Below are 1,142,246 nucleotides of genomic sequence, written 5' to 3' on the forward strand. Positions count from 1 at the left end.
CTGCCTCAGACTTCCTGTTGTAGGAGACCAACACATCCCTCCCCATGACTCAGGTTTTCTTGCAATCAGGTGCACTCCTAACTGAACCAAAATCTGGTAGATGGCAGTGGAGCACGGCAGGAATGGGCTGAGGGAGGAGGAAGGGGCAGATAACGAGAACCCTACTTTCCAGGACAGAATTCTGGGGATCCTTGTCATGCCATAGCAAAACATTTGGCCAAATAGTGGGGCACAGGCTATACACTGAGTGAGGCTGTTGACTTGGGGAGATGTTAGGGAAAGTCCAGAATGGGGCTGTTGTTGGCTACTTTCAGCAATGTTCTACAATAGAGGAATGGACTGAGATCAGACAGAGCCAGATGTCAGGCAGGGACAGGAGGGAATGTGGCAATCTGAGAGAAGCTCCCTCTCTCAGTGGCCTTCAAGCTCAGTGGAGTGAAAGTTCCAGAAGGGTCTTATAGGATTTTACACACACACACAAAGTTTCTTTACACTAAACTGAAAATGTTGCCAGCAAACAACAGCCATAGCAGAATTTCATCTAACAGAGAGACCCCCAGAAAAGAGCATATGAAGGGGCATCTCCCATGAGGCTACTGTTTTGAATGCAGTAACAATCCAGTTAGGGTGAGAGCAAAACACAGATGCCAAGTAGATAAATCATTGGAATTATTGTATAAGACTTAGGCTAGGGTAGATCTTTGACTATGGTTCCTTTCGAATAGAATGACCTCCCCTCACCCTCAACAAAATACCAAAGGCCAACCAGGTTTTTGAGTAAAATTGTTACCTGAAATAATTCAGTGGATAACACCAATCCCTTCTGAAGGGATAAGAAAGCCTTCCTCAATGATTAATGCAAAGAAATAGAGGAAAACAATGGAATGGGAACGACTAGAGATTTCTTCAAGAAAATGAGAGATACTAAGGGAAAATTTCATGCAAAGATGGGCACAATAAAGGACAGAAATGGTATGGACCTAAGAGAAGCAGAAGATATTAAGAAGAGGTGGCAAGAATACACAGAAAAATTGTACAAAAAAGATCTTCACGACCCAGATAACCACGATGGTGTGATCACCCACCTACAGCCAGACATCCTGGAGTGTGAAGTCAAGTGGACCTTAGGAAGCATCACTATGAACAAAGCTAGTGGAGGTGATGGAATTCCAGTTGAGCTATTTCAAATCCTGAAAGATGATGCTGTGAAGGTTCTGCATTCAATATGACAGCAAATTTGGAGAACTCAGCAGTGGCCACAGGACTGGAAAAGGTCAGTTTTCATTCCAGTGCCAGAGAAAGGCAACGCCAAAGAATGTTCAAACTACCACACATTTGCACTCATCTCACATGCTAGCAAAGTAATGCTCAAAATTCTCCAAGCATGGCTTCAACAGTTTGTGAACCATGAACTTCCAGATGTTCAAGCTGAATTTAGAAAAGGCAGAGGAACCAGAGATCAAATTGCAACATCTGTTGGATCATCAAAAAAGCAAGAGAGTTCCGGAAAAACATCTACTTCTGCTTTATTGACTATACCAGAGGCTTTGACTGTGTGAATCACAATAAACTGTGGAATATTCTTCAAGAGATGGGAATACCAGACCGCTTTACCTGCCTTCTGAGAAATCAGTATGCAGGTCAAGAAGCAACAGTTAGAACTGGACATGGAACAACAGACTGGTTCCAAATTGGGAAAGGAGTACGTCAAGGCTGTATATTGTTATCCTTCTTATTTAACTTATGCACAGTGCATCATGAAAAATGCTGGGCTGGATGAAGCACAAGCTGGAATCAAGATTGCCGGGAGAAATATCAATAACCTCAGATATGCAGATGACACCACTCTTATGGCAGAAAGCAAAGAGGGACTAAAGAGCCTTTTGGTGAAGGTGAAAGAGAAGAATAAAAATGTTGGCTTAAAATTTAACATTCACAAAACTAAGATCATGGCATGCGGTCCCATCAGTTCATGGCAAATAGATGGGGAAACAATGGAAACAGTGACAGACTATTTTTGGGGGGCTGTAAAATCACTGCAGGTGGTGACGGCAGGCATGAAATTAAAAGATGCTTACTCCTTGGAAGAAAAGCTATGACCAACTTAGGTAGCATATTAAAAAGCAGAGACATTACTTTGCCAACAAAGTCTGTCTAGTCAAAGCTATGGTTTTTCCAGTAGTCATGTGTGGATGTGAGAGTTGGACCATAAAGAAAGCTGAGTGCCGAAGAATCAATGCTTTTGAACTGTGGTGTTGGAGAAGACTCTTGAGGGTCCCTTGGACTGCAATAAGATTCAACCAGTCCACGGTAAAGGAAATCAGTTCTGAATATTCATTGGAAGGACTGATGCTAAAGCTGAAACTCCAATATTTTGGCAACCTAATGCAAAAAACTGACTCCTTGGAAAAGACCTTGATGCTGGGAAAGATTGAAGGTGGGAGGAGAAGGGGATGACAGAGGATGAAATGGTTGGATGACATCAGCAACTCAATGGATATGAGTTTGAGTAAGCTCTGGGAGTTGGTGATGGACAGGGAGGCCTGGTGTGCTGCAGTCCATGAGGTCGCAAAGAGTTGGACACGACTGAACGACTGAACTGAACTGAACTGAACAGTAATCCCTGGCCCTGAGGACCCCAAATGCCCTCCAACCGGAAACTGTGTGACCCCAGGGATGGCATGCCTCTGACAACCTCTGTTATGTGTAACCACGAGAGTAATGGACAGGTATGACCCCTGTGAAGGGGAGAATCGAGTCCACAGCGGGCAGTGACTACAGCAGACACTCCCAGGAGCAGAGCAGGGTGCCAGGCGGCCGAAGAAGGAGCAGAGCGTCCTCACAGGGCAGGACATTTGCCGCATGTACTGGCGACTGCTGCCGATGCGGAGCAGAGAACTTGTCTTGTAGTTTGAAGGTCGTAGGACTTTTCCAGCGAGCCTAATGGAGAAGCTGGCCTGGTGTAGAGATACGAAACTTTGGCTCTCTGCCATGGGAGACAGTGACATTTCCTGTGGGGGGTTGGGGAAGGGTGGAATGAGTGCTGGACAGCAAAGAGGCAGACTGTGCGCAGTTACTGCTCGCTGCCTGCTCAGCGTCCACCCCTCCCTTTTTCTTTCCTTTTTTCTTTACTGACAGAGAACCGGTTTGGAAGTGAGTATACAAGTGCCTTTCTAAAATACTCATTTTCTCAGTTACTAATGGCAGAAACTGTGCCATCAGTTATATTCATTCTTTCTCCCAATCTATTTAAATAGAGTCAAAAAATAAAACTGAAATCTAAATCAGCATTATGTTTTTATGGTATTAATAAATATTTCCGTCTTTAGAGTCAGACATGACTGAGTGACTGAGCGTACACACACACACACACACACACACACACACACTTGCTTTGGCTAGTTGGCTGACTTTCCCATAGAACAGGGAGGTCAAGAAGATGAACAATTTCCCAGATGGGTCTTTTGGGGATTCAGAGGTGAAACTGGAAGGAGAATCTAATAACTGAAGGGGACATGTGCCCTGGGCTCACAGATTAGCTAGTCCCCAAGGGCCACTCCATAGAAGGACATAACTGAGAGCAAGACATTCGGCAGTTAAACCACAGATCCTTCCAGTTGTCAGCAGTGTGTTGAGAAAGTGTGATTTTCTCCCAGTTTCACAGCTTCTTGGAGGCCATCCGCAGGGGGTGGCCTTGGGGGGTGGAGTCTTACACTGTACACGTGTGCTTCTTAGAGCTTCGTGTGGCGGCATGCATAGACTCATCGCTGCTTTGTAACTGCTCCTCTGCCTCTGCCAGGGAACCCAAAACAGTTAGGGGATCTTTGGAGAACATATTAAAATGAAGAGAACTTGGCCCAGGAGCCCACATCTCCTAGGTGTCTACCAAGGTGCTGCACACATTCCGAGACGTGATCGCATTTAATCCTCACAGCCCTTCCACCCCCTGGTGCACTGAAGTGGGGATTATACCCCTATTTTACAGATAAAGTGATTGGATAAGACAAATTGGGTAATCAGCTAAAGTTGCCTGGCTGGAAAGCCAGGTGCTGGATCCAGCCCTTGTCAGTGCTTGGAGCCGCAGCTCTGCCCGCAGACGCCGGACGCCGTTGCTGGCGGTTTCTATGGGACGGTAGGTGTGAGAGCATTTGTTATTTATCTTGTAAGACACAAGAGCTGGTCAGGGAAGTGAGGAAACTCAACTGGCTCCAGAGCCAGGCAGCCTCAGTATGATTCCAATTCCCCTACTTACTGGCTGTATGACCTGGAGCAAGTTTCTTAACCTCTCTTGTGCTTTAGTGTCCACATCTGTAAAATGGGGATAATGACAGCAACACCTCCCATGTAGTTAGACCAGATAAAAACCCTTAGAACAGTAGCTGGCACATGAGAAGTCCTGAGTAAGTAACAGTTAGCACTATTTTTATTACTTCTACTGTTGTGGTTGATGTTGACACTGGCATAGCGAAGGATCTTGTGAAACTGCATGGCTGAAGCTGTCATCGGGGAAAGAGTCCCGAACTCCCCCAGCTCCGGAAGCCCCAGAAGTCCAGCTCAGCAGCAGCTGGGGTGGGGCATGGTGAGCTGGGCTCTGCCCCCACACAGGAAGGGGTTTGGTTGTCTGTTGTGCTGAGTGTTCAGACTCAGGCCTCCTTGGGTTCCTGCCCCCACAGAGCCTCTTACCCTGCTGTCCAAGCAAACATGCCCACGCTCATGTCCTGGGCAGATCCCTTCCAAGGCCCTGGCCTCTCTCAGGGGTAGCCTGCAGAATGGGCCTGGGATCCCAGGTCCAGTGAAAGATGCCTCTGCTGAAGCATGTGTGTGGTGGGTCTGCGGCCCAACCAGTGTGGGGACACTTGCCCCTCACCCTTGAGCCACAAGTCCCCCTGTCCCTGGGAAGGCCCAGCCGCCAGAAGGAAAGGGTTTGGCAGGAGGCTGGGGACATCCCTGCATCCACTTACTGCTCTGTGGGCTTTAACACTGCCTGGATCCTCCAGCTGGTTCCCGGGGGCCCTGCCCTGCCTGAGCAGGCCCAGGACAGCCCTGACCCTCAGAGTTCAGCCTCCCCACCTGGGCTGTTGGCCTGAGCACCCACACCCTCTTGGGGCACAATCGGGCCTGGCCACAATCACCCAGGCCTTTACTTTCTTGAGAGAACAAGAGACCACTGTGTGAGCAAGGCTGGCTGATCCTGGTTGGCAGTGCCCTCAGATGCGTCACTCCGCACCTGAAGTGCAAGCTTTGGGAGGGCGGAAGAGGGGTCTCTACAAAGAGAGCCTGTCACCCTCACCCGGTCCCCAGCCTAGAGCCCTACACAGTAGGCATTCAAACTGGCCACAAACAGTCCCCAAATACCCTTATCAGTGCTGATAGCCACACAGCCTCCTGTCTACTGCAACCTGATCTCACAGAAACAGAGCTGCTGATTAGAACCTTCCTGAAACTCTGTAAGGAAACAGTCCTCCAAGGCACTGGAGGGACATTCCGGTGAACTTTTCTCGCCCCGCTCTTATCTTTGAAAAATTGCAAGAAATGTATTTTGGGTTTTACAAATTAGCACATCACTTTTGAAAAGAGATCTACCACTATCTTTTAAAAGCAATAAAAATATCCATCCCTTTTTACCCAGAAATCCCATTTCTGAGAAGGTAGCTTAAGGAAATAGTTAAAAGGTAGAAAAAAGAAATAATGATTAAAACTAACCGCTACTGGTTTGACTAAAACATCTAGGTTGACTCTGAAAATAGCCTCATGTCTGTCCAATACCGGCAGGATGGCCATGTTCGGGCACATCTATCAACTCAATGGTGCCTTGTGTGGCTGTTAAAAATTACGTGTGTTTCACAAGGACAAACATAGAAGTGACAAAGGAACACAAAATAGTAAGTGCACCAACCGACACGGGCCTGCGTGTGACAGGGAAGGAGGGGCATGTGGGGACGATGGGACTGTGGGTGACCTGCTCTCCTTTCCTCCCTTTCATCTTTCCTTTTGCCCTCTCTTCCCTCCTTTAACTGAGGTCATGGGGTTTACTCTTCAAGACACAGGGACAAGAGCCCTCAGGAGAGAGGAGGCCGTGCCCTCACACTGCTTCCCAGCTTTCCTTGTTGAATCCACATCTTTGGACTTCCTCTCAGCCTCTATGGAACACAAATAGCAGCAAGATAGCATCATTATCACCATTGTCATTGGCATCAAAGGGACAGTAACATTAAACAGCCTCCCTAACCAATCCCCGTTTTCCCTGAAGGCCCTTCCCTGAGACCCCAGCTCCAGAAAGATCTCCCTTGGGAGGCGCCAGGGGGCCCACCTTCATGGATGCGTCCTGGAGCCCTCATGGTCTAAGGACACGTCACACACAAGCATTCCAGTAGGTCCCACTATGGGGAAGAACACTAGGGGGAGAAATGAAATTCTTGACCTGAAGGAGGAGCTGGGGACAGTGCCTGAGGGTGGTTAGTAGACTGGGCCTGGGGGTCCGAGGCAGCATCAGTGCCCAGGTGTCTTTGGACTCACTGTGGCCTTGGGAGATGATCTGTGTGGGCAAATCCCCAGGAGGAGCAAACTGGCCTGGAACCTGGGCACGAGATTACGCAACATCTGAACCACTATCAGCTCCCATGTAAAGTAAGGATTGAGACCTAGGCTAAGAAGACTTCTCAAGCAGAAAACAAAACAAAAAACACATCCACCATATGGGAAAAATTGATCCATTAGACCATGCTGCATTAAGAACAGTTATCAGAAGACATCATGAGAGTAAAGACAAGTCACACACAGTATTCATAGCAGCTGCAAGCATCAAAAAGTTAGTATTCAAAGTATGAAAGAACTCCAACCTGATATGGAAAATATAAGCAGTCCAATGGAAAAATGAACCAAAGACACAGAGAGGTGTTTGTAAACAAGGAATCTCAAATTACAAAGAAAGGAAATGTTGCTTAACCTCAAATGCACAAGAAAGCCAAGATAAGAATGAGGAGCCATGGGAATCTTCCGCGTGTGGGTGTCTGATTTGGCACAACCACTCTGGGAGAGTCCAGTGAGGGATCTGACAGCATCTGATGAAGGGATCCATACCTGCCCTACGACAGGGCAAATCTACCATTAGCTGTAGGTCGTAGAGGAAACTCGTGCATAGGAGTCTAGGAGCCGGGGAGTGGTCACACCTCATCCTACAAAACACAGAACACTGGCAACAGTGCAAATAACCCTCAAAAGTAGACTCAGTTCAGTGCAGTTTAGTCGCTCAGTTGTGTCCGACTCTTTGCGACCCCATGAATCGCAGCATGCCAGGCCTCCCTGTCCATCACCAACTCCCGGAGTTTACCCAAACCCATGTCCATCGAGTCAGTGATGCCCTCCAGCCATCTCATCCTCTGTCATCCCCTTCTCCTCCTGCCCCCAATCCTTCCCAGCATCAGAGTCTTTTCCAATGAGTCAACTCTTCACATGAGGTGGCCAAAGTATTGGAGCTTCAGCCTCAACATCAGTCCTTCCAATGGACAACCAGGACTGACCTCCTTTAGGATGGACTGGTTGGATCTCCTTGCAGTCCAAGGGACTCTCAAGAGTCTTCTCCAACACCACAGTTCAAAAGCATCAATTCTTCGGTGCTCAGCCTTGTTCATAGCCCAACTCTCACATCCAAACATGACCACTGCAAAAACCATAGCCTTGACTATACAGAACTTTGTTGGCAAAGTAATGTCTCTGCTTTTAAATATGCTATCTAGGTTGGTCAAAACCTTCCTCCCAAGGAGTAAGCGTCTTTTAATTTCATGGCTGCAATCACCATCAGCAGTGATTTTGGAGCCCCCCAAAACAGAGTCTGACACTGTTTCTACTGTTTCCCCATCTACTTCCCATGAAGTGATGGGACCAGATGCCATGATCTTAGTTTTCTGAACGTTGAGCTTTAAGCCAACTTTTTCACTCTCCTCTTTCACTTTCATCAAGAGGCTCTTTAGTTCTTCTTCACTTTCTGCCATAAGGGTGGTGTTATCTGCATATCTGAGGTTATTGATATTTCTCCTGGCAATCTTGATTCTAGCTTGTGTTTCTTCCAGCCCAGCGTTTCTCATGATGTACTCTGCATATAAGTTAAATAAGCAGGGTGACAATATACTGCCTTGACATACTCCTTTTCCTATTTGGAACCAGTCTGTTGTTCCATGTGCAGTTCTAACTGTTGCTTCCTGACCTGCATACAGGTTTCTCAAGAGACAGGTCAGATGGTCTGGTATTCCCATCTCTTTCAGAATTTTCCACAGTTTATTGTGATCCACACAGTCAAAGGCTTTGGCATAGTCAATAAAGCAGAAATAGATGTTTTTTCTGGAACTCTCTTGCTTTTTCGATGATTCAGCGGATGTTGGCAATTTGAACTCTGGTTCCTCTGCCTTTTCTAAAGCCATCTTGAATATCTGGAAGTTCATGGTTCACGTATTGCTAAAGCCTGGCTTGGAGAATTTTGAGCATTACTTTACTAGCGTGTGAGATGAGTGCAATTGTGCGGTAGTTTGAGCCTTCTTTGGACTTTTAAAATATGGGCTACTCACTTATTAATCACATAAATCTTAAAAACACCATTTTGAGCAAAAATTGGGAAACAATCACAGAATTTTGAAAGAATATGTTTGATCCTATTTCTATAAAGTACAAAAATAAAGAAAGCTATCGAATACATTAACTTGAGATGCTCTCATACTGGGATGCTTTTTGCCTGCATGCAATAAAGACAATTTACCGACGCTGGGCTGTAGTGAAGCAAAGTGCAGAGTTTATTGCAGGCACCAAGCAAGCTGTCTAGGCAGCTGGTGCTCAAAAGGCCTAAACTTTCCAGAGGCTTTCAGGGAAAGGTTTCTAAAGAGAGGGTGAGGGAGGAGGGTTGTGGGGAGTATGATCAGCTCATGGAATTTCTTCGGACTGGTGTTGAGGTAATCGGGAGTCAACATCATTAACCTTCTAGTTCCAAGCCATCTGGGGTCTACATGCTTGTGGGCAGCACACAGTTAAATTCTTCCACCTGGAAGGGGTTCAGAATCTACAAAACAGCTCCAAGGACATGGCTCAGAATATTCTCTGTAGCCCTTGAGGAGGAACTAAAGGTTTGTTCCAAACTAAAGACTTTGCTTAATGGCTAAACTTATTATTTTGTCTTGCTTGACTGTCTTCATATCTTCTGCATTTTCTCACTTCTCAGACTAAATTTATGCTTTGCATACAGTTTCTCTACAGATGAAAGTCAGGTGGGGGACATTGTGGTGGGGTGTTCTGTTCTGGGAAGGCCCCTTAGGGTCCTGTTTAGTTACCCTAAGAGCCTAAGACTTCATTTTCCTATTGCTATCTATTTAAGATGTACCTAGAATGATTGACTCATTGCACTCTTGTTTGTAATGCAAAAAATTGAAACAGCTCACATCCATCAGTAGGGACTGGTTCAACAGATTGTTTCACAAAGTGTCACTGTGTGAAAAAAACACCTAAAGCAGGGTCTCTTATGACCAGATCACTGAGATTTACTGCTGAGTGGGAGAAATAAAGCCAAGGTGTAGAACTGGCTGTGGGCATGCCTTGCTTTTATTTTAAACAAGTAAGAAAACATTGCTGTTTGCTTGTCTTTACCTACTCTTGCTCACAAAAACCAGGTGACTCTGTTCCCATCCAAATTTATACCTGCTGTTCTGGGATGATTTAATCACTCCTTTTCCTGTTGATAAGGCTCTGGTTTGAACAAGAAGTTACATGAGTCACCCTAACCCAAATTCACTTCTTTGTCCTGAGAACAAATCTAGACTGCATTTCTCAGTCACTCGTGAGCTTAGGTTTGGCCTTGAGGGTGAGTTCTAGGCAGCGGGATTTACATGAAAGTTAAGTCATGACTTTCATGCTTGGCCTGTAAAACTGATATGTGAGGTCCTTTCCTTTCCAGCTAGCTGGGGTCAATGTGAAAGGCAACCTCAGATACCCTGAGCTAAAGCTAGAGCAGCCCTTGGCAACCTGGATCCCTGAGTAACCATGTGGAGAGCAGCTGTCCACCCTCCTCTCCCTGCCTCTGCTGCCCAGCTCTGGTGAATAAGAAGCGTCTTTGTATTTTACTCATGAGGCATTTGAGGATCTATTTATTACAACAGTCGCCCTAAGGCAATTAATTTCTTATTAAAAATAAGTGTACAAATACACATTACATGCTTCTTTATTTGCAGGATATATTTTATAGGGAAAACTATTTAAAATAGAGATCCTCAACCCACAGGGTTACCATGAAGATTCAAAAAATAATGTATGTAAAGCCTTCCTCAGTGACTGAAACAGAATCGGCGGTCTAAAATATGTAGCATCTGTTATTTATCTATTTGCATGTGTGTGCTAAGTTGCTTCAGTCTTGTCTGACTGTGTGCGACCCTATGGACTGTAGCCTGCCAGGCTCCTCTGTCCATCAGACTCTCCAGGCAAGAATACTGGAGTGGATTGCCCTGCCCTTCTCCAGGGGATCTGGAAGTAAATTTATCTCTTTACTGATTGTTAAACTGAGACCATTGTTAGGGCTGAACACTGACTGTCATCACCACAGGTATTGCCCCCCGTTTTCTGGATGAAAAGGCCCCACTCTCCTGGGGGCACCTCCAACAGGAACCCAGGCTTACTTAGCTCTACAGAAAATCTTGGCAAACCTCTCAGGGGCAGGAGGAAGGGCCAGTGAGGGCCTTCCCAGTCCCTCAGAGCACAGCTGCTCCTCACCTCCGTCCACCTGGATGGCGCCCGAGCGCTGGGGGAGGACTCTGGGCAATGAACTCCCCATTGCTGTTAGTCACTCATGTCCAACATGTTCGTGTCCCCATGGACTGTAGCCAACCAGGCCCCTCTGTCCATGGGATTTCCTAGGCAAGAAGACTGGAGGGGGTTGCCATTTCCTCCTCCAGGGCATCTTCCTGACCACCAGGGAAACCCAATCAACTCCATATGCCCTCAGTTTTTATCTTCTTTTAAATTCTTCAAGTGTCCTCCCTCCCTCCAGTTCTTAAAGTGGTAAGTGTTCTTTATATGGCATTGGGAAAACATACTAAGGCTCAAGGAAGAACATTACGTCCACATTCACACTCACCAGAAATACCCTCAGGGCTTCCTGGTGAGGTGAAGCACTGAGGGGCAAGGCCCAGCTCAAGGTGTGTCTGCGTGTGTCTGTGTGTGTGTCTGCGTGTGTCTGTGTGTGTGTCTGCGTGTGTCTGTGTGTGTGTCTGCGTGTGTCTGTGTGTGGGTGTCTGCATGTTTGTGTCTGTGTGTGTGTCTGCGTGTGTCTGTGTGTGTGTCTGCGTGTGTCTGTGTGTGTGTCTGCGTGTGTCTGCATGTGTGTGTGTCTGTGTGTGTGCCTGTGTGTGTGTCTGTGTGTCTGCGTGTGTCTGTGTGTGTGTCTGCGTGTGTGTCTGTATGTGTGTGTGTCTGTGTGTGTGTCTGTGTGTGTGTCTGCGTGTGTCTGTGTGTGTGTCTGCGTGTGTGTCTGTGTGTGTGTCTGTTTGTGTGTCTGCGTGTGTCTGTGTTTGTGTATCTGTGTGTGTGTCTGTGTGTGTGTCTGCGTGTGTGTCTGTATGTGTGTGTGTCTGCGTGTGTGTCTGTGTGTGTGTCTGCATGTGTCTGTGTGTGTGTGTCTGCGTGTATGTGTCTGTGTGTGTGTCTGCGTGTGTATCTGTGTGTGTGTCTGCGTGTGTCTGTGTTTGTGTGTCTGCATGTGTCTGTGTGTGTCTCTGCATGTGTGTGTCTGCATGTGTCTTTGTGTGTGTGTGTCTGTGTGTGTGTCTGCATGTGTCTGTGTGTGTGTGTGTGTGTGTGTATGTGTGTGTGTGAAGCTCTACATACACAAAATTTACCATCTAACCCTCCCAGGTGGCCCTAGTGGTAAAGAACCCGCCTGCCAATGCAGGTTGGACATAAGAGACACCAGTACAGTCTCTACCCACTCCAGTATTCTTACCTGGAGAATTCCAGGAACAGGGAAGCCTGGTGGGCTGCCGTCTATGGGGTCCGACAGAGTCGGACACAACTGAAGCGACTTTGCAGTAGCAGCAGCAGTTCAGTCTCTGGTTTGGGGAGATCCCCTGGAGAAGGGACTGGCAATCCACTCCAGTATTCTTGCCTGGAGAATTCAATGGACAGAGGAACCTGGTGGGCTACCGTCTATGGGGTCACACAGAGTTGGACACGACTGAAGCAGCTTAGCACACACACACACAAACACAACCGTTTTCAGATACACAATTCAATGGAATGAGTACATTCATGGTCAAAGGCTTTAGCATAGTCAATGATGTTCAAGCTGGGTTTAGAAAAGGCAGAGGAACCAGAGATCAAGTTACCAACATCCACTGGATCATAGAAAAAGCAAAGGAGTTCCAGAAAAACAATCTACTTCTGCTTCATTGACAATGCTAAAGCCTTTGAGTGGGTGGATCACAATAAACTGGAAAATTCTGAAAGAGATGGGAATACCAGACCTGGTATTATACCTTACTTGTCTCTTGAGAAACCTGTATGCAGGTCAATAAGCAACAGCTAGAACCAGGCATGAAACAACAGACTGGTTCAGAATTGAGAAAGAGTACATCAAGGCTGTACATTGTCACCCTGCTTATTTAACTTATATGCAAAGTACATCATGAGAAATGCCAGGCTATATGAATCACAAGCTGGAATCAAGATTGCCAGGAGAAATATCAACAACCTCAGATATGCAGATGATACCATTTTAATGGCAGAAACCAAAGTGGAATTAAAGAACCGCTTGATGACAGTGAAAAAGAAAAGTGAAAAAACTGCCTTAAAACTCCACATTCAATAAGCTAAGATCATGGCGTCTGGTCCCATCATTTCATGGCAAATGATGGGGAAAAAGTGGAAACACTGACAGACTTCGTTTTCTTTGGCTCCAAAATCACTGTGAATAGTGACTGCAGCCAGGAAATTAAAAGATCCCTGTTCCTTGGAAGAAAGTTATGACAAACCTAGACATTCCATATATAAAGCAGAGACATCGCTTTACTCATAAAGTTCCATATAGTCAAAACTATGGTTTTTCCAGTAGTCATGTATGGATGTGAGAGTTGGACCATAAAGAAAGCTGAGTGCCAAAGAATTGATGCTTTTGAACTATGGTGTTGGAGAAGACTCTTGAGAGTCCCTTGGACAGCAAGGAGATCAAACCAGTCAATCCTTAAGGAAATCAACTGTGAATATTAATAGGAAGGACTGATGCTGAAGCTGAAGCTCCAGTACTCTGGCCACCTGATGCAAAGAGCTGACCCATGGGAAAAGACCCTGAAAGATTGAGGGCAGGAGGAGAAGGGGGCAACAGATGGATGGCATCACCAACACAGTGTACATGAGTCTGAGCAAACCCTGGGAGATGGTGAAGGACAGGGAAGCCTGGTGTGCTGCAGTCCATGGGGTCACAAAGAGTTGCACACAACTTAGTACTGAACAACTACAACTGTCTGACATGCTAAGCCCTCAGTAACTGTTGGCTGTTATTATCATTACCACCAGCTTCACGCCTTTTGTTGAGCATTTCTCACTGACTGAGCGGAAGCTGGACTCTTAAAAGTACAACTGGGGGTAATGAGCTTGGTGTGAGCATAAAACAAGCTTCCAAACAGCACTAGCAAAAACAGTGCAAGGCACATGTGATCCACGGACATAGCGGTGTGTAGCACAGAACTTGTTCCACAATAACTGGGTTCAAGAAACACGTCTTTATTTTTCAAATAAAAATCTCTAAACAAACAAAAATGCTGTCTTTGAGCAAGTCATTCCAGAACACTTTCCCACCGTGTAAGCCCAGCACCAGGTACAGCCTCCATGCCGGCGCCTTCAAGGTTCAGCTCTCCTGCAACCCCCCACCCCCGACCCCGCTTCCAGGACCGAACCGCAAAGACCAGGGGCTCCCGGGGGGGGGAGGCGCAGCCCTTGCACCACCCTTGCACCACCCGGGGGCAGCTTCCGCTTCCTGGGCCGGGGGCGGGAAACCCTCTAAGGAGCTGCAAAAAGCAAATGCCACACACTCAAAACCCACAACGAGGAGACACAAGGTCATGTTTTCAGCGATTACTCACCTTTCACACCCTTCCTCTCTCAGTCCCCGCAGACCCTGTGTTCCTCTGGGCTGAGCCTCCACCCAAGGCTGCCCCGTGGTGTGGGAGGGCGAGGCGGCCATGCTGGATGTTTCCCTCACAAGCCCACACCAGCCACCACAAGAATGACTTTTCTCGTAAAGACTCACCCTGTTACACAAGACAGAGACAGTAAATGTATAACCAGAAGGTCTCAAGGGACAGGGCAGGCAGGGGGGGGTGGCAATCAAAACACTTGGAAAGCTGTGTTCCCACTCCCTGATTGCTGGAGATCCCTAGATGGAACAGCCCTTCAGGCCACAGGCAGAAAAGGCAGAAGAGTGGGCGGGTGAATGCATGGAGGGACAGACAGAGGACAGAGGAGCTGGGAAGGAAGCGTTAGGGACTGCCAGAACTTTCTGTCACCGGGGACAGCAACTGAATGCCGACCAGCTTAGGCAAAAAGGAATCTATTGGCTTATATCCCTGAAGTATCCAGTGAGGGGACACGGACCCAGGGACTCTTATAATGTTATTTTCTCTTCACTTTCTTCGCCTTGACTCATCTTCCATTTGTGTTGACCTCTTCTTTCTGCATGCAGGTGGACCATGCTATCAAGGAAGAAGCCAGTAGCCCAGGCTTACATCATCTTAGCTGGGCAAGCCAGCCAGTAAGAGACATTTCTCTAACAGCCACGTGGATTGGTGTGGATCCCATGTCCGCCCCTGAGCCAATCCCTGGTACCGTGGTGATGGGAGCATTGCTGCTGCTGCTGCTGCTAAGTTGCTTCAGTCGTGTCCAACTCTGTGCGACCCCATAGACGGCAGCCCACCAGGCTCCCCCGTCCCTGGGATTCTCCTGGCAAGAATACTGGAGTGGGTTGCTATTTCCTTCTCCAGTACATGAAAGTGAAAAGTGAAAGTGAAGCCGCTCAGTCGTGTCCGACTCTTCGCGACCCCATGGACTGCAGCCCACCAGGCTCCTCCGTCCATGGGATTTTCCACGCAAGAGTACTGGAGTGGGGTGCCATTGCTTTCTCTGATGGGAGCATTAGGATGGGCCAAGCCCGGGTCGTGTGCTATCAATGTCAGGAGGGGGAGGAACACTACGACCCACAGTCCTACCAGAACTATTTTGATAGGAGATGGTAGAGGGTGGTTCTTGTGCAGACAAGAAAAAGTCTGCTACGGTTGTCCAAGTTTTTGGAAGGGTATAAACAAAGGCTAGAAGATGGGAACATACAGCTAGAACAAAATAGTCTTTCTGGGAAAACAGAAAATGAGATGGAAGGCGGATCATGGCCCCTCACAGAGAGTCCTTGACACCCCATGCAGAACTCTTCTTCTCAATCCACTTTGCCTTCTATCAAAACCACCTGCAGATACAGAACAAAAAACCCCACACCATTTAAAAACAAGCAAAGAACTTGAATAAACATTCGCAGAAAATATATGAATGGCCAATTAACACATGAAAAGATGGTCATTCATTAGAGAAATACAAATCAAAACCACAATGCTTTAATTCCCTCACACCCATGAGGATTGTTGTTGTGCAGTTGCTAAGCTGTGTCTGACTCTTTGCAAATGCACAGACTGCAGCATGCCAGGCTCCTCTGTTGTCCATTATCTCTCGGAATTTGTTCAAATTTATGTTCATTGAATTGGTGATGCTATCTAACTATCTCATCCTCTGCCACCCCCTTCTCTTTTTGCCTTCAATCTTTCCCAACATTAGGGTCTTTTCCAGTGAGTCAGCTTTTCACAACAGGTGATCAAAGTGTTGGAGCTTCAGCATCAGTCCTTCCAATGAATATTCAGGGTTGATTTTCTTTAGGATTGACCGGTTTGATCTCCTTGCAGTCCAAGGGACTCTCAAGAGCCTTCTCCAGCACCACAATTTGAAAGCATCAGTTCTTTGGCTCCCAGCCTTCTTTATGGTCCAACTCTCACATCTGTACATGACTCCTGGAAAAGCCACAGCTTTGACTAGATGGTCTTTTGTTGGCAAACTGATATCTCTGCTTTTTAATACACTGTGTAGATTTGTCATTGCTTTCCTTCCAAGAAGAAATCATCTTTTAATTTCATGGCTGCAGTCACCCTATGGCTACTATTTTTTAAAAAAGAAACTAACAATTGTTGGTGAGGATATGGAGGAACTGGAACTCTTGTGCTCTGTTGGTAGGAATGTATAATGGCACAGTCACTGTGGAAAACAATATGGCAGTTCCTAAAAAATTAAAAATAGAATTACCAAATGATCCAGCAATTCCCTTTCTGAGTATAAATCCAAATGAACTGCAGGCAAGGGCTAGAAGAGATATCTGTACATCCAAGTTCCTAGTAACATGATTCACAATAACCAGAATATACAAGCAATCCAAGTATCCTTTGAAAGATGAGTGGATAAACAAAATGTGGCCTAAATATATACAGTGGAATATTATTCAGCCTTAAAAAAGAAGAGGATTCTGACACATGCTACAACATGGATGAACCTTGAGGACATTGTTGACTGAAATAAGCCAGAAACACAAGGACAAATATGATTGCTCTTATATGACACACTTGTGTGTGTGCTTAGTTACTCAGTCATGTCTGACTCTTTGCGACCCCCTAGACTGCAGCCTGCCAGGCTCCTCTGTCTGTGGAATTCTCCAGGCAAGAATACTGTAGTGGTATGCCATTCCCTTCTCCAGGGGATCTTCCTGACCCAGGGATCAAACTTGAGTCTGTGTCACCTGCATTGGCAGGTAGATTCTTTACCACTTTACCTGGGAAGCTCATGTGACATACCTAGAATAGTCAAATTCATGGAGACAGAAAGCAGAATGGCATTTTGCAGGGAAAGGGGGATGGGGGTTGGTGTCTGATGGGTGCAGAGTTTGAGAAGATGAAGAGCTCCGTGGATGAATGGTGGTGATGACTGCACGGCAGTGCGAGCGTGCCTCTCTTTGTTGGCTCAGACTCCCATAACAAAATACCATGTGCCTGGTGGCTTAAACAACAGGCATTTATGTTCTCACAGTTCTGGAGGCTAGAAGCTCAAGCTCGTGGCGTCAGACTGCGAAGATTCTAATGAGCACCCTCTTCCTTGCTGTGCACTTATTCTCAGAGGATGCACATGAAGAGACAGAAGGATCTTTCTTCCTCTTGTTATAAGGGCACAGATTTCATCACTAGATCCCTGCCCTCATGAGCTCATCTAAACGTGATCACCTCCCAAAGACCCCTCCACTGTATACCATCAAAATAGAGACTGCGGCTTCAATGTATGGGCTTGCGCAGGGGGACACAAACATTTAGCCCATAATAGTACTTAGTGCCATTGAACTGTATCCTTAAGAATGGTAAACTTTATGGTATATCTATTTTACTACAATAATTAATTAAAAATTGTACAAGGAAAAAAAAAATCACCTGTGTGATGAGTTCAAGACTCTGGTCCTTGGGCACCACCGTGGGTGATCTGATTGCTGGGGCTATGATGGGACTCAGGAAGCACTGACTTTTCAAGAGCTATAGGCATATCTGAGGCTCACATCACAGTTTGAGAAGCACCACTCCAGGCACTAGGGAGCCATGAAAGTTTTTGGAGCAGGGTTGTGCAGGATGCAAGTGGAAGGTTAGGTGGTGGCATGCAGGGGGAAGTTACAAAGTCAACCTGTCCTATGGCTAAGGAGGGAACGGGGGCGGGGGGGAGCAAAGCCAGGAGGAGACAAGATGAATAATCTCCAGAACATGGTGAATTATCTCCAAACTACTGAACAGAGACCACTGACCACCGACCAGGGCTACTTCCAGCCTGTCCAGCAGCCCCTCTCAAAGGAAAGGGAACTTCCACGCCCTGCAGCTCCCTCTTCCAGAGCTCCTGACTGAGGTGGCTTGCAATGGGACCATCTGCAGACCCAAAAAGAGCATCTTCCACTGGAGGAAACCAGCCGGCATCTGGCCTCTCTGGGGCTTCTCCAGGGACAGATTCCAAGCTTGGGCGTGACCAGCAGGGACACAAGCCTCTGTGCTGTCCCGGCCAACACCCACCGGAGAGAAATGAAAAACCCTCACTGGGAGTCCCAAGGCTCAGCTCCAACTCGAAGCTCTGGCCACAGATGCACATTCATCTTTCGAGGGGACGGTCCCAGCAGGGAGGAATCCCAAGGCCAGCTTCACACTGGCCGTTTCTGCTGTCACTGGAGCAGAGAGGCCCTCTGGTTTGGAGATCCTGCAGCAGCTGGGGAGGGTGGCTGTGTTCTGCTCTGTGACAGGGTCTTGGCCAGGCAAGATCACTTCTCAGGGGGCCTCTCTCTGTCCTCCCAGCAGCCTCCAAGGCTCAAACCCAGCTCTACTCAGAATAATACAGAGGCATGCAAGCCTGGAGCCCCCAGCATTTGCTCCTTCCTTTGCCTCCAAGGGGAGAGACCAGCCAGGTAGCAGTGGGATTTCACCATTGAACAGTTAAATGGGAGGGAGACAAGGTAGGGGTCTCCTCTGCTCCACAAAAGAGCCCTTGGTGGTGCGAGGAACCAATGGGTCTTACGTTAGTTCTCAGATCCTGCTGTTAACAAAGTGATCACTTGGAAGAGTATTTTCAGAAGGTCGCCATCCCTGCACTTGGTTCTGACCTTTGGCCTCAGATGTGCTCTGAGTCACAGCCTCCACATGGCCTTTCCCAGCACGGCACACCGTCCAAGGCTGTACTATTTATCTGCAGAGAATCTCAGATCGCCTTCCACCTCATTCCCCCCTCCCCAATTGCACAGGTTTTTTGGTGTGTGGAAATGTGAACGATGCTGTATGGGTTGAATAGTGTGATAAGTCGCTCAGTCGTGTCCAACTCTTTGTGACCCCGTGGACTGTAGCCCGTCAGGTTCCTCTGTCCATAGAATTCTCCAGGCAAGAATACTGGAGTAGGCTGCCATTTCCTCCTCCAGGGTTGAATAGTATCCCCCCTCCAAGTTCATTTGATGGAGTCCTAACCCCCAGTCCTTCAGACAGTGACCAAATTTGGAAATGAGCCATTGCCGGTATAAGGATGAGCTCATACTGGAGTGGAGAGGCTGCTAATGCTGTAGGACTAATGACCTTATGAAAGGGGAAATTTGGACACAGACACACACACACAGAAGGAAGACCACATGAAGACACAAGGAGAAAGCCACCTATGCACCAAGGAGAGAGGCCTGGAACAGGTCCTTCCCGCCCAGCCCTCAGGAGGAACCAGCCCTTCCGATGCCCTGATCTTGCCTCCAGAGTTGTGAAACTATGAATTTCCATCGTTTAAACCACCCAGCTTATAGCATTTTGGTACGGCAACGCTAGCATTAAATACAGAAGGGGATAAAGGATGAGGGGAAAGCTGACTCCCTCAGATGCCTTCCTTCTGACCCCCCTCCAGGGCAGCCCCCATGGGTGGAGTGCTGAGGCCATGGCACTCCTAACTCTGTCCACCAGACTCGTGTCCATGTGGCTTCTGCACCGAGGGGCATTCTTGTCTGATTTGGAAGGTGGGACTGAGGGAGGGGCCAGCCTCTGGCTGCTCCCCGCGCTGGCATGTAAACATCTGGCAGCATCTCGAGATGTTTCATGGGTGTAGGACGTGTGTACGGCAGTGGGGGCAGCGATGACCTCTGAGGTAAGGCCATGGGGGGGCCCTCCCACAAATCCCGCCTGGCTCCCCCAGCCTCCCAATAGCGTGGCAGGCACCTAGCCCACTCTGTTAAATGCCTTTCCTGGAAATGCCTTGAGAGTCTCCCATTCCCCACAATGGATCCTGATAGGAATAATTGCACAGATCTTACTTCAGACTTTTCTGCAAAGAATTTTATAACATTATTGATTTCCTAATTAAAGCTGGAAAATAAACATCTCTTCATTAAAACTTTGGAATTACTTATAAGTATACAAGAGAAAAGAATCTGTTTTAACACTTTTGAAGTTTTTCCACTCTTTTCTCTGTGAATATGTTCCTCTCTAAGCTGGGTTCATAATGTGTATATGGTTTTGTAACTGGTTTTTCTATTCTTATTAATATGTAAATAATTCCCCATGTTTTACAGTTGTCATCAGAAAGGTGAGTTTTAATCATCTTTAGATATAGATGACATTTTTATGTTTTAACTCACTTATAGGGACATTTTTTTTGTTTTAACTCACTTCTCTTGTGAGATAACTACTAAATATAAAAGAGGTCATTAAGATTTACAGTTTAAATAATAATTATAAAATGACCACCCAGATAGGGAAACAGAACCTTTACTCTACCCTAGACACCCGTACCACTATCTTGACTTTATGATAATACTTTCCCTGCTTTCTTAGTGGTAGTTTTACTATTTTTCAAGTGGGCTTCCCAGGTGGTACCGTGGTAAAGAATCCACCTGCTAACGCAGGAGATGTAGTTCAATCCCTGGATCAGGAAGATCCTCTGGAGAAGGAAATGGCAGCCCACTCTAATGGGCCTGGAAAATTCCACAAACAGAAGAGCCTGACAGGCTACAGTCCATGGGATTGCCAAGAGTTGGACACGACTGAGCATGCAGCACAAAAAAACTAGACAACATTGTTTAGTTTGGCTGGTTTTTAAATTTTGTGTAAATGAAAACTTACAACGTCTTTTGGCTGGCTTCTCTTTTTAGTTTGTAGATTCATCTATTGTTGCATTTAACAATAATTTGTTATTTTTCTTTGCTATATAGTATTTCTTATATGATATATGCTTACCTCTATTTATATATCCATTTGTATTGTTTGCAGACCTTTGGGTTGTTGCCAATGTTTTACCATGAACAAAGCTATTCTGAACACATTTTTAGATGACTCCTAGTGCACATGTGATGCATTTCTGCTAGGTAAACACTTATGAGTGGAATTGCTTCTAAGACAAGGTATACGTCATCAACTTGATTAGATAATGCCAAATGTTTTCAGTATGTCTGTATCAGTGCACACTCCTGTCAACAGTGGATAAGTTCTCATTTCTCCACATCCTCACCAACACTGGGCTTCCCAGGTGGAGTAGCGGTAAAGAATTCACCTGCCAATGCGGGGGGCAAGAGATGCAGGTTTGATCTCTGGATTAGGAACATGTCCTGGGGTAGGGAATGGCAACCCACTCAAGTATTCTTACATGGAAACTTCCATAGACAGAGGAGCCTAGCGGGCTACAGTCCATGGGGTCACAAAGGGTCGGACACGACTGAGCACCCACGCGTCACCAAAACTAGGGACCGTTCAATTTTAACATTTATACTAGTCAAGTGATAATGTGAGAGTATTTCATTGTGGTTGTAATTTTCATGCTCCTGATGACTAATAAAATTAAGTATCCTTTCACATTGACTGGCCATTTGGATTTCCTTCATTGTGGCATTCTCATTGAGATCTTTTACCTTTTGCCAAGACAGATGAGTCTTTCCTGTGGGATGTCTGTCTTGTTCTTATTAGCTTATAGGAATGCTTTATATGTTTTAAATACAAGTGCTTTGTCTGCTGTATCTGTTGCAAATATTTTCTCCTGATCTGTGGCTTGTCTTTTGGTCTCCCTTATATATTTTGATGTGCATGTATTTATTACTCTTTGCCTTTTAAGTTAGTGTATTTTGGGTTCTTCTTTAAGAAACTCTTGTTAATCCCAAGATAAAGAAGATATTCTACCATGTTCCTTTCAAAAAGTTGTATTGCCTTGTCTTTCACATTCAAGTCTTTAAGCCATGTGTTATTTATTTATTTATTGTCTTATTTATTTATTGGTATAAGGTAGTGGTCTAATTCTCCACAATTGTCCCAGTACCATTGTTAATTTATTTTTTTAATTGGAGTATAACTACTTCACAACATTGTCTTGGTTTCTGCTGTACAATAATGTGAATCAGCTATGTGCACATATATGCCCTCCTTTTTGAGCCTCCCCAACCCAGCCCGCCAGGTTATCACAGAGCACCCACCTGAGCTCCCTGCCAGCACCATCATTGAAAAACCAATCCATCCTCTCCCACAGGTCTATAACATTCGGTATCCACATATGCACAGACCTGTTTTTGAGCTCTCTAGTCTGTCCCATGGGTCTGTTTCTCTGCCTGCCCCAGGCTTTATCCAAGTTCCTTACTACAGAACTGTGTGGCTGAATCACCTTCTGAAAACACATATTTCCTCCACCCCACAACTTCCATGTTACCCCCTCATTCACCCACCTGGCCTATTTCCTGTTTCCCTGTCTTCAGGAATGATTGCCCTAGCAGAACATAGATGATAAATAGTCAAGTTCTTGACTCTTGAATTTCAAAAAGATACAGATAAGTCAGAGCTAGTATTTCACATCCATAAGATGAGACAATGATCCCTTAGATGAAGAGGAGGAGAAGCAAGGGACAGAGGGAGCTTGAAGCAGGCTTCCTGTCTCTGGGCCCTCTCTCTTGATACCTCTCTCTCTCTCTTCAGTCGCTAAGTCGTGTCTGACTCTTGTGACCCTATGGACTGCAGCCTGCCAGGCTCCTCTGTCCATGGGATTCTCCAGGCAAGAATACTGGAGTGGGTTGCCGTTCCCTTCCTTGATGCCTCAGGTTATTGGAAATATAAGAGCAGAAGGAATAGGTGCCCCTGACCTGAGTAAGAGCTGGGGCACTTCGGCGGACACTCTCCTCTGCATACCAAGCTCCAGCACAAGGCTGAATAAAGCAGTGAGGCCTGTTTCTCGGGATGGGGTAAAGTGTTCAGTACTTCATCATTAAGCATAATGTCAGCACTCCGGTTATTTTGTAAACAGCCTTTATCAGATCGAAGAAGCTCCCTCTATTTCTAGTTTGCTGAGTTGATACCATGGATGAGTGTTGAATTTTATCAAGTACTTTTTCTGCATATGTGAGCTGATTATATGATTTTCTACTCTGTTCTATAATTCTAGTGAGTGATCTTTGAATTCTGTAATGGTCCTACAGTCCCTGCACAACCATCACATGTTGCTAGACTTGGTTCTAATAAACATTTTCTAAAGGATCTTTGTGTCTAAGTTGATAAGAGATATCAGTCTTTTCCTGTGATATCTTTGTCAAATTTTGTCTTGGGGTTTTATATTGGTCTTAAAAATGAAATTGAGAGGTGTTCCCTCATCCTCTATTTCATAACAGAATTTCTACGAAATTGGTATCATTTCTTAATTAAATATTGATACAATTAACCAGTGAAGCCATTTGGTCTTGGATATTTTTTCCTCTGGCCAAGTTTTTCTTTACAAATTTAATTTTTTATTTTATATAAGGTTATTCAGATTATATACTTCACCTTGTGTCAATTTTATTAAGCCATATTTTTAAACGTGTGCATTCATCTTTGTTGCTGAATTAATTGACATAAAGTTATCTCTTATTACTCTTTAAATAGCTTCAAGGTCTGTAGTGATAACCTCTTTTTCAATGGTATATTGGTAATTTGTGTTTAGTCTTTTTTTCCCCCTTGATCAGTCTTTGTAGAGCTTTGCTAATTTTTAAAATTTTCAAAACACCATCAAGTTTCTCTAGTGCATGCTTCGTTTCAGATATTGCATTTTCCCAAATATCCAATGAAGCCCATTTTTCTAGTTTTTATTTCTCATTAAGATTACCCATATAGTCACCTCTTGACTATTTTTTATTAATTGATTGATTGATTGATTTTGGTTCCACTGGGTCTTCATCCCTACGTGCAGACTACCTCCGGTGGCGGCGAGCAGGGGCTGCCCTCTGGCTGTGGTGCACACGCCTTTCATTGCGGTGGTTTCTCGTGTTGCAGAGCATGGGCTCTAAGTGCCTGGGCTTCAGCTGTGGCACCAGGCCCTAGAGCGAGCAGGCTTTAGCAGTTGTGCACACGGGCTTAGTTGCTCCTTGGCATGTGGAATCTTCCCAGGCCAGGGCTTGAACATGTGTCCTCTGCGTTGGCAAGTGGATTCTTATCCTCTGTACCACCAAAGAAGTCCTATTTTATTTTTTTAGTCTAAAAAATTTTTTAAAATTATTTACGTATTTCATTGTGTTGGGTCTTCGTTGCTGCGCGTGGGCTCTTTCTAGGTGTGGCGAGCGGGGGTACTCTTCCTTGTGGTGCCCGGGTTGGGCCTCTCATTGCTGCGGATTCTACTGTTGCAGAGCACAGGCCTATGGGGGCTGCAGTGGTTGTGGCCTGTGGGCTCCACAGAGAGCACGGGCTCAGGAGCTGTGGTGCCTGGGTCTAGTGACTTTGCAGCATGTGGAATCCTCCTGGCCAGGGATCAAACCTGTGTGCCCTGAATTGGCAGGCAGACACCTACCCACTGCGCCACCCAGGAAGTCCTTGGTTATTTTATAATAGCTACTTCAGAGACCTTGTCTGAAAATTATGTTTCTCTTGCTTGGATCTTCTCTTGATTATAGGTCCCATTTCCCCGTATACATGTCCCCTAATCAAAAGTTATCAAACACTATGGCAGCCACACAGCCACAGATCTTGACAAGAAGACCCTATGTAAGCAGAACTTAACAGGGCACAGTGCAAAAAGCGTCCAGAATCGGAGTGGGGAGCCCTGAGTAAATCTCTTCCCAAGGTACTAAGAAAGGCTTGACTGAAGAGGAAATTCTTGATTTCTTCCTTTGAAGAGCAACTAAGTTGTGGAGCGACAAAGCCCGTGCGCACAACTACTAAAGCCTGCACACGCGAGGGCCTGCCTGCCACAACTACTGGGCTTCCCTGGTGGCTCCGCCCTCAATGTCGGAGACCTGGGTTCGATCCCTGGGTTGGGAAGATCCCCTGGAGAAGGAAACGGGCTACCCACTTCAGTGTTCTGGCCTGGAGAATCCCATGGACAGAGGAGCCTGGAGGGCTACAGTCCATGGGGTCCCAAAGAGTTGGATACAACTGAGCGACTTTCACTTCACTTGACTTTCTTTGAAGAATCTTAATTCTTGTGAAGCTCCTGTCTGTTAAATTCCGAGCTGAACATCTCAATTTTGTGGAGATTTGTTTCTCACACTTGTTAGGGAAAGTCTGTTTGGATTTTGCCATTAGTTTTAGGATAAATCTGAGATATAGTCTTGTCTCCTAATATACAGCCCAATGGAGTTTCAGTGGACGTTTCAAGGTGTTTGGGAAGCTCCTCTAACCCAGTGGAATTCTAAACTCTGACTTTCCTGCAATGGGAAGCAGCTGAAATTTTTTACTAGCTTTTTCAGTTAATTCTTTTCACCATATTCTGTCCAGTCACTTCCATGCAACAATAAGTCCAGGGGTAACTGACTTAGTAAGGGAGCTGATGGGCAGATTTCGAAGCTCCCCTCTCCACGTCTCCCTGCTTCCTTTGCTTTCTCTTTTTCCCTTCCAGAAGAACTGCCCGTTCAAACTCCACCCTCTGATGCCTCAAGCCAATAATAATGGAGCTTTCTTAGTTCTAATCCCCCAGTGCTCTGTGGCCTGGAGAGTGTCCTCCAGGAAAAAGCTGGATAAATAATATGCATGATTATAACAATATGTAGTTCTCTTCTTTCAAGAGTCAAATCTCCTTCAGCATTTGCCTGATTTTGGTCACTCTCCAGTGCTTCAAATAATTTTTTCTACTTTCCTTTTATTTTTATTTTTTTTGCTAGTTTGTCCATAGTTTATTGTTGCCATCTATGGGAGGGTTAATCTGATACACGATACTCCACAATTATTCCTATTGTTTAGTCACTCAGTTGTGTCTGACTCTTTTGTGACCCCCTGGACTGTAGCCCACCAACCTCCTCTGTTCATGGGATTTCCCAGGCAAGAATACTGGAGCAGGTTGCCATTCCCTACTCCACTGTTACTAAAACAAAAACTCTTCTTAGTACTGTGTATTTTTAAGAAAGTTTTATTGCATCTGTATTGAATTGCATGTTTTGGAATCTTAAAAAGTATTCAGCCTTTTAAAAAGGCAGAAAAATGATAAAGTACTTAGAAAAGTACTTAGAAAAATGATAATGACACTTTAAATGATAAAGTATATATGAGTCCTGACATTCTCCTATGGTTCTGAAAACATCCCATTCAGTGGGTTCCCATTTGCTGATAATTTGTGAGCACTTTAAATTGAGTACTGAAATCTCCCTGACAAGTAGACACACTGCTTCATGTCCCCTCCACACCCCCACCCCAGCCCCAACATGAATTTTGGAAAAAGGCTGATCTAGTGTGAATTTTGGATTTGCCATTTATTAACTCTGTGACCCTGTCACGTAAGCTCTCTGAACTTCCATTCCTCCTCTGTAAACTGAAGTCTAGAATATTGATCTCATAGAGGTTAAGTAAGTGGCAGCTGCTGCTGCTAAGTTGCTTCAGTCCTGTCCAACTCTGTGCAACCCCATAGAGGGCAGCCCACAAGGCCTCCCTGACCCTGGGATTCTCCAGGCAAGAACACTGGAGTGGGCTGCCATTTCCTTCTCCAATGCATGAAAGGGAAAAGTGAAAGTGAAGTCGCTCAGTCGTGCCCGACTCTTAGTGACCTCATGGACTGCAGCCTACCAGGCTCCTCCGTCCATGGGATTTTCCAGGCAAGAGTACTGGAGTGGGCTGCCATTGCCTTCTCCTAAGTAAATGGAGTAACTTATATAAAGTGCCCGGCACTTAGTAACTCTTCTATAAATGTTAGTTTCATGATTCACAAGAGAAACATTCCATTTCTCTGAAGTAGGGCTCATTATTACACCAAAAACCATTTGATTGTTTTAACCTAAAAATTGGATATCCCAAGCTGTTTGTGCAAAAATATTTTATCTTAGTTGTTATTTCCCCTTGGCAAATAACCCCTGGATTCTGTTATCTTTTTCTGAAGAGTGTTGATTTTTGTGAAATTCCTGTTAAATTCCTGGCTGAACATCTCAGTTTGGTGGAGATTTGTGTTTTACACTTCTTAAGGGAAGTCTGTTTGGATTTTGCCACTGATTTCGGGATAAATCTGAGACACAGTCACTTGGTGGCAAATGTTATTTGGTGGCAAATAAGCCCACCAAGAGCCTAGAATAGAAGTAAAGAGGAACTAATATTGGCTGCACACTGTGACCTGCCAGGCCTGTGATGGGTGATGAAGGTGAGTGAGCCTCAGTCAGGGCCAGTCTGGTGTAGCAGCCAGGGACGCACAGGTGAAAGCAAGAAGCCCCCAATAAGGAGCTGAAATCTACCAGGATTAGTGGAAAGGGACCTGGATGGGGTGAGGAGTCTTGACAGAACTCCGTCAGAGTGCCCAGGAAGGCTGGACTGATATTGCCACAGAATCTTCATATTTCCTCAAGAGAGGAGGCCGGCATTCCAGGCCCAGGATGCTAAGTGGGCCAAAGCGTGGAGCTTTAAGAGAGGTGTCTTGTCCCTTAGTGGGGAGGTGTGGTGATGGGTGCAGGGGTTAGAACTCAGAGTCTGGAAAGGTGGGAGGAGGCAGGGTCAATCAGGGCCTTAGGGCAGTCAGGCCATCACTTCTGGGCTCGAACTGGTGTCCTGTCTAAGCAGAAGAGTCCAGATAAAGTCTGCTTCTTTAGGAGGAAGGGTGTGTAGACCCAGAGGAGGCTGGCCTGGAGGAGCAGGAAATGAGCAGGAGGTGCTCTGTACACCAGCTCTTGGGGAGGCACTGCGGTGGGAGGAGGGGCCGTCCGGTGACAGCATCAAGGAGGGGCTGGAGAGCTTTGATGACTCACCGGAAGTGCGTCTGCAAGTTGCTCTGAGTCTTGAGCAACTGAGATTTCTAGGTGGGGCGGTGATGTGGGGGTGATACATTAACTGAAGCAGTGACAGGAGGTGCCCCAGGTCCTGTGAATTCTCTCCTCAGCCTTGTAGGTAATCATAACTGTGCCCCCTTCAGAGGAGGAAGCCAGTCTCTGCTGCAGGCAACTCACCTGAGATCACACAGCAGCAGGTGGCCTGGCACAGGGCCTGGTCCGTTGTCTGTGGAGTTGATTCGAACCAGTGCAAACCAGAGCTTATTCTGGTAATTCCAATTCAAATAAAAAAGCGTGAGGAAGCATTTTCCCGAGTGGTAAATATTCCTCCCGCCTCAGCCAATTTCAGACCACCACTGTGATGTCACTGAACATGGAGTTGGGAAGGGCTGTGTGCAAGTCATCGTCACCAGTGGCTGAGTGGGTACTCGCCAGCTCATCCCTGACGCTGACTCAGGTTTGCCCGGCACCAGGGCCCCTTCTCCCTTCACAGTGACAAACCAAACACCTCACAACTCTCCAAGTTTCTTGTATTTTCAGTCACTGGCCTTTACCCCAAACTCTCCAGGGTTTATCTCTCCACAGATTAGTATAGCGAGTGGGTTATAGGGAAATACAAATTAGTGAGAAAAGTCACACTTCCCCATTCTGTGCCCAGGCCCCCTTCCGAGAGATTTCAGGGCAGTGAATTTCTTGGAGCTGTATTTCAGGGCAAATCTCACGCAGGGCCTTTCTGCTGAGTCTGCAGAGGAAGCACTCCAGCCAGCACGCATCGTGTGTCTGGAGGACTCAGAGGAACCACACTTGGCAGCACTCCTGGGTCAGAAGGACTGGATATCTGCTCATCATTCAGAACCCAACACAGCGGTTTCCTGGCCCAAGTAGGGATGGTGTTTCTGGTGCCACAATCTGAAAGCAGATTCAGTTCACACAGCAACTGTCTTCAGAGTTATCCAAGCTACATCTTACAGACAATTCACATTCAGACAGTCTGCAGTATTTTAGCACCGACCCTACGAAGATCCACGTGTCACAGGTCCTCCCCTATCTTGTTTGTATTTTCCTTCTAACTTGGAGCTGACTGCTGTAGAAGCCGAAGAAAGCAAACACGTCAAGCAAGGAATTAGGGCAAGAGGAACCCCGCGGACCGTGCACTTCTGTGGGTGATGAGGGGATGACGATTTAGGTGAAACCAAGCAACTCTGTGACGAACTCATCTCCAAGGTAACTTGGGGGCAGTGTACTGCTGCAGTAGCCACTCTGAGGGGAGGGTGGCATTAGGCCCTCAGCTGGGAGGCATGATGGTGGCTGGTACTGCAGGGACCAATCTAACAGGAAGTCACAGGGGGTGAAATAGAAGTTGTGCATTCTCCCAGCTGGGGGCACACCCAGGCCTTGGGCAGGCACAGAGGCCAGGCTGCCCCATGACTTCTCTGAACCTCAGGCCCCTGGCTGGGGCTGGAATAGGGCTTCCTGTCTTGCTGAGCTGCACAGCATAAGCATCACATCCTCCCGGGGACATGGCTCATGGCGGGCTGTGCTCACAATCTGCCTCAGAGAAACTGGACCTGGTGAGCTTTTGCTGGCAGGCACACCCTTTTGGGAGAAGGAAAGGCTTGTCCCCAAGTCTAATTTTAAAGAAGCCCTGTGAATCATAACCCAAACTGCTCATTACCCAGGGACTTCCTGGTGGCTGACTTGGACCTTCAGCTCCAGCCAAGGAGAAGTCAGGAAGGCACGTGTTAAGTGTGGTTTCCCCTGATCCCAAGAGCCTCTCCGAGACCTCCAACCCACCCAGGCCCAACAGAGGTCTTAAGATGCCTTTTTCTATCATGAGGTGCCCTTATCTTCCCTTCATCACTGCTCCTACTAACAAAGGATTGCTCACGGAAGCCCCTGGCCTGGGCCTTGAAATTCAGTCATGGGCTTTAGCTTCCAGGGAGCACAGAAACCAAGTAACAATAAATTGTATTGTTTTATTGAGAAATGAAATATTTCCTGTCATATCAGTAAACAAAGATATCACAGTCATTTGGCGATTCCAGCCCTCCTGTGTGAGCTGAAGGGCCCTAAGGACACTTAGGAAGGAGAATACCGGTATTCAAACTGCAGCCACTCCCAATGGCGAGACTCAAGGGAGCTCAGGATGTGAAAAAACACCCGATAATGGCCCAGGAGAGCAGAGATGCTTATGAAAGGAATGATTTCCGTGAACCCAGATTCTTGCATCTTACAATACATAGAAAAGCACAAAACTTCTTAACTTGGTATATCTGGTTTTCTTTAATTAACAATACTCTCTTGCTCTTCAGACTACCTACCCTTTGTTGCAGAACTTCAATATAAACTGGCTCCTCCCCTCACCTCCTCAGAGCTGTTCTCTCAGGGTCACTTGAGATACTGTCTCCCAGGCTTGAAGTCCTAATAATTCCCACAGAAAAAAACATAACTCTCAACTTTTAGGTTGTGAATATTTTTTTAAGTCAACATATATTTTATACATTGTTTAGTCGCTCAGTTGTGTCCAACTCTTCTGCAACCCCATGGACTATGGACTGGGCTTCTCTGACCATTAGATTCTCCAGGCAAGAATACTGGAGTGGGCTGTCATTTCCTTCTCCAGGGGATCTCCCAGCCAGGGATTGAACTCACATATCCTGTGTCTCCTGCATTGGCAGGCAGATTCTTTACCACTGAACCACCTAGGAAGTCCATATTTTATCTAAAATATATAATTTTATTTATATAGACCCTCAAAACCTCCCTACAACATAGGTAAGGGGTCAGTGGTAAGACTGAACTTAATTCCCATTTGTGTTCAAATGTACACTTTTCTCTCTGGAAAATACCATTGCTTCTGGTTGCATGGATCCTAGTGTCTCTGGGCATGTCTAGGCCCACGCCCCTCAAAGTCTGGGAGGAGCCCCTGACCTTGAGCTGCCACTTTTGTGCTTGCTTTGTGCTTTGATCTCATGGGACAAATATCTATGACCTGGGAGTGGAGATATGTACCTCGTTCCCAAACAACCCATCTACCTGCACCTTGCCTCTCCTCACCCCTGAGTCATCAGTAAATCTTTCTGCCTTTTTTCTCACTTTGCAATGACTCAAGTTTTGCAGCAACAAAATTAAGTTTGTTGAATTTCTGTTTTCATGGGATGATGTAACCAAGACACAGGGTGCAATATTCCCACAATATTTCTTGAAGGCCATTTAGTTGTTCAGGTTTATTTTTTAAAAGGTTTTATTAAATGACTAGTAGGCACAAAATGTCAATGTTGACCAAGTGAAATACCAAATGACTTAATGTCAGAAGTGGCCAAATACTAAGGTCCCTAGAAGTGGATGACCTACTACTGGAAACCGATCTGATGATCCAAAGTATGAAAAGGGCTTTGTGCAGAAAGCTTCAACTATAGTGTTATCCAAGATGGAACAGGACACAGCAGGGAGATTCTCAACTCTAATGAGACATGAGTGCTTTAAAGTCAGTTTCAGAGACAATGTGTTTTAAGTGGGAGAGGGAGAGCAAGATGCCAAACAGTATGTATGCATACATTAAACTATAAAGAAAAACCCTAGAGAAATTCACCAAAATGGAATGCTGCTAAGTCACTTCAGTCGTGTCCGACTCTCTGCGACCCCAAAGATGGCAACCCACCAGGCTCCACCGTCCCTGGGATTCTCCAGGCAAGAATACTGGAGTGGGTTGCCATTCCCTTCTCCAGTGCATGAAAGGGAAAAGTGAAAGTGAAGTTGCTGTCGTGTCCGACTCTTAGCGACCCCATGGACTGTAGCCTACCAGACTCCTCCGTCCACGGGATTTTCCAGGCAAGAGTACTGGAGTGGGGTGCCATTGCCTTCTCCCCAAAATGGAATAGGAAGGTGCAAAAGGAAGGTCCTATAGGCCATTCCTTTTCCTTCTCTGCTTCCCAGTAAATCTGTTTGCATTGTGAAGACACTGTCATTTATAGTGGAGGAAACAGTCTTCATCTAAAACTCCAAAATGCTTCCTTCACATGATCACTTGAATGTACAGTTTTAGTTTTATATTTCTAGTTTGCAGAAGGCATGCTGAGCACATGAATGAGATTTCCCCTTTAGTTATGTAACAGGAAGTGTTTTCCTAAAGAAAGACCTGAACATAATTTGAAATTAATAGATCTGAAGGTCATTTTGAGGTTTGGCTAGAAATGCTCTCTTTTCTGCAATGGGAATGTGTCTATAGCACTGAACTAGGCGTGTGCGGGGCTGGAGCTTGACATGGGGCGATGGGTTGGGGCAAATCAGCAAAAGGCAAGAGGAAATGGCAGCCCAGAGGTGTCACCAACTGAACTCTGATAGGCTACTTAACAGAGAGAAATTCATTACGGATGCATCAGCTTTGTCTAAGCAGATTCCAGATCTGGCCCAATTTACACCATTAAATGACTTAATCAATTTATTAAGTTTTTCATTAGAAATCAATGGATAGCTGTTACCATTTTAAAGGAAATGTAGCTAGGATATTCTTAAAGGAAAAAAACACTTTGTTTTGGCTTACAGTAGTAAGAAAAGAAGACTCTCATAACTGGAATATAATGAAAAGTAAATTTAATGTATCAAAAAAAATCTGACAACAGGCACTTAAGTGGCTTCACTGCACCGATGACAAGCCAACCTCAAATCTGGTTGGTCCTGTGGTTTTCAGTGAATGTTTTACTCCCATCTCCTCCTCCATGTGGTTGTCATTGTTCAGTTGCTCAGTTGTGTTAGATTCTTTGCGACCCCATGGACTGCAGCACACCAGGCTCCCCTGTCCTTCACCATCTCTCAGAGCTTGCTCAAACTCATTTCCACTGAGTTGGTGATGCCATCCAATCATCTCATTCTCTGTTGTCCCCTTCTCCGCCTGCCTTCAATCTTTCTCAGCATCAAGGTCTTTTCCAGTGAGCTGGCTCTTTGCATCAGGTGGTCAAAATATTGGAGCTTCAGCTTCAGCATCAGCCCTTCCAACGAATATTCAGGGTTGATTTCCTTGAGGATTGACTGGTTTGATCTCTTTGCTTTCCAAGGGACTCTCAAAAGTCTTCTCCAGCACCACAGTTCAAAAGCATCAATTCTTTGGTGCCCAGCTTTCTTTATGGTCCAACTCTCACATCCATATATGACTACTGGAAAAACCATAGCTTTGACTATAGGTACCTTTGTCAGCAAAGTGATGTCTCTGCTTTTTAATATGCTGTCTAGGTTGGTTATAGCTTTTCTTCCAAAGAGCAAGCATCTTTTAATTTCATGGCTGCAGTCACCATTCGCAGCGATTTTGGAGCCCAAGAAAATAAAGTCTGTCATTGTTTCCCCATCTATTTGCCATGAAGTGATGGGACTGGATGAAAGTGAAGGTCGCTCAGTCATGTCCAACTCTTTGTGACCCCACAGACTATATAGTCCATGGAATTCTCTAGGCTAGAATATTGGAATGGGTAGCCTTTCCTTCTCCAGGGATCTTCCCAACCCAGGGATCAAACCCAGGTCTCCCACATTGCAGGAGGATTCTTTACCAGCTGAGCCACAAGAGAAGCCCAGGACTGGATGCCATGATCTTAGTTTTTTGAACGTTGAGTTTTAAACTGGCTTTTTCACTCTCCTCTTTCACTTTTATCAAGAGGCTGTTTAGTCTCTCTTCACTTCTGCCATTAGGGTGGTGTCATATGCATTTCTAAGGATATTGATATTTATTCCAGCAATCTTGATTCCAGCTTGAGTTTCATCCAGTTTGGCATTTCATATGATGTACTCTGCATATAAGTTAAATAAGCATCTGCATGCCAATGCAGGAAACACAGGTTCAATCCTTGGGTCGGAAAGATCCTAAGGAGAAGGAAACGGCAACGCACTCCAGTATTCTTGCCTGGGAAATTCCCTGGACAGAGCAGCCTGGTGGACTAGAGTCCATTGGGTCACAAAAGAGTTGGATATGACTTACCAACTAAACGACCACATACACCTCATCCACATACACCTCTGTAAAACAAACAAAACCCTGAAACACAGCAACACTTCTACAGAAAGTCACACAAAATGAGTTGCTTTAATTTGATCCTTTTCAATGTTAACATTTCCATTTCCATTGTATTTATAACAAGACTAAGCATATTTGGTGTGAGCTGGCCTTTTCCTTCAGGTGGAACAGGGTCATTCTTTGAGGACTGGGAAAGAACAGTGGGACCCACCGAGGCAGCTGTGTGGAGCCACTTTACGAGACAGACCCCTTGCTGGCCCCCAGTCACTGTGGTAATAAGCTCCTTTGCAGCTGAGATTACAGCGGTTCACATGCAGCAATGCAGCTGAAACCCCCCAGGGAGGGCTGGCATCTGCTTCCTTCCATGACAAGGAAGCATAAGGAGAGATCTTGGAAGTCCCCGGGTGGAGCGCCTCAGCCACCAGCAAGCTGCCCAGTGGGTAGGCAGTCCACAAAGCGTCATCTTCCTGGAGGAAGGACTTGCAAGGCGAGAGAAGCTTCTGCAAACCCACCGTTCTCTTAACCTGACCACTACCCTTGGGAGGTGGTGTGGAGACTGTATCTCACTGGTACCCCACGGACACACTGCGTAACACATGAAGGCAACTGCAGACACCACCAGAGCCTCTAGGTGACCTTTCAAGTGCTGAGAACTGAGGTGAAACGTGACTTGTCACTTAACTCGGTCACACATCGTGACGAAGGTTGTGTGAGGCGGTGTAGCCAAGTCTCCCCATCTGCTGTCTGCGCCGCATGTTTTGCTCTGCTCCAGTTGCATCACGATGAGGTTGGCCTTGTGAAACAGGACGTGGTCAAGCGCTGGGCAGAAAGGAGGTGAGGGCAGACTTGCCCGCGGCTATCAGGAACTTGACCGCTGGACTGATGGTGTCTGGGGCAGTGGGACACAGACCAGCTCCTGAGGGTCATGGCTCCTTCTGTGTCTGGGCTCAGAAAAGGCCCTGGAGGGGAGTACCACCCAGCCCTTCTGCTCTCGGACTCTGAGAGTGATGGCACCTCCCTTGTGCCAAGAGGTCTGCCACATGGCCTCACTGTGCAACATGTGGCCTGTCTCCAGCAGAAGTCCTGCATGCTAAGATCTGTTGTCCACGTTCTCACGCTGGCTCAGCGGAACAGTGCTGGGAAAGCGATGCTGCCCTCCAAACGCCAAGAGCTGCACCGTCTGACCTGAGACCAGGCTCTCCAGCCTCCACCCGGGGAGACCTCCCACATAGGCAGCCACACCTGGGCAGCCCATCCAGCCTGCTTTCCTCCAAACACAAGTCCATAAGTCTGCTCATGGCAACAGAAGCTGGCACAGATCCAAGCAAGCGTGCACCCTCCCTTGTTCGTTTAAGTGAATTTTTAAAATGCTACCAATGTCAGCCTAGTACACAACTCATCCCGCCTTCTGTACCAGAACCCCACAAACCTGGTGGCTCTTGGCGGGATGGCCTGAAGCCTGCCTGGAGGAGGGAGGCTGTGCACATCTCTGTGCACTGTGATCCCCACCTCACCCACCTCCTGCCCCTTCACCACTTTCACAGATTATCCTTAATTTGTAACAGGAGTTATCTGGTTTGAGGTTTATGGGATATTTCATTTGAATACTTCTCTGTATTTAAAATAAAGTTACACAAGCTAAGAGAAAGTCTAAAGTAACAAGCGAAACAGAGTTCTAACCAGAAAGCACTTCAAGTCTAAGGGAAGAAGGACTCATCTGTAGGTCATGTGTGGGGCCAGGCCGTGCAGTGGGCAGGCAGGAGTGGGAGGCTCCAACGGCCTCTCTAGAGACAGAGTCTCGATGAAGGGAGGGCAGCATCTCCATCACCAACACTGACGTCAGGAAGAGGGGCGGACTCGGGCAACAATGAGGTTAGGGAAGGAAGTGGCTGGCGTTAAAGGATCACCGGGACACCTGATGGACACTGAGGCTCAACAAAGCACTTGTTCACACTCTGTCCTACGGTTCCCTATTATGACAAACAGGAGAGAATTTAACTGACTTTGTCATCAGGATGTATACTATGCTCCTTACTGAAGAATAAAAATGTCTGTGCTTTTTCCCAAGGAAAAGCTAACTACTCCCACAAAGTAAATGGCAATTAGGTTGAAGGACAGCAATTCCTACTGTGAGCATGGTGTCATTACCCTGGATCTTCACTGTCATTACATGGTAAATACCTGTCCCGGGAGTGTAATTCACATCCACAAAGCTTGCTGCTTTGGCGTCAAAGATCTTACTTTGTTTGATTCTTAGATTATATGGCAACTGTGGGCAATTTATTCTGTAGCTAGATCCACCCTAAAATCCTGAGCACATTTATGCACACAGTACCAGCAAGTGGGCATTTGTTAAAATGCAGATTCTAAGGGGCTTAGCAGGTTCACTAAGGGGCCCTGAAACATACACTTGTATCAAGACGCCAGAGGGAGCTTGGATCTGGTTTGAAGACCTCTGTTCTATAAAACACAGTTTCAGCAAGTTCTTTAAGAAGAACAGACATAAGATGACGCATTCATTCCAGCAAAAAAAAAAAAAAAAAAAAGAGAGAAGAAAGAGGCACTTGAAAGTTTCATTTCATTCCCAACTGCAGTGCACATAAATATTCCCCTCAAATAACTTGAAAAACCTTATGAATCAGTGTTTAAGATTTTTACTCTCCAAATGTAATAAAATTCTTCAGCTAAAACAGGAGTAATGAGACAAAATGGTTTTGAAAAGTACAATAGAAAAATATTGTCCACTGGTTTATTTTTCCAAATGAGCAATAGGCTATTTACAAATAAGCAGATCTCCAATGATGTATATTAAAATGACAAAACTATTACTGTTTGAAATCTAAATGAAAAAAAATTTATTAAGGCACATTTGTTCTGTGAGTCTAAACCAAACTTTCTGGTGTAATGACAGATTCATTTCACTTTTGTCCCCAAAACACATGAGCACCAGGATTATCAAAGAACACTCAATATTTAGTAAAACAGTAAGGAATGTAAAAATTGAGAAGGAAGAGTTTTCAAAAAGAAATCTTTGGAGATCAGTTTACTGCAAATAAAATATACTAAACACTCCTTATACACATAAATACTAATAACTAACGGGTACTTGGGAAACGGTAGAGCTCTAAACAATGGATATTAAATAAATTAAAGGTATTTCAGATACAAAGGATAGAACAAAACAGTAATTAAAAATGAGACACCTATCTCCGTCAACGTAACACAGATATGATGAAATGAACAAAATCAGATACATTTCCCCCCAATGCTTTCATTAGGGTTAGGTTTTTTTCATTTTGTTTAACCTTGCATAATTAGATTTACGGCAAAAATTCTTCTTTGCCGTTCTAAATATTAATATTTTATCTTTTAAAAAGAAGGGTCTGGAGAGGAGAAAGTGCCAGACCCTTCTTGAAATTTAATGCCAGGTCCATCAGGCCACACTAATTGTAATAAGAACAGCCATCTATCTTACTATGCTTTCCTGCTCCCCTTGTTTTGAAAAGTGAGACAAGTTTTGGGCAAACAATCACCTTTGGAAAGCTCTTGAGGATGATGACACAGCTACTATCACATTTCCTTATTTGACAATTGGAACATGAAATGGCTTAAAAAACTGTTGTAAAAAAGACAAAAGGTAGAATCTGTGCAAAGTTAACAGTTAAAACAAAACATTTATCAGAGTTACAGTGTTTTGTTACAATAATACTTTGCAGTAACGTTCATGTTTTCTGCCATAGGACTATAGCAAAGAGGTCTGAAAAAGAAATATTAAAAAAAAGTTTTGCTCCTCAGGTACATTTCAAGTCATAATTAAGCACGTCTGCTACATAATGTTTAGCAAGAAAATGTGTTCAAAAGGCAAACATGATCACATTTTTGTTCAAAAAGCTCAATCTTCAAGGAGTCCTTTGTAAGAAAACCATGTGTAAAATATATCCCCTTGTATGGACTTCAAAAACTGATCATACAAAAAAATTTTTGAAAAATAAATTAATTAAAAATGTCCTTTCCAGCAAAGCTGGACATTAGGCTGTCCTCACTGAGCCATTATTATTGCTGCTTTTACTATAATTTGGGTCATTTTTCTCTAGCCACATTTCAGCCAACTGCTGTGTGGACCCATATGTTGACGCTTTGGACCCCAAGCACATTTTGTACTGTTTGGGATCAAGGTTGGGATCACAAAAGACAGGATGGTGGACATGGACTACTCCTACTTCTTGGCTCCTAAATGTCTTCAAACCTGCCTGGACAACCTTGTTGAAAAGGTCAACATCCTCAAGCCCCCAGCCTTGGATAGAAACATCAAAGCCGCCTACTCGGACGAGATCTCCCTTATAAATACAAGTGATGCCAAACCCATAGTTTCTCCAGAAGCCAGTTTTTTGAGTAAAGGCAAAATGGTTGTCACTGGGAACCTTCCCACTATAAACAATCTTTGGATCGTACTGGCTAAAGATGATTGGAAAATATATTTGTTGGCCCAGAACTGTATTTGCTCGACATCGCTGGAGAAATTCTGCAGTAAATACAAGGTCAACATCACAAAAGAAGAGCAAAGATTCATTATTAAACTGGGACGATCCCACTTCTAGGGCCAGAGCTCTTGAAAATTCTCCAGACACAGGCAAAATCTGCATGTCGGCTTTAGGGTACTTAATGCGGTAATCTCTCATGAGTTCAACTTGCTTGGCCTTGTCAGGGTTGGAGTCAGAATTGAAGAGCAGAATGACGAGCTTGACGTTCTGATTTGGAATGAGACACGTCTTCTCAAAGTTCCCCATAAATCTCACAAACATGTCAAAACGTCCAGATAAAGGAATCAATATATTGATCTTTTTCTCTTTGGGTTCTTTGTGCTCATTCTTGGACCCAGGAAGCTGAAAGGGAACAAGCTTCTTCAGGGAATTTGAGAGAAAGGACAAGGATCCGGATTCCTGGTTGATTTTGTTGGCCAATTCCTTTGCATCCAGCTCCTCGTGCTCCACAAACTGGATCTTGCTGAAGGTCTGCTGTAAATACGCATGCCTCCGCACAGGGACCGTCATTTTCTTCCCTTTGTGCTTTTTGTAGAGAAGCAGCAAGTCCAGAATGTACTCGGCCCCGTACATGGGGTTCACTCGGCGATAACCGTACTGTATCTCCTTAAAATCAATAATGCGCCCTCTGGTCTTGGCGTTGGCGTTGATCATCTCCATGACCTGCATGACAATGTCATCCAAGGCCTCTCGCTGAGCGGAGTCCATCCCTCTTCGAGGGGGCTGGCTGTCAGCAGCTGAATACAAGTATTTCCCAGTCAGAAATTCCCATTCCAGAATCTCCTCTCGTTGGCGGGGCTGGAACCTCATGAAGGAAGGAGGGATTCCCAGCTGGAGGTCTTCTTTATGAATCTCAGTGTTGCTGTATTTGCTCATCAGGACAATCTCGCGGTGCAGCTGGATGGTGCGGTGGCGAAGCTCAGCGATCTTGCGGCTGAGCATGTAGCTGTGCAGCCTGTACTGGTAGGGTGGGTTTTTGTTAGGGTGCAATGTGATGGCGCGGTGAATTTTACTGTTATGGAGATCTCTAATGTACCCCTTCTTGTTCTGTTCATAGTTCTCATAAAAAAGCTGCTGCATCTGTGAAGAAATAAACAAGATTTCTATTAGCAATATGTGGCTGAGTGTCCCCCCTCTTGCACTTCCTTATATATCTGCATACACTGTATTATAAATCTTTCTAAATGAGTCAGAGCATACCTAAGATTCTAGGTAAAGCTTGAAATACAGCAGTCCAGTGAGAGTAGAAGAATTGTAAACTGCTTATAGAAACAAGACTTCATCAATAACAAAGTTGGTCAATACAATTCTGTAGGCAAACAGAACTAGGAAAAAAAGTTTTCCCATAAAGTAAAAGTATGATCTTGAGCTCACAGCACACCAACTCAGCACACCTGGAAGAGGACGCCACCTTTAGCCCCCACCAAACCTGTGAAGGGGACCGGAGAGCCAAGGTCCCCTCCCTGAAGACTGGCACCCGCAAGGAGCTGCCGTCTAAACAGGAATAAATGGTTATCAGTGGGGTGAAAAGGAGAACTCCAGGAGAATGAGCCGAGCACAGACAAATGCTACTTCCAGGGAGCTGAGCAGAAAGAAAACCATCCAGCCACATGCAGGAAGAGGCCTGCCCCTGGGCAGGGCATGCTGTAGGTAAAACCAAGGGTCAGCAAGGCTGCCAGGACCACACTCTGAGAGCCCCTTAGCTATCTGTGTGTTCCTAGGCAGGCAGGAGGGGGCCTGTTTGCTAGCTACCAGGTCTCAAGCACCAGTGCAGAGATGAAGGGCAGGCAAGGCAAGGGGGCTCGTTATCCCATCTGCTCTCCTTCTGTCTTAGGACACTGGTTGGGGAAAACAAAAGTTTGAGGTCCTTCAGCCAAAACAGGGTCTGCGCCTCAAGCTAGATAGGGAATATACTTAATTATCCAGTACATTCAAGCAACAGAATGATGACCTCTACAAAGCCTTCTAGAATGAAGAATTTAAAAATTTGCAAAAAACATTTTATTAAAAATAACGTTTGCAGCTGGTATCTAATAACCTAGTCTTTGTTTCACTTGTGGCTCAACTTTGTTTTTCTGAACATGCTACTAAAAACTAACTCTTGATAAGGGTACATGGATTTGGATCAAGTAGTTTAATTGCCTCTGGACAGTCGTATGTTTGACTTTATTTTCCCTTGAGCCACTAAAGTTATAATAATAGAAAAACACAGATTAATATTTTTACACCACATCTTCTTTTTCTATACAATTACCATAGGCTACCAATAAATGAAGCCAATAAGAGCAAAAAGAAGAGAAACGGTTTCAAAGAATGGCTTAAGTGGAAAAAAAAAAAAAAAGGCACACATGTAATGCTACCGGTGCTGAGCAGGGGCTGTGCGCACACCCACTGGCTCAATTCCTGGGAGGCGCGAGTCTGCTGAACGCTGACCACCTACGTCCTGTCCTTAGAAGAGCAAAGCAGCCTGGAACTCATCATTTCGGACTTGGTTCTTCCAATCATCTACCATCAACATACAAGGTACGCGTGCACACGGAATCACCCACGAAATAATTTCCAAATGTTACAGTTAAGTGGAACAGGTAGTCAAGAAAGAAAAGAAAAGGAAGCAGAGGGCGTGTCTCTAGTGTTGGAGAGCACCACCCTTCTCACCTGAGCGGCAGGCATGCGGGTGCTTACCCACACGTGCTCAAGTGCCCACTCACTGTTTCTCTTAGCACAGACAGCACTTAATTGCTTAAAACACCCGACTCAGTAAGTGACCTGATTTGCTGAGAGGGCTTTCAGTAACTGATGCTTGAACTCCTCCAGCCCCGGATAGACAGGCCACAGAATGATAAACAAGAAAAGTGACAAGGTTTGGATGATGATCCTAAGGGCCATAAGAATTTACCTTTCTTTTAATTTCACTCTTTAGCCAGGTCACAACAAAGAACTTGAATGAAATTCCTATTGAAAGTATTTTCACCATTCATTTTCTAGCTGGGCTGATTTCTGGGTAAGAAGTACCTGGCTCCAAGGTGACAAGTGAGTGTCCTCTGAGGATTCAAACCCATGAAGAAACACTAGGGAAAACCCTTTGCAGATGCTAAAGATATGAAACAAATACCTTCAGTATCGTCATTTCCTTCCTCTGACCCTAACCCCTATATGCCCCAACAACTTGAGGTCATTCTTCCAGTTTTAACCAAGTCAGACTTTACGCCAAATTAGTTAGGCGAGCCACCTGACCCCGTTTCCTCCTCCTGAGCACTCCACCGTGTGAGAAGAGTCACTCAAAGGTCAGCAACATCCTCATTACAGCGAAGAGCTCGGCAAAACCCAATGCTCTGAGGTCAGGGAAAAGTACAGTCATCACTGTAAGCTATATGATGGACGGTTTCCTAACGATTTTGGCAGAGAGCTTAAATATTTGTTGTAATTACAAATTATTTCCATTTTGTCTGCTTATAGCTTCCAAAGTTTTGAAAATGAGCATGAAGAACCATGCCTGTTTTGGAAAGGTCCCTGTTACATCTTCAAGAAAACAGACACAGCAAGCCATCAGCCTGGCCATAAATGCTGCTTTCCAACACCGAGGATGCTCTGAAGCAGGAGGGCTCCTTCCTTGCCCTGCGCTGCCAATCCCGTCACCACGGGCGTGTCAACTCTGCTCCTGCCCTGCTGGCTGATGTTTTGGTCTCCCAATGGGTCTCCCTGCAGAATTCTGTTCTTTCCTCGATTCTGCACAGTACCAAAACCAGTCTTCTTAAATACAATATAAATCAGAGGCTATGGCTAAAATATGAGTGGTAGAACCCACATGAATCTCCTTCCCAAATGCTCTTAAAAGAGAATAAAGAAATGCAAAAGGAATAAACTCATAAGGACCAAGAGAACGGGATTGCAAACACAGACACGATAGAAATGTCCCCAAATTCTGAGAAAATGGAGCATGAAGGAAGCTGAAACCAAATAGACTGCCGTGAAGAGTAAGCCAATTTATTTAATCCTGAGAACCCTGGGAAAAGACACTGGTGTTGCAAAAGGGAGGGGGTGGGGGAGCTCCAGGGCTGAACACAGGGACAGTGGAGGAGCTGGGAACGGAGCAGGGCGAGCCACACAGCTCCTCCCACAGAACATCACGGGAGCAGAGGGGGGACCTTGGTAGGAGACACCCAGCATCTTCAGAAACACGCTCCCAGTCACTCTGGCATTCAGATGCTGGGTCTTTTGCCAGAATTCATGTAGGGTTGCCTATCGATTGTTGCAACTAAACTAGCACTGGAGAGTAGCAAATACTGGCGGTTTCTTAACGCATAAATCATTTACAGTAGTTATTCCCGAATGTCCCTGTCTACAGGTGATCTTTCTTTATTCCTCTGGGGTTACTTTACTGATGGCCTGATGGTCAATCTCTCCAAAAATGAAATGTGAACACCTGGGTAGAGATGAGTTCAAAGCTGACAACAGGGGGAAGTGAAGTGAAAGTTGCTCAGTCGTGTCCGACTCTTTGGGACCCCATGGACTGTAGCCCGCCAGGCTCCTCTGTCCATGGAATTCTCCAGGCCAGAACACTGGAGTGGGTATCCGTTTCCTTCTCCAGGGGATCTTTCCAACCCAGGGATTGAACCCAGGTCTCCTGCATTGGAGGCAGACTGTTTATCGTCTAAACCACCAGGGAGACAGCAGCAAAGATGCTAGTTTAAAACAATCTTGCCTACTGAGCTTCCACTCAGTTTTTCAATCCTTCAGCCTCAAGTGACAATCAACAGCCAAGACCGGCAGGCAATTGAAAGAGGGTTCCAATGGGAAAGATGGACACAAAACAAAGAAACAACAAGCTTGGTGGAAATGGAAGCAGTGAAACGACGAGAAGAAACATTCCACAACCAGCACAAAGACTAGAGGTTCTCAAAGAGAAGCTACCGTGTCTGTGCAACAAAAATAGGATTCCGTAAAGAAGAACAACCAGAAAACAAGCAAGCTCTTGAAATTAAAATAAAATAGCAAAACAAAAGAATAGCGTTCAAAGATAAAATTGAAGAATACACCAGAAAACAGAAAACAAAAACAGAACACAGGAGAGAAACGTATTCATTCTAGAAAGAGAAAGCACTTGGGGAAGAAAATACAAAAAGACGGTCTGAAATTACAGTGCTCAGATGCCTGGATTGAATCCCAAGGTGCCCAGAACAGAGCACAGATTGGGAACGCTACAGGTAAAACTATTAGAGGAGAAAAAAAGGCTGTATATAAATAATTCAGAAACTGGAGTGGCACTAAACATATACAAAACTAAAGAATAAATACCTTCAAAAGTGGGAAGAGTGAAAATTATTTCTTCATATAGAATTGTCTTTCCAACCAAACTATCCATCAAGTAAGAGGGAAGAAACAGTTTCAGGTATTCAAGGACTCACATTTCACCTTGCATCCATTCTTTCCCAGGAAGCTATTAGAGGAGGTGCCCACCCAGAACAAGGGGTAAGTCTGGAAAGATGACACAGGATCCAGGAAACAAGGGGAGCAACACAGAAGGAAGAAAAGAGAGCCCAGAACGCCAGTGCAAGGAAGTCCTGCAAGAAGAGTGCTGTGGGCTGCAGGCTTCTGTTGCCCCAGACGCGTGTGTCAGGAGGGAGGGCCTTTGGAAGGTGCCTGAGCTCAGACAGGCCGCGAGATTGGGCCACAGTGAGAAAGGGGGTGGAGTACCAGGGGAGGACACGGCAGGGAGGCGGCTGTGTGCAAACCAACTAGCGAGTCCTACCAAACCCGCAACGCTGACACTCTGACCTTGGACCTCCAGCCTCCAGAACTGTGAGAAACTGCTGCTGTTTAAGCCACTCAGTCGACAGCATTTTTGTTCTAGCAGCTGGAACAGCCTAGACCAAGAGCTCTGCAGCAGGCTGAGGGTACCAGTGCACACAGAAAACAGCACTGCCTGTATCTCCAGAGTCCAGCTCGGTGCTTGACACACTGCAAGATACTCAACTGTGCTGATGAATTAATGATTAACAGCCATCTTGAAGCACAGCAAGTATCAAAAACTGAACGAACACAGCTGATGCGGAGAGACACAATACAATATAGCTGTGTTCCACTGACCAGGATACACTCTAAAACGTAAAAATCAGCAGCGTGTTTTGAAAGGGAATACATACCACCAAAGGATATAGCCGTCATTTGTTTTTCACTCCCCAGACACCGGTATATAACTGTGTGTTTTATTCTCGGCTATCAAAACCCTGCATGGGGAGACTGAGGTCCATCAGGAGTCCTCTAGGAAAGCAGGTCTTTCATGCATGACTGATGACTCTTACAGACTCAATACAACACCACGTTTCCAAACACTTTCAGGGAAACATTTCTCAGAATGTTTTAGAAGGGTCCATGGCCATTACTTTCATAGTGACTGAAGTATGGACCAGCTTTACCTGAAACACAGGGTTTCAGTGTGCTGAAGGAACAAATACAGAGAAGAGAAAATTATTGACTAGCAGGCTGCTGATCCCTTGGAACCGCTGCAGACTGAGAATTTTAAGCTCTAGTAAAGCTGCTGTAAGTACCTTGTGGCTAAAGTTTTGTCTGAAAGAAATGTTGTATTATATTCTTTGTTTCTTTTACTGAGAAGGAATCTGTTGCAAGACAGAAGTGTGTATGCACATTTGTGCGCGCGCGTGTGTGTGTGTGTGTGTTTAGCGGAGGAAGCACTTATTTTATTCCAAAGAAGGTCAAGCCTATACTTAGACTAGCTAGTGCTTCCCCTCCTCAATTCACTCCAAGCGACTGACTTAGTCCAATAACATTGCTACAAGATAAATGTTTTAGACAAAGAAGTCACTCACTCGGCACAGAGGATGGAGTAACGTACCTGCTAGGATCTTAAGAAAAGTCTAAATAAATGCCAGTGAACTATCTCCCTCTCTAAAAGGGCAAATGAAGGTGCAAGTACTTTACAGAGAAGCAGACAAAATGTAACAGGTAAGGACATGCATCTCCACGTAAGGGTATTAATGGCAATATTCAGACCCTGCCTGAGTCAGCTTCCCTTGGCACCCTGTGGTCCTTTAGCACATTCAGCAATCTCCCTCAACTTCCATACAAAGCCTTATACCGTGCAGAGGTAAATCATCTTCTTCTCACCCTCAACACGGCACAAAAGGAGAGGAGGAAGGAAATTCAGATTTCAGGGAAACTTTTGGAGAGAGAAATACATACAACAAATGAACTTCCAAATTAAGAACTGAAAAATAAAGCATAATTCAAAGTAAAAATGTCAGTGAGATATGAAGGCCAGGTTAGGGAAGAAGGATCCAGAAGGCTCTGTGACTTGAACCTGAAAAGGAGGCGGGGGCTGGAGGGAGGTCCTGAGAAGCAGCCCGTGCTTAGACGCGGCCCTCCCACCCCACCTGCCCAGACCTGCAGGGCGGCCCCTGGCGGTGGTCAGGGCCCCTGGCATTTACCCGTCAGCACTCCACCCCACGTTGCTCCATCCACGGCTCACCCGAGCCCACCTCAGCACTCACAGCACTCAGCACTCAGCACTCTCATTTCTGCCTTTGTAGTTCAGGCATCTGCATTTGATTTTGGAATCTCTGGCAAAGCTCTTCTCAAGTTATCTTTGTTTTTACCTTGACTAGTTTCTCTGTTGTTATTCAGGTTTTTCCTACCTTTTGCTTTTCTTTGAAGGTGTCCGCTTGCATTTAAGAAGGCATGATGTGGGTGGGATGAAATTGAACCATTTTGCTCTTAGGCACTTGAATGAGAAATTACTGGATCATTAAGCTGACCGTCTATATCACCTATCCATCATCCCTCTTTACCTCATATGATAGCTAATTCCACTGCTTACTACATTGTTCCCCATTAAGCAGGTAAAATGCAGATAAGATTTAATTTCTGAACTCCAGGGAATTTTCTGGATTCAACAGGAATGAAGTTTTCAGTCTCTAAGAAGAATAACCATATCATTAAGAAAACTTGGCAATTTTCTAATAATAGAAATAAAACTGTCATTTCTCTGAAAGTTTTGAATATAACAACTTAAAGAATAAAGGTTAAAAAATAATACTACATACTGACACTTACTGCTTTTATGCTACCAATAAGTTATAAGACCTCAGACAAGTCATTTGAATTTCTTGAGCCTCAAGTTTTCTCATTTATTTTATTTTATTTTTTTTAATCTGTAATCTTTATGTTTTTTTAAATTATTTATTTATTTATTTATTTTTTATAAATTTATTTATTTTAGTTGGGGGCTAATTACTTTACAATATTGTAAAGTTTTCTCATTTATAAAATGATTGTATAGAGAAGAATTCTAAGCTCTTATGTGGGAACTGTAGAACCAGTCTCATAGTTATGCCCTGATGTTCTTCAACCCATCCATCCTGATATGGCTGAAGGTGTAACATCAGGATGTTACAGGATTCTACCTTTACCATATCAAACTGTATTAAAGTGTAACAACACATCCCAATGAAGTGTTTCCATCTCATAAAAACAAACCTCCAATTATGCTATAAATAAAAAGAGTTAAGAATATGAGACTCATAATAGTTCATTTTAGTAACACTAGAGGTAACAAATATGTAAGTTTTTGGTAATAAAGAATATGTATTTTGCATAGTACCAAATTTAGAGCAAGGATTCATTATTAACAAGTATTTCAATGATCTATTACTTGGCACCTTCTTTGGAAAAATATAAAATGCAAAGCTGAAAAGCACTGCAGAAGAAAACACAAATCAATGCATATAGGTTATTTAATAATCACAAGGAATACCTTGTTGAAAACACTGTAAAGACTTTTCAAGATGGAGTACCACGGAAGGTTGGAAGTTAATTTCCAGTGTCCATAAAACAGCCCTTAATCTTTGATCTAAAAAGTAGCCCCATAATCTTGGATTCCAGAAAATCTATCTCTTTTCTGGGAGATGTTTCAAGACTCTGAGTCATTCTATTGTATATCTGAAAGGGGTTAATAAATAGCAAGGTCACTCTATTCCCAGGAACTTCTAGCCAGCTGGGAATAACTATCAACTATCCACGTCTAATCTTTAGTTAACAAATACCTCAATGGTCTTCATTAGCAAATGTCCTTCTTGTCCTCTGCAATGAACATCAACATTCTCATTAAGTCAAGACTCTTCCCATTAACTGTTTACATTAATGTCATCATTAAGTACGTATTTCAGCCACATCAACAGACTATCACTGCTCCAGATGGACAGCTACCTCTAGCTGTGATTTATACAGTGTTTTAATTCACTGCACAGAATTTTTCTTACCCTTTTGTCCTGAGAACTGATTTAAAGAAAATATGGATTGTGTAAATGTCAGGAGACCATAACTAGTGGTAGTTTCAAACTAACTATATTCACAAGTTTTAAATACTTAAATTAACAATGTCCTAAACCTGCAGGCAGCGTTTCCAGAAAATGTATTGCCTGAAGCAGGATCTTCTGAGATGAAAGAGGAAATCTGTTGGTAATCAGGTCAAGATCACTGGTATAAACTGGGCCTGTTCCAGCTCTCAACACATATGGTTTCTCTACATGTCCCTATTCGGTCTCTTCTAATTAGTTTCGTGTAGACTTTGCCAATTTTCATCCAATTAAGTTCAAGGATTAGGTGCTTAGTGTTTTAAAGACTCTATTCAAGAAAGTAAGTTTTCCATGGGAATTAAGCTGGGTCTTTAGTGGCAAAAAAAAAAAAAAAGAACTATATGCGTGTCTTGAATGGTTAGTGTTAAATTTTGAAATCCAAAAACAACCTTTTTAAAAAGCCTGACACATTTCAAAATAATTGAGAATTAATCTTGGCAAAGTAAATGAAAACTGTTGGTAGTAATTTAAGACTTCTACATCAGACAATAAAAGTATATGCAGAACTCTTTAAATGACCAAAGTCTTATGCAAATACAGCACCAAACAGTTGACTAAACATTCACATTAAAGGCACTGTACCATGCAGGGAAAATTCACAAGGCCACATACAGAGAAAGGATACGCGAGCACATGTACACACACACACACACAGCCACATACAAAGGATACGTGAGCATGTGCGCGGGCACACACTCGCTCTCTCTCTCATATGCAACAGGGCCCAGCACTGAACAGCCCGACACAGGACACCAGTGAGTGGCTCCCTCTGAAACTCAACTCACAGCAGGTACTTGGGTGCAGCCCCCACTGGCCTCTGCGGATCCATCACTCACAGAACCGGGCTAGCTCTCACACTAGCTCTCACACTTGACCAAAAGTCTTTGTGATAAACTGAGTTAAGCTCTGGTCTAGATCACCAAAAAATAAACCAGAACAAAAATAAAACTAAACAAGAGGGAGTCAGGAGAGCAGGACACACAGGAATATGGCCCTGTGGGGCCAGATTTTTAAAGAGAAGCTAGAAATCTGGCTGTCTTGCGTAGAATCTTCTACCTTTTAAATCTCAGCAACCAGTTTAAACTAGAAAAAGAAACACAAGCCAAAAGAAGTCTGTGGGTCAAATATGGCCTATAAGTTCATCTCCTTCTAGGTTTTTTAAGTCTATTCCTGATTTGTTACTGAATCTCTTTCTGCCTCAAGATATTTTGTACCATTTTGTTAATATTTTATTTTAAAGCTGAATTTGTTACAGTATCACTTCTGCTTTGTTTCGGCTTTTTGGACACAAGACACAGTGGAGGCTGAGCTCTCTGAACAGGGATTGAATACCTGCTGTATTGGAAGGCACAGTCTTATTAACCACTGGGCTGCCGGTAAGTCCCTGGACCATTTAACTTCCCACGTTTGTCAAGGAATATCTCACCAAAGCCCACGCCCTCAAGATTCAAGCAGCCTTTAAATTATGAAGGACTAATGAATGATGAGCGCTCCTGTCACGAGATAAGGCCACCAGGTGAAGACAGCAAGCAAACTAGGGGAGGGGGTGGTGGGGGAAAGCATAGCTCAATTTCCCTGCATTTATGAGACCCTGCACGTCTCATAATGCACAGCTACCACTTCAGAACCAACAGTATGTATTACAGATTTGTTTCACATATTAAAGTCAGTATTTTAGCCAAGTACACAGTGCTGAGGAATATGCAGTTGAATTAGTGGATCAAGAGTGGGCTTGGGATGCTCAGGTTTAATGAACTCTGTGGGGTTAAAATAACCTGTGTTAAGTCTGAGAAGGGATTCTCAATACACAACTATCACACAAAACCTTGAATTCTTAAAGTTTTCTTTCACAAAAGATTATAAGAAAAACTTTGTTGGAAGACATTTTGGCAATTTCTTATAAAACTAAATATAGTCTTACTGTAAGATCTAACAATTGCACTTCTTGTTATTTACCAAACTGAACTGAAAACTTGTATCCACAAAAAAACCTGCAAATGGATGATCACAATTGCCAAATCTTGCAATCAGCCGAGATGTCCTTTAGAGTGTGTCAGTTGCTCAGTCGTGTCTGACTCTTTGTAACCCATGGACTGTAGCCCTCCAGGTTCCTCTGTCCATAGAATTCCCTACGCAAGAATACTGGAAAGTGAAAGGGAAAGTCGCTCAGCTGTGTCTGTCTCTTTGCAACCCCATGGACTATACAGTCCATGAACTTCTCCAGGCCAGAATACCGGAGTGGGTAGCCTTTCCCTTCTCCAGGAGATCTTTCCAACCCACGGATTGAACCCAGGTCTCCCACAAGGCAGGTGGATTCTTTACCAGCTGAGCCACCAGGGAAGCCCAAGAATACTGGAGTGGGTTGCTATTCTCTTCAATGTCCTTCAGTAGGTGAATGGATAAATTGTGATGCATCCAGAAAATGGAATTCTATTCAGAACTAAAAAGAAATGGTTATAAAGCCATGAAAAAACATGGAAGAACTGTAAATGTATATTATTAAGTGAAAGAAGCCAACCTGAAAAAGCTACACACTATGTAATATCAACTGTATCATATTCTGGAAAAGGCAAAACTACAGAGCAATAAAAAGACCAGTGTAGCCAGTGGGTAGGAGAGAGGGATGGCCAGGTGAGGCACAGGGGATTTTTAGGGCGGGGAAACAACGCTGCATGATACTACAATGGGGGCCACGTGGCATTATGCACTCGTCAAACCCCAGGGAGTGTTCACCACCAAGAGGGAACTATGGGGAACTACTGACTCTGGATAATTACGATGTATCAACGCAGGTTCACAGATTGTAATAAATGTGCCACTTTGTGAGGGAGGTTGATAATGGGGGTGGTTTTGTGTGGTGGGGTGGGAGGGCTGGGGTATACGGAACTTGGTACATTTTGCTTCCAAACTAAAACTACAAAAAATGGAGCTTATTACTTAAAACAAACAAACAAACAAACAAATACAGGCCAACTAGGGAAAAAAGTCCTCAAAATATTTATGTTCATTAAAACGGATTCTAGAGGAAAACAGTAAATCTTTTTTCTCTGGATTGTTGTTTATGATCAGTTCTTTCATTCTTTCCTTTGTTCATCCATCCACTCACCCCTCTAGACAAAACAAATCATTTAGATAAATATATAAAATACTTTAAATTTCAGATCCTTTGTGGAAAGAGGTAAGTGAAAATAAAAATGCAAGTGATTAACTATCACAATGGGTACAATCTTTTGTCCTTTAAGACAGTAATCTAAACTAAAAAGCCTTACAGAAAGAGAAGAAATAGTTTGAGCATCTGACCATCTACTACGAGACACCACACTTTTCTCCCTTTGATTTTCTCCACAAATGCACACATTCTTCACAACTTTAAACCCCTCCAGGGAAAACCTAGTTTTATTCATAAGCCATTGCCCCATCAGTACTTACTGAATAAATGAACATCATTTCTCACATTTCACAAATGAGGACAGAAAGATTAATTACTTAACATTAAGTGGCTCCAGACAAAATTTAAACATAACAAGGAAAAACCAGCACCAGCTTGGCAATCATTGGAAGGACTGATGCTGAAGCTGAAGCCCCAATACTTTGGCCACCTCATGTGAAGAACTGACTCCTTGGGAAAGACCCTGATGCTGGGAAAGAATGAAGGCAGGAGGAGAAGGGGACAGGAGAGGATGAGATGGGTGGATGGCATCACTGGCTCAATGGACATGGGTTTGGGTAAACTCCGGGAGTTGGTGATGGACAGGGAAGCCTGGTGTGCTGCAGTCCATGGGGCTGCAAAGAGTCGGACACGACTGAGCAACTGAACTGAACTGATCACCTCATACCAGTTAGATAAATGCTGGAGATGATGCAGAGAAAAGGGAATCCTCCTGTAACTACTGGTGGGAATGTGAACTGGTGCAGCCACTATGGAGAATAACGTGGGGGCTCCTCAAAAACTTAAAAGCAGAATCACCGTATGATCCAGCAATCCCACTCCTTGCCACATATCCAAAGAAAACTCTAACTGAAAATGATACATGTGCGTCAAGTTCATGGCAGCACTATTTACAACAGCCAAGACAAGTGAGCAACCTAAATGCCTATCAACAGCGAAGTGGATAAAGATGTCATACGCACACACATACACACAATAGAACATGACTCAGTTGCCAAAACTAGAGATTATCATACTAAGTGAAGTCAGAGAAAGACAAACATCATGGTATCACTTATATGTGAAATCTAAAGTATGATACAAATGAGCTCATTTACAAAACAGCAACAGCCTCACAGAAAACAAGCTTATGGTTATAAAGGGGAAAGTCTGTGTGTGTAGGGGGGCATGGTATAATTAGGAGTTTGGGATTGGTAGATACAAAGTATTCTATATAAAATAAGCAACAAAAGATCTACTGTATAATGCAGGAAACTATATTCAGTATCATGTAATAACCTATAATGTAAAAGATGAAAAAGAAAATATATATACACACATACACACACACACTATGTATACACACACACACACAACTGAATCACTCCACTCTATACCAAAAACTAAGACTACATTGTGAAATCAACTATATTTTAGTAAAATAAATCCCAAGACAACCTACCTCCCTCATACAACAATTCAACAGAACTCTGTTATTAGAAGTTACACATGAGAACGCAGGGCTTTCCCTCCAAAGAGTTCTTCAGGGGCACTAGACTTTGTAACAAAGGCTTCTCACCTCCAACCCCTCAGGGCAGGCCGGCATTAGTAAGCGGCGCCTCTGGGAGGGTCTGGGCGGCACTCGGCACTGGCTTGCGTGAAGGCCGCGGGTGCTGCTGCCCCGCACATGTCACACACGGGGAGGGGGTGCAGGCCATCGGCAGCTACCCCAGACCCCTGGGGGTGGGATGGGCCCTGCTCTCGGGGGTTCACCCTCCAGGGCCAGAACAGGCAGTGTACAACGGCCAGATGACACAGGAGGCTGAGGAACAGAAGGTGGGGAGGCTGGACAGAGGGCAGCTCTGCAGACCCAGGATGGGAAGGGGCTCAGGCAGGGCTATCAGAGCACTGTGGGGCCAATGGTAAGTTAGAGTTAGATAACAGTGTGTGCGTGTGTTTCTGTGAAGAGAAGGTGGGGAGGGGAGAGAGATGGACAGAATTTTAACAGCATAATCTTATCAAAGGTTTAAAAGCAGGAAATGACTACTCCAAAATTTCTGAATAAGTGTGTGTGTTTGTGTGTGTGCACCAATGGGGCTTGCCAGGTGGCACCAGTGGTAAAGAGTCCGCCTGCAATGGGGGAGACCTGGGTCTGATCCCAGGGTCATGAAGATCCCCTGGAGGAGGGCATGGCAACCCACTCCAGTTTTCTGGCCTGGAGAATCCCAGGGACAGAGGAGCCTGGTGGGCTACAGTCCATGGGGTCACAAAGAGTCGGACTGAAGTCACTTATACACACACACACACACACACACAGTGGGACCAAAATTTGTCAGACAGTATAAGAGCAAAGAGAAGAATGAAGAAGCCCCTATTTGATGTGAGCCCAACACAAACATCCTGGCACCAAGGAAGAGGGGGTGGGGCCAGCAGCGATGTCCCGCCCTGCCGGAACGGGGACTGCTGCTGCTTCGGCCAGCGGAGCACCATGTGATGCCTCTCAGTGCCAGGGGCACTGCGTCTCAGCAGGGAGCAGCCGGGGGCACCGAGTCTCAGCAGGGAGCAGCCGCGGGCACCGAGTCTCAGCACCAGGGGCATGCCGGGGGCACCGAGTCTCAGCAGGGAGCAGCCGGGGTCACCGAGTCTCAGCACCGGGGGCATGCCGGGGGCACCGAGTCTCAGCAGGGAGCAGCCGGGGGCACCGAGTCTCAGCAGGGAGCAGCCGCGGGCACCGAGTCTCAGCAGGGAGCAGCCGCGGGCACCGAGTCTCAGCAGGGAGCAGCCGGGGGCACCGAGTCTCAGCAGGGAGCAGCCGCGGGCACCGAGTCTTAGCAGGGAGCAGCCATGGGCACCAAGTCTCAGCACCAGGGGCGTGCCGGGGGCACCGAGTCTCAGCAGGGAGCAGCGGTGGGCACCGAGTCTCAGCAGGGAGCAGCCGCGGGCACCGAGTCTTAGCAGGGAGCAGCCATGGGCACCAAGTCTCAGCACCAGGGGCGTGCCGGGGGCACCGAGTCTCAGCACCCAGGGCACCGAGTCTCAGCAGGGAGCAGCCGGGGGCACCAAGTCTCAGCAGGGAGCAGCCACGGGCACTGAATCTCAGCAGGGAGCAGCCAGGGGCACCGAGTCTCAGCAGGGAGCAGCCGCGGGCACCTAGTCTCAGCACCGGGGGCGTGCCAGGGGCACCGAGTCTCAGCAGGGAGCAGCCGGGGGCACTGAGTCTCAGCAGGGAGCAGCCGCGGGCACCGAGTCTCAGCACCAGGGGCATGCCGGAGGCACCGAGTCTCAGCACCCAGGGCACCGAGTCTCAGCAGGGAGCAGCCGGGGCACTGAGTCTCAGCAGGGAGCAGCCGCGGGCACCGAGTCTCAGCACCAGGGGCATGCCGGAGGCACCGAGTCTCTGCACCCAGGGCACCGAGTCTCAGCAGGGAGCAGCCGCGGGCACTGAGTCTCAGCACCAGGGGCATGCCAGAGGCACCGAGTCTCAGCACCGAGGGCGTGCCAGAGGCACTGAGTCTCAGCACCGGGGGCACTGCGTCTCAGCACCTGGGGCACCAAGTCTCAGCACCCAGGGCACCAAGTCTCAGCACCGGGGGCGTGCTGGGAGAGGGGGGCCTCTTCGGGGACAGTGCCACTTACAGTTGGCACAGATCCCGTACCTCCCTCTCCACCCACTTCCTTCCTCCTCAAAGCTGCTTCCAGGCAGCCACAGCCGCCAGCCCTGGCCCAGCACCAGAACCAAGTGGGATCCAAGTGCCAGCCCAGCTGTCTTTAAAGCAGAAGCGGCTCAAAAGTATCGAGCAACATTCCCCCAGTGCCCTCTGGATGGAGTGACTGAGTCTTGGACAGCAAAGCCATTAGCAGCAGTAGGAGTTAAGGAATCTTTAAGTCAGAAAACTGAAAAGAGAACTGGCTGAAAAAACAAGAAAGGGTAACTCTTATTTTATCACTAAACATTTATTTACACATGGGCCTTGGGTACTCTAAATTGAAAGGAAACAGAATGATGAGAAAGTTCATTCCTGGTCAAGTTATCCCCACTAATTAAGAGTTTACCCTCCTGTTTCTTAGCCTGTTCACATATCAACACATTTCACATGGTAGACTTCTGCTGAGATACAGTTAAGCAGGCTAGGTAACATTTCAAAATAATATACTTTAATGACTGCATTTTAAACGGTAACTTCTAAACTAATTTTGCTCTGAATTCCTTGGCCAATACAACTCTCGAGCCATCAATCTTGCCCTTATGGCCCTTGTTTCCTACCTAAAATTCTGCACCTTTAGATACTGGGTTGGCCAAGAAGTTCGGGTTTTCTGTAACATTGTATGAAAAACCCAAACAAACTTTTTGGCCAACCTAATATAACTAATAATCAAGTATTAAAGAGAGAATGGGCTTCCCGGGTCGCTCAGATGGTAAAGAATCTGCTTGCAATGCGGGAGACCAGGGTTTGACCCCTGGGCTGGGAAGATCCCCTGGAGGAGGGCATGGCAGCCCACTCCAGTGTTCTTGCCTGGAGAATCCTCATGGACAGAAGAGCCTGGTGGGCTACAGTCCACGGGGTCAGCAAGAATCAGACAGGCCTGAGTGACTAAGCACAGCACAGAAAGAAAATGGGATAACTGCTTCTCAACTCCAGATGCAGTGGTATTTAATCACACCAAGGACTTGCTACTCCTACTGGGAACAGAACCACTACACATAAACGGTCTCTGAGCTCCTGCACACCCACTTTCTACTCTTGCCACTCTTTCTAAATGAAGTCACAGCCTCCCACAGTGTGGGTGCACATGTGTGGCTGAGACAAAGCGGAGACAGTGAGAGCCATGGAGGGGCGCTGAGGGGCATAACCACCGAGGTCTTCAAAAAGCCAGAAATCTATTTCAAGAGCATATTTCTGAAAAGGAGGCCAAAAAAATATGTTACCTGTCTGCCCTAAGTTCTGAATAGATCCACAATGTGTTCCTTATTAAAGACTTATTAAATGAAATGAGGGGGGATTTCATGAATGAAGTGTAGTCTTACACGGCATTTCAAAAGCCTCCTCTGTAAGCCAGGTGATTCTCTGAATGCCATTCTGCAGAAACACTTAACTCGTTCATGATTACTGACTGTTTTCAAACCTTTTAAAATTATTATGAAGTAATACACAGCCATTATAAAATGCAGGAAAGAGAATCACTTACCCTAAAGAGGGCTGCAGAGGATGAGATGGTTAGATAGCATCACCGACTCAATGGAAATGAATCTGAGCAAACTCTGGGAGATGGTGAAGGACGGGGAAGCGTAGTGTGCTGCAGTTCACGGGGTCGCGAAGAGTCAGACATGACTTTAGTGACTGAACAAAAACTACTCCGCTGACACTTGAAGATATTCATTCTAATGCACACACATCTTTATTCACGTATAAGACAATGATTCTGAGTAGGGCCCTGTGGGGCTCCTGGGTATAAAAGCTTTCCTATGTCCCCCATTAATCTGATTACAGGAATTAGGCTTCATTCAGCCTCCAAGACCTTCCCTGAGTTCCAACTGGTAAATCCAAGCAGTTGTTAATTAGGGAAGGGAGGTGATGCAAGACAAGGTAGAAAGAGCCAAGAGAAACAATAGTACAGCTGTGGGGTAAGGTCCTGATTCCCCATCAAGAGATACACACAATATCTTTGAGCTGTTTTGCAGATACTGAAGTCCCCACCAAGTGCGAGAAGTTTACAGTTGATGATGGTAGGCTACCCGTGGGCTTCCTAGTGGCTCAGCTGGTAAAGAATCTGCCTACAATGCAGGAGACCCTGGTTCGATTCCTGGGTCACGAAGATCCACTGGAGAAGGAACAGGCCACCCACTCCAGCATTCTGGGGCCTCCCTTGTGGCTCAGCTGGTAAAGAATCTGCCTGCAATGTGAGAGACATGGGTTCAATACCTGGGTGGGCAAGATCCTCTGGAGAAGGGAAAGGCTACTCACTCTGGTATTCTGGCCTGGAGAATTCCATGGACTATGGGGTTACAAAGAGTCGAACTCGACTGAGTGACCTGCACTCTCACTTTCATCCTACCCACAAGCATGATGACCCCAGACTGGATGGGAACCAGAAGGTTGATGATGCTGATTCCCACTTTACCTCACCATCAACCAATCAGAAGAACGTCTATGAACTGATTACGCCCTCTTTAACCCATTACATCTATGAACTGATTACGCCCTCTTTAACCCACTACTATGAAACTTCTCATCACTCTCTCCAACAGGGGACACACGGTTTTGGTGGCATCAGCCCACTGTGGCCTGGCCGAGCAAAGCAATAATGCTCTTCTTTTCTACTTCACTCAAAACTCGTTCTCCAAGATTTAATTTGGCGTTGGGCACAGAGGCCAGATTCGGCTTCAGTAATGAAACCAAATTATACTTGCTAAATTAGGTAGTGTGTATATATTTATTTTATAAACATACCACACCCGAGTAATAATTCTCCTTTTGACCATCTTATTTTCTTGAAACAGTGTGAAACAACAGTGACTGCTAAATAAAATCAAGCTATCAGCACTTTACCCAAAGAAAAAGGGTCACTAAAACTATAAGCCATGAAGAAAGCAAAAATTTCATAGAAGCAAGAAAGCTGAAAGGTTAAAAGTAAAGGAATAAGTCATACATCAACCAAAGGCTAGAAGTACAAACTTCTTTCATTAAAAAAAACTTTGGTGGTGGAAGAGTATCAAGTGAAGAGAATTTCATAAAGATTTAGAATCAAATCCAAGTTACATATTATCTTGACCCAAGTTCAGTTCAGTCGCTCAGTTGCGTCCGACTCTTTGCGACCCCATGGACTGCACCACGCCAGGCCTCCCTGTCCATCACCAACTCCCAGAGCTTACTCAAACTCATGTCCATTGAGTCAGTGATGCATTCCAACCATCTCATCCTCTGTCATCCCCTTCTCCTCCTGCCTTCAATCTTTCCCAGCATCAGGGTCTTTTCAAATGAGTCAGTTCTTCACATCAGGTGGCCAAAGTATTGGAGCTTCAGCATCAGTCCCTCCAATGATTTCCAAGCTGGTGCTGTTTTTTCCTTGTTATGTTTAAATATTGTCTGGAGCCACTTAATGTTAAGTGATTAATCTTTCTGTCCTCATTTGTGAAATGTGAGAAATGATGTTCATTTATTCAGCCAGTACTGATGGGGCAATAGCTTAGGAATAAAACTAGGTTTTCTCTCAAGGGGTTTAAAGTTATGAAGTAATTCACCATGAACTACAGGCACATTCCTAGAGTACAAAGAAGCAATACATATTTGGTTTTAATTATTTTAGTCTTTGTTTTACCTTATTTTCAAGTACAATCAATGTAAGGGTGGTAAAGAGTCTGCCTGCCAGTGCAGGAGATTTAAGAGATGCAGGTTCGATGCCTGGTTCAGGAAGATCCCCTGGAGGAGGGCATGGGAATCCACTCCAGTATTCTTGCTTGGAGAATCCCATGGACAGAGGAGCCTGGCGGGCTAGTCCAAAGGGGTACCAAGAGTCAAACTGGACTAAAGCAACTTAGCATGCATGCAAGCAAGTACAATGCAAATGCTTAAGAATCACAGATTTTGCTTTATTTCTTCCCAGAGAAGGTAGTGCTGTGTGTGCTCAGTCGTGTCCGGCTCCTGCAACCCCATGGACGGCAGCCCACCAGGCTCCTCTGTCCACGGCATTCTCCGGGCAAGAATACTGGAGTGGGTTGCCATTTCCTCCTCCAAAAAAGGTGGTATTAATCTATTTTCCCTCAAATTACTGGTAAATTTGACTGCAAACCTGACAATTACAAACTGGCACCTGCCATCTGCAACAATTAGATCATGCTGCTGCAATTGCTGATCTTGAATACCTGCTGAAAGGAGTTGAGGGTGGACAGCAGACATGAGGCGCTCTGTGCTGGGGGTGGGGCTGAAGAGCAGATCTTCAGATAGTCAGATAGTTTTAGGAGCTGACTTTGTGAGCTCAAGTCTTGTATCTCCCCATAACTAGAAAAGCACTAAAATCCTTCATAGTGACGACTGTTCCTCGTGACTAGCAAAGCTCCGCAAGACTAGTAGAAACCTTCTAGAAAGATGCGTGCTTGACTGCATGTATTCCCCCTTCACCAAAATCACATATATACTGACCTTTCCCCCCGCCTCTTCAGAGCAGTTTCTCAGAGCTATCTCAGGTGCTGACTCCTGAGCTGCAGTCCTCATTTTGCCTCAAATAAAACTTAACTCACAACCCTCACATTGTGCATCTTTTTTCAGTCGACAAACCCATTAATTATATTTTCTTTAAGCTTTGATAATAGTAATAAACATTTCCATGTTCCCCAAATGGAAGTTTAACCACAAATGCATTCCCAGTCTCAGTGTTACAGGAGGGGTCAAGTTAAAAGCCACATAAAATAAAATTTAAAAGGAGATACCCCAAGGGAAACTCCCAACTGGACCGATTTGCTAGTTGCATACTATAACTTGAAAATATTCCTAAGTCCTTACATTATAGCCTACTATTACAGCCACTATGTTTTTCCATGAGAGGAAAAATTCAGGGGAAGTATCTAAGGGCACCCTAAATGATGGCACTTTATCTATAAAGTTAATTAATTAAGACAAAAAAAACCATACTACATATAAGACATAAAACTGAAACTACGAATGAAATGGAGCCCCCTGCAGAACCGAGTTTCCCTGCAAGTTTATCGTTAACCTTTCTATCTGAGACGGTACTTCCTTTCAAGTCCCTTTTCTGTCCCTCAGGCCCGAGACGTAGCAAAGTAAACAGGATGATACTGAAACGCAGCAGGACCCTGCCAAGCCCTCCCTGGTACAAAAGCCCCTATCACATCCCCTGTTTCTTGTTTGTAGAAAAGTCTTCCGTCTCCGAAGGCCTTCCCTGAGTTAACAGAAGGCAGACTCAATCAGTAACTAATGAGGAAAGGGAGAGACTGCAGAAACAAAGGAACAGCAGTCCAGCAAGCAGAGTCATGACAGCTCAACAAGCTGATGCAAACCTTCAAGCTGTTCTACAGAAACTAAGACCCCCACCCAGGTGGAGGGTGGTGACGACAAATGCAGGCCCCCGACTGGTTGGATCTTCCGAACCCAGGTCTCCCACACTGCAGGCGGATTCTTTACTACCTGAGCCACCAGGGAAGCCCTGCAAATGGCACCTTGCAAATAAATACTGCATTTTTCTTCACCACAGCCTGGCATCAGTAGACTGACTGGCTTTGCTGCTCACAGAACCAAGTTTGGTTCTGTAGTTCAGTTCAGTCCCTCAGTCATGTCTGACTCTTTGCAAACCCCGTGGGCTGCAGCATGCCAGGCTTCTCTGTCCATCACCAACTCGGAGAGCTTACTCAAACTCATGTCCATTGAGTTGATGATGCCATCCAATCATCTCATCCTCTGTCGCCCCCTTCTTCTCCCGCCCTCAATCTTTCCCAGCATCAGGGTCTCTTCCAATAAGTCAGTTCTTCACATCAGGTGGCCAAAGTACTGGAGTTTCAGCTTCAGCATCAGTCCTTCCAATGAATATTCAGAGTTGATTTCCTTTAGGATGGACTCGTTTGACCTTATAACAGAACTACAATGTATTGATGACCAGTTCCTAACAGTCAATGATTCTTGCCAATGGAAATGCTTGATAGAAACCTATTTCCCATTGGGGTCTCATATTAGCTTTCTAACCTAAAAGTCACTTAAATGGCATTGTGCAATTATAATTCTTAAACATCTGACCCTAGTACACTGCCATGATTTACAAACGCCCCCCTGCCAGCTGGCATCTTCTCCAGGCTGACTCTGTCTCCCCAGGCCCTGGTCTCGTCCTGTGGATGTACCCAGAGCCCCACAACCATGCGGAGAGACGAAACTACAGAGAGACCCATTTAGGTCCCTAAATGACTGCGAGGACAGAGTCCCTTCCATCCTGGAATACACGCCTCCCCAGAAAGAAAGTAACGTCCATCTCCACCACATTTCTCGGTGGCTGTGAGGGTGTTCAGCCCTCTTCTAAGTCACATGTAACTTTGCAGGGTGACATCTCTCAAAAATTATGTGGCAACTATTTTCTGAGCAGGATTTTACATAGTTCATGTGATCTCATGCCAGTCCTGGGGATCATTCCCATTTAACAGAAGAAGACAAAGAGCTTCAGGAAACCAGCTGAGCTGACAAGGAGGCCAGCGACTAACGGCAGAGCAGACGTCTGAACGCTCGTGTCTTAACTGGAGCAGAGACCAGCACATTCATGGAAAAGTCCTGCTTTTCATGCTCGTTGGTCTAACTCTTGTCTATGGCTGCTTTTGTTGGAACAGAGACCTTATGGCCCACAAAGCCTAGAGGATTTACTATCTGGCCCTTGAGAGGAAAAGTCCACTGACCCCTGATCCAGAGCCACACGCTGTCACAGTGCCTCTGCTCGCCAGGGCCAAGCCAGGCACGCAGAGACTGTGCCCAGTGTGGTGCCCTCCCCACATGGCTCACCTCCCTGTCTGCAGCCCTCACCTTCCTGCTCTCTGTTCCTGTCCCCAAACCCACCAGTCTTGACCAGGGCCGGGTTGCATCTCCCTCACACAAGACACTCCATTACATCCATGGAAGTCACATCTCTGGCTCCCTACCTTCTCGATGCTATCTATACAACTCTAAAAAAAAGCAATTTCAAAATTAAAAATTTTATGTAAGTTGCTTAAAATAAACACTTGATTCAAGGGAAATTAAAAATCTGAAAATAGTAACACCAGAAGCAGAAAACACAATGCATCAAATTCTGCATACTTTATACTTTGTGGTATATATTCATTTTGCTTTGGTTTTGTGCATAAAGGCAGTTTCAAGACACAAAAACATGACATAACACTCCCTGAAATAGAAACCTCAAACCACGAACAGCAGACTTCTGTTCATTTTATCCCTGTTTCTAATCAGCACTGGAGATGCATGAGCAACTGGATATGAATGAGTCACAAAAGCTCCCAGAAGCATCAGTCTGAAGAAGGTATGAGAAAAAGTGACTTCATCTACACAATTCATTTCACAACAAATGAAAACACTTGTTTTTCACAACAAATATTTTTTTAGTACCTACTATATATCAGGCATAGGTGTACAGTCACCCAGTACTTTAAAGCATGAAGTAAATATTTTTCAAGTACTCATCATCTAGGTGACAATAGATTAAGACAAAACATGATCACCATCTGCAACCATTTAATGAGCCAATTTACTTCCACATTTTGAAACTTTCATTCTTATGTCTTTCAAGGTAAAAAAAAAAAGGGGGGGGGGAGTTTTGACGCCCCTGGAAGTTCTGAGAAACTGCCAGCTGTGACGAACATTATGAAGGTCTCATCTATGTGACCGGTGCATGTGCTGTGGTGAGAAGGCTGAGATCCCAGAGCCTGTTTAGCTCCTCACAGGCTGTGTGTTCTCAAATGAGTCTCAGCCTAATTGGGAAATAATGAAAGTCCCTTCCGGGGTTATAATTCAGGGTAAATTAAGAGTATGAACATGATAAGGAGGCCCATTCAAAGACTGCTCTCCAGGACAATACAAACAGGCACCGACAAGGATGCCCGGTTATCCGCTGCCTCTTGCCTGCACCCCCCAGATCGATCAGTCGCCAAACTGGCAGTGCAGCCAGGTGTTGCTGACACGTCCCTCCTCGGCAGCTCGCTAGTAAGGGTCCTGGTTATCGTTGACTCCAGTCATTTCTCACCTGGCTGCTGCAGAAATCTCTGTCTTCCCTGCCCCCAATCCTCACCTTCCTCTAAACCTGTCGGGGTGACCTTTCAAATACGTAACTGGTCATGCTTCTTGCTTGCTGGGAGTAACCAGATCCACCCGAAAGAGCTGCTCTATGTAACCCCGAGGTCTCCTCACATTCCAGTTATCTCCACCAGGCCCAATTCCAAGGCCCCTCTGGGGCGGGCAGCCACCCCATACCATACGTACCAATCGCCCTGTCCCCCCGGGACTCAGTCTTTTCCTGAGCCAAAATCTGTGGGTCCAGGAACCTGGACACTGTCTGCCACATGATCTCCAGCTGCCTGATTCTGAGCTCCCCCTCACAGGATCTCCCAGGGTGTACTCACCGGTGTGTAGGTGACTGGGGGGGTGGGTAGGGTAGTTTGAGGACAGACAGAAGATAAATTCTTCTTACAGAGCTGTGATTCTCCACGAGGAGAACATGGCAGAATCAACTGAGATTCTGATGCACGCCCCTGGCAAAACTCACTCTATCAAGAATCTGATGAGGCTGGTGTCAGAGCAAGGGGACCTCAAGAACCTGTGCCTATTACCTGACATGTGCTCCGCCCATGAGTATCAGCATGAAGGCACTCTGGCAGGAAGGATCATCTCTCAAATCCTGTGGCACAAAGGTGAGGGACAAATGGATAAGCCAGAAAAGATTTCATAAGAAAGATGCCAAAAAACAGGCGGGAGGTTGGTTAGCAATCCCCATCTCACTCCTTTGTGTCTTCATGGGGCTAATTTGCTGCACTTAATGGGTAGAGTACTGGGCTCTTCTTCCAGCAGGACGCTGGGCAAGCAAACAGAAGGCACCAAGTTACAGGAGCTAAATCTTCACTGAGACGTGCAGCGGTGGAGAAGGGACACGCGGTAAGAAGTGCCAGTGGCAGGGAAGAAACGCAGACGGGCGTTCCCTGGCAGCTCTGGGGCCTTGGGACAGGAAGGGCTGCTCACGTCTTTCTGAGGTCTCCCTTTCTCAGGGAGACCAGGCTAGCCAGATGGAACGGAAGGGAAGGAAGAATGTCACCTTCCACCATTCCTGAACTGAGACCGAGAGAGCCCTGGAAGCTGCCTTCATGCCAAGAAGTGACTGGAGGGGTGAGAAGTGATCTCAAGTCAGCAGCATCTGAGCCAAGGCCATCGCCAGAGCTGGAGACAACCCTCAACTCTCTGACTGCACCAGAGCTTTCACTCTGAGCTAACGTGATGGGTCAGACTGCATGACCTGAGCTCTGTTTAGCAGCTTCAGAGGCTGCTGAAACAAGCTCTCATCCTAGCCAGCCTGCCAGGGAGGGAGGAGAGGGGCAGGCCTGGAGAGGACCTGGGGCTCAGGAAAGGGCAATGGGGGACCAAGGCGTGTGGGACTGCTGGCACTCACTGCTAGGACAAGGTAACCCCAACTTAGGGTGGTGGGTTTTTTCTTCCGTTTTTTAACTTTAAAAAGGCTGACATAAATAGTAGTTTGCATGTTTAGAAATTTTGGAAAGGTAGTTAAGACTGAAGGATAAAAATCATAAAATGAGAACCAATAATTAAAAGAGATCTATTTAATGGAAAACACACAAAGGAAAAACCCCCAAAATATTGGTGAGATAACTGTTTGTGTGTTTTAGAAGGCTTTTTCCCTACCAGCCTGATCCAGCCATAATTTGGGGGGAGACGTCAGTATCTTTAAGCTTATACATAGACCCAGATTTCTTTTTTCTGCCCAAATCCATTTTGACCTGCTATAAAAAGGTCACTTGTTTTTAAAAGAAAACATTAGTACCATCAGTTAACATACAATTTTTAAAAACTGTGATAATAAGATTCAGTAACAGCTATCTCCAAGTAAATGAAATAGTGTTAGTAACTCAGTCGTGTCTGACTCTTTGGGACCACAGGGACTGTAGTCCACCAGGCTCCTCTGTCCATGGGATTCTCCAGGCAAGAATACTGGAGTGGGTTGCCATTTCCTTCTCCAAAATGAAACAAGACCACCACGTATCAATTTTTATTAAGAACTGTTTAGACCTAAAACCAAGCTTTAAAGTGGAATATGCTGAGTTCCAGAAGCCACAAGCCTCTGAAAGTGGAATGAAGACTATAAAAGACAGCCCAGGCCCCCACAGAGCACTTGGTAGGTCCTGTCCCAAATTCCCACAGGCCACACACCTTCTCCCCTTGGGCCACTCACTGCACAGGTCAAGGCCAACATCCAGAGTACAAGGTGACAGAGGACAAGGGAGACACTGTTTAATTTCAACACAAACACTTAGCATATTTAGTCACTCAAACTATTTCTAAGAAAGTAAACAATTACCAAAAAGCTCCATTATAAAGTTGCCAGACATCTAAACCAGCATCTGGTAAAGAATATCATCATTTGACAAACATCAGAGTAATTAATTCAGGTAAGAATCATGAATGGATGCTAAAATTAGTAGATGGCAGTAGAGGAGGAATAGGATAGTTCACGGTCTCAAAATATCTCCCTATAAAATAAGTGTCTATTAATTACTAAGGGGAAAATAGTCATTTCACGGTGGAGACTTAGCAAGCAATCATAGTTAGTCCTGCCCATTGAGGGGTCACATTGACATCATGTGTTCCTATTATGTCCTTATTCTTAGAAAATACATGTAGGGAGAAAAAAGTGTATAATGTTTGCAACTTATTCTCAAATGGATCAGGAAAAAATATATATACATAGAGAGAAAAATGATAAGGCAAATGTGGTAAACATTAACAACTAGGAAATCTGGATGAAGGGGTATAGGAGTTCTTTGCACTATTCTCGAAATTATCCTGTCTAAAGTTATTTCAAAATGAAAAAAAACCCCAAAAAACCCAAAAATGGTTAAAATGGTTAGAAATGACCGTGGTGTTTTTCTATAATAGTCGATTCACCAACAAAGAAATCATGAATGACAGTAAGTATTTCTAAAAGGTTCTTCAGCTGTTTAAAGATGTTTTCAGAAGTATAAAGCAAGATGCTTTTGATCTGTAACTGCTTTTATTAAACTTAAAGTTTCAGTATTTCATCTTTTGGATCTATTTTCCACTTTTTTTTTTAAAGTAATCAACATGGCAATGCCTCATTATATTCTTTGAGGTTTCCTGGACAAAAACTTGTTACTATTTCTGTCTCTAATTCATCCTTTTTGCCTGCTGTGCTGCGGGCATGACATCAATTTATTATACCCAATAATTTACAGTGCCCCTAGTTACTAAATTACCACCATACACACTGATGATTCATGGGGGGGAAACTTAGTACGTACTACTAGAACCAGTATATCATCAGTTAGGAAAAAGCTTAAGTCTTTGTAGTCCCCTTAACATAAAAAAAGTAGTCATTAATCTGTATATATTCTATAAAACTTTCTGATAAAGATAATATTCAGCTCTACCAGATCTTTATAGCCACTTGCTGAAAGACACATATTTAAACCTAAATGGTATTATAAAACTCTTATGAATTTGACATTTCAATTGACGACTACCTGTACTGGCCATTCTGACACTGGGACACACAAACCCATACACACTTACACTGCTCAAAGTGGAGAACGTTAATTTACACAAACCCATACACACTTAAACTGCTCAAAGTGGAGAACGTTAATTTACACAAACCCATACACACTTAAGCTGCTCAAAGTGGAGAACGTTAACTTTGAAGAAGGTTAACAATTCGCTCCATCTCCCATGCTCTTGGTATGGAACTGGTTTCTATCAGGTTGGTGCAAAAGTAATTGCAGTTTTGGATTTTTGAAGTTTTCCATTTGATATGGAAAACATTCTTAAATAAATGTAGTTATGTTATATGTCATTTTAATGCACATTTCTTTGCTTTGCGTTTTTTGCTAGTGACTTATTGTTTATTTTCTATTTATTTTAGACTAGGGAAATGATGTCAGACAAAACCCAAATTCAATCAATTTTCTTATTCAAGTCCAAAATGGGTTGTAAAGTAGTGGAGGTTCAAGAAGTCTTGCAAAGGAGATGAGAGCCTTGAAGAGGAGGAACGTTGTGGCCAGCCATCAGAAGCTGACAATGACTGAGAGCAATCACTGACGCTGTTCCTCTTACAACCACACAAGAAGCTGCCAAAGAACTCAGTGTTAACAATTCCACAGTCATTCAGCATCAGCAGCAAATAGGAAAGGGGAAAACACTCAATAAGTGGGTGCCTTGTGAACTGACTGACTGTTTTAAAACTGGTCATTTTGAAGTGTTGTCGTCTCTTATTCTATGAAACAACAATGAACCACTTCTCAATTGGATTGTGACATGTGATGAAAAGTAGATTTTATATGACAACCGGCGATGACCAGTTCAATGTCTGGAACGAGAAGAAGCTCAGAGCACTTTTCAAAGCCAAGCTAGCACCAAGAAAACGGTCCTGGTCACTGCTTGGTGATCTGCTGCAGTGTAAGCCACGACAGCGTTCTGAATCCTGGTGAAGCCATTACATCTGAGAAGTACGCCCAGCAAATTGATGAGACACACGGAAAACTGCAATGCCTGCAGCAGGTACCGGTCAACAGAATGGGCTAAATTCTTCTCCACAACAACACCCGAATGTATGTCGCACAATCAATGCTTCAAAAGTTGAACGAATTGGGTTACAAAGTTTTACCTCATCCACCATATTCACCTGACCTCTCGCCAACTGACTACCACTTCCTTCAAGCACCTCGACAACTTTTTGCAGGGAAAATACTTCCACGACCAGCAGGAAGCAGAAACTGCTTTCCAAGAGAGAGTTTGCAGAATCGCAATGCGCTGATTTTTATGCTACAGAATAAACTTACTTCTTGTTGGCTAAAGTGTGTTGATTGCAATGGTTTCTATGTAGATTAATAAAGATGTGTTTGAGCCTAGTTATAATGACTGAAAATTCACTGTCCCAGACTGCAATTATGTTTGCACCAACCTAATATTTCATGTGCGTAGAGGTAGGGAAACGTTCCATCCTTTAACTAAGGGTCTTTGATTGTTGATGAATATTACATAGTGTATGACTAAATGAGAAGTTTAATTTCAAACCCAAACACAAGCCTACACTCCTTTCTCTCCCAGTGGGGGCAGTCTGAGCAAACAGGTAGGGTCTAGGAAAGACTGAGGCCATATGGGCAGATCAGGCTCTTGCGCCAGTTGTGAGGTTAGACAAAGCAGCAGGAGAACCAATTCCCAAGTGTTTGTTTTTAAAGAGTCATAATGATCCACTGAGAAACTCTGACAGATAGCAAAGGGCAGGGGAGCCTGCAGTCCACGGGGTCGCAAAGAGTTGGACACAACTTAGTGACTGAACAACAGTCCATTAGGGAAGCAACTAAGCCTCCGAGACAGGGTGGGGGACAGAGAGAAGCAGCTGGTTTATGGGTTCACGGGGCTCTGAAGACTGCAGAATGCTAAGTGCTATGGTCACAACTGAGATCTGTTTCCTGCGGAAGTGGTTCAGAGCAGATTTATGTACATTCATTTCATACAAGTAACACTTCAGAAAATAAATGAACAGATGACAAATTATTATTCACTGAAAGAATATGGTGTTATATAAGTAAACTAGGGAAGTCAGAAAAGAGAGGAGCATTACACAACATTAATAAACTCGTTACAGAAAAGAAGAACAGGGTAAAAGAGACGCTCTAGCCTGTGAGAAAACAAATGTATTTAAAAAAACAGTTTTATTTATTTTCGGCTGTTCTGGGTCTTAGTTGCTGTAGTGGCATAAATGTATTTATTTCTTCATTTTTTTGCACAGAAGTACCTTAATGGCAGAGAAGAATGGATGCACAGTCCTGCAGTTTGGAGGGCATAGTCTAAAGCAGTCCTCCAACAAATATTAAATTTCTTTTCTCACTTTCAATCTTAAATCCCTTCCTGACCCAGGGGCAAACCTGCATCTCCTGCACTGGCAGGCAGGCTCTTCAGCGCTGAGCCACCAGGGAAGCCCAAGCCATCCGTGGTCATCCTCTGGCTACTCACGTTTCCCTGACCTAGCAGCACACACTTGCGAACCCTTTTGGAGAAGCCTGGTTCTAAAATCAGAATTTTATTTAAGAGAAATAAGACCAGACAAAAGAGAACAAAACCAACAGCAAAGAAATAAAACTTAAAGGGGGGAAATTTTAGTGGGATGTCTGAAACACATCTTGTCTAGTCAGAAAAAAGCCCACTCATGATAAATATTTTCTATATTAACGTAGCATAGTCAGCCAAAAAAAGAAAACTCACTATCTTAAATGAGAAAGGATTTCTTCTACACCGCATTTCTTGAAACAAACAAACAAAAAACTTCGGCTAAAAGAAGAGCAAAGACTCACACCCATACAAAACTTCAGAATGGGAAGAATTAGTATCACCAAGTACTTCTCGACTTTGCCAAGTAATATTTTAGAAATGGTATTTTAGAAATTATTCATTCTGATTTTTACAACACAATTCATTTTGCTGGCTGGCTAATAGCTATATAGTCTAATACTTTATATAATATTTTATTTCAATTTTAACAGATCATTTTTTTTAAATCTCAAGGTAACTGTATCATATTACCTATAAATGCTAATTTATCAAAGACATAAAGTGCCTAATATGTTAGGCCTCTAAGAGGAATACATAAATGGTTAAGACCCAATTTACCAGGAAAAAAAACAAAGTCAAAAATTTGATTCAAAGTCACACCGAGAGAAAGCAGATCTTCAAGAGAACATACTATCAAAACAAATATTGTTTTGGTAAGTTTACCAACAGGATCATAGGAGGAGGGCAACGTTGCTATGTGACACAGACCTACACTCAAGTAACTAACACTACAAAAGCCTGTATTAAGAGGGATTAAGGTTTTTGGTTCAAGATGGAGTAGAAGGCCGTGTGTTCATCTCCTGTGAGAGCACCAAAATCACAACCAGCTGTTGAACAACCATTGACAAGAGGACACGAGAATCCACCAAGATAAGATACCCCATGTCCAAAGATGGAGAAGAAGCCCCAACGAGACGGTAGTAGGGGCACAGTCACAATAAAATCACATCCCGTACCTGCCGGGTAGGTGACCCACAAACTGGAGAACAGTGACACCAAAGAAGTTCTAACCCCACTGTTATGAAGGTTCTGAACCCCACATGAGGCTTCCCAGCTTGGGGATCTGATAAAGGCACTGAGAGTCCCCAGGGAATCTGACCTTGAAGGCCAGCGGGATTTGACTACAGGACTTCCACAGGACTGGGGAAACAGAGACTGCAGTCCTGGAGAGCACAGACAAAATATTGCACACACCCAGACCCAGAGGAAAGGAGCAGTGATCCCACCAGAGGCTGAACCAGACCTACTTGCTGGTGTTGGAGGGTCTCCTGTGGAGGTGTGGGTCAGCAGGGGCTCCCCACAGGGCTGGGGGCACTGGCGGCAGCAACCCTGGAAGGCCCCCTGCAGCGTAGACCCTCTCTGAGGTCGCCACTGGCCTACCGTCAACCCCACAGATCCCAGGGCTGGGCTGCCTCCAGCCAACCCCAGCCATCAGCAGATAACTGGATTGAAGCTTTACTGAGCAAGGCCCCGCCCACCAGGGCAAGACCCAGTGTTTCCCACTGCCAGTCCCTTCCATCAGGAAGCTTATACAAGCCCCACAGCCTCCTCCATCAGAGGACAGACAGAAGAAGCAAGGAGAACCAGAATCCCACAGCTAGAACAAAAACCACATCAGAGCAAGTTAATCAGGATGAAAAAGCAGAAAGTTATGTCCCAGATGAAGGGACAAGATAAAACACCAGAAAAACAACTAAATGAAGTAGAGACAGTCAACCTTCCAGAAAATGAACTTAGAATAATGACAGTGAAGATAATCCAGGATCTCGGGAAAACAACGGGAAAGATGCAAAAAATGTTTACCAAAGACCTCTAAGAACTAAAGAACACAGAGAGGTGAACAGTACACTAGGAGGAATTAACAGCAGAATAACTGAGGCGGGAGGACAGCTAAGTGACCTGGAGGACGGAACGCTGGAAATCACTGCCACAGAGCAGAATGCTGGAAAAAGAATGGAAAAATGAAGACAGCCCAGGGGCTTAAACACACCACACTCCCATTATAGGGGTCCAAGAAGGAGGAAAGAGAGAGAGGACCCGGGAAAACACTGGAAGAGGTAAGAGCTGAAAACTTCCCAAACATGGGAAAGGAAATAGGCAACCAAGTCCAGGAAGCACAGAGAGCCCCAGGCAGGGTAAATCCAAGGAGAAACACAGAGACACTCAGTAATCAAACTGACAAAAATTAAAGACAGAGATAAAACTATTAAAAGCAACGAGGGAAAAATGACAAATAACATGCAAAGGAATTCCCATCAGGCTATCAGCTCATTTCTTAACAGAAACTCTACAAGCCAGAAGGGAATGGCACAATATATTTAAAGTGATGAAAGAGAAGAACTTACAACCAAGAAGACTCTACCCAGCAAGACCCTCCTTCAGATTTGATGGAGAAATCAAAGCGTTCCAGATAAGCTAAAGTTAAAAGAACTCAGCACCACCAAACCAGCTTTACAACAAATGCTAAAGGAACTTCTCCAGGCAGGAAGCACAATAGAAGGAAAAGATCTACAGAAAATAAACCCCGAACAACTGAGAAACAGGTAATAGGATCATACATATCAATCATTACCTTAAATGTAAATGGCTTAAATGCACTAAACAAAAAACACAGACTAGCTGGGCAGATGAAAGCAGCATGTCTGCACTTCCACGGACCACATCACTCTGCTCGACCCTCCCAAACTGTTTATAATCATTTTATATCGTTAGATTAATCATGTTTCCATTAAGGCTTATAATTGTCATTTTATTTTTTTGTCTGGCTATTGATTGTGAAAACTGCTAAACATCTTTTCTATTGTGATTATGTAACTATTACTCAATTATCACTGTATCATAATTGGTCAAAAGAAAAATAATAGAATTCTGTATCACCAAAACTACCATTTAATAGAAAAACCTGTAGTCACATCTTAAAAATCCAGATGCATGTCAGAATTATCTTGGAATTTTTGGAAAAATACAAATGCCCAGTTATTCCTTTCGTCCTCCAAAGGTCCAGCTATGTTTCTAATGAGCAGCTGTATTTAGAAACAACTGGACTATATGAAGATCTTTTTCTTTCATCCAGTTTGTTTCACTTTTTCTATTTCATATTCAGTGCTCCCATTTCATTTTTTAGTTTATGTCTTCCAATTTCTCCATCTCTCTTTTTTTCTGTTTTTTCTCAAGCCTTTATCAAGCATAGTAGAAAAGCTTTTGTATAATAGTATGCATAATATATATCTTAGAAAACATTAATTTTTGCCTAACTAAACTCTACTTGTTTGACTTAGTATGACTAGAATGCTGTATTTCTAATTAAAAAAAATAAAATAAGCAACAAGCAACACAGATTTACTGTATGTAGCACAGGGAACTATAGTCAATATCTTGTAATAACCTATAATGGAAAAAAATCTCAAAAATAATATATGTGTATACGTATAACTGAATCACCTTGCTGTGCAGCTGAAATATTGTAAGTTGACTGTACTTCAACAAAATATATATATTATGAAAAGGAAAAACATACGGATTTCGGCTTCCTGCTCATTCTGCACCCTTTTCCTGAAGTAAAGCCATGGGTGACACCAGGCAAGGCAAGGGGGGCAGGCGGCACCAAGGGTGGAGTATCAGAGCCTGAAGAGCGCAAGAGCTCGGACAAGCTACACAAGGGCGTCCCGTTAACTACACAGACGGAGTCTACCCCGTGAGCACGTGTATCTGTCCCGTTAACTACACAGACGGAGTCTACCCCGTGAGCACGTGTATCTGTCCCGTTAACTACACAGACGGAGTCTACCCCGTGAGCACGTGTATCTGTCCTGTTAACTACACAGATGGAGTCTACCCCGTGAGCACGTGTATCTGTCCCGTTAACTACACACGACGGAGTCTACCCCGTGAGCACGTGTATCTGTCCTGTTAACTACACAGATGGAGTCTACCCCGTGAGCACGTGTATCTGTCCCGTTAACTGCACAGATGGAGTTTACCCCGTGAGCACATGTATCTGTCCCGTTAACTAAACACGACGGAGTCTACCCCGTGAGCACGTGTATCTGTCCTGTTAACTACACAGATGGAGTCTACCCCGTGAGCACGTGTATCTGTCCCGTTAACTGCACAGATGGAGTTTACCCCGTGAGCACATGTATCTGTCCCGTTAACTAAACACGACGGAGTCTACCCCGTGAGCACGTATATCTGTCCTGTTAACTGCACAGACGGAGTTTACCCCGTGAGCACGTGTATCTGTCCCGTTAACTACACACGACGGAGTTTACCCCGTGAGCACGTGTATCTGTCCCGTTAACTACACACGACGGAGTTTACCCCGTGAGCACGTATATCTGTCCCATTAACTATACACGACAGAGTCTAACCCTGTGAGCACGTGTATCTGTCCTGGTAACTACACACGACGGAGTTTACCCCGTGAGCACGTATATCTGTCCCGTTAACTACACATGACGGAGTCTACCCTGTGAGCACGTATATCTGTCCCATTAACTATACAACGACAGAATTTACCCAGTGAGTATGTATATCTGAAGGTAGGAGGAGCTAGACTCCTCAACTGGCAAAGAAAGACACTAATATGGAAAGGCAGAAAATTACAATGAATCCTTCAGTGCTGAGATGGGATCCTGGGTACCAATGTAAACTCATGGACACACACACACACTTTGTGGCTCGGTTCACTGAACAGGCCTGAGAGTGGCAACACCCCAACAGCAATGGGCACATTTAGGGCCTAGGTCTCTTTCCTGGTGACTCAGCTGGTAAAGAATCTGCCTACAATGCAGGAGACCCGGGTTCAACCTCTGGGCCGGCAAGATCCCCTGGAGAAGGGAATGGCTATCCACTCCAATATTCTTGCCTGGAGAATTCCATGGACAGAGGAGCCTGGCAGGCTACTGTCCATGCGGTCAAAGACATGACTGAGTGACTAACACTTTCACGGCTTCTAGGTATTTCCCATTAAAATGATCCAGGGTCTGAGATATGGCAGACTGCAGAGAAATAGCAGGGAAAAAAATAAGAGCCTGGAAGAAAGCAAGGAACTACTCAAAGACAGATACAAGTCAAAAACACCCAGAAGCCAACAATGAAAGACGGCCACTGGACAAATCGGGGATTATTTAAACACAGAAAAATGTGATAGTACAAGATTATCACCCACTAGAAGACTCATCCTCATATAAACACATATATGAATAAATAGACGGAAAGAACAAGCTTTATCTAGTTTCAACTAATAAAGGCAGAAACAATGACTGCAACTAGAAAAGCACCACTTGGCAGTCATCTGTAATTTATTCAGCTAAAAATTGTGATGGCTATTAAAACTAGTGGGTATGAGTCTGATGAAGAATAGGATATTTACAGAGCCTGAAAGCACCTCTCCATAATGACACTAATTACACAAAAAAGGAAGTCATGCACCCCAATTTTCATAGTGGCACTATTTACAGTAATCAAACCATGGAAGCAACCTGTGTGTCCACTGACAGATAAATTGACAGAGATGTATATATAAATAAAGATAAACACACAAATATACATGCACACACAGAATATTACCCAGCCATAATAAATTACACAATGCCACTTGTAGAAACATTGACGGAGCCAGAGATTATGATACTGACTGAAGCAAGTCAGATGTGAAAAGATAAATACCATATGATATCCCTTATATGTGAAATCTAAAAAATAATACAAACGAACTTATTTACAAAACAGAAACAGATTCACAGACGTAGAAAAAAACTTACGGTTACTAAAGGGGAAAGGGGTGAGGATAGATAAATTATGAGTTTGGAATTGATAGATACACACACTAAACAGATAAACAAGGCTTGACTGTGTAGCACAGGGACCTACAGTCAATGTCCTGTAATAGCCTCTAATGGAGAAGAGTACGAAAAAGTCTCTATATAACTGAGTCATTCTGCTGTGCACCTGAAACTAACACAATATTGTAAAGCAACTGTCTTTCAGTAACATTTTTTTAATTAAAAAAAGAGCAAGTAACTTCACAGTGGAGAACACCTTGATCACGTGATCAATGTCAATAACACCAGTAAGAGAACAAGTCAAAACCATGCACTTAAAAATATACGAACATGGCAATATTTCTGTCATATTCCTGCCCAAAGGCATAACTTTAATCTAATTGCGAGGAAACAATAAGCAAGTCGAAACCAATGAACATGTTACCGTCTATGCTCTCCCTAAGCATCAAGGTCTAAAACTCAGGGAAAGACTGAGGACCTATTTCAGATCGAAGGGACACAACACTCAGAGCATTTACAATGTTACCTATTCTAATAAAATTTCAATTTACACAGATTTATAGAAAAATGACAAAGAGAAGTACACCTGCATGCCATGAAGCTTTTTCTGTTTTCAGGGAAAGGGGCTAAGTAAAAACTTTCATCACTGATGCTTGAGAGACTGGAAATTTATGACAAATTCAAAGTTCCATATAAAAAAAAGCTGCTAAACAAAAATTACAAAGTCAGTTGCTATGCAGCGGTAATGAGATATGTTCGCATGAAGTCAACAAAGGAGGAGAAAAGGCAGTATCTTAAACTTCCAGGACAGGATACACAGTCAAGCTAGAAACTGCGCCCACAGAGGTATCTGCTTACACACGTGTCAGTTTACTGGAAAGGAACAGCTATAACCATATGTTAAAGTCTACTGGTATGGGACTGACCTACACTAAAAGGTAATTTAAACAGCAAGTTCAATGTAGAACGTGTAAAAAGTGCCTCCAACTTTGTAATTTAGCCCTTTTAAGATCACTCTGGAGTCAGTACTGTTAAAATATTGATCAAGTTTCTCAAAGTCCCTGTCTTCGACTTTCAGTCCAGTATCTATCTTACCACCTACTCACTTACCCTGGTAAAACTTACCAAATGCTTTAAGTAAAAAGTATGGAAAGGAAAAACTTAAGCTGAAAAGATCTCTTATTAACCTTGGTACAAGATTTGATAGCAATTACCCATTACATAGTTTGAGATTATACAGTACCTTAAAATTGGTCGGATTTTTCACACATTTGGCCACAGGAAGTTAAGGTTAAGAGGTAGAGTCTATGGTCTTCCTGTCTTAGAGCAGAAGTAGCTCAGTAAACATCTTCAGGACGACTACAACACAGCTACACTGAAACACTTTTTGTTCCACCTGATTTGTCCCACGTAGTTTTGTAACTGTCAGGATCACGGAGAAACTTTAGAGTCCTTCCGCTGTCACAACATGGGATGATTCTGATTCGCACAAGTTCCCTTGGAGGAATCAGGCAAAGTAAGCTGAGTATATTCAACTCCCTCTGAACAAACTGTGGAAATCTTTAATCTCTTCATTGTAATTACTTTATCAGTTACACAAAGTTCAGCTTTTCCACAAAGGTCTGTTAGTTTACTTGTTACCTCATCACAAAAAAGACTTTTGTTGAAACATCAAAGCAGTATGCAAAGAATAGGGTACTTGCTGGATACCCTTATCCCCTAAAATAATATCTAACCACTCTGGTTCATCCATCTATCCAGTCTCATTTCCTACCACCCCATTATACTAAGCCACATGTAGTTTTCACAGCAGATCAGATCAGTTCAGTTCAGCTGAGTCACTCAGTCTTGTCCGCCTCTCTGGGACCCCATGGACTGCAGCCAGGCTTCCCTATCCATCATCATCAACACCAGGAGTTTGCTCAAACTCATGTCCATCCAGTCGGATTTTTGATGATAGTGAAATTATTCTAGGTAATATTAAACTGTAATATGGACGTATAACATTATGTACGTATTTGTCAAAGCCCATGGCACTTTATAGCATTTAAACTCATTTACAGTCACTGAAGGGCCTTACTCCCACGGTGGTCCAGCGGTTAAGGCTCTGAACTCCCACTGCAGGGGCGCAGGTCTGACCCCAGGTCAGGGTTGTAGATTCCCACATGCCAGGCAGCGCAGCCCACACAAAAAATTAAAAATAAAAAATAAAGTCATTTGAGAGGAAAGGCAAAGGAACTGAGTAGTTAAGCCAAGGGACAGTGGATGGTGAGAGCCAGGTTTTCCACTGCTGTAGTGGAAAGGTTCTAGTTAAGCAAAAGGAGGAGGCTAGAGTGGTTCATGTGGACATATCAGCATTAACCCACATTTAGTTTCATACGGGATATCGGAGAAGGCAATGGCAGCCCACTCCAGTACTCTTGTGTGGAAAATCCCATGGACGGAGGAGCCTGGTGGGCTGCAGTCCATGGGGTCGCGAAGAGTCGGACACGACTGAGGGACTTCACTTTCACTTTTCACTTTCATGCATTGGAGAAGGAAATGGCAACCCACTCCAGTGCTCTTGCCTGGAGAATCCCAGGGACGGGGGAGCCTGGTGGGCTGCCGTCTATGGGGTTGCACAGAGTCGGACACGACTGAAGCGACTTAGCAGCAGCAGCAGCAGCAGTTTCATACGGGATATAGTTTGACATACACATGATTACATACAGCAGTATTTATGGACATGTTTATGTACACAGGTCAGTGCACACACACAGATGTCAGTATGAAGGGGACACCTAGGAGCGAATGATGCCCCAACAGCAGCGAGCACACCCCGCACCCAGACCGCGGCTTCTAACACTCTCCTCCCAGAGAAGGAGCCTGGCTGGCCTTCCTGAAGAAACGGCTGATTCTAAGACTGGGGCAGAAACGTGTTAAGACGAGCCTGCAGCATCTTCTAGTGCCAGGGAGTATTCAGGAAATGGGCAGGGAATCCAATTGAACGAGGCCCCCAATGGCCAAACCTGGAACAATTCTAGCAACCAAATCAAGTAGTATATGCTGCTGCTGCTGCTAAGTCGCTTCAGTCGTGTCCGACTCTGTGCGACCCCATAGACGGCAGCCCACCAGGCTCCACCGTCCCTGGGATTCTCCAGGCAAGAATACTGGAGTGGGTTGCCATTTGCTTCTCCAAAGTAGTATATAACCCCAAATATAAATATCCATGAGTCCACAGATGATATTAAAAACAAAAGCAAATAAATGGGAGAGAAGAGACAAATCCATGCAGAATTCTAAGTAATACATGCAGACTGCTGTTGTTGTTTAGTCGCTAAGTCATGTCTGACTCCTTTGTGATATATGCAGATACTCCAAGCTTAAGACCAGGGGAGCATAACCCCTCACTCCTTAAGGGTGGGGCTGTGCACGGTGACTTCCTCCCAAATAGCACAGTGTGGAAATGAGAGAGAAGAATTTTCAGAGGAGAAACCTAACATTCCCTCAGCCAGGTAATCAAGGTCAGTCTCAATGGTGATAAATCACGTGATGATATGTGATACGAATGACACTTTACTCTGTGGTCCTCCTTTAAAAACACCCCAACTCCAGCCAATCATGAGATAAACAGATAAGTCTTAGTAGAGGGACACTTTCAAAATGCCTGACTCGAAGCTGTCACGGTCACCAAAACCAAAGAAGGTTCAGGAAGCCGTTACAGAGCAGAAGAGCGTAAGGAGAGGTGACGCCAGAGAAAGACACCAGTGAAAACCGCGGCGTCTGAATAAAGTAGAGCATGTTCTTTGTGATTTTTCTGTGAATCCAAAACTGTTCTAAAGTCAAAAATTTATTTTAAAACACAATGAAACAAAGCAAAATCTCCTTCTACTCACAATCAAACCTCACACCAATGGTTGTTAAAGTGCGGTCCCTGGACCAGCATCAGAATCCCCTGGAAACTTGTTAGAAAGGTGAATTTTCAGGCCCCACCCTAGGTCTGCTGATTCCAGTCAGGGGATGGGGCTCAGCAATTGTGTTTTCAAAGAAGCCCCTGAGGTGACTATGATACGTCCTTAAGTCTGCCTGGGGGCTCTGATTTCTGACACCGGAAGTGAGCTGGACCTGAGAACCAGAGGATGCCCAGGCTGCGGGTCTGGGAGCACACTTCTGAAAATCTCTGCTTTACAAAAACCAAGCAGTAAGAGCGGCCATTACTGGGTGCCTGCAGGTACTTATCGCAACACACCTGTGAGAAAGGTTCACCACACCCGCTGCAGAGCAAGACAGTGCTTCTCCTTGGCCGAGCAATCACACGACGGGCCTGTGGAGGCTTTGTCCTGCCCTCTCCTGGGGCAGCATTCCATATTCGTCTCCTGGCCAGCTATAACAAATGACCACAGACTGGGTGGCTTAACACAACAGGAACAGCTCTGGAGGCCAGAAGTCTGAAATCCAGCAGGGGAGATCTAGCACCCCATGGAGAAGGCGCCGCCCTGCCTTCTCCCAGCTTCTCCGGCTGCGAACATTCCGGGCTCCTGGCCACAGGGTCCAATCTCTGCCTGTCTTCTCTGTGTGTCTGTGTTATCTCTGTTTCTCTTCTACAAAAACACTTAGGATGGCATTTAGGACCCAACTGGAATCTTCTTATCTCAAAATCCTTAGCTTAAATACATCTGCAAAGACCCATTTTCCAAATAAGGTAATATTTACCAATTTGAGGGATGGGGACTTAATGTCTTTGGGTGGAGATTATTCAACTTACTACACATATTCTAAGTCAAGATGCTAATCTAATGGATTTCTCCTACAAAATTATTATTAGCAGAGAATGAAGATTTCTAACCAAGAATCTGTCAGCTTTTTTCTTTCTATAGGCATGGCCACACAATACCATACAAAATCAACTACAAATGTGAAATACCGCTGTCTTTTAAGCTATCTAAAATTCAACTTACAGTTAATAAACACCTTCTTCAAGGCTGGAGAATTCAAAGAACCTGTTTAAGAAGATCCTGATCTTTAAAGAGGCTTCTGGGAAATTTTTAGGACTAGCTTAAAAAATTTCTCAAGAAACCGAACTAGGAATGTTTGCTCTGCTGCTTTTACAATGAAGATTTCCTAAGAATAAATCTAGGGATTGGAAATCAAACTCCCCTTTGTTCTTAGGTTGAGGTCCACCACTTTAAACCCATTACATCACTGCTTTAAACAAGTCATTTACACTGGCTTGGCAGGAGTCTCAAAGAAAACAGAGTACTATTAGGTCTAACTGCTATCCATTAAACATTATCTTAGTATTACATGAGCACACTAAAAATATTCTACCAAATAAAGAAATGTAAGAACCACAAAAATCTTCCCCTCTTTTCAGATTCCTGACAACTGAACTTTATTGGTTCTTTTCAAATGAATACTGGCAATATTTACAGTAAAAAGGCAGAGTGCAGTGAATTATAAAGAAAAAGAAAATGTCATTTCATCAGAGTTAGAACTGCAGGATCTGCAGTTAGACTGCCTGGATTCAAATTTGGAATCAAGCACTTAACCTTTTGTACAACCCTGGATGAGTTAAGTAACCCTGTTTCAGAGAAGAGGAAACAGACTTGAAGACCAGAGATTAAAGCATAAAATATCCTTTAAACCTCACCCCTCTCCAAAAACAAATTATGTTATAATGGCTTAACTGAATAATGCTCAATTTAAGCTCTCTCCTGAAATTAATAGTGATTTCTGCCTTCTAAGTTAAATGCCCACTGGGAAACACTACAGATCTACCATAACCATTACAAAACAATTTAGATCACTTGGTGATAAACAGGCTTTCCACTGATTAGGAGTTTTATAAGCCAAAAATTATAACAGAAAGGCTGAGCCCCTGCTACATTTCTCCATCAATTAGTAAAGGTTGTGCAATGATTCCATAATCAATGCATGCAATACTATAGAGTGGCTTATGTTTTTAAAAATAAGCAAAATCATGTCATTCAAAATCAATGCAAGTGTTAAATTTCATGATAAATAAACCCTCTATAACACAGGTGCACAACAAGCCTCAGCGATCACTACTCCAAGCAAACCATGTTCCGGCTATTGCTTGGGCGCTGACCACCGGCCATCTGTGGTCCCATAGTCTTCAGGTTGCTCCTGAGGTTTATTCATTTCAAGTAGTTCTCACAGGCTTCCCTGGGAGCTCAGCAGTGAACCATCCGCCTGTCAATGCAGGAGACGCGGGTTCAATTCTTGGGTCGGAAAGATCCCCTGGAGAAGGAAATGGCAATCCACGCCAGTATTCTTGCCTGGGCTACAGTCCACAGGGGTGCAAAAGAGGAGAACACAGCTCAGCGACTAAACAGCGCAAGTATTCCCATACACTCGTCATCCGCTGATAAAAAAAAAAAGCTCCTCAACATGATGCCAGCACACCTCCCACCCTGCCTACCCGTATCAGGAAATTCTTTTTAAGGAAGAAAATGTTCACTTTTGATAAAAAACCTCCCATATTATTAACTTTTAAGTCAACTACAACGAGTACCTCAATGGTGGGGGTTCCAACAGTGCAAGTTCAAACTAAGCAAAAATCAATCAAAGGTTAAGATTTTCCTCTTATTTCACCAGCCTCCCCTGCCCAGTCTCCCTTGCTGGATCCTTTCAATCTCCAACTTCCAACCCCTGGCAACCCCAGGGCTCAGCCGTACAGCCCTTTTTTTTATCTCCACTAACTCCCTGGGAGATGTTATTTGTCCTCTGGCTTTCAAAATGTCTAGATGCAGACGACTCACAGTATTTCTAGCCCGAATTCCTCCAGTCTCTCCCACCGCCTTAACCCTCTCTCTCTACCCGCTCAAGCAACTTTCGTCTCTCCCCACATCTCATCCCTCAACAAACCCTACTGGCGACACCTCTGAAATTCACCCACAGTCTAAGCACTTCTTGCCACTCTACTGCTCCCCTTCCCTCTTCTCAGGGCTGCCTGTCTGGCTCACCAATCTCCCTGCTCCCACATTTGCTCCCCTGCAGCTTCTTCTTCGTCCACAAACCGGAGGAATCCTTTTGATATACCAACAAGCTGCACTCCTCTCCCCACAACCCAGAGGGCCTGCCCAGATCACTCACATGGAACCCAGAGCCCTAACCGTGGGCAGGCCTTACAGGAGCTGGCCTCTCACGCATGCGCTCCGGCCACTAGACCTAACCATGCAACATTCTTTGCCCCAGCGCTTTGCACACCCCATTCCATCTGCTGGAGATGACCCATCCCATACATAACAAGGCTTGCTTCTTACCCTTCAGCTGGACCAACACTCCTCCACCGTCCATCACTCGACCCCCTTCTCATGCTTGTATTTGTTCAGAGGGCTGAGCACCACCTGACACTGTGCATTCGTTTCCTTATTCTCCGATGTTCCCAAAGAGGAGTAAATGTTTCACGAGTGCTTTGCTGTACCCACTGCTGCAACCCCAGCCTCTAGAATAGGGCCTGCCACACAACGGTCATGCAGATAGTTTTCTAATGAATTAACCACTAAGAAAAATTTAAGTATGCTTGCATCATCTGGGATCTCATACCACCTGATCCTAATAAAACAACCAGAATTCTAAATGATTACAGAAACAACTTATAAAAACCTAAAAAGCAAACAGAAGTGTTCTTTGGGTGCTAAGAAAGAATTAAGAATGGACTCATCTTTCTGCCTCAAATAAACCACATTGTTGTAAATAAAAATAAGCCTCCTGTCTTTAAATGAGTGTTCCTGTTGAAGAGAAATGCACAGATGCTAACATATACGAAAGGAAAAGTAGTTCCTACAGTATTTATCAAAAGAAAAATTGTTTTGAAAGAATTAAAAAAAAAATCTTTGAAATAATGATGCCAGACATCAAAGAAAATAATTTGGTACTGATTTAATCCCTGCAAAGGTTCACAAACAGAAACAGAAGCAGAACACTATAGGGTTAAACACGATGACGTCAGCAAGGGTGCTAGCGTTAAATTGTTGAGTGAATGCTGAAAGATTCCTTTAAGCCAGGGAAAAGTTCTGCTGTAACGGTACCATTACAAATTTCTTACAGTAATAACACAGTACATTATAAGCTTGCTCCAATGATAGCTCTCTATGAGGGTTAAAAGTCTGCAGTCCTCTCAAACAAAGGTCTTTCTGTCTTAGATTTCCTAGAAGTCAATAAGCTAAAAATCACATCCTGCCTGATACTTAAGACTCACAGAAGGTCTTCTATGACCTTACCCGGTTCCCCAAGGCACTGGGCAGTCAATGTGACACAGTGGCAGAGACGGCAACCTCACTTCTGTGTCCAAATAAATTATCAATGGGTTCTTACTGCTTTTTATTTTGAAATAATTTCAGAATTACAGCACAGTTGTAAAGGCAGTGGAGAGAGTTCCCATCTCTTCACCCTGCTTCCTCTAGTGTTAGCACCTTATGTAACTATTCAACACATATTAGAACTAAGAAAGTAACATTAATCCACCATTAACTAAACTATAGGCCTTGTTCAGATTTCGTTAGTTTTTCCCACCAATGTCCCTTTTCTCTTCCAACCAAGGAACCCACACTGCATTCAGTTGCCGTATCTCCTTTGTCCCTTCCACTCCGGGACAGTTCCTCAGTCTTTCCTCTCTTTTCGTGATCATGGCCAAATATTTTACGGTATGTTCCTCAGCTTGGTCTGTCTGATCTTTTCTCACAACTCTGACGGAGGACTAAGGCAGTGGTGAAGAGCTTTCTCATCACATCCCACGCCCTGGTATGCCAGGTGTTTCTACTATGAAGTCACTATTGTTTCTATTCCCTACTCCATTCATTTAGAAATGAGTCACCAAGTTCAGCCCACAGGCGAGGGGAGGGAAATTAAGTTCCACCTCCAGGAGGGAAGGTTATAAATAATCTGTGACTGTTAAAACCTCCATGCACATGTGCTACGTTGCCTCAGTCGTGTCCGACTCTTGGCAACCCTATAGGTTATAGCCCGTCAGACTCCTCTGTCCATGGGATTCTCCAGGCAAGAATACTGGAGAGGGTTGCCGTGCCCTCCTCCAGGGGATCTTTCCAACGCAGATATCGAACCTGAGTCTCTTGTATGGGCAGGAGGGTTCTTTACCACTAGCACCACCTGGGAAGCCCCAAACCACCACAGTGATGAATAAATATTTTGTAACTACCTTTTTAAACTGAAATTTGTTTGATAAACAAATCTCAAGTTATGGTTCATAGCAACTAACAAAGGTTGAGGCTTAAAATAGAAAAAAAAAAAGAAGACATCTTGAGCCTTGAGAAAGATTTACAATCAGAACACATAAACAGATATTTGTGAAATCAAAAATTGCAGAGACAAAAAATGGTATTTTAAAATATCATTGACTTTTAGCTTTAAAGTGTTTGTCCATTTAATCTTTGCCCAAAAGTTCTTAATTTTCATCACTGCATCTAACAGAGACGCATTTAGTCAGGATTTACTGCTGACCAGCACTCGTCACCACTGACTTTTTATCTGCCAGATTGCAATTAACATGGCTTAGCGAAGGGAAGAAAGGAAAAATATATATAAAGCACTAGCCTGCCCAACATAAATGATGAGAGGCTATTGTGTGCCAAGCTTGGCTTCCCTACCAACTGGATTGTAAGTTCCTTACTGGGAAGATACAAGCCTAAAGTCCTTTGCCGTGTTCTCCACTAGCCAGGACAAAGCTCTCCCCAGGGGCTAAGGAGATGATGCCAATGAACCACAACAACTACAGTCTCTACTCAGTTTCAAAACACACTGGATCAGGAGAAATGTTTTAAGGGCAAATAAATGGCACCGACAGTTCTTAAACATGAACACGGAGAACAATTAACAGAAGACAGTGGAAGACTAGGAGGATGCAGAGTTCCCATCTCCGCACAACCTGGGCGCCTACAAGGCATTGGTTGTGGACCACAGACACCTGACGGGATGGGGGCAGAGCCACCAGGTAGCACGTGGGTGGGGAGGAAGAGGGGCGGAAAAGCAGAGGCCAGGGAGGGGGCCTGTGCCCCGGGCGCAGCTGGGCAGGGGTTTCCATCCCAAGAGGGGCCCACGAGCACTGAGGGTGTCAGTGGGAGGGCAGAAGATAGCAGGGGGACTTGGTCAGTGTCTCCTCTTCCCACCTGGGCCCTAGGAGGCCTGCTGAGGGCCCAGGCCCAATCTTCACCCTCTGAGGCCCCCTCTGGCACTGTGGGTCCTGAGTCTAGGCCCCAAACACATCCTAAACCCTGCCTACACCAAAGTCCCGAGCTGCCTAACTTCCACCTTCTACAGTCAGTTCAGTTGCTCGGTCGTGTCCGACTCTTTGTGATCCCATGGATTGCAGCACGCCAGGCTTCCCTATCCTTCAGTATCTCCCAGAGTTTGCTCAAAGTGATGTCCACTGAGTCGGTGATGCCACCCAACCATCTCGTCCTCTGTCGTCCCCTTCTCCTCCTGCCCTCAATCTTTCCCAGCATCAGGGTCTTTTCCAATCAGTCAGCTCTTCACATCAGTTGGCCAAAGTATTGGAGCTTCAGCTTCAGCATCAGTCCTTCCAATGAACACCCAGGACTGATCTCCTTTAGGATGGACTGGTTGGATCTCCTTGCAGTCCAAGGGACTCTCAAGAGTCTTCTCCAACATCACAGTTCAAAAGCATCAGTTCTTCAGGGCTCAGCTTTCTTTATAGTCCAACTCTCACATCCATACATGACTACTGGAAAAACCATAGCTTTGACTAGACGGACTTTTGTTGGCAAAGTAATGTCTCTTCTTTTTAATATGCTGTCTAGGTTCTTCATAGTTTTCTTTCAAGGAGCAAGCATCTTTTAATTTCATGGCTGCAGTCACCATTTGCAGTGATTTTGGAGCCCAAGAAAATAAAGTCTGTCACTGTTTCCATTGTCTCCCCATCTATTTGCCATGAAGTGATGGGAACAGATAGCACAATCTTCGATTTTTGAATGCTGGGTCTTAAGCTGACTTTTTTTTTCCACTCTCCTTTCACTTTCTTCAAAAGGCTCTTTAGTTCCTCTTCGCTTTCAGCCATTAGGGTGGTGTCATCTGCGTATCTGAGGTTACTGATATTTCTCCCAGCGATCTTGATTCTAGCTGGTGCTTCATCCAGTCTGGCATTTCACATGATGTACTCTGCATACAAGTTAAATAAGCAGGGTGACAACATACAGTCTTGATGTACTCCTTTCCCAATTTTGAACAAGTCCAGTGAATTGTTTCATGTCCAGTTCTAACTGTTGCTTCTTGACTTGCATACAGGTTTTTCAGGAGGCAGGTAAAGTGGTCTGGTATACCCATCGCTTTATGAATTTTCCAGTTTGTTGTGATCCACACAGTCAAAGGATTTAGTGTAGCCAATGAAGCAGAAGTAGATTGTTTTCCTGGAACTCTCTTGCTTTTTCTGAACCAATGGATGCTGGCAATTTGATCTCTGGTTCCTCTGCCTTTTCTAAATCCAGCTTGAACATCTGGAAGCTCATGCTTCACATATTGAAGCCTAGCTTGAAGGATTTTGAGCATTACCTTGCTAGCATGTGAAATGAATACAGTTGTGTGGTAGTTTGAACATTCTTTGCAACTGCCCTTCTTTGGGACTGAAATGAAAACTGAGTTTTTCCAGTCCTGTGGCCACTGCTGAGTTTTCTAAATTTGCTGGCATATTGAGTTCAACACTTTAACAGCATCATTTTTTAAGGATTTGAAATAGCTCAGCTGGAATTCCATCACCTCCACTAGCTTTGTTCTTAGTATTGATTCCTAAGGCCGACTTGAGTTCACAATCCAGGATGTCTGGCTCTAGGTGAGTGACCACACCATCATGGCTATCCAGGTCATTAAGACCTTTTTTTTTTGTAGAGTCCTTCTGTGTATTCTTGCCACCTCTTCTTAGTATCTTCTGCTTCTGTTAGGTCTATACCATTTCTGCCCTTTATTGTACCCATCTTTGCATGAAATGTTCCCTTGGTATCTCTAATTTTCTTGAAGAGATCTCTAGTCTTTCCCATTCTATTGCTTTCCTCTATTTCTTTGCACTGTTCACTTAAGAAGGCTTTCTTATCTCTCCTTACTATTCTTTGGAACTCTGCATTCAGATGAGTATACACTTCCTTTTCTCCTTTGCCTTTCAGTTCTCTTCTTTACTCAGCTACTTGTAAGACCCCCCTACAGCAAAGGTCTTTTCTGGCCTTTCTTTTTTTGGGTTGTGGTTCTGTTTTACGTTGTTGTTTCATTTATATTTTTATTTCTAATAATTTTTTACTTTTACTTTTTACACTGTTATTGCTGTGTTACTTTTGGCTGGTTTTCCCTGCCCCCTTTTTCTTTTTTCTGCTGTTCCTGTTTTACTTTGCTGTAGTTGCTTCACTTATATTTTTACTTTTCCTAATATATTTTTAATTTTTATAACTTTATTTTGTTTTCTATTCTTTTGTTATTGTACCGTCCTTTCTTTTCTTTTGCCACATCACGCAGCTTGTAGATCTTGGTCCCCAGGCTGGGGGTCAGGCCTGAGCTCCTGTGGTGAGGGCACCAAGTCCAAACCACTGAACTCATCGAGAATTGCAAACCCCCTAGAATATCAATCAGAGTGAGGTCCCATCTAGGTACTGAGACCTGGCTGTAGCAAACTGCCTGCAAACGCCACTGTTAGAAACGTCATGGCAAACAACTGTACCCATCAAAAAAGACAGACAACCAAAAAGTATGTCACAGACGAAGGAGCAAGGTAAAAACCAACAAGACCAAATAAATGAAGAGGAAACAGGCAACCCACCTCAAATAGAGTTCAGAGTAATGACAGTAAAAATGATACAAAATCTCAGAAACAGAATGGAGGCCAGAATTGAGAAAATACAAGAAATGTTTAACAAAGACCTTGAAGAACTAAAGAACAAAGAGAGATGAACAACACAATACCTGAAATGAAAAATACACTAGAAGGAATCAACAGTAGAATAACTGATGCAGAAAAGCAAATACGTGAGCTGGAAGACAGAATGGTGGAAATAACTACCAAGGAGCAGAGTAAAGAAATAAAAAGAACGGACGACACTCTCCCAGAGATCTCTGGGACAATATTAAACATATCAATATTCGAATTATAGGGGTCCTACAAGAATAAAAAAAAAAAAAAACGGCATTAAGGAAATATTTCAAGAGATTATAGTTGAAAATTTCCCTAACATCAGAAAGGAAATAGCTACTCACTTTCAGGAAGCACAGAGAGTCCCATACAGGATAAATTCTAGGAGAAACACATCAAGACACACTTTAATCAAGCTAACAAAAAATAAATTCAAAGAAAAATATTATAAGTAACAAGAGAAAAGCAACAAATAATATACAAAGGGATCCCAATAAGGTTATCAGCTGATTTTGCAATAGAAACCCCGCAGGCCAGAAAGGAGTGTCAGGATACATTTGAAGTGATGAAAGGAAAAAAGCTACAACCAAGATTCGTTGATCCTACTAAGATCTGAAAGAGAAATCACAAGGTTTACAGACAAGCAATGGAATTACCATTTACCACTACAACAAAATGAGTAAAATACCTAGGAACAAATCTACCTAACAAGGCAAAAGACCTGTACTCAGAAAACTATAAAACACTGAGAGAAACCAAAGAGGCCACAAACAGATGGAGAGAGATGTCACGCTCCTGGATTGGAAGAATCAACACTGTGAAAATGACCATATTACCCAAGGCAATCTACAGGTTCAATGCAATTCCTATTAAATCAACAACACCAGTTTCCACAGAATTAGAACAAAAAAAATCTTAAAATTGGTATGGAAACACAAAAGACACTGAATAACCAAAGCAATCTTGAGAAAGAAAAACAAAGCTGGAGGAACCAGGCTCCCTGGCTTCAGATTACACCGCAAAGCTACAGTAATCAACAGTATGGTATTGGCACAAAAACAGAATCCAGGTGACAGTACAGGTTAGAAAGCCCAGAGACAAACCTACACACCAATGGTCACTTAATCTGTGACAAAGGAGGCAAGAATATATAATGAAGAAAAGACGACCTCTTCAATAGAGGGAGGTGGGAAAACTGGACAACTGCATTGAAAAGAATGAAACCAGAACACCATACACAAAAGTACAGCTCAGAATAGATTAAAGACCTAAAGGGAAGACTGGGAGCTATAAAACTTTCAGAGGAAAACATAGGAAAAACACTCTTTGACATAAATCACAGCAAGATCTTTCATGACCCATCTCCTAGAGTAATGAAAATAAAAAGAAAAATAAGCAATGGAACCTAAATTAAACTCAAAAGTTTTTGCACAGCAGAGGAAACCATAATCATATGAGGAAATAATAACCCAGAGAATGGGAGAAAATATTTTCAAACAAAGCAGTGGACAAAGGATTAATTTCCAAAATATACAAACAGCTCATGCAGCTTAATATCAAAAAAACAAACACCCCAATCAAAAAGTGAGCAGAAGACCTAAATATATGTTTCACTGAAGAAGACATACAGATAGCCAAGAAGCACATGAAAAAAGATGCTCAACATCCATCATTATTAGAGAAATGCAAATCAAAACTACCATGAAGTTAATACCTCGCACCAATCAGAATGGCCATCATCAAAAAAAATGCAGAAACAACAAATGCTGGAGAAGGTGTGGAGAGAAAGGAACCCTCCTGGACTGTTGGGGGGGAATGTAAATTGATACAGCCACTGTGGAAAATAGTATGAAGGTTTCTTACAAAACTAAAAATAGAACTACCATATGATCCAGCAATCCTACTACTGGGCATATACCCTGAGAAAACCATAATTCAAAAAGACACATGTAACCCAATGCTCACTGGAATATTACTCAACCAGAAAAATAAATGAAATTGGGTCATCTGTGGGGAGATTTGGATGGACCTAGAGTCTATCATACAGAATGAAGTTAAGTCAGAAAAAAATCCCCAAATATCATATATTAACACACATATGTGGGACTCTTTATGACCCCATGAACTATAGCTTGCCAGGCTCCTCTGTCCATGGGATTCTCCAGGCAAGAATACTGGAGTGGGTATCCATTCCCTTCTCCAGGGGATCTTCCTGATCCAGGATAGAACCCAGGTCTCCTGAACCGCAGGCGGGTTCTTTTCTGTCTGAGCCACCAGGGAAGCCCCCTAGAGTGGTACAGATGAACCTACCAGAGCAGCAGGAAGAGAAACACAAAGGTAGAGAAGAAACAGGAGAATGTAGCGGCAGGGGGGTGAGCTGGGAGATTGCTGGAATTGACAGCTTTAGAAACCTTTGCTGTTGCCACCCTGAGACCACACCCAGACGTGACAGGACACCTTCCCAACTGCTCCCAACAGTCCAGAAACCCAGCCATCTTTAGGGAAGGTGGTGACCCAGACAGGGCAAGCCCCCTCCACACTGTCCCCCAAGTCACCCTGCCTCATTCTAACTGTTCCACAGGCCCTCCACACTTTCCTGTGTGGTTTATACTATTTGCCCTGGATTACTGCTGGCTTATTATTATTAGGTAATGAGGTATTTTTCGCATAGATTAGTCCATTTTCACATAGTGACAGTAAGTTTTAGAGCTCATTTTACTCTTATCTAAAAATGGCTTGTAAATACAGAGATACAATTTAGAAGACAGGCTGTCAGTTTATTACAAGAATTGGGGTGATGATCTTTATGATCTCAATCTTCTCAACTATACAGGAAATGCTCTTCTGCTGTACTGTAAGATAAAGAAAAGGATATATGGAGCCCATCTCCTGATAATGTTGCTAGGAGCCCTTTCCTGTCAGCTGAACATTAAGTTAAATATGCCTTGTTATGAGTTTCCAGTAAGAAAAGTAGTTAATATATAAAGTCTAGAATACCTTTAACACACTCCTACCAAATGTGAATATCATGAAGATGTATTTATTTGCTTTAGACCCACACCTCACAACCACAAGACGCTGCTATATCAAACAGTGAAACCATTTCAGAGGTGTTTAAGTACCTATAGAAGGTTTCATCTTGCCACGAAAATGATTACAGGTTCAAAGCAACTGACTTCTTCATTTCAGGTAAACTGTGATTTGTTCCATGAGAACAGTATTCTCAAAATAGTAAAAGCAAACAGAGATTCCAAGAACACACTGTTATTATGAGGAGAAAGTATTAGTCGTTCAGTCGTGTCCGACTCCTTGTGACCCAATCAACTGTAGCCCACCGCACTCCTCTCCATGGGCTTTTCCTGGCAAGAATACTGGAGGGCATTGTCATTTTCTCCTCCCGAGGATCTTCCTGATCAGGCAGATTCTTCACCACCGAGCCACCTGGATGCAGGCATGTGAAGCTGCTTCAGTCGTGTCTGACTCTGTGACCCCATGGACCATAGCCTGCCAGGCTCCTCCGTCCATGGCATTTCCCCGGCAAGAAGACTGGAGTGGGTTGCCATTCCCTCCTCCAGGGGATCTTCCTGACTCAGGGATTGAATCTGCATCTCTCATGACTCCTGCACTGGCAGGCAGGTTCTTCACCACTCATGCCACCTGGGAAGCCCTCATGGAAGCAAAAACATATGCCCCAAAATTCTTTCAGGCATTCTTTTCAGGACTCTGAATATTAGTCAAAGGTCTGCAGTAATTCAGGAAGCATTTCTACAAGAATAACTCAAATTTTGGTAAGAACAGTGAGTTTTGTGACATTATCACTTGCCCTATTTCCCTTTTTAGATTCCCAGCAATGTGTTACATTTGAAAACCACAGTTCACCATCACGGTGAAAACCAGCGGCCTGGCAGCCACGGAAGGAGGCAGGATGGGGCTGCACGATCTTCACAGCCGCACTCCAGGGAACCGTCAGTACCCGACGTGTCCGGCGGAGCCCGAGGAGACCTCACTTGCAGGAGCGTCTTCATTTACTTGCCGGCTGGGCTGGGTCTCCAGCCCTGCGCGCGGGCTCTCTCCAGCTGCACGGAGCAGGGGCTGCTTTTCGTGGTGGTGACCGGGCCACCCCCGGCAGCGGCAGCCCTCGCCCCCTCAAGAAACACTGAAGTCTTTCAAATGGAAACAGAACGACCCGGGGCAGTAACACACATACACACGAATGAGAAGTCCATTAAGGGTAACTCCACAGGTAAACACAAAAGATACTATGAATGCATTTTTTAAAATGCTAAGTCTTTTTTCCTCTATTCTGATTTAAAAGACAACTGCATAAAGCAATAATTATAAATGTACCTCAATCGGCATACATAATTACATAGAAATATATAATTTCCATACAATAACAGCATGAAGGACCGAGGGGAGAATTAGCTATACAGAAGCAAAGACTTTGTATATTACTGTTATTAAGCTGGAATTAATTTGACCGAGGTTTTTATCAGTTAATATGTTAACCGCTAACACTCACAGTGACTACTAAGAAATAACAAAAAATAAGAAAAAGAAATGACAAGAGAGTGAAAATGTATAGAAAATGTGCATTTAACACAAAAGAAAGTGGCATGGAGGAACAAAAAAGATGTGACGTAGGAAACACACAGCAAAACGAGAGACATAAATCCTCAGTCAGTTCAGTTCAGTTGCTCAGTCGTGTCAGACTCTTTGCAACCCCGTGAACCGCAGCGCGCCAGGCTTCCCTTTCCATCACCAACTCCTGGAGTTTACTCAAACTCATGTCCATTGATTGAGTCAGTGATGCCGTCCAACCATCTTATCCTCTATCTCCTTCTCCTCCTGCCCTCAATCTTTCCCAGCATCAGGGTCTTTTCCAATGAGTCAGTTCTTCGCATCAGGTGGCCAAAGTATTGGAGTTTCAGCTTCAGCATCAGTCCTTCCAATGAACACCCAGGACTGATCTCCTTTAGGATGGACTGGTTGGATCTCCTTGCAGTCCAAGGGACTCTCAAGAGTCTTCTCCAACACCACAGTTTTAAAGCATCAATTCTTCGGTGCTCAGCTTTCTTCATAGTCCAACTCTCACAACCATACGTGACCACTGGAAAAACCACAGCTTTGACTAGGCAGACCTTTGTTGGCAAAGTAATGTCTCTGCTTTTTAATACACTGTCTAGGTTGGTCATAACTTTTCTTCCAAGGAGCAAGCGTCTTTTAATTTCATGGCTGCAATCACCATCTGCAGTGATTTTGGAGCCCAAAAAAATAAAGTCTGTCACTGTTTCCACTGTTTCCCCACCACTTCCCATGAAGTGCTGGGAACCAGATGCCATGATCTTAATTTTCTGAATGTTGAGTTTTAAGCCAACATTTTCACTCTCCTCTTTCACTTTCATCAAGAGGCTCTTTAGTTCTTCTTCACTTTCTGCCATAAGGGTGGTGTCATCTGCATATCTGAGGTTACTGATATTTCTCCTGGCAATCTTGATTCCAGCTTGTGCTTCCTCCAGCCCAGCGTTTCTCATGATGTACTTTGCATATAAGTTAAATAAGCAGAGTGACCATATACAGCCTTGATGTACTCCTTTCCCAATTTGGAACCAGTCTGTTGTTCCATGTCCAGTTCTAACTGTTGCTTTCTGACCTGCATACTGATTTCTCAGGAGGCAGGTCAGGTGGTCTGGTATTCCCATCTCTTTAAGAATTTTCCAGTTTGTTGTGATCCACGCAGTCAAAAGCTTTGGCATAGTCAATAAAGCAGAAATAGATGTTTTTCTGAACTCTCTTGCTCTTTTGATGAGCCAACAGATGTTGGCAATCTGATTTCTGGTTCCTCTGCCTTTTCTAAATCCAGTTTGAACATCTGGAAGTTCATAGTTCACGTACTGTTGAAGCCTGGCTTGGAGAATTTTGAGCATTACTTTGCTAGTGTGTGAGATGAGTGCAATTGTGCGGTAGTTCAGTTTATCAGTAATATTAAATATAAATAAGTTCAACACTCCAATCAAAAAGCGTAATGGCAAAATGGGTTAAAAAATGATCCAACTATATGGTTTCTACTAGATACTCTCTATTTTTTTAAACTTTTATTTTGCATTGGGGTAAAGCCAGTTAACACTGTTGTGATAGTTTCAGGTGTACAGCAAAGGGACTCAGCCATACATACATATGTATCCATCCTCCCAGAAAACTCCCCTCCCATCCAGGCTGCCACGTAACACTGAGCAGACTTCTGTGTGCTCTACAGTAGTCCCTGTTATCCATTTATTAAATACAGGAGTGTGTACATGTCAGTCCCAAACTCCCTAACCACCCCTTCCTGCTATCCTTCTGTTGGCCAACAATAAAGGAGGCATACTTTAGATTCAAAGACTCAAACAGGATGAAAGAGCAAGGATGGAACTAAAGGTACCATGCAAAAGAGACGGAGTGGTTATACTAATATTAGATAAGAGACTTTTAGACAAGATAGCGGAGTAGAAGGACCTGCGCTCATCTTCTCCTGCAAGAACTCCAAAATTACAACTCGCTGCTTAACAACCTTTGACAGGAGAATGTTGGATCCCACCAAAAAGAGATACCCCACATCCAAGGGCAAAGGAGAAGCCCCTGCAAGATGGTAGGAAGGGCGAAATCGCATTTAGAATCAAACCCCATAGCCACCAGAGACGCTCAGAGGACTCAAACAAAACCTCGTGCACACCAGGACCCAGAGACCCCACGGAGACTGAGCCAGACCTGCCTTTCAGTGTTTGAGTGTCTCCTGCGGAGGTACAGGTCCGCAGTGGCCTGTCGCAGAGGCAGGGGCTCTGGGTGAAGCAGACCTGGGTAACACAGCCTGGGGCAGAAGCCCTTTTGGAGGAGGTCGCCATTAATGCAACCATCGAGCCGCTGAGCAGGTGACCCACAAACTGCAGAACAATTATACCAAATAAATTCTCACTGTTAAGAAAGTTCTAGGACCCACAACAGAATTCCCAACCTGGGGATCTGGCAAACGGACTGAGAACCCCAGGAAACCTGACTTTGGAGGCCAATGGGTTTTGATTATAGAACTTCCACAGGACTGGGGAAGCAGACTCTTGGAGGGCACAGACAGAACCTTGTGCTCACCAGGACCCAGGAGAAAGGAGCAGTGACCCCACTAGACTGACCAGGACTCGCCCATGAGTGTCCAGGAGTCTCTGGCGGAGGCGTGGGTCAGCGGTGGCCTGCTGCAGGCTCAGGGGCACTGAGTGCAGCAATGCCTCCATGGGACCTTTTGAAGGAGGTCACCATTATCTTCATCACCTCCACCACAGTTTGGTCTCAGGTCAAAAACAGGGAGGGAACACAGCTCCGCCCATTAACAGAAAATTGGATAGAAGATTTACTGAGTCTGGCCCCGCCATCAGAACAAGACACAGTTTTCCCCTCAGTCAGTCTCTCCCATCAGGAAGCTTCCATAAGTCTCTTGTCCTTCTCCATCAGAGGGCAGACAGAATGCAACCACAGTCACAGAAAACTAATGAATCTGCTCACATGGATCACAGCATTGTCTAACTCAACGAAACTATGAGTCACGCCGTGTAGGGCCACCCAAGATGGATGAGTCATGGTGGAGAGTTCTGACAAAACATGGTCCACTGGAGAAGGGAATGGCAAAGTACTTGAGTATTCTAGCCTTCAGAACCCCATGAACAGTATGAAAGGCAAAAAGATATGACTCTGAAAGATGAACTCCCCAGGTTGGTAGGTGTCAAATATGCTACTGGAGAAGAGTGGAGAAACAACGCTAGGAAGAATGAAGAGGCAGAGCCAAAGCAAAAACAACGCCCAGTTGTGGATGCGACATGATGGAAGTAAAGTCTGATGCTGTAAAGAGCAATGTTGCATAGAAATCTGGAATGTTAGGTCCATGAATTAAGGCAAATTGGAAGTGGTCAAACAGCAGATGGCAAGAGTGAACGTCGACATTCTAGGAATCAGCGAACTAAGATGGACTGGAAAGGGTGAATTTAATTCAGATGACCATTATATCTACTATTGTGGGCAAGAAACCCTTAGAATAAATGGAGTAGCCCTCAAAGTCAACAAAAGAGTCCAGAATGTAGTACTTGGATGCAATCTCAAAAACGACAGAATGATCTCTGTTCGTTTCCAAGGCAAACCATTCAAAACACAGCAATCCAAGTCTATGCCCCAACCAGCAATGCTGAAGAAACAGAAGTTGAACGGTTCTATGAAGAACTAAAACTAACACCCAAAAAAGATGTCCTTTTCATCACAGGGGACTGGAATCCAAAAGTAGGAAGTCAAGAACTACCCGGAGTAACATGCAAGTTTGACCTTGGAGTAAAGAATGAAGCAGGGCAAAGGCTAACAGTTTTGCCAAGAAAACGCACTGGTCATAGCAAACACCCACTTCCAATAACACAAGAGAAGACTCTACACATGGACATCACCAGATGGTCAATGCCAAAATCAGACTGATATGTTTTTTGCAGCCAAAGATGAAGAAGCTCTATATAGCCAGCAAAAATAAGACCAGGAGCTGACTGTGGCTCAGATCATGAGCTCCTTATTGCCAAATTCAGACTTAAATTGAAGAAAGTAGGGAAAACCACTACACCATTCAGATATGATTTAGATCAAATCCCTTGCAATTATACAGTGGAAGTGAGAAACAGATTCAAGGGATTAGATCTGATAGACAGAGTGCCTGAAGAACTATGGACAGAGATTCGTGACATTGTACAGGAGGCAGTGATCAACACCATCCCTATGAAAAAGAAATGCCAAAGGCAAAACGGTTGTCTGAGGAGGCCTTACAAATAGCTGAGAAAAAAAGAGAAGCAGAAGGCAAAGGAGAAAAGGAAAGATATACCCAACTGAATGCAGAGTTCTAAAGAATAGCAAGGAGAGATAAGAAAGCCTTCCTCAGTCATCAGTGCAAAGAAATAGAGGAAAACAATAGAATGGGAAAGACTAGAAATCTCTTCAAAAAAATTAGAGATACCAAGGGAATATTTCATGCAAAGACGGGCACAATAAAGGACAGAAATGGTATGGATCTAACAGAAGCAGAAGATATTAAGAAGAGGTGGCAAGAATACACAGAAGAACTGTACAAAAAAGATCTTCACGACCCAGATAACCATGATGGTGTGATCACTCACCTAGAGGCAGACATCCTGGAACGTGAAGTCAAGTGGGCCTTAGGAAGCATCACTATGAACAAAGCTAGTGGCGGTGATAGAATTCCAGTTGAGCTATCTCAAACGATAAAAAATGATGCTGTGAAAGTGCTGCACTCAATATGCCAGCAAATTTGGAAAACTCAGCAATAGCCGTGGGACTGGAAAAGGTCAGTTTTCATTCCAATCCCAAAGAAAGGCAATGCCAAAGAATGCTCAAACTACTGCACTATTGTACTCATTTTACACACTAGCAAAATAATGCTCAAAATTCTCCAAACCAGGCTTCAACAGTACGTGAACCATGAACTTCCAAATGTTCAGGCTGGATTTAGAAAAGGCAGAGGAACCAGAGATCAAATTTCCAACATCTGCTGGGATCACTGAAAAAGCAAGAGAGTTCCAGAAAAACATCTACTTCTTCTTTATTGACTAGGTCAACGCCTTTGACTGTGTGGATTACAACAAACTGTGGAAAATTCTTTAAAAGATGGGAATACCAGACCACCTTATTTGCCTCCTGAGAAATCTGCATGCAGGTCAAGAAACAATAGTTAGAACCGGACATGGAACATGACTCGTTTCCAATTGGGAAAGGAGTACATCAAGGTTGTATATGGTCACCCTGTTTATTTAACTTATATGCAGAGTACATCATGAGAAACGCTGGGCTGGATGAAACACAAGCTGGAATCAAGATTGCCGGGAGAAATATCAATAACCTCTGACACACAGATGACACCACCCTTATGGCAGAAAGTGAAGAAGAACTAAAGAGCCTCTTGATGCAAGTGAAAGAGGAGAGTGAAAAGGTTGGCTTATAACTCAACATTCAGAAAACTAAGATCATGGCATCTGGTCCCATCATGTCATGGCAAAAAATGGGAAAAAAAAGGAAACAATGACATATTTTATTTTTGGGGGCTCCAAAATCAGTGCAGACAGTGACTGCAACCATGAAATTAAAAGATGCTTGCTCCTTGGAAGAAAAGCTATGACCCACCTAGACAGCATATTAAAAAGAAGGACATTATTTTGCTGACAGAGGTCCATCTAGTCAAACCTATGGTTTTTCCAGTAGTCATGTATAGATGTGAGAGTTGGACTATAAAGAAAGCTGAGTGCCAAAGAATTGATGCTTTTGAACTGTGGTGTTGGAGAAGACTCTTGCCAGTCCCTTGGACTGCAAGGAGATCAAACCAGTCCATCCTAAAGGAAATCAGTCCTGAATATTCATTGGAAGAACTGATGGTGAAGCTCCAATACTTTGGCCACGTGATATGAAGACCTGACTTATTGGAAAAGACCCTGATGCTGGGAAAGATTGAAGGTGGGAGGAGAAAGGGACAAGAGATGAGATGGTTGGATGACATGACTGACTCGATGGACGTGAGTCTGAGCCAGCTCCAGGAGTTGGTGATGGACAGGGAAGCCTGGCATGCTGCAGTCCATGGCATCACAAAGAGGTGGACCCAACTGAGTGACTGAACTAAGACAAAAATTATTACTAAAGATAAAAGAAGAGATTTCATAATGATAAAAAGAGTCATTCATCATGAAGATATCACAGTTATAAACATAAATGCACGTAACAAGAGAGGCCCAAAATGTATGAGGCAAAAACTGACATAATAAAAAGGAGAAGCATAGACAATCCAACAACACAACTGGAGACTTCAATATCTGACTTTCAGTTATGGATAGAACAACCAGCCAGACAAACAAGGAAATAGACTTGATCAGCATAAAAACCCACCAGATGTAACAGACAACAGCACAGAATCTCCAGTGAGTGTGGATCATTGTCCAGGGTTTACCACATCTGATATCATAAAAAAGACTAAGCAAGTTTTTAAAACTGGAAATACAAAGCATGTTTTCCAACCATATTGAATGAAACTAGGAAGAAATCAGTAACATAATATTTGGTCTCAGACTATGGTGCAGGTCAGAGCTGCATTTTCTCTTATTTTTCACTTCCTTTCATGCCCTTTCCACTCACAACTGACACAGTCCTTATACAGTAGCCTTCTTCTGGGGGTGCTAATAGATTAGAAGGTAATCTATCAGGGCTTGGAAACTGAACTGCCAAACTGCCAAAGCAAAAGAAGACGACTCAGTATAACACCACAAGGGGTTCTGCCTCGAGGAAACAGGCAGCACTCCTGCTCAGTATTTGAGCATCTAGCCATGTAGAAGCGTGCCTGGTTCTTGGGCAGGTAAGGTTAAGGGGCAGCCTAAAGGAATGAGGAAGGCATCCCAACATAACACAACCAGCTCTATGACAATTAGCAGTTAAGAAATATTATTTCTTCTGTGATGAAAGGAAAAAAACTCAGGCTTCTGATGCAAGGATGTTCAATATTCCTTTAAAAACCAGTCAGACTAACACAGAAGAACTCCTCTTTTCACATAGTTTGCTCTAAACTCCAATCTCTCTTTGTGATGCGCCTTTCTAAAAAAGAACATCATAGATCTTACTTTCTCTGTTTTATACTTTTAAAATCAGCATCACAAGGTTTTATACTTCTAAGTTTTTTTCAACTATTTCATGAACATAGATATTTTTATCTCCTAAACTCAAGTCTCTGAGAGAGAAAAAGGCCATTCATCTTGCATCCTTCTTTTGCAATTTCCTACCAATTTCCCTTAACAAACACTTAACCAGTTAACTCAGACATCACAACTAATGGTCTTGGTATACTGATGTATCCCCAAACAGTTCAGGATGTGCCAAATAACAACCCCTTTGGGTTTGTGGGGGGCGCGTAGAGCGTTAGGGGTTGGGGTAGCAGGAGCCCTCTAGAGGCAGCTGCCTCAGTATGTGTGCCATGATGTGAAAAAGACTGGGAAACATTAGAAACACTGCTAGAAAAAACTAGAAATAGCCTGAATGCCACAAAAAAAGGTAACGCTTTTTGTGTACCAAACTGAAAATCTTCCAAGACGTGTAAGTGTAGAGTAGCAAGATGTGCATAGTATGTAAAGCATGCTACCATTTGTATAAAAGGGGGAAGATACACAAACTTAACTGCTTATATACAGGTCACCAGGACTTCCCTGGTGGCTCAGAGGTTAAAGCGTCTGCCTCCAATGCGGGAGACCTGGGTTCGATCCCTGGGTCGGGAAGATCCTGTGGAGAAGGAAATGGCAAACCACTCCAGTATTCTTGCCTAGAGAATCCCATGGACGGAGGAGCCTGGTAGGCTACAGTCCACGGGGTCGCAAAGAGTCGGACACGACTGAGCGACTTCCCTTCCTTCCCTTCCCTATACAGGTCACAGGAGCCTGGCATGCTGCAGTCCATGGGGTCGCAGAGTCAGAAATGACTTAGGGACTGAATAACAAGGAACAATGCATAGGGTGTATTTGTAAAAGCGCACTACAGTGAGTGACTTTTGGGGGAACCCAGTGGTTGGAGATAAAGGTGGGAGGACTTATCTTTGTAAGCCCTTTGCATGCATGAATTTTGCACCACGTGACAGCATTAACTATTAAAAAGATCTTTAAGTTGCTAAAAATGGGCTTCCTTTGTGGCTCAGCTGGTAAAGAATCCACCTGCAATGCGGGAGACCTGGGTTCGATCCCTGGGTTGGGAAGATCTCTTGGAGAAGGGAAAGGCTACCCACTCCAGTATTCTGGCCTGGAGAATTCCATGGACTCTATAGTTCATGGGGTCGCAAAGACTCAGACACAACTGAGTGCCTTTGACTTTCACTTTAAGTTGCTATTCTATTCCTGTTACTAACTTTCATTGGTAATGATTATTTTCTACCCCAAACACATTCACTACTAGTCAAACAATGAGTTAAAATAATACAAGAAAGATCTGGATGCTGGTTACCCAGCTGTATCCAATTTGCCAAAACCCACTGAGCTCTGCACTTAGTTATGATCTGCGCGCTTTTCCAGAGGCGTAACATGTACCTCAGTAAGAAATGAAAATGAATGGGTTACCTGGCTCAACTTTCTTTTTGTCCCTCCTATTAAAAGAGTAGTGTGTGGTATAATATGTCACATATTTGCCTAAATAAATTACTGTTTCAAACTGATTCACTATTTCAAACTGTTCAATCATGTTTGTTAAGAAAAGAATGAGTTAGCAATACCGACCCTATGTGACAAAGGGAATCAGGCTTGCGAGCTCCTCCTAACTCTTCTCCACCAGCATCACCAGCCTTAAGGCCCACACCTGCTGCGAGGTCCTCTCAGTGGGAGGTTTTAACAAACCTTGAAGAGGACTACTAAAAACCATCTAACGGTTTATTATATTTAAGTCACATTTTTTTCATTATGAAAACCATGTTTTGACAATGCCAAGGTCATGAAAAACAAAGAAAGAGGCTGTGCAAACATCCCAGATTAAACAGACATGACAACCAAGTGGAATACCTGACCCCAGGATGGAGGCTGTAATGGAGAAGGAAGAGATGTTACTGGGACTTTGCTGAGTCTACAGACATTATGTTTAATTTACTTAAGCTGTACTGTGGTGGTGTAAGAGAATTTCTGTATTTGTAGTCAAAATACACTGACACTGTTTAAAGTAAAGGGCCACAAAGCAAGCTACCCTTGAATGGTGGCTGAGTGCGTCTATGTCTCTGTGCTGGAAGGAAAGGGGGGTAAATGGGAATATAGCAAATGTCGGCACAAGTGAGTAAAACATTCACAGGCTACTCGGGGTGCAGGCCTGCATCTTTTGTTTAATTCCTGTAATGTTCCTGTAAAATTAAAATGATTGCCAAATAAAGTTTTTAAAGTCATGTATTAAGAATGAGCCACTAATAATAGACAGAACAGGAACTTCTCTGGTTGTACAGTGGTTAAGGCTTCACACTTCAAATGCAGGGGGTCACGAGTTTGATCTACAGTCAAGGAACTAAGATCCCATGTACTGCGTGGCATGGCAAAAAAAAAAAAAAGTCAAAACAAGTGTAGAAATGAATCTGAATTTTGATTATGACAGTTGCTTCTGAGGAGCCACTTTAATTATGTAAGTGTAATCCCAAGGCATTATTTGGGACTTGCAAAAAGGAAAAAAAAAAAAAAAAATTTACACCTTCTGGCTAGGTTTATAACAGTACCTTCCAAGATCCAAAGCTTAATATAATTGTCTTTAATATAAGAGTACACCTCAATAATTTCTCATAATGTGAGCGAATCTAGATTTTACAGAAAGTTTAATAAAAGTTCCTCATCCACATGAGGGGATTATGGTGAACACAACAATAAATTCCAATGACTTCTCAGGTTAGAACTGCTTAAAACCCTATATAAAGGGAAAGAGAAAAGAAACCAAAGGTCTAACAAAGTGGTAAATGCCTCAACAGAATTCTTAAAAATGATAGTGATAAACTCTATGTGAAAAGTAAAATTAAATTTACAGAAGAATACTTATAAAGTTCTTGTGACCCAAGGAAGGGAAGAATTTCTTAAGACACGAAAAGCACAAACCACACAGGGAAAGAATGATGAATCAGAATACACTTACATTCATAACTTGCATATATTAAAAATACCATATTTAAAGTGAAAAGACAAGCTACACGCTGGTAAAAGATTGCTGTTCCGTTGCTCAGTCATGTCTGACTCTTTGGACCCCATGGACTGTAGCCCACCAGGATCCTCTGTCCATGGGATTTCCCAGGCAAGGATACTGGAGCGGGTTGTCATTTCCTCCTCCAGGGGATCTTCCCAACCCAGGGATCGAACCCGAGTCTGCTGCATTGGCAGGTACATTCCCTACCTCTGAGCCACCAAGGAAGGCCTGGGTAAAAGATATTCTCCCACAAAAGGAGAGTCATCTGGTGTAAGCCCTGTGGAGGCCAAGCCAGCAGTATCTAGAAAAAATTGTCATCAGCCTTTAGAGAAATGCAGAGAAGTGGGGCCAGCATCCAAGGTGACCTGGGATACCCTGGGCAGGGACAAGCAGTGACCCAGAAGGGGCTTCCTCCCCCACCAGGTCCTTTTTCTAATAAGGTCAGTGACCAGAAGCATCACGTCTAACCAGCAGTTCCAAGTATACAGATGGGAGGATTCCAGCACCCTCACTTCAGGCCTTACAAAACTCTGGTGATCACATCATAAAAAGAGAAACAGCCCCTCAAACTGACTCCCAACCCCTACAACCTCAGGATAATACTTTCTCCCTCTATCTTGGCATTAATGTTAGGTCTAAGTTCTTGGTAACTCAAGACGCTGACTGTTGGTGTCTATCTAGCAGCATATAAGATCTAACAGTGTGACAACACCAAGACAGACTTGCTTAACAGGTGGTGTTAGCAGGAAAGAACCCGCCCACCAATGCAGCAGACATAAGAGACATGGGTTCGATCCCTGGGTTGGGAAGATCCCCTGGAGGAGGGCATGGCAACCCACTCCAGTACTCGTGCCTGGAGAACCTCATGAAGAGAGAAGCCTGGTGCGGTACAGTCCGGAGGGTCGTAAAGACGGACACACGACGGAAGCGACTCAGCACGCACATGGCACATCTCAAAGGCAGGCCTACCCTCTACATTTCTAGCGAGAAGGCTAGCTTCTCAGAGGTCAGGGGCAGTAAAAACCACTCCAAAATACAGAGAGCATTACACACCTTAAGCATAACGAAACATGTTAAGGTTCAGTTCAGTTCAGTTCAGTCGCTCAGTCGTGTCCGACTCTTTGCGACCCCATGGACCGCAGCACGCCAGGCCTCCCTGTCCATCACCAACTCCCAGAGTCCACCCAAACCCATGTCCATCGAGTCGGTGATGCCATCCAGCCATCTCATCCTCCGTCGTCCCCTTCTCCTCCTGCCCTCAATCTTTCCCAGCATCAGGGTCTTTTCCAATGAGTCTACTTAATTAAGGATGAGGATAATGCAAGAATACTGTCAGCTGTATTTTGTTTAAAACTCCCAAGAAATTCCTAAATAGCTTTCCTAGCAGCAAAAATCCATGAAAACAGAATCCCCCCTAGATCCAGGGAGCAACAGCCGGTGGACGGGGAGGCAGGGGAGGAGAGAGAGATCACAGGGTTCACTCAGATGGCATTCTGATTTAAAAGGCATCTTTTATAACTGGAAACTGTAGGAAGACTACTTCCTGTATACTTCAAAATGTCCACTTCCCTAAAAGTTCAAACAAAAGAAACAGTATGATTAGGAGACATTTCAAAAGGAGCCTAGGGGAAAGACAAGTACAGGCAAGAACACCATTTCTTTCTTCACATAAGCACTTTAGAAAATTAACTCTGAAGACAGGCTAACGGTTTACATCTGAAGCTGCGTTTCTTTTTCTTTGGCAAAAGTCTAGCAATTCCCTCTGTGCCTCACAACTATCAGTAGTTTATCCATCTAAACACAACACAACCTAAATAATTTTTTCCATTCTGACTAATATCACATCCTGCAACTGCAGGCAAGAGGTGCACATCTGCCAATAAAAACAGCAAAGTCAAAAGCTAACTCATATTCTCCAGAACTATTAAAAAGAAAACATCTCCAACTAGGTTTCCTTCAAAAAATTGTACTTATGTATCAATATAACTCATAAATTGCCTATTCTGAAAGGAAAACTATATTGCAAACTTCCAGATAATAACAATTGTAAAAAAATCAAGGTTTAAAATAAATGCAAGCCCAAATACTACTGGTTGTTTTACATCATTACTCATTTTATGAATTTAAAACATGTAAGTCTCTAAACAGTGTGGGTCAACATGACCAGATGAGAGAAGTCAGGCCTTTGGAAGAAAAAGGACATGCTTGCAAATCACATCTGCAGAATCAGAAGTCAGATTAAATGAATCTTCGGGAAAATCATGGAAGTATCACTGTGACCTATATTAACCCTTTTCTTTGGGTCCCAAATGCCATCATTAACTAAAATTTTAGGACCAAAGTACAGAAGGTAAATTTAAAAACTAAGAGAAAAGGTAATAAGAGAGAACTCAAAAGAACTAAGGTAAAATATATATAAAAACTTTGTACCAATTGTTAAGCGTTAAGGAGGACATTTTCATAGTTTCCTATGACTGGTCCAGAACTAATGACAAAATCAACAGATTTTCTTCTTGTTCTTACCTCGTAAGACCAGACGCACTGCACCCCCGCAAACCTTCGGACGCATCTTCCCACCTCGACGTCCTCGTGGGTTGTATACATTTCCCGGAGGCACTTGCCGATGTGTGGGACCATTCTCCGGAGAACTTCCCGGCTCATGATCACGCCAGGCCCCCCCATACAGAAGTTCTCACCAGGTTCCAGAGCAAGCTTCCCCATTTCTTCCGTGGTGCCCAGTCCCGTCTGCCCAAGAAAGAGGGGTTCACTACTATTCAAACTCCTCAGAAAACTCTCCAGACGGTCTCCTTTGATGTAAACATCATCATCTGCTCTCATAAACCATTCGTATTTGTCCAAGTAGTGGTCATGCATGTACTTGAGCATCATAAAAGACTTCTTCTGGGGTGGGTAGGAGTCATCCACGCCCCGTAGTGGCACTACTGGAATTGAGATCGAAGTGTCTGAACCCTCACTAGAGAAGAATTCAACTTTCCCAGGAATTGTCTTGGACCACGTCCTGAAATTAAAATAAACATCAGTGAGAGAACAGTTTATACCAAGCTTCCCATTTCTATAAATTCCCATATCGACTCATGCTGAATCACTGTACATTCAAAAGGATGATAAAAACCTACTTGATATGCTTGCTTCTCCTTAACAGAAGCCCACGCTACCGGATATTGCAAAGTTCTAACTTGTTTTCAAAGGAATCCCAACAAAAAAGAATGATGAATATTAAAATATTTCCCAAATAACTATGTTATAGCTAAGGCTGAAAAATCTCCAGGGCACCAAGTCTAGATATTCAGGTTAATTTTCTGATACTACCGACTCCCTACCTATAAACCCCTCTGCTCTATAAAACAAAAGATTAAAAAATAAAATTGTTCATTCAACACATTTTCTTGGAACGCTCATCAAGTGCCAAGCATGTGCTAGGCCACAGGGATGCAGTGGTGAGCAAAACACGGATCCTCCAGCTGAAGTGCAGTCAACATGAGGACAGAGAAACATTTCTCTCTAAGAGAAAGGTGAGCAAAGAAAGGATGCGAACCAGAGCGGAGGACGGACTGCTTCCCTGAGGCGGGGGAACATCAAGTGTGGGAAGCAGACCCAGAGCGCAGGGGTAGTCTTAGGGGAGAGCACAGGAAAACTGCAGGGCCTGACAGCCCCCCAGAGATGGGGCCTTTATGCTTTAAAACAGCAGGAAGCCAATGGAGTCAAGGTGAAGGGCCCTGAGTTCTGGAACATAAGAGTTTCGCAGGAAACTGCTCATCCCACTGCCAGAGGAAACATTAGCGGTCAGTTAAGAGAAAACTGATGAATTCAGCTGCCAAACAACAGATTTAAGGCCAACAGACCACATTTTTCCTTTCTTTATGCTTTATGCTTTCTTTATGCTACGTAAAGAGTTGAAGTAGTCTAGCTACAAAAATATATTTATATACAAACGACTTCTAGAAAAAACATACCATAGAGAATAAATGAAACCATACATTTAGCCTTAATACAGTCAAAAAGCATAGTTTCCCAACGATGGCCTTTCCAATACAGTCTTATTGTATGTAACTGTTACAATTGTATTTATTATAGTGAAAAGTGACTGAAAGATCAATGAAAAACATGTATGTTCTCTGTAGGCTCAGATGATGATTAGCATTTTTAGCAATAGTTTTAAATTAGCACATGTACATTGGTTTTTAAACATAATGATATTGCACACTTAAAAGACCACAGTATAGCATAAATATAACTTTTATATGCAGTGGGAAGTCAAAAAAATTGTGTGACTTGCATTCTTGTGATACTTGTTTTTCAGCAGCAGCTACGAATTTCCAGTGTAAATATGAGATATGCCTATGTTGCCAGTTGTAATCACATAATGCCAGCAACTGCAAAATGCATCTTCACTTCAGAGATGCTAAAATGTGAAGACAATGCACATCTTAGAATGTATATAGTATAGTAGTTGTAATGAGTGCTAAGTCGCTTCAGCTGTGTCCAGCTCTTTGCGACCCTATGGACTGTAGTCCACCAGGCTCCTGTCCATGGGCTTCTCCAGGAAAGAATGCTGGAGTGGGTTGCCATGCCCTCCTCCAGGGGATCTTCCCGACCAGGGATCGAACTTGCGCCTCTTCTGTCTCCTGCACAGGCGTGTTCTTTACCACTAGTGCCACCTGATAATGTTTTTCCCTTAATGCCTATGGATTTAAAATGGACCTATAGGTCTTATGCCATTTATAGAACCCTTAACAAAGAATCTGGCATAAATGAAAGCTGACTGGACTACAGAGAATATACCAGATTACTACATGTTTATAAATGACATGCTCCTGAAAAGAAGTATGCAAACATAGCAGGAATGCGGCAATTAATTTAAACAGAAATCAACCCCTCCCATAAAGAGAAAGTCCATTTTAAAATGGCAATGAGCCCCAACCTACACAAAATATGATAACTTATATATCAGTCCCTGGCATGTAATAGTGCTCACCCGTGTGAAGTAAGTGACTGAAAGATTACCTTTGTACATGTGTGGGCATGCTAGAGAGAAGAAACCATTGGCTTCTTATCTTTGAAAAATTTCCAAGAGAGCCACATTAATATTGCTATGTGCACAAAGAAACCAATTTTATCAGAACACAACCAGAACACAATTATTACGGAGTAAACTCCACTCGAGCTGAAATATATTACCATTCATGCTACTTCTGAAATGCAATTTAAAGCTAAATAGTCTGTAGTATCTCACAACTGAGTTTAAAAGGGTAATGAATGAAATCAATTTAGCTTTAGCTTCTATCCCACTGCTTCTATGATTAACAACACAGACCAAGTTCCAAGTAGCACTAAAGTAGTCAATCCCAGAAGCCATTAAAATACTAAAGCATCATGGAATTATCTGGAATACAGGGGCTGAAAGACAACGTCCACCTTCAGAGGAAAAACCTGCTCTCAAGACACAACATAATGTGTGATGGCTAAAAGCATGAACTCAGGAATCAGGTTGTTGGGGTGAGAATCCTGCCTTCACTTTGGGCAAAATATTCAGTGCCTCACTATCTTTATCTGTGAACCAGGGATAATAAAAAATATCTGCTTTATAGGGTTGGGGTGAGGGTTAAATGGATTATTATATCTAAAAATGCCAGCCTGGCATGAGATAAGTACACAGGTGTGACTCATTAGGGAAGACAAGAGTTTGCAAATAAAATAAATAAAAAATGAGAAATAAAAAATGAGAGAGATAGGACACTGTGGGCTGAACTTAGAATAGCCGGTCTCAAGATTACACACCAAAGTGAAACCGCTGAGATAAACGCTGCTTATTTCTGGTGAAAAAACTGACACTTAAGCTATATGACAAGTTCTATTATATTGTGACCCTCAAGACAACATCAGGGTGCAAATCTAACTTTAAAAGTGCTCTCACTTAAAACGCCGGAATCCTTCATACTAAACTGAGGATGACGCTCGTTTGGTCTGGCTCTGCTTCCCGTGGCCGCCCCACAGAGAACAGAGAGGGGAGCGCTGGCGGGACAACCGTCCCTGAAGTGATCGACACTTGAACTGTAACCCGAAAGGCGCTAATTTGTCCAGGAAGAGCAAGCAATTAATTTTCAAAACAGACAATCTAACTCAAACCATCTTTGAAAGCCTCTCTGCAGTTTTAAGGTAATGCCAACCATTATTATCTTTTCCTCAGGTAACCCAGGGAAAAATCTCATGCTGCCCTTTTGCTTAGATGGCTGCTGATTTGAGGGAAATCTTTCAATATGGAGTTGTTGTAAATCCTTTAATCTCGGTAAATTACGATCGTTTAACTTAGGATACCTTCAGCTTAACTAGCTCCATAAAGTTAAAGCGTTGTGGAACACAAACTATGATTCACCACCCTAGGGGAACCAAGGTGAGGGCATTGATAATTCCAAAGAAATGAAGAAAATGCTACTGAAGAAGCAAACTGCTCTCCCCTTTCTGAGACAGAAACAGGTTAGCATCCTTAATTTTCATAAGCAAGCATCAATTTTGCCATCAACACATTTGTAACTGGCGAGGAAGAGCTCCCAGTTAACTGACACCACAGAACATTTGAATGGGTCCCCGCCGGAAAGCTCACTTTTCAATGAGCTGATAACCAACTCCTGCTAAAGCAGACAAGATAACTGAAATCTGCAAATGCCAACCCAATAACCTTCCTTGCCTCCAGGCTTCTCAACCCTGCCCCTATACCAAGTTAAGTCACAGTGAAGTCACGCAGCTGGACAACATTAGCTTCGCTGAGGAATGCCTTTGCTGAATTGGGATTTAATAACAGTCTCCATCTCTATTTATGCCACTTTAAGAAAAACTACATAAAATACGTTTCCATGCAAAACCACATCTACAGCATGAGTACTGTCCTGGGTACACATTCATGTAGGTAAATTTTAAAAGCAAGCAATAGAATACTTGTGATATGTACACACACAAAGTAAAATAATGTACAACTCTACCCCAAAGTGTTTACTATAGTTATTTTTGGATAGAGGATCAGAAGGGATTTACTTTTCTTCATGTTTTCTACAACAAATACAGTTATGGAAAAAAATTTTTAAGTCCAGGGAAAAGCTTCAAACTAAAAAGCATCCAAAGAAATAGAACTTGATAAGAGATAATTTTGTGTAATACTTTTTACTCTATTAATGGGAAAAAAACTAAGAGAAAAATGGAGTAAGATTGAGTACTTTTCTTTCACATTTTCTAAGCTTTAAAAGTTAAATTAAGTTTTATAAACAAGGGGAGATTTTCTGCGAGTTGCCCCGAATCACTATTACATATGTGGTCTGATGGTTACAGTGTAAGTTTGAAAGGACTCATATGATCAAATCACTTTGCAATTTCTAGTCAAGGAAGAAAGGGAGAATATAGTTTTCCCCTACGAATTGATAGGTTTATTTGTTTGTTCAGTCGCTCAGTCACGTCTGATTCTTTGTGACCCCATGGACTGCAGCATGCCAGGCTTCCCTGTCCTTTGCTATCTCCCTGAGTTTGCTCAAATTCATGTTCACTGAGCCAGTGATGCCATCCAACCATCTCACCCTCTGTAGTCCCCTTCTTCTCCTGCTCTCAATCTGTCCCAGCATCAAGGTCTTCTCCAATGAGCTGGCTCTTTCCATCAGGTGGCCAAAGTATTGGAACTTCAGCATCAGTCCTTCCAATGAATATTCAGGGTTGATTTCCTTTAGGATGGACTGGTTGGATCTCCTTGCAGTCCAAGGGACTCTCAAGAGTCTTCTCCAACAACACAGTTCAAGTATCAGTTCTTCAGCGCTCAGCCTTCTTTATGGTCCAACTCTCACATCCATACATGACTACTGGAAAAACCATAGCTCTGATTGCTGCTGCTGCTGCTAAGTCTCTTCAGTCGTGGCCGACTCTGTGTGACCCCATAGATGGCAGCCCACCAGGCTCCCCCGTCCCTGGGATTCTCCAGGCAAGAACACTGGAGTGGGTTGCCATTTCCTTCTCCAATGCATGAAAGTGAAAAGTGAAAGTGAAGTCGCTCAGTCATGTCCAACTCGTAGTAACCCTATGGGCTGCAGCCTACCAGGCTCCTCCGTCCATGGGATTTTCCAGGCAAGAGTACTGGAGTGGGCTGCCATTGTCTTCTCCAATAGCTCTGACTAGATGGACCTTTGTTGGCAAAATGATGCCTCTGCTTTTTAATGCTGTTTGTCTAGGCTGGTCATGGCTTGTCTTCCAAGGAGCAAGAAAGAGTTTTTTAATTTCATGGTTGCAGTCACCATCCAGTGATTTTGGAGCCCAAGTAAATACAGTTTGTCACTGTTTCCATTGTTTCCCCATCTATTTGCCATGAAGTGATGGGACCAGATGCCATGATCTTAGTTTTTTGAATGTGGAGTTTTAAGCCAGCTTTTTCACTCTCCTCTTTCACTTTCATCAAGAGGCTCTTCAGTTCCTCTTCACTTTCTACCGTAAGGGTGGTGTCATCTGCATATCTGAGGTTATTGATATCTCTCCCGGCAATCTTGATTCCAGCTGGTGATTCATCTAGCTTGGCATTTTGTATGATGCACTCTGCATATAAGTTAAATAAGCAGGGTGACAATATACAGCCTTGATGTACTCCTTTCATGATTTTGAACCAGCTTGTTATTCCATGCCTGTTTCTAACTGTTGCTTCTTGATCTGCACACAGGTTTTGCAGGAGGCAGGTAAGGTATTCTAATCGAGGAAGCAGTAGCAGATGTTTTTCTGGAATTTCCTTGCTTTTTCTATGATCCAACAAATGTTGGCAATTTGATCTCTGGTTCCTCTGCCTTTTCTAAACCCAGCTTGGACATTTGGAAGTTCTCAGTTCATATACGGCTAAAGCCTAGCTTGAAGGATTTTTGAGCATTACCTTGCTAGCATGTGAAATAAGTGCAACTGTGCAGTAGTTTGAACCTTCTCTGGCATTGCCCTTCTTTGGAACTAGAATGAAAACTGACCTTTTCCAGTCCTGTGGCCCTTGCTGAGTTTTCCAAATTTGCTGGCACACTGAGTACAGCACTTTTACAAATCTTTCAGGATTTGAAATAGCTCAGCTGAAATTTCATCACCTCCACTAGTTTTTTGTTTGTAGTAATGCTTCCTAAGGCCCACTTGACTTTACACTCCAGGATGTTTGGCTCCTGTAATTATGTTTGTGTAATTAAATGTGCACATTTATATTCTTCCCTATTACAGAAAGGATTTAACCAAAATGCATACAAGATGGAAATAATCATCAGGAAAATTAGGCAAAAAGAAAAACAAAATTAGGAAAGTTGGAGCAAGGCACGAGGGTTGTACCTGTAGCAGAGAGGACAAAATCAGGGCAGGGGCTGCCTGCCCACCCCAGTACCCAGGACCAGGATCACCCAGTGAGCTCAGGGGCGAGGCCTCATCAGTCGTCACACGTCCTCTACACCTGCTAACATGGAACCAAGTTTAGTTGCAAGCCTTCCAGCAGGCAACCAAGAGAAGTCACAAGACTGCACCCCATTGTTCAGGGTTAGGTGAAATAATAATTCTAGACACTAAGACCTCAAGGGAGTTTCTCCCCTGCGTCTACGGCAAAGACATGGAGCAAAGGTACGAACACCCTCACAGGAGGCACAGCGCGATGGAGCGCAGTCTTAGCTCAACCTCCCAAAAAAGCCCCTGAAGGACACGTCTACACCACTAGGCAGAGCGGCCACGGGCCTGGAGAACTCGGAGGGCTTCCCAGGCAGGCTACCCAGGGAGGACTCACAGCCTCTCCCGGAACTGAAGGAATGTCCCTGGCAGGATACCACAAGCCTTATTCAGCCCATCACCTCCAGAAGCACTGCAGTCGGAGTCCTTAGCTGCAGGTTCCCTCTTCCGGATATGCGGCTTCCTCTTTTTAAATGTTTAACTGCCTCGCTGCTATGACATGAGCAATCTCAAAATCTTTTTGGAAGTAGGTGGAGAAGTATATAACAGGGATCACAAATGCTGGGAAAATTTTTTAAAGGAAAAATCAAATTAGACCACTTACCATTAATCCTAAAAACTAGACTTAAGGTGAAAGCAAATATTAAAGAGCTCCCCCATCCAATAAAGCTGTTGGAGGGTGCATTACAGCTTCCCACCTCAACAATGGCCTGAGCACAGGCCCAGGAGGCAGTACCAAGGTATTAAGAGCAATCTGCCCTTTGAGTCTAGATTCACATCAAACAATAGAAACACTTATCAACAGAGACCATAAAAATGCCATGCATGAAACACAAGAATTAAAATCTGGAGTGTTAATAGAAGAAGATAAATTCTGATCCTGTGGTCCATTTCCAAGCTTCAAGTTTTAGCTACTTTTAGAAAGCTATAAGTTTACATTTTGCTGGTTACACTTAAAAAGTGTAAACACACAACTAATTCCTAACCATGCATAAGCAAAATTAAGTTTTCAAATGTAATTTTAAGAAAAAAAAATCAGTGTTGTTTAAAACCACCGTGAGCCCACAGTGAACTCCTGTGAAGCCAGTCTTCTTCCTCTGCTGGAGTGCTCCCTGGCATCTTGCCTGCTTCACAATCACCAACAACGCAAAAGCAGTTATGGCGTACGGGGCAGTGTGCGCCGAGGGCATCAGACACTCCACCTTATGACAACGCCACGAGGTGTGAGAGGTACCAAGACCCACAATTGACAGAGGAGGAGACTGAGGCTCAGAGCCAGGTCAGTAACTTGCCCGAGATCACAAAGCTAAACACGTGGACGCCAGGCCACCAGTGCGGCCTGACTCGAACACGTCCACTGGAGCGCCTATGGCTTGTCCATCTCCACGCTGCTCCCAGGTCACCACCCACACTCCTCCTGCAGCCCCTCCTCCACTGCTGTGTGTGCTTAGCCGCTCAGTCGTGTCCAACTCTGTGCGACCCCAAGGACTGCAGCCCGCCAGGCTCCTCTGTCCGTGGGGATTCTCCAGGCAAGACCACTGGAATGGGCGGCCATGCCCTCCTCCAGGGGATCTTCCCAACCCAGGGATGGAACCCAGGTCTCCCACATCGCAGGAGGATTCTTTACCGTCTGAGTCACCAGGGAAGCCTCGCATGAGAAAACGGTCATCACAGACAGGGAGAGCAGCCCTATGCCCGTCTCAGTTACTGCCCCCCATGGTATCGTCTGCCTGGCTGAGACCTGCCCATCAAAGGACACCTTCATAGTTTGGGCTGATTTCAAAGGCCAGAAGGCTTCATTCAAAACTAACTTTCTGAAACTTTCATTCTGTCTTTGCCTCCCTCTGTCACTCCAAATCCTGCCCAATTATTTTCTGGTATTAGGTTGCATCTAGGTTCAATTTACAAAGCAATCATTTTAATGGCATTAATAGCTACATCTTCAATCATCCTCAGGCTTTGCAAGCCCCGAGTTGACATCAAATCGGAGCAGACCACCTCATTTTTAATCATCCACAGAAAAATGTACTTAACTACAGAACAAATATAGTAGCCATGAACGCTTCAGTCCATGACACAATTAGGGTGAGATGAACAATTTCACTACCTTGTTCTAAAAAGATTTATTAATTTTATCTCTTGGCTGTGGAGGGTCTTTGTTGCCACACACAGGCTTTCTCCAGCTGGCGGTGCAGGCTGCTCAGCCGTGGCTTCTACTGCGGAGCGTGGGCTCGAGGCTCACAGGCTCAGCCATTGTGCCAAATGGGCTCAGTTGCTCCACGGTAGGGAGGATCTTCCCAGAACAGGGATCAAACCGGGGCCCCCTGCATTGTGAGGCGGATTCTTTACCACTGGACCACCAGGGAAGCCCCAGTTTCAGTCCTTTCACACTGTAACTAAGTTTCTCATTCCTCCAGTTTCATCCAGAACCAGAAGCCAAAAAGACACTGACAGAAGATGGAGGCATAGAATACTTACTATGAATATACAAAAGCCCTCACATTAAAAATGCTGTCACCTGACTCTCCTATCATCTGGAAGTGTACATATACAGGAACTGGTGAATTACAGTTACACTAACACCAAATATATGTGTTATCCCTACATTTGGGGGCAGGAATAATTGTCATTTACTGAAACAAGAATGGCCCTGACTTCAAACCCCAGGGAACCCAGGGCCAACATGACCCCTGTGCCCAGCAGTCTTGCAGGTACCTGCAATTAACACACACAAAACTGCATTCACAGTTCCTCCCAAGAGCTGTCACCTCTCTGTTTTTTAAAAAACTGTAGTTACGTTGCTTTATTATAAAATAAGTTCTCACTGCAGAAAAACTCAAAAATACAAAAAGTGCCAAGAATATGAAAAATCATTCAGCATCATGGTATGTATATCTTTTATACTTTCTTTTCTATATCACACAAAAAGAAACATTTATTTCATTTGATTTTAAAAATGGTCTCATATTTGGCATACAATTTTAAAACCTACTCTCATTTAGACATATTATGAACTTTTTTCATTTCAATAAACATATTTCAGCCACACCATTTTTTAAGATTAGAGAAGCAGATCACAAAATGGACAAACTAGAGAAATCAACCATGGTCCGTAGTTCCTAATGCAGGACACCAAAGGTTCTTGCAATTCTCACTTCATAGAATACATACTTGAGCACATTTTTAAATTCCTTTGGAAACATTTCTAGTGGAATTGCTAGATCTCAGCTCCCAGTCCCAATGAACTGTTCTTTCTCATCATCCCTTCACTACCTCCTGCTATTTCACATTTCCAGGAACCTGTTGTGTCTGCCCCAGAAACCCCAGTTTATCCTTCAAGACTATGCAAGGGAAGAGGGGTAAGATTGCGAGTGAGACCTTCCTCAATCCCTTTCACAAGTCAGTGCAGACCTCTCTCTTCTGCACCTACACAGTAACAAGTCCAGGCACCTTGCAAGCCCTATCATTCAACAGTATCATTTGCTTCCTTCCCTAGACAATTAATTCCACAAGAATGGAATTATTAACCTACTTTCAAAAACTGCAGCTTAACTAATGAATGGGGAAAAATGAAATTGCCAATGCAACAAAAACACAATCGTGTATATCTTCTATTGACAACCACAACTCTCCTTGGAATATTCTGTTTGAAGACATCCAGATCTGGAACCATGATATGTAACATTAAACTCATTTTCAAGACTGCAATTTTCACCAGTTTGCTCATACAGGTCATTTATAATGTGAAACGGGTTGTGCCCCCCAAAGTTCACTTACATGTTAATTATTTTGATTACAGAAGGGCTTTCGGTAATTTTTTGCCAAACTGAATCCTGAGAAAGCAAGCACTGCTTTAAACTGTTTCAAGATAAACATGGTTTACAGCATTCAAGAAAGAAGGAACTCTGAGATCTGCTCATGGAGATTGGTAAAAGGAACAGTTTGCCTTCATTTAAAACATTAGGAAGAGGCCATTAATTGATAAAACATCTTGCAATAAGGTTCTTGTATCTAAAGCTAGTGTTTCTTGAACTTTCTTCACATAATTCACTATAAACTGATGCTAATATTTAAGAGCGCCCTTTATGACTCCTGGGGCAAAGAACGGAAACCACCCACCCCTCTATTCTGAGAAAAAGAACAAATCAGTCCCCCATCTTCAGCCCAGGGGAAGCAAGAGTCAAGATAAACAGATAGTGTTGTATTAGTTTAGTGTTCGGGGCATAAAAGTGGACCGAAATCTAAATACAATTTTTTTTAATCAAAACATTCATTAAAAAAAAAAATCCAAATAGCACCAAAACTCTCTCAGCAAGAACAGGTAAGTGTAGCCAAGTAATGTTGGAAATGGAAGAGTAACCAAGGGGACTTGTCGACCGGATATTAAAATATTATTCAACCTTCAATCATTTCAGTGGGTGGCACTGGAACAAGAACAGACGGATAGATCAATGAAACAAAACAGGAAGTCCAAAAACATGCCCAAGAATCTTGAGTATGATGAAGACAGCATTTCAAATTGGTAGGGAAATGGGAGCTTATTTAACAGGTTGGTGCTGAGACAATGTTATCATTTGGGGTGAAAATGATGGTGAGATGGTTTGAACCCCTTCTAAAATGAGAAAAATGTTACTTAAAAAAAAAAAAAAATCCTGGGGCTCCACTGGTTGTTCACCAGTTAAGACAGCACGCTTCCAATGCAGGGGGAGTAGCTGCAATCCCTGGCTGGGGAACTAAGATCCCACAAGCTGAGAAGCACAGTCAAGAAAAAAATCTCTCCAGGGCAATAAACTTTCTGTGCTTAGGGGAAAAAAAAAAATCAGTCCTGAAAGGAAGAGACTGAACTACATGGACATCTAACTTCTGTATATCAAATGATGTAACTAAGAAAAATATGAAAAAAAAAAAAATTGCAGCTCGTAACAGTAAGACATAATGAACCCAGCCAGAGACTCCAATGAACTATCACTAACTGGCATACTAAATTACTTTGGAAGAATCACAGAACCATTTTAAAGTGAAATTATCTAGAATACAAATACTTTGCAGATGGGTTAAAAAAAAAGAAACAGAACACTTATATACTGACTTGTAGAACATCACCCTATCCAGAACCCTAAGGGAATTTTAGTTTAAGACAGCGTCAGAGTTCCAACACTGTAATCAATTCCTTTTAAAATTCATTACATTTATAAAACTAAGCATACATCCACCCACTCCTACACAAAACCAGATCTCTGCTGACCTACTTCCTTCCCCCTAAATTCATTCTTCCTCTGCTAAGTCGCTTCAGTCGTGTCCGACTCTGTGCGACCCCATAGATGGCAGCCCACCAGGCTCTGCCGTCCCTAGGATTCTCCAGGCAAGAATACTGGAGTGGGCTGCCATTTCCATTCCTCCTCTAGCTTTCCCCATCTCAATAAATGACACCGCCACCCATCCTTTATTTCAAGGCAAAATCCTAGAAATTATCCTGAATTCCTCTCTGCTTCACAGCCTCTGATGCATTTTGTCAACATGTCCCCAACTCTGGCTCCTGAATACATCCTGGGGCCATGCCCTTCTCTCCATCCCAACCATCTTCACCTAGACCACCTCCTACAGCTCCTTGCTCCTCCACAACCTATTCACACAATAGCAAGAATTAACTTTTCAGAATATAATGCAAGCCCCTCCCTTTCCCACCTTAACCGTCCAAGTGAAAGTCGCTCAGTCGTGTCCTACTCTTTGGAAGCCCATGGACCATACAGTCCATGGAATTCTCCAGGCCGGAATACTGGAGTGGGTAGCCTTTCCCTCCTCCAGGGGATCGTCCCAACCCAGGATTCTTTACCAGCTGAGCTGCAAGGGATGCTCAAGAACACTGGAGTGGGTAGCCGATCCCCTCTCCAGCAGATGTTTCCGACCCAGGAATCGAAGTGGGGTCTCCTGCATTGCAGGCAAATTCCCTACCAACTGAGCTACCAGGGAAGCCCAAAACCTCCAAAGGTTTTCTAATTCACTTAGAGTAAAATTCCATGACACCAGACACTCATCTTCTTTCTTTTATTGATCTTCTTCAAGTTCCAAACTGATTCCTGTCTTATAATTTACCAGCTTTTCCCTCTGCCATCAATGTCATCAATGCCATTCCCAGATCTCAACCCAAACACCACATTCTCGGAGGTGTTCCCCAAACATCTAACAGAAACAGGACATCACTCACCCTGCCTTTACCCTGCTCTATTTGTTCCACAGTACCCATCACTAGCTGAAACCCTCTTTTCAAGTATCTGTCCGTCTCACTAGAACAGAAGCTCCATGAGAACAAGCATCTTCACTTTTGTGTTCCCAAACATTCAGAGTCCAGACCCAAGGCACCATGCGCATATTTGTTGAATGAAGGCATGAATCCTAAGTGTATGGGATCATTTTGATGAACCAAAATTACTCTCGTGAACATAAGAGCTACGGTATCTGTTCAGTGCCTGTGAAGGAGCGCTACTGCTGGCCTGTCTGAAGGTTATACTTTGAGTTTTGCTTTGCCTGCTTGTTAAAATCTGTTTCTTGCCTGCTTTCAGCTGTCGCTGCACTGCTAACATCTACTAGTGATCCCTCTCCTCATTGGAAGCATATGGCAAAACTGAAAAGTCGGTAATGATGGTGCTCTCCCATCACTTAAGTGCACCAACTTTAGTGCAGACAAGTGTATCTCCTTGAATTTTCCAAAGGCTTTTATAGCTCCTTTCTGAAGCTCAGTTAGTAGTCCCTAAATCTGAATTCTGACATTGTCAACATCCTAGCATAAAAGTACATCATAGTGCCATCTTTCTAAAAATATTGCCATCTCCTTCAACCTATAAGCCAAACAAAAATTTTACTTTAATAAACAAAAATAAAAACATTGACTTTTTTTCTAAGGTAAAGAATGTATTCACCTTTCAGCGGAAATGTAAAACTCAGTGCCAAACTAGAGTTCTACCCTGTGCTAGAAGATTCAAGCCAACTTTTACACTGCGTGAAATTTCCAGTTTAAGAGCTGAGTGTGGACTTCTGGCCCAGGCTGCAAAGCACAGCAAAGCCATAATTATAAGTTACATCCTATAACCTCCATCCCAATTTTGGCTTTCCCCAAAAGTTCCTTAAGGCTAAAATCGTCTTGTGTCATCTCCTGCAGCCAGTCTAAACACAACGTTGACGGGCTGAGAAGCAGAGAACCTTAACCAGAAAAGCAGGTCCACCCCCAGGCTCCAACTAATGTGACTACTTAAGATCAGAGTGATACAAGAAGTGTGCAGGAAAGCTGACAAAACGACTGAATACTGTTTCCTGGTAAGAGTTTTATCAAAAAGGCAGAGCTTCCACAAGAAGGGCCAGAGGACAAATTATGTTCCTACTTTTCCCTAGCTGCCTTAAAGAAAATAAACAATAAGATAAAATCCTACATCCAAAAAAGATGAGGTAGGAGATTTGGAAAGGAGGCCAAGCATAGAGCCTCAAGCATGGGTTTTGGGGAAAGATCATTTCCAAGTGTTAAATAGTATCCAGTTTGCAAACCACTTCCGAGAACTGCTGGTGTTACCAGGACCCCTTCTAGTTTGTGATTTTGTATCTACGAAAAAGTATTTGCTTGGGGGGAGTTACATGTCCACTATTTGAACAAAGCACTTTGGTAACTGTCCCAAACTTGTGATTTCAAGGAACTTGTCATCAAACTGGAGCCATATAGATTTACTTTAAAAACCATGCTGTAAACAATGTATACAGCTCACCTTCAATTTCTGATTGGATATTCTTCCGTTTTTTCAAAAATCAAATGCTTTTTTGATGTACACTTGAAACACTGTAAATCAACTATACTTCAACGGGAAAAAAAAAAAAACAACCCATGAAACAGCAAAAAGCACAACTCCACCTAATTCAACAGATCTGGGAGAAAACCATGACCTGCATGTTTGTTCCCAAGTCACGATCTCAGTCAAATATATGCTACCTTTTCTAACCTTTTCAGGCATTCAGTCCCCTTCTGGCAGAACCTAGGTTATGGACTTAAACAAAATCCCAGTGGAAACACACAGGAATGGGGAATCAATGCACCGAAAAGGCAGACATGCTCTATTGCTCTCTGCCTTCCTTTCCAACCCTTTACTTCCTCTTGGAGAGGAACGGAGACCCAAATATGCTTTTCTCCTTACAACATCTAACGCCTGAAAATTCAGACCAGGACTACAGTTAAAAGCTGAAGTTATGACGGTTATAAATTAAGAACCAACAACAACTAGCTTGGCCTCGCTCAGTAATGACTGCTCTAAGAGTCCATTCCCAACAGACTTCTCAGGTTGGTTTGCCCTGTGGTTGGATGAATACCAAATCTTATCTGTGAGCAAGCATTTCTGTACCTCACACATATAAGGTTTCCATTAAATCTCTTTACTGAATCTATTAATACATCCTTCTTCCACCTCAAATTCATTCCAATATCATCTCTCTTTCACTCTTCTACAGATTACTTTGGCTGATCCCTTTGTTAATCTTGAACATGATTCCGGCCACTTTCCTGACTCATATGGCCAGCTAGGACCCAGATACCGGATAACACACACGTCACTAAATTGGGCTAGTTAACAACGAATCTACCATGAGCCAAGAACTGGCTTTTCCCAAAGGTTTTCTCTCCAATTACAGAACAGTCTGGTGGGGTTGAGTGTGCAGCGTGTACCCCTTCCATTTACCAGAATGGTTCCAACAGTGAAAACTGCAAGTGGAAGGCCTCTAACCAAACTAACTTAGGCTCTAGTTCTGTAAGGCTAAAAGTGCAGGTTTCAGAGACTCGAATCATAACCCCCGCTGCCACCACTATCACCAGTGCTGTGCTGAGTTTTCCAAACACTCTTATGAGAGTTTGGAAATGTTCAATCGTGCTCATTCAACAAAGGAAAGGACTTGGACAAGAAAAGATGAAGCGCGGAGCAGAAAGTCCGAGTGAAGACTACACCCAGAGGGGCCACGCTGGTCCGCTGGACCCCCAAGCCCCTGCTTTGGAGCGTTGCGCTCGCTATACCGCCCCTGAGCCCTCTGCCAACGCCGGGCACGCCCCGCGGGGCACAGCGGCCCCACGGAAGCCCAGCGAGCACCGGGTCCGGGAAGCAGGCGAAGGCGCGCGCCGCAGGCGGGCCGCGGGGCAGCGCGCTCGGATGCTGGACGCCGCCCGGAAGCGGGGGCTCACCTGAAGGCCGCCACCGCGCGGGTCTGCAGGTACTTCTGGGCGGTCATGACTCCCACGAAGAGAAAGTTCCTGTCGCGCGGGACGCCATCCTGGGCCTCGCCGTGGGGCCAGAGGCGCGGCCCGCGCGCATCCCCGCGCGCCCCGCCGGCCAAGGGCACCGCGGCCGCCTGCCCGGGCCGGCAAGCCTCGGGGCTGGCGCGGCGCCGCGGGCCCGCCCGCTTCAACTCGGAGGCGCGGGGCAGCACGAGCCGCGAGGCCAGCACGAATCCCAGCACCAGCCCGAGCAGCACGCTGAGCCAGGCGCGCCGGCCGCGCACGGCCATGCCCGCGCCGCGCCGCCCGCCGGGCCGCCGCCGCCGCCGCCGCTCCGCGCGCCCTCAGCCCGCCCGCCGCGGCCAGCCCGCCCTACGCGGCCCCGCCCGGGCAGCGCCGCCGCTGCGGCGGCCCGGCCGTGCCCATCGCGGAGCGCGGGCCGCCCGCAGGCCCCGCGCCGGCGCTCGGTCCCGCTCGCGCGCCCCCGCCTTCAGGGGCGCAGCATACCCGGCGCGCGCCGGCCGCGGCCCCGCGCCGCGCCCGGCGCCCCGCGCCCCCCGGCCGGCTCGGCTCCCCGCGCGGCGCCCTCCGGGCGCTCGGCTCCGCTGGCGCTGCGCGCGGCGCGCTGCTGTCCGTGGCCGGCGCCGGCGCGGCCGCTGCTCATCGTCCGGCTCCGCGCGCCATCGCCGCGGGGGCGCCGCACGTCACGCACGGCGCGCAGGGGGCGGTGCGCTGTGGCCCCGCTCGGGACCCGTCCGCGCCGCGCGATTGGCGCAGCGGTGAATGGGGGGCGGTTCACGTGGCGAAAGTTTGCCCGAAAAAGAAAGCCCACCTCGGGGCCCCGCCCACGCGGTCTGCGGCGGCCGCCGGGCGGAGGGGGCGTGGGCCGGGCTCGGCGCCGCCTGGGGCCCGGAGCGAGGCGCCCGGCCGCCCGTTACCCGCCCGGCGGCCCGCCCCGGGCATCCCTGCCGCGGAGCTGGCCCGAGGCCGTCCCGCCCGGCCTCCGGCTGCCGCGAGACCCTGCGCCAGCGTGGATCTTAGCAGGGATTTCTAAGAAGGGGCTTCTTGGTCCTGGAACACTGCCCTCGTGGAGGACGAGCCGCGCGTTCCTCCTGCACACACTATCCTCAGACACACCCGCCTCCCCACGCCCAGCCCTCCAGCCGGGCGGACCTCTCCAGCTACCTTCCCTGCGTCTTCCCGATTCACACTGTATCTTTGTTCCCACAGCTCTGTGGGTACGAGCGAGCATGTATAGCATAAACAGCTCAGGAGCCGTTTGAAACGTGCATGACTGCAGAATGAACCGTGAATTCAGCTACCTTGTTCTCTGCTACTAGTTTCTAAGCTAAAAAAAGAAAGAAAGAAAAAAGAAGCTATACTCAGTGTCCAACTAGCAGCATTTAACACTAGCAGCATTTAAAGGATGTTGAAGAAATGGTAGATGATGTTAATACGCTTTTATTTACATTCTATGTGTAAAGTCATCAGTTAGTATCTCTAATCTGAATCTTTGTTTTTTTAAAATAATCCATCCATAAAAGTGGATTTCTGAAGACAGTTTTTGAGAACCGGCTTCTCTATGATGGATTGTGAATTTTATGCACTTATTCTTAAAACAAAACAGCTAAGGTAACAAAAGCTGATGAAATGACCACACAACAAATATTTGTGTGAACAGTATTATTATTTAGTCGCCAGTGTGTTGGGGTTTTTTTAATGAAACTCCCAGACAGCACAGTAGTTCCCTTGGCCTGACAGGTTCCCTTCATTTAAACAAATGAACCCAAGAATTAGGGACAGAAAATAAGCATGCTTGGGTAAACCTTGGATCTTTCTTCATTGCTAAGATGATCAAATGGTGAAATATTACACACACAATTTAAAGTGCCATCTTACGGGAGAGATACCATCTCTGCAGTTAAATAGTGGTCACTCTTGGTATTCTTTGGATATCAGCACTTTCTTGGCGCTTGTGATTTGTGCCAGATATAGTTCATTACCCACCTTCCCACAGGCTCCCTGGGTAGGTGATCCACATCTAAAAATAAAATACTCATTATACAGTGAACACAGGATTCCAACAGTGGTCTTGAGAAAAATGCAGAACTCATAACCATGAATTACAGACTCAAAAATCAGCCAAAGGGGTTTCCAGTAAGACCATAAGCCACAAATGCCAAGTTCCCCCAAATTCAGCAACAGCCTCATAATTCACAATTATGTCCATAAAGCACAAATCTAGCTAGGTAGAGATGTTCAATTTTTTGACATAATGATTTCAATATTTTCTAACTTGCTTTAAACTTCTGTTTCCTCATCTAGACTAAAATCTGATTTAAAAAGCACATAAATGGTGTGTCGTTGTTCAGTCACTCAGTCATATTCAACTCTTTGTGACCCTGTGGACTGCAGCATGCCAGGCTTCCTTGTCCTTCACTAGCTCCTGGAGCTTGCTCAGACTCATATCCATTGAGTCAATGATACCATCCAACCATCTCATCTTCTGCCATCCCCTTCTCCTCCTACCTTCAAACTTTCTCAGCATCAGGGTCTTATCCAATGAGTCGGCTCTTCACATCCATAAAAGTGCCTTGGAATTCTTAAGACAGGTTTTAAGAACCAGCTTCTCAAGAGTCTTCTTCTCCAGCACCACAATTCAAAAGCATCAATTCTTTGGCGCTCAGCTTTCTTTATGGTCCAATTCTAACATCCATACATGACTATCGGAAAAACCATAGCTTTGACTGAACGGACCTTTGTTGGCAAAGTGATGTCTCTGCTTTTTAATACGCCATCAAAGTTCATCATAGCTTTTCTTCCAAGGAGCAATCGTCTTTTAATTTCATGGCTGCAGTCACCATCCATAGTGATTTTGGAGCCCAGGAAAATAAAATCTATCACTGTTTCCATTTTTTCCCCATCTGTTTGCCATGAAGTGATGGGACTGGATGCCACGATCTTAGTTTTTTGAATTATGTTTTGTCCTCCTCCATTTCCTGGCTCCTAGGTCTCCGTCAGTTCCTAGGTTAGCAGCCTTAGCTGCACACCTGTAGACTCAATGGGAGTGCGTTGAGAGCGCGTGTTTCTCAATGCAGAGAGAATAACCTCTTTTCCATAAAGATTGGGCCTGAAGGTTTAGAGCACCTGGGTCAAGGGAAATATTACACAGGTCAAGTCCCCCGAACAAGTGGGGATTAACGCTAGGCTAGGAGCAAGCAGGAGACTAGAGAGGGCAGGGTCATGTAGGTGCCAGGGTCTCCAAGAGCCTGCATGTTGGGGCTGGGCAGCTTCCCCAGTGCAGCCTGGGGAAGTGGAGAGGAATCTCCTGCACAGCTGGATGGTCTGGCTAAGGCAGTTCTTCTGGGGAAGGACCCATGAGTGAGGAGGCAAGGGCCTCCTCAGAGGTCTGCATCAGGAGGCAGAACTCTCCTGTGTGGGAGGATTTCACAGCTGGAGGCAAGTGCCCAGAACCAAGGACTTCAGTCACAGCCAGAGGCCCCCAGGGCCAGACAAATAAGCCCAGCACGGAGGTCCATCCAGAGGCTGGGCCCACCGCAGACAGAGCGGACTCCAGCAGGGGTCTGGGGGCAGGGCGCGCCCCTGAGACCCCTGCCCCGCACACGCACACGCGTGCACCCTCCCCAGAACTCCCTCAAGGCCAGGGCAGGTCCTCACTCCTCGTGTCTTCTTTTCCTTTGTTTATTTGCAAAGGTGAGGAAGTCAGTTCATCAGATGTCACAAGCGTTTCACCTCAGGAAACTGAGGGAAAAACTTTCCTCTGAGGAGCTATCCTAGGAGCCCGCTCTGTTAAGCTGAAGTCATTGAACGTCTTTCTCGTTTAAAAAAGGAATGGTGTTAACCATAATCAGACAGAGGCATTCAGTGAGGAAGACTCCTAAAGGCACACCCAACCCATGAGGCTGCCTGGGCTGAATCAGGGCCTCCTGTGGAGTGTGGGGTCTTAGTCTTCTTCTGCCTGGAGGGTGTCCCCCCGGACAAGCATCTGCAGACCCCTCAGGGTCTTCGTTTCCTTGTGAGCCTTTCCACTAGTTCATGTGAGAAGTTTCTCCTCAGTGATTCTAGACAGATGATGAAAATTTGTTCAAAAGTGCCACATCATCCAACTTCCTTTCTGTTTGCATGAGTGTGATTCATCTCTACCTACATTACTGAACACTTTCTCACAAATTGCAACACTGTTCCCACACATGTTAAATTTTTTTCCTGTTCCTAATACATTGAATGCCTGTTACAGGTATAATATTTCATATAATTTGCAGCAATTTCTTGGAAACCCTTGGTAAATACCTCAATTGTTTGTTGGCAGCAAGCCTTGAACAACTGACAGAGTTCCCTGTAAGGGCTTCTTTAAAGACACAGCTACTAGACTCCTACCTCAAACAGGGGGCAATGCAAAAAGTGCTCATAATTTTTAAAACCTTTAGAAATGCCTCTTTTAAGAGGCAAATGCAGAGGAGGGAGTTCTAATCTGTGCTTTCAGAAGGCTCTGTTCATTGCCTGCAAAGACGAAAATCTATGATGACCATTTTAGTAATATTACCACTTAACGTCTATTAACCCAATAAAACTATGCTTTATTATTAATGCCGCTATTAAACTGACATTTAAGGTCCTCATTAGCTAATGAATTTTGCTCCCTGTTTCCCTTGTATTTGCAGCATTTCCAGCCAGATGCAGGAAAGGGCAAGCGATATGCCTTATGTTCTGGCTTCCACACGCTGTGGTTGCAACGCTGGTTGTGCTAGAATGTACTTTATGCTCCCTTGTTCTGCTTATCAGTTCTGTCCATTCTTCTGTCGGACGTTGAGTCAGTGTGTGTGTGCTTCTCACACAAGCGCAAGGGTTTGTGTGTATGGGCGAGAGAGACAAGCACCACTCGTTGTGCTGTCCGGATGGGCTGTAATCTCACTAACTAGCAAACGCTGGCGGCCGCCAGCACCGGGAAACTGCCTGCGTGTTCTCTGGGAGATAACCTCGCTGCAGAGGCTGGCGACAGTTTGCTCCTCGTCTGAGACTTAATCCTTGTGTAGCGGAGCCGTTTGCCTTTCCCATTCATTGCCAAGTAATGCCATTAATCTTTAAAGCCGTGCTGGAGTTTCCACAGCTGGAGAGTTTGCGCAAAGACAAAGCTTCCATTTCTCAAGAGGGAAGGAGTGCCTCCCCACCCCTAGACACTGGTCCGCTGGCCCGCTGCGTTGCCACCTGAGGGCCGCGCACTGTGGTGGTCGGGCCTGGGAGTCCCGTGGAAATGTTCCAGGTGTGCAACTCAAACTCTCTTTGCTTTACTCGAGGGCTAATGAAGCATAAAATTGCCTGGGGTGGTGGAGTGGAATTCAAGCTGCAGAAGAAGCTTTAAGCTTCAAACTGAAGCAGCAGAAATTCAGATCCACAAACACATAAAGGGCAATGCAAGGATAAGAAAACTTTAATACCATGAAACTTGATAAAGGAACTCACTGCACTGATCATTTATTTTTACCCCTTGTTGTCATGGTATCATGCCCTACTCAGGCTAGGGTCATAAAGACTTCTATCACCAGTGATGGGTGATGAGATTATTATCAATCATGGTAGTAAGGCCTCTACCAGAGTTTAAAATAAACACAGTGGGATGAGACATTCTGCTGGGGAGTCTGGAGAAAGAGGCTGTAAAAGCGGCTGGGAGAGCCACGTCCTGCAACCCGTTCGGACGGCAGTTTCATCACAGCTGCAAATTACTAACGAAGTTACTCTTGACTCAGCAACCTCACTTCTGAGAATTTTTCCTCCAGTCATACCGGTACAGAATGATACTTGTACTGGATTATTCTCTGTAACCTGTGTGTGATAGTACACGATTAGACCTGTGTCCATTTAGGGGGTAGTGAGGAAGTAAACAACACTGTATCCATCAGAGAATGAGATATTCTGCAGATGTAAAACAGGGCGAGGAAACCCTCTCCCTTCTTAGACTGAGAGACTGCCATTCTGTCAGGACAAAAAGCACAGAGAATAAGAATTTTGCTCGTGTCTTTACAACAAAACACAAGAAGAAAACACACGAAATAAAAATGAAACCTGGGGTGGGTGGTGGGGCTGGCTGAAAGGAGAGACATAAGCCAGGAGTTCCCAGTGGATACTTTTCAATACGCTTCTGATTGTTTAGTGTGTAACTGTATTATCTATCCACCTCTCCAAAAAAAGTACCCATTTCCTATAAGGTGAAGCTCTAAAATGCTATTAGCAGAGCATTGACTGTTAAGACCATAGATTCTCCCTGACGACTTATTTGCTTGTTTAATAGAAGTGAAAACTGGAGCCAGTCAGCCACACGGCGAGAGCTGCCACCAAACCAGTTAGCCCGCGTTCTGGACCAGAACGCCTCAGACTGTCAGTCAGAATCCCCCAAATAAGTTTTGTATCTTGCCCCGTGGGAACTGGTTAAAATGGGGTCTAATTTCTGAGGTCTAACTACTGTTACTTTTCAGTTACCTTAGCATTTAAGTGTTCTTCCAGCTGTGGAAATACTAAGAGCCTTCTCAAACCATCCAAGTGGACATGCCTGTACTCATTTCAGAATCTCTTTCTCCATTTGTTTTGTATTGGCTCCTCCTTGGACTTAATTTTTTGATCTCTCATGATTCTAGGAGCTCTTGCCACATCTTTTCCTCTCCACTTAAAAAAAAAAATCCATCTTTCGAAACTCTTAGGCTCTTGGAGCACCACACACAGGAAAGCCTGGAGCAGCGCTAGAACTTTGTTACAAGGGCGCCCTCTTCTGGTGTGTGGTTATTTCTGTTACCAGAGGTCTGTCATCTTGGACTCAAAAAAGAGTAATGTCAGGTATTTCATGGTTGCACTTTACTAGAATTTTCCAAAGTGATATCCTGGTCTTGGATTTGCGACTAACTAGCTGATGATACTGTAAAAATGAGAGGAATTGAACTAAACAGTCAGCTAGAACCTACCCCTTCCTTATCTTTTGAAATTGAGTGAGACACTCTGGGAGAGTGTAGGTTCCCCTTCATGACTCTGATACCCAAATAGTTTTGAGAGCCATGGATATCTGCTTTCTTGTGGGAAGTTGGCTGATTTCCTCAATATATGAAAAGTATCAGCCAGTGTAAATTGATTGTATATGGGAGTAGATTCCTCCTGCAACTGCTCAGATTCACAGCTGCAAAGGGTTCACATTGGAGAGGCTGTTTGCAGGCGCCAGAGCGCCCAACGTTTTTTTTGCAATTCTCTTCAAAAAGCCACCTTTAATCCTTCTGATTAAACTGTTGGTGGTGTGGTCAACTGCACACAGCGTTTTCTTTGGTTTTGCTCCCCCAAGGAGGGCACCAGTTTCGACCCACACCTGAATTCAGAGGGCACCCTGCATATGTGCCCTCTTGCCTAGCAAACACAAGAAAAATCTCATCACTAACATGCTTTCATTATCACAAACTAAAAGTGGCCGTTGACGCAGTTGGCCCTGATGCCGAACATTTCAATGATGTTGAAGTGAACAGAAGGAAATTAACTAAACTAGTATAATTGGTTTCTGCTCTATATTTTCTGGGTTTTATGACATTTTCCCATCATTGTTTTATTTGGTTTAATGAGAAATGAGCACTTATGTCATTGCAAAACATTCTTTATTTCTAACTATTTCATAGTAATGAAGCCAAGTTACGAGTGAACATCAGAAGGATGAGAAGCAGTGTTACTTCGGCTCAGACATGAGAACTGTGCATGACACACCTGGAACATATGCCAGGCCCAAACCACCTCTACTTTACTCCTTGGTCAAGTTTTGTGATGTCAAGAAAGCAAAACTGGCAGAGACTCAGAGACCCCACAGAGAGCTCTGATCCCCCATCAGTACCACCTGTGCCATCAGGGTCTAGTCAGGGGATAGAAGCCTTGCCAGTCATTTGAACAGAAAGATTTTAAGTTTTATTGAAATCTAATTGATTTAATCTGATCACACGGACCATAGCCTTGTCTAACTCAATGAAATTAAGCCATGCCGTGTGGGGCCACCCAAGACAGACGGGTCATGGTGGAGAGGTCTGACAGAATGTGGTCCACTAGAGAAGGGAATGGCAAACCACTTCAGTATTCTTGCCTTGAGAACCCCATGAACAGTATGAAAAGGCAAAATGATAGGATACTGAAAGAGGAACTCCCCAGGTCGGTAGGTGCCCAGTATGCTACTGGAGATCAGTGGAGAAATAACTCCAGAAAGAATGAAGGGATGGAGCCAAAACAAAACAAATACCCAGATGTGGATGAGACTGGTGATAGAAGAAAGGTCTAATGCTGCAAAGAGCAATATTGCATAGGAACCTGGAATGTTAGGTCCATGAATCAAGGCAAATTGGAAGTGGTCAAACAGGAGATGGCAAGAGTGAACGTCGACATTCTAGGAATCAGCGAACTAAGATGGACTGGAATGGGTGAATCTAACTCAGATAACCATTATATCTACTACTGTGGACAGGAATCCCTTAGAAGAAATGGAGTAGCCATCATGGTCAACAAAAGAGTCCAAAATGCAGTACTTGGATGCAATCTGAAAAACGACAGAATGATCTCTGTTCGTTTCCAAGGCAAACCATTCAATATCACGGTAATCCAAGCCTATGCCCCAACCAGTAACGCTGAAGAAGCTGAAGTTGAACGATTCTATGAAGACCTACAAGACCTTTTAGAACTACACCCAAAAAAGATGTCCTTTTCATCATAGGGGACTGGAATGCAAAAGTAGAAGTCAAGAAACACCTGGAGTAACAGGCAAATTTGGCCTTGGAGTACAGAATGAAGCAGGGCAAAGGCTAGTAGAGTTTTGCCAAGAGAATGCACTGGTCATAGCAAACACCCTCCTCCAACAACACAAGACTCTACACATGGACATCACCAGATAGTCAATACCGAAATCAGACTGATTATATTCTTTGCAGCCAAAGATGGAGAAGCTCTATACAGTCAGCAAAAACAAGACCGGGAGCTGACTGTGGCTCAGATCATGAACTCCTTATTGCCAAATTCAGACTTAAATTGAAGAAAGTAGGGAAAACCACTAGACCATTCAGGTATGACCTAAATCAAATCCCTTTGATTATACAGTGGAAGTGAGAATTAGATTTAAGGGACTAGATCTGATAGACGGAGTGCCTGATGAACTATGGACGGAGGTTCGTGACACTGTACAGGAGACAGGGATCAAGACCATCCCCATGGAAAAGAAATGAAAAAAGCAATATGGCTATCTGAAGAGGCCTTACAGATAGCCGTGAAAAGAAGAGAAGCAAAAAGGAAAGATATCCCCATTTGAACGCAGAGTTCCAAAGAATAGCTAAGAGAGATAAGAGAGCCTTCCTCAGCGATCAATGCAAAGAAATAGAGAAAACAGCAGAATAGGAAAGACTAGAGATCTCCTCAAGAAAATTAGAGATACCAAGGGAACATTTCATGCAAAGATGGGCTTGATAAAGGACAGAAATGGTATGGACCTAACAGAAGCTGAACATATTAAGAAGAGGTGACAAGAATACACAGAAGAACTGTACAAAAAAGATCTTCACGACCCAGATAATCACAATGGTGTGATCACTCACCTAGAGCCAGACATCCTGGAATGTGAAGTCAAGTGGGCCTTAGAAAGCATCATTACGAACAAAGCTAGGGGAAGTGATGGAATTCCAGTTGAGCTATTTTAAATCCTGAAAGACAATGCTGTGAAAGTGCTGCACTCAATATGCCAGCAAATTTGGAAAACTCAGCAGTGGCCACAGGACTGGAAAAGGTCAGTTTTCATCCCAATCCCAAAGAAAGGCAATGACAAAGAATGCTCAAACTACTGCACAATCGCACTCATCTCACACGCTCGTAAAATAATGCTCAAAATTCTCCAAGCCAGGCTTCAGCAATACGTGAACCGTGAACTTCCAGATGTTCAAGCTGGTTTTAGAAAAGGCAGAGGAACCAGAGATCAAATTGCCAACATCTGCTGGATCATCAAAAAAGCAAGAGAGTTCCAGAAAAACATCTACTTCTGCTTTATTGACTATGCCAAAGCCTTTGACTGTGTGGATCACAATGAACTGTGGAAAATTCTGAAAGAGATGGGAATACCAGACCATCTGACCTGCCTCTTGAGAAACCTGTATGCAGGTCAGGAAGGAACAGTTAGAATGGGACATGGAACGACAGACTGGTTCCAAATAGGAAAAGGAGTCCGTCAAGGCTGTCTATTGTCACCCTGCTTATTTAACTTCTATGCAGAGTACCTCATGAGAAACGCTGGGCTGGAAGAAGCACAAGCTGGAATCAAGATTGCCAGGAGAAATATCAATAACCTCAGATATGCAGATGACACCACCCTTATGGCAGAAAGTGAAGAGGAACTAAAAAGCCTCTTGATGAAAGTGAAAGAGGAGAGTGAAAAAGTTGGCTTAAAGCTCACCATTCAGAAAACTAAGATCATGGCATCTGGTCCCATCACTTCATGGGAAATAGATGGGGAAACAGTGGAAACAGTGGCTGACTTTATCTTTTTGGTCTCCAAAATCACTGCAGATGGTGATTGCAGCCATGAAATTAGAAAATGCTTACTCCTTGGAAGGAAAGTTATGACCAACATAGATAGCATATTAAAAAGCAGAGACATTACTTTGCCAACAAAGTTCCATCTAGTCAAGGCTATGGTTTTTCCAGTAGTCATGTATGGATGTGATAGTTGGACTATAAAGAAAGCTGAGCGCCATAGAATTGATGCTTTTAAACTATGGTGCTGGAGAAGACTCTTGAGAGTTCCTTGTACTGCAAGGAGATCCAACCAGTCCATCCTAAAGGAGATCAGTCCTGGGTGTTTATTGGAAGGACTGATGTTGAAGCTGAAACTCCAATACTTTGGCCACCTGATGTGAAGAGTTGACTCACTGCAAAAGACCCTGATGCTGGGAAGGATTGGCGGCAGGAGGAGAAGGGGATGACAGAGTATGAGATGGCTGTTGGCATCATCGACTCGATGGACATGGGTTTGGGTAGACTCCGGGAGTTGGTGATGGACACGGAGGCCTGGTGTGCTGCAATTCGTGGGGTTGCAAAGGGTTGGACACAACTGAGAGACTGAAATGAACTGAACTGATTTACAATAAACTGCACCTATTTCAAATGTACAATTTGTTAATTTTTTGTACAAGTATACATCTGTGAAAACACCACCACTGCTGTAAGCTGAATGTTTGTGACCCCCTCCCAGTTCTTATGCTGAAATCCTAACCTCTGAGGTGAAGGCATCAGGAAATAGGGCCCTTGGGATGGAGACCCCTCATGAATGAGGCTAGTGTCTTTATAAAAGTGACCCGTAGAGTTCTCTAGCCCTTCCCACCATGTGAGGACCCAAGAAGTCTGAGACCTGGAAGAGGACCCTCACCCAACTGTGCTGTCACCCTCATCTCTAGCTTCCGGATTTCAGAACTGTGAGAAATACGTTCCCGTTGTTCATAAGCCACCTAGTCTGTTGTATTTTGTTATATCAGCCTGAACAGACTGAGACAATCATGATCAATAAACTGAACCCATCTGTCATTCCCAAAAGTTACTCCTTCCTTGCCCCAACCTCCATCTCGGGGACAGTGATCACTATAGACAAGTGTGCATTTTCTACAGTTTTGTATAAATGGAGTTATACAGCATCTACTTTTAAAAATCTGGCTTCTTTCATGTACATTATTTTGAAGTCCACTCATGTTGTTGCATGTGTCAAGAGTTCATTCCACTTTACTGCTGAGTAGCACTGAATTCTATGAACATACCAGCATTCACCTACTGATGGACATTTGTATTGATTTTGACTTAGGCTATTATATGCAAAGCTGCTATGAATATTCACGTGGAAGTCTTCATATGAACACATGCTTTCATTCCCCTTAGGCAAATACTTAGCAGAGAAAAGACTCGATTATAGAGTAGTGTGATATAACTTTTGAAAGTGAAAGTTGCTCAGTCATGTCCAACTCTTTGTGACCCCATGGACTGTAGCCTGACAGGCTCCTCTGTCCATGGGATTCTCCAGGCAAGAATACTGGAGTGGGTAGCCATTCCCTTGTCCATAGTATCTTCCTGTACCAGGGATCGAACCCAGGTCTCATGCATTGCAGGCAGATTCTTTACCATCTGAGCCACCAGGGAAGCCCTCAACTTAGGAACTGTCAAAAGTTTTCTCAATTTTTTTTTCTTCTAGCAGTGAACTTCAGCTCTTTCACATCTTCATCAACACTTGGAATAGTGAGTCATTTTTAATAACCTTTTTAATAAGTATGTAGTAGAACCTCATGGTGGTTTTAACTGCTTTTTCCTAATGACTAATGATGCTGAGGTCCTTCTCATGAATACCTATCCATATGTCTTTTTGGTAAACTGTCTGTTCAATGCTTTTGTTCACTTTTGAAAAATAGAAAAGAATATATATATATATATATGAGTTACTTTGTAGTACAGCAGGAACTGCCACAGAATTGTAAATCAACTACACTTCAATTTTTTCAAAAAAGGTAGGAAATCTTGTCACACAGGGATCATCCTGTTACAACACACATGAACCTTGAGGGTATTATGCGAAGTGAAGTGAGTCAGTCACAAAAGGACAAAAACTGTGTGATTCCACTTATATGAGGTTAAAGCAGTCAAATTCATAGAGACTGAACGTAGACTGCTGGGGGCCAGAAGGCGGCAGAGAGGAAGAGGGAATAGCTGTTTAATCTGTAAGGTTTCTATTTTGAAAGGTGAAACTAGAGAGCTGCTGTACAAAAATGTGAATCTTCTTAACGCTGCTTAACTGCACACTAAAAAAGTTAGTTCAGTTCAGTCACTCAGTCGTGTCCAACTCTTTGCAGCCCCATGGATGGCAGCATGCCAGGCCTCCCTGTCCATCACCAACTCCCGGAGTTTACTCAAACCCATGTCCATTGAGTCACGGATGCCATCCAACCATCTCATCCTCTGTCATCCCCTTCCCCTCCTGCCTTCGATCTTTCCCAGCATCAGGGTCTTTTCCAATGAGAAAGTTCTTCGTATCAGTTGGCCAAAGTATTGGAGCTTCAGCTTCAGCATCAGTCCTTCCAATGAATATTTAGGACTGATTTCTTTAGGATGGACTGATTGGATCTCCTTGCAGGCCAAGGGACTCTCAAGAGTCTTCTCCACCTCCACAGTTCAAAAGCAACAATTCTTCGGCGCTCAGCTTTCTTTATAGTCCAACTCTCACATCCACACATGACTATTGGAAAAACCATAGCCTTGACTAGACGGGCCTTTGTTGGCAAAGTAATGTCTCTGCTTTTTAATATGCTATCTAGGTTGGTCATAACTTTCCTTCCAAGGAGCAAGTGTCTTTTAATTGCATGACTGCAATCACCATCTGCAGTGATTTTGGAGCCCCCCAAAATAAAGTCTCTCACTGTTCCCATTATTTCCCCATCTATTCATGAAGTGATGGGACCAGATGCCATGATCTTTTCAGTTTTCTGAATGTTGAGTTTTAAGCCAACTTTTTCACTCTCCTCTTTCACTTTCATCAAGAGGCTCTTTAGTTCTTTGCTTTCTGCCATAAGGGTGGTGCCATCTGCATTCTGAGGTTATTGATATTTCTCCTGGCAATCTTGATTCCAGCTTGTGCTTCTTCCAGCCCAGCGTTTCTCATGAGGTACTCTGCATATAAGTTAAATAAGCAGGGTGACAATAGACAGCCTTGACGTACTCCTTTTTCTATTTGGAACCAGTCTGTTGTTCCATGTCCCATTCTAACTGTTGCTTCCTGTCCTGCATACAGGTTTCTCAAGAGGCAGGTCAGGTGGTCTGGTATTCCCATCTCTTTCAGAATTTTTCACAGTTTATTGTGATCCACACAGTCAAAGGCTTTGGCATAGTCAATAAAGAAGTAGATGTTTTTCTGGAACTCTCTTGCTTTTTCAATGATCCAGTGGATGTTGGCAATTTGATCTCTGGTTCCTCTGCCTTTTTTAAATCCAGCTTGAACATCTGGAAGCTCATGGTTCACGTACTATTTAAACCTGTCTTGGAGAATTTTGAGCATTACTTTGCTAATGTGTAAAATGAGTGCAATTGTGTGGTACTTTGAGCATTCTTTGGCATTGCCTTTCTTTGGGATTGGAATGAAAACTGACCTTTTCCAGTCTTGTGGCCACTGCTGAGTTTTCCAAATTTGCTGGCATATTGAGTGCAGCACTTTCACAGCAGCATCTTTTAGGATTTGAAATAGCTCAACTGGAATTCTATCACCTCTACTACCTTTGTTCATAGTGATCCTTCCTAAGACCCATTTGACTTTGCATTCTAGGATGTCTGGCTCTAGATGAGTGATCACACCATTGTTGTTATGTGGGTCATGAAGATCTTTCTTGTATAGTTTTTCTGTGTATTCTTGCCACCTCTTCTTAATATCATCTGCTTCTGTTAAGTCCATACCATTTCTGTCCTTTATCGAGCCCACCTTTGCATGAAATGTTCCCTTGGTATCTCTAATTTTCTTGATGAGATCTCTAGTGTCTATGAAAATACCTGCTGAAATTCTGATACTGCATAGAATCTTTAGATCAATTTGGGGAAAAATATTGTCTCAACAATATGAAATCTTGCAACTCATAAATAAATATATTGTTTATGTATCTATTTATTTTTTATATAATCTATTTATTTTTCTTTGATTTCCCTCAGCAAAGATTTATCATTTTCAATACACAGATCTTTTACATATTTTTCAGATTTAAGTTTTTGTTTTTCATGATAATATCATTTTAAGGTTTCAGTTTCCTGTTGTTTATATTAGATAGCTAGTATACAGAAATGCAATTGAAATCTGCATACTGACCAATCACACAACCATGCTAAATTCAAAGGTTCAGATAACATTTTGTAAATTCTATCAGATTTTCTATAGATGGTCAGATCATCTGCACATAATGACAGTTTTACTTTCCTTTCTGGTATGGATACAACTGGTTGTTTTTGGTAGATGCCCTTTATCAAGTTGAGGATGTTCCTTTCTAGTCCTAGTTCCCTGAGTTTTGTTAGGAATTGGTGTTAAGTTTTGTTAAGTGATTTTTCTATGTCTATTGAGATCATATGGTGTTCTTAGGTTTTTAATACGTTGAATTATACTGACTGGTTTTCAATGTTAAACATCCCACACTTTATCATTATGTCTTGACTTCCTTATTCTTTTTATAAATTATAGGACTTTATCAATTTTGATTTAGAATGTATGCATTTATGTTCATGGGAGATGTCCTGGGAAATGTTAATTTATATTTCCTTTTTTTTGGTAAGGTGTTTGCATGATTTTCAAATTGAGGTAATGGTATCCTTATAGAATGAGTTGGAAAATTCTCTCTTCTTTGATTTTCTGCAAGAGTTTGTGTGGAATTTGTATTATATCTTTCTTACATGTTTGGTAGAATGTACCAGGGGAGCTATCTGAGCCTGGAGTTTTCCTTGCGGTAAACTTTTAAACTATAGATTCAATTTCATTAATAGATATAGGGCTATTTGGATTATCTGTGTGTGCATACATGCTCAATCATGTCCAACTCTTTGCAACACCATGGACTGTAGCCCACCAGGCTCCTCTGTGCATGGGATTTCCCAGGCAAGAACACTGGAATGGGTTGCCATTTCCTTTCCAGGGGATCTTTCCAACCCAGGGATTGAACCCTTGTCTCTTGTGTCTCCTGCATTGGCAGGCGGATTCTTTACCACTGCACCACCTGGGTTTTCTATTTTTCTTAAATAATCTTTGGTAGTTTGTGTCTTCCAAGAAATTTATCCTTTTCTCTAAATTATTAAATTTATTGGCATAAAGTTTACAGTATTTCCCCTTTATCCTTTTAATATCTACAGAATCTATAGTGATATTATCTTCCTCAATTCTGATATTAGTAATTCGTTTCTTTTTTTTCCGCCGCCAGATTAGTTTGGTTACAGATTTTTCAATTTTATTGATTTTTTTTTCAAAGAACCAGCTTTTGGTTTTATTGATTTTCTCTATTGTTTCCTTTTTCAATGATTCCTGCTCTGATCATTATCATTTCCTTTGTTCTAGTTACTTCGGGATTAATCTGCTCTTATTTTTCTTGTTTTTTGAGATAGGAGAGGTGGCAACTGATTTGAGACCTTTTTCTTTTCTGGTATAGGTGTTTAATACTATAAATTTTCCCACAAGTACTATGTTACCAACATCCCACAAATTTTGAGTGTTGTATTTTTATATTTAGTTAAAAATGCTAATTTTCCCTTTATTTTTTGACATGGATTATTTAGATGTTTCCAAATATTTGAGAAATGCATTTTTCCAGATATCTTTCTGTTACTGATTTCTAATTTAATTCCATGACAGCTAGAAAAAAAAAAACCATGTTGTATGACTTGAATCTTTAAACACTTTTTGACATTTATTTTATGGCCAGAATATTATCTACCTTTGGAAATGTTCTATGAACACTTGAAAAAAGAATGTATATTTTGCTGAGTTGTGGTCGAGTATTCTGTAAATGTCAGGTAGATCAAGTTGATCTAAAATATCCTTACTGATTCTACTTTTTCTATCAGTTACTGAATGAAGGTTGTGAAGGTTCTAGGCTCCAAAGCCTGAGAATCCGGCAAAAGGAAATGGAATTCCCAGGGAAACTGACTTTGAAGGCTACAGGGCTTTGATGACAGAGCTCCCACAGGGCTGGGGAAACCGAGATTCTTGGAGGGCACAAACAAAAAACTTTGTGTGCACCAGGAACCCGGGGAAAGGAGCCGTGGTACCACCGAGACTGAGCCAGGCCTGCCTGTGAGTGTCTGAGGGTCTCCTGCAGGTCAGCGGTGGCCGGCCTCAGGGACAGCGCCACTGGCAGCAAAGTCCTGGGAGGTGTGTGTTGGTGTAAGTCCTCTGGAGGGTTCACTAGAGCCCTGCCATAGAGCCTGTAGACTCCAGGGCTGGGAGGCCTCAGGCCAAACAACTAAGAGGGAGGGAGCAGAGCCCCATCAATCAGCAGACAGTTGGATTAAAGATTTACTGAGCATGGCCCTACCCACCAGAGTAAGACCCAGTTTTCCCCACAGCCAGTCCTTCTCATCTGGAAGTTTGCACCGGCCTCTTATCCTCAGCCATCAGAGGGCAGACAGAAGAAGTAAGAACTACAATCCTACAGCCTCCAGAATGAAAACCACAATCACAGAAAGCTAGCCAAATGATCACATGGATCACAGCCTTGTCTAACTCAGTGAAGCTATGAGCTATGCTGTGCAGGGCCACCCAAGACGGACAGGTCATGGTGGCCAGTTCTGACAAAATGTGGTCCAGTGGAGAAGGGCGTGGCAAACTACTCCAGCATTCTTACTTCTAGAACTCTGTGAGCAATATGAAAAACCAAAAAGATATGACACCAGAAGATAAGCCCCCCAGGTTGGTAGGTATCCAATACGCTACTGGGGCAGAGTAGAGAAATAGTTCCAGAAAGAGTGAAGAGGGTGGGCCAAGGCAGAAATGATGCTCAATTGTGGATGTGTCTGGTGGTGAAAGTAAAGTCGGATGCAGCGAAGAACATTTCATAGGGATCTGGAATGTTAGGTCCATGAATCAAGGGAAGTTAAACTTGGTCAAGCAGGAGATGGCAAGCATGAACATTAACATTTTAGGAATCAGTGAACTAAAGTGGACAAAAATGGGTGAATTTAATTCAGATGACCATTATATCTACTATTGTGAGCAAGAATGGCTTAGAAGAAATGGAGTAGCCCTCATAGTCAACAAAAGAGTCTGAAATGCAGTATTTGGGCACAGCCTCAAAAACAAGAGAATGATCTCAGTTTTTTCCAAGGCAAACCATTCAACATCACAGTGATCCAAGTCTATGTGCCAACCACTGATGCTAAAGAAGCAGAAGTTGAACGGTTCTATGAAGATCTACAATACCTTCTAGAACCAACACCTTTTCATCATAGGGGACTGGAATGCAAAAGTAGCAAGTCAAGAGATACCTGGAGTAACAGGCAAGTTTGGCCTTGGAGTACAAAATGAAGCAGGAAAAAAGCTAACAGAGTTTTGCCAAGAGAACACACGATCATAGCAAACACCTTCCAACAACACAAGAGAAGACTCTACACGTGGACATCACCAGAAGATCAATGCCAAAATCAGATTGATAATATTCTTTGAGCCAAAGATGGAGAAGCTCTACACAGTCAGCAAAAACAAGACTGGGAGCTGACTGTGGCTCAGATCATCAGCTCCTTACTGCAAATCCAGTCTTAAATTGAAGAAAGTAGGGAAAACCACCAGTCCATTCAGTTATGACCTAAATCAAATCCCTTAGGATTATACAGTGGAAGTGACAAATAGATTCAAGGGATTAGGTCTGATAGACAGAGTGCCTGAAGAACTGCGGACTGAGGTTCACGACACTGCAGAAGAGGTGGTGATCAAAACTATCTCCAAGAAAAAGAAATGCAAAACGGTTGTCTGAGGAGGCCGTACAAATACATGAGAAGAGGCAAAGGAAAAAGAGAAAGGCAAAGGAAAAAGAGATAGGTATACCCATCTGAATGGAAAGTTCCAATGAATAGCAAGGAGAGATAAGAAAGTCTTCCTAAGTGACAATGCAAAGAAAAAGAGGAAAACAACAGAATGGGAAAGAGTAGAGATCTCTTCAAGAAAATCAGAGGCACCAAAGGAACATTTCATGCAAATACAGGCACAATAAAGGATAGAAACAGTATGGATCTAAGAGAAGCAGAAGATACTAAGAAGAGGTGGCAAGAATACACAGAAGAACTATACAGAAAAGATCTTAATGACCTAGATAACCACAATGGTGTGATCTTTCACCTGGACCTAGACATCTTGGAGTGTGAGGTCCAGTGGGCCTTAGGAAGCATCACTACAAACAAAGCTACTGGAGATGATGGGATTCCAGTGAGCTATTTCAAAATCCTAAAAGATGATGCTGTGAAAGGGCTGCACTCAGTATGCCAGCAAACTTGAAAGACTCAGAAGTGGCCACAGGACTAGAAAAGGTCAGTTTTCATTTCAGTCCCAAAGAAGGGCAATGCCAAAGAATGTTCAAACTACCACACAATTGCACTCATTTCACACGCTAGCAAAGTAACGCTCAAAATTCTCCAAGTGAGGCTTTACCAGTATGTGAACCAAGAACATCCAGATGTACAAACTGGATTTAGGAAAGGGAGAGGAACCAGCGATCAAATTGTCAACATCCATTGGATCATCAAAAAAGCAAGAGAATTCCAGAAAAACAATCTACTCCTGCTTCATTGACTATGCTAAATCCTTTGACTGTGTAGATCACAAGAAACTGGAAAATTCTTAAAGAGAGAGGAATACCAGACCACCTTATCTACCTCCTGAGAAACCTGTATGCAAGTCAAGAAGCAAAAGCTAGAACTGGACACAGAACAACAGACTGGTTCCAAATTGGGAAAGGAGGACATCAAGGCTGTATAATGTCACCCTGTTTATTTAACTTATATGCAGAGTACATCATGCAAAATGCCAGGCTGGATGAAGATCAAGCTGGAATCACGATTTCTGGGAGAAATATCAATAACCTCAGATACGTAGATGATACCACCCTAATAGCAGAAAGGGAAGAGGAACTAAAGAGCCTCTTGACGAAGGTGACAGAGGAGAGAGAAAAAGCTGGCTTAAAACTCAACATTCAAAAAACAAAGATCATGGTAGGTCCCATTATTTAGTGGCAAATAGATGGGGAAACAATGAAACAGTGACAGACTTTATTTACTTGGGCTCAAAAATCACTGCGGACAGTGACTGCAGCCATGAAATTAAAAGACACTTGCTCCTTTGAATAAAAGCTATGACCAACCTAGACAGCATATTAAAAACAGAAACGTTAGTTTGCTGACAAAAGCTCCATACAGTCAAAACTATGGCTTTTTCAGTAGTCATGTACAGATGTTGATAGTTGGACCATAAAGAAGGTTAAGCACTGAAGAATTGAGGCTTTCAAACTGTGGTGCTGGAGAAGACTCTATTGAGTCCCTTGGACAGCAAGGAGATCAAAGCAGTCAATCCTAAAGGAAGTCAGCCCTGAATATTCATTAGGACTGATGCTGAAGCTGAAGCTCCAATACTTTGACTACCTGATGTGAAGAGCTGACTCGTGGGAAAAAGACCCTGATGCTGGGAAGGATATATAGCAGTAGGAGATGACAGAGGATGAGATGGTCGGATGGCATCACCGCTTCAATGGACATGAGTTTGAGCAAATTCCAGGAGATAGTGAAAGGGAAACCTGGTGTGCTGCAGTCCATGGGGTCACAGAGTCAGACACGACTGAGTGACAACAAATGTTTGATAGAATTCACCGCTAAAGCTATCTAGTCTTGAACTTTTCTTTTCTTTTTTAAATATTTTTTAATTTTATTTTTTAATTGAAATACAACTGACATATTAGTTTCAGATGTACAAAGTAATGATTTGACATTGGGATATATGGCAAAAGAATTATCACATGAGTCTAGTTAACATCAGTCATCATCCACAGTTATAAAATTTTTTCTTGTAATAAGAAATTTTAAGATTTACTCTCTTGACAACTTTTGAATATGCAACACAGTACTATTAACTGTAGTCATAGGGTCTTGGTTTTGATCCACTGACAATCATTTTTTTTTTAATTATTTTCTATTTTTTAACTTTACAATATTGTATTTGTTTTGCCATACATTGACATGAATTGAACTTTTCTTTATTGGGAGTTTTAAATCACAGTTTCAATTTCACTACTTGTGACTGGTCTGTACATATTTTCTATTTCTTCCCAATTCAGTCTTGGGAGATTGTACCTAAAAATTTTCCCACACCTTCAAGGTTGTCCTTTTATTGGCCTATTTGTCTGCAGTGATCTCTTATGATCCTTCGCATTTCCGTGGTGTCAATTGTAACTTCTTTTTAAATTTCTAATTATATTGATTTGAGCCCTCTCCCTTTATTTTCTTGATGAGTCTTCCTAAATGTTTATCGATTTTATCTTTTCAAATAACCTGGTTTCACTATCATTGATCTTATTTTTTTTTGTCATTTCTATTTATTTCTGCTCTGATCTTTATGCTTTCTTTTCTTCTGCTAACTTGGGGTTTTGTTTATTCATCTTTCTAGTTGCTTGAGGTGTAAGATTAGGTTGTGATTTTTCTTGTTTCCAGAGTTAAGATTATATTGCTATAAACTTTCCTCTTAGAACTGTTTTTGCCACGTCCCATAAGCTTGGACCATTATACTTTTTATTTTCATTTGTCTCTAGGTATTTTTTATTCCCTCTTTGATTTCGATTCATTGGTTGTTTAATCGTATCGTTTAGCCTTATGTTTTTGTTTTTTTCTTGTAGTTTAATCTTGTGTTGTGGATGGAAAAGTTGCTTGGTGGGATTTCAATTTTCTTAAATTTACTGACACTAGCTTTGTGCTTAGCATGTGGTCAATTCTGGAGAATGTTCCATGTGCACATGAGAAGTATGTGCATTCTGCTGCTTTTGGATGGAATGCTTTATAAATATCAATTAAGTCTATCTAGTCTAATGTTGATAGAATTTCTTAGGCAGGTGGATAAGGAGTCAATGGGCCCAGTCATGTAGTCATACATGTCCTAGAATTTATAGCTGTTTGGAATTTATGGCCGTTCACCCACATCAGAAACAGGAGCTAGGGAGCTGGTTAACTTGTAACACTGGAGCCATAGAAAAGGTTCCTTGATGTTGTCATGTGACTGGCCTTTGTCACAAGATCTAACGGAGACAAACTGACCTAATGAATCTTATGCCAAAACTATTTCTAGTATAACAGGTCAAAAGGTATATAATGTCTTAAAAGCTGTATGTGGGTCTCTTCCCACCCCTTCTGGTGTCTGGGCTAGAAGCTGTCCTTATACTTCATGACTTTTAATAAAGCTTTACACTCCTGCAAAGACCTGAGCAACTGTGTTCCTTTGGTCCCAGAGTGAATTCTTTCCTTGGGAGACTATAGACCCATACCCAACACAGAACACGGTAGAACAATGTGCCATTTAAGGCTTGCATTTCCTTATTGATTTTCTGTCTAGATGATCTGTCCATTGACAAAAGTAGGATGTTAAAGTTCCCACTATTATTGTCTTACTGTTGATTTCTCCTTGCCTTATATTTTGGGGTGCTTTTATGTTGGGCGTATATATAGTTGATATATCATCCTCTTGGATGATTTCTTGATCACTATATGGTGTCTTTATCTCTTGTAACATCTTTATTCTAGTCTATTTTATGTGATATGAGTATTGCTACTCCAGCTTTCTTGTGATTTCCATTTGCATGGAATGCCTTTTTCCGTTCCCTCACTTTCAGTCTGCGTCTGTCCCTAGGTCTAAAGTGGGTCTCTTGTAGATAGCATATATGTGGGTCTTGTTTTTGTACCCATGCAGCCAGTCTGTGTCTTTTGGTTGGAGCCTTTAACCCACTCACATTTTAGGTAATTTTCAGTGTGTGCTCCTACTGCCATTTTCTTCAATTATGTTGGCTTTGTCTTTGTAGGCTTTTCTTTTTCCCTTCCTCTTTTGCTCTGTTGTGGTTTGATGATTTAGTGTTGTGTTTGAATTCGTTTTTCTGTATGTAACTATTACAGACTTTTGATTTGCAGTGACCATGAGGATTTGGTATAGCAGACTATATGTAAATAAGATTAAGTTGCTGGTTGCTTCATTTCAAATGCTTTCCAATATCCTGTATTTGTGCTCTCCTCACAATTGTTCAGTTTTGATATTTGTATGAGATGATTCCCTACCTTGATGTTTGCCCTCACCAGTGATCACATCATCATGGTTATCTGGTGTGATCACTGGTGAGGGCAAACATAAAGGTAGGAAATCATCTCATACAAATATCAAAACTAGCAATATGAGGGAAACCACGATGGTGTGATCACTCACCTAGACCCAGACATCCTGGAATGCGAAGTCAAGGGGGGGCCTTAGGAAGCTACGAACTACTATGAACAAAGCTAGTGGAGGTGATGGAATTCCAGCTGAGCTATTTCAAATCCTGAAAGATAATGCGGTTAAAGTGCTGCACTCAGTATGCCAGCAAATTTGGAAAACTGGAAAAGGTCAGTTTTCATTCCAATCCCAAAGAAAGGCAATGCCAAAGACTGTTCAAATTACCACACAATTGTACTCATCTCTCACGCTAGCAAAGTAATGCTCAAAGTTCTCCAAGTAAGGTTTCAACAGTACATGAACCAAGAACTTCCAGATTTAGAAAAGGCAGAGGAACCAGAGATCAAATTGCCAACATCTGTTTGATCATAGAAAAAGCAAGAAGAGTTCCAGGAAAACTTCTCTTTTATTGACTACGCTAAAGCCTTTGACTGTGTTGATCACAACAAACAGTGGAAAATTCTTAAAGAGATGGAACACCAGACCACCTTAACTGCCTCCTGAGAAACCTGTATGCAGGTCAAGAAGGAAGTTAGAACTGGACATGGAACTGGTTCAAATTGGGAAAGGAGTATGTCAAGGCTGTATATGGTCACCCTGCTTATTTAACTTATATGCAGAGTACATCATGCGAAATGCCAGGCTGGATGAAGCACAAGCTGGAATAAAGATTGAGGGGAGAAATATTAATAACCTCAGATATACAGATGACACCACACTATGGCAGAAAGCGAAAAGGGACTAAAGAGCCTCTTGATGAAAGTGAAAGAAGAGAGTGAAAAAGTTGGCTTAAAACTCAACATTCAAAAAACAAAGATCATGGCATCCAGTTTCATCACTTCATGGCAAATAGATGGGGAAACAGTAACCGATTTTATTTTCTTGGGCTCCAAAATCACTGCAGATGGTGACTGCAGCCCCAAAATTAAAAGACACTTACTCCCTGGAAGAAAAGCTATGACCAACCTAGAGAGAGTATTAAAAAGCAGACATTACTTTGCCAGCAAAGGTCTATCTAGTCAAAGCAATCGTTTTTCCAAGTCATGTATGGATGTGAGAGTTGAACCATAAGAAAGCTGAGTGCCGAAGAATTGATGCTTTTGAACTATGGTGTTGGAGAAGACTCTTGAGAGTCCCTTGGACAGCAAGATCAAAGCAGTCCATCCTAAAGGAAATCAGTCCTAAATATTCATTGGAAGGACTGATGCTGAAGCTGAATCTCCGAAACTTTAGCCATGTGAAGAGCTGACTCACTGGAAAATATCCTGATGCTGGGAAAGACTGAAGGCAGAAGGGGCCGACAGAGGATGAGATGGTTGGATGGCATCACTAACTCAGTGGACATGAGTTTGAGCAAGCTCTGGGAGTTGGTGGTGGGCAGGGAAGCCTGGCATGCTGCAGTTCGTGGGGTCACAAGGAGTCAGACATGAGTGAAATGAACTAAGCAGTGAGCCTTTCCACTTGTAATTTTCTTGTTCCTAGCTGTCCCCTGCCTCTGCTCCAGACCCTCCAAAACTAGCAGACTGGAGATCTTGGCCCAGTCTCTTATGCGGTCACTCCTTTTCCCCCTAAGTTCTGGTGCACACTAGACTCTTGTAGAGTAGAATTTCTGTTTCCCTCAGTCCTGTGGAATTCCTGAAACACAGCATGCTGACCTTCAAAGTCAGAGTCTCTGGAGGTTCCCCCTTCCATTACCAGACCGTCAAGCTGAGAATCCTGATGTGGGGCTCAGATCTTTCATTCTAGTGGGAGAACTTCTGTGGTACAACTGTTTTCCAGTTGTAGGCTACCCACCTTTTGGGTATGGGATTTATTGCAACTGCACCCTTTGTATCCTCTTGTGGCTTGTCTTTGCACGTAGGTTATCTTTTTTGGTAGGTTCCAGCATTTTTGTTGTTGTTCATGGCTGTTCAGCAGTTAGTTGCTACTTTGGTTTTTTGGTAAGGATGAACTCTTGTCCTTCTACCCCACCATCCTTTGCTGTCTTCAGTCATTTATTTTTGTATTAACAACTGTGTGATGTTCATGTCCCTCCAACAGATACAATGGCCCATGAAGGCAGGGCATATTTCTGTGCTGTTTATAGTATCTTCTTCATTGCCAGACTGGTACAACTCTTGAGACTTTAGTTTTCCAGAGCACATCATTTTCCATCTAAGTTCTTCTGATACACAGTATTTGAATTGGGGTACACTATGCTGACATTTTGTTTCAAGCTACATATACCAATTTGCCTAATCACTCCATCATACATTTGTGGTTTCTCCAATGCCCCCTCACATTGATTACCTTTTTGCCTTTTATAACTCCTTTTTTAAGTTCAACGTCAGCGTTTAGAGCTCAGGAAGTTGAGGAAAAGCAGCAGGAGATTGACAAGAAAGGTAAGAAAAAACCAGGCAAGTGCAGAGCCCCAGAATTTGAGAACAGTTTTTCAAGGAGTGTGCAATTACTGCAAATGATGAGTGCCAAGAATGATCCATGAGATACATGTTACCTTAAGAAGAGCTTTAGTGAACGAAAGATAACAGCAAATGGAGGAAGAGACTCGGAAGGAATATAGGAACTTATTCAATGAGACTAGAAGTACTGGGCAGGGTTGGCACAGGAGAGAAGTATGAGCTGTCTTGGGAGTAAAGACCCAGAGTGTGGTGTTTCAGAAGGTAAGAGAAGGGTAAACTGCAAGGGCCAATTGCTGGCAGGTCAAATAAGACGAAACCAAAAACTCCACTGGAGTGTTAAACGGAATGATCCAGGAAGAGCATCTGCAGTGTTAAGCAGAGGGTGGGCAGAAACAGATGAATGGAGACAACTCAAAGCTCGTTCCATAGGAAGGAGCACCAGCGGAAATCAGGGTTTCGTGAATGTGATGCAGCTTTGTGCTTATACTATGATAAAGACTTGACATGTCTGAGGAGCAGCTAACAGAAATGGCCCAGGGGAGAACAGGAAGATAGGTAAGAGTGGTCCTTGAGAAGTTCCTCTTTCCAGTGGTAGCAGGTGCATTTGGCCAAGGCCACAACTCTAGGCACCAGAAAGTTTCAACTGAAGGTCTGTGTGTCTTTTGCCCACTTACTAATGTTACTCCACTATCAGGATGGACTGGGTTACGCATCATTTAAATACATGACTCCTGCATCAGTTCCAAGCTGCAGCCCCCCCACTGCAGCATGAGGCAATGTTCTGCCTGGTTCAGCTCTGTTCTGACCCACCCCTTCTTCCCCATGGGCCTCGGATTCTGGCACCACTTTTTTCAACAGGAGCACAGGACCCATCTCCTCTGGCAACTTCAGTCCACCCTTCTGAAATGTTCACTGCTCTTGACTTGCAGCACACCATACTCCGTAAGTATTCACTGTTCCACATGGTAACGGTTTCATTAGATACATCCAGCTTGGTTTTCTATGGCCCTTGGCTGTACGGCCTTTGGCTATCAGGAACACAAGGACAGTAATCAGGGTCTTGCACCAGCTGACCCTCTAAGCTACAGTTTATAAAAACCAAGGTTAATTAGAAGCACCTACCTCACAGGACTGTAGTGAGGATTAACTACAAATGTATGTGCTTAGCACACAGTAAGTGCTCTTGAAATGCTATTACACAAATTAGTTTCCTTCTCTCTTCTATTATCTCCCGATCAATTACTCACATGGCACCACCCCTCCACCACCACAGTCATACTGCCAGATGCAAGGTGGGTACATAGAACTCAGCGTTTCTTCCTATGTGTTTACACCTGATAATTCCTTAATTTATGGGGGGGAAAAGGAGGTTTGAGGGAAAAGTCACAGCTAATAGTATACTGAAACATCCCTTCTATTTCTAAAATGAATAGCTGATAGCTGTAACTATGCATTTTCAACTACAGAAAACATATGAAAGGAAGAACTCTTAAAAGTTCGTTTATATCCTACAGGGAATCAATCTCTCTAGATGTAAATAACAGACCTAGATGAAATATTTTAACCCCAGTCTAAAACTTTCCATTGTTCTTTCTCATGATCTTGACATGAAGCAAACTACAGGCGGCAGGACAAATCTAGCCCATGAGCTAAATATTTTTAAATGTATTTAACAATTATTTAAAAATTAAAAAAAAAAACTGTGCCGCCTGCCAAGTCTAAAATCTTTACTATCTGGCCCTTTATAACATACTTCACAGAGCTTCTGGACAAGGACATGAGAAATGAGTGCGAGACAGAGGACTTACAGGGCTTCCCCAAACCCCAGTGACCCCTGCGGTGCTTATAGGCAAGATGTTTCTCTGCCCTATTAATGCAGAAACTCAACTCCAAGTGCCTGATTTTGTGGATAAACCCCCAGGAGCCCTCCAACTCTGAAAACCACTGCAGCTGTCCCACTTTTCATGCTCTCTGAGGTGAGCAATAATGAGAAGAGAAAGTCAGTCTTATTAGTGGGAGGTTGTGAATGATAAAAAGCTGTATAATGTTAGACAGACAAATTCAAGTTCAAAGAAATTTCCTTAAATTTAATAAAGATACTGAAAATGTTCTCTGCATTTTTTTTTTTTTAATATTTACAGTCTTTTTTTTTTTTTAACAGTTCTGTACATATAAATTTACAGAACAACCCCATCAACTGTCTGCATCAGTAATCCTTGCTGGTGGGCTCACCATTTACAAGGAAGACATCATTCAACGCAAGCTGTCACAGAGACTGTCCTACCAGCAAGGACCTCTTAACTTGAAGGATCACTACCAGGTCTCTTTTATCAAGATCACCCATCACCTGGAAGCCCTTAGCTACCAACTAATAAAGACCTGCGCAATCAATGAGCAGTCACTGGCTTCACTGCAGTGTGACTAACTGCAATTACTGCCTAGTGGCCGTGTCCACACCCTATGCTGCCTTCAATCCTTGAAGTTATCAGTGTAGTGAAGAACAGGAAGAAAGCCCCTACCCTTGGCTAATCACTATGAAAAGCGTGCGTAAGGCAATTGAGTTGAGGGTTAAGGATTCATCTTGCTAATGTCAAAAGTGACACTAACAAGATTCTTAGCCTCATCCACCAGATGAGGGTCCTCTGCGTCCAGGTCTCCAGGAGCAGGTTCCACCACCTTCACCAGACAAAGGATTGTAACCTGTGACGAGAGAAAGGAAGCAAAACAGTGCTGGAAACTTTTTGCATCAAACAGAAGACTGTAAGCCTGATATGCAAAGAACTGCAAAGATACGATCCTACTCTCATAAACATTTTCATAAAACTTTTAAGCTACCACATGACAAAAACAACTTTATAATGTGATTGCATTATATTGCATTGTATACCCTGAACTGCCTTTCTATAACGTGACTGCAGTCTGAACTGACTTGAATAAAACAAGCCATTCAGCTTCTGTTTTAACTACCACAATGTGAAAATCTCCCCCAAATACACAAAAAATGTGCCCCTAAAGCCTCTCAAGATGGCTAAATTTAAGTATATAAAGGCTTCTAACTGTAGTGCTTAACAAAACGAATACATTCAAGTAAGAACTGCTCACACTACAGAAAATAAATTATAAAAATCACAACAGAATGGAACCTGCTGTCGCTTTCACCAGTCAGAACTGGGAAACCCACATGCCCCAGCCCCACACCCATCCTTGCCCACTCGTTAACTTCCTCAAGTTAATAGACATTTGGCAACCATTCTGCTCAGGCTCTAGAGTCAGCAAGACTTTAAATGAGGTGGTTTTTTTCCTTACTTTCTGTAGAATCTTTGGTCACCAACTCCCTGTGCCTCAGTGTCTTTAAGGCCTGTAAAGACAGGCCATTCGAAGCCCCCAGCTCTGGACTGCTGGGAACGCTAGAGGCATGCACACAGCATACCATACATTCCATTTTCCACAATCGTCTCCTGAACACTACCACTCTTTGCTTTGCAAAAGGGTCTTAGGAGATTATTTCTTGCTGGAGCAAGAAAAAGACTTTAAAAAGCATTTTCTTTTCAGACACACCACTCCCCTATAGAAGCCAGCTTTGAGTTCCTAACAAAAAGGAGGGGATCAGAGCCCAGCCTTTAAGGGCAGCCCACCTTGTGTCCCGGCTTCACAGAGCTTACAGGCTTCACAGACCCCCCTCAGTCCTCCAAGAGGTTGGCCAGGCTTCCACACCTCTGCCCCTGTGGCACCTAGCCAGAGAAAACCCTTCTTCCCAGATAGAAAAAAGTATCTTCAGCCGAGAACTGGTTCCTTCACAAAGCATTCTAATGCTTTTGCCCTCTCCTCTCTGCAGATGGAGGAGGAACTCCTGGCAGATCACAAAGGATCACTTATTTTCAATTGTGTGGGAGTCCCATCTTGCCAGAAGTATGTGAAAGTCCTCAAGGATGGGATGGTACAGACTGCTATGGTACCACCTAGAGTGCTCGGGGGTACTGCACACAGAAGGTCTCTGAATGAGTATCCGTTCATGCCTCCTTGAGGGAGTTATTTGTAAGAAACAAGACAGCCCTGTCTGGAAAGACCAAAACCCGTGTCCTAGGCCCCTTGCCCCACTCATATACAAAACAGGTACACTATTCCTTGTCTCACTTAACTCACCCCTTACAGGACTGTGTGGGGTCAAGTGAAAAATACTAAAATACAAGTGCAGCCATCCCAATTATTTCCTGAGAGCCTCGAGTGACCTCTTTCATTGCTTATCAAATGCTAACTTTTGTGAGGCCAAGGAGGTCAGAGACCGCCTGGAAACAGGACATGCACCCACGTCCTTGCTGGAGGTTCAGCAGATTGGTCATTTCTAGCCGCTGAAGGCTGTTTGACATCTGTTTCTTTTATTTAATCTTCATAACCTTACACTTAGGAATTAGTCTCAGTTTATAGACAATGAATCAAGAAAAGAGAATCCTGTTTCAGGTAAATTTAGCCAGTCATTGTTCAGAATGCTTTAATGTTTGACACTTACCTCCTCCTCGCAAAGGCTTTTTGTCAGATTTTCGTTTCGGGGTGACTGATGACGTAGAAGGCCCAGAACTGTCTTCTTCCTGCTTGAACATACACAGGCTTAAGAATCTAGTTAAGACATTCTACTCCACGAATCTTCACCTACTTGAAAAAAGTCCACTAGGTTGAAGGCTACATCACCTGAGGCTTTCTTCTATTTCCTTTATAACTTTTTCCTTCTTGCATGCTATCCCACATTTCAATCTTCTGTCTCCTTTTTTCTTCTTCAAGCTGAGGAAGAATCACACATGATACAGAATGAATTCATAAGCTGCCATCTTTCTCAAAGAAAACGTGCTGTTGATAACCTGTAATTTAAATGCTCTTCAAACTTTCACCTGCACTTTCTTCAGTTAATGAAGCAGTTGTCATCTAGTGGTGTGTGAATTTAATTCAGATACAGAATCTCTTGCTTTTGTGTACTATTAGAGAAAGCAAAAAGTGTCACAGAAGAAAGAACACCGATTCTTCTTTTAAACTAGACATTTCTGGTCATGTGGAGGAACCCTGACTTGAAAAGGGTCAGTGTGGCTGGCAGGTGTGCTTTGCTGCTATTTGGTTGTGTCACCTGAGGAAAGTCACTTAACCCTTCAACTTCGAAGGCTGGGAGGAGCCAGTGAGAGCAAATTTGAAAGTTGTCTGAAAGTAAGGTACTAAGGGAGCATAAGAGAAACTAATCTCAGTAGAAAACTATGTCCAACACTGAGCACCTGGGAAAGCTTGAGCAGTGAACAGGAGGGAAAAACAGTGCCCGAGGTCTTCGCTTCTGCTTCCTACTCCTTGAACAACAACTGGGTACTGCAACTCACGTGCACACAGAGGTCACTAACTCTCTCAATTCCTGATGCAATCCAAACCCAAATTTCAGTTCACTCTGGTTCCAGTTAAACTGTGATGCCACAAAGATATGCAAGAGGATGCCTTAGAAAGCACATATCCAGAAATTTCTCAATGGTTCAGGGTCCATCACTGCTAAACCCAAATGCCTGTCCCTTCATGCCTTCACTGTCTGCAAGTACAGGAGGTAAAGGAAGAAACTGTTTCTTGAGCTGAAGGTTGTTTTATGTTTATAGGCAATGTGGAAAACACCAGAATGGTACATCAGTGACAAATTCTGAGACCACAAACAAGAGAGCTGACTAAACTGTGAGACAGGAAGACTGTTACTTTTCTTAAGTATACAGACCCACGTTGACTACACTGAAGTCTCTCACTGTGCAGATCACAAACTGTGGAAAATTCTTAAAGAGACGGGAATACCAGACCAGCTTACCTGCTTCCTGCAAAACCTGTATGCAGGTCAAGAAGAAACAGATAGAATCGGACATAAACAATGGTCTCGTCCAAAACTGGGAAAGGAGTACGTCAAGGCTACACGTCACCCCGCTTATTTAACTTCTATGCAAAGTACATCATGGGAAATGCCAGGCTGAATAAGCACAAGCTGGAATCAAGATTGCTGGGAGAAATATCAATAATCTCAGATATGCAGATGACACCACCCTAATGGCAGAAAGCATCAAGAGCCTCTTGATGAAGGTTAAAGAGGAGAGTAAAAAAGCTGGCTTAAAACTTAACATTGAAAAATGAAGATCATGGCATCCAGTCCCATCACTTCATGGCAAACAGATGGGAAAACTATGGAAACAGTTAACAGACTGTATTTTTGTGAGCTCTGAAATCACTGTGGATGGTGACTGTAGCCATGAAATTAAAAGATGCTTGATCCCTGGAAGAAAAGCTATGACCAACCTAGACAGCATATTAAAAAGCAGACATTCCTTTGCTGACAAAGGTCCATAGTCAAAGCTGTGGTTTTTCCAGCAGTCATGTATAGATGTGAGTGTTGGACAATAAAAAAGGCTGAGCAGCAAAGAATAGATGCTTTCAAACTGTGGTACTGGAGGAGACTCTTCTGAGTCCCACGGACAGCAAGGAGAACAAACCAGTCAATCCTAAAGGTAATCAGTCCTGAATATTCACTGGAAGGACTGATGCTGAAGCTGAAGCTCCAATACTTCAGCCACCTGATGAGAAGAACTGACTCATTGGAAAAGACTCTGATGCTGGGAAAGATTGAAGGTAGGAGGAAACAGGGGCGACAGAGGATGAGATGGTTGCATGGCATCACCAACTCAGTGGACATGAGTTTGAGCAAACTCCCCGAGATGGTGAAGGACAGGGAAGCCTGGCGTGCTGCAGTCCATGGGGTCGCAAAGAGCCAGACCCCCGACTGAGAGACTGAACAAACAATACAGAACCACAACTTTAAAACTGAACACAGGCTTCTATCCTTTCTCCAATTTTAGGAGGCTCACATTACAGTTTTTAAAAACAATCTTTTAAAAGCTTTTTTCTCCAGCTATATCAGCAAACTGGGTAAATGATCAGGCTGTTTTACTAATGCAAAGAACTCAGACCCTGAAGTCATTAATTTTGAAATGTAGAAGGAACTTAACTTACTCTTGGGCTCTAGAAACAAAACAATTAAATATTTCTCAAAAACTTTAAAACACTTTCTCAAGTTTTTTTTAGAAAAAAACAAAAAATAAAACTGCTTAAAAATAGCATCTATGTGTATTATGCTGCCATTTCTATGGAAAAATGATATAAGCATGCATTTATATATGGATAAAATATTTCTGGAAAAATACCTAAAAAGCTTTGCTCTGTCTTTTCACTCTGGGCTCCAGCCACGATGTGGACACCAGCCATGTACTAAGTGACCATGCAGAAAACAAAAGCCACCAGCAGTGGCAGAAAGGCATTCCTTTCTGGAAATACCAGAAACACATGTAAGACCAGCAGGAAGACCAACTTCTCTGGTTTCCTTCTAAGGGGATAAAGAGGGGCCCAGAAACATCTGTAATGAAACCAGAAAGTGGAGCCTACACTTAGTTGCTTCAGTTACACAGACTGGGGCCAACACAGTAAGTGTGACTTCACTCCTGTGAAGAGCAGCACAACCCACCTAGCTGCTCAGGCCACTTCAACAGTAGCCCCTGGTCTTCCTCCCCACCACCTCCAAAACCTCCCATCACTCCCACAACCAAACCATGTGTCTTTAACAAAAGTCTTTCAAAACTCCATTTCCTGCTCTCCATCTCGACCCTAGGCTGAGTCCATGGCCACCCTCCCCTGGCTCTTCTTTGATGCACTGAAGAGTGGCCCCACCAAGTCAGGTTCCGTGAGATGCAAAGCTTGAGACCAACCATGAAGCAAGATGCTGAATGTGTGTTCTGTGTCTGGTGGTAAGGCTCCTGCACATAGCACATGGTTTTGTTGGGCAAAATACTGCTATAAGGGAACCACTTAAAAGTAAGAACATAAATACAAGAGTACTTAAAGGGTATTTAATTCTTTAAGAGCATTTCTCCCCTAAATATTAAGAAATTACACAAGTAAAACATGTTGAGCAATACTTAGCTAAGCGGAAATGATTCAGCCTGAAACTGTTCCCTGTACCCACCATAATGTGAGTGCGTGCACACACACATACACACTTTTACCAACTAAACCTCAAATATCATGTATTCAAACTAAAACCAGTACATACCTGTCTTAATTTCTCTTTATGTTTTTCAACTTGTGCATTTAATTCTTCTTGCATTTTCAAACGAGCAGCTGCTAAAGCCTCCTGTCGTTTAACAACAATATCAGGTTCTGAAAAGGCAGGAAAAAATTGGAATAAAGCACCTTGTAAAATATAAAACGGAAACTCCTGAGGTCTATATTATCAGAAGTGTACAGAAATCAAACAATACAAAAACCTTTTATAACACGAGTAAGTCTATTCTTCTGCATATATTTAATTACTGCTTAAAGGGGCAGGAGACTATCACATAGCCTCATTTCAGAGTCCTTGTTAAATACAGCATCAGAAATCTCTGTTCAAAACACATTTCTGGGCTCCCCGAGCAATCCCAATTCAGAGGATCTGGCATGGGCCCTATGGTTAAAATGTAAGTGGTCAGGTAGCCACAGTGAAATTTGACTTCACATCCTGGATACCTCCTAACACCCAGCCTCTAGGCTGACCAGAATTCTAGAAGATAACCAAGGGAAAGAACGTTTTCTGATCATTAGCTATCACCTAATTAGTCTAGATATATACCAGAAAGGTAAAGATATTTAGGTATTTTATCCTTGTTTCTACAGAAAAGAAAAATTCCTCCAACTAGCGTTAATAGAAATGACCGCCCCAGATTATTTATTTCTATCTGGTTTATACAACAAAGCAAATTACACAAAAACACAATCAAGTTTTCTATCTGCTTTACACAGACCACTGTGTTTAAGGAGCACTAAGGGGAACTACACAGTGGTGTGACTAATTTTCGAAACAAAGAAACAAACTAGATCTATTATGTTCACACCAGTATCATCCAAAGGATAAGCAATCACCATCACCTACACACAGTAAACAGCAATGGAAAAAAGGTCACTTGATTGAATCCACGTAGAACGGGGGACAAAATGGGTATGGCTGGGTGGGTGTGCGTGTGTGGTGGCAGAGATGAACAGAACTTTTACCTTTAAAAACAAAACTATAGTTCGACTTTATAGAAATGTGAATTGTAGCAACATTTGAAATTGCTGTTTTACTCTTAGAAAAAAAGAAACTATGTGTGGATTTTTTAAACCTAATTTTTCTAACAATATTGTACAACACAAGTACACCTTTCACTGCACATTTACTTTGTGCAACGCTTCCTTAAAACAAACTTCTGTTCTGAGATGCCCATCCCATTATCTTATAAATCCACTCCTCAGCTGTCAGCAGGTCAAAGTGCCAGCAATGGCTGTACCAGGTGACTGAAGCTGTTGTCTAACCTCATCCACGTCACATTATCCTGCAACTTAAGCAAGATTTACAATTGTACTTTGTTTTTTGGGACATATAGCCAACAACCAAAAATACTGAGACATGGCAGGACCACAGGGTTTCATCGGAGAGGAGAGTGAAGGAATTTTTTAGGTCCTTCTACTAATGACTACTTTCACGTTATGATGTTTGCTTTCTTCCCCAGCTTCAAAACTGCGGTGACTCAGATCACTGACAATTAGTATTTATTTCATTATACTACTATTATCAAAATACTGAACATTTCTTTTGAATATGTTCTCAGAAATTATAACTTCTAACAAGTTAAAAGGTGACTGTTTTAGAGGGAATGAGTTTTTGAAACAGCCATGTGTAAATCTGCCATCAGGTCTGATGAGTAAGCTGTGAAAGGCAAAATGCAGTGGATGTGAGGAAATAAGGCTGAGTTTCCTGTCACAAGGGTTCTAGAGATAACTGAGAGTTAGTAGGCACACCCCTAAGTATGCAGAAGCTGTGACGCTTTCGTTTTAATCTCTCCTGTAAATGAAGAATGATGCAAGCAGAGGGTGTTCTACACATCATCAAGCGGGTTTTTCACCCCATCAAAAACTCTGAAATTTAAAAAGACACACTATTGCAATTCAGCAAAATCAACTTCAGAAGTGTAAAACAGTTTTCCTTCCACACAGATTAGACAGATACCTCTTACTCATAACAATAGACTAACTTATAAATACTACAAGCAGTAAGGGTAAAGCCTCGCCTTCAGCCCTCTTCCCTGGAAAATTCCATGGACAGAGGAGCTTGGCAGGCTGCAGTCCACGGGCCCCAAACACTCGGACACGATGGAGCGTACACGCACGTACACACACATACTAACCCAGAGCAGCAGCAGCCTGGTCTAAGTGCCTCTGCCTCAAGGCCCTCAGCCGGGTGGAAAGCTTCTGAAAGACCACGTAGAGCAGGATGCAGCTGAAGACGATGTACCAGCCGTAAGTGGCCAACAGGGAGCCCACTGAAAAGAATAAAACATTCACAGTTTTCAAGAAAACTAAAAATGACACTACCACCGGGCTTTCCCAGCTGAGGACTTCCTAAGAAGGCAGTTAAAACAGCGAGAACTACAATCCAGGGATCCCTAAGACGGTGCTTCTCAGCCGTCGGGGGAATCGGAGGGGCAAGCTCGGGGCAGGCGGGGCACGTCAGCCGGGTTTTGAAGGATGACGGGGTGTCTCCGAATCAGGAAGGGAAGGGCTTTAAGGATCCAGGCAACGTATGGAAAGGGGTAGCCGCGGGGGACTGGCACAGGGCACAGTTTGGGGGCGTGCGTGAGGGCGCGGTGGTGGGGGGAGCGCGGCTCGGCGGCAAACGCCAAGGACCCAGTAAGCCCGGTGACCGCGACCCGGAAGGGCTTGTGCCGCCTGCGTCGCGCAAGGTAAAGGACTCGCGCAAACAAGGGCTGCCTGCAAAGCCCAGGGAAGCCGGGCTCCGGCTGAGCCTCCGCGCGCGCCTTCGGCCGGCCGCCCAGGCCTGCGGGCACCGCCGCGTCCGGCCGCCTGCCGGCCCGGCCCACAGCGCTGTGGAGGACTACTCACTGAACATGGCGGCCGGCCGGCGGTGGCGGCGCGGCCCCGCGGCCCGCGGCGCGCGGCGCGCGCCCACTCACCCGTGACGTGAAGGAAACGCAGCCCCTCGGTCTCCAGGGCGGGCCGCGCGGACAGCTGATCCCCGTCCCGCTCCATGGCCGACGCAGCCCAGAGCGGCCCCGCGCCGCACACCTCCGCCGAGTCAGCGCTCGCCTTCGCCTTCCGGCGGGCCCCTAGTACACGTGGCGCCCGGGGCCGGCTTTCCGGCCTCCCGGCCAATCGGGTGGCGAGCCGGCCGTCGCCGCGAGGGCGTGGCCGAGGCGGGCTGCGCCCTCCGGGGCGGCACCGGGAACCTGAGGGGCGCCTCACCGCCTGCGCCGCGTCGGATGTTTACTCTCGTACTGATTGGACACCGAGGTCTCGAGACGTTGCCCTGGGCAAACAGGATTTGCGTCCACGCCCTTGCTCGCTGGCACCTTAAGCAACTGGGACTTCGCAGATTGGCAGCTCCCGGCTATTGCGGGTTCCAGCCTTCCCCTTAGGCTGCCTCTGTTACCTTTCAGAGCTGGGAAAGTCCCCGCTGACTCCCCGCCATTCTCTCCTCCAGAATCAAAACCTCTTGGGAAAGAATTAGCGTTAACAATGGCGCCAACATGCCTTGAATCAGTAATTACTAAGTATTGTAAGACATCACAATTATTTCTAATAATGTCCTGTCTTTTCTCTGCCTGCGATGCCCTCCTCCACAGGCTTCCACTCCTCTCTTGGAGCCCTACCTTAACCACCCTCTATGGAATTTGACCTTGAGCCTTTTTTGGAGGAGGATTTAAAGTGAAAATACTTGTTGTGTCTCAGAAGGGTTGAGGCTTAGGGAGAGAAAATAATGAACAGGTGATGACTGATTCAGAGTGCTCTGCCACCTTGGCGAGCACAGACATGAGCCTGGGGTATCCTTGGGGGATTCCAGCGCTGGTTTCCCTAGCAGTTTCTCAAGGGACTTGAACCTGGACCCACAGAATGACATTTTCAGGCGTGTGTCAGAGGGCAGTAGAAGAGGAGAAATGGGCTTCTGGAGAAAACTAGGAAATTGAGGACTCTGGATTTTGTCGATTAAGACTGTGAAGACCCATTGATTTGCCTTTAGAAGTGTTAGGGGAAGCACACTGACTGAAACTGCCAACCCTGGCCAGGCACCGTAGCCACCATTTGCATGAGTTGTTTTATGACCGGAGATCCTGGTAAGGAACATGGAACTAATAAGCCACCACCAACCAGAAGACCTCCCAGAATCCTTGTTGCTGCCATCCATCTTGGCTGAGCAATGCGAGTGCCACCAGGAAGGACTCTGAATCAGAATAATTGGCCAAAGACAACCTGGAAACGAATCCCATCTGCCTGTTCAGTTCAATTCAGTCACTCAATCATGTCCGACTCTTTGCGACCCCAGGGACTACAGCACGGCAGGCCTCCCTGTCCATCACCAACTCCCGGCATTTACTCAAATTCATGTCCATAGAGTAGGTGATGCCATCCAACCATCTCATCCTGTGTCATCCCCTTCTCTTCCCACCTTCGATATTCCCCAGCATCCAGGGTCTTTTCAAACGAGTCAGTTCTTCACATCAGGTGGCCAAAGTATTGGAGTTTCAGCTTCAGCATCAGTCCTTCCAATGAATATTCAGGACTGATTTCCTTTAAGATGGACTGGTTGGATCTCCTTGCTGTCAGAGGGACTCTGAAGAGTCTTCTTCAACACCACAGTTCAAAAGCATCAATTCTTCGGCACTCAGCTTTCTTCATAGTCCAACTCTCACATCCATACACGACTACTGGAAAAACCATAGCTTTGACTAGATGGGCCTTTGTTGGCAAAATAATGTCTCTGCTTTTTAATACGCTGTCTAGGTTGGTCATAGCTTTTCTTCCAAGGAGTAAGTGTCTTTTAATTTCATGGCTGCAGTCACTATCAGCAGTGATTTTGGAGCCCCCCAAAATAAAGTCTGTCACTGTTTCCACTGTTTCCCCATCTATTTGCTGTGAAGTGATGGGACCAGATGCCATTATCTTAGTTTTCTGAATGTTGAGTTTTAAGCGAACTTGTTCACTCTCCTCTTTCATTTTCATCAAGAGGCTCTTTAGTTCTTTATTGCTTTCTGCCATAAGGGTGGTGTCATCTGCATATCTGAGGTTATTGATATTTCTCCCAGCGATCTTGATTCCAGCTTGTGCTTTATCAAGCCTGACATTTCGCATGACGTACCCTACATATAAGTTAAACAAGCAGGGTGACCATATATAGCCTTGATATAGTCCTTTCCCGATTTGGAACCAGTCTGTTGTTCCATGTCCAGTTCTAACTATTGCTTCTTGACCTGCATACTGATTTCTCAGGAGCCATGTCAGGTGGTCTGGTATTCCCATCTCTTGAAGAATTTTCCACAGTTTGTTGTGATACACATAGTCAAAGGCTTTGGCATAGTCAATAAAGCAGAAGTAGATGTTTTTCTGGAATGCTCTTGCTTTTTCAATGATGCAAAGGATGTTGGCAATTTGATCTCTGGTTCCTCTGCCTTTTCTAAATCCAGCTTGAACATCTGGAAGTTCACAGTTCATGTACTGTTGAAGCCTGGCTTGGAGAATTTTGAGTATTACTTTGCTAGCATGTGAGATACAATTGTGCAGTAGTTTGAGCATTCTTTGGCATTGCCTTTCTTTGGGATTGAAATGAAAACTGACCTTTTCCAGTCTTGTGGCCACTGCTGAGTTTTCTAAATTTGCTGGCATACTGAGTATAGCACTTTCACAACATCATCTTTAGGATTTTAAATAGCTCCACTGGAGTTCCAGCACCTCCACTAGCTTTGTTCATAGTGATGCTTCCTTCCAAAGGTCCCCTTGATTTCACATTCCAGGATGTCTGGCTCTAGGTGAGTGATCACACCGTCGCGATTATCTGGGTCTTGAAGATCTTTTTTGTATAGTTCTTCTGTGTATTCTTGCCACGTCTTCTTAGTATCTTCTGCTTCTGTTAGATCCATACCATTTCTGTCCTTTATTGTGCCCGTCTTTGCATGAAATGTTCCCTTGGTATCTCTAATTTTCTTGAAGAGATCTCTAGTCTTTTCCATTCTATTGTTTTTCTCTATTTCTTTGCACTGATCACTGGGGAAGGCTTTGTTATCTCTCCTTGCTATTCTTTGGAACTCTGCATTCCAATGGGTATATCGTTCCTTTTCTCCTTTGTCTTTCACTTCTTTTCTCAGCTATTTGTAAGGCCTCCTCTGACCACCATTTTGCCTTTTTTCCATTTCTTTTTCTTGGGGATTGTCTTGATCACTGCCTCCTGTACAATATCACTAACCTCCGTCCATAATTCTTCAGACACTCTGTCTATCAGATCTAATCCCTTGAATCTATTTGTCATTTTCTCTGTATAATTGTAAGGGGTTTGATTTAGGTCATAGGTTCTCTTATTTGCTAGTCTTTAATGACACATTCACAGGATGGATTGACGCATTCTCTACTAGGACAGAGAGAGCTACAGAAGTTTGTAAAGCTCTGCTAAAGGAGATAGTGCCTACCTTTGGGCTGCCTCGATCACTTCAGAGCAACAATGGGCCCTCACTTACAGCCACGATATCCCAGAACCTGGCCATATGCTTAGGAATCAAATATCACCTCCACACATTGTGGCAGCCTCAAGCCTCAGGGAAGGTATGCTGTGCTTAGTCACCCAGTCATGTCCAACTCTTTGTGACCCCATGGACTGTAGTCCATCAGGCTCCTCTGCCCATGAGGATTCTCCAGGCAAGAATACTGGAGTGGATTGCCATGCCCTCCTCTCAGGGAAGGTGAAGAGAGCCAACCAGACTCTTAAAAGGGCTATGGCTACACTATGTCAAGAAACACATAACAAATGGATCCATATGCTACCCATAGCCCTCATGAAGGTAACTGCAGCCCCCAAATGGCCACAATTAAGCCCTTTTGAAATGATGTATAGACATCCATTCTTAACTTTTGATTTTTGTTTTTTTGATGAGGACACCAATGAACTCCTAAAACATACAATTGACCTGGGAAGGTTTCAACAAGAACTGCGATATGGAGAACAGGTCCTTCCTAGACCACAGGAGGACTTAAAAAACCTCCAAGTAGAGCTGGGGGACCAAGTATTAGTAAAGACCTGGCAAGAGAAGGGGAGTCCAAGCCAGATGTCTGAGAATTGGACAGGGCCATATTGGGTTGTCCTAGTAACCTCAGCTCCTGTAAAAGTGAAGGGTCTATCTGCTTGGGTCCACAAGTCTAGAATAAAACCCTATGGCCCTACAGGAGGGGGAGATGGGGACTGAGACTCCAAAAGCAGAGGACAACTATTCCTGTGAACATTGAGGACTGTTGTTCAGGTGCAACACCACCAAATCTCCATCAGGTAAGTCAATGCATCTTATGATGTTTCTCCTCTTCCTTATCATGGCTTTCTGCACAACTATGAACTTCTCCCTTAATGATGCATATACGTGGTGGGAGGGTGGTTTAAGAAGGGGAACAGATGTAAACCCATGGCTGATTCATATCAATGCATGGCAAAAATCACTACAATATTGTAAAGTAATTAGCCTCCAACTAAAATAAATAAATTAAAAAAAAAATGATGCATATACGCTTGAAAACCACACTGCTTCCTGACTCATTGTAACCACCCCTTGCTGAATCTGCATTAGCAGCAGAAATTGAGGATATGTCCAACCTATCCCAGGGTATCAATGGTCCACCCTTCCAGCCCAGCTACATGCTATCACCCAATGTACCCTGTCTGGGCATGGCATGGCCTTTTGGGTAAAAGGGGAGAAAAACTTCATGCCTTGGTATCAGCAACAGCTGTCTTTATTTACTCCCATGATAGCATCTGCAATCCCACTCAGGCCCTTATTTTCTCTAACTAACATTCCCCAAGTGACCTTCTCTATTTGTCTCAAAAGTGACTCCCCAATAGGGGTGTCTGTGGGAAATCTGGACAACTCACAATGTGGGGTAACCTTCAGTGTCAGAACTGATGGAGAAAACCGGGATCTAGGAATTGCTCTAGGGTATTATGATTTAGCCCAAAGCCCGGGAACTAGAAGTTCTGGCAGAACTGACACGCTGTACCTATCCCCGAGCATGAGGCTCTCCTCAGTTGCCATTAACCAGTCTCAAAAATCCATGTTCTGTTCTGAACGACCAAAAACCACACCTGATCATCCTAGTTTCTAAATCGGACAGGCAACTCCAACCCCTGTTATTCCCTTGTGGGAGTCCCCACCCCTGAAAACATAACCCTCTGGTGAGAACCTAAACGAAATACTCTCTACCTCGAGGACAGATCCCAGGATGCCTCACAACACTTGAATCCCTTCCTAAATGCCCTCGCTGCTGTGGTTTTGCAGCAAGTGGGGTGATGGTGTTCTCCCAGCTGCTAAAGGACTGCCCTTGTTCCAGTTGTAAGGCAGATGGAAATTCTGCCCCCTTTGGTAAGCTTGTTTTGTTGCCCAGCTTGAACCCAGTCATGGTTCATATGTGGGCATAAAGCTTGTTTATCCCTGCCACGTTTTTGGGCAGGAACTTGATCCCCAGGTTATGTCATGCTGTACATAGATCTGGCCTGGAGTAATACCTCCTTGCCTCTACCAGTATATACCCACTAGAGGTGATGTTGTTCGGTGGTACTTACCCCCCTTTTTCTGGCATTAGGGCTGACTTCCGGTTTGACAGGAGGTGCCACTGGGGGAACTTCTTTATATAAATTTCAGCAGCTTTCTACCAACACTGCTGTGTCCATAGAAAAAGCTGTGAGGACCCTCCAACGTTTACAATCCTGGTTAGAGTCCCTAGCCACAGTAGTCCTACAAAATCGCTGGGCTCTAGATTTACTGACTGCAGGGCAGAGTGGCACTCACCTCTATCTAAAGGAAGAATGCTGTTTTTATTATTACCAGTCTGGGCAGGTTCAAGAAGATATCAAGGGGCTTTTGGAACAGGCCACAGAGATCTTGGATATGAGCTCAACAGGTGTATGGAGTTCTCCTTCCTTCCCTTCTTAGCTCCTGCCATCTCTGGGTCCAGTGATAACTATCTTATTAGGCCTCCTATTTGGCCCCTGTGTAGTCCAACACCTTATAAAGTTTATCTCCAGCAGGCTCCAAAAGTTCCAAGCCAAACTGATGTTACTGCAAGGGTTTAAGCTGGTTTCAGATACAGAACACCTCAACTTAGATCAGGTAGAGAGAGACTTCTGCTCTGCTAGGCAGGACTACACCCATGCACAGCAGGAAAAAGTTACAGAAGAAAGAGACCCCTGCCCCAATTCTCAAGAAGTATCTTGAGTTTGAAGTCTCTCAGGGAGGCGTTGTTAGGGGAAGCACACTGGCTGAAACCGCCCACCCTGGTCAGGCACCATAGTAGCCATTCGCATGGATTGTTTTTTGACAGGAGGTCCTGGTAAGGAACGTGGAACTAATAAGCCACCACCAACCAGAGGAGCTGGGGAAAGGTCAAAAGGAGATACCACGTGTCCAAACACCTCACAGAATCTTTGTTGCTGGCATCCATCTTGGCTGAGCAATGTGTGTGCCACCGGGAAGGACTCCAAGTCAGTATGATTGGCCAAAGACAACCTGGAAATGAATCCCATCACCATAAAACCTGAGACTGCAAGCCACGTGGCAGAGTAGTTCTCCTGGGTTCCCTTACCCTGCTGCTCTCCACCCGGGTGCCCATTCCAATAAAGTCTCTTCCTTTGTCAGCACATGTCTCCTCAGACAATTTTTTTTTTTCTTTTTTTAGACAATTCTTTTCTGGTTAGACAAGAGTCCACTTTTGCGGCCCTGGAGGGGGTCCCCCTTCCTACAACAGAAGGAGGAATTTTATTCCCCCTGTCCTTGATGTTTCTCCTCTTATTGAAGCAGGAGATAGATGGTCTTCAGGCTTGACATTTACAACTGCCCCCCTGTTCACACTTTCACCTTACCCAGAAGAATAACCATCATGGGAGGATGGGGGGTCTGTATGCTAAGTTCTTTTATAGAACAGAGAGGGGGAGGAGCTGAGGAAGTAAAGACCTTATCTTGCAAATATCTCCTGGAATGGCCAACCCTAAGGAGGGAAAGTTTTAATCTCTTACAGGCAGAGAAAACCACAATCAATGAAAACTAACCAGGCTGATCTCATGGATCACAACCTTGTGTAACTCAATGAAACTATGAGCTGAGCCGGGTAAGACCCCCCAAGACAGACAGGTCATGGTGGAGAGTTCTGACAAAACGTGGTCCACTGGAGAAGGGAATGACAAACCACTTCAGCATTCTTGCCTTGAGAACCCCATGAACAATATGAAAAGGCAAAAAGATATAACACTGACAGATGAACTCCCCAGGTCAGTAGGTTCCCAATATGCTACTGGAGAAGAGTAGAGAAACAGCTCCAGAAGGAATGAAGGGGCTGAGCCAAAGTGGAAACAGCACCCAGATGTGAATGTGTCTGGTGGTGAAAGTAAAGTCCAATGCTATAAAGAAAAATATTGCATAAGATCCTGGAATGTTAGGTCCATGAATCAAGGTAAATTGGAAGCGGTCAAACAACAGATGGCAAGAGTGAACATTGGCATTTTAAGAATCAGTGAACTAAAATGGACCAGAATAGGTGAATTTAATTCAGGTGACCATTATATCTATTACTGTGAGCAAGAATACCTTATATGAAATGGACTAGCCCTCATTGTTAACAAAAGAGTCCAAGATGCAGTTACTTGGGTGCAATTTCAAAACAACAGAATGATCTCGGTTCTTTTCCAAGGGAAGTCAGTCAGTATCAAAGTAATCCAAGTCTATGCTTCAGTCACAAATGGAGAAGAAGCTGAAGTTGAATGGTTCTGTGAAGATCTACAAGGTGTTCTAGAACTAACACCAAAAAATATGTCCTTTACATCATGGAGTACTGGAATACAAAAGTAGGAAGTTAAGAAATAACTGGCATAACAGGCAAATTTGGCCTTGGAGTACAAACTGAAGCAGAGTGAAGGCTAACAGGGTTTTGCCAAGAAAACGCACTGGTCATAGCAAACACCCTCTTCCAACAACATAAGAGATGACTCAACACAGAGACATCACCAGATGGTCATTATCTAAATCAGATTGATTATATTCTTTGCAGCCAAAGATGGAGAAGCTCTATACAGAGAGCAAAAACAAGACCAGGAACTAACTGTGGCTCAGATCATGCAAAATTCAGACTTAAATTGAAGAAAGTAGGGAAAACCACTAGGTCATTCAGGTATGACCTAAATCAAATTCCTTATGATTATACAGTGGAAGTGATAAATAGATTCAAAGGATTAGATCTGATAGAGTGCCTGAAGAACTATGGACAGAGGTTCATAACGTTGTACAGGAGGCAGTGATCAAAACCATCCCCAAGAAAAAGAAAGGCCAACAGGCAAAATGGTTGTCTGACGAGGCCTTACAAATAGCTGAGAAAAGAAGAGAAGCAAAAGGCAAAAGGAAAAAGGAAAGATAAACCCATTTGAATGCAGATTTCCAAAGAATAGCAAGGAGAGATAACAAAACCTTCCTCAGAGATCAATGCAAAGAAATAGAGGAAAACAATAGAATGGGAAAGACTAGAGAGCTCTTCAAGAAAATTAGAGATACCAGGAAACATTTCATGCACAGATGGGCACAATAAAGGACAGAAACGGTATGGATCTAACAGAAGCAGAAGATATCAAGAAGATGTGGCAAGAATACACAGAACTATACAAAAAAGATCTTCAAGACCCAGATAATTGCGACGGTGTGATCACTCACCTAGAGCCAGACATCCTGGAATGTGAAGTCAAGTGGGCCTTTGGAAGGAAGCATCACTATGAACAAAGCTAGTAGAGGTGATGGAATTTCAGCTGAGCTACTTCAAATCCTAAAAGTTGATGCCATTAAAGTGCTGCACTTAACATGCCAACAAATTTGGAAGACTCAGAAGTGGCCACAGGACTGGAAAAGGTCAGTTTTCATTCCAGTCGCAAAGAAGGGCAATGCCAAAGAATGCTCAAACTACCACACAATTGCACTCATCTCACATGCTATCAAGGTAATAACTCAAAATACTTCAAGCTAGGCTTTAATAGTGTGTGAACTGAGAACTTCCAGATGTTCTTAGAAAAGGCAGAGGAACCAGAGATCAAATTGCCAACAACCGTTGGATCATAGAAAAAGCTAGAGAATTCCAGAAAAACTTTTGCTTCATTGAATATGACAAAACCTTTGACTCTGTAGATCATAACAAACTGTGGAAAATTCTTAAAGAAATGGGAATATCAGACCACCTTACCTGCCTCCTGAGAAACCTGTATGCAGGTCAGGAAGAAACAGAACTGGACATGGAACAATGGACTGGTTCCAGATTGGGAAAAGAGTACATCAAGGCCAAGTATTGCCACCTTGCTTATTTAATTTATATGAAGTGCACATCATGTGAAATGCCAGGCTGGATGAAGCACAAGCTGGAATCAAGATTTCTGGAAGAAATATCAATAACCTCAGATACACAGATGATACCACCCTTATGGCAGAAAGCGGAAAGGGACTAAAGAGCCTCTTGATGAAAGTGAAAGAAGAGAGTGAAAAAGCCAGCTTAAAACTCAACATTCAAAGAAACTAAGATCATGGCATCCAGTCCCATCACTTCATGGCCAACAGATATGGAAACAATGGAAACAGTGACAGACTTTATTTTCTTGGGCTCCAAAATCACTGTGAATGGTGACTGCAGCCATGAAATTAAAAGACGCTTGCTCCTTGGAAGAAAAGCTATGACAAACGTAGACAACGTATTAAAAAACAGAGACATCACTTTGCTGGAAAAGGTCCATATAGTCAAAGCTATGGTTTTTCCAGTAGTTGTGTACAGATGTGAGTCTTAAACCATAAAGAAGGCTGCTTGCTGAAGAATTGATGCTTTCTAACTGTGGGGCTGGAGAAGATTCTTGAGAGTCCCTTGGACTGCAAGGAGATCAAACCAGTCAATCCTAAAGAAAATCAACCCTGAAGATTCATTGGAAGGATTGATGCTGAAGCTCCATTTCTTTGACCACCTGATGAAAAGAGCCAACTCATTGGAAAAGACCCTGATGCTGGGAAAGATTGAAGACAGGAGGAGAAGGGGTGACACTGGATGAGATGGTTGGATGGCTTCACTGACTCAATGAACATGAGTTTGAGTAAGCTACAGGAGATTGTGAAGGACAGGAGAGCTCAGCATGCTACAGTCCATGGGGTTACAAAGAGTCATATGTGACTGAGCAACTGAACAAAAACAGGTGGAAGAGCAGGGATACCTGAGGTAGGCCATTGGGGATGGGTTGTTGATAACTTACAGTGAACGGTGCCAGTATTCGTGGTCTCTGAAACAGAAAATTTTGCTCCAGGACCCAAAAGACAAGCTCTCAGTCAATCAGAGCTTTGTGCAACACAAGTTTTATTTAAAGTGACAGGACAGAGAAAGCTTCTGACATAGATATCAGAAGGGGGTAAAAGAGTACCACCTCGCTGTTTTCTGCAGGGCATTATATTTTCAACTGGCTGCTGAGAATAGATAAGAAGAATACATCAAAGTTGTACAAGTTCCACTGGACCCTTTCCCAAGGCATATATCCTGTGATAACTTCAGTACAAGATTCAGTTCAGTTCAGTTCATTTCAGTTCAGTCGCTCAGTTGTGTCCGACTCTTTGCGACCCCATGAAATGCAGCATGCCAGGCCTCTCTGTCCGCCAACTCCCGGAGTCTACCCAAACCCATGTCCATCGAGTCGGTAATGCCATCCAACCATCTCATCCTCTGTCGTCCCCTTCTCCTCCCGCCCTCCGCCCCCAATCCTACCCAGCATCAGGGTCTTTTCCAATGAGTCAACCCCTCACATGAGGTGGCCAAAGTATTGGAGTTTCAACTTCAACATCAGACCTTCCAATGAACACCCAGGATTGATCTCTTTTAGGATGGATTGATTGGATCTCCTTGCAGTCCAAGGGACTCTCAAGAGTCTTCTCCAACACTACAGTTCAAAAGCATCAATTCTTCGGCGCTCAGCTTTCTTCACCGTCCAACTCTCACATCCATACATGACCACTGGAAAAACCATAGCCTTGACTAGACGGACTTTTGTTGGCAAAGTAATGTCTCTGCTTTTAAACATGCTATCTAGGTTGGCCATAACCTTCCTTCCAAGTAGTAAGCGTCTTTTAATTTCATGGCTGCAGTCACCATCAGCAGTGATTCTGGAGCCCAAAAAAGTAAAGTCTGACACTGTTTCCACTGTTTCCCCATCTATTTCCCATGGAGTGATGGGACCAGATGCCATGATCTTAGTTTTCTGAACGTTGAGCTTTAAGCCAACTTTTTCACTCTCCTCTTTCACCTTCATCAAGAGGCTCTTTAGTTCTTCTTCACTTTCTGCCATAAGTTTGGTGTCACCCGCATATCTGAGGTTATTGATATTTCTCCCGGCAATCTTGATTCCAGCTTGTGTTTCTTCCAGCCCAGCGTTTCTCATGATGTACTCTGCATATAAGTTAAATTAGCAGGGTGACAATATACAGTCTTGACGTACTCCTTTTCCTATTTGGAACCAGTCTGTTGTTCCATGTCCAGTTCTAACTGTTGCTTCCTGACCTGCAAAGGCCAGTTCTTGGGCAAGATACATTGTTGCACAAGGGTTAAGGAAAGCATGATCAAGAATGCTCACCTCCTCCTTAAAGAGCCTTGGACTACCTGCCTAAGTGTTAATCTCTTCAGGTAGAGGGGCAGGGTTTCCTGAGGCAGCTCATCATGTATTATTACAATAACAAAAGTGGGCTTTCCTGTGCCTCAGGTGGTAGAGAATCTGCCTGCAATGTAGGAGACTGGGGTTTGATCCCTGAGTCAGGAAGATCCCCTGGAGAAGGGAATGGCAACCCTCTCCAGTGCACTTGCCTGGAGAATTACATGGACAGAGGAGGCTAGTGGGCTACAGTCCATGGGGTTGCAAAGAGGTGGACACGACTGAGCGACCAGCACACTCATATAACAACAAAAGCAATGAAAAGCAAAGGTTATGGTTAAATAGGTTCATCATGGAGTCAAAATTGGCCCTTCCCTGCAACAACTACAGAGGCAGGGGTGCCAGACCAATATAAATCTTGCTATCCCCCACTCATAAAATCCACCTTGACTAAGGGCTGCATCCCCACCCAGGGGATGGCCCTAAGATAAATTAGCCAGTGGGGGAGGGGGTCAAAGCAAGATGACTGGCCAAGAAGAAGACAAAGACCCAGAAGACTGTCCTCTTATACGGGATTTAAACTTGCCAAATGCACAACTCTAGCAACTGCTTGCCCATGCGTCTTTCCACATATACTCTGCTTTTCTAATAATTTCGTTGCTTCTATAGCTTCTGACTCCTTGTCTGATTTTTTCTTACAAGGTAGACAAAGACTAGGGACTTAGATTCTAGCCACTTACCCCTGTGGTCTAGTAGTTTGGATTCCTGGCTTCCACCCAGGCAACCAGGGTTTGATTCTCAGTCAGGGAACTAAGTTCTCACTTTCAGTTGCTGCTTAATACAAGCTACTGCTGTGTGAATCCAAAGTTATTATCTGTAAAAGATGATGAACTCTTTGCTTGGAGGTGAATTCTCACTTGCTCTGGCATCTTGCAGGAACTCAGTGTGTTAAAATTGAATGACTTCTTGGGATTGCAGATGTAATACTTGGTCTGGGATCAGCTTAATGTTTACTCATATGTAAATACCAATGAACCACTCAGAATGACTAGGGCTAGCTGAATTTTTTGGTTATACTCTGGACATTAGGTACACTGTATTGGGGGGAGGGTCACTGTTCGTGGAAGCAGCTGGTTATGATTTCTCCTTCAGGCAATTAGTGTTCTGAAAAGGGATCTGGCACAACAGCTTCAGTCAATGTTTGGGAGTGTCCACTAAAAATGTATTCACAACCTGAAAATTGAGAATTATGTTTTATTCAGTGGGAATTTTTAGGACTTCAAGTCCGTGAGGCAACATCTCAAGTGTCCCTGAGAGAACTGCTCTGAGGAGATGAAGAGGAAGCTGGATACATAGGATATAGGAGTTTATGACAAAGGGCAGGACAACAAAAGATTCTGGTTAATTAAAGAAAACCAGAATCCCAAGTTAAGGAATTTAGTTCCTTTCCATATATGGGAAAATGCAAGAGTCTGGGCTCACTGAAATCCTTCCTTTGACAGGCACCTCAGCTATGTGGGGTCAATATTGCGTGTTTTCACATCCTGAGGAAACTCAGGGCTGACCTTAGGAAGTGGCTGCAGTCTGACGGCTGCTAGCTGGCAGTTATTCTTTGCTTCCTTCCTGAGTTCCCAGAGGATTCACCAGCTCACTAGCACACCTTTGGTGGTGGCTGCTTGGCTGCAACCACTGATGATAGTGACACTACTTACTAATATGGTGGGCAATATTACATTTATTAAGAGCAGTTTATTTTTATATATTAACTTAATGGTTAAGATTACTGGTGGCTTGGGTTAGCTAAGTAGATAGCCTTGGACTTCCCTAGTTGCTCAGTAATGAGGAATCCACCTGCCAATGTAGGAGACACGGGTTTGATCCCTCATCCGGGAGGGATCATGCTTCAGAGCAGCTAAGCCCATGCACCACAACTATTGAGCCTGTGCTCTGGAGCCTGGGAGCTGCCACTGCAGAAGCCTGTTAGCCTGATAGCCTGTGTTCTAACAAGAGAGCAGACCCGACTTGGCACAACTAGAGAAAAGCCCATGCAGCAGGAAAGATCCAGCACAGCCAACAATTAATAAATTAAATTAAAGGAAAACAGTCTTTGTCAGACAGCTCCCTGCCTTAGGAAGAGGTGTCAGATAAAAATGTGAAAGCTTCAAGAATGTTTCAGTGAATATCATTTCTGACATCATAGTGTGGTTCAGGAGTTAAGATACTTGGCGTAGATATGGAGGAAGATCTCACATTGTAAAGATTTGCTGTTGCTGGCTTTCAGAATAAGTCAATGAGTCGTCAGTGAGTTAAGACAACCTGCATATCATAAGAATGTCAAAATGCTGCATCTGGTTAAACAGAAGAAAAGAGAATACTTTATTAGCCTTGTTTACCCATCTTGCCCTGTAATGTCTGTAATCATGAAGATGGAATAAATTTGTAACATTTACTTTCTATCATATAAACAAAAATAGTGAACAATTCTGTCATGCAAGACTTTGTGATACAGAATAGAAATGAGCACGAGTCATGCAAATAATGTACAATTAAACATTTACAAGAACAAAGTGTCTTGTATACTATTGTGAACTTCAGTGTATTTGTATGTATACATGTATTTGTATGTATACATGTATAATGATAAAGACTATATTTAACAGAAATTTAAGAAACTGATTTCAGAGCATGGATGATTTGGTTTTAGTTCCTAATATGTTGCTATTCTTATAGTCTCACTGATAGAAGTTACTCATTCTTCTTGGCTAGACATATATGTAACCTTTGTCCTATTAATCAGGGTATCATCCCACCTAGCTTGTCCAGAACCATAAAGTTATTTCAGTAAATATTTTGCACAATATAACTGCTCAGGTGTTACTAACAAAAACAGAACAAAGGTAGTATCCAGGATTCCCGACCTGTCACTGACAATGGTAGACTAAATGATTGGCCCTACTGCATCACTCCTTGCAACAATACCCTTGCCATACTCTCAAGGTGGGAGGATGTATTTTCCCATCCCTTGACTCTGAACTTGGTTGTTTTGTTTAATGGCAAGTAGGCAAAAGTAATAACATGGCAGTTTTGAGTGTAGGTCTTAAGAAACTTCTACTCTTTCCTTTTTGGACCTTTGCCTGGTTGGATTGACTGTCCAAGGAGAAAAATATGTAAAGCTGAACCACAGTACTTAATCCATAGACCTGAAGTGAAAAACAGAGCCAGCTATAAGAAAAAATGGTGACTGTTGCTTAAAATAAGTTTTGGGGTGGTTTGCTATGCTGCACTTAAAAAAAAAATTATTGAAGTATAGTTGATGTATAATAATGTGTTAATTTCTGCTATACATTGAAATCATTTTATATATAGATACATAATATATATAGGTTTCCCTGGCAGCTCAGCTGGTAAAGAATCTGCCTGCAATATGGGAGATCCGAGTTTGATTCTTGGATTGGGAAGATCCCCTGCAGAAGGGATAGGCTACCCACTCCAGTATTCTTGGGCTTCCCTGATGGCTCAGATGGTAAAGAATTCACCTGCAATGTGGGAGACCTGGGTTTGATCCCCAGGTTGGGAAGATGCCCTGGAGGAGTTCATGGCAACCCACTCCAATATTCTTGCCTGGAGAATCCCCATGGACAGAGGAGAACAGAGGACTATAGTCCATGGGGTTGCAAAGATTCAGACATGACTGAACAACTAAGAACAACACAGCATGTATCATATATATATATATATATATATATATTGCATCTGGTCCCATCACTTCATGGGAAATAGATGGGGAAACAATGGAAACAGTGTCAGACTTTATTTTTGGGGGCTCTAAAATCACTGTAGATGGTGATTGCAGCCATGAAATTATAAGATGCTTGCTCCTTGGAAGAAAAGTTATGAGCAATCTAGACAGTATATTAAGAAGCAGAGACATTACTTTGCCAACAAAGGTCCGTCTAGTCAAAGCTATGGTTTTTCCAGTAGTCACGTATGGATGTGAGAGTTGTACTATAAAGAAAGCTGAGTGTCAAAGAATTGAGGCTTTTGAACTGTGGTGTTGGAGAAGACTCTTGAGAGTCCCTTGGATGCAAGGAGATCCAACCAGTCCATCCTAAAGAAATCAGTCCTGAATATTCATTGGAAGGACTGATACTGAAGCTGAAGCTCCAATACTTTGGCCACCTGATGCGAAGAACTTTCTCACTGGAAAAGACCCTGATGCTGGGAAAGATTGAGGGTGGGAGGAGAAGGGGATGACAGAGGATGAGATGGTTGGATGGCATCACCGACTCAATGGACATGGGTTTGAGTAAACTCTGGGAGTTGGTGATGGACAGCGAGGCCTGAGTGACTGAACTGAGAACTGACTGAGATTATATATATATATATATATATATATATATATATATATATATATATATATATGTAAATTTATATACATTGTTCTTTTCCATATGATTTATTACAAGATATAGAATATAGTTCCCTGTGTAGGACCTTGTTGTTTATCCATTCTCTGTGTAATAGTTTGTACCAGCGAATTCCAAACTCCCAGTACAACCCCTCTTCAACCTCTACCCCCTCGCCAACCACAGTTTTGTTCTCTATATCTGTGAGTCTGTGTTTCATAGATAAGTTCATTTGTATCATATTTTAGATTGCACACCTGAGTGATATCATATGGTATTTGTATTTCTCTTCATGACTTATTTCAATTAATATGATAGTCTCTAGATCCACCCATGTTGCTGCAAATGGCATTATTTCATTCTCCTTTATGGCTGAGTAGTATTCCATTGTATATACATACCACATATCCATTCATTTGTTGATGGACATTAGGTTGTTTCTGTGTCTGGGCTATTGTAAATAGTGTTACTATGAAGATTATTGTGGCAATAGCTAACTGATAAATTGTGAAATCTCAGGTTTTCACAAAAGTGTATGCAGCAAAACAGGACTAAAGGAATTGGTAGCTAAGGAGATTACAGAGATGGCAATCAAACAATAGTGTTTCTCAGACTTGAATAATACAAAGACCTCTCTTGGAATGACATTCTTGTAGACTCCCAAGTGTGGCTTCTAAAATATTTCAAATATACACATAGGTAAAACTAGATATGAGTGCAATTGTCTGGTGGTTAGCACATTCTTTAGTCCTACCCTTCTTGGAAAGTGGGATGAGAATTGACCTTTTCCAGTCCTGTGGCCACTGCTGGGTCTTCAAGATTTGCTGAAATATTGAAAACAACACCTTGATGGCATCATCCTTTAGAGTTTTGAATAGCTCTGCTAGGATTCCATTGCATCCACTAGCTTTATTAACAACAGTGTGACTGACTGTAGTAATCCAGTTCATTAAGTTATTTTTTGTATAGTTCTTCTGTGTATTCTTTCCACCTCTTCTTGATCTCTTCAGCATCTACTAGGTATCTACCATTTCTGTTCTTTATTGTGCCCATCTTTGGGTGAAATGGTCAATCTTAAGGGAAATCAACCCTGAATACTCATTTGAAGGACTGATGCTGAAGATGAAACTCCAGTATTTTGGCCATCTGCTGCAAACAGCGAACTCATCAGAAAAGTCCCTGATGCTGGCAAAGGTTTAGGGCAGAATGAGAAGATTGAGGTCGTCAGAGGATGAGATAGTTGGATGGCATCACCGATGCAAGGGAATGAACTTTGGAAAACTTCAAGAGATGGTAAGGAACAGGGAGGCCTGGAGTGCTGCTTTCTATGGGGTCACAAAGAGTCGGACATGACCGGGCAACTGAACAACAACAAAAATAGATATATATCTGTTAAACTCATTTCTTACACCCTCAGAACCCGGGCATTTACTGATTACATACAAATACGTACATATTCAAATCAACAGTTTAATACAGTTCCACAGAAGCAAAGTTCTTTCGGGTGTTGCATGACTGTGTCACTGGTATAAAAGTTTCTGCTATAACATGATACGAGTTATCCTGAGTGAACCTCATGTTCTGAAAAATTGCACACTGAAAATATTGGACTTCTGGGGATAAAATGGATTCAAGTAGAGCTCATTTTTCTGGTCCCAAGACACATAAGTGGAGGTTGAGCTCTGAGCATAGAAGCCCTCACTTTCCTCTCATCAAATTTTTGCAAAATTTCCACTCGGGACAAGAGTATGAATAATGTTACAAGTTTCTTTTTTTATCTTTTTTCTCACTAGCTCTTAAATTATCAAGCCTGTGTCATTAAATTGTTTGATGCCAAAGCAATCCTACTTAGCCCACATTAAATCAGGGAATGACACGTTATTGTTAAGTGCTGTACAACAGCCAAATCCAGAACCCAAAGGAGGGTACTCTTTTGAGGTAAGGAACGCAATCAGAAAAAAGTTAACTGCAAACAACTTGTTATTTATGAGGTTATTGATCAGAGCTCCGGAGTTCCACTCAGTGAGGTGGCTTACAAAGGATGGGAGCAGGAAGCCTCTTGAAAATGGTGGAGAGAGTGTCTCTGGGTCTTAAATGTAGAAAAAAAAATGCCAGAATCATTTCCAATGTCCTATCAGAAGCAGAAACAACAGATACACTTGCATTACCAGAAGGCTGTACGGAGGTAGAAAAGGCATCCTCACTAGCATGTGTCATGAAAAATGTGGGAGCTAAATTCTAATCCAGCTCAGGAAGAATTAGATCCTAAGACGTCCCCACCCCTAGTCCTTCAGTTCTGACTTATGCTCATGTAGCAAAATCCCAATCTCAAGGGAAACTTGGTGAGGGGGTAGATGGAACCTGAATTGCAGACACCAAAGAAGTTATCTTCTTCTGAAATTAACTGTAAGATTGAAGCTAATAATCCCATCTATTATATATTTGTTTTACTTCCTGGGTGCCTAAATATCCCAAGAATTCATTTTGTAAGCATCTAGGGCTAATAAGAACTAGGTGGAAGGCAAGGGTGTTCAGATTAAGAATACATGTACTGGCGGAGAGTTTCAGGATGGTGGAGTAAGACATGGAGATTAGCTTCCTCCCCCACATACATAAGAAACACACCTGCATGTGGAACAACTCCTACAGAACACCTTCTGAACACTGGCAGAAGAGCTCAGACTTCCAAAAAGGCAAGCTAATCTCCACAGGATTAAGTAGGGCAAAAGATATAAGAAAAAAAGGAGACAAAGAAATTGGGACAAGAAACTGCACCTTGGGGAGGGAGCTATGAAGGAAGAAACGTTTCCACACACTTGGAAAGCTCCTCGTAGGCAGGGATGGGGGAAGTTTTGGAACCTCAGAGGGGAATACAGCAGCAGATGGTAAGAAGACAAAACAGAATTCACCACAGAGATGTTTGCTGACCAGCACTCCCCAGCTGGAAACACTTGTTTGCATGCCTGCCACAGTGACGGAAGAAAGCTGGGTGCCAAGTCTCAGGTTTCCCAGGGAGATGACTGGGGTTAACCGCTGTGAAGATACTCTAATATGGCTAATACCATACATCTGAGGAGTTCAGGGGAAAGTCTTGGCCTGCCAGGGAAGCAAGAGATCATCGTCTTCTTGTCTGGGCAGGGATCAGATGCCAGAGGGTGGTCTACAAGCAGAGATGGGGCCAAAACCAGAGCGGAGTGCCAGGGGCTGTGTGACCAAAGAAGAGGAAGGGAATTCATTCCTGCAAAGGCAGGTGCAGTGGATTAAATCCCCACAATTAACTTGAAACTGGACTTTGGGGCAATTGCGGACTTTGGAAGCAAGGACAAGCCGGAGTAAGGTCAGATTTGAGTAGGAGTAGACCCTACAGTGCCCACAGCAGGCCCAGAGATCTTCCTAGAAATATTAGAGGGCTTTCTGGGTAGGCAGATTGACTTGAGCTCACTGTGGTGAGAACAACTGACACCACAGGATAATATTACTCTTAAAGTAAAAAGTATTAGTTGCTCAGTCGTGTCTGACTCTTTGTGACCCTGGAGCCCATCAGGTTCCTCTGTCCATGGAATTCTCCAGGCAAGAATACTGGAGTGGGTAGCCATTCCATTCTCCAGGGGATCTTCATGACCCAGGGATGGAACCTGGGTCTTTTGCATCTCTTGCATTGCAGAGGGATTCTTTATCATCTGAGCTACCAGGAAAGTCCATATTCTTCTAAATACTACTATATTATATATATACATACATACATACATATATATATATATATATATATATATAATAGAACAAAATGAAAAAACATATTCTTCTTTAATATAAAAATGTTTTCTTTCATTTTGCTCTATTGTTCCCTTTTATTAATCCTTAATTTTTAGTTTTACTTACTTTTTCCTTTCTTAATGCTTTTATTTTTAAACAAATTCATTCCCCCCGATTTCTACAACATCCTCCATTGTATTCTATTTTCCTCATGTCTTCGGTTTTGTATTCTTGCTGCTCTAGTTTTTCGTATCTGTTTTCATTTATGGGTTTGATTCCTAGCTCGACTGCTCTCTTCTTTTTTGGTTCTTCTCATTGTTCTTTCTTTTTTTTCCTTCTGTGAGTGTGAGTTTGTGAGTTTCTTTTTAGGTTCCTGTCAGATTAAAATTGCTTTTACCATTAGTCTTAAGCTTTGCAAAATGCTATGGACAGAAGAGCCTGGCGGGCTATGGTCCATGGGATCACAAGAGTCAGCATGATTTAGAGAATAAACCACCACCACCACCTGAAGATGGATTCAGAGTAATGATAGCAAAGATGAGTCAAAACTGCAGAGGAAAAAATGGAGAAACAGATGAATATAATGGAGGTACAGATTGAGAAGATACAAGAAACATTTAATAAGGGCTAGAGGAAATAAGTGTTAGTCACTCAGTCATGTTTGACTCTTCGTGACCACATGGACTGTAGCCTGCCAGGCTCCTCTGTTCATGAAAATTTCCAGGCAAAAATACTGAAGTGGGTAGACATTCCTTTCTCCAGGGGAATATTCTCAACCTAGGGATCAAACTCAGGTGTCTCACACTGCAGGCAGATTCCTTACCATGTGAGCCACCAGGGAAGCATCTGTGGCCTTCCCAGGTGGTGCTGGTGATAAAGAACACTCCTGCCAATACAGGAGACATAAGGGACGTGGGTTCAACCCCTGGGTCAGGAAGATCCTCTGGAGGAGAAAATGGCAACCCACTCCTGTATTCTTGCCTGGAGAATCCTCATGGACAGAGGAGACTGGCAAGCTACAGTCCATAGAGTCACAGAGGGTCAGACATGACTGAAATGACTTAGCACACACACACGGAGGAAATAGAGAACAGACAATTAATAATGAACAATATAATTGAAATAAAAAATACAGTGGTGGTGGTTTAGTTGCTAAGTTGTGTCCAATTCTTGCAACCCCATGGGCTGTAGTCTGCCAGGCTCCTCTGCCCATGAGATTTTCCAGGCAAGAATACTGGAGTGGGTTGCCATTTCCTTCTCCAGGCGATCTTCTTGACCCAGGGATTGAACCCCGGTCTCCTGAACTGCAGACAGATTCTTTACCGACTGAGCTACTAGAGAAAAAATACAACAGACAGAATCAATAACAGAATAACTGAGGTGGAAGAATGGATAAATGAGCTGGAAAATAGAATGGTGGAAATTACTGAAGCAGAGCAGGATAAAGAAAAAAGAATGAAAAGAAATGAGGACAGTCTCAGAGACCTCTGGGACAACAATAAGCACACCAACATTCACATTATAGGGGGTCTCAGAAAAAAAAAAAAGAAAAAGAAAGGGTATGAGAAAATACTTGAGGAGTATTCAAAAAATTCTCTAACATGAGAAAGGAAATAGCCACCTAAGTCCAGGAAGCTCAGAGAGTCCTGTGTAGGATAAATCCAAAAACAAACACACCAAGACACATATTATTCAAACTAATGAAAATTAAACACAAAGAATAAACATTAAAAGCAGCAAGAGAAAAAGAATAAGTATCATCCTCATAATGGAATCCTCATAAGGTTAACAACTGATCTTTCAGCAGAAACTCTGAAAACTAGAAGGGAGTGTCAGGATATACTTAAAGGGATGAAACAAGAAAAAAAAGGAAAACAAAAACCCACAACCAAGATTACTCTACCCAGCAAGGATCTCATTCAGACTGATGGAGAAATCAAAAACTTTACAGATAATCAACAGTTTAAGAGAATTCAGCACCACAAAAGCAGCTCTACAACAAATGCTAAAGGAACTTCTCTAGATAAGAAGCACAAGAGAAAGAAAAGGCCTACCAAAACAAACCCAAATCAATTAAGTAAATGGTAATAGGATCATGGATACCAATAATTACCTTTAAACGTAAATAGTTTAAATGCTCCAACCAGAAGAAAAAGTATGCCTGAGTAGGTACAAAAAGATCCCTGTATATGCTGTCTATAAGCATAGCTAGGAGCACATACAAACTGAAAATAATACACTTTCCCCTCAAGTATCCATGGAACATTCTGCAGGATAGATCACATTGTGGGTCACAAATCAAGTCTTGGTCAATTTAAGAAAATTGAAATTGTATCAAGCTTTTTTTTCTGACTACAACATTAGATATTAATTACAGGAAAAAGTCTGTAAAACACAGAAACACGTGTAGGCTAAACAATACACTTCTAAATAGCCAAGAGGACGCTGAAGAAATCAAAGAGGAAATTAAAAAAATACCTAGAAACAAATGACAATGAAAATATGACAACTCAAAACCTATGGGATGCAGTTAGAAGCAGTGCTAAGAGGAAAGTTGATAACAATACAAGCCTACCTCAAGTAATGAGAAAAACATCAAATTAAAAACCAACCAATATTAAACCAATCAACATTATAAACCTAACCAACATTACACTTAAAGCAACTAGAAAAACAACAAGAAAACCTCAACATTAGTAGAAGGAAAGAAATCACATAGATCAGGACAGAAATAAATGAAAAAGACATGAGGGAAACAATAGCAAAGATCAATAAAACTAAAAGTTGGTTCTTTGAGAAAATAAAATTGACATACCATTAGCCAGACTCATCAAAAGAAAGGAGAAGAGACAAATCAATAAAATTAGAAACAAACAAGAATGACAATGCAGAAATACAAATTATCATAAGAGACTCCTATGAGCAATTGTATGACAATGAAATAGACAACCTGGAAAAAAAAATGGATAAATTCTCTGTGAAGTACAACCTTCTAAGACTCAAAGAAGAAGTAGAAAATATAAACAAACTATGAGAGTTGGACTCAAAAGGAAGCTGGATGCTGAAGAATTGATGCTTTTGAACTGTGGAGTTGGAGATGACTCTTGAGAGTCTCTTGGACTGCAAGGAGATCCAACCAGTCAATCCTACAGGAGATCAGTCCTGAGTGTTCATTGGAAGGACTGATGTTGAAGCTGAAACTCCAATACTGTGGGCACCCGATGCAAAGAGCTGCTCATTTGAAAAGACCCGGATGCTGGGAAAGATTGAAGGCAGGAGGAGAAGGGGATGACAGAGGATGAGATGGTTGGATGGCATCACTGACTCAATGGAGATGAGTTTGAGTAAACTCCGGGAGTTGGTGATGGACAGGGAGGCCTGGCATGCTGTGGTCCATGGGGCTGCAAAGAGTCGGAGACGACAGAGGGACTGAACTGAACTGAATCACAAGTTGTGAAATTGACACTGTGATAAAAAATCTTCCAACAAAAAAAAGCCCAGGGCCAGATGTCTTCACAGTTGATTCTATCAAAAGTTCAGAGAAGAGTTAGCACCTATCCTGCTCAAACTGTTCTTAAAATTTAGAGAGGGAGGAAAACACTCAAACTCTTTCTATGATGCCACCATCACCCTGATACCAAAACTAGACAAAGATATCACAAAAAGAAAATTTTAGATTAATGTCACTGATGAATGTAGAGGCAAAAATCCTCAACAAAGTTCTAGCAAACAGAATCCAACAACACGTTAGAAGAATTATATACATCATCAAGTGGGGTTTATCCCACTGATTTAAGGATTCTTCAATATATGCAAATCAATATGATATATCATGTTAGCAAATTGAAAGATAAGAACATGATCATCTCAATAGATGTAGAGAAAGCTTTTGACAGAATTCAAACCTCATTTATGATAAAAATTTTCCAGAAAATAGGCATAGAAGGATCCTACCTCAACATAATAAAGGCCATATATGACAGACCGGCAGCGAACATTATTCTCAGTGGTGGAAAGCTGAAAATATTTCCTGTAAGATCAGGAACAAGACAATGGTGCTGACTCTCATAACTATTATTCAACACAGTTCTAGAAGTCCTAGCTATGGGATTCAGAGAAGAAAAGGAAATAAAAGAAATTCAGATTGGAGGATAAATAAAATATTCATTGTTTGCAGATAACATGATACTATAGTTCAGTTCAGGTCAGTTGCTCAGTCATGTCCACCTCTTTGTGACCTCATGGACTGCAGCACACCAGGCTTCCCTGTTCATCATCAACTCCCGGAGCTTGCTCAAGTTCATGTCCATCGAGTCAGTGATGCCATCCAACCATCTCATTCTCTGTCATCCCCTTCTCCTCCTGTCTTCAACCTTTCCCAGCTTCAGGGTCTTTTTCAATGAATCAGTTCTTCGCATCAGGTGGCCAAAGTATTGGAGCTTCAGCTTCAGCATCAGTCCTTCCAATGAATATTCAGGACTGATTTCCTTTAAGATTGACTGGTTTGATTTCCTTGCAGTCCAAGGGACTCTGAAGAGTCTTCTCCAACACCACAGTTCAAAAGCATCAGTTCTTCAATGCTCAGTCTTATTTATGGTCCAACTCTCACATCCATACGTGGCTACTGAAAAAACCATAGCTTTGACTAGATGGACCTTTGTCAGCAAAGTAATGTCTCTGCTTTTTAATATGCTGTCTAGATTGGTCATAGCTTTTCTTCCAAGGAGTAAGCATCTTTTAATTTCATGGCTACAGTCACCATTTGCAGTGATTTTGGAGCCCTCCCAAATAAAGTCTGTCACTGTTTCCATTGTTTCCCCATCTATTTGCCATGAAATGATGGGACCAGATGCCATGATCTTAGTTTTCTGAATGTTGAGTATTAAGCCAGCTTTTTCACTCTCCTCTTTCACTTTCATCAAGAGTCTCTTTTGTTCCTCTTCCCTTTCTGCCATAAGGGTGGTGTCATCTTCATATATGAGGTTATCGATATTTCTCCCAGAAATCTTGCTTCCAGCTTGTGCTTCATCCAGCCTGGCATTTGGCAGGATGTACTCTGCGTATAATTTGAATAGGCAGGGTGACAATATACAGCTTTGACTTACACCTTTCTCAATTTGGAGCCAGTCCATTGTTCCAAGTCCAGTTCTAATTGTTGCTTCTTTACCTGCATACGGATTCCTCAGGAGGAAGTTAGGTAAGGCAGTCTGGTATTCCCATCTCTTTAACAATTTTCCACAGTTTGCTGTGATCCGCACAGTCAAAGGCTTTGGCATAGTCAATAAAGCAGAAGTAGATGTTCCTCTGGACCTCTCTTCCTTTTTCTATGATCCATCGGATGTTGGCAATTTAATCTCTAGTTCCTCTGCCTTTTCTAAATCCAGCTTGAACATGTGGCAGTTCTTGGTTCACATACTGTTGAAACCTCACTTGGAGAATTTTGAGCATTACTTTGCTAGCGTGTGAGATGAGTGCAATTGTGCAGTAGATTGAGCATTTTTTTGGCATTGCCTTTCTTTGAGATTGGAAGGAAAACTGACCTTCTCCAGTCTTGTGGCCACTGCTGATTTTTCCAAATTTGATGGCATATTGAGTACAGCACTTTCACAGCATCATCTCTAGGATTTTAAATAGCTCCACTGGAATTCCATCACCTCCACTAGCTTTGTTCATAGTGATGCTTTCTAAGGCCCACTTGACTTCGCATTCAAGGATGTCTGGCTCTAGGTAAGTGATCACACCATCATGGTTATCTAGGTCATGAAGATCTTTTTTGTATAGATTTTTTGTGTATTCTTGCCACCTCTTCTTAATGTCTTCTGCTTCTGTTTCTGTCCTTTATTGTGCACCTCTTTGCATGAAATGTTCCCTTGGTAACTCTAATTTTCTTGAAGAGATCTCTAGTCTTTCCCAATCTGTTGTTTTCTTCTATTTCTTTGCGTTGATTACTGAGCAAGTCTTTCTTATCTCTCCTTGCTCTTCTTTGGAACTCTGCATTCCAATGGGTATACCTTTCCTCTTCTCCTTTGTCTTTAGCTTTAGAAAATCCTAAAAGACCACCAAAGGCTATAAGAGCTAATCAATGAAAGTAGTAAAGTTACAGGATATAAAATAAACACACACCAGAGACACACTGAACCATTCCATGAAGAAGCTTGTGTAGGGAGTGTTCCTTGTGTAGTGAATATACATAATTAGTACCTGGTTAAAACTAGGAGTTCTCTTAGAAAGGTATCAGGAAAGAGTTGCTAACAATATCTTTATTTCTCACTTGTCAGAGAGTGATATTGCTGCAGTGAATAGAAAACATGCAACCAGGGTTTTTCAAGCAGCTTTGAAACTTCACATACTTAGCTTTCACAGGAAGAATATACTGCTTTTGCCAGCAGGCCCTAGTTTCTAAGATGACAAACAGCACATGCTCTGCAGCTTCCAACCAGCTGAACACTTGCCTTATCCACACTGATCTGTAAGGAAGAATCTTGTAAATGCCGAGGGTTCTCCATCTGGTGAATGCGTGTGTGTTACTACCTGTTAGGCTTAGCTTTCTTTCAGAGAGCTTCTTAATACAGAGTTGCAAGAACTCAATTTCTTTCTAAACTAAAAAATCACTTGTCCAAAAACATGGTGGAAGAGAATCGAACACAAGAAACCAGAGTGTTTTTCAGACAGCTTTGAAGCCCCAACTGCATGACTTCAAAACGGGGAAAAGCAGCTTCTGAGAAGCAAGAACACACATCTGAGACATACTGATCCATTCCATGAATAAACATGTGTGTACACAGTATTCTGCATGTGGTGAATGCACACCAGGGTTAGTACCCAGTAGGCCAAGGTGTTCTCTTACAGAGCTAATTGCAAGGAATTGTAAGAACCTTGTTTATTTCTAAAAACTCATTTGTCCAACGAGAGACCATGCAGCTGAATAGAACATAAACAGCCCAAGTGTTTTTCTGCAGCTTTCCTATAGTTTCTGACTAGCAAAAACACATATGTGAGACACACTGAACACTTTCATGGAGAAACTTGTATACATAGAGTGTTTTGCATGTGGTGAATGCATACCAGAGTTAGTACCTTCTGTGCCTAGGTATTCTCTTAGAGAACTACCAGCAAGGAATTGCAAGCACCCTTCTAAAGACTCACTTGTTTAATGAGACACTGTTGTAGTGAATATAACACAAGCAACCAGAGTTGCTTTGATGCTGCAAGTACATAGATTCACAGGAGGAAATACTCCTTGTATCAGCAGGCACCATTTTAAAAGGTGAAAAACAGACTCTTTCCCTGCAGTTTCAGATCAGTGAAAACAATCACCCAAGACACACTAAACATTTCCATTAAAAATCTTGAGTGTGCAGAATGCTCTGTGTGTGATGAATACACAGGTTATTACCTTGGTAGGCCTAGTTATTCTATGTGAGGGCTCCAAGCTAGGAACTATAAACAGCATATTTCCTTCTAAAAACTCACTTGCTGAAACAGAGACATTGCTGCAATGAATGAACACAAGCAACGAACATGTTTTTCAGGCAACTTAGAGGCCGCAAATTTCTAGCTTTCACAATGGAAAAATACTGCTTTTGACAGCAGGTTTCAATTATGAAGTATTTGAAAGGATACACAGTATCCTTTCTGTGACTGCATACCTGGAAGCATTACTTGAATGCATACCTGATGCACTTAGTAAGGTCTAGGTGTTCTCTTAGAGATCTACATGCAAAGAATCACAAGCATCCATTTTTTCCCCCTAAAAACTCACTTGTTCAATGAGAGACATTACTGCAGTGAATAAGACACAAACAGCCAGAGAATATTTCAGGCAGCACAGGGGCCACAATTACCTATCTTTCACAGGGCAGCATCTTTCCCTGCCGTTTCCAACAAGTAAAAGCAAACACCTGACACACAGTGAATCCTTCCATGAAAAAACTTGTGTTCACTAAGAGTTTTGCATATGGCAAATGCATACTGAGCTACTGCCTCATAAGGCATAGGTGTTTCTCTTAGAGAGTTACTAGCAAGGCATTGCAAATACACTGTTTATTCTGAAAACTCACTTGTCCACGGACAGAAATTGCTGCAGTGAATAGGACAAAGGCAGCCAGTGTGTTTCTCTGGCAACTTAGAGGCCACAACTGTATTCCAGAGGGGAAAATACTGCTTTTGCCAACTGGCCCCAATTTCCAAGGAGACAAAGAGCATCTTTCCTTGAAAATTCCAAGAAGTAAAAACACAAACCTAAGACACACTGAACACTTCCATGAAGAAAACAGTACACACGGAATATTCTTCATGAGATTTGTACATATCTGATATAGTGCTGAGTTAGACCTAGGTGTTCTCTCAGAGGAGAACAAGGAGTTTCTATTTAAAAACTGAAAAGTTATTGATGCATCAAAAGTTGCATCAATCAAGTTATTGTCCATCAAAAGTTATTGATGCAGTGAACTGAACACAAGCAACCAAAGTGTTTTTCAGGTAGCTTAGAGAGAGCAGCTAATCTAACTTTTTTAGAGGAAAAATATTTCTCAAAGTCTAATTTCCAAAGTGACAAATAGGATCTCTCTTGCTCTTTATACCAGGAAAAAGACACACATGGGAAACACAGAACACTTCCATGAAGAAAACGTGCAGAAAATGTTCCACATGTGGTGAATACATAACTGAGATTGTAGTTAGTTAGTGTTGGGCCTAAACGTTCTCTAGAAGAGCTAGTAACAAAGAGCTGTGAGCACCGTGAAATGTTTCTAAAAACTCACTTGACCTACAATAGATATGCTGCAGTGGATAGAACAAAGCAATCAGAGTGTTTTTCAGGCATCTTAGAGGTTGCAACCAATTAGCATCCATATGGTAAAAATATTGCTTTTGCCATAAGGATCCTATTTCCAAACAAGTTCTCTTGTGAAAGGTTGCAGTGTGCTTCTAAGTGTGTGTTATACAACTGCTTGCAAACGGCAGGGAAACTTGCTAGGTGTGAACCTGGAAAGTCGGTTCTTATCACAAATTGCAGTGTTTTCTCACTTGGAATGCTGATGGAGGGCAACCCAAAAGCCGCGTGGAAAAAGTATTGAATTTCTTTTCTGCTAGTCAGTGCTGCAACATCTTTGGTCAAACCATCTCATTTTCTGAGAGAAACTGGCTGGTGGAACCTACTTGTCTAGGAGCTCAGCTTACAGCACAGTTTCACCTGTTCAGGAAAAGCCAACCATCGTGTACTCAGTACCGCCAGAGCACTCCCACCAGGTAAGTTTTCTGGTACTTAGTGCAGTGTGCTCTAGGGGTGTCCTTCAAACTCTTGGAAAGGGCAGGGGAAACTTCTAGGTGTGAACCTGGAAAGTTGGGTTTCTTTTGCTACTTGAACTGTGTCTGCACTCAGAACGTGAAGGGATGGCAGTACAAAGCTGCCGAAACACCATTAGATTTGTTTATGCTAGCTTTTTCTGCAACATATTTGGTCAAATAACTGTGTTTCCTGAGAGAAACTGGCTGGTGGTACCTGCTTGCCTAGGAGCTCAGCATGCAGTACATATTCACCTTGTCAGGGTAGCCTAATGGCGGGGTGCTCAGTGCTCCCAGAGCTCTCTCCCCAAACTCGTTTCCCATGACAAGGGGCAGCGTGCTCTGTGTGTGCTCTTCAACTTCTCGGAAAAGGCAGATAAAGCAGCTTGAAGTGAAGCTGGAAATGTGATCCTTTGGGCAAATTGCAGGGGTTTTGCCTTCTGAATGGAAAAGCACGACAGCCGGCAAGTTGCCTGGAAAAACAATTGGATTTCTTTCCTGCTAGTCATAGCCACAACCTCTTTGGTCAAACAGCTGCATTTTTTTCTGAGAAAATAATGGCTATATACAAGAAATCGACAGCTCATATTATTCTTAATGGTGAAAATCTGAAAGCATTTCCTCTGAGAACAGGAACAAGACAAGAGTACCCACTCTTGCTTCTATTATTCAACAGTTTTGGAAGTTTTAGCTACAGAAATCAGAGAAGGCAAAGATATAAAAGGGATCCAGATTGGAAAGGAAGAATAAAGCTTTCACTATTGGCAGATGACATGATACTGTATATGCAAAACCCTAATGATACTATCAGAAGGTTACTAGACCTAAGCAGCAAATTTCATAAATTTGCAGGATACAAAATAAATGCACAGAAATCACTTATATTCCTATGCACTAACAAGGAAACATCAAAAGAGAAATTAAGGAATCAATCCCACTTACCATTGAAACAAAAATAATAAAATCCCTAGGAACAAACTTATGGACAAAAAAGAGCTGTATACAGAAAACTACAGGACAGGGATGAAATAAATTAGAGACAACATGAACACATGGAGAGACATTCCACGCTCCTGGGTTTGAAGAATCAATATTGTGAAAATGGTTATACCACCAAATGCAACGTACAGATTCAATGCAATCTCTATCAAATTACCAATGGCATTTTTTCACAGAACTAGAGCAATACATTTCACAATTTGTATCAAAACACAGTTCAGTTCAGTTCAGTCGCTCAGTCGTGTCCGACTCTTTGCGACCCCATGAATCGCAGCACGCCAGGCCTCTCTGTCCATCACCAGCTCCCGGAGTCTACCCAAACCCATGTCCATCGAGTTGGTGATGCCATCCAACCATCTCATCCTCTGTCGTCCCCTTCTCCTCCCGCCCCCAATCCTACCCAGCATTACGGTCTTTTCCAATGAGTCAACTCTTCGCATGAGGTGGCCAAAGTATTGGAGTTTCAGCTTCAACATCAGTCCTTCCAATGAACACCCAGGATTGATCTCTTTTAGGATGGATTGATTGGATCTCCTTGCAGTCCAAGGGACTCTCAAGAGCCTTCTCCAACACCACAGCTCAAAAGCATCAATTCTTCGGCGCTCAGCTTTCTTCACCATTCAACTCTCACATCCATACATGACCACTGGAAAAACCATAGCTTTGACTAGATGGACTTTTGTTGGCAAAGTAATGTCTCGGCTTTTAAATATGCTATCTAGGTTGGCCATAACCTTCCTCCCAAGGAGTAAGCATCTTTTAATTTCATGGCTGCAGTCACCATCAGCAGTGATTCTGGAGCCCCAAAAAATAAAGTCTGACACTGTTTCCACTGTTTCCCCATCTATTTCCCATGAAGTGATGGGACCAGATGCCATGATCTTAGTTTTCTGAACGTTGAGCTTTAAGCCAACTTTTTCACTCTCCTCTTTCACCTTCATCAAGAGGCTCTTTAGTTCTTCTTCACTTTCTGCCATAAGGGTGGTGTCATCCGCATATCTGAGGTTATTGATATTTCTCCTGGCAATCTTGATTCCAGCTTGTGCTTCTTCCAGCCCAGTGTTTCTCATGATGTACTCTGCATATAAGTTAAATAAGCAGGGTGACAATATACAGCCTTGATGTACTCCTTTTCCTATTTGGAACCAGTCTGTTGTTCCATGTCCAGTTCTAACTGTTGCTTCCTGACACTCATACAGGTTTCTCAAGAGACAGGTCAGATGGTCTGGTATTCCCATCTCTTTCAGAATTTTCCACAGTTTCTTGTGATCCACACAGTCAAAGGCTTTGGCATAGTCAATAAAGCAGAAATAGATGTTTTTCTGGAACTCTCTTGCTCTTTCGATGATCCAGTGGATATTGGCAATTTGATCTCTGGTTCCTCTGCCTTTTCTAAAACCAGCTTGAACATCTGGAAGTTCATGGTTCACATATTGCTGAAGCCTGGCTTGGAGAATTTTGAGCATTACTTTACTAGCATGTGAGATGAGTGCAATTGTGCGGTAATTTGAGCATTCTTTGGCATTGCCTTTCTTTGGGATTGGAACGAAAACTGACCTTTTCCAGTCCTGTGGCCACTGCTGAGTTTTCCAACTTTGCTGGCATATCGAGTGCAGCACTTTCACAGCATCACCTTCGAGGATTTGAAATAGCTCAACTGGAATTCCATCACCTCCACTAGCTTTCGTAGTGATGCTTTCTAAGGCCCACTTGACTTCACATTCCAGGATGTCTGGCTCTAGGTGAGTGATCACACCATCGTGATTATCTGGGTCGTGTAGATCCTTTTTGTACAGTTCTTCTGTGTATTCTTGCCACCTCTTCTTAATATCTTTTGCTTCTGTTAGGTCCATACCATTTCTGTCCTTTATTGAGCCTATCTTTGCATGAAATGTTCCTTTGGTATCTCTAATTTTCTTGAAGAGATCTCTAGTCTTTCCCAATCTGTTGTTTTCCTCTATTTCTTTGCACCGATCGCTAAGGAAGGCTTTCTTATCTCTCCTTGCTATTCTTTGGAACTCTGCGTTCAAATGGGGATATCTTTCCTTTTTGCTTCTCTTCTTTTCATGGCTATTTGTAAGGCCTCTTCAGATAGCCATATTGCTTTTTTGCATTTCTTTTCCATGGGGATGGCCTTGATCCCTGTCTCCTGTACAGTGTCACGAACCTCCGTCCATAGTTCATCAGGCACTCTGTCTATCCGATCTAGTCCCTTAAATCTAATTCTCACTTCCACTGTATAATCAAAGGGTTTTGATTTAGGTCATACCTGAATGGTCTAGTGGTTTTCCCTACTTTCTTCAATTTAAGTCCGAATTTGGCAATAAGGAGTTCATGATCTGAGCCACAGTCAGCTCCCGGTCTTGTTTTTGCTGACTGTATAGAGCTTCTCCATCTTTGGCTGCAAAGAATATAATCAGTCTGATTTTGGTATTGACTATCTGGTGATGTCCATGTGTAGAGTCTTCTCTTGTGTTGTTGGAATAGGGTGTTTGCTATTACCAGTGCATTCTCTTGGCAAAACTCTATTAGCCTTTGCCCTGCTTCATTCTGTACTCCAAGGCCAAACTTGCCTGTTACGCCAGGTGTTTCTTGACTTCCTACTTTTGCATTCCAGTCCCCTATAATGAAAAGGACATCTTTTTTGGGTGTTAGTTCTAGAAGGTCTACACAAAAGACTCTAAAGAGTCAAAACAATCTAGAGAAAAAAGAATGGAGCTAGAGTAGGAGTCAACCTTCTTTTGTTCAGACTATACTACAGAACTGGCACAAAATCAGAAATATAAACCAATGGAACAACTTAAAAAGCCCAGAGATAAACCCACATACCTACAGGCAACTTATCTTTGACAAAAGAGGCAAGACTATACAATAGGGCAAAGATAGGATCTTCAGTAATGGTGATGGGAGAACTACAACTATGTGTAGAAGAATGAAATTAGGACACCTCCTAACACCATACACAAAGATAAACTCAAAATGGATTAAAGGCTGAAATATAAGACCAGAAACTATAAAACTCTTAGAGGAAAACATAGACAGAACACATGATGACATAAATCAAAGCAAGATCCTCTATGACCCATCTCCTTGAATAATGGAAATAAATAGAAAAATTTCAAATGGGACCTAATTAAACTTAAAGGGTTTTGCACAGCAAAAGAGACTATTACCAAGATGAAAAGAAAGCTCTCAGAATGGGAGAAAATAAATAATAGAAAATGAAACAACTGAAAAGGATTAATGTCCAAAACAAACAACTCAATCAAAAAATGGGCAATAGACCTAAACAGCTATTTCTCCAAAAAAGACATGCCTAATGAACACATGAAAAGATGCTCAACATTGCTCATTATGAGAGAAATGCAACTCAAAACTGCACTGAGATATCATCTCAGACCAGTCAGAACGGCCATCATCAAAAAATTCACAAACAACAAGTGCTGGAGAAAGTGTGGAGAAAAGGGAAATCCTTTGCACTGCTTATGGGAATGTAAATCGATGCAGCCATTACAGAAGACATAATGGAAATTCCTTTAAAAACTAGGAATAAAACCACCATCAGTTCAGTTCAGTTGCTCAATCGTGTCCGACTCTGAGACCCCATGGACTGCAGCACACCAGGCCTCCCTGTTCATCACTAACTCCTGGAGTCTACTCAAACTCATATCCATTGAGTCGATGATGCTGTCCAACCATCTCATCCTCTGTCATCCCCTTCTCCTCCCACCTTCAATCTTTCCCAGCATCAGGGTCTTTTCCAATGAGTCAGCTCTTCACATCACACGGCCAAAGTATTGGAGTTTCAGCTTCAACATCAGTCCTTCCAATGAATATCCAGGACTGATCTCCTTTAGGATGGACTGGTTGGATCTCCTTGCAGTCCAAGGGACTCTCGAGTCTTCTCCAACACAGCAGTTCAAAAGCATCAATTCTTCAGCCCTCAGCTTTCTTTATAGTGCATCTCTCACATCTCTACATGACCACTGGAAAAACTGTAGCCTTGACTAGACGGAACTTTGTTGGCAAAGCAATGTCTCTGCTTTTTAGTATGCTGTCAGGATTGGTCATAACTTTCCTTCCAAGTAGTGTGCGTCTTTTAATTTCATGGCTGCAGTCACCATCTGCAGTGATTTTGGAGCCCCTCCCAAAAAAGTCTGCCACTATTTCCACTGTTTCCCCATCTATTTGCCATGAAGTGATGGGACAAGATGCCATGATCTTAGTTTTCTGAATGTTGAGTTTAAGCCAACTTTTTCACTCTCCTCTTTCATTTTCATCAAGAGACTCTTTAGTTCTTCTTCACTTTCTGCCATAAGAGTGGTGTCATCTGCATATCTGAGGTTATTGATATTTCTCCCAGCAATCTTGATTCCAGCTTGTGCTTCTTCCAGCCCAACGTTTCTCATGATGTACTCTGCATATAAATTAAATAAGCAGTGTGACAATATACAGCCTTGATGTACTCCTTTTCCTATTTGGAACCAGTCTGTTGCTCCATGCCCAGTTCTAACTGCTGTTTCCTGACCTGCATACAGGTTTCTCAAGAGACAGGTCAGGTGGTCTGGTATTCCCATCTCTTGTAGAATTTTCCACAGTTTCTTGTGATCCACACAGTCAAAGGCTTTGGCATAGTCAATAAAGCAGAAATACCACCATGTGACCCAACAATACTACTTCTAGTCATATAACCTTAGCAAACCAAAATTGAAAAAACACATGTACCCCAATGTTCATTGCAGCACTATTTACAATAGCTAGGACATGAAAGCAACCTAGACCCATCGACAGATGAATGGATAAAGATGTTGTGGTACATATATAAATCTAATACTACTCAGCCATAAAAAGGAATGCATTTGAGTCAGTTTTAATGAGGTGGATGAACCTAGAGCCTATTATACAGAGTGAACTAACTCAGAAAGAAAAAAAATCATTATATATTAATGAACATATGAATAATTTAGAAAGATGGTACTTGTGAACCTATTTGAGGGCAGCAATGGAGATACAGACATAGAGAACAGAATTTTGGATATGGGCAGGAGGCAAGGAGAGGGTGAGACAAATGCAGAGAGTCGCATGGAAGCATATACACTACCATATGTAAAATAGTCAGCCAGTGGGTATTTGCTGTATGACTCATTAACTCAAATTGTGGCTCTGTAAAACCTAGAAGGATGAGAAAAGGTGGGAGGTGGGAGTAAGGTTCAAGAGAGAAGGGACAGATGTATACCTATGGTTAATTCATGTTGATGTATGGCAGAAATGAAATCAATATTTTAAAGCAATTATCATTCAATTAAAAATAAGTAAATTTATTTTAAAAATCCCTTTAGGCAGGATATATTAATATTATGACAGAAAGCACAGAGTTTACCCAGTTTAGGGATGAGCCAAAAGGTTTTACTGACCCTTCCTTACAGATGAAATCCAATCATTTTTCTCGGCTCCTAGAAGATGAGCAAGGTAAACAAGACTGCTTATTCCCTGACTTCCATATCCCCCTCTGATTTTAGGCCCCAATGTCATTTTGTGTCCCAAGGGAATTTTTAAAATTCTAGCCAGAATGGAATAACCCTAGAAATTCTGATTATTTTCCTTTCCTCTGGACGCGGTCACTCTGGTGAATAGCTCCTTTCCTCTGGGAAAGACTTGGAGGAAGAATCATAGTATAGACTGGTAGCCATAATTCAGGGTTCCCTTCAAAGAGATCTGATTAACAAAGGTACTCTGAATCTAGTTTGAAAGAGTCCTTTATGCCTACATGTGCTACTACTCCTTAGTACTTCCCGGATTATATATACCAAGCATAGCCTTCACAGATTTTGCATCTGTTTCATTGCTACAGACCTCGAGATCATTTGGTCATTGTCTCAGATGCTGTGGATCGAATTGCTTTGATTTACCTACCATTCAGTTTAGTTCAGTCGCTCAGTCATGTCGACTTTTTGCGACCCCATGAACTGCAGCACGCCAGGCCTCCCTGTCCATCACCAACTCCCAGAGTCCACCCAAACCCACGTCCATCGAGTCGGTGATGCCATCCAACCATCTCATCCTCTGTCGTCCCCTTCTCCTCTGGCCCTCAATCTTTCCCAGCATCAGGGTCTTTTCAAATGAGTCTGCTCTTTGCATCAGCGGGCCAAAGTATTGGAGTTTCAGCTTCAACATCAGTCCTTCCAATGAACACCCAGGACTTATCTCCTTTAGGATGGACTGGTTGGATCTCTTTGCAGTCTAAGGGGCTCTCAAGAGTCTTCTCCAACACCACAGTTCAAAAGCATCAATTCTTTGGTGCTCAGCTTTCTCTATAGTCCAGCTCTTACATCCATACATGACTACTGGAAAAACCATAGCCTTGACTAGATGGACCTTCGTTGGCAAAGTAATGTTTCTACTTTTTAATATGCTGTCTAGGTTGGTCATAACTTTTCTTCTAAACCCTAACCTACCATTACTAGGGCTTATCATGGTCATTGAATCCACTTTCTCTGTAGGTTAAGTCATGCCATCTGGTCCTGCTACTCCAAGATTTCATGGTGGCATCTTCCACCATTGTCTGCTGTGAACTTCCATGGATGCTGAAACTGTTTCCCTGGTGCCTTTCTAAGTATCTAGGTCAGGGAGTTATTCCTGAGTATTCCTCCTTATGGCTAGATTATGAGTGGATTAATTGCACATGATGAATCTACTTCAACATTTCCACCTCTTAAAAACTTGGGCTTTTTCCTTTATAGTGTATTAGGGAAGTGCTAGCATTTCAATGTCTTTGGCTGAAGGCCACTGTGAATCCAGATTTCAAGTCATTTTACTGGAATAGTTTCACTGTTAAGCTTTAAAATGAATTGTTGGTACTGTTTAATCCCCTCATTTATAAACACAGTCAGTCCAGTGTTATAACTGGTCCTTTCTGGTTCTAATATCCTTAACATAACTCACGGGCAGGCTTCACAGACTCCTGCCAACTACAAATATTCAAGATGCTGTGGTCTCTCAAGTGTGTCTGCAACCTCCCTGGATAATAGGACTTGAGGTTCCTCTTCTGGGCTGTGCTTGGATGTCACTTTGTTTTGGGCCTGAGACAATGAGAAGAGCATCCCTTGAGATTCAACTGACCCAGGAGGAGCCATTGAACAGCTTTTAGAAAACCAAAGTGGTGTGGGGTATAAGGTTGAAACATGCCACTCCAAATCTCAGGGTCCCAAATCATGACACTGTGGAAGATTTCTTTTTGATAGCTTACAGTAAATGGTGTCAGATTCGTGATCTCCAAAGAGAAAATTTTGCTTCAGAACCAAAGATGCAGCTTCAGTCACTTAGAGCTTTGTGAGGCCTAAGTTTTATTAGAGTGAAAAGGGGCAGTGAAAGCTTTGGACACAGACATCAGAAGGGGGCAGAAAGACTGCCACCTCACTAGTCTCAGATACTTTTTCTATTGGTTACTAACAATAGATCCAAAGAATGTCTCAAGGTTGTAAAGGTCTTTCCAGGCTGACTCCCTCAATGTATATCTTAAGATAACAAGGTTAGCAGGAAGGAATGGGCTCCTGTTAAGGAGAGACGTGTCCTCAAGCAAGATCCATTGTTGTTGTATAATCATTAGCACAGAGGTTAAGGAGAAACATATCCTTGAACAAGATGTATTGTTTTGTCGTGTAATCATTAGCTCTGGGCTTCAAGACAGTTAGTCTTAGGCAAAATAGACTGTTGCCATGGCAACTCAGAGCTCAAGAAAAAACGTCTTATGTGACTAAGGCAAAGGAAGGCAGAAAAAAATGTTTGTCTCTTCCTCTTCCTCCTCGAGGTCTCTGGACTCCTTATCAACCTACTTAAGAATTGACTCTCTCACTTTCCTTATAATTCCCACTCTGCAACCAGTACAGAGTCTGGTCATAAAATCTGTTCTTACTATACAAGTCAAATCATCAAGTGAGAGACCATTGTGTATATTACTTTTCAGCTGAGAACAACTGTCATTGATTTCCGTGGATCCCTACTAAACACTGCTGACCTCATTGTGCCGTTTTAGCACATTCTTTAGATGTCCTTTTGTTTTTCTTAAAATTTTATTTTAAAATTATTAGTACTTTTACATATATGCGAATCTATTATTTCTCAAATTCTTTCCCCATTTAGGTTATTACAGAACATTGTGCAGAGTTCCTTGTGCTATACATCAGGTTCTTGTTGGTTATCAGTTTTAAATATAGTAGTGTGAAAATAAATAAATAAATAAATAAATATAGTAGTGTGTACATGTCAATCCCAAACTCCCAATCTTGCCCTTCACTCCACCCTTCTCCCTGATAACCATAAATTCATTCTCTATGAGTCTTTGCTTTGTAAATAAGCTCACTTATATTTTTTAGATTCCACATTTAAGTGATAACACACGATTATTTGTCTTTGTCTGGCTAACTTCACTTAGTTGATGTTGTTCAGTCGCTAAGTCGTGTCCACCTCTTTTGTGACCCCCTTGGATTGTAGCCTGCCAGGCTCCTCTGTCCATGGGATTTCTCAGGCAAGTGTACTGGAGTAGGTTGCCATTTCCATCTCCATAGGATCTTCCCAACTCAGGAACTGAACCCACCATCTTCTTCATTGTAGGCGAATTCTTTACCACTGAGCCACCAGGGAAGCCCATGATAATCTCTAGGTCCATCCATATTGCTGGAAATGGCATTAGTTTTTTCTTTTTAATGGTTGACTAATAGTCTATTGCATATATGTACCACATCTTTATCCATTCATCTGTTGATGAACATTTAGGTTGCTGCCATCTCTTGGTTATTGCAAACAGTGCTGCAATGAACATTGGGGTGCATGTATACTTTTGATACATGTTTTTCTACAGATATATGCCCTGGAGCACGATTGTTGGATCATGTGAAACTATTTTATTTTCTCAAGGAACCTACATACGCTTCTCCATAGTGGTTGTACCAATTTACATTCCCATGCCCTTTCGAAAAAAATATTCCTTTTCAAACAAAAACATGTTTAAATTAATTAAAAAGTAAATTTTGGCCTTAGTAAAAAAAAGTTCTCAGAAATTCACTCCATAATGTCCAAGTTTTCAAGACTCTAGCTGCAAGTTGTAGCAGTTAAGCACAGAAGTTCTGAAGTACTTAAAGTCATATTTCCAGTACTTGAACTCTTTTTCCACATTTTCCTAGGTCTTTAACATTGGGAAAGCCTCAGCTTTCTTATCAGTATAAAGGTGATAACAACAGTACTTCCTTCACAGAATACTAGAAGGACTGAATGATTCATGTGTGCCAAGTTCTTAGCACATAGTCCTGCATAGAAGACAGCTGCGATTGCAATTAATTTATGAAGAGGTCTGTAGCACTGGTCACAGACCAGGGACAACTTGACAATTCTGATAAGAGGGAGGGATTAATGAATATGAAATGTTCACCATCGTTCAAACATAGATTGAAGTAATCCAGAAGTAAGTGCTGAAAATACCAAAATAGATACTTCTGACCCATCCAACTGATATCTGAAAACCTAATGTCAGGTTTAGAAGCCTGTGCTAAGTCTTGGAGGAGAAGTGGAAGCTGGCAGAGGCAGAAGAAAATGTCTCATAGCTGTCCCTGTCCCATTCCTCCAGTGGAGAACCCATCTAGGAGCAGGCTGGGCTGTCTTACTGAAGTCATAATAGGTGGGCTAGGAGACCTGATGCTTGTTTTCAGTAAAATGTGCTCAGTTCAAATTGACCAAAGTGGAGTGTAAAGTCTGTCTGTCCTCAGTGGTGGCAGTTGCCACTGGTTGGTTATCGTATTTGCTAAGCTAGGCTTTTACTTTAGTTCGGGGGTGCAGCCCTTTCTCACAGAGTGACTATTCAGACTTTAAGAGTAGTCAGTTCTCCCTTCCGCATTCATGGATAGTGGAGGGGCAGAAACCCAGAACCCTGCTCATACTATTGAATCACACCTGAACTGTAGGTGAGGCCCTGGAGACTGGCACCTGCCTCCTTGCTTGGCTAGAGTGGGATTTCAAGTTCTCCATGGGCAGGGGTGGGTGTGTTGTTTGGGCTTGCGGGGGAGTCTCTGTTTTTGGGCTTCATCAAGAGTGGATAAGGGCATATACTTTGAACATAGGTCACTTGTAACCTCCCCCCTCTTTCTTAACAGTTGCAGAATCTGTCTCTGGGTAGGGTTAGCAGAAGGGTGAGCCTCTGAGAGGGGCAGTTGATGTTACACCCCTGCTGGTGGGAAGTCCCCCCCACCCATGTGGACCTGAAAGCCCATGCCTTTTCCCAGCCTCATGTTTGGCCATTCAAAACAAGAAAGATACCTACTCTTGGCTCAAATATTTCTGACAACGTGTGCATTTATTTGTATTAGAAGTACAAACATAGGAATCCAAATACAAATACAGAGGGCAGCCTAGCCCACCCCGAGCAGGACACAGTGGGGACCAGACTGGCAAAGCGAGGTGTAGTGCCCCCCATGCCTCAGTGCTGCCCGCATTGCCAAGGCACGCTGGACACAAGTGTGCCCACTTTTCTCTAGGAAATCACGAGCTGCACAACTAGCAGGGAGTCACATCCTTGACAGAGCGGAGGAGGATGGCAGGACCTCGGATCCAGAGCCAGAGCCTTCAGGCCCTCATGGGATGACAGGAGGGCAGGGGCTTCTGGATGCCACCTGATGAAGGCAGGACCCTGGTTTGGCCCTCAACCCACTCGCCTGGAAAGGGACCAGAGCACACATCTGGCCAGGGCAGGTCACCTCTCAGGACCAGGTCTCTACACAGCCTCTACACTGAGTGCTCAATGCAGATTCCAAGAAACCCTCAGATCCTGAAATCCTTCTCCTCTCTCCCGCTTGGAGGAGATGAATTCACAGGCAGGAAGGATTCTATCCAGGTGGAGAGCAGATATGCATGTCTTCTCTCCCTTTCTGCCTGGAGCATCTCCTAGGGCAACTGACGGTTTTCCTTTACACACACGTTTCAAAAAGAGACGACTACACATTATGGTTAACTCTTACATGTGGCACAGTTCACACTAAACCTGGTACTTTCTCACAATATACATGAAATCTGTGTCCTAAACAAGTGTTACAGTGGCTATTTGCCACCTATATCTTGAAGAACTACTTTTGGCTTATCAGTTAAAGTAGACCACTATGCACAAACGATCAAGAAATAACTCAAGTGTGCTCTAGTGAAAATGTGATAGTCTGCTCTCAGTAGAAGGGAGCCTCACTTGGATTTCAAAACAATTTCTGATCAGTTATTTAAGCTTGATTTTCTTTTTAAAGAAAAAATGAGGCCCCACATTTTCAGGAAATAAAAAGATAGTTCTTCTGTCTGTTTCTTTCTTTTCTTCCCTAAAAAAGAAAAGGCTTGAGAAGCTAATATGCTTTCATTAGGAAACTGTGCTCCTTTCTACCTGTTTCAACTATGTTCAGGGTGGTAGGTAGAGTAATACTAATAAGTTTTATGCTAATAAGTTGTTCCAGTTTTACCACTGTACATAAGGATATAAAAACACACATCACTGCATGTAAACACAAGATGGCCCCTTACTCCTCACAAAACAATCCAGGTGTAATCCCTGAAAATTGTTGCTCTTTAAGAACTTTCCACAGAGAATTCATTCATAAGGAATGAATCTCTCACTTAGTTCAGGAGCTGCTTATAAGGAAAAACATGTCATGTAGTTGCACAAACATATGCTTGTAAACATTGTTCACTAGCACAAAATTAGTCATTTTGAAGGTCAAGAATGATTGAAAGTTTCCTTTTAAATGTTTTAGAATTAGTCTAAACAGCTAATATAATAATAAATACTGTAAATTTCATTAATATGTTTTACTTGTGTCTATTTCTATCCAAAAGTAAAAATCTCAAGATATATTAGAAAAACTCAAAGGGTAGACCCAAATTATATAATAAGAAGCATATTGATTGTCTGTTGGGGTTAACAAAAATCTGAAGTGTACACAGAAGCATTCATTTTAGGGAAAAATGATAAATAGTTCTTAGCTAATTTAAATGTTAACTTCTTGAAAAGAAATAAAAAACATCAAGCACCATAAAAACAACAAAAAACAAACCAAAAACAAAATAAGAAACAAAAACACAAACCCAAAAGCCACCAAAAAATAATTAGGTGGAATATTCTCCTAAGGAATAATTTCAAATTCTGATTGAGGCAGGGTAGACAGACAGGACCTCTGGGACAAAGTACAGTTCTGGAAATGTTTTAAGAAAGCAAATATTTGAACTGTGTATTTAATATTTAAACTGAAATAACACTTTTTTATTTTCTCCTTTTAAGTTCTAATTTTGTTTTAGTTTGGAAAAGACATTAAACTTTCATGTTGAATGTATAGTTAGGCACTAGGATGCATGCATGTATGCTCAGCAGTGTCCGACTCTTTGTGACCCATGGACTGTAGCCCACCAGGCTCCCCCGTCCCTGGGATTCTCCAGGCAAGAACACTGGAGTGGGTTGACATTTCCTATTCCAAGGGGATCTTCCTGACCCAGAGGTCTTTATAACTGTGAAACACAGGAAGCCCCAAAGCACTAGTAAGTGTGTGTGTGTGTGTGTTTGTGTTCAGTCATGTCTGACTCTTTGACCGGGTTCCTCTGTTCCATGCAATTTTCCAGGCAAGAATACTGGAGTGGGTTGCCATTTCCTTCTCCAGAGGATCTTCCCAACCCCGGGGTCAAACTCATATCTCTTGCATTGGCTGGCGGGTTCCTTACTACAAGCACCACCTCAGAAGCCCAGAACTAGTGTGGAACCTGGAGAAGGATACATAGATGATGATGATGATGATGATGATGATGATGATGATGATGGTGGTGGTGGTGGTGGTGGAGGTGGTGGTGATGATGATGGTTATGATAATAGTGATGATGATGATGATAATGATGATGATGATGGTGGTGGTGGTGGAGGTAGTGGTGATGATGATGATAATGAGAATGCAGCATAATTTATTTCTTCTAAAATCCTACCATATTCAGCTGCCAACTTAAAAATTTGGTCAGCAAGTTAAGTGAGCTTTCTGTCCACATTTGTCGTCTAATTACATTGAACATCACTTCAGAATGAAGGTTTTCTTTTTTCTTTAAATGTTCTGTCGCTTCCAGGGTCACCCTGCCCTAACCAGCGCGTGAACTCAGTGAACCAGGCAGGTGAGCTGACCGGGGGCTGCATTGACTGGAACTGCCACAGCTTGTTAGGGGGAGGAGGTGTTCTAATCTCAACAAAGTGACTGAAGTGCTGCTCTGTGTACTGAGTGGCTTTCACCTGTCAGTGGACAAAGCTGATACCCCAAATTCTTCCTTTTGTAAACAAATAGCCAATGAAAACAAAATCTGCTGTAATAAACAAGAACCAAATCAAAGCGCTCATCATTTGCTCCTGAAAATCAGTCAGGCATTGAGTTCTTCTGCTTTTTAATGGAAAATGGGAGCTTTAATACTTTTTGTGGAAAAGTGGTTATTGGGGAAAAAAAAAGAATCTCAAATAGCTAGAAAAGAAGAAAATATAACAGCCACCTTCTCAGTCTGGGGGATTTCATTATTGGCAATCAATCTTCACTGTACTTTCCAGCCTACACAGTTTAAACTGTCCTGCAGTTAGAGAAGACCATCCTTCCCTGCAGAAACCACTATCATCCTCACATTGTAGAACAGTCCACTGGGCTGAGAAAATGTTATGTTGTGCTTATAAATGCCTCCCCCCACCAAAAGTGGTAGAGGTAGGTGATGATCTGAATAATTCAAGCAAAACAATTTTACATTTCCCTCTCATTACCTGAATGGTGCATTCAAATATGCACTTTATGTGTGTGAGTATACACATGCATTGTGTGCATACTCCTGTGTTTTATCTACCTAATTGTTTTCTAGCTCAGGTTCCTGTATAATACGATTTTAAAAACTGGCTTAGTTAACTCAAAACATTGAAGACTTGTTAGTAAATGTACTACTTTCTTAGGACTAATATAAACTGGTCTAAACTTTGGTTTTTATGTGAGCAGAGTAATGAGATTCAAGATATTTCATTGACAACATTAAAAACCAAAGCATCATTTAACTAGAGGACATTTTGGGGAAAAAAGTAGGAAACATTCTCTTTTGATCTAAATAGAACTAGACTAGGAATTGCTAAGTTTTAATCAGAAGAATTTGTAAAAGAAGGAGTGGGAATGTCTAATGGCTACTCTTCAAAGATTACCAGATATTTTATTTTAAAAGCCAAAGTTTTATTTTTCCGTAGATATGGCTGGCTAAGTTGTTTACTTATTATCTCAACTCTTATCTCTGTCTTTTATGGTGTTCTAGCCCCATAATGATAGAAATCTGTTTTTACAGTAAAAGGTAAGTTAACAAAGAATTTGAGAAGGGGTCATTTAGCCTGAACTTTTAGTTTTGGTTCTTTGGATATGATTATACAATGTGGTGATACTGTTAAGTTGAGTGAATCTGAAGGTTTTCTACAGGCAAATTTGAGGGAAAAAATGTACAGATTACACACTACCTCAGTTTTGGGAAATTTGAAGGGGACTTCAACAGAAAATTTTGAGTTTCACATTACAATGTGTCTACCATCTGATTCTTTCTTATTTACAGACATCTTTCTGAATATTTTTAAATGTGATGGTGTTCTGAAGTCTAACAGTAAATATTTCAGTGTGCATTTACATAAGATTATGCTTACCTCAAGTCATTCACATTTTGTCTTTTTACAGAAAGTGAAGATGAAATTTCATATGTATATAAATTTCAGAACACGTCAGACTTCAAGATCATGGAGAGAATTAAAAATGTTTGTATTTTGAGAGCACTGATTTGGTATAGCAAGTATAATGGCATGGAGACTAGTTAGAGTCCTTCAAGTCTTCAAAGGAAATCACAGAAAGTTTTCAGTTATTGGCAGCCAAGATAAAAGTGATAAAAATGAGGTTTGTATTTGTTTTGAGTTGTAGCCCTTTTAATAAAGAATGCCCTGTTGTGGAAAGTATCCGCCAATGCAAAATAGGGTTGTTAATTACCACTCTTCCTTCCAGAGTGTGATATTTTGCAGAGGAACAAAAAAAATCTGTCTATACATTTTTACTATAGTAAGCTGTGATCAGGTAAAAAGACTTGGTGTGAAGCTTCTAAGTGAACACTCACATCCTATCACAAGCACTAATGTCGCTGAATTTTAGATTGGCTCTGATTTCTCATATGTTGCCTGAAAATGCTTTGTCATAAAAGAAAGGCATTTCTTCAATTAAAGAGTCCACAAAAATTGAGTTTTAACTGATTTGATAATATGATTAAGGATAAAACTGTTGGGCACGTGAAGAAATCTTGTCTTCACCATTCACAAATGATAAGTAAAATCTGGCATGAGATATATATGATCACAGAAAATGAAAAATCTGCAAGATAGATGTAATTTAAGATTTCTGTGTTACTTTAAGGCATATGCTGGGTAGATTAGGGACAGTATTGACTGGGTCCAGAGTACGTTATAGCTATATTGTCCTTGATTATGTATATGACAGTCTCTGTTCTGGCCTGTGATATTCAGACTTTGCAGAAACTGAAACTTTCTAAGATGCATTTTGCTCTAATTCCACCGGTGTGAAATTTCTTTTTTCTCCATCCAGCCTAGATGCAGCTTAATAGAGACAGTCACAGTTGTAAGTATGAGCTATGGTGGTCAGAAATTAGAAATTTTTGTCAAAATGCGGAACAGTCATCTCCTTAATTGAGTGTTTCTAAAAGTGAGGAACACAGTAGCACTTTTGGAATGCAGGTCACTCAACTCCCTACAGCTGCCATCTAGCCACCAAATATCATCCCCCATTCTGCATGCAAAGCAATCTGGGTGGAGCTGTAAGGATGTAGTATCTGTGAACAGTCTTGCACAATGCTCACCATGCATAGCCTGCTAACCAAGCATACTGGTGAAAGAGAGTCCTTCAGTTAAAGAGTGACACCTTCCCCTCTCACCATCCCAGTGCCCCTCCTCTTCCTTCTCCCATGAAGTAAACTCATACCTACTTAAAAGCACGCCCCTGAGCTCTGCACCTGTGGGAGGTACCTGCCACTTTCCTTTATCGTAGACTGGAATAGTTTATCTGGAGAGCTGGGATCAATAAGGAGAACTTAAATGGGCAAGCTGCAGAGAAGCAGGCAGGGAACGCTTTTGTTCTTTTTAGTAAGATCCCATAGTGGATAGATGTGCAGAAATCCAGTTTCGGCTCTGTGATCTGTTAAATTCTCTCGAGATGAATGTTCTCTTTCATGGAAAAGGAACCGTAAACGAATGTGGTTAGATCAGCAGAATGACTGATACTGGGAGGAAGAGATTGGTTGGATTCAGACAACACAGATGATCCTATACTTATAATTTCATAAGAGTTGCCAGTGATGCTCAATTATTGAATGGCCTTGAAACAAGAGGCCTCAGTAAAAAAATTTAAAGGTAAAGTTGGACTTAATATATGTGATAAAAATGCTTTTAGGCTATTTTCCTTCCAGGAATTTCACTGGAAAATTCAGCCCCTTCCAGAACTCTTTAAAAAAAGGAATAATGAATTGAAATTTTCCTATTGCTATAAAGTTGAGAATTGTGTTTGAAGAACTTGGGATGCTCTCCCTGGGTGTTTAGTTCCTCTGGTGGGATGTGGTCAGGCACCTCCAGAACCCCTCCCTGTTGTTGAGTGAGTGGGAGGTTGATGCATGAGAGATAGGATGAGACTGCTAGTAGGCACAAGTCTCCAATAGTGCAGAAATTTCATTTGGGCCAATAGATTCAACCTGTTTCTCTACAAATACTTACTGTTTCTTATGTTTTAAGTTGGATTTTCAAAATAAAAACCAATTGGTTTGTGGCCTATGTAGTAACTATCAAATCCAAAGGCAGGGAGGGAGTTGACAGGAAGTAACTCAATGTCTCACATTATATAGACTTTTCCTTGAAAACTGGGTGATAAAGATCAATATATTTGCATTCACTTGATGTTCATAAAAATAGACTCATCTAATTTCGACTCTTCTGGTCTCTTCCACTCCCATGTCTTCTGTATCTGGTCTACATTCATTAAATTGTATAAATTAGCACTTTTATATACTTTTCCTGCATAATGTTTTACCTTTTTTCTGAATAATAATAGCATGTACAATACATAATAAAAGTAAAATTATATGGTTTCCAATAAAACAAATTCAATTTTCTATGTGATAAAGATGAGAAGCGGAGTTAGTACCAAAATTTTAATAATGGCAAAGCATCTGTTAAACTAATGGTAAGACTTTTTTTTCCCTATCTGTGGTGGAAAGCTTCTGAAGATTCTTGTGAAGTACATACTGGCATCCAGTTATAACAAAGAACTAACATCAATAAGCAAGTTTGCTTTGTGTTATAAAAATATCAAAAGAGTAATAATTTTAAGGTTTCTTTTCCTTTAGAATCTTGCTACCTACCCTTATTCCAAAATATAAAATAATTTTTTCATCAAAATATATCACTGATGATAGCCATGACCCATTGTTTTGCATCTAAAATTGATGACTTGAAAGTTAATATTCACTAAGAAAAATTTGTACAAATTTTATCTACAATTCTTTCACACTCTGGAAAACAATTTCAAAACCAAATCTTGTGAATGCTATATACCTTTGTTGCAAGGTAAAGATAATCATTGAACCTATAATAGAGTATACTCTGGGGTTGCCTCCTGGTCTAGTAAAACACAATTCTTAGGATAAAATGTTGAATTTATGATGTTCAGAGATAGTAAACATCTTTGACTTCAGCAACATGAGAATTCTGAAAATCAGACTGTTTCCTCAACTGAAAACTTGTGGATGAAACAGACATAACCTTTCCAAACTCAGGGTGAGGTTATTAGATAAAAGAGAGCAAAGAGGCCATGGAGACAGGAAACCGGGTGGTAACTCACTGCAGTTCACACTTGAACTCAGACTGCCAGTGGCTGAGGTCAGCGTGAGCCTCAGTCAGCAGCGACTCTGCGCAAATGGGCGCCAGCGCTGCGAGAGCCCAAGTGAAAATACAGGAAATAGTGGAGTCTGAGAGAGGTTCTCAGATATTCGCTTGGACGTTTCACAGATTTCTTCACAAAGGAAAATTGGGAGCTGCTTCCAATATCCAAAACACATTTATAAATATCACCAAGCTACAGATTCAGTAAAAGATTAGCAAGAAGATCACTTTAAAACTCAGTTAACTTGTGTGTGCACACGCATGTATCTGTGGGTTTGAAATATGTAATAGAAATATTTGGCACATAGTCCTACACTGCTCAAAAGTGATGTATTTCAGATAAACTGAGCAGTGTCTTTCCTTGCTATTCCAGTTAGTCACTACTGGTCTGGGGACGGTGAAAGTTTAGAGGGGAATCTAACACTCTTCACTTATCACCTGGAAGAAGAGTTAGAGATAGAGGTATCCCACCCAATAAACCAAGTTGAAGAGCAGGAATGATGTAGGGAAAAAGACCCGTGAGTATGAGTCCAGCTCCAAGATGTCTAAGTGAATATGTCCTTTTCTCCAAGATCCTGATTTGCATTCTTCATAGCAGCAGAAGAAGCTCTGACAGTCTTTGCCATCCAAACACTCATAGACACAGGTATCTTCTAATTCTTGCCAGTACATGGAATTGTTTAGAGTAACTGTTACGGGTGGTGGTGGCCTCATGTCAAGGAGAGAATAGTTCTGCAGACAACAAGAACAACACAAAAATCATCATGAAATGCATCAAGAACAGCTCGAGATGAATCAAGCAGTAAGTATCTTATGCCTGTCCACAAATAATGATGACAATGCTATGCTCCATGCCTGCTCCCCCATCCCTGCTATGGAGAGTTCATTCTTTGCAAATCTAATGAAACAACAAAAAACTAGAGTTCAGTTTTTGAAACTTGTGTTTCTCAGATTACTGATAAGGGAGACTCAGCATTTTTTCAAATGTGTGCTAGACATTTCAAGTCCCTGTTCTGCCGACTTCTCTGCTGATTTGGAGTATATATGCCCAGACATTATATACAATACTTCAAATGTTAAAAATACTTATATCAACTTGTGGAGAAATAAATTTCTTTTCTTTCTAATTAGCAAGTAGTAAAACAGCTATGGTATATAGGAATAATAAGAGAGAATCTTCTTGTTCCATGTAATTCAGGTTAAAAAAAATGAGCTTTCAGTGTGTGAGTACTAGACATTGCTTGTCATCTCTAGACAGTCAAAAATTGTATACAATTGGAATGTTTTGTTTTCTACTTCACAAGCTCTCTTCCTGATGTGGAGAATTCAATATGGAGCAGATAAGGAGAGAGGATGACTTATAGTCACTCATAAACGAGAGGAATCATTCTTAGCCTGAGTAATGGCTTCAAATAGACTTGTCAATTCTTCAGGCATTTGAAGAACTCTCCCATACACCTAGAACTGTGTACTAAATAGAAGTTTTTAGAGAGAATCAGTTCAGTTCAGTTCAGTTCAGTTTAGTCACTCAATCACTCAGTCACATCCGACTCTTGCAACCTCATGGACTGCAGCACGCCAGGCTTCCCTGTCCATCTAGAGAGGAAAATTTTCTAAGTTTGACTGCATAATGTATGAAAACTAAAAACCATAGTTGTCTTTCTGCTCTAATTTTATTTATGCTGCAGGAACTGAGGATCTGAGGTGTCAAAGGAAACTGTGTGTCAATGGAGGCTGAAATCAAGGGAGAGGGAGGCACACAAGCCCTTTGCTTAATGCTGGGAGAGAGGCTTTTCAGAATTCATCATGAATACTATATATATATATATATATATATATATATATATAATTCATCATGAATACTATATATATATATATATATATACATATATAATCAAAACCCATAATTATAAGGAAATATGGCACCTTTTTCCTTCTACTTCCAGATATTACATTGAGTGGATATTTTTCTAGCTGTGTGGAGTCAAGTCAGAGAGAAGCAAGCAGAAGTGTAGAGCCTTCAGTGTCACTACTGATAGCCTTTGGGGCATCCTTTTCATTGGGAAATGTCTGTGTGAGGACTAACCTAAATCAAGATGCTCTGGGCCGATAGCCAGTCAGGGGGCCATGGTGCAGCTGTCTACTTTCTTCTACAGTTCTACACAATGGGAAGAAATAAAAACCTTGGCGTCCCTCAGGTTCTAGTGTAGGTACATGTTCTCCAGGTTAATGGTTCTTAAACCTGAGTGGGCGTAAATTTCACCTGGAAGTTTGCTGAGAAAAGCAAATTCCTGACTCGACTCCGGTGCATTTGAGGAATTTGTTTCTTTTTGATAATCTCCAATTAGAAAAAGCTGCACTTATTAAGTAATAATTGTACATGTGTTTTGACCGTGTTCAGCCTGATTTTCATGCTTTTATTTCTTCAACCTTTTGTACCTGTGTAGTGTCACGCAAAGATGTCCAGCCATTACAAGCAGGCAGGGCCAACACAAGGAGCTGACTCAAAATGGGCCTCAGAAGTCTCTGGAGGGATGGAGACAGCTCACTAGAGATTCAAAGGATGCCCAACGAGGTAACAGGCTAAAAAGTGTACGATTTCTGGGACAAGAGAAAACTATATACTTCACTTCTTCATTTAGAGAACTCAAATCCCATGATCATGGAAACAAATAATAAGAGATCTCTAGTTATATCTTTACAGCTCACTGTTGCAAAATGACATATTACAATATCGAAATAAGACTTATAATGTTAAGAACTGTAAATAGCCATATGTTAAATTGTTTAAGTACTTCTTTAAATGCAGTTCTCCCATTTGTCAAGATAATTTCAAACTATGCCCCAAATACAGATTTTAATTAATGAATCTCGAGGGTCGTCTTCAGCCCAGCTGATTCCTGCCTGACTCACTCCTGTTTTACTTCTTTGTATAATGCAGTTTCTTGACTTCCTCAGAACCACTGAGCTTCCTGGGCAGCAAGTACTACTGCATACTCAGAGTGGACTAGCCTTGCATTTTATGGGTTAGCTAACTGAGGCACAGAACTGTTTGGACAACTTGCCCCAAAGCAACATATGACCCTCAGGGAGCCAGCTCCTGCCCCTGGTTACTGAGAGGCTGTTCATCTCTGCTTTTCCTTTTTGGGGAGAGTGGCCCCTGAACTAACCGAATGCTGTAGATATTTCAGAATAGAACTGAAGACATTATCATCCAACAGTAGAAAAACCCCAGTTTTTTTGTCTTCTGAACTCCTGTTGAAGGCTCTCTGATTATGTCTTGCCAGCTGGCCTGGAGCCCTTTCTGTGAATTGTTTTTGTATGTACTTTCTTTAGGGTCATTACATTTTCCAGCTTAAAAATTTCTTCTAGTTTTGTGGCTATTTTTTTCTCTATGTTAAAAGATTCTTTATTACTTTTATTTCATTTCTATACCAAAGATGTCAATATTTCTTCCTCCACTCTTAGCCCCCTGGCTGTGTGTGATAATGTATTTTCTGGGCCTCAGACTATTTGTTCTGACTTGTCTCTGTTATTTAGCATCCCCTACTTCCACCCCTTCCTATTACCTTTTAGTCTCTTGCTATTTGGCAGCATTTGCTGGCAAAATCTATGTTCACTGTGGCTTCCCACAGCTAGAAAAATGGCTTCAATTCTGTCAGAACTATAACGATACATACTTGCAGAGTATAGATAATTATACGATCTCCTGATGAAATTGACTGAAATGAACTGAACGTAAGATGCTGATTAGCAGCTAGAAAACCACCTATCGTGTACGGGTGGGCATAAAACATTCAGTGCAATTTATGACTTGTTATGTACAAAGGAATAAAAATAATTAAAATAAAAGTTGTTATATGGTAAAAGTGGTAGCTCACAATAAATGATTTAAAGACATGTTTTTCAATTTTTCAATAGGGTCTTACATTAAGCTGTATACTAAAAATTCAGGTAACACTAACAATTAAATACAACAATTTTTTAAATTGTGAAGGTTCAGTCAATACTTATAGGACTTTACTTTTCCACATCTCAGTGTCCTTGTCAGCAGAGTGGGTTTTTGTGAAGATAGAATGAGTTGATAAATGAAAGTACTTAGAATATGTTGTCAAACAGAGTTAGCACTCAAAAGAAAGTCAGGGAGAGCTACGTCATTCTGAAGATAGGAAAGGACTTCCAAGCAGGACACAAGAGGCAGATACCACAAAAGGAAATGTTGATAGATTTGACAACAGGAGATTGAAGACACTGCATGTGGAAAAAAGTACAAGAAATTGCAGTGACAGCATTGCTAATGAAATCTGAAATAAAAACTACGCAAAAAAACAGATTAATATCCCTAATATATTCTATATGTGATTATATAAATTTTACATTGTATAAAATACAATAAATATAACTGGCAGATTGCTACTTTAAAAAACTAAAGGGATAAAAATGTTATCAAAAGTATACAAAAATTTTTATAAAAATTAATGGACAGAAAAAGCAATTCACAGGAATATGTGAAAATCAAAAATAAACAAGTAAGAAATATATTAAACTTTATCAATAATCAAAGCAATGCCAATAGGAATAGTTTGTAGGAGTTGTTTGTATATTCAACTATCTAACTAAATGCAGGGAGAGTGACCCACACTGGGCAGTGAGTGATTCACACTGCTAGCAAAACTGCTGGAATACGATTTGGAAAAAAACATGCAATTCTTTGGCCCAGGCATTCTGCTTCTAGGAATTAATACTAAGAAAATAGTCACAAGTATGTACAAAACTGTAGTGATAAAAATATGTTTAAAAGTGAAAAGTTGTGGATTAGCCCAGTGTCCAGCCAAGATTGTCTGTGTGTGCATAAATCATGAACATATGATGCAATCATTAAAATGATCCTACACATTAATATTTTGACCAAGAAATGTATTCAGAATATAATTTTGAGTTACAGAAATATGTATGCTATACGTTAATCCCTGAGTAGAAATGATTTTTTTCCTTTTATTTTCCAAATTTTCTAAGTTGAACATTCCTTTGTAAATTCATGTTTTAGGGAGTACATGCATTACTCTTTGGTCTTCAATAGATGCATATGTAAACAATAATATTTTTCAATTGTAGTTTACACAGATTTCTCAGAAAAATTTAGACTTGCAGTGCTATACGTACAGAGGGGGCTTGTAGGCTTATCCTTTCATGAATCCATCTTGAGGAATCTGCATGTAGTAACTACAAGGAAAGCAGAAAAAGCAATTGAAAAGTGCCATGGAATCTGTATAACAGAGCACTCTGGTAAAGAATAACCTTTAAGGTGTGATTACATCAGTCCATGCCACTGGTAGGTGAAGCTGAAGAGTGCTTCACAGTCACATTCATATCTTCTGAATACCTATCTTGTTTTTTAAAAGTCTTATTAAATTAACTATTTATATCATGTTGTGTAAAATCCTTATGAGTAAGAAGGGTTTACCTCAAAATATTCTTCTACTACCTTCTGAGAAAATCTTTGCTACTGGAACTCACCGATGTTTTTTTCTTGGTGGTAGTTGGTTTTCTACAGCTTGAATAGTAGTTGAGGGTAGCATACTCCATCAGAGCAGCAAAGACAAATAAGAAGCACACAGTCACGAACAGGTCCATGGCGGTCACGTAGGAGACACGGGGTAAGGACTTCCTGGCTATGGTGCTGAGCGTGGTCATGGTCAGCACTGTGGTGATGCCTGCACAGGGGACACACAGCAAGTTGTAAAAGAAGCCAAAGAGAATCCCTCCATTCCACACAGTGCTTTATTTTTATGTGAATCCTCCTTCTTGACATTGCGTGAATGTAATAATACTTTTAATTGTACTGTATATATAATATGATAAGCAACATTTCCATAATATATTTTATTATAGTCTTCACAATAACATTAAAAGATATGAATTAAGTTGATATCATTCCACTTATTCAGTAATTTTTGTACTGTTTGACATTTTGTCTTTTAAATATATTTTTAATGAAAGTGAGGTTTGCAGTCCCCTATACTTTGTTCCTCATCTCACACTTTTCTCTGCCCAGGTAAACTATTTCCTGTCTTATATCTCCTTCTCTATGCAATTTGTAAACTCACTTTTTTTGAAGACTCAGCTGAAATACCACTTCTTCTGAGGCAAATCACTTTATAGTACTCCAGGCAGAGCTAATAATACACACATGTTCAGTATTCCTATACATTCTATGTGCCTCATTTTTTGTATTATCACAGAGAATTGCATATGTCTCTGTGGTCTGTCTCCCTGAATAGAATGTGAGATCTCTGAAAGCAAAACTGTATCTTGCTCACCCTTTCTTGCCCATTACATAGCACCATGTCTAGCATTCTAACCATTTCAATAAATGCTTTTTATGAGTGCATTGATTCATTGGTTAATTAGTTAACTAATCACAGTATTAATCTGACTTTATTTCATATATGTTGGCCAACACTAAAGATTTAATCAAAGACTGTGGAGCAAATTTAAGAGATATATATGTGATAGAAAGATCAGGTAGACATGACAGATGAATGCACATTAGTTCCCATCTTTGCAGTAGCATCACAGCTCCTGTTTAGTGTCTCCCTGGTCTGTCAATCAGCAAGAAATTGAAGAACAAGTCAAATAGAACAGCATGAACAGCTTGGTCAGGTGCACAGGACATTGAACTAGAAGTCAAAGCCTTCAGCGCTGCTCTGGGCCTTCTCACCATTTGGTCGTATAAAGCCACTCACCCTCTTTCAATCAGTTTCTTTAATCAGTACAGTGAAAACAGAATGTCAGGCTCTCATTGCAGGTGGGAAAGTTGTGATACTTTTTGTAGAAATGCACTGTAAATTTGAAAAGCATACACTGATGGCGGGTAAATTTTTATGAAAAATACAGATTTTGTAATAAATGTTCAATTTAACGTTTTCAAAAATGTGGTGACCATGTTATGTCTAAAGAATTTGTAGGTAGGGCTTCCCTGGTGGCTCAGATGGTAAAGTGTCTGCCTGTAATGTGGGAGATCTGGGTTTGATCCCTGGGTCGGGAAGATCTCCTGGAGAAGGAAATGGCAGCCCACTCCAGTATTCTTGCCTGGAAAATCCCATGAACAGAGGACACTGGTAGTCTACCGTCCATGGGGTCGCAAAGAACGGGACACGACTGAGCGACTTCACTTTCACTTTCACTTTCAATAAATTTGTGTATTTTTACTAAATTTCTTCAAAAATTTTTAAACCTGATTCTTTTTCTCTTTTCATTTTGGAGTACCAGTTGAAGTTGTGTTATACATCTCTATATTGTCCCACAGATCACTGAGGCTCTGTTAATTCTTTAAAATCATTTTTTATTCATATCTTATTCTAATTAGATAAATTTTACATGATGGTCAATTGTACATGATCTCTCCCACCTGCCCCTCCCCCAGCATCTTCAATCTGCTCTTAAACTCACTTAGTGATTATTTTCAATTTGACTATTATACACTTTATTCTAGAACTTCATTTTTAAGAAATTCATTTGTTGGTATTATCCATCTGGTCATTCACTAACATTGTATTTTCTTTTTAATTCTTGAACACTGTTATAATAGCTGCTTTAAAGCCCATATCTGCTGATTCAACACCAGAGTTGCATTTTAATGTTGACTTTTTTCTTGATCATGGATCACAATTACCTGCTTTTTAGAAAGTCTAGTAATTTTTTTTACTGTATATACAATATTGTAGATGATACATGATGGACTATGTCATTTTTTAAAAAGAATGTTGAATTCTTTCTTATAATAAACAGTTGATTTACTGGTGGTTTTGCTTGATCTTGTCATGGCATGATTTGTTTCATTTAAAGGAAGTCTAGAGTATTCCTTTATTAAACAGAGCCCTTCAGGTGTCTCAACTAAATATATTAGTGTTGAGATTTCTCCACTCTTCTGGTCAGCAAATCTATTACCTGCAAGCATGGTATATTTCTAGTATCTCTGTCCTCTTAATGCCATGATGGCTACTCTTTGATAGGACTTGCATAGTTTCAAGTTGTGCAGACATATTACTCTGTTTTGAAGCTGGTCTTTAAAGTCATACTCACTATGACATTTGAATTTGTCACTGTGAGGTCATAACCTCAAGAATAGTTACTAAATTTATGTTATACCTTTGTCAGCTGATTTAGCATGTACTTTCTATAAGAATGCAAAACCAATATTGGGCAGAGGGTCAGTTCAGTTCAGTTCACTCTTTACAGCCCCATGGACTGTAGCATGCCAGGCCTCCCTGTCCATCACCAATTTCCAGAGCTTTCTCAAACTCATGCCCATTGAGTTGGTGATGCCATCCAATCATCTCATCCTCTGTTGTCCCCTTCTCCTCCTGCTTTCAATCTTTTCCAGCATCATGGTACTTCCCAATGAGTCAGCTCTCCACATCAGGTGGCCAAAGAAGGAGCTTCAGTTTCAGCATCAGTCCTTCCAATGAATATTCAGGACTGATTTCCTTTAGGATTGACTGGTTTGATCTCCTTGCATTCCATGGGACTCTCAAGAGTCTTCTCCAACACCACAGTTCAAAAGAATCAATTTTTCAGCACTCAACTTTCTTTATGGCCCAACTCTTACATCCATACATGATTTCTGGGAAAACCATAGCTTTGACTAGAAGGACTTTTGTTGGCAAAGTAATGTTTCTGCTTTTTAATATGCTGTCTCAGTTGGTCATAGCTTTTCTTCCAAGGAGCAAGTGCCTTTTAATTTCATGGCTGCAGTCACCATCTGCAGTGATTTTGGAGCCCAAGAAAAGAAAGGCTGTCACTGTTTCCACTGTTTTCCCATTTATTTGCAATGAAATGATGGGACCCAATGCCATGATCTTCTTTTTTTTGAATGTTGCATTTTAAGCCAGCTTTTTCACTCTCCTCTTTCACTTTCATCAAGAGGCTCTTTAGTTCCTCTTTGCTTTCTGCCATAAGGGTAGTGTCATCTGCATATCTGAGGTTATTGATGTTTCTCCCGGCAATCTTGATTCCAGCTTGTGCTTCATCCAGCCTGGCATTTCGCATGATGTACTCTGTGTAGAATTTAAATAAGCAGGGTGACAATATACAGCCTTAACACACTCTTTTCCCAATTTGCAATCAGTCCTTTGTTCCATGTCGGGTTCTAACTGTTGCTTCTTGACCTACATACAGGTTTGTCAGGAGGCAGGTAAGTTGGTCTGGTATTTCCATCTCTTGAAGAATTTTCCACAGGACAGAAGATATTAAAGGCTAATATACCTTGTTCAGAAAGTACTGCGCTGTTAAACAAACATGAATTAAAAAACCTACAGAAGTGGTACAATGTAATATACAAGATTTTGCAGTTTTTTATATTGAGGTAGCTTGATTTCCAAAAGAAATTGTGGGAGTGCTGTTGGAAAGAACTATATATCATACATTATTAACAAATCAAAATATAGAAAGTTAGGCAAAATTCCTACCATAAAGAAAAACTGATATAAAACATGCACTACAATTCTAAAACCAGTGAAATTTAATGTTTTATTAAGAGAATTTTGGGTACCAGAGAAAAATTTATGAAAAGACTTTGAGCTTTAATGTGTAAATTATAGCTGAAAAGAATAATAATCTTCTTGTTTGCTGGTAAATTTGCTCTAGACAAGCAGTACTTCTTTTACTGAAAGATTGTTTTACTGATTATTTCCATACACTGTTCTATCTCTATACACTGTTCTATTTCCATTCACTGACCTAAGGAGACTTTTGAGTGTGGCAGGTTTCAGAACATGACTACATTTTTAATGACATCATCCGTTGAGCACAGTACAGTATGATGCAATTTATTTTGAACACCTAACCTCAACTTAAGTGGTACACATAGAATTCTATTGTCAGGAAGAAAAAATCTAATTCATCTACTTAAAAATAAATAAAATAATCAAGCAGCCCTCAAATTAGATCAGTTACATTTGAACCGAGTCTTTTTCATTGAAAGTATTTTTATGAATATACTTCTACATTAAAATTACGCAAAATGGTAGGAGACTTTTTTGAAACTCACCTAATGCTGTTCTTGCTGGTGTAGCGTCTTTTTTGATCCAGAATGATACCCAGGATAAAACCACAGTCAGTATACAAGGAATATATGTTTGAATAGTGAAGTATCCCATTCTTCTACTCAATTCAAAGTATATAGTCATGACAACGTAATCACCTGTAATGAAGTATTGCCAAAATTAACACAACTTTCTTGTGTTAAAATAATTCAAGGAAATAATTTATAACTTATTTTGTTAAATGAATGACTTAATAAAAGTATTCAAGTACAGCATTTATCAAATTGGGGAAAGAGTCAAAATTCTGGTGCTCTGAAACTTAATTTTTATTATATCCATGGCTGTGTGAAGTATTTTACTGTAAAAGACACAAAAAGATACATATTACTTGATATGTGTGATAGATATGCACATTTATTCTATGCCATTATTCTACACCATTTATTCAGGCCATTACTCAATGAGCTATTATCACTTCTGTCCAGCTGTATGTTACATGTTTAAAACCAAGGATAACAAAAGACTCATCCCTCAAGTAACTCCATTCTCAGCTTGCTTTTTCAATAGTAACAGACCTATAGATAAACTTTTATATCTAAAAGTATCTGTAACAAATTCATATATTCATTTTTGTAGTATGAATTTAAGCTTATCAATCACTTACTATAATGTTTTACTTAATATTTTTATATTTATCTTACCCTTTCATGATTAGTCAGAAAACAAACAGAAGAAATCATTTTATGGATACTACTTCCTCCTTACTAAAGCAAAGCCACACATAAAAGAGTTGGGATTAATAGAGATGTTACTGGAAATTTCATAAGATTCCACGAGGGACTGGGAGACTGTGCATGCCTAATATATTGTTTATTTTATTCCAAAGTCGCCTCTACCTATGTCTTTTCTAGGTGCTCTTCTGCAGAAGTTGTGTCTCTCTCCTTCCTCCCATTTGACCTCCATCTTTCAACCTGCTGGATTCAACCTTCTGGCACCTGAAATTCACGATGACCAGAAATGAGCTATTACCTCTATCATACCAATACCTTCTCTTAATTTAGGTCCTCCTTTCATTTATTCAAGGTGGGAACCCAGACAACCATTTCTGATTCATTTTCCCTTCTTCAACTTCTATATTTGCCCCGATTCCTCTTCCTACCTAGACCATGTACTAATTACCAAAGCTCCTGGCTTGTCTCATAACAACCTTTAGTACTCTGGATCATTCCGTGTCCTGTCACCAAAAGGATCTTTCCAGAACACAGCATCTTGCTACTCCTGTACAACTGTCAAAACTTTATAATGGAGAGAATAAGATGTTGGAGGAGTCGGTGGACATGGAGTGCATCTCTCTCCGTGGATACATCAGGAATACACCTTCAGACACAGAAGTACTTACAGAACACCAGCTGACAGTGGGCAGTAGCACCTGACCAGTGGAAAAGAATATATAGAACCACAGAAAACTCAGTAGAATGAAGGAAGCAGAGAGAAAAAGAGTTAGTAGGACTGGACCTGCCCCTGGCAGGTGGGGTAACTGAAGCAGGGGTTTGCTCTTCACACTGGGGCAACTGTTTGGGACATAGGAGAAAACAGTTGAGGCTTAGAGTGAAGCAACTGATCTGTGGCAATCTAAATGCAATGAGAATCACACAGACAATCCTTGCCACAGCCAAACATACCCCAGTCAGGGACGTGGGTGCCTTAGAAGGCACAGCAGCTGGGAGCTGGAGTATAGGGATTGTGGAGGAATCCAAGGTGAGGTCTGCTGTTGATGGCAGGGAGATGGCCCGAGGGGACATGCAGGAGGAGATTGTGGTAGGAAATGCCTGTGAAGGAAAGCCAGGCAGCTTTGGAGGCAAGGTGATATTGCTGAGTCATGCGTAGGGGTGGAACCATCACTTCAGCCTCTGTCTCTCATAGGCCAGCACCAGCAGCTGAACAACAGAGAGTCTGGACCTTCAAGCACCTGACAGTGCTGAGCAACAGAGAAGGACCCAAGTCAGCGGAGCCCTCTGAATGCCTGAATGGATAGGGCAATGGAGAAGGACTAGCCGAAGATCACCAGCTACCAGAGGCTAGAAAAAAACTCTGATAGGGCCATAGCTCCTGTGGTTGCAGCAGTCTGTGTCCTTGCACACTTGGTGCCGCCGCCACCTTCCTGCTCCGTCCTCACTGGGGCAGAGCTGCCACAGACAAGAAAAAGCCCTAATAACACCATATCTCCTGTGACAATAGACATCAGTGCTCCTGCATAGCCGGCATTGCCAGGGTCCCTGTGATCCAAGCAACCGCACCACCTCCATGCATGATCCCTCCTGGGAAAGAACAGCCAGAAGCTAGAAAGGGCCCTGCATCTGTGCACACTGGGTCACTTTGGTCGTGTCCAACTCTTTAAGACCTCGTGGACTGTGTCCTGCAGGCTTTTCTGCCCAGGAGACTCTCCCGGCAGGAATACCAGAGTGGGTTGCCATACCCTTCTAGAGCACGATATTTCCTGCTGCCCTAGCTGCCAGCTCGCTTGAGAACCTGGTGCTGACAGGGCCCCTGTGACCTAAGCGGCTGTGCCACCTCCAGAGCTGGCCCTCACTGGGGCAGAACCAAGTCCTCCAGGGCAGCCTCATGAGCAAACCCTTCTGGATGACCCACATGCAGAGGTAGAGATAAAACTACAGTTGAAATCAGGGGCAGTGTGGCTAAGGAAGAAGACCCCAAACCTTCCCATCTGCTGTACAAACTAGATTAAATCCACACAATCCACTAGGCAGACTCTGTGTCTATGGAATATGTAAAAGGACAATGAGAGTTCTCACAAAAGAAAACACACTAGTTCTGACAGCTGTGGACATTGAAGGCAAGAACACACAGGAATAGGACCAGATTAGAGTCTGAGAGGACACCACAGCAGGTCCAGAGACCAGACCAGTGTTGAAGGGCATCCTAGGGAGGTGAGATGGACTGTGACTCCCAGTGAGAGAAAGGATGCTGACACCAGAGACTCAAGAAAAACATTTCTTATATTTTGACTTGTTCTGTAGTTGCTTCTGGATTTTTTTTCTTTTTTTCCCCTCCCCTCCTTTTCACTCTGTTTCTGTAGTTGATGGTTTTTATTAGTACTATTAAATCTATTTAAACTTTAGAGAATTTTTTTAAATCACACTTTTTATTTCTGTTATATAATTCTGCCTCTGCATTGGCCTTTTGCAGTTCTGTGGGGTTTTCCTTTTTTTACTTTTTCTTCTCTTGTTTTAAAAATTTTTTAAATTTATTGTTATTTTTTTCCCTGGATTTATTCCTTTGTTTACTTTTCTTACTGTTCTTTTCCCAGTGTAATTAATCTTTACTGTATACAAATCTTCTTTATCTACTTCTGCTTAACTTTGCTTTTTATTCTTTGTTTCTTTTTCTCACCATATTTGTCAGTTTCTTTCTCTTTTGTTGCTTTATTCCCCAGTTGGCACCCTCCTTTAGTTATGTTTTCCAGTTTGTACTTTAGTTAGTTTTATTCTTAATTGGTGGATATCATTTTTTGTTTCCTTTCTTTGCAAGGTCAACCTATTATACTTTATTTATTTATCTTTTTTGGACTGTTTTGGTTTTGCTTATGGGTATATATATATATGTGTGTATATTCCATTATTTTAGTTATTATTTACCTGATTTTGTAATTGCCATATATCTGGGATGCACCTTTTGTTTTTCACTTTTGTGCATTTGTTTTAATACCATTTAATGCCATAGCACATCACCTGTGGAATCTCTGTTCCCGGCCAGAGCCCAGGCCCTGAGCCCAGGCCCTGAGTGGGTGCGCTGACTCCAAGTCCCTAGATTGCCAGAAAACTCCTAACCCTAGGGACTGTCAAATAGTGAGAACACCCACAAAGGCAATCACTTGTGTGCAAGACCCAGCACCACTCAACTGCCAGTAACACTCTGTGCAGGATGCCTCATTCAAACAACAAACAAGAAAAAAATACAAACCCAATCATCAACAGACAGGATTACCACCTCTCCCAGCCATGCCCATCAGAGGGAAAAAACAACTCACCTTCTCCTAGAGAAACACAAGCACAAGTCACAGCCTGCCTGAAACTTACAAAAACCACTGGACCAACCTGATGAGGGCAGAAACCAAAAGGAAGAAAGAGTTCAACATCAAAGCCTGGGAAAAGGAAACCTCAAACACCGTAAGTTAAAAATAAATAAATAATTAAAAGGTAGAGAAATAATGTTCAAATGAAGGAACAATCTAGAAACATGTAAGTCCAAATAAATAAAGAGGAAATAGGCAGACTACCGGAAAAAGAATTCAGAATAATGATAGTAAAGATGATCCAAAACCTCAAAAAATAAAATGGAGGAAATGCAAGTATCAATTAACAAAGACCTATTAAAATAAAAGAATAAACATACAGAGACAAATGACACAATTACTGAAATTAAAAATACTCTTGAAGGAATCACTAGCAGAATACCTGAGGCAGAAGAATGGAAAAGTGAGCTGGATGATAGAATGGTGGAAATAACTGCTGAAGAGCAGAATAAAGAAAAAAGAATGAAACGAACTGAGGATAGTCTCAGAGACTTTCGGGACAATATTAAATGCACCAACATTCAAATTATAGGGGTCCCAGTAGAAGAAGAGAAAAAGAAAAGGTATGAGAAAATTTTTGAAGACATTATAGTTGAAAATTTCCCCAAATTGGGAAAGGAAATAGTCAATCAAGTCCAAGGAGCATAAGGTATTCCATACAGGATAAACCAAAGGAGAAACACACCAAGACACATACTAATCAAACTAACAAAGATTAAACACAAAGAAAGAATACTAAAGCAGCAATGGAAAAACAACAAGTAACATACACGGGAAACCCCATACATTTAACAGCTGATCGGTTGGCAGAAACTCTTCAGGCCAGAAGGAAATGTCAGGAAGGACACTACATAATGATCAAGGGATCAATCCAAGAGGAAGACATAGCAATAGATATTGTAAATATCTATGCATCCAACATAGAATCACCTCAATATATAAGACAAACACTAACAGACAAAAAAGGAGAGATTGACAGTAACACAATAATAGTAGGAGACTTTAACATCACACTTACACCAAAGGTCAGATCATCAAAAAGAAAATTAAAAAGGAAACACAATCTTAAATGATACATTAGACCAGATGGATCTCATTGATGTCTTCAGGGCATTCCATTCAAATGCAGAAGAATACACTTTCTTCTTAAGTGCACATGGAACATTCTCCAGGATAGAACACATCTTGGGTCACAAATCAAACCTCAGTAAATTTAAGAAAATTGAAATCATATCAAGCATCTTTTCTGACCACAACACTATGAGACTAGATATCAATTACAAGAAAATAACTGTAAAAAACACAGACACATAGAGATAAACAATACGTTTCTAAATAATGAGCAGGTTACTTAAGAAATCAAAAGGGAAATAAAAAAAATTCCTAGAAACAAATGACAATGAAAATGCAACAATTCAAAACCTATGGGATGTAGCAAAAGCTGTTTTAAGAGGGAAGTTTATAGCAATACAATATAACCTAAAGAAACAAGAAAATCATTGAAGAGAAAATCTAACTTTACACCAAAACAACTGGAAAAGGAAAAAGAACAACAACAAAAGACCCCAAAGTCAGTAGAAGGAAAGATATCATAAAGATTAGAACAGAAATAAATTAAAAAGAAATGAAGAAACAATAGTAAAGATTAATGAAACTAAAAGCTGGTTCTTTGGGAAGATAAACAAAATCGACAACCTTTAGCCAGACTCATCAAGAAAAAAAGAGAGGAGAATCAAATCCACAAAATTAGAAATGGAAAAGGAGAGGTTACAACAGACAGTGCAGAAATACAAAGGATTATAAAAGATTATATAAGCATCTATATGGAAATAAAATGGACAACCTGAAAGAAATGGACAGATTCCTAGAGAAGTTCAATTTTCTAAGACTGAGCCAGGAAGAAATAGAAATTATGAACAACCCAATTACAAGCTCTGAATCGAAAGTGTGATCAAAATTCTCCCCAAAAACAAAAGCCCAGGGCCAGATGGCTTCACAGGTGAATTCTATCAAACATTTAGAGAAAACCTAATGCCTATCCTTCTAAAACTCTTTCAAAAAATTGCAGAGGAAGGAACACTTCCAAATTCATTCTAAGAGGCCACGATCACCCTGATACCAAAACCAGGCAAAGACAATACAAAAAATGAAAATTACAGGCCAATATCACTGATGAACATAGATGCAAAACTCCTCAACAAAATTCTAGCAAACAGAATTCAACAAACATTGAAAAGCTCGTACACCATGATCAAATTGGGTTTATTCCACGGATGCAAAGATTCTTCAATATATGCAAATCAACCAATGTGATACACCATATTAACAAATTGGTTAATATGGTTTTCATATTGCAATCTCAATAGATGCAGAAAAAGCCTTTGACAAAATTCAGCACATAATTATGATTAAAATTTTTTCCGAAAAAAGGGGGCCTAGAAGGAACCTACCTCAAAATATTAAAGGCCATACATGATAAACCCACAGTAAACATTCTTCTCAACAGTGAAAAACTGAAATCATTCCCCAGCAGGAACAAGACAAGGGTGTCAACTCTCACCACTATTATTCAACATAGTTTTGGAAGTCCTGGCTATAGCAATCAGAGAAGAAAAAGAAATAAAAGGAATCCAGATCAGAAAAGAAGTAAAGTTCTCACTGTTTGCAGATGACATGATACTATACATAGAAAATCCTAAATATACTATCAGAAAATTACTAGAGCTAATCAGTGAATTTAGCAGTCACAGGGTACAAAATCAATACACAGAAATCATTTGCATTCCCATATACTAATGATGAAAAATCAGAAAGAGAAACTAGGGAATCAATCCCATTCACCATTGCAACCAAAAGAATAAAATACCTAGGGATAAACCTACATAAGGAGACAAAAGAATGGTACACAGAAAATTATAAGACACTGATGAAAGAAATAAAAGATGACATAAACAGATGGAAAGATATTTCATGTTCCTGTGTAGGAAGGATCAATATGTGAAAATGACTATAAAATGTCATGCAATCTACAGATTCAATGCAATCCCTATCAAATTATCAATGGTATTTTTCACAGAACTAGAACAAAAAATTTCATAATTCATATAGAAACACAAAAGACCCTGAATAATCAAAGCAGTCTTGGGAAAGAAGAATGAAGCTGGAGGAATCAAGCTTCCTAACTTCAGATTATACTACAAAGCTACAGTCATCAAGACACTATGGTACTGGCACAAAAACAGAAATATAGACCAATGGAACAAGATGAAAAGCCCAAAAATAAACTCATGCAGCTATGGGTACCTTATTTTTGACAAAGGAATCAAGAACATACAATGGGGCGAAGATAGCCTCTTCAATATGTGGTGCTGATAAAACTGGACAGCTACAAGCAAAAGAATGAAATTAGAACAGTTCCTAACACCATATATGAAGATAAACTCAGAATAGATTATAGACCTAAATATAAGACCCAAAACTGTAAAACTCTAGCGGAAAACATAGGTGGAACTTTCTCTGACATAAATCACAGCCAGGTCCTCTATGACGCTCAAAGACCCACTATTTCTCCTCTATGAGAAATGGAAATAAAAATGAAAATAAACAAATGGGACCTAATTAAACTTAAAAGCTTTTGCACAATGAAGGAAACTATAAGCAAGGTGAAAAAGCAGCCTTCAGAATGGGAGGAAATAATAGCAAATGAAACAACTGACAAAGAATTATTCTCTAAAATATAGAAGCAGCTCATGTAGCTCAATATCAGTAAAATAAACAACTCAATCAATAAGTGGGCCAAAGAACTAAACAGACACTTCTCCAAAGAAGACATACAGATGGCTAACGAACACATGAAAAGATGCTCAATGTAGTTAATTATTAGAAAAATACAAATCAAAACTACAGTGAGATATCACCCCACACCAAACAGAATGGCAAATATCAAAAAGTCTACAAGCAATAAATGTTGGAGAGGGTGTGGAAAAAGCGAACACTGTTGGAGTGTTGGTGAGAATGTAGATTGATACAGACACTATGGAAGACAGTATGGAGATTCCTTAAAAAACTAGAAATAAAACCACCATATGACCCAACAATCCTACTACTAGGCATATACCTGAGGAAATATAAATTGAAAAAGATACATGCCCCCCAATGTACACTGCAGCACAATTTACAATAGCTAGAACACGGAAGCCACCTAGATGTCCATTGGCAGATGAATGGATAAAGAAGCTGTGGTACATATACACAATGGAATATTACTTAGCCATAAAAAGGGAAGCAGCTGAGTCAGTCATTTGAGTCTACAGTCTAATGAGGTGGATGAATGGATAGCCTATTATACAAAATTAAAGGACTAGATCTGATAGACAGAATACCTGATGAACTATGGATGGAAGTTCGTGACATTGTACAGGAGACAGGAATCAAGACCATCCCCAAGAAAAGGAAATGCAAAAAAGCAAAAAGGCTGTCTGAGGAGGCCTTACAAATAGCTGGGAAAAGAATAGAAGTGAAAAGCAAAGCAGAAAAGGAAAGATATACCCATTTGAATGCAGAGTTCCAAAGAAGAGCAACGAGAGATAAGAAAGCCTTCCTCAGCAATCAATGCAAAGAAATAGAGGAAAACAATAGAATGGGAAAGACTAGAGATCTTTTCAAGCAAATTAGAGATACCAAGGGAACATTTCATGCAAAGATGGGCTCAATAAAGGACAGAAATGGTAGGCATCTAACAGAAGCAGAAGATATTAAGAAGAGGTGGCAAGAATACACAGAAGAATTGTACAAAAAGTTCTTCACGATGGTGTGATCACTCACCTAGAGCCAGACATCCTGGAATGTGAAGTCAAGTGGGCCTTAGAAAGCATCACTATGAACAAAGCTAGTAGAAGTGATGGAATTCCAGTTGAGCTATTTCAAATCCTGAAAGATGACGCTGTGAAAGTGCTTCACTCAATATACCAGCAAAGTTGGAAAACTCAGCAGTGGCCACAGGACTGGAAAAGGCCAGTTTTCATTCCAATTCCAAAGAAAGGCAATGCCAAAGAATGCTCGAACTACTGCACAATTGCACTCATCTCACACGCTAGTAAAGTAATGCTTAAATTTTTCCAAGCCAGGCTTCAGCAATACGAGAACCATGAACTTCAAGATGTTCAAGCTGATTTTAGAAAAGGCAGAGGAACCAGAGATCAAATTGCCAACATCCGCTGGATCATCGAAAAAGCAAGAGAGTTCCAGAAAAACATCTATTTCTGCTTTATTGACTATGCCAAAGCCTTTGACTGTGTGGATCACAATAAACTGTGGAAAATTCTGAAAGAGATGGGAATACCAGACCATCCGACCTGCCTCTTGAGAAACCTGTATGCAGGTCAGGAAGCAACAGTTAGAACTGGACATGGAACAACAGACTGGTTCCAAATAGGAAAAGGAGTACGTCAAGGCTGCATATTGTCACCCTGCTTATTTAACTTATATGCAGAGTACATCATGAGAAACGCTGGGCTGGAGGAAGCACAAGCTGGAGTTAAGATTGCCGGGAGAAATATCAATAACCTCAGATATGCAGATGACACCATCCTTATGGCAGAAAGTGAAGAAGAACTAAAAAGCCTCTTGATGAAAGTGAAAGAGGAGATTGAAAAAATTGGCTTAAAGCTAAGCATTCAGAAAATTAAGATCATGGCATCTGGTCCCATTACTTCATGGCAGATAGATGGGGAAACAGTGGAAACACTGGCTGACTTTATTTTTCTGGTCTCCAAAATCACTGCAGATGGTGATTGCAGCCATGAAATTAAAAGACGCTTACTCCTTGGAAGGAAAGTTATGACCAACATAGATAGCATATTAAAAAGCAGAGACATTATTTTGCCAACAAAAGTCCGTCTAGTCAAGGCTATGGTTTTTCCAGTAGTCATGTGTGGATGTGAGAGTTGGACTACAAGGAAAGCTGAGTGCCGAAGATTTGATGCTTTTGAACTGTGGTGTTGGAGAAGACTCTTGAGAGTCCCTTGGACTGCAAGAAGATCCAACCAATTCATCCTAAAGGAGATCAGTCCTGGGTGTTCATTGGAAGGACTGATGCTGAAGCTGAAACTCCAATACTTTGGCCACCTGATGCGAAGACCTGACTCATTGGAAAAGACCCCGATGCTGGGAAAGATTGAGGGCAGGGGGAGAAGGGGATGTCAGAGGATGAGATAGTTGGATGGCATCACCGACTCGATGGACATGGGTTTGGGTGGACTCCGGGAGTTGGTGATGGACAGGGAGGCCTGGCGTGCTGCGGTTCATGGGGTCGCAAAGAGTCGGACACGACTGAGCGACTGAACTGAACTGATTATACAGAGTGAAGTAAGTCAGAAAGAGAAAGATAAATATCGTGTATTAACACATATATTTGGAAATTAGAAAGATGGTACCAATGCATTTATTTGCAGGGCAGCAATGGAGAAACAGACATAGAGAACAATCTTATGGACATGGGGGCAGGGCGAGGAAGGAAAGTGTAGATGTATGGAGAGAGTAACATAGAAACTTATATATGTAAAATAGATAGCCATGGAAATTTGCTGTATGACTCAGGGAACTCTAGAGTGGTGGGATTGGAGGGAGTTGGGAGGGAGATTTAAGAAGGAGGGGACATATGTATACCTATGACTGATTCATGTTGATATTTGATAGAAAACAACAAAATTCTGTAAAGCAATTATCCTTCGATTCAAAAAAATAAAGAAAGAAAATTTTTAAAAAGGGGAAAAAAAACTTTGTTATGGTCTTTCTGGGGCCCAGGGTAAGCTACCCCAAAATATACCTCAATGGCATAGTGATTATTTTGAATTAAAGTTACTTAAGAAATGACCAATTCAAGAGATGTACTCTGACCCTCCTATTTGTCTCCAGAAGTAGGAAAGCAATCTTGTGTGAAAGGTGTTCTCCTCATGTCTAGAGGTAGGACATCCTTATTGCCAGGAAGCCTGTATAAATAAACCTTTTCTGTTCTTTAATTTACTACCCCAAACCAAAGCTCTGTTTGGATTCCTCACTAATTAAGCACTCAAAACCCAAGTTCTTTATCCTATTAATTCCTCACAGATGTATTGTCTTTTTAGTCTAAAAAGTATAAACGCTACATTTTTGGGCACTTCTTAGGTCCCATTTCTATGAGACCTCCTTGTGGATGAATCAAATTTTGTTTCTTTTTCTCTTGTTAATCTGTCTCATGTCAATTTTATCATTAATATTAGTCCAGCCATAAGAACTCAAGAGGGGTGGAGGGTGGGGGGAATTTCCCCTTCTCCGATAGTCTGCATCATTCTGCATGAAATGGCTCCTTGTCCCTGTATTCTTTGCACTCTAGGTCACCCCCAGGTCCTCCGATGTGTCAAGATCCTTCCCCAATGGTTGCTGCATACCTTCTTTTTTTGTGTAGGATGGGCTTCCTTTCACCTGCATCCAAATAGTTCACCCTCAACTTTGAAGCTCAGCTTAGAAATCATTTAGTCCACCAGGAAGCACTCCCTAACTGTTCCTAACAACTGTGATTAATTTATTTCTATAATTCTAATAAAATATTAGACTCAAAACCAATAAACTAGTTGGGTTTTAGAATATATGTCTTGTTTATCAATGTTACTTGATAAGCAATCAACTGGTACTTGTTTAATAAAAAGATTTTCATGAAAGTCCCATTTTTACTTAAAATATTCACAAGCAGACTATATGAAGCCCATGTAAAATTATGCCTTTCAACAAATTAGAATATTGTTTGCAAAATGTGGTGTTCTGTTGTAGCAATATTCAGGATGGCCAATAGAAACATCAGTTTTGAGATTATTTGCCAAGAAACATTAAAAAATTTTAGCAAATTAGTATTTCAGTACAAAGGAAGCAGAATGATTAACCTTAAGCAATAAAAAACACAAACATATTTTTCTAAGTAATATGAAGGTCAAGCTATATCATTTCTTGGGGAAATATTATTATTTATGTGTGATATTTAAAAGTCTATTAATATTTACATAAAATTTCAATAAAAACTGAGCAGAAAATAGAAAAGCAAATCATAATAAAAAACACCCTACCAGTTATGAACACAATCCCAATGGAATATTCCATAAGTTGAATAATATCTTCAAGCACCATTGTAATTTCCTCAGTAAGAAAAACAGAGGGACCACTCCAGAGCAGATTCATTTTAACAAATTCATCTGCTTTGCACCAACCTGAGGTGAACAGGTTCCACATATCCTGTGTTCAGGATACCCCTTAGGTCTGCCTGAACGTCCCACTGCCAGATGTGAAAGTGAGAAGGGGTTGTCAGGGCCACGTTCTGGGGCTTGGTTTTATAGCTCAGTTGGCTCTTGGTGAGGTTCTGGGACACAACCTAAAAAGCGGTTCCAGAGAACCCCTGGTTCTCTGTTTCCAGCTTCCTTGGGGAACGAATATCTGGAGAAGCAGTAGCAGGAGGAATTGTGGGTTCCGGATTCACTGTCTCTGACAGGAAGACCAATACAAAGCCAATGTGCCAGTCGTCCCAAATTGGAAGGAAGAGGGCATAGGGCTCTCATTTTCAGAAATACCACATTTCTGTACATCATTTATTTGTCAAGGCTTGAGTTAAAACGTATCTTCATAGAAGGCAAAACCATTTCCTTATTTCTGAAAACATGTGCCTAGAAAGTTTCTCAGGGCTTCCCAGGTAGCTCAGTGGTAAAGAATTCACCTGCCAATGCAGGAGACATAGGAGACCTGGGTTCAATCCCTGGGTTGGGAAGACCCCCTGGAGGAGGAAATGGCAACCCACTCCAGTATTCTTGCCTGAAGAATCCCATGGGCAGAGCAGCATGGCGGGCTAAGTCCATTGGGTTGCAAAGAGTCAGACATAACTGAGCGATTGAACACCACAGGTGCAGTTTCTCAGATAAGGCCAGGTCCATTCCTAGTTATATTTGCTATTAGTTCTAGGACTGGTGACTGAAAAAGAAATGTTTCTTCTATGTGCTTCCCCTCTGCAAGTGTACACATACCTGCACACATTATGAACACACAGACACATAGGGACCTGGCAAGCTCCAACTTGAGTATAAAGTCTCCTCTCCAAGTATATGCCTTTTAGAGGCCTTAATTTCTTCTCTGAGGTGTTTTAGCTGTTTACTCTGATAAGTGTGTCGCTTTCCTAATGCAATTCATGAACTAAATTGACGAGATTTTGTTTCATTGTGATTAGTTCTTTCTAAATCAGACACTTGAGTTTCTAATTAACTCTTATGACAGATAACAGGGTTCAGTCATTCTAGAATCCTTAGAGGTCATCAGAGTCCACCATGAAATGTGCCTGATGCCCATTTCCCAGGGGAAGATGGAATGGAAAAAGTTGGAGAGGGAGTGAGAAGTTTCTCTGATTTATCAAGATAGAAAAGTCATCTTGGGCCAGTGGAATTGTAAGAAGAATTTACCTTTTGCCAGTTGCTCACTTTTGTGACTTTTTTTTTCTGAGCCAAGGTAAGGAAAAGCTATACTGAAGACTTTTGGGGAGAGCAGGTGAATTATTACTTTTTAAGACAACAGCAGAGAACAGCCTGTTAGTATTACTTATAAAATAAAAATTTGTTAAGCTAGTACTGTGTTCCATGAAATATAAAGATTAATAATATATAGAATGTTCCATGAAGGTTAAAGACTAGCTATAGCTTCTATAATTTCCACTGTTCCTAGAGAATACTATTATAAATCATTATTTACTCAATGTCATGGATATTCTCATTTCTTTATCTCTCCTCAGACATCAAAGACATACCTGGCAGATATACCCTAAAATGACTCCCAATTAGTCACACATTTGTATGATTCTCTCCTCTTGAGAACCTGGGCGGAACATGTGATTTGGTTTTAGTCTGGACTTTGTAGATCTGTTAATTTCAAGTTTGATCCAAAGAAAGATTATTGTGGGTGGGCCTGACTTAATCAGAAGAAAATCCTTAAAAGAACTGAGTCTTTCATGATGAGAAATTCTTCTGGTCTTGAAGAAGTGAGCCATCATTAGCTCTACAGTTACAAACAATGAATTCTGCCCAAACCTAATGAGTTTAGAAGTAAATTTTTTTCCCAGTCAAGCTTGCAGATGAGAATTAAGCTCAGCCTCAGTCACAGCATTATGAGAGCCTGGACAAAGGACTCGGATAAGCCACACCCATACTCCTTAAAGAAACTCCTTAAATAAACTTATGTTTATTTTTTCTTAAGCCACAAAATTGCTGTAATTTGTTACAAAGAAATAGACAAATAAGGGAGAATGACATCAGCACAATGGCCAAACCAGATGTCCCTCAAACATATTGCTTCCTTAACACTACTAATTTGGCATCTATCCATGGATAAAAGTGCCTTTGTGGGAGATGTGGGATTTAGCTAGGAGACTGTGAAACAATGATGCTGTTGAAGAATAGAGACCCAGTGAGAAAAAAGATATATACCCAGACAACTGACTCATTGACTGCAGTCACAGCTACAGACCTACAAACAACTCTGATTGTATTAGAAATCAGCTGCAGTCCTGTTTGGCGTTGGTTCTGTCAGCAACACCATATTCCTAGGGACCCATGAGGAGTAACACCCACTGTGTGTTGGCCAGTAGGTATACAGAACTTTGTCCCAGCTGTGGGCCATGAAATGGCCCATGAATCAGCTCCTGTCCCTCTTAGCTGTGGTCAGGGAGCTCCTAAAAACACTGATTTAAACAATCACCCACAGATGAGAGACTTTGTGGAAATCCAGGAGTCTAGTGGAAAAGTTGCACTACTAGAGCAAATAAATCAAGATTAGACTTTACCCACATCACCTCTTCCCTCAAGGCAGTGCAGCTCTGTGCCAAATTTTCTTCACCTGTGATTTCTCCCATAGAAGATATTGAAAGCACATGAGTGAATGCCCGCCTTCCCTGGTGTGAGGGATGCTGCTAATGAAACCCACACCTCTCTTCCCTCATCCAGAGCACTGAATCCTGAGTTGCAGCCTGAGAGGTGGTGAGCACTTTCAGCTTGGAACGGACCTTAACAAAAGAACAGAGATTCTACTAACTGTTTCAGGGATTCAATCAGGAGGTATGCCCACATTGCTGAGGGTGACAAGTTGCTGAGGGTGCCTAACCTGTGGATTTCCCCAAATGGGCTATAGGCACTGCTAGCACTCTGCATGTGATATCCCCCTGCAACCTACAGCTGGCTCCCTGTGTATGCCCCCAACAGTGGCAAGAGCAAGCTTTAGTAGATGGCTAGAAAGCTGAGCGCCGAAGAATTGATGCTTTTAAACTGTGGAGTTGGAGAAGACTCTTGAGAGTCCCTTGGACTGCAAGGAGATCCAACCAGTCCATCCTAAAGGAAATCAGTCCCGAATATTCATTGGAAGGACTGATGCTGAAGCTGAAACTTTAATACTTTGGCCACCTGATGTGAAGAGCTGACTCATTTGAAAAGACCCTGATGCTGGGAAAGATTGAGGGCAGGAGGAGAAGGGGACGACAGAGGATGAGATGGTTGGATGGCATCACCGACTCAATGGACATGGGTTTGGGTAGACTCCAGGAGTTGGTGATGGACAGGGAGGCCTGGCGTGCTGCGGTTCCTGGGGTCGCAAAGAGTCGGATACGACTGAGCGACTGAACTGAACTGAACTGAGTGGGCACATGGAGAAAGCTGGCCAAGTCCAGGGCCTGAGAGAAACCACAAACATTCTTTTTTTCAAGCTCATTTTTCAAACAATTTTAATCAGTATTTTCTGGTCTTCTTCTGTTTCTTTTTTTAATTGAAGTCTGTTTTATGCACAGTATTGTATGTTACAGGTAACAATTTACTGGTTCACAATTTTTAAAGATTTTTTTAAAGGCTATAAATACTCCATTTATAGATATTTAAAGATATTGGCTATATATGCTGTGTTGTACAATATATCCCTATAGCTTATTTTATACCTAATAGTTTGTAACTCTTACCTCCTACCTTATATTGCTCCTCCCCTCTTCCCTCTCCCTATTGGTAACCACTAATTTGTTCTCTATGTTTAGGAGTCTGCTTCTTTTCTGTTATATTCACTCGTTTATGTAGTTTTTAGATTCCACATAAAAGTGATACAATATTTTCCACATATAAGTAATACAGTATTTTTATTTCTCTGTCTGATTTATTTCACTTAGCATAATGCCCTCCAAGTCCATCCATGTTGCAGCTAGTGGCAAATTTTCATCCTTTTTATTTGCTAATTAGTACACCATTCTGTGCATGTGTGTATGTGTATATATATAAGAGGTGAGTTATGTATACTTCATCATCAACACATCCTTTGATGGACACCTAGGTTACATACATATCTTGGCAACTGTAAATAATGCTGCTATGAACACTGGGATGCATGTATCTTTCAAATTAGTTTGTTCAGGGTTTTTTGGATATACACCCAGAAGTGGAACTACTGGGTCATATGGTAGTTCCCTGGTGGCTCAGATGGTAAAGTATCTGCCTACAATGCGGGAGACCCAGGTTCAATCCCTGGGTCGGGAAGATCTCCTGGAGAAGGAAATGGCAACCCAATCCAGTGTTCTTGCCTGGAAAATCCCATGGACGTGGAACCTGGTAGGCTACAGTCCAGGAGGTTGCAAAGAGTCGGACACGACTGAGCGCTTTCACTTTCACTTTCATGGTAGTTCCAGTTTTAACTTTTTTGAGAAAACTCTACACCATTTTCCACACTGGCTGTGCCAATTTACATTCCCCCAAACAGCATACACTCTTCCCTTTTCTTTACATCCTTGCCAACATTTGTTCTTTGTATTCTTTTTGATAATGGCCATTCTGGCAGGTGTGAAGTGATATCTCTCACTGTGGTTTTGATTAACATTTCCCTGATGACTAGCGATGTTGAGCATTTTTTTCATCTGCCTGTTCAGTTCAGTTCAGTCGCTCAGTCATGTCTGACTCTTTGTGACCCCATGGACTGCAACACGCCAGGCCTTCCAGTCCATTACCAACTTCCAGAGTTTACTCAAACTCATGTCCATTGAGTCAGTGATGCCATCCAACCGTCTCATCCTCTGTCATCCCCTTCTTCTCACGCCTTCAAACTTTCCCAGCGTCAGGGTTTTTCAAATGAGTCAGTTCTTTGCATCAGGTGGCCAAAGTATTAGAGTTTCAGCTTAAGCATCAGTCTTTCCAATGAATATTCAGGACTGATTTCCTTTAGGATGGACTGGTTGGATCTCCTTGCAGTCCAAGGGAGTCTCAAGAGTCTTCTCCAACACCACAGTTCAAAAGCATCAATTCTTCAGTGATCAGCTTTCTTTATAGTCCAACTCTCACATCCGCACATGACTACTGGAAAAACCATAGCTTCGACTAGACAAGCCTTTATTGGCAAAATAATGTTTCTGCTTTTTAATAAGCTGTCTAGGTTGGTCATAACTTTTCTTCCAAAGAGCAAGTGTCTTTTAATTTCATGGCTGCAGTCACCATCGGCAGTGATTTTGGAGCCCCCCAAAATAAAGTCTGACACTGTTTCCACTGTTTCCCATCTATTTGCCATGAAACGATGGGACCAGATGCCATAATCTTGGTTTTCTGAATGTTGAGCTTTAAGCCAACTTTTCACTCTCTTTCAATTTCATCATGAGGCTCTTTAGTTCTTCCTCACTTTCTGCCATAAGGGTGGTATCGTCTACATATCTGAGGTTATTGATATTTCTCCCAGCAAACTTAATTCCAGCTTGTGATTCCTCCAGTCCAGCAAGTCTCATGATGTACTCTGCATATAAGTTAAATAAGCAGGGTGACAATATACAGACTTGACATACTCCTTTCCCGATTTGGAACCAGTCTGTTGTTTCATGTCTAACTGTTGCTTCTTGAACTGCATACACATTTCTCACGAGGCAGGTCAGGTGGCCTGGCATTCCCATCTCTTGAAGAATTTTCCACAATTTGTTGTGATCCACATAGTCAAAAGATTTGGCATAGTCAATATAGCAGAAGTAGATATTTTTCTGGAACTCTCTTGCTTTTTTGATGATCCAGTGGATGTTGGCACTTTGATCTCTGGTTCCTCCACCTTTTCTAAATCCAGCTTGAGCATCCATAAGTTCACAGTTCACATACTGTTGAAGCCTGTCCTGGAGATTTTGAGCATTACTTTCCTGGTGTGTGAGATGAGTGCAATTGTGTGGTAGTTTGAGCATTCTTTGGCATTGTCCTTCTTTGGGACTGGAATGAAAACTGACCTTTTCCAGTCCTTTGGCCACTGCTGAGTTTTCCCAGTTTGCTGGCATATTGAGTGTAGTACTTTCACAGAATCATCTTTTTGGATTTGAACTAGCTCCACTGGAATTCCATCACCTCCCCCAGCTTTGCTCGTAGTGATGCTTCCTAAGGCCCACTTGACTTCACATTCTAGGATGTCTGGATCTAGGTGAGTGACCACACCATCATGATAATCTGGGTTGTGAAGATCTTTTTTGTATAGTTCTTCTATTCTTGCCACCTCTTCTTTATATCTTCTGCTTCGGTAGGTCCATACAATTTCTGTCTTTTAATTTGCCTGTCTTTACATGAAATGTTTCATTGGTATGTCTAATTTTCTTGAAGAGATCTCTAGTCTTTCCCATTCTATTGTTTTCCTCTATTTCTTTGCACTGATCACTGAGGAAGGCTTTCTTATCTCTCCTTGCTATTCTTTGGAACTCTGCTCAAATGGGTATATATTTCCTTTTCTCCTTTGCCTTTAGCTTCTCTTCTTTTCTCAGCTATTTGTAAGGCCTCCTCAGACAACCATTTTGCCCTTTTGCATTTCTTTTTCTTGGGGATAGTCTTGATCCATGCCTCCTGCAGAATGTTATGAACCTCCATCCATAGTTCTTCAGGCACTCTGTCTACCAGATCTAATCCCTTGAATCTATTTGTCACTTCCTCTGTATAATCGCAAGAGATATGATTTAGGTCATACCTGAATGGTCTAGTCATTTTCCCTACTTTCTTCATTTTAAGCCTGAATTTGGCAAAAAGGAGTTCATTATCTGAGTCACAGTCAGCTCCTGGTCTTGTTTTTGCTGACTGTATAGAGCTTCTCTATATTTGACTGCAAAGAATATAGTCAATCTGATTTCAGTATTGACCATCTGGTGATGTCCATATGTAGAGTCTTCTCTTGTGTTGTTGGAAGAGGGTACTTGCTATGACCAGTGCATTCTCTTGACAAAGCTGTATTAGACTTTGTCCTATTTCATTCTGTACCCCACGGCCAAATTTGCCTGTTACTCCAGGTTTCTCTTGATTTCCTACTTTTGCATTCCATTCCCCTATGATGAAAAGGACATCTTTTGGGGGTATTAGTTCTAGAAGATCTTGTAGGTCTTCATAGAACCATCCAACTTCAGCTTCTTCAGCATTACTGATCAGGGCATAGACCTGGATTATTGTGATATTGAATGGCTTGTCTTGGAAATGAACAGAGATCATCTTGTCATTTTTGAGATTGCATCCATGTACTGCATTTTGGACTCTTTTGTTGACTGTGATGGCTAGTCCATTTCTTCTAAGGGATTCCTGCCCACAGTAGTAGATATAATGTTCATCTGAGTTAAATTCACCCATTCCAGTCCATTTTAGTTTGCTGATTCCTAAAATGTCGACATTCACTCTTGCCATCTCCTATTTGACTACTACCAATTTGCCTTGATTCGTGGACTTAACATTCCAGGTTCCTATGCAAAATTGCTCTTTACAGCATGGGACTTTACTTCCATCACCAGTCACATACACAGATGGGTGTTGTTTTTGCTGTGGCTCTGTCTCTTCATTTTTTCTAGAGTTATTTCTCCACTGATCTTTTGGAGATCTTACCGGTCCACTGGAGTGGGTAGCCTTTCCCTTCTCTACGGGATCCTCCTGACCTAGGGATCGAACCCAGGTCTCCCACACTGCAGGCATATTCTTTACCAGCTGAGATACAAGGGAAGCCCATAACTGGTGGAGGTGCTGGGGATTGATCCTAGGACCTCACACATGCTAAGCACATAATCTACTATTGTGCTACACACCCAAAAAGGCGGTAACTGGGGTTAAAAACACTCTGGAGGGAACCAACAGTAGAATAACAGCCATAAGAGAGGATAAGTGAGATGGAAGATAGAATGGAGGAATAAATGAAGCAGAGGGGAAAAAGAAAAAGGAATATAAAGAAATTAGGACAACCTCAGAGACCTCTGGGACATTGTTAAATGCCCCAACATTCGAATCATAGGTGTCCCAGAAGAAGAAGACAAAGAGAAAGGGCATGAGAAAATACTTGAGGAGATTATAGTTGAAAACTTTCCTAAAATGGGGAAGGAAATAGCCACCCATGTCCAAGAAACCCATAGAGTCCCAAGCAGGATAAACCCAAGGCACCCCATGACACATATTAGTGAAACTAACAAAAATTAAACACAAAGATGAAATATTAAAAGCAGCAAAGGAAAAGCAACAAAAAACATACAAGGCGATCCCCATAAGGGTAACAGCTGATCTTTCAATAGAAACTCTTCAGGCCAGAAGGGAATTTTGGGACATACTTAAAGTGATCAAAGAGAAAAACCTACAACTAAGATTATTTTACCCAGCAAGGATCTCATTCAGATATGAAGGAGAAATGAAAAACTTCACAGACAAGCAAAAGTTGAGAGAATTCAGCACTGCCAAACTAGCAGTTCAACAAATGCTAAAGGTTCTTTTCTAGAAGGAAACACAGAAGAGGTTTATAAAAACGAACCTAAAACAACAAAGTAAATCATAATGGGATCTTGCTTATCAATAATTACCTTAAATATAAACGGATTAAACGCTCCAACCAAAAGTGAAGCATGGACAAATGGATACAAAAACCAGATGGTTATATATGCTGTCTATAAAAGACCTACCTCAAACCTAGGGATAAATACAGACTGAAAGCTAGGGGCTGGAAAAAGATTTCATGCAAGTGGAGACCAAAAGAAAGTCAGAGTAACAATACTCACATCAGATAAAATAGACTTTGAAACAAAAACCATGGCAAGAGACAAAAAATACACTACATAATGATCAAGGGATCAATTAAAGAAGTTATAAGAATTATAAATAATAAATATGCACCCAACATAAGAGCACTTCAATACATAAGGAAAATGCTAACAAGTATGAAAGGGGAAATTAACAGTAACACAACAATAGTGAGAGACTTAAAAACCCTACTCACACCTATGGATATATCAACCAAAGAGAAAATTAGCAAGGAAACAGAAGCTTTAAATGATATAATGGACCAGTAACATCTAATTGATACCTGCAGGGCAAGACACCCCAAAACAATGGATTTCACATTTTTCTCAAGTGCACACAGTATATTCTCCAGGATAAATCACATGCTGGGTTACAAATTTAGCCTTGGTAAATTTTAAAAAATTGAAATTATTTCAACCATCCTTTCTGATCACAATGCGGTAAGATTAGATTTCAACTACAAGAGAAAACTATAAAAAACACAAATATATGGAGGCCAAACAAGTGCTTCTGAATAACTGATCACAGAAGAAATAAAAATATGCATAGAAACAAATGAAAATGAAAACACAACAACCCAAACAACTATGGGATTCAGTAAAAGCAATGCTAAGAGGGAGATTCGTAGCAATAAAACCCTTGCTCAAGAAACAAGACAAACATTAAAGGAACAATTTAACTTTATATTCAAAGCAACTCGAAGGAGAAGAAGAACAGAAAAACCACAACGTTAATAGAAGGAAAGCAGTCATAAAAATCAGACCAGAAATAAGTGGAAAACAAATGAAGGGGACTACAGCAAAGATCAACAAAACTAAAAGCTAGTTCTTTCAGAAAATAAAATAAAACGTTTGCCAGATTCATCAAGAAAAAAAGGGAGAAGAATCAAATCAATAAAATTAGAAATGAAAATGGAGAAATCACAACAGGCAACACAGAAATACAAAAGATCATAAGAGACTGCTATGAGGAACTATATGCCAATAAAATGGACAACTTGGAAGAAACAGACAAATTCTTAGAAAAATATAACCTTTCAAAATTGAACCAGGAAAAATAGAAGCTCTGAGCAGACCAATTACAAGCACTGAAATTGAAACCGTAACCAAAAATCTTCCAACAAATAAGTGCAGGACCAGATGGCTTCACAGGTGAACTCTACCAAAAACTTAGAGAAGAGCTAACACCTGTCCTACTCAAACTCTTCCAGAAAATTGCAGAGGAAGGCAACCCCTCAAACTCATTCTATGAGACCACCATCACCCTAATACCACAACCAGACAAAGATGCCACAAAAAAAGAAAACTACAGGCCAATATCACTGATGAAAAAATGCAAATATCCTTAATAAAATTCTAGCATACAGAATGCACAATGTATTAAAAAGATCACACATCATGACCAAGTAGGCTTTATTCCAGGGATGCAAGGATTCTTCAATATTCACAAATCAATGTGATATACCATATTAACAAATTGAAATATAAAAACCATATGATTATCTCAACAGATGCTGAGAAAGGCTTTGAAAAAATTCAACACCCATTTATGGTAAAAACTCTCCAGAAAGCAGGCATAGAAGAAACATACCTCACCATAATATAAGCCATATACGACAAACCTACAGCAAACATTATCCTTATCCTTAATGGTGAAAAAGTTGAAAATATTTCCTCTAAAATAGGGAAGAAGACAAGGGTGCCCACTCTCACCACTACTATTCAACAGAGTTTTGGCAGTCCTAGCCATACCAATAAGAGAAGAAGAAAAAATAAAATGAATACAGATTGGAAAAGAAGAAGTAAAACTCTCACTGTTTGCACATGACATAATCCTCTAATAGAAAAACTAAAAGCCACCAGAAAACACTAAAGCTAATCAATGAATATAGTAAAGTCACAGGATATAAAATTAAAGACAGAAATCTCTTGCATTCTTATACACTGGCAATGAAAAAACAGAAAGAGAAGTTAAGGAAACAATCCCATTCACCACTTCAAAGAAAAGAATAAAATACTTAGGTGTAAATTTACCTAAAGAAACAAAAGACCTATATATAGAAAGCTATAAAATACTGATGAAAGAAATCAAAGATGACACAAATAGATGGAGAAATATACTGAGTTCATGGGTTTAAAGAATCGATATAGTGAAAATGAGTATACTACACAAAGCAATCTATAGATTGAAAGCAATACATGTCAAGCTACCAAAGGTATTTTTCATAGAACTAAAGCAAATAATTTCACAATTTGTATGGAAACATGCAAAACCTCGAATAGCCAAAGCAATCTTGAGAAACTAGAATGGAACTGGAGGAATCAACCTTCCTGACTTCAGACTCTACCACAAAGCTACAGTCATCAAGACAATATGTTAATGGCACAAAGACAGAATGATAGCTCAGTGGAACAAAATAGAAAGCCCAAAGATAAATTTGTGCACCTATGGACATCTTATCTTTGACAAAGAGGCAAAAATATAGACTGGAGAAGAGAAAAGACGGTCTCTTTAACAAGTGTTGCTGGGAAAACTGATCAACCACGTGTAAATGAATGAACCTAGAAAATTTCTTATACCACACACACACACACAAAACTCAAAATGGTTTAAAGATATAAATGTAAGACCAGAAACTATAAAACTCTTGGAGGAAAACATAGGCATCACACTCTCTGACATAAATCATAGCAAGATCCTCTATTACCCAGCACCCAGAATAATGTAAATAAAAACAAAAATAAACAAATGGGACCTAATTAAACTTAAGAGATTTTACACAATGGGGGAAACTATAAGCAAGGTGAAAAGGCAGCCTTCAGAATGGGAGAAAATAATAGCAAACAAGACAACTGACAAAGAATTAATCTCCAACATATGCAAGCAGCTCATGCAGCTCAATAGCAGAAAAATGAACAATCCAATCAATAAATGGGCCAAAAAGCTAAGCAGACATTTTTCCAAAGACGACATACTGATGGCTAATAAATGCATGAAAAAATGTTCAACATCACCCATTGTTAGAGAAATGCAAGTCACAACCACAATGAGGTATCATTGTACGCCAGTCAGAATGGCTACCATCGAAAAGTCTACAAACCATAAATGCTGGAGAGGGTGTGGAGAAAAGGGAACCCTCCCACACTATTGGTGGGAATGCAAACTGGTACAGCCACTATGGGGAACAGTGTGGAGATTCCTTACAAAACTAGAAATAGAACTGTCATATGACCCAGCAACCCCACTGCTGTGTACATACACCGAGGAAACTAGAATTGAAAGAGACACATGTACCACAGTGTTCAGTGCAGCACTGTTTACAATAGGTAGGAGATGCAAGCAATCTGGATGTCCATTGGCAGATGAATGGATAAGGAAGTTGTGGTACATGTACACAATGGAATATTACTCAGCTATAAAAGTGAATCCATTTGTGTCAGTTCTAACGAGGTGGATCAAACTGGAGCCTATTATATAGAGTGAAGTAAGTCAGAAAGAGATATACCAATACTTAATATAATATACTTATTAACATATATATATATGGAATTCGGAAAGATGGTGATGACGATCCTATTTGCAAGGCAGGAAAAAGAGACACGGATGTAAAGAACAGACATTTGGACTATGTGGGAGAAGGCAAGGGTGGGATGATTTGAGAGAATAGCATTAAAATATGTTTATTACTATATATAAAATAGATGACCAGTGCAAGCTTGATTCAATAAGCAGGGCGCTCAAAGCCTGTCGTCTGGGACAACCCAGAGGGATGGGGTGGGGTGGGATGTGGGAGGGAGTTTTGGCATGGAGAGATCCATGTGCACCTGTGGCTGATTCATGTTGATGTACTGCAGAAACCACTACAATATTGTAAAGTAATTATCCTCCAGTTAAAATAAATTAGTTAATAAAAAATTGTATCGGTGGAGGAGTAGGTGGATGAGGAGTACATCTCTCTTCATGGATACATCAGGAATACACAGAAGTGTATGCAGACACCTACTGAAAGCAGACAGGAGTACCTGACCAGTGGACAAGAATATATAGAACCACGCAAAACTTGGTAAGATGAAGGAACTAGGGGGGAAAAAGGGAGTGTTAGTAGAACTGGACCTGCCCTGAGTGGGGCTCAGGGCGGGGGGCGGAAATGAATCAGGGGTCCGATCCCCACAGCAAGGCAATTGTCTGAGTGAGAGGAGAAACATTTAAGGCTGAGAGTGAAACAGTGATCTCTGGCAGCCTAAATGGAATGAGAATTAGACAGTCCTTGCCACAGCCATACACACTCTGGTCAGGGACTCAGGTCCCCTGGAAAGCACAGCGGCTGGGAGCTGGAGTTTAGGGATTGTGGAGCAATCCCAGGGTGACACCTGCTGTTGACTGTGGAGATACAGATCGAGGGGATGTGAGGGAGGAGACTGTGGGGGGAAATGCCTGTGGAGGAAAGCCAGGCCGCCATGGAAGCAAGGCGATACTGCTGAGTCATGTGTAGGGGGTGAAGCCATCACCATAGCCTCTCTCCCCCAACAGGCCAGTAACTGCAGGTGAACAATAGAGAGGCTGTCCCATCAAACGCCTGACACACTGAATTACAGAGTAGGACCCCACCGAGGGTGTGCCTTTAAGTGACTGATGCACCAAACTACAGAGTAGGACCCCACGCAGCATACCCGTTTAAGTGCGTGGTGTGCTTATCTACAGAGTAGAACCCCAGTGAGGGGGGCCTCTCTATGTGCCTGACGTGCTGAACAACAGGAAGGACCCCAGGCAAGGGCGAAGCTATGGAGAAAGACTGGTCAACGAAGCCTTCTGATTGTTAGCTACAAGAGGCTGGAAAAAAGACTCTGATAGGACCATAACCGCTGTGGCAAAGGCAGTCCATGTCCCTGCACACTTGGCGCCACCAGGGTCGCCACAAATCAAGCAGCTGCTCCACCTTCACACTCAACTCTCACTGAGGCAGAGCTGCCACAGGCGAAAAAAAAAAAAAATCTTGTACCTGTGTGTGCAGGGTCACTTCGGCCGTGTCAAAATTTTTGTTACCCTGAAGACTGTGCCTGCCAGGCTTCTCTGTCAGAGAAGGAGTTCTCCAGGCAACAATACTGGAACGTATTGGCCAATACTGGTTGCCATATCCTTCTAGAGCACTGTATTTCCTGATGCCCTAGCTGCCAACTCCCCTGAGTACCTGGTGCTGCCAGAACCCCTGCGACCCAAGCAGCTACACCACCTCCACACCTGGCCCTCACAGGGGCAAACGCAAGTCCTCCAGGGCAGCCTCAAGAGCAAGCCCCAGTGGACGACCCACATGAAGAGGTGGAAATAAAGCCACAGTTGAAACCCAGGGGCGGTGTGGCTAGAGAAGAAGACCCAAAACCATCTCACCAGCTGTACAAGCTGCAGATTAAATTCACACAATCAAGTAGGCAGACTCTGTGTCTATGGAATATATAAAAGGGCACTGAAAGCTCCACAATAGAAAACGCACTAGCTCTGATAGCTGTGGACACTGGAGGCAAGAACACACAGGAGTAGGCCCAGATTAGTATCTGAGACAAACAGCAGGTCCAGAGATCAGTACAGTGTAGGAGGGGATCCTAGAGAGGCGAGGTGGACTATGACTCCCAGCATGGGAAAGGACTCTGACAGCTGTGACTCAAGAAAACATTTGTTATTCTTATGTTTTGACTTGTTCTGTAGATTCCACCCTCTGTTGTAGTGGTCAATTTTGTTGGCACTATGAAATTGAATTAAGCTTTTGAGTTTTTTTTTTCCCTCAGTCACATTTTTTATTGTTGTTATAAATCTCTGCCTCTACATTGGGCTTATGCAGTTCTATGGAGTTTTCCTTTTTTCTCTCTTATTCCTTTTTTTCTTTTCTATTTTTTATAATTTTAATTTTTTAAATCTATTATATTTTTTCTACATTTATTCCTTTATTTGCCTTTCATACTGTTCTTTTCCCCTTGCAGTTAATCTTTAATGTATATAAATCTTCTTCATCTACCTCTGTTTAACTTTCCATATCTATTCTTTCTTTCTTTTCTTTCCTCTAAAATATTTGTTAGTTTTGTTTTCATTGCTTTATTCCCCACTTGGCACCTTGCTTTAGTTTTGTTTTCTATCTTGTGCTTTAGTTAGTTTTCTTCTTAACTGGTAAATATAATTTTTGATTTCCTTTGTTCACCAGGTCAATCTACTGTATGGTATTTTTGTTGGTTTGTTTTGACTTTGCCCATGGATTTATATGTATATGTGTATATTCCATTATTTTAATTATTATTTTCCTGATTTTGTAACTGCCATTTGTCTGGGGGTCATCTTTGGTTTCTTGTTTTGGGGCGTTTGTTTTAATCTCACTTAATGCCATACCTATTACTTGTGGAGCCTTTGTTCCTGACCACAGATCAAGCCCTGAACCTTTTGAGTGGGAGCACTGACTCTAAGACCCTAGACTACCAGAGAATTAACCCTAGGGAGTATCAAATAGTGAGAACTCACACAAAGAAAACCACTGGAATACAAGACCCAACCACCAGTAGCACCCTGTGCTGGCCACCTCATCTAAACAACAAACAAAACAAAAATACAAACCCGATCATCAGCAGATAGGATTACCACCTCACTCAGCCTTGCCAATAAGAGGAAAAACAAACCAACAACAAAAAAAAACTCAGCACAAATCTCACCCTATATGAAGCTTACACAAACCACTGGCCCAACCTTAGGAGGGCAGAAACCAAAAGAAAGAAAGCCTGGGAAAAGAGCCTGGGAAAAGGAGACCGCAAACATGATAAGTTAAAACAAATAAGGAAATGGCAGAGAAACATTACACAAATGAAGGAACAAGCTAGAAACACAGAAGTTCAAATAAATGAAGAAGAAACAGGCAAACTACCTGAAAAAGAATTCAGAATAATGATAGTAAAGATGATAAAAAACCTTGAAAACCAAATGGAGAAAATGCAAGAATCAATTAAAAAGGATCTAGAAGCATTAAAGAATGCACATACAGTGGCAAACAGCACAATTACAGAAATTAAAAATACTCTAGAAGAAAACAGTAGCAAAATATCTGAAGCAGAAGAATGAAACAGTAAGTTGGCAGATAAAGTGGTGGAAATAACTTCTGAAGAGCAGAATAAAGTAAAAAGAATGAAACAAACTGAGGATAGTCTCAGAGACATCTGGGACAATATAAAATGCACCAACATTCAAATTATAGGCATCAAAGTAGAAGAAGAAAGAAAGAAAGGATATGAGAAAATTTTTGAAGAGAATATAGTTGAAATTTTTCTGAGCATGGAAAAGGAAATTGTCAAGTCCAAGAGGCACAAAGAGTCCCATACAGGATAAAACCAAAGAGAAACATGCCAAGACACATACTAATCAAACTAACAAAGACTAAACACAAAGAAAGAATATTAAAATCAGAAGGTAACATACAAAGGAAACCACATATGGTTAACAGCTGATCTTTCAGCAGAAACTCTGCAGGCCAGAAGGGAATGGCAGGATATACTTAAAGTACTGAAAGGGAAAAGTCTACAACCAAGATTACTGTACCTGGCAAGTATCTCATTCAAAATTGATGGAGAAATAAAAAAGCTTTTCAGATAAGCAAAAGTTAAGAGAGTTCAGTACCACCAAACCAGCTTACAGCAAATGTTAAAGGGACTTGTATAGTCAATAAATACAAGACAAGAAAAAAGATCTACGAAATCAACCCCAAACAATTAAGAAAATGGCAATAGCAACATATATATCAATTACTTTAAGTGTAATGGATGAAATTCTCCAATCAAAAGACACAGACTGGCTGAATGGATACAAAAACAAGACGCATCTATATGCTGTCTACATGAAACCCACTTCAGACACACATTGACTGAAAGTGAGAGGATGGAAAAATATATGCCATGCAAATTGGAAGCAAAAGAAAGCTGGAATAGCAATCCTCATATCAGACAAAATAGACCTTAAAATAAAGAAGATTGAAAGAGATAAGGAAGCACACTACTTAATGATGAAGGGATCCATCCAAGAGGAAGACATAACAACTGTAAATATCTATGCACCCAACATAGGAGCACTCAATACATAAGACAAACACTAACAGACATAAAATGAGAAATTGACAGTAACACAATAGTAATAGGAGACTTTAACACCCCACTCACACCAATGGACAGATCATCAAAACAGAAAATTAATAAGGAAACACAAGTCTTAAATGATACGTTAGATGAGATGGATCTCAGTGACATCTTCAGGACATTCCATCCAAATGCAGAAGAATACACCTTCTCAAATGCACATGGAATATTCTCCAGGATAGACCACATTTTGAGTCACAAATCAAACCTCAGTAAACTTAATAAAATTGAAATCATAAGAAGCATCTCCAACCACAACACTATGAGACTAGTTATCAATTACAAGAAGAAAACTGTAAGAAACACAAACACATGGAGATTAAACAACATGTTTTCTTAATAACCAACAGATTACTGAAGAAATCAAAAGGGAAATAAAAAAAAATTCTAGAAACAAATGACAATGAAAACACGACAACTCAAAACCTATGGGATGCAGCAAAAGCAGTTCTAAGAGGGAAATTTATAGCAATAAAACTGTACCTCAAGAAACAAGAAAAACATCGAATAGACAGCCTAACTTTATACCTAAAACAACTGAAAAAGAAGAACAAGAAAACCCCCAAAATTAGTAGAAGGAAAGAAATCATAAAGATCAGAGCAGAAAGGAATGAAAAAGAATTGAAAGAAACATTAATAAAGATTAATAAAACTAAAAGCTGGTTCTTTGAGAAGATGAACAAAATTGACAAACCTTTATCCAGACTCATCAAGAAAAAAAGAAGAATCAAATCAACAAAATTAGAAATGAGAACGGAGACAATGCAGAAATATAAAGGATTATCAGAGAGTATTATGAACGAGTAAGGCAATAAAATTGATAACTTGTAATAAGTGGACAGATTATAAAATATACAAGCACTTCATGCAGCTCAATACCAGAAAAATAAATGACCCAATCAAAAAACGGCCCAAAGAACTAAACAGACATTTCTCCAAAGAAGACAATAAGATGGCTGACAAACACGTTAAAAGATGCTTAATAGCACTCATTATCAGAGAAATGGGAATCAAAACGACTATGAGGTACCACCTCATGCCAGTCAGAATGGCTGCTATCAAAACGTCTACAAACAATAAATGCTGGAGAGGGTGTGGACAAAAGGAAACCCTCTTACACTGTCGGTGGGAATGCAAACTACTACAGCTACTATGGAGAACAGTGTGGAGACTCCTTAATAAAAACTAGAAACAGAGCTGATATATGACCCAGCAATCCCACTGCCGGGCATACACACTGAGAAAACCAGAATTGAAAGAGACACGTGTACCCCAATGTTCATCGCAGGACTGTTTACAATAGCTAAGACATGGAAGCAACCTAGATGTCCATCAGCAGATGAATGGATAATAAAACTGTGGTACATATACAAAATGGAATATTACCTGGCTATTAAAAAGAATGAATTTGAATCAGTTCTAACGAGGTGGATGAAACTGGAGACTATTATACAGAGTGAAGTAAGTCAGAAAGAAAAACACCAGTAGAGTACATTAATGCATATATGTGGAATTTAGAAAGATGGTAATGATGACCCTATATGTGAGACAGCAAAAGAGACACAGATATAAAAAACAGACTTTTGGAGTCTGTGGGAGAAGGAAAGGGTGGGATGATTTGAGAGAATAGCATTGAAACATGTATATTACCATATGTGAAATAGATGACCAGTCCAAGTTCGATGCATGAAACAGGGCATCAAAGCCAGTGCACTGGGACAACCCAGAGGGATGGAATGGGAAGGGAGGTGGGAGGGGGTTTCAGGATGGAGGACACATGTACACCCATGGCTGATTCATGTCAGTGTATGGCAAAAACCACCAAAATATTGTAAAGTAATTAGCCTCCATTTAAAATAAATAAATTAATTAATTAAAAAAAAAAGAAAAGTTCAATCTTCCAAAACTGAACCAGGAAGAAATAGAAATTGTGAACAACCCAATTACAAGCACTGAAATTGAAGCTGTGATAAAAAATCTCCCAAAAAACAAAAGCTAAGGACAAGATGGCTTCACAGGAGAATTCTATCAAACATTTAGAGAAGAGCTAATGCCTATCCTTCTAAAACTCTTTCAAAACATTACAGAGGAAGGAACACTTTCAAACTCATTCTACAAGGCCACTGTCATCCTGATACCAAAACCAGACAAAGACAACACACAAAAAGAAAACCACAGGCCAATATCACTGATGAACATAGACGCAAAAATCCTCAACAAAATTCTATCAAACAGAATTCAGCAACACATCAAAAAGCTCATACACATGATCAAGTTGGGTTTATTCCAGGGATGCAAGGATTCTTCAATATGCACAAATCAATCAATGTGATACACCATATTAACAAATTGAAAGATAAAGACCATATGATAATTGCAATAGATGCAGAAAAAGGCTTTGACAAAATTCAGCACCCATGTATGATTAAAACTCTTTAAAAAAAATAGGCGTAGAAGGAACCTACCTCAACCTAGTAAAGGCCATATATGATAAGCTTACAGCAAACATTATTCTCAATGGTGAAAAACTGAAAACATTCCCCTTAATATCAGGAACAAGACAAGGGTGTCCACTTTCACCACTATTATTCAACATAGTTCTGGAAGCCCTAGCTACAGCAATCAGAGAAGAAAAAGAAATAAAAGGAATCCAGATCAGAAAAGAAGAAATAAAGCTGTCACTATTTGCAGATGTCATGATACTGTACGTAGAAAACCCTAAAGATAGTATCAGAAAATTACTAGAGCTAATCAGTGAACTTAGCAAAGTTGAAGGATACAAAATCAATACAAAGAAATCACTTGCATTTCTACATACTAATAATGAAAAATCAGAAAGAGAAATTAAGGAATCAATCCCATTCACCATTGCAACAAAAAGAATTTAAAAACCTAAAGAGATAAAAGAATTGTACACAGAAAGTTATAAGACACTAATGAAAGAAATTAATAATGACATAAACAGATGGAGAGATATTCCATGTTCCTGGGTAGGAAGAATCAGTATTGTGAAAATGACTACACTACCAAATGTAATCTACAGATTCAATGTGATCCCTATCAAATTACCAATGGCATTTTTCACAGAACTAGAACAAAAATTTCACAATTCATATGGAAACACAAAAGACCTGAAGAGCCAAAGCAGTCTTGAGAAAGAAGAATAGAGCTGGAGGAATTAACCTTCCTGAATTCAGATTATACTACAAAGCCACAGTCATCAAGACACTATGGAACTGGCACCAAAATAGAAATATAGACCAATGGAACAATATAGAAAGCCCAGAAATAAACCCATGCACCTATGGGTACCTTATTTTTGACAAAGGAGGCAAGAATATACAATGTGGCAAAGACAGCCTCTTCAATAAATGGATAGCTACATGCAAAAGAATGAAATTTGAACACTTCCTAACACCCGATACAAAGATAAACTCAAAATGTATTCAAGACCTAAACGTAAGACCAGAAACTCTAAAACTCTAAGAGGAAAACATTGGCAGAACACTTGATGACATAAATCGCAGCAAGATCCTCTTTGACTCATCTCCTACAGTAATGGAAATAAAAACAAAAGTAAACAAGTGGGACCTGATTGAACTTAAAAGAATTTGCATAGCAAAGGAAACTATAAGCAAGGTGGAAAGATAACCCTCAGAATGGGAGAAAATAATAGGAAATGAAATAACTGACAAAGGATTAATTTCCAAAATATACAAGCAGCTCATACAACTCAATACCAGAAAAGCAAACAACCCAATCAAAAAGTGGAAAAAAGAAATTATTCGGAGTTTGAAGGCATGGGGTTGAAGATCTTTAGACAGAATGATCATGTTGCACAAACCGAATTTACTATTTGGACAAGTATGACGATGAGGAATCTAAGTACCAGCCTGTCATGTTGCCCAAGGACATAGCCAAGCTGGTCCCTAAAACTCATTTGATGTCTAAATCTCAGTGGAGGAACCTTGGTGTTCAACAGAATCAGGGATGCATCCATTATATGATCCATGAACCAGAACCTCACATTTTGCTGTTCCAGCGGCCACTGCCCAAGATGATAAGAAATGAAGCTGAGGAGCCACTTTTCAGCCTCAAGCTTTACACAGCTGTCCTCACTTGCTAACATCTTCCTGATGGCATTATTGCGTTGCCTTATTTTTCACTTTGCTGTTTAAAGGATTTTCAATACACTGTTTGAATGTGCTGGTGACTGCTTTGCTTCTTGAGCAGAACTGACAGGACCACAGCCCAGGTGGATGAGTGAGTGCTTTCTGGGTTTCAGCCTCAGCTAAGTGTGACCCCAAAACCAATGTGAGCTTTGAATCCAGTAGAACACACTTGGCAGATAGAGCAAGCATCTGAAAATAAGACCACGGCTGTTACAGGGATTGTGTAAACTTGCTGGTTTTTTTTTTCCCCCCTGCTAGGTGTTGTATGTATGTTGATTTATGTTTCAGTATATTGGAAACTTTCCGTTTTATTCTAAGAAATCTGTTCCATGTTAAAAGCCTTGATTAAAGAGGAAGTTTTTATAATATTAAAAAAAAAAGTGGGAAAAAGACCTAAACTGACATTTCTCCAGAGGAGACATACAGATGGCTAACAAACACATGAAAAGGAGCTCAACATCGCTCATTATTAGAGAAATGCAAATCAAAACTACAATGAGATATCACCTCACACCGATCAGAATGGCCATTGTCAAAAAGTTGGCAAACAATAAATGCTGGAGAGGGTGTGGAGAAAAGGGAATGCTCTTGCACTGTTGGTGGAAATGTAAATTGATACAGCCACTATGGAAGACAGAATGGAGATTCTTTAAAAAACTAGAAATAAAACCAACATATGACGCAGAAATCCCACTCCTAGGCATATACCCTGATGAAACCAAAATTGAAAAAGACACATGTATCCCATTGTTCACTGCAGCACTATTTACAATAGCTAGAACATGGAAGCAACCTAGATGTCCATCGACAGATGAATGGATAAAGACGTTGTGGTACATATACATCATGGAATATTACTCAGCCACAAAAAGGAACACATTTGAGTCAGTTCTGATGAGATGAATGAACCTAGAACCTATTATACAGAGTGAAGTGAGTCAGAAGGAGAAAAATAAATATCGTATTCTAACATACATATATGGAATCTATAAGAATGGTACTGAAGAACTTATTTACAGGGCAGGGAGGAAAGGGTGAGTATGGAAAGAGTAACATGGAAACTTACATTACTGTATGTAAAATAGTTAGCCAATGGGAATTTGCTATATGGATCAGGAAACTCAAACAGGGGCTCTATATCAACCTAGTGGGGTGGGATGGGGAGGGAGATGGGAGGGAGGTTCAACAGGAAGGCTGATTCATATTGAAGTTTGACAGAAAACAACAAAATTCTGTAAAGCAATTATCCTGCAATTAAAAAAAAAACAAGTAAATTAAAAAAAAAAAAGAAGAAGAAAGAAAAATTGTACGGAAACACAAAAGACCCTGAACAGAGAAAACAACCTTGAGAAAGAAGAACAGACCTAATGGAATAAGGTTTCCTGACTTCAGGCTATTACATGAATCTACAGTAATGAAAACTGCAGGGTACTGTCACAAAAATAGACATATAGATTAAATGTCAAATTTTAAAATGAAAATTAATAGATTTCTGTCTCTGGTTATATGGATGTATGTATGTCTAGGTATGTATGTGATAAACATCATCAATTTCTATCTCTAAATGGTATGAGCAAAATTAATTTATAAATATGCTTTGTTTAATTGGCCTAAAGAAATTAAGAACTTATATAAATTATATGAAATATAAAAAACTAACCATATAAATTTCAGGTTCATGAGATCTAGGAAAAATGCATTATTATATTATTATTTGGGAGATTGTTTCAAGATGGAGGGGTAGAAGAATGTGTGTTCATCTCCTACTGTGAGAACAGAAAAATAGCAACTAGCTGTTGAACAATCATCAACAGGAAGACGCTAGAACCCACCAAAACAGATACCCCATATCCAAAGGAGAAGCCACAATCAGATGGTAGGAGGGGTGCAATCACTATAAAATCAAATCCCATTCCCTCCAGGTGAGTGACCACAAAACTGGAGAACACTAATACCAAATAAGTTCTCCCCTTGTTGGGAAGGTTCTGAGCCCCATGTCAGGTTTCCCACCTTGGATATTCAGCATAGGGACTGGGAATCCACAGGGAATCTGACTTTGCAGGCCAGAGGGACTTGATTGCAGGACTTCAAAAGGACTGGGAGAAAGAGAGACTCCACCCTTGGATGACAAAAAAAATCTTGCTTGCACAAAGACCCAGAGAACGGAGCAGTGACCTCACAGGAGACTGAACCAGACCTAACTGCTTGTGTTGGATGGTCTCCTGGGGAGGCATGGGTCAGCAGTGGTTTGTCTCAGGGAAGGGGGCTTTGGCAGAAGCAGTCTTGAGAAGTGCTCCTTGGCATGAGATCTCTTGAAGGTCACCACTAGCCCTACCATAGAGCCTGTAGACTCCAGGGTTGGGTCACCTCAGGTCAAACAGCTAATAGAGAGGGAGCTCAGCCCCGCCCATCAGCAGGCAATTGGATCAAAATTTGACTAAGCATGAACATGCCTACCAGAGGAAGACCCAGGATTTCCCACCACCAGTTACTCCCATCAGGAAGCTTACACAAGTCTCTTAGCATCATCTTAGAGGGCAGATAGCAAAAGCAAGAAGAACTACATTTCCATAGCTTCCAGAATGGGAGCCACATCACAGAAATTTAATCAGTAGGAAAAAGCAGAGGGTTATGTCCAAGACAAAGGGACAATATAAACCTCAGAAAGATAACAAAATGAAGTGGACATAGTCAACCTTCCAGAAAAAGAATATAGAATAATGATAGTGAAGATGATCCAGGATCTCAGAAAAAAAGTGGAGAAGATGCAAGACATGTTTACCAAAGACCTAAAATAACTAAAGAACAAACAAAAAGAGATGAACAATACACTAGAAAGAATAAATAGTAGAAAAACTGAAGCAGAAGAATGAATAAGGGACCTAGAAGACAAAATGGTGGAAATCACTGCTGCAAGAGAGAATATAGAAAAGAAAAGAATGGAAAAAATGAAGTAAGAGACCTCTGGGGCAACGTTAATGCACCAACATTCTCATTATAGGAGTCTCAGAAGGAGAAGAGAGGGTGAAAGTACCTGAGAAAACATTTGAAAGAGTAATAGCTGAAAACTTCCCTAAAATGGGAAATAGTCAACTACATCCACGAAGTGCAGAGAGTCCCAGGCAGGATAAACCCAAGGAAGACCATAGTGAGACATGTAGTAATCAAACTGACAAAAATTAAAGACAGAGATAAAATATTAAAAGCAACAGGGGAAAAAAAAGCAGTAACATGCAAGGGAACTCCCATAAGATTATCGGCTGATTTCTCAAAGAAACTCAACAAGCCAGAAGGGAATGGCATGATATATTTAAAGTGATGAAAGGGAAGAACCTACAACCCAGTAAGACTCTTGTTCAGATTTATGATAAATCAAAAGCTTTACAGACAAGCAAAAGTTGAGAGAATTCAGCACCACCAAACCAGTTCTATAACATATGCTAAAGGAACTTCTCTAGACAGGAAGCACAAGAAAATGAAAAGACCTACATGAAATAACCCAGAACAATTAAGAAAACAGTAATAGGATTATACATTTAAGGTATTGATAATTACCTTAAATGTAAATGGATTAAATGCACCAACCAAAGGACATAGACTGGCTGGGCAGATGAAAACATGTGTGTGCATGTATATCCACTTACCCCAACACTCTACTTAACCCCTCAAACTGTATGTAATTATTTTATATTGTTAGGTTAATCATGTTTCCATTATGGCTTGCACTTATCTTTTACTTTTAGTCTGGCTATCGATTGTGAAAACTGATAAACATCTTTTACTACTCTGATTATGTAACTATTAATAACTTACAAATGTGAGAGTTTGACCATAAAGAAGGCTGAGCACTGAAGAGTTGATGCTTTCGAACTGTGGTGCTGGAGGAGACTCTTAAGATTCCCTCTGACAGCAAGGAGATCAAACCAGTCAGTTCTGAAGGAAATCAACCCAGAATATTCTTCAGAAGGACTGATGCTGAAGCTGAAGCTCCAATACTTGAAAGTGAAGGTGACAGTCGCTCAGTCATGTCTGACTCTTTGCAATCCCATGGATTATACAGCCCAGGGAATTCTCTAGGCCAGAATACTGGAGCCTTTCCCTTCTGCAGCTGATCTTCCCAACCCAGGGATTGAACAGGGGTCTCCTGTATTGCAAGTGGATTCTTTACCAACTGAGCTATTGAGGAAGCCCTACAATGCTTTTGGGACCTGATATGCCAACTCACTGGAAAAGGTCCCGATTCTGGGAAAGATTTGAGGCAAGAGTAGAAGGGGACAACAGAGGATGAGATGGTTGGATGGCACCACTAATTCAGTGAACATGAGTTTGAGCAAACTCTGGGATATAGTGAAGGACAAGGAAGCCTGGCATGCTGTTGTTCATGGGGTCGCAAAGAGACAGGCACGACTTAGTGACTGAAGTAAACTGATCATGATTGGTCATCAGAAAATAATGAAATTTTATATCACTAAATCTACCATTTAATAGAAAAAACTTGTAAGCACTTTTTAAAATCCAGATGCACATTAGAATTATCTTGGAAATTTTGAAATACCCAAATGCCCAGGTATTGTTTTTTCCTCAAAAGTATCTTTGACATTAATTTTTGACTTTATATTGATTTCTCATTCAAATACTTTCTTATCTGCAATCACCTTCTGTGTTTTTTCAGCCTTTTAACTTTATTGAGGATTTCAATAGCTTAGTCAGAGATCTCTCTTGTAAATTGTCACTTTGCTCTTGAAAATATGTGGGTTATTTTCCAATATCTTTTCACACTGGTATCTAACATAATTCCATGGTGATAAGAATCTGAGAATATAAAGACATACTATGCTGTAAAAAAAGAAGCCAGGAAATTTTAACTCGTGATAAAGTATTATTAATTAAAGTACAGATTTTGTTCAAATTAAAAAAAATTTTATCCTAGTGTCCATGGGTTTTCATACCTTATTCAAGATTCCACATTGATTTTAGGTGCATTGGGCATCTTCAGCTGCATGCAACAAATTCTAGTAAATTATTTTTTCATTTTTATTTTGTTATAAGTATTTTCTAATTTTCTTTGTTATGTTTTCTTAGATACACCCATCATTTAAAAGTGGATATTTAATTTCTAAATGCATAGGGGTTTTAAAGTATCTTTGATGTTAATTTATCATTTTTATATTAATTTCTCATTCAAAGTCTTCTCTGCAATACAATAATCTTCTGTGTTTTTTTTTTTTTTCAGTCTTCTAACTTTATTGAGGCTTTCAGTGGCTAAGTCAAAGATCTCTCTTGGTAAATATCACATTGCATTTGAAAACTGTTGCTGTTCAGTCACTCAGTTGTGTCCAACTCCTTGTGACCCCAACTCTTTGTGACTACAGCATGCCAGGCCTTCCTGTCCTTCACTATCTCACAGAGTTTGCTCAAACTCATGTCCATCAAGTCAATGATGTCATCCAACCATCTCATTCTCTGTTGCCCCCTTCTCATCATGTCTTCAATCATTCCCAGCATCAGGGTCTTTTCCAATGAGTCAGATCTTCAAAAGGTGGCCAAAGTATTGGAGCTTCAGCTGCAGCATCAGTCCTTCCAATGAATATTCAAGGTTGATTTCAATTAGGATAGACCGGTTTTGATCTTCTTGCTGTCCAAGGGACTCTCAAGAGTCTTCTGCACACCACACTTCAAAAGCACCTGTTCTTTGGTGATCAGTCTTGCTTATGGTCCAACTCTCACATATGTACATGACTACTGGAAAACCATAGCTTTGACTATATGGACCTTTGCCTGCAAAGTAACGTCTCTGCTTTTTAATACACTGTAGTTTTGTGATAACTTTTCTTCCAAGGAGCAAGAGTCCTTTTAATTTCAAACATCTTTTAATATTGATTTATAACATAATTTCACAGTAATGAAAACAGATTCTGTATGATTTAAGTGTCTTTGGATCATGGCATTTTTGCACCTTGTTTTATGTCCCTGGATATTTTCTAGTGTTTCCTAGTTTATAGTCTATGGGAACTTGAAAAGAATTTTTATCCTACTGTTGTGTGAAAATTGTATAAACCTTAATTATACTGAATTGGTTCATAGTGCTTTTCAGGTCTACTACTTTCTGTGTGTGCTTAGTCTGCTCAGTCATGTCTGACTCTTTGCGAGTTGTGGCTGACTCCTACTTTTCTATATATTCTATTTTTGAGAGTTTGATATTAAAACTCTAAAAACTTAATTTATGTACTTTAAAATGTAATCAAATACATAGTACAACTATATGTAACTTTGTTTTGTATTTTTCAAGTCTCTTGTAAGTGTGTTATTATACATTTGTAATTTAAAAATAAAAAAGAAAGAAGAAAATAATAAAGCATGCTAATGTTGTAGATACCATATGCACTTTTGGTGTTTTTAAGAATGAAGACAGAAGGAAAATCATAATTTGTACCTAATTTCTTGAATAAGGGTTACATGCTTAATTAGTGCTAATGCTCATGGTTTATCAGATATTCTCATAAACCTAACTTCTTCTTACATGAGAAATAAACATTTCCATTAAAACAATAGCTATATGTCAAAGCAGAATTGATTTTTGAAAACAAATATAAGACTAATCCTCAGAGCAGAGTTGAATATTTTCTTTTTATAAGTGTACCTCCTGGAGCTTCCCAGGTGGCACTAGTGGTAAAGAACAGGCCTGCCAATGCAGGAGACATAAGAGACATGGGTTCAGTCCTTGGGTTGGGAAGATCTCCTGGAGGAGGGCATGCAGCCCACTCCAGTACTCTTACCTGTAGAATCCCATGGACAGAGGAGCCTGACAGGCTAGAGTCCATAGGGTTGCAAACAGTTGGACATGACTGACGTGACTTAGCAGGCACGCACACACACATGCACGCATGCACGCACCTCTCAGTAATGACTGTCGTCTGCAGTCAGGAATTTTCTTTAGATTTAGAACTATTGTTTCAATAGTGGATGGTTTTAATGGAAAAACTATCGGCGTTCAGAGGCCAGTCTTCCCTGTGGAGTCTATCTTGTTTCTTGAAACTCCTGGGGAATTTTCCACCTGAAATCTACTAGTGCTTAGGGTGAGAGTAATCAACCACTTCATCATATTTAGGTTTTAAATATTCTAGAGTTACCGTTACATCTTTTTGTAAAACTAAATTCTGAAAATTCTAAAAGGTGTCATAAGGTGCAAACGTAAATATGAAAAAAAATATATCTGTAATGATGTAAGGTGAGTTATCTTGGGATCGTGAAAGATTGTGCTTAGTACCATTATTACCAACCAGGTTTATTTGGAAAGGAAGTCCTAGTGAGCAAATATCTTTTGCCTAAATTATAACCAAAGATTAGAAAGCCCATCCATATATCAAAAAAATGGTGTTTATAATATTAATCAGTAGGCAAGTCATGTGAACATGGAAATTGAAAATTGTAAAGCTTTCTTCTTTCAGATATGACATATGCTTCCAAGAGGAAAGTGTTATATTGGCCTTATATTTCTCTAAAATAGCAGTCAATGATGGAAGACAATAGAACTATGCCTACAAATTTCTGAAGGAAAGAAACTGACTTAGGCAAGATACAATTAAAGAATAAAGGCATTAGTAGACATTCTGAAACATAAAAAAAAAAATCAGGGAATACAACATTCATCCATCTTTCATGAAAGAAATAACTTTAAAATAAAATCCACCCAATTAAGTATTGGCTCAAATCAAGAGCTCAAGGAGTAAGGGAATATTACCTGGAAGCCTGGAAACCATTGAAACCACTTCAACATAAGACAAATGCAAAACAACTTTGGAAAATACTATACAAGTATATACACTAAAATTTACAGACTCTAACAGTGTAAAAAAATCACAATGTATGTAATAAGTAGCCATGTATGATATCAATCAGAGAATACATTCAAATAATACTGTCTCTGAGAAATCTGGGACCTGGCCTAGCACTACTGGCCAGAGTTCTTTACTGCTGGGTATTGGCCTGACACTAACAGGTAGGCATGTGGGAGCAGCCAAAGTCAGAGCCGTGCTCCACTCCCAAGCTCTGTCCTTGACCTCCCTGTACTGAGACGCTCCATGGCTCTCACCGTGTGTGTTCTCCCTCACTGCAGCAAGTCATAATCCCAACTTGTTCAGCTGTAGGTGCATCTTGGACTATCTCTAGCTGGAGGATATGGCCACCAACTCATCTATAGTGTCAAGACTTTTGATTCTATCTAAAATTAGACCATATAGCAAATAATTATTCTAACTGTGAAATCTATAAAGGTTTTCTTAACTTCAGGTGGACCTTTAGGAAGTAACATATTTGTTAATGGAAAAACATCTTTTTGAAGTTGTAATTTCTGTTTTCTCTTTAATTTCCTTTATTCTATTAGAATTTAGGAACATAAATATACTTATTAACTTTGAAAACAGCATTGATAATATAAAATTGTTATAAAACACATGTACATTTCTATGCTTTCTTTACATCCTCACCAATACCTATTATTTATTGTCTTCTTGTTAATAGTCATTCTGATGGAGGTGAGGTTTTGACTTGCATTTCCCTGATGATTAGTGATGATGAGGCATCTTTTCACATACCTGTTGGGTATCTGTAAGTCTTCTTTGGAAAATGTTTATTCAGACCCTCTGCTCTATTTTAAAAAATCTTTTTGACAAAAAATTCCAGCTTTATTGAAATATAATTGAAATAGGACATTGTAAGTTGAAGATGTACATGTGTTGATTGTTATAAAATGATTATCACTTTAGCTTGAGCCCAAAGCATCATCATGTAACATAATTGCCATTTCTTTTAAGATCTTTTTAAGATCTACTGTTTCAGGTTTATAATATAGTGTTAACTATAATCACCATGCTGTACATTAGCTCCCCAGCACTATTCATCTTATAAACATAAATCTGTACCCTTTGACACAGATAAAATTTTAAGTAATTGAAATTAGCTTTTTTTTTTAATTGAAGGATAATGGGCTTATAATGTTGTGTTAATTTTTCCTGCGCAACGTTAATCGGCTGTAAGTACACATACAGCCTCTCGCTCTTAAGCCTCCCCCTCCATCCCACCCTTCTCAGTCCTCACAGGGCGCCAAACTGAGCTCCCTGGTTTACACAGCAGCTTCACACGTAGTGTATATGTGTCAGTCCTGCTCTCTCAATTCATCCCAATCTCTTCTCCTCCCGCTGTGTTCATAAGTCTGTTCTCTGTGTCTGTGCCTCTATTCCTGCCCTGCAAATAGTTTCATCAGTACCCTTTCTCTAGATTTCATGTATATGTGTCAGTTATATGGTATTTGTTTTGCCCTTTCTGATTTACTTTACTCTATATTACAGATTCTAGGTTCATCCACCTCACTAGAACTTACTCAATTTCATTCCTTTCTATGACTAATATTCCATTCCACCACTTCTTTATCTATTCCCCTGAAGATGAGCATCTAGCTTGCTTCAAGCAGCTGATGCAGCTCATTATCGGAAAAACAAACTACCCAATCATAAAATGAGCAGAAGACCTAAACAAACATTTCTCCAAAGAAAACATGCAGATGGCTAAGAAGCACATGAAAAGATGCTAAACATCACTCATTATTAGAGAAATGCAAATCAAAACTGCAACGAAGTATCACCTGACTCTGGTCAGGATGGCAATCATTAAAAAAATCTGCAAACAATAAATGCTGGAGAAGGTGTGAAGAAAAGGGAACCCTGTTTCACCATGGGTGGGGTTCTAAACTGACACAGCCACTATGGAGAACTGTATGGAAATTCCTTAAGAAACTAGGAGTAAAACTACCCTATGATCCAGCAATTCCACTACTGGGCATACACCCTGAGAAAACCATAATTCAAAAGACACATGTGCCCAATGTTCATTGCACCTCTTCTCATTTTTAAATAGAGCTATTTATTTTTATGATATTGAGTTGTATGTGTTCTTTGTATATTTTGTATATTTGCTGCATATCAGATATATCATTTACAAATATCTTCCATTCAGTGAGCAGACTTTTCATTTGTTGATAGTTTCCTTCACTGTGTAAAAGCTTTCAAGTTTAATTAAGTCCCATTTATATTTTTTCTCTTTTTTGGATGGGGTGAGGAGACAGATCCAAGAAATATTACTAAGATTAATGTCAAAGAATTTCTGCCTATGTTTTTTTTTTCTATAAGACTTATGTTTTCCAGTTTTATATTTAACTATTTAATCTATTTTGAGTTTATTTTTGTGAATAGTGTCAGAGAGTGGTCCAGTTAGAATCTTTTGCATAAAGTTGTCCAATTTTCCCAACATCATTTTTTGAAGAGACTGTCTTTTCCCTAACATATATCCTTGTGTCCTTTGTCTTGGATTAATTGTCATATAAGTGGCAGTTCATTTCTGGGTTCTTTTATCTGCTTCATTGATCTATGTGACTGTTTCTGTGCCAGAACCATGCTGTTTTGATGACTGTTGCTTTGTAGAATACTTTGAAATTGGGAGTTCAATACGTCCAGCTTTGTTTTTCTTCCTCTTCCTCATGATTGTTTTGACTCTTTGGGGTCCTTATGTTTCCATATCAATTTTAGAAGTATTTGTTCGAGTATGGGTGCTTTGATAGGGATTTCACTGTATCTGTAGATCACCTTGGGTGATACGGTGTTTCTAACAACATTAAATCTTTCACTCCATGAACATGTTATATTTTTCCATCTGTTACATCTGTTTCCATCTTGAATTTCTTTCATCAGTATTGTTACAGAACAGGACCCTATGAAACCTTCCAACAATAAACTCTCAGCCATATCCTCCACTTGCTTTTTGGCTGTAGAAAAAAAAAAAACCTTGAATAAAGAATAAACTTTATCAGAGGAGTGAAAAAATGCAGAAAGAAAGGAAAACAGTCAAGCAAGACAAAATAATAATACTTTATCCATTAAACAAAGTCAAGGACTTTAATTCTTCCTCGAAGACTAGAGATAATATTCTGAGCCATGTCCTTTGAGATGGTTTATAGATATGGAAACTACCACCAGGTTGAATAAGTTAACTGTTTGCTGCCAAAAGTGCATAGACTTCAGACTGTTTGGAACCAAAAAGTTGATGATGCTGACTCCCCAATACGTCACCACAATCCAAACAGAACTATATCCACAAGCTAATCATGCCTACACTTTGAACCATTACCATAAAACTTCTCACTACATCCTCCAGGTTGGGACACACTTTTGACACCATTGACCTGCTGAGGCCCCCTTTGCCTGGCAAAGCAATAAAGTTATCTGTTACTACCACACCCAAAATTCTGTCTCCAAGATTTAATCCAGTACTAGTGTATGGAGGCCAGGTTTCAGCATCAGTATCTTACATTTCTGAGTACAGTTCTCTTAAACTGTCCTGAGTTCATTTTTTTTCTATTTGGCTTCAGTGATTTCCACTATGGGCTTCCCTTGTAGCTCAGCTGGTAAAGAATCTGCCTGCAATGTGGGAGACCTGGGTTCAGTCCCTGGGTTGGGAAGATCCCCTGGAGAAGGGAAAGGCTACCCACTCTAGTATCCTGGCCTGGAGAATCCCATGGACTGTATAGTCCATGGGGTAGCACGCCTGAGCCACTGCTATTCTGACTTTCAGCTCCCTGAGCCATCCCTCTGCACCATATAACCTACTGTTGATTCCTTGTTGTGTGTTTTTTAAGTTTTCAATTACAGTTTTCTTCATCTCTGTTTGATTCTTTATGGTTTACCTTTGTTAAACACTTCAAAATTCTCACTTTTTTAATCCAATATTCTCCTGATTTCTTTGAGGACCTTAACAATTATTACCTTGAATACTTTATTGGGTAGATTGCCTAGCTCTAATTTACTTAGTTCTACTTCGGCCGTTTTATCTTGGTCTGGTAGGTATGGTTGACCTCTTGTCTGCTTAGTTGCCAGGACCTGCCTTGTGCAGGGACTGCCAGTCACTGGTGAGTGGGGCTGGGTCACAAGGCCCCTAGTTGTGTGGCTCTGTGGGGTCCCAGGGTTAGTAGTGGCCCACCGATGAGTAGAGCCATATATTGTGTGTGTAGTGTGATCCCAGAAGTTCCAAATCGAGTGTCAGTCTACTGCTGGGCAGGACTAGTTCTTGAAACAGCTGGTTGTGGGTTCCAGCCTGTACTAAAACTTGTTTCTGCCTTGTGGTGAGTGGAGATGGCTCATGGGGCAGCTGACTAAGGAGTCCAAGTTGTCTAAGAGCTGTTGTTAGCCTGCTGGTGGTCCTAGACTCTATAAGTCTGGACCTTCAGAGCCTGGGGCCAGTGCTGGCCCGCTAGTGGGCAGAGCTAGATCCTGAAAACTCTGGTTGCAAAGCACTTATGGTCCTAGAGTGGTGTTGGCACACTGGCGGGTGGGGCCAGTTTCTGGCACAGCTGACTGAGGGGCCCATGGTGTCACAGTGCTGGTGCTGGCCTGCTGGTAAGTGGACTAGATTCTCATGTGGCTGGCTGTGGTGGTCCTTTGCACTTCTGTCTACTTTTGAGAGTGTTTTCAATACAACAGCAAGTCTGTTACATGAAAAAGAGTATGTCGTATGTTAAAAAACTTTAAAAACACATTTAGCAAGATATTAACATTTGATGGAGGAAGATTTATTCTTTTATATGTTTTTCCTGCTATTTTAAAGTTTTAAAAAATAGCAATATTTTAAAATATATGGAAACTCACAAATAATTTAGAATGAAAAGGAAAACTTTTCAGAGATGAAAGCAAAACCATCATTATGATTTTGTTAAATTTGATTCTACTTCACAATTACATGCCAACAAACACATCAAAGGTCATATCAGATTTTATACAATTATTTTCCCAAACATTCTATTCTAAGCATTTTCCTTGTTAAAAATAACATTCTTTTGCAGTCTTCCTATTCATTACAAATCACCCCTCTTCTTTAAACCATTGAATGGTTTGTGAATTGAAGGCACAGATTGATAACGGCACTTCAAATAGCAGATGCAATGCCAAAGGCCACCCTTTACACGGAAAAGTAAATGCACAGATGTATTTTTGCCAGTGGTTCTTTCATTAACACAAAGGATGATATAAATATGAGTCTTAAATAAATAGCTGTTCCCCTTCAGACAAATTTCTTTATAAAACAGACAATATCAGTCCGTTGAATCCAGGTGTTACTTTGAAGATTCATTCCCTAGAAAACATTCTGGCCTTCAGTATAATAAAAATGGAAAAAAGAAAAAGAAGCTCTGTCCCAGTAAGGGCGTGCGAGGGGCATCTCAGTACAGCAGTTCTGTCTACTCCAGCCTCACCTTCCCTCATCAAATAGCCCCAGACTGTCAGCGCAGAGATTCAATCTGCACCATAATATTGACCACCCAGTAATATTCCAGAAGCCAGCAGCACTGAATTCACACCATCCTCAGAGTCTTTCCAAGGGAGATTTAAACCAAAACCAAAGCATGGTTTTTACTCCTTTTATCTGTAGTTTTATTACAGAAGAAATAAAAAGCTCTTGAAATGTATACTATCATTTTACTTAAGACGGTAAGGATGGGGAGCTATGGTGAATTCTTAGCCAAGTTTGTCTATTTGATTCCCCAAACTGTGGGCTTGATAGTTTTGGGGCCCAAGGGGGGCCTCCCCCAAATGTACCTCAATTGATTACTTTGAATTAAAATAAGTAATGGTCAATGCAAAAGGACACTCTGACCCTCCTTTCTGTCTCTGAAAGCAGCAAACCAATCTCTGACATGAAAGGTGCCCACCCTGCTTTGGGGACAGAAAGACACTTTACCACTAAATATACCAAATTCTAGCTGAAAAGCCTAAATAAATTAACCTTGTTATTTCTTTCATTTATCTAAGCCCCAAACTCTGTTTAGATTCCTTACCAATTAAGCACTCAAAACCTAAGTTTCTTTGTCTGATAAATAACTCAAAAATGTATAATGTCTTTTTCTAAAAAATATAAAAACTCCCTACTTCAGCTACTTCTTGAGCTCCATTTCTATGAAACCTCCATGAGCATGAATTAAAATTTGTTTTTTTTTTGGGAGGGGGTCAATTTTATTATTAGTTCAGCCACAAGAACTCAAGGGAGGTGGAAGGTGAAATTTCACCCTCCCTGATACTAGCTTTTTTTTTTTTTTATGCCAGCAAACTGGGAAAACTCAGCAGTGTCCACAGGACTGCAAAAGGTCAGTTTTCATTCCAATCCCAAAGAAAGGCAATGGCAAGGAATGTTCAAACTACTGCCCAATTGCACTCATATCACATCCTAGCAAAGTAATGCTCAAAATTCTCCAAGCCAGGCTTCAACAGTACGTGCTCTGTGAAATTCGATGTCCAAGCTGGATTTAGAAAAGACAGAGGAACCATAGGTCAAATTGCCAACATCTGTTGGATCATCAAAAAAGCAAGAGAGTTCCAGAAAAACATCTACTTCTGTTTTATTGACTATGCCAAAGTCTTTGACTGTGTGGATCACAACAAATTGTGGAAAAGTCTTCAAGAGATGAGGACACCAGACCACCTTACCTGCCTCCTAAGAAGTCTGTATGCATGTCAAGAAGCAACAGTTAGAACTGGACATGGAAGAACAGACTGGTTCCAAATCAGGAAAGGAGTACATCAAGGCTGTATAGTGTCACTCTGCTTATTTAATCTTTATGCAGAGTACATCCTGCGAAGTGCTGGGCTAGATGAAGTGCAAGCTGGAATCAAGATTGCCAGAAGAAATACCAATAACCTCAGATATGCAGAAAACACCACCCTTATAGCAGAAAGCGAAGAAGAACTAAAGAGCCTCTTACTGAAAGTGAAAGAAGAGAGTGAAGAAGTTGGCTTAAAACTCAACATTCTGAAAAGTAAGACCGTGGCATCTGGTCCGATTACTTCATGGCAAACAAATGGGGAAACTGTGGAAATAGTGACAGACTTTATTTTTTGGGCTCCAAAATCACCGCAGATGGTGACTGCAGCCATGAAATTAAAAGACTCTTCCTTCTTGGAAGAAAATCTATGACCAACTCAGACAGCATATTAAAAAGCCAAGACATTACCTTGCCAACAAATGTCCTTCTAGTCAAAGATATAGTTTTTCCAGTAGTCAATTATGGATATGAGAGTTGGACTATAAAGAAAGCTGAGCGCTGAAGAATTGATGCTTTTGAACTGTGGTGGTGCTGGAGAAGACTCTTGAGAGTTCCTTGGACTGCAAAGAGATCAATCCAGTCAATCCTAAAGGAAATTGGTCTTGAATATTCATTGGAAGGACTGATGCTGAAGCTGAAACTCCAATCCTTTGGCCACCTGATGCAAAGAACTGACTCATTGGAAAAGACTCTGATGCTGGGAAAGACTGAAGGCAAGAGGAGAAGGGGACAACAGAGAATGAGATGGTTGGATGGCATCACTGACTCTATGAACATGAGGTTGAGCAAACTCTGGGAGTTGGTGATGAATAGGGAAGCCTGACGTGCTGCAGTCCATGGGGTCGCAAAGAGTCAGACACGACTGTGAGACTGAACTGAACTGATATATATTTTAAAAGCAAAGAAAAAAGTGAAAAAGGAATGAAGAAAACAAAAAAACCAGAACAACAGAAAACCAAATGAAAGCAGAAGTATATGAAAAATAGTACCTGTGACTAAAAGTATCCCAAAAGATTCAATAATAATAATAAGAAGAAAACAACAACCATAACAACAGAGAAAAAAGAAGTAAGAAAACCAAAAAAGAAAACAGAACCAAAAACATAATGAGTCAAAGCATAAAAATAATAATAAATGTTTTCCCAGAGTCTCAGCTCTCAGTGTCCCTGGCCCTACCGTGAGCCACAGTCTACCTATGCCTGCTCAGGAGGCCCTTCAATGCTGGGGTGGGGACTGGGCTCTGGACCTGCTGTAGGCTCTGTGAGGGCATCTGGTCCTGCTCCCTCATTTGCTTACCCTCAGTGTCCATAGGTATCAGAAGTAGAGGGTTTTCTTTTGTAGGGACACTCATTGTATTTTTTTTTTTTTTTGAACTTTGAGCAGTTTTTATTTGCTGTAGTCTATTTAGGTTACAAAGCACTGACAACAGATAAAGTCAGTACAGAATCATAGCCAGGCTGCAACTGGATAAAGTGTGCGTTTGTGTATCTAGCAATGTGTAGACATTAAAATGATAAAAAACCAGTTACTTACATTTACAGTTATTATCTGTTTCACATGAAAACAAGTTTACCTCTGCATGTGGGCTACTCGCAAGAGTCTGCTTCTGAGGCTGCCCTGGAGGACTTGGGTCTGCTCCAGTGGGGACAGGGTGCAGAGATGGCACAACTGCTTAAATCTGGGGAACGGCCGTGGGGCCAGGTGAGCAGGGAAGTCAATGGCCATGGGTGCAAGAGATATCGCCCTACTGGGAGCCTTTCTTGTCTCCAGTGGCAGGCACTCAATGTGCAGTGCTGACAAGTCCTTCTGATGGCAGCTGATGGCATGTGGGGAGAGAGAGGCTACAGGGGTGGTTCCACTCCCTGCATGTGCCTCAACAGTAGTGCCCTGCTTCCATGGCAGCCTAGTTTTCCTCCGAAGATGTTCCATCTTGCGTATTTCCTCCCTCCTCTTTCCTCAGGCTGTCTTCCCACAGCTGGCAGCAGTGCTCATTTTGGGATTGCTTTCCAATTCATAGGCTCCATCTCCCAGGCCCATGCACAACAATGAGCATGCATCCCAGTCCAGGGTATGTTGGGCATATACATGGATTGTGTGGTTCTGACCTTATCCAGACTCACAGATCAGCTGCTTCATTCTCTTTTGACAGCCTCAAATGCTTCCCTTCTTCATCCCAGGGTGCAAATTGGGTGCTGCTTTCTCTCCTCCTTCCTGTTCAGTTACATGTGGGTCTATATGGTCCTTTCTGGTGATCAGGTCTCCTGGTAGTGTTAAGCCAGTGTTCTGTGAATATTGTTGCAAGTAGAGATGTATTTCTGATGCAGCCATGGAGAGAGATGCACTCCACATCCACCTACTCCTCAACCTTCTTGGAACTCCCCTATCTTTTGTATTTGTAATTAAAATTCTTGAAGATGGTATGGTGGTGGTGGTGTAGTCACTAAGTTGTGTCCGACTCTTGTGACCCCATGGCCAGGCTTCTCTGTCCTTGGGATTCTCCAGGCAAGAATACTGGAGTAGGTTGCCATTTCCTTCTCCAGGGGATCTTCCCAATCCAGGAATTGAACCTGGGTCTCCTGCGTTGCAGACAGATTCTTTACCAACTGAGCTACAAGGGAAGACAGTATGAAGACTGAGCTATGAGGGAAGTTATGAGGAAAGATAGTATGGATATTCCTTAAAAAACTAGAAATAAAACCAACATATGACCCAGCAATCCCACTCCTAGGCCTAAACCCTGAGGACACCAAAATTGAAAAAGACACATGTATCCCATTGTTCATTGCAGCACTATTTACAATAGCTAGAACATGGAAGCAACCTAGATGTCCATCGACAGATGAATGGATAAAGAAATTATTCTACACAGTAGAATATTACTCAGCCATAAAAATGAACATATTTGAGTCAGTACTGGTGAGATGGATGAACCTAGAACCTATTATACAGAGTGAAGTGAGTCAGAAAGAGAAAGATAAATATCGTATTCTAACACATATACGGAATCTAGAAGAATGGTACCTAAGAACTTATTTACAGGGTAGCAACGGAGAAATAGACGTAGAGAATAGACTTATGGACAAGGGGAAAGGGGAGGAGAGGGTGAGCTGTATGAAAAGAGTAACATGGAAACTTGCATTACCATATGTAAAATAGATAGCTTACAGGAACTTTCTACAGGGATCAGGAAACTCAAACAGGGTCTCTGTATTAATCTAAATGGTGGGATGGGAGGGAGATAGGAAGGAGTTTCAAAAAGGAGGGGATATATGTATACTTATGGCTGATTCATGTTGAGGTTTGACAGAAAAGAGCAAAAATTCTGTAAAGCAATTATCCTTCAATAAAAAATAAATTAAAAACAAAGATAATAAATGTGAGGTGTTTTAAGTGAAAAAATTTTTTTGATGTTTAAAAAAATCTATTGGAATGTTTTTTTAAAGTTGTTTTCCGGTGACATTATCTATATTTTCATTTATTATTTTTTCTCTTCTGTTAAAAATATTAGTTATTTCCACACTAAAGTCTTTGATGGTTAACTCCAGTGTCTTAATCACCTGTGGAACTGTGTCTATACCTTATTATTTTTCATATGGGTTTTGCTTATTTGACAGTGGCACACACTTTGTAATGAAATTAGTATGTTTTTCTAAATCATATTTCAAAGATAATTCATTCTTTTTCTTTTTGATCAACAAGTTTGAGGCTAAGCACTTCAGTGTGATCGTGGATTAGAGTAACTCAAGGCTGAGTTGTAATTTGACAAGTTTTTTTTTTTTGTCTATTTCACATTTGTTCTAGAGACAACCTTTCAGGAATTCTATCTGAGACCTTGGGGTGTTCACTATTCCCTTCTTCTGGTACCTCTCAATGATAATTTTTTCCCCCAAATTGAAGGATGTTAAGGCTCTATTCTGCTCCTCAGAGACTTTTTCCTTGCTTTCTTAAACCCCTTTTCATTATCAAGATTAAAAAATTGAATGTAGTGTAAAGTTGATTTCCCTTTACTTCCTCTGACCATCAGTTCAGTTCAGTTGCTCAGTTGTGTCTGACGCTTTGTGACCCAAAGAACTGGAGCACACCAGTATTCCCTGACTATCACAAAATCCTGGAGCTTGTTCAAACTCATGTCCATAGAGTCGGTGAGGCCATCCAACCATCTCATCCTCTGTCGTCCCCTTCTCCTCCTGTTTTCAATCTACCCTAGCATCGGGGTCTTTTCTAATGAGTCAGTTCTTCACATCAAGTGGCCAAAGTATTGGAACTTCAGCTTCACAATCAGTCCTTCCAATGAATATTCAGGACTGATTTCCTTTAGGAGTGACTGGTTTGATCTCCTTGCAGTTCAAGGAACTCTCAAAGAGTCTTCTCCAGCTCCACCACAGTTCAAAAGCATCAATTCATCGGTGCTCAGTTTTCTTTTTAGTCCAACTCTCACGTTCATAACTGACAACTGGAAAAACCATAGCTTTGACTAGATAGACCTCTTTGTTGGCAAAGTAATGTCTCGACTTTTTGATATGCTGTCTAGGTTCATCATGCCTTTTCTTCCAAGGAGCAAGTGGCTTTTAATTTCATGGGTGAAGTCAACATCTGCAGTGATTTTGGAGCCCTCAAAATAAAGTCTGTCACTATTTCCACTGCTCCCCCATCTATTTGTATGAAGTGATGGGACCAGATGCCATGATCTTAGTTTTCTGAATGTTGAGTTTTAAGCCAACTTTTTCACTCTCCTCCTTCACTTTCATCAAGAGATTCTTTAGTTCTTCGCTTTCTCCCATAAGGGTGGTTTCATCTTCATATCTGAGATTAGTGATATTTCTTCCAGCTAGTGCTTCATCCAGCCTGGCATTTTGCAGCACTCTGTATATAAATTAAATAAGCAGGGTAACAATATACAGCCTTGATGTACTCCTTTCCCAATTTGCAACCCGTCTGTTTTTTCATATCCAGTTGTAACTGTTGCTTCTTGACCTGCATACAGATTTCCTAGAATGCAGGCAAAGTGGTCTGGTATTCCCATCTCTTTCAGAATTTTCCATAGTTTGTTGTGATCCACACAGTGAAAGGCTTTGGCACAGTCAATAAAGCAGAAGTAGATGTTTTCTGGAGCTCTCTTGCTTTTTCTATGATCCAACGGATGTTGGCAATTTGATCTCTGGTTCCTCTGCCTTTTCTAAATCCAGCTTAAACATCTGGAAGTTCTCAGGTCATGTACTGTTGAAGCCTGGCTTGGAGAATTTTGAGAACTACTTTCCTAGCATATGAGATGAATGCATTTGTGAGGTAGTTTGAACATTCTTTGCCATTGCCTTTCTTTCAAGTTGGAATGAAAACTGACTTTGGCAGTCCTGTGGCCAATGCTGAGTTTTCCCAGTTTGCCGGCATAGTGAGTTTAGCACTTTCACAGCATCATATTTTAGAATTTGAAATAGCTCAACTGGAATTCCATCACCTCCACTGATTTTTTTCATAGCGATGCTTCCTAAGGCCCACTTGACTTCATATTCCAGGATGTCTGGCTCTAGGCTGGTGATCACACCATCGTGATTATCTGGGTCATGAAGCTTTTTTTTTGTATAGATTTTCTGTGTATTCTTGGCACTTCTTCTTAGTATCTTCTGCTTCTGTTAGGTCCATGCCATTTCTTTCCTTTATTTTGCCCATCTTTGCATGAAATGTTCCCTTGGTATCTCTAATTGTCTTGAAGAGATCTCTAGTCTTTCCCATTCTGTTGTTTTCCTCAATTTCTTTGCATTGATCACTGAGAAAGGCTTCCTTATCTCTCCTTGCTATTCTTTGGAACTCTGCATTCAGATGGGTATATTTTTCCTTTTCTCCTTTGCCTTTCAGTTCTCTTTTCTTGGCTATTTGTAAGGCAAATATGATTTAATACAAATAAAGTACATAGCATAATGCTTTATAGTTAGTCAAAAGTTAAATATGACTTATGAACAAAAATGCTAGCTCATTATTATTTTCATAATTATAACACTGAATAAATATTTGTTGAATGGATGAATCTAAGTTCATTCAATTCAAAATGTGTGTGTGTGCTCAGTCACTCAGTCATGTCCAACTCTTTGCAACCCCATAGGCTGTAGCCCAGCAGGCTCCTCTGTCCATGGAATTTTCCAGGCAAGAATACTAGAGTGTGTTGCCGTTTCCTCCTCCAGGGGATCTTTCTGACCCAGGGATTGAATCCACATCTCCGTGTTCTCTTGCACTGGCAGGTGGAGTCTTTTACCACTGAACCACTTGAGCATTGTTAGGTTCTTCTTTAATTTTGTCCAGAAGGGCTTGCTGTGATGCCACTGCTTTGCCACATCACCGTCCAAAGTTTCTTTCATCTTAATTTTTTATGTAAAGGAATTCCTCAATCTAACTGTCTGACCATAGGGTCTATAATTACTGAATCTTATTGATACTCCAACACAAGGAGTTAGCTGTTCATATCACTTCCCCCCACCCAGGCTCTACCTGTATTGTTTGATTCATATTTTATTTCTAGATTCTCAGCAAATGTTCCAAAAGATAAAACAATAATAAAATGTGGGTTCACCTCTTTGTGTGATGTCCACTTCTCCAGGACTTTGTCCCCTCAGGTTATGGTAGTTTCAACACCTATCTTGAAACAAATTTTAATATTACCTTATCCAGAGGTCTCTGAGGTTGTCCTCATTTCTTTTAATTCTTTTTTTCCTCTCTGCTTCATTTATTTCTACCATTCTATCCTCTACCTCACTTATCCTATCTTCTGTCTCCATTATTCTACTGCTGGTTCCCTCCAGAGTGTTTTTGATCTCATTTATTCCATTATTCATTATATATTGACTCTTTTTTATATCTTTTAGGTCCTTGTTAAGCATTTCTTGCATCTTCTCAATCCTTGTCTCCAGGCAACTTATCTGTAACTCCATTTTGTTTTCCAGATTTTGGATCATTTTCACTGTCATTATTCAGAATTCTTTATCAGGTAGATTCCTTATCTTTTCCTCTTTTGTTTGGTTTGGTGGGCATTTATCCTGTTCCTTTACCTGCTGAGTATTTCTCTGCCTTTTCATCTTGTTTAGATTGCTGTGTTTGGGGTGGCCTTTCTGTTTTCTGGCAGTTTGTGGTTCCTCTTTATTGTGGAGGTTCCTTGCTGTGGGTGGGGTTAGACGGGTGGCTTGTCAAGGTTTCCTGGTTAGGGAAGCTTGTGTCGGTGTTCTGGTGGGTGGAGCTGGACTTCTTCCCTCTGAAGTGCAATGAAGTGTCCAGTAGTGAGTTTTGAGATGTCTGTGGATTTGGTGTGACTTTGGGCAGCCTGTATGTTGAAGCTCAGGGTTATGTTCCTGTGTTGCTGGAGAATTTGCATGGTATGTCTTGCTCTGGAACTTGTTGGCCCTTGGGTGGTGGTTGGTTTCAGTGTAGGTATGGAGGCTTTTGATGAGCTCCTATTGATTACTGTTCCCTGGAGTCGGGAGTTCTCTGGTGTTCTCAGGATATGGACTTAAGCCTCCTGCCTCTGGTTTTCAGTCTTATTCTTACAGTAGCCTCAAGACTTCTCCATCTATACAGCACCGATGATAAAACATCTAGGTTAATGATGAAAAGTTTCTCCACAGTGAGGGACACCCGGAGAGGTTCCATTTTTTCATTTTAACTCAGTGAGAGATTTGATGTGCTGTAAGCCATTCAATAACCACTGGAAGCAGAACTTCACTTTTATAATGCACAATTTTTAAAAAATAAACTTTCAATTTAGAACAGTTTTAGATTTATAGAAAAATTGTGAAGATGATACATAAGTTCCTATATTCCCTACATCTAGTTTCCATTATTAATGTATTACATTAATATGGCCCATTTGTTACAATTGGGGAGCCAATACTGAAATAAGGACTATATTTTATTCAGATTTCCACAGCTTTTTCATAATATCCTTTTCTGTTTCAGGATCCCAATCAGGATACTACATTGGCTTTTAGTGGTTCTAACAGTTTCTAAAGCTTCTCTTATTTGTGATGACCTTGACCGTTTCAAGAAGTATTGGTAAGGTATGTAGACTATTCTTTGATTGTGAATGCTTAATGTTTTCTTATTTATTAGTCTGAGGATATTTGATTTGGGGAGGAAGACATCAGAGGTACAATGCCATTTTCATCACATTATATCAAGAATACATATCACCAACATTATAGGGCTGTTAATGTTTATCTCCATCTCCTGGTTGAAGATGTATTTGTCAGATGTCTGTTCTGTAAAATTACCCTCTGCCTTCCTTTTTACTCTGTATTTATTGGAAAGAAGTCATTAAAAGTAGTCCACACTTAAGGAGTAGAAGATTAATGCCCCGGGCATTAATATCTGTATAAATTACTTGGAATTCTTATGCACAGAAAATTTGTCCTTTCTCCTATTTATTTATTTAATCACATTTGTATCAGTGGAGATGCATGGATATGTATTTTATGTGGGTTATAATAACATACTACTTTATTTTATTGCTCAAAATTTTCAGCTTTGATAATTGCAACGTCTTTTAGTTGGCTCATGTGTCCCTTTGACATATCACCATCATTTTGTTTGTATGTGTGTGTTAGCATTTTCTTTCTTCCTTGCACTACAAGATGCTACAGGCTCATCTATATTTCTTGCCCCACTCCTACAAACAGCTATTTCTTCAATGATTTCTGGTTCTTTGTATTGGAGAATGGTATTGAAAACCAATATTTGGATCATTGATGCTGGGGTATCCACTTCTAGGAATTCTCAGCTGACTGAGCAAGGAAATAGATGTATATATACTAACTTGTGCATATACACATATCTATAAATATTTGGTTTCTTTTAAATAAATAAAACTTATCAAAAACCCAGATCAGATGTCTTGCCACTGATATATTTTGAATAATTCCAAAATATATTTTTCTTGAATTCCCTGCAGGTTTATACTCAGTGAAGGTATTGGTATACACATTTAAAATTGTTAGAATAATAGTCTAGTAGAGGTATTTCTTGCTATACTTTGTGGATTTGATAGGTAGGTAGATAGATAGATGATAGAAAGATGGAAAGATTTGAAGTTTCTAATTTTCAATATGCAAGATGGCTTTTGGCTATTACAAAGGAAAGGCCTTCTGTAATCATCTTTGGGGGAATAGTTGAGGAAGGCAGGAAGACTATACAAAGACTGTTCAAGGGCATCAGTAACCTAAACAATGCATAACATTGTTGAGACAGTAAAAAGTCATAACCGAAGATTATTCTTCTTTCTGTGATCCCACAAGAATGTGATTCTTATTCCATACACTAGCTACATTCTGGTCTGCCTCACCCAGCACGCCAAAATTTGGTATCATCAGACTCTCCTGGAGGGGATTTGAAATCCAGAATTCTTGGTACCTCCCCAAGACATTTTGATCCAAAAGGTTTGTGATGAGGTCCAGGAGTCTCAATTTCTTACTAGCTCCCAAGTGATACCAAAGCTGCCAGTCAGCAGGCCACCCACATGCTCAGAAACACTGGCCTGTACCCTGTATTGTTCACAGTAAATGCAAGAGGTCCTCTTGGGAGAGGACTTTGATCTTGAATGCCACTAGAGAATCCAAATATCAAGAGTGTATCCAGGATAAAGAGAAAGTCTTACTTCTAAATGCAACTGAAACACTAACCCTCATGGTGTGTGATATTTTCTAGGTTACTGTTATGGGTTGAAATGCATGGGGTGAAGGGGGCACTGCTGGGTCCCAGCTGAGGCTAGTATCTTCTCAGAGCTTTTGTTTGTCCCAGGACCCAAACTTCGAGCCTGGAGTTAGCAGTGATAGCCAAATCCATGATCCTCTTGAATATATCTCTCTGTTAAGGATGTATAAGGCCAAACAGATATCAAGGTCTCAGCCTCACCAACTGGTCCCACTGATTAATGTGAAGCAGGGTCTGCAGCACATAGTCTGCCTGTGCCAGCTGTGATTTTGCCAGTATGAAAGATCACTTCCATCCACCAGGGCCTGAGGCTCCTCAGATACTCGAAATGAAACAAGTAGGGCTGCTTGATGAGGTCATGGAGCACCTGGAAGAGTGTCCCTTCTTGCTGCCCCAGCTGAACAAGCATGGGAAACTGCTAGACTACCCTTGGCATCCCAGGTAGTCGAGGTTCAGTTGCAATCATAAGGCGCTCTTAGTTTTTTAAAGTTTTATTTTTTAAGATATTGGAGTTTTAACACCCAGTACTACAGAGTGTCACCTTAGTTGAAAATGCAGTCTTTGCAGATGTAATTAGTGAAGTCAAACTAGGGTAGGGTGAGCCCCAATCCAACATGACTGGTGTCTTTATACAAAAGGTGAAATTTAGACACTGAGCTGGACACACAAAGAATGCCATCTGTAAGCCAAGGAAAGAGGTCTGGGTCAGATGTTTGCTTCAAGGTGCTCCACCTTGTGGCACTTGAATTTGAGCTTCTAGCCTTCAAAACTGAGAACACATTTCTGTTGTTTAGCCATCTGGTTTGTGGCACTGTTAGGGCAGTCCCAGGAAACTGATGCAGTCACTCATGCTCTTGAACAGTATTTATGAATTTTAAATATATAAACATATTCATTATATTATATAAAAGTCTGAGAGTGACATAAACAATACTTTTACATATTTCCCAACAGAGAAAAGTAGGACCAATTAAATAAAAGTGGTTTCCCAGGGTCGCATCCAAAGGAGGTAAGGGTTAGAGTGATGAAAGTTCTCACACAGGCTCTGTGATGATGATGTGAGGCAGAAATGAAGACAGTCCACCTCAAAGTACCTGGTGTTGGCAACATATCTAGAGACTAGACACCGGGCCTCATGCTTCTGAAGCTTTTCAATGCTTTTCTATTTCACAAATAAGTTCCATAGTAGATTTATATTTGTTAAAAACATGAAATAATAATATCTACCCTCCTTAAATAATAATATCTGCCCCCTTTTAAAAACATGGAGTAATAATATCTCACAATGATTTGTGAGAACCAGCCAGAAAGATAATACATCAATTGTTCTAATATCCTTGGAAAAAAAGGAGTACATATTATTGACACATCATTAGATTGAGTTAGGAAATTGAAAACAAGGAATAATACTTGTTTATAAAAAGAAAGTTATTTAACAACGATCCTCTTAAATGCCATCAGAACACTGTGAGTGACCTTTCACATTGTGAAATGCCATAAAGCACAGTTGTGTTTTATGAATACTTATTAAATAGTCTTAAATGCTGACACCTAATTCATGTTGGAGATGACAAAAAAAAAAAAAAACGCATATAGAACAACATATAGACATGTGTGTAGGCATGTCATGACTTTGAGCTCTTTGCAGGCTCCAATTCCACTCTACCATCTCACTCTATCTTGAGTCCACAACAAAGGACTCAATTTCTATATATTAGAGATAATCTCATTCATTCCTGATGCACCTTCCAGAAAGCCTTAATTGTCACCAGAGGCTAAGTTTTCTCTGCAAAATTGGTTTTGGCTAAATGAATAAATAAATAGCTATAATAAAAATGTTTTGTTTACTTCAAAAAAATTATGAAGAATCTCCTCAACAAGGCAAAGTTGAACATTTGCCATAATGTTACTTTAGGATTTTAAGAGGATTATAGAACCTCTTTTTCAGATACATTAGTTCTGGACATGAATCCTATTATCTTTGAGTTTCTACACAAAGAAGAATATGATAACTTGGAATTTCCTAAGTGGGGTATCAGATCAGATCTCCCAAAACTGAAATGATATTTGTGAGGCCACTCTAAAGATTTTACATAGATGGAGGCGAAGAATTATGTGAGGAAACATATTGAACAATGTGTAACCCATTTGAATTATGTTGATCTTAAAGAGTATAAAAGCCAAATATTTTTAATCAGTAGATGAACTTCTGTAAGAATAGGGACTTGTTTTGTTTTCATACTTAGAGATATTAAAACATAAAAAGTGATCACCAAATAAAGAAATCTCTAAAAGAGTTTATTTTTATGTTATTTATTTTATAGAAACACATTCTACTAATAAAACCATTCCTTGATTAACAAAATCCGGATTATGTCAATAATCAACAACCACCTGCTTGTGAGAATTGTGTTGTAGTTAATGCCCATCAATGACTGACAGTGAATGTAAAGACTATTAATTTGTGAGCATACAAATTGGACTTTTTAATCATTCAAAAGGACGTTTTCCTTACAAATACAGTAACACAAAGATTGACTATGGTTGTAAAGCTTTTAAAAATTGTTGTTGTTGTTCAGTCACTAAGTCATGTCCAACTCTTCATGACCCTACAGACTGCTGCATTTCAGGCTTCCCTGTCCTTCACTCTACCCTGGAGTTTGCTCAAATTCATGTCCATTGTGTCAGTGATGCCATCCAACAAACTCTTCCTCTGTTGCTCCCTTCTCTTCCCACCCTCAATCCTTCCCAGCATCAGGGTCTTTTCCAATGAGTCAGATCTTCATATCAGGTGGCCAAAGAATTGGAGCTACAGCTTCAGTCCTTCCAATGAATATTCAAGGTGAATTCCTTTAGGATGGACTGGTTTGATCTCCTTGCAGTCCAAGGGACTCTCAAGACTCTTTTCCAGCACCACGGTTCAAAAGCATCAATTCTTTGTTGCTCAGCCTTCTTTATGGTCCAACTCTCACATCTGTACATGACTACTGGAAAAAACATAGTTTTGATTATACGGACATTTGTTGGCAAATTGATGTCTCTGCCTTTTAGTATGCTGTTTAGGTTTGTCATGGCTTTTGTTCCAAGCAGCAAGAGTCTTTTAATTTTTAATGGGCCATAGTATTGGTAAAAATAAATCAACTTATTTGAAAAAAATATTTTCCATAATAAGATGTATTATGAGAAATAAATATGAAAAATTCTCTGTGGCAGAATGAAATTCTTTTCCTCTATCAGGATACATGTGGGATTTATGTGTAAATATTCTACTTAAATCAAATATAGACTTAATTATTGACTATTATGCTAATTTTGTGAGGCTATTTTTTTTTTTTGCATTTTATCCTCAGCTATGACTGAAATACTCAATATGTCTTCTAAATCCATAAAACAGTATTATCATTTACAAATGAAATGCTCAGAGTGATGTTTTATAAACTAATAATGCCATTGTTGATATTCCATGAAATAAGTATTTTCTGGTAAAAGGAATTTGAGAAGTGTTGTTTTAAACACAGATTTATTCAACACAATTCTTCCTTGTGTTTAAGGACATTGGACATCTTCAGGAGTGTGCAATATGCATGTTTCCTATTGATTGCTGTGATTAGGAGACAGTTCTGCTAACACCGACTTTGGTACCTCATAGGATACTGTAACCTGAGGAAGAAGTAGAGAGATGCTGAGAATCCTGATCATTTGATTTCTTCCATAGGGTGCCAGAACTGAGCCCTCCTCCTTTCTGTGCTTCTGCAGCAATTGTCGGGACACATTTATATTGACACATCTCTCAGTAAATTCCAATTCCTTGTCTTCTGTGCTCTAGTCTGGAAGCTCTCGAGGGTCAAGAAGTATCCAACACATTCTAACTTTTCCATGAAACTTATTTTGCAACTAAACAAATTAATAGATAATTGAATCTAAGAATCAGTTCAGTTCAGTCACTCATTCGTATCCTACTCTTTGCGATCCCATGGACTGCAGACACTAGGCCTCCCTGTCCATCACCAATTCCCAGAGTTTACTCAAACTTATGTCCATTGAGTCAGTGACACCATCCAACCATTTCATCCTCTGTCTTTCCCTTCTCCTCCCACCTTCAATCTTTCCCAGCATCAGGGTCTTTTCAAATGAGTCAATTCTTCGCATTCAGTTCAGTTCAGTCGCTCAGTCGTGTCCGACTCTTTGCGACCCCATGAATTGCAGCACGCCAGGCCTCTCTGTCCATCACCAACTCCTGGAGTTTACCCAAACCTATGTCCATCGAGTCAGTGATGCCATCCAACCATCTCATCCTCTGTCGTCCCCTTCTCCTCCTGCCTCCAATCCTACCCAGCATTAGGGTCTTTTCCAATGAGTCAACTCTTCGCATGAGGTGGCCAAAGTATTGGAGTTTCAGCTTCAACATCAGTCCTCCCAACGAATACCCAGGATTGATCTCCTTTAGGATGGATTGATTGGATCTCCTTGCAGTCCAAGGGACTCTCAAGAGTCTTTTCCAACACCACAGTTCAAAAGCATCAATTCTGCGGTGCTCAGCTTTCTTCACCGTCCAGCTCTCACATGCATACATGACCACTGGAAAAACCATAGCCTTGACTAGACGGACTTTTGTTGGCAAAGTAATGTCTCTGCTTTTAAATATGCTATCTAGGTCTTCACATGAGGTGGCCAAAGTATTGAAGTTTCAGCTTCAGCATCACTTCTTCCAATGAATGTTCAGGACTGATTTCCTTTAGGATGGACTGGTTGGATCTCCTTGCAGTCCAAGGGACTCTCAAGAATATTCTCCAACACCAACAATAGCAGAGTTGAAAACATTTTTTTAAGAGTATAACAAAGTTTGTGTAGACAACATTAAAGAAAAATCAGCTCATTATGAACATTTCCACCATTTATTAAAAATTTTCAGTACTCTATCATGGTATTTAACAAAGTCTTACTTTATATTAACACTCCTTAGCAACATAATCATTCCATGCACATAGATTTGGCTTTGGTCCTATGCAAAATGTAATCTGAGGAAAGTGGGCTTTGAAGCATTCCAGTTCTAGCAATACCTTGCCATGGGCACATTATTTGACCTTGATAAGCTTTGAGTTTCCAAAGAGTGATAACGAGTGAGCATTGTGAAGTTTAAAGGAGATAGTTCATGTAAAATATTTAATATAACAACTGGAATACTATAGATTAGCTGACATTATTAAGTCAAGGTCATCTGGCTCATGATGCTAAAGTTGAAATGGCTCAGTCACCAAAAAGATTTTTAGATCTTTGGGTAAAGTGTTTTACTCATAGCCCTACAGATAGCTGCTAGAATAAATCTGGCACAGTGAAAGATCCCAGGAATCTCTCTGGAAATGCAGGTGCAGTCTATTACCTGTATTTCCTTCTGGCAAAAAATATTCACAGGCTTGGAACAATGAAGAGAGTGATCCAGTTTTGGGCAGGCATTATTATAAAACCTGCTTTATCTAGGTCTGTTCTGACAGGTCTCACTCTGTGGGCATGCTTGGCTTTAAGGACCCCGTCAGCATGATTCTACCACAAGCAAATTATGTCAACTTGTTCAGCCCCATTTTGGAGATGGTTGATGAACCTACCAATTGTTCAGTTGCTCAGTCATGTCCAGCTTTTTGTGACCTCATGGATTGCAGCACGCCAGGCTTCCCTGATCTTCACCATCTCCTGGAGCTTGCTCAAACTCATGTCCATCCAGTCGGTGATGTCATTCAACCCTCTCATCTGTCGTCCCCTTTTCCTCCTGCCTTCAATCTTTCCCAGCATCAGGGTCTTTTCTAATGAGTCAGTTCTTCGCATCAGGTGGCCAAAGTATTGGAGCTTCAGCTTCAGCATCAATCTTTCCAATGATTATTCAGGACTGATTTCCTTTAGATAGACTGGTTTGATCTCTTTGCAGTCCAAGGGATTCTCAAGAGTCTTTTCCAACACCACAGTTCCAAAGCATCAATTCTTCGGTACTCAGCTTTCTTTTTGGGCCAACTCTCACATTCATACATGGCTAATGGAAAAACCACAACTTTGACTATATGGACCTTTGTTGGCAAAGTAATGTCTCTGCTTTTTAACACGCCATCTAGGATTGCCATAGCTTTTCTTCCAAGGAGCAAGCACTTTAATTTCATGACTGCAGTCACCATCTGCAGTGATTTTGGAGCCCAAGAGAATAAAGTCTGTCACTGTTTCCATTGTTTCCCCATCTATTGGCCATGAAGTGATGGGACTGGATGCCATGATCTTAGTTTTTTTAAGTTGAGTTTTAAGCTACCTTTTTCACTTTCCTCTTTCACCTTCATCAGGAGGCTCTTTAGTTCCTCTTCACTTTCTGCCATAAGAATGGTGTGGTGTCATCTGCATATCTGAGGTTGTTGATGTTTGTCCTAACAATCTTTATTCCAGCTTGTGCTTCATCCAGCCTAGCATTTCGCATGATGTATTCTGCATATAAGTTAAAAGAGCAGGACAAGAACCTACTAGACTTGTAGTCATATTAATCATTGTGCAACCTAGATGCTGTAAATATGTAGTCATATTTACCATTGTGCAACCCCTTCATGAGTCAGAACCTTGTTGTGATGAATGGGTTGCATAACTAAATGAAGCCATGAGCCATGACATGCAGGATCACCTAAGAAGGACGTGTCATAGTAAAGATTCCTGACAAAATCTTGTCCACTGGAGGAGGAAATGGCAACCCACTCCAGTATTCTTGTCTGGAGAACCCTATGGACAGTATGAAAAGGCAAAAATATATGACACTGGAAGATGAGCCTCCCAGGTTGGAAGGTGTCCAATATGTTACTGGGGAAGGGCAGAGGGCAATTACTATTAATAATAGTACCAAAAAGAATGAAGTGTCTGGGCCAAAGTGAAAATGACACTCAATTTGGGTGTGCCTGGTGGTGAAATTAATGTCCAATGATGAAAGAACAATATTGAATAGAAATCTGAAACGTTAGATCCATGAATCAAAGTAAATTGGATGTGGTCAAGCAGAACATGACAGGACTGAACATCGACATCTTAGGAATCAGTGAACTTAAATGGATGGACCTGCATGAATTTAATTCAGATGACTGTTATACCTACTACTGCAGGCAAGAAACCCTTAGAAGAAATGGAGTAGCCCTCATAATTAACAAAAGAGTCTGAAATGCAGTACTTGGGAGCAACCTCATAATGATAGTATGATCTTAATCATTTCCAAGGCAAGCCATTCAATATCACAGTAATCCAAGTCTATGCCCAAAACACCAATACACTGATGCAGAAGCTTCTTCTGCTGAGGTTGATCAGTTCTATGTAGACCTACAACACCTTATAGAAGTAACACCAAAAAAAAAGATGTCCTTTTCATCATAGAGGATTGGAATGCAAAAGTAGGAAGTCAAAAGATACATGGAATAACAGGCCAATTTGGCCTTGGAGTACAAAATGAAGCAAAGGTGAACAGTTTTGCCAAGAGAACACACTGGTCATAGCAAACACCCTTTTCCAACAACCCAGGAGATGACTCTACACATGGGTATCTCCAGATACTCAATACCAAAATCAGACTGATTATGTTCTTTGCAGCCAAAGATGGAGAAGCTCTATACAGTCAGCAACATCAAGATCTGGAGCTGATGGTGGCTTAGATCACTAGCTTCTTTTTGTAAAATTCAGGCTTAAGTTGAAGAAACTATAGAAAACCACTAGGCCATACAGGTATGACCTAAATCAAAACCCTCATAACTATACAGTGGAAATGATGAACAGACTCAAGATTAGATCTGGCAGACAGAGTGCCTAAAGAACTATAAACTGAGATTCATAACAATATATAGGAGCCAGTGGTCAAAAGGAGAAGGCAATGGCAACCCACTCCAATACTCTTGCCTGGACAATCCCATGGATGGAGGAGCCTGGTAGGCTGTAGTCTTGGGGTCGCTAGGAGTCAGACACGACTGAGCGACTTCACTTTCACTTTTCACTTTCATGTCTTGGAGAAGGAAATGGCAACCCACTCCAGTATTCTTTCCTGGAGAATCTCAGGGATGGGGGAGCCTGGTGGGCTGCTGTCAATGGGGTCGCATAGAGTTGGACATGACTGAAGCGACTTAGCAGCAGCAGCAAAGTCACATGGGCCTTAGAAAGCATTACAACAAACAAAACTAGTGGAGATGATGGAATTCCAGCTGAGCTATTTAAAATCCTAAAAGATGATGTTGTTAAGTGGGGCACTCATTGTGTCAGACAATTTGGAAAACTCAGCAGTGGCCACAGAATTGGAAAAATGTCAATTTCATTCCAATCTCAAAGAAGGGCAATGCCAAAGAATACTCAAACTACTGTATAATTGTGCTCATTTCACATGCTAGCAAGATCATGCTCAAAATCCTACAAGCTAGACTTCAGTAGTACATGAATCAAGAACTTCCAGAAGTACAAACTGGGTTTGGAAGAGACAGAAAAATCAGAGATCAAATTGCCAAAATTCATTGGATCATGAAGAAAATAAGGGAGTCCACTCAAAAAACATCTACTTTGGCTTCATTGACTATGCTAAAGAGTTAGATTATGTTGATCCCAACAAACTAGAAAATTCTTAAAGAGATGGGAGTACCAAACCACCTTACCTGTCTCCTGAGAAATCTATATTCAGGTCAAGAAGCAGAAGTTAGAAACCGACATGGAACAATGACAGATGCAAAATTGGGAAAGGAGTACGACAAGGCTGTATATTGTCACCCCGCTTATTTACCCTATTTGCAGAGTACATCATGTGAAATGCCAGGCTGGATGAATCACAAGCTAGACTCAAGATTGCCAAGGAGAAATATCAAAAGCCTCAGATAAGTGCCTCAGATATGCCACTTTAATGGCAGAAACCAAAGAGGCACTAAAGAGCCTCTTAATGAGGGTAAAAGGAGAGTGGAAAAACTGCAGCCATGAAATTAAAAGATGCTTGCTCCTTGGAAGGAAAATTATGATCAACCTAGACAGCATATTAAAAAGCAGAGAAATCACTTTGTAGACAAAGGTCCGTATAGTCAAAGCTATGTTTTTTTCCCACAGGATTCCCTGGTGGCTCCGATTGTAAAGATTCTGTCTGCAATGCAGGAGACCTGGGTTTGATTCCTGGATCAGGAAGACCCCCTGGAGAAGGGAATGACAACCCACTCCAGTATTCTTGCCTGATAACTCCATGTACAGAGGAACCTGGCAGGCAACAGTCCATAGTGTCCCAAAGAGTTGGACATGACTGAGCAACTAACAGACACATGATTTTTTCAGTAGTTATATGCGGATGTGATAGCTGGACCATAAAGAAGGCTGAGTGCCAAAGAATTGCTGCTTTAAATTGTGGTTCTAGAGAGGATTCTTGAGGTTTCCTTGGACTACAAGGTGACCAGATAAGTCAATCCTAAAGGAAATCAACACTGAATATTCATTAGAAGGGTTGTTTATGAAGGTAAAGCTCCAGTACTTTGGCCACTTGATGAGAAGAGCCGACTCATCGGAAAAAATCCTTATGCTGGGAAAGATTGAAGGGAAAAGGAAAAGGAAGTGGCAGAGGAAGAGATGGATAGATAGCATCACTGACTCAATGGACATGAATTTCAGCAAACTCTGGGAGATAGTGGTGGACAGAGGAGCCTGGTGTGCTGCTGTCCATGAGGCTGCAAAGTCAGACATGACTTAGAGACTGAACAACAACAACCTAGATAAGAATGTTCCTCCAGAATCTGGAACAAATCCTATGATTCTCCCCAACTTGTGCCCAACATTATTTTACTTATCTGCTCACATATTGTTCCAAAGGCCTTACTTCTTTCTCTTTTTCTTTTGGAATCTGTCTAACCCATATACCACACCACTTACAAGACTTGTTCATTTGATTGACAGAAAGTCTTTTAAATATATTGCTTTCTTTCTCTTCCCATCGCCTCTTTCTGACTCAAATCTCATGATTTCTTGTATAATCTCTCCTAAATGATCTCCTTGACTCAAATGCTTTCGTCTCCAGTTCATTTAGGAGTGTATCAGTAGGAGTCAAGCCCCATATATATACTTCATATAAATCAGTTAATGACATGGACAATGTCTCCTACATGGAATCATGGAATATGACCAAAACATTAATACAATAAATACATACAGTTATATGGTAGATAAGATCAGTTTGTGAATGTTGAGAGTGCTAATAAGGTAGTCAGGATAGGATGCAATGAGAAGATAATTTGTGAGACTAGATTTTTAAAAACGCATGATGCAGTTTTTCAGGCAGAAACCCTGAGGAAGAGTGTCTATTGAATAGATAGAAAATAGCTTGCCCAAAACCATACAGTGAGGCCATGATTGGTAAGGTTGAAGCAGAGTCAGAGAGAAGGTGGTGGGTGACATGTGGGGAACCATCACAGGCTAGATCATGTAGAGCTGTCTAGTGCATTGTAAAGACTCTGGCATTTTCACTAAGCAGAAGGGAGGGTCATGGAAGGTTCTGAGCAGAGAAATGTCAACTTCAGTAATGAAGAATCATCTTTTGATGGACTGTAGGTGTCAAAGCTAGAACCAAAGGGACAAATTAAGAGATTAATGTTATAATTTAAGTAAGAGATTATGGTGACTCAGATCAATAAAACTGGCAGAAAATCATCATATATAAATTATAGTCAACAGTATTTTCTGATATATTAGTTATGAAATGTAAGGAAAAGAGAAGAGTTAATGAGGACCTTGAGAGTTTTGGGTTAACCACATCAGTGATGGGGGAGCCACCATCTGACAGGGGAAGACTACATGGGAAATACTTATTGGCATTGATTTGGGACATATAAGGAACAAGCAATTGGATCCACGAGGCTGGAATTTCTGAGATATTTGATCTGGGGCTGCATATGTAATTTTGTGAGTTAACACCATGGAAGTATGTATGGGACTCGGGGAAGTGAGTATAGATAGAAAACAGAGACCTGGGACACTTCTAAAGGAGTATAATGTAGAGAAAGCAAAGGTACAACATAAACATGCAGAGAAAGAGACAGAAGTGGGAGAATATTCAAGAGAGGAGTGTCCTAGGAGACAAGATAAGAGAAAAGAGAGAGAAAGATGAATAATGGAGAGAGAGCAATGTAGGAGTCTCTGGCAGGTGCTGAGAACAGTGCTGGTTAAGAAGTGAGAATGAAAGCCCACTGAGGTGGGCTGAAATAGAAGCCCTGGAGTCAGTGAGACTAGACAATTCTTTAGAAGCATTTGCTTCAAAGGGCACAAATAGGACAGTAGCATGTGGAGGAAGCAGAAGGGGAATAACATTGTGTTGGGCATCTTCTGTTGCCGCTTCAAATCTACCTTCAACTATTTCTACCAGCTTTATGCCTAAAATGCTGGGCTGCCTGGACCACACTAGACATTTCTCAAGCTTCGGCTTCTGGTTGAGTTCGACAATTGGGAGAAGGAACAGATACTGTGAGGAGGGAGAGGTTGTGGCATTTATTCTTAGCTTACCTGCCTCAGGGCTGCAGGTTGGATGGATATTCTGCCAAAGCAACAGATGCTGAAATCCTTTCATGAAAACTATTTTTCCAAATTCCAGTAACCACTCTCTCTTCTTGTTTCTTCAGCCATGAAGTGGAAACTGCTCCTCAGCATCACTAATTTAAGGTTACAGCAATACGCCTGTATATTCCTATTGCTGTTGTAACAAATAACCACTTAGTGGTTTAAAGCAGCAAAAATTTTTGCGTTTATAGTTCTTTAGAAGTCTGGCATATAGTTTGCTTGGCTAAAATCAGTAGGGTTGTGTTCCTTCCCAGAAGCTCTAGAATTCATTTTCTTGCTCTTTACATCTTCTAAAGCCACCTACATTACTTGGCTGGTGCCCCAGTTACACCAACTTCAAAGCCAGCAGCTTTGTAACTCTCTGTGCTTTTCTTCCGGAATTGTATCTCCGTCTGACTCTCTTCTGCCAATCTCTTCACACTGGGCCCTAATCCAGGATGCATCTCCATCTGAAAGTCAGCTGGAAAGCAACCTTAATTCCATCTGCAACCTTAATGCCATTTACCATGTAACATGATGTGCTCACAGATTTGTGGGATTAAACATAGACCTCTTTGGAAGCCGTTAGTCTGCCTACCATAATGCCTTATTGAAATATATACTAAGATCTTCCAGCAGCAAGTAGTTCCTTCTTTTTATTAAATTCTTCCTAGTTACGCACTTTGTGTCTGTCCTTTGTTGCCTATTGGAGACCCAACTGGAATAAACTTAGTTTTTTTTTTTTTTTCTTTCACTTTTTGTGAAACAACAGCTTGTTTTTAAGTTTTATAGATGATGACACTGTAGAGAGTAAAAATGTGGCATAAGAGAGAGGGAGATATATTGGAGCAATCCCTTGTGTAGGGTAGAAGGAGCAGGACCTAGTGCACATATGGATAAGCAATGGGTGTTCATCTGCAATACTCTGCATGAACAGGTAAGCAAATATGTTGGATGTTCTCTGATTGCTTTAGCATTTTAGGGAGAATTAGTGGCAAGATCATCAATGGAAAATCAGGAAGAAGGCAGAGATGTCAGAGGTTGAAACCAAGAGCAAAATAGGAACTAACCATCTAGGAGTGCAGGAGAATGAGTAGACTAGAGTTTGCATTTTAATGGAAGTGATATTACCCCTAAGGGAGGAAAATTTTGCTTTTGGTGGGAGATAAAAAATCTTGGATATTACCACGTGTAGCCCTCCAAAAGGCCATGGTACATGAAAAACTATGTAAGAATATCTGCAGTATTAATATTCCAAGGGACATAATAATGAAAAAATGTTAAAAAATACACAATGAATAAAATATAATCAATAAAGTTTGAAAAACTTTGGACTAGCAAAATACAATATGATTATCTTAAGGCTCACTTGATATTCATGGCGAAGGACTTAAATTTAGATAGGTTATGGAAGTGGTGTGTTTCTATTTATTTATTTTTTGCCCCATAATGCTGCTTGGGCCCAAGTGTAGAGTGGGCAAAGGGCTGGATTTAACTAGGGTTGTGTTTCATGCAAGAGAAAGGGGAAAGAGAACTGAAGGAGTGTGCAAAAGAGTGACCATAAATGACTCATCAAGGACCTTCCAGCAGGAAATAAGACTTAGGACATTCTGAGCTATTGCAGACAGGCATAGGAGGAAGTGGTGCCTCTCTGGAGCCCACTCACTCTTGTCTTCAAACAGCTTCTGATTTATTGAAGAAAAGTGAGCTTGATTTTTTAATGTAAATTTACTTATTTAGAATATACTTTTTACTTATTTTCTAAAGGATACACAGTGAAAATATTTAACATGACATGGAGTTTCATATATAAACAGGAATGATAGATAAAAAGAAAAGATGGAGAACATTTTTCAATCATGCCAATACATTCATCATTGACTTCATGGAAGACTCTGTTTGCCATGAGCGAGTAAAAGAATTTTGGGGAGATATTAATTTTCTATTCATAAAAAAACTCCTAATTTCTTCTGTCTTCCAAGCTCTTGAGTTCAATATAATGTCTATTTGTAATGTTGATACATAAATTCTTAATTTACTCATTAACCTTTCACATCTATCATGTTTTTCTAGTGAGACTGAAAGCTCCTATCTGTCATGAATGTTTTTCATACTTTTTTTTTTACCCACAATAGCACACACAAAAAATCAGACTACTACTTCAACTCTATGACTCTCTCCATTTGCACCTTCCTTGTGTTAGTATTGTCTTACAGTCAGCTTTTTCCCCATAACTAAGTTCTGTGAGTATTTGTAAAAATTTTTATTTTGTACCGGGGTATAGCCAGTTAACAAACAGTGATGTGATAGTCTCGGGTGAATGGCACAGGTACTTAGCCATACATATACAGGTATCCATTCTCCCCCAAACTCCCCTCCCATCCAGGCTGCCACATAACATTTAGCAGAGTTCTATGTGCTATACAGTAGGTCCTTGTTTATTATTTATTTTAAATATAGCAGTGATCTTATCGTATATTTTAAAGCCAGTTGTGTTCAACCTGCCTTCACATTTCTTTTGTTTAACATCATTTTTCCTAGAACACCAGGAAAGAAATAACAGCATTAATACTTGGCATTTAAATACTAGAACAATTACCCCATTTGGTTACCTTCCATTGAACTGCCTTACACCACAAAGATCTGCTGGTTTATTATAAGCTCTCAGGGATGTAATTATATTATTAATGTAAGTGACACATATTTGGGTAAATGCTTCCACAAACATTCCCCATTATATGCTGTCTCCATGGTTTATTTAATAATTATGATCTTCCATTCTTTTAACCTTATCAACATTTAATATTTAAACACAGATGTCATTTTTCACCTTTATCACCATGACACCTGGAGAAGTTTTGCTTTTGTTTGTTGATTAGATAGTTTTTAAGACCTTTCTTCATGTGAAATGCAGTAGGCCTTCCAAAGCAACAGGTTCCACATACTTAGATTTAACCAACTGTAGACTGAAAATATTTGAAACAATTTTTTTTTTCAGAAAGTTAGGAAAAACAAACTTGAATTTGACACAAATTGAGAAGGACACTTGAATCTTGAAAAACATGGGCAGCAACACTCTACAGAGCTGAACATTTACATATAAATTGAAAATACACGTATAAATTGAATTCACATATAAACTGAAAATCTGCATATAAATCAGTACAGTTCAGTTGAGTCATTCAGTCATGTCTGACTCTCTGTGACTCCATGAACTGCAGTGCACCAGGCTTCCTTGTCCATCAGCTACTCCTGGAGCTTGTTCAAACTCATGTCCACCGAGATCGTGATGTCATCCAACCATCTCATCCTCTGTCATCCCCTTCTCCTTCTGCCTTGAATCTTGTCCAGCATCAGGGTCTTTTCCAATGAGTCAGTCCTTCGCATCAGGTAGCCAGAGTATTAGAGCTTCAGCTTCAGCACCAGTCCTTCCAATGAACATTCAGAACTGATTTCCCTCAGGATTGACTGGTTTGATCTCCTTGTAGTCCAAGGGACTCGCAAGAAAGAGTCCTCTCCAATATCACAATTCAAAAGCTTCAATTCTTTGGGGATCAGCTTGCTTTATGGTCCATCTCTCACATCCATACATGACTACTGGAAAAACCATAGCTTTGACTAGATGGACCTTTTTCAGCAAAGTAAGGTCTTTGCTTTTTAATATGCTGTCTAGGTTGGTCATAGCTTTTCTTTCAAGGAGCATGTGTCTTAATTTCGTGGCTACAGTCATGATCTGCAGTGATTTTGGAGCCGAAGAAAATAAAGTCTGTTACTGTTTCCATTGTTTCCTCATCTATATTTGTCATGAAGTGATGGGAACAGATGCCATGATCTTTGATTTTTGAATGTTGAGTTTTAAGCCAGGTTTTTCACTCTCCTTTTTCACTTTCATCAAAAGGCTCTTTAGTTCCTCTTTGCTTTCTGCATAAGGGTGTTGTCATCTGCATATTTGAGGTTATTGATATTTCTCCCAGCAATCTTGATATCAACTTGTGCTTCATCCAGCCCGGCATTTCCCATGATGTACTCTGCATATAAGTTAAATAAGCAGTGTAACAATATACAGCCTTGTTGTACTCCTTTCCCAATTTGGAATCCGTCCATTATTCCATGTCCAGTTCTAACTGTTGCATCTTGACCTGCATGCAGATTTCCCAGGAGGCAAGTAAAGTGGTCTAGGATTTCCATCTATGAAGAATTTTCCACAGTTTGTTGTGATCCACACCGTGAAAGGCTTTGGCATAGTCAATAAAGCAGAAGTAGATGTTTTTCTGGAACTCTCTCACTTTTTCTATGATCCAACAGATGTTGGCAATTTGATCTCTGGTTCCTCTGCCTTTTCTAAATCCAGCTTGAACATCTGGAAGTTCTCGGTTCACATACTGTTGAAGCCTGGCTTGGAGAATTTTGAGCATTATTTTGTTAGCATGTGAGATGAGTGCAATTGTGTGGTAGTTTGAACATTCTTTGGCATTGGAATGAAAACTGACATTTTGCAATCCTATGGCCACTGCTGAGTTTTCCCAATTTGCTGGCATATTGAGTGCAGCATTTTAACAGCCTCATCTCTTAGGATTTGAAATAAGTCAGCTGGAATTCCATCACTTCCATTAGCTTTGGTCCTAGTGATGCTTCCTAAGATCCACTTGACCTCGCATCCAAGATGTCTGGCTCTAGGTGAGTGATTACACAATCATGGTTATTTGGGGCATTAAGATCTTTTTTTTTATAATTTTTCTGTTTATTCTTGCCACCTCTTATTAATATGTGGGCTTCTGTTAGGTCCATACATTTTCTGTCTTTTATTTTGCCCCTCTTTGCATGAAATGCTCTCTTGGTGTCTCTAATTTTCTTGAAGAGATCTCTAGTCTTTCCCATTCTATTGTTTTCCTCTATTTCTTTGCATTGATCACTGAGGAAGACTCTTATCTCTCCTTACTATCCTTTGGAACTCTGCATTCAGATGGATATATCTTTCCTTTTCTCCTTTGCCTTTTGCTTCTCTTCTTTTCTCAGATATTTGTAAGACCTCCTCAGACAGTGATTCTGCATTTTTGCATTTCTTTTTCTTGGTGGTGATCTTGATTCCTGCCTTCTGTACAAAGTCATGAACCTCAGTTCATAGCTCTTCAGGCACTCTATCACATCTAACCCCTTGAATGTATTTGTCACTTCCACTGTTTAATCGTAAGGGATATGATTTAGGTCATACCTGAATGGTCTAGTGGTTTTCCCTACTTTCTTCAATTTCAGCCTGAATTTGGCAAGAAGAAGTTCACGATCTGAGCTACAGTCAGCTCCTGGTCTTGTTTTTGCTGACTGTATAGAGCTTCTCCATCTTTGGCTGCAAAGAATATAATCAATCTGATTTCAGTATTGACCATCTGATGATGTCCATGTGTAGAGTCTTCTCTTTTGTTGTCAGAAGAGGGTGTTTTCTACGACCAATGTGTTCTCTTGGCAAAACTGTTAGCATTTACACTGCTTCATTTTGTACTTCAAGGCCAAACTTGCCTATTACTCCAGTTATCTCTTTACTACCTACCTTTGCATTCCACTCTCTTATGATGAAAAGAATATCTTTTTATGGTGTTATTTCTAGAGGGTCTTGTAGGTCATCATCAAATTGTTCAACTTCGGCTTCTTCAGCATTAGTGGTAGTGGCATAGACTTGGATTACTGTGATATTGAATGGTTTGCTTGGAAATGAACAGAGATCATTCTGTCATTTTTGAAATTACACCCAAGTACTGAATACTGGCCTCTTTTATTGACTATGAGGGCTACTCCATTTCTTCTAAGGGATTCACAGGCCACAGTAGGTCTTCTGAACTAAGTTCTCCCATTCCCATCCATTTTAGTTCACTGATTCCTAAAATACCAATGTTCACTCTTCCCCTCTCCTGTTTGACCACATCTAATTTTCCTTGGTTCATGGACCAAACATTCCAGGTTCCTGTGCAATATTGTTCTTTACAGCATTGGACTTTGCTTTCATCACTAATCTCATCCACAACTGGGTGTTCTTTTTGCTTTGGCTGAGCCTGTTCCTATTTCCTGAACTTGTTCTCTGCTCTTCTCCAGTTGCATATTGGGCACCTCCCAATCTGGGGAGTTCATCTTGCAGTGTCATATCTTTTTGCCTTTTCATATTGTTCATGGGGTTCTCAAGGCAGGAATACTGAAGTATTCCTGCAAATTCCTTCAAAATTTAAGCCCTTCAAAAAGCCTTATGCCAGCACAACCCTGCTGCTATAGGATTGTTGTATTCAGTGTCCCTGACCCCATGATAGGCCATGTTAACCCCTGCCTCTGCCAGAAGCTCCTGGGCAAGTCTGGCTCAGTCTCTTGTGGTGTCATTGCTCCTTTCTCCTGGGTCCCGGTTGCACAAAGTTTTGTTTGTGCCCTCCAAGAATCTGTTTCCTTACACCTGTGGAAGTTCTGTAATCAAATCCCACTGGCCTTTGAAGTCAAGTTCCCTGGGGGTTCTCATCCCTTTTTCAGATCCCCAAGTTGGGGAATCTGTTGTGGGCCCTAGAACTTTTACAACAGTACAAGAACTTCTTTGATATAGTTGTTCTCCAGCTTGTGGCTCTATACCCAGTGGCTCTATGGTGGGGCTAATGGTGACCTCCTCCATGAGGATTTATGCAACAGTGCCTCCTAGGTATGCTGCAGCCAGAGTCCCTGTGCCCGAGGCAGCCACTACTGATCTGTGCCTCCACAGGAGACACTCAAACACTCTAAGCCAGGTCTGGTTCAATCTCTTGTGGGGTCTCTAGGTCCTGGTGCCCACAAAGTTTTAACATAAATCATCCTCAGTATGTGTAGTTCTCTGATTTGTTCATATCCAAGGTTCTGCATATGGGGACTCAACCAACTGGGATTGCATAGTACTGTAGTATTTACTACAGAAAAAAAAAATCAAAATTTGAGTGAACTTGTACAGTTTAAACTGAGTTGTTTAAGGGTCAACTCTATTTGCATAGTATTTACATTGTATTCACAACTATTTACATAGCATTTACAATATATTAGGTATTATAAGTAATTTAAAATATATAGAAGGATGTAAGTTAAATGAAGGTATTACGACATTTTATGTAATGGCTTGAGCATTTGGGATATTGATATCTTTAGGGGTGTGGGAATCAATCCCCATGGATACCAAGTATCAACTTCAGTTATCTATTTTAGAATTCTATAAAAAAAATTCAGACTGTTCTTAAAACTAACAGAGCTCGTCAATGAATTTGGTAAAGTTGCAGGTTACAAAATTAACACCCAGAAATCTGTTGCATTTCTATACACCAACAAACAAAAGATCAGAAAGAGAAGTTCAAGAAACAAATCCATTAATCATCTCATCAAAAAGAATAAAATATCTAGAAATAAACCTGTCTAGGAGACAAAAGGGGCTTCCCCAGTGGCTTAGCGGTAAAGAACCCTGCCTACAACACAGGAGACCCAAGTGTAATCTCTGGGTCAGGAAGATCCCCTGGAGAAGAGAATGGCTACCCACTCCAGTAATCTTGCCTGGAGAATTTCACAGACCAGAGGAGCCTGGCGGGCTACAGTCCATGGGGTAGAAAAGAGTTGGACACCACTGATTGGCTATCACACATATACAAGACGACAAAAGAACCGTACTCTGAAAACTATAAGGGCCTGATGAAAGAAATAGAAGACGACATAAGGAAATGGAAAGAAGTATCATGTACTTGGATCAGAAGAATCAATATTGTCAAAATGACTATACCACTCGAGGCGATCTACAGATTCAATGCAATCCCTATCTAATTTGCAATGGCATTTTTCACAGAGCTAGAACAAAAAAATCTTAAAATTTGTATGGAGACACAAAAGACCCTGGATAGCCAAAACAATCTTGAGAACCAGACACTGTGAAACTCCTAGAGAAAAACATAGGCAGAACATTCTCTGAAATAAATCTCAGCAGTATCTTTTTCAATCCATTATTCCCAGAATAATAGAAATAAAACCAAAAGTAAACAATTGGGTCCTACTTAAACTCAAAGGGCTTCCCTTGTGTCTCAGCTGGTAAAGAATTTGCCTGCAATGTGGGAGACCTGAGTTCAATCCCTGGGTTGGGAAGATCCCCTGGAGAAGGCAAAGGCTACCCACTCCAGTATTCTGGCCTGGAAAGTTCCATGAACTATATAGTCCGTGGAGTCGCAAATAGTCGGACAGGACTGAATGGCTTTTTTTTTTTTTTTTTTAACTCAAAAGCTTTTTCACAGCAAAAGAAACAAACAAAACAAAAAGACATCTCACAGAATGGCAGAAATTATTTGCAAATGAGGTGAGCAACAAGGAATTAGTCTAAAATTTACAACAGCTTATGACACTTAACAGCATCAAAACAATCAACTCAATAAAAAATTGGGCAGAAGACTCAAATAAAAATGTCACCAAAGAAAGCATACAGATGGTCAAGAGGCACATGCAAAGATGTTCAACATCGCTAATTATTAGAGAAATGGAAATCACAACTACAATGAGATATCACCTCACACCAGTCGAAAATGGCTATCATCAAAAAATCCACAAGCAATAAATACTGGAGAGGGTGTGGAGAGAAGGGACCCCTCCTACACTGTTGATAAGAATGTAAAGTGGTACAGCCACTATGGAGAACAGATGGAAGTTCCTTAAAAAAACTAAAAATAGAGCTATCCTATGACCCTGCAATTCCACTCCTGGGCAAATATACAGAGAACGACGTGTTCCAAAAGGATACAGGCATGTCAGTGTTCACTGCAACACTGTTTATAAGAGCCAAGACACGGAAGCAACCTGAAAGCCTGTCAACGGAAGAACGGACAAAGAAGCCCTGGTCCATACAGACAGTGAATATTACTCAGCCATTACAAAGAAGGAAAAGATGTCATCTGCAGCAACATGGAAGGACCTAGAGACTGTCATATGGAGTGAAGTCAGACAGAGAAGGAGAAATATCATGTGACATCCCTTGTATGTGGAATCTAGAAAGAAATGATACGAATGAACTTATACTTACAAAGCAGGAAAAGACTCAAAGATATAGAGAATGAACTTATGGTTGCTGGGGGGAGGATGGGGGAAAGGGATAGAGAGTTAGGGATGGAAATGTATACAATGTTATATTTAAAATGGACAACAAACAAGGACCTGCTGTACAGCACATGGAGCTCTTCTCAGTGTTATGTGGCAGACTGTACAGGAGAGGAGTTTGGGGAAGAATGGATACATGTATATGTATGAATGAGTCCCTTTGCTGCTCACCTGAAACTATTAGAACATTGTTAATTGGCTATACCCTGATACAAAATAAAAAGTTAAAAAAAATCCAGACTGTTCTTTAAAGATATTTACTAATAATTATTAAAATTTACATTTTAATCCAGTCATACGAAGCAAATTATTATAGGTTTTAAAAGCCAATAAATTATTTATATTAGCAAATAACTAGACCAGAAGAAAAGCTGACTTGAAACCTATCTAATCTCCAAATCATGTTGGAAAAAAATGAATTGCAAAATAGTGAACCATAGATTCTTATTTGGGAATTACCAGAAAACAAACAAAAAATATCCATAAAACAAAGAATGTATTTAAAGACATTAATAGGTGAAGCATCTCTTTCATCTAAATACATGTGTTATAATACGCATATAATGTTCACTTAAAATCAAATTGGTGGATAATTATTGGGCTCAATATATTGAAAAAGAGAGTTTGAAGGAAAGGAAGAAGCTAGAAACTGAAACTCAAAGGACATTTCAGAAGGATGAGAGGGGGAGGGAGGTGGGTGGGGGGTTCGGGAAGGGGAACACATGTAAACCCATGGCTGATTCTTGTCAATGTATGGCAAAAACTATTACAATATTGTAAAGTAATTAGCCCCCAACTAAAATAAATAAATTTATAAAAAAAAAAAAAAAAAAAAAGGACATTTCAGATCAGCTTTTTGTTTTGTGTATTATCTATAGTATCTCATGTTTATCATGTATGTGGAAAGTTGGTAGAACTCTTACCATTAGTGAAATTTATATGAATCTGGTCAGTGATGAGAGGATTTATAGATAATGCCAACATTGTCTCAATTTAAAAGTGTAAGGCAATTCTAATCACCCTTTCCCAATTGTAACCAAAACATTGAACATTTTTTACTTTTAGATGAGCTGTTTTGCCTCAAATGTCACTTAGGAATCATGGCTGCCTGAATATAATTAGCTAAACCACACACAGGAAGGAATTCTACATGAAAAGTATGTCTCAGGCATCAAGGGAAAAAGTCAGAGGTTTTTTTTTGTTTGTTTGTTTTTGAGAATTACACTTCTTTAAGTTATCTCTTACCTGCTGATGTTTGCACAATTTCTGTGGTGTTTCTGAGGCCCATGAAGTCAAACTGATAAAGCCGCCAGGATTTCTGATCAGCTGCCTCAACCGAATTTTTTCTCCATCTATAAATCATTTCTTCTTTGGGGTAGCCATCTAAAAATGCAAAACAAATATTAACACTTGAAGATATAGAATTGTAACACATTAAAGTCAAAATTATAATTCTGATCATTTAATAGGAGTTGAAATTTTAGTCCATATTTAATCATTAACTTTTCCTCATATGCATAGAAACTCCAAAAATGAATGGGCAATGGCCACTTAACCTAGAAGATTTTTGCTGCAGATCTTCATGATCAACAAAAGTTGAACAGCCATAAGCCATGTCTGTGTGAACATAGAATATTTCTCTGGATGTGGAGGGCTTGGTTGTAGTTGACATGTAAAGTATGGATCTGATCTAACTGCCTGGCTCACTCTCACCAGACCTTCTAAACTTTTCCAGGGCTTAGTCTGTCCAGATCTCAGGAAAGGCAAATTTACTTTTTTATTATAAACTTTATTATATATATAGCTTTTATTATTTACTACATATTTATATTTATTATTATTATTGAAGAGTAGTTGATGTACAATATTATGTAATTGGTTGTTGTTGTTTAGCGACCAAGTTGTGTCCGACTGTTTGCAACCCCATGGACTGCAGCATGCCAGGCTTCCCTGTCCATCACCTACTCCCAGAGCTTGCTCAAACTCATGTCCATCAAGTAGGTGATGCCATCCAGCCATCTCATCCTCTGTCAAACCTTTCTCCTCCTGCCTTCAATCTTTTCCAGCATCAGGGTCTTTTCCAAGGAGTCAGTTCTTCACATCAGGTGGACAAATTATTGGAGTTTCAGCTTCAGCATAAGTCCTTCCAATGAATATTCAGGACTGATTTCCTTTAGGATGGACTGGTTGGATCTCCTTGCAGTCCAAGGGACTCTCAAGAGTCTTCTCCAACACCACAGTTCAAAGGCATCAATTCTTCAGCGCTCAGCTTTCTGTATGGTCCAACTCTCACATCCATACATGACTACTGGAAAAACAATAGCCTTGACTAGGCGGACCTTTGTTGCAAAGTACTGTCTCTGTCTTTTATTATGCTGTCTAGATTGGTCATAGCTTTTCTTCCAAGGAGCATGCATCTTTTAATTTAGTGGCTACAGTCCCCATCTGGAGTGATTTTGGATCCCAAGAGAATAAAGTCTGTCACTGTTTCATTGGTTCCCCATCTATTTGCCATGAAGTGATGCAAATGGATGCCATGATCATAGTTTTTTTAATGTTGAGTTTTAAGTCACCTTTTTCACTCTCCTCTGTCACTTTCATCAGGAGGCTCTTAAGTTTCTGTTCAGTTTCTGCCATAAGGGTGGTGTCATCAGCATATCTGAGGCTATTGATATTTCTCTCGGCGATCTTGATTCCAGCTTGTGCTTCATCCAGCCCGGCATTTCACATAATGTACTACGCATATAAGTTAAATAAGCAGCATGATAATATACAGACCTCAGTCACTCAGCTGTGTCTGACTCTATGCAACCCCATGGACTGCAAAAAAAAAAAAAAAACTTTTTTGTATAATTCTTCTGTTTATTTTTGCCACCTCTTCTAAATATCTTCTGCTTCTGTTAGGTCCATACCGTTTCTGTCCTTTTTTGTGCCTGTCTTTGCATGAAATGTTCCCTTGGTATCTAATTTTCTTGAAGAGATCTCTAGTCTTTCCCATTCTATTGTTTTCCTCGATTTCTTTGCATTGATCACTGAGGAAGGCTTTCTTACCTCTCCTTGCTATTCTTTGGAACTCTGCATTCAAATGGGTGTTATCTTTTCTTTTCTCTTTTGCCTTTCACTTCTCTTCTTATCTCAGCTATTTGTAAGGCATCCTCAGACAACCATTTTGCCCTTTTGCATTTCTTCTTTCTTGGGGATGGTCTTAATCACTGCCTTCTGTACAATGTCACAGATCTCTGGCCATAGCTCCTCAGGCACTCTGTCTATCAGATCTAATCCCTGGAATCTATTTGTCACTTCCACTGTAAGGGATTTGACTTAGGTCATACCCGAATGGTCTAGTGGTTTTCCCTACTTTCTTCAATATAACTCTGAATTTGGCAATAAAGAATTCATGATCTGAGCTACTTTCAGCTCCTGGTCTTGTTTGTGCTGATTGTATAGAGCTTCTCCATCTTCAGCTGCAAAGAATCTAATCAGTCTGATTTCGGTATTGACCATCTGGTGATGTCCATGTGTAGAGTCTTCTCTTGTGTTGTTGGAAGAGGATGTTTGCTATGACCAGTGTGTTCTCTTGGCAAAACTCTGTTAGACTTTGCCTTGCTTCATTTTGTACTCCAAGGCCAAACTTGTCTGTTATTTCAGGTATCTCTTGACTTCCTACTTTTGCATTCCAGTCCCCTATGATGAAAAGGACATCTTTTTTGGGTGTTAGTTCTAGAAGGTCTTGTAGGTCTTCATACAACCATTCAACTTCAGCTTCTTCATCATTAGTGCTTGACGTATAGACTTGGATAACTCTGATATTGAATTCTTTGCCTTGGAAACGAACAGAGATCATTCTGTCGCTTTGACAATGCACCCAAGTACTGCATTTTGGACTCTTTTGTTGACTGTGAGGGTTATTCCGTTTTTTCTAAGTGATTCTTGTCCACAGTAGTATATAATGGTCATCTGAATTAAATCTGCCCATTCCAGTCCTTTTTAGTTCACTGATTCCTAAATTGTCAGTGTTGACTCTTGCCATCTCCTGTTTGACCACTTCCAGTTTACCTTGATTCATGGACCTAACTGAGAGAGTCAATTTCTATGCAGGTTGATAAGAAGTCCAGGGGTCCCCAAGGAAGAGAAAGGGGTCTGGGGGTCTCGAAGTGGAGATAGGGGACTGGAAGTCTCAAGGAGGAGAAAAGGACAAACTTTTTTTCCCCTCTATATTCCTTAGTCTTACTCAATTACACAACTCAGTTTAAACTCTGTACTAGGGATTATACAACAACAATGCATCCTGCTGGAGGACAGTTTCTCCTTCCTGAAAACCTTCTGACTAACCCTGATATCTTAGAATGTATATTATGGGAGTGGATCTGGTAGGATGTTTCTATTGTTAAATTCTAATCTTGTTATCCTAAAATGTAAATTGTGGGAGTGGTTCTGCTAAAATTTTCACAAACTTGAGACATTCTTTTGATTCATTGTAATAACTACTTAAAAGGTATATAACTCCATTGCTAACACTAGCAAGGGGGTACTCTTTCTACTCTCTTCTGATGTCTATGTCAGAAGTTTTCTCTATCACTTTTATACTTTAATAAAACTCTATTGCACAAAAGCTGTGAGCGATCAAGCCTCGTCTCTGGCCCTGGATTAAAGTCTTCTCCTCTGGAGGCCAAGAATCCTGGCATCTTTCATGGTTCAGCAACAACCTATCATAACATTCCTGGTTCCTATGCAATATTGTTCTTTACAGCATCGGACTTTTACTTCCATCACCAGGCACATCCACAACTGGGTGCTGTTTTGGCTTTGACTCCCTCTCTTCATTCTTTTTGGAGTTATTTCTCCACTCTTCTCCAGTAACATATTGGGCACCTACCAACCTAGTGAGTTCATCTTTCAGTGTCATACCTTTTTGCCTTTTCATACTGTTCATGGTGCTCTGAAAGCAAGCATGCTGAAGTGGTTTGCCATTCCCTTCTCCAGTGGACCACGTTTTGTCAAAACTCTCCACTTTGACCCATCCCTCTTGGGTGGCCCTACATGGCATGGCTCATAGTTTCATTGAGTTAGACAAGGCTGTGGTCCAAGTGATCAGTTTGATTAGTTTTCTGTGATTGTGGTTTTCATTCTGTCTGCCCTCTGATGGATAAGAGGCTTATGGAAGCTTCCTGATGGGAGAGACTGACTTTGGGGCAAATTGGGTCTTGTTTTGATGAGTGTGGCCATGATCAGTAAATATTTAATCCAATTTTGTGTTCCCGCCCTTTTTTTTTGGCCTGAAGCCAAACTATAGTAGGGATAATGAAGCTAATGGTGACCTCCTTCATAAGGACTTGTGCAGGCACCCTAGTATTCAGTGCCTCTGACCCTGCAGCAGGCCACTCTCTATCCACACCTCCATCGAACATTCCTGGACACTCATTGGCAAGTCTGGCTCAGTCTCTGTGGAGACACTGTTCCTTTCTCCTGGCTCCTGGTGCACACAAGGTTTTGTTTATGCCCTCCAAGGGTCTGTTTCACCAGTCCTGTGGAAGTTCTGTAATCAAATCCCACTGGCCTCCAATGTCAAAGGGTTTTTCAGTCCCCTTTGAGTATCATCTACAAAATTTAAGTTTTTCATGCTCATGTAAAATATGAAAGTCATCTGTATCTTATGTTAGAGCTGTGAAAAGAAATTTGGAAGAAATGACAGTTGTTACTATGCTAAATTGCTTCATTTTCAACAGTTCAGAGAACAACGTATGAACAAATGTACTCATTGTAAAAACTAATCACCCTAATGTGGGCCTGGAGAACAGAAAGAGACATGAATGAACTCACTGAGATGAGGAAAATATAGATTCTCTATCTTGTTTTGGATGGTGATTACATGTACGTTACAAATGTGAAAATGTTTGCATTTTATAACACCTAAATTATGATCTCAAAAGAAATTCAACTCTGTCTTTTTAGGTCATGGACAGGGAAAGATGGCCCACTAACTTTCATCTTACCAGATATTTCTAAATATAACTCTCATTTCATCTTTTATTATTTAGAATCAATGTCTTATACTAAACTGATTTTGACCAAAACACAAAAAAACTCCAATTTTAACTACATTTAATAATTAAAAGGCTATTTTTGCTAAGTTATCAATAAATGTTATGGTTTAATATGAAATGGAATTTCTGTATAAGAGTTTTTACAAATCTTTCAGAAGAATAATTTATTGATTTCTTTTGGAATTTCAAATCCATCATATATAAACAGTCAGTTTGGAAAACAAGATATAATCTAAAAGGCAATTCCAAGATACAGGATTGGTTTGTGGAAAAGTTAACTTTGTTATCTTACTCTTCACTCATTAGCATTGTGTGACGTTGACTACATATAGCTAGCATCTTCATCATGCCAGATTTCAAAATATTCAGTGAACTTATATAAACTTTAGGAAAGAATTTTGTAACATGAGCTTGTGAAGTGTCAAACTAATTATAAAAAGAGCATATCTCCCGAATCCGAATAGGTATATGTAGAACTTCACACTCTATATGCCTGCCACTATTGATACCTCTGAAATATTCATTTCTCTCTGATCTAAAAGTTTGGCTGAGTAATTTTGTGTTTGAGCCTTACTACCCCAGAAATGTTCATGGCCTTAACGCAAATATACATACATACATATATATGTATGTACGTAAAGCTTTCCTAACAGCTTTTTAAAATATTTTCCAAAATCAAGGTTGAATACTGAATCAATTCTGTAAAATACTGCTGAAAGTCCTCTTTTGAAAAGGCGTACCAAGAAGTACAACAAGGCTGGTTTTTTTGTCACCCTGTTTATTTAATTTATACACAGAGGGCATCTTGAGAAATGCTGGGCTGAATGAGTTACAAACTGGAATCAAGTTTGCCTGGAGAAATATCAACCTCAGATATGCGGATGAAGCAATGGCAGAAAGTGAAGAGGAACGAAAGCACCTCATGATGAGGGTAAAGGAGAAGAGTAAATAAGCCGGTTTAAAACTTGATATTAAAAAACTAAGATCATGGCATCCAGTCCCATCACTTCATGGCAAGTAGATAGGGAAAATGTGGAAACATTGACTGATTTCCTCTTCTTGGATTCTAAAATCATTGTGGATGGTGACTGCAGCCATGAAATTAGAAGATGATTGCTTCTTGGCAGGAAAGCTACGACAAACCTGGACAGTGTGTTAAAAAGCAAAGACATTACATTGCCAACAAAGTTCCATATTGTCAAGGTTATGGTCTTTCCAGTAGTCATATACAAATGTGAGAGCTGGACCATAAAGAAGGCAGAGTACCCAAGAACTTATGCCTTCAAACTGTGGTGCTAGAGAAGACTCTTGAGATTCCCTTGGACTGCAAGGAGATCCAATCAATCCATCCTATAGGAGATCAATCCTGGGTGTTCATTGGAAGGACTGATGTTGAAGCTGAAACTCCAATACTTTGGCCACCTCATGCGAAGAGTTGACTCATTGGAAAAGACCCTAATGCTGGGTAGGATTGGGGGCAGGAGGAGAAGGGGACAACAGAGGATGAGATGGTTGGATGGCATCACTGACTCGATGGACATAGGTTTGGGTAAACTCCAGGAGCTGGTGATGGACAGAGAGGCCTGGCATGCTGCAATTCATGGGGTCACAAAGAGTCAGACACGACTGAGCGATTGAACTGAACTGATGTCAAAGCTGAAACTCCAATAGTTTGGCTACCTGATGCAAACATCCAACTCATTGCAAAAGACCTTGATGCTGGGAAAGATTGAAGGCAGAAGGAAAAGAGGGCAAAGAGGATGAGGTGATTTGATGGCATCACAGATTCAGTGGGCATGAATTTGGGTAAACTCTGGGAGATGGTGTGGGACAGGGAAGCCTGACGTGCTGAAGTCCAGGGGTCACAAAGGGTCAAACACAAGTTGGTGACAGAACAACAAATATTTTCTATAAAACGTATTTAATTATTTATATTTAAGTTAACCATACTCTTCTGAAGATGCATGCATTAACTTGAAAGAACAAAAGTAGTTGGAGTTTCAGAGGGCATGTGAATTTGGGAGGAAAATGTCAGTAATTTTCTTAGCCATTGAGTCCTCTTCGTATGCCTCTTTTCCTATTAATTACTACCATTACCACTTTCACCATCTTTTCTTCTTTACCATAGTAATCATCACTATCACTACCACCATTAATATCGTCATTATCATCATCATCATCACTACCACCACCATCATCATATTGCTATCTGTTGTGAGGCAGCAGGCAATACTTCAAGACTTTCAATATGCTAAGTCTCACAACAATCCTAGTGGCATAGGTATTGCTGTCTCCATTTTACAGATGAGAAAGCTGAAGCACAGAGATTCTGAGTCGTGTACCTATGACGGAGCCAGAATAAAAACTTAGATTTTCTGACTTTAGGATCTCTACCTGCTCACTTATTGCATTACACTATGGTTGGTATCATGGAGACCTACAGATAGAGGTCCTTCTAAAATCCTTGGAGGGGCATCATAACTGTTTTTGAGTAATACTGAATGACTAGAGAAAGCCTCCCATTTCCAGTTGTTTCCTCTCTGTTGGCATTTTTCTTATATATTTGACATGCTGAAATTGAAATTTTTATATTATTAATACCATTACTCACTTCTGTATTTTGTATTTATGTTTAATCATTTCTTAAAGCATGCCCAGATAAATACTTTTAAATTTTAAATATAATTACTTTATACTTTTATTATATATTTCAATTAATAGTCATTTTGAAATTATTTTGGTCAAGGGTTTTCTACTTGATTGTCACATTTCTATGCAATCAGTGTGTGTGTGTGCATGAGTGTATGATGCTAATGTATCCTACATGATGTCAACATTTTTCCCTTTTTCCTTTTCTTTTTTTTTAAATTTATTTATTTTAATTGGAGGCTAATTACTTTACAATATTGTAGTGGTTTTGCCATACATTGACATGAATTTGTTGAGCTAGAGTTAATGTAAAATAACTTACCTTCTTTCCACAGCTGTTCCATCTTATCATCACCCTTAAAAATTTTAAAATATGTGTTTCACATAATTTTCAGGAGTTTTGTATTTAGTAGGAGAAATAAGGTAAAGATATCAATTATATCTTCCCAGAAACAAAAGTCTCCAATTCATAAGTGCTTTTAAAAGTGTATTATTTCATTTGAAAATATTTGAAAACTTTCTAGAGATATTTATGTTATTCAATTTTTCCTTCACTTATTTTTTATTGAGTTATAGTTGACTTACAATATTGTATTAATTTCAGGTGTACAACATTGTGACTCAAAATTTTTATAGATTATACTTAAAGTTATTGTATAATAATGGGTATGTTCCCTGTGCAGTACAATATATCCTAGAACCTTATTTATTTTATATATAATAGTCTATTTCTCTTAATCTCATGTACCTATCTTGTCCCTCCTTCCCGCCTCACCCCTCATTGGTAACTATTACTTAGTTCTCAATATCTGTGAGTCTATTTTTTTTGTTTGTTTTATAAGTTCATTTGCTTTATTTTTTAGATTCTACATGTAACTTATAACATACAGTTTTTGTCTTTGTCTGTCTGACATATTTCACTAAGTATAATACATATTGCTGCAACTTGCAAAATTTCATTCTTTTGTATGACTAAAATTCCATTGTGAGTGTGTATGTATACATATATATGTATATGTGTATATATATATAATTTTCCTTATCCATTCATTTGTTGATGAAAACTAAGGTTACTTTCATATTTTGGCTATTGTGAATAAAGCTGTCACAAACATTAGGGTTCATGTATATTTTTGAATTACAGTTCTCATTATCTTTGAATATAGGTCCAGGAGTGGAAGTGCTGGATCATAGGAAACTATTTTTTAGTTTTTGAGTAAACTCCATAATCTTCTTTCAGTGGGTATACCAATTAATATTCTCACAAACAGTGTACAAGGGATCCCTTTTCTCCCCACACTAGCCAACATTTGATACGTGTCTTCTATTTAATGATAGTCATCCTGATGTGTATGAGGTTTCTTACTGCAGTTTTGATTTGCACTTCTCTGATGATTAATTATATTGAACATCTTCTCACAAGACTGTTGGCCACCTATATAGCTTCTTTGGAAAAATGCCTATTCATGTCTATTGCCCTTTTTAATAATCACACTGTATGTTTTTTGACATTGTATGAACTATTGATATTTTTGGATATTAATCCCTTATCTCCCAAGTCATATCACTTAAAAATAAGTTCTCCCATCAGTGGACTGTCTTTTCATTTTGTTAATAGTTTCCTTTGCTGTACAAATCTTTATAGTTTTATTAGTTCCAACTTGTTTATTTTTTGCTTTTGCTTTATTTGCCTTAGGGGATATATTTAAAAAATATTGCTGCAATTTTTGTCAAAAAATATCTTGCTTGTGTTTTCTCCTAGGAGTTTAATGATTTCCCATTTTGCATTTGCATCTTTATTCCATTTTGAGTTTATTTTTGTAGGAGATATGAGAAAATATTGTAACTTCATTTTTTCCATGTAGCTTTCCTGGTCTCCCTTATTGAAGAGACTGTCTTCTGCAAAATGTATTATTGCTTCTTTTGTTATTGATTAATTGATCATAAGTGCATGCGTGTATTTCTGGGCTCTCTATTCTATTCCATTAATCTCTGTGTCAGTTTTTGTGCCAAAACCATGCTGGTTTGATTACTGCACCTTCATAATATAGTGAAGTCAGTGTTCATGATACCTCCAGCTCAATTCTAATTTCTCAAGAATGCTTTGGCTATCCAAGGTCTTTTGCATTTCCATACAATTTTCAAAATGATTTGCTCCAGTTCTGTGAAAAATGCCATTGGTATTTTGATAGGGACTGCATTTAATCTGTAGATTACCTTGTGTAGTATGGTCATATCAAAATATTAATTCTTTTATTCATGAACAGAATGTGTTTTCCATCTTTTTGTGTTATCTTCATTTTTTTTTTTTTTACTAATGTCTCATAGTTTTTGGAGTGTGTGTGTGTGCTTAGATGCTTCAGTCATGTCCAACTTTTTGTGACCCTCTGGACTGTAGCCTGCCAGGCTTCTCTGTCCATGGGATTCTCCAGGTAAGAATACTGGAGTGGGTTGCCATGCCCTACTCCAGAGGATCTTCCCTATCCAGAGATCAAACCCATGTCTCTTGCACTGCAGACAGATTCTTCACCTACTAAGCCACCTGGGAAGCCAAATTTTTGGAGTGCAGATCATTTACTTCTTTAGTTAGGTCAATTTCTAGGTATTTTAATCTTTCTGATGCAATTGTCAATGGGATTTCTTTTCAAACTTCTCTTTCTGAGAGTTCACTGTTAATGTATAGAAATACAACAGATTCCTACACATTAATTTTGTATGCTGCAACTTTACCAAATTCAGTGATAGTAGTAGTGTTTTGGTGCTGTATTTAGTGTTTCTATGTATAGTATCATGTCATCTGCAAACAGTGATAGTTTCTGCAAACAATGATTGTTTTACTTCTTTCTTTTGCATTTTTGTGCCTTTTATTTCTTTTGATTGTCTGATTGCTATGGCTAGAACTTCCAACAACATATTGTATAAAAGTAGTGAGAGTAAGGCTCCTTATCTTCTTCCTGATCTTAGAGAAAATGCTTTCAGCTTTTCACTGTTGAATATCATGTTTTAGCTGTGGGGTTATCATATATGGTTTTTATATGTTGAGGTACATTTCCTCCATACCTCTTAAATCATAAATTAATGTTGAATTTTGTCAGAAGTTTTCCTGCATTTATTAAGATGATTACTTGTTAATGTGGTGTGTTACATTAATTGATTTGCTGATAATGAACCATCATTGCATCCTTGGGATAAATCTCATTTGATCATGGTGTAGGATCCTTTAAATGTATTGCTGGATTTAGTTTGCTATTATTTTATTGAGGATTTTCACATCTATGCTCATCAGTGATAATGACCTATAATCTTCTATTTTTATTTTTATTTTTTTTTGTTTGTATCATTGTCTGCTTTTGATTTCAGGGTGATGCTGGCCTCATACATTAAGTTTGTGAGCTGCCCTTCCTCTGCAAATTTTTGTAAGTTTTGGAAGGATATGTGTTAACTCTTCTCTAAATATTTGGTAATATTGACCTGGAAATCCATGTGGTCCTGGACTTTTGTTTGTCGGTAGTTTTTAAATTACTGATTCAGTTTCATTGATTGGTCTGTTTATACTTTTTATTTCTTGCTGGTTCTTTCTTCAGAGATTGTAGATTGCTAAGAATTTGTTAATTTCTTCTAGGTTAGAGTATAGTTGTTTGGAATAGTCTCTTATGATCTTTGGTACTTCTGTGATGTTGGTTGTAACTTCTTTTTCATTTCCGATTTTATTGATCTTGGCCTTTTTTTCTCTTGATGAGTCTGGCTAAATGGTATTTTTTCCTTAATCTTTTCAAAGAGTCAACATGTAGTTTCATTAATCTTTTCTATTTTTATAGTTTCTATTTTTTAATTTTTATGATTTCGTACTTTCACTGACTTTGGGTTTTGCTTGTTCTTCTTTTTCTAGTTCCTTTACATGTTAGCTTAGGTTGTTTATTTGAGATTTTTCTCTTTTTTTCCCTCAGGTAAACTTGCATCACTATAAAATCCCCTCTTAGAATTGCTTTTGCTGCATCCCGTACATTTTTGGTAGTTTGGGGTTTTTTGTTTGCTTTGGTGTTTTTTAATGTATCCCATGATCCACTGGTTGCTTGGTGACATACTGTTCAGACTCCACATCTTTGTACATCTTTGTGTTTGTTTCAGGTTTTGTTTCCTATAGTTGATTTCTAGTCTCATAGCAGCTTGAAAATATATGTGTACATACATATATGTATATATAAACTCATTGTAACAGGTATCATAACATTCAGCGTGACAAAAGTGGTGAAAAATAAACACTTTTACACTATCAATTCATATCAAATTATGGCATAAAATGTGGCACTATTTGTTGTAGTAAGTGTTCATAAATTTTGATTTGTGAATTTTTTTGACAGAAATATAGTACAAGCAAAAAATAATAATGATACTAATAGAATAAAAACAAAATGGACACACACGTTTATTGCCATGCTATTTTTAAACAACTGGAATGGTGTAAGCTATTAAGCTCCTTTCAAATTCTTGATTACTTCAGAGTCATTGAAAAGAAGTAGCACAAAATGTACTGCATTGGAAGGATGCCTGCAGCACTTTATGAAATGCAAGATCCAGGATGATACGTCGAGTATGAATTTGTCTGAGCAAAAAAACACACAACCTGTGCAGGTGCATATGTGCTTGTGTTTTCCTGAGCAAACATAAATGTGTGGGACTAGTACAATGTGTACTCCCCACAGCTCAGCATTAAGCAAGGTTCTGGCTGGCATGAGGAGTGTTGGAATGCTTTTTCTTTACTTGAGACAGTTTAAAAATTACTGAAGCATGCAACTTATCACCAAAAAGTCACCCCAAAATACTGTTTTTGTCTGTGTCTCTCTAATATGGAAAAGTAGAAACTAAAAATAGGTCAAATGAAAAGGTGCATTTGAGGAAATTGTGGGCAAAATATTAGTAATGGTAATTTTTTTTTAATTTTTAAAGTTATGATAATATTGTAATACCCAAATTTATCCAATAGTATTAAAATACTCACACTTATTCAATACTATTATAATACCTAAATTGGCCCAAATGTTAGTTCAGTTAGTAAGTTCAAATAGTCTTGGATATAGCTGCAACTCCAAAGGTATGGTCACTGGGTAAACATAATAATAGCACATGGTCTAATTCCACAGAATGGACCTACATTCAGTGATTTTTGACTTCCTGTGATTCAGCCAGTCATAATTACATTTCTCTCACTCCCCATAAATCAGAAACAGCCAATTAGAAAAACTCTGGGGAAAAAAAAACTCAAAAATTACTATGAAATTGCAAAGGACTTTCCAGAGAGCAATATTCAAATTATCACCATGACTTTTCAAACTTTACTATGCTAACTGTAATTTGTTTTCTAGTTTCTTTTTGGAGGATGACATCTTTCATTTGACAACACTTTATGAAGGGGTTTTACCTTCCTTTTGGAAAGCTCCCATGTTGTCACCTGTGTCACATGACATAATCTGTCCTTGTCTCACAGCTCACATGTGCTCACATTGATGTTCCAGGGACTCACAGCAGATACGAGGACGTGAGATTGGGTCAAAGGAGAGCAGCCACTACTGTATGATGGCTGACTCTGAAAATATCTTTGTCTCGCTGGGAGAATGGCATTTTCTGAAAGAAAATAGTCCCCTTTCATATTTTTATATTGATACATTGCCAATGGTCATCCCATATTACACCTAAAAATTCTTGAAACACAGAGTAAGGATCAAGAGCTTTTGAGATTCATGGATGTGTGCTAGGTGGAGGGGTATGATTGACCAGAAGGAAAAATGGTCTTATAGGAGAAGACATGATGGAGAGAGTATGGGGAGGATGTTGCGGGCTTTGGGAGCAGAAGGGAGGGGCAGAAATATTGTAGAGATAGGAGAGTCAAAGAGAACTGAGTCCTGGGGAGGCAACACTTGCTGCTCTCTCCTTTTGATTCACTTTCCCATGCCTGAGTGCCGCATGAATCAAGAGGTCCTCTAAAAGAATGTGTGCAGTCTAAATGCCCATCAATGCATCCTCTGCTGTAGTTTACATGCAACAATTTGCATCAATTTAGCTCACATAGAAATAATCTCTGAAAAAAACAAATACCCTATGATCACTCTCATATGTTGAATCTGAAAAACAATACAAAACAAAGCAAGGTCATAGATACAAAGAAAAGATTGGTGGCTGCCAGAGGCAGAGGGCAAAGGGTGGGAGAATGGGAGAAATGGGTGAAGGGGGGCAAAAGGCAAAAAAAAAAATCCAATAGATAAGCTTGGATTATTTTTCTTTTGGTGATTTTTTCTTTTTTAGGGGGGTGGGTAAGAGAAATAAGAAGAGAATGAGTCCTGCTCAGTTCACACTGACTCCCATGAGAGGCACATTACATTGCCACAGAATCTCTGATGTTGATTGCTTCTCAGCAAGATAATGAGATGGAGTTTGCATTTTCTCAAATCATGAGACAACTGTGGAACATTTCTCAAGACAATAAGCCGGTGAATGGGGATACAATTTCAGGGAAAAAGGACTGCATTCCCAACGACCAACGCTGTATTAAATTAAACTATTTCCATTTCAGTCATGGAGAGAATTGGTTAGACAATTGCATGTGACTGTCAAAAATACTATTATTAAATGGTCCTGTGGTGCTTTCCTACAAATTGTAGTAAAGACAAACAGCATGAATGTCAGTGTGATTCAGAAAGATGAGGCATGATCAAATATGAGCCATTTAGTTGCATTTGAAGAACAGGAGAGACGTTTCTCCTATAAGTTGCCTTCCAGTGGACTGGTCACGATCTGCATTTGTTTGCCCTGAGAATGACACCTGGGTTGGGCAGACACTTTGGGTGCCTCATGCCAGTGTCCAACACGTATCAGCAAAGAACTGTGATAAAATACCCATGCTCTTGGAATTCATTGGTCTTCCAATGTTCCACTGGCTTGGTGGATGGTGGAAATGACTTTTTGAAAACGCAGGTGCAGTGCCAGGTAGGTGGCAATACTTTTCAGGATAAATGCAAGGCTCTCCAGGAGGCTGCATATAGTTTGAATCATCATCCAGTAGATGGTGGTATTTCTCTGATGGCAAGCGTTTACAGCTTCAGAAATCAAGAGATGGAGATGGGAATGGGACTATCATTATTATCCTTAGTGACCCACTAGTGAAATTTTTGCTTCTAGTTCTCATGACTTATATTCTGCAGGTCTAGAAATCTTATCTTCTACAGGAGAGACCTATGATTCCATTGAATTGGAGGTTTAGATGGCCATCCAGCCACTTTGGGTTTCTATACTTCTGAATCATCAGGCGAGGAAGGAAATCACTCTGCTGGCTGGAGTAATTGATTCTGACTGCTGAGGGGAAATTGGATGACATCACTCCACACTGGAGTTAAGGAAGCGTATGACTGGAATACAAGAGTATGCTGGATCCCCTAGGACATCTCAGTATTATCATGCTCTTTGGTTGAGGTCAATGAAAAACAATCCAACTCCAGCAGGGCTACTAATGGCTCAGTACTTTGTGAGAGAAGCTTTGGGTCACTCCACCAACTAAGAACCATAACTATCTTTGATATTTGCTAAAGTCAAAGGGAATATGTAATAGAAGAAGGTCATTATAAATATCAGCAATGAATACTATTACAGTAAAGAGGGCTGTAATTGTCTTGAGTATTCTTCCTTATTTTGTTATGAGTATGTTTCTGTAGCAAATATTTTTCCTTCTCTTATTCTCTAAAAGACAACATAAGACATATTGACTTTATATCATAGTATTAAAGTATTAGTAACTTTACAGTATTTCAGTTGTTGTTCAGTTGCTCAGTCATGTCCTATTCTTTGAGAGTGCATGGACTGTAGCTTCCCAGGCTTCCCTGTCCTTCACCATTTCCCAGAGTTTGCTCAAACTCATGTCCATTGAATCAATGATGCCATCCAACCATCTTATCCTCCTGTCACCCCTTGTCCTCCTGCTCACAACCTAAGTTGTGCTTGTTCAGTTGTATCCAACTCTTTGAGACCACATGGACTGCAGCACACCAGGCTTCCCTGTCATTCACTATCTCCTGGAGTTTGCTCAAACTCATGTCCATTGAGTGAATGATGCCATCCAACCATCTCATTCTCTGTTGCCCCCTTCTCCTCCTGCTGTCAATCTTTCCCAGTATCAAGGGCTTTACCAATGAGTCAGCTTTTTGCATCAGGTGGCCAAAGTACTGAAGCTTCAGCTTCAGCAGCAGTCCTTCCAATGAATATTCAGGGTTGATTTCCTTTAGGATTGATTAATTTGATCTCCTGGCAGTCCAAGGGACTCCCAGAGTCTTCTCCAGCACCGCAATCTGAAAGCATCAATTCTTCAGTGCTCAGTCTTCTTTAGGTTACAACTCCCACATCCATACATGATTACTGGAAAAATGATAGCTTTGACTATGTGGACATTTGTTGGCAAACTGATGACTCTGCTTTTTCATACATGGTCTATTTGTCATACCTTTCCTTCCTTAATTTTGTGGCTGCAGTCATGGTCTGCAGTGAATTTTTGAGCCCAAGAAAATAAAATCCCTCACTTCTTCCACTTTTTCCCCATCTATTTGCCATGAAGTGATGGGGCCTGTTGCCATGATCTTAGTTTTTTGAATGTTGAGTATTACATCAGCTTTTCACTCTCCTCTTTCATCTTCATAAAGAGGCTCTTTAGTTCCTCTTCTCTTTCTGCCATTAGAATGGTATAATCTGCATGTCTCACATTGTTGATATTTCTCCTGGCAATCTTGATTCCAGCTTGTGATTCATCCAACCTGACATTTCACTTGATGTACTCTGCATATACAATGTAAATGTATATATATATATTGATGTACTTTGACAACCTGATGTGAAGAACTGACTCATTGGAAAAGACCCTGATGCTGGGAAAGATTGAAGGCAGGAGGAGAAGGGGATGACAGAGGATGAGATGGTTGGATGTCATCACTGACTCAATGCACATGAGTTTGAGCAAGCTCCAGGAGTTAGTGATGGACAAGGAAGCCTGGTATGCTGCAGGCCACAGGATCACAAAGAGTTGGACATGACTGAGTGGCTGAAGTGTACTGAACTGAACTCCACATATAAGTTAAATAAGCAGGTTGACTATAGACAACCTTGACATATTCCTTTCCCAATTTTGAACCAGTCCGTTGTTCCATGTCTGATACTAACTGTTTCTTCTTCACCCACAGAGAGGTTTCTTAGGAGACAGGTAAAGTAGTCTGGTATTCCCATCTCTTGAAGAATTTTCCACAGTTTGTTATGATCCAACAGTCAATGGCTTTAGCATAGTCAGTGAAGGACAGGTAGATGTTTTTCTGAAATACCCTTGCTTTTCCTAAGATCCAACAAATGTTGGCAATTTGAAATCTGGTTCCTCTGCTTTTTTCTAAATCCACCTTGTACATCTGGAAGTTTGAGTTCAATACTGCTGAAGCCTAGCTTGAAAGATTTTGTGCATAAACTTGCTAGCATGTGAAATGAGTGCAACTGTGTGGTAGTTTTAACATTCTTCGGCATTGCCTTTCTTTGGGATTGGAATAAAAACTGACCTTTTCTATTTCTGCGGCCACTGTTGTGTTTTCCAAATTTGTTGACTATTGAGTGCAGCACCTTAACAGCATCATCTTTTAGGATTTGAAATAGCTTAACTGGAATTTTATCACCTCCACTAACTTCGTTTGTAGTAATGCTTCCAAAGGCCCACTTGATTTCACACTCCAGAATGTCTAAGTGAGTGACCACACCATCTTGGTTAAAGAAAGAAAGAAAGCGAAGTCACTCAGTTGTGTCTGACTCTTTGCGACCCCATGGACTGTAGCCTACTAGGCTTCTCCATCCATTGGATTTTCTAGGCAAGAACACTGGAGTGGATTGCCATTTCCTTCTCCAGGGGGATCTTCCCAACCCAGGGATTGAACCCGGGTCTCCCGCATTGTAGGCAGATGCTCTACCGTCTGAACCACCAGGGAAATCCCTTCTTGGTTATCTGAGTCATTAAGATCTGTTTTTTCCAATTATTCTGTGTATTCTTGCCATCTCTTCTTAATCTCATCTGCTTCTGCTAGTTCCTTGCTGTTTTTGTTCTTTATTGTGCCTATCTTTGCATGAAATATTGCCTTGGTATCTACAGTTTTCTTGAAGAGATCTCTAGTCTTTCCCATTCTATTGTTTTCCTCTGTTTTTTGCATTGTTCACTTATCTCTCCTTGCTTTTCTCCAGAACTCTGCATTCAGCTGAGTATATCATTCATTTTCTTCTTTGCCTTTCACTGGTTTTCTGAGGATCCTTACAAATAGCTGAGAAAAGAAGAAAAGCAAACCCACTACTGGGCATATACTCCAAAAAGACACACATACCACAGTGTTCATAGCAGTACTATTATCAATAGTTACAACATGGAAGCCACCTGTTCATAGATGCCCATCGACAGATGAATGGGTAAAGAGGTTGTGGTACATATAAACAATGGAATATTACTTAGCCATGAAAAGGAATGCTTTGAGTAAGTTCTAATGAGGTGGGTGATCCTAGAGCTTTTTATGCAGAGTGAAGTAAGTTAAGTGAGAAAGAGACAAATGAATATAGTATATTTACATATACATATACACATATGACATATATGTGTGTGTATACATATACATATATGACATATATGTGTGTGTATACATATACATACATACATATATATATATACATATACATACATACATATATATGTGTATATATATATATATATATATGGCTTCCCTGGTCGCTCAGATGGTAAAGAATCTGTCTGCAATATGGGAGACCCAGGCTTTATCCTTGGGTCAGGAAGAGTACATCAGGTGAAATGCCAGGCTGGATGAATCTCAAGCTGGAATCAAGACTGCCAGAGGAAATATTGTAACCTCAGATACGCAGATGAGACTACCCTAATGGCAGAAAGTGAAGAGGAACTAAAGATCCTCTTGATGAAGGTGAAAGAGGGGAGTGAAACAGGTGGCTTAAAACTCAACATTCAAAAAACTAAGATCATGGCATCCAGTCCCATCACTTCGTGGCAAATAGATGGGGAAACAATGGAAACAGTGACAAATTTTATTTTCTTGGGCTCATAAATCACTCTGAACATGACTGCAGCCATGAAATAAAAGAAACTTGCTCCTTGGAAGGAAAGAGAGGGATGAACCAAGACAGCAGCCAAGACATATATACACTTCCAAGTGTAAAATAGCCAGTGGGAAGTTGCTGTACAACACAGGGAGCCCAGCCTGGTACTCTGAGATGAAGTAGATGGGTGGGATGGGAGGGGGGAGGAATGCTAAGGAGGGTGGTGATATATGTATAACTATGTCTGATTTGTGTTTTGTATGGCAGAAACCAACATAACATTGTAAAGCAATTTTCCTCCAATTAAAAAATAAATTTAAAACAAAACTAAAGAAGTTGTCATGCATATATACAGTAGAATATTACTCAGCCATAAAAAGGAATGAATGTGAATCAGTTGAACTGAGGTGGGTGAACCTAGAGCCTGTTACACGGACTGAACTAAGTCAGAAATGAAAAATAAATATTGTATATTAACACACACACACACACATATATAGAATCTAGAAAAATGGTACTGATGAACCTATTTTCATGTAGCAATAGAGGCACAGGTATAGAAAATGGACTTGTGAACACAGTGTGGTAAGGAGAGGACTGGACAAATTGAGAGAGTACAGTCCATAGGGTCACAAAGAGTCAGACATGACTGAACGACTATCACATATATACACTAACATGTGTAAAACAGATAGCTAGTGAGATTTTGCTGTAAAACACAGGGAACTCAGCCCTGTGCTCTGTGATGACCTAGAGGATGAGAAGGGGAGGGCGGGCTCAAGAGGGAGGGCATATAGGTATACTTATAGATGAACCGTGTTGTTGTTATTGCAAAAACTAGTACAACACTGTAAAGAAAATATCCTCCAATTAAAAGTAAATTTAAAAAAAAAGTAAATTTAAAAAAGAAAGTGATATGGGAGAGGAAGTAAAAAAATACCTAAAGATAAATGAAAATGAAACTATGGTGATCCAAACTTAGGGATGCAGCAAAGGCAGTTGTAAAATGGAAGTTTATAGCAATACAATCTTACCTCAGTAAACAAGAAAAATCCTGAATAAACAACCTAAACTTATACCTAAAGCAACCAGAGAAAGAAGACTAAATGAAACCCAAAATTAGCATAAATAAGGAATTCATAATGATCAAAACAGAAATAAATGAAATAGAGACAAAGCAAACAATAGAAGGCCACAAAACACCTTGACTTTGCTTGGTGTGAGGTTTCAGCCATCACCATGAATGGCGTTTGGAAGAATTGTTTCCCATTCATGATTTTCATGGATTTGAGAAGGTAGAAGAGGAGTCCAAAGAGGTCATCAGCAACTTAGTGACTCAGCAAGAGGTTGGATCTGTCCATTGGATTATCCAGGCAAGAATACTGGAGTGGGTTGCCTTTTTTACCTCCAGGGGATTTTCCAGACCCAGAAATCCAACCCGAGTCTCCTGCATCTCCTGCACTGGTAGGCAGATTCTTTGCCACTGAGCCACCAGGGAAGCCTCCTACTAATACCATCACTTTTATGAATTAGGATTTCAACATATGAGTTTAGTGGGACACAAATATCCAGACCATAGCACAGCTTTAGCAAGTATAATGTGAATTTTATAATAATACAATGGGATTGCAAATCATTGATCCATATTAACTGCAATGGAAAACACTCTGGCAGTTCCTCAACAGGTTTAACAGAGAGATTATATGACCCAACAATTTCAATATTCGCTATATACCAAAGTGAAATGAAAACATGTCTATGCAAAGTTTTGTGTATAAATTCTTATAGCAGCCTTATTTATGATAGGATTAAAACTGTGCTGGGAAATGTACATCAGCTGATAAACGGATCTTAAAAATGTGTTATATCTGTACAATGGAACATCATTTAACAATGGAATGAAATGTAGAAATGAAATACACATGGACAAATCCTGAAAACACACTAAGTAAAAGAAGCCAATCACAACAATACCATATATCAAGTAAATTCATTCATGTGAAATGTCTAGAAGAGGAAAATTTATAGAGACATAAATAGTACTTGTTTTGTATTAATATTTGTTTCAAGAGTTGAGGGGCTGGGGGTATTGGAGAGTAACTGCTAATAAACTGGGTTTTGGGGATGATTAAATTTTTCTAAAACTGACTGAGGTGATGGCTACATAGTTCTGTGATGATGATAAGCATTATTGAATTACTCACATTAAAAGGGTGAGTCATATGGAACACAAATTATATCTAAATAAAACTATTATAAATAAATAAATTATAAGATACATGTGGAAAAACGTAATTGAAACTGAAAGATACAGCAGAAAATAGAAAAAGATCAATCCTAAATAACGACACTATCAGCCACAAATTAAAGCTTAGCTTATCTTTAATACATTTAAGAAGACAGATAATAAGAGTAACAGTTTTGGTAAAGTACTGGAAGTCATACACACACAAAAAAATGATAGGACTAAGAAACATAAATTCAAAATTAACAACTCAGTGGATAGGTTCGATAGATGATTGAATATGGTTGAATAATGCAATACTGAACTAGATCATAGCTCAGAAAAAGTTTCCAGAATTAATCATTGAGAACCAAAGGGTGATAGGACTAAAAAAGTAATGGGAGCAACACTGAATCTAACATGCATGTATTTGGGATTCAAGAAAGAAAACACAAGTGTGGGAAAGAAGCAATACTTGAAATAAGGTTAAGAATTTTCTAACACTACAGAAATGTTCAAAACCATAGATTAAAGAAGTTATAAAAGTAATACTGATAGATAAATATGAAAGCCACATATAGATATATCATAACACAGCTGTTGAAAACAAATGACAAAGAGAAAGTCCCAAAATCAGTTAGAGAAAATGATTCTTTCAAAGCAGCAGAAACTAGATTGGCAATTGACTTCTTAACAGAAAAATGAAATCAAAATACAGTTGTATAAAATCTTCAAAGATGAAAGAAATTATCTTTAAACTTAGAACTCTATGCTAAGCAAAGTATCCTACAAAAAATGATGTCAAAATACTTTCAGGCAAACAAAAACCAAGAAAATTTATCATCAGTGTATCTGAACCAAAATATTGCTGGCCAGACTGGAAGAAATTATCTTAGAGGGACACATTAAAATGCAGTAAGAAATGAAATCAGGAAAAAGGGTAAATATGTTGGTAACACTGACATAATAACAATGCACTATGGTAATTGAAATGTATACAGAATTAAAGTGTGCAAACACAATACCATATAAAGTGAAGAAGAGTAAATGAGGTTAACGTGTTCTAAAGTCATTTCTGTTGTCTGGAAATAATGAAAGCACACCAAGTGTTATCAATTGTTTTTTCCTCTTTGTGGTAAGAACTCTTAGGATTACACTCAACAAATTTTATATATATTTGTTAAGAGTGTAATAAGAGAGTGTAGGGGGCTTCCCTCATAGCTCAGTCAGAGACCTGGGTTCGATTCTTGGGTCGAGAAGATCCCCTGGTGAAGGAAATGGCAATCCACTCCAGTATTCTTGCCTGGAGAATCCCATGGACAGAGGAGCCTAGCAGGCTACAGTCCAATAAGTTGCAACAATCGGACATGACTTGTGACTAAACCACCACCATATATATATATATATCACAGCAAAGTTAACTATAATTATGTTGTACATTATATACCTAGTACTTATAACTGGAAGTTTGTACATTTTGACTACCCTCCTTCAATCCTCCATGCTCACTTCTGCTGCTGCTGCTGCTAAGTCGCTTCAGTCGTGTCCGACTCTGTGCGACCCCATAGACGGCAGCCCACCAGGCTCCACCATCCCTGGGATTCTCCAGGCAAGAATACTGGAGTGGGTTGCCATTTCCTTCTCCAGTGCATGAACAGGAAAAGTGAAAGTGAAGTCGCTCAGTCATGTCTGACTCTTAGCGACCCCAGGGACTACAGCCTACCAGGCTCTTCCGTCCATGGGATTTTCCAGGCAAGAGTACTGGAGTGGGGTGCCATTGCCTTCTCCCCATGCTCACTTCAGGTAACCACAAATCTGACATTTTTTGTATGAGTTGGTTTTTTGGTTGGTTTTAGATTCCACATATGAGTGAGATCACACAGTATTTTTCTGTCTTCTTTCACTTAGTATAATGCCATCAGAGTCCATCCATGTTGTCACAAATGGTAGGATTACCTCTTTTTTATGGCTGAGTAACATTCCATTGTGTATATATATTACAAATTCTTTATCCACTCATCCACTGATGGGCACTTGAGTTGTTGCCATGACTTGGCTATTGTAAATACTGCTTCTATGAACATAGGGGTGTAGATATCTTTTTGAGTTAGTGCTTTCATTTCCTTTGTAAGTATTTTCAGAAGTAGAGTTGCTGGATCATACTGTAGTTCTATTTTAAATTTTTTGAGAACGCTCCATACTCCATAGAAGCTGTGCATGTGTGCATGCATGCTAAGTTGCTTCAGTCATGTCTGACTCTTTGTGGCCCTATGGACTGTAGCCTGCCAGTTTCCTCTGTCCATGGGATTCTCCAAACAAGAATGCTGGACAGGGTTGCCATGCCCTCCTCCAGACAATCGTCCCAACCCATGATTTTACTCGCATGTCTCACATCTCCTGCATTGGCAGGTGGGTTCTTTATTACTAGCACCTCGTGGAAAGCCCCCAAGGTGGCTGTGCCAGTACACAATTCCACTGGCAGAGCACAGGGGCTCTCTTTTCCCCACATACTTTCCAACATTTGTTATCTCTTCGGTTTTTTTTTTTTTTTTTTTTTTTTGATGATGGACATTCTAACAGGCATGTGATTACATCTCTTTGGGGATTTGATTTGCATTTTCCTGATGTTAGTGATGTTGAACATCTTTTCAAGTACGTGTTGGCCATTGGTATGTATTCTCTGAGCAAAAAAGTCTACTCAGGTCTTCTGTCAACTTTAATTGAATTATTTGGTTTTTTTCTATGTTATATGAGTTTATTGGTTATATGAGCTTTTGAGTTATATGAGTTTCTAAATATATTTTGGATATTAAACCCCTATCATATATATATAGCTTGAAAATATTTTCTCATTCCATAGATTGTCTTTTCACTTTGTTGGCTACTGCTGCTGCTGCAAAGAAACTTTTTAGTTGGATGTAGTCACACTTTAAAGAAAAATTTTTTTGCTTGTCCTTTAGGTGTCATAGTCAGTTCTTATAAGCCGGTGAGATTTGTATTTCATCAGGTATCTTCTAAAATAATAAAAAATAATGTACACTACCAAGACAAAGAAGGAGGAAGTAGAATAATGAAATATAATCTATAAAAAAAGGGTAAGAAGGAAAGAATAAATAGCAAAGGCAAGCTAATTAAAAACTAAATAGTAAGCAGGAACATTTAAACCCAAGCATATATCACTAATTATTATAATAAAACAGCTAATAGCTATAATTAAAAGACAATACTCATTAGGTTGTACTTTACATAAAGCAACTATATATTATTTTCAAGAAACATATCTAGAACAAAGAGACAGAACATTGGAAGTGAAGTGATAGCAAAAACAAAATAAAATAAAATAAAATAAAAATTTTAAGAAAAGTAAAGTATATAGTCGTTATAATGTGTAGATTTTAAGATAAAATAAGGAATACTTAATCATGGTAAAAATTCCCATTTGGGGAATCTATAAGTGTTCTAAATTTGCAGAAATATAATAATGTATTCTTTGTTGTTGTTGTTGTTCAGTCACTCAGTTGTGTCCGACTCTTTGCCACCCCATGGACTGCAGCATGCCAGGCCTTCCTGTCCTTCACCATCTCCTTGAGCTTGTTCAAACTCATGTCCACTGAGTCAGTGATGCCATCCAATGATCTCATCCTCTGTTATCCCCTTCTCCTCCTGCCTTCAATCTTTCCAAGCATCAGGGCTTTAGCTAAAGGGGTTGGCTCTTCGCATCAGGTGGGCAAAGTATTGGAGTTTCAGCTTCACCATCAGACCTTCCAGTGAATATTCAAGACTGATTTCCTTTAGGACTGACTGGTTTGTTCTCCTTGTAGTCCAACAGACTCTCAAGAGTCTTCTCCAGCACCAGAGTTCAAAAACATCAATTCATCAGTGCTCAGCTTTCTTTATGGTCCAACTCTCGCATCCATACATAACTACTGGAAAAACCATAACTTTGACTAGATGGACCTTTGTCAGAAAAGTAATGTGTCTACTTTTTAATATGCTGTCTACTTTTTAATATGTCATAGTTTTTTTCCAAAAAGCAAGCGTCTTTTAATTTCGTGGCTACAGTCACCATCTGCAGTGATTTTGGAGCCCAAGGAAATAAAGTCTCTCACCGTTTCCATTGTTTTCCCATCTATTTTCCATGAAGTGATGGGACTAGATGCTATGATCTTCATTTTTTGAATGCTGAGTTTTAAGCCAGTTTCACCTTCATCAAGAGGATATTTAGTTCCTCTTCACTTTCTGCCATAAGGGCAGTTTCATCTGCGTATTTGAGGTTATTGATATTTCTCCTGGAGCTTCAACCACCCTGGCATTTTGCATGATGTACTTTGCATAGAAGTTAGATAAGCATAGTGACAATATACAGCCTTGACATCCTCCTTTCCCAACTTTGAACCAGTCCATTGTTCCATGTCTGCTTCTAACTATTGCTTCTTGATCTGCATCCAGGTTTCTCGGTCTTACAATGTTCAAAAACGCAATGGACATAACCAGATATAGAAAAAGAAAAACTCTCAATCCTTTTGGAATATTTTAAGGTACTTTTTGATGGTTTATGTTCTCCCTCTGGAAAATCATGACTAATAAGTGAATAATTAAGCAAAAAAAATTGACTGAGTAGGGAAGAACTTGATTGACAAAGTTGATCTAACCTCTTAAGAATTTAGACAAAGAATAGCAAATTCTTTCATAATGTCAATATAAAAAAATTAGTTGTTCTCAACTTATTTTATGAATCCATACTTGTTTTGAAAAGCTGACACGAAACTAAAATATTTCAAGGAAAGTATTTGACATGAGCTCTTCAACAAATATTTATTTGAATCTAGTAATATATAGAAAGCATAAAATGTCATGACCAAGTGGAATTTATCCCACAATACAAAATTATTTTAACATTTTAAAATTCATTAATGCAATTTGCAATTATCAGCATAAAAGACAAAATAGTATGATCATTTCAATAGATGAAGTAGACATTTAGCAAATTCAATGTAATTCATAATGAATGAATATATATACATATATCATAAATGAATTAATGAAAAACCTTCCAGAAATTTTGAATAGATGGAATTTCTTTAACTTGATTATGAAAAATCCACAAACATCTATAGTTAAATCATACTTATTGGTGAAAATCTAACAATTTTCCTTTTAGATCTGGAACAAGGGAAGACCATCTCTTGCCACTCCTATTCAGTGTTGTACTGGACATTCTAGCAGGGGCAATCAAACAAAATAGAAGAAATAAAAAGATGCAATTTGGAAAAGAAGAAAGAAAATATGATGTTTTTCTACATGTGTGTAAGAAATCATAATGAATCTACAAAAATTACTTAAGCTTTATGTCAATTTAGCAAACTCATGTGTACAAGGTCAATAACACAAATTATTACACTTCTGTATTAGTAATAATGCCCTGGAGAAGGAAATGGCAACCCACTCCAGTACTCTTGCCTGGAGAATCCCAGGGACGGGGGAGCCTGGTGGGCTGCCGTCTATGGGGTCGCACAGAGTCAGACACGACTGATGCGACTTAGCAGCAGCAGCATTAGTAATAAACAATTAAATGAAATTTAAAGCATAATGCCACATAACTGCATTAAAATGAAATACTTAGAAATAATTTTAACGAAACATGTGGTACAAGTATTGCTCAGAGAAATTAAAGAAAACATAACTAAATGAAGAGATATACCAACTTAATGGATTGAGGACTCATTGATTCAAACAATTCTTTTCAAACTGATCTATATGTTTAATGCCATTGTAATAAAAATTCCAGCAGGCATGTTTGTAGAAATTCACAGGCTAATTCCAAAATCATATGGAAATTTACTGGACCTAGAATAGCCAAGATAAGTTTAAAAAAAGATCAGCTCTGAAATTCAGAATTTACCATAAATCTATATTAATCAAGACAGTGTGGTATTGGAATAACGATACAAAAATTGATCAGTGGTACAGAATAGAGTCTAAAAACAGACCCATACATATTTAGTCAATTGATTTTTACGAAAAATGGAGGAGATAGTCAATAGGTAAGATTGTGGTCTCAACAAAAGTGAAATTTAATCTTTAATACAACATACAAAAGTTAACTAGAAATTATTTAATGTAATTTAATAGATGTTTGAATGTAAAAGTTAATGTCATAAATATCCAAGAAGAAAATCTAGGGAAAATTTTTCATCTCCTTTAGTCAGATCAAGATTACTTATCACAGAAGAAAAAAATTACTAATCTCATTTTTTTTGACAAGTTAATCTTCCCTATGTTACTAAGTTCTGCTCTCTGAAAGACACCAGTAAAAACTGAGAAAAGGAAGGTGGTCCCAGGATGGTGGAGGAGTAGACGGGAAGACCATGTTCTCCCTCACAAATTCATTAAAGATCATTTGAATGTTGAGCAACTTCCACAAAACAACTTCTGAACGCTGGAAGAGGATACCAGGCACGAGAAAGGCAGCCCAGTCTCTTTGAAAGGCGGTAGGACAAAACGTGAAAGACAAAAACAGAGACAAAAGATTTAGGGACAGACCTTTTCTAGGGATGGAGACATGAAGGAGGTTTCCACACAGTAGGAAACCCTCTTACAGGCGGGTCTGTGGGGAGTTTTGAAATCTCAGAGAGCAACATAACTAGGGCAAAAAACAAACAAACAAAAACCCACAGAATACATACGTAACCACAACTACAAGCAGAGATGGAGAAGTGGCACTGATGCTTGCATCCGCCACCAGCAACTGGGGGCTGGGCAGGGAGGCTCAGGCTGCATCATCAGTCCTTAGGGAAGGGACCAGGCCTGAATGCGCTGAGGACAATCTGAGGGAGCTAATGTGAGATAGCAATCCAAACCATAGGATCACCAGAGAGACAAAAAAATAAAAGACCTTTCCTGTGAAAGGCTCTAATGCCACATGCGCTCACGGAACAAAGGATTAAGTGAACAGCAAAGGAGAGCAAACCAGCTCCCATACAGGGCCATCCCTCCCTGGAGGCGGAGAGACAGGCATCCAACATCGGAGCCGGAAGGCAAGGGGCTGCTGCAATCTCGGCCCCAGAGACCGCATCTTCCACCAAACTGTGAGCAGGTTCCCAGTTGCTAATCACTGGGATCCTGGGATCCTGGATGGTTCACATTTGCCAGGAGTGTCACAGCCTGAGATCAGCTCCCCAGAGGAGAGACACGGCACATCTGGGGTTGAGCTCTTGCTGCACACCTGGGAAACTGAGTGGCTGGAAACGGGGAGGTGAATAAGATGCACAGCCCACCTGTGAAAGTGTGCTCGCCAAGCACCTGGGCACCCGAGCTGCTAAGACCAGGGAAGGCTACAAAATGCACAGCCCATCTGGGTCTGTGCCCCTGCGGAGCACCCGAGAACTTAGCAGCTTTGACCTGGGAAGTGCATGAAATGCAGGGTCCACTTGGGATAGTGCCCTTGCAGAGCACCTTGGAGCCTGAACAGTGTGGACCCAGGAAGTACATGCTGCCTTGGGCTGTGGCAAACCCAGTGTGGTCCATTCACTGTGAGAACGACGCACACATGCCAGACTTATTTGTTAACAGTGTTCCTCTATCCCAACAACACAGGTGAACAAAGGACCCTAAATAAGGGGCCACCTTCACCCCCTTATGCCAGGGTGGAAATTAGACACTGAGGAGACTTGCAAATAGAGGAAGCCAAAATAAACAAAGAAGGGGGAACCACACTGGAAGTGACAGGTGCAACAGATTAAAACCCTGCATTGAATACTGAGACTGTACATTTGAGGGGCACCTGTAGACCTTGAAAACAAGTACAAGCCAGAACAAGGGACTATCTGACCCTGAAAAAGGAACAGTTACAATACATTAAATATTTATTCAACTATATCAATAATCAATTTAACAATGAGTGATTTAAATGCATCAAAACAGAGATTGTCAGAGTAGAATGAGAAACTCAGTTTGAATTTAGAGACCCAGGTTAAAGCAAAGGGATGGAGAAATATGTACCATGTTAAGAATAACCAAAGGGGGCAGTCCCAACATGGCAGAGGAACAGGACAGAGAGACCACTTTCTCCTCCACAAATGCATCAAAAGATCAGCAGCATGTGGAGCAACTTCCAGAAAACAACTTAACACTGGCAGAGGACCCCAGTTCAGCTCAGTCACTCAGTCGTGTCCGACTCTTTGTGATCCCATGAATTGCAGCACGCCAGGCCTCCCTGTCCATCACCAACTCCCAGAGTCTACCCAAACCCATGTCCATCGAGACAGTGATGCCATCCAACCATCTCATCCTCTGTCGTCCCCTTCTCCTCCTGCCCCCAATCCTACCCAGCATTAGGGTCTTTTCCAATGAGTCAACTCTTCGCATGAGGTGGCCAAAGTATTGGAGTTTCAGCTTCAATATCAATCCTTCCAATGAACACCCAAGATTGATCTCCTTTAGGATGGATTGATTGGATCTCCTTGCAGTCCAAGGGACTCTCAAGAGTCTTCTCCAACACCACAGTTCAAAAGCATCAATTCTGCGGCGCTCAGCTTTCTTCACTGTCCAACTCTCACATCCATACATGACCACTGGAAAAACCATAGCCTTGACTAGACGGACTTTTGTTGGCAAAGTAATGTCTCTGCTTTTAAATTTGCTATCTAGGTTGGCCATAACCTTCCTTCCAAGGAGTAAGCGCCTTTTAATTTCATGGCTGCAATCACCATCTGCAGTGATTTTGGAGCCCCCCAAAATAAAGTCTGACACTGTTTCCACTGTTTCCCCATCTATTTCCCATGAAGTGATGGGACCAGATGCCACGATCTTAGTTTTCTGAACATTGAACTTTAAGCCAACTTTTTCACTCTCTTCTTTCACTTTCATCAAGAGGCTCTTTAGTTCTTCTTCACTTTCTACCATAAGGGTGGTGTCATCTGCATATCGGAGGTTATTGATATTTCTCCCAGCAATCTTGATTCCAGCTTGTGTTTCTTCCAGCCCAGCATTTCTCATGATGTACTCTGCATATAAGTTAAATAAGCAGGGTGACAACATACAGCCTTGACGTACTCCTTTTCCTATTTGGAACCAGTCTGTTGTTCCATGTCCAGTTCTAACTGTTGCTTCCTGACCTGCATACAGGTTTCTCAAGAGACAGGTCAGATCGTCTGGTATTCCCATCTCTTTCAGAATTGTCCATTGTTAATTGTGATCCACACAGCCAAAGGCTTTGGCATAGTCAATAAAGCAGAAATAGATGTTTTTCTGAAACTCTCTTGCTTTTTCGATGATCCATCAGATGTTGGCAATTTGATCTCTGGTTCCTCTGCCTTTTCTAAAACCAGCTTGAACATCAGGAAGTTCACGGTTCATGTATTGCTGAAGCCTGGCTTGGAGAATTTTGAGCATTACTTTACTAGCATGTGAGATGAGTGCAATTGTGCGGTAGTTTGAGCATTCTTTGCAATTGCCTTTCTTTGGGATTGGAATGAAAACTGACCTTTTCCAGTCCTGTGGCCACTGCTGAGTTTTCCAAATTTTCTGGCATATCGAGTGCAGCACTTTCATAGCATCATCCTTCAGGATTTGAAATAGCTCAACTGGAATTCCATCACCTCCACTAGCTTTGTTCATAGTGATGCTTTTTAAGGCCCACTTGACTTCACATTCCAGGATGTCTGGCTCTAGGTGAGTGATCACACCATCGTGATTATCTGGGTCGTAAAGATCTTTTTTGTATAGTTCTTCTGTGTATTCTTGCCACCTCTTCTTAATATCTTCTGCTCCTGTTAGGTCCATACCATTCCTGTCCTTTATCGAGCCTATCTTTGCATGAAATGTTCCTTTGGTATCTCTAATTTTCTTGAAGAGATCTCTAGTCTTTCCCAATCTGTTGTTTTCTTCTATTTCTTTGCATTGATCGCTGAGGAAGGCTTTCTTATCTCTCCTTGCTATTCTTTGGAACTCTGCATTCAGATGGGAATATATCTTTCCTTTTCTCCTTTGCTTTTCGCTTCTCTTCTCTTCCCAGCTATCTGTAAGGCCTCCTCAGACAGTCATTTTGCTTTTTTGCATTTCTTTTGGTGATAGTATCACCAACTCAATGGACACGAGTTTGAGAATATTCCAGGAGATAATGAAGAATAGGGGAGCCTGGCATGCTGCAGTCCATGGAATCACAAAGAGTTGGATACAACTTAGCAACTGAACAACAACAACAAACCCACCTTGAGACAATGGAAGTCCACAGACATACAACCAAGTTGTATGGGTAAAGTATTTGTTTATAAATAAAAGAAGCAAACTTGAAAATAGGCAAAATATAAGATGTATACCTAAATTTCAGAAGGAAGTACATTAATAGAAAATTCTGGGAAACATCAGGTTGAACTCTTTTTGACAAAAATAATTTAAATGTTATTTATGAAATCCAAAGAATACAAGAAGCCTTGGTCATCCCATCTGCAATGAAAAAATAAATAACAAAATAAAGAAACATGAAGAATACAGTTTATAGTGAAACATTAATTTGCGTTTGCAGCTTGCCTCCAGCACCTAATCATTGAAAATCATTTAACCTTAACTGTAAAGGGTACTCTTGTGTTGTGACTTGGATTATTAAGTAACTATCACCAACATCATTACCACAAATATATGGTCTGATGAGTATATCTTTTCTCACAAACTATTCTCTATTAGCAGTTTTAGAAAGTGGAACCTGGTGCACTGGCCATAACAGCTAGTTAATATGGGACAATCACGAACTACACAGATAAGTGAAGGCACGTGTGCCACTTCAAAGCTCAACAGCAGACACATCTGTGCTGGTTTGCTTCTTCTTTTTCATTAGCTTGACTTCCTGATTGAGAAAGAACTTCAGGAGAGCAGTGAGTGTCACAGCTGTGCTGTGCAGAACCCCTGGCAAATTGTCAGTGTTGATAAGATTCATGGATTTGCACCCGTTTTTGACTGCTAGAATAACAAATAATATTTTTCCAGTAGCCACTGGTAACACTTCTATGCACGAGAAACCAATGTTTGCTATATTAAATACAGCAGGAAAGTAACGTGCCAGAGTGGTTGCTTCATTTTGCCATTCTTATTTACCTTCCACAAAATTAAAATTCAGTGTGGGCTTGTGTCATTGAAGTGCAGCTGATGAGGAAAAGATCTTTCAACTGCTTTAAACAAGCAGCTAACAAAGCCGGCGATGCCTGGTCTTTCTCTGAGGTAGCCTACTGAGATTTCAAGGGTGAGAAACAGGTCCATGTTATAATGCCTGAAGTCTGTTGGACCAAGCAACATGAGTGGTCCCAGACTTGGCCCCTAAGATCTCAAGTGAAGTGGCAGAACACTTTGCCAAGCAATCTGGAGATTATCCAGACATGTAGGGTATTGGCCACTATAGATCATTTGATGTTGACTGCAAAAAGAAAGCAAGAAAAAGCTGCAAACTGCTTTCTCTAGGCTCTTGTTTGAACAGCTTAATGGCTAGCTGGCCATCTGGTTAGCAACTTTTTCCTGGAGACATATACATTGCATTGTTCTCTTTACAGTTTCTCTATATTCTGCTAAATGCCTAATGCAGTTCTTATGGCTGTCAAAGCTGAAAGATGATGCAAGGTCACCCAGGCAAATATTTTAGTTAACAGATGAGAAAACTGAGGACCTTGAATGATAAGTGACTGTTTCACTGTTTAGTTCCACTTAAGCAATACATTGGCTGTTGACTTCCATTAAAGGCTTCTTTTAAAAGAATGGCTTTGTTTTTCAAGAACTGAAGTTTTAGTTGGTTGGGATGTGCTGAAGTAGTATGCAATCAGAATATAATGGATATTACTATGTTTCCATGATGGGCCTCACACGCATATCTTAAGAGTTAGGAGGCAGAAGGAACATCCCACCGTTGGCCTCCATGTGACTCAAGAACAGGACTGGGGAGACTTGGTCAATACCCACATCTGAAAGGTTTTCTGATACACCATTACTTCATAGCAGGAGGATCTGTGTTCGAGTACTGAAGACATTCCTAGAATCTCATGCAGCTGAATAGCTGAATCATTTTGTGTTAAGGCAGCTGTACACTAGCAGTGTATACACATTTGTTCCACCATCATTCCCAATAGAGCTTAGAGGTCAGTCAATTTTCCCAGTTATGCTTCTAATGTCCATTAACTGAAAGGTCCTATAAATGACACTGCACCTGGGCTATCTCTTTTTGTATTCTTTTCATCACCAGGGAAGCCCCATTCTTTTCATAGGGACAGAGAAGAGGGTCAAAGTAGGTGGTTAAATAGGTAATCCCACTAGGGGATCATAATTAAAGGGAAAAGTATGGGAAACTCTTGTAAGTTAGTGACCACTCAAGAAAGCAGGTTTGCTTACCCATAAAACCAAGCAGGCTAGCTTAGCAAAAAACATGCAAATGGACAAAATACAGTTGTGAGCCTATGACAATGCTATTGTAATAGGGTGTGGACCCAATATATGTTAGGATCAGAAGAGCAATGGCCCCTGAATGGCTCATTCAAATATTATGCAATCTCACAGTTAGAAGTGTTTTGCAACAGAGCAGGGAAAAGAGATGAGATTCCATATGTAGAAGCATTTATGCTATTGCATCAAGAGAAAAAGGAGTCAGAGGACTACCACCTTTTGATCCAGTGTCTAACAGAAAACCCAACTGGCTACCTAGACAAAAGAGCTTAAACAAAATTCAGGAGATAAAACAAAAACTGACTGAGTATCCATCAGAGTTTATAGAAAGGATTTATCAAGCTTATAGGCACAACACAGATTCAGACTTTGAGGTCCTGAGAATGTAAGGATGATTAATATGACCTTCATCAGGCAAAGTGCCCCAGAGATTAAACAATTATAGAAATCAGATGGTGTATTTGAAATGAATCCTTCTCAATTAGTAGATTTTTTTTTGCATTTCTTTTTTTCTTTTTTTTTAAATTAGTTTATTTTCTATTTTTTAACTTTACAATATTGTATTTGTTTTGCCATACATTGACATGAATCCACCATGGGTGTACATGTTTTCCCCTTCCAGAACCCCCCCCTTCCACCTTACTCCCCATCCCATCCCTCCGGGTCATCCCGGTGCACCAGTCCCGAGCACTCTGTATCATGCATTGAACCTGGACTGGCGATTTGTTTCACATATGATAATTTACATGCTTCCATGCCATACTCCCATATCCTCCTGCCCTCGCCCTCTCCCAGCAGGGAACAGCGACAGAAGCAAGGAAATGAGAAAGGGAAAGCAGGTCTTCTGGTAGCAGCATTGAAAGCCAGTAACCTAAAAAGAGGGCTTCCCATGTGGCTCAGTGGTAAAGAATCCGCTTGCCAGTGCAGGAGATGCAAGAGATGTGGGTTCAATCCCCTAGAGAAGGAAATGGCAACCCAGTCCACTATTCCTGCCTGGAAAATCCCATGGACAGAGGAGCCTGGTGGGCTACAGTCCACGGGGTTGCAAAGAGTAGGACAGGACTGACCATGTATGCAATAGAAGTATAAGACATGCCCCCAAACAAGAAAACAATGTGGAATGAGACCCATATCCTGCCCAGTGAGTTCAACAAGTTAATGATTCCTAGGACATGCTCCTGTATGCATGTCAAAAGTCAAGTCTTAGAAAATGTAGATAATTTATTGTTTGACCCTTGCATACATATTCAAGATCATTTCAAGATGCTGGGCTCCTTCAACTTGGAATTTCATCAGTAGAGACCTTAGGTCACCAAATATTAAGTTTTTCCTTCATGCTGGCTTTGTCAGTGTCCCTCCTTCCTTCTATTCCCTTACTGCCTTTCCTCTGTTGCCTGGGAAAAATGCACAACCTAAAAGTTTAGAATAATGTTTTATTCAGTAGACAAACTGAGGATTTAAACCTGGGAGGCAGCTTCTCAGATAGCACTGAGGGACTGCTCTGAAGAGGTAAGGGAGGAGTCAAGATTATAGAGGAGTTTTGCAAAAAAAACAACAACTAAAAAACAGGTAGTCAGAACAACCAAAGATTAATGTTAATTAAAGAAAAATTGGACATTGAAGTTAATGAGTTTAGCATGGGAAGATGCAACAGTATGGACTTACTGAAATAATTCCTTTGATACGAAACTGTGGGCTTAAAAAGTATTCACAACCTGAAAGTTGAGAGTTCTGTTTCATTCGGTGGGAATTTTTAGGACTTCAAGCCTGGGAGACAGCATCTCAAGCAACCCTGAGAGAAGTACTCTGAGGAGGCGGAGGTGAGGAGAAGAGTCAGGTTAGATAGAAATTTTGCAACAAAGGGCAGGTAGTCTGACCATCAAAAGGTTATTGTTAATTAAAGAAAACCAGATAACTCAAAATTGAGGAATTTAGCGCTTTTCTAAGTATGGGAAGATGCAAGAGTCGGGGTTCACTGAATCATTCCTTCGATATGCACCTCAGCTGTCTGGGTCCAGTATCCTGTTTTCACATCCTGAGTTTCCTTTTTCCAGGGCTCACCTTAAGGAGTGGCTGGAGTTGAATGACTGCTGGATGGCAGGTATTCTTTCTTCCTGAGTTCCCTCAGGGCTCACCAGCTCACCATTATGACTGCAATTGCTGATGACTGTGACATCCTTTTTTACTGAAATGGCAGGAAATATTCCACTTCTCACCTATTTTCCATTTCTCACATTTCTCCTATCCTGTTTTTCTTCATCCTGAATCCCCTTAGGGAACATCATTGGAGCTACCACAATGCCCTCTGTTTACTGAAGTGATAGGTGCATTTTTTGCCCACATCTCCCATACCCTTCAAGTCTCCATTTACTCAGTGTCTACTTCTCAGTCTCCCAGACTCCTAAGCAGACGTGTATGTTCCTTCTCCAGTGTTTCAGTTCCTCCTTTTAAGTAACTGAGGCGGTAGGTGTCAGCTTTAGAGGGTGCCTGAGTTTAACCCCTATGACGTGGGGTGAGCAATTCTACAATCCTGTGCTTTGGTATCCTATAAAATTGGAGGTGATGATACCAGAACGGATCCGTATGTGCCATGAGTGGTGAATGAGACAACGGTTCAGCATGAGGGCAATGGCACCAGGGCAGTGTCAGTGACACTATGCACAAGATTACTATTATTGTTATCGATATGTAACAGTTTTCTGAAAGAGACAGTAGATACTATGAGGTCACTTCCATGTCTCTTTTCTTATTCTTCATATGGCAACATTTTTGACCAGCTACCGGAGCATATTGTGTGTGTGGTGTGGGTGTGTGTTTGTCCACGCACTTTGGCCCTCATGCCTCCATCAGGTTTTCTAGTAGTAAGCCTTAGGAATGAGTTTGCAACCTACACCAAAGTGTTTGTCCTGGTCTCCACCCCTTGAAAATCATGATATAGTCATTGACTTTTGATCTTATTCCACAATGAAAGAATTAAATGAAGAAAAGAAAGAGTACTTCCCTCTAAGACCTAAAGCTGAATGACCCATTCCATCTCTGGCCAGGGCCTCAGGAGGTGGTAAACAGAGACAAGAGCAACTCATGAAGGTTAACTGGTGAGGACCGCATGGCATGGGGTAGGTCCTGCAACTATTGCATGATTAGTTGACTAACATTTAAGTAATAAACAAGTCACTTACAGTTTAGAAAGGTTGTCACATATGTTGTGTATGAAATCATTTTGCTGTACTATTTACAAATACTCGCCCCATAGTTGAAGCATTTTAAAGGTTGTTTTGAAAGTATAGCTTCTTCCCAATTCTCTCTCTCTCCTTTTCTCTGTTTCTCTTTCTGCCTGTCTCTCCCTCCCTCCTTTCATTCTTTACACTCTCTCCTGACCAACTTATTTCTCTCTCTCTTTATCTCTCTCTCTGCCTCCTCTTCATGCATGAGTGGCAGCTGCAGGTGTGGATTTGCAGAGATATGCCGTGCATAGAAATAGCAAGGGTCAACTTAGTGAGGACATGGGTACAAGGTTCTTTTCTGGCAGATTACAGATTTTAGCAGCCATGCAGGTAGTAAACAGATGCAGGAGAAGTCTTGTGATAAGGTGAAGAAAAGGTTATTGTTGCAGAGATGAGCAAAGAACTCGTGCCCTAGGAGCTGTGTGAAGATCAGGATGTGCACAGACATGCCTTCACCCTGAGAACAGTGCTGGGAGAAAAACCTGGAAAGAATGAGCCTTTACCCCAAGGCAGAGAGTTAAAGCAGAATAAGATGGCTCTATAACACAGGTGGCATAAATTTACAAGACCTGTCCCCAGTACATGGAACTCACTGAGACTGATGCCATACGAAGGAGTTAAGTCGTACAAAACACCCTGGAATTTTAGGGGACACATTTTTATCTTGCTCCCATGATTTTTCTGCATATTGTACAGGAAAATGGTATGGAGTTGGAAATCAGAAATCATAGACTCCTGACTGCATGAACCTATCATATAACCCTGTATCCACAGCCATTGCCTCTTCTACAGCCTATGGCTCTTCTTCCTCTGTTATCCCCCAATTTTAAAGGACTGTGTGCCCTTTATTTTAGCTGTAAAAATAATTTATATCTCATTGTAATGTTTCTATGGTTGTCTTTGGGCTCTGATACCTAAACCTGAAAGGAGCTTTATGTCCTGCTTTCCCAGGACTGACAGAGGGAAAGGAGGTCATTACATGCTCCTGTTTCCCTTTTCTCTTCTTATTTTCTGACTCTACCAAAACTGCCTTCAAGGGGAGACTTCTTCCATCTAGGCCTACAAAACTCAAATCCGGTTATTAGCAAATCAGTACACAAATGGAACATTTTCCTTCATTTTATGCTTTCTTTCATAGCAGAGTATACTTTGGCATGTGACCTGGCTCTGCACCCCCAACAGAATATGTGACTTGGACAAGTTAGGCACTTTCTGAGCCTCTGAGTTTTTATTTTTAATGAGAGTAAGAATTCCATTCTTACAAGATGTTTTGCAGACAGCCTTCATAGAAATAACAAATTACAGAGAGAAAAATATCTGTACAGCAAACAAATCTGGTGACCTGTCTTAACAAGTAATCAAGGTGAACCTCACTAGCTAGTGACAGGGGTACCATGTGCCCCCATGTGAGGCACTGCTGACAGCGGTGCTCCTGCCCAAACGCATGACACAACTCTAACCACAAATAAACAGCACACAGATCCCAGTGGAGGGAGGTTCTGTAAATTTGCTGGTCTACCCGTTACAGCAATGTCACTGTCTTAGGAAGGCTGAAGAACCAGCCCAGATTAAAGGAGACTAAAATGACAGAAAAGGAAAGTATGGCTTGTTGTTTAGACTGGGTCTTGGACTGGGAGGAGGAAGGGTGAGTGTGTGTATGTATGTGTGTTCTTTAGCTGTAAATGTCATTGTTAGGACAATTGATGAAATTTAAATAAGGTTTGTAGATTAGATAGTAGTAATGTATCAATACAATGCCCTTATTGTTATAAATTTACTCTGATTATATAAAAGTGATTCTTGGTTTTTAGGAAATACATGTTAATTTAGTTAGGAGTAAAAAGCAATATATCTATAACTAGATCTCAAATGGATCAGCAAAACAACCAAACCAAAACAAAACTCTGTGCTTGTAGAAAGAGAATAATTAAGTAAATGTGGTAAAACTTCAAAATTTGGGGAATGTGAGTAAAGGGTATATAAAAATTATTTTTCCTATCCTTGAAACTTTCCTGTAGTCCTGAATTATTTCAAAATAAAAAGGCAAAAATATGATAATGCATATGAAATTTTACAATTTGGCAATGTAGCAATATTACATAGCATATTTCATGCTACTTTCATTACCAGGTTGTAGTTACCTTCCAGGAGATTGGTAAACAGTCTGGAAATGGGCTACATGATCACGGTGTAGTGAAGTTATTAAGTTATAAAGAAGGTCTTCTTCTCTACAATGCGTTCTAAGCAAATCATACTTCAAGGAAGCTGGCAAAAATCAGTTCTGGGAATGGCCACACTCTCCTCCCCTCCATTGCTGTCTGGGAGCTTCTAACGAGACCATTCTTAGGGTCAGTATAGAACTGTGTACTCATCTACTGACAACAGGGATGTATGTGTGCGTTTCTCTTAGCTAAGCCTCTCCAGGCCTCTCCAAGGACACTTGGACAGTATCTCCATGGACAGCCACAGCACAAGATGCCACAACTGTCAGTTCCTCCCAGCACACATTTCCCTCATGACTAGAGCACTTCGTAGGGGTGCAGAAGTTGCCACCCAAAGACATCTCTGCCATTTGGATTATTTTAAACTGAATGCAATCAAGTCCTGAAACACTAGGAAGAATCTAGGAGCTTCCCCCTCTGATCTCCAGAGATCAGAGTCCACTCTGTGTCCCATTGTCTCTGCTGACACAGCAAACATTTATTTACCAAACATTTGCTTTTCCACCTGTATCTGAATTGCCTCCTTTCCCTTCAAAGTTTCAAACCTCTACCCAACATCCTCTTTTGTCTTTAGCTCAATTAAGGTGAAGATTTTAGCCATTTTGGGAGTTCCTCAGTTTTCCTGCATCTCATCCATGGATACGCATTATTAAACTTTGTTTGATTTTCTCCTGATAATGTGTCATTTGAATTCTTAGATGAACCAGAAGAAGCTGGAAGGATAGAGGAACATTTCTTCCTCCCAGACAACCTGTTGTCCAGGCAACATCAAGATACAAACTTTGGCCTCCCCAGGACATACAGAAGTACAATCTGCCCTAGGAGATCATATCAATACCCAAAGGAGCATATCCACACGGTACCTGCATATAGTTGAGCTGTCTGACTGCCATACAAATTGAATTAACTAGAGACAACAACACACGCCTTTAATTGGAGTCGGTCTATTTCATTTTTCTCTGGGAATGTATAAAACCACAAAAGGCTTTTAATAATACAAACTTAATGTAATGACAGAAACCCAGGATTTAAATGTTTCCTGAGGTCCCCCGGAGCATGCTTTTCATGCACAGTATACGTCCATACCAAGATGCCTGTGCTTAGGTAGTGACCGTTCTGTCACTACACCTCTCTTTTTGGTACAGACGTTAGTTACTTGCTCTTCTAAAGGAAGGTTGCTTTGGTCATTCAAACCGAATACAATGTAACCCATCAGATCCCACAGCCACATGTCCAAACAGAAAGCTCTAGAGGACAGGCCTAACATTAGGCTGGCTCATGTGGTCAGTCTTCCAGTGAGATGCTCAGCCATCATGGTAGCCTTGATGACTCCCCTCTCCGTTTTCTTTCATCTGAAACCTCACAGGTTATTCAGCTCCTTCCATTTAAGTCTAGGTCAGAGCTTTAGAAGCTTACATGCCTTAAAAGAACTAATGATAGCTTACGTATTGTAACTGGTTTGGTTGTTGGCTAGGTCTATAAATGGCAGAGAGGGGAGGATGTCCCTTCAATATGGGAAATCCATGGAGAAAGGGAAAATATAATGCTTCACCGATCAATTGTGGGGTTAGGTCAAACAGCGAGGGAGGTTGTCCCTGACCATGTGCTTGTCTTCAAAAGATACAGCCCCTTCTGTATGGCCAGGCTCTAACTGATGTATCCAGCAAAAAGAGGCATTCTGCTGCTGCAGAGAGAGGCAGGAGTATGCTTTCCTCACCATGGCAGCTGCCCTCTAATGGATGATAGACATTGACTGGGACCTCTGCCAGAACCAACTCAAGTCTTTAGACTGTTTAGAATCAAAACCAAATCCTGGAGGGTGACAAAATGGTGTAAAACTGATCTTCCTTCTGATGTTCAGAGCGCTGCCCCTCTCTAGGCTTTCATGAAATGTCATTTTGGCTCCCTTACCAAAGGCTTCCCTTTGGTCTCAATCCTCACTCCATCCTGTCCTCACAGTACTGTTACAGGAGCCCTCATTGACTAAGAAAAGTGCACATTAGCACCACCCCAAGTTCCCAACCCTTCTTCCTTACTCTCAGCCCTGAACAAACTCCAAAAAGAGAATATGATTCATCATTGCTTTAGTGATGACCAACTTCAGGTGTGCAATCGCAGCCTGCTTTTTGTCCCTTTGTTTCTAGAATAAGTTCCATAACCTACTTCTCTCCTAGCTTGGGTATCTCTGCTTTTTTTCTACAGCTTCTTTAAAGTACCATTCTCATCTGTATCTTAAGGATCTGCAATCATTCTCAAAGATAGTCATTAGAGGCTTCCGAAATATGTAGAAGGAGACTGCCACTGTGGGGACATTCTGTGAATAAAATCACAATCTTGGCTGCCTTTGGCCATCTTTGTCTGACCTAGTTTCCTCCCCTGATTAGAACATCTGCTTCCTCAGAGCCAGTGTCCACAAGGAAAATGGTCATTCCCAGGCCCCATACCAGTCACTGGTTTTTGGATCAGCTGATATAGACAAATAGTCATAGGCCCTAAGAGCAAACGATGAGCAAGAATTGTGAGTGGCCAGCCCTACCTCACAGACCTGCATAAAATAAAGGAAACTATGCAGTGATACACTGAATAAGAATCTAGGTCCTTCAGTTTAGAGAACATTATCCCGATTTAACTATACTGGCAGTCTTTTTCTTAGAAAGAACTAGCTTTCTTAATCCTTAAAGTCACTCCACGACTGGGGCAAAGATCCTCCAGCTGGTGACATGAAAATTTATCCCATCTTGCCCAGCCCTGTACCTGGAGCACTCATCCCCATGTCTTCACAGAGATCCTACTTTCCTAACTCTCACGTCAGTTCACGTCAGTTCAGTTCAGTTCAGTTTAGTCACTCAGTCGTGTCCGACTCTTTATGACCTCGTGAACCGCAGCACGCCAGGCCTCCCTGTCCATCACCAACTCCCAGAATCCACACAAATCCATGTCCATTGAGTCGGTGATGTCATCCAGCCATCTCATCCTCTGTCGTCCCCTTCTCCTCCTGCCCTCAATCTTTCCCAGCATCAGGGTCTTTTCCAATGAGTCAGCTCTTTGCATCAGGTGCCCAAAGTATTGGAGTTTCAGCTTCAACATCAGTCCTACCAATGAACACCCAGGATTGATCTCCTATAGGATGGACTGGTTGGATGTCCTAGCAGTCCAAGGGACTCTCAAGAGTCTTCTTCAACACCACAGTACAAAAGCATCAATTCTTCAGCGCTCAGCTTTCTTTATAGTCCAACTCTCACATCCATACATGACTCCTGGAAAAACCATAGCCTTGACTAGATGGACCTTTGTTGACAAAGTAGTCTCTGCTTTTCAATATGCTGTCTAGGTTGGTCACAACTTTCCTTCAAAGGAGTAAGCGTCTTTTAATTTCATGGCTGCAATCACCATCTGCAGTGATTTTGGAGCCCCCCAAAATAAAGTCTGACACTGTTTCCACTATTTTCCCATCTATTTGCCATGAAGTGATGGGACCAGATGCCATGATCTTAGTTTTCTGAATGTTGAGCATTAAGCCAACTTTTTCACTCTCTTCTTTCACTTTCATCAAGAAGCTCTTTAGTTCTTTTTCACTTTCTGCCATAAGGGTGGTGTCATCTGCATATCGGAGGTTATTGATATTTCTCCTGGTAATCTTGATTCCAGCTTGTGCTTCTTCCAGCCCAGCATTTCTCATGATGTACTCTGCATATAAGTTAAATAAGCAGGGTGACAATATACAGTCTTGACGTACTCCTTTTCCTATTTGGAACCAGTCTGTTGTTCCATGTCCAGTTCTAACTGTTGCTTCCTGACCTGCATACAGGCTTTTCAAGAGGCAAGTCAGGTGGTCTGGTATTCCCATCTCTGTCAGAATTTTCCACAGTTTATTGTGATCCACACAGTCAAAGGCTTTGGCATAGTCAATAAAGCAGAAATAGATGTTTTTCTGGAACTCTCTCACTTTTTTGATGATCCATCAGATGTTGGCAATTTGATCTCTGGTTCCTCTGGCTTTTCTAAAAGCAGCTTGAACATCTGGAAGTTCATGGTTCACGTATTGCTGAAGCCTGGCTTGGAGAATTTTGAGCATTACTTTACTAGCATGTGAGATGAGTGCAATTGCATGCTAGTTTGAGCATTCTTTGGCATTGCCTTGTCAGTTCACTTGTCACCACTCAAAAAGGGCTCCCCTGACCACCAAGCCTTGCATACTCCCACAAGGCACTACCTAATTTTCTTCAGAGTATCTATCTTTTCCTGAAATTTTAATTTTCTAAATCAGTTTTTTCCTTTCTTTGTCTCATTTATGGCAGTCTGCCACCCCTTCCTGGAAGGCTGTGATGGTGAGATCCAGTTCTGTATCAGCCACATTCACCTCAGTTCACCCCTTCTTGAGAACCTTGATAGAAGCAAGGTTCAGTTCAATTCAGTCGCTCACTCGTGTCCGACTCTTTGTGACCCCATGGACTGCAGAATGCCAGGCTTTTCTGTTCATTACCAACTCTCAAAGCTTGCTCAAACACATGTCTATTGAGTCAGTGATGCCATCCAGCCATCTCATTCTCTGTCATCCAATCTCTGTCTCCTCCTGAATTCAATCTTTCCCAGCATCAGGGTCTTTTCCAAGGAGTCAGTTCTTCACATCAGGTGGCCAAAGTATTGGAGCTTCAGCTTCAGCATCAGTTCTTTCAATGAATATTCTGGACTGATTTCCTTTAGGATTGACTGGTTAGATCTCCTTGCAGTCCAAGGGACTCTCAAGAGCCTTCTCCAACACCACAGTTCAGAAGCATCAATTGTTCGGCACTCAGTCTTCTTTATGGTCCACCTCTCAAACCCATCCAGGCCTCAATTTTGCATGATGTATTCTACATATACGTTAAATATGCAGGATGTCAATATACAGCTTTGACATATTCCTTTTCCAATTTGGAACCAGTCCATTGTTACATGTCCAGTTCTAACTGTTGCTTCTTGACCTGGATACAGATTTCTAAGGAGGCAGGTAAAGTGGACAGATATTCCCATCTCTCGAAGAATTTTCTAGTTTGTTGTGCTCCACACAGTCAAAGGCTTTATTTCTGAGGGCTCCAAAACCACTGCAGATGGTGACTGCAGCCATGGAATTAAAAGACGCTTGCTCCTTGGAAGAAAAACTATGAGCAACCTAGACAGCATATTAAAAAGTAGTGACATTACTTTGCCATCAAAGCTCCATCTAGTCAAAGCTACACTACTTTTCCAGTAGTGTAGTATGGATGTGAGAGTTGGACCATAAAGAGGGCTGAGCATGGAAGAATTGATGCTTTTGAACTGTGGTGTTGGAGAAGACTCTTGAGAGCCCCTTGGACAGCAAGGAGATCAAACTGGTCAATCCTAAAGGAAATCAGTCCTGAATATTCATTGGAAGGGCTGATGCTGAAGCTGAAACTCCAATACTTTGGCCACCTGATGTGAAGAACTGATTCATTGGAAAAGACCCTGATTCTGGGAAAGATTGAAGGCAGGAGGAGAAGAGGACAACAGAGGATGAGATGGTTGGATGGCATCACTGACTCAATGGACATGAGTTTCAGCAAGCTCCAGGAGTTAGTGATGGACAGGGAGGCCTGGTGTGCTACAATCCATGGGGTTGCAAAGAGTCGGACCTTAGAGAGCAACTGAACGTGCATGAAATGTTCCCTTGGTGTCTCTAATTTTCTTGAAGAGATCTCTAGTCTTTTCCATTCTATTGTTTTCCTCTGTTTCTTTGCATTGATCACTGAGAAAGGCTTGCTGTTCTTTGGAACTCTGCACTCAAATGGGTGTATCTTTCCTTTACTCTCTTGCCTTTTGTTTCTATTCTTTTCTCAGCTATTTGTAAGGCCTCTCCAGACAACTATTTTGCCTTTTTGCATCTAACTGAGGATAGATGCATAGCTAGCATTTAACACTTGTGTGGTGAGTGAGTCTATCCAGGCCTTTCAAACTCTCTCAGCACAGTAGACACCCTGCTGCTCCATCTCAGAGCCCTTCAGAATGGATGCACAGGATGCCCAGCTGCTGAGAATGTCCCCTCATGGCTGCACCTTGCACTGAGAATCACCCACAGTTGCAAGGGGTGGCTTGCCTTAGTTATGCCCCCTCCTTGGGGACCCCATAGCAAATGACCTCCATATCAGCCAGCAGTGATATGGAGATACAAAGACTTGGCTCTGTTGCTTCAAGTTTGGACACTTCTGGGCTATCCCAGCTCCAGAGCTCCCATTAGCAAACACAGTATGAGTCAGGTTTTCTCACTACTAATCCTTTCTCAATTCTTTAAGAGCTAACTGCTGAGAGCACTCCTCATTTGCATTCTGCTTGGAACTCCCCATCTCTGCCTATTTTTAGGGAACTCTATGTAACTCAACTCTGTCTCTTTAGCTATACCCTCTTTTTGCTTTGATTTTTGATCCTGATAAGTTCCCTTTATTTGTCCTGTATCCTAGTTTTAACATTTGGGTGATATCTTGTGCTCAGCTGGACCTGGAATCCTAGATAGGACTTCCTGGTGGAAGGGACCAGCCGTCCTCCACATTTTCACCCCTAAATATATAGAAATCTTATCAAAGTAAATACCAGGAGAAATTCAATGCACTCCTGCTGATTTCATCTTGTAAGAAGAGAAGATTCCTTCATGCTAGATGGAAATGTGAAGGAAGTCTGAAATGTGGAAATGTAGAGTCTTCTTCCATTAGTGGAGACAGCCTTTGATGGTGGCCTGCTGCTGCTGCTAAGTCGCTGCAGTCGTGTCCGACTCTGTGCGACCCCATAGACGGCAGCCTACCAGGCTCCGCCATCCCTGGGATTCTCCAGGCAAGAATACTAGAGTGGGTTGCCATTTCCTTCTCCAGTGCATGAAAGGGAAAAGTGAAAGTGAAGTCTCTCAGTCGTGTCTGACTCTTAGCGACCCCATGGACGGTAGCCTACCAGGCTCCTCCATCCATGGGATTTTCCAGGCAAGAGTACTGGAGTGGGGTTTGATGGTGGCCAGGAAGGTTTAAAAAATGACAAAAACTGAGAACAAAAAATTTAATGAATCATGTACCAGTTTATAAGTCCTTAAAACTGGAGTAGTTGCCGATGTTTCTATATCTGTAGCAATATACAATTTCGTATTATTTTCATAAGCTAAGTTTGTGCTTGCTTGCTAAGTTGCTTCAGTCATGTCCAACTCTTTGTGACTCTATAGACTGTAGCCCACCAGACTCCTCTGTCCAAAGTATTCTCCAGGCAAGAATACTGGAGTGAGTTGCATGCCTTCCTCCAGGGTATCTTTCCAACCCAGAGATCAAACCAGCGTCTCTTATGTCTCCTGCATTGGCAGGTGGGCTCTTTACCACTAGCATCACCTGGGAAGCCCCCCAAAACAATTTATTGCTTTACTCTTATATACTTTCTAGTTCCTGGAATTACTGGAGAGTATTATGTTTGGCAGTTTAACAACTTCTGACACATGATTATTTTGGAGAGATGTCCATTTGAAATATCGTGCATGCCTGCTAAGTCATGTCCGACTCTTTGTGACTCTGCGGACTGTAGCCCATTAGGCTCCTCTGTCCATGGGTTTCTCCCCAGGCAAGAATACTAGAGTGGGTTGCCATGCCCACCTCTGGGGATCTTTCTGACCCAGGGGCCAAACCCACATCTCTTAAGACTCCTGCATTTTTACCTGCATTTTGTCGTTACCACTGGCACCACCTGGGAAGCTCCAAAATACCAATATCTGCTCTCAAGTCTTAGACACAATGATTAGCCCAAGCTAATTGGAAGCAGTGACAGTGGCCTGGAGCAGAACATGGATGCTGGAATCAAATAAAAGGCATCTAACTGAATGTCAGGCCATACAGAGCAATGCCCTTTAGGTAAAACTTCCATTTTCTGTCACATGGTGAAATCACACAAAAGGAAACGTGTTCACCATGTGCCTGCTTTTCATACTTTAATACCAGATATAAAATTCTACCTCAAAGAGCCCTTAATAAAATAAAATAAAAATAAAAATAAAAAAAAATAAAATAAATAAAATAAATAAAATAAAATAAATAAAAATAAAAATAAAAAAAAATAAAAAAAATAAAACCACAAAAAATGTTAATGATTAAAATAGACATTGGCCAGTTTTTACTCCTTTCTTTGCTAGAAACCAGTCCTTTGAAAACCTCTACTTTTACAGAGCTTCCCTGGTACCTTTTACAGAATTATAAGGTCACATTTTAAAATATTCATTCTTGACTTCTTCCAGAGAATACCTCCACAAACTGATTCAAACTTAAACATCATCTTTGAAAGTGAAAGTTGCTCAGTTGTGCCCAACTCTTTGTGACCCCATGGACTATACAGTTCATGAAATTCTCCAGGTTAATGTTTAATTTAATGTTTAAATTAGTGACTGAACATCATGGTTGACTCCTATTGGGACACTGACTGTGTGCAAAAATTCTCTCTTGATGGAACTCACTATCTGGAATTTACGTTTTAACCTAATTTTGTCATTGAAGTGAAACTAACTCTTGGGTGTTCTTGATAAAGAACAAGACAGAAGGTGATGGTAAAAGATGTTTTGCCACTTTTGCTCCTGTGCTTTTTAATAGTCCATACATACATTTAATTGAGCCAATCTGAACTCTTGAAAGACAGTCAATAGTGTGGAGGAGCATCCAATCTAACACTAAATACACGTGAGCAAAAAAGTAAATCATTTTGCGTGATTAACAATTGTGGTAGCCATCATTAAATAGAATCCAAAGCTAAGAAAATTATCTAAGTGTGTGTGTGTGTGTGTTTGTGTGTGTGTGTGTAAAATACACATGTGTATGTTAATTTTTTAACCTGACATTTTCTCAAAAGTAAATAAAATAGGGGTTGGAATATCCTCAAAGGGGCTACTGAACATGAGCTAAATAAATCCTAATGTTTAAGATGCAGGATAACAGTCATCTTGGAAATGTCGAAATAACAGATTGAATGTAAAATTTTATACTTTCACTTAATTGACACATCATCTTCTGTTAGCCTGTCTCCAGCTGATAGCTAGTTTCAGAAATATGACAGAAAGCAAGTTACATTTATGTAAGAACAGATTAGCCCAGAGAGCTGCCCTCACTTGCATCCATGCAGTCTGTTGGCCCTTCATGCTCATAAAAGGCTAGTGTGCTATGGGAGACCACCTCCACTCCAGGCTCTCCACTGGGAGAAAAGGTTCGCTTGTCTTCTCCTGCATGAGAGTTTGTGAGGGTAAAAGCAGACCACATAGCTCAGTCTTTTGGTGGTTGCTAAATTCACTTTCTTAGATGTTGATCTGGCAAATAATGCTCTTCCCTCTGTCTTTTCCTCCAGAATAGAAAGGTGTTTGGGGAAAGCACCTACCCAGCCCCCGGTTTCATTGTATTAGCATCATTCTGAGAAGTTAATTCAGAGAACTAACACATTGCATTGGCCCTTTCCTGTCTATAGGGCACCATTTAGATAAACAGACATCAGCACCCAAGACCCAGAAATGGGCTGTCCCCAGAGGCAGTGAGGATCACTGGGGAAGGTCTTTTCAAATACCCTGCTAGATCATGCTACAATTCCAAGTGTTCTGCTGAACCTGCTAGCTGAATGTGTTACATAACATACTTGCTTCAGAGCCCTGGAGTCCTAGTCAATGAGAAGACCTTGCTCTCTGGCACAGTCTGGGAGAGGCCACAGTCACAACGGACCACAGGTATTGACTTGCTCTTTGTCTGGCACTGGTGCTACAGCATTTACGAAGCTAACTATTTCACCCTGGCCAGGTCCCATTGAGATGATAAATAACATCTTTTTCCCTCAGTTGAGTCAGTCCCAGAACCAGTGGTACAAGCTCATGCTGCTAAGGAGAGGTGGAGCTTAGCCCTCAGTACAAAAGCTGGACCACCGCAGGGTTGCCAAGCTGGCCATAAAGTATCCTCTGGAAGCATCGAGGGTACCCTTTCACAAGGAGGGAGGGAGCATTCCACACACTATTCTGGGAGCCAAAGACACTTGGGCTTCTCATCCCAGAAGCAGACAGGAGTTGGGGCAAACTCTTTAACACTGAAGGCATCATCTCTACAGCAGGGGTATCTCCTTTTGGCAGAAAGGGTCTGTCCTTTGTGTAGTAGCTGCAGAGGAAGCTGTGCATGGGCAAGAAAGCTGTAGCAGCACTCTGGCACACCCACAGGCAGAGCAGAGAGGTCCTCCTCCAGGACACACATCTGGCCTGGACAGATGGCCACAAGCTGTCTACTAGAATTACTCTCCACTGGCATTTCATGTTAATAAAATCTCCTTTTGGTACATTCTCAGTGAAGCAAGCACACATTATGAAGAGGAATTTTCCCAGGTAAAATATTTTCCAACTGGAGTAGTTTAACATCAATGCACAGGAATGCTAGTTCTTTTTGCCCTGGGGCTCTGACACAAGCCCAGATCGTGTTCCATCAGAAAGAGTTTCTGCAGATCCTCCCTTCTATTTCTGTTTGGAATTGCACTCCCCAGGCTGCCTGAGGCAAAGCAACAGGTTTGAATCTAGTCTGTACTCACCCCTATAGTCATCAGAGAAACATGCCTGTACTGCCACAGCTATCTCAGCCCTCGCCTGGATGTCACTTCCTCTGCCAAGGTCAGTAGTGTTTGATGAGCCCCTAAGTATCTGCTCCTCTTGTGCACCGCGTCTGACACAGTGCACTGTAGTCAAGGAATGCCCCAGGTCCCCCTGCCTCAGGCAGAGGGGCAGGTTCCCTCATCCTCAGACCCTAGTACAGAGTGGCACTCAAAAATGGGTAAACTGAGGAACAAAGTAAATAAACTACAACACTTTCATCCAAAAAGCAGAAGAAAAACACATATGAGAACATTTATATTAGAACTAAATCAGAGAGCTTGAAGGTTTTAGAAAGACATTCAGATAATCTTGGTATAGCCTTCCTCGTTTATATTAGCCTCTGCTTTGAATCTTACCAGAAAAAAAAAAAAAGTCTAGATGGTGGTTTAATATAAATATGGATAATAATAGCAGAAATCATTTAATAAATGTTCAAAAAATGCAACATATCATTTTCCTATATAGAAAAGTTTACAAAACAGTTAGATGGGAATGTTTATATGTAGTATATCTAGCCATAAAGATAGGCTTTTATTTTATATTGTGCTGTAATACTATGTTTTTAACCATGGGGATGGGATAGGCCAAACTGTTTGTTTCCTCAGCTTCAAAGGAAAATTTATAGTATTTTGGCTAATATATAGTTGTTTTGTTTACCCTAGCTTTTGTTTTGTATTTAATTTGATTTTTTATAAAAATAAAGAACTAAATAAATAACTCTCTTCTCATTAAATCAAAATTTAACTACAGGCCTCTATGGAAAATATTAAAAGCCTAATTAAAATTGAACATGCTGCAAAAAATGGCTGAGAAGGAGTTATAACAAGGAAAAGGAAGACATTTTATTTATAACTTCATAACATTTTAGACAAAGCAGCTCTGATGTGAGGGCTTGTTCTCTTCGGGTGACTGGGCACTTAACATGCCAATGTGTCTGGGGCACCTTTGTGAACTGGTGCTTGGCCTGAGCTATCCTGGAAGAGAGGAGACCTTGCATCCACCCCTCTACCCACTGTACCTCTCTGCTACTTCCTCACCAAACATCTGTGTTCACAAAGAGCTTACAGTGCATCTCACCCACCAGAAGGTGTAACTGCAGCTCTTGGATCTAAGAAGGTTTGTGCCCTCCCAAGGAGTAGCTCCAGTGCAAGACCCTCTGACCAGGCCCCCTGAGGAGTGGCCTTCTGCACTGCATAACTGTAAACTCATAAGCTCCCAGACATTGCTGCAACCAGAGTTGCCTACATTTCTGTGTACTTCAAGAGAAAAGTAAAACATTTCAAAAAACCTTTTTAAAAAATTGCACATTTCATCCATAGCAGGCTCTTGATAAATGAGTTTGAATATAGAATAAATTACATTTATGCAATACTTTTTATTTGCATTCTTTACATGTTCACCCACCATCTTATTTATCACAAATCCTGTGCTCCAACACCTCTTCTCTGGATCTTTATGCCTCAGAATAGTTCAGGGTTCAGCTTCCCACTTGAGGGACATTGAGGGTCTATCTCACCCTCAGGACTTATTGTTTGCTTTGCTACCATGATATCACATCAACATTTGGATGATCTGCATAACCCTGTGAACCAATATTTTCCAAAGGACCAATGCAAGATGTCCAAAATCAAGCATGGGTGAAGAGTATATCCCAAGTACAATACGGACCAATGAAGTAACAGGTAGCAGAGTATGAATAGTTCATTGATACCATATTAGTTTCCACATTATATCTAAATTCTAAGAAATTACTACTTGTTAAATTTTATGTGACATCAAAGGAGAATATCCATGATTATCTGAAAAGTCTAATAAAATATTTATCTATTTTTGAACTACAGATCTGACTCAGGCTTGATTTTTTTCAACTATATTTACATACTACAAAATACTGAATACAGAAGCGGATATTAAAATCATCTGTCTTTCATTAAGCCAGACATTATAAAGATCTGCAAAAATGTAAAGTGGCGTCACTAAATTCTCACAAAATCCTTGAGTTTTGAATAATTTTGTTGTTGTTCAGTCAGTAAGTTATGTCCAACTCTTTGTGACCCCATGAACTGCAGCATGCCAGGCTCCCCTGTCCTTCACCATCTCCTGGAGCTTGCTCATACTTATGTCCATTGAGTCAGTGATGCCATCCAACCATCTCATTCTCTGTCGTCCCCTTCTCCTCTTGCCCTCAATCTTTCCCAGCATCAGGATCTTTTCAAATGAGTCAGCTCTTCGCATCAGGTTGCCAAAGTACTGGAGCTTCAGCTTTAGCATCATTCCTTCCAATGAATATTCAGGGTTGATTTTCTTTAGGATTGATGGGTTTGATATCCTTACTGTCCAAGGGACTCTCAGGGGTCTTCTCCAGCACCACAGTTCAAAAGCATAAATTCTTCCACACTCAGCTTTCTTTAAGGTCCAACTCTCACATCCATACATGACTACTGGAAAAACCATAGCTTTGACTATACAGACCTTTGCTGACAAAGGAATGTCTCAGCTTTTTAGTACACTGTCTAGGTTTGTCGTAGTTTTTCTTCCAAGGAGCAAGCATCTTTTAATTTAATGGCAGCAGTCACTGTCTGCAGTGATTTTGGAGCCCAAGAAAATAAAGTCTCTTACTGTTTCCACTTTTTCCCCATCCATTTGCCATTCAGTTTTGGAACCAAATACCATGATCTTCATTTTCTGAATGTTGAATGTTAAGCCAGCTTTTTCATGCACCACTTTCAACTTCATCAAGAGGCTCTTTAGTTCCTTTTTACTTTCTGCCACTAATGTGGTGTCATCTGCATCTGATGTTGTTGATGTTTCTCCCAGCAATCTTTATTCCAGTTTATGACTCACCCAGCCTGGCATTTCACACGATGTACTCTGCATATAAGTTAAATAAGCAAAGTGACAATATACAGTCTTGACGTACTCTTTTCCCAATTTTGAGCCAATCCATTGTTCCATGTCTGGCTCTAACTGTTGCTTTTCCTCCTGTATACAGGCTTTTCAGGTGACAGGTAAGGTGGTCTGGTATTCCCATCTCTTTAATAATTTTCCACAGTTTGTTGTGATTCACACAGTCAAAGGCTTTAGCATCGTCAATGAAGTGGAAGTAGATTTTTTGGTGGAATCCTCTTGCTTTTTCTGTGATCCAGTGAGTGCTGGCAATTTGACTCCTGGTTCCTCTGCCTTTTCTAAGTCCAGCTTGTACTTCTGGAAGTACTCAGTTCATATAGTGTTGAAGCCTACAGAAATGGGACAACCAGGGTGCCGGACATGTTGTCTGGCTACCTGGAACAGCTGAAGGGCATGTTCCTACTAGTCAGGGCCTGACAAAACGTGGTCCATTGGAGAAGGGGATGGAAAACCACTTTGGTATTCTTGCCTTGAGAATTCCATGAAAGCAATGAAAAGAACTATCATATGACCCAGCAATCCCACTACTGAGCACATTCCCTGAGAAAACATAATTGAAAGGGAAACCTGTACACCAATGTTCATTGAAGCACTATTTATAGTAGCCAGGACAAGGAGCCTAGATAGTCATTAATAGATGAATGGATAAAGAAGATATGACACATATACACAATGGAATATTTCTCAGCCATAAAAAGGAATGAAATTGAGCATGTTATAGAGAATGAAGTAGGTCAGAAAGGGAAAAACCAATATTGTATATTAAGACATATATATGGAATCTAGAAAAACGGTACTGATGAACCTATTTCCAGGGCATGATTAGAGGTGCAGACACAGAGAACAGGCTTGTTGACACAGTAGGGGAGACTGAATTGAGAGAGAAGCATTGCCATATCTACACTCCCATGTGTAAAAGAGATACTTAGTGGGAAGCTGCTGTATAGCACAGGGAGATCAGCTTCAGTGCCCTGTGATGACCGAGAGGAGTGGAATGGTAAAGTGGGAGGGAGGTTCAAGAAGGAAGGGATATTTTATACATATGCCTGATTCACGATGTTATACAGCACAAACTAGCACAACTTTGTAAAGCAATTATATTCCAATAAAAAACATAAAGCTTAAAAAAATGCAACTGTGCCATGTGTTCTTCTTATATAGATATGCCAGAATTTATTTACCATATCTCAGATTATGGAATATTGGCATTGGTTAAACTCTTATGTGAGGAAAGTGGAAATGGACATGGTTTTCTATAACAACGATCCTTTATTTCCTTTAGATAAAGTCCAACAATTAATATTTTTCAGTAAACGAACATTCCAGGGTTTCTGGTGTGTATTGTGGCAAGTTTTTAAACATTATTCTTTTTGTAAGTTGAGTCTATACACAGATGTCGAAGAAAATGTAAATTTAGTTTGAGGACAAGAAGGATTGAGGGAGCAACTCATTCCTTTCAGATATCCTGCCTAATAGTTAGTCCTTAATAAATAGCGAAGAAGTGAATAACTAAATGATGAAGCACAGTGGGAGAAGATTTATTTCTGGAGTCTCTGATTGGAAGAATGAAAATCACAGAGTTGTGGAGAGGTCAAGTTTGATTGCACACTGAGACTTCCCTCCTCCCCCTGCTCTTTCCTCACTCCCCACTCTCCAGTTAGAGACACATTTGCAAATTCTCACAGAAATCAAAAGTGAAATATGTATTTTATTATGTAATTGTAAAATTCATTATTGTTAATACTGTTTATAAATCACTGGAGTTCTTAAAAAATAAAAGCTGTATCAAACTATAAGTCACATGCCATAAAAATCACCCTTTAAGAGCGAACAAGTCAGTGGTTTTTAGTATATTCAAAAACTGATTACCAATGCATTGGTAATCAATATCTAATTCCAGAACATTTTTATCATTCCAAGAAACCCTCTCTATGCCTTTTATAGCTATCATGACTCATTCTTTCCTATCCCCAGCCTGTGGCATCCACTAATATATTTTTGTTTCTATGAGTTTGTCATATAAGTGAAATCATACAAATATTTGCCCTTTTGTTTCTAGTTTCTTTCAATTAGTAAAGTAAGTGCTTTCAAGTTTTATCCATATTGTAGTGTACTTCCAATACTCCATATCTTTTTATTGCTGAATAATATTCCATTGTGTAGATATACCACATCTGTTTTATATATATTCATCAGTTGGTGGACATTTGGGTTCCCCCCCCCATTTTTTGTATACTATGGGCAATGCTGCTATGAGTATTCACGTGAAAGTTTTTGCATGAATGTATATTTTCATTTCTCTTGGGTATGGGAATGATGAATCAGTGTTGACTGAATGTTCAGCTATTTGAGGAACTGCCAAACTGTTTTGCAAAGTAGATGCACCATTTTACCTTCTCACCAGCAATGTACAAGAGTTCTAAATTCTCCATATCATGGCCAACAGTTGTTATGATGTTTTTTGTGATATATCCATTCTGGTGGGAGCAAGATGGTATCTCATTGTGGTTTTGATTTGCAGTTTTCTAATGATATTAAGTATGCTTTTCTGTACTGACTGGGTATTTGTATATCTTCTCTAGACTAATGTCTATTCTGATCCTTTGCCCATCTTTAATTGACCATTTTGTCTTTTTATTGTTGAGTTGTACATATACAGGCTCCTATTCTCATGATCTCTTTCCTTTGCACACAGGAGAACAGAGGTTCACTAAGTAACTTGCAGCTGGTATCAAATTTTGAGACACAGGAGACTCCTATTTGTAGGAGACAAATATACTACAACTCACAATGGACACTAATGGAGACAGACCTTTCCCTATTGAACATGAAACCCTGAACACCCTGAGTTTTCCTGGCACAGTACAATTTAGTTCTGTTTTTCTCTCATAATTCAATAGTGCTCTTTTCCTCTCAAAACTGTTCTCATTAGAAAAAATCACATAACATGCAAGAGCTATTAGTCATCAAAAGCCTACTTAAAAAATTCAGTAATGAGAAATCAACCTTCCTGACTCTGAACTATATTATAAAGCTACAGTAATCAAGTTAGAATGGTACCGGCACAAAAACAGAAATATACATCAATGGAACAAGACAGAAAGCCCACAGATAAATCCATGTACCTATGGACACCTCATCTTTGATAAAGGAGGACTGAATATACTAGGGAGAAAAAATAACCTCTTCAATAATTGGTGCTGGGATAACAGGAGAGCTACTTGTAAAAGAACAAGATTAGAAGACTTTTTAACAGGATACACAAAAATAAGCTCAAAAAGGATTAAAGACTTAAATGTAAGGTCAGAAACTATAAAATTCCTATAGGAAAACATAGGCAGAACACACTTTGACATAAATCACAGCAAGATCCTCTTTGACTCATCTCCTACAGTAATGGAAATAAAAACAAAAGTAAACAATTGGGACCTAATTAAACTTAAAAACTTTTACGTAGCAAAAGAAACTATAAGCAAGATGGAAAGAGAATCCTTTTAGAATGGGAGAAAATAATCCCAAGTGAAAGTGAAAAGTGATATTCACTAAGTCGTGTCTGATTTTTTGGGATCCCATGGACTGTAGCCTGCTAGGCTCCTCCTCTCTCCATGGAATTCTCCAGGTAAGAATACTAGAGTAGGTAGACATTTTGTTCTCCAGGGGATCTTCCCAACCCGGGGATTGAACCCAGGTCTCCTGCATTGCAGGCAGATTCTTTGCTGTCTGAGCCACCAGGGAAGCCCAATTGCAACTGAAGCATTATTCACTCAGTCGTGTCGTACTCTATGTGACGCCATGGACTGTAACCCACCAGGCTCCTCCACCCATGGGATTTTCCAGGCAAGAATATTGGAGGGGGTTGCCATTTCCTTCTCCAATTGCAAGTGAAACTGCTGACAAAGAATTAATCTCCAAAATATACAAGCAGCTCATATAATTCAATATAAGAAAAACAAACAATCAAAGAATGGGCAGAAGACCTAAATAGACATTTCTTCAAAGAAGATGTAGAGATGGCCAATCAACATATGAAGAGATGTTCAACATCAAAAATTGTTAGAGAAATGCAAATCAAAGCTACAATGAGGTATCGCCTCACAGTGGTAAGATTGGCCAGCATCAAAAGTCTACAAAGCATGTGTACTGGAGAGGACATGGAGAAAAGTGAATCCTCTCACACTGTTCGGTTAGGGGGAATGCAAATTGATGCAGCCACTACGGAGAACAGTATGGGGATTCCTTAAAATCTAGGAATAAAACTACCATATGACCCAGCAATCCCAATACTGGGCACATACCCTGAGAACACCATAATTGAAAAAGACACATGTACTTTAGTGTTCACTGAAGCACTATTTACAACAGCCAGGGCATGGAAGCAATCTAGATGTGCATTGACAGATAAATGGATAAAGAAGAAGTGGTACATACATACAATGGAATATTACTCAGCCATAAAAAGGAATGAACGTGAGTCAGTTGAACTGAGGTGGATGAACCTAGAGCCTGTTATACAGAGTGAAGTAATTCAGAAAGAGGAAAATAAATGCATATATTAATGCCTATATATGGAATCTAGAAAAATTGTACTGATGAACCTATTTGCAAAGCAAGAATAGAAACACAGATGTAGAGAGCAGACATGGACACAGTGTGGGAAGGAGAAGGTGGGATGAATTGAGAGAGTAGCATTGAAACATATACATTACCATATGTAAAATAGATAGCTAGTGGAAACTTGCTGTATAAAACAGGGAACTCAATCAGGTGCTCTGTGACAACCTATAGGGTTAGGATGAGTGGGGAGGAAGGTTTAAGAAGGAGGGAATAAATGTATACTATGGCTAATTCACATTGTTGTATAGTAGAAATCAACACAATATTGCAAAGAAATTATCATCCGATTAAAAATAAATTTAAAAAATAAGCATATGAAAAGATATTCATATGTCATCACAGAAATAGAAATTAAGACTATGAAACACATATCTACTACAATGGCCAAAATCTGTAACACTGGCAACACCAAATGCTGTAAGGATGTGAAACCACAGGAACACTCATTCATTGTTGTTTGGAATGAAAAGGAGTACAGCCACTTTCAAAGACAGTTTGACGGTTTACTACAAAATTAAAATTTTTCTTACCATATGATCCAGCAATCATGATCCTTGGTATTACTCAAAAGAGTTGAATACTTGGGTTCACCTAAATGTCTGTACACAGTTATGTATGACAACTTTATTCATAACCACCAGAATTTGGAAGCAATCAAGATGTCCTTCATTAGATGACTGAATAAAGAAGCTATGGTATAGTTAGAAAATGGACTACTATTCAGTTCTAAAGAGCAATAAGCTATTGAGAGTGTTAATGGCCTTGGTAGGGAGGCCAGAGGTCCCTAAGCAGCAGGAGGAAATAAACTGCAAGCGGCAGACTTTCTCTTTTCTCTTCTAACCCTGTGTTGTCATGGCGACACCTGGTTCGCTCTGAACTTAACTATCTCAAACCTTGAGCAAATGAATGTGTTTTTCTTATGGAAATGTTTTCGTAAGGTATGTTAATGAACTACATATTTGATGGGAAATCTGTCTTTCTTCAAGATTCATGTCAATTGTTTGACAGGATGACACCTTGCACCAGTGTTATCTCAAAATGCATGTTGTGAGTGAGGGGCCTGGTGCAGTCTCTCAGTTTTGAGGTGTTTCCTTTCTCCAATTAGCAGCTTGCTAATAGGTATATAACTCCTTGCTGAAAACTAGCAAGGGGGCACTTTCTGTGCCCTTCTGATGTCTACGTGAGAAGCTTTCACTATCTCTTTTATACAAAAAGCTCTGTGTGATTAAGCCTCATCACTGGCCCTGAATCAAATTCTTCTCCTCTGGAGGCCACAAATCCTGGCATCATTCACGACTCATAGCAGCAACCTTTCATTTTAGGGGCTTGCCCAGGATTCTTCAGGACAAGGTAAGGAGACTCGGAGCTCTAGTTCTTTGTTTTCTTATTAAACACGTTTTCTGCTTGACTTTACTAACTCTACAGTGTGCCTTTGTGAGAGACTGAATGAAAGTGTGAGACGCATAAAAGTGTGGAGCAGTAGGTGCATCCTAATCTGCGGTTCCATGATGACCTCACATGGCTTATGGCAGAAACCCGGTCAGGGGATTATACTGGCCTGCTAAAGTCAAGAGGCACCCGATGTCTCCTCTGGGGGAGCAGCCAGAGATGCATGAAGTGTGTGGACCTAACTCTCCTTTTCCAGTCAAACTTTTCCTGGTCTCTTTGACCATTTTGTAACCGCCTGGCAGTTGGAACCACTAACCTAATCTGTTGGATCATAGGCTTTCAAGGGATTTGCAATCCATGCTGTTACTATGTACTTTTACTTAGACCCCAAGTTTGGAAGAGCTTAGCCTTGCTAGGAGCAGAAAGTTTCAAGAGCACGTTCAGGAGCGAGGTGGAGTTCTAGCTCCAGGAATGTCTCTCAGGCTAGAGGTCGCTGCCTGCCTCTTGGCTGCCTGCCTCTGAAGGCAGTGACCTGAAAGTATGTCTTTGACATGGTTGTGTCTCTGATCTATGTGGATAGAAGCACTGCTGGTGACCATGAGGTTTATAAGGACACAGATCAGGGATTCCAGGATCTAGTCAGATTGCAAGTGCAATGGTCTTCTTCAATGCTAGCTCTTAGTGGACCAAAGGAGCCTCCAATGCCTTTTGTCTCAACACCTTAGATATTCTTTCTGTGAAATTTGTGGGAATGAATTGGAAGGATTGCCCCAATAGCTCAAGGGCAAAAATCACTTTTCCCTCGTTGGCCAGCCCTTCATCACTTTTTTTACTATCGCATATACTGGTGCAGTGACACTCAGAAGAAACATCTTGGGTTTTATGTTCATCCCTCTATGACTCACCACTTCTACTGTTGTCAGGACTGTACTCAGGAATGTGCATAGGCACATGGAAGATGGATGGTTCTTCCCCAAGTGGTCTTAGCTTGGGAGGCATCCCAGAAGGCTACTCTGTTGCACTCTGGGTGGCATCAGAGGAGGAGCAGGAATCAGACAAACGTTTTAATGGTGAGGAACTGAACATCAATCTGGGATGCCATCAGGTCTACCCCTGGTGCATCTCCAACCTGCCTCAGTGGTAGAACCGAGAGGGATGAGTAAGGTGCCTGCATCAGTAAGGGACAGACTGAGTCTGACCAGGAAAGGCAAGCTTTGGTGGAAAGTCTGTCTCCACCCCCATCTAGAGCAGGGAAGGACGCCTCCAGTAGAAAAGAGCACTGGGCACTGTTTTTTCTCTTACAGATGGGAGCTGGCAGTTCCAGAACCACCTCTTTAAAATGTATTTTGAGAAATTGGGATAAGTTCAAACCCCAGAGCTTAACTTTACTTAGAGATATAATATATCCTGGGACAGATGCTAACTCCTGACTCAAAAACTTGAGTTTGGGGGAAAAGCTGTTGCCTATGGAGATGAAATGGCTTGGTGATGAATTAGCAAAAAGGGGGGAGGGCCAGATAGCCTCCTTCCCTACTGGGAATCAGACAGTTCCCACAACAGAGTCAGACTTGGACTATATCACGGCTTAAGGAAGATGGGATTAGAGTCACTTTGTCAGGACTCAAGCAGGTGCATACTGACTTTTACTATGCCAAATTGGCAAACATAAAACAGGAATAGAAGGAAGCTCCTGGTAAATTCCTAGATAGACTACAGGAGGCCCTTCACAGATTCGCTGAGATTGATCCCAAAAGTGTGGAGGGAGGAATGATCTTAAACGATAGACTTCTCACTCAGTCAGCTCCAAATATGCAGCATAAGCTACTAAAACAGGCATATGGACCAAATTAGTCTTAGATAACCTGTTGCAACTGGCTTACACAGTTTATTATGGCAGGGAGGAAGAAGAGAAGAGGCAGAAAAAGACCAGGAAAGACTGAAGTCCCAGTGATGGTTTTCAGATCTGCTCTGTAACAGTCAGGGGAAAAAAATGCCCAGAGGGACCCAGGTGAAAAGGGACAGACTTGATGTTACTGTAGAAAGGGGGTACACCTCAAGCAGAATTGCTGTCAGGCATCTAAGCCACCCCCAGGCTCTATGTTTGGTCTGGAAAGGACCACACTGGAAACGAGACTGCCCTCAGAAGTGTAGGCCCCAGGGGAACCAACTCTCAAGATAATCAGCACTGAAGGTGGCCAAGGGTCCCCACACAAGCTCGCATCCTAATTACACCCGAGGAACCCCAAGTATTGATAACTGTGGGGACCAATCAGTTGATTTCCTTTTAGACACTGGGTCAACTCACTATATGCTTACTGAAGCCCCTGGCCGACCTTCTCCTCAATCCACTTCCATAATGGGACTGTCTGGATGAGCCAAACGTAATCATTTCAGTTGTCCTCTAAGCTGCAACTGAGACTCTGTGCTGTTTTCACAAGAGTTTCTGAACGTCCAGGGTCTCCCTCACCCTTTTGGGCAGGGATATACTAAACAAGGTCCATGTCTCTGTTTTCATGAATATGGACCCTCTGTTTCTCTCCCATTAATTGAACAAAATGTAAATCCTACAAAATGTAAAGCCTGATGGAAAAAGTGTGGGTTGAGCACAGAATGCTATTTCTGTCACTGTCAGACTCAAAGACTCTCACATATTTTCACATCAAAAGTAGTATCCACTGAAACCCAAGGTTAAGAAAGGGTTAAAATCCACCATTGGGAATTTAAAGGAGCAGGGGCTATTAATTCCCTGTAACAGTCCATGCAACACTTCTATTTTGGGTGTAAAAAAATGTTAAATGATAACTGGAGACTAGTTCAAGATCTATGAATAATGAGACTGTGGTTCTTTACATCCCATGGTGCCTAATCCTTACACTCTATTGTCTGAAATTTCTGAACAAGCCAAGTATTTTTCAGTCATTGATTTTCTTTTCTTTAAGGGATGAGGGCCATAGGCCCTGAGAGAATTATGCTTATACTAAATCATCCCTTACCTATGACTTTAAGACAATTGAGAGGATTTTTGAGCATCCCAGCCTATTGCCACATTTGGATTCCAGGCTATGGGGAACTTGTTCAGCCTTTATATAAACTTATAACTGAAACTCAATAAGCCCAAACCGACAAGCTGGTTTGGGCTCCAGAGACTTAAGAGGCTTTTAAGGCTCTTCAAACTGCTCTCCTGCAGGCTTCCACTTTGAGCTTGCCCACAGGATCAGAGTTTAGTTTGTTACTGAAAAAAAAATCCTATGGCTATATTTCTTAAGGGTAATTGCTGTTATTGTTTTGCTAATGCCTAAAGCTCTTAAGTTCATTAATGGACAAAATATTACTGTACTAACTTCTCATAATGTCAGTGAAATTTTAAACTCTAAAGTTAATATTTGGATGACAGACCGTCAGCTTCTTAAATATCAGTCATTGTTGTTAGAAGGACAAATAGCTAAATTTAAAGTTTGTGGGAACTTAAATATTGCCATTTTCCTTCTTGAGAAGAAAAATGAAACACCCCATCATGATTGTTCCCAATTTATAACCTTAACCTTAAACTATACAGCTCAAAAAGATTTAATGGATACTCCATTAGACAATTCTGACATGGAAATATTTACAGATGACAGTTCTTTTGTTTGGGATGGGAAGCGGAAAATGGGTTACCCGGTGGTGATGGCTGAACAGGTTTTAGAAGCAAAGTCGCTCTCCCCAGGAATGAGTGTTCAGTTAGCAGAGCTTGTGGCTCTGACCCAAGCTTCAGAGTTAAGCAAAGGGCAGCAAGTAAATGTCTACACTGATTCTAAATAGGCTTACTTGAGATTACATGCTCATGCTGCAATACGAAAAGAAAGACAGTTTAAAACAGCAACAGGAGAAACTATTAAGCATTTCAAAGAGATTGAAAGACTTTTGATGGCTATGTATTTCCCTAAAAAAGTAGCTGTTATACATTACAAAGGGCACAGAAGGAACAGGAGTAAAGTAGCCTAGGTTAATCAGCTGGCTAACTACCAAAGGAGAAAAGCAGCACTTTAGGAACCCCTTTCACTACAGACACCAATGGTCTGGACAGGTTCTGTTGAACAGGAAAAACCACAGTATACTGAGGAAGAATTAAAAAGACATAGAAAAGAGGAGCAAAGATTACTGATAAAGGATGGTTACAGTCTGAGGACAGATGATTAATAATTCCTGAAAATTCTCAGTGAAAAATTCTTAAAGGCTTGCACCAGATTTTCCTAAAGCCTTGGAATTAGCTAACTATGTAACTCAACTTTCAGCTTTTCAGCAGACATTGCAGGAATTCCAGGAGGTGACTCCTGACCCAGCCTTTGAGTCAAGCAAGCTGCTGTTTGAGCCAGGAAACGAGGTCCTGATAAAGACATTGGGACCTTGGGGGCAACCTCTGGAGACCCTCTGGGAAGGCCCTTACCAGATTATTCTTTCTTCTCTCACAGCTGTCAAGGAACCAGAGATTGATTTGTGGGTGCATCCTGGCCCAAACTAAGTGATGTCATTTTATGTCTTTACTCTCTACGCTTTTACTTTTTAACTTTGGAGATAGGCCTGATAATCTATGTGGGCCTGCCTCTGCTGACTCCAAAATTCCTGAGTCTGCTGTTTGACACTCAAGACAACATCTCCCTGTGCTGGGCTCATTCCTATGCCACATTCCACAATCGGTCTAATTAATGGGTCTGTGGAGCACTCCCAACCTCATTAGTGGAAGGCTTCCCATAGTGGGTGTTTCCACTTCAAGGAAAGGACTTCTCCAAGTCTGCAACTACCATCACAAACAAAAATCACATGCGATGCCTCTTCTTAATCTGATGATATCTAACAATCCCACTCCAGTACTCTTGCCCGGAAAATCCCATGGATGGAGGAGCCTGGTAGGCTACAGTCCATGGGGTCAAGAAGAGTCGGACACAACTGAGCGACTTCACTTTCACTTTTCACTTTCATGCATTGGAGAAGGAAAGGGCAACCCACTCCAGTGTTCTTGCCTGGAGAATCCCAGGGATGGCAGAGCCTGGTGGGCTGCCATCCGTGGGGTCCACAAAGCCGGACACGACTGACGCGATGCAGCAGCAGCAGCAGCAACAATCCTAAAATGGACTAATGCAACAGTTTGTACCTTAGCTATGGACACAATGTGACTTTTGACTTTGCTGATTGTTCTGGTTTTGCTGTTGGCTCCCAACATCTGTAACTGTAGTTGGATTTGTTTCTAGCCTCATGAAGGCTTTTTAGTTACAAATAGTTGTTCAGGCTCCTACAAGTGCCACAGTCTCCTCCAACTATTACTGGGGGCATCTGGATCAGAGACCCGCAATATGAGAGTTAGGGGAACATGTTGAATCAACAATTTAGGTACGACACCGCTTACCAGCACAGAAGCAGTTATAGAATGAGAAAGCCACTCCTTTCCTTTGGCAACATAATTCTCCTGAATGAAAAGGGGGGATGAGAGTGTTAACAGCCTTGGTACGGAGGTCAGAGGTCCCTAAGTGGCAGGAGAAAATAAACTGCAAATGGCAGACTTTATTTTAAACTTTCTCTTCTAATTCTGTGCTGTCATGGTGACACCTGGTTCCCACTGAACTTTACTTTACCTCAAACCTTGAACTAGCCAATGCGTTTTTCTTATGGAAATGTTTTCTTTCAGTTCAGTTGAGTCACTCAGTTGTGTCTGACTCTTTGCAAACACAAAGCTTCCCAGTCCATGACCAACTGCCAGAGCTTGCTTAAACTCATGTCCATCGAGTCAGTGATGCATCTAACCATCTCATCCTCCATCGTCCCCTTCTCCTCCTGCCTTCAATATTTCCCAGCATCAGGTTCTTTTCCAATGAGTCAGGTCTTTGCATCAGGTGGACAAAGTATTGGAGTTTCAGATTCAGCATCAGTCCTTCCAATGAATATTCATGACTCATTTCCTTGAGGATTGACTAGTTTGATCTCCTTGCAGTCCAAGGGACTCTCAAGAGTCTTCTCCAACACCCCAATTCAAAAGTATCAGTTCTTTGCCACTCACCTTTCTTTATGGTGAAACTCTCACATCCATATGTGACTACTGGAAAAACTATACCTTTGATTATATGGACCTTTATGAGCAAAGTAATGTTTCTGCTTTTTAATACACTGTCTAGGTTTGTCATAGCTTTTCTTCCAAGGAGCAAGCCTCTTTTCATTTCATGGCTGCAGTCACCATCTGCAGTGACTTTGTAGCTCAAGAAAATAAAATCTCTCACTGTTTCCATTTCCCCCCCATCTATTTTCCATGAAGAGATGGGACCAGATGCCATGATCTTAGTTTCCTGATTGTTGAGTTTTAAGCCAATTTTTTCACTCTCCTCTTTCAATTTCATCAAGATTCTCTTTAGTTTCTGCCATAAGGGTGGTATCATCTGCATACCTGAGGTTATTGATATTTCTTCTGTCAATCCTGATTCCAGCTTTGCTTCAACCAGCTTGGCATTTCGCATGATGTAGTCTGCATAGAGGTTAAATAAGCAGAGTGACATATATAGCCTTGACATACTCCTTTCCCAATTTGGAACCAGTTTGTTGTTCCACGTCCAGTTCTAACTGTTGTTTCTTGACATGCATACAGATATCTCAGGAGGCAGGCAAGGTGGTTTTGTATGCCCATCTCTTTAAGAATTTTTCACAGTTTGTTGTGATCCACACAATCAAAAGCTTTGGCATAGTCAATAAAGCAGAAGAAGATGTTTTATTGGAACTCACATGTTTTTTGATGATCCAACAGATGTGGGCAATTTGATCTTTGGTTCCTCTGCCCTTTCTTGAACATCTAGAAGTTCTTGCACAGCTTGAACATCTGGAAGTTCATGGCTCATGTACTGCTGAAGCCTGGCTTGGAGAATTTTGAGCATTACTTTGCTAGTGTGTAACATGAGTGCAATTGTACAGTATTTTGAACATTCTTTGGCATTGCCTTTTTTGGGATTGGAATGAAAACTGACTTTTTCCAGTCCTGTGGCCACTGCTGAGCTTTCCAAATTTGCTGGCATATTGAGTGAAGCACTTTCATAGCATCATCTTTTAGGAGTTGAAATCGCTCAACTGGAATCCCATCACCTCCACTAGCTTTGTTCGTAGTGATGCTTCCTAAGGCCCACTTGACTTCGTATTCCAGGTTGTCTGGCTCTAGGTGAGTGACCACACCATCGTGGTTATCTGGATCGTGAAGATCTTTTTTGTATACTTTTCTGTGTATTGTTGCCACCTCTTCTTAATATCTTCTGCTTCTGTTAGGTCCATACCATTTCTGTCCTTTATTGTGCTCATCTTTGCATGAAATGTTCCCTTGGTATCTCTAATTTTTTGGAAGAGATCTTAAGCTATGTTAATGAACTATGTATTTGATGGGAAATCTGTATTTCTTTTTTTTTTCTTTCATTATTTAGAGAATACTTTATTAGTTTCTGTAATCAAACCCATGTAGATAAGACCTTACATATTTAATACAGTGTGTTACCCCTGTACAAATGGAAAAAATTATGTTTAACGTTTCTAGACCAATATGGCTGTTAATTTCTGTACAATGCCAACCCAACACGGTACAACTGGGATACTTTTTCCAAAGTTGACAGCACAGCTAAAGTTTCCAAAAATTCAAATTATATATATATGTATATATATATAGATTTATTTATTTATTTATATAAAAAGACCAATAGCAGTATGTTATGCATCAATAGCAGCAACAGCTTTTCCAAGTTCTGCAGTCATCTGAACAAAACTATAGAGACATCCAGCACACTCCATTAAAAAGAAAGAAAGGTAAAAAACAAAACCTCAGAAAACAGCAAAGTTCTGTTACTGTTGTGGTACCTGGCACCATTTTTTAAAATTATGTTTCTCAATCATCATCTGGAAAGAAAACATTCTAGAATAACATCATTAAAAACAGACCTGATAAAGCACGGTCACTACTACATATCATAAAGCAGGTACAAGATATTTTACATTCACAGAGGTATGATACAGTACTGTCCTACATCTATAATACTAGAGGATATAATTAAAAAGGCATTATTTGAGACTTGATTCTACTTTTCCAGCAGAGGGCCCAAAGGATGGTTATGACACAGCTCTGGTACAGAAATTCACCTTCTTAGATAGGATTTCCTTTCTTTATTGGCATAGTTCTAGGTACTCACTGCTCTTCATGAACATCAGCTAAAAACCGTTTAAAAAAATAAACAAAAAACAACCACTGGATTCATACAAAGATGACTGAGGAGAGGCAAGCAGGACTCAACCTAAGTAGTATTTGACCAACTCCGTCATGTCTGAATGGTTAAGAGCTTCATGGAAGAAAGGAGATGCCAAGTAGCACTTCAAAGCTTTGGGCCACAACCAAAACACAGCATCATTTCAAACAGAAGCAGTAGCCAAACACTGCCCACATGGATATGTTCAAGGATGTTGACGTCAGTATTTCATCATCTGCTCACTCATCCAGGAAGAAGGGGAGATCAGTGTTACAAAAATAGCAAGCTGCCGTAATAAAAGATAAGGCTCCTCTATCCAGCACCAGTTATCTTCTGTTCTTCACCACCAAGCCCATAAATGCTATAACCATATCCCAAGAACACGAGGGAGCAAAGAAACCACATCTGATGTCTTAGCTGGGACCATCACATTGTTCAGGCCGAGCTGTTCCTCTGTGGTGTTATTTCCCTCATATTTCTGGTGTTTCATCTAACCATAAGGATTTCAGTTCTACATTATATGCACTCAAGGAATGTGTGCACATATTCTTGTACAAATTCTGACTGAAGATGCATGGCCGTCAACAGAGTGCATGTTATACAGTAGGTGCAAGCTGGCAAAGCCTCATTTTATTGGTGCAGCAGCTGTGTGTCAGTGTAAATTGCTCCTATGTCCCTTGCACACCTCCAAGCTCTGGACAGGATAATGTCAAAGACCACTTTACCTCTTTGGCTGACGGCATTGTCTAACTTCATCCTCCCTCTTTCCCCTCTCCCTTCCCCCACCCCCTGCAATAACCCACAGCCTTTAAGATTTTGTTTCTTCGGTTTTTATCGCCTGAGGTTTGATTGGTCCAGTTCTAATAGGTTTCGTGGCTATGGTGGGTGCAGGGGGTGGCTTTTCTTCTACTTTTTCCTGACAGACGCCAGGAGGGTCAGTCAGGGTTTCAGGAGGTTTACTTGAGTCACTGTCCACTTTCTGGGCTTTGCCTCCTATCTGTTTGTTCTGTTGCTGTTCAGAGAAGAACCGTTGCGTGGACTGAAGAACCTCTGCTCTCTGCTTTGCCTGGGGTGCCAACTGTGTAGGAAATGGCTGTGTCATTCTCACAGTGGCAGGGGCTGACTGGAACTGCTTCTGATAGACAATGCTGTTCATTTTGCTGGACTGGCTGTTCGGACTTGTGGAAGTAGCCCGGAAAGGACTAGATGTTGGTGTGGTGCTTCTGCCACTGATTGGAGGAGTGCCTGGATTTATATCAATGCCACTTCCAAAGGCTTTTAGTTCCATTTCAGACATTTTTCCTGTGGTTGCGATCATGCTATGCTGTGTTCCAGCAGGGATCAATCCCCTGAAAGGCTGGCTTACTTGTGCAGTGCGACTCATGCTCTGGGCCTGTGCTTGTGGGGTAGTGTGCTGTAATGGGGGCTGAAGAGTCTGAGGCAGAGCAATTAAAGGCTGTCCCGTAGATCCAAAATTAGGCAAAGAAAGCTGGGATGCTGGTAAAGGTACTGTAACCTGCTGGAGAGCACTTGGTGACTGGGCAGTGTTATAGAAATTCATCTGACCAGGCTGCTGCACTTGTCTAGGATAAAGATTTGAAGCCTGCATAAGATTCGCTCTAGCCTGGAGAAGATGTGTATTGATCAGTTGAGAACCTCCTAGTCCTGATGCCTGACCCAGCTGGGAAATCTGTATTTCATCAAGATTCATGTCAATTTTTTTATGACCCAGGATGAATCACCTTGTGCCAATGTTATCTCAAAATTCATGTTGTGGGTGAGGGGCTTGGTGCTACTCTCCCAGTTTTGAGGTGTTTCCTTTCTCTAATTAGCAGCTTGCTAATAGGTATATAACCCCTTGCTAAAAATTAGCAAGGGGTCACTTTCTTTCCCCTTCTGGTGTCTATGCGAGAAGCTTTCACTATCTCTTTTATACATTAATAAAACTTTGCTACACAAAAAGATCTGAGTGATCAAGCCAAGTCATTGGCCCTGGATTGAATTCCTCTCTTCCTGAGGCCATGAATCTCAGCATCATTTATGGCTCGTTGCAGCAACTTTTCCCTATTAAGCCATGAAAATACATAAAGGAAACTTATAATTTAAATTCCAGTTGAGCTATTTCAAATCCTAAAAGATGACGCTGTTAAACTGCTGCACTCAATATGCCAGCAAATTTGGAAAACTTAACAGTGGCCACAGCACTGGAAAAGGTCAGTTTTCATTCCAATCCTGAAGAAGGGGACTGCCAAAAAATGTTCAAACTACCAGAAAATTGCACTCATTTCACATGTGAGCAAGGTAACACCAAAATACGTCAAGCTAGGCTTCAAAAGTATGTGAACTGAGAAAGTTCAGATGTACAAAGTGGATTTAGAAAAGGTAGAAAAACGAGAGATCAAATTGTCAACATCCATTGGATCATAGAAAAAGCAAAGGAATTCCAGAAAAACTTCTACTTCTGTTTCGTTCACTACACCAAAGCCTTTGACTGTGTGGATCACAACAAACTGTGGAAAATTATTAAAGAGATGGGCATACCAAATTACCTTACTTGCCTCCTGAGAAACCTGTATGCAGGTTAAGAAACAACAGTTAGAAAGAACCAGACATGGAACAATGGACTGGTTCAAAATTGGAAAAGGAGTTCACCATGGCTGTATATTGTAACCCTGCTTATTTAATTTATATGCAGAGTACATTATACAGAATGCTGGGCTGGATAAAGCACAAGCCGGAATCAAGATTGCCAGAAGAAATATCAATAACCTCAGATATGCAGATGACACCACCCTTATGGCAGAAAGGGAAGAGGAACTAATGAGCCTCTTGATGGAGGTGAAAGAGGAGAGTGCAAAAGCTGGCTTGAAACTCAACATTCAAAAAACGAAGATCATGGCATCCGGTCCCATTACACCATGGCAAATACATGGGGATAAAATGGAAACATTGACAGATTTTATTTTCTTGGGCTTCAATATTCCTGCCAACAGTGACCGCAGCCATGAAATTGAAAGACATTTGCTCCTTGGAAGAAAAAGCAGAGACATCACTTTGCTGACAAACGTCCACATAGCTGAAGCCATGTTTTTTCCAGCAGTCATGTACAGATGTAGGAATTGGACCATAAAGAAGGCTGAGTGCCAAGGAATTGAGGTTTTTGAACTGTGGTGCTAGAGAAGACTATTGATGGCCCCTTTGGACAGCAAGGAAATCAAACTTGTCAAGCCTGAAGGAAATCAACCCTGAATATTCATTGGAAGGACCAATGTTGCAGCTGAACCTCCAATACTTTGTCCACCTGATGAGAAGAGCTGACTCATTGGAAAAGACCGTGATGCTGGGAAAGACTGAGGGCAAGAGGAGAACGGGGTGACAGAGGATGAGATGGTTGCATGGCATCACTGATTCAGTCAACATGAGTTTGAGCAAATAGTGAGGGACTGGGAAGCCTGGCATGCTGCAGTCCATGGAGTTGCAAATAACCAGACACAACTGAGCTACTGAACAATTAACAACTTAATTGCATACTATTAAGTGAAGGAAATCAATCATAAAGACTAAATTCCATGTGATATAAACTCCATGAAATTCTGGAAAAAGTAAAACTATAGACAGTAAAGGGATTAGTGGTTGCCAAGGGTAAGGATGAATGAATAGGTGGAAGGCATAGGATTTGGGGGGCAGTGAAAATACTGTGTATACCATAATGATGAATATATATTACACATTTGTTCAAACCCCAGAAAAGAAACAATACCAAGAATGTAAACTATGGACTTTGGGTCATTAGTAGTAGCAGTGTTAGTCCCTTAGCCGTGTCCGACTCTTTGTGACCCCATGGACTGTAGCCTACCAGGGCCCTCTGTCCATGTTATTCTTGAGGCAACAATACTAGAATAGCTTGCCATTTCCTTCTCCAGAGGATATTCCCAACCCAGGGATCGAACCCAGGCCTCCTGTGTTGCAGGCAGATTCTTTACCGTCTGAGCAACAGGGAAGTCATGGACTTTGGGCCATTATGATTCATCAATGCAGGTTTATCAACTATCCCACTCTTGTGGTGGTTGTTGATAATGAGGGAGGCTATGCGTGCCAGGGAGATAATATGGAAAAATCTTTTCATTTTGCTGTGAACCTTAAACTGCTCTAAAAGTAGTCTTAAATTATGAAATCATAAAAAATAGTCTTTAAAAACTCAGTAATACGGGTTGTGCTTCATTCAAGCTGCACGCAATATATGTAGTACTGAAAATAGCAGGTGCAGTCACTGACCTCTGGGAGTTATTATCTTGTCAGTGAAAGTCTTCCATAAACCCATGTTAGATACTGAAATTTTGGGAATGGAATCATGCTTAATATTTATGTAATTCAGTATTTTATAGACTGTACTCCATTTAAAGTTGTTATAAAATAGTAGCTCTATTTCCTTGTGCAACGCCATAGAGTATAACCTTGCTGATTATCTATTTCACGCACAGTAGTTTGTCCCTCTTACTCTCTTTCCCCAATATTGCCCCACCCCACTTCCCTCTCCCTACTGGTAACCACTAGTTTGTTCTCTGTAGCTGTGAGTCTGCTTCTGTTGTGTTCATTCGTTTATTTTTTTTTTTTAGATTCCACATATAAATAACATAGTGTATTTGTCTTTCTCTGACTTACTTCACTAAGCATAATACTCTCTAGATCCATGCACATTGTTGCAAACAGAATTATTTCATTCTTTTCAGTAGCTGAGTAATAATGGAATTGGGCTACCCAGGTGGCTTAGTGGTAAAGAATCTACCTGCTAACGCAGGATACACAGCAGGCTTGGGTTTGATCCCTGGGTCAGGAAGAATTCCCTGGAGGATAAAATGGCAACCCACTTCAGTATTCTTGCTGGGAAAATCCCATATGCAGAGGAGCCTGGTGGGCTACAGTCCACAGCATTGCAAAGAGTCAGACACGACTGAGCAACTGAGCACACATGTGCAATAATGGAACCATGCTTTGATGGCATGTGTTACCTGTGCAATGAGATTCTGCAGTGAGCCTAACTAAGTGTGAAATTTCAAAGTAGATTCTCTGCTGAGGTATGGTGCTGGTGGTTTAGTCGCTAAGTCGTGTCTGACTCTTGCAACCCCATTGACTGTAGCCTGCCAGGCTCCTCTGTCCATGAGATTCTCTAGGCAAGAATACTGGAGTGGGTTTCCATCTCCTTCTCCAGGGAATTTTCCTGAACTGGGGCTCGAATCCAGGTCTCCTGCATTGCAGGCAGATTCTTTGCCAACTGGGCTACGAGGGAAGCCCTTGGTGAGGCATACTGCTACCATAATTCACAGAATTCTCTCTGAATCACTTTCTTAATCTTATTTACCCTATCTGCAACTACACTGCAAACTCCCCAAGACAGGATCGTGCTTTATAAATATTTATATCAATCTATGTCTAACATTTCTATTTTTATTTATTGATCACTAGTCAATTTCCAAAAAAAGACAGCTGCAGGTTGTTGAATTGATTTTGGACTTTACCTCCTATAATTCCTCCTATCTTTGAGTAGTGAAAAGACCACTAGATCGAAAGTCAGAAGACATGATTTCTCATCTTGCATGTGAAAGTGAAGTCGCTTAGTCATGTCGGACTCTTTGCAACCCCAGAGACTGTAGCCTGCATCAGGCTTCTCCATCCATGGGATTTTCCAGGCAAGAGTACCGGAGTGGGTTGCCATTTCCTTCTCCAGGGGATCTTCCCGACCCAGGATTGAACCCAGGTCTCCTGCCTTGCAGGCAGACGCTTTACCCTCTGAGCCACCAGGGAACCTCGGATGTATGTATCATCTTGCATGTATCACAGGCCAAGTGCGTGCTTGTCAGAAGCACAGGTAATCTCTCTGGGCCCTGGCTCTTCATAAATGGAATGAAAGTCACACGTGAGATTATCTGTAAGATACTGCAAGCTGGAAACTTTTAAATGTCTCTGATGTATATGTAGAGAAATTCTGAAGGCTAATCACTGGAAAGTGATTTGGAGAGAGGAAAAAGCCTGTGACAAGAGTGGTTTCTCCGAACAGTTTATTGTGTGTACAAAGGAGAAAATTGTAACCCTCTGGTTATTGCTTAAGTTGCTGCTTAAGTTGTCAAAAATAAGTACTAAAGGGAAATGATTTTTATTCCTGTCACTAAAGGAAAAAAAAATAGGGCAGTAAATTATGCAGTCCGATATGATCAAAAGAATAAACATGGTCTGCAAGTCTCTAGGGAGCCCAAAAGCTATATTTGTAGAAGAAAGAATGCAGTTCAACCTTCCCACTAAAAAGCTTGTTATTCTAAAGCACAAAGTTTTAAGGTATCTCTGTTTTTTCCTCTAATAACCTGATAAACTGTGGACTGTGGAAAACTCTTCACAAAGGTCAGAAAGTAGGCAAAGTTTTGTTATTCCAATCAGATGCTTAAGAAATACCCTTAGAAGGGCTGCAGGGAGAGAAAAACAAACCCAGTGTTTGGTTGACATATTCCAAAGCTGGACAATTTCAAAGGTTAACCTTGACAATCCTGTAATGTGCTAGTGGGAGTGGAAGCTAAGGACACCATCCTTTGTCATTCCTACTGTTCCCTTTGAGGTAAATAAATTCACTTTATAGGTTAAACTCAGTAGAAGTGTGTCTCCTCCGAAGAAATGACAGCCATCTTCTGAGGAAGTTACTGCAGACATGACTCCCCTTTGTTCTTCTGCTATTGGAAAATTCACACTGTGACTGCAAGTTATATTTAAGCCCAGCTAATTACAACAATCCAGGAAGCTAGAGTCTTTGAGGGATTCTCCTCTAAAGGCTCCAAATTCATTTAAAATGTTACATATATACGTGTGTATACGTGTACATTGTTATTGTTTAGTTGCTAGATTATGTCCAATTCTTTTGCGACCCCATGGACTGTAGCCCGCCAGTCTCCTCTGTCCGTGGGATTTCCCAGGAAAGAACACTGGAGTGGGTTGCCATTTCCTTCTCCAGGGGCTCTTCCAAACCCAGGGATTGAACTGGTGTCTCTGCCTTATCACAGAGCCACCTGGTAAGCCCCTGTGTGTACATATATGTGTATATATATAATCTGGCTTTTAGCAACCTAAGGCATCAAGGTCCAGGCACACAAATGTTAAGTGCTGGAGTCACTTCGGATTCCTCCCCCTCCCTGCGTGCATACCCTGAGCCTTAGGCATCCGTATCAATCCTAGCATATTCTGCCCTGCCCACCTCACAACTCTCTATCTCATCTCTCTCTGCAACTCTCCCTACATTCTGCTACATCAATCTTTCTCAGATTTGTTTAATTTAAAAGCTCTAAACATTCAGAAAGCAGTTCAGCTCTCCCAATCTGATGTTCCCTTCTAGGTATCTGTCTCATTTTTCAAGGCACATTGTTTACGAGTTCCTGGGCCTTCCCACCATTTTCTCTGTTCTCCAAACTCCTCCTAACACAACTGCTTGCTAAACCCTAACTTTAATAACTAAAAAGACAGTCTTCCCTGATTTCCCATGACAGGAATAACCTCCCCACCCCCTAAACCATGAAATGTCAGAGGACATTTTACTTCCTTTCCCTGAATTATTATGAATTAGTATCAGTATATTATCTGCATATAATAGTTAGAGGGAGGCAAAGCACAGTGGTTAAGAGCATGAGGTCTGGCACTTGTTTCAGAATTCTGAGTCATGTGACCTTGAGCAAGTTAATTAAACAGCTTGATCCTCAGTGTCTTCATACGAAAAAATGAAGAAAACAATATATGTATCACACTACGTTTTCTTAGGGGTTTAATTAATTAATTAATATATGAATATAGCAGTCAAAGCAGCATTTCATATAGAATAGGTGCTCAGTAAATGCTATAGCTCATGGTTATTTATACCATCATACCTATAAATATACCTTTTAATTTATTTATAATAAATAAATACATGTTTAATAAATTTAAAAATTAGTAAAAAAAAAAAAAGTACATGTTTATATACTTCTAAATTTATAAATATTTGGGCTTCCTAGATAGTATTAGTGATAAAGAACCTGCCTGCCAATGCAGGAGATGTAATTGACATGGGTTTGATCCCTGGAGGAAGAAATGGTAACCCGCTCCAGTATTCTTGCCTGGAGAATCCCATGGACAGAGAAGCCTGTCCTATGGCTACAGTCCATAGGGTCACAAAGAGTCGGACATGACTGAAGCGACTTAGCATGTGTGCACATGTATTTCTACCTCTTGGTTAGATACATGACTGTCTCAACATCCTTGAAGACAAGGATCCAGCACACTGAGTGCTTCAAGGCACCAGCATTGAGATTCTCACTCATTCCAATAATGACGGGAGCATATGACATTTATTTAGCTCTGCAATCTTTCATTTCAAATTTCGAGAGTATCTACCTTTGAAAATTCCTAACTCTTAGCTATTAACTGGGACTGAAATGGCATATGAAGGGATTTCCAGGCTCAGCTCCAACATGAAAAGTGCTTGGAAGTCATCACATCCATCTTTACCATGAGAAAAGGCTGGACTAACTGAAAGACACTGACTAGTCTTGGACCCATAAGAGAACCGAGGTCTACAGAGCAATCAACACCCAGAAATCTGCAGAAATAAGGAAACATGGAGAGTCAATTCAGAGTCTACTTATGTGGAGGAGAAATCACTGAAGTCCCAAACTGGCAGAAACACTTAGGTAATAAATTTGGCGTTTTCTGGAGGCTGTGTGAGCTAATATGAGACAGAAAAACTTGGGGGTCAACAACCTCAGGGGCCCTGAAAAATTTCATGTGCTTTACCTCCATGAGTCCTATAAGGTTCTCAAAGTGAAGATCCAAGAAAAATCCCTTTTCTTCCTCTGACAGGGGTAGAGTTAACATTGTGAAATACATCCTAGCATTTGCCGTAATGAAGACCTACTCTAGAAGGGAAAAGACTTTCCCAGGGCCTTATCCCATATGAGAGAAGGGCAGCCTTGCACTCTGCCCCTCTTTAGTCTTCTTGTCTCACACTGGGGGGTGGAACAAAATCCAAAAGGACCACAGATTCAAGGAAATTGATTGGGAACACAGAAGCTGGGCGAGGGAGTAAGAGTTAGAGGGAAACCTATTACACTGAAGAAATACTTGTGAAGGTCACAGCCCAGAAACACAGACCCTTAAAAAGACTGAGGTATAATCATAAGATTACAGAAAGCCCCCCATCTCCAACATTTCACTCCAAATTAACAGGACTCCAATACAAAAACAGTGGATTACAGCCAAAAAAGCTACTAGACCTAGACCCTCTCCAAGGAGGCATACTCAGGAAGTCCAAATCAAAAAGAGAAACAAACACAAGGGCATTGGAGGAATTTTTAGCCTCTAGAACCTATAGTTGCAGCAAACATGATGCACAGCCCAACTCCAAGCCAGATTAACATCAAGTTTAATTCTAAAGGTGTATTTACAAGAACCTATTAACCAATATCGGAGAAGGCAATGGCACCCCACTCCCGTAATCTTGCCTGGAAAATCCCATGGACGGAGGAGCCTGGTAGGCTGCAGTCCATGGGGTCGCTAAGAGTCGGACACGACTGAGCAACTTCACTTTCACTTTTCCCTTTCATGCCCTGCAGAAGGAAATGGAAATCCACTCCAGTGTTCTTGCCTGGAGAATCCCAGGGACGGCAGAGCCTGGTGGGCTGCCGTCTATGGGGTCGCACAGAGTCGGACACGACTGAAGAGACGTAGAAGCAGTAGCAGCAGCTTAACAAATATGGGCTTCCCTGAGAGTTCAGTTGGTAAAGAATCCGCCTGCAATGCAGGAGGCCTTGATTGGATTCCTGGGGTGGGAAGACCCACTGGAGAAGGGATAGGCTACCCACTCCAATATTCTTGGGCTTCCCTTGTGGCTCAGCTGGTAAAGAATCCGCCTGCCAAGCAGGAGACGTGGGTTTGATCCCTGGGTCAGGAAGATCCCCTGGAGAAGGAAATGACAACACACTCCAGTATTCTTGCCTATGAAATCCAATGGACAGAGGAGTCTGGAGGGCTACAGTCTGTAGGGTCGCAAAGAGTCGGACGTGACTCAGTGCACATGTGACACTACTACTACATTAACCAGGACAAGGAATGTCAAAAGACAACAAACAAACACAAAGCCATCTGGAGAGGCAAAGACTTCACAAAAACCATACTCACAGATGCCACAGATACTGGAATTATCAGACAAGCACTTTTAAATGACTACCATTAATAAGTTCTTGGTTATAATGGAAAAAATGCCACTGATTAACATCTGCATTCTCGGGTCAGCTTTCTCTGAAATTAATTAGTTATTCTTTCCTTTGGTTAGTGTTAGTATATCTTTCTTCATGCTTCCGATAGTAACTTATAAACGTCTTTACATTTAAAGTGGGTTTCTCGTAGATGACATATGGGTCTTTTTTTTTAAATCCATGCTGACATGTGGAGGCGGTAATTCCCCAAGAAGACAAAGAAATCTTAGGTGTGTGTGTACCTAACAAGTCAACATCAAAATATATGAGGAAAGACTAAAATAACTGAAAAATAAATCCACTATTATGGTTAGGGGAAAAGGTGAGTAGTAGTGACAGATTTCCTCTTCTTTGGCTCTAAAATCATTGCAGATGGTGACTGCAGCCATGAAATTAGAAGATGATTGCATTTTGGCAGAAAATCCATGACAAATCTAGACTGTGCTGAAAAGCAGAGGCATTACTCTGCTGACAAAAGTCCATATAGTCAAGCTATGATCTTTCCAGTGGTCACATATGGCTGTGAGAGCTAGACTGTAAAGAAGGCAGAGTGCCAAAGAACAGATGCTGTCAAACTGTGGTGCTGGAGAAGACTCCTGAGAGTCCCTTGGACAGCCAGGAGATCAAACCAGTCAATCTTAAGGGAAATCAACACTGAATACTAGTTAGAAGGACTGATGCTGTAGCTGAAGGTTGAGTATTTTGGTCATGTGATGTGAACAGCCAACTCATTTGACAAGTCCCTGATGCTGGGAAAGATTGAGGGCAGAAAGAGAAGAGGGTGTCAGAGGATGAGAAGGCTAGATGGCATCACTGATGCAATGAATATGAACTTGGGAAAACTTCAGGAGATGGTGAGGGACAGGTAGACCTTGCATGCTGCAGTCCATGGGGCCACTGCCCAGTCATGTTGGACTCTTTGTGACCCCATGGACTATAGCCCACCAGATTCCTCTCTCCATGGGCTTTTCCTGGCAAGACTACTGGAGCGGGTTGCCATTTCCTCTGACAGGGTGTCTTCCAGACCTAGGGATCAAACCCGCATCTCCTGAGTCTCTTGCAGGCTGATTTTACCACGGAGCCACCTGGGAAGCCTCGCAAACCCCCCATCTCTCGGTAAATATAGAAATTTACATAGCTATTAAATGGCAGAGTTCAGTTCAGTCACTCAGTCGTGTCCGACTCTTTGCGACCCCATGAACCGCAACATGCCAGGCCTCCCTGTCACTAACTCTTGGAGTCCACCCAAATCCATGCCATCAAGTCGATGATGCCATCCAGCCATCTCATACTCTGTCATCCCCTTCTCAATCTGGCCCTCAATCTTTCCCAGCATCAGAGTCTTTTCCAATGAGTCAGCTCTTCACATCAGGTGGCCAAAGTATTGGAGTTTCAGCTTCAACATCAGTCCTTCCAATGAACACCCAGGACTGATCTCCTTTAGGATGGACTAGTTGGATCTCCTTGCAGTCCAAAGGGCTCTCAAGAGTCTTCTCCAACACCATAGTTTAAAAGAATCAATTCTTCAGCGCTCAGCTTTCTTCACCGTCCAACTCTCACATCCATACATGACCACTGGAAAAACCAGTGCCTTGACTAGACAGATTTTTGTTGGCAAAGTAATGTCTCTGCTTTTTAATATGCTATCTAGGTTGGTCATAACTTTCTTTCCAAGGAGTAAGTGTCTTTTAATTTCATGGCTACAATCACCATCAGCAGTGATTTTGGAGCCCAGAAAAATAAAGTCAGCCACTGTTTCCACTGTTGCCCCATCTATCTGCCATGAAGTGATGGGACTGGATGCCATGATCTTAGTTTTCTGAATGTTGAGCTTTAAGCCAACTTTTTCACTCTCCTTTTTCATGTTCATCAAGAGGCTCTTTAGTTCTTCTTCACTTTCTGCCATAAGGGTGATGTCATCTGCATATCGGAGTTTATTGATATTTCTCCCAGCAATCTTGATTCCAGCTTGTGTTTCTTCCAGCCCAGCGTTTCTCATGATGTACTCTGCACAGAAGTTAAATAAGCAGGGTGACAATATACAGCCTTGATGTACTCCTTTTCCTATTTGGAACCAGTCTGTTGTTCCATGTCCAGTTCTATCTGTTGCTTCCTGACCTGCATACAGGTTTCTCAAGAGGCAGGTCAGGTGGTCTGGTATTCTCATCTCTTTCAGAATTTTCCACAGTTTATTGTGATCCACACAAAGACTTTGGCATAGTCAATAAAGCAGAAATAGATGTTTTTCTGGAACTCTTGCTTTTTTGATGATCCATCGGACGTTGGTAATTTGATCGTTGGTAATTTTGCCTTTTCTAAAAGCAGAGTGAACACCTGGAAGTTCACGGTTCACATATTGCTGAAGCCCGGCTTGGAGAATTTTAAGCATTACTTTATTAGCGTGTGAGATGAGTGCAGAGAGAAGACTCGAAATCTAAAAATAACCCAATGTTTTATCAATTGGTAATTTCCCAATTAATCAATAAATCTATGATCAAAGAAAGCACCAATTTTGGCTTGAAATTTCCAAATAAATATTTATAAAATTTGATATAATGTTCAAAGTAATTCTATCATAAAATGATACAGTCTTTCAAAGGTCAACGGTATTTAATTCAGCTAAACTGAGAAATTGTTTCAAATACTTAATTCTGTCCAATGTTAACTTTTCATTACAGGGCTCCTTTTATGAAATTTCTTCAGAAAAACTAGAAATGGAATGAGAGCTTTAAGAGACATACTAAATGGCAAATCTGAATACATACAAATCTGTATACACACATATCTGCAAATATATCTGTATTGATGTTTGAGGTCTCCATCAGACCTATAAGAATAAAAACAAATCATCACCTCCCATTGCTAAGGTATTAAGAATACTAAGGAAACCCCTCATCTAAACCAGGCCTGGAGCTGCACAGCTCCATCACCCCAAGCACACTGGCAGAGGATGTGCATTACATCAGAACAACCCAACAGAGTGACGCTCCTCACTCCCAGTGCCCTCAGAATAGATCATGTGTTCACAGGTGACAACCTAAGACCCCAGCACACTAAGTTCAGAGGAAATATGCCACTTGATGTAAGCTACATGTCAAATAAAGAATCCTGACAAGAGGTGGTTCCCATTCACCACAACTATTTTCCTAATTAAAATTCAAAGGATATGCATCATCATTAAAGCCATCACCTCTGCATGACTGGCATGGCTCCAATAAAATGGATGAAAATACGTAGTTATCTGTTTTCTCCAGCTCTTAGTCATCCAAAGAGAGGAAATGTGTCTAAAAGTGAGAAATGCAAGTCCCCTGCAACATTTAAACATTACCAAGTCTGCTTTCATGATCCCACAAAGAATAACTGGATTGTTCCAGCTCTATTCCCAGATAATGCAAACCAATTAAGAATGCACCACAACTTTCCTTCTTCCTTCCTTTCCTCCCTCTCTCCCTTCCTTTCTTTTTTTTTTTAATTTGAATAAAAACATTTGGAATTTATTTGTGAATGAACACAGTAAATGAGCAAACTTTGAAGACTTTTAAGAAAAGTGATTCAGAATTCCTGTTTAGGTATGTCATTTAGTTGAGTCAGTGGAGAGTAGATTTTAAATCTGGGTAGTGATGGAAGTTTAAAGTATGAAAATGAAAGAAGGAAAGGAATCAATACACAAATCCAAGATATGCTTAAAATAATATGCATTTGGCAGTTATATTGGAGAAGGAAATGGCAACGCACTCCAGGATTCCTGCCTGGAGAATCCTGTGGACAGAGGAGCCTGGAGGGCTGCTGTCCATAGGTTGCACAGGGTCGGACACGACTGAAGTGACTTAGCATGCATGCGTGGCAGTTATATACATTATGAATATATTGCCTCTCAGGTTCCATTTCGCCCTTTTTCACCTGCTCTGTGATAACAGAGCTGGATGTTGTCACATTTCACTTTTCAACTAGCACAACGTTAAGCACTGTCATAGGAAAGAAACAGAGAAAGGATCAGACTTCTTCCTGGTTGGGTGTGCTCTCCTTCCACCGTCCTGTTGTTTCCCAACAGAGTGGGGAACAATGTGAAGCTTCCTAAGAGCCCAGACCACAGGCCAGAAACAGGGGAATCAGGAGAGTTCTGTGTCCAGGGCTCACCTGGCTCAGGCAGAAGCCTCTGAATCAGGATCTAGGAGGCAGGCTCCCCTCTCCTGCTTGGTTCATTTAGTGGAAAAGGCAAAAGGGGAGAGATGCTCCCAAATTCCTAGTATATTTTATTAAGCTGGCTATGAACATGTCTACAATGCTTTGATGAAGAATACGCCGGTTTCTTCCCTGAAAGATGCATGCCCTCCTTAGGAATCCCATGAGAATTTTCATTTTCATGTTCCTTTTGGAGGAAGGAAGCAGTAGCTCTGTCACGTCTTGCATGCAGGCCCATATTTTTTGATCACTGATTGAGGAGGCAATGGTCAGAGCACAGATGGAAGTGATAGAAAAAGCAAATTTCTAGAAGGCCATACATGGGTTCTTTTGCCTTGACATTGGGTCTCTTTAGCTAGTAACAGTCCAGATAAACACTAGTATGGTAGAGAAGAACCTGGATTTGGGGAAGCAAGAGCCAAATTCATACCATTGCTGTACCATGCACCAGTTGTATCATTCCACACTGCATTCTTTCTCTATGACTCCGTTTTCTCATCTGTGCAGGGGGGATGGCAGGTGGGAATGGAGGGCTGAATGTGCTACCCTGCACTTTGGCAGGATGCATACACATAGATGAGAGATCATCACTATTCTCTGGCCACACCTGGTGCCAGCCAGAGAGAAAACCAGGCATGCCCTTGGGACTATTATAACCATGCAGTGGCAGGACCCACATCTGCTGACGTAGAGATTTTCTACCTGGCATTTATTCCACTTCCAAATTAATTATTTTGGGAAAAAGTAGCATTGCCTTTTAAAACTCTGAATATCAGCCAACTTCCTCAGACATCTTCAGTATCGCTATAACACCAATGACATTTCCTTGATAATTTCTCAAGGTAGAGTGCAGTTACAGCTGGCACAGGTGTCAAAGATAAAGAGCATAAACGTGCTTGCTGTGTTGGTTTTTTCACTGTGAATGGTTTACAGGGGAGGGGCGATGCCACAACAAAATACACCTCATACATTTCACACCTTGAGGCCTGAGTGTCTAATTTTGCTCCATCTGTCCTCTTGTAAGAACTCCAAAAATAATAGTTATAATAATAATCAAGAGTGCAGAATCAATAACCATTCTGTTTTGCTCAAACCCAGCTGCCCTTGCTCCCCAGGGTGATACCAACAGAGGACCTCACCATCCCATGCTGCATGACCTTGGCTGTGGAAGGCACTGAGAAAAACAGGGCTTCTCAGGGTCATTGTGTGGACACAATGGCCTGTGAGTGGGTTTCCAAGCAGGCAAGGGGCTAGCCCAGAGACTCCTTGATGCTCAATAGTGTTCACACTTTGTCATATTTCAAAAAGCTTTTTAAACTTTATTTCAGTGAATACATGCAACAGAAACACACAAAGAAGCTGGAGATTTCATTATTTCCACTCCCCCAAGTAATGTTTACTATTAAGTCTTTGAGTGGGGGAAAATTTAAAGGCAAATAAGATTTTTTTCATAAAATAGTGAAAGTAACCATTAAATGTCTCCCCTGACCCCCACTCTATTACAGTGATTAAATTTCCTCTGGAAAGCTACACATAAAAAACAAAACAAAGGCTCTAACATGAACAGTAAATGCTTGGTAGAGTTGTTAACCTAGGTAACCACTCAGCTGCTTCAGTAATTGTTTAGGCATTTTGAAGCCTTTCTCTCCCTTTCTCAATATTGTGCTACAGCCATCCTGCCCTTCTTTCCCTCTAAAACACATCCCAGAGCAGAAATGCTTATATCTCTGTCTCTATTCCTATGAATTAATTTTCAAAACAGAAATACTGCACAAAGATATGTAACAGAACTCTGAAAGATGTAGGGAAGGAGTCTTTTCTTCATAGCCAAGTAGTCTTTTCTTTGAATGATTTATTTTGTACACTCTTCAGGGTTTGTTCATCTGCCCCATGAGTAAGATAGCACTTGTGGGATTGTGTTGGATGGATGATAGAAAAGGTCTCTTACCGTAAACCAAGGAGGCAATGACCTTGTGATTAGATTCCCAGTTGTTGCTGATGAAATTTTGGTTTCATCTTCAGTGACTTCAATTTTTGCAAGATGTGAGAAATGTGAAGGTTTTCCGACCTTGATATTGTCACAAAATTTGCTTTTAATGTATGAGTTTCCCCTTCAGACTTATTTGTGTTATGGCTTTGGACCTGGGCAGGATCAGCTGCACACCGCTGCTCTGGTGCTCACGTAAGCTGCCTCTGGTCTCAGTGCTCATGTGGATGTGACAGCCAGCAATGGCACGAAAGTGAACATCTTGGCCAGCAGCACAATCAGCAGGCTGACGTTTTCCCCAAGTAGGACAGTTCAGTGAGGTCCCATCTTAATCCTCAGAAGTGCTTGCTGCTCCCACTGGAACACAGAGAGCTGAGCTAGAACTGGATGAATAGAATTTCCCACCAGTTGCCAAAAATGCACTCTTCTCTGTGTTCTCGGGTGGAAACTCTGATTTCTCTAAACCCTTAAAAATCACTGCACTGACAAAAACCAACGTAGTGAGCATGCCATTTATAAGGTCTAGGGAAGGGAGAGTGGCCAGCTTACCTTGGCTTTATTTTAACACAGTCGCAGAGCCCAGTGTCTGCAGGTAACCTTTATACAGAAGTGTGTCCATAGTTGGGTAGATTCTTTCAAACTGATGAAATTAAGCCTAGCTTGGCTAATGACTAATGAGGGATGGATTATTTTCTCTCCTCTAGAAGCTTTCCATGTGCAGAGTATGTCCAGCACAGCTGTGCATTCTTGGGGAACCTAACAGTAAGAGAGAAAATGTGCAAACATCCCTCATACATGCTCCCACCACCTAGCTTCCCTCAAGTCCACACCTTTGGCTTCATCACCTAGGACTCTATAAAGGGTATGCCTCTAATCCCTTCCATCATTTTTCAGCTTGCTGCCATTCCCACTTTACAGATGAGGGAAGGAAGACTCAGTAGGATTTACAGAGGTGAAGAAAGTTCCCCAATGTTCTGTGGTGAAGCAAGCAGGCACCTGGGATTCCAGGCCAGGAAGCCTTGCTTCACAGCCTTGGTCCTTCCCTCTCAGGCTCCCCCTGCCCCCAGCAACACTCTCTGCAGTCACAAGGGTATCCACGGTGATGACAATCAAATGACTCCCTTCTGACCAAAGAGGGAGCCCTGAGCAGGAGTTTCCCCTCACATGTACATTCCATTACTTAACTGAATCTTCACAGAAACAGATGAGGTGCATATTAAGAGAAAGCTAAGTCTCAGAGAATTTAAACAATATGCAAATACCTAGGCAGTGAGATGTGCTGACATAGGGATGAGCTCTAACTCTTGTTTTACTCCAAGCCTCCAACACTCCCTTTTTGCTGGTTTTCAGGCTCTTGGTGTTTCGGAGGTGTGAACGTCATCCATGTACCCTCCAGTACACACTCTTCTCCAGGTGACCCAGGACCTACAAAACCATTGTCTGCACCAATAGGAGAGGTTTTGCCCCTATGTGAGAAGATCTGAGATACTGAAAGATCACCTTCTCTAGCACCTCCGCAACCTTCCTGTCACTGCACCACCCTCCCTCCTTCCATCTGCTGTTAAGAAAGGGGCACAAAACCTCCAGCAATTCACCCAGGTCATCTGGCTACAGAGGGATAACATCAAACAAAAAGCTTCTGCACAGCAAAGGAAAGAACAAAATGTAAAAGTCGGACACGACTGAGTGACTAAACCACCACCACAACCGCAAAGCAATGTACAGAATAAGAAGAGAAAATACTTGCAAACCATATATTTGACAAGGGACTAATATCCAAAATATATAAAGAACTCATATAACTTAATAGAAAAAAAACAAATAACCTGATTAAAATACGGTAAAGGACCTGAACAGACACTTTTCTGAAAAAGACATACAGATTGCCAACAAGTACATGAAAAGGTGCTCAATCATTAGAAGATGCAAGTCAGAAACACAATGAAATATCACCCCTCATCGTCACAATGGCTTTATCAAAATGACAAGAGATCACATGTATCGGTGAGAATGTGGAGAAAAGGGAACCCAAGTACACTGTTGGTGGGAATGTAAATAGGTATAGCTGTTATGGAAAACAGCGTAGAGGAAAGAGTAAAAAATAGAACTGCCATGTGATCCAGCATTCCGCATCTGGATATGAATCCAAAGGAAACAGAATCTCCATCTGTGTCCAACGTTTACATCAGCATTATTGACAAAAGCCAAGACAAGGAAATAAACTAAGTATCCATCTACAGATGACTGGATGGTGGTGATGTATATATCTATATCTATATATGTAAATTCACTGTATGTAGTAATAGTGTAATTGCTCAGTCATGACCAACTGTAATCCCATGGACTGTAGTCTGTCAGGCTCCTCTGTCCATGGGATTCTCCAGGCAAGAATACTGGAGTGGTTTGCCAGTCTGTTTTCCAGGGGATCTTCTTGACCCAGGGATCCAACTCTGGCCCCCTGCATTGCAGACAGATTCTTTACCATCTGAGCCACCAGGGAAGCTCTGGTGTCTTATAGATATCAACAAAACAGTTGCTTACAATCAGAGTGCTCCAGATTTAATAATTTGTTAGTTTCTCTAATTTTAAAAGGATCCATCATTTGGCCAGCTATTAAGAACACAAAAAGACCTGTTATAGGTCTAATATAAACAAACAAACGCACAATACAAAAACTTAGTAAGATCAGATAGGATATTTACATCTCAAAGACACAGACAAATCTGAGCTTCCCCCTAGAAGGCCTTGCTTAAGGTTTTACCCAGCCAGCTCTTAATTTTTAACTGCATATGCATGTATGAGCTCCCTCAAAATTTAGGGTGAGTTTTAATTTCTCCAGTTAACTAGGTACTTGCAAGCATGAGCTCCATTCCTTATGTCTTTCTACAACAGAGCCACCCCAGTGTCTTTAAACCGAGCCCCGGGTATTTGTTGGTAAAAACTGAGTTTGCCGCCACCCCTGCCTTCCATGGGTAGATATTTTCTCAGTATGTTTCAACTGAGCCCTGGATGTAATTAATCAACTCCCTCCACCTCCCAGTGTCTTTCAACCAGGTGGGAATTCTCTCTTCCAACCGAGTCCCACCCAATATCTAGACCCCGGGTGGGTATTTCCTGGTGTCTTCCCCCATCCGTCCCCAGTACCTTACTGAGAAGGGGCAGGTACCTGCTGTACCCCACCAAATAAAAATTCATATATACTATATATATACGTACATATATATGTATAGTGTTTGTTAGTTGCTCAGTTGTGTCCGACTCTTTGCAGCCCCACAGACTGTACCTGCCAAGCTCCTCTGTCCCTGGGACTCTCCAGGCAAGCATACTGGAGTGGGTTGCCATTTTCTTCTCCAAAGGTATGTGTAATGTGAAATATTGGGCTTCCCAGATGGCTCAGTGAGTAAGAAACCTGTCTGCAATGCAGGAGGTGTAGGACTTGTTGGTTCGATCTCTGGGTCGGGGAGATCCCATGGAGGAGGGCATGGCAACTCTCTCCAGTATTCTTGCCTGGAGAATCTCATGGACAGAGGGGTCTGGTGGGCTACAGTCTATAGGTTCTGTTTGACTAAAGAGTCAGACACGACTGAAGAAACTGAGCACATAAGCAGTAAATATGACTCAGACTCAAACAGGAAACGCTGCCATTTGCAACAGCATGAGTGGATCTTGAAGGCACTATGCTAAGTGAACACTGGTTCATGACATTGTACAGGAGGCAGTGATCAAGACCATCCCCAAGAGAAAGAAATGCAAAAAGGCAAAATGGTTGTTTGACAAGGCCTTACAAATATCTGAGAAAAGAAAAGAAGGAAAAGGCAAAGGAGAAAAGGAAAGATATACCCATTTGAATCCAGAGCTCCAAAGAATAGCAAGGAGAGGTAAGAAAGCCTTCCTAGGTGATCGATGCAAAGAAATAGAGGAAAACAATAGAAAGGAAAAGACTAGAGATCTCTTCAAGAAAATTAGAGATACCAAGGGAAAGTTCCATGCAAAGATAGGCACAATAAAGGACAGAAATGGTATGGACCTAACAGAGCAGAAAATATTAAGAGATGGCAAGAATACACAGAATAACTGTACAACAAGTGTACAAAATGACCCAGATAACCATGATGGTGTGATCACTCACCTAGCACCAGACATCCTGGAGTACAAAGTCAAGTGGGCCTTAAGAAGCATCACTATGAACAAAGCTAGTAGAGGTGATGGGATAACAACTGAGCTATTTCAAATCCTAAAAGAAGATGCTGTGAAAGTGCTGCAGTCAGTATGCCAGCACTTGGCATACTCAGCAGTGGCCACAGGACTCGAAAAGTCAATTTTCATTTCAATCTCAAAAAAGGCAATGAAAAAATGTTCAAACTACTGCACAATTACACTCATCTCACATGCTAGCAAAGTAATGCTCAAAATTCTCCAAGCCAGGCTTCAATAGTACGTGAACCGAGAAATTTCAGATGTTCAAGCTGGATTTAGAAGAGGCAGAGGAACCACAGATCAAATTGCCAACATCTGTTGGATGATAGAAAAAGCAGGAGAGTTTCAGAAAAACATCTACTTCTGCTTTATTGACTGTGCCAAAGCCTTTGACTGTGAGGATCACAAAAATCTGTGGAAAATTCTTAAGGAGATGGGAATAACAGACCACCTTATCTGCCTTCTGAGAAATCTGTATGAAGGTCAAGATGCAACAGTTAGAATCAGTCATGGAACAATGGACTTGTTCCAAATCAAGAAAGGAGTACATCAAGGCTGTATATTGTCACCCTTTTTATTTAACTTATATGCAGAGTACATCATGCAAAATGCCGGGCTTGATTCCTGGAAAGCTGGAGTCAAGATTGCCGGAAGAAATATCAATAACCTCAGATATGCAGATGACACCACTCTTATGGCAGAAGGTGAAGAGAAACTAAGGAGTTTCTTGATGAAAGTGAAAGAGAAGAGTGAAAAAGCTGGCTTAAAACTTGACATTCAAATAGAAAAGATCCAGTCCCATCACTTCATGGCAAATATATGGGGAAAAAATGGAAACAGTGAGAGATTTTATTTTCTTGGGCTCCAAAATCACTGCAGATGTTGCCTTCAGCCATGAAATTAAAAGACGCTTCCTCCTTGGAAGAAAAGCTATGACCAACATAGACAGCATATTAAAAAGCAAAGACTTTGCCAACAAAGTCTATCTAGTCAAAGTTATTGTTTTTCCAGTAGTCACGTATGGATGTGAGAGCTGGACTATAAAGAAAGCTGAGCACCAAAGACTTGATGCTTTTGAACTGCGTTGCTGGAGAAGACTCTTGAGAGTCCCTTGGACTGCAAGGAGAAAGACTTTTATTTTTATGATTTCAAAATTTAAGACTACTTTTAGAGCAGTTTAGGTTCACAGCAAAATGAAAAGATTTTCCATATTATCCCCCTGGCATGCATAGCCTCCCCCACTTTCAACAACAGCCACAAGAGTGGATATTTGAAAAACCTGCATTGATGCATCATAATGGCCCAAAGTCCATGACTTCCCTGTTGCTCAGACAGTAAAGAATCTGCCAGCAACACAAGAGACCCACGTTCGATACCTGGGTTGGGAAGATCCTCTGGAGAAGGGAATGGCAAACTATTCTAGTATTGTTTCCTCAAGAATAACATGGACAGGGGACCCTGGTAGGCTACAATCAGGCATTCTTCCTCTGCCATGACCTGGCCTCTAACCTCTCTCAGCAACTTATTTCACTTAGAACCAGAAGAATAGCAACCTGCCTTCAAGACTGGATGGTAGAGCCAGTGCAATCATAAGTAGCAGCGGTTTCTACCATAACAGTTAATAGGAGGAGACCTCAAAGCTCCATCCCTTTGGCTACAGGCATCACTGTCCTCATAGAGAGCACCCTCCCACCCTGCAAGCTGTGAGTGTCCACAGCAGTGAGGTGGCTTGGTCAGGGAGGAGCTGGAGAGGCCAATGATCCAGAAACATATAGTAAGATGACTTAGCCAGAACGTGGGAAGATGACCTAGCCATCAGGTGAAAGGTGAGCATCTCTAGGAGTATGGGTCAGGCAAAGAGTCAAGCTGGCAAAATGCCCCTCACCCTCCACACTGGTCTGCCTGGTGTGGTCCCTGATGGCAAAACTGCTTCCCAGGGCACTGCCTTGATTCTCACTCTCAGCTCCAGGCTACAGGACTCCTGTTTGTCTCTCAGACATACCAAAAAACACCCTTTGTCAACATCCAAAGCAGGTGAGCTCAAGTGAACGCAAGAACATTTTGGGGACCTTGGAGTCCATGTATTTTATAGGATGGAAGGGTGAGAACGTCCCTTCCTGTATTAGTAAGTGTTCTCCAGAGAAATGGAACCAATAAGATAAGCATAGATGCAGAGACAGATAGAGATAAAGATATAAGAGATCATGCATTACAGGAATTGGTTCATACAATATGGAAGCTGAGAAGTTCCACAGTCTGTCCTCTAAAAACTGAAGACTCAGGAAAGCTGGTGGTGTACTTCGGTCTGAGTTGAAAGGCCTGAGAATTAGGAGACTGAGGTTTTAAGTCCTGATCCAAGTCTGAGGCCTGGGAACCAGGAGCCACTTGATATCTGAGAACTGAAGATGCATGTCCCAGCTCAAGCAAAGAGCAAATGCCACCGTCATTCAGCTGTTTCTTCTGCAGACAGACCTTGGAGATATTGCAGGTTCAGTTCCAGGTCATCACAATAAAGAAACATGGCAACAAAGCAAGTCACACAGAATTTCCCAGAGCATATAAATTTTGTTTACTTTATGCAACTGTCTATTAAGTATGCGAAGTTGTTGCTGCTGTTGTTCAGTCACCAAGTTGTGTGTGACTCTTTGCGACCCCATGGACTATAGCATGCCAGGCCTCCCTGAAAGACAAACCACTCCAGTATGCTTGCTGTGAGAAAACCATGAACTGTATTAAAAAAGTATGCAGTAGCATTACATATTAAAAAAAAAGAAAAGGCTAATACCTTTATTAAAAACAAGGCTGTTTAAGAAGGGACTCCATAAATTTCAATTTGTAAAACAAACTGCAGTATCTGTGAAGCACAATAAAGTGAAATGCAATAAGGGGAAGTATGACTGTATTTGGTCCTCAGAGGATTGGATGACACCCATCCGTCCCATCCACAATGGTGAGGGCTATCTTCTCTCCTCAGTCTACTGACTCAAACGCTGACCACTGTACTACTATACTGGCTCCTGTAGGCACCTTCACAGACACACTCAGAAACACTGCTTTACCAACTATCTGGGCATCTCTAAGACCAGTCAAGGGAATGATTGCTCTCTCCTTGCAAGATAGGCTTTCTTTTGGAAATTTTGTACCTGAGCGTTTGCTTCACAGTACACAGGGCCACTGCTGCCATTTCACAGCATCTGCTATTTCTCTCTCATCCAAGAGATAAAGGACTTTCAAGGAGCTGTGTGGTTCCTTTCCTGCCAAGCAAACGTCCTGTTTGCCAAGACATTCCACCTTGAAGAGGGCCCAACTCGGTAATGCACTGAGGCAGCAGGCAGGGGATGGACAACTTTGTCTCTGTTTAAGACATACACCACTTAAGAAGATGGACCTTTGTCGGCAAAGTGATGTCTCTGCTTTTTAATATGCTGTCTAGGTTTGTCATAGCTTTTCTTCCAAGGAGCAAGCCTCTTTTAATGTCATGGCTACAATCACTGTCTGCAGTGATTTTGGGGCCCAAGAAAGTAAAATCTGTCACTGCTTCCACTTTTTCCCCATCGATTTGCCATGAAATAATGGGACTGCATGTCATGATCTCCATTTATTAAAAGCTGAGTTTTAAGCCAGTTTTTCAGTCTCCTCTTTCAGTTTTATCAAGAAGCTGTTTAGTTCCTCTTCACTTTCTGCCATTTAAGTTGTATCATCTTTATATCTGAGGTTGCTGTTATTTCTCCTGGAAATCTTGATTCCAGCTTGAGCGTCATCAGCCTGGCATTTCTCATGATGTACTCTGCATAGAAGTTAAATAAGCAGGGTGACAATATATGGCCTTGACTTACTCCTTTCCCAATTTGGAACCAGTCCGTTGTTCCTTGTCCAATTCTAACTGTTGCTTCTTGACCAGCATGCAGGTTTCTCAGGAGGCAGGTAAGGTGGTCTGGAATTCCCCTCTCTTTAAGAATTTTCCACAGTTTGTGGTGATCCTCACAGTCAAAGGCTTTGCGTTGTCAATAAAGTGCAAGTAGATGTCTGTTTTTTTTTTTTTTTAATTCCCTTGCTTTTTCTATGATCCAGCAAATGTTGGCAATTTGATTTTTGGATCCTCTGCCTTTTTAAAATCCAGCTTGTACATCTGAAATTTCTCAGTTCACATACTGTGGAAGCCTAGCTTGAAGTATTTTGAGCATTACCTTGCTAGCAGGTAAAGTGAGTACAATTGTATGGTAGTTTGAACATTCTTTGACATTATGTTTCTTTTGGAGTAGAATGAAAACTGACCTTTTCCAGTCCTGTGGCCACTGCTGAGGTTTCCAAATTTGCTGACCTATTGAATGCAGTACTTTAACATAATCATCTTTTAGCATTTGAAATAGCTCAGCTGGAATTCCATCACCTCCATTAACTTTGTTAAGAAGCTTTGAAGAAGGCTTTCTTATCTCTCCTTGCTGGATCAAATGGTAGTTCTATTTTAGATTTTTCGAGGAATATCCATAGCATTTTCCACAATGGCTGCACCAATTTAATTCACACCGTCAATGCAGAAGGCTTTCCTTTTCTCCATATCCTTTCCAGTATTTGTTGTACTTTTGATAATAGCCATTTTGATAGCCGTAAAATGATATCTCATTGTGGTTTTGATTTGTATTTCCCTGATTATTAGTGATGTTGAACATCTTTCCATCTACCTATTGGCTATCTGTATGTCTTCTTTAGAAAAACATGTTTATTTAACTTTTCTGCCCATTTTTAATACAAATTTTCTTTGCTGTTGAGGTGAATGAGTTCTTTACATATTTTGGATATTAGTCCCTTATGATTTACAAATATTTTATCCATTAAGTAGGCAGCCTTCCCATTCTGTTCATGGTTTTCTTTGCTGTACAGAAGATATTCAGTATGATATGTAGTTCCATTTGTTTATTTTTGGTTTTGTTTTTGCTTTTGATGTCAGATTAAACAAATCATCACCAAGACCTATGTTAAGGATCTTACTTATTTTTCTTGTAGGAGTTTTACGGTTTCAAATCTTATGTTCAATTTTTAATATAATTTGAGTTAGTTTTTGTGTATAGTGTAAGATAGAGGTTGAATTTAATTCTCTTGCATGTAGCTGACCTGTTTTTCCAACACCATGTATTGAAGGGATTGTCCTTTCTTCACTGTGTATATTCTTGTCTCCTTTGTCATAAATGAATGGCCGCAGACATGTGAGTTTATTTCTGGGCCCTCTATTCTATCATACTGAGCTGTTGATGTCTGTTTTACACTGGTGTCACATGTTTTGGTAACTACAGCTTTGTAGTATAGTTTGAAATCAGTGACTGTGGCATTTTCAGCTTTGTTCTTCTTTCTCAAGATGGCTTTGGCCTCCTTGGTTACATCTATCCCAGGTGAAATTTTGCTTTCTATCTTGTCTTTTTCTGAGTTAAAATGTTGTACATTTGTACAGTTGTACAATGTGTTTATCCATTATTTCACTTTTGTCTTTTCACTGAAATGTCTAGTGAAGAAAGCCACAAAACCTTCTGCCTGAGACTTCATCACATTTTCATGTCATATCCCATATGCAGTTTTAAAGATAGTCAATAAACTTAGTTGAATTCTTATGAGTCATACTTAAGTATTGTGGTCAATATGTTTTAAATGAGCCATCATAAATTCTGCAAGTTTATTTCCATGTTGACCTTTACTCTGAAACTTCATAATCAAATAAATTTGATATTTCCTTTTACTTGTATTGCTGTACTTAGCATTAGACATGGTCTTTAAGAATTAGTTAATGAGTATTTGTTAGTTCTAGCATCAATCCTATGTAAAAACTGGAATAAATAAAACACTATGAAAATTTACATCCATCTATAGCATAATGAGACAAATATAAATATATTTAAGCAAAAACTTTATCTTTTTATTTTGAAGAGAAACCACCTGACTGAAGATGATATTAAACCTAAAATTATTGCAATGGAATTCTGTATACATTCAAATAACACACACAGCTTATTAGCAGAAGGGTCTTTGGTAAGTCAACAGTTTATTGATTTCTGAGTTCTTTAATATTATGACAAATGGTTTAAGTTGCTCAAGGATTTATCAAAGCTGTATATTTTGTAACATGGGTCCTACATAACAAAGTCTAAAGTGAATATCTTCAGGTTGTCTAGACCAAAACTGTTATCTATTTTCTCTGGTAGTACAGTGATGCTATAATCAATCATATGACTGTTGACTAGAAATCAGCATAGGCTAGACAGTCATTTCCACAGCAGTCATACCCCATGTCAGTACTCACAGCTGGAGAATATCAGCGGGCAGGAGTGCTCATCCATGGGGAAGTTGTGCAGCTGCAGCTGGCATTCTGCATTTATGGTGAGCCTGTGGGGAAGCCAAGTGTCACTCTTGCGGTCAGCCAGGAGCAAACCAGCAAAGGCCTTAAGCAAGGTCAGGGGCCGTCACATCATCGCAGCATGGGGGGCAGGGGCTGGGGTGGCCACGTGGAGTTCAGTCTCGGCAAGGGCACCGTCCCTTCAGTGTCCCTCTGGGTCCTTGTGTGTCCTGTCACTTTGTTTTACTGTTAACTATCAGAATCACAGGAAATGCCCATCAGTAAACTCCGTGTGTCCAGAAATACAAGCCAAGTAAGAGAGGAAACAAACTGAAACAATATGTCCTTGCTGTCATATATCTTTGTTTTTAATTTGCTTGACTGAATTAAATCCTTTCTCTATTTTGAAACTGATTTATTTGCCTAGTTAGGTATAATGCCAAGTTCATCCACTCGTAGGGAAGATTTCATATTTGGCCAGCCTCCCCACTTGAACAGGCAGGTGATGACTACACGAAATGTGTGTGTGACATGTTTTCAAAGCAGACATTCCTGGGGTTTGAGTTTTTGTAAAGGATCCCAGGACTGGCCATGTCTCTATTATGGTTTGCTGAAGCTCACATTCATTTCAGAGTCTCATTTATATTCTTTTAAGAATTGATGAGGAAATAGCTATTAACAAGTCCTGTTTTCCAAATGTAACTCATCAGTAGAGTTTCCTGTGGTATTTTTTGTTGTTGCTGTTCCCGGTCTGCCAACATTATTATTTCTCTGAAACTTTAAAATTCTTTACTCTTCTGCTTATTTTGATAATTATTTGTGCCTTTATCTATGTGACAAATACTTATTTACCAAATGAGTTACAGATTTTTCCTTATGACCGCAAATCGTTTGCAATTAAAAGCTGCTCATACTGGATGTAAGGGGAGGAAGGTGTGTTCAGGGCTTGGCAGTGACATTCACTGAGCCAGGAGGACACAGGGACATGGTCAGAGGTATTATGGCAATAACCTTGCCCGGTAGCACGCTGAGTCAAATGCCTTTTGGGATTTCATGAGGAAATATCACATGGGCAGGTAGTTCCAAGAATCTGGTGCCCAGAAGGGACATTGTGAAAGAGAGTGAAGTCGCTCAGTCGTGTCCGACTCTTTGCGACCCCATGGACTGTAGCCTACCAGGTTCCTCCATCCATGGGATTTTCCAGGCAGGAATACTGGAGTGGGTTGTCATTTCCTTCTCCAGGACATCTTCCTGACCCAGAGATTGAACCCAGGTCTCCCGCATTGTAGGCAGACGCTTTACCGTCTGAGCCCCAGGGAAGCTCAGAAGGGACATTAGGAATTGGAAATAACACGTGGGATGAATCCTCAGCATCGATATGGCTTTTAAAGCCTTAGGAATGGATGAGCTAAGTCAGCAGGAAAGCGGAAGTTGGGTGAAGTCCTAAGGCAGGAGCAGCAGAACGAGGAGGTGTCGTGTCAGGAGCAGGACAGGAGGTGCAGGAAGCAGCCGTAGAGTTGCAAACCAGTGAGAAGGAGACCACGGGCACGGGGCAGCCAGGCCGGTGCCCTCGAGAGGCCCCAGAGACTGGGAGGGCAGCCTCTGCGATCTCAGTGCTGGATGAGCAGAAAGACTGCCGTGGGTGCTTCCCACACATTTTAGGGTATGTTGCAGTCATGTGTGCCGGTAGACTCAGGTCACCCTAGAGGAGAGGCTCTTGAGAGATACAGACCCAGGTTCAAACCCAGGTAATATTAGCTTTCAATGGAGACTTTGGGCAGGCAAGTGAGCTCACATTCTTTCAAGTCCAGCCACTATTACTTTACTGGGTTTCTGTGAGGACAGCCTGGCCCCCAGGAGGACTCATCACAAGGCAGCTGTCACTTCCATTAAGGATGAATTAGGGAACACCCTCTCTGCTCTTTTGTTCCTTGTGGTCTCAAATTTGGCTATAATTAGATTTGTCAATTAGTACACCAAGACATCTTTATTTCTCAGCTGAATGGACCTGTGGGTTAAATATATTAAGGGAAATTCCCACAGCCCATTTCTAGCAGAAATGGATGCTAATTAAGGAATGAGTTTATATTTATTAAAGATTATTTGTATGATATTAGTTATGCACACGTGGGATTAGGAAAAACTTCTTCAAGCCCCAGTAGCATGTTGAACATGAGAAGTGATAGAACTTAGCAATGAAAATAGGGTCCCATTCCTACAGTGATCTAAAGTCCCGAGTGTCAGACCACTAGTGGGATTAAAGATTCACTAGCGTCTCACCTTAAAGTATACAGGATTTTCCCATCATTCCAAATTCTGAGGAGCTGATTGGGGGTGGTGATCCAGTGGGCCTCTGCAGTTTTGGAGTTTCGGAAGATCGTATCTGGAATCCATATTAACCCCACCATGTTGCTGTTCAGGGTCAGTATTTTCATGGTGCTGTTGAACCTAAGGCGACTGTCAGTCCAGGTCTGAGCAAAAAATATATCAATCTGATATTCCTGAAACAGAGCAAAAGGAGGGGAAAGACATTTCTATTAGTGGATTTTCTGCAGGTTTTGTTTTCTTCCTCAGGAGTTTGGTTCTGCTCACGTTTTCATCCTCACATCCTCACATCCTTGCCCATGTGCCTGGATCAACATGACGGACAATTAACAAAGGTAACCAATATCATTAGTCAACTGTGAGATAACACACGAAAACGCTCTGTAAATGGTAAATTGTAATAAATACATAAAGTGTGGTGAGAGGCCAAGAGGTAGTAGAAAATGGTTGAGGACATAGATGCAGACCTTCCTATATTCCTAAGCCCAAGTTCTGGCAGGTAGCAAAATCTAGCATTCTCTCAGTTCAGTCGCTCGGCAGTACCCAACTGTAGTCTGTAAAATGAATAGAACAGTAGTGTCTCTCTATTTCTTAAAGGAGTTTTACGGGAGGAAATGATTAAGTAAAAAGCTCCAGTGCCTGGCACAACACGAATGATCCATAGAGTATTAGCTTATATACTAATAAAAATTATCATTTTCACCCAAGAGCCTTCTCAAACAACAAACAACAAATCAACCCAAATCAAATAGAAAAACAAAAAATAAGCAGCAGCAACAAGAACAAATAGGGCTGATAGCACCCAAGTCAAATGCCGATTCCAACAGAGGGCTGAAGGGGCAATTTTTTTCTGTAACTGGAAGCAACCCCAGTATGCACAGTACATTAGATACAGGATGGGGGTGACGTTACTGTGAGACCCAGAGAAGTGTCTCAAGTCTGGACCACCTCTGGGGCTCTTCCCACAATCACAGTTTAAAGGATTATCTTTAGGTCCACAATAAAGAGGATCTAGATGGTTAGTGATCTTAATATCTTCATAGTTTTCTTCCATATTAGATATTATAAATGAAGTGTTTTTACAGAGTTCAGTAATTCCCAACAAATCTCATATTTATACTTTTCATTGAGTTTCTGGTTAAAGAAGCTTTCTGAGAGGGAATTCAACAGACCAATCCAACCTTTTATTAACTAATTCCCTCATTCATCGTCTCTTTTTTGCACTATGTCAGGCCCTGCAAACCACTGAAGGCCCAGAACTGTGTCAACAGGAAAAGTCTCTGCCTCCATGGGGCTTATATTCCAATCAGGGAAGACAGGCCTTAGAAAATGAAGGTGAAAAAAACATGACATAACTGCTATTGACTATGCTTGGTAAGTTAACACAAGAAACAAATTACCTCGGAGGATAAATGGCCAGTTTGAAAGCAGTTATGAAAGTATGAACAGGTACTGTTGCCTGCCATTCCACTAAACAGAGAATTTTGCCCAAATTTCCAGTTCTACAAGGAACAAGCCATCAGCCACTGCAGTGGCCCCCTCCACAGCCCCACAGTGGTACGCCCTGGGGGAATTCAGGATGGGGGGGAAAAAAACAGGATGCATTTTGTGGTTTGGAAACTGGCCCTAGATATTTAAGATAAATACCTAAGGGATAATTTCAACAAACCTTGATTCTTACATCTTCTCAAAAGCACCAAAATCATTAACTTGAGACACCTCTTCTTTGTAATTATCAGTAATCTTTTGATGTTTGACTACATTTTTTTCCCAGCAAAAAACTCTGTATCCTGGCTTCCTCTTTAACTCTTCAGAGCAGTTCCTTAGAGCCAAGAGGCTGTATCCTAGGCTTCAGTCCTCAGCTGTTGTTGTCATTTAGTCTCTAAATCAGGTCTGACTCTTCTGTGATCCCATGGACTATAGCCCACCAGGCTTCCCTTCTCCAGGGAACCTTCTCAACCCAGGGGTCAAACTTGCATCTCCTGCATTGTCACGTGGCTTCTTTACCACTGAGCCACCAGGGAATCCCCAAGTCCTCAGTAAGATCCCCAAATAATACTTAAGTTTCAACTGTTAGGTTGTGTGTTTTTCTTTAGTGACAAAAGAGAAAAGAAAAAACAAATACTGATTCTTGTAGGAATGGGAGAAGCAAATGCTTCTCATCCCCATCAGTGAATCATAGGATCAAGAAATAGTTAGAGTGTTAAAAGCCTACTGAAACTCAGCTTTGCAGAAATAATTTAGACCCATTGCTAAAAATCTCTAAATAGGTTGTCACTGTGCAAATGTTTTAATTGCGCAAATATGGCTCCAAGGACAAGAGACTAATACATGACTTTTCCATTGAAGGCTGAGAGGGCCAAGGTATCTGTGCTTAATTTAAGAAAAAGAGTAAAGCGAAAATGAAAGCAGAGGTTTGGGTAGAGGCAGTGGCATTTGAAACAAAGGCATAGCACGGATCTTGGAATCATGTTGACACAAGATCTATGCACACGTGGAATTGGTCTATCAAGTAAGAGATTGGCTAGATTTTTTTTTAATTGAAGGATAACTGCTTTACATTACTTTGTGGTTTTCAGTCATACATCCACAAGAATCAGCCACAGGTATGCCCATGTCCCCTCCCTCCCATCTGACTCCCCATCCCACCCTTCTAGATTGTCACAGAGCCCCTGTTTGAGTTCCCTGAGTCATACAGCAAATTCCCGTTGGCTATCTATTTCACACATGGAATTGTAAGTTTCCATGTTACTCTCTCCATACAGCTCACCCTCTCCTTCCTCCCTTCCCACCACGTCCACAGATCTGTCCTCTATGTCTGTTTTCCCACTGCTGCCCTGAAAATAAATTCATCAGTACCACCTTTTAGATTCGGAACCTCAGGTCAGGAAAAAAGTCTGTGACTATTTGAGACTTAGATTTACTGTTGCTTTTCTTCCTGTAATGATAAATTGTAGCCTGGAAAATCTGGATCCAAAAGGAGACTTATTCTTCAATGCCAATATTCCCACAGCTGGAACAGTTAATGGAAAAAGGAAACTCCCTGACAATGGAGTCAAGAGCTGATGAGAAGAGTCTTTGGGAGCCCAACTCTGGGAGTCGAGTTAATCCAGACTTAACTCTCAATATCAAAGATATTCTCCACACAGGGAATAAGCCTCCACTCAGGATCTGCCCACTGGGGTCTCAGAATCGCTATAAATCAGTGCTGACTGTAATCATCCTGGCTCTTCTCTATCTTTGTAGCTATACTCTACATGTGGCTGTGGGTTAGACAGCTTTCTCTTCAGTTTAGAGGTCAGTGTATCAAGGAAAGTCATGTGCATCTTGATGTGGTATATACAGGCAGCCCCAGTGTTGGGGATGGGACTGGGTGGATCTTTCAGGTTTCCTCACTTGAAGAAAGGAAGAGTATGTCTGTCCTAATGAGGGAGAGACAGACAAACATCTGGCAGCTAGAGACAGATCATGGTGGTCATTGGTGCAATTCACCAAGCATCACAGCACTCCTACTTGCAGGCATGTGGTAGATTCACACACTCCCCTTTTAGGCCCTGAGAGACTGTGTGAAGCAAAGTCCACCCGATTCACACCAGACACATATTGTAGGTGCAAAAGGTAGAAAGTAGAGTGGGATGCAGGGGTGGGGGCTGCAGTCCTCACTGAGAAGGTGACTTAGAACCAAGACCTCAGTGAGGGGCAGAGTGAGCTTGGCAGAGAGATGGCTCCCTTTCAGGGGCCCTGAACACAGAAAGCAGGAAGGTCAAAGACATTTCTGAGAAGCAGGAACAATGTAGTGTACAGAATCAGCCCAGTGGGGCCAGGAAACAGGCCCCTTACTTCCTTGATGGCAGAATTTTAGCCTAACAATGATGATTGCTGACCATGAAATAGCCTATATTTGCACAGAGAACATGAGAACACACTCAAAACTTTAAATAAAATTCAGGGTGTGAGAATGGCCAGTATGGCACAAATAGGTACCCATATTAATTAATCCCTTCTTCCCTTTAACACCGGTTTATTGGGTAAAGAAATGAGGCGAGGATGAAGATGCTCCCTAAAGAGACAAAGTTCACCAATGATGTAGACAGTTCAATTTAGTCGCTTGGTCATGTCCGACTCTTTGTGACCCCATGGACTGCAGCATGCCAGGCTTCCCTGTTCATCACCAACTCCCTGAGCTTGTCAAACTCATATCCATCATGTCAGTGATGCTATCCAACCATCTCATCCTTTGTGTTCCCCTTCTCCTCCTACCTTCAATCTTTCCCAGAATCAGGGTCTTTTCTAATGAGTCAGTTCTTTTCACTAGGAGGCCAAAATATTGGAGCTTCAGCTTCAATATCAGTCTTTCCAATGAATATTCAGGACTCATTTTCTGTGGCCTATAAAGGCCGTGAGTGTATTTTGGAAAGAATCTAAAATTATTCAGATACTTGTAATCCCAATATTATATCAGGGATAGTGAAACAAAGAAAACTTCAAGAATTTTATCAAAGTTGCCAAGGATTCCAAGTAAAAATTTCGAGTGGGTTTTCATATTGTATAAAAATGCAATTATCCTTCAATAAAAAGTAAATTGATTTTTTTTAAATGGAAAAACAAAAAGTCTCCTGCTAACCAAATAGTCTTCCTCTTGAGGTCTTTTCTCTCCTTATAATCTCTGCTTTCCATCCCCATTTATGTCCCTTCACAATACATTTTAAAACGCAGATCTGAGATGGGTAAATAGCAAGCTAGGCAGCATCACCTAAAGTCACTCCCATGAGGCACTCCCATGCTTCTGTACCCACCAGCCACTGATTATTGAAATAGAGACAATAATGATTTTCTCCTAGAGAATAAACCAAAGCCTGAGAGGTTAAGTAACTTTCATCAAGTCACATAGCTTCTAAGTACCAGTTTCTCCCAACAATATAGTCAAAATCTGCTTCCTAGGATAAAAGATAACCCTCCTACACTGTTGGTGAGAATGTAAATTGGTACAGCCATTAAAGGATGCTTGCTTCTTGGAAGAAAAGCTATGATGAAACTAGAAAGTGTATTAAAGAGCAGAGAAATCACTTTGCTGACAGAGGTACATATAGTCAAAGCTATGGTTTTTCCAGTAGTCATGTACAGATGTGAGAGTTAGACCATAAAGACGGCTGGGCACCAAATAATTGATGCTTTCAAATTGTGGTGCTGGAGAAAATTCTTGAGAGTCCCTTGGACAGCAAGGAGATCAAACCAGTCAATCGTAAAGAAATCAACCCTGAATATTCTTTGGAAGGATTGTTGCTGAAGCTGAAGCTCCATTACTTTGGCCACGTGATGAAAACAGCTGACTCAGTTGGAAAAGACCCTGATGCTGGGAAAGATTGAGGACAGGAGGAGAAGGGGGTGACAGAAGTTGAGATGGTTGGATGGTTTCACTGACTCAATGGCCATGAGTTTGAGCACATTCTGGTGAAGGACAGGGACGCCTGGTGTTCTGCAGTCCATGGGGTTGCTAAGAGTTGACACAGCTGAGTGACTGAACAACAACAGCCACTATGGAGAACGGTATGGAGATTCCTTTAAAAACTAAAAATAAAGCTACATATGACAAGCAGTCCTCCTCCCAGGCCTATGTCTGAAGAGAACCATAATTTAAAAAGACACATTTATCTCAATGTTCACTGCAGCACTATTTACAATAGTCAGGACATAGAAGCAACCTAAATGTCCATCAACAAATGGATAAAGAAGATATGGGACATATATGCAATAGAATATTAAGTGTGTTACCTGCTCAGTCAGGTCCAACTCTTTGCAACCCCATGGACTGTAGCCCACTAGGCTTCTTTGTCCATGGAATTATCCAGATAATACTGAAGTGAGTTGCCATTCCCTTCTCCAGGGGGTCTTCCTGACTCAGGGATCGAACCCCAGCCTCCCACATTGCAGGCAGATTCTTTACTATCTGTGCCACCAGGGAAACCCCTCCCAAGTTCAATCCCTGGGTCAGAAAGATTCTCTGGAGAAGGGAATGTCTACCCACTCCAGTATTCTTGTCTAAAGAATTCCACACAACTGAGCAACAATAGAATATTACTTAATCATCAAAAAGAATGAAGTAATGCCATTTGCAGCAACATGGATGGACCTAGAGATTGTCACATTGACAATCAGACAGAGAAGGAGAAATATCATATGATATCTTTTATATGTGGAATCTAAAAAGAAATGATACAAATGAAATTACTTACAAAATAGAAACAGACTCACTTAATGTTTTGGTGACAGTTTTAACTTTTGCTTCAGGTTCAAAGTGAAAGTTGCTCAGTCGTGTCCGACTCTTTGCGACCCCATGGACTATACAGTCCATGGAATTCTCCAGGCCAGAATATTGGAGTGGATAGCCTTTCCCTTCTCCAGGGGATCTTCCCAACCCAGGGATCAAACCCAGGTATCCCACATTTCAGGCAGATTCTTTATCAGCTGAGCCACAAGGGAAGCCCAAGAATACTGGAGTGGGTAGCCCATCCCTTCAACAGCAGATCTTCCAGACTCAAGAATTGAACCGGGGTCTCCGGCATTGCAGGTGGATTCTTTACTAACTGAGCTATCAGGGAAACCCCATCAGGTTCGAAGGATTTATTAACAAAAGAAACCACTTGTCGGGAGCCGCGTTAGGCATTACCGACAAAATGGAGGCATGGCCCCAACCGCATCTCCTCATCCGGCAGGCACGGTCCCAGGATGAAAGAGTTAGGTCTTGTGATTCTGACTTGTCCTTTCCTTCCTTCGGTTGAGTTGGCTGGAAAGAATGTTAAAGTGCTTATTGTTCTTGCATGAGAAAGCACAAAGCCTTCTGCAGTTATGCCCAGGAAATAATCCATAAAGTTACATTTGTTCAAGGGCCTTTGCAAAGAATGTTCCAGGATGAGCACATAGGCCACAGCTTGAGGCCATGGGAAAGATTGTTATCGAGACCTGCTTGTGAGGGAAATGTTTATGGCAAAAGAAGTTTGCTGAGTTTAGGGTTTAGGAATAATTAAGAATAGTTAGAAGCTAAAAGTTTAAGGTATGTTGTAGTGTTGGCATATTTTACTATAGCTTATAGAGACTAGGAATTTTAGAGATACTAATAGCTAGAAGCCTTTTTAGGAGATAATGAGCTCAAGATACTAGGGGCTAACAGGATTTAGAAAGATAAGAAATAAACTGAGGAATGTGGTATGCAGCCCAGAGACAAACGTGAGTTACAATGTAATCACAAGGACACTTAAGAGGGAACTCTGAAGGACAACAATGATTTATGGAGACAGTAAATCTGGGTGAGGGGAACTGAAGATGTCAAACCTCTGACCTAATGCTTTTGTAAAAGTATAAAAGAAAACCTGATGCTTGAAAAAAATATGCAGTCCCGCACTTTGAGTCAGAGGCTGCGTCATTCTCCGCGGATACCACTCATCCCTTCAGGCCGACTCCCTGGCTGCTGGAGCTGGACTCCAGCAACCACTCATTATACAGAAATATGCAAATTCAATATTTAACAGAGACTTATCAAACTTATTTTCAATATATAATCGTTAAAAGAGAAATATAAACAGCAGAGGAGAGTAACAGCACATATGTCACTCAGCTGGACCAACTAACACCCAGATTCAGTGCTGGGAAGGCCCATGGAACAGCAGTCCGGAATCCCAATTGAGAAAGGGTCCCAGGCAGTACATCCACTCTACTGGTGAGACTTTGAATTGCAGTTCTGGGGGTTCCTGCTTATAATGTAGGCTGCAAACTGGTACCATCACCAGTTTGCAATCAAATTGCAGCTCTGGTTTCACATTAATCTTTCTACAATGCTGTTTGTTTTATCTTGTGAGTGATGAGTTTCTCTAGACCCCTTGGTGTTGGCTGGATCCAAAGGGCTCAGGAGAATTTCAAGATTCACTCCATATCTCACCTATGGTGCTGCTCAGCTTACTGATAACGACTGGTGCACTCGCAAGCAGCCATGAAGTCAGGGCAGTGTCCAGGCAGATCAGAAGCGAGGTCGGAGGCCTGCTCTGCTTTCTTGTCTCTGAAGCCTGAACAAAACTATTTCCATTTAATTTCCTTTAACACTCACAGACTTAGAGAACAGACTTATGGTTGCCAGGGTGAAGGATGGGGGGAAGGGACAGTGACGGAGTTTAGGATGGACGTGTACACAATGCTATATTTAAAATGGAGAACAAACAAAGGATCTGCTCTATAGGAAATGGAACTCTGCTCATTGTCATGTGGCAACCTAGATGGGAGAGGAGTTTGCAGGAGAATAGAAACATGTATATGTATGACTGAGTCCCTTAGCTGTTCACCTGAAACTATCACAACATTATTAATTGGTTATACCCCAATACAAAATTCAAAGTTTCTTCAAAAAAAAAGACAAAGGCACACATGCACCCCGGTGTTCACTGCAGTATTATTTACAATAACCAATACATGGAGAAACATCCACTGACAGGTTAATGGATAGAGAAGACACGGTATACAAATATATATATGCATATATATGTACATGTGTCTAGATATGAATAGACAATGGATTATTACTCTGCCATAAAAAAGAATGAAATAATCCCATTTGCTGCAACATGAATGAACCTGGACATTATCATAGTAGATGAAGTAAACCAGATAGAGAAAGACAAATACCATATGATATCACTTATATGTGGAATCTAAAAAATGATACAAATGAACTTATTTACAAAACAGAAATAGACTCACAGACATAGAAAACAAACTTATGGTTACCAAAGTGGTGGTGGGGGGGATAAATTAGGAGGTTGGGATTAGCATATACAAATATAAACAGATAAACAATAAAGACCTACTGTATAGTATGAGAAACTATACTCAATATCTTGTAATAACCTGTAATAGAAGCAAATGCAAAATATATATATATATGTGTGTGTATATCTGAATTACTTTGCTCCACACCTGAAACTAAGACAACACTGTAAATCAACTACATATAAATAAAGCTTTTTTAAACTCTGCTTCCCTGAATCTGAGTGTGAGCAGTTGAAGCAGCTGCAGTCTAGTTGCCAGATGTGGGAACCACCACTTTGTGGCAAAGAAAGAACCCCAGTGCAGGCATCCACTCCACTTTTGCCCTGTTTACAAACTGTGTGAAATTATTCACTTTCCTTGGCCTGTGATTCTTCCTCTCTAAAATGGGAGAGTTCAGTTGGATTAAATATAAGAACCTTCCACCTTTAACATTTTATATTTCTAAAAACAACCTTTCAGTGGTGAAAGCAATTTTTCTGTAGGGTGCACTATTTCCCTATAAGAAAAGGGATCACACCATGATGCACTGGGGAGAGGGCTGTAAGTTTCTAGGGCATTCTCTCTGTATTCTGAAGCCTTGGCACAAACTCTAACTCAAGAGGGTGGGATGTGAATGGTGTGCATGGTGCCTGATGTGGATGTTTTATTGTAACCACTTTTAACATAATGTTGGAGAAACATTTCCCACCCACAAAGTAATATTATGTCTCTCATAAAGTTTCTTTGTAACTATATTAAGGGAAAAAAGTCATTTTTACAAGGTCTATCTAAAGCAACATTTTATATAGTTCATAAATAGCTATGAAATTGGGCTTCCCTGGTGGCTCAGTAGGTAAAGAATCCACCTGCAATGCAGGAGACCTGGGTTCGATCTCTGGGTTGGGAAGACCCCCTAGAGGAGGGCATAGCAAGCCACTCCAGTATTCTTGCTGGAGAATCCCCAAGGACAGACAAGCCTGGTGGGCTGCAATCCACGGGATCAAAGAGTCGGACACAACTGAGCAACAAAGCACACACAGTTATGAAATTAATGTGTCTGAAATACTTATTAATGTAACAGCAGACAAATGTGCAACATCTCCAATTTAAATCTTCATGCTTCTGGAGAGCCTGTGCTGATAATTTATTTTAATAATCGGAGGGTGGCTTAATGATTCCTCCAAGGCCAGCAGCACTTGGAGCATATTAACAAAACAGAAGAAAAGTTATAATTCTTCATGTTCTCTCTCTGTAGCTTCTAAAATACTAGAAAGTTATTTTGTAATGCTTTTCTCCTTCCCTCTATCAAAGAAGAGGGCCACGTGGAAAGATGATAGATTAATAAAGGACAGGGCTTAGAGATAGGTTTCAGGAAACACAGGCACTCTCCCTTGCTTCCAGGATGTCAGGACCTCACCTGGAATGTGCCAGACAGATCCTTTAATAGTGGAAATGTCAACTTAAGAATATTCACAACCTAATAGTTGAGAATTATGTTTTATGGGAATTTTTAGGATTTCAAGCCTGGGAGACAGCATCTCAAGTAACCTTGAGAAACCTGTTCTAAAGAGGTAAAGGGGAGGAACCAGGTTATATAGAAGTTTTGCAACTAAGGGCAGGTAGTCTGAACATCAAATTATTGTTAATTAAAGAAAACCAGATAATCCAAGTTAAAGAATTTAGCACTTTTCCTATGTATGGGAAGGAACAAGAGCCAGGGATTACTGAAATCATTCCTTTGATATGCATCCTAGCTATCTGGGGCCAGTATCCTGTGCTTTCACATCCTGAGGAGTCACCATAGGGAGTGGCTGCAGTCAGCTGGCTGCTAGGTGGCAGGTATTCTTTCCTTCCTGAGTTCTCTCAGGGCTCACCAGCTCATCATCCATGACGGCTGCAATCGACATCTTTGTTTACTGATAAATATTGGCAGGAAATATTCCACTTTTCAGAAGTCACTGGTAGTTTTCTTCATACTATGGTAATCACAGGTGCATGCCAATTAGAGGTTGTTTAAATGCCTCATCTAAGAAATGTATAATATGTAGTGACAATTAGAATGAAATTGTTTTTATTTCTTCCTTATCAGGTATGGGAGCATAACATATATTTTTGGTATTACTTATTCAAACTTTCCTAAGAAACGAGGCTTTGCAGCTTGCCTCTATCTCTCCTCCAGAGACCTGCCCCAGCCCTGCCTCCAGCTCTGCAGCCTCCAGGGGCCACACCTGCCCTGCTCAGGCTCCTGAGCCCCCTGAAAATCCTCCCCACCTACCCAAAGCTCCTCCAGTCTTTGGAAGCCACTGACAAACTCCACCATGTGAGCCCTACTCTGTGCTGAGCATGAAGCCAGGTTTATATAAAGACAGATGCAACACCGCTGCATGAAGAAGCTTGGGCCCAAAGCACATGGAGAGAGTGTGGTACCCCACCCGGTATGCAGGCAAGGTGCGGGCAGCCTCCAGGAAGCCAAAGAGGCCCACCTGGGCAGTGCAGGGAGCTCTGCATGGACCATGCCTCCCATCTGATCCTAGAACTACTGAGCAGAAAGTAGACAGTTGATGGGTGTATCAGTCAGGGAGGGCTGTGACAAAGCTGAGAGGAGTGAGACTGCTTCAGGCACGGTGGATTGTGAAAAGTATTTGCTACAAGGGTGCCCCGTAGGAGCATCCAAAAACCAGGTGACCTCAAGATGCAACAAGGGAATATGCTGCCTTTCTAAGCAGGTCCAGGACTTGTCACCCGATACTAATGCAACCTAAGGCCCCCTTTAAGGAAAGGATATAAAAATATAAATAAAATATTAAATAAAATATATACTGTCAACTACAAACTGCCACTTGCTTGTCAACTATAAATTGGTACTTGCCAAGAGTATTTGCTGGTGACTGAACAAAGCTGGTCATATCTTTTCTTCCAAGGAGCAAGCATCTTTTAATTTCTGCGTGGTCTTTAGATAGATAGATATTTTCAGAAACTGATTTCATGATTCCAATCCTTGCATCTCTTCATATCTAGAAAATCACTAAATCCCTTTATGGTGTCATCAACTTCTTGTGACTAGCAGAAAACCTTAGTAAAGTAAGCACTTGATTGCATTGAACTCACCCTTCACCAAAATCTTATATATTGACCTTCTGCCACTGCCTCTTTGGAGCAGCCTCTCAGAACTGTCTGAGGTGCTCTCTCCTGGGCTGCAGTCTTCATTTTGCCCCAAATAAAACTTAATTTACAACTCTCACATTGTGCATCTTTTTTGGTCAACAATACACTTAATGAATACAAGATTTTGCATTCATTATGTCAGCAAGTCTGGAAGACAGAGCAGTGGCCACAGACTGGAAAAGGTCAATCCTCATCCCAATTTTCAAGAAGGGTAGTACCAAAGAATGTGCTAACTATCAGACAATTGCACACATTTCCTGTGCTGTTAAGGACATGCTTAAAATTTTGCATGCAAGGCTTCAGCATTTTGTGAACCAAGAACTTCCTGATATCCAAGCTGGGTTTAGAAAAGGAGGAGGAACTAGAGATCAAATTGCAATATTCACTGGATTATAGAGAAAGCAGGGGAACTTCAGAAAAAAACATCTATCTCTGTTTCATCAACTATGCTAAAGCCTTTGGCTGTATGGGTCATAACAAACTGTGGAAAGTTCTTAGAGAGATGGGAATACCAGACCATCTTACCTGTCTCTTGAGAAACTTGTATGTGGGTCAAGAAGCAAAGTTCGAACCCGGTATGGAACAACTGATTCAAGATCAACTGGTTCAAGATTGAGAAAGGAGTATGACAGGCTGATAGGTGACAACAGGCTGTCTGTTGTCACCCTGTTTGTTTAATCTATACGCAGAGCACGTCATGAGAAATGCCAGGCTGGATGAGCTACAAACCAGAATCAAGACAGCAAAAGAAACATCAACCTCAGACATGTGGATGATACCACCCTAATGGCAGAAAGTGAAGAGGAACTAAAGAGTCTCTTGATGAGGGTGAAGGAGGAGAGTCAAAGAGCTGGCCTAAGACTAAAGATTAAAAAACTAAGATCATGGCATCCGGCCCCATTACTTCATGGCAAATAGAAGGGGGAAAGGTGGAAGTAGTGACAGATTTCCTGTCCTTGGGCTACAAAATCATTGCAAATGGTGACTGCAGTCATGAAATCAGAAGATGATTGCTTCTTGGCAGGAAAGTGATGACAAACCTATACAGTATGTTCAAAAGCAGAGACATTACTCTGCTAACAAAGGTCTGAATAGTTAAGGCTATGGTCTTTCCAGTGGTAATGTATGGTTGTGAGAGCTGGACTGTAAAGAAAGCAGAGCACCAAAGAATTGATGCCTTCAAACTGTGGTGTTAGAGAAGACTCCTGAAAGTCCCTTGGACAGCAAGGAGATCCAATCAGTCAATCTTAAGGGAGATCAACCCTGAATATTCACTGGAAGGACTGATGCTAAGATGAAGGTCCAGTATTTTGGTCATCTGATGTGAACAGACAGCTCATTGGAAAAGTCCCTGATGCTGGGGAAGATCGAGGGCAGAAGGAAAAGAGGGCAGCAGAGGATGAGATAGCTGTATGGCATGAACTTGAACACGAACAGTTCAATGAATGTGAACTTGGGCAAACTCCAGGAGATGGTGAGGGAGACCCGGCGTGCTGCAGTCCATGGGGTCTCAAAGAGGCAGACATGACTGGGCGGCTGAACAACAGCAACACTTACTTTGAATGAGAAAAAGCATAAATACTTAAAAGCTTTAAATGCCACAAAATTCAGGAGAAACAGATCTTGTTTTTATTTGCTAACTGGCTTACCTTCACCATACTCACAAATCCTCTATATTTTGCCTGCTTGCTCTTTGGTCACTTTGACAATGTCTTATGATGCTAGTTCTTTAGAAGGAGAGAATAAAAATGATTACTTCCTCTGGTATAATGAAACAAAGTATTTTATTATTAACAGTTTTATTTTTTTAAGAAAAATTTACTTAACTCACAGTTCATCATTGGAAATATGTTCATGTTTGGGATACTGCTATATTGGGGAAAGCCTCAAGTTTCTTTTATATAAAGTTTGGGGCTTCTGCATGTGAACTTTGGACTCTGAGATTTTCCTCCAAGCCACTTACACTTCAGGGTAACTGGATCTTGAGAAACAATCACACTGGGATAGAGCCTGGGAGTGGCTCATGCCATGAAGATCGTCATATACCAAGGCTGCAGGGAACTGCATCCCATTAACCACAGCCTGAAAGCTTCCCCAGTCCCACCTCCTCTTAAGGTCTACAAGTACCTGATCCCAACGAGAGGAATTTGTAATGGAGGAATTGGAGGAGAAAGAGATAGCAGTATTATTTTAAATGCCTTGCAGTTACAAATTTCACACGCTGCTAGGACCTTCCCAGGGGCCTGGGAGGAGTTTCTGCAAGTGGGGAGCTCTGAGGTTTATATTTTGCAAGCATCATGCAAACTGGGAAGAGCAAAGGATCATGTGGTGCTCATGGATCTGGACCAGGATTTGCTTGTGGATGTCAGGTAGACCCAATTCAGGATAAACAAGGGTCCGGAGGAAACACAGCTATTGCTGGAGATGATGCTAGCAGTCAAGAGAATAGGAGGGAAATCTCCCTCTCTTCTGTCCTTATCTCCCAAGTACCTCAGATTGGCTGAATCCAGCAGGAGGCCAGCTGACCACGGACCTGGAAAGGCAGGCTGTGGGGTCAGCCCCTATGATGGGGATCAGCACAGGGGAGGATGGGAAATGGATGGAGAATCAGCAGGAGCACGAGAGGGTGGGGAAGGGCGCCCATCAGGAAGCTGGCTCCCCAGTTACACCCCGTGAACACGTTCCTCATTCCCTTGCTCGTCTTTTTAATACTCCCTTCCTTGAATGGCTGTCCTCCCTCTGGATTTCAGTGACTCATGAACTGCTTTCATATCATCTGTCTTTCAGATTAAAGCATTCCATTGGATGCCATATCCTCCAATGATCACTGCTACCCAAAAGCATATAGTGGCTACTCAAAGTCTAAGAATTGAGCTTAAACTCCTTTGCATGATACTCAGGACTTTTTGCTTTATAACCCAAGTTGACCATCTGCTTACTTGTAAACACACCCTTTACCACCACAATCTGCTCTCCGATGTGACGCAACACCCTGCACACACCTGCCTCCTCCTTGTCCCATTGGTGTTCTCCCCAAGCCTAGAGGCCTTCATGCCATCTTCTCAGTCCTTCATCCCCCAGTCCCCCGGGGTATGGCTCCTTAGCTTCAAATGTTTGGCCAGTCCTTCCTAATAGTATCACTCATCACTTTCTTCTCCTGATGTGAATGTCTTGTGTTTTTCACTGGGATAGCTCACAACTGTTTGCCTGCTGAGCGTGTAACACCGTCACATGGTCCTTGATCCCCATCTATGGCACTAACACTTCCTCGCCCTGCCAAGAAAGCAGCCTCATTTAAGAGCACTTTTTGGACCACTAGAGAGTCCCACCAATTAGCAAAGCTCTGAGGCCTTAATTATAAAGCTACCTGTTAAACCATAACTACAGTTCTGTAGTCTGGGCTGGGAGCTAGTGCCACTCACCACACGGATGCGCTTGCTGCTTGCCTACCACATACTTGTAAGTATGAAGCGGTGACATGTGGGCTCAACCTCCAAATGCCTGTGCCCTTTCAGTGTGTGTCCATGCAAGAGGACCTACGGGGCCCCCAAATACAGAAAGGACCCTGCCCTCTCTCCCTCTCCAGGGTGGTCACAAAGCACGGCTTGGTCAGTGTGCCCCAGGGCACCTGCTGAGCATCTCCTCCAAGCAGACCAGGTCACATCTGTGGAGCCCTGTACTGAGGTCCTAAGACAATATCACCAGAATTAGCCAGGCTCCATGGCAACTATGGTCATGAGCCATCCTGTTCATAAACAACCAGCTGCCATCTCCATATTAAGTAATATATGCACCGTATAGAGTCCCGATCAATGACTAACACGACCCCTCTCCATAGGCATTTTCTTTGTCCTGAGACTATAATAAGTGGCCACAAGCCCATGAAAGGGGCTGGCTCTCCCTTGAGCCAGCCTGCTGTTCTAACAGTGTCTCTCATTCTAACAAACTCTATTCGCCTCTTGTCCTGCCTCATGCCTGGAAATTATTTCCCAATCTGCGCACACACCATGTCAACGACCAGCCCCCAAGACACAGCAGGCTCCCAGGACCCCAGTCCTTCTCTGTCCCAGCTGATGTGTCCACGTTGGCCTGAAAATCTTCTCTTCCTACCTCCACAGGTGAGGAGGCCATAGAGAATGATATTCTCGCTTCAACCACACTGTTGAAGTCTAGGCCCTTGTGTGACTGCTTTCTCATTATAGGGAAAATCCATTGTCCTGTCTCCTTTCCAACCTGGTAGGAGCTCATCACAGGGGTGTGTGCAGAGGTGGCTGCAGAAAGCTCAAAGAAGATGTTTATGAGTTGAATTGCATGTTCCCCTCAAATTCATATACTGAAGTCCTAATGCACAGTGCCTCAGAGTTGACTGTACTTGGAAATAGGACTTTTCAAAGATGATTAAATTAAAATAGGTCATATGGGTGGGCCCTAATCCAGTGCTGACTGGTGTCTTTTTGAGAAGAGAGACATACACAAAAGCAAGATACACATGGAGAAAGTGGCCATCTGCCAGCCAAGAAGAGAGGCCTCAGGAGAAATCAACCCTGGCAATACCTGGACCTTGGACTTCTAGCCCCTAGACAAGGAGAAAATATATTTCTCTTCTTTAAGCCACTGGGTCTGTCTGTGGTACTTTCTTGTGATAGCCCTAGCAAGCTAATATAGAGGCCAAATTCAGACTGAATAAAATCATTATGGGCTTCCCTCATAGCTCAGTTGGTAAAGAATCTGCCTGCAATGCAGGAGATCCCAGTTTGATTCCTGGGTCAGGAAGATCTGCTGGAGAGGGGATACGCTCCCACTCCAGTATTCTTGGGCTTCCCTTGTGGCTCAGCTAGTAAAGAATCAGACTGCAATGTGGGAGACCTGAGTTCTATCCCTGGGTTGGGAAGATTCCCTGGAGAAGGGAAAGGCTACCCACTCCAGTATTCTGGCCTGGAGAATTCCATGGACTGTATAGTCCACGGGATCACACACTTTGACATAAAACGCCTTAGAGGAGTTGAAAGTGTCAAAAGGAAAATACAAAGTTCCCCAAGGTGTTCATAACATTTGTTCTTTAACACAGTTGCTGCCACTTTCAAGTTTTTCACTTATAAATACAACTATCCTTTGCATTCAAACTTTCTCTGTTTGAATACTCACTTTAATAGTTCACAAACATTTTTATCCAAGTTTACTTCAAGTGGAAAATATACAGTAAGTTCCCTACATACAAACGAGTTCCATACTGAGAGCATTCATATGTCCATTTGTTTTTAAGCCCAACAAAGTTAGCCTAAACACCCAGCTAACAAAACTGGCTACACAGTACTGCACTGTGATAGGTTCATAATACTTTTCACAAAAATAATACATAAAAACCAAACACAAAAGATAAAGAAAACATTTTTAATCTTACAGTTCAGACCTTGGAAAGTACAGTAGTACAGTACAACAGCTGGCATACAGGGGATGGCATCGAGGGAACAGACAAGAAAAGTTACTGACTGAAAGAGGGAGAGGAGGTGGGAGATGGTAGAGTTGAAGGATCATCAGCAACAGGAGGTGGAGGGCAAGCTGCGATTTCATTCATGCCTGAAGATGATGGCACTGGTTCTGGTTCCTTGCTGGATTAAATTCTATCTACCCTCTTGAAAAAATGATCCAGCGATGTCTGGGTAGTATCTCTTTTGTCCTCATCATACAAGACAAGACAGTACTGGGTTGCACACTGAACGGCTGCCACAGCTTTCATGCGCTGTCCTACATTCAAGTCCTGTGCCTCAAAACTAACAGTGTCTCCTCAAATAAGAAAATCCCTTTGCCATTCCCTGTGTTGTGACTCTCTTCTTAGCCGTACCAGTTGTATCACTGCTGCTTTTATGCTTGCTTCCAGACCTTCTGGGCTTGAAAGAAAGATATTGTACTACTGTACTCTATATAGTACTGTAAAGTACCCCAAAACATAACCACTTATAAAGGATGCATACACATGATAATGTATGTCAGACACACAAACTAACATACATATCTGGACATGCAAATGCACATTTGCATCTCTGAAGTTGGAAACTTGAAGGTTCATATGTAGAAGACTTACTGTATCTTGAATCTCTATGTGTGTGCATGCATGCTAAGTCACTTCAGTCATGTCCAACTCTTCGCAACCCTATGGACTATAGCCCACCAGGCTCCTCTGTCCATGGAATTCTCCAGGCAAGAATACTCAGGTTGCCATACTCTCCTCCAGGGGATCTTCCTGGCCCAGGAATCGTACCTACATCTCTTATGAGTCCTGCATTGGCAGGTGAATTCTTTACCCCTAATGCCACATGAGAGGCCCTGAATCTCTATGTGCCCATCAGAAAAACTTTTAACTGTAGGTGATTCTGGGTGAAAGTGTGTGATTATGGTGAGTTATTTGCAAAAACAGCATAAGAACTCCTTTTATTTTGTCCATGGCCATGGCCAGCTCCTCCTCCACTGCTTCTGGACTTGGCCCTGTGTTTTATAGCAAATCTTAAAGCAGCATAGAGTTGGAAAAACCTTGCATGTAGAAGCTGGCCTGTTTTGCTGCTTTTTGAGAACTCTCAATCACCACCAAATAGACAAGACCAGGCCAGCCTGCTGGGAATTAAATGCCAGGCTCGCAGCCCCAGGTCACTTGATGGCAACACCCACACAAGTAAGAGACAATATCCTCACCTCGCTAGCATGAGCCCACCAGCATGAGGAATACAGACAGATCTGCTTTCATAGCCCTTTGCTTGACTGTGCTTTTACAAACTGAATATCTGTGGCATCCCTGCATTGTCAGATAATGATTAGCATTTTTAAGCAATAAAGTACTTTTAATCAAGTTTTGCTCATTGCTTTTTTAAAGACAATGCTGTTGTAAGCTTACTAGATTGCAATATAATATAAACATGCACTCAGTTCAGTTCAATTCAGTTGCTCAGTCGTGTCTGACTCTTGCGACCCCATGAATCGCAGCACGCCAGGCCTCCCTGTCCATCACCAACTCCCGGAGTTTACCCAAACCCATGTCCATAGAGTCAGTGATGCCATCCAACCATCTCATCCTCTGTCGTCCCCTTCTCCTCCTACTCCCCAATCCTTCCCAGCATTAGGGTCTTTTCCAATGAGTCAACTCTTCGCATGAGGTAGCCAAAGTATTGGAGTTTCAGCTTCAACATCAGTCCTTCCAATGAACACCCAGGACTGATCTCCTTTAGGATGGACTGGTTGGATCTTCTTGCAGTCCAAGGGACTCTCAAGAGTCTTCTCCAACACCACAGTGCAAAAGCATCAATTCTTCGGCACTCAGCTTTCTTCACCGTCCAACTCTCACATCCATACATGACCAATGGAAAAACCATAGCCTTGACTAGACAGACCTTTGTTGGCAAAGTAATGTCTCTGCTTTTCAATATGCTATCTAGGTTGGCCATAACCTTCCTTCCAAGGAGTAAGCGTCTTTTAATTTCATGACTGCAATCACCATCAGCAGTGATTTTGGCCAGAAAAATAAAGTTTGACACTGTTTCCATTGCTTCCCCATCTATTTTCCATGAAGTGATGGGACCAGATGCCATGATCTTAGTTTTCTGAACGTTGAGCTTTAAGGCAAATTTTTCACTCTCCTCTTTCACTTTCATCAAGAGGCTCTTTAGTTCTTCTTCACTTTCTGCCATAAGGGTTGTGTCATCTGCATTTCTGAGGTTATTGATATTTCTCCTGGCAATCTTGATTCCAGCTTGTGTTTCTTCCAGCCCAGTGTTTCTCATGATGTACTCTGCATGTAAGTTAAATAAGCAGGGTGACAATATACAGCCTTGACGTACTCCTTTTCCTATTTGGAACCAGTCTGTTGTTCCATGTCCAGTTCTAACTGTTGCTTCCTGACCTGCATACAGGTTTCTCAAGAGACAGGTCAGATGGTCTGGTATTACCATCTCTTTCAGAATTCTCCACAGTTTATTGTGATCCACACAGTCAAAGGCTTTGGCATAGTCAATAAAGCAGAAATAGATGTTTTTCTGGAACTATCTTGCTTTTTCGATGATCCAGCGGATGTTGGCAATTTGCACTAGAAAACCAAAAAATTCATGTGGCTGACTTTATTCCAATATTCATTTCATTGTGGCGGCCTGGAACTGAACCCATAGTATCTCTCACGTACACCTCTATTAAAAATACACTAGATTTGAGATGGTTTGTTACACAGCAAGCTGACTGGTGGCTTCTTACGTTAGACGTTATATTAGTATGTTATGATGATAATCTTTACCTCCTTTTCCTGGAGGGTTTAACCACTCATGACTTGTGAATTTTACTTCTTCAAACCTACCAAATCTATTGCAAGCTTGGGTCCAATTTTAGATGGTATCTGTAATTCAATCTATTGCAACCTTGGGTCCAATTTTAGATGGTATCTTTAATTCTTTTAAACATTATAACCAGTATAGTAATGGTGTAACCAGTAAAGTAAATAATAATATGTAACCATTAATAGTACTCAGATACCCTTGTTAGATTGTTATATAGGGGTTTAAGAGTATTTTCTTGGTATTTGGGGAACTTGTTTGGAATTTTTGTCTGGACTGGAAAACGATCAATAATTATTCTCATTTGAAAATGGAATATAGGCTTCCATTATCCAAAAATTGCTATTCATTTTTTCCAGGAAGATATTGTTATATTCAGATGATGAAAATGCCATTGTAGTAGAATCCATGCTGAAGTTGGTGATATGGTGAAAATAGGGCTAAGAGAACCCCAGTCACAAGAGAAAATCATAAACCTATCTTCACTGACATAAAACACCGACATCCCATAAAATGAATATCAGAGGTTTGCATATCTTAAATAAAAGTTAATGTTACAGACATAGTTTCCATTTACCATTTTTTTATTACTAGAACCTATCAAAAACTCTTATCTCTGAGGAATTAAAAATGCTTTACAAATTTTATTTATTTATTTTATAGATAATACAAGAAACGTGCACTGTCATAGTTTTGTGACTCTAGTCCTCAAAAGGAGTATTGAATGCCATCTCAATGCGAGCACTGGGCATTCTTCCAAGATCTCTCCGAACCTGGAGACAGGGCACAATTTGAAAGTGGAGGAGGTGTCTTTCAAAACTGCTTTCCTGTCCATATACAAGTTTCCCAAAGTTTTGGGGCATCCCAAGCAACTTCATGATTAGGAATACCAGGAACCAGGAGATATCCTGGCCCAGGTCTCATCTTCCATATAAGACTTGCTCCTAAAGTTAGAGTTGCAAAGAAAGCCCACTGCACTTGTTTTCCCTCCCACTTCTAATCCCAGTATGTCCTGAGAGAAGCATAGCCTGGAGCCAGAAACTAGTGCAAGTTTTAATACAGAAGAAAATTGGGAAAATAATTATTCATATATCATTCTTAATTGCATTGTGAAATATATATATCAAGAATATGGGGCCATTTATACTTAAGAAGGGCTTCCCTGGTGGCTTATGTGATAAAGAATCTGCCTGCAGTGCAGGAGACCCAGGTTCAATCCCTGGGTTGGGAAGATGTCCTGGAGAAGGGAATGGCTACCCACTCCACTATTCTACCTGGAGAATTCCACGGACAGAGGAGCCAGCCAGGCTACAGTCCATGGGGTGGTAAAGAGTCAGACATGACTGATTGACTAATCATTTCTACTTTTCATCCTTAAGAAATTATTTAGTCATCTTCAAATAGTCCTAATTTAAAGAACTTGAGAAATTATTACATGGGTATGTATGCTGTGAAATGGAGCATTTCCTGCCATATTAATAAACGAGGATGTCACAGCTATCAAAGATTCTGGCCCTCCGAATGTAAATTTTTGAGCCCAGGAAGAACAGGCTTGCTTTACAGCAGCCATCAACCACCCCCACTTCCCATGGTGAGTGTTGAGGAGCTGGGGGTGGGGAAGGCTGATGTGAAAAAGCACAGGGAGCAGCAACTAGGCACTCCCCCAATCCATGAGCACTGACCCCACTAGACACTTCCCCCCCCCCATGAGCACTGACCCCACTAGGTGCTCCCCCCATGAGCACTGACCCCACTAGGGACTCCTGTGATGAGCACTGACCCCAGACAGCTGAGATGCATATGAAAGGGATGGTTTCAGGTAGCCCAGACTCTTGCATCTTCCCATGCACAGAAAAGCACTAAATTCCTTAACTTGAGATACCTGGTTTTCCTTAATTAACAATAATCTTTTGATGTTCAGACTACCTGCCCCTAGTTACAAGCTTCTATATAATATGACTCCTCCCACTGCCCCCTCAGAACAATTTTCTCAGGGTCACTGGAGATGCTGTCTCCAGGGCCTGAATCCTAAAATTTCCCATCCAATAACACATAATTCTCAACTTCTAAATTGTGACTATTTTTTAAGTCAACAATACATACATAGATATTTATGTGTATATATATATTAAGCAAATGCATATTAAGTATATGTAACTATTAAACATACTAGAGAATTATATCTATATACTAACTTATGAAAAAGCATGCCTGGCCATGGCTAGAGTGAAAACATGAAGAAATATCACTTTTTACAAATACCATGTTAACATGGCTCTCACTTTCACACACACATATCACTGAACATCAGCAATGCCTCATAAAAATTCTTGCAAATATAGAGAATATTCAGAGGGGGAAGAAGGCACAATGCTGTGAGCTAGTTTCTAATTCATTAGTGCTGTGCAGTTTAGCAAGGCAAGTTTTACTGTCCATTTTGAAAAGTAATGCTGATGTCCTTTTTTGTCATGAGGTACTGTCAACTACAAATTAGCACTTTCCATTGGCACTTGCCATCTACCTCTATGAGGATTAAATCTTGTGTTGTTACAGCTGCTGATTTTCAACACCCCCTGAAAGGAGTTCAAGGTGGAGAGAAGAAAAGGGTACTCTGCACTAGGTAGGGGGAAGGGGATTTGAAGAACAGTTTTTCAGATGGTTAGGTATTTTTAGGGGCTAATTATGAGTCCAATTTTTATATTCCCCGATATCTAGAAAAGCACTAAAATCTTTCATGCCGATGACTGCTCCTCATGACTAGCAGAAACTTTCTGCAAAAAAAACCAAACCAAAACAAACAAAAGAAAAAAACTGCTTGATTACACGTACTCCTTCACCAAAATCACATATATACTTATCTTACATTCTGCCTCTTTGGAGCGGTTTTCTGAGGTGCTGTCTCCTGGGCTATAGTCCTTATTTTGCTCCAAATGAAACCTAACTTGCAAGTCTCAGGCTGTGTTTTTTTTTTTTTTAATTCAATAGTATCCGTTACAGAGAGAAGTGTAAAAAACACCAGGGTGAGTGAAGGTGCCTGGATGCTGGGCCTGGGTTCTGAGGCAGCCTGCAAAGCCCCTACATTAGATGTCTGCAAATATCCAATCTGTGTTCTCCACCTTCAGGGTTAGTGCCTGTAAGACCAGAGGAAGCCCCTTTCAGGAATGAACTCACAGCCTCTTGGACCTGCCTCAACTTTCAGGAGAGTCCGAGAAGGCCAACAATGGCTTTGCTTATTGTTTAAGTATCAAAGTTTGGAAAGATCCACACCTTCAATGTATTGGTTTCACACCAATAAGAAGGCTCTTCATACAACTTTCTTTTATTTAACTTAAGATGACTTTGTTCAGTATTCTGTCATTAGAAAAGACCCTGGTGCTGGGAAAAATTGAAGGCAGGAGAAGAAGGGGACGACAGAGGATGAGATGATTGGATGGCACCCCCAATTCAATGGACATGAGTTGAGCAACTTCTGGGAGACAGTGAAGGACAGGAAAGCCTAGCTTGCTGCAGTCCATGAGGTCACAAAGATTTGAACACAACTGTGCAACTGAACAACAACAACTACCTATGTGAGGAAAAAAAATTAAAAAGAATGAATATATGTATATGTATAACTGAATAACTTTGCTGTATACCTGAAACTAACCCAACTATGCCCCAATAAATAAAAAAAATTAAATGACTTTGTTAACATGAATTTCTTCTAGAAAATCTGTCCATCACTTTCCTAGTATATTTTCTTTCCAGATAGAACCTTTTTTTTGTGTTATTATATGTAATAAAATATGAGTTTTAGGAAGTTCCAGGAAATTAAACATCAGTAGCAAATGATACTTCCCTTTTCTTCTCTCTAGTTTGAATACTGGACAACACGTATTCCCCAAAGAGTCAGAAATATTCCTCTGGAAGGGTTTCTTCCAAGTGCTGTCTCATCTACACAGGGATAACTTCCCAGTGCAGAAAGTTGAGTCAGCATTCATTGATGCCAGCACAGACCTGATGTATGCCAGGGATCTGGAGGATGAGGCCCAGCAGCCCAGGGCATGGGCAGGGCACCATACCCTTCAGAAATAATCCATCCCCTAAACTGAATTTGTAAATAGTTAGCAAGCTTCCACTGGGAGGCTTGGCATAGTATAAAATCTTGAACAAGAGATAAGAAGAGACGCCTGAGCTTTGGGTATGGCTCTGAGCACCTCAGCCCATGTGTGCCCAGGGTCTTTGCCAATAAATAAGGTGACCTCCAAGGTCCCTGCCACAGCGACAACAGATGTCATCACCACAATGCTTATGTCTGAAGAAAATGGGTGACGCTGGTCACAAACTGCTACGTCTCTGTCCATGATCTAAATAATCAACATGCCCTCAGTTTGCTGAAAGTTCACAACATATCAATATCCCATTTTACAGACAGGAACTAAAGGATCAGGGAGTCATCCACGCAATCAGTGACGGAGCTTTGCTGAAGCTCATGTTGTTTTTAAATGTTTTTTTCACAACTGTGCTCAGCAATAGTGAGGAGCTCCCCTCAGCTTCCCAGAACCTCAGTCAAGAGGCTGGAAGTGGGACATACACTTTTGGTGCCAGCCCCCATTCCAGTAAGTTGTCTTCCAACAGGCAAAGCTAAATTTATGAGGAGAAGGATACATTCCACAGATCTGAAGTTCCTCCAGGCAAAGTAACATTGTGCTTAGTTGCTCAGTCGTGTCCAACACTTTGCAACCCCATGGACTGTAGCCCGACAGACTCCTCTGTCCATGGGATTCCCCAGGCAAGAATACTGGAGTGGGTTGCCATGCCTTCCTCCAGGGGACCTTCCCAACCCAGGGATCAAACAAAGGTGTCCCACATCTCAGGCTGATTCTTTACCATCTCAGCCACCAAGGAAGTCCAAAATAACATTAAATGAACTGAATCACAATTTGACAAGGTATTCTGCAGCATTCCTCAGGCATCATCATGGTAAGGGACTAACGGGAATTTCTGACTTGAAATTCTGACTTTAGCTCCTGGGACCTCATCAGGGATTTAGAGAATCCACATAATGTTCCAGATAGCTGCCTAAGAAGGAAGTGGGACTTCATAGCATTTTCCCTCCCCTTTCCAGCAGAGTACCTCTGTTACCCTAGGGGACCTTCTGCATTAAAAATGAATTAAAAGAAGTAAATCTCCCCTTTGGGACATTTATTTACAAGAGGCCCTATAAAGCTAACAGTGGAGGCTGAAAAATGTAATGTAGCTTCTCTGTGCCTGAAGAAAACTCTTGTAATTCTGTACTGCGTTACATTTAAAATTAAATATTTTAAAAGATGGGTGTCCAAGACATCTGCTTTGAGTTTTCTCTCAGAATAATAAATTAGTTTCCCTTTAGGCACTGTTCTGAAGTACTTGTCATCATCCAAAAGGGAATCATGAGAATGTCAGAATCTAAAATGAGTCAGTAATACTTTGTAGTGGAAGCAGTATCAGGTGCTTATGTAAGCATAAATTTTATTTTGTGTTACTTGATTTTTACCACTGAAGAATTGACTTGGGCTCTTTAACCTATCAGAAACTTTAAAAATCAGGATTTTAAATTTGACAGTGTTTTTGTTTTTAACATGGTGGATGTTAGAAGTGGGTATCATTACATGGGTATTACATGGTGGGTATTACAAGATATGTTAACAGTGATCATCTACATGGTTTGAGGAAAAGGCTTGGTGAGGTTCCACTTCCCTTCAGATTTATTGAAATGCAATTGACATACAACATTGTATAATTTCAGGGTGTACAATGTGTTGATTATCTATATATTGTAAATGATAACCACCATTGCATTAGCTGAAGTCCTCATTCCTTCACATAATAACCATTTTATTTTGTAGTAAAAACATTTAATTCCTGTCTTGCCTCAGTCTCTAAATCAGGAAAAAGATGCCCTACCCACTATTTAATGAGTCTTTTCAATTAGGCTTTGTTTTGAGCTCAAAAATGTTTGATCTTTACATGAGAAAATGGTTCAAGTTCATACAACATGTTTTGCCATATGATCAATTGTTAGTGACCATCCTTGATCCAAATTCACAGTCAAATCACATTCAATCCTCAGAATGAAGAATTCCTTTTTAAATATTTTGCCAAGAGAATGCACTAATCAGAGTAAACACGCCCTTTCAACGTAAGAGACAACTCTACAAATGCACATCACCAGAAGGTCAAAACTGAAATCAGATTGATTATAATCTCTGCAGCCAAAGATAGAGAAGCTCTATACAGGCAGCAAAAACAAAATCAGGAGCTGACTATGGCTCAGATCGTGAACTCCTTATTGCCAAATTCAGGCTTAAATTGAAGAAAGTAGGGAAAACCACTAGAACATTCAGGGTGACCTATTCAAATCCCTTATACACTTATACATGTATACAATGAAAGTGACAAATAGATTAAAAGGATTAGGTCTGATAGAGTGCCTGAAGAACTATGGATAGAGGTTCATGACATTGTACAGGGGGTGGTGACCAAAACCATCATCAAGAAAAAGAAATGAAAAAAAGCCAAATGGTTGTCTGAGGAGACCTTACAAATAGCTGAGAAGAGAAGAGAAGCAAAAGGCAAAGGAGAAAAGGAAAGATATACCCATCTGAATGCAGGGTTCCAAAGAATAGCAAGGAGAGATAAGAAAGCCTTCCTCAGTGATCAATGCAAAGAAATAGAGGAAAACAATAGAATGGGAAAGACTAGAGATCTCTTCAAGAAAATTAGAGATACCAAGAGGACATTTCATGCAAAGATGGGCACAATAAAGGACAGAAATGGTATGGACCTAACCAAAACAGAAGGTATTAAGAAGAGATGGCAAGAAGACACAGAAAAACTGTACAAAAAGATCAACTCCTATAAAGAAACATCTAGGCGAGAGCAGCAGAGCCCAGACCTCCAGGGGGACAGGGTGAGCTCCCTGAAATGAAATCAGGATACATCACAGGACACTAACCCAACCCCAGGCACAGGGGCAGACCCTACAATCAAGAAGAGCTATGACCTTGAGAACCATTTTCTTTCTTTTTTTCTTATAAATCACAATGTTTATTCCTCCTACATATTTCCACCTTCACATTAGCCCTTTTCAGTGCTGTGGAGTTTTCCTCTTGGACTTAACTGATTAAAAAAATCATTTTAATATTTTTTCTTTTTTTCTTATAAATCACACTGTCTATTGCCCCTACATATTTCCACATTCACATTAGCCTTTTGTGGTGCTGTGGAGTTTCCTCTTTGCGTATCTTGTCATTAAAAAAAAAAATTCATTTTAAGATGTCTTTTTTCTTTTTTTTTCTTTTTCACCTTTTTTTAAAATGAGTTTTTTTATTTTGTTTTTGATATATTCAACTGCTTTTCCTACAGTTCTTTACCAGCTATAGCTATTCCTGAATATATACAAATCTTTTCCACATACGTCTTTCATCTTTGCTTTTCTACTTTTTCTGTTCTCTCTCTCTTTTAACCTCTTTTCCACCCCCTCTTTTTCTCCTTCCCTTCCTTTTCATCTTTTTTTTAATCTCTCTCTTTTTCTCCCTGGTTAGATTCACTCTTTCTTTTTTCGCCAAGCAAGTTGAACTGCTGAGCTCTCTTTTCTGCATTCCCCAGTCGGCCCTCTGCTCATGTAGTTTTCCAGACTGAGCATTAGCTAGTTCTGCTTTTAACTGGTTGATATTACTTTTAATGTGCCTTGTTCACCAAGTCATTTTCCTGTAATCTTTTCTTTATAACACTTTGGTTATAACTGTGTGTGTGGAATTGTGTGTACATGTCCCATTATCTCTGTAATTACCTGCTTGATCTTTTCCCACTAGAACCCAGGTACAAGTCACCCCTAACAAGAAATCAACACAAATTACCCAATCAACATTTCCCTCCAAAGGCAAAAACCAAAAGGAAGAAGGAATACAACCCTAAAGCCTGAAAAAGGAGACCTCAAGTGGAGCAAGCCAGGGGAAAAGAGTGATGAAAAGACAGAGAAATAGAGCACAAATGAAAGAGAAAGCTAGAAACTCACAAGACCAAATAAATGAAGAGGAAATAAACAGATTCCCTGAAAGAGAATTTAGACCAATGACAATAAAGGTGCTCCAAAGTCTTGAAAATAAAATGGAAAAATGCAAGAAACGTTGAACACAGTTAATACAATCACCAAGGACATAGAAGAAATAAAGAATAAGCAAACAGAAGAATAACACAATTGCTGAAATTAAAAATACTCTAAAAGGAACCAGCAGCAGAATAACTGAGGCAGAGGAACAGATAAGAGAGTTGAAGGATAGAATGGTGGAAATAACTGCTGAAGAGCAGAAAAAAGGGAAAGGAATGACAAGAATTGAGGATATCCTCAGAGACCTTTGGGACAATATTAAACGCATCAACATTCAAGTTATAGGGGTCCCAGAGGAAGAAGAAAAAAAGGCACTGGGGAAATTTTTGAAGAAATTATAGTTGAAAACTCCCCCCAAATGGTAAAGGAAATAGTCAATCAAGAAGCACAGAGAATCCCTTATAGGATAAACCCAAGGCAAAATACATCGAGACATACATATTAATCAAGCTAACAGAGATTAAGCACAAAGAAAGAATGTTAAAATCAGCAAGGGAAAAGCAATAAATAACATACAAGGGAAAGCCCACACAATTAACAGTGGATCTTTCAACAGAAACTCTGCAGGCCAGAAGGGATATATTTAAAGTACAGAAAGTGAAAAATCTGCAACCTAGATTACTAGATCTCAACAAAGATCTCATTCAAAATTGATGGAGAAATAAAATCTTCACAATCAAGCAGAAGTTGAGAGCTCAGCACCACCAAACCAGCCTTGTAACAAATAATAAAAGGACTTCAGTTCAGTTTAGTTCAGTCACTCAGTCATGTCTGACTCTTTGTGATCCCATGAGCTGCAGCACATCAGGCCTACCTGTCCAACACCAACTCCCGGAGCACACCCAAACTCATGTCCATTGAATCGGTGATGCCATCCAACCATCTCACCCTCTGTCGTCCCCTTCTCCTCCTACCCTCAATCTTTCCCAGCATCAGGATCTTTTCAAATGAGTCAGTTCTTCACATCAGGTGGCCAAAGTATTGCACTTTCAGCTTCAACATCAGACCTTCCAATGAACATCCAGGACTGATCTCTTTTAGGATGGACTGGTTGGATCTCCTTGCAGTCCAAGGGACTCTCAAGAGTCTTCTCCAACACCACAGTTCAAAAGCATCAATTCTTCGGTGCTCAGCTTTCTTTATATTCCAAGTCTCACATCCATACATGACTAATGGAAAAACCATAGCCTTGACTAGACGGACCTTTGTTGGCAAAGTAATGTCTCTGCTTTTTAATATGCTGTCTAGGTTGGTCATAACCTTCTTTCCAAGGAATAGGCATCTTTTAATTTCATGACTGCAGTCACTATCTGCAGTGATTTTGGAGCCCAGAAAAATAAAGTCTCTCACTGTTTCCACTGTTTTCCCATCTATTTGCCATGAAGTGATTGGAGAAGGCAATGGCACCCCACTCCAGTACTCTTGCCTGGAAAATCCCATGGACGGAGGAGCCTGGTAGGCTGCAGTCCATGGGGTCACGAGGAGTCGGACATGACTGAACGACTTCACTTTCACTTTTCACTTTCGTGCATTGGAAAAGGAAATGGCAACCCACTCCAGTGTTCTTGCCTGGAGAATCCCAGGGACGGGGGAGCCTGCTGGGCTGCCGTCTATGGGGTCGCACAGAGTTGGACACGACTGAAGCGATTTAGCAGCAGCAGCTGCTAAATGGGACCAGATGGGACCAGATGCCATGATCTTAGTTTTCTCAATGTTGGGCTTTAAGCCAACTTTTTCATTCTCCTCTTTCAATTTCATCAAGAGGCTCTTTAGCTCCTCTTCACTTTCTGCCATAAGGGTGGTGTCATCTGCATATAGCCAGTAAACACAAGAGAGAGGAAAGAACTACAAAAACAAACCCAAAACAATCAAGAAAATACCAATAGGAACATATGTATCAATAATTATCTTAAATGTAAAGGGATTAAATGCACCAATCAAAAGATATAGAATGACTGAATGGATATACAAATAAGACCCATATATATGCTGCCTACAGGAGACCCACTTCAGACATAGAGACACATACAGACTGAAGGTAAAAGGATGGAAAAAGACATTCCATACGAATGGAAAACAAAAGAAAGCCAGAGTGGCAATCCTTATTTCAGACAAAATAGACTTTAAAAGAAAGGATATTATAATAAACAAAGAAGGACACTACATAATGATCAAGGGATCAATCCAAGAAGACATAACAATTGTAAATATTTATGCATCCAACATAGAAGCATCTCAATACATAAGGCAAACACTAACAGGCATAAGAGAGGAAATAGACAGCAAGATCATCAAAAAAAGAGAATCAATAAGGAAACATAACCTTAAATGAAACATTAGATCAAATGAACCTAACTGATATCTTTGGGACTTTCCATCCAAATGCAGAAGGATACACTTTCTTCTCAAGTGCACATGGAACATTCTCCAGGATAGACCACATCTTGGGCCACGAAGCAAGCCTCAGTAAATTTAAGAAAATTGAAATTGTATCAAGTATCTTCTCTTACCACAATGCTATGAGACTAGATATCAACTACAGGGAAAAAAAAAAAAACTGCAAAAAATGCAAACTCATGGAGATTAATCAATACATTACTAAATAACAAAGAGATTATTGAGGAAATAAAAAGGAAATCAAAAGATTCCTGGAAACAAATGACAATGAAAACACAATGACTCAAAGCCTATGGGATTCAGCAAAAGAAGTTCTAAGAGGGAAGTTCATAGCTATACAATCATACCTCAAGAAACAAGAAAAGTATCAAATAGACAATCTAACTCTACATCTAAAGCAGGGTGAAAAAGAAGAACAAAACACCCCAAAGTCAACAGAAGGAAAGAAATCATAAAAATCAGAGCAGAAGTGATTGAAAAAGAAATGAAGGAAACAATAGCAAAGATTAATAAAACTAAAAGCTAGTTCTTTGAGAGAAAAACAAAATTGACAAACACTAGCCAGACTTATCAAGAAAAAAAGGGAGAAAAATCAGATCAACAAAATTAGAAATGAACAAGGAGAGTTTACAACAGACAACACAGAAATACAAAGGATCATAAGAGAATATTATTAGTAGCTATATGCTAATAAAATGGACAACTTAGAGGAAATGGACACATTCTTAGAAAAGTTCAACCACCCAAGACTGAACCAGGAAGAAATAGAAATTATGAACAACCCAATTACAAACACTGAAATCAAAAGAGTGATCTAAAATCTCCCAAAAAACAAAAGCCCAGAGCCAGATGGCTTCACAGGAGAATTCTTTGAAACATTTAGAGAATAGCTAATGTCTACTTTTCTGAAACTCTTCCAAAAAACTGCAGAGGAAGGAACACTTCCAAACTCATTCTTAGAGGTGACAATCACCCTGATTCCAAAACCAGGCAAAGACAACACAAGAAAAGAAAACTACAGGCCCATATCACTGATGAACATAGATGCAAAAATTCTCAACAAAATTCTAGCAAACAGAATTCAACAACATTAAAAAGCTCATATACCATGATCAAGTCAGGTTTATTCCAGGGATGCAAGGATTCTTCAATATATGCAAATCAATCAACGTGATACATCATATTAACACAATGAAAGATAAAAACCGTATGATCATCTCAATAGATGCAGAAAAAGCCTTTGACAAAATTCAGCATCCATTTATGATAAAAACTCTGCAGAAAATTGGCATAGAAGGATCCTGCCACAACATAGTAAAGGGCATGTATGAAAAGCCCACAACGAACATTATTCTCAGTGGTGAAAAACTAAAAGCATTCCCTCTAAGATCAGGAATAAGACGACGGTGTCTACTCTCACCACTATTATTCAACATACTTTTGGAAGTCCTAGCTATGGCAGTTAGAGAAGAAAAAGTAATAAAAGAATCCAGATCAGGAAAGAAGAAGCAAAACTCTCACTGTTTACAGATGACATGATACTATACATAGAAAGTCCAGAAGAAACTATCAGAAAATTACTAGAGCTAATCAGTGAATTCAGCAAAGTCACAGGATACAAGGTCAATACACACAAATCATCTGCATTCCTATCTACAAAAAAATATGAAAAATCACAAAGAGAAATTAAAGAATCGATCCTATTCACCATTGCAACAAAAAGAATAAAACAACTAGGAATAAACCTACCTAAGGAGACAAAAGACCTGTATACAGAAAATTATAGACACTGATGAAAGAAACCAAGATGACATAAACAGATGGAGAGATATTCCATGTTTCTGGGTAGGAAGAATCAACATTGTGAAAATGACTATACTACCAAATGCAATGTGATCCCTACCCAGTTACCAATGGCATTTTTCACAGAACTAGAGCAAAAAATTTCACAATTCATATAGAAACACAAAGGACCTCGAATAGCTAAATCAGTCTTAAGAAAGAAGAATGGAGCTGAAGGAATCAATCTTCCTGATGTCAGACTATACTACAAAGCTACACTCATCAAGACAGAATGGTACTGGCACAAAAACAGAAATATAGACCAATGAAACAAGACAGAGAACCAAGAGATAAACCCACGTACCTATGGGCACCTTATTTTTGACAAAGTGAAATCGCTCAGTTGTATCCAACTCTTTGTGACTCCATGGACTGTAGCCTGCCAGACTCCTCTGTCCATGAGATTTTCCAGGCAAGAATAATGGAGTGGGTTGCTATTTCCTTCTCTATGGGGAACTTCCTGACCTAGGGATTGAACCTGAGTATACTGCACTGCAGGCAGAATCTTTACCATCTGAGCCACCAGGGAAGCCCTATCTTTTTTTAAGGAGGCAAGAATATACAATGGGGCAAAGATAGCCTCTTCAATAAATGGTTCTGGGAAAATTGGACATATGTATGCAAAAGAATGAAATTAGAACACTATGTAACACTACAGAAAGATAAACTCAAAAAGGATTAAAGACCTAAATGTAAGACCATAAACTATAAAATTCTTAGAGGAAAACATAGGTAGAACATTCGATGAGATAAATCAAAGCAAGATATTCTATGATCCACATCTTAGAGTAATGGAAATAAAACCAGAAATAAACAAGTGGAATCTAATTAAGCTTACAAGCTTTTGCACAGCAAAGGAAACTACAAACAAGGTGAAAAGAAAACAACTTTCAGAATGGGAGAAAATTATAGCAAAGGTAACAATTGACAAATAATTAATTTCTGAAATATACAAGCAGGTCATACAACTCAATACCAGAAAAGCAAACAACCCAATCAAAAAGTCTGAAAGGGACCTGAAGAAACATTTCTCCTAAAAAGACATACAGATGGCTAACAAGGACATGAAAAGATGCTCAACATCACGCATTATTAGAGAAATGCAAATCAAAACTGCAATGAGATTACTACCTCACACCAGTCAGAATGGACATCATCAAAAAATCAACAAACAATAAATTCTGGAGAGGGTCTAGGGAAATGGGAACACTCTTGCATTGCTGGTGTGAATGTAAACTGAAACAGTCAGTATGGAAAATGGTATGGAGATTGGAATAAAACCACTTTATGACTCTGCAAACCCACTCCTAAGCATATACCCTGAGGAAACCAAAATTGAAAAAACAAAAAAACATGTACCCCTATGTTCATTGCAGCATTATTTACAATAGCTAGAACATGGAAGCAACCTAGATGTCCACTAATAGATGAATGGATAAAGAAGTTGTGGTACATATATACAATGGAATACTACTCAGCTATAAAAAGGAACACATTTGAGTCAGTTCTAATGAGGTGGATGAATCTAGAGCCTATTATACAGAGTGATGTAAGTCAGAAAGAGAAACATAAATATCATATAGAGACACATATGCATGGAATCTGAAAAGATGGCACTGACGAATTTACTTTCAGGGCAGCAATGGAGAAACAGACATAGAGAACAGACCTATGGACATGAGGGGAAGGGAGAAGGGGGGAATGTATGGCAAGAGTAACATGGAAATTTATAACACCATATTTAAAATAGATAGCCAATGGGAATTTGCTCTGTGACACAGGGAACTCAAACAGGGTCTCTGTGACAGGTTGAGGGTGGGATGGGGAGGGAGGTGGGAGGGAGGTTTGGGAGGGAGGGGACATGGATGTACATATGGCCAATTCATATTGATGTATAACAGAAAACTGAAAAACTCTGTAAAGCAATTATCCTTCAATTAAAAATTTTTAAAAAAAGAGAAGAGAGAAAAAGCTGGCTTAAAACTTAACATTCAGAAAACAAAATTCATGGCATCCAGTCCCATTACTTCATGGCAAATAGAAGTGGAAACATGGAAACAGTGAGTAACTTTATTTTCTTGGGCTCTAAAATCACTGCAGATCGTGACAGCAGCCATGAAATTAAAAGATGCTTGCTCCTTGGAAGAAAAGTTGTGACCAACCTAGACAGCATATTAAAAAGCAGAGACACTACTTTGCCGACAAAAGTCCACTAGTCAAAGCTATGGTTTTTCCAGTAGTCATGTATAAATGTGAGAGTGGGACCATAAAGAAAGCTGAGCACTGAAGAATTGATGTTTTTTAACTATGGTACTGGAGAAGACTCTTGAGTCTCTTGGACTGCAAGGAGATCAATCCAGTCAATCCTAAAGGAGATCAGTCCTGAATATTCATTGAAAGCACTGATCTTGAAGCTGAAGCTCTAATACTTTGGCCACCTAATGCAAAGAACTGACTCATTGGAAAAGACCCTGATGCTGGGAAAGCCCGAAGGCAGGAGAAGTGGACTACAGAGGATGAGATGTTTGGATGGCATGAGTTTGAGCAAGCTCAAGGAGTTGGTGTTGGACAGGGAAGCCTGGTGTGCTGCAGTCCATGGGGTCGCAAAGAGTTGGACATGACTGAGCGACTGAACAACTGACAAAAGACTTATACTCACTGTTTGTAAAGAATTCTTCGAAGTAAGCCAGAAATGAAAACAACAATACAGTATACTAATGCATATATATGGAATTTGAAAGATGGTAACGATAACCCTATATGCGAGACAGAATAAGAGACACAGATGCATAGAACAATTTTATGGACTCTGGGGGAGAAGGTGAGGGTGGGACGTTCTGGGAGAATAGCATTGAAACATGTATATTATCATATGTGAAACAGAACACCATTCCATGTTCAATGCATGAGACAAGGGCTCAGGGCCGGGGCAATGGGATGACCCAGAGGGATGGGATGGGGAGGGAGGTGGGTGGGGGGTCCAGGAAGGGGAACACATGTAAACCCATGGCTGACTCATGTCAATGTATGGCAAAAACTATTACAATATTGTAAAGTAATTAGCCCCCAACTAAAATAAATAAATTTATATAAAAAATAAATAAAAAAAAATTGATCATTAAGGTAAAAAAAAAAAAAGAATTCTTCAAGCTCAAGAGTAAGAAAAAAATATTTTTAATGGGTAAAAGATGTGAACTGACACTTCACCAAAGAGGATATAGAGAGAGCAAACAGATGCATTAAAAGATGTTCAATATCCTAAAGTCAACAAGATAATGCCATAAACCTATTTAAACTATTCTAACTATAGAATGGTAAATTTTTTAAAAGGCTGACAATAGCAAGGAATGTGGAGCAATTCCACATTCCTTGCCAGCTGGGTGATCTGTAAATACTCTCTACCATACTGTAGGTTGTTTTCATTGTTGTTGTTTTTTCATTTGTTATTTTATGTTTCATATTTTGGGAACCGTGTTTAACAACTCACTCCAAGCCCGAGAACTTGTAGGCTTTTTCCTGCAGTTCCTTTACAAAGTTTTGTAGTTTTTGTTTCACATGATGATCTATGACCCACTTAGAGTTATTTTATTTATGTTTAAGGTATTTATGTCAAGGTTCATTTTTCCCTTATGAATATGTAGTTGTTCCAACACCATTCTCCTTTCTCCATCAAACTTCTTTGGCACATTTGAAAAATATCATTTGGCCACATTTGTATAGTCTCTATGCTATTCTTTTGAACCATCTATTTAGCTCTTTGCCACTGCCACACTGCATTGATTAGTACTATAGTAAGCTTTAAAATGGTTCTTTATTTGCCATGGGATTTTTTGATCATAGTCTTCATATTTTAAATTTTATGTTGTGAGACTCTGAGTCTTAAATTCCATAGAAAATGTTGATACTTTGATCGGACAATTGATCTGGTTCAGGCTGCAAGTTACAAGCTGTTTTCTGTGTTCTGTGGCTCCAATATCAGTTGTATGTGAGAGTTCTAAGTGAATCTGTATGTTAGAACTCTCAGATATATACTACTATATATCTGTAGTTCTCTTCAGATATATTCCACATGTGTCTAGAACCTAGGTAGTGGACTAGCAATTAGTCCAGTCCTAAAAATCTTTGATATGCTAATTACGATCAGATCCATGCCTACGATCAGATCCATCCATCCATCTACGGCCAAGATAAGTCCTGGAACATATAAACAATACTTTGAGATCATTTTCTTGACCACTTCTCTTTCTGCAATCTATCCTGTACTTTTTCCTTCTTTCTTTCCTTTTTTTAAACCATAGAGTTTAATTTTTATTACGTTTAACATTTCTTGCTAAAGTTGGAACAGCCTTTTGCACATCAAACCCCTGGTCTGCTTTTAATTTAGTCTTATGTTTAGCAGAATCATAACCACATGATGTTAGACAATTCTGTACTTTTTCTGTAGATAGGACAGGGAAAGGAAAAAAAGTGAGGCATTAATAGCTCTAGGAATGCAGCCCCACTAAATAAAGAGGAAGTCTCCCTCTCTTTCTCAGAGTTTTGAAACGTCTGGGTTCCAAAAGTTGCCATAGTTATCACCTAAATGACATTTCTACCTAAGAATCAGGAATTTTCCCCCAACAACTCAAGCAAGATAAGAAGGCTTATTCTAGAACCTCACTTTCTGAAAAACAGGGCTGACTTCCAGATTTCAAGCGGTGTTAAATTCAAGCCAAGAGACTCTGGAGGCAAAACAAGGGATAATTCCTTGACCATTTGGTGGTACTTCAAATTCTGGTGTTCTTTCCCAATCCATTTACTACTATTTAATTTTCTGTGTCTTCAAATATTTGTTCCAGCCATTCTGATCATGTTTTATGCTTTTATGAGTTGGTAAAGAGTGAATCATCTTGATCTTATCACACACAGGAACTTACAAGTTGTATCTTTATGAAATTTTAATTTTCTGGGTTTTTGCTGGTATATAAATACAGTTGATTTTGAAATATTGACCTCATGGCCAAGAGCCATAAAAAACTGATACAATTTTCATTTCTAATTTAATTCAATTGTGGACACTATGAATTGCATGATTTCAATCCTGTTAAATTTATTAAGTCTTCTTTAATGACTAAATATGTTGTCTTTCCTGGAGAATGTTCCATGTGTTCATGAGAAAAATGTGCATGTTGCTCTTGTTAGATGAGTGATGTAGAGAGGATTGTTAGGTATAGTTGTATTATAGTGTTGTTCAAGTCTTCTATTTCCCTGAAGATTCCTATTTGTTCTATCATGATTGAAAGTGGAACAGAAGTCTCCGAATATGATTGTTGAATTGTGTTCTTCTCCCATCAGTTCTCTCAGGATTTGCTTAATACATTTGGGTGCTCTGTTGTTAGGTTCATATGTATTTATACCATCCTGATAGGTTGACTCATTCCTCATTATATAATACCCTTGTTTTCTCTAGCAACATTCGTTTTTCTTAAAGTCAATTTTACATTTGATATTAGTATAGTCACTAGCAAGGAAATGAAATGCAAAAAGGCAAAATGGTTTTCTGAGGAGGGCTTACAAATAGCTGAGAAAAGAAGTGAAGTGAAAAGCAAAGGAGGAAAGGAAAGATATGTCCACCTGAATGTAGAGTTCCAAAGAATAGCAAGGAGAGATAAGAAAGCCTTCCTAAGTGATCAATGCAATGAAATACAGGAAAACAATAGAATAGGAAAGACTAGAGATTTCTTCAAGAAAATTAGAGGTACCAAGGGGACATTTCATGCAAAGATGGGCACAAAAATGGACAGAAATGGTATGGACCTAACAGAAGCACAATATATTAAGAAGAGGTGGCAAGAAGACACAGAAAAACTATACAAAAAAGATCTTAATGACCCAGATAGCTATGATGGTGTGATCACTCACCTGGAGCCGGACATCCTGGAGTGTGAGGTCAGGAGGGCCTTAGGAAGCAACTCAATGAACAAAGCTAGTGGAGGTAATGGGATTCCAGCTGAGCTATGTCAAATGCTAAAACACGATGCTGGTAAAGTGCTGTATTCAATATGACAGCAAATTTGGAAAACTCGGCAGTGGCCACAGGACTGGAAAAGGTTATTTTTCATTCCAATCCCAAAGAAAGGCAATGCTACCACACAGTTGCACTCATCTCACATGCTAGCAAAGTAATGCTCAAAATTCTCCAACTGAGGCTTCAACAGTACGTGAACTTAGAAATTTCAGAAGTTCCAACTGGCTTTGGAAAAGGCAGAGGAAGCCAAGATAAAATTGCCAACATCCATTGGATCATAGAAAAAGCAAGAGAATTCCACAAAAACATCTACTTCTGCTTCATTGACTATGCTAAAGCCTTTGGCTGTGGGGATCACAACAAACTGTGAAAAATTCTTAAAGACGTGGGAATAGCAAACCACCTTACCTGCTGCCTGAGAAATCTGTATGCAGGTCAAGAAGCAACAGTTAGAACCGGAAGTGGAACAACAGACTAGTTCCAAATTAGGAAAGGAGTACTTCGTGGCTGTTTATTGTCACCCTGCTTATTTAACTTCTATGCAGAGTACATCATATGAAATACTGGGCTGGATGAAGCACAAGTTGGAATCAAAATTGCTGGGAAAAATATCAATAAACTCAGATATGCAGATGACACCACCCTTATGGCAGAAAGAGAAGAGGAACTAAAAAGCCAGTTAATGAGAGTGACAAAGCTGGCTTTAAATTCAAAAAACGAAGGCCATGGCATCCGGTCCCATCACTTCATGGCAAATAGATGGGGAAACAATGGAAAAGGTGACAGACTTTATTTTCTTGGGCTCAAAAATTACTGTGGATGATGATTCCAGCCATGATATTAAAAGACACTTGCTCCTTGGAAGAAAAGCTTTGACAAACTTAGACAGCATATTAAAGGGCAGAGACATTACTTTGCAGACAAAAGTCTGCATAGTCAAATCTATGGTTTTTCTAATAGTCATGTATGGATGTAGATTTGGACTATAAAGCTGAGTGCTGAAGAATTGATGCTTTTGAACTGTGGTGTTGGAGAAGACTCTTGAGAGTCCCTTGGACTACAAGGAGATCCAACCAGTTAGTCCTAAAGGAAATCAATCCTGAATATTCTTTGGAAGGACTGATGCTGAAGCTGAAGCTCCAATACTTTGGCCACCTGATTCGAAGATCTGACTCACTGGAAAACACCCTGATGCTGGGAAAGATTGAGGTCAGGAGGAGAAGGGGATGACAAAGGATGAGATGGTTGGATGGCATCACTGACTCAATGCACATGAGTTTGAACATGCTCTGGGAGATGGTGATAGACAGAGAATTCTGACATGTTGCAGTCCATGGGGTTTCAAAGAGTCGGACACTTTTGAGTGACTGAACTGAACTGATAGTCTTTATAGTAATCTAGTGTCAGACATTTGCATTATATATCTTTTTCCATCCTTTTGGTTTCAAATCAATAAAGAATCTCATAAAGTCTTATGTAGACAGCATATATTTTTCTTTTTATCCAATCTGCAATTTCTGCCTTTAATTGTTTAATCCATTCATGTTTAATGTTATTGGTATGTTTGGATTTACATCTATGATTTGTTTTTTGTTTTTGTATCATTTATGTCTTTTTATTCTCTTGATCTTTGTTTACTTCTTTTGTATTAAGTGCACATTTTCTAATATAACATTTGAGTTTCAGTAATTATGGCTGCTTCAGCTTCCCAGAATGCGCTGGTGGCAAAGAACCTGCTTGTCAATGCGGGAGACATAAGAGAGGTGGGTTTGATCCCTGGGTCAGGAAGGTCCTCTGGAGGAGGGCCTAGCAACCCAATGCAGTATTCTTGCGTGGAGAATCCCGTGGACTGAGGAGCTGGTAGGCTACATCCCATAGGGTAGCAAAGAGTTGGACATGACTGAAATGACTTAGCAAGCCCAAGCTTCCCTGGTAGCTCAACTGGTAAAGAATCTGCCTGCAATGCGGGAGATCTGGGTTCTATCACTGGGTTGTGAAGATCCCCTTGGAGGAGGGCATGTAACCCACTCTAGTATTCTTGCCTGCAGAATCCCCATGGACAGAGGTGCCTGTTGGGCTACAGCCCATGGAGTCACAAAGAGTCAGACATGACTTAGAAACTAAGCACAGCACTGCACACATGACTTCTTTCCCTGGGATTCAGTTATTTTTGCTAGAATAGCTCACCGAACTCAGAGACACACCTACTTCTGCTAGTTTACAAAAGGATATGGATGAACAGCCAGGTGAAGACACATTTTAAGGGAAAACTGGGAAGGGCCTTCCCAGCTGGAAGCCCCTTTTTCTTGTTACTTTAGCAGAGCTATATTGTCGCTAAACTTGAACGAGTCACGCCCATGCTGTGGTCGTCACCAGCCCAAGCACACCTTTCAAATCTTTTGATCACACAATAGCTTGCCTAATTTATTGGTTCTTTCTATCGATGAAAGAAGTAGAAATGAAGAGTAAGTGATTAACAGACGACCAGATCTCTTTCCTAGCTTTCCCTTCAGTGTGAAAGTCGTTCAGTTGTGTCCAACTCTTTACAGCCCTATGGACTATACAGTTCGTGGAATTCTCTAGGCCAGAATACTGGAATGGGTAGTCGTTCCCTTCTCCAGGGGATCTTCCCAACCCAGGGATCAAACCCACGTCTCTGACATTGCAGGCAGATTCTTTACCAGCTGAGCCACAGAGAATCCCAAGAATACAGACCAGAGTAGGTAGCCGATCCCTTCTCCAGGGTTCTTTCTGACCCAGGAATCGAACCAAGGTCTCCTGCATTGCAGGTGAATTCTTTACCAACAGAGCTATCAGGGAAGTCCCTACAGTACTCTCATGAACAAACTGTGTGAACAAGATAGCATCTAAAGAATTATCAGGAGAAGTTGGCAGGCCTCCAGTGGGGCATGGTGGTGACTCTGATCCCCATCTCAATGATTAACTAAGATTACTTCCCTTTTTCTCTTTAAATGATTCATGGCTGAGCAGAATCTTTGGAGATGGTTTGGGGACACTGAGTCCACATCTCCCTAGATTTCCAGCATCCTGATTAAAAGCAATTTTCTGTTGTACCAAGACCTGCGTTTTTTGGGGGTATTGATTTTCAAGTGGCAAGTAACCAGATGTGATTTAAATAACAATGGGATCTAGGGAGAAAGGGAGCCCCTATCTTGTCAGTTGTACCTGTCTAGAATGCAGGGCCTGCATAAGAGCTTCCATAAAATGAAGCTAGAATTGGGGATGGCATGGGGAGCAAAAGTCATAGATTCCTGCTGTAATTGAACAGGACCCTAAGGGGTCTCCTGAGGACAGATCCAGCCTCCCGTGTCCTCTGACTGTCTCTTATTTGTAGAAAATCTCCCAGGTCTCCCTCTAAGTCACAGAATCTTGGCTCAAGAATCAATAATTAAAAGAAAGTGAAGAAAAGCAGCAGTTTAGGGCAGGAGACCTGGTAAGAATTTAAACTATAAATCAGCCAGATAGCAGTCACAGAATCTTTAGTTCCTTCTAGAAGGACATAGATAACAGCGTCTGACAAATTCGTGGTTCAGTCACTAAGTAGTGTTCAACTCTTTGCAACCCCATGGGCTGAAGCACAACAGGCTTCCCTGTCCTTCACTCTCTCCCATTTGTTGTTCAGTCACTAAGTCATGCCCAACTCTTTGTGACCCCATGAACTGCAGCACATCAGGCTTCCCTGTTCTTCACCATCTCCTGGAGTTTGCTCAGACTCGTGTCCGTTGAGTTAGCGATGCCATCCAACCATCACCCTCTGTCTCCCTCTTCTCCCCTTGCCCTCAATCTTTCCCAGCATCAGGGTCATTTACAATGAGTTGGTTCTTCACATCAGGTGGCCAAAGTATTGGAGCTTCAGATACAGCACCAGTATACTTCCAATGAATATTTAGGTTTGATTTTCTTCAGGATTGAATGGTTTGACTTCTTGCTGTCCAAGGGACTCTCAAAAGTCTTCTCCAGCATCACAGTTTGAAAGCATCAATTCTTTGGCACTCAGCTTTCTTTATGGTCCAACTCTCACATCCATACGCGACTACTGGAAAAATTGTAGCTTTAAGTACAGCTTCTAACTATATGGGCCTTTGTTTTGCAAAGTGATGTCTCTGCTTTTTGATATGCTGTTTAGGTTTGTCATGTCTTTCCAAGGAGCAAACGTCTTTTAATTTCATGCCTGCAGTCATCATCCATGGTAATTTGGAGCCCAAGAAAATAAAACCTGTCCCTGTTTCCAGTTTTTCCCCATCAATTTTCCAGGAAGTGATGGAAACAAATGCCATGATCTTCATTTTTTGAATACTGAGTTTTAAGCCAGCTTTCTCACTCTCCTCTTTCAGCCTCATCAAGAAGCTCTTTAGTTCCTCTTCACTTTCTGCCATTAGAGTGGTATCATCTGTATATCTGAGGTTGTTGATATTTCTCCCAGCATTCTTGATTCCAGCTTGTAACTCATCCAGTCCCACAATTCACATGATGTACTCTGCATATAAATTAAACAAGCAGGGTGACAATATACAGCCTTGTGATACTCCATTCCCAATTTTGAACCAGTCCGTTGTTTCATGTCCAGTTCTAACTGTTACTTCTTGATCTGCATACAGGTTTCTCAGGAGACGGGTAAGGTGCTCCTGTACTCCTACCTCTTCAAGAATTTTTCACAGTTTGTTGTGATCCACAGAGTCAAAGGCTTTAGCATAGTCAGTGAAGCAGAAGTAGGTTTTTTTGGAATTCCCCTGCTTTCTCTATGATCCAACAAATGTTGCCAATTTGTTCTCTGGTTCCTTTTACATCTTGAAATTCTCAATTCAGTCCTGGGTTATTTTATAGATGCTAAAACCCTCACCAAATGGAAGATGTGAACTACTTGATGAAAATGAATGTGTAGCCCCCAGGCCTATTGGAGCCTGACGACTGATAATATTAACTCTGTGACATTACCCTTTTACCTCACCATCAACCAATCAGAGAATTGTGCACAAGCTGATCACATACCCCAATACTTCCCTCCTTCACCTTGCCTTTAAAAATATTTCCCTGAAATCCACTGGGGAGTTTGGGGTTTTTGAGCATTATCTGCCCCAGAGTCCTTGTTTGCACCTGCAATAAATGCTGCACTTTCTTTCACAACAACTAAGTATCAGTAAATTGGCTTTACTGTGTGCTAGTGAGCAGAGCCAAGTTTGGTTGAGCAACATTGTTGTTCTTACTGAGGTTTAGTGGATTTCTTGAATGCATGCACTCAGGATGAGCTGTAGAGACTTTCATGATTATGTGGTGTGTGTGTTTATAACTTTCTGCAGTTGTTTTGTCAGAAGAAGAGCTGCTGAGCTTGTCATTTCATAAGACAGGTATGCATCTATAATTATCTGCAAATAAAGACAGTTGCATTTGCTCCTTACATTTTCCCCATTAAAGGAGTTGGATTCAGAGTGGGTCTATTTCTTTGCCACTTTTACTCTTTACCTGTGGGATTTGTAATGTTGGGATTTGTAACCCAAATTTTCCCATTACACCAGACCTTCTCTTGGAGGGCACAAGGCTCCAATTTTTGTCCCCAAGCCAGCAAGGCTGACTAGAATTCCTGCTGTCTCTGTCAACAGCCTATTCCAAAATGCAGATGTTCCTTAAAGTAACACAGTCATAACTGCCTGACTTCTCACTGCCAATTTCCTTTATCACTTAAATCTTTGTTCCAAAACTTTTTCCAGCCATGATGCTATATTTCTGACACTTTCAAACAGAATTTTCATATTTTGATCAGCTCTTATGGTAATTTTTAGTAGATGAGTTGTTCTGTTCACCCTTATCCATCATTATTAGAAGCAGAAGTCCAGCCCTTGCTTTTGAAATGGTTATATAAAATAGACTTAAGGTCCAACACAGTTCAAAACCTAATGACTACTAATAAGCTTAAGTGAGAGAAGTAGAAGGATATGAGGCGTTCTTGTACCTGTCCACCTCAACTTGGAGTATAATTAGCAAGGAAGATAATAAAATTAAATGTAAAACACATGCTGTCCCACATTTTGGTGAAAATTCACCCAACAAGACTTTTCTGATAGATTTCTCACTTCACGGTCACATTGCTTTCAGACTGGTTCTAGAAAATCCTCAAGTTTCTCCATGAGTAGATTCTTTCACCCATAATTTCCTTAAAATTGGGTGAGCTGGTGTCTCCTAACTGACTATCCCTGTGTTCATCCTTTTTAGGACAGCACCTAGCCAGGCCTTCATCTCTGAGCACCCACTCTGTCTTCACTGGCTACACTGTAACTATCTCCTCTCCATTCTGAAACAACCACTGTTGGATATTTTCTTCTTAAAAAAATACTAGGATGTTGGGGGACTAGAATAGTGGTTGACAAATTGGGATTTATTAACGAAAGATTTTACAGAACCCGCAGTCAGAAGTGAATGTAGGCACTGAAGACAATGTGAAAGTATTTAGAGAGATAGCTGTCAGAATTAGCTGGAGGATGTTAGAACACAAAGCCCCATATACAGAGTGTTCAATTCAGTAAGTCTTTGAGTGGGACCTGAAAATTTGCATTTCTAACAATTTCCAGTTGATGCTGATGCTGCTGGTCCAGAGAACAACACCTTGAGAGCCTCTTCATTAGAACCATTGAACAGAAAATTATACTGTTAACAACAGTTTAAAGTTGAGGTATTCAGTTCAGTTCAGTTCAATCGCTCAGTCATGTCCAACTCTTTGCAACTTCATGAATTGCAGCACGCCAGGCCTCCCTGTCCATCACCAACTCCCGGAGTTTACCCAAACTCATGTCCATCGAGTCGGTGATGCCATCCAGCCGTCTCATCCTCTGTCATCCCCTTCTCCTCCCGCCCCCAATCTTCCAAGCATCAGGGTCTACCTGTCAATGAGTCAACTCTTCGCATGAGGTGGCCAAAGCATTGGAGTTTCAGTTTCAACATCAGTCCTTCCAATGAACACCCAGGACTGATCTCCTTTAGGATGGACTGGTTGGCTCTCCTTGCAGTCCAAGGGACTCTCAAGAGTCTTCTCCAACACAAAAGACAATAAGATACAGAAGACAGAGCCCTGGATTCTGATCCTCATCTGCCAATATCTGGGTGTGTGATAGTGCCAAGACAGTGCTTGTCTTTCTTAGTAGGATGCTCTTATCTAAGATACATCGATCAAAAAAATAGCTACACCTGAAAGTAAAGAGTGTTTTATTCAGCGTGAAATTTTTAGAACCTGAAGCTCAGGAGGCAGCATCTCAGTTAGCCCTGAGAAACTGCTCCAAGGAGGCAGGGAAAGGAGTCAGGTTATATCGAAGGTTGTAACAAGGGGAGCAGGCAGTCTGAAAATCAAAGATTATTGTTAATTAAGGAAAATCAGGTATCTCAAAGAATTCAGTACTCTTCTTTGTATAGGAAGATGCAAGTGTCTGGGCTCAGTGAAACCATTGCTTTCATATGCATCTCAACTGTCTGGGACCAGCATCCTGTTTCTTGATTTCTCACATCACCCCTGCCCTGCCCCCAGTTTCTCAGTGTTCACTGTTGAGGAGCAAGGGGCATCTGACAGTTACTGCATCGCAAGCATTGTTCTCCCTTGGGTTGGCGGGGGGGGGGGGGACCTCCAGGCTCAGAAATTCACATTTGGAGGCCTGAAATCGCTGATGACTGTGACATTCTTCTTTACTGACATGGCAGGAGTTATTCCATTTCACAGATATTAGCTTGGCTAACTCTCTCAAATACTGCCTTTTCAGTGAGGCCAACCTTGACACTTTATCTTGAATTGTAACTTTACCTCCACCCCTGCATCCTGCTCATGTTTCTCTATTTTATAGCACTTGTCACACACACACACATACACACACACACACACACTCTTATTTATCATCTTTATTTTGTCTGTTTTCCATTGAGAATGTAGTTCCACAGAAACAGGGATTCTCATCTATTTAAACCACTAGTGTACTTATGCAAAAGTAGTATCTGACATACAGTAAAGACTCAATAAATAAACACAGGAATGAATGCCTTTTAACATTTTATTTGCAAATTGGCCATGCATAACCCTAAAGCAACTTCCAGCACTCCAATCTTTCCCTCCAGCATTTACTTACAGTGAGCACATTTTGGTTCTGCATCAGTTGTATTTTTCTCTTTTTTATCTTGTAATGTTGCAAATCTTTTCAGAGTCCCTTCATACATTCTAAATCTAGTTCCATTTACACCACTTCTCTAATGTCTACTTATTCTATATCTTGCACGTATCCCACACACAGTCTTTAGTACAAATAGATTAAAGGAAATTTCTCTGAATTTTGCAACAAAAAAATGGCAACATTAGTAGCAGTCAGTAATTCCTTTGCTTTACAAACTGTCAGTCATCCAATTCACAACATCATTCTTAGACCTTAGTGATGTTTTCAATGAATGCAGTTTTGATGTCTTGTGCTTTAAATCATTAGTTCAGGATCAGAGTTTTCTATATTTCTACTTCCATAAAATTATTTATGACCAATATCAACATTATCAGGTAGAGAAAATTATAATCTATCTACATCAGTAAATCTCTGTTGCTATGGAAATAGCTCCAATTTCTTTTTCCTTTCTCCATTCTCTGAAAGCACTTCTGTTTCCTGCTGTTATAGAAATCCTGGTAACTATAGTAACAGTTGCAGAAAGTTGATTTTCACATTGTTGCTTCTCTCCGATCTCTGCACACCAGGACACAGTCCTTAATTCAACTAACTGATATGGATTATTGTCTAGGAAATAATTAGGGTCAGATAACTTGTTCTAATATCAGTGTACAAATACTCCTCAAAGACTTCTGAGATGCCAGTTACCATGGGAAAACACCACTGCATCCATCTTTTTCTCACTCACACATACAAATAAGGAGGACAATGAAAAAGGAAGAGTGTGGATTCTTCTAATGGAAGCCTGCCCCTCAGTGCATGGATCCATTTGTACATAGCAGAATGAATTGAAATCATAATTTCAATTCCAGACATACAATTTACCTCGAATGAATTCAATGATTTTGACAAAATTTGGGATATTCCAAAAGGACACAATAATTATTTTCTCTAGAATGTTTTCATTAACTGCAAATCTTTTCAGATGAATTGCATAATTCAAATGTTTGCTCTTGTAGTTAAATAAAAGCTAAAATGAGCCCAACTGCTGCCATGTCGGTTGATTTCACTAGGATTTGATTAATGGTAGAAATCAGAAGGTGAGGAATAGACTATTTCCTGCCATATGAGTAAACAAGGATGTCACAGTCATCATCCACTGTAGCCCTCCAATGTGAGCCAGTGAACCCTAGTGAATTCAGTGAATTCAGGAAGGGGAGAATATCTGCCGTGGAGCAGCCATTAGACTACAGCCATTCCCTGTGGTGGGCCGTTAGGAACTCAGGATGTGAAAATAGGATACTGGCCCCAGGAACCTGACGTGCATATCAAAGGACCCCTTCATGGGTCACTGCTTTGTCGTGGCAAAGGGGCTTGGGTAATTCAATGAAACTATGAGCCATGCTGTGTAGGGCCAACCAAGATGGATGTGTCATGGTGGAGAGTTCTGACAAAACATGATTCACTGGAGGAGGGAATGGCAAACCATTTGAGTATACTAGCCTTGAGAACCTCATGAACTGTATTTAAAGGCGAAAAGATGTGACACTGAAAGATGAGCCCTCCAGGTTGGAAGGTATCCAGTATGCTACAGGGAAGGGCAGAGAACAACTACTAATAGCTCCAGAAAGAAAGAAGCTGGGCCAAAGTGGAAATGACACTCAGTTGTGGATGTGTCTGGTGATGAAAGTAAAATCCATTGCTATAAAGAACAGTATTACATAGGAACCTGGAATGTTAGGTCCATGAATCAAGGTAAATTGGACGTGGTCCAGGAGGAGATGGCAGGAGTAAACATCAACATTTTAGGAATCAGTGAACTAAAATGGATGGGAATGGGTGAATTTAATTCAGATGACCATTATTTCTACTACTGTGGGCAAGAATCCCTTAGAAGAAATGGAGTAGCCCTCAAAATCAACAAGAGTCTGAAATGCAGTGCAACCTTAAAAACGACAGAATGATCTTGGTTCCTTTCCAAGGAAAACCACTCAGCATCACTGTAATCCAAGTCTATGCCTCAACCACCAATGCTGAGGAAGCTGACATTGATCAAATTCTATGAAGACCTAGAAGACCTCCTAGAACTAACACCAAAAGAAAAGATGTTCTATTAATCATAGAGGACTGGAATGCAACAGTAGGAAGTCAAGAGATACCGGAAATAACAGACAAGTTAGGCCTTTGAGTACAAAACAAAGCAGGGCAAAGACTAACGGAATTCTGCCAAGCGAATGCACTGGCAAGAGCAAGCACCTTTTTTCAACAACACAAGAAATGATTTTTACACATGGTCATCACAAAATGGTCAATATGGAAACCAGATTGATTACATTCTTTGTTGCTGAACATGGAAAAGCTGTATACAGTCAGCAAAAACAAGACCTGGAGCTGACTGTGGGTCAGATCATCAGCGACTCATAGAAAAATTCAGGCTTAAACTAAAGAAAGCAGGGAGAATCACTAGGCCAGTCAGGTATGACTTAAATCAAATCCCCTATGAATATACAGCTGAGGTGATGAATAGATTTAGGGGATTAGATCTAGTGAACAGAGTGCCTGAAGAACTATGGACAGAGGTCCGTAATGTACAGGAGGCAATGAAGAAAACCATCCCAAAGGGAAAAAAAAAATGCAAGAAGGCAAAGCGGTTGTCTGAGAAGGCATTATAAATAGCTGAGGAAGGAAGAACAGTGAAAAGTAAGGGAGAAAGGGAAAAGTACACCCAACTAAATGCAGAGTTCCAGAGAAAAGTCAGGAGAGACAAGACCCTCTTCCATGAACAATGCAAAGAAATAGAGGAAAACAACAGAAAGAAGACTAGAATTCTCTTCAAGAAAATTGGAAATATCAAAGGAGTATTTCATCCAAAGATGGGCACAATAAAAGACAGAAATGGTAAAGACCTATTAGAAGCAGAAGAGATCAAGAAGAGATGGAAAGAATACACAGCAGAACTGTACAAAGAAGATCTTAATGACCTGGATAACCACAATGGTGCAGTTTCTCACTCAGAGCCAGACATTCTATAGTGTGAAGTCAAGGGGGCCTTAGGAAGCATGGTTACCAGTAAAGATAGTGGAGGTGATGGAATTCCAGGAGAGCTATTTAAAATCCAAAAAGATGATGCTAATGAAATGCTGCACTTAATAAGTCAACAAATTTGGAAAACACAGCAGCAGCCCCAGGACTGAAAAAGGTCAACCCTCATCCCAATTCCCAAGAAGGGCGTACTAAAGAATGTTCAACCACTGCACAATTGCACTCATCTCCCATGCTGGTAAGGTTATCCTCAAAATCCTCCAAGCTAGACTACAGCATTCTGTGAACCATGAACTTTCAGATGTTCAAGCTGGGTTTGGAAAAGGCAGGGGAACCAAATTACCAACATTCACCGGGTCATAAAGAAAGGAAGGGAATTCCAGAAAAAATATACCTCTGTTGCACTGACTATGCTAAAGCCTTTGACTATGTATGTTAGGGGTGATACACTGGCTGAAACTGCCCACCCTGGCCAGGAACCTTAGTAACATCTGCATGAGTTGTTTTATAACAGGAAGTCTTGGTAAGGAACATGGAACTAATAAGCCACCACCAACTGGAAGAGTTCAGGAAAGGTCAAAAGGAGACACCACGTGTTCAACCATCTCCCAGAAACCTTCTTGCTGGCATCCATCTTGGCTGAGCAATGTATGCACCACAAGGAAGGACTCTGAGTCAGGATGACTGGCCAAAGACAACCCAGCTACTCCCATCACCATAAAACCTGACACTGTGAGCCTCGTGGCAGAGCACTTCTCCTGGGTTCCCATACCCTCCTGCTCTCCACCTGGGTGCCTCTTCCCAATAAAATCTCTTGTTTTGTCAGCACATGTGTCTCTTTGGACAATTCATTTCTGAGTGTTAGAAAAGAGTCCACACTCCAGTGCTGAAACAGGTCCCCCTTCCTGCAACATGTGGATCATAACAAACTGTGGAAAACTCTTAAAGAGATGGGCATACCAGGCCATCTTACCTGTTTCCTGAGAAACCTGTATGCAGGTCAAGAAGCAACATTTAGAACCCTGTATGAAACAACTGACTGGTTCAGGATTGAGAAAGGAGTACAACAAGGCTGTTTATTATCATCCTGCTTATTTAACTTGTACTCAGGGCATATCAACCCGATTTCAGTATTGACCATCTGGTGATGTCCATGTGTAGAGTCCTCTCTTGTGTTGTTGGAAGAGGGTGTTTGTGTTCTCTTGGCAAAACTCTGCAAGCCTTTGCTCTGCTTCAGTTTGTACTCCAAGGCCAAACTTGCCTGTTACTCCAGGTATCTCTTCACTTCCTACTTTTGCATTCCAGTCCCCTATGATGAAAAGGACATCTTTTATGGGTGTTAGTTCTAGAAGGTCTTATAGGTCTTCATGGAACCATTCAACTTAAGCTTCTTCAGCATTACTGGTTGGGGCATAGACTTGGATTACGATGATATTGAATGGTTTGCCTTGGAAACGAACAGAGATCATTCTATCGTTTTTGAAATTGCATTCAAGTACTGCATTTCAGACTCTTTTGTTGACTATGATGGCTACTCCATTGCTTCTAAGGGATTCTTGCCCAAAGTAGTAGATATAATGGTCACCTGAATTACATTCACCCATTCTAGTCCATTTTAGTTCACTGATTCTTAAAATGTTGATATTCACTCTTGCCATCTGTTTTTTGACCACTTCCACTTTACCTTGATCCATGGACCTAACATTCCAGGTTCCTATGCAATATGCAATATTGTTCTTTACAGCATTGGACTTTACTTCCATCGTCAGTCACATCCACAACTGGGCGTTGTTTTCACTTTGGCTCCGTCTCTTCATTGTTTCTGCAGTTATTTCTACAGTCTTCTCCAGTAGCATATTGGGCACATACCGACCTGGGGAATTCATCTTTCAGTATCATATCTTTTAATCTGCTGACAAAAGTCTGTCTAGTCAAAGCTATGGTTTTTCCAGTAGTCATGCATGGATGTGAGAGTTGGACTATAAAGAAAGCTGAGACTGAAGAATTGATGCTTTTGAACTGTGGTGTTGGAGAAGACTCTTGTGAGTCCCTTGGACTGCAAGGAGATCTAACCAGTCAATTCTAAAGGAAATCAGTCCTGAATATTCATTGGAAGTACTGATGTTGAAGATGAAACTCCACTACTTTGGCCACCTGATGTGAAGAACTGACTTATTGGAAAAGACCCCGATGCTGGGAAAAATTGAAGGCAGGAGGAGAAGGGGACGATGGGATGAGATGTTTGGATGGCATAAATTTGAGCAAGCTCAGGGAGTTGGTGATGGACAGGGAGCCTGGCATGCTGCAGTTCATGGGGTCGCAAAGAGTCGGACACGACTAACTGAACTGAACAGAAGATATCATGCAAAGTGCCAGGCTATATGAGTTATAAGTTGGAATCAAGACTGCTGGGAGAAATGTCAAGAACCTGAGATACACAGATGTGAAACGAAACTATCTCCTGCCATATTAATCAACAAGAAATGCCACAGCCATCACTGATTTCTCATCTCCAAATATGAATGAGGGGTCCCAAAACTATGATCCAGAGGGTGCTGTCACCCTCCACGGTGACTGCTGAGGAGCTGGGGGAATGCAAAAAGCAGGTGAGCAAGATAATGGGATTGGCCAAAGATAGCTGAAGTGCATATGAAAGGAATGAGTTCAGTAAGCCCAGAGGCTTGCATCTTCCCATACATAGAAGGCTGAATTCCTTAACTTGATATATGATCTTTGATGTTCAGACTGCCTCTTCCCTTTGTTGCAAACTTATATAGCCTGACTTCCATCCTGCCTCCTTGGGAATGCTTTCTCAGAGCTACTGAGATACTGTCTGGGATCACAGTCCCAAACATTCCCACCAAATAAAGTAACTCTCTACTTTAAGGTTCTGACTATATTTTTTGTCTAGAGTTTTGGTGACCAACACAGAGGGACACAGAGCAGATGTCTCTCCTCCGCATGAACTCTAAGAAACCAGAGCCATGGTACCAGCAGAGGCCCCGTTGCCATCTGCTTCCTCAGGAGGTCCACACAGATTTGAGTAAGTCTCTCCTGGTCCTCAGATCTCCCACACTGATTGAGATCCTGAATGTTTATTTCATGGGGCATAGCAGGTACCTGCTCCCTCTCAGTAATGTCCTGGGTGGGAGTGGGCAGTGGGAAGACACTGAGAACACCCACCCAGGGTCTAGATACTGGGTAGAGCTTGGTTGGAAGATACCTAGAGAATTCCCACCCAGATGAAAGACACTGGGAGAGGGAGGGAGTCGATTAAGGACACCCAGGGCTCAGTTGAAACATACTGAGAAAATATCTATCCGTGGAAAGGCACAGGTGGGGGCAGGCTCCGTTTTTAAACAGAAATACTCAGGGTTCCATTGAAAGACGCTGAGGCGGCTCCGTTGTACAAAGGCATAAGGAAGGAGCTCGTACGTGCAAGTGTGTAGTTAACTGGAGAAATTAAATCTTATCCTAAACATTGAGAGGACTCTTTAATGCAGTTAAAAATTAAGAACTGGCTTGGTAAAATCTTAAGCACACCTTCTAGATGGAAGCTCGGATTTCTCTGTGTCTTTGAGAGGTAAATGTCTTATCTGATTGTCTATTGTTCTATTTTACGTTTGTTTTTTGTGTATTTTTGTTCTATTTTGTGTTTGTTTATATTAGGCCTATAAGAGGTCTTTTTGCTTTCTTAATTGATGGCCAAACCATGGATCCTTTTAAAATTAAAGAAACTAACATTATTAAATCTAGAGTGCTCTCATTGTAAACAACTGTTTTGTTGGTTCCTGTAAAACAAAGTCAAATTAACCTAACAACTTTTTTGAAGGAGAAAAATCAGTTTAGGAAGCTTCACTGAGGCCTTCTCAACGGGCATTATAGATGCTAATAAGAGAAATTAACAATATTAACAAAAAACTTGGAAAAAAGCAAAAAAAAAGGTCTAGCTATTATTTCAATAAGGTAAATTTTTTTTTCTATTAAAAAAGAAATTACCACAAATGAATTAAAAAAAAATTCTTTGGATGATTATTTAGAATGGGATAAACAAAATAGACATTGATGTGATTAAAACAAGCTTTGATATTACTACACTACCTAACGTTGACTTTCCTGGTGGCTCAGATTATAAGAAATCTGCCTGCCAATGCAGGAGACCCAGGTTTGATCCTTGGGTTCCAAAAAATCCCCAAAGAAGGGAATAGCAACACATGTCAGATTTCTTGCCTGGAGAGTTCCAAGGCAAGAGCTTGGCAGTGAGCCTGGAAGGCTACAGTCTATGGGGTCACAAAGAGTCAGACACGACTGAGTGACTAACACTTCCATTTTCACTTATTAATGAGCCAACAGGGACCCTCTACTGGCCCCCCAAATTAAAAGCTAAACAAGTCTATTCTATTTACCCAAGTTTTAAGTTATATATTTTCAGTTCAGTTCAGTTGCTCAGTCATGTCTGACTCCTTGTGATCCCATGGACTGCAGCACACCAGGCTTCCCTGTCCATCACCAACTCCCAGGGCTTGCTCAAACTCATGTCCATCAAGTCAGTGATGCCATCCAACCATCTTATCCTGTGCCCTTCTCTTTTCCTCCTGCCTTCAATCTTTCCCAGCATCAGGGTCTTTTTTAATCTTTCTTCCCATCAGGTGGCCAAAGCACTGCAGCTTCAGCATCAGTCCTTCCAGTGAATATTCAGAACTGATTTCCTTTAGACTGACAGTTTAATCTCCTTGCAGTCCAAGGGACTCTCAAGAGTCTTCTCCAACACCACAGTTCCAAAGCATCAATTCTTTGGTGCTCAGCTTTCTTTACGGTCCAACTCTCACATCCATACATGATTTCTGGAAAAACCATAGTGTTTACTCTACAGATCTTTGTCAGCAAAGTGATATTTCTGCTTTTTAGTATGTTGTCTATGATTGCCATCGTTTTTCTTCCAAGGAGAAAGTGTCTTTTAATTTCATGGCTGCAGTCACCATCCACAGTAATTTTGGAGCCCCAGAAAATAAAACCTGCCACCATTTCCACTTTTTCCCCATCAATTTGCCATGAAGTGATGGAACCAGATGCCATGATCTTAGTTTTTGAATGTTGAGTTTTAAGCCAGATTTTTCACTCTCCTCTTTCACCATCATCAAGAGGCCCTTTAGTTCCTCTTCAATTTCTGCCATTAGAGTGGCATTATGTGAATATCTGAGGTTGTTGATATTTCTCCCAGAGATCTTGATTCCAGCTTGTGATTCATTCAGCCTGGCATTTTGCATGATGTACTCTGCATGTAAGTTAAATAAGCAGGATGACAATAAGTAGCTTTGATGTACTCCTTTCCAAATTTTGAACCAGTGTTGTTCCATGTCTGCTTCTAACTGCTGCTTCTTGACCTGCATAAAGATTTTTCCCTGAGGCAGGTAAGGTGGTCTAGTATTCTTATCTCTTTAAGTATTGTCCACAGTTTGCTGTGATCCACACAGTCAAAGGCTTTAGTGTAGTCAATAAAGCAGAAGTGGATGTTTTTCTGGAATTCTCTTGCTTTTTCTATGTTCCAACAGTTGTTGGCAATTTGATCTCTAGTTCCCCTGCCTTTTCTAAATCCAGCTTGTACATCTGGAAGTTCTTGGTTCACTTACTGTTGAAGCCTTCCTTGAAGGATTTTGAGCATTATTTTGCTAGTGTGTGAAATGAGTGCAATTGTGTGGTAGTCTGAACATTCTTTGACATTGACACTGCCCTTCTTTGGGATTGCAATGAAAAGTGACCTTTCCAGTCCTATAGCCACTGCTGAGTTTTCCAAATTTGTTGCCATATTGATTGCTGCACTTTAACAGCATCATCTTTTAAGATTTAAAATAGCTCAGCTGGAATTCCATCATTTTCACTAGCTTTGTTTATAGTGATGCTTCCTTAGGACCACTTGACTTTACACTCTAGGATGTCTGGCTCTAGGTGAGTGATCACATTATCATGGTTATCTGGGTCATTAAGAATCTTTTTTGTATAGTTCTGTGTATTCCAGAGGTAGAATTAAAATACTTCCTGTTGCTTGCAGAAAGAAGTTACTTGAATTCTCAAATTCAAGAGATCTACTCAGTAAATAGTATAGACTACTTATAGGAACCATCTCTGTGTTCAGTTACCTGAACAAATCAAAAGCTGTTTGTTGATAGATAGTGTGCAATCTAATCTATTAACCTTCATAAAAAATTTAGCTTCATGATTAAAAGTCAAACTATTTACCACAAAGTTCTTATAAATGCTATTTTAAAAGGTGATTTTGGTCATTCAATTTTTTTCATCTATTTGTCTTCTTTGGTAGTAGTATTTTTAAAAGTTTTACCTAGGAGAGAAATAAAACTTAAGTTTTTCATCTTTTTAATAACTTTTTCCAATATATTCTTTTAGAATTTAGTTCATTCTATTCCTTTGTATCAATTTATCTATCAAAGTTTCTTAGTCTACAGAATGGTAAAATTCATCACTTTATTAAAAATATTACTTTAAAGAGAAACAAAAATAAAAGGAAATTAAGATTCTCCTTGTATTTTTCCTAGGAGGCATTTTTCAGGGCTAAGATGCTCTGCCTCATTTGTCCCTTCTAAGTCAGCTTCCCTCCTTGGGCATAGGCTCCACTTCTATAAAACTAAGGGCTGAACAAGCCAATCTCAAAGATTAAATTCCAGGCTTACCATTCTCATTCTCTAATTGATTATCCCAACATAATTATCTATGATGTGAGGCTAACTCATTTCATTACTTTCAGTAGTAATGATATACAATACAGAATACAGCTGATGATGAATTTATCTTGATTTCCTGAAGGCAGCACAAGCTCATTAACTTTTACTCCATTCAATACTGAATGAATTTTTCTTGAAGCATTGATGCAAAAACAAAAAATGCACTTACTAAATTAAAAAATATGCAATTTATTAAATTAAACTTTCATATCTAAAAGTGAAGCTTGAACTCCTGATCTATATTATAAGAGATCTGTTTGTTTATTTATTGGTCAAATTGTTGCAACATTTTTATCCATAGTTTTACATCAAAGCTTTTAGATTTTTTTTGAAAATATAACTACCAGAGATATCAAAGAGTCTCCAAGGGGAATGACTGTGTGTAAAACGAAAGAAAGAAAAAAGCAATCTATGAATTACTTCATTTCCTCATTCAGTCCATATTTCCTCAGGCCACACTAAGAAAAATCTCTCTTATGTTTCTGTCTCACTTGTCCAACTCCTGCAAGATTTCCAGCTCTCTGCAAGATGCCCTCCCTCTACCATCTCTTTCTTGGGTAAAGGAATCTTGCACTAAAAACAGCAGGTACTGTCAGTCATTCTGTGACACTAGCTTTCTCTTCTTCCTCTCTCTTCCATTTGGTCAACACACTAACTACAGAGGCTTCCCTGAGTTCAGGACAGAGCCACTGTACATTTCTGAAGGATGCAGAAATGGAGCTGCTTTATTCTAGCAACCAGAGAGATTTAGAGAGAATTATTCCTTAATAGTGGATAAAATGAAACTTCAGAGAAAAAATAATTATCAGAAACAAAGAAAGATTTTATGCAATGATTTTAAAATGATTAATCCACTAAAAGACAGTGATTCTATGTATACATGCAACAAACAAGAGAACTGCAAAATATATACAACTAAAAGGGCTGGAAAAATAAGTAGAGAAAGTTGGGGACTTCACCACCCCACTCTCAAAAATTCATAGACCTACAAGGCAGAAAAATGATGAAGATATAGAATAACTGAACAATAACATCAGCGAACAGGATGTAATTGGCATTTATAGGACACTCCTCCCAACAACGTCAGAATACAATGTAATTGAGTCCTGTTTCATGGAGCCATTGATCATTTAGTTGCATATACATGCTTAGTTTTAGAATGACCATGAGGAACGATCCAATGGGAGGTAGCACAACAGCAGCTACTTATCTATGGAAAAGATGAGAGGTGGACAGTGGAGTGAGGATCAGCCTCCAAAGGAAGGACTCTCTCTTACATAAATAAATATTTGATCCACAGATTAAAACACATCACATCATTTTTGTTCTTTAGCAAGGAAATTTTGTATTTCTTTACTTGATGTGGGGTTTCATATTTATGAGTGGTCACTTAGGAAGATATTTCCTAAAAGCACTTGAGCTCTCTGGAGTCCTTGAATTATTAAAGTTTGTTTTTTTATTTTTTCAAACACTGAAAATACAGACCACACCATTTCTACCTGAAGTCATTTCTACCAGATTCTTCTTGTTATTGAGAATATTTAATTCCTAAAAAATAGTTACCTTCTCTTCTATCACTGTTTTCACCTCACACTTAGTAGACTTTCCATTGTCTCCATCCCTACCTCAAGGCATATCCTCAAGGAGCATGTCCCCATAACAACCCATGTCAGAGGACAATGAAGCTGTTTGGAGTTTTACAATCGAGACAAACTAGCCGGCATCAGAGAAAGAAAATGGTCCAAACATCAGGAGCTTCAACAAGGCTGAAACATTACCAGTTTCATGCTTGAGAGGAATGACTATTTCATTTGATTTTCTATAATCTAGAGAAAGAATAATAGTACCCAACATATAAGAGATAGATGTTGCATGCATATCAGGTTGATTCAATGGAAGATTTTAGGAAATGCTTGACAAGTAAATGAAACTTTAATGCAAAGGTCATTTTGTTTGTACTTTCCTTGACTTGATTTAGAACTTCTAATTTTGGATAAGATGGAACAGATTTAGAGATCTGATCTCCTTCTGTGTCTTTCCATGATGTGTGTGTGTGTGTGTGTGTGTAGAGTCTGTGGCTCAGAGAAGAAGTCACAAGAGAAATAAAAAATACATTCAACTGAATGAATATATATATATGTGTGTGTGTGTGTCTGTGTGCACTCAGTCTTCTCTGACTCTTTATGACCCCATGGACTACGGCCCATCAGGTTACTTGATATATGGAATTTTCCAGGCAAGAATGCTGGAGTAGGAAGTCATTTCCTACTACAGAGGATCTTCCCCACCCCAGGAGCAAACCCATGTCTCCTGCATCTCCTACATTGGTAGGTGGATTCTGCGCCACCTGGGAAACCCCATATATATATATATATAAGCCCCATAAATAGATACACTGATATATATATATATATTTGTAGGATGTGGCTTAAGCACCACTGAGAAGGAAATTTATAGCACAAAGTGTTTACAATAAAAAAAGAGGAAGAGGAAAGGTCTTCATATGATTATCTCAATAGATGCAGAAAAAAAGCCTTTCAAATAATTCAGCACCCATTTATGATAATAACTCTTCAAAAAATGGGCATAGAAGGAACCTACCTCAGCATAGTAAAGGCCATATACGATAAACCCACAGCAAACATTATTCTCAAAGGTGAAAAACTGAAAGCATTCTTTCTAAGATCAGAAAAAGATATGGGTGCCCTCTCTCTCACGGAGAAGGCAATGGCATCCCACCCCAGTACTCTTGCCTGGAGAATCCCATGGATGGAGGAGCCTGGTAGGCTACAGTCCATGGGGTCGCGAAGAGTCGGAGATGACTGAGCGACTTCACTTTCACTTTTCACTTTCATGCATTGGAGAAGGAAATGGCAACCCACTCCAGTGTTCTTGCCTGGAGAATCCCAGGGACGGCGGAGCCTGGTGGGCTGCTGTCTATGGGGTCGCACAGAGTCAGACACGACTGAAGCGACTTAGCAGCAGCAGCAGCAGCCCTCTCTCAACACTATCATTCAACATCGTTTTGGAAGTCCTATCTATGGCAATCAGAGAAGAAAAAAAAAAATAAAAGGAATTCAGATCAGAAAAGAAGTAAAGCTCTCACTGTTTGCAGATGACATGGTACTATACATAGAAAATCCTAAAGATACTATCAGAAAATTACTAGAGCTAACCAGTGAATTTAGCAAAGTTGCAGGATACCAAATTAATACACAGAGATCACTCGCATTCTTATAAACTAATAATGAAGAATAAGAAAGAGAAATTAAGGAATTAATCCCATTACCATTACAACAAAAATAATAAAATATCTAGGAATAAACCTACCAAAGGAGACGAAAGAACTGTATACAGAGAGTATAAGACACTGATGAAAGAAATCAAAGATGACATAAATAGATGGAGAGATATTCCATACTCCTGGGTTGGAAGAATCAATATTGTGAACATGACTGCTACCAAGTGCAATCTACAGATTAAATGCAATCTCTATCAAATTACTAATGACGTTTTTCACAGAACTAGAACAAATAATTCACAATTCATATGGAAACACAAAAGACACAATTAGCCAAAGCAATCTTGAGAAAGAAGAATGGAGCTAGAGGAATCAGTCTTCTTGACTTCAGACTATATTACAAAGCTACAGTCATCAAGAGAGTATGGTATTGGCACAAAACCAGAAATACAGACCAATGGGACAAGATAGAAAGCCCAGAAATAAACCCCTGCACCTATCGGTACCCTATTTTTGACAAAGAGACAAGAACATACAAGGTGGCAAAGACAGCCTCTTCAATAAGTGGCGTTGGGAAAACTGGACAGCTACAGGTGAAAGAATGAAATTAGAACACTTCCTAATACTATACACAAAGATAAACTCAAAACGGGTTAAAGACGTATATGTAAGACCAGAAACTATAAATCTACTAGATGAAAACATAGGCAGAACACTCTATGACATCAATTACAACAAAATCCTCCATGACCCACCTCCTAGATTAATGGAAATAAAAACAAAAATAAACAAGTGGGACCTAATTAAACTTACAAACTTTTGCACAGCAAAGGAAACTATAAACAAGGTGAAAAGACAACTCTTGGAATGGGAGAAAATAATAGCAAATGAAACAACTGACAAAAGATTAATCTCCAAATTATACAAGCAGCTCATACAACTCAATACCAGAAAAACAAACAACCCAATAAAAAAATAGGCAAAAGACCTAAACAGATATTTCTGCAAAGAAGACATACAGATGGCTAACAAACACATGAAAAGATGCTCAACATCACTCATTACTAGAGAAATGCAAATCAAAACTACAATGTGATACCACCTCACACCAGTCAGAATGGCAATTATCAAAAAGTCAACAAACAATAAATCCTGGAGAGTGTGCGGAAAAAAGGGAATCCTCTTGCATTGTTGGTGAGAATGAAATTTATGCAGCCACTATGGAAGACAGTGAGGAGATTCCCTAAAAAAAACTAGAAATAAAACCACTATATGATCCAGCCAACCCACTACTAGGCATGTACACTGAGGAAACCAAAATTGAAAAAGACACATGTACCCCAATGTTCATTGCAGTATTATTTACAACAGATAGAACATGGAAACAACCTAGATGACCATTGATAGATGAATGGACAAAGAAGCTGTGGTACATATATAGAATGGAATATTACTCAGCCATAAAAAGGAACACATTTGAGTCAGTTCAAATGAGGTGGATGAACCTAAAGCCTATTATACAGAGTGAAGTAAGTCAGAAAAAGAAACATAAATATTGTATACTAACATATATATATATGGAATCTAGAAAAATGGTACTGATGAAATTATTCACAGGGTAGCAGTGGAAACATAGACATAGAGAACAGACTTAGAACTCTACACACACATTCAACAACTTAAATAAAATGGACCATTTCCACAAAAAGCACAAAATACCAAAAATCAACTAACATTAAATAGATGATGCATATAGCCTTATAACTATTAAAGGAATTAAACTTATGGTTTAAAGATTTGTAAGGGAAAAATATCTCTAAGTCTATGCGGCTACAGTAGGAAATTTTACCAAATATTCAAAGAATTAAGATTAATTCTACCCAATCTCTTCCAGATGACAGAAGAGTGTAGAATGCTTCCCAAGTCATGTATTACCTAGTACCAAAACCAGACAATGCAAAAAAAGAAAAAAATTACCAATATCCTTCATGGTCATAAATATAGTAATCCTCAACAAAATACTAGCAAATCAAATTCAGCAATATATAAAAATAATTACACACGACAACCAAGAAAATTTTATTTCAAAAATGCAGCGTAAACTAAAAGGACATTGTAATTTATAATCACTAAAAATGAAGTACATAGGCACAAATCTAATAAAATCTACACAGCACTTGTACATTTAAAACTACAATACACTGATTAAATAAATCAAAGCTCCAAATAAAAGGAAGCCATACTGCATTCACGAATTAAAGTTTCAGTATTTTCAGATGCCAATTCTCTTCACATTGATTTATGTCTGATATATTATTTATCAAAATCCTACAAATATAGAAAAGATTATTCTAAATGTGTGTGTGTGCACGCTAAGTAGCTTCAATCATGTCTAACTCTGTGCAACACTATGGACTGCAGCCTTCAAGGCTTTTCTGTCCATGGGATTCTCTAGGAAAGAGTACTGGAGTGGGTTGCCATGCCTTCTTTTAGGGGATCTTCCCAACCTAGGGATCAAACTTCTTACATCTACCTGCATTGGCAGGCAGGTTAAAAAGCGCCACCTGGGAAGCCCCTTCTAAATTTATATGGAGAGGCAAATAAATAAGAACAGTTAAAGCACTTTTAAAATTAAAGAATAATTGAAGAAATTATTTTACCTGATTTAAAGATTTACTATACACCTACATTACTCAAGACAAAGTGGTACTGGCAGAAGAACAGAAATACAGATCAAGGGAAAAGAAGAGAGAAGCTACACATAAACCCCCAAATGTGTGACCAACTGACTTTGTACAAAAATGCAGAGACAATTCATTTGAGAAAAGGTAACTTTTCAGTTCATGGTGTTGGAGAAAAGGATATCCATAGGGGGGGAAAATGATAATAAAGCAAAATCTCAGACTTTATACAAAAATTAATTAGAAACTGATCATGAATTTAAAAGCAAAATATAAAGCTACAAAACAGAAGAAAACATATGAATCTTCAAAACCTAAAGCAAGATAAGGCGTCTTATAGATGACACCAAAAGCACAATCCATAAAATTAAAAAAAAATAAATTGTACATTACCAAGATTTAAAACATTTTAGGAAACTAGAACGATGATCTATAGACTTAGAGAAAGAGAAAATATTTGTAAGCTATATATCTGACAAAAGATTCCTATCTGAATATATGAAGTGTATCAAAACAAGAATACAGAACAATCTAACTAGAAAATGGGCAAAAGATACTAACAGACATTTTACTACAGAGGAGATATAGATGGCAAATAAGCACATGAAAAGATGTTCAACATCATTAACCACTAGGGAAAGGCAAATGAAGGCCATGATGAGATATCAATACCCTAATAAAATAGCTAAATTTTTTTTAAAAAAAAGTAACAATACAAAGGCTACAGTGGAGGCAGAGAAACTAGATTTCTTATACACTAGATTTTTTATACACTGATGATGGGAATGTAAAATGGTACGACTACTCTGGGAAATAGTTTGATGGTTTTGTTAAAAAACTTTTTTTAAACTAAATATATCCTTACTATATTATGTGCAAATAGCAACCCTGGCCTTTTCTCTGAGAGGAATGAAAATTTAGGCTCACATTAAAATCTGCAAAAAAATGATCACAGTAGCTTTCTTTCTTGTATTAAAAAACTGGAAATAATTCAAATATTCTTCAATGAGTGACTGATTTAACAAACTGTGATACATTCATACAATGAAATACTGGTCAAGAATAAAAAGAAACAAACTATTGATGAAGTTGGATCAGTCTCAAGAGAATTATGCTGAATGAAAAAAGGAAAAGCAGCAAAGATCGCATTTTTAGATTTTGTAGGATTCAATGCATAAAACATTCTTGGAGAACAGATTAGTAGTTTCCAAAAGTTATAGATGGGTAGGGGATGTGTGTGCCTACCAAGAAAGAAGGGAGAACATGTCCTCCTGAGATCTTTCCCAGATGGGAACAGTCCTGTGTCTCCCCTGTGGTGGCAATTACAGGCACCTACACATGTAACAAAAGTGTATGGAGCCATAAAAAGGCACACAAATGAGTGAGTGTCAAAGTAGTGAAATCTGAATAAGGTCTGTGGATTGCACTAATGTCAGTGTTTTTCTGTTATCACTCAGTTCTGTAAGATGTAAACTTGGGGAAACAGGGTAAAGGGTACTTAGTTCTCTCTGTACAGTTTTTGTGATTTCTTCTTAATTTATCATAATCTCAAAATAAAAAGTTAAAAAAATTAAAATAATGGCTCTAGTGATTCTAAATTTCTTCTTTTTACTGTTTGCTGCTGCTGCTGCTGCTGCTGCTAAGTCGCTTCAGTCGTGTCCGACTCTGTGCGACCCCATAGACGGCAGCCCACCAGGCTCCTTCGTCTCTGGGATTCTCCAGGCAAGAATATTGGAGTGGGTTGCCATTTCCTTCTCCAGTGCATGAAAGTGAAAAGTGAAAGTGAAGTCGCTCAGTCGTGTCTGACTCTTCGAGACCCCATGGGCTGCAGCCTACCAGGCTCCTCCGACCATGGGGTTTCCCAGGCAAGAGTACTGGAGTGGGGTGCCATTGCCTTCTCCGTTTTACTGTTTAACAGCTGTAAATTTAGATTTCAATTATACAGATTTATAGTAGTTAAGTTTTCCTGTGGTCATGTCTGGATGTGAGAGTTGGATGATTGACAGCTTTCTTAAATTGCACTCCCACTTCAAACTCAGGGCCGACCAGAGAAGGTCAAACACGCACTCTTAACCAATCACATAAGATGCTCCAACTTCCATGTTTAAACAACCTCCAATCATAGTACACCTGGAGCCATCCCTTTCTTCTACTATAAAGCTTTCACATTCTTCTGCCTGCTTTTGAGTCTCTGCCAAATATTAGTAATGCTGGCTGACTCCTTTGATATAGTAAGCTCTGAATAAATAGCCTCTGAGTGGTCCTATTTGTTTGCACAAGTCCTAAAATCCAGCAAGATCATCTGCATGATTTGCAAATGTAGAGTGTGACCTAGGGTAATCACAAGTTTGATTATTAGTATACCAGTTTAATGTCACTATCTCTTGAGTCTCAGATCTCTTATTTCCTCTGTCATCTCTGTGCTCACATTTATCTGCTTTTATTTTTAAAGGATACCTTGAGCTTCTTTATCAGCCCTGCAATCACAGAAATTAGTGGTTGAAATCTGTACTTCTATTGACAACCTAATTTAAAATTTCAGGGTTTTTCTACTTGTCATAAGAAAAATGATATCACTACTTGGACATACAATGACGACAACTGATGTTTTGCCTGGTAGAGACAGTTAGAAGGTACATTTTCTTTTATGTTTCAACAGGCAAGGGAGGAATAATGAGCATTGAGAATTGTCAGATAAGACTATCACAGTGGGAACAGACTTGGCTGTTCTAGCTGGTGTAGCATGAGGCAGGTATCCCAGCAGGGAGAATGGACTTTCTTGATTATTGATCATAAAACACAATTTCCTCAATGCAATTCATAAAGGTCCTCTGATTTAATAGGACCAATTATAAAGCTTCATCTCAACACATTGCTTAAGATACTAAAAATATTAAAAATCTTATTATTTCAGGATCCTTAAAATAATACAAAGGTCCTTATAGTCAAAGCTATGGTTTTCCCAGTATTCATGTATGAATGTGAGAGTTGGACCATAAATAAGGTTGAGGGCCAAAGAATTGACACTTTTGAACTGTGGTGTTGGAGAAGACTCTTGAGAGTCCCTTGGACACCAAGGAGATCAAACCAATCAATCCTAAAGGAAATCAACCCTGAATATTTATTGGAAGGACTGCTGCTGAAGCTCTAGTTCTTTGGCTACCTGATGTGAAGAGCTGATTCACTGGAAAAGACCCTGATGCTGGGAAAGATTGAGGGAAAGAAGAGAAGGGGGTGACAGAGGATGAGATAGTTGGATGGTATTACTAACTCAATGGACATGAGTTTGAGCAAACTCCGGAAGACAGTGAAGGACAGAGAAGCCTGGTGTGCTGCATCTATGGGGTCACAAAGAGTTGGACACAACTATGCAACTGAACAACAACAACTCGGTCCTCTTTCTCTTGTTAAACTTCAATTCATAACACTAGGCAGTTCTATGATTTTTGATTTCACATCCACCATAAGTAATTAAATAATTCAAGGACTCGTGGGCAAGTACGATATTTTGATAAAAGGATGAGGCCTTGAAGACTAATTTATTCTTTAATGAAAATGCCTCATGATAAATAGCTGTGTTGTTTTAAGTAGGATGGCTTGTAAACAAAGTACTATGCATATGTAAGATTCGTGTTTTAGAAAGAAAAATGGTAAGAAGGAAGAAAAAAAAATGTAAGTAGAAGGAAGAATGGCAATAAGATGAGGATGGACATGGTCCACTGGAAGAGTAGGTGAGTATTTAAGAGTCAGCACTACATTTTTTGTGTAGCTAACCAGAATGACAAGTAGATGTATCATGTAAAGCAAATGAATTCTCACTTCAGAGGATTATTGTGTCCTTGATCTTATATACAGTGGGGGCTCTGTCTTCCCAGACAGTTTATGTCTCTTTCAGCTAGCAGTGTTTCTCTGAAGCTTCCACTGAAATAATTTCTATGAAATGTTAACAGAGGTTCTATGAAAATGGTGTGATAATAACTTTATGCGGCAATCCTGCTGAGATTCATAAGGAACTTTATCAAAGGCTCTGAGGATTCCTGAGATTACAAAGCAAATAAAAAGTTTAACCTTGTTTGTTTTAGTGTTTGGCAAATATTTCCACATGCAAACTTTTCTCATCAGCCACAAGTTTAATTCAGATCTTCTATACTTGACGCCAATCTGTGATGTGCGGAGCTATATGACACAGGACTAGAAGCAGTAGGTAGACACCAAAATGGCCCCCATTGAAACTTGAGTTTGTTTATTCACAGACTTCTGTAGTTCTTTTATGCATTCTATCAGAGCTGGCCTGTGTGACCAACTGAATGTGGAAGAAGTGCTGTATTTACCACAAACGGCTGTGGCTCCCATCTTGGACTGCTCTTTCTTGGGACTCTTGCCCTGGGGCAAGCTGGCTGCCATGTTAGGAAGAAGGTCCGGGAGCCTATGAAGGGTCCATTCGTTGAGGAGCTGAGGCCTCATTCCAACAGTCACATGAGTGACCTTGGAAGATGATCCTCCTTCAGTGGGGCCTTCAGAAGACTGCTTAGCTGTAACCTCTGGAGACACCTTGAGCCAGAATAACCAAGCTCAGCCCCTCATGGACTCTTGATCCTCAGAAGTGGTGAGATATTAAATGTTTGGGCTTTTTTAAGTTGCTAAGTTTGGGGGCAATTTGTTATGTAGCAATAGGTAGTTTGATAATTAAGAAACCCTGGGAATACATTTTGGGTCTTACATAGGGACACCCTCATTCATTCAATCAAATATATGAATTATACTAATGTTACTTTGCCAACAAAGGTCCATTTATTCAAAGCTATGGTTTTTCCAGTAGTCATGTATGGATGTGAGAGTTGGACCACAAAGAAATCTGAGCACTAAAGAACTGATTCTCTTGGGTTGCACTGTCGGAGAAGACTCTTGAGCGTCCCTTGGACTGCAAGCAGATCCAACCAGTCTATCCTAAAGGAGAGCAGTCTTGAATATTCATTTGAAGGACTGATGCTGAAGCTAAAGCTCCAATACTTTGCCACCTGATGTGAAGAACTGACTTATTAGAAAAGACCCCGATCCTGGGAAAGATTGAAGGCAGGAGGAAAAGGGGACGACAGAGCATGAGATGGTTGGATAGCATCACCGACTCAGTGGACATGAGTTTGAGCAAGCTCTGGGAGTTGGTGATGGACAGGGAAGCCTGGCATGCTGCATTCCATGGGGTCATAAAGAGTTGGACACAACTGAGCGACTGAACTGAACTGAACTGAATATTATGAACTGGACACTGAAATACAAAACTGAATTAAACATGCAGTCACTTCCTCTACCTTGAATATTCAACTGTCCATTATTTCTCCTTTAGACTCTCTCATGTCTACAGTAATTTTACTTGAAGCTGGTCCCCCACTGATACCACTTCCCAGTATCCTGTGCAACACAGTGTGGAAGCGGTATTGATTTCTTACCAATGGACTGTAAGCAGCTCATGCAACTTCTGTGTCTAGGACTATTAGCTCCCTCCTCTATGATCCCTTTTTTCTTGCTACCACCTGAAAGGTAAATAGACAGTGGCCTATCTCTAACCGTGTAAAACATAATACCACCCATGGATATGATGAATCAAAATATGGAAGGAATCTGGATCCCTGAGTGATTACACAGGGCAGGGTCGCCCCACTGACCTGATGGCTCAAGACAGGCATTACATTAAGGGGGAATAAAATAAACTTCCATTTATTTTAAACTCTCGACTTTTACTTTTCTTTGTTACGGTAGTATAGCCTGGACCTTATTCATGCAATTTATAATAACATAGAATAGTGTATTAATTACAGAGTACACCTAAAATATTCATGTGTGTGCTAAGTGGCTTCAGTTGTGTTCAACTCTTTGCAACCCTATGGACTATAGCCTGCCAGGCTCCTCTGACCATAGTTACTCCAAAAAAAAAAAAAAAGAGAGAGAGAAAAGAAGTATTGATTAAGTATCAAGCAACAACCAAAATAATTTTATTTTGGGGTTTAGGAGATATATCTCTTCCTGTTACTGAAAGGGTAACAGGTAGGAAGGCCAGAGGTCCCCCAGCAGCAGGGGGAAATAAACTGCAAGTGGCAGACTTTTTTTTTTCCTTCTCTCAGTTCAGTTCAGTTCAGTCACTCAGTCATGTCCGATTCTTTGTGACTCCATGGACTGCAGCACGCCAGGCCTTCCTGTCCATCACCAACTCCCGGAGTTACTCAAACTCATGTCCATTGACTCAGTGATGCCATCCAACCATTTCATCCTCTGTCATCCCCTTCTCCTCCTGCCTTCAATTTTTCCCAGCATCAGGGTCTTTTCAAATGAGTCAGTTCTTCGCATCAGGTGGCCAAACTATTGAAGTTTCAGCTTCAACATCAGTCCTTCCAATCAACACTCAGGACTGATCTCCTTTAGGATAGACTGGTTGGATCTGCTTGCAGTCCAAGGGACTCTCAAGAGGCTTCTCCAACACCAGAGTTCAAAAGTATCAATTCTTCGGTGCTCAGCTTTTTTACAGTCCAACTCTCACATCCATACGTGACTACTGGAAAAACCATAGCCTTGACTTAGATGGACTTTTGTTGGCAAAGTAATGTCTCTGCTTTTTAGTATTTGTCTAGGTTGGTCATAGCTTTTCTTCCAAGGATTAAGGGTCTTTTAATTTCATGTCTGCAGTCTCCATCTTCAGTGATTTTGGAGCCTCCCCCTCCCCCCCCAAAGTCTGTCCTTGTTTCCACTGTTTCCCCATCTGTTTGCTATGAAGTGATGGGACTGGATGCCATGATCTTAGTTTTCTGAATGTTGAGTTTTAAGCCAACGTTTTCACTCTCCTCTTTCACTTTCATCAAGAGGCTCTTTAGTTCTTCTTCACTTTCTGCCATAAGGGTGGTGTCATCTGCATATCTGAGGTTACTGATATTTCTCCTGACAATCTTGATACAGCTTGTGCTTCATCCAGCCCAGCATTTCTCATGATGTACTCTGCATATAAGTTAAATAAGCAGAGTGACAATATACAGCCTTGACATACTCCTTTCCCTATTTGGAACAAGTCTGTTGTTCCATGTACAGTTCTAACCGTTGCTTCCTGATCTGCATACTGATTTTTCAAGAGGCAGGTCAGGTGGTCTGGTATTCCCATCTCTTTCAGAATTTTCCCCAGTTTGTGGTGATCCACACCGTCAAAGGCTTTGGCATAGTCAATAAAGCAGAAGTAGATGTTTTTCTGGAACTCTCTTGCTTTTTCAATAATCCAGCGAATGTTTGCAGTTTGAACTCTGGTTCCTCTGCCTTTTCTAAAACCAGCTTGAATATCTCTAAGTGCATGGTTCAAGTACTGTTGAAGCCTGTCTTGGAGAATTTTGAGCATTTCTTTACTAGCGTGTGAGATGAGTGGAATTGTGTGGTAGTTTGAGCATTCTTTGGCATTGTCTTCCTTTGGGATTGGAATGAAGACAGACCTTTTCCAGTCTTGTGGCCCCTGCTGAATTTTCCCAATTTGCTGACATATTGACTACAGCACTTTCACAGCATCGTCTTTTAGAATTTGAAATAGCTCAACTGGAATTCCATCACCTCCACTAGCTTTGTTCTTAGTGATGCTTCCTAAGGCGTACTGGACTTCACATTCCAGGATGTCTGGCTCTAGGTGACTGATCATACCATTGTGATTATCCTTCTCTACACAAAATTTAAAAAGACTTCTTTTAATTCTGTGTTGACAACACCTGGTTCTGCTTTGAGCTAACCAATGTGTTTTTTATGGAAATGTTTTTCTTAATCTATGTTAATGAAACTATGTATTTGCTTTGGAATCTGCCTTTCTTCAAAATGGTTCTACCTAGGACTAAGCTTTCTTCTTTTCTCAAGCCTTGGGCTGATAAAGTCTCAACAAACCAATTTTTATGGCCAGGGATGACACATCTCATGCCATTCTACCTCAAAAATGCATATTGTGGAAGAGGGGCCCCGTGTAACTCTTTCATCCTTGAGTTGTGTCTCTTATCTGATTAATAGCTTGCTAGCGAACATAAAACACCTTGCTAAAAACTCTTAGGGTGGCATTCTTTCTGCCCCCTTCTGATGTCTATGTTAGAAGCTTTCTCTATCTCTCTCATAATTTAATGAAACTCTGTTACACAAAAAGCTCCAGTGGTCAAGCCTGGTCTCTGGCCCCAGATCAAAATCCCCTCCTCTGGAGGTCATGAATCCTGGAGTAGCACATGGCTTGCAGCAGCGACTTTTCATTACTCTCCTTTGCTTTCTCTTTTTCTATTTTTCATCATTATAGACCAAGTCTTAATGGTCAGCAAACAATGGCATGTGTGCTAAACCTAGCCCACCACCTGATTCTGTAAGTAAAGGGTTATTGGGGCACAGCCACACTCATCTAGTTACAAACAGTCTGTGGCTGCTTTTGAAACTGCAACTTCAGAAGTGAATGGTTGCAACACATCATCTGACCCACTGGCCCAAATTATTTACTATCTGGTACTTTACACAAAAAGCTTTTCAATGCTTGCTCTAAAGCAGCAGTCTTCAACCCCTGAGCCATACACTAGTACAGTACAGCTTGTTAGGAACTGAGCCTCATAGCAGGAGGTAAGCAGCAGGTGAGCAAAGCTTCATCTGTATTATAGCTTCTCCCTATCCCCATGGCTAACATCACCGCCTGAGCTCCACCTCTTGACAGATCAGCTGTGGAATTAGATTCTTACAGGAGCTCAAACCCTACTGAGAACTGTGCATGTAACGGATCTAGGTTGTGAGCTCCTTACGAGAATCTAATGCCTGATGATCTGAGGTGGAGCTGAGGTGGTGATGCTAGCATGAGGAGTAGCTGTAAACACAAATCATCATTAGCAGAGAGGTTTGGCTGCACAGAGACCACAATAAATCAATTGCTTTGAGCCTCATATCAAAACCCTATCAGTGAGTGTCAAATGATAATTAAACTGGTGGCAGGCGATACAGTGGCAAGTGAGTTGATGAACTTCAATGGTACAGCTGCATCTGGCAGGCTTTAAGTCAGAATCCAACACTCATTTTAGTCTATGCCTGGCCTTCCCATTATTTTATTTACCACTTCCATCCATGCCTCTTTCCCTCACTGGATACTTGTATTAGTCACAGTTTTGGAAAGCTCACAGCTAACCCGAGCCAAAATGAGGAAAAACTAAAGGTCACTGGAAAGCATCTTTGAAAAGGGGGAAAGACTCAATGATGACATAACAGAAGACTGACAACAAAAAGAATGCATTTAAAAGAAAATATTAAGAGAATATACTTAAATTATAGGTTTATTGCAATAGGTGATTCACATTCTCTAAGCCTGCTGTGTGTAATATGTGATGACTGGCTATCCAACTAAGCATGAAACCTTCAAAACTGCTTTGCCAGACCAAGCACCCTGCACTAAATGACAAGCCTTTGGAGTTTTTCAAAAGAAAAATAAATGTGAACACGAAGAACAGAAGTAATCACTGAAGGCCATCACTTCATCAAATGTGTCTGCACTGAGGGCAACATATTTATTGGCTAAAGTGAAGTGTCTCAGTGGTGTCCAACTCTTTGCAACCCCATGGACTGTAGCCTACCAGGCTCCTCCATCCATGGAATTTTCCGGGCAAGGGTACTGGAGTGGGTTGCCATTTCCTTCTCCAGAGGATCTTCCCGACCCAGAGATCGAACCCAGTTCTCCTGCATTGCAGGCAGACACTTTACCCTCTGAGCCACTAGGGAAGCTCATTTATTGGCTAACTGCATTGCTAAACCCACTCCAGTACTCTTGCCTGGAAAATTCCATGGACAGAGGAGCCTGGTAGGCTACAGTCCGTGGGGTCGCTAAGAGTTGGAAACGACTGAGCGACTTCACTTTCACTTTTCCCTTTCATGCACTGGAGAAGGAAATGGCAACCCACTCCAGTATTCTTGCCTGGAGAATCCTAGGGATGGCGGAACCTGGTGGGCTGCCGTCTATGGGGTCGCACAGAGTCGGATACGACTGAAGCAACTTAGCAGCAGCAGGATTGCTAAACCTAAGAAGCCCGTTACTATTGATGAAGAGTTGATCCTGCCTGCTGCTGAAGACATCTGTTGTGAACTTTTAGGAAAGGCTGCAGTTTAAAAAGTGGCACACATTCCTCTTTCATCTAGCACCATAACTAAACAAATTTATGAAAAAGCAGAAAATACTGAGGCACAGTTGTTAGAATTAATGAGTCGTCATGTTACACAAACCAGATTGACGAATTTACTGATGTTGACAAGGCAATAATGCTTGTTCTTGCACCATAAAAGTTCAGGATGATGTGCATGAGAATATGTTATGTGCACTTTTGTTTCCAACCAACACCACAGGTGCATAACTACTCAAGTGTTTGAATGACTACATATGAGGAAAACTGAATGGGTCATTTGTGGTCAGTATATGCACAGAGTGGATGCCATGACTGGATGGATTTCTGGTTTTACTACTCGGATCAAAGAAGTTGGTTCTGAATGTGAATCTACACACTGTGTCATCCATAGAGAAATCTTGGCTAAAAGAAAAATGTCACCTAAACTTAACAGCGTTTTCAGGATGTGATTAAGATCATTAACCACATAAAACTACATACCCTTAACTCATGTCTATTTGCACAGCTCTCTGAGGAGATGGACACAGTACACACGTTTTCTTTTATACAAAGAAGTGAGATGTCTTTGAAAGGTCAATCACTGGTCAGAGTTTTGGAGTTACGAGAGCTACTCCAGAGATTTCTTTTAGAAAAAAGTCACCACTGGCAGCATACTTCAGTGACACAGAATGGGTAGCACAACTTGCCTACTTATGTGACATATTCAACCTGTTCAACAAGCTCAATCTGTCACTTCAGGGCAGAAAAACAACTGTGTTCAAGTCAGCAGAAAAAGTGGCTGCATTCAAACCCAAACTGGAAGTACAGAAGTGACAGATGAATATTGGGATTTTTGACATGTTTCAAACATTATCAAAGATTTTGAAAGAGACTGAGCTAGCACCCTCTTTCTTCCTTCAGGTGCATGATCAACTAACTCAGCTTTCAAAAGAATTTGACCATTCAGTTCAGTTCAGTTGCTCAGTCGTGTCTGACTCTTTGCAACCCCGTGGATGCAGCACGCCAGGCCTTCCTGTCCATCACCAACTCCTGGATTTACTCAAACTGTCCATTGAGTCAGTGATGCCATCCAACCATCTCACCCTCTGTCACTCCCTTCTCCTCCCACTTTCAATCTTTCCCAGCCTCAGGGTCTTTTCAAATGAGTCAGTTCTTTGTATCAGGAGGCCAAAGTATTGGAGTTTCAGCTTCAGCATCAGTCCTTCCAATGAATATTCAGGACTGATTTCCTTTAGGATGGACTGGTTAGATCACCTTGCAGTCCAAGGGACTCTCAAGAGTCTTCTCCAACAGCAGAGTTCAAAAGCATCAATTCTTCCGCACTCAGCTTTCTTTATAGTCCAACTCTCACATTGAGCATTACATTCCAACAACAAAAGTCCCCTGAACTAGGAAGGAATGGATCTGCAACCCACTTGTGAATAAATCAGGTGAATTAACTTTGTCCATGCTAGAGGAAGATCAACTGCTTGAGGTAGCAAATGATGGTGGCCTTAAAAGTATGCTTGATAACCTAATAAAAAAATGGGCAGAAGATCTAAGCAGACATTTCTCCAAAGAAAACATACAGATGGCTAATAAACACATGAAAAGAAGCTCAACATTGTTCATTACTAGAGAAATGCAAATCAAAACTTCAATGAGGTACCACCTCACATCAGTCAGAATGGCCATCATCAAAAAATCCACAAACAATAAATGTTGCAGAACTTGTGGAGAAAAGGGAGACCTCTTGTACTGTTGATGGGAATGTAAATTGATACAGCCATTATGGATGTTCCTTGAAACACTAAAAATAGAACTATCATATGACCCAACAATCCCACAACTAGGCATATATCCTAAGAAAACCATAATTGAAAGAGACGCATGTACTCCAGTGTTTGTTGCAGCACTATTTACAATGCCTGGGACATGGAAGTAATGTAGATGTCCATCAACAGATATATGGATAATGAAGTTGTGGTACATATACACAGTGGAATATTACTCAGCCATAAAAAGAACATATTTGAGTCAGTCCTAATGATGTGGATGAATCTAGAGCCTGTTATACAGAATGAAGTAAGTCAGAAAGAGAAAAACAAATATCGGATATTAATGCATATATATGGAGCCTAGAAAGGTGGTACTGATGAACCTATCTGCAGGGCAGCAATGGAGATGCAGACATAGAGAAGAGTATCGTGGACCCAGTGGGGGAAGGAGAGGGTAGGACGAATTGAGAGAGTAACATGGAAATATACATTGCTATACGTAAAATAGATAGCCAGTGGAAATTTGTTGTATGATGCAGGGAGCTCAAATCTGTGACAACTTAGAGGGTGAGATGGAGTGGAAAATGGTGTGGAGGTTCAAGAGGGAGGGGACATATGTATACCTATGGCTGATTCATGTTGATATATGACAGAGACCAACACAATATTGTAAAGCAATTATTCTCCAATTAAAAATAAATAAATTTTGAAGAACAAGATGACAGAGGTGTAGGTGGACATGGAGTACATCTCTCTCCATGTATACATCAGGAATATACCGTCAGACAAAGAAGATCTTGCAAAACACCAGCTGAGAGTGCACAGCAGTACATGACCACTGGAAAAGAATATATAGAACCAAGCAAAACTCAGTAGTGTGAAGGAAGGATGGAGAGAAAGAGGAGAGTGAGAAGGATTAGACCTGCACCTGGGGAGTGGGGGAACTGAAGAGGGGTGAGATCCTCACATCAGAGCAATTGTTTAGGACAAAGGAGAAGCATTTGAGGCTGCTGGAGAGTGAAGCAGCTGATCTGTGACAGTGTGAATGGAATGAGAATCACACAGACCATCCTTTGGTAGCTGTACATACCCTGGACAGGGACACAAGTCCTCCAGAAAGTGCAGCAGCTGGGAACAATCCCAGGGCGAGGTCTTCTGTTAATTATGGGGAGATGGCCCAAGAGAACGTGAAGGAGGACACTGTGGTGAGAAATGCCTATGGAGGAAAACCAGGCAGCCATGGAGGCAAGACAACGTTGCTGAGTCACACACAGTGGGTGGAGCCATCACTGTAGCCTCTCCCCACATGTCATCACTGGCAGCTGAAAAATAGAGAAAGACCCCAGAAAGGCTCGTCTCTATTGTTTGGAGCAGTAGAGAAGGACCCTCCCAGGGTGGCCATTTAAGTGCCTGACATGCCGAGCAATAGAGAAGAGCCCCAGTCAGGAGAGCTCTTTGAGTGCCTGAATGGGCTAACCAACAGAGAAGGACCAGCCAAAGAGGCCTTCTGATTGCCAGTTGCCAGAGGTTAGAAAATACTCGAATAGGGTCATAGCTCCTGTGGCTGAGACAGTCAGTATCCCTGCACACTTGGCTTCACCAGGGTCCCTGCGATCCAAGCAGCTGCATCACCTCCATGCTCAATTCGAATTAGGGAAGAGCTGCCAGAAGCTAGAAAAATTCCGAATATCACCATATCTCCTGTGACAGTAACTGCTGTCACCCCTGTGTACCTGGCATTGCCAGGGTCCCCATGATCCAAGCAACCATGCCACTTCCACGCTTGATCCTCACTGGGACAGAGCTGCCAGAGGCTAGAAAAAGCCCTAAGAGCACATTATTTCATGCTTCCCTAGCCAACAGCTCCCCTAAGTACCTGGTGCTGCCAGGGCCTCTGCGATCCAAGCAGTTGCGCCATCTCCATAGCTAGTCCTCACTGGACTAGATCCTAGTCCTCACAGACCCAAGTCCTCCAGAGCAGCCTCATGACCAAACCTCTGTGGACTACTCACATGCAGAAGTGGAGATAAAACCACAATTGAAACCCAGGGGCCATTTGGCTAAAGAAGAGGACCCCAAACCTTCCCACCAGCTGTACAAACTACAGATTAAAATCATATGATCAACTAGGCAGATTTTGTGTCTATGGAATATATGAAAGGTCAATGAGAATTCCCATAAAAGGAAGTGCACTAGCTCTGGCAGCTATAGACACTGGAGGAAAGAAAATGCACGAGTAGGACCAGATTAGAGTCTGAGCTGCACCCACAGCAGATCCAGAGATCAGCTCAGTATTGGAGAGCACCCTACAGAGGTGAAGTGGACTGTGACCCACAGCAAGGGAAAAGAACCTGACAGCTGAGAACCAAGAAAAATCTTTATAATTATTCTCTTTTGAGTTGTTCTGTAGTTGCTTATCGATTTTTTACTTTTCTTTTTCCCCCCTCTGTTGCTGTAGTTGTTGATTTATTAGAACTATTAAATCTATAGGTTTTGAGAATTTTTTAAAATCACACTTTTAATTTTTTTAATTTCCTTGTGCTTCCCTGGTAACTCAGCTGGTAAAGAATCCACCTGCAAAGCAGAAAACCCTGGTTCAATTCCTAGGTGGGGAAGATCTGCTGAAGAAAGGATAGGCTACCCATTCCAGTATTCTTGGGTTTTTCTGGTGGCTCAGCTGGTAAAGAAACTGCCTGTGATGTGAGAGACCTGGGTTTGATCCCTGAGTTGGGAAGATCCCCTGGAGAAGGGAATGGCTACCCACTCCAGTATTTGGCCTGGAGAATCTCATGGACTGTATAGACCATAGGGTCGCAAAGAGTCAGACATGACTTTCACTTTTCTTTAATTTCCTTTATATATTTCTGTCTCTACGTTGGCCTTATGTGGTTCTGTGTGTGTGGGGTGGGTGGGGGGTGGGGGGTTCTTATTTTTTAAATTCATTATTTTCTTAATACTTATTCTTTTGTTTGCTTTTCTTGTAGTTAATTTTTAATATACATAAATCTTTTTATCTACTTCTATTTAACTTTGCTTTTTTATTCTTTCTTTCTTTTCACCCTTTGTTTGTTGCTGCTGCTGCTGCTAACTTGCTTCAGTCGTGTCCGACTCTGTGCGACCCCATAGACGGCAGCCCACCAGGCTCTGACGTCCCTGGGAGTCTCCAGGCAAGAATACTGGAGTGGGTCGCCATTGCCTTCTCCAGTGCATGAATGGGAAAAGTGAAAGTGAAGTCACTCAGTCGTGTCCGACTCTTAGCAACCCCATGGACTGCAGCCTACCAGGCCCCTCCGTCCATGGGATTTTCCAGGCAAGCGTACTGGAGTGGGGTGCCATTGCCTTCTCTGCCCTTTGTTTGTTAGTCTGATTCATTTTTGCTGCTTTATTCGCCAGTTGGCACTGTGCTTTGGCTTTGTTTTCCAGTTTGCACTTTAGTTAGTTTTTTTTGAACTGGTTGATATCATTTTTGGTGGTCAATCTCTTGTACTTTCTTTGTTGGACTCTTTTGGTTTTGTTTATGTGTGTGTATGTTTGTGTATATTCCATTATTTTTGTTATTATTTGCCTGATTTTGTATTTGCCATTTGTCTGGGGTTCATCTTTTGTTTCTTGTTTTGTTTTTTTGGTTTTGTGTGTTTGTTTTAATCCACTTTAATGCCATAAAAAACCACTTGTGGAATCTCAGTTCCCCAGCCATAGATCAGCCCTGAGCCTTTGGAGTGGGAGCACTGACTTCAAGACCCAAGGCTGCCAGAAAACTCCTAACCCCAGAGAGTATTAATTACTGAAAACTCCCATAGAGGCCTCCACCTGTATACAAGACTTGGAATCACCCAATTGTTGGCAGTAGCCAGTGTAGGACATCTCACCCAAACAACAAACAAAACAAAAGCACAAATCCAAGCATCAGAAGCAGAATTACCACCTCACACAGCCCTGCACACCAGAGGGGGAAAAAAAGGGCCACCTCCTCCAACCAGAATGCAAGCACAAGTCACACTCAACACAAAGCCTACACAAACCACTGGACCAACCTCACCACCAAAGGCAGAAACCAAAGGGAAGAAGAAATTTGACCTTGAAGGCTGGGAAAAGGAGACCTCAAGTACAATAAGTTAAAAATAAAAAAAGGAAAAGGCAGAGAAATATCATGTAAATGAAAAAACAAGCCAGAAGCACATAAGACCAAATAAACAAAAAGGAAATAGGCAAACTACCTGAAAAATAATTCAGAGTAATGATAGCAAAGATGGTCCAAAACCTTGGAAACAGAATGGATAAAATGCAAGAATCAATTAACACATTTAACAAGGACCTAGAAGAAATAAAGAATAAACAGAGACTAACAACACAATTACTGAAATCAAAAATACTTTTGAAGGAATCAATAGAAGAATATCTGAGACAGAAGAACTGATAAGTGAGCTGGAAGACAGACTGGTGCAAATAACTGTCAAAGAGCAGAATAAAGGAAAAAGAATAAAAAGAACTGAGGATAGTTTCAGAGACCTCTTGAACAAAATTAAGTGCACCAATATTTGAATTATAGAGGTCCCAGAAGAAGAAAAGAAAAATAAACGGTGTGAAAATTTTTTTGAAGAGATTACAGTAGAAAAGTTCCCCAACATAAGAAAGTCTGATATAAGATAAATCCAAAGAGGATCATGCTGAGATATATACTAATCAAATAACAAAGATTAAATACAAAGACTATTAAAAGCAGCAAGTAACATACAAAGGAAATCCCATTGATTAATAGCTGATCTTTCAGCAGAAATGCTGCAATCCAAAAGGGAATGTCAAGATATATTTACAGTACTGAAAGGGAAAAGTTTACAACCAGATTACTCTACCCAGCAAAATTGATGGAGAAATAATAAGTTTTACAGAGAAGCAAAATTTAAGAGAATTTAGTACCACCAAAGCAGCTTTACAACACATGTTAAAGGTACTTAAATAGATAAGAAACACAAGAGAAGGAAAGGACCTACAAAAACAAACTCCAAACTATTAAGAAAATGGCAATAGGAACATATATATCTACAATTAATTTTAAAGGAAATGGATTAAATCCTCTACCCAAAAGACACAGAATAGCTGAATGGATACAAAACAAGACCCATATATATTCTGTCTACAAGAGACCCACTTTGGATCTAGAGATGCATACACACTGAAAGTGACGGGATGGAAAAAGATATTCCACACAAATGGAAATCAAAAGAAAGCCAGAGTAGCAATTCTCATATCAAGCAAAATAGACCTTAAAATAAAGAATATTACAAGAGATAAGAAAGGACACTACATAGTGATCAAGGGATCAATCCAAGAGGAAGACATAACAATTGCAAATATTTATGTACCAAACATAGAAGAACCTCACTACATTAGACAGACACTAACAGACATAAATGAGAAATTGACAGTAACACAATAATAGTAGGGTAACTTAAAACCCACTTACTCCAATGGATAGTGGATCATCAAAACAGAAAATTCATAAGGAAACACAAGCCTTCAATGACACATTGGACCAGATGGAACTAGTTTATATCTTTAGAACATTCCGTCCAAATGCAGAAGAATACACTTTCTTCTCAAGTGCACGTGGAATATTCTCCAAGATAGACCACATCTTGGGTCACAAATCAAACCTCAGTAAGTTTAAGAAAACTGAAATTGTGATCAAGCATCTATTCTGACCATAATGCTATGAAACTAGATATCAATTACAGGGGGAAAAAATGTTAAAAAAAAAAAAACCATGGAGAATAACAATACGTTTCTAATAATAAACAGGTTACTGAAGAAATCAAACGGGAAAAAAAAAAATTCCTAGAGACAAATCACAATGAAAACACAACAACTCAAAAACTATGGGATGGAACAAAAGCATTTCTAAGGGAAGTTTATAGCAATACAATCCTACCTTAAGACACAAGAAAAATATCAAATAGACAACCTAACTTTACAACTAAAACAACTGAAAAAAGAACAAGAACACCCCAAAGTTAGTCTGAAAGAAATCATAAAAATCAGAGCGGAAATAAATGAAAAAGAAATGAAGGGAACAGTAGTAAAAACTTAAAACTAAAAGCTGGTTCTCTGAGAAGACAAACAAAATTGACAAATCATTAGCTAGATTCACCAAGAAAAAAATTGAGAAAAATCAAATCAACAAAATTAGACATGAAAAAAGTAGAGGGCATGAGAGAAAAGTAATATATGCCAATAAATTGGGCAACCTAAAAGAAATGGAATGATTTTTTAAAAAGTTCGAGAGAATGGCATGGAAGCATGTAAATTATCATATGTGAAACGAATCGCCAGTCCAGGTTCAATGCATGATACAGGGTGCTCGGGGCTGGTGCACCGGGATGACCCGGAGGGATGGGATGGGGAGGGAGGTGGAAGGGGGGTTTTGGAAGCGGAAAACATGTACACCCATGGTGGATTCATGTCAATGTATGGCAAAACAAATAAAAAGAAATTAAAAAAGATAAAATGAAATGAATAACCAACAAAGAAAAAAAAAAAGTTCGACCTTCCAAGACTGAACCAGTGTGTAATAGAAATTATGAACAAGCCAGTTATAAGCACTGAAATCACTGACATAGAAACTGTGATCAAAACGCTTCCAACAAACAAAAGCCCAAACTCTTTCAAAAAATTGTAGAGCAAGGAACACTTCCAAATTCATTCTATAAGGGCACCATCACGCTGATACCAAAACCAGACAAAGACAACACACAAAAAAGAAAACTACAGGCCAATATCACTGATGAACATAGATGCAAAATCCTCAACAAACTTCTAGCAAACAGAATTCAACAACACATTAAAAAGATCATACACTGTCATCAGTTCAGTTTAGTCACTCAGTCGTGTCCGACTCTTTGCGACCCCATGGACAGCAGCACGCCAGGCCTCCCTGTCCATCACCAACTCCCAGAGCTTACCCAAACTCATGTCCACTGAGTAGGTGATACCATCCAACCATCTCATCCTTTGTCGTCCCCTTCTCCTCCCACCTTCAATCTTTTCCAGCATCAGGGTCTTTTCAAATGAGCCAGTTCTTTGCATCAGGTGGTCAAAGTAATGCAGTTTCAGCTTCAACATGAGTCCTTCCAATGAACACTCAGGACTGTTCTCCTTTAAGATGGACTGGTTGGATCTGCTTCCAGTCCAAGGGACTCTCAAGAGTCTTCTCCATCACCACAGTTCAAAAGCAACAATTCTTTGGTGCTCAGGTTTCTTCACCGTCCAACTCTCACATCCATACATGACTACTGGAAAAACCATAGCCTTGACTAGACGGACTTTTGTCTCTGCTTTTAAATATGCCATCTAGGTTGGCCATAAACTTCCTTCCAAGGAGTAAGCGCCTTTTAATTTCATGGCTGCAATCACCATCAGCAGTGATTTTGGAGCCCAAAAAAATAAAGTCTGACACTGTTTCCACTGTTTCCCCATCTATTTCCCATGAAGTGATGGGACCAGATGCCATGATCTTAGTTTTCTGAATGTTGAGCTTTAAGCCAACTTTTTCACTCTCCTCTTTCACTTTCATCAAGAGGCTCTTTAGTTCTTCTTCACTTTCTGCCATAAGGGTGGTATCATCTGCATATCTGAGGTTATTGATATTGCTCCCGGCAATCTTGATTCCAGCTTATGTTTCTTCCAGCCCAGCGTTTCTCATGATGTGCTCTGCATAGAAGTTAAATAAGCAGGGTGACAATATACAGCCTTGACGTACTCCTTTTCCTATTTGGAACCAGTCTGTTGTTCCATGTCCAATTCTAACTGTTGCTTCCTGACCTGCATACACGTTTCTCAAGAGACTGGTCAGATGGTCTGGTATTCCCATCTCTTTCATTCAGAATAGCCATCATAAAAAAAAAAAGTCTACAAACAATAAATGCTTTAGAGGGTGTGGAAAAAAAGAACCTTTTTGCGTTATTGGTGGGAATGTAAACTGATGCAGGCACTATGGAGAATAATATGGAGGTTTCGTAACAAAAATTAAAAACAGAACTACCGTATAACCTAGCAATCCAACTATTGGACAAACGCCCTGAGTAAACCATAATTCAAAAATCCACATGTACCCCAATGTTTATTGCAGTACTATTTACAATATCTAGGACATAGAAATAACCTAAATGTCTACGGACAGATGAATGGGTAAAGAAGATATGGTACATATACACAATGGAACATTACTAAGCCATAAAAAGGAACAAAACTGGGTCATTTATAGAGATGTACCTAGATGTACCTAGAGTCTGGCATACAGAATGAAATAACTCAGAAACAGAAATTATCACAAATATTGCATAATAATGTATATATGTAGAATCTAGAAACATGGTATAGATGAATCTATTAGCAAGGCAGGAATAGAGATGCAGATGTAGAGAAGAGACATGTGGACACAGTGGGGGAATGGGAGGGTGGGATAAACTGGGAGATTAGGATTGACATATATATGTTCCACTGTGTAAAATAGCTAGTTGGAACTTGCTGTAGAATGCGGGGAGCTTAGCTCACTGTTTTGTAATGACACAGATTTGTGGGAAGGGGTGGTGGGAGGGACAGCCATGAGGGAGAGGATAAATGGATACATATATCTGATTCACTCTGCTGTACAGCATAAACTAACACATTGTAAACAATTATAATCCAATTAAATATATATATATGCAATGCTTGCTAGGAGTGAGGTTGTAATAACGTAGACGTGTGGGAGGAAGAATGGCCAAGTTGGTGGGGGTGGGGTGACGTTAGGGAAGTTAAAATGGAGGTAGTCTTGTTCAGGCTTCAGAGACAGAAAAGCAGAGCAGGCCTCTGACCTTGCTTTGGATCTGCCTGATTATTGCCCTGACTGCGTGCCTGCTCACGAGTACAGGGATAGTTACCAGTAAGTCAAGCGGCACTGTAGATGAGATAGGGGGTGCATCTTTGAATTCTCCTGAGCCCTGAGGATCTGGCCAATACCCTGGGGTCTAGAAAAATCTCATCACTCATAGGATAAAACAAATAGCGAAAATGAAACCGAAGCTGTATTTTTGCATTCAAATTGATGTGATATTAGTTTGCAATCTATGCAGGAACCCCCAAAACTGCAATTTGAAGTCTCGCTCATTTAGTGGATGCACTCCCTGGGACCTCTTTCCATTTGGGACTCAGACTGTTGTTACATGGAGCTTCCTACTGCCATTTGAATCTGGATGTTAGTCAGCCCAGTTTAGTGATGTATGAGCTGCTATTGTCCTCTACTGTTTCTATGTCTCTTTTCCTTTTAATGATTGTATATTGAAAGTAATTTAGATAATTCTGTAATAAATACTGATTCTCTTTTCTTTTAAAGACTGTATATTGCAAGTTAGATCATTCTCTATTAAGTATTGAAATTGTCTATTTGTGTATAATGAATGTTTTCTTTTGTTAACAAATCCTTCAAACCTGAAACAAAAATGAAAACTTTCAACAAAAGGTGACTAGATACAATTTTAAGCTGATGCTTGAAATAAGTAGACATTTTCCAGAGAGATCTAGAGTATCTCTGAGAAATTTTCCAGAGAAGGCATGCCAGGAAAATAACAGCAAATGCAAGAGAATGGGGTTTTAAGAACTTCAAGTGGCTTAGAATTATTGGATCTGGGATCTGGCAATGGTTGCTGGGCAAGGAGTCAGGGGGAAAGACAGGTCAAGAAGATCAAAGAAGGTCTCCACTCCAAGTTAAAGATGCTAAGATTTTTCCATTGAAGTCATGGAGGAGAACACTGAGGAACTTTGGGTGAAGGAAGCTGCTCTGTCAGAGGGGGAAAGATCGGTTCATTGTGGGGGGCAATGCATAGAGGAACAGGCATTGCAATAACTCAGCTGAAAGACCGTGAGTGATGGAACGTGACAGAAAGAAAGACACCTCTACATATTTAGTGTTTGCAGGACTCTGCGCATACATGAATCGTTCCTGAGAAAAGGGAATCAAAGAGGGGACCTCAGTGATTATCTTAGCTTAACCACAGAATTGGTGGGGGTGGGGTGATGTGAGCAAAGTTAAAGTTAGCAGAGTTCCCTCCAGGGCAACAAAGGAAAACCCTAAGCATGAGTTGAAGAGAGGAAGCTGAGTGTCAGGGAGACTTAGCTGGTCAGAGTCTGCAGGGCAGCACTCTAGGAGAGAGAACACACAGGGAGAAAATATTTGAAATGAATAAAAATGAAAACATGATACAAGAAAATGTGGAATACATCTAAAGGAGAGTGGGTTTTTATTATTTATTGCACTAAATTTATGTTATTGCACTAAAGGCAATAGAAGAGAGATCATAAATCAATGATCTTAGCTTCCACTTTAAGAAACAGGTAGAAGGGTAGCAAATTGACATTCTCACTTCCCCCACCCAAAAAAATAGAAGAAAATATTTATAAAGATCAGGATGGAAATCAATGAAAGAAAAGAGAAACAATAGAGAAAATCAATTAAAGCAGAAGCTGATTCTCGGAGAAAATTAATAAAATTGACAAAGGTGTAGTCAGATTGATCAAGAGAAAGAGATGACACAAATTAGCTGTATCAAAAGTGAGAGAGGTGACATCATCACAGATTCTATTTATATTAAAAGGAAGTAAGGAAAGATACAAACAACTTTATGCCAATATATTGACATCTGATGTGAAACAGTTAATTTCCTTAAAAGATACAATGTGCTAAATTTCAATGAAGAAGAAATATTCTGAATATCCCTATAACTATTTTAAAATTGAGTTTTTAGTTAAAATCCTTCTCATAAAGAAACTAACTTAAAGCTAGATGTCTTCATTAGTGAATTTACCCAACATGTAAATAACAGATAAAACCAAATTTATAGAATTCTTTTTTATACCAATTGTGTACATACCTTCCAGAAAACTGCAAGGAGGGAATACTTCCCAATTCATTATGTGAGACTAGGATTACCCTGATAAAACCAGTAAACAAGTAAAAGACAATACAAGAAATGAAAATTACACATCAATATTCCTTATGAAAATAGATGGAAAAATGTAAAACACATATTTAGCATATAGAATCCAACAATACAAAATGTAGCACAATCAAGTAGTATTTAATCCAGAATGTAAAGTTGGTTTAACATCCAAAAGTCAGTTACTTCAATTGACCATATTAATAAACAGAAATGATAACCATATTAATATTCAGAAAAATACTTTGTCAACGTCCACTTATTCTTGATTTTAAAAAATCTTTTGAAAAACTAAAAGAGAATTCCCATAATCTGTTAAATGACAGTTTCAAAGATTCTTGAAAGACAGCATTCCCCCTAAAATTACAAACAGTGTGAGAATATCTACTTTCATCATTTCCTTTAAAAAAAAAAACAAACTTTTTATTTTCTATTGGAGTATAGCTGATTAACAGCATTATAATAGTTTCAGGTGGACACCAAAGGGACTCAGTCATATATATATACATATGTATCTATTATCCCCCAAATTCCCCTCCCATTCAGGCTGCCACATAACACAGAGCAGAGTTCTCTGTGCCACACATTAGAACTTTTTGGTTATCCATTTTAAATATGGCAGCGTGTACATGTTGATCCCAAACTCCCTAACTATCCCTTCCCCCCAACTCGTCCTCCCTGGTAACCATAAGTTCCTTCTCTAAGCCTTTAAACCTGTTTCTGTTTTGTAAATAAGTTCATCTGTATCATTTATTTTTAGATACCCCATATAATGTATGTCATACAGTATTTTCCCTCTTCTGTCTGACTTACTTCACTTAGTATGATAATCTCTGTGTCAATCCATGTTGCTGAAAAGGGCATCATTTCATTCTCTTTAATGGCTGAGTAATAATCCATAGTACATATTATATGTACCACATCTTTATCCATTCCTCTGCTGATGGGCATTCAGATTGCTTCCAGGTCTATGTACTCAGCTATCTGAGAGTGGTGCAGTGAACACTAGGGTGCATGAACCCTTTTACACAGTGTTTTTCTCCGGGTGTATGGCCAGGAGTGTGACTGCTGGATGTTATAGTAGCTCTATTTTTAGTTTTCTAAGGAACCTCCATACTGGCTGAACCAATATACATTCCAATCATCAGAGTAGGAGAGTTCCCTTTCTCCACACCCTCTCCAGCACTTATTATTTGTGGATTTTTCTATGATAGCCATTTTGACTAGTGTGAGGTGATATCCCAATGTTGACTTGATTTATCTCTAGTAATTAGCAATCTTGAGCATCTTTTCATGTGCCTTTTGGCATTCTGTATGTCGTGTTTGGAAAAATTTTTATTTAGTTCTCTTATCCACTTTTTGACTGGGTTCCTTGTTTTGATGATATTAAGCCTCATGAGCTGTTTGTAAATTTTGGAGACTAATCCCTTGTGAATCACATCATTTGCAAATATATACTCTCAATTTGTGGGTTGTATTATTATTTTGTTTATTGTTTCCTTCGCTGTGCAAAAGCTTTTGAGTTTTACCATGTTCCATTTGTTTATTTTTGTTTTTATTTCCATTATCCTGGGAGATGAGATGGATTGACAAAGATATTACTGAAATTTATGTAAGAAACTGTTTTGCCTTTGCTTTCCTCTCAGAGTATTATACTGTCCGGTTTTATACTTAGGTCTTTTACACATTTTCAGCTTATTTTTCTGTACACTGTTGAAGAATGTTAAAATTCCATTTTTTTTTTTTTTACATGCAGCTGTCCAGTTTTCCCAGCACCATTTCTTTGAAGAGACTGTCATTTCCAACATTGTATGGTTTTGCTTCCTTTTTCACACATTAATTGACCATAGGTTCATGGGTTTATTTCTGGGCTTCCATCCTGTTCAACTGATCAATATTTCTAATTTTATGTCATTATCATGCTGTTTTGTTGACTGCAGCTTTGTAGTATACAGCCCGAAGTCAGGGAGCTGATTCCTCCAGCTCTATTTTTCTTTCTCAAGATTGTTGTTCAGTTGCTCAGTCGTATCTGGCTCTTTGTGACCCCATGGACTGCAGCACCCTGGGCTTCCCTGTCCTTCATTCTGAAGTTTGCTCAAACTCATCTCCATTGAGTCCGTGATGCCATCCAATCATCTCATCCTTTGTCACTCCTTTCTCCTCATGCCCTCAATCTTTCCCAGCATCAGAGTCTTTTCCCATGAGTCAGCTCTTCACCTCAGGTGGCCAAAGTATTGGATCTTAAGCTTCAGTATCAGTCCTTCCAATGAATACTCAGGGTTGATTTCCTTTAGAAATGACTAGTTTGATCTCCTTGCTGTCCAAGGGACTCTCAAGCATCTTCTCCAGTAACACAGTTTGAAAGTATCAGTGCTTTCATGCTCAGCCTTCTCTATGGTTCAACTCTCACATCTGTACTGGAAAAACCATAGCTTGGACTATATGGACTTTTGTCAGTAAAGTAGTGTCTCTGCTTTTTAACACTCTGTCTAGGTTTGCCATAGTTAGGTTTCTCAAGATGTTTTTGGCAATTTGGAGGTCTTTTGTGTCACTCCACAAATTTTAAGATTTTTTTTCTGTCCTAGTTCTGTGAAAAAAATGCCATTTGTTAGGGATTGCATTGAATCTGTAGATTGTCTTGGGTAATATAGTCATTTTGAAAATACTGATTCTTCCAACCCACAAACATGGTATGTTAATCTTTCTGTATATCTGTATATCTGTCTGTATATCTGTATATCAATCTATCTGTATCTGTATCTTCTGATTTCTTCCATCAGTGTCTTAAAGTATTCAGAGTACAGGTATTTTGTATCAATAGGTAAGTTAATTGCTAGGTATTTTATTCTTTTTGTTTTGATGGAAAGTGTAATTGTTTCCTGAATTTTTATTTCTGATCTTTCAATGTTGGTGTACAGAAATGCAACAGATTTTTGTGTATTAATTTTGTAACCTGCAACTTTACCACGTAAACTTATGAACTCTAGTAGTTTTCTGGTAGCATCTTTAGGATTTTCTATATGTTGTATCATATTATCCGCAAACAGTGATAGTTTAACCATTTCTTTCCCAAATTTGGATTACCTTTTTTTTCTTCTCTGATTGCCATATCTAGGATTTCCAAAACAACGTTGAACAAAATGGTGAGAGTAGACATCCTTGTCTTGTTCCTGATCATAGAGGAAATGTTTTCAGCTTTCATCATTGAGAGTGATGTTAACTACAGTTTTGTCATATATGAACTTTATTATGCTGAGATATGTTCCCTCTATGCCTACTTTCTGAAGAGGTTTTTTTTTTTTTTCATAAATGGGTGTTGAATTTTGTCAGAAGAGTTTTCTCCATCTATTGAGATAATAATATGGTTTTCATCCTTCAATTTGTTGATATAGTGTAGCACATTGTTTGATTTGCAGATATAGAAAAATCCTTGCATCCTTAGGACTAATCTCACTTGATTGTGGTGTAAAATATTTTTAATGTACTGTTAGATTTGGACTGTTAGTATTTTGTTAAGGATTTTTGCATCTATGTTCATCAGTGATATTGGCTTGTAATTTTCTTTTTTGTGTGTGTGTGTGGTATCTTTGTCAGGTTTTGGTATCATGATGACAGTGGCCTCTTAGAATGAAATTGAAAATTTTCCTTTCTCTGCAATTTTTTTGAAAGAGTTTCAGAAGGATAGGTGTTGATTCTTCTCTAAATGTTTGATAGAATTCACCTGTGAAGCCATCAAGTCCTGGACTTTTGCTTGTTGGGAGTTTTTTAAACACAGTGTCAATTTCAGTGCTTGTAATCTGTCTGTTCATATTTTTTATTTCTTTCTGGTTCAGTCTTGAGAGAAAGTGTCTTTCTAAGAAATTGTACATTTCTCCCAGGTTGTCCATTTTATTGTCATACAGTTGCTCGTAGTAGTCTCTTATGTTCCTTTGTATTTTGTGAAGTCATTTGTAATTTCCCCTTTTTCATTTCTAATTTTATTAATTTGAATAACCTTTTTTTCTGAGTCTGGCTAAAGGTTTATCAATTTTTTTTACCTTTTCAAAGAACTGGTTTTTAGTTTCACTGCCCATTGCAACTGATTTCTTTGTCGTTCTTTCATTTACTTATGGCCTGATCTTTATAGTTTCATTTCTTTACTAACTTTAGGCTTTGTTCTTTTTATCTAGTTGTTTTAGGTGTAAGATTACACTATTTGAGAATTTTTCTTATTTCTTAAGCTAGGATTGTATCAGTATAAACTTCCCTCTTTACTGGTTTTGCTGAACCCCATAGGTTTTGGATCATTGTGCTTTTGTTTCCACTTGTATCTAGGTGTTTTTTTAATTTCCTCTTTGATTTCTTCAGTGATTCACTGGTTGTTTAGTAGTGTATTGTCTAGCTGCCAGGTGTTTTTTTTTTTTTTTAAATAGTTTCTTCTTACAGTTTATTTCTAATCTCATAGCATTGTGATTGGAAACAATGCTTGATATGATTTTACTTTTCTTAAATTTACCATGTCTTGCCTTGTGGCTGAGCATGTGGTCAATCCTGAAGAATGTTCCATATGCACTTGAGAAGAATGTGTAGTCTGCTGTTTTTGGATGGGATGCTCTAAAAATATCAGTTAAGTCTATCTGATCTAATGTGACATGTAAAATCTGTGTTTCTCTATCAACTTTCTGTCTGGACGATCTTTCCATTGATGAAAGTGGGGTATTTAAGTCCCCCACTATCATCGTGATATAATCTATTACTCTCTTTATGGTAGTTAGTATTTGCCTTACATATCGAGGTAGTCCTATACTGGGTATACATATTTTCATGATTGTTATATTTTATCCTTGGATTCATCCCTTTATCATTATGTGGTGTCCTTCTTCCTTCCTATAACAGTCTTTGTTTTAAAGTCTATTTCGTCTGACATGAGTATTGCTACACCAGCTTTGATTTGATTTCCATTTGCATGGAATACCTTCTCCCATCCTTTTACTTTCAGTCTGTATGTGCACCTAGGTCTGACGTGGGTCTTTTATAGACAGCATATATATGGGTCTTATTTTTGTTTTATCCACCCAGTCAGTCTATTTCTTTTGGTTGGTGCATTTAATTCATTTACATTTGAGGTAATTGTTGATATGTATGATGCTATTTGGAGAAGGGCATGGCAACCCACTCCAGTATTCTTGCCTGGAGAATCCTGTGGACGGAGGAGCCTGGTGGGCTGCAGTCCATGGGGTCGCAAAGAGTCGGACATGACTGAAGCGACTTGGCATGCACGCACGCATGATGCCATTACCATGTCCTTGAGTGTTTGGGTTTGTTTTGTAGGTCTATTTCTTCTCTTGTTTTTCCTGCCTAGAGAAGTTCCTTTCACATATGTTGTAAAGCTGGTTTGGTGGAGTTAAATTCTCTTAACTTTTGTTTGTCTATAAAGCTTTTGATTTCTCTCTCAAACCTGATTGAGAGCCTTGCTGAATAGAGTATTTTTTGTTGCACATTCTTTCCTTTCATCACTTTAAATATATCATGCCACTCCCTTCTGGCTTGCAGAGTTTCTTCTGAGAAATCAGCTGACAATCTGATGGGAGTTCCCTTGTATGTTATTTATCATTTTTCCCTTGTTACTTTGAATATTTTATCTTTGTTTTTAATTTTTATCAATTTGATTACTATGTGTCTTAGTGTATTCCTTCTTGGGTTTATCTGGCCTGGGCCTCTCTACGCTTCCTGGGCTTTGTTAGCTATTTCCTTTCCCGTGTTGGGGAAGTTTTGAGCTATTACCACTTCAAATATTTCCCCAGGTCCTGTCTTCTCCTTCTGGGACCCTTACAACGCAAATGTTGCTGTGTTTAATATTGTCCCAAAGATCTCTTAGGCTTTGTGCATTTCTTTTCATTTTTTTCTATATACCTTTCTGGGGCCATGATTTCTACCCTCTGTATTTCAGGTCACTTATCCATTCTTCTGACTCAATTATTTTGTAATTGATTCCTTCTAGTGTATTGTTCATTTCTGCTTCTTTCTTTCTTAGTTCATCTAAGTCTTTGCTAGACATTTCTTACATTTTCTCCATCCTTTATCCAAGATCCTGGATTATCTTCACTATTATTATTCTGAATGCTTTTTTACAAATTTTGCCAATCTCCACTTCATTTAATTGTTTTTGGAAGGCTTTTCTTTCTTTCTTTTTTTTTTTATCATATTCCTTCATCTGGGACATAAACCTCTGCATTTTCATTTTGTTTAACTTTCTTTGATTATAGTTTTCATTCTGCAGTCTGCAGGATTGTAGTTCTTCTTGCTTCTTCTGTCTACTCTCTGGTGGATGGGGTTATCTAAGAGGCTTGTGCAAGCTTCCTGATGGGATGGACTGGCCATTTTAACAACTGGGTCTTTCTCTGGTGGGCAGGACCATGGTCAGTATATCTTTGATCCACTTGTCTGCTGATGGATGGGGCTGTCCTGCCCCTGCTTGTTGGTTGTTTTGCCTGCGGAAACCTCACATTAGAGTCTACCAGCTATATGGTATGGCTAATGGTGACCTCAAGGAGCACTCAAACCAGTGGGGACTTTGCAGAACTGCTGCTGCCAGTGTCACTACCCTTGAGGTGTGCCACTGCCACCCTATGCCTCTCCAACACTAGGAGGTTTAAGTCTGGTTCAGTCTCCTGTGGGGTCACTGCTCCTTTTCTCTGGATCCTGGTGTGCACAAATTTTGTGTGTGCCTTCCATGAGTGGAGTCTCTGTTTTTCCCAGTCTTGTGAAAATTTTGCAATCTCATCCCACTGTCTTCAACTTCAGATTCCCTGTGAGTCCCTAGTCCCTTTGCCAGATCTCCAGGCTGGAACGTCTCACATAGGGCTCAGAACCTTCACAAAAGTAGCTGTTATTGCTCTCCAGTTTAATGAGTCACCCACCAGGAGTGTATTGTATTTGATTCTATCATGATTGTGTCCCTCCTACCATCTTGTTGCAGCCTTTCCTTTGTATTTTGACATGCGATATATTTTTTTGGTGGGTCCAGTGTCTTCCTGTTCAACAGCTAGTTGTGATTTTGGCTCTTGCAAGAGGAAGTGAGTGCATACTCTAGTCTGTTATCCTGAACCAATCCAATGTTGTCTGCTCTCACCATTTCTATTAAACTTTTCAATGGTGATATTTGCCAGAGCAGTAACATAAAGGAAAGAAATTTAAATTGAAGGAGCAAAAGTGTAGTCACTTGTAGATCACCTAATAATCTATGGAGGGTGTCAAGACTGCAGGATATAAGATCAATGTATTTTTTTATATACTGTGCCATGCTCAGTTGCTCAGTCATGTCCGACTCCTTGTGATCCCATGGACTATAGTCTGCTAGGATCCTTTGTCCATGGGGATTTTCCAAGCAAGAATACTAGAGTGGGTATTCCAGGGAATTTTCCCAATCCAGTGATCAAACTCAGGTCTCCTCTATTGCAGGCGGATTCATTACAATTTGAGCCACCAGGGTAGCCCTTTTATATACCAGAAACAATAATCGGAAATTCAAATTTAAAGCAATGCTTCTTATAATACTATCAAATATTGAAATAAGTTAGCATAAATTTGACAAATGATGTGAAATACATGTAAACTAAAACCTACAAAACTTTGTTTGGAGAAATTAAGGAAGACTTGAATATATGCAAAAATACACTGTGTTTACACTGCAGAAGACACAACACTGAGAAGTTAATTCTCCCAACTGATCTTTGTCATGCAGATTTATTTATGCATTATTTTTTAATTTATTTATTTTTAATTGAAGGATAATTGCTTTAACAGAATTTTGTTCTTTTCTGTCAAACCTCAATATGAATCAGGCATAGGTATACATAGATCCTCTCCCTCGTGAACTTTCCTCCCATCTCCCTACACATCCCACCCCTCTAGGTTGATACAGAGCCCCTGTCTGACCTTCCTGAGACATAGAGCAAATTTCCATTGGCTATATATTTTATATATGATAATGTAAATTTCCATGTTACTCTCCATACATATCACCCTTTTCTTGCCTCTCTGTGTGTCCATAAGTCTGTTCTCTATGTCTGTTTCTCCACTGCTGCCCTGAAAATAAATTCTTTGGTACCATCTTTCCAGATTCTCTATATATGCATTAGTATATGATACTTATCTTTTTCTTTTTGACTTACTTCACTCTGTATAAATAGCCTCTAGGTTCATCCACCTCATTAGAACTGACTCAAATGTATTCCTTTTTGTGGCTGAGTAATATTCCACTGTGTATATATATCACAACTTCTTTATACTTTTCATCTGTCAATGGACATCTAGTTTGCTTCCATGCTCTAGCTATTAGTAAGTAGTGCTGCAATGAACACTAGGGTACATGTGCCTTTTTCAATTTTGGTTTCCTCAGGTTATTTGCCTGATAGTCGGATTGCTGGGTCATATGGTGGTTTTATTTTTAGCTTTGTAAGGATTCTCCATATCATCTTCCATAGTGCCTGTATCAATTTACATTCCCACCAACAGTGCAAGAGGGTTCCCTTCTCTCCACACCCTCTCCAGCATTTATTGTTTGTAGACTTTTTGATGATGGCCATTCAGACTGGTGTGAGGTGATATATCTCATTGTAGTTTTGATTTGTATTTCTCTAATAATGAGCAATATTGAGCATCTTTTCATGTGTTTGTTAGCCATCTGTTTGTCTTCTTTGGAGAAATGTTTGTTTAGATCTTTTTCCCACTTTTTTATTGGGGTGTTTGCTTTCTCTGGTATTGAGATGTATGAACTGATTGTATATTTTGGAAATTAATCCTTTGTCAGTTGTTTCATTTGCTGTTATTTTCTCCCGTTCCAGGGGTTGTCTTTCTACCTTGTTTATATATAGTTTCCTTTGCTGTGCAAAAGCTTTTACATTTCATCAGGTCCCACTTGTTTACTTTTGTTTTTATTTATATTACTTTATGAGGTGGTTCACACAGGGTCTTGCTTTGATTTATATCAATAAGTGTTCTATGTTTTCCTCTAAGTGATTTATAGTTTATGGTCTTACATTTAGGTATTTAATCCATTTTGAGTTTATCAATGTGTATGGTGTTAGCAAGTGTTCTAACTTCATTTTTTTACATGGAGATGTCCAGTTTTCCCAGCACCACTTACTGAAGAGGCTGTCTTTACTCCACTGTATATTCTTGCTTCCTTTGTCAAAAATAAGGTACCCATAGGTGCATGGGTTTATTTCTGGGCTTTCTAACTTGTTCCATTGGTCTATATTTCTGTTTTTGTGCCAGTACCATACTGTCTTGATGACTATAACTTTTTATTATAATCTGAAGTCAGGAAGGTTGATTCCTCCAGCTCCATTCTTCTTTCTCAAGACTGCTTTGGCTATTCAGGGTCTTTTGTATTTCCACATGAATTGTGAAAATTTTTTTCTAGTTCTGTAAAAAATGACATTGGTAATTTGATAGGGATTGCATTGAATCTGTAGATTGTATTTGGTATCATAGTCATTTTCACGATATTGATTCTTCCTACCCAGGAACATGGAATATCTCTCCAACTGTTTATGTTTTCTTTGATTTCTTACATCAATGTCTTATAATTTTCTGTATACAATTCTTTTGTATCCTTAAGTAGGTTTATTCGTATATATTTTATACTTTTTGTTGCAGTGGTGTATGGTATTGATTCTTTAATTTCATTTTCTGATTTTTCATTGTCAGTATAAAGGAATGCAAGTGATTTCTGTGTATTGATTTTGTATCTTGTGACTTTGCTAAATTCACTGATTAGCTCTAGTAATTTTCTGATAATATCTTTAGGGCTTTCTATGTATATTATCATGTCATCTGCAAACAGTGAGAGCTTTACTTCTTCTTTTCCTATCTGGATTCCTTTTATTTCTTTTTTTCTCTGATTTCTGTAGCTAGGACTTCCAAAACTATGTTGAATAATAGTGGTGACAGTGGACACCCTTGTCTTGTTCCTGATCTTAGAGGGAATGCTTTCAGTTTTTCACCATTGCAAATAATGCTTGCCGCATGCTTATCATATATGGCCTTTACTATGCTGAGGTAGGTTTTTTTCTATGCCAATTTTTTGAAGAGTTACTATCATAAATGGGTGCTGAATTTTCTCAAAGGCTTTTTCTGCATCTATTGAGATTATCATATGTTTTTTTTGTCTTTCAATTTGTTAATATGGTGCTTCGCATTGATTGATTTGTATATATTGAACCACTGGAAAAGACCGTGATGTTGGGAAAGATTGGAGGTGGGAGGAGAAGGGGACAACAAAGGATGAGATGGTTGGATGGCATCACCGACTCGATGAACATGAGTTTGAGTAAGCTCTGGGAGTTGATGGTGGACAGGGAAGCCTGGTGTGTTGTAGTCCATGGTGTCACAAAGAGTTGGACATGATTGAGCGATTGAACTGAACTGAACTGAACGGAAGAATCCTTGCATCTCTGGAATAACCCCAACTTGATCATCGTGTATGAGCTTTTTAATGTGTTATTGAATTCTGTTGGCTAAAAGTTTGTTGAGTGTTTTTGCACCTATGTTCATCAGTGATATTGGCCTGTAATTTTCTATTTTTGTGTTGTCTTTGTCTGGTTTTGGTATCAGGGCGACAGTGGCCTTGTAGAATGAGTTTGGAAATGTTCCTTCCTTTGCAATTTTTGAAATAGTTTTAGAAGGATAGGGATTATCTCCTCTCTAAATGTTTGATAAAATTCACCTGTGAAGCCATCTGGTCCTGGGCTTTTGTTTTTTGGGGAGATTTTTGTTCAAAGTTTTGATTTCAGTGCTTATAATTGGGTTGCTCATAATTTCTATTTCATCCAGGTTCAGTCTTGGAAGATTGAACTTTTCTAAGAATCTGTCCTTTTCTTTCAGGTTATCCATTTTATTGGCATATTTTTTCATAACAGTCCTTTATAATACTTTGTTTTTCTGCCTTGTCTCTTGTAACCACTCCTTTTTCATTTCTAATTTTGTTGGTTTGTTTCTTCTCTTTTCTTGATGAGTCTGGATAAAGTTTTGTCAATTTTATTATCTTCTCAAAGAACCAGCTTTCAGTTTTATTAATCATTACTATTGTTTCTTTCATTTACTTTTCAGTTATTTCTGCTCTGATCTTCATGATTTCTTTCCTTATGCCGACCTTGGTTTTTTGGTGTTGTTGTTATTCTTCTTTTTCCAGTTGTTTTAGCTGTAAAGTTAGGTTGTCTATTCGATGTTTTTCTTGTTTGTTGAGGTAGGGTTTTATTGCTATAAACTTCCCTCTTAGAACTGCTTTTGCTGCATCCAATAGGTTTTGAGTTGTTGTGTTTTCATTGTCATTTGTTTCTAGGAATTTTTTGATTTCCCTTTTGATTTCTTCAGTAACCTGTTCATTATTTAGAAACATATTGTTCAATCTCTATGTGTTTGTGTTTTTTTACAGTGATTTTCTTGTACTCCATATCTAGTCTCATAGCATTGTGGTCGGAAAAGTTGCTTGATATGATTTCAATTTTCTCAAATTTACTGAGGTTTGATTTGTGACCCAAGATGTGGTCTAACCTGGAGAATATTCCATGTGCACTTGAAAAGAAGGTGTATTCTTCTGCATTTGGATGGAATGTCCTGAAGATATCAATGATATCCATCTCATGTAATGTATCATTTAAGACTTGTGTTTCCTTATTAATTTTATCTTTTGATTATCTGTCCATTGATGTGAGTGAGGTGTTAAATATACTACTATTGTTGTTACTGTCAATTTCTCCTTTTATGTCTATTAGTGTTTGTCTTATGTATTGAGGTGCTCCTATGTTGGGTGCATAGATATTTACAATTGTTATGTCTTCCTCTTGGATCAATCCCTTGATCATCACGTAGTGTCCTTCTTTATCTCGTGTAATCTTCTTTATTTTAAGGTGTATTTTGTCTGACATGAGGATTGCGACTCCAGTTTTCCTTTGCTTCCCATTTGCATGGAATATTTTTTCCATCCTCTCAATCTTTAGGTCTGAAGTGAGTTTCTTGTAGACAGCATATATATGGGTATTGTTTTTGTATCCATTTAGCCAGTCTGTGTTTTGGTTGGAGCATTTAATTAATTTATATGTAAAGTAATTATTGGTACATATGTTCTTATGGCCTTTTTCTTAATTGTTTGTGGTTTGTTTTTGTAGATCTTTTTCTTCTCTTATATTTCCTGACTATATAAGTCCCTTTAACATTTGTTGTAAAGCTGGTTTGCCGGTAATGGATTCTCTTAACACTTGCTTGTCTGAAAAGCATTTTATTTCTCCATCAGTTTTGAACAAGACCTTGCCAGGTAGAGTAATCTTGGTTGTAGATTTTTCCTTCTCAGTACTTTAAATATATCCTGCCATTCCCTTCTGGCTTGCAGAGTTTCTTCTGCAAGATTAGCTGTTAGACATATGAGGCTTACCTTGTATGTTACTTCTTCCTTTTCTCTTGTTGTTTTTAATATTCTTTGTGTTTAATCTTTGTTAGTCTGATTAGTATGTGTCTTGGCAAGTTTCTCCTTGAGTTTATCCTGTATGGGACTCTTTGTGCCTTTTGGACTTGAATGACTTTTTCCCTTTCCATGCTGGAGAACTTTTCAACTGTAATCTCTTCAAAAATTTTCTCATACCCTTTCTTTTTCTCTTCTTCTTCTGGGACCCCTATGATTCGAATGTTGGTGAGTTTAATATTGTCCCAGAAGTCTCTTAGACTATCCTCAGTTCTTTTCATTCTTTTTACTTTATTCTGCTCTTCAGCAGTTATTTCCACCATTTTATCTTCCAGCTCACTGATCCGTTAAAAATATGGAATGATTCACAAATTTGCATGTCATCCCTGCCCATGGGCCATGCTAATCTTCTCTGTATCATTCCAATTTTAGTATATTTGCTGCTGAAGCGAGCACTATTTACATTCTTAATAAAACTACAGGCTTCCCTGGTGGCTCAGTGGTAAAGAATCTGCCTGCCAAATCAGGAGACAGAGGTTTGATGCCTGGGTTGGGAATGTCCCCTGTATAGGGAAATGGCAACCCACTCCAGTATTCTAGCCTGGGAAATCCTATGGACAGAGGAGCCTGGCAGGCTACAGTTAATGGGGTTGCAAAAGAGTCAGACATGACTTAGTGACTAGACAATAACAACAATATAAATATAGTATGGTTTTATTTTAGTAATTGACAAACTATTTCTAAAATATGGGACTGCAAAGCACCCATAGTAGCCAGTAAAATTTTGAAAGAGAAGACCAAAGGTGCAGAACTACAGATCTAATTTCAAGGTTTAGTTTAGAGATGCAATAAATCCAGACAGTGTGATAAAGACAAGTAAATGGATCAATGGTTAGGATCGAGTCCAGATATGGATTGAGGCACATAGGGATAACTGATTTTTGACAAATGCAAGAAGACAACACAGAGAATGATCCTTTCAAAAAAACAGTGTGCAAAGATTAGCTATCCATATAGAAAAAATAAATTCTGGTCCATATTTTACATTGCATATAATTATTACCTTAAAATGGGTTGTTGACCTAAATAAAAAACTTAAACCTTAAAAAGTTTTAGAAGAAAACATAGGAGAAAAATCTTAGATTTCCTGATAAATTTTACATAAAACTACAAAAGCATAATCCATGGGAAAAAATTGATAAACTAGACTTCATCAAAATTAAAATTATTTGTTCTTCAAAAGACACTGTTAAGAAAATGAATGACAAGTACAGACTAGGAAAAAGCACTTGCAATGCACATATTTGATAAAGGGCATGTACCTAAAACAAAAGTATTCACGTTTGGTCTCTGAAATCTTTTCTCCTAATATTGGCCAGAATGGCTCTTTACAATGCATATCCATTCACATAACGACTCTGCCTAGAGCCTCCAACGCTTCCCCAGACTCCTGAAGGCTGTGGTCATCCCCAGCATGTTTCTCCTGCTGTTTCTCAGGCATGAGAGCTTTGAGCGTGCTGGCCTTCCTCAGTTCCTCCAGAGGCTACTATGTTTATGCTTCTCTACACCACTGGGTCTTCCGTCTGATGGTACCTCCAAATAGGATACTTCCTCATTTCTGTGCCCCTCCCTTACCGAACAGTGCCTTGCTCACCTCTCAGTTGTCAGCTCAAATATTATGCCCCTTAAGATTCCCTTCTTGACCCTCCAGGAGATGTGGGCATGGATTCTCCCAGAATTCTGTGCTTCTCTTTCCCAGTATGCATTACCACTGTGGTTTATTAAAAGTAGTGGTCAGCTTAATGTTTGTCTACTCAACATGAGGACAATGCCCCTTGTCTCAGTAAGAGGCATGGCCCAACAAATAAAAGTATTTACAAATATTTGTTTGAACAATCACAACTGAACACAGTTGACTTGGCAGAATGAATTCTAGGCACAGAATTTTTGGTTGATAAGTTTAAAACAAAAATGATTCCCACAGATAAATGGAAAGAAAATGAATGTTTTAAACATTTTGGTTTCCATCTGTGCATCAAATATTCCCATCTGCTCCTAAAAACGGCTTTTAATAGGATTCATTTGCTCGTTTGAAAAAGTGACAAGTTCAAATCTCTTAATTTGGGGAAATATCCAAATCTGATATCACAGCATCATTTCTGTTACAGAATGAATGGTTACAGGAAGCAGGACTTGGTGACTTAAGCAAAACAGCATCACACATTTCAGGTGAATTTTCTTGGGACACAGTACAGTTTACAGATGACTGACCACTATAGTTGAGATTGACGTATCACTAAACTCTTAAAAAAGAAATTGTGGCTATGATACTGCATTTCACTATTGAATTTAAGTTACTTCTAATCTCTCCATTATAAATCCGAGTAGTAAGTAGCTACTCTTTCAGGGATGTTTATGTTCTCTATAATCTGGATGCAGTCCTGGCATTCTGTGCTATCTGTGATGGCCCCTGGGTTTGATGCAAGTGGACTCTGATGATTCCATTTCTCAAGAGGAATTCACTTAACAGTTATCTTTGGCTGTGATGAAAATGAGAGCCCAGGTGATTCAAAACTAATGGCTCTCACTTGTGCCAAACTGATACAATAATCGGTTGAGGAAATGTGTGTTTCTTTTGTGTAGAAAATAGCACTAGGCACAGTGAAGGGAGAAAAAGTCTATAGTTTAGTGGACTCTACTTTCTCAAAATTATTTGCTAATTAAAAGAAAAGCTTAAACGACTTCTTGAAAAGTCATTTAACTGTCTTTTGGTTCTACATACGCATCCCTAGAAAGTTCTCAAATTGCTGAAGGCAATACTTAAATCAGGTAAGGATATTTGTCTCATCACAAATAATTAAGAATGAAAAACATGTTAGTAAAACTTACAAACATTAAAAAAAACCCAACTTTACAAACATCCTCAAAATTCCAGTGGGAATTCAGTGTGGAAGACAGGGAAGAGGGAGGAAGGGATTAAGATGTCACCTCCTTGGTAAAGTAAAACTGGATACCAAAAAGAAATCATTCATTTAATAGCAGATATGGAGATCTATTAAGAACCTCTAAGACTCATTATAGATGAACATATCTCTTTGCATCCTTACTTTGAAAATAGTATTCTTACAAGCAAGCATTATGGAGATGACTCTGGTTAAATGTACCCAGCATGACTGGAAAGTAAAGTCCACCAACTACCTCCAGCTTTGATCACAAAAGGAAAAACAGATGATAACTAACAAAAGGAAAAACAAAAGGGTCCCTCTAAACTCTGAGATGTTCTGTTCTCTCACAAGGCATACAGTGTATTTTTCCTCCCTCAAAAGACTTGCAGGTCTCTTGCTCCTGCCCAAGTAAGATGCAAAAATATGGATCATTGTCTTCTATTCTAATATAATATGTTTAGAAAGAAAAGAATTTGAGAGAGAATGGGTAGTCTTGAAAAATGGGCTCTGATTTGTTATATACTCAGAATAGAAAAGCCAGCTGGACTCTGCTCAGAGATCTGTTGGAAAGAAAGGAGAAAGTAACAATAAAGAGCAAATACATTTTGTAAAGAGCTGTTGGGTAGTAGAGGTGGGACCTAGTGATTTACAAGGAAACATAAGGAAAGAAATCATATTATTGGCCTCAATTCTTAATACATAAATTTGAAGAATGAAAAAAGTGAACTCATAAAATGGAGGCTTTTTTAAAAGACAGAAATGTGGAAATTCAAGAGCATGACTTGAAGTGAAATAAGTTTTTCAATAATTTTGAAAGTTAGGAAGTTAGTCCCTGAGGATAGAAATGTGCACCAGGGAAGGTTTACATAAAGGGGAAAGGAAGGAAGAGGTAGTTTCTACTTATAAGTCTCTGTCAACTAAAATGCCAATAGGATAAACGCCACGTATATAATTACACACATTTGATATACTTATGGAATTAAATATATATATGAGAAAAGATAGAATAGTACCAGCAGTGTATGTGATGCATAGTGACATCTCCTCGCCCATCTTACCAATCCAAATCCCCCTATCCTGAGCAGAGGCAAGTGGTGGGGGAAGTCAGTTCTTTCCACTGATTCTCACTCTGATGTTTAATGTCAGCTCTCTAGATAATGCTTTGCCACTGGAACACGTATTAATTTTCCAATTTTAGACTCCAGTACATGAAAATAAACTCTCTCAATATTGCTCTAAGACTGGTTCCCATATTGGTTACCTTTGCAACTCTAAATTGTGTGCTTCAAACTGCTTCCTTCTTCTGGAGATAAACCTTGATTCACAGTGTCACACAATACGCTGACCTTTTGTCCCATTTCTCAGTTTCTAATTTTATCTACAAACAATTAAATTTTCCATGTCTAAAGTTTCTAGAAGTTGAAAATTTTAAATTATCATTGTTACCACCAAGATAGGTAGAATAGCATTGTGCCCTTTTATTTATGCACGTCTTACTTTTTTCCTCATGACTGTCTTTCTCTTGGGCTTCTCAAGTGGCTCAGTGGTCAAGAATCTGCCTGATAATGCAGGAGATACAGGAGATGTGGGTTTGATCCCTGGGTCAGGAAGATCTCCTGGAGGAGGAAATAGTAACCCACTCCAGTATTCTTGCCTGGCAAATCCCATGGACAGAGGAGCTGACTACAGTCCACAGGGTGGCAAAGAGTCAGACATGACTGAGCAACTGAGCATGCATGCAACTTTCTTTTATCCATGTGTTATTGACCCATGTTACATGATCCGATGCATACTTGCTTTGTCCCAATGCTCTTCCTCCTGACCCTTGACCAATTCAGTCCATTACAGCTGGTGTAACCTAAACAGCATTGCCCTGGAACTCTCTTCATCTATCTCCTGCACTGGGTTCCCTGTCTCTTGGATCTAGTATCTTTCTCCACATTTGGTTTATTTACCATTTTTCTTGAAGGAGGCAAACTGTCTTAGCCCTTGACATATAATAATGTCATTATTTTACTATCACATACGTTATGGACTAATATTTCTCCAAAATTCCTCCCATGTTTGGAGATAGGGCCTTTGAAGAGGTATAATTAAGGTTAAATGAGGCCAGAGTGGGATCCTGATCCAGTAAGACTGTGGTCTTGTAAGAAGAGGGAGAGATGTCAGGGAGGTGTGCTCAGAGAAAAGTCTGTGTAGAACACAGTGAGAACACAGTCATTTGCACATCAAGGAGAGAGGCCTTATGAGGAACCAACCATGCCAATATTTTTAGCTCAGACTCCCAGCCTCCAGAACTGTGAGAAGATAAATTTCTGTAGTTTGAGCCATGCAATCTGTGCTATTTGGTTATGGAAGCCCTAGCTTCCATATGATACAGCATATCACATATATTTGAGTGCTGGGTATGGGAATTAAGAGACAAAATTATTTTCCCCAAGAAATTTGAACACATCCTCTCAAAGCTCCTTTGTGTTTCAGCATCCAGAGTCATTGATGAGATTCTGAAACCATCATAATTTTCTTGCTATTCACAGATGACCTCTTTTCCTGGTATTCCAAAGTTTTATAGGTAGGCATTGAAGAGAAAAATCTCTATTTTTCTAGTCACAGTACTTGGCATTTGATTTCCTTTCCAAAATAAATGCTTATTTTCCACTGAGGAATTTTTAAGTTATTTGTTTCATAGTTTCCTTACCTCCACTCATTCTGTGATCTCTTCCTAAAATTTCTATTAGGTTGGATTCTGGACATTTTTTAAAAAAAGGAATACTCTTTTTTTTTTTTTTACACTCATATTTACTATCCTTTCATGTTCTACTTTTTTAATTTTTATTTTTAATTGGAGGATAATTGCTTTACAGTTTTGTGTTGGTTTTTGTCTTACAACCCTGTGACTCAGCTGTAAGTGTACATATAGCTCCTCCCTCCTGAGCCTCCCTGCCCCCTCCCGCATCTCACCCCTCTAGGTCATCACAGAGCACTAGGCTGAGCTCCCTTTGTTTTATGCAACTTCCCACTAGTTACCTGTTTTACACATGTTAATGTATATATTTCAATGCTACTCTCTCAATTCATCCCAGCCTCTCCTCCCGCTGTGTCCACATATCTATTCTCTACATCTGTGTCTCTATGCCGGTCCTACAAATAGGTTCACCAGTATCATTTTTCTAGATTCTATATATATATATATATATGTGTTAATATGCCATTGCAGCTCAATATCAGAAAAACAAATAACTCAATCAAAAAATGGGCAGAAGACCTAACAAACATTTCTCCAAAGAAGACATACAGATCGACCATGAACACTTGAAAAGTTGCCCAACCTTGCTCACTATTCTAGAAATGCAAATCAAAACCACAATGAGGTATCACCTCACACCAGTCAGAATGGCCATCATCAAAAAATCTACAAACATTTAATGCTGGAGAGGCTATGGAGAAAAGGGAACCTTCTTGCTCACTGTTGATGAGAATGTAAATTGATACAGCCACTATGTAGAACAACATGGAGATTCCTTAAAAAACTAGGAATAGAGCTACAATATGACCCAGCAACCTCACTACTGGGCATATACCCTAAGAAAACCACAATTTAAAAAGACACATGTACCCCAATGTTCACTGCAGCACTATTTACGATAGTTAGGACATGGGAGAAACTTAGATGCTCATTAACAGGTGAATGGATAAAGAAGACAGATATACACAATGGAATATTACTCAACCATATAAAAAAAAATTTCAGTCCGTTTAACTGAGGTAGATGAACCTAGAGCCTGTTATACAGAATGAAGTAAGTTATAAAGAGAAAAGCAAATAGGTTTTATTTTAAAAAGAAATTTCCTCTGCTTTATCTCTCATTTTTTAAACCAAATTTTATATTTCTTTAATATAAAGAATCTATTATTATTCCCCAGTTCTTACCCCATCATAAGGTCCTGTTTTGTTGTATTTTTTAAAACAGTTGCCATGCTGGAAATCTCACTCCAGGCATGCTTATCAGAGTGTTCTGTTTGAAGTTATCTATTTCCTAAATTTTCTCCTCTGGACTATTAAGTAATCTTTTCTTTTTTTTTTTAATCAAGATGTTTCCTGTTTACATCTCAGGTTTCCTTTTACTTTGTGATGATCAGTTATCCATTTATATTAGGTCTTAGATATAGAAAAGCTGCTGCTTAAGTAGGTGCAAGGCTGTAGACAGGGAGGGTGAACTCAGGGGTATCTCAGGGACCCATTCCCCCAACTACCTGCCTGTTCAACTCTCCTGGAGAACAACTTGTACATGTTTTCTGGGGGCAGACATGACTTGCAGTGATTCTCAGGACAGGGAAAGTTACCCTCTATCTGTGTGGCTATTGTTTCCCAGCCCACATCTCCAGACTTGGGCCTCTTCATGTGCTGAAGGACCCAGTGATCTCTGAGTGGCCTCCCCAACTAGGGTTCCTCACTCTCCGTGAGATGTCCTTCATTACTCACAATGATGATCCCCCTCCTCTGGTCCTCACTGTAGTTACTGTGTGCTGTTGACTTTCTCACTACCATGGAAACTGAATGTGCACTTCCCAACCTGTCCCAGGAAAAGAGATTGCTGATGAGTTGCCCCAGAAGGCAAAGGGGAGGTCTGAACTTGTCCCTTTGAGGAGCTGGAGGCTTGGGGAGAGTGTACTACACTGTCTTAGATAGAACTCAAAAGAGTAAAGAGAGGAGTCTTTGTGGTGTAGGCAGGTGTATTCCCAAGGCTTTGGAACATTAGGAGACTCTGGAAAGGTAACTACCAACTACATGTACTTAGTCGCTTTAGTCATGTCCAACTCTTTGTGACCCCATGGACCATAGCTCACTAGGAACCTCTGTCCATGGGATCTTCCCAGCAAGAATGCAGGAGTAGGTTTCCACCCCCTCCTCCAGGGGATCATCCTGACCCAGGGATCAAACCCGCGTCTCCTGCATTTCAGGTGAGTTCTTTACCTGCCCAGTCATCGGGGAAGCTCACTACCAACTATAATAAATATAAAAAACAAGGCTTTGCAGAAAGCTGTCTGCTTCATTCAGGATATCCAAGGATATCTTGGAATAGAGAAAAAAGAAGTGTTGAGGGGTGGGGGCAAGTGGGGAGAGAGAGAAGGAAGAAACAGCAAAGATGCACCAGGAATTTGGTAGGACAGTAGGAGATGGGAAGTGTGAGTAAGGCAAAACCTCTTAGGGGACTGAGATGTTCAGAAAATTTAAAAAGAAAGGGGTATCCTTTCTTTGGCACCTGACTAGGTGCCAGCCAACCTGTGTGCTAGGATATGGCAACCCTCCCTACAGGTAGCCAGCAGGAGGCATCCAGCCTCTCCCAGTGTTTGGGGCCTCCAGAACAGTGTCTGGTGTGCAGAGTGGTCACAAACAGTTTGGAGCTATAAAGGAAACAGCTCTCAGCCTGAGGATATAGTGATCCAGGAGACTGAAGAGACAGTGTTTTAAATGTCATAATTTGATGGACGTTTAGGTGGGTTCCATACCTTGACTATTGTTAATGCTGCCTTAATAAACGTATGAGTGCAGATACCGCTTTTGTAACCTGTTTTCATTTCCTTTGGTTCAAGGGATGAGTGGATAAAGAGAATGTCAATTCAGCCATGAAGAAGAAGGAAATCTGGCCATTTGCAGCAATGTGGGTGGACCTTGAGCCTCATTTGCTAAGTAAGTCAGAGAAAGACAAATACTGAACAATATCACTTACAGAATTTAAAAAAGCCAACTCATAGTAAAAGAGTAGACTGGTGGTTATCATGATAGTGAGTGAGGGCATTCAGGAGATGGTGGTCAAAGGGTACAAACCTACAACTAGAATATGAATAAATTCTGGGGACCTAATGCACAGCAGAGTGATTAAAGTCAACAGTACTGGGCTATAAACTTCAAAGTCACTAAGAGGCTAGATCTTAATTGCTTTCACCACAAAAAAGAAATAATTATTATGTGAAGTGATAGAGGTGTTAGCTAATGCTACAGTGGTAATGGTATTGCAATATATAAATATATGAAATAAGCATGCTGTACACCCTAAACTTATACAATGTTATGTGTCAACTGTATCTCAATAAAAAGATCATGTATCCATTTTTAAATTTTGCATTGGGCATGACAAGTGTTATGATACTGAGATAAGGCATATCTTTTTATGTCTAATTCTATTTACAAGTGGTCAAGAAGGAGACAAAAGTGAACATCAACATCTTAGGATCTTAGGAATCAGTAAACTAAAATGATGGGAATGGGCAAATTTAATTCAGATGACCATTATATCTACTACTGTGGGCAGGAATCCCTTAAAAGAAATGGAGTAGCCCTCATAGTTAACAAAAGAGACTAAAATGCAGTACTTGGGTGCAATCTCAAAAACTACAGAATGATCTGTTTGTTTCCAAGGCAAACCATTCAACATCACAGTAATCCAAGACTATGCCCCAACTACTGATGCTGAAGAAGCTGAAGTTGACTCATTCTATGAAGACTTAGAAGACCTTCTAGAAATAGCACCAAAAAAGATGCCTTTTTCATCACAGGGGACTGGAATGAAAAAATAGAAAGTCAAGAGATACCTAGAGTAACAGGCAGGTTTGGCCCTGGAGTAAAACATGAAGCAGGGCAAAGGCTAACAGTTTTATCAAGAGAACATCCTGGTCATAGCAAACAGCCTTTCCCAATAACGCAAGACACGATTCTACACATGCACATCACCAAATGGTCAATACCAAAATCAGATTGATTATATTCTTTGCAGAAGGAGATGTAGAAGCTGTCTACAGTCAGCAGAAAAATGAGACCTGAAGCTGCCTGTGGCTCAGATCATGAGCTCCTTATTGTAAAACTCATGCTTAAATTGAAGAAAGTAGGGAAAATCTATAGGCTACTCAGGTATGACCTAAATCAAATCTCATGATTATACAGTGGAGGTAATGAATAGATTCAAGGGATTAGGTCTGGCAGACAGAATGCCTGTAGAACTATGGACAGACGTTCGTAATACTGTACAGGAGGTGGTGACTAAAACCATCCCAAAGAAAAAGAAATGCAACGATCAAAGTAGTTATCTGAGGAGGCTTTACAAATAGCTGGGGAAAGAAGACAAGTGAAAGGCAAGGGAGAACGGGAAAGATATACGCAACTGAATGCAGAGTTCTAGAGAAAAGGAAGGAGAGATAAAAAGGCCTTTCTTCAATGAAGAATGCAAAGAAATAGAGGGAAACAACAGAAAGGGAAAGACTCATATCTCTTAAAGAAAACTGGAGATTTCGAGGAACATTTCATGAAAGGATGGGTATGATAAAGGACAGAAAGAGTATGGACCTAACAGAAGCAGAAGAGATTAAGAAGATGTGGCAAGAATATACAGAAGAAGTATAGAGTAAAGGTCATAATGATCTGGATAAGCATGTGATGTGATCACTCAGCTAGAGTCAGACAAACTGGGTCGTGAAGTCAGGTGGCACTTACGAAGCATTGCTATGAACAAAGGTGGTTGGTGGTGGTGATGGAATTCCAGCTGAGTTATTTCAAATAACTTAGGTAGATTGGTAAGGAGTCTGGGGCCATTAAGGAGTAAGGGGTCCAGGATCCCCGAGGAGGAGAAAGGGGTCTGGGGTTCTCAAGGAGGAGAAAAGGACAACTTTTTTTTTCTACATTGCTTTGTCTTCCTCACATAAGATGATTTTTCTTAAACTCTGAATTGTTATGACAATGGTTTTTAAGACTAACTTTCTTTAAGCCCAGAGCTAATGATTACACAACAAAACAACTCACCTTGCTCAAGGGTATGGTTTTCCTTAAACTCTGTACCGATGATTATATAAAAACAATGTTTCTTACTGGAGGATATGCTTCTCCTTAACAAGAACCTTCTGACTAATCCTCTTATATTAAGACAAATGTTGTGGGAGTGGGTCTGGTAAAAGTGTATAAGGCCTTGGATGAGACTAGTGAGGGGGCGCTCTCTGCTCCCTTCTGATGTCTGTGTCAGAAGGTCTCTCTGTCCCTTTTTCACTGTAATGAAACTCTGCCACACAAAAGCTCTGAATGATCAAACCTGGTCCCTGATCCCGAAGCTAAGTCTTTTTCTTTGGAGACCACAAATCCAACATTGTCCACCACAGGCTATTAAAAAAAGATGATGCTATTAAAGTGATGTCAGCAAATTTGGAAAACTCAGCAGTAGCTATAAGAGTGGAAAAGGTCAGTTTTCATTTCAATCCAAAGAATGTTCAAACTACTGTACAATTACATTCATTTCACATGCTAGTAGGGTTCTGATCAAAATCCTTCAACTAGGCTTCAGTAGTACATGAACTGAGAACTTCCAGATGTAGAAGCTGGGTTTAGAAAGGGCAGAGGAACAAGAGGTCAAATTGCCAACATTTGTTGGATCACAGAAAAAGCAAGGGATTTCCAGAAAAACATCTACTTGTGCTTCGTTGACTATACTAAAGCCTTTGATGTGTGGATTACAACAAACTGGAAAATTTTTAAAGAGATGGGAGTACGAGATGACCTTACCTGTCTCCTGAGAAATCTGTATGCAGGTCAAGAAGCAATAGCTAGAACTGGACATGGAACAACAGGCTAGTTCAGAATTGGGAAAGGAGTTTGGCAAGGGTGTGTATTGTCATCCTGCTCATTTAACTTATATGCAGAGTTCTTCATGTGCAACGTCAGGCTTGATGAAACACAAGCTATAATCAAGATTGCCAGGAGAAATATCAACAACCTCAGATAAGCAGATGATACCACTCTAATGGTAGAAAGTGAAACGAACTAAAGAGCTTCTTGATGATGGTGAATGAGGAGAGTGAAAAAGCTGGCTTAACACTCAACGTTTAAAAAACTAAGATCATGGCATCTGGTCCCATCACTTCCTGGCTAACAGAAGGGAAAAAAGTGGAAGCAGTGACAGATTTTATTTTCTTGGTCTCCAAAATAACTTTGGATGGTGACTGCAGCCATGAAATTAAAAGACATTTGCTCCTTGGAAGGAAAGTTATGACAAACCTAGACAGCATACTAAAAAAGCAAAGTCATTACTTTGCCGACAAAGGTCTGTATAGTCAAAGTTATGGTTTTTCCAGTAGTCATGTATGGATGTGAGCTGAACCATAAGGAAGGCTGAGTGCTGAAAAATTGATGCTTTTGAAGAATTATGATGCTAGAGAAGACTCTTAAGAGTCTCTTGGACTGAAAGGAGATCAAATAAATCAGTCTTAACAGAAACCAACCCTGAATATTCATTGGAAGGACTGATGTTGTAGCTGTAGCTCCAATACTTCGGCCACCTGATGTGAGGGGCTGACTCTTTGGAAAAGACCCTGATGCTGGGAAAGATTGAAGGCAAAAGGAGAATGGGGAAGGCAGAGGATGAGATGCTTAGACAGTATCACCGACTCAATGGACATGAATTTGAATAAACTCTGGGAGACTGTAAAGGACAGGGGAGCCTGACCCAGCCCATGGGGTTGCAAAGAGTAGGATACAATTAGTGACTGAACAACAACAACTTTTACACATAAAGCCCGATATGCATCTCAAGTCACCTCCGGCACTCAGAAAACCCTAAGAAATTCAACTTTTTCCTTGTGTTCCTTCGCAGACAATCTTTGTCCTGAGAAACTGGCCACTCTAGGACAATGCTTTCACTGAGCCAAGGACAAAAGGGCATTTGAAAACCTGCTATGGAGCACACAATAGGACTCTGTTATTTAAACAGTTAACAATAACTTGTTTCAAAATATAATTAGCATTTTCCCTTTTGAACTGTAAGATCTTTTTACTTTATTTACTGAATTTAAAAAGCCCTCAGTGTTTTGAGTCAAATAGCCTACAGATAAAGAGAAAGATGGATAGATAACCTACTGTTTCACATACTATTCTAAACGTTCATCAGCAGTAAAAAAAAAAAAAAAAAAAATCCTTGAAAACAACACAATCTGGCCAACTGAAATATGATTTTGTATAGAGAGCCAATCTAGAAAAAAACACTGGCTCATTGTATTAATTTCTTACTGCTGCTTTGACAGATTATGCCAAATTTGGCTAAAAACAACACAAATTTTTATCTGAAGGTCAGAGGTTTCAAGCGGGTCTATAGGTCTTCCTTCCTTCTGGAGGATCCAGAAGAGAATCTGTTCCCAGCCTTTCCAGACTTCTAAAAGGAAACTTCATTCCTTGGCCTATGGACTGCATCTCTCCCACCTCTGTTTCCACCCTCACATCTTATCCAACCTTCCTGCCTCCATCTTATAAGAAGACTTGTGATTACCTAGGGTCCACCTGGATAATCTAATCTACCTTGCACCTCAAAGTCCCTCATATATTACATTTGCATAGTCCTTTCTGCCATGTAACATAATACATTCCTAGGTTACAGGCATTAGGATATGGATATCTTTGGTGGAAGGAGGGGGCCCATTACTTTGCCTCCCACATTCACTAACAACCTATAAAATGTAACCAAATACTTGTTATTTCCTGGGGAATTTTGGCATCTGCAGAGCCAATTTAGAAGAAAGGATGCTAGGCAGACCTGAACCTCTTCAACTTGAAAACTCCAGATCTGGATCTCAGCCTGGCTCTGCCCCTTAGGAGGGACCTCTTAGGCGACCTTTGGCTCAGGCACCATCCCCCTCTCAAGGTCTCTTGATAAGCCACCCTACAACTTCATGCCTCTGAGCTTCACACCAGCTTTGGAGTTGAAACCTCCCAGTTCACAAACAGTTTTCATATTTTTATGCAACCTCTTATTAACTACTGTTTTATTGATCTGGTCATTTTGCTATTTCTGGATTTTGACAGTCCAAACAAAGTTGGATGATTCTGAACTGATCACTTCCCATGGTCTGACTTCCTCAAAGCATCACATTGCAAAGATTCCACAGGCTATTGTCTCTCTATTGGAGGAAGCAACATAAGAGGTGTCAACTACAACCTGGCACTTGCCATTATCAATTGCCATTGGCACTTGCCATCTATGTCTAGAAGATTTAACTCATGTGCTGCTGTATCTGCTGACTCTCAACACTCCCTGAAAGAAGTTCAGGGTGGAGAGCAGAAATGAGGCACTCTGTGCTCTGGGAAAAACTGGCTGAACAGTCTTAAGATAGTTGGATATTTTCAGGAACCGATTTTATGAGCCCAGTTCTTGTATCTCCTCATATCTAGAAAAGCACTGAAACCTTTCATGGTGACATTTGCTCCTTGTAACTAGCAGAAACTTTCTGCAAAGAAAATATGTGCTTGATTGCTTTATACTCCCCTTTCATCAAAATCACATATATACTGACCTTCCCTGTTACTTCTTTGGAGCAGTTTCTCAGAGCTATCTGACATACTGTCTCCCAGCCTATAGTTCTCATTTTGCTCCAGATAAAACTCTCATGTTGTACATTTTTTTAAGTTAAGAGGGAACAGGGACAGGAGAGACGTGTCCCCATGCAGACCGCCAGCCGAAGCTGGTGTCTGGCACTCTTGGCTCTTGATTTCACAGAACATTTCCAAGGAGGAATCCCAGTCCCTGAGATATGAGGTATAAGCCTCTGCTCCTGCCTGTGCAGAGGATCAGTCATGGGATCAGCAGGGATCTGCTGCCTGTGCAGATCAGCATCATTCAAAAAGCCATGGAGGACATGGGAGCTATGGACTTTTGCTGCTGGGATCCACTGCAGCCTGCCCAGAGCTGGGCCTGGGCAAACAGTCAAAGGTAACAGAAGCAGGTGGGTGGGGTGGGTTTGGAGGCCTGGAGTGGCCCCGGATGGTGTTTGGCCAGGTGGGGCCAGGGCAGGGCCGACTCTGAGGATAGGGATGTGGCCACAGAAAAGATCTTCAAATTTAAACCAGACAGTGAAATTTCCTTGATTAAAATAACACAGAAACTTAGAATAACATTCAAGAACCCTCCTATGTGATGTGCTTCATCTTAGAGGGTGCCTCCACTGTGCTCCTGATGCCCTGCCTCTTTGAGGGTCCCTCATGCCCTGAACTCCTTCCTGCTCTGGGGCCCTGGCCCTTTTCTGCCCTCCAGCTCTGTGTGCAACCCTTGTCACATGTAACCTCTGCCTCAAGGCAGCCTTCCCAACATCACCCCGCCTCACTCACTCACACCCCCTCACCCTGGTCTTCCCTTTCCCAGTATTTATTCCCACCTGACTCACAATTTCCATCGGTTCTGGTTAGTGTGCTGAGCAGCCAGGGAATTGCATGGTCACCTGTGAGCTCTAGGGCAGGGTCTCTGCAGTTATTAGAAGAACTGGAAAACTGCAGAAAAGCAAATTCTCCAGGGAAACCTGAAGATTCTTCAAAGCAAGGTGATTATAGTCAGGAATCTGGAAAATTAATTTCAAGCATTAGGTTAAGTCAATTCTCTCATTAGAGAGGGGGAAATAAGGTACATTAGAGAATGACACAACCTTTAATAATGACCCTGTTTAAAGCACGAAATTTAAAATATCACTAGCCAGTCATTTACTCCCCTCTCTAAAGAAAAATTGAGCTATTTAGAGAAGCTAAAAATAAAAGAACCAAAACTCAGCTCAAGGTAGAATGGGAATTATTGCAAAAGAAAACCCCAATAGCATAGGGCAGATTAAGTCCTGAATGCAGCAAGATCAGTGAGCTTCTCCCTTTCTTGCCAGAGATGAGCTTGTGGGCTCACTGTCCTACTGTGTCCCCTGAGGCTCTGAGCATGGACACCAGAAGAAACTTATACCAGAGGGAGCTTCCTATCTTTAAAATTGCATTTTTCTAACAGCAAAAGGAACCGGTGCACACAGAGGCAGAAGACCTTTGGGAAAACACATGACCAGGTTAATACAGAGCAGGTGTCAGAGACAAAACATTTCAGGTTGAAAATTTAAACTGCTAGACAGAATGTTGTGCTATTATTTATAACAAAATCCTCTGAACATGGACACTTCATATTCTGAGATTTTAATTTGCACGGTAATATGGTGGATTACTTCAGAAAACTCTTCTGGGTGTAATACTCTGTCTGCCTTGCCTGGTGTCAGGTTTGCAGGGATCGGTGGGGAGGTGTTCTGTCTCAGGGAGTCAAATTGTCCCAAAGATCCTGCTCCACACTTTCCTGCCAGTGTCTTTAATTTCCACTGCTGTTACAGAGTCCAAGCTCACTCTGCTTGCTGCAAGATTGGTCAATGAACCCGAGATGAGGTGTTGGGATCAGAAGGGACCTTATTTGGGAGCCAGCTGACCATGAAGATGGATGGCTAGAGCCTCAAAATAACCATCTTGTCAGGGCCTGGTTGCCAGGTTCTTTTATGGGTCAGAGACAGGGTTGGGGAGGAAGGTGAGGAAACAAAGTAAAAAGACTATTCAATCCTTGCAAACATCCTCTAGAATGGCAGGTCTCAGGCAGGGGAATGTGTTAGTTTAATTTCCTTCCAGTCCTTCACAGGTGGGTAGCTCAGGTTATCTCCCTGAGGCAGGCCGTTATGTATGTTTATAATAACCAAAAAAAGGTTAGTCACAGAGGCAGAGCCAGTGTAAATTTAAAATTAACCCTCCCCAGCTACAGTACTGCAGAAAGTCTCAGGTTAAAGAAGGTATGAAAGGCTTGCCTAAGAAGCATATGGCCCGTTTCCCCTGGCGAAGGGAGGGATGGAGGCAGTTTAGTTCTGGCTGACTAGGGGTAGTCACGTCTGTGTTGAGCACTCAATGCTTATAAACAAGTCTCCTCTCCCGGGGTTCACACACAGGATAGGATGACTCCATTGGGAGCTAGGAAAGTAGTCTCGTATTGACACAGGGTGCCTGCCCAGCCCAAGGTCTGGGGCTGGTGAGGACCCAGGGGAGCCAGGCCTGGTCTGAGGAAGGCAGTTCTGAGGGATCCTAGAGCCGCCTGCTCAGAATAACAGAAAACCCAAGGCAAGGAGGAGAGACAAGCAGAGGAGAGTGAGGAGAAGGTTTGTCCTCATAGCCACTCTCTGACTTCTCACCAGCCCTCTCCCATACGCTGGCTGAGCAAACAACCATATCATCCACATCAGAGGATTAGTGATGGAGGCACTAGGAAAGTGGGGGTGGGCTGGGGTGGGGGTGGAGGACTGGGGGGTGGAGGGGAGGGGGGGGTTGGAAGACATGGGGGGTGGAGGGGCGGGAGGGTTGGAGGACTTGGGGGGTGGAGGGGCGGGGGGGTTGGAGGACTTGGGGGGTGGAAGGCTGGGGGGTCGAGGGGCGGGGGTTTGGAGGGGCTGGGGGGTGGAGGGGCGGGGGGTTGGAGGGGCTGGGGGGTGGAGGGGCGGGGGGTTGGAGGACTGGGGGCTGGAGGAGCGGGGGGTTGGAGGGCTAGGGGGTGGAGGGCTGGGGGGTGGAGAGGCGGGGGTTGGAGGACTTGGGGTTGGAGGGGCGGGGGGTGGACGGGCAGGGGGTGGAGGGGCAGGAGGTGGGGAGGGAGATGGCAAGGATCACTTTAGCAATCACACATTTTCTCAGTGCACATCTTTTTCAAGGAGGCTTATCCATACTGGGTTTGTAGGAGTCATGTCAATTTGCAGAGCTGTGCTGCGTACAGTGGCCCTAAGTTCTCAGGGCCTACACTGACGAACCTTTCATGGGAAGCCACAACTGTTGGCCACACAGACCCAGACTCCAGGCTGGTAGGATATTGAGGCAAGGGTGGGGGTAGTGGGACATGGCAAAGAAAAGCCTGCAGCCAATTCTGACCCCACCAGCTTTGCTTTTTATCTGGAGAATCACCTCTATTTGTGAACTAGAGAAAGGGAATCTTCAGTTACCTTCTAAGAATCAATCAGAACTTCACACAAATGCTCAAGTTATGAAAAAAACCCATTTAATGATCCTAAATAATATTTAATTTTGAAATATTAATATTACATACTTCATATTTCATATTTTACTAATTTATTTAAAAACCTAATTTATGCCTAGGTTTTAAATCAAAATGTTACCACCTTTTTGTCATTTGGATACTTTGATAAATACTGTATAGTGAAAATACTTTTTATTTTTAAATACTGTTCAGTGAAAAATAAATACACCTCCTCATCCACCAGACAAGGTTGGAACTCCTTCTCCTAGGGAACCTTGTCACTTCCCTAAAATGCACTTTTGCTTATACTCCAAAACTTCCCCAATGCTTCCCACGCCACTTATATCCTTACTGTCCCCACTCTCCCCAGTGATGAGGCTCCCAAAATGGGGGTAGAGCATGGACAAAGTAGAAGAGTAGAATCCCACTGAACTGTCAAGTATGGATGGATCAAAGAAGACCCTTGCTAACAGGTAGAGAAAGAGGGTGTCCAGAGAGAGTAGGAGGGATGGAAGTTAAGGGGTGAGTTGGAAATTAAAAGATACCAAGGGAATATTTCATGCAAAGATGGGCACAATAAAGGACAGAAATGATATGAACCTAACAGAAGCAGAAGATATTAAGAAGAGGTGGCAAAAGATACACAGAAGAACTATAAAAAAAAGATCTTCATGACCCAGATAACCACAATGGTGTGATCACTGACCTAGAGCCAGACATCCTGGAGTGCGAAGTCAAGTGGGCCTTAAGAAGCATCACTATGAACAAAGCTACTGGAGGTGATGGAATTACAGTGGAGCTATTTCAAATCCTAAAAGATGAACTCAAAAATCTGCACTCAAAAAAGAAAGTGCTGCACTCAAAATGCCAACAAATTTGGAAATATCAGGAGTGGCCACAGGACTGGAAAAGGTCAGTATTCATTCCAATCCCAAAGAAAGGCAGTGCAAAAGAATGTTCAAACTACTGTACAATTGCTCTCATTTCACACATTAGCAAAGTAATGTTCAAAATTCTCCAAGCTAAGTTTCAACAGTATGTGAACCGAGAACTTCCAGATGTTCAAGGTGGATTTAGAAATGCAGAGGAATCAGAGGTCAAATTGCCAACATATGTTGGCTCATAGAAAAAGCAAGAGAGTTCCAGAAAAACATCTACTTCTACTTTATTGACTACACTAAAGCTTTTGACTGTGTAGATCACTACAAATTGTGGAAAATTCTTAAAGAGGAGAATACCAGACCACCTTACCTGCCTCCTGAGAAATCTGCATGCAGGTCAAGAAACAACAATTAGAACCAGACATGGAACAACGGACTGGTTCCAAACTGGGAAAGGAGTATGACAAGGCTGTATATTGTCACCTTCCTTATTTAACTTATATGCAGAGTACATTGTGGAGAATGCTGAGCTGGATGAAGCACAAGCTGGAATCAGGATTGCCAGGAGAAATATCAATAACCTCAGATATGCAGATGACACCACCCTTATGGCAGAAAGTGAAGAGAGCCTCTTGATGAAACTGAAAGAGGAGAGTGAAAAAACTGGTTTAAAACTCCACATTCAAAAAACTAAGATCGTAGCATCTGGTCCCATCACTTCATGGCAAATAGATTGGGAAACAATGGAAACAGTGACAGACTTTATTTTGGGGGCTCCAAAATCACTGCAGATGCTGACTTCAGCCATGAAATTAAAAGATGCTTGCTCTTTGGAAGAAAAGTTATGATCAATCTAGACAACATATTAAAAAACAAAAACATTACTTTACCAACAAAGATCTGTCTAGTCAAGGCTATAGTTTTTCCAGTAGTCATGTATGGATGTGAGAGCTGGACCATATAGAAAGCTGAGTGCCAAAGAATTGATGCTTTTGAATGTGGTGTTGGACAAGACTCTCGAGAGTCCCTTGGACTGCAAGGAGATCCAACCAATCCATCTTAAAGGAAATCAGTCCTGAATATTCATTGGAAGGACTGATGCTGAAGCCAAAGCTCTAATACTTTGGCTACTTGATGTGAAGAACTGACTCATTGGAAAAGACTCTGATGCTGGAAAAGTTTGAGGACAGGAGGAGAAGGGGATAACAGAGGATGAGTTGGTTGGATGGATGTGAGTTTGAGCAAACTCTGGGAGGTGATGATGGATAGGGATGCCTGGTGTGCTGCAGTCCATGGGGTCGCAAAGAGTCGGACACGACTGAGCGACGGAACTGAAATGAACTGGAATTTTAGAACTCCAAGAGGACCTTCGTGACACCCTTCTAATCCCAGGAAGGAGGAAGTAACTTAGATGTATTCATACTTAATAATTCAACCTCATATCTCAGTCTATCTTCTGAGGTAGAAGATAGATGGGCTCCAGGTTGGACATTTATAATCAGCCAGTCTTCTCTTTACATTTCCTGAGATAAGAGACAGGTGGGCTCCAGTTGAAGAATTGACAATTAACCACCCCCACCCCCAATTTGCTCTCAGAAATAGAAGTAACAACAGAAACAAGGTAAATAGCCAGTCTTTGTCTCTTGTTAACACCTCAAGGGAATAATCATGGCATACACAAAGACAGGCAAAGTCCTTTCTGAGTAAAGGACAAGGGAGACACGACACGTGCACAGAAAGGGTCCTTGGCGTCAAAAGTCAGGGGACAACTCCAGCCCATAATGAGTCTGGCTCCTCCCAGAAGCCTTCACTTCGAGATCCATCTTGGCTGAGGGGTGCGTATGCACCCCAGGGGAGGGCCCCAGGGTAGTTCAGGTGTGGAAAAAGAAACTAGATAACTAGCCTGAAGGAAGACAAAGACCTGGAAGAACTGCCTTATAAATGTGTTAACCCCCTCTTTACTGGGCTCCTCCTCACTGGGGAGGATGAGCACCCTTTCTCTCCAGATGTGCATCTCTGCCTTGCTTCTGTCTCAACTAAACAAACCGTTTCACTATGTGCTCTCCCACTTGTTCTTCTGCTGTGTCTCTAATAATAAACTTTGCACCTGCATTTATAGTTTCTGCCTCTGTGATAAGTACATTTTTCACTGGAGGCAAAGATCCAGGGAAAATTAGCTTCCAGCCTCTAGCCCTTGCTGATTTGGTGGCTAGGATTTCTGGTTTTCATCTGGGCTACCCAGGTTCAAGTCTTGGGCAGGGAGTTAAGATCTCTCTTTATGCCCCTGCTCATTGCTGCCTCGCTGAAATCGCTACAAGAATATGGGGCAGGAAAAAGCGTTACAACTTACATTTATTCAGAATAGCATTTTTAAAAATAAGTGACCAACGAAAGAAGACAAAAATGCAAGAAGATGCTCAAAAATGTTTACTTTCCCAATATTCCAACTTTTCCAAGTTTCCCTTATTCTCTTAGCTTGCAGTGGGATAGAGGATGAGGGGGTGGCACTGTCTCTGAAGGAGCACCTCCCTTCTTTTAATTTGTCCTGGGGAACCCTCACTGCTTCTCACCTTGGCAATCAGAAATACAAAACTGCTCAGAGCAGAATTTTGTAATGCAAAACACAGAAACACGTGATGAATCAGCACTTGAAAATAGCTATAGGAGAGAGTTTATCTTTCCAATAACTAGCCTACTGGTGAAGGAATATGCAAGGGAAAAATAGGGAAGGGTTGTTGACCACTTCAGAACTCTTCCCCTGCTGGAGTGAACTACACTGTGAGGCTGTGGTCTCTTGTTTGTGAATTGTGCCTGAAGACTCATTTCTCCTCAGGCCTTCTGAAGGCAAGACAAGAACATCAGAAATGATGGCCAAAGAAGGCCTGGAGTTCCCAGGCCCTGGCCCTGGGGCCTGCTGAGAGGCACAGTGCCAGCTGCAACCTTGTGGCTGCCTTGCACTATTCTTCACTCTGAGCAGCCTGACATTTGTACTCTTCCCACCTATAAACTTACTATTGGACTAGAAAATGTGATGAAATGCATAGCTCTTGTCATGGACACTGTCTAAAGTAGAACTTTCTGCAATGCTAGAAGCATTCCTATAAAAAAATTGTGACAATTCAGCACTTAAAATTGGCTAGTGCCACTGAGGAAGCAAAGTTTAAGTTTATTCACTTTCCACTAATCTAAATGTCAACAGCTTCCTGGGACCACTGACAATGGTACTAGGCAGCAGGGGTCTGCAGGTAGTCAGAGCTTCTGCTGCAAGGCAGGAAGGAGACCTCAATTGATATACAACCCAGACTGTAGACTATCTGTCCATCTTCAAAGTTGCGATGGTTCACTGTTTCAGTGACATGATCCTTGATGGTAGAAGTACAGGTCCCTGAGCAGACATCCTTCCCGGAGAAAAACAGAAAGATGCTCCTCTGTGAGGTAAGGTGGGGGAATGTGGCTGGATGCCTGATAGACGCTCTGTGGCCAGTGACACAGACATCCCTCTTCTTAAGCTTAGAGAAGCCAATCAGGTCAGCCCAGCAGAGGTGGTGCAGATGTGGTAGGGTTGGAAGGGAAGGTTGGACAGTGTAGAAGGAGCAGAAGAAGGATGCAGAGAAGGACATAAAGGGAGGAAACTAAACACGTACTTTGGCTGTTGACCACTCCCACCTGGCAGTGAGCATCATCACTGCCTTGGACTCAAGATCGGATCTGAGGCTCCCAGCCTACCTTGTCCTTGAACACTCAATTGGCTCAGCTTCTACAGATTATGAAAATGTCATGATGTAATGCATCAAACAGAATTATGCAGAAACTTCTTTCTGGCTGGCTTACTAAGTGAAGCATCCTTTTCTTTTTTGCCACTCCTCCCTTACAATGTCTGGTAAAAAGTTTTGCAGCTTGGTTTGCAAGAGTTGGAATGAATAATCATGTAATATCCTTTAAAGTCACATCATTTAATCAATACATGCTTCCCTGATAGCCCAGTTGGTAAAGAATCTGCCTGCAACTCAGGAGGCCCCAGTTCGATCCCTGGGTCAGAAAGATTCACTGGAGAAGGGATAGGCCACCCACTCCAGTATTCTTGGGCTTCCCTTGTGGCTCAGTTGGTAAAGAATCCGCCTGCAATGTGGGAGACCTGGGTCTGAACTCTGGGTTGGGACGATACCCTGGAGAAGGGAAAGGCTACCCACTCCAGTATTCTGGCCTGGAGAATTCCATGGACTGTATGGTCCAGGGAGTCGCAAAGAGTCGGACACGAATGAGCGACTGTCACTTCACCACTCATCTAACCTTGTGGTTGAACTCACACTGCCACGTGGTTGAAGATGTTGGGGCCACAACAGTCTCTGCTTAATTCTACTAGGGACACACACAGCAACGAAGGTTGTAGGGTGACCTGCGGCAAATCAAGCTGGACAATGCATCAGAGGGGTGAACAGGGAAGGCCTCTCTTATGAGGGGACACTTCAGCAGAGCCACAGAAAGGAAGGAGGGATTCAAAGATGGTCAACAGGCCCTGAGGCTGAGATGGGGCAGGTCAGGCACCTGTGTCATACGTGCAACACAAAGGATATTGACAAAGTGCCCTTCGGAGGCTGTGAGCACCTTTCAGCAGACACCTGGCAGGAAGCTCACCAACCTGCAGGCATCCAAGTGTGTGCTGCTCCCGGAGAGCCTGACGCTCTGAGGTGTGGGGCTGAGTACCTCCCAGCTCAACCCTAGATGACAGTCAAAGCAAAAGTCTTCCCTGTGCTCTGCGTGTTTGGTACTGAAACTGGACTTAACTTGAGATTTCACTAAGTGTCAAGCATCTTTTAAGAGATTTCAAGCATCTCACCTGAGCTTCTCCCCAAATGTGTCTACCTGGAGACGTTGTGGTCACTGTCAGTTTCACAACCCCTCTCACATCCATCACATGTCCCAAGCATTCTTTTTTCTGTGTTCTTTCTAGTTATTTCAACTCTCGAATTCCATCCTATCTTGTCACTCCTTGAAGGCAAACCCCACATGTCCCTCAACTGATATACCATCCCGGCTGTAGACTATCTGCCCATCTTCAAAGCTGCGACGGTTCACTGTTTCAGTGACATGATCTCTGATGGTAGAAACACAAGGCCCCTGAGGTTCCAACGGTATTTCCTTTCTACTAGAACTACAGAAGCCATTCTCCCTTGTATCTTCCTTCACTCTTAAAACTCTTCAATTTTATGTCATAATATTCTGTGCTCAGTTGCTCAGTCATGTCTGCCTCTTTGTAGCCGCATGGAATGTAGCCTGCCAAACTCCTCTGTCCATGGTATTTTCCAGACAAGAATACTGGAGTGGGTTGCCATTTCCTTTTCCATGTGTCATGATTGGGATCATCAAAACACTTTACTGATCAATAATCTGAATACGGATGACCTTGAACCTGTTCTTAGTGCCAACATTGCCAGTGGATCCACATGCCACACTTGTATGTGGCAGTACAGCTCAGACACAGACACTGAGGTAGGATTAATTGTGTACTAATGTCAACTGTTGGGTAATACTCTTGTTTTCTTTGTTGGATTGTGTGCTCTTCTTTGGAAATACTTCAGCTCTTTGCCTTGCCCTTTGATATCAGTTGTTGTTCAGTGACTAAGTTGTGCCCAACTCTCTGCCACACCAGGAACTTCAGCACACTAGGCTTTCCTGTCCTTCATTATCTCCCAGAGCGTGCTCAAACTCCTGTCCATTGAGTTAGTGATGCCATCCAACCATCTCATACTCTATTACCCCCTTCTCCTCTTGCCCTCAATCTTTTCCAATGAGTCAGCTCTTCACATCAGGTGGCCAAAGTATTGGAGCTTCAGCTTCAGCATTAGTCCTTCCAATGAATATTCATTCAGGGTTGATTTCCTTTAGTATTGACTGGTTGGATCTCCTTGCTGTCCAAGGGACTCTCAAGGGTCTCTTCAACATCACAGTTCAAAAGCATCAATTCTTCAGCATTCAGCTTTCTTTATGGTCCAGTTCTCACATCTGTACATGACTACTGGAAAAACCATAGCTTTGACTATACGGACTTTTGTAGGCAAAGTGATGTCTCTGCTTTTTAATATACTCTCTAGGTTTGTCATAGCTTTTCTTTCAAGGAACAAGCATCTTTTAATTTTGTGGCTGTGGTCACTGTCTGCATTGATTTTAGAACCCAAGAAGATGAAATCTGACACTGTTTCCACATTTTCCCCATCTATTTCCATGAGGAGATGGGAACGGATTCTGTGATCTTTGATATCAGTAGGATGAGTAATAACCCATTCACTGCACAGTGTGGACTTACCTCTGACTCTGTAGTAAGATAATATTAGGTAGGAAGAGCAGGCTGCTGGCCCATTTCCCCAGAGATCACAGCAGACTGGTTGGTGATTCAACAGAGAAGGACAGCAGGAGCCCACCAAGGCAACCATGGGACCCATTCCTGGGTGGACAGAATGTTTTAAAAGCAGTGAGACTAAAAGAGAATTTGGAGCAGAGGCTTTGCCTGCTGCTTGATGTTTCAAGACTGGACGGAAAGGACACCTGTCTGAAGGCCTTCAAAAATGATGACCAAGAGTCAGAGAACAGGGAGGCAGAAACAGGTTTTCCCCATACATGAAGTTAATGGGAGGAAAAATAAACACAAAAGCATACAATGGACACTGGAATAACTCTTGTATATGTTCTGTGTGTTTCAGGCTTTGTTTAGTAATTATCTGCTTCCATGTAACCACGTAACAGTTTGCAATGGGGGGTATGTTCTTTTCTCTTAATTTTTTTCTTTCATGTCAGGGATGGGACACGTTGTTTAAACTTCAGCACAAGAATCAAAGTCAGAGGTTTTCAGTATCAGAAGGCATCAGTATCAGATCAGAAGGCATCCTTACAGAGGATAGTAAGGCTGAGTCCACATCAGGTGAAAATCATCTTCATGGAGGTTCTGAGTGAAAAATGCAATCGATATTAGTAGCCTATGTGTTCAAGGAAGTAAGTCTGCAGAGGGAATGTGTCAGCTGAAGGAAATGATAGGAACAGTAGGACTGAGAATTCAAGGACGAAATGGCTCATGAGGAGATTAATAAACATGAAATCATTTAAAAGACAGGATTATGTATGTGTATACATTTATTTGCATAAAAGCATACACACAAAAAATATAATCAAGCAAAAGAAACATCTGTAAATCTCAATGCTGCTTAACATCATCTTATATTTAGGTCACACTGTTTCTGAGAGATACAAAAATATTTCTCAAATCAGGTCACACTGTGTTTGAGAGATACTAATATTGGTGAAGAGAATGACAGGAGGAGAAGGGGACGACAGAGGATGAGATGGTTGGATGGCATCCCCGACTCAATGGATATGAGTTTGAGCAAGCTCTGGGAGTTGGTGATGGACAAGGAGGCCTGGTGTGCTGCAGTCCATGGGGTTGCAAAGAGTCAGACATGACTGAGTGGCTGAACTGACTAAATATTGAATAAAATACAAAAACATTTTATTCAATATTAATAAAACAAACAAAAAAAATGTTCGTGGCAAGTCTTTGCAAATTGCTGCTAAAATATCAGACCATGAAAACCACAACATTTATCTAATTAGGTCTGTCATTATTTTAATTCAAGGGAACTAAAGATGCTAGATTCAGCATCCTACTGCTTTGAGACTTGGGCCTTAATTAGAGAATTTGTCAAAATTTAATATTACTAGAGTCAATTTAAAAATAAAAGGTTCAGAGGGGAGGTCCTAAGATGGTGGCGGAATAGGAAGAGGAGAGTACTTTCTCCCCCACAAATTCATCAAAAGATCATTTGAACGCAGAGCAACTTCCACAAACCAACTTTTGAATGCTGACAGAGGACACCAGGCACCCAGAAAGGCAGCCCATTCTCTTTGAAAGGAGGTAGGACAAAATATAAAAGACAAAAAGAGAGACAAAAGAGTTAGGGATGGAGACCCACCCCGGGGAGAGAGTCATGAAGGAGGAGAAGTTTCCAAACACGAAGAAACACTCTCACCGGCGGGTCTGAGGGGAGTTTTGGAATCTCAGAGGGCAACATAAACAGGAGGGGGAAAAAAAATCAAAATCCCATAGAATTGCAACTGCAATTGCCACGAGCCTAGCTGCAACTCCCAGCAGAGAAGTAGCCCAGACACTCGTGTCCACCACCAGCAAGCGGGGGATGAACAGGGAGGCGAGGGCTGCATTGTTTAGGGTAAGGACCGGGCCTGAATACCCTGAGGGCAATCTGAGGGAGCTAATGTGAGATAGCAACCCAAACTGTGGGATAGCCTGAGAGAGAGAAAAAAAAAAGAGAGAGAGCGAAGTTGCCTGCAAAAAGTTCTAACCTAAGGCACACCCGGGCCTACTCACAGAACAAAGGATTGAGCGAATACCAGAGGACAGTTAGCCGGCTGCGGACTGGCCCATCCCCCTGCTGGAGGCAGAGAGGCAGGTGGGTGACAGCCAGAGCTGGACGGTGAGGGGTAATCACAGCCCTAGAGACGGCATCCTCCACCAAACTGCGAGCAGGCTCCCAGTTGCTAACCAAGTCTTCCTGGGATCCTGGACAGTTGACATCTGCCAGGAGGGTCGCAGCCAGAGATCAGCTCCCCGGAGCACCTGAGATGGTGCACCCGCTGCGTACCCAGGAAACTGAGCGGCTGGGACGGGGGAGGCGATAAGACGCACCCCCACCTGGGGAGAGCATGTGATTGTGTGAGATGCTCAGACCTGGGAAGGGCACAAAACACAGGCCCAACTGAGTCTGCACCTTTGTGGAGTACCTGAGAACCTGAATCTGAGTGGCTTAGACCTGGGAAGTGCATGAATCCCAGGGCCTGTCTTAGATAGTTCCCCGGCAGAGCAAACTGGAGCTTGAGCAGTGTAGACTGGGAAAGTGCACACACCATGAGCTGGGGCAAACCCAGTATGGTCCATACCCTGCGAGCACGCCCCACACACGCCAGTGATATTTGTTTGCAGTGTTCCTCCCTCCTCACAGCACGACTGAACAAGTGAGCCTAAATAATTGACCACCTTTGCCCCCTTGCGTCAAGGCAGAAATTAGACACTGAAGAGACTTGCAAACAGAGGAAGTCAAAATAAACAAAGAAGAGGGAACCACTTTGGAAGTGACGGGTGCAACAGATTAAAACCCTGTAGTTAATATTGACTAAGCATTGGAGGGGGCCTATAAGACCTTGAGAAGAAGTATAAGCTGGAAAAAGGAACTATCTGAAACTGAACTGACCCCACACTGCCCTCAACGCTTCAGAGAAATTCCTAGATATATTTTACTATTATCATTTTTTAATTTTAAGTTCTTTATTACTCCTTTAATTTTTACTTTTATAACCCACTATTACCTTGCAAAAAAAGACCCTATTTTTAAAGCAAATTTCACATATATATATATTTTATAATTTTTGTGATTTTGTTTTGTATTTTTAATATTGTATTTTTGAGAGTCTAACATCTACTCTAGATTTTTAATCTTTGCTATCTGGTATTTCTTATCAAATTTGTACCTTTAAGAATCTAATCTTCAGTACCCATTTTTACTTACAGGTGTGATTACTGGCTTGATTGCTCTCTCCCTTTTTGACTCTCCTTTTTCTCCCCCAGGTCACCTCTATCTCCTCCCTCCCCCTTCTCTTCTCTACCTAACTCTGTGAATCTCTTTGGGTGTTCCAGGTTGTGGAGAACACTTAGGTAACTGATCACTGGCTAGATTGGTCTCTCCCCTTTTGACTACCCCTTTTTTTTCCGTCTGGTCAGCTCTAGCTCCCTTCTCCCTCTTCTCTTCTCTATATAACTCTGTAAACCTCTCTAAGTGTTCCAGACTGTGGAGAGCACATAGGGAATTGATTACTGGCTAGATTGCTCTTGCCCCCTTTGATTCCCCCTATTCTACTCCTGGTCACCTCTACCTCCCTCCTCCCTCTTCTCTTCGCCTTGTAACTATGTGAACCTCTCCGGGTGTCCCTCACTCTGCAGAATCTTTTTACCATTAAACTACATGTTTTGTCATTGGTGCTATATGGATGGAGAAGTCTGGAGGCTACTGTAAGAATAAGACTGAAAGCCAGAGGCAACAGGCTTAAATCCAAAACTTGAGGACACCAGAAAATTTCTGACTCCAGGGAACATTAATCGACAAAAGATCATCCAAAAGCCTCCATACCTACACCGAAACCAAGCTCCACCCAAGAGACAACAAGTTTCAGAGAAAGATATACCAAGCTAATTCTCCAGCAATGCAGGAACATAACCCTGAGCATTAGAATACAGGTGGCCAAAAGTCACACCAAACCCATAGACACCTCAAAACTCACTACTGGACACTTCATTGCACTCCAGAGAGAAAAATTTCAGCTCCACCCACCAGAACACAGACGCAGGCTTCCCTAATCAGGAAACTTTGACAAGCCACTCGTCCAACCCCACTCACAGGGAGGAACCTCCACAATAAAGAGGTACCACAAACTTCCAGCATACAGAAAGGCCACCCGAAACAGAGCAATCTAAACAAAATGAAAAGGCAGAGAATTATTCAGCAGGTAAAGGAACATGATCAATGCCCCCCAAACCAAACAAAAGAGGAGGAGATAGGGAGTCTACCTGAAAAAGAATTCAGAATAGTGATAGTAAAGATGATACAAAATTCTGAAAACAAAATGGAGTCACAGATAAATAGACTGGAGACAAGGATTGAGAAGATGCAAGAAATGTTTAACAAGGACCTAGAAGAAATAAAAAATGTCAACCAATAATGAATAATGCAATAACTGAGATCAAAAGCACTCTAGAGGGAACCAACAGTAGATAATTGAGGCAGAAGATAGGATAACTGAGGTGGAAGATATAATGGTGGAAATAAATGAAGCAGAGAGGAAAAAAGAATTAAAAGAAATGAGGACAACTTCAGAGACCTCTGGGACAATGTTAAACACCCCAACATTCAAATTATAGGAGTTCTAGAAGAAGAAGATAAAAAGAAAGGCCATGAGAAAATACTTGAGGAGATAATACTTGAAAGCCTCCCTAAAATGGGGAAGGAAATAGCCACCCAAGTCCAAGAAATCCAGAGAGTCCCATTCAGGATAAACCCAAAGTGAAACACTCCAAGACACATATTAATCAAATTAATGAAGATCAAACACAAAGAGCAAATATTAAAAACAGCAAGGGGAAAGCAACAAATAACACACAAGGGGATTCCCATATTGGTAACAGCTGATCTTTCAATAGAAACTCTTCAGGCCAGAAGGGAATGGCAGGACATACTTAAAGTGATTAAAGAGAAAAACCTACAACCCAGATTACTGTACCCAGCAAGGATCTCATTCAAATATGAAGGAGAAATCAAAAACTTTACAGACAAGCAAAAGCTCAGAGAATTCAGCACCACCAAACCAGCTCTTCACGAAATGCTAAAGGATCTTCTCCAGACAGGAAACACAGAAAAGGTGTATAAACTCACACCCAAAACAACAAAGTAAATGGCAAAGTGATCATATTTATCAATAATTACTTAAAATGTAAATGGATTGGATGCCCCAAACAAAAGACAAAGACTGGCTGATTGGATATAAAAACAAGACCCTTATATATGCTGTCTACAAGAGGCCCACCTCAAAATAAGGGACACATACAGACTGAAAGTGAAGAGCCGGAAAAAGATATTTCATGCAAATAGAGACCAAAAGAAAGAAGGAGTAGCAATATGCATATCAGATAAAATAGACTTTGAAATAAAGGCCGTGAAAAGAGACAAAGAAGGACACTACCTAATGATCAAAGGATCAATCCAAGAAGAAGATGTAACAATTATAAATATATATGCACCCAACATAGGAGCACTGCAATAAGGCAAATGCTAACAAGTATGTAAGAGGAAATTAACAGTAACACAGAAATGGTGGGAGATTTTAATACCCCACTCACACCTACGGATAGATCAACTAAACAGAAAATTAGCAAGGAAACAAAAACTTTAAATGATACAATGGACCATTAGATCTAATTGATATCTATAGGACATTTCACTCCAAAACAATGAATTTCACCTTTTTCTAAAGTGCACACAGAACATTCTCCAGGATAGATCACATCGTGGGCCATAAATCTAGCCTTGGTAAATTCAAAGAAAATGAAATCATTTCAAGTATCTTTTCTGATCACAATGCAGTAATATTATATGTCAACTACAGGAAAAAAACTACTAAAAATACAAACATGGAGGCTAGACAACATGCTTCTGAATAACCAATGAATCACAGAAAAATTTAAAAAGAAATCAAAATATGCATAGAAATGAATGAAAATGAAAACACAACAACCCAAAACCTATGGGATTCAGTAAAAGCAATGCTAAGGGGAAGGTTCATAGCAATACAAGCTTACCTCAAGAAACAAGAGAAAAATCAAATATATAACCTAACTCTACACCCAAAGTATCTAGAAAAAGAAGAAATGAAGAGTCTCAGAGTTAGTAGAAGGAAGGAAATCATAAAAACTAGGACAGAAATAAATCCAAAAGAAACAACAGAGACTATAGAAAAAATCAACAAAGCCAAAAGCTGGTTCTTAGAGAAGATACATAAAATACACAAATCATTAGCCAGACTCATCAAGAAAAAAAGGGAGAAGAATCAAATCAACAAAATTAGAAATGAAAATGGAGAAATCACAACAGACAACACAGAAATACAAAGGATCATAAAAGACTACTATCAGCAACTATATGCCAATAAAATGGACAACTTGGAAGAAATGGACAAATTCTTAGAAAAATATAACCTTCCAAAACTGAACTAGAAAGAGATAGAAAATCTTAACAGATCCATCACAAGTATGGAAATCAAAACTGTAATCAAAGATATTCCAACAAACAAAAGCCCAGGACCAGATGGCTTCACAGCTGAATTCTACCAAAAATTTAGAGAATAGATAACACTTATCCTACTCAAACTCTTCCAGAAAATTACAGAGGAAAGTAAATTTCCAAACTCATTCTATGAGGCCACCATCACCTTAATACCAAAAACAGACAAAGATGCCACGCACAAAAAAGAAACTACAGGCCAATATCACTGTTCAACATAGATGCAAAACTCCTTAACAAAATTCTAGCAAACAGAACCCAACAACATATTAAAAAGATGACACATCATGACCAAGTGGGCTTTATCCCAGGGATGCAAGGATTCTTCAATATTCACAAATCAATCAATGTGATACACCACATTAACAAATTGAAAGATAAAAACCATATGATTATCTCAACAGATGCAGAGAAGGCCTGTGACAGAATTCAACATCCATTTATGATAAAAACCCTCCAGAAAGCAGGAATAGAAGGAACATAAATCGACACAATAAAAGCCATATATGATAAACCCACAGCAAACATTATCCTCAATGGTGAAAAACGGAAAGCATTTCCCCTAAAGTCAGGAACAAGACAAGGGTGCCCACTCTCACCACTACTATTCAACATAGTTTTGGAAGTTTTGGCTACAGTAATCAGAGGAGAAAAATAAATAAAAGGAATCCAGATTGGAAAAGAAGAAGTAAAACTCTCACTGTTTGCAGATGACATTATCCTCTACATAGAAAACCCTAAAGACTCCACCAGAAAATTACTAGAGCTAATCAGTGAATATAGTAAAGTTGCAGGATATAAAATTAACACACAAAAATCTCTTGCATTCCTATACACTAACAATAAGAAAACAGAAAGATAAATTAAGGAAAAAATTCCATTCACCAATGCAATGAGAAGAAAAAAATACTTAGGAATAAATCTACCTACAGAAAGAAAATACCTATATATAGAAAATTATAAAACACTGATGGAAGAAATAAAAAATGACACAGATGGAGAAATATACCATGTTCATGGATTGGAAGAATCAATATAGTGAAAATGAGTATACAACCCAAAACAATCTATAGATTCAATGCAATCCCTATCAAGCAATCAACGGTAGTTTTCAAAGAACTAGAACAAATAATTTCATAAATTGTATGGAAATACAAAAAACCTCGAATAGTGAAAGCAATCTTGAGAAGGAAGAATGGAACTGGAGGAATCAACCTGCCTGACTTCAGGCTCTACTACAAAGTTACGGTCATCAAAACAGTATGATACTGGCACAAAGACAGAAATATAGATCAATGGAACAAAATAGAAAGCCCAGAGATAAATCTACACACCTATGGACACCTTATCTTGACAAAGGAGGCAAGAATATACAATGGAGAAAAAACAATCTCTTTAACAAGTGGTGCTGGGAAAACTGGTCAACCACTTGTAAAGCATGAAACTAGAACACTTTCTAAAACCATACACAAAAATAAACTCAAAATGGATTAAAGATCTAAACATAAGACCAGAAACTATTAAACTCCTAGAGGAAACCATAGGCAAAACATAAATCACAGCAAGATCCTCTATGACCCACCTCCCCGAGTAATGGAAATAAAAACCAAAATAAGCAAATGGGACCTAATTAAAATTAAAAGCTTTTGCACAATGAAGGAAACTATAAGCAAGGTGAAAAGACAGCCTTCAGAATGGGAGAAAATAATAGCAAATGAAGCAACTGACAAAGAATTAATCTCAAAAATATACAAGCAGCTCCTGCAGCTCAATTCCAGAAAAATAAATGAGCCAGTCAAAAAATGGGCCCAAGAACTAAACAGACATTTCTCCAAAGAAGACATACAGATGCCTAACAAACACATGAAAAGATGTTCAACAACACTCATTATCAGAGAAATGCAAATGAAAACCACAATGAGGTACCATCTCACGCCAGTCAGAACGGCTGCTATCCAAAAGTCTACAAACAATAAATGCTGGAGAACGTGCAGATAAAAGGGAACCCTCCTTCACTGCTGGTGGGAATGCAAACTAGTACAGCCACTATGGAGAACAGTGTAGAGATTCCTTAAAAATTTGGAAATAGAACTGCCATACGACCCAGCAATCCCACTGCTAGGCATACACAGCAAGGAAACCAGAATTGAAAGAGACACGTGTACCCCAATGTTCATCACAGCACTGTTTACAATAGCCAGGACATGGAAGCAATCTAGATGTCCATTGGCAGACGAATGGATAGGAAAGCTGTGGTACATGTACACAATGCAATATTACTCAGTTATTAAAAAGAATGCATTTGAATAAGTTCTAATGAGGTGGATGAAACTGGAGCCTATTATACAGAGTGAAGTAAATCAGAAAGAAAAACACCAATACAGTATATTAACGCATATATATGGAATTTCAAAAAACGGTAATGATGACCCTATATGCAAAGAGACATAAATATAAAGAACAGACTTTTGGACTCTGTGGAAGAAGGCAAGGGTGGGGTGATTTGAGAGAATAGCATTGAAACATGTATATTATCATATGTGAAATAGATTGCCAGTCCAGGTTCAATACACGAGACAGAGTGCTCAGGGCCAGTTCACTGGGATGACCCTGAGGGATGGATGGAGAGGGAGGTGGGAGCAGGTTCAGGACGGGGGACACATGTACACCCACGGCTGATTCATGTCAATGTATGGCAAAAACCACTACAATATTGTAAAGTAATTTATCTCCAATTCGAATAAATAAATTAAATTTAAAAAATAAATAAAAATAAAAAGTTCAGAAAGTCTTACTAGGTAGTTTCCTTAAAAGAAAACGTTTATAGATAATATTTCATTATGTTAATGGCTTTTGGGCTTCCCCAATGGCTCAGTGATAAGGAAGCTACCTACCAGCGAAGGAGACATGGGTTCAATCCATGACTGGGGAAGATCTCACATGCTGCAGAGCAACTGAGCCCTTGCACCACAACTATTGAGCCTGTGCTTTAGAGCCCAGGAACCGGAATTGCAACTACTGAGTTCATGTGGCACAACTACTGAAGCCTATGTGCCCTGCTCTGCTCAAGAGAAGTCACTGCAGTAAGAGGCCTGCACACCACAACTAGAGAATAGCCCCCATTCACTGCAACTAGAGAAAATCCTGTGCAGCAATGAAGGTGTAGCACAGCCCAAAATAAAAATACATAAAGAGGCTTCAGGTTCAAGATGGCAGAATAAAAGGATGTGTGCTCATCTCCTCCTGCAAAAGCACCAAAAGCACATCCAGCAATTGTACAACCATCACAAGAGAATGCTGGAACCCACCAAAAAAGATACCCCACATCCAAATATAAAGAGGAAACTCAAGCAAGATGGTAGGAGGGGCACAATCATGAAAAAATCAAATCCCATACACTATAGGTCCATGACCCACAAACTGGAGAACAATACCAAAGAATTTCTCCAACTGTTGTGAAGATTCTGGTCCCACATCAGGCTTCCCAGCCTGGGGATCCAATAAAGGGACTAGGAATCCCCAGGGAATCTGACCTTGAAGACCAGCAGGATTTTACTGTAGGATTTCCACATGCCTGAGGGAAACAGAGACTCCAGTCTTGGAGAGCACAGACACCAAGACCCAGAGGAAAGGAGTAGTGACCCCACAGTAGACTGAACAAAAGCCACCTGCTAGTGTTGGAGGGACTCCTGTGGAGGTGTGGGTCAGCAGGGACTCATCACGGGGACGGGGCACTAGCAGCAGTAGGCCAGGAATGCTGCCCGTGGTGTAAACCCTCTTGGAGTTCATTGATAACCCTACCATAGAACGCATAGACCCCAGGGATGGGTCGCCTCAGAACAAACAACTACCAGGGAGGGACCACAACCCCATTCATCAGCAGATAACTGGATTAAAACTTTACTGAGCAACATCCTGCCCACCGGAGTAAGACCCAGGTTTTTCCATTGCCAGCTCCTCCCATCAGGAAGATTACACAAGCCTCTTAGCCTCCTCCTTCAGAAGGCAGACAGAAGAAGCAAGAAGAACCACAATCCCACAGTGGCTAGAACCAAAACCACATCACAGAAACTTAATCAGGATGAAAAAGCAGAAAGTTATGTCCCAGGTGGAGGGACAAGATAAAATTCCAGCAAAACAACTAAATGAAGGGGAGACAGGTAACCCTCCAGAAAAAGAATTCAGAATAATGATAGTGAAGATGATCCAGGAACTTAGGAAAACAAAGGAGAAGATGCAAGAAATGTTTACCAAAGACCTAGAAGAACTAAACAACAAACAGAGATGAAAAGACACTAAAAGGAATCAATAGCATAATGATAGATAAATGACAGAAAATAGATAAATGACCTGGAAGACAAAATGGTGGAAATCACTGTCACAGAACATAGAAAAAAGAATGAAAAAAAAAAAAATGAAGACAGACCAAGACACCTCTGGGATAACATTAAATGCACCAACATTCACATTATTGGGGTCCCAGAGGAGAACAAAGAGAGAAAGGACCTGAGAAAATATTTGAAGAGATAATAGCTGAAAACGTCCCCAACATGGGAAAGGAAATAGTCAACCAAGTCCAGGAAGCACAGAGAGTTCCAGGCAGGATAAACCCAAGGAGAAACACATCAAGACACATAGTAATCAAATTGACAAAAATTAAAGACAAAGATAAAACATTAGAAGCAACAAGGGAAAAATGACAGATAACATATAAGGGAACTACCATCGGGTTATGAGCTGATTTCTCAAAGAAACTCTAGAAGCTGGACAAGAATGGCATGATATATTTAAAGTGATGAAAGAGAAGAACCTACAACCAAGAATACTCTACCTAGCAAGACTCTCATTCAGATTTGATGGAGAAATCAAAAGCTTTCCAGAGAAGCAAAAGTTGAGAGAATTTACCACCACGAAATCATCTTTACAACAAATGCTAATGGAACTTCCCTAGGTAGGAAACACAAGAGAAGGCAAAGACCTGCAGAAAATAAACCCTAAACAATTAATAAAATGGTAATAGGATCATAAATATTGATAATTACCTTAATGTAAATGGGTTAAATGCACCAACCAAAAGACACAGACTGGCTGGGCAGATGAAAACTTCTGCATGTATTCAGTTCCACTTACCACATCAATCTGCTTTGATCCCCCAAATTTTATGCAATTATTTTATAGTTAGATTAATCATGGCCTGCAATGGTAATTATCTTTTATTTTTTGTGTGGCTATTGATTGTAAAAACTGATAAACATCTTTTACTATTAGGATTATGTAACTATTACTCACTTGGTACCATTGTATCATGGTTGGCCAAAAGAAAAATAATAGAATTCTCTTATCACCAAAACTACAATTTAATAGAAAATTCTGTAATCACTTTATAAAATCCAGATGCATATCAGAATTATCTTGGAATTTTTTGAAAAATACAAATGCCAAGGTATTGCTTTTTTTCTCTAAAGCCCCAGATATGTTTCTAATGAGCTGCCATGTTTAAAAACAACCGGGCTATATGATGATGCTTTACTTTACCTAGTTTGCTTCACTTTTTCTATTTCATATTCAGTGCTCCCATTTCAATTAGTTGGTTTTCCAGTTTCTCCATCTCGTCTTTTTTCTTCCTTCTTTTTAATGTTCTTTCTTAAGACTTTATCAAGCATAGTAGAAAAGCTTTTATATATGTATATATAGCATGTATAATATATATACATATAATTTCAGAAAACATATGAATTTTTGCCTAACTAAGAAATTTATGGCATTTTTATTCCACTTGCTTGATCTAGTATGAATAGAATGCTGCTGCTGCTGCTAAGTCGCTTCAGTCGTGCCCGACTCTGTGCGAGCCCATGGAGGGCAGCCCACCAGGCTCCCCTGTCCCTGGGATTCTCCAGTCAAGAACACTGGAGTGGGGTGCCATTTCCTTCTCCAATGCATGAAAGTGCAAAGTGAAAGTGAAGTCGCTCAGTCGTGCCCGACTCTGTGCGACCCCATGGACTGCGGCCAACCAGGCCCCTCTATCCATGGGATTTTCCAGGCAAGAGTACTGGAGTGGGGTGCCATTGCCTTCTCCGGAATAGAATGCTAGACTTCTAATTAAAAAAAATTAGATATGCAACAAGGAACAAAGTTCACAGTATAGCACAGGGAATGTCTTGTAATAATCTATAATGGAAAGTGATTTCAAAAATAATATATGTGTATATGTATAACTGAATCACCTTGCTGTGTACCTGAAACATTTTAAGTCAACTACATTTCAGTAAAATATATATATTAAGAAAAAATATTTGTGCTAATGGAGCATCCTGTCTACAACTTTTTTTCAATAGTGCAAAATATATTTTGATTGGGATTACATCGAACCTACAAATGAAAATGAAGTTTACAAAAAAGAAATTCCTGGCATTCCTACACACTACAAGTAGAAAATCAGGAGAAATTAAGGAAACAATCCCATTCACCATTGCAACAAAAGAATAAGATACCTAGGAATAAACCTACAATGGAGACTAGTGTCGTGTACACAGAAAAGTATAAGTTGCTTATGAATGAAATCAAAGATGACACAAACAGATATTACAATGTCCCTGGACTGGAAGAATTAATATTGTGAAAATGACTACACCATCAAAAGCAATCTACAGATTCAATGCAATCCCCATCAAATTACCAATGGTATTTTTCATAGAACTAGAACAAAATTTTTATAATTTGTGTGGAAACACAAAGGACTCTGAATAGCCAAAATAATCCTGAGTCAGAAAAATGGAGCTGAAGGAATCAAGCTCCCTGATTTCATATTATACTACAACACTACAGTTATCAAGATTTAACAAAGGAAGCAGGAATATACAATGCAGAAAAGATAGCATCTTCAATAGGTGGTACTGGGAAAACTGAACAGTCACATGTTAAAGAATGAAATTAAAATACTTCCTAACAATGTACACAAAAATAAATTCAAAATGGATTAAAAACCAAATATAAAATTCTTAGAAGAAAACATTGGCAGAACACTCTTTGACATAAATAGCATCAAGATCCTTTTGGATCCACCTCCTAGAGTAATGAAAATAAAAACAAAAATAAACAAATGGGACCCAATTAAACTTAAAAGTTTTCCACAATAAAGCAAAACATAAGACAAAATGCAACCCTCAGAACTGAAGGAAATATTTGCAAAGGAAGGAACTGACAAAGGGTTAATCTTGAAAATATACAAGCAGCTTGTGCAGCTCAATATCAAGAAAACAGCACTATCAAAAAATGAAGGGAAAACCTAAACAGCCAATTCTCCAAGGAAGACATACAGATGGCCAACAAACACATGAAAAATGCTCACAATGTTCATTATAAGAAAAATACAAGTCAAAACCACAATGAGGTATCAATCACATCACACTGGTCAGAACAGCCATCATCAAAAAAAATCTACAAACAATACATGCTGGAGAGGACATGGAGAAAAGAGAACTCTTTGGCACTCTCGATGGGAATGTAAATTGATACAACCACTATGAAGAACAGCATGAGACTCCTTAAGGAAGTGAGTGAGTGAGTGAGTGCTCAGTCGTGTTCAACTCTTTGTGATCCCATGGACTGTAGCCTGTCAGACTTCTCTGTCCATGGAATTTTCCAAGCAAGAATCTGGAGTGGGTTGCCATTTTCTCCTTCAGGGTATCTTCCCAATCTAGGGATTGAACCCACGTCTCCTGCATTGCAGGCAGATTCTTACTGCTGAGCCACCAACTAACTAGAAATAAAAGCACCATATGACCTAGCAATCCCACTACTAGGCATATACCATGAGAAAATCATAATTCAAAATGACACATGGACCACCCCCTTGTTCACTGCAGCACTATTTACAATATCCAGGACATGAAAAGATCCTAAATGTCTAAGCATCCAATTACTACTATCTTATAATGTTAAGAAATCTTAATAGTAGCTGTGAATGCTTGGAGCAATGAAAATTCTTATGAGAGAGCAGGTTTTGAATGGCTAAAGACTACCATATAGTTTTGAAGATATTTGAGAAAATTGTTTTAAACAACATATAGGAAACAACCAATATATTTAATCAGTTGGGGAAATTGTTCAACCTAGGCCATTTTTCATTGATAAGGCACACGATTTCTGAACAATCTTACAAACTTTTAATATGTATTTATTGATTACACAAGTGTTGCAAGTTTAAATATTTTAAATTACAATATAAAATTCAAGCACATACTTTTATTTAAAGCTATATAAATGATTAGATATACAAGTCTAAAGAATGAGAAAGCAATCATAAGCTTTAAAGTAATTTTATTTCTAACAGCTTTTCCTGCTTTTGAAATAATCAATATTTAACAAATATTATTGTAAAATTCTAAAGTTTCATTTTTGTTGTTTGACTACTGGGATTCTAACAATTATGACAGATTTGGAAACATTTGAAGTGATTTCTAACCCCTATGTAAAAGTCACTCAGTTGTGTCTGACTCTGTGACCCTATGAACTGTAGCCTGCCAGGCTCCTCTGTCCATGGAATGCTCCAGGCAAGAATACTGGAATGGGTAGCCTTCTCCAAGGGATCTTCCTAACCCAGAGGTCAAACCCAGTTTTCCCACATTGCAGGCAGGATTCTCTCTAGGTTAATATTAATAAGACGGTACTGATGCTGCCTGTTCTTTCAAACTTCAGGTGAATTAGATCCGTATTTGTTGATCACTTCTTAATGCTAGAGAATTTTACTTGTCCTTATGGAAAGCAAACTCTTTTAAAAAATTTATTTATTTATTTGGCTCTGTCAGTCTTATTTAGGGTACATGGGATCTTCAATCTTCATTGGTTGCAGAATGCAAGATTTTCTTAGATTGCAACTTTCAATATAAAAAGTTGCAGCATGTGGAACCTAGTTCTCTGACTTGAGATCAAAACTTCACGGGAGTGAGGTCTTAGCCACTGGACCACCTGGGAGTCCCCAAAAACAAACTCTTTAAGTGATTAAAAACTCAAAAAATCCCACATTCATTTGCAAACAAGAAAGAGACAGGGAATACACAGCATTAAAAAAAAAAATTCAGGGTTAATTATGTGCCATACATGGAGATTGGAGCTTTAATCAATGCTATATTCCTCATATTATAGATCAGAGAAAAAGAAAATAGCAAAATAATTTAATCAACTTCTCATCCAGATCTCCATAATGTCATGATGTCTTTCGTGTCGTCCCATGTTGTCACCCAGTGTACATGAGTTTTATGAAATATGCTCCTGCACGAACCCGCAGGCAGCACCGAGTGGGCGGGAGGATGGCAAACAGGCAGAAGCTTCACTCTCCCTGCCAGTGGGTGTCGTGAAAACCAACGCCACAGAATACTGTCTCTCTCAGATGTCATTAACTCAAACACATTAACCAAATATAAGTTTGGCTACTGCTTCTTCATGAGGCATACATTCTGAGATTCCTGCAGTCTCATTCATCACAAAACTAATAAGGAACCAAAAAGAGAAAAAAGAAGTGGGAAACCCACCACAACTGGGCTGTGGAGCCCCAGGATGATTCTACCATATTATGTCCAGTGCAGGAACAAGCACTTCATCTCCTAATTGTAGAATTTATACAGTGTCTGAGTTAACACTTCTCCCCTTCCCCTCCTTCCAGATGTAATTACAAGGTCTCAGTGTTCACAGTCTATGCACAACAGGTGGAAATAAAATTAAACACACAGAGACACAAAATTCACCTAGACCTCACAGAGACCTCTTAAATTTGCTGCATTATCTTCACTTTACAGATGAAGAATCTACTCAGTTGGTTGAAAATTTACTTGAATGGACCACGGCATCTTTCCATTCAGGCTGCTATAACAAAATATCAGAGTCTGGGTGGCTTGCAAACAACTGACACTGATTTTTCCAATTCTGGAGGCTGGAGTTCTGAGATCAGATGCCAGGCTGGTCAGGTTCTGGTGAGAACCCTCTTCCTGGCTTGTAGACTCCCCTTTCTCATTCACCAGGATCTTCATAAAACATGCTACAATGCCACTCTTCAGGTGATCAAATCATCATGATTCAGCACAGAGAAAGGGTGGTATTCATCTAAAAGCTGCTTCTTGACACTCAGCTCTGTGACTAGGAAGTTGCCAGCACTGGTCCTGCTATTGCACAAACCAGTAATCGAGAAACCAAGCACCACACTCGGAGAGTTGGAGAACTCAGATTTATTATGTTGGTGGGCCCAGAGGAGTTACCACTCCAATTCAGAGCCCTGAACAAAGGAGTTACTTAGTTTATTTTATAGACAGACTATAGTGGGCAACACTAGCTGCTAATATGTTGGTTTAAACTAAGGGATTTCATGAACACGGAAACAGCAGTCAAGATGGGGAGGGGGATGCCTGGCCTGGACAGGCATGATTAAGCAGGTTTGCAGGGGCTGGGCAATTGCAAAGAGCAGGACAAGGGGGAGTGAGATAAGTTCCAGTTCCTCGCATTGTAAGCCCCACTTTCTGAGACTACATGACCTATGTGATCCAAACTTTGCAAGGAGCAAGCTGAGTTATAGAGGCAGAATGAGCAGGAGGTTATGTAAAATTTTAACTTTTCCTCTTCACTGCCACTATATACTTCCCATTAGTTCCATAGATTCAATTTCATCTGAGTGTATCATTAACTTTCACGAATTATGTTAGTTTCTAACTTTTTTCAATAGCATAGAAAAATCATTTAATTCAGCAATCATCTTAATATGCATTTTTCAAGTACCTTTGGTATGCTCAGAAGCTACTTGTGCTAAAATCTGTTAGATAAACAACACAAATATTTGATCAAATGTCAGCTCCCACTGGGTTTATAATTTTAATAGGAAGACACAACAGGAAAAATCAGTGAGATTGAAACAGAGCAAGACTCTGAGGAGCCCTCTCAGGTACAAATGCTTTCCTTGTCCTGTTTCTTGCTTGTAGGAAATAGGCTTCTTCAGCCTCCTTGACCTTCCCAGAGCTGCAAAGGGAGGGTTCAAATAGTTGCTAATGAGGGAAGGGGGAGGATGCAGAGATAAGGGAGGAGCAGTCCAGAAACAGTAATTCAGCCATGGGGCAGGGTCCTGGTTCTTCCTTAAGAGAAATTTTGAGTCTTTTTGTAAGAACTAAAGCCCCCATCCAGGTGAAGGATAGTAACTTTAGGGTTAGCAAGATTCCTGGAGAACCACTCTGTTACTTCACCACCAACCAATTGGAAGAAAGTCACTCACCCTACAGCATTCACCCCAAATTTTGCCTATAAACATTTTTTTCTCAAAAACCATGAGAGAGTTTGAGATCTTTGAACATAAGCCACACAGTCTGCTTGCTTGGCCCTGCAATAAATCTTTCTCTACTCAAAACATCACCATTTCGGTTTGTTTGGCCTCCCTGTGTGTTGAGCATATGAACTGGCATTTGGTAACAAGAACAGGTACTCTTTGCAAGGAGGAGCTTCTTTCATTCTCCTTTGGTAACAATGACCTGTAAGGGAAGAGGGGTAGGATAGATCAGTGCATAGTGCACCCCTGATTGGGACAAAACAGGGTGGGGATTAAGCGATAGTCTTTGAGGGTCCCAGCAGACTCCAGAAGCAGTAAGTTACAGAATCAGTGACTATTTCTTTTTAGGAAGTTCTGAAATAATTATTTGATTTAAAACTATTTATCTGTTTTCTTTTATAAATATTATGATTACATAATGAAGTACTCCTTGGAAGGAAAGTTATGACCAACCTATATAGCATACTAAAAAGCAGAGACATTACTTTGCCAACAAAGGTCCATCTAGTCAAGGCTATGGTTTTTCCAGTAGTCATGTATGGATGTGAGAGTTGGATGGTGAAGAAAGCTGAGCGCCGAAGAATTGATGCTTTTGAACTGTAGTGTTGGAGAAGACTCTTGAGAGTCCCTTGGACTGCAAGGAGATCCAACCAGTCCATCCTAAAGGAGATCTGTCCTGGGTGTTCATTGGAAGGACTGATGTTGACGCTGAAGCTCCAATACTTTGGCTACCTCATGCGAAGAGTTGACTCATTGGAAAAGACCCTAATGCTGGGTAGGATTGGGGGCGGGAGGAGAAGGGGACGACAGAGGATGAGATGGCTGGATGGCATCACCTACTCAATGGACATGGGTTTGGGTAACTCCGGGAGTTGGTGATGGACAGGGAGGCCTGGTGTGTTGCGATTCACGGGGTCGCAAAGAGTTGGACGCAACTGAGCGACTGAACTGACTGAACTGAATGAAGTAGGGGGAGAGGATTCTATACATTCCCTTATGGATATCAGATTGGAACACTTCAAAGACCTGGCTGATTTTCTCCAACAGAAATATATAGGTACAGTCACTGGGACTCAATGATTTTATAAAAACTTTTAGTTTAATATGGTGTGACTCTGACCACTTCACAGGGAGACCATTCCAAATGCAGAGCATGTAGAAATAACAGAACAGTGATTAACACTAGAGGGCTGACCAGACTCTAAAGTAGAATGGTACCTGGTTGGAAAAGAATTCAGTTTTTTGAATTGTTTTAGTAAAAAAACCAAAATAACATAAAATTTCAAGCTATAAATTCCAACAATCCGAAACATTAAATCCTTGCATTTTTGTTTTAAGATTGAGCTGTAGCCAAGGCGAGAAGCTGGTGCCAGGTGGATTTCAGATCCATTATAATATAAACATTCAGCCCCTGAACGCAGCCTCCTCTTAAATATCTTCTCTTCACAATGGCCTTTCACATCCTCTGTCTCTTATCAACCATTTGCCTGTAATAGGAGTAATTTGCCAAAAGCCAGAACCCTAATTCCTCTGAGTTCTCCTTTGAAAAGAAGATGCAGCCCCAGGCACTCTGAAAGAGCCCTGGTAGAGAGGGCAGAGGAACTGATTTTTAAATAATCCTAGTCTTTTTCTAAACAGTTGAAGAGGTGTCTGCATTCTTAGCTAGCATGAGAAAGTTCCTATGGAAAATCTTGTGTTCAGAAGAATGGAGAGAATATGTTCAGAATGTGAGCGTGTTACCAAATGCAAGTTCATGTGCTCAAGGCACAGTGAGGCCAAACAACCCTCAGTGTTGGAGTTGGGAGCAGAAAAAGGTTTATTGTAGGACCAGGCAGGGAGAATGGATGGCCTGTGCTCAATGACCCCAAACTCTCTGATGGCTTTGAGGGAAAAGTTTTTACAAAAAAATTTGGGATGAGGGCTGCTGGGTATGCACTTTTCTTCTGATTGGTTGGTGGTAAGGTAACAGGGTAGTGCTCCAGCAAACTTATGCTCAGCCTGAAGTTACCACCTTCACCTGGGTGAGGGCCTTAGTCCCTTCAGAAGAACTCAGAGATACCGTTATGTGTGTTTCTTAAGGGGGAACCCTACCTCAAGGCTGCACTACTGTTTCTTGACTGCTCCTCTCTTATTTCCAGATCCCTTCCTTTCCCTGATGAGAAACTGTTTGAATCTGCACTTTGGAACTGAGGGAGGTTCAAGGAGGATGAATGAAGCCTATTTCCTACAACAGGAAATAGGGGACATGGAAAAGATTTATACCTGGAGGGTCCCACAGGGCCCTGCTCAGTTTCCAGTGCTCCCTGCTGGTCTTAATGAGCATCCTGAAAGACACATAAAACGGGATCACCTTTCAAATGTCCTTCACCTTGGGGAGCATTTGGTCAATTGCAGCAATTTTGAAAGTCACATACACAGTAACTGGGAAAGTGAAAGTGAAAGTGAAGTCGCTCAGTCCTATCTGACTCTTTGTGACAGGTTCCTCCTTCCATGGGATTTTCCAGGTGAAAATACTGGAGTGAGTTGCCATTTCCTTCTCCAGGAGATCTTCCTAACCTAGGGATTGAACCTGGGTCTCCTGCATTGTAAGCAGATGCTTTACCATCTGAGCCACCAGTAACTGGGAAGAAGAAAACAAATGTAAGAGGTGTTAGAGGGAGACAAAGAGGTCTGGGAACGAGATTAACCCTCCCTTACATGAAAAGTTTACTTTAAGCATTAGTTTCTCAGCAATGGATAGTAGATTTTTTTTTTTTTCCAGCAAAAATCTTAAACAGCATCTATCAGGCCTCTGTCTGAGTACCTCCACCCTTTTAAAAAAAAAAACAAAAGTGCAACAGAATTTTAAAACAAAGTGAGCTGAAAACAAATAAATCACTAACATGCCTCCTCTTCTTCGCTTGCATTCAGTCACTTACTACTCTGCAGTGTGGTACAGGAATCACCAGCCCACACATGTTTGCGTATGTGTATGCACAGTTGCTCACTCATGTCAGACTGTTTGCCACCCCATGGACTGTAGCCCGCTAGGCTCCTCTGTCCATGGGATTCTCCAGGGAAGAATATTGGAGTGGATTACCATGCCCTCCTCCAGGGCTTCTTCCTGACCCAAGGATCGAACATGCATCTCTTATGTCTCCTGCATTGGCAGGAGTGTTCTTTACCACTAGCTCTTTACCAATACTGCCACCTGAGAAGCCCTAGGGAAACCTGTAGTACGATTCTTCAAAATGTTTATAGACTCTTTGTGGAAACATCACAAATCTATGACACCTTAGGTTAGTAACAGTGACAAAGAGTCCCTCCTCAACTAACTTTAGCCAGGCTCTCTTGAAACAGAGTAGAATTAATTTCGATCCCATATTGGATCTGTTTCTGTGACTTAAATCCTGTTTTTTGCTTATTTTGTTATTATAGCATACATAATGGTCTGTCTCAGGGAACCCTGCTCCCCTCTGCCCGGTCCTTAAACTAAAGTGCCTTTGTTTAGCTCACAGGGAGATAACTTGACCCTGCACAGCTGTGAAGGACTGTGGCGTTCTTGAGTTCCTTATGTGGGAAATTGCATTGTCTGCTGCTTGCCAGCGTGGCTCAGAAATTCACATTTGGGGACACAGGAATCAAGATATTCCATTTCACACCAACTGTGAAATGACTGTGAGGAAGTGAAACTAGCACATCTCCCTGCCTAAGGCTTGCTATTCTAGGAGATATTTGCAAGAATTAAATGTTTGTTTCCTCAACTCCCCCCAATCTCTGATCACTAAAAGAACCTGATATCCGGCCCCAACAAGATGGTTATTTTGAGATGTTAGTCTGCCATCTTTTTGGTCAGCCAGCTCTCCGAATAAGGTCATATTCCTTGCCTCAACACCTAACCTACTGGATTCATCGGCCTATCATTCAGTGAGCAGGGTGAGCTTGGACTCTTGGTAACACTCTGAATCCCAGTCTCCACTAGCAAGAATTCTAAGTCAGTTATTCAATAATAAACTCCACTTCTGCACCCTACCTATCTTAATATCTGTTTAAGATCCTCATCCCCATGTCTGATGTAGACCTCCTGACTTGCCATCAGCAAGAACCCCTCCACCCTTGATATATAACCAATTTCTCTTAGTAAGTTTCCAAACACTGACCTTCTTACTCTCCCCACTATCTATAAGTCCATGTTTCTCCCTATTGTATTGGAATTTAAGTTCAGTCTCTCTCCCCTATTTGCAACAGTGTTTGGTGCTGAAAACTCGGCCTCTGTGCACTGCTGTTGAATCAAATCTCAGAGAAAGAGTTTTGGATGGGAAAAAAAAAAAAAAAAGAATAGCTCTGTTGTTTTACCAGACAAAGGGAAATACAGCAGGTCTGTCAAAAGTATGTGTCCCAGGACTTGGTGAGAAGCTTTCAAGGGTGGGGTTGATGATTAGGATCATAGCGTATGCAAGGCCTGCTCTTCTTTCATCTAGTCTCAGGTAATCTGATGAGTTTTCTGTGGTTCGTTTAATATAGCCTCAGATAGTTTCTTTAGTTTCTCTGGTTCCTTTAATCTGGAATAAAAATGCTAATGTCCTCCATTTGTTCAGGACTTTAGTTCTGTAAAGATCTTAAAGATATTGCTATGTGTTTTCCTTGAGGGATAAATCTCAACATTTGAAAAAGTAAGATCACAACATCTGGTCCCATCACTTCATGGTGAATAGATGAGGAAACAATATAAACAGTGACAGACTTTATTTTCTTGGGCTCCAAAATCACTGCAGATGGTGACTGCAGCCATGAAATTAAAAGACGTTTACTCCTTGGAAGGAAAGTTATGACAACCTGGACAGCATATTAAAAAGCAGAGATATTACTTTGTCAGCAAAGGTCCATCTAGTCAAAGCTAGTTTTTCCAGTAGTCATGTATGGATGTGAGAGTTGGATCATAAAGAAGGCTGAGCACTGAAGAATTGATGCTTTTGAACTGTGGTGTTGGAGAAGGCTCTTGAGAGTCCCTTGGACTGAAAGAAGATCAAACCAGCCCATCCTAAAGGAAATCAACCCTGAATATTTATTGGAAGGACTGATGCTGAAGCTGAAGCTCCCATACTTCAGCCACCTGATGCGAAGAATTGACTCATTACATTAGAAAAGACCCTTATGCTGGGAACGATTGAGGACAGAAGGAGAAGGGGACGACAGAGAATGAGATGGTTGGATGGCATCACTGACTCAATGGACATGAGTTTGAGCAAGCTCCAGGAGACGGTGAAGGACAGGGAAGCCTAGCATGCTGCAGTCCATGGCATCACAGAGTCTGACAGGACTGAACAACATTCCCTTGAGGAAGAATCAGGACCCTGCCCCAAGACTACACTATTATTTCTTGGCTGATCCTCTCTTTTCTCTGCAGGTCCTCCCATCTCTCAGCAGCAACTGCTTGAATCTGTCCTTTAGAACTCAGGGAAGCTCATGAAAATTGGAGTCCATTTCCTATGAGAGAAATGGGGGTCATGGAAAAGCTTTGGTGCCCAGCAACCCCACAGGGTCCTGCTCAGTTTCATCTTGAATAAAATATGAATAAAGTTTTTGTTGTTATTATTGAAAAGACTTCAATAAGTGCCTGATTGCTAACCAAACTCAGATTTAGCTGCTCACCATTCAAAAGCTAATACTCCAGAGACAAGTGCTGATAGAAATGGGGTAGTTGCTTTATTCAGAAGACTGGCAACCTGAGGAGATTGGAAACTCATGCCCAAAAACCAGCTCCAAAATTCTGCTCAACCATGAATCTAAAATTCTACCATTGATGTATTTCTAAGATCATATATGCAAATATCTACACATAGGTCTGTTTCTGTTCCTTTGATTTCCCTGTGTATTTCCACACCAATTTTATATACCATAATTACTAAAGCTTGATAACAAGTCTTGATAAATGTCAGGCCAAGGGCACGCAGTGATTTTTATCTTCTTCATCAGAGTTTTGACTATTTTTGGTCTTTAGCAGAATAATTCCACAAAATTGTTACATTAAATCCATATAAGATTTAGAGTCATTGTCTACTTGACATGGGTACAAATGATGTTAATGCAAAACTAATTTATTTCTATATGCATGTAAGAAATGGCAAAGAAATTATATATAAGATATCATTTAAAAGTATATCAAAAATATATTAGCTACCTTTGAGCAAACAACAGATACTAACATAGAGAATTATACAATGCAGTCCTGCTGCACTTTCAAATGGTATCTTATATATAATTCCTTTTACCATTTCTTACATGCATAGAAATAAATTAGTTTCTTATTGACATTGTTTGTACCCATGCATAGAAATAAATTAGTTTCTTATTAACATCGTTTGTACCCATCTGAGCTTCATGGTTCAATCTATACCATATTAGAAAATTAGAAGAAATTAATCATAAGATGATAGCAATTGATAGGAAACATTCATAACAAAAGTTCTTAACAAAGAATATAAGGAATCTTTTTAAACACAAGTAATTGAAAAAAACTGTAGCAGAAATCATAATGAATGATGAAATAATGAAAGCTTTCTTTTTGAAGAGAGAAAAGATAGCAATGTCTACTAACAATAATCCTAAGAATTGTACTAGATGTCATGGCCAGAGCAAGAAAGAAAACTATGAAGTATTAGGATTGGAATGGAAAACACAGATCATTTTTAGATAATGAAATTTTACATATTAAAAAGTCAAAATAACCCACAGATTAGTTTGTATGTTATATAAAAATACAACCAATCTATGAACTTTCTTTCATTATGGTTGTAAAGTTTATGTTAAATATAATTCAGAGTTTATAAAAGTAGCTCCATTAGAGTAACACTAATAATTGTAGAGAATAACTTCATTAGTTGAATTAAGAACTGACATAAAATGTTTTCTAACTCTTAAGCATAAATATTGTCCCTCTGTTGAATGGACAGTGGAATATGCTTTCCAAAAGTGTGTCAAACATCTACTGTGTAATAAAACACCTTGAAATTTAGGCTTACGGTAACAACTAGGTACTAGTTTTATTGATTCCATAGGTTGAAGGAGAATAGGTCCTGTTGCTCTTTTGTGAGCTCACTTTCATGCCTGAGCTGGGCTGCAGGCTGAGGGAGCTGGACAATTTCCTCTGTGCAGTCTTAAGTCTCAAGAAGTTTAGATGAGATTCTTAGCATAGTGGCAGTGTTACACATACAGCAGATATCAAGGATCTGCCCATGTCAGATTTGCTTAGGATCCAGTGGCCAAAGTTGAAACCCAGCAGGATCTTCCTAATACAAAAGCCCTTCCATAATCCCCATTTCATTTTTTGTAGGAAAAAGATTTCAGCCTCCTAGATCTTCCCTGAGTTCCAAAGGGTAGATTCAAATAGTCACTAATTAGAGGAGTGAGGGAATGCAGAGAGGAAGGAAAGGCAGTCAAGAAACAGTCATTCATCATCTGGCAGTGTCCTGGTTACCCCTCAAGGGGTATACATATCAAGCTGATACAAATCTTTCAATTAATCTACAGGAACTAGGGACCCCACCAGGTAGAAGATGGTAACTTCAGGCTAAGTCAAGCACATAGACTCCTGACTTGTTGGAACCAGAAGGCTGACATTGCTGTTACCTTCCCCAAAACCAGCCAGAGGAAAGTCACACACCGTGCACACACATATGCTAAGCTGCTTCAGTCGTGTCTGACTCTTTGCTACCCCATGAACGGTAACCTGCCAGGCTCTTCTGTCCATGGGATTCTCCAGACAAGAATACTGGAATGGGTTGCCATGCCCTTCTCCAGGGGATCTTCCTGACCCAGGGATCAAAACCAAGTCTCTTATATCTCCTGCATTGGCAGGAGGGTTCTTTACCACTAGTGCCACCTGGGAAACCATACCCTACACACCTCCCCACAAATTTTGACTATAAAAACTGTTCTCAGAAAACAATTGGAGAGTGTCCAGGGTTTTTTTTAGCATTAGCTGCCCTGGATTCCTTGTCTGGTGTCTTTCATTAAAATGTTACACTTTCTTCACCACAATTCGGTGTCAGTAGATTGGCTAAACTGTGCATATGAGGGGACTTAAGTTTGGTTCCATACAAAGTGACCACACAACCAAGTCCAAAATCAATGCAGAAGGGGTTGTACAACTATGCGCTCTTAAGAGCTATTGATGAAACAACCACAGCAAGTGCATACAGAGTGCTCTGAGGACAGAGTGGATATTTCAAGCTCTCTTCTAGTAGAAACCAACAGCAGAGTTCAGGCAACCTCTGTGGTAAGGAAATCAGAGGCTCTTCCACTGATAAAAAGACATTCTGGATGCACAACAGATCAGCATAGACTGAGTGATTTGGGTCTAGGATCCTCCTGTTTCAGAGCTTCCTTTCACCACTGGTTGACTTGCGACCTATAGCATCAACCTTGCAGAGGATTGAAACTTGAAAGGTGATATGAGGAGTGCTAGGCCAACATGAAGCATAGCTGATAGAAAAGCAAAGCTAAGAAAAATATACAGTAATTACAAATAATTACAAGACTTGTATTTATAGGGTTTTCACAGAGAAGAATGTGCTACTAGTGGTGCCTGCAGGTTAAATATGACTGTCTTGGTTTCAACTCCTCATTACCAGGCAAGAGACATGTGACCATGCTGGGGATTAGAGGATGGGCCAGCACTGGTTGTGGAATGAGCCCTTCTGAAATCTAAGCAGTGAGCATTGACCTGTGTGGTGTGAGCAGCAATCTCTCATTCCCACTGGGCACTTCCTACAGCCTGAAGAATCACACCAGTGTGTCTGTATGGTATGTACTTCATACAATCTTTGAGTGGAATCTGTCCTAAAGTGGAAGCAAATTTAATAAATTGCATGCCTGACACCACCTGGATCTCACCCGGGATCGAGGAAATGTCTTTATAGTTCAGAGGAAGTTGCAAGTGATTCACAACAAATCTAAACCCAGAGTGAGAGACGCAAGGAAAAATGTCACATAATAATGCAAAGAAGCACCATGGTAGTATGTGACTGGCACTGTATTTTCCACATAATCCCAGGAGAAGCTCTTACCTCATTAGAGATACACCATTAGATTATGTAAGAAGAGGGAACTGCCTGTAGAAATTATGTTTCAAGGGATCATGTATCCAAACATCAAGTACTATCCCTATGTAAGAACCAAGGGGCTTGTCTTTGACTTTTTGTCTTAATCTGAATTAACATAGAAATGATAAATGTCTCCATTATGTCCGATGCTTTTGCCATACAGAATTCATTTACTACATCCGTATAAGAAAGACAAAATTGTTTTTATATTTTTTTCTAAGTCTTACAGTCTAGGAAGAAAAAATTCCCACTCACACTTCAGCTTTACACATGCCAGTTTAATGAAATGTCTAAATTGAATTTATGACTTTTAAGGATAAATACCCAATCTCAGAAATACACCAACTTATGTGGAGTTGGTTACTGAGTTCTAGAGTTACTGAGAGATAACCTGAGAATCAGCCCCAAGCATCTAAGGGGACCCACAAAACTGATGGGCAGTGAGGTGTGGGCTTTCTCTCAAAGACAAATCCCATCAGCTGTGATCGGACGGGTACAAATAACTAGATCTGTTTCTGGAATCTCAATCTTGCAAAGATTTGGGGGACATTTATTTCTTTCAACAAATGTAGAGCAGTTTAAGTTAGATTTTTTTTTTCAAGATGACAACTTTTTTTTAATTTTAATTGGAGGTTAATCACTTTAAAATATTGTGGTGGTTTTTGCCATACATTCACATGAATCAGCCATGGGTGTACATGTGTTCATGTGAATGTAAGTTACATTCATATGAATGTCAGTTAGATTTTAAAATTTTAATAAATATCTAAGATAAAACAAAAATCTAGGCACTTCCTGATTGGATTATGCCCAAAGGCTGGATTTATGACTTCTCTCAAAAAGGGGTTGAGATTCCAGTGGCTGGAGGTCAGGTCACCTCCCTCAGGGTCCTGGAAGCAGGCATTAATGCCACAAGCATTCTTTGGAATGGGTCTCTTTCCTAGTGGTTACATTACTCACAAGGGAGCTCCACTGTATACATGGGTCCGAATTTTTATTCATCAATAACATAACCTGAAAAGTCTCAAGTACAGACTTCACATTGACCAAGTGGAAAATTCTCTGAAAGTGACATACCAACTTAGTAACTAGAAGCTGATTAGTCCAGAGCATATCTCCCAGCATCACTGACTCAGAACGTAATGGTTCTAGACCCAAGGGCACAGCCTCACCTTCCTCGGGTTAATATTCCAGGAGGAGGAGGATACAGGCACAGCAACAAGGTGTGCACGTTACTGAGCAAGTAGAAGCTAGGCTTTAAAGGCATTAACACATCTACTCCCCATAGCAACCTTGGGTAGAAAGCATTTCCTTTTTATGAGCCCCAGAGAAGCTAAGACATCTGCAGCAGTCACACGGTAAGGCTATGGCAGGTCTCAGATGGTGGCCCTGGGCCACATCCTTGCTGTACCACAGTGTGAGGCTGGGCTCAGACAGAAAGTGGCATGGGCTCCTGTGAGGCCTAGGAAGACTGTTTTTGTTTTTTATATAATTATAAGCTTTCTCAGTACAGTATTCCACCAACCAAATATCACAGGACTTGACACAATAGAAGAGAATGGAGTTAGAATAGGAGAAGCTGATTCTAAATAAACTTTAGCTTCTTTTTTGGTATAATTATAGATTTTTATTACTTATTTTTCACCTTGTCAGACTAGTGGGGAAGGAAAGATATTACGATATTCCTCTGTAAAGCTCTGTGGTCTGGAGGGGTTTCTCTGAATTACAAGTGCTTGGCTCATAATATATAAAGAAGGGGGAAAATGATATTGTAAATTTTAAAAAAATTATTGAAGTACAATTGATGTACAATATTATATGTTATAGGTGTACAATATTATATGTTATAGGTGTACAATATAGTGATTTAAAATTTTTAAAGATTATATTCCACTCATAGTTTTTATAAAATATTGGCTATATTCCTCATGTTGTACAATATGGATCCTGTAAATTGAAAAAATTTTACTCATTTAACTGGGTATACAAAATGACAGTTTATATAGAATGCGAATTTTCACATTTTGTCTAACAGCTTCATGATTTTATGAAACATAAAAGTCTGAATGGGGCAACGTTTAAGCCCACTGTCTTTCAACATCCTGAGTCAGGCTCTGTAGTGACCGTAAATGTGTCTGGTGAATTCTGCAGAAACATGTCCATGGCATGCGTGCACTGATGGATGTGTACCTCCGTGCACAAATGATCATTCTTCCTCAAGTCATATGTTGAAACTCTAATTCCCAATATGATGGTATTTGGAGGTGGGGCCTTTGAGATATAATTAGGGTTACATGAGGTCACGAGGGTGATGTCTCCAAGATGAGAGTAATGCCGTTATATAAAGAGGAAGAGTCAGGAGATGTCTCTCCGCTAGGTGAGTGTAGAGTGAGAAGGCGGCCATCTAAGCAGGAAAAGGGCCCTTACGAGAACCTGACTATGCTGGCACCCTGATTTCATACGTCGTACTTCCAGCCTACAGAACTGCGAGAGATAAATGTTGGTTGTGAAAGCCTATGATATCCCGTTACAGCAACCCAAGCTGACTGATATTACACAGGGGCAAGAGGAGCTGCTGCAGGGCTAGGCATCATTCACATGAATGGATGCTCACAGAGGGCTGTCTGCTTCCTGCTGTCTTTTCTTTGCAGTCCTGCTGACTGACACAGCACTCTCCTCCACGGCCAGTGCCTCAGAAGGGAGAAAGCCGACTTCTCATCAACTCACTACTTCCAGGGTGTAGGGAGAGAGTGAGCTTAACCACCATGGACCTAACTAGTCTAGTTTTTTCAGGAAGGAATAATTAATACATTGCATCATTTTTCCACTGAAAATGTTTCTTAGTAAAGAATAATTCAGACTCATATAATGTGTGTCAAAATACATTCAACAAATGAAAGAGAACGGCCTTAACCTTTCATCTATACCTCCTTGCCTCCTGCCTCCAAGTCAAGGTTGAATGGTCATAAGCAGACTTTTCAGAGATATTCTCTATAGTCTCAGCACTTAAATCATGATATTACGAAACAGCTGTCACAATTCATACCAAAGGCAGAGTCACCACTGGTGTACTCTGGGTCTCATTCTTGGTCCACCACATTGCCCAGTTGTCCTTTTATTCCCCAAACACAGTCCAGAAAGATTGTGATCCTGTCAGGTAAGTGGCCATGTGTACAAGAACATTTCAGTTTTTGAATAAGGCAGAAAGGAGCCTCCAAGTAGGTCCAGATGAAATGACAGCTGTTTGGACCACACTCCACTGCATTTCAGGCCAGAGGCATGAAACAAATGGATTATTCAAGTCCTATTGAATTTTTAACATAGGTCAGATTTATTCTCTATTATTTTAGAGAATCATTTTAAGTTTGAAGAAGCTGCCCTCAATTCATATTTCATGTGGCTGAACACCATTTCCAAGCTCAAAGTTAGACTGCATTATGACATACATGGTTTCCTGCAACAAAATTGGATTTTAACTCCATTTAACACAGCGACAATTATTATCACAAACTGTGCTTCCATTTTCCCTGAGACAAATCAACCTAAAATTGTTTCCCTTTTTATAGTTCATTTTCACTTTAAATTTATTTTTACCTCAGTTGTTAAGAGATCCACTACAATTTATTGTGTAGTCAGCTTTATTATTTACTAGCATAAAAATTAAATTTTTGTACAGAGAAACTATTGTGAACCTCAGGTAAACAAGAGTGGTATTAAAGTTTTCCCATCTAATATTTAGATCGTTAATGAAGTAGAAAGACTCTTTGCAAAGATTAAAAAAAATTAATATGTTTTACACAGTTTAGATAATTGGATTATTATTTCCTTCATATAACTGTGGAAGAGTCAATACAATTTAGATATTCTCTGCCTATCAAGGAAAACATAAAAGTGTTATCGTATCAAGCAAATGAATTATTTTAAAAGAAAACGACAGTAAGTTTGAAACTCTTTATTTTCATGTCCGCATCCAGGATATTAAGGAGGGTTCTAGGATGGCAACCTTGACCAGCCCCTGCCTTTTTTGGCCAAAAGATTTAAATCACCAACATTGGGTTTTCAAGCTCACATTCATGAAATACAGCAATGGCGTTTAGAAATTCACAGGTGATTTAATTAAAGTCAAACATCTCCTTGGAATAGGACCATGCCCGCCTATTCTGCCTCTAAAGTCCTTTTCTCCTTCCCATTTCATAATATCTTCAGCAGGTGAACTTAATAAAATGTTCTTAAAGGAAAATATACTCAGCCCTCCATATCCACAGGTTTCCACATACACAGATTCAACTATTCAACAGACAGCATATACTAGAAAAATAAAATCCAGAAAGTTTTAAAGAGCAAAACTCAAATTTGCCCCATGCTGGCAACTATTTACATAATATTTATCTTGTATTTATAACTACTTACAGGGAATTATATTATATTGCATTAGGCATACTAAATAATCCAGAGACTATTTAAAGTAAATGGCAGGATATGTGTACATTAGGTGCAAATTCTGCATCATTTTATATAAAAGACATGTGCATCCTCAGATGTGGGGATCCACAGGAGGGGAGTGTCCTGGAACTCATCTTCCATGGATACTGAGGGACAACTGTATACAGCTCAAGTAGCCTCCAAAGTTATCAAGAAAGGGTATGGCCTCATGGCTCCATATGATTTTAAGTCCTTTTTTTGAGTCTAGTTATTTTATTACTATTATTATTAGTTTAACTATAATTATGCTGTTCTCTTGAGTATATAGTATTAAACATACGTGATTTTTTTCCCAGATGTTTGGGAAAATACTTAAAATAAAAAGGTACTTTAAATTTCTTGGTTTATTCATACAAATACATGTAGTGCTGTTGTGTACATAACGTGGAAACACTGCTATGAGACTTGGATACTTGATATTTCATGCAGAATATTTACATCAAAGACTTCTATATTTTCTTGAATTCTCTTTAATATTAAGAAGAAAGCACACAAATACACACTCACACTGATATTTTAACATTTTAAATTTGGTCCAATCACTGAAAATACAGTTTTAAAACTACATTCACTATGCAAAGGACTAAAACAATGACCTAGAATTGAGCTCTAATGCCTGCTTTACAGCACTTTGCAGTTGTTAAAGACAAATACGACAGCATGGTGGGTTCAGGCCTGCAATTTGTAAAATTCAGGTTTTCGATACACACAAAATACAGTACTATATCTTAATATCAAAAGTAAAACTAAATAAGACCACAACACAAGTATTTCTGATTTTCAAATGGCAATTTCCAAAGAGGGCTGGGATGATTATTTTCTTCACTATTAAAGAATGAAAGGGGACTTCCAAGATGCCAGAGGGAGTAAGATGTGGAGATCATTCTCTACCCCACAAATGCATCCAAATTACATCTGCATGTGGAACAACTCCTACAGAATACCTACTGGACACTGGCAGGAGACCTCAGACTTCCAAAAAGGCAAGCTAATTGCCTCATAACAGAGTAAGGCAAATGAAATTAGAAAAAAGAGACAAAGGAATCGGGATGGGACCTGCACCTCTGGAAGAGAGCTGTGAAGGAGGGAAGCTTTCTGCACACTCAGAAATCATCTCACGGACAGGCACAGGGAGAACCTAAGGAAACTCAGAGAGGGCAAAGCAACAGGTGCATGGAAGGCAAAGCCCCGAGAGAATTCAGAGCAGAGATCAGTGATGACCAGCACTTCACAGCCTGAGACACTTGTCTGCATGCCTGCCACAGCACTGGGAGCTGAGTGCTGAGGCTCAGGCTTCGGAGATCAGACCCTGAGAGAACCTGGGTTGACTGCCAAGAAGACAGTCTGAGGGGTCCAGTACTGCACAGCTGAGGGAGTCCAGGGAAGAGCCTGGACTTGCCAGAGAGGCAAGAGATCCTTTTTGCAGGGACCCTCTACCTCCGTGAGACCACAGAGAGCAGGATGCCACCTTCATGAGTGCCGCCATAGGTGAGAAGAGCTGCAGCTGCAGTCAACAACCCCAGAGGTGCTCATGTTGGCTACATTCTGCCCGTTTGAGTGCCAGAGGTGGGGCAGGGTGTGGCTGCAGTCTCTGAACCCAGAAGTGGGCACAATGGCTGTTGGAGCTGCTGGCCAAGCTGTGAGGAGGAACAAGACATTGCCCACACCTTCCTTGGAGCCTGTGCAACCTGGAACTGCCAAGAGACCCACGACCTGGGGCCAATTCCCCCAGGAGGGCACAAGACCATTTCAGGCAGTACCAATTTCCCACAGAACTATGCCACTGCAGGGGCTCCCTGCACATAGTAATCGTGTCTGCCATATCCTTCCCTCTCCCTAACCTGACGAAGCAAGTCAGCCATACTCAGGTCCTGCTTTAGACCCCTCTTGTCTGGGTGAAGAACAGACTGGAGGGCGGCCTACAGATGGACGTGGGGACAAAACCAAAACTGAGCACCAAAAGCTGTGTCACCAAAGACGAGCAAGGAGATTTGAGTAGTGGATTAAATCTCTGCAATTGGCAAGAGGCTGTGGGCTGTGGGGGTAATTTTGGACCTTGGAAGCAAGTAAAAGCTGGGGTAAGGCTAAATCTGAGTCTGACCAGACCCCACAATGTCCACAGCAGAACCAGAGACTTTCCCAGAAATATGGAGGACTTCCTGAGTGGGCAGATTGGCTGGAGCTCACTGTATAGTGAGGACACTGACAATTGAGGTCATAGAAAAATATTTTTCTTGTTACCACTCTCTATCTGTCTATATATTTTATTTTTCTTTTTCATTTTGCTTTATTTTTGTTCTTTTCAAATTACTCCTTTACTTTTTACTTTTTTCTTAATATTTTTATTTTAAAAAATATTTATCCTATTTTATTAGTTTCCTATTTCTTCAGTACTTTTTTTTTTTAACCATGATTTCAGTTTCTATATTTACTTGTCTAGTGCTAGTTTGTTTTCATTTATGGGTTTGTTTATTGGTATCATCAGTTCAGTTCAGTCGCTCAGCCCTGTCTGACTCTTTGTGACCCCATGAATCACAGCACACCAGGCCTCCCTGTCCATCACCAACTCCCAGATTTTACCCACACTCATGTCCATTGAGTTGGTGATGCCATCCAGCCATCTCATCCTCTGTCGTCCCCTTCTCCTTCTGCCCCCAATCCTTCCCAGCATCAAGGTCTTTTCCAGTGAGTCAGCTCTTCACATTAGGTGGCCAAAGTATTGGAGTTTCAGCTTCAACATCAGTCCTTCCAATGAACACCCAGGACAGATCTCCTTTAGGATGGACTGGTTGGATCTCCTTGAAGACCAAGGGACTCTCAAGAGTCTTCTCCAACACCACAGTTCAAAAGCATCAATTCTTTGGTGCTCAGCTTTCTTCATAGTCCAAATCTCACATCCATACATGACTACTGGAAAAATCATAGCCTTGACTAGGCGGACCTTTGCTGGCAGAGTAATGTCTCTGCTTTTTAATATGCTATCTAGGTTGGTCATAACTTTCCATCCAAGAGAGTAAGCATCTTTTAATTTCATGGCTGCACTCACCATCTGCAGTGATTTTGGAGCCCAGAAAAATAAAGTCTGACACTGTTTCCAGTGTTTCCCCATCTATTTGCCATGAAGTGATGGGACCAGATGCCATGACCTTAGTTTTCTGAATGTTGAGCTTTAAGCCAACTTTTCCACTCTCCTCTCTCATTTCATCAAGAGGCTTTTTAGTTCTTCACTTTCTGCCATCAGGGTGGTGTCATCTGCATATCTGAGGTTATTGAAATTTCTCCCGGCAATCTTGATTCCAGCTTGTGGTTGTTCCAGCCCAGCGTTTCTCATGATGTACTCTGCATATAAGTTAAATAAGCAGGGTGACAATATACAGCCTTGATGTACTCCTTTTCCTATTTGGAAGCAGTCTGTTGTTCCATGTCCAGTTCTAACTGTCGCTTCCTGACCTGCATACAGGTTTCTCAAGAGACAGGTCAGATGGTCTGGTATTCCCATCTCTTTCAGAATTTACCACAGTTTATTGTGATCCACACAGTCAAAGGCTTTGGCATAGTCAATAAAGCAGAAATAGATGTTTTTCTGGAACTCTCTTGCTTTTTTGATGATCCAGCAGATGTTGGCAATTTGATCTCTGGTTCCTCTGCCTTTTCTAAAACCAGGTTAAACGTCTGGAAGTTCACGGTTCACGTATTGCTGAAGCCTGGCTTGGAGAATTTTGAGCATTACTTTACTAGCAGGTGAGATGAGTGCAATTGTGCGGTAGTTTGAGCATTTTTGGCATTGCCTTTCTTTGGGATTGGAATGAAAACTGACCTTTTCCAGTCCTGTGGCCACTGCTGAGTTTTCCAAATTTGCTGGCATGTTGAGTGCAGCACTTTCACAGCATCATCTTTTAGGATTTGAAATAGCTCAACTGGAATTCCATCACCTCCACTAGCTTTGTTTGTAGTGATGCTTTCTAAGGCCCACGTGACTTCACATTCCAGGATGTCTGCCTCTAGGTGAGTGATAACACCATCGTGATTATCTGGGTCGTGAAGATCTTTTTTGTACAGTTTTTCTGTGTATTCTTGCCACCTCTTCTTAATATCTTCTGCTTCTGTTAGGTCCCTACCATTTCTGTCCTTTATCGAGCCCATCTTTGCATGAAATGTTCCCTTGGTATCTCTAATTTTCTTGAAGAGATCTCTAGTCTTTCCCATTCTGTTATTTTCCTCTATTTCTTTGCATTGATCGGTGAGGAAGGCTTTCTTATCTCTCCTTGCTATTCTTTGGAATTCTGCATTCACATGGGAATATCTTTCCTTTTCTCCTTTGCTTTTCACTTCTCTTCTTTTCACGGCTATTTGTAAGGCCTCCTCAGACAGCCATTTTGCTTTTTTGCATTTCTTTTCCATGGGGATGGTCTTGATCCCTGTCTCCTGTACAATGTCATGAACCTCCATCTACAGTTCATCAGGTATTCTGTCTATCAGATCTAGTCCCTTAAATCTATTTTTCACTTCCACTGTATAATTGCAAGGGATTTGATTTAGGTCATACCTGAATAGTCTAGTGGTTTTCCCTACTTTCTTCAATTTAAGTCTGAATTTGGCAATAAGGAGTTCATGATCTGAGCCACAGTCAGCTCCTGGTCTTATTTTTGCTGACTGTATAGATCTTCTCCATCTTTGGCTGCAAAAAAATAATCAACCTGACTTCGGTGTTGACCATCTGCTGATGTCCATGTGTAGTCTTCTCTTGTGTTGTTGGAAGAGGGCGTTTGCTTTGGATTCATCTTTTTTTCTTTCTTTTCTTTCTTCTCTCTCCTTTTTGTGAGTGTGAGTATGTGAGTTTCTTTGCGTGTTCCCATCTGCTTAGTGTTGCTTTTACCATTTTTCTTGGGTATGAGACATTTTGTCTATCTACATTTTGTCTATCTATTCTGTTTTTGTTTGTATGTTGTTTGATTTTTTTCTATCACTTTCTTTCTTTTTCTCTCCTGTGCTGTGTGACTTGTGGAGTCTTGGTGCTAGAGTAAGGGATTGGGACCGAACTCTCAAGGTGGGAGATCTGAGTTAAGGATATTGGATCACCAGAGAACTACCAGTACTGAATATTAATCTGAAGATCTCTGCCTAAGGCCTCCATTTCAAACTTAAGGCCTGGTCACAGCCAAAGGCCAGACGCCTCACTCCAAACAGCTAGCAAAAGAGGAACACAGATCTATCCATTAGCAGACAGACTGCCCAAAGCCACACCAAGCTCACAGACATCCCAAAACATACCACTGGGTGAGATATTGACCTTCAGAGAAAGAAGACTCGGCAACACCCACTACAACACCTGCACCAGTCCCTCCCACCAGGAAAACTTCACAAGGAACTGGTCCAAACTCACACAAGCACAGACTCCACAAATAAGAGGAAAAGAAATACTTCAGCCTGCAGAAAGGATACTGCAAACATACTAAATTAAACAAAATGTCAGTTTTCAATCCAAGTCCAAAGAAGGACAATGCCAAGGATATTCAGACCACAGTACCTTTGTTCTCATTTCACATGCTACAAGATTTTACTCAAAGTCCTTCAAGCTAGGCTTTAGCAGTATGTGAGCTGAGATTTTTCCAATGTATAAGCTTCATTGCCTATGCTAAATCCTTCAACTGTGTAGATCACAACAAACTGTGGAATATGATTAAAGAGATGGGAATACCAGACCACCTCACCTCTCTCCTGAGAAACTTGTATGCAGGTCAAGAAGCAACAATCAGAACTAATCATGGAACAATGGACTGGTTCAAAATAGGGAAAAGAGTATGACAAGACTGTATATTGTCACCCTACTTATTTAACTTATATGCAGAGTCCATCATGTATTATACAGAGCTGTATGAATCACAAGTTGGAACCAAGATTGCCAGGAGAAATATCAACAACCTTAGCTATGCAGATGATACAACTAATGGCAGGAGGTGAAGAGGAAATAAAGAGCCTCATGAGAAGGGTGAAAGAGAGTGAAAAGGCTGGCTTAAAACTCAGCATTCAAACACTAAGATCACGGCATCCAGCCTCATCACTTCATGGCAAATAGATGGGGAAAAAATTGGAAACAGTGACATATTTCATTTTCTTTGGCTCCAAACTCACTGTAGATGGTTACTGCAGCCATGGAATTAAAAGATACTTGTTCCTTGGAAGGAAAGCTATGACAAACCTAAATAGCATACTCAAAAGCAGAGATAAATTTGCTAACAAAGGTCCACATAGTCAAAGTTATTGTTTTACCAGTAGTCATGTACAGATGCAAGAGTTGGACCATAAAGAATGCTAAGCACCAAAGAATTGGTGCTTTCTTTTTTTTTTTTCAAATTTTGGTGCTGGAAGAGACTCTTGAGAGTCCGCTGGATTGCAAAGAGATCAAAACAGTCAATCTTAAATGAAATCAACTCTGAATATTCACGTGAAAAACTTTTTCTGAAGCTCCAAAACTTTGGTCATCTGATGCAAAGAGCTGACTCACTGGAAAAGACCCTGATGCTTGGAAAGCCTGAAGGCAAAAGAAGAAGAGGCAATGCTTAGATAGCATCACTGACTCAGTGGACATGAATTTGAGCAAACTCTGGGAGACAGTGAAAGACACGGAAGCCTGGAGTGCTTCAGTCAATGGGGTCACAAACAGTCAGACGTGACTCAGTGACTGAACAACAGAAGAAACAGAGAACAGATGATTAGTAATGGACAACACAATAAGTGAAATAAAACACACTAGAGGGAACCGATAGCAGAATAACTGGGGCAGAAGAACGGCAAATGACCTGGAAGATAGAATGGTGGGCATAAGTAAAGCAGAGCAGAATAAAGAAAAAAGAATGAAAAGAAAAAATGACAGTCTCAGAGACTTGTGGAACAACAATTACCATTCTAATATCTGAATTATAGGCTTCCCAGAAGAAGAAGAGGAAAGGAAAGTGTTTGAGAAAATATTGGAGGAGAATCATTGAAAACTTCCCTAGTATCATAAAGGAAATAGTCATCCAAATCCAGGAAGCCCAGAGAGTCCCATATATGATAAACCCAAAGAGAAACATGCGAAGACACATTATTCAAACTAATAAAAATTAAACACAAAGAACAAATATTAAAAGCAGCAAGAGAAGAGTAACAAGTAACATAAGCAAATTCCCTTACGGTTAACACCTGATGTTTCAGCAGAAACTCTGCAGGCCAGAAAGGAGCGACAGGATATACGTACAGTAATAAAAGGGAAAAAAAGGAAAAAACTATAATCACGATTTCTCTACATAGCAAGGATATCATTCATATTAGTCAGAGAAATCAAGAACTCCATAGATAAGCAAAAGTTAAGTGAGTTCAGTATCACCAAAATAGGTTTACTACAAATTCTAAAGGGAATTTTCTGTATAAGAAAAACAAGTGAAAGAAAAGGCATACCAAAAAAAAAAAAAATCCCAAAGCAATAAAGTAAACAGTAATAGGACCATACATATCAATAATTACCTTCAATGTAAATGGATTAAATGCTCCAACCAAAAGAAACAGACTGGGTGAATGGGTATAAAAATAAGACCCTTACATATGCTTTCTACAAGAGACCCACTTCAGACCTAGAGACACACACAGACTGAAAGTGAGAGGCTGGAAAAGATATTCCATGCAAAAGGAGTCAAAAGAAAGTGAGAGTGGCAACACTCATATCAGATAAAATAGACTTTAAAATAAAGACCATTATAAGAAACAAGGAGAGACACCATATAACGATCAAGGGGTCTATCCAAGAAAAAGATGCAATGATTATAAATATATATTCACACAAAAAAAGGAGCACTTCAATACATAAGGCAAATGCTAACAACTGTAAAAGGAAATCAAATACAACACAATAACATTCAGGGACTTTAACACCTCACTAACACCAATGGACAGATCATCCACATAGAAAATTAATAAGGAAACACATGCATCCTTAAATGACACATGTAACCAGATGAACTTAATTGATACCTACAGGATATTCATTCAAAAACATTAGAATACATGTTTTTTCATGTGTACATGGAACAGTTTCCAAGATAGACCATATTTCACAGGACAAATCAAACCTTGGTAAATTTAAGAAATTGAAATATTATCAAGCATTTTTTCTGACCACAATATTGTAGACTGGAAATCACTTAGAGGAAAAGAACTGTAAAAAACTCAAACACATGGAGGCTAAACAATACATCTCTAAATAACCAAGAGGTCACTGAAGAAGAGAGAAATTATAAAAGAGAAAATTATAAAGTAACTAGAAACAAATGACAATGAAAACACGACAACTCAAAACCTATGGGATGTAGTAAAAGCACTGCTAAGAGGAAAGTTTATAGCAATACAAATCTACCTCAATGAAAAAACCAGGAAATAAGACCATCATATACATAAAGCAACTAGAAAAAGAAGAAGAAGAAGAAGAAGAAGAAGAAGAAGAAGAAAAGTTAGTAGAAGGAAAGAAATCACAAAAATCAGAGCAGAAATAAATGAAAAAGAAATGAAGGAAACAAGAGCAAAGATCAACAAAACTAAAAGCTGGTTCTTTGAGAAGGTAAACAAAATTGACCAACCATTAGCTATTCTTGTCAAGAAAAAAGGGGGAAGACCCATCAATATAATTGGAAATGGAAAAGAAGTTATAACAAATGATGCAGAAATACAAAGGATCATAAGACACTATAACAAGCAGTGTTTGTTGCTCAGTCGTGTTTGACTCATTGTGACTGTAGTGCAACAGGCATCTCTGTCCACAGAATTCTCCAGGCAAGAATACTGGAGTGGGAGCCATTCTCTTCCCTAAGGGATCATCTTGATGCAGGGGTTGAACCTGGGTCTCCTGCATTACAGGTGGATTTGTTAGCATCTGGACCACAGAAGAATTCCAGTGCAAGCAAGTATATGCCCCCCAAAATGGACAAACTGGAAGAAATGGACAAATTCTTAGAAAAGTAAAACCTTCCAATACTGAATCAGGAAGAAACAGGATATATGAACAGACCAATTACAAGCACTGAAATTGAAGCTATGATAAAAAAAAAAAATTCCAATAACCAAAAGCCCGTGGCCAGATTGCTTCAAAGGTGCATTCTACCAAACATTTGGAGAAGAGTTAACACTGATTCTGCTCAAATTCTTCCAGAAATTGCAGACGGATGAAACCTCTCAAACTTGTTCTATGAGGCCACCATCACCCTGATACCAAAACCAGACAAAGATATCACACACAAAAATTACAGGCAGTATCTCTGAGGAATATAGATGCAAAAATCCTCAACAAAATTCTAGAAAACAAATTCCAACAACATATTAAAAGAATCATACACTGTGATCAAGTGGGGTTTATCCCAGGGATCCAAGGATTCTTCAATATACACAAATCAATCAACGTGATACACCATATTAACAAACTGAAAGATGAAAACCATACGATCATCTCAACACCTGCAGAGAATGTTTTTAACAAAATTCAACACCCATTATGATAAAAATTCTCCAGTTAATCAGCACTGAAATAATCTATCTCATTATAATAAAGGCCATATAGGAGAAACTCATAACAAACATTATTCTCAATTGTGAAAAAGTTAAAGTATTTCCTCTAAGATCAAGAACCATACAAGTGTGTCCACTCTCATCACTAACATTCAATAGAGCTTTAGAAGTCCTAACCATGTCAATCTGGGAAGAAAAAGAAATAAAAGGAATTCAGATTGGAAAAGAAGAAGTAAAACTCTACCTGTTTGCAGATGACATGATACAAAAACAGAAAATCCTAAAAATGCCACCAGAAAATAACTAGAACTAATCAACGAATTTAATAAAATAGCAGATACAAAATCAATATCAAGAAATATCTTGCATTGCTATACATTAACAATGAAAAATCACAAAGAGAAATAAAAGAAACCATCCCATTCACAACAGAAAGAGTAAAATAGCTAGGAATAAAAACCTACCTAAAGGGACAAAAGGTTGTATGCACAAAACTGTAAGTCACTGATGAAAAAAATCAAAGATGACACAAACAGATGGAGAGATACACCATGTTCTTGGATTAGAGAAATCTGTGTTGTGAAAATGACTAAACTACTCAAAGCAGTCTACAGATACAATGAAATCCCTATCAAATTACTACCGACATTTTTAACAGAACTAGAACAAAGAATTTTATCATTTGTATGGAAACACAAAAGACATTAAATAGCCAAAGCAAATTTGAGAAAGAAAAACAGAGCTGGAGAAATCAATCTTCTTGACTTCAGTTAAGTTCAGTTGTGCAGTCATGTCTGACTCTTTGTGACCCCAAGGACTGGAGCATGCCAGGCTTCTCTGTCCATCACCAACTCCCGAAGCTTGCTGAAACTCATGTCCATTGAGTTGGTGATGGCATCCAATCATCTCATTCTCTGTTGTACACTTCTCCTCCTGCCTTCAATCTTTCCCAGCATCAGGGACTTTCCCAATGAATCACTTCTTTGCATCAAGTGGCCAAAGTATTAGAGCTTCAGCATCAGTCCTGCCAATGAATATTCAGCACTGATTTCTTCTAGGATTGACTGGCTGGATCTCCTTGCAGTCCAAGGGACTCTCAAGAGTCTTCTCCAATACCACAGTTCAAAAGCATCAATTTTTCAGTGCTAAGCTTTCTTTATAGTCCAACTCTCACATCCATACATGACTACTGGAGTTTTGACTAGACGGATTTTGGTGGCAAAGTGATGTCTCTGCTTTTTAATATGCTGTCTAGATTTGTCATAGCTTTTCTTCTAAGGAGCAAGCATCCTTTAATTTCATGGCTGCAGTCACTATCTGCAGTGATTAGTCTCTCACTGTTTTCATTCTTTCCCCATCTATTTGCCATGAAGTGATGGGACTGGATGCCATGATCTTAGTTTTCTGAATGTTGAGTTTAAGCCAAATTTTTCATTCTCCTTTTTCACTTTCATCAGGAGGTTCTTTAGTTCTTCTTTGATTTCTGCCATAAGGTGGTGTCATCTGCCTATCTGAGGTTATTGATATTTCTCCTGGCAATCTTGATTCCAGCTTGTGCTTCATCCAGCCCAGAATTTTGCATGATATACTCTGCATACAAGTTAAATAAACAAGGTAACAATATACAATCTTGATGTATTCCTTTCCCGATTTGGAATCAGACTGTTTTTCCATGTCCAGTTCTAACTGTTGCTTATTGATCTGCATACAGATTTCTCAGGAGGCAGGTAAGGTGGTCTGGTATTCCGATCTCTTTAAGAATTTTCCAGTTTGTTGTGATCTGCACAGTCAAAGGCTTTGATATAGTCAATAAAGCAGAAGTAGATATTTTTCTGGAACTCTCTTGTTTTTTCAATGATCCAGCAGATGTTGGCAATTTGATCTCTGGTTCCTCTGCCTTTTCTAAACACAGCTTGAACATATGAAAGTTCACAGGTCATGGCCTGTTGAGGCTGGCTTGGAGAATTTTGAGCATTACTTTGCTAGCAAATCTCTACTTTGTGAGATGAATGCAATTGTGTGGTAATTTGAACATTCTTTGGCATTGCCTTTCTTTGGAATTGGAATGAAAACTGACCTTTTCTAGTCCTGTGGCCACTGATGAGTTTTCCAAATTTGACATATTGAGTGCAGCACTTTCACAGCATCATCTTTTAGGATTTGAAATAGCTCAACTGGAATTCCATCATGATCACACCATCATGATTACCTGGGTCATGAAGATATTTTTGTACAGTTCTTCTGTGTATTCTTGCCACCTCTTCTTAATATCTTCTGCTTCTGTTAGGTTCATACCATTTCTGTCCTTTATTGTGCCCATCACTGCATGAAATATTCCCTTGGTATCACTAATTGTCTTGAAGAGATCTCTGTCTTTCCTATTCTATTGTTTTCCTCTATTTCTTTGCATTGATCACTGAGGAAGGCTTTCTTATCTCTCTGTGCTATTCTTTGGAACTCTGCATTCAAATGGGTTTATCTTTCCTTTTCTCTTTTGCCTTTCACTTCTCTTCTTTTCTCAGCTATTTGAAAGGCTTCAGACAACCAGACTTCAGACTATACTATAAAGCTTCAATCATCAATAGAGTCTGGTACTTGCATAAAAGTTGAAATATAGATCAATGGTATAAGATAGAAAGCCAAGAGATAAACTCATGTGCCTATGGAAACCTTATATGCAATGGAGAAAAGGCAAGACTATACAATGGAGAAAAGACTGCCTCTTCAATAAGTGGTGCTGGGAAAACTGGAGAGCTACATTTAAAGAAATGAAATTAGAACACTTTCTAACATTATACACAAAACAACAAACTCAAAATTGATTAAAGAATTAAATGCGAGGTGAAAAATTATAAAGCTCTTAGAGGAAAATATAGGGGATACACTCATCAACATAAATTGCAGCAAGATCCTGAATCTCCTATAGTAATGGAAGTAAAAAGAATAATAAATATATGGGTCCTAATTAAACTTAAAAGATTTTGCACAGCAATGAAAAGATAGATGGAGAGATATCCCTCAGAATGGGAGAAAATAATTGCAAAGGAAGCAACAGACAAAGGCTTAAATTCCAAAATATGTAAGCAGTTCATACAGCCCAGAAAATGAACAACCCATTCAAAAAATGGGCAGTAAACCCAAACAGACATTTCTCCAAAGAAGACTCACAGATGGTCAACAAACACATGAAAAGATGCTCGACATCGCTCATTACTAGAGAGAAGCAAATCAAAACTGTGATACCATGAGGTATCACCTCACAACAGTCAGAATGGCCATCATCAAAAAATCTACAAACAAAGAATGCCAGAGAAGATGTGGAGAAATGGGAACCTTCCTGCACCGTTGATGGGAATGTAAACTGATGCAGCCATAGTGGAAAACAGTATGGAGATTCCTTTAAAAAACTAGGAATAAAACTACCACTTTATCCAGCAATCCCACTACTGGACGTTGCCCTGGGAAAACCACAATATAAAAAGTCACATGTACCCCAGTGTTCACTGCATCAATATTTACAGTAGCCAGGATTTGGAAGTAACCTATATGTCCACTGACAGATGAATGGCTAAAGAAGATCTGGTACACGTATACAACAGAATATTACTCAGTCATAAATGGAACAAATTTGCGTCAGTTGTAGTGAGGTGGATGAACCTAGAGCCTGTTATACATAGAGTGTAGTAAGTCAGAAAGAGAAAAACAAATATCATGTATTAACGTATATATATGGAATCTAGAAAAACAGGACTGATGAACCTATTTGCAGGGAAGGAATGGAGACACAGACATAGGGAATGGACTTGTGGACATTGCAGGGGAAGGAGAGGGTGGGAAGAATTGAGAAAGTAGCGTTGATATATATACACTATCATGTGTAAAACAGATAGCTAGTGGGAAGCTGCTATATAACACTGGGATCTCAGCTTGGTGCTCTGTGATGACCTAGAGGGATGGGGTGTGGAGGAGGGGAGGGAGGCTTAAGAGGCAGGAGAAATATATATATATGTGTGTGTAATTATGACTGATTTGCACTTTTGTATGGAAGAAACCAACACAACACTGTAAATCAATTTTCCTCTAAATAAATAAATGATTGAAAGAAAATCTGTATGTAATAGAAGCAATAAGATAAATAGCAAATTAAAGGAGAGACAAAGCTTGTCAATAGAGGGAGAGAGAGAACTAATGCTAGGTTTGAGTTCCTAGACACATTCAAGGTATTAAAGCTGTTCAGATTAGATTAGTTAATAAATACATGTAAGTAAAAATGTAAAAAAAAAAAAAAGAATGGAATGAGGCAGAGAATATCTATTCACTCTATTCACACACACACATACACACACACACACATACACAAAATATCATTAGCAACAGTCAAACAAAAACAAAACAAAACAAAGAAAAACAATAGTAAATAGCTTCAAGAAAACATAGGCAAACTATACAAACACCAGAAATCATAAGAGCCTATGGTTCATTTTTCATGTGGAACAAATGTTTCTAGGGGAAAAATCTACAATTATAAACAGTTCATAATGAGAGGAGTAACATCTAGAAAAAAGTGAGGATAATGATTATGGATAACCATCCATTTCAGGCTTGTGCACGGACATTCGTCTCAGATGCAGCATGACATTCTAACAGGTAGAGGACAATAAATATATGTGGAAATAACTATGTAGTATAAAAACTAGTTCATTTGAGCTGTACTTCTTGTTCAATGATTATCATCATAACACATCTCAGATTTATTCTACAGAGTTGATGCATAGTAAGTTCAGAATTCTGTATTACAATGTATATTAATGGGTGCTAAAATGTCTTATTTATTCGTGAAAAGATAGTAAATATTGCAATTAGTTAATCTACTTGAGCATTTAAAATTGTAAAAGTACGTAAAAGAATTAAAATTATTTATTCTTAATCATACTTTCGGAGAAGGCAATGGCACCCCACTCCAGTACTCTTGCATGGAAAATCCCATGGATGGAGGAGCCTGGTAGGCTACAGTCCATGGGGTCGCTAAGTGTCGGACACGACTGAGCGACTTCACTTTCACTTTTCCCGTTCATGCACTGGAGAAGGAAATGGCAACCCACTCCAGTATTCTTGCCTGGAGAATCCCAGGGACGGCGGAGCCTGGTGGGCTGCCGTCTATGGGGTCACACAGAGCCGGACACGACTGAAGCGACTTAGCAGTAGCAGCAGCAATCATACTTTTATACATAAAAGTTACATATGGCATATCAATATTACAAAGAAAAATATATCTGGTAGACTGGAATTATAAAATAATTGCCTCAACATCTAGATTACTTTTCAAGCACAGATATAGTACAAGTCTTCTTTAATAAATGCTTGATAAAACTTCCTTACTTCAGTGTTGAAAGTAGTAGTTGATCTTTCTCCTTTTGTAAAAGAGATTTCCATGGTTACTTTGATCTCTTCAGTAACTGTGAGATTACCATATTTTCTTATTTTTGTTAATAAACTTGATACCTTACTGTTAATTCAATAAGCTTTTAATTCAGTTAATACCGAGCGACCCTAAGAATCTTTGCCTCATGGGTCTTTGAATGTGTTTGCAACTTACATGGAACATTCTTTTGTTTTATTTTGTTTTTATTTTTTCTTCTTTCCTTCCTTCCTTCTCTTTGCTTTCTTTTATTTTACTTTATCTTTTTGTAATTGATGTCTTTTTAAATAAGGATAAGAATTTCCTTGGGGAGGCACAGGCCTTGATTTTCCTTTCTTTTCTGACAGTGAGCAGCTGTGTACCCATCCCTTGACCTCCCTTGGGACCCCATTTTCCCAGATGATAAGACAAGAGTGTCAGGGGAGATGCTAACTATGAATAAACGGCCAATGTACCCAGGACAAATCAGGTGAGCATTCTTCTCTTCTCATTTCCCCAACAGTAGAGGAAACATGATTGCAGGTCAAAAGAGATATTGCAGACTTGGTGCTCCTTGAACTTGAAAGGTTTCCCTGGTAGAAAACATTAGCTAAAAATGGAAGCAAACTCCTCTGCACCACATTGCTATGCAGGGAAATTCACTGATTGCAGCTCTGAGTGCCCAGATGGCAGCCTGTTAGCCTGCCACACAGGGTGGCACACGGTGGGACAAGAGCTGGACACTCACCAAGCTGCTCCTTATGCACAAGTCCTGCCAGCGCTCTTGCATCAGCATGGGTGGCACTGCCAGTCAGGCTGGCCATGAACTTGGTGAGCTCCCACCTCCTGTCCCGAGCAGCAAGGTCTGGCAGTGGCTGCGACCAAGCGCAAGGCTCATGTTGTCCTCCCTTGGTGTGCTTAGTCCCTGAAAGTGTATCCATCTTGGCCCGTGGCATCCCCGAACCTGTTCCTCAAATCCCTGAGGGTCGGAGTGGGCAGCTCACACACGCAGCTCGCACCCTGACACACACCTCCAGCTGCATCCTGAGGGCCCACGTCTCCAGACTCTGGAGCAGCTGTCCTCTTCTCTGTCCCTCTGTCTTCCCCCTCCATCAGCTCAGGCCACTCTGGCTGTCATGTTCAGCACCCTCCCTGCTAGGGCTTTCGCTCCTGCTGCCGGGTTTTCCAGGATTCACACCCATCAGCACATTCCCAGGAATGAATGCATCCACAATGCCATCTCTGTGTCTGCGCCTGTCTCCTGGCCTCTTCTAAAGAAAGTAAATTCTCAGAAGTGCTCATAAGCACCAAACAGAGCACTAAATCAGCTAATAGCCTTGGGCACAGGCTCTGCCTCTCCCCTTTTCTCCGGGCTCCACTCTGTCTCCTAGAAGCTCAGCGCTCTTGCTCCAGACCTCTTCTGCACTCACAGCACTCCACAGGTATCCTGTGATTCCCAGAATCCTCTCAGAGCCACATTCTGATGGAGGGCTTCTTTAACACCCAGAGCAGTAAAGCAAGCCAGTTAAAGTGCAATGGCAATTCCAGGTGTATTTTACCAGACAGGCTATAAAATCCATCACGCTGTTTCTGAGGTGTTATTGTTGGAACTTGGCAGCCCTCCACAAAGTGGTGTTAGTCAGAAGATTGAAGGTTGCTGTATTTTAATCTTCATCCCTCTGGACAGGACACAAATGGTTGCAAAAAATGGAGAGAATCTTTACAACTCACAAGTCCAGCACTTGATTTAGATTATTCTTCCTCAGGCAGGAATGAAAACCAAATTTTACAATGTATATAAGTAAAGTCTTAGAATGAAGCATTGGGTGGTAGGGAAAGGCTGGACTCCTACAAGTCCAAATTCTCCTGGTAGGAGCTGTGATTCTACAACCTGCAGGGCAGTGTCCCAGAAGCCAGGGCTCCCATGCTGTAAGATATAGACACTGTCATAGGAAAGACAGGAGGGGATTTCAGATATATGTTTTGTTTCTAATTGGAAATATTTTTATATTAGCCTGTAAGCTAAGAAGTGATTAAAGCAGTGGAATTAAGATGAAAGAAATAAGAGTAAAACATTTGATTCTGAGTATGTTCCGGTGAGCATACCCTGGAGGATGAAAGAAAAAGCGTTATTGATCTTTCTTTTAAGAAAGGAGTGGGGTGAGGGCTCCCAGGGGTGGGAGAATGGCTGCCCTGGTCCCCACACAGGGAGTTAATACTGTGGCTGGACGACCATTTCCAGTTATTGAAAGACACTGCCCTGCAGGTTATAGAATCACAGAGCCCACAGGAGAATTTCCTTTCTTTTATAAAGGAAATGTATCATCATATTGAATAATGCTTCCTCCAGAGATGGCTATGAAAAGCTGTACTTTCTGATGAAAAAGGAGCTGCCTTAAGCTCATGAATAGCACTGCTAAAGTAGTATATGGAATCTACTAAAATCACTCCTAAATCCAAAGTGTGAGCAAATGTTACACTTGTAGGGATTTAGGAATAATCTCATCTGTTACTTCTTGGCCTTTTCTTTCTCCCATCTTAAATACCTTGGAGATGGAATACATTCTGATCACAACAGAGAGTAAAGTAGTTGTTTTCAGGGGCTGGGGGTTGGCGGAAATGGAAGATGGTCAAAGGGTACATGATGAATAAGTTCCGGGGATCTAACATAGGGCATGGTGACTATACTTAGGAATACTGTATTACATAGTTGGATATTGCTAAAAGAATAGATCTTAAATGTTCTCACCACAAAAAAGAAATGGTAAATATGTAATGAGATGAAGGTGTTGGCTAATGCTTTGGTTGTGATCATTTTGTAACATAGAAGTTTATCAAATCAACACATTGTACACCTTAAAATTACACAGTTATATCATTTTTTTCTAAAAAGCTGTGAAAAAAATACATTCTCATCATAAATGTCTTTGTGGAGATTCTCTGTGAGGTTGCAGAAAGGCATTGCAATAACTATTGATGTCTAGTCGACTCCCATTCAGGTGAGGAAACTGAGGCACACAGGGAGGTATGTCCTTCCTGGGCTACCCTAGGCTTTAACACAAATTATTGGATGCTGCCTCATGGGCCAGCACTGCCAGTATGGGCCAGAAAAATGTCAGGCCCAGATGATTACCCACTTCCCAGGGAGGGTGAGGGTAGGTAAAGCTATGCACTATTGAGGTTATTGAAAAACTACTTCTGGGACTTCTGTGGTGCACCAGCAGTTAAGACTTCACCTTCCAGTGCAGGGGGTGTGAGTTTATGTTTAGGACTCTGTCTCCCAGTGCAGGGGTGTGGGTTTGGTCCCTGGTCGGGGAACTAAGATCTCTTGTGCCTTGCAGCCAAAAACCCAAAAGACAAAACAGAAGCAATATTGTGACAAATTCAATAAAGACTTTAAAAATGGTTCTCATCAAAAAGAAAGAAAAACGACTTCCTAAACAGTTCGTTAAGTGGGTTAACACAGCTCAATATTTCAGGGTTTCTAAGAAAATGATTCTGTACACAGAGACACTAAAATCCAGCTTTGAATTTAACAGCTTTGCTGAAACTTTCTTTTTTTTCTGTGCTTTATTTCTCTCAGTGATAGCAAACACGGGACACCACTGAATCCCTTTCCTCAGCAAGATGCACTTAACTATTCACCATGCTTCCCTGGTGGCTCAGACAGTAAAGAAACCACCTGCAATGCAGGAGACCTGGGTTTGAACCCTAGGTCAGGAAGATCCCCTGGAGAAGAATACTGGTGAGCCACTCCAGTATTTCCGCCTGGAGAATTGCATGGACAGAGGAGGTGGAGGGCTACAGTCCGTGGGGTTGCAGAGTCAGACACGACTGAGTGACTGACGCTAACACTACAGGAGATGGGGGATCAGCAGCAGTGGAAGCACAGGGAACATTCTGAGCTCTGACTCTCTGTGAACTCCACCCTTGATGCCCAACCCCAGTAGAGAGGAAGGTAATAAAGATGAAGCAGGTTAAAGTTTTAAGAAATATCCAATCTTAATCCCTGGTAGGTTCTGGAAATGTATCTAAAAGGAAACGGTTCTAAACAGAAGAGGTTGTATATAGGAGGTGCTGTCACAGGAAAGGAGAGCGACCAGCGTGTCCTGCAATGAAGGAGTGGGTGGCAGACGTGAGCGCAGTCGCTCCCTGGACGCAACTGAGCATCATCCAGTGGAGCAGGACTCCTAACAGCAGCATCTGGTGGTGGACAAATGTGCAATATCCTTTACATCTATCTCAGGTCAGTTGCACAGTTGTGTCCGACTCCTTGTAACCCCATGGATTGCAGCATGCCAGGCTTCCCTGTCCATCTATCTAGCTACCTCTTAATATGGTAGTATTAAGTACTATAATGGTAGTAATATGGTAACATAATAACCATATATATAAACATATAAACATACAACATCCATTTCTACCTATCTAGCATTTTGAACATTAAAAACAACCTACTAAAATGCTAAAGGTGGATATTTAAAATTTTTTTCTTCCTATTTTAATGTTTTGAAATGCATTTCTATTACTTTAGTAAGAAAAAATCATTTAATTATAAGCTGCTCTCAAGTTTCAGCACAATAAAAATACATGTATTCTAGTTGTTTATAAAATAATTCCTTCAGGGCACCTCACATTAATGTTGGATTGAAAAGAAATGCTATAAAGATACAAATGGATGTTACATCTTTAAATTATTCATAGTCCCCCTTTTGTGGTTTTATAAAGAATAAGTCACAAATTTTAACTGTTTAAAATCTACCTCTCAAGGAAGTAAGTAAGAACCACCCAGAAGAGGTAAACAAATGGAGGAAAGTGCAACAATCTCTTCAGGTTGGCAGGACTGTTTTTAACTCTGCTCCAGGCTCTGGGTGCCCAAGGGCAGCAGGAAGTCTAAAGCGAGACTGAAACAGAGGCCCCGCTCTATGCTCTTGGTTGTAATATTCCAGGACAGCCTAGCCACCGTCAAGATTCTGAATCTAACTGAATACCACAAGTCACTGCAAACAAGGCCTTAAGACCTTAAACACATTCCGGGTTGGGGAGCTCCTGTCTTGTGGGGTAGGGTTCTGTCATCTGACACCTTTAATTCTTAGACCTCTGGTTGCACTGAGAAACTTGTGTTCCTGCCATATGCACTCACATTGTTTCAAGTACTTCAGGATCCCCAAATCCACGCCCTCCACTAAATCACCTTAGGAAATTAGGACTTTGCTTTTCAGATCTCAGGCTTGGAAGCTGTAGCAAGAAACTCAAGGGAAGAAGTAGGTCGGACAGGAATCACATCAGTCACAACCACAGCCGAGACTCCTTGGCATGAACTTTCTCTCTCAGCTGCTCTCCTACGCGTCTTCAGGAGATCCTCTAATATCCCTGAGGCGGGTTCTTCTTTGGCCCCCATTTCACATGTGGGGGGCACCCTGACCTGAAGGGACACTGCCAGAAAACTAGGGAGCCGGTATCCAAACCTTCCCTCCCCGGCTGGCCCTCTCCTGCTCTAACTCTCAGTATTGAAGGATTCCAACTGGAGGGAAAAGCAAGATGCCTTCTGCTGAAGAATGTGCTGGAGCCTTAGGATTCGCTGAGGTTCCCCAGGGAGAGAATGAGAAGGGAGAACAGTTGAGGCCAAAACTATAGGGAAATCTTTATTTGGAATGCAGAAAGATTACATTAGAAAGAGTTTTTTTAAAAAAACGATTCTGAGCCAGCTCAGGAAAACCAGAAGTAACTGCTGTCCTCAAGCTAAGTGTATTTCAATCATGTAACCTAACTGGGGAATCATAAAAATACCTAGTGCTTTACTCAAAAAAAAAAAAAAAAAAACAGCATCTACATCATCTTTATTTGCCATCTGGACAGGGAAGGTCAGTTTGCTGACCCCAAAGTTTGATTAGCTGAGAAACAGAGGGAAGCAACATTTTATGAAGCTAAAACAAGTTACATTCACCCAGACACACACAGAAGAAATTAAGGGCCATTTAGACATTCTTGAAAACATCTTCTTGCTTGTAATAAGGCAAAAAATTATAGAATCATCTGGAAATGTTATTTAAGTCAAAGTTGTGATGTTATCCTGCAGGGTCCCCTGCAACCTGCGTACACACAAGAGATTCTCTAGGTTCCACAGAGCCTTCTAAAATGGCACCCCTAAAACAATGTCACTTACATAGGACTCTTTTTATGGGCACTTAAAAAATTAGCATCCACTCAGTCACTCTGCCTTAATCTTGGTTTTGTTTGTTTCTGCTTGTTTTTATTTATAACGCCTCAACTCTTGTAGTCATTGATTTTTTTTTGTATTCTTTTTTTTTTAAATAAATTTATTTATTTTAGTTGGGGGCTAATTACTTTACAATATTGTAATAGTTTTTGCCATACATTGACATGAATCAGCCATGGGTTTACATGTGTTCCCCTTCCTGGAGTCACTGATTTTTAATTGAAGGATGTAAAGTGCTATAACGTAAACTAATAATAGTATGTCAGGAATTATACCAGTGGGCTTCAGACTCTTCTTCAAGCAAACAGGAAGAGAAGGAGGCTTCTTTGTACAGCTTGCATTGGGAGCATAGCAAACATCCAAAACCACAGGTCAGTGAAAGAAGGAGAAAAACCACACAGCTGTATCCATCAGGAGACAAAACTCCCTTAAACGTCTCATACGATTTTAACCATCTATTTAATAAAAGGTTTCATCTATGTATTGTTGTTGTCGTTCAGTCACTCACTCGTATCCGACTCTTTGAGACCCCACGGCCTGCAGCACGCCAGGCCTCCCTGCCCTTCACCATCTCCCTGAGCCTGCTCAAACTCATGTCCATTGAGTTGGTGATGCCATCCAACCATCTCATCCTCTGTTGTCCCCTTCTCCTCCTGCCCTAAATCTTACCCTGCATCAGGGTCTTTTCCAATGAGTCAGCTCTCCACATCAGGTGGCCAAAGTACTGGAGTTTCAACTTCAGCATCAGTCCTTCCAATGAATATTCAGGACTGATTTCCTTTAGGATAGACTGGTTGGATCTCTTTGCAGTCCAAGGGACTCTCAAGAGTCTTCTCCAACACCACAGTTCAAAAGCATCAATTCTTTAGCATTCAGGCTTCTTTATGGTGCAACTGTGACATCCGTATATGACTACTGGAAAACCATAGCTTTGACTAGGTGGATCTTTGTTGGTAAAATAATATATTTTCTTTTTAATATGTGGTCTAGTTTGTCACAGCTGTTCTTCCAAGGAGCAAATGTCTTTTAATTTCATGGCTGCAGTCACCATCTGCAGTGATTTTGGAGCCCAAGAAAATAAAGTCTGTCACTGTTTCCATTGTTTCCTATCTATTTACCTACTACGTGATCAGACCGAATGCCATGATCTTCGTTTTATGAATGTTGAGTTTAAGCTAGCTTTTTCACTCTCCTCTTTCACCTTCAACAAGAGGCTCTTTAGTTCCTCTTCACTTTCTGCCATTAAAATGGTATCATCTGCGTATCTGAGGTTATTGATATTTCTCCTGGCAATCTTGATTCCAGCTTGTGCTTCATCCAGCCCAATGTTTCACATGATGTGCTCTGCATGTAAGTTAAATAAGCAGGGTGACAATATAGAATTTTGACGTACTCCTTTCCTAATTTTAAAACAGCCCACTGTTCCATGTCTGGTCCCTAACTGTTGCTTCTTGACCTGCAGAGAGATTTCTCAGGAGGCAGGTAAGGTGCTCTGGTAAGGTGCTCATCTACTTATAACATGCACTAATTTCCTTTAATTATTCCATGTCACCCAGAGCAGTTCTCTTCACTGAATGTAACTTAGGACCTGTACCTCACTGTTTGTTGAGTGAGAGGAAAGAGAAAAGAAAAAATAAATAGGTCCACATTCAACCAACCGAAAGGTTAAATAATACCTGTGTATAAATTATTGTCAATTTTAAAGACTGAAATGAATCCCTGATCTATGATTGTTGATAATAGACTAATGAAAAGAAGAAAGTAGTAAAACGACCACTTACTGTTACTGCTAGTGAGCATGTAATTGGGAAATTTGTTGGAAAAACTTTTATAAGTTATGGTAAAAACAGACTTTGACCCAATGATTATAATTCTGAAAATCTGTTTCAAGTAAACTTTGTTAATTGAGGAACAGGTTTCATTTCAAAGAAAAGAGGAAACAGGAATCAAGTTTCACGGAGGCTGTGCCCTTCAGCTTTCTAACTACTGGAGCCAAGCACAGCAGTGTGCAGTCAGCATGACCCTGGGGGATGCAGTCTGCAGGTGGCTGCTTTTGGCTGCTGTGCACACAGCTGCAGGACAGAGGCCAGGAGGATGGAGAGTGGAGTGGCGGGGGCCCACATTCAAGCCCCCAGGCAACGGACTCCATAGATGAGAGCACACCCATCATCCTGTTCTATCTTGCCATCTTCCGTCACCTACTGTGTGTCGGGGCAGAACCATGGAAGTTGCTGTCAGCTTTACAATTTAGGACAGAGCTTCTCTCATCCAGATCCTATGTGCCTAATACTGGGGAAGGGGTTTCACTCAAATTGGACTCTTTCCTATCCCTTGGGGCAATACAGTATGACCTGGAGGAGAACCAGCCATTGTCCCAAACTGAAACCCATGCTCACTACAAGGCCAGGAGTGATGCATAGGCAAAACTGATGTCTGTGCCCATATGTAGAGCAATACCACCCACAGGAAACATGGACAAATATGGCACATGGTACCCTTGGGCCCTTACAGGCCCTGTGCTTGGTTGCTCAGTCATTTCAGACTCTTCACGACCCCGTCCACTGTAGCCCCCCAGGCTCCTCTGTCCAGTGGGATTCTCCAGGCAAGAATACAGTAGTGGGTTGTCATGCCCTCCTCCAGGAGATCTTCCCAACCCAGGGATCAAACCCAGGTCTCCTGCATTGCAGGGATATTCTTTACCATCTGAGCCACCAGAGCAGCTTAAAAGTTAGGAAAGAAAAAATGATTAAAAACTAGTGATCAAAAACTACAGTAAGGATTCCAGAATCTCAAGGGAGGGAGTTAGCACTTGGTCTGTAGTCAAAAGGAGAAGATCTAGATCAGAGCAGGGCATGGGTAAACTGAGAGAGTGGTCCTCTGCAGGGTCTGTGTTCATTACTCATCACTCCGAGAATCAGAATAGCCATAGCTGCCTGTCTCTGTGTGAAGTGGATGCACACGGAATCTTTATCTTACTCTGCAGGTAGAGAAATAGAGACTCACTGAAGGTGACCTGGACAAGGTCACCTTCCTGTTAGCATCAATCCCAGTGGTTCAGAACCAGTCATGTCTGACTTCTGAGTCTTGTTTTAAACCCTGCTTTCTTCTGTGGAATACATAGGCTATAAGATTGATACTTTTGAAATGTCGCATTGGAGAAGACTTGAGAGTCCCTTGGACTGCAAGGTGATCCAACCAGTCAATCCTAAAGGAAATCAGTTCTGAATATTCATTGGAAGGACTGACGCTGAAGGTGAAGCTCCAATACTTTGGCCACCTGATGCGAAGAATGGACTCACTGGAAAATACGCTGATGCTGGGAAAGATTGAAGGCGGGAGGAGAAGGGGCCAACAGAGGATGAGATGGTTGGATGGCATCACTGGCTCGATGGACGTAAGTTTGAGTAAACTCTGGGAGTTGGTGATGGACAAGGAAGCCTGGAGTGCTGCAGTCCATGGGGTCACAAAGAGTGGGACACGACTGAGGGACTGAACTGAACTGATAAGATTTGCACTGAAGGTAGGAATGACACAGGAAATTAATCCTCAGTGTTTGGTCTTAGAGTTGAAAGAGGAGACATTCAAGCAGGGCTTCCAAGCTTGACCAAGTCAGACAGGCAGGAGCTGGGTGGGGATGTGGAGGAGTCTGAAACGCAGGGAGTGGAGCCCTGAATGAAGCATTCATCACTGCTGAGTGAGGGAAGCAGGCATGCCAACCTAAAGTTGCCACTTTGGCTGTGGAGTATTTTGAATTAACAGATGAAGAAATAGACTTTCTCAGAGCTTCTCCCATCTGACTAAGAGCAGAAACTTTTGAAGAATGAGCACTGTAAATCTCATCTCCAGGAAGAAGAGGGAAAGCCAGCACCAAAATGGGTACAAACATCACTAAATAACCCTTATCTTCCACTAGTGCCCCATATATTTACCTGCTCAAAATTTATTACTCCTAGAAGTTCAAAACCCTTTTTATTTTTCTTGTTATTTCTCCATAAATTACTATCTCCAGGTCTGACCGCTCTCTGGGGTTTTCATTTTGTTTCTATGAGGCTGGCCATCTCATATGAAACATTTTTCTCTAGTTAATCAGGTCTTGTATCAGTTCAATTTGCAAAGCTCCAGTAACACTGAACCTAAGAAGAGCTGCTTCTTCAGGAAGAGGAAGTGGGGCTACAACTCTGCACACCTGAGGCCAGGAAGACAGAGAACCCCTCTGCCTACCCCACCCCACCCCTACCTTAAGAGAAGAAGCCGTGAGCAATGGCAAGGCTACCTCAGAACACAAGGAGACCCGCCCTGACTCCTGTACTCCTTCCACCCAGTCCTGCGGCTGGGTGTCTGTGGGTTCATGCTCCCCCTCAGCACCCACTTTAAGGAGAGGCTCTGCCTCCTGGAAGACATGTTTGGCCTCCCAGGGGAGCCCCCAGACTTCCCTGGAGGGAGAGAATGGCCAAGCCCTCTTTCTGGCATTATGTGTCTACCTCGAGAGCAGAATGCTTGGCCCACCTCTGTGTCCCTCTAAGGAGCATGACACCTTGAATGGCAAATGAAAGTGAGATGTGATCGCTAAGATGCCTCACAGTTTATAAAACACTCGCTGTGGACAAGCTCCAGGTGCTACAGGCAGGGGTAAGATGCAGCCTTTTAACAGCCAGTGTGGGTCCTGGAGATTCCTGATAGCAGGGGCATAGTCTTTCATTTCTGGAGCCTGGGGTAGAACCGGGAAGGCCATTCCAAAGGTCCCAGAATGGGGCTGGGAGGTCTTCAGGGCAGTGGCATTGCTCAGCTCTGTGGTCATCTCTCAGACCGACACTCATGAATGATGAGGAGCTCAGAGACACACAGCTCTGGTGGCATAGAGCTGTGGCAGCTGGGCACTCACTTCCATCCAACTGACGGCATTATTATAGCCACAGCAGATACTCAAACATCTCTTAATTGAAAAGAGCCAATCGAACACAATGGCCAGTTTAAAGCTGGGGTGATCACACTTGCAGAAACAGTCACAGCATGAGCCCCACTCGGGGTCCTGCTGAGCACTGGTGCCTAACAATTCAGCCCCAGGAGCAGGTTTGGACAATTATGTGGTGGAGTCTCCCTGGAAACACGATGGAGGTCAGACTAGGTGATCTGGAGTCATGAAGCTTCTGCCTCCAAGACGGTACCGAGCGCAGTTGCCATGAGGCTCTGACTGCTTCAAGGGGCCACCTTGTGACCCTAGGCGGCAGGACTGAGCTGGTGGCCTCTCTCTAATTTTCACTATCTCCAAAGGTTTCTGCTTGTTGCAGACCGTTCTGTCTTCCCTTTCAAGTCTAGATAAACTTAACCTTTGTAAATCTAATTGTCACCGATTCCATAGCTCATCTGTCCCCCCACCCCCTATCTGCTGCAGTGCAGGGTCTGAGTCCAAGAATGGTCTGCAGTGCCCTGGAGGCAGCCTCTGCCTCCCCTAGTTCTTGCCAGCCACCAAGCAGCCAGGCTCTGCCTGTCTTATTCCTAACATGCTGTGAGTGAGCAAACGCCATGTGAAGACGTCTGTAAAGCAGAGATCTGCAGGTAATTTCTTCAATGCAGAGCAGGCTTATCCTCACCGAGTCCTCAGGGCATCAAGCTGTGTGTAACGTGACCAAGAACACATTTCCATCTCTTCTGAGGTCAAGAAGGTCAGTGCAGGAAAACACACTTAAAAATCATTTTTTTATTTTTCAATATTTTTGTTTTTTCTTTATTTTTGTATTTTATTTATTCTAGTTTATTTTTCAGAAATATACTTTACCCATGATATGAAACTATATTCTCCATATATTTCTATTGATATATATTCTCAGCTTTTGATATCCACCATATCTTTCACAGGTTATATATATATATATATTTTTTTTTTTTCAATTAGTTTATTTTCTATTTTTTAACTTTTGCACCCGTAATCCTAGGTAACCAAGTGCAGTGCCCAGAAGAAAAACTAGAAAAGCGAGACTGTGACCGAGAAGAAACATCCCTAGGACCAGGAAAGCTAGATGCCACACGGCCTCACAGAGGGTCCCTGCCCACAATCATCCATCATGGACCAATCATTGTACATCCACACACCTGACCCAAGTGACTCAGAACACCAGCATCTTTGCCTGTGAGTCAAGCCTGAAATTAGATACCAACTCTCCCACAAAAGTTTTGCATTTGTGTTTAATAACAGAGGATCACATAAGAAGAGGCAAACTGAGAATTTACCAGTTAATAAAAACAAGGATTCTAAGATCCTTGCCAAGTATGGGAGGATATTAGAAGAATCTATTAAGACTGGACTTAGGACCTCAATGGGGTCAAAGCTTGCAGAATGCTGAACTGCAGGGAAGCATAGGAAATGTTAGATGGCAAGAACGAGGTGCAGCCAGAAAGGACACATCCCTCCTTCTAATCATGGCCCTTAGGAAACAAGGTATATGAGGAGGACTTAGCTTTAGAAGGCCAAGCAGGAGGAGAAGAAAGGGTAAGGAAGGCAGATAGAGGCGCATCCGTGATCCTTCTGCCAGGCTGTGTGCATCCCTCCCTACAGCGCTTTCTGGAATCCAGCACTGGGTGGGGCACATCTCACATTCCCAACATGCTGAGTTGCTTCAGGCCTTTTCTAGGGTGACTTTTCAAGAACAGCAAAGTCAGAGAGAGGACTCAGAAAGGAGCTAGGGAGAGAAAGAGAGCTCAGAGGCCACCTGGAGCCTACAGGGTCCCAAGCCAGCTGCCAAGCAGCTATGCTGACCCCTCTTCCTCCTTCTAGATCCCCAAACTCTCCATGCAAGGAGTTGTCTTAAAATGCTGGCTACTTGTTTTTAAAGGAATATCGGTATCAATTACATATAACATAGCCTAAGTGTTAGCAAGGAGAAGTCTGGCAGAATATCTAGGACAGAAGAATGAAGCAAGTGGGAAGAAGTGCAAAACCCAAATCCAAGATCTACCCCCACCAATGTGCATATATTTTCAGACATTAATGATGTAATGAATATAGCTACAGTTAAATACAATTCATTCTACTATCTGAACAGGGCATTTGGACATTTGCTTTGTTTTCATAAAAGGTCGCAGGCAGAAAGGGTACTTCGTCCCCCTTGAGGCTCTCTAATTGCCTACTCGTGCTTCCTCAGAAGGAAGGTGGGGGCATGCATACCAGTGACCAGGGTTTTCAAAAGCTATTTGATGAAATAAGGCAAGTGTTTTCTGGGTGGGGATGTTTCAGTTGGAGTCAATGTTGAAACTGTTTGGGAAACTTTGGAATAAATGAAGCTCATTGAAAGGCAGAAGAGCCTGAGTTTCATCTTCTAATTAATTTACCTAGAAAGTAGACAATATTCCTTTTTTTAATTAATATTTTTTGAGCAGTTTAAGGTTCATAGAAAAACTGACAGGAAGGCACAGAGGCTCCCACACACCCCTTGCCCCACGTATGCACAGCCTCCCCCACTACCAGCTGTGGTTTTTGTTAGGTTGCTAAGTCCTACTCTGCGATACCGAGGATTACAGCATGCCAGATGCCCCTGTCCTCCACTCTCTGCTGGAATTTGCTCAGATTCATGTCCACTGTGCTGGTGATGCTCAGTGAACATCATCTGTTTAATCATCTCATCTTCTGTTGCCCCCTTTTCCTCCTGCCCTCAATTCTTTCCCAGCATCAGGGTCTTCCCAATGAGTTGGCTTTTCACATCAAGTAGTCAAAGTACTGTAGCTTCAGCTTCATCTTCAGCTTCAGCATCAGTCCTTCTAATGAATATTTAGGGTTGATTTCCTTTAGAATTGGTTGGTTTGATCTCCTTGCTGTCCAACGGATGCTCAAGAGTCTTCTCCAGCACAACATTTCGAAAACATCAATCCTTCAGTATTCAGTCTTCCTTGTGGTCCAACTCTCACATCTGTACATGACTTGAAAAAACCATAGCTTTGACTATTCAGACCTTTGTAGGCAAAGTGATGTCTCCGCTTTTTAATACACTGTCTAGGTTTGTCGTAGCTTTCCTTCCAAGGAGAAAGTGTCTTTTAATTTCACTACCAATACCTCCCACCGAAGTAGCGTAGGGCTTCCCTGGTGGCTCAAATGATAAAGAATCTGCCTGCAATTCAGGAGACTCAGGTTCAATTCCTGGGTTGGAGAAGGAAATGGCAATCCACTCCAATATTATTGCTTGGGAAATCCCATGGAGAGGGGAGCCTGGCGGGCTACAGTCCATGGGGTCACAAAGAGTCAGACATGACTGAGCAAATGGCACACAAAATGGTGCACTTGTTACAGCTGATGCACCTCAATGGGCATTACCATCACCATTCAAAGTCTGTAGTTTCCGTGAGGATTTACTCTTGGTATTGTATAGTCTATGTTGTTGTTGCTGTTCAATCACTACCCTGTCCTCTCTCAACTTGTTGTGCCCCTGGCTGCTACAGCAGCGTGAAGTTCTACTTCTCACAGTGGATTTGGCCTAATAAGAGGCACCTTTCACTCCACTGTGGTCAGTGACAATCATCTCTAGTAATGTCTGCTGTGCAACTTAGGAAGGTCCTTTTCTTTTTACTGTACCATGCCATTTTAAAGCTCCTAATACACCTTATTATTGCATGTTGCGTGTGTGTGTGCTCAGCCCTGTATGACTCTTTGCAACCCCATGGAATATAGCCCACCAGCTATAGCCCACGGTCCATGGGATTTCCCAGGCAAGAATACTGGGGTGGGTTGCCATTTCCCTGGATTTCCTTGGCAGGTAGATTCTTTACCAAAGAGCCACCAGGGAAGCCCTGTATAGTCTACGGGTTTGGACAAATATATGATATGTATTCACCATTATATATTACACAGAATAGTTTCAGTATGCTAAAATTCCTCTACCTGTTCATTTCTCTGTGCATGCATGCTACGTCTCTTTAGTGTCTGACTCTTTGTGACCCTATGTACTGTAGCCTGTCCAGCTCCTCTGTTCATGGGATTCTCCAGGCAAAAATACTGGAGTGGGTTATCATTTGCTTCTCCAGGGGATCTTCCTGACCTTAGGACTGAACCCACATCTCCTACATCTCCTGCAATGGCAGGCAGGTTCTTTATCACTAGTGCCACATAGGAAGCCCTTATTACCCCCTATTCTCCCCTAAACCCTGGCAACTACTGATCTTTCTGCCGTCTCCATAGTTTTGCCTTTCCCAGAATATTAAGTTGGAATCAGAAGCAGATAGCCTTTTCTGATTGACTCATTTCACTTGGTAATATGCTTTTTTATGGTAATATGTCTTTTTATGGTTTGTCTTTTCTTTTTAGTGCTAAGTACTATTTCATTGTCTAGATAATCCACAGTTTATTTATCCATTCACCTACTGAAGGACATCTTGATTGCTTACAAGTTTTGGCAATTATGAATAGAACTGCTATGAATAGCTATGTACAGGTTATTACGTGGACATAAGCGTTCAGATCCTTTGGATAAATACCAAGGAGCACAATTGCTGAACCCTATGGTAAGAGTATGTTTTGTTTTGTAAGAAACTGCCCAGGTGTCTTGCCAAGTGGCTGTACCAGTTTGCATTCTCACAATGAATAAGAGTTCCCATTTCTCCACATCATCACCAGCATTTGGTATTGTCAGTGCTCTAAATTTTGGCTGTTTTAATAAATGGGTAGTAGTACCTCATTGTTTTAGTTTGCATTTCTCTTATATCACACGATGTGGAGCATTTTTACAATATGTTTACTCACCATCTTCACTGGTGAGGTATTTGTTAAGGTCTTTGGCCTATTTTTTAGTCAAGCTGTTTTCCTTACTGATGAATTTTAAAAGAGTTTTTCATATATTATATTTTGGAAAAATTCCTTTATCAGATCTCCCCTTTACAAATATTTTCTTCCAGTTTCTTTCTTATCTTCTCATTCTCTTAACATCATTCCTAGAGCTGCTCCTGCTACTAAGTCGCTTCAGTAGTGTCCGACTCTGTGCGACCCCATAGACGTCAGCCCACCAGGCTCCCCCGTCCCTGGGATTCTACAGGCAAGAACACTGGAGTGGGTTGCCATTTCCTTCTCCAATGCATGAAAGTGAAAAGTGAAAGTGAAGTCGCTCAATCGTGTCCGACTCCTAGTGACCCCATGGACTGCAGCCTACCAGACTCCTCCGTCCATGGGATTTTCCAGGCAAGAGTACTGGAGTGGGGGTGCCATTGCCTTCTCTGGTTCCTAGAGTACAAGTTTTGAACTTTAATGAAGCTTTTGTTGTTTTGTTGTGCTCAGACATGTCTGACTCTTTGCCACATCATGTACTGTAGCCCAGGGTTCCCAAGGCTCAGTGGTAAAGAATCCACTGGCAAAGTAGGAGATTCAAGAGACCCAGGTTCAAGACCTGGGTTGGGAAGATCTCCTGGAGGAGGGCATGGTAACCCATCCAGTATTCTTGCCTGGAGAATCCCATGGACAGAGGAGCCTGACAGGCCAGAGTCCATAGGTCGCAAAGAGTTGGACACGACTGAAGCAAATTAGCATGCACATATGCACATATTGAACATTATGAAAAGGCAAAAACCCCATAAAACTGAAAGATTAAATCCCCAGGTCAGTAGATGCCCAGTATGCTACTGGCGAAAAGTGGAGAAATAACTTCAGAAAGAATGGCGAGACAGAGCCAAAGCGAAAACAACACCCAGCTGTGGATGTGACTGCTGATGGAAGTAAAGCCCCATGCTGTAAAGAGCAATATTGCATAGGAACCTGGAATGTTAGGTCCATGAATCTGCGTAAACTGCAAGTGATCAAAAAAGAGATGGCAAAAGTGAACTTCAACATTTTAAGAATCAGTAAACTTAAATGGCCAAAATGGGTGAATTTAATTCAGATGACCATTATATCTACTACTGTCAACAAGAATTCCTTAGAAGAAATGGAGTAGCCCTCACACTCAACAAAAGAGTCCAAAATGCAAACTTGGGTGCAGTCTCAAAAATGGCAGAATGATTTCTGTTCGTTTCCAAGGCAAACCATTCAATATCACAGTAATCCAAGTCTATACCACAACCACTAATGCTGAAGAAGCTGAAGTTGAATGGTTCTATGATGACCTACAAGACCTTCTGGAACTAACAACAAAAAAGTTGTCCTTTTCATCATAGGGAACTGGAATGCAAAAGTAGGAAGTCAGGAGATACATGGAGTAACAGGCAAGTTTGGCCTTGGAGTACAGAATGAAGCAGGGCAAAAGCTAACAGAACTTTGCCAAGAAAACAAACTGGTCATAGAAAACACCTTCTTCCAACAATACAAGTGACAACTCTATACATGGACATCAACAGATGGTCGGTACCGAAATCAGATTGATTATATTCTTTGCAGCTGAAGATGGACAAACTCCATACAGTCAGCAAAAACAAGAGTGGGAGCTGACTGTGGCTCAGATCATGGACTCCTTATTGCAAAACTCAGACTTAAATTGAAGAAAGTAGGGAAAATCACTAGACCATTAGGGTATGACCTAAATCAAATCCCTTACGATTATACAGTGGAAGTGACAAACAGATTCAAGGGATTATTTCTGAGAGATAGAGTGCCTGAAGAACTATGGACAGAGGTTCATGACCTTGTATAGGAGGTGATGATCAAAATCATCCCCAAGAAAAATAAATGCAAAAAGGTAAAATGATTGTCTGAGGAGGTCTTACAAATAGCTAAGAAAAGAAGAGAAGCAAAAGGCAAAAGGGAAAAGGAAAGATATACCCATTTGAATTCAGAGTTCCAAAGAATAGCAAAGAGAGAAAAGAAAGCCTTCCTCAGTGATCAATGCAAAGAAATAGAGGAAAACAGTAGAATGGGAAAGACTAGAGATCTCTTCAAGAAAATTCAAGATACCAAGGGAATATTTCATGCAAAGATGGGCACAATAAAGGATAGAAATGGTATGGACCTACCAGAAGCAGAAGAGATTAAGAAGAGGTGGCAATAATACACAGAAGAACTAAACAAAAAAGATTTTAATACCCCAGATAATCATGATGGTGTGATCACTCACCTAGAGCTAGACATCCTGGAGTGCAAAGTCAAGTGGGCCTTAGGAAGCATCACTATGAACAAAGCTAGTGGAGGTGATGGAATTCCAGTTGAGTTATTTCAAATCCTAAAAGATGATGCTGTCAAAGTGCTACACTCACTATGCCAGAAAATCGGGAAAACTCAGCAGTGGCCACAGGACTGGAAAAGGTCAGTTTTCGTTCCAATCTCAAAGAAAGGCAATGCCAAAGAATGCTCAAACTACCACACAATTGCACTCATCTCACACACTAGCAAAGTAATGCTCAAAATTCTCCAAGTCAGTCTTCATTAGAACGTGAATGGAGAATTTCCACTTGTACAAGCTAGATTTAGAAAAAGCAGAGAAACCAGAGATCAAATTGCCAATAAAACTGGATCATATAAAAAGCCAGAGAGTTCCAGAAAAGTATCTGTTTCTGCTTTATTGACTATGCTAAAGCCTTTGACTGTGTGGATCACAACAAACTGTGGAAAATTCTGAAAGAGATGGGAACACCAGACCACCTTACTTGCCTCCTGAGAAATCTGTATGCAGGTCAAGAAGCAACAGTTAGAACTGGACATGGAACAACAGACTGGTTCCAAATTGGGAAAGGAGTACGTCAAGGCTGAATACTGTCACCCTGCTTATTTAACTTATATGCAGAATACATCATGCAAAATGCTGGGCAGGATGAATCACAAGCTGAAATCAAGAATTCTGGGAGAAATATCAATAACCTCAGATATGAAGATGACACCACCCTTATGGCAGAAAGCGAAGAGGAAATAAAGAGCCTCTTGATGAAAGTGAAAGAGGAGAGTGAAAAAAAAAACCTGTCTTAAAACTCAACATTCAAAAAACTAAGATCATGGCGTCCGGTCCCATCACTTCATGGCAAATAGATGGGAAAACTGTGGAAACAGAGACTTTATTTTCTTGGGCTGTGAAATCACTACAGATGGTGACTGCAGTCATGAAATTAAAAGATGCTTGCTCTTGGAAGAAAAACTATGACAAAGCTAGACAGCATATTAAAAAGCAGAGACATTACTTGCCAACAAAGATCCATCTAGTCAAAGCTATGTTTTTTCCATTAGTCACGTATGGATGTGAGAGTTGCACCAGGAAGAAAGCTGAGTGCTGAGGAATTGATGCTTTTGAACTGTGATGTTAGAGAAGACTTTTGAGAGTCCCTTGGACAGCAAGGAGAATCAACCAGTCCTTCCTAAAGGAAATCAGTCCTGAATATTCATTGGAAGGACTGATGCTGAAGCTGAAGCTCCGAAACTTTAGCCACGTGATGCAAAGAACTGACTCATTAGAAAAGACCCTGATGCTGGGAAAGATTGAAGGCAGGAGCAGAAGGGATGATAAGAGAATGAGATGGTTGGATGGCATCAGCAACTCCATGGACATGAGTTTGAGTAAACTCCAGGAGTTGGCAATGGACAGGGAAGCCTGATGTGCTGCAGTCCATGGAGTCACAAAGAGTTGGGCATAGCTGAGCAACTGAACACTTCTGAACTTTCAGACTTAACTGAACATGACTACACTATAAAGTGATACACTTTAAAAATTGGATTCTAGTTTCAGAGAATATAATTTCTCTGGAGTGTGTTTGTTTTTAAGATAGGACGTCTCCATGTTTCACATATTATTTGTTTTCTTTGCAACATTTCTCCTTTACATCAACATCCTTGTTTATCACACAGTAAATAACTTTCCAGCTATGGTTAAATGGCTCATTTTTACATTAATTTTTCATTGGTTCTTAAAAAAAATGTCATATCACTGCTCCCCTGATCTAGTAGTGACCAGGTGGGAAAGAACAGGGATGTAGAAGCAGACTCTCTTCTGGAAGGCCCTGGGTCTCTCTGGCACACTGAGCCTCAGTCTTCTCCTCTGCAGGAACAGTCTCTTAATAGCTCCTCCCTTGAAGGATCTGCGAGGGTCTCACATGAAGTCCATGTGGACCTCGACTAACATAGCTCTCATCATTATATCCAGCATAGATGAAACGTCCGCCCAGGAAAATGCCCATGGAGCTGGGTGTAAGCTGACACTCCCGTGAACCTAAATTCCTCAAGTTCTGACTTACTTTAAGATTTGCTTTCTGCGTTTCCAAGCTGCTGGAAGCTGAGAAACACCAGTAAGAAATGGAGAGAATTGCAACAGACATTCTGCTGACAGCATCCAAATGTTACGAGAGTGTCAGAGCAGGGGAGAGACAAGACGAAATGAAAGCAAACAGTCACACGATGTCAGAGAACACTGGCCTCTGGAATCGGGGCCTGCGGCCAGTGCCAGAGCCACTGGAAGGCTTTCCGGGCACCGAGGATCACCACTGAGCCCCAGCAAGCCCTCCAGTCAAGGACCACATAGCAGTTAGTAGTCAATTAACTGTCTTTGAGAAAGCAAAATTGAAAAATATATTTTAGAAAGAGTGCTACCAGAAGGTGCATTTAAACCTGTCCATGTGGCTTGGGGATAATGTGTATTTACATGTGCTGCCTGGTTCCTTGCGACTCTGGACACAGGGAGAGCTCCCTGGGTTCCTGCAGAAGGCTCCCCGTCACAAAGAGAAGAAGGAAAGCAGGCAAGATGCTGCTGTCCCCCAGAAGCCCTGCCTGCAGGCGGTGGCCTGTCAGCAGGCGAGGCACTGGGACATCACAGCTGGGTCTGCTCAGGCTCATGTGCAGGCCTGTGTGACTAAAGGCCATGTCCTGGTATTCCCGCATCAGCTCACACCCTTCACTGTCTTTTCCCTCTGGCTTGGAAAGTAATAAAAATGTATTCCCTGGGACTCGAAGATGGCCTGTGGTATTTCTCTAACCCTTCTTTTATTTCTGTTTTCTGGTAAGAAGATGGTCACTAAGGAGGCACCGTGATCAGGGGTCTCCTAGGGATCTGGAGAGACTAGTGTGAGAGACAGTGAGGAGCACATTCCCAGGAACACAGCCTCTGCCTGCTCAGATGACGACCCTCCTTCAGCAGAGCTCTCAGGCAAGAGCGGTCCCCACTTTGCTCCCCTCTGTGTCCCTAGAGGCGTCTGCAGGATCTGCTGGGTTCTGGAGACAGGAGAGATGCTCCTCCCACTCTGCTAGCAGCTAGCTTCTAAAACGGCCATGTTTGAACGTTCAAACCACAGTTTGCTGCCACCGTGTTCCCTAGTGTTCTCAACACTAAGTGTCTGGAATATTCTCTATTACACTTAGACATCACCAGGGGAAACATACGCGTGCCAGCTCATAGCTGGCAATTCTCTGCAGCAGGTTAGATGTTGAGTGGAGGGCGTGCATGCATGTTCCCGTGATTGTGTGTGCACAGATGCGGCAGAGGAAGGATGCGCAGGTGTCAAGAAGACCACAGCTGGGAGGCCCTGACCAGGAAGGGTAGGAGAGGGACAGAGGGACACACTACTGTACGATGGGACCCAGAAAGTTGAACATCTCCCCCAAGGGATACAGTGAACATGAATACTCTTCTTCCTACACTCACTTTTTTAATAGTTTTCATGACAGAGAGACCATCTATGTGGCCTGCAATGGGGAGAGGCAAATTCAGGGAGAATTACAGGTGTTTTGGGAGGTTGAGGAGGGAGGAAGCGATCCTGTCCTCAACTCTGCCCCCTTCCTGGGCTCACAGTCTGGCTCCAGTGGTCTTCAGCAAGGGACCTTCTGTGCAGAGCTGGCCTGTTCTCAGCCACACAGGCATGATGCTTGAGCCCAAGGAGGAACCTAGCCTCTGACGGAGCCCGTGAACACGTGCTGGTCCTTCTTCCCGCCCTACCCCTGGTGGTAAAGAATCAACCTGGCAACGCAGGAGATGTGTATTCAATCTCCTGGATTGGAAAGATCCTCTGGAGGAGGAAATGGCAACCCACTCCAGGATTCTTGCTTGGAAAATCCCATGGACAGAGGAGCCAGGTGGGGCTACATTCCATGGGGTCACAAAGAGTCAGACACAACTTAGCGACTAAGTACGCATGCAAATGTTGGCTCTGACACATGACTCCAGGCCCTAAGGATTCTAGGCTACACTTATGGACCAAAACTGTGGAGAAGTTTCAGGTGTACGATAAAGTGAAAGAAAGTGAAAGTCACTCTGTTGTGTCCAGCTCTTTGTGACCCCATGGACTGTAGTTCATGGAATTCTCCAGGCCAGAATACTGCAGCGGGTAGCCTTTCCCTTCTCCAGGGGATCTTCCCAACTCAGAGATCGAACCCACTTCTCTCACATTGCAGGCAGATTCTTTACCAGCTGAGCCACAAGAGAAGCCCAAGAATACTGGCGTGGGTAGCCTATCCCTTCTCCAGGGAATCTTCTGGATTCAGGAATTGAACTAGGGTCTCCTGCATTGCACATGGATTCTTTAGTAACTGAGCTATCAGGGAAGCCTAACAATAAAGTGAGTCATATATATATATATATAATATATATATTTTTTATATTATATATATTATGTATATATCACATTTATATATTATATATAAAAGAATATATCTTTTTATATATAATAAATATATATTATATATAGAATATATCTATTATATATTCTAGCAATATAATAAATTTCATATTATATAATAATATAATAACTACAATAATATATCATAAAATATATAATAATATATATTAATAGAACATATCTATTACATATATAGAATATATATAGCTTATTATATGTATATAGATAATATATATATTCTTTTTTGATTGTTTTTCCATATAAGTCATTACAGAGTATTGAGTAGAGTTCCCTGTGCTATAAAGTAGGCCCTTATTAGTTATCTGTTTTGTATATTGGAGTATGCATATGTCAATCCCAATCTCCCATTTTATCCCTCCACCCTACTTTTACCCCTGCAAATAAAACTTTAAAATTAACTGAATAGTCTCAATAGTAGAAACAACACACTGGAAGATAAAGTCTATAAGACTGGTGACAAATGAGAAAAATTCACTTGATTTAAATATCAGAGAAAATAGATTGTAAACTGTAAAAGATAAATAAATAAAACAGAAACGAGTCTTAGGGAACTATATGTGAATTACAAATCAGTGAGTACTCATATCGTCAGAGTCTCAAAAGAAAAGAGAGTGGACTAATAAAGTCTTAGAAGAAATAGTGGCTGAAAGCTTCTACAAGACATGAGCTTCCAGGTTCAAGAGGCTGAGCAAACCCCAAATAAAGCAAACCCAAATAATCCATGTTTAAATACATCATTATAAAATTAATGAAAATAAGATCAAGAGAAAACTTGGAAAGGCGCTAGAGAGAAATAACATACTATATATGGGCAGATGCCAAAGCAAACACCAACACACTTCATCTGAAACCACAAACGCCAGAACACGACACACCACACCTCAACTGCTAAAAGAAAATAACTGGCACTGTGACTGTTCTACTCCTCCCGTGAAAATACCTCCCCCTCCATATGACAGGGCAGAAAAAACACTCTCAAAGAAGAGTTCAGCAAATCTGTCACTAGTAAACCTCCCTTAAAGAATGGCTAAAGGAAGTTCTCTAAACTGAAAGATAATGACAATAAAGAAACCTTGGAACTTCAAAAAGGAAAAAAGAGCTTGAAGATGAGTAAGAGCAGGGATAAAACACAATAGACAATTCTTCTGATGAATTTATTAAATAATATCTGATGTCTAAATTTAACACTGATATGGTGCTCAACATATGTATAGAAAACCTCTAAGACAATTATGTCTAAAAAGTAAAGAGGATCTAGGAAATTACACTTCATTCAATGTCATAAAACAATGAAACTATTATAAATCAATAATGTTTGCTATGATTCAGAGTGGCCATGAAGAAAACCATATAAAGCAATATCTTCAAGAACATTATAGCTAAATCAGAGTGGAAACCAAAAAATGTTCAAGTAACCTAAATAAAGATAACTAAAGAGAAACAGACAAATGATTTAAAAAATGAAACAAAGGGAAAACAAATAAGACAATGGCAGATTTAAATGTTAATACCTTATGTCAGTAATTATCTTTTTAAAATTTATTTATTTTAATTGGAGGTTAATTACTTTACAATATTGTAGTGGGTTTGCCACACATTCACATGAATCAGCCATGCGTGTACATGTGTCCCCCATCCTGAACCCCCTCCCACCTCCCTCCCCATCCCATCCCTCAGGGTCATCCCAGTGCACCAGCCCTGAGCACCCTGTCTCAGGTATCGAATCTGGATAGGCAATCTGTTTTATGTATGATAATATACATGTTTCAATGCTATTCTCTCAAATCATCCCACCCTCACCTTCTCCCATAGAGTTTAACAGTCTGTTCTCTACCTCTGTGCCTCTTTTGCTGCCTCACATAGAGGGTCATCATTACCATCTTTCTAAATTCCATATATATGTGTTAATATACTGTATTGATGTTTTTCTTTCTGACTTAGTTTGCTCTGTATAATGGGAAACTATAAGCAAGGTGAAAAGACAGCCTTCAGAATGGGAGAAAATAATATCAAATGAAGCAACTGACAAAGAATTAATCTCAAAAATATACAAGCAACACCTGCAGCTCAATTCCAGAAAAATAAATGACCTAATCAAAAAATGGGCCAAAGAACTAAACAGACATTTATCCAAAGAAGACACACAGATGCTTAACAAACACATGGAAAGATGCTCAACATCACTGATTATCAGAGAAATGCAAATCAAAACCACAATGAGGTACCATCTCACGCCGGTCAGAATGGCTGCTATCAGAAAGTCTACAAACAATAAATGCTGGAGAGGGTGCGGAGAAAAAGGAACCCTCTTAACACTGTCGGCGGGAATGCAAACCAGTACAGCCACTATGGAGAACAGTGGGGAGATTCCTTAAAAAAACGGAAATAGAACTGCCATATGACCCAGAAATCCCACTGCTGGGCATATACACTGAGGAAACCAGAATCGAGAGACACATGTACCCTAATGTTCACTGCAGCACTGTTTGCCGTAGCCAGGACATGGAAGCAACCTAGATGTCCATAGGCAGACGAATGGATAAGGAAGCTGTGGTACATATACACAATAATTATCTTAAATGTAAATGGATTAGACACAACAATTAATATATAGAAATTGACAGAGTTGATTAAAAAAACATGCTCCAATAATATGCTGTCTATAAGAAATTCACCTGAAACTCAACAACATAGGTAGAATGGAAATAAAAATATGGAAAAAGGCTACACGTTAAAGAATGAAATAAGAACACTTCCTAACATTATACACAAAGATAAACTCAAAATTGTTTAAAGACCTCAATATAAGACCAGAAACTATAAAAGAACATAGGCAGAACACTGTATGACATAAATCACAGCAAGATCCTCTATGACTCACCTCCTAGAGGAACGGAAATAAAAACAGAAATAAACAAGTGGGACCAAATTAAACTTAAAAGCTTGTGTACAGCAAAGGAAACTACAAGCCAACCCTCAGAATGGGAGAAAACCAAACCAAATGGAACAACTGACAGTGGATTAATTTTCAAAATATATAAGCAGCTCACAAAACTCAATACCAGAAAAACAAATAACCCAATCAAAAAGTGGCCAAAGACCTAAACAGACATTTCTCCAAAGAAGACATACAGCTGGCTAACAAACACATGAAAAGATGCTCAACATTGCTCATTATTAGAGAAATGCAAATCAAAACTACAATGAGATATCACCTCATGCTGGTCAGAATGGCCATCATCAAAAAATCCACAAACAATAAATGCTGCAGAGAATGTGGAGAAAAGCAAACCCTATTGCACTGTTGGTTGGAATGTAATTTGATACAGCCACTGTGGAGGACAGTAGGAAAATTCCTTAAAAATTAGGAATACGACTACCATATGACCCAGCAATTCCACTATGAGGCATGTACCATCAGGAAACCACAATTTAAAAAGACACATGTACCCCAATGTTCATTGCAACACTATTTACAATAGATAGGACACGGAAGCAAGCTAGATGTCCATCGACAGACACATGGATAAAGAAGTTGTGGTACATATATGCAATGGAATATTATTCAGTCATAAAGAGGAACACATTTGAGTCAGTTCTAATGACTGACTAGGATGAGCCTAGAGCCTATTACAGTGTGAAGTAAGTCAGAAAGAGAAAAACAACTATTGTATATTAATACATATATATGGAATTTAGAAAGATGGTAGTGATGAACCTATTTGCAAAGCAGCAACGGAGATGCAGACATAGAGAACAGACTTACGGACATGGGCAGGGGGGAGGAAGGATGGGGTGGGACGAATGGAGAGTGGCATGGAAGCATACACACTACCGTGTATAAAATAGATAGCCAGTGAGAATTTGCTTTGTGACCCAGGAAACCCAAACTAGAACTCTGTAACAATCCAGAGGGGTGAGAACGGGTGGGAGATTGGAGAGAGCTTCAAGAGGGAGGGGACATGTGTGTACCTATGGTTGACTCACGTTGATGTATGGCTGAAACCATACATATATAATACAAACCATACAATATGATATTGTAAAGCAATTATCCTTCAATTAAAAATATTTTTTTAAATGGAGAAAGACATGCCATAAAATACTAATTTTAAGCAAAAGGAGGAATAGCTATATTAATATCTCACGAAGCAGACTTCAGAGAAAAGAAAATTACTAATGACACAAAGAAACACTACATAATCATAGAAAGATCATCTCTTCAAGAAAATATAACAATATGTTATGAACATCACATACATATGAACTAAACAGCAATATACTATGAACATCAAAAGACATAAAGCAAATATTGATAGATCTTAAGGAGAAATACACAAAATTCACAACCATCATTGGATAGAACCATTGATAGAACTATCAATCAAACCATTGATAGAACTATTAGACCAAAGATCATTGAGGGCATAGAAGAACTGAATAAATCAGTCTACAAACAGAATCTGTTAAATAACTCACACACATAGAAAAACTCCAACCTAAAACAAAAGAGTACACATTTTTAATCCAATACCTGTGAAGCATTGACCAAAATAGACCATATCCTAGGCCATACAATAAACTTCAAGAAATTTAAAGTAATTGGAAGCATCCAGAATTTGTTCTCTGATAATAAGGAAATAAAAATAGAAATAAAAAAGGAGAAGACAACAAGAAAATCACAACATATTTTACATAATTTATAGGTGAAGTTTATATATATCAAAGAAAAAATTTTAATTGCATAGACAGAACTGAATGAAAGTGAAAATGCAACGTATCAAAATATGTAGAATGAAGCTAAAGCAATGCTGCAAGGGAAATTTATAGCACTGAATGCTTACATTAGAAAAAAGATCAAAATTTAGTAGTCTAAATTACTAACTCAAAAAAAAAAAAAGCAAAATAAACCCAAAGCCAGCTAAAGAAATGAGATAATAAAAATAAGAGCAGAAATTAATGGAGTTGAAAATAGGAAAACAATAGATAAAAAACAAAGACACAAAAAAACTGATTTTCAAGTCAATAAAAGTGATAAGCCTCTAACAAGAAGGACGAAGTAGAGAAAAGGCACAAATCACCAATATCAGGAGTGAGACAGAGGATATTCCTACAGACCTTCCAGCCCTTAACAAGAAATGGTGGATACTATGAACAACATTACACTCAAATTTGATAATTAGGAAAAGATGGATCAATTTCTCAAAATCTACAATCTGTCAAAATTCAACTTAGATCAAATAGACAACCTGAATTGTCTTTTACCTTTTAATAAATTATATTTATAATTTAAAAGCTTCCCTCAAATAAATCTTCAGACCCAGATGGTTTCATTGGAGAATTTTACCCACATTTCAAATATAATTAACCCCAATTTTATATGATTCCCTCTATTATTTGTGTTTGCAGTATAAGCTTCCTAGAGCAGTGACCGTATTTATATTTTTAGTAACCAGCAAAGCCCCTGGGATAGAGTAAGTGACTAACAAATAGCGAGGTGAATGAATGACCGCACAGAGGAAGATCCCCCAGAGAATACTGTGGAGTAATAGGTGTTGTTATTGTTGTTGTTGTTTAGTCGCTAAGTCATGTCTGACTCTTTGTGACCCCATGGATTGTAGCCTGCCAGGCTCCTCTGTCCATGGAATTTCTCAGGCAAGAATACTGACGTGGGTTGCCATTTCCTTCTCCAGAGATCAAACATGCATCCTCTGCATTAGCAGGCAGATTCTTTACCACTGAGCCACCTGGGAAGCCCAATGAGTATATACATGTTCATATAAAATACATATATTAAAGTCATCTGATTGATATATATTCAAATTATTGACTGTGTTTGCCCCTAGGAACAGGAGCAGGATTATGTGGTGAATGGTTGGATAATTCCTTTTTACACAGTATACTTCTCTAATCTATACAATTATTTTTCATTGGGAGCATATGTTCATGCACTGCTCTTGGAAAGCAAATATTTTTTTAAGTAAATCAAGGAAGAAAATAATGCATGTTTTAGTGTTTAAATAAAATGTATTTCAACAGCTTTTTAAGAAGGAAAGGGAATACTTTTTGTACTGTTGGTGGGAAGGTACATTGACACAGTCACTGTAGAAGACAGTATGTTGACTCCTTAAAAAAATTAAAAATATTATCCAACAGCCCCAATCCTGGCTATATATCTCAAAGAAGTAAAATCACTGTCTAAAAGAGTTATCTGCAGCCCCATATCCATTGCAGTATTATTCACAATAGCCAAGACACGGGGTCAACCTGTGTCCATTGATGAATGAATGGATAAAGCAAATGTGGTGTATATAGACAATGGAATATTGTTTAGCCATAAAAAAGGACACCCTGCTATTTTGCAACAACATATATGAACTCTAAGGGCTCTGCGCTAAGTGAGATTAAGTCAGACAGAGAAATGGACTGTATGATTGCACTTATATGCAGACTCTAAAATCATAAATTTAGAGAATAGCTTGGGGTTGCCAGAGGTGGGGGCTGTGAAAGTGGGAAAATAGGTGAAGGTGGCCAAAAGGGAAAAATTTCCAGTTATAAAATCAATAAGATCTGTGTGTGTAATATATAGCATGATTTGACGTTAACAATTAATAATCTGGATTGTAAGAAAGTAGGTCTTAAAAGTTGTCATAAGGAAAATCATTGTAACCTTATGAGGTGATAGGTTTTAACTAATCTTATTGCAGTAATTATTTTGAAAAAAAAATATATCTAATCACCATGCTGTACACCTAAAACTAATACAATTTATATGTTAACTATATCTAAATTAAGTTGGGGAAAAAAGCCCTACTTTGACAGTTTTTCAAGGCCCAGAGCCATCTCAATCACTTCTTCACCTCTTTCAAAATAGCACTTCTGGTAATGAAATGTTCGGTGTGCTGGATAAAATCAGGGAGTTGGGATCCAAAGTCCTGGCTTTGTACAAGGCTCTCCTCTCACCTTAGTGGTGCAGCCTGGGCATCTGCTTCATCACTGGGTTCTCATAGTCACCATCTCACAGCCAGGAGCTAAGAGAGTGGTGCAAAGTCAAGCCTAATGTTTTGGGGTTTTTTCATCTTTCTATTCCCCCGGGGGAGACTAAGATAGGTTATTTACTCCTTATCATTCAGAATTATGGCCACATGATCAGATACATATTAGAAACTGAAGCATGTTTGCCATTTAAAACTCTAGCCGATCATTTCATGGCTCATCTGTTTACAAAATAACTGAAAGAAAAGAAACAAACATTTGTAATCTGTAAAATAATATTTCCCAAAGTGGAAATCGAGGATTTAAAGAAATCCACCACCTAAGGCTCTTCTTAGATGAACTGATCATTTCTCACTGAAAACTAAAAATAAATGATACAAGCACAAGTTTTATGTTTTTTTTGCTGTTTTTTCTTCCATTTAGCTTCACATCACCCTAAGACAGCATCCTTTGTTATCAGGGGATGTCTTTTTAGGATTTCTGTAAGCATCAGCTGCCCATCAGCTGCCTGAACCAGCAGTGGCTCATTTATGTCAAATGGGCATCCTGTTAATAAGGTTGGTAAGTATGCACACTGCCTGGTCTCTCAGCAGGGCCCCTCTGATTCCCAGCAGTTGCAGATCCACATGAACAGCTGGATGTTCAATGTGACCACCAGACTTTAGCACAAATGTGTTTGGCTGGTAGCTGTGTGGGAAGCTCTTTATTTCAACCTCTCAGCTAAATGCCCTCCTCAAGTCATCTCTCCCAACTCTCAGTTAGTAGGAACTGTTACCTCCATTGTGGAGTGGAAGCCCAGTGGTCTCCAGGCACCAGGTCCTGCAATTCTTATGTGGTGAATCCAGATACAGAACACAGTCTTTCTGATTCCTGAGTACATCTTCTTAAATATCATTTATGAAAAATGATATTGCTGCCCAGTAAAATGCATACAGTGGGGCTTCCCAGGTGGCTCAGTGGTAAACAATCTGCCTGCCAAGCAGGAGAGGCAGGTTCAATCCCTCGGATTGAGAAGATCCCCTAGAGAAGGAAATGGAAACCCACTCTAGTATTCATGCCTGGGAAATTCCGTGGAAGGAGGAGCAGGGCAGGCTACAGTCCATGGGGTCACAAAAGAGTCAGACACAACTTTGCAACTAAACAGCAAAGCAAAGCACATACAATTTGTAGATTTGACTACTCAAAGTCTTGAGTATTGGAGAAAAAATTCAATCCATGACATTTTATAATCTGTAACTTTGAGTAAATATACATTTGATTAAGGCTATTAAGACTAGTTCATGGGAGTGAATTGCTTAAGTTCCAGCCACCCCTGCTTTACAGGCTCTAGCGTGCCAGCCAGCATAGAGCCTACAGTCCAAAAACCAGCAAGATAATCTCTAGAAAATACAGGTAGTGAGGGACCATCCCCAGAGCTGATGTTCAAGGTGCCTCAGAATCTGCACTTCTACTGGGTTCTCCATGTTATTCTAATATTTTAATAAATATTTCTAATATTTATTCTACATTCAATTTTGTTGCTTTCTACTTCCTACTAACTTTCAATAGGAGTCCCATATATATTTTCAGTTATATTCAACTTCATGTCACAGGAAAAATGCTATGCTACAGTGGCATTTGTTAGATTGGGGAGTTCACTATGTTTTCTCATGCACATAACTAGATAGATAAAATTTCTAACTAAGTATCTAGTATAGTCTGGTAGAAAAAAATGTCAAGAAATATCTTAACTAGGACCTTAGAATCTGAACAGGACCAGAGATTGCCACTTTTGAGTGCTGAAGTCTTTGGTTCACTGCTGCTTACCTAGGGCTTCCCTGGTGGCTCAGATGATACAGAATTTGCCTGCAATGCAGGAGATGCAATGTTTGATCCCTGGGTCAGGAAGATCCCCTGGAGAAGGGAATGGCAACCCACTCCAGTATTCTTGCCTGGAGAATCTTAAGGACAGAAGAGCCTGGTGAGCTACAGTCCCTGGGATTGTAAGAGTCGGACACGACTCAGCAACTAACACTTCAACTTTTACTTAATACTTCAAGGAGTGTTTACACAAGTATGATGCTCAATATGCATGTGTAAGTGAATGAATAATCATTTACTATTGGTGTATCACGTAACAGAAAAAGGGAAAATTGCCTCCAGAAAGATGTGGTGGGGATGCACAGGTGTGGTCAGATGGTATACACATGATAGTCATCAGCATAGAAAAGACAGAACTAGAAATTCATTCAGACAGAAATTATCGAACCTGTGTTTCTGGCCCTAACCTCAGCCTGATCCTTTCGGTGGATGCTTTGAGTGGTCACACATCTGTAACACAGTTTGCCTCATTTGTTGCATGCCCAGGTATTTGCATTACAATACGCTTGTCACACAAATCTGACCTAAGATGGGAGTCTAGATAAGACTTGTAGTAGTAACCAAGGGTGTGAATGATAAAGAGGCCTGTCTTCTGTTTTTCCCTCCCTGATGGATAAAATCCAAAATGAATAACTCTGGGGGTAGTGAGAGAGTTAATTCTTAGGTAGGTTGATAAGGAGTCCCAGGCTCTTGAGGAGAAGAAGGGGATAAACCTTTTCTTCTACCCTCCTTCATCTTAGTCACATAAGACATTTTTTTTTCTTAAACTCTGAGTACTTATGACAACAATCTTTAAGACTAACTTTCTTTAAGACTTAAAAGACTTAAATTTAAATAATTTAAGTCTTAAATTTCTTTAAGCCCAGAGCTAATGATTGCACAACAAAACAACTCATCTTGCTCAAGGGTATGTGTTTCCTTCAACTCTGTACTAATGATTATAGAACAACAATGTATCTTGCTCAAGGACATGTTTCTCATTCTTAACAAGAACCTTCCGACTAATTCTTTTCTGGTAAGATCTTTCTATTGCTAGTTCTAATCTTTTTATCTTAAAATGCATGCTGTGGGAGTGGGTCTGTAAGATCCTTCTATTGTTAGTAACCAACTGAAAGTACGTAAGGCCTTGATAAGACTGGCCAGTGGGGCGCTCTCACCCTCTTCTGATGTCTGTGTCAGAAGCTCCCTCTGCCCCTTTTTCACTGTGATAAAACTCTTCTACACAAAAGCTCTGAGTGATCAAGCCTTGTCTCTGGTCCTGAAGCTAAATCCTCTTCTTTGGAGATCACGAATCTGACACCATTCACATAAGCTATCACCAGGACAGGTGTGCTGACTTGAGATTCCCTAATGATAACACCCTCTAAATGCCCACGTGGTATGGGCGGCTCTTAGCGGCCCTTCCCCAGAGACACAGCACGGAGGCTGCTCTTAATAAAAATCCTCCTGCCAGGTCCCTGCTCGCAATTCTCCACCCCGAAATGTTGAGAGAGAGGTAGATGAGATGGTGGTGAGATATTTATTTAACTTTGGCCCTTCAGTTCCTTAGATCCTTACTGAAATGCTCCATGTCATGAAGGTTGAAACTGGGGCTCTTGTAAGTAGAGACAGTACAGTATATAATAGCAGCTGATGTGAGAGAGGAATTTCCAACACTGCTATGGACTGTTAATAATTAGGTCCGTCCAAATTCATATGTTGAGGCCCTAACTCCCAATGTGATTACATTTGGAGATTAGGCCTTTATAGAAGTAATTAAGGCTAAATGAAGGCATAGAAGACCCTGATAAGATTAGCGTCTTTATATGATTAGTGTTCACTATGTACACAGAGGAGGTCCCAATTGCAAGCCAGAAAGCAGACTCTTACCAGACACCAGATCAATCTCAGACTTGTGGCCTCCAAAACGGAGAAATAAATTTCTGTTTTATAAGTCAACCAGTCTACATATTCTGTTAGAACAGACTAAGATAAACCCTAAAATACTAAGCCAAAACAATTTTGCGTATGAGGTCGGTTAGTCCAAATCTTGAGTCCTAAGTAGGTATAAGGTAGACAATGTCCAGTGGCCATGAGGAGTGCTTATGCTAATAGTGACAAATGTGAATGGTGAGAGCACTCACCAGTCGATTTGAGCCCAGAAAGGACCAAGGAGAAAATCAAAGAGCAATAAAAGAAAACAATGCTGGTGGTCATGGGGTGTTTCAGTTACCCCTGGAACTGACCCTGGCTACACACACACACACACACACACACACACACACACACACTGTATAGATTTTAGAAAAGGGATCCAGGTCAGAGTACTGTTAACTGTGTAAGTGCTTCATGGTTGCAGCTCTGCAGGAAGCAGAGAGTAAAACGGGAGTGGAGCCTGGCTCAGGGAAGTGGGGTGATGGTGAACCCTGGAAGGTAAACGCAGGCTATGCAAACAAGGCGTGCCTACTGAACTATCAGGGAGGCACTAAGCCATTTGTGGATGGAAACACACCAGCCAAATTGACTGAAAATAAGTGATCTGGAAGAATTTTACAGTTGCTGTCTTGTTCAGGGTCATTTTTTTTTCCTTTCACTCAAGCCATTTGCCCATATATTCACAGTTGCTGTTGAAAGATATGTGTGTAGTGTGTGTTAGTAGCTCAGTTGTGTCTGACTCTTTGTAACCTCAAGGACTCATCAGGCTCCTCCGTCCATGGAAGTCTCCAGGCAAGAATACTGGAGTGTGTTGCCATTCCCTTCTCCAGGGGATCTTCCTGACCCAGGGATTGAACCTGGGTATCCTGAGTTGCAGGCAGATTATTTACTATCTGAGCCACCAGGGAATCTATTCAGTATTCTCAACCAATGGTTCTTAAGCCTTTAATACTTAGACAGTGCTAATAAGGTTCTCCAGAAACAGCATTTGTTCATGGAGGACATGCCCAATTTATCTCTCCTGCCCCAAGTGCTAATCAACACCTCTGTGAGTACTGTAACAAGGAAAACAAGTGTCTGATTCCAGCATTTCCTGGGAAAGCGGAAGACCCATGAATGTTCATCAGGACGTCTGCAATCCACACAAATGAATAGCATCCAAGATACACCATGAGACAGAACTGCTCAGACTCCTCGGAGCTGACTTCAGTCACATCTAAGAGGGAATGAACTCACTGTGAACCAAAACAGTTTGGTAACAGGGAGGAAAGAGGCACAGTCTGAAGGCATACAAGGCTGAAGAGGTGATTCTCCCCTTTCTCGTCTCGGATAACTGTTTCCTTTTCCAAATACACAGTGCTTCTTCTGGCCTCCATTTACTGTAGGTTTTAAAATTAATACCATAAAAAAAAAATAACAGATGACAAGAAATCAGGAATGAAACTAGAGTTCTGAAAAACTCAAGGTCCCTGACAGGCAATAGAATCCTAGGATGTCATTTTTCTTTGTATTCTAGGAATGTATGAATTCTGAACATTTTGAAACTGGAAACTGCTCACTTAGGTAGTTCCTGCTTAAAGTTTTCATACTGTAGCATGGGAAAAAAAGATAAATTTCATAGAGTCAGACTAAGCATAAAGCTATCAGAATTTTATCCTCCTAAATCAAAGGAAATTGTTATACAAAGAAGTTATAGACTGAAAACAAGCAATTACAAAACTGGAGCCACCATTATCAACAAAAATAGAAAATGCACAATGGATCTTATTTTGGATATAGCTAATGCACTATTATCTTGGAGATAAAACGAATGCAAAGTGACATTGTATGCTGCATTGTATGGGACGTGGGACAATGCACGGGACATTGTTTTGCAACGCATCCTTGGAGGGAAGGCTGACAACACTGTGTCACTAGATCGCTAAGTTGGACATGTTTTAAAATGGTAAATCATGGTACTTTAACGATGCTATTATTTTCATTTAAAAATAAGTCGTATTTCTGATTCTGACATTGGTCTGAATTCCTGAAAAGGAATTTTCACAATTTCTGACTTTTAGGCTTGTGTGAGTTTTGGGGTTTTTTGTTTTTGTTTTTTACCACAAGCAAGTATTGAATGAATCAGTAACACTCATCAATACTTGAAGCATCTATGAAAAGCCAGTTTGTTTAAGGTAGTACCCTGGGCATCCCTGCAAAGTTTTTAAGAAATTGAAATGCATGTTGGAGTAGTTCAGGGCATTCTCCTGCTCTTAAATCACAGACATGAGACACCCAGGTAGGTGTGACACACACAAGCCAAACCACTAACTCTTTCCCCATTAATCAGACAGTCATAACTCGGGGACTGTCACTGATGCTCTTCACTACCTTCGTTATAATCAGGCGTTGAGTTCAGCATCGCATCACTGGCATTTTCCAAGCTCTCCTTTCAGTAGAAAAGGACACAATGGGAACTTGACACAACCAGTCTGGAAATTTACAACTCTTTCAGCACTCCACCATACAAGTTCCTGGATTTGAACCCTCTTCTGGGAAGCCTGCCTGACTTTTACGAGCAGAGTCAACTTCTAGTATTAAAATAACTAGTTAAGGGGGTCATTAGTCCAAATGTGCTCTAAAATCCTGGTTACCTGCATAAGCAAACCAAAACCTAAACCAAAGTCAATTCCTATAAATGCACTGGTATCCCAGAAAATGAAATTTAAGAACAACTCAAAATAAAGAGCCACCTAGGTTTTCCTGAGTAAGAAAACTGCTTAATCTGTAACCAATCAAATAAATTTCTTGCTTTGCTTTCCCATCTGCTCAAAAAAGGGCTTCCCCACTGGCTCAGTGGTAAAGAATTCACCTGCAGTGCAGGAGACATAAGAGACGTGGGTTCAATCCCTGGGTCAGAAAGATCCCATGAAGGAGGGCATGGCAACCCACTTTGGTATTCTTACCTGGAGAATCCCATGGGCAGAGGAGCTTGGTGGGCTACAGTCCATAGGGTCGCAAAGAGTTGGACAAGACTGAAGCGACTTGGCACTCGCACTGTTCAAAAAGGGCTTCCTTGGTGACTCAGTGGTAAAAAAAACCCACTCGAAATGCAGGAGATGCAGGAGATGCAGGTTTGATCCCCAGGTCTAAAAGATCTCTTGAAGGAGAGCATGGCAACTCACTCCAGTATTTTTTGCCAGGAAAACCCCATGAACAGAGGAGCCTGGAGGGCTACAGTCCATGGGGTCGCAAAGAGTCAGATACAACTGGAGCGAATGAGCACACACGCACACACACTGCTCTGTAAAAGCCTTACCCCCCGCTCCTGCTGGCAGAGGGCTTCTAACCATTTTTGGCTTGGTACTACCCAACTCAAATTGATGTTGCTCAAATAAACTCTTAAAAATTTTAACATTTCAGTTTATATTTTAACGCTAGAAATGCTTAAAGTAACAACTGAACTAGTGTTAGTACAGAGACTACTTGCTCCTCTACTTAACAGCTCCTCAAACTCCACAACTGCTGAACTAGACACATCTTGTTAGAATGATTTATTAACCCTCTTTCCTCTTTGACAGCAGGAAGGCAAGTGTAGGTCCTTTGGCATAACTAGCATAACCAAGAATAACACCAAGCTATTATATAAACATTGGTTCATAAACAAGTGATTAAAGAATGAATATATTACCTTTTCTAAGCTCACAGTAGTTTTTTGGTACTAGTAAGCACTTTAGCCCCTGTAATGTGTTCAGTAGCTATGTTCCCTGGGAGCACAGGTTTAGAAAGAGATAGAATTTAACTGTTAGATTATTAGAATAAAAGGGCTGGGCAGTCATATATACTTGGAAAATGCTTACTGTTAGCTCTCTCTTTGAGAAATGTGTGCACATCAGCATGATTTCTTAAATTTAAAAAAGGAAAAGGTTTAACTTACTAACTTACTTAGCAGTCAAATTGGAGCTACAGAAAGTATTTTTTACTTGTTTGTTACTTTTTTAGCATACCTTTTTTATGTAAGCCAGAAGAAATTTCCCAATACCAGGTTTGCTCCATGCCCTTTTAATATAAGGTTGCCAAGAGCTGAGTCTCTTAAGCCTTTTATGCTGCAAGACGTTCCCCAGGCCACCCTGCGGAGGGGATCCTGAAGGTATGCTCAGGGGAAAGGACAATGGCTCCCTTCTTTCCTTGTAACCAATAGTAAGAGTGAAATGGTTGAAGCACCAACTGAATTATTCTAGCACAAAGTCAGGATGCATTGTGAGGAAAAGAGAATAAAGGCTTCCTCTCTTTAGGATGATCCTGAAGGAAGTCTGACCCACCAAGGGCCCGTCTGTCATGCTTTCTAACATTTATCTTTTTCACTGGTAACATGCCTATAATGTCTCCATAAGAGGTATTTGTCTAGGTCTTATCTAATGATAAACTGATTTTTAATTTAAAACGTTATTGGGCAGTAGAATCAGGATGGCTGCATAGTTTCTAAATTTCCCCAAATTCCCCAATGCAAGTCAAACAGATCATTGAAGATGAGGATAACATATGAAAAATCCATGTCTTTACAGCAAACAAGGGTCAGGGAATAACCCTGAGCCCCAAAATACTGGTAGGCAGTTACACTGGTGGGTGGTTACAACAGTAGGTAGGGTTAGCATCAGGGCACTGGGGTGGCAGATGATGTAAGGAAGAGGGCACTTGAAGGCTATTGGCTGATCCCCCAAAAGAGGATCTGGCCCCAGGTAGAAGGAACCAGGGCAATGGGTCAGCAGATTATGCAAAACTGAGAAGCCCTTGTAGGCCCTATGCAGCAGGTTTGTGCAGCAGAGAAACTGACAGTCACATGGCACCAGGGAGCTCATGCTGGTCACAAACACTGAGGAAGCTGCAGGAGCAGACAGTGCGCCATGCAGAGCAGGAACCTTGGGCAGGATAGATAGAAAGTGCTCCTGGGTTGGGTGTTGTAGCGAGCCAGAGTGCAGAGAGACAGAGGGACAAAAGCCCAGCATCCCTAGAGGAAGGCCCAACGGAAGGCCAGTGAGCATGTGGCTGTCCTTGGTCCTGATGGTTTCTTTAAATACTATGTCCTTCCTAGCTCTGATGATGGACGTTTCTAGGACCTGTGACAAACCGATAGGAATGTCCATGCCTAGGTGCCAGATGGTGGGGGTGGTGGTTTAGTTGCTAAGTCGTGTCCGACTCTGCAACCCTACGGACTGCATGCAGCCCGCCAGGCTCCTCTGTCCATGGGATTCTCCAGGCGAGAATACTGGAGTGAGTTGTTATTTCCTTCTCCAGGGGATCTTCCCAACCCAGGAATAGAACCTGGGTCTCCTGCATTGCAGGCAGATTCTTTACTGAATGAGTTATGAGGGAAGCCAGATAGTATTTTCGAAATACCATTCTCCACTGAGTGGGGACAGAGCCCCACAGAAGTTAATTCTATAACTTGGGAAAGAAGCGTATAGAGAGACTCTGGGACGTCATGTGACACCTGAGGAGGGTCATGTGAAAAGTCACAGAAGCCAGTGTGAAGGGGTTTCCATTCACCAAAGACAGGAAAGTGTGAGAATCAGAAAAGTAACTACGATGACAGACACATGTGCCCCAGTGTTCACAGCAGCAGTGTTTCCAATCCTGGACATGGAAGCAGCCTAAATGCCCATCAGCAGACAAGAGGATACAGAATATGTGGTGCACATATACAAAGGAATACTACTGAGACAAAAAAAAGAGTGAAACCATGCTATTCACAGCAACCATAGATGGACCTGGAGATTATCATACTAAATGAAGTCAGACAGAGAGACAAATATACGATATTACTCATATGTAGAACCTAAAAAAAATGATACAAATGAACCTTTTAACAAAAAGAAATAGCCTCACAGACATAGGAAACAAGCATGACCCCCAAAGGGTATATGGAAGGGATAAATTAGGAGCTTGGGGTTAACACACAAGCACTACTCTATATAAAATAGGCAAACAACAAGACCTACTATACAGGACAGGGAACTCGTCTCGATGTCTCGTAATAACCTATAATGTAAAAGAATCTGGAAAATATATGTACATAAGCATGTGTAACTGAATCACGTTACTGTATGCCCGAAACACTGTAAACCAACTATATCTAAAATAAAAATGTACTGACTATATAAGGATGTATGGGCTTATAACGACATTTAATGAAGCATGTGAGTGAGGGAGGGGAGGCAAAGGGCAGAAATGGGAGGGAGGGGAGGAAGCGGGAGAGGCAGAGGGACAACAGTCGCTGGTCAGCACTGGGGATGCCTACAGTGCGGTTCACTCTGCCAACTGGCAATTAAAGGGTAAGAAAGGAAAGTCGCTCAGTCGTGTCCGACTCTTTGCGACCCCGTGGACTGTAGCCTGCCAGGCTCCTCCGTCCATGGGATTCTCCAGGCAAGAACACTGGAGTGGTTTGCCATTTCCTTCTCCAGGGGATCTTCCCGACCCAGGGATCGAACCCAGGTCTCCCGCATTGGAGGCAGACGCTTTAACCTCTGAGCCACCAGGAAAGTGTAAGATTTCAGCATTAATCCTCCCTTTCCTGTGTGTGATGTACCTGGGTAACCAAATAGCTCTTAATTGATGAGGGACAGTGGTTTTGTACTGAAGGATTCTATTAGAGTGGAAGAAACAGTGCCTGATGTGATACAACATATGAGATGCAGGAACTGTGAGTAACAGAATAAATAGCTCTAGAAGAAAGAAAGTAGCCAATGACTTCAATGCACCAATGAATAGAAAAGTATGCACATGGATATTCTGCTGGAGAAGGAAGGACACTCATCAGACATGTGGACAGACCAAGTGTAGGTATGGATAGCCTGCTGCTGCACAGGGCAGCCACACAAATGTGACTGGGTGTGGTTTGCACATTATAGGATGCCAGGGAAGCACTGGGGATTTTGCTGGCAGTATAATAGTATTGTTGTTTGGTTTTAAAAGTCCATGTCTTTAAGCAAAGAATTCTCAAGTATGCAGGGACAAAATGATGAGAGATCTGAGTTTGAATTTAAATATTTTACCATCAAACACAACAAAAATTTGAGGAAATCTTGATAATTATTGAATCAGATGATGAGCATACAGGGTAAACTATTCTCTCTTGTTTTGCATATGTTTAAACGTATCACAAATAAATTTTCCTACAAATATTGTGAGGGAAAAGTCACCTAAATATACATACTTATAATTAACTACTAGTAAAAGATAAAGAATCTGAAGCAGGAAATTCTATTCAGAATCTTCCCTCTAGGTTCCTCCCCACCTCTCCCTCTTCATCTTAGCCCCTCCCCTCCCCCATTCTCCTTCCTTCTCTCTCATAAAACCACAGCAACCTGTGCCCAGATGGCTTGGAATTGCCAACTGAAGGAACAGACTAGTGGGCATGTGTGTGGGTTATCTTCCCAGCACTGCCAGAGCAGCCAGCTCTCTGCTGAACTGCTAATGGGACCTTAACTGCAAACTGCATTTCCCTACATCAATAAAGAGGATCACATCCAGAACATTTCCAAATGAAGTAGGTAGTTAAAATGCAGCAAGAAGAAAGCCCTGACATTTCAACTTTAGAGCCAGCAAATGATTATAGGCTTTCAGAATGAAGCATTATACGTTTCTGTCACAAGAGAGGAGGCCAACCGTTCAATGGGGTGTTGCTCTCCTAGTCCCAGAGTGTGACTTGAAAGCAGAAGGAGCAATTTCTAGGTGCATTCACAGATGGATGAGTGGAATTCAGGTCACTTTAATGACAGTGGAGTACAAATTGCTGCTAACATCCTGACAGAACCACTATCTGCATGGTACATGCAGGGCCGGAGAAGGTAATGGCACTCCACTCCAGTACTCTTGCTTGGAAAATCCTATGGACGGAGAAGCCTGGTGGGCTGCAGTCCATGGGGTCGCACAGAGTCGGACACGACTGAACTGACTTAGCAGCAGCAGCACATGCAGGGCATCTGGATGCTTTGCTTAGCTCTCAGACTCACTAGCTAATCCTGAGGCCACAGTTTTTCCAGGTGCAGAGACTTGGACTGTTAAGGCTGTATGGGCAATGGAGACCCTTCACTGAAGTCTGAATACCATAGGAATCCAAGGATCCCTTGAGGGGGAGGAAGGTTCCACCCCAGTAACGATTTGGATTAATTTAAACTGGGTGATGGGGCTTGCAATCATACTTAACTTGGCAAAAAAGATTCAAGGAACATTTCTGGCTCATGGAAGTCTGAGGCTGCAGGTGCAGATGTGCTGCATGCATTCACTAGATGAGGCAATACTGCAAGAGGTCAATATTCAGGTCTGACTTTCCTTCTGCACCTCAGGGATAGAGAAGGACAGAGGTGATCCTGGGTAAGTGGTAAGGCAAGTGTCAGAGAGGAGTTCAACATGCCAAAGTGCAGGATAGTAACTTGGGAATAAATAGTCTAAGTCTTAGAAACACCACGATGCCAAGCTACAGAATTCAAAGGAAGCAGAGTGAGGGTGAGGCTCAGTGGAGAACCCAGACCTAATGATACCCAGGGAAACTCTACAGTCTAGGGAGCCACCATGCTGAGGACTAAAGAGACTCCCATGACTTCCCAGGTACAACTCCGTGGATTCCAGGGAAGCTTCACTTCTCAGAGCCGACACTTCCTCCCACACACCTGGCCATGCTGTTCTATCCCCGTCACACTATAATTTTTGTTCTGCTTACACAGTTCTCCTTTGGGCACCTTGGAAGCTAAGATCACCCTTATTTGCACCTCTTCACTGCACCTAGAACAACATCGTTCGATGCAAGCATGAATTCTGGTTGACCTAGAACCTGTGCAACACACGACAGAATGTGCAGAAACACTAGAAAGAAACAAAGCTTCTTTTCTAGTTGGCTAGGGAGAGAGTAATTTTCTTCCTATTTATTATGATTTTCCTAACTGTCGGTATAATACTTCTCTCTCTCTTCATATACTAAACACACACACACACACGCACGCACATACAATTTGGGATGAAGAGCAAAAGGCATGGCAAAAACCTTTGGGCACTCCCACTAGGGGTAATGATTGGAGGAGAACATCTCTGTGCACCAATGTTCCTTTATTTCTAGCTTTTATGTCAGTAGCCTAAGGGGAATAATAATAATTTTATTTAATATTAAAAGATATAGTTAAGTGAAAGGGTTTCATGATTTAAGATTTGTTGCAGATTCTTAAAGCTCTAATTACCTTCTTAATTTTTGAGCATGGTTTCTAACAGATTGCATTCTGTATTTTTAGGAGAAATGTTTGATGATTTGGCTCTAACATCAAACTCATCCAGCCAGGTGCAAGCAACGTAACCCATGATCAGCACTCCTAGGTGCTGGCCCTCTGTCCCGCCCGCTTGCTCCTCACCTAGCACCAGATCAGGCCCAGCTCCAGCTTTTTTGCCGCTGCCTAATGAACAGTCTGAGTCATCTACAGAGCGAGAGCTAAAAGCACAATCTAAAAGGGACAGCCTTGAAAGTAGTAATTATATATTTTCAATTTAAAATTGCTTGAGTTGAGAGATTCAAAATCTATTTGGGGAATGAATAATGATACATTGATAACTGGCACATCAACCTTCCGCTTTTAAACATTCATTTGGGAAAACTAGCAACTTTCATGCATTGGAGAAGGAAATGGCAACCCACTCCATTGTTCTTGCCTGAAGAATCCCAGGGACAGGGGAGCCTGGTGGGCTGCCGTCTATGGGGTCGCACAGAGTTGGACACGACTGAAGCGACTTAGCAGCAGCAGCAGCAGCAGCAACAAAATGCCAATGAAATAAAAATGAGATCTTATTACTTGCACACATCTTATTTGTAGCATTCTTCATATGATTCCACTGTCATGATTTCAAAATTATTAAGAACACTAATAAAGTGATTTAAAATTGATATATTGGGCTATTAATGGAGTATTTGGTACATTTATATATGAGGCAATTTTATTGGTATGTTTCTGTTTGCTTTCTATCTTGCAATTTTTTTCCCATTTGTCTCAACGCTCTTTGTCCTTTGTATTTTTCCTTTCTGTATTCTTTTTGATAAACTAAAATGTGTTTAGTATTCTACTATAGTTCCTTTATTTAAGCAATTTTGTATTATTTTTAATGGTGGCTCTATAGTTTATAACGTGTATTTTATCAATGTCTACTATAATATTATATTGTTTACCTATCATATAAGATACTTACAGCTGTCTATGTTCAACTCCTCTCTCCCCTCCATTGTTCTACTATTGTCTAATGTTTTTTCCACATATAAACTTGCTTATATATTGGATTATTTTTGCTTTAAATGATTAATTGTCTTTTGAAGAAATTAAGAAATGAGAAAGTCTTTTAAATTTGCTTACATATTTCCACTTATTTGAGCTCTTCAATACTTGAATAGATCCAAGTTTCCATTTGGTGTAACTGTCCTTCAGCCTGAAGAAACATTTTTAATGTGTCATGTGGCACTCTTCTGCTGGTGATGAATTCTCTCCATTTATTTTTTTTTCATACACATTTTAAAGGACACTTCCCTTGGAAATATAAATTTTTACTTGATCTTTCTCTTTCTCTCCCTCTCCTTTGAAGATGTTAATCCACTGTTTTTTTTAATGTATTTATTTTTAATGGAAGGATAATTGCTTTACAGTATTGCACTGGCTTCTACCAAACCTCAACATGAATCAGCCATAGGTTTACCCATGTCTCCTCCCACCTGAACATCCCTACCACCTCCCTCCCCATCCCACCCCTCTAGGTTGTTACTGAGCCATGGTTTGAGTTCTCTGAATTAAACAGCAAATTCCCATTGGCTGTATATTTTACAGATGGTAATGTAAGTTTCCATGTTACTCTCTCCATACATCTCACCCTCTTCTTCCTCCCTCTGTCCCCATGTCCATAGGTCTGCTCTCTATGTCTGTGTCTCCATTGCTGCCCTGCAAATAGATTCATCAGTACCATCTTTTTAGATTTTATATATATATATATGATAATTGCTTTTCTCTTTTTGACTTACTTCACTCTGTATAATAGACTCTAGGTTCACCCACCTTATTACAACAGACTCAAATGTGCTCCTTTTTATGGCTGAGTAATATTCCATTGTATATATGTATCATAGCTTCTTTATTCATTCATTTTTGATGAACATCTAGGTCACTTCCATGCCCTAGCTATTGTCAATACAGCTGCAATGAACTGTGGGTTACATGTGTCTTTTTCAATTTTGGTTTCCTCAAGGTATATGCCTAATAGTGGGATTGCTGGGTCATATGGTGGTTTTATTACTAGTTTTTAAATGAATCTCCATACTGTTCTCCATAGTGGCTGTATCAATATGCATTCCCAGCCACAGTGTAAGAGGGTTCCATTTTCTTCACACTCTCTCCAGTATTTATTGTTTGTAGACTTTTTCATGATGGCCATTCTGACCAGTGTGTGGTGATATCTCATTGTACTTTTGATTTGCATTTCTCTAATAATGAGTGATGTTGAGATCTTTTCATGTGTTTATTAGACACCTGTCTGCCTTCCTTGGAGAAATGTGTGTTTAGGTCTTTTTCACATTTTGTTATTGGGTTGTTTGTTTTTTGGTATTGACTTCTATGAGCTGCTTGTATATTTTCGAAATTAATCTTTTGTCATTTGTTTCAGTTGCTATTATGTTTTCCCATTCTGACAGCTGTCTTTAACCTTGCTTATAGATTTCTTTGCTGTGCAAAAGCTTTTAAGTTTGATTAGGGTATTCCCTGGTAGCCAGATGGTAAAGAATCTCCCTGCAATGTGGGAGACTCAGGTTTGATCCTTGAGTTGGAAGATACCCTGGAAAAAGGGAATGGCAACCTACTCTGGTATTCTTACCTGGAAATCTAAGTTTAATTAGGTCCCACTTGTTTATTTTTGCTTTTATTTCCATTACTGTAGGAGATGGGTCACAGAGGATCTTGGCTGTGATTTATGACATAGAGTGTTCTGCCTATGTTTTCCTCTAGGAGTTTTATAGTTTCTTGTGTTTAATCCATTTTGAGTTTATTTTTGTGTATGGTATTAGGAAATGTTCTAATTTCATTCTTCTCACCATAGCTGTCCAGTTTTCCCAACATCACTTATTGAAGAGGCTTTACTTGTCCCCATTGTATATTCTTGACCCCTTTGTCAAAAATAAGTTATCCAAAGGTGTCTAGGGTTATCTCTGAGCTTTCTATCTTGTTCCATTGGTCTATATTTCTGTTTTTTGCCAGTACCATACTGTCTTGATGACTACAGCGTTGTACTATAGTCTAAAGTCTGGAAGGTTGGTTACTCCAGCTCCATTTTTCCTTCTCAAGATTGCTTTGGCTATCCAGGGTCTTCTGTGTTTCCCTATGAAGTGTGAAATTTTTTTATTCTAGTTCTGTGAAAAATGCTATTTGTAATTTGATAAGGATTGCATTGAATCTGTAGGTTACATTTGATGGTATAGTCATTTTCACAATATTGATTCTTTCCAACCCAGGAACATGGAATATCTCTCCATCTGTTTATGTTGTCATTGATTTCTTTCACCAGTGTCTTATACTTTTCTGTATACAGATCTTTTGTCTCCTTAGGTAGGTTTATTCCTAGGTATTCTATTCTTTTTGTTGCAATGGTAAGTGGGATTGATTCCTTCATTTCTCTTTCTGATATTTCACTTAGTGTATAGGAATATAAGTGATTTCTGTATTGATTTTGTGTCCTACAACTTTGCTAAATGCACTGAGTACCTGTGGCAATTTTCTGATAGTATATTTAGGGTTTTCTTTTTTTTTAATTAATTAATTTATTTTAATCAGAGGATAGTAACTTTACACTATTGTGATGGTTTTGCCATACATTGACATGAATAAGCCACAGGTGCACATTTGTCCCCCTTCCTGAACTCCACTCCCTCCTCAGCCCATCCCTCTGGGTTGACCCAGAGAGAGGGCTTTAAGTGCCCTGCTTCATGAATTGAATTTGCACTGGTCATCTATTTTACATATGGTAATATACAAGTTTCAATGCTATTCTCTCAAATCATCCCACCCTCACCTCCTCCTACAGAGTCCAAAAGTCTGTTCTTTATATCTGTGTTTCTTTTGCTGGTTTGAATATAGGATCATCATTACCATCTTTCTAAATTTCATATATATGCTTTAATATACAGCATTTGTGTTTCTATTTCTGACTTACTTCAATCTCTGTAATAGGCTCCAGTTTCATCCACCTCAGCAGAACTGACTCAAATGTGTTACTTTTTATAGCTGAGTAATATTCCATTGTGTGTGTGTGTGTGTGTGTGTGTGTGTATACACACACCACAACTTCCTTATACATTCATCTGTCAATGGACATCTAGGTTTCTTCCATGTCCTAGCTATTTTAAACAGTGCTGCAATGAACATTGTGGACATGTGTCTCCTTAAATTCTGGCATCCTCAGTGTGTATGCCCAGCAGTGGGATTGCTGGGTCATATGGCAGTTCTATTTCCAGTTTTTTAAGGAATCTCCACACTGTTTTCCATAGAGGCAATACCAGTTTGCATTCCTAAAAACAGAGTAAGAGTGTTCCCTTTTTCCACACCCTTTGCAGCATTTATTGTTTCTAGACTTTTTGATGACAACCATTCTGACTGACATGAGATGATACCCCATTGTGGTTTAGATCTGCATTTCTGTAATAATGAGTGATGTTGAGCATCTTTTCAGGTGTTTATTAGCCATCTGCATGTCTTCTATGGAGAAATATCTGTTTAGTTCTTTTGCCCATTTTTTGATAGGGTTGTTTATTTTTCTGGTGTTCAGCTGCATGAGCTGCTTGTATATGTTGGAGATTAATTCTTTGTCATTTGTTTTGTTTGCTATTTTCTCCCACTATGAAGACTGTCTTTTCACCTTGCTTATAGTTTCCTTCGTTGTGCAAAAGCTTTTAAGTTTAAATAGGTCCAATTTGTTTATTTTTGTTTTTATTTCCATTATTCTGGGAGGTGGGTCATAGAGGATCTTGCTGTGATTTATATCAAAGAATGGTTTTTTTTTTCTTGGAAAATTTTTTATTACAGTTCTAATTTCTGTGCTTGTGATTGGTCTGTTCATATTTTCTATTTCTTCCTGGTTCAGTTTTGAAAGGTTATACTTTTCTAAGAATTTGTCCATTTCTTCCAAGTTGTCCATTTTATTGGCATATAGTTGCTCATATGTTATAATCTTTGCGTTTCTGTGTTGTCTGCTGTGATTTTTCCATTTTCATTTCTAACAGTTTTTATACATCATTTATCTTCTCAAAGAACCAGATTTTAGTGCAGATCTTTACTAGTCTCCTTTGTTTCTTTTTCATTTATTTATGCTCTGATTTTTACGATTTATTTCATTCTACTAACTTTGGGTTTTTTCTTTTCTTCTTTTTTTAGTCGCTTTAGGTGTAAAGTTAGGTTGTCTATTCACTGTTTCTCTAGTTTCTTGAGGTAGGCTTGTATTTCCTTCTTAGCACTGTTTTTCCTGAATCCTAGAGGTTTGGGGTTGTCATGTTTCCATTATCATATGTTTCTATGCCTATTTTGATTTCTTCCATGATTTCTTGGGTATTCAGAAGCATGCTGTTTAGCCTCCATAGTCTGTATGTTTTTTCCTGTAGTTGATATCTAATCTTGCCACATTGTGATCAGAAAAGATGCTTGAAATGATTTCAACGTTTCTGAATTCACCAAGGCTAGATTAGTGGCCCATGATGCGATCTATCCTGGAGAATGCTCCTTGTGCATGCGAGGAAAAGGTGAAATGCTCTGCGGTGAAACAACCTGTTGGTATCTATTTCATACTTTGTTTCATTTAAAACTTGTGTTTCCTTGTAAATTTTCTGTTTGGTTAATCTATCTATTGGTGTGAGTGGGGTATTAAAGTTCCCCACTATTATTGTGTTAGTTAATTTCCCCTTTCATAATTGTTAGCATTTAGCTTATGTATTCAGGTACTTCTACATTGGGTGCATATATATTAACAATTGTTACATCTTCTTCTTGGATTTATCCCTTGATCATTATGTACTGTCCTTCTGTGTCTCTTATCATGGTCTTTATTTCAAAATCTATTTTATCTGATATGAGTATTGCTATTTCCACATTCTTTTGGTCTCCACTTGCATGAAATAATTTTTCAGCCCCTCACTTTCAATCTGTATCTGTCCCTAGGTTTGAGGTGGGTCTCTTGTAGACAGAACACATATAGGTTTTGTTTTTGTATCCATTTGGCCAGTCTTTGTCTTTTGATTGGAGCATTTAACTCATTTACATTTAATGTAATTATTGATAGTATGGTACTGTTACCATTTACTTTGTTTTTTTGGGTTTGTTTTTATAAACCTTTTCTGTTTTCCTGTCTACAGGGGATCTTTTAGCATTTGTTGAAGAGCTGGTTTGCTGGTGCTGAATTCTCTTAGCTTTTGCTTGTCTGTAAAATGTTTGATTTCTCCTTCATATCTGAAAGAGATCCTTACTGGGTAGAGTAATTTTGGTTGGAAGTTTTTCTGTTTCATCACTTTAAGTATGTCCTGCCATTTCCTCCTGGCCTGAAGAGTTTCTATTGAAAGATCAGCTGTAATCCTTATGGGGATCCCCTTGTGTGCTATTTGCTGCTTTTCCATTGCTACTTTTAATATTTTTTCTGTGTTTAATTTTTGTTAGATTGATTGATATGTGTCTTCAGTGTTTCACCTTGGGTTTATCCTGTTTGGGACCCTCTGGGCTTCTTGGACTTGGATGGCTATTACCTTCCCCACTGTAGGGAAGTTTTCTACTATTATCTCCTCAAATATTTTCTCATGCCCTTTCTTTTTTGTCTTCTTCTTCTGGGACACCTATGATTCGAATGCTGGCACATTTAACATTGTCCCAGAGGTCTCTGAGGTTATCCTCATTTCTTCTGCCTTTTTCCTCCCTGCTTCATTTATTTCCACCATTCTATCTTCCACCTCACTTATTCTTTCTTCTGCCTCAGTTATTCTACGGTTGGTTCCTTTCAGAGTGTTTTTAATCTCAGTTATTGCATTATTCATTATTGATTAACTTTTTAAAATTTCTTCTAGGTCCTTGTTAAACATTTCTTCTATCTTCTCAATCCGTGTCTCTAGTCTATTTATCTGTATCTCCGTTTTGTTATCAAGATATTGAATCATCTTTACTATTATTATTCTCAATGCTTTTTCAGGTAGACTCCCTGCTTATTCCTCTTTGTTCAGTTTGGTGGGGGTTTTTTAATCATGTTCCTTCACCAACTGGATATTTCTGTGCCTTTTCATTTTGTTTAGTTGCTGTGTGCCAGGTGTCATTTCTTTAGGATGGAAGTTCGTGGTTCCTCTTGATTGTGGAGTCTTCTCCCTGTGGGTGGGAATGGACCAGTGGCTTGGTTGGGGGAACTTGTGTCTGTGTTCTGGTGGGTGGAGCTGGATCTCTTCTCTCTGGAGTTAAATGAAGTGTACAATAGTGAGTTTTTGGGTGTCTATGGATTTAGTATGGCTTTAGGCAGCCCACATTTTAATGTTCAGGGTTGTGTTCCTGTTTTGCTGGAGAAGTGTTTGCTGTTGAGTGTGGTGTGTCTTGCACCAGAACTTGTTGGTTTTTTGTGGACCTTGGATTCAGTGTAGGTATGGATTGTTGGGTGGGAACTTGTCTATTAGTGTTACCTGAGGTCAGGAGTTCTCTGATGTTATAAAGTACCGGAGCTGAGGCTCCTGCCTCTTGGTTTCAGTCCCCCTCTTACAGTAGCCTCAAGACTTCTCCATCCGTATAGCACAGAAGTTAAAACCCCTAGGTTAATGGTCAAACAACTCTCCACAGCCAGGAACACCCAGAGAGATTCACGGAATTATATAGAGAAGAGAAGAGGGAGGAGAGAGATAGAAGTGACCAGGAGGAGAAAAGGGAGGGCCAAAACGGGAGAGAGCAATCAAGTGAAAGTGAAAGTCACTCAACCGTGTCTGACTCTTTGTGACCCCATGGACTATACAGTCCATGTAATTCTCTAGGCCAGAATACTGGAGTGGGTAGCCGTTCCCTTCTCCAGGGGATCTTCCCAACCCAGGGATCGAATACAGGTCTCCTACATTGCAAGTGGATTCTTTACCACCTGAGCCACAAGGGAAGCCCAAGAATACTGGAGTGGACAGCCTATCCCTTCTTCAGTGGATCTTCCTGACCCAGGAATTGAACTGGGGTCTCCTGTATTGTAGGCGGATTCTTTACCAACTGAGCTAATGGAAACAAGAGCAATGAAGCCAGTAGTCAAATCCCTAAGTGAAAATGGATACTGAAAATTATATTTTTAAAGGTAAAAAATTGATAACAAATATCAAAAAGGAAAGATTAGAAACCTAGAATAGGTTTCTCAAATATTCAATCTAAAAAGTACAAAACAAAATCAATTACAAAAATTAAATAAATATATATATATATATATATGGAATTTGTTTTAGAAAAATAGAGGGTTTTTTTTAGAAAGGTAATAGTGGGCTATAAAAATGAAAGTTAAAGGAGCAATAAAGAATTTTTTTTAATTAAAAAGTAATAATAGTAAGACTATATATAGGAATTTCTCTGGAGCTGTGTGGGCAGTGTGGGGTCAGTTCAGTGTCAGATAGTCCCTTATTCTGGCATCTACTTGTTCTCAAGTTCTATATTGCCCCTCAAATGCACAGTCTCAGCATTAACTGTAGGTTTTAAATCTGTTGCACCTTTCACTTCTGGGGTGGTTCCCCTTCTTTGTTTATTTTGGATCCCTCTGTTTGCAAGTCTCTTCAGGGTCTAATTTCTAACCTGAAATGGGGGGGTGAAGGTGGGCACTTATTCATGCTCACTTGTTCAGTTGTGCTGTGGAAAGGGAGGGACATTGCAAAGAAATACCACTGGCATGTGTGGGGAGTGCTTGCAGTAAAGGGACCACACGGGGTTTGCCAAAGCCTAAAGCAGTGTGTACTTCCTGGCCCACACTGCTCAGGCTCCAGGGTGCTCTGCAAGGACACTGTCTCAGGTGGGCCCTGCATTTCGTGCACTTCCCTGGCCTAAGCATCTCAGGCTCTCGGGTACTCCGCAAGGGCCCAGACCCAGATTGGCTGTGTGTTTTGCACTTCCTGTGTCCAAGCTACTCAGGCACCCGGGTAGTTGGCGAGAGCACTGTCCCAGGAGGACCGTGAGTCTTATGCCCCTCCCTGGTCCTGGGTGCCCGATTTCCCAGGTGTGCTGCAGGGGCACAGCCCCAGGTGTGCCATGTGTCTCCTCTGGGGAAATGACCTCACGTTGTGATACTCCTGGCTGATGTGAACCACCCAGGATCCCAGGATGATGTGCTTGGCAACCTGCAGCCTGCTCACAGTTCAGTGGGTGATGCAGTCTCTAGGGCCGAGACTGCAGTGGCCTCTGGCCTTCTGCCTCTAGCTGCTATGCACCTGACTCTCTGCCTCTGGGGAGGGAAGACTGACCCTAAATGGCAGACGGCTTGCTCTCCTTTTGTATTTGCTAGGGTGCAATCTTTTGTGCTGTGAGCCATGCCAGGGTCACCATGCAGTGTTAGAGCCTTCTAGCAGGAAAAGTCCTTTTTTTTTTTTTTTTTTTGTCTCTCTGGTGGTCCCATGGTTTGGGTTGCTATTTGCTAGGTCACATTAGCCCCCTCAGTTGTCCTCAGGGGGTTCAATCCCGGTCCTTACCCTAAGGACCTACACACGATGCAGCCTGTGCCTCCCTCCCTAGCCCCTACTCACTGCTGCTGGAAGTGAGTGTCTGAGCCACTTCTCCACTTCTCTGCTGGTAATTGCTGTTAGGCGCATATTCTGGGTTTTTGTGGGTTTTTTTGCCTTTTTTTTTCTGGTTATGTTGCCCTCTGAGATTCCAAAGTTCCCCACTGACCCACCTATGAGAGGGTTTCCTAGTATGTGGAAACTTCTTCTCCTTCATGACTCTTTCCCCAGGACATGTCTCCATTCCTAAATCCTTCGTCTCTGTTTTTGTCTTTTACATTTTGTCCTACCTCCTTTTGAAGGGATTGGGTTGTCTTCTAGGTGTCTGGTGTCCTTTGCCAGCGTTCAGAAGACGTTTTGTGGAAGTTGCTCCACATTCAAATGATCTTTTGATGAATTTGTGGGGGAGAAAGTGGTCTCCCTGCCATATTCCTTGGCCATCTTAGGACTGCCTCTTTTTAGGGATTTCTATGCCTAACATCATGTCATCTGCAAACAGTGAGAGTTTTACTTCTTGTTTTACAACCTAGATTCCTTTTGTTTCTTTTTTTTCTCTGATTGCCATAGCTAGCACTTCCAAAAGTATGTTGAATGATAGTGGCTAGAGTGGGCAACCTTGTCTTGTTCCTGATCTTAGAGGGAATGCTTTCAGTTTTTCATCAAGAATAATATTTTCTGTGTGTTTATCATATATGGCCTTTATTATATTGAGCTAGGCTCCTTCTATGCCCATTTTTCGAAGAGAATTTTTTTTTATAATAAATGGGTGTTGTATTTTGTTGAAAGCTTTTTCTGCATCTACTGAGGTTATCAAATGGTTTTTATCTTTCAATTTGTTAATATGGTGTATCACATTGATTGATTTGCATATACTGAAGAATCCTTGCATCCCTGGGATAAACCCAACTTGATCATGGTGCATGATCTTTTTAATGTGTTGTTGAATTCTGTTTGCTAGAATTTTGTTGAGGATTTTTGCATCTATGTTCATCAGTGATACTGATCTGTAATTTTCTTTTTTGTGTGTTGTCTTAGTCTGGTTTTGATATCAGGGTGATGGTGGTCTCATAGGAGTTGTAAGTGTTCCTTCCTCAGCAATTTTTGGAAGAGTTTTAGAAGGATAAGGATTTGTTCTTCTCTAAATGTTTGATATAATTCACCTGTGAAGTCATCTGGTTCTGGGCTTTTGCTTTTGGGGAGTTTTTTTTCCCAGCTTCAATTTCAGTGCTTGTAATTGGATTGTTCATAATTTCTATTTCATCCTGGTTCAGTCTTGGTAGATTGAACTTTTCTAAGAATCTGTTCATTTCTTCCAGGTTGTCCATTTTATTGGCATATAGTTGTTTGTAATACTCTCTTATGATCCTCTGCATTTTTGCATTGTCTGTTACAACCTCTCCCATTTCTAATTTTGTTGATTTGATTCTTCTCCCTTTTTCCATTATTATTTTTAGTTTGCATTATTTCATATGCAAAGTTAGCATATTTTGATCAACCATCTGTGTAATGTGCTGCTTTTCCCTCTGGTTGCTTAATTTCTTTTTCTTTTTTGTTGCAGCAATTTAATTATAATTTTCCTGGGTATGAATTTTCTGCCTAGGGTTGGTTAAGTTTCTTTGTCCTAAATACTTTTATTTCTGAGGAGAACTTGGAAAACATTCAGCCGTTATTTCTCTAAATATCCCAATTCCTCTCTTCTTCTGGGGCTGCTATTATACATACTTGAGACCACTTGACCACTTGACATTTTCTCAGAGATCACTCAGGACCTGATCATTCTTTCAGCACTTTTCCTTCAGTATTTCAGCTTAAATGTTTTCTATTGAAGATATAGTCTTCAAGTTAACTGATCGTTTCTTCTGTAATATATACAATATTAAATTTCCTGTTAAGGCCACATATTATTTTTTAAAATTTTAGACACTGTTTTTTTTTAGGTCTAGAATTTTTATTTGATTTTATTCATAGTTTCCATGCTCTACTGAGATTCCCCCATCTTCTTTCATTATCTTCCCATTTCCCTTCAAATCTTTAATAATATTTATAATAGCTCTCTAAAGCCCTTGTCTATTATTTCCACTGTTAGTATCACTTCTGAGTCTTTTCTGTTAAGACTGAATTTTCTCTTGACTATTGCCATACTCTCTTATTTCTTTGCATATCTAATAATTTTTAATTGTATTATGACACTGGATGCAAGCTATTAGTGTCTAGATTTTGTTGTCTTCTTTCAAGCACATTGAATTTTGTTCCAATAATTAGTTAATTCAGCCTGTTCCTTTTGAAGCTTCTTTTTAATATTTTTTGAGTAGGTCTAGAATTTCTTACTTTTGGGTCAGGCTAGCCCTATTTCTAAAGCATTAGCTTCATTTAGTTTCAAATAAATGGTTAATGTTTGTCTTTGGCACATCTGAATTCTAATGTCTTTAAGTTCTGTAAAATTTCCAAACTACCATTAAGCTTAAAGCTTCCCAATAATTGTTCCCTGCCAGATTTGGTGAACACTTCCTCATAGCTTATTATTTTCATCAGATTTCTGAAGCTCTTCTTTCTGAAACATAGTTCCCTCTTCTCTGACATTCTTCCTGCATCTCCAGCCACATCAGCATCACAGGACTCTCATCTCCATCTCCTCAGCTGAGTGAGGCTAACACACTCTGCCTGGGCTCCATCTCCTTGCCCCAGGATTGGAGAGCACTTCTAAGTAGAAAGTCAGGTGACAATGAGGCTCACCTCTTGAGTTTTCCTGCTCTCCAAGAAGATGGTCCTGTGCTTCCTCCTGCCCAACATCTAAAAACAATCATTTCATATATTTTATCCAATTACATAGTTTTTAATGGTGAGAAGGTCAGCATGACACTTCACTTCTGCATTGCCAAAACAGGAAGTCAGCACAGATCTTTCAAAACTACAACAAGTTGTAGGGATTAATGTGGTTTAGGAAGTCCTACCAAGGCACAGAACCAGAACTATGACTGCCTCCTTTCCTGAGAAAGAAGACAGTAAAGGTAGAAAAATGCCCCTGATACCTGTGAGAAAGTCTGAGACTTAATTAAGTTGCGTGGATGGTGATTTGGGTTTGAGGAAGACAGACCAATTTAGTGATGGAAGGGTAAAATTAGTTCAGCTTTTTTGTGTGTCTCATCTCTGAATGAGACACTGTGTTGACCACACCTGAGGCAACCTGGACATTTGCCTCTGTCACCAGAACTGAGAAAAACAGTTGGGGACTAACTAACAAGGCATTTTCCCCACCCCAAACCAAAACAAGACAAGATGGGCAAATGAATTACAATCCTATGGTCTCTGCCCAAAGGAGGAAAAGATAAGGTCAGAATTGTTTTGCTACTGAAGAACAACTGGTAGTTTTCTGAAGCGTGGAGCTCTGTCCTAAAGTTTATCTTACAAACCCCAATCTACCCTTGTTCACACTTTGAGGCTGTCATATAATAGGAATTGGCCTCCCACACAGACATCCTTTGGCAAACTCATGCATACACATAAAGGACTATTACCTAACAGGCCAAAAAAAAAAAAAGACAGATTCTATAAGAAACAGACATATAAGAGTAAATTAATTTAAAATTGTATATTTTAAAGGAAAGAAAACAATATAATACTCAGGGAAAGCCCAGAAGCTGCCATAGTCTCTCCAGATCATGTTTATAGTATTAATACATGTAAAACGCAGCACTTCCTGAAAAAAAACAAAACCATATTTCTAAACATTTTGCAGCTGCTGGAGCTGCTGGGGCTTAGGGATGGACCACGGTGCACTGAGCTGCAATGGAGGGGAGCCTGGGAAAGGTGAGCACGCTGGGGCCAGCCTCAGGCCACCCCAGAGGCCTCCCGGCAGGAAGAGGAGACACGTGACTATGTTTACTGGCCCTGTTTCCTCAACGCATTGTCCACCCAATTCCCTCGGAAAATGGAAAGACTTGCCGGCTGTCTCTGCCCAAGTTCCTCACAGGCGCCCAATGAACAAACCCAGACTGCAACATGCAGCCCTGCTATTTTTCTGATCTCTCATCCCTCCGTCCTCCTGTTCATTTTGCAGATACCGATGAGAAGCACGGTGTTTGTGGCTGGGGTGATTTTGTGAAAGGGTTGATTCTTGGGACTCTGAGAGACCAACACTGAATTTTCCTATTTAGTGTTGACCAGTTCAGTTCAGTTCAGTCCATCAGTCATGTCCAACTCTTTGAGAACATGTGGACTGCAGTACACCAGGCTTCACTGTTCATCAACAATTCCTGGAGCTTGCTCAAACTCATGTCCATTGAGTCGGTGATATCATCCAAACATCTGATTCTCTGTCATCCCCTTCTCCTTCTGCATTCAATCTTTCCCAGTATCAGGATCTTTTCTAATGAGTCAGTTTTTCACACCAGGCGGCCAAAGTACTGGAGCTTCAGCTTCAGCACCAGTGCTTCCAATGAATATTCAGGAATGATTTCCTTAAGGATTGACTGGTTTGATCTCCTTGCAGTCCAAGAGCCTCTCAAGAGTCTTCTCCAACATGACAGTTTAAAAGCATCAATTTTTCAGTGCTCAGGTTTCTTTATGGTACAACTCAAATCCATACATGACTACTGAAAAAAACATAGCTTTGACTATACAGATCTTTGCCAGTAAAGTAATGTCTCTGCTTTTTAATATGTAGTCTAGGTTTGTCATAACTTTTCTTTCAAGGAGCAAGCATCTTTTAATTTCATGGCTGCAGTCACCATCTGCAGTGATTTTGGCGCCCAAGAAAACAAAATCTCTCACTTTTTCGATTGTTTCCCTATCTATTCGCCATGAAGTGATCGGACCAGATACCATGATCTTCATTTTTTGAATGTTGAGTTTTAAGTCAGCTTTTTCACTCTCCTCTTTCACTTTCATCAAAAGGGTCTTTAGTTCTTCTTCACTGTCTGCCATAAGGGTGTTGTCATCTGCATATCTGAGGTTATTGGTGATTCTCCTGGCAATCTTTTTTTTTTATTATTTTTTTAATTTTTTTAAATAAATTTATTTATTTTAGTTGGGGGCTAATTACTTTACAATATTGTAGTGGTTTTTGCCATACATTGACATGAATCAGCCATGGGTTTACATGTGTTCCTCATCCTGAACCCCCCTCCCACTTCCCTCCCCATCCCATCCCTCTGGGTCATCCCATTGCCCCAGCCCTGAGCATTTGTCTCATGCATCAAACCTGGAATGGTGTTCTGTTTCACATATGATAATATACATGTTTCAATGCTATTCTCTCAGAACGTCCCACCCTCACCTTCTCCCTCAGAGTCCATAAGACTGTTCTATGCATCTGTGTCTCTTATTCTGTCTCGCATATAGGGTTATTGTTACCATCTTTCAAATTCCATATATATGCATTAGTATACTGTATTGGTGTTTTTCTTTCTGGCTTACTTCACTCTCTATAATGGGCTCCAGTTTCAGCTTGTGATTCATCCAGCCTGGCATTTCACATGATGTATTCTGCATATAAGTTAAATAAGCCAGGTGACAACATACAGCCTTGACATACTCCTTTCCCAATTTGGAACCAGTCCATTGTTCCATGTCCAGTTCTAACTGCTGCTTCTTGACCTGTACAGAGGTGTCTCAGGATGCAGGTAAGGTGGTCTGTTATTCCCATCTCTTTAAGAATTTTCTACAGTTTGTTGTGATCCACACAGTCAAAGGCTTTGGCATAGTCAATAAAGCAGAAGTAGATGTTTTTCTGGAGTTCTCTTGCTGTTTCTATGATCCAATGAAAGTTGGCAATTTGATTTCTGGTCCCTCTGCCTTTTCTAAATCCAGCTTGAACATCTGGAAGCTCATGGTTCACATACTGTTGAGGCCTAGCTTGGAGAATTTTGAGCATTGCTTTGCTAGCATATGAGATGAGCGCAACTGTGCAGTAGTTTGAACATTCTCTGGTATTGCCTTTCTTTGGGATTGGAATTAAAACTAACCTTTTCCAGTCCTGTGGCCACTGCTGAGTTTTCCAAATTTGCTGGCATATTGAGTGCAGCACTTTCACAGCATCATCTTTTAAGGTTTAGAATAGCTCAGCTGTAATTCCATCAACTTCACTAGCTTTGTTTGTGTGTTGCTTCCTAAAGTCCACTTGACTTCGCATTCCAGGATGTCTGGCTCTAGGTGAGTGATCACACTACTGTGGTTATCTGGGTCATGAAGATCTTTTTTGTATAATTCTGTGTATTATTGCCACCTCTATTTGATATCTTCTGCTTCTATTAGCTCTATAGCATTTTTGTCCTTTATTGTGCCCATCTTTCCATAAAATGTTCCCTTGGTATCTCTAATTTTCTTGAGGAGATCTCTAGTTTTGCCCATTCTATTGTTTTTGTCTATTTCTTTGCATTGATAGTTAGGAAGGCTTTCTTATCTCACCTTACTATTCTTTGGAATTCTGAATTCAGATGGATATATCTTTCCTTATCTCCTTTGCCTCTCACTTCTCTTCTTTCTCCACTCACAGTTCTTCAGGCACTCTATCTATCAGAGCCTTTGTCCTGCTTCATTTTGCATTCCATGGTCAAACTTGCCTGTTACTCCAGGTACCTCTTGATTTCCTACATTTGCATTCCTGTCTCCTATGATGAAAAGGACATCTTTTTTCGGTGTTAGTTCTAGAAGGTCTTCTAGGTCATCATAGAACCGTAAAACTTCAGCTTCTTCGGCATTAGTGGTTGGGGCATAGACTTGGATTACTGTGATATTGAATGGTTTGCCTTGGAAGCAAAGAGAGATCATTCTATCATTTTTGAGACTGCACCCAAGTACTGCATTTCAGACTCTTCTATTGACTATGAGGGCTACTCTATTTCTTCTAAAGGATTCTTGCCCACAGTAGTAGATGTACTGGTCATCTGAATTTAATTTGCCCATTCTGGTTTATTTTAGTTCACTGATTTCTAAATTGCTGATGTTCACCCTTGCCATCTCCTGTTTGACCACTTCTAATTTACCTGGATTCATGGACCTTGCATTCTAGGATCCTATGCAATATTGTTCTTTATAGCACTAGACTTTACTTCCATCACCAGTCACATCACAACTGGGCATTGTTTTTGCTTTGGCTCTTTCTCTTCATTCTTCCTGGACTTGTTGCTCCACTCTTCCTAGTAGCATATTGGGCACCTACCGACTGGGGAGTTCATCTTTCAGTGTCATATCTTTGTGTCTTCGCATTCTGTTCATGGGGTTCTCAAGGGAAGAAGTGGCAAGGCAAGAAGTGGTTTGCCATTCTCTTCTCCAGTGGACCCCATTTTGTCAGAACTCTGCACCATGACTCATCCTTCTTGGGTGGCCCTACACGGCATGGCTCACAGTTTCACTGAGTTAGACAAGGCTGGGATCCATGTGATCAGTTTGGTTAGTTTTCTGTGATTGTGGTTTTCATTCTGTCTGCCCTTTGATGGATAAAGTTAAGAAGCTTCCTGATGGGAAGTCTGGCTGTGGGGGAATCTGGTTCTTGTTCTGATGGGCAGGGCCATGCTCAGTAAATCTTTAATCAAATTTTTTGTTGATGGGTGGGGATATGTTCCATCCCTGTTTTTTGGCCTGAGACCAAACTATGGTAGGGGTAAAGGTGGTAATGGTGACCTCCTTCAAAAGGACTTATGCCAGCACTGTTGTATTCAGTGCCCCTGACCCCGCGGCAGGACACTATTGACCCATGCTTTTGCCAGAGACTCCTGGACACTCACAGCCAAGTCTGGCTCAGTCTCTTGTGGGATCACTGCTCCTTTCTCCTGGGTCCTGGTGCACACAATGTCCTGGGTCACTCCAAGAGTCCATGTCCCCAGTTCTGTGGAAATTCTATAATCAAATCCTATTGGGCTCCAAAGTCAAATTCCCTGGAGGTTCTCAGTCCCTTTGCCAGATCCCTAGGTTGGGAAATCTGTTGTGGGTCCTAGAACTTAAGTTCAAGAACTTCATTGGTATAATTGTTCTCGAGTTTGTGGGTTGTCCGCTCAATGGCTCTATGGTCGGGCTAATGGCGACCTTCTCCAAGAGGACTTATGCCACACGCCGTGCCCCCCAGGTCTGCTGCAACCAGAGCCCTTGTCCCATGGCAGGCAACTGCTGACCCATGCTTCTTCAGGAGACACTCAAAACTCAAAGGCGGTTTAGTTCAGTCTCTGTGGTGTATCTGGTTCCTGGTTCACACAAGATTTATTTGAGCCCTTCCAGCATCTCTGGCGGGTATGGGGTTTGATTCTAAATGCGATTTTGCCCCTCCTACCATCTTGTTGAGACTTCTCCTTTGCCCTTGGACGTGGGGTGTCTTTTTTTGGTGGGATCCAACATTCTCCTGCTGATGGTTGTTCAGCAGTGAGTTGCAAGTTTGGAGTTCTCACAGGAGAAGATGAGTGCACATCCTTCTACTCTGCCATCTTAAATAACCATATAGTGTTGACCAAGCTCCACCCAGAAATGGAATTTGAACTGGTGTCAGAAGACATTGTTCTCCAACATACGGTAGGGTGAATGGATGCATTCTCCCCACCACACACATATACAAATACCCCACATTTCTCAGGTTGGATGTGTGCCAACCTTGCCAAATGCAGCTGCATCACTATGCACTTGACATTGACTATGATACTGGCTGCAGCCAGGACATTGCCAAAATCCTCACCTGGGCCTCTACAGCCTAGAACAGCAAATGCTGTATCAGGGTCCAAAGACAAGTTCAACTTCAAATGACAGCTATGGGACATCTCCAAGGATCTGAGCTCTGTGTGGTGCACATTCTTTCACTGCACTAGGATTTCACTGGCCATTCCCAGCCTATATATAGTCTGTACAGAAGAAAGCATCCCTGCAAATACTGTAGGTGCATCATATGGTAAGATTTATATTTCCAAAACATTTTTAGATTTTTTTTACATGCTATTAATTGAGATGACATACTCATCTAGTAAGTCCTTTTGTACATTAAAAAAGTAACTTTTTTCATAATTAAAAAAGGAGTATTACCTAACAGTCTAAAAAAAATAACATATTAGATGGCAGATTCTATAAAAAACAGACAGGAGAATAAATTAATTTAAAATTTGATATTGGCCTGATAAACACTAAAAATTAATGACATATATTAGCAATATTTGATATAAAACATTAAAATAAGATATTAGTCAGGATGACTAACTGAATAGATATAGCTGAGGATCAACTTAAAATTCAAAGACTAGACTGAGTAAATGTCAATGGATAAGAAACCACAAAGTCATATGAAAGATAAATGCAAAGTTAAGACATATTCAAGACACAGGCTGAAGTGCCATCATCCAGATAACAGAAGTCCTGGAAAGAGACAAGCATGAAAATAAGTTGTGAGAAATAGGTAAAGAAAGAGGGAAGCTAAATAATTTTAAAAATTCAAGAAAAACCTTTGACTGAAATGACCTATGGAGAATCAAAGATATTTCAGGTGTCTGACCCCAGTTCCCAAAATAAGGCTTCTGAATCCCTTGTAAATAGAGGTGGGTAAGAAAAACTTTTGTAACAATACCTAGTCTTTGACCCCAGTTCTCAGCACAAAGCTTGTGGAACCCTTGAAAATTCCTAAGTAGTAAAAGCACTAGGAATCTTTTGTACTAATATTTGGTCTTTGATCCTGGTTCCTGATGCAGAGCTCCTAAATCCCTTGGAACTCCCTGGGTAATAGGAGCGTCTTTGATCTAATGAGTTGACTGGATGGGCACCTGGGGGGTGACTGGTCACCAGGAAGATCAAGCCATTATCAAAGTTTAGAACTTTCAGCCCCATCTCTCATTCTCTAGAGAAGAGAGAGGGTCTGGCAACAGAGTTACTAATCACCCTTATATGATGAAGACTCTATAAAAATCCTAATAATATGGGATTCAGGAAGTTTCCAGGTTGGTGAACATATCCACATACCAGAGTGGGATATACCCCAACTTCACAGGGACAGAAGCTCCTGTACATGGGTCCTTCCCAGATTTCTGCTAAAGTGTCTCCTCATCTGGCTGTTTATCCATACCCTCTTATAAACTAGCAGAGGTTAAGTATGTCTCTGAGTTCTGTGAGCTATTCTAGCAAAAATAACTGAATCCCAAGGGGACGAAGTCATGTGTGCTGTGCTGTGCTTAGTTGCTCAGTCGTGTCCGATTCTTTGTGACCTCATGGACTGTAGCCCGCCAGGCTCCTGTTTCCATGGGGATTCTCCAGGCAAGAATACTGGAGTGGGTTGCATGCCCTCCTCCAGGGGATCCTCCCAACCCAGTGATAAAACCCAGGTATCCTGCATTGCAGCGGATTCTTTACCAACTGAGCCATAAGGGAAGCCCAAGAATACTGGAGTGGGTAGCCTATCCCTTCTCAAGGGGATCTTCCCGACTCAGGAATTGAACTTGGGTCTCTTGCATTGCAGGTGGATTCTTTACCAGCTGAGCTACCAGGGAAGCAAAAATAACTGAATCCCAAGGGGAAGGAGTCATGGGAACCTCTAATTGTAGCCAAATTAAACAGAAGTTCTGGTAACCTAGGGACCTGCGTGTGTGTGTTCTAAGTTGCTTCAGTCGTGTCCGACTCTTTGCGACCCCATGGACTGTAGCCCAACAGACTCCTCTGTTCATGGGATTCTCCAGGCAAGAATACTGGAATGGGTTGCCGTGCTCTCTTCCAGGGGGTCTTCCTGAACCTGGGATTGAACTCGCGTCTCTTAGGTTTTCTGCATTGGCAGGAGGGTTCTTTACCACTAGTGCCCACTAGTAGGAAGCCCAATGTGGGGACCTACTACTTGCAATTGGCACTGAAGTTTGAGGGGAGCAGTCTTGTGGGACTGAGCCCTTAACCTGTGGGATCTGACACTATCTCCAGGTAACACCATCAGAACTGAGTTAAACTGTAAGACACCCAGCTGGTGATGAGGGATTGGTTGATATGTGAATAACCTACCAACAACTTATTGTGAGAGTAAAGGAGAAACACAAAAGGAACACTGAATTTTCTGAAACAGAAAAATACCAGAGCACATATGAAGGAAATGAATCAAAATGACATTACATTGGCTACAAAAAGATATTTGGGTAGTATTTTCAATACTTTTTTTAATTTATTTATTTTAATTGAAGGCTAATTACTTTACAATATTGTAGTGGTTTTGCCATACATTGACATGAATCAGCCATGGGTGTACATGTGTTCCCCATCCTGAACCCCCCTTCCACTCCCTCCCCATCCCATCCCTCAAGGTAACAGTGTTTGGGCTTCCATGGTGGCTCCATGCTAAAGAATCTGCCTGCCAATGCAGGAGACATGGGTTCAGTCTCTAGGTCAGGAAGATTCCTTGGAGAAGGAAATGGCAACCTACTCAAGTATTCTTCCTGGGAATATGTGCCACAGGAAGACCCACATTGATAACTGTGTTTAGGTAAAGTACTTACTTAAATAAGTACTTAGAAAAAGTGGAAAGACAATCAAGGAGTTTCCATGTAAGATGCATGACCAAAAAAGCTTCAATAGTTTGTTGTGTTAAAAAGAGAAATACATCTTAATACACCATAAGTAAAATATGGGTAACATCTTCATGATAGGAATGGGAGACCAAAGGATGCAAAAACTTGAAAAAATTTTGCCTTATTTTTGTCTTGCAAGTCCATTTAATTAGTGAAATTAATACAGAGTTTCTAGCTTTCTTTAGTTAGGACTTGTCCTGCTATATTTCTTTCATCCTTTTGTTTTCAGTTTTCTGCTTTCCCTAATACTTTTTTCACGTGTCAATGTTAAACAGCAAATATTTGTATCTGGTTTTTCCAAATTGTTTTCTTCTACTTGGAGAATTTTATATATTTCTATTTTAAACATTTTTATGCTTGGAACTGTTTCTCCCATCTTATTCTATTAATTTGTCCTTCTTATCTGTACTTCTTTTCAGTCATGTCTTATTTTCCCTTTTGTAACTGATGGATCAGTTCTGTAGAAAACAAAAATTTAGAATATTCTCACAGTCGTCAGTGAACCCTAGTCTGTGAATGAGGCCTTGTTCTAGGTAACAGAGATAGAAGTGTAAAATAAACAGAGTATCTGTTCTCAAGACAGTGCAGGGGAGAATATCAGTTTCCACATTTCTAGGGCAAAAGATGCCTCTAGCTAACTGGTAAATATATGTCTCTTTAAAACATATAATTTTTTGAAACAAAAAGAAAAAATAATTGATACACTGATGCAAGGAAAGAAACAAAAGATGCCAGATGGTATAAAAATATATAACAGCAATTACTGAACTCAGTTTCTTAAGCATTATTTCACAAAAGCATATGAAGCAACATAGCATTGTTTTTTTTTAATACCCATTAAAAATTCCTATGTTGATTGATGCGAGTTCCTCCTGAATTACTACTGCTGCCACTGTAATAGAGTCTCCCCAGCTGGAGAGGAGCCAGCGGCGGGCTGAGTCCATGGCACCCACGCCTCAGACAGAGATCCCAGTAAAGGGCGCATCAACCACCTCCTCTGCATGGCCATTAGTGGTCTCACTCAGCCAGAGAGGAGCCTCCCCCTCCCTCTGTTGTACATAAAAGGAGCCAAAACTTGGACTGAGATAAGATGTTTTTTTCATCTTCTCAGCTAGCTTTCCAATGAAAATTGTAATTCCGTGTTCCAACAACTCATCTCCCAATTTACTGACCTGTCATGCATCAAGTAGAATGAGCTTAGGCTCGGTAACATATCATGTCTGTAACTGAGGATGAAGACTGACTTCCCAAGTAGCAAGGGAACCACTGAAGAGCTTCTAGTTCATTTCTCTTCCAAAGATAGTGACTCACAGCTTACTCATAAACAGGAAGTAATAATACAACATGTTGGTGTTCCCCACTAAGTCTCAAGAAAAGCCTGTGAATCTGGGTTCCTGTATTGACTTTCAACTTCTGGTTTCCATCAAGTCACTTCACTTGCCTCTTTTTCAGTTTCAGGATCATATGTGAGGAACCCCAGAATGACATCTGTGAAACTACTCTGAAAAACATAAATTTTTATACCCCTTTAATTTATGGAGAGAAAGACATTCTGGGAAGGGAAACAAAGTCCTTTATCCCTCTACCCAGCACCATGTCTGTTCCTGTCATCAAGGAAGGCTGGCCCCCTTCTGAAGGGATGATATAAACAGAAATGCTTGAATGTTTTCACTATTTCAAAAAGCAAAACAGGCGTTTATAAGATCCAGGATCATATTTAAAACAATCCTATTAGAAAGTTGGTTTAAAAAATTGAGATTTTCCACAGAAGCTATTTGGATGGCAAATAAGCATGTAAAAAAAGATGTTCAGCATCACAAATCACTGAAAGTAAAAGTCGCTCAGTCGAGCCTGATTCTTTGCAACCCAACTAGAATTCTCTAGGCCAGAATACTGGAGTGGGTAGTGTTTCCCTTCTCCAGGCGATCTTCCCAACCCAGAGACTGAATCCAGGTCTCCTGCATTGCAGGCAGATTCTTTACCAGCTGAGCAATCACTGGTTAAAAAAATGAGATTTTCCACAGAAGATATCTGGATAGCAAATAAGCATGTAAAAAAGATGTTCAGCATCACAGATCATTAGGGAAATGCAAATTAAGACCAAAATTACACACCAATCAGAATGGCTAAAGTAAAAATAGTGATAAATTCTGTGAGGTTGTGGAGAAACTGCATCTGTCATAGATTGCTGTGAGAGGGTACAAAGATACAGCCACTCTGGAAAGCAGTTTAGCACTTTTTCATAAAACTAAACACGCACTTGTGTACAACTCTGCAATTAAACTCCTAGAAATGAAAATTTATGACCACAAAAATTCTGTACACTAATTGTTATGAACTCAATCCATATGTTGAACTCCTAATCCCCGATGTGACCATATTTAGAGATAGGTCTTTCAAGAGGGTAACTAAGCTTACATGGGATGGGGCCCTAATCCCATAGGACTGGTGTTACCATAAGAAGAGGAAGAGATACAGGAACATGCTTGCTTCTCTCTCTCTCTCCCTACACCTGTCCCCAAGTGCACAGAGTTTCGAAAGGCCATGTGAGGTCATAGCGAGAAGACAAAAAGGTGCTATCTGCGAGTCAGAAAGAGGTCTCACCAGAAACCAACCCCAGAGCATCTTGAGCTGGAACTCCCCACCTCCTAAACCATGAGAAAATAAATGCCACCCAATCTGTGGCCTTTTGTTATGGAAGTCTTAGTAGGCTTATATACTAACATTCATAGTTGCTTAATTTGTCATAGCTCCAAACTGGAGACAAGTAAAACTTCTCTCAGTAAGGGAGTGCTTCAGCAAGCTACAAAGAATATCACTCAGAAGAAAAAAGCAATGAACTGTTGATTCACACCACAAACTGATGGCTCTTAAGGACAATGGGTGAAGTGAATAAAACTCATAAGATCATATACTATATGACTCCATTTACATAACATTTTTGCAAAGAATAAAGGTATAGAGATGGAAAACTGATTCATAGTTGCTAGGGGTTAGGGATGTTGGGTGTGACTATAAAAGAGCAGCAGGAGAGGGATCTCTGTGGTGACGGGATAGTTCTGTATCTTAACTGAAGGATGGTTAGAGAAATCTACATATGCGATAAGATGGCCTTGAAGATAACTGTGCATCTATATACTGTCCAAAAGTCTGGTTTCCAGTTTGATACATAAGGAGAACCACTAGGGGAAACTGGGTAAGGGGTACATGGGACTTCTCTATACCACATTTGTATCTTCCTATCATCATTTCAAAATAAATCTATTTATTCAAATAATTATTTATTTGAATATATTTTTATAATTATTTCAAAATTAAGTTTTAAAGATTCATAGGAAACCCCAAAAGTGTTGCTGCCCTGATGGCTTTTAAGTCATCACAGTTTTAAAAATAGTGAAAAATCAGCAGTCTGCCTTACAACATACTACATTCCTTTTAGTATAAACTGATGCTTTACAGAACTTATATTACAGGAGCCAGGGAGCCCTGGTCCAACCTCAAGGTCTTCTGCTCTCTTGGCCACACTTTAGTATTCCCTGGTTGGAGGAGGTGTAGATTCAGCCATCACTGGGTTGAAGCTGGGCTCTAGTGACCCTCAGTCTGGTACTTTCTGAGTAATGATCTGTCTAATCCTCAGTTTATTCATCTAAAAACAAGTGTTTTACACATGTTTCTTCTTGTGTTTGAAGGGTCAGTGTCCGAATTGAAGATGATAAATGCAACACTTATGATAATCTCTGACCTCTAGTGGGACGTGGAGAAAGCAATGGCAACCTATTCCAGTACTCTTGCCTGGAAAATCCCATGGACAGAGGAGCCTGGTAGGGTGCAGTCCATGGGGTCGCGAAGAGTCGGACACGACTGAAGCGATTTAGCAGCAGCAGCAGCTAGTGGGACTCACAAGAAGTAGCTATGTATACATAGTAGGTTTTCAGCAGGTATCAATGTATATAGTTACTTAAAATCTTATATAACATCACATAAAGACACCTGTTTAACCACAAACATTATTTTCAGGGTAAAAGATCATTTTGTATTCTCTCAAAAATGAAAATTACCAAAAGGAAAAAGAAAAGTGTCACAGAGCTGTAAAAAACAAACAAACAAACAAAAAAAAAACATTGTGAATTCACTTGTTTTTTTTTTTTTTTTAAAATATGAAAATCTTCCTCAACATATAAAACATTTAAAATACTATTCAAATATATGTGTTAATATTAAAAGCAAGAGGAGCGGTATAAAAATAAATAGAGAAAGAAGAGTTAAAGATGTACTCAGAGATGAAAAGAGTTTCTGAGAGAAAAATATGAACGCGAGTGAAAATACCAGTTGAAGAAAGGAAAAGGGGTGGGAGGGGTGAAGTATAAAGATTCAGTTTAATATTAAGGATAAAGAAGAATTATTCAGCCCTTAAGAAAATCCCAAGAACTTGAAAAAATATCCTTGTCACATTGCTGCCTCCTTCAGGACAATGGTCTGAGAAATTTGCAGCTCGTCTTCCTGCTCTCTGAAATGCCCCATGAGCTCTCTAACCATTTCTCATGACTCTTTACCTGTGTTCTAAAGGGTGGCAAAAGATCCACCTAGGAGGAGAGTCATCACAAGGGAAAAATGTGCTCTAATGTCTAATAGTAAATCTAAAGATCATGGCATCTGGTCCCACCACTTCATGGCAAATAGATGGGGAAACAATAGAAACAGTGACAGACTTTATTTTCTTGGATTCCAAAATCACTGCAGATGGTGACTGCAGCCATGAAATCAAAAGACGTCTGCTCCTTAGAAGAAAAGCTATGACAAACCTAGTCAGCATATTAAAATGCAGGGACAGTACTTTACTGGCAAAGATCTATATAGTCAAGGCTACGGTTTTTCCAGTGGTCATGTATGGATGTGAGAGTTGGACCATAAAGAAAGCTGAGCACAGAAGAATTGATGCTTTTGAACTGTGGTGTTGGAGAAGACTCTTGAGAGTCCCTTGGACTGCAAGGAGATCAAACCAGTCAATCCTAAAGGAGATAACTCCTGAAAATTCATTGGAAGGACTGATGCTGAAGGTGAAGCTCCAATACTTTGGCCACCTGATAAGAACTGACTCATTGGAAAAGACCCTGATGCTGGCACAGACTGAAGGTAGGAAGAGAAGGGAATGACAGAGGATGAGATGGTAGAATGGCATCACCGACTCAATGGTCATGAGTTTGAGCAAGCTCCAGGAGTTGGTGATGGACAGGGAAGGCTGGTGTGCTGCAGTGCATGGGGTCGCAAAGAGTCGGACATGACGAGTGACTGAACTGAACTGAACTCTAATCATGCAGTAATTGTATCCTAGTTATCATATTTCTGAAGTTGAAAAGAAGCATATATTATTAGCAGAATCATTTTACTTTTTTATAATGCAGTATACCTAACCAAAAGTGCAAAATTTTTCCAATAATAAATCTTTGTGTTTGCTTGTGTTCTACTTCAGAAACATGATTCTTTTTCTATTGAAGTAGAGAGTAAGGAAGTGAGACTCTGTCATCTATAGCTTCTATAATTGGAAAAGAATGTCATTCATTACATGTGCATTATACACTTGGGTAAGAGGCAGATAGAAAATGGGATGGAATTACTTGTCAAGTATGGCCTTCCTTGATGGACAAACTACTTAAACCTATAATAGAAAAGAAAACACTCCATACCATTTAATCTTATCTGTAGTTCACAGCTCCAAATGTGCATAGCCCTATCCTTGAACAAAAATATGTCTCTGGTCATTTAAAGTGAAAACAGGAAAACAAAGCCATCTTTTACTAAAACCCAAACTTGTCTTGATGGGAAAAGAGTTAACTGAGAAAAAAAATGCCTCTCAAAGACTTCCACTGGTGGGAAGATGCAAGAGACATACTTATCTATATTTCTTTAGAAATTCCTGCATATTACCTAAAAACATAAATAAGAAGACTGTGAAAAGTGGAGAATAAGGCAGACCCCCAGGACATCAGGACCCAAGGAATGACTCAGTGTTGAATTCATTGGGGTGATGTAGCCAGACACGGAGGTGAAGAAGCCAGCAACTCAAAAACTTCATATATACCACAAAACTCTATTATTTTTAGCTAAAGGACCAATAAATGGGCAGCTATCATACTTTTTTTTTTCACCAATAATTGTTCTATTTTAGTCAAACACAAGAGATGAACTGTGGACTTAGCCTGACCCACATCAACAAAAATGAGTAGGGTGTCTTAACATCCAACTTTGCCAGGCTATCATAATATGACCCAACCCTCAACACCTTGATTAAGGTGATATCAGGGAAGGCTGAGTACAGAGACAGGACTTTCATTCCTGTCATACAATAATCAACCTCCTTTCCCAATGGAATGATTTGAGATGACATAGCAAGTAGGCAGTTCTATGCCTTCAGCCTGTTAAGTATCAGTAGCAGTCAACTGGAAATTCAGAACATCCCATCAGTAATTAGAAAACTCAGCCTTCAGGTATGAAGGAATGTGAAATAAAAAACCAAGACTTCTACCACTTCAAAAAAAATGAGGTGACACCCCAACCCTTCCTCTGTTGGAGTGGTGTCACAGAAAGCCAGCTAAAACTAAAAGTTCAATTACACAGTTTCATAATACAGTACCTAAAAATCCAGGTTTCAGTTAAAAAACACTCACCATACCAAAACCACGAAGATCTCAAACTGAAAGAAAAAAGATAATCAACAGATGCCAAAACTGAGAAGACAGATGTTAGAATTATCTGACAAAGATTTTGTCAGGTGAAAGCAGTCATCATAAAAATGCTTCATTGAGCAATTATCTGTATACTTGTGACAAATGCAAAAATATAAAACATAAATAAATGGAGAGACTCAGTAGAAGATGTATAGAAGACAAATGAATGGCTTACAACCTAAGTGAAAGTGGAAGCTACTCAGTCGTGTCCAACTCTTTGTGACCCCATGAACTATACAGTCCATGGAATTCTCCAGGCCAGAACATCGGAGTTGGGTAGCCATTCCCTTCTCCAGGGTATCTTCCCAACCCAGGGGTCAAATTCAGGTCTCTCACCTTGCAGGCAAATTCTTTACCAGCTGAGTCACCAGGGAAACCTGAAATATCTAAAATTGAAGAGAAAACTCTTTGATAGGTTAAACAACAGAAAGGAGAGGACAGAGGGAAGAATCATGAAAAAGAATGTAGAGCAATGGACATTACACAATCTGAAAAGACAGAGAGGAGACAGACTGGAAAAATGTAGTCCTCTGAGACTACAATAAAAAGCTTATGTTCATGTCATTGGAGTCTGAGAAGCAGAGAAGCAGAGTGGTGGTGAAAAATTACTTTAAAATATTGGTTGATAATCTCTTAAGTTGCCAAAAGACATAAACCTACAGAATAAGCTGAGCAAACCAAAAGCAGAATAAGTGAAAAACATGTAAACTGCAGCCAAAATAGAAAAAAAAAAAACATGTATATGACACATCATAGTAAAATTTCTGACAAAATATATTTTACACTTTAAAAACAGTGAAAAAGAAATGAAAACCTTATCAATGGGAAAAAAAAGAATTTGAGCGACAGTGAATTTCTCATCATAAATCAAGGTGGTTACATGCAAGTGGTACACATTTTTCAAATACTGAATAAAAGGAACTGTATAATCCTATATTCAACAAAGTAATCTTTAGGAATAAATAGAGAACAAAGACTTTAAATGAAGAAAATCTAAGAACATTTGTCACTGCCAGACCTACCCTAAAGGGACATTTATAAACAGGAAGAAAACTACTGAAAAGGAAATCTTAGAACATCAGAAAGGAAGCACACAGTTGGTAAAAATATGAAAAATATAATTGATTTTCCATTTCCTCTTTGGCTTTCTATGTTTGATAGTGGATGCAGAAATTATGCTTCTGTTTTATGTGGTCCTAAATGATGCTCTTGGAATATTAAAACAATTTTTATTATAAACTAGGGATGTAAATAAGGTACAGTATCAATCTTCTACTTAAACTGGTAAAATTATGACACAAGTAAACTGTGATAACTTATGCATATATAATGTAAGATTTAGAGCAACTACTTAATACATACAAAAATCAATACACATGAACCATATAGGTAAACAAGAATGAAATTCTACAAAAATTCAAATAACCTGAAAAAAGGCAGAAAATGGAAAACAAAAATCAAGATCAAATAGAAAATAAAACACAAACTGCAGACTTAAATCTTACCATGTTGAAAATGACATGAAAAGCAAATGCTCTAATAACATTATTCAAAGATAAATATTGGTAGAGTGGATTAAAAAACATGAACCAACTATGTTTCACCTAAAATATTTCAAAAACATAGGTACATTAAAAAAGGACAGAAAAGGGGTACGTGTATGTGTGTGTATCTAGTGTAGAGAAAATAAAAAGTAGAAATGGCTACAGTTAACATCAGATAGAGCAGACTTCAGTGTAAATTATGACATAATGGTGAAAGTTTAAATCCACCAAGAGGACATAACAATTGAAAATATGAATGCGCCAAACAAGAGAGCTATAAAACATGTGAAGTAAAACTGACAGAACTGAAAGCAAAAATAAATTCACTGTTACACTTAATGACTTCAACACCCCTCTCTCAACAACTTTTCAAACAATGAGGGAGAACACCAGCAAGGATACAGACTAACTCACCAGTGCTATTGGCCAACATGATTTAGCCAGCATTATGGAATAAGCTACTCAACATAGAAAGGATATACATTCTTTCAAGTACCCACAGAATATATACCAAGAGAGATAATATGTTTTTGATAAAACAAAACTTGTTTTTTTTGAAAAAAAAACAAACTAGAAATCATACAGAGTATTTTCTATAATCACAATAGAATTAAGCTAGAAATTAATAATAGAAAGACCTCCAGACACTTAGAAACTAAACAATTCACATCTAAATAGTCCAGAGGACAAAGAAGAAGTCTGAGTGAAATTTTTAAAAAGGACACATATATACAATTAAAAATAAAAATACAACATCAAAATCTGAGATGAAGTTAAAATAGGTCTGAGAGGAAATTTATAGGATTAAATGCATACATTAGAGAAGAGCAATAAAAGCAATTGTCTACAATTCCAAATTAAAAATCTAGAAAGAGAAAAAAATAAGCACAAAGTAAGCAAAAAGAAGAAAACAAGAGCAGAAATCAATTAAATTAAAAAAAATCAATTGAAATTAAAAACTCTGAAAAGATAAGGAACCTGACAAAAGTGAAAATCAGTTGCTCAGTCATGTCTCACTCTGTGACCCCACGGACTCTAGCCCACCAGGAATTTCTGTCCATGGAATTCTCCAGGCAAGAATACTGGAGTTGGTAGCCTTTCCTTTGTCCAGGGGATCTTCCCCACCCAGGGACTGGCGAGTCTCCCACATTGCAGGCAGGTGTTTTACTGTCTGAGGGAAAGTGACAACTTTGATTTAAAAAAACACAGATTACAAAAATGGGGATTTTCATTATAGATCCTGCAGACACAAAAACATAAGAAGACAATACTATGAACAACTCTTCATATAAGTACTTGACAAATTACATAGATGTTTGACAAGTACTTGACAAATGTTAGATAAGTACTTGATAAATTAAACTGTTCTGGATAAATTAGATAAGTTGTTCAGAAACAAAATTAACTCTACTACAACTAATACAAAATGAAACAGATCAGCTGAACATGTCTGTAATTATTAAGAACATTGGATTCTTAATTTCAAATTTTCCCAAAAAGAAAACTACAGGGCCATGTGGTTTCACAGGAACTTCTATCCAATATTTTAAACTAATCAATATCATTTATATATAAGGACTTTAAGGAAATAGAAAAGGAAGGAATACTTCTAAATGCATTTTATGAAGAGCGAGCATTACTTTGGTAACCAAAACCATATAGAAAATTCTAATAAGAAAACTACAAACCAATATTCCACATGGATATTTGTGCATAGAACTTTAAAATATGTGTGAGCAAATAGATATATGCAATATGCAAAAAGAATTATAGACGAAGACCAAATCCCAAGGATACCAGGTTAGTTTAATATTTGAAAATCAAGTAAACATAATTAGCATATTAACAAGTTAAGAAAGAAAATCACATGAACAGGTCACACCAATCATCATACAAGAGGTATTTGACAAAACACAATACTCTTTCTTGGTAAAACCTTTCAGCCTAAGTTTTATTCTAGAAGTTTCATGGTTTGTAGGCTTAAATTGAGGTCTTTAATCCATTTTGAGTTTATTTCTGTATATGTCCCAAATTCCCTGATAGCTCAGTTGGTAAAGAATCCGCCTGCAATGCAGGAGACCCAGGCTTGAATCCTGCGTGGAGAAGATCCAGTGAAGAAGGGATAGGTTACCCACTCCAGTATTCCTGGACTCAGCTGGTAAAGAACCACCTGCAATGTGGGAGACTTGGATTCGACCCTGGGTTGGGAAGATCCCCTGGAGAAAGGAAAGGCTATCCATTTTAACATTCTGGCCTGGAGAATTCCGTGGACTGTATAGCCCATGGGGTCGCAAAGAGTCGGACACGACTGAGTGACTTTCAAGTCACAGTTCTGAAAAAACATTATTACCACGACACTTGGTGGCTCAGACAGTAGAGAATCTGCCTACAAGGCGGAGACCTGAGTTGGACCCCCGGGTCAGGAAGATCCCCTGGAGAAGGAAATGGCAACCCATTTCCTTCTTGCCTGGAGAATCCCATGGACAGAGGAGCCTGCTGGGCTACAGTCAGTGGGGTTGCAAAGAGTTGCACATGACTGAACGACTAACACACTTTGTATATGATGTGAGAAAATGTTTCAATCTAATTCTTTTGCATGCAGCTGTCCAGGTTTCCCAGTATCACTTATGGAGGAGACTGTCTTTTTTCCTTTGTATATTCTTGAGAATGCTTCCACTTGCCATTGTTCAGGTCCCCAAATTCCATGAAAATGGAAGTTCCTTTGTTTGGGACCTTGCCCTATATATCTTTTCATCTGGCTGTTGGAAAACTGTCAAGTAAGGAGTACCCTCCAATCTGCCTTACTGCAACTGGCCAAAAATCTTCATACTTCACTACCTGGAAGATCTGCAAAGAGGTTATATGAGGGAGTGAAATAGGAGAAGTGGCCTCAGATTTTAAGTCATGGTTTCTGAGAGAGCTATGAAAAACAGAAAACCTTGCATGCAAAAATGATATTTAGGGCAGGGCTTGGTGACAGAGACAAGATAGTAGATAGAAGGGAGGATGCGAGCTCACCTCTTCTTATGAAAACACCCAAATCACAACTAACTGCTGAACAACAATCAACAAAAAAAAGCACCAGGACCTACCAAAAAAAAAATCCTGCATTTAAAGACAAAGAAAAAACATTATGAGATGGTAGGAGGGGGAGAAATTGGAATAAAATCAAATCCCTTAGCTGCCTGTTGGGTAACTCAAAAACTGATAAATAATTATACCATAGAAGCTCTTCCACAGGAGTGATAGTTATGGATCCAAAGTCAGGCTCCCCATCTGTTGATCTGAGAATTGGAGGAAGAGTCTCAGAGAATCTGGCTTTGAAGGCCAACAGAGTTTGATCACAGGAATTCCACAGAATATAGATATAGAAACTACACTCCTGGAGGATGCACAAAAGGTCTCCTGTACACCAGGACCAAGGGGAAAAAAGCAGTGACCTCATAAGAGCATGGTTCAGACCTTGTTGTTGTTGTTCAGTCTCTTAAGTCATGTCCAACTTTTTGCAACTCCAAGGACTGCAGCACCCCAGGGTTCCCTGTCCTTCACTATCTCCTGGAGTTTGCTCAAACTCACATCCATTAATTCGGTGATGCCATCCAACCATCTCATCTTCTGTCATCCCCCTCTCCTCCTGCCTCAATCTTTCCCAGTATCAGGGTCTTTTCTAATGAGATGGCCCTTCCCATCAGGTGGCCAAAGTATTGGACCTTCAGATACAAGACTAGTTCTTCCAATGAATATTCAGGGTAGATTTCCTTTAGGATTGATTGGTTTCATCTCCTTGATGTCCAAGGGACTCTCAAGAGTCTTTTTCAGCACCACAGTTTGAAAGCATCAATTCTTCAGTGATTAGCCTTCTTTATGGTCTGACTCTCACATCTGTATATGACTACTGGAAAAACCATAGCTTTGACTATACGGACAAATGTCAGCAAAGCGTACCTCTGCTTTCTAATACACTGCCTGGGTTTGTCATAGCTTGTCTTCTAAGGAGTAAGCAATTTTTAATTTCATGGCTGCAATTACTGCATTGATATTAGAGCCCAACAAAATAAAATCTGCCACTGATTCCATTTTTTCCCCATCTATTTGCCATGAAGTGATGGGATAAATGCCCTGATACTAGCTTGTTAAATGTTGAGCTTCAAGCCAGCTTTTTCACTCACTTCTTTCACCCTCATCAAGAGGTTCTTTAGTTCCTCTTCACTTTCTGCCATTAAAGTGGTTTCATCTGTATATCTGAGGTTGTTGATATTTCTCCCAGCAATCTTGATTCCAGCTTGTGACCCATCCAGTCTGGCATTTCACATGATGTACTCTGCAAATAAGTTAAGGAGGGTGACAATACACAGCCTGATGTATTCCTTTCCCAGTTTTGAACCAGTCTGTTATTCCATGCCCAGTTCTAACTGCTACTTCTTGACCTGCATATAGGTTTCTTAGGAGGCAGGTAAGATGGTCTGGTATTCCCATCTCTTTAAGAATTTTCTACAGGTTGTTGTTATCCACACAGACAAAGGCTTTAGCATAGTTAAGAAGAACAAGTAGATGTTTTGCTGTAATTCTCTTTCTTTTTCTATGATCCAACAGATGTTGGCAATTTGATCTCTGGTTCCTCTGTCTTTTCTAAAACCAGGTTGGAAATCTGAAAGTTCTCGGTTCATATACCGTTGAAGCCTAACTTGAAGGATTTTGAGCATTACTTTGCTAGCACATAAAATGAGTGCAATTGTTCAGTAGTTTGAACATTCTTTGGTATTGCGCTTCTTTAGGATTGGAATGAAAACTGAACTTTTCCAGTTTTGTGGTCATTGCTCAATTTTCCAAATTTGCTGGCTTACTGAGTGCAGCACTTTAACAGTATCATCTTTTAGGATTTAATAAAGATCAGCTGGAATTCAATCATCTCCACTAGTTTTATTTGTAGTAATGCTTCCTAAGGCCCACTTGACTTCACACTCCAGGACACCTGCCTCTAGGTAAGAGACCACACTACCATGACTATCAGGGTCATTAAGATCTTTTTATTATATAGTTGTACTGTGTATTCTTTCCACATCTTCTCAATCTCTTCTGCTTCTGTTAAGTCCTTGCTGTTTCTGTCCTTTATTTTGCTCATCTCTGCATAGATTGTTCCCTTTGCAGTAATTCAGTCATTAAGTCGTGTCCCACTTTTTGCAACTCCATGAATTGAAGCTTGTCTCACCTCCCTGTTCTTCACTATCTGCATAAGTTTGCTCACCCTGATGTCCATTGAGTTAGTGATGCCATCCAACCATCTCATCCTCTGTCACCCCTTTCTCCTCCTGCCCTCAATCTGTCCCAGCATCAGGGTCATTTTTAATGAGTTGGTTGTGCGCTTCAGGTGGCCAAAGTATTAGAATTTCAATTTCAGTCCTTCCAATGAATATTCAGAGTTAATTTCCTCTGGTTTGACTTCCTTGTTGTCCAAGGGACTCTCAAGGGTCTTCTCCAGCACCACAGTTTGAAAGAATTAATTCTTTGGTGTTCAGCCTTCTTTATGATCCAATACTCACATCCATACATGACTACTGGAAAAACCATAGCTTTGAATAGACAGATCTTTGTTGGCAAAGTGATGACTGATTTTTAATACGCTATCTAGGTTTGTCATAGCTTTTTTTCTGAGGAGCAAGAGTCTTTAATTTCATGGCTGCAGTCACCATCTGCAGTGATTTTGGAGCCCAAGAAAATGAAATCTGAAACTGTTTCCACTTTTTCCCCATCTATTTGCCATGAAGTGGTGGGACCAGATGCCATGAAGTGATGGGACAAGATGCCATGATATTAGTTTTTGAATGTTGAGCTTCAAGCCATCTCTTTCACTGTTCTCTTTCACCCTCCTCAAGAGGCTCTTTAGTTCCTCTTTGCATCCTGCCATTAAAGTTATATCATCTGCGTATCTGAGGTTATTGATATTTCTCCCAGCAATCTTGATTCCAGCTTGTCACCCATCCAGCCTGGCATTTCACATGATGTACTCTGCAAATAAGTTAAATAAGCTAGGTGACAATACACAGCCTTGATGTATTCCTTTCCCAATTTTGAACCAGTCTATTATTGTTCCATGTCGATTCTAACTATTGCTTCTTGACCTGCAAACAGGTTTCTCAGGAGGCAGGTAAGATGGTCTGGTATTCCTATCTCTTTAAGAATTTTCCATAGTTTGATGTGATGCACAGAGTTAATGGCTAACATTCCCTTGGTAACCCTAATTTTCTTGAATAGATCACTATTCTTTCCCATTCTATGGTTATCCTCTATTTCTTTGATTTATCCACTTAAGGAGGCTTTTTTACCTTCTTCTTTGAACCTCTGCATTCAGTGGAGCATATCTTTCCCTGTGTCCTTTGCCTTTTGTTTCTCTTCTTTTCTCAGCTATTTGTAAGGGCTCCTTGGACAACCATTTTGCCTTGCTACATTTCTTTTTCTTGGGGATAGTTTTTGGTCACTGTCTCCTGTACAGTGTTATCAACATCTATTCATAGTTCCTCTCACACTCTATCAGATCTAATTCCTTGAATTTATTTGTCATTTCCACTTTATAATCTAAAGAGATTTTATTAGGTCAGTCGAGAATGACCTAGTGGTTTTCCCTACTTCCTTCAATTTAAGCCTGAGTTTTGCAATATGGAACTCATGATATGAGCCACAGTCAGCTCCCAGTCTTGTTACTGCTGACTGTATAGAGCTTCTCCATCTTCAGCTGCAAATAATATTATCAATCTGATTTCGGCATTGATCATCTGGTGATGTCCATGTGTAGAGTCATCTCTTGTATTGTTGGAAGAGGGTGTTTGCTATGACCCATGTGTTCTCTTGGCAAAACGCTGTTAGACTTTGCCCTGCTTCATTTTGTACTCTAAGGCCAAATTTGCCTGTTACTCCAGGTATCTCTTGACTTCTGACTTTTGCATTCCAGATTCCTATAATGAACAGAACATCTTTTTTTGGTGTTAGCTCTATAGTCTTGCAGGTCTTCATAGAACTATTCAGCTTCAGCTTCTATGGCATTACTGGTTGGGGAATAGACTTGTATTATTGTGATATTGAATTTTTTGCCTGGAAACGAACCTAGATCATTCTTTTGTTTTTGAGAGTGCATCCAAGTACTGAATTCACCTGCTAGTTGTGGAAGGTCTCCTGAAGAGGCAGGGTCATGGCTGTAGCTCATTAAATGGACAAAGACTCTGTCAACTGTACTTCTTTGAAGTACTCATTAGCATGACCCCTCCGGATGTCACCATTTTGTCACCAAGGCCTGGCCCCACCCAACAGTCTGTAGGCTCAAGCACTGAGACATCACAGGGAAAACAACCAACAGAGTGGGGTCACAGCCCCACCCATCAGCAGAAGTGTTATTCTCTCAGTTGTGTCTGACCCTTCGTGACCCCGAGCACTGTAGCCCACCAGGCACCTCTGTTCATGGGGTTTTCCAGGCATGAATACTGAAGAGGGTTGCCATTCCCTTCTCCAGGTAATCTTTCTGACCCAGGGATCAAACCTAGGCCTCCTGCATTCACACAGATTCTTTACCATCTGCACCAGGGAAGTGAATAAAGCCTTCCTGAGCACTGGCTGGCTAAGCACACCCCTTGAGACTGCCTGGCCCACCAGTGGGACAAGACCCATCTCCATCAACCAATGAGCAGGATCCAGTCCCTCCTACCAGGAAGCCTATACAAGCCTCCTGGACAGCCTCACCTGCTGGGGGTAGGCAGCAAAAGCAAGAACTACAACTCTGTACTGAGAACAGAAACTATAATCACAGAAAGCGAGACAAAATGAGATGTCAGAGGAATATGTCCCAAATGAAGGAATGAGGTAAAATCCCAGAAGAACAACTAAATGAAGTGGATATAAGCAATCTACATGAATAGTAATTCAGAGGAATGATAGTAAAGATGATCTAAGATCTCAGAAAAAGAATGGAAGCATAGATCAAGAAAATACAAGAAATGTTTAACAAAGGCCTAGAAGAACTAAAGAACAAGTCAATAGAGATAAACAATATGATAATTGAAATTAAAATTACACTAGAAGAATAATTATAAGAGCAGAATAACTGAAGCATATTTTCTCTTCTGTTCCACAATAGTGACTTCCACCATCCTTGTCTTTCAGCTCACTTAGTATGGAACAGAATAAAAGAAAAAGAAGGAAAACAAATCAGGAAAACCTAAGCCATCACTGGGACATTAGATGCACCAACATTCATATCATATGGGTGCCAGAAGGAGAAGAGGGAAAAAAATCTGAGAAAATATTGGAATAGATAATAGTTGAAAACTCCCCTAACATGGGAAAGGAAATAGTCACTGAAGTCTAGGAAGCACAGAAAGTCCCAGGCAGTATAATACCAAAGCGGAACAAGCTGAGATACAAAGTTATCAAACTGACAAAAATGAAAGACAAAGAAAAATATATGAAAAGCAACATTTAACATCCAAAGGAGTTCCCTTACTGTTATCAGCTGATTTCTCAGCGGAAACTCTGAGGGCCAGAGGGAGTGGCATGATACAAACACAAGACGCATATTTACGCTGTCTACAAGAGACTCACTTCTGATCTAAGGACACATACAGGCTGAAAGTGAGGGGATGGAAAAAGGTATTCCATGCAAATGAAAGCGAAAAGAAAGCTGGAGGAGCAAGACTTACATCAGAAAAATAGACTTTAAAATAAAGATTGCTTCAAGAGACAAAGAAGTATACAACATAATGATCAAGGGATCAATAGGCAGAGTAACCGTTTTTCCAAAGAAGATACACAGATGACCAACAAGCCCATGAAAAGATGCTCAACATTGTTAATCATCAGGAAATAACAAATAACAAATCAAAACCTCACCTCTGTCAGAATGGCTATCACCAAAACGAACACAAAAAGCAAAAGTTGGTGAGAATGTGGATAAAGTGGGATCCTAGTTAGCTGGTATAGTCACAATGGAAAATACTATGAAAGTTCCTCCTAAAATTAAAAATTTATCTACCACATATTATGGAGCAACTCCACTTCTGGGTCTATTTCCATAGAAAATAAAAATATTAATCTGAAAAGTACATGTGCCCAATAATCAAAGCAGTATTGTTTATAATAGTCAAGATATGAAAGCAACCAAAGGTATGAAATCAACAGATGAATGGATAAAAAAAGATGTTTTATGTATATACAATATGCATATATAATGCGATATTACCTAGGAGCAAAAAAAGCATTAAATCTGCCATTTGCAACAGTATGGATGTGCTTGGAGGGATTATGTTTAGTAAAATAAATTCAGTTCAGTTCAGTTGCTCAGTCGTGTCTGACTCTTTGCGACCCCATGAACTGCAGCACGCCAGGCCTCCCTGTCCATCACCAACTCCTGGAGTTTACCCAAACCCATGTCCATCGAGTCAGTGATGCCATCCAATCATCTTATCTTCTGTCGTCCCCTTCTCCTCCTGCCCCTAATCCTACCCAGCATTAGGGTCTTTTCCAATGAGTCAACTCTTCGCAAGAGGTGACCAAAGTATTGGAGTTTCAGCTTCAACATCAATCCTTCCAATGAACACCCAGGACTGATCTCCTTTAGGATGGATTGATTGGATCTCCTTGCAGTCCAAGGGACTCTCAAGAGTCTTCTCCAACACCACAGTTCAAAAGCATCAATTCTTCGGCGCTCAGCTTTCTTCACCGTCCAACTCTCACATCCATACATGACCACTGGAAAAACAATAGCCTTGACTAGATGGACTTTTGTTGGTAAAGTAATATCTCTGCTTTTAAATATGCTATCTAGGTTGGCCATACCCTTCCTTCCAAGGAGTAAGTGTCTTTTTATTTCATGGATGCAATCAACATCAGCAGTGATTTTGGAGCCCAAAAAAATAAAATCTGACACTATTTCCACTGTTTCCCCATCTACTTCCCATGAAGTGATGGGACCAGATGCCATGATCTTAGTTTTCTGAATGTTGAGCTTTAAGCCAACTTTTTCACTCTCCTCTTTCACTTTCATCAAGAGGCTCTTTAGTTCTTTTCACTTTCTACCATAAGGGTGGTGTCATCTGCATATCTGAGGTTATTGATATTTTCCTGGCAATCTTGATTCCAGCTTGTGTTTCTTCCAGCCCAGTGTTTCTCATGATGTACTCTGCATAGAAGTTAAATAAGCAGGGTGACAATATACAGTCTTGACATACTCCTTTTCCTATTTGGAACCAGTCTGTTGTTCCATGTCCAGTTCTAACTGTTGCTTCCTGACCTGCATACAGGTTTATCAAGAGACAGGTCAGACAGCATATTAAAAAGCAGAGATATTACTTTTCCAACAAAGGTCCGTTTAGTCCAGGCTATGGTTTTTCCAGTAGTCATGTATGGATGTGAGAGTTGGACTATAAAGAAAGCTGAGCACCGAAGAATTGATGTTTTTGAACTGTGGTGTTGGAGAAGACTCTTGAGAGTCCCTTGGACTGCAAGGAGATCAAACCAGTCCATCCTAAAGGAAATCAACCCTGAATATTCATTGGAAGGACTGATGTTGAAGCTGAAGCTCCAACACTTTGGCCACCTGATACGAAGAGCTGACTCATTTGAAAAGACCCTGAAGCTGGGAAAGATTGAGAAGGGGATGGCAGAGGATGAGATGGTTGGATGTCACCACTGATTCAATGGTGGTGTCTTCACATTTCAATTCTGAAATGTGAAGACAAGTGGGCCTTAGGAAGCACCACTACAAACAAAGTTAGTGGATGTGATAGAATTTCAGCTGAGCTACTTCAAATCCTAAACAATGATGCTCATAGAGTGCTTCACTCAACAGGCCAGCAAATTTGGAAAACTCAGCAATGGCCACAGGACTGTTTTTATTTCAGTTTTTATTTCAATCACAAAGAAAGGCAGTGCCAAAGAATGTTCAACTTACCACACAATTCCACTCATTTCACATTCTAGCAACATAATGCCCCATATTCTCCAATCTGGGCTTCAACAGTACATGAACCAAGAACTTCCAGATGTTCAAGCTGGATTTAGAAAAGCCCAAGGAAACAGAGAGCAATTGCCAACATTTGTTGGATCATAGAAAAAGCAAGAGAATTCCAGAAAATTATATACTTCTGCTTCATTGACCCTTTGACTATGTAGATCACAAGAAACTTTGGAAAATTCTTAAAGGATGGGAATACCAGACCTCCTCACCTGCCTCCTGAGAAACCTGTATTCAGGTCAAGAAGCAACAGTTAGAACTGGACATGGAACAACGTACTCGTTCAAAATTGGGAAAGGACTACGTCAGGCTATATATTGTTACCCTTCTTATTTAACTTACATGCAGAGCATGTCATGAGAATTGCCAGGCTGTATGAAGCGTAAGTTGGAATCAAGTTCACTAGGAGAAATATCAAGAACCTCAGATATTCAGGTGACACCACCCTTATAGCAGAAATCATAGAGGAACTAAAGAAACTCTTGATGAAGGTGAAAGAGGAAAGTGAAAAAGCTGGCCTAAAACTCAACATTCAAAAAATGACGATCATGGCATAGGGTCCCATCACTTCATTGGAAATTGATGGGGGAAGATGGAAACAGCAACAGACTTTATTTTCTTTGACTCCAAAATCACTGCAGATGGTGACTTTAGTCATGAAATTAAGATGATTGTTCCTTGTAAGAAAAGCTATGACAAACCAAGACAGCATATTAAAAAGCAGAGACATTACTTTGCCAACAAAGGTCCATCTAGTCAAAGCTATGGTTTTCCCATAGTCATGCGTTGATGTGAGAGGTGGACCATAAAGAAAGCTGAGCACCAAAGAACTGATGCTTTTGCACCATGGTTTTGGAGAAGACTCTTAAGAGTTGCTTGGACTGCAAGAAGATCAAACCAGTCAACCTAAAGGAAATAAGTCTGAAATATTCATTGGAAGGACTGATGCTAAAGCTGAAACTCCAACACTTTGGCCACCTCATGTGAAGAGCCAATCCATTGGAAAAGACCCTGATGCTAGGTAAGACTACAGGCAGGAGGAGAATGGGAGAACAGAGAATGGGATGGTTGGATGACATCACCGACTCAATGGACATGCGCTTGAGCAAGCTCTGGGAGATGGTGAAGGACAGGGAGGCCTGGCGTGCTACAGTCAGTGGGATCACAAAGAGTCAGACACGAACGAATGACTGAACAACAACAAGCTACTATGTTAAATCCTGATAAAGAACTTTGTCATATACTTCAGAGCTGTAGACCTAGAAGAAGAAAGCAAAAATTTTATTTATTGTTAACAAATGCAAAAGTAACCCTCCCCATCCCTACCCCATCCCTCCAAAAAAGACAAGATGAAAAAGTAACTGAATATAGGTTCATTTTGCAGAGAATGCCTGTGGTTTTGTGAAAGAGAAAGCAAATATTCCCCAGAAGTAGACACAAAGTCCTCCAAACAAAGATGATAAACTCCTATAAACTCTGAAGAAAAGAGAAAAATTGGGAGTTTATATTACAAAATAGTCACAGATGTCTCAGCTGTGTTAGCTCTAGTATATTGTACACTAGACTTGGTTGTCCAGAAAGGAGGTGCAGAGAGTGTTTAGAACACCTACTATTAAATGCACATTACTACTGTTACTACATCAAAAGAAAAAAAGCACATAATCTGCTCTTATATTGTGTAACATATTACATGAAGTGTAATATGTAATATTCCATGAAGTGTAATATTACATGAAGACATGTAATATGTTTCATGTCCGCATATGGTTGGACACAACTGAGTGACTGAACTGAACTGAATATATTTCTTCAGCCATATTTCTTTTTTAGGACTAGAAAATCACAAGCAAAAGCAATAGAGAGTATAATGTTACTGAATTATTGTTTCTACTTTAACCTTCAATCTTATATTCATCTCCCTTTAAACCATAATTTGATTTGGAGTTAGTTGAATAAACTGGGCTTTAACATTCCAAACTATGCTTCCTCCCTGGTATTCTTTAGTTCAGGAAGGGGAATCTTTCCATGCCAGGGCCCTTGGTATTCTTCTCACCTACACTGCAGTGACCTGCCTGCTCCTCTTCCTTAGACACTTCACTACACATGCTTCTTCCTAATTTGAAAATTTTGGTCTTGGTCTTTATTTGGAGACTTTTATATCAATTGTTTTACTTCCTCACAATTCTCTCACAATTTTCCTCAAGCTCTCTGAGAAAGGATTATTCACTTATCCATGAACCTTTATTTAGCACACTCTGTGCTAGGCAACATACCATTGGCTATAAGAATGAATCTGTAGGGTCATGGTCTACTGCAGGATGGGCCAAAGATAGCCATTACAAGACAGCTTAAAATATGATATGAAAGGATTAACATCCAGGGTATGGGGCCAGAGCTCAAAAGAGGTTTCTTGGAGTGTCAGCTGAATCTGGGAAGCCACAGGCAGGAAGACCACCCAGATGGAAGCCCAAGATGTTAAGACAGAGACACTTACAGCAGACTTGAGTCTGCTGCTATGAGTAATGATGAGAGGAACGTGGAGGAGCTGACGCTGGATTCAGGCAGTGCAGCGTCTGGCACGTCCCGCAAGGCATCAGGCCTTTCTCATAGAGTGGAAATCATGGGAATTCCATAATGAGTGGCAAGTGGGAATCGCAAAGTACTTTAATCAGAGGAGTGACCTGGAGGAAGGGAAGTCTGGAGGCAGCTCCATCAGCAGTCATTCAAAAGAGAAGGCCTAAGCGGAGAGGAGGGAGGGGATATGGGGAGGGTGGTCTGTACTTGAGACAATTCAAGTGGTGTAATTGTCACTATTGACTAAGTTACATGGTGTGGGGAACCTAAGATTATTTCATATTTTCTAGACTGCAGAATAAATTTAGAATACTGTATATCAATACAGAATATTCTACGATATTTAGAATATTGTATCTAAGAAAATACAAATTAAAATGACATTTAAAAGTTTTAAAGAACTTATATCCATTTCCACATAATAAGAACACGAGGCAGCTAAACCATGGTCACATTATAAGAGATCATTTAACTGAAAAATTAAGTCTATTATACATGAATATTGTGTCCATTATTCATGATAACTTAACATTATCACCTCCTGGTAAAACACAAGGAAAGACATGGAATTGTACAGTCACATTCCAACCCCTAAAATTAAAATCTGTCCTTTAACTGAAATCATTTTCAATTATTTAAGATATAATTTAGAAGCATTAGAACATACAGTCATTTTTTTTTTTTCCTGAAAATCACTCTCTGAAAGCTTTTATATGTCAATTTCACATTCTGTATCAACCATTATAAAATTCAATCCAAATTTTTACTCTTTGAAGATCTTTCTGAGTGATTCCCTAAAGCAGAAGTCATTTTGTCAAATATTCCTTTGGGGAGCCATAAAAAGGATAAAATGCTTAATTAATATTTAATGAACACAACATGTTCTTGATGTATGTGTCATGGCCCGAGCTTAAAATATGGAGCCTGCCATTTCTTTTGCTTCAGGAGATTATGTGGCTGTGGATGCTACAATCTTCACTCCTTATGGTGTGGTCAGCTCTTCACAACTCCCTCTTAGAGGGAAGCAAGGAACAGGCTTACTGAGAATCAACTCAGGGTACAACACTGTACTTTTTCTCCTGACTCTCCTTTAGATGAACAAGAGACCTAATGTCAGTGCTGAAGGCATACAACTTGCCCTGAGCCACAAGCATGCTCGAGACATGGTTTGTTTGGTCAATCAGAAAGAAAAATCCTTCTTGAATGTTTCAGCAAAGTACTGGACTGCTGGAGATACTTGGAAGTAGCTGCTGAAAAAATTAAGATGGTGTACAGAGTTTCTCTTGCTGCTTACAAGAACAGACTGTCTTCAAGTATGTAAGAAGTCACTTAGGAAAATAGCCTTTATCCATTCATTCAAAGAAGCTCTACCTGGCCACACACTCTAACTTTCAAAGTTATCTGATGCTTTCCCTATTAAGACAGGTTGTTAGTTTATTGTTTATTTGTATAGGAACACACATACACAGTTCAGTCCCTCAGTCGTGTCCAACTCTTTGAGACCCCATGAGCCACAGCACGCCAGGCCTCCCTGTCCATCACCAACTCCCAGAGTCCACCCAAACCCATGTCCATCGAGTCGGTGATGCCATCCAGCCATCTCATCCTCTTCGTCCCCTTCTCCTCCTGCCCCCAATCCTTCCCAGCATTAGGGTTTTTTCCAATGAGTCAACACTTCACATCAGGTGGCCAAAGTATTGGAGTTTCAGTTGTTCCAATGAACATCCAGGACTGATCTCCTTTAGGATGGACTGGTTGGATCTTCTTGCAGTCCAAGGGACTCTCAAGAGTCTTCTCCAACACCACAGTTCAAAAGCATCAATTCTTCGGTGCTCAGCTTTCTTCACCATCCAACTCTCACATCCACACATGACTACTGGAAAAACCATAGCCTTGACTAGACGGACCTTTGTTGGTAAAGTAATGTCTCTGCTTTTCAATATGCTATCTAGGTTGGTCATAACCTTCCTTCCATGGAGTAAGCGTCTTTTAATTTCATGGCTGCAATCAACATCAGCAGTGATTTTGGAGCCCAAAAAAATAAAGTCTGACACTGTTTGCACTGTTTCCCCATCTATTTCCCATGAGGAGATGGGACCAGATGCCATGATCTTAGTTTTCTGAATGTTGAGCTTTAAGCCAACTTTCTCACTCTCCTCTTTCACTTTCATCAAGAGGCTCTTTAGTTCTTCTTCACTTTCTGCTATAAGGGTGGTGTCATCTGCATATCTGAGGTTATTGATATTTCTCCTGGCAATACTGATTCCAGCTTATGTTTCTTCCAGCCCAGCATTTCTTGTAATGTACTCTGCATATAAGTTAAATAAGCAGGGTGACAATATACAGCCTTGACGGACTCCTTTTCCTATTTGGAACCATTCTGTTGTTCCATGTCCAGTTCTAACTGCTGCTTCCTGATCTGCATACAGGTTTCTCAATAGACAGGTCAGATGGTCTGGTATTCCCATCTCTTTCAGAATTTACCACAGTTTATTGTGATCCACACAGTCAAAGGCTTTGGCATAGTCAATAAAGCAGAAATAGATGTTCTTTTGGAACTCTCTTGTTTTTTCAATGATCCACCGGATGTTGGCAATTTGATCTCTGGTTCCTCTGCCTTTTCTTAAACCAGCTTGAACATCTGAAAGTTCATGGTTCACATATCGTTGAAGCCTGGCTTGGAGAATTTTGAGCATTACTTTACTAGCGTGTGAGATGAGTACAATTCTGAGGTAGTTTGAGCATTCTTTGGCATTGCCTTTCTTTGGGATTGGAACATACACACACACACAAATCTCCATCACATTTATATAAACTATTGGAATTTACCAGGATAAAAAAGAAGCATTCTGCCTACATAGCAACCGATTATTTCTTGTCACAGTTGAATATAAACAGTTATTAATCAGTATAATCAGATTTTTTAATACAAATTTTAGAGAAAATTACTGATCTTGCTTTGTGTGATGTATGAAAGTCCCATTTTATCACTCATGGTGTTAACTGTTCTCATCACAGTTTGAAAATCAACTCTAATTTTGAGAACACCATTAGTGAATCCCTGTAAATTTGTATCCTTTTTTATTGATTGAGGACCAGCCTTATGAGGTTTGGAACAAAACACAGACACTTCAGAAACGATCTCTATCTTCAAGAAAGTCTTGAGTTTCTTATAGAGAAAATTGTTTTTCCACTGGCATCTACTTTGGAGAAAGTGTTCAATAACGCTGACTGTGAGTGCAGTAGGGTCACTGTGGAGAATGAAACCAACATGAGCAAAAGTCCAGGAATGCTTTCTGGAAAATGCGTTTCCAAGAGGGCTCTGGAACTAGGATTATTTGTACCTGTGGTTATTCTGAAGAAGACAATTCACAGGTGGACAGGGGAGGGGCTGGAAGGACAAGCCAGGAGTGGGAATAAACCAGAGGCTAGTGTGCCAAGTACAGGAGCTTCTGAATATGAAGTGGGCAGTGAACAGATTGATCACTGCTCTGGTGGTCTTCTGAAAAAGGGTAGCACCAACTAAGACTGGTGCTTAGTCTTTAGGGACTCCCGTCACAGAAAGTTGCAGAGGAGATCCCTTTTGAATACAGTGAAGGGAGGGTGTGGCAGCAAACTGACATACCTCAATGACAAGAACTACGGGATCTCTTGCAACACCCACTCTAATTTATATGTACATTTAAGTTGATGATATATATTTTCAACTCTGGTCTCAGGCCAATCATTATGGTCACAGTCAAGGCCATTTCCTACATTAGCAATTCCCTAGGAATGAAATAAATAATATGTAAGACAATTTTTTTTGATGCCTGTGGATAAGCTCAGACACGTGGTACTGGTTTTCCTTAGATGATGGGAGGTAAAAAGTAAAGCATTTAATTTCAGAGAGAACCTAAGAGTCAGAACAAATAGTGTCAGAATTCCATTGGTTCATGAGTAAAGAAATATTGATTTTCTGCGATTAAATGCTTAAAATGCAAGTAATTCAAAGAAATCCACTCCATGTCCCCCCTCTGCCCTCCAGGACGCTGTCCTTCCTGTAGGGCCCCCTCCTCCCACCAGACTGAGCATTCCACTGTCCATAGGGGCCCCACTGGACCCTCCAAGGTCCACTCTGCTTTCCAGTTTCCTCCCCTCCCCAGGGCCCCTGTCTTGTCCTCTGGACTGGGCCCTCAACCCTCCAGGACCTCCCTCCATCCTTCTATCTCTCCTCCTCTCAGGGCCCCCCCAATCCTCCACGTCCACCCTTCTTTCTCTGGGCCCCCCTCCACCCTCCAGGCTGAGACTTCTGCCCTCAGGTGACACACCTATGCACTCCAGGGCCCCATCTGTTCCAGGACTCCCTCCAAGGACATTCACTGACCACATAGGTCCTGTGGGCGCTGGATGGAGGGGAGACAGAGCAGGATTGATGGGGAGAGTCCCTCTGGGTGTGGAGGACTGGAGGACCCAGCTGGTGTTTCCAAACCCACTTGGCCCTGGGGATCCCCCTGGGGATCCAGGCCTGATCCTCTGCACTTGGAAGCCAGAGGCACTACAGAGGCCCCCATGGCTGGGAGGAGCCCAGGTTACCCTCCATACCCACCCAGGGCCTTTTGTGGAGGCATCAGTTCTGAATCAGGAGCCCAGCCCAGCCTAAATCTCACCTCTATTTAAAAACCACCACCACCTAAGCCCTTCTCCACCTACGCCCTGTCATTCACAGCACAGGTACTTTTTTGTCTTTTGGGGGTTTACTTTTGTCTTGTTGTTCCACTTTTGGTCTGTTGGGGCTTTGTTTTACTTTTGTACTATTTGCCAGTGGAGTTCAGTCTTACCCTCCAGTGCTTGTTTCATACACATTCTTATTTTTTCTACTATTTCTCTTAGTTTTCTAAACTTGTTTTATTGTTTTAGTCTTCATTATTATTCTGCTCCCTCATTTTTATTATACACACACCCACACACATATTTTTCCTTCTCTCTCTTTGCTATTGGAGTCCAGGTTTATTCTCCAGGGGGTTGTTATTTTTTAATCTTTATTATTGTTATGCTTTTTTTTTTTTCCTTTTTTTCCCCACAACCCAAGACTTGTGGGATCCAGGTTCATGGGGCACAGATCAGGCCTGTGCTCCTGAGGCAGGAGTGCTCAGTCTGAACTGATGGAATAATAGAAAAGGTTAGGCCTCAGGGAATATTACTCAGAGTGAGATATCCCAGAGGTCCAACATCTCAACTCCAAACCTGACTCTACCCAACTGCCTGCAAATTCCACTGCTGGAAACCTCAGGCCAAACAACTACCAAGAAAGGAACACAGTCACACCCATTAAAAAAAAAAAGGAACAATAACAACAAAATATGTTATAGATGAAGGAGCAAGGTAAAAAGCTGAAAGACAAAATATATGAGGAGGAAATAGGCAACCTATCGAGCAGGAATTGAGAGTACTACTAGTAATGAAGTTTCAAAATATTGAAAATAGAATGGAGAAAATACAAGAAATATTTAACACATTTAACAAACACCTAGAAGAAATAAAGAATAGACAAACAGTGACTGAAATTAAAAAATAATCTACAAGGAACCAACAGCAGAATAACTGAGGCAGAAGCATGGATAAGTTGGAAGATGGAAAGAGATAAATAACTGCTAAGGATCAGAATAAAAAAAAAATGAAAATAATTGAGGACAGTCTCAGAGACCTCTGGGGCACATATTAATCACATATTAGTTAATTAATTACATATTAATCAAGCTAACACATATTAGTCAAAAGACACATATTAATCAAACTAACGACAATTGAACACAAAGATAAAACGTTAAAAACAGCAAAGGAAGAGCAAAAATAACATAAAAAGAATCTCTTAAGGCTAACAGCTGATTTTTTAACAGAAATGCTGCAGGGCAAAAGGGAGTGCAAGACATATTTAAAGTAATGAAAGAGGAAAACCTACAACCAAAATTACTCTACCCAGCAAGGATCTCATTCAGAGTTTGATGGTGAAAAACTGTTACAAGAGATAAGGAAGGACACTATATAATGGTCAAGAGAACAATCCAAGAGGATTTAACAATTATAAATATTTATGCACCCAAAACAGGAGCATCTCAGTACATAAGGCAAATGCTAACAACCCTAAAAGAGGAAATGCACAGTAACAAAATAATATTAGGGACTTTAACACCCCACTTACATTGATGGATAGATCACTCACACAGAAAATTAATAAGGAAACACAAGTCTTAAAAAATACATTAGACGTAACTGATATCTTCAGTACATTCCATCCCATAACAGCAGAATACACATTTTTTTCAATTACACACAAACATTCTCCAGGATAGATAACATATTGGGTCAGAAACCACGCCTTGGTAAAATTACGAAAACTCAAATCCTGTCAAGAATCTTTTCTGACCATGATATGAGAGTAGATAACAATTACATGAGAAAAAAAAAAAACTGTTAAGAAAACACAAACAAACAGAGGCCAAAAAATATGCTTCTAAATAACCAACAGGTCACTGAAGACATCAAAATGGCAATCAAAAGTACCTAGGAACAACTGACAATGAAATTACAATAAGCAAAAAGCTATGGGATGCAGCAAAAGCAGTTCTAAAATAGAAGTTTACAGTAATACGAGCCTACCTAAATAAAGGAGAAAACCATCAAATAAACAACCTAACCTTTTACATCTAGAGTAATAAGAAAAAGAAGAACAAATACAAAAAAAAAAAAAAACGTTAGAAAAAAGGAAATAAATCATAAAAATTAGAGCAGAAATAAGCAAAAAACAAATGAAGGAGACAATAGCAAAGATCAATAAAACTAAAAGCAACTTTTGAGAAAATTACAAACCAAATTGACAAATCATTAGCCAGACTCACCTGAAAAAAAAGGGAGAAGACTCAAATCAATAAAATTAGAAATGAAAAAGAAGAAGTTACAACAGAAAGTGCAGAAATACTAAGGATCATAAGAGACTACCATGAGCATCTATGCCAATAAAATGGACAACCTATAAGAAATGGACAAGTTCATGGAAATATACAACCTTCCAAAACTGAACCAGAAAGAGACAGAATCATGTCAGACCAATCACAAGTACCAAAAATCAAAACTTTGATTAAAAAATCTTCCATCAAACAAAATTCCAGTGCTAGATGGCTTTATAGGTGAATTCTATCCAACGTTTAGAGAATTAACACCTGTTCTTCTCAAACTCTTCCAAGAAATTACAGAGGGAAGAACACTCTCAAACTCATTCTCTGAGGCTGCCATCATGCTAACACCAAAACCAAACAAAGATATATTAAAAAAAGGAAAATATCACTGATGAACATAGATGCACAAACTCAGAATAATATATTAGCAAGCAAAATCCAACAACAAATTAAAAGGATCATACACCATGATGAAGTGACGTTTAGTCCAGGGATGCAAGGATTCTTCAATATACAGAAATCAATCAATATGATACACCATGAAAACAAATTGAAACGTAAAACCCATATGATCATTTCAGTAGATGCAGAGAAAGATCTAGACAAAATTCAATGCCCATTATGATAAAAATTCTCCTAAAAATGGGTACAGAAGGAACCTAACTCAATATAATAAAGACCATATTCAACAAACCCATAATAAACATTATTCTCAATGCTGAAAAAGTGAGAGCATTACCTCTCAAATCAGGAACAAAACAAGGATACCACGCTAATCACTATTATTCAACAGTTTTGGATGCCATAGCCACCGCTATTAGAAAAGAAAAAGAAATTAAAGAAATCCAGATTGGAAAAAAGAAAAACTCTCACTTTTTAAGCCAACATGATACTATATATGGCAAACCTAAAAATGCCACCAGAAAACTACGAAAGTTTAACAATGAATTTAGTATAGCTGAAGGATACAAAATTAACACACAGAAATCCCTGGCATTCCTATACACTAGTAAAGAAAAATCAAAAAGATAAATTGGGAAGCAATTCCATTCAACTCTGAAACAAAAAGAAAAAATAAAAGTACCCAGGATTAAACCTATAAGGTTGGTGCAAAAGTAACTGCGGTTTTGCATACTTGAATATTGCTGTTTGATATTGGGACATATTCTTAAATAAATGTAGTTATGTTTCACATAATTTTAATGCACATTTCTTGCTTTGTGCTTTTTTGCTAATGACAGTACTTGCTCTTTATTTTATATTTGTTTTACACTAGGGAAATGATGTTAGACAAAAAAGTAAATATGAGTGATTTTCATATTTGAGTCCAAATTGATCATAAAGCTATAGAGACAACTCACAACATCAACAATGCATTTGGCCCAGGAACTGCTAACAAACATACAGTGCAGTGGTGCTTCAAGAAATTTTGAAAGGAGATGAGAGCCTTGAAGATGAGTACCACAATGGCTGGCCATTGGAAGTGACAATGACCCAAAGAGATGATCATCAAAGCTGATCCTCTTAACACTACATGAGAAGCTGCCAAGGAACTCAACATCGACCATTCTACAGCAGTTGAAGCAAACTGGAAAGGTGAAAAAGCTCGATAAGTGTGTACCTCATGAACTGACCAAAAATTTTCAAAAATCATTGTTTTGAAGTGTTGTCGTCTCTTATTTGACACAACAACAATGAACCATTTCTTGATCGAATTGTGAAATGCAACAAAAAGTGGATTTTATATGATAACCAATGATGACCAGCTCAGAAGTTGGATGGAAAAGAAATTTCAAAGCACTTCCCAGAGCCTAACTTGCACCAAAAAAGGTCATGGTCACTGTTTGGTGTTCTGCTGCCAGTCTGATCCACTACAGGGTTCTGAATCCCAGCAAAACAATTATATCTGAGAAGGATGCTCAGAGATGTACTGAAAACTGCAATACCTGCAGCTGACATTGGTCAACAGAAAGCAACCAGTTCTTCATAACAGTGTCCAACTGAATGTTGCACAACCAACACTTCAAAAGTTGAATGAATTAGGCTGCAAAATTTTGCCTCATCTCTCATATTCACCTGATCTCTTACCATCAGACTACCACTTCTTCAAGCATACTTTTTGCAGGGAAAATTCTTCCACAACTAGGAGAAGGAAGAAAATGCTTTCTAAGAGTTCACTTAATTCCCATGCATGGATTTTTATGCTACAGAAACAAACAAGCTTTTATTTCTTATTGGAAAAAATGTGTTGATTGCAATGGTTCCTATTTTGATTAAAAAAAAAAAAAAAGATGTGCTTGAGCCTAGTTATAAGATTTAAAATCCAGGGTCCAAAACTGCAATTACATTGCAATTACTAACCTAATACCTATGGAAACAAAAGACTTGCATACACAAAACTATAACACACTGATGAAAGAAATTAAAGATGACAAACGGATGAAGAGATACATTATGTTCTTGCATGAAAGAATCAATGCTGTGAAAATGACTATACTTCCCAAAGCAATCTACAGATTCAATGCACTCTCTATCAAATTACCAATGACATTTTTCACAGAGCTAGAACAAAACATTTCACAATTTGTATAAAACTCAAAAGATGCTGAATAGTCAAAAAATCTTGAGAAAGAAAAATGGAGCTGGAGGAGTCAAACTTCCTGGCTTCAGACTATACTACTACAGACTATACAGTCATTCAAATAGTATGGAACTGGCACAAAAAAAAGAAATATAGATCAATAGAAAAAGAAAGTCCTGAGATAAATCCACACATGTATGGGCACCTTATTTTTAACAAAGAAGGCAAGGATATACAATGGAGAAAAGACAGTCTCTTCAGTAAGTGCTGGGGAAACTGAACAGCTATGTGCAAAAGAATGAAATTAGAATACTTCCTAACACCACACACACACACACACAGATTAAAGACCACAATGTAATGCCTAAAACTGTAAAACTCAGAGGAAAGCACAGGCAAACCACTCTTTGACATAAATTACAGCAAAATCCTCTTTGACCCACCTCCTAGAATAATGGAAATGAAAACAATAATTAATATGTGGGACATAATTAAACTTTTCCTTTGTTTCACATAAATAAGGTGAAAAGACAACCATCAGAATGGATAAAAATGATTTCAATTGAAACAGGATTAATCCAACAAAGGATTAATCTCCAAAATATACAAGCAGTTCATGCAGCTCAGTAGCAGTAAAACAAACAACCCAGTCAAAAAGTGGTCAGAACACCTAAAAAGACATTTCTCCAAAGAAGACATGCAGGGCAGTCCTAAGATGGTGGAGAAATAGGACGGGGAGACCACTTTCTCTCCCACAAATTCATCAAAAGAACATCTGAACGCTGAGCAAATTCCACAAAACAACTTCTGAATGCTGGCAGAGGACATCAGGCACCCAGAAAGGCAGCCCATTGTCTTCGAAGGCAGGTAGGACAAAATATAAAAGATAAAAAGAGAAATAAAAGAGATAGGGATGGAGATCTGTCCCAGGAAGGGAGTCTTAAAAAAGAGAGAAGTTTCCAAACACCAAGAAACACCCTCACCGGCGGGTCTGTGGCGAGCCTTGGAATTTCAGAGGGCAACATCTATCCCGCGAAAAGCCCTAACCTAAGACACTGCCAGGCCCACTCACAGAACAAAGGACTGAGCAGAGCTAGCTGGCTGTGGACCAGCCCATCACCCACTGGAGATGGGCAGGCAAGGGCAGCCAGAGCTGGAAGGGAGCAATTGCAGCCCCAGAGAGGCATCATCTACCAAACCGCAAGCAGGCTTCTTTGCTAACCAAGACTTCTTGGGATTCTGGACGGTCGACATCCGCCCGGAGGGTCGCAGCCAGAGATCAGCTCCTCAGAAGAGAGACATGGCACACCTGAGAAGGTGCGCCTGTTGTACACCCAGAAAACCAAGCGGCTGGGACAGGGGAGGCGATAAGTCACAGCCTTCAACTGGGGGCAACTGTGCTCGCCAAGACGTGGTCACCTGAGCTGCTCGGACCTGGGAAGGGCACAAAACTCAGGCTTAACCAAGTCTGTGCCTTTGTGGAGTACCCGAGAACCTGAACCTGAGCGGCTTAGGCCTGGGAAGTGCATGCAACCCAGGGCCCGCCACAGACAGTTCCCGGCAGAGCAACCTAGAGCCTGAGCACTGTAGACTGGGAAAGCACACACGCCGTGAGTGGGGGCAAACCCAGTGTGGCCGAGACACTGTGAGGACTCCCCACACACGCCAGTGATATTTGTTTGCAGTGTTCCTCCCTCCCCACAGCACGACTGAACAAGTGAGCCTAAAAAAAGTGACCACCACCACCTCCCTTGTGTCAGGGCAGAAATTAGACACTGAAGAGACCAGCAAACAGAAGAAGCTAAAATAAACAGAGGGAACCGCTTTGGAAGTGACAGGTGCAATAGATTAAAACCGTGTAGTTAGCACCAACTACATAGGAAGGGCCTATAGACCTTGAGAAGTATAAGCCAGATCAAGGAAATATCTGAAAATGAACTGACACCACACTGTCCACAACAGCTCCAGAGAAAGGCTAGATATATTTTACTATTATCATCTTTTTAATTTTTTTAAAAAAATTTTAAGTCCTCTATTACTCCTTTAATTTTCATTTTTATAACCTAATATTACCTTGCAAAAAAAGACCCTATTTTTAAAGCAAACTTTATATATATATATATATATATATATATATATATATTATAATTTTTGTGACTATTTTTTAATATTGTATTTTTGAGAATCTAACCTCTTCTCTAGATTTTTAATCTTTGCTTTTTGGTATTTGTTATCAATTTTGTAGCTTTAAGAACCCAATCTGCAGTATCCATTTTTACTTGGGAGCAAGATCATTGGCTTGATTGCTCTCTCCCCCTTTTGACTCTCCACCAGGTCGCAGCTATGTCCTCCTTCCCCGTTCTCTTCTCTACCCAACTCTGTGAATTTCTTTGTGTTCCAGGCTGTGGAGAACACTTAGGGAACTGATTACTGGCTGGATCTATTTCTCTCCTTTTGATTCCCCCTTTTATCCTCCTGGCGACTTCTGTATCCTTCCTCCCTCTTCTCTTCTCTGTGTAACTCCGTGAACATCTCTGAGGGATCCAGACTGTGGAGAGCACATAGGGAAATGATTACTGGCTAGCGTGCTCTCTCCCCTTTTAATTCCCGTGTTCTCCTCCCAGTCACCTCTATCTCCCTCCTCCCTCTTCTCTTCTCCATGTAACTCTGTGTACCTCTCTGGGTGTCCCTCACTGTGGAGAAACTTTCATCATTAACCTAGATGTTTTATCATTGGTGCTGTATAGATGGAGAAGTCTTGAGGCTACTGTAATAATAAGACTGAAAACCAGAGGCAGGAGGCTTAAGTCCAAATCCTGAGAACACCAGAGAACTCCTGACTCCCGGGAACTTTAATTAATAAGATATCATCCCAAAGCCTCCATACCTACACTGAAACCAAGCACCACCCAAGGGCCAACAAGTTCCACAGCAAGACATACCACACAAATTCTCCAGCAACACAGGAATATAGCCCTGAACTTCAATATACAGGCTGCTCAAAGTCACACCAAACCCATAAACATCTTAAAACTCACTACTGGACACTCCATTGCACTCCAGAGAGAAGAAATCCAGCTCCACCCACCAGAACACCGACACAAACTTCCCTAACCAGGAAACCTTGACAAGCCACCCATCTAACCCCACCCACAGCGAGGAACCTCCACAATAAAGAGGAACCACAAACTGCCAGAATACAGAAAGGCCACCTCAAACACAGCAATCTAAACAAGATGAAAAGGCAGAGAAATACTCAGCAGGTAAAGGAACAGGAAAAATGCCCACCAAACCAAACGAAAGAGGATGAGATAGGGAATCTACATGATAAAGACTTCTGAATAATGATAGTGAAAATGATCCAAAATCTTGAAAACAAAATGGAGTTACAGATAAATAGCCAGGAGACAAGGATTAAGAAGATGCAAGAAATGGTTAACAAGGACCTAGAAGAAATAAAAAAAGAGTCAATATATAATGAATAATGCAATAAATGAGATCAAAAACACTCTGTAGAGAACCAACAGTAGAATAATGGAGGCAGAAGATAGGATAAGTGAGGTAGAAGATAGAATGGTAGAAATAAATGAAACAAAGAGGAAAAAAGGAAACAGAATTAAAAGAAATGAGGACAACCTCAGAGACCTCTGGGACAATGTTAAACGCCCCAATATTGAATCATGGAGTCCCAGAAGAAGACAAAAAGAAAGACCATGAGAAAATACTTGAGGAGATAATAGTTGAAAACTTCCATAAAATGGGGAAAGAAATAGTCACCCAAGTCCAAGAAACCCAGAGAGTCCCAAACAGGATAAACCCAAGGTGAAACACCACAAGACATATTAATCAAATTAACAAAGATCAAACACAAAGAACAAATATTAAAAGCAGCAAGGGAAACACAACAAATAACACACAAGGGGATTCCCATAAGGATAACAGCTGATCTTTCAATAGAAACTCTTCAGGTCAGAAGGGAATGGCAGGACATACTCAAAGTGATGAAAGAAAAAAACCTACAGCCCAGATTACTGTACCCAGAAAGGATCTCATTCAAATATGAAGGAGAAATCAAAAGCTTTACAGACAAGCAAAAGCTGGGAGAATTCAGCACCACCAATCCAGCTCTCCAACAAATGCTAAAGGATTTTCTACAGACAGGAAACACAGAAAGTGTGTAGAAACATGAACCCAAAACAACAAAGTAAATGGAAACGGGAACAAATCAACAAAATTAGAAATGAAAATGGAGAGACCACAACAGACAACACAGAAATACAATGGATCATAAGAGACTACTATCAGCAACTATATGCCAACAAAATGGACAACTTGGAAGAAATGGACAAATTCTTAGAAAAGTATGACTTTCAAAACTGAACCATGAAGAAATAGAAAATCTTAACAGACCCATCACAAGCACGGAAATTGAAATTGTAATCAGAAACCTTCCAGCAAACAAAAGCCCAGGACCAGACGGCTTCACAGCTGAATTCTACCAAAAATTTAGAGAAGAGGTAACACCTATCCTACTCAAACTCTTCCAGAAAATTGCAGAGGAAGGTAAACTTCCAAACTCATTTTATGAGGCCACCATCACGCTAATACCAAAACCTGACAAAGACGACACCAAAAAAGAAAACTACAGGCCAATACCACTGATGAACATAGATGCAAAAATCCTTAACAAAATTCTAGCAAACAGAATCCAACAACATATGAAAAAGAGCATACATCATGACCAAGTGGGCTTTATCCCTGGGATGCAAGGATTCTTCAATGTCCGCAAATCAATCAACGCAATACACCACATTAACAAATTGAAAGATAAAAACCATATGATTATCTCAATAGATGAAGAGAAAGCCTTTGACAAAATTCAACATCCATTTATGATAGAAACCCTCCAGAAAGCAGGAATAGAAGGAACATACCTCAACACAATAAAATCTATAAATGACGAACCCACAGCAAACATTATCCTCAATGGTGAAAAATTGAAAGCATTTCCCCTAATGTCAGGAACAAGACAAGGGTGCCCACTCTCACCACTACTATTCAACACAGTTTTGGAAGTTTTGGCCACATCAATCAAAGCAGAAAAAGAAATAAAAGGAATCCAGATTGGAAAAGAAGAAGTAAAACTCTCACTGTTGGCAGATGACATGATCCTCTACATAGAAAACCCTAAAGACTCCACCAGAAAATTACTAGAGCTAATCAATGAATATAGTAAAGTTGCAGGAGATAAAATTAACACACAGAAATCCCTTGCATTCCTATACACTAACAATGAGAAAACAGAAGGAGAAATTAAGGAAACAATTCCATTCACCATTGCAACGAAAAGAATAAAATATTTAGGAATATATCTACCTAAAGAAACAAAAGACTTATATATAGAAAACTATAAAACACTGATGAAAGAAATCAAAGAGGGCACAAATAGATGGAGAAATATACCGTGTTCATGGATTGGAAGAATCAATATAGTGAAAGTGAGTATACTACCCAAAGCAATCTATAGATTTAATGCAATCGCTATCAAGCTACCAATGGTATTTTCAGAGAACTAGAACAAATAATTTCACAATTTGTATGGAAATACAAAAAACCTCGAATAGCCAAAGCAACCTTGAGAAAGAAGAATGAAACAGGAGGAATCAACCTGTCTGACTTCAGCGTCTACTACAAAGCCACAATCATCAAGACAGTGTGGTACTGGCACAAGGACAGAAATATATATCAGTGGAACAAAACAGAAAGCCCAGAGATAAATCCACTCACCTATGGACACCTTATCTTTGACAAAGGAGGCAAGAATACACAATGGAGAAAAGACAATCTCTTTAACAAGTGGTGCTGGGAAAACTGGTCAACCACTTTTAAAAGAATGAAACTAGAACACTTTCTAACACCATACACAAAAATAAACTCAGAATGGATTAAATATCTAAACCAGAAATGTAAACCAGAAACTATAAAATTCCTAGAGGAAAACATAGGCAGAACACTCTGACATAAATCACAGCAGGATCCTTTGTGACCCACCTCCTAGGGTATTGGAAATAAAAGCAAAAATAAGCAAATGGGACCTAATTAAACTTAAAAGCTTTTGCACAACAAAGGAAACTATAAGCAAGGTGAAAAGACAGCCTTCAGAATGGGAGAAAATAATAGCAAATGAAACAACCGACAAAGAATTAATCTCAAAAATATACAAGTAACTCCTGCAGCTCAATTCCAGAAAAATAAACGACCCAATCAAAAAATAGGCCAAAGAACTAAACAGACATTTCTCCAAAGAAGACAAACAGATGGCTAACAAACACATGAAAAGATGCTCAACATCACTCATTATCAGAGAAATGAAAATCAAAACCACAATGAGTTACCATTTCGTGCTGGTCAGAATGGCTGCTATCCAAAAGTCTGCAAGCAGTAAATGTTGGAGAGGGTGTGGAGAAAAGGGAACCCTCTTACACTGTTGGTGGGAATGCAAACTAGTACAGCCACTATGGAGAACAGTGTGGATATTCCTTAAAAAACTGGAAATAGAACTGCCATATGACCCAGAAATCCCACTGCTGGGCATACACACTGAGGAAACCAGAATTGAAAGAGACACGTGTACCCCAAAGTTCATCACAGCATTGTTTATAATAGCCAGGACATGGAAGCAGCCTAGATGCCCATCAGCAGATGAATGGATAAGGAAGCTGTGGTTCATACACACAATGGAATATTACTCAGCCATTAAAAAGAATACATTTGAATCAGTTCTAATGAGGTGGATGAAACTGGAGCCTAATATACAGAGTGAAGTAAGCCAGAAAGAAAAACACCAATACAGTATACTAACGCATATATATGGAATTTAGAAAGATGGTAACAATGACCCTATATGCAAGACAGCAAAAGAGACACAGATGTATAGAATAGTCTTTTGGACTCTGTGGGAGAGGGCGAGGGTGGGATGATTTCGGTGAATGGCATGTAAATTATCATATGTGAAATGAATCGCCAGTCCAGGTTCGATGCATGAGACAGGGTGCTTGGGGCTGGTGCACTGGGATGACCCAGAGGGATGGGATGGGGAGGGAGGTGCAGGATGGGGAACACATGTACACCCATGGCAGATTCATGTCAATGTATGGCAAAACCACTACAATATTGTAAAGTAATTAGCCTCTAATTAAAATAAATAAATTTATATTAAAAAAAAACAAAGAAGACATGCAGATGACCAACAAACAGATAAAAAGTTATACAACATCTTGAACATGTACCTTTGAAAATTTTTTTCCAATCTGTCTCCTAGTCACTAGACTAGTAGGACCTTCCTTCTAAGTTGCCACCTATCAAAACCAAATGCTATATCACTGCCTAACACAGATCAAGGTGCTGTCAGCCCCAGAGACAGCTTCCCTGCTACCCACTGTCAGCCCCAAAATCAGTGCTGCATATATTAGGCTTTTTGTTATTATGTCATCCATTCCTAGTACTAATTTCTGATTCCATCATGATGGGCTATACTACACTGTCACAAAAGACAAACCCCCAGTTTCGGTGGCCCGGAGCAACAAATGTCTACTCTCTTGCTTTGCAGTGTCCATAGCAGGTTGGTGGGCATAGCACTGTGTCATCGCCATGCTGAATTTGCTTCAGTAAGGGTCTGACTCACACATAGGGGAGGGGCAAGAGAGCTCAGAAGGGTCTTGTACTCACCATTCAATGCTCAGGTCTGGGACTGACACCCATTGCTTCTGCCAAAAATTCATGACCTTACCCACTACCAAGTCCCTTAGACTCCCCAGTTTTCTCATTTGTAAATTGTAACAATATCTACCTCTAGGATATCTATGAGGCTTCAATAGGATAATGTATGTAAAGAGTGTGTAAAACAAAAATCCTGTCCTACCCTGTCCTCTCTCAACTTGATGCCTACTGGTCTTCTGTTGTGCCCCTGGCTGCTACAGCAGTGTGAGGTCTTACTTCTACCAGCAGATTTGACCTAAGAGGCACCTTTCTTTCCATTGTCATCAGTGACAATCATCTATAATCACATCTGCTGTGTCACTTAGGATGGTCCTTTCTTTTTACTGTATCATGCATTTTAAAGCTCCTAATACACCTTATTATCATGTGTTGTGTATGTGTCTGTGTGCTCAGTCATGTCTGACTGTTTGCATGAACTAGCCCACTAGGTGCCTCTGTCCATGGGATTTCTCAGGCAAGAATACTGGAGTGGGTTGCTATTTCCTCCTCCAGAGAATCTTCCTGATCCAGGGATAGAACCCACGTCTCTTACATTGACATGTGGGTTCTTTACCACCAAGCTACCTGGAAAGCCCCTACATCTTATTGTTATTTGCCTTGAATTCCACTAAGGGGCATTCAACACAAAACTAGATCTGATGATGTTTTTATTGTTGATGACAGTCTGAAGTAGGCTCTGGGATACTGGTACACAATCCACAAAACCCAACTATGTGGGGAATGCAGGTTGGTTGCTTGGCACCATGTTTTACTTTGAGAGCCCATCTCCCTCTCTGGAACACAGCACTCCAGCTAGCAAAGTTATTTCTTTACATACTTTTGAATTATCTTTTATTGCACAACAGTTGTTGTTAAATCTATCCATCAGTAAAAGATTTCAGGGTTTTTTTCCCCTCAAAAAAGAAAAAAAAAAAAAAGTCCTTTGGCATATAGTCACACTGAAACTCTGGGATGAAAAAAGGGGATGTAATTAAATGAAGATATTTTGGAAATGCAACTAACTGTTGTCATTAAAAGCCAATGTCTGATGAACATTTGAGGAACAACTAGCCCACAATGACTAATAAGCAAGCATTTAGAATCATATTGGAAAGAATTGAGTTTTCTAAAAAGCAGTAGCTATAATTAAAGCAAAAATGTAATTATGAGGCATCAACGACCTATTTTTGAAAGAGAATGAATTTTATCAACATTTCTGAAACAAAAAAAGCAAAAGCAGGGTAAGGTTTCAATGTGTACCTTTTTTCCCAACAGAACCAAAACAGCTCTTCCAGGATTCTGCAAGTGTGGAGAGAAGCTGGAGCTTCTTTGAGGCAAGGCTGAGTTCACTCATAGACTCACAGCTGCTCGCACCAGAGAGTTATCTGTATCTCTTTCTACTCTTCTCTTCCCCTTTGAGAGCCGTTATCCAAAATGAGGTGTTTATTCACACACTGAAGTGTGGCTATGTGATACACACACTGCCACATTTCTGGGAATGATTTCCCTTCAATGAGAGACAAAACCAACAAAGTCCATGGAAATTAATCAAGGATGACAGGACTTCAGGGATGATCACAGTCAAGCCTATGGCATGTGCATTTCTCCATCCATTCCCCCATCATACCATAGAGCAAGACCATCTGTCTGGTCTATACAGAAACATGATGCAGACAATAGCTCAGCCGTGTCCAGCCTAGGCCACTGGGCTTTTGGTTTGGTTCAGTCCAATCTACCCTCAAAGCTCCATTTACTTACCTGTTAAGTGGATAAAAACGCACAGGGCTGCCATGAGAACAGGAGATAAGGTGCCAGTAAACTAGACACAAATGGAATAAGTATGTGTCTACATACTTTTTTTTTTTAACACAGTTGTTTCAACAATCCCATTCTACTAGCTGTGTTTAGTGGGTAAACCTTAGTTTTACAACATCCAAAACTGTATATAACTATCTCAGTACAAATTATAATAGACTTGGCAAATTACTCCCAAATCCTAAGAAGATATGAACACAGGCCGTTCCACTATGATTTTATGAGAGTCAAACTGCTCCAAAGGTTGGCCTCCTCTCTCCTGACCTCTAAAGAACTCACACAATACAAATTTTAATTCAATCTGTATTTTAATTCACCCACTAAAATGTAAGCTTCCCAGGCAGGTCTGTGTCAGCAGAAAAGAATCTAACCAAGTGGGTGTTTGGCAAATGTATGTGGATAGATGGATAGGCGGATTAAACAAATGGATGAATGGATGGATCATCAGTGATCACAGTCACTTCCAGTGACCTCGCCATACTCTTCTGTGCACATTTAGTCTTTGGGGTCCTGTTCAAACTGTAAGTTATCTATTTTGTAGATATACTTCTCCCCAACAAGACACTAAGCTTTTTGGGGGCGAGGTTGGGTATAAGTTATCTTTATTTCTCCAGTTGCACATGGATGGTGCTTAATAAATATCTGTTGCCTCACTGTAGACAATGGCAAAGAAAATGTGCCAAGATGTTCAATCAGACAAAAGATATTTGACATCTAAAAGGAGGAAAACTACCTTTTTTATGAACACATTAGCACGCCTACTTTATTCATTAGCATATTACAATTCTCAATAAACATTTTACTCACATATAAAGAAAAAAGATTTTGTAGATGCCCTATTAGGCAAAATCAACATGTGGGGTTAACATGGTTCTTAGAAGTTTGGAAAGTAGAGAGAAAGGAACTCCAAGTCGTTGCTGTGAGCCAGACCCATATGTGCCCAACATCTTATTAGAAGTGGGCTAGACTGACATTTGGGAGCACACTGATGCTGCTGAAACAATTCCCCAGCTCTCCTGAAATGGTAACATAGTCTTTCAAACACCAAAATGAGTGGCGGGGAGGGGGTATGAATTAAACTACTTAGGTGCAGAAGGTATATTGCTTTACTGACCTTCAAGCATAATCATCAGCTTATTATCTACTTTGTTTAATGGTGTATATCTTGCTAAACAGTCACCTCCTAGCACCCAGGTCTAATGGACTGATGTAAGATCAGGGAACCAGGCCAGCAGTATGTGCAGTGGTACCTTCTCCAAAGCACAGGTTGTCTGTAACTGCAGATGGTACCAAAAGGTTACTCTGAAATGATGCTGCTTTGCCTTTCTCTTCCATTTGTTTTCCTTTTTGCTGTTTTATCAGATTAAGATCAGGGCCACACGCATAAGTAAATTCCTCTACATGCTCAATAATAATTCCTTAACAATGAAGATATTGAGTTTGAATCTACTTCTAGCTGTGGGAATTTGAATAAGTTACATCACCTTTCTGTGCCTCAGTTTGTTTATACAAGAAAGAAGAAAACAGTAACAATAAATCTTATTTTACAGTGTGGTTCTAAAACTCAAATGGAGTACTGTATGTAAAACACTCAGTACAATGTCTGACTCATAAGCATTTGTATCTATATCATCCCTCATAGCTCAGTTGGTAAAAAATTCACCTGCAATGCAGGAGACCCAGGTTTGATTCCTGGGTCAGGAAGATCTGCTGGAGAAGGGATAGGCTACCCACTCCAGTATTCTTGGGTTTCCCTTGTAGCCCAGCTGGTAAAAAATCCACCTGCAATGTATGGGGATCTGCTCAACCCAGGGATCAAACCCAGGTCTCCCGCATTGCAGGCAGATTCTTTACCAGCTGAGCTGCAAGGGAAGCCCTTGTGTTTTTTTCACAAAACTAGAACAAATAATCTCAAATTTTGTATGGAGACACAAGAGACCCCAAATAGCCAGAGCAGTCTTGAGAAAGAAAAGTAGAGCTGGAAGAATCAGGCCTCCTGACTTCAGACTATACTACAAAGTTATAGTCATCAAAAAGTATGGTACTGGCACAAACATAGAAATATAGATCAATGGAACAACACAGAAAACACTGAAATAACACCATGCACTTATGATCAATTAATCTATGAAAAAGGAGCCAAGACAATATGGTGTCTGACAGACAGTCTCTTCAAAAAAGGTTCTGGGAAAACTGGACAGCTACACGCAGAAAAATGAAATTAGCTCATACTTTTATGGCATACACAAAAATAAGCTCAAAATGAACTAAAGACAAAAATGTGACACTGGATACTATAAAACTCCTAGAGGAAAACATAAGCAAGACACTTTCTGACATAAATCACAGCAACGTCTTTTTTGATGCACTTCCCAGAATACTGGAAATAAAAACAAAAATAAACAAATGAGACTGAAACACAAAAGATTTTGCACAGAAAAGGAAACAATAAACAAAACAAAAAGATAACCCACAGACTGGGAGAAAATATTTGCAGATAAAGTGACTGATAGGGATTAGTTTCCAAAATATACAAATAACTCACAATGCTTAACAGCATCAAAACAAACTACCCACTCAAAAAAAATGGGCAGAAGACCTAAATAGACATCTCTCCAAAGAAGACATACAGATGGCAACAGGCACATGAAAAGATGTTCAACATCACTAATTATTAGAGACATGCTAACCAAAACTACAAGGAGATATCACCTCACATCAGCCAGAATGGCCATCATCAAAAAGTCCACAAACAGTAAATTCTGGAGACGATTTAGAGAGAAGAGAATCCTCCTAGATTTTTGGTGGAAATGTAAATCAGTACAGCCACTATGTAAAACAGTATGGAGGTTCCTTAAAAAGCTAAAAAAGAGCTACATATGAGGGTGCCATCCCATTCCTGGGCATATTTCTGGAGAAAAACATGATCTGAAAGTATCCAAGCACCCCAACATTCAGTGCAGCACTGTTTACAATCTCCAAGACACAGAAGCAACATAAATGTTCACTGACAGAGGAATGGATAAAGAAGACGCAGTGCATATATACAATATCAAATACAATATACGATATATAGCGGAATATCACTCAGCTATTAAAAAGAATGAAATAATGCCATTTGCAGCAATGTGGGTGGACCTATAGAGTGTCATACTGAGTGAAGTTAGACAGTGAAGGAGAAATGTCATATGAAATGCCTTATATGTGGAATCTCAAAATAAATGACACAAATGAACTTACAAAACAGAAAGAGACTCACAGACTTAGTAAACTAACTTATGGTTGCCAGGGGGAAGGCACAGTTAGGAAGTTTGGGATTTTCATGTGCACGCTGCTGTATCTATAATGGATAACAAACCAGGACCTACTGTACAGCACATGGAAGTATGCTCAGTGTTATGTGGCAGCCTTGACTGGAGAGGGGTTTGTGGGAGAATGGATACATGTATATGTATGGCTGAGTCCCCCTTTGCTGTTCACCTGAAACTACCACGACATTGTTAATTGGCTACAATCAATACAAAATAAAAAGTTCAAAATAAAAATGCCAGTGGAGGTCAGCCAGGTAACACAAATAACTGAAGTGCTTAGATGTAAGACAAAGAACTATATGTGCATGACAATGAAGGGTAACATACAATAAAGGTAAGAGGGGGCAGGGATAAGAGAAGGAGCACCGATCTGCTGAAAGGGAGCAGCTACTCCTCAGTTCACAGCAAACTTGTCATGTAAAAACATACCTAGTGTATTAGGCTTTTTGAAATCTGGAAACACCTGTTTTTTAACATATAGTTTCCTTTTAAACAGTAGCAATGGATTTAACTGTTTAGACATCATGTGTCACAAACAGACTTGAAGCTAGTCCTTCACGATCCCCAACCCCTGGTGTTAACATTTTTGTTTAATCTCCTTTTCTTCAGTGTGAGCAGAAACTACATCTTGCTTATATCCAAGAAAACATGGAGAGGTAACAGGACATCATTCCAATGATTCTGTAACATTGTATAAGAGTCTAGAGACCCTCGTTGTGGACAGATGAAGTGAGCAGACAAGCAGGGAGAGCCCATATGCCAAGGATCTGAGGCTTTCCCAAGGCTGGACTCCAGGAGCTTAGGGTGGCCTCTATAAACAACCTGAGTAATCATAGAAGCAAATTCTTACCCAGCTGATCCTCCAGATGAGAACACCTTCAGAGAACACTTAGACTGCAGACTTGTTAGACCCTAAGCAAAGGACCCAGTCAAGCCATATCTAGACTCATGACCCACAAAGACTATGAAATAATAAATGTGTGCATTTTAAGTCACTAGTTTGTACTCATTTGTTACATAACATTGTGTAACCAATAAATTCACTATGCAAAAGGAACAACTCACACCTAAAAGACATAATTCCCCATGATCAGCTAATAGCATCTGCTATATTCCATTAAACCCAGTATCAATATTTGCCAGAATTATAAGACTATCTAGGCCGAGAGTTCAAAGCCCTAAGTGTCAACATACTACACGCAAGCTGAGTTTTTTTCTACTTAATTTTCCTCAATAGTCAATCAAGAGGATGATTGAGACATAACCCTGAATTTTGCTATCACACAGACTTTTGATCATTTTTACTGATCCATTGTGGCCTAGGTAATAACACAATTAGCTTCAGAGTTGGATTCTTTAGGGACTGAGTGACTCATCAAACAACATTTAGAGCAGACCTAGATACACAATAATTATATATTAAATGAACACACAAATGGCATTTAAATGTCAGGTGCTACTCTGGCATGCCTCAGGGGCTAGCATTGTGCTTCTACAACATCAGAATTAGTAACTAAAAACAAAATAGAAGGTCTGGATAGCAAATTCATGAGTGATATTGTTCTTTGAGCGGAGAGTGAGTGAGTTGAAAAACAGAACAATATAGACTCAAAAGGTCAGAATGATGTACCAACTCTAATGATCTATAAACTTAAAACTCTAAATTTAGGGTGAAAAGCATAAACTTGAAACACATAAAATGTGGTATATATGGTAGCAGAAACGCAAAGGCTGAGTTCTTGGGCTTCGTGTCCATTTATTATGAATTGAAACAAATACCATATTAGTTAATCCCACTACTGTTACTGCATTGATTGTATAATAAACATACACATGAGTCAGGCTACTGGTATTTCCTTCCATCTCAATTTCAGGCCTTGGAGAACCTGTTTAGTTTTGACAAGTATCATCAACTGAGCCCATTTAAAGGAGTCAAACCATCACAGCAGCATGGCACCTGGTACATGGTTGATACTCAATAAATCTCTACTGAATTACTACATTATGAATTGAGTGACAATAATCTTTAAACTAAAGCCTTAAGAAAATCTGAAAAAAAAATGAAGCATTCAAACTAGTAGGAAACTACATTGTGGGGGTTACAGTTTGTGATTATGGCCTGCTTGTGACAGGGTGCAGGACATACTGCCTCAAAATATGGCATCTTGGCATACTGCATAGTTCAGGCTGAAGGAGTTTCAGAAATGGCATGTGCAGAAAAGTCTTTCTGATCCTCCCTTGAAGCAAGTCATAAATCCTCCAATGAGAGAGGCCCTTGGCATACCAGGAAGAAAGGAGCACACTTATCCCCGAAGATGGAGGGACACAGGGCAGAATCTGAAGGAACAGGCCTCGCTAAGTTTCCACAACTCACTACCATTAGTTTATGCCATTTCTGCTATCACATGTTTCTACAAGTTTCCTCTCTTCAACAAACCTAGTAGGAAACCACTCAGCTTTAACTATTTCCTCAGGTCTTTATTTCCTTATGAAACTCCATGTCACATGAATCTTATATTAAATAAATTTGTATGCTGTTCTTCTGTTAAACTGTCTTTGCCAGTTTATTTTTCAGACTAGAGGGGGACCCTATGAGAATCAAGGAAAACTATGTCATCCCCAACATTAGTTCAGTACACAGACACAGGAACTAGATGATTTAGGTTCAAATTCGACTCCTACACCTGCTTTAATGCCATGTATCTCATTTAAACTTAAGTTTTCTTATTTGTAAAATGAAGATTGGAATACCAGCACCCATTTCAAGAGGGTTTTCAAGAAGAGAAAGCATATTAGCACATTTCCCAAGTCTAGAAAAAAGTACGGCACATAGTAAGCAGCACTTAGTATGCAGTGTTGTTGTCGTTTAGTCACTCAGTCATGTCCGACTCTTTGCAACCTCACGGACAACCAGCTCCTCAATCCATGGGATTTTCCAGGCAGGAATACTGCAGTGGGTTTCCATTCTCTTCTCCAGGGGATCTCCCCGACCAAGGGATCAAAGCTGGGTCTGCTGCATTGCAGGCAGATTCTTTACTGTCTGAGCCACCAGGGAAGCCCTAGTATGCATTAGTGATTAGTATTATCATTAACATTATTCTTCTATTAGTGAAAAGGTTAGTTAGAAGTAGGCCTACCCTGAATCATTCCATAGTTCCAGAGGTCAGAAATATTATCAGTGGATAGAAGCTCTAGGGAAGAAGACTGGTTCTCCATAAAGAACTTTGAGTTATCTGAGCATCCCCAAAATAGAAATGAAATTTTACATGTAAACAAGAACCCATCCCTGGAAATTTGCAAATAATCCTCTATGATATTTTAGAGAGAGCTCATGTTAAAATATCTTTAATTTCTTTCAGTCATTCAATTCAAGTGATCCCTTTGATCCAAATACACTCCAAAATGTAACAGGAGGACCACTTTTATATGTTTGGAAAAATGCAAGTGTATAGCTTATTCAGAACAGGGAGAAAACATTTCTCTCTGTCTGTTAATATTTGCATCCGAGGAATCTTTAGAATATTGCTTTGATTCAGAAAAGACTCCAAACTGAAATCCAGGCCTCATCTCAGGGGGATGATAGAGAAATTAACATAGGTTAGACTTTCAGGGAGAGTAAAATTTTAAGGGAATACTTCAGTGAAGTGAGACTTAAAGGGAATTTAAACAAAGATTGGGCTCTAATGCCAAAATGTTTTGGCTTAAATTCTGTCTCCATACCTTATTACCTTTGTGACCTTTGTGACCTTGAGTTAGTGCTTAATTTCCTTCTGCCTTGATTTGTTTTATCTAAAAGTAAGAGAGCAATATTACTTATCTCACTGAGTTGTGAGACTTAAATAAATTAGTATGCGTAAAGTATTTAGAATAGCTTTACACATAAATGGTAGCTATATTTCTCCTCCATTTTTCTTAGTAACAGTAGTAGCAGAAATAGTAGTAGTAGAAATGGCAGTATTCATATTATTTTTCTAGAATCCTTTTTTTTATTGTTTAAAAATTTACTTCCAATGAATCACAGTATTGTTCCTTGTATAATACAAGCAAACAGTAAATATTTCAAGGTGTTCTTTGTTTGTTTTGTTATTAAGGAACTTAAGACAGAGTTGCAGGAGTATTACATTTTCTAGGCACATATATGGGGAAATATTATCAACAGACAAACTGCAAAGGCTGATACAGTTAATTCACCAAACTCATATCAGAATTCACAAAATGGAAGATGGCAGAGAAATAGGACAGGGAGACCACTCTTTCTCCAATAAACACATTAAAAGATCATCTGCATGTGGAGCAACTCCCATGGAATAACTTTTGAACATTAGCGGAGGACCCCAGATATCCAGAAAGGCAAACCAATCTCTTTGGCATGAGGTAGAACAAAAGACAAAGATGAAAAGGGAGACAAAGGATTTCAGAATGGAGACCTGTCCTGGGGAGAACGATTAAGGAGGAGAAGTTTCCACACTGCAATCTCGGCCCCAGAGACTGCATCTCCCACCAAGCTATGAGCGGGCTGCCAGTCACTAACCACACCTTCCTGGGATCCCGGACAGTTCATATCCACCAGGAGTGTCACACCTGAGACCAGTTCCCCTGAGGAGATGCAGAGCCCACCTGGAACTGTGCTCTCACGGCATACCGAGAAACCTCAGCGGCTTGGATCTGGGAGGTGCTCGCTGCCTTGGGCTGTGGCAACCCCATGTGATCCATCCATTGCAAGCACTCCCACACATGCCAGTGATGCTTGTTTGCAGTGTCCCGCCCTGTCCACAGCACAACTGAGCAAGTGAGCCCGAATAAGTGGCCACTTTCACCCCCTCATGTCAGGTCAGAGATCAGACACTGAAGAGAGACTTGCAAGCAGAGGAGGTCAACCTGAGCAAAGAAAAGAAGAGAGAACTGCCTCAAAGTGGCAGGTGCAATAGATTAAAGTCCTCCAGTTAGAGACTGGGCATTTGAGTAGCAACTGTAGACATTGAGAACAAGTACAAGCTGGAACAAGGGAATATCTCACACAGAACTGACTCTACACTGCACACAACAATGCCAAAGATGTTCTTAGATATATTGGAGGACCTTCTGAGTAGGCAACTCAACCGGAGCAGGAAAACGGAGGAATCACACAGACAGTATTTTTGTTATTGCTAATTTTTTAAAAAATTTTCTGTTTTTAAATTTTTTAAAATCTTTATTCCCATTTTTTCTTTCTTTCCTCTTTTTTTTTTATTCATGGTGTCCTAACATGGTTCTTTATTACCCCTTTATCTTTTATACAATATTTTACCTTTTAAAAAAACACTTTTTATATTCTACTTTTGAGAGTCTTACATTTATTCTAGGTTTTTAAAATTTTTGCTTTCTGATCTTTTGTAATTAATTTTGTATCTTTAACAGTCTAATTTTTAGTATCCATTTTCACTTAGGGATTTGACTATTGACTTGATTGATCTTTCCAGTTTTGACTCTTCCTTGGCACCCCACTCCAGTACTCTTGCCTGGAAAATCCCAATGGACAGAGGAGCCTGGTGGGCTGCAGTCCATGGGGACGCTACGGGTCGGACATGACTGAGCGACTTTGCTTTCACTTTTCACTTTCATGCATTGGAGAAGGAAATGGCAACCCCCTCCAGTGTTCTTGCCTGGAGACTCTCAGGGACGGCGGAGCCTGGTGGGCTGCCGTCTATGGGGTTGCACAGAGTCGGACACGTCTGAAGTGACTTAGCAGTTTCTCCTCCTGGTCACCTTTTCTCTTTCCACCCTCTTCTCTTTTCTACATAACTCTGTGAATGTTCTTGGGTGTTCCCGGCTATGGAGAGTTGTTTACCATTAACCTAGGGGTTTTGTCTTCTGTGCTGTGTGGGTGGAGAAGTCTTAATACTTCTGTAAGACACTGGGGCCAAAACCCAGAGGAAGGAGGCTCAACTCCAGAATTTTGGACCATCAGAGAATTCTTGCCAGCTGGAAACATTAATAGACAAGAGCCCACACAAAAGCCTCCATACCTACACTGAGAGTAAGTTTGACCCAAGAGTCATCCTGCTCCAGTGCAAGATATCCCACACTAATCCTCCGGGAAAACAGGAACACAACCCTGTACATTAACAAACAAACTCTCCAAAGCCATTTCAAACCCATGGGCACCCCAAAAGTCACTACTGGACACTGCATTGCCCTCCAGAGACATGAGATCAAGCTCCATCCACCAGAACACAAAGTTCTCCCAAGCAAGAAAGATTAACAAGCCACTGGTCTAATCCCACCCACAAGGAGCAGACTCTACAATTAAGAGGACATACAATGCTTCAGCCTGTAGAAAGGAGACCCCAAACACAGCAAACTAAACAAAATGAAAAGGAAGACAAATAACCAACAGGTTAAGGAACATGATAAAAACCCACCAGATGAAACAAAAGAACAGGTGATAGGGAGTCTATCTGAAAAAGAATTCAGAATAATGATCGCAAAGATGATCCAAAATCTCGAAAACAAAATGGAGATACAGATATATAGACTGAAGACATGGATTGAGAAGACATAGAAATGTTGAACAAGGGCCTAAAAGAAAGAAATAATAGTCAATTAGCAATGAACAACACAATAATTTTGACCAAAAAAATATTCTGGAGAGAACCAACAGTAGAGTAACTGAGGCAGAAGAAGAGATGAGATGGAAGACAGAACGGTGGAAATAAATGAAGCAGAGTGGAAAAAAGAAAAAAAAAGAATAAAAAGAAATGAAGACAACCTCAGAGACCTCTGGGAATGTTAAGTAACCCAATATTTGCATGATAAGCACCCCAGAAGAAGAGGACAAAAGGAAAGAGTGTGAAAAATATTTGAGGAGATATAGCCAAAAACTTCTCTAAAATGGGGAAGGAAATAGCCATCCAAGTTCAAGAAACCCAGAGGGTCCAATAAATGATAACCTCAAGGAAAAACACCACAAGACACATATTAATGAAAACACAACCAGACATATATTGACAAAATGTGGTCCACTGGAGAGGGGAATGGCAAACCATTTTCAGTATTCTTGCCTTGAGAACCCCATGAACAGTATGAAAAGGAAAAAAGATAGGTCACTGAAAGATGAACTCCCCAGGTCGGTAGGTGCCCAATATGCTACTGGAGATCAGTGGAGAAATAACTCCAGAAAGAATGAAGAGATGGAGCCAAAACAAAACCAACATGCAGCTGTGGATGTGACTGATAAAAAAAAAAAAATCAAGGTACAATGTGGTAAAGAGCAATATTGCATAGGAACATGGAATGTTAGGTCCATGAATCAAGGTAAACTGGAAGTAGTCAAACAGTAGATGCCAAGAGTGAACATCAAAATTTTAGGAATCAACAAACTAAAACGGACTGGAATGGGTGAATTTAACTCAGATGATCATTATAGCTACTACTGTGGGCAAGAATCGCTTAGAGGAAATAGAATAGCCATCACAATCAACTAAAGAGTCCAAAATGAAGTACTTGGACGCAATCTCAAAATCAACAGAAGGATCTCTGTTTGTTTACAAGGCAAAACATTCAGTATCACAGTAACCCAAGTCTATGCCCTGACCAGAAATGCTGAAGCTGAAGTTGAACAGTTTTATGAAGACCTACAAGACCTTTTAGAACTAACACCCAAAAAAGATGTCATTTTCAATATAGGGAATGGAGTGCAAAAGTAGGAAGTCAAGAAGTACCTGGAGTAACAGGCAAATTTGGCCTTGGAGTACAGAATGAAGCAGGGCAAAGGCTAATAGAGTTTTGCCAAGAGAATGCACTGGTCATAGCAAACACCCTCTACCAACAAAACAAGTAAAGACTCTACACATGGATATCACCAGATGGCCAACACCGAATTCAGATTGATTATATTCTTTGCAGCCAAAGATGGAGAAGCTCTACACAGTCAGCAAAAACAGGACTGGGAGCTGACTGTGGCTCACATCATGAATTCCTTATTGCCAAATTCAGACTTAAGTTGAAGAAAGTAGGGAAAACCACCAGACCATTCAGGTATGACCTAAATCAAATCCCTTACAATTATACAGCTGAAGTGAGAAACAGATTGAAGGGACTAGATCTGATAGATAGAGTGCCTGATGAACTATGGACAGAGGTTCGTAACACTGTACAGGAGACAGGGATCAAGAACATTTCCCTAGAAAAAGATATGCAAAAGGGCAAAATGGCTGTCTGAGGAGGCCTTACAAATAGCTGAGAAAAGAAGAGAAGCGAAAGGCAAAGGAGAAAAGGAAAGATATACCTAATTGAAAGCAGAGTACCAAAGAATAGCAAGGAGAGATAAGAAAGCCTTCCTCAGTAATCAATGCAAAGAAATAGAGGAAAACAACAGCATGGGAAAGACTAGAGATATTTTCAAGAAAATTAGAGATACCAAGGGAATCATACAAATACGGGCTCAATAAAGGACAGAAATGGTATGGACCTAACAGAAGCAGACGATATTAAGAAGAGGTGGAAAGAATACACAGAAGAAGTATGCAAAATTGATCTTCAGGACCCAGATAACCATGACGGTGTGATCACTCACCTAGAGCCAGACATCCTGGAATGTGAAGTCAAGTGGGCCTTAGGAAGCATCGCTATGAATAAAGCTAGTGGAGGTGATGGGATTCCAGTTGAGCCAAAAGATGATGTTATAAAAGTGCTTCTCTCAATATGCCAGCAAATTTGGAAAACTCAGCAATGGCCACAGGACTGGAAAAGGTCAGTTTTCATTCCAATCCCAAAGAAAGGCAATGCCAAAGAATGCTCAAACTATGACACAATCGCACTCATCTCACATTCTAGTAAAGTAATGCTCAAAATTCTCCAAGCCAGGTTTCAGCAATATGTGAACCATGAAATTCCAGATATTCTAGCTGGTTTTAGAAAAGGCACAGGAACCAGAGATCAAATTGCCAACATCTACTGGATCATCGAAAAAGCAAGAGTTCCAGAAAAACATCTACTTCTGCTTTATTGACTATGCCAAAGCCTTTGACTGTGTGGATCACAATAAACTGTGGAAAATTCTGAAAGAAATGGGAATACCAGATGACCTGACTTGCCTCTTGAGAAATGTTTATGCAGATCAGGTCAGGAAGCAACAGTTAGAACTGGACATGGAACGACAGACTGGTTCCAAATAGGAAAAGGAGTACGTCAAGGCTGCATATTGTCATCCTGCTTATTTAACTTATATGCAGAGTATACCATGAGAAATGCTGGACTGGAAGAAGCAAAAGCTGGAATCAAGACTGTCGGGAGAAATATCAATAACCTCAGATATGCAGATGACACCACCCTTATGGCAGAAAGTGAAGAAGAACTAAAGAGCCTCTTGATGAAAGTGAAAGAGGAGAGTGAAAAAGTTGGCTTAAAGCTCAACATTCAGAAAACTAAGATCATGGCATCTGGTCCCATCACTTCATGGCAGATAGATGGGGAAACAGTGGAAACAGTGGCTGACTTTATTTTTCTGGGCTTCAAAATCACTGCAGATGGTGATTGGAGCCATGAAATTAAAAGACACTTGCTCCTTGGAAGGAAAGTTATGACCAACCTAGACAGCATATTAAAAAGCAGAGACATTACTTTTTCAACAAAGGTCTGTCTCGTCAAGGCTATGGTTTTTCCAGTAGTCATGTATGGATGTGAGAGTTGGACTATAAAGAAAGCTGAGAGCCGAAGAATTAATGCTTTGGAACTGTGGTGTTGGTGAAGACTCTTGAGAGTCCCTTGGACTGCAAGCAGATCTAACCAGTCCATCCTAAAGGAGATCAGTCCTGGGTGTTCATTGGAAGGACTGATGTTGAAGCTGAAACTCCAATACTTTGGCCACCTGATGCGAAGAGCTGACTCATTTGAAAAGACCCTGATGCTGGGAAAGATTGAAGGCAGGAGGAGAAGGTGATGACAGAGGATAAGATGGTTGGATTGCATCACCAACTCAATGGACATGAATTTGGGTAAACTCCAGGAGTTGGTGTTTGACAGGGAAGCCTGGTGTGCTGTGGTCCATGGGATCACAAACTGTCAGACACAACTGAGTGACTGAACTGAACTGAACATAAATTAAACACAAAGAACAAAGATTAAAACCAGCAAGGGAAAAGCAAGAAAGAAACATACAAACTGATCCCCATAAGGATAACAGCTGATGTTTCAACAGAAACTCTGAAGCCCAGAAGGGAATGGCAGGATATACATAAAGTGATGAAAAGGAAAAACCTACAACTAAGTTTACTCTACCTAGCAAGGATCTCATTAAGATTCAAAGGAGAAATCAAAAGCTTTACAGACAAGCAAAAGGAAAGAGAATTCAGCAGAACTAAGACACCTCTTTGGAGAAGGCAATGGCACCCCACTCCAGTACTCTTGCCTGGAAAATCCCATGGATGGAGGAGCCTGGTAGGCTGCAGTCCATGGGGTCGCTAAGAGTCGGACACGACTGAGTGACTTCACTTTCACTTTTCCCTTTCAGGCACTGGAGAAGGAAATGGCAACCCACTCCAGTATTCTTGCCTGGAGAATCCTAGAGACGGCGGAGCCTGGTGGGCTGCCGTCTATGGGGTCGCACAGAGTTGGACACGACTGAAGCGACTTAGCAGCAGCAGCAGCAGCAGCAGCAAGACACCTCTTTAACAAATGCTAAAGATTTTCTCTAGACAAGAAACACAGAAAAGGATTATAAAAATGAGCTCAAAACGATAAAGTAAATGGTAATGGGATCATACTTATCAAAAATTAGCTTAAATGTAAATTGGTTAAATGCTCCAACCAAACAACAAACAAGATCCCTATATATGCTGTCTACAAGAGACCCTCCTCAAACCTAGGGACATATACAGACTGAAAGTGAGGTGCTTGAAAAAGATCTTTCATGCAAATAGAGACCAAAAGAAAGTGAGAGTAGCAACACTCATATCATATAAAATAGACTTTAAAATAAAGAACATTATAAGAGATAGAGTAGGACACTAAATAATGATTAAGGGGTAAAATCAAGAAAAAGAAATAACAATTATAAATATATATGCACCCAACAGAGGAGCAACTCAATACATAAGGCAAATGCTAACAACTATGAAAGGGGAAATCGACAGTAACACAATAATAGTGAGGAACTTTAATACCCACTCAAACCAACGGAGAGATCATTCAGAAAGAAAATTAATACGGAAACACAAGCCTTAAAGGATACACTGAAACAGTTGGAACTAATTGACACCTAAAGGACACTTCACACAAAAACAATGGATTTCCCCTTCTTAAGTGCACATGGAACATTCTCCAAAATAGATCACATCGTGGGTCACAAATCAAGCCTTGGCAAATTTTAAAAAATTGAAATCATTTAAAGCATCTTTTGTGATCACAATGTTGTAATATTTGATATCAACCACATGAAAAAAAGCCACAAAAAACACAAACAATGGAGGCTAAACAACTTGCTTCTGAATAACCAACAGATCACTGAAGAAATAAAAAAGGAAATCAAAATATACATAGAAACAAATGATAATCAAAGCATGACAACCCAAAACCTATGGGATTCAGTTAATGTAGTGATAAGAGGGAAGTTCATAGCAATACAAACCTACCTTAAGAAACAAGAAAAATATCAAATAAACAATTTAACCTTTAACCTAAAGCTTCTAGAAAAAGAAAAACCAAAACCCCCAAAGTTAGCAGAAGAAAAGAAGTCATAAAAATCAGAGCAGAAATAAATGAAAAAGAAATGAAGGAGACTACTGTAATGATCAATAAAACTAAAGGCTGAGCTTTTGATAAGATAAACAAAATAGACAAACCATTAGCCAGATTCATCAAGAAAAAAAAGGGGGAGAAGACTCAAATCAGTAAAATTAGAAATGAAAATGGAGAAATTATAGCAGACAACATAGAAAGACAAATGATCATAAGAAAATACTATGAACAACTATATACCAATAAAATGGACAACTTGGAAGAAATGTATAAATTCTTAAAAAAGTATAACCTTTCAAAGCTGAACCAGGAAGAAACAGAAAATATAAACAGACTAATCACAAGCATAGAAATCAAAATTGAAATAAAAAATTTTCCAACAAACAAAAGCCCAGAACCAGATGACATCACAGTTGAATTATACCAAAAACTTAGAGAAGAGCTAACAACTGCTCTACTCAAACCATCGTGGTTATCTGGGTCATGATCTTTTTTGTACAGTTCTTCTGTGTATTCTTGCCTCCTCTTCTTAATATCTTCTGTTAGGTCCATACCATTTCTGTCCTTTATTGTGCCCATCTTTACATGAAATGTTCCCTTGGTATCTCTAATTTTCTTGAAGAAAATCTCTAGTTTTTTCCATTCTATTGTTTTCCTCTATTTCTTTGCACTGATCACTTGGGAAGTCATTCTTATCTCTCTTTGATATTCTTTGGAACTCTGCATTTAGATGGGTATATCCTTCCTCTTCTTAAGTCACTCCGTCATGTCCGATTCTTTGTGACCCCATAGACTATACAGTCCATGGAATTCTCCAGGCTAGAATACTGGAGTGGGTAGCCATTCCCTTCTTCAGGGCATCTTGCCAATCCATGTCTCCTTATATTGCAGGTGGATTTTTTTAATGTCTAAGCCACCAGGGAAGGCCAAGAATATTGGAGTGGGTAGCCTATCCCTTCCCCAGGGGATCTCCCTTGTGCAGGGATTGAACGGATGAGCTACCAGGGAAGCCCATTTTTATATTAATTTCCCATTTAAATGCTTTCTTTTCTGCAATCACTGTGTTTTTTCAGTCTTCTAACTTTATTGAGGCATTCATTGGCTAAGCCAAAAATCTCTGTTGGTAAATGTCACATTGCACTTAAAATATGTGGGTTATTTTCAAAAATCTTTTGATATTGATTTTTAACATAATTCCACAATGATGAGAGAATAGATTCTGTATGATTTCAATACCTTTACACCATGAAATTTTTGCACCTTTTTTATGTCCCTGGATATGTTTTATGTTCCAATGTCTCCCAGTTTATAGTCTATGGGAACTTGAGTAGAATTTGTATCCTACCGTTGTGTGAAAATTGTATAAAGCTTAATCATGTTGAATTGGTTCATAGTCCTTTTCAAGTCTACTATAGCCTTAAACTTTTTTGTATATTCATTCTATTAATTTTTGAGAGTTGGATATTGAAACTCCAACTAAAAAATCTTAATTTATCTACTTAAAAATAATTGTAATACATAGTGAAACTATATGTAACCTTGTTCTGTATTTTCCAAGTCTCTGAAAATGTGTTACCATACTTTCATAATTTAAAAAAAAAGAGGAAAAAAATTAAAAATAAACAGCATATAGTTGAATTATTTATATTTCTTTGTAAATTCTTAATCTACTCTGCCTATCTCTGTCTTTTTAAAAAATATTTATTTATTTGGGTGTGCTTGGTCTTACTTAGGTGCAGCATGTGGAATCTTTCGAATTGCATCATGAGAACTCTCAGTTGTGGCATGGGAACTCCTAGTTGCAGCATGTGGGAAATAGTCCCCTGATCAGGATCAACTCCAGACCCCTTGCATTGTGAGCATAGAGTCTTAGCCACTGGACCAACAGGAAGTCCCTATCTTTTAACTGGTGTATTTTGGCCATTTACATTTTAAGATCATTATTGATGTGTGCTGGAGAAGACTCTTGAGAGTCCCTTGGACAGCAAGGGGATCAAACCAGTCAATTCCAAAGGAAATCCACGCTGAATACTCATTGGAAGGACTGATACTGAAGTTGAGCTCCAATACTTTGGCCACCTGACGTGAAGAGCCAACTCACTGGAAAAGACCCTGATGCTGAGAAAGACTGAAGGCAGGAGTAGAAGGGGATGACAGAGGATGAGATCAATGGATGGCATCACTGACTGAATGGACATGAGTTTGAGCAACCTGGGAGACGGTGAAGGGCAGGGAATCCTGTTGTGCTGTAGTCCATGGGGTCACAAACAGCTGGACGTGACTCAGCAACTGAACAACAACAATTGATATATTAGAGCATAAGTCTGTCATTTAATATTAAATATCACTATTTGTTCTCTCTGGCTCCCCTAATTATACTTTTAAATTCTTAAAAATCTATAGTTACACATAGATAGCATTGGCAAGAAATAATGCAATTTGTTAGAATGACTTTCTCTTTGTGATTCCATTTAGTTGTATTTCAATGTATCGCATTTTTCATCTACTATTCAAACAAGGAGATAGAGGGCACCTAGGCTTTTGTTCCTACCCAGACAGACTAACCCAGTTATGAGAAAAAAGCTATGTTGAAATGCCCATTTAGTGCAGTTTAACATCTCACAGGAAACACAAGTAATGCCTGTATAACAAATGCATAAAACAGCACCAGCTGTTTTTAAAACAGCACCACCTAGACCTTTATGCCGAAGGTCTAGGCAGCCTTCAATGTTTCCTCAGTGGGTAAATAAGTGACAGAAAAAATTTAATGCCATCTATAAACAAAACTACAAACCATCTGGCAAACATTAAAGTACACTCAAAATTCACATCTCCCTAAATGAGCTGCACCCACATTCATCCTCAAAAGCCAGACATCTTGGCTTTTATTGGGCCATGCCTATGGCCCTACAAAGCCTCTGGAAAGCAGGAGCACTCAGCCAGTATGAATGTCTGTCCTTGCTTATACATATGATGCAGTCAAGTGCCATGTGCAAAAAGTTAGAAAAGATATCATACAAAATTACTTAAATCTTTGTTTTGAAATAGAAAATATAGCTGAACATTCTACAAATAAGAGCTAAAAATGGTTATTTTTCATGTGACTTCACATTTCATTAGGAGTAGGTTTTCTCCTTTCCCAAACACAATAAAGCAAGGGATGTTCACTTTCTGTGACTACTGTATGAATGTATATTGCAGTGAAACTATTTCAACTTGGTAATTTACACATACTGAGCTGTGCAGTTCTATAGGGTTCTGGCTGAGCCTGTCTTGTTTGTTAAAACTAGTGCTTATTTTTTTCCTCACTAATCACTAAAGAAAGTTCTAACCATGAAAAGCAGCCATGTCAAAGGATCGTTTAAAAGGCATATGTTCTGTATCTGAGCACTTTTAAAAGAGCCAGGAGAAACCTGTGGGCAGACGTGTCCCAAGCTATTGATGTTTTGTCACCTCAAGCAGGTGGGAAGAAAACAGAGAACAGAAAGCGGAGTTAACTGCCTTTAATACACTGTTGTGTTGTATACTCATTATGATAGATACGAGATGATGAATAAAGACTTAAAGGGAAAGGGAAAGCAATCCTTGTACCCTTCTCCTCTCGGGGCTGCCTGACCATCCTTGGGTGGAAACAGTGGTCCTGTTGCTTCTGATCCCCTCTCCCGCAGGGCATCCCTGTCTCGTCCCAACAGGCCCTGCTCTGAGCCCCCCACGGCAGCGGCTCCCACATATGCCTTAGTGGGTACCTTTGACACCAGAGGAGTTAATTTTAAACACTAAACAGAGCTAATGTGTCTTCACTAACACTTGAAGCAAAGGGGATCCGTTCCAAGGAAGAGACAAGGACTCCAGGAAGCCTGGAACCTCCTGAGGCTAGTTGTGAGGTGTCACTGAGGGTATTACTGTGTGATGAAGACAGGGCACAAACAACTGGCAATTCATTTAAGGTGAGAAAGATTATGAATATGACTATAAAATAATATATATGCATATATTGGTTTATGTCCCTGGCTCCTGGAACAGAGCTTCTAAAACCTTGCAATTTCCTAAGTGATAAGAGCAGTAACATCTTTTGTTCTAATAGCTGACCTTTGACCCAACTTCAGACACAGAGCTCCTCAATCCCTTGGAATTTCCTAGGTGATAGAACAGTTTTTTGCACTATTAAGACAACTCTTGGTAGCTGCCTGAGAGAGTCAGGATGGGGCAGGCCCCCAGAAAGACGAGGTCAAGATTAGAATATTACAATTTCCAGGCGCAGCTCCAACCCCACACTGCAGGAAGGGGAGAAGGGTGGAACTGAAGTTAATCATTGATTAGGCTTCTACGATGAAGCCTCCATAAAAATTCCACTAGCTTCCAAGTTAGGAAACATATCCCTGTGCCAAAAGGGTGATATACCCCAACTCCATGGGGACAGAAGTTCTTATGGTTGGGACCCTCCCAAACCTTACGCTATGTATCTCTTCATCTGGCTGGTCATCTGTATCCTCTATGGTGGCCTTTATTACATTGATACAGTGAGCTAGTAAACATAAGTATATCCCTGAGTTCTGTGAGTCAGCCTAGCAAATCATCCAGCCCAAGGAAGGGTACCTTGATTTACAGCTGATTGGCCAGGAGTATAGGTGACAACCTTGGACTTGTGATTAGCATCTGAGGTAGAGATTTTCTTATGGGACTGAGTGCTTCAATGCGGAATCTGAAGCTCTCTCCAGGTAGACAGAGTCAGAATTGAGTTAAACTGCAGGACACTGAGCTGTTGTCAGAGAATTGTTTAGTGTGGGAAAAGTCCCACATCTGCTATCAGAAATGGTGTGAGTACGGGAGGGTAAAAGAGAAACACAGGAGTGTTTTTCTTGTACAATGACTAATACTTATTTCATAATTCACCAATCTGAATGTTTGGCACAATCAATATTTTTAACTTTTTAAAGAAAAACACTGTAAAGATAATTATAGGAGATATTAGCTAGAAATTATGCTGCATTATTTCTATCAATGGCAGTTTTGTTTTTCCCAGGATTTTCAACATTTGACACATGGTTAATTTTTAATAAGGCTAGTAGCCTTGGGCTGTGGAAGAAAAAATACAAACACACACCCAGATCACGTATTTATGCTGAGAAATTGCATACTAGCAAACACACATCACGGAGAAGGCAATGGCACCCCACTCCAGTACTCTTGCCTAGAAAATCCCATGGATGGAGGAGCCTGGTAGGCTACAGTCCATGGGGTCGCTACGAGTCGGACATGACTGAGCAACTTCACTTTCACTTTTCCCTTTCATGCACTGGAGAAGGAAATGGCAACCCACTCCAGTATTCTTGCCTGGAGAATCCTAGGGACGGTGGAGCCTGGTGAGCTGCCGTCCATGGGGTCGCACAGAGTCGGACACGACTGAAGCGACTTAGCAGCAGCAGCAGCAGCAGCAAACACACATACTAAATTTGAATACTAAAATTATTCCCTGTTGACATTTTTACTAGGAAAATTGAGCTCATTAGTTAGTGTGGGGGCAATTCTGTGATTTAATTCACAGCATCATATCCTCTGTCCATGGGATTTCCCAGGCAAGAATACTCAAGTGGGTTGTCATTTCCTTCTTCAGAGGATCTTCCTAACCCAGGGATCAAACCCCCAAGTCTACTGTATTGCAGGCAGACTCCTTACTGTCTGAGCCACCAGGGAAGCCCAAATATTCTGTAAATTGATGCAAATACTTTTTTAATAATAAAGTCTCCCACCATGTGAAATCCCCATTTCCTAAAAAACCTATTATTATTATTATTAAGCCAGGCCATTTATCTGATAGCCTACAAGGGAAAGAAACATGCCTTCAAATCATTTTTAGAGCCAAATTTGTGTTTCTAACTCTTCTGATTAGTTACTCCAAAATCCTCAAATAATCAGACCACTAGGAATAAAGAAGCAAGTCATAACAAAAAACAAAGATTTTCATTTCCAAAATTGTGTGGAAAATGGCAGTTTTCAGGATCTTACATTTTTTAAGATGAAAATGACTTAACTGGCTTTAAAAGCATCTAATAAAACCACTATAATATTGTAAAGTAATTACCCCAACTAAAATAAATAAATTTATTAAAAAAGAAAAGCATCTAATATTGATAGCAGCCAACGTATTTAACTGCACACGTGGCCCTTGCTAAGCCAAGCCCAAGAGGTAGACCTACTTTTGAAGAGTTCTGACACAGGAGGCCTTGTACACACTTGAGTGGCCTGCTAGCAGCAAGGCTGTGTGGGTTCTTGAAATACAAATTACACACTCAGTGGTGCCTGCTGTGAAGAACCTCACTCAGACCGGAAGTTTTCACTGAATACAATAATGTCCAAATCTTCCTTAACACATCCAGATAAATGCAAAAGGCATGCATTTTAACTTTCTTTTTGAGATCATTAAGGTTCACATTTAGTTTTAAGAAATGATGCAAACACTACCCATGCCCTTCACCTAGTTTTCCCCAATGACAACATCTTGCAAAACTACATTACAAATTAACAAACAGGATCCATAAACTTTATTCAGATTTCACCAGTTTGCCTGCACAGTCCAAATAAAGTTGATGAATAGTGTATTTTGTTTGTGGATAATGTATATGTGTGTGAACTTAGTTCTATGCTGTTTTATCATGTGTAGACTCATATCACCTCCATCACAGTAAAGACAGAGCTGCTCCATTACAAGGATCTCTCCTGCAACTTTTCCTTATCCATAACTATCTTTCTTTTGCCTCTCCACTTATCCCCCAACATCTGCTGCTGCTGCTGTAAGTCGCTTCAGTCGTGTCTGACTCTGTGCGACCCCATAGACTGCAGCCCACCAGGCTCCTCAGCCCCTGGGATTCTCCAGGCAAGAACAGTGGAGTGGGTTGCCATTTCCTTCTCCAATGCGTGAAAGTGAAGTCGCTCAGTCGTGTCCGACTCTTTGCGACCCCATGGACTGCAGCCCACCAGGCTCCTCCGTCCATGGGATTTTCCAGGCAAGCGTACTGGAGTGGGGAGCCAGTGCCTTCTCCACCCCCAACATCTGGCAGCCACTAAACCAGTCTCTTTTGCTACAATTTCATCATTTCAACATTATATAAAGGCAATCATACAGTATATAATCTTCTGGGTAGGTTTTCTTTATTCAGTTTGATTCCCATGAGAACCATCCAAATTGTTCTGTGTGCCAATAGTTAATTTCTTTTCAAAGTTGAGGAGTATTCCATGGTAGAATGTATCACAGGTTGTTTAGCCATTCTTGTCAACTGAAAAAGATTTGGCTCTTTCCAGATTTGGAATTAGACATAAACCTGTTATGAACAGATTTGTACATGCTCTTATGTAGACATAAGTTTTCATTTCTTAGTGACAAATGCCCAAGAATGAAATGGGCTAGATAATAAACACATGCAGAGCTTTGTAAGAAAATGCCAAACTACTTTCCAGGGTAACTGTTCTATTTTACATTCTTAACAGACACATATAAGTATTCTGAATTCTCCACATTCTAGCTCCAAATGTCAGCATTTGGCATTATCACTATTTTTTTGTTTTAGTCATTCTGATAGGTCGGCAGTCATATCTTTCTGTGGTTTTCATTTGTATTTTTCTAATGGCTAACAATGTTAAACAACTTTTATTTGTCATTTGTTTATCTTCTTTTGGTGTAATGTCACTTCATGCTTTCTGCCCATATTGTAACTGGATGGTTTGGTGGTTCAGTTTTTTACATTTAAGTTGGACATTCCTTTCTAAGTTCTAGACCTTAGTGTATTGTTGGGTATGTGGTTTGGAAATATTTTCTCTCAATTTGTAAGTTGTAATTTCATTCTCTTTAAAAGGTCTTTGGCAGGGTCTTAATTGTAATGAGATCAGCTTACCGTTTTCTAGTTGTTGATGTTTATGAATCTTGGTCAAGTCTAAAATTTATTTTTACTAGACTTAGATTCTAAGAACTTTTCCATTTTAAAAATAAAGAGCCAATAGTTTTATATTTTTATTTTGAGTTAGTTTTTCACATAAATGTGAAGTGAATGTTGAAATTTTTGTGGGTTTTTTGCTTGTTTGTTTGCCTGTGTCAAAAATCAGCTGAGCATAACTGTGTGGGTCTATTTCTGGATTCTCCATTCTGTTTCATGGAATTATCTGTTTATTCCTCTGCCAGATTACACTTTATTATTAGCATTGTTATATAAAAAGCCCTAAAATCAGGAAGGCTAATTCCCCCAACTTTATTCTCCTTTTTCAAAATTGTTCCAGCTATTTTAGGTATTATAAAATTCCATATAAATTTTAAATAAATTTGTCTTATATCCACCAAAACCTTGTGCTATTTGTACAGGAATTACATTAAATATACTTTAATGTCAGAAAACTGACATTTTTATTTTGTTGAGTCTTGCAATGCAGGAACAAAATATTTCTGTATTTATTTAGGGCTTCTCTAACTTCTTTCACCAGCATCTTGTACCTTTTAGAATACAGAATTCATACATATTTTGTTAGATATATACCTAAGAATTTCATTTTTTGGAGCAATCACAAATGCTATTATGTTTTTGATTCTATATATTCTTTATTATTATATGCAAATATAACTAAATTTGTGTGATGATCTTTTATCCTGAGACCTTGCTAAATTCATTAATTCTAAGTGCCTTTTACAGATTGCTTATGATTTTTACAAGACAATGAGTTACCTGTAAACTGACAGACTTTTATTTTATTCTTTCCAATATATATGCCTTTTTTTTAATGTTTGCTAGATTGCAGTGGCTTGAACCACTATGTCGAAGGAGAGTTGTGAAAGCATACACCCTTGCCTTGTTTCTGATTCTCAGTCTTTCACCATTAAGTCTAATGTTAGCTGCAGCTTTTATTTGTTTGAATATTTTAAATGCTTCCTACATCAATTTAAAGAAGCTTCTCCTTATTCCTAGTTTTCTGAAAGCTTTTAACCATACACAGGTATTGAGTTTTATCAAATACATTTCAAACATCAAACAATATGATCACATGGTTTTTTCTTTAGTTCATTGCTTTAGTGGATTGCATTGGTTGATTCTGAAATCAAGTTGAACCAGCCTTACATATCTGGTATAAATGTGACTTGGTCATACTGTATAGTTCCTTTATCCTTTCTGGATTCTATTTGCCAATATTTATTGAAGTTCTTTGCATTTAATTTCATGAAAGAATCTAAACTACAGTTTAGTACACTGCCTTTATCAGGTTTTGCTATCACATAACATTAGCTTCATAAAACACCAGAAGGGTGTTCCCTGTTTTTCTATTTTCTGGAAGAGACTGTGTGAAATTTCTATGAATACAGTAAGTCCCCTACACACAATCTTTCAAGTTGCAAACTTTCAAAGATGAGAACATTTGCTCACTCGTCAAATCACATAAATTAGTTCATGTGACTTGCTTAGAGTGTTACCTGTGTGAATCCTCTATAAGTGGTTGGGCTTTTTATGTCTGTTAGTGTACAATACTGTATAGAGCACAGTTCAATCACTCAGCTGTGTCTGACTCTTTATGACCACATGGACTGCAGCAAAATAGGCTTCCCTGTCCTTCACTATCTCCCAGAGCCTGCTCAAACTCATGTCCATTGAGTCAGTGATGCCATCAAATATCTCATCCTCTGTTGCCCTCTTCTCCTCCTGCCTTCCATCTTTCCCAGCATCAGAGGCTTTTCCAATGAGTTGGCTCTTTCTAACAGGAAGCTAAAGTATTGGAGCTGGAGCTGCAGCTTCAGCATCAGTCTTTTTCAATGAATATTCAGAGTAGATTCCCTTTGGGATTGACTGGTTTGATCTCCTTGCTGTCCAAGGGAATCTCAAGAATCCTCTCCAGCAAAACAGTTCAAAACCATCAATTCTTCAGCAAAAAAGCCTTATTTATGGTCCAAATCTCACATCCGGACATGACTACTGGAAAAATCATAGCTTTGACTATATGGACCTCTATCAGCAAAGTGATACTTCTGTTTTTTTTATACACTATCTAAATTTTTCATAGCTTTTCTCCCAAGGAGCAAGCGTCTTTTAATTTCATGGCTGCAGTCACTATCCACAGTGATTTGGAGTTCAAGAAAATAAAGTCTGTCAGTTTCCATTTTTTCCCCATCTATTTGCCATGAAGTGGTGGGACTGGGTGCCATGATTTTTGTTTTTGGAATATTGAGTTTTAAGCCAGCTTCTTCACTCTCCTCTTTCACCTTCATCAAGAGGCTCTTTAGTTCCTATTTGTTTTATGCCAAATGGTTGGTGTCATCTGCATATCTGAGGTTATTGATATTTCTCCCAGCAATCTTGATTCCACCTTGTGCTTCATCCAGCCCAGCATTTCCCATGATGTACTCTGAATATAAGTTAAATAACCAGGATGACAATATACAGCCTTGACAGGCTCCTTTCCCAATTTGTAACCAGTCCATTTTTCCATGTCTGGTTCTAACTGCTGCTTTTGTAACTGCATACCGGTTTCTCAGGAGGCAGGTTAGATGGTCTGGTATTCCTATCCATTTAAGAATTTTCCACAGTTTGGTTTGATCCACATAGTCAAGGCTTTAGCATATTCAATTAAGCAAAAGTATATTTGTTTTAATTTACTTGCTGTGTTCTATAATCCAACAAATGTTGGCAATTTGATGTCTGGTTCCTCTGTCTTTTCTAAATCCAGGTTGAACATCTGGAAGTTCTTGGTTCAGGTACTACTGAAGCTTTGCTTGGAGGATTTTGAGCATTATCTTGCTAGACTTTAAAATCAGTGCAATTGTGTAGCAATATCAACATTCCTTGGCATTGCCCTTCTTTGGGGTTGGGATGAAAACTGACCTTTTCCAGTCCTGTGGCCACTGCTGAGTTTTTTAATTTGCTGGCATATTGAGTGCAGCACTTTCACAGCATCATCTTTTAGGACTTGAAATAGCTCAGCTGGAATTCCATCAACCTCCACTAGCTTTGTTTGTAGTAATGCTTCCTAAGGCCCACTTGACTTCATGCTCCAGGATGTCAGGCTCTAGGTGAGTGATCACACAATCATGGTTGTCTGGGTCATTAAGATCTTTTTTGTGTAGTTCTTCTGTGTATTATTGCCACCTCTCTCTTCTGCTTCTCTTAGATCCATACTGTTTCTCTCCTTTATTGTGCCCATGTTTGCCTGAAATATTCCCTTGGTATCTCTAATTTTCTTGAGGTCTATAGTCTTTCCCATTTGATTTTTTCCTCTATTTATACTATAATATGCATAGGCAACTGTAATGTGCTAAATTTTGTCCCACCTAAAATTCATATTGAAGTCATAACCTCAGAATATGACTATGGTTAGAGATACGGTCTTTAAAGAGGTAATTAAGTTATTAAAAAGAGATCATTAGAGTTTGCCCTAATCCATGATGACTAGTGTCTGTATAAGAAGGTGGGTGGGACACACATATGCACAGAAGGAAGGCCGCATGAAGACACAAAGAGAGTCATCCACGATCTCAGGAGAAATCAAGCCTGCATAGACCTTGATCTTGGCCTTCTAGCCTCCAGAACTGAAAGAAAGGAAATTTGTGGTTTAAGCCACCCAATCTGTGGTACTTTGCTATGGCAGTCCTAGCAAACTGATGCAGTACCATGTCACAGTCTCCCGGTATTAACATGGTATCTCTTTGAGGGAAGCAGAGAGAACTCTTCTATATAGGTCCTTTTACCGTCCCCACCTTTTTTAAACAAAGAATTTCTATTTATTTATGTATGGCTGTGCTAGGCCTCCATTGCTGCACAGACTTTCCTGAGATGCGGTGAGCTGGGGACACACTCTAGTTGCAGTGCACAGACTTCTCTCTACGGTGCCTTCTCTTGTGGGGCACAGGCTCTAGGGCATGTGCGCATCCGAGGTTGAAGCCAAAAGGCTCAGCAGTTGCAGCTCCCAAGCTCTAGAGCACAGGCTCGATAGTTGTGGCACATGGGCTTAGCTGTTCTGTGGCATGTAGGACCTTCCCAGATCAGGGATCGAACCCATGTCTCTTGCATTGGCAGGCAGATTCTTCACCACTGATCCACCACCAAAGCCCTACTTTCCCTACTTTTAAAATACGATTGTCTAAGTAGCCCCTTTCTATACTACATTCTTATTTATCTTGATGTTGGCATCTGTTTATTTTCTCATTCCTATTTGATTTTACTGTTTCATTGTATGAGGAATTAGTTTCACTTGCATCTGTGGTGGCTAGGATATCATCTTATGGCATTGGGGCTAACTCACTGCTGTATTATTCCTTGTGCTAAAGACCCTAGGCATTTTGCCTTCTTCTTACCATCTTTCAGTATTCCTGTGCTGGATTGCTGTGTTATGTCCAGTGAGTTTTAGTCCTCAAAGGAAGGATGTGAGAACAATGATGTTACTCGCCCTTGATGGGAACTTCACCATTTTTGAACATTCTGCTTGATACAATGAGTGTTTCTATCTTTTTGATCATTTCCTTTTATCATTTTCCACAAGGAAATTTGCTCTATCTTAATTTTATAAGATTTTCTGATTTACTTTAATGAGTAGAGACTCTGCTTGTCCTGTGGGACTTGGGAGGTTTCTAGTTCTAAATCTGGGAAACAGACATGCAAAAGACTCACATTATTTAAAGAATAATCTTAATGAAAACTATATCAGATTTCTTGTTTAAAAACTAACAAAATACTTTCTCTCCCTAATGTACAAGCCAGGTTGGTTTAAACAAAATAAAAGGAGAGTATTTTCTAAGTTAGGCCCCATGACATTAATATTCATTATTTCTAAGGGTTCAGATCTTCTCTTAATGTGTTCTCAGGGCACATTTACAAAAATTCAACGTACTAAAATTGTGACAACTCCAAATAATTAAGCCCTAACACTATCTCTGCGTTACCCATGAATTCAATGATATTGTTACTTTTAATTCCACTACATCTCCTTGTAACATCTCTGATAGAAAATAAAAAGACTTAAGATGAAAAGAAATATTAGCTAATAACAATAATAGGTTTGGAGTATAATCATGATGTCCTTATCCTAAATATCCTGATTATCTAGAGCAGAGTTTCTCAAAATCTTTTACACCATTGACATTTGGGTGAGATAATTCTTTACTGAGGGTGGGGGAGGTTTCTGTCCATTGTAGGATATTTAAGGTCTGCCTGGCCTCTAACCACCAAATGCAAAAAGTACAACTCTTACAGTCTGCACCAGCAAAAACATCTTCAAACACTGACACTGACACTGGCGTGTATATGTTGGGGTAAGGGTTTAAAAATTGCCTTGGTTGATTATAACTGTTTTAGGCTAAACAGATAATTCAGAACAGTATGAAAAGGCAAAAAGACAGGACACTGAAAGATGAACCACTCCGGTCTGTAAGGTGCCCAAATATACTACTGGAGATCAGTGGAGAAATGACTCCAGAAAGAATGAAGACATGTAGCCAAAGCAAAAACAACACCCAGTTGTGGATGTGACTGGTGATGGAAGCAAAGTCTGATGCTTTAAAGAACAATATTGCATAGGAACCTGGAATGTTAGGCCCATGAATCAAGGCAAATTGGAAGTGGTCAAACAGGAGATGGCAAGAGTGAGCATTGACATTTTAGGAATCAGCGAATTAAAATGGACTGCAATGGGTGAATTTAATTCAGATGACCATTATATAATTCAGATACTTGTGGGCAAGAATCCCTTAGAAGAAATGGAGCAGCCATCATAGTCAACAAAAGAGTCCAAAATACAGTACTTGGATGCAATCTCAAAAATGACAGAATGATCTCGGTTCATTTCCAAGGCAAACCACACAACATCACAGTAATCTAAGTCCGTGCTTGGACCAGTAATGCTGAAGAAGTTGAAGTGGAACGGTTCTATGAAGACCTGCAAGACCTTCTAGAACTAACACCCCAAAAAGATGTCCTTTTCATTACAGGGGACTGGAATGCAAAAGTAGGGAGTCAAGAAATACTTGGAGTAACAGGCAAATTTGGCCTTGAAGTACAGAATGAAGCAGGGTAAAGGCTAACAGAGTTTTGCCAAGTAAATGCACTGGTCATAGCAAACACCCTCCTCCAAAAACACAAGAGAAGACTCTACATATGGACATCACCAGATGGTCAATACCAAAATCAGATTGATTATATTCTTACAAGCCAATGATGGAGAAGCTCTATACAGTCAGCAAAAACAAGACGGGGAGCTGACTGTGGCTCAGATCATGAACTCCTTATAGCGAAATTCAAACTTAAATCCAAGAAAGTAGGGAAAACCCCTAGACAATTCAGGTATGACCTAAATCAAATCCTGTACGATTATACAGTGGAAGCGACAAATAGATTCAAGGGAATATCTCATAGACAGAGTGCCTGAAGAACAATGGATGGAGGTTCATGACATTCTACAGGGGGCAGTGATAAAGACCATCCCCAAGAAAAAGAAATGCAAAAGGGCAAAATGGCTGTCTGAGGAGTCTTACAAATAGCTGTGAAAAGAAGAGAAGTGAAAGGCAAAGGAGAAAAGGAAAGATATATCGATCGGAATTCAGAATTCCAAAGAATAGCAAGGAGAGATAAGAAAGCCTTCCTCAGTGATCAGTGCAAAGAAATAGAGGAAAACAATAGATTGGGAGAGACTAGAGATCTCTTCAAAAAGTTAGAGATACCAAGGGAACATTTCATGCAAAGATGGGCACAATAAAGGACAGAAATGGTATGGATCTAACAGAAGCAGAAAATATTAAGAAGAGGTGGCAAGAATACACAGAAGAACTGTACAAAAAAGATCTTCATGAGCAGTGGCCACAGGACTGAAAAAGGTCCATTTTTATTGAGTCCCAGAGAAAGGCAGTGCCAAAGAATGCTCAAACTACTGCACAATTGCACTCATCTCACATGCTAGCAAAGTAATCCTCAAAATTCTCCAAGCCAGGCTTCAACAGTATGCGAACTGTGAACTTCCAGATGTTCATGCTGGATTTAGAAAAGGCAGAGGAACCAGAAATCAAATTGCCAACATCCACTGGATCATCGAAAAAGTGTGAGAGTTCCAGAAAAACATCTGCTTTATTGACTATGCCAAAGCCTTTGACTGTGTGAATCACAGTAAACTGTGGAAAATTCTTAGAGTGATGGGAATACCAGACCACCTGTCCTGCCTCCTAGGAAATCTCTATTCAGGGCAAGAAGCAACAGTTAGAACCGGATATGGAACAACAGGTTGGTTCCAAGTTGGGAAAGGAGTATATCAAGTCTGTATGTTGTCACCCTGCTTATTTAACTTATATGCAGAGTACATCATGAGAAATGCCAGTTTGGATGAAGCACAAGCTGGAATCAAGATTGCCGGGAGAAGTATCCATAACCTCAAATATGCAGATGACACCATCCTAATGGCAGAAAGTAGGAAGAACTAAAGAGCCTCTTGACGAAAGTGAAAGAGGAGAGTCAAAAAGTTGGCTTAAAACTCAACATTCAGAAAACTAAGATCATGGCATCTGGTCCCTTCACTTCATGGCAAAAAGACTGGGAAACAATGGAAACAGTGAGGGACTTTTTTGTTTTGGGCCTCCAAAATCACTGCAGATGGTGATTGCAGCCATGAAATTAAAAGACACTTGCTCCTTGGAAGAAAAGTTATGATCAATCTATATAGCATGTTAAAAAGCAGAGACATTACTTTGCCAACAAAGATCTGTCTAGTCAAAGCTTTGGTTTTTCCAGTAGTCATGTATGGATGTGAGAGTTGGACCACAAAGAAAGCTGAGCACTGAAGAATTCATGCTTTTGAACTGTAGTGTTGGAGAAGACTCTTGAGAGTTGCTTGGACTGCAAGGAGATCCAACCAGTCCATCCTAAAGGAAATCAGTCCTGAATATTCATTGGAAGGACTGATGCTGAAGCTGAAACTCCAATACTTTGGCCACCTGATGCGAAGAGCTGACTCATTTGAAAAGACCCTGATGCTGGGAAAGATTGAAGGTAGGAGGAGAAGGGGACGACAGAGGATGAGATGGTTCGATGGCATCACTGTCTCAATGGACATGAGTTTGAGTAATCTCCGGGAATTGGTGATGGACAGGGAGGTCTGGCGTGCTGCAAGTCCATGGGGTCGCAAAGAGTCAGACATAACTGAGTGACTGATCTGAACTGATAATTTAGAGAATATCATATTTAAACCTGAAGCACTAAAAAAAGAAAAATTTGAGACAAGGAGATGGAAAGAGGAGAGGAGGGAGGGAAGGAGGGGGTAAGGAAAGGAAGAAAAGATAAAACTAACTGGAAAAAAAAAATCTCCATGCCTTGGGAAAAATTGTGAATGAGGCAAGCTGTATCTACAGGAAAGATGCTCTTTCTCCCTGTTTCCACGTGTGTGATTATGCCCCAGGTATATATGTCCTAAAGTCTCATATACCCAAGACTCACACTAGCACATACCCCTTGCTTCAAATCACTTTGTGCCATCATTCCAGGCTTTCCCAGTGCAGCTTCCGCAATTATTCACATTTCATATATGCACATTTTAGTCACGCGTCACACTTGATACTCCTGAAGGGCAAGACTTTTTCTAACCAACCTCAGTTTCCTCAACAGCACCAAGTCCAGGGCCTCTATACAGTTGTTCTCAATAAGAATTTGCTAAATTGAATGGCAAACTTGATGAAAAAACACAAGTAAACTAGAACCCTGCTTTGCATGATAGCATCTATTGTGAATCCGTGGAAGAAAAATTTGTCAAGATTTAGTACAAGTTGGCTGTCGATATTTTGCTGAGAGCAATACCTAATGAATTGGAGCATTCCTGAATGTAAGAATCTGTAGCCTTCCAGGCTGACCATATGTCTCTGTTTATCAGATGCAATAATCCAGGTCAAGCTCAACTACTGGAAACTTAACAGCTGTTAAGAGCACATAAAAGGGGAAGGTGGCCCCCTGGGAAATTCTGCCATCAGAAGGAATTCGGCCTCAGAGCTCGGGAAGACACTGATAGGGCACCTCTGTCCAAAGACTAGAGTGGTGTGAAGAGCAAAATCAGCAAGCAGGGAGAGCCAGAGGGCGGTATGCCCCTCTCGCCTCAGAGGGTGGAAAGACACAAGGGTTTGGGCTCTGTCATCATGGTAGGCCCTAGGGGCTCCTCCTCGAAGAGGATAAATTGCCAAGCACTTGTTCCACAGAGCAAAGCATCCCAAGGGAAATGTATAAATTTAATGAAAGATGGGGGGGGGCAGGTGACATTGGTCTCCCCTCTCCAGCTTTGGCATCATTCTCTGCTGGCAAGAGGTTAGTATAAACTTGTTTGTGAGAACTCTGGGGAAGTTTTGTGAACTGTAATGGCAAACACCTACATGTGATATCAGAAGGAAGGGATTCCACTGTCAGATATCACCACACTCCAGCACATCACCAAATATCTAAAGGGAGACAGAGGTCTAGACAAAGAAGGTCATTTCAAATGAGAAAGCTTATATCCCTCACATCCGTGGTAGAAAAGTGACAGGAGAAAAGCTGAGACAGAGCCTGCAGATGTGATTATGGGCTGACTGTTGATACCAAGAACTCTCCCTTGCCATTATAGAAGGTGTGCGCATGGTGTCTGCGTATCTGTCCTACGAAATTCAATAAAATCCAAGCCCATCAGTCAAGACAACTGTGTCAATGCCCTCATTCAAAAGAGTTGTGACAGTCAGCTACAAAGACATATGAGCCAGACACTCTTAGATGATGATGAAAAGACAGGCTAAGTCTGGTCAACTGCTGAATTTGTTAACTGACATTTCTTTCTTTATTTTATTTTTTAATTTATAATGGGAGACATCAATGTGACTTTTATTACTTGTTTGCAGAGATCTCTGCCTCTCAGTTGAGACTAAGTCCTATACAGAGATCAAAAATTTGACTTATGACTGTGAGAAACCATGATGTAGGGCTTCCTTGGTAGTCCAGTGGTTGAGAAATCTGCCTCGCAATGCAAGGGGCACTGGTTTGATCCCTGGTCCAGGAGGATCCCATAGGCTATGGGGCAAATAGGTCTGTGTGCCACAACTACTGAGCCTGTGCTCTGAGGCCCACAAGCCACAACTCCTGAGCCTACGTGCAGCAACTACGGAAGCATCGTACCCTAGAGCCCACGCTCCACAGCAAGAGAAGCCACTGCAGTGAGAAGCCCGCATACCGCAACCACAGAGCAGGCCTGGCTCTTCACAACTAGAGAGTCCGCACACAGAAACAAAGACCCAGCACAGTTGCAAATAAACAGATGAAATCGTTTTTGAAAGGTATCATGCTCTGGAGAAAGCTTTGAAGTAGCAAATATGAGCTAAACTAAACTAAAATGTTAAAAAAAAAAAAGAAATGGTGTAGAAGTTAATGACACGGGTATTTATGTGTTCATGTAAAAAGCAGTTTGTAAAATACTATTTTCATTATAAACTGTCCATGTATAAGTGAGTGTATATGTTGTCACCAGGTATACATTTGGAAAATTGCATTCTAAAATGTAAATGGTGATATTTAGAATTTTTTCTTCTCTGTGCTTTTCTATTGGAGAAGGAAATGGCAACCCACTCCAGTATTCTTGCCTAGAGCATCCTGTGGACAGAGGAGCCTGGTGGGCTGCTGTCCTTAGGGTTGCACAGAGTCAGACATGACTGAAGTGACTGAGCATGCATGCATGCATGCATGTGCTTTTCTGTATTTTTGAATCTCAACAGTAAATATCTAATACTTCTGTGATCAGAGAAAAATCTTCATGGTAGATTTTTTTCAAATTACCTTTGGAATATACAACAATCACAGGGAACGGAAATGCTCTTAGGCCCTTCTGCATGAAGATAAGACACCTGCCCTCCCCTGCTCACTGCAGAGCTGTTGTCACCCACCTATATGCTCCAGGTACCTAGAACCTGCACACTCTGTTCCTATGGCCAGAGGCCTTTCTTAGAACCCAGAAAGGGCAATCACATATGACTGCAATCTAACCTCTATTTTCTTTGGTTGAGATTGGGGAACACCACTTTCTGGACTAAGCGGGTTACAAACATCAGGGCAGATGACTTTTCAATGAGGCAATGTGGTGATGGGAAAAGCTCTGGAGTCTGGCAGCTCTTACTTGGAATCCTCAGTCCTACATGCTCAGAACAATGTTCTTAGTTTTTCTGAGATCTGGTTTCCAAAACAATAGCAAGGAAACAGCAGTAAACAATGCAGCCTCTGAATAATTGATAATTCAGTTGAAATGGGAAAGGCCAAGTGCCTTAATGCTTGGCTCAGGGCAAATGAAACCAGCCTGTTTAACCAAGGTCTGTGGACTGTACTCGGTAAATATCTGCCGCCATCACCAATGCTAATTGTGTATGTTTGCTATGCGCCCAGTAATTTGCTATGTGATTTGCATGCATGAAATCCACTGTACCTTTCAGATCATTTTGGGAGGAATGTATTATCATCTTCACTTTGTAAATGAGGCAGTTTTTAAATAAGCAAGACCACACACTCGCTCATGATTTCATGGAGTTAGCCTTGAATAATACAACCAAATTTGAGCCACTATGTTCTGTCATCTCCTCACATAAAGCAAGAGATTAACAAATTCATGAACATGAATTTAGTCCCCTTAGTAAAGGGGACCTCCACATTCAAAAGGCAGAGTAGTGTCAATATCATTTTGAGTTCCTTGTTTGGGCTCTTCCTACTCTGACATTTCCTCTATAATATGGAAAACTGGGTTTTGAGATGGAGTGCCCAAGCACTGTTGCCAAAATTCTCCACCACAGTATCATTTTTAATTAAAAAAATTGAAAATTGTAAAGAAATTTCTTCTCACAAAACATCCTGGGTATCAGCATCCGTCGTCTTTCTGTACACCCGATGGAAGAGTCCACGGTAAAGAGAAGGTACCCAGGGCTGGAACACGTGCACACTGAAAACCAGAATCCCTAAACTCACCGGGGAGCTGCAAGGCCCCATGCACGCCACGCACAGCAATTATGAAGATCACAGTTCACACTCAAGGTACTTAATGTACCATCCTAGGTGCTTTATACTTTTTCTTCCCAACACTTTCTATCACTTGCTATTCCCATTGTACTGATGGGGAAACTGAGGGGCAACATATTTGGGTGTTCTGCCCAAAGATACACAGCAGTACAGCAAAGCCACAGTGTAACCTAATCTGCTTGGCCAGCCAAGCCCTCTCACGTAATAACTGCTTTCCCACCTCTGGCTCACCAGCCCAGCTACCTTGACTTTGGTTTGTCCCTCTTTGCTTGTACAGCCCCTTCCTCTCCTGCTTCAGGCCTCAGCACCAGAGCTTTTTCCTCAGGCACTGAGGCACTGCATCAGCCATCCCTCCTGAGGACACGCCCTCTTTACACTGACCACTACAGGTCTAGAGGAATGGATAGCAGCAGCATTTCCAGGACTGAGAAAGATACAAGGAAACATACTAGGAAAGGAGGTACTTTCTCAGTTGCCTTTAAACTGTACTACACAGGAATCTGAAATTCCAGTTACCAGAGAGGCCTACCAACACTCACGGAGAAGAACTTCTAGATACAGACACAAACAATTGTGTGGTACAGCAGGGGGTACATTCTGGAGAGGAGGGTTCTGTTAGATGATAAACTTTTGTGAATTCTTTCCCTGATCTATAAAATGAGGACATTGAATAGATCATATCAAAGGTCCCTTTCCGTTCTGAAAATTCTATAATTCAACTTGCAGGAAAGGGAAACAAATATTTAGTAAGCACATCTCTCTTTGATGGCAAGCCTATCTGTTGTTTTTGCAGCATTAAATCTTCAGAGACTGAGTATAACCAGCCCACGTGGACTGGGGTTCACTATTCTGAGCCTCTAGAACACCAGTTTCTGGCGAGACAAGAAAAACCATTGAGTGAGAGTGTCATGGGTCCTCACACAGTGGCTATAGGTTAGTAGCAGCTGCCAAAGGCAGGCATGTCAAAGCAGAATGACATCTCAGAAAACGGAAGGGAAAAGCAGAAAACTGTACCTGGATGCTCCAGGATCTTGTGAAAATAAGATAACAGCGACATCAAGTAAGAAGGATCTCTGTGCCACACCTGCACATAAACTGAAAACTTCCACACAAAACATTCTTAATAAGGTTTAAATATAGACAACAGAGTTCCCTAAAGTAAAGGGCCCCCAGTTCTGTCATAAAAGAAGTGAAAAGCTGGTAAACCAAATCATGAAGATACAATGACTGGTTTAATAGCTGGTATAATGTGACCCAGACAGAAGACATGGGTTAATGAATGTAATAGAGGGCTTTATATTAGACAGAAAAATGATGAGAATGCTTAAAATTTCAGATTAAAAAAGTTAATGTTTGAGGACAATATGATTATGTATTAAAATTTATTTGACAGTATTAGCATCATAAAAAAATATCAGAGTACAGACCATTGGAGCACCCTTACCTAGAAAAACTTGACAAAAATTACCAGAATCAACCTTATCGGAATTCTCAAAGGTAGTGAAAGGTTTGCAGGAAATAAGTGAGCCAAGAGAAAGTCCCACCCTCCCGTCCAGAGCAGCATCAGTCTTGAAGATACTAGCCAATGTTCCCTTATGAGTACCTGGTGCTGGAGAGAGGAGAGCAGATCTTATTTCCAGGAAACTGCGTCTGTTGGTTTTGACCTGTCAGGGGCTAATACAAGGGATCTATTCACAAAGAAAGTAGAAAATCTGAATAAACTCATAACTAAAGAGATTGGATCAACAGTCAAAACCTTCCAGCAAAGAAAAGCCCAGGAGCAGATGGTTTCACTGATGAATTCCACCAAATATTTAAAGAATTAAAATCACTCATTATCAAACTTTTCCAAAAATAAAAGAGGAGAGAATATTTCCTAATTCCTGCAGGGTCATCATTACAAAGTCAGCTAAAGACATCACAGGAAAAGAAAACTATAGCACAATATCCCATATATAAGCAAAAGTCCTTAACAAAATACTAGTAGACTGATTGCAGCAGCATATTAAAGGGATGATATCTCATGACCAAGTGGGATTTATCTCAGGAATGCAAAGAAAGTGCAACACATAAAACTTAAGATAATACACCAGATTAAGGAGATAAAGAAAATAATCTATACGAGCAACTCAACTGATCCAGCAAAAGCCAACTGTCAAAACGCAGTAGCTTTTAATAATAAAACCACTTAATAAACCAGAAACAGAAGAGGTTATCCTCAAAATTATAAAAGGCATATATGAAAACCCTGCATCTAACATCACACTGAATGACAAAACACTGAAACCTTTCTCCCTAAGATTACGAACCCATTAAGATTAAGGCAGCCTAATTTTTCCACTTCAGTCAACATTGTACTGGAAGTTATAGCTAGAGCAAATAAGCAACAAAATAAGCAAAATACAAATTAGAAAGAAATAAGTAAAACTACCTCTATTTACAGATAACCTGATTTTGAATGTAGAAAATTCTAAAGAATACACAGACACACACACACACACACACACACACACACACACACAATGTTAGAGTGAATAAACAATTTCAAAGTCAGTGTTGCAGGATATTAAGACCAACTCATGAAAAATTAGTGTATTTCTCTACACTAGTAATAAATAACCTGAACAAGGAATTAAAAAGAGAATATCATTTGATAGCATAAAAATAAAATACTTAGGAATAAATTTCACCAAGTAGATGGAAGTCTTGTGTACTGAGAACTACAAAACATTGCCGAAATAAAGAAGACACAAGAATTGAAAAGGCATCCTATATGAATGTATAAAATGTATACATACAGGATGTATAGGATATATCCTATATGCATGTACAACACTTAATATCGTTAAGATGGTAATATTATCCAAAACAATCTACAGATTCAATGCAGTCTTTACCAATATCCCAAGAGCTTCTTTGGCAAAAATACAAAATGCGACCTGGAAGTACAAATGGAATTTCAAGGCACCCCAAACAGCCAAAACATTCTTGTAAAAGAAGAACAAATTTGGAAGTCTCAAACTTCCTGATTTGAAAACTTACTAAAAAGTACAGTAATTGAAAGAGTGTAGCACCAGCATAAGGACAGAAGTATAGATCAACAGAATCAACTGGGAGTCCAGAAATAAACGCACATGGTATGCGTGCTCAGTCGTGTCCGACTCTTTGCAGCCCCATGGACCACAGCCCATACGCTCCTCTGTCCATGGGATTTTCCAGGCAAGAATACTGGAGTGAGTTGCCATCTCCTTCTCCAAAACCCATATATCTATGGTCAATTGGTTTTAAACAAGTGTTCCAAGACCATTCAATGGGGAAAGAACAGTCTTCAACAAATTGTGCTGGGACAACTGAATACACATGTGAAAGAATGAAATTTTACCCTTATCTTACACCACATGCAAAACGAAACACAAAATGAACCAGATCTTAAATTTAAGGTCCATAACTATCAAACTTTTAGAAGAAAATATAGAAGCATATTTTCACAACCTTGGATTCACCAATAGTTTCTTAAATAATACTGAAAGCACAAGCAACAAAAGAAAAATATGTAAATCTGGCTTTATCAAAATGAAAAACTTGTGCATCAAAGAATATTGAACAAGAGAGATAAAAGATAAGACAAAGGTAAGAGAAAATATTTTCAAATCATGATTTTGATAAAGTTCTAGTGCCCAGAATATATATATTAAAAAGCTCTTACAATGCAACATTAAAAAGACAACCTAATTTTAAAAATTATCACAGAATTTGAATAGATATTTCTCCAATGAAGATATATAAATAGCCGAAAAGCACACGAAAAGATACCCAATATCATTATTCATTAAGAAAATAAAAATACATCCTAGAAGAAACGGGGGAAGGGACGAGGGTATATACGAAGAAATAATGGTTCAAAATTTCCAAATCTGGTGAAAATCATGAGTCCAAATTTCCAAGAAATTCAGTGAATTCCAAGTAAGATGAACTCAGAGACCCACCCTGAGAAACATTGTAAACAAACTTTCAAGACACACACACAAAAAAAAGAGAGAATATTGAAAGCAGCAATATTTGCATTTCTTTAACAGTGATGTTGAACATCTTTTCATATGTTTGCTGGCCATCTGTATGACTGAACATCTTCATAAAATCTACAAACAATAAATGCTGGAGAGGGTACGGAGAAAAGAGAACCCTCTCACACTGTCTGTGAGAAGGTAAATTGATACAGACACTATGGAGAACAGTATGGAGGTTCCTTAAAAAGCTAAACATAGAACTACCATGTGACCCAGCAACTCCACTACTGAGCAAATACCCAGAGAAAATCATAATTCAAAAAGACACATGTATCCCAGTGTTCACTGCAGCAATATTTGCAATTGCCAGGACATGGAAACAATCCTAAATCTCCATCAAGAGAAGAATGGAAAAAGAAGATGTGGTACATATGTAAAATGGAATATTTTGTTGCTGGCGTTCAGTTGCTGAGCCATGTCTGACTCTGCAACTCCATGGAATGCACCATGACAGGCTTCCCTGTCCTTCACTGTCTAATGGAGCTTTCTCAAATTCATGTCCATTGCATTGGTGATGTCATCCAACCATCTCATCCTCAGCTGCCTCCTCCTTTGGCCTTCAGTCTTTCATGGAGCAGGGTCTCTTCCAAGGAGTTGGCTCTTTGTGTCAGGTTGACAAAGTACTGGAGCTTCAACTTCAGCAATAGACTTTCCACTGAATATTCAGGGTTGATTTCCTTTAGAATTGACTGGTTTGATCTCTCTGCAGCCCAAGGGACTCTCAAGAGTCTTCTCCAACACCACAATTTTGAAAGAATCAATTCTTCAGCATTCAGCTTTCTTTAGGGTCCAACTCTCACATCCATACATGACTATTGGAAAAACTGTAGCTTTGAGTATATGGACCTTTGTCAGCAAAGTGATGTCTCTGCTTTTTAATACACTGTCTAGTTTTGTCATAGATTTCCTTCCAAAGAGCTAGCATCTTTTAATTTCATGGCTGCAGTCACCATCCACAGATTTTGGAGCCTAAGAAAATACAGTCTATACCTGCTTCCACATTTTTCCCTTCTATTTGTGATGAAGTGATGGGACCAGATGCCATGATTTTCATTTTTTTTTTAATTTTGAGCCCTCATCAAGAGGCTCTTTAGTTCCTCTTCACTTTTGCCATTAGAGTGGTAGCATCTACATATCTAAGGCTGTTGATATTTCTCCCAGTAATCTTGATTCCAGCTTCCAATTCATCTAGCCCAAAATTTCACATGATGTATTCTGCATATAAGTTAAATAAGCAGGGTGACAATATACAGTATTGATATACTCCTTTCCCAATTTTGAACCAGTCAGTTGTTTCATGTCCAGTTTTAACTGTTGCTTGTTAATGAGCATACAGGTTTATGAGGAGACAGGTAAGATGGTCTGATACTTCCATCTCTTTAAGAGTTTTTCACATTTTTTTGTGATCTACACAGTCAAAGGCTTTAGTATAGACAGAGAAGCAGAAGTAGATGTTTTTTCTGGAACTCCTTTGCTTTCTCCATGATCAAAGGAAAGTTGGCAATTTGATCTCTGGTTCCTCTGCCTTTTCTAAAGCCAGCTTGTACATCTGGGAGTTCTCGGTTCATGTATTAGTGGGTCTATAATGAAGGATTTTGAGCATAACTTGGCTAGCATTTCAAATGAGTGCAATTATACAGTATTTTGATCATTCTTTGGGGTTGGAATGAAAACTGAGTTTTTCCAGTCTTGTGGCCACTGTTGAGATTTCCAAATTTGCTGACATATTGACTGCAACACTTTAACAGCATCATCTTTTAGAATTTTAAATTCCATCACTTCCACTAGCTTTGTTTGTAGTAATGCTTTGTAAAATCCACTTGACTTCACACTCCAGGGTGTCTGGCTCTACGTAAGTGATCACACCATCATGGTTATCTGGTTCATTAAGACCTTTTTTGTAGAGTTACACTGTGTGTTCTTGCCACCTCTTTTTAATTTCTTCTGCTTATGTTAGGTCCATACCATTATGGTCCTTTATTGTGCCTATCCTTTCACAAAATGTTCCCTTGTTTTCTTTAACTTTCTTTGAAGGGACAGCTAGTCTTTCCCATTCTATCGTCTTCCTCTATTTCTCTGCATTGTTCACTTAAGAAAGCTTCTTTTCTTTCCCTGCTGATCTCGGGAGCTCTGCCTTCAGTTGAGTATATCTTTCCCTCTCTTCCTTGCCTTCCCCTTATCTTCTTTCCTCAGTTACACGTAAAGCCTCCTCAGACAACCACTTTGCCTTCTTGAATTGGTTTTTCTTTGGGATGGTTTTGGTCACTGCCTCCCATACAACGTCACGAGCCTCCCTCCATAACTCTTCAGGCACTCTGCCTAAGAGATCTAACATCCTGAATCTGTTCATCACCTCCACTGTGTAGTCATAAGCAGTTTGACTGATGTCATATCTTCATGGCCCAATGGTTTTCCTTACTTTGTTCAATTTAAGACTGAATTTTATAATAAGGAGCTCATGATATGAACCACAGTCAGTTCAGGTTTTTACTTTGCTGACTGTATAGAACTTCTTCATCTTTGGCTACAAAGAACATAGTCAATCTGATTTTAATATGGGATATTACTCAATCATAAAAGGAACAAAACTGGATCATTTCTAGAGACATAGATGGACCTAGAAACTGTCATAGAGGGTGAAGCAAGTTAGAAAGAAAAAACAAATATTGCATATTAATATATGCATGGAATCTGAAAAAAATGTTGGAGATGATCTTACCTTCAGAGCAGAAATAGAGACACAGACATAGAGAACAAATGTATGGACACCAACGGTATAGAGGGAGTGGTGGGATGAATTGGGAGACTGGGGTAAACTTAGATAAGCTATTGATACTACGTATAAAAAAGATAACTAATAAGAATCTACCGTATAGTGCGGAAAATTCTACTCAATGCTCTGTGGTGACCTAAATGGGAAGGAAATACAGAACAGAGTAGGGAAATGTATACATAGCTGATTCATTTTGCTGTTAAGTAGAAATAAACACAACACTGTAAAACAACTATACACTAGTAAAAAATAACTTTTTAAAAAAGCATCAAGAGAAAAGTGATATCATCACACATAAAGCATCCTCGATGAGATTATCACATTTCTTACAAGAAACTTTGGAGGCCAGAGGTAGTGTGTTAACACAGTCAAAGCGCTAGAAGAAAATAACTATTAAGAATTCTATATCCAGTAAACCTGTCCCTCAAAAGTGATCAAGAATGCACTTAAAAGCAATACAGTAGTAGTATGTCAATTATATATCAATAAACTGAGGAAAAAACATGAGGGGAAAATTAAAACTTTCCCAAATAAACAAAAGTTGAGGGAGTTTGCTACCTTTAGACCTGGCTATAGGAAATGCTCACAGGAGTCCCGAAAGGTAAAATGAAAAAGACAGTACATAGTAACTTGAAGCTGTATAAATAAAAATCTCAACAAAGGTAAATAAATGGGCAATTGTTATATAAAGAATAAAAAGGTTGTGAATAAAGTGTAAAGGAGTAAATTTTGGTATTCTATTGACAATAAGCAGATATAAATTCAAATTAGAGTATTATAACTTTACAATGTTGCCTATAATCATCAAGATAACTAAAAACAAAATAGCTATAGAATATACACAAAAAGAGATGAGAAAGTAATTTAAACATTTCAGTATAAAAAAAAATTAGAAACACAAAGAAAAACAGTAATGAAGACAATGAGGGTCAAAAGAGCTACAGGAAACAAGTAGCAAAGTGACAGAAGTAAATTCCTCCTTATCAGTAGTTCCTTTAAGTGCAAATGGTTAAACTCAAACAAGAGACAGGGATTGACAAGATGAGTAAACACCTGACTCAGCTACACGCTATCTATAAGAGATGTACTTGTACAAAGACACAAGTAGACTGAAAGTGAAAAGAGGGAAAAAGTATTATATGCAAAACATAAACAAGAGAGAGTAGGAGTGGCTGTACTGAGAGTAGGAGTGGTCTGGTGTTAACCAGACCAAACATTACGTCAAACAGATTGTAAGAGGCAAGGAGGGACAGTATACAGCGATAAAAATTTTAATAAAGAAAGGAGATACAACCATGTATGCACCTAACAACAGACCATGAAAACACATGGAACAAAAACTAACAGAACTAAAGAGAGAAGTAGAGTTATAGAATAATAGTTGAGAACTTCAAATCCACTCACAAGAATGGATAGAATAATTAGAGAGAAGGTAAGAAAGAAAGCAGAATAGAGGACTTAAAAAACACTTTAACCCACCTACACCTAACAGACATATACAGAACACTCTACATGATGGCAACAGTAGTGTACACATTCTTCTCAAGGACGCATAAGACATTTGCAAGGATAAACTTGATGTTAGACCATAAACCAAGTGTCAGTAGATTTAAAAAGATAACTATCATACATAACAGCATCTTCAAGCACAGCGGAATGAAATTCAAATCAATAACAGAAAAAAAATGAAAAACTTCACAAAAGTGTAAAAACTAAATAACGCACTTTAAAACAAGCAGTGGGGAAGGGGACAGTCCCAAGATGTTAGAGGAACAGGATGGGGAGACCACTTTCTCCCTCCCAAATATACATAAAAATATCATCTGCATGTGGAGCAACTCCCACAGAACAAATTCTGAATGCTGGCGGAGGACCCTCGATGTCCAAAAAGGCAAACCAATCTCCCAGGAATGAGATAGGGCAAAGAATAAAGACAAAAAGGGAGACACAGGATTTTGGGATGGGGAGTCATGAAGGAAGAGAAGTTTCTACACAATAGGCGCTCCTCTCACAAGCAGGGTCAGTGCAAAGCTTAGGAAGCTCAGAGAGAAGCACAACCGGGAAAACTCACCCCAGAGATCATGCGGGATGGCAGTTAGCAGCCGGGAAGCGGCTCACATGCTGGTGTTTGCCCGCAGTGAGGGGGAGCTGGGTATGTTGGCACGGGCTGTGTCACTGGTCCTCAGAGAAAGGACTGAGGTTGAATGCCAGAACATTCTGAGGTGGCTAAGGCGACACAGCACAGACAGAATGGGGAAAACCATGGAATCGCCAGAGAAACAACGGAATATTCCTGCAGGAAGGTTCTAACGCCGCACTCTGAGCCCGGGCACGCTCACAGAACAAAGAATTACGACCTAGCAAATATCAAAGAGGGTCAAGCCGGCTGCCACCTATGGTCCCAGAGGCAGAGAAGCAGGTAGGCAACAGCCAGAGATGGAAGGCAAGGGGCCACTGCAATCTCAGCCCCAGAGACAGCGTCTGCCCCCAAATTGTGAGTGGACGGCCCACAGTCTCACCCACGTCTTCCTGGGATCCTGGGCAGCTCAGCTCTGCCAGGAATGTCACAGCCTGAGACCAGCAACCCTGGGGAGATGCATGCCCACCTGGGACACTGCCGTCACAGCTCACCAGGAGCCCGAGGAGCTTGGCCCTGGGGGATGCATGCTCGCCTTGGGTTGCGGCAGCCACGTGTGGTCCAGCCCCTGAGGGCACCCCACACATGCTGGCGACACTTGCAACGTCTCCCTCTCTCCACAACACAGCTGAGCAAGTGAGCCCAAATGAGACGCCACTCTCGGCCTTTCATGTCAGGGCGGAGATCAGACACTGAAGAGAGACTTGGAAGCCGAGGAGGGCCATGTGAGCAGAGCAATGAAGGGGGAACTTCTCTGGAAGTGGCAGGTGCAACAGAACAAAATCCTTCAGTTAAACTGAGATTGTGCACTTTAGGAGCAACCGTAGACTTTGAGAAGAAGTGCAAGCCGGAACAAGGCAATATCTGTAACTGAATTGACTCCATACTGCACACAACAGGTACAGACACCTTCCTAGATATACTGGAGGACCTTCTGAGTAGGTAACTCAACTGAAGCAGGAAAAGGGAGGAATCACATGAACATTCATCACCCTACGACCATATATATATACTTCCTGCCTCCTATGAAAGTTTTCTTTATTATTTTTTATCTTTATTTTTATTACTTTTAAATTTAAATTTTTTTATTATTTTTTTTCCTATCTTCCCTTTTTTCTTTTTTCCTTCATACTGTACTAACGTAGTTCTTTATTTCTCCTTTAATTTTTCATTTTGCTGCCTACTCTTACCTTTCTAAAATTTTTTTTAAATTCCATATTTTTTATTTGTTTCAATTTTTTTTTATATTGTACTTTTGAGAGTCTAATTTTTATTCCAGGATTTTGCTTTTTGATCTTTCGTTGTTAGTTTTGTATGTTTGAAAGTCTGATTTTTAGTATCCATTTTACTTAGAGATTTGATTATTGGCTTGATTGCTCTCTTCTCTTTTGACTCTCCCTTTTCTCCTCCTGTCATCTCTTTCTCCTTCTTCCTTCTTCTCTTCTCTATATAAGTGTGACTCTCTTTGGGTGTTCCTGGCTGTGGAGAGTTGTTTCACAATTAACCTAGGGGTTTTGCCTTCTGTACTGTGTGGGCAGAGAAGTCTTGATCCTACTCTAAGAGGTCAGGACTGAAATCCAGAGGCAGGCAGCTCAAATTCAGATTTTCGACCATCAGAGAATTCTTGACCCCAGGGAACACTAATAGACAAGAACCCACCCAAAAGCCTCCATACCTACACTGAGACCAAGCTCCACCCATGAGCCAGCAAGCAGTGCAAGACACTCCACATCAGTTCTTTAGCAAAACAGGCAGCCCTGCATATTAATAAAGAAGCTGCCCAAAGCCATACCGAACCCATAGACACTCCAGAACTCACTACTGGACACCGCACCACCCTCCAGAGAGATAACAGTGGAAATAAATGACTCAGAACTGGTTAAAGAATAAAAAGAAATAAGGACAGCCTAAGAGACAGAGGCCTCTGGGACAATGTTAAGTGGCCAAAATTCGAATCAGAGGCATCACAGAAGAAGACAAAAGGAAGTAACATGAGAAAATATTTAAAGAGATAATAGTCAAAAATTTCCCTAAGAAGGGGAAGGAAATAGCCACCCAAGCCCAAGAAGCCCAGAGAGTCCCATACAGGATAAACTCAAGGAGAAACACACCAAGACACATATAAATCAAACTAATAAAAATTAAACACAAAGAACAAATATTGAAAGCAGCAAGGGAAAAGCAACAAATAACATACAAGAGGATTTACCATAAGGATAACAGCTGATCTTTCAACACTAACTCTGCAGGCCAGAAGGGAATGGCAGGATATAAAGTGATGGAAGGGAAAAGCCTATAACCAAGATTACTCTAACCAGCGAACACCTATCCTGCTCAAACTCTTTCAAAAAATTGCAGATGAAGGCAAACTCCCAAACTTATTACAAGGCCACCATCAACCTGACACCAAAAACAATGATGCCTCAAAAAAAGAAAATCACAGGCCACTGTCACTGATGAACATGGATGCAAAATCCTCAACAAAATTCTAGCAAACAGAATCCAACAACATATTAAAAAGATCATACATTATTATCAAGTGGTTTTTCCCACAGGGATGCAAGAATTCCTCAGTATACGTAAATCAATGTTATATACCATATTAACAAACTGAAAGATAAAAACCATATGATTATTTCAATAGATGCAGAGAAAGCATTTGACAAAATTTAACACCCATTTATGATAACTCTCCAGAAACTAGGCATAGAAGGAACATACCTCAACATAATAAAAGTCATATATGACAGACCAAGAGCAAACATTGTCATCAATGGCAAAAAAACTAAATGCATTTCCTCTAATATCAGAAACAGGTCAAGGGTGCTCACTCTAACTGCCACTATTCAACATAGTTTTGGAAGTCCTAGCCATAGTAATCAGAGAAGAAAAAGAAATAAAAGGAAGACAGATTAGAAAAGAAGAAATAAAACTCTCATTGTTTTCAGATGACATGATTCTCTATATAGAAAACCCTAAAGATGCCACTAGAAAATTCATAGAGCTAATAAATGAATACAGTAAAGTCATGATATAAAATCAATACACAGAAATTCCTTGTATTCTTATAAATGAACTATGAATAAATAGAAGGAGAAATTAAAGAAACAATTGCATTCTCCATTACAACAAAAAGAATAAAATATTTAGGAATAAATTTAGCTAAAGCAATAAAAGATCTGTACACAGAAAACAATAAAACACTAATGAAAGAAATCAAACATGACACAGATCGAGTGATATATCATGTTCTTGGATTGGAAGAATCAATAATCTGAAAATAACTATACTACACTAAGCAATCTATATATTCAATGCAATCCCTATCAAACTACCAAAGGTATTTTTCACAGAACTAGAACAAATAATTTCACAATTTGTATGGAAACTCAAAAGATACCAAACAGCCAAAGTAATCTTGAGAAAGAAGAATGGAACTGGAGGAATCAATCGTCCTGACTTCAGAATATACTACAAAGCTATGGTCATCGAGACAGTATGGTACTGGCACAAAAACAGAAATATAGATCAATGGAACAAAACAGAAAGGCCAGAGATAAATCCATGCACTGCTGGACACATTTTCTTTGACAAAGGAGGCAAAAAATGTACAATGGAGAAAATGTCTCCTCAACAAGTTTTGTTAGGGAAATGTTAATTATGCATAAAAGAATGAAAGCAGAACACTTTCTAACACCATATCCAAAAATAAATTCAAAATGGATTAAAGACCTAAATGTAAGACCAGAAAATATAAAACATGAGCCTTGTAGCAATCCCCCTCCCCCAAAAAAGGAGCAGAACAATAACAGAACAATTTTTTTTTTTAATCACAACACTAACAGATATATTAGAAAAAATAAAGATGTAGATGAAACAACTGAAAGGTAAAACAGAACCACAACGGTGATTTTAAAAAGCAAGAGAAGACGTGGGGTGTGGCTTAGGCAGGGATGGGGGTTAGGTGGGGTTTAGGCCTATGCTCAGGATGCAGACATTCAGAAAAGGCCCTAGAGGGTTGGGGGCCTGGGGCATAGGGTCAGCATGGGCTGAGGGGCCCCAGAGTTCCTCTGGCCTCCTTGGGGTGTGTAGGATCAGCTCCAGGCCTCAGCAAGCTCCCTGGGGCCTGAATGGGTGGAGGACATGCTAGCTGAGCTCCTCCCCTTCCCTATCCTTTGATCCCCCAAAGCTCCCTTCCCCGTTGGCCTCTACTTTTTCTCTCAGGAAAAAACTATCAGGTTGGTGCAATGTAATTGTGGTTTTGGACCCTGAATTTTAAATCACTATAACTAGGCTGTAACATTTTATTAATTAAAATAGGAACCATTATAATCAACACACTTTTGCCAATGAAAAATAAGTTTGTTTATTCCTATAGGGTAAAAATCCATGCTTGGGGGTTTGATGAACTCTTGGAAAGCATTTTCTGCCTCTTGCTGGTTGTAGCAGTGTTTACCCTGCAAAAAGATGTCGAGATACTTGAAGGAAGTGGTAGTCCATTGGCGAGAAGTCAGATGAATATGGCAGATGAGACAAAACTTTGGAGCTCAATTCATTCAACTTTTGAAGTGTTGGTTGTGTGATGTGTGGTTGGGAACTGTCAAGGAGAAAAACTGGGCCCATTCTGTTGACCAGTGCTGGCTGCAAGCATTGAATTTTTCAGTGAATCTCATTGATTTGCTGAGCACACTTCTTACATAATGTTCTCGCTGGGATTCAGAAACCTGTAGTGGATCAGACTGGCAGCAGACCACCAAACAGTGACCATGACTTTTTTTTGGTGCAAGTTTGGCTTTGGGAAGCGCTTTGGAGCTTCTTCTCAGTCCAACAACTGATCTAGTCCCTGCTGGTTGCCATATAAATCCATTTTTTGTCAGATTTCACAATTCGATTGAGAAGTGGTTTGGTGTTGTGCAGAGTAAGAGAAGATAGCACTTCAAAATAACGATTTTTAAAAGTTTTATTGAGCTTTTGCATCTTTACAATTTGCTTCAAATCCAAACGACTGTAAAACGGTTGACAATGAGTTCTCTGGCAACATCTTGTGTAGTTCTCAGAGGATCAGCTTTGATGATGTCTGCACCGTGCAGACCCTGTGGAAGTTCTACAATCAAATCCTGCTGACTTTCGAAGTCAGATTCCCTGGGTATTCTCATTCTCTTCGCTGGATCCCCAGGTTGGGAAGTCTGTTGTGGGGCCTAGATCTTTCTCAACAGTGAGAGAATTTCTTTGGTAAAATTGTTCTCCAGTTTGTGGGTTGCTCATCCAGTGGCTCTATAGTGGTGACCTCCACTGAGAGGAGTTATGCCACATGCTGCACCTCCCATGACTGCTGCTGCCCTGTCCCCAAGGCAGGCCACTGCTGACGTGTGCAGGAGTGGCGGCTGCGTGGTACAGGAGTGGCCGAGAGGAGATACCCCACGTCCAAGGTCAGGAGCAGCAGCTGCACTTTGCTGGAACAGCCGTGAAGAGATACCCTACGCCCAAGGTAAGAGAAACCCAAGTAAGATGGTAGGCGCTGAGAGAGGGTATCAGAAGGCAGACAAACTGAAACCACAATCACAGACAACTAGCCAATCTGATCACATGGATCACAGCCTTGTCTAACTCAATGAAACTAAGCAATGTTGTGTGGGGCCACCCAAGACGGATGGGTCACGGTGGAGAGGTCTGACAGAATGTGGTTCACTGGATAAGGGAATGGCAAACTATTTCAGTATTCTTGCCTTGAGAACCCCATGAACAGTATGAAAAGGCAAAAAGACACTGAAAGATGAACTCCCCAAGTCAGTAGGTGCCCAATATGCTACTGGAGATCAGTGGAGAAATAACTCCAGAAAGAATGAAGGGATGGAGCCAAAGCAAAAACAACACCCAGTTGTGGATGTGACTGGTGATAGAAGCAAAGTCCGATGCTGTAAAGAGCAATACTGCATAGGAACCTGGAATGTTAGGTCCATGAACCAAGGCAAATTGGAAGTCGTCAAACAGGAGATGGCAAGAGTGAACGTCAACATTCTAGGAATCAGCGAACTAAGATGGACTGGAATGGGTGAATTTAACTCAGATGACCATTATATCTACTACTATGGGCAGGAATCCCTTAGAAGAAAGGAAGTAGCCATCATAGTCAACAAAAGAGTCCAAAATGCAGTACTTGGATGCAATCTCAAAAATGACAGAATGATCTCTGATCGTTTCCAAGGCAAACCATTCAATATCATGGTAATCCAAGTCTATGCACCGACCAGGAATGCTGAAGAAGCTGAAGTTGAACGGCTGTATGAAGACCTACAAGACCTTCTAGAACTAACACCCAAAAAAGATGTCCTTTTCAAAAAGTAAGAAGTCAAGAAACATTTGGAGTAACAGGCAAATTTGAATTTGGAGTATAGAATGAAGCAGGGTAATGGCTAATAGAGTTTTGGCAAGAGAATGAACTGGTCATGGCAAACACCCTCTTCCAACAACACAAGAGAAGACTCTACACATGGACATCACCAGATGTTCAACACCGAAATCAGACGGATTATATTCTTTGAGCCAACGATTGAGAAGCTCTATACAGTCAGCAAAAACAAGACCAGGAACTGACTGTGGCTCAGATCATGAACTCCTTATAGCCAAACTCAGACTTAAATTGAAGAAAGTGGGGAAAACCACTAGATCATTCAGGTATGACCTTAATCAAATCCCTTATGGTTATACAGTGGAAGTGAGAAAGAGATTTAACAGACTAGATCTGATAGACACAGTGCCTGATGAACTATGGACGGAGGTTTGTGACATTCTAGGATACAGGAATCAAGACCATCCCCAAGAAAAAGAAATGCAAAAAAGCAAAATGGCTGTCTGAGGAGGCCTTACAAATTGCTGTGAAAAGAACAGAAGCAAAAAAGCAAAGGAGAAAAGGAAAGATATGCCCATTTGAATGCAGAGTTGCAAAGACTTGCAAGGAGAAACAGGAAAGCCTTCCTCAGGGACCAATGCAAAGAAATAGAGGAAAACAAGGAATGGGAAAAACTAGAGATGTCTTCAAGAAAATGAGAGACACTAAGGGAACATTTCATGCAAAAGTGGGCACAATAAAGGACAGAAATGGTATGGACCTAACAGAAGCAGAAGATATTAAGAAGAGGTGGCAAGAATACACAGAAGAACTGTACAAAAAAGATCTTCACGACCCAGATAATTACACAGGTGAGATCAATCACCTAGAGCCAGACATCGTGGAATGCAAAGTCAAGTGGGCCTTAGGAAGCATCACTACAAACAAAGCTGGTGGAGGTGATGGAATTCCAGTTGAGCTATTTCAAATCCTAAAACATGATGCTGTGAAAGTGCTGCACTTGATAGGTCAGCAAATTTAGAAAATGCAGCAGTGGCCACAGGACTGGAAAAGGTCAGTTTTCATTCCGATCCCAAAGAAAGACAATGCCAAAGAATGCTCAAACTACCGCACAATTGCACTCATCTCACACGCTAGTAAAGTAATGCTCAAAATTCTCCAAACCAGACTTCAGCAATACGTGAACCATGCACTTCCAGATGTTCAAGCTGGATTTAGAAAAGGCAGAAGAACCAGAGATCAAATTGCCAACATCCACTGGATCATTGAAAAAGCAAGAAAGTTCCAGAAAAACATCTATTTCTCTTTTATTGACTATGCCAAAGCCTTTGACTGTTTGGATCACAATAAACTGTGGAAAATTCTGAAAGAGATGGGAATACCAACCACCTGACCTGCCTCTTGAGAAACCTGTATGCAGGTCAGGAAGCAACAGTTAGAAGTGGACATGGAACAACAGACTGGTTCCAAATAGGAAAAGGAGTATGTCAAGGCTGTACATTGTCACCCTGCTTATTTAACTTATATGCAGAGTACATCATGAGAAAAGCTGGGCTGGAAGAAGGACGAGCTGGAATCAAGATTGCCAGGAGAAATATCAATAACCTCAGATATGCAGATGACACCTCCCTTATGGCAGAAAATGAAGAAGAACTAAAGAGCCTCTTGATGAAAGTGAGAGAGGAGAGTGAAAAAGTTGGCTTAAAGCTCAACATTCAGAAAACTAAAATCATGGCATCTGGTCCCATGACTTCATGGCAAATAGATGAGGAAACAGTGGAAACAGTGGCTGATTTTATTTTGGGGGGCTCCAAAATCACTGCAAATCACCATTTGATGGATGCAGCTATGAAATTAAAAAATGCTTGCTCCTTGGAAGGGAAGTTATGACCAACCTAGACAGCATATAAAAAAGCAGAGTCATTACTTTGTCAACACAGGTCCATCTAGTCAAAGCTACAGTTTTTCCAGTAGTCATGTATGGATGTAATAGTTGGACTATAAAGAAAGCTGAGCGCCGAAGAATTGATGCTTTTGAACTGTGGTGTTGGAAAAGACTCTTGAGAGTCCCTTGGACTGCAAGGCAATTCAACCAGTCCATCCTAAAGGAGATCAACCCTGACCATTTATTGGAAGTACTGATGTTGAAGCTGAAGCTCCAATACTTGGGCCACCTGATGCGAAGAGCTGACTCATTGGAAAAGACCCTGATGCTGGGAAAGACTGAGGGCAGGAGGAGAAGGGGACGACACAGGATGAGATGGCTGGATGGCATCACCGACTCAACGGACTTGAGTTTGGGTAAATTCCAGGAGTTGGCAGTGGACAGGGAGGCCTGGCGTGCTGCAGTTCATGTGGTCGCAAAGAGTCGGACATGACTGAGCGACTGAACTGAACTGAGGGAAACGGAGATTGTAGGAGTACACAAATAAAACCTTGTGCCCTCTAGTGTCCAGTATAAAGGAACAGTGATCCCACAAAAGACCGAGCCAGACTTGGCTGTGAGTGTGTGGGAGACTGGCAGAGGCGTGGGTTGACAGTGGTCTCCTGTAGGGTCAGGGGCACTGACAGCAGCAGTCCTGGGAGGTGCAGCATGCAGGGTGCTGTTATAAGCCCTTTTGAAGGAGGTCACCATTACCACCATTACCCTTACCATAGTTTAGCCCCAGGCCAAACTACAGGGAGGGAACACAGCCCCACCCATCAACAGAAAACTGGATTAAAGATTTGCTGAGCATGGCCCTGCCCCCCAGAGCAAGACCCAGTTTTCCCTACAGCCAGTCCCTCTCATCAGGAAGCTTGCACAGACCTCTTATCCTCATCCATCAGAAGGCACACAAAATGAAATCCACAATCACAGAAAGCTAGCCAAAATGCTTACATGGATCTCAGCTTTGTGTAACTTACTGAAACTATGAGTCATGCCAAATAGGGCCACCCACAGACAGGTCATGATGGAAAGTTATGACAAAATGTGGTCCACTGGACAAGGGAATGGCAAACCACTTCAGCATTTTTGCCTTGAGAACCCCATGAACAGTATGAAAAGGTAAAAAGATAAGAGACTTAAAGATGAGCCCCCCAGGTTGGTAGGTGTCCAATATGCTATGGGAAAACAGCAGATGAATAGCTCCAGAAGGAATGAAGAGGCTGAGCCAAAGTGTAAACAACACCCAGCTGTGGATGTGCCTGCTGGTGAAAGTAAAGCCTGATGCTGTAAAGAACAAAATTGCATAGGAATCTGGAATGTTAGGTTCATTAATCAAGGTAAATTGGAAGTGGTCAAAAAGAGATGGCAAGAGTAAACATCAACATTTTAGGAATCAGTGACTAAAATGGATGGGAAAGGGCAAATTTAATTCAGATGACCATTGTATCTACTTCTAAGGGCAAGAATCCCTTAGAAGAAATGGAGTAGCCCTCATAGTCAACAAAAGAGTTCAAAATACTATACAATCTCAAAAATGACAGAATGATCTTGGTTTGTTTACAAGACAAATCATTCAATATCACAGTAATCCAAGTCTACACCCCAGCCACTGATGCCAAAGAAAATGAAGTTGAATGATTCTATGAAGACCTACAAATCCTTCTAGGACTAAGACCAAAACACATGTCCTTTTCATCATAGGGGATTAGAATGCAAAAATAGGAAGTCAAGAGATATATGGAGTAACAGGCAAGTTTGGCCTTGGAATACAAAATGAAGCAGAGCAAAGGCTAATGAAGAGTTTTTCCTAGAGAACATGATGGTCACAGCAAACATCCCCTTCCAACAACACAAGAGATGATGCTACACAGGGACATCACCAGATGGTCAATGCAGAAATCAGAGTGATTATATTCTTTGCTGCCAAAGATGGAGAAGCTCTTTAAAGTAAGCAAAAATAATACTAGGAGCAGACTGTGGCTCAGATCATGAACTCCTTATTGCAAAATTCAGACCACTAGGCCATTCAGGTATAACCTAAACTATACAGTGGAAAAGACAAATAGATACAAGGGATTCGATCTGATAGACGCAGTGCTTAAAGAACTATGGATGGACATTCATAATACTGTACAGAAGGTGATGATCAAAACCATTCCCAAGAAATGGAAATGCAAAGAGGCAAAACTGTTGTCTGAAGAGGCCTTACAAACAGCTGAGAAAATAAGAGAAGCAAAAGGCAAAGGAGAAAAGGAAAGATATACCCATTTGAATGCAGAGTTCCAAAGTACAGCAAGGATAGATAAGAAAGCCTTCTTAACTGAACAATGGAAAAGAAATAAAGGAAAACAATAGAATGGGAAATACTAGAGATGTCTTCAAGAAAATTAGACATACCAAGTGAACGTTTCAGGCAAAGAATGTACATGATAAAGGACAGAAACAGTATGCATCTAACAGAAGCAGAAGATATTAAAAAGAGTCGGTAAGAGTACACAGAGCTATACAAAAAAGGTCTTAATGATTGGACAACTACAATGGTGTGGTCACTCACCTAGAGCCAGACAACCTGGAATGTGAAGTCAAGTGGACCTTAGGAAGCAGTACGATGAACAAAGCTAGTGGAGGAGATGGAATTCCAGCTGAGCTATTTCAAATCCTAAAAGACAATGCTGTGAAACTGCTGCACTCAATATGCCAGAAAATTAGGAAAACTCAGCAGTGGCCACAGGACTGGAAAAGGTCAGTTTTCATTCCAACCCCAAAGAAGGTCAATGAGAAAGAATTTCAAAACTACTGCAAATTACACTCATTTCACATGCTAGCAAGGTAATGTTCAAAATCCTCCTAGATAGGCTTCAATAGTACATGAATTGAGAATTTCCAGATATACAAGCTGGATTTAGAAAAGCCAGAGGAACCAGAGATCAAATTGACAACATCTGGTGGATCACAGAAAAAGCAAGAGAATTCCAGAAAATCATCTACTTCTGCTTCATTGACTATGCTAAAACCTCTGACTGTGTGGATCACGACAAACCGGAAATTTCTTAAAGAGATGGGAATACCAGACCACCTTACCTGTCTCCTGAGAAACCTGTATGCGGGTCAAGAAGAAACTGTTAGAATCAGACATGTAACAACAGACTGGCTAAAAATTGGGAAAGGAGTACATCAAGGCTGTATATTGTTACCCTGCTTATTTACCTTCTATGCAGGGTACATCATGTGAAATGCTGGGCTGGATGAAGCTCAAACTGGAATCAAGATTGCCAGGAAAATTATCAATAACCTCAGATGTGCAGATGACACCAACCTAATGGCAGAAAGCAAAGAGCAACTAAAGAGCCTCTTGATGAAGGTGAAAGAGGAATGAAAAAGCCGGCTTAAAATTTACCATTCAAAAAACAAAGATCATGGCATCTGGTCACATCACGTCATGGCAAATAGGTGGGGAAACAATGGAAACAGTGACAGACTTTATTTTCTTGGGCTCCAAAATCACTGTGGAGGGTGACTGCAGCCATAATTAGTAGATGCTTGCTCCTCGGAAGAAAAGCTATGGCAAAACTAGACAGCATATTAAAAAGCAGAGACATCACTTTGCAACAAAGTTCCATCTAGCCAAAGCTTTTGTTTTTCCAGTAGTCATGTATGGATGTAAGAGTTGGACCATAAAGAAAGGTAGGCACTGAAGAACTGATGCTTTTGAACCGTGGTGTTGGGGAAGACTCTTGAGAGTCCCCTGAACAGTAAGGAGATAAAACAGTCAATCTTAAAGGAAATCAACCTTGAATATTCATTGGAAGGGCTAATACTGAAGCTGAAGCTCCAGTCTTTGGCCACCTGATGTGAAGAGTTGACTTATTGGAAAAGACCCTGATGCTGAGAAAGGCTGAGGGCAGGAGAGGAAGGGAGCAATAAAGGATGAGATAGTGGATGGCATCATTGACTCAATGGACATGAGTTAGAGCAAATTCAGGGAGATAGCAAAGGACAGGGAAGCCTGGTGTGTTGCAGTCCATGGGGTCACATAGAGTTGGACGTGACTAAGCAGTTGAACAACAACAACAAATATACTGGCAAATTATTTTTCACAAAGGTTTTAAGATGATAAGTGGAGAAAGGACATTAAACCAGCCTGCGTCCTGCCCCCCCACCTCATAAGCCCTCCAGTCTGTTCATTGGCCTTCACTGCCTCAGACCCTACTTGGACATCATTTTCCCCCCTCTGAAGTGGAATTCAGGGCCTCTCCCCATCGAGTCCTCTTTAACCACATGCCCCCCCCACATCCTGTATTGCAGGATACAAGTGTCTGCTCCTCTCCTGTCCTGCACACGGCACCCCATATGGCCAGGGGAAAATCCCCTCCTTCAGCAGACCCCCACCACTCGCCTGCCCACGGAACATCTTTCCTCCCAGATGGTGCACGCTGTCTCTTCTCTCAGGTCTTTGTCCAGGCCCTGGAGGCCCCGGGATAGGGGTGGATCCTCTAACTGTGTCTGTCCTGCTTCCTTTCCCCCACTTGCATGAGTCTCCTTGCTGTTACGGAACTTCCCAGAGTGCTTCTGCCTCTGAAAACTGTTGCCCACTGGAATGCCATTTTGTCAGAGTCACACAGCTGCCCCTCAGCCACTATCTCTTCACTCACACACACACACCTGATAGACACAGACACACACATGCACACTTACACAAACACAATCACATACAGAGACACAGCAGCCCCTCCTTATTCCCCTTCCCTGCTTTACTTTTCTACATAGAATTTATCACCATTTGTCAGATTAGATGTTTGTTTTTCTTTGTAACTGTCTCATCTCACACCTTGGAATGTAAGACCCCAGAGCACAACGAGATTGTTTTCTTACTGCTACATTCCTAGCACCCCTGGGAGGTATCTAGTACAACTAAGTCTCCAGTAAATATTTCCTGAGTAAATAAACACCATAGAGCTCAGAATAAAAGAATTCTGGCCCAGGTCAGGAAGTGCTGAGGCTGGGATGTGACCAGCCATCCTTGACCTCAGCCTGCAGAGTCCAACTCCCACCTTAGCAAGGCCTCATGCCTGATGTCCACTCTGCTCCACTGAACTGCAGCTTCACCTGGGGTCAAGCATACATGTGTTTGGTTCCAGCTGTGTCACTCAGGGTGAGAGGTGTCTGAGGTTACCTAAGCTGTGTCTGCCACAAACAGCCTGGAGGTGCCATGGGAGCAGCTGGAGGACCCGGTGCTCTTGTCGGGCCGTGCACCCACAGCAATGGCTCAGTCACCTGCTAGCTTCCTTGGGCCTGTGGACTCTCTCTGGGAATGGAGGCTCTGGCCTCCTGAACGGGTGGAAGGTCCCCAGGGCCTCCACCTGTCCTGCATACCTGGGTCTGGACAGAAATCTGCAGGGATGGTGTGGAAACAAGAACGTCAGTCAAACAGCCCTGAGAACCCAGGACAGACCTGGGGGCCCCAGACTCCCAACACAGCAACAAGAGGCCTGTGCAGAGGTTGCATGCTAAATATGTCACAAATAAATCAGCAAATCCAGATAGACCTCGGTATTGGTTTCATGCTTACAATGAAAACTAACATGGAAACTTACATTACCATGTGTAAAATAGATAGCCATCAGGAATTTGCTATATGGCTCAGGAAACTCAAACAGGGGCTCTGTATCAATCTAGAGGGGTGGGGTGGGGAGAGAGATGGGAGGGAGTTTCAAAAGGGAGGGATATATGTATACCTATGGCTGATTCATGTTGAGGTTTGACAGAAAACAGCAAAATTCCGTAAAGCAATAAATTAATTCATTAAAACTAAATTAAAAAAACATGGTTATCTTTACCGATTAACTAAATACCATATACATGAGTTACACTGTATTGGTGTACACTGTATTGGTGTTTTTCTTTCTGGCTTACTTCACTCTGTATAATAGGCTTCAGTTTCATGAAACGAATCGCCAGTCCAGGTTCGATGCATGATACAGGGTGCTCGGGGCTGGTGCACTGGGATGACCCGGAGGGATGGGATGGGGAGGGAGGTGGGAGGGGGGTTCTAGAAGGGGAAAACATGTACACCCATGGCGGATTCATGTCAGTGTATGGCAAAACAAACACAATATTGTAAAGTTAAAAAATAGGTAAGTAAACTAATTAAAAATGAATAAATAAATAAAATTGGAGTATAGTTGATTTAAAAAAAAACATGAAAGATATGCCTTATATAATTTAAATTCATCTGATCATTTCCTTATACATTATCATGATAAAAACTAAATTACATTAAAGATACACACGAAGGCTTTCTTAAACATAGAAAACGGTTTCTGGAGAAAACCTGCAGTGCTGAGAACCCTGCAGGAGGTGCAGAGGTTCAGGGCGCTGGCTGGGACTCCAGCTGATGAGGACGCAGAGAGTGTTGCGAGCAGGTGCTGCTGGGGTGGGCTCTCCCTAGCTCACCATGGTCCCTAAAGGTCTTGATTCACCAAGCCAGGGATCTACAGCAGCCTTACTGCAGAGAACTTTAAAAGGCATCTCACAGTTTCTCAAGAGTTATTTCTCATCCTTCTGTTTGCAAGCTAAACAAGCTTTCTTGATCCTTTCCATGTAAGTCACATGTTCTGCCAACCATCTAATGATGCTATGGGTTTCCTGCAATCTTAAATTCTCTGTGACATCCTCCCTCAGTTACTGAAATGAGAAGCAGGCCCAGCCCTTGTGTTAGTGATTCTGAATCAGGTTACACCGAATGCAGTACACTTATTCATCTGGATTCCTCCAAAAACATTTCTGATCTGAAACCCTACCAATAGCCTTCTGTTCTATTATTTTGAAAATTCAATTAAGAGTCTGATGAATGTCATGTAAGCTCATGTATTTCCCCAAATAAATAAAAGATTATACATTGAAGGTGTCTGAGTTCATTCTTCTCTATGCCTGCATCTTCATTTCCTTTGTCAAAACTAGAATAGTGGCTTAGACCTCCTCAGAGAACTGTGCAGGTTGCCAGATCAGACGCCAAATGTCCCATAACTTACTTTTCAGAAGTCTTCTCATGCCTGATACCACCTACCTTAGAAAGGGAGTAGATTGCTTCTGTCATTCTGGCAGAGAACATGGCAGCAGGTATAAGGATCATATCCAGATTCAGCCATACAAAGAATCTTCATAAAGAGAGGAAAAACAAAGCTTCTCATGATGACAGCTAAGTATTTTATCTGTAATTTGGTATGACTATTTGCCTTGTCTCAAAACTAAAAATTCACCAGAAGGTGTTCAGATAAAGGCGATAACTTAAGCAAATTCTAGGTTCCAAAGAGAACTCTCACTGAGGATTAAAACTCAAATTCAAGCAAAAGTGCCCAGTAAATAGCCACTGGAGGTATCTGCCATACCAGCCAATACCGCTCCAAAAGCCTTTTTTAAATATTACAGATCTATTTAATACTCATGTGGTCAAGCCATGAACATTCAAACTATGTCTCCCCCAGTGAGTGGGGTCAGCCATAAGCAGATGGGCTCAGTTACAGGCTATTAGACACTGACTGTGAGAAGCATGAGCTGCTCATAGCTCAACAGGGTGGGAGGGCCTCAGTTCTGCCCAGACACTCAGCACTCACAGCCTGTTCCTTCCCTCCCCATTCACAGAGCCAAGGAGCACTTCACACCATGTATTCCTACACCTATCTGGGGACTAGCCCCCTCTGTTCATACATACAAGGCATGACCATGGAGGTGAAGTATGCTAGTACATTTATTTCTTGATTACTGATTATACTTTTATCTTTAATTTAGAATCAGCAAATGAGTGAATATTTAATTAATTTTACATGATTTGTTTTTTATAAAGGGGCAGTAGTTAAAAAAAACCACCAGCTGCACCAGAATGTTTGTTACAATTCAGCTCTAGTCCAAAATTTCCCAACCCAAACATCCTGACTAAATAGGAAAAGCCCTCAACCTAACATCAGAATAAGTAGACCCTGGTTCTGTCACTATGAATCCAGAACTCTTAAGGACCTCAGTTCTCTAATTTTCAAACTAAATGTTTGTCAGGGTTAGCACTTATTACTGTTAGCTTTCACCATAGCCAACACTTAGTGGCTTAAAACAACCATCATTCATCTCATGAGTCTGTACATCAACTGGGTGGTCCTGGTTAGCTGGGTCAAGCTTGGCTCATTTTGGCTGAGCTCACTGGTGGGTGCCATGAGGAGATGTCTCACCTGGGACAGCATCAGCTGGAATGGCCAATCCCTACTCCATGCAACTGGGCATCCCTGGCCAACATACCTGGTTTCCCTGGTGGATGGGAAGGGTCTCAAGCAAATAAGTGAGAACAAGGCCTCTTGCTTCCCAGGCTTGGAACTGAGAGGTAACTTCTATCTCTTTCTATTGTTCAAAGTGAGTCTAAGCCTGATACAAAGGATAGAGAAAGAGACTCCTCTAAATGGCAGAGATTAAAATGTCACACTGCAGATGCAGAGGGAGGTGGACACAGAGAGGGGCGTAACTAGAACCACTGCTTGTAGGCAATCATTCAAGATGTCCACTGAACTTTAAAACACTATCACGTATCACTCATTCCCCAGTGGGTTTCCTAGAGATTATCCTCACTAAAAGCCAGCCCCTAAATATCAACTTCTGCACGCAAAAAGTGAACTGGGAATTATTTGGGGAGGATACGATTCTGCTAGGAGTATAACTAAAAGAAAAGTAAGTCTGAGAAAGTGAGAGTCTTTTTTTTAATTTAATTCTCCACCAACCTATCCTTTGCCATTAAAGGTCCAGATGATGCTATGTCTGGGGCTGGCATGAACCAGTTCTCAGAGCTGTTCAGAGATTGTGTTGGAGGCTATATGTTCAATTTACCTTACCTTCAAGAAGGTTATGGAAGTGTTTGTTATTTTTAAAATAATGTTTATGCCTGGGACCTGTCCCACAGGCTAAGAAAACAAGTCCGCTGACAAACTCCCACAAGCCCTCCTTCGTGAGACTGCTATACTACCATTTTGTCCCCTTTTATTCCAGCCACTCGATAGACTGTTAGCCCTTGCCAAGATTTAAATTCAGCTTCCAGTGAAATCTTACCTATTCACAATATATGTACCCTATTTTCTGAATTTATTTCTAGCTTTTGAACTTAAATCATCATGAAGACCTGTTGCTCCAAACAGCTTCCCTGCTCCCATTCAATTTTAAATAGAACTTAATTTTTTAAAAAGTATCATTGTAATTCCCAATAGTTCTTCATCCTGTAAAAGAACAGGGTTTTCTTTTTTTTTTAATTAGTTTATTTTCTATTTTTTAACTTTACAATATTGTATTTGTTTTGCCATACATTGACATGAATCCACCATGGGTGTACATGTTTTCCCCTTCCAGAACCCCCCTTCCACCTCCCTCCCCATCCCATCCCTCCGGGTCATCCCAGTGCACCAGCCCCAAGCACCCTGTATCATGCATTGAACTGGACTGGTGATTCGTTTCACATATGATAACTTACATGCTTCCATGCCATTCTCCCATATCATTTCACCCTCACACTCGGAATATTACTCAGCCATTAAAAAGAATACATTCGAATCAGTTCTAATGAGGTGGATGAAACTGGAGCCTATTATACAGAGTGAAGTAAGCCAGAAAGAAAAACACCAATATAGAATACTAGCACATATATATGGTATTTAGTTAGTCAGTAAAGAAAACGCTGTATGCGAGACATCAAAAGAGACACAGATAAATAGAACAGTATTAGGAACTCTATGGGAGAGGGCAAGAACAGGGCTTTCTATGTGCCTATTTTAGTACTCTCCTGTTGCCTCTCTACCCTTTGCCTTTGCATTTTCTTTCAGCAATTGTCAGTTCTTTGGGAATATTAACAACTGTCTTCACTGTTCACCACACCATTCTCAAAAGTGCTATGGTTATATTCATGCCTGATCTTGCCAATGGTCCAAAATCAAGGTTCTGGTTGGCCCACGTTCTTTCTGAGAACCCTAGAGGAGAATCTATCCATGACTTTCACAGCTTCTGGTGTTGCCAACAACCTTTGGTGTTCCTTAGCTTATATTCACCACTCCAACCTCTGACTTCATCCTCGCTGGGCCTCTGCCTTTATGTCTCTATCCCCATGTCTCTGCTCTTGCTATGACAATCATATTGGAGTAGGGACCACTCTACTACACGATCAGTTCAGTTCAGTTGCTCAGTCGTGTCTGACTCCTTGTGATCCCATGGACAACAGCATGTTAGGCCTCCCTGTCCATCACCAACTCTCAGAGCTTGCTCAAACTCATGTCCATCAATCAGTGATGCGATCCAATCATCTCGTCCTCTGTCATCCCCTTCTCCTCCTGCCTTCAATCTTTCCCAGCATCAGAGTCTTTTCCAGTGAGTCAGCTCTTCACATCAGGTGGCCAAAGACTGGAGCTTCAGCTTCAGCATCAGTCCTCCCAATGAATATTCAGGACTGATTGCCTTTAGGGTTGACAGGTTGGATCTCCTTGCAGTCCAAGGGACTCTCAAGAGTCCTCCAACACCACAGTTCAAAAGCATCAATTCTTCAGTGCTCAGCTTTCTTTGTGGTCCAATTCTCACATCCATACATGACTACTGGAAAAACCACAGCTTTGACTAGACGGACCTTCATTGGCAAAGTAATATCTCTGCTTTTTAATATGCTGTCTAGGTTTGTCATAACTTCTCTTCCAAAGGAGCAAGTGTCTTTTAATTTCATGGCTGTAGTCACCATCTGCAGTGATTGTGGAGCCCCTCAAAATAAAGTCTCTCACTGTTTCCATTGTTTCCCCATCTATTTGCCATGAAGTGAGGGGACTGTTGCCATGATCTTAGTTTTTTGAATGTTGAGTTTTAAGCCAGATTTTTCCCTCTCCTCTCTCACTTTCATCAAGAGGCTTTTTAGTTCCTCTTTGCTTACTGCCATAAGGGTGGTGTCATCAGCATATCAACTACACTATGACCATAACTTAACTAGCTACAACAATCTTATTTCAAAATAAGGTCACATTCTGAGGTTCTAGGAAGGCTATGCATTTTGGGGAGACACTGTCCAACCAAACACAGTCCTGTTTATTAGATCAGCTGTTATTTATTGAACCCATAATAAGGTCATCATAAAAAAGACATTTCATCCTGACAAAAGCAGTCTCAGAGAGAGACTATGACTATCCCTGGACTATCTCTGTAGTAAGAAGGAACCCTATAGCTTTGGAGGGTCTGGGATGACTTAAAGAAGATATGTCTTTCCTGGAGAGATAACATTCTTCCAAATAGATGTGACTCTTTTGAAATGTGACCTACAGCCTCATATTTCACCTTATATGGAGATTATTCTTAGCTCCAAATGAGGAGAACCTGGACAATGACCCAGTGATGCTGGTGCTAAGTCATGTCCTCTAGAAGGAGTATTCCTCCTTTTGTCACTTCAGTATACCATACGTGGCATGTATTCCAGTTTCTCTATGGTAGTTTTATTTTACTTCTACAGATTTCTTAATGTGCTATAATCAGAGCTTATTTTTCCTTTTCTAAATATGGGTTTTTTCCCATGGCACAGACAAGAGCTAAGAACTTGGTTTTCCAAAGTTAGAAATACTGTGAGAAGAACTGAGTAAATGGTCAAAATATCAAATGATAAGATGAAACAAGGTGTATTAGTTAGAGTTCTTCAAAGAAACAAACCAATAGGACATATATAGTGAGATTTGTTAAAAGGAATTGGCCCATGGGATAATGGGCAAAGTCGCAAGATCTGGAGAATGAATGGGCAAGGTGCAGACCCAGGAGGGTCAGTGGGCAGCTCCAGTCCATGTCTCAGGGCCTAAGGGTAAAGAGAATCAATGAATGGGCAAGGTGCAGACCCAGGAGGGCCGATGGGCAGCTCCTGTCCATGTCTCAGGGCCTAAGGGTAAAGAGAATCCATGATGGTATTCTTATTTGAAGGCTGCAGGCTCAAGCATCAAGATTTTGTGTTTCAGTTTGAATAAAAAATAAAAAAGTCAATGTTCCAGTTTGAAGGTGACCAGGTACGACAAAGTCTCTCTGACTCAGAGAAGGTCAGCCTTTTTGTCTGACTCAGGCCTTCAAGTGACTGGATGAAGGTCACCCACATTAGGGAGCACAGTCTACTTTTGCTCTGTCCACTCATTTAAATGTTAATCTCATCCAAAAACACCCTCACAGACATATCTAGAATAAAATTTAACCAAATGTCTGTGTACTCTCTGGTTCACTCAAATTGATAGATAAAATTAACCATCACCCAAACTCAGTCATTAAAGGATCTGCCTGCAGTGCAGGAGACTCAGGTTCAATCCCTGGGTTGGGAAGATCCCCTGGAGACGAAAATGGCAACTCACTCCAGTATTCTTGCCTGGAAAACTGTATGGACAGAGGAGCCTGGAGGCCTACAGTCAGACATGACTTAGTGACTAAAGCACCACCAAGGGAAACCCACATCCTGTGTGCTCAGCATCTCTGACAGCCTGGGTAAGTAGTAACACGGACTATGTTTAAGCCCTTGATGTGATCCCACTGGAAACCCCTGCTTTGTGAGCCAGGAAACAACACAAGTGTGTGCTGGGCTCTGCTGATGATCAAAGTTGCACCGCAAGAGAGATACAACCTTAGAACTAGCCCTCCCTCTGACCCACAGGCCTCAGTCCTAAACACTGTGTTGGACTAGGGAGAAACAAACACAGAAAACCTTTGGTTTTCAGAGCTACCTTTGGCTGAATAAAAGAAAAGACTAGCTGATCGCAACAGAGCCTGAAAAATCACCGGCTGCCTCAGGGAGCCATTTCTTTCATCTTTACCCAGTTTCCTCAAAACACTCAAGAAGCTGACAGGGCAACATGGAGGAGGGCTCGCAGAGATGACAAAGAGGATGCTCGTGGTCCTCGGGGTGCCCCTGCCCACGAGGGTCAGCGCAGGAGACAACCCATTAAGTCAAGAGGGGCATATGCAAATGAGTCCCTATTTGTCTTGGTATTTCTAAAATTAGTGTGCCCAGAATAGCACAGAATAGAGGAGAAATGAGAGAATGAGAGAGCAGCTGCCCTGGAAAACGCAGCAGGGCTTGAAGCAGCCTAATGAGCTGGCATGTGGCTGTATGAGCCCTCGGGAAATGTGGGTCTTTTCGTCCTAATTCCCGTCAGAAGAAAGCCCTTGTAAAACAGCACAATGCTCACACGATTGGAACCGTGTGGCCGACAGACGTATACCACAAACCCAGCAGCACCACAGCAGCTGCCCAGGGAGGCGTGAGTGCAGAGCACGCTCGAGAAAGCACAGCCGCCCGGTGAGGCTGCTTTGCCAACATCCAGCCGCCAGCCGGGTAAGACTGCCCAGTGCTCAGCCTCACGCGATGGTCTGTTCTGGAAAGTGGCAGCGGAAGACAAGTACTGCAAGTATAAAACGCTGGTGGCATTTCAGAACCCAAACTCAAAGGTCTACATCAGGGCTACCCACAGGGAGGCCTGTGGAGGGCAGCCCATCTCAACGCTCCCTAATAAACCCTGTCACCTATCAATGGAAGCTTCCTGGGCTGACTTAACAGAATGTCACTGATTTGGTGGCTTAAGTCAACAGAATTCTTTCCTCTCACAGTTCTAGAGATCAGAAGTCTGAAATTCTGATTTTGGCAGGGACTCACTCTCCCCAGAGGCTCTAGGAAAGACCTTCTTTGCTTCATCCAGCTTTGGGTAGCTGTCTCATTCCGTGGCTTGTGGCACTACACTCTTCTCTGCTTCCTTCTTCCCTCCGTCTGGCTCAAACCTCACTGCTTCCCTCTCATAAGGACACTTCTCACTGGATTTAGAAGATCTCCAGATAATCCAGGATGATGTCATCTCAGGATTGATAAATTAATCCCATAATCACAAGGCCTTTCACAAATAAGTTATCGTTCACAAAACCCACGGATTGAACATGGGCATCTCTTGTTGAGCTGTTCTTCAGTCTTCCACAGAAGTGCAAGGTGAGATCATCCGTAAGACACATCCAGTGCTCGTACTTTGAACCAGTAAATACAAGTGCTGTGGTCCCAGCATCCCTGTGAAACCAAGACAGAAAGAAAGGCATGCAGGGCCTGCAAGAAGGGCATCTGAGGTCTAAGACTAGCAAGCTCCGGACTGGGAAGAAGCAATTGAAAATAAAATGCCCACAGAATTCAATGCTGAAACTCCAAGTTTCATTCCATTCTTGAAGGGACTGGTAGGTGGCAGACAATACAGACGTGTATCTGGCTGGCAACCACCTGCACCACGACCTACATATTATGGTTTCTCTAGACTGGAATCCTTTGCAACTCTCTGACAAACAAGGGACTTTTCCCAGCACAAATATCACCTCCATCAGGAAGCCAACCTGGCTTTCTCATAGAAAAGTAAGCTCAACAAAATGATTTGTAAATTCCTTGGATAGCAAAGATCACATTTTCCTACCATGTGACTTTTAAAAATTATTCTAACTATATAACTTTGAACATTGCTTGCAGTTCATCTTGCATGTTTTAAATGGTTTAACTTTCATCTTTAGTGAATTATTCAGAGCATAGAGGGATTTCTTGTACAAACAACAGAGTAAAAACTCTCCACTGGCTGCCTAAAGCTGTCATCTTCTGGGAGCTGCCTTCATTTATGCACTTGGTTGAGGATGAATTATATAACTCACTTTTTCTAAAAATCCACACTGAGCTCCCACTCTGTAGTGGGCATGATGCTTGGGGCTGGGCTGCCAAAGCAGGCACAATGCTGTTTCTTTCCTCAGGAACCCACGATGCAGCTCAATCAAGGCAGAACCTATCAAACTCCAAGCTGAATATGCCTTAAAATTAACATAAATTTATCCCACGAAATACTTCTAAGATATTTTGCTCAGTAAAAGAAGGCAGTATTTCTGGTAAATAATTTTTCACATAACCTCAAGTGCTACTAGTAAGAAGTGTTATTACTGTAAACAAATGAGAAGAAATGATAATCAAAATAGCCAAAGTAAGCTTTAAAAATTATTTTATTGATAAAAATTATGCTTGATTTAACTTGAAGTTGATCATTTAATATTCACACACTGCTATCTTGAGAGTCCGGCATGACTGAGCGACTTCACTTTCACTTTTCACTTTCACGCACTGGAGAAGGAAATGGCAACCCACTCCATTGTTCTTGCCTGAAGAATCCCAGGGACGGAGGAGGCTGGTGGGCTTCTGTCTATGGGGTCGCACAGAGTCAGCCACGACTGAAGCGACTTACCAGCAGCAGCTATCTTGAGAAATCTGTATGCAGGTCAGGAAGCAACAGTTAGAACTGGACATGGAACAACAGACTGGTTCCAAATAGGAAAAGGAGTACATCAAGGCTGTATATTGTCACCCTGCTTATTTAACTTATATGCAGAGTACATCATGAGAAACGCTGGGCTGGAAGAAACACAAGCTGGAATCAAGATTGCTGGGAGAAATAACCTCAGATATGCAGATGACACCACCCTTATGGCAGAAAGTGAAGAAGAACTAAAGAGCCTCTTGATGAAAGTGAAAGAGGAGAGTGAAAAAGTTGGCTTAAAACTCAACATCCAGAAAACTAAGATCATGGCATCCAGTCCCATCACTTCATGGCAAATAGATGGGGAAACAGTGGAAACAGTGGCTGACTTTATTTTTCTGGTCTCCAAAATCACTGCAGATGGTGATTGCAGCCATGAAATTAAAACACGCTTACTCCTTGGAAGAAAAGTTATGACCAACCTAGACAGCACAGTAAAAAGCAGAGACAATGCTTTGTCAACAAAGGTCCGTCTAGTCAAGGCTATGATTTTTCCAGTGGTCCTCATGGATGTGCGAGTTGGACTATAAAGAAAGCTGAGCGCCGAAGAATTGATGGTTTTGAACTGTGGTGTTGGAAAAGACTCTTGAGAGTCCCTTGGACTGCAAGGCGATCCAACCAGTCCATCCTAAAGGAGATCGGTCCTGGGTGTGCATTGGAAGGACTGATGTTGAAGCTGAAACTCCAATACTTTGGCCACCTCATGCGAAGAGCTGACTCATTGGAAAAGACCCTGATGCTGGGAAAGATTGAGGGCAGGAGAAGGGGATGACAGAGGATGAGATGGTTGGATGGCATCACCAACTCAATGCACATGGGTTTGGGTGGACTCCAGGAGTTGGTGATGGACAGGGAGGCCTGGCGTGCTGCGGTTCATGGGGTCGCAAAGAGTCAGACATGACTGAGCAACTGAACTGAACTGATAGTAAAAACATGTTTTCCTAATATCAACATTGAGCATAATATGTTAGATATGACTATGATGATTACTGAAAACTACTTAAAGGATGTAAATAGCCTCTCAGCCTTTCAAACCCAACGGCTACTCCTGGAACTTCAGGATGAAGCCTCAGTGTGACATTCATTTCCTTTACAAACCACCCCCAGCCTATCTTCTGAGCTCCACCTTCTAGTCTCTTCCACTTTCTACCTGTTCTTTGCATTAACCTGCCCAGCCACCCCCCAAACACACACATATGCGAGCGCACACACACACACACACACACACACACACACACACACACTGTACTACGCTAAATACTAAATTTGATCTCTTGCTGTACCATGTAGTATCAGGCTACTAACTGACTAAACCCCAAAAGATGCCTTGAATTTTGTTGTACAGAGTAAGTCCCACATTTACAAATGGAAGATCCTCAATAAAGGCTCTAGGATGGCCTGAATTTTTCTCGCCTCCTAGTCCCCAAGCCCTTGTATAATCTGTTTCCCCAGAGCGTAAGCATGATCAGTGACTTGCTTCTAATAAAGAAGATACAGAAAAGTGACCAGATGTTACTCCTGTAAAGTCTTCATCTTGCTAGGACTCTCTCCTTGCCTGGCTCTGACGGAGCAAACAGCTACACAGGATGGGTCCTTCCTTACAGAAAAGGCTGATGGCAGTCTCTGGCTACAGTAACAAACTGAGGGCCTCAGTTTAACTGCATATGAACAATAACCACAAGATTTTGGGAGTAGAGCCTTCCTCAGTCAAGGCACAAGATGAAAACACAACGCTGGCTGACATCTTGATCTCAGCCCTGCAGACAGCCCAGCTCAGTCATGCTTTGAAGACCAGAGGGGCTTAATTTCAGAAGAGCCAGAGGGCTATGGGAAATAAAGACTCACTCTTAAAGGGTGCACCAAGTCCCACCTGCTCTAGGACCTCGGGTAGAGCAGTGATTTGAAAGGAGCCTGGGTCAGACCCACCTGCTCATCCTGGAAAATCTCCTAGAGAGGGAGGCGGCAACTAGAGCTTATCCTGGGGGCACAGACACTGGTGGCAGCTATTTAGGGAGCTCTTTCTACCACATCGACACTGGTGTTTGCAAGTGCCCTTTTGGAACCTTCCCCTAGCTTATTAGTCCCAGTAGCCAGCACCACCCACCAGCCTGTGAGCACAAGTACTGGGATGCCTCAAGCCAAGAAATCAGTGGGGCAGAGACACAGCCCTATCCATCAGCAGGCCTGCTGCTAAGACCCCCTGAGCCACAGGCTACCTCAGGAGCTGGCCCTGTCCACCAGAGGGCCCCCAGGACCTTGTCCTACACACCAGTGTTTCAGCACAAGCCCCAGGACTAGTCTTACACAACAGTAAGCCAGCACCAGCCCTGGGACCTCCTGGGCCACGGCCCCACCCAACAGCAGGCCAACACGAGCTCCAAGACTCCATGGGCCTCTCAGTCAACCACACTGGGATTCAGTAGCACCCAGCAGCAGACTAGGGATATTCTCTAAATAAAGAAATAAGAAAAAAAAAACAAAACAGCAGAAAAACCAAGTGAAGTGGAGATAGGCAATCTACCCAAGAAAGAGTTCAATGTAATGGCTATAAAGATGATCAAATAACTTGGGAGAAGAATGGATGAACAGGGTGAAGAGTCAGAAACTTTTAACGAAGAGTTAGAAAATGTAAAGAATAACTAAACAGAGAGGAAAAATACAATAACAAAAATGAGAAATATACTAGAATAAATCAATAATACAGAGGAATACAGAGGAATGGATCAGTGAGCTGGAAGATAAGAGAAGTGAAAATCACTCAAGCAGAACATTAAGAGGAAAAAAGAATAAAAATAAAGGAGGACAATATATGAACCTCCAGGACAACATCAAGTGTTGTTGACATCATCAACTATCATTCACATTATAAGGGTCCCAGAAGAAGAAGAGAGAGGGCAGGAAAGGGGTATAAAACATATTAGAAGATACAACCGCTGAAATCTTTCCTCCACTGGTTAAGGAAACAGACATCTAGGTTTCCTGAGATGTCACAAACACTGAGAGTCACAAACAGGATCGACCCAAAGAGGACCACATCAAGACACACAGTTAATTAAAATGACAAAAATTAAAGACAGAGAATATTAAAAGCAGCAAGGGAATTTACATACAAGGGAACTCTCATAAGGGTATAAACTGATTTTTCAGCAGAAATGCTGACCAGCATGGTATATTTAAAATGATGAAAGGGAAATACCTACAACCAAGAATACTCTACTGGCAAGGCTTTCATTCAGATTTGATGGAGAAATCAAGAGTTTTACAGACAAACAAAAACTTAAAGAGTTCAGCACCACCTAACCAGCTTTACGAGAAAAGACCTCTCCATGTAAAAAAGAAAAGGCTATAACAAGAAATATGAAAACTACAAAAGTAAGAATCTCATTGCTAAAAGCAAATAAACAGTAAAGGTAGTAAATCTGCAATGTATAAAGCTAGTAGGAAGGTTAAAAGAGAAAAGCAGCAAAATCGTCTGTGTCCACAATAAGCAGTTAAGGGAAACACAAAAGATACAAAATGTGATAACAAAACAGTAAACATAGGAAGGGAGTAAAAATGTACATTTGTTAAAATTATTGGAATCTACCAACCAGCAATTTAAAATAATCACATATACATAGATTGCTATGTATAGTGTGGGGAATATAGTCAACAACTATGTAATATCTTTGTATGGTGACACATAGCTAGACATCATGATGAGCATTATTAAATGCACAGAAATATCAAATGACTATGTTGTGTAACAGAAACATAGTACTGCAGGTCAATTATACTCCAAAGACACAAAGAAGCAAACAAACAAACTCATAGGGAAAAAAATATCAGATTAGCAGTTACCAGATGCAGGGTGTGGAGCGGGGAACTGGATGAAGGTGCTCAAGAGATTCAAACTTCCAGTTATGAGATAAATTAAGTGCTACTGATGTAATAAGTTCAGTTCAGTTCAGTTCAGTCGCTCAGTCATGTCCGATTCTTTGTGACCCCATGAATCGCAGCACGCCAGGCCTCCCTGTCTATCACCAAATCCCAGAGTTTACCCAAACCCATGTCCATCGAGTCAGTGATGCCATCCAACCATCTCATCCTCTGTCATCCCCTTCTCCTCCTGCCCCTAATCCTTCCCAGCATTAGGGTCTTTTCCAATGAGTCAACTCTTCGCATGAGGTGGCCAAAGTATTGGAGTTTCAGCTTCAATATCAGTCCTTCTAATGAACACCCAGGACTGATATCCTTTAGGATGGACTGATTGAATCTCCTTGCAGTCCAAGGGACTCTCAAGAGTCTTCTCCAACACCACAGTTCAAAAGCATCAATTCTTCAGCACTCAGCTTTCTTCACCGTCCAACTGTCACATCCATACATGACCACTGGAAAAACCATAGCCTTGACTAGATGGACTTTTGTTGGCAAAGTAATGTCTCTGCTTTTCAATATGCTATCTAGGTTGGCCATAACCTTCCTTCCAAGGAGTAAGCATATTTTAATTTCATGGCTGCAATCACCATCAGCAGTGATTTTGGAGCCCCAAAAAATAAAGTCTGACACTGTTTCCACTGTTTCCGCATCTATTTCCCATGAAGTGATGGGACCAGATGCCATTTTCTTAGTTTTCTGAACATTAAGCTTTAAGCCAACTTTTTTACTCTCCTCCTTACATAACAAATAAAATTATCACTGCTGTATGTTTACATATAAAACTTTCTAAGAGAGTTCTCAACACAAGGAAAAACACTTTTCCTGTTTATTTTGAATCTCAATGAGATGATGGATGTTCACTAACCCTACTGTGATAATCACTCATGACATATGTAAGTCAAATCATTATGCTGTACACCTTAAACTTAAGAAGTACCATATTTCAATTTGCTGTTGTTACTGTTTAGTTGCTGAATCATCTCAAACTCTTTGAGACCCCATGGACTGTAGTCCACCAGGATCCTCTGTCCATGGGGATTTTCCGGGCAAGAACACTGGAGTGAGTTGCCATTTCCTTCTCCAGGGGATCTTCCCAATCCAGGGATCAAACCCTCGTCTTCCACATCACCTGCACTGCAGGCAGATTCTTTCCTGCTGAGCCACCAGGAAAGTATGTCAATTACATCTCAATAAAATTAGAAGAAAAAAGTTCAATGAATAAATAAAACCTTTTCACTTCTTTTTCCTTTTAAAAATAATAATAATAATTCTCAAACATGGGGACTTAGGACTTCACAGATGATCAGATGACACTGTTGTCTTTACAACAAGCTTAGCAACCAAGGTTTGTTTCATATGGTCAATGTAGCCACCATGTAGCAGGAGCATATGCTGTGCTCAAGGAAGGCACCCTGCTGATACCCACCTGGCATGAGGCCTTGGTAGAACCTCCAGAAGGCAGAACAGATGCCACAGCTTCCACCTTGGTCAGGGCAGAGATGCTTCCTCTGCCAGGTGGGCCCTCTTGAGGCTAGATTCTTGAAGGTCTGTGGGTTGTGTGCACCTTTCTTCTCCTGAAGCAGGTTTTTATGAGATGGTTCTGGCTCTGCTTCTCCACCATGTATGAATGGCTGTGTGCAGACACTGCAGGGCTTATAAATCTCTGGATCCAAGGAGTCATATCAGACTAGACAAACTGGCCAAACACTTTGCATGTTAAGCTAGAAGCAGTCTTTGACAGGAATGTAGTTGTCTGCTTAGGCAGCGGTGATGTGCTTGTTATACATTTCAAAAATTATCTGGTGATGCAAGGTGTGGATTGCTGCAGAAATAGTTAACCATCCACCAGAAGTCCACATCTGCCACTCCACAGAGTAAAAATGTCCCTGGGAATTGATGAGCACTCTATTTTGACTGCCTTGTAGAATCCTAAAATAAGATGAATCGCTGGCTGGCTATGAATGAGTTTTCTAGAATAAGAAGGGTGCTTTAAGATAAGGTGGTAAGATGCTGAGCCAAACTTAATCTACTTCACAGTATTAGAAAATAGACTGGGGACAGGAATTCCATTTATAAAATTTAAAGCAAATAATGTCTCTTCTTACAGATAAGACTCTTCAGATCGTAAGAAGGCTTTCAAGGAAAGTATCCAGCCTTCAGGGACATAGACAAGTAGAGACTGACATTACAAACAAACAACAACTGACTGACATTACAAACAGCAACAATGGGGATGAGGTGCTGTCACAGGAGGCTCTCATTCCTAAGGGGAGGATGAGAAAAGCAAGGTGGTGTTAACTGAGCTCCAGCTTTGCACATGGCTTAGATATTGTCCTGATTTGTGAGCTGTGACCCTGATTTCTTGACTGTGCCCTGAGGCTGGCCAACAGGCAGAGGAAACTTTGTGACTGTTTATTTACATGAATTGGTACAGCCTGAGAGGAAGTGTCAGGATCATTTTTCCATATTCCCCCAACTGTGAAGGAGAAGTAATTGCTAGTCACCAGAAAACTTATTCTGAGCTCCTGAAAAGACTGTTCAAGGTCTAAGATAGACATTAAGCCAGTTATACCTTGAAACCAAAATTCAGAGTAACTATCCATATCTGACTGTAGACATAATTTTGCCATTTCCAGGAAACAGGTCTTTAGCATATTTAGAGCGGGCACTGCCTGACTGCTGAGAGGAAGAACCCACTCCTGCCACACCATCCCCAGAAGGGAGAGATTCCAGGGCCATGTAATATGTTTGTCCTGGCATTCCCACAGTTTGCACATTACCCAGTAAGTGGAGAGAGATTGTTTTTCTGGACATGGTGCTAAAAATCAGAGATTTAAAGCTACAGCACCAAATCATGACTGATAAACAGGCTTCCCTAACTAAGAACATTCAAGTTTGCAGAGTCATCAGTGCATTCACCAGTGAGGACAGAAAGCAGCGACTGGGCTGTGTGTTAGTTAAGTGTATAATTAGCACTGTCCCTCCTGTTCCTTGCTTCTGCACAAATCTGTCTGAGCAGATGGAACCTAGAGAAAAGAGGGCAGGGAAGGTGCAGGTGGTGAAAGCATAGGTGTGTTCCTTCCTTGGCCTCCAGGCGCAATGCAGCGCCATCAAATGCCACTGGCTATTGGTAGCTTTGACCCAAAGGGTCAAAACGACAATGCCAAAGTAGTTGCTACTAGTCTGAGTAGGGATTATGACAGAAACACACAAGCAGCCTCCCACTTTGGATTATCTGTGCTGTAAATGCTTGCCTAGGATGCAAGGGAGCCCGGATTTTTAAAAACAACAGCGACCCTGAATGCAAGATCAGACATCTTTCGAGTCGGTCACGTGGAGAAAAATCAGAATTAATATCCAAGGGGATCCTCCAGCACTTCAGGATTCCTGAGGTGGGAAAGGGCCATGCATAATTCATTTGCATTTGCAAAGTAAGTAAGTGGTTTCAGCTAGATAGTGGGAGATTGAGCAACTATCTGAACACAAACATTAATTGGGTAGTTCTCTCTTTCTAAACTCAGCATAAAATATAACCACTTATCTCTGAGACATGTACTTCACTCTCTTATTTCAAAATTTTCTATTTATTAATATTAAATAAATATATGCTACCAGTTCACTCCATTCCTGGCTTCCCAGGGTGACTTTAGGGCCAGATGATTTAGGGCCAACCAAAACAGGTTTAAGCTTCTTCCTTTATATCAAGTATCATGAGTCTTAAAATCAAATCTTAATCTCTAAGACAAGAAAGAACAAGGATATGAACTGACCACAAACTTCTCAGACTGTTGGGAAGGTTCCATTCCCAAAGATGCAGGACATTTTGTGGACGCGAAACTTACATTTTCAAGACTTTTCTTTTAAAATTGATTTTACTCACTAAGAAGGATGCAGTCTAACGGAACAGAAAAGGAAATGGTGTTATGGGGCCACAGTCACTCTCAATGATGAAAAACAGACATTGACTACTCAACAGATGGGCATAACTACTCGATACCATCCCAGAATGCCCCTGTGCCACATCAAAGGCAGTGATGAATTACCAACGGGAAGCAATATCCCAAATTGATTTTCTGCCTCTTTTATATTGGCACAAAAGACACAAAGCAAGGTTTAAAGTGCACTCAGGATGTTGAAAACTTTTGTTTTGCGGAGAAGGTGGCATAAGTGTAAACAGGATGCCCCCTCCTCAAATGGGGATGGTTTCCGCCCAGGGATCTGCGTTTCCAACCTCTGCCTCCTGGCCTTCTTGCTTCCCCAACACACCTGGAAAACTCTTCCTCTTCTAACCTGTTCCTCTTTTTCTGGAAGCAGCAGCTTGAATCATTGAGTAATAGAATAATCACTGTGCTCAGAGACCATTGAGGACGTTTGAGAACAGGCTGCTGTCCAGCAGACAGGAGAGCATTGCAAGAAAGCACAGACCCGCAGAATGCAAGCCCTGTGTGCACACTTCTTCAGGGAGCGTGCGCTGTAGAGGCAGTCCGTTTTTGCATGTGTGTAACACTGGTATATGTAATCTACAAAATGATGAGGTATTACTTCGAATAAGATTTATTTTTTCCAATTATAAGTGTGATGCATTCCGATTGTGCAACATTTTGAATGAAGCCTTGGTAAAGCATGCTGAAGGAAATTTAAATCACCCATAATCCTGGGATAACTACAGTGAACCTTTTAGTCTATACCATGTCAGTCTTTTCCTCACTATTTACATATAATATACTCAGACACACATACATGCACAGAGAGAAGTTAAAGGGAAGACATGGTTGTGTACACAGTCTGCGTACTCTCTGAGTACACATCTTTGATAAGCAGAAGAACTATAGAATACATGGTATTAAGAACTTTTTGAGGTAACTCATTCATTTCATGGATGCAGCAATTGAGACAGGTACTTGGGAGAGGATTTTCACAATGACCCAGCTATCTCAAGAGGGAACAGTCTGCCTCTGAGTGGAACGATCTCTCCACTGGACCCTGAAAGTTAAGGAAAAGTGTCTCCTCACAACTTGACACTAGACCTTGGGACTATCACAAAAAAAAAATCCACAAGTATGACACATTGCTAAAAAGCCTGGAGCTGCTTAGGGGTTCTAAGAGCAGACCCAAGGCTCAAAGGAACACTGTATCCATTCAGCTGTTTCTGTGACAGCAAAGATACAGGACTGCAAGCTTGCTAAGTAATTTGATCCAGGCCTCCTCTCAGACACGCTTTCCCTTGGGATTGGGAATCCCATTTGCCAGTATTTTTGAAAGTGGGGAGTTTCTGCAAGATGCCTGAATTGTGTCCTTGCTTTAAGAGTAGGATATGGTAATAGGGAAAAACCTTTTGTAATCCATTACAAATTAATCACTAAAGGGACATTTCCCATAAGCTTAAATTATACATAATCACCCATCTCTGGGAACCCTCCCTTCCAGGTAAAGAGCATTAAGCAAAAAAAAAAAAAAAAGAAACACCTTTGTTCAGCTCATGGGAAACATCCCGACAGGCCCACCTGTGAATGACTGCAGGGAGGAAGAAATTAATATCTGCCCTCCTGAGGCTGAAGGGAACCAGGAAGTGTTTGACTTTACTCCCTTGCCTTTAACTCGGCCAATTTGGTTCTTTGGGGTATAAGCCCACCATCTTCTCAGTCTGCTGACTTTCTGAATAAAGTCATCATTATTCCTTGCCCCAACAACTCGTCTCTTGGTTATTGCCCTGTCTTGCAGCAAGCAGTATGAATTTAGACTCAGTAACAAATTTGGGAGAGCTAGCCAGGACCCTTGCTGCTTGTGGCCAGCCTGCCCCAGTTGGGGAATTTTCAGATAAGGTCCTAGCAGCTACCAGGACCACTTGTCCTGAGGATCTGCCCTCCAAAATTCCCTGATGCAGCATTGGCTGTTCCAGCGCTTGGCAGATAGAGCAAGGAATCAACATTTGGGAGCCACTGGGCTCTATACAGTAGGGTAAGTCACTCTGGTGTGTACAGCCAGGAACTCTACTTCCTCTCCATTCATTGCTTTTTCTATGGAAAAAAGACAATTTGTTTTGTTTTTGAGTGGGGTAGCCTGTTGGAGAGAGGGAAGAGTTGGACTTCTACCCATTTTGCTGACCTGTTTGTTTCTTTGGAAGCTAGCATTTATTTGTGTTTTGTCTTGAAAGGGGTGGAATGCTTCAACTATTACCTAAAGAAAGTCCTCTGAGGCACATTTTGGATAAGGGACCTGATTATAGCTTTGAACTCACAGGTGAGAGGAAGATGATCTCTTACCATAACAATATGCGGCCACAGTACCTGTTCAGACCTCCACGGGGTGCTCAGGAAGGGTTATCTTGGGACCCTGTGAACCATGTCCGGCTATTCTTGCTGTGTTAATTACATCATTTACGGTCTCCTGTGTTGTTGGTATATGTAAAACCCCAAGACCAAACCTGAGGGTTTATTTAGAATTTTCTACTTGTTCTTTGGCTTTTTTGTTTCATTTCGTGTGGTATTATTTCTCCATTCACAGCCAAATCAGTTCTGTGATACTTCAAACTTTTACTGACATCAGATGGAAGAAGGTAATAGGAAAAAAAAAAAAGTCTGTTCTTGTCCAAGAGTGGGACAGTCCAAGGAACAAGAGAAAGGTTCCACTTCATTCCTAAAATCACCAAAACATACAAGTAGAAATAGAACTGTCTTTTCCATAAACACAAGTATAAGGATTTAGCTATGCAGACAGATGACCTTGATTTGTCCCATCACCCAAAGCCCAATTTGAATCCAATGTCTTCAGAGTCCATAAAATTGTTCTATGCATCTGTGTCTCTTATTCTGTCTCGCATATAGGGTTATCGTTACCATCTTTCAAATTCCATATATATGCATTAGTATACTGTATTGTTGTTTTTCTTTCTGGCTTACTTCACTCTGTATAATGGGCTCCAGTTTCATCCATCTCAGTAGAACCGATTCAAATGTATTTTTTTTAATGGCTGAGTAATATTCCATTGTGTATATGTACCACAGCTTCCTTATCCATTCGTCTGCTGATGGACATCTAGGTTGCTTCCATGTCCTGGCTATTGTAAACAGTGCTGCGATGAACTTTTATGGACTCTGAGGGAGAAGGTGAGGGTGGGACGTTCTGGGAGAATAGCATTGAAACATGTATATTATCATATGTGAAACAGAACACCATTCCATGTTCGATGCATGAGACAAGGGCTCAGGGCCAGGGCAATGGGATGACCCAGAGGGATGGGATGGGGAGGGAGGTGGGTGGGGGGTCCAGGAAGGGGAACTCATGTAAACCCATGGCTGATTCATGTCAATGTATTGCAAAAACTATTACAATATTGTAAAGTAATTAGCCCCCAACTAAAATAAATAAATTTATAAAAAAAAAGAATCCAATGTCTTTTATAACTGATGGGTTTTACATTGTTGTACCTAATTCACAGCTAAACTTTTGGAATGGGAACTATGAGTCCCCTGTGTTTGTTCATATATGTGTTACAGACGTGTGGCACTGCCAAAATTAATTTGTAAAAGAGCTCTATTTAATTGGCTTAAAGAAAATTGCTTTTATAAATACACAAATATAAAGGAAACTGGACAGAATGAGTTTTAGGTCCACATGATCTAGGAAATACTCAATACTGAATTAATATCTGTTGCTGAAGATAGCTTAAGCTTGTCAGTTTGATATAGATGTCTTTTAGAGTCATCAACATTAAGTATAATACTTCCACTGTATCTAGGTTTACTAGAAATCAAATAATACCCTATTCCTGTTATAAAGTTTGTCCACAGGAAAATAACAACGTGAGAAAGTTTTTAAGTAAGTAAAATAAAGATGAATGAAGAAAAGAGTTTTGGGGTAAACTCTACGGGGATAATATTTTGGGAATGATTATCTAGAACAGCCTCTCCAGATTTTCAAAACTTGAAGCTAAACTAAGTTCTAAAATAAGATTGAAATTAATTAAGAAAATAAATCTTAAAGATATAGTGATATAAAACCTGAATTTGGTTCTCTAAGAAGACAAAGTTTTCTTAAAATATCGAGCTGCTTTTGTAACAGATTATGAGTTTGTTTAAGTGATCTGTAGTGGCCATTGAGATCTTTTATTATCCCTGGTTAATTTTTTTTTTATATTTTTGACAAACTTATCTAGTTCTAAGTGGGGTTCAATTGACCTCTGGCTAACTTTGAGGTTTTCCAGAGGGCCCTTAGAATACCTCAAATTATTTGTTTTCTCTCCATCTCAGGAATATTAAACTAACTGAGCTTGCTCGGTGTGCTGAATTGCATGGGAGGTATCATCAAATGAGTGATAAAACTTTTTTAGACTGTATCATATGGGTAAACATTATTAATAAATGTACTATATATTATTAATATACATATTCTAGAAATTGTATGGGATTCCTAAAATTCTGGTATATTCTGGTAAATGTTCAGTCATAATTTACAGGGAAGTGAAAGTCGCTCAGTCGTGTCTGACTCTTTGCAACCCCATGGATAGATAGTCCATGGAATTCTTCAGGCCCAAATACCAGAGTGGGTAGCCTTTCCCTTCTCTGGGGGATCTTCCCAACCCAGAGACTGAACCCAGGTCTCCCTCATTGCAGGCGGATTCTTTACTGAGCCACAAGGGAAGGCTAAGAATACTGGAGTGGGTAGCCTATCCCTTCTCCAGCATTTCTTCCTGACCCAGGAATCGAACTGGGGTCTCCGGCATTGCAGGCAGATTCTTTACCAGCTGAGCCACAAGGGAAGTCCATTGTCACAGCAGTAGTCAAATTTCTGTTGAAATGCACTGTAATTCCACTTGTTTGATGCCAAAACAAAAAGATATTCTTTTAATAGTTGGGCTTCCACGATGGCAGGGCCTTGAATAGGAAAACTAAGCAAAAGTGGTTGAACAAAATTTAAGAAATTCAGCAAAACAAATGAAGATCTCTCTGAATTTTTGGAAAGGATTTTATTAGACCTACAGACATCATACTAATGCAGGTTCTGCGGCCTCTAAAAATATTAGAATGGGAGATTTGATCTTTGTGGGCAAAATGCCTCAGACATCAGGAGAAAGTCGCAAAAATTAGATGGTACATTTGAAATGAGCCCTTCTCAACTGGTAGATGTTGCTGTTAAAAGTATTCAACAGAGGATAGCAATAGAAGAAAGAAGATGCGAGATCAAACGTCACTTTTTTTGGCAGTGGCACTGGATTCCCAAAAGGCAAGTAACTTGGAGAGAAATAAGGCTCTACTGGGGAAGGAACAATATGCCTACTATAAGGAGCAGAAACACTGGAAAACAGATTCCCTAGACTGAAACAGAACAATGAAGGAATCTCATGTATGGCAGAGAGAGAGGAACACTCTGGATGAAGGGCCAGGGGGTTCCCTTGGCTTTGAGGGCCTAATTCCCCACAAGAGCCTCAGGTAAAACTGACATTGGGGAATGGGCTGACCACTTTTCTGATAGACCTCACCCTGAAGTTATTCACCAGAAACCTTTGAATCAGAATCCATCAAAGGACTGAAAAATAGACTTTACTGAAATGCCTCAAACTGCAAAAATTTCAGTTAACTTGCTAGTGTTTGTGTGGACACATTTTCAGGATGGACAGAAGCATGAACCGCATGAATGTAAAATCTCTGAAGTGGTTCCACTTACAGAAATTATCCCGATTTGGACTGAGGCGTTAACACAACATTCATCCTAGAGACTACAATCAATAGGAAAAGCCAAGAAAATGAAGCATATATTAAAAAGAAATGTCACTAAAATGTCAAGAATCATTTAACTTGGGATAAGACCTCCTGCTACAGATGAGAAGCAGGCTGAAATTAAGCCCCTTTACAATACTGTATTCTGGGTATCTGCCCAGGCACTTGTTCCTGTTCAGTTGCTCTGTTGTGTTCAACTCTTTGTGACCACATGGACTGCAGCACACTAGGCTTCCCTGCCCTTCACTTTTTCCTGCAGTTTGTTGAAATTCATGTCCATTGAGTTGATGATGCCATCCAACTATCTCATCCTCTGTCGCTGCCTTCTCCTCTGGCCTTCAGTCTTTCGCAGCATCAGGGTCTCTTCCAAAGAGTCGGCTCTTTGCATCAGGGGCCAAAGTATTGGAGCTTCAGCATCAGTCTTTCTGATGAATATTCAGGATTAATTACATTTAGGATTGACTGGTTTAATCTCCTTGTAGTCCAAGGGACTCTCAAGACTCTTCTCAAGCACCACAGTTCAATTCTTCGGTGTTCAGCCTACTTTATAGTCCAACTTGTACATCAATACATGACTACTGGAAAGACTGTACCTCTGACTACATGGACCTTTCTTGGCAAAGTAATGCCTCCGCTTTTTAATACGCTGTCTAGGTCTGTCATAGCTTTTCTTCCAAGGAGCAAGTGTCTTTCAATTTCATGGCTGCAGTCACCATCTGCAGTGATTTTGGAGCCCAAGAAAATAAAGGCTGTCACTGTTTCCATTGTTTACCCATTTAGAAGAATCTACAAATGCTAAAAGACCTAGAAGTTGCCAGTTATATTAAAACTATTGGACACCATATTATTCATGAGCTTGCCTTCAACAGGTCTGTCAATCCAACCGAAGTAGATGATAATTCCATTACAGCTGGAGAAGGGGCAACCGACTTGCTTCAGTTCAGTTCAGTTGCTCAGTCGTGTCCGACCCCATGGACTGCAGCACACCAAGCCTCCCTGTCCATCACCAACTCCCAGAGTTTACACAAACTCATGTCCATTGAGTCGGTGATGCCATCCAACCATCTCATCCTCTGTCGTCCCCTTCTCCTCCCGTCGTCAATCTTTCCCAGCATCATGGTCTTTTCCAATGAGTCAATTCTTTGCATCAGGTGGCCAAAGTATTGGAGTTTCAGCTTCACCATCGGTCCTTCCAATGAACATTCAGGACTGATTTTCTTTAAGATGGACTGGTTTGATCTCCTTGCAGTCCAAACCAGTCAATCCTAATGGAAATCAGTTCAAAACAGTTCACAATCAGTTCAAAACAGTTCAAAAGCACAATTCTTTGGCCCTCAGCTTTCTCTATGGTCCCACGCTCACATCCATACATGACTAGTAGAAAAACCATAGCCTTGACTAGACAGACCTTTGTTGGCAAAGTAATGTCTCTGCTTTTTAATATGCTGTCTAGGTTGGTCATAGCTTTTCTTCCATGGAGCAAGTGTCTTTTAATTTCATGGCTGCAATCACCATCTGCAGTGATTTTGGAGCCCCCCAAAATAAAAAGTCTCTCACCGTTTCCATTGTTTCCCCATCTATTTGCCATGAAGTGATTGGGACGGGATAGTATGATCTAAGTTTTCTGAATGTTGAGTTTTAAGCCAACTTTTTCACTCTCCTCTTTCACTTTTATCAAGAGGCTCTTTAGTTCTTCACTTTCTGCCATTAGGGTGGTGGTATCTGCACATCTGAGGTTATTTATATTTCTCCTGGCAATCTTGATTCCAGCTTGTGCTTCATCCAGCCCAGTGTTTCTCATGATGTACTCTGCATATAAGTTAAATAAGCAAGGTGACAATATACAGCCTTGATGTACTCCTTTTCCTATTTGGAACCAGTCTGTTGTTCCATGTCCAGTTCTAACTGTTGCTTCCTGACCTGCATACAGGTTTCTCAAGAGGCAGGTCAAGTGGTCTGGAATTCCCATCTCTTTCAGAATTTTCCACAGTTTATTGTGATCCACACAGTCAAAGGCTTTGGCCTAGTCAATAAAGGAGAAATAGATGTTTTTCTGGAACTCTCTTGCTTTTTCAATGATCCAGCGGATGTTGGCAATTTGATCTCTGGTTCCTCTGCCTTTTGTAAAACCAGCTTGAACATCTAGAAGTTCATGGTTCACATATTGTTGAAGCCTGGCTTGGAGAATTTTGAGCATTACTTTACTAGCGTGTGAGATGAGTGCAATTGTGTGGTAGTTTGAGCATTCTTTGGCATTGCCTTTCTTTGGGATTGGAATGAAAACTGACCTTTTCCAGTCCTGTGACCACTGCTGAGTTTTCCAAATTTGCTGGCTATTGAGTGCAGCACTTCCACAGCATCATCTTTTAGAATTTGAAATAGCTCAACTGGAATTCCATCACCTCCACCAGCCTTATTTATAGTGATGCTTCCGAAGGCCCACTTGACTTCACATTCCAGGATGTGGAATGGCTCTAGGTGAGTGATTACACCATCATGGTTATCTGGGTCATGAACATCTTTTTTGTATAGTTCTTCTATGTATTCTTGACACCTCTTCTTAATATCTTCTTCTTCTGTTAAGTCCATACCATTTCTGTCCTTTATTGAGCCCATCTTTGCATGAAATATTCCCTTGGTATTTCTAATTTTCTTGAAGAGATCTCTAGTCTTTCCCATTCTATTGTTTTCTTCTATTTCTTTGCATTGATCGCTGAGGAAGGCTTTCTTATCTCTCCTTGCTGTTCTTTGGAACTCTGCATTCAAATGGGTATATCTTACCTTTTCTCCTTTGCCTTTATCTTCTCTTCTTTTCTCCTCTCTTTATAAGGCCTCCTCAGACAACCATATTTGCCTTTTTGCATTTCTTTTTCTTGGAGATGGTCTTGATCACTTCCTCTTGTACAATGTCACAAACGTCTGGCCATAGTTCAATTTTGTCCAAATAAATAGTACAGGAATTTAGTATACCTTTTGGGAACTGGAACCAAAACTGCAAGTTCAATTACAAATTAGATAAAATGCTAAGAGGTCCCATTGGGTTCAAATAGTCATAGATGTAAAGGATTGACTAAAGGTCCTAAGGAATATTCATTACCCCCATTCAACAGAATGGTCTTCCTTTCTTTAACCACAAGATGGTAGAATGGATGTTGATAGTGGGGAATTGTAGGGAAGAATCTTTTGTATCCTATTAGAAGTTAATCACTTAAAGGATATTGCCTATAGGCTTAAATTACACCTAATGGCCATCTTTGGGAACCCTTGTTTCCCAGGTAATAAGCCTTAAGCTAAAATACACAGAAAACATCCTGACCAGGCCCACCCATGGAATGACTACAGGCAGGAAGAAATTAACACCTCCCTCCAGAGGCCATGGGAACCAGGAAGTGTCTGACTTTATTCCCACCCGTTTCAGTGTAAAAGGAGCCTGAATTCTAACTCGGGTAAGATGGTCCTATGGGGCATGAGCCCACCATCTTCTCAGTTTGCTGGTTTTCCAAATAAAGTTATTCCTTGCCCCAACAACGTGTCTCTTGATTACTGGCCTGTCATGCTGTGAGCAACACAAGTTTGGATTCCGTAACAACACGGCATTCAGATCCCCAAATGCTGGACACTTCAGAAGATTCAGAAAGTCTGGAAGAGTGAGAGATTAGGGGCCCTGATTAGATTAAAGACTTCACTACAGCTCTGAGGAAATGGTTTTCACTTTCCTATTTGAAAGGGTTAAAATCAGCCGGTTCAGAGTTCTGCCACTGTGCAGTTCCACTGCATATTGATCATATATGTACATCACACGTCACATATCACATATGCCCTATCCTACCTGTGACCAGTAAAGCTTCTGCCAATGCATCAGATGAGGAAATAAGGCATTGTGCCAGTTATCAACATACTGCCTCTCAGCTCTGAATTTCTCCATCGCCTGATCCATGAAAGTGGATCTGGGCCCTATAAATAACTCCTTGGCCAACTGGCAGTAAGTTTTGTCATTGGGGATGCTGGAGAGACACCGTGGACGTTTTGTTTCTGGGCTCCAGAGTGCTCCCTGAGCTGGCTGCTACAGCACGGCCACGTCTCCAGGGCCCAGCTGCTTCCATGCACAGGCCCTTCAAGCTCCTGGCTCCAGAGGAACAGCCCCGCCCCCTGTGCCCAGCTCCTGTAGCACCCAGATGCCCAGGGTACAGTATTCAGTGGCAGCCAGTGGCCAGCAGCTTCACAGCACCCTTCCTGGGTGGTTTTGTACTAGAATGACTCCTTGGGTAAATGGATTTCCCCAGCAACTTAGAAGGTGGATTTCTGGCAAGTTCCACTGGCGCAGGACCACAGTGACACTGTTGTCCAGCAAGCCATGGGCACATGGCTTTGACAATGTCTGCCTCTCAGCCCAGGGTCCCTTCCTGAGGTAGCTATCCTCCTTTCACATGCTATGACTTTATTATCAGTGTTCTCTGTACTTCTTACTAGCCCATCCTCTTTACTCTGTTATAGTTACAGCAATTCTTTATACTACACTGTTAGGAAAATTACATGGAAGTCATCCTGTTCAGGCTTCAGAGATAAGAAAGCAGAGCAGGCCTCTGACCTCACTTCTGACCTGCTGGGACATTGCCCTGAAAATGTGCCTGCTGTGAGTGCAAAACAAGCAGCACCAAGGATAAGAGAGGAGGTGGATCTTGGGATTGTTGAGCCCGACAAGGGGTCTGGCCAGCTGCCCTGGGGCTTAACAACTTTTCAAGATTTGCAAGACAAAACAAATAACATTGTTTAAAAAAAAAAAAAAGATTAACATAAAACCAGAGCTGCAATTTGTTTGCAGCCTGGGATTATAAGCAGGAACCCTCAAAATGCACTTTTGAAGTCTCAACAGTGGAGCGGAGGTGCTGCCTGGGACCTTTTCCCAAATGGGACTTCCGTGTAATTGCTGTTACATTGGACTTCCCAGTGCTGTTTGAGTCTGGGATGCTGCTTGTATGTCAGTGAAAACCCCATCTCATGATGCATGTACTGTTACTATTCTATTTCTCTTTCCTTTAATAATTGCTTATTGCAAGTATGATAGATAATTCCCTATTAAATATTAAAATTATTTGTGTATAATGAGTGGTTTCTTTTGTTAAGAAATCCTTTGAATCTGAAACGAAAGATAAAGCTTCCAGCACATACACTTTCCCCCTCAAACTACCCTGTAGCTTCTTTCTCCTGACTGACCTGACAGACCCAGGCATCAGCTATCAAAGCTGTGTGGCTGCAGACAGTATATACTGAGTCAACTCAGAACAGTAGAGGATTCAGTGCAGGATGCCCAGCAGTTCACAGAATGAAGGGAAGGCGCGGAGGCCAGGCTTGGAAAGGAGACAAACCTTGGCAGATGGAGGGTTCTAGGTGCCAAAGCTGATGGGAAGGGCTTGATGGGGTCAGCTTCCCTAAAGCTGAACCTGGAAGGTGCTGCGGGCAAGTAACATATGCAGGGAGTGCCCAGGAGTAGGAGAGGCAGGGAAGTAAGGGAGGGCAGGAGGAAGAGTCCAGCAGGGTCTTAGCTGGAGGCCAACTGACCCCGTGGGGGCACTCTGGAGCACAAACACACTACAGGATTATTCCAATAGGGCAAAAGTGCCAGGTTCTTGCACTAGCTGTCACTGGCAAGCCCCCCTCCAGGCAGAGTGGCTCCATTCAGCCAAGGGATGTTCTCTGGAAAGTTGCTAAGCCAGCAACACAATAGCAGCATCTTCCAAGACATCATAAGAGAAGTAAGGAAAGAAATAGGAGCCTCAAATAGACCCAGGGAATTACCCTCTGAATGGGGACAGACTTCACCACAATCTTGCCACAGCAGCCTTAAGATGAAACACAGGAGTGAGATGGCAGGAAAATGCAAACAGCTGAAGTACTCCCAAGCCTTGTTTGCCGTTTTCATCTGAATGAATCCTCCCAATTCCATCCGATACCAAAATGTGTTCTGTCTCACTAAGCTGCAGACCCCCTGGCTGGGGAGGACTGGAGCAGAGCATACCATATGCCTCCTTGATTGGGAAAGAAGCGCAGAAGACAGGAAGGCCGTGGAGCTTGTAAGATGTTCACTGTGTTTGGGAAATTTTTAAATCTAGCAAGATTCATGTATATGTCAATGGTTTCATTTTGCTTGGAAGATGTTAGTAGTCCAACAGTTCCTATATTCCCCCAAGTCATGCCCACATGGAAGAGGCCTGTGTGTTTCTTCATTGCTCGTTTCTGAGTTCATTTGTCTCACTTGCCCTTGACATATTGCTTCCCAACATCTCAGCATGTACTCTGAGTTCAGCTATGCAGTGTTTTAAATAAATGCTACCGGTTTCTTCACTTGAAGTGTAGAGTTAACAAGATAAAATCAGAGAAGAATTAACAAGATAAAATCAGAAAAGGGATTATTTTCGAAGCACACCCATGAAAATGGTGCTGTTTTCCAAGATGAAGGGGAATGGGAGTCCAGAAACAGTGACCCAGGTGCAGCCTCCTGAGTCATGAGCTGGCCCTCCTTCTCCCTGCCCCTGCAGCTGTGCCTCCATCGTGACACCTACTATACCCGCTCCAAGCTTAAAGGGTCTTTTTTTTCCCAACAAGGATTTGTTTCACTGTGTTTTCCACACAGATAGAAATAAGGCTTTTTTTGATGGGGGGGAAAAAAGTCTTTACAAAAACAATCTATAATTAAACCAGTAACAAAATTTAAATAAGTCAAGTACTCTGCATTTGAAATTCAATTTTACAGACGTTCAAGATTAGTGAATTCTGGTAGGAAAAAGAGACTAGCAGGAAGGGAAAAGATATACTTTCAACTAATGAGAAGTCATAAACTCTTTTCTTTAGATTGCTTTGGGAAAACGCATGGCATAGTTACTTAAGAAGGGTCATTTAAGGAAGACTTAAGGGTTTCAAGTTGAGTGATCTTCAGACTGAAAACTATTTTAAGATTTTCCAAGAAATTGAAGCTTTCCATGCAAGTGTGGACAGCAGTAGTCCTTCCTGAAAGTCCTTCAAGTGGCCTGAGCCTACTTTTAAATGTGTCCATTCTGGTGGCAACCTCTCCTTTTTCTACCAGGAATATTTTAATCATAGCTGAAAACATACATCAGCATTTCATTAAAAGCAGTCCCAATTGTTCCAAAAGGTTAGTGAGATGCTTTTTCTTGCCTAAGTTTGAGCCCATGGTCTTCCAGACCACTTAGCAGCAAGGTTTAAGCACTACTGTATGTCCAAAAACCAGAGACACAGAATAAAAAGGCACCATGATTTCAGGAATATTTAGAAAAGGATGGAATAAATGAAACAGATTATATATTTGATGATCAAAAGATACATGGTTCGTATTAAGCAAGATTCCTGTGAACATATGTATATTACAGTAAGAACTGCTAGCTCTATCAGGGGTTAGGGAAATCTAAAATATAATTGACCAAAGGATTTTTCTAGAAAACTAATCTTTAGTTATTGCAAACAGCCGTATCACTTTAGTTCATTTACTTCAGCTATTATGGAGCAACATCACAGAAATATGATCATGAAAAATTAGTTATTTTCTTGGAAAGTGCTAATATGTAGCAAGGAGAAGCCACCTTCCCAAAGAGAATGCTTTCCCCTTTAAAAGTCTAAATCCAAGCTGACTTGCCTAAATTGACCAGGATTTCATTTGTGTGAAAGGAGAAATCCAAACGATACTGTAGCTGTCTAGTTAAATTCCCCCCAGAGGATTCCAGTGGAGATAAAAGCTTCAAATACACTCAGGTTCCTTTTCTACTGTTTCTCAAAAAAAAAACAAACAAAAAAAAACACATAAACTGCTGAGATCTATCACACTGTATTTTGGCCCCAGCACCTGCCTGATCTTTACTCAGCAAACAGCTAAGTTCTGTTTTGTCCTCTTCTCTTCTCTTATTACTTCCCTAGAAAAGATCTACTACACATCAAAGCAACAAAGAGCACCAAAAGATGATCTGATTCTCAAATCCATGTTAAACTGCTGATCCAAACCCATGGGACATCACAAATAAGAGAACAGAGATCCGCCTGTCCCACAGAGCATCTCTCAGGGGATCTACAGGAAGGAGGGAAGTTGGCCTCATGTTTTTACCACTAGTAAACACCACTGACCTACTAGAGGAAAACCCGTATATTCTTGACACTCCGCCTCCAATACCTTCCTACTGTAATGAAACATCCTGATATCATTTCAAATTTTTAGAAGTACAGATATATGTCTAGAAGCAAGTTTTCAATGAGTTCAATTCCCAGCATATTAACATCCAGTCATTGCTGTGATATAAACATTAACAACATCTAAATATGAAACTTGTTTTAAGTTCTTATTTTGCCATGATTCCAACTTTGCCTTTGCCTTGCAACAGTTTAGCCTGGCGTTGGCAAGTCAGTAGTTACAATACAGTATAGACTACACCCCTTGAGTTTGTCCCGCATGAGGGAGAAAAGTAACGCCCCACCTGCTGTTTACATTATGCAGTGCAAAATACAACTCCTCATGAGACCAAACTGTAATATATCAGTTCCTTTTATATGTAAGTATCAACAATATTAGAGTTTAAAGAGATTGTAGCTATACTTCAGGTGAATCCACTTAAATGTACAAATACGAGAGTTAATTGTTAAATTTCTCTTTTAGCGTTTATTGTTTCTTTAAAAGGCCCTTTTTGAGTTCAATAAACATTAATTAAACATTAGTAAATATTAGCAACATATTTGGTCCTTATGGGGCCTACCAGTAAGTATAAAATACCTAATTAAACTATTTATCCAAATCCAGTCAAAAATATGTATTCCTAGTCTCAAGCTGAAGACTGAAATATTCCCAGTGTTTTAAAAGCAGCCAGGTTCAATGAAATGCGCCACCCCCGCACCCCGTGAAGACAGCAGGTGTGTGCTCAGGGGCAGGGAAACCCCGGCGCTTGGGGGCAGGGGCAGGGCAGATGGACACAGCGGCCGACTTAAGTGTCTGAAAAGCAGCCGTGCGTGATGGGTTAGACTTGCTCTGTAAGACTCCAGAAAGCAAATACAGAGTGAGAGGACAGATGTAAAAGAGGCATCTCATAGCTGCCTGAGAGGAACTTCTCCATAATTAGAATTGTTCAAAAATGTAAGTGTCTTCCAGTGAAAATGCAAAAGCAGGCAGTAGGCGGCTCCTCTCAGACACTTTGTGCCCAGGGAGAACTGATTTCCTGGTTTCCTCAGGTTCCCGTCAGCCTCTTAAAATGGGCTTGCTGTTGGGAACCAAGTTACTTGAGGTTATCAACTAAGCTGAGGTCAGAGCTGGAGTTTTAGTTTGAAGGAGAAACAGTTCTCTTTTCCTTTTTTTTTTTCTTCAGTTTTTGCTGTGAGGTGAAGGCAGAACAACAGAAGATGGGGAGTCTGGCTCCATAAATCAATCCTAGCATTTTCTTTGGAACTGACATTAAATCTTTAGCTGCATCTGACTGGTGCATAAGGACATAACTAATAAGCACATCATTTAAACTTGGGAGGGATGGGATTACATCTAAAGAGTTGTTGTTAAAATTAAACATCAGATTTTATCATTTAACTGGAAAACATCACATAAAAAACTTTCAGCTGCATAACGACTCTTTAGAATCCACCTGGCACAGTATAGGGTATGAGACCAAAGTGTGTGATACTGCCACACAGGGGCTTCCTTGAGGGACCCATGAAATTAGGGAGTTTACTGCACCAGAAATATAAGAACATACGTTTGGTGAAAGCTTCGATCATCATTAAAAGTACAAAATAACATCTCCATAATGTAGCCTTTCATTTCCTGTCAGCATGGAAACACTTGTCTGTAAGTTATTTACCTTTAATGGGAAAAAAAAGAAAGAAAACTAAACCCACCAGAACAACAGCAAGTTACTTCATTCCTAATAATATTCCTACTTTGTATCATGACCTTCCCCTCTATTAAACTCAAAATGCTTTATTTATTTAATGGCTTCATTTATTTGAATTGTATTGAGGCATTGCTGCCGAGTATAAACTACAGAACAGAATATTTAACAGCATTTAGTGCCTTCCATGGGCTTCCCAAGTGGCTCAGTGGTTAAGAATCTGACTACCAGTGCAGGAGATGCAGGTTCGATTCCTACGTCAGGAAGATCCCCTGGAAAAGAAAATAGCAATGCCCTCCAGTATTCTTATCTGGGAAATGCCATGAGCATTGAAGCCTGGCAGGCTACGGTCCGTAAGGTCACAAAGAGTTGGACATGACTAAGCAACTAAACAGCAGCAGCAGCATCTTCTTTAGAAATGAAAGTCCTACTAGGACTACACAGATGAAACAAATGGAACCACAGTCAGAACCTCAAGTCTGTAAAGAGAGAAATATAAAAGTCAGACCTAAGATCTCAGTCCTTTTACAGAGGAGGAAGCTTTGGAACTACCAGTTTAATATAGTTTCAAATGCACAAAGTAATCAATGAGCTTGGTAGAGCGGAGCTCGCAAAGGGACATGTGAGCAGAGTAAGACGTGTCCTCCAGGCTTTGCAGTCCATGCCGGAAATGATGGGGCACTCATTGTCAGTCTGCCTCCCTGAATGCCCCAGGGCAGAGGAGCCTCCCAACACAAAATGTTCATTTCAGAATCCCTAGTAAGAAATGTCTATACTCTCCAAATCACTGAATTACTTGAGTTTCTTCTTACAGCAGTTTGGTGTTCCCTAACCAACAAATGGAGGTCTGAAATTATTTTAATAGTGTCTATGGGATCCAAAATTTCATTTGTGTGTAGACTTCACCAGTGCTTTTATTGGTGACAGTGACTGCATTTATCCTAAGAGCTTTCAAGAAAAAAAAAAAAAAACATTAAATGTTATCTGTGTGATGTAATGGAAATGGTAGCAAACATGGTGGCAATCATTTTGCAGTTTATAAATGTATCAAACAAACCCACCATAAACCTTAAACTTGCACAGTTTTGTCAATTATATCTCAATAAATTTGGAAAAACAAAGAAAACACATACTTTCTGGCAATACAACAGCAGTTAACAGCAATTATATTGTATACAAAGTAGCATAGTTTCAGACTCAGTACTTTTCAATTCTGAACAATTCAAGGAATTTACTGAAATCTAATGAGCTAAATAAAATAGTTTTCAGCACTACAAGGATACAAGAATGCAGTCAGACAGTCATCTGTACAGTTACTCTGATTATTTATGAGATGGTAGCTCTTAGTTTCCATTATGGAAATTTGATTAAGAACTTTGATAAATAGCAACAGATCAAAAACAATAACCTAGAAACTAGATGTGTAGCCACAAAGTTTAAGATACATATGTTAACTTCCAAATTCAAAGATACTGTGACTTTTGGGTAAACATCATATAAAACTTACTGTTCAGTAAGCTTAAAACTTACTCAAACTGATAAATCAAATGATTCAGACCTCACTGACAGTTAACATCAATAAAATTAGAAATGAAAAAGGAAGTGTTACAACTGAATCCACAGAAATACAAAGGATCATAAGAGACTACTAAGAGCAACTGGATACCAATAAAACAGACAACTGGAAAGAAATGGAAAAATTTTTAGAAAGTTACAGTCTCCCAAGATTGAACCAGGAAGAAATAGAAAATATGAACAGGCCAATCACAAGCACTGAAATTGAAATTATGATTAAAAAACTCCCCCAAAACAAACGTCCAGGACCTGATGGCTTCACAGCTTAATTCTATCAAACATTTAGAAAATAATTAACATGTATCCTTCTGAAACTCTTCCCAAAAATTGCAGAGAAAAGAAAACTTCCAAACTCATTCTATGAGGCCACAAGCACCCTGATACCAAAACCAGACAATGATACTAGAAAAAAAGAAAATTACAGGCCAATATCATTCAAATCAATAAACGTGATACATTAGATCAACAAATTGAAGAATAAAACCACATGATCATCTCAATAGATTTAAAAATAGCTTTTGAAAATACAGCATCCATTTATGATTAAAAAAAACAAACAAACTGTGGGCAGAGAGGGAACATACCTCAACAAAATAAAGACTATATAGGACAAACCTACAAGTAACATCACATTCTATGGTGAAAAGCTGAAAGCACTTCCTCTAAGGTCAGAAACAAGACAAGGATGTCCACACTCACCACTTTTATTCAACATAGTTTTGGAAGTCCTAGCTACAGCAATCAAAGAAGCAAAAGAAGTAAAGGAAATTCAAGTTGGAAATGAAGAAGTTAAACTGTCACTGTCTGCAAATGACATCATACTATGCATAGAAAATCCTAGACACTACTAGAAAGCTATTAGAACTCATCAATAAATTTGATGTAGTTGCAGGTTACAAAATTAACACACAGAAATCTGTTGCATTTCTATAAAGTAACAACAAAAAATTAGAAAGAGAAATTCAAGAAATAATTCCATTTATCATCACATCAAAAAGAATAAAGTACCTAATGATAACCCTACCTAAAGAGACAAAAACCAGTACCCTCAAAACTATAAGATGCTGATGAAAGAAACTGAAGAAAACACAAACAGACGGAAAGATATGTCATGTTCGTGGACTGAAAGAATCAATGTTGAAATGACTACACTGCCCAAGGCAATCTATACATTCAATGCAATCTGTATCAAATTACCCATGGCATTTTTCACAGAGCTAGAAGGGAAAAACTCCCAAAATTTGTATGGAGACACAAAAGACCTCAAATAGCTAAAGTAATCTTGAGAAAGAAAAATAGAGCTGAAAGAATCAGACTTCTTGACTTTGGGCTATACTACAAGCTACAGTTATCAAAACAGTATGGTACTGGCACAAAAATAGAAATACAGATCAATGCAACAAGATAGAAAACCCAGAAATAAGTCCATGCACCTATGGTCAACTAATCTATTACAAAGGAGCCAAGACTACACAGTGTTGGAAACATAGTCTCTTCACCAAACGGTGCTGGGAAAACTGGATAGCTACATGTAAAAAAGTGAAATTAGCTCATTCTTTAACACCATACACAAAAACAAGTTCAAAATGGATTAAAGACCTAAATATGAGACTGGACACTATAAAACTCCCAGAGGAAAACATAGGCAGAACACTCTCTGACATAAATCATAGCAACATTTTTTCAATCTGTCTCCCAGAATAATGGAAATAAAAATGAACAAATGGGCCCTTCTTACACTCAAAAGCTTTTGCATAGCAAAGGAAACAGTAAGTAAAATGAAAAGGCAACCCACAGATTGAGAGAAAATATTTGCAAATTATGTGACTGACAAGGGATTAATCTCTACAATTTACAAACAGCTCATGATGCTTAACAGCATCAAAACAAGCAACCCACTCAACAAATGGGAGAAGACCTAAACAGACATTTCTCCAAAGAAGACATACAGATGGCCAACAGGCACATGTAAAGGTGCTCAACATCACTAAGTGTTACAGAAATGCAAATCAAAACTACAATGAGATATGACCTCACACAAGCCAGAATGGCTATCATCAAAATATCCACAAACAAGCCAGAGAGGGTGTCAAGAGAAGGGAAACTTGCCTACACTGTTGGTGGAAATGTAAATTGTTACAGCCACTATGGAGAACATTGTGGAAGTTCCTTAGAAAACTAAAAATAGAGCTACATATGACTATGCAGTCCCACTCCTGAGCATATATCCAAAGAAAACACGATCTGAAAGAATACATGCACCCCAATGTTCACTGCAGCACTGTTTACAACAGCCAACACGTAGAAGCAACCTAAACGTCCATGGACAGAGGAATGGATAAAGAAAATGTCGTACATATATACCGTGGAATATTACCTAACCATTAAGAAGAATGAAATAATGCTATTTGTAGCACCACGGATGAGCCTAAAGATTGTGATACTGAGTGAAGTCAGACAGAGAAGAATAAATATCATATGACACCCTTATATGCAGAATCTTAAAGAAATGATACAGATGAACTTACAAAACAGAAAGAGGCTCAGAGAGTTAAAGAACTCTGTATGGTTGCCAGTAGTGAGGGGAGTAGTAAGGGAGTTTGGGATGGCTATATATACACTGCTATATTTAAAATGGATAACCAAAAAGGTCTACTTTATAGCACAGGGAACTCTGCTCAATGTTATGAGGCAGCCTGGATGGGAGTGGAGTCTGGGGGAGAATGGATGCATGTATATGTATGGCTGAGCCAATTTGCTGTTCACCTGAAACTATCATGACATTGTTAACTGGCTATACCCCAATCAAAAGACTTTTTAAATATCTTAAAATGAAGAGCATAAAAAAGCATTACCCTTATCTGCCACTTATTAATTACACCAAACTGAAGACAACTATCTTGAGGGAGCTAAATAAACGCTTACCACCATCTGCTCCATTCTCAGATGCATAGTAAACCTGAATCCCTGGACTTCTGGAGGAAGTCAACAGTTCTCTCATTCTGTTCTGGCATATTTAAGATCAGTGTGGTCTGATGTCTTACCATTGTGAGTCACCATGGGAATAATAAGTCAATAAGGTAGGACTTTATATTCAAAGGTTGTCTTTGCAGATAGAGCAGATTAACACACTCCAGTAAAAGTCCACAGCCTCTCCATGCAACTGTTTGTAAAATTCTACATGTAAATTTTCCAAAGGTTCACCATGAAATGAATAAACAAGCATCTTCCCAGTTGAGCCCACACACTCTCATGTCATGCAACAAGTTTGGTTGCACAGCGTAAGGCAAAGGCCCTCCTGGTACTGCAACGGAAGCTGGATGTAATGACTATCTGGACGTACATGGAAACTCTCTGGATGGACGCAGTAACTTCTTTTTTATTTACTTGTCCCCTGGACTTCTTTAAGGCAAGTAAGTTTGGTTTGTTTTTAGACTAAATGGCAAACATTTTAAACTATGTTGTCTTACACCTTACCAATCAGGATGGTAATTTTCCAAAGAATAAATACATGGGATAATCCCTTTAAAACAACATCACATTTTACACATGGCACTCATGTAGGGCACGCAGTGGGAGCCGTAAGTGATTAAGACTTTCCCTGTGACCAGCGCCCTCTACCGCCCAATCTGCCCAGGCAGCACAGAGGCATCCTCCAGGACTATGCAGCGCCACCGATGGGTAAGGCACAGACAAAGCTCAATGAGCCCACAAGACACATCCTCTGGAATCCTTTGGTTTTGATAAATCTCAGACACTCTAGTTATTTGCCACTTGCAATTTTCTCCTAAAAACCAAAAGCATAAATGACCATAGATGTTAAAGCCTCCTAAAAACCAAAAGTATAAATGACTATAGATGTTAAATCCAAGTCACTTAATTAGATTCAAAAAACATTCTCTACTGGAACTACAAAAGCAAAAATGGTTTAATCCCATAAAAGCTGTGTGTCTGATGACTTATCCTGACACACCTCCCAGAATATTGGAAATAAAAGCAAAAATAAACAAATGGGACCTAATTAAAATTAAAAGCTTTTGCACAACAAAGGAAACTGTAAGCAAGGTGAAAAGACAGCCTTCAGAATGGGAGAAAATAATAGCAAACAAAGCAATGGACAAACTATTAATCTCAAAAATATACAAGCAACTCCTGCAGCTCAATTCCAGAAAAATAAACGACCCAATCAAAAAGTGGACCAAAGAACTAAACAGACACTTCTCCAAAGAAGACGTACAGATGGCTAACCAACACATGAAAACATGCTCAACATCACTCATTATCAGAGAAATGAAAATCAAAACCACAATGAGGTACCATTTCACGCCCGTCAGAATGGCTGCTATCCAAAAGACTACAAGCAATAAATGCTGGAGAGGGTGTGGAGAAAAGGGAATCCTCTTACACTGTTGGTGGGAATGCAAACTAGTACAGCCACTATGGAGAACAGTGTGGAGATTCCTTAAAAAACTGGAAATAGAACTGCCATATGACCCAGCAATCCCACGGCTGGGCATACACACTGAGGAAACCAGAATTGAAAGAGACACGTATACCCCAATGTTCATCACAGCACTGTTTATAATAGCCAGGACATGGAAGCAGCCTAGATGCCCATCAGCAGACAAATGGATAAGGAAGCTGTGGTACATATACACAATGGAATATTACTCAGCCATTAAAAAGAATACATTTGAATCAGTTCTAATGAGATAGATGAAACTAAAGCGTATTATACAGAGTGAAGTAAGCCAGAAAGAAAAACACGAATACAGTATACTAACACATATATATGGTATTTAGTTCATCAGTAAAGATAACCCTGTATGCAAGACATCAAAAGAGACACAGATAAATAGAACAGTATTATGGACTCTATGGAGAAGGCAATGGCACCCCACTCCAGTACTCTTGCCTGGAAAATCCCATGGATGGAGGAGCCTTGTAGGCTAGAGTCCATGGGGTCGCTAAGAGTCAGACATGACTGAGCGACTTCACTTTCACTTTTCCCTTTCATGCACTGGAGAAGGAAATGGCAACCCACTCTAGTATTCTTGCCTGGAGAATCCTAGGGACGGCGGAGCCTGGTGGGCTGCCGTCTATGGGGTCGCACAGAGTCGGACACGACTGAAGCGACTTAGCAGCAGCAGCAGCAGCATGGACTCTATGGGAGAGGGCAAGGGCGGGATGATATGGGAGAATGGCATTGAAGCATGTAAATTATCATATGTTAAATGAATCACCAGTCCAGGTTTGATGCATGATACAGGGTGCTCGGAGCTGGTGCACCGGGATGACCCGGAGGGATGGGATGGGATGGGGGTTCTGGAAGGGGAAAACATGTACACCCATGGTGGATTCATGTCAATGTATGGCAAAACAAATACAATATTGTAAAGATAAAAAAATAGATAAATAAACTAATTTAAAATAAAAAAACTTAAAATGTCACAAAATGTGAACCTAAAAAAAAAAAAAGAACACTTTGTAACACCATACACAAAGATTAAACTCAAAACAGATAAAGGTTTAAATGTAAAAACCATAAAACTCATGGAGGAAAACATAGGCAGAACACTCAATGACATAAATCAAAGCAAGAAACTCTATGACCCCTCCACTCAGTTCAGTTCAGTCGCTCAGTTGTGTCCAACTCTTTGCGACCACATGAACTGCAGTACGCCAGGCCTCTCTGTCCATCACCAACTCCCAGAGTCTACCCAAACCCATGTCCATCGAGTCAGTGACGCCATCCAACCATCTCATCCTCTGTCGTCCCCTTCTCCTCCTGCCCTCAATCCTACCCAGCATCAGGGTCTTTTCCAATGAGTCAACTCTTCGCATGAGGTGGCCAAAGTATTGGAGTTTCAGCTTCAACATCAGTCCTGGCAATGAACACCCAGGACTGATCTCTTTTAGGACGGCTTGATTGGATCTCCTTGCAGTCCAAGGGACTCTCAAGAGTCTTCTCCAACACCACAGTTCAAAAGCATCAATTCTGCGGCACTCAGCTTTCTTCACTGTCCAGCTCTCACATCCATACATGACCACTGGAAAACCCATAGCCTTGACTAGACGGACTTTTGTTGGCAAAGTAACGTCTCTGCTTTTAAATATGCTATCTAGGGTGGCCATAACCTTCCTTCCAAGGAGTAAGCATCTTTTAATTTCATGGCTGCAATCACCATCAGCAGTGATTTTGGAGCCCCCAAAAATAAAGTCTGACACTGTTTCCACTGTTTCCCCATCTATTTCCCATGAAGTGATGGGACCAGATGCCATGATCTTAGTTTTCTGAACGTTGAGCTTTAAGCCAACTTTTTCACTCTCCTCTTTCACTTTCATCAAGAGGCTCTTTAGTTCTTCTTCACTTTCTGCCATAAGGGTGGTGTCATCTGCATATCTGAGGTTATTGATATTTCTCCCAGCAATCTTGATTCCAGTTTGTGTTTCTTCCAGCCCAGCGTTTCTCATGATGTACTCTGCATATGAGTTAAATAAGCAGGGTGACAATATACAGCCTTGACGGACTCCTTTTCCTATTTGTAACCAGTCTGTCGTTCCATGTCCAGTTCTAACTGTTGCTTCCTGACCTGATCTGCATAAACATTTCTCAAGAGGCAAGTCAGGTCATCTGGTATTCCCATTTCTTTCAGAATTTTCCACAGTTTATTGTGATCCACACAGTCAAAGGCTTTGGCATAGTCAATAAAGGAGAAATAGATGTTTTTCTGGAACTCTCTTGCTTTTTTGATGAACCAGTGGATATTTGGCAATTTGATCTCTGGTTCCTCTGCCTTTTCTAAAACCAGCTTGAACATCTGGAATTTCATGCTTCACGTATTGCTGAAGCCTGGCTTGGAGAATTTTGAGCATTATTTAACTAGCATGTGAGATGAGTATAATTGTGCGGTAGTTTGAGCATTCTTTGGCATTGCCTTTCTTTAGGATTGGAACAAAAACTGACCTTTTCCAGTCCTGTGGCCACTGCTGAGTTTTCCATATTTGCTGGCATATCGAGTGCAGCACTTTCACAGCATCACCTTTGAGGATTTGAAATAGCTCAACTGGAATTCCATCACCTCCACTAGCTTTGTTCATAGTGATGCTTTCTAAGGCCCACTTGACTTCACTTTCCAGGATGTCTGGCTCTGGGTGAGTGATCACACCATCATGATTATCTGGGTCATGAGGATCTTTTTTGTACAGTTCTTCTTTGTATTCTTGCCACCTCTTCTTAATAGCTTCTGCTTCTGTTAGGTCCATAGCATTTCTGTCCTTTATCGAGCCTATCTTTGCATGAAATGTTCCTTTGGTATCTCTAATTTTCTTGAAGAGATCTCTAGTCTTTCCCAATCTGTTGTTTTCCTCTATTTCTTTGTACTGATCACTGAAGAAGGCTTTCTTATCTCTCCTTGCTATTCTTTGGAACTCTGCATTCAGATGGGAATATCTTTCCTTTTGCCCTTTGCTTTTCACTTCTCTTCTCTGCCCAGCTATCTGTAAGGCCTTCTCAGACAGCCATTTTGCTTTTTTGACCCCTCCACTAGAGTAATGGAAATAAAAACAAAAATAAACAAGTGGGACCTAATTAATCTTAAAAGCTTTTGTACAGGAAAAGAAACTAGAAACAAGGTGAAAAGACAACCCTCAGATGGGAGAAAATAATAGAAAAGGAAACAACAGACAAAGGATTAACTTCCAAAATATATAAGCGGCTCATACAACTCAATACTAGAAAAACAAACATCTCTATCAAAAAGTGGGGAAAAGACCTAAACAGACATTTCTCCAAAGACATACAGATGGCTAACAAACACATGAAAAGATGCTCCACATTGCTCATTATTAGAGAAATGCAAATCAAAACTACAATGAGGTATCACCTCACAGCAGTCAGAATGGCCATCATCAAAAAATCCACAAACAATAAATGCTGGAGAGAGTGTGGAGAAAAGGGAACCCTCTTGCATTGTTGGTGGGAATGAAATTTATACAGCCTATTTGGAAGACAGTATGGAGATTCCTTAAAACACTAGAAATAAAACCACTATATGATCCATCCAACCCACTACTAGGCATGTACCCTGAGGAAACCAGAACTGAAAAGACACACGACACACGTACCCCAGTGTTCATGGCAGCATTACTTACAATGGCTAGAACATGGAAGCGACCTAGATGACCACTGACAGATGAATGAACAAAGAAGCTGTGGTACATATACAGAATGGAATGTTACTCAGCCATAAAAAGGAACACATTTGAGTCAGTTCAAATGAGGTGGATGAACCTAGAGCCTGTTATACAGAGTGAAGTAAGTCAAAAAAAGAAAGATAAATATCATGAACTAATGCATATTTATGGAATCTAGAAAGACAGTACTGATGAAATTATTTGCAGGGGAGCAATGGAGACACAGACGCAGAGCACAGACTTACGGCCACGAGGTGGGGGGAGAAGCAGATGGAGAGATGTATGGAGAGAGTGACATGGAAGCTTATATTACCATATGTGAAACAGACAGCCAACGGGAACTTGCTTGTGACTCAGGGAACACAAACAGGGGCTCTGTAACAACCCAGAGGGGTGAATGGGGAGGCAGACGGGAGGGAGGCTCAAGAGGGAGGGGATACATGTATATCGATGGCTAATTGATGCTGATGTTTGGCAGAAACAAACAAAATTCTGTAAAGCAATTATCCTTCAATTAAAAACTAACAAATTAAAAAAAAAACACATGGAAACTAAACAACGCAGTACTAAAAAAAAAATGTGTCATTGAAGATATCAAAAATGAATTCAGAAAATATCTCAAGACAAATGAAAATAAAAACACAAGTTTCTAAATCCTTTGGATGCAGCAGAAGCAGTTCTAAGAGGGAAGATTATATTGATACATGATTAGTTTAAGAAACAAACAAACAAAAATCGCAAATAACCATCCTAACCTATCAGTTAAACAAAATATAAAAAGAAGAACAAAGCTTAAAGTCAGTAGGAGACAATCATAAACATCATAGACAAAAATAAAATTGACAAAAAAAAAAAACCAGAAAAGATCAATCAAACTAAGACTTGGCTTTTGGAAAAATAAACAAACAAAATTGATAAGCTTGTAACCAGGCTTATCAACAAAAAAAGGGAGAGGACCCAAATAAACAAAATAAGAAATGAAAGAGGAGCAAAAACAATTGATACAACAGAAATACAAAAAATCATAAGATAAGACAATGAACAACAAACTGGACAACTTAGAAGAAATGGATAAATTTCCAGAAATATATAATCCATTTTCCATGGCTGGATTAGGAAGAAATAGACAATCTGAATAGACTAATCAGCATCACTGAACTTGAATTAGTAACCAAAAAAATCCTAGTAAATCAAAGTCCATTAACAGACAACTTCACAGAGGTATTCTAAGAAATACATAAATAAGAGTTAATACCTATCCTTCTCAAACTATTCCATAAAACTGAAGAGGAGGAAACATTCTCAGATTCATTTTACAACTGCCATTATCCTGATAGCAAAACTAGATAAAGACACTATGAAAAAAGAAAATTACAGGCAAAAAACTATGATGAATATATATTCAAAAACTGTCACCAAAATATTAGCAAAATGAATCCAACAATATATCAAAAAGATCATACATCAAGTGGGACTTATACAAGGGATGCAAATCAATCAATGGGATATATGACATTGACAAAAGGAACTATAAAAACCACATCTTCATTTCAATATATGCAGAAAATACATTTGTCAAAACTGAACAATGATTATGATAAAAAAAAAATCTCTCATCAAAACTGGTGCTAAGTTGCTTTACTCATGTCTGACTATTTGTGACCCTATGGACTACAGTCAGGCTCCTCTGTCCATGTGATTCTCCAGGCAAAAATGCTGAAGTGGGTTGCCATTTCCTCCTCCGGTGGGTCTTCTGGGCCCAGGGATCAAACATGCATCTCTTCTGTCTCCTGCATTGGCAGACAGGTTCTTTACCACTAGTGCCACCTGGGAAGCCCAAAAACTGGTAGGCTCACCAAAACTGGTAAGAAGGAACAAATCCCTATATGATAAAGGCCATTTCTAAAAACCGATAGCTAACATATTCAATGCATAAAAGTTGAAAATATATCCTCTAAAATCATGAAAAAGAGTTGCCCACTCTGTACATATCTATTTAATACAGTACTAGAAGTCCTATTCACAGCAATATGATAAGAAAAAGAAATACAGGTCATTCATATTGGAAAGGAAGAAGCAAAACTCACTATTGGCAAATAACATAATGTTATAAAGAGAGAACAATAAAGTCTCCACCAAAAAAAAAAAAAACAGAACTAATAAATGAATTTAGTAAAGTCGCAGGATACAAGATTAATATACAGAAATTGGTAGCATTTCTATATACGAACAATTAACTATCAAAAAGAGAAAGCAAGCAACACAATCCCATTTTGAAAGTGCATTCAAAAGAATAATGTATCAGGAATAAACAGCCAAGGTAGTGAAAGATCTATGTTCTAAAAACTATAAAACACTGATGAAGGAAACTTAAGAGGACACAAAGAAATAGAAAGATATCCTGCATTCATGGATTAGAAGAATTAATATTGTTAATACTGCCCAAAGCAATTTAGACTTAATGTGATCCCTATCAAAATGTCAATGACATTTTTCACAGAACTAGAATAAACAAACTTAAAATTCATATCAAACCAAATGACCCTGAATAGCCAAAGCAACCTTGAAAAAAGAACAGAGTTAAAGGTATCACATTCTCAGACTTCAAACTACACTGCAAAGCTACAGAAATCAAAACAGTATGCTACTGGCACAAAAACAGACACCGAGATCAGTAGGCTCTCCCCAGAAATAAGCCCAGGCACTTATGGTCAATTAATTTACAACAAAAGAGACAAGAATATACAATGGAGAAAAAACAGTCTCCTCAATAAGTAGCACTTGGAAACCTGGACAGCTAGATGTAAAATAATAACATTAAAACATCTCACAATATCTACAAAATAAACCTTAAGTGTATTAATGATCTACATGTAAGAATAGAAACCATAAAACTTCAAGAAGAAAACATAGAACACTCTTTGACATAAATCTTGTAAATATCTTTCTGGATCTATTTCCTAAGGCAAAAGAAATAAAAGCAAAAATTAAAAAAAATAGGGTCTAATTAAACAAAAGTTTGCACTGCAAAGGAAACCACTCACAAAATGAAAAGACAGTTATATTACTATGGAGTTGGTGAAAATATTTGTAAATGATATGACATATAAGGAGTTAGTATCCAAAATATATAAATAGTTCATATACCTCAATATCAAAAAATATTGAACTCAATCAAAAAATGGGCAGAAGACCTAAAAATACATTTTTTCCAAAGAGGACATGCAGATGGCAAATAGACACATGAAAAGATGCTCAACATGGCTAATTATCAAAACTACGATGAGATACTTGTCAGAAAGGCTATCATCAAAAAGACTATAAAAGACAAATATTGGTGAGGATTTGGAGAAAGGGACACTCATGGACTTTTGATGGAAACTTAACCTTGTGCAGCCACTACTGAAAACAAAATGGAGGGTCTTCAAAAAACTAAAGGGAGAAGTATCATATGATGCAGCAGTTCCACTCCTGGATATATATATGTCTTATATATTCAGACGATATATATATCATCTGAAGCAAGCAAAACACTGATTTCAGAAGATGTATGCACCTCAATGTTCACTGCAGCATTTTTACAACAGCCAAAACAGTGAGGCCACAAAAGTGTCCATTAACAATTGAATGAATAAAGAACATGTGGTCTGTATACATATACAATGGAATACTACTCAGTCATAAAACAGAATGAAATACTGTCATTTGCAACAATATAGATGAACTTAGAGAGTATTCTACTTTGTGAAATGAGTCAAAGAAAGATACTGTATGTTTGCACTTATATGTGGAATATAGAAAATAAAACAAATAAACATATATAACAAAACAGAAACAGACTCCCAGATACAGAGAACAAATCAGTGGTTATCAGCAGGGAGATGGAGGGGTAGGAACAAAATAGGGGTAGGAGATGAAGGTGTACAAGCTGACAGGTATAGTAAAATAAGATACAAAGGAATCTAACTGGACGGCTCTTCACACCATGCTGCGTCCTGCTGCTGCTGCTGCTGCTCAGTACTTCAGTCCTGTCCAACTCTGTGCATTCCTGTGGATTGCAACCCACCAAGCTCCTCTGTCCATGGGATTCTCTAGGCAAGAGTACTGGAGTGGGTTGCCATGTCCTCCTCCAGGGGATGTTCTGGACCCAGGGATGAAACTCGGGGCTTCTGCATTGCAGGCAGCTTCTTTACCACTGAGCCACCAGGGAAGCCCCTTCACACCATGTAACAAACTAAAAACAGATTAAAGACTTAAATTTAGCATCAAAACCCATAAAACTCCTAGAAGAAAACATAGGCAGTATACACTTTTACATTGGTCTCAGCAATATTTTTTTGGTTATGTTTTCCCAGGGAAGGGAAACAACAGCAAAAATAAACAAAATGTGACTAAATCAAGTTAAAAATCTTCTGCATGGTGAAAAAACTTATCAACAAAACAAAACAGGTCACTTACTGAATGAGAAAAGACACTTACAAACAATGTCTCTGAGGGGTTGATACCCAACATATACGAAGAACTCACACAACTCAACATCAAAAAACATACTATCTGATTTAAAAAACAGGCAGAGAACCTAAATAAACGTTTCAAAAGACATACAGCTGGCCAACAGACACATGAAAAGATGCTCAACATCATCAATCATGAGGGAAATGTAAATCAAAACCACTATGAAATTGTCTCGAAATGTGTTACAATTTGTATGAGTGACGCTCTAATTTGTGGGATTATGGCCTGTATAAACACACCAAGTGAAAACAGTGCACAGTTGGAAGGGTCAGATGCACCAGAAGCCAGGCTGCCTATGTCACTTGTTGGGTCCTGCGTAAGAATAGAAGTGCAGGATGCCTGACCAAAAAAATTAAGAATGTCCACACAGATACAATGGATCATTAAGACATAACCATGAACTATTATACACCAATAAGATGGACAACCTAGAAGAAACAGATGAACTCCTAGAAATGTACAATCTCCCAAGACTGAATCAGAAAGAAATAGAAAACAGGAACAGACTAACTGTCAGTAATGAAACTGACCAGTTTAAATATATATATATATATATAATTTGCAGTTGAATATGGAGAAGCTCTATACACTGAGCAAAAAGGAGACTAGGAGCTGACTGTGGCTCAGATCATGAACTTGTTATTGCAAAATTCAGACTTAAATTGAAGAAAGTGGAGAAAACCACCAGACTGTTCAGGTACAACCTAAAACAAATTCCTTACAGTGGAAATTCCGTACAGTGGAAATGACAAATAGATTCGAGGGATTAGATCTGATAGACAGAGGGCCAAAGAACTATGGACAGAGGTTTGTAACACTGCACAAGAGAGAGTGATCAAATCCATCCTCAAGAAAAGGAAATGCAAAAAGGCAAAACAATTGTTGAGGAGGACTTACATATACCTGAGAAAAGAAGTAAAAGGCAAAGGAGAAGAAAAAAGACATACCCATCTGAATAAAGAGTTTCAAAGAAGAGCAAGGAAACATAAGAAAGCTTTCTTAAGTGATCAGTGCAGAGAAATAGAGGAAAACAATAGAATGGGAAAGACTAGAGATCTCTTCAAGAAAAAAGAGATAGCAAGGGAATATTTCATGCAAAGATTGGCACAATAAAGGACACAAACATTATGGACCTAATAGAACCAGAAGATATTTTAAAAAGGTGGGAGGAATACAGAGAAGAACTATGCAAAAAAGGTCTTAATAACCTAGACAACTACGACTGTGTGATCACTCACCTAGAGCCAGACATCTTGGAGTGTGAAGTCAGGTGGGCCTTAGGAGGCATTTCTACAAACAAAGCTACTGGAGGTGATGGAATTCTAGCTGAGCTATTTCAAAACTTGAAAGATTGTGCTATTAAAGTCCTGTACTCAATATGCCAGCAAATTTGGAAAACTTAGCAGTGGCCACAGGACTGGAAAAGGTCAGTTTTCATTCCAATCCCTAAGAAGGAAATGCCAAAGAATGTTCAAATTACACACAATAACACTCATTTCACATGCTAGCAAGGTCATGCTTAAAATCCTTCAAGCTACGCTTCAACAGTATGTGAATCAAGAACTTCCAAATGTACAAGCCAGATTTAGAAAAGGCAGAGTAACCAGAGATCAAATTGCCAACATCTGTCAGGTCACAGAAAAAGCAAGAGAATTCCAGAAAAACATCTACTTCTGCTTCATTGACTATGCTAAAGCCTTTGACTGTGTGGATCACAACAAGCTGTGGAAAATTCTTAAAGACATGGGAATACAAGACCACCTTACCTGCCTCCTGAGAAATCTGTATGCAGGTCAAGAAGCAACAGGTAGAACTGGACATGGAATAATGAACTGGTTCAAAATTAGGAGAGGAGTACATCAAGGCTGTATAGTGTCACTCTGCTTATTTAACTTATGTGCAGAGTACATTATGTGAAATGCTGGGCTGGATGAAGCACAAGCTGGAATCAAGATTGCTGGGAGAAATATCAATAACCTTAGATATGCAGATGACACCATCCTAATGGCAGAAAGTGAAGAGGAACTAAAAAGTCTTTTGCTGAAGGTGAAAGAGGATGTTGAAAAAGTTGGCTTAAAACTCAACACTCAAAAAACTAAGATCATGGCGTCCAATCCCATCACTCCATGGCAAAAAAATGGGGAAACAATGGAAACAGTGACAGACTTTATTTTCTTGGGCTTCAAAATCACTGTGGATGGTGACTGCGGCCATGGAGTTAAGACACTTGCTTGTTCCTTGGAAGAAAGGTATGACAAACCTGAACAACCTGTTAAACAGCAGAGACATCACTTTGCCAACAAAGGTCTGTGCAGTCATAGCTATGGTTTTTCCAGTAGTCATGTATAGATGTGAGCGTTGGACCATAAAGAAGGCTGAGCATCGACGAATTGATACTTTTGAACTGTGGTGTTGGAGAAGACTCTTGAGAGTCCCTTGGACAGCAAGGAGATCAAACCAGTCAATCCTAAATGAAATCAACCCTGAATCTTCATTGGCAGGACTGATACTAAGATTGAACCGCCAATACTTTAGCCACCAGATGCAAAGATCCAACTCACTGGAAAATACTCGATGCTGGGAAAGACTGAAGGCAGGAGGAGAAGGGGACGACAGAGGATGAGATGGTTAAATGACATCATCGATTCAACGGACATGAGTTGGAGCAAATTTCAGGAGATACTGAACGACAGGGAAGCCTGGCAAGCTGCAGTCCATGGGACTGCAAAGAGCTGGACACGACTGAGCAACTAAACAACAATGAACAACAACACCATGATCCAGTGCAATTTATCCCAGGATTGCAAGGATGATTCAATATCTGCAAATCAATCAACGGGATAAACTACATTAACAAACTGAAGAATAAAAATCATACAGTTATCTCAATAAATGCAGGATATTTGACAAAATTCAACATCCATTCATGATAAAAAAAAACTCTCATCAAAGTTGGTTGAGAGGGAATACATATCTCAATATAATAAAGGTTATATATGACAAGCCCACAGCTGACATCATACTCAACAGTAAAAGTGTTTCCTCTAAGATCAGGAACAAAACAAGGATGTCCACTCTTACCACTTTTACTCAACATAGCACTGGAAGTCCTAGCACAGCAATTAGACAAGAAAAAAAGGAATCCAAATAGGAAAGAAAGAATTAAAACTGTCCCTACTTGTAGATGATACTATGTATAGAAAATTCCTAAACACATTACCAAAATACTACTAGAAATCATCAGTGAATTCAATAAAGTTGCAATACACAAGTTAATATACAAAAATCTATCGATTTTCTATACACAAAGCCACAATCATCAAAAGAGTATGGTACTAGCATCTAGACAGATGCATAGATCACAGGAACAGAAGAGAAAGCCCAGAAACAGTGAGCACTTATGCACACTTACAGTCACTGCAGCATTATTTACAGTAGGCAACCTCTGGAGGCAACATAAGTGTTCATCAACAGATGAATGGGTAAAGAAGATATGTACGCAGATATATAGGTATTACTCAGGCATTAATTCTTGCCATTTGTGACAAGGATGTACATAGAGGGTATTTGGCCAAGTGAGATAAGTCAAATAAAGAGAAAGACAAATACCATATGATTTCACTCATATATGGAATCTAAAAAGTAAAACACATGTCAATGTATGGCAAAAACCACTACAATATTGTAAAGTAATTAGCCTCCAACTAAAATAAATAAATTAATTAAAAAATAAAAATAAAATAAATTAAAAATAAATAACAAAATAAAACAAATGAACAAATGTAACAAAATGGAAACAGACTCATAGATACAGAGAATAAATCAGTGGTTGTCAGAAGGTCAGGAAACAGGGAAATAAGTGTGATAGGTAAGAGAGATTAAGAGGTACAGACTTCCAGTTATAAAGTAAATGAGTCATGGGGATGAAATGTACAGCATGTGGAATATAGTCATTTATTTTTTATTTTATTTTTTTTTATGTGGACCATTTTTAAAATTTTATTTTAAATATAGTCATTTATATTGCAGTATCTTTGTATGGTGATAGTTGCTAATGAGACATATCATGCTGATCACTTTGTAACGTACAGAAATATCAAATCACTATGTTGTGCACTTGGAACCAATGTAGTGTTATAGTTCGATTATACTTCAATTAAAAATAAAATATTGGATTGACCAAAAAGTTCATTCAGTTAGTGAATACATTGTTCAATAAAGTTCTTGGTGAAAATGAAAATTGTTTTTGCTATTAAAACTGAACAAAGTTTTTGGCCCACCCAATATGCAGTCACTAGAAGGAAATGAAAAAGAAAAAAAATTCAAGCCACAGACCCCAGTAGAAATGAGTAAAGGTAGTTAAAAGGTATAACTTCTAAATATAAGATAAATGTCCTGGGATGTAATGCATAGACAGAGTGAAGTAAGCCAGAAAGAAAAACACCAATACAGTATACTAACACATATATATGGTATTTAGTCAATCGGTAAAGATAACTCTGTATGCGAGACATCAAAAGAGACACAGATAAATAGAACAGTATTATGGACTCCATGGGAGAGGGTGAGGGCAGAATGATGTGGGAGAATGGCATTGAAGCATGTAAATAATCATATGTGAAACGAATCGCCAGTCCAGGTTCGATGCATGATACAGGGCGCTCGGGGCTGGTGCACCGGGATGACCCGGAGGGATGGGATGGGGAGGGAGGTGGAAGGGGGGTTCTGGAAGGCGAAAACATGTACACCCATGGTGGATTCATGTCCATGTATGGCAAAACAAATACAATATTGTAAAGTTAAAAAACAGAAAATAAACTAAAAAAATTTTAACTCTGTATGAAGATGAATGTTATCTAGATGTAACTGGGGTGAGCATTTCAAAACATACAGAAACTTCAACTCATGTAGTTTGTCTGAAACTGATATTATATCAATTGTATGTCAATAAAAAAATCACATCTTAAAATCCTTTGAAGAATAAAGTAAAAGCAAACTGTTTAAAATACACATTATTAAACATTTACAAACATTCCTTCATCATGTTCTTCTGGAGTGTAGAATCATAAAATGTGACTTTTGAGCTCATTAATTACCAATTTAACACATTGGTCATAGCAAACACCCTCTTTCAATAACACAAGAGATGACTCTACACATGGATGTCACTAGATGGTCAATATGGAAATCAGACTGAGTACATTCTTTGCATTCGAAGATGGAGAAGCTCTATACAGTAGCAAAAACAAAACCTGGAGCCAACTGTGGCTCAGATCATCAGTTCCTTATTGCAATATTCAGGCTTAAACTGAACAAAGTAGAGAAAACCACTAGGTCATTCAGGTACAACCTAAATCAAATCGCTTATGACTATACAGTGGAGGTGACGAACAGATTCTAGGGATTAGATCTGGTTCACAGGGTGCCTGAAGAACTACGGCTGGAGGATGGTAGCAATGTACAGGAGGTGGTGACCAAAACCATCCCAAAAAGAAATTCAGGCAGGCAAAGCGATTGTCTGAGGAGACCTTACAATAGTTGAGAATAGAAGAGAAGTGAAAGGCAAGGCAGAAAGGGAAAGATCTAACCAACTGAATGCAGAGTTCCAGATAACAGCAAGGAGAGATAAGAAAGTCTTCTTAAGTGAACAATGCAAAGAAATAGAAGAAAACAATAGGATGGGAAAGACTAGAGATCTCTTTAAGAAAACTAGAGGTATAAAGGAAACCAACCCTGAATCTTCATTGGGAGGACTGATGCTGAAGCTGAAGCTCCAATACTTTGGCCACCTGATGAGAAGAACTGACTCGTTGGAAAACACTCTGATGCTTGGAGGAATTGAGGGTAGGAGGAGAAGGGGATGACAGAGGATGAGATATTTGGATGTCATCATCGACTCAATGGACATGAGTTTGACCAAACTCCAGGAGACAGTTAAGGACAGGAATGCCTGGCATGCTGCAGTACATGGGATCACAAAGAGTTAGAGACGACTTTGCAACTAAACGACAATAGGAAAGACTCCCTAGATTCACCAAAGGCTGTCTACATGCTCCTAGATTTTCTGAAACAACTTGATACTGCTGCTGCTGCTGCTGCTGCTGCTGAGTCGCTTCAGTCGTGTCCGATTCTTAGCGACCCCATGAACTGCAGCCTACCAGGCTCCTCTGTCCATGGGATTTTCCAGGCAAGAGTACTGGAGTGGGTTGCCATTGCCTTCTCCGGAACAACTTAAGAATGCAAAAACAAAACACCACCACCAGATCTTTAAATCCATGGGGAGTCTTGTGATTGCAGAGTCCCACATGGCTGCCTGGACACCTGCCTTTGCAGCCACCCTGTTGAAGTTGGCTGGGAATTTCCTCATCAGTCTCTGACCTCAGAGCTTCTCCCTTTCTCTGGTGTCTGCGTGTAGACTTCCTCCACCAAGTCATGTGTCCTGAGGATCCCAGGCAGTGGTGTGGAGTGGGTACAGGCAGCCCAGGGGCTCCTGTAGCAGGGTCAGGGACTGGCTGCACCCTAAACATCTCAAGTGTCTTAGAGTACAACAGAGAGAGAGAGATGGCAGTCAGGGAAGTCCTCAAATAAGGGGCCATTTCAGCAAACATCTTCAGAAGGTGAAAATAGAAACACTGTCCAATCCAGGCAAAGGACGGGAGCCAGTCTTGAGGTGCCTGGCTGTGCCAGAGCATAGGCACTGGTGGGAGGATGTTACACTCAGTGAAGACAGGCACTGGGGGACAGAAGCAGCACCCTGGGCTGATCCTAAGCCTGGCTGATCAACCTGGGCTGATCCTAAGCCTTGAGCTTCCACCTGGCTGGAGGACTCTGAGCCCAGAGGAACCACAAGTGGCTGAGCACACAAGTCATATCATGGTGACAGTATGTAACCCTTCACACATCTCCAGGGAAAGATTTCAAAGGCGACTTTCAAGCAGTTGTTTAAAAGGAAGGCATCTTTTTTTTTTTTTTTTTTTAAGGAGAATTATGATGCCAGTTCTCAGGGAACTGACTGATGCTATGATTTTACATTGATAGCATAAATGGAAGTCCCAGGACACTGAAGCCTGCATGTTTTTCTCAAACATCTAAAATCCAGGTGTTACTCCCACCGTGATAGGGCACAGGGGCAGACAGAAGCAGGGCCCCGGGCACCCTGCCTGCTATGCCCTGTGGAGGGGCTGTGCTCTTCACTCTCTCGTGCACATTCCTGGGGCCCAGATGCCAAGGGCCAGATCAACTCCCTGTGGCCTTTCTAAACACACCCCTGCCTACTGACTGCTTACAATATCAGCTATAGGATTGGCACCTAAATTTGTATGGGTTTCCCTGGAGATTTTGACATTTACCTGGTCTATGTCCAAAAGCTCTGGGTCAGAGAGTGGGCTTGCCCAGACAGTGCCGATGGCCTTCCACAGGGACAGAGAGGAAACTGAGCCTCCAGGCCTTCAGCAGGGCAATGAGCACATGCAAGGGCCCAGCCTGACTTCCAGGGCTTCAGGGACACGGCACTCAGGAGGGGGAGTGGGCCCTTCTGTCTCGTGGCCCACATACCCCTGGCCAGAGCCTCCTCCCAGGCTGAAGGAAGACCCTTGTTCCCAGATGCAGCCCTCTGTCCATCCCCTCTCTAAGGCACAGAAGCCCTTCCAGGGTGTCAACTTGTCCCCTCTCCATTCGTAAATAAGCTATTCTCAATTCCTTTGCTTGAATCTCTGTTCATATGATTCTCCTTTTTTCTGTAATTCAGTTGTTTCACAAATTAAATTCTTATTTGGGCTCAAAACATTTAGCAAAATGACCTTGATTAAAACCTAATGAAAAGTGTAAGTGTCAGTAACTCAGTCATGTCTGACTTTGCAACCCCATGGACTACAGCCCATCATGCACCTCTGTCCATGGGATTCTCCAGGCAAGAATCCTGGAGTGGGTTGCCATTCCATTCTCCACGGGATCTTCCCAACCCAGGGATCTAACCCAGGTCTCCTGCATTGCAGGCAGATTCTTTACCATCTGAGCCACCAGGGAAGCCTAAAGAAAGATAAAAACCTAAAACCTAGGAGACCCAAATAAAGTATACAAATATCATCTCCTAGATTAAGCTCATCCATCTTGCCTCCAGTTTTAGCCCCCAAACAAATTCACACTGCCTCTCCTGGACCACTAAAGTTGCTAGCAGCTTGATAGCATATATAATATTATTTCCAATTTGTTTCTTTGTTTAAAACAGAGTCTGACCATGATTCTCAGAAGCTACGAATAAGGACGCCTGCAAAATAAAATTCTTTAAGTGTCCATTGCCAAATATTGAGCTTCTTTGGTGGCTCAGATGGTAAAGAGTCTGCCTGCAATGCACTAGACCCAGGTTTGATCCCTGGGTCAGGAAGATCCGCTGGAGAAGGGAATGGCTACCCACTCTAGTTTTCTTGCTGGGAAAAGTCCATGGACAGAGGATCCTGGAGGGCTACAGTCCATGACTCCACAAGAGTCGGACACAACTGAGTGAATAACATTTTGACTTTCATTGCCAAATACATTTCAAGTATTGAAAATTCTTGAAAATTCCCGTTTCCTTATTCAGTAAATGGAACATCTATACAAACGGAACTAACCTTGTCTTTTAGCAGAACTTTTTCATATGCAACAGATACATGAGATCTGAGAATCGTGAACACATTTTGAAACACATACCAGCCCCTGTGAAGACTGGTTCAAGAGTTAATGATGAGGATATGTGATGATGTAAAACAAAGAACAGCTGTTGGACTGGAATCTGGTAACAATTCAGATCACACCTGGCAGAATCCCTCAACTCCAGTTCCTGAAAGATACAGATGAAGGCCTAACACACATTCCTAAATCGTTTTTACTGGAAGAAGACCCCCACCAGATGAAAACTGCTGACTGCAAGCACAGAGATCCCAGACTGGTAGAAACCAGAAGGCTGATGATGATTAAAACTTCACCTTGATGCCAGCCATTAAACAATTGAGCACAAGCTGATCACACACTCCACAACTCCCCTCACTCACACTGCCTTTAAAACCCTTCCTGTGAAAGCCATGGGGGCGTTTGGGTCTTGGAAGCCCTACACTAAACTTGTGCTTCGCTTCACCACAAACCTGGTCTCAGTAGACTGGTTTTCCTATGCACAGGTGAGCAGACTCAGTTATGGTCCAGTAACAACATGTGGTTTGTATAGTTAACCATGATAGTCTTTTTTAGGGCTCCCTCTAGGCCAGGCAATGGGTGTGACAGTTGTGCCTAAGACTTCCAGAGTCAGAGGTACTGGGCCTCGCAGTTCTCCAGTGAGTCTGCATACAACAGTCATGACCTATGAGAGGTATGGCTCCCTTACCCCACTCAGGATAATGTGCACTCCTGGGCTTTTTACTCCTCAGTAATGCCAGTGATGTAAGAACCACAAGACTGGAAGGTCCCACTGAGGACGAGACAACTTGACGGAGTGTTCCTTCAGAACACAACCTCCTAACGATGCCCAACTTGTTGGATTTTAAAGGAGCATATGGTGGTTTATCTCTGGAAAGGAAGCAAGCATGAAGAACTTTGCAACAGCTAGCTGAGTAAGCAGCTGACACCATATGTCCCACTGCAGACATATCTTATGTCATCTCTCACCGCCACAGAGTATCAAAGAGAAGAGCCACTAACAGAAAATTTAAAATAAATAACAATATATGTAAAACAAGAAAGACAAGACCTATTGATGTAGCCATGACAGCAGTTGCATTTGGCTACAGTTTTGCCCCAAGATGTCAAATTATTCTAAGTGTCTGTAAATTGCAGATGTGCCAGATTATATTCTAAATCCAAAATGAGAAAAGCTGTAAGACAAAACTGTATTGAGTGTTCTCTTCCACTCTTTAGTATTTTAAAAGCATGTGCCTATTTTGAGACCTCCAAAACACATGTCTCCCATATGCAAGAGCAATGGAACACGAACATGAGGTAACTTTGAAACTGGAGCTCAAAGAACTTCCTATCACGATTTTAAAGAGCAAAAGAAGTATAAAGGACCAGTTCCTCCTGTAACACAGAGTGGCAAATAAAAGACTGAAAGGGAACCAGGGCATGCATAAGGATGTAGGAGCATGGTCTGTGGTGACCCAAAACACAGTGACTTTCATGCTGCTGGAGAACACAGGAATGAACCACAGAGCCACAGAGGAAGAAGAAACGATCTTAAGACGCGTTTAAGAGCCTGGATGCTCCTCCTCATTACTCTGACCGTGGGACTCTCCGCAGCTCTCAAGGCAAGCTGACATCTGCCACCTGCTCTGACACAGCACACATAATTAACGCCACCATTTGGATGGAGAGACCAAAACTCTGCTCCAAAGTCAGCCAGGATTTCTCTGTGCGACTGGAATCAATTGGCCGGTTGGTGGGAATTTGGTTTTGCTACAAAGTGAAGAGGACTCCACCTGTAGAGCACAAGGTACTTCAGGCCATGTCCAACTACACTTGGTTCTCTGTAAAGACATTGAGAATACTGACTTCATACTGTTCTGTAAGGACTATATGAGATAATATGGCTAAACTTTAGTAAGTCCTGGGAACTCAGCTGAAGCTAGTCCTTCTTTCTTTCTCCTTCACTGAAAGCACATATACTTTTGATAGAGCAGAGCAGTACAGTTGCTAATGTTCCTTGATACCCAGCAATTCTGGCAGATTTGTGGTTTTGTGCTGTAGCTAAAATCTGCTTAAATTGATTGCTGTCAAATCATGTATCATTTCATTCATTCCAGATAGTTTATCTTGCAGGAGACACTAGGTACATCCAGAAAGAAGAAACAGAGGAGACTGTGTGCTGACCAATAAGGATGGAGAATAAGGCACTGACCTTCTAAGCACTGACCTTCTAAAGTTTGTTTTCCAGCTGGGGCTGGTGGGATGTTTGCCCTCTTCTGCATATATGGGACGTGCTATGTAGTAGCACTCAGCATGAGGTCTTTGCACCTATTTTTCCCTCCTACTCAGGATGCCCCAAGGCCACCCCTCAGTCTTCTGCCACCTGCTGCTAGGTTAGACTCAACTCATCCCCTTAGCTTCACAAGTCCCCCAAGAAATCCTCCGATGATCTCTGATCCAGGCCAAGCTCCATCACGACATCACTCCAAAGCTGCTCATTCCATTTCTTCAAATGATTCATCTCAACTTGTGTAGTAATATATTTCAGTGGTTATGTGAATTAATAACAATTTGATCTTCCAAGCTTATCAGTTTGATCTCAGAAACTACACCTAGTTTGGCACAAAAAAGCATGTGGTTGTCAACATCTAAAATGGTTCCCAAATATCTCCCCTACCCGACTCACCAGCCCTCGAGGAGATGCTCTTTCTTGGGTTGGAACCAGCGGTGTGCTCCTGATGAGGAGAACACAGAAGTGACAGGCCACGCCTTCTAGGTTAGACTATAAAAACTTGCCCATGAGGCCGCCCCTCCTCTCCCTTCCCTTCCCTCTCCCTCTGGCTGGCTGTCTGTCTCTAGTCTCTCTCTAATACAATCAGCTGCCCTCTGGAGAGGCCTGTGTAGCAGGCTCTAGGAAGTGCCAGACAAAGGCCATCAAGGAACTGAGATGCTCAGCCCAACAGCCAGCAAGGAACTGAGTCCTATGGATGGCACCTGAGGATCCGGGAAGTGGATTCTCCCCCAGTAAAGCCATGAGATGACCGCAGCCCCAGCCTCATCTGCAGCCTGTGAGAGGCACTGGAGCAGAGGTGTCAGGTCAGTCATGCCCACATAACCAGGTAAACTGTGAATAAGAAATGGTCACTGTACACTGGTAAGTGGAATCTAAAAAATGATAAAAATGAACTTGTTTACAAAACAGAAATAGACTCACAGACATAGAAAGCAATCTTATGCTTACTAAAAGGGAAATGAGTAGGAGGAATGGTTAATTGAGAGTTTGGGATTAACAGATACACACTACTGTGTATAAAATAAACAACAAGGATTTACTGGATAGTACAGGGAACTAATCAATATTCTGTAATAACCTATAATGGAAAAGAATCTGGAAAAGACTATGCATAAATATATAAACAAATATATATTATATATATATATAGGAAAACTGAATCATGGTACTGTATACCTGAAACTAACACTATATTGTAAATTGACTATACATCAATTTTTAATGGTTAAAAATAAAATGAAATTTGTTTAAAAAGAAAATGAGGGGACTTCCCTGGTGGTCCATGTATTTTAAAAAATGTGTCATTTTAAGGTCTTCAGTGCTGGGATATCAGATAACTTCACTGCATACTCCAAACCAAAGGGAGAAACACATATTTACATCCAAGCAACAGGAAAAAAAGATGGAGTGTTTTTTTGAGTTGCAGAAAAAGAAATTCACCAAATTCACTTCAGTCAACAATTCTGCCTGGGTTTGTTACAGTAAGATTTACTAAAGAGCCAGGAGATATGAGGGTTGGGCTGGAAAAACAGAAAATCCACCCTTAGGGGTGGACTAGCATGCAGAAGCTAGTCAGATATAGATGGAGCATGAAATAGTTACTGAGCATGTGCTATGGCTCAGGCACAAATCAGGACCTCACCTGTGATGGTTGTGAGTGAGATCAACACACAGATGTACAGAGAGAAAATCAACAGTGATGTCTGGTAAGTGTCTAACACAATAGGAAAAGGCCTCTGCCAAGTCTGGGGTGAGGGCAGGAAACTTCACAGGGTTGGGATCTGGTATTAACAGATACACACTACTATGTATAAAATAGTAGAAGTAGTAGAAATAGTAAAAGTTACATAGACAAAAGGAGCTGAGCATTCCCAGCAGAGGCAATGGGACTAGCCAAGGGACAAAGTCCCAAATACCTTGTGGACAGCTTGATATCCATGGCAAGAAGTCTGGATTTGAGCCCAGAAGCTGTAAGAAATATTGAGGGGATGTGAACAGGTAACCAGGAGGAGGGACCAGGAGCCACCAGGCCAAGGAACCTCCCAAAGCACCATGCCGGTGATACGTGATGATGCCTTGGGCCCGGAGTAAGGGAAGAGAAGGAGCAGAGACAATGACAAGGAAGGGGAGCTGCCACAGTCACAGAGCCGCACGAAGGGGGCGAGGAATCTTCCTCAAAAGATGTTCAAACCTGTTCTTTCAAAACTATTCCAAAAAAATGAAAGGAAGGAATGCTTCCAACTTCATTCCACGAGGCTACCATCATCCTGATACCAAACTAGACAAAGATACCACAGAGAAAATCACAGGCCAGTATCTGGGAGGAAAATAAACCCCAAAATCCTCAACAAAATTCTAGCAGACTGAATCCAACAACACGTTAAAAGCATCATACACCATAATCAAGTAGAATTTAGCCCAAGAATGTAAAGACTTTTCAATATTCACAAATCAATCAATATGATACATCAACAAACCGAAGAATAAGGTTGTTATTCCTATAATCATCTAAACAGATGAAGAGAACACTTCTGACAAAATTTAACATCCATTTATGAGAAAGAAAAAAAAAAAAAAAAACACCTCCAGAAAAATAGGCATAGAGGGAACATAAAAAAGGTCATATGTAACAAACTCACAGCTAACACCATACTCGATGTTGAAAAGCTGAAAGCATTCCCTCTAAGGTCAGGAAAAAGACAAGGATGCCCAATCTCACCACTCTTATTTAGCATAGTTTTGAAGTTCTAGCCACAGAAAGCAGAGATGAAAAACAAAAGGAATCCAAACGGGGATGGAAGAAGTAAAACCATCACTGTTTGCAAATAACATGATACTAAGAAAATCTGAAAGATACCACCAGAAAACTACTGGAGCTCATCAATGAATTTGGGAAAGTCTTAGGATACAAAATTCACATACAGAAATCTGTTGCATTTCTATACACTAACAATGAAATTTCAGAAAGAGAAATTAAGTAAACAGTCCTATTTACCATCACATAACAGAATAAAATACCTAGTAATAAACTTACCTAAGGAGGCAAAAGACCTATACTCCAAAAGCTGTAAGATGCTGATAAAAGAAATAGAAGACAGCAGAAACAGATAGAAAGATATACTATGTTCTTGCATTGGAAGAACCAATATTAGTAAAGTAACCATACTACCCAAGGTAAGCTACAGATTCAATGCAGTTTCTATCAAATTACCAAGGCATTTTTCATAGGACTGAAACAAAAAGATTTCAATTTGTATGGAAATATAAAAGATCCTGAATCTTGAGAAAAGGGAATAGAGCTGGAGAAATCATACTCCCTGACTTCAGACAATACTATAGAGCTACAGTAATCAAAACAGTATGGTACTGGGACAAAGATAGTCTTACAGATCAATGGGACAGGATACAAAGCCCAGCATCTGTGGTTAATTAATCTACAACAAAAGCAGCAAGAATATACAATGGAAAGAAAAAAAAACAGTCTCTTGAGAAACTGGACATGTAAAAGATGTAAGCATGTAAAAACCATGAAGTTAGAATATTCTCTAAGACCATATATAAATATAAACTCAAAGTGGATTAAAAACCTAAATGTAAGACCATATACTATAAATCTCTTAGAGGAATATATAAACAGGATACTCTCACGTAAATTGCAAAAATAGTTTTTGAATCATTTCCTAGAGTAACAGAAACAAAAGCAAAAATAAGCAAATGAGACCTAAGTAAGCTTGAAAGCTTTTACACACACACACAAAGAAACCATAAACAAAAATGCAAAGCATGAACTGGGAGAAAATATTTACAAACAATGCAATTAATCTCCAAAATACACAAACAGCTCACACACCTCCCAATCAAGAAATGGGCTGAAGACCTAGGAAATATTTCTCCAAAGAAGATGTGTGTGTGTGTGAGCGTGCGTGCACGCGCAACTCTTTGCAACCCCACCCATGGCCTATAGCCCATTTCCCAGGCAAGCATACTGGGGTAGATTGCCATTTCCTTCTCCAGGGATCTTCCCAACCCAGGGATCAAATCCATGTCTCCCACAACTCCTGCACTGGCAGGTGGATTCTTGACCACTGTGCTACCTTATAGATGGCCAAAAGCAAGTGAAAAGATGTTCAACATCACCAATTCTCAGAGAAATGCAAATCAAACCTACAATGAGGTATCACTTACACCCAAAGGAATTAGAAAAAGAAAAACAAAGAAAAAATAAAGTTAGTAAAAAGGAAAGAAATCACAAAGATCAAAGTAGAAATGAATGAAATAGAGATTTAAAAACAACAGAAAAGATCAAAGATATTAAGAGCTAATTTTTAAAAGATAAACAAAACTGATAAGCCTTTAGCTAGACTCATAAAGAAAAAAAATAAGGATCCAAATCAACAAAATCAGGAATTAAAAAAGGAGAAGTTACAACTAACACCAGAGAAATACAGTGGATCACAAAAAATTACAACTACATGCTAATAAAATGGTCAACTTAGGAAAAAATGGGTAAATTTCCAGGAATGTACAATCTCCCAAGACTAAATCAGGAAGACAAAGAAAACACGAACATCACTAATTATCAGAGAAATGCAAATCAAAACAACAATGAGGTATCATCTCACACCACTCAGAAGGCTAATCGTCAAAAAGTCTACAAATAATAAATGCTGAAGAGGGTGTGGAGGAAAGGGAACCCTCCTACATTGTTGGTGGGAATGTAAAATTGGTACATTCACTATGGAAAACAGTATGGAGGAATCTTAAAAACTAAAAATATAGCTACCATATGATCCATCAATCCCACTCCTGGGCATATATCTGAAAAAGAGAAAAACTAATCTGAAAAGATAAATGTACCCCAGTGTTCACACCAGCACTATTTATAATAGCCAAACATGGAATAAACTTCAACAGAGGAATGGATAAAGAAGATATATATATCTTCTTTAAGTCATAAAAAGAGTGAAATAATGTCATTTGCAGCAACATGCCTGGACCTATAGACTATCATACTAAGTTAAGTCAGACAAAGAAAAATATTATATGATATCACTTATATGTGTAATCGAAAAAAAAAAAACACACACACATGAATTTATTTTCAAAACAGAAATAGACTCAGGTGGAAACATTTTTTTTCCAGCAGAAGATAGGCTGACTCACTTTACCCAGGTGAGACAATCAGGGAAGGATGCGATCTTCCATTAACAGATGAGAGTGTGGACACAGAGGGGACCCAGAAGAGCTGTCTTTCTCATCAAGTGAGGCCACCAGGATGTTGTGTCCCCATAAACAGATCTGGTCTTTGAGACCCGCACCCACTGAGGTCACCTACGGTGCTCTACCTCAGTTTCCTCTAAAGAAATCAAACACCACCAATTTAGACCCAAAACAGGAGACCTGCCTTGCAGGTCATCCTTCCTCCTGTACCAGTTCAGGATGCAGGACAGTCTACCCGGGGGACTGTGGAGGGCAAGTCCTGAGACAAACAGCGTTGCTCCTGCTGTCATGTCCTCCTGCAGGTGCAGGGCTCAGACTCCACTACTCCACTATGCTAGAGTCACCTGGCCAGCATACCTTGACACAAGGCAGACCGAGAAAGTAAAAGACACAGATCTAAGATAATTCTGACTATTTGCAGGGTTGTCTTGATTGGATGATTCATCAGTGAATGTGCTGCTAACTTTATGGTAACCAAGAAGGGGAAGTTGGATGGCCAAGACAGAATGTTCAGTTAGGAATTAGCTGACTGAGGAATAGTAACTGAATAGCCCACACAAGATCTAGAAAGACATCAGAAATCACGTCTGCAGCTTAGGGTAAAAAGACAGAACTCAAATTATAGAATTTTCAAAAAAGGAACATGTTGTATCATGTTTATAACATCTACAAGTTCTCTTTTCAATGGTGTTTAGCCTGTCCAACACTGCTGAGGGCAAGGGAGAGAGAGAGATTTTCAGTAAATAGTCTACAAATGCTACTTGAAATGCTGCATACTGGAAGAGTTTTCACCCACCAGGGCACCTTACAGAAAGGCCAGCTCCTCACAGAGAAGGGGTCTTGACTGGTCAATTTCAACAGAACAGAGTGCCTCAAAGAAGGCTGAACAATTTGAGAAGAAAGGGGAACTGAATTCACAGCATCACATTTTTTTATCTCATGTAAATTCCTTTCAGATGCCTAAACCTTAATTGCTTCTTTTTTTAATTTAAATGTCTTTCTCGAAATATCTAACATAATTTTGAAGCCAAAAAAATAAAGGAAAACGGTATTTTACGGCTTTCTTCCATAACTCCAGCTCATTTTTATTTCTTTGTTTAGCTCAAGGACAAGTGTAATTTTAGACTTCAGTATTATGGAAGAGAAGGATGGGCAGATTAGAGAGTCTAGAAACAAAAGGGGAGTGATTGCAAATCTTGCAAATCATTGGCAAAAGTAATTTTTCATTGGAAATTAAATTTTAAAGTTTCTTCAGTTTTATAAAATCAAATTTCCCTGCTGTGTCCTAAAATTATAGGACATTTGGTCTGAAAGAGACCAGAGAGGCCCCAGTGTAGAGGTTTTCTCTCCTCTAGAACACGCCATGTGCCCAGCACCTTAGTGTCCACGAGGCAGCTCTGTAACCTGAGAGCAGGTGGCTCTGCACTGCCGGAAAGGTAAAACTCTCCTGCCTGCAAGGCCCAGCCATTTGTTTTATTCCAGTCCTGTCCCCTTCCAGAACTTCACACGCTCTTCAGGAGACAAAGCAGTAGGCAGCGTGGTTTGTGCAGACTCGAGCATGTCTCAGGATCCTCCCAGCCTAGATGCGGAGCAGCCTGAGGAGTGTGCTCAGCAGACCGGGGCAGAGCTGCGGGACTCTAAACCCACCGGGACACACACCCACCCCTGCTCAGCTGTGTGAACAGCGGGACAGCACAAGCTCAGGGATGTGGACAGGGCAGCTGACCCATCAAGGCCAGGGCGAGGGCGTGATGCAAGCGAGGAAGGAGAACCAAGCTGAACAAAGTGAGGACGCAGAGAAGCAGGGAGGGAAACGTCCTGTGAGGAAGGATGTCCGGGGGTGTAAGACAAGAAGCAGACTCTCATGGGTAGGTGGCTAAGTAAGAAGTGCAAGGGAGCCCCAGGAGAGGGTTTCAGGGCTGGCTTATGTCTTGGCAGCAGCATCAATGGACCACCACATATCGTCAGTGGTGGTCCAAGAGATGTGTGTGAAGGTCAGCACTCCTTCATGCCCATGAGGTCTGATAATTACTTTAAAACAGGTGTCAGGAATATGATTACACTTCTGAATTGCTGTGAAAGTGAAAGTGAAACTCGCTCAGTCATGTCCAACTGTTTGGAACTCCATGGACTCTACAGTCCAGGGAATTCTCCAGGTCAGAATACTGGAGTAGGTAGCCTTTCCCTTCTCCAGAGGATCTTCCCAACCCAGGGATCGAACCCAGGTCTCCCACATTGCAGACAGATTCTTTACCAGCTGAGCCACAAGGAAAGCCCAAGAATACTGGAGTGGGTAGCCTATCCCTTCTTCAGCGGATCTTCCCAACCCAGGAATCGAACCAGGTCTCCTGCATTACAGGTGGCTTCTTTACCAGCTGAGCTATCAGGGAAGCCCAATTGCTGTATCTTTCCCCCAAACCCAAATCACTCCAGCAGTATGAACTGGCTAAATTGCATCTGGACAGAACTACAGATTAATACACTTCTTTTCACCCTCTTCTATATTATTCATGCTGTTGATTCACTCCTTCTAACTTGTTCAGTGAAGCAAGGCACACAGATATCTACCTGGTTAAAAAGAGCTAGCACATACTGGAGTAGTCTAGACAGAGGAGTAGGGGAGGACCCTGAGCTCACGTCCCTCCTAGGGGCACACAAAACTACAACTATTTTCAGAACAGCTGTCTGTGAGAATGAGCTGAAGACTAGCAGAAAAGATCTTCCAGAACTAAAGATATAAAGAAGGAAGCACAATAAGACAGGTAAGAGAGGCAGAGACACGGTATAATCAAGACCCACACCCTGGGTGGGCAACCCGCCCACAGGGAAATAATTACATGGCATAGTTTTTCTCCAATGAGCCAGGGGTCCAAGACCCAGATTAAGCTCCCCAGCCCAAGGATCCTGTACCAGGAAGATGAACCTCTAGAATGTTTGGCTTTGAAAACCCACGGGACTTAATTTCAGAAGGGCTGTGGGAAATAAAGACTCACTCTTACAGCACACACACAAAGTCTCACATGCTCCAGGACCCACGGCAGAAGCAGTGATTTCTAAGAGCCTGGGTCAGACCCACCTGTTGATCTTGGAGAATCTCCTGGAGAGACAGGAGGCAACTGGAGCTCACCCTGAGCACACACACTGCGGGGAGCTCTTCCTACCATGAGGACACCAGTGCTGGAAAGTGCCATTTCAGAGTCCTCCCTCTGATTAACACTGGGGGCTTACCCTCCCAACAGCGGGTTGGCACCAGTCCTGAGACTCCCCAAGTCAAGCAGTCAGCTGTACAGGGACCAAGTGCCACCCACCAGGAGTCTGACAGGATCTGGACCCGTCCAGCAGCCGATCCTCAGGACCCAGCCCCAAACCCCAGCAGGCTGACACCCACCCCTGGGGCCCAAGGCCCCACAGCCAGCCATGCCAACACCCAGCCCCATCGCCATGCCAACACGCAGCCCCATCAGTGGCTGTTAGACTCCACAGAGGGCAGGGCCTCGCAGCCAACCAGGTTGGCAGCCCCGGCCACAGCCACACCCACAGCAGTCAGCCCTGCCACAGAGGAGGGTCCACACAGCCCCAAAGGGCATCCCTAGGTAACACAGCTCTGGAGACCAAAGGAGAATGTGCTGCCAGGCCCTATTGGACATCTCCTACATGAGGCCACTGGTACCAGACTGGTAAATGTAACCAACATACCTAATGCACACAGAGACTTAGGCAAGATGAGGCAACAAAGGAGTATGTTCAAAACAAATGAACAAGATGAAACCCCAGAACTAATTGAAGGAGAGATAAGCAATGCGCCTCACAAGACTTCAAGATAATAATCATAAAGATCATCAATGAATTCAGGAGAAGAATGGATAAACGGAGGGAGACATTTTAACACAGAGTTAGAAAAATAGAAAAAAACAGAGTGGAAGAATACAGTAACTGAAATAAAAATACACCAGAAGGAATCAAGAGCACCTTGGATGATACAGAGGAACAGATCAGCTAGCTAGAAGACAGAGGAGCAGAAATCACTAATGCTGAACAAAGAAAAACAAATTTGTAAACTGAGGAAAATTTAAGAAACCTCTGGGACAACATCAACTGCACTAACATTACATTATAGAGGACCAAGAAGGAGAAGAGAGAGAAAGAGGAAGAGAACATATTTGAAGACAAAATAGCTGAAAACTTCCCTAATCTGGGAAAGGAAAGACACCCAAGTCCAGGAAGTGCAGAGAGTCCCATACAGGATTAACCCAAAGAGGGACACACCAAGACCCACAGCAATTAAAGTGGCAAAAATTAAAGAGAAAAAATTAAAAGCAGCAAGGGAAAAGCAACAGAGAACTCCCATAAGACTATAGCTGACTTTTCAGCAGAAATTCTACAGGCCAGAAGATAGTGCCACAGTATGTGTAAAGTGATGAAAGGGAAAAAACCTACAACCAAAAATACTCTATCTGGTTAAACTATCATTCGTATCTGAAGGAGAGGTAAAGAATTTTACAGACAAGCAACAGTTAACAGAATGCAGCACCACAAAACCAACTTTATAAGAAAAGTTAAAGGGAATTCTCTAAGTGGAAAAGAAAACACTAGAAATATTAAACTTATAAAGGAAAAATCTATTGGTAAAGACAAATATACAGTAAAGGTAGTAAATCAACCACTTATATAGCTACTAGGAAGGATAAGAAAAAAATCATAATAAAATCATATGTATCTACAATAAGTACGTAGGGTTACACAAAACAAAAAGATGTAAAAATATGATGGCAAAAACACTAAATATGTGAGGGGCAGTAAAAATGCAGGGCTGTTAGAATCCATATGAATGTAAGAGACCATCAGGTTGAAATGAAAATGTATATATATAATTGTCATATATGAACTTCATGGTAACCACAAAGCAAAAATTTATAATAGATACTTACACATACAAAAGAAAAAGGATCTAAACATAACACTAAAGACAGCCATCAAATCACAAGGAAGAGATCAAAAGAAAACGAAATACAAAACAACCTGAAAAAATTTTGCAAAATGGCAGTAAGTATATATCTATTAAAAATTACTTGAAATGTTAATGGTCTAACTGTTCCAGATAAAATCATAGACAGGTTGAATCGATGAAAAAAACAAGACCCATATATATGCTGCTAATAAGAGATTCACCTCAGATCTAAAGACTCACATAGGCTGACAGTGAAAAGATGGAAAAAATTATTCCATGCAAACGGAAATGAAAGTAAAGCTGGGGTAGCTATATCAGACCACATAGACTTTAAACCAGACATATCAGACCAAATAGACCTTAAAACAGAGACCATCACAAGAGACAAGGAAAGTCATTACATAATAAAAAAAGAAGATATAAAAATTGTGTATACATATGTACATACACACACACACACACACACAAACGTATACACACACACACACACACCCAACATAGGAACACCTAAATACAAAAAGCAAATCTTACAAGGCACAAAGGAAGAAATTTCACAGTAACACAGTAATAGCAGGGGAATTTAACATCCCACTAACATTAATGGGCAGATCACCCAGACAAAAAAACCAATAAGGAAACATTGGCCTTAAACTACACAGATAGATTTAATAGCTATAAATAGAGCATTTCATCCAAAACAGCAAAATACACATTATTTACAGGACAGATCACATACCAGCCCACAAAACATGGACCTATACGATATTATGCTTATTGCATTTATGCAATAAGTCAAAGAGAGCAAGACAAGTATGATTTCACTTATATGTGGAATTCAAAAAGTGAAAGAAATGAGCAAACATCAAAACAAAGACAGAGTTATAGACGGAGATCCAACAGGTGGTTAGCAGAGAGCAGGGCGTCTGGGGGAGGAGGGAGACAGGTGAGGGAGATTAAGAGGTGCAAATTTCCCATTACAAGATAAGCGAACCACAGGGATGAAACGTAGAGAGTAGAGAATACATCCAATACTAATTTAATATTTACGTATGACGACTAGACTTATCATGGTGATTATTTTGTAATGTATAGAAATATCAACTCACTAGGTTGCATAATAGAAACTAACACAGTATTGTAGGTCAAATATACTTCAGAAATAAACTCATAGAAAAGAGATCAGATCTCTGGTTACCAGAGATGAGATGGGTGGGGAAGGGGGAATTAGATCAAAATTGCAAACTTCCAGTTATAAGCTAAGTAAGTATTTGGGATGTAATGTACAACATGATTAATATAACCAACACTGCTGTAAATTATATACGACAGTTGTTGAGACTACATTCTGAGAGTTCTCATCACAGGAAAAATTTTTTTCTTTTCCTTTAATTTTATATGTATGAGAACCCGGATGTGTATGAAACATACTGTGATAATCATTCCGTGTTGTACATTAAGTCAAATCATTATGTTCTACACCTTACACTTATACAGGGCCACATGTCAATTATATCTCAACAAAACTGGAAGGAAACAGCCGGCACAAATGTGAGAAAGTATCCTCTGACTCTAGGCCTTTCAAACTTGAATCAAATAATAAAGGTGCACACGTCCAGGCAACACAGGCACGTACTGTTCTGTGCCCAGCACGTTCAGACACCAGGGTGTGGTAGAGACCAAGGTTAAAGGTCCTGCCCCCAAGACCTCCGTCTACACTGCTTCCCATCAATCCTGTTGAGCTGCTTCTCAGGTTGTCCCATTCCCTCCCCTCTTGTTCTCAGCCCCCCAGGCCTTGACTGGAAGCCTGCTCTGGGTCATACATCTGTGCTAGGTCAGGAAATGAGAGAACACTGATCTGTGTCCTCAGACTTATAATTCTCAGATATGCAGAGCTGGAAAGCGGTTATCATTCAAGAGGAGGTGTCCCAGTCACAGTGGTTATGGGGGTGCCATAATATATGACACTCATCTTTTTAAGAATTTGTTTCATTGAAGTACAGTTGATTTATAGTATTTTGTTAATTTCTGCTATACAGCAAAGTAATTCATATACATATGTATATATTGTTTTTCATATTCTTTCTCCATTATGGCTTATTAAGGATACTGAATATAGTTTCCTGTGCTACACACTAGGACCTTGTTGTTCCATTCTATATACAATAGTTCACTTCTACTAACCCCAAACTCCCAATCCAACTCTCCCCCTTCCCCATTAACAACCACAAGTCTTTTCTTTATGTCTGAGTCTGTTTCTGTAGATAAGTTCATCTGTGTCATATTCTAGATTCCATGTATTAAGTGGTATCATATGGTATTTTTGTCTTTCTGACCTAACTTCATTTAGTGTGATAATCCTTAGGTCCATCCATGTTGTTGCAAATGGCTTGTTTCATTTTTTATGGCTGGGTAATATTCCGTGGTATATATACACCACATCTTCTTTATTCATCTCTTGATGGACACTGAGGTTGCTTCCATGTCTTGACTACTGTAAATAGTGCTGCTATGAACATAGGGGGGCATGCATCTTTTCAAATTAGAGTTCTGTCTGGATATATGCCCAATAGTTGAGAATGCTGGATCATATGGTAACTCTATTTTTCGTTCTTAAAGGAACATCCATACTGTTCTCCACAGTGTCTACACCAATTTACACTCCTACCAACAGGGCAGAAGGGTTCCCTTTTCTCCACACCCTCTCTAGCATTTGTTATTTTTAGACATTTTAATAATGGCCATTCTGACTGGTGTAAGGTCATTGCAGTTTTAATTTAAATGTCTCTAATAATTAGTGATGGTTAGCATCTTTTCATGCATGTGGGGCTCATCTTGACTTTGGGATTGACAATTCCTACTCATGACATGAGGTACACTAGCCAGAAGGACCTGACCCAGCGGGTACCTCCCTGGAAGGGAGCACTCCTTTCTCTTCTGCACTAGGTCTTCCCAGCCCTGTTCCTCCTCCACACCCCCCACAACCACTGAGGAAGCCTCACTGACCGGGAACTGAAAACTGAAAACGTCAGCCTGGTTACGGACCCAGCTTGGCCCTTCCAGAACAAGTCAACAGTGCAGGAAATTCAAGAAGCAGCGTTCACGGCCCCAGATCAGCCTCTGATTCAAGCTCTGCTTCCACTCATTCTCTGTGTGAGTGGGTTTCACGTTATCGCTTCCAATCAGAACAGGAATCCCTCGGTTGCCAGGCTGTTCTGAGGTTAGTGGACCAGCATGAAACAGAAGCTAACCAGCAGAGCAGCTGGACAAGAGGGAGTGTGCCCCCAACCTGCATGCAGAGCCTGCTGGGCCACTGAGTCCCAGGAAAAGGCAAGGGCCCTGGGTGAGTTACATCCAGCATCAGGTCAGCGCCATGTGAAAAGTGACCCCCCAAAATGGTTTCAACTGCAAAATAAGGGGACAGGCCCTGTGTTAGGTTGCTAGGGCTATCATAATAAAGCACCTAAAGCCCAGTGGTTCGAACAACAGAAATTATCTCAGAACCTGGAGGCTGACGTCCAACATCAAGATGTCAGCAGTGCTGGCTCCATCTGAGCCATGAGGGAGAATCGCGTCCTGGCCTCTCTCCCAGCTGCTGCTGGTTTGTCGCCCATCCTTGGTGTTCCTTGGCTGGTGGAGCTCTGCCTTCATCTCCACATGGGGTTCTCATGCGCACGTCTGTCTCCAAACTTCCCCTTTTCGTAAAGACACCAGTCATATCGGTTTAGGGCCACCCTCTCCAGTATGACCTCATCTTAATCAATTACACTTAATTAAATTAATTAAATTGACTCTATTTCCAAGTAAGTTCACATTCTAATGTACTGGGGGAAGGACTTCAACATATGACTCTGAGTTGGCCGGACTGGGGAGCCCTCCCTTTCAGAAAAGAGGTTTTACATTAAACTTAAAGATGGTGCTCTTTTCAGTGATCTGTGGTATAGCCCACACTACGGAGAGTGAGGAATATCAATTGGGAAATAACCAGCAGAATGAAAAAAGTTCAAGAGGAAAAGAAAACTAGGCTCCGCATACATCTGATGGAGTTGGTGTGCAAGATCGCAGCTGACAGAGAACGGAAGTTTCTGAAGTTACTAGCGCTGTTTCAGTGCTATTGAATTGCTGAAAAGTTCACATTCATTCACAAAGGGGCATGACTGCTCCATGCAACAAGGCATTTTAAGACATTTTGTATAAAGTAGTGAAAAGTTCCAAGACCTGGGAGGACAAACAAAAGAGGAAAAACAGTCTGTTTAAAATGCACTGGTTTTACACTGACGAGCCCATTAGCATGGGCTTCCCAGGTGGCCCAGTGGTAAAGAATCCACCTGTCAATGCAGGAGATACAAGACACACAGGTTTGATCCCTGTGTCAGGAAGATCCCGTGAAACATGGGAAACGGCAACCCACTTCAGTATTCTTGCCTGGAAAATTTCCTGGACAGAGGAGCCTGGAGGGCTTCAGTCCATGGGGTTCCAAAGATTGGCACATGACTGAGCACACACACACACTCTAATGTGCACATGCCCATTAGCATAGCTTTTACTGATTTCCTTTAAATATGGGTGTCTGTTCTATCATCTTTCCAGATGCACAGTCTTTGAGACAGGACCTAAGGGTCCTACACCTTAAGCTCTATTAGCCATAAACTTGGCTGATATTATCAACAGCCTCCACAGGTTATTGTCAGGATTAAACTCTTGCAGCAGTGGAAGCACTGAAAAACTGTTAACTAATACCATTGGAGCAAGACCTATGCATTAATGGAAGTGTAACCTAAGACAAGGGAAGTGTATGGGTATGCAGGACGTGCACACTGACACTCAAAGATGCACAGTGGGCACATATGTAGACAGGCAGAAGGGAAGATGACTTTTATTCATTCATTCGACAGACACTCATCAGGGCCTTTCAACTGAGTCCCAAGGGGGCCAAAAAGAGCTGTAGGTATTGGCCTTCAAGGGCTCACAGTAAAATGGGAACCTGCTACAGACTGGGGTTCACAGATCTCTGGTTTAAAAAGCCTTTACTAAATGCCATCTTTTTTCTCATTCTTGGAAATTTTTTTTAAGTTTCAGAAATCTTTCCCACTTATACTGTGGGGCTCTTTCAACATATTCTATTGGTTTATTTAATAATGTGTATATTTTAGATACACACTATTATTTCTACTGCTGTTACACTGGAAAGGGGCTTTAGATCTAGTATGAACCAAACCTCAAACACTCACACTTTATAGATATATATAAATATGGGGTCAGCCAAAAGGTTGGCTTGGTTTCTCCATAAGATGGCTCTAGTAGTGCTTAGCTGTCTTTAACTTCATTTGAAACCATTTTGTTAGACTATCGTGATAGCTCTCATATCAGCATGCATTTAAAAAAACTTATCAAAATTAGTGAATTTTTCCGTAGCCATTTTAATACTGAACATGGAAGAAAAAAGAAACATTTTTGGTATATTATGCTTTATTATTTCAAGAAAGGGAAGAATGCAACTGAAATGCAAAAAATAGATTTGTGCAGTGTACAGAAAAGGTGCTGTTGACTGACTGAATGGGTCAGAAGTGGTTTGCGAAGTTTTGTGCTAGAGATTTCTTGTTGGACAATGCTCCACAGCCCGGTAGACCCGTTGAAGTTGACAGCGATCAAATCTAGATATTAATTGAGAACAATCAACATTATACCATGCAGGAGATAGCTGACACAACTCAGAATATCCAAATCAACTGTTGAAAATCATTTGTACCTGCTTGAGTCTGTTAACATGTACAAATATTCTTGCCTGGAGAATCCCAGGCACAGAGGAGCCTGGTGGGCTGCCATCTATGGGGTCGCGCAGAGTTGGACACGACTGAAGCGACTTAGCAGCAGCAGCAGCAGAATCTGTTAATTGCTTTGATGGTTGGGTTCCACATATGTTAAGTGAAAAAAGTCTTCTTGATTGTATTTCTGCATGCAACTCTCAACTTAAGTGTAAGAAAAATGTTGTTTTTAAAACAAATTGTGACAGGCAATGCGAAGTGGATACTGCACAATAATGTGGAGTGGAAGAGACTGTGGGGCAAGAGAAATGGACCACCACCAACTACACCGGAGGCCAGTCATCATCCAAAGGTGTATGGTGAGACTGGAAGAGAGTCCTCTATTCTGAGCTCCTTCTGGAAAATCAAATGATTCATTCCAACAAGTACTGCACCCAATTAGGCCAACTTTCAGCAGCACTAGATGAAAAACGTCCAGAATAAGTCAACAGAAAACACAAACTTTCATACGAATAATGCAAGACTACGTGTTTCTTTGATGACCAGCAAACAACTGTTACAGCTTGGCTGGGAAGTTCTGATTCATCCACCACATTCACCAGACATCACATCTTCAGATGTCCATTTATTTCAGTCTTTACAAATTATCTTAATGAAAAAAAAATATTCAATCCCCTGGAAGACTGTAAAATGTACCTGGAACAGTTCTTTTCTCAAAAAGATTAAAAGTTTTGGGAAGATGGAATCATGAAGTTGCCTGAAAATAGCAGAAGGTAGTGGAACAAAATGGTGAATAGGTTATTCAATGAAGTTCTTGATGAAAATGAAAATTTTCTTAGGGCTTAACCCATGGCTCCAAATTATTTCCTTTCCAACTATTAGAAACCAAACCTTATTCCACCTAAAGAAAATTTTAAATCAAAGGTACACGTGGCTATGATGGGAAACCTTGTTCTAAACCAACACTCTCACAAAGAAAAAAATAGAAAAGCTGGATAAAATACACATTTAAAAACTGATTTGAAGAGGTCCAACACCAAGACGGCAGGGGCAGCCCCTCTCCCTAGAACTTGCCTCCTATCGGCTGACAGGAGCCGGCAGAGTGGCAGCGAGGAGCGAGGGACCTGGCAGCGCTGGGGCAGAAGCCAAGTCTGGGGCAGCCAAGCAGCCCGACCAGGAGGGGCAAGCCTTCAGAGAGAGGGGATGGCAAAGAAATGGGCCAAACGGCATGGGGTTTCCCTCAACACGTTCACAGACTAAGCTGCATGGGTAAGAGATGATAAAGCAGTTATAAAATGGCTTAAAAAGAACAGCAGAATTTCCAGCCATTTTATGCTATCAGAAATATAAAAATCAGAATTTTGGACCACTTTGGAGCTGCCTTGGGAAGCAACCCAAGCCATCAGCTGGGATTCCTGCAGAGCTATCCCCAAGACTGGGGGCAGGGTAGACTGGAACCAGAACCCAGCTGAGCCTCAGCAAAATAGCAAAATAGCCTCCACAGCAGTAGTGACCTCCAGACACAGAGGGAACACTGACTGAAGTCTCTGCAACTTTTGTACATAATCAAAGAGAAACAAAAACACGGGTCCAAACAACAAAAGAGACAAGAGAAATGGCACCGCAGATGGCAGATACTGCAGCTATCAGCTGTGATTTTAATGATTAGTCTGTTCCAAAAAAAGACTGTGAGATGGAGACATTCACCAGAGACTGCACATCTATGAGAAACTGTCAAACTAAAATTTTAGAAACGAAAAATACTTTGGTGGTCAATTTTATGTGTCAACCTGACTGTTTCATGGGATACCCAGATATTTAGCTAAACATTATCCTTAAGTGAATCTGTGAAAGTGTTTTCAGAAGAAATACTAACATTTGAATTGGTGGACTCAGTAAAACATGTTGCCTTTCCCTTGAGGGATTATAATATGATGTGATATGATTATATATGTGTGTGTATATATATAGGTATATATATATATATCTCTGTGTGTGTGTATATATATCCTATTGATTTTATTTCTCTGGAGAACCCTGACTAATATAACTACATAACTACTCAGTATCTCAGTAATAATATAAAAAATACTGCTAAAAGCATTAACAGAGGAAGAATCTTAAATCCACTATGCTGAGTGAAAGGAACCAGTTTCAAAGGAACCAATATCACTAATTATGTGATTCCATTTACATAGTATTCTCAAAAACAAGACTGAAGTGTTAGAAAACAAATCAGTGGTTGCCAAGTATTTGTGTAAGGATCAGTTGTGACTGTAATAGAAAGTGTGAGGGAGCTTTCAGGGTAGTTGAAATGTTCTGTATCTTGAGTGTTTCGGTACATAAATGTATACATATTTTAAAAGTCACAAAACTATATACTGAAAAAATTAAATCACTCTATATTAATTTATAAAATAAAATTTTAAGACATAAAAAACAAAAGATGGCTTTAACAGATAAGGGACACATGAGGAGTGACTTAGGATGCTGCAAGGTAGATTACTCTCTGGTTCTTCTGGTTCCTTTTGATCTCTGGTCAAATTAGAATCAGAGTTCAAATTGCCAAAATCCACTGGATCATCGAAAAAGCAAGAGAGTTCCAGAAAAACATCTACTTCTGCTTTATTGACTATGCCAAAGCCTTCACTGTGTGGATCACAGAAAACTGTGGAAAATTCTTAAAGAGATGGGAATACCACACCACCTTACCTGCCTCCTGAGAAATCTGTATGCAGGTCAAGAAGCAACAGTTAGAACTGGACGTGGAACAAAAGACTGGTTCCAAATTGGGAAAGGAGTACATAAAGGCTGTATACTGTCACCCTGCTTATTTAACTTATATGCAGAGTACATCATGGGAAATGCCAGGCTGGATGAAGCACAAGCTGGAATTAAGATTGCCAGGAGAAACATCAATAACCTCAGATATGCAGATGACATGACCTTTATGGCAGAAAGCGAAGAAGAACTAAAGAGCCTCTTGATGAAAGTGAAAGAGGAGAGTGAAAAAGCTGGCTTAAAACTCAACATTCAGAAAACTAAGATCATGGCATCTTAGTTCATGGCATCACTTCATGGCAAATAGATGTGGAAACAATGTAAACAGAGACTTTATTTTTTGGGGCTCCAAAATCACTGCAGATGGTGACAGCAGCCATGAAATTAAAAGACACTTGCTCCTTGGAAGAAAAGCTATGAGCACCCTAGACAGCATATTAAAAAGCAGAGACATTACTTTGCCAACAAAGGTCCATCAAGTCAAAGCTATGGTTTTTCCAGTGGTCATGTACGGATGTGAGAGTTGGACCACAAAGAAAGCTGAGCACCAAAGAACTGATGCTTTTGAACTGTGGTGTTGGAAAAGACTCTTGAGAGTCCCTTGGACTGCAAGGAGATCAAACCAGTCCATCCTAAAGGAAATCAGTCCTGAATATTCACTGCAAGGACTGATGCTGAAGCTGAAACTCCAATAGTTTGGCTGCCTGATGCAAAGAACTGACTCATTTGACAAGACCCTGATGCTGGGAAAGATTGAGGGCAGGAGGAGAAGGGAACGACAGAGGGTGAGACAGTGGGATGGCATCAACAACTCAGTTAACATGAGTTTGAGTAAGCTCCAGGAGTTGGTGATGGACAGGGAAGGCTGGCATGCTGCAGTCCATGGGGTTGCAAAGAGTTGGACACGACTGAGCGACTGGAGTGAACTGAAGGTAGATTGAAAGGTGTCCACTGATTGAAACATGAAGATCAAAGGGATGGAAATAAAACTATAAGCATAAGGAACAAATGAGACTTGGGAGGAATCCTTAATGGTCACAGGACTGGAGCCCTAGAATATGAAAAGAGAGAAATAGAAGATTACACAAACAATATTTAAAGAAATGGAGGGCAGTGATGAACAGAGGATTTTCAGGGCACTGAAAATACTCTACACAATACAGTTATGGTGAGTACATTATATATGTCATCATATATTTGTGAAAATCCATAGAAGGAACACCACCAAAAGTGAACCCTAATGTAAACTATGAGCTTCACCTAATAATAATGTGTCAGTATCCATTCATCACTCATTACAAAACGCACCACACTAATAGCAAGATGTTAATATGAGGAACATGTGTATGTGTGTGTGTGTGTAGAAGTATATGAGAACTCTCTGTGATTTCCACTCGGTTTTCTGTAAATTTAAAATTATGCTACATGAAATAAGTCAGAGTAAGACAAATACTCTATGATCATACTTATATGTAGAATCTTGTAAACCAGAAATCATAAGAACAGAGTAGATCCATGATTTCCAGGGATGGCAGGGGGTACTTATGGGTAAATGTTCATCAAAGTGTAAAAATTTCCAGCATTAAGATAAGTAAGCCCCAGGGATATAATATGTAGCACAGTGACTACAGTTAACAATATAGTTATTATATACCTGATGGTTGCTAAATGAGTAGATCTTAAAATTTTTATCACCCACACCAAAAAAACGACCATGTGTGGCAATGAAAGTATGAACTAATGTTACTGTTTCAATTATTCTGCAATACATATATATATATACAATCACCTTGAACTTATATAATGTTACACATCAACTACATCTCAGTGAGCTGGTAAAAATTTTAAACTGCTCTAGAAACAAAGTCTAGTAATATTTTTAATAAAAGGAAAATTATCCCAGCATCAGACTCATCCTTGAGCCCTTTCCGACTCGAGTTTCAAGCCCAGGCTATAGCGCTATAGGTGCCTCTGCTGCATGTTCTGGTGACCACAGACACAGTGGGCTGGAGTCAGAAACACTGCTGCAGGGTCTCCATCTGGTCAGCTCCAGCTCCTCCTCACAAATAAGTGTGGAAGGCAGTATCTTCTCTACCGCAATCTCACAGAAGATCACACAAGACAGGCTGATAGCACGGAGGCGGCATCAAAACACCAGTTTTCTTTGTTTCACTCCAGTAAGGTCTCTTATGGTAAATATTCTCAAAAATAAACTCTCAAGCTCCCTTGTATGCAGCTTCCATACAAGGCTTGAAACAAATCATGGGTAATTCTGTGAGGAACTGTGCACATTTAGATATGCTACAATTGCCACAATGACAAAGACAGAGGATGTGATTGAAGCTTACAGAAAAATAAAAAAGGTTCTATTCAACCCATCTGAATCATTTCTAATCTCTCTGTAACTAGAAGAAGCATAAACAACTTCAGGAGAGACAAGACAATGGAAAACATTCTGTTAAGGAAGTGACTAAATGCAACTTCATTTTATTTAGCAGGGAGGAGAATGTCCGAGACTGAAACTTTGGTATGAATAATATCAATAAAAGAAGCAGAAAAGTGGGAAGGAAAAGAGGAAGAAGAGGAAGAAATCGTTTTCTCTCTTTCCTTGATTTTTAAATGAATAGTTCAGTTCAGTTCAGTCGCTCAGTCGTGTCCAACTCTTTGCGACCCCATGAATTGCATAGAGAAAGTCATAAATTTATCAGGCTTTAGCTATGGTCAAAACTGCATAAAAATTTACATCATTAAATCTTGCACACATCTCTAAATGGTGCCTTTCTCCCACAATGTGTTTTTTGATTTGTTTTGGTCTCTCTCACATTCTTTTTTATATTATTATTGCTGACTCAATCCCCAATTCCCACTTCAACAGTCAGTTCTCTACTTTTAAATTGCTTTTCTTTTTCATGAGGTCCACATTAAAGCACTTTACAATACTTTTGAAACTGTATCATTTGGTTTCATAGATACAGTGGGTAAATGTGATGTATGTGGCAATGTGAGAAGAAGCCCTCTATCATTCTGACTTCTAAGCAAAATGCTAGGAACACAAAGGCTGGAAGTACTCATCCTTCAGGAAGCAGATGCAGAGAGAATGTTTAGGGCAGTGGAACTAGTCTGTATGATACCGTGCTGGTTGAAACATGTCATTACAGATTTGTCCAAACTCACAGATGTACCACATCAGGAGGGACTCCTAATGTAAACCATGGGCTTTGGGTGATGACGAAGTGTCAGCGTGGGTTTACTGATTGTAACAAATGTTTTCATAGCTGGGGAGGCCATGCATGAGTGGAGGCAGGGAGAATATGGGGAATCTGTGCCTTCCTCTCAACTTTGATGTGAACTTAAAAATGTCTTTTCACAACTAAAAATTAAAATTTAAAAAAAGGAAGCCCTTGCCTCCTGAGGCCTCTGAAACCTCCCTCAGGGGTTCTGCACATCCCCTCCTTCAGGAAAGTGAATCTGTCTTTGCTCTTACCCCCTGGGCATCAGGATGGCTTGTTCATGAATCTGGTTTGAACTAATCTCTCGTGAAGTCGGACCTGCACTTACCCAGACGAAGTGTCCGCACGCTCCCCAGTGCAGGGTCTGTCTGGGGCAGAGCTGAGGGAAAAGCCAAACTCTCAGCAAGCACGGCCTCAGAGTCGCAGTCCCCACAGTTCCCCAAGGCCGCCCACCGCATGGCTTCAAACACCAAGTCAGTCGGTCCCCAGTCGCGTCACATATCGGCAGTCCTGCTTTTTCCTGCCGACTTCCCACTTGTCCCATCTGGCCGAGCCCCACTCAGCAGCCTCACCTCAGGCTGAGAAGACCGCATCAGAGAAATCTATCCTAACTGCAGTGGGCCTTCCAAGGGGGTGCTGGCCGTTAGCAGAGCCCTTATCACCCTGTGGGCACTGTCACTTATTTTTAACCTCCCCTGCAGCCTATGATTTTCACACAGAAAAGTCTATCAATCCCAGCAGCAAAGACTGATTCTGGGCACAAAGTAGATCTCAAGGTCACAGGAGTTCATGAAAATCCCTGGATATGCAAATACAAGCAACTATTCCTGAAACAATTTTATGACTATGTATCTTTGGAGGCACTTCTGTTTTAGTGTTACACATAAAGCAGTGTCTGAATAAAGCATTATGGAACTAATACAAGTAAATAAAACTCCAGAGTGGGAAACAAACTGAGAAACCGACTACTCAATCAGGGAAAGGCAGAGTTTACAGGCACGGTTTACCTTTCACAATCTGCAGCCAACAGGTTGTGTGGGGTGAATCCTCTTTTATTCATTTCCCCCTCTGTGCTAGTGGACCATCTCCACTGTATGGATGACATAGGGGATTGTTTTAAAGTGAGTGACCCATAAATAGAATTTCAGCCCCAATCAAGAGAAAAGATGAGCACTTTTAATATCAGGCAATGAAAAGAAACAACCTTGCTATTAATTTTGGAAGGATTATTTCCATCCACAGAACTTTGTGATGAAAGGAAGGCTTCTTGAGCTGGCACTGTGCAATCCCCCTTCAGCCTCATGCATTCCCCAAATCCAGGAGCCACTCTGCAGCAGGGAAGCACAAGGAAGAGCCCAGCATTAGGTCACTGGCCCGCAAAGCAAGGGCCTGCTCCTAGAATCTCCACACTCTGGTCAGGGAGGCCCACTCTGGCCCACGGTGCCCGTGAGGGGACCCTGACACTAGTGGACTCCAACATTCCAGCACGTTCCTAAGAGCCAAGCACTCTGTACAGGAAATGACATCTACACTGGAAACAGTTACTTCTGGAGCTCATTTTGCTTATAAGTATGTGAAAATATACTAAAATTTTATTCAGGGAAATCACACACATACTTGACCCCATATTTTCTTTTTCCTGTTTAAAAAGCAGGCAGTAGTATATTTACCCTCAGGAAGACAGAAGTATAAGCTGAGTATTCTCAGATTCTTTCCTGAGAAACACTGAAAGGCAGGTCTTTTGGACCTTGAATAAATGAACTAAACTTTAGAAGCTGTCATTTATATTCATCCCTAGTTTTAATGAGGTCAGACACAGCCAATGACTGCACAACTGCACATACATCACCTGGAAATCTACAGACAGTAAACAACACGTGGACAAGATGGGGATGGACAGTATGATTCTAGTACAAAAATGGAAATACGTATCAATGGAGCAGGAGAGAAAACTCTAAAATAACACCAGGCACCTACGGTCAATTAATCTGTGACAAAGCAGGCAAGACCACACAATGGTGAAAAGACAATCTCTTCAACAAATGGTGCTGGGAAAACTGAACAGTCACATGTGAAAAAATGAAAATAGATCATTCTTTAACTCCATACACAAAAATAAGCTGAAATGGATTAAAGACCTAAATGTGAGACTGGACTCCATACAACTCCTAGAGGAGAACATAGGCAGAACACTCTGTGACATAAATCACAGCAACATATTTTTTTGATCCATCTCCCAAAATAATGGAAATACAAACAAAAATAAAAAATGGGACCTACTTAAACTCAAAAGATTTGCACAGCAAAGGAAACAATAAGATCAAAAGACAACCCACAAATTGGGAGAAAATATTTGCAAATGATGTTACTAATAAAGGACCAGTCTCCAAAATTTACAAACAGCTCATGACACTTAACAGCATCAAAACAAACAACCCACTCAAAAAATGGGCAGAAGATCTAAATAGACATTTCTCCAGAAAAGACATACAGATGGTCAACAGGCACATGAAACGATGTTCAACATCACTAATTATCAGAGAAATGCAAATCAAAACCACAATGAGGTATGACCTCATACCAGCCAGAATGGCCATCATCAAAAAATCCACAAACGGTAAATGTAGGAGAGGGTGTGGGGAGAAGAGAATCCTCCTACACTGTTGACGGGAATGTAGGCTGGTACAGCCACCATGGAGAACAGTATCATGGTTCCTTAAAACACTAACTATAGAGCTATCCTAAGACCCTGCAATTCCATTCCTGGGCATATATCCAGAGAAGAACATGGGATGAGGTACTTTTGAATCACTACTGACGTCGCAATCTCTATTCCTTGGGTTTTATCACTTTCAGTGTTTAAACTTTCAATAAGTGCTACATATTTAAGAAGTCAATAGTGAGTTTAAACTTGCATGATAAATCTCGAACAGAAATCCACAATAAGAACGTAAGCAAGAACTGATACAAAGACCGTCAGATCAGAAAAGAAGCTTCTTACCATGTTTATTGACGACACAGGACCAATGCTGTTAACATAGATGTCAACATCAATTACAGTGGGTTTTACTGTGGAGAAAACACATGTATGTTAGTTAATACAATGTGCCAGAAAGCGCTTCTCACCTTCCTCTGAGTCACACACTGATAGCTCATACGGAAAAGTGGTGGATTTTCCTTTGGGACATGCGTGGCAGTTACAATTCTTAAATGATGAAAGATTCTTACAGTTAGTAAATTTAATTGTAAAAACACAGGATATTTATACACTGCAAGTTGCCAGTGACAGATGACGATGATACTCTAAAAGTCTTTGTTTACCTGATTATACGGCACAGAAAACATTAAAAGGTAAAATATAAGACATCACATAGGAAATGTCAAAGTTATGCTATGAAATCAAACCTACATAATGAGTAATATTGGAGAAGTAAATGGGAACTGACTCTAGTATTCTTGCCTGGAGAATTCCATGGACAGAGAAGCCTGGTGGGCTACAGTCCATGGAGTCACAAAGAGTCAGACATGACTGAGCAACTAACACGCACCCATACAATGAGTAATATCAGGGACAATTCAAGTTATTTATCCTTTACTTTGGTGCAACTCAAAGCAAAGATCTGGAGAACACATATACCAAAAGAGATTAAGAAATATTCATTTTTATCATTATTATGTAAAGACACACACGCATATCACAGATTTCAAATTTTGCAACTCAGAAAAGAATAACACTTCAGTAAGTCAAGGCATTACCGTTCGAACTATGAGGGAGTAAAATTAATATAACAAAAAACTGTAATATCTAACTGTGCATCAGAGGTAAAATTAGCTCATTTAACCTTAAAGAAAATCAGTTTCCTTCTCCTTGGCAGAAATGGAACTTGAAAGACCAGTAATGAGTTTCCCAAAACAAACTCCAAGTCAGGGGTCTGTGCCACTGAAAAGGAGGTGGCTTCCTTACCCCAGCACTCAGCAACTGATTGGTACAGGGGAGAAGAACAACAATTTTAGAGTATTCCTGCCCTAGAGGAACATAAACAAGAGACTCCTGAACCTTTGCATGTAAACAAGGCATTTCTATGGAAACAAGAGTGTTTGTATCAGCAATTATTTTAATGAGCTTCCTCCAGTTAGGCTAAATAAACAATCATTGATGAGTGGCACCTGTAAGCTCAATTCTGTTGTTCAATTACATACCCAGCAGTCTGCAGCCTGAGCCATGTTTACAAGACCTTCATGAAAATAAAAATAATGATAATGAACTGGAGTCAACTACTCTATCTGTTCAGCACAACCAAGTCATGTTAGCTTCAGAGCTGTTGGCATTTGGGAAAACACCCCAAAATGATTCTATGAACTACGTACATAGTGTTTAAATTTTATAAAAGGACTGTTCTGCATTTTATCTTTTTTTTTAATTTTTTTTATTTTAAATTAGTTTATTTATCTATTTTTTAACTTTACAATATTGTATTTGTTTTGCCATACATTGACATGAATCCACCATGAGTGTACATGTGTTCCCCTTCCAGAACCCCCCTTCCACCTCCCTCCCCATCCTATCCCTCCAGGTCACCCAGTGCACCAGCCCCGAGCGCCCTGTATCATGCATCAAACCTGGACTGGCGATTCGTTTCACATATGATAATTGACATGCTTCTATGCCATTCTCCCATATCATCCTGCCCTCACCGTCTCCCATAGAGTCCATAATACTGTTCTATTTATCTGTGTCTCTTTTGATGTCTCGCATACAGGGTTATCTTTACCGATTAACTAAATACCATATATATGTGTTAGTATACTATATTGGTGTTTTTCTTTCTGGCTTACTTCACTCTATATAATAGGCTCCAGTTTCATCCACCTCATTAGAATTGATTTGAATGTTTTCTTTTTAATGGCTGAGTAATATTCCATTGTGTATATGTACCACAGCTTCCTTATCCATTCATCTGCTGATGGGCATCTAGGCTGCTTCCATGTCCTGGCTATTATAAACAGTGCTGCGATGAACATTGGGGTACACGTATCACTTTCAATTCTGATTTCCTTGGTGTGTTTGCCCAGCAGTGGGATTGCTGGGTCATATGGCAGTTCTATTTCCAGTTTTTTGAGGAATCTCCACACTGTTCTCCATAGTGGCTGTACTAGTTTGCATTCCACGAACAGTGTAAGAGGGTTCCCTTTTCTCCACACCCTCTCCAGCATTTATTGTTTGTAGGCTTTTGGATAGCAGCCATTCTGACGGGCGTGAAATGGTACCTCATTGTGGTTTTGATTTGCATTTCTCTGATAATGAGTGATGTTGAGCATCTTTTCACGTGTTTGTTAGCCATCTGTATGTCTTCTTTGGAGAAATGTCTGTTTAGTTCTTTGGCCCATTTTTTGATGGGGTCATTTATTTTTCTGAAATTGAGCTGCAGGAGTTGCTTGTATATTTTTGAGATTAATTCTTTGTCCGTTGCTTCATTTGCTATTATTTTCTCTCATTCTGAAGGCTGTCTTTTCACCTTGCTTATAGTTTCCTTTGTTGTGCAAAAGCTTTTAATTTTAATTAGGTCTCATTTGTTTATTTTTGCTTTTATTTCCAATTTTCTGGGAGGTGGGTCATAGAGGATCCTGCTGTGGTTTATGTCGGAGAGTGTTCTGTGTATGTTTTCTTCTAGGAGTTTTATAGTTTCTGGTCTTAGGTTTAGATCTTTAATCCATGTTGAGCTTATTTTTGTGTATGGTGTTAGAAAGTGTTCTAGTTTCATTCTTTACAAGTGGTTGACCAGTATTCCAAGCACCACTTGTTAAAGAGATTGTCTTTTCTCCATTGTATATTCTTGTTTCCTTTGTCAAAGATAAGGTGTACATAGGTGCGTGGATTTATCTATGGGCTTTCTATTTTGTTCCATTGATCTATATTTCTGTCCTTGTGCCAGTACCATACTGTCTTGATGACTGTGGCTTTGTAGTAGAGCCTGAAGTCAGGCAGGTTGATTCCTCCAGTTCCATTCTTCTTTCTCAAGATTGCTTTGGCTATTCGAGGTTTTTTGTATTTCCATACAAATTGTGAAATTATTTGTTCTAGTTCTCTGAAGAATACCATTGGTAGCTTGATAGGGATTCCATTGAATCTATAGATTGCTTTGGGTAGTATACTCATTTTCACTATATTGATTCTTCCGATCCATGAACACGGTATATTTCTCCATCTATTTGTGTCCTCTTTGATTTCTTTCACCAGTGTTTTATAGTTTTCTATATATAGGTCTTTTGTTTCTTTAGGTAGATATATTCCTAGGTATTTTATTCTTTTTGTTGCAATGGTGAATGGAATTGTTTCCTTAATTTCTCTTTCTGTTTTCTTGTTGTTAGTGTATAGGAATGCAAGGGATTTCTGTGTGTCAATTTTATATCCTGCAACTTTACTATATTCATTGATTAGCTCTAGTAATTTTCTGGTAGAATCTTTAGGGTTTTCAAAGTAGAAGATCATTTCATCCGCAAACAGTGAGAGTTTTACTTCTTCTTTTCCAACCTGGATTCCTTTTATTTCTTTTTCTGCTCTGATTGCTGTGGCCAAAACTCCCAAAATCATGCTGAATAGTAGTGGTGAGAGTGGGCACCCTTGTCTTGTTCCTGACTTTAGGGTAAATGCTTTCAGTTTTTCACCATTTAGGATAATGTTAAACTGAGCTTTGCTAACTATTTTGAACAGCAAGAAGCATCTTTCTTCAGCTTAATTGGATTCAGCAAATATTCTGTCTCCAAATGCTGCATAACCTTATTAATGTTATACAAAGGTTGTGTTAAGTCAGTCAGTTGAGGACTTAACTTTTTGCAAGGGATTTTTTCTGGTTGTTTCATGGTATTTATCAGACTTTAGGTTTCCAGAGCTTTTAATCTCATTAAATAAAAAGGATCTACAGATGTAAAGCCTTAACAACTTGAAGCGGAAAGTGTCAAGTAAGTATTAAGTGCAATAGCATAATAAAGGTTTTAAGAGAAGAGTCTGGAAAACACATACACACACACACACAAAACCTGGCAGAAAAGCTGTTTTAAGGAACTTCTGATTTAAGTGGTGTCATGCTAAAGTAAAAGCTACCTTTAGGAAGGTAGCCCTGACAGTGGCACTCAGGAAACAGGGAGGCTCAAGGACTAGAGATTGAGCCCTAACACGTGATCTTGAACAGGATGTCAAGACCATTCAGTGGGGAAAAGGTATTTACAGCAAATGGTGTTATGTAAACTGGATACCCACAAGCAAAAAAAATGAAGTTGAACCGTTACACAATATAGAAAAATTAACTCAAAATGGATCAGAAACCTAAAGGATGGTTTCAAACTATAAAACTCTTCGAAGAAAACACAGGAGCAAAGCTTAATAACACTGGATTTGGTAATGATTTCTTATATATGACACCAAAAGCACAGACAATAAAAGAAAAAATAAACTGGACTACATAAAGATTTAAAAGTCCAGTTTATTTATTTATTTTTTTTGCATCAAAAGACACAATTAACAGTGGATTGTTGTTGTTGTTGTTTACTTGCTAAGTCACGTCTGACTCTCCTGTGACCCCATGGATTGTAGCCCGCCAAGCTCCTTTATTCATGAGATTTCCCAGGCAAAAATACTAGAGTGGTTACCATTTTCCTCTCCTGGAGATCTTCCCGATCCAGGGATCAAACCTGCATATCCTGCATTGGCAGGATTCTTTATCACTGAGCCACCTAGGAACCCAACACAGTGGATAGGCAACCCATATAATGGGAGAAAACATCTGCAAATCATGTATGTGGTAAGTAGTTGATATCCAAAAAATAAAAAGAACTCCCACAACTCAACAACAAATAAGCAAAAGAACCTGATTTAAAAATGGAAGTTTATTGACTATGCCAAAGCCTTTGACTGTGTGGATCACAATAAACTGTGGAAAATTCTGAAAGAGATGGGAATTCCAGACCATCTGACCTGTCTCTTGAGAAACCTGTATGCAGGTCAGGAAGCAACAGTTAGAACTGGACATGGAACAACAGACTGGTTCCAAATAGGAAAAGGAGTACGTGAAGGCTGTATATTGTCACCCTGCTTATTTAACTTATATGCAGAGTACATCATGAGAAACGCTGGGCTGGAAGAAACACAAGCTGGACTCAAGATTGCTGGGAGAAATATCAATAACCTCAGATATGCAGATGACACCACCCTTATGGCAGAAAGTGAAGAAGAACTAAAGAGCCTCTTGATGAAGGTGAAGGAGGAGAGTGAAAAAGTTGGCTTAAAGCTCAACGTTCAGAAAACTAAGATCATGGCATCTGGTCCCATCACTTCATGGGAAATAGATGGGGAAACAGTGGAAACAGTGTCAGACTTTATTTTGGGGGGCTCCAGAATCACTGCTGATGGTGACTGCAGCCATGAAATTAAAAGACGCTTACTCCTTGGAAGGAAGGTTATGGCCAACCTAGATAGCATATTTAAAAGCAGAGACATTACTTTGCCAACAAAAGTCTGTCTAGTCAAGGCTATGGTTTTTCCTGTGGTCATGTATGGATGTGAGAGTTGGACTGTGAAGAAAGCTGAGCACCGAAGAATTGATGCTTTTGAACTGTGGTGTTGGAGAAGACTCTTGAGAGTCCCTTGGACTGCAAGGAGATCCAATCAATCCATCCTAAAAGAGATCAATCCTGGGTGTTCATTGGAAGGTCTGATGTTGAAGCTGAAACTCCACTACTTTGGCCACCTCAAGCAAAGGGTTGACTCATTGGAAAAGACCCTAATGCTGGGTAGGATTGGGGGTGGGAGGAGAAGGGGACGACAGAGGATGAGATGGTTGGATGGCATCGCCGACTCGATGGACATGGGTTTGGGTAGACTCCGGGAGTTGGTGATGGACAGAGAAGCCTGGCATGCTGCAATTCATGGGGTTGCAAAGAGTCGGACATGACTGAGCGACTGAACTGAACTGAACTGAACTGAACTGAACTGAACTGAAAGGACTTAAGGCACTTCTCAAAAGAGACATAAGATGACCAATAAGCACATGAAAAAATACTTAACATTATTAGTCACTAGGGTAATGCAAATCAAAACAGCTTCCTACCCATTATGATGACTGTCATTTAAATAAAAAACAAAACGATAAACAAATGCTGGCAACAGTGTGGAGAAAATGAAAACCCTGTGCACAGTCAGTGGGAAAACAAAATGATGCAGGCACTACGGAAAAGAGTACGGTGGCTCCTCAAAAACTAAACACAGAACGACCCTCTGACCCAGCAATTCCACTTCTGGTCATATACCCAAAGGAATTAAAATCAGAGAGTCAAACATATCTGTACATTTATGTTCACAGCAGCATTATTCACAAAAGCCAAAAGCTGGGATCAAGTCATATGTCCACAGAGGGATAAATGGGTAAACCAAATGTAGTACATGCACGTGGAATATCACTTAGCCTTTCTGCGCTTGCTCACTTGATGGTCAGTCAGGTGCAGCCACGAGAGGACAGGCTCATGAAAACAAAGTTAATTCACTCACGGGTCCTAGAGACAGGTGGTATGGCACGCTTTGTAGGACTACATGGGAAAGACATAAGGGTGGTCAGGAGGCAGAAGACAGGGCAAAGGAGGGGATGCTCAGGCCGTGATCTGAACAGAGGTCTCTGGGGGAAAAGGCAGGATAAACAACTCAGATCGGCTAGTTTGGCTAGCTCACATAACTCCTGTGGGCTTGCAGCTATAGACATGGTCTCCAGTGGCCTGGTACCAGGTCTTGGGGTAATTAAAACACCAGAGTATTGTCTCCTGGGATATAAGAGCCGCCGCATAGAGGAGATATGACTCTGGACTGGATAGACTGTATGCTCAAAGACCTGCTCCAAGCTGGCCCCTTGCCATCACTAAGAACTGGCTAACCCTGGAAAGAGCAGTAGCTGCCCATCCAGGAAGCATTTTTAAGATATCAAAACATCATAATACACAGAAAGATTTAAATCTGTATGTATATGTATATACAATACTTTGACACATGCTACAACACAGATGAAGCTTGGTCACATTACAGTGAGCGAAATTAGCCAATCACCAAAAGGCAAACTATGATCCCACTTATATGAGGTACCTAGAGTAGTCAAATTCACAGAGATAGAAGGTAGAATGATAACTGCTAAGAGCTGGAAGGCAGAGACAATGCAAAGTTAGTGCTTAAAGGATACAGTTTCAGATACACAAAATGAAGACTTCTAGAGATGGATGGTGGTCATGGTTGCACAATAATCTGAATGTACTTAATACCACTGAGCTGCACACTTGAAAGCAGTTAAACTAGCAAGTTTTATGTTATATGCATTTTACCAGAAATTTTTTAAAAAGATTAAGCTCTGGGTAGTTGGGAGAAGGATGAAGGGTTACACAGATGCAAGAAAGTCAGGAATGAGGAGAGAAGGGATGGCAATTTTCTGAGTGAAAAGGAGCAGATTCTATTGAAGAAGAGCATAAAATAGGACTGATGGAATTGAGTCCTCTGCATTTAGTTCAAAAATGAATTCACTTTCAAGTTTTCATTTGATTTCTATCTTGGAAATCTATTTGGAAATTCTATCATGGAATTCTATTTGGAAATCACTATTTCCTAAAAATTCAGAATTTGTATACCTGAGAAAAACCATACTCATAAACTGTGCAATATAGATAAACACTGCAAAGCTGCTTAGGGCGAGTTTTGCTAAGAGTCAACCACATTTGTTTCCTCGAAAGACTGACGGCACCCAAAGAGGAATTACATCGACTATACTTTCTACTTGCCTCTGCCACAATACCAATGCAGATTTCTGTTTGGTTACTTTTCTTTGCCCCATCCTGAACCTTCTCATGCTAGAATTATCAATCATTAGCTGAGAAAATGACCCGGAGACCAAGATAGGAAACAGCCTCTGTCACAGTGCCCTTGTCACAGTGGCAGGACCGTCTGCTGAGGGCCCAGAGACACAGGCTGACCTCTGTTCTCCAGGCTGCCACTGGGAGCCTGGAGGGGAACAGACTCTGTGTCTGACTCACTGTGGACACACAAACACACACACACACAAACCCATCATGGTAAAAAGTAAACGAATTATATTTTAATGAAAAACATTCTTGAAATTATATTTCAATGAAAAAATATCTTGATGTCAATCTCTTTGGGGCAAGACAATCAAAACCACATATAACATAGGATTGTTGTTCAATTGCTAAGTTGTTTCCAATTCTTTGTGATCCCACAGCATGTCAGGCTCCCCAGTTCTTGACTATATTCTGGAGTTTGCTCAAATTCATGTCCATTGAGTTGGCGATAATATCTAGTCATCTCATCCTCTATCGTCCCCTTCTCCTCCTGCCTTCAATGTTTCCCAGCATCAGCTTCTTTCCCAATGAGTCAGTTCTTTGCATCAGGTGGCCAAAGTACTGGAGCTTCAACTTCAGCATCAGTCCTTCCAATGAATATTCAGGACAGATTTCCTTTAGGAGGGACTGGTTGGATCTTCTTGCAGTCCAAAGGACTCTCGAGTATTCTCCAGCACACATTCAAAAGCATCAGCTCTTTGGCACTCAGCTTTCTTTACACTTCAACTCTCACATCCATACATGACTACTGGAAAAATCATAGCTTTGACTAGATGGACTTTTGTCAGCAAAGTAATGTCTCTGCCTCTTAATATGCTGTCTAGGTGTGTCATAGCTTTTCTTCCAAGGATGACTAGATGGACTTTTGTCAGCAAAGTAATGTCTCTGCCTCTTAATATGCTGTCTAGGTGTGTCATAGCTTTTCTTCCAAGGAGCAAATGACTTTAAATTTCATGGCTGCAGCCACCATCTGCAGTTATTTTGAAGCCCAAGAAAATAAAGTCTCTCACTGTTTCCATTTTTTCCCCATTTATTTGCCATAGAGTGATGAGACAGGATGCCATGATCTTAGATTTTTGAATGTTGAGTTTTAAGTCAACTTTTTCACTCTCCTCTTTCCCTTCCATCAAAAAGCTCTTCAGTTCCTCTTTGCTTTCTTCCATAAGGGTGGTGTCACATGCATATCTGAGGTTACTGGTATTTCTCCCAGCAACCTTGATTTCAGCTTATGCTTCATCCAGCCCTGCATTCCCAATAATGTACTCTGCATATAAGTTAAATAAGCAGGGTGACAATATACAGCCTTGACATACTCCTTTGCCTATTTGGAAACAGTCTGTAGTTTCATGTCCAGTTCTAACTGTTGCTTCTTGACCTGCATACAGGTTTCTCAAGAGGCAGGTCAAGTGGTCTGGCATTTCCACCTCTTTAAGAATTTTCCACAGTTTATTGTGATCCACACAGTCAAAGGCTTTGGCGTAGTCAATAAGCAGAAGTAGATGTTTTTCTGGAACTCTCTTGTTTTTCTATGATCCAACAGATGTTGGAAATTTGATCTCTGGTTCCTCTGCCTTTTCTAAATCCAGCTTGAACATCTGGAATTTCGTGGTTCACGTACTGTTGAAGACTGGCTTGGAAAATTTTGAGCATTACTTTGCTAGCGTGTGAGACGAGTGCAATTGTGCAGGAGTTTGAACATTCTCTGGCACTGCCTTTCTTTGGTATTGGAATGAAAATTGACCTTTTCCAGTCCTGTGGCCACCGCTGAGTTTTCCAAATTTGCTGGTACATTGAGTGCAGGACTTTAACAGCATTATCTTTCAGGATTTGATATAGCTCCACTAGAATTCTATCACCTGCACTAGCTTTGTTCATAGTGATGCTTCCTAAGGCCCAGTCGAATTCACATTCCAGGATGTCTGGCTCTAGGTAAGTGATCACACGATCATGGTTATCTGGGTCGTGAAGATCTTTTTTGTATAGTTCTTCTGTGTCTTCTTGCCACCTCTTATTTATATCTTCTGCTTCAGTTAGGTCCATACCATTTCTGTCCTTTATTGTGCTCATCTTTGCATGAAATGTTCCCTTGGTATCTCTAATTTTCTTGAAGAGATCTCTAGTCTTTCCCATTCTGCTGTTTTCCTCTATTTCTTTGCACTGATCACTGAGGAAGGCTTTCTTATCTCTCCATGTTATTCTTTGGAACTCTGCATTCAGATGGGTACATCTTTCCTTTTCTCTCTTGTCTTTAGCTTCTCTTCTTTTCCCAGCTATTTTGTTATGCCTCCTCAGACAACCATTTTGCCCTTTTGCATTTCTTTTTCTTGACGATGGTCTTGATCACTGCCTCCTGAACAATGTCATGAACTTCCCTCCATAGTTCTTCAGGCACACTGTCTAACAGATCTAATCCCTTGATCTAATCCCTTGTCACTTCCACTATATAATTATAATGGATTTGATTTAGGTCATACCTGAATGGTCTAGTGGTTTTCCCTACTTTCTTCAATTTAAGTCTGAATTTGAAAATAAGAAGTTCATGATCTGAGCCACAGTCAGCTCCTAGTCTTGTTTTTGCTGACTGTATAGAGCTTCTCCATCTTTGGCTGCAAAAAAAAAATATAATCAACCTGATTTCAGTATTTGACTGTGTGGATCATAGCAAACTGTGGAAAACTCTCAAAGAGATGGGAATACCAGATCATCTACCTGTCTCCTGAGAAACTTGTATGCGGGTCAAGAAGCAAGTTAGAATCCTACATGGAACAACTCACAGGATCAGGATTGAGAAAGGAGTACAGCAAGGCTGTTTGTTGTCACCCTGTTTATTTAACTTATATGCTGAGCACATCATGAGAAATGCCGGGCTGGATGAGTTACAAGCTGGAATCTAGATTGCTGGGAGAAACATCAACAACCTCAGATATGCAGATGATACCACTCTAATGGCAGAAAGAGAAGAGGAACTAAAGAGCCTCTTGATGAGGGTGAAGGAGGAGAGTGATAAAGCCAGCTTAAAACTAAATATTTAAAAAACTAAGATGATGGCATCCGGCCTCATCACTTCATGACAAGTAGAAGGGGAAAAGGTGGAAGCAGTGACAGTTTTCCTCTCCTCTTCTCGGGCTCTAAAATCACATTGATGTTGACTGCAGGCATGAAATCAGAAGGCGATTGCTTCTTGGCAGAAATGCTATGACAAACCTAGACCGTGTGTTGAAAATCAGAGACATCACTTTGCGGACAAAGGTCCACATTGTCAAGGCTCTGGTCTTTCCAGTGGTCGCATGAGGTTGTGAGAGCTAGACCATAAAGAAGGCAGACAGCCGAAGAATCAAAGCCTTCAAACTGTGGTGCTAGAGAAGACTCTTGAGAGTTTCTTGGACAGTAAAGAGATCAAGCCAGTCAATCTTAGAGGAAATCAACCCTGAATACTCATTGGAATAACTAATGCTGAAGCTGAAGCTCCAATATTTTGGTCACCTGATGCGAACAGCCAACTCATTGGGAAAGACCCTGATACTGGGAAAGATTGAGGGCAGAAGGAGAAGATGGCCTCAGAGGATGAGATGGCTGGATGGTATCATTGATGCAATGGACATGAACTTGGGCAATCGCCAGGAGATGGTGAGGGACGGGAGGCCTGCCGTGCTGCAGGCCATGCGGTCGACTGGGTGACTGAACAACAATAGTTCACCATGTAAGTCTTTCATCTTCTTAGTTAGGTTTATGCATAGGTATTTTATCTTTTTGATGTAATTTTATTTTTATTTTTAATTGGAGGATAATCGCTTTACAGTATTGTGCTAGTTTCTGCTGTACGTCAACAGGAATCAGTCAGAGGTATACATATGTCCCCTCCTTCCCACCTCCCACCGCATCCCATTCCTCTGGGCCGTCACAGGCACCAGGCTTGAGCTCCCTGTATCATACAGCACGTTCCCACTGGCTGTCTATTTTACATAAGCTAATACATGTCTTTCAATGTTACTCTTTCAAGTCATCCTTCCCTCTCCTTCCACCACTGGGTCCACAAGTCTGTTCTCAATGTCTGCATCCCCAATACTATCCTGCAAATACATTCATCAGTATAATCTTTCTAGACTTCCATACACATGTTAATATACAATATTTGTTTTTCCATCTCTGACTTATTTCAGGCTCTAGGTTCATCCACCTCATTATAACTGATACAAATGCATTCCTTTTTATGGCTGAGCAATATTCTATTGTATATATGTAACACAATTTCTTTATCCATTCATCTGTTGATGGACATGTAAGTTGCTTCTGTGTCCTAGCTATTGTAAGTCATGCTGCAGTGAACACTGGGGTACATGTGTCTCTTTCAAGATGTGATCTATCCTGGAGAATGTTCCATGTGCACTTGAGAAAAAAGTCAAACCCACTATTTTTGGATGAAATATACTGTAGATATTAATTAGGTCCAATTGGTCCAACATATCATTTAAACCTTCTATTTCCTTATTAATTTTCTGTTTAGATGATCTGTCTATTGTTTTGAGTGGGGAGTTAAAGTCTCCCATTAATACTGTGTTACCGTTGATTTCCCCTTTGATATTTGTATTTGTCTTATGTATTGAGATGTTCCTATGTTGGGTGCATTATATTTATAACTCTTGTATCTTCTTCTTGGATTGATCCCTTGATCATTATGTAGTGTCCTTCCTTATCTACTGTAATGGTCTTTCTTTTAACGTCTATTTTATCTGACGTGAGAATAATTACTCCTGCTTTCTCTTGATTTCAGCTTGCATAGAATACCTTTTTCCAGCCTCTCATTTTCAGTCTGTATGTGTCCTTAGATCTGAGGTGGGTCTCAGGTAGACACCATATATAGGGAGTACATCAGCCAATATGTGACTTTTGGCTGGAGCATTTAGTCCATTTACATTTAAGGTAACTATTGATATGTATGATCCTATTACCATTTACTTTATTGTTTTGGGTTTGTTTTTGTAGACCTTCTCCTTCTGCTTTGTTTCCAGTCTAGAGAAGTTCTTTTACCATTTGTTTTAAAGCTGGCTTGGTGGTACTGAATTCTCTTAACTTTTGCTTGTCAGTAAAGCTTTCAATTTCTCCTTTGAATCTGAATGAGATCCTTTCTGGATAGAATAATCTTGGTTGTAGGGTTTGTTTTTTTTTTCCTTTCATAACTTTAGTTATATCCTGCCACTCCCTTTTGGCCTGCAGAATTTCTGTTGAACGTTTGACTTATGAGATCCCCTTGTATGAAACTTGCTGCTTTTCCCTTGCTGCTTTTAACATTTGTTCTTTGTATTTAGTTGTTGCTATTTTGATTAATATGTGTCTTGGCATGTTTCTCCTTAGGTTTATCCTGTATGCGACTCTCTTGCCTTTCTTGAATTGGGTGGCCAACTCCTTTCCCATTTTAGGGAAGTTTTTGACTATAATCTCTTCAAATATCTTCTCATACCCTTTGCTTTTGTCTTCTTCTGGTACCCCTATGATTCAAATGCTTTGTTTAATGTTGTCCCAGACATCTCTGAGACTGTTCTCATTTCTTTTCATTTTTTTTCTGCTCTGCTTCATTTACTTCCACCATTCTATCTTTCAGCTCACTTGTCTGCTCTTCTGCCTGTTACTCTGCTAGTGGTTCCCTCTAGTGTATTTTTAATCTCAGTTATTGTGTTGCTAATTGCTGATTGCCTATTCTTTAGTTCTTCTAGGTCCTTGTTAAAGATTTCTTATATATCTCCATCCATGCCTCCAGTCTATTTAATCTGCACCTCCATTCTATTTATCTCTGGCTCCATTTTATTTTCAAGATTTTGGATCATCTTTATTATCATTACTCTGAATCATTTTTCAGGTAGCCTGCCTATTTCCTCTTCATTTGTTTAATCTTGTGGGTTTTTACCAAGTTCCTTCATCTGCTGCATATTTCTCTGTCTTTTCATTTGTTTAATTTCCTGTGTTTGGAGTCTCCTTTCTGCAGGCTGGAGGGTCACAGTTCCTCTTAATTGTGGAGTCTGCACGCCATGGGCGGGCTGGACCAGTGCCTTGGGAAGGCTTCCTGGTTTGGGGGACTTGTGCCTGTGTTCTGGTGGATGGAACTGGATTTTGTCTCTCTGAGAGGCAGTGCTGTGTCCACTAGTGTGTTTGGGGGTGTCTATGGGTTTGGCATGTCTTTAGGCAGCCTGTCTTCTAATGTTCAGAGTTGTGCTCCTATTTTGCTGAAAGATTGGTGTGTGGAACCCATCACTGGAACTTGCTGGCCTTTCAGTGGGGTTTGGTCTTAGTGTTGAGATGGAGGCCTTCGGGAGAGCTTCTACCGACTAATGATCCATGGGGTTGGGATTTCTCTGGGGGTTCAATGTCCTGGGTCAGGTTTCCCACCTTATCGGTTCAGGCCTGATCCCTTACTGTAGCACCAAAACTTCACAGGTCACACAGCACAGAAGACAAAACCCTAAGATGATTGGTGAACACAACACGCAGCGTCCTGGAACACTCAAAGGAACTCACACCAAAGTCCTCCAGGACTTCTGGGAAGTTCTCTGACCTGCTGTGGGCAGTGTGGGGTCAGCTCAGTCTCAGGTCTGGCCTTACTCCATCCAGTACTTGGGGTATTACGTGCACTCCCAAAGTCCACAGCTGTCCCCAAAGTCTACAGTCTCAGGCTAACTGTGGGGGTCAAACCTGCTGCACCCACAGCTTCAGGAGCTAATTCTCCTTCTCTCCTTCAGTCACACAGCTCCTTTGGTTTAGGGCCTGCCCCTTCTTGTAGGCCACCCTTGGGTTTCTGTTACCTTCCCAGACACGAGGAGCAAATACCAAGGCTTATTAGAGCTCATGTGCTCACTCACGTGGGGGAGACAGAGGAGCATGGCATCCCAGGTGGGGTGCACCAGGGTGTGCTCGTGGCAGTAGAGGCTTCACAGATGTTACAGATGGAGGCAGGTTGTGCGCTCTTCCAGAGGAAATGGCCCCAGGTCGTGCATCTCTAGGAAGACCAAGCTGGTTAGGTTTCCATCAAGGCATGTACCTGTTCACAGCCTGGTGGCGGCTCCCGCCTCTGAGGTCAGGACCGCAGTGCTGGCGTCTTGCCTGCCACCTCAGGCGCTCTCCTCGGCTTTGGCAGTGGCTGGTGGCTTATGTTTCCCCCTCTGGGACAGTAAACTGCAGTCAGGTCTAATTCCACCGCTGGGGCTTCTACTGGTTTTGCAGGTTTTGGCAGTCTCTGGGGCACACAGCCACCATCTGTGACTGCAGGGAGTTAGAGTGTCCTGTGGACAACGTTATCTTTTCTGTCTGGGATGCCCAGTCTTTTCTCTGGACTCCCTCAGCGGTGTCATACTGGCCCCGTCAAAGGATCCTCAAAGCAACCAATACCAGTCCTCTCCCTGGGGTCTGACACCTGAGCGTGAGCCTTGGCACCCTGCCCCTAACTTCTGCCATGGGTTCAAGCATCTGAGCTGCTTCTCGGCTAGGAAATGCTGTTCAGCAACAAGGTCTGTGATGAATTCTCTCCATTTTGCCTTCCAGGCAATCACTCTTGGGCTCCCTTCTGACATTCCTAAGCTTCCTCCTGTCCTCACCTGTGAGGGGCTTTCCCAGTGTACGGAAACTTTTCCTCCTTAACAACTCCCACCCCAGGGCACAGGTTCTCGTCCTGAAAGTCTTTATCTCTTTTTTTTCCCCCCTCTTTTTCCCTTTTTTAGAAAAACATATTTATTTTTATTTGACGGATAAGTGCTTTACAATATTGTGTTGGTTTCTGCCATATACCAACATGAATCAGCCATAGGTATACATGTGTTCCCTCCCTCGTGAACCTCCCTCCCACCTTGCACCCAAGCCCATATCTCTAGGTTGTTACAGAGCCCCAGTTTGAGTTACTCGAGGCATACAGCAAGTTCCCACTGGATGTCTCTCTACATATGGTAGTGTATGTTTCCATGCCACTCTCGCCACTCTCGCCACTCTCGCCACTCGTCCCATCCTCCCCTTCCTCCCCCTGCCTTGTGTTCATAAGTCTGTTCTCTATGCCTATATCTTCACTGCTGCAAATAGGTTCATTATTATCATCTTTCTACACTCCATATATATGCATTAATATACAATATTTGTCTTTCTTTTTCTGACTTACTTCACTCTGTATAACAAGATCTAGGTTCATCCACCTCGTTAGAACTGACTCAAATATGTTCCTTTTTATGGCTGAGTAATATTCCACTGTATGTATGTACCACAGCTTCTTTGTCCATTCATCTGTCAGTGACCAATCTAGGCTGCTTCCATGTCCTAGCTACTGTAATTGTGCTGCAATAAACATTGGGCTACACGTGTCTTTTTCAATTTTGGCTTCCTCAAGTTATATGTTTAGTAGTAGGATTGCTGGGTAATACGGTAACTTTGTTTCTAGTTTTTCTTTTTTTTTTTTAAGGAATCTCCATTAACACACCACTTACACCAATGGACAGATCATCAAAATTGAAAATTAATAAGGAAACACAAGCCTTAAATGACATGTCAGACCAGATGGACCTAACAGAAGATTCCATTCAAATGCAGAAGAATACACTTTCTTCTCAAGTGCACCTGGAAGATTCTCCAGGATAGACCACATCTTATGTCACAAATCAAACCTCAGTAAATTTAAGAAAATTGAAATCATAAAAAGCTTCTGACCACACTATGAGGCTAGATGTCAATAACAGGAAAAAAAGCTGTAAAAAACACAAACACATGGAGATTAAAAAATACTTTTCTAGATAACAAACAGGTTAATGAAGAAATAGAAAAGGAAAGAAAAAAATTCCTAGAAACAAATGACAATGAATACCTGATGGCCCAAAACCTATGGGATGCAGCAAAAGCATTTCTAAGAGGGAATTTTATAGCAATACAATCCTACCTCAAGAAACAAGAAAAACATCGAATAGACAACCTAACTTTATACATAAAACAACTGGAAAAAGAATAACAAAAACTGCAAAGTTAGTAGAATGAAATAAATCACAAAGGTCAAAGCAGAAAAAAATGAAGGAAACAATAGTAAAGATGAGTAAAACTAAAAGTTGGTTCACTGAGATGATAAACAAAATTGACAAACAACCAGTCTCATCAAGAAAAAAAGGGAGAAGAATCAAATCAACAAAATTAGAAATGCAAAAAGAGAGGAACAGACAACGCAGATATACAAAAGATCATAAGAGACTATCACAAGCAATGATATGCCAATAAAATGGACAACCTGGAAGAAATGGATAGGTTCTTAGAAAAATTAAAACTTCCAAAACTGAACCAGGAAGAAACGGAGATTACAAACAAGCCAATTACAAGCACTGGAATTGAAACTGTGATAAAAAAAAAAAATCTCCCAAAAAACAAAAGCCAGGGCCAGATGGTTTCACAGGTGTAATCTGTCAAATATTTAGAGAAGAGCTATCCTTCTGAAACTCGTTCAGAATATTGTCTCTTTTTTTTTATTTTCACTGCAAATGGTTTATTAACAACAAAGAATAAAAATAGACCAGGTATTCTATTAAAAAATCTTTTGCCCTATCTTGTCCTAAGGAGATTGGCTTGCCTTTTTGGAAGTCTGGGGTCTTCTGCCGGTGTTCTGAACGTGTCCTGTAGGAGTTGCTCCATATGCAGATGAATTTTGATGTATCTGTGGGGAGGAGGGTGATCTCCCTGTCTTATTCTTCCATGGTCTTGGAAGTTCTTTCATTGGTGCAATTTTAAACAGAGTTATTTTTTAATTTCTCTTTCTATGTTTCATTGTTAGTATAAAGAAATGCAACAGATTTCTGTATATTCATCTTATAGCCTGCTACCTAGCTGAATTCATTTACCAGTTTAATAGTTTTTATGCCAAGACCTTAATGTTTTCTATACCTAGTATCATGTACTCTATATATAGAAAATCATGATTTTAAGTTATCATATTTATTTGGAATTTACATGTCAAATGTTCACATGAAATTAAATACTGCAACAGAAAGAATAATTCTTTAAGGTCTCTTGGAAACTGACAGTGATTACTGGCTGACTCAAGTGGTCAGATGGGCAAAAGGCTGATAAGAGATCATCTAAGACAAGGACATTCCTGAAAACAAGCATCTGTTATAACAGAACTTACATTAACTCCCTTAAAGTGGAAAAGCTGAAAGTGACATTGGGAGAACACACCATTAATATTCACTTAGAAATAAGCAAGAAATAGACAATGACAGACACAGTTTAGGCAGAATATAGAGCTGGCCAGTGTTGACAGAGACAGAACTGTGGCGTGCAGTGACTGTAGCTGTCCACAGAAGGCAATCCTAATGAGCTACTCCAGACTGGCAACAGTAGGGTGAGGAATGGAGATCCCAAAGGATGCTGAGCAGTTGTGCTACATGGGAAACAGGCAGGGGAGAACACTGCCTGGCCATCAGGCTGAAAAGAGTGGCTCTGTTTTAACCAGTTCCATAATCTTGAAAAGCTTCTTAAGATCTCTGTGCCTTAGTCCCCCTGTATCAAAGAGGAGCTGATGGTAGAATCCAATTTATGAAGGGGGTTCAGAGTGAGCGGTTGGACTATTGTGAAGTAAACAGTAGTTACTCAGTTAATTTTTTGCTATGGCTTCTGGGGGTCTCTAAAATTAGACACACAAAAAAAGCCAAAATCTTGCATTTGTCATTCTTTCAAATAAATTTATGCCTAAATGTCACCCTGGTCTCTTAAAGTTTTACTTTTCATAAATTTAAATATACTGATAGAAAAATTTACATAGCAACAAATGCCCACAAAGGTTAAACAGAAGTGCTCTTCAAATACTGGGAATCTCCATTCCAAGTTCCCCTGCTTTTGAAGAAAGGGAGTGGGGCTCATCTGCGTTGGTCCCTCCACCTGATTGCCCACTTTCTTTACTTGAACTGAGAGTCCCCCAGGGCAAGATGATGCATGAGATGGATTGACTCCCCCACCCCATCACCAACTTCCCTTTAAGTACTTCCTCCCATCCTTCTGCTGATGCCCACAGACAAAAGTTTGTTAATACATATTAAATGGCACAATAGTAAGAATTTCTCATTTAATTACTATGTAATACTATTTTTATTTCCATTTAAGGACAGGAAGCTAAAACATGATTAAGGAGGTGACTACCGAGGATTCTGCAGCCTCACAGACACAAACTCCAGAGTTTCACTCTCAACCTCCCAGAGACTTAACTTTGGTAATGAAGCTTAAAGAGATTCTGGAGAACAATGACTTCAGTGAGGGCTTACCACCACCATCACTACTATCACAAATAATCCTTCCAGGCTCTTTGTCAAGTCCAAACACTCTGTCTCTGAGGCTTATATTAACTTCATCTACATGATCTCAATGGAGATATGTTTTGAAATGCTCTTCTCCGGCTTGGAGAATATTAGGTTCTGAGGATGGGTGGATGAAAGGATTTGGGTAAGAGGTTCATAGAATGTGCAAACTTGTTAATATTACATTTTTGCCAAGACCCTAGGTCCATGCAAAAGCATCTGACATAGTTTAGTGCAAGAGAATTTAGATGATGAGTCACTGTTATGGGTCCCATTTCAGGTCCCCTCAGGTTCCTATCTGGTCAGTTCTGACTTGATTACAGTGTTTAGAGCTAATCCCACCTCCACCAATCCCAGAACTATGGATTCAACTCTAAATTCTCACTTCTCTTTAATCATCCTTTAGGTGTGTGATCTCAAGAGGGCCAAGAAGAGCTTACAAAGATGAAGAAAAAACTGCCATCACCTCAGACCTCTGTCAGACTTGATAGTAATATGGAAAAAGGTAAACAGTGAGATTCCACATTTGCATACACTCAAATAAAATGTTTTACTAAAGCAGGCAATTTGAGAATTCACATTCTCAGAAGAAAGAAAAGAGCTCTGGGGTTAAAGTTCAAAACCATAAAGTTCAGAACCACCAGCTCCAAGCGGTAGGTGCTTCAAGGCTCATATCTACAGTTCCAACCATTAAAAGAGTTTAGTGGTAAGAATATAAGAGAATTGAAAAAGTACCTAAAAAAACCTCTTATAATGTCACACATTTGACTCTGAAGCAGTCATATGACCTTATGAAGGTAATTTAAATTTTCTGGAACTCATTTTCCCCACTGCAAACTGAGTGTTTGAAGTAAGTCTTCCTTCCAGCCATGGACTGTACTAGCTGCAACAGGAAAGATAACACTATGGACTCCCTTCACAATGGCACTTTCTCCTTTCTGCTACCTGACTGGCAATATCAGACTGCATTCTTCAGTAAGACTTTTCAGTCTGTAGCACACATGAAACGCCAGCTGCATCACACCTTTATACTGACTGAGGATGACATGGGAACCTCATACTTGGCAGATCTCCTTGTATGTCAAATTCCTAACACTGACACCAGCACGATGGCAGAATAGAAGCCCTGATCCTCGTCTCCACAGAGAAGCCACCTTAACAATACCCGGACCAACTGCCTTTGCAGAAACTCTAAAAGTCATTAAAAGACTCCAGCGCCCCAGGTAGACCTGACATCAACCACGGGGAGCCCAGGAGAAAACTTCAGGCCATGCTCTCACCAAGGCCTTGCTCCCTGACACCGACAGCAAACACTGGGGGCAAACTCCCAGTTCTCAACTTCTCCCTGAGGAAGGAAAGAGAGAAGCGTAACCTACATGCATCCAGTGTTCTGACTCCCGGGAGGACTGACCACGAGACTGGCTTCTGTCTTGCCTGAGTTTAAGCACTGCCAGGATGGGGACACAAGATTGAGGACTACTGAGAACAAAAACCATTCACAGAGGTGGCCAGCCAGCAGAGTCTGCAGTAAGGTGGACAGACACCAGGGGGAGCTCCCGGGCCAAATCGGCAAACCTCTTCAGTGGCATTACACACAGAGGCCCAGGGGCCTTGATAGACTGAATCTGTAGACTGCCTTAGGTAGTCTAGTCATCTTCACAATATTGATTCTTCCAGCCCAGGAGCGTGGAGTAGCTCCGTCTGTTTAGGTTGTTTTTCCATTTCTTTCATCAGTGTCTTCTAGGTTTCTGTATACAGATCTTTTGTCTCCTTAGGTAGGTTTATTCCTAGGTATTTTAGTCTTTTTGTTGCAATGGCAAATGGGATTTAGTCCTTAATTTCTCTTTCTTATTTTTTGTTGTTAGTATATGGGAATGCTAGTGATTTCTGTGTACTGATTTTGTATCCTGCAACTTTACTAAATTCACCAATTAGCTCTAATAATTTTCTGAAAGCATCTTTAGGGCTTAGCCCTATGTACAGTATAAAAATATACTGTATATACCAATATACTGTAGATACAGTATACAAGTATACTCATCTACAAACAGACTTTTGCTTCTTCCATTCCAATCTGGATTACTTTTACTTATTTTTCTTCTCTGACTGCTGCAGCTAGGACTTCTAAAACTATGTTGAATAATCGTGGTGAGAGTGGGCACTCTTGTCTTGTTCCTGATCTTAGAGGGAAAGCTTTCAGGTTCTCAGCACTGAGCATGTTTGCTGTATATGGCCTCCGTTATGTTAAGGTGGGATCCTTCTATGCCCATTGTTTCAAGAGTTTTTATCATAAACTGGTGCTGAATCTTGTCAAAAGCTTTTTCTGCATCTATTGAGATTATCATGTTTTTTATCTTTCAGTTTGTTAACATGGTGTAGCACGTTGATTGATTTGCATATATTGAATACTTGCATCCCTGGGATAAAACCACCTTGATCACAGTGTATGATCTTTTTAATGTGTTGTTGAATACTGTTTGCTAAAATTCTGTTGAGGATTTTTGAACCTTTGCTCATCAGTGATATTGGCCTATAATTTTCTTTTTTTGTGATGCCTTTGGTTTTAGTATCAGGGTGATGGTAGCCTCATAGAATGAGTTTGGAAGTGTTCCTTTCTCTGCAATTTTTTGGAAGAGCTTCAGTCTTGGAAGGTTGAACTTTTCTAAGAATCTGTCCATTTCCAATGGCATTATTCAGACAACTAAAACAATAAACTTCACGATTTGTATGGAAACACAAAAGACTCAAAATAGCCAAAGCAATCATGAGAAAGAAGAATGGAGTTGGAGGAATCAACTTACCTGATTTCAGACTATACTACAGAATTATACACAGTCATCAAGAAAGTTTGGGACTGGCACAAAAACAGTAATATAGAACAATGGTACAAGACAGAAAGCCCAGAGATAAATCCATGTACCTACAGTGACTTTATTTTTGACAAAGGAGGCAAGAATATACAATGGGAAAAGATAGTCTCTTCAATAATTGCTGCTGGGAGAACTGGACAACTATGTGTAAAAGAATGAAATTAGAACACTTCCTAACACCATACACAAATATAAACTAAAAATTGATAAAAGATTTAAACATAAGACCAGAAATTATAAAACTCTTAGAAGAAAACATAGGCAGAACACTGTATGACATAAATCACAGCAAGATCCTCTATGACCCACCTGCTAGAATAATGGAAATAAAAACAAAAATAAACAAGTGGGACCTAATTAAGCTTACAAGTTTTTCCACAGCAAAGGAAACTATAAACAAGGTGAAAAGACAACCCTTAGAATGGGAAAAGATAATAGCAAAATAAACAACTGTCAAAGGATTATCTCCAAAATACACAAGCAGCTCATACAATTTAATACCAGAAGAACAAACAACCCAATCAAAAAGTGGTCAAAGACCTATACAGACATATCTCATGACTCACGAGAAGTGAAGCTGCTTGGTTGTGTGTGACTCCTTGCAATCCCATGGACTGTAAGTCTACCAGGCTCCTCTGTCCATGGAATCTTCCAGGCAAATGGATTGGAGTGTGTTGCCATTTCCTTCTCCAGGAGATTTTCCCAACCTGGGGATGAAACCCAGGTCTCCCACATTGCAGGCATACACTTTACCCTCAGAGCCACCAGGAAAGCCCAAAGAAGACATAGAAATGGCTAGGAAACACATGAAAAGATGTTCAACATTACTCATTATTAGAGAAATGCAAATCAAAACCACAATGAGACATCATCTCACACCAGTCAGAATGGCCATCATCAAAAAAACCCACAAACAACAAGTGCTGGAGAGGATGGGGAGAAAAGAAGAGAACCTCTTGCACTGTTGGTGGGAATGTAAATTGATACAACACTATGGAAGACAGTATATATAGACTCCTTAAAAACTAGAAATACAACCACCATACGACCCAGCAATATCATTTCTAAGCATATGCCCTGAGGAAACCAGAACTGGAAAAGATACATGTAGTTCAATGTTCATGGCAGCACTGTTTACAATAGCTAGAACATGGAAGCAACCTAGATGTCCGTCAACAGATGAATGGATAAAGAAGCTGTGGTACGTATATACAATGGCATACTACTTAGTCATAGAAAGGAACATATTTGAATCAGTTCTAATGAGGTAGATGAACCTAGAGCCTATTATACAGAGTGAAGTCAGAAAGAGAAAAACAGTATCATGTATTAACACATATATATGCAATCTAGAACGACGGTACTGATGAACCTATTTGCAAGGCAGCAAAGGAGAGGAGGACATAGATAACAGACTTATGGACAAGGGCAGGGGGCAGGAGGAGGAGAGGGTGAGATGAATGGAGAGAGTACCATGGAAGCATACACACTGCCATATGTAAAATAGACAGGCAGCAAAAATTTGCTGTGTGATTCAGGGAACTCAAATTTGGGCTTTGTAACAACCTAGAGGGGTGGTTAAGGGTGGGAGAGAGGTTCAAAAGGGAGGGGACATATGTGTACCTATGGCTAACTCATGTTGATGTATAGAAGAAATCAAACAAATATTGTAAAGCCACCATCCTTCAATTAAAAAAATACATATTTATAAAAATATATATTTATATATTTTTTAAATATAAAATATGTGTATATATTTTTTAAGCCGAGGGAGATTTCATTAGAGGAGGTGGAAGAAGATGGCTGAGGAGTAAGACAGGGAGATTGCCAGCCTCTCCACAAATACATTAAAAACTTATCAAGATACGGAACAACTCCTACTGAGTAACCTCTAGGCTACAGCAGCAGTCCCCAGGCCTCCAAGGGGACAGGCTAAGCTCCCTGAAATGAGGCAGGAAAGAGGATGGAGACATAAAAAGGGAAAAGACGGAGAACTTCTGGGCAGGAGCTTGTGCCCCAAGGGAGGGACGGGGTCCTAAAACAACAGGAGTTCCCAAGCACAGGGAAGCTCCCTCACAGGCAGGCCCAACGGGGAGCTGCAGAATCTCGGAAAACCAGGCAAAGCAGAGACTTGGTAGAAAACAGAGAAAGCTACACTCCTCAGCCCGCTAAGAGCTCACAGACTGTGGGCCTAACCAGACGGCAGGCTGGGGAAACCGAGAGTGAGGAGGCATACAGACCTAGCCAGCGCACACAACCCTCGCAACACAGCTGAAAGAAGAACACATGAGTCCTGCGACAGAGGGCAGGCGGTGAGACGAAACAGGTGCACACACGCCCCGTGATGCAGAGGGCGGGCACAGGGAGCCCAAACAAGCCCACACTAGACGCAGGGCGCAGAGGCCAGGCCTGGGAGCTGAAACAAGTGCACACAAGCCCTGAGACACAGAGGGGAGCTGAGGGGCGGAGGGGAGCCCACACAAGTCTCCGCGACGCAGAGGGCACAGGAAGAAATCCACACATGCCCCAATCCAGCAAGCTTCAGCCAGCGGTGCAGGGCAGAGAAGCACAGGCAAGGATCCCAGGGACAAGTCGGCGGCTGGCGGCAGTGGAGATACGAGGAGAGGGCCCCTTTGAGGCAGCTGCGGAAATAGATGCATCTAACACTGCCAAAGCCAGAAGGTGTACTGAACCCATGAACACCCCAAAACCTACTACTCGACACTGCACTGCCCTCCACAGAAATGAGGTCCAGCTCCATCAACCAGAACGCAGGCACGAGCTCCCCCAACAAGGAAAACATCACAGGACACTAACCCAACCTCATGCATGGGGGCAGACCCCACAATCAAGAAGAAATGTGACCTTGAGAACATTTTTTTTCTCTTTTTCTTATAAATCACGATGTTTATTCCTCCTACATATTTCCACCTTCACATTAACACTTTTCAGTGCTGTGGAGCTTTCCTCTTGGTTTTAATTGATTTAAAAAAATTCATTTTAAGATTTTTTCTTTTTTTCTTGTAAATCACACTGTTGATTCCCCCTATATATTTCCACCTTCTTATTAGCCTTTTGCAGTGCAGTGGAGTTTTCTACCTTGTGTTTTTTGTAAAAAAAAAAAAATTCATTTTAAGATGTTTTTTCTTTTTTTCTCTTTTGCACCCTTTTTAAAATGAGTTTTATTTATTGTGTTTTTGATATATTCAACTGCTTTTCCCATAGTTCTTTACCAGCTGTAGCTGTTCCTGAATATATGTAAATCTTTTCCATACACATCTATTCATCTTTGCTTTTCTAGTTTTGCTGTTCTCTCTTTTTTTAACGCTCTTTTCCACCCCTTCCTTTTCTCTTTTCCCTCCTTCTCCTTTTTTCCTATCTCTTTTTTTTCTCTCTTTTCTCCTTCACTCTTTCTTTTATTCCCTAAGCAAGCTGAACTGCTCAGCTTTCTCTGCTATGTTCCCCAGTTGGCCCTCTGCTCTTTTACAGATTGAGCTGTAGCTTGCCCTTGGTTGATGATCACTTTTGGTTTGCCATCTTCACCAAGTCAATTTCTTGTACTCTTTTCTTTGTAACACTTTGGTTATAATCGTATGTGTGGAAGTGTGTGTATATGTCACATTATCTCTGCAATGACCTGCCTGATCTGCTTGATCTCCTCCTGCTAGAACACAGGCACAAGTCACCCCCCAACAAGAAATCAACACAAACCATCCAACCAACATTTCCCTCCAAAGTAAAAAAACAAAAGGAAGAAGGAATACAACTCTAAAGCCTGGGAAAAGGAGACCTCAAGTGGAGAAAGTTAGAAAAAAAAATGATGAATTCACAAGACCAAATAAACAAAGAGGAAATAAACAATCTTCCTGCAAAAGAATTCAGAATAATGGTAGTAAAGATGCAACAAACACTTGAAATCAGAATGGAGAAAATGCAAGAAACATTTAACACAGTTAATACAATTACCAAGGATACAGAAGAAATAAAGAATAAGCAAAGAGATGAATAACACAATTACTGAAATTAGAAATACTCTAGAAGGAACCAATACCAGAATAACTGAGGGAGAGGAACAGATAAGTGAACTGGAGGATGGAATGGTGGAAATAACTGCTGAAGAGCAAAATAAGGGGAAAGGAATGAAAAGAATTGAGTATATCCTCAGAGACCTTTGGGACAATATTGAATGCACCAATATTCAAGTTATAGGGGTCCCAAGTGAAGAAAGAAAAAGAAAGGCACTGAGAAAAATTTTGAAGCAATTATAGTTGCAAACTTCCTTAATACGGGAAAGGAGACAGTCAGTCAAGTCCAAGAAGCACAGAGAGCCCCTGACAGGAAAAACCCAAAGAGAAACACACAGAGACATGTATTAATCAAGCTAACAGAGATTAACTACAAACAAAGAGTATTAAAAGCAGCAAGGGAAAAGCAAAAAGTAACACACAAGGGAAAACCCATACGAGTACCAGCAGATCCTTCAACAGAAACTCTGCAAGCCAGAAGGGAATGGCAGGATATATTTAAAGTACTCAAAGACAAAATTCTACAACCAAGATTACTATATCTGGCAAAGATCTCATTCAATCGATGGAAAATCAAATGCTTTACAGACAAGCAGAAGTTAAGAGAATTCAGCACCACCAAACCAGGCTTGCAACAAATACTGAGGGGACTTACATAGCCAGTAAACACAAGAGAAAGGAAAGACCTGCAAAAGCAAACCCAAACCAACCAAGAGAATGCCAATAGGAATGTATGCTTCAATAATTTAATTACCTTAAATGTAAACAGATTAAATGCACCAACCAAAAGATACATACTGACTGGATGGATACAAAACCAAGACTACAGGAGGCCCACTTCAGACCTAGAGACACAACATGCAGACTGAAAGCAAAAGGATGGAAAAAGATATTCCATGCCAATGGAAACTAAAAAAAAAAGCCAGAGTGGCAATCCTTACTTCAGACAAAATAGACTTTAAAATAAAGAACATTCTGTGACAAAGAAGGACACTACATAATGATCAAGGGATTAATCCATGAAGAAGACATAACAATTGTAAATATTTATGGAACCAACATATTAGCACCTCAATACATGAAGCAAATACTAACAGGCATAAGAGGGGAAATAGACAGAAACAGAATAATAGTAGGGAACTTTAACACTCCACTTACACCAATGGACACGTCATCAAAAGAGAGAATCAATAAGGAAACACAAACCTTAAATGAAACATTAGACCAAATGAACCTAATTGATATCTTCAGGACTTTCCATCCAAACGCAGAATACATTTTCTTCCCAAGTGCACATGGACCATTCTCCAGGATAGAACACATTTTTGGCCACAAATCAAGCCTCAGTAAATTTAAGAAAATTGAAATTGCATAAGTGTATCAAGTATCTTCTCTGACCACAATGCTATGAGACCAGATACCAAATAAAGGAAAAAAAAAACAAACTGCAAAAAAAGCAAACTCATGGAGATTAAACAGTACAGTACTCCATAATGAAGAGGTTACTAAAGAAATAAGAAAGGAAATCAAAAGATTCTTAGAAACAAATGACAATGAAAACACAATGACCCAAAACCTATAAGATTCAGCAAAAGCAGTTCTAAGGGGGACGTTTATAGCAATACAACCATATCTCAAGAAATAAGAAAAGCATCAAATAGACAACACAACTCTACATCTAAATCAGCTGGAAAAAGAATCAAAAAACCCCAAAGTCAGCAGAAGGAAAGAAATCGTAAAGATCAGAGCAGAAATAAATGCAAAAGAAATGAAGGACACAATGTGAAAGTAAAAGTCGCTCAGTCGGGTCCTACTTCTTGCGACCCCATGGACTATACAGTCCGAGGAATTCTCCAGGCCAGAATATTGGAGAGGGTAGCCTTTTCCTTCTCCAGGGGATCTTCCCAACCCAGATATAGAACTCAGGTCTCCTGCATTGCAGATGAATTCTTTACTGGCTGAGTCACAAGGGAAGCCTGAAGGAAACAATACAAAAGATTAATAAAATGAAAAGCTGGTACTTTGAAAAGATAAACAAAATTGACAAACCACTAGCCAGACTCATCAACAAAAAAGGGAGAAAAAATGAAATCAACAAAATTAGAAATGAAAAAGGAGAGTTTACAATAGACAAAACAGAAATACAAAGGATTATAAGACAATATTGTGAGCAACTATATGCTAAAAAAAATGGTCAGCCTAGAAGAAATGGACAGATTCTTAGAAAAGGTCCACCTCCCAAGACTGAACCAGGAAGAAATGGAAATTATGAACAACTCAATTACAAACAGTGAAATCAGTGATCAAAAATCTCCCAAAAAACAAAAACCCAGGTCCAGATGGCTTCACAGGGGAATTCTATCAAACATTTACAGAAGAGTTAATGCCTATTTTTCTGAAAATCTTCCAAAACATTGCAGAGGAAGGGATGCTTCCAAACTCATTCTACAAGGCCACCATCACCCTGATACCAAAACCAAGCAAAGACAACATGAGAAAAGAAAACTACAGGCCAATATCACTGATGAACATGGATGCAAAAATCCTCAGCAAAATTCTAGCACACAGAATCCAACAACACATTCAAAGGCTCATATGCCATGAACAGGTTGGGCTCACCCCACACAGGCAAGGGTTCTTCAATATATGCAAATCAATCAACGTGATACACCATATTAACAAATTGAAAGATAAAAACCATATGATCATCTCAATAGATGCAGACAAACTTTTGACTAAATTCAGCTTCCATTTATGATAAAAAAAGCTTCAAAAACTGGGCATAGAAGGAACCTACCTCAACATAGTTAAGGCCATATATGCAAAGCCCACAGCAAACATTATTCTCCATGGTGAAAAACTAAAAGCATTCCCTCGAAAATCAGGACAAGGGTGTACACTCTCACCACTATCATTCAACATAGTTTTGGAAGTCCTAGCTACAGCAATCAGAGATAAAAAATAAAAGTAATCCAGATTGGCAACGAAGAAGCAAAACTCTCACTGTTTGCAGATGACATGATACTATACATAGAAAACCCAAAAGAAACTATCAGAAAATTTCTAGACCTAAACAGTGAATTCAGCAAAGTCATGGGATACAAGGTCAGTACATAGAAATCACTTGCATGCCTATATACTAACAATGAAAAATCAGAAAGAGAAATTAAGAAATGAATCCCATATACCACTGCAACAACAAGAATAAAATATCTAGGAATAATCCTACCTAAGGAGACAAAAAACTTGTATATGGAAAATTATAAGACACAGATGAAGGAAATAAAAGACGACATAAACAGATGGGGAGATATTCCATGTTTCTGGAATCAACACTGTGAAAATGACTGTACCACCAAATGCAATCTACAGATTCAATGCGATCCCTATCAAATTACCAATGGCATTTCTCACAATGGCGAAATTTCACAATTCATACGGAAGCACAAAAGACCCAGAATAGCCAAAGCAGTCTCGAGAAAGAAGAATGGTGCTGGAGGAATCAACCTTCCTGACTTAACACGATACTACAAACCTACAGTCATCAAGACAGTATGGTCCTGGCACAAAAACAGAAATATAGACCAATGGAAAAAGATAGAGAATCAGAGATAAACCCACACACCTATGGGGACCCTATTTTTGACAAAGGAGGTAAGAATATACAATGGGGCAAAGAGAGCCTCTTCAATGAGTAGCACTGGGAGAACTGGAAAGCTAAATGCAAAACAATGAAATTAGAACACTACCTAATGCCACACACAAAGATAAACTCAAAATGGATTAAAGACTTAAATGTAAGACCAGAAACTATAAAACTCTTAGAGGAAATCATAGATAGAACACTCAGTGACATAAATCAAAGCAAGATATTCTACAACCCACCTCCTAGAGTAAGGGAAATAAAAACAAAAATAAACAAGTGGGACCTAATTAAACTTAAAAGCTTTTCCATAGCAAAGGAAACTACAAACGATGTGAAAAGACAACCAACGCTCAGAATGGGAGAAAATAATAGCAAGGAAACAATTGAGGAAGAATTATTTTCCAACATATACAAGCAGCTCATACAACTGAATACCAGAAAAGCAAACAACCCAATCAAAAAGTGCGAAAGGGACCTAAAGAGATATTTCTCCAAAGAATATATACAGATGGCCAACAAGCACATGAAAAGATGCTCAACATCATCCATTATTCAGTTCAGTTCAGTCGCTCAGTCATGTCCAACTCTTTGTGACCTCAGGAGCTGCAGCACCCCGGGCCTCCCTGTCCAACACCAACTCCTGGAGCCTACCCAAACTCATGTCCGTTGAGTCGGTGCTGCCATCCAACCATCTCATCCTCTATCATCCCGTTCTCCTCCTGCCCTCAATCTTTCCCAGCCTCAAGGTCTTTTCAAATGAGTCAGCTCTTCGCATCAGGTGGCCAAAGTATTCAGCTTCAACATCAGTCCTTCCAATGAACACCCAGGACTGATATCCTTTAAGATGGACTGGTTGGATCTTCTTGAAGTCCAAGGGATTCTCAAGAGCCTTCTCCAGCACCACAGTTCAAAAGCATGAATTCTTCAGTGCTCAGCTTTCTTTCTATTCCAACTCTCACATCCATGCATGACTACTGGAAAAACCATAGCCTTGACTAGATGGACCTTTGTTGGCAAAGTAATGTCTCTGCTTTTTATTTTTTTTATGTCTCTGCTTTTTAATATGCTGTCTAGGTTGGTTATAACTTTCCTTCCAAAGAGTAAGCGTCTTTTAATTTCATGGCTGCAATCACCATCTGCAGTGATTTTGGAGCCCCCAAAAATAAACCTTTTCACTGTTTCCCCATCTATTTGCCATGAAGTGATGGGACCAGATGCCATGATCTTAGTTTTCTGAATGTTGAGCTTTAAGCCAACTTTTTCACTCTCCTCTTTCACTTTCATCAAGAGGCTCTTTAGTTCTTCTTCACTTTCTGCCATAAGGGTGGTGTCATCTGCATATCTGAGGTTATTGATATTTCTCCTAGCAATCTTGATTCCAGCTTGTGCTTCATCCAGCCCAGCGTTTCTCATGATGTACTCTGCATATAAGTTAAATAAGCAGGGTGACAATGTACAGCCTTGACGTACTCCTTTTCCTGTTTGGAACCAGTCTGGTGTTACATGTCCAGTTCTAACTGCTGCTTCCTGACCTGCATACAGGTTTCTCAAGAGGCAGGTCAAGTGGTCTGGTATTCCCATCTCTTTCAGAATTTTCCACAGTTTATTGTGATCTACACACTCAAAGGCTTTGATATAGTCAATAAAGCAGAAATAGATGTTTTTTCTGGAACTCTCTTGATATTTCAATGAACCAGCAGATATTGGCAATTTGATCTCTGGTTCCTCTGCCTTTTCTAAAACCAGTTTGAACATCTGGAAGTTCACGGTTCACGTATTGCTGAAGCCTGGCTTGGAAAATCTTGAGCATTACTTTAGTAGTATGTGAGATGAGTGCAATTGTGCGGTAGTTTGAGCATTCTTTGGCATTGCCTTTCTTTGGTGTTGGAATGAAAACTGACCTTTTCCAGTCCTGTGGCCACTGCTGAGTTTTCCAAATTTGCTGACATATTGAGTGCAGCACTTTCACAGCATCATCTTTTAGGATTTGAAATAGCTCAACTGGAATTCCATCACCTCCACTAGCTTTGTTTGTAGTCATGCTTTCTAAGGCCCACTTGACTTCACATTCCAGGATGTCTGGCTCTAGGTGAGTGATCACACCATCGTGATTAACTGGGTCATGAAGATCTTTTTTGTACAGTTCTTCTATGTATTCTTGCAACCTCTTCTTAATATCTCCTGCTTTAGGTCCATATCTTTTCTGACCTTATTGTGCCCATCTTTGCATGAAATGTTCCCTTGGTATCTCTACTTTTCTTGAAGAGATCTCTGGTCTTTCCCATTCTATTATTTTCCTCCATCCATTTTTAGAGAAATGCAAATCAAAACTACAATGAGATACCACCTCACACCAGTCAGAACAGCCATCATCAAAATGTCTACAAACAATAAGTGCTGGAGAGGGTGCAGAGTAAATGGAACCCTCTTGCATTGCTGGTGGGAATGTAAACTGATACAGCCACTATGGAAAAAGTTATGGAGAATCCTTAAAAAGCTAGGAATAAAACTACCATATGACCCCCCTTGGCATGTACTGTGAGGAAACCAAAATTGAAAAAGACACATGTACCCCAGTGTTCATTGCAGCACTATTTATGATAGCTAAGACATGGAAGCAACCTAGATGTCCACTGACAGATGAATGGACAAAGAAGCTGTGGTACATTATACATACAATGGAACATTACTCAGCCATTAAAGAGAATGAAATAATCCCATTTACAGCTACATGGGTGGATCAAGAGACTTTCAAACTGAGTGAACTACGACAGACAGAGGGAGAATGGATACATGAATGTGTGTGATTGAATCCCTTCACTGTGCACCTGAAAATATCACAACATTGTTAATCAGCTGTACTTCAATTAAAAAAAACAAAACCAAGAGTTGATTCTTTAAAAATTTCAACAAAATTGATAAACCCTCCCAGTTGTACTTGGAGAAAAACATAGAAGACTCAAAAATATTGTAAATGAAACAGGGACATTAAAACTGATATCAAAAACAACAAAATTCTGTAAAGCAATTATCCTTCAATTAAAAAGTAAATAAGCTTTAAAAAACTGATATCACAAAATAAAAAAGGATTATACGAGACTAATATGAACAATTATACACCAACAAACTGGATAACCTAGAATAACTGGATAAATTCATAATAACATTCAACCTACTAAGACTGAAGCATGACAAAATAAAAGGTCAGAACAATTAACTACTAAAGAGACTGTATTAGTAATAAAAACGTAACACAGAAGAGCCCAGGATCAGACAGCTTCACTGATGACTTCTAGAAAAAGAATTAACAGCAAATCTCTCCTAACTCTTCCAAAATTCAAAGAGGAAGAACACTTCTAAACTCATTCTATAAGGTCAGCATCATGATTCTCATACTAACACTAGACAAAAACATGACAAGCAAAGTACAGACCCAATATCTCTGATGAATTCTGATGAAAAATCCTCAACAAAATGCGAGTAAACAGAATTCAACAGCAAATTAAAAGTATTATACATCATGACCAAGTAGGATTTACTCTTGAAAAAGGAAGATGGTTCTCTATATTAAAAACAATTAATACAATACATAACAGTAAAAGAATTAAGAAAAAGCCATGATTATCTCAATTGATTCAAAAAGAAACATATTATAGAATTTCAATTTCATAATGAAAAATATTCAACAAACAAGCAACAGAGGGAAACTATCTCATCATATCAATGTCCATAAAAGAAGAGCTCACAGCTAGCCTGAAAAGAAATAAAAAGCATCTATCTTTTAATTTATCAGTTTACAGGAAAATGCATTATTTACAGAAACATTATCTTATAAACAGAAAATTCTAAAGATTCTACACACACACACACACACATACACACACACACACAGTGTTATATCACTAGTTCAAAAATTTATCAAACTTTTGGGATATAGAATGAATAAAAATTTGCTGTATCTCCATATATTAACAGTGAACAATTTGTAAAAGAAATTAAAGAAAAAGTTTCATTTATGATAGCACAGAAAAAATAAGATACTTATTGAATTATTCAGCTAAGGGGGGTGGGGCAAAGGACTTGCAGGCTACAAAGTATTGCTCACTGAAATTAAAGAAGACACCAATAAATGAAAAGACATCTTGGGTTGATGGAGGGAAAGACCTAGTATTTTTAAGATGTCATTATTACCCAAAGTGTTCTAAGATTCAGTGTAATCTCTATCAAAATACCAATGACATTTTTGGCAGAAACAGAAAAACCCCTCCTGAAGTTTATATGGCATCTTAAGGAACTCTGAGGAGTAAAGATATTTTCTAAAAAAAAAAAAAAAAAAAATAGAGGTAGCTGTCTCACACTTCTCAACTTGAAACAACTACAAGGCAACAATAACCAAGACAACAAGGTACAAGCATAAAGACAGATATTAAACCAATGAAACAGAACAAAGAACTCAGAAATAAGCCCTGGTGTACATGGCTAAATAATTTTTGACAACAGTGTCAAGACTACCATAAATATCATTCCAATGGGAAAGGACAGTCTCTTCAACAAATAATTTGAGGAAAAATAGATATCTACATGAAAAAGAATGAAGTTAGACTCTTACCTAACCTCATTTAGAGAAATTAACTCAAAACGCATCAAAGATCTTAATGAAAGACAAAACTTTAAGATGCCTAGACTTAAAACCATGTGGGAAAAGATTCATGACACTGGATTTGGCAATTTCTTGGATGGGATAGCAACAAAGATAGATAAATGGGATCACATTAAACTTAAAAAAAAATCACAATAATCAAGTTACCTAAACGTCCATCAACTTATTGACATTAGATATGCATTAGATCTTTATTTAGGCACCAAGACTGAATAAAGTAAGTGTGGTATATACATACAATGGAGTATTTCTTAGTCTTAAAAAAGAAGGAAATTTTGTCATATGCTACAGTATGGATGAATCTTGATGACATTATGTTAAATGAAATAAGCCAGTCACACAACTCAAAACCTATGGGATGCAGTAAAGCAGTGCTAAGAGGGAAGTTTACAGCAATGCAAGCCTACCTCTAGAAACAAGAGAAACATCAAATAACCTAACATTACACCTAACTAGACAAATAAGAACAAAAAAATCCCAAGTTAGTAGAAAGAAAGAAATCATAAAGCTCAGAGCAGAAAAAGATGAAAAAGAAACGAAGGAAATAATAGCAAAGATCAATAAAACTAAAAGCTGGTTCTTTGACAAGATATACAAAATTGACAAGCCATTAGCCAGACTCATCAAGAAAAAAAGAATATTCAAATCAATAAAATTAGAAATGAAAAAGAAGTTACGACAGACAACACAGATATACAAAGGATCATAAGAGACTACTATGAACAACTGTATGCAAAAAAAAGAAAAAGGACAACATGGAAGAAATGGATAAATTCTTAGAAAGATACAATCTTCCAACACTGAACCACGAAGAAGTAGAAAATAAGAGAACAATGACAAGCACTAAAAATTGAAACTGTGATTAAACAAAAACTCTTCTAACAAACAAAAGTCCATGGTCAGATGGCTTCACATGCAAATTCTATCAAAAGTTCAGAGAAGAGCTAACAGCTATCCTGCTCAAACTGTTACAAAAAACTGCAGAGGAAGGAATACTCGCAAACTCATTTTATGAGGCCATTATCACCCTGATACCAAAAAGAGGCAAAGATATTACACAAAAAAAGAAAATTATAATATCACTGATGAACATGGATGCAAAAATCTTCAACAAAGTTCTATCAAACAGAATCCAAAACATTAAAAGAATCATATACCATGATCAAGTGAGTTATATTCCAGGGATGCAAAGATTGTTCAATATATGCAAACCAATCAATGTGCACACTGTATTAACAAATTGAAAGACAAAAACCATATGATCATCTCAATAGATGCAGAGAAGGCTTTCAACAAAATTCAATGCCCATTTATGATAAAACCTCTCCAGAAAATTGGCACAGAAGCAACCAACCTCAACATAATCAGGGCCATATACAACAAGCCCATAGCAAACATTATTCTCGATGGTGAATAACTAAAAGCATTTCCTCTAAGATCAGGAACAAGACAAGGGTGCCTTGTACCTTTACTGCAAACAGTAAAACTCTCACTGCAGATGACATGATACTACACATACAAAACCCTAAAAAAAGCTACCAACAACTACTAGAGCTAATTAATGAATGTAGTAAAGTTGTAGTATATAAAATTAATGCACAGAAATCTCTCATATTCTTATACACCGACAATGAAAAAATCAGAAAGAAATGAAAGAAACAACCTCATTCACCACTGTAACAAAAAGAACAAAATATTTAGGAATAAGCCTATCTAAGGAGACAAAAGATCTATGTGCAGAAAACTATAAGACACTGATGAGAGAAATCACAGATGGTGCAAACAGATGGGGAAATATACCATGTCCTTGGATTGGAAAAATCAATATTGTTGAAATGACTATACAATCCAAAACAATCTAAAGATTCAATGCACTCCTTATCAAATTACCAATGGCATTTTTCACAGAACTAGAACAAAAAATTTCAGTTTGTATGGAACACAAAAGACCCTGAATATCCAAAGCATTACTGAGAGAGAAAAAAAAAAAAAAAAACGGAGCTGGAGGAACCAATCTCCCTAACTTCAAATTTTACTATGAAGCTACAGTCATCAAGAAAGGATGGGACTGGCACAAAAACAGAAATATAGACCTATAGAACAAGATAAAACCCGGTGATAAACCCCTACACCTACGAGCACCTTATCTTTGAGAAAGGAGGCAAGAATACACAATGGAGAAAAGACCACCAGCCTCCCCAATAAGTGGTGCTGGAGAACTGGACAGCTATGTGTACATGGACGAAATCGGAACACTTCCTAACACCATACACCAAAATAAACTCAAAATGGATTAAAGACTTATATGTAAAGTCAGAAACTATGAAACTCCTGGAGGAAAACAGAGAAGCACATTCTTTGACATAAATTGCAGCAAGATAATCTCCAACCCACCTCTTAAATTAATGGAAATGAAAACAAAAATAAACAAACAGGACCTAATAAAACTTAAAAGCTTTTGTACAGCAAAGGAAACTATAAACCAGATGAAAAGACAAGCCTCAGAACAGGAGAAAATAACTGCAAATGAAGCAACTGACAAAGGGTTAATCTTCAAAACATATAAGCAGCTCATGAAGCTAAATATCAGAAAAACTAAGAACTCACTTATAAAAATGGACAAAAGACTTAAACAGACATTCTCCAAAAACGATATACAGATGGCTAATAAACACATTAAAAGATGCTCAACAGTGTTCATTATTAGAGAAATGCAAATCAAAACTACAATGACATGTCACCTTACACCAGTCAGAATGGCCATTGTTAAAATCTACAAACAATAAATGCTGGAGAAGATGTGGAAACAACGGAACCCTCCTGCACCGTTGGTGGGAATATAAACTGACAGAGCCATTCTGGAAGACAGTACGGAGATTTCTTAAAATTTAGTAATAAATCTGCCATAGGACCCAGCAATCCCACTACTGGGCATATACCTTGAGAAAACCAAACTTTAAAACTTTAAAAACGACACATAAAATACTTAGGAATATATCTACCTAAAGAAACAAAAGACTTATATATAGAAAACTATAAAACACTGATGAAAGAAATCAAAGAGGACACAAACAGATGGAGAAATATACCATGTTCATGGATTAGAAGAATTAATATAGTGAAAATGAGTATACTACCCAAAGCAATCTATAGATTCAATGCAATCCCTATCAAGCTACCAATGGTATTTTTCACAGAACTAGAACAAATCATCTCACAATTTGTATGGAAATATAAGAAACCTCGAATAGCCAAAGCAATCTTGAGGAAGAAGGATGGAACTGCAGGAATCAACCTGCCTGACTTCAGGCTCTACTACAAAGCCACAGTCATCAAGACAGTATGGTACTGGCACAAAGATAGAAATATAGATCAATGGAACAAAATAGAAAGCCCAGAGATAAACCCACGCACATATGGACACCTTATCTTCGACAAAGGAGGCAAGAATATACAATGGAGAAAAGACAATCTCTTTAACAAGTGGTGCTGGGAAAACTGGTCAACCACTTGTAAAAGAATGAAACTAGAACACTTCCTAACACCGTACACAAAAATAAACTCAAAATGGATTAAAGATCTAAACGTAAGACCAGAAACTATAAAACTCCTAGAGGAAAACATAGGCAAAACACTCTCCGACATAAATCACAGCAGGATCCTCCATGACCCACCTCCCAGAATATTGGCAATAAAAGCAAAAATAAACAAATGGGACCTAATTAAAATTAAAAGCTTTTGCACAACAAAGGAAACTATAAGCAAGGTGAAAAGACAGCCTTCAGAATGGGAGAAAATAATAGCAAATGAAGCAACAGACAAACAATTAATCTCAAAAATATACAAGCAACTTCTGCAGCTGAATTCCAGAAAAATAAACGACCCAATCAAAAAATGGGCCAAAGAACTAAACAGACAATTCTCCAAAGAAGACATACAGATGGCTAACAAACACATGAAAAGATGCTCAACATCACTCATTATTAGAGAAATGCAAATCAAAACCACAATGAGGTATCATTTCACACCAGTCAGAATGGCTGCTATCCAAAAGTCTACAAGCAATAAATGCTGGAGAGGGTGTGGAGAAAAGGGAACCCTCTTACACTGTTGGTGGGAATGCAAACTAGTACAGCCACTATGGAGAACAATGTGGAGATTCCTTAAAAAACTGGGAATAGAACTGCCATATGACCCAGCAATCCCACTGCTGGGCATATACCCCAAGGAAACCAGAATTGAAAGAGATGCGTGTACCCCAGTGTTCATCGCAGCACTGTTTACAATAGCCAGGACATGGAAGCAACCTAGATGTCCATCAGCAGACGAATGGATAAGGAAGCTGTGGTACATATACACAATGGAATATTACTCAGCCATTAAAAAAAATACATTTGAATCGGTTCTACTGAGATGGATGAAACTGGAGCCCATTATACAGAGTGAAGTAAGCCAGAAAGAAAAACAACAATACAGTATACTAATGCATATATATGGAATTTGAAAGATGGTAACGATAACCCTATATGCGAGACAGAATAAGAGACACAGATGCACAGAACAATTTTATGGACTCTGAGGGAGAAGGTGAGGGTGGGACGTTCTGGGAGAATAGCACTGAAACATGTATATTATCATATGTGAAACAGAACACCATTCCATGTTCGATGCATGAGACAAGGGCTCAGGGCCGGGGCAATGGGATGACCCAGAGGGATGGGATGGGGAGGGAGGTGGGTGGGGGGTCCAGGAAGGGGAACACATGTAAACCCATGGCTGATTCATGTCAGTGTATGGCAAAAGCTATTACAATATTGTAAAGTAATCATCCCCCAACTAAAATAAATAAATTTATTAAAAAAAATAAAAAAATAAAAAAATAAAATAAAAACGACACATGTACCCCAGTGTTCATTGCAGCAATATTTACAATAGCCAGGAACAGGTGGCACAGTAAAGAATCTGCCTGCCAATGCAGGAGATGCAAGAGACACAGGTTTGATCCCTGGGTTGGGAAGATCCCCTAGAGTAGGAAATGGCAACCCACTCCAGTATTCTTGCCTGGGAAATTCCACGGACAGAGGAGCAAAGAGTCAGACACGACTGAGCACGCGCGCGCGCGCGCACACACACACACACACACACACACACAGGACATGGAAGTGTGTAGATGTCCATCTACAGATGAATAGATAAAGAAGTCATGGTACATTCATACAACAGAATGTTAACTCAGCCATAAAAGGAACGTGTTTCAGTCAGCTGTAGTGAGGTAGATGAACCTAGAGCCTCTTATAGAGAGTGAAATAGGTCAGAAGGAGGAAAACAAGTATCATATATTAACACATATATATGGAATTGAGAAAACTGGTACTGATAAACCTACTAGAGAACAGACTTGTGGGCACAGCAGCTGAAGGTGAGGATGGGACTAACTGAGAAAGCAGTATTGCCATATGCACACAATCACATGTAAAACAGTGGGAGCCCAGTCTGATGCTCTGTAATAGACTAGAGTGATGGGATGGGGGGAGGAGAGGGAGGCTCAGGAGGGAAGGGAGATACATATACATACATACATACATACATACATAAATATACACATATATGTGTGTGTGTGTGTGTGTGTGTGTATATATATCTGATTCATGTTGTATGGCAGAAACCAGCACAAAATTGTAAAGCAAGTAAAAAAAATTTTTTTAATGCTCTTCCTGGAAAGCCACTGGGGAGCTCAGGTCTTCTGAGCATGAGCTGCCCATTCTCCTTGCCTGACTCCATGTTGAGTACCTGCAATAAACACTGTACTTTCCATCACCATAAAATATTAATAAATAAAATAATCCAGTCACAAAAAAGACAAATACTGTATGATTCCTCTTTAATATTAAGTGTCTAAAGTTGTCAAAAGCCAGTTGTGAAATTTTATGATTCTATTACAGTTGGCTAAGCCTAAATAGAAACATTTTTCACTGAATTATTTTGAATTTATTTTACTTTCCTTTGTAAAAATAAATCTACTTTTACAATTCAATTCTCCAGTATTACAATTAAAGGGTTTTTTTAATACTTACCTATTACCTATTCCTGCCTTCCTACTTATCACTCTTTATTCATTCAAAAAGTAATCAAAAGAAGATTATCAAGCTGTATAGGACTCTAGAAGTTGAGGAGTCCATAATCAACATATAAAGCTCCTCCCATCATAGAGCTTAAATCTCAGTGGGTTAAACACATAAGAAATAAGTAAACTGATCCATAAACCAGATGTTTTGATAATGGTAAGTACTATGAACAGAATAAACGTGGGCACTGAGAAAGAGTGGCTGTGGTATAGGGATAGAAGCCCACCTTAGTTACTCACTCCCCTGGATTCACTAGACCCTGCACAGGGTCACACAGCCTTGGCTATAGTTGGTTTTGGATAAGCATTCAGCCCAATTACATCCAATGAGTTATAAATACTTAGAGTTCCAGAAAGAGAGACTGGGAACATATTTTAGTCAAGAAATTTCCAAAGCTGATGAAAGACTTCATAGCATAGATTTAAGTAATTCATCAAAACCCAGGAATCTTAAATATAAAGAAAACTATTACCTATACATGTCATTAGCAAACTGCTGAGTAGCCATTAAAGAAAAAAAATCTTAAGAGCAAGCAATTAAAGGTAAATTATATACTGAAGGAAAATTATGACTGTTACATCTTAAGAAATAATGGAGTATAGAAAACAATGGTATATGATTTTTAAAGCATTAAAAGAAAAGAAAATGTTAACCTATAATTCTATACACAAAAAATGTTCTTCGAAAATAAAGGGGGAGTAAAGTATCAGATGTGTATATGTATGTACTTATTTACTGGCATCTAACAGTCCTTTAATCTAACGGTATTACTCAATAAAACACAAATATGGTGGTAGGATTAGCACCTTCTAATTTTCACAACCAGCTTGGTATTTCACAGGACAAAACTGAGAAGAAAAGTAAGAAGACTCCAAAGACCAACCCACCTAATTTCAACACTGATGGATTGTTCCCCATGGACTGCTGTCAATATCCAAGCTGTATAACTGGGATTCCTTATGTGCCTAGAAGAGGCCACATCAACCCAGAGTGTGTCTGAGGAGCTTCCGTAGATGCCCAAAGCAGCTGCCGCAGAAGCTGAGGACAAAGCCAGGGTCAGTGCCCAACAGAGTCTTGCTCAGAGGATGTTTCTAACTGCTGACATCCATTGGATCATAGAAAAAGCAAGAGAATTTCAGAAAAACATCTACTTCTATATATTGACTATGCCAAAGCTTTTGACTGTTTGGATCACAATAAACTGTGGAAACTTCTTAAAGAGATGAGAATACCACATCACCATACCAGCCTCCTGAGAAATCTGTATGCAGGTCAAGAAGCAACAGCTAGAATCAGACATGGAACAATGGACTGGTTACAAACTGGGAAAGGATTACATCAAGACTATATATCGTCACCCTGCTTATTAAACTTATATGCAGAGTATATCATGCAAAATGCCAGGCTGGAAGAAGCACAAGCTGGAATCAATATTGCCGGAGAAATATCAATAACCTCAGATATGCAGATGATACCACTCTTATGGCAGTAAGCGAAGAGGAACGGAAGAGCCTCTTGATGAAAGTGAAAGAGGAGAGTGAAAAAGCTGGCTTAAAACTCAGCATTCAAAAAACAAAGATTATAGCATCTGGTCCCAATCACTTCATGGCAAATAAATAGGGAAACAATGGAAACAGTGACAGACTTTTATTTTCTTGGGCTCCAAAATCACTGCAGGTGGTGACTGCAGCCATGAAATTAAAAGAAAAGCTTTTCTCCTTAGAAGCTTTTCTCCTTGAAGAAAAGCTATGACAAACCTAGACAGCATATTAAAAAGCAGAGAAAGTACTTTACCGACAATGGTGCATCTAGTCAAAGGTATGGTTTTTCCAGGAGTCATGTATGGATGTGAGAATTGGACCATAAAGAAAGTTGAGTGCCAAAGAATTGATGCTTTTGAACTATAGTGTTGAAGACTCTTTAGAGTCCCTTGGACTGCAAGGAGATCAAACCAACAATCCTAAAGGAAATCAGTCCTGAATATTCATTGGAAGATCAGATGCTGAAGGTGAAGCTCCAATACTTTGGCCACCTAATGTGAAGAACTGACTCATTAGAAAAGACCTTGATGTTGGGATAGATTGAAAGCAGGAAGAGAAGGGGATGGCAGAGCATGAGATGGTTGGATGGCATCACAGACTCAATGGACATGAGTTTGAACAAGCTCTGGGAGTTGGCGATGGACAGGGAAGGCTGGCGTGTTGCAGTCCATGGGGTTGCAAAAAGTCGGACGCAACTGAGTAACTGAACCAAACTGAACTGAAATGTATTTTCAGCCAGACAAAATCTGGGATAATTTATTCACTGGAGATCTTCACTATAAAAAAATTAGAAGAAATTCCTCATAAAATTAAATGCATTTTAACATCAGAAAGAAGGAATGAGGTACACTAGAACAAAACTGGTAAAGTCATTACCAGACGATTAATTCAATCCAAACCTACTGGTCTGACTATGACAAAATGTTATATCAGGGGGAGCATAAGGACAAGTTAGATGAATTGCCTTTGAAACTCCTACAGTGAAGTAAAGAAAATAAGATTTATAGGTCTGAGTAGAGAACAAAGTTGAAAGTAATATATTCTATAAAAATTACATGTGTATTGTAGAGTTTATACTGTGGTCTGCAGAGAAAGCTCAATGTACAGCGTGACCTTTTGAAGTGAGGCTGCACTAACAGAAACAAGTAACCTAGGCAGTCAAACAGCAGGAACAGCTGTAGCTGCTGCTGCTGCTAAGTCACTTCAGTCGTGTCCAACTCTGTGCGACCCCATAGATGGCAGCCCACCAGGCTCCGCCACCCCTGGGATTCTCCAGGCAAGAGTACTGGAGTGGGGTGCCCTTGCCTTCTCCGGAACAGCTGTAGAGAAATCACTAAATACATCCTGGGGCCATTAGCATGATCCTTATCATTAACTGGTATTTAGCACACATGAAAGAAAGAAGGGTAAATATGTTGGAAGAAAGGCTTACTATAAAAATTATTATAAGTATTTCTCTGAGTAAGAAGTTTAACTTTCATGTTTAAGAATTTTTAACAAGGAAAGGCTCTGCATCACTACGGATTTTATCCAGATAGTTCTGGCTATAATGGAAATGCTATAAGGATGAGATATGTAATTACCAGGCCAGCTGGAACTGATTTTAAAAGCTTCTGTCCATGTGAACTTACAGAGTCTGACAGAGGAGCCATGCACCTCAAATATCCAGAAGTAAACTGCAAATATATATCTAAGTAGTGATCCAGGTCAAAGTAATAGATTTTGGAACAGAAATGTTAATACATAGGGATGATGGCTGAAGCCACAAATATCAATGTTACTATCAAATTAAAGATGATTTAAAAGAGAAAGAGAAGGAAATGAAAGAAGTAACAGAAAATTCAACATATACTTGAGGACTTCAAGTCTCTTCATTCAACAACAGTACTACACAGAAGACCAACAGGGACACAGAAGGCTTGAATAACACTGTAAAATCCCAAGATGTAGCAGACCTCTGTAGGACGGCAGTAGATAGATATTTTTAAGTGCATAAAGAACATTCTAAATGATCGTGTATGAGCTAGACCATAAAACAAACCTTGACAAATGCAGAAGAAATGAAGTTATTCAAAGTATGCTCTCTCCAATCATAATGGAAATATATCAGAAATAACAAAAAAAATCTTGATAAATATACACTACTAAATAAACAATGGCATTCCAATCCTGTATGTACATTTGTGAGAAATCAAAATATTTGTCCACACAAAATACACAAATATTCATATCAACATTATTCAGACTAGCCAAAAGTGAAAACAATCAAAATGCTTTACTCAATTTTATTATTATAAATTAATGAAGAAATGATCAAAATATAGCATAGCCATACAATAGAATATTACTCAGCAATACAAAATGAAATACTGATACATTCTATCATAAATAGATCTTAGCATAAGTTTTTTTATCACGCTAAGTAAGAGAAGTCAGAAACAAAAGTCTACATATTTTATGATTTTCATGCAAGGTCCAGAAAGGACAAACCCAAACAGATACAATCTGTATAGATATATAGGCTGATGGTTGCCCAGGCTCAAGGAGGGGAGGTGGGAACAATGGAGAATGACTGCTAATAGGTACTTATTTCCTTTTAGGGGTGATTACAATGTTCTAAAAAAATCATGGCTACATGTCTCTGTGAACATCTAAAAACCACTGAATTATATATACACTTTAATCAGATGGATTTTGTGCTGTAAGGATTATATACCAGTGAGAACAAAGGAAGGTAAACTAAAAACATTTTCAAACAAATACTGAAAGAAATCATTACCAACATATTCATATTAACAGAATAGCTAAAGTGCTGTAAGTAGAAGGAAAATGATAAGACAAAAATATTTATTTATACACAAAAAGGAAAAGCACTAAAAATAAGATGATATGAGTGTGTAGTTAATATATAATTGAATCTATTTATTGGAGAAGGAAATGGCAAACTATGCCAGGATTCTTGCTTGGAAAATTCCATGGACAGAGGAGCCTGGCAAGCTACAGTCCATGGGGTCTCAGAGTCAGACACAACTGAGCAACTATCACTCACTCACTTAATCTATTTAAGAGATAAATGTCTGTTTATGTAAAAATAATAACAATATATTATAGCATTCATAACATATATTTAAGTGAAATAATGACCACAACTCCATAAAGTCTGTTAGGAAAGAGATACAAATATATAGCTGTAATATTTTTATAGTATGTGTGAAATAGTTTAATATTACCTGAAGGTAGACTATGATTAAATTAAAGATGTATAATACAAATCTTTAATACAACCACTAAAAAGGTAAAATAAAAGTTTATAGCTAATAATAAAGCAAATAAAATGGAAACATAAAAAGAGGGGAAAAGCAACAAGAGACAGGATCTACAGCAAATCAATAAAAATATGACAGACAAATCTAACCACATCAATAATCACATTAAATGCAAATGGTCTAAAGACTCCAATTAAAATGCAAATATTAGAAGAGGTTGGTTCAAGACGGCAAAAAAGAAGGGCATGTGTTCACCTTTTCTTGTGAAGAGCGCTGAAATCACAATTGCTGAACAACAGGAAGACTCTGGAATGCACCAAAAATGATACCCCACATCCAAAGAATAAGGAGAAGCCGCAATGAGACAGTAAAAGAGGCACAATCACAATAAAATCAAATCCTGTAACTGCCAGGTGGACAAACCACAAAAATGGAGAACGATTATATCACAGAAGTTCTACTGGAGCAAAGGTTCTGAGACCCATGTCAGCCTCCCATCCTGAGAATCCAGCAATGGGAACAGGAATCCCTAGAGAATCTCACTTGGAAGGCCAGTGGGATTTGATCACAGGACTTTCACAGAACTGGGGGAAACAAAGACTCCACTCTTGGAGGCCACACACAAAGTCTTGTGCTCACCAGGACCCAGGGAAGGAGTAGCGATCCCATAGGAGACTGAACCACACCTGTCTGCTAGACCCCTGGAGGATGTCCTGCAGGGGACGGGGGCTGCTGTGGTTCACCCAGAGGACAAAGGTTTAGGCAGAAACAGTTCTGGGAAATATTAATTGGTGTGAGCCCTCTCAGAGGCCTCTACTAGCACCACCATACAGCCTGCATGCTTCAGTGCTGGCTCACTTCAGGCAAAACAATGAACAAGGAGGGAACACAGCCCTAATGATCAGCAGAAAAGTGGATTAGAGTTTTATTAAACACAGCTCTAGTCACCAGAGTAAGGTCCAGTTCCACCCAACACAAGTCCCTCCCATCAGAAAGCTTGCACAAGCCTCTTAGCTTCATGCAGACAGCAGAATCAAGAAGAACTACAATCTTGCAGTCTACAGAATGAAAAGCACAATCACAGAAAGTTAGACAAAATGAATAGGCAGAGGATCATGTTCCAGATAAAGGAACAAGATAAAATCTAAGAAAAACAACTAAATGAAGTGGATACTGGCAATCTTCCAGAAAAATAATTCAGAATAATGATACAGAAGATAATCCAAGATTTCAGTGGGGGTTGGGGGGAATGGAGGTAAAGATTAAGAAGATGCAAGAAATGTTTAACAAAGACTTTCAAAAAACTAAGATCATGCATGACATCTGGTCCCATCACTTCATGGCAAATAGATGGGGAAACAATAGAAACAGTGACAGACTTTATTTTCTTGGGCTCCAAAATCATTGCAGATGGTGACTGCAGCCATGAAATTAGAAGACACTTGCTCCTTGAAAGAAAAGCTATGACCAACTTAGACAGCATATTAAAAAGCAGAGACATTAGCGACAAAGGTCCGTCTAGTCAAAGCTATGGTTTTTCCAGTAGTCATGTATGGATGTGAGAGTTGGACCATAAAGAAAGCTGAGTACCGAAGAATTAAAGCTTTTGAACTGTGGTGTTGGAGAAGACTCTTGAGAGTCCCTTGGACTGCAAGGAGATCCAACCAGTCCATCCTAAAGGAAATCAGCCCTGAATATTCATTGGAAGGACTGATGTTGAAGCTGAAACTCTAATACTTTGGCCACCTGATGTGAAGAACCGACTCACTGGAAAAGACCCTGATACTGGGAAAGATTGAGGGCAGGAGGAGAAGGGGACAAGAGAGGATGAGATGGCTGGATGGCATCACCTACTGGATGGACATGAGTTTGAGCAAACCCTGGGAGTTTCAATGGACAGGGAGGCCTGGTGTGCTGCAGTCCATGGGGTCGCGAAGAGTTGGATAGGACTGACCGACTGAACTGAACTAAGAAGAACTAAAGAAAAAACAAACAGAAATGAACAATAAAATAACTGAAATGAAAAATACACAAGAAGAAATCAACAGCAAAATAACTAAGCCAGAAGAACAAATAAGTGACCTAGATGACAGAATGGTGGAAATCAGTATCACAGAACAGAATAAAGAAAAAAAGAGAAATGAAAACAGCCTAAGAGACCTGTGGGACAACACTAAATGCGTCAACATTCACAATATCAGGGTGCCATAAAAAGAAGAGAGAACCTGAGAAAATAATTTAAGAAATAATAACCGAAAACTTCCCTAACACAGGAAAGGAAACAGCCAACCAAATTCAGGAAGCGCAGAGCGTCTCAGGCAGGATAAAACCAAGGAGGACCCTGCCTAGACATATAATTACCAAATAGACAAAAATTTAAAAAGATTAAAAGCAACAAGGAGAAATGACAAATAACAGACAAGGGAACTGCCATAAGGTTGTGAGCAAATCTCTCAGCAGAAAATTCACAAAGAAAGTGAAAGCGAAAGTCGCTCAGTCGTGCCCGACTCTTTGCCACCCATGGATTGTCAGTTCAGTTCAGTTGCTCAGTTGTGTCCGACTCTTTGTGGCCCCAGGGACTGCAGCACGCCAGGCCTCCCTGTCCATCACCAACTCCCAGAGTTTACTCAAACCCATGTCCATCGAGTTGGTGATGCCATCCAGCCATCTCATCCTCTGTCGTCCCCGTCTCCTCCCACCTTCAATCTTTCCCAGCATCAGGATCTTTTCTAGTGAGTCAGTTCTTTGCATCAGGTGGCCAAAGTATTGGAGTTTCAGCTTCAACATCAGTCCTTCCAATGAACATTCAGGACTGATTTCCTTTAGGATGGACTGGTTGGATCTCCTTGCAGAGATCCACGGAATTCTGTAGCCCGTGGAATTCTCCAGACCAGGATATTGGAGTGGATACCCTTTCCCTTCTCCAGGGGATCTTCCCAACCCCAGAATCAAGCCCAGGTCTCCCACATTGCAGGCAGATTACCAGCTGAGCCGCATTCACAAAGGAGTGGCACAATATATTTAAAGTGATGAAAGGTTCAGTTCAGTTCAGTTGCTTAGTTGTAAGGACATACAACCAAAAATATTCTACCCAGCAAGGCTGTCATCCAGATTTGACAGAGAAAACCTTACAGGCAAGCAAAGGCTAAGAGAATTCAGCAACACCAGATCAGCTTTGCAACAAATGCTAAGGAACTCCTCTAGGTTGGAAAGAGACTAGTGACTTAAAAAATATCTTTAACATATATAGACTACATAGCAAAACCTCATGGAAATAGCAAAACTACAATAGATACACACACAAAAGAAAGGGGAAACCAAACACACACTAAAGATGTCCTTCAAAACACAAGAGAGGAGAACAAAAGAGTAAGGGGATAAAGACCTACAAAGACAAACCCAAATCAAGTTTTTAAATAGCAAAGGGAATACACATATTGGGATATATTGATAAATACATTAAGTGTAAACGGATTAAATAGGCCAACCAAAAGACAAGACTGGCTGAGTGCATACAAAAAGAAGATGCATATACATGCTGTCTACAAGAAACCCATCTCAGACTTATGGACACAAACAGACTGAAAGTGAAGGGATGGAAGAAGGTATTTCACACAAATGGAAATCAAAGGAAAGCTGAAGTAGAAATACTCATATCAGGAAAAAATCAGACTTTAAAACAGACTGTTATGAGAGACAAAGAACACTACATAATGATCAAGGGATCAATCCAAGAAGATATAACAACTGTAATTACATATGTAAGTAACACAGAAGCACCTCAATATACAAATATTAAAAGCAACAAGGGAAGAAAGCAAGGAGGAATCAGCTTGTGTTACTACATAATAACAGCGAGGGACTTTAACACCTCACTTCATCAATGGACAGATCATCCAGAGAGAAAATCGATAAGGAAACAGGCTTTAAATGACACATTAGACCAGATGGACTTGACATGATAGAGCATTCCATCCAAAAGCAGCAACATACACATTCTTCTAAAGTGCACACAGAACATTCTTCAGAATTGTCAACATGCTGGGCCTCAGAATGAGCCTTGGCAAATTTAAGAAAGCTGAAATCCTATCAAGACCATTTTCTAATCATAATGCTATAAGATTAGGAATAAACTATAAGAAAGAAAAAACTATATGAAAACACAAACCCATGTAGGCTAAATAATAAACTATAATTCATTTCAATCCTTATCAAATGACCAATGGCATTTTTCATAGAACTAGATCAAAAACACTTAAAATTTTTATGGAGACACCAAAGACCTCAAATAATCAGAGCAATCTTGAGAAAGAAACATGTAGTTGGAGGAATCAGGTTCTATGAATCCTGACTACACTACAAAGCTACAGTCATCAAAACAATATGATACTGGCACAAACACAGAAATATAGATCAATGGAACAGGTTAGAAAGCACAAAAATAAATCCACACACCTATGGTCAATTAGAGGCTTCCCTGGTGGTCCAGTGATAAAGAACCCTCCTGCCAGTACAGGAGTTATGAGTTCAATCCCTGTGTTGGGAAGATCCCCCCAGAGGAGGAAAGGGCAACACACTCCAGTGTTCTTTCCTCGGAAATCTCATGGACAGAGGAGCCTGGCAGGCTACAGTCCATGGGGGTTGCAAATGAGTCAGACATGACTTACCGATTAAACAACAACAAAATGGTCAGTTTATAACAAAGCAGGTATGACTACACAATGGTGGAAAGACACTCTCTTCAACAAATGGTGCTGGGAAAATGGACAGCTACATGTAAAAAATTAAAATTAGATCATTCTTTAACAACATACAAAAATAAGCTCAAAATGAATTAAAGAACTACATATGAGACTGGACAGTATAAAACTCCTAGAGGAAAACATAGGCAGAACACTCTTGACATAAATCGTAGCTTTATCTTTTTCAATTCATCTTCTAGAATAATGAAAATAAAAACAAAAATACATAAATGGTACCTAATAAAACTCCAAAGTTTTTGTACAGTAAAGGAAAACATAAAGAAAACGAAAAGACAACTCACACACTGGGAGAAAATATTTGCAAATGATGTGACCGTCAAGGAATTGGTCTCCAAAATTTACAAACAGTTCACGAAGTTAAATATCAGTAAAACAAACAATCCAATTTAAAAAAATGGGCAGAAGACCTAGACATTTCTTCAAAGAAGACATATAGATGGCCAAAAGGCATATGAAAATATGTTTAACATAACTAATTATTAGATAAACACAAACCAAAACTATAGTGAGATGCTGCTGCTGCTGCTGCTAAGTCGCTTCAGTCATGTCCTCTGCATGACCCCATAGACTGTAGCCTGCCAGGCTCCTCTGTCCCTGGGATTCTCCAGGCAAGAATACTGGAGTGGGTTGCCTTTTCCTGAGATATAACCAGCCAAAATGACTATCATAAAAAAAATCCAAAAACAATAAATGCTAGAGAGACTGTGGATAGAAGTAAACCCTTATACACTGTTTGTGGGAATGTAAATTGGTACAGCCATGGTGGATAACAGTATGGAAGTTCTTCAAAAAATTAAAAAGAGAGCTACCATTTGACCTTGAAATACCACTCCTTGGCATATATCCAGAGAAAAACATGGTCTGAAAGAATACATGCACCCCAATATTCACTGTAATACTGTTTACAACAGTCAAAACACGGGAGCAAGGTAAATGCCCATTGACAGAGGGATGGATAAAGAAGATATGGTACATATATAATAGAATATTATTCAGCCATAAAAAGAATGAAATAATGCCATCTGCAGCAACATGGATGGACCTAGGGATTGTCATACTGAGTTAAGTCAGAGAAAGAAAAATATCATATGATATTCCTTATATGGGGAATTAAAAGGAAATAATACAAATTAACTTATTTACAAAGCAGAAACAGAGAATGAACTTATGGTTACCAGGGGGGAAGAGACAGATAGGGAGTTTGCAACTGACATGTATACATTACTATATTTAAAAGAGCTTATCAACAAGGGCCTACTGGACAGCACAGGCAACTGTGCTCATTGTTACCTGACACTGGATGTGAGGGGAGTTTGGGGGAGAACGGATACATTTAAATGTTGGCTGAGTTGCTCTGAAACTATCACAGCACTGTTAATCAGCCCTAATCAGCTATACTCCAATGTAAAATTAGAAGTTGAATAACAAGGGAACATTGTTAGATTGGATTAAAAGAGCAAGACCCACCTACATGGTGCCTACAAGAAGCACACTTTAACCCAATGACAAATACAGGCTAAAAGTAAAATGACAGAAAGACATATGCCATGCTAACACTCTCAGAAGAAAGCCAAATGTCTACTTTAATATCAAAGTAGATTTCATAGCACACAATATTGCCAAATATAAAAATATTCATCTTCTAAAGATAAACTGGTAAATTTATCAAGAAGACACAAATATCCTAAATGCTTTTACCCCTAATAACAGTATTTCAAAATGAATGATTCAGACACTTCCAGAACTAAAAAACAAAATCAACAGACCCATAGTTACTGAGACTCCAATCATCTACTCCCAGTATTTGATAAAAATAGTTTTAAAAAATCAGCAAGCAGGATTTTACAAAACTATCAACCAACTTCACTTAACTGAATTAAAAAACACTCCATCTGACAGTAGCAGAATATACATTCTTTCCAAGTGTACATCAATATAGATCATATGCTGAGCTGTAAAACAAGTCCCAAATTTAAATGAATTCAAGTTATACAAAGTATGTTCAGTGAACACAGTGGCAATAAATTACAAATCAATATCTTAAAGGTATCTGGAATAATCTCAAGTGTTTGGAAAATGAACACCTAAATGAACACCACATATGGATCAAAGGAAAAACGTTGTTGCTGTTGTTCAGTCACTCAGTCTTGTCCAACTGTTTGTGACTCCATGGACTACAGCATGCCAGGCTTCCCTGTCCTTCACCATTTTCCAAAGGAAAAATCAAAATGGAAATAAATAGGTTTTCTTTTTTTACTGAATGTAAATGAAATCAAAATATTGAAATCCCTGAGATGCTGCCATAGTAATAATTAAGAGGGAATTTATAGCACTAAACACTAAAACTGGAAAGAGGATATCAAAGCAATGATTTCATCTTCTGTTTTAAGAAACTAAAGATATAGCAAATCGGGAGTTACATCAGCATCATGGTATATATAATGAGATGCACTCTTTGTCTCTCTTCTTCAATCTACAACCAATAAGACACAATTCAACAAAGGTACCTCTGCAAACACACCAGGGCACACCAGTCCAATGGGGGCATCCCTAAACCTGATAACACCAGACATGGGAGAGGTAAGTCAGACCCAGCTCCTTCCATCCCCCATCTCCCACCCCAACAAGCCTGTGACTCAGAAGATCCCTTCTATAGTAGGCTCAAAGTAAAGGCATATAAAATGATACTCCAAGTAAAGTGCAGCCAAAAGCAAGCAGGGTAGCCATACTCAAATCAGACAAAATAGACTTCAAGTTAAAAAAGTTAACAAGAGACAAAGATGTACAGCATATAATTATAAAGAGGACAATTCATAAAGAAGACTTAACAGCTATTAATATAAATGCAAGTAACGTAATAGCACCAGCATATATAAAGCCATTACTAGCAGACATAAAGGGGAAAGTTGACAGCAACACAACTTTAACACCCTACCAATGGATAGATCATCCAGGCAGAAAATCAACAAGGAAATGGTGGCCTGACATGAAACATTAGGCCAGATGAATTTGATAGATTTGTACAAAACATTCCATCCAAAAGCACAAGAATACACATTCTTCTCAAGTTCACATGGAATTTCCTCAAAAGTAGACCATATGTTAAGACATCAACCAAGTCTCAATAAATTCAAGAAGAATAAAATCATTTCAAACATCTTTCTAATCACAATGGTATAAAACTAGAAATCAACTATAAGAAGAAAGCTGGAAAAGTCACAAATGTGTGGAGAAGGAACAACATACTACTAAACAACTACTGGATCAATGAAGAAGTCAAGGGAGAAACTTAAAATGCTTGAAGACAAATGAAAATGGGAAACACTACGTATTTACAGGATGCCAACAAGAGTATTAAGAGTCAGGTTTACAGCAGTGCAGACCTATCTCAAGGAACAAGAAAAACCTCAAATAAACAATCTACCCTTTCTTGTAAAGCAGCTAGAGAAATAAGAACGAATGAAGCCCAGAGTGAGCAGAAGGAAGGAAATAATAAAGATCAGAGCAGAAATAAATGAAACACAATCTAAAGAGACTATAGACAAGATCTATAAAACTCAGAGCTGATTCTTTGAAATGGTAAACAAAACTGACAAACCTTTAGCTAGAATCACTAGCAAAAAAGGAGGCAAGACTCTAATAAATAAAACCAGAAGTGAAAGGAGAGAAATAATAGATATCACAGAAATACAGAGAAATATAAAAGAATATTATGAACAGCTACATGCCAATAAATTAAACAACCTAGGAGAAATGGACAAATTCTTAGAATCACACAACCTTCTAAGACTGAATCATGAAGAAACAGAAAATCTGAATAGACTGATCACTAGCAAAGAGACTGAAACAGTTATCAAAAACCTCCTCCAAAAACAAAAGTCCAGGACCATAAGATCCACAGGTGAATTCTAAAAAACATTCAAGGAAGATTTAATATCTACTGTTCTCAAATTCTTCCACAAAATTGAAGAACAGGGAATACATGCTAACTCATTTTACAAAGCCAATATTACCCTGATACCAAAACCAGACACAGACAACAACTAAAAAAGGGAAATTACAAGCCAGTATCTCTGATGAACATAGATGCAAAAATCCTCAATAGAATATTAACAGATAGAATACAACAATGCAGTAAAATGATCATACACTATGATGAGGTGAAATTTACTTCAGGAATGCAAAGATGGTTCAACATCCACATATCAGTGTGATACACCACACACACACAAAAATGAAGGCTAAAAACATGATCATCATCTCAATAGATGCAGGGAGTGTCTGGCAAAATTCAACATCCATTTATGATAAAAATCCTCAATAAAATGGATATAAAATGAATGAACTTCAACATAGTGAAAGCCATACGATGAGAAACCCACAGCTAACACCACACTCAATGCTGAAACACTGAGCGCTGTCCCTCTAACATCAGAAAAAGGACAAGGACGCCCACTCTTGCCACTCTTACTCAACACTATGTAGTACATCAGGCAGAGAAATTACGCAAGAAAAAGAAAAAAAGGCACCCAAATTCTAAAGGAATAGTGAAACTCACTATTTGTAGATGACATGATTCTGTATACAGGAAATCTCAGAGACTCCACCAAAACCTGAGATAATAAATACAATAAAGGTGCAGGGCACAAGATCAACATGCAAAAATCTGTCTCGTTTCTATGTGCTAACAGTGAGCTAACAGAAGGAGAAATTAAGAAAAAAATACCATTCACAATCATGACAGTAAAATATGAAGAAATTTAACAAAGAAAGTGAAAGATCTACACACTGAAACTAAGACACTGTTTAATGAAACTGAAACATCACAAACAAATGGAGAGATATTTCATGCCCATGGATTGGAAGAATCAACATAACTAAAATGTCCATTATCTAAAGTCATCTACAGACCTAATGCAAGTCCCATCAAAATATCAACGGAATTTTTCACAAAGTTAGAATAAATAATTCTAAAGTTGCATGGAAATAAAAGAAACTCTGAATAACCAAAGCCATTCTGAGAAAAAAGAATATAGCTGGAGCTATCACACGCCCTGTTTTCCAACTATATTACAAAGCTATCATAATCAAAACAGCATGGTATTGGCAGGAAAACAGATAAATAGATCTACAGAACAGAACTGAGAGCCCAGAAATAACCCAGGCATATATGGACAACTAATTTACAACAAAGTAGCAAAGAAGATACAATGCAGAAAGATAATCTCTTCAATAAATAGTGTTTGGAAAACTAGAGAGCTACATGCAAAAAATAAAATGGACTGAGACCACACTATACACAGAGATCAAGTCAAAATGAATTAAAGACTTGAAAGGGAGACCTGGAATAATAAAACTAGAAGAAGGCACAGGCAGTATGCTCTTTGACATCTTTCTCAGTAATATCTTTCAAGATATGCCTCCTCAGACAAGGGAAACAAAAGTAAAAATAAACAAATGGAACTACATCAAACCAGAAAAGCACAGCACAGGGAATAATCAACAAAACAAAAAGACAAGTGAATAGGAAGATATTTCCAAATCATATATATAATAAGGTGTTAATATCTAAAATATGTAAAGAACTCATACACTTCAAAAACAACAAAAACAACTTGATTAATCTATGAGCAGAGGAACTGAATAAACATTTTTCCAAAGAAGACATACTGGTGGCCAACACGATTTTCAACACCACAAATTAATAGGGAAACACAAATCAAAACCACAAGAAGATATCACCTCATGTTGGTTGATGGTTAGACGGACCATCATCATTAGGCAAGAAATAACAAATGTTTGAAAGGATATGGAGAAAAGTGTTGGCGCGGATGTAAACTGGTGTAGCCACTATGGAAAACAGTATGGAAATTCCTCAAAAAATTAAGAACAGAACTACCATATGATCAAGATATCCCATTCTTAAGTATATATCTAAAGAATACAAAAAGCACTCATTCAAAAATGTATGCACTGTGTTCACTGCAGCATTATTTACAATAGCCAAGATATGGAAACAACTTAGGTGCTCATCAACAGATAGGTGGATAAGGCAGATAGAGCATGTAAAGTACAGGTGGATGCATACATATATACATATACACAATGGAATACTACTCAGCCTTAAAAAAGATGAAATCTGGGAATTCTCTGGCAGTCCAGTGGTTAGGACAATGTGCTCTCAGTGCTGCAGGCCCAAGTTCAATCTCTGATAAGAGAACTAAAATCCCACAAGCTGCAGGGCATAGCCAAAATAACAGATGAAATCTTTCCATGTGTGACACCACGGATGGGCCTTGAGGGTATTCTGCACAGTGAGATAAGTCAGACAGAAAGATAAATGCTGTATGATTTCACTCATAACTGCAATTTTTAAAACAAACACCAGAAATAAATTCACACCTACAGTCAATCTTCGACAAAGAAGGCAAGAATATACAATGGAGAAAGGACAGTCTCTTCAGTAAGTGGTGTTGGGAAAGCTTGAAAGCCACATATAAATCAGTAAAGTTAGAATAATTCATAACATATGTAAAAATAAACTTGGCTTAAAATTTATATAAATATAAGATATGACATCATTAAACTTCTAGAAGAAAACATACACAGAACATTCTCTGATATAAGTCACAGCAATGCTTTATTAGGTCAGCTTCTCAAGGTAATGAAATAAAAGCAAAAATAAACAAATGGGACCTGATAAAACTTTTAATCCTTTGTACAGCAAAGGAAACTATAAGAAAAATGATAAGGCAACCAGAATGGGAAAAAATATTTGCAAACACTGTGACCAACAAAGGATTAATTTCTAAAATATACAAACAGTTCACACAATCAATAACATAAAGAAAAAACTATGAAAAAATGGGCAGAACATCTAAATAGATATTTCTCCAAAGAAGATACACAGATGACCAACAGGTCCATGAAAAGATGCTCAACATGGCTAATTATTAGAGAAATGCAAATCAAAACTACAATGAGGTATCCCCTTACGTCTATCAGAATGGCCATCAAAAAAGTCTACAAATAATAAATCCTGGAGGGTGTGGAGAAAAGGGAAGCCTCTTACACCGTTGGTGAGAATGTAAATTAGTGCAGCCACTATGAAAAACAATATGGAGATACCTTAAAAAACTAAAAATAGAGTTGCCATAAAATCTAGCAATCCTAATTCTGGGCATATATCTGAAGAAAACTCTAATTCAAAAAGACACATGCAACCTGGTGCTCAAAGCAGCACTATTTACAAACAGCCAAGGCACTGAAACAACCTAAATGTCCACTGCCAGGTGAATGGACAGATATGTGGTACATATATACAAAGGAATACTACTCAACCATAAAAAATCATGAAATAATGTCATTTGCAACAACACAGATGGACCTGGAGATTATCATGCCAAGTGAAATAAGACAGAAAGACAAATATCACAGGATACCACATACATGTGGAATCTAAAATATGATGCAAATGAACTTATTTACAAAAGATAAATAGACTCACAGACACAGAAAAAAAACTTCTTGTCACCAAAGGCCAAAGCGGGTAGAAGAGGAGTAAACTGGGAGTTTGAGATTAGCAGATAAACAGTACTGTATATAAAATAAACAACAAGGTCCTGCTGTATAGAATAGGGAACTATATTCAATATCGAGTAATAAACCATAATAAAAAAGAAAAAAAAATTATCAGACAAAACAACACAAACACACACACACGGATACAGAGAACAGAGTGGCGGTTACCAGGGTGAAAGGGGCAGGGCAAGCATAGCGTGAAACAGGTGAAGGGGGTCAGCCTGAAACCGGGACGATCACAGCTGCATTTGCCCCTCGAATGTGAATGAGCAGGTCAATGACCTCATCAGCGTCGCTCAATGAGACTTTACAAGAGTGTCTGCGAGACCTTTTGGATCAGGATGTTAGTGACAGGATGAGGCAATGCTGACACCCGACAGGAGTCTCAACCTAAGACAGACTGTCACAACGGTGGGGCTGAGGGCTCTGTTCCATCGCTCATAAGCCAAGCTGCAACTGCAGTCGTGACAGTGTGTGGATCCGGGGACACAAGGCAGCAGTTACTTTCCGTTCTCTCTACAGGCCAGGAGTTATGGGCTGTAACTCTTACAACAGGACTCGGATGTCATTTTAATTATTCCATGTAGAGATGGAAACCTCTATCAGTGAGGTCAGGGAATCCGCTGGTAACTGGTAGAAGAATCCACTGAATTCAGATTTTTTTCTCACTCAAATACTCTCTAATTCACAAGAAGCTAAATTGCTCAACTCCTCCAGTAGTAATGAATAAATGTAAGAAATAAAGCATTTGTTAGTCTATAAGCTGAACTGCATATTCAAATCAAGTGCAATAATTAGATTATTCCTAGAGACATGTGACCTGAGTTATTTTCCAAATTACACATGAGAAAAAAATGAAATACTTATACACTGAAACTTCATTATATGTTCTCTATAAGAAGTAAAATAGCCTAGTAAAAAGCATTTTTACTGAACTGCATGCACACAGTCTTGTCTTAGACAGAATGAAGCCGTAGGTAAGTGTGCCATGGGGGTGAGGTATGTGTGTGAAAGGTGGGAACAGAGAATGGTCACCTGCCAGTGTGTGTTGGGCGGAGGTAACGGCTCTTCACTCAGCATCCTCCTGACACCCAAACAGTCTCTCCTAGAGATGACAGGTATAATTTCTCCAAGAAACTTGCTCTCCATCTCCCTTATGCATTTGAATTAACTCTGTGAGAGAGAGTCAGCTAAGTCTACAGTAATAGCTCTAACTTCAAGCACAGCAATTAAGAGTGCCTGTTTCCTCTCCTCCTACATCTGTTCTGAGTGGAGTGAATACACTTGAATTATTTTCTGGATACACAGTAATTGCTCGGAAATGACAACTCACCCGTCTGTAGAGTATGCTGTGCTTTTTTTAGGTGAGGAATACCCAAGCTAACCTAAACGTTCAGTTGAGACAGTCATCCGCTATGCCGTACGAAAGAAAAAAAGACAGTTTGACTTGAGATAGTCAGAGCAGTTGTCCAAAAATCAGTGCCCTGGTGAGGCAGTTAGACGGTGACCTACCAGTGTGCTGTGCTTTAGGGACCTCAAAATATTCCCCACCCCACCTCGAACTCCCTCTGCCTCTGACATACAAGCACCTGCACGCCAAACTTCGTACTTCATTCCTCTGAATTACAACCTCATGTCTCACTTTTTCTTTAAAATATAAAGCCCATCAGGATGAGGGACAATCCAATAGAACCAATATAAATCATAACACCTAAATGTTTAATTTTTGCACGGCCCTTCACACATTTCAAAATTCTCTGAAATTCAGTGATCAATCTCAAAGCCTTGGCAAGGCTTGGCAGGAGTTGTCGCATTTACACAACCCAGGAACCACTGGAGGAAGAGATGGGAACTTTCTCTCCCTTTCCGTGGGCTGAGCCAGGCCTCTCTCAGAGATATCACACGCATGTGTGACCAACGGTCTCTAAGTATTCGAGTCATAGTTCTACGGTAACACAATTATGCCCATAATTTTTCACTGAAAGATGATTAAGAGCACCATGATAAGGCTTGCTTTAAAATTTCAAATACAATATTGTAAAGTTAAAAAAATAGAAAATAAACTAATTTAAAAGAAAAAAAATTATACTTTAAGGTCCACTTATGATTTATTTTTGGGTTTTAACACACATATTCTGCAACAGAACCAACTGCTGTCCCATGCGGGATCATATTCCCATCATTTAGTAATTTCCCTTCTTCCTACATTACTGAGAACATGACCCCAGCAAGGGCAGCAGCTCCTCCTGCAGGGCTCCAGGGGCTCTGCGGGGGTCACGTCGGTGCCTGAGTCGGCACCAGGCTGCCACAGCCACTCCACAAGCCCGGAGGAAAGAAACGCCAGTGGCATCTCCTCTCCGGCTCTGACTCTCTGACTCCAGTGGGGCCCATGGGCACCCTCGACCAGGAGCAGCTGGGGGCCTGTCTTCCCCCACGGAGGCACGTCCTCACCCATGCCTTCAGCTCCTCTCACACTAGATGTTCCTCGATCCACATTTAGAAGAAGTTCTCATTAAACTCAGAAAATAAGCTTTAGGAAAGCCTGGGAAAGAAATCCAGACGTGCAAACACCTGAAGAAGAGGGACAAAAACAAATCCCTCTGGCTATGGACACAGCCAAGAGGAGAATTTTCAAATGTTCTGCCTGAATTAAATGAGCCTGTGGGTCATCTCTATGCATTGCACATGTCTTCATCGTGTTCATTCACCTTCCAAAGGCAATTTCATTTTCCCCAACACTGATTGCATTTTGCATAGACTGAAAGATTCTGGACAGGGAAGGAATCTGTATTCTCTGTGTGCAGAGATTAACTGACAGCATTGCCTCAGTCAGGCTCTCCTGCCCTACTCTCTCACGGCCTCATACCTTACGCTTTGCAAACAACGACACTGCTGACCTTGGTAGCACTGTTCCTGCGCGCCCACTTGGCCATGGGCCACTTTTGTCCGCCTTAGTATTGAAGTAGTCTTTGAAGACTCCTGGCTGCTGCTGCCCAGAGAGAATGAACATGTCTGCGGTCCCCACAGCTCCTTGAGTCTTCTCCCGGCTTCCTCGGTCGCGCCTTATGCACCCTGGGTTCAGTGACCAGCGTGAGCAGCAAGACACTATCATAACCTATTTTCAGGAGAGTGCCTCAAATTTCTTGACACCCTGAAGGGGGAAAATTTTACTCAGGTCATTTTACCCTCTTTTTCACAATTATCTTATTAAATCCTCCAGGCTTATTGAGCCCACATGACAAGATTTGTTGCTGAGATAAATGACACGCTGCATAGCCCTGAACTAGCAAAGGACACAGCTGAAGCATTACTTAGAGTGATGGATAGTTAAAGATGTGGAACTAAAACAGATACTTCCATAATTTAGAGAAGTTAGGAAAGACAATAGTTGGGAAAACAGCATTTTTAAAACACCATGATCACAATTTCTATTCTGCATTACGTATTATGAAAACTATTGTATTTGTATTATGAAAACTAATTAGAGTCACATGTGGACATGAGAAGGAAATGGCAACCCACTCCAGTATTCTTGCCTAGAGGATCCCATGGACAGAGGAGCCTGGTGGGCTGCTGTCCATGGGGTCGCACAGAGTCGGACACAACCGAAGTGACTTAGCATGCATGCATGCATGCATTGGAGAAGGAAATGGCAACCCACTCCGGTATTCTTGCCTGGAGAATCCCAGGGACGGAGGAGCCTGGTGGGCTGCCGTCTGTGGGGTCGCCTAGAGTCGGACACGACTGAAGCGACTTGGCAGCAGCAGAAGCAGCTGTTACTTGCTCAGGCCACTTGCAGTACTTGTGGACATGTAACTTCTATGTAACAAAAATGAGTCTCTGTGATTATATCTATTTACTGTTGAGCCACTTATTTCCTGATGTTATATCTTTGTTGATGCAGTTGGACTACGTATGTTGGGAGATGGCAACAGAAACCAATGCATCTAAAGTTAGGAATTAGGAACTGTGTCCTAGGGGAGAGTTCTCAGCTGCAGACTCGTGAAAAGCACACAAAAATGCTACAGAAACTGTTTCACGGTTATACCACCTTACGCCATCCTCAAGACAGTCTTTCAAAATTTAATAATCCCATGGAAAAGATGAAAAATTGATGCTAGAAGAAATCAAGGGAGAAACACTTGGTCCAGCCTGGCAGGGAGGTGAGGGGGTGTAGGCCATGGATGAAAACATGAAGGCTGGAAGGGAGGCGGGAATGAGCCCCACACAGGAAGCAGGAGGGGGGTAAGGGCTGGAGCAAGAATGCAGATGAGGAAGACGGGAGGCTAGGTGTCCATGGGAGGCGTGACACATCAAAGTGGAGGCAAGGGCCAGAGAGAGGCTTACCTCACTGTCATCGGAAGGCGCTTAGACTTTATCCTAAAAACAAGAGGCGTTTTGAAGGAGCTTAAGCCTGGGAGAGCCTTAACAGGCCTGCTTTACTCCAGTGTGGGAACAACATTACCAAATCCTAGATGCTACCTGAGAACCCCTTCTCCCCCTCCCACTCAGAAGCACTTGAGTGAAGGCAGCGTCAGGGCAGTTCCCCACCTGTCCACAGGCCAGGGCTACGTGCAGAGTGGATGCCCAGAAAATGTGGGCTGACTGGCTGAAGGAAGCAGGAGTGATAAGGAAGGGGAGCAAACCAACTGGTAATTACAACAAACAACTGACAAATGCGTGCACAACACTGCGTGGATTAAACTGACTGCGCCTTGATAAGGAGACACGATGGCTACAACAAATGAAATATTCTACATGTGAGAAAAAATAGCGTGAAGAGAAAAGAAATTCGGATATTTGCAGTAAATTACCCCTTAAAGCCCTTCTAAACGATGAATTAAAACGGTGTCTAATTCAGTAACTTCTAGATACCAAAGAGTTACAGGGGAGTTGCGTCCCTGGCAGTTACTGAGTATCAGTGAGCTGCTGGATTCCGCCATTCAGATGTTATTTGGCATTCCCGTGAGACAGGAAGAGGAGTCCTAAGGGACCCAGAGACCCTCAGGTCACTCCGCTGCCCCAGGGCCATGACAGCGTGCATGGTGAACTTTCAAGTCATGAAACCAAAGAAGAGCATCTTCTATAGGGTTTTATATTTAGTTGTTTTTTAAATCTCTTTCCCACAAAAACCACAGAGCTCCTCCCATATATGAAGATGACTTCCAAGGACCAGGTGACATGAGGCTTTAGAAGAGCTGCCTTCTAAAAAGAAATATCCGTTCTTTTCATTATGCTGTTTCACTTGGAAAATTCATGATTCCTTATGTAATAAAGGAAAAATGAAATCTTTTAATTGTGAACTCTCCTTGCTTGCTGCACATGACAAAGTCTTAGTATACTCCCTTCCAAGTGTTGTCATATGAGTGTGTAATGGGGCATCCAATTTTGAATGGGCTTGCCTTGCATTTTCTATAAATACAGAAGTGATCTAACTACAGTCAGAGAGATCTGGGTTGGATGCCAAACTCACCCACTCTCTACTCATGTCCAATCTTCCCTCTCAGATGATGAATATGGTACTGAATAATACCATGTATGGAAGGCCCTTTGCTGTGTTCTAGCACAAGATAAGCAAAGGACCAACTGCACTAAACTTATACAAAAGGGCAAAGGGTGAGTCTTATTTATCTTTGTGCTAAGGTCAAGCACAGTTTGAAAATTAATGAGAAAATCAGTAACATTTTCTCAGTCTTCTCTTTCCATATAAATGCATAATTGCTGCCCACTTTCCATACTGGGTAGGCCTTTTATGTAATTATGATGGGAAAATTGTGGTGACAATTGAATTTATGAACCTGTGCAAAGGTAATCTGATGTATTGCTCACTAAAACAAGAAGGAAGTTTAAGAGTATTTTGTTCCTCTGCTTCATCATATGGAAGGGGCAACTGAGACACAAGAAGATAGTAAGACAACTCCAGGACTGCACAGGACATGCATCTCCAAGACCCCTGCACATTACAACATAAGGATTTTGAAATTCTACGCTTACTGGGTGGGACTGGTGCAATTCTATGTCCTGATACAGATAAACTGGAGAGTAAGCCTCAAATCTGGAAGAGCACAGGGATGGGCAGCTAGGGTAGCGTGAGGGTTGGCAAGCTGCAGGGCTCTAAATAAAACCAAGCTCCACGGAGCAGAGGGAAACAAGCCGTAGTCTAGATGCACTCTATGAAAAATGTGTTTGCAACAACCTCAGAGTTCTCTCACCATCACCATGAACAGGCACACATTTCTCTCCTGGCTAAGAACACTATTCTTGTCTGGGTATTTTTTAATCTATCCATTTAAAGCAGAAAAAAACTGATAGAAAAACTAGACAGAAAATTGGCAAAGATATAAAGCTCAACAAAACCATTAAACAACAAGATTCAATTCATCCAGTAACAGAAGAATACAAACTCTTTACAAGTGCTCGTGGAACAGTCACAAAAAACATACCCCAGGTCATAAATTAAATAGCAACAAATTGAAAAAATTTTTGAACTTATAAAGAGTATCTTCTGTAACCACAATGGAATTAAGCTAGAAATTAGTAATAGCTAACAGAAAGACTTCTAGACATTTGGAAATAAAAAATACACTTCTAAATAGTACATGAATTAAAGGGGGAAAAAATCTCAGGGGTAGTAAAAAATACATTGAACTGAATGAAAATGAAAACACAAGCATCAAAATCTGTGAGATACAGCTAAAATAGTACAGAGCGGGCAATTTAGACCACTAAATGCTTACATTAGAATTCTCAAGTTGAGACTCTAAATGCTACCTCAAAGAAGAAGAGCAAAATAAATCCAAGCAAGAAGAAGAAAGCAAATAATAAAGATAAAAAGCAAAATGTCATAAAATTGAAAACAGAAAAATAATACAGAAAAATAATGAAACAAAAGTTGGTTCTTCAAAAAGGTCAATGGAACCAACCTCCAGCAAGATACAAAGAAAAAAATGACAAAACAAATCACCAGTATCAGAAATGAAGCAAGGAACATTATTGTAGGCCCCACTGATGTTAAAAAGATTATAAAGGATTAGCAAATAGAATACAGCAACATATAAAATGAGTTTTCAAAAAAGATTTATTATTAAACATGATAACTAGGTGGGGTTTATCCTAGGGATTCTGGTCTGAAAATCAACCAATGTAATTCAACATACAGCAAGACCCCTACATATAAACCTTCAAATTGCCAACTTTCAAAAATGCAAGTGTGCATTCCACCGACATTAGGCATGTGTGAAACTGCAACTTGCTCCCCGTCTTCCACTGCTAATGATCTTTCAGTTCTATGATCTCCCCCCTTCTCACTCTCCTCCAGTCAGTAATGTTTTCTTGCCTGTTCACTCGATGTCACGCCCTGTATGCCACCTGTTGTACTGAACTACTGTGCTTTTCAAGGTACTGTACTATAAGATTAAAATTGTTTTATTTGAGTGTGTGTTTGTTTTTTATGCATTATTTGTGTGAAAATATTATAAACCTATTGCAGTACAGTACTATATAGCCAATTGTGTTAGTTGGGAACCTAGGCTAACACTGCTGTATTTATGAACAAACTGGGCTCATGAACACACTCTCAGAATGAAACATGTTCTTAGGTAGGGGACTTGCTGTATTAGCTGCCTTAAAAAAAAAAAAACAAACACATTGCATATCAGTTAATCCAGGAAATGTATTTGGCAAAGTTCAACACCCATTCCTGACTAAAAAAAATTATTTCAGAAAATTAGAAATAGAGGGAACTTTCTCAACTTAGTGAAGAATATACATAAAATATATCTAGCTAACATCACACTTAATAGTGAAGACCGAATACTTTTCCTCTAAAATTTGGAACAAAGCAAGATGTCTGCTCACACTACCACTATTTTTGTAGCATTGGAAGTGCTACCCAGTGAAAGAAGGCAAGAAGAACAGTAATAAGAGGCAGACAGATTGGAAAGCAAGACATAGGTCTCATCTGCAGATGACATGATGATGTACACAGAAATTTTCAAGGAACCTATCAAAAAAAATTTCCTAAACTTAGTGAGTTTGGCAAGTCAGAGGACACAGCATTAACTTATATAAGGTAACCATATTTCTGTATACTAGCAGTGAACACAGGGAAAAAGAAATTTTAAAATATAGTACCATTTACAAGCACTCCAACACTGCGAAACACTTAGGTAAAAATCTAACAAAATATTTTCAGAACTTGTATACTAAAAACTGAAAAACACTGAATGTAAGAAAATAAACAGGATCTAAATAAATGGAAAGATATACCATGTTTATGGATTAAAATACTCAACACAATAAAGATGTCAATTCTTCCCAAACTGATATAAAGGCTTAACATAAGATTTTTTTTTCGCACTTATAGATAAGATAGCTCTAAAATTAATATAGAAAATACGTACTAAAATAATTTTTTAAAATAAAGAGACTGAATTAATTCCACCCAATTCCAAGACTTATCATACATAGCTGCAATAATCAAGACTGCAGGTTGACACAATGATAGACACACAGATAAACGGAAGAATCTAGAGAAACCACAAAGAGCCCACAGAAGTCGAGCCAACTGGCTTCTGATAAATGCGCAAACGTAATTCAGAGAGGAAGCATAGTTTTCTTCAACAGGTGATAATAAAGTAACTAGATATTCATAAGCAAAAGGAAAAGAAACAAACTTAGCTATAAACCTCACACATTGATTTTCTATAACAATTAATTCAAAACTGAAAATGAATTAAATGTAAAACATATATTAAAACTTTCAGAAGAAAATAGGAAAAAATCTTTAGGAGCTAGGGATTTATGAAGAGCTCTTACACATTACTGTAAAAGTATACATTCCCACTGTTGACAGGAATGTAAACTGATATAGCTACTATGGAGAACAGTATGGAAATTCCTTTGAAAACTAGGATTAAAACTACCATATGACCCCAAAACCCCACTACTTGGCATGTACCCTGAGGAAACCATAATGGAAAAAGACATAGATATCCCCATGTTCATTGCAGCTCTATTGTTGACAGCCTAGAGTGTGGGATGAGGGGGGAGGTGAGAGGGAGGTTCAAGAGGAAGGGCACATATGTACACCTATGGCTGATTCGTGTTGATGCACGGCACAAACCAACACAATATTGTAAAGCAATTGTCCTCAATTAAAAGTAAATCAAAAAAATACTTGCCACACACACAAAAAGTATATTCCATAAAAAGTAAAAAGAAAATCAATAAATTGGACTTCCTCAATATTAAAAACTTTTCCTTTTTGAAAGACCCTACTAAAAGGATGAAAAAAAAAGCGATACAAAGAAGGAAAAAAATCTGAAAACTTCATCTGGCAAAGGAATCATATCTAGACTATAGGACGAGCTCTTAAAAAGGCAGGAAAAAATAAATAAAGCAAAATACTCCAATTTTTAATACAGCAACTAATATGAGGAAACATTTTGACGAAGAAGATATACTATTGGCAAATAAGCGCATAAAGACAATTCAATACCACTAACAATCAGGAAAACGTAAATTAACACGACGAGGCGATATCAACCTATTGGACACACACGTAGTAGAGCAGCTAAAACAAACCTGTGGCAGAACCAACTTCTGGTGAAGACACAGAGAAACCAGATCTCTCACCTTGACGGTGGGATAGAAAGTGGTATATAGACTTTGGAAAAGAGTTTGACAGCTTCTTAAAAAAATAAACCAATATTTATCATAGGACCTGGCAATCATATTCCTGGGCATTTATCCCAGAGAATAAAACCTTACATCCACACAAATACTAGGAATAAAAGGAACGTACCTCCACATAATGAAAGCTATATATGACAAACCCACAGCAAACATTATCCTCAATGGTGAAAAACTGAAAGCTTTTCCCCTAAAGTCAGGAACAAGACAAGGGTGCCTACTCTCACCACTACTATTTAACATAGTTTTGGAAGTTTTGGCCACAGCAATCAGAGCAGAAAAAGAAATAAAAGGAATCCAGATTGGAAAAGAAGAAGTAAAACTCACTGTTTGCAGATGACATGATCCTCTATAAAGAAAACCCTAAAAACTCTACCAGAAAATTACTAGAGCTAATCAATGAATATAGTAAAGTTGCAGGATATAAAATCAACACACAGAAATCCCTTGCATTCCTATACACTAACAATGAGAAAACAGAAAGAGAAATTAAGAAAACAATTCCATTCACCATTGCAACGAAAAGAATAAAATACTTAGGAATATATCTACCTAAAGAAACAAAAGACCGATATATAGAAGACTATAAAACACTGATGAAAGAAATCAAAGAGGACACAAATAGATGGAGAAATATACCGTGTTCATGGATTGGAAGAATCAATACAGTGAAAATGAGTATACTACCCAAAGCATTCTATAGATTCAATGCAATCCCTATCAAGCTACCAACAGTATTTTTTTAGAGAACTAGAACACATAATCTCACAATTTGTATGGAAATACAAAAACCTTGAATAGCCAAAGCCATCTTGAGAAAACAGAATGGAACTGGAGGAATCAACCTGCCGGACTTCAGGCTCTCCTACAAAGCCACAGTCATCAAGACAGTATGGTACTGGCACAAAGACAGAAATATAGATCAATGGAACAAAATAGAAAGCCCAGAGATAAATCCACGCACCTATGGACACCTTATCTTTGACAAAGGAGGCAAGAATATACAATGGAGAAAATACAATCTCTTTAACAAGTGGTGCTGGGAAAACTGGTCAACCACTTGTAAAAGAATGAAACTAGAACACTTTCTAACACCATACACAAAAATAAACTCAAAATGGATTAAAGATCAAAACTTAAGACCAGAAACTATAAAACTCCTAGAGGAAAACATAGGCAAAACACTCTCCGACATAAATCAAGGCAGGATCCTCTATGACCCACCTCCCAGAGTAATGGAAATAAAAGTAAAAATAAATAAGTGGGACCTAATCAAACTTAAAAGCTTTTGCACAATGGAGGAAATGATAAGCAAAGTGAAAAGACAGCCTTCAGAATGGGAGAAAATAATAGCAAATGAAGCAACAGACAAACAATTAATCTCAAAATATACAAGCAACTCCTGCAGCTCAATTCCAGAAAAATAAATGACCCAATCAAAAAGTAGGCCAAAGAACTAAACAGACATTTCTCCAAAGAAGACATACAGATGGCTAACAAACACTTGAAAAGATGCTCAACATCACTCATTATTAGAGAAATGCAAATCAAAACCACAATGAGGTACCATTTCACACCAGTCAGAATGGCTGCTATCCAAAAGTCTACAAGCAATAAATGCTGGAGAGGGTGTGGAGAAAAGGGAACCCTCTTACAATGTTGGTGGGGATGCAAACTAGTACCGCCACTATGGAGAACAGTGTGGAGATTCCTTAAAAAACTGGAAATAGAACTGCCATATGACCCAGCAATCCCACTGCTGGGCATACACACCGAGGAAATCAGAATTGAAAGAGACGCGTGTACCCCAATGTTCATTGCAGCACTGTTTACAACAGCCAGGACGTGGAAGCAACCTAGAGGTCCATCAGCAGACGAATGGATAAGGAAGCTGTAGTACATATACACACTGGAATGTTCAGTTCAGTTCAGTCGCTGAATCGTGTCCAACCCTTTGCGACCCCATGAATCGCAGCGCTCCAGGCCTCCCTGTCCATCACCAACTCCTGGAGTCCACTCAAACTCACGTCCATCGAGTTGGTGATGCCATCCAGCCATCTCATCCTCTATCGCCCCCTTCTCCTCCTACCCTCAATCTTTCCCAGCATCAGGGTCTTTTCCAATGAGTCAACTCTTTGCGTGAGGTGGCCAAAGTATTGGAGTTTTAGCTTCAACATCAGTCCTTCCAATGAACACCCAGGACTGATCTCTTTTAGGATGGACTGGTTGGATCTCCTTGCAGTCCAAGGGACTCTCAAGAGTCTTCTCCAACAACATAGTTCAAAAGCATCAATTCTTCGGCGCTCAGCTTTCTTCACAGTCCAACTCTCACATCCATACATGACTACTGGAAAAACCATAGCCTTGACTAGACGGACCTTTGTTGGCAAAGTAATGTCTCTGCTTTTTAATATGCTGTCTAGGTTGTTCATAACCTTCCTGCCAAGGAGTAAGTGACTTTTAATTTCATGGCTGCAGTCACCATCTGCAGTGATTTTGGAGCCCAAAAAATAAAGTCTGACACTGTTTCCCCATCTATTTGCCATGAAGCGATGGGACCAGATGCCATGATCTTAGTTTTCTGAATGTGGAGCTTTAAGCCAACTTTTTCACTCTCCTCTTTCACTTTCATCAAGAGGCTTTTTAGTTCCTCTTCACTTTCTGCCTTAAGGGTGGTGTCATCTGCATATCTGAGGTTACTGATATTTCTCCCGGCAATCTTGATTTCAGCTTGTGCTTCATCCAGCTCAGTGTTTCTCCTGATATACTCTGCATATAAGTTAAATAAGCAGGGTGACAATATACAGCCTTGACGTACTCCTTTTCCTATTTGGAACCAGTCTGTTGTTCCATGAAGTTAAGTGAAGTGAAGTCGCTCAGTCTTGTCCGACTGTTTGCGACCCCATGGACTGTAGCCTAACAGGCTCCTCCATCCATGGGATTTTCCAGGCAAGAATACTGGAGTGGGTTGCCATTTCCTTCTCCAGGAGATCTTCCCAACCCAGGGATTGAACCTGGGTCTCCCTCATTGTAAGCAGATGCTTTACCATCTGAGCCACTGGGGAAGTCACCATGTCCAGTTCTAACTGTTGCTTCCTGACCTGCATACAGGTTTCTCAAGAGGCAGGTCAGGTGGCCTGGTATTCCCATCTCTTTACTCAGCCATTAAAAAGACTACATTTGAATCAGTTCTAATGAGGTGGATGAAACTGGAGCCTATTATACAGAGTGAAGTAAGCCAGAAAGAAAAACACCAATACAGTATACTAATGCATATATATGGAATTTAGAAAGATGGTAACGATAACCCTATATGCAAGACAGCAATGAGACACAGATGTATAGAACAGTCTTTTGGACTCTGTGGGAGAAGGCGAGGGTGGGATGATTTTAGAGAATAGCATTGAAACATGTATATTATCATATAATATGACCATATATATCATATATCATATAATATAAGATGAAACAGATCGTCAGTCCAGGTTTGATGTGTGAGACAGGGTGCTCAGGGCTGGTGCACTGGGATGACCCTGAGGGATGGGATGGGAAGGGAGGTGGGAAGGGGGTTCAGGATGGGGAACACATATACACCCATGGCTGATTCATGTTAATGTATGGCAGAACCACTACAATACTATAAAGTAATTAGCCTCTAAATAAAATAAATAAATTAAAAAAAATAAACAATAAAGTTTCTGAAGCATAATAAAATATTTGCATGTTATCAGTGCAGATAATATTCTAAATAAATGATCATTATGTTCAACTATATTAAAATTCATAGAGTTTATATTTCAAAACATACATTGGAAGTGAAAAAGTAATACATAGATTTGGGGGAAAAAATCTGTGTGCTTACTAATGCACACAGCCATTTTATTTGTAATAGACAAAAACTGGGAATAACCAAAATGTTCCTCAATAAATTTTAAACAAAGTATGGTCCATCCATAGCATGGAAGATTACTTAGCAATAAGTGAAACAAACTATTGATATATGCAACAACTTGAATGGATCTCAAAATCACTTTGTTGAGGAAAGGAAAGCCAGTCTCAAAAAGTCATGTACTGAATGACTGCACGTATGCCCCATTCTCAAAATGACAAAATTATGGAAATAAAGAAATTAGTGGTTGACAGGGTAGAAATTTTGAAGGCATGAAACAGATATGACTCTAAAGCGATAGCGGGAAGGGAAACTTCATGGTGATGAAACTGGTCTGCATCTCAATTATAGTATCATTACACAGATCCACATGTGACAAGACAGTGTGGAGCCATGTACACACACTCTGCCAATGTCAACTGTTAGTTTGATACCCATGAATTGTGTGACTCTGCACTACCTTTGCCACTTCCTGCAAATTCTTAATTATTTAAAATAAAAACTTAAAAAATATATCACACTATGTTTCCTACTAAAGTAGCAAACATCAGCACTCACTTCCAATATCTGGCCTCAGCTTCTTATCATATTCTCTTAGCAACTTGTTGAGAATAAGAGTCACGTCTGTGTTTTGGGATTTCGGAGCCAAGACCCACTTTTGGTTTGATGATGAATCTTCATATTCATCTTCTTCCACCTTCCTGGTCCTGTAATTACAGCACAAAGTGTGACGTGTAAGTTGTAGCAATGATGCCAGGAAATGTCTTAAGCTTTGGCCTGCCCAAGCACCACTGAAATAGGTAGAAAACCCCCAGTACACTCAGCCCATTCAAAAAATTACCTCTAAAATCTTAAAAGTAAAACAAAACACACAAAAAAGAATCCAATAAGAAGAATGCCAGTGCTATTACTGTAATATGATGCTTTCATTAAATGTCATAAAAAAATTAAATGTTAAATCATAGACATCGTAATAAGTAATCCAATACATGAAGGCCAACAAGCAGAAAGTCAGCCTTCCTTACATCGACCTTGAGATCTTCTGAAGGTCAAGACAAAAACAACTTGCAGCTTCCACTTCTCATTACAAAAACCTCATTTTAGCTTAAGGTGAACAGTTTTTGCAGAATGCTCTCATTGAAAATAGTTGAGTCTGACTCTGTGCTTCTCATGGAGCACCTTTGGTTTAGGCAGACATAGGGACATAAAAGGGTAATATGCTTTGCCAGCACCCATGTGGGGTGCCAAGGAAGAGATATTGGTTGGTAAATACCCTCTGGTGATTTCACATACCTCCTGCCACATAAACTGATTCACCTCGTACAGAGCAGGCTTGTTGTTATTGTACAGTCACTCAGTTGTGTCCGACTCTTTGCGACCCCATGAATCGCAGCACGCCAGGCCTCCCTGTCCTTCACCAACTCCCGGAGCTTACCCAAACTCATGTCCATTGAGTTAGTGATGCCATCCAACCATGTCATCCTCTGTCGTCCCCTTCTCCTCCCACCTTCAATCTTTCCCAGCATCAGGGTCTTTTCTAATGAGTCAGTTCTTCACATCAGGTGGCCAAAGTATTGGAGCTTCAACTTCAACATCATATTCAGGATTGATTTCCTTTAGGATGGACTGGTTGGATCTCCTTGCAGTCCAAGGGAATCTCAAGAGTCTTCTCCAACACCACAGTTCAAAAGCATTAATTCTTTGGCACTCAGCCTTCTTTATGGTCCAACCCTCACATCTGTACATGACTACTGGGAAAACCATAGCTTTGACTATATGGACCTTTGTTGGCAAAGTAATGTCTCTGCTTTTTAATATGCTGTCTAAGTTTGTCACAGCTTTTCTTCCAGGGAGCAAGTGTCTTTCAATTTCATGGCTGCAGTCACCATCTGCAGTGACTTCGGAGCCCAGGAAAATAAAGTCTCTCACTGTTTCCATTGTCTCCTCATCCATTTGCCATGGAATGATGCCATGATCTTCATTTTTTTGAATGTTGAGTTTTAAGCCAGCTTTTTCACTCTCCTCATTTGCCTTCATCAAGAAGCTCTTTAGTTCTTCTTCGCTTTCTGCTGTAAGGGTGGTGTCATCTGCATATCTGAGGTTATTGATATTTCTCCAAACAATCTTGATTCCAGCTTGTGCTTCCTCCAGCCCAGCGTTTCTCATGATATTCTCTGCATATAAGTTAAACAAGCAGGGTGACTATATACACCTTGACGTACTTCTTTCTCAATTTTGAACCTGTCCATTGTTCCATGTCCAGTTCTAACTGTTGCTTCTTGACCTGCACACAGGTTTCTAAGGAGGCAGGTAAGGTGGTCTGGTATTACAAAAACTAAAACCTTTCTAACATGTCTTTAGCATTTGGCCCTTTAATAGATGAATCCAAATGAATGCTGAGCATCGGAATCTGTCCCAAGCAGGGCTGAGCCCGACAGCCACCTCTCCCGGGTGTACTTGAATGGAAAAGCCTCAAAATGACAAGGTCGTTTTTTTAGTGAGTGAGGTCATCTCAGCAGCACAGCAATTTGGGCCTGAGAAGAGGAGAGTCTCCTCTTCAAAGTAGCTCTTCCAGGGGGCCTGCCATTAACCGATGCAAAAAAGTCTGTCACACACAAAAACAAGCAAACTTCTTCCTTCACGGCTTGTCAGAGTGTGTGCCATAATGACATATCTTTCTTCACAAAAGGTAACAAAATAGAAAATTGCATTGAGGTTTATTTGTCCTGATTAAGTATAAGCTCATTTCTGTTTAGCTTTCCAGATGGCAACAACCTCACAAGACAGCTGGCTTCTGTGACATGTATTTTTATGTTAATTTTTGTCATTGTTCACTCACTCGGTCGTGTCTAACTATCTGTGACCCCATGGACTGCACCATACCAGGCTTCCCTGTCACTCACTGTCTCCTGGAGTTTGTTCAAACTCATGTCCATTGAGTTGATGATTCCATCCAACCACCTCATCCACTGTCGCCCCCTTCTCCTCCTGCCCACAATCCTTCCCAACACGGGGGTCTTTTCCAAAGAATCAGCTCTTCATATCAGATGGCCAAAGTCTCCAATGAACATTCGGGATTGATTTCCTTTAGGATTGACTGGTTTGAGCTCCTTGCTGTCCAAGGGACTCTCAAGAGTCTTCTCCAGCACAATTCAAACACATCAATTCTTCAGCTCTCAGTCTTCTTTATAGTTCAGCCCTCCAATCCATACATGACTACTGGAGAAACCATATCTTTGACTATACGAACCTTTGTCGGCAAAGTGACATCTCTGCTTTTTAATATGCTGACTAGGTTGGTCATACCTTTTCTTCCAAGAAGCAAGCAGCTTTTAATTTCATGGCTGCAGTCACTGTCTGCAGTGATTTTGGAGCCCAAGAAAATAAAATCTGTCACTGTTTCCTTTTTCTCCCCATCTATTTGCCATGAAGTGATGGGACTAGATGCCATGATCCTCGTTTTTTGCACATTGATTTTTAAGCCAGCTTTTACACTCTCTGTTTTCACCTTCATCAAAAGGCTCTTTAGTTCCTTTTCACTTTCTGCTATTTGGGTGGTATCATCTACATATCTGAGGTTACTGATATTTCTCCCAGCAATCTTGATTCCAGCTTGAGATTCATCCAGCTTGGTGTTTCACATGATGTACTCTGCATATTGGAGAGGGAAATGGCAACCCACTCCAGTATTCTTGCCTGGAAAATTCTATGGACAGAGGAGCCTGATGGGCTGCAGTCCATGGGGTCACAGAGAGTTGGACACAACTGAGCAACTAACACACACACACACACACACACACACTCTGCATGTAAGTTAAATAAACAGGGTGACAATGTACAGCCTTGATATACTCCTTTACCAATTTTGACCAGTCTTTTTTTCCATATCCAGTTCTGACTGTTGCTTCTTGACCTGCATACAAGCTTCTCAGGAGACAAGTATGGTGGTATGGTATTCCCATCACCTTAAGAATTTTCCATAGTTTGTTGTGATGCACAGTCAGAAAGCTTTAGCATAGTCAATGAAGCAGATGTTTTTCTGGAATTCTCTTGCTTTTTTTATGATCCAATGGATGTTTGCAATTTGATCTCTGGTTCCTCTGCCTTTTCTAAATTCAGCTTATATATCTGGAAGTTCCCGGTTCTCGTACTCTTGAAGCCTAGCTTGAAGGATTTTGAACATTACCTTGCTAGCATGTGAAATGAGTACAATTGTGCAGTAGTTTGAACATTATTTGGTATTGCCCTTCTTTGGGATTGGAATGAAAACTGACCTTTTCCAGTCCTGTGGCCACTGCTAGGTTTTCCAAATTTGTTGGCATATTAAGTGCAGCACTTTAAGAGCATCACCTTTTAGGATTTGAAATAGTTCAGCTGGAATTCCATCACCTCCACTAGCTTTGTTCATAATAATGCTTTCTAAGGCCCTCTTGACTTTATGCTCCAGGATGTCTGGATGTAAATTTTTAGTACAGTCTAAATAATCTGTAGGTTTCCTTGGTAGCTCAGTGGTAAAGAACGCTCCTTCTAATGCAAAAGACACAGGCTGGATCCCTGAGTTGAGAAGATCCCCTGGAAATGGAAATGGCAACTCATTCCATTATTCTTGCCTGGGGAATCCCATGGACAGAAGAGCCTGGCAGGCTACAGTCCATGGGGTCGCAAAAGAGTTGGACACAACTTAGCAACTAAACAACAACAACATAATATAATAACATTATAACATAACTATAATATATAACATCTGTAAAATCTTACGTATATGTCATGTGGTATGTATATGAGTTTTTAATGAGTGTTAACTAGCTTTAACATAGATCAGAGCAGTGTCAGCCTAGGTCTGTATGAATATATACACATACATGAAGTTTTGATAATAGTATATGGCATATATCTTGAATATTGAATTCATTTAGCTTTTCCCTTGGCTAAGATCCCCTGGAGAAGGAAATGACAACCCACTCTAGTAGTCTTGCCTGGAAAAATCCCACAGACAGAGGAGCCTGGTAGGTTAAAGTTCATGTGGTCACAAAGAGTTGGACACAACTCAGTGACTAAATGATAGCAACAACATTAAACTATAATTCTATTTCTTGACAAAAAGGTTAGAATATATATATATATCATCCACAGGAACTATACATTGCCATGGATTTTTTGCACTGAATATTCACCATCAATAGGAACTTAAAAAATTTGGGACTGATATTTAACAAGTGATATGTTTCATTTAATTACTGGTAAGACTTTTACTTTTATAAATAACATTATCAAATCTAAAATGTTACAGGAGAATATTTTATTTATCATGAATATTAATTTTATCATCCCTAAAAAAAGTGGGTTGAAGAAGGACATGGATTGCTGGGAGCCAACCACTGCCCACAGGCCTGGCAACTCAGTCCACAGCAAAGGCACTCAGGACACTGTGGGCAGAGGGACAGCTCCCCTGGGCAGGATCGCGTGTAGCATCCTCAGGACTCCTTCCAGCTCGCCCACAGGGCAGTCTCTGCCCCTCTGGGGTCTCTCTGTCTCTTCTCTCCTCCCCTCCCCCAGAGACAGCTCACTAGCACAGACCAGACCATGCTTCCCATGCTCTGCATCTCCACTTGCCCCCAACACTCATGTGTACACAGAAGCACACTAACTCTTCGTCAGTTCTCTGTATACACAGCCTTAGTTTCTGAAAAAATACTTTGAGCTACTTCAATAACAAGTATTATAATGAGACTAATTCTCCCTCTAGCGGTGAAATGGTGATGAGTGTTTTCCTGAAATTGCGTAAGCTCCCTGGCTCAGGGTAGGTGAAGCTCCCTGGTTCAGGGGAGGTGAAGGGGGAGACAAAGAAAAGAACAACCCCAACATCTTCCTCAGCACCTTCCCCTTCAGAAGGTGAAACGGGCCACCTGCAGCTCTGTGGCTGGGTTGGGGAAAGAGCAGGCAGGCACAGGCTGAGATGCTCTGGACCAACACTGGGCTCCTCCCAACCCTGAAGCCTCACCAGTTCGCACAGGACTTCAGAGAATGAAATCAAAGCTTCTCAGCACTAGTGCCAGACCACCAGCCCTACAGAAAAGCTTCCCTTTGTAGAGAACCCAGTCTCATCAAGGACTCACCAGCATATGAATAAAACAAAAATGCTCTGTTTTCTAAATTCCAAGTGGGTTATATATAATATTCACAAGTGTTCTGTTATCAGGATTGTTGGATCCTAAATACTATCATTAGCTCTTTCTTAAAAACAAATTGATGATATACTTACAGTTCAGCCCTCAGACGGTATTTTCATGTCTTACAACTTCTCTTCAACTGCAAGGGCAGAGACAAAGCTGGATGTATCCATAAACATAAAAAGGAGCTCCTGAGCTTCAGACAGTTAGGCATTCACTTAAGGTGTCACTAAGGCCCAGATGTGACTTAGTGTTTTTAATGTAGGATAAGTTCTTCCAAGGGTGTCAGAATGGGGTGCTTTGCTCTCCACAGAGCTGCCAACCTATCACCACAGAGCACAACTGTCAGAACCTTCTCTGGGGCTTTTCAAAACCAGGAAGGCAGGCCAGAGCACAAATGAGAACCCTCTCAGAATTAACAACTGTTTTGAAAGGTGAGGGCTTCCCTGGTGGCTCAGATCTGGTAAAGATCAGCCTGCAATGCGGGAGACACAGGTTCAATCCGTGGGTCAGAGAGATCCCCTGGAGAAGGGAATGGCAACCCACTCCAGTATTGCTGCCTGGAGAATTAAATAGACAAGAGGAGCCTGATGGGCTACAGTCCAAGGGGTCACAAAGAGTCAGACACGACTGAGTGACTAACACTTGAAAGGTGATGCTGAACACTGGATTACTTCACATGTCTGTAACCCATTCAAAGAACAAAAGATACTTTCAAAGAAGAGGCATATAGCAATAAAATTAGTTTAACTGCTAAGATTATTTTCAACTTATATGCAACTTCTATTATCAAGGCCATGGAATCAACCCAGACAAAGACTATATTAAAGTTGTTACATCTGCCTTGGCCAAATGGAGGGATGAAGAATACCCAGAGACTGTATGTGTATTTAAGAACCCCTAGATACCTGAGTGCCTCAAGTCAGACACCCACGTATCTTCCTACTAAGCACATAAAGTAATGAGGACAATAAACAGACTTCTTTCTAACATGTTAAGTATCTATAGATCTAAACAGCTGATTTTCTAACCCTCACCTACAGGTCACTTCACCCAGTCAGTAGCAGTAGGAAATTCAATTCGACACAACCTTAGATCGTGATATGACCTGGGACATCTACATTACGCCTGGCGTTGTTTGTTTCTAAACAGCGATACATCCAAGCAGGATCAGCCTCGGAGCGCACCCTTCCATTTCTCTTCCCAGCTCGTTCCTTAGACAGGAAGAAACTTCAGTTGAAGGCCCAAGGAGTGTGCTGCCTGGTTGAGAGTTTCCAGTGAGTCTGCCTTCCCCAGCACATACAATCCACCTTTCTTACTCTGAACTCTTTGCCAAGACCAGCAGTTTGTGGCAGGAAGGAACAGGACTTTCTTCCTCACAGTCTGTCAAAGGGAGGGAGGGAGAACTATGACCTTTTCAAATTCATATCTTGTAGGATTTGTTCATGTGCCTTCCTAGTTCCTCAGGGGGCTTCCCTCAGTGGCTCAGTGGTGACGAACCCGCCTGCCAATGAAAGAGATGTGGGTTCAATCCCTGGTTCTGGAAGATCCCATGGAGAAGGAAATGGCAACCCAGTCTAACATACCTGCCTGGGAAATCCCATGGACAGACAGAGCCTAGTGGGCTACAGCCCAAGGAGTCACAAAAGTCAGGTGCGACTGAACAACAAGTTCCTCAGTACTTCACGAAGTTGAAGGAACATGCAGCACCTCCCAGCACTGCACACTGACAGCTGCAGGGCTTATGACCCACAGGAAGGCTCTCTAGCTCCCAGATCTCAGAAATGAAGAGGGAATCAAAAGTGCTTGGGGAGTCGAGGTGCTTGGAGATTCTTGGGGTTGTGAGGGGAGCAGGAGGAAGGGAGCTGCTCTAATTTTCAAAGCACAGGGCAGTCTCTAGGCTCTTGACCAGAGATCTAGTCCGAGACAGAATTTAAGGAACCAAACCCAGCATCTCCATTTATATTTACAGCAACAGGGTTTAACCCTTCTGGTCCCACTGTCCTCCCATCCTCATGAGCCATCTTCATCTCTTCCTGAATTATTTTTAAGCTTCCATCAGCTGGTTGGTGTGCCGGGAGGAAGGGTAAGGGTGTCTATGGTAAGGTAATTTCCCACAGGTATTAGGTAGAAACCTCATTACCAACTTCAGTATGCTTGCTTCATACGGGTAGGTCTGTGCATGCTGCTGCGTGTGAAAACGGCTCATATGAAGGGGTGCTTATGTGTAGCGTGCATATGTTCGCAGAACCTGGGAGGGGAATCCTTTCCGAGAAGCAAGGCTCCTGGCTGCCCCCCATGCCCCCATCCTTCTCCATCTGCCTTCAGCCCGGCTACTCCTCATAAAGGCCGGGTTAAACCCGGCCGCAAGAAACCTGCCTCCTGGGTCCCGGGAGATTTCAAGGAGGGAAACGATAGAGAACGTTGCTATGAGTGTGTGACATACAGAATGTTGGTGTGTATCTGTGTGTGTGCATTCACGCGCCCGCGGGCGCGCGCGGAACCCTGAAACACTTGGGGGAGGGGGAGGAGCGAGATAAAGAGGTAGACACCGGCTTCCCCCAGTGATGCTGGTCTTCGAAATCCCTTAAACCCACCAGACCTTACAAGGTTCAGGAGAAGAGCCCGTTAGTCTCGGAGTCCCCGCGCTTCAGGCTGCAGAGAGGGCTGCGGTCGCCCAGCCCGGAGAGGCAGACGGCCGTGGCCGAGGGAGACGGGACAGGTAAAGAGCCTGCAACTCCCCGTCTCCTGCCCGCTCGGCCCCGGCGGGAGACGCCGCAGCCCAGACGACGGTGGCCGGGCGCGGCGGGCCCCGGGGACCGACGGAGAGCGCGCCGCCGCCCGCCCGCCAGGCTCCGCACCCCGGGCGCCACTCACCGTGCGTGCAAGCCGGAGAGCAGGCAGAGGAGCAGCAGCAGCTTCGGGGCCATGCCGCCGCGGAAGGGGCGCGGGGTCGGCGGCCCCAGGCCGAGCGAGGCTCCCTGCGGGGCGCGGCCCTCCGCTCCGCGGCTTCTCCTGGCCCTCGCTGCCTCCGACGGCGCCGGGCCTCTGCGGCGGGACAAGTGCGGACTCGGGCAGCGGCCGCGCCCCCGACGGCCGGCGGGTCTGCGCGCGCCTCCGCGGGGCCCACGCGGGACGCCGGCCCCGCCCGCGCCCCGGCGCCGGGTCTGCGCAGCGGGCTGGCGGGCGCGGGTGGTTCGCGGCCCGGATACCGCGGCCCCGCGCCGCCCACCGCGCCCGAAGCGAGAGCCGCGCCGCGCGCAGATGCCGGGCAGTGGGCTCTACGCCGGCCGCGCGGCCGCCTCGCTCGGGGGTGGGGCGGGTAGGCGGCCGCTCCTCTGGCGGGCAGCACCTCCGAGGCGGCCTGGGAGGGGAGGAGTTCCCCCAATTACACGCTCGACAATGCGCGAGGCCAAGAGAGGTTTGAATGGACCCGGAGCGTGAGGCCGGGAAGGGGGCGGGGAGGCTCTGGGATCCCGCCGGGAGCCTAAGGCAGGGTCCTAGGATCGGCAGCCCTTGGTCTAGAAAGATCCCTGGGTCTAGAAAGACCCCTTGGTTTAGAAGTCCCGAAGGGATGCGCTCTTGCAGACATTTCAACACCGCATTCTGGTTCTCTAAGCTCCCAGACCTCCTAGAACGTCCCCACCTAAGGCGCCCGGGCGAAGGCGCGAGATGGTCTGCTGAGCAACCGGTCCTCCGCACACGTCGTGCTAAATCGACTGAACCCCTTCAGTGCACTGCTGCGATTCTGCGTGAAAAAGTGGCTTGCTGGGGAGTACTTTGAAAAAAGCAACCCCGGAGTGTACCTTTCACACACAAAGAGAGAATAATACATACCAATGACCAGCAGTAGTGAAAGAGAAATGTTGAAGGTTGGAGACAAAGACCTCTACCTAGGTAAAAGCAAAAGACATGTGGTTGAACTGTGACGCGCAGTTCGTTCAATACATTTTCAGACTTAGCCTGAAAATTGCATTTGTTTTCATTAGTGATAACCATTCAGAATGTTAGTCTTTCACCATATAAGTATTACAAATCAACATACCTTAGACTACATTCACTAAGAAGTTGGCTTTTATATTGGGGAAAAAATAGGTCTTAGAAAGTATTATTTTATTCTGAACTACTGTTCATAGAATTATAAGGATGTGATGTTTCTTTAATATATTGTCAAACAGCTGTGTTCTTAGAATATATGCAAGGGTAAGTAGAAAATTGCCTGTTTTTTTTCCTCTTTATTTCTGGGTTCACCAACATGAACGTGGTTACAGAGTAAAGTTTGTTGATGATGAGGATCTATAGATATATAATAGGGGCTTCCCTGGTGGTGATAGTGATAAAGAACCCACCTGCCAGTGCAGGAGACCTGAGAGATATAGGTTCAATTCCTGGGTCAGGAAGAGCCCCTGGAAGAGGTCATGGCAACCCACTCCAATATTCTTGCCTGGAGAATCTGGACAGAGGAGTCTAGTGGGCTACAGTCCTTGGGGTCGCACAAAGTTGGACATGACTGAAGCAACTTAGCACACACGGATAGAGAGATAGATAGAAAGACAAATGTATGTATATATAGCGGGCTTCTCAAGTGGAGCTAGTGGTAGAGAACCCGCCTGCCAATGAAGGAGATGCAAGAGACTGTTCACTCCCCGGGCAGAAAAGATCCCTTGGAGGAGGGCCTGACAACCCACTCCAGTATTCTTGCCTGGAGAATCCCATGGACAGAGGAGCCTGGCGGGCTATGGTCCATAGGGTCGCAGAGAGTCAGACATGACTGAAGCAACTCACATAAAGTGTGTATACAGATATACTTTAACAGTCAAGTCCTGGGCCTTCTTTGCATTGTCATCTTCCTGTCTCTGTCTCTGTGCCTTGAGCTTGCTCCAGCTCATCCTTTCCCGGGGTCCTTCTGACATTCCCCACTGCCTTCCACATCTTTCTCACTCAGGTCATGACGCTAAGATTCCCAGCATTCCTACATTCTGCCACTTTCAACAGCTTCAACACTTCTTCCAGCTTCAAGGGAATACGAACATTTATCATACTCTGCCCTAATATTTCATTTTCTCTATCCAACAATGAAGTTGAGCATTTCAGAAATCAGTTAGATGATGATCTATTTATTAATTGCTTATAGAAATATGTTGTCTCCAGATACTTATGTGTGCTGTGAGAAAACTGCATGTAAAAAGAAACAATTCATCTATGCCTCAATTTTAAACACAGAAATAGGAACTTGAGTGAAATAACTATCAGACATTGACAAACGAACTAATTTTAACTCTCACAACACTATACCCATTTCAAAGATGGACGAAACACACAGAGAAATTGTCATTTCACTAAGATCACACAGCTAGGAAGTTGAGGACTGGGAGTTAACAGCCCGGCAGCAGGTGCCAACATCTCTTAATTGCTATGTCATACTGCTTCTCAGATGAATAGGAGCTCAGTAAACATTTGTTGCTTGGTTCTTCGACCAATGTTTCAGGCTCCTTGCTGTATTCTTTATTATTTGAACATGACTACAGATGCTTTCAAGTTGTTTGTAATAGAAACAGATGGATACTTGAATGTATTTGCAAAATTTCAATATAATGGCAAGTGTCCAGGGAAGTTTTTACAATACAAACAGTGGAAAAGAAAATGTGATGCCTTTTTTACATTTCTTTATTGTTTATTCTTTTCCTTTCTTGCATATTTTCAATCTGTTATTACGATCTCTTCCGGCTCTTGACTCCATTTATTAGACTTAGCGGGTCAGTTTGACAGGCTTGAATATTTTGCCATAGAAAGCACCCCTTCCCATGGTGCTGTCTGAAAAGAGATTTTTGTTTGTTTGTTTGTTTGTTTGTTAAGCTAAATGAGTTGAGGAAAGGCAAATTCAAAGCAAGCTTCCTGGGCAGAAGTGTGAAAGCAAAATTCAAGGTCAAGAATCTATACTCTTCAAAGGAAAATCTTTCTGGCTTTGATTTTCCTGCAATGCCCAGCTTAACCAGCCTGGGAACGGGGGACGGTGTGGCGGGCTGGCGGGGAAAGGAGCGGCAGATAGTGAGAGACGGAGGAAGAGACTGGTCAGGGGTGGGGGGTGGCGAAGATGCTTTACAGAGCATGCGCAGTGCTCACCCTCTGGTATTTTGTGGGGATTTTACTGCCTCAGTCCTCTCCGTCCTCAGCTCTAAAGAAGCTGACAATTCGGTTCCACTTGGGTGAGCGGCATTTGCATTCCATTCCCCAAGTTCGCAGGAAAGGGGAAATAAAAATTAACCTGAGAGGTAAGGGTTGGAGCCCAGGCACTTCTGAGAGTACGGAACACTCTCCAGTGATGCGTGTTGTTTGTTTCAAGCGTTGGCATCTGATCCAGACTCAAGGCTTCCAGGGAAGACCTGGGGTGGCCGCTGCGTCTGGCTGGAGACAGGAAAAAAGAGCCCTAGAGGGCAGTTAAACTGGGTTACCTGTACTTGAGACCCTCTTGTGGCTTCTCCAACAAATACTTCAGAATCCCTCGCCTAGCCTGACTTCACCTGCTACTGGTGCGAAGAAGCTGCCGAGCTATGGTGCTGAATATGATTGAACTGCTGCATCACCTGGTCTTATTCTTTACTGCTTCTGGGTTTTCTCTTTGAATAAAATCTCTCACACTCTCAAAAGTATACTTCTGAATTGTATTACGACGTTTCATGTTTTTGTTTTTGTTTTTTTAAACTTTCCTGCTCAACTTTTAAATAATTTTTAAATTTATTTTGAATTGAAGGATAATTTCTTTACAGTATTGTGTTCGTTTCTGCCCAACATCAGCCTGAATCAGCCACAGGAATACCTATGTCCCTACCACCCACCTCCCTCCCCATCCCACCCCTCTAGGTTGTTTTTATTGAAGAGGAAAACCAAGGATGACACAGTTGGGTAGCATCACAGACTCAATGGGCATGAGTTTCTGCAAATTCTGGGAGATAGTGAAGGACGGGGAAGACTGGCATGCTGCAGCCCATGAGGTCTCAAAGAGTCGGACATGACTGAGTGACTGAAAAACAGCAACAATATACATACAACAAAATGCACTCACCTTAAATGTATGGGTCAACATATTTTTACACATGTATATACCATATGTATAAGAATAGCATGTGTTTATCGCCCAGATTAAGATAAAAAAACACTTTCCCAATGCCCTCTCCTGGGTGCTGAGCTAGCTTTGCTGCCAGCACCATCTCTGGTAATCACTATTCCATGTTCCATCACAATGGACTGGTTTTGCCTGCTCTTGAATCTTACACGGAATTGTGTAGTGTGTCCTATATTACCTCTGGCTCTCTCATCCAACATAATGTGTTCTGGATGTATCCACGATGTCACAGGTAGCAAGCATCCATTACTTCTTATTCTGCATGTAGTATTTCTCTCTGGTATTCAGTATGGCACACGATATTTAGCTGACACAAAGATACTCATACATGTCTTTTGGTTTGGCATATGTTCTGATTTCTCTTGGCTATCTGACTAAAAATGGACTTTTTAGATCACAGGGAAGGCATTTATGTTTAGTGATGATAAACATTACTAGAGATTTCCAAAGTAGCGGTATCCATTACCACCCATTGTCTGTGTATGAGCTCCATCAGTTCAGTTCAGTTCAGTTCAGTCGCTCAGTTGTGTCTGACTCTGCGACCCCATGGACTGCAGCATGCCAGGCCTCCCTGTCCATCACTAACTCCCAGAGTTTACTCAATCTCATGACCATCGAGTCAGTGATGCCATCCAACCATCTCATCCTCTGTCATCCTCTTCTCCTGCCTTCGATCTTTCCCAGCATCAGGGTCTTTTCCAATAAGTCAGTTCTTCACATCAGGTGGCCAAAGTATTGGAGTTTCAGCTTCAACATCAGTCCTTTTAATGAATATTCAGGACTGATTTCCTTTAGGATGGACTGGTTGGGTCTCCTTGCAGTCCAAGGGACTCTCAAGAGTCCCTTCTCCAACACCACAGTTCGAAAGCATCAATAAGCTCCATATATAGCTGTAAAATGTGACCTTGTCATTCTGAGGTAGGAGATAGATGTGCACTTGAGCTGGGCCCCTAGTGTTTGTTGAGTGGAGTAAAACTCATCCTTTGTTCTCACCCAGGCACTTCAAGGACAAAGCTAGTGGCAAAAGTTGAGTTCTGCTAAAGTGAAGAGATAAGGTGCCCACTGCTGAAGTCCAGGAAGACTTCCCTGTTTGCTCATGTGCAGGAAGGCTTCTTGGGGGTCAAAAAGAGAGGGGCCCCGCCCTATAATAAGTGTGGACATGTACCCACAGGTCTCTACATTGAACTCCATCATAGAAAAAAGTTATGCACGCATCTTGGGGAGGGTCCTAGGACTAATGAGATGTGAAGAAAAAAACAAGATAATTGGCCATATATAAACAAGACCCAGAAGGACTGTCCAATATGAGTGATTTAAATCAACTTTTCAGTGCCTTCCTCATTGAGGACACTCACACTCCTCTCTGGTTATGTTCCTCCCCATTCAGGACGCCTGCATTCCTTAGTGGGTATGTATTTCTGCCTTGCTTATGTCTTAAATAGTTTCTTTGTGTAATCTCCCATACATTGTACTGTGTCTCTAATAATAAACTTTGTACCTGTTTTTACAGTTTTTACCTCCTTGAGACATTCTTGCTTTCAAATGGAGGAAAGAGCCAGGGAAATTTGCTTCTACCCTCTAACCCCTGGTGGTCTCGCGGCTAGAATACCCCTGGTGGTCTCTGGTTTTCATCCAGATTACCCAGGTTCAATTCCTGGGCAGGAAACTCACTGCTGTCTCTCTGAGGTCAATTTTGTTTGGTTATAGCCATTCTGATGTTTCATTCTGGTTTTAATTTCATTGAGCTCCTTTCAAAGTCATGAAAGTGAAAGTTGCTCAGTCGTGTCCGACTCTTTGTGACCCCATGGACTATACAGTCCATGGAATTCTCCAGGCCAGGATACTGGAGTGGGTAGCCTTTCCCTTCTCCAGGGAATCTTCCCAACCCAAGGATCAAACCCAGGTATCCCACATTGCAGGTGGATTCTTTACCAACTGAGCCACAAGGGAAGCCCAAGAATACTAGAACATGTAGCCTATCCCTTTTGCAATGGATCTTCCTGACCCAGGAATCAAACCAGGGTCTCCTGCATTGCACGTGGATTCTTTAACATCTTCTTTTAGAAAGTATCATTCAAGTCTCTTTCCCATTTTTAAACTAGGCTGTTTGTCTTCTTTTTGTTTGTAGGAGATTCTGGCATTTTTGATATGAGTCGTTTAATGTGTGTGATGAACATCTTCTGTCAGTTGATGGTCTGCCTTTACTCTCTGCAAATAGTCTTTTAATAACCTTGTTGCTTTGCATGCTATTTAGCAAACCATTGCCTATCCAGAGGTTATAAAGATAGTCCACTGTGTTTTCTTCTAGAAACTTTAGAAGAAAACTCCTTTTAGGTCTAGGCTTCATTTCAAATCAATTTTAGTATATGGTTTAATTTATGAGTCAATATTTTGTTTACTTCCATACTGATAACCAATTGATTTAACATGACTTATTTAAATGCCATCTTGTTACCACTCAGTTTGTATAAATCATGCGACCATATATGAATGCATTTTTTTGAGCTCTGCTCTCTTGATCTATTTATCTATACTTGCATCATTGCCACTTTTTTATTAGTATAACTTTAAAAATTGTTCTTAATACCTACTTTTTAGTACTCTGAATTTATCCTTTTGACTGTTATAGGCTCTGCATTTCTGAATGTCAGCTTGTAAAGTTTCCCAAAAATCTTAAAAGACTACTTAATATGAAATATTCACAAGTTTAAAAAGAAATGTATAAGAATCATATGAAAATTTCCATATATTATAATCTACAGTCCACAGTCTAATTTTGTTAACTGTTCCAGTTATATCTTCAATATCATTTTCCCCCCACTGGTCCAAAATCCTATACAGGATAACACAATTATTGTCAGTTATCATGCATTTTAGTCTGCTTTTAATCTAGGGCAATTGCTTGGCCTTTCATGGTCTTTTGTAGCATCATGACAGTTTCCATAGAGACAAGTGATTTTATAGAATGCATCTCAGTTTAAGTCTATCTGCTGTTTCCTCATGATCAGATTCAGGTTATGTATTTGGGGCAGAGATACGATGTAAGTAATGTTGCTTTTCTCAGAGCATCACAACATGGGCAAATAATGCTGGTTTGTCCTGCTGTAGGTCATGTTAATCCCTTGGTTAAATTGATATCTGCCAGCCTTCTCCCCTGTGAAGTTGCTTTTTTCTTCTTATATTGTTCAATATTCTTTGGAGGGAATTCTTTAAGAATATTTAAGCATTTTAGTTTTAGCTTTCATTGATGATTCTTGTCTGCTAGCTGTAAAATAGAGAACTGCTAACTCAATTGTTTATTCTGCATTTATGAATTGGTATTTTATGGTGAGGAAGCACTTTCCCTCTTCCTCTATTACTGTTTTTGATACAAACTCATGACTTGTCTTACTCAATGCATTTTAGTCTATCACTGTTCTTATTTATTGTTATTCTCGAGGTATCCAAGGTTTAGACAGTAGGGGCCTCTTCAACCTGACATCTGGCTCCTTGTAGCCTGTCTCCAGTGTATTTGTTTTAATTTATTTATTTTTAGTTGAAGATAATTGCTTTCCAGAATTTTGTTGGTTTCTGCCAAACATCAGCATGAATCAGTCATAGGTATACATACGTCCCCTCCCTCTTGAAACTCCCTCCCATCTCCCCTCCCATCCCACCACTCTAGGTTGTTAGACCTCCTGTTTGAGTTCCCTGAGTCATGTAGAAAATTCCCATTGGCTGTCTATTTTACATATGGTAATGTAAGTTTCCATGTTATTCTCTCCATACATCTCACCAACTCCTTCCTCCACCCCCCGACCCTGCCATGTCTGTAAGTCTGTTCTGTATGTCTGTGTCCACATTGCTGCCCTGCAGAAAATTTCCTCAGTACCATCCTTCTAGATGCCATATACATATGTTAGTATATGATATTTATCTTTCTCTTTCTGACTTACTTCACTCTCGGTTCATCCACCTCATTGGAACTGACTCAAATGCGTTCCTTTGTATGGCTGAGTAATATTCCATTGTATATATGTACCATAGCTTCTTTATCCATTCATCTGTCAATGGACATTTATGTTGGTTGCTTCCATGTTCTAGCTAAAATAGTAAATAGTGCTCCAATGAACAATGGGATACATGTGTCTTTTTCAATTTTTGTTTCCTCAGGGTATATGCCTACTAGAAGGTCATATGGTAGTTTTATTCCTAGTTTGTTAAAGGACTCTCCATACTGCTCTCCATGGGGCTGTATCAATTTACATTCCCACCAACAGTGCAGGAGGGTTCCCTTTTATCCACAGCCTCTCCAGCATTTATCATTTGTAGACTCTTTGAAGATTCTGACTGGTGTGAGGTGATGTTTCATCATAGTTTTGATTGGCATTTCTTTAATAATGAGTGACACTGAGCACCTTTTCATGTGCTTATTAGCCATCTGTATGTCTTCTTTGAACAAATGTCTGTTTAGGACTTTTTTCCAGTTTTTCATTGTGTTGATTGTTTTTCTGGTATTGACTTGTATGAGCTGCTTGCATATTTTGGAATTTCATCCATTGTCAGTTGTTTCATTTTTTTAAATTTTCTTCCATTCTAGGGTTGTCTTTTCACCTTGTTTATAATATCCTTTGCTGTGCAAAAGCTTTTGCTTTTAATTAGGTCCCACTAGTTTATTTTTGTGTTTATTTCCATTACTCTAGAACATGGATCATAGAGGATCTTGCTTTGATTTATGTCATTGAGTGTTCTGCCTATGTCTTCCTCTAAGAGTTTTATAGTTTCTGATCTTATGTTTAGGTCTTTAATCCATTTTGAGTTTATCATTGTGTATGGTGTTATCAGTTCAGTCACTCAGTCATGTCTGACTCTGTGACCCCATGGACTATAGCACACCAGCCTTCCAGGTCCATCACCAACTGCTGGAGTTTACTCAAACTCATATCCGTTGCATCAGTGATGCAAACATCTCATTCTCTGTTGTCCCCTTCTCCTCCTGCCTTCAATCTTTCTCAACATCAGGGTCTTTTCCAGTGAGTCAGTTCTTTCACATAAGGTGGCCAAAGTTTTGGAGTTTCAGCTTCAACATCAGTCCTTCCAATGAATATTCAGAACTGATTTCCTTTAGGATGGACTGGTTGGATCTCCTTGCAGCCCAAGGGACTCTCAAGAGTCTTCTCCAACACCACAGTTCAAAAGCATCAATTCTTCGGTGCTTAGCTTTCTTTCCAGTACAACTCTCACATCCATACATGACTACTGGAAAAACCATAGCTTCAACTAGATCGACCTTTGTCCAGGTAAAGTAATGTCTCTTTTTAAAATGCTTTCTAGGTTGGTCATAGCTTTTCTTCCAAGAAGCAAGCGGCTTTTAATTTCATGGCTGCAGTCACCACCTGCAGTGATTTTGAACCCCCAAAAAATCAAGCCTGCCACTGTTTCCATTGTTTCCCCACCTATTTGCCATGAAGTGATGGGACTGGATGCCATGATCTTAGTTTTCTTAATGTTGAGTTTTAAGCCAACTTTTTCACTCTCCTCTTTCACTTTCATCAAGAGGCTCTTTAGTTCTTCACTTTCTGCCATAAGGGTGGTGTCATCTGCGTATCTGAGGTTATTGATGCTTCTCCCAGCAATCTTGATTCCAGCTTGTGCTTCATCCAACCCAGCATATCCCATGATGTACTCTGCATATAAGTTAAATAAGCAGGATGACAATATATAGCCTTGACATACTCCTTTCCTGATTTGGAACCCGTCTGTTGTTCCATGTCCAGTTCTAACTGTTGCTTCTTGACCTGCATACAGATTTATCAGGAGGCAAGTGAGGTGGTCTGATATTCCCATCTCTTTAAGAATTTTCCACAGTTTGTTGTGATCCACACAGTTGAAGGCTTTGGCATAGTCAATAAAGCAGAAGTAGATGTTTTTCTGGAGGTCTCTTGCTTTTTCAATGATCCAGGGGATGTTGGCAATTTGATCTCTGGTTCCTCTGCCTTTTCTAAATCCAGCTTGAACATCTGCAAATTCATGGTTCATGTATTGCTGAAGCCTGGCTTGGAGAATTTTGAGCATTACTTTGCTAGCTTGTGAGATGAGTGCAGTTGTGCGGTAGTTTGAGCATTCTTTGGCATTGCCTTTCTTTGGGATTGGAATGAAAACTGACCTTTTCCAGTCCTGTGGCCACTGCTGAGTTTTCCAAATTTGCTGGCATGTTGAGTGCAGCACTTTCACAGCATCATCTTTTAGGATTTGAAATAACTCAACTGGAATTCCTTCACCTCCTCTAGGTTTGTTCGTAGTGGTGCCTCCTAAGGCCCACTTGACCTTGCATTCCAGGATGTCTGGCTCTGGGTGAGTGATCCCACCATTGTGGTTATCTGGGTCATGAGGATCTTTTTTGTATAGTTCTGTGTATTCTTGCCACCTCTCCTAATACCTCTGCTTCCATTAGGTCCATACCATTTCTGTCCTTTAATGTGCTCAGGTTTGCATGAAATGTTCCCTTGGTATCTCTGATATTCTTGAAGAGATCTCTAGTCTTTCCCATTCTATTGTTTTCCTCTATTTCTTTTCATTGTTCGGTGAGGAAGGCTTTCTTATTTCTCCTTGCTATTCTTTAGAACTCTGCATTCAAATGGGTATATCTTTCCTTTTCTCCTTTGCCTTAACTTCTCTTCTTTTGTAAGCTATTTGTAAGGCCTCGTCAGACAACCATTTTGCCTTTTTGCATTTCTTTTTCTTGGGAATGGTGTATGGTATTAGGAAGTTTTTTAATTTTATTCTTTCATGCACAGCTCTCCAGTTTTCCCTGCACCACTTATTGATGGGTCTTTCTTTTCTCCATTGTATGTTCTTGCCTCCTTTGTCAAAGATAATTTCCGCATAGGTGTGTGGGTTTCTCTCCGGGCTTTCTCACTCATTCCATCAGTCTATGTTTCAGTTTTTGTGCCAGTACCACACTGTCTTGAAGACTGTAGCTTTGTAGCATAGTCTGAAGTCAGGAAGGTTGATTCCTCTAGCTCCATTCCTCCTTCTCAAGATTGCTTTGGCTATTCAGGACCTTTTGTGTTTCCATATGAGTTGTGAAATTTTTTGTTCTAGTTCTGTGAAAAATGCCATTGGTAATTTGTTAGGGATCACATTGAATCTGTAGATTGCATTTAGTAGAATAATGATTTTCTCAATATTGATTTTTCCAACCTAGGAACATGAAATATCTCTCCATCTGTTTATGCTGTCTTCGATTTCTTTCATCAGTGTCTTATAATTTTCCGTATATGGTTCTTTTGTCTCCTTCAGTTCAAGTCAGTCACTCAATCATGTCCGATTCTTTGTGACCCCATAGAATGCAGAATGCCAGGCCTCCCTGTTGATCAGCAACTCCCAGAGCTTGCTCAAACTCATGTCCACAGAGTCAGTGATGCCATCCAACCATCTCATCCTCTGTCATCCCCTTCTCCTCCTGCCTTCAGTCTTTCCCAGCATCAGGGTCTTTTCCAATGAGTCAGTTCTTCACATCAGGTGACCAAACAATTGGAGCTTCAGCTTCAGCATCAGTTCTTCCAGTGAATATTCAGGACTGATTTCCTTCAGGATGGACTGGTTTGATCTCCTCGCTGTCCAAAAGACTCTCAAGAATCTTCTCCAACACCACAGTTCAAAAGCATTAATTCTTCAGCACTTAGCTTCCTTTATAGTCCAACTCTTACATCCATACATGACTACTGGAAAAACCATAGCTTTGAGTAGACGGACCTTTGTTGGCAAAGTAATGTCTCTGCTTTTTAATATGCTGTCTAGTTTGGTCATAGCTTTTCTTCCAGGGAGCAAGCATCTTTTAATATCATGGCTCCAGTCACCAACTGCAGTGATTTTAGAGCCCAAGAAAACAAAGTCTGTCACTGTTTCCATTGTTTCCCCATCTATTTGCATTGCACTGATAGGACCAGATGCCATGATGTTAGTTTTTTGAATGTTGAGTTTTAAACCAGCTTTTTCACTCTCCTCTTTCACTTTCACCAAGAGGCTCTGTAAGTGTTCACTTTCTGCCATAAGTGTGGTATTATCTGCATATCTGAGGTTACTGATATTTCTCCAGACAATCTTGATTCCAGCTTGTGCTTCATCCAGCCCAGCATTTTGCATGATGTACTCTGCATATAAGTTAAATAAGCAGGGTGACAATATACAGCCTTGACATACTCCTTTCCCAATATGGAACCAGTGTGTTGTTCCATGTCCAGTTCTAACTGTTGCTTCTTGACCTGCATACATATTCCTCAGGAGGCAGGTAAGGTGGTGTGGTGTTCCCATCTCTTGAAAAATTTGTTAGGTAGGTTTATTCCTAGGTATTTTATACTTTTTGTTGCAATTGTGAATGGGATTGATTCCTTAATTTCTCTTTCTGATTTTTCATTGTTAGTATGTAGGAATGCAAGTGATTTCTATGCATTGATTTTGTATCCTGCAATTTTGCTAAATTCACTGATTAGCTCCAGTAATTTTCTGATGGTATCTATTTTTGAGCACGTCCTTACTTTCTTGTACAAGTGGTTTTTCCAGGCTGACTCATAATTTCCTTTTCTCAGCCCTTAAGTCACACTTTCTCCCTGGTTTCTTTTAATTAAAAACAATATTTAGAAAATTTTAGGCAAAAGGAGAAGAGGGTGGCAGTGGATAAGATGGTTAGAGAGCATCATTGATTCAATGGACATGAACTTGAGCAAACGCCTGGAGATAGTGGAGGACAGGGAAGCCTGGATCGCTGTAGTACATGAGATCACAAAAAGAGTCAGACGAGACTTAGCAACTGAGCAACAATGACAATATTTAGAAAACAAGATCTAATTGTTTTAAAATATCATTGTTTTGAACTTAGAGGTGAGAAATAGCTCAACATTGTTCTAGTTTTCATTTTTCTTGTTATGAGTAGTTTTGAACATTTTAAAATATTTGTGACCAATTTCTGTTTTAGCAAATTGTCTTTTCATGCCCTTTGTACTTTTTTCTATAAGATTTCTTCATATTTTGCCCTCAAATTTTGAGCTTTTCTGATTTTCTATAGTATATGTTGCAAGTAATTTCTTTCTATTTGTTATTTTTCATTTGATTTGTTTGTATTTTTCTCATCCTACAAATTTAAAATATTCTCCTGTAGTCAAATTTATCAGTATTTTATTTTATTTATCAGTATTAATTTTATACATCTCTATTTAAATACATAAATAAATAATAGTTGGAAACCTTCCCCATACACTCAAGTTATAAAAGCATTCACTCATGATTTATTCTGATCACTTATATATTTGTATCTCTGATCCATTTGGAGCACATTCTGATGCATTATGTGAGGCATGTGGCTGTATTGACATGTTCCAGCTGGTTATCCAGATCTCCACACACTACTTATTCAAAAGTTTAACTCTGTGCTCAGTTGCTCAGTCATGCCCATCTCTTTGCAACCCGATGGACTCTAGCCCACCAGGCTCCTTTTCCCATGGGATTTCCTGGGCAAGAATACTGAAGTGGGTTGCCATTTCCTCCTCCAGGGGATCTTCCTGACCCACGGACTGACCTCAAGTCTCCTGCGTATCCTGCATTGGCAGGTGGATTCTTTACCCTGAGCCATCTGGGAAGTCAAAAGTTCAACTTTACCTTACTATTTTTAAATACTTTATCATATACTAAATGTCTATATTTATTATAGAAATTAGTTATTATCATGCATATAAATGTTTCTGTTATTTTTATATTACTTTTATAGCCTACTTGCTTTCTGAATTCTCCTGATGTCTGAGTTAATTGATCATTGATTCGCTAGTGTTCTCCAGGTTTTTATCACATTGTCTGCAAATAGAGGTGGATTTACTTCAATGTCATCCAGTTTTATGCTTTCAGTATTTCATTTTTGCCTAATTCCAGGAGCTAATGCTCTAAGTATGATGATACAGAATAGAGGAAGTAGTTGAGGAAATTTCTTATTCCAAATCACAGTGAAAAGGTCTCTATGGTCTCTTAAGGAGACAGAGATAGAGACAGATAGGAGAAAGACGACGAGCCCATAAATAATTATTATTGAGTGTTTTTTAAACAAATCAGAAATTAACATTGAAATTTGTCATATTTGTAGCATCAATGGAGTTAATCAAATGATTTTCCCATAGATGATTAATAATGAAATTAAACTGTTAAATTTCCTAATGTTGAATAATTCTTCCACAGTTGAAAATAAACTGAGAAATTTTTCTTCATTTTCCATGTTCTTAAACAATTTATTTAAATTGAGGTTCCAAGGTCTCCAAAAGGTTAGTGAAATTCCTCTGTGCAGACATCTGGGTCCTTTGTGTATACCTGTGTGTGTAGAAGTTTCTTTGATAAAGCTCTCTTTTTTTCTTCCATGGCAAATTGATCTCCTTAACTTTATATCTCTAGTGGAGTCAATTTCAGTAAACTTTATTTCCTCCAAGAAGCTTTCCCTTTCATCTATGTTTCACTGTTACTGAACAAAGGTGTGCTCAGTAGTCTTTTATGGCTGCTACTTGCTTTTCTTGGTTTTATGTAATTTGTCTCTTACTTTGTGTGTGTTACCCCCTTTTTTCTTCAGTGGCTTATAAATTTCATTTTATTAATCCCCAGACTTTTGATTCATTAGTTTTTTCCACTGTTTTTATATGTGCTATACAATTAAATTTAGCTCTTTATCTTTATTTTACTTACCTTGTATTTTCTTCTGGTTTATTTCATTGTTCTACTTCTAGATTTTTGAGTGGAAATTTAATTGTTTTTAAATTTTCATTTGTATTGATATAAATGTTTAAGAATATGAATTTTCTTCTGATGTGCCTTAAATGCATCCCATAGATTTTTATATGAAATTTTATATTACTTTTGAGTTTTAGAAATTTTGACAATTTTTGCATCTCCCTTCAACCTTGTATTATTTAATAGAAAATTAAATTTCCAGTTGGAATAGATTTTTTAAATTTTATTTTTAGTTTCTAGTTTTATCATCAGATATTTATCATTATTTATGAAATATCTACTTTATAAATATACCGATATTTCTTAATATTACTAAATAAACTAATATGAGATTAATTTTGTGACTGGTCCTTGTGAATTTGAAAAAGAAGTCTATTCTTAATTATGAAATATAATGTCAAAATACATCATAACGCCTGTCTCATTATGTTGTTTAATTTCTTTGTATCTGTACTTACTTTTTCTTCTCTTGCCTTGTTTTCTCCTAATATTAAATCTTTAATGTGTATATATTTATATTGGTCTCCTTTCATCTTCTGTCACTTTTACTTTGTATGGGTGATGCCATACTTTCCGGTGTATTTCTAGGTGTTCTAACTGTTGTATCTTTGCTTTTAACTGTGTTTCGTTGTGTTAAATCCCTTTATAACTGAGTGTTACCATGCCTGATGTTAGGATGTCAAGCTCTGCTTTCTTCTAGTTTTCATGTGCCCGGTATATCTTTGCTGATACTTTCTTTAGCCTTTTAGGATCTCTGGGTTCTCTGTGTGTGTGTTTTTGTATTGCATCGAGTTGAGTTTTGCTTTATGAACCTATTTAAAAATATTTTCCTTTTGACAGAAGAAGTAAGTTCTTCACTTTTATGATAAAACTTAATTTGGTACCAAGTCTCAGCTTTCTCTCTATGTGTTCTTTGCTGTTTTGGATTTCAGTTTTGGAATACAAAGAGGTTTGTGATTTTGTTCTGCTGCATATAATCCTTTTTCTTATCTAACCTTGCAGCAGTTTGTCTGTTTTGCATGCCCTACTGTGACTTTTACCTGCTATCTCTACAGCAGTCAGTGGACTAGCTTCATTTTCCGCTTTCTCTTCCCTTTCTCCTCTCATCAGTACAATTCTTCCTGCTCTGACACAGCATTCCAGGTTTGTGCACTATACTTCTGTCTTCATTCCGACCTTTTCATTTTAGATCCACAATTAAGCCTATCAAATGCTCACTATCAGTTCTTATAACGAAGGTTCCCTGAGGCTTGCCAGGATTAAGTTACAAAATCTTTACTCCATCAAAAATAAGTTTTGTATAACATATGATTTTATATTACATGTGTAACATAACACATAAGAATATGTTAACTAATCAGGCAGCTGCTTTCAGGCATATCCAGGAATTCATGTTTATCTTTTATTTTCTTCATACACACCGAGTAATTTTTAATTACTTTGTGTGCTCAGTGTGAGTTTGGATTTATCTGCATGTTTGCAACATTTTTGCTCACATTTCTTTCTTTTATATCAGAGCTTCTTTCTAGGATCTCCTTCCACTGCCTAGAATTCCTTTTAGTGAGGATCATTTGGCATCCTCAGATTTTTATTAACCTAAAAATGTCACCAGTGTGTTTTTTTTTCTTAAAATATAGTTATCCTGGGTATAGAATTCAATTTGAAAGTTATTTTCTCTTAGCTGTCATTGTTCTCTGGTCTCTCATACGCTATGGAGAAGGTATCAGTTTAACTTTAATTTGTTCTTTCTTCCTTCTGCATTTTTTTTTAAATCACTGTAACTTTTAATTAAACTTTAAAAAAAAATTAAAGAATTGTAGATTCAACACTAACTTGTAAAAATGATACATGTCAATGTATGGCAAATACAATATTGTAAAGTTAAAAAATACAAATACAATTGTATTACAAATACAATATTGTAAAGTTAAAAAATAGAAAATAAACTAATTAAAAATGATACAGAAAAATCCCAAATAACTTTTACTAAGTTTCCTCCAAAAGTAATAACTTAAAAAAACTGTGGTACAATATCATAAGCAAGATATTGGCATTGGTATATCAAGACGCTGAACAGCTCCATCACCGCTAAGGTCTGTCATGTTGCCCTTTTATAGCTACACCCACGGGCTCCCATCTCCGCTCCCTCCTGACTCCCTGGTATATCCACTCTTTAGTCTTGTGTCATAATTTACACCACAGAAACCTTGATCACCTTTCCCTTCCAGAAGGGTGGGGTGACTGAAATGCCATGGGCCTGCTCTTGCTACATTACACTCTGCCTCTCAGCCACAGCTGTGGCCTCCTGGGCGATTCCCTGCAAACTGTTGGATGAAGGAAAATAACTCCAGCCTGGTTTCCAGGTGATTCTGTACACTATGCAGACAGCACCTGAAAGCGGACAGCAGAAGCACTATAGCCGCTCTGGGACACCCCTGAAGCACCAGGAGAAGGGAGACCCTTGGAATCAACAGAACTTCAAACAATGGATCTCGTCCGTTTCGCCTAGAAGGAAAGAGGTCTAGAGGTATGAGTCTATTCTTTGTCATGGGCTTTGGCCAGTGGTGTGGCTGGATGGGTTTGGAGAGAACACAGTTGGAATAGTGGTGAAAGGCTGGCCTGAGGAAGGAATATGTGGAGAGACCTTTCTGTGTGCACAGAAGGAAGATGTGTCCTTTGTGAATGCTTCCCAACAAATGACTGCAGCAGAGATGAAATAATTAACTAGACAGTGTGACCCGTGCTTGGGATGCTAGTCAGCCTCTTTATCCACCCTGCCATAGCCCAGTGGGCCTCATGAGCAAAGTGGCCATGGTAGCAGGGATTGAGCTTTGGCCTAGGCCTAGCAGCATGGACTTCCCCTCAATAAGGCTGGCCTGGCTACGGCCACTGCTGAGGGCCCAGTCTGCCCTCAGTAGAGAGCAACACTGAGTCCCCACAATGGCACGATTTCTCATGGTGACCAGCCAGCTACCTGGTGGCAAGATGGTTAAACTGGAGTGCTTCTATCATGAAAGGGGGGATATTTTATTCTTACTGGAAGAGATGCTTACTCTGGATATAAAGTTACCCTTCTGCCAAAACCACTTTTTATGGACTTAGAGAATTCCTTTTCCACCCCAGTGTTACTCCATATACCACACACCATTGCTCTGATCAAGGAACTCATTTCATAACAGATAAAGTGTGACAATGGGCCCAACTCATGGACTTCACTGGTCTGACTATGTTTTCCCTTATCCTCCAGCAGCCTTCTTGATAGAACAGAGGAATAGTGTTCTCAGCTGAATATTCGTGTTTCTCCCAAAGGTATACATTGGCATACTAAGGTCCCCCTGTGATGGTATTAGGAAGCTGGGCCTTTGTGTCATCAGTGTGCCACAGGCGTGTGTGGAGCCCTCATGATGGGGTTGGTGCCTTCAGGAAGAGACTCCTGAGAGCTTGCTTTCTCTGTCCCTGCTCTCTGCCGTGTGAGGATACAACAGGAAGACCACCATTGGAAGACCAGAAACCAGGCCCTCGTCAGACACTGGGTCTGCCAGCACCTTGACCTTGGACCTGCCATCCTCCAGAATTTTGTGAAAGGAGTGTTTGTTGTTTCAACCACCCACTCTATGGTTATTAGTTATAGCAGCCTTCGAAAATTCATCTATGACACCAGCCAGTGGCAAAACCTAGAAAAATTTTGGTTCCTGTCTTCTTGATCTTATACTCTGCTGGTCTAGAGGTCTCAGTTCCAAAGAGGGGAGTGCTTCCACCTGGGGGGCATGACAAGGATTCCACTGAAAACAGAAAAAAGACTGGCCAGGCATTTGGGGCTCAGGCCTCTGAATCTACAGGCCAAAAAAGAAATTGACTCTGCTGACTTGGTGATTAATCCTGACAACCACAAGGAAACTGGAGTGCTGCTCCACAACAGAGGCTAGAAAGAGTATGTCTGGAATGTAGGAGATCGCTTAAGGAATCTTTTAGTATTTTCATGTTCTGTGATAAAGAACTTCAACAATTCAGCAGGAACTCACTGGAGTGCATCTGGGTCAGTCTGTCAGACAAAACACCATCACCAACTGAAATGTTTGCTGAGGGTAAAGTGAATATGAAATGATTAGTGGAAGGTGGTATCTGTAAATGCTAGTTATAATGATGTGACCAGTTTAAAAAATGAGGAGTCTAACAGTTACGAATATTTCTTCTTTATTTTGGTATAAATATGTTTTTGTGTATATAAAAATATTGTTGTTTTCTTCCCTCTATTATCCCCTTATCTAATATAAAGGATGTTAATAATAGTTAATTTTATGTCTCATTATTTAAGTTATAAGATAGTAAAGGGTAAGTGAACAGTACTCAAAGACTTCATGTTCTCTTCTGGAGAAAGTGTTAGCATGTTTTGGGTTGTAGGTACGTTACCTACATGTGTGCTCAGTCGTGTCTATCTCCTTGTGACCCTATGGACTGTAGCCCGCCAGGCTGCTCTGTTCATGGGATTCTCTAGGCAAGAATAACAGAGTGTTTTGTCATTTCCTCCTCCAGGGCATCTTCCTGATCCGGGGATCAAACCCGTGTCTCTGGCATTGCAGGTGGATTCTTTACTCCTGTGCCACCTGGGAAGCCTCTGTAGGTAGGTTAGTTGTATCATACACATCTCTTTAAACCATATTTATTTAATCTCCAAATAAAGACAGTAACAAAGTTACTAAACTGTAGGTAGGTTAGTTGCATCATTTTAGGCAGAAATACAACTTTGTTACTGTCTTTATTTGGAGATTAAATATGGTATAAGAAATGTACATGGGTGCCAAGTTGACAAGGGGAAGACTGTAGTGGCATTTTTATTTGTCAGCTTGGTTAGGCGACTGCCCCTGATTATTTAATCAGACAGGCGTGAATCTAGGTGCTGTTGTAAAGGAATGTGTAGATATAATTAAAATTCCTAATCAACTGACTTCAAGTTAAGGACATTTTCCTCGGTGAACCTTAATCTAATCAGGTGTAAAGCCTTAAAAACTGAGATGAGATGTTCTGGAGAGAGAGAGAGACAGAAACTGAGAAAGAGAAAATCTCCCGCCTGTGGGCGACATCCACACTCAGTGTCCCTGGAGTCCCAGCCTGCCCCTGATGGTCCCTTCCTAACCGCCTGCTCTGCAGACTTTGAACGGGCCTGGCCAGGTCCCACAGTGTGTCAGCAATACCTGTGTGTGTCAGCCACATACATCTATATATTTACAAATCTCTACCTGTGTCTCTTATAGGTTTTCTTTTCTGGTTTATTGCTGAAGAATATAAAGTCATGTCAAAAGGGTCACAAAAATATTCAAACTACTTCCTGGAACAAACAGTGCTCAGGAGTTCAGAAGAGTGGTTTCGAATGACCAGAATTTGCCTACCTTTGCCTCTTTCATGCCCAGATTTCAGTTAGAATACTTTGCTAAGAAAATCCCCTCCAATACAATCAGGATCTATTGACTCACTCCTGTAAGTAAAAACAACAGGTGGGAAAAGTGGGAAATATTTCTTTTCCCTTCTCTTATTTACCATGTGAAAATTTTAGGACGTTGAAGATTTGGTATAGTTTCTAGTAAAGCATGGAACTTCCAGGAAGAAATTAAGATTAGAAATTAACCATTTTAAATGTGGCGTATTCCCAAGGCCAAGACATGGTCAGTAGCTATATGCAACAAAAGAAAATAGCCAAGCTTTTCTTAAAGAGTTCCCATAGCCCACCTTCCCACCTTTTGTCATGTGGATCCAAGAAAAAAATACAAAATTCTGATTCAAACTATGTGTTTTTTTTTAATGGCTTAAAATAATGATGGGGCATAGTGGAATTTAAAATTAACTCATTTGAAAGTAAAGTGCATGTTTTCTGAAATGCTCTGGTTCAAACTGGTCTAAACAATGTGCTGCAGACAAAGTCTGTAGGATCAGTTAGAGGGAGTGGGAACTGTAGGAGCTCAATAGTGGATTCGCAGCCCAGGGCAGAATGAACACAAGTCTGAATTTGCTCAAGTCAGTTTTGATTTATGCCTATTTTCCTGGTGTAATGATCAGTCTTGAGTCCTCTTATAAGTGTCCTAGTTTGAAGAATGAATTCCTAATTTACTCCCGTTATGTTTTGAGAACGTACTTGATATGATTTTAATCTTTTAAAGTGTATTCAGACTTCTTTCACGGCTCAGAAAGTGCTCTATCCTGGAGAACAGCACAGGTGCACTTGTAAGGAAGGGGTGTGTGTTCACTGTTGCTGGGTAGGGTGTTCTATTGATAGCAGGCAGTCAGGTTGGTCAGTAGAGCTCTTCCTGTCTTCTGGCTCCATGCTGAATTTCTGTCCAGTTGCCCTATCAGTTATTGAGAGTGGAGGAGCATTAATGTTTTCAACTATTATTGCTGAAATGTCTATTTCTCCTTTCAGTTCTGTCATTTTTTGCTTCATATATTTTGGGACTCTGTCCTTAGGTGTGAACCTGCTTTGAATTTTTAGGTGTTCCTGATGAACTGATGGTTTTATTGCTATAAAATGTCCTTTTGTCTCTAGTAATACTTTTAAAGTTGTTGTTTTCTGATATCGGTATAATCATTCCATCCGTCTTTTGGTTTCTGTATGCATGCATGGTGTATATTTTTCATCTTTTTCTTTCAACCTATTTGTGCCTTTGAATATGAAATCTCTCTCTTATTGACAGCCTAGAGTGGGATCATTTTGTAAAATTTAGTCTGACTATCTCTGCCTTTTGATTGGACTACCAAATGCATTTTTAACATAATCATTGATATGATTGAATTACATCTCCTGTTTTGCTTTTTGTTTTCTTATATCTTCTTTGTTCCTGTGTTATTCCTTTTCTGCTTTCTTTTGTGCTAGATATTTTCTATGGCACCACTTAAATTTCTTTGTTGGATTCTTTACTCTTTTTTGATTTTACTTGTTTTCTTAGAGCACGGGGATTAAACATGCATCTTATCTAAAAACAATATAGTTCAGATTTTTATTAATTTAGTTTCAATAGTATACAGAAATTTTGTTCCAATATAGGGCTCTGTCCTCCCCCCATCATGATATTATTACCTTACAAATTTTTGCTTATAAACAATAGTTTTATAATTATTATTTCAAATAACTGCCTTTTAAAATGAGCTGAGAAGAACTATTTAAAAGTATATTCATATTTTATATTATATTTTCTTATGTAATTACTTTTACAGGTTTTCTTTCTTTGTATGGATTCAAGTACCATCTAATATTTATTTTCAACCTGAAATACTTCCTTTGATATTTCTTGTTGAGTAGGTCTATTGTAGATTAATTGCTCCATTTTTATTTACCCGGGAATGTCTTTACTTCAGTTGCCTTTTGGAAGGATAATTTTGCTTGATGTAGAAGTTTTTAATATTTATTTATTTTTGACTGTGTCAGACCTTAGTTGTGGTGTGAGGGCTCTTCTTTGGGATTCAGACTCCAGAGCACGTGGGCTCTGCAGTTGCTGCGTGCAGGCGGGCTCAGTAGCTGCAGCGAATGGGCTTAGTTGCTCTACAGAATGAGGGATCTTTGTTCCCATCAGGGATGGAACCCGTGTCCTCTGCATTGGATGGTGGATTCTTACTCACTGGACCACCGGGGAAGTCCCTAGAAGTTCTGACTATTATTCTTCAGTATTTTTCTTCTTCATCTCTCTTTTCTCCTTCTAGGACTCATTAATATTTCATACACATTGATCTATTTGATGGTGTTTTACACTTATCTTCCAAATCCCCAGGTGCACAGTGGTAAAGAATCTGCCAGCCAATGCAGGAGTCACAAGAGATGTGGGTTTGATCCCTGGGTCGGGAAGATCCCCTGGAGAAGGAAATGGCAACCCACTCCAGTATTCTTGCCTGGGAAATTCCATGGAGAGAGGAGCCTAGAGGCTACAGTCCATGGGGATCACAAAGAGTTGGACACGACTTAGCAGCTAAACAATAGCACTGAATATTTCAGTTACTGTACTTTTAAACTACAGAGTCTCTAATTGGTTATTTTTAAAAGTTATTTCTCTTTATTGCTGTTATCTATTTTGTGCGACATTGTTGTCCTACTTTAGTTTTTTTTTATTTTTTAATTTTTAATTTTTTAAAATTTTAACACTAAAAACACTTTGTGTTGGGGTATAGCCGATTAACAATGTTGTGATAGTTTCAGGTTAACAGTGAAGGGACTCAGCCATACATATACATGTATCCATTCTTCCCCAAACCCTGCTCCCATCCAGGCTAGCACATAACATTGAGCAGAGTTCCATGTGCTACACAATAGGTTTTTGTTGGTTATCCATTTTAAGTATAACAGTGTATACATGACCTTGGTGTCCTTTAGTTCTTTAAACATACATATAAAAGCTGATTTAAAGGGTTCTGGAAGGGGAAAACATGTACACCCATGGTGGATTCATGTCAATGTATGGCAAAACAAATACAATATTGTAAAGTTAAAAAATAGAAAATAAACTAATTTAAAAAGAATAAAAATAAAAAATAAAGGCTGCCTACTAAGCTGAACATCTGAGTATCTCAAGGTTAGTTTCTTTGGACTGTTTTGTTTCCTATATATAGGCTATACTTCCCTGCCTCTTTGTATATCTATAGTATTTGTTGAAAACTGGGCATACTAGATTATTTGAGTAACTTTGAAATCTAGTCGTCCCTCCCTTCTGCTCTGCTGATTGTTGTATTTTTTATTATTGAAAATTAGATTTTTTTTTTTGCTGTTATTTAGTAATTTTCCTTGACCAGTGTTTGTATTTCCTGTAGCATGAACTTTAATTTTGTTTAATTTTTAGTTTTGGCTCTGCAGGTGTCATTCCTGGATCAGCATAGCTCTCTGTGCTCTTTCTTTACCGCTCACACAGCCCTGAACCTGCACACGGATTTCCAGATCTAGCAATATTCAGAGGTTTTCATAGTCCACTATGAACATGAGAGTCTCTGCATTATCTTTTTAAATTTTTGGCTGGACTCCTTTTAGCCCCAGCTTACATCACAGCCCTAGGGACCTGTACAATTTGCCTTCCCTAAATGCTACTGATTTTTACTGTTATCAACACCACCCTGGGAATGAAGCTTTCCTGTGGGGCTGCAAGTCAAGTCAAAATGTGCTGCTGGTCTCCGTGGGAGCACACAAGTAACTGGCAGGGAGAGGGGCGTATCCCCGAGTTAAAGCCTCATAGACTCCACTGCTCTAATTGAGGCTCAGTAGTTTTCTTCAACAAACACTTTTAATTTGTTGTGTGCCTTTAGCTAAATATCCAGAGTTCTGAAGTGGTTGCTTTAATAATCTTACCAGGGTCATTGTGTTTTGAGGAGAGAAGATCTACTGAGGTGCTTGCTTCACCATCTGGAAGTCTCACCTCTGCATAGTAAATCATATGGTCATTTACCTAAAGGGTCTTCCTGCTACTCAGGCCAAGCCAATTGTTGCTGTGTGGGGGGTTGTGTTCCCAGTGTTATTATGTGGAATATGGATAGGTTTGCAAAAATCTCAAAAGTCTTATTTTATAAACTCTTACAGACATATTTTCCTTGGGAGGGATACAACCACCCCTACCCAAAGAGGTTTCATCACATCCAGTCCACCCATTCCCCAGTATTCATTCCCTTCATCAATTGACTTTCACTGAGCACCTGTCACTGGCCTGGAATAGTGTTCACTGCTAGGGAGACAGTGAACTGCTAGGGAGACAACACAAAGAATATAGAATAAATTAGACTTAAACTAGTATATTGAGTCAATTAAACCTAATTTCAAATTTTCCTCTTTTAAAAATTTTATTTCAAATTGGAGGATAACTGCTTTACAATATTGTGATGGTTTGTGCCACACATCAACATGAAGAATCAGCCATAGGTGTACATATGCACCCTCCCTCTTGAACCTCCTTCCCACCTTCCTTCCCATCCCATCCCCTCTAGGTTGTCACAGAGCACAGATTTTCCTTTTAAGGCTGTACACTGTAAAATGTAGTATCTGATATTTGGCTTTTTGTTGTTGTGCAGAAGCTCAGTTGTGTCCAACTCTGCGACCCCATGGACTGCAGCATACCAGTCTTCCTTCCCTGTCCTTCACCACCTCCCAGAGCTCGCTCAGACTCCTGTCCATTGAGTCAGTGATGCCGTCCAACCATCTCTTCCTCCTTCACTTGTCTTTCAATTCGAATTCAGAAAAGCTAAGGGAAACCCTTTCTTCAGACTTTTATATTAGGGAAATTCTAAGCAGTAAATATTTTCCAATCATAAGTTTCCATAAAGAACCCACACTCATTTTAAAATAAGCTACAGAGCCACTGAGATTGGAGTTGAGATATCTACTGAAAATGGCCTCAACAAACAAGATAATCCTGTAAATCTTTGATGAATGAACCTTTTTGCACACTTCAAAAGCATTACCTTACATCACTGCAAACCTGGCAAGTAATTGCAATGATCAGAGTAATTCAAATATTCACCGTGTTTGTTTATGGTGTTGATAGTCCCAGATGTGCTAGTATTGTAGAAGAGACATTAAGAAAAATTTTTAAATATTTAAAATACTGTTTTCACTGAGAGAACTATAGCATTTCCAATTAAAAAAAAAAACTTCTTTTGTGATTTGAAGCTAGTTTTTACAGTGGAGCTGCATTGCTTGCAGACTCTGTGTCCTCGTAGTTCTGCTTTCTCCTTGAGTAGACCCCGCCCCACCCCCTCCAGTCACCTTAATCATTTGCACGGCTGCTCTGCAAGGAGCAATCACATCCAGACACTGGGTTCTAGTCAGTCAGTGCTTCTCTCTCTCTGCTCCCTGCAGCCTTGCTCCTTCCTCTCTCTATCTCTCTGTCAGATGAGGAGAGTGCTACATGACAGGTCTGTTCTATCAAGAGGAGTTTCTGAGATCACAGAAGCACAGAAATCTTATATAAGAAGGAAAAGACTTAAAGGTCACATTTTCAGTATAAAAAAATATTCTCCAGAGCATTCTTAATAGATAAACAGATAATCATTCAACCAGTGCTTAAAGCAAGATTTTCCAATTTAGGTTACATTTTTGTTCTAAATCAACTTCTCTCTGGAAGTAATTGCATGGTGTTGTGAAGCCAAATTTAGAAACTATGAGAATTGAAATTTATTTTCTCCTAATATGTGATAAGATTTGAGCCAATGGATTAGCCTCTCTGGGTTTCAATATCCTTACTGACTCAATGGACATGAGTTTGAGCAAGCTTCAGGAGTTGGTGATGGACAGGGAAGCCTGGAGTGCTGCAGTTCATGGGGTGGCAAATAATCGGACACGACTGAGCGACTGAACTGAACTGATTCTTATTTGTAAAATAGATATTTCTCATTTACCTTACCTATTTCCCCTAACTTATCCCAAAGGAGACACAGAGCCTTATTCCTAAAGCATCAACATAACAAATATATTAGGAGATTTACATAATCCTTGTCAATATTCAATGCAAGGTGTTGCTGTACCATTTTAATTTAGTTAGTTACTCTAGAAATATCTGAACCAAATTGTTGTATATAAGCATTTAGGTCAACTTTCACCACAGCCTGTCCTAAATAGACTCATCTCTTCCTGAGAAACAGAGAAGTAATACTGATTGCTGACTTATTAGAATATTCTTTCTATTTATGGTGATGTCAAAAGAGATATGTTAAATACTCTGGTTCTAAAAGTAGGGCAGTGTAATTTATAATTATTTTCAAAAATTTTATTTCCTACCTGGTTATCATTTTTCCCAAGGTGATTCTTCATTATATTCTCATTAAAAATAACAAACACTGAAATATCTATAATACAAAATCAACAGAAAACGAATGTAATCTTTTTCACTAAATTTTGCTCAGATTTAAGGCTGAGCAGCATATAAATGCAGCAGTATCCTCAAATTGGAATTCCCCTAGCAGGCTATGAGGGTTTCCTGTAACAAAGGCTAGAATTTGTCAAGAAAATTATTGCAACCTATTATGGAAGATAACATTTCCCATTAGGATTGAGATGTTTGAAGTGAGTGTTTGTGTGTAGCCTTTTAGATCCAACCTATACCATATCTTTCTCCAAACTACAATGCAAAGCTAAAATGTGAAGACTACATAAACAAATATAAATAAACAGTAAATAAAAACAGAAGTTGCACAGTTAGCATCAGATTTGCCTTTGGTTTTGGCTGATTTTATGCTGTGGTATAATGGAAAGTGAAAATGAAAGTGAAAGTCGCTCAGTCGTGTCTGATTCTTTGTGACCCCATGGACTATACAGTCCATGGAATTCTCTAGGCCAGAATACTGGAGTGGGTAGCCTTTCCCTTCTCCAGGAGATCTTCCCAACCCAGAGATCAAACCCAGGTCTCCTGCATTGCACGCAGATTCTATATTAGCTGAGTCACAAGGGAAGCCCAAGGATACTGGAGTGGGTCGCTTATCCCTTCTCCAGAGGATCTTCCCGATCCAGGAATGGAACCGAGGTCTTCTGCATTGCAGGTGGATTCTTTAGCAACTGAGCTATCAGGGTATAATGGAAAGCACACATAATTCTACAAATATACCACCATTTGCAAAAGAGAAATGCTTCTTGTGTGAAGATTTAAGAGCATCCTTTTTGTCGACCTTTACTTTTCTATTATGATAGCTTGAAATGAGGCAGAGAAAGGGCAATGGAACCTCTATATATTCAATGAACCAGGGATGCCATAAATGGGCACCAGTCTTTTTGAAGAAGGCAGTAGTTCTGTGCATCTCTCACACTACTGTGATAAAATATAATCAGTTCATTTCAGTCTCTTAGTCATATCTGACTCTTTGCGACCCCATGGACTGCAGCATGCCAGGCCTCCCTGTCCATCACCAACTCCCAGAGCTCGCTCAAACTCATGTCCATCAAGTCAGTGATGCCATTCAACCATCTTATCCTCTGTCATCCCCTTCTCTTCCTGCCTTGAATCTTTCCCAGCATGAGAGTCTTTTCCAGTGAATCAGTTATTCGCATCAGGTGGCCAAAGCTGGAGTTGCAGCTTTAGCATCAGTCCTTCCAATGAATGTTCAGGACTGATTTCTTTAGGATGGACTGGTTGGATCTCCTTGCAGTCCTAGGGACTCTCAAGAGTCTTCTCCAAACCACAGTTCAAAAGCATCAATTCTTCGGTGCTCAGCTTTCTTTATGGTCCAACTCTCACATCCATACATCCATACAGGAAAATATAATACTTGATCTTGAATCCTGTTGGAAAATTTCTCGGAATAAGTACTTGGGAGTTTTCAGTGAGTGGATGCTATAGGCATTTATATAGTTATTCAAGATACAAGACTTCTGAATATGTGCCCATACGTTTGTCCATGGCCAGGACCATATCTGTGTCCATCAAACATGCTGAGGTGTATGCTGCTGAGTTTTTAAGAATTAAGTTCCATGAAGTAGTCAATTTAGGCGGGTTTAACTTTGATACATGAACCATGAACTTCCAGACGTTCAAGCTGGTTTTAGAAAAGGCAGAGGAACCAGCGATCAAATTGCCAACATCCGATAGTTCATCGAAAAACCAAGAGAGTTCCAGAAAAACATCTATTTCTGCTTTATTGACTATGCCAAAGCCTTTGACGGTGTGGATCACAATAACCTGTGGAAAATTCTGAAAGAGATGAGAATACCAGACCACCTCACCTGCCTCTTGAGAAACCTGTATGCAGGTCAGGAAGCAACAGTTAGAACTGGACATGGAACAACAGACTGGTTCCAAATAGGAAAAGGAGTACATCAAGGCTGTATATTGTCACCCTGCTTATTTAACTTATATGCAGAGTACATCAGGAGAAACGCTGGGCTGGATGAAGCACAAGCTGGAATCAAGATTTCTGGGAGAAATATCAATAACCTCAGATATGCAGATGACACCACCCTTATGGCAGAAAGTGAAGAAGACCTAAAGAGTCTCTTGATGAAAGTGAAAGAGGAGAGTGAAAAAGTTGGCTTAAAGCTCAACATTCAGAAAACTAAGATCATGGCATCTGGTCCCATCACTTCATGGCAAATAGATAGGGAAACAATGGAAACAGTGGCTGACTTTAATTTTGGGGGCTCCAAAATCACTGCAGATGGTGACTGCAGCCATGAAATTAAAATATGCTTACTTTTTGGACGGAAAGTTATGACCGACCTAGATAGCATATTAAAAAGAAGAGACATTACTTTGTCAACAAAGGTCCGTCTAGTCAAGGCTATGGTTTTTCCAGTAGTCATGTATGGATGTGAGATTTGGACTAGAAAGAAAGCTGAGCACCAAAGAATTGATGCTTTTGAACTGTGGTGTTGGAGAAGACTCTTAAGAGTCCCTTGGACTGCAAGGAGATCCAACCAGTCCATCCTAAAGATCAGTCCTGGGTGTTCATTGGAAGGACTGATGTTGAAGCTGAAACTCCAATACTTGGCCACCTGAGGTGAAGAGCTGACTCATTTGAAAAGACCTTGATGCTGGGAAAGATTGAGGGCAGCAGGAGAAGGGGACGACAGAGGATGAGATGGTTGGATGGCATCACTGACTCAATAGACATGAGTTTGAGCAAGCTCTGGGAGTTGGTGATGGACAGGGAGGCCTGGTGTGCTGCAGTGCACGGGGTCGCAAAGAGTCAGACACAACTGAGTGACTGAACTGAACTTTGATACCATTTGCTAATAGTCATAAAATCCCTTTTACGAGAGGAAAGATAAACTGTTCCTTTCATACATGTTCTCCCTCTAACAGTAAGTAGATGGTCTCCATGCAGTTCTTTGTATCACTCTTCACAAACAGCAAAAGGAAAGGCACAGAGGACTGAGCTGTAACCTGACCTTCAGGGAGGACTCTATCGAGCAGAGACCGGTGGAACACTGTATCATGGAGACGTATGTGATGGAAAGAACTTCTGGTTCTACCTGTTCACCTCGTTGTGGTTGAAGTCAGCTTTCTCTTTACATGCTACCCAGAAGAATCAGACTGGAACAGAGATGAACAGCTAAGTAAGAGGCTTTTTTCCCAAGCACCTTCATGGTGGGTTTCCTTTACATCATCTTTAGAAAATGAGTCAGTACACCAACCAAAATTTGAAATATTTTCAGAAAATGACATTTTTCCACAAGATCAGTTTCATTTTTATTTTTCAATGAACATTTAAGGTTCATATACAAAAGCTAACAGAGCAATAAGTCAATCATGAAATAACATACAGGGAAATAAAATGGAAAATAACTCATTTACAATTTCTCACCACTGAAGCACTATACTCTGGCTGCAGTGAATTGTGGTCAGTGTTTCAGACAGTGGATGCTCAGGTCAGATGCCAAGACTGTCATCACACTACTTTTTGTTTTAAGATCTTTTCTTTCTTGGTCATTGTTTAGTTAGTCGGTGGGGGGTGGGTGGTCAGAGGGAGAGAAGTAAGTTTCACTCCCACTCCACCAAAACAAACTGTTTTAATCAGTTAAACTTTTCCTTGGGGAAATATTTTATCTGTTAACCTAACATACTATATGCTTCTATTATTAAATGTCTGCATAAATATTTATTTCTTAACATAAGATCATGCAGTAGTTTTAATTTCAGACCAATTAAATTAAATTCTTTAATTTCAAAGAATTATCAAAGGCAATTCGTTTTGTACATAAATGCCCACAGTTTCATTTTCAATGCAAAATGTGCTCTTTGTGATATCTGTTCCTTGTGAGAGTTGGTCAAGTAATAATCATGGAGCATTTCCTAAAATATTTATTTGCTGGGAAAATTTGTATGAAATGACATCTGAAGTATAAAAAACATTGTTAGGTAACACTTGGAACAGTTAAAAATATACTTGTTTGTAAACTATTAGTGTAAGGTGCTGAGCATCTGAGTGTCAGAGCCATGTCTCCTGTTTTTCTAGAAAGTGGCTTGATTTATTTATCAATGTGTCATTTCTGAAACATCTGACATTATATATAGAAACATCAAGGCAATGTTATTTGTACATATAATTAAACATGCAAAAATTTCCTGAAAGATAGTGCCCAAATAAGGGAGGCCCCCCAAGTTCACCCTCTCCTTGGTGCCTGTCACTGACGTATGGCTCTCTTGGAGTTTGGGAGCACGAAAGCTCATTTTGGAGAGGTAGCCCCTTTAATCACTGGCTCCCTATTCAAATATGTTGCCCAGTAGACTAGGTTGAAAGTGCCAAACAGAACCGGGAATATAATTCGGGACATTTTGTCAATCTTGCTGATGCTGTTGTAAGTCTTTTTGTTTTCAGAAGTCTTGTCTTCAGGTTTTACTGAGGCTGAAGAGGCATTGGTGGTCCCTGCGGGGGTCTGCTCCTTTGGGATGTTTGGGGGGTGGGTCATCTTCCCAGTAGTATAAGCATTTGTTGACTTATTTATTGTAAGTTCACGCTCCTTTTTCTGCAAAATACAAGAAGAATGTAAGGGCGTGATGTGTGCAAGCAACTGCCAGTTCTCTTCTAAAGGTTTATCTCTCAAAAGAAACAGAGACAGATGGGGATCAGCTTATCTCTGGCGGAGGGCAGCCTTCCACAGGCTTCTCAGCCTGGCCAGTCTTGGCTAGAACCAGCCTGGCTTCAGCCTGGCTAGAACCCCGCATGGCCAGTCTTGAAATTCTAGAACAGGCAAAATGGTTTACGGTAGAAAGCTTAGGAAATGGTCCCCTCTGGTGCGGCGAGGTCAGGCATGGACTGGGAAGGGGCACAGTGGCCTTCTGGAGTGCTGACGACGCGCTCTGCCTTTGCAGGGATCTGGGCGTCAAACCCTACCAGGAGTACTCTGAGTGTTTCTGCACTTCATACTATGTCAATCTTGCTTCAACAGAATCAAGCAGCAAGTGAACATTAAACTCTAATTAGCGATATGCTTGCTGAAGTATTCAGTGGGAAATGCACTATTTACTGTGAATCCATCAAGAATTAAGATGCATTGATGGACTGAGGATGGGTGGATGGATGAAGGATAGACAGATGTTAGGTAACATAAATGACAGATAGGTGGCGATGACAAACACATAGTAAAAAGTTAATAGTAGAGGTTTTCATTGTGTAATTCTTCAATATGTTTGAAAATTCGCATGACAGAATGTTGGGAAAAATTCTGTTCTTTTACCAAGTTAACATAGTCTCATTAACTTAAATTTAGAAAAACACAGGAATACATTAAAGATAATATATCACTATCTCGGTGATCAAGACAGAAAATAGCATCAGCACTCCAGAAGGTCACCATGCCCCTTCCCAGTCCACTGCTGTCCTCACCACAGCAAGAGGAACCACTATTCTGAGTTTTTATGCCATAAACTATTTTGCCTGTTCTAGAATTTCACATCCAAGACATTATTACTCACAATAGCAAAGATTGGTAACAACAAGTATCCATCAATAGACGAATAGTTAAAATGCATATATATATATATATATATATATACACACACACACATATATATATATTCATGATCAGTCACTTCATTTGTGTGTGTGTGTATATATATATATATATATATATGTATATATATAGTATATATATGAACACTGTTTGGTCGCTAAGTCGTGTCTGACTCTTTTGCGGCCCCATGGACTGTAGCCCACCAGGCTCCCCTGTCCCTGGGATTTCCCAGGCAGGAATACTGGAGTGGGTTGCCATTTCCCCCTCCAGGGCATCTTTCTGATCCAGGGATCAAATCTGTGTCTCCTGCATTGCAGGTGGATTCTTTACTGCTGAGACACCAGGGAAGCCTTATACTATATACTATATATATATATATGTATATACACACACACACAATGGAATACTACTCAGCCATAAAAATGAAGAAAATCCTGCCATTTACAACAGGGATGGACCTTGAAAGCACTGTGCTAAGTGAAATAAATTAAAGACAAATACCATATGACTTCACTTACATGTAGTATCCAAATAAACAAAAAGCTGAACTCATAGATAGCAGATTGGTGGTCAGCAGAGGTCAGGGTGGGGTGGGGAGCAAAGTGGATGAAGGTGGTCAAAAGGTACAAACTTCCCGTTATACAATAAATAAGATCAGGAAATGTAGTACACAGCCTGGTGACTATAGTTTTAAAAAAGAAAAGAAAATACATTAACTATTAAAAATATGTGAAAGGTAAAGAGCAGAGAGGAAGAACATGGAGAGGGAGCAAGAAGCAGCGGTGGAAAGCGAGGTTGAGTAAGCGTGCATACAGGCCCAGGGAGCATGAGACCCCGGGCCCACAGCGAGGATGACCATGAGCCTCAGAGCAGGCAGGGCCTGTGAGCAGCTCTCCAGAAGGGCTCTTTGCTGACCCTGTGGTTCTGTGCACACCGTGCTGGGCTGCCACCAGCCCGACAGACTAGCTACGCCAATGTTTTGTGCAGCCTTCATGTCCTGGGGTAGCCAGGGCAGAGCAGACGCTGGAGGGCAGAAGGATGGTCTCAGGAGTGAGTGTCCTGCTTGGGGGAGGCAGCTGCACAAGACGTAGGGCCGCCACGGTGCTCGGAGATAGGCCCCTGGTGCTCTTTCCGGGAAGACGTGCTGCGCAGCTGAGGGCCGAGTGGCCAGCAGACAGCTCCCATCACAGTCAACTCAAACATTTTCCTCTATCCTTTCACAGGTGTTCACCCCTAAAAACTGCCTGGCACCCCCAACTCTGAAGACCCCGACAGGTAACGATGGCAAACAGTTTGGTGTCAAAGTTTTCTCCGCTTGTAAGTAAAAGCCAGTTCACGCAAAAAGAGTAACGATACACTTCCTTATTCATGCTCACCACCACGTCTAATACTATGGCTTGCTGGCTGGGATGCTTGCAGATACCCTGATGCCTCCCCTGGCCTAAGGCATGGGACCCTCCGCTCCACAACCTCTGGGGGCAACACACAGTCTTCTAGGAGCTCAGTGCTAGTCTGGAGGGAGACAAGCTACTTGACCTCCAAGCCCTCCTCTCCCTTCTGGTCTGTGTTCAGATCTGTGATGAGTGGGAAGAACAGGGAGGCTGCGTGCAGGAGAATGAGGTGGCTGACGATGACGACAGCCCACTCGATAACATTCAGGGCCTCTCCACTGCTCCGCCTTCCTCCTAGACCCACAGACAGAAGCCTGAGGGCCTCAGTTCCTGCCGGACCTCCCGGCTGGCTGCCCCGCTCAAGGAGGCCACCTCCAGCCCACCATCACCGGGCCCACAGGAAACCCCTCTCCCCAGACTTCAAGTTTGTCAGGGTACAAACATTCCCGTGGCTCTGCCTATGTGGACACTTCAGTCAAGAGCCCCCACAGTCCGACAGTCCCCTGCCTCTGCGGTGTTTTCCCAGCTCTCCGCCAACCGCCCGCTCTGGTTAGCTGGCTCCTGCCCCCGTCACCTCCCCCAGACACACCCATCTGGGAGCGTCAGCCTGTCCAGGCCCCCCCTCCAACCCCGTACCTCTCCCCTCCCCTCCTGCCTTCAGGGGCCTGATACAGGACCCACTAGGCCTTCCTCCATCTCCATACAGGTGAGCTGGGCCTGGAAGCAGGTCTTTCTTGCATGACTGAAACCTCGGCGTGGGAGTGGACTCATGGTGCTTGGAAGTAGGAAGAATCCGATGGGCCAGGTCAATTCAGAACTTTGGACTTTTCGTAAGAAAAGAACAGCAGTGCTGAATGCAAAAACAGTTGTGCAGCTGGGGGTGCACACCCCTGAGTGCCCTCAGCAGCAGAGTATCCAGTCACCATCATGGGTCTGGGGTCCAGTCCCCAGGAAGGCCCCAGGACTGCCTTTGTGATGATTTCCAAAGGACATGTGGACTTTCACATTCAAGTCTCCTCTGGCAACTCTGGCCTGCTCATCTCCCAGAGCAAAGCACTTGCTCGTTTGTTTTATGTATGGTATAACTAGCATTTTACCATGTGCTATTTCTTTTCTCTTCCATGTATGTTATTGTCTTTTCCCCAAGGACCTGGTTCAAGTTGAAATGTTGCACAATCTTTTTCTTCAAATAGTTTTTAGATTCAGACACCAATCTCTTTCTATATACTCAGCACTTAATTGCTCTGCACAGAAAAATGCTTCCCCTGACAACTCGTGCCTCGTTTAAGCAAGCCAGATCATCTCATGAGTAGAATCGGGTGTGTCTGCTGTTGTGTTGCTCTCAATAATTCAAATGCTCCCTTCATGACCTTCAGCCACCTTGCAGAAGATACACTGCATGGTGAAGTGGCAAAAGAATGAGCAGAAGCATTGACTGTACAATTCAAAACTGGGTAAGTAGTCCCTGAACAGACAGAGGTACTTCATCAAAAGTAACAGGCCTGAGTATAAACAAGCGCAAACCATCCACATGCAATCAGATCTTTCCCTTGAATGAAGCTGGTGATTGAAAATAAAGTTAAAACAGGACCTGTTATAAGACTTCGTAAGGTCTGTGAATATAAGGGAAGGAATCATTTTCCAGGGGGAGGGATGTATGGAAGAGAAGCACTTGGCCTGACACTTGGACATAAAATCAGGCCCGTTTTGTCTGGAGTAAGGAGGCAAATGAAGTAAGTACCTTGATCTTGGCTGCTTCCAAGGCTTTCTTTCCGTCCCAGGCCCAGCCTCTCTTTGTGAAATAGTTGACGGTGGCAAACTCGATCAGCGCAGAGAACACGAAGGCGTAGCACACGGCTATGAACCAGTCCATGGCTGTCGCGTACGCCACTTTGGGCAGGGAGTTCCGGGCGCTGATGCTGAGGGTGGTCATGGTCAGCACTGTGGTCACCCCTGGGCAACAACATGGGGGACAATGGGAACAAGGTCAGCACTGGCCCCGGACCCCAGGAGAACACCCCTGAATGAGACAAAGAAAGACACTGTCACTCAGCCCAGGCCTCTCTCTCCAGGATCTTCACAGCACAGCACATTCATTTAAAAGCCTGCTTAGTTTACTTATCTTGTCAATTGTCTCCTTTGCTAGAACATAGGTCGAGGCAGGCAGGGATTTGGGTCTGATTTGTACACATAGCCTAACTGTGCCCCTGTTGTCCTGACCTGAGCCCTGCAGAGAGCTGATGCCCAACACAGGTAAGTAAGGAGACTGGGGCATCTTTGTGTTCCTCAGAAAAGTCCAGCTGAGAAGGGCAGGGATGTTCCCACGGCTCTGAGGAAGCACTTCCCAGACTCACTGTGCACCTAACAAATTGTGGGCTCCAGAAGACTCGTAAAACAGACTTGCTTTCACATGGACTAATGGAGCTTGCGGACTCCGAGGACTCTTGTAGAACAGAAGTACCACATCTGAATCTAGGTCTTGGCACTCCCTCTAAGAAAAGATCTGGGTCACCTTGAGGCTGCTGTGTCAGATGCCTGTGGCCATCTGCCTTGTCTTCTAGGGAAATCTGCAGTGAGCAGACAGCAAGTCTAGATGCTCAGAGGAAGCTGTGGAGCCTTTACTGGGCCTCTGCTAGGGGCCAGCCTCTTATCTAAGCTACATTCTGGATGGGTGTCAATATTCACATTTGGCAGGTGAGGAGCTTAAAAATGCACAAATAGTAATGTACTCAAATTCACCAGCTGGCAAATGAGAGCCAATACTAGGACCCAGGTCTGCTGAACACTTACAGCCCACGTAGTCTCCACAAGCTCTGTGTCTCTCCTCTTACCACAGTTTTGCTTGCATAAGGGTACATGTCTGTGCATGGGGTGTGACTGCAATGCAGCTGTTCTCCCCGAATTCAGAGGTTGAAGTCCTAATCTCTAGAACTCAGAATTACTCTCCAGATCTTACTTAGAAACATGGTGTTTACAGAAGCAATCAAGTAACAATGAGGTTATTAGGGTAGGCCTTAATCCAATATGACTGGTATCTCTCTCACACACACAGGGAAAACCCCAGGTGAAGCCCAGAATTACGCTGCCACATGCCAAGAAACTAGGAGGGAGGCCAGAAACAGAGCCTTCCTTCAGAAAAAAACCAACTCTGCTGATTTGGGACTTGTAGCTTCCAGAACAGTTAACCCCAGGCAGTTAACTTCTATTGCTTTAGCCCTCAGTATGAGTAACTGTATGAGGGCAGCCCCAGAAAACGGCACCAAAAGAGTGTAATGTTGCTGGTGGTCATAGCAGTTTCAGTGTTCATTCAGCCTCATCCTTCAGATATTTACATATCCTCACTGAACATGCATGGAATTGATGCTTAATGAGAAATCAGTAGTCATCTTTGATTTTTCTTAGAAACCCAGTTCATCATTGTGCTAGAGAGCAGTCGTCTGTCTGTGACCTTAAACAGGCTTCTTCTGTTTCCTTAAGTCTTTTAACATCCTAATACTAGTGGAAAATCTCTACGAGGAAGCAGACTGGAATACAAGGCATTCTCCAAACTAATTTTTTTTTCCTTGCCCACCTACTACTGTTCTCCTAAAGAGCTGGGGGAACACTGTCTAGCTACAAGCCAACCCCCACACCTTCCTGACACTAAATCAGATGAGGCAGATGAAGCACGTGGTTGGAGGTAGAGAGCTGGTTGCACAGGAGCAGTCCTGGGCCTTTCCTGGGAATCTCCAGGATCCCCGGCTTCTTCCACCTACAGGAGTTTTGGCAGGAAATTCAGGGCACCTTTTCCTTCTTTGGAAGAGAAAGTACAATAGGAAGAGCTGAGGTGGAAACAGTACTTTACAGTTTAGAAAGATGTGACTATCCATTACAACTGACCCATAAAATTACTTTTAAAGTTGAATTTGATGAAATGAGCTTTCAAGTAAGAGTAAAACATTGGATCACGTCTGCTGTATCAAGGTACCAGCTAGCTGGATCTGGCTAAACTTGATTTATGTCTCAGGGATGTCAAATAATATTCTAGATTCTTATCATATACATGTATACATACGTACACGTATCATACATGCATATATCTTATATATGTGTATATTTGTACATTTGTTGTTCTTGTTCAGTTGCTCAGTCGTTTCTGAATTTCTGTGGTCCCGTGGACTTCAGCCTGCCAGGCTCTTCTGTCCATTGAATTTTCCAGGCAAGAATACTGGAGTAGGTTGTCGTTTCGTTCTCCAGACCCAGGGATCGAACCTGCATTTCTTTCATTTCCTGCATTGGCAAGTGGATTCTTTATCACTAGTGCCACCTGGGAAGCCCATATTTATACATACATATGGTAATATGTAGAGTTTTCCTAGTGGTTCAGTGGTAAAGAATCTGCCTGCAATGCAGGAGACCTGCGTTCGATCCCTAGGTCAGGAAGGTCCCCTGGAGAAGGAATGGCAACCTACCCCAGTATTCTTGCCTAGAAAATTCCATAGGCAGAGGAGGCTGGCAGGCTATAGTCCATGAGGTCGCAAAGAGTTGGACATGACTGAGCAACTAACACACACATACACATGGCAATATGTATTATATTTTATATATATAATCTATTACTATCGTATTTTATATATATAACCAATTACTATCATATCACATGCAACATATTGACTGCCACTTGGGAGTTAATTTTGAAGTGGCATGCACATTTCAAAGAAAACTGCCTGATAACATAGAAAATAGTACTTTATGAGACTCGTGAAAATATCGTAGCAAAATCGCATGTAAGACAGATTGCTGGAGATTTTAAAAACACTGTCCTGCCCTGTCCACCCCCACCAAAAAAAAGAGAAAAAAAAAAAAGGGCTACAGGTGAAAGCCTTTTCAGCAAGGAAACGATGATCAAATCGCTCTGAACCTTGGTTCAGAAAGCAGCCCTAAATCTAGTCTTTAACACTGAATTCATAACTAATTGGTTCATTTGTTTTCAAAGTCACAGAATAGACAGGCAGCTCTAGGCTGTTGTTTTTGGGGATGCTTAGACTAGGCAGAACACAGTCTGCAGGCCTGGGTTAGGTGCACTCACCAAACACAGTCTGCAGACCTGGGTTAGGTACACTTACCAAACACAGTCCTGGCGGGAACTGATTCTCGGTTCAGCCAAAAGGACACTTGTGACAAGATCACGGTCATTATGCAAGGGAGGTAGGTCTGGATGACAAAGTACCCAATCTTCCTCTTCAGATGGAAATGAGCTGTCATGATTGTGTATTCACCTGCAAATGAGCAAATCGGTGCAGTCAGCCTCCTAAAGGAAACCCTACAGTCCCGCCCTAAGCTTCCTGCCCCTGGTCACAGTCTCCTCTCGGGAGTCTCCCTTCTCTCCACCTTCCCTTTGGACAAGCGTTTAACTGTGTTGTTTGCATGAAGGAGGATTTCTTAACGGTTATTTTATAAGTCTCCTGACCCCCAGCCTCTGAAGAGCCTCTGCGGGTGGATGCTTTTCTGGGGAAAATCAGATTTGTGTGTTTTCCTAATCCCTGGTTACAATCTGTGCCGCTCTCCACCTGCCCCCCTAACGGCTACTGCCATCGGGATTTCAGGATTTAGCCTCTCTACATGTAACTCAGGACATCACAGAGCCCTGTCGCGGCTGGAGGGCTTTTCCTCATTTCCCAGCCAGAGAGGGCTGGCAGGGGCGGTGGGCTTCCACGCCCCCAGAGACTCAGTGCCCCGCCCCGGGCTCGGGGTGAGAAGCAGCAGACCCAGGAGGCGGCGGGTCCTGACCACGCCGCGCTCCCACGCCTCCCAGGGAGAGCGGGGGTATCTCCTTGGCGATGCCCCAGTGCCTTCTCTGGATCTGCCTGGTGGTGTGGGAGGTGAGCGCGGACCTCCCCCTCATTGCGGAGAATGACGCTGCCCTGACGGTGAACTGGTAAGGAGCCAAGGCGGCTACAGGGGGAGAGGGGTGAGACGGTCTCCTTTGCTGCTTGAGTCTGCATCTCCCTGGGGAGATGGGAAGGATGCTTCGAGACGTGAAGGCAGAGCTGAGTTGATCTGAGGACAAGGGTCCTTCGACTGATTGGAAGAATCAGACAGTGTGGCGAGCGAGCCTGGCTGAGCTGTGGACGCGGGTGGAGGGTCGCGGGGCCTCTGCCGAGGCAGACCCCACCCGGGGCCACAGTTTGAGGGTGGTCAGATGGCAGCATGGGCTCAGTGTTGAGGCCTTTGAGACTGGTTGAAGCGTGGACGCTCGCTGCTGGAATCAGAGCCCAGCGCTCAGTAAGGTCAGCTGCGGATGTGTCCCTATGTGCCTTTCCTCACAGCATGAATTAAGATCACGTGTGGCAAAACCCGCTCCCTACAGAAGGGGAGATCACAGTTCCCACAGGGCCGAGAGGCGCCACGCCCATCCCACAGCCCCAGGCAGGCGAGGGAAGGGAATTGGCGGGGAACGGGCTCCCTCCCGCAGAAGGAGACAGGGACAGAGAGAAGGGGGTGAGTGTTTGGAAGCAAAGACCTCCTTGCCGTGATCTGATTTTGCCTCTCAATGCTTGAGAAGAGGGAAATCCCATTCTGTTTCTTCGCATTCGGATTTGAAGTGACTCTCCTACTTATAAATTCTTTGCTGTTACGGTTCTTCTCATTCTGTTTTATTTTTGAGTCGAGGAGAGCAATGTAAGATAACATTCAAAAAAAGGGTATTTTTTTGAATGCAAATAGGAGCAGAACCCCATTTTAAAATGTTTACAGAATGATGTGAAACAGTAGCACTCTTTATTAGCATTGCAAACCTTAACCCCAAGTACCTGCCAGGCCACCTGCCCACTTGTTCCCATAAAACCCGGCCTGCTGCCTCTTCCTTTCCCTTGAACGCAGCAGCAGTATGGTGCAGCAGCCTCTTCCCAGGCCTGCCAGGCCCTTTCTGAGGACACCTTCCCTCTCCAGAGGACGGGCACTGAGTGGAAGGCTGCGCTGTGCGTCCCTTGCTTCCAGCCAGCTCCCAGGGTTGGTGATGCTGACAGAGCGATGCTGATGGGGGACCATCTGGGACTTAGAACTCATGCTGCGAGCAGGACTCACTCCACCCTTGTCCCACATTTCTCCTGCCACTTGGCGCCCTGGAGGACCCTCCCCTGCTCACAGCCAAGCTGGTGATCGTGACCACTGGGGCTGGGGTCTGAGGACAGCCCTTGTAGGTGTAGGCCAGGAATGCATTGTGTTCCTTCGGAGACCCTGCCCACTTGGCATCGGGTGAAGCCAGGCCTGTGCTGCCCTGAGGGCTCAAGCTAGTTCTATGCCTGCGGGAGTTAACTGAACCCTCGAAGGCTGTGGCTATTTCTACATGGCTCGCCGTGCTTTCCAAAATTCAACCCCAGGGGAATCCCTGAAATGGTCAAACAGGGAAACAGCAGAGCAGGTAAATGGGAGTATGTGCAGGCAGCTTTTTGCCTTTGCTGCAGCGGCTGCTGCTGATGGCTCTGTGCTTGGACGGGACTGTTACATAAGCAGGGCCTGCGGTTACTGGGATGCTCACATGGGGGCAAATGCACCTCGGATTAACGTCCCTTGTGACCCTTAATGCTGGGACGCCACAGCTGGCGCCTCCATGCGTGGCTGGAGGAGGGGCTGGACGTTGCGGCTCCTTGTGGCTAAGGAGAGCCCGGGTCCCCCAGGGCGTGCGCCCCGGGGGTGGGGGAGGGGAGGTCTACCTGTGCTGGTGCTGATGTTCTCCGTGCCCACGGTCTGCCCCATGAGGTGGTACTGGTTCAACCTGGAGCCGTCTTCTGCCACCACCACTGACTTGGTGGTGCCGTTGGTCCAGACATAGACGACTTCAGAATTAGGATATGCGTCTGCACGGCGGGAGACAGAAAGCGGTGTAAGCGTGGAACCATTTGCAGCCTGGTACGACCGCACATGTTTATAAAAGTAGTGAGAGGGATGATTGAAGAGTCAAATGACCTACAGAAAGCACAGGCAGTCAGACCAGAGCAGACAGCACCCACAGCTGAAGCCCTTCTCATTTCTGCAGGGCGCAGTGCTTCCCACCGCCTGTCCTCTCTTCAAGGTGCACCCTCCCAGAGACCACAGGTCCTGGGGCCAGCTCCATGGCCTGGGGCCCTCCCAGCGCCATGGCCTGGGGCCCTCCCAGCTCCATGGCCTGGGGCCCTCCCAGCTCCAGGGTCTGGGGCAGGTCTTCCGTTCTATGCTCAATGCTTCTGTATGAGAACGGGACTGTGACAGTGCCTGCTTCTTAGGGCAGCAGTGACAATGCCTGCTGTCCACTGTTACAATGCAGCTGAGGAGAGCTCCATCAGGGTGTAACTCATAGAGCACCTTGTCAGCGGTTCATTAAGAGTCAAAGTAAACACAAGGAATCACCCAAGAAGCAATGAGTTCACTGTGCACACACCAAAAAGGCAGTTTGCAAACCCAGAGCACTCAAACCAAAGCATGGATTGAGGCTCAGGGGTACAGTTATAAGCAGCTTGTATATCAGGAAAGAGTTGATGGTTTATTATTCAAAGTGGTTGGTTACAATATTAGAATTTTCTTAAGTGATACAGAATTGGTCAGTAGTTACCTCATATCAACCCTGGGAAACAGTTTAAGTTTTGCTTCTAATTCTTAGAGGCAAATGACCCAGGTCAAGTTAACCTTACAAAATAAGCTAAATTAAGGTTCATCTGTAGGACGAACCTGGTTCGTCTGCTCAGTGAGTTTTCATGTCTGATCTCCATTTGTCTTTTATTCTAACAACTTGCAGCAGCATCTGACTACATTAGTTCCTATAAAAGTTTCACTTTGCAGAAGCCACTTGTCCAATTCTCTACATTGTCCTGGTAGGTAGGTGATACAGGCAGCAGGAACTTTAACCCTGGCGTCACGTCTGTGACTGTTACCTTACACGGCAAAAGGCACCATGCAAATGGAATGAAAGCTCTGGGCCTTAAAATCAGGAGATTTCCTAGATGATCCCAGTGGACCCAATATAATCATTTTAGTCCTTAAAAACAGAGAACTTTCTCAAGCTGAGGCCAGTCAGACAGACCCAACTCAGAGAGGTTTGAAGCCGAAAGAAAGGACTCAACTACTGTTGCTGGTTTTAGAGGTGTAGGAAGGGGCCATGACCCAAGGTATGGGGGTAGCCCTTCTATCGGCAAGAATGACTCCTCCTGCTGACAGCCAGCAGGAGACAGAGACTTCAACCTGAAGATCATGGCACTGAACCCTGCCCACAGCCTGAGGGCTGGATGTGGACTTGCCCCCCAGAGCTTCCAAAAGAGGGGGCAGCCCTGCCGACATCACGATTCTAGCCACGGGAAACCCCGAGCTGAGACTCCAGGCAGATTCACTGTCTGACCTGTAGAACTGGAAGATAATACAAGTGTTGTTCTATTTTCTAATGTTTTAACTATTGAGATGCAATGGACACATATCATTGTATAAGTTTAAGGTGTACAATGTCATGATTTTATATATGTATATATTATAAAGTGACGACTACAATAAGGCTGCTTAATAAATACGTTGTTTCAATTAAATTGCTAAGTTTGTGATAACATGTCATGGCAGCAGAACACTAGAACAGGTGGATAGGAAATAAACAGAAGACTCTCTCTCAGAGGAGGGAGGCAAATACACATGAACGTGTTATATGTGAGGTGGTAGCGAGTGCTACAGGGAGACACGCTATGACGCGGGCAGAAGTGCAGCTTTAAGTGGGATGATCTGAGGAAGTGAGATCGCAGGGCATCAGCACACGGCTGTCGCGGGAAGCAGCGGCTGGAGACTGGGTCCCTCGAGGAGTGTGTGCCGGTGCGGGGAGGGGACTGCAGGGCCCAGACGCTGAGAGGTGAGGAGGCAGCAGAGTCACTGGTGTGGTGGCCGCTGTGCTGGGAGGACGGGGAGCATGCTTCTGGGGGCCTGGGTCACAGGCTTCAGGGGACAGCTGGGGTCGCCTCCACAAGAGCGGCTCCCAGGGAGCGGCTGGCATGAAGGAACCCGCACACCTGAGTGTTCCTCGTGTCTCTCGAGGCTCCTGAAGGTGAACCCACGACCTACAGCATTTGCACAGCTGCCACACCCAGCACCCAGCACCTTCTGCACAAGCCTGTGCGCTCGGCTGCCCGCCTGACGTCAACCCCCGATGCAAAGAACTGTGCGCCCTCACAGGGAGGCCTCACAGGTGTCTCAGCAGACAGGCAGGCCGGCAGGGAAGGCGCCCCAGGGCGGGCCGGCAGAGAAGGCGCCCCGGGGCGGGCCGGCAGGTTCCGGGGCTCCACCAGGCAGGGCCCGGTGCACGGCACATGGGCCCCGGTGCAGCACCGCTGGGCAGACGGGCAGGACTGCATGTGCGGCCACAGGCCTGCACAGAAGGCGCCGGAAGAAGGGCCACGTCCGTGATGAGCGGTACTCCTATCAAATGTGGAGTTCTCTGCTAGCGTGCGCCACTCCCTTATTCCTGATTGACGTGCAGAAGAGCATTCCTAATATTTGAAAAATAATAAACAAGTGTGGAGCCAACACTGAGTTCACACACAGGAAAACATCAGAAACTTCCAGGCCTTCTGTGGACTCACTTTCTCCCCACAGGTTCTATTCCAAACTTGACGGTAATCACATAATCACTGCATTGTTTGCTCTGTAGTTTTACAGGCATCGTTAAACAAAGGTTTTTTTTTTTTTCCCTCTGTTTTCTTCATAAAATCTGATTGTGGTTTTTACCCATTTGAGTCAGGTTTTCTTTACATATTCTGATATACATAATTTTTTTGTTCCATGTGTTGTAAAAACGCTTCTTCAAGTTGTGCCTATATCACTTTGCTCATTTAAAAAAAACTTTTTTTTTGATAAATGGTAGCTTAAGTGAGTTAAATTTATCAACACTTTAATCTCTGCATCTTATTTTGGAGGCCCTCCTGATGTTATATGTTTAGGATCAAAGCTGGAATGCTCCATCTTTAACAATTAGGGCCTTGATACAGGGAGCTGACGGCTGCACATATTTTCCTTTATAAGTATCCAATTGCACCCTCTCCACGAGCTTTTCTGTGCTGCCACCGGAATCATTAAGCCGTTCCTCCCACCCACATCCTTGCAGGGCCTGTTTTGACAAGTAAGGTCTCTTAGGGCACAGGCTCTCTCTGTGGCTCTGTGGCTCTCTCTTGTCTGTTCTGCTTCCTTTTTCTAGTGCGATTTCAAGCCCCTCGTCTTAACCACACAGTGTAGAACTCTAGATGCAGCAGCTGGAAGAGCAAGGTGTCCCCTTTTCATCTTCACCCACACACATGTTAGAATCAGGCTTTCCCCAAAATACTCTGGTAAGATTTATGCTGGACCTGAACTGGATCTGCAGATTTAGATTGGGGTGACATTACATCTTAGGTATCAGATCTTTTTACCAGGGCCGTGATGCGTATGTAGGTCTCTGGAGGGCAAGTGACTGATAATAAGTTTTTTCTAGTTGTAGTGTTAAGTGCCTGGCATCAAGCTTTCAATTGCTGATTGCCAAGGCACCTGTTTAAAAGGCACTCACCTCACATGAGTGTGGTCCAGCCCACCCTGCAGTTCCCCTTCAAGAAAACCCAAGGGGGCCTAGATAGCTGACCGCTGGATGACCCCAACTCTCCCTCGTTAGAACACCTAATTCCTGTTCCTGTGTTTTGAATTTGCCAATAAAAACTGAACTGGTGAAACCCTAGGCACCCCAGCCTGGACCCCAGTAGAGGCAGAGCCCCGCGTCTGCATTCTTTCTCTCTCCCTTCCCCATGGCTGTGCCGCGTGGCCGGGGGGTGCCACGTGCCCTCTGAGATTTCAGGGTGATAAACCTGGTTTTTCCAAAGTTCCCTTGTCCTGGTTGCTGTTGCGTGTGCCGTGCAGTCGTAACAGGACCCACGAAGGCCCGTCCAGCCCCAGCACTGGCTCCCGTCAGAGAGTGCGTGAGTGGGCTGCGTAGCTCGCACGGGCCCAGATGAGCACTCCAAGCATCCCTGTCACAGTGTCCTGTCCGACTGCTAACGACGGCCTGAGGGCAGCACAAAACAGTGCTCCAGGCGGACACATCTTTCAGTGAAGTTGTATCACTTTCTTTCTTTCACTGGGTGTTCTCCCCTCAGACGTGTGTTATTCAACATGGTTCCAAAACCCAGTGCGTCCTGTCTCTGTGCAAAACCACAGCTCCCAGAGTTGGGAAGCCAACTTATCAGGAGGCTACTGGGCGAGGGGGTAGTTAGAACCCTGAGAACTGGTGACATGCTTCCAGTGCCATCTGTATATTAGTAAGATATCAAATAGAATGATGTAAATAGAGCAGAACTGCTCACCCGTTAATGGGATACCACGGATGCTACACTTGAATTACACAGCAAGTGGAGGCTGAGGGTCTTGTCAGGTTCTTTTACATTAGCGGGACCTTCCTAGTGTCAGGTAACACAGAAGTGTGTTTTCACATGGGCTGCACTGGAGCCCTCCAACACAAGTGCATTCTGCTGTAAGTTCCCTTCTCTGCTCGGGGGGATGTGGCCGGCATGGCGTGGGGGCACCTGATGATTCGCTCCATCCTGGCAAGCTGCTTTCTAACTGTCTGGTCACAGACACAGTCAGCCTTATGCTGATGGCTCCCTGAGTTCCCCATAAACAAGGTGAGATTTTCCTCTTTCTATCATTTACGTGGTGCAGCATCCTGAAGACTGCAGGGCCTTACTGAGACATGGACTGGAGCAGAGTGGCCACGCCGGGTTCTGGCTGGGGCTGAGTGTGGAGTGGGTGGTGGACGGTGAGGTTCCCCGCTGTCCTCAGACTGACACAGGCAGCTTGCATCCTGCTGTCTTGTGCCCCGTCCTTCCCCCAGCCGTGGTGCCCCGGGGCAGGCCGGGCTGCTGCTCTGTGAGGATAGCCCCACCCCGGCCACGTTCACACTGAGGAGGGCTGCCCATGTCCCACCAGCACCCCTCATCCCGGCCCTAATCCACACACCACATGGGCTGTGAGTCTGTCCCCTGTCCCAAAGAAGTACAGGGGCCCCCACGACCCCTGGAAGATGTGAGCCGGCCGGGAAATGTGAACCCCAAAGCTCAAAACGGAGCTCAAACCTTGAGGCAATAGGTCTCAGTGACCCGGGCAGTTCTGAGAGCCAAGGATGACTGGGTGCAAAGACATGTGTCAGAGCAGAGAGCACAGAAAACGATGCTTCCCCCGCACCTTCCCTCCTCCCCACAACCTGCAGAGCGACCTACTCAATGCCAGTGTCCTCAGGGAAGATGGGCAGAGAGCAAAGAGCAGGGAAGAGGGAGGCCATTTGGGACAAATGAGGCTTTTGGGAGGGGGCGGGGGCCCGCCTGAGTGGCCTGGAAAGAAGCCGACGAGGATGCGGGGATGTGGGAGCTCTGGGGTGGTGGGGGCATAGACGTGGCGGGGTACAGACTGGACCGCGGGGCGCCCGGTCCTGACTCTCTCTGCAGGACTGGGTGTGGCAGTCCTTGAGTTCTGGAGCCAAGGGGCATGCAGACCAGGAAAGCCTGTCTGTGCTTCAAGGATCAAAGGCTGTGGAGAGGCTGCCTCTGTTACCTGCAGGCTCGCTGGCCTCCAAGCCTCTTTCTCCACTTTTGATGGGGATGGGGTGGGGTGGATTATAACAGTCATCTTACAATAAGGACCCCAAAAAATGAGAATCGTAACTAGATAAAAGTTACTTGAAATCACAGAGTAATGTATGAATGTCAATTGCAATGCACACTAATAATTCATATCCTCTTGTTTTTCAAACTGCTAGTATTAAATGGCCTATTGATACCAATGACATTTAGCAGCACTAAATTCTGCTCTTTGTGTCAGATGCGTGGCAGCCAATCTCTTAGCTGGGACAGCAGTAAACGAGGCCATCAAGCTTGCCATGCCACCATCATCTGTCATGATTTAGAGCTCCAAAAACATAACGCTTGCCTTCCTCCAACTATACATCAGCAGAGCTAGGCAAGAAGGTTCGAAACATTTTCACCCACAGCCAACGTGGCAATTCATCACTGCTTTCCAAGCAGCTCTGTCCCCAGCTCTGACACTTCCTATCTGTCCTCTTCTGGCACTGCAAATCCTGAATAAAAGGCCACGATGGCACATCATCCCCTTATTTACAAGGCCTTTTAGGAGCCGCGAGTTTTTGTCTAACTATGAGAGAAACATTTTGGCATAATCCCGACCTTCAATGTGGGATGACCTCCCACAACCTCTTTGTGCTCTAAGCTCTACTTTCTCATCTGCAGATTGAGAGAAACAACCTCGAGGTGCTTAAGGGCAACAGGAATTTGTGAAAATCAAGTATTTACCACATGCCTGATGCACAGTAGATCATAGTAAGTAGCAACTGTAAGGAATGTAGCCAGAGGTTGGAGAGAAGTTTTGTCTGGTGTCAAATCCAGTCTTATGAGAAGATCTTTGTACATGAATTCACTTTCTAATTGTCTGTCAAAAGCAAACCAAGTGTGTGGGAAGCACTGGTTAGTTTTATGTGGCAGGCTATGAGGACAGTGAGGAAAACTCTTTTCCTCTGCACTCACTGCCTACGCTGTTAGAAGAAATACACGTTAGGAGGTAATTAGAATTTTGATGATTTGCAAAATGTACAGGATTTTAGTTCCCTGATGCCCGTGTCCTCAGTCTTCCTCCTTCTTCTAAAACTGGAGGTAGGAATCGGCCGAGTACCTGGGCCAGGTGACCTCACCAACCATCACCTGTGTGACCCACCTGCCTTCAACTGCCCCAGTTCAGTCTCCTGAACTGAAAACCAAGTCAACACCTGACACATCAATTCCATAATCTAAATTAGAAACTTTGTAAAATATAAACGTCTGTGGATACATGATCTCTAATGACCTACGAGACACTCCGCAAACCTGCTTTCAATTAAGCAGGTACCAATTAGGTCCGTGGGGCTTTGCCAGGCCTCTTTCCCTGTCCAGAATCAGCTGAGAAGCTCTGTGCAGATGGAGATGAACAGATAAACAATGTCGCTCTGTTACCCAGAAAGCAATAGTGGAAGACTGAGATTTGCTAGTCAGATGGCCCATCACCACCCCACAGTTGGGTCTCTGTAAAATTACATGGGGTCACTGACTGCCCGCTGGTCTGAGGGAGAGTTGAGAGACCATGCTCTCTGTGTCGATAGACTTAAGTGGAGCCAAATCAGGAAAGAAAGACAAAGACTGTCACCCTCTGAGTAGAAGGGCCACTTCCTTTGTGAAGAAGAGCGAGAGGCAGGTCAAAGGCCAGGAATATGGGGACGAAATCCCTCCATATACTTTCCTGTCCCCTTCATAAACTAATTAGCTTTTTACACAATCACACCAGTAACCCCTTCCAATCACTTCCCAGTTTCTCACAGAAAATAGCATTTTGCAAGTCACCTGGTCTTAAATCATGATGCCGTCTTTGACTCATACCTGGGCCCACAGCCCATCTCATAATCCACTTGTCACACCGGCCACCCGCCTGCTCTCAGCTCTCATCACCTCTGCTGCTTCATGCATTCCAAGCACTTGTTTTCACTCCCAAAACAATGATGTCAGCACATCCTCCCCTTATTCCACATCACTGCTCTATTTCTACATTTTGGAATTTAAGGCCCTTCCTATCTGGGAGCAGAGAATAAGACGGTTAGATAGCAGCACTGACTCAATGAACACGAATTTGAGCAAACTCTGGGAGACAGTGGAGGACAAAGGAGCCTGGCGTGCTGCAGGCCATGGGGACTGACTTAGCGACTAGACAACAATAACAACACACAACAACAACAGCACGAGGTCACAAAGAGACATGACTGAGCGACTGAACAACAAGAACGACATCTGAGCTGCAAAACTGCTCTGTCTCTTCCCCAAAGGGGGAGGTCCAGTGCCTCCACAAATGGATCACTTGCCATTTGTGTTTTATCCTTTATCCATTATGCCTTCTTCCACCCAAATCCTCCAGGCTCAGTTCAAAATATGACCCCCATGAGGAGCTTCCCCAGATGGCCCTCAGTTTCACAAGGGTTTTCACCCAGTTATTTAATATGTGCATCACTAGCTCCTGGAACACCAGTCATGCCTGTTTCCCACTAGACCTCGCAGGGATCTGAGAGCAGGGCACACCTGACACAGCTGCTAGCTGGTAATCAGGGTTAACTAGCGCACAACGCAGACAAAACTTCAACGTGTTTCTAAGACCTCACACCAGGCTCTCTGAGACCTGCACTCTAGACGCCCGCAGACCAGCGGAGTCGCTCCGTACTGGCATGACCAAGGCAGTAGCAGAGCTGTAATCTCACGTGTTTGACACTCGAACAGCTCAACCGCATGGCACTTCCCCCTGACGGCCTGAGATTCTGTCTACCGGAGATCCACCAAAATAGTGTCCATGTCTAACTTAGGGTATATGTTCATGAGTCCAGATGTTTTCTCATGAAACTTGGTCTAATACCTAAGGCATAACTTCACAAATAAAATGAACAACAAAAAACGGGCTATTTCCTTCTCTAAATACTCTTGATTTGTTTAAGCACTTGCTTCCAAATTTAAGCCATGCCATTAGACCCTGATGCTGGGAAGGATTGGGGGCAGGAAGAGAAGGGGACGACAGGATGAGATGGTTGGATGGCATCACCGACTCAATGGACATGGGTTTGGGTAAACTCCAGGAGTTGGTGACGGACAGGGAGGCCTGGCGTGCTGCAGTCCATGGAGTCACAAAGAGTCGGACACGACTGAGAGACTGAACTGAGCTGAATTATCTTTAAGGAATTTCCTTACAGACTGGGAAATATAGCTCTAGAAGCCAGGGCTAATTTCAATAACTGTTTGAATTCTTGAGAGTAGATCTAACAGTAAGAGAAATGTATGTTAATTCAGTTCTGCATTAGAGAAGCCAAAGCATGTGGCCCGTTAGAATAATGATGACTATCTGCGTTGCTTTGTCTCCTAACAGCAGAGAGCTGTTGGATTGGGTAATTTAAAACTCATTATATTATCACATTTAGCCTCTGCAGCCTTGGATGCCAAGGGTAGAAGTGAACTATTTGACTAAGCAGCTATTTTTAGTAAATCCAAAAGACAAGTAAGAAAAACACTTCACTGAATAGTATTTCTCCTCTTAAAACTATTAAGTCCTAAGCTGAAACCATATGAGCTGAGGAAAGGTGAAGTTTATGAAGTTTTCTAGCTTTTGGTCAATTGTAGGCAAAAATGATATATGAGGAAAATCTTTTAAGCTGCCTTGTATGTCATAGTAATGATAGTAACGGCAAATATAAATAAGTGATCACATCTATTTTAAACCAATCTTAAAATATCAGGCAGATAAAAAGAAATTTGGTATGAGAGTTCAGTATCTCTGCTGAGTTCAAGAAATGTTTATATTGGTTTTGTCTGTCTATGAAGTTCAAGAAATGAGTACATTTGTGTATACACAAATTTATATATATATATGTGTGTGTGTGTATGTATATATATATATATAAATTGACCTTGTTTTTTTTGGTTGAATGTAGAAATGAAGAGGTCCTATTAGATGCATATTTTAGCTGTGAATATGATAAATTATATGACCATAGTTGGTGAGTCACTGAATATAAGATGATATGAAGAAGGGTTAAAAGCATATACATTCTTTCACCAAAAATTGCTTTGTGCTGCCTGCCCTGCACACCACTGCCATTAAATCTGAATATCACATTGACTTGAATTTATTTAGATAATGATGAAAAATAACAATCTTTGACTTTTAGTGTTCTATCTTTGATCAAATGAAGAACGTAATTTTCAGGTGCAAAGAGTGGCATAATTTTAAGTGCCATAATGACTCAGTGTTTCCTAAATGAGGTGCCCTAGGGATCTTTTGAAGGGTTTGTCCCAACTACTGATGTGCACAGCCACCCAATAGCAGTAAATAGTTTAAATAAATTCTAGTGAGAGTCCCCTTCTATTATACCACTTTCCCCAAGTAAATGTATGTGTTATCTCTACATGGTATTTGAAGATCATAATTTGAAAAAAAATGATTTATTCCCATCCAACTTAATTTTGGTTCATCACACATACTTACTTACAATCCCCCAAATCCCTTTGGAATTATAGAAGGAAATTAATTTTAAAGGAAACCCTCAGTATTAAAGGAAGTTCCCTACCAGTAATGGCAGAGTGGCTATTAGTAGCTAATAACTATTAACTTTGGACACCACATTAAAAATAACTCCTTGAAGGCAATGGAGAGTGAACAAGGGCAGGAGGGCCCCAGAGAGGAGCTGGCACTTGGATGTAAGGAGTGGCTTCTCTCTAAAAAAATAAATAAATAAAAAGACAGAAAATAATCCCTTGACTCCAGTCAAATACCACAGAAAAGAGGCCGCCCTGCCCTAACCCAGGCCCGCAAAGAGAGTGGAGAGCTGGGCTCTCAGCCTCAGCAGGTATGAGGACAGGTCCAGCCTGAGCGGGCAGGACCTTCTGTCACTGGGTGGCACGACACCCATTCTCTGCAGGGGCGAGAGGCCGAGGGGGAGCCTGGACCCCACCCTAACGAGCAGGAGCAGTGGGGCTGCATCACAGGAGGCTCAGTGGAGGTTCAGACTCCCACCACCCCAAGGCCAGCCTGGCCCACACGGTGTCAGGGGCACTGGGGTGGAGCTTGAGGCCCCGTATCTACCCAGTAGCAGCCAGAACCCAGGCCCCGCTCTGTCAGCGGAAGCTGAGGGGAAACCTCAGTTCAGTACAGTTCAGTCGCTCAGTCATGTCCGACTCTTTGCGACCCCATGGACTGCAGCACACCAGGCTTCCCTGTCCATCACCAACTCCTGGAGCTTGCTCAAACTCATGTCCACTGAGTCAGTGATGCCATCCAACCATCTCATCCTTTGTCGTCCTCTTCTCCTCCTGCCTTCAATCTTTCCCAGCATCAGGGGGTAAGCCTGCCTGGCTGTGCTGTACCTTTCCCTGCAGAGCAGTGATTTTAAGTCTAGCTAAAACAGAAGGTTTCAAGAAAATCTAGAGTGTCATAATATAATACTCAAAATGTCCAGGTTCCAATAAAAACACATGTGTCCTAATCATAACCAGGAAGATCAAACTGGATTTTTTGAAAAATCGATAGATATTAGGGAAGATATGACAGAGATGTTAGAATTACCTGACAAAGTGTTTTTGAAGCAGCCACCGTAAAATGCCACAATGATCAATTACAAACACGCTTGAAGCAAATAAAAAAAAATAGAAAGTCTCAGCAAAGAAATAAAAGAGAGAAACAAAAGCAAACATAAGTTTCAGCGTCTGTGTTGGTCTGCTTGGGCTACCGTAACAAAACACTGTAGATTAGTTGACTTAATCAAAACTTATTTTCTCAGTTCTGGAGGCTGGCAAGTCCAAGATGAAGGTGTTGGCAGATTCTGGTGAGGACACCTGTCCTGGCTTCCAGAGAGCTGCCTTCTCCCAGTGTACTCACATGGCCTTTCCTTGTTGCATGCATGTGGAGACAGAGAGATCTTGCTCTTCCTTTGCTTCCAAAGGCACTAATCCTATCAGATGAGGGTTATACCTTTATGACCTCAATTAACTTTAGTTAAAAAGGCTCTATACTCAAATGCAGTAACATTGAGGGTTAGGGTTTCAAAATACGAATTTGGGAGGCATAATTCAGTTCATAACATGCTACCACTGGCCCCCACAAAATTCATGTCCTTCTCACATGCAAAATATATTCATTCCATTCCTAGTAAGCCCCGAAGTCTTAAATCTTTCCAAGCATCAACTCTAATGTCTGAAGTCCAGAGTCTCATCTAAACATCACCTAAATCAGATATGAGTGAGATTCAATTCACCCTGAGGCAAAATTTGTATCCAGCTGTGAACTTGTGAAACAAGTTCAGTTCAGTTCAGTTGTTCAGTCTTGTCCGACTCTTCGAGACCCCATGAACTGCAGCACGCCAGGCTTCCCTGTCCTTCACCAACTCCCTGAGTCCACCCAAACCCATCGAGTCGGTGATGCTATCCAGCCATCTCATCCTCTGTCGTCCTCTTCTCCCCCTGCCCCCAATCCTTCCTAGCATCAGCGTCTTTAATCAGTCAACTCTTAACATGAGGTGGCCAAAGTATTGGAGTTTCAGTTTCAACATCAGTCCTTCCAATGAACACCCAGGACTGATCTCCGTTAGGATGGACTGGTTGAATCTCCTTGCAGTCCAAGGGACTCTCAAGAGTCTTCTCCAACACCACAGTTCAAAAGCATCAATTATTCGGTGCTCAGCTTTCTTCACAGTCCAACTCTCACATCCATACATGACTACTGGAAAAACCATAGCCTTGACTAGACGGACCTTTGTTGGCAAAGTAATGTCTCTGCTTTTTAATATGCTATCTAGGTTGGTCATAGCTTTCCCTCCAAGGAGTAAGCGTCTTTTAATTTCATGGCTGCAGTCACCATCTGCAGTGATTTTGGAGCCCCCAAAATAAAGTCTGACACAGTTTCCACTGTTTCCCCATCTATTTGCCGTGAAGTGATGGGACCAGATGCCATGATCTTAGTTTTCTGAATGTTGAGCTTTAAGCCAACTTTTTCATTCTCCTCTTTCACTTTCATCAAGAGGCTCTTTAGTTCCTCTTCACTTTCTGCCATAAGGGTGGTGTCATCTGCATATCTAAGGTTAGATATTTCTCCTGGCAATCTTGATTCCAGCTTGTGCTTCATCCAGCCCAGAGTTTCTCATGATGTACTCTGCATATAAGTTAAATAATCAGGGTGACAATATACAGCCTCAACATACTCCTTTTCCTATTTGGAACCAGTCTATTGTTCCATGTCCAGTTCTAACTGCTGCTTCCTGACATGCATACAGGTTACTCAAGACACAGGTCAGGTAGTCTGGTATTCCCATCTCTTTCAGAATTTTCCACAGTTTATTGTGATTCACACAGTCAAAGCCTTTGGCATAGTCAATAAAGCAGAAATTTACATTTTTCTGGAACTCTCTTGCTTTTTCGATGATCCAGTGGATGTTGGCAATTTGATCTCTGGTTCCTCTGTGAAACAAGCTATTTTGTTTTAAAATACAGTGGTGGGATGTGTATAGGATAGACATTCCACTTTCAAGAGGAAAATAAGGACTGATAAGTCTCAAGCAAGTCCAAAACCTAGCAAGGCAAGTTCCACTAGATCTTGAAGCTGGAGAATAATCCCCTCTGGTTCAGTGTTGGGGAGCAGCACTCAGGGCTCTGCCGCTGGCAGAGGAGAGGCCGTCTCACTCTCGGGGCCCACGCACTCTGCACCCGGGCTAGGACTGGCAGCCCTCAGGGTCTCTGAATCACTTTTGGGATCATTCTTCCTGCTTCTGTTGAGATGGCTTACAACACCATGGATAACCTTTTTTTTTGGTGTTCCGTCATGAACAAACTTCCTCATTTTTGCAATATGAGTATAAGAATTTCCCAAATCTTTAAGTTCTGGAATTTGTTTTCATTTGTTTGTTTTGGCTTAACAATTCTTTCTTTAATTCATCTGTTGCCTCTCAAGAGGAACCAAACAACTCCTCCAGCACTTTAGAAATTTCCTCAACTAAATACCCAATTTCATTACTCACAAGGTTTACCTTCTACAAAACACTAGAATACAAATTAGTCAAGTGCTTTGCCGATTCATAACAAGGAGCATCTTTCCACCATTTTCCAAAAACCTGTTTCACATTTCTTTCTGCGACCTCACCAGAAAACCTTTAACATCCAAGTGTCAAGCAGGATTCTGTTCATGATTATTTGGGTATTCTCTAAGCAGATGACAATTTTCTCTCTAGCGCTGTTTTTTTCTTTCTGAGCCCTAACCAGTATCTTCAATATCCTCGTTTCAGCCAACAACAGTCCCTTCATAGCAATCTTAGCTTTTTTAAACATTCACCACAAAACTCTCCAGCCTCTATCCCTCACCCAGTTCCAAAGCCACATCCACATTTTCAGGCATTTGCTAGAGTAGCACCCACTTCTCATAACCAAAATCTGTATTAGTCAGGGTTCTCCAAAGAAAGAGAAACAACAGGATATTCGTGTGCATATCATCTCTATATAGACATATGTATATATGACTTATTATTAGATATATACATTTATGTATATGATTTATTATAAGGTGTTGCCTCATGAAGTAATAGTAGCTTGAAGTCCCAAGATCTGTAGTCAGCAAGCTGAAGAGAGAGCTGATAGTGTAGTTCCAGTTTGAGAACTGTTAGGCTGGAGACCCAAGAAGAGGTGTTTCAGTTTGCATCCAAAGGCAGGAAAAGACCCACATTCCTGCTCAGGGCAGTTAGGTAGGAGGGTTTCTTACCCATGGAAAGTCAGCCCTTCTGTTCTATTTCAGGTCTTCAACTGATTGAACAAGATCCACCCACATTAGAGAGGGCAATCAGCTTTATTCAGTCAACCAATCTAAATGTTAATCTTATTAAAAAATATCCTCATATGCACATCCAGAATAATGTTTGACAAGTGTCTAGGCATCCTGTGGCTCAGTCAAGTTGACACATACAATTAAAATAATAACCATAATAAGAAGCTCACTAAATGCATTCATCAGCAAGAGGGAGGAAACAAAAGAAAGAATCAGTAAAATTAAATACACAACAATAAAAATTAATTAAGTTTATCTGAAAAATAGAGTATTGGCTTGCACCTCTTAGGCCTAGGAAGCCTATACGCAACCATCCTTAAGAATGGAGAAACAGTCAGTGACAGAGATGTCAATGGTTTAAAGGATAGGGGAGCTGACATGTCTGAAGCAAGGTCCTGGGGCAGCACCCCACCATATGTGGCCACCTTTGCTCAGGGGGAAGGGGAGATGGCCAGTTATAGGGGGAAATGATACCAAGTTGGCTCATCAGTTACCAGGGAAACCCCCAGAGGGGCCCAGTCCTCACCACCCCTTTGACAAGAGGAATGGAGTTCTGACCTAAAGCTAGAACAGTCGTTAGCTGGGGCCTGGGACAAGTATCTAAGTTAGCTGTGTGAGTCAGGTGTAGGTGTATATTCACTGGTCAGGCAGGGGACTTACAGAAAACAAGAGAACAGCCATCTTGAGGAGCCTGACCATACACGGATGCAATAGAAAAAAATGCAAAGAGCCTCAGAACTTGCGGAAATACAACAAAAGATTTAATATTCAGGAAAGAAGAGAAAAAGGATGGGGCAGAAAAAGTATTCAAAGTAATAACTGCTTTAAATTCCTAAATTCGACCAAAACCTATAGATTCAAGAAGTAGAGCAAATCTCAAATCAGATAAACCCAAAGAAATCCACAATAATATACATCATAGTCAAACTTCTCTGAAGACAAAAAAAAAAAGAAGCTTCAAAGTGACAAAGAGAAAAGATATCTCACTTATAAGGAAAACATGATTTGAATTACAGCAGATTTCTCATCAGAAACCATGGAGGCAAGAATAAAGTAGCACATTTTTTAAATGCCACAGAACTGTCAGAACTGAATCTTATATTCATTAAAAATGTTCTTCAGGTATGAAGACAGAAATCAAGTTATTTTCAGATGAAGAAAAACTAAGAGCATTTATTGCCAGAAGTCTATCCTAAAAGAATGGCTAAAGGAAGTTTGCTAAGCAGTTATAAAGGAGCCTATAGCCCTCCAGGCTCCTCTGTCCATGGGGATTTTCCAGGCAAAAATACTGGAGTGGGTTGCCATGCCCGCCTCCAGGGGATCTTCCCAACCCAGGGATAGAACCCAGGTCTCCTGCATCGCAGGCAGATTCTTAACCATCTGAGCCACCAGGAAAGCCCAGTTTTACTATAACATTTATTTCAAAAATGTTTTATTTTATTTTTATGATAAAATAATTTTTAGTTATAAAAGAAGAAATCTAGGGACACTAGGAGTACAATAAAAGAACACCATAAGTAAAAATAGAGAAAAAATATCCTTTTTCTCTTGAGTTTTCAAAATTAAGTTTGATGGTTCAAATAAACACAATACCCTCTGACATGATTCTAGGTGAATACAGACAAAATGTTTAAGACAACTATATTTTCACTATCTTAGGATAAAGGAACATAGCTTTCATATGAACTGGTAAAATAAGAACAACAGTAAACTGTAATAAGTCATGTATGTATAAAGTAACATCTACAGCAATAACTAAAAAGATATATAAGAAGATACAAACAAAACACTATAAATTAAAAAAATGGAATCGTAATAAATGTTCAGCTAACCCCCATGGAGTCAGGAAAAGGAAAATAGAGAACCAGAAAACACAGAGGGCAGAAAACCAGAAAAGCAAATAAAGCGGCAGACAAGCCTTCCAGAACGTGTAAACTATGAGAATGCACCAGTTAAAAGATAAAGACTGGCCAAGTGAATTTAAAAATATGACCCAAATATACACCAACTACAAGAAATTCATTTTAACATGATGATTAAGCAAATGGAAATATATACATATATATCATCCAAATATAATCAAAAGAAAGCAGGAGTGGCCATATAGATTTCAGGTAAAGTAGACTTCAAAACAAAGAAAATTACCACAGACAGAGAGGAATATTATGCCATCATAAAGGGTTGATTCACCCAGAAGAAACTATAATCCTGAATGTGTGTGCACCAAAGAACGAGTGAGAAATACATGGAACAAAAATGTACTGAACTGAGAGTAGGAATAGTTAATTGCACAATTTGTCAGAGACTTCAACACTTCTTGCTCATCAACTGATGTAGACAGAAAATCAGCAAACAGTATAGAACTCACAACAGCATAATCAACAGGATCTAATCAATACTTGTAGAGCATTCCACCAAGTAACCTCAAAATATACATGTTTTTCTAGTGTTCAAAGAACAAATACCAAGACGAATCCTCTGGGTCATGAAATAAACCCCCACAAATGTAAGAAAGGTGAAATCATGTAGAGAGTGTCCTCTGATTATAATGGAATTAAACTAGAAATCAATAACAGAAAGATAACAGGAAAATCCCAAACTGTTTAAAAATTAAATAACCACATATAAATAATCAAATGTTCACATGGAACATCTGAGAAGTGACTCAACAAAGCAATGACTACCATGCAATAAGGAGTTGCATGGTGCACAATTAGGAATTGTTTCCCCAGGAGCATATCCTAGAGGGCAAAAGCCTCCACTTGCATTCTCAGTCATAGGCAGGGAATCAGTCTGAGAGGACAAGTGTGTGGGCCCTACTGACTCTCCAGCTTTCCCAAGCAGACTGAGGCTCATCTTGAGTTTATTTACATATAGTATCTAAATGCTTCTGAATGAATGTGGAAATAACCCCAAAGTATATCCATGGTTCTTACTTGTGAAAATAACTTACAGCTGCCAAATTTCAGAGGGCAGGCATGGGCATCCATTGGGAAGTCTTCAAGTTGCATTGGGCACTCTGCAGAGATGGTCAAGCTGAAAAACAAGAAATGGGGACCTTTCAATGACTCATCAACTGTATTTATTAGACATCATGTTCCAGAAAGGCATATTAAGTACTCCACTCATTATTTTAATTAATGTCTTTTATGAAATTGTCTCAATTGTTGCACCAAATCATATAGGATTGCATTGTAGATGTATATCATTGAGAAATAAGGTTTAAATCAAATCTACTCATGAATTCTGTGGCTTGATGAGTCTGTACACACATTACCTCTTGTAAAGCAATTTGAGATATCTTTAAAAATAATTTATTCTTTTACTCTCCCATCACTTACCAAGAGTAATCTAAAATCTAAAATACTTCCCTTGACAAGGCTGAAGATATATTTTTTCTGAAATAATTTATAAGCTCAAAAATATAAATGTGGAATAAATGCACAGTCCATATTTTGACCCATGAATATTCATTGGAAGGACTGATGATGAAGCTCCAATACTTTGGTCACCTGATGAGAAGAGTCAACTCAGTGGAAAAGACCCTGATGCTGGGAAAGACTGAAGGCAGGAGGAGAAGGGGATGACAGAGGATGAGATGCTTGGATGGCATCATTGACTCAATGGACGTGAGTTTGAGCAAACTTCGGGAAATAGTGACAGACAGGGAACTCTAGTGTGCTGTAGTCCACGGGGTTGCAAAGAGTCAGGCCCAGTGAGTGACTGAACAACAGCAACAAGCTTTAACCAGAAGGGGGCTATAATCATCAGGTACTGGGCTGCTGCCATGAAACCTCCGAGTAAGTAAAGCAGCAACTTTCTTACTGTTTTTAATCCAAGTCTGGTCTTCCAGATAATAATACCATCCACTACCACTGTCACTATTGACTAAAACAGCACTGGTCATGACAGCTGCCGGTCTGTGCCAGGCACTGTGTTAAGTGCTTTGCCTGTATTAACACATCTAATTAGAATAGCATGACTTATTTCTGTTATCATCCCAGTTTCAAGGTAAGAATGTAAGACACAGATATTAAGGGATCCGGACAAGAATGCAGAGACCCTAACGACAAGTCCTCCCACAGGCTCTGTGACTGAGGCGGTCTGTATTTGCAGAGTTGTCACTGTGATACTTTTATTTCGCTATACAGCTACTAATTAAGTAGTAAATCTAAATTTCTTTAGTAGTTAATCTTCTGTTTCTTAATATTTAATTCCATTATTTAAAATGAAAAATAATTACATAAAATGAAATCATGTGACATGTGACAAGGGCTTAGGGCCGGGGCAATGGGATGATCCAGAAGGATGGGATGGGGAGGGAGGTGGGTGGGGGGCCCAGGAAGGGGAACACATGTAAACCCATGGCTGATTCATGTCAATGTATGGCAAAAACTATTACAATATTGTAAAGTAATTAGCCCCCAACTAAAATAAATAAATTTATAAAAAAAAAAATGAAATCAAATTGCACAATTTTAAACTTTAAAATGGATGTTACAATTCTATTTTGTTAACTTAAGTCTGGAACTTGCCTATGTGCCTGGGATGAGAATCAAAATATACAACTATTTTTATCTTTACTGCTTCCTTCTTTCAAGATAGATTAACCTTTTGCTCTTTAATTGGGGCACATAATTCATACTTGACAAGTCCAGATGGAGCGGTCAATGCATGTATTCTCTGAATGGAGCTAAAACATGTGTCAGTTGAAGGAAGGTGTGTCCATCACAGAGAGGAAATTTTCTGGTGGTCTGGGGGGACCACTCTCCCCAAAATGGGGTCAGCTCCAAGGGATGTGAGTGCACATGGATGAGAATATACCATAGAAGTTTCATATTCAGGCAGGGAGATGATATTTAAAATTATATGCCACCTATGTTCATAGAAGAATATGGAAAATGAAGAAAAATTGTAAGTAATAAAATTACAAATACATTTCACTTATAATTTCACTTAGTACATTTTGTCCAGATTTTTTCACAGGTACATATGTTCTCTTTTCATTCTTGGTTTATAAAATTCAGTCTTTTGGGTATCCAACATTAGAGTAGAGGTATTTCCCAAATCATTAAAGTGTCTGCAGAATCATGACTTTGAAAGGTGAAATATTTAATTGTAGCATGCAGACGTGTGTTAATACATATATGTGTAGTATATGTATATGTCTGTATATGTGTGGACATCTTCAAGCATAAACTATATAAAAAGGATTATTATTAGAGACTACAAAATAAGTAAGGTAAAGGAATATATATTTAGCGTAATTAAGAAAACAGGACTTAAAAACCATAGCCTGTGAGGAGGACATTCAGCCAACATAAAAGAAAATTGTGTTACTCTATCCGGTTGTTAGTAAACTTAAACCATTTGTTAAAAGCGATAGTGGGACAGAAAACTCAAGTGAGTCAAATATGTTCTAGAGAATAAAATCACAATAATCCAGTAGATCTAGAATTTTCTTGAGAAACAAATTTATAGTAGGGAAATAGAAAGCATATACAAAGCTATAGTGCCATGTACAAAGCAATACATGTGAAAATAAGCACATGAAGAAATGGAGATAGGAAAGTCTGTCTCACATACAGCCTCCGTCCCAACAGCTGATGGCCCTGGTGTGAGGAAGAGGCTGGGCTCAGCCAGTGGGAACACTGCCGGGCGGCGGGCGGGGTGCTTCGGGTGGAACTGACTGTCCCAGCCCTACTGCAGGCACACAGACTCCACCCAGCAGACCCGGGGCTGCAGTCGTCAAGTTGCCCCCACCCAGGTCAACAACTACTGGCTGCACTCCCACCACCAGAATAATGCAGAGAGGGTCCTTCCATGGCAGAATCTCCTCTCAAGACGCTCTCATGTCTGTGAGCTCACACAACTGGGCTTCTGTCCCTTGGAAAACATCCCTTGGCCCACTGGGTCTGGAGGCTGCCTTGAAGCCAGATGTGTTGGCCAACTTCTTGACGATGTGGTGAGTCATGAGTAACTCCTCTGCCCCTTCCTGGCTCTCTGCTTCAGGATCCGTGGCCACTGGGGGCACCTGCATTCCTGTTGTTTGCCCTTATTTGTCAGAGAAGACCCCGCTGGGAGACTTGACCTCCCACCTTTGTCACTCTGCCCACCCCTGGCTTTTTCTCCTTTTCTTCACATACTCCTTTTTCTTGGCTAACACCGTGTGTTTATAAGAGAGATGAGGAGCCATCCCTTCTGTAACTGTGGTCTTAGCGTCTCATGTCTTGCTTTATTCTGGCTGTTTGTCCCTGAGATCTAAGCCAAGACTACTGCACTGACATTTTACAATGGCAAGGAACGTATACCAAGGAGTCTGCTTTTAGCATACAGCAGGAGAGAGGGCGGGTAGAGATAGGTAGAATTTAACTGGATCTAAAAAGAAATGATTCCAGTAAAAACATAAAAAAGATTCTACAATTACCATCTCGATAAATGCTATCATTAGAGCCTCACAGATTGTTCCCCCAATTTAATAGACTTCCTTAGAATTAGAATTCCAAACATCAAAAAAAATATACTTCATTTATGGTAGCATCTCTCCTCTAAGGAATGAATGTATTATTCAGATAAATTTCCCAATAGCAAATGTTTCAACCTTCCTTAGTAAGAGAACATTTAAAATTTTGATGCCTTTAAACATTTTTTAAAAAGGCTTTTATAGTATTCAAACAATATCTCTAGATAAGAGAGACCCTTCCATTCACGGGATCCTTAAAATGTAGTGTCCCTTAATGTATAATCAACCTCCTTCACACAAAATTGAGATCAAAGCATTCCATGGAATGTGGACTGTCACAGCAAAGGAGCTAGCCAGGGCATCTCCTAGAAACACTTTTCTCAAAAGGTTAATGAATGTGTTTATGGAAAAACTTCAGTGAATTACTGGTAGATCCAAGGATATGATTTTCTTCCCCAAAGGTTATATTTCTGTTTTACTTCCAATTTCTAAAGACATTCAAGCATTAACTTATTGGAACATCAGGTCTATTTTTAATATCTTAATTTTAGGGCCAGAAAAAGGGCATTTTGTGACTTAAGCTGTTTGCTGCAACTTGGATGTAAACTCCCTAGAGGGCTCATTGTTTGCACAGGGGCAGCCCACAGCGCAGCATGCTTCAAGATGTTAAAACAGCCAAATTCTAGAGCTGCCTTGCCATTAAGGAACTGTGAGACCTTTGTAAACTGCCTAGCCTCTCTGATCCAGCCTTTCCAAATGGAAAAGAAAATAGTAACAGCTGCTTTATTCACTGGGAAAAAAAAAGAGAAGTTAATAGATGTGAAAAGAGATTTCTACCCAATATGCTCTTCAGATCCAAGCCTTCTTCATTTACATGAAAATACTGCATGCATGCAAGAGAAGGTGTTGCGGCAGGCAGAATAATGGTCCTGCAAAGATGTCCATGCCCTGATCCCCCAAACCTCATGACTTGTAATTATGTTACCTTAAATAGCAGAAAGGCTTTGAGGATGTGATTAAGTAAAGGCCTCTGGGAGATGGGAGATTATCTTGGATTACCCACATGGGCCCACAGGCGGGAATGTCAGAGTCAGAAGCCATGCGACGGCAGATTGGTTCAAGATGGCAGAGTAGAAGGGTGCATGCTCACCTCTTCCTGTGAGAGCACTGAAATCACAACTAACCACTGAACCACTAACCACTCATCGAGGGGAGGATGTTGGAACACAGCAAAAAAGATACCCATGTCCAAAGACAAAACTGCAACAAGATAGTAGGAGGTGTGCAACCATGATAAAATCAAATTTCATAACCACCGGGTGGGCGATCCACAAACTGGAGAGCAATTACACTGTAGAGGTTCTCCCACTGCTGTGAAGATACTGAACCCCAGGTCAAACTTCCAGTCTGGGGATCTGGCAAAAGAATTAGGAATCCCCAGGGAATCTGACTTTAAAGGCCAGCAGGATTTGATTGCAGGACTTCCACAGGGCTGGGGGAAACAGAGATTCCACTCTTGAGGACACACACAAAATTTTGTGTACCAGGACCCAGGGGATAGGAACAGTGACCCCACAGGAGACAGAACCAAACCTGCCTGCCAGTGCTGGAGCATCTCTTGCAGAGGCATGGTTGGCAGAAACCCCCGTGGGGACATGGGCACTGGCGGCAGCAGTTCCAGATGTACCTGTTGGCATGAGCCCTCATGCAGGTTGTCACCATTACCCCTACGATAAAGCCTGCTGAGTCCAGGGCTGGGTTGCCTCGGGTCAAATGACTAACAGGGAAGGAGTTCAACTCCATCCATCAGCAAACAACTGAGTTAAAATTTTGCTGAGCAAAGCCCTGCCCCCAGAACTAGAACCAGTGGCATCCACGGTCAGTCTCTCCATCAGGAGCTTCATCCACCAGAGGGCAGACAGCAGAGTCAAGGCTGAATTACTAGAACCTCCAGAATGAAAACCACAGTCACAGAAAGTCAATCAACATGACAAGGCAGAGGATTATGTCCCAGATGAAGGAACAAGAGAACACTTCAACTAAATGAATTTATGAAGTGGAGATAGGCAACCTCCCAGAAAGAGAATTCAAAATAAGAATAGTGAAAATAACCTAGGATCTCAGAAAAAGAATGGAGGCAATGGAGGCAGAGATTGAAAAATGCAAGAAATGTTTACCAAAGACCTAGAAGAACTAAAGAATAAACAGAGATGAAAAATACAACACAATACCTGAAATGAAAAATGCACAAGAAAGAATCAATAGTAGACTAACTGAGGCAGAAGAATGCATAGGTGACCTGGAAGACAGAAAGATGGAAATCACTGCCACAGGAGAGAATAAACAAAAAAGAATGAAAAGAAATGAAGACAGCCTAGTAGGCCTCTGGAACAATATTAAACAAACCAACATTTGCAGTACAGGGGTCCCAGAAGGAGAAGAGAAAAAGGACCTGATAAAATATTTGATGAAGATAATAGCTGAAAACTTGTTCAACATGGAAAAGGAAACAGCCAGCCAGGTCCAGGAAGTGCAGAGTCCAGGCAGGACAGACCCAGGAGGGACATGCTGAGACACACAGTAACCAAACTGACAAAAATTAAAGACACAGATAAAAATATAAAAAAACAGCAGAGGAAGGAATATTCCCAAACTCATTCTATGAGGCGACCATTACCCTGATACCAAAAACAAAGATACTTAAAAAATTATAGGCCAATATCACTGATGAACATAGATGCAAAAATTGTCAATAAAATACTAGCAATCGAAATCTAACAATACATTAAAAGAACATAAAGGGAACATACCTCAACACATAAAGGCCATACAAACCTACAACTAACATCATACTCATTGGTGAAAAGCTGAAAGCATTTCTTCTAAGATTAGGAACAAGGCAAGGAAGTCCATTCTTGCCACTTTTATTCAACATAGTTTTGGAAGTCCTAGCCACGGCAATCAGAGAAGAAAAAGAAGTAAAGGGAATCCAAATTGGAAAAGAAGAAGTTAAACTGTCATTGTTTGCAGATGACATGATACTATACAGGCTTCCCAGGTGTCACCAGTGGTAAAGAACCCACCTGCCAATGCAGAAGACATAATGAGACATGGGTTCAATCCCTGTGTCGGGAGGAGGAAATGACAACCCACTCCAGCATTCTTGCCTGGAGAATTCCAGGGACAGAAGAGCCTGTTGGGCTGCCGTCTATGGGGTCGCACAAAGTCGGACACGACTGACGCGGCTTAGCAGCAGCAGGAAAGAATAAAATAGTAGGAATAAACCTACCTAAGGAGACAAAAGACCTGTACTCTGAAAACTATAAGAAATTGAAGAAGACACAAACAGATGGAAAGATATACTGTGTACTTGGAATGGAAGAATCAATATTGTCAAAATGACTATACTACCCTAAGCAATCTACATATTCAATGCAATCATTATCAAACTACCAATGGCAATTTTTTTAACAGAATTAGAAAAAAAATTTGTATGGAGAGACAATAGACTCTGAGTATCCAAAGCAATCTTGAAAAAGAAAAACAGAACTGGCAGAATCAGAATGGCTCTCCAACTTCAGGTTATACTACAAAGATACAGTCATCCAAACAGTATAGTACTGGCACAGAAATAGAAATACAGATCAATGGAACAGGATAGAAAGCCCAAAAATAAAGCCATGCATCTATGGTCAATTAATCTCTGACAAAGGAGCCAAGACTACACAATGTTGGAAAGACTGTCTCTTCATCAAATGGTGCTGTGAAAACTGGACAGCTACATGTAAAAAACAAAATCATATCCTTCTCTAATACCACACACAAAAGTACGCTCAAAATGTTTAAAGACTGAAAAGACCTAAATGTGAAACCAGACAGTCTAAAACTGCTAGAGGAAAACATAGGCAGAACACTCTCCAACATAAATCACAGCAACATCTTTTTAAATGTCTCCCATAATAATAGAGATAAAAACAAACATAAATGGGACCTACTTAACCTCAAAAGCTTTTGCACAGCAAAGGAAACAACAACCAAAACAAAAAGACAACCACAGACTGGGTAAAAGTATCTGCAAATAATGTAACTGACCAGGGGTTAGTCTCCAAAATCTACAAACAGTGCATGAAGCAAGCCAATCAAAAAATGGTCAGAAGATATAAACCCGTCTTTCTCCAAAGAAGACATACAGACGGCCAAGAGGCACATGAAAACGTGTTCAACACCACTAATAATTAGAGTAATGCAAATCAAAACTACAATGAGATATCACCTCACACCAATTAAAAGGGCAATCATCAAAAAATCCACAAACAATAAATGCTGGAGAGTGTGTGGAGAAAAGGGGCCCCTTCTACACTGCTGGTGGGAATGTAAGGTGGTACAGCCACTATGGAGAACAATATGGAGATTCTTTAAAAAACTAAAATTAGAGCTACCATATGACCCTGCAGTCTCGTTCTTAGGCAGATATCCAGAGAAAAACACTGGTCTGAAAGGACACATACACCACAGTGTTTATTGCAGCACTGCTCACAACAGCCAAGACATGGAAGGAACCAAACCGTCCATCAGCAGAGGAATGGATAAAGCAGATGTGGTCCACAGGCACAATGCAATATTACTTACTATTACTCAGCCATCAAAAACGAATGAAATAATGTCATCTGCAGCAACATGGATGGACACAGAGATTGCATACTCAGTGAACTAAGTCTGACAAAGCAGAAACATCATATGACATGCCTTTTATGTGGAATCTAAAAAGACATGATAGAAATTAATTTATTTATAAAACAGAGTCACAGATTTAGAGAACGAACTTATGGTTGCCAAGGGGAAAGGTTGGGGGGAAGGGGAAGTTGGGGAGTTTGGATGCACAGGTACACTCTGCTGCATTTAAAATGGATACCGACAAGGACCTGCTTACTGCACAGCAGAGGGTGCTCTGTTCACTGTTACGTGGCACCTGGATAGGAGGGGACTGGGGGAGAATGGACACGTTTATATGGATGGCTGAGTCCCTTTGGTGTCCATTTGAAGCTGTAACAACCCTGTTTATCTGTTACACTCCAATACAAAATAAAAAGTTTATTTATTTTTTTTTTAAGAAGAAACAGAGCAAAAGGGAAAGTCAGAGAGATTCAAAACATGAAGACTCGACCCCATCATTGCTGGTTCAAAGATAAAGGGAAACATAATGAGGAATGTAAGTGACCTGAAGGAGCTCAGAGAGGAATCCAGCTGACAGCAAGGATACATCCTCAGCACTACGACCACAAGAAACTGAATTCTGCCAACAACCTTATATCGCTGTTCCTGTTCCTGATGCCAACTGTCTTGCTGTTTACACTGATCGCTGAACCCAGGTAGACAAGGCGCCATCTAAGAGGCTGGAAGGAAACCCAAGGAGCCGTAGGAACTGCAGATGCATTTATTCTCGTCTGGCTGGTGCAGCAGCCGTGGCAGCAGACACGCTATACTCTCTCCTCTCGTGGCTGACCCCACGGACACACCCCTGGCCCAGCAGTAATGCCGCTGTTTTCTAGGTGGAGCTCACATGTGGCTACAGCACAAAGTAGCTCGTGAGCAAGCGAGTACCTCGTGAGGTGCATGCACGGTGCTATAAATGACCTCAGCTGTTCAGTTCAGTTCAGTCGCTCAGTCGTGTCCGACTCTTTGCGACCCCATGAATCGCAGCACGCCAGGCCTCCCTGTCCATCACTAACTCCCTAAGTCCACCCAAAGCCATGTCCATCGAGTCGGTGATGCCATCCAGCCATCTCATACTCTGTCGTCCCCTTCTCCTCCTGCCCTCAATCATAGTCATTATCTACAAAACGTGGGGTGAGAGAGCTGAGCAGCCATCCTGGCCAATTTGCTCTCTCCCCACAAACCCCAGTGAGCTTGGGAACAGATTCTCCCCCACGGTCTCTGGCTAACAGGCCAGATCACCAAACATCTTGATTTTGGCTCTGGGAGACCCAGAACAGAGGAACTAGATTTCTGACCTACAGAACCATGGGAGTGTAAATTTGTGCTGTTTTAGGCCACTAAGCATGTGGTCTTTTTTTTTATTACATTACAGTGAAAGAAAAGTATTGCACCAGATAGCCAATCCAAACTTTCCTTCTACTCCAAGACCCATCGGAATCCAGGCCTACTGGACTAAGCCCAGATAGTTTCCCTCTGCTCACAAACACTGGCTTTTGATTTCTGCCAGGTCACGCTAGGCCCTGTTCATAGAACTTTTATTTTTTGAAGTAGAAAAGAGAATCAGTAGATGATGACAGTATAGTACGAATTCAGAGAGCGTGTGGTGTGCACAGATCTGTGCTGACCAGACCCCTCTCAAGGAAGGCCTTGTGTCCCGCTGCAGGGGTACAGTCAGCGGACAGCCCTGCTCAGCTCTTGGAGGATCCACTCAAGCTGCAGGCAGCCAACTTCCTCAGGGGCATACTCTTCCCAAGGAAGTCTGTGTCTGTGCCTAAGCAGGGAAGTGGACAGAGAGAGGCTCACCCACTTGGGCTCAACGTGGGCCACTCTGACAAGTTCCTCATGAGGCTGGCTGACTCCCTATCAGGCCCACGTTGCAGTTTGACTTCTTCTTGTGCCCAAACCTGCTCCTCACTTTCTTCATAGGTTAACTCCTAATAAACGACTCGAAACTTGCTCCCCTCCAAAAGAAGTGATGTGATGATAAAAGCAGAAGTTAACGGGATTGCCATGAACCCTTGGGATGCAGATGGTTTCTTGAAACTGGAAGAGGTGAGGAAAGGCTTCTCCCCTAAAGAATCCAGAAGGAATACAGTCCTGCTCCTTGCAACTTGACTTCAGCCTCATAAGACCTTTTTTAGCCTCTTTTTGGACTTTTGATCCAAAGAACTGTAAGATAAATTGTGTTTTAGCCAATAAATTTGTAATAATTTGTTACAACATCAATAGGAAAATAATACAAAATCTGCTACCTGGAAGTGGGATGCTACTATAACAAATACCTAAAAAATGTGGAAACGATTTGGAACCGGACAACAGGAAGAGGCTGGAAGAATTCTGAAATTCATCAAAGAAAACACCTGGTCTGCACTGAACAGGCTAGTACTTGAAATGTGGATGCTGACGATTCTGTAATGAGAACTTGCAGTGGAGAAGCAAGGTAGTGAAAACCTACATTAATAAACACACTGTTTCCTAGCAATATGAACATTAAAGGCCCTAATAATGAGGGCTCAGAAGGAAATTAGTAAACTGGAAATTGGAGGAAAGGAGACTCTCACTGTGCAGTGACAGAAGGCTTATGTGGAAAGCAGAACTTATAAAAGATTATAGTCAGCTAAACAATGCCCCTCAAAGATATCAGGTCCTAATTCCGGGAAGTTGTAAACATTACCTTATATGGGAAAAGGGTCTTTGCAGATATGATTAAGTTAAGGGTCTTGAGATGCGGAGACTGACAAGACAGACACTAAATGTATCATAAGGACGGTTATAAGGGAAAGACAAAGGAGACCGCACATAGACAGAAGAAATGTGATGGGATGAGAGCACGGCTATTGGGAGATGCTGTGCTGCTGGCTTTGAAGATGCAGGAGGGTGTCCTGAGCCAAGGAATGCAGGTATGCAGCTCTAGAGACTGGAAAAGGCAAGTAAACAGACTTGGCCTAGAGCATCTGGACCCCTGCCAAAACCCTGATTTTGCCCCAGTGACACAGATTTCAGACTCATGGTCTCCAGAAATGTAACAGAATAAATGTATGTTAAGTCGTCAAGTTTGTGGTAAAATTTTTTACAGTAGCTACAGGAAACTGATACAATAATGAAATTAGACCCTTAGATGAGGAGGGTGCAAGCAAAGTGTTAAAGTTGTGGCCTCTTCCTATTGCTTATAGTAAAATATGAGAAGAAATAGATTAAGGTAAGAACTGCCAATGAAAAAGGGACCAGGACTTGATTTGGGAAAATTCTCAGTTTATCCAGGTTGCAAAAGATGCTATAATTAGGCGATTCATTGTGAGGAAAACAAATACTTAAGAGAACGCCAAGGGTGTGGTTGGACAACCATCCGCTACTGCTTCAGACTCTTTGAGGAAATTAGGTGTGTGACTCATGGATTGTCTCAGCCATGTTAGCAAAAGCCAGGAATAAGGAATGAATTATCCATGAAAGATTTATGGAGGAGGTCTAGTGGTGAAAATTCTTGAGACATATGCAGGAGACCTACATGATTCTTAAAATTTTTACCAGCAGAAACACTGTCAGTTTAGGCTGAAAAGGACAGACAGAAGCCAAAATGAAAGAAGGCTGTCAGAACCCCAACATTCTACAGGCAGGAAATAGGTTGGAAAAAAACTACGCAACTGGAAACATGTGCTATCCTTCATGAAAAAGAAAGGATGACTCCAAGGGCAGAGCTTTGGTCACAGGTGATTAGTCCCAGGCCTTGAAATCTACTGCTGTTTGCCTAAATGGATTTAGAAATTTGGGTGGAACACTGCTTCCTTTTGTCTTATTAGTTTCTTTGCTTTCAAATGGCTGTATCTTTAACTGTTATCCTATGCTTGTCCCACTATTGTATGCTGTGGGTAATAACTTGTGAGCTGAAGCTGAAGCTCCAATACTTTGTCCACCTGATGCGGTAGAGCCAACTCATTGGAAAAGACCCTGATGCTGGGAAAGGAGAAGGGGGGTGACAGAGGATGAGATGGTTAGATATTAGATAGCATCACCGACTCAGTGGACATGAATCTGAGCAAACTCTGGGAGATAATGAAGGACAGGGGACCCTGGCGTGCTGCAGTCCATGGGGTCACAAAGAATCAGACATGACTTAGTGACTGAGGACAATGAACAACAACAAACTTGTTTCTTGAGCTCCACAAATTCACAGATAAGAAGAACTGTGCCTCAGGGAAGATCATATAGCTGATTTAGATGATTCAGATTTGGAACTTTGGAGCTGATAAGATTTAGTTGAGATTATGGACTTTAATTTGATTCTGTAATAACTTACGACTTTGGGGGATACTGGAATGAGATTAATTTTTTTTCACATGTGACAGACACGAATTTGGGGGGCAGAACATAGACTGTGGTAGGCAAAACAATGGTTTTGCCAAAGACGTCCATGTCCTAATCCTTCCTACTTATGAACATAAAACCTACCGCAGCAAAAAGGACTTTTCAGATGAGATTAAATTAAGGATTTGGGGATGCAGAGATTACCCTGATTATCTGGGTGGGCCCAATGTAAGCACAAAGGATACTTATAAGGAGACAGGAATGTCTGAGTCGGAGGGGGAGATGTGATGCTGGAAGCAGTGATGGTGGAAGGAGTGATGCAGGACCAGGAATCAAGGGATGCAGGCAGCCTCCAGAAGTTGGGGAAGGTAAGGAAATAACTTTCCACTAGAGAATCTGGAAGAGACACAAACCTGCCAACGTAAGACCTGTTTCAGACTTCTGGTCTCCAGAACAGTGACATAATAAATTTGTACAGGTTTAAGCCACTAAGTGTGTGGTAATTTGTTACAACAGCAACAGGAAACTAATAGATTAGTTTCAATAAAATAAAATAATAATAATATTACCAATCCAATAACCAGTTATCAAGTAATTTTCACAAAGTGATATAGAAATTTGACTTCGTCAACTTATAAATAGCTCACAAAGTGTTCAATTCAGTTCAGTTCAGTCACTCAATCATGTCCAACTCTTTGTGACCCCATGGACTGCAACACACCAGGCTTCCCTGTCCATCACCAACTCCCAGAGCTTGCTCAAACTCATGTCCATCAAGATGGTGATGCCATCCAACCATCTCATCCTCTGTTGACCCCTTCTCCTCCTACCATCAATCTTTCCCAGCATCAGGGTCTTCTCTAATAAGTCAGTTCTTTGCATCATGTGGTCAAAGTATTGGAGCTTCAGCTTCAGCATCAGTCATTCAAATGAGTATTCAGGACTGATTTCCTTTAGGATTGACTCTTGCATCCAAGGGACTCTCAAGAGTCTTCTCCAGCACCACGATTCAAAAGCATCATCTGTTCGTCAGTCAGCTTTCTTTATGGCCCAACTCTCACATCCATACATGACTACTGGAAAAGTCATAGCCTTGACTAGATGGACCTTTGTTGGCAAAGTAATGTCTCTGCTTTTTAATATGCTGTCTAGGTTGGTCATAGCTTTTCTTCCAAGTAGCAAACATCTTTTAATTTCATGGCTGCAGTCATTATCTGCAGTGATTTTGGAGCAGAAGAAAATAAAGAATCTCACTGTTTCCCCATCTATTTGTCCTTTGTGATGAGATTGGATGCCATGATCTTAGTTTTCTGAATGTTGAGCTTTAAGCCAACTTTTTTACTCTCCTCTTTCACTTTCATCAAGAGGCTCTTTAGTTCTTCGCTTTCCACCATAAAGGTGGTGTCATCTGCGTATCTGAGGTTATTGATATTTCTCCTGGCAATCTTGATTCCAGCTTGTGTTTCATCCAGCCCAGAATTTCACATGATATACTCTGCATATAAGTTAAATAAGCAGGTGACAATATACAGCCTTGACATACTCCTTTCCCAGTTTAGAAACAGTCCATTCTCCAAGTCAGGTTCTAACTGTTGCTTCTTGATTTGCATACAGATTTCTCTGGAGGCAAGTAAGGTAGTATGGTATTCCAATCCCTTTAAGAATTTTCCACAGTGTGTTGTGATCCACACAGTCAAAGGCTTTAGTGTAGTCAAATAAGCAGAAGATGTTTTTCTGGAATTCTCTTGCTTTTTTATGATCCAACAAATGTTGGAAATTTGATCTCTGGTTCCTCTGCCTTTTCTAAAACCTGCTTGAACATACACAAGTTCTTGGTTCATGTTCTTTTGAAGCCTGGCTCAGAGAACTTTGAGCATTACTTTGCTAGCTTGTGAGATGAGTGCAATTATGTGGTAGTTTGAACATTCATTAGGTTTGGAATGAAAACTGACTTTTCCAGTCCTGTGGCCACTGCTGAGTTTTCCAAATTTGCTGGCATATTGAGTGCAGCACTTTCACAGCATCATCTTTAGGATTTGAAATGCCTCAGCTGGAATTCCATCACCTCCACTAGCTTTGTTCATAGTGATGCTTCCTAAGGCCCACTTGACTTCACATTCCAGGATGTCCAGCTCTAGGTGAGTGATCATACCATTGTGGTTACCTGGGTCATGAAGATATTTTTTGTACAGTTCTTCTGTGTATTCTTGCCACTGCTACTTAATATCTTCTGCTTCTGTTAGGGCCATACTATTTCTGTCCTTTAATGAGCCCATCTTTGCATGAAATGTTCCCTTGGCACAAAGTGTTCACTACCATGAAAATCAGAGCCTGGGTAATGGAATGGACTGGACGCCTCATGCAAAGTACCCTGGCTTGGTCAGTGACTAAGCTACAGGCTGCACCTCCACCCTTCTTGCACCTCCACCCTTCTTACCCCTTCCCTCCTCCTCCTCCTTGGCAGCACAAGTCTGGTCTCTATATCACTAAGTGTATTTTGTTTCTTAGATATAATTTGTGTCATATTTTAGATTTCACACATAAGTGGTATCTTATGATATTTGTATTTCTCTGACTTACTTTACTCAGTATGACAATCTCTAGGTCCATCAATGTTCCCGCAAATAACATTATTTAATTCTTTTTTACAGCTGAGTAATATGCCTCCACTGGTCACTCAGTGGAAGCATCACCTTCCTATCAAGATACTGCAGTGACTCTCAGGAAATATATGGAATATACTTGAGGACTCTTGAAGTTCAGTACTCACACAGTACTCACTGACTGGTGGTATGGGGAAGAGGCAAGGCTTAATTTGGCTGTGATATGTTTCTAAATGAGCTTTCAGAAGGGACATGCATGTGTGTGTTAAGTAGCTTCATTTGTGTCCGACTCTGCGACCCCATGGACTTTAGCCCACCAGGCTCCTCGGTTTATCAGATTCTCCAGGCAAGAATACTGGAGTGGGTTGCCATGCCCTCCTCCAGGGGATCTTCCCTGCCCAAGGATCAAATCCCCATCTCTGTATTGGCAGGTGGATTCTTTACCACTAGTGCCAACTGAGAAGCCCCTTGGAAGGAACATAGGAATGGTTAATGTACACAATTTTGTATTGACTATGGCTGCATCCGTCCGAAGCGCCACTGGGTTTGGAGGTGGAGGAGGTCTGGCACTGCCAGCTGGCTTTACTACATGCAGCACCATTATTGTTCTGTGGCCTCCCTGTGCCACCTCTGGTTATTCCCGCCTGGATGGGGCTGTGCAGGGATCCTTCAGCACTCCTACCTCTGGTTATTCCTGTCTGGATGGGGCTGTGCAGGGATCCTTCAGCACTCCTACCTCTGGTTATTCCTGCCTGGATGGGGCTGTGCAGGGCCCCTTCAACACTCCAGAGACTCTTCCTTGCTCTGCACCTGAGTTACATCCTCAGACAGAAAGCTGTAGATTCATATCTGCATGAGGAACACATTTTGTGCTGGGTAGAGAACAGGGAGGTCTCTGAAAGAAGCCTAGCTCTGAGGATTATATGCCTCTTTCCTTATATTTGATTTACCTCTAGCTTGGCAAATAAGAGAGGTTTACTCAGGTATTACAAACAGTTGGTTTTTTTTATTAGAATAATACGTGCTTATTTACATGTCCACACATTATGTATTTATTAAGTCACTGGTGCTAGGTACAGATAGTCCTACTTCTTCAGAAACTTCCCCATGAACCTGCTAATGTCAAAATCTTATTTATTGGAGCTTTCTCCCTTATACTCCTATGCTTAGAAGAACTGCAAACTTCTTCAGTAAATAAAAGAATACATGAATGCATTTCTCTTCCTGTAAACAATCACTGTTCTGTGTGTTGTGATAAACAGTGAAATACCACGTTCACTATCTGTCAGTTAGGCATTGCTGGTTTTCCTAGAAACTAACTATGATTCATAATAATGTTTTGAGGAAAATACACTCTAAAGCTCATATACATAAAACATATATATATAACTGAAGCTCAGTTATATAAAGATGGAACTTTTAAAATCTAAATACTGACAAATTGGGAACAAGGTATGTTTGAACCCAAAGGTCACTGCCAGGTGCAGCCACCCCCACCCTGTCTTTTTAGTAACTAACCTGTGCAAACTGGTCCCTTCAGTGGCAGTTGTAGACCTACTGAAATTGTGTTTGATCCAAATCAGAACTGAAAGTCTAGTTTTATTCAGGGTCTGGCCATGGTGCCTGTCCTGGTTAGTTGCCCTCCTGAGGGATCTTCGCCTTAGCACTTACCCTGGCCTAACCAAATCTAAAGAAGGGGTTTTGCCTGTGATAAAGGTGAAAAGAGATACCAAGTTTAGCAGGTACAGTCCAGGTAGGGGTGGGGAGCAGTCAGTGAATAAAGGGTTCAATGGCTTGTTTAAAAGGCAACAGAATTTAAGTTCAGTGAAGGACAGCCTTGTAGAAAGCAAAACTTAGGCATTATCTGAAAGTTCCAGTAATACTATACTAAAATGATGCACGTTTTTGTTTCTACAACTGTAAAGTTCCACACTTTAAAAAAACTGTTATTGAAATAACATAATAGAAGACGCCAGAAATTCTTCTATCTTTTGGGAAAACTAGTAGATGAGTGACTATTTTACAAGCAGTCATATTTCTTATCAAAAAGGGATATAAGCTTTATTGATCTATTTTGATTAACATAGCTATTTATTTTTTAATGCTTGTGTTTCTCAGGAAGGCACTATGATTGATGTGAGAATGGAAAATTTTGGTTAATTTTTTATGTGTATCCACACACCCAGCAATAAGCCTTCTTAATAAATCAAATGTAGGAAAATAAACACAAGCCTGGGCAGTAAAAATAATGCTGCAAAACAGAAACAGCACAAGTATGCAAAGACATTCCTTTCTCAAAGTGAAATATAAGTACATCTCTAATCATAAGGCATAATGCAATCAACAGTGTCATGGGGGAGAGAGTAGATAGTGAAATCGAACAGACCCAGCTCCAAAGCTCAGCTCAGTCTTCACGTACCCACATTTCCCTATAAAGGGGATTATATTGGTATAAAGCTTATCTTACTGTGTTAAGTCCCAAGGTACCAAATACCAATATAGATATGCTGTACAAAGCCTGACACACAGTAAACGCTTTAAAAATTCTAGAGGAGAAGTAATGGTACCATCAGTAGAAGTAAGGGACTAGGGAACAAACACAGTGAATAAGCTGCAAAAATGGTCAGCATCAACTTTTCATGGAACTCTGGCATCTATAAAATAAAAAATAGCCAGAGAATATTTTCTAAAGAAAAAAAAAAAAGGCCTGAAAACCAGTAAGCAAGTTCTGTAGCATTTTAATATACCCTGGTACCAGCTCCCACTCTCCAGTGCTGCAGTGGTCTTGAAAATAGGAACTCACATTCCTGGTGCAGGTTGCTCGTAACGTAACACAACTAAGATTGGGCACAGTCAAACAAATAAACTGATTACATTTTTAAAAAGAATACCAAAGTATACACAATAAGAGTCCCAGAACAAGTGCAAAATGAGAAAGGGGCAGAAAGAGGATCTGAAGAAATAATGGCCAAAAATGTCTTCATTTAACAGAAATATCAACATTAAAGTTAAAAAAAACTCCAAGTAGGATAAACTTAAAGAGATCCACACTGAGACACATGATAATCTAACTGCTGAAAGCCAAAGATGAAGAGAGAATTTTGAAAGCAGCAAGGTTGAAGTAACTCATCTTGCCCTGGATATCCTAAATAAGATTAACAATTGATTTCCATCAGAAACCATGGAAGTCAGAGGCAGTGAAGGGACATGTTCAAAGTGCTGTAAGAAACGCAGTATCCTTCAAAACTGAAGGAGATATTAAGATATTCCAGATAAAAAGAAGCTGAGGGCATTCCCTGTTGATAGATCTATTCTTCTATAAACACTAAAGGTAGTCCTTTAAGTGAGAACAAAAGAGCACTAGGAGTAACTGTGAGCCACGTGAAAAAATGAGGAACACCAGTGCTAATGAAGACACAGGTGAGCAAAACAAGGAAGCCAGAAGTATTTTTATTCTTGGTTCATAAACCTCTCTATTATACGATGTTAGACACAAATGCATAAAACAGTGATTATAAATCCATGTTACTGAGTGCTCTCTGTTTAAAGATGCATTGGTGACAGTAACAATATAAGAGGAGGGCAGAACTACAGAGTGAAACTTTTATACACTATTGAAACTAAGTCGGCGTCATTTTGAACTAGATTGTCATAAATGTAGATGCTAATGTAAATCCCCAGAGTAACCTTTAAGAAAATAACTAAAAAATACCCAGTAAAAGAAATGAGCTAGAACTAAAATAGTGCATTACAAAAAGTAATTAAATACCAGAGAAAGCAATAATGGAAGAGTTGAGGAACTAAACAAAATTAAGGCATAAAGAAAGCAAATAGACTTAATCATTTCTTTAGAGACCCTATCCCCAAATACAGTCACATGCTGAGGTACTAAGGATTAGGATTTCAACATATGAATTTGGAGGGACACAGTTCAGCCGTGACAACATCCCTTACAACATTATTTTTAGTCCTTCCTTGTCAGTAATTATATTAAATCTAAATAGAAGCAAACACTTCAATTAAAAGGAAGAGATGAGTAGAATCAATAAAGAAATATGAACTAACTGTATACTGTCCACAAGGGATTCACTTTAGTTCCAAAAATGTTCACTAGTTGAAAGTAAATGGATGGGAAAAAGCAAACATAGCGAAAAGAGGGCTCAAGGTAAAAAATTTTTACAAGAGACAGAGAAGGACCCTATAGAATGAGAAAAAACTCAATCAGTTAATATATAGAAATTATAAACAACAACAAAGAAAATGCAGAGGCAATGGCAGCCCACTCCAGTACTCTTGCCTGGAAAATCCTATGGACGGAGGAGCCTGGTAGGCTGCAGTCCATGTGGTCTCGAAGAGTCGGACACGACTGAGCGACTTCACTTTCTCTTTTCACCTTTGTGCATTGGAGAAGGAAATGGTAACCCACTCCAGTGTTCTTGCCTGGAGAATCCCAGGGACAGCGGAGCCTGGTGGGCTGCTGTCTATGGGGTCATGCAGAGTCGGACATGACTGAAGCGACTTAGCAGCAGCATAAACAAAAATGAACCTCACAACAGAACCTCAAAAATATATGAGGCATAAACTAAAAAATTCAGGAAAAATAGACAGTTTTACAATAATACTTGGAGATCTCAATATCCTGCTTTCAGTAATGTTAGAAAAACTGGAGGGAATGACAGAGAAATAGAAGTTTTAAACTACATTATAACCCTTCTAGACCTAGCAGGCATATATCGAGAACTTCATCCAACAGTAGCCCTCTTTTCAAAGGCACATACGACACAGTCCCAGATAGACCACATGAACAGCCACAAAACAAGTCTCAAAAAATTTCAAGCTATTGAAATCATACAAAGCATTTCCCCTGACAACACAGAATGAAACTAGGAACCAGTAACTGAAGAAAAATGGAAAATTTCAAAAACATGTGAAAATTAAATAATACAGTCCTAAACAACAAATGGATCAAAGAATACATCACAAGAGAAACGAGATAAAACTTTGAGATGAACGGAAACAAACACAGCATTTCAAAATTTAGGGGATGCATCAAAAAGAGTGCTCAGAGTGAAATTCAGAGCTGCAGATAGTCTGCATTTAAAAAGAAGAAAGATTTCAAATCAGTAAGGAACTAGAAAAAGAAGACCTAACTACATCCGAAGCCAACTGAAGAGAGGAAGTCATAAAAACTGGCTAAGTGAGAGAGCAAGCATAAAAATCTCAGCTTTCCTCACAGAGAAGGCAAAGGGTGCGCTGCCCGTGACCAAGGCCCAGCAGCTAGTCTTCCCCACCACCGGTGCTGTCATTTTCCACCCCTGAATCTCTTCTTCCAGGATTCTAAACGCCGTGAATCATGGACAATTAGAGCAGGGTGTATTATGTTATCTAACATATTTTAAGAACCCAGAATCTTTCAAATGGTGACCACATCCTTCTTTGGGGAAGCTGATGGGGGGCGGGGAGCACACAGGTAAGCAGATGAGATGCTTGCTAAACTGGGAGATGCTCGAGGGCTGAGCCCCATCCGAGGGGCAGCTGCAGCCTCCTTAAAGCAAGGATTGGGTTAGATTTTCTGTTGGCCTCACTGAACAGTAGGGATTTCTCTGTCCAGACTCAGAGACTCAGTGATTTTCTTCCTAGATCGTTAGTGGAAAGACACTCTGGAGACCCTTCTTCCTGTGGGCTTTGTTTCTTGTTAAGGACACAAAGAAGAATCTAAGGCCTTTACCCGATGCAAGAAACCTTATTAACAATAAGGAAAGAAAGAGCAGGTCACAGAGTCCAACACAACTGAGTGACTGCGCACACACAAAGAAAGAACAGAGAGAACACCTTAAGGGTGAACTGTGCCGTGCCAAGGGAGGCAAATGGTTTTTAAGGCAGGGTTATTTGCAAAATTCGGGGGGTCACTGATTGACAGCTGCATGTTACATAACAGGATGCTCTACTGTACATGCGTCTCCCATAATTCAATCTGTTATAATTAGATGTATTTATTCATGGCATACTCACAGCAGTTAATGAGTCCAACGGCTGGCAAAGGTTACTTTAGTACAGGATAGTGTGAGGCCTGCACATGTGCTAGAGTAGGGAAAGTCCAGCCAGGTGGCCACAGGGGTTCTTCCAGCCGCCTGAGTATTTTTGGAGTACTGTCCTGAGGGCGGGGCTGGTAAATTACTTGGTGGGATTAGGCAGCTATGGACGGTTAGCTGAAGGGGCCGCCTCTCCTCGCTCTCTGCTAACCTCCTGCCTATCAGAACTGCCCATCTGTATCATTCCTCTCCATTTCCATGACTGTGGTTTGACCATCAATCTCTTCCTTTCACTTCACATTTCAGAATGCTCTATTGTCTACTCTGGCAACTCATTTTGTGACAGTCTATCATTTCCATTAAGTGGCCAGACAAATATTTTGGAACTGTGCGGAGTTTCTGTGAATCAGGAAGTGTTTCAGGTTTTTCTATCATTTAAAAAATAGAAAAATGATAGAAAAATGATAGACTGGTAGCTCAAGCCTACCAGTCCCCAAGCGTCATCAACTTAGGGAAAGTGCATTACTTTTAGAAAACAGTATGATAAAATGTGCCCTATAAAGTCCCTTTGTGGATTAGTTTTTATCCCCAGCACACAGCGAATAGCCTATAAGTAATGCTGACTGGTCTTCATGATGCAAGTTTGTCGAGCAGAGAATGAGATACTTGTAGCACAGAAGCTGAGCATAAAATAGGAGAAGTGACAAGAGGTGCTGCCTGTCATTAGCGGACTTACCATAAAAGACGTATGAATTCTGAAACTCTAGATTTCACCAGTGAGTAACCTGTACTTCTCCGAGTTTGTAAGGAATTGAGAGTGCGGTGAGGAAGCTGAGCATAGTGGGTTGGGATGGTCTGTACGGCCACTGTAGCTTTTCCTTGATGTCTGTGTGTGTTTGCCAAGAGAGCTAACACAAAGTGTCACAGATTCAAGGGCAAAAACAACAGAAATAAATTTTCTCACAGATCTGAAGGCGGGAAGTCTGAGATCAAAGCAGGCCTGGTGTCTACCGAGGTCTCTCTCCTCACCTTACAGACACCATCTTCTCCCCGTGTCCTCACAGTCTCTTTCTGTGCCTGTGCCCACATCTCTTCTTATAAAGACACCAGTCACAGTGGGCCAGGATCCATTCTAAAGACCTCTGTTTAACTTAACCACCTCTTTAAAGGACCTATCTCCAAACACAGCCACATTCTGAGGAATTGGCGGTTGAGGCTTTAACATATGAACTTGGCGAGAAGGATACAATTTGTCCCATAACAATAACGAAATCACTTGCTGCTTACCTGCAACACTCTCCCCCACCTTTCTGACTTTACAAAAATTATGGCATACAGACTAAAACAATAAGGAAATCTACCTGGATTGGTGAATTTGGATTGTTGAAAAGTGACTTTACAAAGGGGGTGAAGACTTTTGCATTTGTCAGACATTATGTTTCATTTCATATGCCTTTTACGAGATCTTTTGAATAGTTATTTTATGGCTGCTTTGCAGAGACACCAAGAAATTTTTGGTTCATTTGGGGCCAACATTAATGCACATACCCAGAGACACCTCAGTGCCCTTATATATATATATATATATATAAAGACAATCTATCCCAAATAGCCTTTCTACTCTTGTGTGACACAAGAGAAGGAGACCCAAGAAGCGCTGGATTGTGAGGAAATTCAAGATCGAGGAATGGCTGAGGGTGGAAGGATGTTAACTGGCAACTCTGGAGGAAAAACATGTAACGAAAGGGAGATGGGTGGGATTAAGCCTGAGCAGGGTCTGCTTGGCTCTCACGGAGACCCTGACCAGCCTGGCTGACAACTAAATGAGTTTCTCCTCTGGCCAGAAAAAAAAAAAAAGCTTTTGAAACGCTGTGAAAAAGCTTTTTTCACTTGTGTTTACAAAAACCCTAGAACACGGGTACTATTTTTATACCCATCTTACAAATGAAGTTACAAAATTTCTCCCGTGTTTAACAATTAGTGGCACAGTTAGGATTCCAACCGAAACGGAATAGTTCCAGAGTCTGCACACAAGTTGGCATCAAGTCAGGAATTTGTAAGTTAGTTAATGAGCTCTGTGTCCCTAACAAGAGACTCTCAGTGTTTCAGATTGTCTTGGCTTCTGCATTCAGAAGGACTCCCTGAGAGCCAGGAGACACCCAAGTGCCAAGGCAGCCTCCCAGCGGAGGTGACAGCACGCATGGCCAGGTGGGCAGGGGGCACAGGCGGTCCCTGGTCGCCAGGGCTGAAAAAACCAACAAGACACCAGTGAAGCAGTTGCTATTTGGGAAGAACCCTGGGCCACATTTCAGACTTTGACAGATGAGCATGAGGGGGTGTCCTGCAGGCCATCGGTGGTCAACGCGGGGCCAGAAAGATGAAATCAAGGCTTGTGCTTTGCAGAACGTCAGCAAACAGACCGGCTGGGCCATGGAAACAGAATTTTCAGAGAGGAAACCTGGGGATAAGAAGACAAAATGCCCAAGGGCCTGATGCTCTGCTGGCCAGGCTGTGCCTCTGGGTCTGTGCGGCTTTAAAAGGTACCACGTCTCAGTTCAGCTCTACAGAAAAGGGGGGAAAATGCTCCTAACATCTCTAAGGGAGAGCACGTGTGCCTCAAATGGCTGAAATAACAGGCATTAGCATCTTCCTACTGTGGGAGGAAGGGGAGAGTCTGGTGAGCGCAGAGCACAGGGAAGCACAGGTTTATGCAGAGAAGGGCGGTGAACGCCTGTACAGGGGGATCATGCCCCAGCATCCAGAGGCCAAGGCATTAAGACGAAGCACAATGAGGGGAGGTGGGTCTCGCCGGGTTGATCCTCAACAGGCAGGGACCGGCTTTTATAAACACGTGCCAGACAGAGGGCAGGAGGCTGACGCCATGCGCTCGACATGCTGCTAGTCTGTTGCAGAGAACAGTGGTCCCTACTCCCAGGCATCTGAGAAGGAAGGAGAAGGCTGGCCAGGTGGGGGGTCAGGAGAGGTTCTGCTCCTCGCCCTAGAACCTCCCCGGGGCCCAAAGCAGAAGGAACTAGCCTTGTATGCAGAGAATCGGTCCTTGCTCACCTTTCAGATTTATTCTTCTGAGATATCACCACACATGTTTAATACTATTTCACTTGGACTGCTATCCATATTTTTACACATTTTTGTCCCTATGTCTAGAGCATTCTTGCAAATCTCCCCCTCAACCCACACAGCCATGCCTCCCCACAACACAGCTCAGTCTTCCATCACTCCCTCTGTTAACCCTGCCTCCTGCCCACCAGCCCAAGAAGGCAGGTCCCCACGGTCCTGCTCCTAAATATGCCTGCTTCCATCTCCATGACATCCAGGGTCTATGGATGGTATTTATGTGCCATCTAAACTGGAGTTGGCCTGTCAGTCAGTCTGTCTCCTGCCCTTTGCCCTGTGAGCTCTTCCCTGAAACATCTTTTTCTCCCCTCTTGTTCCATCCCTTCATCAACTGAGAGAAAAGGAGGAGAAAAGGATGGTTCAGTGAAGAGCTCACATGGTGAAGGGCAGGAGACAGACTGGCTGATAAGTCAACTCCAGAGATCACTGCTTACTTATTTAAATTAACACACAGGGAGATGAGCGAAACAGACCTTCCTCTCGCCTCCTCCTCCTGTTTAATAGTTTAATGATACACTTTCAGCTGAAAGATTCAGGCTCATCCCCTCACCACCCCCCATGCACCCACGCAGGCTCACAGGTTGCTCTGACTCCAGCACTGACATCCTCTGTAAGGTCCTTCCACAAGCTCAGTCTCGCACCAGGGAAACAGAGAGTAGGGGAGGAGGAGGAGAATGACCTCCAGACGTCTGTCCAACTGTCCATTTTCCAGCCCGGGGATGAGTACAGCTTGTGCGCTTGGAGGGGAAGGGATCACTCTGCGTGCAGGTGGCCGCAGGGGTGGGGAGGCCAGCAGAACCCCACCGGGACAGCCCTGTCGTCTGCCGTCCCTTCAGACCCGCTGCTCAGGGCTTGGCCTCCGCTGTTCAGCACCCAGGGAAAGGGTTTAACAATGAGTTGAAAGTCAAGCCAAAACGTTGAGCGTGAGTGCATCTTCGTGTGCAGCCTCAGAGCCACATGGTCTGAGTGCAATGAAAATGGAATTCTGCCTTCCTCTGACCCTTTCAGGAAACCCTGGTGCCCTTTAGGCGTCCTCACGCATGCATTCCTTCAAACTGTGATCTCATCTCAGAACAGCACTGCTTTGCAAGACAAATCTGGGAATCACTGTTGACACCTGTCATGCACATATCTATTTCAATTCCACCAGCAAGTCCTGTCAGTTCTTCCTCTAAAATGACTGTTTCACCTCATTTCTTTGGTTTTGACTCTCAAAGATCTGCCCTCATCTCCTCCCTGATGTGGCAAACCCCCTAAGAGCACTGTGTGATTCCACTCAGAAGTCTGATTCCTCTAAGCCCTGTTGTTTTTGCAAAACAGCAGATACCTAAGCTTAAACCTCTGCACTTCACTCTCTGCTTCAGCCTTTCCTCTGCTCCTTAAAACGTTGGTTCAGGACACCCAGCCAGTGCCACCTTGTCCTTCTGGCCACAATTGCAAAGTGCCTTAGAGAAGCCTTTCCTGGGCCCACCCCCAATCTAAAGGGCTTTTCCTGTTATTCTCTCCCATGTTCTTTTTCTTCTCTGTTTTAATACTAACAGAAAATAACATTTTCTATGTTTATATTGAAAGGTGTGAGCTTCCCGGGTGGCTCAGTGGTCAAGAATCCACCTGCAATGCAGGAGACACAGGAGACATGGGTTAAGCCGCTGGGTCCAGGAAGATGCCCTGGAGGAGGGAATGGCAACCCACTCCAGGGTTCTTGCCTGGAGAATCCCATGGGCAGAGCAGCCTGGTGGGCAAGAGTCCATGGGTCACAAAGAGTCGGACACCACTAAGCAGACACACATTATTGACCTTATTAGTACTGTCTGAAGCACTGTGGGAAAGAAATTTGATTCAGTTGAAAAAAATTGGTTCAATAATAAGAACCAGATTTGCAATGTTTATTATTTTTTGTTGGATGCCTTTAAAAATATTTAGAATCTATTTGATTTTTCATATGTTTAAATGCTTTTTAAAAAGTCACTTTATTAAAAGAAGGGTGACATCATCACGTTGAAGGCCCAGTCCCTTTCCCTCCACAAAGATCAACAATTGAATTGCTATTCATGAAGAAAAACAGCTTTCAGAGATCTGGAGCCCACTCTCCACTTCTTAGGAGACGAAGATCTGGGTGAGCGATCAGGTTCCACGGCTATTTTCAACACTTTGCAAAGGTCCTATTTCACTTACATGCAATGAAGACTGGCCAAGCTGGTGTACGACATGGCTAGCAACAGGAAGAAAAACAGGGGCCACTAGGAGCAGCCACATAGCAGAATGACTGTGTCTCACAATGACCTGCTCTGTAGACAAAACCAGCAGTTACCAGTGAGGAAACCAAAGGCCAGCCCGGCTCCCATGGAAATCCTGCAGATTTCTCCAGCTGTCACCCCGCAGGTATCTCACTGACACCAGCCATCTGAGTCTTTCCCCAGTCCCTCTCCTGTGTCCCCGCCAGAGCCCAGGCACCACACCAGCAGCCAGCCCAGGCCTCTGTGTCTGCATAAGTTCTAGCCGAGACATCGCCACTGACGCCCACCACCATGTACGCACTGAGGCCAGCCATCCAGCAGGACTGTGAACGTTGTCAGCCTTCACTACGGTGAAGCCGCAGGAGGGCACACCAAGAGCCAGGGCCCCACAACAGCTGGTGGGCCTGGACGGCGCCCTGACTTCTGCCGCTGACCTGTGCCACTACACTCCCCTGCAGCTGGCCGCTTCTTTCCCGCTGTGTGTGACCACGCCCCTGGCCTGACCATCACGCCACACCCACAGCATGATCCAGCAATGACTAGTGCACACATTCAGGGCCCCCGTGGTTGACCTTGCCCCTGCTGCTTGTCCTGGCCTCCATCCTTACGTATGTGTCTGCAGCTAGCTCCTTCTTTCCCGCTGTGTGCGACCATGCCCCCAGCCTTTCTGATCACGATGGTATGAAAGCAGAGATCAACAACAGGAAGCAAACTGGAAAACTCATGAGTATATAGAAATTAAATAACACTCTCTTCAATGACCAAAAGGTCAAAGAAGAAATCAAAAGGAGGGTCAAAAATATCTTGAAGCAAATGAAAATGGAACTATAACATACAAAATCCTATAGGCTTTCTAACTGGTTCCACTGGTCTATATTTCTGTTTTTGTGCCAGTACCATACTGTCTTGATGACTGTAGCTTTGTAGTATAGTCTGAAGGCAGGAAGGTTGATGCATCCAGCTCCATTCTCCTTTTGCAAAATTGCTTTAGATATTAGGGGTCTTCTGTGTTTCTATACCAATTGTGAAATCATTTGTTCTAGTTCCATGAAAAACACCATTAGTAGTTTGATAGTTTGCATTGAATTTATAGATTGCTTTAGGTAGTAGAGTCATTTTCACAACACTGATTCTTTCAATGCAAGAACATGGTATATCTCTCCATCTGTTTGTATCATCTTTGATTTCTTTCATCAGTGTTTTATAGTTTTTTTGCATATAGGTCTTTTGTCTCTTTAAATAGGTTTTAAAGTTAAAGTGTTAGTTGCTCAGTCATGTCCAACTCTTTGTGATCCTATGGACTGTAGTATGCCAGTCTCCTCTGTCCATGGGATTCTCTAAGCAAGAATACAGGAATGGGTAGCCATTCCCTTCTCCAGGGGATCTTCTCAAGCCAGGGATGAAACCCAGGTCTCCTGCATTGCAAGCAGATTCTTTACCAACTGCTCCTAGGTATTTTAATCTTTTTGTTGCAATGGTGAATGGGATTGTTTCCAGAACTTCTTTTCCTGATTTTTCAGTGTTAAGAATGTATATAAGAATGCAATGAATTTCTATGTATTACCAATAAATCCTGAGGCTTTACTATATGGAACAGCTCAGAGATAAACCCATGCACCTATAGGCAAATAATATTTGACAAAGGAGGCAAGAATATACAATGGAGAAAAGACTGTCTCTTCAATAAGTGGTGCTGGGAAAACTGGACAGCTACATGTAAAAGAATGAAATTAGAACACTCCTAACACCATATATAAAAATAAACTCAAAATGGATTAAAGACTTCAATGTAAGACCAGAAACTATAAAACTCTCAGAGGAAAATATAGTCAAAACACCCTTTGACATAAATCACAGATGATCTCTGACCCACCTCTTAGAGTAATGGAAATAAAACAAAAAATAAACAAATGGGACCTAATTAAACTTAAAAGCTTTTGCACAGTGAAGCAAATTATAAACAAGGTGAAAAGACAACCCTTGGAATGGGAGAAAATAATAGAAAACAACTGACAAAGGATTAATCTCCAAAATATCCAAGCAGCAAATGCAACTCAATACCAGGAAAACAAACAAACAAACAAACAATCAAAAAGTAGGCATAAGACCTAAACAGATATTTTTCCAAAGAAAACATGTGGATCATGAATAAACACATGAAAAGCTGTTCAACATTGCTCATTATTAGAGAAATGTAAATCAAAAGTACAATGAGTACCCCGCACCAGTCAGAATGGCCATCATCAAAAAAATCTACAAATAATAAATGCTGGAGAGGGTTTGGAGAAAAGGGAACTCTCATACTACTGGTGGTAATGTAAGCTAATACAGCTGCTGCGGAGAACAGTATGGAGATGTCTTAAAAAAATGAGTAAAACTGCCATATGACCCAAAAATCTCATGAATGAGCATGTGCCTTGAGGAAACCATAACTGAAAAAGACACGTGTACCCCAATGTTCATCACAGCACTATTTACAATAGCTAGGACATGGAAGCAACCTAGATATCCACTGACATATGAATGGATAAAGACGTTGTGATACATACATACAATGGAATACTACTGAGCTATAAAAAGGAACACATTTGCGTCAGTCCTAACGAAGTGGATAAATCTAGATCCTATTATACAGAGAGAAGTCAGAAAGAAAAACATATCATACATTAATGCATATATTTATGTGGAATCTATATATAATCTATGCATATATATATATGGAATCTATATATAATCTACGCATATATATATACACATGGAATCTATAAAGATTGTACTGACGAACCTGTTTGCAGAGCAGCAAAGGACACAAAGGTGCAGAGAACAGGCCTGGGGACACAGCAGGGGAAGGAGAGAGTGGGACAGATTGAGAGAGTAGCACTGAAACACACACACCACCATGTCAAACAGACAGTCCATGAGGCTTCGGTGTGTGACACAGGGAGCTCAGTCCAGGGCTCTGTGATGACTGGGAGTGGTGGGATGGGGCGGGAGGCAAAGGGGAGGCTCAAGAGGAAAGGCACATGTGTATCTATCGTTGATTCATGTTGATGTATGGCAGAAACCAACACAGTTTTGTAAAGCGGTTACCCTCCAATTAAAAATAAATTTTAAAAAATCCTATGGGGTGCTGCAAAAGCAATGCTAAGAGGAAAGCTTACAGACAAATGCCTCAACTAGAAAAAAAGAAAGAAAGATCTCAAATAAATACCCTAACTCTGCACCTCAAGGAACTAGATAAAGAGCAAACCAAGCCCAAAGTTTGCAGAACGAAACAAAGATCGGAGCAGAAAGTTTAAAAAGACTGGTCTGTTTAAAAAAACAAAGATTAACAGGGCTAATGGGTTTTATTCTTAAATGGAAGCAAAATTGGCAAACCTTTAGCTAGACTAAGAATAAAAGAGAAAAGACTCAAATAAATAAAACCAGAGGTGAAAAAGAAAATTTTACAACTAATATCACAAAATACAAAGAATCATAAAAACTACTATAAACAAGTATATGCCAAAAATTGAATAACTTAGAAGAGCTGTATAAATTCTCAGAAACATACAACCTTCCTAGATTGTTATAGGAAAAATAAAAAGTATGAACAGATGAAAAATTAGCAAGAAAGTTTAATCATTATCAAAAATCTTCCAACAAAGAAGTGTTAAAACCAGATGGTTTCACTGATGGATGCTACCAAACAGTAAAAGAACAATGAAAACAATCTTTCTCAAACTTTTCCAAAAAACTGAAGAGGAAAGAACACTCCCAAATTCATTTTACAAGGTCAGCATCACCTTGATACCAAAGCCAGACAAGGATACTATATGAAAACTACAGACCAATGTCCTGGATTAATCTAGATGCAAAAATTCATAACAAAATATTAACAAACCAAATTCAACAGCATATTAAAAGGATCATACATTATAATCAAGTGAGGTTTACTCCAGAGATGCAAGGAATCAACAAATATGACACATCACACAAATATTTTGGCCACTTGATGCAAAGAGCCAACTCATTGGAAAAGACCCTGATGCTCAGAAATGTTGAGGGCAGGAGGAGAAGAGGGCGACAGAGGATGAGATAGTTGGATGGCATCATCGATTCAATGGACATGAGTTTAAGAAAACTCCAGGAGATAGTGAAGGACAGGAAGCCTGGTGTGCTGAAATCCACGGAGTTGCAAAGAGTTGGACATGACTGAGTGGCTGAACAACAATCACATAAATAGAATAAAAGATAAGGATCTCACAATTAACAGAAGTAATCACCGAAATGAATTCATCCTTTCATGATAAAAGTAACAACTTATCATGATAAAAACATTTAACAATTTCAGTATACAGTATGTCTCAATGCAATAAAGACAGTATATGATAAGACTGGGGCTTGGCAGGTGGTGTTAATGGTAAAGAACCTGCTTGCCAGTGCTTGAGACATAAGAGGCATGGGTTTGATCTCTGGGTCAGAAAGATCCCCTGGAGAAGGGCATGGCAGCCCATGCCAGTATCCTTGCCTGGAGAATCCCATAGACAGAGGACCCTGGCAGGCTACAGTTCATAGGGTTGCAAAGAATCAGACACAACTGAAGCGACTTAGCACACGTACGTGACAAGCCCACTGCTAGCATCACCCTCAACAGAGAAAGTCTAAAAGGCTTTTCCTTAAGATTAGGAATAAGACAAGAATACTCTCTCTCACCACTCTAATTTGACATAGTCACTGCGTGTCCTGTCCAGAACAATCTGGCAAGAAAAAGAAATAAAAGGCACCACATTGGAAAGAATGAAAATTGGGTTCGTGTGCAGATGATATGATCTTATATATAGCAAAACCTAAAAACTCCATCAAAAACTTATTGGAACTAATCAATGAATTCAGTAAAGTTGAAAGATACAAAAATCACAAGCAAAAATCAGCTGTAATTCTATACATTAATGACAAAATATCTGAAAAATAAAAATATCTCATTTTGAATAGCACAAAAAAACAATAAAATACTTATGAATGAATTTAACCAAGGTGGTGAAAGATCTCTTCACTGAAAAGAACATGATTTTGAAGAAAGAAATTAAAAAAGACACAAACAAATGGAAAATTTTCACATTTGTGAATCAGAAAACATCAACATTGTTAAATTGTCCATATTACCCAAGATTGTCTATATATTCAATCTAATCCTTTTTAAAACTTGAAAGGCATTTTTTACAGAGATACAAAAACAATCCTAAAATTTGTATAAAACCACAAAAGACATTGAATAGCTAGAGCAATCCTGAGAAGATGAACAAAGCTGGATGCACCATGTTTCCAGATTTCAATTATAATACAAAGCTACAGTAATCAAAGCAGTATGGCATTGCCTTAAAAATAGAAACACAGACCAATGGAACAGAATTGAGAGTCCAGAAATAAACCTTCTAACACATAGTCAATTAATATATAATATGGGAGCCAAGAATATTCACTGGCTAAAGAATAGTCTCTTCAATACCTAGTGTTGGGAAAACTGGATAAATGAAATCAGAGCCATATCTTACACTATTCATAAAAATTAACTCAAAACAGATCAATCACTTAGACATAAAACCTGAAAAGAAAAAACTGCTAGAATAAAACATAGGGGAAAAGCTCCTTGACATTGGTCTTGGCAACCATTTCTTGGATATAACAACAAAAGCAAACAAAGGAACAGACAAACAAGCTAAAATGCTTCTGCACATCCAAAGAAGCAATCATCAAAGTGAAAGCACAACCTACAAAATGGGAGAAAATATTTGCAAATCATATATCTGATAAGGGTTTACTTTTCAAAAAACATAAAAAACTCATATAACTCAATAGCAAAAAAAAAAAAAAAATCCAACCTTTAAAATGAGCAGAGGAACTGAAAAGACATTCTCCCAAAGAAGACAAACAGGTGGCCAACAGGTACATGCAAAGATGCTCAACAATCAGCTGTTACGGAAACGGAAATGCAGATCAAAACAACAATGGATACCACCTTACATCTGTCAAAAGGGCTATCATCAAAAAGATAAGGGATAGAAAGTTTGGAGAGGGTGTGGGCAAAAGGGAGTCCTCCTATACTGATAGTGAGTGTGTAAGTTGGTGTAGCCACTACAGAAAAAGAAGAATAGAAGTTCCTCAGAAAATTAAAAATTGAACTACCATGTGATCCAGCAATCCAACTTTGGGGAATATTTCCAATGAAAACTAACTACAAGAGATGCTTGCATCACCTGCAATGCTCATTGCAGGATTTTTCACAACAGATAAGTTATAAAAAACAACCTAAGTATTCATCTCTGGATGACTGGATAAAGAGAATGTGATATGTACTCATATTTACACATCCAAGAGACTATTATTCAGTCACGAGGAAGAAGATAATTCTTCTATTTGCAACAATTTGGATGAACCTTGAAGGCATTATGTCAGACAGAAAAAGGCAAATATTGTATGAATTTAAAACTCCAAACTTCCAGAAGTGAGAGCAGACTGATGGTGACCAGGGCTGGAGGGTGGGTGAATTGGGGAGATGTTGGTAAAAAGGCACAAACTTCTAGTTAATAATGAATCAGTTCTAGGTATCTAAAGTGGAAGGATGATTATAGTTGTAATACTGCATGACAGGTTTGAAAGTTGGTAAGAGAATAGACCTAAAATGTTCTCACCACAAAAAAAGATATGCTGATTATGTGACACAACAGAAGTGTTACTATCATGTTGCAATGCATAAGGCATCAAGTCAACACGCTGTACGCATTAACCTTATACAGCATTATATGTCAATTATTCTGATAAAACTAGAAAATATATACATTTGTTTATACAAAATAGTTATAAAAATATTGCATCATAAGTGTTTTAACTTTTTCAAAGCTATTCTAAAATTCTACTTAAGTCTGAGGATTCTCAGTGTCCTCTGTCATCCCTTCTTTGCATGTGTTCTAGCAAAATTTGGCTGCTGCTGGCCACAGGGCCGTGTGTGCAACTATCAGGGCCAAAGGAAAAAGACGGCCCCTGAGAAACATTTCAGCTCTGTTGGATTAGGCTGGGTTTCCAACTGAACTTTCTGTGATGATATGAATGTCCTATATTTGTGCTGTCTGATACTGAAGCCGTTCTTCATGCTATTGACCACTTAAAACATGGCCAGTATGACTTAGAAGCTGAATTTTCAATTTCATTTAACCTTAAAATTAACAACAAGATACAGTGGCTACTGTGTGAGAAAGTACAATTATAGGAAAAACAAAACCCAAAACTCATGATCCCACGCCATTTGGGAAATATTTTAAGCACAGAGGACTCGGTGCCTTCATTCTTCTCCATAAACATCAGACACGTGCATAATCTTTTTCAGGGTTAACACTGAAATCCTCAGGGCATTATCCACATAACTAAAAGTCGGTGACCTCTCTCATTTATGCTGTTCGCAAGGTACTTGTCTGATATTTGTGAAGTGAAAAGTGACAGTGTTAGTCGCTCTGTTGTGTTTGACTCTGCGATCCCGGGGACTGTAGCCTGTCAAGCTCCTCTGTCCGTGGAATTCTCCAGACAAGAATTCCGGAGTGGGTACCCATTCCCTTCTCTAGGGGATCATCTCGACCCAGGGATCCAACCCTGGTCTCCTGCACTGCAGGCGGATTCTCTGCCATCTGACAGATTATGCGTGAAATGAGATTATGCACGGGTTACGTCTGAGATGAGACCTCCAATTACAGCATCCTGGAAGGACCCTTCAGGTTTCCCCAGGTGAGGACATGGAAGCACTTCCTCAGGAGCCCTTCAGCTCCAGAGTCAGCACCCTGGTGTCCCAATGGCTTGGCAGGAGGTACAGGCCAGTTGTGTGCCAGTGAGGGTATGGTGCTAGGACGGACTTCCTGACTGTGAGAAACCTCAGGTCAGCCGCAGACACACCAAGTGCATCTCATAGCAACACTGTCTAGAAGTGTAGCGCCTTCCTTTCCCTGAACGAGTTTCGAGTTTCGGCGAGACCAGAGCTTCCCTTGGATCTCCTAGAAGGCACTCCTGAGCCCGTTCCCCCTAAATGCAAGTGGGTAGGGCGCCACCTGGTGGATACTTTTCATGCAGGTTGGCGGAACAGCGTGCGTACCCTTCTGCTGTGCTTCTTAGACACCGTGTTAAAGTGGGTATAGGCAGGTGAGTTGGGCATTTGGACTCTACTGACGGGCTAATTCCTGTGTATTCATTTTCATCTGCTTCATTTGTCTCATCTATGAACAGGGGTAATGATGGTACCAAGCTGTTAGGGTGATTTGAGGATTAGATGAGTTTATATTTCTAATGTATCTGGCACATAAAAAAGGCTACATACTTTTCTGAAAAGCAATTAGCAGCCCAGGTCCGGAGGTGTTCTCCATCCAACATTACTCAGGGCCTGGGCCTTACCTTTTTGGGGCTAGGGATGGGTCTAGGACCAAGTCACTAGCCAGCAGCTGCCTGGGACTTGCCACCCACTGCCTCCCACCCACTGCCTCCAAAGAGAGGTCACTAGTGATTCCTCAAGACTGTGTGAGCTGTGGCCCTGAGCTTAAATTTCCTGCCTGGACAGGGAAGCCCGAGACTCCAGCCCACAAGAGAACAGTGGAAGGAGCCTAGAAGTGAGTGTCTGACAGCCTTTGTTGGTTCAGAACCTAAGAAGACAAAAATGTGCTGGAGTTGTCCATTTGCAAAGGATGGAGTAATCTAATCTAATGGTCTAAGAATCTAGACTAACTGCAGTGAATTGACCCAGGATAGTTCCAGTCATGTTTTCAAACCAAGTAACCAAGAAACCTGTATTAAAATGGCCTCATGTGGCCCCAAAGTACAATTTGCTAGCCAAACATAAACTTGAATCCATATAAAACTGACAGAAACCCAAGCACTGAGCATGTCTGTGGCAATTTTCCAGGTCTCCCTTTCAAATCTGTCAAACTAAGGGCTGAGCAGTGAGATAGGCAAGATTAAGGAGGGTGTTTTGTTCATTATGGTTTGTGTGTATGTCAGTCACTCAGTCGTGTCTGACTCTTTGTGACGCCATGGACTCCTCTGGACCCCATGGACCCCACCAGGCTCCTTTGTCTATGGGATTCTCCAGGCAAGAATGCTGGAGTGGGTTGCCATTTCCTTCTCCAGTCATTATGGTTTACCCTTCACAAATGCAAACTCCTCTTGAGAGCCAGGAGCCAGGCCTCTAGAGTCCACGGACTGTAAGAAATCACAGAGAATCATGCATGATCAGGACATAGGCCCTTCCCCAAAGATGCTCTGAAGTTCAACAGGGATGTCAGATGCAGGTGGCAAACACTCCAGGCAAGATTACTTGGGGGCTGTGAGCGGGGGACTCTGAGATAAGCCGGGGCCAGCAAGCTGGAGAGCAGGAGGCTTCGGGGAGCCATCTGGGGCAGTCTGGGGCCCACTGCTGCAGGAAAACAGGGGAGGTTGAAGGTGCACACTGACTGGGAGATGGAGGTGGGGGTGGTGCTGCACAGCCAGGCCCCCAGGCCCTCATTTAGGAGGAAAGGTCATCTTCGGTCAAGTCGGTTCACAGGCTGCTCTGCGAGACTCGTTTCCCAAAGGGAAGGAAGAAGGCCGGTGTGATTGTGAGTCTCAGACTCACTGTGACACACGGACTTTCTATTGCTGACCACGTCCCACGCAGCAAAGCAGGCTGCTGCTTTGTTTTCAGTCCCACTGACAAAACGTCAGCGAGGAAGTAACAGGGACCATCCCTCCTCCCCCACTGGAGGGAGGGAATTTGGTAGAGTTTTTAGAGAGTAACATGGAAATATGTACTGAAAGGCTTATCTTTTGACCAATTCCTGGAATTTATACAATGGATAGAATTATGTGCTTGCATTACAATGTTTATCATAGACAAAAAAAAAAATTAAAATGACATGCATTTCTTTAGATACTATATAATGACAGGATACTGATCTGATGGATGTAATGGATCACAAACTTGAGAACAATGTTTAATGAGGGAAAAAGGTGCTCAATACACTTTAGATCATAAAGCTATTTACATACAGGAAAGTATGTGTGGACACATGCAGATATACACACGTGTGTGCACGTGTGCCCACACACGTGGACATGTATATGTGATACAGAACAAACCATTAACACTGATTTTATTTGGTCTTGGTGTCATAACTGTATTCCATATTTGGTGATTTTCCTTGTTTTACAAATATTTCAATAATATATTGATTCTAATCATTAAAATAAATGTTATCTTAAAAATTTCAAGATCTGGCCAATATATCTACTGGTGTCATGAAAGACACGGTTTACATGTAGGGATGCAGACACTCTTACACACATACCAGTGCTTAGTTAAAAACTTCTAGTTATATATGTATAATCTCCTTCAAATTCATTACCCACAAATCAAACATATGTAATATGTATATAATCTCATTCAAGAAAGTTACTTATACTAAATGGTTGCAGCCAATCACTATGCAAAAATGTGACCGTGTTGCCACCCAGTGGCCACTCAAGGAATAGCTGTGCATAGGATCATGTTCTCAAACGGACATTCTCAGACCCTGCAGGCACACTGTACTGAAAGGAAGAAATAAACAAACAATGGTTCTAAGAGATTAAAAAAGACCAAGTGTTCATGACCACTAAACGATCAAGTCAAGATCTGAACTGAAGTGAGCCTGACTCCAAAATCCATGCTCCTTTCTCTTCCTCTAGCTCCAATTCAAAGCAGTGTTTTCTAGCAATGAAAATCTAAACGGGGTGTAAACAATCGTAAAAATACGCTTTTCTCAAAATGAAAATAGCACAGGGAAATACATAGTGTGCCCGTGTGACTGCAGAGTGAGTCCGGTCGTCCAGGGCTCTTTTCCGGAGTGCAGGGCATTCCACGACCCACGCCGGCAGTCGCCGGCACCCTCAAACCTCTGCCCACCCGCGTGGACACGGCGGTGTTAGGTCCAGCAGCAGCCAGGTTTTCTGACACCATGTGATACTATCAGAGTCCACTTCCTTGCCTGTTGTGGTTTCCTACGCCAGAGACTGGAGAGACAGGCTCTTCCGTCACTGTGTGGTCCTCACAAGTCTGCACCTTCAGAAGGTGTGCGGGAAACAGAGATGAGAGCTGGTCCCTACCTCCCAGCTCACCCGTTAGAAAGAAAATGTGTCATGAGGCTTGGCACAGGCCCTCATGTGGTCATGTCCGAGCTTGCAAGGGAGTGAAATCAAAATCCACTAATTCACTGAAGTTCCACCCAGGGAAAAACCCCAGGTAACTGGTGAGGCCAGCCAGAAGGGCAGTAATTCAGGCCCCGGGTGGATAGACGTCATGCTCTGCATTCCATGCCTCTTCTTTCTCCAGCTCTGGCAACGACAACTCAGGGAAACTGCTGTGCTGAGGGTCCCCTTAAAGATGCTGGGCCACTGGCCCGGCGTCCACAGTACAGCTCTGGCTATGGCTCTGTAAAACCTATCCTTTTTATCTGCTACAAGATCATCCTAAAGGAAACTGCAGAGCATTTTAAGGGTCCTCTCTTTGATGGTCCCACAGGGAATGTCTATGGCTCTCTTTGGACTTACCTTTCTATCATCAGATCCTATAAACAGATTATGAATAGGTAGAAATTTCTTTGGAACTGAAATTGTAGATCAGCTCTAGGCAAGCACCAAAGGCTTTTTAGAAGACATTTTGGGAGCAAATGGCATCAATAGCTTATGTTCCCTTAGCTTCTTTGGAATCACCTAAGGAATTTCATCCATCTGAATTGTGTGTGTCTCTTAATATTACCTTAAATGATTTCTGGAGCATGGTGGGGATGTTATATAAATGAATCCCTCCCTTGTACAATAATCACTATAGAGCTACTTTTCAGACGTTGGTAACAGTACTTTTCCAGTATTTCTCAGTATGTATCTCAGGTTAAAAGTGCAGGATGTGAACCCTAACTTCTTCTTCATGCGCATGTTTCATCTTTTTTATCAGATCCAAAGTCTGAATAAAAATTTTTAAATACAATTTTAGTTGAAAAAATGTGCAGAATTTTTTTATTTTCCCCAGTGTTTGGTATCATAAGTAACATGATGGTAGAAACCTTTGTGCATAAAGCTTATTCCTTACTCCTAGTTATTTCCTTAAGATGGACATTACATAGAAATTACTGGGTCAAAGTATATCACTGCTTTTATAAGACTTGGTGGGAGTGACCAAAGTGCTAGACAGAAAGGCTGTACTTCTGAAGGCTCAGTGATGGGGTGAGGCCTGGATGGGGCTATGCACTCTGTCCAGTTAATTATGATTGCCTTCTCACCATCTCTGCTAAATCTGTAGACTAAAATGCTATCAAATTATAGCTATAGATCCATCATACTATAATTCCTAATGCTTTCAAGTGTAGCTAGTTCTACTTTCCACATGTTGTTTAAGACTGAAAAAATAAAACTGGTGATCAACTTTGCAACTCATTAGCAGCAGGCTTCCTCTGCATAAGTAAGGACAGTCCACTGCTAAGTTGCTCTGGTTCTCACCACTTCCTTCCGGGCATGACACTTTAACAAAGGTAAGGAGGCCATTACGTGTCTAACAACGCTGCATCCCTCTGATTTCCAAATGCGGTGGATGAAACAAGGAAACTGCTCATACCAGAACTCAAATTCCTGTTGCCACATCCCCCGCCATAGCTGCGTGACCTTAGGCTGATTACCAAACACTTCTGACCTCTACCTGTTTGTTGGTTAGTGGAAACGGTGTCCCCTAGCTGGCTGGGCTGTCTGAGGACTGAAGGGCTGTGTGTACTTGGGAAGGTTTTGGTGCGCAGACACTTGGTAAGAAGCCCCTCTGCTGCCTCTTCCCCTTCTGGACAAGAGGCTTATCTCATACCCTGTCCATGCAACTGTGCACAGGACAAAAGCATCCCCTTGTCTTAGGCAATGGACCGAACTGACCCCTGCAGGTCAGGAGCCAGCTGTGAATCAAGGACAATAATCTATGCAGACTGGGGTTTTTTAATTTAGGAACAGATCACAGGCACACGGCAGGCCCACCCAGGGCCCCATCTGCGTGGGACCCCAGCACCCTCCAGGATGCGGGACTTGTCTCCACACCTACTCTCTGCTCACAGGCTGAATACAGTGCTCTTGGTTTCACTGCCCAGCCTTCCTTTCCACAGCATGACGACCAAGGACTAAATGTCAATCCTTGAGATATTCCTCAGCTTTTCACATACTTTCTGCATGGAGAAGGCACTGATGTGATGTTCAGGCATTGATGTGATGCTCACAACTCCTATCTCCACCTATGGGTGAAACACCTTCCAGATCAATGCAGGGAAAAAGGAAGAGTAAAGACTGGAACAAAACATCAAGGTGTGTGTGCAGGTCACTGATCAGAATCCTTACTGGGTTGGTATAAGAAAAATCATGGCCTGTTGTCAAGCAGGTCTGGGACACAACAGGCCAAAGCGTTCCTCAGAATTATGTTAGGGCATGCAGTCTTTGAAGATGACTGTATTAACATTATTTTCCACTACAATTATTCTTTTAATATAAAGCTTATTGTGAAGAATTATAACTAAGATAGAAAATATCTATAACAGCTACCTAAACAAATGAACCTTTTTAAAAACTTGGCTTTCATGCCTTTTTCTTTCCTTTTCTCTTTTTTGTTAATTTAAGAATATCTTCTAAAGTCTACTTAGACCCACCATGGAAACTGAAAAGCTATAAAGGAGTCTTTCTCACTGGTCAATTTATTGATTTACTCAGATACAATGAATAACTCAGAATTTTCAAAAAATGACTAATGATCATTTTGAATAAGAAATGCTAAAATTTAACCTCAGTGCTGGAAATGTTATCAAACCATACAACAGACTTTTAAAACTTCAAAATACAGCACAATTGCAACAAAAAGGGGTCTCCTTAGACTTTTAAAATAAAATCTCTGTTAAATTTTCCCTAAGTTACATTACCACTCTTCTAAACATGCCCTTGATCTTGAATCAAGTATAGACAAGTACTATGAACTCATAGTAGCCCAAAGAAATAATCTACATGGACATCAGTATGGGGAAATCAAAAGGAAAAAGCTCCCATCTCACGTAGACACACACACACACACACACACACAACACAATCCTCACACTCGCCAGCTCTTGCACGGCAGGGCCCAGGGCCAGGCCGCCAGGGACACTCACCGCATGGTATAGACACACACACACACACACACACACACTCCTCACACTCTCCAGCTCCTGCAGGGCAGGGCCCGGGGCCGGGCTGCCAGGGACGCTCACCGCATGGTGTAGACACACACAGACACACAGTCCTCACACTCGTCAGCTCCTGCAGGGCAGGGCCCGGGGCTGGGCCACTGGGGACACTCACCGCATGGTGTAGACACACACACACACACAATCCTCACACTAGCCAGCTCCTGCAGGGCAGGCCCGGGGCCGGGCCGCCGGGGACACTCACAGCATGGTGTAGACACACACACACACACACACACACACACACAGTCCTCACACTAGCCAGCTCCTGCAGGGCAGGGCCCGGGGCCGGGCTGCCGGGGACACTCACCGCATGGTGTAGACACACATACAGACACACAATCCTCACACTAGCCAGCTCCTGCAGGGCAGGGCCCGGGGCCGGGCTGCCGGGGACACTCACCGCATGGTGTAGACACACATACAGACACACAATCCTCACACTAGCCAGCTCCTGCACGGCAGGGCCCGGGGCCAGGCCACCAGGGACACTCACCGCATGGTGTAGAGTAGCGTGCCGTCGTCCTCCAGCCGCAGCAGCTTGTTGGGCGTGGTCATGTTGTGGGCGATGGACTTCTTCCCGTTGTGGAAGAATGTGTCTGGAGTCCAGATTTTGCTGGCGAGGAGATTATTGAGAGGAAGGCGCTGCATGGGCCCTTTAAACCGAAGCCTTTCGTCTTTCCAGCTTTGTCGGAAAAAGACGTCGATGGTGTATTCCTAGCACAAAGGGAGGCAACCAGGTGACGGCTGGGCAGGGGCAGCCCTGGGCTGGTGCCGTCGGGGTTTAGGGTGGTCTGGACGGGGCTGCAAGCAAACTCACCATTTCCGTGTCGGACACAGGGCCGAAGCTGGTGACGTAGATGTCCGTTCTCACCTGAGTGATACGCTCTGAAACACAGACACAGGTTCCTCGCCAGGGCCTCAGCTCACAGTTCCGAGGGACATAACTCAGGGTGCAGTAAAAGGGGGTCAGGGAGCCTACGTGGACTGCTCTTGTCAAAAAGGCAGAGAGGGTCAACCCATGGTTTCAGCAAATGTCCCTGATGAAGATGCAAATAATGAAGAAGGACTAAACATTTTCCTCCAGGGATGGGTTTGCTAGAGGGTCCCTCCTCACCTAACGGAGCAGGTTCAAATGTACACATGCAAACCCGGTGGAGCCCAGGGCCCCGCACACGCCTGAAATGCACGGGATTCTCAGCGCAAAATCGAGCCAGTTGTACCATATTTTAGTACTCATTTAGTTTCATCAGCTTTATAGGGTCAAAGTAAAAACTGTAATTACGGCTCTAGGGAAAAATTAAACCTGTAATATGCAACACGTAAAGAACAGTTGCACTCAATCGTGGGTTTCTAAGAAGGACTTGCAGAGACAGGAGGGTATGAGGTCGACGATAAAGTATTTCCCAACATAGGGTAACTTCAGCTTCAGTATCACCTAAGAAGGGGTTTCTCCTTAAGTAGACGGGAATGCATGTTACCATTATCTGGGGAGAAAAAGGAGTTTTCAGGGAGACCACTTCCCCTGGCTTCTTGCATCTGGAAAATGACAACATGCAGCAGCCTTGGCAACACGACCAATTCAAACTCCTAGCAGGGAAGCTCTGTGAGGAACTGTTTGAATCACAGCAAACCTAAGCTTGAGATTGGGTTTAAGCAAAAATGCGCCTCGGGCCCCGAGGGCCTCAGCCAGGGCCCACACCCACCTCCGAGCCCCGGCCTTAGTCTGTTGTCGTAGCCATCCAGCAGCCCATCCAGGATCCTGGTGAATATCGTGATGTTGTCATCAGTCTCATCTTTTACAGAGCTGGTTGGCATTTGCGAAAAGCTTTTTAACAGAGAAACAAAAGAAGGAGTTCAGACTTTCTTAATTGTTTCTTACAATTTTTTCTCAAAGTATAGAAACAGGGAATTATGTTGATTTGTCTTGGAGGGAGGACATCTAAGAACGATCTCCTGTACCATCCAGGTTGTTTTGCTGACATAATCCTTATTGTTGAATATCTTAAACAGCCCTAATTCTTGAATAGCCAGTCCGAGAATGCTGGCTCTGGGCTGGTCACCCATCAAATCAAACTCCATCCGTCCCAGACTCTAAAGAACTATTTGTGTCGATAGTGTAGCCAATTTTAAGACATATTAGTCACTGTACTGGAGAAGGCAATGGCACCCCACTCCAGTACTCTTGTCTGGAAGATCCCATGGACAGAGGAGCCTGGTGGGCTACAGTCCATGGGGTCGCTAAGAGTCGGACATGACTGAGCGACTTCACTTTCACTTTTCCCTTTCATGCACTGGAGAAGGAAATGGCAACCCACTCCAGTATTCTTGCCTGGAGAATCCTAGGGACGGGGGAGCCTGGTGGGCTGCCATCTATGGGGTCGCACAGAGTCGGACACGACTGAGGCGACTTAGCAGCAGCAGCAGCAGTCACTGCACATGAACTAGCAGAGCCTAACCCACTTGTGGGGCATTTCAGAAGTTTGGTTCAAATACAGAGAAACTGAGCCTTCATTTTGTTAGTTACTCAACTGCAATGGGTGATGGGGTATCGGGGGACATTAAAGCTTCTATCTAATTTGAAAGTAAGATTGGGGTGCCCACATTTTCCTGCATTCTTGACTGGGAGCACGTGTACTGTGAGCACTATGCCAGGATGGATCACTGGTGAGGGATGGTGCTGGGCTTCCGCACCGCCAGCACTGCTGGCTGCTGGCACGCTCCACTCCAGTCAAAGCACAGGCCCGCGGAGCAGAAGTTGTGACTCCCACGCTGAAAACCCTGCCTTTACATGATGTGGTCCCAGAGCAGAGACTCAGGGAGCACAGTGTTCTGTGACCCAACACGTCAACTTACAACAAAACGCTGAGAAGAGCGGGTGGAAACTTGCCAGAGGTTCACAGGCAGAACGGTCTAATTTGTACAATTCAGCAACAGACTTACTCAGGCCTCAAAAGTCTATGTCAAAAAAAAAAGTGTATGCCAATGGCGCAGGGGGAAATGAGAACTGGCCCTGAGCAGATCCGGGCACACGGAAGCAGTTATCAGCAGGGAAAGAAAGCCACAGTCTGGAAGATGGTTAACACAGCTGAACACTACGGGTTCCACCTCAGATGTCCATCCGTTGCTACTTGTTCACACGTGCAAATAGCAAGATGTGTGTTATTACCAAGAACCTGACCTGCCATCTGGCTTGGCTTCAAGGGGAGCTCATCGAGCTGAGAGCCAGCCGTGGTCCCGAGAGGTCAGCACCCCTGGTACCTGGGAGGACAGGGGGCTCCGGGGACTCCCCTGAAGTGTCACTGCAGGGCCCACTCTGCTCACACGCGTTCTCTTCTGAAGTAGCTGGAACGAAAGCGGAACCCCACCGTCATCTGAGGGCGGCACAGACGTGTACCTGCCCCACCCGCTTCTCGAAAGTTGGTCCTTTTCACCGACTGCATCTAAACAGATCAATCCTCTAATGGCCTAAAGTGTCTTCCTTTTGAATGAACAGCTATAATGTTCTTTGGATCTAATTTTCTCATCACCATTAAAATGCATCTAGTTGAAGCTCTGCTGCTGCTGCTAAGTCGCGTCAGTCATGTCCGACTCTGTGCAACCCCATAGATGGCAGCCCACCAGGCTCTGCCGTCCCCAGGATTCTCCAGGCAAGAACACTGGAGTGGGTTGCCATTTCTTTCTCCAGTGCATGAAAGTGAAAAGTGAAAGTGAAGTCGCTCAGTCGTGTCCGACTCTTCGCGACCCCATGGACTGCAGCCCACCAGGCTCCCCCATCCATGGGATTTTCCAGGCAAGAGTACTGGAGTGGGGTGCCATTGCCTTCTCCGAGTTGAAGGTCTAACAACCTAAAATTCAGTCCTGTTAGACTGAATTATCTACCTTTGGAGCCCACAGACACATTTCTTTTTTTTTTTTAAACTCTGTGACTTAGTATTTAAAAATACTCAATTCCCTTTTCTCTGACATCCATTGTAGTTTCACAAAGAAAGACAAAGCACTCAGCCTTGAAAACCTAATGTCAGGATGAAGGGCCTTAACACTGTTCTCCAAATTTATGAAAGAAAGTCTGTGCATGGGCCCAGCTGAGCAACAACAGAGCAACTATTGCTCAAACTAAGTCTGCCCTCAACGTCCACTTCGCATGAAGCTCACAACAATCACCAGTTTGATTACTCAATTCTAGGTTTTGGCCAAGTGTCCAATTTTTGGAAGGTCCCTGTTGGCTCTTTAACTTAAAAGAGAGGTGAAAGCATGCAAACTAGCAGAAAAAAGCTCATCCCTTGTATGTGAAATCTAAAAAAGCCAACTCATAGAAACAGAGTTAATCAGGGGCTGGGGCTGATGGAATTCGGGAGATGTTGGTTAAGGTTACAAACCTGCAACTAGAAGAAAAATAATTTTAGGGAATCTAATGCACAGCAAAGTAATTATAGTTAACAATACTATGTTATAAACTTCAAAGTTACTAAGAAGCTCGATCACAAAAAGGAAATGATGTAATAAATACGTGACATGACAGAGGTGTCAGCTAATGCTAAGGTGGTGATCAAATTGCAACATATAAATGTATCAAATCAACATGTTGCATACCCTAAATTTACACAATGTTACATATCAATTCTACCTTAATAAAAAATATAAAAGTCACAATCAAAAAAAAAAAAAAAACAAGAAAGCATACCTTAATGTTTCAAGTACATTTGAAAAACTATTACATTATCTGTTGTGAAAATATTCTTAAATTATATTTGGTCTGAATAGCCTTGAGTGTCAGGAGATAGAGATCATGGAGATGTCCACAGACCACTTAGTCCCAGTGCATATCTCCAGGAGTGCTGCCTCCTACACACCCTCGCAGGAATTTCAGTATTTGCCCTCTTTTGCTATAACTGTTTCTTGCATTTATCTGTGGACTTGAAAAAAAAAAAAGATGCCAGGCTGGAGATTTGCCATGATTTCTTCTCTGTATTTACTGAAGGTAGGCCCTAGGCTGTCGCAAATAGTTTCTTTAGAAGTCCTGAAAAATGACCGTCAGGGCGGGAGTAGAGGTTCCTCTCATGAACAACTGGAAAGTCCTCCTCAGTCCATAGAGCCTTCTCAGAAACCATTCCTTTGTAATTCATGATTACAAAATGCATTGTCTTTACAGCTATGGAGAGGAAGGCCTTCCCATGTGCCAGCACATAGGAGACTCTCAGAGTGGCCTGGTGAACCTTCTCATGCATATCAAGTTGTATAATTTTTACAGACTGCTTCTAACATACAGAGTGATTTTAGCTTGCTCTGTTCCATCTGGGCTTGGAAAACAAAATGACACACACATACTGGGCTGTGCCTTCAGTGAGCAATTCCATTCAGTGAGCAAATCCACAAGGCCTCCAGGAGGAAACACAAGAGACCCTCAGCCCTCTGAGGTGCAGGAAGCAGGCTTCAGCGTGCTTCTGCACAGTTCTGAGTAAAACCAAAGAGCTCTGCCGGCCCTCAGGTCAGCGGTGAGGACACGGCCACTTCTAAGATAAGCTGAAGGCTCTGTTCTTGCGGCGAGCAGATCCTGTGAACTAAGACTAGATGCATTACTTTTGAGAACAATTTTATATAAAGTAGAAATGCTTGAAAATTTGGTGATTTCCCCTTCGGTATCAGGATTAATAAACTAGGTTTTATGAAAATTTGAACTATTTTCTTACAGTTAGTGCATGTTTTCTACAAATAATGTTCTTGAAACAGCTGCAACATTTTCATATTACTGATGTTCGAGAAAAGGGACAATAAAGGAAATATAGATGCAACCACTCATGTTAAAACATCCTCATTTTTTACATCTTCTACACAAAAGGCACAAGGACTCGATCCCTAAGCTTGAATGCTGAGCCCCACGTTCCAGGCTGAGGAGGGAAGGTGATGGATGGGACATGGGCAGGCACACAAGCGGGACCTGGTGCTCAGGCGGTGGAAGGACTTCCTCAGATGCTGTGAACAGCCCCCGCCAGGCTTCAAATTCTGGGTCTTTCAGGGACTTCTGACAAGGTGGAGTAGGGAACAGGCAGCCGTAAAATGTGGTCCACTAGTGGGTTTATTTCACACAGAGTTTTCAGAACAAAAAATATGCATGACTTTAGAAAGGCTCAACTCTAGTAATTGTGCAAATTTCCCACCTGTCCCGGTGGTCTCACATCTGCTGTCTTCAGGGCATTTGAATCTGTGACTTTTGTGTTAGTTTCTTCCGGATTTCTAGACCCTAGAGACTTGGCCTTGAATGACCCAGGAGGAACAGCCACTGGTATTTTTTAAGGTCCCCAAGTGATCTGCACATGAAGCCAGAGGGGAGAGGGACTGTTCTAAGAGGGACCTAGGTGGCCAAGTTGGAAACAGGCTGCTCTGTGAACCAGCTGCCAACATGACTCCAAATGATCCCAGAGAGCACCTCTCCATCATATCTTCAAAGAGGTTCACTGTCCCAGCAGCTCAGCTCAGCAAAGGCATTGTGGATGTCGACCGTGTGCCTGGCATTGTGGCGGGAACTGTGATGATGACAAAGGTGTTATCCCTAACCTTGGGATCTAAAAGAACGGGCCATGTTCCCAGAGGATTCCTGAAGAGCATGATTGCTTCAGGACTCTTATATGCAGGGCATCCTAGGAACCGAAAGTAGAGGGATCAAGATTTATATCAGGTCAGAAGAAAGGAAAGCAGACCTGAACCTTCAAGCATGAAGATCAGGTCTCAAGCCAAAGGAAGGGGTCTGTGAGTAGCGGCACTAAGAAAAAAAAAAACTGGTAGATTGGGATTGATATATACACACTATTATAAATAAAGCAGATAACTAATAAGGACCTACTGTATAGCAAGGGAAATTCTATTCAATATTCTGTGATGGCCTATATGAGACAAGAATCTATAAAAGAGTAGATATAAGTATATGTATAACTGATTCACTTTGCTGTACAGCAGAAACTAACACAACATTGTAAATCGACTATACTCCAATAAAAATTAAAAAAAGAAAAATATTGACATTTGCAGTGGGCATGTAAGAACCCTAGTGAGAAGAGCCCTGTGTGGGGGTCAAATCACAGCACAGTCATGTGACAAGCTCCACCTCCAGGATCTGGCCTGAAGGCGGTGGGAAAGCCAAGCACCTTAACAGGGGCATTGTCTTTCCTTGTGGCCCCAGGCACCTTGGGGATGATGGGCTTATCAGAGGCAAGGCTGGAGGTGTAGAGGGCCAGTGTTCAGGCCTCGCAGGGCTGCAGAGGTGGGATGGACAGGCCATCAGCAGGGTTTCCGACGCGCGAGCTGGGGAGGAATGGGGAGGGAGGAATCTGAATGCAGCAGAACAGGGATCCCAAGAAAGCTTTCTCCAGAACCAGGCATCAGTGCGGGCAAAACCTGCAGTAGAATCCATGCCTTACTCTGAAAGGGAAGAGTTGCGTTAGTCATCAAATCGAAGAGTCTTTTTGTTTCTGAGGAAATTTTACTCCAGTGTAATTTTTCTATCAGTATGAATGCCTCTGCTAGGAATAATACCACTATGCAGTACAGTCCATCTTTAAAGGTGCTTCACTTTACCAAGTGATGCTTGATGATCTCTCCTTATTTCAGTATTTTCAATGGTTCAAGGTGAACAGTTATGTCATCATTTCTGGGGAAGCAAAATCTTTTGAGTCTCGTCCCACAAATGGTGCTATTGATGGCAACATGTGATGGATTTCTTGTGATCTCCGCTTATGCTGACAGTCATTTTCGATTTCCATAAAATGGTATAGATAATTGCATCTGCAGACCAGCTTTAATGTGAACTTACTTTGGGACTTGAACAGAACTGCTTTTAAGCAACAGCTTATCTGTCTTCTTGAACTGCATTTCTTTCTGCATTCTTTCTCCAGTATAGAGTGACTTCTGAGAAATGTACCTTCAGTTTATTTGCTCATTACTTTAAACTCAGTAAATAAGCACCTCTAAATGGCACTGTTTCGTGATGATTTCCTCAAATTTCCATTACACACCACTTTAGTTAACTATGTTAAAATACGTGAAACTTTAAAAATATCATGGTGGATATAACCAGACACAAAAGTAAAAACTTCGAGTTTCCAATTAAAAGTTGTTTCCTCTTATGATGGAAAATATGGACTGATTGGCACGTGTGCTTTATGTGGATAGAGCTGTGTCCATAAAGCTTTATGCCAGAACTCCTAGGTGGCTTCCATGTCAAAAGTGCCCGTGGTCCTGCCCATCACCTCTCTAGACAGAGCTCAAGTCCACCCCACCCCTGCCCACCACACCTCATGTAGATGCTCCACTCCTGTCCCCACTACTGCAGCCTGGTTCAGAATCCTGCAGCCTGCAAGGTAGGACCCAGGTCTACATCAGGTCTTTGAAAAGTCTCTCATTCACCCTATATTCCCTTTCAGGTATTGCTCCATCCTTGGCCTCTCGTCTGAAGAGCTGTCTGCTCCAAGGTCTCTGCTGTCTCTCCGCCCTGCCCTTGCCCCTGCTTCCCCCAGGCTCTGCCCACCAGCGAAATCCTCTGCAGCTGCTCCTCCACAGTGTCAAACCCACGGGTCCAGTCTCAGCCTTCAGCTGACCATGTGCCCTTCTTACAGTGCGGGACACAGTCTCTTTCTTCTTACCTTCCCCTGCCTCTTCTACTTAAACCTGGCATTTCCCAGGCCTGTCTAGAGACACTCCTTCAGTCTAAACTCAATCTCTAATTGATCTCATTCAATCTAATGACTTTAAATCTCTCTCTCAAGTTCATGTCTCCGGTCCCAAACTCTCTCTCTCTCTGACTCCAGGCCTGTAAGCCCAGTGGCCTGCCTGGCTGCTTGGATATCTAACAAGGCTCTCACAGGTCCAGACTGCACTCATGATTCTCAGTGGCCTCCCCCCCTACTGTCTCTTCCAGCTCAACAACAGCCGATTGAACCCATCACCTTTTCAGGTCTTCGTTCATGTCCACGGCAGCCCACCAACCGATCCTGCTGGCCAAAATGCCCCTGCCCTGGGGCACTGCATTTGCCTCTTGACTGCCTTTCTTGGCCCCTCCTTTACTAAGCCTCCCCACCCAGACTCTGAGTTTATTCTCCACTTTACAGCCAGAGTCAGCTTTATTGTTTGTGATTGTACTGTCACGTCTCAACGGGATCAGATTTCACTCTTCAACAGCCAACTGCCTGTGCTGATGCTACCCTGCATGGCCTACAAACAATCTGACTCTCCCCCACCCACACTGCCTCTCTGGCCCTGCCTCCCACCAACCTTCCCGTCCTCACGCTGGCCTCCTCCATCACCCTGCCTCCGCTGCTCCCTCTCAACTGTCCGATCATCGCCACCAAGACAGGCTCACGTTCTTCAGACATCTGCTTGAGTACATCTCCCAGCACACTCACTCCCTCCTACTCTGATTACTCTTTAGCAATCCTTGTGACCCAGTTGATATGTATGTGTTTACTTACTGCATCAGAAGGAGCCCTTCTGGAAGGCAGGCTTTGCTCTGCCCATCACAGGGTCTCAGCACCTAGGACAGTGCCTGGCATATAGGAAGGACTCAACAGACCCTGATGCAGCTGCAGGGCACCATCCTGCAGAATGCCCAAACCCTGACCCAGAACCTGTAATTGTGAATGTGTGCCCTTACACGGAAGGGAGACTCTGCCAATGGGACTAAGCTTGTGGACCTTGCTATGCCCAGCCTGTTAGTCTAGCAAAAGTCTAGCAAACTTTGGTGCTTCTTGGTCACAACACCCAGAAGGGCAGGTGCTAGCCTGGACTTAGCACTCCCTTCTTACCTGGCCATGTTTCAGCATTTAGCATACATACATTTATCCTTCACATCAACCCTGTGGCGTAGGATCTGTTATTACTTTCACTTGGAGATTAGGAAACTTGAGTTGCAGGCAGGCTTATTAACTGCTGCCACAAAGAGCAGCTTCACTCTCCTCTGTCAAAATGATGCCTACATCCCTGAAGTAGGAACTAAATTGATTATGGAGTGATGGCCCAATTTTTTCCTGTTGTTAAAAGTGAAAATGAACTGGTCCTGGGTTTCATTTATTTTTAGGTTTGCCTTTTGATCTTGAAATAAATTGTTAAATAAATACAAATAAAACAGAATTTTCAATGAACTGCTAAAGTCTGTCTCATTGTATATCTTAATTTTCCTATAACACAGTTCTCTCTCTATTACATTATATTTCATAGTATATAGTTTGTATTTGATTTTATTCAGGCTACAAAAGACTATCTTTAGAGCAGTGCTATTTGAGTTCTAGGTTATAAGATTCCAATGTACAGATTTTTCCCCATTCTATCCCTTTTCATTGTAGCTTAAATATCCAGACATTCTGGAGACAGTCCTGCATTGATGCTGCTAGCCCAGGCCCTGAGCCTGGAGATGGACCCTGACTTTCCCACTTTTCAGTGATGAGACTTAGACATGTTTCTCTGTGTTCTATCACCTTAACTCTTTTCACCTACAAAGAGAGGATTCTGTAAAAATTAAACAGTACATTTCTTTTGAAAATGCATTCTGGAAATGAAGAAGTACTCATGTAAGCACTGATAACTATTGTTGCTGCCACTAGAATTCTACTTTTGATTCTAATATTTTCCTTTGAAATTTCACACCAATTAAAATATGTATGTTATGCAATTGTACCTTTGTAAAAAAAAAAATCCCCAAACCCACATTCTCCTTCTCCCCTTGAACCAAGCCAGTTACTCATCTTGGAGCTGATGGCCAGAGGAGGGATGGCTGGATCGAGTCTGGCTACCTGTCCGTCTAAGCTTTGCTTAGCAGTGTTAAGTTTCTAAGTATGTAATTTGGAAGTATTTTGTTTTGGTGCCTTAAAAAAATGTTGGCATTACTCTGTAGCAGGGTATTAGTCAGGCTTTCCTGCAATGCAGAAGACCCCAGTTCAATTCTGGGTCAGGAAGATCTCCTGGAGAAAGGAAAGGCTGTTCACTCCAGTATTCTTGCCTGGAGAATCCCTATGGAGAGAGGAGCCTGGTGGGCTACAGTCCATGCGGTCACAAAGAATTGGACACGACTGAGTGACTAAGCATAGCTAGCACAGGGTCTTAGCCACCTGAAATGTTTACTGTATGTGAGGTCTCTGGCTATCCCTGCAGCCTCCACATAAGTGCCTCCTCACCTGTGAGTATCCTATCTGCTTCATAGCACTTCTATGTGGTTTTATAATTGTCGTGATGACCATTAGTCCTGGTCTTGTGAATCTGCAGTTACAAGCAGGAAGAACTTTCCATATGGGGATTTCCATCTTGCAATTTAAAAAGACATTGTGAGTACGTGAATGACTCAGAAAGAGTGAACTTTCTGCTCTAGTTAAGAAAAGAGAACTGTCCTTGAGAACGTGTATGAACAGGACCTCTTCATGAAACCAACAGTCCCGGTTAGCGTGCTTGTGTAGACAGATAAAGAAGAACTTTATGTGTTCCTTTTCCTAAGCTACTTCTAAAAGAATCAGCCTATAATTGCCAATTATAGAATACTGTTTCCCAAAGTCTATTTTAATTATAGCTCCCATGTGATAAAATTCTAATGCATTTTTAAATTTCTAGTAGATAAACCTCTAAAAAGTGTTTAATACTATTGAATGAGTGGAATCAGATTTTACCATATTGAGTTGATAATCGTCAAATTTATCTTACAATTGTCACTGATCTAATCAAGTCTGAAGAGTATGATTTTTCAAATGATGATAAACCAACCTCAGATTAAATTATATTTTGACCTTACATTGATTCAAACATTGTTTCTGTGCTGGTGTCTTTATACCATGTATATGTGATTACTGGTTAAAATAATTATATAATGCCTGAAATTATACCATGCCTCTGAATGTGACATCACAGAAGGCTGACAGTCAGATATGTCTCTGTTCTGTTATACACTTGACTCATGCTCTGTTATATAACTTAAAACTAACAGAAGAATTACAAAGGCTACTGAAAATGAGCTACTGGTGGCTCTGATCAAATTTAGAAAATGAAAAGGAGAAGAAATGAGACTCATATTTTCACAGCAATTTCACCTTATCTTATATAATCACCAAATACATTTTACTTTTCACATGTAAATTTCCTGATTGCCAGATCCACATGTATTTCACAAACAGTGTATGATTTTTTATTGCACAGAAGCCCAAGCGTCCTTGCCTCTTTCCTTCTGCTCTCTGACTGGTTTCCTATCACTCTCTTTACCCTTCAGCAGTTGTCTGATTGCCTTTGTGTATTTACAGGTAGCCACATTTCTTCTGTCCCACAACGGTCAAATTACGGCCTTTCATGCTTCCCTGTTCACCTTTCTTTAGAACAAAATCACATAAACTCTTTCTTTGGAGGAAGATAACAGAGCTTACCAAGCTCTTTTTTCTGTAATCTCAGAACAGAAAATTCTCTCTACCCTGATGCAGAGAATTCCTTTCAAAATTCTGCCCCTTCCCTCTATAGATCAGTCTGACTAAGACCTTCCCTGCAAACCATGTGAAGTCAAGACGAGAAGCCCAGGACCACCAGGCAGGTTCGCTCTGAGGAGGGCTGAGGACAGAACCCCAGCATGACCAGCGTGGTAAACCTCCCAGCTGGCCATGCTTTCCTCTCGTCTTCCTGACTGTAAGCCGGGGCTAATGATGCTCAGCTCACAAGCGTCCTCTAAAACAGGCAACATAACAATGGGCACTCCATGTTGCAACAGATATTATTTTGTCAAGATTTTAAATAAGTGTGCTGAAGCTTTCTTTGCAATCTGACAAAATTATTCTTAAGCTCATTTACAGTAATAACTAAGTGAGAGGAGCCTTGTATGAAAAGGGAAGTCGATCGGGCCTCGTGCCCCTAGACGTCAAGATGTCTTCTGCTGAAAACCCTACCCTACTTGACTTCCCACTTTGCTACGGATCTTGGTCCCCAGAAGCAACTGGATGCACAAAACGAAGAGCTAAAAGCACTCAGGGATGCTGACGTAAAATTCCACTTACAGAAACATCTTCTAATAGAAATGATCTCAAATACTCAAAGCAATTATAGGACGGATATGTTCACAGATACGTAGGAAAACAACACGACCTGAAACAATGCAAAGCGTTTATGCACTGCAATATACTTGTGCATTTTAAGTCATACATTTTAAGACTTTGTGGTAACACAGTATTGCTGTGAAGAAAGCACAAAAATACAGAACTGAAGAAACATTATGATCCCAACTGTATAAAGCTAGGCATAGAAGCAATAGGAAGAAAAGACACCAAAATGGGAAGGATGATTGTATCTGTGTGGTGGAATTAAGGATATTTTCCTTTTTCACATACTATTCTATGTCCCATTAATTTCTGCAGTTAGTAGGTGTCATTTCAGGATGGACTATTAAACTTGTACCTGACAGGTTCAAAACTTCTCCAACAACTAACTGTCTAGGAAGATTAAGGGGTATTCTACTACTCGTTCTGTATTAGCTTCTAGAAACTAAGAGTTATCTCTTTATTTTGAATATGACCTCAGAAACTCATCAAATTGAGTAAGAAGTCAAGTACAGCTGCTTCTAATGGCCAAACTTCATATGACTTCCCTGGTGGCTCTGATGGTAAAGCATCTGCCTACAATGCAGGAGACCTGGGTTCAATCCCTGGGTTGGGAAGATCTCCTGGAGAAGGAAATGGCAACCCACTCCAGTATTCTTGCCTGGAAAATTCCATGGGCGGAGGAGCCCATTAGGCTACAGTCCATGGGGTCGAAAAGAGTTGGACACGACTGAGGGACTTCACTTCATACTTCAGACTTTCATCCACCAGGCAAGCACAATACCTTCTTGACTATAGAATATGCAGATTCACAGAAATATATTTGACTAAAATCTTAGGAAAAAAATACATGTTTCCAATCCTAGCATATTTCTTGCCTCTGAAATATTGCTAAATATATGCAATATATCAGTAAGCATACTACCTACCTAATGTATTAACTTGGAAATTTAAAATATTATGTTTGATTTCACTTCTAAACATACTTCTCATGCAGGAGGGAGGTATGCAGGATGTATGTGGGAACACTAGGGTTAAATTCTAGAAGATTTAGCAGCAGGGAGAGCCCTTGGAAGGGAAGACATTCACTGAACAGATAAGGAAACCAAAGGCACAAATAGGGAAGTACCTATTCAAAACGAGCAGCCGGTAAGAATAACTGACACTCTGACCCAAGGGAATACCATGACTGGCTAGGAGGCTGCCCCACGGGCATGGTTAGCATGCACGCTCTGTCACCTTCATGGTGCTGAGGGCTGGACAAGTCTGTGATGGACCTGGAACACAGCCCAGTGCCGCCATGTACCAGCCACACACCTGGGGATGGTCACAAACCTCTCTCTCTCTCTGTTTTCTTGTTTGTATAGACCTGGGAATGTCAAAAGTACAGAAAATGTCCTGAGAACACAGAGAGAGGGTCATGGACTTGGGAAGGGCCTCCTTCCTGCCAACTAGTGGGGATGTATTGCAGAGCCACTGTGCCCTGCAGATGCCTCCATGATTCACACAAGGGCAACCTTCACCACCGATTTTCATGTAAGGGGTGTTTGGCGACTTTTGTCCTAAAATTTAACTTCTTAATTATACTCCACCAACTTTAAGTTGGGGTCTCCCTGGTGGCTCAGGGGTAAAGAACCCGCCTGCCAAGACAGGAGACACAGGTTCAATCCCTGGGTGGGGAAGATCCCCTAAGAAGGAAATTGCAACCCACTCCAGTATTCTTGCCTGGAGAACCCCACGGACAGAGGAGCCTTGCGGGCTACGGTTCAAGAGGTTGCAAAGAGTCGGATACGACTTACCAACTAAACACACCACCAACTTCAAGTTACAATCCTTGGGATTAGCCAGAGCAATTTTGGGAAGAAGAGGACAGAGTCAGCATCTCATAAGAAATTTGTCAGGAACATGGGTTATCACTAGTTTGGTGAAAAACTATTAGAATCAGTACACTGATACTAAAGGCCAAGATGAAAGAGGTTAAAGGCATTGGTAACACCAAATGCCCTGGTGTCCTGCAGATCATCAGACACATGCAGTTTCTGGTATCTGCATCTGCATTCCGATGACCACAGTTCAAGGCCTTTGGCTCAAGTCAGGACCACTGCGAGTCCCTGTCAGTGCCTCCTAGGGTAGGCTTGGCTTTAAAGGCAAATTCATTTACAGAATGGAACTAAGGACGACAATCCTTAGTTTGTTTGGAACTAAGGACGACAAAGAATGTTGCCCACTGCTTTGTCCAACAAGCAATAAATGTCCTTTATGCAGGTCAGCTTTTGAATCCTGCTTTAACCTGAGTGGGAGGAAACACAGCTTACTCTGAAAACATCTTCGGCTTCCACTTCTGAAAACATAATCTGCCTCTTTTCTTTGACTGACTTCAGAGACCTTACACTTGGAGCACCCTTGCTCAGGAATTACGCGTGGGGTAAGGCAAGGACTCTTTCGTAAGGCTGTGGGACTACAAAGGTGGCCAACGAGGGCTTGCTGATATACTGCTCAGCAGTTTCTAAAAGGTACTTGTGCCCTGAAAATTGTAAAATCAAAGCATAGATGATAACTTACCCAAAGTGACTGGCTAAGTTCATGGAAATACAAAAGAGAAGGAGGTTTTTGATCATGATAAAGCTAGAGAACATTCCATTGTCCATTCCCAGTAAGAATAACAGCTGAAGCAGATGAATTTGGAAGAATAGCTGTTCCTTTGTCCACCTTGATCTTGAAGCTGAAAGAGGAAAAAACATAAACATGAATGTTGTCATGAAACAGCTCCTAGAATCAAATCACACTGCTCACACACACAATTCACAAAGAAAGGAGCCTGGCTGTCCTTGTTCATCACGGCTCCATATCAGGAATTATCTGTGTTCACTGGCCAGTAAGTTGGGGTGCAAAAAGAAATTACAGTAGGCTTAATTTTCACTTTTACTCAGGGTGCAGAATCATTTTGCTAATTTATTTTTCCCATGTCGCAAATTCTTTGTTTTACTTTTTCCATGTGATCAAATGACCCTCTAGTCCTATTATTAGAATCAATGCCTGAAGTTATCTAACTGTATTTTACATCTGTCAAATCCACAAGTGGAATAATTTTACCTTTCTGAAATATTTGCCACGCGTCAAAGACAGCAAGCTACTCCTTGTTCTGCAAGGTGCTATGAGAAAGTATGTGGGGGGGGGGGGGAAGGCACATTTAAACAGGTCTTCTGCAAGATCAGGATAATGTAAGAACTGCTTATAAAAGAAGGCTGCCACTTTCTCAGCAATCTGTCCCCATGACTAAAGAACTTAGTAATCACTGCATTTGGGAAAGTCTTTCAGCTCTGGGTTATCTGCTGGGCCCTAATTAATGCATTTGAAACCCAAGCAGGCACAATCCCTGGGCTCTGCAACTAACCCTAGAGAAGGGATATATTTCTCAATATGCGCATAACGCAAATGGATAGACATCATATAGGAGCACCGTGTGTTCAAAAGCATCATTTTCCCGAGGAGACCCCAGGCCAACTCCGGAAGAGAGAAAGACACAACAGGTACTTCCACCTCTGAAACCAAGGCCTTCGAGTCAGGAAGGCAGGGCGGGGATCGCCTGGGTGCGTCCAGGGGCTGCTCTCCAAACCCGGGCCGGAGTCCCGGCGGCGAGCACGCGGCGCTGCATGCGGGAAACCCGGGCGGCACCTCCTGCCGCCCTCAGGCTGGTGAAAGTCGGGACCAGGCTTTGGGGGAGTCGGGACCCCCAAAGACAGAATGGCTCCCACGGTCCCGGGACCGCCGCGGGGGCTCGCGGACGCGGGGGTGGCACTGCAGAGCTGCAGCCTCCGCGCCCAGGCGCCCGCGGCCGGGTAGAGTCGGCCGCCCGCCCGGTCCGCAGCGGCGCGCCCAGCGCCAACCGTTTGCCCACCCTCCCCGGCTCGCTTCTGGCTCCGGCAGACCTGTCCTGCTGCCGCCCCGGGTCCGAGCGGAGCGTCCTGCCGCGCGGCGCTTTCCTCGGCCCGGAGCGCGCTGTGCAGCGTCGGCTCCGTGTCTGCCGGCCTCGAGCCGCCAGCGCGACCCGCTCGCGCCCCCGCCCCCAGTCTCGAGCCGGAGCCCGCGCCCACCCTGCAGGAAGCGCCCAGCCCGCCGCGCCTCGGAGTCCGGCGGCTGGCGGGGCCCCCGGGGGGCGTTTTCGGCCCTCGGCTCCGGTGACCGCGGCGGGAGCCTCGTGCCCCAGTTCCTACCCGCAGGTCCGTGGGTCCTGCGCCCCGGCGCCCCGTCCGGCGGCGCCGCGCTGCTCTGGACGCCCCTGCCCTCCCGCGCGGGCTGCGCCTCCGCAGTCGCCTGGGGAAAGTTTGCGCTCCCGGCCGCCCGCGGCGCCCCGCCTGCCTCCACCGCCCTCCCCGAGCCAGGCAGCCTCGAGGAGAGGGCTGCGGGCCGAGCCGGGGCCGCTTGCCCTCCCGCCGCCGCCCGCAGCTCCTGACCCCACGGCCCCGGTCCCGCGCGCCCGGGCTTACCCCGCGCGCCGGCCCGGGAAGGCGAGCCGTCGGCGAGGGCGCATCCTCCTCCCCCGTCTGCTCTCGCCCGGCTGGCAGGCGCGGAGGCCGGTGCGGCGTCACCGCCCCATGCCGCCAGCGGAACTTCCCCGGTGCTCCCGGGCCGAGCGCCTCGGGCGCCCCCCGCGCTCCCGCCGCCGCCCTGCGGCTCAGCTCCGCGCCCGAGGCCGCGCGCCGCCCCGCTGCAGAGCCCCCGGCGCCCCCGGCGCGCCGGCGCGCGCTCTCACCTCGCCCGAGCGCTACATGTCGGCTCCGGCTCTGAGAAACGCTCCTCTGCGGGGGCGCTCCGGTAGAGGCCGCCAGACTCTCACCAAACGCGCCCTGGCCCCGGGCCGGCTGCGAGGAAGTGGGGCGGGCGGCGTTCGGGGACCCCGGCTTGGCCAGCTCTGGGACAGGCCACGTTTCTGATGAAGTTTCGTGGTGGCCGGCGGGAGTGTATCGGTGCCTCGTGTCCCTCTTTTTAGGGCTGAGATGGAAAGGGGGTGTGCAGGCAGGCGCCGAAGGCCGGGGCGCCGAGAGCTTTCCTGTCTCAGGACCAACCCTGAGCGCCTTGCTGGCCAGGCCTAAGTCCTGCCTCAGTCCGCCACGCAGGCCCCTGTGTCTGCAGCTCCTCCTCTCTATAGGACGAAACTGGCCTCTGAGGCTACTTTTTAAAAAACTGTAATTCATTGCTATGGGAAGGAAAGTCACTAAAATGGATTAATTAGAATTCAACGCTTACCTAATTGCTCTGTACATTTGGGGAGGCTGGGAAGTTCCCTTTCTGGACAAGAAGCCTTCTTGTCAGTGACAAGAGGACTTAGGGTCTGCAGACTTGTGAGTGGGTATCAGACGTGAATTCTCCTGTAGGGCGTTACCTTCCGCACCCACGAACACGTGAAATTTCATTACTGCGGTCATGTTCGTCTCTGCCTCAGCTGCCTACTCTTGAGTGCTGAGGCTGGCTGGCACAAATGACGCTTGGGCAGGATAGGGAGGCAAAGCAAGCACAGTTCTGGTTTTAAGATGGCAGCGTCTGATTTTCTCCGGAGGGGATGCCTCTTGGCTATGAGAACACCCAAGGGGAAATGTTCAATATTTAAATAAACCCTGCAAGAACCTGATGGGCAATGTGTTATCATTTCTATGTCTTTTGTCATACTGAATTGTTTACAGTCACTCGTAACAGAATAATTGTGAGAAGGGCAAATTTCTAACTCTCCTCCAGAAAAGATCTTTAATCATTCAGTGTGTGAAGTCACACTGTCCTTAGTTATGTTAAATACAACACAGTCCAAATCTAAGCTAACTGCTGGCACTTTTGCACATGCCAAAAATTCTAAGATTTTCTAAAAATAGCAGCTTCTAGATATAGTTCAGAAATAGGACATAAAAATACATAAATGTTCCAAATATAAGGAGTGTTATTCTGAGTATATACTTAGTCATAGTATTAAATAGCTCTGATTCCAGTGGTTCTGCATGAAATATAAATTAGATAAGACGTTTATTTGAAAGGCTTTTCTGATTCTAAAATGAATAAATTGAACACAGACATTTCTTCATTTTCTAATTACTCAAAAGTCATATCACTAAGATAAAGTTCATTGACAGTCAAAATCATTAAATTAAAAGCAATAAAAATCAATATAATTGTAACCTACTAAATGTTAGAATTCTAGGTTTAGAGATACCAGTGATAATTACTCTTTTCTCAATATTAAACAACATAAGGCAAATCAAAGAGTTCAAATAACTAGTGAATTCAAAGCCCTAGAGATTACCAAAGGAAATCATTTAGTAATTTTTGCAAAGAAATGTAGATAAACCAGGGATTATTTTGTATTAGTGAGAGTTACAGATACTGATTTTTAACAATAATACTTTAATGGATTAAATCAACTGTAAGAGAATTTATGTTCTTTTCGTGAATTATTTTTAAAATGTCCATGTTTTCCCTATCAGTCTAATGTCAATGCATATTATTGAGCACATGGAAATTATGTTTACTGAGAGCTAATCTTTAAATTTTATTTAACCATGTGGCTTAAATACTTAATTTCTCCATGTGATGAAATGGTAACCCCGTCTCTTCTCTTAATATTTATGAACATATAAACAGCCTTAGGCTGGACCTGAAAGGGTAGTGAAATAATAAGGCATACCTCATAGAAATTCACATGTTAGAAGAATATATATTACCATTTCTTAATATTTGTTTTAATATGAAATTCAGTGTTTGCCCTGAGAAGTGATGGTCTATCCGCTTACTTCCCATTTGTTCTATTAGCATTTTCCCTGGTGTTGAATGACAAAAAGCAAAATAGTCACGGTTCTGGAAAGCAGTAGAGGGCACCACAGTTCCACGTAACCTTGGGTTGGACCGGTCTCCATAAGAGCTTCCAAGTGAGGGACTGAAACAGCTGAACCTGGGGAAGCTGGGCATGGGTGGACACCCTCTATCCCATCCAGAACAGAGGCAGCATAGCTAGGCTGTGTTTGTGGCAGTAGGTGGAGTAGAGATGGCTAAACAAAAAAACAGTATTGCCATGAGGAATAAGAGCTTGGTGAGAAGTTGAATGGAGAGTCTTCTAAGCTGAGAGTCCACTCGTATAAGACGTTCATAGAATTGTGTGAAATTTAGTATTTAGGAAAATTCAAGTGCAGGGTAAAGATAGCAAGAGATAAGATGAGTCGGGTACTGGAAGACAAAAAATGTGAAGCCAAGGAATCAACTTCTTGCAGGGAAGGAGTCATTGAATAGTTTTTTTGGTCAGGGAAGTACCTGTTCCAGAACAGATTCTCCATAGCAGCTGCATACAGGAAAAGTGTTGGGAAGAGACAAATCTAGGCTAAAAGCATGAATGAACATTGCAGGTCCAGTCTATGGTGGGGAGAAATTTAATAAATGTTTGAGTTTTTTCATTAATGGAACCATAACCACATTGATTCACATGTACTCCAAGTGTATTTATTAGTGCTTTGCCCAAGCAGAAGCAAGAGGGTCTTGATTGTTAAGGAAACAGAAATGTCAGTTCTAACTAGAAGAAGAAGCAAAATTCCTAAGAAAAGATAGCAGTTGATTTGGATTTTGAAAAAGAAATTGGACAGAAAATATCAGAAAAAGGTAAAAGTAAGAGCAGGAACAAAAGTAGGAAGGTATGGGGCACATTAAGGGATAAATGCTCCATTCACAGAAATCACAGTCTATATTTCCAGTCCATCATTGATTCCTTTTATTGTTCACTTTATCTAAATTAGAGTTATCATATTAGTTATCTGAAGGCTACATGTAGACTACAGATGTGTTTAATTAGTCCGTGCTATTTTGAAATAAAGACGACTTTTAAAAACCAGAAGATTTCACATGAATCAATGAATAATAGATGAATTATTCTATTCATAGATTAATTGCATCTAGATGAATAGATGAATTATATCTATTCAATGGATAAATAGATAGATTTTTGGATTTTCTTAAAAGAAAAACAGTTAAAATCAAATTTAGCAGTAGTGGACATACATTACCACCTTCTCCCCAACTGTCACCCCCTTATACCGGGCACGGGATCCTCAGAGCCCGTAGTCTCTTCTGCTTTTACACCTAGCCTGGCTCCCTCACTTACGTTCCCTGACAAATAGAAGAACATGAGTCTTTGTTTTGGATTCCATTTTATCTTCTTTATTGGCTTGTTAGTTATATCTGTTTATTTTGTTTTTATTAGTTTCTCTAAGGTTGAAAATAGAAATCTCTGAATTATTATGCATGCATGCTAAGTCACTTCAGTTATGTCAGACTCTACAGCCCTATGGACCATAGCTTGCCAGGTTCCTCTGTCCATGGGAGTGGGTTGCCCTCCTTCAGGGGATCTTCCCAATCCACAGATCAAACCCATGTCTCTTATGTCTCCTGCATTGGCAGGCACATTCTCTACCACTAACACCACCTATAGCCCACCTTTAAGTGACATTATACCATTTCATGTGTAGAATATGAATCTTACAACCTTATACTTGTATATTGTTTGCTGTCCTATTTTCTGTTGTTGTCACACTTTACTTCTACATAGTTAATCAGTCAACTTTTACTTTAACAGTCAGAAACCTACTTTTAAACTTGTGATAAAATATACATAATATAAAATTTACATTTCGGTTCAGTCACTCAGTCATGTCCAACTTTGGAGCCCCATGGCAGCACGTCAGGCCTACAGGTCCACCACCAACTCCTGAAGTTTGCTCAAACTCATGCATGTCAAGTCAGTGATGCCATCCAAACATCTTATCTTCTGGTCTTTTTTTTCTCCTCCTGCTTTCAATCTTTCCCAGCATCACAGTCTTTTCCAATGAGTCAGTTCTTCGCATAAGGTGGCCAAAGTATTGGAGTTTCAGGTTCAGCATCAGTCTTTCCAATGGCTATTGAGGACTTGTTTCCTTTAGGATTGACTGGTTGGATCTCCTTGCAGTCCAAGGACTCTCAAGCGTCTTCTCCAACACCACAGTTCAAAAGCATCAATTCTTTAGCACTCAGCATTTTTTATGGTCCAACTCTCACATCCAAACATGACTACCAGAAAAACCATAGCCTTGACTAGACAGACCTTTGTTGGCAAAATAATGTCTCCACTTTTTAATATGCTGTCTAGGTTGGTCATAGCTTTTCTTCCAAGGAACAAGTGGCTTTTAATTTCATGGCTGCAGTCACCATCTGCAGTGATTTTGAAGCCCAAGAAAATAAAAGTCTCTCACTGTTTCCATTATTTCCCCATCTATTTGCCATGTAGTGATGGGACTGGATGCCATGATCTTGGTTTTTTGAATGTTGAGCTTTAAACCAGCTTCTTCACTCTATTCTTTCACTTTCATCAAGAAGCTCTGCAGTTCCACTTCGCTTTCTGCCATAACGGTGGTGTCATCTGCATATTTGAGGTTATTGATATTTCTCATGGCAATCTTGATTCCAGCATGTGCTTCATCCAACCCAACATTTTGCATGATATATTTTGCATATGAGATAAATAAGCAGGGTGAGAATATACAGCCTTGATTGTAATCCTTTCCCAATTTGGAACCAGTTCGTTTTTTCATGTCTGCTTCTAACTGTTTCTTCTTAAACTGCATAAGTTTCTCAGAAGGCAGGTAATGTGGTCTGGTATTTCCATACTTTCAAGAAGTTTCCAGTTTGTTGTGATCCACAGAGTCAAAGGCTTTGGCATAGTCAGTAAAGCAGATAGATGTTTTTCTAGAACTCTTTTGCTTTTTCTATGATCCAATAAATGTTGACAATTTGATCTCTGGCTCCTCTGCCTTTTCTAAATCCAGCTTGAACATCTGGAAGATCTCAGTTCATGTACTGTTGAAGCTCACTTGGAAAATTTTGAGCATTAATTTCCTAGTGTGTGAGATGAGTGCAGTTGTGCCATAGTTTGAACATTGTTTGGCACTACGTTTCTTTGGGATTGGAATGAAAACTGACCTTTTCCAGTCCTGTGGCCGCTGCTGAGTTTTCCTAATGTGCTGTCATATTGAGTGCAGCACTTTCACAGCATCATCTTTTAGGACTTGAAACAGCTCAGCTGGAATTCCATCACCTCCACTAGCTTTGTTCGTACGGATGCTTTCTAAAGCCCACTTGACTTCACACTCCAGGATGTGTGGCTCTAGGTGAGTGATCACACCATCATGGTTATCTGGGTCATTAAGATCTTTTTTGTATAGCTCTTCTGAGTATTCTTGCCACCTCTTCTTAATATCTTCTGCTTCCATTAGGTCCATACCATTTGTGTCCTTTATTTTGGCCATCTCTGCATGAAATGTTCCCTTGGTATCTCTGATTTTCTTGGAGAGATCTCTAATCTTTCCCATTCTATTGTTTTCCTCTATTCCTTTGCATTGATCACTGAGGATGGTTTTCTTATCTCTCCTCACTATTCTTTGGAACTCTGCATTTAAATGGGTATATCTTTCCTTTTCTCCTTGCCTTTCACTTCTCTTCTTTTCTCAGCTATTTGTAAGGCCTCCTCAGACAACCATTTTGTCTTGTTGCATTACTTTTTCTTGGGGATGGTCTTGATCTCTGCCTCCTATACAATGTCACAAAGTTCCATCCATAATTCTCCAGGCACTCTATCAGATCTATCCCTTGAATCTGTTTGTCTCTTCCACTGTTTAATCGTAAGGGATTTTGATTTAGGTCATACCTGAATGGTCTGGTGCTTTTCCCTACTGTCTTCAGTTTAAGTCTGAATTTGGCAATAAGGATTTCATAATCTGAGCCACAGTCACCTCCTGGTCGTTTTTGCTGACTGTGTGGAGCTTCTCCATCTTTGGCTGCAAAGAATATAATTAATCTTATTTCCGTGTTGACTAATCTGGTGATGTCCATGTGTAGAGTCTTCTCTTGTGTTGTTGGAAGAGGGTGTTTGCTATGACCAGTGTGTTCTCTTGGCAAAACTCTGTTAACCTTTGCCCTGCTTCATTTTGTTTTCCAAGGCCAAACTTGCCTGTTACTCCAGGTATCTCTTGACTTCCTACTTTTGCATTCCAGTCCCCTATGATGATAGCACATCTTTTTTGCATGTTAGTTCTAGAAGGTCTTGTAGGTCATCATAGAACCATTCAGCTTTAGCTTCTTCGGCATTAATGGTTGGATCATAGACTTGGATTACTGTGATATTGAATGGTTTGCCTTGGAAACGAATAGAGATCATTCTGTCATCTTTGAGATTCCACCCAAGTACTGCATTTCTGACTCTCTTGTTGACTATGATGGCTACTCCATTTCTTCTAAGGGATTCTTGCCCACAGTAGTAGATATGGTGGTCATCTGAATTAAATTCGTCCATTCCATTCCATTCTAGTTCAATGATTCCTAAAATATTGTCGTTCACTGTTGCCATCTCCTGTTTGACCACTTCCAATTTGCCCTGATTCATGGACCTAACATTCCAGGTTCCTATGCAATATTGCTCTTTACAGCATCAGACTTTACTTCCATCACCAATCACATCCCCAACTGGGTGTTGTTTTCGCTTTGGCTCCGTCTCTTCATTCTTTCTGGAGTTATTTTCCCACTCTTCTTCAGTAGCATATTGGGCACCTACCGACCTGGGGAGTTCATCTTCCAGTGTGATATGTTTTTGCCTTTTCATCCTGTCCATGGGGTTCTCAAGGCAAGAATACTGAAGTGGTTTGCCATTCCCTTCTCCAGGGGAGCACGTTTTGTCTCCCCATAATAATCAACAATGTTTGTTTCTGGTTTTGTTTTGTTTTTACTTAATAGGCACCTGTGAGGAAAGAGCAAATTAGCCAAGATGGCGTGTTTAGGCTCCCTCACCCCATGTTTTGTAAATATTGACCACATAACAGCTGAGATCATTTATCGCATGGAGCATGCATGTCACAAGTTATTCGCTTGGTCACAGATTGTATGCAGTGTGCATCTATGTGAGCTCCACCTAGAAAGCTGTGGCATATTACTGCTGCATCAAGGCTGTGACCATTGTGTCAACCATGAGATGAGAGAATATAGCATGTCTGCTGCTACATCTGCTGCATCAGCCAGGAGAGCAGAAACGTGTCTGCAGTTCCTAGGGCTCCTCAGGTCTCCCTCCAGCCTCTTAGATCGCACCTTGCCTCCCCTGGGTTCAATGAACAGTATAGACAGTGAGATACATAGAGACAGCACCCTAATAGGTTTGCAGAGTGTTACCTTATTGTTTTGCTTTGCCTTTCCTTAATAGTGATATTGAGTATCTATATGTGCTGGTCGCACATTTGTATATCTTCTTTCAAGTGTCTTCTCAAGAGCTTTGCCCCTTTTTGAAATGGGTTGTTTGACTTTTTGGTGTTGGATTATATATTGGTATTAATCCCTTAGCAGATATATAATTTGAAAATATTTTTTTACTCTGTTGATACTGTCCTTTGATATACAAAATTTTCATTGTGATGAAGTTCAGTTTGCCTACTTTTTGTTTTGTTGTCTGTGCTTTTGATGTTCAAGTAATCATTGCCAAACTCAAAGTCATGAATTTTTACCTTATGTTTTCTTCTGATAGTTTTATAGTTTTAACTCTATGTTTACATCTTTGATCCATGATGAGCTCATTTTTGTATATGTTGTTAGGTTATAATTCAACTTCATTGTTTTGCATATGAATGTCCAATTTTCCCAGCACCGTTTTTTTTAAAAAAAATCCTATTCTTTGCCTCAGAGAATGGTCTTGGCATCCTTTGGTAAGTCATATGACCATATATGCAAGGATTTTTCTCTAGATTCTTTACCCTACCTTTAATCTAGTACTACGCTATTTTGATTACTGTAGCTTTTTAATAAGTTTACAAATCAGTAAGTGTGAGTAGTCAAATTTCATTTTTCTTTGTTTTTATTTTTGAAGATTTTTTAGCTATTCATATTTCCTTGAGATTCATCTGAAACTGAGAAAATATTTCTCTAATTCTGCAAAAAAAAGTCATCAAGACTTTGATAGGAACAGCTTTAAATCTGTAGATTCCTTTGGATAGAAGGGACATCCTAGAAATATTGAGTATTCCAATCATTGAAAGTGGAATGTTTTCCCACTTATTTAAGTCTTTAATTTCTTTCAGTAATATTGTGTAGTTTGCTTGTACGTGTGTGCGTGTTCACAGTTGTACAGTCATGTCCGACTCTTTGAGACCCTACAAACTGTAACCTGCCAGGATCCTCGATCCGTGAAAATTTCCAGGCAAGAATACTGAAGTTGGTTGCCATTTCCTACTCCAGGGGATCTTCCTGACCAGGAGATTGAACCCACATCTCTTGCATCTCCTGCATTGGCAGGTGGATTCTTTACCACTGCACACGCTGGAGATTTATTATTGCTAGAAATAAATGAAAATGAAAACACAATATTCTTAAAGCTTATAGGATGTAATGAAAGCAATGGTAAGAAGGAAACTGATAGCTGTAAACACTCACTTTAAAAAAAAGAAATATCTTAAATCAATAGACTAACTTACAGCTTAAACAACTTAAGAAGAAGAACAAATTATACACAACGCTAGCAGAGGAAGGAAATAATAAAGATTAAAGCAGACACAAATGAAATTGAGGGGAGAAAAACAACAGAGAGAAGCAGCACAATCAGGAGTTGGTTCTTTGAAAAGATCAAACTTGACAGACTTTTAGGTAGTTAGACTTAGGAAAAAGAGAGAGAAGACTTAAATTACTAAACTCAGAGATGAAACTGAGACTTTGCTACTGGTTCTCTGGGAATAAAAATGATTATAAGAGGGCACTGTTAGCTATTATAGGTCAACAAATTGGCATAACTTAAATGAAATAAACAAATTCCTAGAAACAAAATGCTACCAGGACTGACTCATAAGGAAATAGAAAATCTGAATAGATTTTTGACTAGTAAGGAGATTGAATCAGTAATCAAAAACTTCTCAAGAGTCTGTCAGAAAGAAGTAAGTCAGAAAGAGAAAAACAAATGTCATATATTGATTCATATATCTGGAATCTAGAGAAATGGTGCAAATGAACCTATTCGCAGGGCAGCAGTAGATGCAGATGCAGAGAATGGGTGTGGAGACACAGTGGGGGTGGGGTGGATTGGGGGACTGGGACTGACATATATTCACTAACATGGGTATGACAGATGGATAGTAGGAACCTGCTATGTAACACAGGGAGCTAAACTTGGTGCTCTGTGGTGACCTAGATGGGTGGGATGTTGGGGATGGGAGGGAGATCCAAGAGGGAGGGCTTTATGTATACAGGTAGTTGATTCACCTTGCTGTACAGCAGAAGCTAACACAACATCATAAAGCAACTATACCTCAATAAATAAAAGAAAAAAGAAGAAAAGAAAAGCTCAGGATCACATGGCTACATGGGTGAATTCTAACAGACACTTAAATAAAAATTAACAGCAATTATTTTCAAAATGTTAAAAAAAATTGAAGAGGAGGAAACACCTCCTAATTCCTTCTTTAATGCCAGCTTCAGCTTTATCTTTATACCAAAGCCAGATAAAAATTTCTAAAGGAAAATAAACTACAGACCAATATGCCTATGAAGACTCATGAAAATATCCTCAGCAACATACTAACAAGCCAAATTTAGCTGCATATCAAAATATTTATACCCATAACCATGTAGAATTTGTTCCTAGAATGCACCCTAACCCTATATGTGAAAATCGAATAAAGTAGTATACCATATTACCAGATTGAATAAAACAAAGACAGAACCCTATTGATCATCTCAGTAGACGTAAACACGCTTTTGAAAAAATTCAACAATTTTGAAAAAATATTATTTCCTGATAAAAACACTCAAACTAGAAATAGAAGGAAACTATCTCAAAATAATAAATTACAATATATTAAATACCCACAGTTAATATCATACTCAATGATAAAGGAAAACAACAATACAGTATACTAATGCATATATATGGAATTTGAAGGATGGTAACGATAACCCTATATGCGAGACAGAATAAGAGACACAGATGCATAGAACAATTTTATGGACTCTGAGGGAGAAGGTGAGGGTGGGACGTTCTGGGAGAATAGCATTGAAACATGTATATTATCATATTTATCATATGTGAAACAGAACACCATTCCATGTTCGATGCATGAGACAAGGGCTCAGGGCCGGGGCAATGGGATGACCCAGAGGGATGGGATGGGGAGGGAGGTGGGTGGGGGGTTCAGGAAGGGGAACACATGTAAACCCATGGCTGATTCATGTCAGTGTATGGCAAAAACTATTACAATATTGGAAAGTAATTAGCCCCCAACTAAAATAAATAAATTTATAAAAAAAATGATAAAGGACTAGAACATTTTCTCTAAGTTTAGAACAAGATAGCACTTTGCCACCTCTATTTAACATAGCACTGGAAGTTACAGTCAGAGAAATTAAGAAAGAAAAAAAAACAGAACAGGAAAAAGTAAACTGGAAAGGAAAAGTAAAATTATCTCTGTTCACAGACAATATAGTTTTGTACATCATTGTTGGGTATTCAGTATATCGATGTTAGATCTAGTTGACATATTGTGTATTTAAGTCTTCTGTTTCTTTACTTATCTTTTGTCTAATTGTTTTGTCTATTATTGAGAGTAGATACTGAAATCTCTGGTTACTACTGAAGAGCTATATCGTTCTCCCCATGTGCTGTCATTTTTTTTTTTTCATATATTTTCAAGATCTGTAACTAGGTCCATGGTATCCGACTCTGCGACCCCATAGACGGCAGCCCACCAGGCTCCGCCGTCCCTGAGATTCTCCAGGCAAGAACCTGGAGTGGGTTGCCGTTTCCTTCTCCAATGCATGAAAGGAAAAGTGAAAGTGAAGTCGCTCAGTCATGTCCGACTCCTCGAGACCCCATGGACTGCAACCTACCAGGCTCCTCCGTCCATGGGATTGTCCAGGCAAGAGTACTGGAGTGGGGTGCCATTGCCTTCTCCACTAGGTCCATCAGCTCAGTTCAGTTCAGTCTCTCAGTCGTGTCCGACTCTTTGCGACCCCATGAATCGCAGCATGCCAGACCTCCCTGTCCATCACCAACTCCCGGAGTTTACCCAAACCCATGTCCATCGAGTCGGTGATGCCATCCAGCCATCTCATCCTCTGTCGTCCCCTTCTCCTCCTGCCCCCAATCCTTCCCAGCATTAGGTCCATAAGTGCTGATAATTATTGTATTTAACTTTTCTTTTTTAATTTATTCAAAATTTTAAGTTGGGGGTAATTATAATGTTGTGCTAGTTTCTGCTGTACAACAACATGAATCAGCTATAAGTATACATATATCCTCTCCCTCTTAAGCTTCGCTCCCACCCTCCAGTTCCACTCCTGTAGGTCATCACAGAGCATCCAGCTGAGCTCCTGCGTTACACAGCAGCTTCTCAATAGTTACCTGTGTTATACATGGCAGTATACATATATAAATTCTACTTTCTCAATTCACCCCACACTCTCCTTTCCCTGCTGTGTCCAAAAGTTTATTCTCTTCATCTCTATTCCTGCCCTGCAAATAGTAACATTTTTCTAGATTCCATATATATGCATTAATACATGATATTTGTTTTTCTTTTCATTCTGACATACTTCACTCATGACAGAGTGCATGACAAGTTCTAGTTTCATCCACTTCAGTTAAACTGACTCACTCATTCCTTTCTATGAAATGAATTCCACTGTGTATATATACCACAACTTCTTTACCCATTCATCTGTCAGTGGCCATCTAGGCTGCTTCCATGTCCTGGCTATTGTAAATAGTGCTGCAATGAATATTGGGATGCATGTGTTGTTTTGAATTATGGTTTTATCAAGGTATATGCCCAGAAGTGGACTGCTGGGTCACATGGTAGGTTTACTCCTAGTTTCTTAATGAATCTCCATACTGTTCTCCATAGTGGCTATATCAACTTACATCCCCACCAACACTGCAAGAGGGTTCCCTTTTCTCCACATCCTCTCCAGCACATTTTGTTTGTATACTTTTTAATGGTGGCCATTCTGACTGGTATGAGGTGACCCCTCATTGGAGTTTTGATTTGCATTTCTCTAATATGAGCAGTTGGAGCATCTTTTCATGTATTTGTTGGCCATTTGTGTGTCTTCTTTGGAGAAATGTATGTTTAGGTCTTCTGCCATTGTTCGATTGGGTTGTTTTTTGTTTCTTAATATTGAGCTGCATGATCTCCTTGTATATTTTGGAGATTAATACTTTGTCATTTGCTTTGTTCGCAAATGTTTTCTCCCATTCTGAAGGTTGTCTTTTATGGTTTCTGGCTTTACATTTAGGTATTTAATCCATCATTAGTTTACCTCCATGTATGGTGTTAATTCTAATTAATTCTAAATATTCTGATTTTATTCTTTTACATGTATTTGTCCAGTTTTATCAGCATCACTTATTGAAGAGTCTATGTTTTCTCCATTGTATATTCTTGCCTCCTTGTCAAAGATAAGGTGCCCGTATGGTGTGTGGGTTGATATCTGGGCTTTCTATCTTGTCTCATTGATCTAGGTTTCTATTTTTGTGCCAGTTAACATAATGCTTTGATTAGTGTAGCTTTGTAGTATAGTGTGAAGTAAGGAAGGCAGATTCCTCCAGCTCCATTTTTCTTTCTCAAGATTGCTTTCCCTATTCAGAGTCTTTTGTGTTTCCATACAAAATTGTGAAAGTTTTTGTTCTAATTCTGTGAAAAATACCATTGCTAATTTGATCGAGATTGCATTGAGTCTGTAGATCTCTTTGGATAGTACAGTCATTTTCACAATATTGATTCTTCCAATTCAAGAACACGATGTATCTCTCCATCTGTTTGTGTCACCTTTGATTTCTTTGATCAGTTGTATAGTTTTGTATAGTTTTTTTTGTATACAGGTCTTTTGTCTCCTTAGGTAGGTTTATTCCTAGATAATTTATTCTTCTTGTTGCAATGAGGAATGAGATTATTTCCTTAATTTCTCTTTCTGATTTTTTGCTGTTAGTATACAGGAATGCAAGGGATTTCTGTATATTGATTTTGTGTCCTGTGACTTTACTAAATTCATTATCTCTAGTAATTTTCTGATAGTATATTTATGATGTTCTGTATATAGTATCATGTTGTCTGCAAACATTGAGAGTTTACTTCTTTTCTGATCTAGATTCCTTTTCTTTTTATTCTGATTGCCATGGCTAGGACTTCCAAAACTATGTAGAATAACAGTGGTGAGAGTGGGCACACTTGTCTTGTTCCTGAGCTTAGAGGAAATGCTTTCAGTTTTTCACCAATGAGAATAATGTTTGCTGTAGGTTTGTTGTATATAGCCTACATTATGTTGAGATAGGTTCCTTCTATGCCCATTTTCTGGAAACTTTTTTTTTAAAATCATACATGGGTGTGGAATTTTGTCAAAAGTTTTTTTTTTAATATATTGAGATTATTTTATAGTTTATTGTTATTGTCATTTAAACTTTTTAAAATTATTTATTTCTATTTGGCTGCACCAGGTGTGCACTGCTACGCACAGGCTTTCTCTACCTGTGGTGAGCTGGGGCTGCTCTCTAGTTGTAGTGCACGGACTTCTCGTTGTGGTGGCTCCTCTTCCTCCAGAGTACGGGCTCTAGGGCACGTGGACTTCAGTATTTTTGTCATGTTGGCTCAGTAGTTGCAGCTCATGGGATTACTTGCTCCTTGGCATATGGAATCTTCCCAGAGATCAAACCTGCTTCTCTAAGCAGATTCTTAATCACTGCACCACCAGGGAAATCATATCATATGCTTTTTAATTTTCAATTTGTTAATATGGTGTATCACATTGATTGATTTGCATATATTGAAGAATACTTGCATCCCTTGGATAAATCCCACTTGGTCATTGTGTATGATCCTTTTAATTTGTCATTGGTTCTGTTTGTCAGTATTTTGTTAAGGATTTTTGCGTGTATGTTCATCAGTGATATCGGCCTGTAATTTTCTTTTTCATGGTATCTTTGTCTGGTTTTGGTATCAGGTGATAGTGGCCTTGTAGAATAAATTTGGGAGTGCTCTTCCCTTGCAATTTTATGGAAGAGTTTGAGAAGGTAGGTGTTAGCTTTTCTCTAAACATTTGATAGACTTCACCTGTGAAGCCATCTGGTCTGAGGCTTTTGTTGGTTGAAAGACTTTTTATCACAGTTTTTATTTTGGTGCTTATAGTTTCTGGTCTTATGTTTAGGTCTTTAATACATTTTGACATGTAGCTTTAATACATGTCATGTATATGTCATGTATAATATACATGTCATGTATAATATAACATGTATATTTAATACATTTTGACATGTACATTTTAATACATTTTGTGTATGGCATTAGGAAATATTCTAATATCATTCTTTTGCATGTAGCTATCTAGTTTTTCCAGCATTGAAGAGGCTATCTTTGCCTCATTGTATATTCTTGCCTCCTTAGTCACAACTAAGGTACCCATGGAGAGCATGGGATCTCTCTCTTGCTCTATTGGTCTATATTTCTGTGGGGTTTTTTTTGCCAGTACTGTGCTGTCTTGATGATTGTAGCTTTGTAGTATAGTCTGAACTCAGGAAAGTTGATTCCTCCAGCTCCATTCTTGTTTCTCAACACAGCTTGGCTATTCAGAGACTTTTGTGTATCCATATGAATTGTGAATTTTTTTGTTTTAGTTCTTTGAAAAATGCTGTTGGTAATTTAATATGGATTGCAGTGAATCTGTAGATTGCATTTAATATTATATTCATTTTCACAATACTGATTCTTCTTGCCCAGGAACATGGAATATCTCTCTAGCTGTTTACGTCATCTTTGATTTCTTGCATCAGTGTCTTATAATTTTCTGAATACAGTTCTTTTGTCTCCTCAGGTAGGTTTATTCCTAGATATTTTATTCTTTTTGCTGCAATGGTGAATGTGATTGATTCCTTAATTTCTCTTTCTGGTTTTTCATTATTAGTATATAAGAATGCAAGTGATTTCTGTGTATTGACCTTGTGTCCCACGAACTTGCTGAATTCACTGATTAGCTCTCGTAATTTTGACAGTTTCTTTTGGGTTTTCTATGTATAGTATCATGTCATCTGCAAACAGTGAGAGCTTTACTTCTTTGTTGGGGAAGACTCTTGTAAGTCCTTTGGACTGCAAGGAGATCCAACTAGTCAATCCTAAAGGAAATCAGTCCTGAATATTCATTGGAAGAACTGATGCTGAAGTTCCAATATTTTGGCCACCTGATGCGAAGAACTGACTCACTGGAAAAGACGCTGATACTGGGAAAGATTGAAGGCAGAGGGAGAAGGGGATGACAGAGGCTGAGATGGTTGGATGGCATCACTCACTCGATGGACATGCATTTGAGCAGGGTCCGAGAGTTGATGATGGACAGGGAAGCCTGGCATGCTGCAGTCCAGGGGGTAGCAAAGAGTCAGACGCAACTAAGAGATTGAACTGACTCCCATTTGGATTTTTTTTTCTTTTTTTCTCTAATTGTTGTAGGGAGGAATTCCAAAACTATATTGAATCATGGTGGTGTGAGTGGACACTCTTGTCTTGTTCCTTATCTAAGAGGGAATGCTTTTTATTCACCATTGAGAATAATGTTTGCTGTGGGCTTATCATATGTGACCTTTACTATGTTGAGTTAGATTCCTTCTATGCCAGTTTTTTGAAAGATTTTTATTATTAATGGGTGCCGAATTTTATCAAAGGCTTTATCAGCATCTACGGATATGATCATATGGTTTTTACTTTTGAATTTCTTAATGTGGTGTATCACAATGATTCAGTTCATTTGCTCAATCGTGTCCGACTCTTTGCGACCACACAAACTGCAGCACGTCAGGCCTCCCTGTCCACCACCAACTCCCAGAGTCCACCTAAGCCCATGTCCATTGAGTCGGTGATGCCATCCAACCATCTCATCCTCTGTCGTCCCCTTCTCCTCCTGCCCTCAATCTTTCCCGGCATCAGGGTCTTTTCAAATGAGTCAGCTCTTCACATTAGGTGGTCAAAGTATTCGAGTTTCAGCTTCAACAACATCACAATGATTAATTTACGTATATTGAAGAATCCTTGCATCCCTGGCATAAACCCAACTTGATCATGGTATATGAGCTTTTTTTAAAATTAATTTATTTTTTATTGAGGGATAATTGCTTTACAGAATTTTGCTGTTTTCTGTCAAATCTCAACATGAATCAGCCATAGGTATACATATATCCCCTCCCTTTTGAAACTCCCTCCCATATCCCTCCCCATCCCACCCCTCTAGGTTGATTCAGAGCCCCTGTTTGTGTTCCCTGAGTCGTACAGCAAATTCCCATTGGCTCTCTATTTTACATATGGTAATGTAAGTTTCCATGTTACTCTTTCCATACATCTCACCCTCTCCTCCCCTTTCCCCATGTCCACAAGTCTATTCTCTATGTCTGTTTCTCCATTGTTTCTTCAGTACCATTTTTCTAGATTCTGTATATATGTTTTAGAATACGGTATTTATCTTTCTCTTTCTGACACACTTCACTCTGTATAATAGGTTCTAGGTTTATCCACCTCATTAGAACTGACTGAAATGCATTCCTTATTATGGCTGAGTAATATTCCATTGTGTATATATACCACAATTTCTTTAGCCATTCATCTGTCGATGGACATCTAGGTTGCTTCCATGTTCTAGCTATTGTAAACAGTGCTGCAATGAACAATGGGATACATGTGTCTCTTTCCATTTTGGTTTCCACAGCGTATATGCCCAGGAGTAGAATTGCTGGGTTATATGGTGGTTTTATTCCTAGTTTTTTAAGGAATCTCCATACCATCTTCCATAGTGGCCGTATCAATTTACATTCCCACCAACAGTGCCAGAGTGTTCCCTTTTCTCTGCACTCTCTCCAGCATTTGTTTGTAGACTTTTTGATGAGGGCCATTCTGGTCAGTGGGAGGTGATAACTCATTGTAGTTTTGATTTGCATTTCTCTAATAATGAGCGATGCTGAGCATCTTTTCATATGTTTGTTAGCCATCTGTATGTGTTCTTTGCAGAAATGTCTGTTTAGGTCTTTTTCCCACTTTTTGATTGGGTTGTTTGTTTTTCTGGTATTGAGTTGTATGAGCTACTTGTATATTTTGGAAATTAATCCTTTGTCAGTTGTTTCATTTGCTATTATTTTCTCCCATTCTGAGAGTTTTCTTTTCACCTTGCTTATAGTTTCCTTTGCTCTGCAAAAGCTTTTAAGTTTAATCAGACCCCACTTGTTTACTTTTATTTTTATTTCCATTACTCTAGGAGGTGGGTCATAGAGGATCTTGCTTTGATTTATGTCATCGAGTGTCCTGCCTATGTTTTCCTCTAAGAGTTTTATAGTTTCTGGTCTTACATTAGGTCTTTAGTCCATTTTGAGTTTATCTTCGTGTGTGGTGTTAGGAGGTATTCTAATTTAATTCTTTTACATGTAGCTGTCTAGTTTTCCCAGCACCATTTATTGAAGAGGCTGTCTTTGCCCCATTGTATATTCTTGCCTCCTTTGTCAAAAAAGAGGTACCCATGGGTGCATGGGTTTATCTCTGGGCTTTCTAGATTGTTCCATTGTTCTATATTTCTCTTTTTGTGCCAAAACCATACTGTCTTGATGACTCTAGCTTTGTAGTATAACCAGAAATCAGGGAGATTGATTCCTCCAGCTCCATTCTTTTTCCCCAAGACTGCTTTGGCTATTCTCGGTCTTTTGTGTTTCCATATGAATTGTGAATTTTTTTTTGTTCTAGTTCTGTGAAAAATGCCATTGGTAATTTGATAGAGATCTCATTGAATCTCTAGATTGCATTTGGTAGTATAGTCATTTTCACAATATTGATTCATCCTACACAGGAACATGGAATATCCTTCCATCTGTTTATGTCATCTTTGATTTCTTTCACTAGTGTCTTATAATTTTCTGTGTACAGTTTTTTTGTCTCCTTAGGTAAGTTTATTTCTAGATATTTAATTCTCTTTGCAATGGTGAATGGGATTGATTCCTTAATTTCTCTTTCTGATTTTTCATTGTTAGTATATAGAAATGCAAGTGATTTCTGTGTATTGGTTTTGTATCCTGCAACTTTGCTAAATTCAACGATTAGGTCTAGTAATTTTCTGATACTATCTGTAGGGTTTTCTATGTACAATATCATGTCATCTGCAAACAGTGAGAGCTTTACTTCTTTTCTGATCTGGATTCTTTTTATTTCTTTTTCTTCTCTGATTGCTGTAGCTAGGACTTCCAAAACTATGTGAAAAATAATGGTGAAAGTTGACACTCATGTCTTGTTCCTGATCTTAGGGGGAATGCTTTCAGTTTTCACCATTGAGAATAATGCTTGCTGTAGGCCTACAATATATGGACTTTACTGTATTGAGGTAGGTTCCTTCTATGCCCATTTGTTGAAGACTCTTTTTTTAATAAATTTATTTATTTTAGTTGGGGGCTAATTACTTTACAATATTGTAATAGTTTTTGCCATACATTGACATGAATCAGCCATGGGTTTACATGTGTTCCCCTTCCTGGACCCCCCTCCCATCTCCCTCCCCATCCCATCCCTCTGGGTCATCCCATTGCCCCAGCCCTGAGCATTTGTCTCATGCATCGAACATGGAATGGTGTTCTGTTTCACATATGATAATATACATGTTTCAATGCTATTCTCCCAGAACGTCCCACCCTCACCTTCTCCCTCAGAGTCCATAAGACTGTTCTATGCATCTGTGTCTCTTATTCTGTCTCACATATAGGGTTATCATTACCATTTTTCAAATTCCATATATATGCATTAGTATACTGTATTGGTGTTTTTCTTTCTGGCTTACTTCACTCTGTATTATGGGCTCCAGTTTCATCCATCTCAATAGAACCGATTCAAATGTATTTTTTTTTTAACGGCTGAGTAATATTTCATTGTGTATATGTACCACAGCTTCCTTATCCATTTGTCTGCTGATGGACATCTATGTTGCTTCCATGTCCTGGCTATTGTAAACCGTGCTGCGATGAACATTGGGGTACACGCGTCTCTTTCAATTCTGGTTTCCTCGGTGTGTATGCCCAGCAGTGGGATTGCTGGGTCATATGGCAGTTCTATTCCCAGTTTTTTAAGGAATCTCCACACTGTTCTCCATAGTGGCTGTACTAGTTTGCATTCCCACCAACAGTGTAAGAGGGTTCCCTTTTCTCCACACCCTCTCCAGCATTTATTGCTTGTAGACTTTTGGATAGCAGCCATTCTGACTGGTGTGAAATGATACCTCATTGTGGTTTTGATTTGCATTTCTCTAATAATGAGTGATGTTGAGCATCTTTTCATGTGTTTGTTAGCCGTCTGTATGTCTTCTTTGGAGAAATGTCGAAGACTTTTAATCATAAATGAGTGCTGAATTTTGTCAAAGGCTTTTTCCAAATCTATTGAGATGATCATATGGTTTTTATCTTTTAATTTGTTAGTATGGTGTATCACATGGATTGATTCCCATATATTGAATCGTTGTATCCCTGGAATAAATCCAACTTGATCATGGCGTATGAGCTTTTTGATGTGTTGCTGAATTCTCTTTGCTAAAATTTTGTTGAGGATTTTTGTATCTGTGCTCATCAGTGATATTACCTGTAGTTTTCTTTTTTTGTGTGTTGTCCTTGTCTGGTTTTGGTATCAGGGTGATGGTGGCCTCATAGATGAGTTTGGAAGTGTTCCTTCCTCTGCAATTTTTTGAAAGAGTTTTAGAAGGATAGGCATGACCTCTTCTCTAAATGTTTGATAGTATTCGCCTGTGAAGCCATCTAGTTCTGGGCTTTTGTTTTTTGGGAGATTTTTGATCACAGCTTCAATTTCAGTGCTTGTAATTGGTTTGTTCATAATTTCTATTTCTTCCTGGTTCAGTCTTGGAAGATTGAACTTTTCTAAGAACTCTGTCCATTTCTTCCTTGTTAATCTATTTTATGGTCATTATACTTGTTCATAATAGTCTCTTGTAATACTTTGTATTTCTGCATTGTCTGTTGTAACCTCTCCTTTTTCATTTCTAATTTTGTTGATTTTATTCTTCTCTCTTTTTTTCTTGATAAGTCTGGCTGAGGGTTTGTCAGTCTTGTTTATCTTCTCAAAGAACCAGCTTTTAGTTTTATTAATCTTTACCTTTGTTTCTTTCCTTTCTTTTTCATTTATTTCTGCTCGGATCTTTATGATTTTTTTCCTTCTACTAATTTTAGAGGTGTTTTGTTCCTCTTTTTCCAGTTGCTTTAGGTGTAAAGTTAGGTTGTCTATTCGCTGTTTTTCTTGTTTCTTGAGGTAGGATTGTATTGCTATAAACTTCCCTCTTAGATGGCTTTTGCAGCATCCCACAGGTTTTGAGTTGTCATGCTCTCATTGTCATTTGTTTCTAGGAATTTTTGATTTTCCTTTTGATTTCTTCAGTAACCTGTTGGTTATTTAGAAACGTGTTTAATCTCCATGTGTTTGTGTTTCTTACAGTTTTTTTCTTGTAATTGATTCTAGTCTCATAGCGTTGTGGTCAGAGAAGATGCTTGATATGATTTCAATTTTCTTAAATTTCCTGAGGTTTGATTTGTGACCCAAGATGTGATCTATCCTGGAGAATGTTCCATGTGCGCTTGAAAAGAAGGTGTATTCTTCTGCATTTGGATGTAATATCCTGAAGATATCAATGAGATCCATCTCATCTAATGTATCATTTAAGACTTGTGTTTCCTTATTAATTTTTTATTTTGATGATCTGTCCATTGGTGTGAGTGGGGTGTTAAAGTCTCCTACTATTATTGTGTTACTGTCAATTTCTCCTTTTATGTCTGTTAGTGTTTGTCTTATGTATTGAGGTACTCCTATGTTGAGTGCATCAGTTCTGCATTATCTGTGCATCAGTTCTGCATTGTCTGCTCCTATGTTAGGTACATAGATATTTACAATTGTTATGTCTTCCTCTTGGAGTGATTCCTTGATCATTATGAAGTGTCCTTCCTTATCTTTTGTAATCTTCTTTATTTAAAGGTCTATTTTGTCTGATATGAGGATTGCTATTCCAGCTTTCTTTTTCTTTCCATTTTTATGGATCATATTTTTCCATCCTGTCACTTTCAGTCTCTATGTGTCTTGAGGTCTGAAGTGGGTTTCTTGTAGACAGCATGTATATGGGTCTTGTTTTTGTATCCATTCAGCCCATCTGTGTCTTTTGGTATGAGCATTTAATCCAATTTTTTCAAAGCAATTATTGATGTATATTTTCCTGTTGCCATTTTGTTAGTTATTTGGGATTGATTTTGTAGATCTTTTTTTTCGCTTGTATTTCTTGACTACATAAGCCCCTTTAACATTTGTTGTAAAGCTGGTTTGGTGGTGCTAAATTCTCTTAACTTTTGCTTGTCTCTAAAGCTTTTGATTTCTCCATCAATTTTGAATGAGATCCTTGCAGGAGTGATCTTGGTTGTAGTTGTTTTATTTATTTATTTATTTTTGTCTTTCAGTACTTTAAATATATCCTACTGTTCCTTTCTGGCCTGCATAGTTTCTGCTAAAAGATCAGCTGTTAATTCTACGATTTTTCCATTGTACGTTACATCTTGGTTTCCCCTTACTACTTTTAATATTCTTTCTTCATGTTTAATCTCTGTTAACTTGATTCGTATGTGCCTCAACGTGTTTCTCCATGGATTTGTCCTATATTGGACCCTCTGTGCTTCTTGAACTTGGCTGATTATTTCCTTTCCCATGCTGGGGGAATTTTCAACTCTGATCTCTTCAAAAAATTTTCTCAGTGCCTTTCTTTTTCTCATCTTCCTCTGGGACCCCTATAACTCGAATGTTGGTGAGTTTAATATTGTCCTAGAGGTCTCTGAGGCTATCCTCAATTCTTTTTATTCTTCCTTCTTTATTCTACTATTTAGAAGTTATTTCCATCATTCTGTCTTCCAGCTACTTATCCATTCTTCTCTTTCAGTTAATCTACTATTTGTTCTTTCTAGAGTATTTTTAATTTCAGTAGTTGTGTTCTTCATCTCTGTTTGTTTATTCTTTACTTCTTCTGTGTCCTTGTTAATTGTATTGATTGCTTCTTGCATTTTCTCCATTCCATTTTTGAGGTTTTGCAGCATCTTTACTATCATCACTCTGAATGCTTTTTCAGGTAGTTTGCCTATTTCCTCTTTGTTTATTTGGTCTTATGTGTTTCTAGTTTGTTCCTTCACTTGCACAATATTTCTCTGACTTTTAATTTTTTAATGCTGTTTTTTTTAATTTATTTTTTATTGAAGGATAATTGCTTTACAGAATTTTGCAACAAATTGAAAGATAAAAACCATACGATCATCTCAATAGATGCAGAAAAAGCCTGTGACAAATATTCAGCACCTATTTATAATTTTTTTTAACTTACTGTGTTTGAGATTTCGTTTCTCAGGTTTTGAGGTAGAATTCCTTCTTCCTTTTGGTTTCTGCCCTTGGTGGGTAAGGTTGTTCCAGTGGTTAATGTAGGCTTCTGTTGGGTGTGACTTGTGCTGTGCACTGATGGGAGGAGCTAAGTTTTTTTCCTCTGATGAACAGGGCTATATGAGGTAGTAATCCTGTTTGCTGATGTTTGGGATTGTGTTTTTGTCTTGTTTGTTATTTGAATGAGGCATCCTGCACTTGGTACTGCTGGCAGTTGATGCTAGGTCTTATATACAGCTGAAGGCGTTTGTGGGAGTTCTCACTAATTAATACTCCCTAGGGTTAGGAGTTTTCTGGCAGTCTGGAGTCATGTTGTCAGTGCTCCCACTCTAAAAGTTCAGGGCTTGCTCTCTCGCCAAGGGACTGAGATTCTGCAGGTGCTTTGTTATGGCATTAAAGGAGGGAAAAACAGACGCACTAAAATAAGAAACAAAAGGCAAATCCCAGATAAATGGCAAATACAAAATCAGGCAAATACTAACAAAGATAATGGCCTATATACACACATATATACACACATAAACAAAACCAATACAGTCCAAAAAAAAAAAAAAAAGAAAGTAGAAGAGGTTGACTTGGAGAGCAAAGGATAGCAAAATGATATCAACCAGTAAAAGCAAAACTAACTAAAGCATAAACTGGAAAACAAAACCAAAGGAAGGTGCCAATTGGGGAATAAAGCAATGAAAGCAATACAGGCTAATCAACATGGTGAGAAAAGGAAGAAAGGTAGGAATAGAAAAGCAAAGTTAAATAGAGGTAGATAATGAATATTTAAATATATTAAAGAATAATTGCAAGAGGAAAAGAATAAAAAGCCTAACAAAGAATATTTGTATAAAAATAATAATTTTTTTAATTAAAAAAATGATTAACCCCACAAAACTGCAAAAGTCCAAAGCAGAGGCAGAAATATTTAAAGGAAATAAAAAGTGTGATTTAAAAAATTCACAAAAGCATAAATAGATGCATTAGTACTAATAAAATCAACAACTGTAGCAACGGGGGGGGGGAACGAAAAAAGAAAAAAAATTTAGAAGCAATATTGAACAAGTTAAACTATAAGAATAATCAATGTTTTCCTTGGATCTCAGCTGTCAGCGTCCTCACTGTGAGTCACAGACCACCTCGCCTTCCTAAGATGCCCTCTAATACTGAGCTCATCTCTGGACCTGCTGTGGGGGCAGCTCAGACTCTAATATTGTCCTACTCCTGCATGTTCTTGCCTCCAGTGACCACATCTGCCTGTGCTAGTGCATTTTCTTTTGTGGAAACTCTCATTGTCCTTTTACATATTCCATAGACACAAAGTCTGCCTAGTTGACTGTATGGATTTACTTTGCAGCTTGTACAGCTGGTGGGAAGATTTTGGGTTCTCTTCCTTAGCCACACCACCCTTGGGTTTCAATTGTGGTTTTTATCTCCACTTCTGTGTGTCAGTTGTCCACAGGGGTTTGCTCCTGAAGCTGCCCTGGAGGACTCGATTCTCTCCCAGGGAGGACCTGCTGTGGACGTGGTGCAGCTGCTTGGATCGCGGGGCCCTGGCAGCACCAGGTACTCAGAGGAGCCAGTGGCTGGGACAGCAGGAAATATGACGCTCTTATGGTTTTTTCTAGCCTCTGGCTTCTCTGCCCCAGTGTAGATCAAGCATGGAGTTGGCATAGGAGCTTGGATCACGAGGACCCTGTTAATGCTGGATATGCGGAAGTGCTGGCAGCTATCGTTACAGGAGGTATGGTGCTTATTATGGTTTTTTCTAGTTTCTGACAACTCTAATCCAGTGAGGACTGAGCGTGGAGGTGGCGCAGCTGCTTGGATCGTGGGAACCCTGGTGTACCAAATGTGCAGGGACACCAACTGCTTCAGCCACAGGAGCTACGGACCTATTTGAGTCTTTCCAGCCTCTGGCAGCCGGCAATAGGAGGGCTTCTGTGGCTGGTCCTTCTCTGCCACTCGGCTGTCGAGGAACTTATGGGGCCCCCTCAGCTGGGGTCCTTCTCTGCCTCCTGGCTGTTCAGGCACATACGGGGCCCCCTCAGCTGGGGTCCTTCTCCGCCACCTGGCTGTTCAGGCACTTATGGGCCCCCTCAGTTGGGGTCCTTCTCTGTTACTTGGTGCATCAGGCACTTAAGGGGCCACCTCAGCTGGGGTTCTTCTCCGCCACTTGGCAGTTCAGGCACTTACGGGGGCCCCCTCAGCTGGGGTCCTTCTCTGCCTCTCGGCTGTTCAGGCACTTACGGGGCCCCCTCAGCTGGGGTCCTTCTCTGCCTCCTGGCTGTTCAGGCACTTATGGGGCCCCCTCAGCTGGGGTCCTTCTCTGCCGCTCGGCTGTTCAGGCACTTACGGGGCCCCCCTCAGCTGGGGTCCTTCTCTGCCGCTGGGCTGTTCAGGCACTTACAGGGCCCCCTCAGCTGGGGTCCTTCTCTGCCTCCTGGCTGTTCAGGCACTTACAGGGCCCCCTCAGCTGGGGTCCTTCTCTGCTGCTGGGCTGTTCAGGCACTTACAGGGCCCCCTCAGCTGGGGTCCTTCTCTGCCTCCTGGCTGTTCAGGCACTTACGGGGCCCCCTCAGCTGGGGTCCTTCTCTGTCGCTCGGCTGTTCAGGCACTTATGGGGCCCCCTCAGCTGGGGTCCTTCTCCCTTGCTTGGTGCATCAGGCACTTAAGGGGCCACCCTAGCTGGGGTCCTTCTCTTTTGTTCAGCACATCAAACACTTAAAGGTCCACCCTGGCTGAAGTCCTTCTCTATTGCTTGACCCTTCAGGTGCTTAAAGGACCACCCTCTCTGGGGTCTTTCAGCTGCCAGGTGCTGACGTGTGGGGAGAGAGAGACTAGAGTGCTGGCTCCACTCCTTGTGTGTGACTCAGCAGAATCTCCCTGCCTCCATGTCTGCCTGGCTTTCCTTCACAAGCATTTCCCACTGCTATTGCTTCCCTCAGGTCCCCTAGGGCCATCTCCCCACAGTCAACAGCAGACCTTGCCTGGGATTGCTCTCTGATCTCTATGCTCCAGCTCCCAGCCACTGAGCTTTCTAGGGGACTTGTGCCCCTGTCTGGGGCACATATGGCTGTGGCTAGGATTATATGTGTGATTCCATTCAGACTGTCACAGATCAGCTGCTTCATTCTCCAACAGCCTCAAACGCTTCATCTCTGTCCCAAACAGATAACTCAATGTGGGGATCTGACCCCTGCTTCAGTCCCCCACCCCCAAGGTGCAGATCCAGTCCTACTCACTTTCCTCCTTACTGCCTTCCTTCATTTCTCCTACTGAATTTTGTGTGGTCCTATATTTTCTTTTCCGGTGGTCAGGTACTCCTGCCTGCTCACAGCTGATGTTCTACAAGATCTGTGTCTGGAGGTGTATCCCTGATATATTCGTGGAGAGAGATGTGCTCCATGTCCACCTACTCCTCCACCTTCTTCATTGTCTTCCTCCCATTTTTTAATTTTAAAAAAAATTAATTGTAGTAAAATACATATAACAATAGTATTTTCATTTGGTTTTTGTATCAAGATTATACTGGCCTCATGAAATGATTTGGGAGATTTCTCCTTTTTAAAATATATATATATATATATATTTTGCAAGGATTTGCACATGTTTACAAACACATGTCGGAGAAGGCAATGGCACCCCACTCCAGTACTCTTGCCTGGAAAATCCCATGGACGGAGAAGCCTGGTAGGCTGCAGTCCATGGAGTCGCTAAGAGTCGGACACGACTGAGCGACTTCACTTTCACTTTTCCCTTTCATACACTGGAGAAGGAAATGGCAACCCACTCCAGTATTCTTGCCTGGAGAATACCAGGGATGGCGGAGCCTGGTGGGCTGCCGTCTATGGGGTCGCACAGAGTCGGACACGACTGAAGCGACTTAGCAGCAGCAGAAACACATGTTCCTTCAAAGTTTGATAGCGTTTATGTGTAAAACTGTCTTGTCCTGTGTAGTTGCTGTTTTTCTTTTCCCTGAAAAATTGGAAAGTGGCACTGATTCAGCTATAGTGTTTATACATGGCACTTATCAAATTTTCTGTTTCTTCTTAACTTACTGATTTATATTCCACTGCATTTTTCCATTTCATATAAAAATTTCAAATTTATCTAGCATAAAGTTATTCCTGGTATCTCCTTATTTGTAGTAATGTCATTTCACCCTAAATATTGCTTCATTTGTCCCATCTCTGAGTTTTTCCCCTCTTTTTTTTTTTTATTTGTAGAAATCATTTGAAATTAAGTTTATTAGACTTGTCAAAGAACCAACTTTTGGCTTTGTTGATATTGTTTTCTATTTCTCCTTTTCTGGTCTGACAGTTTCCCCACCTTCCAGGTGCAGATCCAGTCCTACTCACTCTCCTCCTTTTTGTCACTCTTTGTCCTTTTCTCCTACTGAATTGTGTGTGGTTCTATATTTTCTTTGCCAGTGGTCAGATACTCCTGTCCTCTCTCAGCTGATGTTATAATTCGTTACTTTTGTTATCAAATTATTTGAAGTTTTCTAAACTGTGAAATTACATTTCTCCACTCCTTTCCAACTGTACTCATAGGAAAAAAGTCACTATACTTTGCCCACGTCTAAGTAATAGAGAACTATGGTCCACATCCTTAAGGGCAGAGAAGCTACATAAATTATTTGGAATTCTGAATAAGAGGATTCTTTATTTATTCAATCAATTACTTTTTATATCACTGTGTACTCAAGTACATTTATTTTATATATCAGGTTACAATTCAGTACTACTTTATTTATTTGATCAAATTGTTCCACCTTTGGATACTGGGAGCTCTTTCAGTTTGCTTCTGTATCCTGTTAACAATTCCCCATCAGTGTGGTGTGTGTTTTTTTCTTTTGACTACATATTTGCTTTCTGGAAATACAAGATGTTCTGGGTTCATCTTGTACAATTTCTGAACTATTGTTAACATTAGCTATTTCTCCCAGAAGCCCTTGTTCTTTTTATTGGAAAATGGCATTAGAAACCAAGACCTAAGCATTGGATGTGGTCACTGCTATGGGATGTCAAGCTTCTAGGACATGTAAGTTGAATAGTCAAGGAGATATATGTGTTTACACTAATATGTGTATATGCAGGTATTTATAGTCCTACTGAGGTCTCCCACTGTAATGGATTGAATATTCGTATCCCCCTCCTTCATATGTTGAAGCTCCAACCCTTAATGTGACTGTATTTGGAAATGGTACCTCTAAGGAAGTATTTAAAGTTATATGAAGTCATAAGGATGGGGCTGTGATCTGATAGGATCAACATCCTGATGAAAAGAGACACTAGAGAGCTCAATCGCTCTTGCTGTTCATATGTACACAATGAGGAAAGACCTTCTGAGGTCATAGCAAAAAGGCAGCTACACTCACAAGAAGCAAAATCAGAGAGAATCTTCATCTTAGACTTCTAGCTTCTGGAATGGTAAGTGAACAATTTTGTTTTGTTTCAAGGCAACCTCATCTATGGTATATTGTTACAACAACTTAAGCTTACTAATAGGTCAACTTTAAACCATTGCCACATGGTAGCTTCCTCCAGCTGGCTTATCTGTAAACTTATACTCTAACAGTTAGAACACCCTGGAGTGCACAGTCAAGTGGGCCTTAGAAAGCATCACTATGAACAAAGCTAGTGGAAATGATGGAATTCCAGCTGAGCTACTTCAAATCCTAAAAGATGAGGCTCTGAAAGTGCTGCATTCAATATGCCAGCAAATTGGGAAAATTCAGCAGTGGCCACAGGACTGGAAAGGTCAGTTTTCATTCCAGTCCCAAAGAAAGGCAATATCAAAGAATGTTTAAATTACTGCACAATTGTACTCATCTCGCATGCTAGCAAAGTAATGCTGAAAGTTCTCCAAGCTAAGCTTCAACAGTATGTGAACCAAGAAATTCCAGATGTTCAAGCTGGATTTAGAAAAGGCAGGGGAACCAGAGATCAAATTTCCAACATCCGTTGGGTCTTCAAAAAAGCAAGAGAGGCCCAGAAAAAACATCGACTTCTGCTTTACTGACTACACTAAAGCCTCTGTGTGGATCACAACAAATTGTGGAAAATTCTTAAAGGGATGGGAATATCAGGGAATGCAAGTCAAGAAGCAACAGTTAAAACTGGACATGGAACAACAGACTGGTTCCAAATTGGGAAAGGAGTATGTCAAGGCTGTATTGTCACCTTGCTTATTTAACTTATATGCAGAGTACATCATGTGAAATGCAGGGCTGGATGAAGCACAAGCTGAAATCGAGATTGCCCAGAGAAATATCAATAACCTCAGATATGCAATGACACCACCCTTATGGCAGAAAGCAAAGAGAAACTAAAGAGCCCCTTGATGAATGTGAAAGAAGAGTGTGAAAAAGCTGGCTTAAAACTCAACATTCAGAAAGCTAAGATAATGGCATCAGGTCCCATCACTTCATGGAAAATGTATGGGGAAACGATGGAAACAGTGAGAGACCTTATTTTCTTGGACTCCAAAATCACTGCAGATGGTGACTGCAGCCATGAAATTAAAAGACGCTTGTTCCTTGGAAGAAAAGCTATCACCAACCTAGACAGCATATTAAAAAGCAGAGACATTACTTTTCCGACAAGATCCATCTAGTCAAAGCTATGGTTTTCCAGTAGTCATGTATGGATGTGAGAGTTGGACCATAAAGAAGGCTGAGCGCTGAAGAATTGATGCTTTTGAACTGTGGTGTTGGAGAAGACTCTTGAGAGTCCGTTGGACTGCAAGGAGATCCAATCAGTCAATCCTAAAGGAAATCAGTCCTGAATATTCATTGGAAGGACTGATGCTGAAGCTCCAATACTTTGGTCACCTGATGTGTTGGACTGACTCATTAGATATCCTCTGAGGCTGGGAAAGTTTGGAGACAGGAGAAGTGAAGACAGAGAACGAAATGGTTGGATGGCATCACTCACTTGATGGATATGAGTTGGAACAAGCTCCAGGAGTTGGTGATGGACAGGGAAGCCTGGCACACTGCAATCCATGCAAGGACTGCCGGAGTTGGACACAACTGAATGACTGAACTGAACTGAACCCGACAGTGAGAAACCTGGCTCCCAACATTTTCTATTCACTCTATCAATTGTTCAGTTTCAGTATAAATATGTAACAACATCAAAATTATTAAGCTAGATCCCTGTGGTATAATACATAATCAACTAGATAGAGTACTTATGTGCAGCTTCTTTTACCTTTAGTATTACATATTCTACTTATTTTTCAAGTAGCTTAAGTTAGCATCTTCCCCCTTTCCATTTGTATGGTTGTTTCATAACATTTCTATGGTTGTTTTAACTCACACTTCAGTTCGAATTTTGGTGTCACATTCTGTACTCTATCTTGGGACCCCTCAATTTCCTAAATAATTCTTCAAATATTTGCATGTATTTAAGTTAATTTCTTATACTATAAAGTTCTATGAAAGATAATACATCCCTTGTGAAAGTGACAGTGTTAGTCACTCAGTCGAGTTGGTGGTGTGTTTAGTCGGTAAGTCATATCCGACTCTTTGCAACTGCATGGACTGTAACCCGTCAGGCTTCTCTGTCCATGGAATTCTCTAGGCAAGAATACTGGATTGGGTTGCCATGCTCTCCTTCAGGGCATCTTCCTGACCCAGGGATTGATCCCAGATCTCCCACATTGCAGGCAGGTTCTTAACATCTGAGCTGAAGTCCCTAAATTCTATAGGTTTAGACAAATACATAATGTCATATATCTACCACTACAATGTCATACAGAATACATTGATTGTGTAAAGAATCCCCTCATTTCATCTATCCAAACCTCCTCCTCAATCTAAACAATTAGCAACCATTGATGTTTCTACCATCTCTGTGGTTTGTCTTTTTCAGAATGCCATATGACTGGAATAATTGAATGTGTAGTCTTTTCATACTGGCTTTTAAATTTATCAATATGGGTAAATATTAAATATCATTTTTTAGGGCATGATGATTTACTTCTTTTCTCCTTCTTTTAGTATTGGAGGAGAGTTCCTATTGTTCCACATTATTGCCAGTAATCTTGATCTTGTCAGTTTTTAGGATTTTAGAAGGTGTATATGTTTCTCAACTCAAAGACGGATTATATTGATCATCTTTTTATATACTCTACTATCTGAATATCTTCTTGAGTGAGATATCTTTTCAGTTCTTTAACCTACTTCTTTAATTGGGTTGCTTTCTTATTTTTGAGTTTTTAACAAGTCTTTGCATAATTGCAATACAAATTCCTTTCAAGATAGACGTTTTGCAAATATTTTCTTCCAGCCTGTGCTTTGTCTTTTAATCTCTTAAAATTATCTTTTTTATTAATTAGTTTGTTTTCTATTTTTTAACTTTACATATTGTCTTTGTTTTGCCATACCTTGACATGAATCCACCATGCGTGTACGTGTTTTCCTCTTCCAGAACCCCCATCCCACCTCCTTCACCATCCCATCCCTCCGGGTCATTCCGGTGCACCAGCCCCGAGCACCCTGTATCATGCATTGAACCTGGACTGGCGATTCATTTCACATATGATAATTTACATGCTTCAGTGCCATTCTCCCTTATCATCCCGCCCTCGCCCTCTCCCATAGAGTCCATAATACTGTTCTATTTATCTATGTCTCTTTTGATGTCTCTCATACAGTGTTATCTTTACTGATTGACTAAATACCATATATATGTGTTAGTATACTGTATTGGTGTTTTTCTTTCTGGCTTACTTCACTCTGTATAATAGGCTCCAGTTTCATCCACCTCATTAGAACTGATTCAAATGTATTCTTTTTAATAGCTGAGTAATATTACATTGTGTATATGTACCACAGCTTCCTTATCCATTCGTCTGCTGACGGGCATCTAGGCTGCTTCCATGTCCTGGCTATTATAAACAGTGCTGCGATGAACATTGGGGTACACGTGTCTCTTTCAATTCTGGTTACCTCAGTGTGTATGCCCAGCAGTGGGATTGCTGTGTCATATGGCAGTTCTATTTCCAGTTTTTTGAGGAATCTCCACACTGTTCTGCATAGTGGCTGTCTTTAATGTAATAGATGTCTTTACTTTTAATCAAATCTTACATCGTTTTTTTCTTTCATACATCTTGCTCTTAGTTTTATATCTAAAACCTCACTTCCAAACCCAAAGTCATGCAGATTTTCTCCTTTTGCCTTCTAGAAACTTTATAGTCTTAAATCTTACATTTAGCACTATGACTCATTTTATGTAATTTTTTGGAAAAAAATGTAAAGTGTGTGTCTAGATTTTCATGTTGCTGCCCAATTGTTCAGCACCATTAGTTGAAAAATCATAATTTCTCCATTAAACTGATCTGTCTCTTAAAAAGTCTATTGACTATTTTGTATGAGTCTGTTTCTGGATCCCCGTATCTGTTACAATCATCAGTTCCTTTTCTCTTGCCATGCCATGCTGTGTTAATTTCTGTGACTTTACAGTAAGTATTGAAATTGTATAATGCCAGTCCTCCAACTTTGTTCTTCTATAGTGTTGTGTTGGCCATTTTTGAACCTTTGCCATTTTATATAAATTTTAGAATCAGTTTGTCAGTATCCACAAAGTACAGATCTACAAAATTTCTTTCTGGGGGGTTTTAATTGGGATTACATTGAATCTATACATCAAATTGGGGAAAATTGATGTTTTAACAATATTGAGAGCTTCAATAATCAAGTACAGAATATCACTCTGTTTGTTTAGATTTTGATTTCTTCTAATACAGTTTCATAATTTTCTGCTTTTAATGAGTCAATCTTGAAAGTTTTCATAACAAGAAAAAAAACTTCTGTGAGTATGTGTGGTGGCAGATCTTAACTACACTTATTTTGGTGATCATTTCACAGTATATACACCTATCAAATTATGTGTTTTACATCTGAAACTAACATAGCATTGTATGTTAATTATACTTCAATAAAATAAAAAATCAAATAAAGGGACGTTTAAAAAATTCATCACTATCTTGATTGTAAATCAGGAGTTTGCACAAAACCTGCTTTGTTTTATGAGCTCCAACTGTTAATACTGCGAAAAGTTGGTGAAAATTTATGTTTTAGTGATGAAAAAGATAAGTATGATAATCTTATAGCTCAACAGAAATTTTACAGAAGCTGAGTCATGATCACTCTCTAAATACAAATCTGAAGGTTCATTGCAAAAAAGCTACCCTTTTATAAATTGAAAGGGAAAAATGTAGACTAGGGATACATTTTAGGGTCATGGCCAATTCTTTTGGAAAAAGTGAATGAGGCTCAGGCTACAAATGTATCAGAATTTCTGAAAGGAAGTAAACTAAAGCTAAGATAAAACTAGACAATGTATTGAAAAGCAGAGACATCATTTTGCTGACAAAGGTCTCTATAGTCAAAACTAGTTTTTCCAGTAATCATATATGAATGTGAAAGAGCATAAAGAAGGTTAAGCACAAAAGAATGGATGCTTTCAGGCTGTGGTGCTCCAGAAGACTTTTGAGAGTCCCTTAGACTGTAAGGAGATCAAACTAGTCAATCCTAAAGAAAATCAATCCTGAATATTCATTGGGAAGATTGAGACTGAAGCTCAAATACTTTGGCCCCCTGATGTGAAGAGCTGACTCATTAGAAAAGACCCTGACGCTGGGAAAGCTTAAAAGCAAAGGGAGAAGGAAGTGACAGGGGATGAGGTGGTTCGATAGCATCAATGGCTCAATGGACACGAGTTTGAGCAAATTCTGGGAGACAGTGGAGGACAGAGGAGCCTGGCGTGCTACAGTATATGAGGTCACAAAGAGTCAGACACAAGGCAGCAGTTGAAAAGCAACAACAAAAGTAATTTAGCTTAGATTTTGGTATGTCAGGATACAACTCAAAGACACTAAAGACAAATGTTGTATCTACTGCTAAAAGAAATATACATATAGAAACAGGGATATAGAAAATTTGAAATTAAAGGCTATAAAATGCTAGACTCTAAATACTAACCAAAGAAAGCCAGTGTAGTTATTTTAACATCAGATAAAATTAGAATTTAAGGCAAAAAATTTGCTAATGATTAAGATAGGTATCTTATAAATCACCAAGGAGATATAACAATTTTAATTTGTTTAGCATATTAAAAATCAGACTCAAATATATGCAAATTGTCAAAACTAAAGACTGAAGCAGAAAAAAAGTCATCAACCATTGAGAGAAATTTTCACCCAGTTTTCTCAGGAACTGATATAAAAAGCATCAGGAAAGAATCAGTAATTGTATAGAAGATCTAATAACTCAAATTTTAAAACTGGTTAAATTACACAACACACAAATATTCAACATCTCTTCATAGAAACCCACAAAACGTTATTAAGTGATATTGATAAATACCAACTTAAATGAAGGACTGCATCATGGCCATTGATTGGAAGACAGTGTTAGTTCTCCATCAATAAGGTCAAACAGAATTTTAGCATCCCCACAAAAATCTCGGGAGATTTTCTAAAAGTGAAATTTGGTATGCTGGTTCTAAAATGTGTATGTAAATGCAGAACTATACAATTACATATGAATAAATGACATTTGTTAGGGTCAAAATTAGCCAAAATAATTTTTAAGGAGTACTGACTTTGCTAGATACTAAGATTTGTGTTAAACCTGTAGTAATTTTTCAAAAATCTAATGAAATGTTAATTTTCCACAGGTGGTTTATTCTATCATTGACAGGTCTTTTAGGATTTGCTATAATATTTGTGATTATTTATTTATTTTAACATTGAAGAATAATTGAAACATTATATTAGTTTCAAGTGTACAATAATAATTTGATATTTGTATATATGATGAAATGATCAATCACAATAACTTGAATTAATATCTGTCACCACAGATAGTTACATAATTTTAATTGCTATTGAGTTATATGAATTCTGTATGTTTTTGGGGTATTAATCAGATGTATGATTTGCACATATTTTTCCCATTCAATAGTTGGCTTTTCATTTTGTTGATTGTTGTTTTTGGTTTTCTTGTTTCTTTGGTATGGAAGCTTTTTAGTTTAATGTATTCCCACTTTATTTTTGCATTTGATATCAAACACAAAAATCATTACCAAGGTCGATGTCAAGGAATTTATTGCTTAAGTTTTCTTCCAGGAATTTTGTGATTTCAGGTCTCACACTCAAGTATTTAATCAATTTTTAGTGAATTTTTGTGTTTCATTCTTTTTCGTGAGATTGTTGAGTTAAAGATATTGGTTTTCCCTGTTGTATATTGTTGGCTGCATATTATTTCTAGGCTTTCTATTCTGTTCCACTGATACATGTGTCTGTTTTTAATGCCAATATCATACTTTAAAAAATTACAATGCTTTTGTAAGGATAGTGTGAAATCAGGGCATGTGACACCTCCACCTTTGTTTCTCAAGATTGTTCTGGTTATTTGAGGTCTTTGGTGATTCCACACAAGTTTTATGATTATTTGTTCTAGTTCTCTGAAAAGTGCCATAAGTGTTTTGATAGAGATTGTGTTGAGTTTGTGGACTACTTTGGACAGTATGGAAATTTTGTCATTAACTCTTCCAATTCATAAGCGGAGAATATCTTTCAATTTAACTGTGTCTTTGGTTACTTTTATTAACGTACTATAGTTTTCAGCATATAAAGACCTTTCAGCTCTTTGGCTCTGGAGTGCACAGTGAAGCAGGGCAAAGGCTAACAGAGTTCTGCTAAGACAACGCACTGGTCACAGCAGACACCCTCGTCCAACAACGCAAGAGACAACTCTACACATGAACATCACCAGATGGTCAGTACCAAAATAGGATTTATTGTGGTCTTTCAGCTGAGGCAGGAGAAGCTCATACAGTCAGCAAAACCAATTCCTGAGGATGACTGAGTCTCAGATCATGAGTTCTTTATCGCAAGATTCAGGCTTAAATTGAATAAAGTGGGAAAAACCACCAGACCATTCAGGTATGACCTAAAACAAACCCCTTATGATTATACAGTGGAAGTGACAAATAGATTCAATAGATTAGATCTGGTAGACAGAGCGCCTGAAGAAAACTATGGATGGAGGTTCATAACGTTGTACAGGAAGTGGTAACCAAAACTATCGCCCTCCAAAAATTCAAGAAGGTAAAATGGTTGTCTGAGGAGGCTTACCAATAGCTGAGAAATGAAGATAAGTGAAAGGAAAAGGAAATAGGGACAGATATACCCAGCTGAATGCAGAGATTCAGAGAATAGCAAGGAGAGACAAGAAAACTTTCTTAAGTGAAAAGTGCAAAGAAAAAGAGGAAGACAATAGAATCAGAAAGACTAGAGATGCTTCAAGAAAATTGGAGATACCAAGGGAATATTTCATGCAAGATGGGCACAATAAAGGACAGAAATGGCAAGGACTTAACAGAAGCAGAAGAGATTAAGAAGAGGTGTCACAACTACACAGAACTATACAAAAAAAGTCTTAATGATCCAGATAACCATGATGATGTGGTCACAATCCTAGAGCCAGACATTCTGGAGTGTGAAGTCAAGTGAGCCTTAGGAAGCATTACTATGAACAAAGCTAGTGGACATGATGGAATTCCAGTGAAGCTATTTCAAATCCTTCAAAATGATGCTGTTAAAGTGATGCACTCAATATGCAACAAATTTGGAAAACTCAGCAGTGACCACAGGACTGGAAAAGGTCAGTTCTCATTCCCAAAGAAAAGCAATGCCAAAGAATGTTCAAGCTATTGTAGATTTGCACTCATTTCACATGCTAGTAAGGTAATATGCAAAGTACTTTGAGCTAGTGTTTAGCAGTACATGAACAGAGAACTTCCAGGTGTTCAAGCTGGATTTAGAAAAGGCAGAGGAACCACAGATCAAATTACCAACATCCACTGGATCATAGAAAAAGCAAGAGAATTCCAGAAATATATCTACTTCTGCTTCATTGACTATGCTAAAGCCTTTGACTGTATAGATCACAATAAACTGTGGAAAATTCTTAAAGGGATGGGAATACTAGACCACTTTACCTGCCTCCTGAGAAACTGGTATGCAGATCAAGAAACAACAGAACAGGATATGGATCAGTGGACTGGTTCACAATTGTGAAAGGAGTACGTGAAGGCTGTATATTGTCACTCTGATTATTTAACTTCTATGCAGAGTACACCATTTGAAATGCTAGACTAGATGAATCCCAAGCTAGAATCAAGATTGCTGGGAGATATAACAGCCTTGATATGCAGGTGATACCACTCTAATGGCAGAAAGTGAAGAGCAACTAAAGAGCCTCTTGATGAGGGTGGAAGTGGAAAGTGAAAATGCTAGCTTAAAACTCACCATTCAAAAAACTAAGATCTTGGCATATGTTGCCATCACTTAATGGCACATAGAAGGAGAAAATGTGGAAACAGTGACAGACTTTATTTCCTTGGCCTCAAAAATCACTGTGGACGGTAATGACAGCCATGAAATTAAAATACATTTGCCCCTTGGAAGAAAAGCTATGACAAACCCAGACAGTGTATTAAAAAGTAGAGACACCAGTCTGCTGACAAAGGTGCATATAGTCAAAGCTATGGTTTTTCAAGTAGTCATGTACAAATATGAGAATTGAACCATAAAGAAGGCTGGATACTGAAGAACTGATACTTTCATATTGTGGTGCTGGAGAAGACTCTTGAGAGTTCCTTGGACAGCAAGGAAATCAAACCAGTCAATCCTAAAAAAATCAACCCTGAATATTCATTGAAAGAACTGCTGCTAAAGCTGAAGTGCCAATACTTTGGCCACTTAATGTGATGAGATGACTCATTGGAAAAGACCCTCATGCTGGGAAAGACTAAGGTAGGAGGAGAAGAGGGATACAAAGGATGAGCTGTTTGAATGGTGTTACTGACTCAATGGACATGCATTTGAGCACACTCTGTGAGGTAGTGAAGCCTGGTGTGCTGCATTGCTTGGGGTCACAAAGAGTTGGACTGACTTAGTGACTGAACAACAAAAGCATGTGGTTGTAAATAGGATTGTTTTTTAAATTTTTCTGATAGTTTGTTATTAGTTTATAGAAATGGTACAGATATTTTTATATTGATTTTGTATCCTGGAGCTTTACTGAATTTATCTATTAGTTCAGTATTTTTATGGAGTCTTTAAGATTTTTAATATGTGGTATCATGACATCTGCAAATAGTGACAGCTTTACTTCTTTCCAGTTTCAACGTGTTTCATTTCTTTTTCTTGCCTAATTGCTCTTTCTAGGTCTACCAATACTACATTGAATAAAATTGGGAAGAGTGGGCATTCTTGTCTTGCTCTTGATCTTAGAAGAAAAGCTTTCATCTTTTCACCATTGAGTATCATTACCTGTGAGTTTGTCATATATGGCTTTCATTATGTTAAGGTACATTCCTTCTATACTCATTTTGTTGAGAGTTTTTATAATAGCAGAATATTAAAATTTTTCAAATACTTTTCCTGTATCCATTGAGATGATCAATGGTTTTATCCATCTTGTCGTTAATGTGGAGTATCACATTGATTGATTTGGGATGTTGACCTACTCTTGAGACTCTTGAATAAATCTCACTTGATCATTGTGTATGAGCCTTTTAATGTATAGTTTAATTTGGTTTGCTAATATTTTCTTTAGGATTTCTGCATATGTGTTCATCATGTATACTGGACTGTAATTTTCCTTTCTTGTGGTTTCCTTGTCTGATTTTGGCATCAGTGTAAAGCTGTCATCCTAAAATAAATTGGAAGTGTTTCCACCTTTTTTTGTGTGTGTCATTCCTTAAATGATTGGTACAGGAGGGAGGTGGGAGGGGGGGTCAGGATGGGGAACACATGTAATCCCATGGCTGATTCATGTCAATGTATGGCAAAAACCACTACAATATTGTAAAGTAATTAGCCCCCAACTAAAATAAATAAATTTATTAAAAAAAAATGATTGGTACAGATCACTGCTGAAGTCAGTGGGACTTTTTCTTGTGGGAAGTTTTGAAATTACTCATTCAATATCTTTCCTAGCAATTCAGATTTTCTGTTTCTATATGATTAAGTCGTGGTAGGCTGTCTATTTCTAGGAATTTATTACTTTCTTCTAGGTTGTATGATTTACTGATGTACAATTTTTTTATACTAGTCTCTTGAAAAGTGAAAGTGTTAGCTGCTCATTCTTGTCTGACTCTTTGCAGCCCCATGGACTGTAGCACACCGGGCTCCTCTGCCATGGAATTCTCAAGGCAAGAATACTGGAGTAGATAGCCATTCCCTTCAGCAAGGAATCTTATTGACCCAGCAGTCAAATCTAGGCCTCTTGCATTGCAAGCAGATTCTTTCCTGTTTGAGCCACCAGGGAAACCCACCCTTTATATTTCTGTGGTATCAGTTGTAATATCTCCTCCTTCATGTATGACTGTATTTGAGTTCTCTTTTTTTTTCTCTATAATTCTAGCAAAAAGTCTGTCAATTTTCTTTACCTTTTTAAAGAATCAGCTTTTAGTTTTATCAATCTTTTCTGCAGTCTATTTAGCCTTTATTTAATTTACTTTTGTTCTGATCTTTATTATTTCCTTTTTTTACTAACGTTGGATTGTGTTTGTTCATTTTCTAGTTGCTTGTCATGTAAAGTTATGTTGTTCATTTGAGATTTTTCTAGTGTCTTTTGGTAGGTATTTACTTCATGAAATTTCCTCTTAGAACTGCTTTTGCTGCATGTTTTTATATATTGTATCTTCATTTGTCTCAAGATATTTCTTGATTTCTCCTTTGATTTCTTCATAAACTTATTGGTGTTTCATTAGCATGTTGCTTAGTTTATACATATTTGTAAAATTTCCAGTTTTCTTGTCTTAATTGTTTTGTAGTTTCATACCAATGTGGTCAGAAAATATACTTGATGAGATTTTAATATTTTTTTAAGTCTTGTTTAGTGTCCTAACAAGTATCTATCCTGGAGAATGTTCCATGTGATCTTGACAAGAATGTTTAGTTTCTTGCCTTTGACATGTTCTGTAAATATAGTTCTGTAAAATATAGTTCTGTAAATATAGTTCTGTAAAAATGTTCTGTAAATATAGTTAAGTTCATCTGGTCTAGCATTTTATTTAAGGTGGATCTTTCATTACTGATTTTCTGTCTGGATGTTGTATCCACTGTAAGTGGGATATTAAAATTCCCTACTATTTTTGAATTACTGTCTATTTCTCCTTCTGTTAATATTTACTTTATATACTTAGGTGCACCTATGTTGGGTGCACAAATATTTACATATGTTATATCATCATATGGATTGACCTTTGCATCATTATGCAATGTCCTTCTTTGTCTCTTATTACAGTCTTTGTTTTAAAGACTATTGTCTTATGGAAGTACAGTTTTCTTTTGGTTTCATTTGGGTTGAATATCTTATCTTTTCCATCACTATATAAACTGTGTATGCCCTTATATCTGAAGTGAGTCTCTTGTAGGCAGCATATTGATGCGTCTTTAAAAAAAAAAAATCCATTCAACTACCATATCCCCTTTGATTGGAGAATTTAGTTCATCTACTTTTAAATTAATTATTGATAGGTATATACTTATGGCCATTTTGTTAATTGTTTTCTAGCTATTCTATAGTTTCCTGTAACTTTCATCTCTTACTCTATTTCTTTGCACTTTTATGACTTTCTGTAGTGGTACACAAATTCTTATTATTTCTAGTGTGTCTATTATAGGTTCTTGCTTGAAGTTTCCCAAGAGGCTTACATATAGCAACTTACATTTATACCAATCTATTTTAAGTTGATAACAATTTAAATTTGAATGTATTCTAAAGCCCTAAATTTTTACTCTCCCATTCCCAACGTTTTATGTTTATTTGTTTCTTTAGTTTTTAAAACCAAAAATATTTTTCATTGGGGTATAGCTGATTAACAATGCTGTGGTAGTTTCAGGTAAACAATGAAGGGATTCGGTCATACATGTATCCACTCTTCCCAAAACCCCCTCTCATCCAGGCTGCCACATAACATTGAGCAGTGTTCCATGAGCTATTCAATAAGGTTTTGTTGATTATCCATTTTAAATATAGCACTATGTACATGACCTTCTCAAAGTCCTTAACTATCCCTTCCCTCCAGAAACCATGAGTTCATTTTCTAAGTCTATGAGTCTCTTTCTATTTTGTAAGTAAGTTCATTTGTATCACTTCCTTTTAAATTCCACATATAAAGGATGTCATATGATATTTCTCTTTCTCTGTCTGACTTACTACACTCAGTATGACACTCTCTAGGTCCATCAGGTTGCTGCAAATGGCCTTATTTCATTCCTTTTAATGGCTGAGTGATATGTCTTCTTTATCCATTCCTCTGTCAATGGATATTTAAGTTGCTTCCATGTCTTTTCTATTGTAAATAGTGCTGCAATAAACATTGGGGTGCATGTATCTTTTCAGGCCACATTTTTCTCTGGATATATGCCCAGGAATGGGATTGCACTGTCAACAGTTCAGTTCAGTCGCAGTCGTGTCCACCTCTTTACAACCCCATGAACCACAGCACGCCAAGCCTCCCTGTCCATCAGCAACTCCCAGAGTCCACCCAAACCCATTTCCATCGAGTCGGTGATGCCATCCAACCATCTCATCCTCTGTCGTCCCCTTCTCCTCTTGCCCTCAAACTTTCCCACCATCAGGGTCTTTTCAAATGAGTCAACTCCTCGCATGAGGTGGCCAAAGTATTGGAGTTTCAGCTTCAACAGCTGTCCTTCCAATGAACACCCAGGACTGATCTCCTTTAGGATGGACTGGTTGGATCTCCTTGCAGTCCAAGGGACTCTCTAGAGTCTTCTCCAACACCACAGTTCAAAAGCATCAATTCTTTGGTGCTTAGCTTTCTTTATATTCCAACTCTCACATCCATACATGACCACTGGAAAAAACATAACTCTGACAAGATGGACCTTTATTGGCAAAGTAATGTCTCTGCTTTTTAATATGCTATCTATGTTGGTCATAACTTTCCTTCCAAGGAGTAAGCGTCTTTTAATTTCATGGCTGCAATCACCATCTGCAGTGATTTTGGAGCCCAGAAAAATAAAGTCTGACACTGTTTCCGCTGCTTGCCCATCTATCTGCCATGAAGCGATGGGACCGGATGCCATGATCTTAGTTTTCTGAATGCTGAGCTTTAAGCCAACTCTTTCACTCTCCTCTTTCACTTTCATCAAGAGGCTCTTTAGTTCTTCTTCACTTTCTGCCATAAGGGTGGTGTCATCTGCATACCTGAGGTTATTGATATTTCTCCTGGCAATATCATTGCATTGTCATATTTTTAGTTTTTTTTTTTTAGTTTTTTAAGGAACCTCCATATTATTCTCCATAGTGGCTGTACTAATTTACATTCCCACCAACAGTGAAGGAGGGTTCCCTTCTCTCCACAGCTTCTCCAGCATTTGTTGTTTGTGGATTTTTTGAGGATAGCCATTCTGACCAGTGTGAGGTGATATCTCATTGTAGTTTTGATTTACATTTCTCTAATAACTAGTGATTTTGAACATCTCTCATGTGCCTATAGGCCATCTATATGTCCTCTTTAGAGAAATGTCTATTTACGTCTTCTGCACATCCAGTGCTACTGTATCGTAAGCGGTTTGTAAATTTTGGAGACTAAGCCCTTTTCAGTCATATGATTTGCAAATATTTTCTCCCAATATGTGGGTTGTCTTTTCATTTCATTTGTTGTTTCCTTTGCTGTGCAAAAGCTTTTGATTTTAAGTAGGTCCCATTTGTTTATTTTTGCTTTTATTTTCATTATTCTGGGAGATGGATTAAAAAAGATGCTGCCATGATTTATATTGGGGAGTGTTCTGCCTATGTTTTCCTCTAAGAGTTTTACAGTGTCTGGTCTACAATTTAAGTCTTTAGCCTATTTTGAGCATATTTTTGTATATGGAGTTAAGGAATGATCCAATTTCAGTTTTTACATGTGGCTGTCCAGTTTACCCAGCACCATTTGTTCAAGAGACAGTCTTTCCAACCTTCTGTATTCTTGCCTCCTTTGTCATAGATAGACTATAGGTGCATGGGCTTATTCCTGGATTTTCTACCCAGTTACATTGATATTTATATTTGTTATGCCAGTGCCATACTGTTTTTATGACTGTAGTTTGTAGTATAGTCATAAGTGAGGGAGCCTGAGTCCTCCACTTCTCTTTTTCAAGGTTTCTTTGGCTATTTGGGTTTTTTGTGTCTCCATACAAGGTTTTGAGTTTTTCTTTTTTTCTTTCCCAACTCTGTGAAAAATGCCATTGGTAGTTTGATAAAGATTGCATTGATTTTATAGATTGCTTGGGTAACACAGTCATTTTGACAATATTGATTCTGCCAGTCCATGAACATGGCTTATCTTTCCATCTGTTTATCTCTTCTTCAATTTCTTTCGTCAGCATCTTATAGTTTTCAGATACAGGTCTTTTGTCTCCATAGGTTTATTCTCAGGTATTGTATTATTTTTGAAGCAAAGATAAACAGAATTACTTCTTGAAATTCTCTTTCTCATCTTTTGTTGTTCAGTTCACTTCAGTTCAGACGCTCAGTCATGTCTGACTCTTTGCGACCCCATGGAACACAGCACACCAGACCTCCCTGTCCATCACCAACTCCCGGATTTTACCCAAACTCATGTCCATTGAGTCAGTGATGCCATCCAATAATCTCATGCTCTGTTGTCCCCTTCTCCTCCTGCCCTCAATCTTTCCCAGCATCAGGGTCTTTTCCAATGAGTGAGCTCTTCGCATGAGGTGGCCAAGGTATTGGAGATTCAGCTTCAACATCAGTCCTTCCAATGCGCACACAGGACTGATCTCCTTTAGGATGCACTGGCTGGATCTTCTTGCAGTCCAAGGGACTCTCAAGAGTCTTCTCCAACACCACAGTTTAAAAGCATCAATTCTTCGGCGCTCAGCTTTCTTCACCGTCCAACTCTCACATCCATACATGACCACTGGAAAAACCATAGCCTTGGCTAGACGGACCTTTGCTGGCAAAGTAATGTCTCTGCTTTTTAATATGCTGTCTAGGTTGGCCATAACTTTCCTTCCAAGGAGTAAGTGTCTTTTAATTTCATGGCTGCAGTCATCATCTGCAGTGATTTTGGAGCCCTAAAAAATAAAGTCTGCAACTGTTTCCCCATATATTTGCCATGTAGTGATGGAACCAGATGAGAGATGACTGTGGCTCAGATCATAAACTCCTTATTGCCAAATTCAGACTTAAATTGAAGAAAGAAGGGAAAACCACTAGACCATTCAGGTATGACCTAGATCAAATCCCTTATGATTATACAATGGAAGTGAGAAATAGATTTAAGGGACTAGATCTGATAGACAGAGTGCCTGATGAACTATGGACAGAGCTTCATGACATTCTACAGGAGACAGAGATCAAGACCATCCCCATGGAAAACAAATGCAAAAAAGCAAAATGGCTGTCTGAGGAGGCCTTACAAATAGCTGTGAAGAGAAGAGAAGCAAAAAGCAAAGGAGAAAAGGAAAGATATTCCCATCTGAATGCAGAGTTCCAAAGAATAGAAAGGAGAGATAAGAAAGCCTTCCTCAGTAATCAATGCAAAAAAATAGAAGAAAACAACAGAATGGGAAAGACTAGAGATCTCTTCAAGAAAATTAAAGATATCAAGGGAATATTTCATGCAAAGATGGGCACAATAAAGAACAGAAATGGTATAGACCTAACAGAAGCAGAAGATATTAAGAAGAGGTGGCAAGAATACACAGAAGAACTGTACAAAAAAGATCTTCACGACCCAGATAATCACGATGGTGTGATCACTCACCTAGAGCCAGACATCCTCGAATATGAAGTCATGTGAGCCTTAGAAAGCATCACCAAGAACAAACCTAGTGGAGTGATGGAATTCCAGTTGAGCTATTTCAAGTCCTGAAAGAGAACACTGTGAAAGTATTGCACTCAATATGTCAGCAAATCTGGAAAAGTCAGCAGTGGCCACAGGAATGGAAAAGGTCAGTTTTCATTCCAATCCCAAAGAAAGGCAATGCCAAAGAATGCTCAAACCACCGCACATTGCACTCATCTTACACACTAGTAAAGTAATGCTCAAAATTCTCCAAGCCAGGCTTCAGCAATATGTGAACCGTGAACTTCCAGATGTTCAAGCTGGTTTTAGAAAAGGCAGAAGAACCAGAGATCAAATTGGCAACATCCGCTGGATCATCGAAAAGGCAAGAGAGTTCCAGAAAAACATCTATTTCTGCTTTATTGACTATGCCAAAGCCTTTGACTGTGTAGATCACAATAAACTGTGGAAAATTCTGAAAGAGATGGGAATACCAGACCACCTGACCTGCCTCTTGAGAAACCTGTATGCAGGTCAGGAAGCAACAGTTAGAATTGGACATGGAACAACAGACTTGTTCCAAATAGGGAAAGGAGTACGTCAAGGCTGTATATTGTCACCCTGCTTATTTAACTTATATGCAGAGTACATCATGAGAAACGCTGGACTGGAAGAAGCACAAGCTGGAATCAAGATTGCTTGGAGAAATATCAATAACCTCAGATAGCAAATGACACCAACTTTATGGCAGAAAGTGAAGAAGAACTAAAAAGCCTCTTGATGAAAGTGAGAGAGGAGAGTGAAAAAGTTGGCTTAAAGCTCAACATTCAGAAAACTAAGATCATGTCATCTGGTCCCATCACTACATGGGAAATAGTTGGGGAAACAGTGGAAACAGTGTCAGACTTTATTTTGGGGGGCTCCAAAATCACTGCAAATGGTGATTGAAGCCATGAAATTAAAAGACGCTTACTTCTTGGAAGGAAAGTTATGACTAACCTAGATAGCATATTAAAAAGCAGAGACGTTAGTTTGCCAACAAAGGTCCATCTAGTCAAGGCTATGGTTTTTCCAGTAGTCATGTATGGATGTGAGAGTTGGACAGTGAAGAAAGCTGAGCGCCGCAGAATTGATGCTTTTGAAATGTGGTGTTGGAGAAGACTCTTTAGAGTCCCTTAGACTGCAAGGAGATCCAACCAGTCCATCCTAAAGGAGATCATTCCTGGATGTTCATTGGAAGGACTGATGTTGAATCTGAAACTCCAATACTTTGGCCACCTCATGCGAAGAGTTGACTCATTTGAAAAGACCCTGATGCTGGGAAGGATTGGCGGCAGGAGCAGAAGGGGATGACAGAGGATGAGATGGCTGGATGACATCACCTACTGAGTGGAAATGTGTTTGGGTGGACTCTGGATGTTGATGATGGACAGGGAGTCCTGGCGTGCTGCGATTCATGGGGTCGCAAAGAGTCAGACATGACTAAGCGACTGAGCTGAACTGAACTGAACTGAACTGATGGGACCAGATGCCATGATCTTAGTTTTCTGAATGTTGAGCTTTAAGTCAACTTTTTCACTCTCTTTCACTTTCATTAAGAGGCTCTGTAGTTCTTCTTCACTTTCTGCCATAAGGGTGGTGTCATCCGCATATCTGAGGTTATTGATATTTCTCCCGGCAATCTTGATTACAGCTTGTGTTTCTTCCAGCCCATTGTTTCTCATGATGTACTCTGCATATAAGTTAAATGAGTAGGGTGACAATATACGGCCTTGACATATTCCTTTTCCTATTTGGAACCAGTCTGTTGTTCCATGTACCGAAATGCAACAGACTTCTGTGTGTTGATTTCATAACCTGCAACTTTACAAGTTCACTGCTTAGTTCTAGTAGTTTTCTGGTAACATCTTTAGGATTTTCTATGTATAGGATCATGTCATCTACAAACAGTGACAGTTTAACTTCTTTTCCAATTTGGATTCCCTTTACTTCTTTTTCTTCCCCGATTGCTGTAGGTATGACTTCCAAAACTGTGTTGAATAAAAGTGGTGAGAATGAACATCCTTGTTTGTTCGTGATGTTAAAGGGAATGCTTTCAGCTTTTCACCATTGAGTATGATACTAGCTGTAAGTTTGTCATATGTGACCTTTATTATGTTGACACATATACCGTCTATGCCCACTTTCTGGAGAGTTGTGTTTTTTGTTTTTTTTTTGTCATAAATGGGTGCTGAATTTTTTCAAAAAAACCTTTCTGTATCTATTGAGATGATCATGTGGTTTTTATTTTCTAATTTGTTCAGATAGTGTATCACGTTGACTGATTTGTGGATGTTGAAAAATCTTTGCATCCCTTGGATGAATCCCACTTGATCATGGTGTGTGATCTTTTTAATGTATTGTTGCACATGGATTTTTTTGAGGATTTTTGCATATCTGTTCATCAATGATATTGGCCTGTAATTTTCTTTTTGTGTGGTGTCTTTGTCTGGTTTTGGTATCAGGGTGATGGTGGCCTCATAAAATCAGTTGGGAAGTTTTCCTTCCTCTGTGAATTTTTGGAAGAGTTTCAGAAAAATAGGGGTTAACTCTTCTTTGAATCTTTGATAAAATTTGCCTGTGAAGCCATTTGGTCCTGGACTTTCGTTCATTGGGAGATTTTAATCATGGTTTCAATTTCAGTGTTTGTGATTTGTCTATTCATATTTTCTATTGCTTCCTGGTTTAGTCTAGGGAGACTTCCTTTCTTAGAATTTGTCCATTACTTCCAGGTTGTCCATTTTATTGGCATACAGTTGTTCATAGTAGTCTCATCATTCTTGGTTTTTCTGTGTAGTCAGTAGTAACTTCTTTTTCAGTTCTAATTTTACTGATTTCAGTGCCCCCCCCCCTTTTCTTTGATGAGTCTGGCTAAAGGTTTATCAATCTTGTTTATCTCTTCATTTTGGATGTCATGTTTTACATCTTTTTACCTTGTGTATCCCTTAATTATTGTAGTTAGTTATTGTTATTACCTTTTCATCTGTCCCATCACTTCATGGGAAATAGATGGGGAAACAGTTGAAACAGTGGCAGGTTTTATTTTGGGGGGCTCCAAAATCACTGCAGATGTTGACTGCAGCCATGAAATTAAAAGACGCTTGCTCCTTGGAAGGAAAGTTATGGCCAACCTAGACAGCATATTAAAAAGCAGAGACATTACTTTGCCAGCAAAGATCCATCTGGTCAAGGCTATGGTTTTTCCAGTAGTCATGTATGGATCTGAGAGTTGGGCTGTGAAGAAAGCTGAGCACCGAAGAATTGATGCTTTTGAACTGTAGTGTTGGAGAAGACTCTTGAGAGTCCCTTGGACTGCAAGGAGATCCAACCAGTCCATCCTAAAGGAGATCAGTCCTGTGTGCGCATTGGAAGGACTGATGTTGAAGCTAAAACTCCAATACTTTGGCCACCTCATGTGAAGAGTTGACTCATTGGAAAAGACCCTAATGCTGGGTAGGATTGGGGGCAGGAGGAGAAGGGGATGACAGAGGATGAGATGGTTGGATGGCATCACCGACTCGATGGACATGGATTTGGGTAAACTCCGGGAGTTAGTGATGGACAGGGAGGCCTGGCGTGTTGTGATTCATGGGGTCGCAAAGAGTCGGACACGACTGAGCGACTGAACTGAACTGAAGTGAAGTGAACTTGTCTTTAATCTTCATACTAGCTTTATAAGTGATTGATCTACTACCTTTAGTATATGTTTATCTTTACAAGTGACATTTGTATATTTTCATGTTACTAATTAGTGTCCTTTCTTTTCAGCTTAAAAAAAGTCTCTTTAAAGTTTCTTGTCAGGCAACTTTAGTGATTATGATCTTTTTTAGCTTTTACTTATCTGGAAAACTCTTTATTGTTTAGTGATTAAGTTGTGTCCAATTCTTTGTAACCCTATGGACTGAAGCACACTAGGGTTCCCTGTCCTTCCCTGACCTTCCTTCACTGGAAAATTATACCTCTCCTTCAATTCTGAATGATTACTTTGCTGGGTAGAATATTTTTGGTTGAAACCTTTTTCATCACCTTGGATATATCATACTACTCCTTTCTCTTCTGCAAAGTTTCAGCTGAAATATCTATTAATTTTCTTATAATGGTTTCCTTTTACATAACGAGTTATTATTATTATTATTTTTGCTGCCTTTAAGATTCTCTTCTTGTCTTTAACTTGTGATTGTTTAATTATACTGTGTTTTGGTGTGGGTCTTTTGGTGCATCTTATTTGGAACACTCTGGGCTTCTTGAATCTGAACGTCTATTTCTTTCTTCAGGCTACAGAAATTTTTAGCCATTATAGGTTCAAATAAGTTCTTTGCCAATATCTCTCTTTTCTCTTTCTGGAACTTATTTAATGCATATGTCAGTCTGCTTGTTGCTGTCCCATAAGTCTCTTAAGCTATCTTTAAGTTTAATTTTTTTTTTCCTTTGCTTCTCTGATTGGGTGAGTACTTCTGCCCTGTGTTTGAGTTCACCGATTCTATCTTTGCTTCATCTATTCTGCTGTTGATCTACTTTACTGTATTTTTCAATTCAGTTATTTTATTCTTCAGTTCTGTGGCTTCTATTTGGAACTTTTAAAATATTTCCTACCTTTTTGTTGAAGTTTTCACTATGTTCATTTATTCTTCTTCCAAATTTGGTGAGCATTTTTATTATTGTTAATTTGAAATTTTTAAAAAAACTTATTTTTAATTGGAAGATAGTTGCTGTACAATATTGTGTTGGCTTCTGTTTTACAGAAATGTGAATCAGCAATTAGTGTACCTATAACCCCTCCCTCTTGAATTTTCTTCCCATTCCCCCTACTTTGAACTCTTTATCAAGCTAATTACTTACCTCCATTTCATTAAGGTTTTTTTTTTCCCCTGACATTTTATCTTGTTCTTATTTTTGGAACATAGTCCTCTGTTTCTCCATTTAGCCTGACTTTCTGTGTTGGTATCTATGCACTAGATGAAATAACCATTTCTCACCATCTTTAAATAGTGGAATTTGTGTCAGAGATGAACCTTACTACTGAACCGTGACTCTTGGTTTTCTCTCAAAACTTTGTGTTTGTTCAAACAGTCTATTTTATTTTTAATAACATTTTAGCTTTTAACTATTACTGCTTGTGCCAGTAATTGAGAGAATGTCAAGAACACTCAGTGTTCCAAAAAGGCAGATATTTCAGTACCTAGATCTAGGCTCATTAGAATCTAGACCCTCAGGCAGCGACTTTTAAAAAATAAAAATACATACAAGTCCTGTGAAATTTCAAGGGGCTTCCCATGTGGCACTAGTGCTAAGGAACCTGCTTGCCAATGCAGGAGATGCAAGTTTGATCCCTGCGTTGGGAAGATTCCTTGGAGAATGAAATGGCAACCTACTCCACTATTCTTGCATGGAAAACCCCATGGACAGAGAAGCCTGGCATGCTAGAGTCCATAGGGTCGTAGAGTCAGACACAACTGAAGTGTCTTACCATACATGCACATGAGACTGCAATTATAAGCCCTACTGGCCAGCAGACCAGGCAATTTGGAGGTGTCTCCTGGACAGTAGTCACAAAATTGGAGCTGTAGATGAGCGCATAGGCTTGTTTTTAGGGAATACCAGTGAGCTGTAGTGGGACAGAAGGAGTGTGTAAAGACGGTGTCTCTTGGCCTAGATTCTCTAAGAGCACCCCTGAAACTTCTAGATGTATATCAAATCTGATGTGTACTCTTAAGTCCAAAGCTCTAGGACTAGGTCTCTTGCACAGAAAGCTGTGCATGTTTTTCAGTCTGCTGTGTATACAGGGCCCTACACAGTGGTAACCAAGAAAGAACTGTCTCCAATAGTTACAGTATCATGAGACCCTGAATGCAAGACACTGTGTCCACTACAGACAGGTGATCAAAGCATATCCCCTAGGCCACAGCCACAAAACCATAACAAAGAAAACAGGATACTAAACTTGTATAAGAACTCCGCTCCAAGAGATACTGGTGCTCTGGACCAAGGAAGGGATAGCAAAAAGATAGTTCCCATCCTCCAACGTCTCAGAAAAGGTTTACATTTAGCCCTTAGATATGTGATTAATTAGAAACCTGCCTCTCGGCCAGCAGCTATAATGATAAACTTCATTCACAGAAAGACAGATTCTCTGATTCTGTTACCTTTTGCTGTGTCCTGGGGGTGGTAACTGTTTATGATCTCTCTCTCCATTAGTTAAAGTCCTGTGGGACCCACAAGATAAACCCTGTTAGTCAAAAGAGCCAGGTAATGTAGAAGTGTTCCTGGCAACAACTGTAAAAATCGGGCCACCAGACTAGGATATAAGACTCATTCTGGAGGATACCGGTGAGTTAGAATAGGTCAGAGTGTCTATGCAGAGACTGAAAGCATTTCTACACATTCTGTAAGTGTGTCAAACCAGAAATCTGCCCCTAAGATGAAAGTTCTGAGATAAGCAGATATTGCTTGAGAAAGAAAGACTTCTTTCTCAGGAAGTCTGTAGTTAATGTTTTACTCTGTTATTTGTGCAATACACTGAGAATGATAATATGCCATGATTTGTCTCTCCAACTTTAACAGTCCCGGGTAACTCAGGATCATAAGCCAGCTTGTCCCATAGAGTCAGGTAGGTAATCAAGGGTAACTCCCTGGGTGACATGTAAAAAGTAGGTCACCAGACATAAAAACTGGGGCACCAGTCAATTTGATCCAAGATAGTGGAGTAGAAAGACACCGAGTTCACCTCCTCTTTGGGCACAACAAAATAACAGCTATTTACAGAAGAACTATTGATAAGAAAGACCAGAAAATCTTTTACAACTAAAGATGTAAAGAAGGACTTAAAATGAGACAAGTGAGGGGGTGCAATCATGACATAGTCAAGAACTATACGGCTGAGTGGACAACCTACAGATGGAAGGATAATCATAATTGCAGATTCTCTCCAATGTGTGAGAGATTTGAGCCCCACATTGAAATCTTCAGCCCAGGGGTCTTACACCAAGAAGATGAAATGAGACCTGAGAACATTTGACTCTAAAGGTCAGTAGGGTTAATTTCAGGAGATCCAGAGAGCTGCAGGAAATAGAGACTCCACTCTAAAGGGCACACACAAAATCTCACATACTCTAGGACACAGGGTACAAGCAGTAATTTGAAAGATTCCAGAGTCAGAACCACCTGTTAACTTTGGAGTGAACTGAAACGGACCACACGATGGGTGAATTTAATTCAGATGACCATTATAGCTATTACTATGGGAAAGAATCCCTTAGGAGAAATGGAGTAGCCATCATAGTCAACAAAAGAGTCTAAAATGCAGTACTTGGATGCAATCTCAAAAACAACAGAATGATCTCTATTCACTTCCTAGGCAAACCATTCAATATTACAGTAATCCAAATCTGTGCCCCAACAACTAATGTTGAAAAAGCTGAAGTTGAATGGTTCTATGAAGACCTACAAGACCTTCTAGAACTTAACACCAAAAAAAGATGTCCTTTTTATCATAGAGGACTGGACTGCAAAAGTAAGAAGTCAAGAAATACATGGAGTCAACAGGCAAGTTTGGCCTTGGAGTACAAAATGAAGAAGGGAAAAGTCTAACAGAGATTTGCCAAGAGAGCTCACTGGTCATAGCAAACACCCTCTTCTGAGATGACTCTAAACATGGACATCACCAGATGATCAATACTGAACTCAGATTGATGATATTCTTTGCAGCAGAGATAGAGAAGCTCTATACAGTCAGCAAAAACAAAACCTATAGCTCAGATCATGAACTCCTTATTTCAAAATTCAGACATAAATTGAAGGAAGTAGGGAAAGCCACTAGGCGATTCATGTATGACCTAAACATTTATGATTTTACAATAGAAGTGACAAATAGATTCAAGGGATTAGATTTGATAGACAGAGTGCCTGAAAAACTATGGACGGAAGTTCACAACATTGTACAGGAGGCAGTGATCAAGACCATCCCCCCAAAAAAAGAAATGCAAAAAGGCAAAATGGTTGTCTGAAGAGGCCTTACAAATAGCTGAGAAAAGAAGAGAAGCTAAAGGCAAGGGAGAAAAGGAAAAATATACCCATCTGAATGCAGAGTTCCAAAGAATAACAAGGAGAGATAAGAAAGCATTCCTCAGTGATCAATGCAAAGAAATCAAGGAAAAGAATAGAATGGGAAATGCTAGAGATCTCTCCAAGAATATTAGAAATACCAAGGGAGCATTTCTTACAAAGATGGACACACACACACAAAAATATAATGGACCTAACAGGAGCAGAAAATATTAAGAAGAGGTGGCTTCTTCTTTTTGTACAGAAGAACCATACAAAAATGATCTTAGTGACCCAGATAGCCACAATGGTGTGATCACTCACCTAGAGCCAGATGTCCTGGAGTGCAAAGTCAAGTGAGCATTAGGAAGCATCACTGAGAACAAAGCTAGCAGAGGTGATGGAATTCCTGCTAAGCTATTTCAAATCCTAAAAGATGATGTTGTTAAAGTGCTGCGCTTAGTATGCCCCCCAAAATTGGAAAACTCAGCAGTAGCCACAGGGCTAGAAAAGGTGAGTTGTCTTTCCAATCCTGAAGAAAGACAATGCCAAAGAATGTTCAGACTACCACACAATTGTACTCATCTCCCATGCTAGCAAAGTAATGCCCAAAATTCTGCAACCTAGTCTTTAACAGTAAGTGAACCAAGAAGTTCTGGATGTTTAAGATGGATTTAGAAAAGGCAGAGAACTAGAGGTCAAATTGCCAGCATCCATTGGATCACAGAAAAAGCAAGAGAATTTCAGAAAATCATCTATTTCTACTTCACTAACTATGCTACAGCCTTTCACTGTGTGCATCACAACAAACTGAGCAAAATTCTTCAAGAGATGGGACTATCAGAACACCTTACTTGCCTCCTGAGAAACCTGAATGCAGATTAAGAAGCAACAATTAGAACAGGACATGGAAGAATGGACTGGTTCTAAATTGGGAAAGGAGTACATCAAGGCTGTATATTGTCACCCTGCTTATTTAACTTATATGCAGAGCACATCATGCAAAATGCCAGGCTGGAAGAAGCACAAGCTGGAATTAAGATTGCCAACAGAAATATCAATAATCTCAGATATGCAGATGACACCACCCTTATGGCAGAAAGCAAAGAAGAACTAATGAGCCTCATGAAAGAGAGTGAAAAAGCTGGCTTAAAACTCAACATTCAAAACTCTAAGGCTGTGGTATCTGGTCCCAATCACTTCATGACAAATAGATGGAGAAACAATGGAAACAGTGACACATTTATTTTCTTGGGCTAGAAAATCACTGAAGATGGTGACTGCAGCCATGAAATTAAAAGTCGCTTGCTCCTTGGAAGAAATCACCAACCTAGACAGCATATTAAAAAACAGAGACATTATTTTTCCAACAAAGGTCCATCTAGTCAAAGCAATGATTTTTCCAGTAGTCATGTACGGATGTGAGAGTTGGAATATAAAGAAGGCTGAGCACCAAAAGACTGATGTTTTTGAACTGTGGTGCTGGAGGATACTCTTGAGAGTCCCTTGGACTGCATGGAGATCAAATCAGTCAATCATAAAGGAAATTCAATACTGAATATCCTGAAGCTGAAGCTCCAATACTTTCACCATCTTTGCAAAGAACTGAATCATTGGAAAAGACCCTGATGCTGGGAAAGATTGAAGGCTGAGGAGAAGGGGACGACAGGATGAGATGGTTGGATGGCATCACCGACTCAATGGACAAGAGTTTGAGCAAGCTCTCGGAGATGGTGAAGTACAGGGAAGCCTGGCATGCTTCAGTCTGGGGGGTCTCAAAGATTTGGACATGACTGAGTGACTGAACAGCAGCAAGAGAGGCAGGAATGACTGAAGCTGAAGCTCCAGCATTTTGGTCATCAAACAGTGGAAACAGTGGCTGACTTTATTTTTCTGAGCTCCAAAATCACTACAGATTGTGACTGCAGCCATGAAATTAAAAGACGCTTACTCCTTGGAAGGAAAGTTATGACCAACATAGATAGCATATTAAAAAGCAGAGACATTACTTTGCCAGTAAAGCTCCGTCTAGTCAAGGCTATGGTTTTTCCAGTAGTTATGTATGGATGTGAGAGTTGGATCATAAAGAAAGCTGAGTGTGGAAGAATTGATGGTTTTGAACTGTGGTGTTGGAGAAGACTCTAGAGAGACCCTTGGACTGCAAGGAGATCCAACTAGTCCATTCTAAAAGACATCAGTCCTGGGTGTTCATTGGAAGGACTGATGTTGAAGCTGAAACTCCAATACTTTGGCCACCTCATGCGAAGAGCTGACTCATTTAAAAAGACCCTGATGCTGGGAAAGATTGAGGGCAGGAGGAGAAGGGGACGACAGAGGATGAGATGGCTGGATGGCATCACCGACTCAATGGACATGGGTTTGGGTGGACTTAGGGTGTTGGTGATGGACAGGGAGGCCTGGTGTGCTGTGGTTCATAAGGTCACAAAGAGTCGGACATGACTGAGCGACTGAACTGAACTGATGCAAACAGACCACTCATTGGATAATCCCTGATCTGAGAGAGATCAAGGGCAGAAGTAGAAGAGGGCATCAGAGTATGAGATGGCATTTAATATGAACTTGAGCAAACTCCAGGAGATGACAATATCTCCAGGGAGACCTGGTGTGCTGCAGTCCATAGGGTCACAGAGTCGGGCATGACTGTGTGACTGAACAAAAGAGGCAGGAGGCAACTATAGCTCACTCTGGGGACATGTACACAGATGGCAGCTATTTTGGGGAACTTGTTTTACCATGTTGACACTGGTGTGGGTAAGTGCCTCTTTGGAAGCCTTGCTCTTGTTGCAGCCCTCCCTGGCCTGGCCCATCTGCCTGTAGTCACCACTATTGGGATACCTCAAGCCCAGCAACTATCTTGGTGGGGATACAGTCCTACCCACCAAGTACAGACTGCCTTAACATCCCCTAAGCGCCTGATGTTTCCTGTGCATGTCCCTACCCACCAGAAAGAACAGGACACTGTCCCAGATAACGGTGTGCAGGCCCCAGACCTGTGACCCCCGTCTGTAAAACCAGAGACCATGGGACTCAGCTTCCCATACCAGTGCACAATAACTAGCCACAGAAGAACTAAGTGAAGTAGACAGATGCGATCTACCCAATGAATTGATCAAGGTTATGACTGTAATGATGATCAAAGACCTTAGGGAAAAATGAGTGAACAGAGTGAGAAGTTGGAAAATATTATCAAAGAGAAGACATAAAGAGTAATGAAACAGTTGAAGAATACAACAACTGAAGTGAAAAATGCTTCGGAAGGAATCAACAATGTACTAAATGATACAAAATTGATCAGCTATCTGGAAGAACAAGTAGTGCAAATCACTTAAACTGAACAGAAGAAAGAAAGAAAAAAAAAAAGAAATGGGGACAGTTTAAGAGGCCTGTGAGAAAACATCAAGTGTACTAATATTCACAGTGTAGGGATTCCAGAAGAAGAGAGAGCAAAAGAGGCAGAGAACATATATGTAGACATAGCATTTGAAAGTTTCCCTAACATTGGAAAAGAAATTGACATCCAAGTATGGGAAATATAGCGTCCCAGACAGTATCAACCCAAAGAAGAACACACAAGGACAAATTGTAATTCAAATGGCAAAAGATAAAGAGAGATTATTAAAAGTAGCAAGAGAAAAGCAACAAGTTATCTACCAGGGAATTCCCATAAAGCCATCAGCTCTGGCTTTTCAGTAGAAACTCTGTAGACCAGAAGGAATAGCATGACATATTTAAAATGATTAAAAGGGAAAACCTACAACCAAGAATACACTACCTGGCAAATCTTTCATTCAGATTAATGGCAAGATCAAACGAGTAAAAGCTGAAAGAATTAAACACCATCAATCCATCTTTACAAGAAATGTACAAGAAATGTAAGGGACTTCTCTAAGCAAAAAAATGTCACAACCAGAAACATAAAAGTTACTAAAGTGAACAGTTCATTGGTAAAAGGAAACATACAGTAAAGTTAATAAATCAGGCAATAGGAAGGTTAAAGACAAAAGTACTAAAATCAATTATATCTGCCTAAATACAAAAAATCAAAGCTGCAAGATATGATGTCAAAACAGTAGTTGCTTGTGACTAAGAAGTAAAAAGACGGGGTTGTTAAAATACATTTGAAATTAAGTGATCGGCAACTTTAAATTGTTATATATATATATATATATATATATATATGTAAAGTAACCGCAAACCCATTATAGTTATATAAGAAAAAACAGAAAGGAATCCAAACACAACACTAAAGATAACCACCAAATTACAAGAGAAGAGAATAATACAAATAAGAAAAGAATTAAAAAAATAAGAAAAGAACTAAAAAAAACCAACCGCCAAACAATTAGCAAAATGGTAATAAGTACATACTTATCAAAAATTACTTTAAATGTAAATGGATTAAATACTCCAATCAAAGGGCATAAGGTGGCTGAATGGATTAAAAAAAAAAAGAACTTTGTATCAGCTGCCTACAAGAAATTCACTTCAGATCTAAAGACACTGATTGAAAGTGAGGGGATGGAAAATAATATTTCATACAAATGGAAATCGAAAGAAAGATAGGGTAACAATACTTCTGTCAGACAAAGTAAAGCTTGAAGCAAAGACTATAATAGGAGACAAGTAGGACGTTACATAATGATCAAAGGATAAATTCAAGAAGAAGAAGACATAACAATTGTTATTGTTATTGCTGTTCAGTTGCTAAGTCATGTCTGACTCTTTGCGACCCCATGAACTGCACCCAACCTAGGAGCACCTAAATACATATAGCAGATATTAACAGTATTTAGGGAAAAATTGACAGTAACACAATTATACTAGGGGACATTTACACACCACTAGTGCTAGTGGTAAAGAACCTGCCTGTCATTGCAGGAGACATAAGAGATGCAGGTTTGATCCCTGAGTCAGAAAGATACCTTGGAGGAGAGCATGGCAATCCCTCCAATATTCCTGCCTGGAGAATCCCGTGGACAGAGGAACCTGATGGGCTACAGTCCATAGGGTTGCAAAGAGTCAGAAATGACTGAAGCAATTTAGCACACATGCATGCACACGAATGAATACATCATCCAGACATAAAATTGGTTAGAAAGCATTGGCTTTGAAAGACACATCAGATCCAGTGGACTTAATAGATACAGAGAACATTCTATCTCCAAAAAGCAGATTACACATTCTTTCAAGTGCATATGGAACATTCTCCAGGATAGATCACATAATAGGCCACATAACAACCCTTGGTAAATTTTTAAACATTAAAATCATGTCGAGCATCTTTTCTGATCACAATAATGTGAAACTAGAAACCACAAGAAAATATTACAAGAAACAACAAATACATAGGGGCTGAAAAATATGTTACTAAACAACCAATAGATCAAAGAAGAAATTTAAAAATATCTGGAGAAAAAGAAAAAGATGACAATCCAACAATTATGGACACAGCAAAAGCAGTTTTAAAGGGAAAGTTATAGTGATACAAGCCTACCTCAAGAACAAGAAAAACCTCAAACAACCTAGGTAACACCTAAAGGAATTAGAAAAAGAGCCAACAAAATCCAAATTTCATAGCAGGAAATAAGTCATAAAGATCAGAGCAGAAATATATGACATAAAGACTTAAAAAAATAAAAAGACCAATGAAACGAAGACCTGGCTCTTTCAAAAAATAAACAAAATTGATAAATCCTTAGACATACTGATCAACTAAAAAAAGAGAGATGACTCAAATCAGTTCGTTCAGAAATAAGAAAGGACAACGCCAAAGAAATAAAAGAATCATAAGAGATTACCGCAAACAACTCTACACCGTAAAATTGACAACTGAAAGGAAATTGGCAAATACTTGATTGAAGACTGAATCAGGAAGAAATAGAAAGTATGAGCAAACCAATCACTGGTCATGAAATTGAATCAATAATTAAAACTCTTAATAAATGTAAGTCCAGGACCAGATGGCTTCACAGCTGAATTCTGCCAAACATTTAGATAAGAGTTAACACCTATCCTACTCAAATTATTGCAAAAAATTGCAGATGAAGGACCATTTCCTAACACATTCTATGAGGCCAGTACCACCCTGATATCAAATCCAGAAAACAAGATACAAAAAAGAGAATTACATGCCTCTATCACTGATGAACATAGATGAAAAATCCTCAACAAAATATTAGCAATTCAAATCTAGCAATATATTAAAAGGATTATACACCATGATGAAGTGGGGTTTATCCTTGACATGTAAGGTATTTTAAATATTTGGAAATCAGTATTATAACTCACCACACTAACAAATTAAAGAATAAAAATAATATGACCACCTCAATGCTTCTGCTGCTGCTGCTGCCAAGTCACGTCAGTCGTGTCCGACTCTGTGAGACCCCACAGACAGCCGCCCACCTGGCTCCTCTGTCCCTGGGATTCTCCAGGCAAGAATACTGGAGTGGGTTGCCATTTCCTTCTCCAATGCACGCATCCATGCTAAGCCGCTTCAGTCATGTCCGACTCTAACCCTATGGACAGCAGGCCACCAGGCTCCTCTGTCCATGGGATTCTTTAGGCAAGAATACTGGCGTGGGTTGCCATGTCCTTCTCCAACCACCTTAATAGATGCAGAAAAAGTTTGATAAGATTCAACACCAATTTATTATTTTTGATTAATGTATTTATTTTAATTGGAGGATTATCATTTTACAATATTGTGGTGATTTTTGCCATACATCAACATGAATCAGTCACGGGTGCACATGTGTACCCCCATCTTGAACCCCCCTTCCACCTCCCTCCCACCCCATCTCTCTGGGTTTTCCCAGAGCACTGGCTTTAAGTGTCCTGCTTCATGCATCAAACATGCACTGCTCATCTAGTTTTATATGTTTCAATGCTACTGGTAATAGACATGGTAATATACATGTCTCAATGTTATTCTCTCAAGTCATCCCACCCTCACCTTCTCCCACATAATTTAAAAGTCTGTTCTTTACATCTGAGTCTCTTTGCTACCTTGCATATAGGATTGTCATTACCATCTTTCTAAATTCCATATATATGCGTTAATACACTGCATCGGTGTTTATCTTTCTAACTTACTTCACTCTGTATAATAGGCTCCAGTTTCATCCACCTCATTAGAACTGACTCAAATGTGTTCTTTTTTTTTTTTTTATGTATAACTGAGTAGTATTCCATTGTGTATATGTACCACAACTTCCTTATCCATTCATCTGCCAATGGACATCTAGGTTGCTTCCATGTCCTAGCTACTGTAAACAGTGCTGCAATGAACATTGGGGTACATGTGTCACTTTCAATTCTGGTGTGTATGCCCAGGAGAGGGATGCCCAGTCTGGGTTGTATGATAGTTCTATTTCTAGTTTTTTAAGAAGTCTCCACATAGTTCTCCATACTGGCTGTGCCAGTTTGCATTGCCACCCATAGTGTAAGAGGGGTTCTCCATACCCTCTCCAGCATTTATTGTTTGCAGAATTTTTGATGGTGGCCATTCTCACAAGCATGAAATGATATCTCATTGTAGTTTTGATTTGCATTTCTCTAATAATGATTGCCTTGGAAAAGAACAGAGATCATTCTGTCATTTTTGAGATTTAATCCAAGTACTGCGTTTCAGACTCTTTTGTTGACTATGATGTGTGAACATCATAGATGTTGAAATGGCTACTCCATTTCTTCTAAGGGATTCCTGCCCACAGTAGTAGATATAATGGTCATCTGAGTTAAATTCACCCATTCCAGTCCATCTTAGTTCGCTGATTCCTAGAATGTCGATGTTCACTCCCCATCTCCTGTTTGATCACTTCCAATTTGCCTTGATTCATGGACCTAACATTCCAGGTTCCTATGCAATATTGTTTTTTACAGCATCGGACCTTGCTTCTAGCATCAGTCACATCCACAGCTGGGTATTGTTTTTGCTTTGGCTCCATCCCATCATTCTTTCTGGAGTTATTTCTCCACTGATATCCAGTAGCATATTGGGCATCTACTGACCTGGGGAGTTCATCTTTCAGTGTTCTATCTCTTTGCCTTTTCATACTGTTCATGGGGTTCTCAAGGCAAGAATACTGAAGTGGTTTGCCATTCCCTTCTCCAGTGGACCACATTCTGTCAGACCTCTCCACCATGACCCGTCCGTCTTGGGTGGCCCCACACGGCATGGCTTAGTTTCATTGAGATAGACAAGGCAGTGGTCCGTGTGATCAGATTGGCTAGTTTTCTGTGATTATGGTTTCAGTGTGTCTGCCCTCTAATGCCCTCTCGCAACATCTACCATCTTACTTGGGTTTCTCTTACCTTGGACGTGGGGTATCTCTTCACGGCTGCTCCAGCAAAGCGCAGCCACTGCTCCTTACCTTGGACAAGAGGTATGTCCTCACGGCCGCCCCTCCTGACCTTGAAAGTCCATTGGACTGCAAGGAGATCCAACCAGTCCATCCTAAAGGAGATAAGTCCTGGGTGTTCATTGGAAGGACTGATGTTGAAGCTGAAACTCCAATACTTTGGCCACCTCATGCGAAGAGTTGACTCATTGGAAAAGACCCTGATGCTGGGAAGGATTGGGGGCAGGAGGAGAAGGGGATGACAGAGGATGAGATGGCTGGATGGCATCACCGACTCGATGGGCATGGGTTTGGGTAGACTCCGGGAGTTGGTGATGGACAGGGAGACCTGGCGTGCTGCAACTCATGGGGTCACAAAGAGTTGGACGTGACTGAGCGACTGAACTGAACTGAACTGAATAATGATTGATATTAAGCATTTTTTTCATGTTTATTAGCCATTTGTATGTCTTCTTTGGAGAAATGTCTGTTTAGTTCTTTGGCCCACTTTTTGATTGGGTTGTCGTTTTTCTGGTATTGAGCTGGATAAGCTGCTTATATATTTGGAGGTTAATTCTTTGTCAGTTGCTTCATTTGCTATTATCTTCTCCCATTCTGAGGGCTGCGTTTTCACCTTGCTTACACTTTCCTTCGTTGTGAAAAAGCTTTTGAGTTTAATTAGGTCTCATTTATTTTTGTTTTTATTTCCATTATTTTCGGAGGTGCGTCATAGAGGATCTTGCTGCAATTTATGTTAGGGAGTGTTCTGTGTATGTTTTCTTCTAGGAGTTTTATAGTTTTATAGTTTCTGGTCTTACATTTAGATCTTTAGTCCATTTTGAGATTATTTTTGTGCATGGGGTTAGAAAGTGTTCTAGTTTCATTCTTTTACAGATGGTTGACCAGTTTTCTTAGCACCACTTATTAAAGAGATTGTCTTTTCCCCATTGTATATTTTTGCCTTCTTTGTCAAAGATAAGGTCTCCATTGGAGCCTTATGCCCAGAACTGTAGCTTCGTAGTATAGTCTGAACTCAGGCAGGTTGGTTCCTCCAGTTCCATTCTTCTTTCTCAAGACTGCTTTGGCTAGTTGAGGCTTTTTCTGTTTCCATACTAACTGTGAATTTTTTTGTTCCAGTTCTCCAAAAAATACCATTGGTAGTTTGATAGTGATTGCCTTGAATCTATAGATTGCATTTTCACTATAATGATTCTTCCAATCCACGAAGATGGTATATTTTTCCATTTATTTGTGTCATCTTTGATTTCTTTCATCAGTGTTTTATAGTTTTCTGTATATAGGTCTTTTCTTTACATAGATCTTTTGTTTCTTTAGGTAAATTTATTCCTAAGTATTTTATTCTTTTCTTTGCAATGGTGAATGGGATTGTTTCCTTAATTTCTCTTTCGGTTTTTTTCATTGTTAGTCTATAGGAATGCAAGAGATTTCTGTGTATTAATTTTATATCCTGCAACTTTACTATATTCATTGATTAGCGCTAGTAATTTTCTGATGGTATCTTTAGAGTTTTCTATGTAGAGGATCATGTCATCTGCAAATAGTGAGAGTTTTACTTCTTTCTTTCCAATCTGGATTTCTTTTATCTCTTTTTCTTCTGTGATTGCTGTGGCAGGACTTCCAAAACTATGTTAAATAGTAGTGGTGAGAGTGGGCACCCTTGTCTTGTTCCTGATTTTAGAGGAAAAGTTTTCTAGTTTGTGCCATTGAAGATAATGTTTGCTGTGAGTTTGTCATATATGGCTTTTATTATGTTGAGTATGTTCCTTCTATGCCTGCTTTCTGGAGAGTTTTTATCATAAATGGGTGTTTAATTTTGTCAAAGGCTTTCTCTGCATCTGTTGATATAATCATATTGTTTTTACCTTTCAATTTGTTTATATGGTGTATCTCATTGATTAATTTGTGAATAATGAACAATCCTTGCGTCCCAGGAATAAAGTACACTTGGTCATAAGGTATGATCTTTTTAATATGGTCTTGGATTCTTTGTGCTAGAATTTTGTTCAGGATTTTTCATTTATGTTCATCAGAGTTATTGGTCTGTAGTTTTCCTTCCTTGTGACATCTTTGTCTGATTTTGGTACTAGGGTGATGATGGCCTCATACAGTGAGTGTGGGAATTTAACATCCTCTGCAATTTTCCGGAAGAGGTTGAGTAGGGTCCATCCTAAATTTTTGGTAGAATTCACTTGTGAAGCCATCTGGTCCTGGGCTTTCGTTTTTTGGAAGATTTTTGATTACAGTTTCGATTTCTGTGCTTGTGATTGGTCAGTTTTTCTATTTCTTCCTGGTTCAGTTTTGGAAATTTATACTTTCTTAAGAATTTGTCCATTTCTTCCAAGTTGTCCATTTTATTGGCATATAGTTGCTCATAGTAGTGTCATATGATCTTTTTAATTCCTGTGTTGTCTGTTATGATTTATCCATTTTCATTCCAATTTTATTGATTCTATTCTCTTTCCTTTTCTTTTTGATCAGTATGGTTAAAGGTTTGTCTATTCTATTTATCTTCTCAAAGAACCAGCTTTTAGTTTGTTGATATTTGCTATAGTCCCCTTCGTTTCTTTTTCAATTTTGCTCTGATTTTTATGGCTACTTTCCTTCTACTAACTTTTTTTTTTCTCTAGTTGCTTTAGGTGTAAATGTAGGTTGTTTTTTGATGTTTCTCTTGCTTCTTAAAGTAGGAGTGTATTGCTAATAACCTCCCTGTTAGCACTGCTTTTGCTGAATCCCATAGATTTTGGGTTGTCGTGTCATCATTTTCATTTGTTTCTATGCATATTTTGAATTCCATTTTGATTTCTTCCAGGATCCATTGGTTATTCAGTATAGTGTTGTTTAGCCTCCATAAGTTTGTGTTTGTTATGGTGGTTTTTTTTTTTTTTTCCTGTTCAGTTCAGTTGCTCAGTCGTATCTGACTCTTTGTGACCTCACAGACTGCAGCACACTAGGCTTCCCTGTCCATCAGCAACTCCCAGCGCTTACTCAAACTCATGTCCATTGAGTCAGTGATGCCAGCCCCATCTCATCTTCTGTCATCCCCTTCTCCTCCTGCCTTCAATCTTTCCCAGCATCAGGGTCTTTTCCAGTGAGTCATTTCTTCGCATCAGGTGGCCAAATTATTGGAGCTTCAGTTTCACCATCAGTCCTTCCAATGAATATTCAGGACTGATTGCCTTTAGGATTGACTGATTTGATCTCCTTTCAGTCCAAGGGACTCTCAAGAGTCTTCTCCAACACAATAGTTCAAATGCATCAATTCTTCAGTGCTCAGCTTTCCTTATAGTTCAGCTCTCACATACATACATGACTACTGGTAAAACCACAGCTTTGACTAGACAGATGTTTGTTGGTAAAATAATGTCTCTGCTTTTTATTTTTTTCCTGTAGTTGGTATCTAATCTTACTGCATTGTGATCAGAAAAGTTGGTTTAAATGATTTTAATTTTTTAAAGTTTACCAAGGCTGAATTTGTAGCCTAGGAAGTGATTTATCCTGGAGAATGTTCCGTGTGCACTTGAGATAAAGGAGAAATCAATTGTTTTGGGGTAAAGTGCCCTGTAGATATCAATTACGTGTAACTGACCCATTGTATCATTTAAAGCTTGTGTTTCCTTGCTAATTTTCTTTTTGGTTAATCTATTCATAGGCGTGAGTGGGGTATTACAATCTCCCACTATTATTGTGTTACTGCTAATTCCTCCTTTCATACTTGTTAGCATTTGCCTATGTATTGAGGCACCCCTATGTTGGGTGCATATATATTTATAATTGTTATATCTTCTTCTTGGATTGATCTCTTGATCATTATGTAGTGTTCTTCCTTGTCTCTTATTACAGTCTTTATTTCAAAGAGTATTTTATCTTCTATGCATATTGCTACTCTTGTTTTCCTTTGGTCTCAATTTGCATTAAATATCTTTTTCCAGCCCCTTACTTTCAGTCTGCCTGTGACACTAGGTCTTACGTGGGTCTCTTCTAGATAGCATCTATGTGGGTCTTCTTTTTGTATCCATTCGCCCAGTCTTTGTCTTTTGGTTGGAAAACTTAACCCATTTACATTTAAAGTAATTATTGATAAGTATGATCCTGTCACCATTTACTTTGTTGTTTTGAGTTCTTTTTAATAAACCTTTTCTCTGTTTCCTGTCTAGAGAAGATCCTTTAGCATTTGTTGAAGAGCTGGTTTGGTGGTGCTGAATTCTCTCATCTTTTGCTCATCTGTAAAGATTTTGATTTCTCCTACATATCTGAATGACATCCTTGCTGGGTAGAGCAATCTTTGTTATAGGTATTTCTCGTTCATCACTTAAGTATGTCCTGCCATTCTCTTCTGGCCTGAAGAGTTTCCATTGAAAGATCAGCTTTTATCCTCATGGGGATCTGCTTTTGTGTTATTTGTTGACTTTCCCTTGGTGCTTTTAATATTTGCTCTTTGTGCTTAGTTTTTGTTAGTTTGATTAATATGTTGGGTTTATCCTCTTTGGGACTCTCTAGGTTTATTAGAATTGGGTAGCTATTTCCTTCTCCATTTTAGGGAAGTGAAGTAAAACTTGCTCAGTCATGTCCGACGCTTTGCAACCCCATGGACTATACAGTCCATGGAATTCTCCAGGCCCGATTACTGGAGTGGGTAGCCTTTCCCTTCTTCAGGGGATATTCTCAACCCAGGGATCGAACCCAGGTCTCTGGCATTGCAGGTGAATTTGTTACCAGCTGAGCCACAAGCCCCATTTTAGGGAAGTTTTTGAATATTATCTCCTCAAGTACTTTATCATGCCCTTTATTTTTCTCTTCTTCTTCTTCTGGAACACCTGTGATTCAAATGTGGGGGATTTAACACTGTCCCAGAGGTCTCTGAGGTTGTCCTCATTTCTGTTTTCTTTTTATTGTCTCTGCTTCATTTGTTCACTGTTCTATCTTCCACCTCACCCATCCTCTCTTCTGCCTCAGTTATTCTACTGTTGGTTCCCTCCACAAAGTGTTTTTAATCTCAATTATTGCATTGTTCATCATTGATTGGGTCTTCTTTATTTCTTCTAGGTCCTTGTTGAACATTTCTTGCACCTTCTCAACCCTTTTCTCTAGTCTATTGATCTGTAACTCCCTTTTGTTTTCAAGATTTGGATCATCTTTGCTATCATTATTCTGAATTCTTTTCCAGGTAAACTGCCTATCTTCTTCTCTTTTGCTTCTTTTAGTGGGTTTTTATCATGTTCCTTCACCTGCTGAATATTTCTCTGCCTTTTCATTTTGTCTAGATTGGTGTGTTTGGAGTGCCCTTTCTGCAAGCTGGAAGGTCGTGGTTCCTCTTATATTGGAGTCTGATCCCCATGGGTGGGGTTTTACCAGTGGCTTGTCAAGGTTTCCTGGTTGGGGGAACTTGTGTCTGTGTTCTGGTGGGTGGAGCTGGATCTCTTCTGTCTAGAGTGCAATGAAGTGTCCAGTAATGACTTTCAGGGTGTCTATGGGTTTGGTGTGGCTTTGGGAACCACATCTTTTAATGCTCAGGATTGTATTCCTGTTTTGATGGAGAATTAATATGGTGTGTCTTGCCCTGGAACTTACTGGCTCATCAGTAGAGCTTGGTTTCACTGTAGGTATGGAGAATTTTGAGTGGTCTACTAATATTCCCTAGAGTCAGAAGTTCTTTGATGTTCTAAAGTTCTGAATTTGAGCCTCCTTCCTCTCGTTTCAATTCTCCTTTTACAGTAGACTCAAGAGTCCTTCATCCATATAGCACAGAATATAAAACTCCCAGATTAATGGTGAAACAACTCTCCACATCCAGAAACACCCAGGAGATTCACAGAATTATATACAGAAGAGAAGAGGGAGGAGGGACATAGAAGTGACCAGGAGGAGAAATGACAAGGAGGAGAAAGTGCAATTCAGTTCAGTCACCCAGTTGTGTCCAAATCTTTGCAGCCCCATGGACTGCAACATGTCAGAGTTCCCTGTATATCACCAACTCCTGGAGCCTTCTCAATCAAGGTTTTTTCCAGTGAGTCAATTCTTTGCATCAGGTGGCCAAAGTATTGGAGTTTCACCTTCTGCATTAGCCTTTCCAATGAATATTGAGGACTGATTTCCTTTAGGATTGACTGGTTGGATTTCCTTGCAGTCCAAGGGAATCTCAATAGTCTTCTTCAACACCAAAGTTAAAAAGCATCAATTCTTCAACACTCAGCTTTCTTTATAACCCACTCTCACATCCATACATGACTACTGGAAAAACCATAGATTTGATTAGACAGACATTTGTCAACAATGTCGTGTCTCTGCTTTTTAAAATGGTGTCTAGGTTGGTCATAACTTTTCTTCCAAAGAGCCTTTTAATTTCATGGCTGCAGTCACCATCTGCAGTGATTATGGAGCACCCCCCCCCCAAAAAATAAAGTCTGTCACCATTTCCATTGTTTCCCCATCTATTTGTCATGAAGTGATGGGACCGGATGCCATGATCTAGTTTTAGGAATGTTGAGTTTTAAGTCAACTTTTTGACTCTCCTCTTTCATCAAAAGAGTCTTTAGTTCCTCTGCCATAAGAGTAGTGTCATCTGTGAATTTGAGGTTACTGATATTTCTCATGGCAATCTTGATTTCAGCTTGTGCTTCATCTAGCCTAGCATTTTACATAATGTGCATTGCATATAAGTTAAATAAGCAGGGTGACAATATACAGCCTTGATGAGTATACAGCTCCTTTCCCAATTTGGAGCCAGTCCATGTTTCCATGGCTGGTTCTAACTGTTGCTTCTTGACCTGCATACAGACTTCTCAGGAGGCAGGTAAAGTGGTCTGGTATTCCCATCTCTTTAAGAATGTTAAACAATTTGTTGTCATCCACATAGTCAAAGAGTTTGGCATAGTCAATAAAGCAAAAGTAGATGTTTTCTGGAACTCTCTTGCTTTTTCTATGATCCAACGGATGTTGGCAATTTGATCTCTGGTTCCTCTGCCTTTTCTAAATCCAGGTTGAACATCTGGACGTTCACGGTTCACATATTGTTGAAGTCTGGCTTGCAAAATTTTGAGTTTACTTGACTGTGTGTGAGATGAGTGCAATTGTGCAGTAGTTTTAACATTCTTTGTTATTGCCTTTCTTTGAGATTGGAATTAAAACTGCTGAGTATTCCAAATTTGCTGGCATAGTGAAAGCAGCACTTTAACAGCATCATCTTTTAGGATTTGAAGTAGCTCAACTGGAATTCCATCACCTCCACAAGCTTTGTTTGTAGTGATGCTTCCTAAGGCCCACTTGACTTCACATTCCAGGATATCTGGCTCTAGGTGAGTGATCACATCATCGTGGCTATCTGGATCATTAAGATCTTTTTTGTATAGTTCTTCTTTGTATTCTTGCCGCCTCTTCTTAATATCTTCTGCTTCTGTTAGGTCCATACCATTTCTGTTCGTTATTGTGCCCATCTTTGCATGAAATGTTCCCTTAGTATCTCTAATTTTCTTGAAGAGATCTCTAGTCTTTCCCGTTCTTATGTTTTCCTCTATTTCTTTGCGTTGATCACTGAGAAAGGCTTTCTTTTATCTCCTTGCTAGTCTTTGGATCTCTGCCTTCAGATGGGTATGTCTTTCCTTTCCTCCTTTTCCTTTAGCTTCTCCTCTTTTCTTAGCTATTTGTAAGGCCTTTTCAGACAGCCATTTTGCCTTTTTGCATTTCTCTTCTTGGGGATGATCTCGATCACTGCCTCCTGTACAATGTCATGAACCTCCATCCATAGTTCTTCAGGCACTCTGTTTATCAGATATGATGCCTTAAATCTACTTGTCACTTCCACTGTATAATCTTGAGGGATTTGATTTAGTTCATACCTGAATGGACTAATGGTTTCCCTACTTTCTTCAATTTAAGTCTGAGTTGTGCAATAAGGAGTTCATGATCTGAGTCACAGTCAGCTCCCAGTCTTTTATTTATTTATTTTTTTCTGACTGGGTAGAGTTTCTCCATCTTTGGCTGCAAAGAATATAATCAATCTGATTTCAGTTTTCACCATCTGCTTATGTCCATGTATAGAGTTTTCTCTTGTGTTGTTGGAAGAGGATGTTTGCTATGACTGGTGCGTTCTCTTGGCAAAATTCTGTTAGCTTTTGCCCTGCTTCATTTTGTACTCCAGGGCCAAATTTGCCTGTTACTCCAGGTGTCTCTTGAGTTTCTACTTTCGCATTCCAGTCCCCTATGATGAAAAAGATATCTTTTGGGGGTGTTAGTTCTACAAGGTCTTGTAGGTCTTCATATAACGGTTCAACTTCAGTTTCTTCAGCATTAGTGGTTGAAGCATAGCCTTAGCTTACTGTGATATTGAATTGTTTGCTTTGGAAATGAACAGATTCTTCTGTCATTTTGAGATTTCACCCAAGTACTGCATTTTGGACTCTTTTGTTGACTGAGGGCTAGTCTATTTCTTCTAAGGGATTCTTGCCCACCATAGTAGATATAATGGTCATCTGAATTAAATTCGCCCTCTCCACTCTGTTTTATTTGACTGATTCCTAAAATGTTGATGTTCACTCTTGCTATCTCCTGTTTGACCACTTCTAGTTTACCCTGATTCATGTACCTAACATTCCAGGGTCCTATGCAATATTCTTTGCAGCTTTGGGCTTTACTTCCATCACCAGTCCCATCCACAGCTGGGCGTTGTTTTCACTTAGGCCCCGTGTCTTCATTCTTTTTTGGAGTTATTTCTTCACTCTTCTCCTATAGCATATTGGGCACATACTTACCTGGGAAGTTCATATTTAGTGTCATATCTTTTTGCCTATTCATTCTGTTCATGGGGTTCTCAAGGCAAAATACTGAAGTGGTTTGCCAGTCCCTTCTCCAGTGGACCACTTTTTGTCAGAACTCTTCACCAGGACCTGTCCATCTTGGGAGACCTTACACGGCATGGCTCATGGTTTCACTGAGTTAGACAAGGCTGTGTTCCATGTGATCAGTTTGATTAGTTTTCTGTGATTGTGACTTTCAATCTGCCTGCCTTCTAATGGAGAAAGATAAGAGACTTCCGGAAGTTTACTGATGGAAGAGACTGACTGTGGGGGAAGCTGGGTCTTGTTCTGATGGGAGAGGCCATGCTCAGTAAATCTTTAATCCAATTTTCTGTTGATGGGCTGGGCTAATTTCCCTCCCAGTTGTTTGACCTGAGACCAAATTATAGTGGAGGTAATGAAGATAAGGGCAACCTCCTTCCAAAGGTCCTGTACATGCACTGCACACTCAGTGCACCCATCCTGCAGCAGGCCACCACGGAGCCACGGCTTCGCCAGAGACTCCTGGACACTCACAGACAATTCTGGGTCATTCTCTTGTGGGGTCACTGCTCCTTTCTCCTGGGTCCTGGTATGCACAAAGTTTTGTTTGTGCCCTCCAAGAGTCTGTTTCCCCAGTCCCGTGTATAAGTTCTATAATCAAATCCCACTTGTCTCCAAAGTCAAATTCCCTGGGTGTTCTCAGTCCTTTCGTCAGATCCTTTGTTGGGCATTCTGTTGTGGGTCCTAGAACTTTCTTAACAGTGAAAGAATTTATTTGGTGTAATTGTTTTGTAGTTTTTAGGTCATCTGTTCAATGGCCCTATGGTGGGGTAAATGGTGACCTCCTCCATGAGGGCTTATGCCACACATTGTGTGACCCAGGTCTATTGCATCCAGAGTTTCTGCCCCTGTGGTAAGGCCACTGCTGCCCCATACCTCTACAGGAGACTCTCAAATACTCAAAGGCAGGTCTGGCTCAATCTCTGTGGGATCTATGGGTCCTGGTGCACACGAGGCTCTGTTTGAGTCCTCTGAACATCTCTGGCAGGTATGGACTTTGATTCTAAATGTGATTTTGTCCCTCCTACCATCTTGATGGGGCTTCTCCTTTGACCTTGGACATGGGGTATCCCTTTTTGGTGAGATCCAACATTTTCCTGTTGGTGGTTATTCAGCAGTGAGTTGTAATTTTGGAGTTCTCTCAGGAGAAGATAAGTGCTTATTCTTCTACTCCTCCATCTTGTGTGTAAGGAGGAGAAAAAGGGAGTCAACAGAAGACAGAGCAATCAAGCCAGTAATCAAATACCTAAGTTCTCTCCAGAGCCAGGCACACCCAGAGAGACTCACAGAGTTATACAGAGGAAAGAAGAGGGAGGAAGAACAGAAGAGGGAGAGTCGAGAAGAGAGAGAGTGATGAAGCGAGTAATCAAATCTATAAGTGAAAATAAAGAGTGAAGATTAGATTCTTAAAGGTACAATATTGATAACCAATATCAAAAAGCAAAAATTAAAAACCTAGAATAGAGGTTAGACTCTCAAAAATACAATATAAAAAATACAAAACAAAAATTGATCACAAAAATTTTAAAAATATATATGGAATTTGTTTTATAAAATAGGTTCTTTTTTTTTAAGAAAGGTAGTAGTAGGCTATAAAAATGAAAATTAACGGAGAAATAAAGAACTTAAATTTTTTAAGTTCTTAAATTTTTAAAAGAACTTAAAATTAAAAAGTGATAATAGTAAAAATATACCTAGGAATTTCTCTGGAGCTGTTGCAGGCAGCGTGGGGTCAGTTCAGTGTCAGACAGTCCCTTGTTTCGGCTTTTACTTTTTCTCAAGGTCTATAGTTGCCCCTCAAATGCACAGTCTCAACATTAACTGCAGGTTTTTAATCTGCTGCACTTGTCACTTCTGGGGTGCTTCCCTCTTCTTTTTTATTTTAGATTCCTCTGTTTGCAATCTCTTCCGTGTCTAATTTGTGCCCTGTGATGAGTGGGCAAAGGTGGCCACTTATTTAGGCTCACTTGTTGTTGTGCCTTGTAGAAGGAGGGACACTGCAAACAATACTGCTGGCATGTGTGGGGAGCTCACAGTAGATGGGCGACACTGGGTTTGCCACAGCCCAAGGTGGCATGTACTTCCTGGGTCTACACTGCTCAGGCTCCAGGGTGCTCTGCAAGGACACTGTCCCAAGTGGACCCTGCATTTCATGCACTTCCCAAGTCCAAGCTTCTCAAGTTCTTGGGTGCTCTGCAAGGGCATTATAGATATGGGCAGATTATATGGGCTGTATGTTTTGTGCCCTTCCCAGGTCCAAGCCACTCAGGTGACCGGGTGCATGGCAAGTGCACTGTCCCAGGTGGACCTTGCATCTGATGCACATCACTGGTCCCGGCCGCTTGCTTTCCCACGTGTGCCATGAGGTCACAGTCCCAGGTCTGCTGTGTGTCTCCTCTGGGGAACTGACCTCAGGCTGTGACACTCCTGGCAGATGTGAACCATCAGGAGCCCAGGAAGATGTGGTTAGCAACCGGCAACCTGCTTACAGTTTGGTGGAAGATGCAGTCTCTGGGTAGAGACTGCAGCAGCACCTTGCTTTCCAGCTCTGGCTGTCGCACCCCTGCCTCTCTGCCTCTGGGGGAGGCGGGCCCTAAACTGCAGCTGGCTTGCTCTCCTTTGGTATTTGCTAGGGCACAATCCTTTGCTCTGTGAGTGTGTCAGAAGTCACTATGAGGCTTTAGAGCCTTTCCCGGGACAGGTCCCCCCCCCCCCCTTTTTTATGTCTTGCTAGTGATCCCACAGTTTGGGTTGCTGTGTCACCTTAGCCCCCTCAGATTGTCCTAAGGGCATTCAAGCCTGGTCCTTACCCTAAGAATCAATGATGCAGCCTACGCCTCCCTGTCCAGTTCCCACTCGCTCCTGGCAGACTTGAGTGTCTGTGCTGTTTCTCCACTGGTAGTTGTGGTTAGGCACATACCCTGTGGTGTTTTTTGTTTTAAATTTTTTTGTGCTTTTTTCCCCCAGTTATGTTGTCCTCTGAGATCCCAAAGCTCCCCACTGACACACCTGTGTAGGGTTTCCTATTGTGTGGAAATTTCTCCTTTTTTACGACTCCCTCCCCAGGATGGATCTCCATCCCTAAATACTTTTTCTCTGTTTTCATCTTTTATATTTTGTCCTACTTCCTTTCAAAGAGATTGGGCTGCGTTTCTGGGCACCTGAGGTCCTCTGCCAGTGTTCGGAAGTTGTTTTGTGGACGTTGATCAACATTCAAATGATCTTTTGATGAATCTGTGGGGTAGATAATGGTCTCCCCATCCTAGTCCTCTTACATCTTGGGACCGCTTTATTTTTTTTTTAATTATTTATTTTTTATTGAAGTATAGTTGACTTACAATATTGTATTAATTTCTGATGTACAGCAAAGTAATTCAGTTATACATTTATATATATTCTTTTTTATATTATTTTCTATTATGGTTTATCATAGGATATTGAATATCATGCGCTGTAAGTATGACACTATTTATCCATTCTATGTGTAATAGTTTGCATCTACTAGCTCAAGCTCCCAATCCATCCCTTCCCCACTTCCTATACCCCTGGCAACCAGAAGTCTGTTCTCTATGTCTATAAGCCTATTTCTGTTTCATAGGTAGGTTCATTTGTATCATAATTTAGGTTCCAGGTATGTGATAGCATATGATTTTTGTCTTCCTCTTAATCCATTCATGTTGCTGCAAGTGGCATTATTTCTTATATATATATATATATATATATATATATATATATATATATATATATATATATATAAAACATGTTCTTTACCTGTCAATGGAGAGGGCAGGTCATTGCCATGTCTTGGCTATTGTGAATAGTGCTGCTAGGAAAATAGGGGTGCTTGTATCTTTTTGAATTATAGTTTTGTCTGGATATACACCCCAGAATGGGATGGCTGAATCATATGGCAACTCTATTTTTAGTTTTCTGAGGAAACTCCATATTGTTTTCCAAAGTAGGTGCACCAGCTTACATTCCTAACATAGTGTAGGAAGATGCCCTTTTCGCCACACCCTCTTCAGTATTTGTTATTTGTAGACTTTTAAATGATGGTCATTCTGGCCAGTGTGAGGTGATACCTCATTGTAGTTTTGATTTGCATTTCTCTAATAATTAGCAATGTTGAGTATCTTTTCATGTGACTGTTGGGCATCTATATCGACATCTATTCATTATAGAAACTCTCAACAAAGTGGGTATAGAAGGAACATACCTGAACAAAATAAGGCCATATGATGTAAGCCCACAGCTAGCATGATACTAAACAGTGAAGAGTTGAAAACATTTCCTCTAAGATCAGGAACAAGGCAGGGATGCTCACTCTCATCACTTTTATTCAACAGAGTATTGGAAATTCTAGGCACAGCAATAATGTAAGAAAAATGAATAAGAAGAATCCAAATTGGAAAGGAAGAAATAAAACTGTCACTATTTGCACATGGCATGATACTATACATAGAACAATGAACTGGGTAAAGTTGCAGGATATGAAATTAATTCAGACTATACTACAAGTTACTATCAAGACAGTATGGTACTGGTAGAGAAATGGAAATATAGATCAATGGAACAAGATAGAAAGCCCAGAGATAAACCCACATCTATGGTCACCTAATCTATGACAAAGGAGGCAAGAATATACAATGGAGAAAAGACAGCCTCTTCAGCAAGTGGTGCTGAGAAAACTGGACAGCCACATGTAAAGAATAAAATTAAAGCACTGGTTAATATCATATACAAAAATAAACTAAAAATGGATTAAAGACCTGAATGTAAAATCAGATACTATAAAACTCCTAGAGAAAACATAGGCAGATTACTTTTTGACATAAATGCAGCAAGATCTTTTTTGACCCACCACTGAGATTTTTGGAAATAAAAACAAAACAAACAAAAAAACAAATGGGGCCTAAATAAACTTAAAATCTTTTGCACAGCAAAAGAAACAATACACAAGATGAAAAGACAAACTCTAGAATGGGAGATAATAATTGCAAGTGAAGCAACTGACAAAGGATTAATCTCCAAAACATACAAGCAGCTCATGAAGTTCAATATCAAGCAAAATAAAACAAAAAACCACCCAATCAAAAAATAAATAGAAGACTTAGAATGACATTTCTCCAAAGAAGACATACAGATGCACCCCCCCCAAAAAAAACATGAAAAGATGCTCAACACTGCTCATTACTAGAGAAATGCAAATAAAAACTACAATGCGGTATTACCTCATACTGGTCAGAATGGTCGTCATCAAAATATCTACAAACAATAAACACTGAAAGGGTGTGGAAAAAAGGGACCCCTCATGTACTACTGGTTGAAGTACAAGTTGGTAAAGCCACTACAGAAAACAGTATGGAGGTTTCTTAAAAAACTAAAAGTAGAACTACCATATGACTCAGTAATCCCATTACTGGGCATATGTCAGAGAAAATCATAAATTCAGAAAGATACATGCACTCCAGTATTCATAGCAGTACTATTAATAATAGCCAGGACATGGTAGCAACCTAAATGCCCATTGATGGAAGAATGGGTAAAGGTGTGGTACATATATACAATGGAGTATTGCTCAGCCATAAAAAAAAAGAACAAATTTGAGTCAGTTCTAGTGAGGTGGATGAACTTAGAGCCTGTTATCACAGAATCAAGTAAGTCAGAAAGAGAAAAACAAATATCATATGTTAAAGCATATATATAGAATCTAGAAAAATGGTACTGATGGACCTATTTCTAGGGAAGGAATGGAGATGAAGATATAAAGAATGGACTTCTGCACCCAGTGAGGGAAGGAGAGAGTGGGAAGAATGGAGAAAGTAGCATCAATATATATACACTATCATGTGTAAAATAGATAGCTTGTAAGAAGTTGCTGAATAACATAGGGTTAGGGCCCAGCCTGGTGCTCTGTGATGACCTAGAGGGGTGGGATGGGGAAGGGAAAGGAGGCTTGAGAGGAAGGGAATATATGTATAATTATGGCTGATTTATGTTGTTGTATGGCAGAAACCAACCTTGTAAAGCAATTTTCCTCCAATTAAATAATTAATTGGACTTCCCACATGGTGCTAGTAGTAAAGAACCCACCTGTCAATGCAGATAGATGTAAGAGATGTGGGTTCTGTCTCTGGATTGGGAAGATCCCCTGGAGGAGGGCACAGCAATCCAATCCAGCATTCTTGCCTGGAGAATCCCATGGACAGAGGAGCTGGGTGGGCCATGGTCCATAGGGTTGCAAAGAGCCAGACATGACTAAAGCGACTTAGCATGCACACATGTACAAAAAGTAAATTAAAAACAATATTATCCAAGGCCTCCCAAAAACAACAAAATAATGCCATTTGCAGGGACATGGAGGAACCTAGGGACTGTTCTATTGAGTGAAGTAAGTCAGAAAGAGAAAAACAAATAGAGTATATTAATGCATATATGTGGAATCTAGAAAAATGGTATAGAGATTTTATTTGCAGGGCAGAAATAGACATAAACGTAGAAAACAAATATATGGATACCAAAGAGGAAAGATGGGGGATGGAAGAAATTGGAAGATTGGGACTGACATATATATACTATCTACATATAAAATAGATAACTAATGAGAATATACTGCATAGCACAGGAAACACTACTTAATGCACTGAGGTCACCTGAACGGGTAGAAAGCCCAAAAGGGAGAGGATATATGATATGTATGGCTGTGTAGTATAATGATATATGTATATTCATTCTGTTGTATAGTAGAAACGAACACAATATTGTAAAGCAACTATACTCCAATAAAAATTTATTGAAAAATACACAGAATGCTCATAGCAGCACTATTTACAATAGCTAAGATATGGAAGCAAGCTAAATACCCATCAATAGATGAATGGATGTGAATTATATGTGAAGAAGATGTGAATTATACGTACAAGTGTATACTGTGTACATGCGTGCTTAGTTGCTTCTGTCGTGTCTGACTCTGTGTGACTCTGAGTACTACAGCTCACCAGGCTCCTCTGTCCATGAGATTCTCCAGGCAAGAATACTGAAGTGGATTACCATGCCCTCCTCACAATAGAATATTACTCATCCATGAAAAATAATGGAATTTTGCCATTTACAACAACATGGATGGACTTAGAGGGTATTATGCTTAGTGACATAAATCAGACAAAGTCAAATTCTACATGTTCTCTCTTATATGTAGAACTTGAAAAATAAAACAAGAGAATGAATGTAACAAAACAGAAACAGATCTAGAGAATGAACTAATGATTATCGGTGGGGGAGGAAACTGGGGGCCTGATAAGGGGATTAAGAGATACAAACTACTATGTATAAAATAGATAAGCTACAAAAATTTATCTTGTACAGCAGAGGGGATATAGAGAATATTTTATGATAACTTTTAATGGAATAATACTTTGGAAAAATTTTGGTCCACTATGCTATATACCTGAAAGTAAAATAATATTATAAATCAACTATACCTAAATTATCACAGGGCACTGGATGTGTAGATAAGCTCTCTTCTGAGATATACAGGTGCCCTGGAGCACTACAGAGGGAGAGAGTGAAGATAGCTCTCATTCCCTAAAGTAGGGCAGAAAAGCAGTGCAAAGATGGTACCTACTGAATAAAGGAAAAAATAGAAAATTTTAAAAAGGAAAAAGGGGAATAAAATGAAAAATAAAATGGTTCTAACTGACTCTAGCAGAAGGAGAGCGGAAAGATGGCACATGCTATCTTTTGACCCTGGGGATTGTTCTAGCAGGTCCCTGCAATTCAGACCAATGCTTTAAAATTAGGAAATGAGTCTCTCACATAAAGTCTCAGAGCTTTTCAAGGGCTCAGTTTACCACAACCTGCAGATTTCTTGGGCTTGAGCCCTGTTAATCTTCAAATACAGGTGTTTTAGGGGCTTGTATCTCAGGTGTCTCACTCAAGAGTTGGGGTGTCTGTTGTGGGATCAAGCCCTTCTCTCCTCAGGAAGAGGTGTCAGGTTTGGGGTTCCCTCCTGATTATGGGTTCTATTGCTGTGGATGGGTTTATGGTTAGACGGTGTCTCAGCCTTTCCCACTTACTTTAATGAGTTCCCTCTCATTTGTCTGATGTGAAGAGGTAGCTCTGCCACTTTTAGTTTTTGTTTTGTTTTTTCAGAAGTTGTTCCATATATAATTGTAGGATTTGTGGGTCCATGGCAGAAGATGAGCTCAGGATATTCTCATATCACCACCTTGAACCAGACCCTCAATGGTAGTATCAATAGTAGAGTATTAACACAGGGACAGAAACAAATGAGAACAGAGATGTACAATCACTTGATATATGACAAAGGGGTACTGCAGTGTAGTGAAGAAAGGGTGGTCTTTCAAGAAACTTTGCAAAGGAGATGAGAGCCTTGAAGATGAGGAGTGTAGTGGCTGACCATCAGAAGTTGACAATGCCCTATTGACAGCCATCGCTGAAGCTGATCTTCTTAAACAATTACACGGGAAGTTGCCAAAGAACTCAACATTGACCATTCTACATACTCAACATTGACCATTCAAATTTTGCATCTGAAGCAAATTGGAAAGAGGAAGAAGCTTGATAAGTGGGTGCTTAATGAGCTGACCACAAAATCAAAAATATTGTTGTATCGAAGTGTCGTCTTCTCTTATTCTGGGCAACAACAACGAACCATTTCTCTCTCAGAATGTGAGGTGCGATAAAAACTGGATTTTATACAACAAGCAGTGATAACCAGTTCAGTGATTGGACTGAGAAAAACTCCAAGTTCAGTTCAGTCGCTCAGTCGTGTCCGACTCTTTGCGACCCCATGAATCGCAGCACGCCAGGCCTCCCTGTCCATCACCAACTCCCAAAGTCTACCCAAACCCATGTCCATTGAGTCGGTGATGCCATCCAGCCATCTCATCCTCTATCATCCCCTTCTCCTCCTGCCCCCAATCCTTCCCAGCATTAGGGTCTTTTCCAATGAGTCAACTCTTCGCATGAGGTGCCCAAAGTATTGGAGTTTCAGCTTCAACATCAGTCCTTCCAATGAACACCCAGGACTGATCTCCTTTAGGATGGAGTGGTTGGATCTTCTTGCAGTCCAAGGGACTCTCAAGAGTCTTCTCCAACACCACAGTTCAAAACCGTCAATTCTTCCACACTCAGCTTTCTTCACCGTCCAACTTTCACATCTATACATGATCACTAGAAAAACCATAGCCTTGACTAGATGGACCTTTGTTGGCAAAGTAATGTCTCTGCTTTTTAATATGCTATCTAAGTTGGTCATAACTTTCCTTCCAAGGAGTAAGCGTCTTTTAATTTCATGGCTGCAATCAACATCAGCAGTGATTTTGGAGCCAAAAAAATAAAATAAAATCTGACACTGTTTGCACTGTTTCCCCATCTATTTCCCATGAAGTAATGGGACCAGATGCTGTGATCTTAGTTTTCTGAACGTTGAGCTTTAAGCCAACTTTTTCACTCTCCTCTTTCACCTTCATCAAGAGGCTCTTTAGTTCTTCTTCGCTTTCTGCCGTAAGGGTGGTGTCATCTGCATATTTGAGGTTATTGATATTTCTCTCGGCAATCTTGATTCCAGCTAGTGTTTCTTCCAGCCCAGCGTTTCTCATGATGTACTCTGCATATAAGTTAAATAAGCAGGGTGACAATATACAGCCTTGACGTACTCCTTTCCCTATTTGGAAAAAGTCTGTTGTTCCATGTCCAGTTCTAACTGTTGCTTCCTGACCTGCATACAGGTTTCTCAAGAGACAGGTCAGATGGTCTGGTATTCCCATCTCTTTAAGAATTTTCCACAGTTTATTGTGATCCACACAGTCAAAGGCTTTGGCATAGTCAATAAAGCAGAAATAGATGTTTTTCTGGAACTCTCTTGCTTTTTCGATGATACAGCAGATGTTGGCAATTTGATCTCTGGTTCCTCTGCCTTTTGTAAAACCAGCTTGAACATCTGGAAATTCACAGTTCAGGTATTGCTAAAGCCTGGATTGGAGAATTTTGAGCATTACTTTACTAGCGTGTGAGATGAGTGCAATTGTGCAGTAGTTTGAGCATTCTTTGGCATTGCCTTTCTTTGGGATTGGAATGAAAACTGACCTTGTCCAGTCCTGTGGCCACTGCTGAGTTTTTCAGATTTGCTGGCACATTGAGTGCAGCACTTTCACAGTGTCATCTTTCAGGACTTGAAATAGCTCAACTGGAATTCCATCACCTCCACTAGCTTTGTTCTTGGTGATGCTTTTCAAGGCCCACTTGACCTTACATTCCAGGATGTCTGGCTCTAGGTGAGTTATTACACCATCGTGATTATCTGGGTCATGAAGATCTTTTTGTACAGTTCTTCTGTGTATTCTTGCCACCTCTTCTTAATACCTTCTACTTCTGTTAGGTCCATAATGTTTCTGTCCTTTATCGAGCCAATCTTTGCATGAAATATTCCCTTGGTATCTCTAATTTTCTTGAAGAGATCTCTAGTCTTTCCCAATCTGTTGTTTTCCTCTATTTCTTTGCATTGATGGTTGAGGAAGGCTTTCTTATCTCTCCTTGCTATTCTTTGGAACTCTGCATTCAGATGGGAATATCTTTCCTTTTCTCCTTTACTTTTTGCTTCTCTTCTTGTTTGTAAGGCCTCCTCAGACAGCCATTTTGCTTTTTCGCATTTCTTTTCCATGGGGATTTTCTTGATCCCTGTCTCCTGTACAATGTCACGAACCTCTGTCCACAGTTCATCAGGCACTCTGTCTATCAGATCTAGCCCCTTAAATCTATTAGTCACTTCTACTGTATAATCATAAGGGATTTGATTTAGGTCATACCTGAATGGTCTAGTGGTTTTCCCTACTTTCTTCAATTTAAGTCTGAATTTGGCAATAGGGAGTTCATGATCTGAGCCACAGTCTGCTCCCAGTCTTGTTTTTGCTGACTTTATAGAACTTCTCCATCTTTGGCTGCAAAGAATATAATCAATCTGATTTCGGTGTTGACCATCTTGTGATGTCCATGTGTAGTCTTCTCTTGTGTTGTTGGAAGACGATGTTTGCTATGACCAGTGCGTTCTCTTGACAAAACTCTATTAACCTTTGCCCTGCTTCATTCTGTACTCCAAGGCCATACTTGCCTGTTACGCCAGGTGTTTCCTGACTTCCTACTTTTGCATTCCAGGCCCCCATAATGAAAAGGACATCTTTCGGGGGCGTTAGTTCTAAAAGGTCTTGTAGGTCTTCATAGAACCATTCAACTTCAGCTTCTTCAGCGTTACTGGTTGGGACATAGACTTGGATTACTGTGATAATGAATGGTTTGCCTTGGAAACGAACAGAGATCATTCTGTCATTTTTGAGATTGCATCCAAGTACTGCATTTCAGACTCTCTTGTTGACCATGATGGCTACTCCATTTCTTCTAAGGGATTCCTGGCCACAGTAGTAGGTATAATGGTCATCTGAGTTAAATTCACCCATTCCAGTCCATCTCAGTTCACTGATTCCTAGAATGTCGACGTTCACTCTTGCCATCTCCTGTTTGACCACTTCCAATTTGCCTTGATTCATGGACATAACATTCCAGGTTCCTATGCAATATTGCTCTTTACAGCATTGAACTTTGCTTCTATCACCAGTCACATCCACAGCTGGGTATTGTTTTTGCTTTGGCTCCATCCCATCATTCTTTCTGGAGTTATTTCTCCACTGATCTCCAGTAACATATTGGGCACCTACTGACCTGGGGAGTTCATCTTTCAGTGTCCTATCTTTTTGCCTCTTCATACTGTTCACGGGGTTCTCAAGGCAAGAATACTGAAGTGGTTTGCCATGCCCTTCTCCACAACTATCAGTGATAACCAGTTCAGTGGTTGGACTGAGAAAAAGCTCCAAAGCACTTCCTAAAACCAAACTTGCACCCAAAGAAGACGGACATGGTCACTGTTTGGCCTTCTGCTGCTGGTCTCATCCACTACAGCTTTCTGAATTCTGGCTAAACCATTACATCTGAGAAGTATGCTCACCAAATCAGTGAGATGCACTGAAAACTGCACCACCTGCAGCCAGCATTGGTAAGCAGAATGGGCCCAGTTCTTCTCCACAACGACTCCCAACCACATGTTGAACAACCTCTTCAAAAGTTGAATGAATTGGGTTATGAAGTTTTGCCTCATCCACCATATTCACCTGACCTCTTGCCAACAAACTGTCACGTCTTCAAGCATCTCAACAACTTGTTGCAGGGGAAATGTTTCCACAACCAGCAGGATGCAGAAGATGCTTTCTAATTGTTCCTCGAATCTTGAAGCACAGATTTTTATGCTACAGGAATAAATAAACTTATTTTTCTGTTGGCAAAAATGCATTGATTGTAATGGTTCCTATTTTGATTAATAAAGATGTGTTTGAGCCTAGTTATAATGATTTAAAATTCAGGGTCCAAAACCACAATTACTTTTGCACCAACCTAATATAATGTGCAAATAAAGATAATACACTTCGGGAGAAAGCAGACTGTGACCAATATTCCCATAGGCTACTCCTGCCCTGGGTCAAAACAATGGCCTGAGGTCAGTAAACAAGTCTTTCCTTGGCTCTGGCTCTGAGCGTAAGCACCAGTGCCCATACCTGGGGACACTTTCATCGGTCCTCACCAGTGAAAGCTTCTACTACTTTACACATCTCCCTCCTGGCTTCCCCAGTGCCGTCCAGTGATACCATCTTGGTCACTACCAGTGCCGATTGCTGTACAGAACAACCTGCCCTACTTTCAGTTCAAATTCTACTAAAACCTGGCTCTGCAAGGTTTACGCTTTCTTTGACATGCTTTGCATGTTTACGTTCAATGTACTTAGCCTTGTGACTATAGAGGTCAAGTCCAAGGGTACTCCTTGAGACCATGATGACTCTGTGATTGGCATCCTCTCTCTCGCCTCGAAATTTTGTTGCTGACACCTCAGCTCTCTTTGCATTGCAATGACATGCTTCGTGGAATCCCCATTCTCCAGATGAAATAAGTTTTCAGGAGACCCTCCCTGGCCAAGGCCTTAACTATTCTCTGATTTGCAGCCTAGAGAAATCAAGAATTAGATTTAATTTAATACTTCTTTGTATAAATATTCCTGTGATATTATGAGAAATAAGGCAATTACTAGTTGCAGGTTTTACAGAAAAATAAAACACCAAATAAATATTTTTGAAGTAAAAGTTGAAAAAGCGTAACATAAATAAACAGAATTCTGTGGTCCAGTTAGTCTTCAGACAAAGGAAAAAAAAAAGTCATTCTTTTATGCATAATGAGAAGCGAATTGAAAACAAAAACTAAGAATTCCCTGATGGGCCAGTGGTGAGGACTCCATGCTTTCACTGTTGAGGGCCTGGGTTCAATCCCTGGTAGGCGAACTAAGATTCTGAAACAGCAGCAAAAAAAAAAAGAACAAAATATGCAGTAAGGAAATCCATTCTGTATAAAACCTACAGGGTAAAAATGGTCCTTTTTTGCTCTTCCAAGCATTATACTTTTTTGAAAATTTAATTGTTATTGAATTATTATTGAATAATGGCCAAGTTGAAGTAGTACACATTTTGAAGTGTCCTGGTATGGCCTCAGCTGGCATGATCAGTGTGATTCATTTTTCAGCCAAGAGTTTTTACATTTCTAAGACCATCTGCCTCCTGAGATCCTTTGTTTTGGACGGTGAAGGAGGAGAAGCAGCAACAAAGTCATGCTGGAAGAGGCAGTGGAGGACTGACGGGCTTTCTTCACCTTATTTCATTAGAAAATGCTTGCTGTGACAAAGCCCTGTCTTGAGGTTGTTCAGCTAAGACTCACATTGCCTCATCTACAGCAGAGTTCAGATCTTTGCTTCCTGAGAGTAGTTCTGTACCTTATTTTTAATTTAGTTCCATTTTGGAAGTAACTCACTTTAGTCTTATTTATAGCCTTATTTTTCTGTTGAAAATTGTGTTCAAAAGTTTTTCAGACTCGTCCTACCCCATCAAAGTGAAAAATTCTGCAAAGATTTCCAAAAGCAAACAATTTTACAATTCCAAGACATTTTTTTCAGTTAAGGAGACAGATACTTATCTTTCTAAATCATTTTATTATCTAAGTTACCAAACTGCGATAAAGAAGATAATGCATTTGGAAGGTTTTGAGAAGTAAGTTTCTAAGAAGGAATTCAACAACTGGCACCTGTCATTAATAATGCCATGTTCATTGCTAAAAAAACAATGGGCCTGATTCACACACAGTCACACACACGCATGCCTGAGTAAGAGGCTTTGTGTACAGCTTAATTACATAATTGCAGATCAGACAATCACAACCACAGGATAAAATAGTATGAAATAAGGTACCAATAATGCAGTAGTAACAGCAAAGCTAAAGGAGATAAACAAAAGAAGGATTGAGGTTGATACAGTGGCCAGCTAGACAGCATGAGAGCATTTTAGATTGCTTTAGTTAACAATGCTATAGAAACTATGAAGAATCTAAGAAAGGCATAGCTGTTGGCCCCAGTGACTAAAACTTCAGGGCTGTAACAAGAAAGAAGAGTGTTTTTGCCTGAGGGTAACATGCTGTTAATAATCACATGGGACACAGAAACATTATGTTTGTCCATTGAACTAAATATTTACTTAAAGAAATTGTATTTAATACTTGATAATGTCACAATTTTTAAAGACATCATCATCACTGAAAATTCAGGAAAAGGAATATAATAAAATTATCAAGTATTTTATTTAAAGTATTGAAGGATTTTTAATAATTTTGAAGCAAATATTGGTAATGGAATGCTTTTCACAGCCTAAAGTAAATGTTATTTAAAAATTTAAACATTAACTATTGCCCCTCATAACTTTAGTAAAGGTCAAGATTTTTTCACTTCTGTTTTTCAGTTGAAAAATTACCTCACCTAAGAATCCTCTATGATATATTAATATATTTGAATAAACAGGTTTAAGAAGTTGAGTAAGAAAGACTGAAAAGTGACTTGGCAAGCAGATGTGCATATGTTCTTGGAACAGCTTGCAGACAATTTGCCTGGATGGACAAATAGGACTTTGTCCTCCAAATATTGAACATGTGCACTCTGATCATTGATAGCTGAAATGGCAACCCACTCCAGTATTCTTACCTGGAGAATCCCATGGACAAAGGACTCTGGCAGGCTGAAGTCCATGGAGTCTTGAAGAATCTGACACAACTGAGCAACTAACACTTTCACTTTTCTGATCACAGAGACCAGACAAAGAGGTAGAGGCCATTGTTTTGGCACTGACCCCCCCGCCCAATGTTGCAAGCCCCTCCTCCCTTGGATGAAGTGATTCCCATGGGATTGAAGGGATCAGTGACCTTTTTGCACCCTTGGATTTTCTCTTTATTATTATTTTTTTCCCTTCTGGGAACCAGGCATTGAAGAGTAGGACATTCAAAATAACCACATATACTGAAAAAATTATAAAGCACCTGCACATGACTAAGGAGAGGCAGAGACTAAGAAAAACCTGAGAAGGTGTTATATTTACACCTCAAGCTGAGACATGGCACAGGGATATCCCAAAACAATACAAAATAAAAACAAAAAAAATCAAACCTTCTGGGAGAGGGAGGGTCTTATTTTGCAGAAGCTGTTATTCAATCACTCAGTCGGGTACCACTCTTTGTGATCCCATAAACTGCAGCACACCAGGCTTCCCTGTTCTTCACCATCTCCCAAGGCTTGCTCAAACTCATGTCCATCGCGTTGGTGATGCCATCCAACCATCTCATCCTCTGTCATCCCCTTCTCCTCCCACCTTCAATCTTTCCCAGCATCAGGGTGTTTTCCAATGAGTTGGCTTTTCCCATCAGGTGGCCAAAGTATTGGAACTTCAGCTTCAGTATCAGTCCTATCAATGAATATTCAGGACCGATTTCCTTTAGGATTGACTGGCTTGATCTCCTGGCAGTCCAAGGGACTCTCAAGAGTATTCTCCAACAGCACAGTTCAAAAGAATCAGTTATTCGGTGCTCAGCCTTTTTTATGGACCTTCACATACATGACTACTGGAAAAACCATAGCTTTGACTAGAGGGACCTTTGTGGGCAAAGTAATGTCTGCTTTTTTAATATGCTGTCTAGGTTGGTCATAGATTTTCTTCCAAGGAGCAAGTGTCTTTTGACTTCATGGCTGCAGTCACCATCTGCTGTGATTTTGGAGCCCAAAAATACAAAGTCCGTCACTGTTTCCCCATCTATTTGCCATGAAGTGATGGAACCAGATGCCATGATCTTAGTTTTCTGAATGTTGAGTTTTAAGCCAACTTTTACACCCTCCTCTTTCACTTTCATCAAGAGGCTCTTTAGTTTTCCTTCACTTTCTGCCATAAGGGTCATGTCATGTGCATATCTGAGGTTATTTATATTTCTCCTGGCAATCTCGATTCCAGCTTGTGCTTCATCCAGTCCAGTATTTCTCATTATGTACTATGCATATAAGTTAAGTAAGCAGGATGACAATATACAGCCTTCACATGCTCCTTTCCGGATTTGGAACCACTCTGTTGTTCCATGTTCAGTTCTAACTGTTCCTTCTTGACCTGCATACAAATTTCTCAAGAGGCAGGTCAGGTGGTCTGGTATTCCCATCTCTTTCAGAATTTTCCACAGTTTATTGTGATCCACACAGTCAAAGGCTTTGTCATAGTCAATAAAGCAGAATTAGATGTTTTTCTGAAACTCTCTTGCTTTTTCGATGATATAACAGATGTTTGCAATTTGATCTCTGGTTCCTCTGCCTTTTCTAAATCCAGCTTGAACATCTGGAGGTTCACGGTTCACATATTGCTGAAGCCTGGCTTGGAGAATTTTGAGCATTACTTTGCTAGCGTGTGACATGAGTGCAACTGTGTGGTAGTTTGAGCATTCTTTGGCGTTGCCTTTCTATGGGATTGGAATGAAAACTGACCTTTTCCAGTCCTGTGGCCACTGCTGAGTTTTCCAAATTTGCTGGCATATTGAGAGCAACACTTTCACAGCGTCATCTTTTAGGATTTGAAATAACTCATCTGGAATTATGTCACCTCCACTAGCTTTGTTCATAGTGATGCTTTCTAAGGCCCACTTGACTTCATATTCCAGGATATCTGGCTCTAGGTGAGTGATTACACCATCTTGATTATCTGGATCATGAATATCTTTTTTCTATAGTTTTTCTGTGTATTTTTGCCGCCTCTTCTTAATGTCTTCTGCTTCTGTTAGGTCCATACCATTTCTGTCCTTTATTGTGCCCATTGTTGCATGAAATGTTCCCTTGGTATCTCTAGTTTTCTTGAAGAGATCTCTAGTCTTTCCCATTCTATTGTTTTCCTCTATTACTTTGCATTGATCACTGAGGAAGGGTTTCTTATCTCTTTGCTATTCTTTGGAACTCAGCATTCAAATGGATATCTCTTTCCTTTTCTCCTTTGCCTTTCGCTTCTCTTCTTTTTTTTTTTTTTTCTTTTTCTTCTTTTTTTTTAAAAAAAATAAATTTATTTGTTTTAGTTGGGGGCTAATTACTTTACAATATTGTAGTAGTTTTTGCCATACATTGGCATGAATCAGCCATGGGTTTACATGTGTTCCCCTTCCTGGACCCCCCTCCCACCTCCCTCCCCACCCCATCATAACTGTTTGTAAGACCTCCTCAGGCAACTATTCTGCCTTTTTGCATTTGTTTCTCTTGGGGATGGTCTTGATCACTGCCTCCTATACAATCTCATGAACCTCAGTCCATAGTTCTTCAGGTACTCTCTCTATCAGATCTAATCCTTCGTATCTATCTGTCACTTCCACTGTATAGTCCTAAGGGGTTTGATTTATATCTGAATGGTCTAGTGGTTTCCCCTACCTTCTTCAATTTAAGCCTGAATTTGGCAATAAGGAGTTCATGATCTGAACGATAGTCAGCTTGCAGTCTTGTTTATGCTAACTGTATAGAGCTTCTTCATCTTTGGCTGCAAAGAGTATAATCAATCTGATTTCGATGTTGACCATCTGTGATGTCCGTGTGTAGAGTCTTCTTTTGTGTTGTTGGAAGAGGGTGTTTGCTATGACCAGTGCATTCTCTTGGCAAAACTCTGTCAGCCTTTGCCCTGCTTCATTTTGTACTCCAAGGCCAAATTTGACCATTACTCCAGGTATTTCCTGACTTCCTACTTTTGCATTCCAGTTCCCTATAATGAAAAACACATCTTGTTTAGGTGTTAGTTCTAGAAGGTCTTGTAGGTCATTGTAGAACCATTCAACTTCAGCTTTTTCAGCATTACTGGTCCGGCCATAGACTTGGATTACTGTGATATTGAATGGTTTGCCTTAGAAATGGTCAGAGGTCATTCTGTCATTTTTGAGATTGCATCCAAGTACTGCATTTCGGACTCTTTTGTTGACTGTTATGGCTACTCCATTCCTTCTAAGGGATTCTTGCCCACAGTAGTAGATGTAATGGTCATCTGAGTTAAATTCACCCATTCCAGTCCATTTTAGTTCACAGATTCCTAAAATGTCAATGTTCACTCTTGCCATCTCCTGTTTGACCACTTCCAACTTTCCTTGATTCGTGGACCTAACGTTTCAGGTTCCTATGCAATATTGCTCTTTATAGCATCAGAGTTTACTTCCATCACCAGTCACATCCACAACTGGGTGTTGCTTTTGCTTTGGCTCCGTCTTTTAATTCTTTCTGGAGTTAGTTCTCCACTGATCTCCAGTAACATATTGGGCACCTACCGACCTGGGGAGTTCATCTTTTAGTGTCCTATTTGTTGCCTTTTTATACTGTTCATGGGGTTCTCAAGGCAAGAATACTGAAGTAGTTTGCATTCCCTTCTCCAATGGACCACGTTTTGTCTGTACACCAACATTGAACTAAATCTTGAAGATAGTGTTTTGGGTAAAGTAGAAAATAACAGCTTTATTGGTTTGCTGACAGAGAGGGCCATCACTGGCTAATGCTGTTAAAACTGAGTGTCCCAACCTGGGAGAGGGGAAGAGTTGTGAAGAGTCTCTTTGTCTAGGGCAGGATTGCTGATAATGATCATGGTGCTTGCATGGCCCACATTCATTCAATCCATAGATCATCTGGTGTCAGGTGGTGATGCGAAAACTGTGACCTCCTCAGGAATGAGGAGTGCTTCATTAAGTAGGTAACATCTTCCACTTATTGGGGGTTTTAGTTCAGCAAGAGCTCAAAGATATTGTAATGTATATCCCTTGAGGGGGAACCAAGACTCTGTCTCCAAAGCTGTACAATTGTTTCTTGACTTCTCTTTTGTTTCTGCATCTCCTTCCTTTCCTGATTAGCAGCTGTTTGAATCTGCTCTTTGGAACTCAAAGAAGGGGAAACAGAAAGGCTTTTGTGCTCAGGAGCCCCAGTGGGTCCTACTTGGTTTCAATATTTCTCATCTTTAAAAATAATGAAATCATCCCATTTGCAACACCGTGGATGAATCTAGTGGGTATTTTGCTAAGTGAAATATGTCGGACAAAGACAAATACTGAACAATCTCCTTTATATGTGGAATATGAATAACAAAACAAATCAAACCAACCAAAACCAGACTCATAGATTTAGAGAACAAAAAGCTGTTTGCTAGAAGGAAGTGGGGTGGGCGATGGGCGAAACATCATGAAACATTAAATTTAATATTTAAACATCAAAATTAAGAAAAGAAACAAAAACTTTTGTGCATCAAAGTACACTTCCAAGACAATGAAAATGCAACTCATTCAATGGGAGAAAATATCCACATATCAAATAACTGGTTAGGATCTAGCATTCAGAATATGTAAAGAACAATTAAGATTCAACAGTAAAAAGATGAATAACCTAGTTTTTTAAATAGGCTAAGGATTTGAATAGGCATTTCTTCAAAGAATTTATACAAATGCCAACAAACACAGAAAGCCTGTCAACATTATTAGTCTTTAGGGAAATATGGCCCAGCAACAGATATATATTTTATATATCTTAGAATACCACTTCTATATATTTATGCTAGTGGAAAGAAAACTTATATTCACACAAAACCCTGTACAGGAATGTTTATAGCAACTTTATTCTTGCTTGCCTAGGATGGAAATGACCCAGATATCCTTCAGCAGGTGAATGGATAAACGGCCTGTAGTACATCCACAAAACGTAACATTACCCTATTACAAAGAGCAATGTTTTTTTAACATATACTGAGACTTTTTAAAAATTACTTATTTTATTTTTGGCTGTGATGGATATTCACTGCTGCATGGACTTTGGTTGCATAGAGCGGGGGCTATCCTCTCATTGCGGGGTGCCGGCTTCTCATTGCAGTGGTTTCTCTGGTTGTGGAGCGCGGGCTCTCGGGCATGTAGGATTCAGTAGTTGTGGCTCCTGGGCTCTAGAGCACAGTCTTAGTAGTTGTGGAACACGGGCTTAGTTGTTCTGTGGCATTTGGGATTGAAATTGTGTCTCCTGCATTGGCAGGTGGATTCTTTATCACTGAGCCACCAGAGAAACCCCTGAGCAATGATGTTATATTTCATACAGTGTGGATGAATCTTTAATGAATTTTGCTAAGTGAAAGAAACCAAATCTAAAAGAATATATTTTGTTTCTTTCAATTTAAATGACAGTTTGGAAGAGGCAGTGCTATGGCATCAGAAAACAGATCTGTGGTTGTCTTGGGTTGGAAGTGTGGATGAGATTGACAATAACAAATTTTAGGGGCAATTTAATTGTTGCACATGATACTTTGTTGGTGGATATTATGCATTTATTAAAAACCATAGAACTGTACACCATAAAGAACGAATTTTATTCCAAAATCTTAAAAATCAACCAGGATGTTAATGAAAGCGAGGATTGAATGTAGACCATAACAAATGAATCTACCTTCATTATAAACAAATGGCATCTTTACACTTAAAGAGGTGGGAAGGAAAGGAGCACATTCCTTCACTGGCTGCACGGATTGACTCAGGTGTGAGGACTCTCTGACTGGATGAGGCTTTCTTAAGTCTCGTTCAGGATGAAGCCTGGGGTGCTTCACTCACTTTTCCCCAGGAGGATAGTTAGCCTGCGAAGAGATACATCTGAATGGGGATGGAATAAAGGGTCTCAGACTCCCTGTTCCAGGGTCCTGATCAAATGTGCCTTCCACCTACCCTACTTACACTCTCTTTAGGTAAATAATTATTTAATTCTCCTTTTTTCTTCAAACATATTTTACTAATAGTAATCCAAAATCATCTTATCAGAAATACTTTCCACATGACATTTTGAGGAATTTACTTAAGCACGTGCTTCTGTAAAACTGGTGAGTAAAACAAGAAAAAAAAAAAAAAGAAGCTTGAGGGCTTCCCTGGTAGCTCAGACAGTAAAGTGTTTGCCTGCAGTGTGGGAGATCTGTGTTCGATCCCTGGGTCGAGAAGATCCCCTGGAGAAGGAAATGGCAATCCACTCCACTACTCTTGCCTGGAAAACCCCCATGGACAGAGGAGCCTGGTAGGCTACAGTCCACGGGGTTGCAAAGAGTTGGACATGACTGAGTGACTTCACTTTCACTTTCACTTTGAGGTTCAGAGAAGTGTGTAGCCCAAGAATGCATGACAGCAAGTCCTGTGGTCACAGCTTTGTAGCAGGCATGGAAAGCAGCCAGTCTAGGAGCAAGATGGAGTCATCCAGACAAAGTAGAATGTTATGGATTAGATATACCCTGGGGTTTCAGAATGGTTATGGATTAGATATACTTTAGGGTTTCAGAATGGTTAAAACATATAAAGACAGGGTTATATTTATTAGGAGACAAACATTTTGCAGAAGATACCTAAAAACTTCATGGGTTTGCATTGGCAAAGACCCTCACCTAATCCAGCCCCAAGCAATGGGATATACTTTCTAAACAGAAGTCTACCTCCTTTGAATTTATGGGTACTTGAAGACCCTGAAACACCTAGCTTCACCCTTGTCATCAGTCAACATTTGGCTGCAGCCCATGAGAAAAGACTGTCACCCTGGGCCCAAGGTCTCATCCTTCCCCAGTGACAGGACCCTACACCCCCAGTTCTCAGGCTGCTCCAGGACTCAGGAGAAAGAGAAAGGAGCTTACTCACAACCAAGTGTGTGCACATCCTAAACTGGAAGTTATGAGGTGACTGAGGGGGTTACAGGGATGCTATGGATTGTCTGCGTTGGGCAGACTGGGTCTTGGGATAGAAAATTAATTTGAATTAAATAGATAAAACTACAGGTTTGTACACCAGGATTTTCTGTGACTGTAAGATTCATATGGACTACATCTGTAATAGAGGCAAACTAATTTTCTAAAAAGAAAAGCAAAAAAGATCATTAAAAGAGGGTGGCGTGGAGGTTGCAGATGAGGTAGAGCTGGAAACCAGGGGTGATCGCCTTTCACAGATGAAGATGGAGAGCAACACATGCTTTTGAAAAATGTCTGGTGAGAAGCACTACATGTGCTTGATCAGTCACAGAAATTTCCTTGACTGTAAGCTGTAACTTTGATTTTACAACACATATTTCCATAGAAAAATTGATTTTGTAGCTTCCTCTGTGGAGAAGGAAATGGCAACCCACTCCAGTGTTCTTGCCTGGAGAATCCCAGGGATGGGGGAGCCTGGTGGGCTGCCGTCTATGGGGTCGCACAGAGTCGGACATGACTGAAGCGACTTGGCAGCAGCAGCAGCAGCTTCCTCTGTGGTGTGAGGGTTACTTGCTGTGCTGGACTTTTGTCAAATGTCAGTCTCTGCTCATATTGGAATTGATGGCATTATGGGCTTTGTTTTGCAGGGAAATTCAATTTGCAAGCCATTTACTCCAAAGGTATTTTTCTTAGCTAAAGAAAGGAAAGTTTCTTATTCCTGAGACTATTCAGAAAGTTCCAGGGTCAGGAAAAAATCTCAGATGAGGCAGGACAAAACTGTACTATTGAAGAGGATTCTGGACCATCCTCTGAGGCTCTTTGTTTTCCTAATCACTATTGGTTGATATTGCCAAGGGCCTTCCCAGGTGACACAGTGGTAAAGAACCTGCCTGCCAAGGCAGGAGATGAAAGAGGCTGGAGTTCCATCCCTGAGTCAGAAGGTCCCTTTGAGGAGGAAAGGGCAACCCACTCTGGTGTTCTTGCCTGGAGAATCCCATGGATTGCTAAGGACTCCACCAGCCCTGAGAAGAATAAACAGCAGCATGACTGCGAATATACTTGCTTTAGACCACGTTTATTTTTTATATACTTGTTATATAACTGATATCCTCTTAATTGTTTGAATTTTGTTTAAAAGAGGAGAGTTTTCAAAATTTCTGAAAGACATTTCCTAGTAATAGATTTGTTTTTTCCAGTTTATCTATAATTTGTAGTTGTGTGTGTGTGTTAGTCTCACAGTTGTGTCCAACTCTTTGTGACCCCATGGACTGTAGCTCTCCAGGATCCTCTGTCTATGGGATTTTTCAGGCAAGAATACTGGAGTGGTTGCCATTTCCTTCTCCAGGGGATCTTCCCGACTTAGAGATTGAACCCAGGTCTCACACATTGCAGGCAGACTCTTTACTGTCTGAGCCACTTCTTTATTAATAAATAGTATATGCTTTTGGAAGCTACAGAGAACTAAAAAATTAGCTCACTATTGTAACACTCAGGATTATGTATTATTTAAGTTTTGGTCTATTTAAAAAAGCTAACACATGTAAGATTTTGTATTATGGTGTCCCTTACTGTCATGTGAGAATTTTCTTTTGTCATTAAAGGTTATTCAAGTAGCTGTTATGCCTGGTTACTATTCTTTCTTTGTAGGGCTGTTACCATATTTTATTTAACAATTTCTATACTGTTAGATACTTAGACTATTTCCATTATTTGCTAGTAAAAGTATTTAGATCAATACACTTGTCAAGCTAGCCTTTATTTTAACCAGAAGTCAGCTGAGGCTCTTTTCTAAGGACAGATTCCCACATCTGTAATTACTGATTCAGAGTGCATGAAATTTCTTGAGTGTCAAGTACATGTATGAAAATTACTAACATTTATCACCAAAATGCATTAGAAGACTCGTTTTACACAATGCTTGACAACATTAATTTTCTTTTTCAAATTGGTTCCAAAATATCTCACTATTTTAATTTATATTTGCTTCAAAATGTACTTATAATATTCTTTGTCATGTTCAGTTTTTAAAACTTTTGGATAGATTTATTACTCATTTAGTTTGTAATTGCTATTTTTTTCCCAAAAGATATTTTTCCACTTCAAAACTCAAGTAATAGTTAACAATTTTTCTTCTAAAATGTTTATAGCTTAACTTTTTAAAATAAACTTTTTGTTTGAGATAAATTTGCATTCACATGTGGCTGTAAGAATGCAGAGAAATCTCATGTACCCTTTACCCACTTGCCCTCATAGGTAATAATTGAAAAATTATACTAAAGTATCACAAACAGGATAGTGATACTTGACATGGTCAAGACACAACATTTGCTTCACCACAAGGTCCCTCACGTTTCCCACTTGAACTCATGTGTCCCATGGCCAGTCTCCCACCCCACCTCTCCTTAAACTCTGGAAAGTACCAATCTACTCTATCATCTTATCATTTCAACAATGTTATATAAATGGAGTGATCCAGTATGTGTTCTTTTAGGATGAGCTTTCTTCATCCAGCATATTGCTCCAGAGTTTCATCAGACAGAGTATATCAATAGTTGTGTTCTTGTCCATGTCTGAGCAGTACTCTATGACATGGATTAACAAAATTATTTGAAGTTATTTGAAAAGATTCAAATTATTTGAATCATTTATTGAAGGGCACCTGTACCATTCCATAGAGGCTCCCATGAACAAAGCTGCTTCCCTGATAGCAAGATCTTCCCTGATAGCTCAGTTGGTAAAGAACCCGCCTACAATCCAGGAGACCCCGGTTTGATCCGTGGGTTGGGAAGATCCCCTGGAGGAGGGAAAGGCTACCCACTCCAGTATTCTGGCCTGGAGAATTCCGTGGACTGTGTAGTCTATTGGGTTGCAAAGAGTCAGACACGACTGAGCAACTTCCACTTTCATCTGGACCATTCCATATAGGCTCCCATGAACGAAGATGCTACATACTATTGTGCACAGACCCTTGTGTGAACATAAATTTTGATTTCTGTGAAATAAATTCCAGGAATACAATTGGCATGTTGGGGCTTCCCAGGTGGGTCAGTGGTAAAGAATCTACCTGCCAATGCAGGAGACACAGGAGATTGGGGTTCAGTCTTTGAACTGGGGCAATCACCTGAAGTAAGAAATGGCAACCTGCTCCAGTATTCTTGCTTGGAAGATTCCATGGATAGAGGAGCCTAGTGAGCTACAGTCCATGGGGTCGCAAAGAGTCAGACATGACTGAGCACAGCACAGAGTACTTGCATGCTCAGATTTTCTCATAACTGTTTTAGAGTGACCACATTATGATCAGAAATTGGTAAGTGATCAAGTTTCTCTGTATCCATGCCAGTGTTTGATTTTATTAGATTTTGAAACTTCTACTTCATAAGAGACTCCATGACCCCTGCAGTGGAAGTGTTGATTGATTCTTAACCACTGGACTGCCAGGGAAGTTCCACCTGTTTGTTTTTTTTTTTAATTTTAAAGTTTCTAATTGTTGTTCAACATCATCATAATATGGTTGTTTTTTTTTTTAATTAGTTTATTTATCTATTTTTTAACTTTGCAATATTGTATTTGTTTTGCCATACATTAACATGAATCCACCATGGGTGAACATGTTTTCCCCTTCCAGAACCCTCCTCCCACCTCCTTCCCCATTTGCATTTCTCTAATGGTTAACTTTGTTGCACACCTCTTCATATAGCTCTATATCCTATCTGTCTGTATATCCTATTTGCTGAAGTGACTATCTTTTGCTCAGTTTTAATTGAGTTGTTTGATTTCTTACAGAAGAATTTTGAGAGTTCCCTATATATTCTGGATTGAAGTCCTTTCTGTCTGTGTCACTGACAAATATTTTTTGCAAATATGTAACTTGTCACTTCATGTTTTAAAGCATTCTATTTCTTAAACTAATGCTTACATTTTTATTAATTACAATTTGTCATTCTATAATGTACTGTGCTTTTGGTGCAATGTCTAGAAAGTCTCTGCCTAATCTCAGGTAATGAAGATTATTTTCTATATTTTTTCTTAAGTTTCTAAAATGGACAATTTTAGGTATATGAGAATCTAGGTGTATGATAAACATTTTGAGATAGTTTTTGGGTTGTTTTGTAAGGTATGAAGTTAAGATCGAAGTTTAATTAGTGTATGCTAAGTTGCTTCAGTCGTGTCCGACTCTGTGCAACCCCATAGATGGCAGCCCACCAGGCTCCTCTGTCCCTGGGATTCTCCAGGCAAGGATACTGGAGTGGGTTGCCATTTCCTTCTCCAATAATCCTAAAAATGCATTGAAACATCTTTTATTTAATCTAAAATATTTCTTATTTAATTCTTGGACATTTGTTTTCATTTTATCAAATAACTTGTTTCTTGATCTTATTTTTTGTCTACTTCTGATAGCTCCTATTATCTAGAGGTTGGCACCTGTATCTAGGTATTCCATTTACCTTTGCTATTCTTTTACACTGTTATCTCCTTATCTCCTGCCTTTGAGAGTCCTCCAGTACTATCTTCTAGCTCACTAAATTTTTTCTTCAGCCATATACATTTTATTCATTCCTTTAAACCTGTTCTTTCTTAAAACAGTCATATGTTTCAAAATTAACATTTTACCAAATTCTCCAAATTCTTTTTTTATCTTGTTCTTTTTCCATGATACTAGTGTTCTCTTGCCTCTTTGAGATTTTCATTTTTCTAATGTTATTTTCTCCCTCCGTTTTTTTTTTTGTTTTTGTTTTTTTTTTTTGGCTGCGAAATTTTCCATCTTTTTCAATAATCTCGCTTCATGTGGAAACGCTATCCCACTTTTCCTGCTTAATCCTGTCTGGCTGAGCTAAGTAAGAGACGCTGGGAAAGGCTTGTCCTTCTACATCACTGACATGTACCTTTTACTGTCAGGTATTGTATTGTTCTGCTGCCTTACATTATGGTTTTATCTCCATTGTTTACTTAATTTATTTTTATTTTCAGTGACCCGTTCAGCATGTGGATTACAGTGCTTTTTCATAGCAATCAATATATAATTATTATTTTATATTGCTTTCATTTTCCTACAAATTTCATGGTAAACTTTCACCATGATTCAGATTTCAATGAAAATTCATTTCCTCAAAGAAACTTTTCTTGCCATCCTTTTTAATATGGCTTCTCTCACATCATTTTCTGTTGTATTAATATCATTTTGTTCTATTTTTATCATTGCATATACCACTATTAGAAGTTGTTATTTTTTATTGTTTGTTTTCTGTCTCTAATAAAATTTAAGCAGTGGTTTGGTAACTATTTAAGTTTATCTAATGTAATGTGTATTATTTTTAAAATGTGTGCATATTTCTTTAAGCATTATTTCTTAAAATTTACCAAAAAGGTAGTGGTGGTATTTCATCAAAAAATAGATAAATTTAAGAACAGACTTAATGAAGGAATTTCAGATCTTAGCAATAAGTTTGAAGCTTATATTTTATCCTTTTTTTTTTAGGAATGCAGTCAAAGAACACAGAAAACTTTACACCATTTATGAAACCAGGTGAGTCCATGATATCTTCAATTTATGTATTAAATGCTTCTACATTTCACCAATGATATAAGTATTAATAATCACTGCAATTTATGCTATGATTTATCTCGTTCTATGTATTTTGTGTTTGAAACCCAAAATTATTATAAAGCATGCACTAAAACTAAATAACAACAACAATAATAATGAAATAATGGCACTGTAATTTACCTTATGTAATTGTGCTATAATTTTAAATAAGATTTTCTTTGAATTCTAATAAGGTTTCCAGTCCTCTAGGAATTTTAGCACTAAGCTCATCCAAGTTTAAAACAGAGTGTTTAAACACTGGGAGGAACTTCAAACATCATCATTTTGCATATTTTGAAAGGTGGCCCCAATAGATTAGAGTTGCCTAAGATCACACAGTGATTCAGAAGTACAGTCAGGAAAATAAAACATATTGCTTACTTTCATCATCATGCTTTTAGATTGCTCCACATTGCCTAGGGAAAATAATCCCTAACACTTTTATGAAAATAAAAGTGTGCTCCTCAGGCTGATACTCTCTTGGAAAGAAATGGGCTCTAACAACAGAATTTTCCAGCAAATCTTTTGAAGACAGATAATTAATGGTACCTAATAAGAAAGCCTTCCTCAGTAACCAATGCAAAGAAATAGAGGAAAACAATAGAATGGGAGAGACTAGAGATCTTGTCAAGAAAATTAGACATACCAAGGGAACATTTCATGCAAAGATGGGCACAATAAAGAACAGAAACAGTATGGACCTAACAAGCAGAAGATATTAAGAAAAGGTGGCAAGAACACACAGAAGAACTAAGCAAAAAAGATCTTAATGACACAGATAACCACAATGCTGTGATCACTCACCTAAAGCCAGAAATCCTGGAGTCCAAACTCAACTGGGCCTTAGGAAGCATCACTACGAACAAAGCTAGTGGAGGTGATGGGATTCCAGCTGAGCTATTTCAAATCCTAAAAGATGGTGCTGTTAAAGTGCTGCACTCAATATGCCAGCAAATTTGGAAAACTCAGCAGTGGCTGCAGGACTGGAAAAGGTCAGTTTAATTCCAATCCCAAAGAAAGGCAATGTCAAGGAATGTTCAAACTACTGCACAAATGTACTCATCTCACATGCTACCAAAGTAATGCTCAAAATTCTTCAAGCCAGGCTTCAACAGTATGTGAACCAAGAACTTCCATATGTTCAAGCTAGATTTTAAAAAGGCAGAGGAACCAGAGATCAAATTGCAAACATCCGTTGGATCATCAAAAAAGCAAGAGAGTTCCAGAAAAAACATCTACTTCTGCTTTATTGACTACACCAAAGCCTTTGACTGTGTGGATCACAACAAACTGTGAAAAATTCTGAAAGAGATGGTAATACCAGACCACCTGACCTGCCTCCTGAGAAATCTATGTTTAGGTCAAGAAGTTTAGAACTGGACATGGAAGAACAGACCGGTTCCAAACTGGGAAAGGAGTACATCAAGGCTGTATACTGTCACCCTTCTTGTTTAACTTATATGCAGAGTACATCATGTGAGTGCCAGGCTGGATGAAGCACAAGTTGGAATCAAGACTGCTGGGAGAAATATCAATAAGCTCAGATATGCACATCATAACACCCTTATGGCAGAAAGCAAATAACTAAAGAGCTTCTTGATGAAGGTGAAAGAGGACAGTGAAAAAGCTGACTTAAAACTCAACATTCAAAAAACAAAGATCATGGCATCTGGTCCCATCACTTCGTGGTAAATAGATGAGGAAACAGTGGAAACAGGGAGAGACTTTATTTTCTTGGGCTCCAAAATCATTGCAGATGGTGACTGCAGCCACAAAATCAAAAGATACGTGTTTCTTGGAAGAACAGCTATGACAAATTAGACAGCATATTAAAAAGCAGAGACATTACTTTGCCAACAAAGGTCCATCTCATCAAGGCTATGGTTTTTCCAGTAGTCATGTACTGATGTGAGAATTGGACTATGAAGACAGCTGAGCACCGATGAATTGATGCTTTTGAACTGTAGTGTTGGAGAAGACTCTTGAGAGTCCCTTGGACTAAAAGGAGTTCCAATCAGTCAATCCTAAAGGAAATCTGTCCTGAATATTCACTGGAAGGACTGATGCTGAAGCTGAAACTCCAATACTTTGGCCACCTGATGCGAAGAACTGACTCATTAGAAAAGACCCTGATGCTGGGAAAGATTGAAGGTGGGAGGAGAAGGGGACGACAGAGGATGAGATGATTGGATGGCATCTCTGACTCAGTGGATATGAGTTTGAGCAAGCTCTGGGAATTGATGAAGGACAGGGAAGCCTGGGGTACTGCTGTCCATGGGGTCGCAAAGAGTTGGACATGACTGAGCCACTCAACTGAACTGAACTGAATCACCTGTTGAATTCTTGTTTATCTTTAAAAGTTGAGCTATTACATAACTTCACAGTTAAAACTTTTTTTAATCAACCACCTCCAACTTCCAAACTCAATCAGCTATGCAGGCAATGTTGTTCTTCTGGGCCTAGTGTTTGTTAATGGGTAAAGCTCTTCTGGTCTTCCCAGGTGGCACTAGTGGTAAAGAACCTGCCTGGCAATGAAGGACACTTAAGAGATATGGATTTGATCCCTGAGTTGGGGAGATCCCCTGGAGGAGGGCATGGCCACACACTTCAGTATTCTTGCCTGGAGAATCCCATGAAGAGAGGAGCCTAGAGGGCTACAGTCCATAGGGTCGTAAAAAATAGGACAAGACTGAAGCTACTTAGCACACACACAAAACTTTTCTGTGTAAGAGACTAATGAATTCTTCCTTCGTTCCTTCGTTCCTTCATTCCTTCTTGCAGGTGTCCTTGGCCTGCAGCGGCTTAAAGCAGGGTTTCTGTTCCCAGCCAGAGGCTGAGGTTGGGCTGCAGCAGTTGAGAGCGCTGAATCTTGCCTGCTAAACTAGTGGCCAGAGACAAGGCCCTGGTCTTTTCGGCCTTGCAGGAAAGAGTTCCCACAAAGATGGAAAAGCATTGAAACAAGTAAAATGTTCATTAGAAGGAAAAAGAGTATGTGTGGATAGACACACAGGTAGACTCTGAGATTTGTGCCCACACAGTGGTTTAAATTGCTTAAGTGGGGCATTTCTTCCAGGTTTTCTCTGGCCAATCATTTTGATTTGCCTCGTTCTGAGTCTGTATTTGGTTTATCTCAGGGTCCTCCTGTGGATGCATGTGTATCTCTTAGCCAAGATGGATTCCAGTGAAGAATCCTATGGTTTTCTAGACATCACTCCCCTTTTGACCTCCAAGGAACTTTTTAGCTGAGAAGGTCTCTTTGATTTTGAAACTGAGAATTATATGGTCTCTTATCTTTTTATCTGGGCAGGGCTCAGCCTCTCCTATCTTGGAATATCAGGCCACAGGGAATGAACTCTAGCTTCTTAGTCTGAGGTCCATCTATCTCCTGCCTCACCTTCATATACCCGTATTCTAGGTGCTGTAATTTGAACTACAATAATTGTTCAATAATTTTGGTCTATGTGTGTGTTAGTCCCTCAGTCAATTCTGACTCTTTGTGACCCCACGAACTGTAGCCTGCCAGGCTTCTCCATCCATGGAATTCTCCAGGTAAGAATACTGGAGTGGATTGCCATTCCCTTCTCCAGAGGATCTTCCTGACCCAGGGATCGAACCCTGGTCTCCTGCATTGCAGGCAGATTTTTTTACCATTTGAGCTACAATTGGTAGAAGTAATAATTTATTATTAAACATCATTTCAGTTAATTATTTATCATGTACATATAATTTTATTCACTCATTCAAATGTTTTCTTAGGACAAATTCTCAAAAGCAGAATTGCATGATGAAAGAGTAGGTGCATTTAAAACTTTAATTTTTTGTATAAGTCTGTACAGAATTTTGATAAATTCTAAGTATAGCGCATAAGTAAACACATTCACAAGTAAAGTAACCACTGATCAGACTGGGAAACAGAACATCAGAGTCATTAAGCTGTACACTTGAAGCTAACATATCTATATTCTTCCTCTTCATAGTATGGGTTAATTGCCAATATGGTAACTTCATTTTTAGGCAGTTAATTTACTGGCAGCGGGGTACCAAAGTGACTACACAACAACCACAGCTTTATGTTAATGAAGTTTTTACGGTATCCACTTGTGGAAGTGTCTCTGGAAATCAGGACATGTAGTCGCACAGTGCTGATCCCTCTTTATAATAAACTATTAACAAAAGTCTGTAGTTTACATTATAATTTACTGTTGGTGCTCTGAAGTCTATGGGTGTTGACAAACCTATAATGACATGTATCCATCATTACAGTTTCATACAGAGGAGTTTCAATGCCCTAAAAATCCCTTTTCCACCTGTTTATTCCTCCCTACCATCTGGATCCTTTGGTAAGGGTATGTTTAGATTTCTAAGAATCCATCAAACTGTCTTCCATAGTAGCTGTACTGTTTTCATTGCAGGCTGCAAAGAATGAGAATTCCTGTTGCTCCACATTCTTTCTAGCATTTTTTGTGTTCAGTGCTTTAGATTAAGACATTCTAATAGTTACACAGTAGTGCCTCATTGTTGTTTTAATTAATTTCATAATTCCCTGATGACATATGATTTTGAATATCTTTCTGTATACTTATTTGTCATCTGCACATCCTCTATAATTAAACATCTTTTTGGATATTTTGCTTAGTTTTTAATCAGGTTGTTTGTTTCCTTATTGTTGACTTTTAAGTGTTCTTTGTATAGCTGGATACCAGTACCCTGTTAAATATGTGTTTTGCCAGTTTGTAGATAATGTTTTCATTTTCTTAACAATGTTTTTTGTTGCTTTTGTTTTTTTGTGTTTTTTTTGCAGGGCAAAAGTTTTTAACTAATCAAGTCTAACATCAATTTTTTCTTTCATCAGTTATGATTTTTGTATTGTATTTAATATCTAAATATGTCAAGACTAAACTCAAAGTTCGGAGAAGGCAATGGCACCCCACTCTAGTACTCTTGCCTGGAAAATCCCATGGACAGAAGAGCCTGGTTGGCTGCAGTCCATGGGGTCGCGAAGAGTCGGACATGACTGAGCGACTTCACTTTAACTTTTCACTTTCATGCATTGGAGAAGGAAATGGCAACCCACTCCAGTGTTCTTGCCTGGAGAATCCCAGGGATGGGAGAGCCTGGTGGGGCTCTGTGCCATCTATCGGGCCGCACAGAGTCGGACACGACTGAAGCAACTTACCAGCAGCAGCAGAACATTCAAAGTTACCTACGTTCCCTCCTATGATGTCTTCTAGAAGTTTTAAGACTTTATATTTCACATTTAACTCTATGATCCATTGCAAGTTTATTTTTGTGAAAGGTATAAAATCTTTGTATTTCTTGGCATATAGATACTGAATTGTTTCAGTGTCATTTGTTGAAAAGGCCATCCTTTTTTCACTGAATTGCCTTTCCTCTTTTCTCCCAGAGAATTGATTATATTTATGTATTTCTGTGTTATATATTCTGTTCCATAGATCTGTATGTCTATTCTTCTGCCATATCCACACTGTCTTCATTACTGTAGACTTATAGTTACACTTGAAGTCAGGTCACATTTGTCCTCTCACTTTGTTCTTCAATATTGTGTTGGCTATCCTGGGATTTTTGCCCTGTGTACAAGCTTTGAAATCAGTTATTCAATATCTACAAAATAATTTTCTGAGATTATGATCGCGGTTGAATTGAATCCATAGATCAAGCTGGGAAGAACTGACATCTTGACAATATTGAGCTTTCCTATTCACGCACATAGACATTTTTTTTGTTTTAACTTTTGATTTCCTGCATCAGGCTGCTGCTGCTGCTGCTAAGTTGCGTCAGTCGTGTCCGACTCTGTGCGACCCCATAGACGGCAGCTCACCAGGCTGCCCCATCCCTGGGATTCTCCAGGCAAGAACACGGAGTGGGTTGCCATTTCCTTCTCCAATGCATGAAAGTGAAAAGTGAGTGAAGTCCCTCAGTCATGTCTGACACTTAGCCACCCCATGGACTGCAGCCCACCAGGTCTCTCAGTCCATGGGATTTTCCAGGCAAGAGTACTGGAGTGGGGTGCCACTGCCTTCTCTGCCTGCATCAGGATTGTAGTTTTATAGTTTTCCTCATACAGATCTTGTATATATTTTGTTAGGTTTATCTTTAAGTATCTCAATTTTTATGCTAATAACTTAAGTCTTTTACCTATGCTAATTTTTGGTTATCATATAAATTAGAATAGGCATTCTTTCATTAGTGTCTAATAAGAATTATTTTTCATATCCTAGACAATTATTGTTATCATCGATTTAAACCTTACATATACTTAACCCCACAAATTATAATAGTATAAGAATAAGTATAATCGTATAAGTACTAGTAATATTACTTTACTAATAGTATAATCAGTGATCAAGACCATCCATACAAAAAGGCAGTATGGTTGTCTGAGGAGTCCTTACAAATAGCTAAGAAAAGAAGTGAAGCTAAAGGCAAAGGAGAAAAGGAAAGATATACCCATCTGAAAGCAGAATTGCAAAGAATAGCAAGGAGAGATACAGAAGCCTTCCTCAGCGATCAATGCAAAGAAAGAGGAAAACAATAAAACGAGAAATTGGAAAACTTCCCAAGTTTTGAGTAGTCTCTGGGAGTTGGTGATGGGCAGAGAAGTCTGGCATGCTGCAGTCCATGGGGTCACGGAGAGTCAGACACGACTGAGCAACTGAACTGAATTGATGTCTTTCGCTCTCTTCTTTGCCTTCCCCATACTTGTGCTTTGTTCTGTTTATTTCCAAGTTAAAATCTTCCAGGTAATGATTCCTCTCTTCCATTGTATCTCCTCTGTTGTTATATTTTCCATTTCTGGAAATTCCATTTAATTCTCTTATATTGATTTCAATTATCTGAAGTGTTAATATTTCACTATCTTGTCATCTATTTCTTAAGCATCTAGTAACTCCAATATCTGGATCACTATGTTAATGTTTTTATTGTTTGGTTTTTGTTGGTTCTAGATCTTGACATGCCTTTCAAATTTGATTAAATGCCAGATGTATTTTAAAATATAAAAGCTCTGCATCAGCACTGTTCAATAGAAGTTTCTGTGAATAAAAAAATGTTCTATATGTGTGCTGTGCAGGAAGATCGCTGCTAGCCACATGCAGTTTTTGAGCACTTGAAATTGAACTAATGCAACTGATGAAGAATATTTCATTTACTTTTAATAAATGTAAATAGCCACATGTGGCTTGTGACCAACATAATGAACAGCAAAGTTCTAGATAAAGTTTCTTGCCTGGCATTGTGTACTCAAAGTTGCAAAGTTCTCTATTTTGATATTTCTTCCACTAGAAAGGATATTCTTCAGCTCCTTGTGAGTATCTGGAGTAGAAGGAGATCACTTGAATGAAATCAGGCATAAGGCGTGTTTCACTAAGTTGTTGCTCTATTTCTGGTTCACTCTTCCTTTTAGTTTGCAGTTCTCAAGGGTCCAAAATGAAAGTCTATGTGTAGTTTTTTTTAATGTGTTTTACCTCAATCTCTCCATTCTGGCTGGCTCTGAGCTCCAATTTTTATCTTTTCAGACCAAAGAGAGTGCTGGTAGCTCTACTTAGCTTTCTAACCTGCTATTATCTACTTACACTCAGCTCCTCTGCCTCTTGCTTATCCTGTGCAGCTGAGGAATTGGTGAATGCCTTAGAACAATAACAGGCCAAACTATTGGAATCACTTTTCTGTGTTTCTCTTTTTTTCCGGGGACCTCTCATGTCTTGATACTTTGGTACCTCTGAACCTTAATTTTTAATCTCATTAGTCTTGTGAGATGTCTGAAATCTCTTTTCAGCTTCTCTGCCTCATAGCAGCTGCTTTCTGTTGGGCTTCACAACCTCAGCCCCCACGTAGCTTATGAATCACTAATAGGGCTGCCTTAGAAGCAGACCCTGGATAAGTGTTAAAGTAAAAATGATTTATTTGGGAAGTGCAGGACAGTGGTAGTGCCATGGGGAAGTGACATGAAGAAGGGAAAGCAGCAAATAAAAGGCAAGTTATTAAGCCAGTTACCATATGGACACCTGAGGCTGAATGCTTTAGCGAAAGCCTCGAAAATGGTGTAAAACACATATCTCAGATATACTGTACTCAGCAGTTGAGTGAGCTGAAATGTTTTTCTACCAACTCCCAAGGGCTGCTTAAGGGAGGGAAGTGGGTTTGTAACACGTCCTCCCCATAGTATATAGCTTGACACCATTTGGGGCAACATTCTGAGCTTCCAGAAAAAACAGGTCATCAGACTTGGAAATATAAACACTGGCAATTGGACATCTGCTGTGGGAAACAAAATGGCTAATGAATGGAGCAACAAACATTATGTAGAAAGTCACACTTCAGTGAATTTGTTTTCTTTCCAGGATGTTGGTCCCTCAGAATTCTGGCTATCTTAATAGCTCTTAAATACCCTCTCGTATATATATATTTTTATCTATTTTTCCTGATTGTTCTAAGTAGGGGGATTGATCTTACAAAAGCTAGTCAGTCATAGCTGACAGTGAAAGTCTAGGCTATTATGTTCTGGACACACTAAAAAGTATTTTACTGAATGATTTATGGATCTGGTCACTAAAATATCTTTTTATTGATTTGGAAGGTGGATAACTGTGATTCAGTTTGTACCCTTGCACTGGCGCTCTTTTAGTCCCCGTGTCGCAGTTTTCCTGATACCTGGCTTTCTTCTTGTCCATATTAACGGTGTTATGGGAAGTCAACAAGATGCTCCAGTACAGGGTGGGAATTAGAGGGCTTCTTTGACATTAAAAAAAAGAAAAAAACTCACCCGGTTTAATGCATTTTATAAAGAACAATGTATATGGGCTGCTGAATTATTTTTACTTTCGTATGCTTGATCAGAAATAGGTAGTGACAACTCCATCATTAACCCACAGTCCTTGAAATTGCTTCTTATCTGACTTCATGGTAGCCCTTAACAGTCCACAGAAACTCTGTTTTGAGTCCCTAACTGGCATCCTATTGCTGGGCATGCTCTGTGCTGGTAGCATTATGTCAGGTGGTGAGCAGCCTTCTTGGGGAACAGGGTAGTAGCTGAGTGGCAAGGGTTAGTGACAAGTGAAGATGTACATTGACACTTGTCACTCACTGGCAAAACTCAGCTATGACGAGGAAATGCTTCATGGAGCATAAGAACTGACACCAAAAGCAGTACCAGAAAGAGAAAGTGAATTCTCAGCAAGTTAGAGACCAGGATCCTTCAACAACAGGGCACTACTGTGGTCTGAAATCAAGCCTGGGAATATTTGGATTCTGCAAACATAAACAGTACAGATGAGGGGGAAACCTTCCTCTTCCTTAGTATTTCTATTTTGTTTTCAAAGTAATTCTATGAATGACTGTGTGGAAAGATGATATTAAAGAAGCTTACTCTCTTTAATCTTTCATGTATAATCACTTATGCAAAATAACAAGCAAATATAGAGTAAAACCATTTTAACTGGAAATAACATACATTCAATGTATCACTCAAATAAGGAAATGAGTTACCACTGGATCCATGTTTGTTGAAAATTGTTTGAATTTTTTTCAAAGAAACCTCAAATAAACTGGTACAAATTGAATAACAGTTATCCACCTTCCAAATCAATAAAAAGATATTTTAGTGACTAGACTCATAAATCATTCAGTAAAATATTTGTTAGTGTGTCCATTTTAATTCCATGGCTGCATCGATTTTGGAGGCCAAGAAAATAAAATCTGTCACTGTTTCCACTTTTTTCCCCTTCTCTTTGCCATGAAATGATGGGATTGAATGCCATGATTTTAATTTTTTTTATGTTGAGTTTTAAGCCAACTTTTTCACTCTCCTCTTTCACATGCATCAAGAAGCTCTTTAGTTCTTCACTTTCTACCATTAGAGTGGTATCACTTACATATCTAAGGTTGTTGATATTTCCCTTGGTAATCTTCACTCCAGCTTGTGATTCATCCAGCCTAATATTTTGCATGATTTACTCTGAATATAAGTTAAACAAGCAGGGTGACAATATACAGCCTTATCATACTCCTTTTCCAGTTTTGAACCAGTCCATTGTTCCATGCCTGGTACCAACTGTTGTTTTTTGACCTGCATACAGATTTCTCAGGAGACAGGGAAGGTGGTCTGGTATTCCCATCTCTTTAAGAATTTTCCAGTTTTTGTAATCCATACAGAGGTATTAGTATAGTCAGTGAAGCAGAAGTAGATGTTTTTCTCAACTCCCTTGCTTTGTCTATGATCCAACAAATGTTGTCAACTTGATCTCTGGTTCCTGTGCCTTTTCTAAACCCAGATTGAACATCTGGAAGTTCTCAGTTCGTGTACTGCAAAAGCCTAGGTTGAAGGATTTTAAGCATAACCTTACTAGCACGTGAAATGAGTGCAATTATATGGCAGTTTGAACATTCTTCGGCATTGCCCTTCTTTGGGATTGGAATGAGAACTGACCCTCTCCAGTCCTGTGGCCACTGCTGTTTTCCAAATTTGTTTACATGCTGAGTGCAGCACTTTAGCAGTATCATCATCTTTTAGAATTTTAAATAGCTTAGTTAGTGGTAGTTATAAATACTAGCTTAGACTTCCAAAGGAAGTTTATTTTTAAGCTCCTACTATATAGTTCTCATAAAGGAGTACATCAAGGCTGTATATTATCACCCTGCTTATTTAATTTATATGCAGAGTACATAATGTGAAATGCCAGGCTGGATGAAGCACAAGTTAGAATGAAGATTGCCGGGAAAAATATCAATAACCTCAGATAGGCAGATGACACCATCCTATGGCAGAAAAAGAAGAACTAAAGAGCCTCTTGATGAAAGTGAAAGAGGAGGGTGAAAAACCTGACTTAAAACTCAACATTCAGAAAACGAAGATCATGGCATCCTGTTCCATCACTTCATGGCAAATAGATGGGGAAACAATGGAACAGCGACAGACTTTATTTTGGGGCGCTCCAAAATCACTGCAGATGGTGACTGCAGCCATGAAATTAAAAGACACTTGCTCTTTGGAAGAAGAGCTGTGATAAACCTAGACAGCATATTAAAAATCAGAGACATTACTTTGCTGACAAAGGTCCATCTAGTCAAAGCTATGGTTTTTCCAATTGTCATGTATGGATGTGAGAGTTCAACTATAAAGAAAGCTGAGTGCCGAAGAATTGATGCTTTTGAACTGTGGTGTTGGAGAAGACTCTTGAGAGTCCCTTGGACTGCCAGGAGATCAAATCCGTTAATCCTAAAGGAAATCAGTCCTGAATATTCATTGGATGGACTGATGTTGAAGCTGAAGCTCCAATACTTTGGCCACCTGATATGAAGAACTGACTCATTGGAAAAGACCCTGATGCTGTGAAAGATTGAAGGCAGGAGAAGGGGACGACAGAGGATGAAATGGTTGGATGGCATCACCGACTCGATGGACCTGAGTTTCAGCAAGCTCTGGGAGTTGGTGATGGACAGGGAAGCCTGATGTGCTGCAGGCATGGGGTTGCAAAGAGTCGGACATAACTGAGTCACTGAACTGAACTGATATAGTTCTCATATGATCCATGTTGACATCAATAGTAACAATAGGATAATACTGTGAAGGAACCACCAATATTTGCGGTCCTTTTGACCACAGGCAGAATCCAATGAAGATCCCCTATATCTATCAAGACTCTTAGTAAATACCTATGAAATAGGCAGCACAGTGGTACACTCTTTTCTCATTGCATGAGTGAAAGCATCAGGTAGCTTCTGACTCATTTATTGTTGGTGCTTATCTATTACTGTCATACTCTTGATAATTTGATATCACCAAGATCCTAGAATGAGGACACTTGGAGTTATTCTCAAACAAGGATGCTGGGGCACTGAGAAAGTAGCCTCAGCTCCATTCATGTCTTTTGTGTGTTTAAAAAACCATGACAAGATTCAGGTGAATGTTTGGTCTCAATCTTAGAGGTGTATATTTTATGCAAAGATGTTTGTGTAATTTAAAAGTTTGTGTGAAAACGTTCAAATTAAACAAAAAGGTTTGCAATTATCCTCATTTTCTTACTTGGCTTTTCCCCGTTATCTGTCCAACTGTAAATTTTGCGCTAAAAAGTTTGAAAAGAAAAGTTTTTCTAGGTCATATATTAAGCACATTAGTTACAAAGATGTAAGGTGTTTTTTGGTCTCACTGGCAGTGTCCCCACGTCTCTTGGTCTGTATCATTTCAGGAATGTAGGGGAACATTGGAGGGAGAGTGTTCCACACTGTGACATCCAGGGCTACGTGAGTATCAGTTTATCTGTACATTCCACCCAAGAGCGCTAATAGGCTCAGAGGTGAAATCCCTGAGAGGTGAAACAAACAAGGGGGCACCTATCATCACCCAGGTTCCTGCTTGCCAGTGATTTCCAGATCTCCAGACCTTGGTACAGGAAAGGGAAATCCAAAGAGAGCTTGATAGCCTTGCTGTGTTGAGCAACAGGGATGGGAGTTCTGAGAGGCTAAGGTAACTATAATTTGGAGACAAGAGTCTCAGAGCAGAGGCAGATACATTAAAAAAGAAGAGCTTTAGAGATGTGGATAGGGATCCATTTGAGTCTTTGGTTGAACATCATTCTGCATATCCATAGGGTAAAACTCCTTATGGTGGACAGAGAAAAATTTGCAGAAATTACTACTAATTCGAAACAATCCTCAAAGATCACACAGAGTCAAGAATCATTTCAATACCCAGTATCCAGAGTGGAGAAAACTTGAAAACACAAGACATTCTGTAGACTCCAGAAAGATAATGTCTTAGTAATTGAGTTAAATTGAATCTAAGAGAAAATATACCCTAGATCCATCATTTAATCATAAAGCTAGAATTCAAACATGAAAAATTCACAATGTAGTATTTGCTATGTGTAAATTACACCTCAATAAAAACTGACTTTATAGAAAGAAGTAAAGTCTTTCTTTATATTTTTTCTCAACAGATAAATAGTTGTTAAAATTTAATACTAGCTGATTTTAAACATTAGCAATCTGGTAATAAGAGATAGATATGTTCCTAAACTTGATAGTTGATCATATATTTCTATGAACATCACAGTCAATAATGAAGCATTAGACACATTCCCATTAAGTAATTAATACCTGCTATCAGCATTCATATTTAATAGAATACTAGAATTCCTAACCAGCACAGTAACATAATAAAATGAAAGAAAGCTTGTAAGCCATAAAACAAAAAATTAAAGATCTCATTTTTCACACATAATCACGGTGTACATACAAAGTCATATATTAATAATAGCAAAGCAGGGATTCAAACTCAAGAGTCTGACTCCAGAGTATTTAAGTTACTCAGCAACAATTTATTAGGAAATATAATCTTTTTTAAGCTACAATTTATAATAACAAAAACCTTACCAAGTTTTGTGTTGAGAAACTACTAAGGAATACATTTTATTAAGCAAGCATGAAAATCTTGAGTAAAAGATTAAAATTTTATTAAAAGGCTTAAAGTAAGAGCTAAACAAATCATAAGATATGTTCATAGATGGCAATATGAAAGATGTTTTTCTCCTCAAAATGATCTATAAAGTCAACACAATTCTAGATAGTTAATAGGGACTTTGTGAAACCTGACGTGGCAACGGTGAAGTTTATATGGAGAGCCTCGGAACCAGGAAAAGACAATGGAAGGAGTTCCGTCCGACCCCAAGTCAGGTGTGGTAAATAGGAATGCGGGGCAGGGAAGGCAAATCAGCCAATGGGCTAGGATGGAAATACTGAAAATGAAGGAACAAGCGCATATGAACCAGAGGGCAGTGGTATTAGAAATCAGAGCTTGGACTTGGTAACACGTGAGGCTAGTGACATACATACTGAAAACAATAAAACTAGATCTACATCTCACACCATATTCAACATTAACATCAGATGAACTAAAGACAGAGATGAGGAAAAAACTTACTTAAATCTGTAATAGAACAAAATACAGGAGAATATCTTGATAGTGGTCAAAGATATGAATTTGTTAAACTAGACACACATGGAAAGCACAAATTATAAAACAAAAGATGGATTAATTTGAATTTAATATTTATTTAAATTAAATCAAAATTAATTTAAAGGTGATAAAAATTAAAACATTTTATACAAAAACATTATACATAAATGCGGAGATACACACAGTGATTCCATTTCTAAAGAAATTTATATGTAGGATGTTTATTTCAGTTCAGTTGTCAGCTGTGTCCAACTCTTTGCGAACCCATGAACTGCAGCACGCCACGCTTCCCTGTCCATCACAACTCCCGGAGCTTGCTCAGATTCATATGCATCGAGTCTGTGATGCCATCCAGCCATCTCGTCCTCTGTCATCCTCTTCTCTTCCTGCCTTCAATCTTTCCAGGCATCAGGGTATTTTCCAATGAGTCAGTTCTTCACATTGGGTGGCCAAAGTATTGGAGCTTCAGCTTCAGCATCAGTACTTCCAATGAATATTCAGGACCGATTTCCTTTAGGATGGACTGGTTGAATCTCCCTTCTGTCCAAGGGACCCTCAACACTCTTCTCCAATACCATGGTTCAAAAGCATCAATTTTTTGGCACTCAGCTTTCTTTATAGTACAACTCTCACATCCATACATGACTACTGAAAAAGCCATAGCTTTGAATAGACAGACTTTTGTCAGCAAAGTAATGTCTCTGCTTTTTAATATGCTGTCTAGGTTGGTCATAGCTTTTCTTCCAAGGGGCAAGCGTTTAATTTCATGGCTGAAGTCACCCCATCTGCAGTGATTTTGGAGCCCCCAAAATAAAGTCTGTCACTGTTTCCATTGTTTCCCCATCTATTGCCATGAAGTGATGAGATCAGATGCCATGATTTTAGTTTTCTGAATGTTGAGTTTTAAGCCAGCTATTACACTCCCCTCTTTCACTTTCATCCAGTGGCTCTTCAGTTCCTTTTGCTATAATGGTGGTGTCATCTGCATATCTGAGGTTATTGATATTTCTCCTGGCAATCTTGATTCCAGCTTGTGCTTCATCCAGCCCATAATTTCTCAGTATGTACTCTGCACATAAGTTAAATAAGCAGGGTGACAATATACAACCTTGACGTTCTCCTTTCTTAGTTTTGAACCTGTCCATTCTTCCATGTCTGGTTCTAACTGTTGCTTCTTGACCTGCATACAGATTTCTCAGGAAGCAGGTAAGGTGGTCTGGTATTCCCATCTCTTAAGAATTTTCCACAGTTTGTTGTGATCCACACAGTCAAAAGCTTTGGCGTAGTCAATAAAGCAAAAGTAGATGTATTTCTGGAACTCTCTTGCCTTTTCGATGATCCAAAGGATGTTGGCAATCTGATCTCTGTTTCCTCTGCCTTTTCTAAATCCAGTTTTAACATCTGGAAGTTCACAGGTCATGTACTGTTGAAGCCTGGCTCGGAGAATTTTGAGCATTACTTCACTAGTGTGTGAGATGAGTGCAATTGTGCAGTAGTTTAAACATTCTTTGGCATTTCCTTTTTTGGGATTGGAATGAAAACTGATCTTTTCCATCCTGTGGCCACTCCTGAGTTTTCCAAATTTGCTGGCATATTGACTGCAGCACTTTCACAGCATCATCTTTTAGTTTTTGAAATAGCTCAGCTGGAATTCCATCACTTCCACTAGCTTTGTTTGTAATGATGGTTCCCAAGGCCCACTTGACTTTGGACTACAGGATGTCTGGCTCTAGGTGAATGATCACACCATCATAGTTATCTGGGTCATGAAGATCTTTTTTACATTGTTCTTCTGTGTATTCTTGCCATCTTTTCTTAATGTCTTCTGCTTCTCTTAGGTCCATACCATTTCTTTCCTTTAGTTGTGCCTATCTTTGCATGAAATGTTCCCTTGGTATCTCTAATTTTCTTGAGGAGATCTCTAGTCCTTCCCATTCTATAGTTTTCCTCTATTTCTTTGCATTGATCACTTATGAAGGCTTTCTTATCTCTGCTTGCTATCCTTTGGAACTCTGCATTCAGGTGGGTATATCTTTCCTTTTCTCCTTTACCTTTAGCTTCAGCAGTATTTAATAGTGAAAATAGGGAATGAATTTTATTTTAAAAAGTTAAACTTTCTTCTGTAAGGAAATGATAAATAAAATATGGGGAAATATTAACACTTCCTAGACAGAAATGTTACATGCCATTTTATTTCCTTTCTTGTAACTTTTTCCTTTAAAAAGTTAAAAATTGAAGTTAGTTTTATTACAAATGATTTTATAGTTTTCATAGTTATAGTTAGTCACATGGTTCTTACAAATAAAAAAAATACAAATATGTCAAAGAACAATGAAAAACAATTCCCAAATGACAGACAAATAGAGTATGAATATAAGGAGAAATGTGTATGTAAACTGAAACTGTAAGTTCCTCATTTGTGTCTTATTCTTTGTGACCCTATGGACTGTAGCCCTCCAGGCTCCTCTGTCCATCAGATTCTCCAGGTCAGAATACTGGAGTGGCTAGCTGTTCCCTTCTCCAGGGAATCTTCCTAACCCAGGGACTGAACCCAGGTCTCTCACTTTGCAGGCAGATTCTTTACCATGTGAGCCACCATGGAAACCCAAGTATGTAATAAACATGTGATAACAAATAAATAAGTGAATAAATAAAAACATAAATAATGTTACAATAAAAAATTTAAATCACAATTAAAGTCTTAGAGGACTCAATCTACATGGCATTTTAATCAGGGTAAGTGATTCTTGGTTCTTATTTTATCCTCTGAAAGTTAGAAATCTTGCCTTCTTGGCAGAGTTTTATATTGGGATGGGATAATTACATTAAATAATCATAAACTAAACTAAAAGGAAAAGTAGTTTATATACTTTTTATTTCAATGGCAACTCTAATCAATATTAAGTGGCACACATTTATTAAGTCCTACTTTCAGTCTCTTGGTGGTAAGATATCTCCTAATATATTCTTTGACAAAAAAAACTTGGGGTTTATTGGCTTCTAAACTCATGTGAAAATTGAATAACATGCGCTTTTTCTCCTTTTTGTATATTGTATTAAAAATAATTCAAGAAGATGTTTGAGAATACTTGGGCAACAACAACAGTCTACAAAAGTAAAGCCTTATTCTTCATATACATGCTTTCTTCCTCTCCTGTGTCTCTATACTCTCACCATCTCTGCAAACACAGACTTTCCCAGATAAGAAGTGGGCCACAGGAAGTGTCTGGAACCTCTTGTTGGGTTCAAATATGTGGTGGTCAGACTTCATGTGGATGGCAAAAATGGGAAACAGGTTAAAATTTCTCCCCTACAGGCATATTTATCATTTATGTAATTTTTAAATTATACAAAGGCTAAATAAGGAAAGGAGATCCAACCAGTCCATCCTAAAGGAGATCAGTCCTGGGTGTTCATTGGAAGGACTGATGTTGAAGCTGAAGCTCCAATACTTTGGCCACCTGATGCGAAGAGATGACTCATTTGAAAAGACCCTGATGCTGGGAAAGATTGACGGCAAGAGGAGAAAGGGACGACAGAGGATGAGATGTTTGGATGGCATCACCGACTCAATGGACATGGGTTTGGGTAGACTCTGGGAGTTAGTGATGGACAGGGAGGCCTGGCGTGCTACCGTCCATGAGGTCACAAAGAGTCAGACACGACTGAGTGACTGAACTCAACTGAACTGAATTAAGGAAAAGATTATATAAAAGGATAAGGGATCTATATACATTTTTAATTATTGGTTTCAGTATACAATATTTGCATTCCATTTCTTATCTTTCAATCACCAGCAAAATGATGTATGTTTTAAATTTTTATCATGCTTAAATCACTGACATAAAATGCATGATGACTACTATAGTAACACCAAGTAGTCCTATTGTTGTAAAAATCTCTGGATTGTTCATGTTTGACTGTTATTTCCTAAAACAAAAGAATCTGGGCTTTCACTACTGGAGGCTCAGGTTCAATCCCTGGTCCTGTAACCAAGATCCTGTAAACCACACAATGCGGTCAAGAAAAAAAAAAAAAGTGCTATCTTTATACATATAAGCAAATTTAAAGATTGATTTTAATTTAAAAAATAAGACTTCTGATCTCAGCCCTGACACACAAAGGAGCTTAGAAGCAGTCACTGCCATACATGCAAGAGGAAAACTCTGAACAAAGTGAAAAATAACAGCTTCTTTTGGACACATCAGAGAGCTGAGGTAACAGGGCAAGCCACTTCAAAGACTGGAGATACAGGAGAATATGGAGAGAAACAGCTGAGGTGTACTTTCAATAGCACAAGCCATTGTCTAGGCAGGAATGCTGGAGTGGGTTGCCATTTCCTTCTCCGGGGGAATCTTCCCAACCCAGGGATTGAACCTGCGTCTCCTGTGGCTCCTGCTTTGCAGGAGGAGTTTTTACCACTGAGCTAACTGGGAAGCCCTTGAGCTGTATGTAGGGGATCTCTAGTATTTTATTCTTAATTCTATTCTATTCTAAGTGCCTCGTAATAGCTCTGGTACATAGTAAACACTCAGTAAATATTTATGGACTGATTGAGTTTGATTGCCTGGAAAATCCCATGGACGGAGGATCCTGGCGGGCTGCAGTCCATGGGGTCACTGAGTCGGACACGACTGAGTGACTCCACTTTCACTTTTCACTTTCATGCCCTGGAGAAGGAAATGGCAAACCACTCCAGTACTCTTGCCTGGAGAATCCCAGGGATGGGGGAGCCTGGTGGGCTGCTGTCTATGGGGTCGCACAGAGTCAGACACAACTGACGTGACTTAGCAGTAGCAGCTATTCCCAACTGTGTGCCTTGCAACTGCTGTAACCCTGGACCTTCTAACACCTTCTAAACTTCTGTTTCCTCTTATGAAAAAAAAAAAAGAGGTATCAATATTTACTTCCCAGGATTGTTGTAATAGTTAAGTGTTCATGCATTAAAATAGCCAGCCCAGAACATGGTGTGTTCCCCAGACCCCTCACTTCACTCTTCAGTTCAGTTCAGTTCAGTTCAGTTCAGTCACTCAGTTGTGTCCGACTCTTTGCGACCCCATGAATTGCAGCACGCCAGGCCTCTCTGTCCATCACCAACTCCTGGAGTCTACCCAAACCCATGTCCATCGAGTCGGTGATGCCATCCAACCATCTCATCCTCTGTCGTCCCCTTCTCCTCCCGCCCCCAATCCTACCCAGCATTAGGGTCTTTTCCAATGAGTCAACTCTTCTCATGAGGTGCCCAAAGTATTGGAGTTTCAGCTTCAACATCAGACCTTCCAATGAACACCCAGGACTGATCTCTTTTAGGATGGATTGATTGGATCTCCTTGTAGTCCAAGGGACTCTCAAGAGTCTTCTCCAACACAACAGTTCAAAAGCATCAATTCTTCGGCACTCAGCTTTCTTCACCGTCCAACTCTCACATCCATACATGACCACTGGAAAAACCATAGCCTTGACTAGACGGACTTTTGTTGGCAAAGTAATGTCTCTGCTTTTAAATATGCTATCTAGGTTGGCCGTAACCTTCCTTCCAAGGAGTAAGCGTCTTTTAATTTCATGGCTCCAATCAGCAGTGATTTTGGAGCCCAAAAAAATAAAGTCTGACACTGTTTCCACTGTTTCCCCATCTATTTCCCATGAAATGATGGGACCAGAACAGTGAATGTTCTTTTCAAGCACTCTTTCTCTGTCTCATTACCTAAACATTTAGTTGTGTTCAGGAGACAATATGAATGTTTATTAAGCTGAAATTATATTCCTCACCATCAGCAGTGATTTTGGAGCCCAAAAAAATAAAGTCTGACACTGTTTCCACTGTTTCCCCATCTATTTCCCATGAAGTGATGGGACCAGAACAGTGAATGTTCTTTTCAAGCACTCTTTCTCTTTCTCATTACCTAAACATTTAGTTGTGTTCAGGAGACAATATGAATGTTTATTAAGCTGAAATTATATTCCTTTGTATACCATACTTGGAATGTTTTAGCAAAAAGTGATGGTATGTCTGTTAGACTTTGGTTTGAATCTTGCCTTTTGTGTTGTGATCTTAAGGAAGTTATTTAGCCTCTGTAAGGTATTCCAAGGCTGAAATGAGACAGCCTTGTCTAATTCAATGAAACTATGAGCCATGCCATGTAGGGCCACCAAAGACGGACAGGTCATGGTGGAAAGTTATGACAGAACATGGTCCACTGGAGAAGGGAATGGCAAACCACTTCAGTATTCTTGCCTTGAGAATCTCATGTGCAGTATGAAAAGTCAAAGATATGACACTGAAAGATGAACTCCCCAGGTTGGTAGGTGCCCAATATGCTACTGGAGAAGAGTGGAGAAATAACTCCGGAAAGAATGAAGAGACAGAGCCAAAGAGAAAACAACGCCCAATTGTGGATGTGACTGGTGATGGAGTAAAGTCCTAAGCTGTAAAGAACAATATTGCATAGACCTTAAATATTAGGTCCAAGAATCAAGGTAAATTAGGAGTGGTCAAACAGGAGATGGCAAGAGTGAACATCGACATGTTAGGAATCAGTGAACTAAAATGCACTGGAATGGGCGGACTTAATTCAGATGACCATTATATCTACTACTGTGGATAAGAATCCTGTAGAAGAAATGGAGTAGCCCTCATAGTCAACAAAGGGTCCAAAATGCAGTATTGGGTGCAATCTCAAAAATGACAGAATTATCTCTGTTCATTTCCAAGGCAAGTCATTCAACATCACAGTAATCCAAGTCTATGTCCCAAGCAGTAATGCTGAAGAAGCTGAAGTTGAATGGTTATATGAAGATCTTCAAGAACTTCTAGAACTAACACCTAAAAAAAGATGTCTTTTTCATCATAAAGTACTGGAATGCAAAAGTAGGAAGCCAAGGGATACCTGAAGTAACAGGCAAGTTTGGCCTTGGAGTACAAAATGAAGGCAGGACAAAGGCTTACAGAGTGTTGCCAAGAGAATGCACTGATTATAGCAAACACCTTTTTCCAGCAACACAAGAGAAGATTCTACACATGGACATTGCCAGATGGTCAATACTGAAGGCAGATTGATTAGATTCTTTGTGGCCAAAGATGGAGAAGCTCTATACAGTCAGCATAAGACCAGGAGCTGACTGTGGCTCAGATCATGAACTTCTTATTGCCAAAATCGGACAAATTGAACAAAGAATGGAAAACCACTAGAACATTCAGGTATGACCTAAATCAAGTTCCTTATGATTATACAGTGGAAGTGACAAATAGTAAGGGATTAGATATGATAGACCAAGTACCTAGAGAACTATAGATGGAGGTTCATGACATTGTACAGGAGGCAGTGATCAAGACCATCTCCCCAAAAAAGAAATGAAAAAAGGCAAAATGTTTGTCTGAGGAGGCCTTACAAATAGCTGGGAAAAGAAGAGAAGCTAAAGGTAAAGGGAAAAGGAAAGATATACTCATTTGAATGCAGAGTTCCAAAGAATAGCAAGGAGAGATAAGACAGACTTCCTCAGGGATCAGTGCAAAGAAATAGAGGAAAACAACAGAATGGGAAAGACTAGAGATCTCTTCAAGAAAGTTAGAGATACCAGGGGAACATTTCATGCAACATGGGCACAATAAAGGATAGAAATGATATGGACCTAACAGAAGAAGACATTAAGAAGAAGAGGTAAGAATACACGGAAAAAACTGTACAAAATATCTTCACGACCCAGATAACCATGATGGCGTGATCACTCACCCAGAAAGGATGGTCAAGGAAAGGATCAGTGAGCTTGAAGAGAGGACAACAGAAACTTCCCAAACTGAAATGCAAAAAGAATGAAAAAATGTAACATACACATAATTGAAATACCAGAAAGAAACGAAAGGGAACACAGAGCAGAAGAAATAGTTGAAGTGAGAATGTCTAAGAAGTTCACAACATTAATAAAAGACACAGTAAATAACAGATCCAGGAAGCTCAGAGAACACCAAGAATGATAAACACTGAAAAACGAGACAAACTGTATGTGGGCATATCATATTCAAATTGCAGCAAAACCGAACAAACAGAAAATCTTGAAAGAAGGCAGAGGAGGGGAAAAACCCTTACCCATAGAGGAAATGGGGCCCACAGGAAGAGAGTAGAATGAAGTATTTAACATGCTGAGAGAAGAAAACTCATCACCCTGGAATTCTAGTGAAATTATTATTCAAATGTGAAAGAGAAATAGAATGCTTTTGAGCTAAACAAAAACAGAGGAAATTTGTCACCAACAGAACCACCATACCAGAAATGCTAAATGAAGTTCTTCAGGGGAAAAAAAAAAACTATATAGGTCAGAAATTTGGAGTGATAAGAAGAAAGGAAGAGCAACAGAGAAGTTATAAATGAAGATAAAATTATTTTTCTTATCCTTAATTGATCTAAAAGATAACTATTTCTTTAAAGTAGTGATAGTAGCAATGTATTGAATGATTATAGTACATGTATAATTGAAGTGGATGATAGCAATATCATAAGGATATTAGAAATATTCAGTTATAAGATACTTGCATTGTTTGTGAAGCAATGTATTATTATTTGAGGATGAATTTATTTGTATTAGTAAAAATATATAGTAAACTTTAAATAAAACCCTAAAAACATTTTAAAATAAATATAGTTGATATACTAAGAAAGGAGACAAATGGAATCACATAAAATGTTCAAAGTGCGAAAGGCAGAAGAAGAGGAAAAAAGAAACAAAGAACAAATACAATAAACATAAAACAGTTATAAAGATCATTGATATTAATCCAACTATGTCAATAATCACTTTAAATGGGAATGGCATAAATATACCAAGTAAAAGACAAGGAAAAACAAGTTGAATTAAAGAACAATACACAACTATGTGTTGTCTACCAAAAAAGCCCATATAAATAGAGTCACAGGTGAAAGCATACGGGTGGAGAAAAATACCTCATGCTGTACTGGATTGAATGGTGTCTTCCCAAATTCATATTCACTCTGAACCTCAGAATATGACCTTCCTTGAAAATGCTGTAGTCATTACAGATATAAAAGTAAAGCTATCTAGATTAAGATGGGCCCTACCCAAAGGTTAGTATCTTCATGAGAACTGAAGAGTGGTGTCTTCATAAGACTGCTATCTTCTTAAAAACCTGTGGATACACAGGACACAGGGACTCGTGGAGAACATCCTGTGAAGATTGAGGCAGAGAAGGGGGCAAACTAGCTACAAACCAAAGAGCCCAGGGATTGCCTGCCCCCGCAGAAAGGTGAGCACAGTCTGGGTGACCGCTTGACTTCAGGCTCCTAGCCTCCAGAACTGTGGAAGAATACATTTCTGTTGTTTGAAACCACCAGTTTGTGCAATTTGTTACAGCAGCCCCAGGAAACTGATATATGTGCTAACAATCATTAAAACGTGCTAGAGGACAGAAACAGCAGGGACCTAACAGAAGCAAAAGAGATTAAGAAGAAGTGGCAAGAGTACATCACAGAACTGAACAGAAAAGCTCTTAATGATCATGATGCTGTAGTCACTCACCTAGAGTCAGACATCCTGGAGTGTGAAGTCAAGTGGGCATTAGGAAGCGTTACTACGCTAGTGGAGGTGATGGAATTCCAGCAGAGCTGTTTAAAATCCTAAAAGATGATGCTGATAAAGCACTGCTCTCAAAATGCCAGCAAATTTGGAAAACTAAGCAGTGGCCACAAGACTAGAAAATGTCATTTTTCATTCCAATCCCAAAGAAGGGCAATGCCAAAGAATGTTCAAACTACCACATAATTGCACTCATTTCACGTGCTAGTAAGGTTATGCTCAAAATCTTTCAATCTAGGCTTCAGCAGTACATGAATTGAGAACTTCCAGATGTTCAATCTGGGTTTAGAAAAGGCAGAGGAACCAGAGATCAAGTTGACAACATTTGTTGGATCATAGAGAAAACAAGGGAATGAGAAAAACGTCTACTTCTGCTTCACTGACTATACTAATACCTTTGTATGGATCACAAAAACTGGAAAATTCTTAAAGAGATGGGACTATCAGACCACTTTACCTGTCTCCTGAGAAACCTGTATGCAGGTCAAAAAACAACAGTTAGTACCAGACATGGAATAACGGACTGGTTCAAAACTGGGAAAGGAGTATAACAAAGCTGTATATTGTCACCCTGCTTATTTAACTTATATGCAGAGTACATTATGTGAAATGTCAGGCAAGATGAATCACAAGCTGGAATCAAGATTACCAGGAGAAATATAAACAACCTCAGATATGCAGATGATACCATTCTAATGGCAGAAAGAAAAGAGGAACTAGAGAACTTCTTGATGAGGGTGAAAGAAGAAAGTGAAAAAGTTGGCTTAAAACTCAACATTCAAAAAACTAAGAACATGGCACCCGGTCCCATCACTTCATGGCAAATAGATGGGGAAAAAGAGAAAACAGTGACAGATTTTATTTTTGGAGGGCTCCAAAATCACTGCAGACAGTGATTGGAGCCATGAAATTAAAAGACACTTGTTACTTGAAAGACAAGCTGTGACGAACCTAGACAGCATATTAAAAAGAGACAAGATGACAAAGGTGCATATAGTCCAAACTATGGTTTTTCCAGTATTCATGTATGGATAAGAGAGTTGGGACATAAAGAAGGCTGAGCACTGAAGAACTGATGCTTTCCAATTGTGCTGGAGAAGGCTCTTGAGAGTCTCTTGGACAGCAAGGAGATCAAACCAGTCAATCCTAATGGAAATCAAACCGGAATATTCATTGGAAGGACTGATGCTGAAGCTGAAGTTCCAATATTTTAGTCACCTGATATGAACAGCCAACTCATTGGAAAAGGCCCTGAGGCTGGGAAAGATTGAAGGCAATAGGAGAAGAGGGTGGCAGAGGATGAAATGACTGGATAGCATCACTGATTCAATGGAAGTGAACTTGGGCAAACTCTGGGAGATAGTGAGGGACAGGGATGCCTGATGTGCTGCAGTCCACAGGGGTTGCAAAGATTCGGACATGACTTAGTGACTGAACGACAACAAAGACTTCAGAAGAGGGCTTTGCTGATGGCTCAGTTGTAAAGAATTCACCTGCCAATGCAGGAGACACGAGTTTGATCCCTGGGTCAGAAAAATCCCTTGGAGAAGGAAATGGAAACCCATTCCAGTATTCTTGCCTCTGAAATCCCATGGACAGACGTGTCTGATGGCCTACAGTTCTGCTAAGTCGCTTCAGTTGTGTCCGACTCTGCGTGACCCCATAGTCGGCAGCCCAACAGGCTCCACCATCGCTGGGATTCTCCAGGCAAGAACACTGGAGTGGGTTGCCATTTCCTTCTCCAATGCATGAAAATGAAAAGTGAAAGTGAAGTCGCTCAGTCGTCTCCGACTCCTAGCGACCCCATGGACTGCAGCCTACCAGGCTCCTCCATCCATGGGATTGTCCAGGCAAGAGTACTGGAGTGGGGTGCCATTGCCTTCTCCGACCCTACAGTTCGTGTGGTCGCAAAAGCATTGGACACAACTTAGCAACTAAACAACAACAAAAGAAGACTTCAGAAGGAGGACTATTATTAGGGATAAAGAAGGAGACTTTACATAAACAAGGGCTTCCCTGGTGGCTCAAATGATAAAGCGTCTGCCTGCGATGCGGGAGACCCGGGTTCAATCCCTGGGTCAGGAAGATCCCCTGGAAAAGGCAATGGCAACCTACTCCAGTGCTCTTGCCTGGTAAATTCCATGGACAGAGGAGCCTGGTAGGCTACAGTCCATGGGGTCGCAAAGAGTTGGACACGATCGAGCGACTTCCCTTTCCCTTTCTTACATAAACAGGTCAGTTTTCCAAGATATAACACTCCTGGCATTTAGAACCAAAAATAGTCAATGGAAACCTAAGGAATAATCATGGTATTTTGAAGGGAAGCCTTGGACAGAAAGAGAACACTGGATGAAACTAAGACAATCTGAATAGAGGATGGACTTTACTTATAAGATGAATTGTTATTGGTTCACTAATTGTAGCAAATGTACCTAGTACTTAAGAAGTTAATAATAGAAGAAAGTTGGTGCAGTTTACATTGGAACTGTATGGACCTACAAAGTTTTTCTGTCAATCTAAAACTTCTAGAATAGATATTGTTTATGTGCCCTAGAGGAAATACATGAATAGGTAATTTAAGGAAAATTAGAAATGTCTCATAACATTGATTAAATATTTTACCTTAATAAAAATGTATATAAAAAGCAACTGAAAATATTTTTAACTCATCAAATACTCACAGATTAGAAAATATATGTCACTGTTCTGCATTGGTCAAGAAAACTTTATAAACTTTGGGGAAAATAACTGGTGGTATTTACAGAGCTTTTCTTCCCCCCAACAATGTTCATACCATTTGACTAAGTAATTCTATTTCTTGAGATGTTTCAAAAGGGATGTGTCAAAATGGAAACAAAGGTTTTGACCCCAAGATATCAGAAATGTGACTTACTTATAATATTAAATATTAAATATGACATAGCTTGTCTAATGTCTTGACAGGTAACATTTTCTTAGTAGAAGGCAACTTGCTTTTTAACACCCTATCTTTATAGGATATATGTCAAGAGTTAAGTAGAGCTGGAGAGAGCTGGGTTGCTAGTTTTTGGAACAGTTGATTGAGACAAGCCACAGTGAAAGCAATCAGCACACCGTGAGCAACAAACTATGACTGATCATAAAGCAGAGGCAATACAGGACAAGTGCCAGGCCCCCAGGCTTTGTTTTCCACATAGCAGTGCCTAGTGAGGGCCGGGAAGGTCAGCTAAGATGGGCAAATCGTCTCTGCCCAAAGAGCCCAAATAAGTGGCTCCTGACTTTAAGTGTATGTAGCCAGGCTTCCCAGGTGGCTTAGATGGTAAAGAATCCGCCTGCAATGCAGGACACCCAGCTCTGAAGCCTGGGTAGGGAAGATCCCCTGGAGAAGAAAATGGCTAATGGCTACCCACTCCAGCATTCTCGCCTGGAGAATCCCATGGACAGAGGAGCCTGGCAGGCTACAGTCCATGGGGTCACAAAGAGTCAGACACGACTGAGCAACTGTCACTTTCACTTTTCACCCAGAAGCCAGGAAGACAGAGGCTTGAAGGGCTGGAAATGGGAAAGTACTGAGTCCTGAGTCAAGGTGGAGCAGTGTCCTTAAGGTCACTCACTCCTGATGAGAAGGGAATGCCCCTAGGGAAGGCTTCCAAGTGGAATGCTTGGACTAGGAATGCTGGTAATGCCTGAGAGCACAGTCAGGAGGGCCTGAGTTCTGCACAGAACCCCTCCAGGACTGCAGCACACTGGCTATTAGCACCGCTGGTGTGCTCACACCGCTGGTGTGAGAAGAGCAGCTTTCTGAGAGGCTTGCCCTCTAGAACTTTGTAATTGCCAATGGTTGGGCCTGAAAAATCACACATGGGATTTTGGCCTGGAGCTGGAGTCCGCACTGTGTGTATCTATTAAAAGACAACTTTTCTGTTATTTGCATAGAAAAATATAGTTATGTTCCCAAGAACAGTATGTATTTCTAACAAAATGATAAGTGGTCAAAACTTTTAAGTGACTTTCCAGTTATGATGGACAGAACACTAAAATCTTATGGAGATATTTTGAAACAAGTGTCAAGAATCAAAAAGAGGTGGACATTAGAGAGATGCCATGTCACTGAGTGCAAAGCAGCCATTAGTTAAAAACCATGCTTGTTTGGTTCTAAGAAGCAATGTTATAATCATAAAGATGGTTAGAAACTAATTGGGAGTTTCAGGTGGATATATAATATAGTACAATCTACCCTTCTTAAAGTTATAGGAAAGAGGCTTCTGGAAAGATATTCTAACTGAACATTTAAAGTGCAGGAACAGGTTACTTATCTGAAATATGAGATGCCTATATCTGGATAGTTCGGGGAACTTATGAACTCACGGATTCATTCAGTAACTATTTATTGAATGTCTACCAGGTCAAATGGCAAATAAAACATGTTATTTTATATCCAAATAATTGCTAAACTAGAGAATAGATCTAGAAATTTGCTCCTAATTCAGCACAGAGAGAAAAAGTGATGTAAAATATGAGATTTTCTGTATTATTCCAAAGTAGAGGAATGCAAGAATAGTATAACATTGGGAAATTTATTAATGGGTTGAGGATTAAATATGACAGATTAAACATAATCATTTATCTTTCCTCTTTCTTGTTTTCTTTTACTAAATGAAATGACAAATTAGAAAAAAACAATTGTACAAAAAGAATAAGGGGAAAGGGTAAATGTGCTATTTCCAATTCTTTCTATTAAGTATAGCTAAAAACACAAGATGTGATATATTTGAAAATTACAAACATAAGAAGACATTGAAAGGTGGGAAGAAAAACGCAGATGGCTGAGGGAGCTGGGCATGGCACAGCAGTGAATTACCTGGGCTTTCTTTTTGTCTCACACATCTCAGTACTCTACTGAGTACTGTAGAAGCCAGCAATCTGGAAACACTAGCACATACAAACAGGAAAAAAAGGACCCCCAAGAAAAGTCTGCCCTTTCTTGCTGAAAACCAAGAAAGGGCAGTACAGGGAGACAGAAAAATTTTATGCAATAACATCTTTACTCCCAGCAAACACCACTGAAAATACTGTGGCCTATCCCACTCCTGCCTCCAGACTAACAGCTCCAGCAGGTTGTAAGAGGAGCCCAGTGCCTCCCAGGGGTGATGTAAAAGTAGGCTGAGTGTGAAAGCAGGACTTTCATCCCTAGCGCATGGTAACAGAAGCTTCAAGACTACTCATTGGAGTCCATGTAGGGAGCATGGCCTTCTCGCCTCTCAGCAGTAATGAGAAGCCATCCACTCTCCACGGGGGCGGTGCCAGAGGAAACTTAGCGGAAAGGTCTTTTACTAACAACCAGAGGTAATGAAATCACCCTTTTGCAGTGTCAGTGGAGGACATATGAGGGGCCATAATGAGACACTGCTCCCTCTCTGTCCAATATAATCAGTGGAGGTCTACTGGGGATCCTGAAGCCCCCACGTCAACCAGTAAGGGGTCTCTTCTCCTTTTGAGTCAATGAAAACACAGTGGACAAACTCGACTTCCACCCTAATCTGGCAGTAATGAGGCAGGCTCTTACCAGAGTGGAATTGGAGGGTGCTAGATAAAACAGAAGAGTTCAAGGAGATCCAGATGTTTGCAATATAATACACAAAACATCCAGGGTTTGATAGAAAACATTTTATCATACCAAGACAAAGAAGATCTCAAATGGAATGAGAAAAACAATAAGCAGATGCCAGCACTAAGATAACAGAGATGTTAGAATTACCAAACAAAAAACTTTAAACAAGCCATGGTAAAAATTCAACAAGCACTATGAACACACTTGAAATATATGTAAAAATAGAGTCTTAGCAAAGAAATAGAAGATATAGAGGAAAACTAAATGGAAATTTTAGAGTTGAAAAATAATATAATCAAAATAAAAGACTCAATGAATGGGCTCAACAGCAGAGTGGAGGGGACAGAGGAAAGCAGGTAGAAACTACTCAATCTGAACAGAAGACAGAAAATACACTGAAAGAAAAATTACTGAACATGATCTTAAGGACCTTTGGAACTATAACAAAAGATATAACATTCATGCAATCATACTGCCAGAACTCCAGTTAGTTCAGTTAGTTCAGTCGCTCAGTCGTGTCCGACTCTTTGTGACCCCATGAACTGCAGCACGCCAGGCCTCCCTGTCCATCACCAACTCCCGGAGTCTACCCAAACCCGTGTCCATCGAGTCGGTGATGCCATCCAGCCATCTCATCCTCTGTCGTCCTCTTCTCCTCCTGCCCCCAATCCTTCCCAGCATTAGGGTCTTTTCCAATGAGTCAGTTCTTCACATGAGGTGGCCAAAGTATTGGAGTTTCAGCTTCAACATCAGTCCTTCCAATGAACAACCAGGACTGATCTCCTTTAGGATGGGCTGGTTGGATCTCCTTGCAGTCCAAGGGACTCTCAAGAGTCTTCTCCAACACCACAGTTCAAAAGCATCAATTTTTTGGCGCTCAGCTTTCTTCACCATCCAACTCTCACATCCATACATGACTACTGGAAAAACCATAGCCTTGACTAGACGGACCTTTGTTGGCAAAGTAATGTCTCTGCTTTTTAATATGCTGTCTAGGTTGGTCATAACCTTCCTTCCAAGGAGTAAGCGTCTTTTAATTTCATGGCTGCAATCACCATCTGCAGTGATTTTGAATCCCAAAAATATAAAGCCTGCCACTGTTTCAACTGTTTCCCCATCTATTTCCCATGAAGTGATGGGACCAGATGCCTAGAACTCCAGAGCTCCCAAAGAAATTGGAGCTAAAAGGTATTAAAAAAATAATGGCTGAAGTATCCCTCAAATTTGTAAAACACATGAACTGACATTCATGAATCTGAGCAAATTCTTTATAGGATAAACTCAAAGAAATCCATAGAAAGATACATCATAATCAAACCTCTGAAAACTAAAGACAAAGAAAAAAATTTGGGAGCACCCAGAGAGAGATGGCATACTATGAACAAAGGAAAACAATTCAATTGACAGAAAAATTTTCGTCAGAAATGACGGAGGCCGTAGGAGAACGGTGCAGTACTTTTCAAGTGCTGAAAGAACTATCAACTGAATTCTTTAGTTAAAATGCCCTTTATGGATGAAGAAGAAATCAAGACAATGTCAGACGATGGGAAAATAAAGGAATTTGTAACTAGCAGATCTACTTTTTTACAAAAGTATATTCTCTTTAAAAGAAGGAAACTTGGGGAGGAATAGATCATGATGGCAGAGCAAAAAGATGTGAAACTTATCTCCCCAAATGAACACATAAAAAACATCTATATGTAGACAATTCTCAATGAAAACTATTGAGATGTCCACAGATGAGAAGTCTGCAGATGGATTCCTGTACAAAAGGCGATCACACAGGTGGACCATCGCCCCCGGAAGTGAGTGGGTCAAGTCACATACTGGATGTCTTACACATAGGAGACAAGCCCCGTCAGTGCCTTGGAGACTTCTGGAAAGATGGGAAGGCTGGAGAAGCATAGATGCTACACGTGAGGACTGTGTAGGTGCTGCTTGCCCCTTGGCAGGGCAGGGAGGGTCAGGGTTTTCTATGACCACCTTGCCCTGCTCCCCAGCCTGAGCTGAGCAAATGCCGTGACCTTACTCACTTCATTCCACAGTGTGGCACTGGATCTAAGGTGGTCAAAATGTGGGAAAAGGCTCAACCTTTGAAGGCAGGGTTGCCTGGTCTTGGAGTAGAGCCCAGGTAAAGTGGTGGCGGCCACTGTTGGTGTTTGCTCAAGCAGGACCCCTGAATCAGCTCAGGTCTCTGACGGCAGTATGGTTGCTGGGTTTCCTGTGACTGCCTTGCTGTATACCGAGCTGAGCGAAGACTCTGACCTGCTCACTCCATGCCACAGCACCACTCTAGATCTGGGGCAGCCACGGCACAGAAAAATGATGCAACTGTAGGCTGTGTCTGGGCAGACTGCAGAATTAAACATAGGCGGAGCATAGGACCCCTGTAAGTGCACAGGTCCCACTTGATTCTGCACTTCTCTCCTTTGGGAAGAAGGTCTCAGTGCAGGAAGAGGGAAAAAAACACATTTAAAGAGAACACATTCACCATGAACCCCCAGGGTAATACTTTTAGGATATAAATAAAATAAATAGACGTAGGGAATAGAGCCAGCTCAAGCCTGACCCTTAGGGTTTCCACTTCGATAACATGGGGATCAGACCACATACCCAATAGGGTGGTGACAACTGTTGGCCAGAGAGGAAGTCCTGTCTCACACAAAGAGCCTGCTTGATGCTCCCTCCAACTTTAGCCCCACCCCTACCAAGGCGGCAGCTGCCAGCACACCCGGAGGCAAAACTTACCTGGCGTCCCCATCAAATTCAGTCCTCCCCCAGGGACACTGGGCACAGGCAGTCTATAGGGACACTGCTATACAAGAACGCCCCTTAAGACCACCATAGGCAACTCTTCCACCTAAATTTATAGAGGCAGAGAAAGTTACATAAAATGAAAAGGCAGAGGAACTGCTCTCAATTGAAAGAACAATAGAATACTAATGAAAGAATAAATAATGAAACAGATAAAAACAATTTACTAGATGAAAAATTCAAAACATTGTTTATACAATTTTAAATGGATTAGGGGAAAGAATTGACATAAACAGTGAGTATTTTAACAAGTATATAGAAAATATTAAAAAAATAAATGAAAAATTTAATAGCTGAAGTTTAAAAAACACACTAGAAAAAATGAATAGCATACTAAGCGATACTGAAGAAGGCAAATGTGATCTGGAAGACAGAATAATGGAAATCCTCTAATCAGAACAGTGAAAAGAAAAGCAAATTAAAAATGAAAATAGTTTAAGCGATCTTTATCATAATATTAAGCATGCCAACATTTGTATCATAGGGGTCTCAGGAGAAGAGAGAGAAAAAGGGATCAAAATGTATTTGAGGAAATTATGGCTAAAAAATCTCAAAACCTGTAGAAAACATAGACATTCAAGTATAGGAATCACAGAGAATTCCAAACAAGATGACACAAAAAGACCCACCCAAGACATATCATAATTAGAATGGCAAAAGCTAAAGAGAGAATTCTAAAGGCAGCAAGAGAAAAACAAAGAGTCACATATAAAAGAACCCCCAGAAGACCATAAGCCCAGATTTCTCTGCAGAAACTTTGCAGACCTGAAGAGAGTAACAAGATATATTCAAAGTCCTGAAAGGGAAAACCTGAAATCTAAAATAATCTACCCAGAAAGCTTATCATTTAAAATAGAAGGAATGGTAAAAACTTCTCAGATAAATAAAAACTAAAAGACTTCATCAATACTAAACCTATCCTAAAAGAAATGTCAAAGTGGAAAAGAATTAAGAATCTATAGGAAAGGGAAAATTCCACTGAGAAAGGCAATTGTATAGTATGGACTGGGGAGCAACCACTTAAATAAACTAGTATGTAAATTAAAAGACAAAATCTTGTAAAAGTAACTATGTCAAAGGTAAACAATTAAGGGATAAACATAAAGATGTAAAATATGATATTAAAACGGGAAGTGTGGAGTAAGGAAGTATTAATAAAAATGTATATTGTTTAGAGTACATTTGATTTTAAATGGCTGTGAGTTTAAAGCAAATAGATATAGTTAAAGGTTAACATATGTGAACCACCGTATGTGAACCACATATGATAACCACTGTTTTGCTGAACGTTTTTACTTTCATCTCAGGTTCAAAGGATTTGTTGACAAAATAAGCCACTCCGTTATATACAAATAAGTAACACCAGTATTTATTAGAGAATTATCTAGCTTATTTTCAGCATACTGATATTAAAAAAATAGAGAAATAGAAACATCTATTTTGCAGAGGATACACCACCAAATTGGATTTTGACCAACATCGAGACTCAAACAGCACTGCGAAGTCCCGTGACATAGTACATCTGGAGTCCCAGTTGGGAAAAGGTCCCAGGCAGTGTGTCTGCTCCATGAGTGAGACTTCAAAGATTGCAGTCTTGGGTTTCTGCTTATAATTCCAGGAAGCAAACTGGTATTATCATTAATCTGTGAGCAAATATCAGCTCTGGTTTCACTTTAATGATGTTTGTTTTGTCTTATGAAACTTGGAATGTTGTTAAGCCTGGGGCTTGGTTGGCCAGGGCCCCTCCAATGGCTCAACAATTTCAAGAGTTATCCCCTATCTTCTCTATGGTGCCACAGGTCTTGCACGTACTAGGTATAATTCCTTCCTTACTTATATACTTATACTTACCTAGCAGGCAGTCAGGGCACTCACCGTCAGGGCAGTGTACAGGAAGGTTAGAAGCAAGGTCAGAGGACTGTTACGCTTTGTCTCTGAAACAAGACTATTTAATTCCCTAAACCACAAATCAAAAATCTACAATAGATACAAAAAAATCCCAAAAGAATGGAACCCAAGCATACTACTAAAGAAATTCATCAAACCATGATGTACAAACAAAAGAAAAAGAAATGAAGAGAGGATGATGAAACAACTGGAAAACATGTAATAAAATGACAATAATCCTACAATAATTACTTTAAATGTCAATGGACAAAAGTCTTCAATCAAGACATAGCCTGGCTGACCCTTCCATATGCTACAAGAGATGCCCTCCAGAGCTAAGGACGTATATAGACTGAAAGTAAGGGGATGGAAAAAGATGTTTTATGCAAATAAAAAGGACAAGAAAGCAGGGTAGCAATACTCCTATCAGACAAGATAGACTTTAAAACAAAGACTGTAACATAAGTCAAAGAAGGGCATTACAAAATGTAAAAGGGATCAATACGAAAAGAGGATTTACACATGTTGACAAATGTGTACTAAATTCAGGAGCACCTAAATATATTAAAACAAATACAAACAGACATAAAGAGAGAATTGACAATGGTATGATAATAAAAATACTTTGGGTTTGAGCAGTTAAAACTGTATCAGTTTCCTATTTTATGGTCTTAAAACAATTCTTCATTTTACTTTGCCTCTCATTGCACCCAGGTTATTCTAGTGAGTATTTTGTCATCTCTTTCATATATCCAGTCAGCACTGTTATTCAATCAAAGTTAGGAAGGTGATTCACATGAAGAAATTGACGGTGCTTTTGTAAAATTCATAGACTTTTTGGGCCATTGTTATTGAATGTATTGTTCTGTCAAGTTACACCTTGAATGCATGTACATCATCCCTAGTTTAAGTTCTTCCTATTTGGCATTTATGGTGTACGTAGAATACTTTTGGTAACCTTAAGTAGTAAAAGGTTTCAGTTACATGAGGATATCAATAAATGTGTTATTTGTTAACTAAAAAAAAAAACAATAATCTAAGGCTCCATCTAAAGAAGCTAGAAAAAGAAGAGTAAAGTAAATCCAAAGTAAGTGATGAAAGAAAATAATTAGAGTAAGAGCAGAAATTAATAAAATATAAGGCAGACAACTGATAAAGAAAAATCAATGAAACCAAAAGCAGATTCTTTGAAAATATTAATAAAAGCAACCAATCTCATTGTAGACTTATCAAGAAAAGACAAGATGATATAAACTACGAATATCAGGAAATAAAGACAGTATAATTACATATACTACAGACTTTAAAGGAAAATTACAATTTTGTTACTAAATTTGACAACTTAGGTGAAATGGAGAAACTTCTCAAAATACATACATTAGCAAAACTTTCATGAGAAGAAATAGAAATCTAAATGGCCTTATACCTGTTGAAGAAATTTTATTTATGATTAAAAACTAAGGGAAACTCTAAGGGAAGATGGTTTCACTGATTAATTCTAGAAAATATTTAAAGAAGAAATGATAATTATCCTACAAAAAAAATCTTTCAAAACTTAAGAGGATCAGGAAGCATGTTGTAGCCTAATTTTGCACTGAAACTAAAAACAGACAAGAAAAGGAAATTATACAGCAAACACTCTTGAGCATAGATAGAAATCTTCAAAAACCTTAAGTCAAATCCATTGAGGTATTAAAAATTGTAAGCAACATGAGCAAGTTCTGGAAATGCAAAGATTAACGTTTGAAAATCAGTCACCGACCACATTAAAATCATAAAGGAGAAAATAATTTAACTCCACAGACACATAACAACAACAAAAACATCTGATAAAATTCCACTTCATTCTTGATAAAAAGTCTATAAACTGTTAATGGAAAGCATTTTTTCTTCATCTGTTTGTTGAAGGGTACCTAGAGAAAACTCTCTTTTAAAAAATGTAAAGCCATCATAAACTTGCAGAGAAATTTTAAGGACTTCACAATGAACTTTTCCCTGAACCATTTGTGTGTAAGAAGCTTATTATCATCCTCAAAACAACTAAGTATTTTTTACACATGCAAGGAGTTTTTCTTATGTAATTACAATACAAACATCAAAATCAGGAAATAGATATTAAATCACTACCCTGCAACCTTCAGGACCCATTCAAGATCCACCAATTTCCTCATTAGTATCTCTTACAGTTCAGAATCATACATGCATTCAGAATCTCTGACACTTCAGTTTCTTTCAGTTTGGGAGTTTCTCAGTCTTTCCTGACTTTGATGACCTTGGCACTTTTAAATATTATAAGGTTGTTGGTTTGTCTTTGAAGTCTCAATTGGAATTTGTCTGATGTTTCCTCATGATTGCATTCAGGTTATACATCTCAGTTAGGCATATCATAGAACAGATACAATATTTTTATCAATGTATTATATCATGGGACACATTATTTTGATTTAATTCTTTAATTTATTCATATTGATCACTTGATTACAGTGGTGTCTGCCAGCTATAATGTAAAATTTCCTCTTCATAATTAGTATTTTGAGGTGACTATACTTAAAACCTGTGTAATACACTATTTGTGATTAAACATTTCATCAATTAATTGATTCATTATTATGTATTAACTCAAATGTTCCTTCCTATTTTTTTCTATGAGTTGTAGTCCAATATTGTCATTACTAATTTTTAGGCTCATTTTTCCCCCCAGAATTGGGCAGTGCAAACACATTCAAGCTGGATTCTGTGTCTTTTTGACACATCCCCATCATTCTTTAAACATTTCCTATTCTCTGGCACAAGATATTTCAATCTCACCTTGTACTTTCCTTGCCCATATGAAGAATCAGCCCTTTTCCTAAAAAGCTATGGTTCCTTTTCAGTTCAGTTCAGTTGCTCAGTCGTGTCCAACTCTTTGCGACCCCATGGACTGCAGGACTCCATGCCTCCCTGTCCATCACCAACTCCCAGAGTTCACTCAAACCCACATCCATTGAGTCAGTGATGCCATCCAACCATCTCATCCTCTGTTGTCCCCTTCTCCTCCCGCCTTCAGACGTTCCCAGCATCAGGGTCTTTTCCAGTGAGTCAGTTCTTCGCATCAGGTGGCCAAAGTATTGGAGTTTCAGCTTCAGCATACATCCTTCCACTGAATATTCAGGACTGATTTCCTTTAGGATGGACTGGTTGGATCTCCTAGATGTCCAAGGGACTCCCAAGAGTCTTCTCCAACACCACAGTTCAAAAGCATCAATTCTTCAATGCTCAGCTTTCTTTATAGTCCAACTCTCACATCCATACATGAATACTGGAAAAACCATAGCCTTGACTAGATGGACCTTTGTTGGCAAAGTAATGTCTCTGCTCTTTAATATGCTGTCTAGGTTGGTCATAACTTTTCTCTTAAGGAGTAAGCGTCTTCTAATTTCATGGCTGCAGTCACCATCTGCAGTGATTTTGAAGCCACAAAAAATAAAGTCTGCCACTGTTTCTTCATCTATTTGCAATGAAGTGATGGGATTGGATGCCGTGATCTTTGTTTTCTGAATGTTAAGCTTTAAGCCAACTTTTTCACTCTCCTCTTTCACTTTCATCAAGAGGCTCTTTAGTTCTTCTTCACTTTCTGCCATAAGGGTGGTGTCATCTGCATATCTGAGGTTATTGATACTTCTCCCAGCAATCTTGATGGTTCCTTTTAGTTAGAAAATTATACATACAATCCATGACTGGGTGCAGGGGGTGCTGATTTCTATTGGGCTGCCACTATTCCTAGGTGTTCTGGGTAAGTAGAACTTGAGAATATAAGTATGTATGTGTAGTTAGGTGTACAGAAAATAAATATATATATACAGTATTTGTATGTGTATGCACATATATGTGTATGTACATATTTGTACTTATTTTTGACTACAATCTCACACCACAGGCACTATTTCTCCCTCTTAATATTTGTACATCCATCTTCAGCAGAGAGAAATCTGGCTTCCATTATCTCTAATATATTTACTCATTCGGTTACTGCTCCACAGTATAATCAATCTCTTACTGCTGCCACTGCCCTGCACGCTTTCTTCTCTCCCTGTTCAGGTTCTGAACCCCAGCTGGGGTCATCCCAGGGCGCGAATGCCCTCCTTCCTCTTCTCAAGCTGAGTTTCCACGACAGGTCGTCCCCGCACCTGGGTGCGCACATCCTCTCCCCTTGCACAGTGTTATTAATAGGATCTTGGGCTCTAATTCCCCATTCGAGGTCGGCCCACCTTATGTGGATGCCCACCTCATCCTGCCTGTATTGGGATAGTCCACATGCCTAGACACTCTCCTCCCTCTGAGATCCTTAGTGCCCCATGAGGCCAATGACCATTGGGGTGTGGCTTCACCTCCCCTTAGTTCTGAGGTCACAGAAGCTGCGTTGTTGACATCAATGCCTTCCTCATCTCCCATGGACCCTGACACCCATGCCAGGCTGTCCTTCTCCAGCAATACCCTTCTTACTTTTGCTTCGGCGATGACATCCAAACTCAGCTTTGCATCCCCAAAGATGCTATTTTTCATCCGCTTGAGCTATGAACCCTCATACCCTCCTCATGGTGCCTGGGCTCCCCATTTCATGCCAGATGCATGTCTTGTACCACCCTACTCTTAATACTGAACTTTTCAGAGGGGTGCAAAAAAAGGACAAAGAGGAAAAGGTAGACAGAAGAGAATAAAAATAAGAGGAAGCTAATATCATATTTAATGGTTAAAAAAAAACCAAACTCTGAATATTTTCCCCTAATATTAGAATAAAGCAAGGATATCCACTCTCAGCACCTCTATTCCACATTGGTTACATAGTATCTAGAAAGGAGAGGAAGAAGTAAAAAATATCTATATGAAAATATTATATAATTGATCCTAAGGAATCGATAAAAAATTTTATAACAGTACAATGAGCAAGATTGTAGGATTCAGAGTCAATATATTAAAATCAATTATAGTTTTATATACTACCAACAAATGGTTGGGTAACAAAGTATTAAAAGTAGCATTTATAACAGCATAAAATATTAAATAATTAAAATATATTTATTGAATCATGTGCAAGATTTTGCACTGAAACCTACAACATATTTCTAATAAATAAATAGAGACATATAGAGTTCTAATAGATTGGAGGATTAAATTCTGTTAAGATGCAAATTTTACCTTAATTCATCTATAGATTTTATCTAATATTTATTAAAATCTCATGAAGCTTCTTTATAAAAATTGAAAAGCTCATTCTAAAATGTCTATGAAAATGCAAACCAAAAACCTCAGTCAAAAATAGTTTTTAAGAAAAGTTGGATAATTTATGTTATCTGTTTTCAATATTTACTCTATAGCTACATTAATCAGATCAACATAGAATTGGTGAAAGAATACATGTACAAGTCAATGAAACAGATTAAATAAAATAGAGCCCCAAATATACCCTTACATATAAGGTCAACTGATTTTCAACAAAAATGTAAAAGTAACTCAATGGAAGAAAGAGCAATATTTTCAACAAATTATGTTGAAACAACTGGACATCCACATGGAAAAAAAGAAACTTGATTCTTAACTAAATTACCACAAAAAAATTAGATGAAAGTATATCAAAGTTGTAAATATGAATGCTAACTTTTTAAAGAAAACACAGAGAAAATCTTAACTTTTGATTAGGTAAAGTTTTCTTAGGTAAGATACCAAAAGTCTGACCCATACAAAAGAAAGGTTGATAAACTGAACTTCAACTGAACGTCATCTAAATTAAATTCTTCTTTTCTTTAAAGGACACCATCAAAGAAAGCAAACAGAAAGGCCACAAATTAGGAGAAATTTATTCACATTACATATATTTTACAAGGATTTGTATCTAACATATATAAACATTCTTTATATCTCATTGAAGATTAAGAATGCAATTTTAAAATGGGAAAAATCTTATATATTCAAAAAAGACGATATGAATGAGCAGTATGCAAATGAAATACATTTACATGTCATCAGGAAAATACAAACTCAAACCTCATGAGATATCCACTATACACAAACCAGGACTGAATGGGTAGGTGTTGTGAAACAGACACACTTCTCATGCATTGTTGATGAAATTTAAAATTCTTCAATTATTGGGCTGGTCAAAATGTTCATTTCGGTTTTTCCATAGGATGTTAAAAAATAGTGTGAAAGTGTAAGTCGCTCAATTGTGTCTGACTATGACCAAATGGACTGAAGTTCACCAGGCTCCTCTGTCCATGGAATTCTTCAGGGAAGAATACTGGAGCATGTAGCCATTCCCTTCTCCAGGGGATCTTCCTGATCCTGGTATCAAACCTGGGTCTCTTGCATTGCAGGTGGATGGATGTTTCACCATCTGAGCCATTAGGGAAAAGGAAAACCTCAAATGAACTTTTTGGCCAATCCAAGCGACTTAGCAGCAGCAGCATAAAGCTAAGTATGCACTCCACTGTAGGATTCAGCCATTGGCTCCTAGATATTTACCTAAGAGAAATAATTGAACTTCCTTTCTCATGTTAGTGAAGTTTATAACTATAATCTCTTCAAATATTTTCTCAGACCCTTTCTTGTTCTCCTTCTGGGACTCCTATAATTTGAATGTTGGTGTGTTTAATATTAGTCAACAGGTCTCAGGGACTGTCCTCAATTCTTTTCATTCTTTTTTCTTTATTCCACTCTTCAACAGTTATTTCCATCATTTCTTCTTCCAGCTCACTGATCCGTTCTTCTGCCTCAGATATTCTGCTTTTGATTCCCTCTACAGTATTTTTAATTTCAGTAATTGTGTTGTTTGCCACTGTTTATTCTTTATTTCTTCTAGATTCTTGCTAAATGTATTAAATGATTCCTGCTTTTTTCTCCATGCTATTTTTTGAAAATTTGGATCATCTTTACATATACTCTGAATTCTTTTTCAGGAAGTTTCCCTATGTCCTCTTTGTTTATTTGGTCGTATGGGTTTTTA

At 40.7% G+C, this 1,142,246-nt stretch overlaps 5 protein-coding genes, 3 long non-coding RNA genes, 1 other non-coding gene and 1 pseudogene across 29 annotated transcripts; 3 read left to right on the forward strand and 7 right to left on the reverse strand.

Moving 5' to 3' along the window:
- Positions 1-36,405: 36,405 nt before the first annotated feature.
- Positions 36,406-121,941, reverse strand: CHSY1 (chondroitin sulfate synthase 1). Of its 2 annotated transcripts, none has more exons than XM_081551389.1 (3): positions 121,901-121,941; positions 104,557-105,052; positions 36,406-39,388 (listed from the first exon to the last, which is right to left on the reverse strand). In XM_081551389.1, exons 2-3 carry the CDS (start codon positions 104,920-104,922, stop codon positions 37,796-37,798), a joined length of 1,959 nt encoding a protein of 652 aa, XP_081407515.1. In that variant the 5' UTR covers positions 104,923-105,052; positions 121,901-121,941; the 3' UTR covers positions 36,406-37,795. The 2 variants fall into 2 exon arrangements, with proteins under 2 accessions (XP_081407515.1, XP_081407514.1); XM_081551388.1 differs by lacking the exon at positions 121,901-121,941 and adding an exon at positions 120,683-121,070.
- A 26,285-nt stretch (positions 121,942-148,226) lies between these two features.
- On the reverse strand, positions 148,227-157,292 carry SELENOS (selenoprotein S). 4 transcript variants are annotated; one of them, XM_081551403.1, is made up of 6 exons: positions 157,150-157,292; positions 156,364-156,498; positions 154,215-154,321; positions 150,800-150,889; positions 150,621-150,699; positions 148,227-148,813 (listed from the first exon to the last, which is right to left on the reverse strand). In XM_081551403.1, exons 1-6 carry the CDS (start codon positions 157,223-157,225, stop codon positions 148,734-148,736), a joined length of 567 nt encoding a protein of 188 aa, XP_081407529.1. In that variant the 5' UTR covers positions 157,226-157,292; the 3' UTR covers positions 148,227-148,733. The 4 variants fall into 4 exon arrangements, with proteins under 4 accessions (XP_081407529.1, XP_081407531.1, XP_081407530.1 ...); XM_081551405.1 differs by having other exon boundaries at positions 156,360-156,498; XM_081551404.1 differs by having other exon boundaries at positions 157,079-157,292.
- On the forward strand, positions 157,224-163,853 carry LOC145530300 (uncharacterized). Of its 2 annotated transcripts, none has more exons than XM_081551407.1 (3): positions 157,224-161,019; positions 161,113-161,501; positions 163,541-163,853. In XM_081551407.1, the coding sequence occupies exon 1, from the start codon at positions 157,224-157,226 to the stop codon at positions 157,548-157,550; it is 327 nt and encodes a 108-aa protein (XP_081407533.1). In that variant the 3' UTR covers positions 157,551-161,019; positions 161,113-161,501; positions 163,541-163,853. The 2 variants fall into 2 exon arrangements, with proteins under 2 accessions (XP_081407533.1, XP_081407534.1); XM_081551408.1 differs by having other exon boundaries at positions 161,402-161,501.
- Positions 163,854-205,440: 41,587 nt separating this feature from the next.
- GABRG3 (gamma-aminobutyric acid type A receptor subunit gamma3) lies at positions 205,441-886,930 on the reverse strand. 11 transcript variants are annotated; one of them, XM_081551392.1, is made up of 12 exons: positions 886,108-886,930; positions 877,619-877,767; positions 805,822-805,889; positions 390,687-390,907; positions 388,374-388,456; positions 295,039-295,176; positions 272,983-273,001; positions 220,105-220,124; positions 215,332-215,484; positions 210,798-210,994; positions 210,444-210,503; positions 205,441-206,012 (listed from the first exon to the last, which is right to left on the reverse strand). In XM_081551392.1, exons 1-12 carry the CDS (start codon positions 886,158-886,160, stop codon positions 205,731-205,733), a joined length of 1,443 nt encoding a protein of 480 aa, XP_081407518.1. In that variant the 5' UTR covers positions 886,161-886,930; the 3' UTR covers positions 205,441-205,730. The 11 variants fall into 11 exon arrangements, with proteins under 11 accessions (XP_081407518.1, XP_081407519.1, XP_081407517.1 ...); XM_081551393.1 differs by lacking the exons at positions 220,105-220,124; positions 272,983-273,001; positions 805,822-805,889; positions 877,619-877,767; positions 886,108-886,930 and adding exons at positions 401,399-401,500; positions 402,394-402,474; positions 404,339-404,416; positions 503,662-503,832; positions 708,463-708,575; XM_081551391.1 differs by lacking the exons at positions 220,105-220,124; positions 272,983-273,001.
- Positions 362,196-363,167, reverse strand: LOC145530072 (protein PRRC2C pseudogene; annotated as a pseudogene).
- LOC145530301 (uncharacterized) lies at positions 379,054-393,949 on the forward strand. The gene is made up of 5 exons (XR_014071643.1): positions 379,054-380,146; positions 388,001-388,102; positions 390,981-391,066; positions 391,964-392,105; positions 393,689-393,949. It is a non-coding gene; the product is annotated as an uncharacterized LOC145530301 (long non-coding RNA).
- Positions 488,878-488,980, reverse strand: LOC145530629 (U6 spliceosomal RNA). Its single transcript, XR_014071946.1, has one exon. It is a non-coding gene; the product is annotated as a U6 spliceosomal RNA (small nuclear RNA).
- A 28,958-nt stretch (positions 886,931-915,888) lies between the features above and the next one.
- Positions 915,889-921,479, forward strand: LOC145530307 (uncharacterized). The gene is made up of 3 exons (XR_014071646.1): positions 915,889-916,094; positions 919,715-919,808; positions 920,589-921,479. It is a non-coding gene; the product is annotated as an uncharacterized LOC145530307 (long non-coding RNA).
- On the reverse strand, positions 916,203-1,004,195 carry GABRA5 (gamma-aminobutyric acid type A receptor subunit alpha5). Of its 6 annotated transcripts, none has more exons than XM_081551415.1 (10): positions 1,003,808-1,004,195; positions 1,001,617-1,001,776; positions 987,718-987,839; positions 986,832-986,899; positions 986,508-986,728; positions 945,213-945,295; positions 927,577-927,720; positions 924,988-925,140; positions 921,624-921,835; positions 916,203-917,504 (listed from the first exon to the last, which is right to left on the reverse strand). In XM_081551415.1, exons 2-10 carry the CDS (start codon positions 1,001,700-1,001,702, stop codon positions 917,205-917,207), a joined length of 1,389 nt encoding a protein of 462 aa, XP_081407541.1. In that variant the 5' UTR covers positions 1,001,703-1,001,776; positions 1,003,808-1,004,195; the 3' UTR covers positions 916,203-917,204. The 6 variants fall into 6 exon arrangements, with proteins under 6 accessions (XP_081407541.1, XP_081407540.1, XP_081407544.1 ...); XM_081551414.1 differs by having other exon boundaries at positions 1,003,542-1,003,818; XM_081551418.1 differs by lacking the exon at positions 1,003,808-1,004,195 and adding an exon at positions 1,003,149-1,003,234.
- A 68,276-nt stretch (positions 1,004,196-1,072,471) lies between these two features.
- Positions 1,072,472-1,076,278, reverse strand: LOC145530309 (uncharacterized). Its single transcript, XR_014071649.1, has 2 exons — positions 1,075,373-1,076,278; positions 1,072,472-1,074,857 (listed from the first exon to the last, which is right to left on the reverse strand). It is a non-coding gene; the product is annotated as an uncharacterized LOC145530309 (long non-coding RNA).
- Between the last annotated feature and the right edge of the window lie 65,968 nt (positions 1,076,279-1,142,246).

Source organism: Giraffa tippelskirchi, chromosome 12 (assembly GCF_054371585.1).
Source record: "Giraffa tippelskirchi isolate mGirTip1 chromosome 12, T2T-mGirTip1v1.2.pri, whole genome shotgun sequence".
Taxonomy (NCBI): domain Eukaryota; kingdom Metazoa; phylum Chordata; class Mammalia; order Artiodactyla; family Giraffidae; genus Giraffa; species Giraffa tippelskirchi.

Coding starts and splice junctions, on each gene's coding strand:
- CHSY1 (XM_081551388.1), bottom strand. CDS start 121,005: ATGGCCGTGCGCGGCCGGCGCGCCTGGCTCAGCGTGCTGCTCGGGCTG. Junction 105,053..120,682: donor CGCGCGGTGGCGGCCTTCAG/GTGAGCCCCCGC, acceptor TTTTAATTTCAG/GACGTGGTCCAAGACAATTC. Junction 39,389..104,556: donor AGTGCGTCTGGTCTTACGAG/GTAAGAACAAGA, acceptor ATTTCTTCACAG/ATGCAGCAGCTTTTTTATGA.
- LOC145530300 (XM_081551407.1), top strand. CDS start 157,224: ATGGCCGACGCAGCCCAGAGCGGCCCCGCGCCGCACACCTCCGCCGAG.
- SELENOS (XM_081551403.1), bottom strand. CDS start 157,225: ATGGAGCGGGACGGGGATCAGCTGTCCGCGCGGCCCGCCCTGGAGACC. Junction 156,499..157,149: donor GCGTTTCCTTCACGTCACGG/GTGAGTGGGCGC, acceptor TATTCTTTTCAG/TGGGCTCCCTGTTGGCCACT. Junction 150,700..150,799: donor GAAATAGAAGAAAGCCTCAG/GTGATGTAGCCT, acceptor ATGTTCAAGCAG/GAAGAAGACAGTTCTGGGCC.
- GABRG3 (XM_081551392.1), bottom strand. CDS start 886,160: ATGGCCCCGAAGCTGCTGCTGCTCCTCTGCCTGCTCTCCGGCTTGCAC. Junction 388,457..390,686: donor AAAATCCTGTATACTTTAAG/GTGAGACGCTAG, acceptor GCTTCCCCACAG/GCTCACCATAAATGCAGAAT. Junction 215,485..220,104: donor TTTGATTAGTATGTGTCTTG/GTGTGTTTCTCC, acceptor ACTTCATTACAG/GTGATTACGTTGTCATGACT.
- GABRA5 (XM_081551415.1), bottom strand. CDS start 1,001,702: ATGGACAATGGAATGTTCTCTAGCTTTATCATGATCAAAAACCTCCTT. Junction 987,840..1,001,616: donor AACTTAGCCAGTCACTTTGG/GTAAGTTATCAT, acceptor TCTGTTAAAAAG/CTTTTCGCAAATGCCAACCA. Junction 921,836..924,987: donor TCCCGCCAGGACTGTGTTTG/GTAAGTGTACCT, acceptor GTTGTTGCCCAG/GGGTGACCACAGTGCTGACC.